This window comes from Ursus americanus, chromosome 1 (genome assembly GCF_024610735.1).
Source record: "Ursus americanus isolate L20-20 chromosome 1, mUrsAme1.1.p, whole genome shotgun sequence".
NCBI lineage: Eukaryota > Metazoa > Chordata > Mammalia > Carnivora > Ursidae > Ursus > Ursus americanus.
Window position 1 is genome coordinate 38,417,349 of NC_142127.1, and position 1,135,647 is coordinate 39,552,995.

The 1,135,647-nt window shown below is 38.5% G+C and overlaps 7 protein-coding genes, 1 long non-coding RNA gene and 6 pseudogenes across 48 annotated transcripts; 6 read left to right on the forward strand and 8 right to left on the reverse strand.

Moving 5' to 3' along the window:
- The first annotated feature begins 5,785 nt into the window (after positions 1-5,785).
- Positions 5,786-25,423, forward strand: DAPL1 (death associated protein like 1). Its single transcript, XM_045783530.2, has 4 exons — positions 5,786-5,943; positions 14,567-14,654; positions 17,186-17,246; positions 25,160-25,423. Exons 1-4 carry the CDS (start codon positions 5,886-5,888, stop codon positions 25,274-25,276), a joined length of 324 nt encoding a protein of 107 aa, XP_045639486.1. The 5' UTR covers positions 5,786-5,885; the 3' UTR covers positions 25,277-25,423.
- A 4,657-nt stretch (positions 25,424-30,080) lies between these two features.
- LOC123783259 (keratin, type I cytoskeletal 18 pseudogene) lies at positions 30,081-31,273 on the forward strand (annotated as a pseudogene).
- A 1,057-nt stretch (positions 31,274-32,330) lies between these two features.
- LOC123783256 (tetraspanin-17 pseudogene) lies at positions 32,331-94,922 on the forward strand (annotated as a pseudogene).
- LOC123783498 (U2 spliceosomal RNA) lies at positions 89,563-89,743 on the reverse strand (annotated as a pseudogene).
- A 20,962-nt stretch (positions 94,923-115,884) lies between the features above and the next one.
- On the forward strand, positions 115,885-346,460 carry TANC1 (tetratricopeptide repeat, ankyrin repeat and coiled-coil containing 1). 9 transcript variants are annotated; one of them, XM_087861625.1, is made up of 28 exons: positions 115,886-116,074; positions 139,954-140,103; positions 170,165-170,282; positions 193,284-193,363; positions 220,664-220,864; positions 258,331-258,435; positions 269,418-269,548; positions 270,588-270,774; positions 283,729-283,992; positions 289,162-289,284; positions 290,115-290,396; positions 291,181-291,338; positions 293,603-293,834; positions 295,041-295,207; positions 296,953-297,560; positions 304,133-304,241; positions 305,019-305,141; positions 310,831-311,067; positions 313,138-313,323; positions 315,881-315,959; positions 329,687-329,820; positions 331,618-331,741; positions 332,060-332,235; positions 334,800-334,932; positions 336,289-336,380; positions 338,227-338,373; positions 339,238-339,338; positions 339,986-346,460. In XM_087861625.1, exons 4-28 carry the CDS (start codon positions 193,303-193,305, stop codon positions 341,415-341,417), a joined length of 5,592 nt encoding a protein of 1,863 aa, XP_087717751.1. In that variant the 5' UTR covers positions 115,886-116,074; positions 139,954-140,103; positions 170,165-170,282; positions 193,284-193,302; the 3' UTR covers positions 341,418-346,460. The 9 variants fall into 9 exon arrangements, with proteins under 9 accessions (XP_087717878.1, XP_087717959.1, XP_087717751.1 ...); XM_087861654.1 differs by lacking the exon at positions 139,954-140,103 and adding an exon at positions 163,714-168,937; XM_087861752.1 differs by lacking the exon at positions 139,954-140,103 and having other exon boundaries at positions 115,885-116,074; positions 289,162-289,263.
- WDSUB1 (WD repeat, sterile alpha motif and U-box domain containing 1) lies at positions 345,779-388,101 on the reverse strand. Of its 6 annotated transcripts, none has more exons than XM_045781298.2 (11): positions 387,932-388,101; positions 385,232-385,653; positions 383,424-383,608; positions 381,367-381,459; positions 377,370-377,463; positions 367,285-367,318; positions 365,672-365,712; positions 365,485-365,591; positions 364,443-364,622; positions 359,488-359,628; positions 345,779-345,936 (listed from the first exon to the last, which is right to left on the reverse strand). In XM_045781298.2, exons 2-11 carry the CDS (start codon positions 385,627-385,629, stop codon positions 345,779-345,781), a joined length of 1,431 nt encoding a protein of 476 aa, XP_045637254.1. In that variant the 5' UTR covers positions 385,630-385,653; positions 387,932-388,101. The 6 variants fall into 6 exon arrangements, with proteins under 6 accessions (XP_045637254.1, XP_087718218.1, XP_045637279.1 ...); XM_087862092.1 differs by having other exon boundaries at positions 387,894-388,101; XM_045781323.2 differs by having other exon boundaries at positions 385,232-385,406; positions 387,932-388,100.
- Positions 348,606-359,480, reverse strand: LOC148110740 (uncharacterized). The gene is made up of 2 exons (XR_015724561.1): positions 356,319-359,480; positions 348,606-355,731 (listed from the first exon to the last, which is right to left on the reverse strand). It is a non-coding gene; the product is annotated as an uncharacterized LOC148110740 (long non-coding RNA).
- Positions 388,102-397,738: 9,637 nt separating the features above from the next.
- BAZ2B (bromodomain adjacent to zinc finger domain 2B) lies at positions 397,739-688,300 on the reverse strand. Of its 18 annotated transcripts, XM_045781084.2 has the most exons (38): positions 688,161-688,300; positions 618,236-618,278; positions 528,267-528,410; positions 510,223-510,411; positions 505,833-506,000; positions 504,719-504,912; positions 496,249-496,452; positions 495,551-495,946; positions 490,571-491,177; positions 488,635-488,928; positions 487,379-487,439; positions 486,453-486,561; positions 486,086-486,187; positions 475,734-475,944; positions 470,267-470,359; positions 470,090-470,151; positions 466,145-466,210; positions 464,401-464,466; positions 462,969-463,013; positions 462,693-462,725; positions 461,389-461,454; positions 449,908-450,048; positions 447,108-447,362; positions 445,940-446,154; positions 445,004-445,078; positions 443,566-443,809; positions 435,825-435,887; positions 434,685-434,829; positions 418,135-418,784; positions 417,570-417,843; positions 417,243-417,398; positions 416,717-416,877; positions 413,246-413,556; positions 412,724-412,859; positions 409,143-409,289; positions 403,188-403,453; positions 402,556-402,699; positions 397,739-399,206 (listed from the first exon to the last, which is right to left on the reverse strand). In XM_045781084.2, exons 3-38 carry the CDS (start codon positions 528,406-528,408, stop codon positions 399,053-399,055), a joined length of 6,645 nt encoding a protein of 2,214 aa, XP_045637040.2. In that variant the 5' UTR covers positions 528,409-528,410; positions 618,236-618,278; positions 688,161-688,300; the 3' UTR covers positions 397,739-399,052. The 18 variants fall into 18 exon arrangements, with proteins under 18 accessions (XP_045637040.2, XP_087717409.1, XP_087717366.1 ...); XM_087861283.1 differs by lacking the exons at positions 618,236-618,278; positions 688,161-688,300 and adding an exon at positions 578,003-578,285; XM_087861240.1 differs by lacking the exons at positions 618,236-618,278; positions 688,161-688,300 and adding an exon at positions 577,885-578,285.
- LOC123783252 (small ribosomal subunit protein eS1 pseudogene) lies at positions 648,400-649,122 on the forward strand (annotated as a pseudogene).
- On the reverse strand, positions 659,628-688,288 carry LOC148110741 (complement component 1 Q subcomponent-binding protein, mitochondrial pseudogene; annotated as a pseudogene). Its single transcript, XR_015724553.1, has 2 exons — positions 688,161-688,288; positions 659,628-671,314 (listed from the first exon to the last, which is right to left on the reverse strand). The product of XR_015724553.1 is annotated as a complement component 1 Q subcomponent-binding protein, mitochondrial pseudogene (transcript).
- A 108,428-nt stretch (positions 688,301-796,728) lies between the features above and the next one.
- Positions 796,729-845,626, forward strand: MARCHF7 (membrane associated ring-CH-type finger 7). Of its 8 annotated transcripts, XR_006776772.2 has the most exons (11): positions 796,730-796,892; positions 812,964-813,128; positions 824,039-824,234; positions 825,862-826,029; positions 828,140-829,247; positions 831,062-831,231; positions 836,931-837,040; positions 839,959-840,072; positions 841,663-841,711; positions 842,198-842,378; positions 844,277-845,626. XR_006776772.2 is itself a non-coding variant. In XM_087861907.1 (10 exons), exons 3-10 carry the CDS (start codon positions 812,976-812,978, stop codon positions 841,840-841,842), a joined length of 2,199 nt encoding a protein of 732 aa, XP_087718033.1. In that variant the 5' UTR covers positions 796,729-796,892; positions 799,198-799,235; positions 812,964-812,975; the 3' UTR covers positions 841,843-842,191. The 8 variants fall into 8 exon arrangements, 5 of the variants coding, with proteins under 5 accessions (XP_087718033.1, XP_045637234.1, XP_045637186.2 ...); XM_087861907.1 differs by lacking the exons at positions 842,198-842,378; positions 844,277-845,626 and adding an exon at positions 799,198-799,235 and having other exon boundaries at positions 796,729-796,892; positions 841,663-842,191; XR_006776774.2 differs by lacking the exon at positions 842,198-842,378 and having other exon boundaries at positions 796,731-796,892; positions 836,931-837,063.
- Positions 845,627-845,685: 59 nt separating this feature from the next.
- Positions 845,686-966,589, reverse strand: LOC123781597 (CD302 antigen). 3 transcript variants are annotated; one of them, XM_045781221.2, is made up of 39 exons: positions 966,412-966,589; positions 960,678-961,049; positions 955,005-955,175; positions 951,815-951,979; positions 943,716-943,826; positions 942,448-942,591; positions 939,915-940,106; positions 938,646-938,803; positions 936,706-936,816; positions 936,066-936,154; positions 935,748-935,917; positions 933,522-933,721; positions 931,702-931,844; positions 924,655-924,736; positions 923,619-923,687; positions 921,224-921,338; positions 917,285-917,320; positions 916,726-916,901; positions 915,193-915,260; positions 914,843-914,922; positions 914,115-914,254; positions 912,493-912,598; positions 912,110-912,270; positions 905,427-905,556; positions 904,073-904,299; positions 900,903-901,068; positions 899,303-899,467; positions 896,969-897,085; positions 892,546-892,740; positions 889,890-890,116; positions 888,171-888,339; positions 885,867-886,016; positions 884,804-884,926; positions 882,715-882,882; positions 861,052-861,162; positions 855,400-855,516; positions 854,292-854,465; positions 852,910-852,936; positions 845,686-848,612 (listed from the first exon to the last, which is right to left on the reverse strand). In XM_045781221.2, the coding sequence occupies exons 1-39, from the start codon at positions 966,503-966,505 to the stop codon at positions 848,410-848,412; spliced, it is 5,622 nt and encodes a 1,873-aa protein (XP_045637177.2). In that variant the 5' UTR covers positions 966,506-966,589; the 3' UTR covers positions 845,686-848,409. The 3 variants fall into 3 exon arrangements, with proteins under 3 accessions (XP_045637177.2, XP_087717995.1, XP_045637171.2); XM_045781215.2 differs by lacking the exons at positions 845,686-848,612; positions 852,910-852,936; positions 854,292-854,465; positions 855,400-855,516; positions 861,052-861,162 and adding an exon at positions 879,011-881,056; XM_087861869.1 differs by lacking the exons at positions 882,715-882,882; positions 884,804-884,926; positions 885,867-886,016; ... (29 more) ...; positions 960,678-961,049; positions 966,412-966,589 and adding an exon at positions 873,876-874,033.
- Positions 966,590-967,003: 414 nt separating this feature from the next.
- On the reverse strand, positions 967,004-982,656 carry LOC123782972 (small ribosomal subunit protein uS12 pseudogene; annotated as a pseudogene).
- Positions 982,657-1,003,969: 21,313 nt separating this feature from the next.
- On the reverse strand, positions 1,003,970-1,116,092 carry PLA2R1 (phospholipase A2 receptor 1). Its single transcript, XM_045781034.2, is given in 31 exon segments — positions 1,003,970-1,007,390; positions 1,007,392-1,007,600; positions 1,007,724-1,007,756; positions 1,010,327-1,010,503; positions 1,011,651-1,011,767; positions 1,012,271-1,012,411; positions 1,013,812-1,013,980; positions 1,015,550-1,015,788; positions 1,018,683-1,018,830; positions 1,019,187-1,019,317; positions 1,019,998-1,020,115; positions 1,028,174-1,028,313; positions 1,030,941-1,031,044; positions 1,031,296-1,031,360; positions 1,036,584-1,036,741; positions 1,037,245-1,037,280; positions 1,037,857-1,037,989; positions 1,040,195-1,040,279; positions 1,044,612-1,044,757; positions 1,046,488-1,046,690; positions 1,058,543-1,058,715; positions 1,067,187-1,067,299; positions 1,071,818-1,071,916; positions 1,075,013-1,075,170; positions 1,076,445-1,076,639; positions 1,078,604-1,078,747; positions 1,079,274-1,079,387; positions 1,083,859-1,084,032; positions 1,095,281-1,095,454; positions 1,097,945-1,098,328; positions 1,115,613-1,116,092. Coding segments are annotated over 31 exon segments (4,719 nt in total). The 5' UTR covers positions 1,116,007-1,116,092; the 3' UTR covers positions 1,003,970-1,007,345.
- Between the last annotated feature and the right edge of the window lie 19,555 nt (positions 1,116,093-1,135,647).

Here is a 1,135,647-nt window from a genome sequence, read left to right on the forward strand (position 1 = left end):
GTCTAGAGCCACTTCCCATCATTTCTCTGCCATTTATAATGTGTAACAACACATTTGCCTCTCTTTATCTCCTTTTATGGCCTTTGCCCACCTGTAAAATGGGGTAAATACATTTTTACTTTGTAGGAGGTGGGGAAGGTAGGGGTATGCAGAAGTTGGTGTTTTCACTCATCTTCTCAAGTGAACTTCTAGAAACAAGTGACTATTACTGTCTCTTAATGAAGACTCTTTGTCTCTTTGCTCTAACACCCACCCCTAAGCCTCCAAGGCCCAAGGCAAGAGAAAGTACGCTCTTCCCTGTTTACCTTGTTATCAAGATCAACTAACAGCAAAACTATGCTTAGATGCCATCCTACACAGAGACTCCAGACTTGTTTTGTTGCTGGTGTCCCCTCTCTGCAAAGGTGTCTGCCCGCATGATAACTCCGAGGAAAGATCCCTACATATGCTTCTGAATTAGTAATGGATTCTTTGTTTCGGGTCTGGCAAATAGAGAAGACAGCACAAGTTTGCTGCTAAAGAATACCAGGAATTTGGGGCACCTGGGTGGCTCAGTCAGCATCCAACTCTAGATTTCTGCTGAGAGTCGTGAGATCGAGCCCCGAGTGGGGCTCCACATGGAGCATGGAGTCTCCTTAAGATTCTCTCTCTCTATCTCCCTCTGCACCTCCCCCTGCCTCCTGTACATTCTCTCTCTCTCTTTCTCTCTCTCTCAAAAAAAGAAAGTCCCTGGAGGAAAGGAAAATCCCTGTGTTTTGGAGAAAGACAGGAGGGGAGGGTCTACTACATCTTAAAAACAAACTGAGGAAGCTGGTGAACCCGGACAGTCACCAAAAGCTTAGAAGCATCTTACAAAGCAGTGGACAGGGCCCCTTGAAGGGGGCTTCCCTCGAAACCACCCCCCCCCCCGACATGAGAGTCAGGCCCTTCCAGGTTAGCTTTCTTGCTGATCACAACATGACATATATTTCTCAGACTTTCAAAACTGGGCATTAAATACTGTATGTAACTAATGTTAAGAGAAAAAAAGCAAGGGGCACCTAGGTGTCTCAGTCGTTTAAGCGTCTGCCTTCAGCTTAGATCATGATCCCAGGGTCCTGGGATCCACGGCAGGCTGCCTGCTCAGCGGGGAGTCTGCTTCTTCCTCTGCCCCTGCTCCTGCCCCTGTTCATGTTCTCTTTCGCTCACTCTCTCTCAAATAAATAAATACATAAATAAAATCTTTAAAAAATAGAAAAAAAGCAAAATATAAAAACGAAAGTCACACTGCAAACCTGTGATCGTAGGAAGAAGCTAATAATGGCCCCCTGCACACAAATTAAAAGAAGAAAGTACTACGATGAAAGTGTTGCATAATTTTAAAATATTATTAATGTCTTTAATGTTATATTGTCCTTTCACTTAAAAGACAAAAAGCTATCTGGCAACTCCACCGTCATGAGAAGACATTTTACTAGGCTGTTAGCATTACTAAGCACAATTTCAAATACTTTGGTCCTAGCAGAACTACTCTCGAATTACGGTTAACTAGACCAATATCCCTCTTAAAATGAGGTTTATAAGCCTATTTAAAGGGTAATAACATGTTGCCTTTTTTTGGATGAGACTTTCATCCTGCTGAAGGCTCTAGTTCACCCTCAAAGAATCCAGGCTATCCTCACCTCACAGCCTGCAAAATAGGCCTGGACTTTTAATGACTTCCATAAGCTCGAGCAAGGAAGGACCCCACCACCCCAAGGGGGCTGCCCCATGGTGGTGCACCTGCACCAAGGGAGTCAGATTTGGGCCTCCAGACCTCCTGTTCCTGTGGAAAGCAGACATGGTAGCAGAATGAGGAGGAACATGCTGGAAGAGGAAGGAAAAACACATGGGCCTCATTTTCACTTGTCCCCTCTTCTCATGTTTCCACAGTAAAACTGGTCAGTTGTCTCTTTGTAGGTTATGCCACTCCTTTACAAAAGCCCATTTACAGTCCTGTTAATAATTTGTAGATATTTTCCATTTGGGGTAGAAGGAAACAAAACAAAAGTTAACACACTACGTATTCATCTGTGAGGCTCATGGGAAATAAGTCGGGTTGGGATGGATAGAAGAGAGAGGGGAGGCCCTGTGGACTCTACTTACTCCCTTCACATTGCCTTGGTTACCCCTCCTTCGCCATCACCTCCTAGACATCATCACTCCTGTTACCTCAGATCGCAGTGGTCCTACTCAGATTTCAAGGGCACAAATTCTAAGGGTTTTTATTCGGGGCTGTGAGAACAATGGTTTGCATAATGAAAATGTTGTCTATTAACTCACGCCCCAGAAGGTCACAGCACACGCCCACTGTCGAAGGCCTTGCTCGTGAAAGGAATTCAACTTCACATAACTTCATGGTAAAACAAGCATTTGCTCAGAAGAAGCCTTCCTTGCCCAGACATGCATTTTATTCTGATCCAGTCGGGCTGCCCTCCGTGCAGCCTCTCCTAAGGGGTGGCTGCCCTTGGATGCCTTCCTGGACCTTGCAGAAATCGGGGCCAGCCAGTGAGTTCTGAGCAACAAACTCACACATCTAGGTTTTTTGTTTGTTTTTGTTTTTGTTTTAAGATTTTATTTATTTATTTGACAGAGAGAGAGAGAGAGACAGCCAGCGAGTGAGGGAACATAAGCAGGGGGAGTGGAAGAGGAAGAAGCAGGCTCCCAGCGGAGCAAGGAGCCCGATGTGGGGCTCGATCCCAGGGTCCTGGGATCATGACCTGAGCCGAAGGCAGACACTTAATGACTGAGCCACCCAGGCACCCCCACACATCTAGGTTTTATGCTATAGACCCATCCCATCCAATACAATAGCCATAAGCCACATGTAGCTATTTATATCAATATTTAAATTTTAATTTAAATCATGTAATTGTTTAATTTCCATCAAATTGAAAATTTGATTTCTACGTTGTACCAGCCACATTGCAAGTGCCCAAATCAAATGTGGCTGGTAGCTACCCTAGTGGTCTGAGCAGATACAGAACATTTCCATCATCACAGACATTTCTGTTGTCAGCCACAGAAGGAATCCTCTTAGCCTTCTTCTCATCTCATCTTCTACATCCCCCATGAGACTGAGATTCTCTGAAAGCTGGGTGGGGTTTTGTCACCTCTTACACCCCAGCTTCTAGTCCAGAGCTCCACAGGGAAGGCACTCACAAAATGTTTGCTAGATGATACAGATAATCCCTTTTCTTGGCTCTCCCACAGCATGCACCTACCTTGGTCACAACACTTTAATACCCTTTTCCCCAAAAAAAGTTTTTATTTATTTTTACTGATTTTATAAGTAATACAGAAACAGGCGCCTGAGTGCTCAATCAGCTAAGTATCTGACTCTTGATCTCAGTTCAGGTCTTGATCTCAGGGCCGTGAGTTCAATCCCTCCATTGGGCTCCATGCTGGGTGTGGAGCATACTTAAAAATAAAATAAAATCTTAAATAAATAAAAGTGATACAGAAGATAATAAAAATCATCACATTATAGTCCCACCTATAGACAACCACTCTTAACGTTTTGGGATATTTTCATTCATTTATTTAACAAATAGATATTTTTATTGTTTACTGGGATATAATTTGCATACAGTAAAATTCACCACTTTTATATGAGATGTGGATGATGGGTGATGAATGTGATCAGTACCACAATCTCTTGAACATTTCTAACAGCTTCAAAAGTCCCCTCCTTCCCCTCTGTGGTTAAACCACTCTCCCCACCCCCTCCTCTGGCAATCAAATCTGATTTCTTGTCCTGTAGTTTTGACTTTTCACGAATGTCATACAAATAGAGTTGTACAGTAAGTGGCTTTTTAAGTCTTGCTTCTTTCATTTAGCATAATGCTTTTGAGATTCACTCATGTTGTTGCATGTAAATATCTATTTGTTATTGCTGAGTAATTTTTTTTATTTTGAGAGAGAGAGAGAGAGATCACAAGGGGTGGGGAAGGGCAGAGAGAGAGAGAGAGAGAGAGAGAGAGAGAATCTTAAGCAGGCTCCATGCTCAGTGTGGAGCCCAACATGGGTCTCAATCTCATGACCCTGAGATCATGACCTGAGCTGAAACCAAGAGTCAGACACTTAACCAACTGAGCCACCCAGGCGCCCCTTGCTGAGTAATGTTGTTGTATGGATATGTACAATCTGTCTATTCTACAACTGATGGACTGTTTCCAGCTTTTGTCCATTTCAAATAGAGCTGTTAAAACATTCATACATAGATTTTTGTGCATACATGTGTTTTCATTTCTCTTTGGAAAATTCCTAGAAATTAGATTGTTAGACATGCAGTAAGTGTGTGATTAATGTTATGAGAAATTTTACAAGAAACTGTCATACCAACTTCCAAAGTGGCTTGACCAATTTGCAGTCCCACCAGCCATGGATGAGAGTTTCAGTTGCCCCACATCTTCATCAGGATGCTGTATTTTCCTTTTTTTTTTTTTTTTTTTTGTTTGTTTGTTTGTTTGGGCCATTCTGATACATATGTAGTATATTTCATTGTGGTTTAAATTTGCACTTTCCTAATGATTAATGATGTTGAACATCTTTTTATGTACTTATTTGTTGTCAATATCTCTACTTTGTGAAGTTTTCATTTTAATCTTTTGCCCATTTTTTAAAAATTGGGCTGTTTGTTTTCTTATTACTGAGTTGTTTCTTCATGTATTCTAGATGCCAGTACTTACCAGAAATGTGTTCTACACATTTTTTATTTTCCCCTCAGTTTGTGGCTGGTCTTCATTTCCTTAACAATACGTTCTGAAGAGCAGAAGGTTTTGTTTTTTGTTTTTTTGAGGAGCAAAAGTTTTTAATTGTATTGAAGAATAAAGAAATATTTCTTAGTAACTGCCATATGTTCAACTTTGGTCCACACTGGAGACACAATAAAGCTTAAATTTGGACTTTTTCTTTTTAACAAAATTGGCATCCATTGGCTTCTAGCCTACTTTTTCACTATCTGATCATGAAAGGTTTCGCATCATTAAATATTATCTGAGAATATGATATGTAATGTGTACATAGTGTTCCCATGGCGGTCTCTTATTTTTTTTTTTTTAAAGATTTTATATATTTATTCGACAGAGAGAGAGACAGCCAGCGAGAGAGGGAACACAAGCAGGGGGAGTGGGAGAGGAAGAAGCAGGCTCCTAGCGGAGGAGCCTGAGTGGGGCTCGATCCCAGAACGCCGGTATCACGCCCTGAGCCGAAGGCAGACGCTTAACAACTGAGCCACCCAGGCGCCCCTCCCATGGCCATATCTTAACTGTCCCTCTCTATTTTGGGATGTTGATATTGATACCAATCAATCCTAAAAAATAAAGAAAAGAAAGAGAAATGCCTGACTGCCATCCTTGTACAGAAGTCTCTGTGCACATCCCCAGTTCTTTTCTTAGAATGAATGCTTACAATTGCAAAGGCTGGGCAAAGACATGGTGCTTTGTTTTCTGTCTCTTCAGCAAGACTACAGATGTCTTGAAACAAAAATCTTGACCTCCTTGTCGTGCCTGTCACATTGTAGGTGCCCATATATACTTAATGGATGAATAGTTAGAAAGGAAAAGGATTCCGCTGAACTTCATCTTCTCCCCTTGCTCTGGCGAAAGAAAATAGGAGTCCCCTCAGCCGTCTGCCTTGCTTTCTGAGATAAAGGGAACAAGGAGAAAGTTTTCTTCTAAGAGAAAACTTGCCAAGGAGATGTGGGTTCCCAGAAGGCTAGGTGACAAGCCCTGTTGCTGCTCAGCAATGCCCTGAAGGGGCCCCGCCCCCTGCCCATATAAAGCCAGGCGGCGGTGGGGCACCAGCAGCTGGCTCACGGCCTCCCCAGCGCCCTCCCGGCCTTGGCACCGGCACTGGCACGCGCTATGGCAAATGAAGTGCAAGTCCTGCTCTCCCCGCTCAAAGGGGGGCACCCTCCTGCAGGTAGGCCACCCACCTGCCCTCTGCCCTGCAGAGAGCCCTGGTCTCCTCTCTCCATCGGTGCCTGCAGCAGGGGCACCCCAACAACGGAGCCCAGCTTCTCAACGTCCCGTTGTTGCTTTAACTTCACACGACCTGATTTCCTCCTGCGTCTTAGAACTCTCTGGGCTTGTGTAGAAACCACCTGAGGATTGTCAAGCCCCAGTTGAATTAAAACCTCATTATAGATGAAGGTCTAAGGGATTCAGTGCTCGTGAAAAGGGATCGCTAAGGTTGGACCTTCCCTCCGGGGCTGTAGGTTAGCTGCGACACATCCCCAGGAAGGTGACTTATTGCCATGGCAACCTTCTTCCCAAGAGGGGCCAGCTCTAAGACTCAGTCACCCCAAGATGACTGTGGCTTCATCTGACTTTGTACCCAGGCAAACCAGCTTCCACACAGAGGACAGCAACTTAATTTTTCTCTCTCTCCTCAGGCTTTGGGGTTGGGCAGTGTTATCAAGAATGTAGTCTGCCTTGTCATCAAGCCAAGGAGCATTTTTGAATACGGACCCAAGCACTGGAGGGGGCTGACTGGGAAAGGTAGCAATCAAGGTGTTTTGCAAAGTAGCCACAGTTTTCTCTCACTCTCTTTTTTCAACTTATGCTCTCTGAAATGTGGAAATTAGTTTTATTGTACTTAACCATATGTTCATATAGATTGGCTGGGGAGTGCAGGACTATTTTTAGCCAGTTTTGGGTTCTTTCAACTGCCTTTCTTCTTTTGAGAAACATCTCAAAATCTCGACCACTTTGTTCTTGCCTTTCTCCATTGACGTAATTTACTTATTGGCATAATGCTTTGGCACCTCTAAGCCAAGGTTATTTCAGTCATCTTTGCTGCAGAGGATGCTGGCAGGTATAACCTTCGGAAAGCTTCAAAAACTGACACAGAGTTTCGATGGTGTTCTGGTGGACCACCCACCTGAAAAGAGTCCAAATTTTACTACTAATTCTGAGCTTCAAGTTCTAGGCACCGTGCCCTGCTTTCCTGGGGGCAGACTCCTGACATTTTATATTTGTCATTGGATTTAGTTAACATTATCTATATTTAAAGTTAATGATGCTGGGGCACCTGGGTGGCTCCTTCGGTTGAGCGTCGCACTCTTGATTTCGGCTCAAGTCTTGATCTCAGGGTTTTGAGATCGAGCCCCACATCAGGCTCTGCGCTGGGTGTGGAGCCAGCTTGGGATTCTCTCTTTCCCTCTGCCCTCCCCACCTCTCTAAAAAAATAATGAAATACAATAAAGTTAATGATGCTAACTAATGTTCAGGAACTATACATATAAATTATTAGAAGAGACACTCATTTCAGAGAGAAAAAAAGAAAAAATAACACAATCTCTTCCCGCCGCTTCCAGCCCAATCCTTCATGAAACGGATAAGCTAAACCCTGATTTGCTAAATTACATTAATGCACAAAGAACACAGAGATAAACTTAACCAAAGAAAGTTTGAATGAAACCACCAGGAACTTTCTGTCCCACCACTAATGATTGCTAATTACTCTGTGTACATAGCACACCATGACTCCATCAAGCATGTCACAATGCCTCTGGCATGACAATTAATTATTATGAACTGTGACACTACAGATAAGAGGTTTGGGATAATTAGAATGAAGATGAAGGCAGACTTTTGCCTCCCCGCTGAGAGCAAGGGAACAAAGAACCACATCCTTCAGCTTGTCTTGCTACAGATTTTAAGTCTGAACCAGTTTGCTGTGGTGCAAAATTTTATTTATGGAACAAAAATAATTCATTGCCAAAACACCACTAAATCTTCACCTGATTTTTGTAAGCACTATAGAGATCACTTAAAGTGGGCAGCAGGTGTCATATGGCGGGAAGGGTCTGACACCACCTTTGGAATCGGGCAGAGCTCGGCTTAACCTCTGCCTTCATTCCACACCTCTGGCCTCAGAGTCCTCATGTTTAAAGCAGCGGCTAATAAATAGCATCGACGTTATAAGGTTGTTATGGCAATTAAAGGAGAAAACCCATGTAATGCACCTGGCACATGACTGTTAGTCCCCTTAAAATGCAGGCCTAGTGACACACACAGCTGGCAGAAGGACTGATCGTCCCCGATAGATCGCAAGACGTCCTGATGTTCAAGGGCTGCACGAGGCCCGACCGCAGCAGTCAGAACGGAAGGGAACGGAAGGAAATGGACAAGATGCATGTGCCTGCCTCCTCATAGTTAAAAATGAGGCCTCTCAGAAATCAACCAGCTGTAACTCTTTCCCACCTATGTGTGGAGTGCTTAGCCGTGTTTCTTTCATGTATATTAATATAATACACATCTCAGTTTGGTTAGCCCTGGTTATCCATTTGTGCTGGAAAACAAGACTACATTAAACGTGAGATGGTCTAGGCGCTAGTCAGCTTAGCTTCGGATTTTCTGCTTTTTTGATTTGCCTCGCTCTCAGGTTTAGAAGAACCCCATGACATGAACGGCCAAAAATGGGTGAGTGGAAGGTAATAGGAGGAAGCCAAGTACACGAGGAACTAGAAAGAGCAGGAGTTCCTGAGTTTTTCTGTATTTCTTGCATGTTGTAATTTAGTTTAAGTCAAATGAATCAGAGCCATCGGAGGGGTCACTGTGGAACCCCCAGAGAGAATCAGTTTTCTGGCTCACTAAGGAGAGAGGGAAGTTTGGAGACATGCCGAGGTGTGAATCTAATAGAGAAAATGAGGGGGAAACCATAGCTACATAAGGGACAGGATCATTCAAAATAGAACAAACACCAAAGGCTTCCTTCTCTCAACTCCAGTCTGCTCAAGTCAACGTATGGGGGTTGATCTGTGGGGCTCAAGGAGAGGTTATGAGACCCACTCCCCCAGACATCACAGGGACAGAGGTTTGGATGTCTGCAAGAACAGCTGCTTTCCTAGACACAGCAACAGCCCTGTAGACCAGCAATGTGCCATCATCCTTGTTTCACAAAGGAACAAACAAAAAGTCAGCAAGGTTGAGGGACTTGCCCAAAGCCACACAGCTGGGGGGGGGGGGGGCAGTGGGGCTAAGATCTGAAAATAAAGTGGGCCTCATGCCAAAGCTCCCCTGCTGTAGAGCCCTCCGTCTTTACTTCACCACCTTTTCCTGACTTTCCTTTTGGGTCTTGATTGACATCTTAAAATGGGCTGACAAACTGACTGTAAGTGCAAAGTGAATGTTTTGCGAACATCTAACCTTTTAGTTAAAATCTTCAAATATAACAGCTCCATCACAAGGCAGAGTGTGCACAAACCTTTGTGTTATTCAGCTTTTTCCCATCCATTGTCCACCGATTAGTGCAGGAAAAAAGCTTGTTTTGTAGACAGATGTGTCTTTCTTTACCTTGACTATCCTCTAGCAAAAACTGTTGCCTGGAAAATCTTAACTGGAAAATTATCATATAGCATCCTAAACTCAAGGACCTATTTTTGCAAAGTTATAAACTACAAAAGGAACCATGAGAGTATAATGATTACTCAGAGATAGGAAAACTAAAGTTCATTTTCCTTGCATGAATTTAGATTTTCTAATGAAACTATCCAGAAGGGCATCTCTCTCTTCTACATTTTTTTTAATCTCTAGTTCATTTTGCTTAAAGTCTTATCTTCTGTGTTTGTACTCAAAGAACTGTTAAAATGTTAAATCAGTTCATATTTTACCTTGCTCCATTCCGATTGGTCCTTCTACAGAAATTCAAAAGGCAATATAGTCCCAAACATGGAATTGTGTAAATTATTACAACTTTAAGTAAACTAGGTTAGATACGGTGAAATTTTAAGTGTTATGAGTCGGACCTATCTGGGCTATAGAACACGGGCAAGTATCTGATTGAGTTGGATTGTAAATATTTATTTACAATGGTTTATCTCGATTCTGGGAGACCAGTGTGACTAGTGTTCCCAGCAGAGCTTTGAGGATGACCCTCCCACAACTGGTTCCATCTGGTTCAGTCACCCCAAGTAGTGTGAGCCTTAATCTATATCTTAGTCTATCCATGTAGAGTATGGGGATATTATCTTCTGTATCTTTCTACTGTACATGGCTGACCAAGCAGATTACCTACCAGAACAAGTTTGGTACAAGAGCCGTGCTCTGGAAATCCAAGGTGTGTGTGGTTTGGTTATGCTTCCTAAATCACTGAGTTAGAGCATAGAGCCCCATCACAGAGAGGATTCAAAGACTCCTGGATGAAAGTAGGAATCTTCTGGGAGGAATTTTAATTTCCCCTCAAATGTCTCTGTTTTGTTGTTCCTAAGAACATTCTTAAGAATGCATTCTTAAATTTCTTTTGGCATTTACTTCTCTGGTAAGTGCCGTATATTCTTCCCAAAGGGAAGAAAGTGATTTTATTTTGGAGGCAAAGATTTAATGATAAAGATCACCTAGTTCAACTTCCAGCAAATTCCCCCAAATCCTCCTGAGAAGTTCATGGCAGGTGGACTTCTTTTCTTTAACACACTGAGAGCCAAGGAACTTACTATTATACTAGGCAGCTTGCTTTTCTTTGAACAACACAAACTAGCCAGGCTAGTAGCCAGGCTCTGCCTTCTGGAACATTCATCCTTTGGTCTTCAGTCTCTCCCCTGGAACAACATCAAATAAATATGAGTAATAACATTTACCATGAACCAGGTGCTCGCGTCACCTCTATTATCTAGAGCAACCTGAACGATTAGTATTATTGAAAGATACAGAAACTGAATCTTAGAGGGGTTTACGTATCTTGCTCAGGGTCCCAGAGCTCAGTAGAGGTAGAGCTCTCTGACCCTACATAAAATTTCCTCACCAGGAGGGGCACTGGGGTGGCTCAGCCTGTTAAGCATTTGACTCATGATCTCAACTCAGGTCTTGATCTCAAGGTCTTGATCTCAGGGTGGTGAGTTTGAGCCCCACATGGGACTCCACACCTGGAGCCTACTTACAAAAAAAAAAAAAAAAAAAAGTCCTCACCAGGAAACCATTCCTCTTCCACATGATAGCCCCTCAGATCTTTGAAGATGGCACCTATGTTCTCTTGAGTCTATCTTCTTCAGAAGTGATCTTTCCAGACTCCTTAGTTCCTCCCGTGACATGGCTCCCTTCCTCACACTGGACCCTCTCCTCTTGACTTCTGTAAGTTGTCAAGGTCTTTGCAAATCAGTAGCATAGAACCCAAAATTCCAAGGGACATCTCATTTTTAACTATTGCTTATTTTAACTATTAACAAGTTTGCTTCTATAGTTGGTGATAATAATCAGTCCAGGTAGAAGAAAATACATAGAAATAATAGCATCAGGGAAAACACAAGGAATATTAATAAGAAAATAATTACAGCACTCTGTCTTTCAAAAGCACTTGTCACAAAGAGGAAAAAAAAACACAGTTGGGAGGGGTACTGAAGGCCCAAGCGCTAGACCTCCTGTTTGGCTCCTCTCAGCGGAAGAGAGACAGCGGTGTTGTGAACACCACCACCCCTCACACAGAGGCACACCCTCCTCAGTCTTCCTGGGAAAGCCATCCCTTGGTGTATTTCCCATCTACATTCCATGGCTGTTCAGAAGATGCTTTCTCATCATTTGATTTCTATTGCTGATTACTTTGTATGCCTCTTTCTCATATAATGTGTGTGTGTCTCTCTCTGTGTATGAATTTAAAGCAGACCATGTGTAAAAATAGCATTCTTTTCCTAGACTGCATCTAATATTACCAAATTCTAATGAGAAGCTTTTATAGTCAATGAAAAAAACAACTTGGTGACTGAAAATGACCGAGTGGAGTTTATTCCATGAATGCAAGAATGGTTTGATAGTAAGATATCCATTAATCTATCTTTGTAGATTAATATCTGTTAATACAAGTAACCACATGAAGGACAAAAACCATGGATGCTAAAAAGGCATTTGTAATTTTGAAGACCAATGAAAAAGTAATAGAAGAATATTTCCTTGATATGAAAAAATATATAAATACATAAAATATATTTGTGTATGTGTGTATCTACCTAAGTAATGGGAAAATGCTAAAAGCAATCTCTTAGAAATTAGTATAATGAAGATGTCAACCATCACAACTATTTAACATTATTCTACAGAGAGTAGTACTATTATTCTTTAAAGGTTATATAATTTTTTTTTTACCTGAAAAACCCAAGGGAATCAACAACAACAACAAAAAACTATTACAAACAGTAAGAACTCAATAAGGTCTGGTTATAAAATCAGTGATATAAGAATGACAATCTGTCAGAGTTATAATTGAAGAATTGACCCCATTTACAATAACAATAGCCACAACCAAGATAAAATGCTTAAGGAATAAACCTAACAATAAATGTGTAAGATTTATGCGAACCAGTTACTGAGGGACCCAAAAGAAGAAGTACACAAGGGAAAAGCATACCATGTTCTTAAATAGAGAGTCACCAGGAATATAAACATATGAATTTTCCCTTTAAAAAAAAAAATCTACAAATTTAAAGCAAGACCATTAAAAAAATACCAGCAGGACTTTTGGGAAAGAATTGACAAACTGATTTTAAAGTTCATATGGAAAAATAAGTTAGAATAACTAGTAAAATTCTGCAAAGGAAACATAGCAAAAAAAAAAAACAAACCTCTATCAAATATTGCAATGTAATGCTACAATCACTGTGTGTCAACTATTCTTTAATAAATATATATATACTATATATAAAAATAAATATATATAAATATATATAAAATATATAAATATATATACTGCTACATTCATTAAAATCGAGTTGCAATGGCATGTAAATGGACAGAGATTAATAGAACAGCATAGAAGTGAAATAGAAAAAATGGACAAAAAAAATTGAGCAGTTCATAAAAAGAAAATTGAAATGGCTTCTAAAACATAGAAACAAACTCAACATTTAGTAGAATAGAAGAAATGCAAATTAAAACAAGTTATCTTTCTTTTTTTAACTTCTTGGTCGACAAAACCAAACATTTTCCAGCTCACATTGTTGCCAAAAGTAGGGGGAAACAATCAGTGTCATCATTGTTCGTGAGGTTGTAATTGGTACAGCCTCTGGGAAAGGCAATTTGGCAAGACGTAACAAAATTCCAAATGCACATACCCTTAAGAACTAACAAGATCACTCTTAGGAATTTATCCCATGGGTATACTTGCACTTGTGCAAAATTATGCATATAGAAGGATATTTGTTGCAGCATTGTTTGTGACATCAATGAATTAGAAACATCTGAAATGTCCAACATTTGGGAATTGGTTAAGTAAATACGGAATGTTTACATAATGAAATTTTAAAGCAGATGTGAAAAAGATCGACACTTTTCTCTATATATGGATAGATAAGGAATTTACTCCAAAATTTATGATTGAATTAAAAATATAAACAAACAAGATGTGGAACAATGTGTATCTTATGCTGCCATTTAAACAAGAGTGGTATGTGGAATATCTGTGGATAAACACATGGGCGGCGTCTAACGTTAGCAGTATCTAGGGAGATGAACTAGGGGCTGGAAATAACGGTGGGAGGCAGACTGCAGACCCTTTCATGCTTTTTGAATTATGTGCCTTATGCATGTTCCACAAAACCAATAAAATATGTAATACTTTTTAAAGAACAGTGATAAAGTCAAATTCATAAGCGCATTGAGAAATAGAGTATGTTTTCTTACTTTTCACTTTATTGGAGCTAGTGTCAGAATTTGCCTATTTGACATTTCCATAAAAAGAATTAACAAACAAATCAATGTCCATTTAGCTTTTTCTCATTTGAGCTTGTCAGATTTTAGATGTGCAGATTTCCTGGGAACAGAAAGAAGTATTTGCTTTGACTTGCAATCTGAAATGGGTTGTTCTTTTTCAAAAGTTGATTTCATCTGACATTGTTAAACACTGGAATTGCTGTTAGGTCATCTGTAGCCTAATTAACACTAATTGATCTCCTGAATGGCAGGATTATTAATGTAGTTTAATTACTCATTAGAACATCTGAGCTTGGCCAACGTCCGGAGGTTTGGGGTCTGGGATGGAAGGTGGGGTTCTGGTGGGATCAGAGGCGTCTCTCTTGAATTAAATGCCTGTGACCACCGCATGCCCTGACTTTTGGCTCATCTTTCAGAATCTGTGCCTTTGAATGCTTTAGTTGAAAAAAAAAAAAAAAATGCAAGCCTTGCACAAACTTTAATCTTGTGGGAAAACAAGAGGGTCACATTGTAATTGTCTGTTGCTATCATAAAGAGCGTAATTGGTTTGATAACAAGAAAAAATGTTTTTCAGTGAAATGCCTAAGGGAGTATGTTGCTCTTCTCCTCCCCAAACCAAAGGTGTAACCTCTGCTGCTTTTTTTAGCCCTAGTTCCTGCTCTCTGAACATAAACAAGCAGACCTCAGCCTTTCTCCCCTTCCCCACCTTGTCTGCATGACACAATATTTTTTTTCTTCTATTCAGTTCAAGGCCACGTTTTAGTTTGTTGTTTTAAATAAAGTTTAGATCTTCAAAAAGTAAGTTCTAAAATTCTTTTCAAATCCAAATTCATACCTTGAATAACAAAAGCAAGCCTACTCTTTCTAGTCTAACCACAGCTCCTGTGTTGATGCTTCTTTGTTTATAGTAAAGGCTGGAGGAATGCGAATTTCCAAAAAACAAGAAATCGGCGTCCTGGAGAGACATAGCAGAAAAACAGGATTAGAGAAAACAAGGTACTTAATTTCTTCTGTGAGTCTGCTTCCAGAAGTCAGAGGCCTCCCCATGTTTTAGGACAAACCAAGGCTCCCTGGGTCTTTGCTGAGCAGGGTTAGAGGAAGCCAGCTAAGGGGTGGTGACAGGGGGCTAAAGATGAAAGACACATTCAGGTGACAGGTGGCTGGCTACCTTCTAGAAGACTCTCTCTGGGCCCCCTCACTACCCACATCCTCCTCCTCTCTGCAGCCAGCCGAGCTGCCGTGTACTTAAAAAGCAAGATCCTGAGTGCATCCAAACCTGACTCGAGTTCCTTGATCCTACTTTCACATTAGCCTTTAAAATAGTGTCCCTCGACTGGCCCTGTTTTCATAATATGCTTTCCGCTGTAGCAAATCTTCTGAATTAAACATAAATGTGGGGTTTTTTTGTTTTGGTTTAAAACCATCGCTCAATTATTTAGAAAATAATGGCCACCCTATTTGGCATAGCCAGACGGCATAGAGACACTGAAGTTGGTTTCTCCCTGCTCCTTCCGCTGTAACCTTGACAAAAGGCACCATTCCCTGAGCTCAGCAGAGAGCTGTGGGCTGGGCAGGTGCACACTGGATTGTGGTTAAGGAAAATAACTGTTCAAAAAGAAAGAAACATGCAAAACTGGCTCCTCCAAGCAGGTAATGGGGGCGCTTCAGAGACAATTTCAACATGGTTTCCACAGATGAGTTGAAGAGTGATTCAAACAGAGTCAATTAGAGGACGTTCAGGGATGCGTCCTTAAGAAGTTTAATAGAAATCTCAGAAAGGGAATGCAGAGGGAAATAGACTATGAAATTTCTCTGGCTCTTTCATATAAAATTCTATCACAATCACTTTTAAAGTTTTCTTCCCAGTTTCTGGGAAGGGAATTTTCCGAGGATTTGTTCCACTTTAAAAGGAAACGCTCATTTGCACCATTACCAGTTAGTTTTTGTTTCTTCTGCTATCAGAAAATAACTGTCACATAATGAAAGCCAAGCCTATATATCCTCAACGGGCAGGGGTCACATATCATTTATCTTCTGACGCAGCCTTTGCGACAGTTCTTAGAATAGAGACAGCGCTTGAAATGACACCAGACTGTTGTTGAATTGCAAGCTGGTTTTATTCTGTTACTAAAACCTGATCAAGCCCAAGCCCTGTTTATGGTGACCCTGGTTAACATGCCTGGGCGGGGGGCTCGGGAACGACAAAGTCATAGCTTTGAAATGATATGCATTTGGCAGCCAGTGGACAAGTCATTCGTTTCTCTGCACCGCAGGAAATGGGGACTTAACTATGAATTCTGACGTCAGCCAAACACTATGGGGAGAGTTGACCAGAGAGTAATAAAGTGGAAATCGGAACCCTGTTTAAAAACTCAATTGTTGTCTAATAGTCATTAAAAAATGAGAGTGGGGGGGGGTCGCCTGGGTGGCTCAGTGGGTTAAGCGACAGCCTTCTGCTCAGGTCATGATCCTGGAGACCCAGGATCGAGTTCCACATCCGGCTTCCTGCTCAGCAGAGAGTCTGCTTCTCCCTCTGCCCCTCCCCCCATGCTCTCTCTCTCACTCTCATTCTCTCTCTCTCTCAAATAAATAAATAAAGTATTTTTTAAAATGAGAACGGGACCACTGCAGAACATAGTCAGCAAGAAATAGCCCCCCACTCTCCTGCCCTATTCCCCAGCAACAGTTATAGGTAGGTGGGGCCTGATGTGTCTAGGATTTGCGGGCCATTTTAAAGAGAAAGAGTAAAACATCACAGATATGAAAGGGCTGGGAACCAGCCTGACGGGGAAGGAGCCGGTACTGAGGGAGGCCCTGAAGCTGAAGCTTCACTAGCTCCACCCTCGATTCACCGCCCCTGTGGACATGCCTCTGCTTCAGCCGGGAGGGCGTGCAGAGATAGGAGGGCCTCATTTTCATGGACAAACATTCCTCCTTACATCTTCTTGGAGAATGGCTTTTGCAAAATGTAGCAGAGAAAATAAATTTCTAAGTATCATCAATCTATGTCCATTTCCTAATAACTTCTACTCACCAATGCCAACCATCCAGGAAAAAAAAAAAAAAGCCAAGTGCAAAGTTTCCATCAAGAAATTGTACAGTGGGCTCAGCCCTGATTGACGCTCTCCTACAAAATAAATTGGCCTGAGAAAAAGAAGCTAGACACCAAAGAGTCCATGCTATGTGATTCATTTTATGAAGTACAGAAACAGTCAAAACTAGTCTGCGGGGCTCCAAGTTAGGGTAGTGGTTAGCCTTGGGGGCAACTGGTTTGACTAGTTGTGAATAGTCACCAAGCTGCGTACTCCAATGAAAAGATAAAATAAAAATACACCAGTAATAATAATTTGGCCTACAAAGATTTTTGTAGCACACGGGCACACAAAAGCAGAATCTTTTTTCTTCTAGATGCTGCCAAGCCGAGTAAAAGCTTACAGGCCAAGTAGATAGTCCCTTGCATCAACCTTTTAGGCTCCTTAGTAGGAAGAGTTTCCGGTCCTATATGAGATTTTGTTTCCTCTCCACAGTCCCATCGCAAGTGTTGCCAAACTCCAGGCGCTGGATGCCCTGAACGACACACTGGAGAAGGTGAGGCGGGGCGCGGGGGAGGCCCCTCCCAGGACACCCCCAGTCAGTATTTATCCAGCACGTCGGCTCGCACGGGTGAACGAGCACTGAGCACTGAGCTTTTATCCAGCTCAGAGATTTGCCGTGAATCTGCTCTCAGTCCAAGGAACACAAAGAGGTTTTGGTGAGAAAAGCTGTTTCTCCCAAATTCCTGGTGTCTATTTAATAAATCATTTCAAAAGTAAGATAGAAAACAAGGCAAGAATCATGACACCAAATTGACAGAGTTGTACTTTGCCATCCCAAATATTTCTCAGAAACAACTGGCATGTTTTTATAAAAAAGCAGCCTGTGTATTGGGAATTCAGCAGTGTGGGGCCTGCCTCCCCACCGCTGCGTACCCACAAAGCAATATTTGATTTGAGGTGAGGGTGGGTGGTGGAGGGTTGCACAGGTTAGGGCTGGGGGAACACAAGGTACTGGCTGGGTTTATCCAGTAAAATCTGCTTATGAGGATGCTTGGCCGTTGCTATTTTTATTTCTATATCTTGTATTTCTTCTAAGTATCTCTAGAAACCCAGAAAACTCTTACCAGATAGACATCAGTTTGGCTTTAGATTTACTAGTCTGTTTTTAAATTTTGTAGGTAAACTAAGTGAGGGTCCTTATTCTACTTCTAGGGGGCAGATAGTTTGCATTGAAAGCAAAGAATAACCATTCTTTCTGCCACTGTCACGTTAATTGAAGGGACAGGACTGTGCATAATTTATAGAAGACTAGCTCTCAACTGCTGACGTCAGGGGTCTGGAAAAGATGGGAGCAGAAACGGAGCAGCTAGACCTCTAGGGGCCTCCATTTGGTAGTGGCTTCTCCACTTACTATCGGTATGACCTTGAGCAAATTTAGAGTACCGTGCCTTAGAGAAGTTATTTGTAAAATGGGGATAAGGAAGGGTGCCTGGGTGGCTCAGTCGGTCAAGTGTCTGACTCTTGATCTCAGCTCGGGTCTTGATCTCAGGGTCATGAGTTCAAGCCCTGTGTTGGGCTCCATGCCCAGCATGGAGCCTACTTTTTTAAAAATGGAGATAAGGAAGAGTATATACTTCACAGGGTTGTTGTGTGGAGTGAATGAGTTTGTACACATGAAGCTCTTGAACAAACAGTGCCTGGCACAGGGTAACCTGTTTGCACTCTGGTTAGTAGCACTGGTTTTATGGCGGCAAAATAAGCAGGTGCGTCTGAAGTCCATGGGATGTAACAAGGCAGATGGTACCAGGTAGATCTTTTTTTTTTTTTTAAGTCCTCTCCATGCCCAACACGCGGCTCAAACGCACAACCTTGAGATCAAGAGTCGCATGCCTACTGACTGAGCCAGCCAGGTGTCCCAGCACAAGGCAGGATCTTGATTACAGGCTACAGCTACAAAGCCGTCTAATGTGGGGGGCTTGGTTCTCCCACAAATAGATTTGAGGTGAGGCCATAAAGAACTCTTTGCCTTCCTGGCTGTGGAAGAAGGGCCCGGATGAACGTGACAGAGCAACACAGGCGGCCGGCTGCTGCCTCCACGTCCTCTCGCAGCTGCCCGCCAAACGCCTCTTCCGCGGGGGCCGCACGCTGTGCACAGTCGTGAATGGAGCTGGAGGGATTAGACACATTCCTCTAGAATATATGTGAACCCAAAATAAGATGTTTAAAGAGAGTGGTCAGTAGAGGTCGGTTATGCTATACGTTAGTTACAGCGCTAGAGTCTATATTGTTTTTTATAGACATATATGCTTATGTCTTGACATACAGGAGTTCTTTTCCTTTCAGTTAAAAATATCACCTCCTTATTTCACAGATTAAAAGAAAAATCAACAACAACAACAAGTTGTATTTGTAAACCACAAGAAAACATTGAGATGGTGTGTTGTTACACATGTTTTTAACAGCAGCTGTACCTATTTTTAAAAAAAACAATTTTAACACTTAGGACTGTAGTTTTTATGTAGGATGGCATAGTTTACTGGGTAGAACAGGGCTGACGTCAGACATCAGATGTATCTCCTGCTGGCTCTGTCACTGAGATTTCTTCCCTTTTCTATGCCTCTGTTTCCTCATCTGCAAATGGGAACGTGGTTAATAGTATCCACTTCACAGAAATGTTGTGAGAATGAAACGAAGTTCTATAATGTACACAGAGTACTTAGCAGAGCCAGATGCAATTAGCCTTCATAGCTTCTATTCCCAGGTGGGTGTTCCATAGGACATCACTCAGAATCCCAGGCAAAGGCTAAGAGCCCAACAACAAAAATCAAGTCCCAAGATCACCATGTATGACTATCTTGAATATGATAATTGGTGGGATCCATGTGTTTTCTTACCACTAAGAAAAATCCTCCCTGAATCTATAGTTCAACCTGAATCATAATGAGATTTTTTTTAAGAGACAGAGAGAGAGCGCGCACAGGGTGGGAGGAAAGGAAGGAGGTGCGGAAGGAGGTGCAGAAGGAGAGAGAGAGACTCTTAAGCAGATTCCATACTAAGCTAGGGCTCAATCTCTCAGGAGGCTACCCAGGAGCCTCTAAGATTTTATTGTAAAGATCAACTTGGGATGGAAAGACCAATGCCTTTAAAAAAAAATAAATCTGTTGAGATCAGTGGTTGTCAGGAGCTGGGGGTGAGAGGAGGGGTTGACCGCAAAGGGACAGGAGGGAATTTGGGGGATGAGGATTCTGTCTCTTGATTTTGGTCACAGACTGTATGTACTTGTGAAAACTCATAGGACTGTACACAAAAAGGGTATATTTTACTGTAGATAAATTATACCTTAATTTTTAAATGAAAAAAATGCATAAACTATATTGCCTCATACCAAAAAATTAAGATATATAAAAGATAGAGAAATGTAAATATAGATATCTGCTGATAGATTTTCACCAGCATTACCATTCTCCCACAATATATATTGTCATGAAGACCTAACGATATACAATTGGCCAGAAGAAATACAGTAACAGAAATGAGGGTCACATCCTCTGCATTTAGTAACATTCATGCCCTCAGCTAGAATTATGTCTGGTTCCAAGAACCCATGTTAATTCTCATACCAAGGCAAGAACTTAAGAATCTAAGGCAGCGGGGTGCCTGGGTGGTTCAGTGGGTTAAGCGTCCAACTCTTGATTTCAGCTCAGGTCATGACCTCAGGGTTGTGAGACCAAGACCTGTTTCACCTCTGTGCTGAGCATGGAGCCTGCTTGGGACTCCCTCTCTTCCTCTCCCCCTGCCCCCACCCTCACGCACATGTGTGCGCTCTGTCTCTCTCTAAAAGAGCCTAAGGCAATAAGAGGATAGTCCTATTCATAGGATCTCATGAACCACTTAAACATGGCGAGACATTTCTATCCATATGTTACTCATCTCTGGGTTCCGTACTTTAAAATCAACCTAGGGTTTGAGATTTGGGAGATTGAAAAACAATCCCCCAAAGCTTGTAATTGTATGAATCTAAGTGGGAAGCAGCCTGAAATCCACACACCCCCCACCCCACCCCCCCGCCGACTATTTCCCCCAACTCCTCCCTGCACACAGAACTCTCTCTCTCCCACTACCTTTCTCCTTCCCTCCTTAACCCTCCAGTCAGCCCTTCCTGCCTCTCCCAGCCCTACTTAATGAGAGAATTCATGTTGCCTGGTGACAGTCCATATAACCTGGTATTCCTCAGAAAAGGGCTTATGTCACCCCAAAACTCTCTTGGCTGAAAATCTGGGAGAACCGGTCTCAGACCAAGTTTCAACTCCTTGAAGTTTGTTTGACCTTTTAGAATGTAACTCCTCTGAGATTTATGGTCGTTCATTTAAACTTTTTTTTTTTTTTTTAAGGCAGGGAGTGAGAGAGGATGGTACTGCCAAATACAATTCTTTAGACAGTTACGGAAGTTAAATTTGGCAGTAATCGTAAAGCTACTCTAAACACGGAAGTATCCAGTTGAAGCATTAGTAACAAGGTTGTGTTATGGTGTGGAGGGGGTGGACTGTTGAAGCCTAGTTAAAGTTGGGGCCACTTTTCAAGTTGCCAAATGTGTCACCACTGGCAGAGTTAGTGAGCTGTGTGTGAAATGGGATCCTGAGCTAGCGGAAACTATCAAAGGCATCTGCAAATCTAAAAAGGTTTCTCTTGTTCTGTAGATGAACAGCACCGTAGGAGTATCCTTGAATTTCATTGACTCAAACTGAATGTTTTGTTTTAAGCATTTTGCTTAACGGGGTGTGGAAATCTAAGTGCCAACATTCAAGTTGGAAGTCAACACCCTGGAAAGATGAATGGAAGAGCTGCCGGTCTGTGAATACTACCTAACTTCAGGCTCTAAAACAAAACCTGCCACTGATTTTCTTGCATCTAGAATTTCTTTCACAGCTCCAATCATAAAGACTTTTATTTTACTTCTTTTGCTTATTCTCTGAAACGAAAACTGTAGGTTCTGAGGTCACAGCTACCCAAGATGAAGATAGATTCTCCATGTGGGAGTTTCCATTGATCTGCTTTTCAAGTTCAATGTGTTGCCCCTTATGTGATGGCGTCACAGCAAGATAGAAATCCTTACACATGCACTGGCCTTGAATTCTTTCTCTTATGGGGTTACCCGAGATTCTCTTATCCTAATGAATCAGACAAGAAACACCTTTCTTTTTACAAACCCTGTCATTTTATAAAGACTAATGATGAAAAATCCAAAGCTTCCCCAAAGTTCGGATGCCAGCCTGAGACACAGCTGGTTGGAGGTTGTACTCTAGAAAACTATTCCTACTTATTTCTGGTTCCAGCTTGAAAATACAATTTTCCTATCACCATTGATACAAAATCTACAGCAAAGAATTAGGGCATTTCAAGGTCGACCATTATACTGACAGTTTCAGTTCTGATGGAACACTCCTTATAGACTCTCCACCCACAACCCCCAAGTCCTTCTACACATTGGGGTGTTCCCCATTGAGGGACTAGAGCATATGAGAAAGAGAACTTGATTCTCTTGTTCTATATTCAAGAGTTGCTGGAAGCCCTGCTACAGACTCCCTAAAACCTGTACATTTGTAATTTAATAATTATGGGCAGTTTCCCTATGCCTGTTATCTTTGCCAGAATTATTTTCACTTCCTTCTCAATCCTGTTAATTTTTTTTCCCTTACACTTTCCCAGATCAGTTCACAGATGGCCAGCAGGCCCCAGGGACAGCCTCGCATTCATTCTGATCTGCAGCTAGTCCCCTCCTGAAAAACAGTTGAGCAGAACTTTTAGGACCTCTGTTAAATGCCTTAGTAAAAATGTAACCCCTAACCCTTGTGCATTACTGATAGGAATGTAAAATGGTACAGCCGCTATAAAAAACAATATGGCAGTTCCTCAAAAAATTAAGCATAGAATTCTATGATCCAGCAATTCCCCTTCTGAGTATACACCCAAAAGAATCAAAAGCAGGGATTTGAACAGATGTTTCTAGTGTTTATAGCAGCATCATTCACAAGAGTCAAAAGGTAGAAGCAGCCGAAATATCCATCCTCATATCATCATCACATATCCGTATGAACGGATAAACAAAATGCGGTATAGACACAGAGGGATATTATTCAGCCTTAAAAAGGAAGGGAATTCTGACACATATTACGACATGGGGAAGCCTTGAAGACATGATGCTAAACGAAAGAAGCCAGACACAAAAGGACAAATCCCGCCTGAGTCCACTTATGTGAGGTACCTGGACAGTCAGCATTCATAGAGACAGAAGGTAGAATGTGGTTGCCAGAGGCTGGAAGATGGGAGGAGGGAGTGAGGAGCTACTGTTTAAAGGATACAGAGCTTCAGTTTGTTGTGAAGAAAACATTCTGGAGATGAACGGTAGAGATGGTTGCACAGCAATGTAAATGGATTTATGCTGCCAGACTGTACACTTAAAAATGGCTGAAATGGTAAATTTTGTCATGTGGATTTCACAATTTTTTAAGGGATATATATATATATTGCAGCCTCTGAAGTGTGGAGATAAGCCTAGAGATGGTCAGGTCATGAGCCGGTGCCTCCCCGCCCCCCTTTCCCACCCCCTCCATGGTCACTGTCATGCCTTCAGAGCAACAGGCAACTCTGAGGCTTTGTCTCCTCAGTGTCGACTCGTCGTCTTGCCCTGTGTCGCCTTGGCTACTTGCCCGCATTTCTGTTATGTCAGAATTGCTTGTTGTTTCCTTTCTCACCCCCTTCACCTTGTGCTTGACTTGAAGTAACCTGGCAGGGCGTTCCTCCCACCTGTAATCTCCTGTATGTGGTTTAGAGCCAACCTGAAATAATCCATCTGTTTTAGTTGACACTAAAGACACCCAGTCTGAAAGAAAACTGCTGAAGTCAGTGGCCTCCTAAGTTTCCTTTTGGTTCTAATGTTAAAAGAAAAACAAAACACTCTGCCCTTCCCACACTATAAAATGTCCTGTGGCCCAATGATAATTGATCTGACAAAAAAAAAAAAAAAAAGTCACTGGCTCTTTTTTTAGATTCTAAAGCAACATTTGTGACCAATACCTCGATTATGTTTCTTCCTTCCTGCTAGAACGCCAGCAGAGACCATCCTTGGGTTTCTTTATGATATTACTTGTCTGCTCATTGTAAAAGAAAAATTTTTAGAAAAATACTGACAGGCAAAGTAAAGAAGAAGATGGGGAATTGCCCATAATTCCTCAGAGATAACCACTGTTAACACTTCAGTGTGTACTGTTCCAGTGTGTTTGTTTAAGACCAAGAAGAAAGGACTTTCTGGAGTCAAGTTGCACATGAAAGGGAACGCTGTGTGCCCAGGGCTCAGGAACATTTGACGAGAGATGTAAGGCACCTATGTTTTCTCTGGCTTAGAAGAGCCCAAACAAACCGTCAACAGTGTGATGCTTGGGGTCATGCGCAGTTTATCTCCCCCTTTATTTAACTTGAGTGTCAGGGAAGGGCATCTGAGTTCTACAGTGATAAGGTAAATTCCTCGGGAGCTGAGGCGTCCTTTCCTTGCTGGCTAAGGGAGGTGTCCTTAGGTGTCTTTCTGTTGTATCGACCGGCTTAGAAACCAAGTACTGGAATGGACCCAAATGTCACTGGGTCCCAATTCTCCTCCTAGGAAAACAACATCTGAATTGCTTACAGCATAGGGCATCTTTTCCATCTGAAGCTGTCCTTAGTGTGAATCCCATAAGGTCTCTCAGTTCCCTATGAAATTCCTCTTATTGTCAAGAGTCTCAGTCTGTGTTCATTGAAGGCCGCTTGAGCCCTTTTCCTCTCAGGCAGCTTCCGTGCGATGACTAATAAGAGCTTTTGTTACCTGCAGCTACTAATCACGCCTCAGCTTTCTTTTTATGAGGCTGTTGAGATCGAACCATATAAAATCGCCAGTACGGGACCGGTTTTTACCTACACGAACAGCCGTTTCACACGCTTCAACATACTAACTGACCCTAACTCTCCCCAACTTCTTTCCCAAGTTCCTTATTTCTGATCTTTTGACAATGGAGGTGTTCCTCCCCTGCGGGAGCTTCTCTGGTGTCCCCTTCAGCTTCCTTAGCATGTAGTGATCCATATATGCACCAGAACGCTTGCTAATCTTGGAGGACGGATGAGATATAATTAAACATTTCTACCTTTAAAAATGTCATGTCAAAACCTACATATAAATGCTTATGTGTATTCTGTACATTATCTTGTATATAATATAGTTTATAGTTTTCAAAATCGGTAACAAGCTAATGAGAGAAACCCAGGTGAATGCATACACGTGTGAGCCCAGAGCTGGAGCTCGTATGGGAAAAAGACGTATGAGAGAAGTAACCAGAACTGTGAAGTTCCCCTGACCAACTGCATTGCTCTCTGCTACTCCAATACTTCATAACCAAAAAGATCCAATGCGCTTATTTTTTCTTTCCTCCTCACCTTTAGCTCAGCCATAAATTTCCAGCAGTAATGCACATGGCACATCAGAAACCCAGACCTGCCCTGGAGAAGGTCACTCCACTGAAACGGATCTACATTATTCAGCAGCCTCGAAAATGTTAAGCTGGAACGTAAAACACAGCTATCTGGCCAATTGCCCCGCGTGCATCTGACAGCTTAGTGAAAAGGACCAAAATTTTCCATAGGCCTAGTGCATTTGCTTGGTTGATAAAACAGCTTTTGTATCTTCTCTTCTGACTTTAGATAATAAAGCATCCAAATTCATAAATCCAGTGCCTTCTTGGGCCTCGTTTTGGTCCAGCTCAGTATCCTGCTGAGGTTTACATGGGTAATCCTGTGGGAGAAGGGGGGAATCCAGAACGCTCGCGTATTCCACCCCACCTCCCAGGATAAGCCCTCTTCTCCTGGATGCTGACCCTGAGCTGTTCCGCCCACGGTGAGTCCTCTGGGAAGGACAGAGGTGAGAGAGGAAAACTCCGAGCTGGGCAAGGGCCAGTACGCTGGGCAAGCGTGAGGACTGAGTCTTCTCCGTGTTTGCCCTAAGATGCTCCAGCTTTTGCTTGACGTGAAATGTCGTTTCCAGTTCTCCACGTAAAAACATAAGTTTGTTTTGAAGGTTTGGTGAGGGAAAATGAAAAACTTAGATTTGTTACAAACATATTCTCTTCTGTAAAGCAATCGAGGATGAAAGGTAGAATTATAGTTTCAGCAGGAGATTGGCTCACCGCCTCCCACAAAGTTCAGGCTCTAGAACCTAGGAAGGTCGTGATGCCGTAGGGCATTGTAGTTAAGGTATAGATGTTGATTTTATTTTCTTGATAAAGATTTTTATTTATTTATTTGTCACAGAAAGAGAGAGCACAAGCAGGGAGAGCAGCAGGCAGAGGGAGAAGCAGGCTCCCCACTGAACGAGGAGCCCAAGCAGGACTCAATCTCAGGACCCTGGGATCATGACCTGAGTCAAAGGCAGACACCTAACCGACTGAGCCACCCAGGTGTCCCTAGATGTTGATTTTAATTGGAGGTGGGGTTAGGAGGGAAAGTGTTGCCAAGCTAAACCTGCCCTAGCTCTCCTACCCTCCACCACACACACACACACACACACACACACACACACACACACACACACACACTCTTGGTATACTCCCACGTGAATAGCCAAGGGTATCTTCAGGTGATAGTAGAGGACAACCACATCCTTGGTCTCCAAAGCTTAGCTGTCACAGCTCCACCATCTGCACATCTCATTAATAACGCTGTCCGACAATCAGCACTTGTCTTGACCCGAAAAAGTGGTCAGCACTCTAGGCCATCGTGTTACAGTTTGCAGTGTGACCTGGGGCCATGTCTGTCTCTGACTCCTGGAACTCTGAAAGTACTTGGCTGAAGTCTATCGGTCATGCGGATGCATCGTGCCTCCTCCCCTGCCTTGTCTGGCTCTTTTTCAGAAATAAGAAAATGGTTGGAGACAATATTGAGACTTCAGTCAGAGCCAGCGTGAATCAATAAGACAGTGAGTCCTAACCACCCCACTTCGACTTAGCTCAGTTCCCAGTCCTCTGGACCACTGTAGGGAATAGTCCAGAAAGCTAAGCGTTGCAAGACACACTTGTTCTTGTAAATGCACAGAAGTTCAAGGTCAGCCCAACTCCCCAGGGGCCAGTAGCAGAATATAAAGAGGATGGTGGATACTAGCTGGAACACTGGACTGAGACTAGGAGACTAAGGTCCTACCTCTGACCTTTACTAGTTCTTCCTTTTTTTTTTTTTTTTAAAGATTTTATTTATTTTTTTGAGAGAGAGAGAGAGAGAGAGAGCAGGAATGAGGGGAGTGGCAGAGGGAGAAGGAGAAGCAGACTGCCTGCTGAGCAGGGAGCCCAACACAGGGCTGGATCCCAGGACTCTGGGATCATGACCTAAGCCAAAGGCAGACACTTAACCAACTGAGCCACTCAGGCGCCCCTGACCTTCACTAGTTCTTAAGCCTTAAGCCACCCTTTCTTTCTTTCTTTCTTTCTTTCTTTCTTTCTTTCTTGACTGGTGAATTGATTTATTTTTGAAGTCACAGCAACTTTATTTCTTTCTAGAACAAGTGGAGTTTATTCTCTAAACAACAAACCAAATAACATTAATTAACAGTGGGTGGAATGGGTTTGATGTCATGTTGGAGAAACACAAACTATCCTTTCTGATAGGGATGTCATATAGGCATATTAACACCTGACCTGGTGTAACCTTCCCAGGGGCACACCAGGAAGAAGACAAAATGGACACTGAGATTTGTAATAAGCCATTTCAAGAGTAGTGAGAACACAGTAGTACCAGGATGACTGTTCTAGAAGCTGCCAGAACTATAGGGGCAGGAAAACTATAAGAGATGGTATAAAATGAGCCTAGAATAGGAATTAAGGATATAGCTAAAGATTGGGGCCAGATGGCAGCGGGGAGTAAACAGCGGAAGATGATAAGGGAAATGGGAATCTAGGATGGCAGCATTGCTAGACTTGCCTCTCGGGGGGTGATAGGAGGGCCAACCACCCAAAAGAAGGAAGAAGAGAAGAAGGGCGCCATTCTCTCCCTCTTAGTTGGAAGATGTCTTGCAAGGGAAGAGAGGCTGCTCAAAGGGAGACTGCAGTCAAGAGCCCAGCATGAATTTAGGCCCAAAATTGCAGTCACTCAAATCACCACATCATAGGAAGTAAGAAGTCTGATGTGAACTTCAGATCTGAAAAGAATTGGAATGATCTCAGAGAATGTATAAGAGGAAAGGACCAGGCCAATAAAAGCGCTTTGTGGTGATACGGCTGCAGATGTAGAAAGCCAGAGGGGCTGTTCCCCCTCCCTCCCGAGGAGTGAGCCCTGCATGGATGTGCCATGGTTCCACTCAGGGGAAGCTCCTGTGCTATGTTCACAGGCCCAGTAGAAACCATGACAGGGATGGAGGGCTGTGTCAGCAGGTGCGAGGCTGGGCATTCGCCGGCGGAGAGTTTTCTTTAGCTCAGTTCAGTTGAGTTCAACACTCTGTGTTGAAGAAGTCGCCCCTGCCTTCCACAAGATCCTAGACCAAAGGGCAACAGGCATGCCAACAAATCAACACGAAAAGAGAGTTTAGAAATGGCTTGGTGAGAATGCGGGACGTGCTGGGGAGGAGGTCATATACAGTCAAAGAAAAAAATTAAATGGCTGCAGAGATCACTAAGCCACATGCAGATCTTTAATAAACAATCTTTAGTTAAGGTTTTTATTATGGAGATCGTCAAACATATGCAAAAGCTGAGTGAATATTCTCCTGAACCCTGAGGCACTCATCACAGAGCTTCAACAATGTGGCCAATCTTGTGGGATCTATAGCATCCAGCCCCCGACTTCTCCCTCTTCCTCTCTTCTTCTGGGTTCTTTTAGAACAAATCCCAAGCATAATTTCATCTAGAAATCCTTCAGTATGTTATCTCCAATAAACACTCATGTGTACACACACACTCTCTCTCTCTGTAAACTAAATCTAACAAATATGGTGAAGCAAAAGGGAGTATTATATAAACAATCCAAGAATCTTTCACGATAAAAGCAAGACTGGTATTGTTATGTGAGCCACGAGAGCCAGAAACAAGTATGCGCGCGCGCTCACACACACACACACACACACACACACACACACACACACACACACACAGCTGAGCCCACAGAAAGGACTGCTGTGAAATTCAAGAAGGCAGTGAGGGGTGGAACTTCAGAAAGGGAGGTAGAAAATGAAGACGGTTTTCAGGTTGAAGGAAACAAAGAGGCAAACAGAAAGTTGGTGGGAGAAAACAAGAGGTACGGCAAGAAGCCAGTAGGGAAAATTAGTTCTCGACGAGGAAAAGAATATAGAAAACACTTAAAAATAGCTAGTTCTGAGGTTACTCAGAGGAATAATGAGGTGATAGGCTTTCTTTAGATGGAACACGAGTCTGAGGAGGATATGACTGGTTTTGGGTGCTTATTATGTTTTCAAGTGACTGTCTGGATGTCACTGGAGTCACCATCCCCTTCCAATAGATCAGATGAGCTTAAACCTGCATCCTACCCCTAGTGGATGTTCAAAGCCCTTCCACAATGCCTGTGAATCTCCAGGGGGGTTATTCTGGTCACCTCTGATTTCCAATGAATTTGCTGTCCCTGAGTCCCAGCATCTTGATCTCATCTTGGGACTCAGCCCTTTTCCATGATTTCCCCAAAAGCCTACTCCAGAGGGTGATTAGCTTACCAAAGATTTAGCAGAATTTATATCATAGCAGCCAGACAACCTGCAGTAGAATATTCGATATCCCAGATTTTATGTGTATGACCTTCCGCTGCTTTCCACTCCCTCCAACCCATGATTTTGTTCACTGCTCATTGTACCCCTGGCAGGCTCCTATTCCTCCCACCATCTTGCTCATGGCTTCCCCTCTCCCATCCTCCTTTCTCACTTTCCTACTCTTCCCTTCCTCTTGAATTCTGTTCCGTTCCGTATCAGCAATTAGTATTTCTCGTGTTGTCTTGACTCCTGGAAAACACATCCTCTGGGAGTCACCTTACCCCCAAATAATCTCCCTGCTCCCAGCAAGTCCGACATCAACTGTCAGGATGTCAACATTTTCATCCAAATATGAAAGAATGGATGAGTAATTGATTGATTAATTAATTACTCAGACTGAAGTGACTGACAACTTGAGCCAAGAAAAATGAGCCAAAGGAAAAAAGTGGAGAACTTCCAAAGGAAATGTTGCAGGACTGAAAGAAAAACACACGAAATTAGGGTGGGCAGAGCTTCAACTAAAAATATAGACTACACATAGATTTTTGCACCTACTTTTGCATGGAGTATTTCATGAAATCTTCACAAGAATCATGAGGTGGTAGCGATCATTAGCCCACTTTGCAGATGGCGAACAGGAGCTTCAGAGAAGTGAAGAGATTCCAAGGTTTCGTAGTTTAAGTGAGGAATTTCTCTGGGAATCGCTTAATCCCAAACTAGTGCTGTCTCTGTGGCCCCATGAGAACACAGGCTGGAGCTGAAGCTCAGAATGGGGGCCTGGCCACCAGGATAGCTGGGGTCTGGCAGGCATAGGGGGCATCCAGGGAAGGAAGAGACCATGCAAGACTTCTCTCCAAGTAGGAGAGAGTGAGGAGCCTGGAGGCTGATAATCAGAGACAGGAGATCATTTCCGGGAACACTTAGAGAAGGTCAGAGACGAGGAGCATTACTTCAACACCATTGAGAGCTAAGGGCTCAGATCTTTGCAAATTCTGTGGACAGTGGCCATCTTGCTGCTGACGACGATGACTTCAGAGTCAAGTGTGAGACGGAGCTGGGCATGCACCAGTCCGTGAGCGACATCCGTGGACTCTGCAAGGTCACTGATGACAGCAATGCCACTCGGCTGCAGCTGGAGACAGAAATCGAGGCTCTCGAGGAGGGGCTGCTCTTCATGAAGAACCATGAGGAGGAAGTAAAGGGTCTACAAACCGAACTGCCAACCCTGGGTTGACCAAGGAGTTGGGTGCCCCAAAACCTCAGGACCTCAAGATCACAGCAGACATCGGGCCCAGTGTGATGAGCTGGCTCAGAGGAACTGAGAGGAGCTGGATAAGTACTGGTCCCAGCAGACTGAGGAGAGCACCACAGTGGTCACGTCCCAGACCGCTGAGATAGGGGCAGCTGAGATGACTCTCACGGAGTTGAGACATATGGCCCAGTTCTGGGAGATCAACTGGACTTGTTGAGAAACCTGAAGGCCAGCTTGGAGAACAGCCTGAGGGAGGGCGAGGCCCGCTACACGATGCAGACAGAGCAGCTCCACGGATCCTGCTGCATGTGGAGTCAGAGCTGTCCCAGACCGGGGCAGAGGTGCAGTGCCAGATGCAGGAGCACCTGGCCCTGCTGAAAATCAAGGTCAGGCTGGAAGCTGAGATCACCGCCTACTTTCACCTGCTGGAAAACGGGGAGCATTTCTGTGTTGGGGCGTTCTGGATAGCAGCAACTCCTTGCAGACCATCCAGAAGACTGCCACCTGCAGGATCGAGGATGGCGACATGGTGTCTGAGACCAATGACCCTGAAGTTCTGAGGCGTTGAGGCAGTGGAAGCAGGATACCCTTTGGGGAGCAGGAGGCCAATAAAAAGTTCAGAGGTCAACAAAATCAATCAATCAATCAATCAATAATTGCAAAAGCGTGTTTTGAACGATCTATAGACCTAGCTCACGAGCAGGCCTACCACAGGCCTCAGGCCCACGTTTGCTCCAGTAGTTTTCAACCGCCCTGGGGTCAGTCATACCACTGGTGTAATTATCAAAGACCTGTGAGAAAAGAAAAGAGGAAGATGGCACACAAATGCTCCTCATGAACAGAAGTTTCAGGGTAGTTTGGAGAAAAAGTGCAAGAGAATTGAGTCACCATAGGCTTGCTAAAATTAAGAAACTGCCCAAACTGGCCAGAACCATATCTGTACTAAAAGAGCAATTTATTATAAATAAAATTATTAGGTCAATGGTATGGGTCCAGAAAACTTTTTTTTTTTAAAGGTCTGTCAATTACTCAAGTTCAAATGTCATTACATTGGAGAGAGGGATATTTGCTGCCGATGCTAACCATTTGAATATAGCAGGATTGAGAGTATCCTAAGCAAAAATGCCAGAGATCATAAAATGCAGAGTGAAAGATTTTAGTGTTTCTATCCATGTGATGGCAGATTGAAATTAATCTTAAAATGTGGGGAATTAGGTAAAGGAGTGAGGAACCAAAGTCATGCTCCCCTTTAAAGATTTCAGAATGATGGAAATTTTTTTTCAATGACATAGAGAGGGCTTTCTAAAGGAATATAGCCAAAGGCCTCCAAGAATAAAATAGATTTTGCCACAGAAGCATTTAAGGAAGAGCACAGGCAGATAAAACCAAGGTGAAGACACCGGGGCCGAAACAGTGAAATCAAAGAACAGATGAAGCAGAATTTAGGTGGTAAGAGCAGAACCAGGTCGTACAAAAACAAAAACACTCCCTTCAAAAATCAAAGGTCTATGAAAAGAGAGAGGATTGTTGCAAGATGAAAATAGGCGGAATACAGCACCCAAAGAGAGCCTGGAGATAATGGAAGGGTTTAACCAGATGGATCAAGTGCGAGGAAAGATTGAGCCATGCACTTGGCCGTGGCTGCCGAAGAGACGAGTGGCCCCACAGCGGACATCATGGCTCGAGTGGTTCTAAGTGAGCCAGATCTGGAAGCAAGGAAGCCCTCCTGGCTCGGGCAGACACCAGGCTTTTAAAAACTGAGCAAACTGCTGTTTTCAACAGCAGACACTTAAGGGGAAGATGAAGTGAGCTCAACAGTGAAACAAGGAGCTCATGGTACTTTACAAAGGAAAGAGGGTAGACGTTGAGGACAAGATGCCACTGCCTTTAGAAGCGTGGAGTAGGAGACTTTTGTAGGAAATTTTCCACACCATAACAGAATGCTCAACGAAGTGGAAAAAGAAAGTCTAGGCTGGTGTGAAATCACAAAACATGCCAGGGGGCTGAGAGAGGATAACTGATATGGGGAAGAAGTGAGAGAGAAGAGATGGTGTCATGGTTCCAGAAGACACCTGCAGATGATGGTCTCTGCTGTGTCTCCAGGATCCGAGGGCTGTGAGAGCAGGGCCTTCAGTGGGGGTGCAGGGACAGGAGTCAGCAAGCAGGAGAAGCCGCCGGAGGTCGGATGCATGGATGGAAAGCAGCAGCATACTCCGGCAGACCCCGGCTTCAGTTTCTGCGGTTACCGAAAGTTTATGCTGGGACTGACAAAATAAAATACAATGTCATAAACATGAAAAACCAGGGAAATCTGGTACTATTGACAGAATGGACTGATGAAGAGGCTAGGCCCATGAGGAGTTTTAATTCCAGGTTTGGGGGGCGTAGAATAGTAGCTGTCATGTTTTGAGGATTTACTGTGTACCAAGGATCTCCTGTTATATCTAACCTCTAATCTTTATGACCACCCATTTTACAGATGCCAATCGCATTGTTCAGAGAGGTGAAGCCCCAAAACATCCCAGGATCTATATTCTTTTCCTTTGACGTGGACATTTTTCCCTAGTCTTTTTCCAAGATAGGCATTACAACATTATTCATATTAAAAAACAAAAAAATGTCCAAGTAATTCCACTTCTAAGTATATACCCAAGAAATAAACACAAGTCCACACAAAAACTTGTATACGAATGTTCATAGCAGCATTATTTGTAATCGCAAAAAATGGAAAACAACCCGAATGTCCATCAACTGATGAATGAGTAAACAAGATGCAGATATCCACATCGGGGATGTTACCTGTCCCGTGATGAATAGGCACCTGCCGCAGCCTGGACGAACCCTGAAAACTCTGTGCTAAGGGAAAGAAGCCAGTCACGAAGGACCACATACTGCATGATTCCGTTTGTGTGAAATGTCCAGAATAGGCAACTCTACAGACACAGAACATAGATTCGGGGTTGCCCGGGGCTGGGGGAAGGGGGATGTGGAAGTTTGGTGGTGGCAGCTAAAGGCTATGGGGTTTCCTTTTGGAGTGATGAAGAGATTCTAAAATTGATTACACTTATGCTTGTACGCCTCTAAAAATACTAAACTCCATTGAATTATACACTTAAGTAGGTGAATTATGTGATATATATACATTAGCTCAAAAAAACTGTTACTGGGGTGCCTGGGTGGTGGTGCCGGTTAAGCATCTGACTCTTGGTTTTGGCTCAGGTCATGAGTTCGAGCCCCGTGTCGGGCTCCTCACTCAGCATGGAGTCTGCTTGAGATTCTCTCTCCGTCTCTCTCTGCCCCTCCCACTTGTGCTCTCTCTCTCTAAAGTAAATAGATAAATCTTAAAAAACAACAACAACAACAAAAAAAAACTATTACCAAAAAATAAAATAACAGAAAACTTGGTTTTGAAACCTCAGTCATGTGTCATGACACACATAAAGAAGGTAATAAGGGCTGGCACTGTTTCTGTATTCTAGCTCCATCCCGAGGCCCCATCCTCAGACTCAGTATCCGCAGTACTGCTGCCTGGCTCTGACCCCAGCCTCAGACTAGACAAGGCAGCTGAAAGGCTATTTTTGGGGCTTGGACTGGAGCTAGAAGTAACGGGTGCCAATATCTCATTTATTTCCACGATAGCCCTGGGAGAAGGGTATTATTATCATTCCCCTTGGAGGGAAAAGCAAATATTTAGCAAGATTGTATCATTTACGAAAGAGCGAAGCTAGTGTGTTGCAGAAGTAGGGTGTGAACCCAGACAGTCTGACATCTCAGCAGGGACTTCGAACTGCAAGCTTCCAGAGACCAGGTGGGTCCTAAGAGTAGGACACCACATTCTCATACACTGTTAGTGGGACTGTAAATTCCTGCACACTTTCTGGGGGACAATTCGGCAGGAGATATTAAAAGTCAAAAATAGAGGCACATTTTTTGATCCAGCAACCCCACTTTCAGAGATTTATTCTACAGAACCCATCAAACAAGTGAACAGAGATATATAGTAACAGAAGGATTTTCATCAAGGTGCTGTATACACAGTAATAGGCCAATAAAAATTTTTTAAAGAAAAACCCATGTTTCAAAAAAAGAAAAACCAAAAACAAACCCATGTTTCTGGGCTCTTGGGTGGCTCAGATGGTTGGGCGTCTGCCTTCAGCTAAGGTCATGATCTCTGGATCCTGAGATTGAGTCCCTCATCGGGCTCCCAGCTCAGTGGAGAGTCTGCTTCTCCCTCTCTCTCTGTCTCTCTCCCTGTTTGTATTCTGTCTCTCTCTCTCTCAAATGAATAAATAAAATCTTAAAAAAAAAATCCATGTTTCCATTCACAAAAGATTGGCTACGTTACAGCATAACATGTCCCTCTCCCACAGTGGTCCAGGAAGGTGGGGTTCTGTGGATAGCAACTGGGGAGCGCAGAGGTGGTGATGCAATAGGGGAGTAGGAGGGAAGAATCCTCCCAAAACTAAGTCACAAACCCCAGCCTAGGCTGACATGCGTCCCACTCAGGAAGGTCACCTCCTTACCACTATCCAAGTCTTCATAAGGATTGTATTAATGACAGAATCGTTCTTCAATACCATTTACCTGAAACATGGCATCTGACATTAATGGGTTTATGGAATGCTTCTGAAATTAAAAAAAAAAAAAACATAAAAACAAAAAACAAAAAAACCTAGATCTTGGGTTGCAAAATATTATCTCTAAGTAGACTGAAATAGCTGTATGGGACTCCAGGTCTTCAGCTTAGTCCTGAGGGGCAAGGCTAGCCTCCCTCCCTTCTGCGGACCTCTCGGGCTTCCCTGCACATCCATGTGTCTCCTTTCTCCGACAGGAGCAAGCTCAGCAACAAAGAGACAAAAAAGGCAAGTCCAGAACCTGACCACACTCAGCACTGTTGCAGATGGAAGCAAACAAAGGGATTGGAACAGGTAATATTTATGTTTTTAAAATCACTTTTAAACAATGGAAAATTGAGGAATCTTCTTCTAAGCCCATTACTGAGCTATAATGGGGGCATGTAGAATTTTTTTTTATTTGGGACACTGAGGAAGCTGAGAGAAGGAAAGACAGATCATCTGAGACTGACTGGGACACTCTTTGAAGTGTTTGGTGAGCTCCTCAGTGAGTCACTTAATCGCCCTCACCTATAACGGAAGATTGCCCAAAGTCCATTTTGTACAATGTAGAAGTTAAGATGGGTCTTATGTTTAGGAGACATCTGTTTCCACAAGAAGACTCTCTGGTTCACATCATATCACTGCCAGTTCACGAACCTGGTAGCTGTACTGTGCTTATATTCTGCAGAAATACATGCTGAAATGTGTAGAGGAAAAGGACCGTGAACTTCAGATGGTTCAGACGCAGAATTAGAAGTAGACTGTAGATAGAGTGCACTCATATGGGATTAAGTGCTAGTAATAGGTTCATCTGGTAAAGGACACACAGATCTTCCTTGTGCTATTTTTATTTTTATAATTTTTTAAAAATTTGAAATTATGTCTAAATCAAGTGTTAAAAATGAAAGAAGACTCTAGGCCAGAAACTAAGAATACACTACTCCTTCTCAAATGGTAACCTAGCATCTTGGGAATATTACTGGCCTATGTCTGATGTTACTTTATTTTTTTACAATTGTTTTAAATAGATTATACATTTATATGATTGGAAAATCTGAACACTGGGGCTCCTGGGTGGCTCAGTCGATTGGGTGTCTGCCTTTGGCTTGGGTCATGGTCTTGGGGTCTTGAGGTTGAGCCCCACAACAGCTCCCTGCCCAGTGGGAAGCCTGCTTCTCCCTCTCTCTCTGCCCCTCTCCCCACACTCGTGCTCTCTCTCTCTCTCGAATAAATAAAATCTTTTTTTTTAAATCTGAACACTATGAAAAGGTAGACCCTGAGAAATGTCACTCCCGCCCCATGCCCGTCCACTTAGTACCTCATATCTGCAGAGAACTACATTTATTAGTTTCTGAGTTGTCTTTCCAGTGATTATTTATTTATTCCTCCCTTCCTTACAGAAGATGCGCTGTGCTGTACGCACCATGCTGTGCTTTGCTTTCGTCTCCTAGCAGTGTGTCATGTAGATCTTTCCATTCTATCGCTTTAGGATATTATCTTTGTTTATAAAGAAAGAGCTGTACTACCTGCTTCCTTTATTTACACAGAATGTGCGCCCAACCCTAATACTTGGCTGTAGGTTAAATTATATGTGCTTTGCATTTACATGTCACAGCTGACCAGAAAAGTCAACTTCTAAGCTTGTCAAAGGTCAAATCCAAAATACCTAGACATTTCCTTATGTATTCTGACCAGTTTTGAACATCAAGGAACAATAAAATTTCAAATATGTTTCTTGAAAGAACACTGAAAAGATGGGCTGACCACAGAGTGCACTTACCTTTTCATTGTTCCTGGTTTAAATGCCTCACTCTGGGAATTTTCAATGTTTGTTTTGTGTTTCTGCTTTTTGCTCTATGTGGCCGTAGCCCAGAACTGTCAGAGGAGATTAAGTTTATAAAAGAAAACTTTCTAAATTTTTGAAATATTACGAGCAAATGAAATACTCTTTTTTTTCTGCCTGCAGTGCAATTCAGCTCAGTTCAACAGCCATTTACTAAGCCTTGTGCAAACTACCGAGCTTTATTTAAAAGATGGATAAGACATTGGTCCTGGCTTCAAGATGCCTACAAAGAATGTCCCTTTCATGTGGACACTGCTGTGCTGAGGCAGGCACACCAAAAATGCTGCAGGAGAACAAAGGGAGGACACTTAGTCTTGCCCCGTTAGGAAAAATGAGCTCAGTTATAAAGACAAGTAAACACTGACCGGGGAAAGAAGGCTGGGGCAGCAGAGAGGCGGGTCATGAAGTCATGAAGACACACACGTACTCAGTAGTAATGGGGAAATGGCCAACGGCTCAGTGTTGCCGGAGTTCAAGGTGTTGACAGGCGCGGCTAGGAAGCGGAGGGCCTTGTACGGTCCGCCCCGGAGCTGGGTCTTGACTCTGGGCAGTTGTTAAAGGTCGAAGCGTGGGCAGGTTTGCCTTTTAGAAGGCTTGTCTTGGCTTTGGCATGGAGAATGGGTTTAAGGAGGGGATCAATCCAATCTATAGGGATGGAAAAGAGGGGGCATATTTGCAAAAACACTACAGGGCTTGATGACTAATGGGTGTGGGGGTTCTGACGTGTGTGACTCTGGGAGCACTGGTTCCATTAAATGAAACAGGGAAAGCTAGGTGGAGGAGGGAGGTGACGGTAAGTTCTGTTTAGGTCATGTTGGATTTCAGGATAGCAGGCCGAGGCAGCTACGGCTCACGATCAGAAGAGAGTTCTGGTGTAGAGATCTAGATGTCGGCGTTGTGTTCATTTTCTGAGGCTGCTGTGACAAATTAGCACAGACTTAGTGTCTTAAAACTGATAGAATACAGATTCACACTCTTACAGTTCTGGAGGTCAGAGGTCTAAAAGCCATCTCATTGGGCTCGCAGTCAAAGTGTCAGCAAGGCTACCTCCTTCCGGAGGCTCTAGGGGAGAACGTTACCTACCTTTTCTTGCTTCCAGAAGCCAACTACATTCCTTGGCTTATGGCCCTTCTTTCATCTTCAAAGCCAGCCTTGTAGAACCTTGCTTGCTTCTTCTAGAGTCAAATCTCCGTCTGTTGTGATTACAATCTCCCCATCTTAAGAGCCTTAACTTATTCATGTCTGTAAAGTCCCTTTTGTAAAATAAGGTAACATTCACCGGCTCCAAAGATCAGAACCTGGATATAGTTAGGGGGCATTATTCAGCCTACGTGTGTGGTTGGCATTAAGTTAATGAGAGCACATACATACAGTCAATGGGGCAGACGTGTGTATAGGAAGAAAAGCATTGGATCAAGAACAAAACGGTGGGAACACCAGAGTTAGGGGAGTGAGTCCTGGTGGAAGGAACCCAAAGGAGATGGAGTAAGAAGTCTGACCAAGAAGGTGAGCACCAGGAAAGAGCTGGTGTCAGGGAGACAGAAATGGGCAAGTAATAGGGAGGAAGGAGTGGTCAATAGAGGAAACTGGGAAAACCACCTGCAGGCCCCTGGGTCTTTTCCACAGCAGCATCAGTGGAGGACAAGGGGTAGCAAACAGATGTCAGTGGACAGTATGAGTGGGCGATGAGGTAGGGTGGACCAGCCTGTCCACGAGTTGGCTAAGAGGAAAAGAGATATAATGGCAACTAGAAAAAAAACCACAGATTCAAGAGAAGTTATTTGGTTTTATTTTGCTTTGTTTCTAGGTAAGTGTGAGTCCAGAGCATACTTGTTGGTTGAAAAGAAAGAGCCCATAAAGATTTATGTAAGAGAGGGAACACCTGATACAAGATCCCAAAATAGTCTGATGGATGTGGATTCCAAGAGCACAGATAAATAAAATTTGAAATAAGCCTGAGCTTTCATCCAGCTCCTAGAAATTTATCTTACAAAAAAAAAAATCTTACCAAAAAACTTATAAAAATGCTCACATAGGAGGAAAAAATATACAAGATTACAAGACTCTTCAAAGGCAAAGCAATATGTACAAGGGTGTTCGAGACAGTGTTGCTTATAATAGGGAAAATCTGAAACAATTTATATGCCTATCAGCAAAGGATTAGTAAACTCTGGAGTTGAGAATAGTTTTAAAATCTGGGGTGGAAAGATTTCCCTACATATGATATGATCCAGGCATCATAAAGAAAGGTGTTACAGAATCGATAACAAAACAAACAGCTTCAATAGATCCCATAAACAAGTAGACTAGAAAAAACATTTCTAATCTACTAATATATAAAGAATTCCTTCAAATTCTCTCTCTCTCTCTCTCTTTTTAGAGAGACAGAGCAAGTGAGCAAGGAAGGGGTGGGGAAGGGTAGAGGGAGAGGGAGACAGAATCTTACATAGGCTCCATGCCCGGCGCAGAGCCCTCGGCAGGGCTTGATCTCATGATGAGCTGAAATCAAGAATCAGACACTTAACTGACTGAGGCACCCAGGCGCCCTGTTGCAGTTAGGCACCAGACTCTTGGTTTCGACTCAGGTCATGATCTCAGGATCACGAGACGGAGCCCTGTGTTGGGCTCCATGCTCCGTGGGGAGTCTGCTTGAGATTCTCTCTCTCTCCCTCTCTTTGTCTCCTTCTATCCCTCCCCCCACTCGCTCTCGCTCTCTCTCTAAACAATAAATAAATCTTTTTAATAAATAAAAATGACAACCCAATAGAAAAATGGACAAAAGTGATAAACTGGCATTTCATAGAGGACAAAAGTAAAATAGTTAATAAATGTGTATTTAATGATCTATCTCATTAGGGATGAGAGGCAGTAATATCATCATTTTACCAATATGATCAATAAAAATTAGAAGGATTAATATCTGTTGTTGCTGAGGTTATGGAGAAAAAGATACAAACAGGGTTGATGGAATTTAAATATATACAATACTTTGCGAGAACAATTTGGAAGTATCTATTAAAATTTTAAATGTACCTGACTTTCGACTTAGCAGTTCCACTTCTAAAAATCTATCTTACAGAAATGCCTCTATACATACACAAGAAATTATGAGTAAGTGTGTGTTTTACTGGTTCATATTTTTACACTTGTTTGAAATGGTGAAAATTGGACATGACCTGAATGTCCATTGAGAGGAGAACAGTGAAATACATTACATAGCAAATATATGATGGCATACTGGGAAGCTATGAGAAAGGAAGAATTAGATCCAGATTTAATAATTATGTGAAGTTGGGTTATAATATTGAAGTAAAACAAACTATATATATATATATATATGTATATATGTATATATACACATACATTTATGTTTATACATATGTCTAAGTTCTAGGTACAGCATGACCCCATTTTTGGAAACAAAAACTGTTTCTACATACTAGACAGTATAAGGGTTCGCTAACACTCAACATGGTTGTGTCTCAGATGCATTATGTTAGGTGAAAGAAGCCACATTCAAAAGGCTGCCTGCAGTATAATTCCATTTATATGACCCTCTGGGAAAAGCAAAACTGTAGGAATAGAAAACAGATCAGTGGTTGCCAGGGCTAGAGGTCGGGAAAGTCACTGTAAAGGGACACAGAGAAATGTTTGTTGCGATGGAAACGTTCCATAACTCAGTTGTGGTATTGGTTCCACAGCTGCAGGCATTTATACATTACAGAGGGTAAACGTTACTGCGTATGAATGACACTGCAATACATCTGACTTTTTAAAAAGTTTGTAAAGATGCCCAGTAAACTGCTAATAATAATTACCCTGGGAGAATGGGTGTGGAGGAGTATGGGACGGGAAGAATCTTGCGCACTTCTGTATAATTTGGATTATTTTTAGTAAGCATAGCCTACTTCTGTAATTTTTGAAAAGGTTTTAATAAGTATGGCATGCCCAAACAATGCAATGTTATGCAGCCATGGCAGGTAGTTTTACATGTCCTAACACATAAAGGCATTCACAATTGCTGTTAAGTAGAAAAAAATGAATTGTATGACAATACACAATCACAGGGTTGGAAAAATACAGTAGAATTAGGTGTTTCCATATATGTTTAGGTTTATATGGGGTTGTATCTGTGTGTGCGTATGAGTGCGTGCAAATCGGAAGTATACCGATTGTATATTTAACAGTAATTTAACAGTATTTACTTCCGGGGAATAGTATCATTGTGGGTTTGTGGAGGGGATTATTTTTATTTTCAACTTCGGTTGAATAGTTACTAGAGTATGTCATTTCTGTAATTATAAGAAACATTATGGTTTTTATTTATTTATTTTTTGCCTGCTTTTTTTTTTTTTATAAGATTTATTTATTGATTTGAGAGAGAGAGCACATGAGCAGGAGAGCCAGAGGAAGAAGGAGAAAGAATCTGAAGCAGAGTCCGTGCTGAGCGCAGAGCCCAAGGCAGGGCACAAACCCAGGACCCTGAGATCAGGACCTGTGCAGAAACCAAGAGTCAGACACTTAACCCACTGTGCCACCCATGCACCCTACGGGCTTTTTTTTGGGGGGGGGGGTTGCTTTTAAGCAGGCTCCACTCCAACATGGGGCTTGAACTCACAACCCCAAGATTAAGTTATTTAACTAATATTAAATTAGTCAGCCAAGCACCCCAGCATTATGGTTTTTAAAGATTTTATTTATTTTGAGAGAGAGAAAGCGCACGCAAGCAGGGAGAGGGGTAGGGGGAGAGAGACTCTCAAGCAGACTCCACGCAGAGCGCAGAGCCTGACGCGGGGCTCGATCTCATGACCCTGAGATCATGACCCAAGTGGAAATCAAGAGCCAGACACTCGACCAACTGAGCCACCCAGGCTCCCCCGACATAATGGCTTTTAAACAGCGTAACTGAAAAGGTTGCTTTGACCAAGAGGAGGACTGTCCATCCTGAGAGTGGAGGCAAGACCAGTACGAATGTAGAAAACTTTATAGGTTGGCCAGTAGATAGAAAAGTCAGTAATTTTGGCCTCAATTTTCTCAACAGAATAGGTCATCAGGTGAGAGTGCAGGGGAATGGGTTTGGGGGAGAATAAGGAATTTAAGGAAGGTGCAAAGGTCTGGAGTAATTTGAGAGGTACAATAGGAAGGTTTGAGGCTAACTGAAAAGGTTGCTGAGGGTAGAGGTTACAAATGCCCTCTGGAGCCGTGGCCCTGGGCTCAGCAAACCCTGAACCTCATCAAGCCATGGGGAGCTGATGGGGGCTTCAGCAAACTGGGGCGGGCAGGGTTGTTCCCTGGGGCAGCCCGGTTCTGGTGGCTGCCACAGCCCAGTGTTGCCATGACTCCCAGAAAGGCAGAAATACAGCTTTTTAATTTTGTATTATTTATTAAAGATTTTTGTTTATTTATTTGACAGAGAGAGCACAAGCAGGGAGAGTGGCAGGCAGAGGGACAGGGATAAGCAGGAACCCCACGGAGCAGAGAGCCTGAGGCAGGGCTCGATCCCAGCACCATGGGATCATGACCTGAGCCAAAGGCAGACGCTTAACTGACTGGGCCACCCAAGCACCCCGAAATACAGCTTTTCAGATGAAATGATCCGACTGAAAATATAGACAAGTAGTTAAATGTTTCAAATGCTGTCCAAGCCAAAACAAAATCTAACAGCCCATGGCTGTGGGGGGGTGTAGGTATGTATGGTTTATTTTTAACTAATAAATCACCTGAAGTATTTTTTTATTCCCCTATTTCTTTACAGCCCAACACCTTTTAACTCACTGCAGCTTGTTTCAGTGGGGGGTGAGATACAGTTCAGAATAACAACAAAATCATTGTTCTGTTGTGATGTTCAGTGTGGGCCTTTTGAAAGAACCCAGCAGAAACAATAGTTGTGAAATTCAAGCTTTCAGAGCCAAGAGCTGATACCCTTTTGAGAAAGAAAAGCGTTTCCGTATTTTAAAAATTTCCTCTTAGATATCTAGAGCAGGAGCCCATAGGAGAAGGAATTCTATGAGATGTAGGAGCTGTTTTCCCTCGGAAAGAGTTTGATCACTTGGTCGGCAGGAGCAGGGAGGAGAGGAAGAGTATTAGATAGGAAAGTGAGTCCTAAATGCCCAGACAGGTCTGAACGGGCGGGCATGGGGGGCTGGGCAGGGGTCACTCATGTCCACTTCCCTCTTGAACCCTTGGGAAGAGGTGTCTTCCAAGCCAGCATTGAGCAGCTGTATTCAGGTAGCAACTTTAGTAGGACAAGTCCAGACAGACACAAGCACTGAGTTAGCCTCTCCTTTGACAAGCTTCCCTGACTCTAGGAGGCCTAGATGGTACCAGAATTTCCCTCGGGCCTCAGAGGAGATGGAGAAATGAGCAGAGAGGGCTGGCCCGAAAGCCACGGAGTCACCTAGGTGAGGGAGGAGCTGACCCTGTAGCTAAGGGCTTCGGGGTGACTGTCCTGGTCAGAGCAGACCTCCAGAAGGTCTGCATGGCCAGTGGGAGCTGAGGTGGGCAGCAAGCTGCAAGTGGACGCATCTCAGGAGATTCTAAGGCATGCTGAAGTGACAGCTCAGGGGGCTAGCGTTGGCTGTTGCCTAGCTGGGTAGTGGGGCAACAGTGTGCAGAAGGGATGAGAATACTTGGAAAATGATTCCAGTTACCCAATGACCTGACTAAAATCATACTTGAAGTATTGGCAATGCAGAGACCCCCAGAAATGAAAAAAAATTTTTTTTCTAAGAATATTCTCCCCTTGGGGCACTTGGGAGGCTCAGTCACTTGAGCATCCTGCTTTTGGTTTCGGCTCAGGTCCTGATCTCAGGGTCGTGAGCCCGAGCCCTATATCAGGCTCCGTGCTCAGCACAGAGTCTGCTTGAGATTCTCTCTCCCTCTCCCTCTACCCCTCCCCCCACTCATGCACACACACTCTCTCTCTCATAAATAAATAAATAAATAAGATCTTAAAAAAAAAAAAAAGAATATACTCCCCAAGGGTGTGGTCAGAGCCCCTGTGCGCAGGCCTTGGGCCAGGGCCAGGAAGGTGGGTGGCTAAGTGGAGCAGAGAAGGGGCCAGGTTGCTGATGAGGTCACCAGGGTGAAGAGGTGGTGGGACCGAGGTGGCCAGCGCCAGTCTTCAGTGAAGGCCGGATTACCTCCTAATGATAAACAGATGCCAGCCTCCCCCATTTCTATAACGGGACCTTCGTCTAATGTAGCCCCAGGCTTGTTATATTGAGTAGTAGGCTTACACGGACTGCTCACATAATTACACATTGATTAATAACATTGATTATTTTTCTCATGCTTGTCAGACTTCAGTGAAATTAGGATCCGTATGCGCAATACTAACTCAACTGCACGGCTTCCCCCTTTTTTTTTTTTTAATTAAATACACATATAAACTTGCCCTTCCCAAGTTTTCAATTGACAAAAGGAAACACATGATCATTTAAAAATTTTGTTTTTAGACAGTTAAAAGGTGGACCTGAGCTCCCCGGGGCGCCGGTTCTATGCATTTTCATTTGACATCCACAGTGAGATCGCAGAGACAGGTTTTCGTTCGCCTAAATGCCTCTTTTCTTTTTTAAGTCTCCAGAGAAAATTACTACCCAGGAAAGATTTCTTTTAAGACTTGTTTTCATTTTCCCTGTGCCAGACTAAGTATTCCTGAGAGAAAACAGACCTACTCAGGGAATCCATACTCATGCATGATATCCAATTCTGAGTGAATTAACATTTTTCCTACTGAAATGAGGGAAACATAGGCTCTAAGTTATCTGTGTGGACTCCTGGTTAATCTTAAGTTTTTTTTTTTTTTTAAAGATTTTATTTATTTATTCGACAGAGACAGAGACAGCCAGTGAGAGAGGGAACACAAGCAGGGGGAGTGGGAGAGGAAGAAGCAGGCTCATAGCGGAGGAGCCTGATGTGGGGCTCGATCCCATAACGCCGGGATCACGCCCTGAGCCGAAGGCAGACGCTTAACCGCTGTGCCACCCAGGCGCCCCTAATCTTAAGTTTTATGACGCATTAGCCTGGTCTTTCCTCCATAATGATTCCAGAATCTCATGCTAAGCTTTACTTGTCAAATAAACGAAAAGTGTGGCTTTATTCTGTCTTCGAGTTTCCAGCTAAAGATTTGCTTAGGGTCTGAAGAAGAGGGAAGAGTCAAGTTGCCAGTAGTAGAATGTCGGAAATGGTGATGTAATTATTGCCATCATAAAGGTTCCGCTCTGCTGAGTAAAGGAGGTTCTTTTTGGTTTTGCAACAATATCCACCTAATTTTCTCTAATTTTTTCAAAGATCTATTTATTTGAGAGAAAAGGTGCATGCACATGAGGGGAAGGGGCAGAGGGAGAGAAAGTCTTAAGCAGACTCCTCGCTGAATGCAGAGTGCCATGCGGGGCTCGATCTCATGACCCTGAGATCACAACCCTGAGATCACGACCCTGAGATCATGTCCTGAGCTGAAATCAAGAGTCCAACGCTTAACCGACTATGCCACCCAGGTGCCCCTAATTTTTCCTAATTTTTATCTCACCTTGCTAATTGAGACTTCCACAAGCCCAGAGGCTGCACAGGATTCAGTCTAGGAATCGGTAGGGTGAGGGAAGTCCTCGTGAAAATCTAAGCAGTTTGATATCCCCGGTGCAGTGGGCCACATTTTCAACTATCCATGTAAAAAGGGAGAAATTTTAGTGAGGAAAACCGCTTGTCCCAGTACACACACATTTCTATCACATGGCAACGGGCCATGACTGCAAATGTCCACAGGGTCTGGCAGGAAATACCGACCAGCTTTTGTTATCTCCTTGGAATCTTCAAAAATCTTAGAGAGAGGTATGTCCTGGGGTGGAGACTCATCAGGAAAAACTCAGACCTACAGGTCTCCTGAGTAGGAGGGTTTCTATTACATTTTAAACCAGTAGCATGGTTTTCCTACCGCCGCTGTAACAAATTACCACAAATCCAGTGGCTTTAAAGCAACAGCATGGGGCACCTGGGAGGCACAGTCAGTTGAGCGTCCAACTCTTGGTTTCGGCTCGGATTGTGGTCTTTGGGTCCTGGGATTCAGCCTCGCATTGGGCTCTGCACTCAGCGGGGAGTCTGCTTGGGATTCTCTCTCCCTCCTCCTCTGCCCTTCCTGCTCATGCTTTCGAATACATAAATCTTTAAAACAACAACAACAAAAACCCCACAGTTCAACTGTCTTACAGTCCAAGAGATCAGATGTTCAAAATGGGTCTCATGGGCCAAAATCAAGGTGTTGTAGGGCTGTGGTCCTTTCTGCAGGCTCCAGAGGAAAATCCATCTCTTTGCTTCTTCCAGTTTCTAGAGGCCACCTGCAACCCTCCATCTTCTCCTTCTGTTGTCACATCGCCTTTCTCTGACGTTGATCCCCTTGCCTCCCTTTTATAAGAACCCTTGTGAATACACTGTCCCCACCCAATCATCTGGGTGGTTAATCTTCAAGTCTCAAGATCTCACAATAATTGCCTCAGCAAAGTCCCCTTTACCTTGGAAGGTAGCATATTCACAGGTCTCTGGGATTAGGATGTGGACTTCAGCCTACCACAGCAGGGTGGGCCGCGTTTCCTCAAACCCGGGACTAATCCTAGTCTTCAGTTACCGCAGCAGGTTTAATCTGGGCTGGGGCTCTGCCACACCCCACTGTCCGCCTTCTGCTGGATCCTTCACCTACTCCATGGCCTGCCATCGCGCAGCCAGGACAGAGCTGAACGGCCATGAAGAAGAGCTCTCGAGTCCCTGCAAAGAGCCCACAAAATCATTTCAACCCAAGTAAAATGCGTATGGTGAAGAAGCATGAATTACGACTTATGATATAATCAAAATACACTTTTATTTTTGTCTTCCACTGTCTTCTTAAAAATTTGCCAAGAAAACGGGTGCTCGTGTCCTTGCTTCTGTGCGTGTGTCTCAATGGAGACACTGTCAGCATTTCAAGCAGGACAATTTTCAGGATTTTTAAGCATCCCAGACTCTAGCCCATTAACTGCCAGTAGCACCCTCTTCAATAATTATTGTGACAATCAAAACACACTCCTACACACATCCTAGTGATCCTTCGGGGGGTGGCACTGCTCAAAACTCAGGCAGGCCGGTGGCTTACCGATTCACTCTCAGGTCTTCAGGGACTCATTTTTTATGGTCCGTTTGGGTCACATACACAGTTTCTATTCAGTGATGAGGATGCCTGGTCAATGTAAAAACCAAACTCTGATGGACTTAGGGCAGCTAACAGGGAAAATCTCCAGTAGGAGAGGGGATTGTGGTCAACTTCCCTGTATTGCACTCCGGGCCCCGGCTTGCTAATGTGAGTGGGGAACTTTTCAAGTTTCTTGATGAAGGCTTAGTCACAACTGACTTTTCCTTCTCGGGGGGCTTTTGTGGGTTTTCCAAAGATTCTCATCCAGGAATCGCTTGTGCAACTCTCCCAACATATGGAATGCTTTTCATTCTCAAGGCCACACCACCCTCTGTCCCTGCCCTGGCAGGAGCCCCTCGCACTCACCTCCCTCTGGGGTAATGGGTCAAGAGTCTTCGAACTGCATCTTCCTTCTACTTATGCTTACGGGGCCTTCCTTGGAGTGTCATATCTGTGGCATTTTAGTATCCAGTTAAAATTTCCATTTCAACATTTTATTGTGATCAGGAATTAAGAGGATAATTTCAAAACAAATAACTTAGACCCAATTCCTCAATGCCCGAGAGCCTCTTGGTCTCTGAGATTCTACAACATGGTAAGGTACATACAACTTATTTTCATAATCCAATCCTTGTCAAGCTGTATTCTGAAGATAGTACTTGAAATGTCCTTTTGTCTGGAAGAATCTTCAGGCATTTTCCCCCTCCCATTAAATGCTGTTCTTTTCTTTTCTACTAACTCTTAAAGCTCTTAACTCTGATAGTTTATATTTTAGTCCCTTCAAAATGGAGGTTTGGGGACCTGCAGATAACTTCTCATGCATGTTCTGCTTTGACTTTAAGGAATATCTGGAGGACAAAGGAGTGACTGACTCAAATACGTTGAAAACATAATGACCTGTTGCACAATAACTGCTATGTGGGTCCCTTCACAGCTTACAAAGCGTCTGCAGGTAGATTTTCTCCTTTGATCCTTAATGAGGCAAGTCTGATTTTATAGATGAAGTTAAGTGAAGCCCAGACAGAAAAGGAAAGAGAACTAACATTAATAAGTGTTATTATATGCTGGGTGGCTCTTTATATATTCGTCACCTCATTTAAGGTCCATAATAAATACAGAAGACAGGTATTATTATCATCCCAAGAAACTGAGACTCAGAAAGATTAAGTAATTTACCTGAAGTCACACAGCCAGGAAGGATGCCTTTTTCCTGTACCATACATTTAGTCTCCTCTCTTGAACTCGAACTTGTTCAGTTACCCATAAAATGCCTCGAAATTCAATGGATATGAGAAAAAAAGGTTGTGGGGTGTTTTTGTCTGGTTTGTGTGATTGGATTTTAAGGCCAGCAGAAAGTCAGATAGCCAAAAAGAGTAGCCTTTTATGGTTCCCAGTTTGGGCAGGGAAGAGTGAGCAGAAAGGGACATGAATTTGAGGAAACCACAGGAGAAGGCATTGCACGTCTTTGTAAAGCCATTACTTTGAGACCAATCCAGCCACGATAAACACGGAATCATTGCAGGGGAGAGCAACCCAATCCCGCCTGTACACGGCTCCTGAGGAGCCCAGCATACAACTCAGGAGACTGCGGCGGAAGGTTAAACCCCGGAGCCCTCCCGGCAGCATTTCCAGACCCTCCTCTGCCCTTTGTCCGCTGCACCTTGAACGGCTCCTTGAGGGCAGGGGCCCCCTTCCTTGCAGGCCTCCCGCCGCGCAGAGCCTCCGCCCTTGATTGTACTCTTCACCTATCATTGTAGGAAAGCCCTGTCTGCTCGCCGTGTTGCAGAGATCTGTGCCGCCCGGAGAACGCAGGCCTTCCCCACCCCATGTCGCCTGAACATTTATGGCTCTTGTCAACTCCTCTAGCTCGCCCAGCACTCACGGCGCATGGGATGCCTTGTTGTCGTTACGTACAACGCTCAAGGATTCCTGTGACCAAGCCTTTTGAAATCACTGAGTTGTGGAAAAGAACCGTGTCATGCAAGTTCAGATAATGATGGACGCAGGCGATTCTTCGCATAGCAAAGAACATAAATATTTAGCAGGGGTGATGGGGTTATCCACACGATACCACCCGAAGTGAGAGAGACTGACCAGCAAGGTTTGGGGGCCCTAAGAGGTGGTCGCTGGATGTCAATAATACGCGTAAATAATGAGGGAGAATTAAGAAATGGACAAGGCAGACTCCCCAGAAAGAAACCTCTCTTCTATGAACTCTGTAACCTCACTTCAAAAGCAATTTTATGGTGCCAATAATTACGGTCAGTATGGCCACAATGGACTTCTTGTCTTTTGAATAACTGATGGGGATCATGATAACCCATCCTCAGATGCTGCTTACCACCTAAGTGGTTAAAGCAGCAATTGCGAGTTTACAGAAGTCAGTCTGCACTGTCCAGGGACACGGTTCACGCTGCCTGGGGGAGGCTCGTTCAGTTTGTCGGGGGGAAAGGCTCAGGTGCACTGCCTTCAGTGATGGGGGCTTATGATGAACACAAAAGGGTAAAAATCCCAAGGCTGCTTTGTAGCTAAAACCTCAGGCTCTGGAATCGGGCTGACTGATTCAAATATTGACTCTCCCATCCCTAAGCTGGGTGGAAATTACTTACCCTCATTCAGTCTTCATGTTTTCATCTGTAAAATGGGAAGATTATTATCTAACAGAAAAATTTTGAGACTAAGTGAAATAATGCTGGTAGAGCACTTAAGACAGGGGCTGGTACTCAAAGCATGTTAGTTCTTTCATCAAAAAATAAAAATAAAATTAATAGGCAAGCCACAGACTGGAAAAAAATATGCACAGAATATTTATCTGAAAAAGTGTTCATATCCAGAATATATAAATAACTACAAATCAACAAGGAATAGATGAGCAACCCAAATTTTTTAAAATGGGCAAAACTCTTGGACAGATACTTCACAGAAGAAGATGGATATCAGCACATGAAAACGTGCTCAACATCACTGATCCTCAGAAAAATGCATATTTTCTTACGTTTTATTTAAGTAATCTCTACACTCAATGTAGGGCTCAAATTCATGATCCCAAGTTCAAGAGTCACACGCTGTACCAACTGAGCCAGCCAGGTGCCCCGAGAAATGCATACTAAAGCTACAATGAGATGCCCTTTCACATCCAACAAAGGAGCTAAAATCAAAAAGACTAACAACACGAAATGCTGGCAACGATGCGGAGAAACTAGCACTCTTGCAGGTGGCTAGTGGGACAGCCTGGCAGTTTTTCATAAGTGTAAGCATGCATCAACCCTATGGCCCCAAAATTACACTTCTTGGTACCTGGCCAATAAAATTAAAACATATATCCCCAAAAGACTTGAACATGAATGTTTGTAGCAGCCTTAATAGCCTCAAACTGGAAACAATCCAAATGCCCATCAACAGGAGAAAAGATAAATTATAGCACTACTTAGTCATTAAAAAAAAAACCAACTCTTAATATTTGCAGCAACACGGAATACTCTTCACACTCTTATGTTAAGCAAAAGAAGTGAGACACAGAAAGGACATTATATATGAAGCACAAGAATGGGCACATGAATCGATCAAACTTCTGGTCTAAAATGGACTGACTGGACAGGAGTACAAGAGAACTTTCTGGGGTGATGAAAATGTTCTATCACGTTTTGGTTGGTGGTGACATGCACATATATACAATTTTCAAGGTTCGTAGAACTGAACATTTAAGATCTGTGCACATTGTTGTATTCAATTGTATATCAACAAAATATATAAAAATAAAATAAAGTTCCTATTACATTATTATTAGAACAGAACATCTCCTCAGCCACACCACGGGCTGGTGGAGAACCGAGACATGATTTGCAGCCATCCAGGATGGGCTGGCAGCTCCGTGACTCCAGGATTTTGCGGTCCCATCAGCACGGAGCAGCTGGGGGTCCCAGAAACTCTGCAGTCTCGTGACTCAGAGTCCCTCTACCAATCCAATTATTTCTACTACTGCTCTCCTTTACTTCTTTTGGTTTCTACTGTATTTTTCCTACTATCCTCTCTCACCCCAGAGGAAATAAGATAGGGTGAGTTAGCATTCTATTTGGGCATCTTTACTGGTCTAATTTCTAATCTTCAGCTGCCTCAGAAACCTCTGCTCTCTTGACTTACAACATATAGAGTCCGCTTGGTCAGCACCCTATTTCTGGTTCAATCTGTATGGCCGGGTAGATAGGGTCTCATGATGTATTTCACAAGAAGTTGGGTGCAAGGCAGGAACTCAAGAGGCTGTGGATGGTTGGGCACTTGGAGGTGCCTGAGCCAGACATTGTAATGACCATGTTCTTTTTTTTTTTTTTTTTTTAAGATTTTATTTATTCATTCAACAGAGATAGAGACAGCTAGCGAGAAAGGGAACACAAGCAGGGGGAGTGGGAGAGGAAGAAGCAGGCTCATAGCGGAGGAGCCTGATGTGGGGCTCGATCCCATAACGCCGGGATCACGCCCTGAGCAGAAGGCAGACGCTTAACCGCTGTGCCACCCAGGCGCCCCTGTAATGACCATGTTCTACACAGGGAAGCAGTCCCCACGGGCTCCCCAGGTCATAGGACTAAGGCTGTAGTTTGGGAGCACAGATCACGCAGCAGGAGGGTGCCACAGGCATGGATTCCACACCCATAAGACTGCTCTAGGACATGGTCATCTTACTGGTAAGGTCACAATGTTACCACAGCAATGTAGTTAAATGTATACTTAGTGTCAGCTGTTAATTCCAGAAAAGCCTATGGAGACACATTACCTTATAGGGCAGAATATTTTCAGGTTTTCAGGACCTGGGCTGAATGATTTTTTTAGGCAGGTCTTGCAAAGTGAGGAGCTGCTTGGAATTAAGCAGAGGTAATGACACAATGGCTTTGCATACATGGGCTCAGTGAGGCAAGCGTCCCAAGGAGCGATCTCAATGCCCAAGCTGTTATTCTTGATCGGGAAGCTGTTGAGCAGCTCCTCCTCTTCTCTTCCAGGGGTAGGAATGTCCTGGAGCAGGCAGCTAACTTATTTTTGCTTTATCCCACATGAGTTAACACGAGAACAGAGAATTCTGTTTTTCAGTTCGCATTCATTTACTTGTAAAATTTTAAGGCAATTCCTCGCGTATTCTACTCTAATCTCCTGCCTTCCAATCCATCAATCACAGAACAAGGTTACAGCCGTTGGAGACTTGGGGCAACCAGAGCGGGTTGTGATAGGGCGGCTGTTGTTTCTTAAATCCTCGAGACAGATGCTTTTCCTAGTGCATACATGGTTTTCATCTTATTAAGCATGTGATCCAGGGCACCCCTCCATCTCCTCATTTACAAAGCAGGGAGAACAAGCGTGTCTGCTTTGTGGAATTGTTGTGAGGTTTAAATGAGTTACATGCGTGTAAAGAGCTTGGAAATGGTTTTTCGTATTGTTTCCTCCTTTCTCCAGCCTGGGTTCTGCCTCAATCTGTTACGCCACAATCATAGCTTGGCAGGTCCTTCTGCAGCACCTGGCCCAGGTCTTCTGCCTGCTCACCGCTCCCCCCCAGTAACCAGGGGCAACTGGATGGCCACAGCTATTTAAAATATCGAGAACTTCCAGGGCGCCGGGGTGGCTCAGTCAGTTAACCATCCCACTCTTGATTTCGGCTCAGGTCACGATCTCAGGGTCATGGGATCAAGCCCAGCATTGGTTTCCATGCTCAGCAGGGAGTCTGCTTGAGATTCTCTCTCTCCACCTCTCCCTCCGCCCCTCCCCCCTTGCACATGCACACTCACTCTCACTAAAATAAATACATCTTTAAGAAATAATTAAAATAATATGAAATATTGAGAACTTCCATCCAGATATACAAGTCCCTCAAGTGCCGCCCACCACCACCTCTCTCCTGGGACACTCCTATTTCCCTGTCAGGCAACTGAGGAGTAATTCCTTTGCTGGGTTTCCAGAAAGCGGCTCTGAGACCCTGCTCAGCACAGCCCTCCCTCTACTCCCTGCCTCTGCTCTTGGTTCGAGCTCTCTGAAGACCCTTTTTGTTCATCTTTCTCTCTCTCAGTGTTAACCTGTCCAGATAATAATGTGCAGCTTAAAAAAAAAAAAAAAAAGAAAAAGAAAAAATGTTGCTACAAGCCGCCCTGGGGCTATATTCAGGTGTATGCAGTTATAAGAATTTCAGTAGGTTAATCACTTGAGTTTGATTCCATTTAGGAATCATTTACTGAAAACAGCATTACACTCTGCTGGGGGCTACCGAACAAGGAACTCTTCTCAAATCCTCAGCTAAAAGGGTGTCCACAGCTGGGAAGGCTGTGGGAGCCCAACAGCTGAGGGGCCTCTCGTCCTCTGGGGCTCAGCCGATTCCCTGGCCACAGGCCCCTGCCTATTCCTGCAGAAATTGGCAGTAATGTCAGAGCTCTCTCGAACGTGATTCTCCTGGTGCCCAGCCCCTGCCAAACTAAAGCCTTTCCTTCCCACTAGCCATCTTCCCAGCTTTGCACCCAGATGCCCAGTCTCTCCTGAATTTCTTGGAATCCAAGGCACCTTGTTTCCCCAGAAGGGATAATGAGAGTCCTTCTCTACCTACTTCCTGCCAGAGGCATGCACTTCATGTGAGGCCGTAAACATCACCTCACACATCCAGACCCTCCCTCAATGTGGGAGTTGGGGGAGGGGCGGTATTCACACACACCTCCTTTTTCTGAGCCTTTCCCACTGTTTTGAGTGGCAGTGGCAAAAGTTCTATCGACTCAAGAGTGGGAGGAGGCACCGTCGGTGTGTGAGGGGACAGATGGCTGCAGTGGGTGAAGGCTGAGCCGCTCTCCCCTGCCTGGCCGGTCCTGTCCTGGTAAGTTCACGGACATAGCGCAGCCTGGCTATTGCAAGAGCCATCTCCCCGGCCTCCCCACCTCTGCTGTCTCCCACTGCCTTTCTTCCTCCCCTGAAGCCAGTGTTCTCCTCCTCAAAAAGGATTCTGGTCACATTCTGCTCAACAGCCTTTGTTGACTTTGTGGGCTCTAGGATAAAATGCCAGCTCCTTAGCTTGGCCTGGATCACCTCACATGCTCCGCTAATCACAGAACGCTCCTGTCACATGACCCTTCAGTCGTTCCTAAAGTGATGATACCTGCAGCCACACTCTCTAGATTGCCCCGGGGCCCAGGCTACTCCTTCCCGCCAGAATTCCTAGAACCTTCCCTCATATCCTTCCCACCTGCCAAACTCCTATTCACCCTTCAAGACCCTTCTCCAATAGCTCTTCCTCTGGAGAGCTTTCCAAAGCCTCTGTGGGAAGATAGTGGCTCCCTCCACAGGATCCCCTTAGCCCTGGATCCATACATCTAACACCATGTGTTCCAGGTTGATTATAATTAATCTATTTGCATATCTCCCCCACTGGGCTATAAAATCCTCAAGTACATAATCTCTCTCATAAGCTGATGTTGAATATATTTAGTGAGTAAGTTAAGGAAAAGTCTAATACATACTGCTTATAGCTTCTTAAGCTTTTATAGGCTTCCAATAGTATGGATATCCTTGTGCTTCCCCCTTTCCCCCCTTATTCTCCTGGGGCTCAAGGGTTATAAGAAAAGGGAAATTATAATGACTGTGAAGTGGGGCAACCCTGTCTCTGGAATATTCTACCGATTCTTCTCTGATGCCCTCTTCCCCCTTTGAGAGCTCTCTCCTCCTCCAAATGCCCAGAGGGAGAGCAAAGCCAAATACCACAATTAGTGGGCAAACATGGCTGAGTCATATAACATTCTAGACTGCATCTGCGAAATGAGAGATTCGAACCAGGTGATGTGTAAGGTTATTTGTTGTTCTAACAATCTGTAAGTCATAAAGAAAGTAACTGGAATTTTAGGGATTCCCAAATAATAGCAAAATGACTTCTGTGCGGAGGGCCTTTTCAGTGTTTCCAGGTACTGTCGCTTTATCTGTGAGTAAGGCCAAGCCTGGTGATTGCTTCTTCCTTTCGTGGCTCATCACCTCCCACCACTTCTGACTCAGCTCCCTCCTGAGTTGCCAGCTGGACGCTCTGGGAAACTTCATTTTTGGCTTATTTACTTCGATGCAACAGCATTTTCAGCTGCTACAACTTGAATAGTCCAAACTCTTCCTATCAAACAGTTCTTGCATTTTCTCATCTCCTGCAGGTGACAAAAGCCACCATTCACACCCTGGACAATTCTCAGAGGTGGAGAGTTCTGGGCCCCTGCATTTTGAGAAGCTCTCTGTCAGGGACTTTTTAACCAGTGCCGGCAGCCCATTGCACAACTCTAGGAGGCACCCTTCATACTGAGATCACTGTAGAATTGTACCTACGTTAGAACAGTTTTCTCACACGGCAGCAAGTTGAAAGGAAAAGCTTTCTTTTCTTACTTGTACGAAGGAACTTTGAGCATTGGCTGCTCTGGTGCCCTCCACCTTTTTTTTTTAAAGGAAGCTTTGCCAAAATAAGGTTACGCAAATCTTGGTGAGTTGTCCATGTTTCCGTGTAACAAATTAATATTGTTTTAATTGCAGTAAAATATATATAACATAAAATTTACCGTCTTCACCATTTTTAAGTGTGTAATTCAATAATGTCAAATACGTTCACATTATTGTGCAAGCAATCTCCAGCACTCTTTTCTTCTTGCAAAACTGAAATTCAATACCCATCAAACAACAATCCCCATGCCTCCCTCCCCCAGCCTCTGGCAATCACCCTTCTACTTCCTGCCCCAGCGAATCTGACTACGCCAGGTACCTCATATAACTGGAATCACACAGTATTTGTCTTTCTGTGACTTATTTTGCTTACTGTCATGTCCTCAGGATTTGTCCATGTTGCAGCATGGGACAGAACATCTTCCTTTTTAAGGCTGAATCATATTCCATTGTATTGTGTATCACATTTCGTTTAACTTTGATCTGTCCACAGACTGGGTTGTTTCACTTTTTGGCTCTTGTGAATAATGTTGGTTTGAACATGAGCATACAAATTAATGTTTTATTTGTTTTTTTAACTTTATTTTATTTTATTTAAATTCAGTTAATTAACATATAGTGTATTATTAGTTTCAGAGGTAGAGTTTGGTGATTCATCAGTTGCATATAACACCCAGTGCTCATCACATTACATGCCCTCCTTAATGTCCATCACCCTGTTACCCCATGCCCCGCCCCCTCCCCTCCAGCAACCTGCAGTTTGTTTCCTATGATTAAGAGTCTTATGGTTTGTCTCCCTCTCTGATTTTGTCTTATTTTATTTTTCCCTCCCTTCCCCTATGATCCTCTGTTTTGCTTCTTAAATTCCACATATCAATGAGATCATATGATAATTGGCTTTCTCGGATCGACTTATTTCGCTTAGCATAATACCCTCTAGTTCCATCCACGTTGTTGCAAATGGCAAGATTTCATTCTTTTTGATAGCTGAGTAACATTCCATTGTATATATATATACACCACATCATTTTATCCATTCATCAGTCGATGGACATCTCAACTCTTTCCACAGTTTGGCTATTGTGGCCATTGCTGCTATAAACATTGGGGTGCAGGTGCCCCTTCGGGTCACCACTTTCTATCTTTCGGTTAAATACCTAGTAGTGCAATTGCTGGGTTGTAGGGTAATTCTATTTTTAACTTTTTGAGGAAGCTCCACACTGTTTCACAGAGCGGCTGCACCAGCTTGCATTCCCACCAGGAGTGTAAGAGGGTTCCCCTTTCTCCACATCCAATTTAATGTTTTAAACACAACAAAACGAGTTGCATGATGAGTAACTCCTTTGGGCTTTTGGAGGACCTCTGGGATTACTTGTAGAAACTATTTCCTTTCATGGCTATTGGGCCAGGACCCTCCTGCTCCCAGGCCACACTACTATAGGTTTTTAAAATATAATCTGTCTAGCAGGCCTCCCTTGCATAACTGGCAACCAGAATAGATCATTTTTAATACCCCTCCCCTAAACAACCAAATTTCAGATATAATCATGAAACGAAAGGAGTAATGATGACAGCCAGAAAAGAAATGCAGACAGTATGAACTTTATTTTATTGAATCTCTTCATTGCATGTATTGCATACATTGAGAACTGAAACTGTCGGCAGTCACACAATTTGCTGTCTGCAGTAGTATGACTTTCCTTTTCCAGAAAATTCTTGATGAGGAAGATAAAGTTGAATTTCCTGAGAAATTGATTAATCCAAACAATAGTCTACCAGTTTGCCCTTAGTGGGGTCTCTTAGTTCAGGCTGCTGTAACAAAATACTATGTACTGCGTGGTCTGAACAACAGACATTTATTTCTCAGTTCTGGAGGCTGGGAAGTTCCAGATACAGGTGCCAGTAGGTTCTTGGTGAGGGCCCTCTCCCTGGCGTCTAGACAGCTGCCTCTCCTGGTGTGCTCACAGGGCCTTTCCCTCAGTACACATGTCTGGAGAAAGAGAGCTCTGGTGTCTCCTCCTCTTTTTATAAAGACACTAATCCCATTATGGGGGTCCTACTCTCATGACCTCACTTAAACCAAATAACCTCCCAAAGCCCCACCTCCAAATACCATCACACTGGGGATTAGGACTCTAACATGAATTTGGGTGAAACACAAACATTCAATCCAAAACTTTGGGTAAATATCTCCTTCTCAGAGCAATAGTTAGTTCAACTGTCCTTAACAAATATTTGTTTACTTTTTAAAGACTCACTTCGAAATCCTAACTTAACTGTCTTAACCAATACTTAACCATTTTATATTTATTTTTAAACCTTGTCCAATCCCAATCAGGCCTGACATTGAAAGACCCACCTTAAATCAGACCCAAAAAAACTCGTAAATTATTCCACCTCTGATCTCCCTCTCTAAGACACTACTAAGACTTGGTCAAGGTAGTTGCCTCCACAGGGCATCAGCAGTCATCAGTATAATCATCAGTAAAAACATTTTAATAAAAAAATCAAAATAAATATTACAGGACACAAATGGGAGTGTGTAATGCTTTAAAAATACATTACTTTTGGGGGAGTCTGGGTGGCACAGTCAGTTAAACATCCAGCATTTGGTTTTGGCTCAGGGCATGATCTTATAGCCATGAGATCGAGCCCTGCGTTGGGCTCCACACTTAGTGGGGCGTCTACTTCAGTTTCTCTCTCTGCCCCTCCCCACTGTGTGCACATGCTCTCTCTCTCTAAAATAAATAAATAAATCTTTAAAAAACAGTAATAATAAAATAAAAAATAAAAATACATTACTTCTTAAAAATACTTTTTTTACTTTTTAAAATAAAAATACTTTAATTTTTTTAGTTTTTAAAATTAAAATATACAATTTGTTTACTCTAGGCCCAACATGGGGCTTGAACTCACAACCCCAAGATCAAGAGTTGTACGCTCTACTAGCTGAGCCAGCCAGGCACCCCTAAAATATATAATTTTTTTGAAGGGTTATATAAAAACTTATACCTACATTTGGTCTATTGCAGTAATGAATAGTACCACAGTTTCTACTTTCAAGCTTTTACTTTTTCAGATTTGCCAATGATTGTCAAAACCAACCTTCACGTGTTTAATAGACAGCATAGCTCTCTCCACTCATATTAAACAAGGGCACTTTGAATTATTTTAGTTTTTAAAATATTTCATATGAAGCAATAAATATACAAATAGTTAAGAAAAAAACTTAACCATGGGTTGAGATTGGCAGGTTCATAATAATCCCATTTAATAAATCCCAGAGACTGTAATACTGTACGTGTCTTTGTTTCTTCGGGATGAATTACAGCAGTTTTCAAATGTCTCTGCGGGTCAAAAAATCCCCAAGCATATCTTCACAAACAAATTTATCATAAATGTCTATGGTATTTGGTTAAAATTACCCAAGTTTTTCTTTTACAAAAGTCAGAGCAAGTGGCTGATTGATAGTAAACATTGAATGTATCTGATCCTTTTGTTTAGAAGGAGGGTCTAGTTCATCGTGAAAATGATTGAAGCATTCAGTGTTGTCCCTTTGATTTCTTCCGGCAATGTGCAAGACCAGTATCTTTTGTTGACAAGACATTCTTGTCATTCTTCTTTGAAACGTCCATTTCCTTATGCTTTGTTTTTGCAGAGTTGGTGGTGTTCGCCACAGTTTCTCTGTGCCAGTCTTTAATGAACAATTTCAACTTGTCATTTTGGGGTGCCTGGGTGGCTCCGTTGATTAGGCATCTGCCTTCAGCTCAGGTCATGATCCAGGAGTCCCAAGATCTAGTCCAGCGTTGGGCTCTCTGCTCAGCGGGGAGTCCACTTCTCTCTCTGCCCCTCCCCCACTTGGGTTTTCTCTCTCACTCTCTCTCCCTGAAATAAATAAATAAAATCTTTAAAAAAATAAAGCTTATCATTTCACTGTACACCGTTCTAGGTTGATTCTGACGGTTTGCAAATATGTTTGCATGGTCACGTGTGGACAGAATTGCTCTAGTTCTGTTTCTTGGTCTTTACAATCACTGTGTTATCATTGATTAGTTCAGATCTACAGTTTAGACTCAGGAGTATGTGATCAACTGTGCCCATACTGAGGTCTAAATGATTCCAACTGATCATGAACTTGCTCCTACAACAAATGCTTGTAGCTGAGTCTGCGTGTGTCCTAGGCTAACTGATAACTAGAAGTTCTCCAAATGAATTTCATGACGTAGAACACAATGTTTATGAAAGGCTGAGTAATAAAAATGTGTTAATTGGAAATATACACACACACACATACTAAATAGAAACCACAGTAGTTGTTTAGAATTTAAACCAGAAAAAAAATTTTTGGAGAGAATTATTTTATCACTGTCATTTTTTTAGAATTGCAAGCTGATGGTGATAATAAAAAGCAGGCCACTTTTAGTTGGTTTTATTGTTGTTTTTAAGTTCCTTTTAGACAATGCACTCCATACTGCGTGTCTGAGGATTGTTCCCACTACCCTCTCAGCTCCAGGCCTCCCACCTGCTCAAATAAGCCAGGGATGCAGACTGGGGGACAAGAGATACTTAAGTAAGACTGCTATGTATCCTGTAGTACGACTTCTTCCTTGTAAACAGAAGATCAATTTTCTATAGGTCTCTGCCTCTCAGGGAAGAGGACCCTATGCTCAATTCAGGAGAAAATACTGATTAATCTTAGATTTTGTGTTCGTTCATTTCCCCTTGTCTGTGATTGGTTTCTGTACGCATATTTGTTGACATTCCAGCCAAAGAGCCTTGATGGAAAGTCTGTTGTGAGGGCTTTCAAATCCATCAGTGCACCCCAGCAGAGTCTAGAGCTAAGACTTATGAATAAATTACACACATGCACACACACACCTATCTATGTATCCATGCATCTATATAGATATATATGTATGTGTGTGTATGTATATATGTATACATATACATTGAAAACAAGATAATACATATATGTATCTTGTTTTCAATCTATACGTATACTATTGAGATGAATAAAAATGCATTCGCATAAAAGAGATGCTAAATTCATAGTAGCTCCTTGGCTTTATATATTTTTCTTAGTCAAAAGATACTAAAAGTACAAATACTATCAATACAGGTTCATAACTTTATGGTTAAAAGGAGTCTTCTTAATGGACAGCATATTCTATTCCTTTGTCATCAAATAGGCATAGCATCAGAATTTCCTGCCAACCACTAGAGGGCAGTATACACCAGCAAAAAGTCCAGCCATCCAGTCAGTGGCCGGCTAGTCCTGAGAACGACTTGGTGCTGTAAACAGCCACTTCATCAGAATGGCCAACTTAGGCAAAACCATGCAGGTCCCATTTTTCTTTAACTTAGAATGAAAATACCTTTACTAACTCTCATGAGAAATATGTATATTTTAACTGGTTCGACAACCTTAGACATTAAGTATTATGAGTCTAGGGTCAGAATGACTGGGTTTACATCTCCACTCCACCCTTAATAGCAGTGTGACCTTGGAAAGTTTTTCTACTTGTTTCCGTATCCGTAAAATGATAGTAATAACAGTACACACATGCTCCATAAGTGCTAGCTCTTATTAAAGCTTTAAACACTTAGTCTCTGCAGTTACTCTTCTTAGATTCAAATCCTGGTTCTACTAAGCTAAATAAATAGCTTAGTCACTATGGACATACTTTTCTTAACCTTGCTCTTCTCATCTGTAAAATGATAATACCAACTCGACGATGACTGCTTAAAGACTGAATGTACATCAGCACCTAACACAGTGCCTGGCACGTAGTCAAATGTAATATATGCGTATCATTAGCATTACTCTTAATAGCCCTTTTATAATTACTAGTGATATATTAGACTTGGGATAAAAAGCTTGCCACTGATATTTGTGCCATTTATGGTTTACCTTACCGCACATTTAAGATATAGCAACATGAAGTACTTTTTCTGATTCTTCCCAAAGCTGAACAGTCCCCTGTCCGCAGACAGCTCACCACCATTCTAAAGCTTTGTCTCTACCAGGAAACCAAATTGGAAAGTCATGTAATTAAGTGGAGAATTTTTTGTCCATAGACAGTGGGTGGAATTTGTGCCCCTTTAAAACCTGCTTTCTTTTTGCAAGGAGATCTTTTATTTGGGTCATTCAACACTTTTGAGTTTCTCCTGTAAGACAGTGCACCAGGTGTCGTCCCTTGTTTCTTCCTCCACAGACCTTGGCCCATCCCAGTAAGTGCCTACTCTCTCCCTCAGCTAGTGTCAGCGCAGGATTCCTTGTCGTTGAGCAAGGATGGCGGCTTTTGTAGCGCAGCTTATATGCTCCTATCTCCATGGAGAAGCTTGTCTTAAAATATATATATATCAGACTTCAAAATGCTATAAAAACGTCATCAGTCATTTTGAGTGTTTTATTATATCTGCCAGAAGATATAATAATTTGATGGTGTTGGACGGTTGCTTAGCATTGTACTCTTTTTTAGTAATAAAAAAATTAGTTTTGATGTTGGCAACAAAAATGAATTGATTTCATGACCTGACCAATAGTGTTGGGGGATTTAGAATCTGCCAAAATGAACCAAGAGGGCCAAATTGCTTATAAACCCCACAGCTGCCAGCCAGTCTGGTCACCACTTGGCAACGGATTGACTTCCCCCTCAGCTTTGCTCAGTCTCACTTCTGAACTTCCTATTCCACTGGATGCCATTGTTGCTCAGATCAACTGCATTACGGCCAGGGCTCCAGTGGTGATATCCCGGAAAGATGGAGAAAATGGTTGGGTCGGACCACCGCAAGCCGTGGATCACTTCCAGAAGACAGCTTCCCCATGGGAGCCAATGAATCTGTTTTTACCAAGAGTTCAAAAGTCTTATCCAAAAAGTCCAGAGCTTCTATAGTTGGACAACTGGTGTTCCAGTGTGATCATGTCTGCCCTTTCAATGTAAGAACTGAAGCACTTTGTAAAACCTGAAAACAGTTTAAGACATTAAAAAGACGCACCCCCTTCCAAAAAAAGGAATTTTCATGCACTGTAGAAACCATTCAGAGGCAAAACATCACATCCTAGTGAATATAATGGGGTCTTGCTTCCCCCTCTTATTTGAACACAACTCTCATTGACTTAAAAGTGACATTTCCAAACTGGCTGCAAGAATGATTTGTCCTTTAAACAAAGCAGGCTGCATTTGTTCTGGTAGAATGGCTTCTCTTCTTTGTCTCTGGATAATTTGATACAGCATTCATTCATTCAAGTGTGACTCTCATTTGAAAAAATTTCTCAATGAGACCATTTAAAAAATATTTTTTAATCTGGAGCTTTCATGACTTCTCTAAGGCCTCTTTCAGCCTTGTCCTTGTCAGCTTCATAGAAATGGCAAAAATTGATCTTTTAAAATAAAATGGTTCCCAGTAAATTTCAACCTAAAAGCAATCATTTTTTCCCTAAAACTTTGTCTGGACTCTGCGTGGTCAGTGTCTACAATTAAGGCAAGGGATTTTCTAATTGCTTCAAGCATTTTTTTTCCCCCAGATAAAATGACAAGCTTCCAGAATTTGAGCTTGGAAGGGAAGTTACTTAAATCTAGTGTCTTCCATATGCCTGGGGCTATTTCAAGAATAACAAATCTCTGAGTGTTTAAAACCAGTGCTGTGGAAATTAGAGCTACAGGTGATACTATTTTCTCTTCTGGGAAATGCACCCCATCAGGGGCCCGTCTCCATGCTTCCCACCTTCTCCAGTCTCAGGCACTTCCTGGCCTCTGAGGTCAGAATTCCCATAAATTTCAGGGCCTGCCATTTTCTCAGGGCAGAGGTGAGACCCAGGGAAGAAGAGACCCCCCAATCACATCTTCATAAACTCAAACAAAACAGACTTGCAGGGTTTACATTGTAAGCCTATGAATCTTCTTCGTGATGGTTCCCATGTCTCTTGAAATAAACAATGTGGGTAGAAAAATATTATGGTCTCTATTTGCAGCATTTTGTTCTGAAAATAACTTGGACAGGAGAGGTGAACCCGTGGCACTGCGCGGGCAAAGCTTTCTGACTTCACTGCACAATCGTCTCTTCCTCGTGAACCACCAGCTCCCAGTTACCACAATACCCGTGTGTCCAGAGGAAAGCCAAAATTAAAAGGGCTCTTTAATACTCAAGGTAAGATTCGAGTTAAATTTAGGGCTAACCAGAAGACAGTCTAGTTAGTAATTGTGTTTTGCCTTCAGCTTCTGTTTATAGCATGTGAATAGAGTTTAAAAGAATAATGGGCATTTAAAGTCGGTGTGGCCCTTTAAGACATAAATAACTGAGACCATCAATGAGATTGTTAAATATCAAAGAGGTTACTACTACATCTTAAATTTCCCCTTGAGTGAGCAGTGAATGATCAAATTCAGAAACACTTCATTTGATAAAGCTAAATGCTATCCTTCTTGCTAATCTCCTCCCGAGATTTTGATCTTCACTTGAGCAAATTAACTGAGGGTGAACGATGATCAAAAGAAAAACTTATGAAGAGCAAACTCCATAAATCGCTAGTGAGACTGAAGCACACATCAGAAAAAACTCTCCCTTTAGTCAGATGGAGATCAGAAGCAAAAGACACAGAAGCATGAGATATCTGCTATAAAATAAACAGTCGGGTTTGGAGCAGGGTTAAGAATGTCACTGTATCACAGAGGAACGTTGTGGGGCCAGGCACTTCCTCTTCCTACACCTTCCTTGGCAAGTAGAGTCCGAATTATGAGGAGCTCCCCATCTGTAACCTCCCTAGGCCCACCCCATTCCCACACACACACCGGTTTTTCTTTTTGATAAATAGGGTTTAAACAAAACCCTTGAGCTGAGTTGAAATGAACAGAGGAAACTTACACAGACATTAAGACAGCCATGCTTGAAGAAATAGTAACCTGCAAATTACTTTTGGAATATAGCCCACAGATGTAACCGTGTGCATACCGAAGAAACTGCGTAGAAGTTTGTTCATTGTATGTAGGGTTCTTTGTAAAGAAATAATTGAAAACAAATATCCATCAATTGGGGACTGGCTAAATAAGCCTTATCCCCACAGTGGAATCGTATGTAATTATAAAAACACACTCTCTGAGGATACTTTTCAGGGAATAGTGATGCTGAATGGTCTACATAGTATGTTGTTTCTGGTGTAAGAATGGAGAGGACATAGGAATATGTATTTGTAGTTACATAAAGAAACTCTGGAAGGAAACATAAATTAATGAGAATGTTTTCTAAGGCTGCCTGGTCAGAGGTTAAAAGGGGACAGATTTGGGCACTTCCCCATGAATGACTTTTTTGAACATTTTTGGTTTTTTGACTATGTAAGTGTATTATCTATTCAGGATTTTTTATTAATAATAATAATAATAATAATACAACTCAATAACAAAACAACCCAGTTTTCTTTTTTAGATAAGCGACAAATTCGGACACTTCACCAAAGAAAAGATATGGGTAGCAACTAAGCACTTGAAAAGATGCTCACCACCATTAGTCATTAAGGAAATGCAGATTCAAACTAGAATGGCTCAAATGAACAAACCTGACAATACCAAGTGCTGAGGAGGGTGGGGAGCCACTGGAATTCATACACTGTTGGTGGGAATGCAAAATGGTACCGCCACTTCAGAAACCAGAGTATCACTTTCTTATAACATTTAACATGCATTTACCATACTGCCCAGAAATCCCACTCCAGTGTATTGAACCAAGAGAAATGGATACATTAAGTCCTCCACCCAAAAAATCCAACAAATTTGAACACAAATATTTATAGTAGCTTTCATTACAGTCACCAAAACCTGGAAACAACCCAAATGTCTACCAACTGATGATGGATAACCAGTTACATTGCTGGAATACCAGTTAGCAATAAAAAGGAAAGATCTGACACATGCTGCTAATGAATGAATTTCAAATGCTTTCTGCTAAGTGAAAGAAACCAGACTCAAAAGGCTACATACAGTGTGATTCAATTTCTGTTACATTGTGGAAAAGGTAATACTCTAAAGACAGAAAACAGATCAGTGGCCAGGGCTGTAGGTTGAGAAAGGTTTGCCTACAAAGGGGCTCAAGGGAACTTTGGGGGGGCAATGGAATTTTTCTGTATCGTGGATGTGGTATACATTTGTTAAACTTCATGAAATTATAAATTATACCTCAACAAACCTGACTTTAAAAATTTTTAATAGTAAATAAGAGGGAGACATGGTCAGTCAAACTTGTGCTTTGGAAAGGTCACTCTGGTTGCCGTGGGGTAAAAACACCGCAATGAGCAAGAATAAAATTGCAGATGTTACAGCGGTTCTGTGGGACAGCTCCCCTGAGAGCCAGGACCAAGACGGTGGTGAAACTGGACAGAGGCAGGCCTGTTGGAAGCATATTTCAGTGTGAAGCTGGGGAGACTTGCTAAGGGACTGGCTGTGGGTCTGGAGAGACCTAGAGTTGTCAAAGAGTCCAAAGACTCCAAAGATTCTCTTATTTCCCGTGTGTCTTTGTCCATTCAGGCTGCTAAAACAAAAATACCAAAGACCAGATGGCTGAAGCAGTAAATACTTATTTCTTAAATTTCTGGAGGCTGGACAGTCCAAAATCAAGATGCTGGAATATATGATGTCTGGTGAGGACGTAGATGGCCATCTCCTCACTGCGTCTTCATATGGCAGAAGGGGAAAGGGAGCTCCCTGGATCTCTTTTACAAGGGCACTAATCCCATTCCTGAGAGCTCCACTGTCATGACCTAATGATCTCCCAAAGGCCCCCCTGTCAAATACCACCACCCTGGGGGTTAGGTTTCAACATATGAATTAGAGGACATGCACACATTCTGTCTATAGCACTCTGCCCTATGAGGCAGGCATAGAGCAAAGATTATCAAACAGTTCTATTCCCAATGCGACCATGAATTCTTTGCAGAACCCCTGGTAGAGTTTCTAAAATGTATGCTAAGGACTGGAATAATAATATAAAAACTGAACACATGAGACTGAGAATCCTTTGTTTGTCCTAGAAATTAAAGAGAAAAGAACCAAGTCCGGGTCTTCTCAGCTGAGAAGAGCTACTCTGGGGGCACCTGGTTAGCTCAATGGGTAGAACTTGGACTCTTGATCTCAGGGTCATAGGTTCAAGCCCCACATTGGGTATAGAGATTACTTAAAAAAATAAATAAACTTAAAAAAAAAAAGAGGGGGGCTACTGTGGAAGAAGATGCTCCCCCTCCAGGAGGGTGAAAACAAAAAGATAAAATTCTGTCACTTCTATTTTCTGGTCAACATAAAATAGCCTGACAAGAAAAGAAAAAAAAGTTGGCTGAAATATATTTTGTTTATTAATTAATAATAATTTATTTGTGGTGTGTGTGTGTGTGTGTGTTTGTGTGTGTGTGTGTGTGTTAAGGTCATGTCCTGTGCTTGCACATGTATTTGCTGTGGCTGATTGTGGACTGACAAGTGACTGCCCACTAGCCTAGCTCGGACGTTCCTCGCCACACCATTAACATGCTGACCCTGATTTGGATCTAACAGAGTCCAGAGCAGGGCAGTTGCCTTTGGTCACCACAGTTCAGAGTCATTTGGTCAAAATAGCTAAATCATATCTTAGAATGCCATATGAAGTTCAACAGGAAATCTTTTCAGGTTTGTGCTCGTGAAATGCTTTTGTGATAAAGGTGAATATTGTAAAGAACAGCAATGATAGAGCCCAAACCTACTATGTACAACTTCTTAATTTATTTAACACACATATATATAAACATATATATTACATTTGCACACGTTTACATATATACACAGATATATTCTGATTATAAAAATAACACGCAAAGGCTATCAAACATTTTAGAAAACCCTCCCCAGTGTCACTTACCAGATTCACTGTTTGCTTTTTGTTCTATATTCCTCTAGATTGTTTTCTGCACAACTACATTTATTTTGAGAGCATTACTTATACAAAGATAATTCAAAGAAATTTAAGCCAAGATTTTGACACTGGATATTAATACTGCTACACTGATTAGAGGGAGGAAATTAAATGAGAGGATATATCTAAATATCTCTAAAGGATATGTCTAAATAATTCATTAACTTTTAAAGTATTAATCTAGGGTTGTTTCCTTTGATGGTTATTAAGAGAACATGATAGAAAATTCATGTAAAAGAGTAAAATAAAATTACAGAATTATCTGATTCTATATAAAGATTCTCAGCAACAATATTTCAAAGAGAGTTAATACATTTAATTCATGGTGGTGACAGGGTTCAGAGCACACTACTCCCGAATATGACACCTGGGCATATTGAATATTTTAAGCTAAAGGAATTTGGGAAATGGCAGGTGCAGGAAGGACTCTCTGATCCTCCCTTCTGCCCTGAAGCAGTCATAAGACCCTCATATGAGAAGTGCTCTCCTATTCCCAGAGAAAAGGAGCATCCTTTCCTTCAAAGACAGAGGAAGAGTCACCGAGGTGGCTCAGTCTGTTTAGTATCTGACTCCTGATTTCGGCTCCAGTCATGATCTCAGGGTTGTGAGACTGAGGCCCACATTGGGCTCTGAGCTGGGGTGGAGCCCGCTTAGGATTCTCTCTCTCCCTCTGCTCCTCCTGCCCCCACCCCTGTCTAAAAAAAAAAAAAAGAAAAGAAAGAAAAAAAGACAGATTCTGAGAGGAATCCGAACAGGCATTGCTGTTTCGCCCAGTTTAGTACTCTCAACTTGAACGCTTTTGCCCTCCCACATTTTCCCACAACTTTCTGCTCTTCCTCAAACCCAGAATAAAAGCGCTCAGGTTTAACCATTTCTTGGGATCTTCATTTCCTTATCGAGGCTCTTGCATTACATAAGATTAAGATTAAATAAATGTGTATGCTTTTCTCTTGCTAATCTGTCTTACGTTATAGTATCCCAGATAAGAACCTAGAAGGGTTGAAGAAAAGGATTTTTTCCCTACCCTACGATAGAAAAGTTTTACTCTGATAGAAATGTTTTCTAAATGATACAATAAAGTACATGCCCTAATGTATTTAGCCATTTGAATTGGGAAAATAGTGATTAATAACTAGTAAATAATTAATATCAAGATATCTTGTTTGTCTAGACTCAACCTATTCCAGAAGGCCTAAGAAAACCTTTAACACAACATGTTTTGTATCACCTTGTACACAATTTCTTTTGGTTATAAAAATATTTTGGGCAACAAAAAAATACCCAGATGTGTTTTGGAAGATCAACTAATACCACCAAATTTATAATAACAAACAGCAACAACAACAAAACACAGTAGTTGGCCCCAGTTGGCAAATGCAGAGGCAACTTTTAATTCAAAAGCTGTTTCTTCTCTTATATTTTACTCCTTAGTTTTAATAATAACTTAATGTTGCTATATACTGATTAAAAAATTTTAGACATTATGTACTCCCTTCCCACTATGGAAGATAAGAACTTAATATCCTTTTACCACACACACACACACACACACACACACATATGCTCTTCTCCCCCCACCCTGTGTATTTTAATAATTTTGTATTAAAAGAATATTCAGTTTTTGTAATAGAATAATGCAACTATTGCTTACAAGTAAGCAATGCTTTGTATATACTTCTTTTTTTATACTTTTTTTACTTTTCCAGGAGCTATATATTGCTTACGTATTCATTTTGTTTTGTTTTTGTATGTGTGAGTAGAGATTGTGCGTGTGATAATTTTTCTTATACTTCTCCAGTTCTTCCCAGCAACATTGTCAAGCACCTCGGGTTTTCTTGTAGGTTTTGGTTTTGGGGTTTTTTAGTTTTAATGGAGACATCTTTCTTAGATCCTTCTATCCTTCTGTTTCTATCAGAAGTGGTTGATCTCTAGAACTGCTAAATTTTGTCAGCCTCCTATTTTCTTCATCATGACTCTAGAAATTCAATTTGCCTCTTTCCTTGTTCCCTTATTTACATCTTCCTCTTTCTTGGTTTATTCTCTTCCTTTGGTAGCATACATGTTCCAAAAGATTCCTGAGGGAAAAAAAAAGATGTAAAAGAAAGCAAAGTTTATGAGATTTGCCTGTTTGAAAACATCTTTTTTTCTATCTTCATATTCGATCTTTTAGCTGAGCAGAGAATTGGATGGAAAAGATATTCCTTCAGAATTCTGAAGGCATTGCTGCATTAGCTTTCAGCTCCTGGTCTTGAGAGTTCAGTGCTACTCTATTACCTCGTGACCTTTCTTTTTCTTTCCGGAAGCTTTAAAAATTTTTTTTATCCCTACTGGGGATTTTACTGTGCTGTGTCTTGGTATGGGTCATTTTCATGTCTCGATCTTAATGGACCCCTTTCCATCCTTTATTCTGGGCTATGCTCCGTATCTACCCATGATGCTTCATTCTATGTGTCAGCCTGGCTGGGCCACAGGTGCCCAGATACCCGGTTAAACAGTATTCTGGGTGTGTCTGTGAGTGTTTCGAGATGAGATTCACATTTGAATCAGTAGACGGAGTAAAGCGGATTGCCCTCAGCCATGTGGGTAGGCCTCTTTCAATGCATTGAAACTCCAGGGACAGGAGAAAATGTTGTATTAGAGAGAATTCACTTTCTCTGCCTGACTGCCCACCACTGGTGTGTTGGTGTTCTCCAGTCTTTGGACTCAGACTCGACCTGGAGCTCTACCATTGGCACTCCTGTGTTTCTAGCTTGCTGATTGCAGATCTTGGGACTAATTGGTCTCCATATTTAAGTAAGCTGATTCTTTATAATAAATATATTACATTTATATGTATCTATACTATTGCTTCTGTTTTTCTGGAGAACCCAGACTCCTACAGTATCTGACAATTTCTGCCTCTCTCTTATGTCCTCTTCCCAAAATCCCTACTAATCAGATACCGAACCTCTTGAATTTCCCTTCCTTTCTTCCCTTTCCTTTTTTGTTCTATGTTTGAGAGATTCTTCAACTTTATCTTTCAACCGCTCTATTGAATTTTTAATTTAAATCAACATATTTTTAATTTCTAAAGCTCTTTCTTGTTCTTTAATTATTCCATTGTCTTAGCACACTATTTTTATCCCAAGAATGCAATAGCATCACTCATCTTTCAGAGGGTATTAATAGTTTGTTTGAAGTTTTTGTAGAGGCCCCTTTCAGGCAACCACAGGCTTGAGCTGTGGAAACTTGATCAAGGTAACAGGGCCCACTGCGCTCACTGGGGTGCAGGTAGAGAGTCTCATGAAGCAGCCCACCTTGAGACAGCCATAGACCCTAACTGACAACCAGGCACAGTTCCTACAATGACCAAAAAGGGGGAAATTCCGAACAGCCCCCACACTCCCTCACTCCGCCCTATAACTAGAGCCCCTCACCACCGCCCGTCACAGCTGGGGCTTTGCTGCGCTGCCCACTGCTCCCTTGCAGTGTATTCCATGAACTTCTATGTCCATTGTTCTGCCTCAGGTGAATTCTTTCACGGCCTGTGCCACCGGCCTCCACCCAACGTGGACACCCCACAGTTTTCTTCTGCTCCTCGCACGGCCTTTGATTCTCCTGAGTTTCCTTTATTTCTGTTGTTTCATTACTTTTTTTATTTTTTATTTTATTTTATTTTATTTTTTTTTAAAGATTTTATTTATTTATACGACAGAGATAGAGACAGCCAGCGAGGAGGGAACACAAGCAGGGGGAGTGGGAGAGGAAGAAGCAGGCTCATAGCAGAGGAGCCTGATGTGGGGCTCGATCCCATAACGCCGGGATCACGCCCTGAGCCGAAGGCAGACGCTTAACCGCTGTGCCACCCAGGCGCCCCCATTACTTTTTTTAATGTAAGTTTTCCTCAAAGGGCTTCCAGTTCGTATTAAAAGTGAGGTGCTCAAAGCCTGACTGGAAGCTGTGACGACACAGACAGGGCTTGTCCAGTGGGGAGTTCCACTGTAGGGTCATCAAGTGGAGCTGGGATGTTTTACTGAACAAAAAAGCCAATGGGTCTTTTCCTTAGATCTCCTCCAAAGAAGTGTTACCCAGTCTGCAGAGTGAGAGCTATAGGCTTTGCTGCCAGCCTTCTGGGGACGGAGGAGGGGAGCAGGCCTGGGCGTCAGCATGTGGCATGCAGCCTTTCGCTCAGTCCCATGGTCTTCTGGCCTGTGCCTCATCCCCACCTTCAGCTGTGCCAGGCATCGTCCCTGAGTCCAGGTCTCTTTGGCATGATCGCTCCATCACCAAACCTCCCATTTCCTTCTTGGGTTGGGAATGTAATCACTGGACTTCAGGGGGTGGGGTAGAACTTCAAGGGGTTTAACTGCTCCTTATGCAAACTCTCAACTTATTTTCCCATGTTTATCTCACATCTTGCCCCTCCCCTTGAAGGTGTCTAACTTCTGGGTCTTTCAGCTGTTCCCGGCCATGAATCAGTTTGCTTTTCCTTGGCCATCCCCTCTGTGGCCACGTAAGCTTCCGTTTTCACTACTCTAATACTTCAGTTACTACCTAGCCTTCCAGAATGTCGTTGTCTCTAATCTTCTATTTCGGTCTCTGTTCTGCTTGCCCTGTATTGTCTCTTTACATCTTCACTGCCATTTTGGTGAAGTTTTAGGAGAAAGCATAAATGAACACCAAACACACATTCTAAAAGATACATTAGAGTCCTTGGCCTTATGTAAGCAGAGAGAGCAAAGCACTGCTCTCGGTCCTGCCAAGGCGCTGGCTGTGGGCTGGCACGCTCAGCCTCCCCCGTCTCCTCTTCACGATTACGCATACATGAAGCATTTGATTCTGTATTTTTGGCTCAGATCTTGGTTTTGTTACTTAACAAAATGTCTTGGAGCTACTTCCGTATTAGTACTTACAGACCTGTCTCATTCTTTTTAATGTCTACAGAGTATTCAACAGTATGAATTTATCATGATGTCTTTAACCATTTCCCCACTCTTTTTGCATTTCATGCACACACACAGACACACAACTATACATGCATTTATATTGTCTTACGGGTAAGTAAACTAAGTACCTAAAATTGCATAAATTGATATTTGATAATAATCGTGTTTATGCAAGGAAGGGATCAAAAGACTATCAAATATCACATACATAGACATCTTCACTATTGACTTATGTCTACTACTGGTGAATAGACCATCTCCAATGTCTCCAAAATCAGAGATATTAAGATTCCCGTTTAGTTGAAGATACATCATAAATTAAGCTACAGCATCCTTGAAACTCTGTAAGCCCATAGACATAGATTTATGTAAATGAAAAACTAGGATTCAATTTACAATTTATATTTTTACAGAACAGGTTATGTATTCTCCACTAATCAGATTTTATGTCAGAGTCCTGACAGGAAACAGATGGCATTTTCCAATGGGGAACTGAGAAGAATTTAAGGAAGGGACCAATTGCAGTGGTGTATCGGGGTTCAAGGAAACCAGAATGGGATAGGGAAGCACTTTTGGGCTAGAACAGAGAGCCTTTGCCACTCCTGCGCCCGAGGGTCAAGAGACAAGAGAGTTATTGGGCACAGAGAGTAAGTCCAGCTGTAAGACGGGCCACCTGCAGGAACTGTGGCTTTGTGGAGGGACCCAGCCGACCTTCAGCAGCCAGAGGAGAAGAGCTGGGGGAAAACATCTGGCCTCACTCTTTATCCTGTAGTTTTGCTGAATCTGGCAACCATAGGTGGGGAAAAGTAGAGAGTCAATCTGGAAGGGCAAATGGAGAATCGTCCTCTTACCTGAAGGAGCAGTGCTGTACTGTGCTCATTAGTAGCTGTGTCTGTGGACCTTGGGGCAAAGCCAGTCGCCAAGAACCACAGACAATGTATTTATCCAATCATGATAATGAGTTCATTAAGTCAGCTCTGAAAGTTGCCCACATCTTGGCTTATAATTCCAATTATATAGAAAAGAGACTACATATAAAAAGAGTCAATAAAAACGAAAAAGCAAACTTTTCATTAAAAGAGTCAATAAAAATGAAAAAGTAAAAACATCCCCTTGTTGTCCCCTCTCATTAGTATTTGGTTTCTTTATTATTCCAGCCCATGGGTCTGCAAATAGGATATGGCATCAGGAGCTGAATGGAATGTCTCTGTCCAGGCGTTAGGAGAAAAATGCCATTATGAATAGAGGCTAAACAGACCAGAGAATGCAAGAGGTATAACTTGAGCAAAGGGTGGGAACCAACCTTACATTTATAATAAATATTATATTAATTCATGACAGAAACAACATACAAAGAAGAATATGGATGGGGCCGATAAGAAAGCAGAGTCCTTCACAAATCAATATAATTGAATAGTAGTCTGGTAATTCCTAAGCAAGCAATCTTCTTTATGAATAAAATTGTTTTTAATTTATAAGCAAATAGAAAAAAATTAAAGAAGGAGCACCTGCAGTTATTCTTACTTTAAAATAATAAATCCGAGGGGCACCTGGGTGGCACAGTCAATTGGGTATCTGACTCTGGTTTCAGCTCAGGTTGTGATCTCAAGGTCGTGGATCGAGCCCCCCTTTGGGCACCTCGCTCAGCGCAGAGTCTGCTTGGGACCCTCTCCCTTTCTCTCTGCCCCTCCCCACTGCGTGCTCGCGCCCTCTCTCTCTCTCTCTCTCCAAGTAGATATATAAATCTTTTAAAAAATAAAAATAATGACAAATCTGATCAGATGAGGGGAGAAAAAGAGCCCCAAGGAAGCACTAAGATTTTAGAGGTTTGGAAACTATTTTTCCCCTTAAAAAGTCTTTTTTAACTTAAAGACAGATCCTATTTATTCCATTTCCATAGTTCACCTATTTACTGTCAAAATATGACATTTTTTATAGGTTTAACATGTTATACTTTTTATTATAAAATTTGTTTTTCAAAAAAGTCCTGAGGAAGAAAAATTATTTTAAGGTCTGCCATTCGGCTCAACAGCTGTAAGAGAGTTTGAACTCATTTTTAGGGAGGAGCAGCCGCATCCCTTGATGCCTGGGGCAGTCCAAGATTCCGGTTGCCAAATAATGACCCGCATAGCATAGTGACCTGCCTGGGATAGATCACTTTTTAACGCACCCTCTTTATGTGACGATAAAATTTTTTTAAAAGATTTTATTTATTTGAGAGAGAGTGAGTGAGTAAGAAAGAGAGCACAAGCCAGGGGGGAACAGGCAGAGGGAGAGGGAAAAGCAGACCCCACTGAGCAGGGAGCCTGATGCAGGGCTCAATCCCAGGACTCAGGGGTCATGACCTGAGCCAAAGGCAGACACTTAACCAACTGAGCCACCCAGGCGCCCCTCTATGTGACAAAATTATTTTCAGTAATAATCATAAAAAAAGAAGACGACTAGCAAAAAAAAAAAAAAAAAGTGAAATTTTTTATTATATTATTTATTATATTATTTTTTTATTTCTTTTTTTTTAAAGATTTTATTCATCTATTTAAGAGAGAGAGAGAGGGGTACCTGGGTGGCTCAGTCGTTAAGCGCCTGCGTTCGGCTCAGGTCATGATCCCAGCGTTCTGGGATCGAGCCCCATTCAGGCTCCTTGCTCAACGGGAAGCCTGGTTCTCCCTCTCCCACTCCCCCTGCTTGTGTTCCCTCTCTTGCTGCCTCTCTCTCTGTCAAATAAATAAATAAAATCTTAAAAAACAAAAAAAGAGAGCACGTGAGAGGGAGCACCAGCAGGGAGCTGAGCAGGGAGCCCGACCTGGGGCTTAATCCCAGGACCCCGGATCATGACCTGAGCCAAAGGCAGATGCTTAACTGACTGAGACACCCAGGCGCCCCTCATATTATTTATTTCTAAAAATAATCATGTCAATAAAAAACAAAATAAACATTATAGTACAAAAAAAGGATTGAATTAATGTTGTTTAGTTACATTATAGTAGGTCTTTTTTAAAAGGAGGGGGACGTATAAGGAAAGGCTTCCAAAAATTGTGACTACAAGGGGGTAACACAAGGGTCTTTGCAGTGATGGAACGAGTCTGTGTCTCGATTGTGGTGGTGATTACACAAACCCGCACGTGATAAAATTGTGCAGAACTATATACGCACCCACAAACGAGTGCACGCAAAACTAATGAACACGGAATGAGGGCTGTGGACTGCACCAAGGCCAATTTCCTGGTTTTGATATTACACTATAGTTAGGTTAAGATTCCAGCGTGGGGATAAGTGGGTGAAGAGTATCAGATCTCTGTGCACTATTTTACAACTTTCTGTGAATCTGTAATTATTTCAAAAATTTAAAAATTATTTTAAAGTTTACATACTGTGTGATTCCATTTTTTTAATATATACTCAGAAAGACAAAAGTATGGCAGCAGAGAACAGACAGTGGTTGCCAGGAGTAGGGAAAGGAAGGACTACAAAGGAATAGTAGCCCTGGGAGATTTGGGGGTGATGGAACAGTCCTGTATCCTGATTGTGGTTGTGGTTACATGAATCTATACATGCATTAAAATTCGTAGACTTGTATACCAACAAAATGTCAATTTTATTGTATGTTCATTTTAAAAAAATTTTGTCATCATCTTAAATATTTTTTGAAAACTGTTGAAAGCTTTGGAATTAGTCGCTTTCACTTCAATATTGGATATCGATCTCACTTATATGAGGAATCTAAAAAAACAAAACAGAAACAGACTGGTAGTAGATTTGGGAAGCAATCTGTTAGTTACCAGAAGGGGGAGGGGCTCGGGGTGAAGAGGGTTTAGAGGTACAAACTTCCAGTTATTAAATAAGGAAGTCATGGGCGCCTGGGTGCCTCAGTTGTTAAGCGTCTGCCTTCAGCTCAGGGCATGATCCCGGCGTTCTGGGATCGAGCCCCACATCAGGCTCCTCCGCTGGAAGCCTGCTTCTTCCTCTCCCACTCCCCCTGCTTCTGTTCCCCCTCTTTGCTGGCTGTCTCTCTCTCTCTCTGTCAAAGAAATAAATAAAATCTTTAAAATAAATAAATAAAAAAAATAAAATAAAATAAGTAAGTCACCAGGATATAATGTACAGCAAGGGAATATAGTCAATAATATTGCAATAGTTTCATATGGTGACAGATGGTATCTTATCATGGGGATCATTTCATAATGAAAATATCAAATCACTATGATGTACACCTGAAACTAATAGGATACAGTATGTCAATTATACTTCAATAAATAAGTAACTGTTGGGATGTTAGGCATGTTAGTCTTAGTTACCTTACCCGTAAAATAGTAATATTAATATTCATCTAATGATAATGTATGTAAAGACCTTAGCATATTGCCTAGCACTGGGAAAGCACTATTGAATAACATTACTTATTTTTATTTAGTTTTTATTTTGGGAATTCATTCTGTAAGGAAATTTAGAATAAGCAGAGGAAATTACTGGATGTTTTTCATGAAAAATTGCATTTCTTAGAACACACCCTTTGCTTTATCTGATTCAAGCTTTTCACTGAGCTATTTTATAACTCAATTTGTAGATATGTGATAGCAATGCAGAATAACTATCTAGTGTCGTGCAAATAAATTCTATGGTGGAATTGTGGTGGTTTAAATTGACTTTCCCCACACCCCTGAACCACCCCCCACCAGTGGAAAATGTCAGTTTTGTGTCCCTATGTAACATTTCTCGACTCCATATAAAATGGTGGTTCTTTTGATTTTTCCTTTGAATCAGTTACACTGTATTTTCAGTTTTCTCACTGAATAATGAATTAAGCGAAATCTTTAACATGGGTTCATTTTATATCTGCTCGAGAGTCATGATTTTACCATTTTTAGAAATCTATCCTTTAACAGTTTTACAGCTGGAAAATGCTGAAAGACAATGTGAAATTGTAATAAAATCAATCTGCTCAGCATCTTTTATACTAAGTCATTTTGGCTATTCTTAATTATCTGGAATTTTAGTGTCTTATAAATAGATTGTCATGATAACCAAATAAACTTTTTGTTCCCCTTATTAATAATGCTTTGAACAGAGGACGTCCTTAATAAATATTTGCTAAGTGCATCAATAGAATTGGTATTTCATCTGAGGTCCCTCAATCAGGTGGAAAGATAGCCCTTAACTTTTGTACACCTTTCCCCCACCACTACGCCCCAAGAAATCATCCTTTGCATTGTTTTCTCTTTAGAGTTTCCAAAAAAAAAAAGAAAGAAAGAAAGAAAGAAAGAAAGAAAGAAAGAAAGAAAGAAAGAAAAAAAGAAAGAAAGAAAAAAAAGAAAAGAAAACTTTCCTTTTTATGGTCACCATCAAAACCACTGACATCCCCGGCAGAGGTGAGGAGAAGTGCCTGTAGGCAGGCACTCACCTAAAAGTGGGAATACTTGGAAGGTCTGAAGGGAAACTGAATGCTTGGAAAGAATCAAAATAAAATTTCAAGTGAGGGGGGAAAAAAGGAGGAATGAAAAAATAGTTCTAATTGGATAAAAGTAAAAGATTTTTCAAAAAGCAGCTGGGTGGGTCTAAGAAAGGATTTACCTGCCTGCCCACCACGAAGCGGCCGCAGAGCCCTCGCTGATTTCATGTACTCCTTAGTGAGGACAGAATGATTATGCCTTGGCTCAGTTTTAAAACAGGAAGAATGAAGGTTTTAAATCACTGTTTTATTGAAGGAAAAAAACGTAGTCTGCACCAGAGGATTCAAAAAACCCAGGAAGTGAAATGTAGCCAACTGCTGCCTGGGGGCATAAGGGGGCCTGGTCTGTGCCTGGATCCAGACCAAGTCTGTTTCAAGTTGATTTGATTGAGAATTTCACTTTGAAAAGAGTACTTCACAGGACCTTTGGGAGCTGTCAAATGCTGCCCCGGGGCAGAAGATTAACTGCTCTGTGGACCAGCAGGGAGAAGCCTAGTAAATCAGAGGCCCCTTGTTTGTGGGTCTGTGGGCTTACAGGTGGCAATGTAACGGGCTGTGCCTCTCTGCGGGCGCCTGTGGGACTTCACAGTTTATGGGTCAGAACTAACCGTGTGCATGGAAAGGAGCGTTTGAATCCATTTTCCAAACTGCGGATTGAAAAATGGGCCTCAATGAGCCTGCAAATGAAAAGTTTTCTCGAATTATCTGTCTTCTGGAAGGATCCCCAGGAAGCTGGTAGCAGTGGTGGCTTCTGGGGAGGGGAACAGCCCTTTTGTGTCTTATTGAAGGGGGGCGGTCAAGTGTAGCAGTTAAGAGCGTGACACTGGAAGCTGTGGTCTGTCCTTTCGTAGGGCGGGTTTTCAACCTGCAATGGTCTCAGTTGTGAAATGGGGATTATAATGAGGATTAAACGAGTTAATTCTATGGAAAGTGGAACAATGAACATAGTACTTATTCAACTATTGGCTTTTATCGTTACATGTATTTGCACGTATTACTGAAAATAATGTTATGTTTTTATAAAGCATTAGAAATATTTCTATAAAGCAAATAATTGTCTTATAATCTCTCAGTTTTCTGGGACTTTCTTTTTATAAATAACGTATTCTTACAGTTAGACATAACTCTAATGCTCCTTCCTCCCTCTGTCTCCCTTCTTTGCATTTCTCTTCCATGATTCTGCTCTGCCAGCCCAGGGCTCCCTTTAAATGTGGGGTGGCCGGGAAGTGGGAGGGATCTTTTCTATCAGTTAGCCACCCCCCCCCAGCCTGGTTCTCCAGATAGCACCTGACTGCTCCCCAGAGAGTTTATCAGTAGTAGAGGAAATGAAATAATATTTACTATCCCTCAGGCAATCCCCTGCATTGCAGGCACTCGCAAAAGAGAGGAAGGTGCTGTCTTCCTCCATTTTATTGTGCAATTAGTAAAGGCAAGGGAATGCCTTCTCAAATGTATGCCCAAGGGCATGGATGTTAAATAGAACCACTACCCTCCTTTCTTCATTAAAAAAATTTTTCAAATATACAAAGAGGTAGAGAAAATAGCATGATGAGCCCCCATATATCAAACACCTAGATTTAACAGTTAACTTTGCTATATTTGCTCCTTGTTTTTGTTTTTTTAGTATTTTTTAAAGATTTTATTTATTTATTTGAGAGAGAGAGAGCAAGCGAGCGTGCAAGCGGGGGGGGGGGTGAGGGGGACAGAGAGAGAGGGAGAAGCAGGCTGCCCACTGAGCAGAGAGACCAATGTGGGGCTTGATCCCAGGACCCTGAGATCATGACCCGAGCCCAAAGGCAGATGCTTAACCAGCTGAGCCACCCAGGTGCCCCTGCTTCTTGTTTTAAACAAAATTATAGAGCATGACTCTTTTCCCTTCTTTTTTTTTTTAAAAAAAAACAGCTTTATTTAGGTATACTTCACATAGCATACAATTCACCCATTTAAAGAGCACAATTTAATGTTTTTTAGTATATTTATGGATATGTCCAACCATTACCACAATCCAAAAACATCGTCATCGCCCTAAAAAGAAACTTTAAATCCTCGAGCTGTTAACACCACTTCCCACCACATCCCTAGCCCTAGTCAACTACTAATCTACTTTCTGTCTCTATTACACATTTTGTCTGCCCTAGATGTTTCATATAAGTGGAATCATAATATATGGCCTTTTGTTACTGGCTACTTTCATTTAACATCATGTTTTCAAGGTTTACCCCTGTTGTGGCATGAGTCAATACTTTATGGCTGAATAATATCCCATTGTTCAGAAATACCATATTTTATTTATCTATTCATCGGTTGATGGATATTTGGGTTTTTTCCTACTTTGGGACTACTATGAATAAGGCTGCTATGAACATTGGTCTACAAGTAACATGACATTTTACCCCTAATTTTTTTATATTCATCTCAAAGAGATGAGGACATTTCCCTGCATAACCACAGTAGCATTCAAATTAGCAATCATCTAATAATCAATTAAAATATAAGTTTCTTTGATTTCCTCAAAATCTTTTATTTGTTCAAATCAGGATCCAGTCCGTACAGCACTTTAATATATTAGCATTTGGTTGTTATGTCTCTCGAATATCTTTTAATAGAAGAATGCCATCCCAACTGCCTTTTTTCCTGACCTTGGCTTGAAGAACAGCCACATCCTCCTTTAAATCACCTTCTGGTTGGGGGGCCTGGGGAGCTCAGTCAGTTAAGCATCTGATTCTTGATTTTGGTCAGGATGGAGCCCATGGGATCAAGCCCTGAGTCAGGGTCGGTGCTCAGTGGGGAGTCTGCTTCAGGATTCTCCCTCTCCCTCTCCCCTCCCCCCATGCTCACGCATGCACTTTCTCTCTCTCTTAAGTAAATTAATCAATCTTTAAAAAAAAATAAATCACTTCTGGCAGCCTATGAGAAAACAGTAGATGGGGCTTCCAATAGCCTCAATTCTAGTTAGGTTCATTCATTGTTTTTGTAGTGAGTTTGAACCTCAGTCCACAAAATAAGTGTCACTTTTTTTTCTATATAGAACTTCCTTTGAGCCGTGCCCTATTCTACTAAATGGTGGAAACTTAATCATTATAAGAGTGGACTTTCACCTTTCCCCAGGGTGGTGTCCAAGTTCCTGGGGGTTTACAGAGTGTAGACACATGGGGAGGGGGGGTCTTGGGTTCCTGGATTGCCATCTCTCCACCGCATCCACTGAGACATCCAGATGGCCCTCTGTCCACTCAGCGCTAGATCAGGTCAGCCTGGAACATGGTGTCCTTAGGTCACCTGGCTCTTTGGGCCTTGTCAATGTATTCTTGAGCATGTAAGAAATATTCTATGGCTCCAATTTTCAGCGGGCAAATTAGGCACTCCATGGGGCCATTTTACGTCTGCTTGTCCAGACCTGTGCAGTATCATATGGCCTCCAGCTACAGGTGGCTGCCGAACATGAAAATGAAATATAGCTACTCCAGGATGTGCTATGACTGTAAAATACACACTAAATTTCAAAGACTTCGTACAGAGAATACAAAATATCTCATGCATGATTTCTATATTGATTACATTTGGAAATAATATTTGAATATATTGGGTTAGATTAAATATTTTATTACAACTCATTTCTTTTTACTTTCTTTAATGTGGCTACTTACTAGAACACTGAAAATTCCATATGTGGCTCCAATTAGGTTTCTGTTGGACAGCGTGCTGGTCTAGACTCTCCACATGGCCATTTCTTCCGTACTCGTCTAAAGCCACGCCGAAGCAGGGAGAGTTCTGGTATTTTATTAACTGGGCAAGCTCTATTCTGGAATGGGATTCAGCAGAGTGCGATTCACCAGGGATTCACCAGGCCCCCTTCCTGGGAGGGAACTCACACCAGTATCTCACTTATTTTCTTTTTCCTCAATTTTCCTTTCTCTTCCCAATTCGACCATAATCAGTCAAGGGCTGGCTTCTAAATGTGTTGTGTATACCCCACCTGAGCTTTTGCAAGTCAAAAGCCCATCATTTGACCCTGGTTCTACTGTATTATTCTTACCCCGAGGCTGTCTGTGCACCACCCCAGCTGCTGCCAGGATGGGAGAGCTATTACAAAGGAACAGGAAATACTAAGCACGAAAACTGCTTAGTTACTGTACCAAACATCGCCCATTACCTGTCATTCCAGAAACGTACTGTGCAATGATTCTGTGTCAAATGCTCTGCGAGAATCTGGGAATACCAAGATGAATGAGACCCAGCCCCTACTCTTAGAAAGAACAGGCCTCGTGGGTGATTGAAGAATGTAAACCCATAGGCGCAGCGGAACGTTAGAGGCACCGTGGCTGAAACACTGCTCAGGACACTGTAAGGCCCAAGGAAAGGGCTAGACTGGCCAATTCTGCTACAGGGCAGGGGCAGAGCAACCGGAAATGCAGATCAAAGCACTGTGGAAACTAAACACTTTATTATGGACTGTTCTAGTGTCTAAGGAAAAATCTCTTTCTGGGCCTTGGTTCCAACTGAAAATAATGCGGACGATTCTGAGCCATTCTCTTTCCCTCAGAGCACTGCTGCGAAGGGGATACGTTCATCAAATATACCAAACTGTTAGCATGGTTGGGCATTGGTGGTGGGATTATGGGAGACTATTTTTCTGTTCTTAATATTCTGAATTACCCAATTTTATATAATGAACAAGTATTACTTTTATAGTCCGTAAAAAAAAAAAAAAAGAACAATTTTATTTTAAATTTTGCCTTTGCTGCCAAACATCTTGAACTAGTGGTCTATACTGGCTCCCTCTAGCTCCTCCCCATCCTCTGAATCCAACCATTGTAATCTGGCTTCCACCCCCTCATCCAAAGGTCTCCAATGGCCTCCCAGTTGCCAAGGCCAATGACCTCTTTTCAACCTTTGTCCAACTTGACTTCTCCACATCATTAACACAGCTCCTTAAACTTTCTGAAAAAGCTTTAAGTTATAGTAGTAATGTACCCGTACTACAGAAAATTAAAAAAAAAACAAAACCCCAGGATCTACGATTGCCACCACCATAATACAACCATGGCCATTTTGGTGTATTTCCTCCTAATCTTTTTACTTTAGCTTATTTTTACATCATTATGGCATAAATGTATACCCAGTTTTGAATTTACCACCTCCTGGAAACTCTTCTTATTTCCACAAAACAATTCTTTCCTGGGTTTCCCACAAGTCACCCATCTCTCAAGTTTATACACTAATGCACTAATGTGCATAAAATTTCCTAAAGTGTTTGTTAAAATGCAGATCCCTGGACTCCACTCTACCTGCTCGTTCATATTCTATTTCATTAGGATTGATTTGGCCCCAAGAACGTACATTTTCAGCTTTCTGTAGCATGTGGTCCAAAGACCATATCGAAAAACACAGCACTGGACACACATCTTCACAGCAAACAGCTAACCAAGCAACCCCCAAACCAAACAATCTTGCAAACCCAAACCACTGTTTCCTAATCATCAAATTCTCTAGGGCTAGGATCTGAGTATCTGTATAATTTTTACACCCTCCTTGTGATTCTGATGAATCACTGCCTTAACTACAACCATACTATTCGGTTTGCATTTCCCTGAACACATAGCTCACTTTCAAGTCTCAGAGCCTTTGGCTGTTCCCTTGGCCTGGATTTAATTCCTCGTCACATTGGCCCTTGAGCCTAGCTCAAAGGGGATCTCTCCTATGAAACCGCACCGAGGCCCCTCTTCCATTTCTTCCATTTCCTTTCCCACTCACAAATTAAACTTAGTCATTTAATGTCTACGTCTTTAGGCTGGGCAATGAGCTATCTGGATGTATGAGTTCCCATTTCTGAGGAATAAATTACTCCAAGACTTAACAGCTTGAAAGGACAATAAACATTTATGACCTCACGGATCTCACAGCATCTGAGTTTAAGGATCAGAAGCAGCTTCTTTGGGTAGTCTCTCACAAAGTGTGCTCCAGGTGTAGGCCATGGCTGCAGTCATGTGAAGGCTTGACTGGGGCTAGAAAACCCCCTTTCAGATGGCACGCTCAAGTGGCTCCCGAGTTGGAACTGTCTGTTGGCAGAAGGCCTCAGTTCCCCTCCCCAGGGATCTCCTCGGGGCAGCCAAGCACGTCCTCACAACATGATCTTTGACTTCCTTCAGAGCAGGTAATCCAAGAGAGAGCAAGGTGAAGCCTGCAAAATCTTTTATGACTTAGCCTTGAAGGTCACATACCATCACGTCTACAGGATTCTATTAGTCACACAGGCTAGCCATGACATAGCGTGGAAGATTATGCAAGGATATAAATACCAGGAGGTGAAAATCATTTGGGTTCATCTTTGAGGCTGACTACCACAGTGAATATCTATTCTTTTTCTCTGTCCATCACCCCTTTCTCATGCATTTCATGTTGTACAACTGGAGTTGAACCTTCCTCATCTGAGGGGGAAGCAGGTAACCTAAGCATGGCTGATTTGAATATTCTATTCTCCTGGCCAGAGTGATCAATCAAGTGGGCATGCCATCAACTGAAGCCAGTCAGAATCTTCCTTGATTCTAGATGGATTCTGAGGGAGAGAGGGGCTCTATTCTTCTGCTATTTTGATCCCTAAGAATGACTTAAGCTGAAGCTTCTTATGGCCATTGGTTCAGGTTATATTGGAGGCGGCTATCTTTAGTAAGGGAAAATGAGGCCAGCACGCAAAGAGAGACAGAGGAGCAGAGATGAAAAGAGAAAAGGGAGTCCTGATGAAATAATTTGAACTCCTTTGATCCGTCTATGCCTGAAATGTTTGCTCAGACTTTCCAGTTATGTGAATCAACACATTTCATTTTTGGTTCAAGCTACTTTAAGTTGGATTCCTACTACCTACAAGCAAAACAACTCCCAACAAACGAGCAGGATCCATATCTTATTTCTCTTGAGTTTCCAGCGTTGGGTTCAATTTCTGGTCTCAATTCAAATTTGATGAATAAATAAATAAATAATTATATTTTTATATAAAATCAATCTGATATATGCAAATATTGGGGATTTTGAAAAAAAGAATTTGCAACTTACCAAGTAACAGTTATAAGAACACTGAAAGTCCTAGAACCTTGAAATTTTTGTGGATCTGGCAGCCCCCAGAGCCATGATGTTAGTCTGCTGAGCTCATGGTTAGTTTCCTGTAGTTCTGTGATGTGGCTGAGTGAGTGGTTTGTCAGGATCCTGAATATACACAGAACTAGGAAGAAAAAAGAGAGTAAGAGGAGATGCACACCATATTCCCTCCATGACAGGAAATGGAGAAAGGCCCTGAGTGGACCTCCGAACACTCAACGTCTGTGAGATGTGGGTAAAATTATGTTGCAGGAATTAAAGCAAGTAAATGGTAATGGACATCCATAGAATGCTGGCTGTGGGCTGGTGGTTTCTGTCCCTTCCTGAAGAACAATGTCCCGGGAGGAACTTGCAAAAGCAAGGCACAAGATCAGATTTATAACTGCAGGTAAAGAGTTCACCAGATAACTGTGCCAGTGATCAGATTATCCAACTCTTGGGCGCCTGGGTGGCTCAGTCAGTTAAGCGTCTGCCTTCGGCTCAGGTCATGATCCCAGGGTCCTGGATCGAGTCCCACTTTGGGCTCCCTGTTCAGTGAGGAGTCTGATTCTCCCTTTACCCTTCTCCCCTGCTCGTGATCTCTCTCTTACTGTCTCTCTCTTTCTCAGGAAATAAATAAAATCTTAAAAAAAAATATTATCCAACTCTTGCCCTGGCTGAGGGATTAAAAGGAACAGAGAAAAATACAGCTTCATGCAGGGATGTCTTGCTGTGACTTACATCAGTAACCTCACACGTGTGAACGGTTGATCTAGTATGGGATGACCTAGGGAGGTAGAAAAGGAAGGAAGTGAAATGTGGAAGAGAGAAAAACAGCTTGTCTGCTGCCTGCCTTTTTCTTCAAAGTCTTCTAATACTCGGCAGCTTTGTTGCGTCTAGGAGAACTGTTATACACATCATCGACCAAGTGACAGGTCTTTATTTTTAATTCATCGCAGAAGCCCTGCTGCCCAAATGCCTGACAGAAAGATCTCTTGTTGGCAAGGGCCTTTTCTCAAGCCAAGGAAAACCACAGAATTCCTTAGTTTTCCCCGTGGGCTCTCACAGCAAGTCCAGTTTTCTTTAACTCTATAAACTCCTGTGGCTGCTGTCACATAGCGATGGCTAGGTTTCAGAAAGGAGACTCTGGTTTCTGACAACGAGAGCAGGGATTCTAGAGTCAGGCTGCCTGGATTCAAATCCCTGCCTGTCCACTTCCTCACTCTGTATGATCTAGGACAGGTCACACTTTGTCCCCTCTTTCCTGGTCAGTAAAATGCAGTCAAGAATATGAGAATAGGGGGCACCTGGGTGGCACAGTCGGTTGAGTGTCTGACTCTTGGTTTTGGCTCAGGTTGTGATCTCAGGGTCGTGGGATGGAGCCTCGCATCAAGCTCCACGCTCAGCAAGGAGTCTGCTTCAGTGTTCTCTCTCCCTCTCTCCTCCCCCCGCTTGCTCTCTCTCTCTCTCTCTCTAAAATAAACAACTCTTAAAAGAAAAAAGGATATGATAATAGTATTTCTTCACAGAGCTGGGGCAAGTATTAGGGGAATACATGTATATGTTTATGTTTAGAGTTTAGGACATGTACTAAGACTTATATAATTGATTTATACTATTATTGTTATGCAGACAAAACACCATTTTTCTCTGTGAATCTTCCTTGAGTCTTTGTCATTGTAAGTACATTTTTTCTTTCTATTTGGCCTTCTTTTCTTTTTTTTTTTTTTTTTCATTAAATACATCTCATGGTAATTATTTGTGGACCAAAAGTTGGTTCACTGGCTTAAGCATGTTTGGTGGTACACCATTGTCAGTGTCTTGGTGGGGCCTCTGCCAGTTTGTGTCCATAGAACCTGGGCCTCCTCACCCTCCATAGGGCCACTGGGTGGTGAGATCCATGGAAGTCGGTGTCTGACCAAATTCCATGTGCAAACACTGATTAGCAAACAAGCACAAGAGTCCTTGTATGCTGCCTGAGCTCAAGGCTCCCGACCAGAACCTTGCGTGAAATGTTTGCTTGAACCAGATACTGTGTTGTCCTAAAGCAGGATCCAGCCACAGTTCTCATTGACTCGGGTGACAAAACCCTGCATTAAGTGGCAGGCACAGGACTGAACGAACACCCAGGCTGAGAGCACTGTTCTGGCCTCATTCAAAACTTATGTCCCATTCCTTCCTTCCTTCCTTCCTTCCTTCCTTCCTTCCTTCCTTCCTTCCTTCCTTCCTTCCTTTCTTTCTTTCTTTCTTTCTTTCTTTCTTTCTTTCTTTCTTTCTTTCTGAGAATGTATTCACTTATTTGTCAGAGAGAGAGCAAGCACAAGCAGGGGGAGTGGCAGACGGAGACAGAGGGAGAAGCAGGCTCCCTGCTGAGCAAGGAGCCCGATGCAGGACCCGATCCCAGGACCCTTGGATCATGACCTGAGCCGAAGGTAGACAATTAACTGACTGAGCCACCCGGGTGCCCCTGCCCCATTCCTTTAAAGGTGAGATTCCTGTTCAGTACGTGTACCTCAAAAATCATGCATTTCCCTAATATTCTTTCTAGCATCTCTTATGCTAAAGAATAAATCCTCTAGTGTAGATTCAGAAATGAATCGTTCAAGGAGCTGTAGTAGCCACAGATTCCAAGGCCAAGTTCTGATTAGAGCCCTTCAGTGCTCACAAACCACCCCCCGGAGTTTGTATTCCCCATTAGAGCACTTGAAAGTATTCATTAACAACTCCTAGGGTGAATATTAAAACTAACTTTTAAAGCACTCACATATATCTTGCTGTCTAAACTGCAGTATTTAAATTACGGCAATAATCACCAAATACCCGTGAAACCCTCAGACCGTAACTTGATTTTTTTTTAGGTGACAGTCTACCTATTAAGTCCGATTTTTTGAAGACCTTCATAGATTCCTCATTAAAGATGAATAACTTAAATAACATCAGCTGATGAAATACTTTCTTTGCAAGAAATCTTCACAGCTCTTGATTTCATAATTGCTGAAAAATGTGTTTTCAGACACGTGGTGGGTTGTAAGTGATTCTACATGTGACTCAGGCATTTCAGAGGTGACACTAGCTAGAGCTCTTTAATACCAGGATTATCAGTGGGAAACGGTCCCCAAAGAAATAGATTTTTGATGAAGCTTAAATATCAACATATTGGCATGGAAGATCTTTTAAACTCTTACTGTCTATAGATAACAACTTTGGTTTATGGTAAAAAGCCATGCAGCCAAAACAGTAGAACGGAGTTCAATGCCATGTTTATTTAGGACACACCTCACCCCCTTGCTTTTGGAATTGAGCTAAAAGTAGGTCACAGTAGGCAAAATATTAAAAGAAAATATAGATATTTATTTTTAGTGTCCTTGATGGTACATAAGTTTGGCTCTAGTTAATTGCACAGAGGGCAGCAGGGGGCATAGCTTTTCTGCAGGAAAAGAGAGAAGGCAGAAGGCAGGAAAGATTAAGAAGCACAATTGCCAAGGACAGGGTTTGTCTAGTGTGAAGTGGGTGGAATAGGGGCACCTGGCTGACTCAGTCCCTAGAGCATACAACTCTTGATCTTGGGGTTGTGAATTCGAGCCCCGTGTCGGGTGAGGAGATTACTTAAAAAAACAAAAATAAAATCTAAAATGCATGGTGTACCACTAAAAACCCAAGCCAAAGTTTTTAGTTTTTGTTTCTCGTTATTGTGTTGTTAGGGGAAATGAAGGAACCCCATGATTATGGAGGCATAGCAATTCACTGGGGTGTAAGCGTGAAGCTCCCAGCCTCCTCTGGTGGAATCCCCGGGCAGTGGGCTCCTTTTATACCTGACTGATATTCCCACCCAATTCTGTAACTTCCCAGTCCTATTTCTAATGCTCAGTCCCACTCATTTCTCAACTTCAATCTCAAGAACAAAGCAACCCCAAACTCCGATGTCAGTCTAGTGGGAGTGGGGGTGGGAGATGTGTCTGCCTCCACACATCCACCTTCTTCTTTCCTAGAGAGGACCACCCGAGGTTTGGGGGATGGAATGAGAGGCGGGATCTCCTCACTTGACTCCTTTGGGGAGGAGGGCAGGAGGGGCTGCGACCAGGTTGCTGCTGCCTCTCTAATGCTAACAGATTTTCTTCCCCACAATAGCTGCCCATCGTCACCCTCCCTGGGTCACATGTCCTGCCACACAGTCTCCTGACACGAGGTCTGGCTCAAGCTCAGCCTCTGTTTCTTTCTCTCAGCGCAGGCCTCGCCCTACCCAAGGGGCCGTCTTGTACAACATGCTCTTGGAGGTGGTACTGGCAAGGTGGCTCAGGCTCAGTTATGCTTTGTCTACTCCACTTAGAGGAAATTCTATCCTCGCAGTGCAAATGGTGGAAATGCGGTCTGGAGCCTCAGGAAGAGTGAATTAGAGCCCTTTGTAGGAGACAAGGGGAACAATAGAAAACCATCTGTCATTAACTCAAAGGAATGCATCATTCCTAGAAGTAATGCAATTGGGGGGGGGGGTGGATAGAGCAAACTCCCAACCCATCTCCTGATTCCAAGCAGTAATGTAATGCCCAGTACACAGACAGAGAACACATCAGATGCTTTAATTGGTGAAACCAGATACTGCATTTGATTTTAGCTAATAGGCAGAGAAGAGATAATGGTTCTACTTAAGCCACACCTTTCCCTTTCCCACTTGAGGTGGAAGCTACCACCTCCAGAGCTCCCCACACCTCTCCAGGGCTCTGAATCTTGCCCTGATAATGCTCTGAACTGTGCAAAAGCTCCTGAAAAAAAAAAATCTTTCTTACCGGAAATGATTAGGTTTTTTAAAAAAGATTTAATTATTTATTTATTTATTTATTTATTTGAGAGACGGAGAGAGAAAGGGTGGGCACGAGCAAGGGAAAGGGGCAGAAGGAGAGGGAGAAGCAGACTCCCCACTGAGCAGGGAGCCCAACTGGGGATCCCAGGACCCTGGGGTCAGGACATGAGCCCAAGGCAGACGCCTAACCTACTGAGCCCCCCAGGCACCCTGGAAATGATTAGTTTTGATTTCTTCTTCCTGAGGCCTGATTCAAATCTCTCCTTTGTGTACTAACTCACTAAGCTTAATTGTTTGGTTCCATCCCCCCAGCTCCCATATTTTCTGTACCTCTTTGGGAGTCCAGGGACAACTCTGGGGCTCAAGTGAATAGACTATTGTTTTTAACTTTTTATTATGGGAAATTTCCAAATCGTAGTAACCAAATTTCTACCATGGTTTCATAAATTGAGATCCTAATAAGGTTTATCTGCTTTATTTGATTGAAACATTTCTTAAAAGAGGCGGATTACACGAGGTGATTCTGTGAAACCAGACAGCTCCAAAATCATAGCAGTTTATAACTACTCAGGTTTATTTCCTGCTCACGTGAATTTCCATTATGAATTAGCTTCACATACTCTTCACTCCTGGCCATGGCCTGAAGAAACAGTTCCCGTTTGGGATACACCCACTTCCTGGCAGATGGAATGAGAAACGGTTAAAACACAATGACTTTTAAAATTTCTGCTCAGAAGTAGCAAATATCACATCTGCTCACATTTCATTGATCAAAGAAAATCACATGGCCAAAGCTGATGTCGGTGTGGAAAATGGAAGCATAATTCTCCCAGCAAGGACGGCCACATATATTGGGAATAATGCAATCTGTCATACCTTCTAAGTCTCTTTTAATGTTAGATTTCTCTCCTCATCTTTTTTCCCCCCAATTTACTAGTTGAAGAAATTGGGAAATTTGTGCTGTAGACTTTCCTACATTCTGGATTTTGCTAATTGCATCCCATGGCGTACTTGTTTAACACGTTCCTCTGTCCTTCTATTTCTTCTAAATCTGTCGTTAAATATATGGGCATATGCAAATTCAGGTTCAAATTTTTGGCGAGGATACTTCCCAGGTGGTCATGCATGTCATTAGTTATCTCTTTCTGTGTAACAAATCTTTCCCAAACTTTGTGGCTTAAAACAACCGTCATCATGTATTATCTCGTGGCTTCTATGGATCAGGGATTCATGCAGGGTACAGGGGGATGGCTTGTCTGCCTTATGATTTCTGGGGCCAAGCTGAAAAACTCAGAGGCTGGACTGAAATCACCAAAGGCTTGACTGAAGCTGAAGATTCCTCGTTCAAGCTGGTTCACTCACTTGGTTAGCAATTTGGTGTTAGCAAATGGGTTCTTTTTCTATGTGGGCTTGTCCATAGGGCTGCTTGGGCATCCTCACAACATGGTGGCTGACTTCCCCCACAGTGATTGATCTGAAAGACCAATGTCGAAGCAGCAATGTCTTTGATTACCTAGCTTGTGAATTCATACGCTGAATTCAATTGGTCACAGAATCATCCCTTATTCAGGGTGGGAAGTCTACACAAAGGCATAAATACCAAGGCATAAATTCACTGAGGGTCGGTCACCTTGGAGGCTGGAGGCTATATGTATCAAGTGGTTTTTGATGTTAAAAAAGATAAGTAGGAGCAATGGATAGCATGCTGTGTGGGACAGTGGTTTCCAGCATTTGAGATGTCGTGGTCTGGGAGAATTTCAGGGGGTAAATAGGTCAAAGTGGAACTACTAGATCTTTATTTTGTCATGTAAAGTCACTCAAAAAGAGCAACCCATTAATTCTACCACCATTATTTTTTCATTTTTTTTTTAAAAAAGGTCTTTTTTCTATAGAAGTACATTATCTCAGAGGGAAGAATCATCCGTTTTGTGGTGGAGCTAGAAGTGCTCCACAAATGTACCTTGAGAATCCACGTCAAAAACATTCTGTCGTCAAGTAGAGGATTCACATACTCGACCACCCCACAGTTCCACTCCCAGCCGTGGGCCCTGATGAAATGCATACATGCAGACGCCAGAAACCATGCGCAAGAGCATTCGAGCCAGTATGTTAATAATGGCCCTGCACTGGAAACAAACCAATGCCATCAACAGTGGCCAGATAGACAAACTGACATATATTCATACTGTATGCTTCCACATATGTGAAGTCCCCAGACAAACAATACTAAAGTACAGTGCTCTGGGGTGCATACTTACATGAAAAAAGTGGAAAAAAAAAAAAAAAGAATTAGAGTGTGATTGTTACAAAGATCAAGGGGCGCCTGGGTGACCTGCCTTTGGCTCAGGTCATGATCCTGGCATCCTGGGATAGAGCCCTGTGTCGGGCTCCTTGGTCTGCTTCTCCCTCTCCCTCTGCCTGCCGCTCTTCCTGCTTGTGCTTTCTCTCTCTCTCTCAAAGAAATAAATAAAATCTTAAAGGAAGAAAGGATAAAGTTAATGGTTATGTTTGTGGGGAGGGAGTGTTTTCTGATTTTGGAGAGACCCAGGTAGACTGTTGAGGCCCTGGCAATGTTTAATGTATTGCCCTCAGTGATGGTTACACAGATATTGCCTTGATAACTCATTAAACTGCACATTTTATGTTTTTTATGTCTGTATGCTATATCTTACCATAAAAAGGGGGTTTTGAAAAGGAAAAAAATTAGTCTTTTTAATTAAAAATTTTAGCTTTAGGGGAAACTTTTTTTTAAAAAGACCATCTGTTCTTTCTCGGCTACATCATCTCTCTCCCACCCCTTCTCCGCACAGGGTGTCAGTAGGGTCTCTGTTAGTTCCGGCACTGACAGCTTCACACTAGAGACTCTCACACATCCCCGATTCAGTGGGGCATGAGTGGATGTGTGGCTGTGCACACGTGCACACACACACATGCACACACACTCATGAGGCTTCCCTCCCTGTGTTTCAAGAGAGTACCTTTGCTCCTCCTCCCGGGTTGGCAAGAAGAGGGACTAGCCTCTCCTCAACCACTCTGCGGTTCCCCAAAGACCCACCCCCCCAAAAAAGCTCCCCACTTCTTCCTCCCAGGCCTTCTGGGCAGGAAAGAGGGCAGACCTGCTGGCTCTCAGACAGGTGTTGTCAGTGAGCCCCCCCCCCCCAGCTGGGCAGCTCCAGTGCCTGAGAGTGCCCTGGACTAAGACCAGTGTGGCGCTCAGCGTATAGTTCTCAGCAGTGGCCCCAAAGAGCCCATTTTGGTAGAGGGAGCTTTATGGCATCCTGTTACACTGTTGATGGAACACCGATTATATGCCAGGCATTTCACTGGTCGTTTACGTGGTGCAATGCTTTATAATTTACAACAATTTATTCATCTTCAGAACAATCCTATGAAATAGATAGGTGATATCTAATTATTTCCACTTTCCAAAGATGCCAGTGAGGCTCCTAAGGTCTGAGTATCTCATCTAAAGTCACGGTAAAGGGCTGGCCGTACCTCTGAATACCTACCATACCCAAGCCTCTTGCAGAAAAGGAACCCCATGTAGTTCCTCAGGCAGGGTTTGTTTGATGTTATCTCCAGATCCTTCCCACTCCCGGTCCACAGTCGATTTTGCCAGAAGAGGTGAACTGACTCAAGGGCAGCCAAGCTATAGGGCAGAGATAGATGGAGTGGCCGCAGGAAAGAGCTGCCCAAACAGGAATGATGGTTATTGGGTAGAGAATTAGATTATCTCGGAAAGGTTTTGTGCAAAATACAGGGAAGCTGTTGTTATAATAGGAAACGCTAAAAGACCCCAGCGATGAGGAAGTTGTGCACAGGTCCGTAAGGCGGTAGAAATCATCAATAGCCTGGGAGTACGAGTAGGAATAAGGTTGACTGTGAACAGAAAACATGTATCTATTGATACCAACAGAAGGCAAGTTACTTAGATGACGCTGGCAGGAGCCCTGGAAGCCAAGATTTCAGGGGACCAAGTTCTCATAATGATGGGAGAGCAGCACTCTTGTTGCTGGGGGTGCTCAGTCCGCCTCTGTCTCTGTTGGCCTCTGTTGGACTGGCGGCCTCCATGCGCTCTGTGTGGTGGTGGCGGGGAAGCCAGGGCCAAGAAGCTAGGCTCCCAGGGGCTCTGGCCTGCGCAGGCTGTGGAGGTCGGGTGCAGCCCCCTGCTCTGCTTCCAGGGCCGGCGGGAGGCCACTCACTGTGCCGGGCAAGCAGCAGCCCTCCCAGCAACCCGAGGTGGGCTGCTGCGGGAAGTACTTCCCATTTGGCTTCAACATTGTCTTCTGGGCGCTGGGAGCCCTGTTTCTGGCCATTGGCTTCTGGGCGTGGGGCAAGAAGGGCATTCTCTCCAGCAGCCCGGTGCTGACAGATCTGGGAGGCCTCCACCCCGTGCAGCTGTTCGTAGTGATCAGAAGTATCCTGGTGGTGCTGGGCTTTGCCTGCTACATTCGGGCCCTCCTGGAGATCACCTTCCTGCTCGAGTTTTTCTCAGCATTCATCTCCTCTTCTTCCTGGGGCTGGCAACAGGGATCTTGGCCTTGGTACTGAAGACTAGATTTGAGACCAGCTCAGTTTCTTCCTGAACTACAACATCAAGGCCATTGGGACAACATTGACCTCCAGAACTTCATTGACTTTGCTCAGGAATATCTGTCTTGCTGCAGAGCCTGAGGGCCTAATGACTGGAAACTCAATATTTATTTCAACTGCACTGCCTTGAACCCCAGCCAGGAGTGCTGCAGGATGCTCTTCTCCTGCTATGTCAGGGACCCTGTGGAAGGTGTCCTCAGCACCCAGTGTGGCCAGGACTCCGGGCTCAAACTGGAGCTGGAGCAGCGGGGCTCCAGCCACACCAAAGGCTGATGCGTGGGCCAGTTCGTGAAGTGGCTGAGGGACAACCTGATTGTTGTGGCTGGGGTCTTTGTGGCCATCGCCCTCCTCCAGATCTTTGATATTTGTTTGGCCCAGAGCCTTGTGAGGGACATCAAGGCAGTGAAGAGCAACTGGTGAGGCTGCCGCAGTGGCCATGGCCACCTGCCTGGCCTACCCAGGGACCACCCCTTCCAACTTCCCCTGCCTCGCTACTGTGCCGCTGTGCCCAAGATGGGCAGGGACCTCATGCCCATGATGGGCAAGTGTTTCTGCTTGGACCTGAGCTCCATGTGGAGCTTGAGTGTGGGCGAGCTGTGCACCCATGGAGACAGCGGTGTGCCTCTGCCTGGGGTGCCTGTCCTGGAGCTGTGTGCATGGAGGACGGGTGTGTCTATGTGAGTGTGCACAGGGAGCCATCATCTTAGCTGTTGTCGGGTGGCAGGCTCTCCAGGGGGCTAGGAATGGCACAATGAGGAGAGTGCAGGCCAGGTTGGGTGGGAGGGGTCTTTTTTAGCTCTATTTTGCCTACCCTAACCAATATAATAACTAAACAAATGTTACACTTTTAGAGGGGAATTTGATAGTACTTATCAAAATAGTAAAAGCAGAAATATTTTTGATATAGCAATTTCATTTATAAGAATATATCATACAGAAATAAATAAGCAGGTAAGATTTTATGTACCAGGATTTCCACTGTAACATTATTCACAGTAACAAAAACTGAAGACACCCCACAGGTACATCTTTAGGGAAATGCTTAAATAAATTATATTACAAGTATCCAATGAAATGCTATGCGGCTATTTAAAAGAAGCAGCTCTGTGGCATGAGGATAAATGATGTCCTTTATAAATTAATGAATAAAAATTTGCAAATAATATTCATAGCATTTTCTGGGTTTTATAAAACAACCTTAAATATATAATCTAATATATATTATAATATGATTCTAATCTAATATACATCTAATATATAAAAATTCATATGTACATTATACATATTTATATGTACCTAGAAAATGGTCTAGAAAGTTATATACCATATATGAGTAGTGATTACCTTTAAAGATTAGGAGCACCGTGGTAGTTTTAAACTATATCCACAAGTACTTCTGACCTCCTCTTTGCAAAGGTGGGGCCCAGTTTCTATCCCATTGAGTGTGGCTGGATTTACTGTGTGTGTGTGAGTCCAGAGATGACGTCATAAAAGACATTTGGATGCCTCCTTCTTCTGTCTTTTGGATCATTCACCCTTGACACAGCTAGCTCTTACCTTGTGAAAACACCTAGCAGCTCTAAGGTGAGGTCTATGTGTTGAAGAACTGAGGTCCGCCAACAAGCAGCACTAACTTGCCAGGTGTGTGAGTAGGTCCTACCGTGGTAGTAGACCCTTCCACCCCAGTCAAGCCTTCGGATGACTACCATCCCTGCTGGCATCCTCACAGCAGTTTGTGAGAAACTCTGAGCTGAGAACCACCCAGCTGAGCCATTCTGGATTTCTGATCCACAGAAGCTGGTAACATAATAGATGTTTATTGCTTCAGGTTTTTAGGCTTTAGGGGTAATTTGTTATGCAATAATAGCTAACTAAAATGAGAATGAAGAGAGGGTAGGGGAGGGCACTACTTTAAAATTTTTTTATATTCCTCTTCATTGTTTACATTTGTATGATTAACATTTGTAATTTTTCAATAAAAAAATTTTCAAGTTGAAGAGGGCAACCTTTAAAGCTCATCATTTGCTGGACCTAGAAAGAATCATACATATCTCAAAAAATGTGCAAGAAACTCTTTCAATGACTAGAAGAAGTGACTGCATATAGAGAGAAACAGGCCAAAAATATATAAAATATCTGCTCCTAGTGATACAAAATATAAGACGTTGCCAGTCATCGATCATTATTATGTTTTTCTGCCTGAATATTAGTCAGTCACCCCTGACTTGGAAAAGAGAAAACCACAGAAGGGCATTTCTCTCTGTTGTGCAAATGTTTGTGTTTGTGTTAACAACGGACAAAGAGCCCCTTTCTGATTTTTTTCCTTCGAAAACCAGTACTTAAAACCTGCAGTTTTGATTAATGGTAATGCCCCTAGTTAAGATACCAGCTGAAGAAGTCAAGTCAGTATTTAACAGCTGCTTCTTTCTCAACACTCCATAGCCTTCCTCTGGGTTGTACCCATTTGAACTTCAATATTTGTCCTTTGCTCACATTATTTCTTCTCTTCTACCCAATTGTTGCATCTGTGTACTCCTGGGGCAGTCCAGCCAGGTTGCAAAGCAAGGACTTCCTTAAAAAAACCAATGACTTAATGACTTCCCCTGTTCATAGTTACATTTAATTCCTGTTCAGCTACTGGCACCAGGGGGACCGATGTCTGCATCCTGTAGCAAATATTCCCATCATTTCTTCCTCTCCACTTAAAAACATTCTTTAGCTCTTACTAAAGTTAAGGGCCCCAGAGTTCTTTGTGTGAGTATTGCATGTACTGTTATAGGGATTTTATTCATGTACCAGATTTTTTAAAAAGTGAATATTAATCTTTGCTGTTGTATAAGCTAAACATCTGCAATTTTCCATATGTCATGACACCATCAAGGGAGAAAGAAGTGTAAGAGAAGAAGGGAAGAGTCATTAAAAAGAGAATGTTAGGCTGGCTATTTCAAAGGAATCTAGACCTAGCCTGACTGTCTGAAAAGTTAAAGTAATTGTTCAACTTGAATTACATCATCAACCCAAGTTGGGGTGCTCAGGGCATTCCAGTCACGGCTATTCCAGCTAACCACCCCAGGAGCATAAAAACTGCTCTCAACCTGTTCTTGTTCATTTTTAGAATCCAGGCTTAATTAGCATTCAGACAGGAACTTGACACCTATTTGACTCACTTAAAATATGTTAGTAAAATAATCGTCCCAATATCCTCCCCTAGTCCCTTTTGCTAGCGTAGTCAAAGCATCCGCTATAATATTCCCGAAAGATAGTGGCGATCTATACTGTTTTGACTATGGAAAGCGGGTCTTTTTGGGTACTGACTGCTTTATGGTCTCATTTGGATTGTGGTGGGTAAATAAGAGTGAGATAAAGTCCAAATAAACTGGCTCTCAAATCCCCATGCTTGTATGGATTTATTTGGTCCTTTGATGTCTTTTTTGTGTCTCTGTTGGACTGTTTCAAATATGCACTTAAGTCACCCATAGAAAAGGCTACTAATGTAAACGGACATGTGTTTAGAATGGGCTGTCATCTTAACCTTCCCAGAGATGCAAACCCATAAAGCACAAAGGGTCAATTGGAATTACCTCTTCTGTTTCTTCTTTTAAATATGAGAGGTTGCAGAGTTCAGAGAGCCCTTTCCTTCTCGTCTCTCTATTTATTCAGGTGACTTAAATTTTGGCTGTTAGAAGGAGGGGTTGACCCTCAACTCTGGGACATTCTTCTTAAAATTGAGTTTTAACTTTCATGCCTTACTGCTTATTTTAAGAGTACTATTTGAGTCTTTGATACTCTATCTTCACAGTGTTTCCCATAAAAAAAAATCTATAGGTATAGGAGTGTATAATCTGAAGTATTTGAACTCATTTTGTAAATGCTCTTCAAGTTAAAAAAGTTTTTTTTAATCAGTAAAGTAACACTAAAATTGGAAAGCAGAAGGAAAAATCATCTGTAATCTATGACTCAAATTCACATGCTGCTAAAATAGGCCCACACAGAGGCGAGGTGGGACACTGACCCAGCCAAGCACATCTAGGCTGGTATATTGGAACTGGTACATACTGGCTGCTTAACAGCGCTAGAACCGGGGTTCTGTACAAGTATACAGACTGCTTTTCACATATAACATTTTATCACAAAAGCATTTTCAAGTAGAGTCTTCACAAGAGAAGGAATTATATTCCTCAGGTTTATAATTTTTTGGAGTGTACTTAGAAAAGTCAAAATCTAGCTATTTTATATCAACAGCTTCAACTTTGGTTGAATACTTAAGGTCTTACAGTTAGCTGTGTGGTAGAAAGGAGGCACAATGTAAAAACTATTTTAAAAGCTTAAAGGCTCATCCTCCCTTTGCTGAAAATTACATCCCTCAAAGAAGCAGGTCAATGGTAAGCAACCACGCTCTACCTGAGACGTCTGGATTAGATCAGTCTCTCTAGCATGCTTGAGAGCACACTTCATTTCAAAACGTGAATCCCTCCCCAAATTAGTATATTTGGAGCAGTAACAAAAATGTGTCTATAATGCTTTTAATGAACTTAACAAAATTACCCGCACTCTGAGGGATTAAAGGTGAGATTTATGTAGCAGCAAATAGAGCTCTTGAAAACAAGTGGGTATCACCCTGGGTAATAGGAGGCATTCTGAAGTGATCACTTGAAGGTTTTTGAGGAACAGAAATAGCATAATGCTGCCTTTCAATTTTATGGCAATGTCTGTACGATCGGCTTGGCATCCCTAATATCTCCTTGTCCCCAATCTCATTTTAGTCATTTTTGCTTCTGGTCTTGCGGGGTTCAGTTTCAGATCCTAGGTGAGGTTAGTTCAGTTCGTCACTTCGTTGTGCTACTGAGGCCACAGAAGTATGCACTGTTTGTCTGTGTGGTGAGAATTCTCTCTTAACAGTAAACCTTTTCTTCACTTCCTGGTTCTCTATCCCTCTCGACCCCCAAGGCTGGGAGGTTGTGAGCAGCGGAACATGTGATACTGGGAGGCTGAGGGAAATAATGGAAAAGGCTCTGATTTTAGAATCAGATGAAACTGAAATCAAGTGTACATGTTAGAGGGGATTCTTGGATAAATTACTTGACCTGTCTAAGCCTCAGATTTCTCATCTGAAAATTAAACAATATCAAGGTTTGTTATGAGAATTAGATAACGTGAGCGATAGGACACTCAGCTGTAGGTAGCAGGTCCTCTCAGTAGTGCTAACTCTCTGCTGTTACTAGTGCCCCACTTCTAGCACGTGGTGGGGTTGAACTTCATGGCCCACTTTTGTTGTATGGGGCCTTAAAACTGGTTCTAGCTAATGAATTGTTAGCGAAAGTGATGCATTTTGAAACTGCCAGTGCAAGGCCCTTTCCTTTTGACATGGTGATAGGCAACATTCAAGATGGTGGCTGTTCTCTCAGCTTGGGTTCAATGGCTACTGAGGAGAATGTCCCTGCTGGCCCAACAAGGGTGAATAGAATGAACAAGAAACACATTCTGGCATTTTCAGTCACTGAGATTTGGTATTATTATTATAGCATAACCCAACCTATCCTGTTGCTTTCCTCTATTTGAACAACAAAGTATAAAAATGGAGAGAAGAAAAAAAAAACTGAGAGAAGAGGAGCACAGTTTAATTCGTGGATTGTGGAGACATCTGACAGATTTTCCGATTTCTCCCTGGTCTTATGGTAAAGTTGTATTTCCAGACTGAATCTAGAAACAGCGGTGGTGGAGATGGCTCCATGCTTCAGCCCAAGTAGAGGAGCTTGGCGACTCAGAGATAAGAGGGCAAGCTATTTACAGTGTCATACCGGACACACGGGGGAAATCTTGAGAAATCTCCTAGGGCTTTTATGTATTTCAGATTTACTCTTGGGTGAATCAACAATATTATACTCTCCCTACCCCTACTGGCAGTCTTACTTAGAAAGCATTGTTGAGTTCCAAGGAAACAAATCTGTTATATTTATAAATAAAAATAAAGACAGTATCTCTTGGAAAGGAATGTTTTTTTTCACCGAATAAAATTTAATTTTGAAAAAAATAAATGTTAGTCAGAATATTTAAATGTCCTATTGCCTTCCCCTTCATTCAGTTAACTAGATTTATCAATAAAATTTTCTCCTCAGAGGGCTAGTTGAATATGACCTAGTAGCAATAAAAAAAATTGCAATAGAATGGCAAATTTTATTTTAACAAACGTTATTACAGCCAGTGTCTCTGAATAATGAGAATGTTTACCAGCCCACGTTGATAATGGAGGATTTTATGCATTATTTATTGTTAACTGAATTCCAGAATAATAATGGTGAATCTCTGTTAGTGCTCAGTATAATGACAGCTGATTCATAATTGTGATACTTTACAGAAAAACGAAAGGTAACGTTTAGTCAGGTATTACTGTTGGCCGGCAGTATGCTGAGTGTTTTTTTTTTTTTTTTTTAAGATTTTATTTATTTATTTGACAGAGACAGCCAGCGAGAGAGGGAACACAAGCAGGGGGAGTGGGAGAGGAAGAAGCAGGCTCCTAGCGGAGGAGCCTGATGTGGGGCTCGATCCCAGAACGCCGGGATCACGCCCTGAGCCGAAGGCAGATGCCTAACGACTGCAGCACCCAGGCGCCCCAGTATGCTGAGTGTTTTGAGCAGAATTGCATTCAGCTTCCTACAACAGAACTCCAACCACAGCGGCTTAGCCAAATGGAGTTCACTTTTCCATGCACAAGAAGTTCAGAGGTAGGATGTTCAATTCCGACACAGCTGCTTGAGAAAATCTTCAAGGACCCAGTTCCTCCTAGCTTCCTCATCTACCATCCATAGGTTTTGTTCTCTTGGTTACTAGATGGCTGCTTTTCTTCTAGGTGTTCTCATGTTATACAGAACAAAAAAGGAAGAGCAAAAAGCAAAACACATCCCGGCTGGCTCTGTCCCCTCCGCCTTTAAAAAAAAATCAGAAACTATTACTTTTCTGGAAACCCTTCCCTATAGAACAGAAACATATGGTCACCATAGCTGTAAGGGGGTCTGTGGAGGGAGTATTTTAGCTGGGCATATTGCTACCCCAAATGAAATCGTGTTTCTGTTAATAAAAAAAAAAAAAAAGAAAGAAAGAAAGGTAGAATAGATCTTGGATAAACAACTAGCAATATCCTCCATTAAGCCTCAAGGGCATTATCCCAGATTTTTCAACGAACTATGAAGCAGCTCTATTATTTCCCCATTTTATACATTAGGAAATCGAGGCACGGAGGGCTGAAATCGCTTACCAAGGGTTACGCAGGTGGTAGGTGGCAACACAGGACGAGGCTAGGCCCCCTATGGGGGATGGCCCTCAAGTACTCACAAAACGCAAAAATGGCAAGCTGATTGAGTTTGGAGCTTGGTTCTCCTGAGTCCTCTTACTGCTTAATCAATCACGCAGAGAGCCAGCTGGGGGCATGGCCAAGGTCTCTTGGGCAAGGTGCCAGCAGGTCCCTATGGGAGGCAGTTATGCTGTCATACTTTCCCTGATGTAACCACATACTCTCAGACTCCAAATAGTCTTGAGGCAACTGTGACAAGCATCAGTATGAGGCTGCTAATGAGGCAGGGTTCATGAGTGCAAAAAACTTCTTGGCACATCATGATTTTGGGAAGCAACATAGGTTGGGGGAGGGGTGATTGCAAAGGTGTGGGTTTCTGCCCTCTGGGTTTAGGGACCTTTGTTTTAGGAATGGTATAGGCACTTTGGGCTCAGGGAGAGAACAAATCATTTTGAAGCAACAAATATTGACAAAAATTTAAATAGTCATTAAAATGCCGGCTGGGGGGGGTGGGGGGAAGCTGTTTGTACTGCCCTGTTATCTTTATTCATTGCTTTAGTTAACTTTAACAGCTCCTGGCCTGTAGTAAAATACATGAAGTATAGCAACAAGAAAAAAGGCTCAGCTCAGGGCAGGAGAGCACAGGCACTGGGAGCCAGCCAGTGTTCTCAGGTTGTAAAATAAAATCTCTAGACCAATCGGACACTGGCCTCGGGCCATGGCAGTGATTAATGCCAGAGTTGTGAAAAGTGCTATGGTGGGAATGGTTAGCCAGGTTGTAGTGTGTGTGTGTGTGTGTGTGTGTGTGTGTGTGTGTGTGTGTGTGTTGGTTGTTTTTTTTTTAAAAGCAGCTTAACATGAAACATAATTTTTAGCTGGTTTGGAATCTAAAAATAAAGACTCGTTTACTTTTCTTTTTTAATTAAGAACTTAAGCAACTTTATAGGAGAAAAGAAGCCTAAGAAACATTAACTCTAAACTGGCTTGTTCCAGTTCTCTCCTGATCTTTGTTCAGATACTTTCACACAGTTTTACACAATTATAATTGTTATAGTAGAAATAGAATTCTGGGCTCTACTTTTTCCACTTAAGTTTATTTCATATGAACATTTTCAGACTTGTTTGAAATACATACTTCTTTTTTTTAAGCTGTGTTTTGTTGCATAGATCTGCCATGGTTTGCTTAATCATCTCCCTATTGTTGAGCATGTGGGCTGTTTTCATGGTTTTGCTGTTATAAATGATGCCACTTCCAACATCTTTGTATAAATTCTTTATTTCCTTTTTTTCCTTGAGGTTATTTCTTTTTTTTTTTAATATTTATTTATTTGACAGAGACAGCCAGCGAGAGAGGGAACACAGCAGGGGGAGTGGGAGAGGAAGAAGCAGGCTCATAGCGGAAGAGCCCGATGTGGGACTCGATCCCGGAACGCCAGGACCACGCCCTGAGCCGAAGGCAGACGCTTTAACGACTGCGCTACCCAGGCGCCCCCCTTGAGGTTATTTCTTTATTCCTGTTGGTTACTCATGAAGAGTTGCTTGTTTCAGTGCTCTGATGTACAGTGTTCTCAGCAATGTAGAAGCCCACCTGCTTTTCCACATCACCCTACGTGCTGATTATTTGCCTCTTGTCCCTTAGCTCCCCATCTACCCGTCCACACAGTCTGCTTCGGAATGCTGGGACTAGGAGCCTGCAAACCTCATTTCCCAGGCTTCATTTCTAGCTAGCTTTCTGTTAGGTTCTGCCAATAGAAGGTTCCAGCAGAAAATTAGAAGGCATTCGAAGGAAAGAGGGGAGAAGTCAGAGTTCTCTCTCTGTTTCTGGCAGTATCTCTAGAAGTGACTTCATTTCTGGATGCCCTCTCCCTGGTGTTCCCAGCATCCTGTTTAGCACTTCCAGGGACATAGTATGAAGTGCAATCCTATTTTATTAGAGTGTTACCTCCTCCTTTTTTGTTCCCTCAGCTGCTGTCTGTCTTTCTGTCCTTACTAATCTCAGAGTTACTGACTTCTCCGTTCTTGACCTTTCAGCTCTCCCAATGATATAATTTCCTATAGTAAATGCTGTTTCTATGAAATACCTAGTTTGGTTTCTAGTTTCCTGACTAGACCCTGATTTATAAGCTGGGTCTTATAATTCTAATATATATTTTATTAAGGTAGTATGTGTTTGATGGCTACCCAACGTCTTATTTTTCATTTGTAAAAATTGCCAGTGGAGATGGATTTTCTTAAACCTGTAAACATTTGACCCATTTGTCATCAACCTAATTGTTCTACAAGTCTCTACAACGATAAAAATCTCTAGATGGCTACATATATGTGCATTAGTTAGAGACAATAAATTACTTGCATTTAGCTGAAAAAAAATAAAAATAAAACTGTACACATTTCATTAGCAAATTAAATTGTAGATTTAGATCTAGTCTTAGTAACTTTATTCACTTTGTTAGCTTATTTTTCTGTTTTAACAAATACTATAGTGGATTGAATGGTGGCCCCCAAAAGATATGTCTCTGTCCAAATACCTAGAACACATGAATGCTGCCTTATTTGGAAAAAGGGTCTGTTGATGTAATTAGATTAAGAATTTGGGGATTATATCATCCTGGATTATCTGGGTAGATGCACAAAATCCAATTACAAGTGTCCTTATAAAGAAAAGGCAGAGGGGGCGCCTGGGTGGCTCAGTTGGTTAAGCGTGTGCCTTCAGCTCAGGTCGTGATCTTGGGGTCGTGGGATCGAGCCCCATCCCCCACCCCCACTCCTGGTCTGGCTCCCTGCTCAGCCGGGAGACTGCTTCTCCCTTTCCCTCTGCCCACCCCCACCCCCGCTCCTGTACTCTTTCTTTCTCTCTCACAAATAAATAAATAAAATCTTAAAAAAAAAAAAAAAAAGGCAGAGAGATTTGAGCCAGACAGAAGAGGAGAAAGCACAGGCAGAGAGGAAGAGAAGGCTGTGTGCACTTGGAGGCAGAAACTGGAGTTACGTGGCCACATCTAAGAAATGCTTGGGGCCTCAGAAGCTGGAGGAGGTAAGGAAGGATTCTTCCCCAAAGCGTCTGGAGGGGGTAGAGAAGCCTGCCCTGCTGACACCCTTATTTTAGACTTCTGGCCTCCAGAATTGTGAGAAAGGAAATTCCTGTTGCTTTAAGCCACCAAGTTTGGGCAATCTGCTGCAGCAGCCACAGGAAACTCATACAAATATTATATAATTTCAATATCTACTGTTAAAAACTATTTTTTCTTTATTCCATTTGTAATATTCAAAGTATTTATACATTAAAAGGGAAAAAGAACACATCAATATTGCCATGAGATAATTGGGTTTCAGATGTTTCTTTACTTATATCCATCTCTTATTTAGTATTTGTTCCCACCTTTTTTAGGTGAGATTTATTACAGGTTGTTCTGTTCTTTTCTGTTCCATTTTGCTGATGACTCAAATAAACCTGATAATTAGGCCTCTGTGTCATTCATGTTCAAGGGAAAAAAAAAAACCTAACAGCTTTTTATTGAGCCAAGACTATTACAAATAATTTGTCTTTGTCTATCAGGTGTTCCTTGACTAACAGGGGGCTACATCCCAATAAACCCATTATCAATTGAAAATATCCTAAGTCAAAAATGCATTTAATACACCTTGCCCACCAAACAGCCTACCTTACACACGCTCAGAATACTTCCATTAGCCTGCAGTTGGGCAAAATCATCAAACACAAAGCCCTTTTCTTTTTGAGTACGGAAAATCTCATGCAGCATACTGAATATGGTACTGAAACACCGTGTGAAACACAGAATGGTTGTGTGCGTACAGGACGGCAGTGATTGTACATGTTGCCCACCCCTGAGCTCCCGCGGCTGACTGGGAGCTGTGGTCTGCTACCACTGCCCAGCAGAGAGGATCATACTGCACACTGCCCACCTGGGAAAAGATCGAAGTTCAAAATCCGAAGTACAGTTTCTATGGAATGTGTATCATCGTAAGGCCGAAAAATCATAAGTGAACCATCAGTCAGGGAGAAGCTGAATGGTTTTTCCTTTCAATCCTTTTTTTTTTCTTTCATTTTCAATCCATCTATTATCCTTTCTTTTCCCTTTCTTTTGCTTCTTCTTATACATGTGATCCCCAACCTGTTTTTCGTTTTTTGGTTTTATGATAAGGGGCCTCTCGATGGCTCGCTTGGCTGGGCCTCTGACTCTTGCTTGTGGCTCAGGTCATGGAATGGAGAGGGTCCTCTTGCTTAGCACTCAGTGTGGAGTCTGCTTGTCCCTCTCCCTCGGCTCCTCCCCCTGCTTGTGCTACCTCTCTAAAATAAATAAAATCTGGAAAAAAAATTGTGGTAAAACACACATGTTTATTTTTTAATCACCAAAGATCCCCTTGATTATTTCCCCCATATAGTTCATAATTTGGAGGATTTTTGTCTTTAACCTTTATTTGCCACTGGTGGTGGCTATTTGTTGGTTGCTTCTCCCTAATTGGGTATTCATCTGGGAACTTTCGTTTTCTTGTTGTAGCCCACATGCTTCAAGGAAAACTATCTCCTCTAACCCAGAGGTAGGCCATGATTGACTTAGGTAGTCAGCCCCCTCCAGCCCCTCCACCGATGTTGATTTAGGTAGAAGAGGGCATTGGACCACATGGTCCAATCAAGGTCAGTTTCAGGGTTCTTGCTTGGAATGTTGAGACAGGAATGTGTATTCTCTCCTACCTGATATAAACAAGAAACCATACAGCCCAGCTGAGGTTGGCAGTTATGTTACATGGTCAAGGGGAATTGGTGTTAAGATGAAGGATGAAGCTCACATTGTACATAGCTGAGCAGAGGAGGAAAAGAAAATGGATCTTTGATTACCTTGGTGAGTTTCTGGATCATCTGATTTTTGAAGTTTGCTTTACCTGTGGCCTTGGCACTTAAGTGAGTGTGCACTGTTATTGGTTAAGTCCTTTTAAGCTGAGTTTTTCCTGATTCTGTCCTTAACTGGTTTATAAAGAAATAATTATTTTTATTAAGACATGTAAATTTGAGTCTTTGATCCATAACTGTAACACCTGTTACCATTTATTATCTGCTATGTCATTACATTGAGAAGTAGGTACTATTATTTGCCCATAAAACAGAATGAAATCTTGCCATTTGCAACAAATGGATAGAGCTAGACAGTATAATGCTAAGTGAAATAAGTCAGTCAGAGAAAGACAAATGCCATATGATTTCACTCACATGTGGAATTTAAGAAACAAAACAAATGGGGGGACCTGGGTAGCTCAGTCGGTTAAGCATCTGCCTTCAGCTCAGGCCATGATCCCAGGGTCCTGGAATTGAGCCCCACATCAGGCTCCCTGCTCAGCGGGGAGTCTGCTTCTCCCTCTGCTTCTGCTGTTCCCCTAGCTTGTGCTCTCTGGCTCACTCTCTCTCTCTCTCTGTGTCTCTCCCTCTATCTCTGTCAAATAAATGAATAAAAATCTTAAAAAAAAAAAGAAAGAAAACAAATGAGCAAAGAGGGGAAGAAAAGAGACAGAAAGGCAAACTAAGACACAGACTCTTAACTGTAGAGAACACACTGATGGTTACCAGAGGGGAGGTGGGTGGGGGGATGGGTGAAATAGGTGATGGGGATTGAGGCGTGCACTTGTGATGAGCACTGGATGATGTATGGAAGTGTTGAATCACTTTATCGTACACCTGCAACTCATATTACACCGTATGTTAACTGGAATTAAAATAAAAACAACAACAAAAAGAAAAGTAGTTACAATCATAGTCATTAAAAGTATAACTCATATGTCTGCTGCAGAGGGGGGTAGAATGGCACATAAGGACACACAGAAACAATGCATTAGCACAACTTTATTTTATTTTATTTTTAAGATTTATTTATTTAATTGAGAGAGAGAGTGCATGCGCCAGTTGGGGGAGGGCGTAGAGAGAGAGGAAGAGAGAGAATCCTTGGGCGGACTCACTGCTGAGAGCAGAGCTCAACATAGGGCTCAATCCTGGGACCCTAAGATCATGACCTGAGCTGAAATCAAGAGTCAGACGCTCAGGCGACTGAGCCACCCAGGTGCTCCAACTTTAAATTTAATAATAGGCACTCTCTCATTCTTACAGTGTTTCTTGAGGGGTGCCTGGCTGGCTCTTGATCTTGAGATCACGAGTTCAAGCCTCTCACTAGGGTTAGGGATTACATAAAAAAAAAAATTTAAAAATTTATTTAAGATTTTTTAAAAAATTATTTGAGAGAGAGAGAGTGGAGCAAGAGAGAGAGAACATGAGTTGGGGGTGGGGAGGGAGAGGGAGAAGCAGGCTCCCTGATGAGTAGGGACCCTAACATGGGGCTCTATCCCAGGACCCTGGGATCATGACCTGAGCTGAGGGCACATGCTTAACTGGCTGAGTCACCTAGGCGCCCCTAAAAATATTTTTTAAAAAATGTTCCTTGGTGCACTCACTGCAGGAAACTTCTTGGTGGGGGCGGAGGAGATCCTTCATACACATTGCTTCGTCCCTTTGCTATCTTACAGTTTCCTTTTACCTCCTGTCCCTAGAAGCAAACACAAATTTCTCTCTTGTCACACTCAGAGCAGTCTGGCCCTTGTTTGTGATATCTTGCTAGTTAATTCATACTTGGGACCAAAGGTCTCACTTCTTGACCCAATAAATGTTTTCCTAGTAAATATCTTCTAAAGGGGAATTCTGATGCCAGTTATTAAGATAACAGTTTCACCTTGGGGTGCAATGAGGTGAAATCACTTTGCCAACAGCTCATACCTAAAAGGGGCAGAACTGGGATGTGAATGTGGGTCTGCCTGTCTCTAAAGCCCAAGGCCTTTTTATTATGCTGTGGCAACTCTCAACGAGAGCATTAAAGGTTGTGTGACTTCTGAGTCTAGGTTAGAAAAGGCCATACAGGGGCGCCTGGGTGGCGCAGTCGTTAAGCGTCTACCTTCGGCTCAGGGCGTGATCCCGGCGTTCTGGGATCAAGCCCCACATCAGGCTCCTCCGCTGGGAGCCTGCTTCTTCCTCTCCCACTCCCCCTGCTTGTGTTCCCTCTCTCGCTGGCTGTCTCTCTCTGTCAAATAAATAAATAAAATCTTAAAAAAAAAAAAAAAAAGAAAAAGAAAAGGCCATACAGCTTCTGCTGTTGCTCTTGGGAACTCGCTCTGTAAGCCTTCAGCTGCCACATAAGAGGTTTGGCTATGCTGGGGCCACCACATGGAGAAAGCATATAGCCAGACAGAGAGATGCCTACGAGGCCCTAGCTCTTCTGGGTCTTCCCAGTCCAGGTGCCAGACCACGCTGAGCTGTGTTCAGACTGCAACTCATGACACATCCTGAATGAGAACGGCCTGACTGAGACCAGACTGTGGATCAATATTGTACGAAGACACTAAGTTTGGTGTGGTTCTTCACGCAGCAATAGATGACTTGGAAAAATGCAGAATTTATATTCACTCAATCATGCAACATGTTCCTTGTCCTTATGAAGCTCCCATTCTAGTAGAAAAAGCTGTCAACTTTTAAGCCACTCTGCCATTTGGTTATGGGCATTATTTATTGTGCAGATTGCTCTTGTCAAGGGCCTCTGGAAGTTATGTTTCAATCAACATCTGGAGCCGGGCTTTGTGTTTGATACATTCGTCTTTCTAAGTGATGATACACAGGACCTTTTTAAATGGCTATTTTTAAAAGGTATTATTTTGATTTTCAACTTCCTACTTTTTCCCATCCGATTTTTTTAAAAAATTGAACTTTTTGTTTTGAGATCATTGTTAATAACACATGCAGTTGTAAGAAATAATAGAAAGCTCTCCTGTAAAAACAAAAAACAAAGAAACAAAAAGCAAAGCTCTCCTGTACCCTTTACCCATTTTATCGCTAACAGTGTACTGCCACCGAGATACTGATGTTGACAGAGTCAGGAAACAGAACATTCCTATCACTACAAGGATCTCTTCCGATGTCCTTTCATAGCTCCCTCCCCTCCACACCATCCCTGACTCCTGGCAACCACTAACCTGTCCTCCATTTTTACAGTTTTGTCATTTCAAGAATGTTATGTAAATGGATCTTTCATTATGTAACCTTTTAGAATTGCCTTCTCTCATTCAGTATCATGCCCTGGAAATTCATCCAGGTTGGGAGCGTCCATATTCATTCCTTTTTATTGCTGACGAGTATTCCATGGATGTTCCACAGTTTGTCTGACTATCCCTCGGCGGAAGGATGTCTGGGTTATTTCCACTTTTGGCTATTACGAAAGAAGCTGCCATGAACACTTGTATATAGGTTTTTGGCTAAACACAAGTCTTCATTGATCTGGAATAAATTCCCAGGAGTGCGATTGTTGGGTCATATGGTGGTTGCATGCTTAGCTTTTTTTTTTTTTTTTTTTTTTAATTGCCCAACAGTTTTCAAGGGTGCTGTTTCATTTTGTATTTCCAGCGGCAATGTATGAGTGATTCAGTGTCTACATGCCACCTGATTTTGAATGGTAAGTTAAATATAGTTTCTCAGATAAATATTAGGACATTTTTTCCCCCTTTGCAGGTACCAATTCTTTGTCAACAAGCTTTAGGCCTCCAACATTCTGATTGGCTCTTAGGGGTAGGTTGAGGGTGTGAAGAGTTAGAAGATGAGGACACCATCTAATTTTAACCCCCAGTGACCGCTGTCTTATTTTGGGTTCCTGATGTTTTAACCTGTTTCTATTGTAATTGTATCAGTAATCTCTTTCCCTTCAGGAGGTCTTTTCAAAGGCCCTGAAAACCTTGAAGAGAGGCAATAGAGGAGCTGTAAAAGCAGAAAGAGGCTTAGGAAGAGCTTTGAATCCACTGAGAACTAGCAGGGCTTTAGCTCAGCTCACTAGGTAGTCAAATCAATCTTTACTAAGTAGCTGGTTTTTAGAGCAAATGCTCTAGGTAAGAGGTGACTTCTCTAATGCAGCCCAGTGGTTTAATTTCTCGTGATAATTACATTGTGTCCTATTTTCTCCTAGGCAGACATGACTCCTGTTAAAGCTACTGAAACATTAAGACATGACACACACGGAAGATAGAGCAAAAGTTTATATTTAAACATTTCTGCCCCAAATTTAAAATGTTCAGATCCTTAATAGACTGTTTTAGATAGAGTTTCTAATTATTGTATTAAAATCCCAAGACTAGTTTAAAAAATAGTTTTCTAAACGCAGGCATCCTGCTTTATGTACATTTTGTCTTGGAAGGTACATCTGTCTATTCTGCATCGCCTCTTGGGGAGAAAGCCCTCTCAGGTCTAGGAACTTGATTGTCATCATCATCATCAATATTCCTCACCTGCCTGGATGACGTTGTCTGATCATCAAAGGAAAAACAGCAAACTGATTTTTAAGTAAAATCAGTTTCCATTTTGACTAGGCTATCCATAGTTATGCTCCCCACCCCCACCCCCTGGCTTAAACCGAAGCTTTTGGTAGGTGCTATTCCCTGATTTCGATTTCTTCAAATAAATATACAACTGCAAAGGAGGTTTGGCTAGTGCTTGGTCTTACAGAAAATATTTATATGGGTTCAAGCTCATAATCTCATTAGTATTGATCAGTACTATTTCACAGAATTGAAAGGATGGTTAGTTATTAGTAATGTAAATAAGATTGTAGTGGCACTTGCAAAGACTCTGGGCAAGAATTTTTTTTTAAAGGAGACATTTCCTTTAAATCAATACATTGTGTAATTAAGAATTTGCATATGTTGATTTGCATCACGTGAGGTACACTTACATTGTACATATGCTGCAATTTTTCCTCTTTAACACAGGGGAAAAGTGTAATTCTGTAAATGGCTCCTGACTGCTTCTGTTTGAGAGAAGAACTGTCAATTTACCCCCAGATGAGCCTCTGAGAGCTTAATTGGACTTATTATCTACTACTAAATCATCTTTAAGGCACTCTTCCCTTCACATTTGGCAAATGTGGGCATTCTGGACTCCTCTGATCAAGACTGTGGGTTGTTATTCCAACCAAAGCGGCCCCGGGGAACGGGGAGGGAAAAGCCTAGCTTATTGCCGACTAAATAAAAGTTAGCTTTTGTAGAGCACTTTCTAATTTACGAAGTGCTGTTCCCCTTATTTCGTTTAATCTTCCCAACAAACCCGTGAGGCAGAGACTCTATGCTCTCCTCCTTATTTCCTAGATGAGAGGCGAGAGACTTGAAAAGACTCAACGATTTGCCAGGAATCACAAACAATAACTGCCAAAGTCGAAACCTGATCTAGATTTTATGACTCTAGTGTCAGTGCCTTTTATACAACTTGCTGAGGAGAGGGAAAGCACCACTCCCCAGGTGGACAATATTAAAATGCATTTCTTATACTCAAAGTTAACAGCACATTTCTTTTTAAGCCATCTTAACCAGACTCAACAACAGTTATTGGACGGATTACTACCTGATGGCGCTACCTCACCCTTCCTAAACATGGGAAATTTCTATTTCTCCCTCTAGACCATTTCACCGTCAGAAGATTGAGCTAAAATGTTAATAGGATGACATGCCATCTTAAACAAAATTCTCTTGGGATTTTGGTTACTCTTATATTCTTAAAAGGAAACGTGAACCCCTGCATCTACTTCCCTATTTTCTTCCCTCAGTGGATTCCTTATCAGTTTAAATAATTCACTGCCTAGCCCCTATTGGATAAGTTTCTACAATATGGGGAAGCCATGTGCTAGACCTGCAGAGGGTTTATATGTCTTGTTAGATGACTCTTAATTTGACTGCCTAGCTAACCGTATACCAATATGGCTTTTGATATCCCAGGACGAATGTCTGCCGTTAGCCCACCTCTGACCATGGTGTTGATACACGTGTGTGACCGTGAATTGTTACATACCCAAGAACTGTGTAGGGTATACAATTTCGTTGCTTTTCCCAACGGATTTCTAACTATCACCCAATTTATTTCAGTATTCCCCATGTCTTTAAAAATACTTTTTCTCCCCAAAATGTTAAAAGGGAAAGGAAGAATGAATGGACCAAAGGAGAATGCATTATGTAAATTTTAAAAGACACTCCAAAATAGGCAAAAAGTGTTTGTGGGCTGAATTATTTTGAGTCTGGATTTCCTACCTTGCCTTGATTTTTTTTTAGTCCCATCTCAGTTTTTGTATTTAATTCCTACACTGTTTAAAACATTTCACTTCTCACTATGTATTCTATACTACACATACCATAATAAACACTGGCTCTGATCCTAACTTAGGCTTGATTTAAAATAGAAGTACTTAAGAATCTGAGCAAGGGGAAAAAAGCATACTAACACTCATGAGACACATTCTTTTCTCACGCCTTCCTAAGCCTATTGCCCTGGGCAATAAATTGTACAGTAAAATAACCAGTTTATTATTTGCTGTTTTCTTTCACTCTGCTGAGAAAAGCTACCATTGCTGGCAAACCCACAGAAAAATTTAAAATGGAATCCAATGTATTGCATGTACGTTTGGTGAATGTGATCAACATATAACACTAGTGTGATCTATGTTTGTCTTTCAGTTATTTTTTTCAGCTGGAATCAACAGAAATGTAATGAGTGAGTTTTTTAAATTCAATGGGATGATCAGAAATACCCTAAGGAACTCAAGAGGTGATTCTTGCTCTCCTCTCCCCCTAAAAATAAGAAAAATTACCTAACAACTAACTAAAAATATCTTTTTTTAAGGGAAAAGCAGATATTTAGAAAGCATTGAAATTTGTTTTTTGAACTTGTGCTCAGCTAATGCTTCATATTTTTAGATTCTTAGAAAATGTTCAAATTTTTCTCTTACAGACTTAATCTTAATGGATCCACCCCCCTTTTCCCGTCACCCATGAATTCTGATTACTCTGTGTTTTTGGACTTGTCTTCTATAAAATGTACCATTTTCACTCACAGTTTAAGACAGCTTTGATGTTCTTAGTATGACATACTGTATGTAATGTTAGCTGTTTAAAGCTGGAGATCAGATTGTGCATAATAACATATGTACTTTGGATTATATAAACACTACAGGAAGAAGGGGAGACAGGGCCCTTCTGTGTACAAATTTCAGATTGCTAGCTGTATGCCTGTTTAGAATGTTAAACACTCCTAATGAGGCAGTGATGAAGTTACTTCTTTAGTGACTGTGATTTCTGGAACTATAAAGACAAAAATTTTTCAACTAAAAAAATTTAAAGATAATGTTGATAATGAACATATTTACTTTATTTTCTACTTGCTACTTTGGGAGCTTTGAGGATCGAAGGGGAAAAATGAATTTCATTGTCTTCAAAGCCCAGTTTAAGCAATTTCCTTAAAAACTTGGAGAATATAGCTTAAAGGAGCCAAAGACAGAAGAATGTGATACAAATTGTAAATTTTATCCACTGTATATTTCACCCATTATAAAGAAGTTTGAGGCAGGGAATTGTACCAGTGTGTTTTCCCCAGGATTGTTTCTTTTATATCTTAATATTTCAGATTTCAGATTAGTTAGACTACTGTGGAGTTTTTTTTTTCTTTTGTTTGCGTCATTCTTTTATTTTTAAGGTTGCTGTCTTTTCATCTGTTGAAAGATTGGTAACTTTTATGCATTTCATTTCGAGAGAAATTAAATAAAACATATCACATTTTTCAGCAGTGAGACATATCAGAGTGAAGAAATAGGTCAATACTTTTCAGTTTAATAAGTTTATATTTTATTGTAAATATTCATATCCTGCTTTGTTTGAGGAAAACTTCGGGCTGCTGATATGTTTACTGCTCAAATACCAGCACAATAATAATCAGACCTTTGAAACTGGGGGTGAAAAATCCAGCGAATTTCAGTTTTTCATTTATGTAAGAAGCTTGTGTGGCATTTTGCTTCCTGTCCCTTTTCATATGAACTCTAAATATGGACAGTCCTCTCTGGAGGTATCTTTATATTGGAAAGCTCTGCATGAGGTTGAAATTTTTATGGAAAACTTGTTTAAAACACAGTTAAAGGCGGGTTTGCCACAGCAAGGTTAGGGGTTGCCAATAAATCCATTTATAGGAACTTCTGTATTCCCAGCTCCAGACACACCATTGGGGTGACCCGTGCACAATTTTCACAGGCCACACAAGGCAGCAGCAGTCCTAGTTGCTCTTCCTGTGACCACGGCTGGTCCAAAAGGCTTCGGGTGTGGAGTGGGCTGAGCTCTCCCCCTGGCTTGAATTGACTGCCTGGGATTCCTGCGGGGTGCTGGCGAACGAACCCAGGCCTCCAGAATCCGTAGGCCCTATCCTGGCTTTCGCTCTGCTGGGAAATAACAAAACATTTTGGGAACTCGGGAATTTAATTTACTGCTACCAACCGAAACAATAATAACATCTTTGTCTCTCCCCCCTCCATACCCCCCTCCTCCCACCGACAGAAACACGATGTTGGCCCTCCGTGGATGTAGCATAGACAGCACAGGGCCAGCACGGGGCTGTAGGAGGAGGCTGCAGAACTTGGCCCTGGGAAATCCCCCCCCGTATCCCCCCCCCCCCCCCAGGCAATCACCAGTCCCTGAACGTCTCCATTTCGCTTTTGGGAAGAAAAAGACAGCAGGGGAGATGCCCCTTACCCCTTCCATCTCCCTTAGCTCATTCTTGCCCCAGAAAGTGAGTGGTCGAGGGTGTATGTGTATGTGTATGTAAGGGAGAGAAAATTCAGGAAAGCCACAAAAGTCACCGTGAAGCATCCACCAAAACTTCAGCTTAGTTAATTGCTCCCATATGTCTTCTTCGGCTGCTTTCAAAACGCGGCAAGGAGGGGACGCAGTGTCACTACACTGATTCTAAAGAGGTTGGAAAACTACCACTCAATCTAATCCAGGCGCGGAGGGGCCCAGGCGCAGCCTCAGGAGATTAGCCCCCCTTGGGGGGCGCTGGAGACCTGGCCGGGAGAGGTGGGGCGGAGAGGCGCAGCGCCCGCGCCCGGCGGTAAGTTCGCGCGCTGCGCCCCAGTGGGTCCCGGGAGACGCCGCAGCCCGGGGCGGGGAGGGGCGCGGGAGGCGCGGCCCGGACAGGCGCGCGAGAGGAAGGTGCCTTCGGGAACACGCGCAAGGGCGGGGATTCGCGCTGCCAATGAGGCCCGGGTGTGGGCCGTGCGAGGCGGGGGGACGGGCCGGAGCGCAGCCTTCGCTGTGGCAGCTGCGGGAGCAGTGGCCGCGCCGGGAGCCGGAGGAGAGGTAGCCGCGGACCGTGGAGCTGGCCGCGCCCCGAGGCCCGGCCCTGGGGTGGGGAACCGCGCCGCGGAGTTGGAAACTTTCCCGGCAGGTAACTCCCGCCGCCCTGGCGCCGCCGCCGGCCTCCCTGTGTCCAGGGCAGGGCCAGCTGCCCCGGTGCTGAGGGGAGGAGAGGGTCCCGCGGAGGAGTAGAGGGAGATGGGGAGAGTGGAAAGGCATGTGGGAAAGTTTCTGGAGCCTGCCTCCCCCCCTCCCCCGCTGGGCACACCCGGGAGCTTTCCGGGGATAGGCTTGGACATGTTGGGCTCCCGGGCCTTGGTCCTGCCGGCTCTGGAGAGTCGGCGCCTTCCCTTCGCAGTCCCCTCCGCACCGGACCGAGTCGCCCCTGGCAGAACTGGGGTGTGGGGGCACCGGGGACGCGCGGCAGCATGCTTGAGTTTCGGGACCACCCCCGCCCGGCGCGCCTCCTCGCCCCCTTTCCCGCCTCCTCTGTAGCTCGCGGGCTTGGCAAGGGCTTGGGCTGCGCCTGGTACCTGGGGCAGAGGAGGCGGAGGAGAAGCGCGCCTGGCACCGCGGGGTCCAGGGCGCCCCCGGGGTGTAGGGGAGCTCGGGTCGCGAAGTTGCGGGTTGAACTTAAGCCCGAGGGCGGAATGGGGGTTGTGGTATTTCCCCAGTCTGGGCTGTAAGTCTGTTGCTTCCCTTCCAAAACACAGCGATTAGCATATCCACGTTCTTTTCTTTTGGGGGGGGGGGAGGGTAGGAGTAGACATTGAGGGGGAGCTGGGAAAGACGATGATTGTATCAAGATTATGAATTCCTCTGTTCTTGGGTAGCGGAGAGTGGTCACTTTTGGGGGGACTTATCCGTCAAAGCCCACGTCTTACTGGAAGACTTTGGGGTGCAGGGGCTCAGCGCTGGGGGTTTGCGGGGCTCCCGGCTTTGGCGCGGCAGCTTTCCGGAAAGGCTGGCGAGGAAGGAAGCCCTAAGCACTGTGTGGCGTATTTGCAGACAGAAAGGTCTCGGGATCGGCAGTCTCAAAACTTACTTGACTTATTGTGTAAGGCTCCGGGAGGAAATGCGGCGGTGCCCAGGTAGAAAGACCGCCCCGCGGCCAGAGGTTCGGAGGACGCTGGGCTCGGCCAGTCTTCCCCTCCAGCCCAGTCTTGGCAGCCCCAGATCACTGTGCCTCAGGTGATGAGACTCGTATCGGTAGCGCTGTCCGTGTTGGAATCAACTAGGGGAGGGTAGGAGGGCACCTTCATCTTGAACTTGACCCTAGGAGCCGCGCCGTCTGGGCGGGTTACCAGGTAAAGGCAAGCTGAATCTAACTAACCGTGGGATGGGCCTCGAACTCTGGCACGGAAAGGAAGTGCCTGGCTTAGAGTCTTTGAGAAAGGGTTTAGGACTGCTGAGGTCACCAACTCTGGAAATGCCAGACCACCAGACTGCAGAAGTTAATAATGTGTTTGGAGGGGGTGGGGATGGGAGAGGAAAGGAGAAATCTCGTTAGTTGGTACAGACAGTTCGTTCGTATTCCTCTATAGTGGAAATGAGGGGAGTGTGCATCTCTACTTTCACCAGATCCGTTACCCTACTTCCCCCCCCCCGCCCCCTTCCTGGGTCATCTTTATTCCTGCCAGCCTGGCACTCCTGGGATGGGGGAGGGGAAGGAGAAGCCGCAGTTGTGAAGCTCTGCTGGCCAGCTTGAGGTATTTTAGATCTGCTACTAGGAAGATTCCTGGATTTTAACAGCTGTTTCTTGATTGCTGGGAATGAGAGAATTTATGAGCGACTGAGAGATGGTCATTATAGTAGTAGTCTGAATGTTTTACTCATCTAATCTACTTAAGAGATCTCACGAGGGACCTTCCTGAGAGTATGCCAGTTTCTGCAGAGTTTGTGAGCCAGAATGTGTGGTGGGTGTCAATCAGAACTCGTGGTAAATATATCTTGGTGGTATTGAGATGAAAAGTATGCAGGAATAAAGGAAATATGGTATCTGACATCCTTCAGGACTTCCTCTTAGCGTTGCTCCTGTTACCTGCCAAGTGAACTTGGTCCAGGCTTCCGGACTGTTGTGATTTGACAATAAGGGATGGGAAATAGTGTCATCCATTTTAGAGGAGGCAGGAAAGTCCAGAAATAAATGTAAGGTTACTTTTTCATGACCCTGTCTTTCAGCTGTGTTGCCACAAACTTAACTTTTGCTGGGACTTGGAAGCAATGTTTTTCTGCTTTCCTGGTTTAACCACCAGAATGTCCAAATTATCATAATTTATGTCCATAGTGGAACTAAAGCATAACTGATTCATAGTCAGCCCTTTTCTGCTTCCCATAAGAGCCTGTAGAAAAAAAGAACATTTTGTCTCTTTCACCACACACAGTTTATTTGGTGCCATACTGGGTTTTTGATACTGGGTGATTGAGGGCACAATTTTGAAGACAATGAAATTGTCTTGATTAAACTGTCCATTTTTAGGCAGTATCCCCCTTAGAGTTGCTGATTAATTCTTTATCTCCCAGGGAACATTAAAACCAGTATCCCTGGGCTGATAAAACTATAATCCATATTATAATGACGCCTGCCACATAGCTGGAGGTTAATGTTATGTCAATGTTTCTTTTAGACATTTCTAACCCAACTGTAAAGGTTTTGTCTAGGTTGAGCTGAAAGTAGGCTGTGAGCCTCACAGAGAAGTGGCTTTTTTAAATCTTTCTGATGAAAAGTTTAGTTTAACTTGTTACAGGAGTAAGGTTTACAAAGGCAAAACGAAGCAGAGGATGTGTGTGTGTGTGTGTGCGCGCTCTCATATTGCTGGGGAGGGATTTTAGTGTCTAGGATAACTTTGTTTGACTGCCTTTTAAATGTGTATTTCAGTGGTGGAAAATTAAAACCTCCTCACAACCACTTGACAAAAGTGTTTTCTATTCAAGGCTCTAACACCTTTCTGGGCCTTGGTTTTCTCATCATTGTCATCTCTAAAATGGAATTATCTTTCAGCACTAAACTTCTCTAAGAGTTGGAGAAATGTAGGCCTTCTGTAACCTGTGCTAATATTAGCGTAGTGCTTTGTGGGATTTGCAAAGGGCTTTACCTACATATTTTAACCCTTAATTCAGTTTAGTAAACTGAGGCCGAGCCAGTTAGATCAGTTTACTGGGTGTCCTCTATAAATGGTGGAGTTGAACTTAAATCTAGATCCTCTGATGCTACCCATCCCCCTCCTTTATTTATGGAGTCACCTGAGAATTGGCTAAAACGTGACAAACCGACTAATGTTAATATGTGGCAATTTCTCATAGTATTTCATTTACGGGTTATTCTGGTTTCAGAACCCCAGGGTTAACATCTATGCTTTGATGTGAGAGGTTAACAACAGATCAGTAATAATGGTAATAAAACTTTCTCCCCAAGAGAGTTTTAGAAATTCACATACCTCTAACTAATCATTTGTTTATTTTCAACTTCTCTTTTATTAAGTAGGCTTCGGGGTCTAGTGTGATTTATAATCCAGACTAGTAACCCAGACAGCATTCTTAAGGAAATCACTTCTCAAATCTGTATGTCTTTTTTAAAATAAGAAATGAACTTATTTGCCTTTCATCTTGGTATCTCTCAGCGGAATTACAAAGCCTGGATAAATGTCCCTTTTTTGGTGTCATCGTTCTTGGGCTCTTTCTACTGATGTCTGGATAAGTCTAATTTTGCAGCACTTTCTGTGCTACATAAATTCTTCCCTGATGCTGTTAGTGTAACGGTAAAGAAGTAAGGAGTAGGCTGCAGGTGACCCATTTTCACTGTGACTCTAAATGTTTGTACTGTGTCCTGCTTGCCTATTTAAGAGCACCGAGTGCAACTTGACACTCATCTGGAAGCTGGTATGGATTTTCTTTAAAAGGTTCTAAAATAAAAAATTATGTCCTAAGCTATAGGCCCTTTTATGTCTGAGCAGCCTGTCCATCTTTAGCTTTTTAAACTTTTTCTCAGAAGACTGCTTCTTCAGAATATGAAGCAGTGGGGTTTAAACCTCAAAAAAGAGTACGTACCCAAGAGGTGCTGATTGACTGGAAAGGAAAGGCTGCCGTTTCCAGGTGTGTGAGCAGAGAGAGCATGATGAAGCAATATTTGCTAGTGAAGTTGGGAGACTTTGTTATCAGTGTACCAGAAGGGGAGGATAGCAGCAAAGCACCTGGTTTTTTATTACCAGGAGACTGGATTTTGAATGATAGGGGAAGACTTTTGGTGAAGAAGGCTATCAGGAAACATTATCTTGTGGAGAGTGGAAGGGGTTCTCGTTTGGTTTGGCTGTGGTATTGATGGCAGTTGTCCTACAATAGCTATTGTCTTTAAGGGCTCTTGCAGGTATGTGTGATCAAGAAGAATATTCTGGAAAGAAGAGTCCCATAGACAAGAATGTCAAGGACAAGAGAATTGGTGCAGAGGGATGGCGTAGTCCCTGGATTTTAGCACAGATTTTTGCCACTACCATGAAGGAATTATTAGTGAAAATCTAGCCCCAGTTGTATGTAGATGTGAACTCAGTATGTTCAGTCATATAGCCCAGAGCCACAGTGACTCACCACCTTCCCTGCCCCACCCTAGGGTTGCTTGCCTATCACGAACAGTGGCTTATTACCTCTGTGAGTCTGGGTGGGGGGTGGGGCAGTCTCTAAAAAACACTTGGTTATGTTATTTTCATGCATATATACTAATGCAAAACCAGGATCTTTTATTACTTGTGCTTTTGAAGAAATGTGAAAAAGGTTTGACATACGAGGGTACATATATTTGCACAGTTTAGAGGATAGTATATACTTATGTAATGTGTTTTTCCCCCCTGTCATATCAGTATATTCTTTTTTGGCACTTTCAATGGCTGTTTGATAAATACATTACATACATTACCATAATTTATTTAGCCAGTTTATTTGGATGTTTAGGTGTGTTGAGAAGAAATATCTCTTAGGCTATCAGAGCCCTTTACTCATCATTAAATTACAGGGCGCAGCACACTGGCCCACATAGGGTCACCTGGCTGCTCGTAGCTTCAGAACCTCACATCATCAAGAAACTGACTCTTTGCTCTTAGTTCCAATTTGGGAAAACCCTGGAGAGAACCCGGATTGGCTGATGCCAACCAAAGGAGAGTTACGATTGGCAGTCTCCATTAGACCCACAAGATGGGACTGTGGGGAGACAAAGTGCCCCACAAAGAAGGGGGTTATTGTTAATGGAAGAGGGAGGGAGCTGGCTAAACAAAATGAGCTAGCTGTTTAATGCAGGATATGTTTCCAAAGTGGTATTGCTGGTCATAACAACATACCAATGTACCAGAGGGTAAGGACATTTTTAATGCTCCTGTGATGTACACCCCACAGTCTTGAGACTTTTCCACGTTCTGTGGGGATTTGAATTGCTGCATATACAGACACTTGTATAACAGGATATGGAATTACTGCAAAAAAGTTGGGAATTGGTCATTATTATCATGTATCCCACTATACTGCCCTCTTTTGCCATGCTTTATTCTAAATCACTTGGGGTTAGTGACATCAGTTATTAATGTTTATTGAGTGCTTGCTTACCCTGAACTAGATGTTTGAATTAAAAAAAAAAATCTTTGGAAGTGAACCAGTATAGTTTTTTCTTCCCCTACTGTCCTGTGTACATAGAGTGTTATACCAGGGATGGTTTGTTGCCCAAACCACAGCATTCCGCATCCTGGTCCCCTTAGCTTCTTGTGGGTTAAACCAAGTACTGTTTAGTTGATCGAGATTCAGAAATTGGAGCTGGGCTCAGCTGGCTGGTTTTTCTGCCTGGGCCTAGGCTCACTCACATTCTAGTGGTTACATGATTCTTTATGACGGCCACTGCTATAATAATTTCCATATTACTTGGTATCATAATCTTGCTTTTGATTAATTTTCCATTGGCCATGCACTTCAGGGTAAGTTGGGTGTGTCCTCTGCCCTGGGGAGTGAATCTTGATTAAGTCAAGTCAACTTTATAGTAATACCATGCCTCTTGCTGATGACTGGTTAATGAATATTCATGTGACAACTATTAGGTATCACCATATTGGGAACCGAAGGTTGTCAGCAAAATAGAACAGGTTGATACTCTGAGGATCACAGAGTACAAAGATGGATGTGCCTAAGAACACAGTGGCATTTTCCAGCTGCTGAATTAACTAACCCTGATACCACTGTGACCCCGAACAACTTTATTATTGTTTGAGGCAGTTATGTCCAAATGGAGTATGCTAGACCATCCTGTCTGGAAAGGAAGGAACTATTAGAACTTTATCTAGGAAAAAAAAAAAAGCTTTACTAATATTTGAGATGGTTGACACTGGTTGGTATATCTGAAAGTCTCCTGTTACTTAGATTACCTGAGAGATGAGTGAGCATTTTACAACCTGGTGGAATTGCCGGTGTTACTCTAATTCTAATTCTTGCCTTTGGTGAACTCTATCCGTGTAAATGGGTTTATGAATTATATTGTCTATTTTTGAGTAAACTGACTCCCACAAAATGGGCAAGTGGCTTAAAAAGATTCTTGCAAAGAAAGCTTAATGATAATGATGTAAGTTTATAGGATCAAGAAAGTTTTATTAAGGAGATGAGAAAATGACTTTTTTTGTTATTTTTAAAAAAATTTATTTATTTTAGAGGAAGCTCAAGCTGGGGTAGGGGGAAGAGCAGAGGGGGAGGGAGAGAATCTCTAGCAGACGCCCCACAGAGCCTGTTGTGGGACTCCATTTTAGGACCCTGAGATCATGACCTGAGCCAAAACCAAGAGTTGGAAGCTTAACTGATTGAGCCACCCAGGTGCCCTGAGGAAATGACTTTTAACTCAGATTAGTAAATTGGTACAAAAATTGTGTATGGATTTGTATTAATAAAAATAAACTTAAGAATACTGTTTGCATCATTCTCATCCTTTAAAAAGTTTTTAATGGATGTTTTATAATGTACACACTACATTAGTATATCCATGTAATTCATAACTCCAGTGTTTTAGTTATGTATAAATTATATGCAATTTATAACATGTTGGGGGTACATGTTTAATTTTTTTACTTTTAGGGCTACATGACTAAAAAGTTTTGAGACCCTGTTTTCGTGTCACTTCTTAGTTATGAAATTTTTGTTATTTGTAGCTGAAAGGACAACTGATTCAGGGACAGACAAGAGCCAGGGCTGTTCCCCTTTTATGCATAGCTTTTACGATTCTCCATGATCTGGTTCATTACTTTCTTTTCCAGACCCAGTTGTCTTCTCTGTTTCTGCAAATGCCACTCAGCTCCTGCCCATTCCATAACTGTCACATACTATGTATCAATTTTGCCTCTAGGGAGGCTGTTCTCCCCATGCCCCACTAGTTTTGTTTTGTTTTGTTTTCTTTTCTTTTCCTTTCTTTTCTTTCCTTTTTTTTTAAATATTTTATTTATTTATTAGAGAGAGAGAAAGAGAGCACATGAGTGGAGGTGGGGGTGCAGAAGGAGAGGGAGAAGCAGACTCCCTGCTGAGCAAGGAGCCTGACATGGAGCTCAATCCCAGGACCCTGGGATCATGACCTGAGCTGAAGGCAGCTGCTTAACCAACTGAGCCACCTAGGCGTCCGTTTTTTTGTTTTGCCTTTTATTATTATGTTGCTGGCCTGCTTACTTTGCCTATGGGTTGTAGGCTTTTTTTTTTTTTTTTTTTTTCTTTTCTCTTTTGTAAGTAGGCTCCATGCCCAGTTTGGGGCTTGAACTCACAACCCCGAGATGAAGAGTTGCATCTCATGTTCTACCAACTAATCCAGCCAGGCACCCCGGGTTGTAGGCTTCTTGATGGTTGGGGGTCCTGTCTTGCCTTAGTTTTTAAAATTGCTTGTTTCTCTTTCCTGGGAGAAAAGGGAGGCAGGCAGAGAACCCTCAGTTGTTTACAGCTTTGTGCTGGTTACTGGGTGGTGGGTGGGGGTTGGGGGGAAGTGTTCCTCTCTCCATCAGCCCTCAACAACCTTAGGAGGTAGAGTGCTCTGTATACATGTAAGGGATCCGAGGTCAAGGAATGCGCGTGGCCAAGACAGGAGGAGCCAGGATCCAAACCCAGGGCATTTTTATTCCAAAGTTTTTTTTTGTCTGCCCTGACATGTGTTGTCCGCAGTTAGACATTGTTCTCCTTTCATGTGGGAACACTGACAGGGGTACACTTGGGAAGCTGTGCGGGCTGATGCTGCAGAAACATCACTGGACAATCCTAGGCAGGTGCAGTCAGTTCGAAGGAGAGTGTCCTCCCCTGTGGAGTGAAGACAAGGCCTGGGAGATGGGTTGTATGAAGCTCTAAATGCTCGTGGACAGTTAGCTGTCTGCAAGTAGCACCAAGCAAAATCACGGGGGGACTTCCATGGTCAGGGTCTGGCCTGAGTGTCCCCATTGGGAGATGACAGGAGGTGATGGACTTTACATGGCTCAGCTGAATCGAATTACATATGCCATTATTCTCTCCATGGTAAGGATAATTGTGGGTTGACAAGTTATTGGCTTTCAAGTTGAGCAATGTTAGATATATGCTATCATGATGGAAAACAGACATCTCTCTAGGGTTTTGAGGGTCAAATGACAGAATGTCTATGAAAGGGTTTTGAATGTTGTAAATTGCCTCCTAGATGCAAGGGAGACATAAAATTTTATTGTTTCCTTATAGCAGTGACTTCTTTGTTAGCCATTTTTGTCTTCTTTTAAGTGTATTCCCAAAGAATTTTTAAGTTGTGAGGCTTTTAAACGGAATAGGACACATTTTTCACCAAATGAATTGCAAATATTAGTCGAAAGCTTGCTTTTACACTTTAAGCCATGGAGTAGATAGAATTTGTGATGAGGTCAGTCTGTCTGGGGATCTAATTGTTCAAGTACCCGAAAGACTCTTTTATAAGAATGGGACCACTGCTGGTGGGAATTTGGGGGACTTTGAGGTAAATTGTTAGAAGCCCTTAAGTACTACCTGAAAGATTGTCAGAGAGTTTTGATTTCAGGTTTTGTTTTGTTTTGTGTTTTATTACTCCGAAGCCAGTAACTTATTTTGAGGAGTCATTGGAGAGGGCTTAAGGAGCCTTCGAACTTTCTCAGGGAAGTTTTGAAAGTGAAAACATGGTGTGGTTTGACAACTTATGAATTTGAAATCTATTCCAGTGTGGATTTCAAAGGAAATGGATTTGAGTAAGTAAAATTTAACTCCATTGAGGGAAATTTTGCAGTGGCAATTTTGTGTTATACGAAGAATTTGGTTTAGAAATTAAAACATGGTAACGTAAAGAGTCAACGTATACTTATTGATAGATGCAAAGACAGAAAAAGTGAGAGGTTCCAAAGTTGCAAATAGATGCAGTTGTGAGTTTTTTTATTATTCAGGGTTCTTGCAGCATGTATGTGACTTAAGAGAGCCTTACTTCAGAATGAGTTAGCTAGATAAAGCAGCAGTTCCCAAAGAGGGTTCCATGGAAACTGATTTTCAGGAAATTAGTAGATGTTATGCAGTGAAAAAAGGCTCTATGGTCAGATAAGTGGGAAGATCTGGGTAAACCAAAGTAAAATAGGTCTTTTTCTTCTTAACTGCAAGACTTTTGAGTACCATTATTTCTAATGATGGTTGTGAATCTCCTTGGAGGGAAACAAAGTTTTAAGCATTTCCCAAATACATTGAATTGTAGAAACTTTCTTTTGCAAAGCATCTTTGCCAGAGAACAATGTTGGATTTAATTTGCTGAAGTATTTTATTTTACTTTTTCAAGATTAAAAAAAATTTTTTTTAAAAGATTTTATTTATTTATTTGACAGAGATAGAGACAGCCAGCGAGAGAGGGAACACAAGCAGGGGGAGTGGGAGAGGAAGAAGCAGGCTCCCAGGAGAGGAGCCTGATGTGGGGCTCGATCCCGGAACACCGGGATCACGCCCTGAGCCGAAGGCAGACGCTTAACGACTACGCCACCCAGGCGCCCCTAAAAAAATTTTTTTAAGTGATCTCTCCACCCAATGTGGGGCTTGAACCTACAACCCTGAGATCAAGAGTCTCAGTGCTCCACGGGCTAAGCCAGCCAAGTAACCCTAATTTGCTGAAATATTTTCAAGCAAAGCCCAGACATCCTGACAAACTTTTGTATGCATTTCTAGCTAAGGACTTAAAAACCCCCATCACTTCATTATCACTTTTCATAAAATTAACAGTGATTTCTTAATGTCATCGAATTGTCCCCCAGATGGCATTTGTCACCATTTCTGTTTTCTTGGAACGGGGATTCAGTCAAGGTTTTTGTATTAGCACTGTGGGTTTTCATTGATTTTGTCTCTTTAGTCTTTTTAAATGTAGAAAAATGCTATCTCACCATTCCTTCCTTCTCCCTTCTGACTTTTAGAAGAGATCATGCAGGATGTCCCATATCTGAATTTGTTTCCTTGTGGTATTGTTTACCTTGTCCTTTGTCCTCTGTATTTTCTAGAAATTAGAGGTTAGATCTCAAGGCCTGGTTTAAATTCAGGTTAAATATTTTGGGGAAGAATAGGCTCTAGACTATGCTTTTCTCTTCCCCATGATTTGAGAACAGCCGTTTTAACTGAGCAACTTATGTATATATAAATGCTATACATATGTGTGTGTGTGTGTGTGTATATATACATACATATATATATATATATATATATGTAGTGGCTTAGAGTTCATTTGGAAATTGATTTTATTAGTATAACAAGGGGGTACAGGCTTAACTTATTCCAGTTGTGATTGGAAACATGGTGTTATTCTGAATAGTTGGCCTGGTTAAATGGTTACAATTTTTTCAGTATATTTTAAGATTATAAACCATGTGCCTACTGGGTAAAGTAGCTTGAGCATTAAACATTTTTGGTGGTTGAATTTGATTCAGAATGACAGAGTATTGGGGCACCTGGGAGGCTCAGTCAGTTAAGTATCTGCCTTTGGGTCAGGTCACAATCCCAGGGTCCTGGGTTCAAGTCCTGCATCGGGCTCCTTGCTTAGCAGGGAGCCTGCTTCTCCCTCTGCCTCTGCCTGCCACTCCCCCTGCTTGTGCTCTCTCTCTCTGACAAATAAATAAAAATCAAAAAAAAAAAAAAAAAAGTCACAGGGTATCTGAGTTGTAATTGTAAAACACTATTCTATAAAGATTTATTCTAGGCACATTAATTTAGGAATATGCATTAATTCTACCTCTATTGGATAAATTTTAACAGGATATTTTTCTGATAAATGCTTATGCTAATTTGAAGTACAGTTATAAATCTAAGCACACCCTCGGGGTTGTAATTTTGTATGTACATTGTCTTGGAAACTCAGACATGTAAATAAAAGTTCCTATTGTAGCTGACTTTGCTAACTTAATTTGATATTTAAGTTTTTTTTCCCTTGATATCCTTCCAAGTACTTGTATGTCTGGGAAAAATTAAATTCAAAGAAATTCTGTGTGTCTTAATGAAGAATAGCATGGCATATATAAAGTAGCTTTGTGTGATGAATGGTAGCTATCATAGGTGGTTTCCAGCACATTCTTGATTTAATCCCTGAGAGGGCAGGAATACTGTTCTATATATTAAAATTTGCTTGTTGTGAATAATAAGTCACCTTGGATAGTAAGTACTTTGGAACTATAGTAGTACACTAAAAACACACACACGGTGCTCTTTTTTTCCTCTTCTTTTAAAAATACAAATATATAGGTTTTAGTGAAAAAAGCATGATCTTTAAAGCCAAGTGAACTGTGGTTTTGTGTGTGATTCTGGGCAGTTTACTTGAGCTCTGTCCTTTTATCTGTAAAATGGGGGTTGTAGTCCTGTTTCATAGGCTTCCTGCCAAGACTGAAGGTGAGAGCCCAAATAAAACGCTTAGCACTGCTTGTGATGAGCACTGAGTGATGTATGGAAGTGAAGAATCACTATATTGTTCACCTGAAACTATTATAACATGCTCTGTTAACTGGAATTAAAAACCTAAAAATAAAACAAAACAAAACAAAACAAATGCTTAGCACGGTGCTTGGCTCAAAGATACCAAAACACAACCTCTTCTTTCTTCTTCTCCTCTTAACCATATTTTTAAGCTCTGCTTTCTGGATCAGGAATTGAATGGGAGTTTTTGTTCTGAGTGTTTTTATTTATTTATTTTTATTTATTTATTAATTTTTTGTTCTGAGTGTTTTTAAAACTGCTAATTGTAAGGTACTTGTTATGGAAGTCCAGGTAGGACCTTGATTTCGAGATAAAATGTATAGTTAGTTGGTTGCTTATATTAGAACAATTAGATATTTGTATGACATCTTTTGAACAAATAAATGGGACATTTTTAGGTGGTAATTTATAAAGAAGAAGGAACCGGAGAAAAAGGGTATTTTATTATTGGCATGAGGATATTGCTAACACACTGGTTTTAAATGAAAATCAGTATTTTAAAAGTCCATTTATTTACTAAGGATTGCGAGAACATGAGAAGCTCTGCAAACTTCAGTAGAGTTTCACTTGAGTGTGGTTTAGAATAGTACACTTTATTTTACTTAGGTGAAGTAAGCCTGTAGCTCCATACTCCAGTAATACATGTGTGTTTATGAGCAGGGCCATTGCCAACCAGAAGAGCAGGCTTCCTGCGGAGGAGAGGGGTCGGTGCTTCCCTGAAGGGCCTCAGAGCTTCACAGTGGGGAGGAGGCGAGATTTTCCTCCCTGGCCTATTCCTTGTTAAAGACTCACCTAGAGGGATAATTACTATATCCTCAGTTTCAAATGGGAGAAGTCAAGGAATACATTTTGGAGGCTGTTTAAATAGACATTATGGGCCTTGACTCTGGCATTTTGAGTAAACCAGGAATAGTTCTTTTCCAATCAGCTGTCTCTGAGTCTTGGGACATGTGGCTTTGTTAATGACTTGTGCAAGAACAGGTCCCAGAAACACTTGGGTGGCTCAGTCAGTTAAGGGTCTGCCTTCGGCTCAGGTCATGATCCCAAGGTCCTGGGATCAAGTCCCACTTTGGGCTCCCTGCCCAGTGAGGAGTCTGCTTCTCCTTCGCCTGCCGCTCCCACTGCTTTGCATACTCTGTCTCCGACAAAAAAATAAATAAAATTTTCAAAAAAAAAAAAAAAAAAGAAAGAAAGAACAGGTCCCAGGAAGACGAGCTCACCCTGCTCTCTGCCCAGGCAGCACCTGTTCTTTGAGAGTAAACCTGATTCCCTTAGGGCACTCAAGTCCAGCGCACTTGAGCTTGTTACACTTTTTCCCCCTGCCATTAAGTAACAGGTTTTTTTTTTTAATTAAAAAAAATTTTTTTTATTTGACAGAGAGAGACAGCCAGCAAGATAGGGAACACAAGCAGGGGGAGTGGGAGAGGAAGAAGCAGGCTCCCAGCGAAAAGCCCGACATGGGGCTTGATCCCAGAACTCCAGGATCACGCCCTGAGCCGAAGGCAGATGCTTAACGACTGAGCCACCCAGGCGCCACAAAGTAACAGTTTTGTTTATCCCTTCGTTTCTGAAGTGTTTTGTTTAAGCAGGAGGGACTCCTTAAGCTGTCCAGCTCCACGTACCGAAAGTCAAGCCAGAAAGAATGAGAGAGCGTGATTTCCCTCTCCCATCGTGGACAAAGGGGGCGGATGTCATTTCTAGAGGGATAGCGATTGAGTTCTAAGCAGGCGGAACTTAGACATTTCACCTTCACAGGGCTTTTTTGCTTCCTTTATTAAGAGCAATCTTAGCTAACTCAAGGAGTATAATATCCTTAAGAGTTTTAGAAGTAAAAAGTGATCATGAAGGCGTTAACTGACGAATTAGAAACTGTTTTCATTTGGTGGAAGTCTTGCAATAATTCTTCCCACAAATACTTCTTGAGGGGCTGTCATTGCGCCCTTCTGAGATTGAAGCCCAGCTCTGTGCCTCAATCTGAGGAGACAGGTGCATGCATAGTACAAATGATAGAAAGCAGGTGTGCAGCAGGAGAGTAGAGAAGGAAAGGCAGGGGGAGAAGGAGGAGGAAGAAGAGGAGCGGGAAGCGGAGGAGGAGTTGGTGGCTGGGGAGGACTTCAGGAAGGGGGTGAAGGGTGCCCAGGAGGGGAAGAGGGTGAGGGGCTCTCTGTGAAGGGCGCTCGACCAGCAGAGGCAGGGAGGCGTGAAAATACAAGTCATGTTTGGGGTATTGTTACTAGAGCAGATGGTGCTTGGCATTTGGGTACAGTGGCAGGGAGGAAAGAGCCAGATTGCAAAAGGCCTTGCATGCTAGGCTAAGAAGTATGGACTTGCTCCTGTAAAGCAAGTGATAGCTGTCAGAGGTTTGAAAGCAGGGAGATGATGTCATCAGAGCTATGTTTCGGAGAAAAGCTTAGGGGGTGGTGGTGTGGAGGAGACACTGGCTCGGGGACAGATGGGCGGCAGGGCTCTCTTATGAGGCTTTTGAAGTAGGTCAGGTGAGAGATGATGTTTGGGACCTGCGTTAGTAGGAGGAAGAGAACTAATGTCAGTTCAATACCTTTTATTGTGCATTTAAGGTGCATTCGCTCATGTCATCATTGCAAAGCACTTTTACATAGAGTGCTGTTGTCCTCACCCTCGTGTTGCAGAGAAGGAAAGGGGCTGAAAGTAACCTGGCTCTGCCAAGTTTTGCACTCGGGTTGACAGTCCTGTGCCACCATGCTTTTACAACAGAGGGAATGAGAACTCAAAGAGGGGTGAGCATGGGGCAAGAAGTGGAACTTCTTCCAGAACAGAGAAGGGACTGCTTAGCCGGTGACTCAATGTATACAGAGGGCAAGGCTGTTTCCAGGCAGGCAGCAAGGTGTGCACAACGGGTGATACCCATGATCAAGGCCTAGCTGACGAGGGGGGAAGGGCAGAGTTTGGGGCCCTTCAGGGACACGCATTTGGAAATTGCCTATAGCCAGTTGGAAATTTGGTTCTTGAAGCACTTCCTAGCCTCCCTGTAGGAGCTCCTTGAAGTCTTTTGAGTAGGCTTGGACTCGAACTTCTATAGGAGGAGATGGGTAAAGAGCCCTTCCTCCGATCGCCCCTAGTCCTAAACGGTGCTGTACTGCACTTATTCCGAAGGGCCCTTTCCAGGCCCTGCCTGTTGGTGTTTCAGTTGGTCTGGAGTGAGGGCTGGCAGTCTGCATTTCTATCAAAATCCTGGGATCCTGGATTGAGCCAGGCAGGTCGCAACAAGATTGGGCTGGTGAGAATGTTTGGCCCCGTGTGTCCTAGGCTGTCTTTTCACTTCACTTCTTTCAAGGCGGGGGGCTTTCAGTAGCTCCTTAAACGATATGATGTTGATCTCTGGTAAGAACTGATACCTTGGAAAATTGCTTGTTTTTAGGAACGTTTGTATATTCATATTTAATTTTGGCAAGGCTGTTTTTTAGTTATTTGGATTAAATACTCAAAAGTGGTATCCCCCCCATTCCCCTGCCCCCCCCCCCCCAATTAGGTTTGTTTTTGCCTTTTAAGTGGACTTCTGCAAGTGATTTCTAGGGAAATTAGATTATGAGTATTTTCCTTGCTTATGAAAAAGAGGTTGGAGGAGGGAACCTGGCAGGTGGAGAGTGAGGAATAATGCCTTGGGGCTCTTGGTTTGCCTGTGAATGGCCTAGGTGGTCACAGATCAGAAAATCACACTGAATGCCAGCTTAAATGTACAGCAGGGTGGATGCATTCGTAATACTATATTACATATTTGAAAATTGTTAAGAAAGTAGATCTTAGGGCACCTGAGTGGCTCAGTCAGTTAAGCGTCTGCCTTCAGCTCAGGTCACGATCCCAGGGTCCTGGGATCAAGTCCCACATCAGGATCCTTGCTCAGCGGGGAGCCTGCTTCTCCCTCTCCTTCTGCTGTTCCCCCTGCTTGTGCTGTCTCTCTCTATCAAATAAATAAATAAAATCATAAAAAAAAAAAGAAAAGTAGATCTTAAATGCTATCAGCACACACACGAAGAAATGGTAATTCTATGAGGGATGGAGGTGTTAACTAACCTTATTGTGGTAACCATTTTGCAATATATATGTGTATCATATCATCACAGTTGTATACCTTAAACTTGCGTATATAAGTCAATGATAGTTCAGTAAAGCTGGAAAAAAGGTCACTGAAAAGTACTCAGCTCTTCGAAATCTGGGCTTTAAACCCTGTCAACCAACCGGTCATTAGACTGTTTATTTGTTATTAGTCATGACCCCAGCCTAGCCGCTTTCCCCTTTCCTCTCTGTCAGTTTGGTGTCTTTTTTCTTTCTTTTTTTTTTTTTTTTTTTTTTTTAAAGATTTTATTTATTTATTCGACAGAGATAGAGACAGCCAGCGAGAGAGGGAACACAAGCAGGGGGAGCGGGAGAGGAAGAAGCAGGCTCATAGCGGAGGAGCCCGATGTGGGGCTCGATCCCAGAACGCCGGGATCACGCCCTGAGCCGAAGGCAGACGCTTAACTGCTGTGCCACCCAGGCGCCCTGGTGTCTTTTTTCTTTTTATTGAGATATAATTAATATGTAATATTAGTTTCGGATGTAAAGCATGTACCGTGACATCATTACCACAATAAGTCTAGTGAGTTAACATCCGTCACCACATAGTTACAATTTTTTTCCTTGTGATGAGAACTTTAAAGATCTGCTCTCTTGGCAAGTTTCAAGTATGCAATACAGTATTGTTAAGTGTGGTCATGCTGTGCATTACATCCCCGGGACCTACTTATTTTATAACTGGAAGTTTGTATCTTTTGGCCACCTTCTTCCATTTTGCCCATCCCTGTTTTTGGTGAGTGAAGGCTTTGGAAGCAAGGCAAGCTGGGTGAAGGTCCCAACTCAGTGTGACCTGACGAAATGTGACTTAGTCTCAGTGTGACCCTGGATGTGACCCAGCTTCCCTGAGCTTGTTTTCTGGAACTTGGGAATGTGAGTACTTTTGAAGGTGGTTTTGAGAATTGAGTGATGTAAGGTCAAAACACATAGGCCTAAACCCAGCCTTACTCCCTTAGTCTTGGGAGGGAGTGTGAGACCTGGCAGTGTGCTTCATTCAGCACACCGTCAGCACCTGCTTCTAACACTCGGCAACGGATTGAGGGCTGACTGGGCCCTGCATTTCTTTCTCACCATTATCTACCATCTTCTATCTTTCCTAGGGAGGTAGGCATTCTTGTTTGTTCGTGGCAGATAATAGGAGGGAAAGGGTTTTTTGGTTTTTATTTTTAGCCTGTGTCTTTTGTGTTGGTGTCTGGTGACCATTGCGATAGTTTTTGCTGCTTTGTCTCTCCTAGTGAGTAAGGTTTGGGTTCATTAACTGCTTGCTGCTGAATGGTTCGTTTTTCTCATGTGTGGGAGGGAGGAGCGGCTTCCTCTTGTGTTCCCACCTTTGCTAAATGCCATTCCTATTTCCTCTGTTAGTTATAGGACTTCCCCACCCCCTTTTCTTATCCCTGCCCTGGTGGAGAGCATAGGAGGGGGTCTGCTTGTTCTCTGATTGGTTTGTTCAGTCACTAACTAGGTGCCAGGCTCTGTGCTGAGTGGTTATTCTTAGATGATCTGATTTCATACTCTTAAGGGCCTTAGGAGCAGGCATTCTTTGCTCAGCTTGCAGACGAGAGCCATCTGCGGCCCTGGGTCTCCTAGCAGGTGTACAGGCGGACCCTGGTGCCTGCTCCTGCAGTCTGCCCTCTGTCCCACCCCTCACTCACTCATGGGCTTTTCCAGGGGTGGCTCATTCTGTGCAGAATTGCTCAGCTTTTAAATCCTATATGGGTGCAGGCCCAAAGGTCAGTTTGAGCCAATGGTGTGGGGACTGCGTATGCTGCAGAGTTGGGGGTGGGGAGAGAAAGAGACAGTGCTCACTGGGAGAGTGAGCTGGTGGGATTAAGCAGGGATATTGCGGCTGCTTAAATCGGCTTGTCCTCTTTATTTTGAATGGCTCCTGAAAGACCCTGCCTGGGTGTGCGAAGTGCACGTTTGTGGATGCTGTAGACAAGATTTGCTTGTTCATAACCTCCTTTTTGTTTTCTGCTATTTTAGTCCTGCATTCTCGATTGCTCTTGGCTGACTTTTGGGGGGGCCTTGGATTACCCGCAAGTTACATAGGTGTCCTGCCCTTCAGGACTGCATATTTGACCTCCTGAGCTGAACTTGCAGCATCAGAACATGTGGCCAACAGCAGAATGGAAAGATCAGTGATTCTGGAGTAAAGTAGACTTGGTTTCAAACTTCAGCTCTCCCTTAATGCTTTTGGACAGGTTTCTTAACTTCAGGGCCTTGGTTTGTTCATCTGTAAACTGGGTGTCATTGTGTTCGGAAGTGATGTGTGTACTACATCCAAGGTATGGCACCTAATAGGTGTTCAGGAGCTTCCTTTTTACTTCTAGCTTGATTTAGTGGTATTCAGTATATTTAGTGTGCCAGATACTATGCTAAACTCTGGCAGGCGCAAAGATTAATACAATGTTTTCTTTCCTGGAGAAATTTAAAATCTAGTCACCGGGGCTGACTTGTCAAATTCATCCTGAGGGGGTTAAGTGCAAGCCCTAGGCTGTGGCGGCAAGCCAAGCACAGGAGCATTTCCTCTGCCCTGAGGGTTGGGAGATCCTTTCTTTCCAAAAGGAGGCTATACCTAAACCCTCTCTTGAAGGACTGAGTAAGAATGAACCAAGCAAAGGAAGGTGGGATGGGTTGCCGCTAGAGCAACAGCATGAGCAATGCATGGAGTATTTAGGAGAACTGTATGCAGCCTGGGTTTGACTGGAAGCAGGAGATACTGGGAACAGAGCCTGGAGAGCCCGTGTCTGTGAAGGTGCTGGTGGGCCCGAAGGGCCGTGCTGAGAAACTTAGAAGATGTAAAGTTTGCTAGGATGGAAAATCAAAATGTAAGGAAAAAGAGTTACATCAGTAGTGTTTAATAGCATTGTCAGGCATTTTTATAGCACGTGGTCTGAATTAAATAGATTACGGTGCATCTGTATAAGAGTGTTCTGCAGGTGTTAAGAGAATGAGGTCAGTTTATATGTGCTCTTAAGGAAAAATGTCCAAGAATATTATTAAATGAAAAAGATATACATGCATAGGGTATCTTTGGAAGTGCGTATCCGTATTTGTAAGCAGTAGTTGCCTTTAGGAGGGATGCGGGGGTCTGGGATGGAGGAGAGTCATACATTTTACTGAAGACCCTTTTGTACCATTTGGCCATTTTTCCACATGCACGCACTTCTTTAAAGAAGGAAGATACTGTAAAGAAATGACTAATGTTGTACGTTATCAGGTGAGGCGGAAACCAAGCAGCAGTGTAAAAATAACTTGGGCTACTGCACTGTAATGCTATTATGCAGAATGCTAGATTATTTCATGCTCTGACAATAATACCATTCACGGGTCGTTTTAGAGTTTCCCACTTCACATACATTATTTCGGTCAGAATTAATCTCTTTCATCTGTACTTTCATAGCAATGAAAATGTTTTAAGAACTATTAATGTTAAATGATGCTCTGTAAAGTTTGGAAAAGGAGAGAAAAGAAAATTATTTGTTTAATGCAACATCCATGATTTTATTCCCTTCCATTCTTTGTATATGCCTTTGGGAAAAATACAACTAAAAACGTACATTTACTTAATGGACTTTTCTGTTTATACGATTTCACGTGTTTTCCTGGGTGTTGTGTAATTGTTCTTCTTATCTTTTTGAAAAACTGCTATTTTTTTGGGAATGCTGTGGTTCCTTTCCCTGTGGCCCCTGTGACTCACTCATGCTTACGTGCTCTGTGTCACAGGTGTGTTGGTTTTCTGGGTTGATGTTCATCTCTTCCTATATCCTCCGAGCTATGATGGCCCCTTTGTCACCAGACTGCAGGGAACAGGGAAAGGGCTCAGCAAGTAGTTCTCAAGGAATGGGTGTTCCTTTTGGGCTTTACAACAGCATTTTAAGGGAGAGATGGTAGATATGTGCAGTTTTCAGCCAAAGAAAGAGATTCAGGTTAAGCAGTCTTCCCAAACTCACATAGCAGCAACCTGTAAGTGGTGGAACTCAACCTTGAATTCACTTCTCCTGACCCCAGCCATCTTTCCACTGTTCTTGAAATCAGAATTTTCAGTAGGTTTTGTTGGGGAAAGAGATGGTGGGGTTCCATTTAGAATGAGTGAAGAGGATTTTGACCTTTCTGAAAAATTTAATTGCTCTAGTGTGTGTTCTGGCAATGGGTGAACTGGGTTCAAACCCCAGCAGCCTCTTTGACAAGCGTATGACCTTGGGCAAGTTACTTAATTAACATCTCTGGGCATAAGCTTATAATAAGTTAAGTAGATATACCCTACCTCACAGGGCTCTCACAGTATACATAAAGCTTTTAAGATGGTGCCTGGCACATGGTAGGGGCTTATTCAATGCTAATATAACTTCTTTCCCTCACGGTTTGATGAAAAAGAATAATGCCAGTGTTGGTAAGGGTAATGGGGAAATGAATGCTCTCATACAGTGTTGGGGAAATAAATGGGGACAACTCTTCTGGAGGGCAGTCTTTCAATGTGCTAATTTAAAACATGCCAGCTCTTTGACCTAGAAATTCTAGCTCCAGAAATTTATGCTAAGAAAATAGTTGTATAAACACATAAAGTTATATTACATGGATATTCACTGCAATATTGGTTAATAGCAAAAAAGTGGGGAAACCAAATGTTTACCTCAAAAGGAGCTCGGTGATAAACTTGGTCCTGCAATGGAATAATAAGCTGCTTTGTATAGGGTGAGAGGGAACTGAAGAGGGAGATGTGGAAAGATGTCTTCTATCTACCGTTAAGTTGAAAAGCAGGCTATAGCATATTAAATGTATACACACACACACTATAGCATATAGTATAGTATAGTAGTATGCATGCCATCATTGCATTAATGCTTTTTTTCTTCAGAGTATATATTATATAACTGTTTGGCACATTTGAGGGTCTACTATGCGCAGGTTGTAGCCCTTTTAAATGGGTTGTTTATGTAGAAAAAAGTCTGGAAGATCTTTGGGTGGTAGGATTGAACAGTTTTCCCTATTTAAAAAATTACTTCTAGGGGCGCCTGGGTGGCACAGCAGTTAAGCGTCTGCCTTCAGCTCAGGGCATGATCCTGGCGTTCTGGGATTGAGCCCCACATCAGGCTCCTCCACTGTGAGCCTGCTTCTTCCTCTCCCACTCCCCCTGCTTGTGTTGCCTCTCTCGCTGGCTGTCTCTATCTCTGTCAAATAAATAAATAAAATCTTAAAAAAAAATTACTTCTATACTATTTTTTCCTAATACAGGAACTCTTTACATGCTTCATCCTGGTATTCTGCATGTTTTATTTTTATTTTTTATAATGTTTTTTGAGAGAGGGTGAGAGCACGTGTGCGTGAGCGGGTGGAAGGGAGGGGCAGAGGGAGAGGGAGAGAGAATCTTAAGCAGACTCCATGCTCGGTGTGGAGCCCAATGTGGGGCTCCATCTCATGACCCTGAGATGCTTAACCTGGATGCTTAACTGACTGAGCCACTGGGTGCTCCAAATTAAATTTTCTTTTTAAATTTTTAAAAAAGTTGGTTACTAAAGTTTTCCTTTAGTTTGTCTAGAGAGAAGACATCGTCTTTTGTCCTGACTTGGGTTTACTCTATAACAAATAGCATTTGGTGTCTCCTGTGTGAATGAATGTGCTAAGGTTTGGCAATGATGTTTCAAACATTGACAGTGTGTGTTTGCCATTATCACTCTTAATCATTTAAAGAGTGCTGAAGAAATTAAATCATTTTAATATGAAAAACTTTTCAGGTGGTTTGGGCAAAGTAACTCTAGTGTACTTGACATACCTAGTTTAAACTTTCAAGGAAGGTTTCTATCTCAGGACATGGGAGGTTAAACAATGGGTCCTAACCTTTTTTACTTCATGGTTTATAGATCACAGAATAGATTCATTGTTTTGTAATTAACTGTAGCAGCGGGATCTCTTTGTGGGGAGGGGAGAGTGAAGGCAAGGGGAGAAGGGGTTGAGAGGAATAGGGTAGTATATTTTAGAATACAAACTGCATTAGTTCTGAGAATGAAAAAAATCAGTCTTGATGTTCATATCTCAATTTGAGATCTTCATATTGAAAAATGTTGAGTTTTTAATATTTTAGATTTGCAGTCATTTAAAAAACAACTTAGAATCAAGTTGACTTATTTGTGGGCTTTGTTGTAATACTATTTTGCTAAATCATATTTGGTCAACTTTACTGTATTGGGGCTTGAGAATATACTTTAGATTTTAAAATTGAGTTCTTGGCATTATATATGAATTATATCATAAAAGAAATGTTATTTTGAGGAGAAAATGGATCATATAGCTTCTTTTTTTTTTTTAAAGTGACACTAAAGGTGTGTTTATGTCTGCTTTTGAGTTTGTTGGAACAGATGACACTAGTCTCAGTAGAAAGATGACAGGCTTGGAGCTGGACAGAGCAGAGTGTGCATGGAAGTTCTGCCATTTCCACACTGAGTGACCATTTCCAAGACCAATCCTTGCCTTGCTGGTTGTGAAGACACAGAGAGACAGTGCACAAAGCGTCTGATCCTTGTCTGGTTAAGTGTTCAGCACACAGGAGTTCCTCCTGCGCTCTTACCCTCGAGACGAAGATATTCTGTGTTTGCACCTGTGTGTGATACGGTCCTAGCTAGAGCTGGCTAGCTAGCTGGTGTGCTAGCTGAAAAGTTATGATAAGCTGAAATTCAGTCATTATTTCCATTGAACTTTTCCGTGTAATTGATGGTTACCAGTGTTTGTCTTACTTTCTTTTAAAAAGCAAGATTTGGGGGCACCTGGGTGCCTCAGTCTGTTAAGCGTCTGCTTTCTGCTCAGGTCGTGATCTCAGGGTCCTAGGATCAAGCCCCACATCTGGCTCCCTGCTCAGCGGGGAGCCTGCTTCTCCCTCTTCCTCTGCATCTCCCTCTCTTGTGCTCTCTTTCTCTTTTTCCTCTCTCAAATAAATAAATAAAATCTTAAAAAAAACTAAGATTTTTAGGGATGGGGTGCAAATTCCAACGTAAAAATGTTAATCTTTGAAAACCCAGAGCTAGGCTCCTGTTACCTGCCTCCTGAATGCTATCAAATTTGCTACAGGCTAACCAGGTTCTATTGGGTAATCCTTCCCACCCACCCCCAAGCACTTGGCTGGAGGGCATATAGCCAGAGGGTCAGACACTTGAAGCTGAAGCTCCCAAAATGACGGTAATGGCTTAGGCTCTTCCTTGGGTTTTTATAGAATTGGCTAATGAGAAAACTTCCAGGTGGATAGGTCATCTTATTAACACCTGTCTGCATTCACACAGCCTCTCCCCTCTTCTCCCCCCTTAAATCTTTCCTGTCCTTGAAGGCTCTGTCCAGGCCCCACATTTCTCAGGATGCTTCCCAGACAGTGCTCACTTCCACTCTGTACTTCTGTCCGTGGTAAACATAATAGCATAGGCACCACTGCCCTCGTCTTTGATTATGGCCGACCCAGGGCACCCACCAGCTGTGCCTTTTGCTTGCTTTTCTTTACATCTCTACCTGGATGCAATGTGGACTTTCGGGACACAGTTCCTAATTTTGTTTCTTCCTCTTTGTCTGGTCCAACACCTTGTGTCTTAGAAGAATCCCCTATAAAGGTTCCCACACAGCAAACAGTCTTCTCTTTACTTTCAACTAAAAAAATAAAGAAAGATAAAAAGGAACTTAAAAAATAATTTTTTGGTGTGTTCCTTCCTTCAGTGTTTTCATAGGCATACATGCACAAGATATGTATGTTAAATGACATGCTGTCATTTTTATTATATAGTTTGCTGTTTTACATACACATGGTGTGTATTATCTAATATTAATATGTATTTTACAAGTGATTTGTAACGATTGTGTATTAGTCATATTCCCGCCTATAGGTAAAACATGATTTTTAATTTTAAAAAAATTTCTATTAAAAAAATTTTTTTTTAAAGATTGTATTTATTTATTTGACAGAGACAGCCAGCAAGAGAGAGAACACAAGCAGGGGGAGTAGGAGAGGAAGAAGCAGGCTCCTAGTGGAGAAGCCTGATGAGGGGCTCGATCCCTGAGCACCGGGATCACACCCTGAGCCGAAGGCAGACACTTAACGACTGTGCCACCCAGGTGCCCCAAAACATGATTTTTTAAACTACTTACTTATTATTGAATTTTAAGTAACACTGCAGTGAACATTCTCCTTCCACAGCTTTTTAATTTTAATTGATTTATTTTTTGTGGGGAAGGGGCAGAGGGAGAAGGGGTGGGAGAGGCAGAAGGTTGGAGGGAGGGGGGAGAGAGAGAGTCTTAAGCAGGCCCCCCACCCAGTAGGAGCTCAATATAGAGTTCAGTCTCACAACCCTGAGATCATGACCTGAGCTGAAATCAAGAGTTGGATAGATGCCTAACTGACTGAGCCACCCAAGCGCTTTTTTTTTTTTAAATTAATTTTCTTTTAAGTAGGCTCCATGCCCAGTGTGGGGCTTGAACTCACAACTATGAGATCAAGAGTCACATAGTTCACCAACTAATCCAACCAGGCACCCCTCTCCTTCTACAGTTTTACTGAAAGACTTCCAACAACTTAATTGTGCTAAAATCAACTTAATACAGTAGTTTAAAAAAAATGAATTTGTAGAATCTGTTATTTTATTAGTGTCCAAGTAATCTGCATGGTTTGGGACTGTTCTAGTTGTTGTAGGGTGCACTCAGAAATAAATATTATAGGGGCGCCTGGGTGGCTCAGTCGTTAAGCGTCTGCCTTCGGCTCAGGGCATGATCCCGGAGTTCTGGAATTGAGCCCCACATTGGGTTCCTCTGCTGGGAGCCTGCTTCTTCCTCTCCCACTCCCCCTGCCTGTGGCTGGCTATCTCGCTGGCTGTCTCTCTCTGTCAAATAAATAAATACAATCTTAAAAAAAAAAGACAGAAAGAAATATTATAGTACTAAGGATCAAATAAACATATATACTTATAGAAAGGGATGTCAGGTACTTAAATAGGTTATTTATATAAAATAGATACTAAAGAACTTATGGAAACAACGTAAGTGTCCATTAGTGGATGAATGCATAAAGAAAAAAATATACATGCATACTGGAATAATATTCAGCCCTAAAAAAGGAGGAAATTGTGTCTTCTGTGACAACATGTAGGAAACTGGAGGGCATTATGCTAAGTGAAGTAAGCCAGACAGAGGAAGACAAACAATGCATGGTATCATTTATATGTGAAATCATTTCTTAAAAAAAAAAAAAAAGTCAAACTTGATAAACAGAAAGTAGAAAAGTAATGGATAGGGGATGGGGGAAATAGAGTTTTGCAAAATAGGACAAATTTTTAGTTATGAGTAAAGTTTGAGGATCTGGTTTATAACATGGTGACTATAGTTGATAATACTGTATTATAGGTAATTGAAATAAATTTGCTAAGAAAATAAAACTTAAAGTTCTCACCAAAAAAAAAAAAAGGTAAATATGTGGAATGATGGATATGTTAACTTGGGGGTAATCCTTTCATAATGTGTGTATATCAAAACATCACATTGTGCACAATAAATATCTTACAGCTTTATTTGTCAATTAAATGTCAGTACAGCTGGAAAAGAAAAATAATTTTATGCAGGAACTGTATACAAATTAAAAGCAAAAAAACTGGAGAGGGTGTGTGTGTGGGTGCGTGTCCCAGGGTGAATGCAGAATTTGACGAAAGAATCTACCTGTATTATAGTTGTATGACAAAGCCTCACTGAAAGGAATGAGGGGCAAAAAGCATGAACCTGGCAACTTTGGAAAATGGTGTTTTGAGTAGACAGTGTATTGTTTTTGGTAAGGTGGTTTCTCATGGAGTACAGGTTAGCAGTTCTGAAACTGCTTTACATGTATTCAGGGCTTGAACAAATGAATAAATGAATGGTGGATGCTGGGAGCCAGCTTCCTTACTGTTGAGAGAGGGGAGTTATTCATCAGCAAAGGCAAAGGCTACAGTGAACCATGTGGTACTGGATTAGAGTTGGAGACATCTGTAGGAACTTAGGTTAGCTTCATATAGACGCAGAAATTATTAGAGATGTGTATGCATATGTGGATTATTAGACATATGTGTATTTCCTCGACCTGACCGCTGAGAGGGCTTGGAAGCTGTGACACCCTAGTTGCAGCAACATACCCAAATTTTGGTTTCTAAATACCATTCTTTAATAAAAATAACCAGGACTCCTTGGAAAAATGGATAATTATTGGTCTAGTGCATCTTGTATTAGAAAATTAGGAAGTACTCAGAAACATTTAAAAGGAACAAACTTAAAGAGCCCCAAATAGCCAAAGCTGGAATAATTTGAACAACAAAATAGTGTGGTACTGTATTACAACCCAAAGTTTAAAATAAATATACATGAGTTTATACAAGGAGAAGAGATATCCTCCTCATAGAAGAGTTCCAAACAGTTTATGTTAATTCCACTTATCCCTTCAGGAGCTGGGGTTTAATTTCCCGAATCATTCCCTTGAGTGTGGGCTGACTTAGTGACTCACTTCTAAAGGATACAGTGTGGAAAGGGTGAAAGGTAAACTTACAGTGAAGAAAACCGACAAACACCAGCTTAACCGAATAATCAAGGCTGACATCACCAGTGGTCATGCTGTTAGCATGTGCCCTTATTATAATGTGACGAGAAAGGCACTTTACCTCTGGTTTCCCCTCCCGACCGCAGTCTAACTGTGAGAAAAACATCAGGAAATTTCAGCTGAGAGATTTAATACATAGTACTTGATCAGTATTCCTCAAAACTGTGGAAGTCATGAAAAACAAGGAAAGACTGAGAAACTGTGACAGAACAGAGAAGACTAAGTAGATATGATCAGTTATTACAAAGTGGGATCCTGGAGTGGAAAAAGGGTGTTCATGGAAAAACTAGAAAAAAACAAACGAGGTCTGGAATTGTATTCATTTTTTCAAAAGACACTAAAATCCCCCCCCCCCGACATTTAATTATGAAAACATTCAAATGTAAAGAAAAGTTGAAAAAAATGTTCAGTGAACAGCCACATACCCACCACTGAGATTCAGCAATTAAGATTTTGTGGTCTTTGCTTTATTATATGCCTACCCACAATCCATCTTACTTTTAAAAGCATTTCGAAGTAACTTGCAAACATCAGTACACATGACTCCCCCCCCCCAACTGCCAAAAACAAAACAAAACAAAACCCCAAACCTGTTTAGAATGTAATTTCTGCCAAGGCTGTTGTTCAGTGCCTACTAGGCACTCACAGTTCACATTATGCCTGTGGCTGTGCCCTGTTGAGAACACAGGAGGATGACCGGTTGGAGAGGATGTAGGTTATGTAGGCGCTCTCCAGCGGTGATCCCGGTAGTGTGTAATTAGGAGGCCATGCTGGACTGAAATGGACCTGTGCTTGCGGGCACTGGGGCGTTGTCGGGTTTTCTGCGAGCCTCCAGGAAATAGCAGCTGTTTTCCTGCCGTGTGGTCCCCGTACCTCACATGGTACTCACTGGTGTGGGCAGCTCTCAGGACAGCAGGTAGGGATGGTGGGTCTGGACTGGGACAGTGTGAAATGCTCAGGTATATGGCTAGTGCCTGAGCATTTATTTGGGGCGAATCCAAGGCCTCCCTGCCCATGCCATTCTTCCCTCCTCTCTGGTCCCCTGGGAAAATAAATAGAGCGGGAAGAGGGAGGCTTTAGCTCTGAACGGGAATAGGAGGACTGATCAGCTCATCAATCAGGAGAGTGTGTAATTATGTGGAAAGGACAGAAATCACTCCCTGAAGGCCACAGACTTGGGGATTTGCCCAGAAGAGGACCTTACAGCTGCTAACAGTAGCCCTATTCAGCTTGGGAGCATAATGATTTTTAAACTAATCAGGAACCAAAGCCGGAGGCAGAGGGGACAAACACAAATATCTTGTTGACAGAACAAACATCTAGATTTTGTTGGATAGGAAGTTGCTGAGGAAGGTCAGGGTGATGTAATGCTGTATGCCAAGCTTTCATCCTTAAACAGATGGGCCCCCGAGGTACCATCTGCATCTCCCTGGGGCCCTTCGAAATCACTTCCTATAAATTAAATCATCGTAAGTTAGGATTGAGAAATTAATATGGAAGACATACCTGAAGTAAAAGTAGACGGAGGAAATTTCCACTGGAGTTACCTGCTTCCTGTTCCTCCTTTGCCTTATAAATAGACCTGAGACTTATTATTTTGGTCAGCTTTCTCGTTTAGTGCTTGAATATCACTGCCTCCCCCAATAGCCATCCAAAGTAAACTTCCCTTTCTCCTCTTAAGTGCAGACAACTGCACTTATCCCCACCTAAGCCTGTGTCAGCTGGATATTTTTCATAAACCGTCTTGCTATTTTGGGTTTTCTGTTTTGGTTGAGGAGGAAGTAGTGTTTTGTTTCTGGTTTTTTCTTTCATCAAAGGAATATTTGTTCTGGGAAAGCAGGGGGAGGGGATGTTTCTCAGTCTAGATCAGAGAAAGAAAATGAACGGTGCCTTATGTAAGTGGCTGATTATGAATCTTAATTGGTGATGTTTTTAAGAAAACATTTTAATAAAACATTGAATGAAACACTTGAGAGCAGAAGGCAGAGTCCCCTGTACCCATCTTTTGGTTTATTCAAAGTTGTTGACACCCCTGGGTGCCAGGCACCGAGGATTCACAGCGGACCATGTGGCCTCAGCTCTCAGGGAGAGGCACAATCAGAGGGAATGGCACAGTGAAGTTTGCAGAGGTGTGAGTAGGACGTTGAAGGAGTCGCAGGAGGAGTGAGGGTAGCCTTCCTGGAGGAGGTAATTCTTTTTTCTTTTTTTTTTTTTTTAAAGATTTTATTTATTTATTTGACAGAGATAGAGACAGCCAGCGAGAGAGGGAACACAAGCAGGGGGAGTGGGAGAGGAAGAAGCAGGCTCCCAGCAGAGGAGCCTGATGTGGGGCTCGATCCCAGAAGGCCGGGATCACGCCCTGAGCCGAAGGCAGACGCTTAACCGCTGTGCCACTCAGGCGCCCCTGGAGGAGGTAATTCTTTTTTTTTTTTTTTTAAAGATTTTATTTATTTATTTGACAGAGAGACAGCCAGAGAGAGAGGGGACACAAGCAGGGGGAGTGGGAGAGGAAGAGGCAGGCTCACAGTGGAGGAGCCTGATGCGGGGCTCTATCCCATAACGCCGGGATCACGCCCTGAGCCGAAGGCAGACGCCTAACGACTGAGCCACCCAGGCGCCCCTGGAGGAGGTAATTCTTGAGCCACAGCTTGGGACTAGCCCAGTAATGTGTGAGTTGAGTGGAGAGGATGGAGCTGAGACTTGGAAGATAAACCGTGTGTGGGAACAAAGTGGAGGTAGCACGGAGTGCCGTGGGATGTTCAGGAGAGGCCCATGGAAAGGTCACTTTGGAAAAGGAGTGAAGAGGAAAAGCCAGGGAAGGTGCATACCGTTGCTGGTGGGTGAGGTCAGGGGCAGGAAGTTGGGGTGTCAAGCCTGCCGGCTTTGGTTTTCTGGGTGAAGTGGGAGGCAAGGGCATTTGTTAGAGCAGGGTTGAGGAGAATGATAAGTTTGAGATAGTTGTTGAGAGGGCTGGGAGGGGGCTTTTAAAAAAAAGACACTTTAGGTATGGGGAAAGTGAGTTGTGGTACTGATTCCCATGGGTATGGCAAAAGGAGAGTGTTGTGGAGAATGGAGGGTGGTGGCAGTGGGGGTGAGACAGATGATCAACGGTGGGGTCCATGCTGTTAAGGAATGATGAAGGGGACAGTCTCCAGGGCATCGAAGAGCAAGTATCCTGGGAGTGAGGAGGTGTGAGAACTGGAAGGACAGGAGGTTTGGTCTTCATGCCAGAGCATTGAATTGTGCCCTCTGACTCTGAAGTGTGGTCCTGGGAATGGCTGACTAGAGTCTGGAGCCAAGGATTAGAAGCCCAAGTGCAGTAACAGTGATGATAACTCAGGTCAATGACTAAGTGCTGTATGTGCTTTGAACTCTTAGTTCAGCAGCATCTCTGTGAATAGGCACATCATTATCCCCATTCATAGGAAACTGAGGCCCCGGGGTGGATTAGTAATTGGTTAAGGTCATACAATTAATAGATGATGGGATTCTAATCCAGGGTGTCCATCCCCCACTCCCAAATCCCTAAGCTCTCGTTCCTTTAGAAGCTGACCTTTGGCAGAAGAGAAAATTGTAAACTAAGCCCCTCCTTCATTTTTCTAGTGTATGAGGAGAAGTTACCAAACACAGATAAGTGACAGCTGAGAATTGGGGTGGAGGGTGGTATGGCTGTGGGTAGTGAGTCTCAAAGCAGGGACAAACTCAAACGAGGATAAATTTTTTTTACATGAGTTTGTAAGAGAAATGTGTTTGGACAGCATCTCCTGGTGGAGAGAGAGCCCACCAAAGGCGGGGAGAGGGATGGGGCGTTAGTGTTTAAAGGACACAGAATTTCAGTTGGGGAAGCTAAGAAAGTTCTAGAGATGAATGATGGTGATGGTTGCACAATATTGTGAATGCACTTAATACCACTGAAGTGTACACTGAAAAATGGCTGAAATGGTATAGTTTATGTTTTATAAAAAAAAGATGGTGAAGGGAGAAATAATAATTGTGACCATTTATGATTTTCCCAGTACAAAATGGGCACTTATTACACACTTGAATGTATGCTAAGGATTTTTGTGAAGTGCTTTACGTATACTTTTATTTAATCCTCACTTGCAGACATGAGGTAAATTCTGTTGTGCAGAGGAGGAATCTGCAGTTTGAAGAGATTAGGCAACTCACTCAAGGTCATATATGCAGAAAATGGCAGAGGCTAGGCACTACCAGATCCCCTGACTCCAAAGCCCTTGGCATGAACCCCGAGGGAATTGAACAATGGGAAGAAAGTTCCAGACGGACGCAGCTGTGGTGGAGAGGGCAAGGACAGGGTTGTTGATGGAAGGAGGACTGGGATAAGGAAAATGCTGGGCGATGCGATGAGGTTGGGTAAGGGGGGAACAGCAGGACCACGGCCCTAAGAGGCTGGAGGCAGGGACTGCCCTCCTGTGTCTGGATTGGGCAGGAGGTCTGAAGGAGCTGGTGGGAAGGCCAGCCAACCCAGTCTCTGAAGGGGGCTGGGGCCACCGGGAGCCCTAAGGGCAGAGCGTGGAGGGAGGTGTCTGCCATCTATAGTTTTGTTGGCAGAAGTTTCTTCTCAGACCTGTGGTAGCAGAGGCCAGAGGTGTGGGGAGTGCAGAGACGGGGCTCAGCCTGTACCCCCTTTCTCATCTTCCTCCTGGACTTCTTTCCTACTGCCTGTTGAATCTGAAGTCAGCAGCCTGATCTTGAATTTAGGTGCATGAACATGGGAGGAGATGAGCCGGTGGCGGTGAGGAGAATTGGCTCTATTTCTCCTGCTGACAGAGCAAATACCAAGGGTGAGGTCAAATCGTGGCCAACTCTCTGCCTTGGTAGCCGATCAGCAAACTGCAAACGTTTTGCTGTAGGTCTTCTTTCTTTTTAACACAACGGTATGAAACACATATATCAGGAAATAGATTTACCTGGCTCTTCAGGAAGTTTTTGAGGTTGTAACCTGACACTCGGAAGGCGTAGCCCGTCTGCAGTGGTGGCCGATGGCAGTTGTGACCCCGGGGTGGAGAGGCGGGCCTATCTCAGATACTTGGATTTAGCGAGGTGGTTGTGAGGTGATCTAAGCTGTTTATAAGGGAAGTGCGCCGTGGAGAGTTCCTGTTATTATTTTACTTCACGTGCTTACGTTGGATTCAGCAGAATTCTTTTATTCTCCTGCTGGTGGTTTTCGATCCTGTGCTGAGAGGCGTGCTCCTTGAGCATTGCTTCCTGTGTAACAGCGGTGACTTTGGAGCGCGTGGCCTGTGATTATATAATAATTTTGAATAAACAGAGGTTCTCGTGACAGGTCCCGCAAGGGCAGCCCGGAAGCCGGCATCATCAGGGATTAAGTTGCACTGCCGTGGCCTTTTGCCACTGTCAGAGGTGCGGCCGTCAGCTGTAACCTCCAGGTGTAAACAGACTTTCATCAGCATCTCTGAAAAGTCCGGGGAGGCTCGGAGCTCAGCAGGATGCTCTCCATCCGAAGTCGTTTGTAGAACCTTGTTCCTGGCTGTGATCTGTTTTACCCCCAACAGCTGGCTGGATCTGTAGAGCTTTACAAGGGAGCTTTTCGAGGGAAGGTAGTTTGTATACTTGCTGGTGCCAGAATCTGATGAGTCATTTAACTGTCCCCTTTTCTGCCCTTTTTCCTGGCTGAGGAACACTTGGGGGCCAGGTAGAGTAAGGCAAACGGGATTTACCTTGGAATGAAAGTAAGGGCTAAAATAACAAGAACGAAGGTAGTCCTTAGTTTGGGAAATAATAATGGCTAACATTATAATGAGCGGTTATGTTCTGGGCCAAGTGCCTTCCGGGTATTATCTGGAAGCCTGTCTGAGAACAGGATCTTGTCTTTTGTTCAAGCTGTATCCCCCAGCCAAAAACAGTGCCTGGCACCGAGGAGGCGCTCCAGTGAATGAATTTAGCACAGATAAGGATTCTGAGGCACAGAGAGGTTAAATTGCCTGGCCAAGGCCACACCATTAATAACTGGGACTCCTTGACAATCGGTAGATAAAGTAGAAAGGAAGGTTTGTCTTCAGAACCTCTTGACTGAAACTATTGTTTACTTTGGTTACAAAGGTGTCTTGGGTTTTACAAAAGTTAATTTCTCCATCTATGAAAAACTAATTTTTATAATTAATTTTATTAAAAATAAATATAATTATATAGTTTTATAATTGTAATCGTGTTATGAAGATTAAATGAGAAAGAACTTGGAACACTGCCTATACTTTGTTAAGCACTGTATGTGTTTGAAAATTTGCCTTAAGTATAATTTATCTTTTAAAGGATGTTTGTTCACTTGGTTTTAATTTTGAAGTAAAACAAAAAAAAATTTTTTTTCACTATGGGTACTATCTTTAAAAGTAGACCTGAGTGAGGGGCACCCGGCTGGCTTAGTCAGTAGAGCATGTGATTCCTGATCTCAGGGTCATGAGTTCAAGCCCCATGTTGGATGTGGAGCCTACTTAAAAAAAAAAAAAAGGTAGGGTTGGGTGAGAAAATATAATTCAGAGATATTATAGGAAAGTGAGGTCTGATTTTAGTAATAACAATATCATGTTACACTGCATAAATACAAAATATTTTCTAAGACAAACAACTAGAATATAGTAGTTCAGTAGGAATGTCCATAGAGCACCAAGAAAGGTATATTAGAAGAAGGTGTTATCCTTTTTTTTTTTTTTTTTAAGATTTTATTTATTCGACAGAGATAGAGACAGCCAGCGAGAGAGGGAACGCAAGCAGGGGGAGTGGGAGAGGAAGAAGCAGGCTCATAGCAGAGGAGCCTGATGTGGGGCTCGATCCCATAACGCCAGGATCACGCTCTGAGCCGAAGGCAGATGCTTAACCGCTGTGCCACCCAGGCGCCCCAGAAGGTGTTATTCTTTAGCCTGATCGTCTAAACATTTGACACAGAGTCCTATCAGTAAAATACTTTTTGCTCATACCGGTAACATTTTGTATATTTTGTATATTTGTGAATTATGGACATTATAAAACATACAAAAAGAAAAATAAAACAGACAAGTAAACATGATTAGACATTCTGATGTTTTCCTTCTGTATTCAGGATCTCACTCTGCACCTTCCACTTTTGATCTGGTTCAGAAAGACTGAGAGTAATCCGGAAGAGAAAGCTCATAGCATTTTTTGAAGGAAGGTCTGTGAGGTGGAGTGTGGATGAGAAATGGACAGAGAGGTAAACTGCTAGGCAGATTGAGTGTAGGATGTTTTGCGGAGTGAACCAGAAAGCAGAGCCTGGCCATCTGCTTGAAAATGTTGGTGAGGTGGTCATAAACCAAACTCCTAAGGATTAAAGTGTCCCCATTAGAATGGTCCCATCACTTCCTCATGACTGATTACGCCAGCCTCGCTGAATTAGAGGAAAAAAATACAGTTCATATACTGAGGTTTGCAAAATTGCTTTTAAATTTGAAAGGTATTTCAATTATTTGAAAGTAATAGACCTGAATGGAGTAGTAAGGAAGTCAAGTTTGGAAGTGAGAAAGTGGAAGACGAAATCACTGGGCCTGACCTTGGCAAGAGGCTGGGTGGATAAAGGGTTAGGGAGGAGGTGCTGATTGTGGTCCCGGGAGAGACTGGGGTGGTGGCCATTGAGGTCTCTGGAAAACCAGGAGTAGAGCAGGCAGTGGGGCCCTTAACTGTTGTCATTATGGAATATCTGCTGGTAAATTAGTTTAGTTTCCCACCAATTAACATTTTCGAAGATTGTCAAATACCCTACCCGTTTCTGGATTTAAAAGATCACAGGGAAGGGAGACTATCAAGTTAACAAACTGTTGTTTGCTTATCTGGGGAGAGTCCTGTAGCAGCGAGCATTCCATGGTAGAAATCTTCAGCCTGGCAACATTGGTAAGTGCCTCACACCAATAAGTGGTAATGAATATGAATTTATTTGGGATGATGGTTGGGATTGATCATCTAGTTTTCTGCTGATCCCTGGGACTGGGTTGAACTAATGTGATAAGTGGGGAATTACAGACAGAGAATTCAAATTGTTTCTTGAACAACTATAAGCAGACTGGGGAAATAAATGAAAGATTGCCCAAAGCTTCATTTTCATTTAAGAATGCACAAAGTTGTGTACTTATTACTGAATGGAGAGTACACTGTGATAGCATTTCAGCAGTGATGCATTTTATTCATTATCCACAAATAAAATACTTGGGTACTATTGTAATATTTTTGGGAGAGACATTACACAACAAGAGAGAAAAAAGCCTCTTCTGGAAGTAGGTGGGCCAGATATTAAAGAACCAGAGGGAAAAGCAGATAAGGGCCATTGATGGGTGCCTTCTATTTTCTTCGGAACTTCTTTGAAAGACCGGACAGATAGACATACCCAGTCTTTGGCAGCATTCGGCTCTGGAGAAGTTTTTAAAAATGATAGTTACAGGGGCGCCTGGGTGGCACAGCGGTTAAGCGTCTGTCTTCGGCTCAGGGCATGATCCCGGCGTTATGGGATCGAGCCCCACATCAGGCTCCTCCGCTATGAGCCTGCTTCTTCCTCTCCCACTCCCCCTGCTTGTGTTCCCTCTCTCGCTAGCTGTCTCTATCTCTGTCGAATAAATAAATAAAATCTTAAAAAAAAAATGATAGTTACAGTATCTTTCTTAGAACATGACTAGCAAGTATTCCTGTCCTTAATGTTACATAAAAAAGGCTTAGTCACTCATAAATTATTGGTTGATGTGTTTGTGGCTTAATGGGGAATTTGAGAAACTGTGATAGTTGGCAGATACTTAGCAGTGCCAGGAATAGAATTGGAGACTGATAAAATAAGGATTTCGGGTTGTTGGGAGTCCTTGAGAAGAGTGACCTCACTAAAGGAGTGAATCAAGGAAAAGTTATGTCGATTCCAGAAACATTACTCATTAGGGGAATGCAATGGAGCCCTTCCTCTCTGAATGAGAAGACTTGGGAGTGCCTGGGAGGGCCTGCCCTACCGAAGGGGTGCCCATAAACCCCTTGTTCTGACGGTAAAGGAATTTGTACTAACGTGTAGCTCTCGTGTACGGATTATAATCTGCCAAACCCTATTTCAAGGATGTGGGACAGGGATAACATTCAGAACTAAGTGTTTGTGGAAATGAATGAAAAACTTTAAAAAATTTTCTCTGAGTGACCTTTGGTACATCACTTGTTCACATTGGGTCTCAATTTCCTCCTCTAAAAATAAAAGAGAGGTTTATTGGAATAATCTCCGAAAGAGAGATCATCTCAAGTAGAAGAGATAATTGTGTGTCCGTTTTGAGTAGATAAGGGTGAGAGGTGACGTTTATTTAACATTATCTACTACATATGTACAAAAGTTCCTCTAATCCTCATCATTTCTGTACTCTAAATCCTCCGGTAAAGTAGTGACATCACTGTTCCCGTTTTACAAATGGGTGTGAGTCACGTGGACAAGGTCACTCGGCTACCACTAATAAGTGGCTGAGCTGGAATACAGAGAGAAATGGTGGTAATAATAGTAACAGTGATTCATCATAAGTTTTGAATGAAATGAAAAAAAGTCAGTGTTTGGGGTATTGGGATTGTTCTATTTTCTCATAGGTTACTTGGAAGTAAAACAGACTTCTTAAAGATAGTAGGATCTCAAATTCCACCCCTCGAAGTGGAAAAACTCATTTTTTGGATTGTCAGGATTTGGGGGAGCGGCCATAAGTGACATCCCAGTTTTTCCTGTCAGTCTGAGTTCTGAACCAGTTCTGACAGAGACAAGGGGAAAGAAGACGCTGGGAATTGAGATTGCACCGTTTTTACTGATATTGGAGAATAGGACATATGTGTGTGTCAACGGTGGGCTTCCTAACACTGAATCCTACAGCAGGAAGGTTTGCCCGGCCGCTCCCAGGCCGCACTGGACCACTGAGGCTCCCTGACACGGAGGCCTGCTCCCATATAGCCAGCATTTCAAGAAGACTTCTTTGTGTGCTTCCAGAGAGTAGCTTGGCACCCAGGGAGAGGACGTGGGGAGGGGCTGGGTCCCCAACCCTAGTTTCTGTTTCCAAACCTCAGGGATTAGATAAGTCACCAGGGCATTTAGGAAGGGGTGAGTGAGGGGCCAGTGGGAGGCCCAGATGGTACCTGGAGGCCTGCTCTCCCCATGAAGGGAACCAGGAACCGGGTATCCACCCGCCCCCCCCCCCCCCCATAATAAGTGCTGTTCTGTTTCCCAAAGTCAACAACATTCTGGATAAATTGTTCTCTTCTACTTGAGATACTGGCTTTTGTAAAAGTGGAATTGGATTTCAAAACAAAACAAAAAAAGCCTTACCTGTGTTGTTGCTGAGGGTAGCTGCTCTGGTTTCCATCTTAGTAGGAGTCAAAGTAAACTATCATGTTGTATATTGCCCACTCCACACTCTAAGAAAGTCCTGGTAATTGTGCTAATAGCAGTGTCTTTTAGAAACTGAATTCAGATGTCTGCCTTTGGATCTTTAAAATACCTTGGTGCTTCTAGTCTTTTTGGGAGATGGTGAATAGGTTGAAAACTTCCGGTAAAGAAAAAAACCACTCTTATCCATATGGCTGTCGAAGTCGCTGCTGTGTGAGAGACCTCGTTTTATTATTTTATTGTTACTATTTTTTCTTCGAGAGACCCAATTTTTAAGTTTGTTCTCTCCCATCACACGTTTTTTCCTAAGAGTCATGGAAGATACTCAGACTGAAAATTATTGTGGGCAACTCGCTTGTCATTTTCTTAAGTAACATTTTTATTCAACAAGTAAAACAAATTTGCCCAACTAAATTATTCATACGAATTCTAAAACTTGTCATTTAGAGTGGATGTTGGGATATTCAGGTCATTTAGAAGGCTGTGGTTAAAAATAAAATGACCTAAATATATAGTTCTACTTTTTTCTTTTTTTTTAAGGGAAGTTTAAGCTTTTAATTTTTGTTTGACATTGGTCCTAATTCTGTTTCTATTGGGAATGTAAGTAACTAGTCTTTCTGTGTTCTAAATAAAGAAATTCCTTCCTCTCTCTCTCTCTCTCTCTCTCTTTTTTTTTTTTTTTTTTTTTTGGTGGTTTCTCATGGTATATATGGCTCTGTTTTTTTAGCCAGGTTGTTTAAGTTCTATATCCTTTCTGATCCATGCGGGGCATATATGGGAGTGAGCGAGAAACTGGAGAGGGTGGTAAAGAAATGACTCCTCCCAGAAAAATTAATGACCGTTCGTTAATTGTTCCGATCACTCCTTTTTCACTTCAAAGGAAAGAGCATTTGACATGTGAACTTGTCCCAATCTGCTTTTGGGCAGTAACTGGAGCATAAAATGTTGAAAATCAATTATGTATTTAGGGAGATGAAGCAGGCTGACATACTGAAGGCATATTGTATTCTGTTGGGTGGACAAAGCCGGGCAGTTACGTCATACTCCTGCAGTAGGATTGTGTCCCAAGGGGGTGAGGCACAGAGGATAACACATCCCGATGTACCCAAACTTCACAGAACATGGGAGTTTTTATAACATCCTTGCCATTTGTCCTGGGAAAAAATCCTGTCTTAAAAATTGGCTCTGCTTTTTTGGGTGTTGGCTGATAAGTAAAGAATTTGATTTTTTAAAATACATTCTTGGCCTTGATTTATAGCAGTCTGGTCAGTTTGCAGTGCATTGTACAATTCCCTTGTGCCAGTTAGGTGGTAAGATCTTTGCAGGAGAGGGTGGAGGGAGTTTTAGATTTCTTCTGTAACCCACTGTGGCTGCCGCAGTGCCAGCTAGCTACATAGCCATCTGTAGATTTGCAGGATACTCGCAGGGCTGCTGTCTTGAGTTCACTTGATGGGAGAGGCCCCTCATGACTGGGTTCTGTTGAGTCTTAAGCCACACGGTTGGTAGCCGTATTAGTCTGGATTAGCTATATTAGTTTCTTAAAGCTGCTGTAACAAGTATCACAAATTGGGAGGCTCACATCACAGGAATGTATTGTCACACGGTTCTGGAGGCTGGAAGTCCAAGACCAAGGCGTCAGTAGGATTGGTGTCTTCCGAGGCTGTGAGAGAAGGTTCAGTTCCCGACTCCGTCTTTGGCTTAGGGAGACCGTCTTCTCTCTGTGCCTTCATGTCGTCTTTCCTCTGTGCATCTCGGGCTCTGTGTCCAAATTTCTCCTTTTTTTTAAGGGTACCAGTCATATTGTAGAGCCCACCCTAATGATGTCATTTTAACTTGATTACCTCTGTATAAAGACCCTGTGTCCAAATAAAGTCACCTTCTGAGGTGCTGGGAGTTAGGACTATAGTGAATTTTGGAAGGACACAATTCAGTTCATAACAGCAGTATATCTGGCGTCACATTCTTCTTTTGTCTCTGAATTCAGCAACTTTCTCAGCCTTGTTTAATTAATATTTGTTGTTTGGTTTATATGCAGCCTGGACAGGGAAAGCCAAACTTTTTACTCACAGAAATGCCAATTGCTCTCCTTCTGGTTCCCTGACCTGCCGGTTTACAGACAGAAGTCATTTCTTAGGTCACAACAGTTTTGCTGGAGGCTGTTTTTTCTTGTTTTAAAAACATTTATCTTCTCCCACGTTGATCCCTGGAATATAAAATTCTTGTGATTTGATGTACCCATTGATTTAAGAGATATAAACCAATATATTTGCACTTTGACCATGATCTTTTCTTTTTAAGGAATACTTTTTTTGTCTTAGCAGGGAAAATGATTGTCAGCGTTTGAGGGTTTATATACAGGACATGCCCCCACCTGGCTGATTGGTCTCTTAACTACCATGTGTCCGTAAAAATCAAGGTACCAGGTGGTTCTCCCATCCCAAGTCTGGGTTGGTACTCAGAATATAATATCCAAAAGATAAAATATATCCGATGACTTTGAATTTTCAGTAATATTTAAAGGGATCTTTCCTACCAAATAGCTTTTGTGCCAAAACGGTATCAGTTTAAGAAATTTCCAAGTGTAGTGCAGTTTCTTCTTGGAGCTAGGTCCAGTTGGTCTGACTCAGGATTGTAAATTCGTGGGAAATGGCTCTGTAAACGTCAGGAAGTAACTATTTGCAGTAGTTCTGAGTTGGAAGACTTACAGATACATGATGTACTGTGCGCGCACAGGTTAAATACAGTTTTCCAAGTAGTTTTAAGTTTGCTTGTATTTTACATACTTTTTTTTTTTAAATGAAGGACAGATGTCAGCATGTTGAAATTTAAAAATAAGACCCTGATTGAAATGGTTTAGGACATTCTCTTGTGCGTGTTGATTTATAGCCTGGCAAGACTCTGTGTGTGTGTGTGTGTGTGTGTGTGTGTGTGTGTGTGTGTGTGTGTTTTGAATGCTGTTACAGAACAGGCACGGAGATCAAAACCTCTTGTCACTGTTGCCCAGCATCCCACAGTTCAAAGGCAGCCAGTTCCATAGTCCTTGGCAGGAAGCCTCCCATTCTGTATATTTGTTGAAGGAAGAGAGACAGAGGCATCTGTGTGGAGCGTTTTATAACGAAGGAAGAACAGCCCGACTGCTGTAGGCAGGTATTAGAAGTCTCTCCCACCACCTCATACTGTAGTTGCTGCAGATGCATTCCCCTGAGGCCACCAAATGGAGAGAAAGCCCACTCTTGTGCAGCACAGCTGTTAAGATAGTTAATACTGTTCTTGCTTAACTATTATGGGAAATACAGTATCTGGCTTTTGAGAACATGAACTTATAGTGCATTTGGGGTCTTTGAGATCGTTAACAATTTAATTCTAGGAAATAGCAGACTGAATGATGCAGGCTTTAATAACTCATTTTTTTAAAAAAGATTTTATTTTTAAGTAATCTCTACACTTGGTGTGGGCTGGCACCTCACAACCCCAAGATCAAGAGTCACATGCTCCACCAGCCAAGCCAGCCAGATGCCCCTCTAAGAATTAATTTTTAAAAAGTGTGCTCAAATATATATAACAAAATTTACATTTTAACCATTTTTAAGTGTATAGTTCAGTGGCATCAAGAGCATTCAGATTGTTGCACAATCATTACCACATCCCATCTCCAGAACTTTTTCATCATCCCCAAGAGAAACTCTGACATTACTGTAACATTAAACAGCAAGCCCCCCTCCCCCCCCTCCCCCGTGCCCCTCTAATAGAGATTCTGCTTTCTGTCTCCAGGACTTTGCCTATTCTGGGTACCTCATCTAAGTGCAGTCATGTATTTGTCCTTTGTGTCTGGCAGTTCTGGTAATTTTTTTTTTTAAGGTCTGGTAATTCTTAAATTCTATCTGACTAGCTTTCACCATATGCCATTTTCTTTTTGATCATAAAATAATGTAGTAGCTAACCTTAGGATATTAAAGCTCTAGGACAGAAGTTCAAAACTCATATGCCTTCAGGGGCCAGGCAGTAGTAACATCTAATATTTATAAAGCAGTTGCTGTGTATTGGGGTACAGCTCTAAGCACTTTGCAGGTAGCAACACATCTCCCGTCACACCAGCCCCAAGATGTAAATACTATTCATGTTGCAGTTTGGCAGAGGGAAACAAAGATGGATTATTTGTCTAAGATAATAACAGGGCTAGTGTGGCAGAGTGGAGATGGTAAGCTCCTGGGTTGTGTGCCAGTGGCGTGGACCAAGGCAAATGGAATCCTGAGCCAGAGACGGACTGAGCGGACCGGGAGCGGACAGTGAATGGCATCTGATCCTAGCCCCAGTGTGGGGGTTAACTAAGGGAGCGGCGGAGGTGGAGTGCTGCTGAGTGGAAATGTGGGCTCAATACTGGCAAATTTCCTAGAGAAGCTAGAACTCCTTCATTACATATGACTTCGCTATTTCTAAGTCTTGGCTACCCAACTCAAAGAAAAACAAAAGCAAAGCATGTGGGCCGGACAGAATTTCTGTAGCGAATTAGAGACCTCTGCTCTGGAGGTTTCCCCATAACCTTTTACTTGTCCGGGCCCCTCAACAGTGTGTTACCCCTGGCACTCTCAACGCTTGCCGTTGTTTGGACACAGAGGCAGGTCTCGCTGATATTTGCTTCCCCAGCTGCAACTTTCACGGAGCAATATTCAGTGAATGGGTGCTGAGTGAGTCTTCACAGCAGTCATGATTTCTTCCTGCTGCTGTGGGAGTTCACTGCAAGTCTCATTTAGAACAAAACAAAGCCAGCCGATCTCCAGAGGTTCATGTCCTTTCATGTAGAGCTTCATAATTTATGAAGGGCTTTTTTGACTTAACAGTGCTGATTAAAATAGGACTTTAAAGTGTGTGTGTGTGTTTTAGAAAAGCCCACCAAAGAAATTCAAATATGTGCCATGTATCAACACATAAACCTAAACCTCCTCATTCTAATAACAGCTGCTAGCATTCGTGACATGCTTACTGCATGCTAGCCAATATGTTAAGGGTTGTACACACCTATTTCTTCTCATTCAGTCAAAAATTTGGATTTAGATTGAATTTTTACAATTGGAAGTGCCTGAACATACCTAATCTAGTTTGCTGACTTTGTATATGAAGCTGGAATTAAAGAGCCTGGTTCAAGGTCATATATCTGTTGTGTGGTACAGTCAGTCAGCACCCTCTTGGACACACACATCTAATGAATGGTGTAGACATAACCCGGTTGGACACACACATCTGTTGAGTGATGTAGCCAGTGTCTCAACTCTTTCCCGACCTCTGGCCCTGTGGTCTTTTTCTAGGCACCATAGTGCTGCTACTTGGATCTTTCCATCATCTGTGGGAAAACAGGGCTTATTAAATTAAAGTATAATAATGTGTTATCATTCATTTAAACAGCTTCTGAGCTGTGGATCATTACTACGGTATTTGAAATGGTTTGCTAATACATGTTGTGCCTTTGTGAGATGCCTAGAGTCTGGAGTTACGTGGGACTAAGATACCCATGTCCTTACCTTATTAGCACAGGACCCTAAACTAAAATATCTGATCATCTTACAGATAATATTGTAAATGAGAATATAAGGAGAATGGTTAACTTAAAACAGGTAATTTACATATGAATGATACAGTAATAATCACATTCATCTAGTATTTGATCCATTGCCCTCAGTTGGTAGGTGTCTGTGGTTTTCAAGTTTACATTTGAACCCAGAGGGCAGGGCTTGGATGCTTCTCTCATTCAACTGAAAATTATTAAGGCTTTTTTTTTTTTTTAATTATTTTCCCAATGACAAAAGTAATCTATGCTTTTGGTACAAATTTAAAAAAAAAATGCGGAAAAGTAATTTTACCATTCAGAGCTTTCCTGTGCATATTTAAAATAAGACAGTAAATTTAATTTTATTTAAATTGAACAAAACACAACTAAAATTAAAACAGAAGGAATTCCTGAACTTAAATGTTATTTTCAAATTTAATGTTTCCCACACACATCCAAAGAATATTGCTCTAAAGTTAAAAAAAAAAATGGTATATGAAAACTATTGACAAGCTAGCACAAGAATCTAGATTACTGTGGCCTTAGAGTTCCGTCTTTCCTACATTACCATGTTGTCCACATGCAAGAGAAAGATAAACAATATGGAGTGGCATATACTTAAGGGCTAGAATATGTGCTACAGGCCTTAAGTCAAAGTTTGAGGATGGGAAAGGGGACTTGTCAACCCCCATTTAAAAAACTTAAAAATGTAAACTGAACATTTTCCTACAGAAATTAATAGATCTATGTCTTTTTTGGCATTGTACAAGGAAAGAGTTCTGCTACATAAAAATAGGTTTGAAAATCCTGGATATGCATGATTTTACTTGCTCACAACAGCCTTTGAAAGTATTCTTTCTTGGATCATTGAGACTTGAAGTCAACTGGTGGTGGGGGTGGGGCGGGGAGGGAAGCAACTCCCTAAAGGTGATAGCTCTTGTAAGGGGAGTGGCCAGAGTGCCATCCTCTCTCAGCTGGCGCTCTTAGTGGTCTCCTATTCAGGCAGGAGGTGTAGATATTGTACAGGGACAGTTATGTATCACTTAGCGATCTAGTTTTCCTGAACACAGTTGCACTTTTGGAATTAAGCAGAAAAGCCCTCTGAGCAGTCCAGGATAGATAGATCATGTGTGTTTACATGCACCTGTCTCCTAAGTGTGTGCCCAGGGCTCTTTTATCTGGAGGCCATTTGAATTGTGAGCACTGATGTGTATTCAGGGATTCTACCCATAGAAATGACAATCTGGAGATTGGAGGCATGCTTGACTGTGTAAGGAGATCAGCTTGGAAAGAACACATGCTGTGCAGCCTGACAGGCCTTTCTAAGATCCCTTGGCAGGACAGTAACTGGGTTTTTGTGATGACTCTAGGTTAGGTTTTGTTAGATTCCCAAATATTTATTTGGTGTGTACTATGTGCCAGACTCTGGGCATATGATGATAAACAAATTAGGGTCCCTTACTTACAGTCTAAGAGGGCAGATGGTTTCATATGCAAATATGAGCTAGTATAATAAGGGGTACAGAATAGAGTTGAATGAGATATAGTGGGAGCAGAGGGAAAATTAAGACCTCTCCTCTGGAGTGTACGCAAGGCGGTAGGGTCTTGGGGAGTTAATAGGAATTGTCCAGGTGGAGTAAAAAGATATTCCAGGTTAAGAGAGACCTGTGTACACTAATAAGGTAGCTGGAATCTGGGTTGTAAATGTTAGAGACAGTTCTATTCCAAATGGGTAACCTGGGGCTTTTAAAAGTTATTATGGAAATGGTAGAAAAACATACAAGTAGTGAGAATATAATGAACTGCTATATACCGACTAACCAGCTTCACAAATACTGACATTTTGCCAATCTTGTTTTAGTAACCCTTCACTGGTGTTTATGTGGTTAGAGCATTTTAAAGCAAATTCCAGACACTATGTAATTTTACTTGTAAAGAGTTCACTATGTATCTCTAACTATAAGATCTCCCCATGCCATTATCACACAATAAAATAAAGATAATTCCATAATATCTATCCCACACCAGTCCATATCCCACCAGGTTTTTTTTTTTTTTTAAAGATTTTATTTATTTATTTGAGAGAGAATGTGCGTGCACATGAGCAGGGGAGAGGGGCAGACGGAGAGGGAGAAGCAGGCTCCCCACTGAGCAGGGAGGCCGATGCAGAACTTGATCCCAAGACCCTGAGATCATGACCTGAGCTGAAGGCAGACGCTTAATGAAATGAGCCACCCAAGTGCCCCTTAACACAGGTTTTATACTTAAAGGGAGCAGTTTTATGATCTAAATGATTCATTTACTTAACATACCTAATTTTTCAGGGATGTCGGATAAATGGGGCATTACGCTCATATCATATTTTTATTCCTTTCTTTAGAAATGTTATACACTTTATTTGGTCTTCCTTCTGATTGTTTTAACTCAGACTGGCCCAGATGGAGAGCTGTGCCTTATAATTTTTTATATTACTTATTTGTCACAGAGCAAGGTCTATTCCAGGATTTGGAAAACATTCAAAACTCTGAGGGCTAGATTATAAACGGCTTAGGATGCCCTGACCAGTTCCTTTGGTTTTGCTTCAGTTTCTAGCTGTCAGTGGTTGAGTCACGGGTTGGAAGTGTGGAGTTCATTCTATGTAAGTTCGCCCCCACAGCCTACCTCCTGGCTTGGACCAGCTCAGTGTCCATATACTCACCGGCCAGGCGTGTTGGAGGCACCCCAGGCTCACTTTAATCCTTCAGGGGCTGAGTGGAGTCACCCTCCATTTTGATGATTTCCTCAACTCCTTCAGTCTTCTTTGGTTCCCTGTCCCCTCTCCATTCTTCCTGCCCTGCACTCCAGCCTTGAATTATATGCTAATCTATATCACATATACTTCTCTTGCATGTAGGCAATATGAAGCAGGAGGGATGGGAGCTTTGAAGCCAGAGTCATCTGAATTCCTGAGCCTGTTGTTTCTTCTTCTCCTCCTCCCCCTCTCCTCCTCGTGGTAAAACACACACACACATAACATGAGATCTACCCTCTTAACAAAATTTTAAGGTACAATGTAGTATTTTTAACTATAGGCACAGTCTTGTACAGCAGATTTCTAGAACTTTTTCATCTTGCACGACTGAAACTTTACACCCTATGAACAACATTTCCCTACTTCCCTCTCCCCTTGGCCCCGGCAACGAGCCATTCTACTTTCTTTTTTTTTTTTTTTAAAGATTTTATTTATTTATTCGACAGAGATAGAGATAGCCAGCAAGAGAGGGAACACAAGCAGGGGGAGTGGGAGAGGAAGGAGCAGGCTCCTAGCGGAGGAGCCTGATGTGGGGCTCGATCCCAGAATGCCGGGATCACGCCCTGAGCCGAAGGCAGACGCTTAACCGCTGTGCCACCCAGGTGCCCCAAGCCATTCTACTTTCTGCCTCTGAGTTTGTCGACTTTAGATACCTCATGAGTTGGAATCATACAGTATCTGACCTTCTGTGACTGGCTTACTTCACTTAGCATAATACTCAGTGTTTATCCATGTCTTAGTATGTGATGGGATTTCCTTCCTTGTTTAAGGCTGAATAATATTCCATGTGTGTATATACCACAGTTTCTTTATCCATTCATCTGTCAGCGGACATTCAGTTTGCTTCTTCAGTCTTGGCTGTTATCAATAATGCTGCAATGAACATGAAAGTACAAGTCTCTCTTTGGGATCCTGATTTCAGTTCTTTTGGATAAAAACCCAGAAGTGGGGTTGCTGGATCATATGCCTAATACATATATTTAGGTTTGTAACACAGAACTTGTGCTCCATGTAATGCATAGCATAGAGAATGGGTCCTCTCCTGTCCAGAGTCCTTGGACAGACCCTCTTGTTCATGTATTTCGCTGTACTTTATCACAGGTAGTTAGTACTTCTGCTTTGCTGATGCCTTACTGTTTTTGATCATGTGTTCAGTAACTTTGAGAATAATTTTGAGACAAAGTCATCATTTTCCAAAAAGAAAAAAAAAAAGAAACCAAGTTTTTATTCACTGGTCACTCACAGCAGCTGTGTCATTGAGGAAGTGTTGACACTGCTTTTGGTTTTTAAATGACTGTGTGTTATTCCTTCCCAGGACTGAAAAAATTGCAAGGTTGGAATTTTCGGGATTGTTAACAAGATCAAAAAGCAAAGATATGAAGCCAAGGGGGAAATGTCTTTCTATAAAATAGTGGTGGAAAGCAGAAAATTCTAGAATTCTGTAGAAAATGATAGGTATTGCAAGAATAAGCTTTGACCAGAAAATGAAGGTTGCAGTTTTACATGTTATTTTGAATTCGGATTCAGTTTAGCCAGCTAGAGTTTTTAATGTTGTCTGATTTTTTTAAAAAGATGTTGATAAAAATGTACATATAAATTTAGCTTTGTTAACAGACTTTTAGAACATGACTTGATTTCTTTGGAAAGAAGATCTACCTCATTGTTTTCATATTTGTAATTTCAGTAGCCATCGGTATTAGCTTTGGAGTGGTTTGTAAGAAGCCTTTTTGCTCCCCTCCACCCAGGGAAGGCACAGTTGTAGCCATTTCTCCGGTTTTCCTCAGGTTTCACCTTAGAACTCATGAACAAAGCTGCTGTGGCGTCACCGTACCCACTGTCAGCACGGGGGCATTTTTCTCAGAGAAAAGACACATCCTATTTTCTCTTGCTTTGTTGATGTTTTGTTGCTGGAATTTTCATTTCTGATAGGTTAAGATCCAGATCTTGTGACTTATTTGTGTTCTGGCCAGGGGACCCTCAGCTTTTTGTGATCTGAGTCATTTCCTGCTGAGGCCCCATTTGGGCCTGGAACTCCCCGCCCAGGGGTGGGAGGCATGTAGCAGGGCAACAGACCTACTGTTTGCAGCTGGGAGGAAGTTTAGTGTGCCAGGAGGAAAGAACAGGGGTCTTCAGTGCTGGTGAACTGGCACATGGTGGTCTGGAGTGGCCCAGCACAGAGAGAGTAGCCTGATAAGGGCACCCATATTCCAAGACCTCTGGTCCCTTGGAGGATTGCCAAGGGCAAGGAAGCACCTCAGCCCCCAGGGATTTGCAGGTTATCAGAACTGAGCTAGAGGGTGAGGGAGGCCTGTGGAATGCAGGAGAAAGAAGTCGAGTTACTAGACACAAGGTCAGGGCCGGTTAAGCAGCAAAAAACAACTTGGCCCAAACTGTTTAAATCTCTATTCTAGAAATTCCCGCTGGATTGAGCCAAAGAAGGAAGGTGGGGCAAGAGTCAAGAGGCTTCAGCTGTGGGAAGGAAGGGCTGTGGAAGCTGAAAAAAACAGCAGGCCAGGCCTGGATGTCCCGACAACCTTGACCTCCACCCTCTTAAAAGAGAGAGGTTTCCAGTACCCTGGTAGGTCATTGTAGCCTGTTTGTAAAATGAATGGGTCTGAGTGTAAGGGACACATTCAACAATGAGCTTGAAACAAGACTGAGAATTGCTTTTGTGAATCTGGAAATAGATTAAGTTTTTAACTCAGTGTAGATAAAAAAAATTACTTGAACCAAGTGTAAACCATAAACCTTTTATTAGGGAACTACCAGTTAAATTCATTAAAGTACTCTCTTTATTAATTACAAAGCAAATCAGTACCTTTGAATGCTATTACTTATCAAAACAAAAATATGAAGTTACCCAGTAATCAGTTCTGAATAGATAAATCATTGAAGCCATTTGAGTTTAGGTTGCTTTTAGATGAAGGAAAAACTCACCCTAACCTTTGTGGTTCAGATAGGTACATGCAATGGTGCAGAATTTATTCCTTGGCTCTATGTCCCATATAGATTAGATTCCAAGATAAACTGAAGCTTGCCCCATTGATCATAGAATCCTAACATTTAAACTTGCATTTTTTTAATTCCTTAGGAAAGCAGGAAAATCAGCATCTTTAAAGGCTATGGAAATGCTTGGGCTTATGTTAACTGGAGTTAAAATTAAAAAAAAAAAATGCTTGGGCTATTTTAAAACATACTTATTTAAATCCCTTCTTCCTTAAGACCATCTGGGCTTCTAGACAAAGGGAACTGGGGAAGGGCAAGCAGGCATCAGCTGTGAGTGGCAGAGGTGGGGGGCATGGTGTCCGTGCATGGTATCCCTCTGCTCAAGAAGTTTAGATCTGGTAAGGAGCTTAACTTACAAATACCACAAGAAAAGGTAGATGATGGGAAGTGCGAATGTGTGACAAGGATGGGAGTAGGCAGTTGGAAGGTTCCTGATCAGAATGGCAATGCCAAGGGTTGTGTACCTGCCTTTGAAAGTCTGTCCCGGCGTTCAGTAGTGCTGCAGACCGCCTAGAGTCAGCGCACTGCTGCTGGATACAGTACCTATTCTTATTTTTGACAACACGTGGGTCCTAGAGACTGAGGTTGGCCATGTGGGCATCTTCTCTCCTGGAGAGAGTGTCTTGGAGACCTACTGAAAGTGAAATAACCTTTTCTTAGTGCCTGGGATAGTCTTTCAGGGCCACTAATTGTGCTGTTTTGAAATGCTTTGTTTTGGTGTCCTTGGACACTTTTGGGGACTGAAAGTCTATTTAAAGTGTAACAGCCTGTAATCTACTGTTTGGGATTTTATAAATTGTCTCCCGTCAGTCATACTTTCACAGGGCTGTCATTATGCCTTGATTTAACAGTCACCCACCACCCTCTTAATTTGCAGTGACCTGGGAAACCAAATATTTCCCTCCTGTTAGAACCCTATCTAGAAGAGGAGTAAAATAGCTCTCAGGGAGGGCACGCGAAAGAGGTGTTGGATCGAGGTGGGAGAGGCTGGGAGTTCTCTTCTGAGCTGTGTGTTTGTGTTTTGAGCTGTCTGAACGTTTGCAGATTTTGGCAGCTGCAAAGACTAACTTTTGGTTCCTAGCCGCTTGCTGGATGGTTGAGGTTGCTAGTTCATGACTGCTGTCCCCTCCCCGCTCTTCCACACCAGTGTGCAACTCTTTTCTCCCACCCATGCCTGAAGCAATTTTGTTAGGGAAAGGAGAGAATGAATGTTTTCTCAGGGACAATGAGAAGAAGGTGAACGAAGGAAAACCCAGGGCAGAGGCAAGGGTTTGTCAGTCAGCCACTAGTCTTGAAACCTAAGATGCACCGAGCCCTGTGGAAGATACAGAGGGACCATGTGGAGCCTGCCTTCAAGAAGCTTAGCGTGTAGTTGGGAGAGAGAACTAACAGACCCGAAGTCCTAAGTGAAAGTGCTAGAGAAGTTTTGCATTGGGTGTGAGTTCAGAGCAGAGGGACTCGAGTCAGGAACTTTGAGCCAGCTGTGCTGGGGTCCAAGCGGTATTTGAGAAAGTGGTCATGCAGTCACATTGGAGAAACCAGCTACATTGGGAGAACATGACCCCAATGGGGAAGTGGCAGAGGTTCTGGAGAGACTTAGCACATCTGGTGAACCATTTCAAAGGGGGGATGGATGAGAGTTTGTGACTGGTTCACTGACTGTTGTGTCTGTGTGGCTGATTAAAATGCAGACTCTTGGGCTCTGCTCCAGATAGTATGTTCCCCTTATGTGGTCTGAGGCAGTGTCCAGGGATGACCTCATTCTGCTACTGTGGCCTGCAGGACATACTTTGGGAAATACTGGTAAAGGATGATTAGGCAAAGCTGGTTCATTTTCCCATGAGAGACAGAAATTGGGAAGGAGGCGTCCAAGCTGGGCTGCCTGATTTTTGTCACTGTTTCAGAAGGATGGGTAGAGAGCAGGTAGCCCTAAGAGCTAAAGCGCAGGGAAGGGAGAATAGAATTAACTCCTCAACTGGAGACTGTATCCCTGCAGTCCTCATCCTTCACCCAGATGCCTATATTCTCCTCCGTATCCAGCCACCGTCACATCGGAGAACATAATGATGCTAATTTAAAATCACATCCGGGCTCAGCCCTTGTATGAGCCAGCTGGGTCTTATGCCTAGGGAAGCTCTGTGTTTTGGGCGCTGTAACTCCAGGAAGTTAGCCGGTAATGAGCGTCTGCTTTGTTAGATTTGGTGAGCAAGGAAAAATGGATCATCAGTTAAAAAAACAAAAAAACAACAAACCTGTTAATGTTGTTATTAGAAGAACCAGGAGAAGTCACAGGGGTAAATACGGTTCAGTAGATTCTTCACATATGAAACCCATCATATTACAATCACTTCTTACATAGCAGACACTTGACCTGGCAATGTGCTTTACAGATGAGCTTTGAATTGTTCCCTCTTGCCATCCAGGGCTTACTTGGGGAACAACCCAGGCCATCCCACTCCTGTCTTCTCCTTGAGGGTTGTGCCCTGCAGGCCATCACTTCAGCTTCCTCCAGCTCTCTCCCTGGTCTATTTGTTTATCCTTCCACCCCCCTTTTTAAGGCATAAATATTTCCTTGCCCCCAAACCGTCAAGTAAAAAGAAAACAGACCAGGGATAGGACAGGGGCAGTGGGTTCGTAGTCCCGGCTATACATTAAGATCAGCCGGTTAGCTTTATAAAGTATCAGCACTTGAGCCTCATTCCCAGAGAGTCTGTTTTTGTTTTTCTGGGCATCAGAGGGCATCATTTATTTTTCAAGCTCGCCGGGAGTGCTGGTCCGGTGGTTAGGATTGCAAGCCCCCTCAGAGTAAGTGAGATGTAATGATACCAGCAGTACCTGCGTCTCAAGGAAAATGGAAGCTGCAGGATTTGAAATGAAAATAGGAATTTTAAAATAATGCCTTTTGCTGCTCCTGTCCCCGATGCATGCTGAGTCCGTGGGGTTCTCCTCCCTATCTTCCTCCTGTATTTAAGCCTGCTTTCTGTTAAGCACCAGCATTCAAAATGAAACAAAACAACAGCGAGAACATTCCTTTCCTCGCTTTAGCATTTCCGTGGCATTGTTTTCCACTCTGTCTATGCAGTGGACTGTGACCTGCACCTCTGAACTCTCACGTGCAGCGGGCTGTGACCTTCGTCACCTCTCTGGGCCTCATGGTCTAGTGGGGCAGTGTTGGGGGCTGTAGAACCCTGTACAGCCAAAGGATGGGGACTGTCACACGGAACCAGTGGTCACACGCTTTGGTCCATGAACACTCACGGCAGTCGGTTTTGTGGTCTCAGGAGGCCCGCATCTAGGGTTTAGGGAGATACCTGAGAGATAATACAAATTCTCTCCGATGAATACTTCTGTTGGATAAAAACTTGGAAGTCTTTTTGTTCATCTTTGAAAGAGAGTGATGACCAGGAAGTAAACTCTAATAATTCAAAGCATTTTAAGGTGTCTTTTTTTTAGGCGCCAATTAAAAATCAGATCTGCAGATTAAGAGCTACTGATTGGCAGTTGAGGGATATCATTCACCTGGTCTCTAAACTCCTGTGTTTTAGGTTCCATAAAAATTCTTCCAATAAGTGTACTTTGTTGTCTTTTGAATTTTATGGGAGAATATTTTGTGGCATAATGCTTGTTTTTCAAAACTTTCTTGGGCCCAAATTTTGGATTATGCATTGAAAGTGAATGGAGCCCTTTGAACGGAGGAATACTGAAACAAAAGCAAGCAAGAAGTAGAAAGTTGCACTTTTTTCTAACCTAACATTCATTCTGAAGGACCGATTCGAGGCATAGTTTTTGAGTTTGGGTAGGTGAGTGATCTCACTGCAGTTATAAGTAACTTCTCAAACACCAGAGTTCCTCTGGTCTCATTGACCTGCTTTTTTTTCCTTTCTATAATTACTGAATATGGCCCTTAAAACCCATGTAGGACCAAATACAGAATCTAAACTCTGTGATCTCATCACCACAAAGACAGGCTGTAGGGACAGTCCCTCTTCTTGCAGGAAGCCGCCTCCTCTTGGGACCTCTGTAACTCTGTAATTTATAGCGGTGTCTTCGTGGTCTTGAACTCAGAAAGGACCTTTCCCCCATCCTTACAGAAGTAGTGTAACAGAGCAGTTGCTCTCGGTGGAGAAGGGGCCAGAGGGAAAGTATGTGTGTGCATAACCTGTTACAGATGTAATTTTAAGGGTGCCCATGCAGCGGGGGGTCCTCTGGGCAGAGGGTCTGCCTGACAGCCGGCATATTGTGGGCTGTGGTGGATATTCTTTTAATACTTGTGTGTAGGTGTGGCTGGGACAAATGAGATGCCTGCCTTTTCTGCTGAGGTGTGCTTTAAGAAAGGAGGTTGGCTAACGTACTTGCATCAGCTGTGAGATGGATTCCCTCCCTTGCTGCCAGAACCTTCTGTAAAGGGGCAGGTGATCCCTGTTATGCGCTAATAATAGGAGGCCGCCCTGAGATACTTGAGCTGCCGCTCACCAGGTGGTGCTGTCCCGCAGTGAATGCTTAAATACTACCAGCGAGGTCAGCAACCTGGGGGCAGCAAAACCTGGGGCACTTGGAAGCCGAGGCAGCATTTGTGGACTGTCGCTGAACACAACAGGAGGCCTTTTTCAAGGAAACATTTGATCCCAGGTGATCACCTGGTCCATGTCCATGTCGTCGGTCTCTCTTCGTTCTGCTTCAGCGAGATCTCTGCTGTCTCTGTAGTCAGGGAAGACTTGAACTTGTGCCCTGCATCCGTCTCCGGTTGCCTCCCAGAGAAAGGCTTCTGCACTCTGTTCTCATCTTTGAAGTCCTGGCGGGGAAGGGGGGCATGTCTTCTAGAGCTCCTCATTAAACAGACTTAAAGGGGAGAAAAGGCCTCCACCCAGCCTTTGCGTGCACAAGCCTATTAGGGTCTGCTGCCCTGCCAAGGTGGCTTTGTTGGCCTAAACGTGACTACACACGATTCCGTCCTTTTTGGCAGTGAAGCCCGCAGCAGCGCTGTGAGGGCATTGACGGGGACCGAGCCTCGTGGCTGGCGTGGCTAGGCATAGATAGCATCCTTGAAGAAGAGCATTTCCCAGGAACTAGACTGAGTCAGTCATGGGGAACCTCTTCTTGGAGTCCTTCATTCAACAAGCATGCACTGGGCATCTGCCTCTTCTTGTGACAAGAGCAGAAGGTCGGGGGAGGGGTGGCAGGTAAGACCAGCCCTGGAGAAACTGGTAGGAGGGGAGGTCAAGGCAGAAGGAAGCGGCTGCTAGAGCTCTGGTCCCCGAGAGGAAGGCCTGGTGAGATTCCCTGGAGAATATTTGAGCAGTGCTGGGAGGATGACTGATTTCCAGAGTGGGAGAGAGGTGCTTCAGGATGAGGGAACAGGCGAGCAGAGGTGTGAAACTGGGCAGTGTGTTCAGAAAGAGTGAGCTGTGTGGAGAGCTGGGACCTGAGAGGAGTGCGGCAGGAAATGTGGGAACTTCAGCACCCTGAGTGTTTTAGGGAGGTTCTTGGCTCCTTATCTCAAACCTTTGAAACCTTTCTTTGTGTCTTGGGCTGCAAACCTATTAGCATCACTTAAAGAGAAAACTTGAGAGAGGAGAAGTAACAAATCCTTCAGTACCTTGCTCAGGACAGGAGGCTTTCAGTAAATGTCCCTGGTCAGCTCAGCTCGGATAGAGGGCATCAGAAGAAAGAATGAATTTTCTTGCTTTTGCCAGCTGGTCACCTTGCTTTCCCCTCTGTTAAGAGCAGGTATGTGCTGACCTCTCTTTCCTCTCCATCATGGCTCTGTTGGGAGTTTCTGGGAGGTTGTAGCTGGTTTTATAAACTCTGCTTCTTGTCTCCTAGGGCAAGCGTGCTCACAGCTTTTCTTTTTTCCAGTTTTCTTTCTAGCTTTCTGTGGCCGACTTGTCCGGAGGAGCTTTCTGGGTGCCCCCCCCCCCCCCGAGTGAGACTGCCTCTCTCTGTTGCCAGCACGGGAAGTCTGGGGTGAGGCAAGGTGAGTGGGATTACGGAGAATCCGTCCTCTGACCCTGTTTTCCAAGCTGAGTTATTCTCTGAAAATTTTGAGGGCTTTGAAAGTAAATTGGGTTTTTAGTCAAATTTAAGATTTTTTTTTTAAATTGGGGTCTTAATTACTGTTAAAGCACTCTTATTAATGGGGATGTTTCAATATGGTTTTTTTTCCCCCCAGAACTTTTCCAATTTTTTTGTGCCCATTTCAACGTTTTGGGTCTCTTTATGGTTCCTAGCACGGTACTTCTCCACTGAAAACATTTAATATGTGTTGTGTGAATAGCTTAATACCTTACAATTGACAGTTTGCAAACACAGAAGTCCTGTTAACTTATTCTGAGTTGTGTCTTTTCCCTTCCCTGAATTTCAAGGATTTTTTTAGTTGTGTGCCTTCAGGAACTTCAGGAAAGTCGTTAAACTTCTGTACTATGGTTTTCCTGTACTGCAGTTTTATATGTGAATTTTCAAACAAAAATACCTACTTCAAGGGTTTGGGTGAGGCTGGAGGCTCCTGTTGGGTAAAACTTTTGTTCTGTTCACATTGTTAGTTGTGTTCCCTAGCTCTAATGTGTGGCAGTTAGTAGGACTCAAATAGTCCCTCTTTCCTTTAAGAAGAGAGTTGGCTGAAAACGGGGTCTTCAGCCCCATCTTAAGTGAGCACAGCTTGGAGACTCTTACTTATGCTCAGCTGCTCACAGTTGAGGCCACGGAGCAGGAATCCTCAGGAGGTCCAGGACAGAATGGTTGGCTGAGGGCTCTGAAGACTGCCCTATATTCCTTCTCTGTGGGTGTTGAGAAGGGTCCCCACAGGAGATATGGGGGTCAAGGTGAAAGCCACTTCCAAACCTCTGAATTCTTGAAACGTCCATGTAACATGCAGGTGCGCTCTGCCATCTGTCCTGTGTGGCTTGCTGGCGGGATTTCACATTCTGCCCTCACCCCTCCTGCCATGCGTTGCTTGTCATAAAGAACGCAGTGGTCACATTGCCCTGAAAACTTTGGGGGATCCTGCCAAAAGGTAAAGCTTCTCAGCAGGAGAAGCTGGGGAGAACACAGGTGAATCTAAGGAGAAGTTTTAAAAATTAGAATACTGGGGGGTGCCTGGGTAGCACAGTCGTTAATCGTCTGCCTTCGGCTCAGGGCGTGATCTCGGCGTTCAGGGATCGAGTCCCACATCAGGCTCCTCCGCTGGGAGCCTGCTTCTTCCTCTCTCACTCCCCCTGCTGTGTTCCCTCTCTCGCTGGCTGTCTCTCTGTCAAATAAATAAATAAAATCTTAAAAAAAAAAAAAATTAGAATACTCGGACTCCCCCCAGGTGTGCTGAACTAGAATTTTGGGGATGGGGAGTCCCTGCTATATATATATTTTAAAACTCAAACGGAGATAGTGTATAACTTCTTGAAAAATATTTGCATGTGGACTAGACTTAAAAACAAAGAAACTTTCTTAGGCTGAGCAGATGTTTGGGGGAATTATTTTTCAACTCTACTAACTAGTTTAACCAGTTCATACAGCCAAGCCAAACATTCCCTTATTGTGCCATAATTTGCATGGTAGAACCATTGTATAACTTTAAGTTAAAATTGCCTGGGACAACACTTTCTATCCTTGTAAGTATACAAGGAATGAGGAAAATGACATTGAAGAACAATTTTCTAAATTTAGTAGGAGTTAAGGCTTATTGAGAAATACAGGTGGGAATATGCTTAAATGGAATTTCACTCAAAGTATGCAGTGATTTGCATATTGAAACCAAAGCTTTTTGACCTATGGTAACACATTTTTCAAAGTAGTATTGAACTAGCAATTTAAATGTATTGCCCTCAGAGATTTATTAGACAGGAAATTTATTTAGTAAGGGATACATTTTTTTCCTCTTCCGGGAGGTTTTGGGTGGTAGAGAATTAGCTAATTTTTCTTTATTCCTTCCCTGGGACCAACTTCAGGAAGTCGATAGGAGCTTAATAGCAAAGATCATGTTAAATGTTCATGTCTCTTTTGCAAATTACCTTTCTCTCAAAGAAAACCTTGCAACTTGTTATTTGAGGTTTTAATTAAGGTTTGATGGAGAATAAGTTTATATTTTGAGATCAAAGAATCTTACTGTTGAGGAGGGACCTTTAGAGATGACCTGTCACCTGCTTTTTCATTGCTTCAGCTTCATGGACACTGCTGTTGTTAAGGTTACAAATGGCCTCTGGTAGAACTCTTTGACATGACTTTTCCGTAGCACTTGATAGTACTGACCACTCCTCATTTGACACTTCCTCCTCTGGGTTCCTTTGCATCATTTCTGACTACATTTCCTCTTCTTTAATTTCTTCCTAGGTCCTACTGTACTTGCCCTCAAATGTTCATGTTCCCTGAGCTTTGATCCTTGGTGGTTTTCTTTTAGTCTGCTGAGCCTCTTTGCGGGGACCTCAGTACTTCTGTGGTTTCAGCCACCACCCACATGTTAATGATCCCTAAGCCTTCTGTGAGTTCATCCCCTTGTCTCAAACAATCTCTTGGACATTTCTACTTGGACGACTCATATTTACTTTTAACTAGGAGTATCCAAACTGAACTCCTTTCCCTCCCAATTAGTGCCTGCTTCCTGTCTCCCTGCTCTCCACTGCCCCCCCCCCCAAGTCCCCTCAAACCTAGGCTTCAGTCTGCTTTTCCCACTTTGGTCATTGGCATTATTCAAGCCAGAAATGTGTGACTCATCCTTCAGCCTCCCTCAGTCAGCCCCATATCTTCATTTGCAATTAAATTCTATCATTTTAATAACCTAAATAAAAAAGGAAAAGGCCATTCCACTGACGTTTAAATATTATAGGCATTCAGAGTTGTAGCTGGGCTTATATAAGCAGACACAATAACACGAGACAATTATGACCGTTCATATAATATGCATTTTGTACTCTGCATAATCCTAGATATTTGTTATATGTTATTTCTAATTTTTACAACTACTCTGTGGCATATTATCTCTATAAATGAGGAATTTTTTTTTTTTTAAAGATTTATTTTAGAGTGAGAATGTGCGGGGGTGGGAAGGAGGGGCAGAGGGAGAGAGAGTCTTAAGAGACTCCTTGCTGAGCTCAGAACCCAGCGGGGGTGTGGGAGGGAGGGGACCTCTATCTCAGGACCCTGAGATCATGACCTGAACCGAAACCAAGGGTCAGACCCCTATCTAACTGATACATTCAGATGCCCCATAAGCGTGGAATTTAAGGTTCAGAGATTGTTACTGGCCCAAGATCACAGAGCAAGTAAAGCATGGTGGGTTTGGGATTGAGGGATTTTAAACCTGTGGGTTGGTCGGCCTGACTCCAGAGCCTTTGACACCATGATACTGTCTTGCTGTGTTCCTGTGATGCCACAGTGCTATTTTAGACTTCCGGTTGGTAGGTTGACTTTGTTGAGGGCAGGAACTGGGTGTTACTCAAATTTGTGTGTCCTATATTTTTTTCTTAATAGTAGGTGCTAAAGACAAGATTTGTTTTAGTTTTTGTTTATTTAGAGAGTGAGCGTGTGTGTAATTGTGGAATCAGTGGGGAGGAGAACAGGGAGAAGGACAAGTGGACTCTGTGCTGAGCGAAGAGCTGAACATAGGGCTCAATCCCACAACCCTGAGATCATGACCTGAGCCAAAGTCTGATGCTTAACCAACTGAGCCACCCAGGCATCCCAAGCCTCTCTTCTCTTTTAAAGCTTTTAATTCCATTTAGTTAACATACAGTATTGTATTAGTTTCAGGTGTACAAGATAGTGATTCAACATAAAACACCCAGTGTTCATCACAAGTGAACTCCTTAATCCTCATCACCTATTTCACTCATCCCCCCAACCTGCCTCCTCTCTGGTGACCAGCAGTGTGTTTTCTAAGCGTCTGTTTCTTGATTTGTCTCTAATTTTTTTTTTTTCCCTATGCTCGTTTGTTCTGTTTCGTCTTTTTTAAAATTACTTTCTTTTATTTTTATTTAAATTTTATTTTATTAGTCACCATACAGTATATCCCCAGTTTTTGATGCAATGTTCCATGATTCATTATTTGCATATAACACCCAGTGCACCATGCAATATGTGCCCTCTTTAATACCCATCACCGGCCTATCCCAATCCCCTACCCCGGTCCCCTCTGAAGTCCTCAGTTTGTTTCCCAGAGTCTACAGTCTCTCATGGTTCATTCCCCCTTCTGTTCACCCCCCCTTCATTCTTCCCTTCCTTCTCCCTACTGATCTTCCTATTTCTTATGTTCCATGAATGAGTGAAACCATATAATTGTCTTTCTTTGCTTATTTCACTTAGCATAATCTCCTCCAGTCCTGTCCATGTTGCTGCAAATGTTGTGTAATCTTTCTGATGGCTGAGTAATATTCCATTGCATATATGGACCACATCTTCTTATTTTATTATTTTTTAAATATTTTTCTTATGTTAGTCACCATACAATACATCCCTAGTTTTTGATGTAAAGTTCTGTAATTCATTACTTGCATATAACACCCAGTGCACCATGCAATACATGCCCTCCTTAATACCCATAACCAGCCTATCCCATCCCCCCCCCCCCGAAGCCCTCAGTCTGCTTCCCAGAGTCCATAGTCTCTCATGGTTCATTCCCCCTTCTGTTTACCCCCCCCTTCTTCCCTTTCTTCTCCTACTGATCTTCCTACTTCTTATGTTCCGTAAATGAGTGAAACCATATGATAATTGTCTTTCTCTGCTTGACTTATTTCACTTAGCATTATCTCCTCCAGTCCCGTCCATGTTGCAGCAAATGTTGAGAAATCATTCTTTCTGATGGCTGAGTAATATTCCATTGTATATATGGACCACATCTTCTTAATCCAGTCATCTGTTGAAGGGCATCTCGGCTCCTTCCACGATTTAGCTACCATGGACAATGCTGCCATGAACATTGGGGTGCATATGGCCCTTCTCTTCACTATGTCTGTATCTTTGGAGTAAATAGTAGTGCAATCATAGCGTAGTTTCTTAAATTCCACATATGAGTGAAATCCTCTAGTATGGTCTTTCTCTGACTTATTTAACTTAGCATTTTACTGTCTAGCTCTATGCATGTTGTTGCAAATGGCAAGGTTTCATTCTTTATGGTTGAGTAATATTCATATATATATATATATATATATTCATATTCCGTGTGTGTGTGTGCTGTCTGTCTGTGTGAATATATATGCCTCATTTGTTTTATCTGTTTGTCAGTCAAGTGACACTTGGGCTTCTTCCATAATTTGGCTATTGTAAATAATGCTGCTATAAACAGAGGGGTGCATGTATCCCTTTGAATTAGTATTTTTGTCTTCTTTGGGTAAATACCCAGTAATGTGATTGCTGGATCGTAAGGTGGTTCTATTTTTCAATTTTGAGGAACCTCCATACTGTTTTCCACAGTGTCTGCACCAGTTTGCAACAGTGCACGAGGGTTCCTTTCTCTCTACATCCTTGCCAATACCTATCATTTCTTGTGTTGTTTTTATCCATTCTGACAGGTGTGAGATGATATCTCATTGTAGTTTTGATTTGCACTTTCCTGATGATGAATGATGAGCATTCTTTCATGTGTCTGTTGGCCCTCTGGATGTCTTTGGAGAAATGTCTATTCATGTCTTCTGCCCATTTTTTAAATTGGATTATTTGCTTTTTGGGTGTTGTATAAGTTCTTTATAGATTTTGGATACTAACCCTTTATCAGATATGTCATTTGCAAATATCTTCTCCCATTCTGTAGGTTGCTTTTTTGTTTTAGTGTTTCCTTCACTGTGCAGAAGCTTTTTATTTTGATGTAGTCCCAATAGTTTGCTTTTGTTTCCCTTGCCTCAGGAGACCTATCTAGAAAGAAGTTGCTACCACAATGTCAAAGAGGTTACTGCCTGTGTTTTCTTCTAGGTTTTAGGTCTCACATTTAGATCTGTAGTCCATTTTGAATTTTCATGTATGGTGTAAGAAAGTGGTCCAGTTTCATTCTTTTGCATGTTGCTATCCAGTTTTCCCACCATCTGTTGAAGAGACTTTATCCCAATGGATGTTCTTTCCTGCTTTGTCAAAAACTAACTGACCATATAATTTGGGTTTATTTCTGGATTTTCTATTCTGTTTTATTGATCTATGTGTCTGTTTTTGTGCCAGTACCATACTGTTCTGATTACTACAGCTCTGGGTTTTTGTTTGTTTTTAAGATTTTAAGTAATCTCTACACCCAATGTGGGACTTGAACTTATAACCCCAAGATCAAGTCATGTGCTTTTCCTACTGAGCCAGCCAGGTGCTCCAATTACTACAGCTTTGTAATATACTTGAATTTCGAAATTGTGATGCCTCCTGCTTTTCTTTTGTTTCAAGATTGCTTTGGCTGCTCAAGGTCTTTTGTGTTTCCATACAAATTGTAGGATTCTTCTAGTTCTGGGAAAAATGCTGTTGGTATTTCGAGAGGGATTGCATTAAATGGGTATATTGCTTTGGGTAGTATAGACATTTTAACAATATTTGTTCTTTCACTCCATAAGTGTGGAATGTCTTTCCATTTTTTTTTTTTTTTTTTTTTTTGTCATCAGTTTTTTTCATCAGTGTTTTATAGTTTTCAGAGTATAGGTCTTTCACCTCTTGTGGTTAGGTTTATTCCTAGGTATCTTATTGTTTTTGGTGCAATTGTAAATGGGATTGATTCCTTAGTTTCTCTTCTGCTTTATTATTAGTGTATAGAAACGCAACAGATTTCTGCATGTTGATTTTGTATCCTGATATTTCACTGAATTTGTTCATCAGTTCTAGCAGTTTTTTGGTGGAGTCTTTGGGTGTTCTATATAGAGTATCATGTCATCTGCAACTAGTTGAAGTTTTATTTGGATTTGATTTGGATTCCTTTTATTTTTATAAAGGTTTTTTTTATTCCTTTTATATTTATAAAGATTTGATTTGGATTCCTTTTATTTTTCTTGTCTGATTGCTGTGGTTAGGACTTCCATTACTATGTTGAATAAAAGTGGTGAGAGTGGACATCCCTATCTTGTTCCTGACATTAGGGGGAAAGATCTCAGTTTTTCCCTGTTAAAGATGATGTTAGCTGTGGGTTTTTCATATATGGACTTTATTATGTTGAGGTATGTTCCCTCTAAACCTACTTGGTTGAGGGTTTTTATCATGAATAGTGTTGTACTTTGTCAGATGCTTTTTCTGCATCTATTGAAATGATCATATGGTTCTTATCCTTTTGTTGATGTGGTGTATCACATTGATTTGAGATTATTGAACCACCTTTGCAACCCAGGAGTAAATCCCATTTGGTCATGGTGAATGATTTTTTTTTTTTTTTTTTTTTATGTACTGTTGAATTCGGTTTAGTATTTTGTTGAGAATTTTTGCATATAGGTTCATCAGGGATATTGCTTGTAGTTCTCTTTATTTATTTTTGTTTTTAAAAAAATATTTGAGAGAGAGAATGACAGAGTGAGAACATGAGCATGGGGGAGGGACAGACAGAGAAGCAGACTCCCTACTGAGCAGGGAGCCTGATGCGGGACTCGATCCTGGGACTCCAGGATCATGACGTGAGCCAAGGGCAGTTGCTTAACCAACTGAGCCACCCAGGTGCACCAATGTAGTTCTCTTTTTTTAATGGAGTCTTTTTTTTTTTTTTAAACAGAGTATGCACTTGCATATGTGGTGGCAACGGGGGAGCAAAGGGAGAGGGAGAGAGAGAATCTGAAGCAGGCTCCACATCCAGCAGGCCTCAGTCTCACAACTCTGAGAGATCATGACCTGAGCTGAAATAAAGAGTGTCCCTTTAGTGGAGTCCTTATCTGGTTTTGGTATCAGAGTAATGCTGTCCTCATAGAATGAATTTGGAAGTTTTCCTTTCTTTTCTATTTTTTGGAATAGTTTGAGAAGAATAAGTATTAATGCTTCTTCAAATGTTTGATAGAATTTGCCTGTGAAGCTAAGCTGTCTGGGAGTTTTTTGATTACTGATTCAGTTTCTTTGCTGGTTATCTGTCCAAGTTTTCTGTTTCTTCCTGTTTCAGTTTTGGTGGTTTATATGGTTCTAGGAATTTATCCATTTCTTCTAGGTTGTCCAATTTGTTGGCATAAAGTTTTTCATAATTCTTTTATGATTATTTGTATTTCTGTGGTGTTGACTGTTATTTCTCCTCTCTCATTTGTGACTTTGCGTAATTTCTCTTCTTGATAAGTCTTCCTAGATGTTTATCAATTTTATTTTTTTCTTCAAAGAACCAGCTCCTGGTTTCATTGATCTGTTCTATTTTTTTGTTTTTTAGTTTCTGTATTATTTCTGCTCTAATCTTTATTATTTCCTTCTGCTGGCTTTAGGTTTTGTTCTTTTATGTGTCTGATAAGATTGAGATTTTTCTTGTTTCTTGAAGTAGGCCTGTAGTGCTATAAACTTCCCTCTTAGAACTGCTTTTGCTGCATCCTTAAGGTTTTGGACCATTGTGTTTTCATTTTCATTTGTTTCCATGTATTTTTTAAATTATTTCCTGGTTGATCCGTTCATTCTTTAGTAGGATGTCATTTAACCTCCATGTATTTGTGTTCCTTACAGCTTTTTTTCTTGTGATTGAGTTCTGGTTTCATAGTGCTGTGGTCAGAAGGTATGCATGGTATGATTTTGATCTTCTTGAATTTGTCGAGGTTTGTTATGTGATTTATTCTGGAGAATGTTCCATGGGCACTTGAAAATGTGTCTTCTGTTTACGGGTGGAATGTTCTGAATATATCTGTTAAGTCCATTGTCTCCTTGTTGATCTTCTGTTCAGTGGATCTGTTCATTGATGTGAGCGAGGTGTTACAGTCCCCTGCTATTGTAATGTTATCCATTTGTTTTTTTGTTATTAACTGTTTTATGTATTTGGGTGCCCCGGTGTTGGGTAAATAAATATTTACAATTGTTCCATCTTGTTGGATTGTCCCCTTTATTATTATATAGTGTTCTTCTTTGTCTCTTGTTACAGTCTTTGTTTTAAGGTCTGTTTTGTCCAGTATAAGTATTGCTACTCTGGCTTTCTTTTGACATCCATTTTTGAGATACACGGTTCTCCATCCCCTCACTTTCAATCTGCAGGTGTCTTTAGGTCTGATATGAATCTATTGTAGAGCCTTTCTTTTTTGTTTTTAAATGACAGCATGTGAAAATGTAGAATCTTAATCTCTGGTCATGGTGTTTGAATCATTCACATGCTGGTCGTAATGAAGGCAGAAAAGGCCCTTGAAAGTAAAGACCTTGTTAATAAGAATAGCATATATCGACCTAGTTGTTAGCTTGAGTTAACTGTGCTAGAACAGACGAGGGTCTGATCTACAGAAAGCAGAGAATATATATATAGGTAGAGGCAGGTAAATAAAAGCAGAGTCTACTGACGTTTTTTTTAGTTTAGTTAAATTGCTCTTGGGAGGATGGGTTTGAACATGTGTTGTGCTGTACCAAACTAAATCATGGATAGAGAGCTGGTTGTGCACTTCGTATCCTCATAGGTCTCACCTTTTACCCTGTCCTGAGAAGGAAATATTCTTTGTTTTCCATCACTGTTCTCGCTTCTGCATCAGAGTTTGGTAGCAAAGGTTTGTCTAAGGAGAGGGTCCCCTTTAATGAATACATAAAACCAATTTGTCATTGTGGAATTTGGAAATTGCTTAACCTTTCAAAGTCTTGGGTGTCTTTTTTTTTTTTTTTTTTTTTTTTTTTTTTTTACCAAGTTGCCCTATAAATTTGGAGGCAATGCTGTATTTTGCGGAGTTGTTTTAACTGTAATGTGACAGAGATAACCTAAAGCATGGTAGGTCCACAGTGAAGAGTAGGTCTTATTGTTCCCACTTAGTTATCAGAGGCCTACATTTTATTTTTTTATTTTTAAAGATTCATTTTAGAGAGCATGCACGTGTGTGCAAGTGGGGGGAGGGGCAGAGGGAAAGAATCTCAAGGGGACTCCCTGATGAGCTGTTGCAGGGGTTGCAGGGCTCAATCCCATGACCTTGAGATCATGACCTGAGCCAAAATCAAGAGTTAGACACTCAACGGACTGAGCCACCCAGGCACTCCAGAGGCCTACATTTTCAGATTTAAAAAGGCTTTTGCTGGTCCCTCAAGAGAAAAATTCTGGGAGAATTGATGTGAGATGGAAAGGGAGTGAGGAGAGTCAAAAGCAGTCGTTCTTAGGCGTTGGACCCTGAAGAGCGGAGTCATCGTCAGCTGGGACTTATGAGAAATAAAGCCTCAGATTCAAACCAGACCTAAAAATCAGACTGGGTGTGGGGCTCAGCAATCTGTCTTAACAAGCCCTAAAGGTGATTTTGATGTGCTTTAACTGGCCTACAGTTAGAGAAATCAGGCTGCAGGCCTTTCGGGTGGTCCAGTGGGGGGCGTGGTGATTACCTCCCCAGAATGGTGGGAGGGAGTGGAGAGGAGCTGGAGCTGGTGAGACTTAGTCATTCGATTGGTACTAATCAGACCAGGAAGGAGGCCGAAGACATAGAGGCCTGGAGTCTGGTGGACTAAACAGGGAGGTTGGGGGAGGGGGGCGTTATCAACAGGAACCCAGAACCCATGCTGGCGAGGGAGTGTTGGAGGTTGGGGGAGGAGGAAGTTGAGCTTAGTTTTGGACATGTTGCCAGGGTTGATGTCCGCAAATTGGAAATCAAGTACTAAAACTGCAGCACAGGTCAAACAATGGGGAAACCTATTTGTGAGCTGCCCGCAGGGAGGTGCGGTTGAGGTGGGTCTTCACATCACTTTCCCAAGGAAAGTGGTGCAGAGAGAAGAGCTGAGAGTGACTGTTTGGAATTGGATGTTTGCGATGATCGCCTTCAGCCTTTCTTTTCAGAAGTGCAAGTATAAATGTTTAGGAGTACAAGGTGATAATAGTTTTAAATAAAACCAGATTATCCCAGTTACATTGGAGTTTCGTCATGATGCTATCTTTAGAGGCCCCGTGCTGCGCGATAGAGGCTGGTCTGGTACATCACCTGAGTTTGGGATCCAAGGCTTAGGGTTCCACAGACAAGGTTCCTAGTGTTCTGTCCTCCAAGAGAGAAGTGGAGTCCGTGTTCCGAGTGAAGGTGGCCTGGGGCAGGCTGCTGGGTTTCTCTGTCTCAACTTCTTTATCTGTCAAAGAGGGCAATTAGAGTTCTACCTCCTTGCTGTGAGGGCCAGACAAGACCCTCACAGGGGAAAAACTTCTCAGCGCCAGCCAAAGGATGCTTTTGTGTCTCTACCTGTGCTGTGGTTTTCGTGGTGTTTTGTGGAATTTGTGGAGTAAAAGTCTTCTATTTGTAACAGATCTACAGTATTGATAAGAGGAGATAATTGTAAGAAGTCCTAAGTCTGAGTTGGAGATGGATGGCTTTGTGGTTTTCGGTACACTGAAATATGGGTTTTATTAGGTTTGTGCAAAGGCAGAGAGAGTTGGCTTGGGAAGTTTGCATAAAAACAAGGACCAGACATTTAAAAAATTTATATCCAGCTCTGTTGTAGACTCACATATTTTGCTGTAGCCGAAAGATGTTTCACTGAGATCATGAAAACTTAGCACATCTGTGCTGCATCTTCATTATATCTAGAACAATTTCACATCCACTGTTTCTAATTCAGCGAACCATGTGTTCCCATTTTTCACTAGCTTCTAATTGGGATGTTTTTCCTTAAAGGGACCACACACTTATATTTAGGAAATAACTTTGTAACTGTGCTACAAGGAGCCTTCTAGGTTTGGAGACTGTAGCATCTGAAACTCACCCTCCCACACTGCCTCCCCCAACTTGAAAGAAGAGCGAGCTCTGCGTATTTGTAGGGATGTGTGTGTGTGTGTGTGTGTGTGTGTGTGTGTGTGTGTGTGGTTTCTGTGCCACTTCACAATACCAATTTTGTTCCTTAGGTCTGAGATACGTTTCATACTGTTTGCATGTGTTACGAGAAGTGGTGACAGAATCCATGATCAAAGGTTTCACTGCAGAGTTACTAAGGGCTTTAATTGAACCTTTCACTGGGTTTTAGAGAAGAAAAGTCTGATGTTCTTATGTGGCATGTCACCTAGCTTCAAGTGTAAAACTTGGGCTTCATAGGTTTGATGAAACTTTTATGGGACTCCCAGAAATAACATTTGTAATCTCCACGCATAGGAATTATTCTGTAATTCACGGTTTAGCCAAAGTGTTGTTTGCAGTTGGGTTGGGTCTGAAAGCCATCAGTTTAGTTCAGCACTAGCCTCCCAGGTCTGCTATGACTACACAAGGCTTGCATCTTTCTGGGAAGTTGAGTGGCTGCCATGGCTGAAACTGTGAGCCAGATTTAGGTAATTTTATTAGTCTAGAAAAAGTATTACGCTCCTGCAGCTGTTGTTGTAAGGTCCTGACCATGAAAACAAAAACCTTCTCAGTTACCCAGGATCCATGAGAAATTGGCAGTGGCCCAACGTAAGTCCATGTATTTTGGACTCTAAATTATATTTATCTTCATATGGGCATCCCCTGATTTAGGGCACGCAGCTGGGGAATGGCCTGACTGTATGAGGCAGTGGGGGTGGGGGAGCCTCGGGTACCACCCTTTAACTAGGAAGCCTGATCCAGTTAATTGGAAGACTATACCTCCTAGACCTTAAACACTTAAAAAGAATAAGGAAAGCGTCCAAGAAAACAACAGAACAATAATAAAATACACTTGTCCCACATATTCAACCTGGCTTTCCTGTTTTTGTCTGTTGTCTCACAGTGTAAATTCCCACAGGTCTTTCTCTTGCAATGCCAGGCTGGTTATTGTGGGTGGGTTAGTAATTCGGTGGTGATGGACTTTCTTGTTAAATAGAACTTTTATAGATCACTATGAAAACTAATCATGGGACTTGGCATTTAATTGCTAGGAGTGGTGCATATGTGGAATACCCAATCTTGCCAATGTGTGCCAGTCAGTAAATGACTGTCTAATTTTTCTGAATTCAGTCGTTCTGTGGGTGGGAGAAAACTGCACGACTGTGTTTCTAGAAGCTCCTAGGCTATTAGCAGAGCACTTATTGAGTCTGACTGATTCTTTGGGTTAGGGTCTCTAATCCTTGGGGTCCTCGGATATACTTCAGGGGATCTGTGAACGTGGGTGGGTGGGGAAAAAATTTACATCTTTGTTTTCACAATCTCTAACCAGAAGGTGGCTTTTTCTTCAGTTGTGAAGGAGGAAAGCATCACATACTGTCAGTAGCACCTGTGGCTTTGGCAAGTAGAAATATGATTTTTGTATCACGTGGTGGGAGGTAGTTTAAACTATCACCGATGCTCGTCATTGCTTACAGAACTGCAACAGCTGTTAGACCTCCCTGCTTCTGTGTCTTGTTATGTGCGTTAAAGAAGCACACATTTACTATTCTCAGAGTTTTTCTTTTTGAATATCTTGATATCTGTGTTTCAATATAATTGATTTTCTTCGTAAGAGTATTTTTGTCAGAGTCGTTCAGAGACGCTCTGAGAGGATCTGAATTGCTGAAGCAGTCCGTGACACTTGAAAGGTCACAGACTCCTGCCTTGGATGGAGTGAATTGAAAAAAATATGACCATCGCCCATTTCCGGTGACCTTTCTTAATGGGCCCTTGTAGCCATCCCCTTTAAACTGCTTACTACAACCAGGAGTTTATGGCCAAGAATGGTTTCCCTTACAAATTTCAGGTAAGAGTATACAGTGCTCTGTGTGTTGATATTATTTGCTTTAGCTATGGAAGAGATGAGGCTGTGTGACTTGTATGGATTTCATTTAGCTCTTCGTTGTGTTACCATGAAAGGCATACCCGAGTTTTATCTTAGAACTTGATATCCAAGGTTAAAACCTTATTATATCTCTTGGACTATGAAAAACTGCGCAGAGAAAGAAAGCTTGGACACCAGGCCATTCCTTGCCCCATCCCATCACCTTTTAACAGGCTTTATGCAATTCATCCAGTGAAATAGGGGGTGGGGTTTTGAGCTCCTCTTGAATAACACGGTTTCTAACTTCTGGGTGTTAGGAATAGGGGAAGTGTTGCCCATGTGACACAGTGGTCTCTGTCCCAAATACACTTCCCTGTTGGTAATATGGCCCAACTTCCAGTGTTGTTCTTCTGTAAGCTCGCGAATTCAAGCGCTTACTTGCATTTTGTTGCATGACCCCTCCAGATTACCAATATTGACAACACTGGTGTTTGAAGTAACTCCTAGATGCCTGGCAAAACTTGAATGAGTATACAGTAGGTTTCTCTCAGCAGAGGCAGATTCTCTTTTTCAAGATTGATTTGAGACCTGGGATGCTGCTCTGTGGGTGGAGGAGTGTGTGTGGCCAAAGATAATTTTTTTTCTCTCCTGTTTGGCAGTTTTGTCCGTTTGACCACCTCACCAGGCCCCTGGGAGCTAGCCTGTCTTATTTTTAGCCAAAAAAGGAGGTATAAGATAGGGACTGTGTTGTTAGGCTCTGGAGCAAAACTACCGGGATGGGGAACCTGGTTCTGCTTCCATAGCTCTGTGACCCTAGGCAAATCCCTAGCCTCTCTGTGTCTTTGTAGAATGGAGATATTTACAGTACCTTCAGCAGAAGGTGTTCGTGAAGATTACATATATGGGGGCTGAGTGCTTAGAGCAGGGCCTGGTTCAGCGATAGTGTTTGATGGGTGTTGCTGACGGCACATCACAATCCCCTGGGGGATTTTGAAAAACGACACCGGGTATTGGGAACTCCCATCCTAATGAAATCAGGAGTGGCGGGAGGTTATAACCTTGTTCAGAGCATCCTGGCAAGTCACTGACAGAAGTGGAGGAGGGATTTTGATGTCTTCTATTCCAGGGCTTTAAGTGAAAGATCCATCTGTCAGCTACATAAGCAAGAGATCTTTGTGTAATGAATGGCTGCCTTTCACGGGGCATCTTTGAAGCTGTCTGACCTTTTTCACTTTGAGGCCAGATGCCGTGCAATTTAAAAAATTTAATTTCTTTAGATTTATAATACCAGACTTCATTCGGCTGGCATTGATTGATTGAGTGCCTTTTAACCGTTTTTGAAAAATGGACTTTCTGACATGTCTTCAAGGTCTCTTCTCCTTTTCCTGTAAAGGCTTAGCACCCGTGCCCGAAACTCCAGCCAGGGGCTCTTTTTTCATCTGTGCTGGTGGTTCATCAGCTACTGTGATGACAGTGGTCTTACGAACCAGAAATGAAGTTTTGCCCATAAAATTATAGCACCTGCAGGTGGAAGAGGCCTGATTGTCCAGTCGAGCAGGAAAGGGAGCAGTATCCCTGCGAGATGAGTCCATGAAAGGGGAAATAACTTGCCCAGTCATTTTGTTTATGGAATGCCTTCTATCTTTATTCAGGGAGTTGTAATCACTAGACATCAAGAAGTTGGTCTGTGTAAGCTGGGAGTTCACAGCTCTGCTGTATGATACAAGTGGAAAGCTTCACAGAAAGACGGGGAAAGGGAAGGAAACGGAATCCGTAGGGCTGTTAATGGAGATAGCTGCCTTGGTGAGGATTGGGGCTTGGGTCTCCAGTTGCTATAAACCTTACCCTAGTCATGTCCTCGACAGAGCCGTGTGGGAGCACGTTCAAAGACTCTGCTGCACATCAAACCTTAGGTGGTCCTCCGTGGGCTTTTGACCTCGTGGCCACTGGGGCTCAGAGTTGATGTTGGCTTTCTCCCAGGCTGCCTTGGCTAGATCCAAAACAACTACACTTTCACCCTCCTGCCAAAGCCACTTTGTCTTTGAGGCTTGTATTCTCTCTCCTGGTCACCTCCCTACCCCCTGCCCCCAAGTTCATTGAAGACTTTGGAAGCAGCAGCTTGGTGCCTGAGCTTTTAAGTTTCAGGTCCACCTTTACATATCGTGTAACTTTGGGGAAGTTGTTGATCTCTCTAAGCTTCTCTGCTTCCTTGGTTTAAAAAAAAAAAAAAGATAATCCATGAACTCTCCCTTAGGGTTTTTTGTTTTCTGTGTGTGTGTGTGTGTGTGTGTGTGTGTGTGTGTCTTTTAAGGATTAAAAGAGTTTTTTTATGTCTGTAAAACTCCTTACCTGACCTGCAGTAAACACTTACTGAATAGTAGCTATTAGGATGATGGTTGATCTCTCAAATGCTACCTCCATTCCTGCAGTTAAGTATCTGAATGGCCCTTCCCCACACCGGAAATTAAGTTGTTTCCAGCAACCCTCATTCGAAGGCCTTCCACTTTACCAAACCTTGCTTTTGGCATCATGTGGCCTTCATCATTGTCTGGTATTGTTCCATATCTAAAATTTAAAAATTCATTTAAAAGGACTGGACTCTTTCTCAACTCCCTCATTCACTTAGTCTGACTGTGTGTGTTCTCTGATTTCCTTCAGACCCCATCCCCATCCTCGCTAGTGTCAGACCTCTCAGGGCCTCACTCCCTCCCGTCCAGGCCTGACTCCACAGCGCACCACTCCCCGCTGTCACGCGGGCACCCTTCTCAGTCTCGTTGCACCTGTTCTGCAGATACCCACCCCCCTGATCAGTCCTCTCATCCTCTGGGGGGTGCTTGGGGCTGAGGATCAGAGGACGCAGCTGCATAGTTTCATTATTTGGTGCCGTGGCTTGCTTGGTCTGCAGTCTGGATCGGGCAGTCATGGCTGTTCATCTGTCCTTGTAATCTTGTGCTTGCCTTCCTCTCTTCTGCAAAGGCTGTTCTCAACCTCCACTGTTCCTCTCATATCTTATTTTTACTTCATAGAGAAAATGGAGGCATGAACTCCTTGCTTCCGGCCTATATTTGTTGACTTCATTTTCTTCCCTCTCTATCATATTATGCTTGACTTTGTGTCCCTCTTTGCTTGGTACAGACACTTAGGAATTTGTGTAGAATGAAAAACTGCCCAGTGCTGCTTCCTTAATTGGAAAATCAGGTTGTAACCCTGTCTCTGTCTATTGCTTGCTGACCCAGGAGAGTCAGGATAAGTTCTTCCAATGCTCAGGGCCTTGCATTTTAAATGAGGCTGTTACATTTGTTTAAATCTATTAAAGGATGGCAGTCTATTTTGAGATACAGGCATTCCCTTTGAGAATTATAGTTGGATTAAAATTATGTTCCTCCCCAATGTATCTACGGGTATTGAAGTAACAAAACAAATACTGTGCTGGGGTGGGGAGTGGGGCAAGGTCCGACCATCAGTGGCTCACCGCCTAGAGGAGGAAGCAGGAGGGTAAGAAGACCTTGAGGAGTTTTGAGGTGCCTTTTTTTTTTTTTTTAAAGGTTTATTTACTAGAGAGTTTATGCAAGTGGGGGGAGGGGTAGAGGGAGAAAACTCTTTCAAGCCAACTCAGTGGAGGCCATTAACTCGGGATGATCCCAGGACCCACGAGATCTTGACCTGAGCTGAAACCAAGAGTCAGCCACTTAACTGACTGAGCCACCCAGGCGTCTTGAGGTGGCTTTTGAAGCAGACTTGCGGAAAGCCTTTGCTTTCTCAGATCTGAATATCTGTGAATGTCTGGATGGTGGTGGTGGTGGTAATAATATCACATTTATTTTGTCTTCTCATTTGGAGCATTTTGCCATTGGGGTAGGGAAGTAGGGCTTGGTTGGGGAGCATCCAACCTGAAGAGAGCTTCTGGGCGAGCAGGGGCTTTCTGCAAGACTGATGCTCACTCTTGTACAACAGCCATTGGCCTGGGAGGCATAAGGCTTATTGCCAGGAATGCTGCCCTTGGTTATCTCTCTATCTGAGCTCTTCCTGGTTTGAAGGAGAATGTATTGATTTCAGGTTTTGGCTTTTCTGTCATTGTACTTATCCCTTCTGTATGTGTGTTTGAAATATCAAAATAAAATCTGTCTGCAGCCTTCTGAAGACCTGGTAAGAGAACAGATCCTGCTTTGGAAATGAGTTGTTGATCATGTATGGGCCAGATAACTTTGACTATAAACTTGTAAACTAGTGGTTGGTACCAGAAAAATTCTTAAATTATTGGTCCAAAACCCTTGCGGGAGAGAATTGCCATTGATTTTGAGTTCCCTTCCATAACAACCTGCTATCCATTCATTTTAAGAATGTACTTAATGTTTGTTGTGTATAAGGTCTAGTGCTAGGTGCTGGGAAGGATTTGTCTAGTTGACTGCCATGGCCTGGGAAGGCTTTATGGGGGAAGGAGTATGAAAAGTTGGACTCAACAGCTCTCTTCACAAAAAAAAAAAAAAAAAAAAAAAAAAAAAAAGGCTCTTGGAGCCAGAAGGAAGTAGCTTGTTCATACTTTCCTCCTAAGGTGAAATTTCCTTTTTGCCAATTAGTTCACAAAATGAGAACTTCTTTGAACAAACTTGCATATTAGTAATTTTCTAGTAACTTGAAATACCACCTTGGGAGAGTCAGGTTTTTACATTTTAAGTAATCTCTGCACCCAACGTGAGGCCCAAACTTACAACCCCAAGATCCAGAGTCACAAGCTCTACCTACTGAGCCAGCCAGGTGCCCGAGGAGAGTCAGATATTTTGTTTTTGTTTTTCTTCTTCCTCTTCTTTTCTTCTTCTTCCTCTTCTTCCTCTTTTTTTTAAAGAAACTTTTCCCAAAGCAACTTGTATATCCTCCTATAGAATATTTAAAATATGGGCTGAAAGTGATTTCAATCTTAATAGACAGTTTCCACTTAATTTGTGCATCAGAAGTTAAACATTTGAGTTGAGACTTCATGCCCAGAAATTTTTAAAATTCAGATTACTTGGGGCTGTAAATTTACTATGCTTTTTAATAAGTCCTACTCAAATCGGAAGTCCTTTTGCCTCCGACAAGCCTAACTATAAAGAGCAGTAGAGTTAGAGATATGGTTTGTGGAATGCTTTGAATAAAGAAGAGTGAATGGTTGAGACTTTGTGTCTTGGGGAATAAACTGTAGCCCAGTGATGCCATACTAGCAGTGGAAATTGGGCAATAACATCATGTAGTTGCTTTCTGGTTGCTTGGTCAGTAGCCACTCTTGTCTCCCCCAGCTTTTCTGGCTGAATCCTTTGAATCCTAGAGAAGCTCAGTGACTTATTCCCAGTCACAACATGAGGACCAGGGCTGGGATTAGGTCTCTTGATTTCTGGGCTTTTTCTACTATAGGGAGGAAAAAGAAAAATAAAGTGGGGGTGGGGAGTGGGAAGAGAGACCTACTGGAATTTCAAGTATTCATCAAGGGTTGTTTTTCCCCAGCCTCATGGGAGCTCTAAAAGAATGTTGAGATATGGCTCTTGCTTTCAGGAAGCTTCTAGAACGCAGTTTTCCATGAATTTCCAGCCAACAGCCAGTGCCCCATCTAGCAGGCCTCTTTGTTTCCTTTTGTGGTCTCTATTCTGCTTTGTTTTCTTGACTTGCTCTATTCTATATATTATTTATCTTGAAAGGTGCTTCAGACCCCCCTCTACCGCCACACATTTCCTTTCTTTTAATAAACATTAAAGGTTGCTAATGGAAAGTAAATTCTAAAAGTGGCCATGCAGAGGCCATGGCTGTTATTCAGATGAGTCAAGTGTTAGTAGGTTGGAAAATTTTTTCAAACCCTTAAAGTTGAGGGTGTTTTTGATGTCTCCCTTTTCTTGGGGGCGGGGGGGGGGGGAATCCTTAATTACATACAACTTAGTTTTCAGTGTTTCACTTGTAAATATTGCTGTTCTGGTTTGCTTGATGTTGACAAAAGAAGGGAGGCACCTTCAGAAGCAGCTTTGCTATGAGGTCAGATAAACTGATGGGAGAAGCTCCTTCAATGGAGTGTGTGCAAATTCAGGATAATTGGATAATAAGATTGTGTGATTCTGAGATTTTTAACCTTAATTCAGGTGTGGACATGAGGGCGTATTATGAAATGCAGCATTTTCCTCCCTAGTATCTCATTGCCTGATGTCACATGGATTTAACTGCATTTTCTGGCGTTCCTTGCGAATGAAAATATATAGGAATGTTCCTTGTAACTTATAAACTGCTATAAATGTTGGTTAATTGCTTGATTTGGAGGAAATCGCTCATCTGTGTTCATGGCAGCCTAGTTAAATCTGTCAACAAATACTGAGAACAGAGTGGGTGCGAAGCCTGTGTGCCGGCTTCTGTTTGTATTAAAGAATAAACATAGTCCCTGCCCTCAGCTCACAGATTTGATTTGGGATTGTGTAAATAGGCAGTATGGCACTCCAGAAGAGGAAGATTTTAATTCTAGTATAATTTTGTGATTTCAGACAAGGTGGTCATGGTTATGATGTTGTTATCGTGATTGCGAGCCAAAATAGATTTTTGTCTTCGAAATCCTCCCTGTTTTACCTAGGGTGATCTTTGTTCTATTTTATCTATCGTTGTAATCACTGTGCAGAATTCTAACACAACATGGAGACGTTGTGCCTGTCCTCAAAGACTGTTAAATGAGAAATCCAAAAAGTGAAAGTAAGTTTGGTACTTTAACTTCTGGGCATTTTAAAAGGAAGAACCTATGGTATTTGGGAAACTTAGATGTTGAATGACAGTAGAAAAATAAGGAAATCTAGGTGCCTTCAGGTCATTGGTCTTCTAAGGTTAATGTCCTATACTCACATTTTATTTTTTTTAAATGAAAATAGTGGGATGTTTTCTCCCATTAGAGAATTTCAGAGGTTGGTCTAGAGGCTGGTCTTTACTGTCTTCCTCAAAAGTATATAATTTAAAGAAATGGCAGCTGAAGTGACTTTTGTACTTGGGTATACTCATTTGACGTTTCTCCTCATAGTTTGAATAGGTCTTAGAATATAAATTTAAGCTTTTCCCCTTGACTTGCTACTTATGGAGGAAAGCAGGAACTGGAAAGAAAAATTACAGTGGCTACCTGATAGCCTCTTTCACTTGACTCAGGACCACTGATGTGGAAGATGTGACGATCCTGAAAACAGCTGAGCTCCCCAAAGTAGGCATCCAAGGTGTCTGGCAGAAGATGCCCAGGTCAGTGTGTCCTAGTCCTTGTCCTGTGGGACGTGTCTTCCCAGTGACACAGCAGATCTGCTGCGGGTTGGAGATTACCAGGTGATGGCTCAGGGGCGGCCTCACTGCCGTGGTGGGGCCTGAGCTGGGCTCCTGGAGAGCTCACCAAGGGACCATGGCCAGGCTCTGTTGGCATGTTTTATTTTTCTTTGTTTTATTTTTAAAGTATGTAGTCTTTGTGAAATGACAAATCCTGAAGGTTGAGTGACTGATTTGGAAAAGAAAATATCTGTGCTTAGCAGGCATCAGTTACTGAATTTTGTCCACCATTTTTTATACAGCATTTTGTAGTGTTTTAAGCATGACCGTCAAGAGAAATTTGTGTTTCTGTAGTTCCCCTATAGAAGCCCACGGTGGTCCTCTTCCCAAGATTCGGGGCTTGCCCTTCAGGTGAAACCCAGATCTTTGCACCAGGGTTCACGGAAGTAGCATTTTAAAGAAGAATTAGGCTGTAAGCCATGCCCCCTTTGTATGTAAAGACTTGTTTGTAAGGTGATTTAACCCTATCAGACTTCACTATAGCTTTCTCCAAATTTTGCTTAAAGGTGCTATCTTCCTGGTATCTCAAGGGTTTGTTGGTTTGCTGATTTTTGTTTGTTCATTTGTTTGGTTGCTGTTGCCCAAAGCTTTCATTTTCTGAGAGGAGGGGCAGAGCAGTGGGAGGAGGAGGACCCTTGCTGGGAGTCTGCAGATTTGGATTCGGGCCCTGCTATTAATGAGCTGTGTGACCTCTGGGCAGTCAGCCTTCCAGGGTCTCTGTTTCTTCGTCAGGGAAACAAAGGACTTGGAAAAATAAATACAGGCCTGGACCAAATGATAAGAAGGTCACTGTGTGTGCTAATGCCGTGTGACTCTGAATGGTAGCACTTAGGGACTCCTCCCTCTCCGTGCTCCCCTCAGGGGCTCTACTTCACTCCGGGGTTGAGCAGTTGTGTGGGGTGCTACACCGAGGCCGTTTCAAGCATTCAGGCTCACTGGGCAGGTGGGACCCTCATCTATACAGGAGTTTCTGCCTCTTAGCCCCTCTCCCCCACTTCTTTCTTCCAGGAGCAACTTGCTTGCCTTCCACCTTCCTGTCCTTAGTGCATTAACAAGGGTGCGATGGGTAACACAACCCACTCGGATTTGTTACTGCTGGGAGTTGTCCAGCCATCGCATCTGAGTTCCTGGAGAAAAAAGAGAGCTGCAGGAGACTCACTGATGAAATAATGGTCCTTTTGTCTGCCTCTTGCTATAGGGAGGGTTTTAGGTTTCATCTTAGGCCTGGGCCATTGTGTTGTTTTTCCATGCTCAGTACAACCCTGTTTAAAAATGCTGCTTATCATTTAAAGGGTTCAGCTGTGGTGCCACAGACTGTTCTACTTTCCTCCCCACCCCCACCCCCACCCCCCCCCCAAAAGTCTAACCGTATGTAGTAAAAGCCCACTGTCATATATGCTGTTTGATTGGGTCCCCTGACATCAGCTTTAAAATGTGTTCCCGTTGTATTTATTTTGCAAATGCTTATAAGGTATGTTTTAATCTGATAAACTTCCAAAATGTTTTCCTTGTGGTTATATAATCAGCATCTGCAAAACATGACTTTAACCATGTAGCTTTCTTCTTAACCATTATCTTGTTGGTTCTCTGTTCTAATGTTTTCTTTTGATGAGCTGGGGTTAGGAGATCTGAATTCCTGTGCCAGACATCTTACAGTAATGTGCCCAGATGTAGCCTCGTAACCTTAATTAGATATGGAATGCTGAGAATGCCCCGGTGTGTGTGTGTGTGTGTGTGTGTGTGTGTGTGTTTTAACTTTCATAAGAAGCTAGTGAACTTCTGATCACTTCATTAAAAGTTATAAAACACTCCTTGTGAGTTTAGCATTTAGTTCCCCATCTTAGTTTCTTCACAGAAAATTACTGTAAAACTCAAGATACCTTTATATTCTCCTAAGCAATCTGTTAGAGCCCAAGTTACCTTGTGTGTCAGTATGTAAGTTATATTCCAGCTCACAACCCCTAATTCCTCTTCCCTCCCCTCCTTTTCTCTTTAGAAGCAAAAGAGTGTTGAAAATGTTAAAAGCTGTGCTGAAGAAGAGTCGAGAGGGAGGAAAGGGGAGCAGGAAGGAAACAGGTATGTATAAGCAGTGTGAAAAAGCAGGTAGTCGTGGGGGCAGCGACACTGGGTGGGTGCCATTGCATTGGGAGTGGGTCCAAGGAGTGTTCTGGGTTCGGATGCACATAATACTGGAAGCTATAAGAAACTAAATGCATTTCCGAGCTCTTTTTTAAGATTTTACTTATTTGAAAAAAACAAAACATAAGATTTTACTTATTTGAGAGAGAGACGGAGAGAGTGAGAGAGAACACAAGTGGGGTGAGGGGCAGAGGGAGAAAGAGACTACCTCTGAGCAGGGAGCCCAATGTGGGTGTTGATCATGGTACTCTGGGATCATGACCTGAGCCAAAGGCAGATGCCCAACCCACTGAACCACCCAGGCGCCCCTATTTCTGAGCTTTTTTATGGGAAGTGACTTTGAAAATTGAGTTTGGGTTACGAACCAAATCCTTCCCCAGAAGACGTATAAGGTTCATAATTTTAACAGATCAGTCAGATCCAGAGGCAGTTAGAGTTACAGACATGGAGGGATAGCAGGTGTGTCCAGGAATTCAGTTTCTAGAAAGCCCTTTCCCTTTTCCCACACGCGATTGCATTTTATATGTTTGACCAACTGCTGGCTGAATGGTCCCCGTCTTTTGAGTATCAAATTCCCCGCCTAACAGGTGTAGCCTCACTCAGTGCCAGACTGCTAGTTTTCATTCTGATGAGAGCTACTTAATTTGGCTTGGATTTCGTTCCTGTTTATAGACTTGTGGTGCTTATGTGGTCATTGTGACTCTTCATTGCGTTCCACGTGATAAACTCTTCTAAGGTTATTTTGGTGACTAAGTGGTCTATTTTTATAGAAAAATTACATATTATTTACCATTATTGTACAATAAAAATCTGTTAGCATGGATTAATTTCCCCAAAATGTGCTATTTTACTCTGCAAACTTACAATAATCCAGAGTTGGAAAGTAGTTTTTTGGGTTACTGTGTATTGAATAACATTTCAGTTTTAATTTCTATTGAAGTAAAAATAAGTTCCACTTATTACCAAAACATCACTAAATTACAGTTAACTCTTCAGTTGAAAAGATCTTGTAATACCTTCTATTACATATAATGTATGTATGTAATTACATAATGTATGTAATGTTACAACAGTGTTAATATTTGTTGTTTCTGTACTTACATAATAGAATAAGTGGGCTTAAACTTTTTAGTTATATGGAACTTAGACAAATTTTCTTTTATCCCTTAAACTAAAAAGTCTGCAAAACGGCACTTACTTTAAAAGTAGAGTCTTTATTGTAAAGTTACTAATAAGATTCCATTAGAAGCTTCTCATTAATGCCTGCATAAGCAGATACAAAGAAAAGAATTCAGTTTTTAACGTTAGAAACAAGAGACCATAGTCAGCTTTTAACCTTAAGAAACCAACCCCTACCTTTGAATAATTAATTAGAATTGTTACTATGGAGAATTTTCAGTTCACATAATTTCTATCCAGGAGGACATTCACCCTCTGCTGGGTCAAGGCCAAAATACTTCTCTTTATTTCTCTGAAGGCGGTTTAAAAAAAATCCCCCCCCCCCCCCCCGTTTTGGCTCATCTGACATTCATCCTAGCGACTTTGTTACTTGCGTCTTTAGATGTCTTTGTAATTTCCAGCGTAAAGTTAGGTCCTAAGCTGTCTGTCTGGCTGGAGCTGCCCAACCAGTGGCCTGGGTCTCCAAGCCAAAACTCCCTACTGAGAAATGGAGTCTTTCACAGCAGACCCACCATCCTCTTTGACCAGTGCCAACGAAATAACAAGCTGTACAGTAATGATTTGGGGCACTCTGCCTTTCAGAACAGCCAGACGGTGAACATAGTTTGCACTTATAACTTTTCCAGTTTTAGAGCATGTGATTTTGGGTGTATTCTTCTCTGGTCTTTAAGAGCAACTGCTGTTTTTTTTCTGAATCATTTCTTCATAATAATTCCCACACTATGGCTTTTCACTAATGTGAACCAACTTGAAAAGGCAATGGGAACATTTCTCATAAAACATCTGTATGGTATGTGCCTTTTTTCTCTTAACTAGAACCTGGTTGTGTTAGTTGGGGAACAAAGCAGATGGAATTTTAAATCTTGATGAAGTTATGTCACAAGATGATTGGGGAAAATACTTGGACTTTGACCATTCATATGTTGAGCTCTGTGCCAACTCTCATTATATAAGTAGATCATAGCTAAGTTTCTCTGTAAATTAAAGCTGGCTAATCTGTGGAGACTGCCCTGAAACTTGAGTAATAATATCTCCTGCAATATGGAAAAATTTTGCTCTACTGTTTCCAATTAAAACCAATATTTGTCGCAAAGACAAAGGAAAATTCATTTCTATGTACTTGAACTCACAATTATAGAATTTAGGAAATATTTATGTCTAAAATATTCAGCTCAGCATTTTATATATCCTTTGTAGATTGTTTTTACAATCTTGAACCTACCCCCCTTTTTAAAATCAAATTGGCTTTGAGAATTTAGAAAACATAATCACTGAGTTAAATTTGGTATTCAAAAGAAAACAAATATTTTTCAGGAATATTGAGAAGTTGTTACACTTCAGTTTCTATCCCTAAAAGAAAATGTCACATGTATCTACTTTAAATTACTGGCAAAATTTTAGCAGGTATTGAAATTTGTTATATGTATAGAAGGGTATTCAAAATATGTATAGTATTAAACTATTGAACGTGGAGGGAACTCTAAAAATAGCAAAATTCTTTTTTTTTTCTTTTTTAAACCTAGGAAATGCTTACAGCTAAGCAAAAGGTGTTTTCTGGAAGCTGTAGAGTTGTGTCAGATAATACAATTTTAAAAACTTGAAAATATTTTTGGGGAAAGTACATTTGCCTTGTCCCCACTGTTCCATCTGTGCAAATGAGCACTGTGTTTCTCTTGACCTTGAGTTAGGCCTGAGGGAGCAAAAATCAATATTAAACCACAATGTGGGGAGAGCTAGATGAATATGAATAAATTATATATATATATATATATACACACACTCACATATATATGTATATATATATATATAATGTTTTTTTCCCTCTCCCTGCTCTTATGTTAGGACCTTGATCTAAAGCAAATGTGGTATTTATTTTGAGGCTTTCCAGAGAGGAGAGACCACATCTTTTTAAGTGACCTTTGCTATCAAAAAACTTTCATGTTACTATTATTGAATCTTATTTAATTTAAAGATGAAATAATTACTGTACTATAAGTATATTGAGAGTAATCTGATACAAATCTGGACCAAATAAGAGTTTAGAGTAAGAGCAAAGTAGGGAATTAATATCTTTTCTGTACAACCACACTATTTAGATAATGCGTGGGGAAATGTCCCATTTTATAATAGAAACAAAAACTTTAAATATTAACCTAAGAAAAAATGTGCAAACCTTACATTGAAGAGAAGAATAAAACTTTGCTCAAGCACTTAACAGAAGACCTAAATAAGTGGAAAGAAATACAATGTTCCCAAATGGTCAGATGCAGTATTTTAAACCACCTATCTCATACAGAATTACCTATGCATTCCGTTTAATCCCTAATGAAATCCCAACTGTTTTGTTTTTAAAGACCTTGTTCTTTTAGTTTTAGGTTTACAGCAAAACTGAGCAGAAGGTACAGAGATTTTGCATGTAGCGTCTGTCCCTACTCGTTCATCCTCCTTCAGGATCAACACCCCCCATCAGGGCAGTATGTTTGTTACAACTGATGAACCCACACTGACACATCATAGTCACCCAAATCCGACAGTTTACATCAGGGTTCACCCTTGGTATGGTACATTCTCTGCGTTTGGACAAATATGTAATGATCTGTATCTGTTGTTACAGTATCGTACAGAGGATTTTCACTGCCCAGGAAAGTCCTGTCTTTTTTTTTTTTTTTTTTAACCCGACATAATCGGTTGATCTAAAAATTCACCTGGAAGAGAAAATGCTCAAGAATAGCCAAGGAAAAATTGAAACTGTGGGACAGGTGTTTCTAAATGGTTGTGCTTGGTTCCCATGCCTAGCTTCTAGCTGCAAGAAAGGCTGGACAGATGTGTATTTTGACCTCTTAGCTTCTATAGGGTAAAGTAGACTTCACCTCCCACCAAGGCATGCACTGTGGAGGATTCTTCTGTCCTCAACATGGGCAGGTCCCCTCTACTACAAAAACCAAGCACAGATAGTACAGCTCGTTAGAATAGCTACTGCATCCACATAGTGAGTAAATGATTTGGCTAGTTTTTTGGACTTTTTTTTCCTATTGGTCTCCAAGAAATGAATCCTAATTTTATCTAACGTCTTTGATATAATTGTAGCTCACAGCTGATAACAATTTTGGTTTTTTCTTTTAATCCCAGAGATAGTGGCATCATTCTGGAAGCATTAGGCAGGCAAGACCCATCGCCCTCTGAGAGAGGGTTGGTCCCTCTCCCTCTGTATGCATCCGTCCCTTCTCCTGTCCTCTGCCAGTCTTGAAACCATAGCCTTTTGCCCTATCCAACTTTTCTAGTTGTTCTGTTTTGGTGTGGAAGTAACTCCACGTTGAGGCAGAAGGACAAAGTTTGGTGAACTTTTAATTGTGGTACTGCCTCAATTAAAATATAGACTGATGAAGGAAGGGTTGCTTAATATGCCAAAATAATTGTTTATTAGTCTTTTCCTTTCAGTTTAATTATTTGTGTTATTTTTTTTTTCAGCAGGGGGGCTTAGTTTGAAGCAATTTATTAAAAAAAAAAAAAAGACATTTGACCTTCACCTTTTCATCGTTAAACCCAGCTGGTTGGCTAAGAGCACTTCTAATGGTGTTAATTAAGGCATTGGATAGTCTCTAAACTTGAGTGTGTACTGAATTAATCTGTTAGCTTTGCATCTAATCCTTCACTTTGAATTTGTAGTAAAAGGAAGCTGTTTGCCTCTAAAGTTTAAAAGCCATTGATGTGATTGTTAAATGTGGTATTTTAAGCCATTCCAGGCTGCAGTCTGGTTTTCAGTGGTACCTTCTAAAAATGCCTCAATACAAACGATGCTTTGTTTTATCCGGAAAATATGAAGCTGCTTTTGATTATTCTGTGCTGCGTTGCCCATTTTCTGTGGTTGTGGACTATTATTTAGGAATTTAGTGCAGGGACTGTCTTGCTGAGCTGTGGATATTTGGTATCTTGTTGTTAACGGACTCCAAAAGTGTTTCCCAAGCAACAAAACAGGCAGAAATAATTCAATCTAAAGGTATTGTATTTCTCTTTACCAGGGCACTTAAGTAAATTCTGTAAAATATGGGGACAGGATATAAACACAGAATACCTGGTTTTTGGTAGAATCAGGAACGCTATTCCCTCAGGTTCGCTTGGTTCCTTCACCAGCTTTTCTTTGTTGTCTGTTATACCTGTCTCAAAGTCTAGAAAAAGCAGACTTTGGAATTAGAAGTCACAGATTCAGATCCCAGCTTGATCACCTCCCATTTACATGAATTCGGACAAGTTCCTTCATGTGACTAAGCTGCCTTACAAGGATGTTGTCAGGGCTAACTAAGAGAACCTTTTTGCAGAAGTGTCTCACTCGACACCTGGCTTCTGCTAGATACTCTGCAGACCTTTGCTTTCTTGAGAAAACTGTGTGGTACCTTGAACAAACAAAACCATTGTAAGACTTCTTGTTCTTTCCCGGTTGAAGAGAAAGCAGGACTGCTCTCAGGCAGAGGAGTGATGTTCTGGAAGCTTCTTTCCATGACTTCCCATCTTTAAATATGGATTCTGCCATCATCCTTGCATACTGAAGTCTTCTGTGCCATCTTGACCCTTTTCCTCATAACAAAACTGGGAAAGCTGAGTCTTTGGTCTCTTGAATGGTGGTTTATACTTGGGAAATGATTTATTTTACCTTTCAGTACTGGCATTTTTTTCCTTTTTCTTTGTGAAGTTAAACTAAAAGACTTTCTCCCTTGCTAGAGAGATTTTGGGAGTCAGTAAGCAGCTTTAAGAATGGATTTCTAAGTACCGTTTATATAGTTTCTGTGATGTTTCATTTCAATGTATCCTTAATTAATGAAGGTCTTTCTATGTGGAAGGATCCACCCTCCATCCTCTTTGTAGCTTTCCCGTATGTTTTAGGGAAATAGAAAGGATGAAAGAAAGAGAACAGATACTTAGCATTTGTCATGTGTCAGGTGCCAACATGTCATGGACCAAAGTGGTTCATCCTGAACAGGCTGTTTCCTGTGAAGGGCATAATTAGAGAAAGCTCTGGACAGAGAAGGTGAAATCAAGACACCTCCTGAATCTTCTATATTTTCAGGATAATAAGACCCCCCCAGCAAGTCACAGTCTATCTGAATCACCATGCAGTTTGTAGCAGAATCAGTTTGTAGCAGAATTCTCAAGCAACAACACTTATTTATCTGGATCCCTCTTTGTATGTGCAGTTGACCCCTGAACAGTGCAGGGGTTAGGGATTCCAGCCCCCACGTAGTTGAAAATCTACATATAATTTTTGACTCACCAGAACTTAACTACTAATAAGCTATTGGACTGGAAGCCTTACTGATAATCTATTAAACATATTTTGTGTGTTATATGTATTATATACTGTATTATAAGTAAGCTAGAAAAAAGAAAATTTGCTAAGAAAATATGAGGAAGAGAAAATACGTTTGCAGTACTGACTGTATTTATTGGGGGAAAAAAAGCCGCGTAGGAATGGACCCATGTAGTTTAAACCTGTTTAGTTCAAGGGTCAACTGTATATGTGTAAATGCAGTAGGAAACTTAATAGAGAATATAAAATAACAGTTCAGAGTCTCATTTTTTGGGTCAAATCTAACTTAATTATATAAATACTTTTTAAAAAAAATTAAAGCTGCTTTTCTGTAAAATAACCCAAAAACAATGGTCTTATTTTCTATATACCTAATTTTCAAAGAGCTTTGTCATGTGTAGTTTAATTCCCATAAAAACTCTATATCTGAATTTTCATGTGACCATTTGCATTTTTAAAACCATATATATACACATATGTATACATTACATACATATATATACACATATATACACATTTACACACATATATACACATATATACACATATATATAGTTGTTGCTGTTGTTGAGAGCGAGAGTGAGAGCAAGTGGGGGGCAGAGAGAGAGAATCTTAAGAATCTCCACAGCCAGTACGGAGCCGGACATGGAGTTTGGTTTCACGAGCCTGAGATCATGACCTGAACCAAAATCAAAAAAGTTGGTTGCTTAACCGACTAAACCACCTAGGAGCCTCCCATTTGCATTTTGTAGGAAGAGAATTTCAATGTTTTATTTCTATTCAACAGAAATACAGAAAACTTGATTTCATATAATCTATTGGCAAATGTAGTTTGGGGAGGTAGGCTACTAAAGATTTGACCTAGATTGACTTTTTATTTTTTTCTGTGAAGGATGATCTAAGGTTACTATTTCCTCTTAAGAGGATGAGGCTTTGACCTTGAGTTGTCCTGCAGCTGATGGATGGCCACCAAGGCTAACCTGTTGGGTAGCTAGCCTTGGTGTAGAACCTCAAATTGAGAACCCTTTATTCACATCTGAAATCGTGGAGTTGGAGAGTCTGTGTATTTCCACCCTCTGGTGAAGACTCTTGCTTGCTTGTAGACAGGTGCCTTCTTCCTGTGTCAAATGGCAAGAGAGATGGCAAGCTCTCTGGTACTTCTTCTGATAAGGACACTAATCCCATCATGAGGGCCCCACCCTCCTGATGCCAGTTAAAACTAATAACTATCTCCTAAGGGCCCCATCTCCAAATACCATCACGTGTGGTTTTACAGCTTCAACATACGAATTTTCAGGAGACCCAATTCAGCCCATAGCACTTGTCTCTATTCTGATTATAAATGTCATACTGTATTTCATTGATTATAAAACATACCATATTTCATCTATCTCTGAAAGCTACTATCAACTGACATAATACTTTATTAAAATGTTTGACTTACTGAAAATTTCCTTTCTTTAGAGTTGTTTTCACGTATCGCAATCTTTTTCAGAAAACTGAAGGAAAAGAGGGGTGCCTGGGTGGCGCAGTCGGTTGGGCGTCCAACTCTTGATTTCGGCTTGGGTCATGGTCTTGTGGTCACGGGTTTGAGCCCCGCATCGGGCTCTGTGCTTGGCACGGGATCTGCCTGGGACTCTCTCTCCCTGTCTCTCTCTGCCTCTCCCGCTCTTGTGCACATGCACTCTCTCAAATAAATTTAAAAAAACAAAACAAACAAAAAACCAAAACTGAAGCTAAATATAAACAGGTTGGTTAAAACATTTCTAATTTATATTCAGAGCCTAATTCTTGTCATATTTTTAAACCTGGTTGTCAGTATCCATTTTTCTTCATACTACATTTCTGCCATCCTTTCATGATCTCAAAAGGAGATTTTAATTGGGGCGCCTGGGTGGCACAGTCATTAAGCATCTGCCTTTGGCTCAGGGCGGGATCCCAGCGTTCTGGGATCAAGCCCCACATCAGGCTCCTCTGCTGGGAGCCTGTTTCTTCCTCTCCCGCTCCCCCTGCTTGTGTTCCTTCTCTCACTGGCTGTCTCTGTCAAATATTAAAATTTTTTTTTTTTTTTAAAGATTTTATTTGGAAAGCTTTCAGATAAAATCCAGGGTTCTTTTTCCTTACACAGCTGACCTTAAGTGATTTGTTGACTGAAACCTGGAAGGGGCTAAAACTGTCACTCTGCCAGATGTGACAACCCAGATTTGCAGTCAGTGGCTGTGACGTTACAATCGCTGCCCGGCTGATGCTGATTTTTAAGGTGCCATCAACTATTACATACATTTCAGTTTTGGAGAAGTTAAAGTGAGAATAAATATGGATCTTTGAATCTCTGCCTGATATAGTCTGTGCTTATTGTAAAAAAATTTGGAAAATACTAATAAGAATAAAGAAAAAAGCCCCAGGATATTCTTTGTCTTTTGCTTTATCCTTTTCAATATCCTTAGTCTTTGAGAAATGCCTAATATTTTATTGTACTCCTGTACCATGATTTTGTTTGGGTACATGCTTTTCTCATTCATCTTTAAAAAAAGCCTCTGGAAGACAGGTATCTGTGTACAAATCTGATTATTTTAGTAGAATGTTTCTAGGCAAGGAATTCGTAATGAAAAGAAACAAACTTTTCAGAAGCCTGTGGTACCTCTTGCCAAATTGTTTTCCAGAAGGATTATATTGTCATGTGTGTAAGCAGTATGTGAGTGTACCTGCTTGCATGATTCTTACTAGTATTAGGTATTTGTAGATTTTAATAATCCTTGCTGATTTTGTAAGTTAAAGCATGTATATGTTCTTAATTAGCATTTCTTTGAGATTGGTAGACCTCTTAAATATTCAGTGCTCATTTATATTTTCTCCTCATTGTCTTTTTATGACCTTTTACAGTTGACCCTTGAACAGCATGGGGGTTAGAGGCACCAACCCTCCTTTATCCTCACTCCCAATCCATGCTCAGAAATTTGAGTATAACTTTTGACTCTCCAGAAGCCTTCCCAATAACATAGTTGACCGACACATTTTGTATGTTATATTTATTATATACTGTATTCTTACAAAAGAGTAAGCTAGAGAAAAGACATGTTAAGAAAATGGTAAAGAGAAAATACATTTACAATATTGTACTGTTTTTACTGAAAAAAATCTGCATCTAAATTTACTGAAAAAGCTCTGCGGGCCTGTGTAGTTCAAACCCGTGTTGTTCAAGGGTCACCTGTACATTTTTTTCTGTTGGGAGTGTGAGAGGCTCTTCAGTCTGGTTCTTCCCTTCTTCTAGTATGGCCCCTGGTGTTTAGTAGTGGGATTTCCTTATAAAGTCCCTCACGGGGGAATTTTTATTGAAGTTACTGAAACCTGCCTATGTCCCATGGGTAGAAGTGACTCCTGTGTTAAAGTTTTGGGTTTGGGGGCGCCTGGCTGGCTCAGTCCTTAAGCATCTGCCTTTGGCTCAGGTCGTGATCCTGGGGTCCTGGGATCGAGCCCCGCATTGGGCTCCCTGCTCAGCGGGAAGCCTGCTTCTCCCTCTCCCACTCCCCCTGCTTGTGTTCCCTCTCTATCTCTCTTTATGTCAAATAAATAAATAAAATCTTTAAAAAAAAATTTCGGGTTTATGTTGAGGTTGGAGATATTGCTAGTTTGATTGGCTTCTACTTAAGAAATTTATAGAGAAACCAAAATAAAGGTGTAAAACCAACTCAAAATGAGTCCTCAGGTTTTCTACAGTACTTAGTAACATTCTGCCTCTGTGCACAGTCAAAAAGTCTCAGTACCTCCTGACACCTGGATGTGCTGGAAGCCTAGCTCCTGGTGAGTTACTACCAGCAGGGAGGGATGGTTCCAGATGGTTAAGCATCTCTTTAATATATTGCTGTGTGTGTTTTGTTTGTCTTTTTGTTTTTGTTTTGAGAGAGCGAGAGAGAGTGCATGCATAAGCTGGGGGAGCAGCAGGCAGGGGGAGAGGCAGTCTTCCCACTGAGCAGGGAACCCAATGCAGAACTTGATCCCAGGACCCCAGGATCATGACCTGAGCCAAAGGCAGACACCTAACCAACTGAGCCACCCAGGTGTCCCAAAGTGCTGTATTTTTAAGTGTGAAAATTTTTATCCATGGTTCATAATCTTAGATGTAGCAATTCTTTTTCAAACTAAGGTAAAGTAATGAAATTAAAGGTTTTAGATCCAGAAGAGTCTTAGAAAATGAGTTCAGTGTTTCGTTTTGTTTTTTAAAGATTTTATTTATCTGAGAGAGAGACAGAGCATGAGCTGGGGAGGCAGAGGGAGAAGCAGGCTCCCCACTGAGCAAAGAGCCTGACCAGGGTCTCCCAATCCCAGGACCCTGAGATCATGACCTGAGCCAAAACCAAGAATTAGACGCTTAACCGACCGAGCCACCCAGGCACTCCAGTGTCTTTGTCTTTTTTTTTTTTCTTTTTTAAGATTTTATTTATTAGAGAAAGCACAAGCAGGGGGAAGGGGCAGAAGGAGAGGGAGAAGCAGACTCCTCACTGAGCAGGGAACTCGACATGGGGCTTGATTCCAGGACCCTGGGATCATGACCTGAGCCGAAGGCAGCTGCTAAACTGACTGAGCCACCCAGGCGCCCCCAGTGTCTTCATTTTTTGAGGAATATTTGGAAAAGAGGCATTGAGCAACCGCCCAACGTTATATAGCTAGTTAAAGCAAACATGGGATCGAAATATAGTTTCTGACTCCAGACCAGTTCTGTTTCTACTATGTCACTGGCTAGCTCCATTGTTTTTATTTCTAGCACTGAATAAATATAAAGGAAAAGCTATCCCTGAGATAGAAAACAGTAGATTTCCTTTATAATTTCTCTTTCCAGGAATTTTGATTTCTACCCCGCCCCAACCCCAAAGGATTATTTCTGAATTTCTTATATGGTCTTTATCAAGACTCAGTAATTGTGAGTAGTATTTCTTCTTTTTCTGTATCTTAAGGACCATTTCTGCTTGGTGTCTTAAAGACTGTTACAAATCAATCCTATTTTGTTTTTGTAAAGCCATTTATATACCATAAATGTAAATAGTTAAATATATAGTTATTAAAAAAAAAGCTATACAATGGTATTAGAAGTAAAGACACATCCCTCTTCTCTGCTTTCCTTTTTGCTCTCTAAAGGCAATTAATGTTAATGGTTTCTTATTTGATCTTTCCAGATATTTTCTAAGTATATATGTGCATATGTACACACATACATAAATCCTTAAGAAAACCCACACAGACTTTACAGTGTTTTGTTTGTAAATTTTTTTATTGCAGTTTTAGACATTTTTCATATTAGCACACACTAATAGGTTTTTTTAAAGTTCAATATTACATTAGACAGATAGCCTATAATTTATTTCATTATTCCCCTATTGATGGTTGTTGTCATTATAATTATTAGAGGCTCCTTGTACATTTCTGCCTGTGCTTTCATAAGAGTAACAGGTGGTTAGCAAGTTTGTTCATCTATAATCTTCCTGGATTTTTGTCAAATTGCCCTTCAAAAAGGTGGCATTAAATTTACAATTCCATTTTCAGTATATGAGAATGTCTATTTACATACCAGCATGGGTTATTGTCAAATTATTTCATCTTTGCTGTGTGATGGGCTAAAATTGTAGCTCATTGTTTTAATTATGCAATTCTTCAGAATGAATTCAAACACATTTTTATGTTTATTGGCCATTTGAAATCCTACTGCCTGGATTTGTAGCCTGGCTCCATAATTTACCAGCTGCTTGAAAATGAGCAAATTACTTAAACTTTCTGCCTCATGGGTCACTTATGAGGATTAAATGAGTTAATATTTATAAAGTGCTTAAATCCATGCTTGACACATAGTATATGTTATATAAGTATTTGTCATAGAGATTTAAATTTTTTTCTTTGTCCTGCCATGTATACTTACCTACTTTTTTTTGAGTTCAATATCTGTTTTAGTATTTTAGTAAGTGGTTAACCATTGTCTACCAGCTAGAGTTCTAAGCAAGTCATGTCATGTTTAATTCTGAATCAAAAAATCTAAAAAGATTCATGTATGTGTCATTCTTCATTTTTGGTAGGATTAAGTGAAGGATTTTGTTTTAATTCTGTAAGTTCAGTGTCGAAAACTGAGAGGTTACACGTCATTCTTTCAGGGAGGTCAGCTCTCTTTCTCTCCCTGCTTTGTATGAGAGTTTTGATGCCGCTAATCTGATTAAACCTCTTAAAGCTACATCCTTAGCTCTAAGATTATGAAGATTAGAGATTCTGGAGTTTTCCCCCCTCCACCCATTAAATGGTTTCCATGGTTATTGGACTCCCCAAAGAGTATTTCAAATCCCTTCTGATTTCGTGGAAGCAGCATCTCAAAGATGAATGAGCTCTCTGCTGGCTTGGCTTCAGGAAACTTGCAGTTCCAGTTTAATGCAGCTGCTAGCTCTTTTTGAACAAGTGTTTCACTTCTCTGAGCTTCTGTTTTCTTGCCTATAAAAGGAAGGTAATAATCTGTCATACGGTAATGATAAAGGTCAAATGAAGTTTTTGTTTTTTTTTTTTCCCCAAACTTCAGGCATGATAATATTGATGATGTGGGGAATTTGTTTCACTTTTACCACATGGTATCCTTGGTTTGGGGAAATGCCCGTCAAGTAAGGAAATAAAATACACTCCTGTACATATTTAAATTTATATCAGAAGTTTTTGATACCTGAATGTTGTGAGGGAGGGGTGAGACCTCTTTTTCTTCCTCAGATATAACAGAGAAACTAGGAAGTGACTCCCCTGGGACAAAATAGGGCAGCCCTGATGAAGGTTTCCCTTGGAGTATTTACTGTGTATCGGACAGTGTGCTAAATGCCTGTAAGCAGCTACCCCACATGATCAATAGCTTGTTAGTAAAGATTAGAGAGCTAGTTTAAGACTGTGCGGTTACTCAGTGGCAGAGCCAGGATTTGAACCCAGTTTGCTGGTCTCCAAAGCCGGTGTCCTCTGTAGTATGGCGGTCGGGTTGTATAAGCCTCCGCATCTGCAATGCAGGGATGATAACAGTGTCTCTCTCCTAGGGTTGTTGGTTGTCGTGATGATCCAGTGAGTTACAGGGCTTAGAACAGTGCCTGGACCATTGTAAGCATTGTATGTTTGCTCTTACTATAATTGATAGGACTTTCTGTGTCCTTTTTTTTTTTTTAAAGATTTTATTTATTTATTCGACAGAGATAGAGACAGCCAGCGAGAGAGGGAACACAAGCAGGGGGAGTGGGAGAGGAAGAAGCAGGCTCATAGCGGAGGAGCCTGATGTGGGGCTCGATCCCAGTACGCCGGGATCACGCCCTGAGCCGAAGGCAGATGCTTAACCGCTGTGCCACCCAGGTGCCCCTTTCTGTGTCCTTCTGACTCTCTTGTCCCCCCACCCCTTGACCCCTTTAGGCTTTAGTGAATGGCAGCATCTTGGATAGTTTTGTGTCCTTGCCTCTGCGGCAGACACAACTCTGGCCATTTCATCTGGTGTAGACGGAGGAGAGCCGTGGTGATGGGTCTGGCCTTTGCAGAGTGCTGTGGGGGCAGTTGCTATAAGCAGTCTGGAATGGCATGTGCTGGCTAGGACAGGGAAGGAGGAAAGGGGTGAAGTCTCTAACACAAGGATCTGCCACCAGAAGCCTCTGTATCTGCCAGGAGAAGACATGTGTGCCCTCAAAGGTGTGGTGCCTGTGTGATTCGGTGTTCAGAACAGGCCCTGGTGTAGTGCTCTAGTGCGTTGATTCCTAAATCTGCCTGCTTCCCTGGAAGCTTTTGTGAGTCAGATCTCCACCTGACCCCGTGGTGGGGCCCAAGCATCTGTATATGTAATGATTTTTGAATGGTTAGCCAGGTATGAGAGCCACTAAGATGCTGTCTGTTCGTAAGACTGTACAGGGCTGGCCCCAGCCAGTCATGGTGGAAATACATGTGTGGGACTTTGAAAACTCTTGGGAGAAGGAGCTCCCCCATTACCTAGTCAACCCTGTTCTTGGCAGCCCTCTAAAGGTGAATTTGAAATACAGCTCTGCAAGGAGATGAGTGACAAGGGTTCCATTCCAGAAATAACCAGGGACAGGATTTCATCAAAGTGATTTGTCAGTATATTTTATTTGCTTCTTGTGTTTATGTTGATTTCTCATCAATATTTGCATATTCTCATGCTTCCAAGTTAGATACACAAGAAGTAATAGCTATTGAATATAATTTTGACGCTTAATTTACATGCAACTTTATAGAAATTGTTAGAGGACTATATTTCCCAGAGTGATGCTCAGAGAATGAATGGAGTAACTCGCATTCCATTTTATATTTGAGAAATCATGATTAGGGTGGAATGTTAATATGGTTAGCTGTGGCGAGACAATATTGACATTGTTGCTAAGATATTGTACCAGACATGTCATTGAGGCTGCTGTTTTGAAAACTGAGCGATGCTGCCTCCCCCCCCCCCTCATTTGTGGTGCTGGTGGTGTAGGAATATAGCAAATAAAATAACAGATGCAGAAAATGTAGTCGTCTTGTTCTCACTCTCCATTTCCTGCCCCCCCCCCCCCAATACAGGCCTGGAAAGGATCTTGTTAAACAGCCACATGTACACAATTGACTTAGTCTGCTTTTTTCTAGAATGTGTGCTGAATTGGTTATATAGCATTTTTAACATGTTTTTGTGGGGAAGAAACTTTCAGTGCTGCCTAGAAACGTGGAGGTATTTTCCCCCAAATGTTTATAGATCCCATTTTCCTTGTAAGGAGTTGAAATAAGATAAATGGTAGCAGCTCCTTCCTTTCTCTTGTAATGAAGCCCTTTGGCAGAAGCATTGCTGATGGGACTGCCAGAGTTTGGATTTGAGTAGTTAGTGAGGGGGTGGTGTGCTGGTTATGGTATTGTTCTAAAAGTCTTTTTCCCTCCACTTATTTTTTCCACCCCCAAAATGTCATCGTGTCCAATATGACAGAATGTTCCCAATGATTACCAGTCAGGGAAACATGACTTGCTAAATTATCTGTAGATGACAGTCAGAATTTCTTCCGCACTGAACAGTATTCCATGCTTGGTACGCACCTTGGTTAGGGGATCCACGGTGTACAAAGGCAGGCTAGTGTAAAGCTGTGATGAGTTCTAATGGTGGGTCAGACTGCCTGGGTTCAAATCCACTTGCAGGCTGTGGGGCCCTAGGCAGCTTAGTAGCCTCCCTAAGCTTTAGTTTTCTCATCTATAGCCCAGGGACAATGACAGCAAATGGAATACGGTGAGTAAATAAGCTAATGTATGTAAAGTGCTTAGCAAGGTGTCTGGTACAGAAAGTAAGGCTTTCACTACTAACTTAATCACCCTCGTTATTATTTGGACAGATACGTTTGATGAACATACATATATAGTTAGAATAGAGAACTCAATAGAAGTCCTGATGTGTTACTTGGCTACTTGCTATAACGTGAAATTCAAGGGTGAGTGAGCTCCAGCGGTCCTAGGGTGGCTAAGCGTGTGATTGAGGTGGAGAATGGCTTTAGGGGTTGGATATTCAGTGGGTAGTTGGAATCCCCAGGGCCACCTCCTTGCAGGTCCAGGGTACCATTCACATAGATGGTGAGACGTCTTGCATGGTGGTCCTACCCTCGTTGTTCCTAATGTCACACCCAAGCTCTACAGAAAAGGGGGAGTTTTCTATGTTATAAGAAGTTACATTCAGGATATTTTTGAGGAAGGTTATTTACTTTTAAAGATTTTATTTATTTGAGAGAGCACGAGCATGAGCAGGGGGAGGGGCAAAGGGAGAAGCAGATACCCCCCCTGAGCAGGGAGCCCGATGCAGGGCTCGATTCAGGACCCCAAGATCATGACCTGAGCTGAAGGCAGACACTTAACTGACTGAGCCACCACTGAGCGCCCCAGGAAAGGTTAATGTTACGAGAAGGATTGATTGGTTGGAGATTGACAGTTGTAAGCACAAAAGTCAGAGTGTAGACAGAGCTGGGGCAGTGATATTCCTTGTGTAGTAGTCATTGTAGTACTACAGACAAAGTATGGAGAAGGAGCTGGACCTTGAGTCACACAGTGACTGTAGGAGGAAGCCAGTCCAGACCTTCGCTGTGAGAACGATTGATAAGACCATTCAGTGTCTGTAAGACCTGGGGGAAGGAGGACTACGGAGAGTTTGAGCTACGTGGACAAGGGCAAGTCTGAGCCAGGTGGATGGTAGGCATAGTTGGAGGTGCCCAGATAAAGGAAAGGTGAGCCCTCCTTCCTGGGGAAGGGGCTTCATGAGAGCAATAACTTGGCAGGTGTCCAGCAGGGGGCTTGCTGGGAAACCTCCCAAAGTAGAAAGAGATGGGTACAAATTTATGTTTCAGATAAATGTTTCATGGAAAACAAAGTGTGTTTTCTTCTAAAATATTCTCATTATAAAAATGTCAGAACATGTGTCAAATCAAAAATGTAAAAGGGAACAACCGTTGCTACTTCCACCCCCTAAGAATAACCATCAACGTTTTATCGAACCTCCTTCTAGCTTCTGGTTGTGCATATTTTCCTATTGTCACAGCATATACAAGATTGTGTATACTGGCTTAAATGTTTCTTCCATATGTCTTTAAAAATGTTGATCATCTGGTAAACTCAAATTTTCCTTTTCCATAATTTCAGTTCTTTGGCAATGAAGATGTTTGTTGTGGTGTTCTGTGCTCTTCTGCTTCTTTAGGGGTTGGGGGGCGGGGTGGTGTGGGAGAGGTTTTTTCTACCCAGTGTCACAACCATGCAAAAAATGTTAGCCGTTGTTTGCAAGTTCTGGCACAGGGCACTATTGTTTTAAGAGGTTCCCAGATAAGGTAAGAGATTGTTTCTGCACTATGGAGTGAAGGATATGGTTCAAAAACCACATTTCCTGAATGAGAAGGGAGTGGAAGCAGAAAAGGACAGTTGAGTGAAGTGTTTGAAGGCTAGGCTTGGGCTATAGTTTATAGCCTTTTTTCCCCCCCTTAATGGTAATGTCTTATTTTGGTTCTTAAGTAACTGGTTTTTGTTTTTGTTTTTCAAGAAGGATAAATGGACTGGGCATTTTCTGAACCTCTGAATATCTGAGAATGTTTTCTGGTTGATATTGTACTTAATAGAAAACTTGGTGTGGTTTTATGAGGTTTGGCCTTGCTCTTCCTTTCCTCAAGTTTTGTAGATGTTGCTTTTGACTTCCGGTTTTTGGTACTAGAGAGAAGTGTTGTGGGTTGAATTGTGTCTCCCCCTCCTCCCCCCCCCCAAAGACATTGAAGTTCTAACCCTCAGTACCTGTGAAGGTGACCTTATTTAGAAGTAGGGTCTTCATAGATGCGGTTGAGATAAAATGAAGTCATCTGGATTAGCGGGGGCCTTAATTTATTAGGACTGTCCTTAGAAGAAAAGCACAGACATGGGATAATGCCATGTGATGACAGAAGCAGGGGTTAGAGCGATGTGTCTACAAGCCAAAGATAACAGGCAACACCACAAACCAAGAAAGGCCTGGATGAGATTCTCTCCTGGAGTCTTCAGAGAGAGCCTGGCCCTGGCAGACTCCTTAATTGTGGACTCAAAGCCTCCAGATATGGGACAGAATAGATTTGTGTTGTTGTAGCCACGCAGTGTGTGGTCCACTGATCCAGCAGCCTGAGGACCTAAGATAAGCAGTCTGGGGGCAGTTGGGTTCTTGTTCCTTTGAAAAACTCAGGTTTTGCAGCCCATTCAGCTTTTTTTTTTTTTTTTTTTTTACTATATACTTACCTGGATTTTATGGTTAAGAAAAAATTATCAACTTATTTTTGCCAGAATACCAGGATGAATCAAGGTGTGTTCCTTTCAGGGTCACAGCCTAGGGTATGGTGGGTCCTTTTTATCTGCATACTTTATTTTTTTTAAAGATTTATTTATTTATTTATTTGACAGAGACAGCCAGCGAGAGAGGGAACACAAGCAGGGGGAGTGGGAGAGGAAGAAGCAGGCTCCTAGCAGAGGAGCCTGATGTGGGGCTCGATCCCGGAACGCCAGGATCACGCCCTGAGCCAAAGGCAGACGCCCAACGACTGCACCACCCAGGCGCCCCTATCTGCATACTTTAATTCAGGTTTTTAAATATTTTTACAATGATCACGTCCTCATTTCTTCTCAGAAACACCTTTTGTTTTTCCTGTCCGTAATCTTACATCATTAAAATGTTTACCCTTTTCCTCTGCACTTGGGGGACTTCCTCAGGCTTGTTCTTTATCACGGAGTGGATCTTCCATAGTGTGAATTCTACTCTTTATGCCTGGAATGTGGATCATAATCTGGTGACTGCTTTTTAAATTCCTTGCTTTTCTTCCCTTATTTTTAATCTGAGTCTGGTGTATAGAGAAAATAAGAAAGAAACGCAGCCGCGTGAAGGGTCTAGAGGCCATGTTATCCTGGATTCCATCGAGGGTGCCATGCACGTCACTGAATTTTTTTTTCTGCTTTTTTTCTTTTGTGTCTTCAGGAAGATACTCCCTTTCCTCTCTCTCATAAGCTATATGTTTCCTCACTGTCCCACCATTTATTATTTCGGGGGGTGTTTGGGGAGGGAGGCTTTTCGTCGAAGGTCAAGGTCTAGTCAGCCCTGTTTTCCCTACATTGATCTGTTGCTTCCTGCTGGTGGGCGTGGGGCGAAGACAAGCGTGGACGCCAGCATAAGGGCCCGGGTCGCTCCTGACCCAGTGGGCTAAGTGTACTGAGGCCCCCAGCTGTCGCAACAGCAACAAAGTTGCCCTGTTGTTATCGTTAACATTATTGAGAATTCTTTCCTTTTCTGGCGCTCCCTTACCTTTCCATATGCTTTTTGCATTTATGAGTTTGCCTTTTACTTTGTAGTTACAAGTATCTTACTGGGGTCTTGGGAGAGGTTTTGCTAGCAGTTTTAAAGGAAACAGGAATTCATGCTTTTATCACCTGTAGACTACCACCACCACACCCCCTGCATTCCTGGCTGCTCCGCCTCTTCCTTGCACCCCTGTATTCCTTGGCCCTATCCTGCCTCATGCCTAGCCCTTTCAGCCTCTGCTTTCCCCCCATCCTCTCTACGTCCTCTAGCCTATCTTTCCCTCTTCCTGCCCTCTCCCTGGCAGACCCCTGGATTATCCTGTGTGCCCTGCAATCACAGGCGTGCCCACACTCCCCCACCAGCAGCTGAGATGCCCCAGACCTGGAAGAGAGCCAGAGTGCAGGGTGGGCAGAGAAGAAATGGAACATGTACCTACACAGAGCCCATGGATGATGGGAGCAAGTGTGCCCACTGAGACTGAGAATCCACCTCCTTCAGAACAGGGTCTTGTGCTGCGTTCCCTGTACTGTCTGCTTCAGCCAGTGGAAAATAAGCTCACCTCCTAGCAGTCAGCCCCACACACCAGCACTTTGAATGGTGTTTGTGGAATAGATCTTCATTTCATCCGTTTGCCAAGTCAGGCCATGGTGGGTGGCCCATTTAGACTTAAGATCTTTGTATCTATACGTGGCTCAATCCTAGGGAATGCAAATTTAAAATATTTACAGGAAACATATGCACATCAAATGTAAACTATATAAAAGTGTATACCTCCCATCCATGCTCCTACTTGGTCCATTCCCTTTTCCAGGGGCAACGACTGCTGCTGGCTGCTGTGTGTCCTTCTAGAGACCCTCCACACATGTACAACTGTGTATGTTTACATATATTTATATACATAAGTATACAGTATATATACACGTGTGTATACAGAGGGGCACACATAAACATACACACACTAAAGGAATGTAGGTTGTATTTTAATTATCTGTATGATTGAGTATTCCCTCCAGTTTCTTTTCATCTCTCCCACCTGTCTTGAAAGAGGAGCATAACATTTGACCTCCTTCCTACCTTGGTGGTTTCTCAATCCTGGCTGCACCTGAGAAACGCTTGGGGGGGGGCAGGAGGGGGGGCTACCCATGCCTGAGCCACACCCCAGCGCAGCTCTGACAGCCTCCCTGGGACAGGCTCAGGCTTCCCTGTGCACGGGGACTGGGAGCTGCGGCTTCAGTTGTGTGCAGGAGCGGCGGGTCTGGCCAGTCTGCAGAACCTGAGTGCAGGGTGCTCCACGGCACTCAGGGACCTGAGTACTGACTGTACCTGACAAGGAAAGGGAGAATAACGGATTCCATGCACACTGAAGATGAACCCTGCCAGCTTGCTTTGACCACAAGCGGCCCACTACTTTCTTCTTCATCTGGGCCAGGCGGAGTGGCCAGATTCTTGGTTCGATGAGGCAGGAATGGCACTCAGTGCCTCCACCCTGGGTAGAGAGGAGGCCCAAGGGCTGCAAGAGTTAAATGAATTGACAGCGCAAAGGAAGACGAGAAGAAACTATTTAAGGTGCTTGGTGACTAAACATCTATCTCAGATCCACTTTGCTTGTATGGTGACAGCATAAGGTGTGACTGACTGAAAGAAAATTAACGATCTGGGCCTCAGTGCCTCCCAAATGGAATGATCCAGGAGTTCTGTGGAGCTAATTAACCAGCCGGCACGAAAAGTGAAAATAGACGAGGGAACAGGTTTCTTCTCACGGTGGCCTGGTACTGCGTATAGACCTATATATACTATTTTTGGCATTCCCTATTAAGTAGTTAAAATGACGTAATGTTGAAAGACATAGCTCAGTAGCCTTCTTTCAGGGTAGCAGAATGGATTCTGGATTGGACTGCCTGGGTTCAGACTCAGCTCTTGCCATTGACCAGTATCGGCGGGCAAGATACCCGGTGCTTTCTGTGTGGTGATCTCGTTGTAAGAGGAGCATAAAAACAACACCCACTTCACGGGGTCATTGTGAGGATAGGAGATAATGAGTATAAAGTGCCTTGAACTCTATCCTAACACATAGTACTCCAAGGAAAGCATTTATTGTGTTGAAATACACCCCCCTAGGGCTTGGGGGTGGGAATTTTTCTAAGGTCTTGTTTTTTTTAAGATTTTATTTTATTTGAGAGAGAGAGAGAGCATGCATGCGCAAACACATGAGCAGGGGTGGGGGAGAGGGACAAGCAGACTCCCCACTGAGCAGGGAGCCCGATGCAGGGACTGGATCCCAGGACCCTGGGATCATGACCTGAGCCGAAGGCAGACACTTAACCGACTGAGCCACCCAGGTGCCTCAAGGTTTTGTATTTTTTAAGCTCAGTAACTTTCCTGGTGACCTGCCTTAAAGGAGAATTTTGACAATAAGAGAGGAAATGGCAGTCTCTTTCCCCATCACCTGTGTTAGGGTAAAGTACATTTGATTCTATAACTACTGAGTATTAAGAATCAAACTGTGAGGATAGTATTTACTGATCTCCATTTAGAATCCACTTGGTGGATTTTTCGAGACAAAAGGATAAACTTGTCCTGTTGACCAGGTTTTTCTATACTGGGGGTGGGAGTGAGCTGCTTTGTTGCCTCTTGGCCGTATTGAGCCTTAGTCACGATTCTGAATAATGTTCTGGAAAATTGCTTTCTTGGGTACATTTAACTCTTTTTGAGAATGTACATTAACAATCAGTAGCTCTGGCTGGTTACTTGGGGGAGATCCTGTAAGACATAAAACAGTGTAAAGTGCTTTCCATTGCGGAGAGGGCCTTCCAGAGGCTCCCAAAATGATACTTGGATCTTGTGGGAGGAAATCTTTTCCAATTTTCTAGGTTTCTGTAAATATATATGAGTTATGTGGTTATAAAACCTTATGATGGAAAATATGTTTAAGAAACATTAATGTGCTCCCAGGCAGGGACTGCACAAAAGATACCCTAACACATTTAATGCCCCAGTTAAATGTATTGCACAAGTCCCGTTTTCTGGAACTGGATAAACAGAACATCTTTTCTTTCTGTTCTGAGCTTCCATCCCCCTCCCCTCTCACCTAGTCACTTCAATGGCACAATAAATGGAAATCTTATTTCCTGCATCTGCAGACCTATTTACCTGAATGTCTAAGCTCTCCCTTGCCTTTCTCAGGTCTGTTCTTTCTGAAATGCGATTTTGCTTTCATCTCCCTGGCTTCTTTGCCCTCGTTTTTTTTAAGCCTTCTCTAATCCTGCACTCCATTTACTTTAATCTGTAATGTTGGACATTGCCATTCTGCATAGACACCTTTAAACATTCATCATCTCCCAGATTTGCATTTTCTTCCATTATGAACTTAAATCCCTTTTCACAGTCTGTACAGTGAAAAAAATTAGAAAATAAAGAACTATTATCAAAAGCCATTTCTGCCAATTTAAAATGCCTTATTGGATGGCTTTATCCCCTTTGATAATTCCATTATCTTTGTAAACTATGACTTGGATTTATAGTTCTTTTGTGTTGTATGTATGTGCATATGTATGTACTTAGTTATATTTATTACAAATGGGAGGAACCTTATGCCCCTATGCCCTTTGTGGTCTTTTATTTTTGGAACTGAAAGAAGTGGTGATTTTAAAATAAAAGCCTATGTGTGTGGGTGTGTATGACAGAAGCTGTTTGTGACCTGCAAAGCCTAAACCTTAAAAGCAAAAACATGCTGACCCTTTATAGATTTCTTAATTTAAAAACATGTCTGTTTTGGAGACCTCCATTTTTTTCGAAAAAGAGTCCTTAAATGTGTGGAGCAGTGGGCTGGCCAATTGCAGGAATTGGGAGAGGAGCTTATTCTAGGTGCTTGGGCCCTGCTCCCCATAGTTAACCTCCACGTCCCAGCTTCCTGTCTGTGAAACAGTCTGATTGCACTAGATGTTCTCTGAGATTAAAAGCCCGTTGGGGTGGATGTGTGTGTCTGTGGTACATCAGTGTTCCATGGGAAACACCTGCCAGTGGAACAGGAGGCGGCCTGGCAGATCATGGGTGGTTGATAACATGGTTTTCCTACTCTGGAGAGGGTGCCTCGTCCTACCTGGGCTGGCATTTCTGCTATGGCGACAGGAAGGGTGATCCAAGTGCGTCTCATCATTTAATTTAGGTGGGAATAAAATAGGTCACAGTTCAAAGAACACCAGCTATTCCGAGCTAAAGGAAATGTGTCCACAGTGCTGGTTATTTCAGTGAAATGGTTTTAATTCCTCTTGAAGCCTCCTTAAGCATCTGCTGAGGAATGTGAAATCAGCCGGAGAATTTCTGGTGTCCTGTTGTCCAGAACCAATGTTGGATAATTCTCGTGGATGCCCCTAAGAGATTTCTCACTTTCTGCCACTGGCGTCGTCTGCGTCCTTGTGATGCTCTTGGGTGTACTTTGACCTGAACCCCTTTGCTCGCATAGAGTTAAAGCACCAGGCTCCAGAGTGCTACCTCCAGCTTCCAAGCTGCTAGATCACCCCACTGGTTTTGTGCGGCCTGTTCGTACGTAAAACTTCTCTCCCTGCTTTGTGCCTTTCCAAAAAGGAGCTGAAAGGTAAGGGTCTTTAACTGTCTGAAAAACAAACCAACAGGACAACATGTTTGGGACTGATACTATGGTGAGATGTCAAAGCAAACTTGAGATAGAAACCCTTCCTTGCCGAGCCCCATCTCCACGTCTCGTTTTATTGCAGACCATATAAAATCGGCGTCAGAGTGCAGCTGTTCCAAGGACTGAAGGTCCTCATGGTTACGGCCTGCTTTGGAAACTCATCCCCACCATATTTGCAGTTAATGAAAATATTTGCTTTGCTTGATATAAACAAAGTTTATGGGCAGAATTTGTAATTAGGTAACTCTTTAATTTTGTTTTACCCTTCACTCCCCAGTTTTTTGCTTTTACCACGTTGGAGAATACTAAGTATTTAAGAAAATAAACCCTGTTTCAGTAACGAGCTTTACCATTTATTTCTGGCATTGTCATAATAGGTGCATTTCTCTGTAATTTTGTGTGTCCCCATCCAAATTAAGGGGCTTAAAGTCTGGTTTTTTTTTTTTTTTTTTTTTTTTTTTAGATTTATTTGTAAGAGAGTGCTCACAAGCAGGGAAGAGTGGCAGGCAGAGGGAGAAACAGGCTCCCTGCTGAGCAAAGCAAGAAGCCCAATGAGGGGCTCGATCCCAGGACCCTAGGATCATGGCCTGAGTCAAAGGCAGGTGCTTAACTGACTGAGCCACCCAGGCGTCCTGGGTTTTTTGTTTTTTGTACAGGTTAGAAATACTAGTGTGTGAGTAGGGAAGACCATACCTTGTCATAGCACCTGCTCTTATCAGGCCAATCTAGCTGTTGGACTAGCAGGTGTGTGATTTGGGTGGTATGAGAGCAGCCACAGGGCAAACCACATCGACCACCTCTTCAAGGTCCCCCCTACATCCTGTGTGTGTACTTCTTGGGGCTATGGCCTCCATGCTTTCCAAGTTGTTCTCCATCTCCTAGTGTTCCTTGCCAAATATCCAGGAAATCAGATGACAGGCACCATTCTTGTAGGCCTAGCACCTGCTTGCATTCCCCGGATGAGACCACTGTGGTGGTCCCCACCATATGCGCCAGGGATTGGACCAAAGAAAACAGCTGTCCTTCCCCCTACTTTCTCAAATTTCCTCAGTATGGGGGTCACTTGGCCTCAGGGACCAGTGCGACCAGTACAGTGTACCCCCAGCTCTGCCTTAAGGTCCCTTCCATTGACAGATAGTGGAGAGGCAGCCGGGAAACTTCATGTCCTGGATTAAGACCTCAAGGAGATGGTTTCAAAAAGATTTCTGGCTTCTCTCCAGTGGTGTTAAAAGTAGCTCCTGGTCCTGGGAATTGGTGGTTGTTTCTTACAGTGCAGATCAGGAAGCAGGCTAAGCGAGGGTTATAGGAGGACCAGAGTGGGTGACTGTTGCTGTACACATAGATTTAGGATGTAAGGATTTCCACTAATTCTGGCTTCCTTCCCCCAGAGACAGATCGTTTGTGTGGAAGTTCTTGTTTCTGAAAATTCTAGTGAGGGTTTCCTGGTAATTCTGTTATTTTCTTCAAATATCAGTCACTTGGATGTTTAGTGATGAACCTTTAATTTCCCAGGTCTGTTAAAACCCCTTCGAGCATAGCTGGCCCAGGGGAGACTCAAATGATCTTTCCGATGTTGCCAACTTACCCATTGTGGGACCCGTGACTTTTCCGTTCACAGCTCTGTTGGTTTTGAGTAGCCTTCGAAAGTCAAGCACAAGCCTGTCTGTCTTAACCCCTCACCCTCACCCTCACCCGCGGTCTGACTGCCTATTAGCGATGCAATTTGAACTTGATAGTTTGGGTCACATCTCTTTTGAGTCTTGCACACAAAGATCAACAAAAATCGAGCTTCTGATTCAAATCCAGGCCTTGATTTTTCAGAGTCCGGAAGGTCTGGTAAGGACAAGTTGGGTACTAGTTATCAGACTATTTTGCTTATAAAAAACTTTCTATATTTTTTCCACTTCTGCTGTATATGAAATTAGAGGTTGTAGATGTTTTAATCATCAGTGCAATGATTTACCTTCCCTTCTCACCCATCCTCAGTTGCTTCTTAGTATACCCAGGAGGGGAGGAAGTGGGGGAGGAGCAAGAGAGGGGAGCTTATTATCTGAATGCTTGAGGACCAGCTGTATCTTTTCCAGAGAGGCTGATCCTAACCAACATACTCTCTTCCTTTTGTACTCTCTATACTGTAATTGTGTCCTCTGTATTTTGTCATTGGATCTGCCTACGCTAGAATATCTGATTTCATAATAGTACGCTTGTTTGTCCTTAAGTTCATTTAGGGGCTGAACACCAGGGACAGCCAGCTTCATCACTGAGTCCTGTTTCCAGTCCCACAACTAAGGGTTGGGCTTGTCGAGTTGTAGGAGAGTGGTCCCTGTGCTGTGGGGAGTGTGGCATGGATCTGATGAGAGAAGAGATGCATGGTGCTGGGGAGGAATATTGAAGTTGGGAGACCCTCCCTTGGGTTCTCTAATTGGAGAGAAGTGGTGGGAAGCCAGGGAGTTCTGGAAAGCATCTGGGTGTTCGAATCTATTCTATGATACCTATGTAAAACGCCCTCTCTAACTTGAGCTGAAATCATAGCTGCTTATGGATCATTTATACTTGGTCTTAATCTAATCTTGGGGGCGCCTGGGGGGCTCAGTCGATTAAGCGTCCAACTCTTGATTTCAGTTCAGGTCATAATCTCAGGGTCCTGGGACCCAGCCCAGCATCTGGGTCTATGCTCAGTAGGGAGTCTACTTGAGGGAATCTGCCCCCCCCCACTCATATGCTTTCTCAAATAAATAAATCTTTGTTTAAAAAATTTTTTTTATTATGTTCAGTTAGCCATCATATAATAAATAAATCTTAAAAAAATCTAACCTTGGGGGTGCCTGGGTGGCTCAGTTGGATAAGTGTCTGCCTTCAACTCAGGTCATGATCCCAGGACCCTGGGATTGAGCCCCATATAGGGCTCCCTGCTCAGCGGGGAGTCTGCTTCTCCCTCTCTCTCTCTTCCCTCCAACACTGTTCGTGCTCTCTCTCTCAAATAAATAAAATCTTAAAAAAAAAAAAAAAAAAAAAAAACCCTAACCCAGATTGATGGCTTTCTGCACCCATTGTTGGGCGTGAAACTGGACCAGTTGATAGCGTACAGAAAAGGGTATGAGATGTGGAGTTCATTGATACTTGAGTGGTGAAACTTGAATTTTCTCTCACACGGTAAGAAGTCCTAAGAGAGGTAGAAGAAAAAAAAAACTTAAAAAACAACATACACATGAAATATATGGGAATTATATTTTAAGGATGTAGTTCTTAGGAATAAATATACCTATAATGGATGGTCTAAGTTAAGGTTTTCTCTCTTCACTCTAGGAGGTGACTTTGGTCCCGAGACTTCCCCCCAAGTCCTGCCCCCTGGCCATGGTGGTGACTTTTCTGTGAGCAGCCTTCCTGTAGCAGAGGACACATACAGGGTGAGCTTGGCCAAAGGCGTCTCCATGTCTCTGCCTTCGTCACCTCTGCTGCCTCGACAGTCTCACTCGGTGCAATCAAGATCAAATAAAAAATCTCCAGGTAACTGACCTATAAAACAGCACCTATACCAGCTTGGTTATGTATGTAATGCATGTATTGAAATGAAGCAAAACTAGTGCTTATAAGGAATTTTCTGGGAGGTTGTTTTCTTTGTTACAGTAATTTCTGGAAGAAGAAAATCTTTAAAAAAGAAAGCTATGATTTGACTAGACTCGTTTCTTTAGTTCAACCTCTTTACAAACTATTTGGATTGCTCAGGCTGGACTTTCACAAAAATTCAAGATCTTGTTATCAATATTAATGTTAATCATTGGTCTTGTTTTCTTGGTCATGAATTAGGGAATGCTATAATCTAAACTCATCGTGGTACATTTAAAGGTTCTGGATTTTGGCAAGAGTAATCTGACAGTAGTCCATTTATTACTGCCAAGTGTTATATACCAATATACTTTCTTTGATTACGTCACCCAGCATTTGAACAACTGTAAAATTTTTGAAAATTCAGACTTGTAAAGGGATGGGAGCAAGGTATGGATTACTTGTTTAAAATATCTTGGCTTTCCTCATCTTTACCAAGGTTTTGTGCTTAACATGACCAGTGAAAACACAAACGTTACTTAACTTTGAGGGGTTATGATTCAGATGTGAGGAAAGCCTTCCCAAAATGCTGATACCTGTAATCATGAGCGTTCTTTGGTCTTTAGGTTTGCTGAGCATTTGTTTACTGAGGGCAGGATAGTTTTGGGGCCTTTATTGATCATATGCCAGTGTAAGGATTCTTCTCATTTACACATGAAGGAGTTTGGAATTGGTCTAAAGTGTGTCCTGGGGCTATAAAATTGGTCGCTGTTTTTCTGTCTTCCTCAATATTTGTATTACTAGAGATGTGATAGGCATTATTTCGGAATCATGTAGTGGACATTTGCAGTTTGTGTGGTGACAAAATTAAGAAGGCAAACCTTGAGGCTTTGAATGTTAGAAATGGTGCTATGAGTTGGTGAGTGTCCAAAACCCTTTATTGTTCTAGAGCTTTCTTATTTTGGACAACATTGTTTACAGTCCAGTCATTAGCTGGAACTTGGAAACCTTTTTGGTATGAAGCAATTTCCTGTGCCAAGGAATTTGACCTGTTTATCAGTATTTGGGGAAATTCCTGGAATGTCCTTCCTTCTCTTTGCCTTTCCCTACCACTATATCTCTTTGTCAGATTTGTTCCCTTCTTTCAAGTCGTGGTTCCCACACTGCCTTTCTTGATGGTTATCCCATTGGAGTTACTCTTCTTCCTACAAATTATGCACAGTATTTTACTTTTTCCTTTATCAGCCCTGTCATTTGTCCTTTTCCCTTTGAATCAGTGTGCTTATGTGCAGCCTGTGTCTGATGGGCATGGACAGGCACGATGGCTTCTTTGAGTATACCTCATCTATATAAAACCGATATTAGAATTCTGAACCTATCTGGATTTTATTTATTAGAGAGTGTGTGCAAGAGAGTATGAGCAAGGGGAGGGGGAGAAGCAGGCTCAGTGAGCCAGATGTGGGGTTCAATTCCAGGACCCTGAGATCATGATCTGAGCTGAAGGCAGACTCTTAACCCCTGGGATCATGACCTGAACCAAAGGCAGATGCTTAACCGACTGAGCCACCCAGGCGCCCCCCTGTCTGGTTCTTAAGGGACCTCGGTTGAGGGTAATGCAAGTGCTAAGTGCAGAGATAGGACCTTTGGTAGAATTTGCCCTGCTGTACATAGTCTGTGCTGCTGCAAATGAATTGGTGCTGCTTGGGCCTTAGGCCTGGTGAGAATACCTAAGAGACTAGGGAATATGTATTTCAGAGAGAATTTTATTATTAACAGAAGTTTGTTTTAGTGAGACTTGAATCTTCTTTTTAATTTTTTTAATTTGATTTTTCTAGCTCTATTGAGATGCACTTGACTATGACATGTAAGGTTAAGGTGTACAACGTAGTGACTTTATACATGCATGTATATATTGCAAAATGATTACAGTAAGGTTAAGACTTCCATCAGCTCAGAGCTACATTGTGCTTATTTTGTGGGGGTGTTAGTGGGATGCTAGGTAGCAACGAATGGCACGGCAAACATGGAAAATATGGCTATCCAGAAGGGTCTCAGAAGCCACAGGCTCTCACAGGCCAGAAATCCCTGATGAGGCCTGGTCTCCTGTGTCTTGACCAAATTTGATATTTTTGGTTTTGAGAAAATACCATAGAATTTGTTTCTCTCCATAGGAATAAATTTATTTCTGCTAAATTCTTTGCAAGGCCTTATGAACAGAAGGGAGTAGTTGTGCAACATTCAACCTTTTAATGGATTGAAGAGAATATTCTCCATATTAGATGCTTTGGGGCCAAATTAAATACACTAAGCAGATTCTTCTCCAACGGAGCCATGCTTGTGCGTTGCCCAAATTTGTGCAGCAAATTAGTGTCTCACAGTGGTAATTTGGCTTCATTATCTTGGCAATTTTAATTCAAAAGGGAAGCTAAGGGCAGAGATGCTTGCTTAAAAATGGCAGTGACTCAGGGTACATCAGACGATAAATAATGTTTTTCCACAGTGTCTAACACTCACAGGTTTCTGTTTAAGCCGTATTGTTAGAAAAGTATCCAGAGACCTAGTGTTCTACCTGCCTGTAAAATTAGTTGGCATATGGTTGTGAACGTGCGTTGGATTTAAAAATAGCCATCTATTTAAAAAGCTCACACTGTTGTTGCTAATGATACAGTAAATACGGTGTGCATGCTGTGCCCATAGGTGCTGAGCCCTCCCCCTGCGCTCCCCTTACACCAGCTGGGCTGGGCTTCAGGATCTCGTCATCATTCAGAACCAGCTCCGAATTACCGTGATGCCTTCTGTTCTCATTTGTATAATAAGACCCCTTTCTCCCTCTTTTGTTTAAGAAGGTGCCTTAAAAAAAAAAAAAAAAAAAGAAAAAGAAGGAAAATCTAAACCTGTTTTACTTGTTTGGGTAGAAACTCTTCACTAATTGTGCTAATCAAGAGGCTGTCAGGGACCGAAACTATTTTAGCAAAGGTCAAAGCAAAGGTCAAATACTATAAACCCGGGTAGGTAATAGGCACTCCGCGTAGCCTGTTTCAATGAAAGTTTGTTTTTTAGTACAATAGGTGATTAGCTCTTGGGCCATCAGAACTCTGGGCCAGAGACGATTTCATTAACCTTGCAATAATGTGACCCTGCATTTTTCATGGTTGAGTTTTTTACATTCCACTCATATTGCTAGTTAATACTATTCTCCTACTACCTTGTTCCATATAGTTATATTTTTTTCACTTGTTAGTCTAAAGATGCAGTTTTTGAGGATTGGTTCAATTTTTTTTTGGAATGGAAACTACATTTGCTGGTAAACAAGGACCAGTATCCATTATAGTTCTGTGGTAGTTGCAAGCTTTTTTGGATTAAGAATTCATTAATATTTGTAATGTATCCTTTTGTCTTCCAGAGAAGAGCAAAGCCCATTTCCTGTGGTTTATTTATTAGTAATATCATTAGTTACTTTATATTTGGATTATATTTCCCAGATCACTTTGGGCCCATTATGAAACACCCCAAAGGTAGGGCATGAACGGGAAGCAAGCACGCTTTTAAAATACTGTGATGGGGTGCAGCAGGAGAGGGTGGGAAGTGGGGGATACTGCTTTTTTACATCCTCGCTTGTGTGGAGAGACTAGGTGGTGCTCTCTGCTGCTTCCGGTCCAGTTCCAATTCCTGCGGTAGCAGTTTTGGAAACCCCTCTGGCTGGATGTTTCTTCTTTAAGGGAGAAACCTTCAGGTTGACAGGCTGCGAAGTGGAAGTCATTCTGCCCTTTGATTCTTGGACCATAAGTTAATTGTCCAGGCCCTCCCTCTCTCACCTTGCAAGTGTTTCTTGTGGAAAATTAGCGTTTTTATTTTAAAAGATTTTTTAAATCTACTCCATCAAGACCTGAGACCACACGTGCACTGCCTTTTTTCACTTAATATTATATCATGAACAATTTACAGTTTGCTTGAAGAACTTGAGATTTAATGTCATTTGTTTCAATATTCCATGATTGATTTTTAGCTAATTTCCAATTGTTAGATATTTGTTATTTTTCAGGTTTTTAAAAATTGTAGCATGAGCTAAGATATTTTGCTTTGTTTTTGCTGTTCAATGCCTGTGAATTCAAAGTTTTTAATTGTGGTGAAATACAAGTAACAGAATTTACCATCTTAACTGTTTTTAAATGTACAGTCCAGTCCTGTAAAGTACATTCACATTGTGCAACCAGTCTCCAGAGCTCCTGATGAGCTCCTATTTTTGTCCAGTAATTTTTGCGCACATCTGATATCCTAAGAGTGGCAAGTTCCCAGAAGTGGAATTATTGAACTAAATGGACTGCATTTTTAAAGATGCTTGATGCATACTGCCCAGTCACTTTCCAGAAGAGCTGTATTGATTTCACATTCCCTCCCGCATTCTTTTAGAGGCTTCTTTTTGAAGGTAACTGTCTTCTGGGAATGGTCTCAGGTGAATAGTGCTGGTGCGGTGCTTGGTCTGAATTAGTAAGAAGGGGTTGAGAGAAGTCCTCCTCTCACCTTCCTGTTCTTGAACTTCCCTTCTGTCTGCACTTCTCAGACAATTCCCATTATCTTTCCTTCCATGATACCGTGTCAGGGGAATGATCACAGTTGAGTCAGATCAAGTTCACGGTCAGAAAAACACTCAGCTGGGGGCACCTGGGTGGTGCAGTCGTTAAGCATCTGCCTTCAGCTCAGGGCGTGATCCTGGCGTTCTGGGATCAAGCCCCACATCAGGCTCCTCCGCTATGAGCCTGCTTCTTTCTCTCCCACTCCCCCTGCTTGTGTTCCCTCTCTCTCTGGCTGTCTCTATCTCTGTCAAATAAATAAATAAAATCTTAAAAAAAAAAAAAACACTCAGCTGGCTTCCAGTTTTAGCTACAACCACACTCTCTGTTATGTGGGGAAGATCACAGACATTTTCTATTTTTTTTTTTTTTAAGATTTTATTTTTAAGTAATCTCTACATCCAATGTGGGGCTCAAACTCACAACCCCAAGATCAAGAGTCACGTGCTCCACCAGCTGAGCCAGCCAGGCGCCCCAGGATCATAGACATTTTTGAGTTGGCAAGGCCTCCGGACCAGGTCAGGCCATCTGTGCCAGGCCTCTTTTGCAGATATGGAAGGGATGGAACTTGCCCCAGTGTGGAAGTTACTGGTACAGCTTTGGCCTAAGCCCAAGTCCCCCGCTCTGTCCCCAGCATGTCCTCTGATGCCAGTTTGCATTGTTCTGCCTGTACATTGTTGACACCTGAGCTGTAAATGACGGAGCTTTGTGTTCTGGTTGTATGCACACAGGGAGGCTGTGGGCTTCATGTGCCACATGCATCTTTGAGGCTTTTTTTCGGGGGGGGGGGCGAGGGGTAGGAGAATAACCCAGGAAATGAACAGTCCCAGCTCAAGCCTGCCTGTAGCACCAGCTAGTTTTAGGCCCTGCTTTCACCTAAGTGGTCAGGGCCACAGTTAGGGCTCTGACTTTCAGCAAGGACAGTTCCTCCTGCTGTGGTGAATAGGAAAACATTCTTTGTTTCCTCCTGGAAACTTGTCACACATTAGCCTACTCCAAGGAGTGGGCGGCGGCCTGTGCCTCACTGCCACGCCCAGCCGTGATGGAGACACACTCTCTGTTCTGTGTTTACACATTGAACCCGTGTGCATGCCTTTGCTCCACTGTGAACCTGAGGACCTTTCTGAGTGCCCTTTTTTCCATACCCGCCATCCTGGTTCGCCCATATACAATTTGTCCATGCCTCCGATTCGCCCCGGAGTTTTAAAGAAGACTGATGCCTGAGTTCTACCTTCAGAGATTCTGATTTAATGCATATGAGGTATGGACTGGGCATTGGGATTTTAAAAAAAGAAAGGGGGCGCCTGGGTGGCACAGCGGTTAAGTGTCTGCCTTCGGCTCAGGGCGTGATCCCGGCATTATGGGATCGAGCCCCACATCAGGCTCCTCTGCTATGAGCCTGCTTCTTCCTCTCCCACTCCCCCTGCTTGTGTTCCCTCTCTCGCTGGCTGTCTCTATCTCTGTCGAATAAATAAATAAAATCTTTAAAAAAAAAAAAAAGGCTTCCCAGGTGATTCTAATATGTAGCAAAGTTTGAGAACCACTGGTAAGGAATTATAGGAGATAATCACATATTCTTTTTTAATGAAGGTAAATACACTGATATTATCTTTATTTTTTAAATTTTAGAAATAATATTTGAGGAGGAAAAGACATTACAAAAATGTACTAAATAAAGGTACAGTAAATCTTGGTTTCCTCGTACCCCCAGAAAGACCACCTCTTTTGACACTCAGTTCAATATCTTTCCTGCCCTGTGTTGTAGTACACAAGTGAGGCATTTGCCCATTTGCTGGACCACTGGACATGTAAGAGGTCCCCAGTTTTCCACCAAATAAAGAACAGTGGAGGAACATTCTTGTGTATTAATATTTAAAGGCATCTCTAATATTTTCATTGGATAGACTATGCAAGTGGGGTTACTTGGTGGAAACTAATGTTGAGAATTGATTGTAATGTACTTGTCATTTGTACTTTTTTCTTTGGGGAATTTTTTGTGGTGTTTGTCTAATGTTCTGGGCCATATGTATTTCTTACCAAATCATCACAGCTTTCCTGTTGTTTGTTTTAAGGATATCAGTCATGTATGTCACTGAAGCATTTTCCCAGATCATTATTTTCCATTTAATTAGGTTTATAACTGTTTTATGACCCACAAAAGTTTTTTGTTCTCTCAATTCAAATTTACATACTTTTCCATTGTGATTTATCCCATTGCATTTTTTAAAAACAGCTTTATTGTGATATATCACATACCATATAATTCACCCATTTAAAGTTTACAGTTCAGCGTTTTTAGCATTTTCACAGGGTTGTGCAACCATTGCCACAATCTAATTTTAGAACCTTTTTATCTCCCTTAAAAAAAAAAAAAAAAACCCATTCACATTAGCAATTACTCACATTCCTTCCTACTTCCCTCCCCCTCTCGCTAATCCACCATCCCGCAGCCCTAAGCAAATAGTAATCTACTTTCTATCTCTGAATTGCCTATTCCAGGCATTTCATATAAATGGAATCCTGTAACATGTGGGCTCTTGTGACGGGCTTCTTTCATATAACAGTGTTTTCTAGGTTCATCCACATTGTATGTAGTATGTATCAGTACTTCATTCCATTTCATTACCTAATATTTTATTGTATGTTTATACCACGCTTAAAAATCCATTCTTCAGTATATAGACATTTGGATTTCTACTTTTTGGTTATTATGAATAATACCATTGTGAAAATTTATGTGTGCATTTTTGTGTGTATGTATCTTTTCATTTCTTGGGTGTATACCTAGGAATAAAATTGCTGGATCACATGATACTTGTATATTTAACATTTTGAAGCACTGCCAAAGTATTTTCCAAAGCAACTGCAACATTTTGTATTCCCACCAGCAGAGTGTGAGATTTCCAGTTTCTCCGCATTCTTGTCAACACTTCCTGTAGTCAGTCTTCTTTTTATTACAGCCATCCTACTGCATGTGAACTGGCATCTCCTTGTAGTTTTATTATTGAGTTGTAAGACTTCTTTTTGTATTCGAATTACAAGTTATGCAAATTGGCTCCCATTCTGTGGGTTGTCTTTTTCACTTTCTTGATACTGTTGTTTCAAGCACAGGTTTTTAACTTTGATGTAGTCCGGTTTATTTTGTCACTGTCCTTTTGATGCTCTAAGAAACTATTGCCTAACCCAAAGTCACAAAGACTTATGCCTGTATGTTAATTTTTCCTACATGTTGTGAGGTAGGGGCCAACTTCATCCTTTTACACATGGTTATCCAATTGTCCTGGTGCCATTTACTGAGAAGACAACTCCCCCCCCCCCCCATTGAATGGCCTTCGACCAAGTCACTGCCATGCTCTAAACCAGCCCTGTGCTCCACTTCCCCCATCACTTTATTCCCCTCCTGGTGCCCGAGGTCAGAACTTCCTCCGTCAGACTTGACCTCATGTGTGGCTTACATCTTTTGCTTCAACCAGCCTTCCTTTGTGTGTCTCCTTCTCCTTGTGTGAGAAACAACTTCTTGCTCCAAACACTTGGAGCACTGTGTTTCCTCCTCCCTCTGCATAGATGTTCATTGCACGTCTCTGCCCTGACAGTCCCTGAGCTCCTTGTCTTTGGTTCTTGTCTTTGTTTCCCCATGGAAGCCTTGGAAATAGGATCTAATCACTTCTTTCAGTTACTGTGGGGAGGGGGCATAGGTATGTACCTGTTAAAATGGATAGTTTAGTGGATAGTTTAGTAATTGGCAGTCATTAGCCTCATGTGACTGGTTGAAAATACTAATGGACACATAAGCAATTTCAGTGTAATGGTACCTTACATGTATAAAGCTAGAAACGTAGCTTCCCCCGTATCTAGAGAGAACGGATTCTTTAATTAAGGTCCTACCTCTCTGTCAGGGCTTTGCTATCATTAGCCAGTGAGCAAAGGGAGTATATTTTAAGCTGGGTTTCAGGGGCCTTCTCAAGCCTACTTTTCTTTTCTTTTTTTTTTAAGATTTTATTTGAGAGAGAATGAGCAAGAGATTGAGGAAGCACAAGCAGGGGAGGAGGCAGAGGGAAAGGGGGAAACATACTCCCTGCTGAGCAGGGAGCCCGATGCAGGGCTCGATCCCAGGACCCCGAGATCATGACCTGAGCCAAAGGCAGACGCTTAACCGACTGAGCCATCCAGGCGCCCCTCAACCCTACTCTTCTGTGCTCCTGTCACTCTCCCATTTTCTCAGGCTCTTGGCATTTTTGCTGCATGTTTCCCACTGCCTGCAGTTAATGATGACTGGAGGCTTTATCCAGTCACACTTTACAGCATCGTCAGCTGCACCCCGTGGTGGTGTCAGATGGCGGCGAGAACAAACCCAGTGCCATGCTCAGAAATGAGTCTTTTTACCTCAAGAAAACAGATGGGGGCAGGGAGAGCCGTGGTGGGAATCTCTTCTTTTTGATCGTTTCTGATTCTCCGAGAAGTCGGAGAAGCCCACGGAAGCTATTATACCTGTAGCTAACAGTGATGCGCGTGACTATGAAGTAGAAATAGGTAGGAAAGGTTGGCGCTCCTTGAATCCTCAAGCTTGTCGTGAAACGTGTGTGTGTGGGGGGGAGGGCAGGAATGGCTGGCTGTGTTCCAGGTGCAGAGCCAAGGTGTGCAGAGCCTGGCGTTGGGAAGCTGAAGTGAACACAGAATGGTGATCTCTAGAGGAGAGCTCAGTAAGAACCGGAGTGCCTCACAAAGGGAAAACTGGAACCACAGGGAGAATCTTCATTATCCGGCCCTGGAGTGTTAGACCAGTAAGCTTTGCCTCTGGTGGTTATGGAGAGTAGCTAGTGAATAGTGAACACACATGGAACCCTTTGTTTGCACAAGCGTTCTGAGAAATAAAATCGAGGAAACTCTTCTAAGGAGGTGTGACTTTCTTGTCACTTTCATCACCAGCCAAGTCCTCCTTTATTGGTCAGAGGCCCTAAGTGGCAGTTAATGAGCTTACTTACTATTTTTTGATAGAAGTTTTTAAAGAAGAGTTCACAGCAACATTAAGTGAAATGTCTGGAGATGTTTCGTACACCCCTGCCCCTCCTCAGGCTTCCCATTACCAACATCCCCCGTCACAGTGGGACATTTGTCACAATCAGTGAACCTACATTGGCATGCCATCATCACACAAAGTCTAAAGTTTACATTCTTGGTGTTAGACATTCCATGAGTTTGGGCAGACATATAATGACATGTATCCATCATTATGATATCCTATGGAGTATTTTCACTGCCCTAAAAATCCTCTGGGCTCCATTCCATCCATCCCACACATCCCACCTTGAACCCCTGGCAATTACTCACCTTTGTAATTACGATGTCCATACTTTTGCCTTTGCTGGAAGGTCACATAGTTGGAATCCTATAGAATGGAGCCTTTTCATACTGGCTTTTGCACTTAATAATTATGCACATAAGGTTCCTGCATGTCTTTTTCATGACTTAATAGCTTATTTCTTTTTAGTGCTGAATAATATTCCATTGTCCGAATGCACGACAATTTGGTTATCCCTTCACCGACTGAAGGACATCTTGGTTGTTTTCAGGTTTGGTGGTTATGAATAGATCTTCTGTAAACAGCTGTGTGCCAGTTTTTGTGTGGACATAAATTTTTAATACCTTTGAGTGAATACTAAGAAGCATGATTACTGGCTCATATGGTGAGAGAGTGTTTAGTTTTATAAAAAATTGACAGATTTTCTTTCAAAGTGGCTGTACGGTTTTTGCATTCCCACAAGCAATGAATGAGAATTCCTGTTGTGTTACATCCTCACTTGCATTTGGTATTGTCAGTTTTTTGGATTTTGGCCATTCTAATAGTTGTATGGTGGTCTCTTATTGTTTTAATTTGGAGTTCCCTGATATATGTTATAGAGTATCTTTTCATCGCTTATTTTCCACCCGTGTATCTTTTTTTGTGAGCTGTTAAGGTTTGGCACATTTTAAAAATTAGGTTGTTTGTTTTCTTTTTGAGTTTTAAGAGTTCTTTGTGTATTTCGGATTATAGTCTTTTATCAGATACATCTTTTGCAAATACTTTCTCCCAGTTTGTGACTTGTCTTCTCATTCTCTTGACATTGTCTTTCACAGAGGAGTTGTTTTTAGTTTTAATGAATTTCAGTTCATCATTTATTTCTTTCATGAATTGGGGTTGTATCTAAGCAGTCATTGACATAGTCAAGGTCATTAGGATTTCTTCTATGTTATCTTCTAGGAGTTTTATAGTTTAGTCTTTTACACTTAGGTCTGTGATCTATTTTGAATTAATTTTTGTGAAGGGTGTAAAGTCGGTGTCTGGATTTAATTTCTTGCATGTGAATGTCCATTCTTCAAAGTTGTATTGGCTATTTTGGGTCTTTTGCCTTTCCATATAAACTCTAGAATCACTTGGCTAATATCTACGAAATAACCTGCCGGGATTTTGATTGAGATTACGTTGAGCCTGTGGATCAAGTTGGAAAAATTGGCATCTTGACAATATAGAGTCTTCCTTCCATGAATATGGAATCTCTCTCCATTTGGTTAGTTCTTTGATTTCTTTCATTGGTGATTTTTAGTTTTCTTCATGTGGATCTTTTACATATTTTGTTTATCCTGAAGGATTTCACTTATTGAGGTGCAGATGCAAATGGTATTGTTTTTAATTTCAAATTCCACTTGTTCATTACTGGTATATAGCAAATCAGTTGGCTTTTGTATATCCTGTATCCTACGAGCTTGCTGTAATCCCTGTTCCAGGAATATTTCGGTCCATTATTTCGGATTTTCTACATAGATGATCATATCATCTGCGGAAAAAGTCAGTTTTACTTCTTCTTTGCCAATCTGTATGTCTTGTCTTGTCTTATTGTATTAGCTAGGACTTCCAGGGCAATGTTGAAAAGGAGTGGTGAGAGGGACTATCCTTGCCTTGTTCCTGATCTTAGTGGGAAAACTTCTTGTATCCACCATCAAGTATGAAATTAGAGTTTTTGTAGATACTCTTTATCAAGTTGAGGAATTTCCCCTCTATTCCTACTTGACTGAGAGTTTCTATCATGAATGGGTATTGGATTTTGCCATGAATTTTATGCATCTGTTGATATGATCATGTGATGTTGCTTCTTTAGCCTATTGATGTGAGGGATTACATTAATTTTCTGATGTTGAACCAGCCTTGCACACCTGGATTCAGTCCCACTTGACTGTGATATAGAATTCTTTTATTTTTTTGAAGATTGATTTATTTTAGAGAGAGAGTGCATGTGCACACAAGCAGGCAGGGCAGAGGGAAAGGGAGAAAGAATCTGAAGCAGACCCCATGCTGAGCACAGAGCCTGATGTGGGGCCCGATCCCATGACCCCAAGACCACAACCTGAGCTGAAACCAAGAGTCAGATACTCAACCGACTGTGCCACCCAGTTGCCTCTATAATTCTTTTTACGCATTCTTGGGTTTGATTTGCTAATATTTTGTTGAGGATTTTTGCATCCATATTTATGAGAGCTATTGTTCTGTAGCTTTCTTGTACTGTCTCTGATTTTGGTATTAGAGGGATGCTGGCTTCATAGAATCTGTTAGAGTGAGTTAGGAGATATTCCTTTTACTTCTGTCCTCTGAAAGAGATTATAGAGAACTAGTATGATTTCTTCCTTAAATCTTTAGTAGAATTCACCAGTGAACCCATCCGGGCCTGGTGCTTTCTCTGTTGGAACGTTATTTGTTGATTCAATTTCTTTAATAGATTTAGGCCTATTCAGATTGAGCTCACTTTTGGAAAAGCCAAATGTATTACCCACCATCAGTCAGAAACCTGCGAGACTCTGGTTTTAGCTAACTAAAGTACTGATGATACTGATAGGTGCAGAAGTCTCCATCTACCCCAGTCTTGGAACTGGATTCACCTGCTACTTGGTGTGCTTGGGTAGGTTGTAGGTGTTTCCTTATCTGGGAGATGGGGGTAATAATCGTGCTTCTCTTTATAGGGTAACTGAAATTTAAATGAGATGCAGACTGTGAATTGCAGGGCCTGATACACAAGCTCTTCTGTGGAGGTCGCTGTTTCAGTGTAGCCATCTGCCGTGGAGCCCATCTTCATTTTCCTTCATATGACTTGGTGGCCGCGAATGGATTCCCACAGTATCAGTCCTCTCAATTCTCCATCCTCAGCCAGATACCCCCCTCCCGCCCCCACTGGATTTCATCCTCTGGTGTCTGTGTTTCCTGGCAAGCATAGGTCTTCCTGACGGGCAGCAGGCTTTATTCTCTGTGAACAGGACATGAAAGCAGCCTAAGGCAGTGACTGACCCACTGCCTGGCTTCCAGTTCCAGCTTTGCCACCAACGACTTGTATTATTCCTCTCTGGGTTTGCACGAGATTTGTGCGAAGTGATTAGAATTATATCTGTAAAACTGCCCTGTAAGGGAAACCAGCTCTGCGAGCTGTGATGCAAGCACAAAGGTTTAAGAAAGCACTTCTGCACAGGAAAGAGAAATTGGGGTAAAGCAAAGGTAGGGTGCGCGTGGTGTCCCGCCTCAGGGATTTGTGAGGCTCCTGTGAGCTCCGTATGGAAACAAGAGTGAGTGATTGCTGCAGCTGATGGAGAGTAAGTCCTCCAGCGTGGTCCACACTTGCTCACCAGGCAAGGAGAGCAAGACTTCCATGGAAGCTGAGCGGACTGTTGGTTGTCTGAAGCACAGTTACAAAGGGGCTCCTTGTGGAGGTAAGTGATAAAGTTGGCACTTAAGGCAGAAACCTTTGCATCTGGTTACTCTTGAACATCCCTTAAACTGCTCAAAAATGCCATATGCAGACATGCCGTTTCTGGGTGGCACGGTCATTTTTCTTCTGCCATTGACCCAGATGGTTGTTTATTTGGATGGACCCGATGAAGTCGGTAGCTTGTGCTTAGGTCTGTGTTGTACCAGAAATGTGTACCTTTTATGCAGAATCCCATTATGTGAGGGTTCGTAGGGGCCGAGAGTGGCTAAGGGAACAGTCGAAGCGTGTGTCTCGTCCTCTAGAACCTGTCCCCCACCTTGTGGAGCGCATGTAGCTGAGTGCAGGTGGCGTGGTTGTGCCCAGGTCACAACTCCATTGTAACACTGCAGGGAAGTGTCATTTGAGAATATAGGAGGTATTACAGACACTTCTGTCTTGGGCATTTTGATATTTCACAAGGACTCTGGATGTGAGGGACTCCAGTACTCAAAAGAAAATATGTGCCTGCTGTATACATCCTAGGGTCCAGTGTTAATATTTGATATGGGACTTAGAGGTCTTGAAGTGAGGCTTACAGGCTAGGAATCTCCTATTTTGTTAATCAGAAAATGATGGTGGACTTTGAGATCTTCATTTTCTTTATTAAAAGTAGCTTACTATTACAAAATAACTTACAACATTTTTTTTCTCAGTTCAAGAGTTCTTATTAGAGCCAGGGGTGTGTTCTCTTGAGATTTGAATGAATGTATATATGCACTCAGACATTTGTTAAAATTTGAGTGTATGTGTATGAAGGATTCTCCGAGGGCATGGTTTGGTTTTATTTTGTTTAGAAATGGTGGTGAGATTTAAGCAGGTCTTATCTGCATTACCTACAATGAACTTCTGTACTGTTTCTTCCTTTGTTGCCCTCTAAATGGAGAAATTCTGTCCAAGCCATGTAGTGCTGTGGGAAGTTCTGGCCCTAGAAGATGTATAGACCTGAGGTTCAGATCCAAAGTCCCTGTTCTTAGTAGCTCTGTGTGCTTGGTAGTGACTTGACAAGCTCTCTGATTCTTGGTTTCCTCATAGTTCTTTGAGAGGATAGAGGGGATGTTGGTAAAGTGCCTGGCCCCTGAAACACACTAACTTCTGACGCTGGGTAACTTGCCTCTCTTTCCATTTGTTGGCTTCCCGTACTTCCTCCTCTTCTGACTTGAGTTTGTCTGTCTGACCTGGACAGCGGGGAAGGCACCTCTGTCTCCATGCAGGGACCTCTGACATCTTGCTCTGGATACCTGGGTTTGGGTCTGTAAGCTCTGGGTGTGGCTTTGCAGAGGAGGTGACCCGCCCACAGCTTGTGTGAAAGGTCTCGTCAGATCTCTCCTTGCTTTTCATTTCCTGTAGTAGGTGTTGCTCCAGCCAAGGGCCTTGTTTATTTATTCTTGGTCCTATTATAGTTCTTATTGAAAGTGGTTAAGATCAAACAGTGAGAATGCAAGTAACTAAGATTTGGAGTGTGAGAAGCAGTTCACAAGGAAGCAAGCTGATACCAAAGATTTGGGGGGGGGGGTTAGAAATCACCCAGCATCTGCGCTGTCTTGAGGTGGGATTGATTCTGCCCAGCTACGGAAGATCCCTCAGAATGGCCACCTGGGCCCTGTAAGACTCCCGGGAAGAAATGATGTCAAGGAAGCACACAGTGAATAGTTTCTGAAGATGTGATATTTATTCAACATTAGGTTTTACTGCATTTTTTTAAAGTGCATGGTGTTTTAATAAGCAATTGAGGAATAACAGGTCCTTTTAAGGCAGGAAAAATCTTACCGTAGCTTCATACCTGTGAGTCACCTTGACTTTGTCTCTAATGATACAGTGGAAGGAAAAAATAAAACTTACAGAGTCCGATATGTTTTCCCTGAAATGGGAAAGAAACCTTCTAGCAGACTGCTCAAGAGAATCATTTTTAATTTGCATTTGGATACTCTTATTATTTTTGTGGTTTAGTTTCCCTGTTTCTTCCTTTCAAACTGGAAATTCTTACTTCGTGTGCCTTTTGGCCTGTAAAAATAGTCCGTCTTTATGCACTAGGGCTCTCAAGACTTGCTTCCCCCAGCTCTTCCGGACTGGCTGGCAGCTGAGTTGGCAAGAGACTTTTCCAGGATCCCTTTCATCATAAGAGGACACTGTGTAGGTGGATGTGACTTTTTTGTGGTGGTGACCTTTATTTTTTCGAGTGTCCTCAGAGGCACCCTGAGTTACTTCAGTTTGTCTTTCACTCGATGATTTCATGAGGCTCCATAAACATCTGTCTCATCCGGGCTTACCGAGCATTAGCTGTATGTTGAGCTGTGGGGCAGAGGTGAGGGAGGTAGAAAGGTAAATAAACTCTTGGCCCTAAGCTTTGGGGACCTTCCAGATTAGTGAGGGAGGTGATGACTTGTGAGACCTCAAGCTGTCTACAGAGTTGTGATGTCACGGAAAAGAGCGAGAATCTCTGGGGAGAGCTGGTAAGGTGCCAAGTGCCTGTGACATTAGATGGTGCTCTTATTGCTTGAATTAGGGGTTACATAGCTATTGGGGGTTGGATGGGCAGGAAGACTGTTGTGTGAAGTCTGGAGAGCATGCAGGAATGTGAGTGACTGGGCCGCCGTGGCTGGAGCTCACAAGGCATAGTGGGACAGCCGGCAGTGTTCGAGAAGAGCGTAGAACTTCAGCCGGAGCCAGGAGTGATTTTAGTCTTTTGGCAGTGGTGTCCTGGGATCATTTTTTTTTTTAAGTAGAAAGAAGGAATAAATAGGGGTTTTAGGACAATAACTATTTTTATACAGGCCATCTTGGAGTTAGGGCAACTGGCTGGGCCTCTTTTGTACTAATTCAAATGAAGTACGGTAACTGAGACCTCTGCGGTGACATGAGAATGGAGGTAGCTGGGAGTCTGAGAAAGTTGTAGGGAAAAGAATCTATAGGTTGTGGTGACCTGTTTGTACATGAGAATGAGGGAAGGAAGACAAGTGCAGAACGGCTCTGGCCAGACCTTGCTATCTCTTGCCATACCATGGCACATGGGAGAGATCTGTTCAGCAGTTGGGATAAACGGGCTGTCCCGTGGGGCGCTGCCCCAAAGTGCCCAGCAGTCCAGACAGCTGAGGGATCCACATCGCTGCACATGCTTCCTTCCTTCTTTGCAAACCAGTTGGGAATCTTGCCAAGGGCTCTAGCTTGGTTTTCTAGGTGGATCTAGATTCAAAAAATTGTTGTGGCCCTAGTGGCTTTACCCTTCCCTGCTATGTAGTTATTAGGAAGTGTCTCCAAGGTGATCATTATTCTTGTAATTTAGGTAAGGCTCTGACAGTTGGAATTTCAACCCCAGTCCCGGGATTTCAAGTCCTGCTGTTTCTGTCCTGCCCTAGGCGCAGGTGCTGTGTAATCAACTACAATGTAGAATACAGAAACCGGTTGGTTGGGCGGGGTGGAGAGTTTGACTTTGAATGTCTTGAACCTCAGATGCTCCACAGAGCCTTGTTCGTGAAGAGCGCTGGGGCGTTGCAAGTGCAGAGCCTGAGCTCACAGTGCTCAAGGGAGGAGGAAGGAGTCCAAGGCACGGCATCTGTGGCAGAGGCTGGGAAGTTCAAGTACAATAAGGAACAAAAAGTGTTCGCTTTTGGAAAGGGGTAAATGATGACAGAGTAGAATTGGCAAATTCCTTCTGTCAAAGGCCAGATGGTAAATATTTCAGGCCTTGAGGGCCATACGGTCTGTGTTGTGACTCCTCAGCCTTCTCATTGTAGCACAGATCAGCCGTAGTCAGTTCGTATCTGAATGGTCATGGCTGTGTGGCACTAGCATTTTAGTTACAAAAACACGTGATGGGTCAGATTACGTAGTTTGGCGGCTTAAAGGAAAGAAAGGAGGGGGGAATGGAAAGTTAGTATTTATTTAGGACTTAAGCAGGTACTAGACACTTTGTGTTGAACCCTGAGGTGTAGGTACTAACCCCATCTGCAGTTGATGGAGAGACCCAAGAGTGGGTGATTTGCCTGAAGGTTGCGCAGCTAGTCCCTGACTGGCTGGGATTTGAACTTCCGTCAGCCTAACTCCAAAGCCCTGGACATTTCCATGTCACCTCATCGCTGCCCAGAACAGCAGCATTTGGTCAGATCCCTCCCGGCAGGTACAGGTGGCATGGAAGCCATCGAGCTCCTCCTTCCCATGACCTTCAGTGACGCTGGGTTTTTTGGCTCCTCCTTGTATAGTCTGCGGGTGCTGCCATGACAAAGTTACCGCAGAGTGGGCGGCTTGAACAGCAAACACGCTTTTTCTCACAGTTCTAGAGGTTTGAAGTCCAAGATGAGAGTGCTTGCAGCTTTCCTTCTTCCTCTGGCCCCTCTCCTTGGTTTACAGATGGCCTCCTCCTCACTGAGTCCTCACATGGGCTTTCCTCTGTGCCTCTGCGTCCCCGCTGTGTGCCCGTGTGTCCAGATCCCTCCTATAAGGACACCACTCAGATGGGATTAGGATCCATGGCAGTGGCCTCATTTTAACTTCACTACCTCTTTAAATCCTGGTCTCCAAATACAGTCGCATTCAGAGATACTGGGAGTTAGGCCTTCAACCTATGAAATTTGGGGGAACACCATTCAGCCTGTTACAACCCTCTTCTGTGGTGGGCGTCAGAGGACTGTCAGGAATCCAGCCTGAATTCCTGAATATGGAAGATAAAGGCATTGTTCTGTATGTGAAGGTATCCATTACCATTCGAGCCTTGAATGGACTTTTTTAAACATAAACGTTTTATTTTATTTTAAAGATTTTATTTATTTTAGAGAGCAGGGGGAGGGGTAGAGAGGGGGGAGAGAGACTCTCAAGCAGATTCTGCACTGAGCTTGGAGCCAGATGCAGGGCTTGATCTCATGACCTTGAGATCATGGCCTGAGCTGAAATCAAGAGTCAGACGCTTAACCTACTGAGCCACCCAGGTGCCCCTAAACTTTTTATTTTAGTATAGTTTTAGATTTATAGAAAAGTTGCAAAGATAGTTCAGATTTCCCATCTAACACATACCCAGTTTTCTTACTATTAACATAGTACATTAATGATGTATTGTCATAATTAATAAACTAATACTGATATCAGCTAAAGTCTATGCTTCATTCATATTTCTTTAGTTATAACTAATATCCAGGACCTTATTCAGGATACCACATTACATTAATTTGCCATATCTGCTTAGGCTCCTCTAGCTGTAATAGTTTCTCGGCTTTCCTTGGTTTTGATGACTTGGGCAGTTTTGATGCATATACTCATCGGAATTTTGTAGGATGCCCCTCTGTTGGGATTTGTCTGATGCTTCTTTCATGATTAGATTGGAGTTAGGGGGTTTTGGAGAGGAAGACCACAGAGGTAAAGTGCCCTTCTTATCACATCGTGTTGATGGTGAATACTAGCAGCCTGACTTATCAGTTTATGTTAACTTTGACCACCCAGCCAAGGTAGTGGTTTCCAGGTTTCTCCATAGTAAACTTACTCTCTCCTCTTATACCCTCCATATCCTACTCTCTGGAGGAAAGGTGCTGTGAGCAGCCCACATGTGAAGGGTGGGGTGTTCTCCCCCTCCTTGACAATGGGGTATCTACGTAAATTTGGGATTTTTCCGCATGGGGATTCATTTCTTCTTCCTCATTCAGTTACTTATATCAGTGTAGATTTGTGGGTAGATAACGTTTCAGGTTGCGCTGAGACAACCAGCTCTGGGACACTCCAGCTCTTCTGCCCCACATGTTGCCTTGGCTGTAAGTGAAGGGAAGCTCTTTGCAGGGGCCAGAAATGTCAGAATTCTATGAGGTCCGGCCTGAAACCTGGGCAGAGAGCTGCTGGCTGTGCAATTTAACTCCTTCATGTAGACTGTTGACCACACGTGTGTTACCTGAAACCGTCAAGAGGAAGCCTTTCTGGGTTTTGTTCTCCGACCTCCTAATGGGTGCAAGCATCGTTGTCTGGTGGTGAAGAAATGCCCTTGTAGATTTTGTCTGAAATCCGCATTGAAGCAGCGCCACCGTGTGGTAGATGCTGAAGGATGCGTGTGTTCCAGGAACAATGTCTGCCCAGTTCTGGGACTCTTCTGACCCATGTTCTTAAAGAGGCTACCTTCTGACTGTGGCTTCACACAGCACCAGGTTTACAGAAAAAATAAACACTCGAAGGTTAAAATTCTCAATAGTTCTTTCTTTTGGCATAGTAACTACTAACTTTGGTCACCTAGACCAAAAGGTGTCTGGATATCTTAAGCTTTCTTTCTGATTATTCAAAATTGTTTAATAGCTGAGGCATAATAGTGCAACAGGTTGAAACCGTGAACTTCTGGAACTGTTATTCTTTGGCTAAGGCAGGTTGGGGACTGATTTTAACAGTGTCATTCTTCTTTGCTGAAAGGTTTTAAGGTGTTTGAGCCTGTGTGGAAAGCAGGCGGGGAGGCTGCTAATGCCCACCATGATGTGTGGGGAATGTGGGGGTGGGATGGGATTCCTTCTCTGCCTCCTGGAATGTTTACATCCACAGGAGGAGTCTTCGGAATGGGAGAGGTGGGGGAGTTGGTGAGATAATTTACAGGGCCTCGCGGTTGACCTGGTGACCGTTAGCAAGTGCTAAGCTGGAGGTCAGTGTGACAGCCTATTGGAATTGGTTTAAAGAGGAAGAAAAATCAAGAAGCAGCCACTGTTGTAATAAGTCTGTGTGGAATCAGGAATTCTAAATTGAGTGTTAATCTTGGTCAGCTTTTGAAAGTGAGGTAAAATTGTAGTTGTTTTGACGGATAAGAAAAATTCTAAAGAAGCCTACTGTAACTCCATGTACAACAAACCTTGTTCCTGGGGTCGGGACACAGAGAGAAAGTCAGACATTGCTGGAGGAGGGTTGTGACGGGCTCGGTCACTGCAGGGGCTGGCTGCCTAGAAGGAGATGTGCTCTGCCAGTGGCTCTTCAGAGGGCTCGTTGTCAGTGATGTCATGGGTTACCTATGTCATCTGTGAGTGCAATTTGTCCTGTTCAAACTCAAAAGAGATAACCGCTAAGGCCCCAGATATTACCCTGCTGCTGCTCTCTTAGGTTTCTGATGTTTCCAAGAGGTATTTCAGATAACGGCAATCACATGCTTCCAAGTGTGAGCTTCTTGGCAAAGACGTCACAGAAGAACATTTGCCTCAGGCTCACAAGCCCCAACCTCTGCTCTGCTTTTGCTTTCAGTCTCCCTATGAGCCTGTCGTGGGACTCTTTGGGTTGTTAGGGGCCGCTTGTGTGTGGCCTGACGCGCCAGCCTCTGACCATGTACAGCAAGATCATGGGCTGCTCCTGACCTTAGAGAGAGTGTCTGAGAACAGATGCCGCCTCTGTTCAGACATCAGGAACACAGAGAAGTGAGTTCTCTGGGGGGTGCTGACAAGAATAGTGTGATGACCATGGGGACTGTGGTGGCCCATGGAAGATTCTAGAATTCAGCTGAAGGACTAGAAATGAATGATGGCTAGCTTTGTTGGCTGGCTAAGAGCTGTGAGAGGGACATGGACTGTGGACTGTGGTAAACTTGGAGTTAAGGGACTTTTTTAGGTCCTTTTTTCCTCTCTCCCTCCCTCCTTTCCATCTTGAACTCCTTCCAATGAGCATTTTCAAGGTGAGAGACTGACTATATACTGTGGAGAGACCACTGTTAAAATGAGTCTTTTGATGTCTGAGAACAGCATTTTGTATACAGATGATGATAAGGGTTTCAAATTACTGTTCAAGGTATTATCGTTAATAATTTTAAACATAGCTTTATGTTACGTCAATTTATAAATCTTATGTTTATAATCTAAAATGCATTTAAAATGAATTTCACTTAAAGCTAAAAATTACATATTTCGAATAGGAATCACAAAGCTAATCACTCAGATACTCTGATGGGCCACATTTAAAAAACATTAAAAATTCTCTACTGCAGTGGGGGATTGGGATAGGCCGGTGATGGGTATTAAGGAGGGCACATATTGCATGGTGCACTGGGTGTTATACGCAAATAATGAATCATGGAACTTTACATCAAAAATTAAGGATGTACTGTATGGTGACTAACATAACATAATAAAAAATTATTATAAAATGAATACAAAAAAATAATTCTCTACTAGACATGTTCCCTGAGTGTGCCCAGCAATGGCAAACTTAGTTCTAAAGGTAACACAGTCCTATCAATACTTTGAGTGTGACTTCTTCAGCTCTTCATTTAATTCTCAACCTTGTTGAGGTTGCAGGGCAACCAATATGATGGATGAGCTCCGGCAGGTTGAGGTTGGGGCCAATAATTGATGATCACAGTATGTTACTATATTAGGATTAAGTTTGGTTTCAAGTAAAAATGATGAAATACATAATAGCTTCAACAAAGTAAAAATTCATTTCTGTCTTATTAATGGTCTGGAGTTAGGTGACGCAGGTCTGAGGTGACTTCAAGATGTCGGTGGTCAGGGAACCAGGCCCCTGTCTTGTGCCTACCCTCTGTGTTAGTTTTCTGGGGCTGCCGTTACAGAGCACCACAAACTGGATGGCTTAAAACAACAGAAATTCATTCTCTCACAGTTCTGGAGACCAGAATTCAGAAATCAAGGTTTTAGCACAGCTGCACTCCCTCCAGAGGTTCTGGGAATAATCTATTCTTTTCCTAGTTTCTGGGGGCTCCAGGCGATCCTTTTTTGTAGCTGCTTCCCTCCGTTCTCTCTCTGTCTTCACATGGCTTTCTCTGTGTGGTGATCTGGTCTCTCTTTGTGTCTTTTGTAAGGATACTCATGATGGCACTTTGGGCCCACCTGGATAATCCAGGATGATTCCTTCCCCTCAGAATCTGTAGCTTAATCACATCCACACAAACCACTTTTCCAAATAAAGAACATTAACAGGTTTCAGAGATTAGGTCATGGACATATTTTTGGGCGCCATTATCAGCCTGCTGTACCCTCCTCCCTCAAGGTCACCTCATGGTCCAGTATGCTTGTTAGCATACCAGCTGGCATGTCAACATTTCCTGCCAGGTGGAAGAAAGTGAGAAGAGTCATAGGGGCCCCTCTCAGCCGTGTTGGCTCATTTTAAACACTCTTCCTTGAAATCCCACCCAACCCTCGATTTCCTCTCAGTGACTGCATTTACCTAGCTGCCAAGGAAGCTGAGAAATGCACTCTTTGATTTATTTAATTCCCTGTGCTGCTGAAGTATAATTTGCAAGAAGGCAAAAATAGGACATACAAATATAAAAGGTCATATGTCAACAATTTTATTTAGCTCATTAATTGAGGGAATGAGTAAGATGTTAAGGCCAGTTTAAATGAGAATTTGTATTACAGAGATTTATTTTCTCTGCCACACAAAATTCATTTACATTGCTATGGACAGGAATCATTTGCATTGCTATTAAGTTTTTGGCAATGTGCAGAGCTGTAAAATAGTCCAATTGCTAGTCAGTCAGTCAAGAGTATAGAATGAGATAGTCCTGGAAAGTCTGCTTTATGTAAACAAACCCTATCACCCAACTCAAGGGACACTCTGTAATCTCTTTGCTTCTTTCTAAGTATTGGGTATTTTTAAAACCGTGACCAGTTAAAAACTATGGCTTTCTTACCAAGATAGAAGGGAAAGGAAGATGCTGGAACTGGCCTCGCTGTTTCTGCCTCTCAGTAGGTCAGAGATATTTGCCTAGAATGGAGGCCTCCTACAAGTAGGGATACTCCCCCACACAAATGGATACCCTAAGTCAGACCTCCCTTTTTTTAATTAAAAAAATTTTTTTTATTATGATATGTTAGTCACCATACAGTACATCCTTAGTTTTTGATGTAATGTTCCATGATTCATTGTTTGCATATAACACCCAGTGCTCCATGCAATACGGGCCCTCCTTAATACCCAACACCGTATATTTTTATTTATATACAATAAAGTTCACTTTCTGTTGTACAGATCTATGGGCTTTAACAAATGCAGAGTTGTGTTATCAGCACCACCACAGTCAAGTACAGAACAGCTCCCTCACCCCAAAATATTCCCTCACGCTGCTCTTCTGTAGTCAGCCCCGACTCCCTAGGAACCACTGATCTGTTGCCTAAATCTGTAGTTTGCCTTTTCCAGAATGTCCCATATGATACAGTATGCAGCCTTTTGAGTCTGGCTTTTTTCACTGAATATAGTATCTTTGAAATTCATTTTTTTAAAAAGATTTTTATTTATTAGAGAGGGGGAGAGAGCACGAGCAGGGCAGAGGGAGAAGGACAAGCAGACTGCCCACTGAGCAAAGAGCCTGACGTGGGCCTCAATCCCACACCCTGAGATCACGACCCGAGCTGACGGCAGACGCTTAACTGACTGAGTCACCCAGGCGCCCCTGAAATTCATTTCTATTGTAGTGGGTATCAATATCGTTTTAATTTGTCCTGCTGAGTATCATTCCATTGCATGGATATAGTATAGTTCATCCCTTCACCGATTGAAGGACATTTGAGTAGCTTCTGCTTTTGGTTGATTATGAATAAAATTGCCGTTAACATGTACATGCAGGTTTTTGGGTCAACAAACATTTTCATTTCTCTTGGGTCAGTACCTCATTGTGGAATTGCTTGGTCACGTGGTGTGTTTAATTTTATATAAAAATGCCAACTTTTTACCAATGTGATTGTACCATTTTGCATCCCCACCAACAGTGGAGGAGAGTTCTCACTGATTTGTGTCCTCACTATCAGTTTTTACTCATCAGTTTTTTGTTTTTAAATTTACCATTCTACTAGGTGTGTAATGGTAACTCATTGTCCGAGCTGGGCCCTTTTAATGGTCTCAGTGCAACCTAGTCAAGTTGTAACAATATCCGTGGCTAATCTTTCGACTTAACCTTATTAAGCCTATAAACCCTCTTTTCCAGAGCAACAGTTCTGATATTTCTCTATAGAAACTGTGGAGTCTGAATCTCTTGCCTTTTCTTGCCCTTGGTCTTGTCACCGAGAACATAGAAGGATTAGCTTTACGTGGGTGTGACAGGATGAGTATTACTGCAAGTAAGTGGGAGGATGGAGCTGAACAAAGTTTCAGGTGGCTCCTTTTGATGCCATTATTTCTGTGATGGAGGCCATGAGGGTTCCTGTATAGGGTGGGGGGTGTGTGCATCTGAGGTTTGTTCGAGGGGAGTAGAGAAGTCTGGACGTGGCCACTGTGGAAGAATGGGAAGGGAGCTGATTACTGAGGCATAGGACTGCTCTTCTACCCTCTCCTGAGTGGTTAGTGGGGGCTCGTGGAGTACCTGCCAACAGGTGGGAACCTCTGGATGGACTGGGACCCATGCTTTTCCCTCCCACCTCTTTCCTTACCCCTAAATCTTCCACCCTTTTGACAGGAAGAATGAATGAGGTTAGAACAGGATTCCATAGTAGTGACTGTGCTGAATATTTGAAAAATGGTCCTGAAGCAGGATATTCCTTAGAAGTTATTAGTTTATAGTGAATAGGCGTAATTCATTTAAAGAGCAGAAAGTTTTTCTTGTCAGAACTAGTATTTGTGCACTCCTTGAGTACACAGTAGTCTAAGGGAGCCAACAAGGGGCCAGGCTGTCTTTCTCAAGCAGCTTTCATCCTTTGTAGGAGTGGGAAGAGGAAAACACCGTCTCCCCCACCTCTGTGCACTGTCTGGTGTGATGCCCCGCAGGCTCCTCCCTCCCCAGCTCAGGTCCTGCCTCTTGCCTCTACTACTGCTGTCCTCCCCACATCACTTAACACTGGTCTTGGTGGCGGTGTCCCTGTGTGATCTTTATACTTGATTGTAAGCTGCTTTGGGGCATGGGCAAGGTCTTGTGTAGCTAACAGGACAGGCTAACCCAGTGGGTTTCAAACCTGAGGGCTCATCAGTATCACTCTGGTCGGGGATGGCGCTGAGGGTTTGCATTTTGAACGAGATCCCTGGTCATGCTCTTGTTCCCGGTCTAGGGACCGTACTTTGACCGTGATTGGTCTGAACCTTCAGGGAAAGAAAGTTCCCGGGGATGCTGCCTCCCTCTTTTTAGAGTTGGTACTTCACCACTCAGCATGGGGCTCATTTCCTGCTTGTGTGAGTAGCAGGAGAACCCTTTCTCTTATGGGCTTCTTCCCTAGTTCCTTAGGGAAACTCTGAAATTACCATTCCAGGAAGGAGTCAGATTTTTCCCTTAGGGACATCTTAAAACCAGGGTTTGTGGTTAGCCATTTATTTATGAGGGTTTGGTTAATGATTCTTACCAGGATGATAAAAACCAACTTCAGGCATTAGATCTTTATGGTGAATTATAATTGCTACCAATAGAGGTGAGGGCTAGAGATTTCTCCCCTATAAAGTCAGGTGTGAATGAAAACAAGGCTCAGACAAGGTTCTTTCCTCATGTAGATTCATTAGCAGGCTGGCGGCTCAATGCAACCATATAACCTGTTTTATATACATAGTAAAGTTCCAGCTCAGTTCTTTTAGGGGATTGGTGCCCTTGCATTCATGGTTACCTGTAGCAAGTATGACAGTATTTCATAGACAATATATTAATTTTTCATTGTTGCCTAAGAAATTACTACAAATACATATGCTTAAAACAAATTTATTATCTCACAGTTTTGTAGGTTAGAAGTCCAGGCATAGGGGCGCCTGGGTGGTGCAGTCGATAGGCGTCTGCCTATGGCTCAGGGCGTGATCCCAGAGTTGTGGGTTCGAGCCCCGCATCAGGCTCCTCGGCTGGTAGCCTGCTTCTTCCTCTCCCACTCCCCCTGCTTGTGTTCCCTCTCTCGCTGGCCGTCTCTCTCTCTCTGTCAAATAAATAAATAAATAAAATCTTAAAAAAAAAGAAGTCCAGGCATAGAGTGGCACAGCTGTTTCTCGGCTCTGATTTCCCGAGGCCCACTGAAGATGTTGGCCAGGCTGCACCCTTCCCGGAGGCTGAGGGGATGAGGCACTCCCAAGCTCGTTCACATTGGCAGAACTCCATGCCACGTGGCTATGGGAGTGAGGTCCCCGGGGCTGGGGATTGTTCTCAGCTTTTAGGGGTGTCTGCATTCCTTTGCTTGTGGCTGCCTTCCTCCATCTTCAAAGCTAGCAATGTGGCAAGTCCAGAAGGTTGAATCCTTCTTATGCTGTGAGTCTCTCTGATCGCCTCCCCCAAATTCTGCCTTATCTCACCTCCTACTCTTTAGGTATGGACAGGGTCACATTAGTAATAACACAGATTACACTGACATGCTACCCTTGTAAAAGTGTTTCTGAAACGCCCCCAGGGACATCACATGTGCATGTGAGATGAAGACTGACTCTTTAGTCTTCCTCTTCTGCTTTTAAGGGCTCGTGTGAGTACACTGGGTCTACCCAGTAATCCAGGATAACCTCGCTAGTTTAAGGTCACCTGATTAGTAACTTTAATTCTAAATTCCATCTGTGGGACCCCTTCACAGCAGTACCCAGATTGTGTTTGGTAACCAGGGGACAGGAATCTTGGAGTGACATCTTTCAAGGTTCTGCCTACCACAGACAGAATTTCAGTTATCTACCATTTTGCACTGGGGCCAGATAATTCCCTGGAATCAGCAGCTGGACCGGGGCCCTTTACCTGTTAAGCCTAGGACACCTTTCTGAGGGTCTGCTAGATTTTCATACCTAGGTCTTATGAAGGCCAGAGTGTTTCCGGGGTGTTTATGGTTAATCCTCTTATCTCAAATATGAGTTTCACCAATGAAAATAAACTTCCAATAACCACAAACTGATTAACAAAGTCAGTGACTTAGTAAGTGTGGAAGTCCATTTTTGACCTGAAGTGTGCTAACTTGTGGTAAGGATGGCCAGCTGACTGACTTGTGGTGGTCTGCTCTTGAGTATTGCCTTTTATTTTATTTTGTTTTGTTTCAAGATTTTATTTACTAGAGAGAGAGTGTGTGCAAGCAGGGGGAGAGGGAGAGGGAGAGACTCTCAAGCAGACTCCATGCTGAGCACGGAGCCCCATGCTGTGCTGATCTCGTGACCCTGAGATCATGATCTGAGCTGAAATCAGGAGTCTGACCCTTAACCAACAGAGCCACCTAGATGTCCCTATTTTTTTTTTCAAAAATTTTATTTATTTATTTGAGAGAGAGAGAGAACACACATACTTGTGCTCTGGAGGGGAGGGGAGGGGCAGAGGGAGAGAATCTCAAGCCAACTCTGTGCTGAGGGCAGAGCCCTGTGCAGGGCTTGATCTCAAGACCCTGAGATCATGACCTGAGCTGAAATCGAGAGTCAGTAGCTTAACTGACTGAGCCACGCAGGTGCCCCTGGCCTTTCGTTTAAAAGCTAGTTAACATCAGGGCACTTGGGTGGCTTAGTTGGTTAAGCACCCAACTCTTGGTTTCAGCTAGGGTCAAGGTCTCAGGGTCATGTGATCGAGCCCCTGTGCCAGCCTCCACGCTCAGCACAGAGTCTGCTTGAGATTCTCTCTCTTTGCCCTTCCCCTTCTGCATGCTTTCTCTCTCTTTTCCTCAAATAAGTAAAATCTTAAAAGGGGGCGCCTGGATGGCTCAGTTGTTAAGCGTCTGCCTTTGGCTCAGGGTGTGATCCCAGAGTCCTGGGATTGAGCCCTGCATTGGGCTCCCTGCTCCACTGGGAGCCTGCTTCTTTCTCTCCCACTCCCCTGCTTGTGTTCCCTCTCTCGATGGCTATCTCTCTCTCTCTGTCAAATAAATAAATAGTATCTTAAAAAAAAAAAAACCAACTAGTTAACCTCTGGAGTCTGTATTCTAGACTAAGACAACTAATTGTTTTTAGGCAGTAGCTTAAAGGCACCTGACACACATTTATATCACATTATTTATGTTGAAGTGTTGGAAATAAAATTTAGGCAATATGATAGAGTTTTGTCCCCTCATCTGAGAGCCTCAGGAGAGCATGTTGATGTCTTGTTCTCGCCCTGTGCCTGGCATGCAGTGGATGCCAGTGGATACTTGTTGAGTAAATAAGGTGAATGAATGGATTTCTCTGCTGTAGTGTATAAAAACAGGTTCAGCATAGGAACAGCATGACAGATCAAACTGCGTTGGAAGAAAGTAGAAACATTACTCGGTATTTTGTTGAGCTAGGGGTTTATTATACTCATAGTGCTGTAAACATGCACACTACAAACAGACTAGAGAATCATTGTCAACGTTTATTTTAAAGCTGATTTATTGAAAGGAACGTGGCTCCATTTTGAAACAGTTTTGCTACTAGATTTAAGTGCCTGAATGGCAATGCATATTTATATCACACAGGGCTTTGTGCATTGCATGAAGGAATAACGCTACACGCCCTTCTCAATGCGTCACGCCCTCATGCCAGATTTTCCCCCTTTCTCAGTTCCAAGTGTGTGTCTCTGCAACACTTGCCTTTTGGGGTACAGGAGGGAGAGGGGTTGGACATTGGAAGCTCTAAGTATCATGCCCTTTAAAAATCCCAACTGTGATCTGATAGTTTACCACAGTTCACCATTTGGGAATTGACTATTTAATGATATTTGCTTTAACGATAAAGCTTCCCTCCCCCAAAGGAAATCTCTTACTTATCCTTGTTATTGTTCCCCTCTTTTTGTGACCATTTCCCAGTATAAAATGAAAACCCCAGACCAGATAAAATTGACAGGAACCTTTCCTGTGAAAGTTCAAGATGCTTTAAAAAAAAAAAAAAAATCTAAAATGATAATACGAAGTGTCACTTTTCATAGTCTCCAGATGTGAAAAATGTAAGATTGCTTTAAATGCAATAAGTAGCCTCAGGTGTTCTGCGTCTCAAATATTGCTTCCATATATATATATATATATATATATATATATATATATATATATATATATATTTTTTTTTTTTTTTTTAACTGAAACACTCAGAAATGAAAAGTAACCCCTGCCCTTCTGTCTTTCACTGCCTGGAGATAAAGCCCAGTTTGGTTTATTTCTGCCATTCCTTTTAAAAAATATTCCTTATATGGCAGTTTCTAAGCAGCAGAATAGTCAGCCGTGTGATTAAAATGTCAAAAAGAGTAGGAAAACTGGCCGCTGGGAAAAGTATATTTGGAGATTTACATAAAGGCAGAGGACTGAATGGGGAGAAGGCCTGCCTCCAAGGTTGTAGACTGAAGTGATTAAGGGCGGTTTGTGATCCCCCTCCCAGACAAACACAGGCCCTTCTGTACAATGAAAAGAGCTGGCAGGAGTTCTTCTCATGCAAGCTGCATACTGGGAACTTGTTTAACCTCTCTGGGGGCATGTTCTGTGTCTGTTTCTTTTCAGAGCCCTTTATCTTTAAACTTGAGGACCCTTCCCCTGTATCACATAGTAGAGAATGGGGTTGGGTGGTGCGGGAATCTAGATGAGGTGAGGAATCCAAAGTTGCTATGAAATGGGTTATGATCGAGAATGATTCCCATTTATGATTGAGAACAATCCTTATTTGTCTAAAACCTGGTAAACTGGGCAAGTTGGTGCCCCAACCTCATGACCCTAGACCCTGTTCAGATATGAACGGAAGAAGGGTGGTCTCCCTTAGGGGCCTTGTCCATGGTGGCCTGTGCTATCCTACTCGATACCTTTGCTACTGAAGTATGGCTATGGTCCCAGCCATATCTAGTAAGAACATCAGAATCTTCATTTTAACGAGACCCCCCCCCCCCCCCCCGCCGCCGCCAGTGATCTCTATACACAGTAAAGCTTGAAAAGTGCTTTATACCAGTGTGGTGGGTGAGCTGCCCAGGAGTGATTGGAAGGTGAGGCCACTGTGACAGGGAAACATGTTGGCCTCTACATGAGCTGATTTCCCCACTATTTTTTTTTTTTAAGTGATCTCTACACCTGCCATGAGCCTCGAACTCAGAACCCTGAGATTTAGAGTCACATGCTCTATGGACTGAGCCAGCCAGGTTCCCCTTGCTGATTTTCAAGCTAAGTCCTGTATTGTTTCTAAGGAACCCTTGCCTTAAAACATAGTAGCCAACAGGGGCACCTTGGGTGGCTCAGTCATTGAGTGTCTAACTCCTGATTTTGGCTCAGGTCACGATCTCAGGGTTGTGAGATCACGCTGGGCATGGAGCCTACTTAAGGTTCTCTCTCTCCTTCTCTCCCCCGCCCCCCAAAAAACCCATAGTAGCCAACATACCTGCTTTCTGCATAATTGTTATGTGGTATTCTATTTTGGTTTTGTGGGGATTAACCTGATAGCAAAGCAGGGAGGTTATTTTACTTTAAGGTAGCTTATGCTTGGGAACATTGAGTGTTTTATTTTAAACAAAAAGCTGTGTGTAGAAAGGTGCTGGGCAGTAGTATCCCCTCGGTAAGAGGGTGGTTGGGAGATGGAATTCTCAGTTTGGGTCTCTCTTGACAAGGTGGCCACTTGCTTTTAGAGGAGTTTGTTTCAGTGGTGTAGAAATCCGTGTCACTGTGGTTTAATCGCAGATCAGGTGTGAGATGGGTGCCTGGTGGTCACATGGCTCCTGCTGCCATGGCCTCTTTTCTCCTCATCCGTCAGTCAGTCTGCTCAGCTGCCCACCATGTGGACCCTAGGTGCCCCTTGTCATGGTAGCCCTTTGGGTCATGGAAGCAATAATTCTTCCCATTCTGGAAGGTGTTCCTCCTGTTGTCTCTGATTCCTCACAGTTTTGTACTTGTTTCAGTTGCGGTCTTTCAGGGTAGTGTCTTCCTCAACTGTCTGATCCTAGTTTGTAACTGAAGAGCAAAGAAGCTGATTGAAAGAGCTGGGTAGGTGTTGAGGACAGGCTTTGTGGCGCCGTGATTGGTCAGAAATCTGCCGTTTCTTCCGGAGGATGTCCCCAACTGGTTACTTACGGGTCTTTTCTCTTGGTGACTTTCCCCGGAGAGGCGTCCTCTGATGTCTTTCTGCCATGATGTACGAGTTTGCTGCCTCTGATCTCACAGCTTAGGGTGGGGGTACATCTGGGGCCCACCAGTCTGCATGTGGAATTTTTCTTAATCCCAGTTTTTTAGCTTAGCACTCCAGTTGAGCTCTTGAGTCTCTATGGTCTTGGCATTCAGCCTTTCCAGAGAAAAACTCAGCATCCAGGATGAGAGAGGGAATGCTTCCTGGTTCTGAGGGTCTATCTCTCCCTTAAATAGATTCTCAAGTCCTGATCCCATGTGGCCCCATCCATGCCTCTGCCTTCAGACATGGCTCCCATCTCTGAGGCTGAGCCGTCCCGTCCCCTACCCTAGCGCCAACCTTTTCTAGCCCGCTCAATTCACTGCTCCTTGGCAAACTGTTTCCCAGGTTCAGAAGTTTGGTGTCTTGCCTGTGGTGTTCTCCTTTCCCCAACAGTCCCTCAAATCCCTTTACTACAACTTTAATGATGTTTTGAAAAGGAGTAAAGGCAAACGAGTGTTCATTTGCTGTTTTATGGAAAGTATGCAAAGATTCTCTAATGAGCAATTGAGAGGAGGAAGGAGCGAAACCTCTATAGTTATAAATTTTTCTTGTTTTGTAGCGTTTGAGGTTCAGCTGTTTGTGGAAAGCAATTTAAATAAAAAGATCGTGTTGGAGTGCAGTTGTTTATGCAGCCATACCTCGTCTGATGGCACTTCGCTCCATTGCACGTCCCAGATGTTGCAGTTTTGCAAATTGAAGATTTGTGGCAACACTCTGTCCAGCAAGTCTGTTGGCACTGTTTTTCCAGCTGCATTTGCTCGCTTGATGTCTCTGTGTCACATTTCAATAATTCTTGCAATATTTCAAACTTTTTCATTACTCTCTTTGTTATTGTGATCTGTGGTCAGTGATCTTCTATTATAATTGTTTTGGGGTGCCATGAACTGTGCCCATATGAGACAGCACACTTAATTGATCAGTGTTGGGTATATTCTGATTGTTCCACCAAACGGCCATTCCCCCATCTCTTCTCTCTCTCCTCGGGCCTCAGTATTCCCTGAGACACAACAACATTGAAATTAGGTCACTTAACAACCCTACAATGTCCTCTAAGTGTTCAAGTGAAAGGAAGAGGTCACATATCTCTCACTTTAAATCAAAAGCTACACATGATTAAGCTTAGTGAGGAAGACATATCAAAAACTGAGATAGGCCGAAAGCCAGGCCTCTTGCACCAAATAGTTACCCAAGCTGTGAATGCAGAAAGAAGGTTCTTGAAGGAAATTAAAAGTACTGCTCCAGTGATCACATGAATAAGAAAGCAAAAACAGCCTTATTGCTGATAGGGAGAAAGTTTTAGTGGTCTGGATAGAAGATCAAACTAGCCACCACATTTTCTTAAGACAAAAACTAATCCAGAGTAAGACCTTAATTCTTTTCAGTTCATGAAGGCTGAGGCGAGTTGAGGAAGCTGTAGAAGAAAAGTTTGATGCTAATAGAGGTTGGTTCCTGAAGATGCCATCTAGGACTTTCATAACGAGAGAGAAGTCGATGCCTGGCTCCAAAGCTTTAAAGGGGACAGACTGTCTCTTGTTAGGGACTAATGCAGTTGGTGACTTTAAGTTGAAATCAGTGCTCATTTACCATTCTCCAAATCCTAGGATCCTTAAGCATTAATATAAATGTATTCTGCCTACACTCTGTATATGGAACAACAAAGCCTAGATGACAGCACATCTGTTTACAACATGGTTTACTGAATATTTTAAGCCCACTGTTGAGACCTACTCAGGATAAGATTCCCTTCAAATGTTACTGCTTGTTGACAATGCACCTGGTCACTCAAGAGCTCTGATGGAGATGTCCAATGAGCTCAGTGTTTTTGTGCCTTGTTAACACAACATCCATTCTGCAGCCCGTGGATCAAGGAGTAAGTTTCAACTTTCAAGTCCTATTTAAGAAATATATTTTGGAAGGCTATCACTGCCACAGATAGTGATTCTCCTCTGATGGATCTGGGCAACGTAAATTGAAAACCTTCTGGAAAGGATTCACCATTCTAGATGCCATTAAGAATATTCATGATTCATGGGACATGGTCAACATATCAACATTAACAGGAGTTTGGAAGAAGCTGATTCCAACCCTCGTGGAGGACTTTGAGGGTCTAAGACTTCAGTGGAGGAAGTAACTGCTGATACGGTGGAAACAGCAAGAGAACTCGAAGTGGAAGTGGAGCCTGAAGATGGGACTGAATTGCTGCAATGTCGTGATCAAACTTTTATGGATGAGGATTGCTTCTTACGGATAAATAATTTCTTGAGATGGAATCTACTCCCGGTGAAGATACCATGAAGATTGTTGAAATGACAGCAAAGGGTTTAGAATATTACCTAAACTTAGTTGATAATGTAGTAGCAGGATTTAAGAGGTTTGACTGTAAATATGAAAGAAGTTCTGTGGGTAAAATATTGTTGAATAGCATCACATGCTACAGAGAATTCATTCGTGAAAGAAAGAGTCCATTGATGTAGCAAACTTCATTGTTTTCTTGCTTTAAGAAATTGGCACAGCCACCACAACCTTCCGCAACCACCACCCTGATCCGTCAGCAGCCACCAACATCAAGGCAGGGCCCTCCACTAGCAAAAAGATTACGGCTCACTGAACGGTCACATGATAGTTGGCATTGTTTCACAGTAAAGTAATTCTTAATTAAGGTATGCACATTGTTTTTAGACATAATGCTGTTGCATACTTAACAGATCACAGTGTAAACAGTTTCATGTGCCCTGGGAAACCAAAAAATTCATTTGACTCACTTTATTGCAGTATCTGCAATATTTCAAGTATGCCTATAATCACTTCATAGTATCTCAACTCCTAGTAAAAGGGATTATCGGAGACAAATATTAATAAAATATTTGTTGACTATCCTAAAGTCCATGGATGACTAGGTGGTGGTGGAAGGTTCTGTTGCTCTGGCCTTTTCTGGGACTGCATGTTTCATCTGGGTTTCCCACTTTTATCAGTGCTGAGTGCTGGTTGAGTACGTGGACTTCAAACCTGCATGGACCACAGACCTAGTGTTTTGCTGTGTGTGGGCCATGACGAACTTGTTTAACTGATTTGAGCCTCCGTTTCCTGACCTAAAAATCAAAGTAGTGCTCTTCTCCCAAAGTTACTACCACTGAATGAATTAATGTATGTAAGTGCTGAGCCTTGTGTGACCACTGAATACACGTTCTATCTACTTTGTGATAGTCCATATCTCCTTTCCTATCTAGCATCACTGTTTACTGTGCCAGGCACTGTGCTAGGCCTGGGAACCGGATCCACCTGTCTCTGCTCTCGTGGATGGTCCCCTGGGAACAGGAGGCTTACTTGTCCATCTGTTAGCTCTGCAATATTACTGAGGCCCGAGCTGGGGAGGCTGGGGACCTAGGTAGGTCTGCCCAATTCCAGAGGCTCTGCTCTTAACACTCTGACTCCTCAATGCTGAGTCTTTCTAATAGTTAACAGTTGGCCTCTGAACAGAACACAGTCATAGACTGTTAAATGGATGGGCATGGATGCTTTCTGAAGCCTCTGGGTGACGCTGGGGTTCGATGTTCCAGCCATTCATAAAAACCATCGTACATCCATGTGAAATAGCCCATGTTTGAAGAGAGTACTCACTATTAGAAAATATTTTTGAAGGATATATGGGGTAGGTAGATGGAGCCTGTAAATAGATCTGCTTAGATTTGCGGTTACTATACCTGAAGAGTTCAGGTGAGCAGAGATTTACAGGTGTCTCTCTCTCTCTTTTTTTTTTTTTTAGATTTTTTTTTATTTATTTATTCGACAGAGATAGAGACAGCCAGCGAGAGAGGGAACACAAGCAGGGGGAGTGGGAGAGGAAGAAGCAGGCTCATAGCAGAAGAGCCTGATGTGGGGCTCGATCCCAGAACGCTGGGATCACACCCTGAGCCGAAGGCAGATGCCCAACCGCTGTGCCACCCAGGTGCCCCTACAGGTGTCTCTTGAGCAGTGGCATGGTTACTGGTTGGGGCAATTTGAGTCATTGGACAATAAGGTGCCTGTGATCTCTTTTACCACAGAGAATAGGTCAGAAACCAAGCGTGTAGATAGGTTCTTGTACTTGTCCTAGTTCCATTTCTTCCTGCCCTGTTAGAGCCCTTCTTCCTAGTTTCTGGCTCCTTCATAGCAAATATGTTAAACTTCCCCTTACCCCCCCCCCCACCCCAGTCTTCTCTCCATGCATATTTATATAGGGGTATGCGTATGTTTTAGAGAAAATCTGAGTAACGCTTTGTATTCTGCTGTATAGCCTACATCCTCTATTCATATTGTGAATGTGTTCTCCGTCTTCCCCTATAACCGTTCCAATTTAACCTTTGAAAAATCCCCTTTCTGACAGGGTTAAATAAATTATGGAGACAGCCATGTGATTAAATACTGTGTTAGCCATTTAAAAACCATGATTTCTAAAGTTTGAAATAATATCCCTATCTGTCAAGTACCATACACTTCTTTGATAATGTGGCCTGTTTTAATGTGTAGTACGTTGTAGGCGGCTGGGAATTGGACTGTTTTTATACTGGTGTAGATGCTTTCGCAGTGGGCCTTTAGATGGCAGCATCTCTCACCACAAAGCGCATTCCGCACAGAACTCCTTAGCCGAGTAGGATGTTGGATTCAGAAGGATGCTTCAGTGTGGTGACGGAGCCACGGGCCCAGAGGGTCGGACCGGGGCTGCGGCTCAGGGCTGAGCAGGAGGGAGGACTGGGGACCCCTGTCTGCCATGCTTTCCACCAGCTTTTCCCTTACTGGTGTGAAATGTTCCCTGTCTCTGTGGCCTTGTGAAAAGCACACTTTAAAAATAAGGCAACCAAGGAAAATGAAATTCGAGTGGGTGATTCTGGGCCAAATGTAATGTGATGTTTGACAGGAACAGACAGTATTGGCAGGCTTGTCTTTTTTTTTTTTTTTTAATGTGGCTTCATTTAGATATAATTCACATAGCATACAATCCACTCATTTAAAGCGTACATTATAGCAGTTTTTAGTGTATTCCCAAGGTCGTGCAGCCATCACCACTAATTTTAGGACATGTTAATCACCCCAAAAAGAAGTCTCATGCCCTTTAGCTATCACCCCGCTAGCCTGCATATCCCTCAGCCCCTGGCAGCCATTTGTTCTTTGTTTCCGTAAATTCGCCCATTCTGGATATTCCATACGAATGGACTCCTATAATATATGGCCTGTGGGGAGGGGCTTCCTTCACGTAGCATTGTGCTTTCAGGTTTCATCCCGTTGTAGCATAAATCAGTACTCCATCCCTCTTTATTGCCCAGTACTGTTCCACTGTATGGATAGATCACATTTTGTTGTCATCAGTCAATGGACATTTGGCTCTTGAGGGTGCTGCCACGAGCATGGGTGTGCAGGCTTCTGCGTGGACACGTGTGAGTACAGAAGCGGAATTGCTGGGCCTTATAATAACTGTGTAACCTTTTGAGGAACTGCTAAACTGTTTTCCAAAATGGCTGCACCTGTTCATTGCCACCACCAGTGTGTGAGGGGTCTCTTCAGTCTTACTAAGAATTCCAGATTTTCCGATGCTACATTGAGATTGATTGGTAGGTGAGAAATGGGACTGATGGGCTCTCTCGTGTCCCCGAGTCGCATGCTGGACTGGCTGCTGTGCCTTTTTGAAGGCGGCTCTGTCATGTGCCAAGAAAGCCATCGCCTTCTCTGCCCCACACAATTGCAGTGCGTCACCAGTGTGATAAAATGCCGGCTCTGTGGCCGCTCGGGGCGTGTTGATGCTACAGCCTGGCTGCTTGTAATCCCTGCCTCCTGACTTTGGAGATAGCAAGCAACCCAATCGTCTCTGTCCCAGTTAGAGGCAAATTCCAAATAAAAAAACCCTTTGCCAGAAGCTGTCCAGGTTTGAACATGTCAAAATCACTTCCTTGACGTACACCAAAGATAGCTGTAGCGTCTTCAGAGCAAAAGAGCGGCTTTTGTTTTTCTCTGAGTTGACATTCTCGAAACTGAGCTTACCCGTTTCTGCTTTGGCAGCCCGGACTGGACATTCCCGCGTCTGGACTGACATGACTGTGTGTGTGTTCAAGGGAGGAGAAGGGGCCGGCTCTTCCTTGAGGCATATTTGGGTCCTGGTGAGGACACACACTGTACACGCCGAAGCTTTGTTTGCGTCTGGAAAAAATTAGCCACACTCAGATCTGTTCCACTGCAGGTCCCGTCAGGAAGCCCAAGTATGTGGAAAGCCCCAGAGTGCCTGGAGATGCAGTTATAATCCCGTTCCGAGAAGTGTGCAAGGCGGCAGAGCCCAATGAGAATGGTAAGAATATGTTTTCAATGATTTTCACCCCGAAAGATTTTACATAATGACATTCCATTTCTGAGTGAAACTTGAGTGCCTCTTGTAGGAATGCTTGGCCAAATTGAATGTATCTGGGAGGCTTTTTCCCCCTCGTCCAGTTCCAGAGATCTGTTGAGCTAATGTAAATTCTTGGAATTATATTCACCGCTTAGGAATAGTTGAGTGGGTGCATATGCATTGTTTAAGTGTTGAGCCATATTTCCTCTCAATTCTGACCTCTCGGCATGGAGAGATAAAGGAAAGCCAGCCAGTAGACGGCTTCCAGCACTCTGCTTTGTTTGGCTTTTTGGTACTCCCATCATTTTGGAGTATTCAACAGGCTTTCGCTGAAAAGCAGACACTTTTCACTGGACAAGTTTCTGATAACCAGCTTCCTTAAAAGCAGTTGGTAGCTTTTGAAAGCTTTTTGTTTTTTAATATCTAAAGTTTTTCTTTAGGGAATGTTGAACTAAGAGCCAAAAAAAAAAAAAAAAAAGTCCAAATTAATTGAAATCTTTTAGTGAAGATATTTTTTTTTTTCTAGTACTGGAAATAGGTGTAACAGACATTACAAACTGTAGTATTTCATAGACGTATTAATTGTTCTTTATTTTTGAAATCCATTTGGGAATTTTCCATTTGTTCCATTCCAGGGCAGCAAGGAGTCCCCAACTCACAACTTCATGGTCTCTGATTTGTATGTTTTGAACTTGTATCCCATTTTCCTGTAGAAACACATGGTTAGGAATCCTGGCTTATGTAGAGAAGAAGCCCATTTTATCTTCAATGTAGATACAAATTTATGTAACAATGCTGGAAGAGAAAGCTCATCCATATTTCTCCTTTGGAATACCTGGCATTCTCCTCTCCCTAATTGCGGGTAGTCTGGGGTACAGCATTTTGTGTTTCTGTGGATACGTACTGTGGAGTGGTGCAAAGTAGGCCATGGTAGGAAAATGGAGTAAGTAGGGTGGTGGTGAAAATAAACCTAAAAATGAGCTGAGAAGAGGAATTGGCAGAAGATAAACCTCAGCAAGAGGAGTTTGGAATGGGTGGAAGATGAGATGGGGCAGGAGCTGGGCGTTGTGGGCAGGGAAGAGGTGCTGTTGCCTGCGTCTTGGCATGAGAAATTGTACCCTTTCCCTTCTGTCCAGGCACTGAGCTGTTTGGTTTGGGTAAGAGGTTCACACTAGGATTTGTGCTGAGGAGGGGCAGGGCACCAGGTGCGTGAAGAGGGGAGAGTCCCTGGCGGTGTCTGGTAGGATGGCCATTCTGTATACATGAGGACCCTCTTGGTGGTGAATTCATGTGTGAGGGTGTCTATTTTCAGATTTCTTCTCTCATTTCTATGCTGGATTTTGAAAGAAAATAAAAACCTGGTCCTCTGAAATGAATATCAGTGATCAGATTTACCAAGATGTTTGTCCATTTCAGAATAAACCACCCCTTACCCTCATCCCCAAAGCCTTTGAAGTCCTGGTCGTTTATGCCCTTGGTGTTTGGCCTAGACTTCATGATGTAACCTTTCTCCCTGGTGGGGAATATCATTGAGGTCCTGTGTAGAGTTTAGGACTCCCTCTGGGGTAAGAATGAGGGAGAAATTTAGGATTTGTATTGGGCAAAGAAGAGAGGTTAAAAAGAGTTCCTTTTGTCAGCTTTTCCCCTCTTGCCCAAGGTGGAATCAGCTATCTTTCTTGGGGGAGGCATTCTCCTGCTTGGGTGCCTGGTGAACTAATTCAAGTGTAAAGACTGATATTGCTGGCATAACCTGCAGTTTGCACCATGCACTCACTCCTGAGACCTCAGACTCAGCATTGTTTGTCTCCAAGGGGACTGAAATTATGACATACCTGGGCTATGAATAGAGACCAGAAGTTTCAGAAGTTTGGTCTAGAATTAAGAAATAGGGTACATTTTCCCTTTAAGTATTCAGGAAAAGGGAAAGAGGTATGGTTCATGTTTATAAGCATATGGCCTTGTATGGATAGCCATGATGTTGGTGGAAGCCCCCGCAGTTATCTGTTGGTTCATGAGAAAGTGGTTGCTTAACACTATTCAGCTTGACAATTAGTAAAGGATGGTGTGTTTTGTAATCCCCAGGGAATCTTTTACATTTCAATAGGGTTAATTAAATCTGCTATATTAAAGTGTAAATTTTATACACAGGTCAGTGAACCTAAAGGAGAGGCCGGAGCAGACTACAACTAATTGAGTTTGGGTATTAACCCAAGCATGCACTAATGTGTGGTAGACAGACCTACTCTCTAGGGCTGAGTATCAAGCGTCATCACTGAAGTTTTAACTTGAAATTTGGTCTTATGCTTTTCATATTTTCTTTGGGCATTTTCTTTTTAATCTTGAAGATGCTTTTCTGGATGCTGTCAATGACAGCATTTCAGTATTCACCAGACTAACAAACTATTGAAAACAGCTCTTTGTGAAATGCTTTTGAGATTTCCCATAGGCTCATGAAATATCAAGTTACTCCTAAATGTTTGAAATACCCTTCCCAGACTAAGCTGCCTCGTTTTATGGTTTAGCTCCATAAATTCTTGATTCTTAGCTGTTTGAAATTTAAATCAAAGTAAAGCAAAACCAATGAGCACTTTGAATTTGTTCATTAATTTATAAGTAATTGTATTTATGCGAATTTGCGTATTTTAGCCATCTGGAAAGTGGGTTGTATGATATGGGCAGATGTATATTTTTATTACATGCAAAGAATCAATCTGTTAAATTTTACATTCACCTGGAAACATCTTTAGAGAAATATATTCTACTTTATTCAATATTCTAAAATATTTTGGAAGAATAGCATTTTCTACTCTGGGGAAAGAAAAGAGTGACTTAATAAGCTCCTCAAACAAAATAAAGTCCCCCTTTCCCTGCCAAATAGTTCTAATAATCTGTGTGTCATACAGAATACTTTCTTCACAAATGAGCTTCCTTTTGCTAAACCAACATGTTATTTAGAGGGAGAATGTCCTTTACCCACAAGATAATACCTCTGCCTTAAGCGTAAATTGTAAAAAAACAACAGATAAATTAGAGAGGATTATTACAGTGGGATTCACAGCTATATTTCTTTGAATTAGGGGCAACCATAATCCATTCAGGTTTGCTTCCATCTGTCATTAGCTACTTGAGCAAGCTTTGATGGGGCGGGGTGAGAAAGTTTTAATCTAATGAGTCATTGCTTGGTGAAGATCAATCTCAAAATATGATGAAACTTTTCTTCTGGCAGTCTAGTTAGCAAGTAAAACTAACACATATGAAACAGCAGCATAATTACATGCAAAGCTATCTTGGGAGGAATGTCTTTTTTTAGATATGTTTAAGTAAATACTGACACCTTACGTTTTTGATTATTATTTCAGACATTCAGCTTCTTAGAATGGTCGTATGCCATTTGACTAACAGTTGATTAAGGTTTTAGTTAGATGAAAGTTCAGAAAGGAGATGTGCCTGGTATGTATGCCATGGAAGTGAGACCAGAGATAGGGTATCCTTTCATTCTGCATTTCTTTAAATGAATATTAACATTCTGATGCTACAGAAAGCACTATATTGGATGCTATTTGAGATGGGTTATCAAGCATAGGTTCTTTCTTCGTGGAGCCTTACAGTCTGGTTGGGGATTAAAGAAAGACCTGTATATGCAGAGTGACTATAATACAAGGGGGAAGTAGTGTTGACTAATCCCAGCTGGGTGCCAGTGGAGGATCTGAGCTGGGAAGGATTTGATTATCTTAAGATTTACCTGACAACGAAGTATAGGATGCATTGGGGCAGGAAAGAGACTAGGGTCAGGAAGATGGTTAGGAATAGATTCCAGTAGTTAGATAAGATGGAGTAAGGTCTCAAATTAGAACAGGATCAGGAAAGAAGAGGTGAGGAATAGGAAGATGCTTGAGAAATTGCATAGACCTGAAAGACAGAAGAGACAAAGATGATGACTTCAAGGCCTTGAGACTGACATTCAGAGGGCACTGAAGGAGAGGGAACCGTGTGTTTTGGTTTGAGTTCAGTTTCAGGCACGTTGAGTTTGAGATGCTGGAGGAACATCTAGGCACAAGTGCCCACTGAACAGTTGGAAAATCAAACTGGGTCTCAAGAGTTCTGGGTATGAACTTCTGTTTAGAGGGAATGTGATGAAATGAGAAGTGTGTCAGACTAGGGAAAGGGTCATTGGGAGAAGAGAACTGAGAAAGGTTAGAAGAACCCACAAGACCATATTATAATCCTGGAAACTATGGATTTCCTCTCTGAGTGTCTGATCTGACAGTTGCCACTTTCCTCCTTGTAGGACAGTATTAGCAAGGTCAAAAGTTATAGGAAAATCAAAAGAGGAGATCGGGCTTTTAAAAAGACAAAATTACTGTGCCTACCAGGGCTTTTTCAGGAGGCTAGTGAAGGTGAATGAATTTAAGTTGTAGGTAGGCGAAAGGGTAATGAAATTGGTGGGGATAGACCATTGCCTTTTTATCCTAAGGCTTTGAGCAGGTAAGGGTAGATGAGAGATCACTTAATAGGTTGAGAAGTGTATGCAACAATGGTTTTTTATTGATTTTAAAGAAAAGGGAGAATTTAGTACAATTGAAGACTTAAAGCAGAGATTCTCAAAGTGTAGGCCGTAGACATCTAGGCATCCCCAAGACCCTCACTGAGGTCAAAACTCTTTTTGTAATGATATTAAGAAGATATTTCCATATCTCTTACATTGACGTTTGCACTGATGGTACAAAGGCAATTGTTGGTAAGACTTCTGATGCCTTAGTGCACATTGAGGTAGGGGCACTGCTGTACTAGAGCTAGGCTAGTATTTTCCACTACCATGCACTAGCATTAAAAATAGTAACTCACTGAGTAACATTCCTGACAAAGCACTGAAAATAAGGTTATTAAATCTTGACCCTAGACTGAGCTTTTTAATAGTCCGTGTGACGAAATGGTAATTCTCCATAAAGCAGTTCTGCATGCCAAAGTGTGACGGTGGTCTCAAAGAAAACTACTTGTGTGAATGTTTGATTTGCAAACTGACCTAGCCAGTTTTGTTTTTTTTTTAAAGATTTTATTTATTTATTTGACAGAGATAGAGACAGCCAGCGAGAGAGGGAACACAAGCAGGGGGAGTGGGAGAGGAAGAAGCAGGCTCATAGCGGAGGAGCCTGATGTGGGGCTCGATCCCATAATGCCGGGATCACGCCCTGAGCCGAAGGCAGACGCTTAACCGCTGTGCTACCCAGGCGCCCCCCTAGCCAGTTTTTTAATGGACCATCATTTTTACTTGAAAGAATGACTGGAAAACCATGGTTACTCAGAATTGGGTATTTGACACACATTTTCTCAAAAAGGAACAAAATGAGCATGTCATTTCAATTAAAAAAAAAAAAAACCTGACAGGGATTCCTTGCTAATGATAAAATTTGACCTTTCAAGTGAAAAATTAGGTTTTTGGGAATTTGTATCTGTCACATTGAGCTTGATGGCTTCTCAGGACTTTTCATTTGAGATGTGGTGATATTAATGTGATATTTTGGTATTATATAATAAAATGTGTTAGCACTTGCAAGATCTGCAAAACCAATATTTTCCAAATCAGTGCATGATGTTAAAAAATCATGCATGGGTAAAAATTCATTTAATGCTTATAACAGATTCAAAGCCAACAGTAGAACTAACCTTTAAGAAATTGCTACTTGTTAAGTTTTGGTGTGGTATCAAAGAAGAATATCTGTAATTAATTGAGAAGGCTCCTCCCTTTCCCAGCTGCATATCTCTTTGAGGCCACAGTTCTTTGCATGCTTTAACCAAAAGAACATATCACAACAGATTGAATGCAGAAGCAGGCATGAGAATCTAGCTGTCTTCTATTAAATCAGACATTTAAAAGAATTTGTAGAAGTATAAAACAATGCCATTCTTAAATTTTTAAATTGAAAATATTTTTGGGGTGTCTGGCTTCCTGGGTTGGTAGAGCATGTAACTCTTGATTTCAGGGTTGTAAGTTCAAGCCCCATGTTCCGTGTAAAGATTACTTAAAAATAAAATCTTTGAAAAAAATATTTTTTATTAGAAGTGTTTAACATGTAGGTTTATGAACTTAAAATGAATTAATGTAGATTTAAAAAAAATTCTTAGTTTTAATTTCTAATATGATAAATATCAATAGCCCAGTCCTCAATTTTTAAGAGTGAACCCTGACACAAAAAGTTTGAGAACCACTGGCCTTGAGGAAGGAAAAGAAGATAGGGAGAAAATAAAAAGAGATGAGAAAATTGATCCGGAGTCTGATAGTTATCTAGACTTGAGATGATGAGGACTTGGTAAGTGGCGGTATGACTGGAAAGAAAGAGGCTAATTCAAGAGACATTTTGAAAGAGGAAATGATAAGATTTGATGACCGTTTCAATATGGGGTGAATGGGATGGAGAGCTTAAAGATAACTTGTGTGATAAGTACGTTTTTGTATTAAGGACTAGAAACCAATTAATGACAGCTCAGGTTCATGGGTAGATGCTCCTCTATAAATACTATTTTTGGAAAATCGAGGAGGGAAGGTGCCTTAGGAGAAGGAGCAGTCAGGAAGAAACAGGGAAATGGTTGTAAACAGAAGGCAAGGAGGGCAAGAAGTTTAGCAAGAAGCAGGTCATGGACATTTAGAAGCAAAGGAAAGGACTAAAACATCCATCAAGGCTGTGTTTCATTTAATGGACTCAATTCAGAAGTACTATTTTGGAAACTGATATTAAGTAAGTTGCTCAAGGTCACATGGTAGTAAATGGCTGGACACTGTCAACAGTGTCCAAACTCATGGAGTTTGAGGAGGATGAGAGCAGAGAAAGGGCTTCTCTTGATAGAATGATCTTTTCATCCCCAGGGACCTCCATGGTTCTAACAAAGTCGGACTTTAAGAAAAGAGAGTGATGAGATGAGAAGTGAAAGCAGTAAGTGTGGGCCAAGTGGGAACAGTTTGATAATTAGAAAAAGGAGGAAATTTGTTGTCTTGAAGGAATGATGAGTTCAGGAAAAGTTACTTAAGGCAGAAAAGTCCTAAACAAAAAACTATTTTTTGTTAGCTAAGAGAAATATGAACACACTGGATATAGCTAGGAATCCATGAAACCAGAAAATGAAATGATAGTGAGAAAGTGGGCTCTTGGTGTTAAAGTTGGTAGAAATAATGACCAACTTTGATATCGCATCTTATCTCCAAGGTGCTTGGTGTATAAGGTATTCTCTCACTTTTTTTTGTTTTGTTTTGTTTTTTTTAAAGCCCCACTGCCTTTTAAGAAGTGGTTATGACACTTCCCTCATGAGGAAATTGAGGGTTAGAGGGGTTCACACTGTAAGTGGTCCAGAATAGCTTTGGTAGGGAGAAGTCCTTTCTTCTGAGACTGTAGGGAAGGATGAGGGGATGGTTATAAGGGGCACAAATGGTTTTGATGTTATGATGGTGGTAACTGGGGAGCTGGTCGGTTTGTGGACTGTACGTGAGGGTTGGTGCCGCAAGTCCAAGTGTGATTAGTTAAAAAGAGACAGGAAGTGACCCGAGAAATTCCCTTTGCCTTTCTCCACTTGATTATTCCATTACGGTGTGATATTAAGGATTCCACGAAAACATAATCGGGAAGGAATATCACTCTCCATTTGTCTAATGGATTCCATGGAAGTGTGAGGCCAGTTGTTCTTTCAACTACAAATACAGCTATCATAAATTCTTTGGATTTTTAAATTCATGAGATGTAAAGTGCTGTGAAGAGATGGTATCTTTCTCTCCAGTTCTTACCCCACTGGTTTTGGGTAAGGTACACCTGTTATTGATGAGTGATTTAATATGAACTACATGAATGAAAATACTTTCCATTTAGAGTGTCCCACTGGATTTTGGTGTGGGGGTCATTTTGGCATAAGAATGAGCTTTAAGGAAATCTTATCTGACTGTTCAAATCTCAGTATTTGGTGATTGACTGTGAAAGTGGAAATGCATTTTAATTTCACAGTCCAGTGTATCAGTGTGAGTTTGTAGGCAGCTCATCTCTCCCAAAATGGCACTGTCACTCTTCACCCAGGGATCCTTCTGCCAGAATGAAAAGTTCAGAGAGAGAAAGCTGTGTACGTTAGGGAGGGGAAAATGTGGACGGCTTGACGTGGATTAAGGGATTCAAACTGAAGGGGGCTTCTGAGGAGAAGGTCACTGGAATGACATTTGAGAAAAGAGAATAATATGAAAAGACAGTTGGGAAGTTTTTGGACAAAATGAAATTGCAGTGACTTACTAGGTGCTAAACCTGAAATAAAGGATGTCTGTTCATGCATCCTGAACCCAGGTAAGGTTTTGGAACTTTGGTGGCATCCAACTGCGGACTGAATGGTTAAGAGAACAAGTTGATCGTGAGGTTGAGGGGGGTGTCTTGTCAATTCAGACATTAGACCTGGGAATTGCCGCAGCTCCCAGCTTGTCTGAAGGGGGGAGGTTTGGATGAGGAGTCAGCTGTCTTTGCATAAATATATATGTTTTAATGAAAACCTTGGCAATTTGGGATGTCTACAGACACAGTGTGGAGGCAGCAGTGCCTCCTTAGAGGGGACCCAATCCCCCAAGGACCTACTTGGGATGCAGGGTTTCAGAGTGAGCCCCATGTGAGGGACAGGCTGTGGCCTCGTTTGTCGTCAGGATAGATGCTGTGGCAGCCAAGCCTGTGCAGCTGTTCTGTGTGTCTCCACAGCAGCTGCCAACTGGGAGTAGTTTCTGGCGCTTTCCCTGGAGTTTCAGGTTGAACCAGAAGCTAGACATTCAGGGGCACATTCACAGTTGGGGAGCAGTATAGAGATTGTTTCGAAAGGAAGGGGGTGTGTGGAGTAGAGAAACTGCTGAGTTCCACCCCCTTTACCCACTTCTGCCCCTTGCCATCTGCATCCTGTTCTCTCCCTCTGGTCCAGCTGCCACCTGAGATAAAAGAGCTGCCCTGCCTGAGCCTTGGGGTGAGGGAGGGTGGGACTGATCCTGTTCTGAAGTGGTTCAGCCCTTGGGTGTGCCTCGGTTTTGCTGATTTGGTTTGGTTCCTGCCTGCTTTTCCCGAATGCCCAAGTACCTTGGGAATCAAAATATGGTGGAACTCTCTGGTGGGAAGGGACCTTTTGTAGAGTGGTCTCCTGGGTGTGGTTGACCTGCCCTGGGGTGCTCTCTTATCCCTTTTGGCTTGGGGCCACTGCCCCTTCCTGGTACAAGTTTCACACAAATGATCCAGAAACATGCGGGCTTTCTTAACCCAGAACAATCAAGCCTTGGTTATTTTACCCCTGCAGAGTTTTCTAGAGCAACTAAAAAAACATCCAAGCTGGCAAACCACAATTCTTACCGCAAACAGTGGGAGCTTTTGAGAGTAAGCAAGGGGCGGGATGCTTTTCCTTCTTGAGCATATAGCCAGCCTGGTTTCGCTTGTAGCTGCTATCCTGGGAGCATGACTGAGCAAAACTGAGAATAATACAAATGGTCTTCTCAGCTCTACTGGTTTTGATTTTGCGGTTCCTTACAAAAGGCAAAGTTAGCATCGAACTTTGGTGGTGGTATTGTAGCTCAAAGGTAACACTGCTATTTTGTTCTTTCCTCATGTTATATTTCTAAGACTTATTATCTGCCGATTTCCACATCTAGGAAAAACTGGTTCATCAAAGTATGGGTCTGCATCTCTAGGCAATTAACAAAAAAGAACAAAACAGTAAGATGAGTGAGTATATTACAGGTTGCGTATCGTTTGTAAGTTCTAACTTCTGTAAGCAGAGTTTACTTTTATACGTTATTTTACTCTCTGATGGATGGTGATTTTAAAATACAGGAGAGGTGTTAGAATGATGTGAATATCATTTCATCACCCGTATTTAAGTTCCCTTAGGCTTTTGGATAGCTCAGTGTTTAGACCCAACCACAGAATTCTTTATTTTATTTTTTTTAAAGATTTTATTTATTTATTTGACAGAGACAGAGACAGCCAGCGAGAGAGGGAACACAAGCAGGGGGAGTGGGAGAGGAAGAAGCAGGCTCACAGCACAGGAGCCTGATGTGGGACTCGATCCCATAACGCCAAGATCATGCCCTGAGCCGAAGGCAGACGCTTAACCGCTGTGCCACCCAGGTGCCCCCAACCACAGAATTCTTTAAGTGCAAAAAGCGAGGCAACCAGCTTCTCAGGGGAGGCCAGAAAAGGGAGAGGTTGCAGGCGCGCGCTGTGACCTTCAGGTTAACCGTGTGTCCGCCATTACTGTGGAGCGTGCGGAGAACACAACCTGGGTTCTCTCCGTCTCCGCATGAACAGCACAGCGTATCACTGGGCTTTGTCTCTTGGGACACATTTTGCTGGGATTTAAAATCTTTGTTTCAGAGTGGATTCCTGACGATTGACCCTTGGTTGGCGTCCTGGTTTTGACTCTGACTGCTGTGGCTGTGGGCTAGGCACAGTGCGTTTCCACCAAAGTCAGTCCTGCCTGCGTTTCGATTAATGAGAGCTTGGGTTTCAGTTTTACGCCAACATCTAAGTAGCCTGGGGCGCTGCCAGCATGCCACTTGGGTTTAACTTTATCTCAGCCTCCTGTGGGCATTGGCCCCTCTGTCCTAAGGGTTAAGACGGAGGGCAGGCCTCTTTCTGCCTCTGGTGTCTCAAGTGTACCCATTTTTCACATGCCGTGGAAATAGGAATTGCTGTCGTATAACCACACTGTGTTCTGATTCAGGTCAAATATTTCACGCTTTGCACTGGCAAGTTCCTCTTTTACTGTTTTCTTAACCTGTCACAGCCTCTTAATTAGAATGTATTGCTAGAGGACAGGCAGCATTGTCAAACTTAGTGCATTTTATAAAAATACACAAAAGCACCAGACAAGCAGCTGTAGCACCAGCTCCTCCAGATGCAAACTGAAATTCCCCAGAGGGGCATCTTCATTGTTTTCTTTCTTTGTTCCAGAAGCAAAGGCCGATAATGAACCGAGCTGTTCGCCGGCCGCTCAAGAGCTGTTGACAAGGCTGGGATTTTTACTGGGAGAAGGGATCCCAAGTGCCACACACATAACCATTGAAGAAAACAATGAGACCATGGTAATGCCCGAGGAAGACACTGCATATCCTACCTGCTCAGAGGACGCACGAAGGAAGGCATAACTGGCTTCTCCCCCTCCCCGAGTGGGGGAGTCGTTCAGTCAAATGAGTCTGGGCTGTTGCGTATTGAAATTTACTTCAACAGTTTGATTTCTGCAGTGGGGAGGTGGGGCGAGGCAGAAGGGTGCGGAACTTAAGAAAATACCCACGTTAACCTTCGAGTCACCACCCAGGGAAGAGTAGCTAAATGAATTTAAGTGGCTGAAAGAATCCCATAGTGATGATACTACTTTTATCTTTATAGCACCATTCTTCTCAGCTGGCTGCTTTGGGATATGCTTTCCTGTGCATTTTTTTTAGGGTTGAGATTTTGGAGGGTCAGTGGGATGAGGAAAAGATTTGTAGGAGATGAGGCAGAGGCAAAATAAGATGAGATCAAATGGTTTGTGCATGGGAGAGCATTCCGCATCCTAGGGGACCAGCAGCCTGCCCTTCAGAGTCTCGATGGACAAGGACTGCATGGCAATGAGGGGCCAGAGCTCCCGCCCCCTGGGAGGGTCTCTGCAGGGGTGTCATGCACTGATTGAGATGGCAGTGGCCACCAGCCTCCTGGCCCTGCTCTCAGAGCCCATAAATCTTCAGGAATTGAATCAGGCTGCAGTGCTCGTGAAACATTACAAAAACAGAGTTCCCAGGTTTTCCGTACAGAGGTCAAAGAACACATTTGTCTTCTGTGGACTTTAAATGAAAGGAAGTCTGCCTGTTTGCTTTTTCTATTTTACGAATGTGCGTTCCCACTAAATTATTTCTAAGACTGCTCTTTTAATAATAAAAAAGTCACAGGGGAAGGGGACAGAACAAAAGAGATTTCTCTTTTAAAAATTTGGAAGATCACATCTATATTAAGCCCCCTCAGTTTAAAAAACCTGTTTTCCATGTTCCTGTTTTTAGTTGTATTGCCTTAGCATCAGAAACAAAAGACTGTCTAGAAGCATCCTGTGTAAAGCCGTGCTAACGCCTCCTTCCGTTCGTCTTGCAGTGCACAGCTCTGAGCCAAGGCATCAGTCCTTGCTCCACACTAACAAGCAGCACCGCATCTCCTAGCACCGATAGCCCCTGCTCAACCTTGAATAGCTGTGTCAGCAAGACGGCAGCCAACAAAAGTCCCTGTGAGACCATTAGCAGCCCTAGTTCCACCCTGGAAAGCAAGGACAGTGGAATTATAGGTAAGAAGCACACGGCTCGGTAATGGAATGGCTCAGTGCACGTCAGCCAGAGCGTTCACCAGGCACTTCTTCGGAGGATTTTAGCGTGGTCTGTGAAGGTCGCTCTGCCAGGGCCCAGCCTGCTCTTTGCAGCCGTCGCTGGCTCCATGGACAGCTGAAAGGATGAAGCCTCTGCTTTGACGCTCCTTGGTGTTTATTTTTATATCCCTGGGCTCATGTGGTTCAAAAATTTCCTGATCAGATCTGACCTGTGAAGTTACAAAATCTTACCTCCTCATTGATTAATTCCTTTTGCTGGGCGACTAGTCCCACTAGGACGTAGAATCCATGCATATAGAATAGGGCAATAGAATCCATGCATTTTGAGGCATCTTCCCAGCTTAATCTCAAGGTCATTTATTTCCTCACTTATTTCCAGGTATTTGTTCTTCAGTTTCTTGCATAGGATCTGACCACTCTTTTTGAGGCCAGAATTTTCTAAGGATGTACACCCTGTGCCCATGCACACCCATACCAGTAGGTTTGTTGTCCTGAACTGTGGATCAGGAGACCGAGATTCTTAGGGTGTCCCGACTCTTAGGGTGCTTAGCTAGGTAAACACTTGCCTAACATTTGAGTTCTTTGCACACTTCTTCCCTTCTCTGTTAAAGTAAGGCTTCTGATTCGTTCAGTAGTTTCTGGTCTCGGGTGCACATTAGAATCAACCAGGGAAGAGAGCCCTAACTTCTCACATCCTATCCCAGACAGAGTGCCTTTACATTTCTGCAAGTGGGGTTGTGCACCTGTGTGTCTCCAGTGTCCAGCTTGGTGCCTTTCAGATAACAGATGTGTGGGACCCGCTGGATGGATTGTCTGGGCCCCCCTTTGCTCCAGGATTATACTGCTGTTTAACATCCGTGCTCTACAGAACATTCAGCTCCTTCCTTTTTTCTGACTTACGCACATGTCTGTGAGGGATATTTTACATTCTAGTATGGACTGAACCCCACTTACTTCCACAATAGTATGTAATCAAAGGGAATGACATTTGAGCTCTTTTATTTTCTCCTGTCACCTGCTATTTCAAGTGTAATTTGCAAAATGAAGCTGCAGGTTCATGCACTTCATATTTTGGAGATTGCCCCAGAAGATCTGTGAGATCACTGGGGCTGAGTGGTGGGCTCCCTGGTGTAGACCTCACTGTAGCTTTCTGGGGGACCCTTTGCATAAGGATGGCTGCCTCTGCCCTCAGTTTTCACTTGGATCAGGCTCTCTGGTAGGTTTTTGTTTCTTTCGGTTTTGATTGTCCTATTGAGATGCAATCATATACCATAATATTCACTCATTTAAACCACTGAATAGTTTTTGGTCTGTTCAGAGTTGTGCAACCATTGCCACAATTTGATTATGGAAACTTTCACCCCGTAGCCATTAGAAGTCCCACTCCATTCCCCCTACATCCCCAGCCTTGCTCATCCAGTAGTCTGCCGTCTGTCTCTGTAGATATTAGCTGGTTCTGGACATTGCATCAAAGTGGTGGCTTGAGGTTTTCATAGCAGATTTAAATTCTTTCACTTTTTCTGCTGACTTCCTGTTCCCACCTCACACTGCTTCCCTACCTGCCATTTAGTCCAACTAATTTTTCCCGGTGTGACTTACTGTCCTCACCCCCTCTCTGAGCCGTCCTCCACTGCCGGGTCTGTGGTGTTCTGCGATAGCCAGGTGACTCCCCTTACAGCATTCTTCGCTCTTCTGAAATGACCTCTCCTTCCTGCAGTTTATCTTCCCTCAAGGAGTTCAGTTTTTTATACGGTTTTTTGGACAGCCTTTTCTCTTTTCATTATATGATCTGGCATCGGCATTGCATGCCTCTGATTATAAACGAGCCAGTTTCTTGTTGTGACAGAAACTTTCAAAAAAGACCTTCCTGCATTCATCCCCCCCCCCCCCCGCCCTATGGAGCTACAGTGCTGCAATTTTAAAAATATTCTAAAGAGGGGAGAGAAAAGTTGCTAGTTTGGTTTTCTGACCGTCAAGGAAAGATTGAGCTGCAGGAATACCGAGGCTCTTAATGAGTACTTGATTGGATACATCCCATCCAATCCCAGAGTGGCTGGTCCCTCTATTACATGCTCTCCATAGCACCTCAGTGTTTTCCTTCAGTTTACTTAATCTTGTTTTGTTATTTCTGTCTCCAGGAGGGAGAGGGGGTTCTCATTTTTATTATTCTGCCTATCTGCTGGGCTCCTAGCATGGTGTTGGGAATGAGAAATCACTGTCATGTCACATCGGAGGAGGGAATGTTTAGTTGGTTTCTAAAGAAGCTATGCAAGATTCCTGTTCCAAGTTGGCATCGTCATGTCTGTTAATGTCACCTGTATTTTAAGCTGTGTCTTGTCGTTAAAGTTAAATGACACGTTTCATGTCATTGAGGCTGTCCTTCATTCCTTGGCTTAAGTCAAACATGTTCCCTTAACTCAGCTTCACATAAAAACGATGGCAGTTGAGATGAAGTGGGAGTCGGGAGGAAATAAGTCCCTCAAGTACAGAAGGTCCCAGCTTTGGGGATGGTGCTTCCTCCTGCCTTAGCTGATCTCCTGCAGGGGGGAGGGGCTGTAGGTGGCTGAGAGGGACACTCTATGCTGACAGTGTCCCTCTGTTCGCTCTCCTTCCATGACCTGCAGAACTAGAACCTGTGGCCAAGGGACACATGGGAGGTGTGGTAGGGAGGAGAAGGAGAAAAAGCAAGTATTTCCTCTCCAGAAAGACTGTAGCCACAGCTCTTTGAAGAGGCAGGAGTGGTGGGGTCCGAGGGGGAGAGCACTTCCTCTTGAATCAATACAGGGTACGTGGGTTTCACGGCCTCTTCACGGAGCAGGGATCTGTGACTCAGTTGTGGTTCTGTGATTGCTGGGGGTGGGGTGTGTGCTTTCTCTGCCCGAGGAACATGACTGTTTTTATAAGGCGGAGCCTGGGAACGGCAGCCTTTAGGCATCTTAAACGTTTAACAGAATAAAATATTCAAGAACAGTGATCTTCGTGGGCAAAGATGAAGGTGTAGATACCTTGGCTTCCTGCTTTGGGAGGCCTGGCAGCTGCTTGTAGTAGGCTGGTTAGGATCCGTATTCTAAATTCCACAGGCTCTGCAGAGAGGGGGAAGAAGGTTCCATCGAATTTTCCATTCCAGGTTGTTTCAGATGTGTGCCCCCCCGCCCCTCCGAGCTTGGGTCAGAGTGGCAAAGGCGTCAGGGGCGGCCTGGTGACAAGTGCACACAGTTGGTGCAGCATGACGAGCTTTGGGGGGCTGCAGGCGCCCACACAGGGCTCAGAGCTGCGTGCACAGTATTAGTACAGCTTATTTAGGGCACTTAGGGGAGATTTCAAATAGTGTTAGAGCCCATCCTTAGAAATTCCTAGCCCTCTTCTTAATATGTAAGCTGATTTCCATCAGGGTGATTATATTTAATCTACATATTTTTGCCCAACAGGTGCCACATAGGGAAGGTCGCATTCCTACATGGTTAGCCTTCTCGGGGCTGCCACGGGCTGCCCTTTCTGTGTTCTGTTTCTGCTGGTTTGATGTATTGCAGGTGAAGAGGGTTTTCTTTTAGGAATGGCTTAGTGGGAGAAAGGACAGGATCATGGCCATTAGAAGAATTTATTGGACCCCTTCTCGTCTCTTTGTGTAGAGGTCAGGGCTTCACAGAACCTCCGTGCCCTCTGTTCCAACTTTACGGTGTTATACAGAGGGGAGTCCCACTTCATCCTGTTTGAGGAGGTCCGCGTTCTTAAAATGTTCTTTAGGAGTATAATAATTCTGGCATGTACAAATACTGTCTCAGCTGGATGGGCGTAACTGAATTCCCTACAAATATATATATGGATATTTCGAAAGTAAAATTTCCTACTCTTGACATATTAAAATCATTGGCATTACCTAGAATTTAGTGTCTGATCTTTTTAAATTTGCAATGTGAAGACCTTCTAAATGTGAAACTATACTCAATCAGCATAAAGTAGCTTCTTAATAACTTGCTCTAAAAGGAAAACTTTGTAAAGAAGTAGCTTTTATCTGTGTTTCCTTCATGCCTTGAGAATACATTTTTGTCTTAGTGACACTCCTTTGAATAAACTTGCTTCCAACTGTTAACAAATGGAAATTGTAAACTGTATTAATCTCAGCTTAGAAATAAAATTAAGTGGGTGTATTCACTAGAATGTGTATGAAAGCCAATCTGATTATTTAGTTATTTTTTTTAAAGATTTATTTATTTATTTTAGAGACAGAGTCTCGAGTAGTGGGAGGGGGAGAGGGAGAGAGAGAATCCTCAAGCAGCCTCCCTGCTGAGTGCAGAGCCTGATGTGGGGCTTGATCCCAGGACCCCAATAACACGACCTGAGTTGAAACCAAGAGTCAGGTGCTTAACCAACTGAGCCATCCAGGTGCCCCCAATCTGATTTTTTAAAAAGCATCACTGAAAGCAATAGGTTTTAACAAGCACTTTTTGATTAAAACATATTGTTTAGTTTTTGTGTCCATATCATTGTGTGTGTGTGTGTGTGTGTGTGTGTGTGTTTTAAAAAATGGATTATTGCTCTATTTAGTAAGAAAGGGAATGGATATTGGATGGGGAGAAACAAACGAAACTCAGCCTTCCTATCAAGATCTAAAAAAAAGAAAAAAAAATTCTTCCTATGTATTGATAATGGATGTGCCCAGGAGAAGGACTTGGAGGTAGCAATTAGAAAAATTCTGGCTGAGTAAGAGGCTGTTAAAAGTTAGTCATCTGTTCCTTCTGGGCCCTTCTTTACTATCTGCTTGTACCTGCTGACATTTACAATCTTCAAATTACTTTTGTAGTATCCCAGATCTGTTTCTTTTTGAGAGTTGGTGTTAGGACAGCCCCACGAAGGAGGAGGGGTATTCTGAGTGGACGGTGTCCACATCTCCCACACAGAGCAGGTGTGTTGTTCACCTGCCCAGCTTCCCAGCACCTGATCCACCACATTCCACCAGGCCAGAGAGCTTTGAGGAGATGCCTTTCCTCTTGCTCTGGTGGGGAGGGAGGGTGTGGCTTGGGTTTGCTCTTTCTCCCTTTGAAGCTGGAAGGTGGGTATAACTTAGGGGAACACCTTCACAGAGACATTTCTTGTGCAAAAGTGGCTTGCAGGAAATACTGGGTACTTGATTAGTATCCTGCTGGTGCTTACTTGAATTTGATAGTATTTGTTTTTCTGGCCAGTTGCTTAGGATATTAAAACAAAGTTTATCGTGGGCTGACTTTTATCTTCCCGTGACTTGACTCCCTCCTAGGCTTGTAAAATGAAATTGATTCCAGAGGTAGCTAGAGACCTTTTGTTCCTTTTATTTCCTGGACTTTGTGTCCCAAGGGAGATGATCAGATGCTGAGAGAGGCCTACAAAGAGGAATTAATTGTATTTTATTTTCATTTTTAACTTGTTGTAAGTCCTGCCCTTTTGGTTTTATGCTAATCCTGCTTTGTTGCCACTTGTATTGCCCTGCTTGCTACTAAATTGAAATGCTTTGAAATTGATTTGGTAATAACTATTTAGAGTGTTTCAGATCTGTGTTAATATTCATTTTGCTACATTGCTTGCAATTTAAAAAATCATCCTCAATTATAGAAGCTTTTTTTTTTTTTAATCTCTTGGGTGAAGGAGGAAGATTTGCCTTTACATATATAATTCATAATATACTTAATGTGGGAAAGAAATCTGTAGCGATGATTCGAGGCAGCAGAATGCCTGCTGTACTTGTATTCCTTCACACTGTGGTTGGATTCTTCAGATGGCTGTTCTTTTTTTTTTTTTTTTAAGATTTTATTTATTTATTTATTTATTTATTTATTTATTTATTTATTTGACAGAGAGAGAGAGAGATAGCCATCAAGAGAGGGAACACAAGCAGGGGGAGTGGGAGAGGAAGAAGCAGGCTCCTAGTGGAGGAGCCTGATGGTGGGGCTCGAGCCCGGAACGCCAGGATCACACCCTGAGCCAAAGGCAGACAGTTAACGACTGTGCCACCCAGGCGCCCCTTCAGACGGCTGTTCTGTCAGTGTGGCAAGCATTTATTGGCACTGCTGTGTACCAGGAGCAAGTTTGTTCAGTACTGGTACAGTAAAGCTCAGGTACAGTATCTGTTTCAAAACTTGTCCACCTGTGAAACCAAGGAGTAGTCTTCTGCCCTTGGAGACCTGGACAAGTTGTCAGTTACTGAGAAGGGTGATTGACACCTCTTAATGGAAGAGGTATGCTGTAGGTGCATAATAATACCAACCACTGATAGTGCCTTGTGCTCTTTTCTGGAAGAGTCCAGAACTCTGTGGAGTCACTGGACTATGTCTGAATCTCCAGTGTCCATGCCTTCAGTATACAGGTTAGGCGAAGCTTTACTGAAACACGGCATTGGGTGTTGTCGCTAGGAAATTCCACGTTGTACAGATCCACAGGCTTTTCTCTGGAGGCTGTGTCAGACTGTGTGTGGGCAGTGTGGCCCTCCTCTAGTTCCCTGTCCCTGCTGATCCTTGAGGGGTTTCCACAACCCAAGGGACAGGCAGACACTGCTGTGCAGCATGGCTTGGGTCTCTGGCCCCGCTGCATGTCCTAGCAGAGCGTGGCTTGCGCAATGCCAGGAGCACTGAGCCGGAGATGTGGTACAGAGATCTGTCTGCCACAAGCCAAAGCACAGCGCCCCTTGGCAGGGCCAGAAGGAGAGCAGGGCTCTGCGGTGCTTGATACAGGCCAACTGTGGTCTCCCAGAAGCTGTGCACGGAGAAGCCAGAAAGTCCCCTGGATCCAGAGGTAACTCAGGCCACCTTCCCTGGAGTCCTCTCCTTGCTGGGCTGGGGGAGGTAAAAGCAGTCCGTCCAGGTTAGCCGCCTCTGTTCCCTATGTGGTTGGTTAGCTTGCAGGGTGGGGGAAGGGAGAAGAAGCCCAGTCTGGCCTTTCTGTCTGAAGGTTTCAGGCAGCAATCCTGGTTTCATCTCTGCAGTCCTTCCTTCCTCACTTGGGAAATCCAAAACCTGTCATGGCAGCCGGAACTGTGTGTAAGATGTTGGGGGCGAGTGAGGGAAGAAGGGAATCTTGACAGGCCAGGAAGGCCAGGGTATTGGGCACGGTGCTTCCCTGACTTTTCTCTCTGCTCCTTACCCAGTCTCATTTAGACTCTGGCTTCTCCTTCCAAAGTTGTTAGTGATCTTTATCCTGTCAGGTCAAAGGCGGTATCTGCAGCGGCTGGATTTTCTTTTTTCATTCCTTTCTCCTGTTTCTCTAAGCAACCATTATGTCCTTTCTTTGTTTGAGCTTAATTCATTGGTCCAGTGTTTTAACATTTAAACTCTGTGTCAACCATTAAACTGAATAGAGAAGTTAAAAAATGGTTGTTTTTTCAGTGCTGCTTTATTTGCACTTGTATGGGGAGGAAAACATTCATGAGGTATGAGACACTTTACATACCTGCCCTTGTGTCTCATTTTCTCCACAACCTAGGGAAGGACGAAGGACTCTCTTCATAGAGCCCTGGCTTTGAAAACGGAGAATGCAGGACCATCTATGGAGTGCTTGAAGAAAACGTCATTTCTGGTTTTTTTAGGAAAGTCTCTTCAAAATTTTTTATGTATTATAAATTAGGGTACTGCAGGTACCTAACTTGTAAATGCATGTATTTGGGGTGCATGCTCAGATTTTTCTGGTGGTGTGGTGTGATCAGAACAGTGCAGAACACCGCGGCAAGGCTTTAGGCCTCATGGAGCTTCCTGGCTATGGGTCCAGTAGGAGTTTTCAGTGAGCTGAGATATGACAAGGGCTTAGAACACAGCCCATACATAGTAAACACTAATATATTCATGGTAGCCACTGCTGTTATTTCCCAAGGCTACTTTATACTTAATTCCTCCCCAGTGCATTTGAAATGCTTACAAATAGACATTTAGTAAAATAAGTTGTTTTTTTTTTTGTTTTGTTTTTTTTCTCCCATGAAGGTCTGACTTGAGAAAAGGAAGTAAGAGTAAGTGAATGAGGGGAGGGAGGTGGGGGAATGGGGAGAGGGCAGTACGGGCTTCCAGTTTAGGAATGAGTAAGGCATGGGGATGAAGGGCACAGCATCGGGAATGCAGTCAGTGGTCTTGTAGTAGTGTCGTATGGACACGGAGGTGGCTACACTTGCGGTGAGCACAGCATAATGGATAGAATTGTTGAATCACTGTGTTGTACACCTGAAACTAATTCGTTTATACTTCAGTAAAAAATAATACAGGAGAAAAGATGAAGCTGGGAGTGAGGTTCGTTAGACTTTTTCATTTTGCTTATCAGTGGGTAGGAAGCTTGACAAATCCTAGTAGCCAGTATAAAGAGAAACTCAGGGGCGCCTGGGTAGCTCAGTCAGTTAAGCAGCTGCCTTCGGCTCAAGTCATGATCCCAGGGTCCTGGGATTGAGCCCCCTTGTTGGGCTCCCTGGTCTGCGGAGAGTCTGCTTCTCCCTCTGCCTCTTCCCCCTTCACCCCAAGCTTGTGCGCACACGCTGTCTCTCTCAGATAGATAAAATCTTAAAAAAAAAAAAGAAAGAGAGAAGCTCAAATACAAAAGTTGATGTTAAGTAAAGTAAAGTAAAGACAAAAACCATGCCCATTCCCAGTATTCGGCCTGGAGGAACTTACCCTTTGTAGGTCCTCGGGGGGAGAAGCCAAAGTTTGAACCTAAGCCCTTTGCACTTTCTACCTCTTGACTTTTCTCCATCTCAAAGGCAGATGAATTCTGTTCTTGTGTGCTGTCCGTTTGACGTCAAAGGCCCTTAGTCCCTAAACAATTCTGGACTAAAACTGTGATTGTTTTAATTTCCTTCTTAATGTTCCTTTAAACCTGCAACTTGATTTGGATCCTACCAAACAACTTATTGGGGCCCAAACTTAAACTGATTTTTTAAAAATTCTATTTTAAGTATACATTCAACATATGAAAGTACCTTCAGTGGGCAAAGAAGGGGGTGCAGGAAAGCTGGGAAGGAGAAGGAATACAGTTTTATTGCAGTACTTTATACAGCAAAACATTTAACGACTGAGTAGGTCTATCTGTCTCTCCCACCTCCTGGTCAACTGGTAACTTCGTCCCAGCTACTGTGCACCCATGACTGGCTTTTCTCCACTAGCCCCTGCCTGGGGACTACTGTTTTTAACAAGGCAGACTTCATGAACTGCAAAATACTTTTTAGTCACAGACTCTTAAAGAACTTTGGCTTGTTGAGAGCTATGCAAGGCAAAGGGAGTTTTAATATAGTACATGGGCAGGCAGAAAGGCTGGTATTAGACCTGCCTGTGTGTGTGTGTGTGTGTGTGTGTGGAGAGAGAGAAGGAGGGAGGGAAAGCAAGATATAGAGGAAGAGAGATTAGTTTCTCCCAAGTCTGTTCCATATCTGTAAAGCTAGGTTGATGGCTCTCAGCCTGTCTACCTCTTCTCCAGGGTTGTGGTGATCATGTGTATGTCCTGCCATGTGCTGGACGTGCTTTGGAAGTAGTATAACCCCATGCACCAGTAGGTCTAGTTAAATGTGCCATTTACTACAGAGGAAGAGAATGTGTGCTGTCCCTGGTTAAGGAGTTTTCAAATGATAGAGTCAGAAGTAGCACATGTAAATCAATGAGCAGGACCAGACCTAAAGCAATACTAAATTGTGAGAAGCAAAACTTAACTTTTAACCCGATAAAACTTGAGACCTGATGGATCACTCATGTAACCGAGTGCTGGGTTACATGCAGTGGTAGAGCCCCCGTCTGAATGATGATGGCAAGTCTTAATGGAGAAAAGATGGCATCTGTACTGGTTGATGGAATAAAGTGTTAGAATGTTTGAGTTGTTAGGGAACTTGAAAGATTATCCGCGTCTCCAGAAAATGTCAAATGTCACGTAGTTTTTTGAGTTTGTTTTTTTTTTAAGTCATCATAGTGAAGATGTTGCTGTAGTTGTGTGTGTGTGTGTGTGTGTGTGTGTGTGTGTGTGTGTGTATGTTAACTTGAAGGTGACTGGTTAACTGAATTAGGAGTTCGAATTTGGTAGCCTGGAAGAAAAATTGGTATTTTTGAGTAGCCTGTCCTTTGTTTTAGGAACCAGCTTCTCTTTCTTGGTGACTGTGGAGCTGCCCTATTTGGCGTGTTTCTTGGGTCATATGGGGAAACGTGTTGGGCCTTCATCTGCCCCCTTGAGTCTGCATTAGGGCTTAATTGTGCCTGAACTAAGAGGAAAATATGCTGTGGGGCTGCAGGCCGTGTGGGCTGCCTCTGGCCCTGGATGGCAGGGAAGAACATGGCGAAGTGGGGCAATCCTAGTGGGAGGGCCTGTGGCTTGAGAGCTGCTCGCTTCCCTGCCCAGTGCAATGTGTGTCTTCGCTGAACATCAGGAGGGCACTTGGGAGAGTCTCCTATTTAGAAACACATTATAAACTTAGGCCCCTTTTGAAATGGCAACCCCATCTTGGACTTCCCTTCCCTCCTGTTCCCGCAGCTGGGTGTTTTCCTCCCCCCCCCCCCCACTTTCCTCCTCAGTACCTGGGCACGTGTGGCTGTATGGTTGGAGCAGGTCCTTCAGCCAGTCCCTGGGGTCTGGGACCCCTGACCAGGCTGTCCCTGCTCCATAATGCCGCTTCTGCTGCTGTGACTGCCGCAGAAGGTAGGGAAGTCCCAGTTCCTGTTCCCACTGCTTGAGGTCTGACCCAGGACTCAGATTCTTGGGGCTTCACTCTGCAGTGCATGGCACTTACGGAAAGCGAATGAGGAGAAACATTACTTTGATTTTCTGTGGCTTTTTTCCCTTACGAGTATGTGCCCCAAACTAAAAAAGCCACAAAATAAAACCAAACAAGTCACCCCCCACTCTGACACTTTTCCTGTAACTTCGATGTTGGGGTAGCCTGGGAACCTAACTATGTCTGTGGGAAAGCATTCTGAGTCCCAAACACTGGACTTACAAAGGAAGGCTTGTAACAATCACAGTCACAACTTATTAACAAGGTTACCATTAATACTTAATAAACAATGATCTCGTTAATAAATTAGAGTCTTCCTACGAAGCATTAGCCCAGTCCCTGACATTCAGTAACCTTAAGTACATGTTAGCGGCTGCTGTTACCACCACCACCAGCATTTTCAGGGTAGAAAGAGTCATACTTGCTATACTTATGCTCATATGAATGGTCCACTTAAAAAAACACACAAGACTGTGATTGATTCCAAATAGATGGAGAAATTAGTTTTAATACTGTTGATAGAATACTTGGAAATGCTGGGAGTAATGGCAGACGCCCAGTGATGGGCCCACCCCAAATCCACTTAGATTTTGGTTGGAGACAGAATTTCGAGTCCTAAATCAAAAACAATGAGATTAAGTGTAGTGTCTCTGGCCACAGTTGGAAGAGACGTGTGTTCACTTGCTTATTCACTGAATAAGCAAACATATTTTTTTTTTAAAGATTTTATTTATTTATTAGACAGAGATAGAGACAGCCAGCGAGAGAGGGAACACAAGCAGGGGGAGTGGGAGAGGAAGAAGCAGGCTCCTAGCGGAGGAGCCTGATGTGGGGCTCGATCCCATAATGCTGGGATCACGCCCTGAGCCGAAGGCAGACGCTTAACCGCTGTGCCACCCAGGCACCCCAAGCAAACATATTTTGAGCACTTAGTATGTGCCAGGTGCTGTGCTGCTCAGAAGAGGGAGATACCAGATCGAGGTAGATAGTCCGAGGCTTAGCACAAAGGAAGGATGTTTGAATAGGGAGGCAAGCAGTGCATGATGAATGCAGCCTGGAGCAGCAGGAGTAAAGACCATTTTAGAATTGTGACGGGACATCCTGCGGTCACAGCGAGGAAATTGTTTTGTCTTTACTTGTAAACCTTTCAAAGAGCATCGTAAAAATAAAATAAAACTCAGACCCTTTGATCCTGGATAAGAGGCTGTTGGAGCTCATTCACAAGCCCGCTGCTAGTGTGTGTCATCAGGTTTTGTGGATGAAGGAGCTTAATCCGGGTGGCCCAGTTCTCCAGACACTCTGCTCTGCGGCATCCCATTGGCTCTGTCCGTTAGCGGCCTGGGCTGTGCGGATCCCAACAGGGAATGCAAAGGGGTCAGAGGACATGGCCCTTGTTCTCAAGGACACAAGCCAGTGTTGGGTCCATGGTAACCGGGGCTTGCAGGGGGCTCAGGTGTTTGAATTGGAAGGGGCTGTTTGTAGAAGCCACGTAGGGTGAATATTGCTGTGTGCTTGCGTCATATTCCTCCCCTTTTGCCAAGATGGTTTTCCATGCTGGCTTTCTTTCTTAGAGGCTAAATTATAATTCTGCAGTCCAGCATCCCTTCCCATGCTTGTTTTCTGTGTGCCGGGAGGTCTTCTACTCCATGCTGCTAAAGGAATAAAGTCCGGTCACTCTCTCCAGTTCATCTTGAACAGCTGTTACAAAGTTTAATTCTAAGGATCAAATTCTCTGCTTGACTTTGTAGTTCTATTTTTGTTTTCATAGACTTTCTCCTCCATCTTTTCTGCATTAACCATTGTATCGCCTTGTTCCCTCCCCCTTTATGTAAATATTAATTTGGGAAAAGATATTTATAGGTTCAAAGGAATTTAATGAGATATGAATTCTTTTGTGAGCAATTTATCTTTGTTAAAAAGAGAAGATACATCATCTCTAAATTACATAGATTTACTGTTAACTCTCAGATACTTTTAGGCAGCTTTTTCATTATCTTACCAGCTTTTTTTCCCCTCCCCTGTAGAATGGCTTAGTTTATTTTCCTTGATAAGCAACATTCCTCTAATTTACCAAAATACGCTGTATAAAACATACTTTGATAAAAATCTGCATGGACCGGAAAAGTTTCCATTCATCATGGGGAGGGCAGTGTGCTTGTGTTAACTCTCAACAGCCCCAGCTATGCTGGCCTCCTTCAAAGTATTTTGGTCTCTCATTTCAGCCACAATTACAAGTTCATCCGAAAATGATGACCGGAGTGGCTCCAGTTTGGAATGGAATAAGGACGGAAGCCTAAGGTTAGGGGTACAGAAAGGAGTGCTTCATGATCGCAGGGCAGATAATTGCTCCCCAGTGGCAGAAGAGGAGCCCCCTGGGTCAGCGGAGAGCGTGCTGCCCAAAACTGAAGCCTCAGTTGGAGATGGTCCGGTCCCTTATTCTCAGAGCTCCAACTCGCTAGTAATGCCACGGCCCAACTCAGTTGCAGGTAAGGCCATGCCTCTCTCCAGGAGGGTTATCTCACTGGGTCTGAGGTGCCCCATGTTCACTCTCTCCACCTGGGAATCTGATCCAGACACAAGCCAGCTTTGTGATCGTGGACCAGGCACTTATCTCGTCTAGGTCTCCGTTTTCCCATCTGTAAACATGATAAGGCTGTCCTTAATGGTCTTTAAGTGATCCTTCCACTCTGGAATTCTGTAAAACTAATATTTAGACTCTACAGCTCTTTTGTGTATGAAGGAAGAAAGTGCCAAAAACTGTGTCCTTGTTTTTGATATTTTAAGCTTGAGTAAATTCGTAACTTTTTATTACATCTCTGTAAACAGGAATCCTTATTTAGAATGAGTTTGTTAATATCAGCTCCGAGAATTTCTGATCCACTTTCTGTATCATGCAGTTACAAATGAGCTCACAGCTTAGAACATACTCGGTCGAAGTGAGGTTTCTCAGTCGAGGGAATGCAGGCAGGCAAGGCACGTGCCCCGCAGCAGGCTGAGGCAGCTGGAGCAAGATGAGGACACAAAAAGGGGTGACGGTTGCTAGTTGTTAGAGGGTGTTCGTCAAGCAAGGAGAGCAGTGGGGTGGGCGAAGAAAAGAACTCTGGTTCTGAGCTGTCCTGCCTGCTTTTACGGTCCCGAGTTTCTAAACTCCGTGCTCTAGGGTTGAATGTAGAAATGCCCTTGTTTCAGTCCTTCTTCGTCACCAACATAGCACTTGAAACTTCTCCTCTACTAACACAAAGACCCAGGTTCTCTCCCCTTACATCAAAGGATTTTTCTGTACTGCTCCTTGGGGATGTGGCAGGCCAGTCTGGTTGTTGTGGGGCATTTTTTTTTTTTTTTTCCATTGGAACTCAAAAGCAGCTGATACATAAATGGCCCTAATGGAAAAGTTTTGAGAGGCAGCTCTAACTCACTTTCAAAGGAAGTAAATGGCCTTGTTCCAGAAGAGGGATTTGGCGTGTCTGCCAGAGAGAAGTTCTGGGGAGCATCATGTGTATTGAGTGATGGTTCTTACAGAAGCTTTTATGCCCTCCCATCACTCCCCTGCTACCGACAGCACAGTATGTCGTACCCAAGGCCTTTTATACCGCATCTGCCTAGTTAGAATGAACAGTTCATTTGTACGATCCTGGAACTTGATAGTTGTATTGACTTCAACAAAATAGCAAACTTGTATTTAATTTAATCAAGCTATTTTAAAATTAGTAAACACATTAACACATTCATAGTGTTGAAAGCCCCCCATTTGGGGTTATGTTTTCTGCCCGATGCTCTTTTGTGTGGTCGGTCTCCTGCCATGTGGAGTGACAGTGAGTAGGAGCTGAGTTTTTCCAGGAGAACGTGGTGATTATAGAGCAGGGCTTTCGAATTTCTGCTGTGCTCATTCGTTAGTGTCTTATGTACGCATTCAGGCTAGACCTCCTGTGGAATGGGAGGGTTTTACCTCTGGGTTTGAGCGGTGGCTCCCTGGCCTAATGGGCTTGCTCATCTCTTCTGTGTTGCAAGTGTTATCAACGAAAAGCTTATTTTGGAAATAAGCAAGTTCCTTACCTCATGGAATCCATTAACAAGCTAAGAGTCTGGGAGAGTCTTCACTGCCCACCTTCCTTACCCCTAAAACTGAACCTCAGTTCAGAAGTCGTGGCAAGATTTTTCCACGTATCATTGAAAAGAATAAAAGATTCAGGTTGTGTAGACTGTGCGTAGCACTTTGTCTAGTGATTAGAAGGCCAGCCGGCACAGACAAGGCAGTAGGCAACCCTCAGTGTTAGAAGGATTAAAATAATATGTCAAGGACCATTTACTGCAATCCCTCGGAAGTATTTGCATGTGGAGAGCCACATAAACACAAATAAATTGCCATTTGGGAAACATCAAACGATTAAGTTTGGCATAGGAGGGCAGAGTAAGGACTGGCAGGTGAAGGGAAGAGAATGCCAGGCCTCTGTTCACAGCTGCCCCAGGGATCTGACCTCCCCTGGGGGGTGAGGGTATGGAAACAAGTTCCTGAGGTTGCCAGCCTTTACTGTCAGTGAGCCTGTGTTGTGGTTGTCTCTTCACTGTTGTGTCTAGTACAGTAAAATTCTTATGTCAAAGACCATAAGAATCAGTTGGCTAGGTTTGGAGATTCACTGTACAGAGATTTACTTTGTAAAGGTACTTGTTGGAAGGGACTTGGTTTCAAATGCTGCAGTCGGGTTATTACTTTATACCACATCAAATGTGTGCCACGGACACCTCATTCCTTTGTTAGAAAACAGAATGAGAAGCCTTTAAAATGATATCTTAGATTATCTAGAAGTTGGTCGATTAGGTTCTACTGTTTTTGACTTATTTTTTCTTTTGAAATGCTTTCTAAGTGGATCACAGACACAGTGTTTAGTTTTCCAAGAAACCAATAAACAGAATTACCAGCCAGTTTTCTTGAAGTTCTAACTGGTCATTGCCTAGACTTTATGGCATTTACCTTTAATATGTTAGTCCACGGTGTTTCAACAGGTGTTTTTTTGTTCAGGTTAGGGAAGTTTCCTTCTGCTTCTCCCTCCACCCCACCCCACCCCTGAAAAAATTCTCCTTTCCTGTAGCATCTCAAAATGTCTTTCTCACTCACATGTTAGATGCAGAGTGTGTGTGTGTGTGTGTGTGTGTGTGTGTGTGTGTGTGTATGCGTGCGCACGTGCAATGAATGTATAATTTAACTGTAGGGTTAGTAGCAGGTTTATTGCAGCATAAAACTATTGCTTTACCTCTGATTTTTCTTAGCCCTGAGTCCTGCTGAGGAATTCGAAAACCTTTATTGTTAAATACCAGAAGTGAGTCTAATAGTTCTAGTAACGTCTGAGAATCTACTGTGCACATGTGTGAGAAGGCAGAATGTGGTCCAGGTAGCCTGCTCTGCCAGGTGAGGAGCACCAGGGTGCCGAGCAGGCAGCTGAAGCTTCATTGTCCCAACTTGTCTCTCTCCGTGGCCTTGACAATGGCTTAGAAAGCAGAGGGAGCCGGCAGCTCCTGGCTTGCAGCGCCCCCCCCCCCCCAAGCCACTCCATCTCAGTGCACCTTAATCATGTTTGCAACCAAGAATCAGAGCTGCGTGTGGGGTGGGTGAGGCCGCTTTGTTGCATACTTGGGAGCCAGAGCTGTGGTGACTAGAAATCTGAAAACAGAGGTGTTTGCAGCCTCACCGTCTCCTGCATCTGTGTCAAGCTAGGGCTTTTTTGCAATCCTCTCTTTGGAATGCCCTTTATATAGTCTCATGTTCTTAATCCTTTCAGTTGTCACAAAATTATAAACTGAATGTCGTGTTCTAAGGGGTCAGGAGAAGAAGGGAAATAGGAAACCCTTTGGAGGCTCCAAGTGTCTTTGAGTTCCCTAGGGCTGAGCAGCAGGTCAGATATTTGTGGCTGTCCCAGCTCTGAACTGAGCGTGGCTTACGGGTTACAGCTGTGGCTGCTCCTTCTCCCTCAGCCTCCAACATGTGGGTGTATTCACGGTAAGATGTGTAAGGAGAGGGGCATTTGCAGAGGCCTGGGTCAGAATCCCAGGTCCCAGGCACGAGCCTAGAAATGTATGTTCCAGGCAGTATTATTGTAGGGAGCCAGGGCGATGAGTCTGGTCCTGGTGGCCGTCCGGGAAGTTTCACACACGCTAGTTGGGAAGGACCCAGAGAGAAGCTAGAGACTGCCATTGGATTCCCATAAATTAGGTCCATTTGGAATTCCTAGGTAAGGAATTAGCTTTCTAATAGGAAAGATTTGTGTGGGGTATTGCCATAAGTGTGCACACGATGTGTAAGTAAACTGTGGATGTTCACCAGAAGGATACAGGAGCATTTAGTGCATGCTGTTGTGAAGTCATGATGTCAGATGTCTCTCCTGGGACTGGGGGTGTGGTGGATTGCCCTTTGGAGAGCTCAGAAAGAAGGGACATGCCCCCACAGAGCCAAACACTGGAGCCACACAGATGTTTGTTGAATGAAGGAGTCATGGGCGGGGGCAGGTGGTTTGCTAACAGTGAAGAAGAAAAGGTTGAAAGCCTCAGGAGGGGAAATAGGAAGGACCCAAATGAAGCAGATGGTGCTGGTCAGTGGCTGGATGCTGTCTGCCAGAAGGTTTTCAGCAGATGGCCCAGCTTGACTTTTCTCCCTCGAAGCTTTGTCCCACTAATGATTTCACCAGTCCTTAGAAGCCTTCACCCTTGGAACTCCTGTTCCCCACTCACCCTCAAATGATGCCTATATTTTATTATCCTGGAAGAGAATTATATGTCTAGGATCAGCAGTACCTTATGTTGGGCCACTTAACCCACAAACGGATTAGGTTAATTTTATTTAGAATTCTCTCATTGTGGCCTAGGATGTATATGCAAATAAGGTTCTTTTTTTTTTCTTTTAGGGCAAAAACATGTATTGTGTATTTACTGTTAAGATTTGCTAAGAATTAGCAACATTATTTTGTATTGGTTGTTTTTATAACCCAAGTGGTATGTATGCTTGAATAGCATTAATGCATTTTAACTGATACCTATATACTGTGAGTTGTATCGATTTGATCAGAGGTAAATATTCCTTCTTTTTAGAATTAAAAAAATAAATATAATATAGTAGAGTAATATATACGAAAAACATAAAGTTTAGGAATATGTTTATTTCCGATGAAATCCACACGGCTACTTTACAGTCGGGAGCTGACTTTCAGTCTTTGAGCACTGTGGACTTGTACTGCAGACTCTGCTCACTTAATTAACAAGGTTGAAATTCCAGCAACCACGGAAGACTCTCCAGAGCTGCAGAGAAGACCCTAGGACCGTGCTACGTGTTTGCAGTAAGTACTTCAGCTATTGAGTGACACTTGGCTGGTCAACTTTCTTCGTAAACGTTTTTGGTGAAGTCTGTCTCTTTCCAGGAATGATGGCGAATTCTGGCAACCATACCACCAACGACTTTAAGAATGAGGAACACTTGGTGTTTACTGTTTTTCGGTTAACCTCACTGCTAGAAAAAATACGCTGGGGTGGGCGAACAGAACCAAAATTACCTGGAAGTCAATTTTGTTGAAAGCCTGAATGAAATTGCTTACTGATTTATGACTTACAGTAGTTTGGGTATGATGATAAAATCAACTTTGAAAAGACTAAACTTGAGTTTAATATTACAGCGACAAGCTCAACCAAGTTGGAAGATCTGAGTTATTTAGACGGGCAGAGAAATGCCCCTCTTCGAACATCAATTAGATTGCCGTGGCACAATACAGCCGGAGGTAGGGCACAGGAAGTTAAAGGTACTTATCTTTGCACCTGCTGGGATAGCTGATATCATGAATGCATTCACTGAACGTTGAGGATCTGTGCTAACCAGCGTTTAAACCAGCTCATTTAAAAACACAACATGTGTGTGCTAAAAACTTATCTATTTGGTGTGCTAGGAGGCCATCCTTAAAGGTTTGGGGCTTCTTCCTTAAAATCTGTGTTCAACTCGTTTCTGGAATTGAAAAATAGTTCTGCAGTACTATTATTACAATATACAATAATACAGTAGTAGTATTTTGAAGTGAGGGGTAATTTAACACTCACGGGATAACACTCACTTGTCACCAACAAAGAATCAGCTGTGTTTCAGGTCTGTGGGCCATTGGCCACCTCCCGTAATGCACAGTCGGGTGGTCCGCAGCCTCACCGAAGGGGCCACATGTCATCACACCCAGATGAGAGCTGGTGTCCTGTCTCCAGGAAAACACCTTTCCCTTTTACTCCTACAGTAGTGGAAGAAACCCATCTTAGATCCTGTTTCAGACAAACCGATGAGACCTGGTTTGGCCACCAGCATCACTTTCTCTAATTCTCTGCATGTTTGTCCTGAGTTGTGATGACAGAACTAGCTGGTCATTTTAATAGGACCCTTTGTAAAACCAATGGGGGGAAGGAGGGCTTATAAATGAGGTATTACAGAAGTATTAATAGAACCAGATTGGAAACACAGATCCCTGGTGGCATGAAACTAAAGGCTAATACTAAGTATAACATACAAGCAATGCTAAATTGGGTTTTTAAGTATATAAAATTATGACATTCTTCTAAAATAATTATCCTTTTCTTTTTTTTTCCCCCTAAGCACGATTTGCTCCCTACAAGCCACAGGACATTTTGTTGAAACCGCTGTTGTTTGAAGTACCAAGCATAACAACAGACTCTGTGTTTGTGGGAAGGGATTGGCTCTTTCACCAGATAGAAGAAAACTTGAGGAACACAGAACTGACAGAAAACAGAGGCGCCGTGGTTGTTGGAAACGTGGGCTTTGGGAAGACAGCAATCATTTCTAAGTTGGTGGCACTTAGCTGCCACGGAAGCCGCATGAGGCAGATTGCTTCCAGCAGCCCCGGTTCACCACCTAAAAGTATGTACATGTTTGATACCGGTCTAGTTGATGATCGAATGTAAGGTAGATGGAGGACATGGCTTGGGTAGGCATCCGTTCTCAGTTCTCCTCACGTTGTTCCAGCTGCCGTGTCAGATCTGCCACCGCACGTGGAAGAACTGTTCGAGGGCCCCCATCTCTCCTGGCGCTCAGGAGCCATCCCCTGGGGCGAGGCCAGCCTTCCCTGGTCTTCTCCCAGCTGTAGAGCCTGTCTCCCTCTTCATATGGGCAGCGAGGTCTGATCGGGTGCCCTGGGGAGTTTGGGTCCTAAAACCAAGCAGGTTAGGCTCCTGGCAGAAGCAGCCGGAAGGAGTCTGTGCACAATTCTCTTTTATCCCATTCTCCACAGCCTTTGTCCTCTATGCTGGATTTACCAAAGGTCTAAAGACTAACTCAATATGGGATATAGTAGCTAAATATTTGACTAGTCATGTCTTATTTTATGTGTAATAAGCCTGTTAAAAGAAAGTGTCTCTAACATGGTGAATAGGAACAAGTGAGCCATGAAAGATCATATTTTTTTTTAAAGCAAAAGGAATTTAATTAAACCAGAAACAGCAGTGCTCCCGGGAGGGCATCTGAGTGGATGGGAGACAGGGCTGAGAGGGGACACTTGTGTTCTCCTTTAGACCTTTGCATTTGGGATCCTATTTACTCATTACCTGTTAAAATACTCTCTGCGTCTAATCAGGAAATATGTTCAGTATCTCACCGTACCCCTCTTCTGATGTTGTAATAATGAAATTGGTCTCTTTCTCTGCAGCTTCAGATTCCACCCAGGATCTTCCTTTCACCCCATTGCTTTCACCGAGTTCTTCTGCAGGTGTGAGCAACACGGTGAAAACACCCCCTGGGTCTGGGTCTGATGCTCCTGAGAGCCAGCGACCACGAGAGGATGCAGTGAAGTACCTTGCTTCTAAGGTAATCTGCTCCTGTTCTAGGGGAGCCTTTCAGAGGGAGGGAGAGAGAGGGATACTTGTTAGTTTGGCTTCTGAGAAAGGAATTTAAAGAGGGATCTTAAAACAGAGATAATTGCATAGAATGCAGAAATGTAGCTCTTGATAAAATAGTGATAGGGTGCTCCAAGTAAAAGGTATTAATGACAGTAAATCTCCCCAGACACTGGCAGTGGACTTCTGTTCATCTTAAACGATGGATTGAAAGAACTCCACAGAGTAGCAGGTTGTATCACAGGCACCACAAATCCGTCCTTTACAAGCACGTGCTGGCCTTCACTTGGTGCCGGAGCAGGACGCTGGGAGCCTTGAACGTGATCCAGGCCCCCACGCCTGTGTTCCCTTGCCTGGGGACTTTGGTTCCCTGCGTCCTTCTGTCAGAGGGTTCTTGCTATGTTATAAAACGGACTTAGCTGACTTTCCCTTTGTAGACGCATAGTCATCAGGGTCCTTCTGAAATTTCCCATGTGCTCAGCATCCGTCACGAGTTCACAGGCCACGCTCTGCATTCGAGCAGTTACATCACTCACTCCTGCTGACCGGCTTGGGTCTCCCCGGGCAGCAGCGGTGTGAGTCGGCGGAGCTGGGGGACGCGAGGGGGCCGGCGTCAGGGGCCTCTAGTGGGGATCCCATCTAGTGAGGTGAGTTTGGTGCAGGAGACAGAAAAGGAGGCTTTTTCGCCCCAGATGCTTGCTTTGTGCTTCTGCTTCTCAGGTGAGAGCCGCTCCTCACTGGCATAGGCAGCCCTGGCTGCTGATTCGGGGTAGTCCTCGGGTCAAAAATGGGTGATCTGAGATGAGGGATGGAGTGTAGACTTCAAAGCCACCCCAGCACAGTGATTTTTCAGACCACTCTGTGACCCACAGTAGAGATGCGTGTTACATGGAAGGCCTGGTACACGCACGTAGACACACAAACTGAGACAGAAGCATATTCTTACAGCCTATAAAATTCACCGTATGGAATGACAACAAGCTGTCACCGCTCCAGATGGAGCTCATGACCCGCCGTTGGGCCGGCCGACTTCTTTTGCCAGACATGGTGCCGATAGACGTGCCGCGGGCTGTCTCCCTGGGGGTCGTCCCGTGTTCCTGCTCATTGGTCCATCCGCCTTCCTCCAAGTGTGGACTAATCTCAAACAGAAGTCACAGGACGGTTCCACATGGGCCACATCTACTCTTGCCACTTGTTCTTAAGAGTCTGCAGACCTGGAATCTTTATCCCAGAACTTCCCTTGACTGTCTGTCACCCTGGCCAGGCGTTTAACCTGTGTGCTGCCCTCAGCTGTGACCCAGACCTAGTGAGGCTGGGCGTGTGTAGAGCTCAGGGAGACAGCAGGTGCTCACAGCCTGCTGAAGAGCAGAGAGCACTTTGCACAAGTACAGTTTTACCTTTTTCACCTTTCTTGCCTCGTACCCGCCTTCCTCCTTTCATTCGCACGTGGGAAAGTATCAGAGTTTTCATATGTCTATGGCACTTTTCTTCCAAGACCCTTCTGCATCTGGCACTTTGCTTGGGCTCTCTAACAAGCAGCCTGCTGCCACTTCACATCCGTCCCCACAAAGGCAGCCCTTCTCATCCCCTCAGGGCCTGGGCAGGAACCCGTCTCCTCCTATGTGTCCCTTCACATGACAGGCAGACATCTGGTGATTTCTGATTTGGGTCCTTCAAAGTGTGTTGCTGTTGAATTTCTCCACGGTGTCAGGGTTGTGTGTGGGGGCGGAGGGTTTGAGCCAGGCTGCCCGGCCCTCTGGCCTGGGCTGGGAAGCAGCTGTGGCTTTGAGCGTGACTCTGCTAGCCACCAACTTTACCTGGTCTGGGGGAGCAGCAGGTGCGTTTCCCAAGGAGATGCTGCTGTTTGTGAAAGCAGAAATGCAGTAAATGTGGCACTTCTGGATGCTGAGTACATTGGGATTATTCGGAATTGCTTTAAGCCAGGGTAGGCTTTAGGTTTTATGAATGAGTTTTATTCATTTATTTTCCATACGGAGTAACATGTACTGATCTTAGCGCTAATCAAGATGGATTTGTGGCTACAATTAAAAGTCTGCCCAGAACTTGGCAAAGCGTGTGAATGAAAGAATAACTGAATCAGTTAAGCTAAGTAATGACTCAGTGCTGGCGAATAGAAGCGGTGTGTTTCGTGACTGTGGCGGGTGGGAACACTGGGTTATGGAGGGGGCGTGTGGAGGGGGGACGGTGATGCTCATGGCTGTGCTTCCCCCATAGGTCGTGGCCTACCACTACTGCCAAGCCGACAACACGTACACGTGCCTGGTGCCCGAGTTCGTGCACAGTATCGCGGCTCTGCTGTGCCGGGCCCATCAGCTGGCTGCCTACAGGGACCTGCTGATAAAGGAGCCCCAGCTCCAGAGCATGCTGAGCCTCAGGTCCTGCGTGCAGGACCCGGTGGCCGCCTTCAGGAGGGGAGTGCTGGAACCGCTCACAAGCCTACGAAATGGTACCTCTGAGCAGCCACCCACACCCTCTCTGTCCTCAGGAGTCCAGAGCCCCCAGGATGGTCCTCCAGAGGACCTGGATGGCAGTGAGGGTGGGCGCCTGGGGAGGATGTGGTGAATCTGGGTACTCCTCCTCTTGCCAAGAACCGTCTCCCCAAAGTCCTTTAGTGCTTCCTGAATGGTGTCGTTTTAAAAGAAGCATCTCTAATAAAGAATTACCTCCACAGTTGAATAGTTCCAGAGTAGCTAATTTGTCACCGTAGGTTATTCAGAGGACTTACGCCCTGGAAACTGTTGCCTGCATATTTTATGTTTATTCCTACCTAGCGGGGAAATAGGTTGGTCAATTGAGCGACTGCCAGCATATGTTTTTTCAGGGCCTCTGCTCAGTTGAGTTGAACCTGAAGGTTTTTCTAGAAGTGGTCCTTTGATTTCTTTTTCTTTCGTTCTTTCTGTCTTTCATTCTTTGTCTTTCGTTCTTCCTCCCTTCCTTCCTTCCTTCCTTGAAATATTCAGCAAGGTAGGAGATGTTAATGCTATTATGGGTTGTTGCATTTCTTATCCTTTCTCCTTTTTGTTCCTCACCTTTTGAGCTAGTTTCCTGCCTGTATTAGCACTTCTGCTGGAGAAAAGGGAATTGAAACAGATCTGTCGTCATTCCTCCTCATTTTACTGGGCACAAAGTTGGTGCTAATAAATGGAAAACTAGATTGAGGCTTGTGGGAAAGAGCCCTGTTCGAGAAGTCCATAAAAGAGAGGTTCTCACCACTGGCTGGCTGTGTGCCTTGGGCCAGATGCTTTGCCTTTGAGGGTCAGTTTTTATTCCCTGACATGCACTGAGAGAGTGCTATGGGGAGGACCTGGAGTCCTTTCCAGAGTTAATCTCCGTATGTGCTAGTTATCTTAGCCATAGCTCACCCCAGTGACAGGAGTTTATGAAGAGCTAACTGTGTCCTATACATGCGTGAGATCCTGCTAATGTGTGTAATGCAGTATGTTTCTGAACACTATTTTATAAGATTTGCTTTTCTCTTGGCTGTGTGCTCTGGTTTTCATTATAAATTTAATAGAAAAATATGGTTCTGTGAGAACCATTTCTTTTGCGATATATAAACCTTTTTAGTTTTTCCTAACACTTTAAAGTGTGCATTGGTGCCATTTTATAGACAAGTATAATTTCTTAATTAAAAAATTATTTTATCCTTTAGAGCAGAAAATTCCTGAAGAAGAATACATTATCTTGATAGATGGCTTAAATGAAGCTGAATTTCATAAGCCTGACTATGGAGATACACTTTCTTCATTTATTACCAAAATTATTTCTAAATTTCCTGCCTGGCTGAAGTTGATTGTGACTGTAAGAGCGAATTTTCAGGTAAGAAAGAATTCTCAAATCTCTTTGCACAAGACCCCATGCCCAAATGTTATGGTGTGATTAACAACATAAACTCTTATTAAGCATTTAGCTGCTGAATTGAAAACTATATTAGGACTTTGAAATATTTAGTCCACAGAGCCTCAAATGGGTGAAACGAGGACCTTTTTACCTTCCAAGGCACATGAATCAAGGTGTCAGGAAAGTCTCCTCTTACTTAGCATGGCTCTGTCCCTGCACTCCCAAAATGCAGGTGTCCAGCCCTGCATGTAACTCAGGTTGTCCACTGGAGTTTAAAGTTATTCCTGCCGATAGTTAATTTGCAGTGGGACTTTGGGTTTTGTTTTTATTTTTTGTTTTTTTTTTTTTTAATGAAGAGAGGAAGGGAAGATTTTTAAGGCCTTAAAGAAGGTCCATTTTTTCAGGAAACTTAAGCATGAGCTACCATTTGCAGCCAGATAAAGAGTGATGTTTTTTCTTTTCTTTCTTTTTAATTCTCTTCCCCATCTTTCCCTTCATTTGAACCCTAAATTATATCTTAATAACCTTTGACTCCTTCCCTCTACCCCTGTCCTTTTTTAGTAAAGATATGACTCTGAGATTTTGATTTTTTGCCCTTTTATGATGATGTCTATTTAAAAATAGCATTTGGGTTCTTTCTTTTCTCATTAAAAGTGGCATTAGGCCTCAGCCAAGCTTGATGTTTGTTTTTGTGGACATTTGATTCATACCCTTTGCAGTCATTTATCACACAGGAAGCAGAATTTGGCGATCGATAGAGCAAAGGGACAGGAGTCCTGTATCTTCTGTACTAGCCATGTAAATTTGACAGGTCCGTTAGCCTCCATGTAAAATGGGGGTAATTATACTCAGCCTGCCCCCTGCAATTATTACATTCAATGAGGACATGGAGTTAAATTCTTCAGAACTGATAGTGGGAAGTTTAAAGAAAAAACCAAAGGCTCGTCTCTGCTTTGAGATGTCAAGATAACGCTCATCTCTAGGGCGGGGTGGGACAGGAGGCGACGTGGGGCTTCCGGGAGCTGGCCATGTTCTGTTTCTAGCTGCTGGTCACACAGATCTGTTTGACTTTGTGCAGATTAATGACACCATGCAATTATGGTTCGTATGTTATACTTCCATTTTAAAGTTTACTTTGAAAGAACAGCAGATTAAAAAAAAAAAAAAGACGGTAGGCTCCACTGAAGTCTGAAGCAGGCAGCTTTCTCAGGGCAGGCTGGGGCTGGGGCAGTTTCGGATTTCCTGGCTCCATCCTGCCGTCCCCGTATCTGATGCATGGTGAGGGATGCCTCTTATCTCCGTGTCTGGCCGTGTTCTTAGATACACAGCACTGGTTTGTGTCTGTCCTTGTTGTATAACCTCTGCACAATGTAAGGATTATGGGGATCAGGTCACCTCAGGATCTCGCTGCCCCTTGGCTGGTGTGGCCAGCTCAGTGTCTGCTTGGGGCTCTTACGTCTCGCTGGGCCCTGAGGCTTCAGACGAGGGCCTCGGGAAAGCCATGACTGATTCGATCTCGCATCAGGCTTTCTTTCACATAAGCTTTTTATCTTCAACTTATCCTATTACATGTTTTAATACAAAACAATGAGTCCCTATAATCCATGAAAATCCTCCTTGAAAGAAAACTAGTGAATCTGGTTTGAAATGCAACTACCATAAAAAAGAAATCTCTGTGGAGTGACACCGTGGGTTTTTGGGTTTCTTTTCCCCCTCCCCCGCAGGAGATCGTAAGCACGCTGCCATTTGTCAAGCTTTCCTTGGATGACTTCCCGGACAACAAAGACATTCACAGTGACCTGCACGCCTACGTCCAGCACAGGGTCCACAGCAGCCAGGACATCCTCAGCAACATCTCCCTGAACGGCAAGGCCGACGCCGCCCTGATCGGGAAAGTGAGCAGCCACCTGGTGCTGCGGAGCCTCGGTTCCTACCTGTACCTCAAGCTCACCCTGGACCTCTTCCAGAGGGGACACTTGGTCATCAAAAGTGCCAGCTACAAGGTGGTGCCCGTGTCGCTGTCCGAGCTCTACCTGCTGCAGTGCAACATGAAGTTCATGACCCAGTCCGCCTTCGAGAGAGCGCTTCCGATTTTGAACGTGGCGCTCGCGTCCCTCCACCCCATGACGGACGAGCAGATCTTCCAGGCTATTAATGCGGGCCACATCCAAGGGGAGCAGGGATGGGAGGACTTCCAGCAGAGGATGGAGGCGCTCTCCTGCTTCCTCATTAAGAGGCGAGACAAAACCCGCATGTTCTGCCACCCGTCCTTCAGGGAGTGGCTTGTTTGGAGAGCGGATGGTGAGAACACAGCCTTCCTGTGCGAGCCCAGGTACGGCAGGCCGCTTTCTGGAAACGCTTTGCAGGGAGTCGAATGTGCAGTCGGGGTGGGGGGGGATTTCAAACACAATTCCCCTTTTTTCCCCCTCCCCCCTCCAACAGTTGACCTTTTTTAATGGAAAGGCACACGGGATGAATGATTCAGGAGGGCAGTGAAATCTCCTAAACAAAAGCTTCCTTCCTTTAATCGCTAGAATTTTGGGATTCCTCAGTACTTTGGTGAGAGAGAAGCCGGGCAACACCGGTGGCCTTTGTGTGCTGCCCATTCTCTTCTGGACCTTGAGGCCCGTTGTGGGAATCACGTGTGGCAAGGTGTGCTACGTGCTCCAGGAACAGCGGGCTTCTCCAGGGGCTGCTGTCTGCTCAGCTTCTTCACCTGCAGTCTGTGGACTGTCTTGGACCCCCAGGACCCACCTTGCCACCTCTTGGGCACACAGCATCTTGTCCCAGGGTCCAGATGAGTCTACGGGCCCAGAGAGGAGCACGGGGATCACATCGGGCTGCCTCATTTTGCATTTGCGGTTCAGGGTGGTGTAACAGATTGGGATTTGGGCTCGGCAGGATTCTGGTTCAGACCTCTGATGCCCTGTTGACGACATGGTGCTGGGGCAGCTGTGTCGAGGGAGTCAAAGGTTCCGTGGAGGATTCGCAGCAGGGCTGGGCCAGGATGCAGTTCTCCTCACTGCCCAGTGGAGGGGGTGTGGTGCGCCTGCCCCTCGTGTGGCCTTGTGCTAGTCAGAGTGAGAGGGCAGGAATCTAAGGATGCTTTCATTTCAGTAACTCTGGGTTCCCATCCCACCACGTCTGCCTGGCCTCGGCCTGCGTCCCCGCAGTCTTGAGTGGCTTCTGCTCTCCGTGAGTCAGAATTGCCCCCGACTCTGTAACAGGGCCAGCAAGTGGCTGGACTCTCGCCTATGAGCTGGATGGGGGTTTGACCAGATGCTGGGGTCCGGAAAGGAGGAGGTCAATAAGCGCTTGTGAGCCACACTCCACCTTCCTCTGCACGAGGACTGACTTAACATTGACCTAATATGGGTATGGCTGGTGTTCTATGTTGTGGGTACTGTTGTTTTCTTAGGTAACGCTGGGCTAAAAATTTGTTCTTTTGAGTCTGGTTTGAGGCAATAAACTTGTAACTTCCAGGCTATTAGCAGACTGTAGTAACTAGGTGAAACGTGTGCCATTTTATGTTTGACATAGCGGAGTCAGATCATTTTGTAGGAAGATAGGCTGTAGTTGAGTTTGTAGAAACATAGAAACAAGCTGAAAGCCTTCAGCAGGGTGTGTAGATTTGTTACTGGAGTTCGAGGCAGAAGTAGTTGGACTGAAGTCACTGTAAAGCATAGCTCTGATTTGGCGGGGGGGGGGGGGGTCGGCGGCACTGACGGTACACAGAGCCGACCACACGGTGACTGGCGACTCCCGAGTGCTGATGTGTTCCAACGAGCAGGCATGGGAACTTACCCAGGGTAGGACCAGGACTGCACCAGGGCAGGAGGGACACCTAGGGCACAAAGTGTAAGGAGGTGCTACTTCTTGGGATTGTGTTCATCAGCGTTCACCCAAGACCCCGGTAGTTCTTGAACTTCATTTAGCAGATAGAGATGGTGGACGGACGCTACCGGATGCATTTCAGCAGAAGTTTGCAGATCACCACCTGCAGGGTACTGTGGTAAACACACAGATTCTCTGGACAAGGGCGGGTACGGCAGGAGGTGGCCATGTGTAAGGAAAACACACCGCACATGAACTTCAGGAAAGAGAAGCTTCCAGTTAGCGGAGACCATTTTTGGAAAATGTTTCACATACATGAGGATGTTTGGGTTGGACCTTGAAAGATGGGTAGCATTTCTCTTCCCATCTCATTTAGTTGTAATTTTGCCCCAATTATGGAGAGAAAGCCAAGAACCCAACACCCGGAGACAATGACATTTCACTTATTTCTGCCTCTTTCCGTTCATTTTAAGCATTCTCCAACTTTTCTGTATTAAAATTCCCAAACTATTGTGTTTTGTTTACACATTGTGGACGGCTTAGCAAGTGGTTTGGAAATCGTAGTAAAGTATCGTTTTTCAGGGCTGTGCAAACCTCCTAGTTGGCAAATGATAATGTGCTTTACTGTCCCCTTATTGTGCTTAACTGCCTGGCAGTTGTTTCTGGGTTATTTATAAATAAAGAAACCTATTGCCAATATCTTGGTGCTTTGCAGAAAACCAATATATTTCCTCCCAGGTTTGATTATTCCTTAGGTTAGTTACAGGAGCAGAATTAAAAAGATAAAGAGTAAGTGGCTTGGAGTCTTCAGTCGCATCACCTAGACTTAAGCATAGATCACATTTCATTATGTCTGTCGTTTTTTGCTTATACAAGTTATAGACGCCATGACATTTTACCCCTGGATAACGGATTATAGACCTCAAAAAAAAATTTTTTTTTAAAGATTTTATTTATATACTTGACACAGAGTGAGAACATGAGCAGGGGGCAGGAGCAAGGGGAGAGGGAGAAGCAGACTCTCTGCTGAGCAGGGAGCCTGATGTGGGCCTCGATCCCAGGACCCTGGGATCATGGCCTGAGCTGAAGGCAGATGCTTAACCGACTGAGCCACCCAGGCATGCAAAAAGACATTTTTATACTTAACCTCAACACCATTGACACACCTAAGATATTAATAGTAATTGATCAGTATTATCACACATTTAGCTATGCTCAAATTTCTCCACTTCCTTCATATTTATCTAGTATCTTTGATTCAGGATCCAGATAAGATCTATGAAATGTGTTTTATGGTGTCTCTTGTAATCTATAGATTCCCTCCTCCTCCTCCTCTTTTTGCTTTGTCTTTGCATTTCTTTAAGAGAACGATGGAGGGGCACCTGGGTGGTGCATTCGGTTAAGCATCTGACTCTTGATTTTGGCTCGGGTCATGATCTCAGAGTCATGAGATCGAGCCCCGTGTTGGGCTTTGTGCTGGGCATAGAACCTACTTAAGATTCTCTCTCTCCCTCTCCCTCCAACCCCACTCCCCTCCTCATACTCTCTCTCTTAAAAAAAATAAAATAGAACTGACAGAGTAATTTGTCCTGTATGGTTTCCCATAATCTGAATTTTGCTGATTGCATGCTCATGGTATTGAATGTATTTATCACCTCTGTTTCCTGAAATTGGTAGTTAAATCTAGAGACTTGATCAGATTTTATCTTAAAATAGTTTTTGTGAAGGTACTTCATAGGTGGTAGGTCTGTTTCCATCAATATGCCCATAACATCTCAATGTCTCCAGAGCCACTGATGATCATTTCCCGGACCCATCAGTTCATTAGGGTTACGCGAGGAGTTTTAAAACCTTGAACAGCCTCCCGTCTGTTCTCTTTTCTGCGTGTCATGGACTTGAGGAATGAACGGATGGGATGTCAGTGGGTGGAATGAGGCCATTGCAGACGGGAGGAGCTGCCCAAAGCATCCGGTCAGAATACACAGGGTGTGTTCTGGCAACAAGAAGTCTGGTTTGGGTAGAGCTTTGTTCATGGAATGGAGGAGTTAGCAGAAGCACGTGCTAGGGAGCGTGGGCTTTAAACAGTCATCTGTGGAGAACCCGCAGTTGAGCAGGTTTAGAACGCAGATTGCCTACCTGGGCTGGAGTGTGGAGGGCGTGGAGCGTGGGGACCTGTGTAACAGGCAGCAGGGACTTGGTGGCCCTGGCTTGGGGGTGCAGTCGGGTAGAGGCTGGCCCTGCTGACATGAGATGGGTGGGCACAGCTTGGCCTCATGAGCAGAGTCAAGGAGGAGGAGGTGCTGTGGAGGATGTCAAGGTGTTAAGCCTCAGAAACCAGCAGTGGCGGTGCTCTTAGGAAGGGTGAGAAGAGCAGGAGGGGTGGAGCAGGTTGTGCAGGGCAGGAGCTGGCTTTTACGCAGCGCAGCTCGAGCTTGTGGGGTCAGCAGAAGCCCCCTCCCCACCCCGCCACCAGGGGACAGGTTCCATTGGTGGGATGAGTGGGGGAGTCTGAAGGCTGGGGAAGTTGAAGATGTGGCGTCATTGATGGGAGAAGTGGGGAGGAGTCTGGTGAGGAAGTGTAGGGGCATGGAGCAGGATTCCGGGAAGGAGGTTGGGGTGGAGGAGCTGCTGAGAGCTAAAGCAAGATGAAGACGAAGGGGGGCCGTTGGCTTCCTAGTGTGGGAGGAGGGTCCTCCATCCTTAGAGATTCCTCCCATCAGACAGCAAGGGTTGGAAGAGGAGAGAGCCGACGTCCTGGGACGGGAAGTAGGAGGGTGGAGAGGGTCGGCAGGCACACGATGTCGAATGTCTCTCACAGCCACGGACGATCATGATTGTTGAGGATTGTTTGTGGGGCGGGGGGAGGGTTTGTTTTTAACACAGGAGATGAGGATGTTGCTGGAAACGGTGTTGAGATCATGTGGGAAAAAGTAATCCATGAGGAAGGAGACCTTGGAAATGCAAGGGGATGGGGGCGGGGAGTACAGGCAACTTGCCTCCTCTGTGTTCCCATTGAGGCCTTTCACAGCGGTTCTGCGGGATCTTGTTTACAGTGTGTCTCCTCTGGTGGCTGAAAGCGCCTCCAGGGTAGCGCCTCGTTGTTCCCCAGGGACCCTCGGTTTCCAGCCTGGTGCCAGTTAGGAGGTGGATGTTAACGAACGAATGAGAATCATGGTGCGCTGATGAAGAGCATAGGCACTTGCATTGGGTAGACTGTGGTTCAAATTTCCACCCTGCTGTTTGCCAGCTGTTTGATCTTGTGGGCAAATCACTTAACCCGCACAGGCCTCTGTTTCCTCATGTAAACAAACCGGGAATTTTGCTGCTTAGTGGTTCACAGGGCTGTACAGATTAATGAAATAATTCAGTTAAATTTCTGCATCTGGTATGTAGTGTAAGCCTGATATATGGAAGCTTTGGAGAACGGACAGAGTTAAGAGTGCGGGTGGACTTAGAAGGGGCACGTGATCCGGAGACCAGGAGGGAGGGAAGAAAAGGTAAATGGGATATAGAGGAATGCAGGTTATCTAGTGATTACACGGTGAATTGTCTCCTCAGGCGAGAAGCCGTGTGCTTAGCTGAGATGACTAGAAGCCTTTGATCCAGCCACTGAAGCGTGCATGGTTGTCTCCCCATAAGGGGTAGCCGTGGTACTTAGCCTCACATGTCTTTGTGGTGGACACAGTTGGCATGGCCACTGCACCGGGCAGACTGGGAAACTGAGAATAGCTTAGCCCGTGGCTGGGAGATGTGGGCCAGGATGAACCCTGGGACCTGTCCGTGGCTAGGGACTATGGAGGGCACGGGGCCTGGAGCACTGGCAGGTGGCCGAGAGCAGGAGGGGTTGGAACATGAAAGGATCTCATTTGAGAGGGAAACCCAAGCTTGAGGTCTGGGAGTGGATGTGTGCTCATGGAAGAGCTCTAGTCCCTTACAGGAAATCAGGACACTCAGTGTCAGCATAGTTGTAAGTCATGTCTTCCCCTGTAGTGTATAAAGCAATCTCTTGGTCTCCTCGGTCTTCTCATCTGTAATGTGGTTTGCATGCAGCTGGACAGCTGACCAGAATTTAAATGATGCATGCCTTTAATCATCTAGGTTAGCAACTGTCAGAAAACATTTCGGAGAATGCATTTTTTTTTTTCATAACCTTTGTCCTTTTCTCCACAACGATCTGCTCACCGCCTCCCCCCCCCCCAAAAAAAAAACAGCACCTGAGTTGTCAGGTTGATAGAAATGAGAATAACTCACATTGTACAGAAGTCACTGCTAATGGAGTAAGCAGCCCTTAGCATCTTTCCCAAACAGATGGGCTCAGGCAGAGGCCTGAGCCCGCAGGAGGCAGAATGCGTCTTACAGATGTGGCGAGCATTCTGGGTGGGATGGCTCCTTCATGAAAGAGTTGGTGGGGGATTAGCTGGTAGAGTCAGTTGATTGTCCACCATGTGCCCAGACCTAGCAAGTCCACTTGCGCATCATAGCTTTCTAGGTGTTTCTGATTATGAGCTGTGGCTTTGTCTGGCTCGATTTTTCTTTCCTTCTCATTGTCAGGTTTTCTCCTTTGACCAGGTCTGTCTGCTCCCAGTGGTGATTATGCTGAGGGGAGGCCTGAATTCTGCTCCATCTGTACATCCTTCCATCCAAGAAATGCATATTTGAATGGTTGCTAAGGGGTGGGCATTTGCTTGGCGTTGTGACTATCAATGTGCCTTAGGCAAGACCCTTAATCTAATGGAATTTACATTTTTGTGAGGGAGGTAAGTAAACAAGGTGATGAGTGATGGATGAGGGACAGAGAGTGGGTGATTCCAAAGATAAAGACCTGCCCTGTGCTAGGACTTCTTTCCAGGTCACTCCACAGAGATAGGGGAATCCAGAGAAAGCCCTAAAATGTCGTGAAGAATAAACAGTGGTGGCCATCTTTTGTAAAGAGGCAACTTTTCACCTATTTTGTATGGCGATGCTGAGGCACCAGGAGGAGTTCAGAGTCGTGTGGAGATGTTCACACCTGAGAGCCTACGGTTCGTGGAAGGGGGTCTTTGTTCCCAGCCTTTGTGTTTCTTGTTCTAGGAACGGACACGCTCTCCTGGCCTTCATGTTCTCTCGACAAGAGGGCAAGCTGAACCGCCAGCAGACCATGGAGCTTGGCCACCACATACTGAAGGCACACATTTTCAAGGTGAGACACACCACTGGCAGGTAGAGTTCCATCGCCATTTTGATGGGTTTTGGTTTTGGAGATTTTCAGCAGCTTTATCCACCCTCGCAGAGCTTTCTTTGAGTCTCTTTTAAAAGTTCCTTTTCACCTAAAGATTCCACTCCATCGATTCCCTTTTGTTCCTTAGGTATTTAGTTGTTGAAGAGCCTGAGCTACACGACCTGGGGCCTCGCACCCCTGGGATTTTCCGACTGCGTCCCTGGTTCTCATGGTCTAGTTTAACATGTTCCTCTTTCCCCCGGATTTCCTGTCGCTTGGTAGTCCTAGCTAGAGGCTTAATCAGGCTCAGGTTTGATTGTTGCTGTTTTGGGGGGGGGCAGACTGTCACAGTTACTTCAGAGTTTAAACCCTAAGCCTGTCGGGGGTCTCCGGCATCAGGCGGTGTAGAATCTGTGCTTCTCCTCTCAGCGGGATGTTATCAGTAACCACTGATCTCTGCCTGGACTCCTCATGAACGGTGACAGAGTGGTGATGCTCCAATTTTTATTCTTCTTTCTTTGATTGGAGAACTTCTATAAAAAGAAACTTTGTGCTCCGGTATAGTGTACGTAGCCAGGGCAGGCGTGTTCCTGGACTCTTGGTTTTAGCGAGGGAAGTCAGGCTCCTAGGTCCTGGCGTTCTTCATGCTACAGCCCTGCGTCAGTGCCCAGCTGCACCTCCCCCCCGGGTGTACCCCTTGCAGCCTGACGCAGCGGGGAAAGGAGATGTGGACACCCATTTGTCTCCGATTGCTTCCAGGGCCTCAGTAAGAAGACGGGAATCTCTTCGAGCCACCTCCAAGCTCTGTGGATCGGGTACAGCACCGAGGGGCTGTCTGCTGCCCTCGCCTCTCTCAGGAACCTCTACACTCCCAACGTGAAGGTGAGCGGCCCTCTGCATGAAGAGCCAGAGCTCCCAACCCCTGCCACCGTTCCTCCAGCCGTCCCGCCTTCCCCTGCCCTGGGCAGTGGCCGAAGTTGCTGGCCGAGCTGCTAATGATGTTTTTTTTTTGCCTGATATAAATCACACAGGCTTGAATGCCCTGTGACTGGTTCTCTTCTCTTCTAGAAGTCTAGGTTTTGCTTGGGCAGGAAAATGTGGGCTGCCATGTGAGCCGTGTGACTGTCTCAGAGCAGATGTGATGAGGAAGCAATTCACAAAGGAAACCAAAGGTCAAAGGGAGATTTCCAGGGAAAATGGATTTTTTAAAGTGTGCTGGTTTTCTAATCTAGACTATCTCTTTATGGTTCATAGGAAATTAAGCATTGATGAGTGACAACGAAGCGATGGGTATACAGAGATACACTGTTCTAGAAGTTGCATGTACATGTGTATTTGTGACCATGGAACATGTAGCAGGGGTTGGCCCGCTGCTGGGCCAGGAGCGTCCTCACTCTTGGTCACTGGCTGTCATGTCACAGTTTTCTTCTGTGCTTTTTAGAGTAGATTTTCCTTCCTCATTTAACCACGTCTGAGAATCTAAAACACATGAGGGCCAAGTGTCTGTTAGGGCAACAAAGAAGGGCTAACTCCCAAAAAGAGTATGGGAATGACTGGTTTTCCTTACAGCAGCTTACAACCATCTTGTCCGGTACAAAGTGTAAAGATCATAAATGTCTTCCACTTGACATGTCAGCTAGACTCCAGGCCTTCCAGCCCCAGGCCCTGACATGCCCTGCTGTGTACGGAACCTCTGAGATGGGTTCTCAAGGAGCCAGGTCCTCCCCTTCCAACACCTCCATGAATACAGTCCTGCCCATTACCTCCCCAGTAGCATGAAGGGCGAGTGTAAGTAAGTGGTCATGTGGGGAAGGATGTGCGAAGCCCTGGAGGTTTCTGGGCATCTCCCTTCCCTTTTCCTCCCTCCATTTCATCAGACCCACCTGGGAAGGGTGCCCTGGGGGTACTCCTGGGGGACTCCTACCTCTCTCCTCCCCCGCTGTCTGCACACCCCACCCTCAGCGCCTGCACCTCAGCTGTGTGTCTGCGAGTGTGAACCTTGCAGCACACTTCCCTGGTAGATAGAGTTCTGCTCCCCATGCTCCCTCCTCTGCCTTCCTGGTGCTTGAAGAGGGTAGAAAGAGCAGACCGAGGAGAGGAGCCCAGGTGTCAGGAAGGATGTGGCAGTGCCCTGAGTCTGGGACAGCTCCCCTAGAGCCCTGATGCCCCGTGCTGCGCCCTGGGTGTTGCTTAGAGAAAGGCCACTGCTCCTGGATGGATGCAAACCAGGGCTTTGCAAAGATAAAAGTATTGCCTTGTCGGGCAGACTCAGCCCAGTGTTAGGGCTCCAGGCTTGATGAGCCCGGGGCACCTTGGCTTTCAGCCTGACTCCCCTCTTGGCCGGGCACCTGCCAGCAAAACACCACTGGAGAGCCACTCACCAGAACCCTGTGATCTGCCCCCCGCTTCAGACACAGGTGTGAGCGCTGTGTCCCCGGCTGCACCCACATGAACATCTTACAGGCTGGTTGGATCGGCATGCCGGTGTTTGTACTTAGGGAGACCTAGCTCCTGCTGACCACAGGGAGCTCGTCCTCTCTGGATGGAGTTACTCCAGAGGAAAGGTGGAGAACGCAGCTGAGTTTAGATTTCACGTAGTGAAGAAGTCATGTTAAGAATTTTTGTTTTACTTAGATCTTATAGAAATGAGAGTTGAAGTTACTGTGTTAACATTGTTTCATCTTTCAGCTTAAAGTGTATCTTCTGGCTTCTGCATGATTAGTGAAATTCTGTATTGATGAGGAAGAAAAATAATAAAAATGGCAATATCTGTTTCACTACTTGAATGAATTATGGGCACAAAAGTTACTCTTTTAATGTGGAGAAAAGTAAATGGGAAGTGTCATACCCTGTTGAGTATGAGTTTTTAAGACAGTAAATTAAAAGGTACAGTGTAAGAATGTAATGAGCTTGACCCTCCTGAGATCATAGACTTTCCTTTTCAACATACTTGCAGTTTAAAGAGTTATTTATCTTTGTTTTATAGAACTCCACTGTCACCTACATCCACACCCTGCCCAGAATTCTGTAATTGGTGATAGAATTTTAAGGCTTTCCATTATCCTTCTGTTTCTTTTATGTTTCAAGAAAAAAAAAAAAAGGGTTTTCACAGAATCTTGAACAAATTACAGTAATTTAAAATTATGCGTGCAATTAAGGAACTTTTTTTAGAGAGTATTAAATGTTGTCATACAGGAATGAATGTCATTTTGAGCAGTAATTGCAGTTTGCCACTTTGGTAAATTAAAGTGACTTGCTCCAGAATGATTACTTGGTAGATGAATGTTAATTTTACCGGCATGCCAGTGATTTCCAACAGTGTAGCCCCCCTTGCAGACCGGGGTCATGCCGGCCCACTGGGGTCCTGGCTGCCAGTGCCCCTAGGCTCCCACCCAGGGCGTTGTTTTCCTCACAGGGTCGCAACAGAGTGGCAGCCAACCATGGGCTTCCCAAGGCTGTGAACTGGGAGAATTGAGGCTGTGATTCTCCAGCTGAAGGCAGAGGGAGGGGAGGAGACAGGAATTAGGCGTGGACTTTGGCCTGACTTCCCTTGATGAAAAGGATCTGGTCCTTCTCTGCAGGGCAATTACGCAATACACTGTGAACCTGTGGGATACTTGGAAAACTGGGACTCCAGTGTGAGCTTCTGGGTTTTCATGATCTCATTGCTTTGCCTGTCTCCTTCAACCCCCTTTTTTATTTTCTTGCATTCATTAAACCAGACATTTATAGATAACAGTGCCATTTCCAAATGTTATCCAGTGAGAGCTTCTGTGGTAGCGAGGATCGGGAGATTTCCATGTGGTTAGGAATAATGTATAGGATGAACCATGAAACCCCTTCCTTGAATGCGGAGTAATCTTAGCTAGAGCTGCTGCGGCCCCTGGACCCCGACGTAATTAGCTTTGTGCCCAGAGCTGATCCGTTTCCCCCTCTGAGCCTCTGTTTTCTCACCTGTCAAATTGAAGGTAGCAGAAGAGCCTGTCTCATAGAGTGATCAGAAACCTCGTCAAGATGTTACCACTTTTGGAAGAACATTTGGCATCTGTTGTGTGATATTAAAAAACAAAATTCAACCAAAGTAAATTTGAAGATCGAATTGCCCTTTGTTAAGGGACTCATGAATGGGCCAGCATCCCACCTAGCAAGTAGAGGGCCAGCCGGAGGCGTTGTACAAAACGGAAGATTTTTTATAGGAAGGAGAGTGGGGGAAGAAAGTTATAAGCAGAAGTAAAGAAAGGATTGTTCCAGGCAAGGTCAGCTTCCCTTAGGGGAAAGGACAGGGGGGTTTATAATGCAGATTATCTCATCTTCCTATGGCGGGTAGAGAAGGCCCATGTGACAGATGACCTCATTGGTGCTGATCAGAAAATTCCAGATTGACAGGTTAAGACTTAGATTTCTGGAGGAGGTTGAAACTGCAACCAGTTAAGCATTAAGGCCCGGGTTAGTGACTTGGCCTGGCCCAAGTAACGCCATTTTGGGCTGGTGGTTTTCTTTTTAACAATGGTCAAGTGAGTTCTATTTATTGGTTTTGCCTGCTTTCAGGGAACTGAGACTCTGCTGTAGGCATCTGAAAATTTCTGGATGTGCCTTTTGGTGGCTGTTATAGGAGGTGCCTACATCTCCCCTCAAATAAGCAGGAGGTCTCCCTGCTGCTCTGTGCTAGCGACGGCGGGTGGGGAGGAGGGGGGCTAGGTAGACCTCTGGGTTGCCAGGCACCTGGGGTCTTGTCCCTTCTAAAGAGCCTGAGGAAGGTGACCGACAATAGCAATTAATATTTATTTAGCACTTACAGGATGCTGTGGGGCTGTGCCACGAGCTGTAGGTGTGTGAGGCATGTTCATTTTTAATCTGCACAACAACTCGAAGAAGTGCAAGTCTTCTGTCCATTTTTCAGATGAGGACACGAAGGCTGGGGGCAGTTGGTAGTGTGCCCGAAGTCACACAGCTGGAAGGGAGCCTAGCTCCGAGCAAGCCCGTGCTTTGCAGCTGCATTTATCACCTGATGTGTTTACAGCCCTGGCTGCCAACTAGAATCCCCTGGGAGCTCTTGGTACCACGGCCAAGTCAGACTCTCCAAGGGTGGGCCTCCAGCAGTGGAAACTTTGAAGCTCCCAGGGGGTTTCCGTGTGCAGTGGGGTTAAGAACTGTGGGCTAGGGGAAGAGCCACAAACCGATTGGGGGTTAAGTGGTAAAAATACCAGCATCATTATGCCAGCAAAGGAAATGTTTTTCCCAAGAAGCAGATGAAGTGTGAGTTGATGACAGATATCTTTAGGGAAGTTCTAAAAGTACACCTTCCAACACTGTTAGCAGAGTACCAACTGGGTAGAATGGGATGGCATACTGTTGTTTCCTTAGGAGGCACCTGAAGCACAGAGAGATTGAGTACTTTTCTGAAAGTCACACAGCAAGTGTAGCAGGTGGCGGATGTAGTAATTAGTAGAAAAAGCAGGTTATTTTCCGGGAGTCTTGTGCTGCTGACCACCCCAGAGGCACATGAACATTTTAACGTGTTTGACTTTTTCTTTCAGGGACGCTTCTTTGTAAAGCCTTTACTTTTGGCTTTACTGGCTGTTAATTATTTAATCCTGTGATAATTATTTAATTGCCAGAAAAATGAACTTTCTGTTTTTATTTAGATTAAACAGTGATTTTTCAAAGTGTGGTCTGCTGACCGACAGCATCCGTACCATCTGGGAACTCATTAAAATGCGCAGTCCCAGGCCTTCCTCCAGACCTACTGAATCAGAAATCTGGGGGTGGGGCCTGAGGGTGTGCGTTTTAAGTGTCTTTTTTAAATAAAAGGTTTTTGTGGTTTTTTAAATTTTTAACTTTGGCCCAAAAAACCGTAAACTTTACCATCTTAACTATTTTTAAGCACAGAATTCAGTAGTGTTAAGTATACTCCTATTACTATGTAAGAGAATACAGAACTTTTTCATCACATTAAACTGAAACGCTGTGCTTATTAACTCCTTTTCTCCTCCCCTCGGCCCCTGGTAACCACTGTTCTACTTCTGTCTCTCCGGATTTCACTTCTCTTGGTAGCCCATGTAAGGGGTCATACGGTGTCTTTTTGTGACTGGCTTTTTTTTTTTTTTTTTGCTTAGCATCATGTCTTCAAGGGTCATCCGTGGTGCAGCATGTGACAGGATTACCTTCCTTTTAAAGGCTGGATGATACCCCATTGTATGTGCACGCCCCTTCTGTTTCTCCTTCACGAGTCACTGTGGTTACTTCCATCTCTTGGCTACTGTAACTAGTGCTGCTGTGAACGTGGGGGTGCAGCTATCTCTTTGAGACCCTGACTTCCTTTCCATCAGATGTATTCCCAGAAGTGGGATTGCTAGATCAGGAGGAGTCTCCGCACGGCTTTCCAGAGCAGCTGCTATTTTAGGTTTCCACCACCAGGAAAGTGCACGGTCAGTGCACTCCCAGGTCGTGCTGTTGCCCACTCTAGCTTGAAACCCCTGGATTAAAGAAAGGACGCTGCCCCTCTCCGCAGGTGCTGTAGTGACTGTCATTTACATGAGAAATTAATCTCGTTGGGGGACATATTCGACAGGTGAGCCGTCTCCTGATTTTGGGAGGGGCCAACGTGAACTACAGGACAGAAGTGTTAAATAATGCCCCAATCCTGTGCGTCCAGTCCCACCTCGGCCATGAGGAAGTGGTCACTCTGCTCCTGGAATTCGGCGCCTGCCTGGAGGGAATGTCAGAGAATGGCATGACCGCCCTCTGCTACGCTGCAGCTGCTGGCCACATGAAGCTGGTGTGTCTGCTGGCCAAGAAGGGGGCGAGGGTAAGCCCGTGGCATTCCGCAGTGGGTGGAATGTCTTCAGAGCCTTGCTAGAATTATCGTCAGCTAGGCCAGCCTCTCTACTTTGTCGAATTGCAACAAATAGAAATGGCCATGTAAACAGAAAGGGTGAGCTGCCTGTGCCAGGCAGTGCCTGACGGTGAGGCCTGGGGGAGAGCCAGGGTGCTGTGTTCTGCTCATCGGCTTCATACTGCGCGAGGGGAGGCAGAATACCGAGGACACACTGGCCACTGGCAGCGTGAGTGGGGGTCATCCTTTCAAAAGCCTGGAAATGGTGACCTAGAGCTCAAGCACAGATTTTAACACAGCACTGGATTGGTTGAGAAGATTTTAGATGTTTGATTTTTTTTCCCCTCTTCCGCCTGTCCCATCTCATTGTACGTCTCTCTCTCTTTAAAGATTTTATTTGTCAGAGAGAGAGAGAAAAAGAACACGAGCAGGGGGAGTGGCAAAGGGAGAGGGACAAGCAGACTCCCCACTGAGCAGGGAGCCCTATGTGGGGCTCGATCCCAGGACACTGAGATCATGACCTGAGCTGAAGGCAGACACTTAACCGACTGAGTCACCCAGGCGTTCTCATGTCTCTCTTTTTTTTAAACAATGAAATGAGTCGTATGGGTCTTAGAAGCCATGTGTTTGAGCGTGCTTGAGCACCTGGCTGCATGCAGGAGCACCTGGCTGCAGGAGCACCTCGGAGCACCTGGCTGCAGGAGCTGGACAGCCCGGAATGCTCATTTCTCCACCTGCCAGCTAGGATATCGGGCACATTGTGGAGCTTGTGTGCCTCAGGCTTCTCATCTGTAGAATGTGTATGACAACGGTATCTACCACAGGGCTGCTGTGTGAGCAGTAAATAAATGTAACTCTCATTAAACAAGTTAATCTATGACCGTTAATATGAAGAGAGTAAATGAGAACAGTGCCACACTCACAGGGAACTCTACTGAGGTTTACTAGAAGCATTTCGTTGAGAGAGGGGATGTGCAATAGAAATAAATTGCTGGGATTTGTCTTTATGGTTAATTAGGATATTTAAGTTTCAACAAAAAGACATTAATTAGGCTTATAGTAACTACGGGAGCCTTTTTTGTTTTTCCCTCAAAAATACAACGTTTGGAATGAATGAACTTCAGCTCACGGAAGGAGAGCGTTGCGGTTAAGCCTTCCCAGCGGGTACTTCATGCACATCTCCTGCCTTCATTTCCACAACTCAGTTGTGGCTTCTTTATTCCGAGGCTGGCCGGCCCCTCCCATCACAGCTGAAAGCCCTGTGGGTGGTGGCTGGATGTCATGCGGGTGGCTCCTGCAAAGTGGGTGGGGGTGCAGAGCGTCCCCAGAATCTGCGAGGGGGTGAGGGCGGATGGACCCTGAGCTCCTCTTCCAGTCCAGTATTCCTTGGGATTAGACAGGGAATGACACTTCGTCTGCTGCCTCTTGGACCTCTAGGAGGTAAGGCGCACTTAGACACTAACTCTGTGGCGAGCTGGCCTTGCTGGCTTTGAGGCCCCCCTTTACATGCTAACGTGTCCCAGCTCACCTGACTGTGCATGGCCTCCTTCCCCAGTTACATAGTCCTCAGTGTCCCTTCCTGCTCTTCCCTATTCATAGCTAGATTTTCCAGATCCCTGCCTTTGGCTGGCTCTCCTGGTTCAGTGGCTAAAGAACTGCTGTATTTCCCCGAATCCTAGTGTGTGACAGATTTAGTGTTCCACTCATGTAACCAGCGTCGGGAAGCATAGGGCTTTGTTGAGGCTTTGGTCTGTGTCCTCACCCATGTCTCCCAAAAAACCTGGAGCTCTAAGTCATTTGCTGGAGAGACAGAAAATGAGGGTGCCCTGTGATTGCTAGATCCACAAAGGGTCCCTGCGGCCTCGCTTCCATTCACTTCAAGGAAGTCATTCAAATGGAGATTTGGTGCTCTAGAGAAAGTTGCATTGGAATGCAAACCCCACAAGCATCTGCAGTGGGATGGGGTTTGTGCATTTCATTTGGGGTGCACTGTGTTCTCCGAGAGGAGGTGATTCTAAACCGTGACCTTTTCCTGCCCCCCAGGTGGACCACTTGGACAAGAAAGGCCAGTGCGCGCTGGTGCACAGCGCACTGAGGGGCCACGGCGACATTCTCCGGTACCTGCTGACCTGTGAGTGGTCGGCAGGCCCTCCCCAGCCAGGCGCACTGAGGAAGAGCCAAGCCCTGCAGCAGGCGCTGACGGCGGCCGCCAGCATGGGCCACAGCTCGGTAAGTCGGCGCTTCGAGGTCCGGCCTGGGAAACTGGAAGCCCTACCCCAGTGTGGGTTGGGCGCTTTTTCAGGTCATCTTAGTTGCTAGCCTGTGATGCTCGTCCGGAATGAAAGAAAATGAGGATTTCAAGAAATGGCAGTTGGTTTGACCACGTGTGCAGACCTTCTGCTGGCGTCCCACGTTCCCGGGAGAGAACCCGGAGTCCAGGGTCTTGGTGCGCCTGTGCACTCACGCGCTTGGGGGCCCCTCGTGTTATTCTTTCTCTGCTCCTGCTTGGCAGTGTCCCAGTTCCTCCTCTGTTCTACGTTTACCTCCAGCCCAGCTGTCTTCCCCTTTTTTCTCTTTGATTCATTCTTTTATCCTTGTGATCTTTTAAAAATAATCACATGGAATGCTAATTCTAAAATTGTTGGTGAGTATTTGAAACATTTTTAAAAATAGGACTTGAAAGTTCTGGTAGCATGTAAGAATGCTTGTCATTCACAGTTCTTGCACTGAAGGAAAGCTTCACGTAGCAGTTAAATAGAGCACTTATTTTTGGTAGGTGTTGGTGTTTCTCAGCTTGAGGATTTAATTGTCATCTCCTGACCCATGGGTCTGGGGACTTAAAAACATTTTGCCTGTTCTCTTCCACCTGTTTGTCACTCTATTACTTCTAAGCAATCAGAATTGCTTATTTGGTAAGATTCTAACCCACAATGATTTGTGATGAATTTGGGTGCAAAGCCAGCTGGCTGGCTGACTTTTTGGCATTTAAGACACAAGGGCAGACACATGGAGATGTACACACACACCCATGTACACACACATATGCACTGAAAGCTGGCTTAATTTTGGCGTTTAAGACATTAAAAGTACACGCAGACCATACTTAAGCCAGCACCGATATATTGCAATAAGTGCAGAAATATAAGAGAATGCAGCCGTCTTCTCTTAAGACAGATACAAAAAAGATTTACAAAAATATGAAACAATGCCAGCCAACTTACCTGCATGTTTTAGTTTTGGAAAAAGTAGTAATTTCATTTCAAAAATACATACTTCATAGAATATGTTATATTTTCCTATGTAATGGCTGTATTATTATTCCTTTAAAATAAAACTGTAGGTTTTTTAAATAGCCATACACGTAGATGTGCAGAGAGCATGTTAAATACACAAATCTGCAAACTGACATGTTTTTCCTTTTTTAAAGTGCTCCCTTAATTCTGTGTGGGAACACAGAGTGTGAAAACAAATCATAGGGAGGGCAGTGAATGCCACGTATAGATGTGACCCTTGTCTCAACTCCTGTTACGCTCAACTTGTTTCCAAGCTGGCCGGGAGGAAGGCTGTGCAGAAGCCACCTCCGTGTGGCCCGGAACAGTCGGGGCTCCTTTGGAAGGGGCGGAGCTCCTTTGCCAGAAGGGGCGGGGCTCCTTTGCCAGAAGACTTAAAGGGTGTATTCCTTTGCTAATGCTGTTGGAACAAGTGACCACAAACTCCAGTGGCTTCAAATATCACCTATTCTCTTACGGTTCTGGAGGTCCGAAGGCTGAAATTCAGGTGTCAGAAAGCCAGTGTTCCTTCTGGAGAATCGAGAGGAGAACATTTCCTTTTCTAGAGCTTCTAGGAGCCTTGTATTCCTTAGCTAGTGGCCCCTTCCTCTGTATTCAAAGTGTGTCCCTTTAACCTATGCTTCTCTCATCCCAACTCCTTCCTCTGACCTTGGTTCCTCCTGTCCCTCTTTTGAGGAGTGTGATTATGTCAGGTCTATGTGAGATGTACACCTGGATAATTCAGGATAGTCTCATGTCAAGCTTCATAATCACATCTGTGGATTCCCTCTTGTCCTATAAGGTAACATTCACAGGTTTCCAGCATGAGGACGTGGACATATTTGGGGCCATGATTCAGCTTACCACAAAGGGTGTGGATGGGGAGAATGGAAAAGGGCCTTGTTACGATCTCTTCTTGGCGCTGTGGCACAGGTGAACGCTGGCTTGGGGCTCACATGGTGCCGTTTTCCCACAGGCCAGCACTCCTTCATCCATACTTGTGATCCAAAGCTCTTTTTGACAAGGGAGAAGGGAAAAGAACCAGGGAAAAGAAAAGAAGAAGAATGTTGTCAGTAGAAAAATCATCTGGACGATACTATTTATTTTATTTTATTGGAAAGGTCTATCTTGCTTTGTTTCCTGTCTCAGTGAAAAAATCGATTCACCATCTCCTGGCGATTTATGCAGAAACTGCACTTTGTACGATCTCCCATGTCCTTTGTTGATTAGGCTGGCATATTTGGGTCATGTTGGAATTCATTAGAATTCTGAGTACCTAGTAATCCTGAACAATGTTGCTGAAATTCATGGAGGTTTTGTTTTTTTTTTTATTCTCAAAGTGAAAATGTGAATAGCATATGAATTATGCTTGAAAACAGTTTTCATCATATTTTGTCTCCTTGTGCAGCATGAGATAATCATGGTTACAAAACAACACCCTCTCTCCTTGATACATGGGCTATAATAAGCACATATGGCTCTGAGAATTCATTAAGTCACCTTGCCACTTCTAACAGGTGGTCCAGTGCTTGCTGGGGCTGGAGAAGGAACACGAAATAGACGTCAATGGCACTGACACGCTGTGGGGAGAAACAGGTAATTATGGTTCTCCTGCTTGTGGTCTAGGCCAGCTTTCTTGATGGTTTAGCCCCCATTTTAGCCTAAATTGTCTTAAATATGACTTGGGATGCATGTAGTCCTATTGTTATTTTATCACAAGGCATTGGAAGTTTAGAGCTTTTAAAACTTCCCAAATGAGTAGTAAGAATTTTTCTCGAAGCAAATAAAATAATTTTGAATCAGACTAGCAGTTCCAGCCACGTCTGATGAATCTCAGCTAGAAATACCGAAATAAGATGGTAGTTTCTGTTTGGTGGAGTCTTTCGTATCCGAACCAACCTGGTTTTCCTGTGAATGATGCAGGCTAAGCAGGGCGGGAACTTCCAGCCCCGTATTGGGATGAATCGAAGCGTTCGGCAAGGAAGGCTGCAGCCAGCCTTGCAGAATGAGAGCAGGATTCCAGCCTCGGGGTGGGGGGGGAGGAATGGGGGGTGACTTAAAATCCTGACTACGAGCTACCAAATCCCTTTTCACTGTTGTGGGGTATGCGTGTTTAATGGCAGTGTGGGAAGGAAGCCTGAGATGAGTACATCGTAATGAAGATCTGAGTTGGTTACTTGTCAGATTAATACAGATAATTCTCTTTGAAATTTTCTGTTTGACTGAATTGGGATTCAAAAGACAAGACTTCAAGTGATGAGTTGTTATTGAACAGGTGTAACCAAGAGTGTTAAAATGCATTTCCAGGCTGTGTCTTGTAGCACACCTCGGAAATATTGCAGCTCCAGACCACCACAATAAAGCAAATAACACAATAAAGTGAGTCCAAAGAGTTCTTGGGTTTTCCAGTCCATATAAGTGTTCACGCTGTACTGTAGCCTGCTAAGTGTATAGTAGCATTATGTTTTTAAAAACATATACATACCTCAATTAAAAAATAATTTTTGCAAGAAAAAAAGCAATCATCTAAGCTTTCAGTGAGTCACAATCCCTTGATCACAGATCACTGTAACACATATAATAATGGAAAAGTTTAAATATTGCAAGAATTACCAAAACATGACACAAAGACATGAAGTAAGCAACTGCTATTGGAAAACAATCTTTTCTCAGTGGCAAGGTTGCCACAAACTTTCAGTTTGTAAAAAATCCAGTATCTATGTAAGTACAATAAAACAGGTATGCCTGTGTCTGACTTCAGTTTCTACTTGTACAGAAGTATTTCCAAATGCTTCTCAGTTATTTCTGAACAAGCCAAATGCCAGTGTGTAGAGTTGATGAGCTCACTCATACTTGGGAAGAACGTCAGTTGCCCAGCGGGGAGTACCGACCTGCACTTCCGAGCCTCCTGGTGCCCTCTCTCCGGGGCTGCTGCCACGTGCGTGGCTTACAAAGCTAGTTTGTGGTACCTCGGGGAGAAGTGGCATGGGCTCTGGTTCCAGGGAGAGGGTAGGACCCCAAGTAGGTTTGATGATGCTTGGGCTAAATGTGTATAGATTTAGATAGTGTGCTTGATTCCATGGAGACTTTCTTCACCCGTTTAAATAGCACAACTGCTGTGTGATTTGGCAAAAGAGAAGTGTCCGTCCACTTCCATACTGTGTTGTGGGTAGCGGTGTGGCACCCACAGGTCGGTGCGTGACTTGGCTTTGTGCTGAGCCAGACGGTCTGCATCCCTGTGTGCACTGCCCCACAGTGGACACTGCTTCTGTTTGCTGGGGACCTTGGAAGTAAAAGCAGTTGTTTCGCTTCCTGGTTTTGTCTGGTGCTCATTTCTGAGTGTGGTCACTGGTGCTTTGTGTCTCAAGCACTCTAGAATGGAGCTTGTCGCTCTCCGGCCACGGCTTGAGGGTAGGATCCCACAAGTGATTCTGCCGGGGGTGTGGGAAGATGATGGAATGATTGGAAGCGTTGTATGGCTAAAGCAGTTCGGTATTTCTTTTTGAACCTTTGTAGAAGTTAATACGGGTCTGTTCAGTATACATTTAGCTATGGCCAGCTTGGCTTTAAAATACCCAGTGATGGGGTCACGAGGCAGGGTCTCCTTGGTCTGTGTTTGGCTCACCTTCCCATCCTTTCTCTGTGCAGTGATGCTGCCCTGTTTGCAGATGGCGGCTACCTGCCCTGCTCTTCTCTCACAGCCACATTCCAGAAGTGGGGGAGCTAAATCTGTGCACAAAATCCTTCCCCACTTTTCTGCCAGAGAGACCCTTGCACACCTCGTGTATCTCCTTTATGATTGCAGAAGTGTCGTTTTCATGCCTGTTGCTGATTAGAAGCCGCAGGTCATCCATGATGACAGCTGACAGCCAGACAGGAGGGAGCAGAGGGAGCAGCAGACCTATGGAGGTCTCTGATCTCTCAGGCCAGTCCCTGCAGGGTTGGTGGGAGTAGGGACAGTCATGTGCCCTCTGTATCCTGAGCGTCTCTCTGCTGATCATGACATTTGGTGACTGATGTCATCACAAAAGGGGATGATGGTTCCTGTCTTAGGTTGAAAGTATAATAGATTTTAAAGATATTCATCTAAAACAGTAACACTGTTTAATTTGGGTTTTTGTTTTCAAAGATTTTATTTATTTGAGAGAGAGAGAGAGAGGGATAATGAGAGCACAAGCAGGGAGGAGAGGGAGAAGCGGACTCCCTGCTCAGCAGGGAGCCCCATGAGGGGCTCCATCCCAGGACCCTGAGATCATGACCTGAGCCTAAGGCAGCCGCTTAACCGACTGAGCCACCCCAGCACCCCTAAACCTGCAGCTTTTAGAAAGCTTACAGGATATGTCTACTGGTTTTAAGAACAGAGAGCTTAATTTATGTACGTTTCCCTTTCACTAGCATCCGAGCCCATTTGCTTTTCATATATGGTTGATGTTTAGAGTCTAGCCCTTGAAAACCTGCTCTGTAGTCTGGTAGCTCTTTAGCACCTGCACTCGGGTGGAGAGGTGGTGGGACCTGTCAGAAAACACGGAGGTCCTGAGGAGGGAGCTGCGGGTGCGGGCCTCCACCCACAGCCCTGCTGAGCCTCTGCTCCGCGACATTCACAGACGTGGCCAGACAACCTCAAGCTCGTGCTTCCGGGGCAGCCTGGAACATGACACAAACCCGTCAGATGCTTGTGTTATCTCTGTTTCAGGCGTTCCTCAGTCATGACAAGTAATTGCTGGCTCCCACGAAGTCCCAACCTAACTGAGTTACTGTTTCCATATCTGTGTTTGTTGTGAATTAGTCCAAACTGAGATGATCAGAGATGCCTGACTGGTGACCTCATGCTGTTGCGAATTGTCAGAGGAGCTGTGTTTCCAAGCTGCAGGCAACTCTCAAGCCTGTGAGCCTGCTCTCTGGGTTTCGGGTCAGAATTTCTCTTGCTTTGTAGGGAAACAGAGGCCCTTCTATTTCAGCCTTTGTCATTTTTTGTGCAGATGTGCCTGTCTTGCAGCAGAGCCTTCCCCACCCCGGACCCCGTTGGGTCACTTTGCAGTTAACCATTTATACTACATTCGGTGGTTGGCGTTTATTTGATCAAAGGTTGTTTTTCCTAAATTATGGGCTTTAAGAGGGCAGACATTTCCCTGTCTCTTGTGCTCACCTATGTGAACGGCAACTGTTGATTGTAGTGTTGTCAAGCAGGACTTTGTGATGTTGAAAATGCACCCTGTGCTCTCCAGCCTGGTGGCCACAAGCCACTGGCCTCGCCTGGTGCTTGTCCCTTGGCTGTTGGCTGAGTGAACAAGTGGGTTTATAGAAAACAAATCCATATAGTTTTTAGGGTAGGTGACATTAACCTTGCAGAATAATTTGGGAGAAATTTTGTTGTTAGAGGAGAGGTAAGGATCTTATTTCTCATAAGGCCGTAATCTTGCGGTTTCTTTGTGTCTGTCATCGCACAGGGCGGGTCCTGCCGGGTTCCAGGCTGGCTTAGAAACTCTTGTCCGAGTCACCACCGCACGTGTGCTGAGGGTAGAGCTGGTGCTGGCGTACATCTGGGGAACGCAGCTCTTAGTGACCAGACGTGGTATGGGCATGGCCCATAGCGCAGAAAGGGGTGCCAGCCAATCGTTGTGTCCCTAAAGTCCTAATGTCCCCCTCCCTGCCCCGCCAGCTCCACTGCTCACCCCACACGTGCTGTGCCCTCACACTGTTGTTCCCTCGGAAACCCTTCCTACAGCTTTCTAGCTGGTCTGTCAATAGGCCTGAGGCCCTGGGCTTTGTGCCCAGGCCGGACGCTGTCGTGCCCATTAGCACACTGCTCCCAGGGCTCCCCTTCCTTGATTTCTACAAGGGAATGCCCTGTCTGGGGAAGTTAGAGGTCTGGCTGAAACCCTTCCTGTCAAGTGTTCTCTTACGTTGCTCAGGCTATTTCAGTTGGTAAAATACTTTAGTTGGTAAATACTTTCTAAAGAAGTTTAGCCAATGTAAATACTATGGTTTTTTTTTTTTTAAAGATTTTATTTATTTATTTGACAGCACAAGCAGGGGGAGCTGGAGAGGGAGAAGCAGACTCCCTGCTGAGCAAGGAGCCTGATGTGGGACTCGATCCCAGGACCCTGGGATCATGACCTGAGCCGAAGGCAGACCCTCAACTGACTGAGCCACCCATGTGTCCCAAAATACTATGTTTTTTTTAATGCCAAAGCTGTTAAAAACACCTTATTTGCCTCTCGAAGAGCTGACTCTCCTCCACTGTAAATTGAGTGGATTATTCAGCCCCAGCCCTCCCTTTTCCTAGCAGGTTGGGGCAGTTTAGCGCCGCACATGTCCTAATCACGGCTCACTGTTCTCTGAATTCTGCACAGAATTCCCGGTAGGACCTGGCTGCCTCTGGAACTTGAATCTGAGGTCTAGCCCTGTCAGCTGGGATGGGGGCATTTCCAGGCTGGCTTAAGAGCGGGGGTACTCACACCTGTTTCTGTGCTGGACCGTGATGCTGGTTTTCAAAGTTGCCGTGTTGTCTCCCCAGAGCTGCTTTAGTTTCCCACTCTGTGGCTCTGCCCACCCTCCTGGAGGTGGGGTGACCTTCAGCTCTGAATCGCAGGTAGACCCAGGCCATGGATAGCTGAGCTTATCACACTCAAGGCTGCCCCAGAATAAGGTGCATACACCCCAGGGAACAGGATGCCTTATTGTTGGTTTAAAAATGACCCATTCTGGGATGCCTGGGCGGCTCAGTCAGTTAAGCGCCTGCCTTCAGCTCAGGTCCTGGGATTGAGCCCCACATCCATCAGGCTCCTTGCTCACTGGGGAGCCTGCTTCTCCCTCTGCCTGCCACTCCCCCTGCTTGTGCTCTCTCTCTCTGACAAATAAATAATAAATAAATCTTAATTTAAAAAATGACCCTTTGTTCATTCGGATTTTACTTGACATTTTTTAGAGAAAGGAGGGCTATCACTTTGTAACAGTTTAAAGTAAATTTAAAACTTACTGGATTGAGTTTGGCATTCATGTATGTATGGACATCTCAGAGCAGATTTTCCGGTGAAGGACTGGAAGGAAAAGCGTTTGTCCATTGCTTGTTGGGACATGTGGAGAATTTGTGTTAAGGACTTTTCTAAATGTATCCTGCCAAGGAAAGCAAAGTGACTTGCTGTTGCACACCTAGGATCCTCCATTTTTGGAGGTCCTCAGAATCTCACCATGCTGCTGTTGGGAGAATCCTTGTCGGGGCATTCCTCCCTCTGGTAGTGTTTGAGAAGGTGCTTGAGATTAGTGGAAATTCAGATTTTGTCAGTCCAAACAAAGGTAGAAGTTCTTGATTGTTTTTGGCCTAAAAGCATGCCGGAAGGGTAACTCAGGACCCTAGACAGTGTGGGAAGGGGATAACCCTGGCAATACAGGGTCCTGGAGGGTATGGGAGAGGGAATACTCAGGACCTTCAAGGGAGGGGGACGAGGTGGGATAACCTAGGACCCTAAGGGGAAGGACAAAGCCAGGTAATGTAGGACCCTGGAGGCGGGGCTAATCCAGGCTCTGGAAGGAGGGAGATGGGCATGAAGGTCACCCTAAAGTAGAAATTTAAGAACTAAGGGGGCTTTGTTTGTTTGTACCCTGTCTTCTTCCTGCTCCAGCAGACCCGTGGGGTTTGCCCCTGGCATGGGTGTGCTGTGGAGACCATTGCTCTCTGCTGACAGGACAGCAGAAATCAGCTGAGCTATGTGTGCCTGCAGGTGGGGGGGGGCAGGGAGTGGGCTTGCTGATCACCCCACAGTGCATCTCAGGTGCAAATGAACTGGTAGCTTGAGCACTTAAGGAATTCTGTTCACCGCTTGTAAAATGTTGCTTTTGCTACGCGGAGAGTCCACCCTTCCTGTGAGGAGTTCCGTACTGTTCGTTAAAAACCACAACAAGCTTTTGCTTTCAGCATTAGAAACTTGTACTCGTGTAGCTGAGGGCTTCTGTACCTACACTGATGCTCGTTCTTTCACTCCTAGAAGGACGACACTTCCACAGAGAAATCCTAATTGTTTCTTTCAAATTCTTATTGAAATGTGTGGATCCTTCCATCTAGGCTGACCGTGAACTTGTATAGAACGGTTCTGTGGAGGGCCATCTACGTGGCTCAGTCAGTTAAGCATCCGACTCTCGGTTTTGGCTCAGGTCATGATCTCAGGGTCCTGGCATCGAGCCTCCCTCTGCACTCCCTGCTCAACAGGGGGTCTGCTTCTCCCTCTCCCTCTTCCCTTCCCCCATTCATGCTCGCTCTCTCTCTCTTAAATAAGTAAAATCTTAAAAAAAAAGACTGGTTCTGTGGAAATGCCCCCTTTAACCCTGACCCCTTGCATGGAGTTCTGCACGAAATTGTCCTCAATGCATGCTCAGCCCTTTCAGGAGAGCAAAACCACACATGGTACAGGCTTTAAATAATTTGCTGTGTAAGACGATCTATCAAAAAATGTGAGCATTCTCAGCACACTTTAGAAGTGACAGCTGTTAAAAGCTGTGTTCTTCTGATAGAGTTTTTAGAACAAAATCTGTATGAAGTGTGATTTATGTTGTCCATTGTTTAGGAAATTGTTCTTAAATTTATGTTATTTATAGTACACATTATTCCTCAAAGGATTTGAAGAGGCTTATTTGAAATAATACATGAAAGAATAGGAAAAAACTAAAGTCAAGAGGAGGACACAGGGAGCAGCACAGTATTCCTGCTCTAGTTTTGGCCTTAGGATGCCATGTGACCAGAGTTCAAAGGGACATAGTCATTGTAGTCTTATTGTCTGTGGGAGAAAGCATAACCGTTCTTCAGAAGAAAAGCATTTTCTGGTACTCTTGTTCTGAGACAAGATTCACTGTCTGCTTGATTAGTCGGAGATTTTTAAAGGAGGGAACGCAGAAGAGTTAGGATCTTGGACTTCACATCCTATCTCTGCCTCCCACTAGCTGTGTGACCTCAGGCAAGTTGGTTAACTTCTCTGACCCTTATTTTCCTCATCTGTAATACGGGCTGAGTGATACTTGCTGCATAGAAGTTAGTTGTGTATTAAATGAATTTATGAATTTAAAGGGCCATGGAGCGTCGCTGTAGGAAGCATTTTATAGGTGTCCTAGTAGAATTTTATAATATGTCAGGATCTCCCTATTTCAGGTGAGAGCATGGATCCAGGTTCATGCAACTGTTTAATTCCTGACACTGATTCGCTCTGGGTTCAGGGTAACTCATGTAACAATTCCTTCACCTCAATAAAATGGAAATAACAATCCTCTCATTCAAAGGATTCTTGTCAAGATTGAATAAAAGTTCACCCACAGTATTTTACCCAGAGCTTGGCTGTTGTAAGTGTCCAACAGGTGCAGCATGCTGCCAGGGTTGTGATGAATTCATATTTAATGTTACTTACTTAGACATTTGGTCTTGATAGATTATTGAAGCGGGTGTTTAAGTGATAGAATCTTAGCTACTTTGCAGTTATTTTGCAGGTACTAGGGACAGAAATGGATTTTGGTGACATGTGAAGTCCCGCTTAGTGGCGATTGTACATTTTATTTCCTTATTGAATTCCTTGGCCATTTGAGGTTCATGTTTAATCCTCACACGGAGACTGACAGTGTGTTTGTACAGAACTTGTAACTTGTCAGGAGTGTCCTGGGTCCTCAGATTTGGTTCCTGCCTTGTTGTAACCTCTGTAGGTAGCTCCCTGGGAGCTGCGACCGTGTGGTGGGGAGCCAACGTTCTGTGTGATGCTCAGTTGCACCTGTTGCCTGGTAACACGGATGCCCTCCCCTCCATCCCAGCTGCCACAGGCCGTCCTGGGGGACTCATGCCAGACGGTGAACACGAAGCAGGGGCAGAACGAGGATGGTGTTCCCGGCAATGACTTAGGAGACTCATGGAGCATTGGGGCAGTGCTGGCTGCCCGCTCCTCAGGGTGTTGCGCCCGCCCGGCAGGGCTTTGTGCAAGGCCGGGGGTGCTGGAGGCTTCTCAGGGGTTCATCTCCCAATGCAGTGATATTTTTTAGTGAGAGTAATCTTTATCATGTTTCGTTTTACCCTTTACCTTGTTGAGGATTAGATCAGATAACTGCCTGGCCTCTGGAGATGAAGAATTTGTAGCTGCCGGGAAGTTGTTCTCTTGAACGGAAGTCTTCCCTTCCCCTCAACGATGGAAGCATATGTCTAACAAAGCAAGGCCAAAGCAAGGCCGAGAGATTTGGCTTTTATAAATCTTTGCTCCATTCCTAGAAGGTGGAGGAGGGGGCGTGGCGTAGCTTTTGTTTGGGACTTAGTGCTGCTTTCAGGCCGAGGACTTGAGGGCCAGCCTGTCAGCTAGCCCAGACTCAGAAGACAGCAAAGCCAAACACAGCCGGGGGGGGGGCAGCAACCTCCCTCCTAACAACTTAACCCGTCTGTTGGAAATAAGGAAGAGGGGCTGCCATTCCCAAAAAGTTAAAAAAAAAAAAAAATCATAAAATCCTAATTACATTTTACCTTTTAGATAAAATAGCTGAGGATTTTCAAGCATTTCCTGGAATTCTTTTGTTTTTTTTTTTTTTTTTTTAAATTTCATTTATTTGACAGCACAAGCAGGGGAAGCAGTGGAGGGGAGAGGGAGAAGCAGGCTCCCCACCGAGCAGAGAGCCCCACGTGGGGCTCCATCTCAGGGTCCTGGGATCATGAGATCATGACCTGAGCCTAAGGCAGACGCTGAATCGACCAAGCCACCCAGGCTTTTGCTTTTGTTCTTCTCCTTTACTGTTGAGTGGGGTTTGTCCAGTAAGCCTCCAGCTGAGGTTCAAACATCGCTGCCTTTGGCACACCTAATAGCTTTCATCTTGGTTGTAACTGGAGGGCATTTAGGAGAATCCTGCTTATTACTAAGGTTGGCACTTTCCTCTTTTTAGTCTTCCACTCATATTTATAAAAGGTGGAAAGGACAATATAGTAGGAAATAAAGTATACCAATTAACTTAAGTGTACAAGCAAGGCAGAGCCACTTTGTCCATGTCACGCTCTGAGCCATCCTGGCCAGCGGGACTGCCCCTCCACAGGTGCAGAGTGTTCTGCTTGCCGCTGGCCTGGGAGGGCAGGGTGGGTGCTCAGTGTGTGATGAATGCATGAAAAGCTCGCTTTCTGGAAGTGGAAACCGCCTCTGTGTGCACTGACCTGTCACCCTTCTCTCACAGTCTCTAAATTAGGGACAGAAGCATCTGGGCGGGGGGGGGGGGGCTAATTCTCCATTGTTCAAACCCTCAAGCCGGCCATCCTGCGCCTCTGTATTTGAGGGGCAGATGTGCCATAAAATGTGATAAACAGCCCTATTTATGGAATGACCGTGTTCTGGCAAGTTGGCAGTGGAGTTTTTGTAAGTCAGACCTTTGCCCAGAGAACTTCCATGTGTCAAAGATTCCTGCAAGTGATCCAGTTTACAGAGAACCATATCTGATGTCTTCAGTAAGTTCATATTATTGAGAGTAAATTGGGTTTTCTTAAAATGAACATCTGCCGTGACAAATCTCATGCTCCGAAGAGAGGACAGTATTGCTGAGGTACAATTAGTTAGCCCCGTCAAAGGGTATATGCTTTCGTGGGAATTTAATGAGAACACTGTCGTCTTGTGAAGGAGTTTGCGAGGGAATGAAATTGTGTCCAGTTTGAGTCCTAGAAAGTGCCATGTAGTCACATTGATTTTGAGAGTCTCCTTTTCGTGCCAGGCCTTTTTTCGCCTTCGGCTCCGAATTTCATTGGCCAGAGGACAGGCATTGCCCCTCTGCCAGGGCGCCCGCTGCGCCCGCCCTCCTCCCCTCCGCTCTTTTCTCTGGCCAGAGTGCGCTGACCCTCCTCAGAGTCTGGTGGGCAGCTCAGAGGTTCTGAGCTGGCATTCCTGAGCCCAGTCCTGCCTGCTGTTGTTTGTTTAAGGCTGCAGTTGACTATGCTTCAGTCTTGCTGTTTCCGAGTATGGTGTCTGTAAGTGTGTGGCCGCTGGAGCTTGGGGTGCACTCTAGCCCCCGGGGTTTTGAGTGATGTGGCCGAAAATGTTCAGTCTGAGTAGAAGAAGGGACACACGGGCCCTGTTGCCCGCATCCCTGGAAAATGAGAGCGCCTCCGTAGGACGTTGCGTGCAGAACGTGGGCCGGTCTTCCAGCCCGTGCTGATCAGCCGGAAGTTGTCCCCAGTGCACCGCAGGTCTGGCCGGAGAGGAAGCGAAGGGAAGGCAGCCCCGCGGCCAGGTATGGGGTGGCGCTCTCCCCGGCTCGTCTGCTGCTCCAGCTTCGGGCTTCTCCGGCGCCTCCGTGGAACACACGGCCCTATTTTTAGTGCTGGGCTGTCATTTCTGACGTGCTGCTGTGACAGATTCAGTCGCAGCTGCACCAGACATCCCGACTAAGAGGCCCCGTTTACAATAGGGATGGAACCTGTTTACCAAATACAAGATAACGGAACGTTACTGAGCTGCTCCCGGCCGCCTCCAACGCCAGGGCCGCGAGCGTGCGCCTTCCCGGGGCGCCTGCATGTGTGCCGGCCGTGACCCTGCCTGTGGCGTGCGTGCGCCTTCGCTCGTTCGCTCTGTGCTCGCTGGTGTCGCGCAGCCCGAGAGCGGCGAGGAGGCGAGCCCTACGGCGGAGGGTTACAGAGGAGCAGCAGGGCCAGGGGTGGGTCACTGTCCAGATCTCCCATCTCCAGTCGTGTTCCGATCCATCGAGATAACGCCCATAAACGTGCCCCAAGGCTCGTGGTCTTCAGGTCACTGACACTAACGTCGCGGCAGGAAAAGACTGTGCTGGGTGCGCCTGGGACCGCCAGGCCCAGCACCCGCTAGTTTAGACTGTGTGACATAGAGAGGATCAACTTTGCCGCTGGTTTTCCAACATTTTGTGTATGGGACCCCCCAGCTCTACCCCAGTACATAAATGTGGCTCTTCTTGTAGTTGTAAGAAATTCTTTGAATGGCCAGTGATGGGAAAGCATTATTGAGATGGCGCAGCAACAAGCGGCTCTGGTGACACGTTCCCTGCCTCGGGGACATAGGGCCAGACGCGAGGTGAACGCTCACTCCCTTTTGGAAGGAGCGAGGGGGCTTGCTTTCCCCACCATATTCCTTAGCCTGACCTTCACAGTCTCAGGGTCCCGGCGGCACGACAGCCTGGCACATTTGCTCCCGAGCCCTGCCACCTTCCTCACTTTCCCAGCGCGTGCGGTCCCCGGGATGGTCGCGGAGCTCAGGTGAATCTGCCAGGCAGACTTGGCGCCTCTCTGTGAAGAGGTGAAGTCGCAGCCCACTGTATCCCTGGGGACGGCCAAGGGGACTTCTGTTTCTCGAAGGAACTGCTCTTTGTCACCGGAAGATCAGGCGCAGGCGTCAGGTTTACATCCTTGGGGGCCTGTGTGGCTCCTGAGGCTTGAGCTGTGGCCAGGCTGACTGGAGTTGGAGCAGGTGCAGCCGTCTGTCCTGAGAGTGGTCTGAGGGGACAGGGGGACAGAGATGTACCTGTGGAAGGCAGGGCTTGTGACCACGTGGCTCCCCTAGGCTTATCTCCCGTCGGTCCCCAGGAGAGTGGCTGCTCTCTGAAAGGGGCTACACTGCCATGGGGGGCACTCTGTTGCTGCGCTCTGTAGGACCACATCACCCTGCCCGTTCTTCTGTGTGTTGTTTCTGCGAACTGCTGCTAAGCTGGTGAGACTGGCCAATGCGTTGTGTTGCCTTCAGCGGCATGTGCTTTGTCGTTGCTGTGTGGTGTCCCCTGGTGGACTGGACCATCATTTGTTGGGGGATGCCTCTCACTATTGACAGCCACGCGGCTGCTTCCAATTTGCGGCTGCTCTGAGGAAGTCCCTCAGTGCGCTACAGGGGCGTCCCCAGGCTCGTGTCTATCAGTGGGGCTGCTGTGCAACGGAATAAGTAGGTCTTCGACCAGCGGTGTGTGAGTGTGTCCTTCTCAATTCATTGGATTGCTCATGAGGCCGGGTACTTCTCGTGCGTTCACTGGCATTTGGACTTTACCTTTTGTGAAGGGCCTAGTCCTGTGTTTTCCTGATTTTCATCCTGAGGTGTCTTACTCATTTGAAGGAAGACTTGATCTATTCTGGAAGCTGGAAATGTGTCAGTGTGAGGCTGTATTTAAAAACAGAGTTGTCCCAGGCAGGCAGCAGGAATAGAGCCTCTCCTTTCTCTTGTAGATGCTCCTTCCTGCAGCATTGCTGTCCCACCACAGCCCTTTCCTGTCCTTTCCTCACTGAAGCTTGTCGTCCTGGCCTGGGATTGTGTCCAGAATCGATGACCGTCCTCTCCTCTAGACAATGATTCATGAGGCATAGCAGAGAACCCTATTCTAACTAAACCCCTCTTTTTACCGCGCCCGATCAGGAATCCCGACCTGGGGAGGGAGGCGGCACAGTCACTGATGTGGGGGCCTCCTGAGAACCTTTTCAGTGTATTCTCTTTCCTTCCATACTGTTTTCCTTTTATCCTTGGCTGACCTCCCCCGAACACCACCGCTGCCAGTGGTTCACACGCCGTTCAGAATCTCCCTGCGCTGTTCACCTGAGCACTTAAGACCCCCTACGATCTCATCCCCTTTTCTTGCTTTCTTGACATTCTTAATCCAGAATCTTGACTGGTTACAGAGATTCTAAACTCCATAAAGACAGGAATGATTTGTTATGCCCTTGACTCCCTCAGTAGTTACCAGTCCTTTTTGATTGAAATGTATGCCTTTAAGGGAAGAGGTTGGACTGGATAATATACTGATCTGTGTGTGGGGGGGGCGGGGGGGGCACTGTATTCTGGTTATCTCTTGCTGTGGGGAGAAAACAAACAAAAACCCTAAAAAGCAAAATAAAACAATAAAACAAAAATATAGTGGCCCCTGAACCTGCAACATGGACTAGGCTTGGGAGGGATGGCTCACCTCTGCTCACCTGCTTGACTTGGTGTAGCTAGACTCTGGGGATCCGTTACCAGGACAGGCACACACATGCTTACCAGGTTGTTGCTGGCTGTCTGCTCAGAGCTCACCTGGGACTAGGTTCCTCTCCCTGCGATTGTTGCCGCAGGGCTGCTCAGGCTTCCTCCCCCCATGGCGGCTGGGTTCCAAGAATGAGTGTTCTGAGGAGAAGCCGACATTGCCGGTCTCGGGGCCTGGCCCAGACACCGGCGTGTCATCATTTCTTCTGTGTTCTGTTGGTCAGAGCTGTCACAGAGCCCAGCCAGATTCAGGGGGCGGGGGAGGATGCGTAGCCGCCTTCCTGCCGGTGGGAGGATTACGCACGAACTTGTGGCCACTTCAGCCACCGCACACTAACAGACTCCGCCTCCCCTGTGACCTTCCTCTAGCCCTGACTGCCGCTGCCGGAAGAGGCAAGCTGGAGGTCTGCGAGCTGCTGCTGGAGCACGGAGCTGCTGTGTCACGGACTAACAGGAGAGGGGTCCCACCTTTGTTTTGTGCAGCACGCCAGGGGCATTGGCAGGTACCTGGTGGGCCCGTGAAGGCTGCAGAGACAACGGGTGGGATAGAGTTCACCGCGGCCCATCTTTCTGGGGCTGCGTGCGGCTCCCGAGCCCTGTCTTTTTCACACACTTGCCTTCTGCTTGTGCTGTCAGTTCTCCTCGATAACCACAAACATTTGACAGGCAAGCGCAGTCCGCCGCTGTAGGCTGGTAACCAGGAGCTGGGCTGGGGCTGGGGGAGACCGGCAGCTGCTTCCTTTCACCCAGCGACAGAGAGCGGAGTGGGTGCCCCCTGTCACCATGACAGAACACTTGCTGTGACACACCTGTTGTTGTGATTGTGTGACCCATTTGTCCAACATACTTAGAAGAAGAGTGGTTCTGTTGTGCTCTTTAGAAAAGGAAACAATTTTCTCTCTGGTCCAGCACTGTGATTCAGGCTGGTTTCTTTCTTTTCTTTTTTAAAGATTTATTTATTAGAGAGACAGAACACAAGCATGAGGGGCAGAGGGAAAGGGAGAGGGAGAGAAAATCTCAAGCAGACTTCCTGCTGAGCGCAGAGCCCAATGTGGGGCTCAATCCCAGGACCCTGAGATCCCGACCTGAGCCGAAACCAAGAGTCGGATGCTTAACCGACTGTGCCACCCAGGGGCCGCACCAGGCTGGTTTCTTTGACTAGGAGTGACCTGTTGTTGTCTTAATTCAAGGGAGCGGAGGATCCTTGAGAACAGCAGTTCGGTCATTGATTCATTTTGTGAGCAGCGGCCATGGACCCACCCCATGCCTGGCAGCAGTTACACACAAGCTGCAAACAAGCGCATGGATCTTACCATGTCCATTGTAGGAAGAATTTTCTAGACCCAAGTTTACATCATGGAATCGTGTCACTCCTTGCTAGTCCCATTGTCAGGAACTGCAAGTGCTCCCCACCAGGATTTTGGCTTTGCAATTCCATTTCCAAGAGCTTGGTTTGTACCATCTGGTCCCTGTCATCCTCACAACTTCTCTGTGCTGCCCCAGCTCATCCTCTTTCCTGGTCTCAGTATTCCTAAATCACGGGGAGGTTTGGAAAGCACATGTTAGTCTGTGAGGAGCAAGCAAGCATTGGGAATATGCCACCTTTCTTGTTGTGGCCGTATAACTGATACCATGCCAGAGGGAGGGGGACGCTGGCCCACCCCCTACATAAAGGCCATCAGACTGAGATGGTGGTTGTTCCCCGGGCCTTATTACTGCGCACTGGTTGAAGGCATGGTTCAGAGGCTGGAAATCTCTTCCAGGAAGCTTTGCTAAAAATTGCCTGCTGTGAAGGTCAAGCCATCCACTAAACCCCCAAGGCTTAGAAAAGCAGTTTGCTTGGGGGTGTGGTGGGTGAACGCTTCCCTGCAGCCTGTGGTCTCCTACCTGAGTGTAGCCACACCCCCACCACAGGACCCATGACCGTTGTCCCCTCCTTTAGTTTTCCACCCTATCGCATACGCCCTGTTGTGGCTGTCTGGTCATTGCTGGTACCATTGTCTGGTACCATTGCGCTTGGTGCCTCCCCTTCTCCTCGATGCTGTTTATGCCTTTTACGTGCATGCTCTATACGTATAGTAACGCATCGGGCATGTCAACAAAAAGAGTATGTATTTGCAAGAAGATTCTGTCCAAAGGAATACAATGGAAAGATTTCACAGGCCCTACAAATCACACAACTTAGGCATTTGAAGAAGAAAGTCCTTTACTTCTTTTAAGTGTAGAAAAATTTGCCTGGGCAGAGAACACAAGATCTGAAACGGAGCCAGAGAGATTGTAATTCCAAGTATTTCTTTCAGATTGTTAGATTGCTTTTGGACCGCGGCTGTGATGTGAGCCTAAGTGACAAGCAGGGCCGGACGCCCCTCATGGTGGCCGCTTGTGAAGGACACTTGAGCACCGTGGAATTTCTCCTCTCAAAAGGTAGCAGCGTGGGAGCCCCTGTAGAGGTTTCTTTGGGAAGGACGAAGCAAAGTGCTTTGGCAGACCCACTGACAGTACTTTCTGATTCAAGTTTGAAAAGTCTTGTCAGGGACGTTTTCTGATTTACACAGAAGTAGAAAGAACGGGTAGCAAATGCCTTACGCATTGCTCTCTACCACAGCGGTGGTCATTTTGCCGCCTTCAGATTCCAGAGGCTTGCTTGCCACCCGTCCGCGCAGGTGTTCGCAGACGTGAATCCCTGGGCTTCTGGGCTCTGTCTTACCGAGTTCCTGTTCTGTGAATGCACTGTTCTTGCAGGTGCCACCCTTTCTTCTCTGGACAAAGAGGGTCTGTCGGCGTTAAGCTGGGCTTGTCTGAAAGGTCACAGAGCAGTGGTCCAGTTTCTGGTTGAGGAAGGAGCCGAGATAGACCAGACGGACAAGAACGGCCGCACTCCCTTGGACCTGGCCGCCTTCTACGGCGACGCGGAGACCGTAGGTACCCGCAGGTGGTCACGCTGTCCGCCTGCACACGGGCCCGCGCTGCACAGAAGCCATTCCCTGAGTGGGCATGAGGCCGTGTCTGGGTGTGGTCAGCGTGTATGGGCCTGCTGGGGGCAGCTTTCATTGTTCTCTTACTCTCTGGCATGCAGTCTGTTCCAGAACTTTACTAAAGATTTTAACAGACTCTTAAAACCTTCAAAATACACGATTACAAACTGCGTCTACAGCAGACACATAATTGAATATATATACACATATGCATACGGAGTTTTATTTTCTTCTAGTAACCCATTTAAATAGAATTCCTGTACAGAGCGTTTCAAAATCGCTTTTTATGTATATGAGAAATTACTAATCAAATAGTTATCTGGTTTGTTTTTAAATGGATGTGCCATTGTCTAGAAATAATATAAAGTGCTTAGGGCACTGTCTTTATCTCTTTGCCAAATGCCTAAGTCTAATGGAGATCAGAAGGGACAAAACATTAATAAGCTAAAAACTGCAAAATGTCTTTCAGGGCAGAAAGCATGTCTTTGTCAGGTTCCACATCCCAGGCACTGAGCAGGTGTTAAAGGAATGTTCGGCTCCTTGAGAGTTACCACTTTTGAAGAACTAAATATGTCTCATGTGCAGACTCGCCAGAGAGACAGGGTTGCTGGGAGCAATGGAACCTGGAGCAGAAGCTGTCCTCGCCCTGCACGTCTGTGCCTTGATGCTTTTAGGAGGCAGTGATGTTGGGGTTCAGGGGTCTCCGTTTCCTGGACAGTGTAAATTGTACTGAACGTCGATTTTCCAAAAACGGCTGTGTAACTAAACGCCCCATATCCGTACTTCCATGTTTCAGCTTACATCACCTTATCAAATCCTAGTTTATCAGCATTAGGGAAGCGTGAAGGAGCTTAACATCCTAGTTTAATTTTTTTTTTAATTGTGAGTAAAAAACACACAACATAAAATTTACCATCTTAACCATTTCTAAGCAAAGAGTTCAGTGGTGTTAAGAACCGCACGTTATTGTACAGCTAACGTCCACACTTTACCCTGTGACCCTGAAACTCTGTACCCACTCAGCAAGGCCTCGTTTCTCTCCTGCAGCCCCGGGCAGCCACATTCTGCTTTGTCTCCGTGAATTGACTAACCAGCACCTCACCTATGTGGATTCCTTGAATAGTTGTCCTCTGGTGACTGGCTTCTTTCACTTAGCATCATGTCTTCAGGGTTCATCCATGTTGTAGCATGTAACAGGATTTCCTTCCTTTTTAAGACTGAAAACCACGCCACCGTATGGCTCTGCCACATTGTGTTAATCAGTTCATCTGTCTGTGAACACTTGGGTTGCTTCCAGCTATTAGAAATAGTGTGTTTACTTGTGAACACGGGTGTGCAAATATCTCTTCAAGATCCTGTAACTTCTTCCAGATCTATCCGTATTCTTTAGGATATGTACCCAGAAGTGGGATGGCTGGAACCAATGATAATTCTGTTTTTTATTTTTTGAGGAAACCCCGTACTGTGTCTAGAGTGGTCACACCAGTTTACATTCTCACCAACAGTGCACAGGGGTTCCTGTTTCTTCACAGCCTCCCCAGCACTTATTATTTTCTGTTTCCTTCCTCCCTCCCTCCCTTCCTTTCTTTTTTATAACAGCCATCCAAATGGTATGAGGAGGTGATATCTTGTGGTTTTCATCTGCATTTCCCTAATGGTTAGTGATGTTGAGCATCTTCTCATATGCTTGGTGGCCATTTGTATATCATCTTTAGAGAAATGGCTATTCATGTCCTTCGCCTGTTTTAAAATTGGGATATTTGGGTTTTTTGTTGTTGAGCGTAGAAGCTCTTTATATATTATGGAATTCAACCCCGTGTCATTTTGAGCAGCTGGTGGACTGTCAGATTCACATGAAAATCTAAGCTGGCTACAAACTTCTTTTCTAGTGAGTAGAACAATTTGAGTAGCCAAAGTGGTTTTTTTCTCTGTGTTCTATGTTCAAGTGACTGCTATTGTACCATGGTCTCAGAACTTGCCTCTTTACATTCCCATTATTTGAGTCTCTTTCCTAAGCCTTAAAGTGAGTTATAATAGCGTTTATGTGATCTCAGGCTGCTAGCTTCTCCAGCCTGCCGTCCCAGGCAGTGTGGATCTGAGCGTTTCTGAAGTGCCCATTGCTGTAGGCTGCCAGCACATTGGAGCTGTTGCAGAATTCTGCGTCCTAAGTAACTGGAGATGAAAAGATGACTGTGGCCCTCTCTGTGCCCCAGGAAGTGGACGTGCATGTATGCATCTGCGGTGTTTGGGTGCGTGTACATAACATGTCCCTCCCTAGGAGTGTTCACCCGCCTGCCCTGTTGCTGATAGCAGAGTGGGTTTTAGCCGTGGATTGCAGCTCCTCTGTTTCCTGTCGACTTTATTTCCATTAGGATCCTTAATGGCCAGAGGTAGGGAAGATCACAGTAAAGCCAAGACGGCCAGCTCCTCCCCAGGATGCAGACGTGGGTGCGGTGTGGCACGCTTGCCACCAGCCACCCCTCAGGGCTCCGTCTTTCCCACTGCAGGTGCTGTATCTGGTTGAGAAGGGAGCCGTGATTGAGCACGTGGACCACAGCGGCATGCGCCCCTTGGACAGAGCCATTGGTTGTCGAAACACATCTGTAGTGGTTACACTGCTGAGAAAAGGAGCCAAATTAGGTCAGTAAATGCCTTATTTCAGCAGCAGGAGAGGGAGGTTAGCTCCAAATTCTAGAATATGTCAGGGGCCATGAAGACTTACCGTCCCAGATTAAGAAGTAAGATGTGTCAGGTGCTTAGAGATTTTTTTCTTCCTCTCTAAGGCTCATTTAATCATAGTTTTCCAAAATGCTTAAATAGCTCATAACATGATCACTGCAGCGTGGGTAGAAAGCAGCAGCCAGTGTTGAAGGACAGTCTAGAATTGAGGGTGTTAGGGATGTCTGGGAGCCATTGCGGGGAGCGGGGTTCCATTCATCTCTTTGGGGGAGGCCAATATCATGGTTGAGAAAGCTCACAGGTGGCTCTGCTGAGCAGCCGAGTTTGAGAACCACTGTTCTTGAGTCGTCCTAGTCCGTGGGGAAGAGCAGTGGCAGCCCCCGCAGTTTCCGTGAAGGAAAGGTCACAGGCTTTACTGGAAACAGGATGGTGGGTCCCTTGAGGACACTGATGGGGCAGAGGTGACTCTGAGTAGGGAGAGCCCCTTCTTTGTGGTTGGCTGGAACGTGACCCACCACTCAGAATGTGTGGGTACAGGGCAACCAGAACAGGGCTCTTGTAGTTTAATATGCTAGACCTATGACCCGCGGCAGTTGTGAGGTGGGGACACAGGCGAAGATGAGAAGGTCCGCTGGGGGCAGTTCACCATCTCGGGATTTATTCTACACAGCTTCTAGTTTTAGCTTCTTTCATCCTCAGCTACCCTCTAAGTAGTGATAACCCCATCATGTTACAGAGGAGGAAACCAAGGCGCAGCGGGGGCACATAACTTCTCTAAGGTGGTAGTGCTGGGCAGCGTCCGCGTTTGAAGCAGAGCAGTGTGGCTCCGGGCCCTGCTGTCCCGTAAGCAGCCCCTGCTGCATGCGCTCCGGAGCGGGCCGTGTGGGCTGCAGAGATGCGAGCCATGCAGGGGGCGGGTGGGGGAGCCAGCCTGCCTGAGCCCACGCAGTGCGGGAGCGACGGGGGCCCTGCAGGAAGCGAAGGAGATGATTTGGAAGCCGTGTTTAATGGACTTTTCCCAGATTCCCCACAGGAACAGGGTGGGGGGGATGGGCAAGCTCTGATGCCTCGGTTTCGCAGTATTGTGTTTTCATCAGAGAAACAGGTGTGCCCGGTACAGTCTCCCTCCCAGGTGCTTCGTTCAGCGTGAGGCAGATTTGAAGGGAGGTCAGCTCCCCAGGGGCCAGCCCATGTCCCCTTCGTGTTACCATTGTCTGGAGGCTGCTGTCTGTGGCCTTCGCTGCGGTGCGGCCTCACAAGCGGTGACCTTTCCTCCCCGAGCACTGACGTGCCTCTGAATGCGTCTTTGTTTTGCAGGAAATGCTGCCTGGGCGATGGCTACTTCCAAACCTGATATTTTGATTATACTTTTACAGAAATTGATGGAGGAAGGAAACATGATGTACAAAGTAAGTGGTATCGCCCTTTTCTAGGATGTGACAGCCCACGAGCAGCCTCTGAGCCTGGCGTGGAGCGGTCGGGACTGTGCCACCGCACACCACCCTGGTGGTCGGGCTCCAGGAGATGCTTGCGGGGCTCCCGGCCCAGGCTTTCTTGTCTCAATAGCGGGACCTTCCAGGTAGAAGGCACCTGTCAGTGTTTGAGACTTAGGGCCTGAAGCCTTGGCAAGAAGGCAGAATGGCTTCAGGCAGGAGATTCCTTAGTACACTGGGGAGTGACACACGCGGGAAAGGGACGCTCAGGAGACATTTTCAGAAGAAAAGGATCATTAAGTTTCCTAAGACTTTATTACTTTAGTTTCAATATCCATAAGCTTTTGCAGTTTGAAACGGTTTCTAGAGATATTTTTACTTAAGATCGTCCAGGAGTATATAATACTGTGTTACTCAGGAGACTGACTTCATTTTTTCAACATTTTCCCTTAGAGATGGAAATATAAAGACTAATAGTTTAAAAGTAAAACTTTTAAATAAACTTTAAAGTAAAATTTCCAAAATACGACAACGATCAGAGGTCAGATTTTTCCTGTGAAGGGCCAGACAGTAAATATGTTAGGCTTTGCTATGTGGTCTCTGTCACCGCCCCCCAGCTTCGCTGCTGTGGCAGGAAAGCAGCCACAGGTGACACACGAGCGAATGGGCGCGGCCATGTCCCAGGGAGACTATTTGTAAAAATGGGCGGCAGGCCAGATTTGGCCCAGAAGCTGTGGTTTGCCCACCCCTGGCTTACATAGATGCTTTAGGCCATTTATGTGGATCACTGCTCTTTCCAGGTCTGTGATTAGACAGAATTAAATGTTTTGAAAACAAACAAAAAAACCTGCATTATGACCATTTTAATCCTTTTATCATGAGGCTGCTGCGTGGGCTACATTTAGTTTTTCCCTTTTCTTTTTTTAATAATAACAAATAAGTAGGCAGCTAGCACAACGCAGCAGGGTTCCTGGCTCGGAATCCTTTCAAAATTGAGTTCAGAGTGTGTGTTGTTGTGGCTTTGAAGTGGTTTTAATATGAATTTTGGTAGGCAATTATGTTAGGAATATCAAGCCATTTTCAACAGACTTCATACCTGCTGCACCGTGGAACTGGCTGAGCAAATGGATTTCTTAGCCTTGAAAATGACATGCGGCGCTGTTCGATTTTTAAAGCCTGTACTTTAGTTCCTCTTCAAAGAAAAATTATGATTCTACAGCAAGCTCTAGGCTTCTCCCCAAGACTGTACTTGCCTTGAGAACTGCATCATTTCTTCGTCTATTACACTTAGCATTAAAACATCTGTAGATGAGGGATCATCTCAGAAATGGATTTCAAAAATATATAACAGAGGGGCGCCTGGGTGGCTCAGATCAGTGTGGGACTCTTGATTTTGGCTCAGGTCATGATCTCAGGGTCTTGAGATGGACCCATGTTGGGCTCGGTGCTGGGCGGGGAGCCTGCTTAAGATTCTCTCTCCCTCTTTCCCTCCCCCCCACCTGTGTTCCCACATGCGCGCGCGTGCTCTCTCAAAAAAAAAAAAAGTAATAAAAAATATAAGTAACAGGATAATCTGATGTATTAAGATTGATAATGATCGATTTGTCAACGAACAGACCGCGTCCTAGAAAAGTGTCTTCTGTCTTCCTGCGCCAAGCCTGTGCAGACAGGGAGGCGGCACCCCCAGCAGGACTCGCCCCTGTGCTCCGAGGGTTTCGGTGGGGGAAGAAGGGAGAACCTCGCCAGGGTCTGCAGGCCGTGGGAGCCTCTTCATCCGGGAGCACCTGGAAAAGGATGAATTTCTCTGCTTTTTGATTCCTAGAAAGGGAAGATGAAAGAGGCAGCCCAGAGGTACCAGTATGCCTTAAGGAAGTTTCCCCGAGAAGGATTTGGAGAGGACATGAGGCCGTTCAATGAACTCAGAGTTTCCCTCTATCTCAATTTGTCTCGCTGCCGAAGAAAAACAAATGTAAGCTGTGGGCCTTAGTGTGTTCTTTCAGTAGCAGAGGGTTGGCTTGTGGTAAAGGCCCAACCGAGGCATGGGGCCCGGGTGTGATTGGTTCGCACACCTCTATGAGCTTGGCGTGTGGCGAGCTGCTTCTCTCGGGTGGTCGTCATGTGATCAGTGTCACGACCGCCTCTCAGGGTGCTGAGAGAATGCACCGGAGGGCACTGTCCTCCAGCTCAGCAATGAGAGGCCAGCAGACTGCGCCAGCCCCTTCCCGACTGGGTGCTGCCAACATTGTCAGGGGCGGCCCTGCCCAGACGCTGGAGGAAGAGGTACCACTGAGTTAAACACGGGTGTGTTCTCATCCGCCTACTGGTTATTGTGTTTGCCCAGAGGGTATACCAGTAATTGGTTAACTTGTAATTAGTAGTAGTTAATTCATAGTTAACTTGTAACTAGTAACTAGTAGACTTGTTACAGTACTTCTTTCTCCTTTTTTTTTTTTTTTAACTTCATCTTCTCACCGCCAAATCCATTGACGGGCTCGCTTCTGTGCCCGCGTATTGGGTGAGCTGCTCCAGGCACGGCGTCCCGGCCCATCTCTGTCTGCCCGTCCCTGGGTGTGCAGCTTCCGCCCACCATGCCTTCGGGTGCACGGCTTCTACCCGTTATTCTCTGCCTTGAATCATCAATTTTTGTTTCTCTGCTGAATTCTTCTCTTAAGATATTGATCAGCTTTAAAACAAGAGAAATAAAACTTACCTTGTCCTCTACCTCCCCAGCTGTCCCAATTCTCCGCTAACCTGTAGAGCAAAGCTCCTATTACAAAGATGCAATCCTTTTTTATGGCTTCTTTTGACTCATGTATTTGAATGTTGACACTAGGACTTTGGCATGGCAGAAGAATTTGCTTCCAAGGCTCTCGAACTGAAACCAAAGTCCTATGAAGCTTTTTATGCCAGGGCAAGGGCGAAGAGAAACAGCAGGTACTGTCTGGGGTCCGATCTGTGACTAGAGAAGCCTTCTTGGGTCTCTGTGGTAGCACAGCTGCTGGGTGACTTTGGGGATTACTGATTCACAAGCATTACGCCAATGCCTCTCATCCCTTTTAATACTGAATTGGTAGCTTCCATGGGCACAGCAGTGGATATTATGAGAACTGGCTAGACTTTTGTTTTCTCCTGACGTCCCAGTAAGCGTTCCTCCCCTGCACCCCAGCTGACACTTGCTGCAACACAGAATCCCTAGGTTAGTCTGTGCTGGCAGGGAACCTACCAGCTAGAGACATTAGAGCAGGTGGGTGGGTGGGGGGAGGGAGGAGAGGCCGGTAAGCCTTCTTAGTTAGAGAGGCGGTATTGAAGGATTCCGACACCCACTGGTTTATGCCTGTTCCCACTCCCCGCCCAGTGGTGTTTAGAGAGACAGCAGGGCCCTGGCAGGGCACAGGTGTGGGTCAGAATTCGCTCCCACCCAGCTGGGTAGCTTTCAGCTTGTGTGGAGTGTCTCCTGCCCCACACAGTGTTCCAAACTCACTCAGCTGCCTTCTCCTTTTTAGCAGAGCTGTTTTCTGGACAGTTCCGTTCAGAGCCTGTTCTTAGTGGCTTCTAACTCCGTCTTCTGTTTTGACATAAAGGCAGTTTGCAGCGGCCCTGGCTGACCTGCGGGAAGCTGTGAAACTCTGTCCCACCAATCAGGAAATCAAGAGGCTCCTGGCCCGCGTGGAGGAAGAATGCAAGCAACTCCAGAGGAGCCAACAGCAGAAACAGCAGAGCCCGCCGCCAGCCCCGCCCAACGATTCCGATAACGAAGAGGACGCCCCGACCCCTGGCCTGAACGATCACATCCCTCTAGAGGAGGCTGACGAAGAAGAAAGTTCCTCACCGGAAGAGTCCATTTCCCCGACGCCCAGGTCTCAGCCATCCTCCTGCGTCCCCTCGCCGTACATCCGAAGCCTTCAGGAAGGGCTGCAGTCCAAAGTCAGGCCGGTATCCCCGCAGAGCAGGCCGGGAGTGGGTAAGCCCCTGCGGGAGGCCGTGGCTGCGCCGGGGCTGGTGCTGCAGCCTACCCGGCAGGCGCAGATCGTGAAGACCAACCACCATCTGGGGCCCGGACAGCCAGGCGTGCGAAGCGGCAGCACGAAGATGCCGGGCTCTGCCCAGAATCCTGCCCCGAGTCCTCTGGTGGGGGGGATCGCGGCCGCTGCCGCCGGCGGCAGAAACCCGCGTCTGGAGGGAACGGGTACTCTGACTGGGGGAGCCGGTCCTGGCCATTTTGGAGAACGCCTGGGCCCCAGCCACGGCGCACAGCTGCCGCGCGGCGAGGGTGCTGCCTACCCCCTACCGAGCAAGAGAAAAACTGCAGAGACGCTGCCGTCTCACGCCCTCATCGCTGTGGATGTGGCTCCGTTCAGCCAGGGCGGGCCAGGGAGCTGCGGCGACGTGCGACATCCAGCCTCCCTCGCCAGCTCGGGCTCTTCTGGGTCCCCGTCTGGCAGCATAAAGATGTCAAGCTCAACCAGCAGTTTGACTTCGAGCAGCAGTTTTTCAGATGGCTTCAAGGTGCAAGGACCGGACGTTCGAATTAAAGACAAGGTGGTTAACCTGGGTCAGAGCGGGACGGCCGAGCACAGGCCGCGCAATACTCCGTTCATGGGCATCATGGATAAGACTGCCAGGTTCCAGCAGCAGAGCAATCCTCCAAACCGCACCTGGCACTGTCAGGTGCCAGAGGGGCTGCTGACAAACGCGTCCTCTGCAGCTGGCCTGCAGTCCTTGAACTCGGAGAAGCCCCCTCTCAAACAAACAGGAGGATATACTGGCCAAGCCAAAACCTGCTCTGTTTCTACCCTGGGTGGAAGTGTCCACAATGGGGCACAGGCGAAGGAGCTAGAAGAGAAGAAATGCCAAATTCCAGTCCACTGTCAGGATAACAGGATCGCTAAGACTGTTTCTCATCTGTATCAGGAAAGTCTCTCTCAGCAGCAGCCTCATGTCAGTAATGAAGCCCACAGGAGTCACCTCCCTTCAGCAAAACCAAAGCGATCATTCATAGAGTCCAATGTGTGAGCCTTACGAGAACCGTATGTGGGATGGGAAAACAGTGTGCTAGCTCCTAGTGGTAATTAAAGGTTTTTTCATGAGAAAAATTACCTGTTAGCCATGTTTTGTTTTTTCCTTTTTCCTTCGGGGTGGATCAGATGCCGTTGATATATTTAGAATGTGGGATAAAATTTCTTTGATAAATAGCTAGGAATCACCATAAATAAAAATGCTAACCAGAATTAAAAACTATAATTAGTTATGCCTACTCAGTTAAACACTTAAGACCGCCAAGAAGACATTAACTCATGCTTTTCTCTTATGAAATTGTTTGGTTTTTATCACTTTTCTCCTAGCCTTTGCTATGTGGTAAAATCATAATATTTCTTAGAGAATGTAAATGTCTAGTGATAGGTCTAACTCATGGTGTAATACCCAGATGATGTATCTGAAAATATGGAATTTTCAAGTTTCAGTTCCATTGAGTCAAATCCCAATTTTTATATACAAATATATAAAAGTTTCTAGCTGAACATAAGTGTGACTATAAATCTTATACAGCTGATTTTTTGTTTTTTTTTTAAGGCAAAAGTACGAGAAATCCAAGTATTATACCCTGAGTAGTAGTTCCCTTAAGAGGATTAACGTTTAGTTCCGTGTTATGGTTCTCATTAAAAATATTTTTATAGCACCTTTTTTGGAACTATATTCCCACTTCAAGGTGTTTTTAATGTTTGGAAACCGTATAAGCCATTTGGAATCACGATTGGTGTTTTAGGCTAACGTTGGATTTAGACTAAAATACTAAGGATACAGCACTCTTTATGATACGTAAATTAGCTCTCAACTGGTTCCCAAACTACTTTTAACAATGACAGCACTCCTGGGACAGGCGTTCCAAGGTCCTTGAAGGTATTGAGTTTGAATAGTTAAGGTATGGTTGTTGCTTTTGTTTCTTACACAATCATGACTTGATAGTCACATGTTGTACATATTGAATAGCCAAGTTGTATTCAGACTTGTAAATATAACTATTCCAAGTAGCTAATCATAAAAAAACTCATATATTTGCATGTTCTTTGTAAGCTTCCTTCCTGCTGGTTATTGCACTGAACGATATATTATTATGGCATGTTAACAGTATACCAGTAACAGCACTTTATCTCATTTATATGAACACCTCTGAGGTGCTACTTAAGTCCAAACTGATGTATTATTCATTTGTAAAGATAAGGTACAGGAATGAACCTTGGCTTAAAGGTATTTTTATATGAAAATGGTGTGCTATTGGAGGGTGTGAAAATGCTAATTTGAGAGAGGTGGGAGTATAGTTGTTTTATATGTTGGGATGTGAAATTTATTTTCTAGAATGGGGAGAAGGAAGTTCTATATTTACAGAATGTTTTAAAAATGAATAGTTGTAAAGTTCTTGTGAGCATCATTATGGTTTTGTACGAATAGGAAGTCTTCTCGTGTCATTCTTCAACACTTGTTCCTGAGTGTGTAAGTGTACTTTGTACAGCTTTATCATTTTTATAGGCTTTCCATGAGTTCTGCTACAAGTACTATGGCTTATTTATTGTTCATCGTTTTCTTTAATATTTGTGAGAGTCTTACTCTTTTGTTATGTAGTTTTGTTTCTGCACAACTACTGTACTTTTCCGTATGGAATAAAGAATATTAATAGAATTTGTTTTGTATTAAATGAAACAATGGGTAAGTAGAGACTGTCCTGATGACCATGGTCTGCCTTGGTTTAATCCTGGGTGATCTTGTTACCCTAAAGGAAACAGTGAAAAGTCTATTTTTATAGTAATACTACCAGATGCATATTTAATTTCATTGAATAATTTCAGAGTAGATATCCCAGAATATTCAGTGGTTAACATAAGTCTTTTTGCCTGAAATAGGATGAAGAGCCTTCTGCACTTATCTGTTCCAGAAATCGTGGTGTCTGTTTTTACTGGCAGCAGGCTCTCTTTAGTACTGTAACTCTCAAATACTTTGGCAATACACCGAACACTGTGTTATGAAAGTTCTTCACATTTGTATAAGCTCTCAGCTAAAAGGATGCATTTGTCTTTATACCCACATATTTCTGTCTCAGAGCAGTGGGAATGAAAGTGAACATCAAGCTGTGTTGTATTGAGATAAAACCTTGATGTGGAGTCCTAAGCCGGGGTATGCCCTACGACTCCTTCAGATTCCTGTCTGGGTACGGCTGTTATCAGTAAGGCTGAGTAAAGCGTTTGCAGTCCTTCTTTAAAGCTATATATTAAACTTAGAGCTTAAAAACAAAACAACCAGGTGGGAGGGAAAAGTGTTCTTAACTGATAGATAATTGTTAGATGACTTTGGCTATGAACCTGCCAGTGGGACTACTCGAATTTATTATAAACTACATTAGGAGTTTGATATAGTCTTAGTAAAGATATTTGGTCCAGTTACCCCAGAAAGAAGTGAAGTCTTCTTGGTAAGCTACCGGTCGTCCTGAGGCCGGGGCTGCGGGCAGGTGAGCACTGCTCCCGTGTCCTCAGTGAACGGCTTGGCCTGGGAAGTGCGGCGCAGGGGCCCTGTGGGGTCCCTTCCTGTCGGTGGTTTTGGACTCAGTTTGTTTGCTTGTGTGTCTGGGGGCAGGAGGAGTTGTCTGGCTTTGGATTTATTTGCATTCACAAGCAGAAGCACTTCACTTTAGTAAATAATTGGCATCCTAGTTTTCAACATTTTAACAAGAAACTATGATGGTGAAACGTAGAAGAGAAAATCGCCTTCTTTAACACATTTAAAAGATGACCAATCTTTTGTTTTCTATCAATGATGTCAATGATTTTTAGTAATTTTTATGTAAAAAACCAGTCCAGCCTCCTTTGGAAAATAAGTGTATCAATCAAAACAAAAGATATCTGGCCCAATGGTGGGCTCTGTCATTTAAAAAATCTTTTGTTAAAATTATGTCAACATACCTTCTCTATAGAATACAATAGAAAAACACCTAAAACCTTTTCCCAACTTTTTTTTTTTTTTTGTCCTCACTTGAATGTAAGAAGCATGGGTGGTATGAAAAAGAAAGTCCTCTTGTAGAATCACAGACTATAAATCCCAGCTAGGACACAAAGGAAATAAAATTCAGTAATCCATCGGGATGATGGAAATTTTACAAAGCAACAGTTAGTTATAAACTAAAGCTATTTGGAGACTTTTGTGGTAGCTAGGCTTTCCACAATTCTGTGAACACAGCATATTAGCTATAAATTTGTAAAATATAGAAAGACTATATACATAATCACATCACTTCTCCCCCTCTCATTTCTGAGTTTTTGAACAGCTAAAAATGAGGGTTTTGGGGAGTAAGCACAGAATCTTGGGCCTTGCCTGCTCTTATACCTCGGTTCTAATGTGCCTTCCATTCTGGGACACAGCTTAGGACAGCTAGGGAAAGTCACTACCACCTCAACTTCGTGAACTTGAAGTTTTCTGCTGAGGGAACGCTCATCAGGGTGTTGTATTAAATGCCAGTCTCTTGTGTAAAAATGTATAGTTACCCTAGTTTAGAATGTTTTTTTTATTTTTAAGATTTTATTTATTCGACAGAGAGAGACACACAGCCAAGGAGAGAAGGAACACAGGCAGGGGGAGTGGGAGAGGAAGAAGCAGGCTCATAGCAGAGGAGCCTGATGTGGGGCTCGATCCCGTAACGCCGGGATCACGCCCTGAGCCGAAGGCAGACGCTTAACCGCTGTGCCACCCAGGCGCCCCCCTAGTTTAGAATGTTATATGATAACTTTAAGAATTCTGACTCTGCAAGGAGGCTGATTTGCTACTGTATTTCAACAAAGCCAACTTGACATATTCATGATAATTTATTCCATCTAACTTCTACAGAGGTTTGGACTGTGCAGAAAAAATCATTACCACCTTGCAAATTTAGAATCCAATGGAATTGCTCATTAAACATTTCAAAATGATTTTCTCAACTTAGTCATAAACAAAACAACTATTTTGCTACAAATTCTCTTTAAAAGGATTCCAAAGACTTATCAAATTAATGGCTATTAACTAGGATTTCAGTGTTATGTTCTAGAGTATTCTGATCTTTAGCTGTAATGAGAATATGACCTATATCTAGCAAGAATAAATTTGAGCATTGTAATTTTAAGTCAAAGTGAAACTTTATTTTTCTACAGGTTAAGATTTCTTTCACTAATACATAAAGGCTTTTATAGTAAAAATAGAAAAGTCAGATATGTTACTTAGTCCATATGATTTAAAGAAAAAGTTTTTATAGGTAACTAAATTCACTTTTCTCCCGTTTTGCTTTTAATATTTGATTATTTACCTTTAAATCATTCATATGAGATCACTGAAGAATATAAACAATATAAACAACTTTATTTTTGATGTGTCTCTAGCCATCGGCTGATAGCCATTTTCAGAGTCCTGTTTGGTGTAAGTACCACTGAAGGAAGAACGAGATTCGTCATGGGACTTGTACGTTTCTTTTTGCTTATCCAATTTTCCATTGCTTCCTTTTCATATGAGTAGCCATCTAAAAAAAAAAAAAACCACACACAAATTATTTGCAGTGTAGGAAAGGGAGATTGGGATTACCAAAAGGAGCTGAATACACCAGCTCCAATGTCAAGGCCTTTATTGTGATGTAAGTGGTAGTCTTGTATCACTACTCCTAAAATACTTCTGCCACAGACCTTAAATCCTGCCCTACAAGATGCATTGAGATTGCATGAATTACCTGGAACAGTGTCAATATTTTACTGATAATTTAGAATATAAAAACTATAAAAAATGGACTGTGTCCAAAATTCAGATGTAGCAGAAAGGAAGAAAGGAAAAGAGCCAGGTAGAGGAGAGTGGATGTGAAGATAAACTGCCTCTTCAGGGCTGTGAGCATCTGTGAAAAGTAATACGGCTAAAGATGAAAAGAACCTTAGGAATACCTCAGCAAAACTTTCCGATATACTGACGCCTCAGGGAAGTGGATACCTGGAGATTACAGAACTCATCCCACTAAGGACTTGACAGTAAAGGGACATAGGATTAAAAAAAAAAAAATGCTATGGGCTAAGGTTTGTTAATACATGTGTTTGCAAAATTCTTTCCTTTTGCACATATAAAGACTGCAGTTTTTCCTTAGCTTTTTTTTTCTTAGCTCTTTCTCTTTAGACTGAAAATCTTAGTTCCTGATTACATTTACATATTTATTTGCTTTTAATTTACAATGCATTTCAAACTAACAATGTCAATATATTACTAACATAAGACTGTGAAAGAAATTTAAGATTTCTTTCTGGCTCTTTGTGTCACCAAGAATAGATCCACTAGGGTTTTCTAACTGAAATACTGTGTTTGATGAAAATCACTGGGGAAAAAAAAAATTCTTCCATTTGGTTATGTTACCAACTTGACATACAATTGTGTTAATTTATTTCCTTTTTTATCCTCTCAATTTTTAGATCGGTTCGTTTTGCATGATTTAATTCTGTAAAGCATTTAAGTGACTGCAAAGTAAAAACTGTCAAACAAGGTACGTTCAGAGGAGTCTCGTCTGTCTCTGTCCAGTGCATGTTCCCCCCCATCCCATACAGGTAACCATGTAAATTTTTATCCTTTTGTTTCTTCTTGAAAATATAAGCATGTATGTGTATACACACAATGCATATACATTCTTACAAGAGTACTTACACTTACAGCAGTACTTACAAGAGTACTGTTTTGTACCTGCTTTAACTGCACCCTTTGTCTTTTACTTCTGCCCCACCCCTCCCCCACAGCAGTCCACTGTACGGATGTATTGATGGGTATCTCGGTTGTTTCCAATCTTCGCCTTTTACAAATAGTGTTGCAACGGACAGTGTTATTTTGGGGGAAATTCCAGAAGTAGGATTGCTGCATTAAAGAGTATATAATTTTGCTAGATATGCCAATACTTCCATTGGAATTCTATTTTTATTCCTACTAGTTATACTGATGAATAATGCTTTTTTTCCTGAAGAGCTTCACCAAGAGAATATGTTGTCAAACTGGATTTTTACCAGTCTCTCATGAACAATGCTGTAGTATAGGAGGCAGCTTTATTTTGAGGAAGACAGAACATTTCTTATGTTAAAGAACCATTTACTTCTTTTTCCTGTGAACTGTTACAATTTTTGGTCCATTTTTCCATTAGGCTGCCCTTTACTTAGAAGATTTTTTTTCTTTTCAAACACTGAGATATAATTGACATATTAGTTTCAGATGCACATAATTATTTGCTATATTGTGAATTGATCACAATAGGTCTCAAACATGCATCACCGCACATAATCACGAATTTTCCCCTTTTCTTGTGATGGGAGACTTGGAAGATTTCTTTTAGGGGTAAAGGGGGAGAGGGAGGTACAGCTTCCAGTTAGGGAATGAGTAAGTCAGGGAGATGAAGGGCACAGCACAGGGAATACAGTCCGTGGCCTTATGAAAGCGTTGTACGGCGACAGAGGTGGCTACACTTGCGGCGAGCACAGCATAATGTACAGACCTGCTGGATCACCATGTTGTATGCCTCTAATTGAGTCAACTAGATTTCAATTTAAAAAAATCTCTTAGCTACTTTCTAATATACATTATTAGCTATAGTCACCATGCTGAACATTGTATCTCAAGGACTAATTTCGTAACTGGAAGTTTTTATCTATTGACCACCTGCACACTTTGGCCCATTCCCCCACCCCCTGACTGGCAGCCACCAATCTGTTCTCTGTATCCATGAATTCAGTGTTTTGTCTTAGCTTCCACATGCGAGTGAGATCATAGGGTATTTACCTTTCTCTGACTTAATTTTACTTAGCACAATGTCCTCAAGGTTTATTACGATGGCACAAATGTTAGGATTTCCTTTTTTAGGGCTGAACTATATTCCATTGTGCACATGCATTTGCTTTATGCATTCATCCACTGACGGGACACTTGGGTTGTTTACATGTCTCGGCTATTGTAAATACGGGCAGTGAATGAGGGGTACAGATATCTTTTCAAGTTAGTGACTTTGCTTCCTTTGAATAAACACCCAGAAGTGGAATTGCTGGATCACAAGGTAGTTCTATTTTTAATTTGAGGAATCTCTGTATTGTTTGCCATAGTGGTCGCACCATTTTACATTTCTACCAAACAGTGCATAAGGGTTCCCTTTTCTCCACATTGTCACCAACACTTACTTCTTGGTTTTGCTTTTTTTTTTTTTTTAATAAAATAACCATTTCTAACAGTTATGAGGTAACAGCTCATTGTGGTTTTGTAGTTCTCTGATGATTAGTAATGTTGAGCACCTTTTCACATACTTGCTGACCCATCTGTATGTCATCTTTGCAAAAATGTACATTCAGATTCTCTGCCCATTTTTTTTTTCTATTCAGTTATACCTCTTTATATATCTTGGACATTAACCCTTATCAGATATGTGATTTGCAAATATTCTCTCCCATTTCGTAAGCTGCCTTTTCATTTGGCTGATGGTTTCTTTGCTGTGTATAAGCTTTTTAGGTTGATGTAGTCCCACTTATTTTTGCTTTTGTTGCCTCTGCTTTTAGTGTTGCATCAAAAAAAAAAAAAAAAATCATTCCCAAGACAGATGTCAAGGGGCTTATTACCACCTATGTTTTCTCCTAGGAGTTTTTTGGTTTCATGTCCTACATGTCTTTAATCCATTCTGAGTTAATTTTTGTATATGGTATAAGATAGTGGTCCCGTTTCATTCTTTTTGCCCATGGCTGTTGTTTTCCCAGCACCATTTATTGAGGAAGCCTTTCTGTATTGTGTATTCCTGGTTCCTTTGTTGTAGATTAGTTGATCATGCATGTGTGGGTTTATTTTTGGGTGCTCTGTTCTGTTTGTATCTGTTTTTACGCCAATACCATACTCTTTTAATACTATAGCTTTGTAATATAGTTTGAAATCAGGAATTGTGATGCCTCCAGCTTTTTCTGTTAAGATTGCTTTGGCTCTTCAGGGTCTCCTGTGATTCCATACAAATTTTAGCATTGTTTGCTCTTTTTTGTGAAAAATACCATTGGGATTTCAACAGGGATTTCACTGAATCTGTAGATTGCATTGGGTAGTATGGATATTTTAACAGTATTAACAGTATTTAACAGTATTTATTTTATTAACAGTATATATTTAATAGTATTCTCTCAACCCATGTCTTTCCATTTCTTTGTGTATTCTTCAGTTTCTTTTCTCAATGTATTCCAGTTTTCAGTGTACCGGGTTTTTTGTTTTGTTTTTTTTTAACCTCCTTGGTTAAATTTATTCCTGGGTATTTTATTCTTTGTGATGCAGTTGTAAATGGGAGTATTAATTTCTGTGACAGCTTGTTACTAGTATAAAGAAATACAACAAATTCCTGTGTATTAATTTTGTATCTTGCATCTTTACTGAATTTGTTGATTAGCTCTAACAGTTTGTGGAGTCTTTACAGTTTTCCATATATAAAAACATGTCATCTGCAAATATAGTTTTACCTCTTCAAGTTGGATGCATTTTACTATTTATTTATTTATTTATGCCTAACTTCTCAGGCTAGAACTTCCAATACTATGCTGAGTAAAAGTGAGGAGAGTAGGCTCTCTTGTCTTGTTCCCGATCTTAGTGGAAGGCAGCTTTTCACTGCTGACATTGACGTTAGCCGCAGGCTTGTCATATACAGCCTTTATTTTGTTGACAGCTTTTATTGTAAATGGATATTGAATTTTGTCAAAGGCTTTTTGTGCATCAGTTAAGATAGGATTTTATCCTTCATTTTGTTACCGTGGTGTATTATGTTGATTTACAGAGGTTGAACCATCCTTGCATCCTTGGAATAAGTCCCATTTGATCATTGTGTGTATTTCTTTTAATGTACTGAATTTGGTTTGCTAAAACTGAGGAATTTTACATCTATGTTCATTAGGGACATTGGTCCATAATTTTCTTATAGTGTCCTTGTCTGGTTTTATTATCACGTAATGCTGCCCTTGTACAATGAGTTTGGAAATACTCCCTCTTCTAGTTTTTGTAAATTTGAGAATTTTTTTATATCTTTGGAATATAAACACTTCAATAGTTTTCCACACATTTATCTTGGATTTTGAGTCCAGGTTAGGAAGTGTCCCCATTTCCAGATTATGAAGGAATTTATCTACATTTTCTTCTGGGACTTATGTTTATATCTCTAATTCATTTGAAATTTAGATGGGCAGTATAAAAGATGAAGCCACTTTTACACTTTTCCATATGGCTATTTAGTTGTGAGACTACCACTTTTTAAATATTTATTGTTACCACTGACTTAACATATGCCATTTTTATCATTCACTAAATTTCCAAATGCACTTGGATTAATTTCTGGATTTAAAAAAAGTATTTTCCGTTCTGTATATTCATCTGCCAAACCCATTCTGTGTTATTTGTAAAGGCTTAAAGCATGTTCTAATATCTGATAGGGCAGTGACACTCCTCTTTTTTATTTTCTAGGTTATTTGTTGTGTGGTCTTTCCAATGGAACCTAATCATCCTCGTCTGTATCACTAGGAAAAAATCTAATAGTGACATCTTGCTGACATTGTGTCTTCCTATCATCATGGTATGCTTTCCATTTGTTCCAACTTTACTTTGCAGGGATGTTTTATAGTTTTCTTCATGACTATCTGGTACATGAAGTCCTCTGTTGTACATTCCTTTTTAAATTGAAGTTGGCACACAATGTTAGTTTTAAGTCTACAACATAGTGATTTGGTAAGTTTGTATATTATGCTATGCTCACAAGTGCGTAGCTACCATCTGTTACCATACAATGCTATTACAGTATCCTTGACTATATTCCCTATGCTCTACCTTTTATCCCCCTGGCTTTTTCCATAAGTGGAAGCCTATCTCCTGCTCCCCTCTTCACCCATTTTGCCTATTCCCCTACCACCCTCCCTTTTGGCAACCGTCAGTTTATTCTCTGTATTTGTGGGTCTGTTTCTGCTTTTTGTTCATTTTTGTTTTATTCCACATATAATTGAAATCATATGGTATCTGTCCTTTTCTGTCTTAGCACAATACCCTCCCAGTCCCATGTTGTGGCAATGTTATACCTTTTAAATTGCTTTTGTTTATGTATACACTTAAACCTGAAGGCTACTGATTCCTCTTTGACTTGCTAAATGCTGATTAGACTTAAGCTATTGTCTCTCAACTCTAAATTCATGCATGATGCTGAGGACTCTGCATGCTGGAGCCAGGATAATGCAAACCACATTTCTGCTTTACCACTTGGCTCCTTGTTAGATCTTGCAATTGGATTCCTCTGAAAGAAGAAAACAGAGTGAAGGCTCCTACCAGTGTTGTGCCTAGCATGGCCCTTCATCTGACAGGGGTAGTTGGTTATACTCTCCAGCTTTTTTGCTTGTTTTGTTGTAGGCACTGCCCAAATTTGTCTTATTCTTCCCCCTTTAGAGGCACCAGCTGGTAGCTACCCCTTCTTAAAGGCCTGAATTCTGATTCTGTGAGACCCAGGTGATAACCTCAACCTCCTTTTGTTCCCTAGAGTCCTAGAGATGGTGTATGATTTTTGCAGATACTGTTAGTGCCTTTTTCTTTTGAGATACAGTTGACATAAAATCTACCCTTTTTAGTACACAATTCAGATTCTTAACAGTGATGGTTGTACAACTCTGAATTATACTAATTTCAAAACATTTTCATCACTCCATAAAGAAAGCTGTCCCCCTTAGCATTCACTCTCCCCTCTCCGGGCAATCACAAATCTACTTTAGATTTGCCTATTCTGGATATTTCCTATAGATAGAATCATACAATATGTGGCCTTTGGTGTCTGGCTTCTTTCACTTAGCATAATGTTTCCAAGGTTCATCCATGTAGCATGTATAAGTATTTGTTCCTTCTTATAACTGATAAATATTCCATTGTATGGATATACCACATTTTATTCTTTCAGTGATGCGGCATTTGGGTTATTTCCACTTTCTGGCTCTTATCAATAAGACTACTGTGAGCATTCATGTACACTTTTTGGATGAATGTTTTCAGCTCTCTTGGATATATATCTAGGAGTAAAATTGCTACATCATATGGTAACTATATTTAGCTTTTTGAGGAACTGCCAAACTATTTTCAACAGCAGCTGTACCATTTTACATTTCCACTAGCAATATTTCTGCAAATCCTAACACATGTTAGATTCTAGTCTTCCTAGTAGGTATCAAGTGGTATCTCAATGTGGTTTTGATTTTCATTTCCATGATGATACTGTACATCTTTTCTAGTGCTTATTGGCCATTCATATATCTCTTATGGAGAAAGGTCTACCCAAATCCTTTGCCTATTTTTTAAGTGGATGATTTGTCTTACTGTTGAATTGTAAGAATAGCTTAAGTAGGAAAATACACTCAATTTTTATTTATGAAAAGTTGAGTATAATGAACCTTAATCTTATATTACCATCACACTGGCCTATTACTGATAAATGATGTCCATGTTAATATTATTACTATGTAGAATGAGTTCAGTAACAGCTAATTCATTTGCCACCAGGCTAGATAAATCTGATAATAGAATGTTTTTGACCTTCCAGGTGAAAGGGGCCCACTTTTGTTGTTACTTAGTTACATTCCATTGTGGTGAGGTAATGCTGTTTGTGTTAGTTCTAGTAGTGCTAGGGTCTGGTGCTTAACTATGGTTAATATTTATGAACGTCCCATATCTGTTCAAAAAAGTGTACTTTCTATTTTGGACTGAGAGGTATGATCAAGCCTATTGTGTTATCTTTTTCCTTACATTGCTGTTTCTGCTTTATGAAAGTTGTTGCTGTGTTTGAGACTGCATAGCTAATAACAGTTATCTTCACTGAGAACTGTGGTCTTCTGTATTACACAGTATTTTCCCATGTCTTTTTAAAAGATTTTATTTATCTGACAGGCAGCGAGAGAGGGAACACAAGCAGGGGGAGAGGGAGAAGCAGGCTTTCTGCTGAGGAGGGAGCCCGATGCAGGGCTCAATCCCAGAATGCTGGGATCATGACATGAGCTGAAGGCATACACTTAACGACTGAGCCACTCAGGTGCCCCAAGTATTTTCCCATGTCTTAAAATTTTTTTGGTCTGAATTCTATTTTTACATTCTTTTATTTTTACTTGTAATTGTGTCACTTTTGCCTATCCTTTTATTTCTAGCCGTTCTGAATCCTTTAGGTTGGATTATGCTTTGTTAGCTAATCTCAAATCTTTTTTTTTCTCTTTAGGGATGAGTTAAAACCAAACTGTAGAATTATGGAACACTAAACTAATAATATTTATCAAACTCTCACTATAGGAGCTGGTTTCATCAATTTTAATGCTTAGGGAGGTATTTTTGATCTGCTGGTTACCTTTACACTAGTATCTTTTAAAAAGAGACCAAATGGGGCACCTGGGTGGCTGTTGGTTGAGTGTCTGCTTTAGCTCAGGTCATGATCCCACAGTCCTGGGATTGAGCCCCCTGTCGGACTCCCTGCTCAGTGGAGAGTCTGCTTGTCCCTCTCTTGCTCACTCTCTCAAATAAATAAAATCTTTAAAAAAAAAAAAAAAAAGACCAAGAAAATACTCAAAACTTCAAATAGTACATTCAATTTTTCATATTCCCTACTCTCCATTTTTTTTTTATTTTATTTATTTATTCGACAGAGATAGAGACAATCAGTGAGAGAGTGAACACAAGCAGGGGGAGTGGGAGAGGAAGAAGCAGGCTCATAGCGGAGGAGCCTGATGTGGGGCTCGATCCCATAACGCCGGGATCACGCCCTGAGCCGAAGGCAGACGCTTAACGGCTGTGCCACCCAGGCGCCCCTCCCTACTCTCCATTTTTAATATATATCTGCACTGTCACCTTTAACTGAATTCCTGTAAATGAATAATTTTTCCTTCCCTGCTTGTGGATTGTTAGTTTCTTGGGTGGTGACAGTGGATAAAATGTCAAATTATTCAGTCTATGGAGATATGGGTTTCCTACTATATAACAAAGTCAATTATACTGGCCATAGTTTACGTAAATTCACTATCAGCTTTTCATGGTATTATAAAATACTGATTTTTTTAGAATAACCAAGTTTTTCTGCTGGTACCAAATATGTGATAAACAGGAAAAGCAGGAATGTGGATTGGATCTACAGCACTGCTAATGATATATAAGGTTTCACACTGTCTACTAAAGCTCATTCCAGAGCAGTAAGAGGGATTATCAGAGCTACAAAGCAAAGACCCCCTCCCACCTCCTCGTACACACAGCCTTTCATGTATAAATGAAAAGGCACTGAAGATTATAACTAAAAATGACACTCCTGGTTTCTTTGAGAAATTCATGCATGAAGTTTACTATAACTAGAGTTATCTTATTTAAATCAAAAATGACAGTTTTAAAAAGAATATATAGTACACATTCAATATTACCTAGTAAGTTTGCTTGTTTTTACTACTTTTAAAATTGATTTGGTTTTAAATCCTTCAGTAAAAAAATTTTGTTCAAACAGTACTATTGGACTTTTGCTGTAAACCAAGATATCAAGTGGGCAAATCAAGAACCGTACCAGCAGCTAGGTCAGGAAGTAAACAATATTTAATAATTTAATGTACTCAGATGCACAGGTTCTGGTAAAATACGAAAGAAATGATACCTATTATAAGATTTGTTTGTTTCCTAGACTTCCATTTCTGGTAATCAAGCAGATTAAACCCCCAAATTTCTTGCTATATTAGAGACCTCTTTTTACATGTATAGCTGACTTCCAGGTTCAAATGGCTTCACCCTTATGAAAGGTTCGAATTTATATTATCTTTGTCCAAGAAAAAACCTTGCTCAGTCCCCTGGGGAAACGGACCAAGCAAGCCAGTGCCTCTCTGGAGCCATATGCCGTCTTCCTGCACTGAAGTCCCGCAGGTAACAACTGAAGATGAACACTCACTCAGAGACAACAAAGAGCAGATTTAGGACAGCACGAACCCCAGAAAATGAAAATAGAGACAACCTCTGAGTATTTCTAAAATAAGAATGAATCTATACTTACTGTTCCAAAGCACTGTTACCTATATTCATTCATTTACTCTACACAACAGTCTTCTATATGGCCTGAGTAAGGCCCTACCTGTGTGACCTTGGGGTGACAGAGCTGGGATTTAAACCCATGCAGTCTGGCTCCCAAATCTGGCCTTTAAACAACAGGCTGAAACTACTGGCAGTGAAATTTTGAAGCAACGTCGGTGGGAAGGTTCAACAGTGTGAAGACAACGCAGACTAGACGACTGGGCGGTAGCTCTGTGGAAACGACCTACGAAGGCTGAAGAGATAAGGCATATAGAATGAGAATGGCGGAAAGTTTTCCAAAGTTGATAAAAGGCACAGAATTCCATTCAAGAAGCGCTACGCTCCCTGGACAAGAATTAAAAATCGGAATTAAACTGACATTGTCCTTGCACGGCAACAACAGATGCCGGAGTGTGTTCTCTGTATTAAACACTGTAAAGGCTTTAGAGAAAAAGCGAGATGGTCAGATAGATTAGTTGTTTTCACTTTTGAAATGACAAATTATAAGTGTGAACACTGATTTTTTTTTACAAATGTCCAGAACAGACTTGGAAGCAATAAAATAGATGGAACATGTGACTCGTATAAAGTTTTCATTTCTACTCCTCACTCCAAATTAAGTTTGTTTTTAGGTTTTCTGTAATTCTAATCAAAATATCAATTAGATTTTCTTTTGTAGCATAACAAGCTGATCCTAAAATTTATCTGGAGGTCTGAATGGGCAAAAACTGGGCTAGCCGATTTTTAAAAAGATGAGCATAATTTGAACTAAAAATTTAAAAATAGGGCAGTACGATCAGTATTAGGAGTTTATCCAATTATTAGAATAAATACATGTACCTGTGGATATGTTACATGACTGAGGGTTTTCTTCTGAATTACCTGGAAAAAGATGTCCATCAAGAGTGCGAGTTAATTCATGGCACAGTCATACCATGAAGCAGTTCTGAGTATGCTGACAAATGCTATCTGATATGTTAGTAAATTCCATTTTTAAAGTTTATATCCTATCCCTTTGTCACAGCATTAAATTATAAATAGTAAAATATCTGGAAGGATGAATCAGAAGCCTCCACATTTTCAAGATAGATAGATAGATAGATATTTTCCTATTGCTTGTTTCTCACCAAGCACATCCTTTTTTTTAAAGGCTAGATGAGTAAAAATACTGTGTAAGAATACTTCTAAGGCAGTTGAAGGTACAGAGCTCTTCTGAATCACCAGGGGGAGAAAAAGCCAAAAAGGACATGTAATCAACTCAGAAAAATTCAGCAAAGGAGGAGAAAACAGGAGCTAGAAAAAAGCAAAATCAAATGGAAACTTGCTGGAAGGGATTAGCCCAGACAGAGCAATCACAATATATAGAAACCATTTCAATTCTATTAAATCTTAAAAAAAAAAAAAAGAGCTCTAGGAGCCAGTATATTAGTTTCCTATTGCCTCTGTAACCAATTACTGCAGACTTAGTGACTTAATTTATTGTCTTACAGTTCTGCAGATCAGAAATATGAAATCCGTTTCATTGGGATAAAATCAAGGTGTTGGCAGGACGGCACTCTTTCCAAAGGCTCTAAGGGAGAATCTGGTTCCTTGTCTTTATTAGCTTCTAGAGGCTGCCTGAATTCTTTAACTCATGGTCCTGTATCACTTCAACCTCTGTTCTGTTGTCACCTCTCCTCTGACTCTCCTGTTTCCTTCTTTGACTTATAAAGATCCTTGTGATTACACTGGGCCTACCCAATTATACAGGGGACTCTTCCATCTCAAGACCCTTAATCACATCTGCAAAGCCCTTCTGGCCATGTAACACTGATAGGCTCTGGGGCTCTAAGGACGCGGACATCCCTGGGGAGCCAATATTCTGCCTGCCACAGTTAAGGACAGCCCCCGGGGTCATAGCCAGCAGAAAAAAGATGGGCCTCCGTTCTAGAAACAAACACAAGGCACTGAATTCTACCACCTACCTAAATGAGCAAGAAATGGATTCTACTCTAGAGCCTTCGGCAAGGAACAGAACCAGCCACTACCTTGACGTTTGCCTATGACAACGTACTGGACCTTTGACCTACAGAAATGTTGTGGTGATTTGTATGACAGCAACAGGGAACTAATACAGTAATCTATCATAATACAGGATAAAAGAGAAAAACTATCTTATTTCAGTGGATAAGCATTTTAAATATTCTCAGCAACTGTAGACAGAACTTAACTTGATAGAAGGCAGCTTACATCATTACTTAATGGAGAAAGACTGAACTGAATGCTCCCCTAAGAGCAGATTAAGGCATTCCCACCATTTCTTTTCAACATTGTATTGCAAATCCTGGCCAGCATAACAAACAGGACAAGGGGTAGGGGCAGAGGGAGGCATACAGACTGGAAATACAAATGTCTACTTGCAGACGACATGATCATGTATGAAGAAAATCAAGTAAAAGGATCTATAAAAGAGGTATTCTTACTAGTAAACTAAAGCAAAGTCACAGAATACAAAGTCAATGTACAAAATCAATTGTGAAACATCAAACAATGAAGAATTGGGAATTGAAATTTTTAAAACTAGTATCTATAGTGTTACCAAAATACTAAGTACCTAAAGACAGTATTAACAAAGTATGTGCAACACCTATAAACTGAAACACAAAGCACTGCTAACAGAAGGTAAAGAAGACCGAGAAAAAGGAGAGCTGTGTGGTATTCATGAGCTGGAGCTGTCAGTTCTGAATGGATCAATAAATTAAACACCATTCTAATGAAAATCCTGCCAAGCTTGTATACTGAAAACTACAAAACATTGTGGAAAGAAGTAAAAGACAATACAAATAAATGGAAAGACATCCTGTATTCATGGATTGGAAGAGTTAATACTGTTATAATGTCCATACTTAAAGTCATCTACAGTTTCAACACACTCTCCATCAAAATCCCAATGGCACTTTTTATAGGGATAGGAAAACCCATACTAAAATTCATATGGAATCCCAAAGTATCCTAAAGAGCTAAAACAATCCTGAGAAATAACAAAGCTGGAGGCCTTATACCTCCTGATTTCAAAACATATTACAGTGCTATATTATTCAAAAAAGTATGGTACTGGCATAAAGACAAACATACAGACCAAGGGGACAAAATAACCCAGAAATAAACCCTCACGTATGTGGCGAAAGGATCTTCAACAAGGGTGCCAAGACCATACACTGGGGAAAGACCACACTTTTCAGATGTCCACTGGATATTCTAACAAAAACTATCAAAACCATTCTTTTTCATGTTCATAAAATATTCTGATTTGTTAACTCTGCTTTGGGGCACACATGCCATAAAAATAACCCTAAGTAATGGGTAACAGAAAAAAGGAAGTACCAAGGTATCACTGCAATGCTGTTTACAATATAAAGATTTCCACTATTTGGTGTATGCATGTGTTTGCAAGAGTCAAAATGTTGCATAGAGCCACAGTGCAATAAAGTTATTAAAACTGAAAATCATGTAGACTAAGTCGATAGTTAGAAATGTATGAAGTTCTACACAAAAATTAACATAATATGGATTCACTGATTACAACTATGTAAATATGTATGTCTGTGCCTATTGACAAAGATTAGAAATTAATCTGGAAAGATGCAACTTTATAATCTTTAAATCTTATTTCTGTAAGGTTGTTTAAATTCATGACAAACATAAGAGATCTCAACATTCTATCTCAAAAACAATATTTTACCTCCACTCTTGTAACCAAAAACACATTTCACAAGTTCAAATAAAGCTTGTCAAACATTTATCCCTTTTGTCTCTAATCTTATCCAAATCTACTCCATCCAATTTTATTAAGAAATATATAATGTTCAATAGTTTACCTCAGATCAAAGGAGTTAAAAAAAACTACTTATGAGCTATAAAACAGGTTTAAAAAATTTTCCACATTTAAACAAATTTCTGTGAACTATCTACATTATTTTTTCATTTAGCACATAATATATCCAGAAACTTAGAAAAGCATCACACATACCTGATGCAATGACAGGATCTTTCATAAGCTCCCTAGTTATTGGACACAGAAATTCATCAGGAATTCCAGAAGAAAGGGTTTTCACCTTTGTCCTGAGCTCTTCAATTTTCCTCAGAACTTTACTCCGCAGCCCTAGAGATTCTGAAAAGAAATTATTCTGTTAGGGTGGGAGAACCACTGGTAACCTCTATGAAAGTCTTCAGCACACAGATTTTATCTATTACAACCAAAAATCTTCAGACATACTGTTTTACCCCAAAATCAGAAAAATGTTGTTATTATTGCTGTGTTTAAACAAAAAATTCCCTAACAATTTTTAAAGATCTTCAGTTTAATGTAAAAATCCCATCTTCTATTTAAAAAATTTTTGAAACTAGATATATTTGCTGATCTCATATGAAACACAATAAGTAAAACTCATCTGTCTGTCCCAGACTGGACACACAAGTTTCACTCATCAAGTTTTAAAAATTATCTTAATTTTTAATTTCAGGAAGTTTAGTATAATTTTAGGAGGTTTAGTGTTATTAGCTGTTAACATTCTTATTTAAAGACTTATTTATTTTGAGAGAGAGTCAGAGCATGTACAGGGGAGGGGTGGAGGGGGAGAGGGGAAGAGAGAATCTTAATCAGGTTCCACACCCAGCGAGGAGTCCAACATGGGGCTCGATATCATGATCCTGAGATCATGACCTGGGCTGAAATGAGTCAGACCCTTAACCGACTCAACCACCCAGGTGCCCTAGAACTGTAAAATACTTTAGAATGATGTGGAAAAAATAAATGCCCTAGTCAATTTATTTAATAATTTATTGTTTGTTCAATTTGCTAACTTTCCAAATCTTAAACACAAAACAAATTCCTTATTTACTAGAGAATGTTAACATTTTTGTCTCCATTCATAATAATGGATTTTCCCAATTCTGCTATTAGACTACCACAGAAGTTAAATTACATTTCAATTCTGGCTTGGGCCTGATAGTTCTGAAACTTATGTCACTGAAGTTTAAAAATGATTCTAACTACTAACCCTGAGACTCATCCTTCAAAAACTATTTCAAACCATTAATTAAATCCAAGAATTTCTTATTCTTTATCAGAATTCTATTCCTATTGTTTTTACTATGCTTCTTTTATATGTTTTCAAACATCCTTTGTTGAAATCTGAAATTACTATTTTACATTGTCAAGTGCTTCTGTGTGATAAGGTAAAGATTATGAGAGAGGAAAGAGAAATCAACTAAAGATGCTAAATTCAGCAGACCTTAAAAAAAAAAAAGAAAAAAAACTCCACACTCTATTGCCTACATTTAGGAGGAAAGAGTAAATTATAAAGGAAATAAGTTATTAGAGATACAAAATTGCTTTCACAGTATGGCCTGAGAACAAAACTATCTGACCCTAAGTATTTTCACAAATCATCATTCTGTTAACTTCTTAAAAGGCCATAAGATTCCAAGATATTTAAATACGTTCACATGCTAAATTTACCATGTAAGGAAAGTATAACACTATACTTTAAAATGGTTTTAACTTTTTTGTTGTTACTTGACTCATTAACAATAAATCTCACTATGGATATCCTATTTCCTAAGCTTTCCCATTATTCTATTAACGTATGTTAATAGTACGTGGTATTATTTTTATTAGAGCATGACACTAAGACTTCAAGCTATTTTTGATAGGGATCTAGTATCCAGAATATATATATCAACAACTCTTACAACTCAACAATAAAAAGACAAATTAACCAATTTAAAAAGAGCAAAGCATCTAAACAGATATTCTCCAAAGAAGATAGATACATAAATAGCCAATCAGCACTTGAAAAGACGTTCCATGTCATTAGCTAAATCCAAACCACAAACACCACTTCACATCTATGAGGGTGTCCATAATCAAGACGACTGGGATAACAAGTGCTGAGGAAGAGGTAAAGAAACTGGAAACTTCACACACTGAAGTTCTTATACATACAAAACCTGGATGAACCTTGAAAGCATTACGTTACATGAAAGAAGCCAGATACAAAGGACACCTACTGTGTGGTTCCACTTACAAGAAATGTCCAGAACAGGCAAATCCATAAAGACGATGTAGATTAGTCATTGCCAGAGGCTAGGTAGAGAGAATGAGGTTCTTTTGAGGGGATAAAAATGTTCTGAAATTAGATGGTGTTGATGGTTATATAACTCTATTCTAACTCTATGAATATACTAAAAACCACCAAATTATACACTTAAGAAAAATGACTTGTATATTGAAAATGATAAAGCATTGTTGGAAAAAAGTAAGATGACCCAAATATACTGAAAAATGTCCTGGGATGCCTGGGTGGCTCAGTCAGTTAAGTGTCTGCCTTAAGCTTGGGTCATGATCCCGGGATCTTGGGATCGAGTCCCACATCAGGCTCTCTGCTCAGCGGGGAGCCTGCTTCTCCCTCTGCCTGCCACTCCCCCTGCTTGTGCTGTCTCTCTCTCTCTCTGGCAAATAAATAAAATCTTTAAAAATTCTCTCTCTTCCTCTGCCCCTCCCCCTCCACTTAACACGTGCTCTCTCTTAAAAAAAAAAAAAGTCCTGTGCTTATGGATTGCAAGACTTAATATTGTTAAGATGACAATAATCAGCAAATTAATTCACAGATTCAATATAATCCATACCAAAATAGGTGGCTTTTTAAGGAGTGTACTTGTGAGGAACGCCAAGTATTATAAGGGTACACCTGAAACTAATATTGTATTCCATGCTAACTGGAATTTAAATAAAAACCTAAAAAAATAAATTTTTAAAAATCAGGTGGCTCTTTTGAAACAGAAACTGACAATTCTAAAATTCATATGGAAATGCAAAGGACCCAGAGTAGCAAAACCAATTTTGGAGAGGAAAAGAAAAAAAAAAGATGAAGGACATACACTTTGATTTTATCTATTTTATTTTTTAAAAAGATTTTATTTATTTATTTGACAGAGAGCGAGATGGCAAGAGAGGGAGCACAAGCAGGGTGAGTTGGAGAGGGAGAAACAGGCTTCCCGCTGAGCCCGACGTGGGGCTTGATTCCGACGTGGGGCTTGATCCCAGGACCCTGGGACCATGACCTGAGCAGAAGGCAGATGCACCACCCAGGCGCCCCCACTTTTCGACTTTAAAACCTACTACAAAGCTACAGTAATTAAGACAGTGTGGGGGTGCATAGGTGGCTCAGTTGGTTAAGTGTCCAACTCTTGGTTTTGACTCAGATTATGATCTCAGGGTCAAGAGACTGAGCCCCATGTCAGGCACCGTGCTCAGCGGGGAGTCTGCTTGCGATTCTCTTCCTCTCCCTCGCCTCTGCTCCTCCCACCACTCTCTTTCTCAAATAAATAAAATCTTAAAAAAAAAAAAAGTACGGTACCAGCATAAGAACAAATAGATCAACGAAACAGAACTGAGAGTCCAGAAGTAAGTCCTCACATTGTAGTCAACTGATTTTCAGCAAGGGCGCCAAGACAAGTCCAAAGGCCAAGAATAATCTTTTCAACAAATAGTGCTGGGGCAGCAACTGGATATCTACATCTGAAAAGAATGAAGTTGGACACTTACCCTCACACCCTATACAAAAATTAAGTCATACTTGATCAAACCTCATTCTCTCTAAATGTAAGAACTAGACATAAAATTCATAGAAGAGAAACAGGTATAAATCTTCAAGACTTGGAACCAGGCAATAGTTTCTTAGATAATCTGACACCGATAGCACAAAGCAACAACAGGAATAAAAGATAAATTGGACTTCATAAAAATTAAAAAATTTTTGTGCTTCAAAGGACACTATCAAGAAAGTGTAAGGCTAACCCCCACAGAAAGGGAGGAAACATTTACAAATCATCTATCTGATAAGTCATATCCAAATTTATATAAACAATAAAAAAGACAACCCAGTTTTTAAAATGGCCAAAGGATCTTAATAGACATTTCTACAAAGAAGAGCTACAAATGGCTAACAAGCACGTGGAAAGACGTTCAACATCACCAGTCACCAGGAACTGCATGTTGAAACCATGATGAGAAAGCACTAGGATGGCTATAATTAAAACAGCAAGTGTTGATGAGGATGTAGAGAAACTGAAATCGTCATATATAGCTGGTGAGAACATAAAATAGCACAAAAGCTCTGGAAATAGTCCGGCGGTTCCTCAAATGTCAGCACAAAGTTACTTTATGACCTGCCACGTCCATTCCTGATTATACACCCAAAAAAACTGGAAACATTACCACACAAAAACTTGTACACAAATGTTCAGGGCAGCATTATTCATGATAGCTAAAATAGAAACAATCTAAATTCAATCAACTGATGAATGGATAAGCAAAAAGTGATAAGTTCATACAGTGGAAAAAAAATAGTCATAAAAAGAAATGAAGTACTACTATATGCTACAGCACAGATGAACCTTGAAAACATGCTAAGCAAGAGGCCAGACAAGGCCACATTATATATGATTCCACTTGTACGAAATGTCAAGAAGAGGCAAATCCTTAGAGGCAGAACGCAGACTCATGGCTGCCAGGGCCTAGAGAGAAAGGGACAGAGGAGTGAATGCTCATGGGCATGGGGTTTCTTTTTGAATGTATTAAAATGTTGTTAAAATTAGATAGTGGTGATGGCTGTACAGCTCTGTAGATACACTAAAATCACTACGTTGTACACTTATAAAAGGGTTTTATCATGTGAATTATGTCTCAATTTTTAAAATATATACATTTTTAAAATTAGTTACATGGTGGCTTTAAAGAAATACTATGTAACATTTCTTTTCCATAATCTAATAAAAATATACTGTCCTTCTCTATAAAGATATATACCAGAATAATTACTGTGCCAGAATATTAAGAGAATACTATTAATACAACTAAAACCAATCTCAGAGTAAATTATTAAGTCACTTTTAAGACAGCCTATCTTCTATTACTCTTACCAATTTTCAAATCATCAGCCAGACTTTCTTTGGTGAGATTTAACAGTTCTCTTCCATCAATGTTATTCATTTTGAAAATACCAACAAGGTCACTTAAACCTTGTGCACAAAGCCACACTGAGACATCATCCTCTGACCAATCTTCAGTAAACTGCTTCGCTTGATCTTCTGTGCTCCTTGCTTTTAAAAACAAACCAACAAACGAAAAGGTAGGTAAAATAACAATGAAGAAAAGCACTTCTTTTATAAATATTCTCACTGAGAATTAAAAAGTAAATGAAATTTCCTTAAATCTGTGTTTGGCTACTTTAACATTCTTTTATGAAATTTCAAAAAAAAAACCAAATAATACTATGTGTAATTACAATATTATTTAATACTATATTAAATACTAGTCTTTTGGAACTTTTTCTTTTCATTCTAGAAAAATAATTTTTTTTCTTTAATTATATAAAACTCATATGTGGGTGCCTGGGTGGTCAGTCAGCTAAGCGTCAGCTCAAGTCTTGACCTCAGGGTCATGAGTTGAAGCCCTGCCTGTATCAGGCTGACACTGGATGCAGAGCCTACTTAAAAGCCAAAAACCTCACATCAGCAAAAGTACTCTATTTGCTCTATTATCTGCATATCAGCACCACTATCTGGTTAATTCTGGCAGTAAAAAAAATAAAACTCCTAAATTATGCGTCAACATTGTTTGATGAGGCCAAAAATAAAATGAACAAATAAAACTGTGATTTCTATTTTGTTCTCAGGCTGTATTTATCTGAAAAAATAGTATGCAGTACAAATAAATAGCTTACAAAACTATGGGAGGTATGATATCCATAAACATGCACTGAAAAGCATTCACCAACAGTTTTAACATACACCAACTACTTTAAATACTGGCTTCTCTAAAATTATTTTTAAATTATATTAAATTTGGATGTACACTTTATACTGAGAAAAAGCAAGGTGAATAATTTGCCAAAAAATTATGGAATTTAAAATTTTAATGGTGAATGGGTTGAACTGGGTTAAATATGATGCCCTTACTAACCTTGGCAAGGTGTTTCCAGATCAAATTGCCAGATGTTCACTGTTTTGTCCATTGAACCAGTAGCAAGTAAAAGGGTATTGGGTGCAAAGGCACAACTTGTGACATACCTAGTTAATAAAAACAACTATTATGTATCCTCAGACTAATTTTTTAATTATATTAATGCAAAATGAGGTTAAGTTCAGACCTGGTGTGCTGAGTCAACGTGTGAAGTACACTCTCAGTGTTCTGAAAAACAATAAAAACAGCTTGATATTTACTCAGGCAGGAGTGAAGTTACTTGATAAGGGCTCCTCTGACATAAATGGTTTATATGCTGGTTGTAATAGTATAGTCACAAATGTAAGTTGATACTTTACCAATAAAAAGAGAACAGCATCTATAATAATATTATCAAGCACTTATTTCACTCTTTCTCGGTAATTAGCACTGTTGTCTGCTGACCATCTTCCTAGAAATTTTTAGTATAAAAGACTCCTGGCTTTTGTTGATTTATTTGAATTTACTAAAAGTAACCTAAACATCTGTTACATGAAATGATCTGTATTTTTGCTATGACATTTGACTTGTATCCATTGCAGGACCAGTGAAGAGAAATTAGATTCTGAGTACACTGGGGCGCCTGGGTGGCACAGCGGTTAAGCATCTGCCTTCGGCTCAGGGCGTGATCCCGGCGTTCTGGGATCGAGCCCCACATCGGGCTCCTCCGCTAGGAGCCTGCTTCTTCCTCTCCCACTCCCCCTGCTTGTGTTCCCTCTCTCGCTGGCTGTCTCTATCTCTAATAAATAAATAAAATCTTTAAAAAAAAAAAAAAGATTCTGAGTACACTTAGCTGGCCCTCTAGCATCTAGACAGATTTTATTAATTTTTAAAAAATGAAGTATAATTAACATATAGTATTATATTAGTTTCAAGTGTACAATTAGTTGTATTTTAACTGAGACTAATATATATTTTATGGAGAGAATTCAATGTTCTAGCTATTCTCATAAATGTAAAGTCTCATGAAAATTTCTTGAGCAACACTGAGGATCTACTTCACGCAGTTTGGGTATTCCTGCCCTTCTCCTGCCAGAGCGCTCGGTGATTTGAACCTTCATGGGGGGCTAGCTTAGATTCCTTGCTTGACCCGCCACACTTTGATGATTTATATCTGTTTCATTTGTTCGTACAGCTACAGCCTGAACTCATTGTAAGGCTCCATTCAACATGCTCTATTCTTTCTTAGAGAATATTTTCATCAACCACATCTTCACTATATGTAAAACGTTCATTTTTCTTCATACTTGTGCAACTCTGGTCTTTATTCATATGGGTCTACCAAAAACTCATTTTCCCAAGTCCATTAAATTCTACTCTTCCTCATACTCTAAACCCAGCCAGAACTCCGCCAGCAGCAGGCCACTTTGAGCTATACTCTTCCACAACCCCGGGGTAAAGATGCATCTTTGCTGTTATGGAAACCTGGTATAAAAGTTTAAGAATAATCAATTTGAAGTGATTTTTTTTTTTTTTGTATATAGGTGCTCTTTAAATCTGTATTTTCTTTGACAGATTAAACATCTGTCCACCTTAGACATCTGTCCATCTTAAAATCATTATTAAAATATTTAAGGGCTTGTCCCATAACCTGTACCTTAATCTGCACAACTATCTTAGCATTTTTGAACACATTGTATATTCTTAGGCACTTGAAAAAAAGTATACATTTTGTTCGTCTTGCCTAACTAAACTTGAAGTTCAATAGCCTAAAAAACGTAATTTACACAGATCACACACAAAAGATTTTGAAATACTTACAGTATCATATACTATGACAGACTTATCCACTGATCTTTAAAAGAAAAAGGAAATTATGGGTGAGAAGTTCTATAAAAACAAAGTACAACATTTATTAGTATTTTTAAATCATTTATATAACTTTTTTAGAAAAGGCTGAGATATTGATATACAAACAATTATTTTTAAGAGATTTTATTTAAGAGAGAGGGAGAGCACGAGCATGCGCACAAGCAGGAGAGGGGCAGAGGGTGAAGCAGACGCCCCGCTAAGTAGGGAGCCCAATGCGATGAGGGGCTTGATCCCAGGACCCTGGGATCATGACCTGAGCTGAAAGCCGATGCTTAACAGACTGAGCCACAGGCGCCCCTGATATGCAAACATTTAGAATGCAGCCTTTTTGTTCCTATGTATGAATTTATATTAAAAAAAACTACATGCCATATATGAAATTTATCAGAAAATTATATACTTTAGTAAACAATGGCATGTGCTATTTATACCATCTAGCCATAAACAGAATAAGCATTTATGATGTATAAATAAGACAGAATCCCATATCAAGTTAATAAATCAAAGGGAAAAGCCACTACAAGGGAAAGTTATTACAGTTAACCCGTGAATAACGCGTGGATTAGGGGCATTGAGCCCCATCCCCACGCAGTTGAAAATCCACATATAACTTTTCACTCCCCAAAAACCTGACTACTACTAAGCCTCCTGTTGACTGGAATCCTTACCAATAACGAGCAGTCGATTAATACATATTTTGTATGTTATATGTATTCTATACTGTCTATTTACAATAAAGCTAGAGAAAATCTTAAAGTCTTAAGAGAAAATACTGTACTGTATCAAAAAAAATCTGCATATAAGTAAGTCCACGTGGTTCAAATCTATGTTGTTCAAGGGTCAACAGTACTTGTTCCTTGGCTTTTGTTTCAGACAGCATTGTTCTTTATCAATGATATAGCCATGCCTTAATTACTAATCTCTCTCTATACACACACACACACATTTGCATGTACACATCCTGTGACTCATTTTTGAGAATTACAATTCCAAACTTGATATGAACTCTACATGGTTTCTTTTAATGGTATAAAAATTAAACAGCCATCTGGGATTATTCTAGTGGTGAAAAAGATCATCAAACAAAGAAAAATGCAATCGTATAACAAAGTACTTAACAACAACAGATACATTTTTCTCCATAATATTTTTCCTCTTTAAAAATAGTCTTTTTGCCACCATGATACATGTTGCAAGGTGAGAAAACACAATACAAGTGTTACTACTGTCTGTACAACTTTAATAATATTTGTACTTATTAAAAGGTGGCTGAGAACAGTCCAGCCTTAGGGGTCCTAGCTCCGGGAGGGCTTAACATTCCTTGTTTAGTAGATTATCCAGTGTAGGTGATGGATTTTGACTGCAGAAGCTTTATTATAAGTTCAAAACAGAAATTACACTTCAAATGTTCAAATGCGAAATAAAATACAAGAAAATGGGAAGCATATGAAAGCATTCTGGATGTCAAAAACCAGTTATAGCATTAAATGTTAAAATTCCAGACAAAAAACACTGAGAAATAATAATAGCAGCTAACATTATTTGACTATGTATATACATGCCAAACATAGTTTGTGGCTACTCTTATTGGTCCTACATTCCTCAAGGTACAAGGTATGATTACTCAAATATATAAAATTCTTAGGGAAAACTACTACTTTTGAGCATCCTAAAAAAGAAAAAAGGAAATTCCACTTTCTGAGACCACAACTGGTGCAATTAAAATTAACTCATCCTGGGGCACCTGGGTGTCTCAGTCAGTTAAGCATCCGACTCTTGGTTTTGGCTCAGGTCACAATCTAATGGGTAGTGGGATCGAGCCCCACATTGGGCTCTGTGCTCAGCGTGGAATCTGCTTGAAAGATTCTCTCCCCCTGCCCCTCCTCCTGTTCTCTCTTGCTCGCTCTCTCTCAAATAAATAAATCTTAAAAAAAAAAAAAAAAAACACCAAAAATCAAAAACAAACCCTAACTCATCCTAATAATATATCACTTGAAGAGCTGGATCATCATTACTAATCTTTATGAGCACTGTATACTGGGAAGACAGAAATTAGGGCAACAAGCAAGAGTCCACTATGGAAACAGCAAGCAAAAAGGCCAAAAACAAACTAGAACAAAAAAAGCACCCAAGAAATTTAAACAATCTTGTAGTCAATAGATAGCCAGCCATGAAGGCAATGGAATAGGTTCACTTGTTATGAGGTATAAAAATGAATTTGAGAAACAAAAGGCCAAACATGAAGAACTCTTAAGAGTCTCATGAATCCACGCAAAAAGAATGGAAATTACAAACAGAGACCTATGAACTTTGGGAGATAAAAAAGACTGTCAACTCAACTCCTATAGTCTTTACTTTGGTCATGGGATGCAAAGAAAGATACAACAGGATTTGATTACCGATTAGATCTGGGGGAAGGAAATTAGGATTAGGGAAAAAGAATAGTTTTCAAGATTTGAGTTTGAAAGACTAGAAGAATAATAGAGCCACTGTACACACAAAATAAAATACGCTGAAACTACTCAAACAATGTACTCCCTAAATTGAACCTGAGCCAATACCACACAAGAAGTCCAACTGTTTGGTGCCCCTGGTTAGACACTTCCTGCCTGCATTATGTAAATCTTACCCACACTCCACCACAACCTGCCCTGTCACTCTAACCCCTTGTTTCCTTACAAAGGAGGCATGAGTATTCAAGCCTTTTGATGCTCCATTTCTTCAGTTTTGTGGCACTCTACAAACTCAGCTCATTCAAGACTACAAGACAAATATGTCAATTATATCTAGATGGATACTGGGTGAGAGCAACAACACATATAGTTATGTGGTTGATATGGAAGAGCATATATTGGGGTGCCTGGGTGGCTCAGTCGGTTAGGCGTCTGCCTTCAGCTTGGGTCATGATCCCCGGGTCCTGGGATCGAGTCCCGCATCTGGCTCCTTGCTCAGCAGGGAGCCTGCTTCTCTCTCTGCCTGCTGCTTCTCCCTCTGCCTGTTGTTCTCCCAATTGTGTGCTCTCTGACAAATGAATAAAATATTTTTTTAAACATGGAAGAACATATAATCATAGACTCATGGGAGATCTGTGACATTATAGTGACATTATACAGCCACCCATATCAGAAATACCTAAAGCATTTTAATCTCAACGAGCTTTATACAATGGCCAAAAAGCTAATCAAATGAAATTAGCAACATTTCTTTATGGCAAGTGTGTTCCTAAGGTTTAAAGATTTATTTTGCACTTAAGCATTTTTATTTTAAATGTATTTACTTATGTTTCTTCTCATTCAGAAAGTATTTGCAGTCTCTCACAAAGATGTAGCAAAAACAAGGTAAAAATTATGTGAGGAGACTGGAGAGGAAGAGAATACAAAGATGAGGTGGGCAAGAGAAATGAAGGTTAAGATTTAGTGTCCAAGGGGCGCCTGGGTGGCCCAGTTGGTTGAGTGTTGGACTCTTGATTTTGGCTCAGGTCACAGACTCACAGGTCGTGGGATTGAGCCCCATGCTGGGCTCTGCACTCAGTGCAGAGTGGGCTTGTACCTTTCCCTCTCTTCCTCCACCGCCCCCCCTTGCACTCACTCACTCTCTAATAAATAAAATCTTTAAAAAAAATTCAGTGTCCAAAATATGCGTCATAAAATCCAGTCCACCCTGCTACAGGAGGGCTGCAACTTTGGTTCTGAGCTCCTTCAACAGCAATTCAAAAAAGAAAACACGATCTTTCAACACAATTTAAGATAGAAACACAAACCCAAAGTTGGAGAAGAGACATCAGTTCCTCAGTCTGAGACCTGAAAGAACTATTTCCCCCAAGGGCTTTATAGAGAGGATGCTATGACACAAAGTCCTCAACAACTCTGAATGAACACGGTAAATTTCAAGCAGGTGTTTTATAATGCACCCTCTTAGGTCAATGGCTAAAACTCAGAAAAAGCAGAAATCAGAAAATGTCCAATGTTCTGGATTACAGAAAAAAGTAATATATATAATATTTAATAATCATGTATTTAACAATTATTATGCCCCCTAAATTAGAAATGCTTTGCCTGCATTTTCTTTTCTTTTTTTTTTTTTTAAAGATTTTATTTATTTATTCGACAGAGATAGAGACAGGCAGCGAGAGAGGGAACACAAGCAGGGAGAGTGGGAGAGGAAGAAGCAGGCTCCTAGCGGAGGAGCCTGATGTGGGGCTCGATCCCAGAACGCCAGGATCACGCCTTGAGCCGAAGGCAGACGCTTAACCGCTGTGCCACCCAGGTGCCCCTCTTTTTTTTTTTTTTTTTAAGATTTTATTTATTTATTTGACAGAGACAGCCAGCGAGAGAGGGAACACAAGCAGGGGGAGTGGGAGAGGAAGAAGCAGGCTCCCAGCGGAGGAGCCTGATGTGGGGCTCGATCCCATAACGCCGGGATCACGCCCTGAGCCGAAGGCAGACGCTTAACGACTGCGCTACCCAGGTGCCCCCTCATTTTCTTTTTTTTAAGATTTTATTTATTTACTTGACAGAGAGACAGCCAGCGAGAGAGGGAACACAAGCAGGGCGAGTAGGAGAGGAAGAAGCAGGCTCCCAGCGAAGCAGGGAGTCTGATACGGGGCTCGATCCCAGGACCCTGATCACGCCCTGAGCCAAAGGCAGATGCTTAACGACTAAGTCACCCAGGCACCCCATGCATTTTCTTATTTAAGCTTCATAACAATCTTACGAGGAACCTGTTATTATTTTCCTCATTTTATAATTCAGAAAAGTGAAGCTGAGATAAGATATGGAATTCGAATTTGCTCAAGGTCACACAGCTAGGAAGCGGCAGGGCTGGGATGAAAACTCAGTTCTCTGTGATCCTAAAACCCAAGTTTCTGCATTTTATACTTCCTAGATCATCCCCCATGAATGTATTAAAGTTAAATAGATTCATAATGGGGACATACCCTGACAGTTTTAGCCTAAAAACATATAAAACAGATGGCACAGCTATTTAAATTTCACTAAAGCTTTCACAAGACATCTAATTTCAAGCAATGCAACATCTAATAAGCCTCCATGATAAACAGCATCATGCACTTTTAGGCTACTAAAGGAACTGACCTGTCCACAGGATTATGAACAATGTTGTAAGGAGACGGGGGGAAAAGATGATTTGAGTTTTGGGAATGTGATCCACGCCACCCAAGAGCAGGTGGGCAAGTCAGCTGCAGATCTACAGTCATGTCACCCAGTCTGCCTGTCTCATATTTCTCTCTCATTAGTTTTTGACTCAAGAAGAAAAGAAGATGTTATTTATCGAACTCTTAAAACTCTAACAATGATGGGCATTTTAAAACTGGTTTCCAAGGAATCCTAACTACTAGAACTGAGGATTTATGGAAAGAGGCAGTTCTATTTGAATTGTGAAGACTGATCTTTCCTGCCTGAATAGAAGCTGATATATATAATGTTCATTTTATCTGGTTGATCAAGAGAAGTAGGCTGGAACACAAGACAAATTCTGCCAAGGAGCTAGAGGAAACTAGAGGAGAGATGCAGAGAAAGATGGAGGGAAGAAGTTCCTACATATTTTGCTCCATCATGTGTGATGCCATCATAGCTCTGAGAGCTAATGGAATGTGTGAAGCAGATATGAGAACCCATGTATCTTTTGCTAGCCCAGATACTGAAGAGATTAAAAAAAAATTCACTTATTTTCCCTAAGAAAATATGTTATGTTAACATGCACTGGTTTCTTGTTTTAATGAATTAAAAATATTTTAGAATTTTCTCAGTTTTATTTTCAGTAAAGAACGATATATAGAACTCATATAAGCAAAAGCTCCTTGAGGTCCTCAATAACTTTTAAGAACGTCAAAGAATCCTAAGACCAAAACATGAGAACCACTGACCTAAATCATGGTTCAATTTCTGTACCTCGCCTTTAGCACCCACCTCCTGTACCTAGGCATGCATACGAAAATTGCTTTAAAAGTGTCACTTTCCTAAATCTAAACAAACTTATAACAACATCCTAGGTCTCTATCATCTCTACACTATTTTTCCAGCCTCAATTCCCCTCACTCCTCTTTACATTTATCATACATTTTAATCCACTCAAGAATTTCCTGCCTCCTGGAATCCCCCTTCTGTTTCCCAATCCTCCCATAGCTGCATATTCCAAGATGCCTTTTACATGGTCACCCCATAGCTATGCCCTATACATCTCCCTTAGCACACCTGACCTATAATCCCATTCTGTTGTCAATTCACTTTTCCTATGTAGCCACTTGTATTGACATATCTTTTATCCTACTCACTTTTCCCACTGTCTCCCTCTTTAGCATATGTATTCATTCCATCTTACCAATAACTTTTAGTTGCAAATGGAATATATCATTGACCAATTAACTTGTTCTTTACCTACTCATGGAAGTAGTGTTTAAAACATATCTCCCAATTTCCTTAAAAAACTAAATGTTTATATTTCACCATCTTACATTTCCAACTCAATCACTTGCCTGTATATTTATCCAAATGAATTAAGAATATTCAGAAAAAATATACGAATGTGACAGAGTGATAGCATATACCAAAAAGTATGTAATAATGTAAAATTCCATTTATCCACTGGAAAAGGCACATTTTATAGTTAACATAAAATGTTAATTAAGATTGACATATATACAAGCTCATAAGGAATTACAATGCTATAAAATAGTATTTATAAATAACAAATAGTTTTTATAACACAAAAAACTATACTAAGTTTCACTTAACACTTCTTTCATGATTCAGAAGGCAAAGATATGTCATCTTGCGATGAACATCAGGATAGAGAATTAAAACATCTTCAAGGGCACACTGTCTTATACTTCCTTTTCTATGCCATAATGCAACTGGCAGAGACCTGGGCACATAAGAGTCATAAATACTTGCTGAATTTCATATCATCATTTTGTCACTTAACCTCTTAAGAGTGAAATGCACAATATATCCCCCAAAACAAAAGAAGGAAATCCAACTCTGTTTAAACTTTCACTGACTTCAATTCTAGGTCAAAAGAGAATTACTATACATGCTTTTTGATGATGAACCATTTTCATCTTTTGAGATAAAAGAGTCACATCTAAAATAACGACAACATAACTAATTTTTTGGCTTATTATTTGGCAAGGATTGGAACATATGGGAAAAGAACAATCAGGCTTAGTCCAGAATATTTTAAGTGATTATTGGAAGTCTAAATATCTTGGCTGGAGCAAAAGTCTGCTGTGAAGAGCCATGAATGTGGATTTCAATACTATGGCCTGTGATATCAGACAGGCAATGGTGAGAAAATCCAATGGCAGCAAGGAGAAAATATACCAAAGTATATGAATAGAATATAAAGTAACTGAATCGTGCTACCGTGTACCAAACCAATTGCTTTACAGAACAAAGTTTTGAAAAATAAAAGCCAAAGTTAAAATTTTCTACAGAGAACTAGAAATCATAAAAAGTGACATAGTGGACCTGAAAAAATAGCCAAATACAAATTCCAGGACCAAAAAATAAAATAATCCAAATTAAGGATTCATCAATGGACCAGTTTATTAATATATCAGATAAAGCTAAGGACAGCATCAGCAAAGGGGAAACCACTCAGAATAAAGCCAGAGAAATAGGAGAATGAAAAATAGAGAAAAGAAAAGATATAAAGTTTATAGTAAGAAAATATATTTTGCACTTAATTGGAGGTCCAGATTTAGAGGAGAGAAAGGATAGAGGCAATATCTGAAGAGAGAATGAATAAGAATTTCTCCTTAACTGATAAATTATCATTCTATGTATTTAACAAGCTCAGTGAATTCCAAAGCAAACTAAGTAAAAAGAAATCCAAATCTCGATACAAAGTACAAAAAACAACAACAACAAAAAAAAACCCACAAAGAGAAAGTTCTGTGAGTAGCCAGTGAAAAAAATACAATTTACATCCAAAGAAGCAACAGTTAGAATCACGCTTATCTATAGCAGTGCACAAAAATAGTAAGTCCTGACTAAACTGTCTTTATTCCAGCAAAGCACGGTTGGTTTAACATTTGAGAAATAATATGATTTACCACCCTAATAGAATAAGAGAGAAAAATTATATGATTATTTCAAGAGAATCATAACACTTCTTCATAATAAAAACAAAACAAAACAAAACCTCTTACAAACTAGAAGGAACAGAAAAGCTAATAAAGTTTATCTCCCAAAACCTACAGTGATCACACTTAATAATGAAAGCTTTCCTTTGCAAAAAGGAATTAGAGGTTGGCTGTTATCATTATTTCCATTATCCTGGTACTGTTAGCTAGTTCAGTAAGGCATGGATGATGTCAGAGGTATAATGATTAGAATGGAAGAAACAAAAGCCATCAACATGTGATATGATTTTGTACATAAAAAATGCAAAAATTAAGATCCTTATAAGATCTCAATTTTGTCTTTCCATATATACTTCCCTATATTAGCCAATTCTTTTACAATAGCAACAAAAAAATTAAGTGCCTAGAAATAAATCTAGTAAAAGGAGAACTTCTGCATAGAAGACAATTATTGAGAGAAGTCAAAACACAAATAAATGGAGAAATATGCCATATTCATGGATTATAGGACTCAATATCATAAAGATGTCAATTATCCCCAAATGTATAAGACTCAATATAACCCCAATAAAATCCAACAGGTCTGTTGTGTATAGGGGATAGCTAGAGGCAATCTCACAAGCTAACTCTGAAATTTATATGGAATGTCAAAATCCAGGAATAGCTAAAATATAAAGCCTTGGAAAGAGAATGGTTTTAGAGCAAGGATATAGAACAACAGAATGAAATAGCAGGCTGAGATACAGATCCACACATACATGGTCATTTCTGACAAGGCAGCAGAACAACATGAGAAAAGACGATCTTTTCAATGGCTAATATTACTGGGAAAACTGGATATCCACATGCAAAGAAATAAAATTGGACTCCTACTGTCCTGTACATGAAACACACAAAACAAATGTGATAGAGGAAAAACAATGAAGGTTTTAGAAGATAATATGGGCAAATAGCCTCATGACTCGGAACATAAACTGACTACACTAAAACTTAAGCTGCGAAAAGACAAATCCGCAGAAGGGAAAAGATATTTGCAACACATACAACCAATAAGTGGGTCATATATTGAAATATAGTGATAATATGTATAATTTCAACAATAGATCAATAAGAAAATGATAATCCAGAAGAAAAATGAGCAAGAGACATGAACAAGCACTTCATAAAAGAGGAAACATACGTGGCCAATAAACTTCTGAAAAGATTCTAACCTCGCTGTTTTAGGAAAATGCAAATTAAAAACGCAGTAAGACAGCACTTCACATCTTTAAGAATGGCTAAAATTAAAAAGACCAAAAACACCAAGTATCAAGTATAGTCTAGGCTGTGAAATAACACAGCTATAGAGGAGTTCAGCTACTTGGAAAACAATTTGATGTTACCTGCCAAAGTTGAAAATACTATTAGTCTATGGCTCATAAGTTCTCTTCCTCTGTATTTTTCCTACAAAAACACAAACATGTACACTAGAAGACACAGATAGATTCACACATTACTGTAATGCTTCCAAACTGAAAATAGTCCACATATTCATCAACATTAAAATGGATAAGTTATAGTATATACATTTAATGGAATATTACATAGCAATGAAAACCAACAAGCCACAGTTGTATGCATTAATACGAATGGATGTCCCAAACATGTTGACTAAGGGAAGCCAGACACAAAATTATATGATTTGTTATAAATCAATTCAAAAGAAAAAAGTGATATTGTATATGACCTAAGGTGTTGTCATCCTAGAGGGGTACCTGGAAGGGAAAACTTTTGGAGCAGAACCAGTGATGTTCCATTTCTTGACCTGAGTAGTGGTTACACAGGTTTGCACCCATTTATCAAGCTGTTCTCTTACGTTTTATGTACTTTTCTGTGTATCTATTCCATTTCATATCAAAGTGGTTTAAGGAAATTAAACTAAATAGCTTACCCCGAGACTAGCATCTGCCCATTATGAGAAAAAGCACAAGCCAGAACAGGAGCACAGTGCCCACTCAGTGTACTTTTATATTTTAATTCAAAACCTGCAAATAACAAGGCAAGAAAAATTAGCAAGCTGACTGTGCTTAGAATTTATTTTTAAGTCAAAACTATTTCACTCATTTATTTTAATAAACTATCTTTGCCTAAAGATACAAAAATGAAAAAAATCCTCATGCAACCCAGGTTTTGGAATGCAGTGTGATTAAGCGGTCTCAAATGTCCAGTAATGGGTAAAGAAAATGGTGCCCTCAGCAAATGTGGAGGGATTATAATGATCGAGTACTTTTAAAATTTAAAATTTTAAACTCTATAAAATACAAAAAAATATAGCATTTTAAACTAATCTAAAATTTTAAACTATTAAGACAATCTTGGCATCTAATTTTTAAAAATATAAAATATATATTGGGGTGCCTGGCTGGCTCAGTCAGTGGAGCATGTGACTCTTGATCTCAGGGGCATGAATTTGAGCCCCACGCTGGGCATGGAGCCTACTTAAAAATAAAATTTAAAAAAATATATATATATAATATATACACACAAGTATAAATACACATATACCAATTGCCCAAATGTCTAAACGAAGATCAGTTTTTATTTTTTTAATTTTTGAAAAGATTTATTTGAGAGAGAGAAAGAGAGAGAGCACGTGCACACAAACAGGGGGAGGGGGAGAGTGAGAAGCAGGCTTCCCGCTGAGCAGGGAGCTCGGGGCTCTATCCCAGGACCCTAGGATCATGACCTGAGCCAAAGGCAGATGTTTAACCGACTGAGCCACCCAGACGCCCCACAAAGATCAGTTTTTAAAATCTGATATCAAGAAAATATTTTCTCATTACATAAATAAAAAATAATCAATGATAATTTATACGTCCTGTAATTCCAATTATATCTTATAATACTCCTACAAAGTATGGTAACACTAAAATCCTTTTTATGCTTTCTGTAATTATTGAAAAGAAATATCACAACTATTTTAAAGCTAAACCAAAGGAATTCAATATATTTTAGTGACAACCTATAAAAATTACTATTAAGAAGCTGACCTGAGGAGATAAAGAAATAAGTGAAATCTATTAATTTTCTCAGAATAATTATTTTTTTGAAGCATTAACGGCTCTTAAGATAACAGCATTTAATTAAACGAAAAGGTCATTAGAGCTGGTAAAAGTTTCAACAAATAGAAAAGATATTATTATTACTAAATATACATAATTTCCATTCACAATAGGAAAAAAACATGTATGTTTTATCTGGGAGAGGAGCTGTGGTCACTGAAGGCCTACGGCACTTACTGATCAGGCACCGGCGCAATCAAACAGCAAAAACGTTCACAAGCTGTAAACCACATGAAGGCCAATAAAACTTGCAAAATCACCATAGGCTATATTCTCAAGTGTAAGATCCACAAGTCTATCTACTCCTCCCTAACAAATAAGCAATTAAAAAAATTAGGTGCAAATGATGATGAACACTTTATAAAAAGGCTTTAACAGTGCAGGTTTATAAACTGTTAAGTATGTTTTTCAAAGAATCAGTGTAAAAACACATTTTCAAGGCAATGCATCAAATGTTTTACTTTTGAACAAGTATTAAAGACATATTTAGAACATCCAATATACGACTATATTCATGGATTCTCATAAAAATTTTTACTTTGGCAAGACTAAAAAGACAGGATAGACCAGCAAACCCTGGTCCTCACCAGTATGTCACTGAACACATTAAAAGAATGACTAAATACTAAATATAACCTAATTGGCAATAAATGAACTGAATTTCCACAAAGAGAAATATTCATTTCCTGATAATGGTCCCTTCTCTATACACTGGTATAAAGACAAAGATTTTCTCTTTGATCAAACTCCAGCCAGGCTCTTCTGAGCCCTGTTCTCAACTAAAGCCCTGAACTTGACTTATAAAGACTCACACTAACATAGTTTCTGACAGCTCCAGGCTGCATCCCTAGGATAACCCTAGTCCCCTTAAAGTAGCCGTCTGAGAAAACTCAAGGTTGCCAAAAGAATTTACTGTTCGTTCCAGCCAACACGTGATGATAGGACCCCTGTCTCCCACTCTGTGGGAGGGTAGGAGCCTAATCTCCCTAAGTGTCAGTTAGCAAACCCAGATGAGTTTCACATGACCCCCATCCTTCCTGTTCTTTGTAATTTTTCACTTCCCTGACTCTACAACAGAGCCCCACTTACCTCCCTCCTTATTCCCTCATTCTCCCTTCAAAATGCCCACTCACCTCTGTATAAACTGAAGCTGAGTAAAGTTCATATTAGACCCTTCTCCCTATTGCAATAGTATATTACTGGTTAAAATCTATCCTTATATTTTGGTGTCCAGCTTTGTTCATCTTTGACAATAATTGTAAACAACAAAATGCAGTTTGTAATTTAACTGAAGCTTATTAGGTAACAATAAAATAAAAATATTTTTAAGCATTTGAAGCAAGATGGCCTATTGACCATATAATTTCACAGTTCCCATTAAAATGATAGCGGAAGAACTGATAAAGACCTAAAAGCGCGACAATGAAGAGAATGGAAAGAGAGGCATCAGCAGGCCAGACACCGAAGCCAGTTTGGGAAGGCAGAAAGCACATTAGCTGACGAGGCAGTAGAGAGGAGCAGAGTAACAGCCCAGAGTGCAAAAGGGGGGGCGACGGCCAAGAAGAAAGTTAATCTGCCCTAGAACACCCCAAAAGACTTAGTACTATCAACAGCTGAGGAAAAGGAAAATCAGAATGACACAGAAATCAACCTGAAAACAAGAAAATTAGCAAAAAGTATGCTGATAAAACACTCGGTGTCCACCTCCAATCCCTCCCTCATCCCACCCATACATAGCACGCTGCACGAAGCCAGATGCTTCTCTCTAGGGAAAACCCTTCTAGGGAAAACAAGGGCTTTCTAGGGAGCTCCTTGGCAGCTCCAGGGCAATTCTCTAAGTCCCTAAACCCTCTCCAGTAAGGGCCAACAACCCACTTCCTCATCCTAAAGGGAAGCCAGCAACAACAAACCAGTGTGCACAAAGCTTCTAAATATCTTATTATCGCCTAACACTTACATGTCAATGGAATACAAGGATCACCAGACCGTTGAAGAAGGTAATCATATGAAAGAGAAAGATAAGAGTAAACAAAGACTCCAGAGCAAACAAAGACAATCAGGAAACAGAAGGGAACAACAAAACAAAAAGCCTCTAACTGATACCCTGAGTTCTGAGATGATCTTGCATTCATAAAATAAAAGGAGGACACTGAGTAAAAGAAACAGAATAAAAGATGAACTTATAGAAACTGAAAATATGACGGAATAAAAAATACAAAAGGTTAAAAGATAAAGCTAAGGAGTGTTTCCATAAAGTACGAAAAAAGATAAAGAGATAAATGTGGTGGTGAGTGGGGGGCGACAGAGGGAAAGAAATCAGGAGGTCCAACACCCAATTAATGAGTTATTAAAAAGAGAGGAAATGGGGAAGAAATTATTAAATAACTTAAAGGAATACTGTTTTCCAAAACTGAACCACGTAAGTTTCTTGACTGAAGGCTCACCCAAAGGAATAGTGCATTACATGGAGGAAAGACCTCCCACGCATTGTCAAAAAAGTCACTACAGTGAAAAAATGTTAAATACGCTGGTAAAACAATATTTATACAAACCGAAAACCACCAAGAGTTGCAAACATATAAAGTGCAGTCGTTACCTCTGGTCAGCAGGAACGTGTGTGGTGGTGGTGTTGAGGTCATGATAAGCTGTGAGCATCCAATTTTTAAACCACGTGTATGTATGTAATTATTCTGATTAAAATTTATTAATACATAGTTTTATAATCACTTTTAGATATCCAGAGTTCCTTAAGTAAAAAGATTAATTAAAACAGAAATTCTATCTGACTCACAATTTTAGAGAACTCCCGGTTGAATACATACATACCGAAGATATGGGTAAAAGAAACAACCCAAATTTTGATCTGGCAATCCTGACCACATGATGCCAACCGAAAAAACTGAAGACCACGCTCTCCATCTAAAAATGTGAATTTGTTAAAAATAAATAAGAATTGATAAAACATTTAAACCAAAAATTTTCAACTTTTTATTGAGATCTGTTAATTCTATCTATTCGTTTAAGCCATATTCAAAAGTGTTATTAACTAAACTTAAACCATAGAATGAAATGCTGATTAAAGAATTTATTTTAAGCAAGGTGCATCAAAGGATTATAACCCTGGCCACTGAAGTTACTATAACAAAATACCTTTTTATTTACCTTCTACTAAGAAGAACTCAAGGCTCCATGGGCCAATATTGAGCCACTAGGCCTGGGGCATCCTCCAACTCAATTTTAGAGTAAGGCTAGCACTGATGGGAAAAATTAGGAAGGAAAGTTATGAGTGCTAAATGTTTATTCCCATCTTAACTTTTTTTTTTTTTTTAAGGATATACCCACTTCTTAAAAGCTTAGTCTATAATTCACATGGAATAATAACGAGATTTTTTTTCCCCATTTGATTTAATCAAGACAAAGACCGGAATTACATAAATCCAAAAGAGCATTAATTCGGTCTGTTTTATTTGGTAGAAATGATACAAATCAGGGAAAGTAATCAGTAAATTTGGTGTCACAAAAAATCCAGTTTTTAATGCTGAGATAATTTCAGTGTATAATTATATACACACTAGACAAGTTCCTAAATATTTGTAGCTAATCTAAATATTGATATCATCAACTCAGTGTTACATGAGTTCCACCTAATATCACAGATGCAGTTTCATCAAAGAAAGCTCTGGCACTGATATGTACTAAGACACAATTATGTGGGTAAGCACAGGGGGAGGCTCATGTGAAGTGATTTTTACCTGAAATCTAAAAGATAACTAACAGTGAACCAGGTGATGGGTCCACATGTAAAACCTTTGGAAAAATTAGAAACATCCAAGGAACAAAAGGTGCCCAGTGTGGCAAGAGAATCTCTGAGGCCAAGTGTGAGTTGAGAGGAGGCAGGCAAACAGAAGGTGTCTGGTGCTTACAGGCTTTATGTTTTGGATTTGGTATTTTATACCTTACCTCCATCTTATTTTAATCAGCCACTGATGGGTTTGAAATAGGGGAGTGCCAAAACCATCCTGCCCACCTTCCGGACCTGAGCTGTCCAATAAGGCAGTCACTAGCCACCTGTGGCTACTGGACACTTGAAATGTGGCTAGAACAAACTTAAACGTGACATATATACACACCAGATTTCAAAAACCTAGTACCAAAAAATAGTAAAATATCTTACGTTTTACTATCAATTATTGAAATATTTTATATATGAGTAAAATAAATTATATCCTTAAAATTAATTTCACCTATGACTAAAAAGTCTTACATTTACAATGTAGCTCACATTATATTGCTAATAGGACAGGACTGGTGGTGTAACAGGACTTGAGGCAGCAAAAGCAGGACTTCCATCCTAACACAGACGATGAAATAGAAGAGAGCTTCCCAATTCACTGTTATCTATTTAAAACCAAGAGTCTATCTATATTCAGTTTATATTTTTTTCTAAAAGCTAATTGTGTTGTCAAACATCTTATTTTATAAATTTAGCTTTTGAAAGATTAAATTAGTAAACTGAAAATTTAGCTTCTGTTTCCAATTTTTTAATTTCACATTTCTCTTTGGAGATCAATATACGGTATTTTAAAATCCCACACCGCAACCAATAGGGTTAGGTCCTCTAAATTACCATATTCAAGAAATCCAGATCTACTATACAAAGTTGAGTCATCCCCAACATACATTAAAGAACCTGATTTTCCCTTATGATATTTCTTCATGATTTCATTTTGATCAAGATAAAGGACAAGAATGATTCCTTAAAAGGAATGAATTAAAAGGGCTTCTCATTTATTAAAGATGAAATGAAAATGAATACAAGAATTAAAAATCATACACAAATTACAAATAGGAACTACTAGCGCTTAAAGAGTAAAATAACTAACCAGAAACTGGCTGTGAAGAAAAATCACAGCAGGTAATTCCAAGATCGTGTGCTTTTTCACTATGTAGACACCTCATTTTATCATCCCACACTGTTAAATCTCCACATGAGGAGCCAGTGACAAAGAGGTTTCCATTCGGAGAAAACGCACAGGCCACCAAGGAGCCATCCTTAACACTACCACATCTGAAATAAAAGCAAAAAAGGGGGGAGGGGCTTCATTTCATTTCAGAGTATCTTTTACTTTATATTACAATTTCTAACAGCAGCTTGTTATAGTAAAAATGGCTATCAGAGAACTAGAAAAGGCAACAGATGTCTATAGAAATATCATATGCTATAAACTGAGATATGCTTTTCCCAAAAAAAGGGCTTAAACACAATCTTAAGTAATGTATTCAAGCTTAAACTACGCAGATCCAAACCAAAGTCCATGTATCTTCATGTTTTTCCATATGGCAAGTCTGTATAAACACATTAAAATCTACAAAACTTAACAAAAAAAGCTCTGACAACCAAAATATCAACTACAGTCACATATTTTTTAAAAACCTATTTTTATTGGAAAACATGTTATTGGGGTCAAAAGTACTTTCAACTTTTGTATTAAAATCACCCTGAAGCATCATCTGCAAATATAAAATACAAATAGAAATAAAATATAAATTCCTTATGAAAAGAAAATGCTGTGAATAAGTTAAAATTATCTTGGGAAGATAAAGAAGCAATGCGCTGACAATATTAATTTTTTCTCAATTAGGAAAAATAAACTGATGAAAGCCTAAGAATGAGTGCAGGCTCCTAGCCAGTGCTTAAATCTACTGCAGTGTTATCTTTTCACAGCATACGTCAAGGAAGTGATGGCAGAGAGGCAGAATTCATCACCTGGTAAGTGAAAAATTCTTAGCTGACAGCTGTATTTCGTTCAGACAAAAAACCTGAAAGAGATTTCATTCCTTCTGCGCTGTCTCTTTAAACGGTTCATTAACGCCAGTTAAAGCACATCACCCTCTTCAACCCACAGACCTAAATCTAATGAGCAACAGTTGTTTCCCAGCTGGCATGTGCTCTGAATGATGCAGGGACAGGAAAAAGTATATTGGGCTGTTTTACTTGGTAACATTTAAAAGTTTATGCTATTTAATGTACTTAATGTCACTGTACACTTAAAAACGGCTGAAATGGTAAACTTTATGTGTTATTTATTTCACCATTAAAAGTACATAGCTTCCATGTTGGCAAGTTGTAACAGAACATTACCAGTATAAATTAATTGATGTATTTTCATCTAAAAGGAGTTTTTCAGGTGGTTTTTTAAAAAATGATAATACAACACCACACCTCACAAGGTTCTTTCTTCTGGGATTGATCGTTCGCCCAGCAAGAATCCTAGTCAGGAACCAGCTGTGTTTCTTAGGCGAGACTTACCTACCATTACTATTACTGGGAACACTTGAGTCATCAATGACAAAAATAAAGCCTAAAATTACTGAATCTTACACAAAAGACTGTTTTCTTTTTCTAGCTCTTAAAGTAAAAAAATCCATAAAAGTCTAACAAGATTAGCCCTTATTTTACAAGAGAAAGATTGGAGATTTAAAACTCTCAGGGCCAAGCAAATCTACTATAAAAACCATATTAAACATGTTTTTATAACCTTCAGAAGACAGGTCAAAATGTCTTTCCTTGTGATATGTGAAAATTATCAGCTGCTTAAGGTCATCAAAGTATTCTGCTTTCTATTTTTATTTATTTTTTGGGCAGACTTGTTAATAGGGTTAAAAACGGAAAGGGTTTAAATATTCATACCTATATAACTTGTATGACTGGGCATTCCATAAAACAACCGTTCCATCAGCTGCCCCTGATACCAAACAAGTGGAGTCTGGGGAAAACTGGCAAACCCTCACGGGGCTACCAGTGGGCTGTTCCATCACTGCCAAAGTCTCTCCGTTCTGAGTATTCCACAGGACAGTGGTACCATCTGTTGAACAGGAAGCCAAAACATGTCCTGAAGGGGAGAAACAGCAGCAGTGGACAGCATAGGCGTGAAACTTCAATGGCGAGTGGGGCAGCTCGGTAAAGTCGCTTAGGGAGTACAGGCGAATTGTTTTGTCCAAAGAGCAAGTAGCCAAGAGGGAAGAGGAGAACGCACAGCAGTTGACATCATCACCATGATCGGCTAAGGTGTGAATTAGTTTCACCATGTTCTTTATTTGAAGTAAAATGTCCTGCAATTTTTAAATAAAGGTTACTTCATCCTTAGAATCAAATAAATGCAACTCAAATCCATATAAAAGAGTCAAAATCAACTTAAGGATTTGCTCAGTGAAAGCTCCTTCATATTTTTAAAGGACAAACTGCTACACCTGAGATAATAATTTGGAGAGAAAACACCGGTAAGACTATAAACTCTGATGACCACAGTCACAACTGACACACCAATAAAGTTCCATTAGCTCCTGAAAAAGAACCTTGTCAAATAACTTCACACTGATTTGACACTGAACATTCAAAACATGGGGTATTTATGTAACCTCTGAAGCCTTTCCCTTAACTAATTACTTCTCAAAAATGCCTCATTCCAGATCTGCTAATCTCAACTCAAAAAGATTTTTCACTCTTAACAAACTGTCTCAGCTGCTCCTTCCACAGAACGGAGCCAAGGCTACAGCTCTGCCTTTGGGATGCATTAACTGTACCGTTCACTCATAAAAACTAAGAAATGGTTTCATTCAAAATTTCAGTGGCAGTGCCGAAAGCTCGCATGTCATGTTCTGCCACCTTGTTTGATAAAGGATAAAATGACATAAAAGATTTGAGGTGAAGAACCAATTTAATAAATCCAAGGAAACCAAGAGAAGGAAACCAAAGAGAAAGTGGCAAAAAATGAACGTAGCCAGACTGCACTTAACAAATTTACAAATTTAGATTAAAATCCAAACCCTTCATCACAGCTTGTCACAGTTTACAAAATGCCGAATGTGTGATCTGGCGCTTGCCTTGCCTACTTCTCAGATCTCAAGTTCCTGCCCCTTCCCCTTTCCCTCATTTCCTTCCAGCCTTCCTGGTCAAATGGATTCTGTCTTAGATCTTCATAAAGCTGTTTTTGCAGGCTGAAATTCTCTTTCCCTTTGCTTTTGAGATCCTATTTCTCATTCAGATCTCAATTCCAGTGTCTCTCCTCGGAAAGGGTTTCCCAGACTAAAGCAGCCACCCTCCAGGCTAACGTATCAGCCTGTTTTAATCCTCAGTGTAGCAATTACCATCATCTGATGTATTTGTTATTTGCCTCCTCACCACTAGAATGTGAACTCCAAAGGAGTGGAGATCTTGCCCGTCTTGCTCATTTCTGTATCCGTAGCACATAAAACAGTGTCAGACACCTAACATGCTCAAATAAATATTTGTTGATTATTTTTTTCCAAATCCACTTGAGTTCTACCTCTAAATATTATATGAACAAAATATAAATAAATTTAAAACTGACCAATACTTTAAAAAAAAAATCCAGCAGTGGAAAAATAATGCAAAATGAAACAATAATCGGCCCTGAAGGAATAGGTATACTCTTAGATTGTAATTCATAATCCCTTGTTCCAGTGTTATTTGCAGAACTTTTTACAAATAGATGGAGCATGTATTTTCCAATATTTATTGTATCCCCAAATTTCAGCCTTTTTCCGAACATTAATTTCAATAACGTCTAAAAAACAAGCAAAAAAACCCACAAAACAACAAAACAAAACAAAAAAAACCCACGAAATGTCCTGGTGTATTGTCACCTGTATACAACCGCAAGGAAAACAACCAAGATCATGAGGTCCTTCTGAAGAACTCCCAAATCCCAACTGTGCAAGTACGCGTAGGTAATCTTGCAAACAAACTTTGGCTTCCACACCCTTGTGGCACCCAGCTCCCTTTGCAGTTCCAGACCAAGCAGTTGGAAGAACAGCGACATAATCACTCGCAAGAACAGCCTGTTTTGAAAAGCACCCTCAAGCCTACCACCACCTGCCTCGGGGTGTGGGCGTCCACTCAGCCGTCACGTCGAAGGCTCAATCCCCGGGCTGGTCAGCTCGCCAGCGTCAACACACGCATCCCTATCTAATCCAGAGCAAACCCGAAATGTGCCCCAAATCTCCCCAAATAAAGCCCCGCGACTTACTGTCCCCGCACGCAGGTACCAAAGGTGTACCCCACTCTTAGAGCCGGCCGGGCCTCAGCGGACTGAGCCACCCAGGCGTGCGGGCGGACAGCTGACCGGGAGCTGGCCTTCCGGGGCGGAGGCATCCGACCCGGCCCAGCTGGGGCATCCAGGCAACGCCCGCAGGCCTCGCCCGGCTCCCGGCCCCCGGCCCCCGACCCTGGCCGCACCGCCGCGCCCCGCTCCCGTCCAGGTCCTGGCCCGCCCCCGCCGCGCGCTTGGAACCAGAGTGCGAGAACCAGAGGGTTCGAACACCCCAACTACCGAGGCTCCGCGAGCTGATCCCAGCCGCGCTCTCCCACCTGCCGCCGCCGCCACTCAACCGGCCCACTGACGCGCCCACGTCCACTTTGAAGACCCAAGGCGCGCGGGATCCGCCCTCAGGTGCCCCCGGGAGCGCGAGGGCCACGTGACGCGCAGGTGAGGCGGGTGGGGCTGGCAACCGCGGAAACCCTAAGAGAAAGGAAACAGGCCCCGCCCCCGAGCACGCCCCGCCCCCCGAGCACGCCCCGCCCCAGGGCGCATGCGTGGCCTCCCACCGTCCTCTGCGGCGTCTCTTAATTCTGGCCCTAGCTCAACCTGAGTTCAGTTTTGGGAAGAGACTTAGTTTGCAGTTTTTTCCCAGTCGGGGAAGCTGAAGTCCCAAGGCTTAGCGAGTGCCTGAAATACGGTTTTAAAGGTGGCACTGTATCACCTGTCTGGGTATTGCAGCACAGGGGTTTTGGAATGTCTTTCCTCTCCGGTGTTTCTCCCTGTATTCTGTTCTCCTCTGACCTCCGAGATTGCTCTTTTCTGTTTAGGCTACCTCTGCCCTCAGCGGTCCATAACCTGGTGTTTTCTGCCATCGTCTTTGTGCTAAGGTTTCCCACATCTCTTCAGGGCAGTCCGCTGGCCCCTGAGCCCCAGGGCCCTCTTCATTGGACAGAAACCAACTCATAGGTACAGAAAACAAGCAGGTGGTTGCCGGAGGTGGGGGAAGGGGATTAAAAGATACAACTTTCAGTTATAAAATAAGACACAGGGAGACAAAGTACAGAGAATATAGTTAAAATATGTGACAAGTTTGTATGGTGACGGATGGCAGCTAGATTTATGGTGATTGCTTCAAAATGTAAATGTTGAATCACTGTGTGTATACCTGGAAATAATAAAACGTAGTATGTCAACTACACTTCAGAAAAAAAGCCCACTCAGAGGTAATATTTCCTTTCAGTCGTTCACTCAAATAAATATCAATAATTTTACAAAAAGTCATGCAAACTGTCTTTTTAAACTTACACTTATATCCTGAGTATTTTCCGTGTCTAAGATTTCTCCAGTAGCTTCATTATTTTTCTGCATAATAGTCCACATTTCCAGAATCATACCATAATTTAACATTTTCCCTGTTGTTGGATGGTTGTTTCCGTATTTTTGTGCTTATTATAAATAATACTGGATTAGATGGCTTTCTACATAAATCTTTATCCACATTCATGAACATTTACTAAGGAAATTGTTAAGTAGAAATGGAATTTCTGGGCATAAGGGTGTAAAGATTCCTAATAAATATTGCCATATTACTTTTCAGAGGGGTTGTATGGTTTGCTCTCTCAGCAACATATGGTTGTGTCTGTCTCTCCACATTCTTGACAGACTTGAGTAATAATTAATCTTCACTAATTTGATGAGCAAATTGGTTATAATATTCCTTAAGTAAACTATGTAAAAGAAACTACTGCCTACACATGCCAATCATTTAGCAGAGACCTCGGGGCCAACGTGGTTAGTTTCAAGGTAAGGCAAGTTCAGAGAGGGAAGCCTTCCTGTAGCTGGTCTCTAGTCTATGAATTTGCAATTTATGAGATGTTAATTAAAATATCTTGCCAATATACTAGAGAAACATTTTAAGAATTTGTAGAGATCTTTGATCACATAAGTGAACTGGTTATCTTATTTCACAGAACAGATAGTGTCAAAATAGTTGGAACTTTAACTTAGAATCTTATTTATGTTTTATGCATTCTTTGCTTTAAATTATGTAACCGTGGTCAATAATTAATCCTATTTTATCTTTAATTTCCAATTGTCCTAATAGTGCTACATAAGGAATATAGCAAACCATTTTATTTTTTTAAAGATTTTATTTATTCATTTGAGAGAGAGAGTGAGCGAGCACAAGAGCACACGAGCCAGGGGTAGGGGCCCCGGGAGAGGGAGAAGCAGGCTCCCCTCGGACCAGGGAGCCCGAAGCAGGGCTCTATCCCAGGACACCGGGATCATGACCTGATCCGAAGAGAGATGATTAACCAACTGAGCCACCCAGGCACCCCAAGATTCATGTTTTTTTAATTACATAAGAAGGAAGTATGACAGACAGTGATGTCGCTTTTGGACAGTTCTCTTCTGGACAATTCTTCAGAAGTCCCCCTGCAGCCTCTCTCTCGTGTGTCACTGCCCAGAATTGTATCACATGCCCACTTGTTAAGCAATCACTTTCAAGAGGAATGGAATTGCCATTAAGATTTACCCTTCTGGGGGCGCCTGGGTAGCTCAGATGGTTGGGCGGCTGCCTTCGGCTCAGCAGGGGGTCTGCTTCTCCCTCTCCCTCTCCCCCTTCTTGTGCTCTCTCTCAAATGAATAAATAAATTAAAAAAAAAAAAAGATTTACCCTCCTGGGGCTGGAAAAGGGCCCACTTTCCCCTGAAGCATATGGTCAACCAACATCTACAAGAGTGGATAGAAGGAAATAAGGAGACAAGACAGCTACTACATACAGTTGAAGTATCTTCCACATGGAAAATACCTATACAATAGAAAGCTATTAAGAGAATAGATGTGAAAGTAAGCCACATCTCAATTATGTTATGCCTCAATCTTTAACCCTTAAACAGCATTATTCAGTATATTCACCAGTTATATTTACAAGCTAAATTTACCATACTTGGTTGGATCTTTTTTTTTTAAAGATTTTATTTATTTATTTGAGAAAGAGAGAGAGAGAGCAAGGGGGAGGGGCAGAGGGAAAGGGAAAGGCAGGCTCTCCTTTGGATCACCAAAGAATAGTGAGGCACTTACACAACACAGGTTTATATGGAGACAGTATTATGCTTTGAGAGGCTATATACTTATTCTAGTGATTCCTGCAATTCTCAAAATATATTTACAACTCCTTTTTAAATATTGCTTTCGGCATTTGTAATACACTTTTCTGAATATCTTCATTATAGCAAATCTCAATTCTTTTTAATATGAGTGACTTTTTAAAAACAGATTCTATTCAGCCATCAAAAATTATCATGTGAGGGCACCCGGGTGGCTCAGTGGGTTAAGTGTCCAAGTCTTGATTTTAGTTCAGGTCATGATCTTGGGGTCATGAGATCCAGCCCTGCTGGGGCTCCACGCTCAGTGGGGAGTTTGCTTCTCTCCCTCGCCCTCTGCCTCTCCTCCCACTCGCACTCACACGTGTGTGCACGCTTTCCCTTTCTCTCTCAAATGGATAAATCTTTAAAAAGAAACTATCCTGTAGATCTATCTTTATATTGGTAAATTAAGTGAAAAACTGGTTATACTATAGAATGTACAGTAATTCTGTTTAAATATATTTAATGCACTTAGTATGGGGAGAATTCTGAAGGGATGTATAAAAATGTTCACAGTGGTTTCTTCTCTGGTTGGTGGAATCTGGGAAGATGACATCTTTGTCATCTTCCTTATCCATATATCATAGTATCTTTGCAACAAATGTGCATTATTTTTATTTTAACATTTAAAAAGACCCAACCATGGGCACCTGGTGGCTCAGTTGGTTAAATGTCTACCCTGGACTCAAATGATGATCCCAGGGTCCTGGGATTGAGCCCCACATCAGGTTCCCTGCTCGGCAAGGAGTCTGATTAAGGATTCTCTCTCCCTCTGCCCCTTCCACTGCTCGCTTGAGTCCACACAAACACACACACACACTCTCTATCTCAAATAAATAAATCTTAAAAAAAGTAAGTTCAAGAATGAACTACATACAACTTTTACCTCACAACGCTTTTATTTAGTCATCCAATGACAACAACCCAAATGATTTTCACATATATGGTCAAGGTAGAGAAACTACAAACAGATCTCAGATATTAATTTTGCTACTGCCTCCCCCTTGATTTAACTTAAAAAAAAAAAAATTTATCTATTTATTAGAGTGGGGGGGAGGGGCAGAAGGAGAGGGAGAGAGAATCTCAAGCAGACTCCCTGCTGACAGGGGACCCAGAAGCAGGGCTTGATCTCAGGACTCTGAGATCATGACCTGAGCTGCAATCAAGAGTCGGCCGCTTAACCAACTGAGCCACGCAGATGCCCCTGCCTTCCCCCTTGATTTAAATGCTAAGGTGCAAAACCGTCTTCCAATGAAGGTCCAGAGGATCCAAATTAGCTTTTCCTCTAACCCTGTATTTAGCCAACTCTTTACCCACCACACTTCCAAGCACTACTTTTTCTATAGCAACTCATAAACCTATGCAAGCCCCAGCAATTCCTAAGAATTCTCAATATTTTCTATTCACCTACACATACCTGAGCTTTTTCTTTAGCAATATCAGCTTTCCCAACTAACTAGAGCAAATATAAATGTTTCATCTCCTGAGTATCACTGGCTGAAAATAAAATTTGGTGCAGTTTTTACAGTCCCTAGAAAGCAGATAGGGTTAGAAATGACATTTACATTTTTAAAAAACTCCAAAGATGCACATCAAACTTGAAGCTGCTAATATGAGTAGACAAATTGCTTGATACTTTTCAAAACACAGTATTCAAATTCAAAATCTGTAATACATTTTTAGTGAAAAATAATACGTACAAATATTGAACACTCATTGTGAGGTAGAGAAAAAGAATCCTCTTTCACTGCTGGGAGGTGAGTAGAGGGGTGCAATCATCTGGAGAGCACTATGCTGATAGCAGGGAACGTGTGCACATACCCAATCTGTGTACATCCGAGAGAAACTCTTCTCACACACCGTCTGCTTTCTATTGCTGTGTAACAAATTACTCAAAACTGAGTGACTTAAAACAACAGTATTTATTATCTCATAGTTTCTATGAGTTAATAATCAGTAACATATAGAAATCAGTTCCATTGCTATATACTAATAATGAGCTATCAAACAAAAATTAAGAAAATAATCCCATTTACAATTGCTTCAAAAAGAATAAAATACCTAGGAATAAATTTGACAAAGGTGAAAGACCTGGAAACCAAATACTATAAATATTGATGAAAGACACAAATAAATGGGAAGATATTCCGAGATCAGGGACTGGAAGAATTAATATTGTTACAATGTCCATAGTATCCAAAGCAATCTATAGATTCAGTCAGTCCTTGTCCAAATACCAATGGCATTTTTCACAGAAACAGAACAATCTTAAAATGTGTTTGGAAACACAAAGACCTGGAATATCCAAAGCAATCTTGAGAAAGAAGAACAAAGGGCTGACGCATCGTGCTTCTGGATTTCAAAGTATAATCCAAAGTGATGGTAATCAAAATAGTATAGTTCTGGCACAAAACAGACACCTAGATCAGTGGATTGACCAGAGGGCCCCAAAAATAAACCCATCCGTATATGGTCAGTTAATCTATGACCAAGGAGGCAAGAATTCACAATGGGGAACAAACAGTCTCTTCAATACATGGTATTGGGAAAACTAGACAACTACATGCAAAAGAACGAAAGTGGACCATTATCTTATGGCATATACAAAAATAAATTCAAAATGGATTAAAGACTTGAATATAAGACCTGAAACAGTAAAACTCCTAGAAGAAAACATACTAAGTAAGCTCTTTGACATCAGACGTAGCAATATTTTATTGGACCAGTCTCCTCGGGCAAGGGCAACAAAAGCTAAAATAAACAAATGGGATTCCATCATATAAAAAGCTTTTGCACAGTGAAGGAAATCACTAACAAAATGAAAAGGCAACCTACTACATGGGAGAAGATATTTGCAAGTCATACATCCAGAAATGGATTAATATCCAAAATATATGAAGAATTCACACAACGTAACATATAAAAAAACAATTAAAAAATGGGCAGAGGGTTTGAATAGACATTTTCCCAAGGAAGACATACAGATGGCCAATAGCCACATGAAAAGGTGCTCAACATCACTGAACATCAGGGAAAGGCAAATCAAAACAATGAGATATTACTTGACAGTGGTTAGATTGGCTATTATCAGAAAGACAAAATAATAAGTATTAGCTAGGAGGTGGAGAACAGGGAACCCTTGTATGCTGTTGGAAATATAAATTGGTGCAGCCAACATGGAAGACAGTATGGAAGTTCCTCAAAAAATTAAAACCCACCACATGATCCAGAAATTCCACTTCTGGGTACTTATCTGAAGAAAACAAAAACTCCAATTTGGAGAGAAATATGCACCCCTATGTTCATTGTAACATTAGCCAAGGTATGGAAGCGACCTAAATGTCTGTCAACAGATAAATGGATAAAGAAGATAAGGTGTGTATACACACACACACAAATATTACTTAGCCATAAAAAAGAATGAAATCTTGCCATTTGTGACAACACAGATGGACCTAGAAAGTATTATGCTAAGTGAAATAAGTCAGAGACAAATACTGTATGATTTCACTTTTATGTGAAAAAACAAAACAAAATAGAAACAGATTCATAGATACAGTAAATACACGGTTAACAGAGGAGAGAGGAGTTGGGGGGGGTGAAATAGGTGAAAGGGATGAAGAAGTTCAAACTTTCAGTTATAAAATAAAGTCATGGGGATGTAGTGTACAGCATAGGAAATGTAGTCAATAATATTGTAGTAACTTTGTATGGTGGCAAATAGTTGCTACATTTATCGTGCGGATCATTTCATACTGTATAAAAATATCAAATCACTATGATGTGCATTTGACACTGATATGTCAACTATCCTTCAATAAAAACAAACAAACAACAACGACAACAAAAAACCAAACAGCTCAGGAGTGGCTTAGCTGGGTAGTTTTGGCTCCGGGTATTTCATGAAATTGTAGTCCAGATGTTGGCTGGCGCTCCAGGCCTCTGAATGTTTAACTTGGGCTGTAGGATCCACATTTAAGGTGCTGCATATGGTTTGCAAGTTGGTCCCAGCTATTGGCTCTTCCACAGGGCTGCTAGAGTGTCCTCATAACATAATAGTTGGGTTTACCCAGAGCAAATGATCCAAGAAAACAAGGTGGAAGCGGAAATGTATTTTATGACCTAATCTGGGAATTCCCAGGCTATCATTCTGCCTTATTCTGTTGGTCACACAGGCTAACCCTGATACAATGTGGAAAAGGATTATACAAGGGCATGCATACCAGAAAACAAAGATCATTTGGAAACATCTTAGATATGTACGACAACATTCATTGCATATTATTTGCAGTGACAAGAAATTGCAAGCAACTTAGGTATTCATTCTTTTTAAAGGTTTATTTATTTGAGAGAGAGAGAGAGAGAGTTTGAGTGAGCAGGGGGGAGGGACACAGGGAAAGGAAGAGAATCCCCAAGAAGACTCCCCACTGAGTGCAGAGCCTGACCTGGGGCCTGATCCCAGGACCTTGAGATCATGACCTGAGCAAAATCAAGAGTCAAATGCTTAACCAACTGAGCCACCCAGGTGCCTCTCAAGTTTTCATTCTTAAGAGAAATCTGAAAGTAAAATGTGGTATGTGCCTGTGATGGAATACCTTGCAACAATCAAAAGTAATGAACCAGATTTACATATTTTTTTAATTCAAAAGAAATAGAAAAACAAATTTATAGCGTAATGCAACTGATAGAAGTTTAAAAACAAGATTTGTCATACTATTTGTAAAGATACACATGTTGCTAAATGAATATATAAAAGGTTAACCGAAAAGATACATTAAAAATACTTGTATGTGGGACAAAGAAATTGAAGAGTTGCTGAGTGAAGAAGTAAAAAAATAAAAGAAGGGTTTTATAAGAATAAGGTGAAGACTGTGACATGAATTGAGGAAAGGAGTTACCTCAATTTTATATGGCTGACGCTTAAAAAGATTTTTTTTTTCTCTTTAAGGTAGAGTAGTAGTATAGCCCACACAGGGTTAAGAGATCTCACTAAAGTAAATTTCCTAGTAGGTAAGGTTCTACTAGTTTCCCGGTGTGTATTTTTTTATGAGTCATATTCCTGTGGAAGGAAAATTCTGATTCTCTTAAAAATACCTCCTTTGTCTCCTTATTGGAATGAAATTCTTTTAACAGAACACAAACTTCTTTCATTACTTAAATGGAGATATTTAAGATACAAATAACCTTGAGAGAGGTAGCCCACGAAATTTGCAGGAGTAAACGACTGATACCAGATTTCCTTGAGGATGTGTTTACTGGGAAGCTAAATGAATAGGATTTAAATTCCTTCAAAGGAGTTGAGGATGGAGGTGATGGAAAAGAGAAGGAGCACAGAGGGGGTACCAAGGACAGATTAGAGCCTTCATAATTTTGATTAAAATTAGTTACTTCGAACAGATTTCATTTGGGGGCTGAAACAAGAAAAAGGGATCGCCCTGCATTTATGTAAGTTAGTTCTTATGAGTTCAATTAGATAAGTTTTCACTTAATTTTCACTATGGTTATCAATTAAATAAATATTAAATTACTCTCTACATACAGTTTCAAACTGATGATTATTTTCTGTGTTTAATAGTAGTGCACTGTTTGGTTATTCTGGTTGGTTACGACTTGAGTGATAATCTAAATCCAATCATGAGGGCAAGCTAGTGTTTTATAATTTATAGAGCAATTGAAACTAAAATGGAGAAGGTTCAGGCTAAAGCCTAGTTTATCTTAATTAAAGTAGGCTGTGTTTACTTGTAATTGTGTGATAGCAGAGGGTTAGGAAAACTTTTTATATTTGAAGAGAACAATGATACTGGTTTATTGAAGATATACCCAACCCAGGGCACTATGACTGCAAGATTCATTCACAGAACAAATGATCCACAAATGTATAGTAACAGTTGTTACCTAGACCAGTTGCCCTTTTCTGATCATGCCCACTTCTCGAACAGCTACCCCTGTTGAGTAACAATGAAGACACCGGTCTAAAGGAGCCATATTGACCAAGCTTTCTTTTTTTTCAGAGATACCGTATTTATTTTTAAAAGAAAATTATCACTCTTGAAAAACTGTGCTTTGTGTGTTTAAGTATTTTATTGCTCATTTATGAACTCCTCAGATACTAGACATATTATTATCAAGCTGCTTATATACCATCTAATATAAATTAACGTAAGCATGTATCATCCCTAAGGCACAACACCCCCATGAAGAAGAGTCCCCATGGAGCATCTGGCATAACTGTAAGCCCAAAACCAAACACTTTCTTCACAGCACCACCTTCTTCTTTTCTCCACGTGGTCCTTTTGATTAAGCACGAGCCCCTTGAGGTGCAAGTGCAATATTTGGTTAACAGAAACTGACATATTTACATAATAACAGCTGATTTTCATATCAGTCTCTACAAACAATCTAGAAATTTTGGAAAATACTTGGTGGCTTCGAAGCATTTTAAAGTTAGGAATATTTTCTTCAAAACTTTTCTATTCTCCCTTCACTACTAAAAGCCATTCTCTAAGGACATCGTCTCAGGACCACTTCTCCACTAGGCCGTAATTCCACGAAGGGCCTGTGCCTGTCTTGTTCACCAGTGATTCCTCAGCCCAGCAAGGCATCAAATCATATTTCATGAATGCTTGAATTTGTAGCTCATGACTTATTAATTTATATAATCAATTTTTCTTATTGACTACTGACAACTGGTTACATGTCTACCAATAGGGACATTTCTCATATCAGAATAAGACTTTTAAAATGTATTCTAATATTTTCATATTGAAAATGTGAAAACAACAACAAAATGTGGTCCAGAGAGGCTCAGGCGCTGATGAAAGGCACAACACTTGACTTAAAACCACCCTCCTCCACCCAGCCCAATGTTCACTGAACTACATAGTCCTCCTGCTGCTCCTCCTTCAGGATTTTGTAAAAATCAAATTTAAATTAACTATCTTTTTGAAAAGAATATATATTCAGGTTCATTAAGAAAAACTAAAAAACTAGTTTGTAAAAGTCTTTTATTGTATCCGTGCCACACATAGTAGTGAAAAATAACACTCCTAAAAAAAAGAATGCTACCTTTTCCACAACATTTGATTTTAAATAAAACTTCAAGTACTCTTACATAGGTACAAAAAAAATTCTGATCTATTTGCCTCCAACAGGCCACCACAACACACAGTAGATAAAACACAGTGGTTACAAACGTCTTTTAAATTTATTTCTGAGGCAAGGCAAATGGGAAGGAAATGTTTCTATGAAAAAATACTGTGTGTGTAGGAAATTGTCACAATTTTATTCCACATGGATACAAATGATTATACTTTAATTTAGGCCCTGGTGGCTTAAAATTATATAACAAAATAGAAAAATGGAAAACTAATATCCCCTACACCCTGTTTCAAAGGCAGGCACTACCAAGATCAAGGAGACGCCACAGTGTTGGTAGAGGATAATTACTGTACAAGCCGTAGAGCTGTAATTACCTTCAGACTAAAATAAAATGCTACAGTCCTTCTAAGGCATAAACAATAATGTCTCCAAACAATATATACACATAATACATATTTAAAACAAGACTTAATATAAACAATAATGAACAGTATATACATGTCAATTTCTCTTCACTGTCTTGAAATACAATTTAACTACACAAGTGATGCAGCAACATATATATATATATATATATATAAATGTACTTGTAACTCTACAGTAAAGTTTATTTTTGGTGCTTTTATAGCACATCAGTGTAAACAGTTTAACTTGGCTTTGTTTTATATTTTAAAACATTCCTTGTTGTATTTTCAAGATTTAAAGCAATTTTCTAGTTCTTCCTTTTCACAGAAAACGAAGATTCTGGATGTGGTTTAATCATAAATAATTCATAAAATTAAATACATTCACTAAAAAATAAACTACAAAGTAAAAAAATGAAAAATAGATATTTATTGAGAGGGAAAGGAGAACCATTTCCCACATTAGAGCTCTGGTGTTGAATATTCAGTGCGATTTGATATATTTTAATTGCTATTGCACTATAACACCCTTTCCTTTGAAAATTCTTTGGGTGTGCTTCCCTGTTCTACCTAAATCAGCTGATAAATCACACAAACCAATAACCAAGGGCCTTGGTTGTTGTAGGAGTGAAGCCTTTAAAAATGGTATCATTCTTCTGATACTTTTTTTTTTTTTGTGATACTTATTTTAAGGAAAAAAAAAGTCATTATGTATGTGCCTTGCACATTTATCTAAATACAGTTCACATTGCTGGTCTCATTTGTCCTCGTTTAAAAGGAAAAAAAGATTATTATAACTTCAGCTCACTTTGAAAATATCTGTCCACTTTTTTTCAAAATACTTCCTCATACTGTGGCCAGCTCTGCCTATATCAGAATCATCTTCATTAAATGTTTCACAGTTGTCAAAAACAAGCCTGACATCTACAGCAAAGGTTTCAAGGTTTGGATATCTGAAAGAAAACACATGATTTAGAGGTGGTTTTTATAGGGTGGCTTTGTTTTATAAACAACTGAAGAGGTAATAAAAGGTAAAATGAAAAATAAAACAGAAAAAAAGATTAGGATAACTACATTTAAGCTGATAAAAACATATTACACTGTCTTATAGATGAACATTTAAAAAATTGCATGTGTTCTGAACCATATAGGATTTAAGAAGATTAAATGGAAAAAACACATTTCTCTGAAGATCAAGATATATTTCAACTAACCAGCATTTTCCCCATATTCAATTTCCTATTTGACCTGTACACAGCGCACTGTCCCAGGATTCATCCCACGTGACTGGTTTATTAGTTCCTCTGACCAGTTGTGGTATCCTATCATCCGTGTTCAAAACTATTTAGTTGCAGTAGAAATAATGGAAATGCTTCCTGTGCACTATAAACATTACACTTGCCCTGTAGCTTTTACATACATCCCAGGATATATTGCTCTGTGTTAAATCTTTCCCACTTCCCATTTCTGTTCTTTTCTCTTCAAACGTGCTCTTTTGCTCAAGCACGGGAGGATGATAATCCAAAACAGGCACCAAAAAAAAAAAAAAAAAAAAAGTGCTCTCCCTGTATCAGAGATAACATTATGAAGACCTGCCCTTCCATAAGAAGTGCTGTGGCTTCAGTGCTTTTTTGGTGGGATAAGCCCAATCATCTTTCTCTGTAAAAACACGGCGAAGAGAACAGAAAGGTGAATGAATCTGCCTAAACTCATTGGTAAAAAAGAAATGGTTTGTTTCAAGCCAGCCCAAGCCAAACCAATACATTTTGAAAGAGAGCTTTTGGAAAATTAAATTTAAATTAATTCTAACTTATGGTAAGCCAAATACTAAAGTAATTTACGTATTAGAAATACCCCTTGACATACACACTGAAGCTCTGAGACCTGATAAAAGCGGAATTATTTCTTTGACAGGATACCTCGTATAGTCTTCCACTTCTCACTTCCCTCTGCTATGTGCAATAATAAAATAACATTTCTCTAGCTGGAATGAGCTCACAAAATTCATTCAGGCCTTATGTAACCTTACGCATTTTCCTGTTCTTCTGGGAATTGTTATTTTTTAATGAGGGGAAATTCACATAACAAAGTTACCCATTTTAAGGTGGAAAATTCAGTGCCATTTAGTGCCTTCACAACATTTACTATTACCACCTCCATCTACTTACAAAACATTGTCATTGCCCCAAAAGGAAACTCTGTATCCATTAAGCAGTTGCTTCCCATTCTTCCCTATCCCATCCCTGGCAACCACTAATTGGTCTATCTTTCTCTATGGACTTGCCTATTCTGGAAGTTTGATATAAATGGAATCATACAGCACGTGTGGGAATAATTTTTATAAAATATTTAAAAGTTACTGTGTGAAATATTTATCTCTTTAGACTGTTCCTTACTATAAGAAAAGGTTAATGATTAATGCTGGGGAGACTAGAATCCAGGACAGAATTCTAGGTGAGATTCTAGGTGAAACAAATACTATTCCCACCGTTGATGGAACCCAGAGAGACTCATCAAAGCAAGTACTTCCTCCCCTCTTTTTGACAAATTTCTAGTTTAAACATTTGAAACACTGTGTATGAGTTTTGATTCCAACTTATTAGTTTGGGTTTAATTAAACAACTTGAAGTTACAGGAGCTTGAACCTACTAAATTTTGCTTCCCCCAGAACTGGCATCACAAACACCCATAGAACTGCTTCCCTCTCTCTGCCTGCCTCTGCTGTGACTTCCTCCGTTCACCAGGACTCATTCTCAAAACGGAACACCAATGTTTGGTAACACCCAAGCTCTGTGTCAGAGTTTACGTTGGGGATTTTGAGCCCGGCCTGTCTCTCTATGTGCAGTCAGCCACTGTGCAGCACACCATTAGTGCTTGATGTAGTGTTCCGTGATTCACTAGCTGCGTGTAACAACCAGCGCTCGTCACCACACACTGAGGCTCAGATTCACCCTCCATCCAGGAACTGGAGACACACGTAAAGCCTTTCTGTGTAAGTCTCTGTCCTGGCTGTATTGATCATGAAGTCCATTATGCTACCCACTTAAACATCTGATTGTTTTGATAGAAAAAGCAAAAGAACTAGTTCATATCTAGACAGGAGCTATTGCTTTTTGGTTCACATGAGAACCAAGAGTTTTAATGGTTTTAAATGTTTTCTGAATTTGCACAGGTCCCTTCTGTAATTTTTTTAAAAAATAAAACAGACATAATCTTTTGAAACATGTGAGAAGGACACTGATCATTATGAGTTAAGTTCTACTCAACTCTTAGAAATTGAATGTAAATTATGGAGCACAGTGATTTTCACCAAAAAAACATTCAGGAGGAACTAAGTAACATACTGCATTACGATGGTAATCATAATAACAACACTAATAATGTAATTAAAATCTACTTTACAGATATTCTTTCAATGTAAAGTTCCTTCTTTCTCCATATTTTTTGTGACTTTGCCTGAAGTTATGGTCACAGGGTACATTAAGCTAAACCAGTAATAAGGAGTAAGAGCAGCAAAGGAGATGAAGAAGAGAACACGCACAGCTCACAGCTTCTGGCCATTCACATGTGGAATGCTTTCGTGTGGGCTTACTTTGTAAGTGAACGGCCTCATTTCTGGGGCTCCAAAATGGGCCACTGTTCAGAATCAAGTAAATTCCACTAACAGCTGCTACTCTGGTAGGAGTTTGAGGTGGTCTAACAAACAGTAACTGTGGCCAGGAAGGCACTTTACTCTTCAGGTAGGATCACAAAGAAAATATGGTAGAGAGGAGCAAATAATAGTTTTCTTCCACATTTAATAAATACATTTTTAGTATTCTCCAACAACCCATAATAAAACTTTTAATATTTAAAAAATTAAATTTTAATTTAATTTAAAGTTTCCAATGACCTTTAGTCTCTACATTGTCATGATCTGAAAATAATAGTCAATTTTTGTTAAATCCACATGAAATATTATCAATATTCCACTGATGTACAATATAAGCTCCACCTTATGTCATTTCCTTACCTTGGGAGCCTTCCCTGTTACTTTTCTTTTCCTCTCAGGCTGGGTTTGGTGGCCCTCCAAAGGCAAAGGCAGCTTTATCACACTGCTTTTTAATTGTTTTAACAGTTTTAATGGACTTGTCTTCCAGACCACACTACCCTAACCAAACACACACACACACACATACACACACACACACACCCCTTTTCTCCAAAGGCAGTTCCTTTAATTAATATATTTTTGGCTCACTAGAAGAGTACCCAGCAGGTATTAGGCATTCAATAAATATTGAACTGAAATTATTTACTTACTGTCCACTACTTAATTTCTCTCTAATTGTGGAAAAATCCATAGGCTTCTTAATAACTTTCTTATAACCAGGAACAAGTTTCAAGTTTACAGGAAGTAGAAAAGGCCATGCATCCTCATGAGTTTCCATTTCAGTAAGGATCATACTAAAAAAAAAAAAAATAATGTTTGAAATCAGTATCTATGCTTTAGAATTATCTATTTTTATTAAAAACTTAGTTTTCATAATCTTTCACGTAAAAACTATACAAATTAATTTATTTTAAAAGATGAATACATTTATTTACACTATAGACTTTACATTTTCCTATTCATCTAAATTGTCACAAAGTCACCTTTATTTTATTTTTTTCCAAGAAGATTTTATTTATTTATTTGACAGAGAGAGACAGCCATCGAGAGAGGGAACACAAGCAGGGGAGTGGGAGAGGAAGAAGCAGGCTTCCAGTGGAGCAGGGAGCCTGATGCAGGGCTCGATCCCAGAATGCCAGGATCATGCCCTGAGCCGAAGGCAGATGCTTAACGACTGAGCCACCCAGGCGCCCCACAGAGTCACCTTTAATATAGTATAAAGTTTCTACACAAATAAAATGAAATGGTATAAATATATTGTACACGCAAACTGAAATAATACCTGCAAAGAGCGAGGTCTTTGGAGTCATCTCTTTTAGGTTTCTTAACAGAAGTAAAACTTTCCTGTTTTGACAAGTTAACAGAAGTGTTTTCCTCCATTTTCCTTTTTTTCAGGTCTTTGTTTCCTCTTTTTAGTGAACTATTTGTAGATGCGGAGTCTTCATCTTCAGTGTCCCCTGTTAAAGTTACTTTCTTGCCTTTCTTTGACTCATTAGTCTTTTTTCCTTTGACGTGAAGTTTTTTGACTTTTAGAGTTTGACCACTTGCCTTAATTTAAAAAAAAAAAAGGAAATGAGGTATAAGAAAATAACCATCTACAGACCTATTACTTTAAATTATTAAAGTCTGACAGGACAAACAAAAAGAATTTTATCTCTGATCTAGAAGGTTGATAATTTTATTTTTAAGAGAGAGCTATGAATTTGATCTCCCATAAGGTTAAAATCTAATAAAGCATGAAAATCTATCTTAAGAATTCCTAAAACTTGAAGATGCTGATCTCATGGTAAGCCATCTTTGGTACTACAGAATTTAGCAGTATTCCTTTAGTCTAGGTCACTAACCAAATAAGTTTAAAGGTACAAAAGGACTATCTTTTAGAACACAATTAAGAACAAAGGTGAAAATAAAAATAGAGAGCTTATTAATAAGACAACTGAAGAAGTAATTAAAAAACTAGGCCAAAACATGAAAAATAGCTCACAAAATATAAATAAAGAAAAAATCTTGTATAAGTGATTATTAAATCTACTGGAAATTTACATATATATTTGTTTTTAGAGAAAGGAAAAAAGGCATTGCTATAAAAAGAGAGTTCCACTAAACTGTGGTTCCCAGATGTGAACAAAGCAACAGTGAAAAATCAGAGAGAGAGAGAGAGAGAGAGAGAGAAAATGTCTGTTTTTGAGGAAAACAATAAAGACATAATATAAAAGAGATCATATTTAAAGGGTATGAATTCTAACTATGGCTCTGTCAGTAACTACGGAATTTATTAAAAAACATCTGTGAGCCCTATCTTCTCATCTGTAAAATAAGAAAGATAAGCCACACAACTGGTAAGGTCATTCTAGCTCTAAAGTTACATGAAAAAAAAATCTCAGTGTGGCCTTATGCAATGTAACTACAGCTTGCAGTCAGCACACTGATATAACAATGAGTCCCCCTCCCCCATTCAGAAATAGGGAAATAAGTCTGTATTTTGAGAGTTAAATGTTATAATAAATAGATCATAGAAGAGAGACATGCACTTCCAGAATAGTGCTAACCCTCTTTTAAAAAATTATTTCTTCTTGGGGCGCCTGGGTGGTGCAGTCCACTGAGCGCCTGACTCTGGGTTTCAGCTGGGGTCATGGTCTCCGGGTTGTGAGATCAAGCCCTGCAACTGGCTCCGTGCCCCAATGGGGTTGTGCGCTAAGGGTGGAGTTGGCTTAACACTCTTTCTGCCCTGTCCTCCTGCGCGTGCGCGTTCTCTCTCTCTCTCTCTCTCTAAATAAATACATCTTTAAAAAAATTATTTCTTCTCTTATGCAGACTGTTACAAAATCTAAGACTGCAGAGTCAGATATTCAGTCCAGCCACAATCTAAAGTTGGCTGTATTCTTGAAATAAATTTGGCTGAAAATATTTCTTTGGAGTATTTCGTAATAATTTCTTTGAGGATTTCATGAACTTTTCTAGTAATATTTTTAAATAATTGCCTGTAAGCAATTAAAATTATTTGGTTCTCTATTGGGAGGCTAAAAGTATAATTAAGGAGATATTTTAATTGCCTGAAATAGTAAGGCAAACTATAAATCTAATACCTTCCCCATATACCAAAGAATCACTACCCCTTGTCATTAACAAAAATAATTAAAATGTTTTACTAACTCTCTTTTCCATTTAGTTTAATTTTTATTCACAAATATCTGATATTCTAACTTTTCATATTACACTAAGCTTCTGTCACTCTGAAATCATAAGAAAAGGGAAGGAGAATGCTTAATATGATGAAAAAGTCCATTTAATGAAGATTAAATTAAGTTAGATTGAATAGTTATATTACTTAAAAAGAACAAAATTTCATGAATAAGGGGCCTTATGTGAATGAACTAAATTATTGCTTGGGATCATTTTCTAACAAACTCATAACTACAGTAGGAAAACATGAAATTTAAACTACAGAATCAAAAGAACTTTGTGTTTTAAAGACAATGAAGTTTATATATTTCTTTACTAAATAATGTTTATCAGCTTGCCTCATTACACTGTGCACATACCCATATTTTTTTTCTTAAAGACTTTATTTTTTAAGTAACCTCTACACCCACCGTGGGGCTCAAACTCAACCCCAAGATCGAGAGTCACCTGCTCCACTGACTGAGCCAGCCAGATGCCCCCACGTACACATGCTTTTAAAAGCCCGCCTGTATACAGTTACTCTGTTACCTGATTTACTTTGTTCTGGGAAAGAGATGCCCCACTCCCTACCCTTTTTCTCTATCTTGTTATAACCCAAATTCAAAGAGGAACTTCAGTATGTCTAAAACAGAACCTATCAGATTACACATACAAGGACACATTTCTGTTGTTTGTATATTCATGTATCAGAAGTTTGTGACTTGGTAGCTTACAGGCTGTAAACAGCCCACAGAATGTGTTGCCGTTTGGCTCATATGATGCTTGTATAAAGTCTTGAGTTTGTTGCCAACACTAAACATTTGGGAGGATATGCATAAAATCCATAATCTTGAAATGCTGGTAGATCCTGGAACATTGGGCCCACATGTCTACATGACAACTGGCTGGAGTTGAGTAATGACTGTTAGATTTAAATTGGGGCCTGACTTTCCTATTTGCCACAGTCCCGACTCTTCTGTGTCATTTGCCTGGCTTTTATAGGTATTAGAGTTTGAAAACTCATGTGTGTATGTGTCTATGAGTGTTTATAAATATGTGTAGGTATATATATACACATACACACACACACACACACACACACACATACGTATAAATATGTATATACACATATACACGTCTTTTTGATTCTATGATCCTATGATATGTATAAAACAAATCTATAAATTTAATAAATATATATAAATATAATAAAGTGCATGTATATATACTGGCATGCACATGCATATACACAGAGTAAAAATACTTACAATGATATGTACATAAATAGCCATTTGAGAACAAGATAGTATAAATACTTATAAAAATGGAATTAACTGGAAAGATAGTTTAAATACATTAATTTAAAAAATCTTTATATATCAAAATCAAATGTTTAATATTTTTATTGTAATAAGAAACATAACATCTAATTCACTACATTTAAAAAACAGAGAACAGAGGCTTAGAAATCTGCATTACATAGAAACACTTGGATTAGATCACGCATGTCTCTAATTTAAGCAAATTTACTGAAAACAACCTCCTATAGTCTAGCAGATGATAACTCAAGAATTAATATACCAATTTGTTAGTAATTAATAAAGTATTAGAGGAAATTTCTATAACCTGACAGTTAAGAAGCTAAAAGGTAATTTATGTACAACTAGTGAAAATTATTACTGAATTACAATAGATATGACAAAATAATCAAGTAAGGAAAAATTAAAAAGTGATTATTAGTGAATATAATGCCATATGGGACCCTCTGCTATTTTATAAAATATAAATATATTATAAAAAATTATATAAATTATAAAAATAAATAATATAAATCAAATATAATAATGTACACATAACATAACTTTAAAGTCATAAAAACTCTCACAAACATGACCATATTTGATCTTCAAAAATCTCTACAAATTAGGGGTGCCTGGGTGGCCCCTCCCCCTGCTTGTGCACACGTGCTCTCTCTCTCTCAAATAAATAAATAAAATCTTTTTAAAAAGTCTATGGATTAGATACCATCCCATTTTACAGATAACCCTGAAGCTAAGAAAGTGCTCCAATATTAGGGATCAGGAAGGTAAGAAAAACCAGCAAAGGGACTGAAAAAGAGCAAAGGCACGAAGACAACGAGGGAAGTATGGTATCCCAGAAGTCAACTGGAAACAGGGTTTCAAGGAGAGGGAGTGCTCACTCTATCAAATATACCTAATAGGTTAGATGAGGCCTAAGCACTGATCATTGAATTAAGCACTGTGGAAGTCATTTGTGGTCATGATAAGAGCAATTTTGGAGAAGCTACGGAGTTGAATATCTGACTGGAGTGAGTTCAAGAGTGATTTGGAGGAGAAAAATCAGAGAACCAGAACAGAAAACTTTCCATGAGTTCTTCTGTAAAGGGAAGGGGAGAAATGGGGGAAGTGAATCAAGGAAGAAGTGAGCCCAGAAGAGGGTTTTTGTTTCGTTCTCTCAAGATGGAAGGAATAGTAACATGTTAGTGGGCTGATGAGAAGAACCCAGGGGAGAAGGAAACATAGATGGTGCAGGAGGAGAGAGAACCGTTGGAATCATACTCCTAAGAAGGTGAGAGCGGGTGGGTTCTGAGGCGTGAGTCGGGGAACCGAGTCTGTCAGAGCCACAAGCAATTCATGGCAACAGGAGAGAAGGTACAGTATGTGAGCACAGACACAGGAAGGATGGTGCATGTGGTGGCAAATTTTTGTAATACTTTCTTCTGGTTGCTTCTATTTTCACAGGGAAATGGGAGTAAGGTCATCAGCTGAGAATAAGGATGGAGGAGACAGCGTTAGAGGTAAATCATCAGGCACCATTAAAGGCCCTCTTAATGCCTCGAATTTAAAGGGATGGGTGTTTTCTCCAACCACATTCAGATATAAAAGTATAGGCGTCAGGAAATCAAGAGTTGGATTAACCAGAATGATGGTTTTCCCAAGTGAGACAGAGGCAAAGGGGATAAAGGTGGATGCAATGATTACGATAATGAAATGCTGACACATTACAAGCAAGGTTAGGGGAAAAGAGAAGACATGAAGGGGGAAAGGGACAGTGAGAAGGTCTTCAGATAAATGTGCTGGAGGTCAAAGAATTGTTGGGAGTTAGAGTGGGAAAGAGGGTAGACTGAAAAGAAAGAAGGTAGTGAATAGATGGATGTTTGGAATTTAGTTCATGGAGACATGGCAGTTACTGGTAATGGTTAATGGTAGTTATTGGCCAAGAGATTAAACATGGAAGAGAGTGACTGAGTTAGGAAACACCTAACAAAGACTCTGGCCCTCAACACATGCTGACCACTTCTTACTCCTTACTTTCTAATTCTATTATCATGTTGCTTCTCTTTAATCAGTCAGTATGAGTGTCCACAGGTTTCTAATTTAAAAGTGACCAGAAAGTGACTTAAATACATATGACTATTACCATCTGACCTAGCAACTTAACTCCTAGGGTATATACCCAAGATGAGTGAAAACATTTATTCATACAAGAACTTATGTATGAATGTTTCACAGAAGCATTACTCATAATAGCCAAAATATGGAAACCATCCAAATGTCTATCAACTGAAGAATGGATAAACAAAATGTGGTATATCCAAATACTGGAATATAATCTGACTATGAAAAGTAAGTACTAATACACTGTAGAACATGAATGAGCCCTGACAATATTGTGCTAAGTGAAAGAAGTTAGACACAAAAGGCAGCATATTGTACAATTCGATTTATATGTAATGACTGGAAGAGGCACATCCATTGAGACAGAAAGTAGACTACTGGTTGCCAAAGGCCAAGGGGAGACGGGAGATGGGGAGTGACTGATAAAGGGTGCAAAGACTCTTTGTTGGGGTCACGAAAAATTTGTCGTGGAATTAAATAGTGGTGATGGTTGTACAACTTTGTGAATATTGTAAAACCACTGAGTTGTACACTTTTTTTGGTATACAAATCACAAAGGTGATTTTTACGGCCTATGAATTGAATCTTTAAAAAATCCCCATACAGCTCTGCATTTGATCTGGCAATTAAAAAGTTTAGTGTTAGATCAGTCTCACCTTAGCAATGCAAGCTGGACAAAACCAGTCCCCATCTGGTATAGTGGTAATCTTGGGTCTATGGCAGTATGTGTGACAGCCTTTGTCACAGCCATCACAAAGGAGAAGCAGTTCTTCATTATCTCCCTTTCGACAGATCTGGCAGTACTATAATACATGAGAAATCATTTAAAATTAGCTCTCCGCTGTGAAGAATAGTTACTGGGATATTAAATACACCATAATTCCTAATTTATACTAGTAACAAACATTCCGCTTGCTAACAAATATACAGTAGCCATACACATCTATGTATCTCTCATTACACAGATATGGACCACATGACGGGGTGAGCAGTTCAATTGGGGTAAATGCACATTTCAGGTACACTGCAAAGAACAAAGCTAGAGGTTGAATGCCTGCACACACTTCAGAAGCATGTACACATTAACATATGAAATAATTAACGTGACATTAGAGCACATAAAGCAATGAGTAGCTTTAATACATGGTGTTTTAATTTTTTAATGTATTTCATCTTTTGCTTATCTTAGCATCCTCATGATATCCTAAGAAAGAAATAAGTAAGAGTTAGAGTAATTTTTAAGATCAAAATTAGGAAACTTGTATTAGTATCAAAATTATATATAATAGTAAAGAGATGACCCTATATTTTGTCTAAATTATCCATCTATTTTTTGAGATTGATTAAAAAAATGTGTCCAAACCAAGAAACTCTGGAATTCAACCCAAATCAAGCATATGTCACAAGTGCAGAAAATGGATCCTACAAAATGAATTCTAAGGAGAAAAAAAACTGGTAACAATAATTAAATCAAAGAATTTAATTGGTCATGATTTATTTTGTAGAACTAAAAATAAAATTATTTCTTCTCTGTGAAAAAGTTTCTAATACCATTAAGAACTTTAAACTCTGTAAGGAGATTTTCCCCCCATGCATACATACTTTGTATAACCAGTTTCACAAAGGGAAAGAAGCAAAGTCAGAAAAGAAAAACTTTCAAGATAGCTTTAAAAAACAGTAAATACTAACACTGTGTTTGACATTTAGCTTACATTCTGTCACAGGAGAAAATGTCTTATCATCAGTATTTTGAAAAATAAAAACATTTAAACTGTAAATCACTTATACTAACTTAAAGTTACATATTTATACTCTTAAAAACAAAACAGCTTAACTGTTCAAACTTAATTTTTAAAACTTTCAATACAACATTAAACCTTAATCTGGGAAAGTCTAAAATAATCTATGTAACTCAATATATACATCAATGACAGCTTAAAAATCTTATCAAAATAGCAGATACACACTGTTCAGCTTAAATATCAAGTATACGTAATATACATAATACTAAAATTGTCATGTGTACTAAGAGCAAAAGCAGCAGAGTTTACCATTCCAACAGTAAGTATTTTATGACCTTTCCTATTATCACATCACTAAATACCTTAACATGGTATTATTTCTCCAAATTTCAGTTACATCTTTAAAACTTCTATTGTAAAAATACTGAGAAGTAACATTCGGAAGGTTATAATTAAATCCCTATAACAATAAAAGTTAAAAATCAGTTTCATGAACATTAAGTAAGTTCTATTTCTTATAACAGATAACTAAAAATACTATAAAGTCTCTGACGTCTCACATTTATGATTAAAAATAAAATTCTTTTCTGATACTTGTTAAAAAAGGGTGACAGGTATCAAGCTCATAACACTTTTAAAAAGTTACAGCAATAGCTGTAACATGTTAGAGCAAATGTAGAGCATAAAATAGCAGATGTTGCCTATGCTTAACATTAACAACAATATAAAGCATACTGTGGGCATAGAATTATCTGGAGGCAAATTATGACAGCTCCTTATTTTCAAGGTAAGCCTGGTCTCTGGTAAAGGGGGTATTTCTGAAGATACTGAGTACTTTAACATTTTGTTAGGATTTGTTATGAGGATTATTCTAGGCACATTACATTTCTAGTTAAAGGTTAGAAGGTGCTCATTCAGCTTTGAATATGAAACTATGCCTTCTTTTCAAGATAGTTTCATAGCAAATAATGTACTATTAAATACTAAAAATTGAAGATTATAAGAGATGGAGTTAAATAATGATAAATGTATATTAATAACATGAAAAAGACTTATGAATTTGCCAGAAATGAATTAAAGCTTTTGATTGCAGAAAGTAAGTATACCAACATAAAGGCAGATTTTGGTACAAATTTTGGGTTTATATCTATATAGAGGTTATAACAAAACTGACCAGATCATGATGACTATTTTTGTGTATATGAGAAAAAGAACTATTCCAATTTCATTTTGATGTAGAATTCGATCTCTTCTGATCATTATAGCCTAGATTTCACCAAGTATATTTCTTCAAGGTGATTTTAAAACTGGTTTTAATAATAAGTTTTAGAAGAAAAATTCTTTTTACCTGGTAAAAATGCTACCAGATGAATGGAATATGCCTTTAATCTTATGGTAAATTGTAATGTGGACTGGAAAAGACCTAAATTTGAGCAGACTGTAAAAACTGCAGATTCATTATTCCATGGATATTTTATATGAAGAAGGGAAAAACCACAGAAGAAACCAAATTTGCTTGTAAGAATGAGTAAGGCCTTGAGTAGTCTAAACTTAGAGGTAAAAATAAAGGAAAGAATGTTAAATTATTTAAGGATCACTTCTTTTCTTTGGGGAATGACTATTTTAAGTAAAGGAATTTTACTCTATGTCATTCATAAAAACAAATCTCAAATGTTTGGATTTTACAGCTAATCTGTAATTCAAAAGCAAATGTCAAAGTAATTCATAAAAGTTCAAATATAACAAATATTTCTATATCTGATATATAAGAGGCAAGAGGGACATGAACATGATTTAAAATGAGCATCTCTCTGGAAGAAGATAAATGAAATATAGCTTTTATTTTGAATATATAGTATTTGGTGCCTGGTACAAGGTGATAACTACTTGGGCTTGACCAAAGAAGGCGAAAAGCCAGTTTTAATTGTTAGAAGAAAAAAAATAAAAGATCTATTCTTCAGGTCGGCTACTTCCAAATGCCATATACATGATATCAAGTGCACAAACCAAGAGCTCTCTGCTTATTTTGTATTTACTTATCTAAGTATTTCTCAGCATTACCAAAAAAAAAAAAGAAAGAAAGAAAATTGATAGAAATATAAACACATTTTAAGAATGCAGTAAATGTCTGTAGCAGATAATGTCAGCAAATGGAATGTTTACAAGAGAGAAAAGGTCTTCAAAATATTTAGATGAACAACAATTACGTTAACGGAATATAGAAAACAACTTCAGTCAGTTATAAACAATATTCAACAGAATGAGAATCAAGATTTTTAAAAAGAAGAGATAACATATTTGGTAGGTTCCTTCAAAAAGCTCAAAATAAGGAGAAAAGTATCAAACTGATACAATATTTAAGAATTCAACAAACTGTCAAGTAAAGCATACGTTATTTTGACAATAGGAAATGTGTTAATTAGGAACGATTTAGAGGTTGGGAAAAACAGAATAAAGTCAATTAGTTATAGTATTTCTTAAATGAAAACACTTACAACTTTCATTATTGATTTTTCCCATGCTATTGATTTCTGTAACTGCTGAATGCACAGAGCTACCTGTGCTGCACTGCGAGCTTCTGATAATGCCCTTCTCCATACCCTGAGCCCTGGAGCAATATCCTCTTCAATTCTGCATTGAAATATAGAAAAATTAAGTAGGTCACATCCACATTTATGGCTACTGAATGTGAAACAATCATCACACTGAAAGCCAAGCAATGACAAAAACATGGAACAGCCAATAAGAATAAGGTTTAAGCAACTAAATTTGATGTAGTGCACAGACTGTGGCTACGTGCCTCAAAGCTTAGTCACAACCAGGTAAATGTCAGATCACTTTGCAGGATTATCAACGCACATAACAAAAAAAAAATGTTTTTACAAAGCACCATGCAAATAGCATGATCCGTATGGATCACAGACATACAAGAAGATACATAGATAACAGGCAATAGAAAATAGGCTCCAATTAGCAAAGAAGCACAATAATTTTTCAAGTTAATCTCAATAACCTACCCGTCACCATCACCACTAATGGATGGTGCAGGAGCAGGGACAGTAACTGTGCCCACATTATCCAGTTTGATCTGAATGGTGGTACTTAAGGGGCTCTTCAGATACCTTCTCTCAATGTTCCGCTCCAAATCAGCCAGCCTGGTTACAGCTATATCTAGGGGGTTGTCACTCTTCCGTTCTAGTGCATGTGCACTGCTTTCTTCTTCGCCAGTAAATTCTCCATCGTGCTCCTTGCACAATTTAGAAAATGACTTATGTTCAAAATATACCAAGTCCTCCCTTTCTGATGCAGGCTCTGGACACATCCAACCCTATATATCAAGAGAATAATGTTATTATGGTTTCCTCTTAAAATGCCTGATGGGTGAATTACCTGTACTTAAAATACAGCAGCAGACACCAGCAGATCTCAAGGATCTTTACTCAAAGTTTTTACCTTGTGTTTCCTAATGCTAGGTAGAAACAAGAACAGAAAATTAAAACAGTTGTAAGAAAAGTCTGAAAAAGAAAATTTAGTAACTTTGATATTATGAAAGCTATAATGAAAATCAGCAAAGTACTCGGAAGGACTTGAGGATAAATAAATACTTATTCATTTCATGGGACCACTTAAATGGAAAACTCTCGGTAGTCTCTGAACTTTGCTCTTCCTTTCCATTTTTACTCCTTCCAGCACTTTTCCATACTTACCATTTTTCCTTCAGCCCCAGGAGCTTTGCCTGAACTGTTTACATTTGTCTGTATGGCTTTTCCCCCTTCCTCTTCACCTACTTAAAACTCTACTCATCCTGTGGCTCTCATGTTAAAATTTACTTCCTCAGGGAATTCTTCCTTGACCTCCTTTCGGAGGTTAAATCTCCCTGTTACAGGCTCTCATAGAACCATATAATACTCCATAGCCTTTTGGTAGTCACAATTTTACATTACTATGATTATTTGATTAACATTTTCTACTTCTAAATTCCCTGAGGGGAGGGCACATGTCTGCTTTTAGTCATCTTATCTCCAGCAGAGTAGGGCAAACACATGGCACTCAATATATGTATGCTGATTGAATAAGTAAATGGTCCTACAACTCAGCTTGCTTATATCAATCTTCTAGCTTTAAATCCTTCAAAGACTCCCTACTATTTAACAAAGTCCATATTTTTACCATGATATTCAAGTACCTCAATCTACCTCTTTCTCGCATGTTCCCATTTATGTACCGTACACTGCAGTCCATTCCATGACTTCCCACTTCACAAATATGTTTTGAGCCCCCTGATCCTGGTGCTCCACTCGTGCTGTTTGCTTTTTCTAGTATGGCATTCCCTGTTCTCTGACCATCAAAACCTTTGTCATCTTCTCAAATTCCATCTTGACTTCTCCATGAAATCTTCCCTGATCTTTCTCTTATCTCCCCACCAGAAGTCATGTATTCTTTTTCAAAATCCATGTGTAACTCTGTTCTTGTCTGATCAGTTACTGGATTCTACAGAGATGTATACATGTCTTGTTTACCTATTATATGACAAGCTTTCTAAGGGCAGAAACCACCTTGTATCCAATTTTGTGATGTCCATTGCCTGATGTAGAATAGATACTTGGTAAATAAGAAACAAAATGACCATCATGCTTTTTATTAAATCTCTTTGGCAATAATTATTACCAATTCTATAGTGGGACCAATTCTTTCTCATGAACTCAGTAGAACATTTATATTTAGGAAGTATAAAATTGTAATGCATAAGTGCATTAGGTACAAGTCATGTCGAATGGCCTCATTCTTAAAGTTTGAAAGGGATACTACATACCGCTTAAAAAAAAACTCCACTTAGCTACTGAGAACACAGCCAAAAACATCTAAGCAGCCAGTAATATGATAAGGTCATTGCACCAAAATTTGAGTATATCTCCAGGAAAATGTTTCAGGTCCACAGTCTGACTTTATACACAACTAGAAAATCGTGATAATATGCCTTTGCAACCAACAGCCAATCTGAATTGGCAAGTTAGATAAGGTGAAGAGGAGTTGGAGGAAAATAGGGCTAGTAGAACCAATCAAATTTAAACCAGGAAATAGTAACAACTGACCATGAGAGAAAACAGACTATACAGAAAGCAGATGTCGTGGTTTAAAAAGCAAAGCACACTAGGATCATTTAACATAGGGGTAAAACCTCTTCACACTCCCTGAGGGAATCATTATCTAATCATTGGTCTTCATACTGAAGATACTGTGTCACCAAGATACTCTAAATCAAACTCATTATTCTCAATTTAAGAAGGCAGTGTAATACATAAGTGATCCAACAAACATGTTAAAAAACTACAGGACTAAATGGAATAATCATCGTTTCTCCAGAAAATTAACTTGTATATAAGAGTTCACTTGTTGAAGACTCCAGATAAATGAGGCATTTTTATATTGTATTATAGTACCAGGAAAAAGATTCGTATAGTTACCTAGCACAATAGTTTCAGCAAATGACAAACTTCCCAAAGGCAGTAATTATGTTTGTGGCAAGAAAGGAATATTTTATTAGCTCTGGAACATGATATTTTTTGGAGATCCCTGAAAATTTCCAAATGCCAGCATTAAAGTAGTTTTGAAGAAATATTTTAATCATTGGATAGGACAGTATTTTATCATAAGTCTCTCATTCTGGATAAAATGTGAAAAAAAATCAAATCGAATTACATGGAAACTATATTTTCTAAACCTTTTCAGGTGTCTGTCTCATGCTTAGTCATCATCAATCCATTTATTCTCAGAGATGTCACCTTATTATCAATTGAGAAGACCTTTATACTCCTCTTTACAAAACCAAAAAGTCTTGCACAAAGGCAAAGCTTTCCTTCCTTTTGCTGTTCCACTGGAAGGCAGTTCTGATCACTGTTTGTGACAATGGTAATACCCAATAGATAAATACATAAATTACAACTTTACATATATGTATGTTGGGGGTGTGTGTGAGTGTGTGTACCATAATATAACACATATTCAGAGATATCTATATTCTCCAGTTTTAAATTATATAGAGTGAAAGTCTGACATACAACTTGGCTTGTAGAGAAGTGCTTTCTGGACCCACATGAAACACGACGGTAGGAGTTTAATAGAGCATTACATTATCATGCGTAGCACTGTGAAATGGCTTGCAGTAAAGAACTGCATACCAGAAATGACAGTTTTGATTGTCATTAAGGAGGCAGCAAGATTGTGTAAAAAGAACATGGGTACTGCAGTTAGACTGACTTGGTTTGAATCCACATTTAGCCACTTACTACAAGACCACTGGCAGGTTACTTACTCTGAGCCTTGTTCCTTACCTGTAAGATGGGGAAAATTAATTCAGGATCATTATGAGGATTAAATGAGATAAAATGAAGACATTTAACATAGGAACTGGCAAATGTCAGGCATATAATAAATATTAGTTACCTTCCATTATCCTAAAAACAGATTTTATTCCAAGTCAATTTTACCTTCACTTGCAAACTTGCTGATGCAACTCTCCTTTCTAGGTCTTCCACCTGTTGAAGAATACTCAAATCCATTTCCATTGCTTGATCTTCTACTGACCAATTCTCCACAATATCTCGAGTTACCTGGTTTTCTTCGTTTTCATTTAATTCAATAATAGCAACTACATTTGAAAAGAAATTAATTTTAAAATCCACTTTATTCCCCAACGATTGCTTTCAGAAAGTAAATAAAATTCCAGGGGTAACATGTGCATGTAACTTAACAGACAAAAGTGCACTTGTAAGCAGAGAGCTTACTTTTAAAAGTAGGAATATTATTTTTTAAGAACACAATACATCTGCAGGTTGTAAAAAATTATAAGAAAGTAATGCCAATTTAAGATTTATAAATAGTTACTATTTTTTGAGAAAAACAGAAAAAAATGCCTGTTAGTAATTAATTAAGACATACTAAAATACATTTTAAGGTGAAAGAATTAATTTTCATAAGTAAGCAAGGGAGCAGAAATCTCTTTTAGGTACATACCATCCTTATTCTTGATGCAGGCTTGAGTAATATAATCCAGGTGTTTCTGAATTTGTTTCTGTAATGCCTTTTCTCTTATGCCTCTGAGATGTAGCACTTTGAGCAAAGCTTTTAGGTCCTCTGGGTCAATAATTCTCCACCAACCAAACTGCATTTCTAAGATAAATATATACATCTTTTACAGATATCTTGAATATGAATTAACGACACAATGCAAATCAAAAGATTTATAACTACATATATAACCATCGAAGGTTCAGTTATAATATAGGACTCTATTAACGATGAAATAGAGTAAGTGGCTAAAAACTCTCTCAATGTACCTACCTTCTGGAATAGGTTTTGGACTAGGAAAATCTACTGGTTTTGCTACTTCAACAGGCGCAGGTTGAGTTGCAGAGACTTTTTCATTCTGTGGCACTGGAGATTCACTTTTACTTGAAGCAACATTGGGATTCAAGAATGAATTACCATTCCCTTCGGATAATCCCAATCCTGATCCCAGACTAGGTAAAGGTGATGGAAATGGAATATTAGAAGCAAGCACGCCAGTGGGCCATCCACAGAACTGGAGTCCCATCATAGATACTCCACTTTTCATCTACAAAAAACCAAAATATTTTAAAAGCAGAATCATCTAAAAAGTTAGGAAAAATGTTTAGCATCTGAAGTTATTTTTTAAATTCTGGAAAAAAAATGGTAATTCGGGAAGCCTTTGCCTTAGGCTAGAAATGAGTAGTTGCAATGACGCTTAGTAATAGCAATTGCGACTCTTTCCAGTTTTCAAACTGTGTTATACAAATATCCAACTGATTCCCCTGGAGTGAGAATCTTCATGGCGTCAAAGATTAAATAAAGCAACATAACATGAGTTACAATATGCACTACAAACCTGAAGAGGTGATACAGCAAATGGATTGAGGCCCACAGGAGTCTGAGCAGAAGATGATCCCAGAAGGGGAGCGGGGGCAGGTGAGGGTGATGTAGATGGTGGCTGAGACTGAGGAGTCACTACGGAAGCAGCTGCTACATCAGCATGGGTAAGTGAAGTGTCATCACAAGGGGTTCTTGGCAAAAGGCTGAACCACTGCCTGTTCTTTTCTGTCAGTGTTTTTAGCAACTGGTCATTGGGTAGAGGACTGTAGAACTTCCCTGGACCGCTTGAACCAGTACTGAACAGATTATTAGAGTCTGTCTTTTCCATGTTGCTTTGTGTTGCAGTTGATTGAATGCTGCCCAGTGAATGTTTTCCACTATTCTGATAAGACAATGCACACCCATTTGTGCTACTATTTGGTTTGGGGGTCATCACATCTGACTCAGGAGGCATCTTAGCTACTTCTAAAAGCTTGCTTAATTTTGAAAAAGAGCCAGGTTTCTGAAGAAACAGATTTGTGTTATCTTTAGGATCTTCCTTTTGCTCACAATGATCTGGATTTGAACAATTTAAAGTATCTTCGGAAGTTTCAAATATTTCTTCTTTGATCTGGATACTTTCTGCCTTTTTGAGTTTTTCTCTTTCCTTTGCAATTTCTTCAAGTCCTACAAAAGTGAAAAAGTATTAAGAAGATCAGTTACTTCAGATTCCAACCAATACTTTAATTGTATTTTATTACTTTTTATCAAGTTATATGCATAAATATATAAATAAACTTTTCCAGATTACTAACATTCTCCATTTTTTCCTTTTTTATAGGCTAGATTTGTTTGCTCACTGGAAAATTAGTGCAATTTTATAATTAATTATTACAAAATATTAACATATTAAAAGCCCTAATACACAACAAAAATTACTATTAATATTTTTGTGTAAAAGCTTCTAGGAGTTCTCTATGCATACACATATATACGTAAGCCTATAAAGTAAAAAAAAAAAAAAAAAAGGAAATTCTATTAAAATATTCTAACCTACATGTTTTACCGAATAATACTCTGTAAACATCCTGCTGTATCAATGAATATATAACTACACCATAAATTTTAATGGCTATCTTCAATGGAATATATCATAATTTAAATAATCAATCTTCTACTGATGGCTATTAATAGAGCCTAATTATTCACTATTATAAACAGTGCTGTAAATGATGAATGATCTTGTATCTGTATGGTTGGACTTTAACACTTCTTCTCTGATTTACTTCTTTAGGATAAATTTCTAGGGAAAAAAAAAACCTCACTGAATATTAAGATAGGTACTTTTCAGCGTTTTTGCAATATAATTGTCAAAGTGCCCTCTAGAAAGTCTAAATCAATACACATTAATGCCAGAAGTACACAAAAGCATCTATTTTCCCTATCCTTCAGTGAAACTCACTACTAACGATATTTTTTGTCTTTTCCAGTATCTGGGAGGTGAAAATCTGAACTGTATTTTTTTCTGATCACTAGTAAGGCTTATTATCTTTTCATATGTCTATTGGTATTTCTCCTTTGTGAACCTCTGGTTCATATTTTTGACAAATGTTTTAAAAAATAATTCATAAAAACTCTTAAAAATATAAATCTACTAGTTTAGTCGATTTGAAAAGGAATACATGTTCAAGGTAAAATATTCAGTAATAAGAGGTAGAAGGTAAAACCCTTTCTGTCCTCCTCCCTCAATCCCTATTTCTACTCTTCAGAGGTAACCATGGTTAACCAATCATGCCTGTAGATCCTTCTGGAAATCTTATATGCATCCTTGTGGCTATCATTTTACATTATTACACAAATGGGATACTACTCTTCACTTTTCTGCAACTTAGAACAAAGTCCAAACCCCTACACAAGGTCTACGACATCATACGATAGTTCCTGCAAACCTCCACAACCTCAGGCCCCTTTTGTCCTTGTTCTTCCTTTCTCCATTTTTTCAGCTTCTCAAACATGCTAGGTTCTTTCCCTTCTCGGGGCCTTTCCACTTGCTATTCCCTCTGCTTAGAATACTGTTTTACTGACTGGCTCTTTATCCTCATGTTTCAGATTAACTGTCAGTTTGTCACAGAGGTATACCCTATTTTGTAGCAGGGTCCCCATCCCATCCATCTTGGAATATCATTCTGTATATTTACTTGGCAGAATTCACCATTAGACACAATAATCTGCTTACTTTCTATTCCACTCCCCCTCCCACACACTAGAATTTAAATCAACAAGCTTTACTTAAAGGTAGAACAATGTCTACCTTGCTTATTATTGGGTCTCAAATGCCTAACGTGGTGCCTGCTATAAAATAGGGACTCAATAAATATTTTTAATGAGGAAATAAAATAATGTATTTAATATTTTCATTATACACCTTAACAGCTTTCAATGGCAAAACATAAACTGTACTTCATCAGCTGCATAATATTCTATTATATGGATATATCATGATTCATTTAACCAATCTTCTGTTAATGTTTGAAATAGCTCTTATATCCTTCTCTTGATATTAGTTTCTACCCCAAATTAAAAGCCTATTCCTCAGACTTATGCTTCTGGCCAATCAGGTGTCACAGGGACTAGATTCACCTGCTGGCATGAAACAACCAAAAAACAGACAAAATATATGAAGCAATAGTTTGTAAGAAACTGGACATCAGGTAACAATGAGAGAAAACAAATGCAGCAAGCCCTACGACTGCTCCAGCTTACTGCCTTGGGACACTTTCCAGGCTACATCACAGGGAGAAATCCAGGCAGAGCTGGCAGACTCCTGAGATGAGAAGATGGACCTGAGAGTCCAAGGGAGACCCAAGTGGCTCGAGCGCTCAGGACGGAGTACTGGAGAGGAGAGAGTTGCCTGGAGAGAGAACTCCACAGGTCTATGGATGGACCCCTCGAGTGTTCACCTGAATACTCATCAGTGCCAATGCGTCAGGAACCCACCTGAGCCCAGGGAAAGAACCACTTGAAAAGGATTAGAGGTGACAATGCTAGGTGCTCATACAGCGTGGGAATAGTACCCATTCCTACCAACCAGCTTGGGAAACCTCAAATTCACAGGTGCCAGGCAGAGTACTTGATCTCGCCCTGAGATCTTGCCCTGAGAAGAAAACCCTACTTCATCACCTCCAATTAGGCAAATGTGAAGAGTCACAAATATTGTCTTCCTATACCTGAGCTTTATACAAGTTATTGGTTAGTAAAGAAGTACTAATAGTTATTCTTGATTTATTCTGAGAACTAGTATCTTATAAAACCTCTGTCATATGTCCAAAAACAAATGGACTAACCAACCAGTCAACCAATTTTTACTTGTTTGAGACTAGATGACTTCCCATTTATATGTAATAAGGTAGATTGAGATGATGATACACTTTAATAGCCTACTCATGGTTGTCTTTAACTTTTATATTCACATTGCTTAATTATAACCACCTAAACCTCTAATTAAAATGTAAAATTATTTTTAAAAAATTGAAAGTATATATAGGATGTTTAGTATAAAGAGATTCTTTAATTTTAAATAATATTCTATCTCCATTTCATACAACCCCCGGTTCCTTCCAATCCTTACTTCTCTGACATGTGTCAATGAGTATTAAAAAACATCTTCAAAACCGACTGAAGAAGAGGAAGACAAGAGATGAAAAAGGGAGTTCTGTTCACTTGATTCATTTCCCTGGTAGTAAATGTAAGTGCATAATGACAAGGAAAATACCATTTCTCAATTAAAATAGATCCTAAAAAAATACCACGTTTTCTACTGGAAAGAGACTACGTCTACCTGAGTTTTACCAAAATCACTTTGAACCCTCTCAATTCACCTAACAGTTGTCATTGGACCCCAGGGGTTCACCACTCTAAGTTGAAGTGAAATTTTTTTCCTTTGGCTCTCTTTAGTTGGGCTGAAGCAAGCTATAACTTTCAAATAAATTTTACTACACTGTAAATAAAACACGGATAAAGGACATAAGAAACGTAAAAACCCTGCCATAGAATACAGGTGTCTATGCAATGGCTTCTTCCCAGGACCCACAGGCACTTTCCCATTCAGTACAGCACAACCTCAGAAGTACTTGCACTGCTCTTCAGCTGTCTTCACGTCGGTAGTGCTACCATGACCCAGCTCCTAGAGTTCTTGCTATTACTGTGGAGAAGACAAAGGGAAGCAGACACTCAACACTTTGTCTCTCTAGGATTGTTCCTTCCCAGTCTGGTTCAGGAATTTAAAAAAAGATGATCGATACCATAATACCGTCTCCCTTCAGGTAAGAGTCCCCCACATACCCATAACAGGAATTTGTTTTGTACTTCTAGACCCAATGCTGTAACCACATCCTAATACAAAATGGAAGAGTAACATTCACATCACAGTATATACATATAATTAACAACAAACTTGTTTCATTTTCCTTCCACTTTGCCAAGGGCCAGCAGGAGGAGAATAGAGCCTTTAGTAAGCTAACATCAACACTGTTCTCAGGGTCCTAGGTATACCCACTTTGCTTCTTGGTATGCATACCCCTTAGCACTGTTCCTAGACCTGAAGGTCCCTTGATAGGTTTGCTGTTAGAGAAACTAAGTGCTTTTTGCTCTTTCGCACAATAACCCATCAATACAGAGCAAGGTGTAAGGTATAGTGTTTTATCTCCTGGGGTGCTCTTATCACACGTCCAAGTCCTGTGGAACCACCGTGGGAGCTGGAAGATCCTGTGTACTGTTACTTCTCTGCTTATAAGTTGCCTTTACTAATAAACTTGGCTGCATTTAGCACTATGTGTGTCATTAGTGGTTTTTGTAACCGTGCGGCTTGTACAGCAGTTGGTTTCCAACAAAGTCCTAATGTCATGCATTTCTGGAAGGGGAGCACTCAGGGGTGGAAGATTTTCTCCTTGGGGTCAGTGGTTATTCACTTGGTCGAGTTAGGATGGTCTCAGTAGCTATGCCCAAAGATGCCAGAAGCCCTGAAGTGTACACTAAACAGGGAGACTAGTGGTGATAAAGTGGCTTGAAATGCAGTCGTCCCTCCTTCCTTACCAGCTTAGAGATTTTCCTAAGTCCTAAGTTGGAGGCTGAACTAGAAAGGGTGACGGCAGACCCTGTAGAAGGGAAAGTGGGGCAAACTCCCACAGTCACTGTTAACGATATCTGAGGCAACGAGCTCCTGCGGTAGGAAGCCAGTTCCTGTGAGGCATGCTCTATAGGAGCTTGAGTGGGGATTCCAGCAGAAGGAAATCCAGCAATGAGCAGAGGAAGAAGAGCTAGGTTCTCAACAGGTCCACTATCAAAAGCAGCACTTGGCAGCATCCTTAGAGGCTTGGCTTGCTTGTGTGCACGATGAAGGGACCACAGTGGTATTAAAACAAGTGGAGAAGGGAGAAACACATGCCCTCATTACAGAATGAGCAGTCTGGGTTGACTAGTGGTGCTGGGACAGCTATTGCCACCCCTTTCAAACTGGATGCCTGGTAGCTCTGGTAAGACAGATCCCTGTTGGGGTGCTTTTCCTGAGACTCTTGAATGTGAACTGGACTAGATCCACATAGGACGTAGCTGCTCTGAGACACTAGCTATGTTAGCATGATTGTAAGAAAACCCAGGGCTTGAGAGGGGAAGGCCTGACAACACGATCTTGGTGCAAAGAATGTTAAATGACAGAATCAGAACAGGTCCACCTAAGTGGACAATGGTTTTGACTTTACTCCTTCATCTGAGAGGCAATATTAGAAAAGAAATAGTTCTTTCAGGTCATATAAGCCCCACTTCAGGGGAGGAAAAGGAAAGAGAGAGCCTAATGCACGGCACAGGTTTCTATACAAAATAAAAAGAAAAAAGGAGAAGATAGGATAGACTTCTGGCAGAGACTCCCTCACACCAATAAATGTAGCACTGCTCATAAACAGAAGGACCAGTAAGACAGAAGTTGATGGGTTGTGTAATTCTAGAGTGTGGAAGTGTCATCCACTTCAAAAACCTGAGATGGTGGAAAAGAGACCTGTGAGATGAGACACAGAAGATCCAACCGCCGCAGGCCTGAAGACTTGTTTGGAGAGGGGGATTCGCCAGAAGGTTAGGTGAAGAAGGTGCCTGGGGAGGACTGTCCTACAGAGATTACAGCTGTTAAGCCTCACCCCCACTCACCATCTGGTAAGATCTCACAGTCTCTAGACTCTTCAGGAAGGATCTGGAGAATAGAACCTAGGGAAATACCCTGTATCATCTCAACTCCTGAAATGGGGTTATGGGTGGAAATATTCACAGTCATCAGCTCCACCTTATGAGGTTGATTCAACTCCAGAAGCCACACTTTCTTTGTCCCTGATTTGGGCGCTTTCAAATTTAAGAAGGAGTAGGGCTGGGCTCTGTCCCTGCCCCCCCCCCCCCCAAGGGACTGCTAACCACCCTCCTCAGTTCACTATGCTGGAAAGGAGAAGAGCCTCAAACATTTATGGGCTTGCTAGAAACGAGGCACCAAGTACCTACAGTTCCAGAATGCAAAAAAGCCTTGGCCAACAAGTTCCTTTACTGGGGCTGTGCGTTGGTCGTTACCTATGGCTCAAAGCCCAGAATCACAATCACTACAAAGGCTTTTGGGCCTTTTGTGTGAACTCCAATTGTTCCTTTAGTAGACTGCATACTGGCATGGAAATACTGGGGTCTTTAAGTCCTGCAGAAGCATGTCCACATATCAGTTGGACATAATTGTTGTGACCTCTACTGGCGGCTTTGGCCAGGCATGTTGTCAACACTCAGATGCACTGACCAGGCCTGCCAAGGCCGCACAACACAGTTATATACCTGGAGAAGAAAGACTGCATTTCTTATGCAAGAACAGATTCAGGCAGGGGTACTGAACCACACCATTTCACTATTTAACAACCCTGTTTGACACTGTACTACAAGGGTCTTTGACTCCGGCAAAGATACTCTGATGGCATTTGTTAGCTTTTGAGTATCTGATTTCCTCTAGCCACTGAATAGTATACACCTTTCCTGGATATGAAGGAGTTACTGTGCCTCTTCCATGTGTGGACTGAATAATACTATTAAGACTGAAGCATATTTATTATATAGTAGGTTTTCCAGAAATGATACAATCAAACGATTGGAATTCCTTTCTCAGTTGCTGCCATTCAACGATGGGCTGGCCAACATAGTACTGAATGGTTGGTCCACGCTCCCTCTTCTCCACAGGCAGTACAGAATGCTGGAACAGTATTCTAAAAGATGGCTGCACTAACCCCTCCATGGCGACCTCCGTCCACTGTCTGGTCTGGCTGCCCTCTACTGTTTATACTCTGAACACTCCTCACACCTCATAAAGGTCCCTCCACTTTGGTGAAGTTCCCTGACATCTTGAAGTTGAAAAGCAGAGCTGAAGAATCTACTTGGTATGCTGGGGATACTGAGTTTTTATGTCTCAACATTCCTCTCCTTTTTTGGTACCTTTCAACAGGCATTTGGGAGAATCCTGTTGTTCATATTACGGATGAATGGATGGATACAAATGTTGGTATTCTCCTGCTTTCCAGATGACACTTTCAAGCAACACCCGCAGGAGGGGCAATTTTGATTCTCTCTTTATTCTAAACAGTTCTAAATTTTTGTTGTGCACTCACCCTACAAGCAGGAGATTTTGCTGCCGTCCTTACTCCCAGACAGTGGACTCCATCTGGAGGACATCTTTGGTGGGAAAATAGCACCTCCTGATTTCACGTGGAACTTACTGTTCCAGAAAAAAAGGGACAGGACGCCTGGGTAGCGCAGTCGTTAGGTGTCTGCCTTCGGCTCAGGGCGTGATCCCGGTGTTCCGGGATCGAGTCCCACATCGAGCTCCTCCGCTGGGAGCCTGCTTCTTCCTCTCCCACTCCCCCTGCTTGTGTTCCCTCTCTCGCTGGCTATCTCTGTCAAATAAATAAATAAATAATCTTTGGGAAAAAAAAAAAAAGAAAAAGAAAAAAAGGGACACACCATATGGATCACCCCTGAAGATAATGATGGACTTGGCGTGGGCATAAACATGCCTGACCACAGAAGGTGAGAGCGTGGATGTAATGTGAATAATTCTCTCGTCGCCTTACACATATTATCAAACTGTACTGAATAGTCCTCTACAGCTATCCCACACAATGACACTTATTTCAAAGCTATCAGGATGTTGTATTTGTCATCCTCAACCTACTTAATTATGGAGGACCTTCTGGGCATTCCACTCCCAGGCAATGCCGCAGGAATTCCTCATTACTCCAGAGTCCTCATTTGCTTGGGCTATCCGTAATTCTGTCCTTACTAATTAAACTGCGTAAAACTCTCTTCATCTTCTTCAAAGCAGAGGGACTCTCCGATCCTGACATCCCCACTCCCAGTGATCCATTTCCCACATCAGAGGCGCCCGATCACACTTTTCTCTATGTCAGACCTCAGCTGAGTCTGAGTAAGAGCACGCGGGCAGTGTGCTAACCCCAGGAAGCGTAACTGCCACGTGGATACAAAATGCAGCGCGGAACCACACTGGCTGGCCCTCTCAGTGATCCAGCAGCACGTATTTTCTTACATGAAAAGCAAGGCCTTCCTGCTTCCTACCTGGACATAACATTGTCTACACACTTTGGGAATAACTAGGAGACCCTTTATTATGACTCAAACTGGCTGGTTAGCTTAGTTGGTTAGAATGTGGTGCTAATAGTGACTCAAAATCTAAGACACTTGAGACTTTCCCAGCTATGATCTCTAGTATCAGCATCAGAACCTACTTGAAAGTCGACAGGTATGCAGAGATACAAGCTTTCATTACTTCGCACAAAGGCTCTTTCCTTGATAGCCACCCATGAAGCTGAGGATATGACCCAAAATCGTCTACCCTTGGGGACACTGCCATTGAAAAGGCTTGGGCTCTTATCACTGAACACATTAGCATTGATTCCTTGACCTGAGTAGTATTATAAATGCATAGTTTCAGACCATTTGTTGAATATACTATAGACACATGGCTCAGGGGAACTCTACATCTACTAATGTTGTGGAATCTTGTTCGTTTCGGAATTCCTCTGGCTTATCTGATATCTCCTTCAGCAGGCACATCTAAAATCCAATTGATAACTGTTCCAGATGGGAAGGCATACATCTAGAGAGCCACGCCAAGGATCAGGCAGTGGACTGAAGGGGAATAAACCCTCAGTTTTAGCTAAATGCCTACAGGGGCTCTCCCTCTTCCCTGAGGTCCATCAGCAAGCCAGATTAGCCACTGAGCTAGTTTGCAGAGGGACAGCAGGGCCTTTGTTCCCAAGGCTCTCAGCATGTGGAATCTGCCCTTTGTATTCGTACTCCCTGCTGCTGTTCCCAGGTCCAGAGGTCCTTTGATATATATGCCGTTGCTTAGAGAAACAAAGGATTTTCTACCTTTTCTCGGACTAACCTAAAAAAACAGAGTATGAAGGAAGGCATCTCTCTTGGGGTGCTCTTATTGCTTGTCCAGTCTGCAACTGGACAACACTCTTGTGGAACCAATGTGGGGGCTTAGCAGATCCATGTTCTTTGTTACGTCTCTACTCTAGAGTTACCATACTGATAAACTTTGTTATTAGCACCGTGTGGTTCACTTAATGGTGTGAGTTATCTTGCATCTTGTACAACATGAATTTAATTAATAATTTTCTTTGGAGGTAATCCAAGATCTGATATCTTCTCTGGATGAAGCTATAGTAGGGATTTTTAAAAATACTTGGGCATTTATTTTTTAAAAACTTGCGCATTTAAAATTTTAAATAGATGAATGTTGTGAAATCTAAGTTCATTAAGAACAGATTGTGCTTTTAGATAACTTTTAAAAAGTGATAAATGAGAGGACTAGAATATTGCATATTGTTAATACGCATTAACTTTTAATATCCACTTATTTTATGGTAGTTTCTACCAGTTAGTACTTATTCATCCTTATCAGCCTCGCCTCTCGGATACACTACTTGGCTATAGTGCACATTAATATGCCCTTGTTCTTTGCCTTCATATATGGTATATCTTTCCAATTAGATTGCAAGCTCTATCTGGATAGAGACAGGTTAATTGATTCCTTTGTATCTCATAGTACTTAGGACAAGGCACAATATAAGTGCATATTAAACACTTGATGATTAAAATCATAAAGGTTTTTCCATTTTAATTAGCTGTAAGATAAAGAGAAGGAATCTACATCTGTTATTTATTTTATAACTTTCATAGCACTTAAAATAATATAGCACATTCATCAGTGAATTAATAAAAACTTTATGAGAAAATAACCCCAGGTGAAAATTTATTCCTATTTTTTCTCTGTACCATACAACAACCACAAATAATAGTATAAAGTACAATTAATGTTTATATATCACTTTGTAGCTCTCTTAAATCTATTATTTGACATGATAACAACAAAAGAATTTATACAGAGCCTATTAAAATTCTTTTGTAGAAAGAAAGTTCAGGGTTCAGAGAGGTTAAGTGGTAGGGCCTGAATAGAAACTGAGGTCCAATAACTACAAATTCAATAAATGTTATTTAATCTGAGAGGCCTAAAATTAAAATGAAAAGTTTCCTATAAGCTATTCTTATAAAGACATTTAATTCTTTCTTGAAGTATTTTTAATGTGCCTGTGATATATAAAGTATTATGTTTAACACTAAGAAGAATCAAAAAGTACATGACAATTATAAAACTTAAATAATATGAACAGTATATCTATCAATTGCCAAGATAATGGTATAATTACTTGGTTTTCTAGGAGTTCACAGATAGTAAAAATTAGTTCTACTTACATAAGCTGCAGAAGAATTTATAAAAGGGCTAGAACTTGAGCTGGATGAAGAAAGGTGAAATTTAGATGGCAAAGAAAAGGCAAATTAGCATTATATTGAACAGAATTTGACAAAACAAAGTATGCAAAGAAGGAGGAATGCACATGTTAAGCAATGGTGAGTAGACTTGTCTATGCTAATTCATATTGGAGAACAGTATAAAGATATTTTGAAGTCAGATTTATAGAAGGCCTTGAACGCTTGAATGCTAGGTTGTATACAGACTTATTACACCATCTTATCAGCAATAGGGAGTCATTCAAAGTTTTGGAGTAGAGACATGACATGACGACAGAATGTAATAGAAGGAAGAGACTATATATAGAGAAGTTGGGGACAGGTGTAATAATCCACATACGTTATTAATAAAGAACTGATTTCAGCAGATTAACTTCAGACATTCTGAAAGAAAGCTGATGCCCTAGATAACTTCAAGTTTACATGCCCAGGTGAGTGAGATTGATGTAGCCCTTAAATCAGATTGAAGAATATGTACTTGGTCTGCAGTAGGGCTTGTTGGTTTGTTTTTTTTTTCCTCTTAAGCTTCTCAGATGGTTCTTATAGATAGGGCAAAGCGACCTGCCTGGGTACTTCTTTACCGCTCCTAAGCTTTACCAAGGCTCTGCATCTAACAAGCGACTCACAATTTTACAACTTTTTGTAATTTTAAGATTTAAAATTAGATCTCTAAAGACATATCCACTTTTATGTTTACTGCAGCATTATTTTTTAAGTTTTTTTTTTTAATTCCAGTTAGTTAACATACAGTGTTTTGGGCGTACAATTTAGTGATTCAATACTTATATACAACACTCGGTGCTCATCACAAGTGCCCTCCTTAATACTCATCACCGATTTCACCCTTCCCCACACCCACCTCCCCTCTGGGAACCTTCAGTGTGTTCTCTACAGTCAAGAGTCTGTTTCTTGGTTTGCCTCTCTCTTTTTTTCTCCTATGTTCATCTGTTTTATTTCTTAAATTCGACATGAGTGAAATCCTATGGTATCTGTCTTTCTCTGACTGGCTTATTTCACTTAGCGTAATACTCTCTAGCTCCATCCATGTCACTGCAAATGGCAAGATTTCATTCTTTTTTATGGCCGAGTTATACTCCACTGTGTGTGTGTGTGTGTGTGTGTGTGTGTGTGTGTGTGTACCACTTCTTTATCCATTCATCAGTATATGGACATTTTGGCTCTTCCCATAATTTGGCTATTGTAAATAATCCTGCTATAAACACTGGGGTGCATGTATCCCTTTGAATCTCTATTTTTGTATTCTCTGGGTAAATACCTAGTAGTGCAATTGCTAGACTGTAGGGTAGTTCTACTTTTAACTTTCTGAGGAAGCTCCATACTGTTTTCTCCTGGCTGCACCAGTTTGCATTCCTACCAACAGTGTAAGAGGGCTCCCCCTTCTCCACATCCTCACCAACACTTGTTTCTTGTGTTGTTAATTTTACCCATTCTGACAGCTGTGAGGTGATATCTCATTGTGGTTCTGATTTGTATTTCTCTGATGATGAGTGATTTGTGCATTTTTCATGTGTCTGTTCGCCATCTGTATGTCTTTTTTGGGAAAATGTCTATTCACGTCTTCTGCCCATTTTTTTAATTGGACTGTGCTTTTTGAGTATTTGAGTCTTATAACTTCTTCATATATCTTTGATACTAATCCTTTATCAGGTATGTCATTTCTAAATATCTTTTCCAGTTCCATAGGTTGCCCTTTAGTTTTATTGATTGTTTCCTTCACTGTGCAGAAGCTTTTTATTTTGATAAAGTCCTGATAGTTTATTTTTGCTTTTGTTTCCCTTGCCTCAGGAGACCTATGTAGCAAGAAGCTGCTATGGCTGGTGTCAGAGAGGTTACTGCCTGTGTTCTCCTGTAGGATTTTAATGGCTTCCTGTCTTACATTTAGGTCCTTAATCCATTTTGACTTTCTTTTCATGTATGGTGTAAGAAAGTGACCCAGTTTCATTCTTTGGCATGCAGTGTTAATTTTCAACAGCCAAGATACTGAAGCAACCCAAGGGTCCATCAATAGGTGAATGAGTAAGAAGATGTGGCATACACAGACACACACACACACAGGAGTATTACTCAGCTATAAAAAAGAATAAAATCTTGCCATTTGGAACAACATGTATAGGCCTAGAAGGTATAGTGCTAGGTCAAATAAGTCAGTCAGAAAAAGACAAATACCATAGGATTTGACTCATATGTGGAATTTAAGAATCAGAACAAATGAATAAAAAATAAGATCAAAAAAACCCAGACTTTTTAAATACAGAGAACAAACTGGTGGCTGCCAGAATGGAGGTGGGTTGGGGGATAAATGAAATAAAGGGGATCAAGAGTACACTTATCTTGGGGCACCTGGGTGGCTCAGTCAGTTAAGCACCCGACTTCAGCTCAGGTCATGATCTCAGGGTCCTGGGATTGAACCCCAAGTCAAGCCCTACGTTGAGGCCTGTGCTCAGCACGGAGTGTGCTTCTCCCTCTGCCCCTCCCCCTGCTCCTGTTCTCTTTCTCTCTCTCTCTCAAAGAAATAAAATCTTAAAAAAAAAAAAAAAAAAAGAGTACACTTATCCTGATGAGCACTGAGTAATGTATAGAACTGTTGAATCATTATATTGTATACCTGAAACTGATATAATACTATGTTAATCAAATTTAAATAAAAAAATAGATTCCTATACTAAAACTTGCATTTAATTTCATTCTGAACAAGCTCCTCCTCTTGGCTTCTCTGATTCAGTTTTTAAAAAATCACAATTTTTCTACTGAGGATTAATTCATCAAATTTATCTCAATTCCAGTTATATAATATACAATAATTTCTCATAGGAATTCTACCTTTATGATATCATGGTCTTCCCATGTTCCTTGTTTGCACCTGAGCTTAGGGCCTCCCTACTTTTTATCTAGGTTACTAGAATGATCCCACAACTGATTTTTCACCCCTTTTTTGCCAATCCAATGTGTATTTAACTCCCAGATTATTTCAGTGTAGTTCCCCTGCCTATATTAGTCTCTGCCTTCAAAGCTCATAATCTAGTGATAGAAATGGCCAAAAATTGTGATAAAATATTAAAGTAGGCTATAAACATTTCCCTGTTTTGAGCCTTTTAGGCACTTCGTGTTTATACCTTTGATTGGCTTTGACTTTACTCTGATTTGCAAAGTTCTAACTTTTCCTAGAGTTGCCTTTGGTACCATCCCTGAGTTGGAAAGCAAGTATATTGGGATATAGGTCTATCTGGAAAGGCTGGGAGTTCCCCAGATACATCAACCAGAAAAATTCTGTTTTTTGTTAGATATTGGGGTTCTGCCTAAGGTTTTTAAAATTTTAATTTATTTAAACTAAAACAAAACTAAAAAAACAGTTAACCCATTTAACACATTTCTTCTACCACCACCCCACACACACCTCTGGCAACCATCAATCTGTTCTTTGTATCTAAGAGCTTGGTTTTCTTTTCTTTTTCTTTTATTATTTTTTGAGATTACACATATAAGAGAGATCATGTGGTATTTGTCTTTCTCTGTCTGACTTCACTTAGCATAATGTCCTTGAGGTCCATCCATGTTGTGGCAAAGAGCAAGATTTCATTCTTTTTTATGGCTAAGTAACATTCCATATGGTGTGTGTGTGTGTGTGTGTGTGTGTGTGTGTGTGTGTGTGTGTGTAGATCACATCGTCTTTATCCATTCATTCACTGATGGACACACAGGTTGTTTCCATATCCTGGAATAATATGTGAATGATATGGAATGATTTGTGAATAATACTGCAGTGAACATGGGGGTACATATGCCTTTTTGGGTTAGTGTTTTCATTTTCTTCAGATAAACACCCAGAAGTAGAATTGCTGGATCATATGATAGTTCTATTTTTAATTTTTTGAGGAACCCTCATATTCTTTTCCATAGGCTTTACCAATTTACATCTCCACCAGCAAGAGTTCCCTTTTCTTCACATTGTCACCAACACTTGTAATTTCTTGTCTTCTTGACTCTCGCCATTCTAACGGGTATGAAGTGAGATCTCATTGTGATTTTGATCTGCGTTTCTTTGATGATTAATGATACTGAGCACCTTTTCCTATGCCTGTTGGCCATCTGTATGTTTTCTTTGGAAAAATGTCCATTCAGATCTGCCCATTTTTTTAATCAGATCGTTTTTCTGCTTTGAGTCACATGAGTTCTTTACATACTTTGGTTATTAGTCCCTTATCAGATATAAGATTTGCAAATATTTTGCCCACTCAGTAGATTGCCTTTTCATTTCAACAATGGTTTCCTTTGCTGTGCAAAAACTTTTTAGACTCATGTAGTCTCATTTATTTATTACTGTTTTTCCATGCTTAAAATATTTTTATTTTAAAATATTTTATGTAAAAAGTTAAAAAAGGAACTAACCACACTAGTCTGTAAAATCAACATGCTGGCCCATCAAGATCCAATTTTTAAAAAGAAATAAAAGGCAGCTGAAGTTTCCATGCACCCTCCCTGACTCCATTAGCAACTCCTGCTCTGGGAAGGCAGAGCATGAGTTTCACGTATCATTCCAGTACATGACTTCATACTCTTACTTCATATAATTTGAAGCTATAGGAAAGATATTATTGCGTAAAACAACACTGTTTACTATATGCCAACAAAGCCTACATGTCAGCCACTACTCTAAGTACTTTACATGCATTATTAACTGCTCCCTGCAAAAGATTTTTATTTTTAAAAAAGGGTGGTTCCATTGCTAAAAACAGCTACTTCATAAAAATTTGGGTCTGGACATGTATGTGATTAATCAATCCCCTCTTTCCACTGGACTATTAAACTACTACAAGGCATGGATTGTGTTTTATGTAACTTTGAACCTCCTGCAGTACCTAAAAATGCCTGGCATAAAGTGGGTATTCAAAAAAAAATGTGTTGAGAGAAGTTTTTGCCTACATGCATCACCATGGAGCCATAGCTACATCCTCGAACTTATAAGCACCTGACATAATACTCTCAGTCCCATCAGAACGTTAACATTTGGAAACACCTGAACACGCAATTCTAAAAAGTTCAATTCCAGACGGTTTATTCTAGCACACAAACGCACTGTGTACAGAGTTAGTTACTGCAACACAAGTGGAGGCGGCAAGAGAATAGTCTAAAGGTAAAACATCAAGGATTGTGTGGTAACACAAAATAGAGAAAGAAAAAAGTATAATGGAGAAGGAGGTGATCATAAATTTCAAACATCAACAAGATTTCAAGATGAATGAGGATTATGACAAGGATCTTAGTTTAAGCAAGTTATCTCCATCCTCCAGTACTGTCAGGATGGATGCTTGTTGCAAAGATTGAAGAATAAACCACATGTTAACAAATTTGACAATGGGAAGGGAGAAAAAAGTGGAGAAGCAGCTATAAAGGATAATACAGGTGAAGATCCTTGTCCACTAAATTAGAAAAGAATAGTTTATGTTTGATGTCAGAAAGAGCGGCAGAAAAGAAATCATGAACAGGGAAAGAATATTTATCAGCGAAAGAGGCATTATGAGTTCAAAAGGAATGGAAATCAAGGTCTTACAATGTTTACCCATAAAGCGAATTTGATTCTGGAAGCACAAAATATATTGAAGAAGTAACAGGGTTTTAAAAAATATGGTTTCTTATATTATTTTGTAACAGATTAATAGTTCCTACCTTCACCACTCTCCATGCCTTCTACAAAAATCCCCCCACACTGGGGAAGAATCCAGTACCGGCGTCTGTAACGATCCTGGCCAAACATCATCGAACGCAAAGAGTGAGAAGCGTCAAAGAGCTTCCTTCTGTACTGACTCTGTTGCTGTTAAAAAATGATGAATATAATTAAGCTATGGGTGTCAAATGCTTTAAAAATTAATATATAAGTGACTTTACACTTATTATGCCTTTAATAAGCAGATAAATTTCACTACTGGGAACAGACAGCAAAAGAGCTAAATATTACATGCCTGACTCCAATTTCAGTAACACTTATAAAGTTAGAAATTATCTTGAAAATAACTGGAATATTTTTGTTACCATGGATTAAGGAGATGCTTTATTTTATCAGTTATCTTATAGTAAAGCTCATCTTATGCTTGCTAATAAACAATGTGATCAAGTATTTTACTGGCCAGAACAAACTGGCTCAATTCTATTGATTATATAGTGCACGACAAATAATTCTCACATATGTAATTGACCATATCTGTATTTGCTTATTTTTATACTCATACTGTAAACCTAGGCAACATATACAACTAAGTTTTGGGATAAATTTGAGATGACTCTAACATTGATATAATATATAGGTATCTCATAATATTAATCTCACAATACTTTCAAAAATTCCTCTTTTTTACAAAAGTTCATTTAAAACTTCATTAATGCTACTGAAATTCAATTTTTAATTGAATATTTTAAGTGAGAAGTACACAAATATATAGTTTATAAATCCAATGCAAATAAAATACACAAATATAGTAATGTAAAATAAAATATAAGATGCTGAAACTATTACCATGATATTTGATTGAACTTTAAAAGTAATTAACTCCAAGAAATAAAACCATACATTTACTTATATTTTGTATTTAAATGAAGAGCTAAAGAATATGGCCCTGATTAAGTTTAAGCTTTTAACCTTGGCATTAAACTTTTAAGGTTTAATTGTGAGACTGTTTCTAGAGCTTCTCATTTTAATTACTCATAAAAAAAGCTTGTTTTTATTTAGCAACCAGAAGAACTAATCCCATATAAGGTGGATCTTTTAAACACTGCAAAAAAGATGTTAACTATAATCTGAAAAGTGCTTACTTTACTCAGTTTTTCAATCTGTTTTTCTAGCTCTTCAACACTTGCTGCTTGGTCACCTTCATCCTATACGTGACAAAATACAGTATCATTTATCTGTTTTGAAGATTTCTTTAATCAATCAGCAAATATTTAATGAAAGTCTCCTATACACAAAGTACTAGGATAGGCACTATGGAAACAGGTAAGACTCAGTTGTTGCTCTTTATAAATAAAATAATCTGGTAGGGAGACAAAATATTAACACTAAAAAATAAAACCCATCAAATATAGTAGGCAGCTATAAGGATCTCAAGATAGGTAGAGATTAAGAATCATGGGGTTCGGGGCGCCTGGGTGGCACAGCGGTTAAGTGTCTGTCTTCGGCTCAGGGCGTGATCCCGGCGTTATGGGATCGAGCCCCACATCAGGCTCCTCCGCTATGAGCCTGCTTCTTCCTCTCCCACTTCCCCTACTTGTGTTCCCTCTCTCTCTGGCTGTCTCTATCTCTGTCAAATAAATAAATAAAATCTTTAAAAAAAAAAAAAAGAATCATGGGGTTCAGGGGAGGGTGTGATTTATTCTAGTGGGAATCTATACCAAGAAAGGCTACATGGAAGAAGTTGTGTTTTTGTTGTTGCTATTGTTGCTTTTGTTTCAAGAAGTTGTGTTTTAATCAGCTATTGAAGAATGGTTAGGAATTGATCAATGAGAGAAAAGAAGGCAGGGCATTCCAGAAAGAGTTTGACACATGACCTGAAAGGTTCATCAAGAGATAATGTGGGAGACGAGGCATGGATGAGTTGAGGGCTAAATTGTGGAGAGCTGTAAATGCTTGGCAATGGACAATAATATCCTTTGAGGGAGGTTAAACATCAGAACTATGCTTTACAAAGATTAATCTGATAACAGTTGTAAGATGGCCTGGAGCAGGGAAAAGGACTAGAATTGGCAAATCTTTTTAGTAGATCCCTGCAGTGATTCAAAAGGGAGGGAGAATGTGGGCCTCACTGGTGTCAAAGAGGTAGAAATGAGGAAAGCAAAGGGATGTAAGAGATATTACATAATTAGAACTGCTAAGTCCTGACAAGTCTGGGATCTGAGGCAGGGAAGGGTGAGGGAGAGGAAGGAAAGAGTAAATTATGATATTAAGGCTTTAAATCTGGGAACTGCAAAAATACCGGTACCATTAATCAAAAGAGTCATTTTTAGAGCAAAGAAGGTTAAGTTATATTTTGAACACATTGAGCTTTTAGACGAAAAAATTATCTCTACTATGTATAGTACTAATTTCATAAATGGAAAGTACATATATGGCTATATGAATTTTTTCATTCTAGAAAATAAATATAGGAAAACTAGCCCTAAATTATGTTTGAGAGGGAAAGCATGAGGTAATAGAAGGTGTATGTGCTTCCTTGAATCTCAGGGGCACTACTTTCACATAGGCAAATTACTTAACTCTTCTAAGACTGTTTTGTTATATGTAAATTGATCATAACATCATCTGTAACATGAGATTTTTGTGAGAACTAAATAAGAACAGATCTGAAAGCAACTAGCATAGTTCCTGGCATTGAATATATATATATGATTACTTTCCTTTTTTCTGAAAATTGTACTTTAATGAGAAGATGCAGGTACATCTTAGGATAAAAAACCAGAAACTTATTTTTGATGTTCACTTTCTTTAAGTATTGTTCCAAAGCCACATTGCCACCAACTACTCATGTACAGGTATTTCTACAACGGTATGGTTATCGCCCCAATAAAAGGAAGTGAAAGGAAAATCTCAACAGTTTTACCATTATCTATCATTTATCCACTCCTTATCCAAACTTAGTGAACCAAGTTACAAAAGCATTCAGGCACACTTTTTGTATGCCTAATAGAAATATGATTTCTATGATAGTAATATGATTTCTATTTGGGATTTTAAAAAAACCTAAAATCTTTAAATCTTGACTCTCAAATAGGTATTTACATATCTGTAGGATTCTAAACTGATCTTTTGACCAAAGGATAAATGTTTGATAATTTGCTTATGTAAAAATACAATTCAATCAACAAATATTTGAAATAAGACATTGAAGTAGCTATGTATCAGCCAAATTAACTAGTTGCTCTTTCTAAGACTCTTCCCATGATGGAAAAGAAATAAAATATCAACTAAAGTTTTATTTAAAGGAGCTCTGGCTAACAGTCCTTATAATTTTAAGAGAGTGAAGGAACTTGAAAGACCAGAAAGGCAACAACAAAATTAAGAACACAGAATCCCTGCCCTGGTTCTCCATGGTTTATCATCCAACAGAGAGGGCCATTATATGTCCCTGTATGCTGGAGTTTAACTGTCCACATAACCTTACGTGCCTAATTGTGAAGTTAAGGCTCACAAAAGTTTCAACATAAATCTAAGTATTAGAGAGACTCCATGTGTTAAAGGAATGAAAAGTGAGAAGAGGGGATCGTGTTTGAGACAAAGAGCTATCTATGACTTAGTCAAGGGCAGTATTTTCTTTTTTTTTTAATTGTATTTTTTATAATAATTTTTTATTATATTATGTTAGTCACCATACAGTACATCCCTAGTTTTTGATGTAAAGTTCCATAATTCATTACTTGCATATAACACCCAGTGCACCATACAATATGTGCCCTCCTTAATACCCATCACTGACTGGCCTATCCCATTCCCCCACCCCCCTCCCCTCTGAAGCCCTCTGTTTGTTTACCAGAGTAGACAGTCTCTCATGGTTCATTCCCCCTTATGTTTACCCCCCCTTTCTTCTTCCCTTTCTTCTCCTACTGATCTTCCTACTTCTTATCTTCCATAAATGAGTGAAACCGTATGATAATTGTCTTTCTCTGCTTGACTTATTTCGCTTAGCATTATCTCCTCCAGTCCCGTCCATGTTGCTGCAAATGTTGAGAAATCGTTCTTTTTGATGGCTGAGTAATATTCCATTGTATATGTGGACCACATCTTCTTAATCCAGTCATCTGTTGAAGGGCATCTCGGCTCCTTCCACAATTTAGCTATTGTGGACAATGCTGCTATGACCATTGGGGTGCGTATGGCCCTTCTCTTCACTACGTCTGTATCTTTGGGGTAAATACCTAGTAGTGCAATTGCTGGATCATAGGGTAGCTCAATTTTTAACTTTTTAAGGGACCTCCACACTGTTTTCCAAAGTGGCTGTACCAACTTGGATTCCCACCAACAATGTAAGAGGGATCCCCTTTCTCCATATCCTCTCCAACTGATTTGTTGTTTCCTGCCTTGTCAATTTTTGCCATTCTAACTGGTGTAAGGTGGTATCTCAATGTGGTTTTGATTTGAATTTCCCTGATGGCTAATGATTTTGAACATTTTTTCATGTGTCTGTTAGCCATTTGTATGTCTTCATTGGAAAAGTGTCTGTTCATATCTTCTGCCCATTTTTTGATTTGATTATTTGTTTCCCGTGTATTGAGTTTGAGAAGTTCTTTGTAGATCTTGGATACCAGTCTTTTATCTGTAGTGTCATTTGCAAATATCTTCTCCCATTCCGTGGGCTGCCTCTTAGTTTTTTTGACTCTTTCCTTGGCTGTGCAGAAGCTTTTTCTAACTGAAAGAGATCATGTGGGTCTCTGCAATTAATCCTTTAAGAAGTAAAACTACTGACATGACCTATACTTTAATCAAGAGGCAAAATCTATTTTTGGAGGAATAATGTGCCTATCTTATCAGTCAGATTCATTAAATAGTTAAAATTATATTTAATAGGAAATTGAGAAGTGGCTGCCAATTCTTCATTATGAAGAGTAGCTCTCAAATCACTTAAAGGAAATGCTAATTTGCCTTCTTAGGTCCTAAAATATTTATTATTTTTAAAAGCTTTTAAACTGTTCACTCAATGTTAGTAACAAGCTATACATTTGCCAGGATTTTGATCAATGAAACCCTACAATCTAAGTTAACTCTATAGTTCAACATTCACAAAAAAATAAAGTACCACTTTAAATAATACATCTGGCCTAAGAAACATTAATCATGATTTTTAAGTAATTAATAATGATTTTTAATCTCCCTTAAAAAAATGTATGGTTTGTTAATTTTCCGTGTGAAAACAGCAGCAAAACAAATAATTTCTGTAAATAAACTCTAATTTAGTGGGATAACTACCCAGTAGAATACACTGAAATCCCAATACAGAGTTTTAAAATTTATGAGGGTTAACACTTCAAAACAATTTATAACATTAAGTGCTAAAGAGTGATTCTAATTCTATGAAAAGGTGATTAATATTGGTCAGAAAGGTTTAATCCCTTCTACAGAGACAGCTCCACTCGCCAAATGAAGCAGACTGGTTATAAATGGTATCTTTTGTTTGAGTAATTACAATTCTGATATCAAAATTATATACCCTTCACATTATTTATCACAGCATGAAAATATATGATCAAGTGGTTTCAAAAGTACAACATTGTGAAATAATTAATTTCTGCAAGGAATGTCAATATAGTCTCCTTTTCAGATTGGTACTCAAAAGAAGTAAAGCTCATTCTAGTGATTTTTATCATTTTGGTTTAAAATATAACATGGGGAAAAATTTATGAAAACATTTTGCATCTATGCTCTTTTTATTCAAGAGAATTGTATGGCACATGTCTTATACATTCCTCCACATTATCAAAAGATTCAGTCAAAATTTTGATTCAGTAATTCATCATTGGTCTTGATTAGGTAATATTTTCATACATTCTATCAATAAATTCATCCCTCTAAGTCTTCTTTCCTTATTTTTCCAGCAGTACTTAGTTGGTGTAGGAAAGGAAAAGAATTCTTTCTCGAGGGATGCCTAGGTGGCTCAGTTGGTTGGGCATCTGCCTTCGGCTCAGGTCACGATCCTGGGGTCCTGGGATGGAGTCCTGTATCACGTTCCTTGCTCAGCAGGGAGCCTGCTTCTCCCCCTGCCTGCTACTCCCCATGCTTGTGCACACTCTTTCCCTCTCTGACAGTGAATAAATAAAATCTTTAAAAAAAAAAAAAAAAAAGAATTCTTTCTCAACTTCCTTAGCTAAATACTCCTGGAATCGAGGGCAGGAGGAATGATTGACAGTATATTGTCTTTTGAGCGTCATTCTGCAGGCTTATCAGTATCTCCAGCATTCTTTTCTGATAAGTGAACTTTAACCTTTATGCTCCTTTTATACATGTCTATTTCTGTGACTTACGGTAGCTTCCCTAAACACACACATACACACATACACTCACATACACACACCTCTATGACCTTGCCTTCTTCCCTGTAGCCTACTCTTCAAAGCTAGCCCCTTCACCTTGATTGAAAACCCTCCAAAATGTTTAGGGACCTTATACCATTAATTATTCTCTTCATCTCTTTAATCTTCAACCCCCCTCTCTTATTTTATTGACTCAGTTCAACCAAAGATCATCTCGTTGTCTTACACATCTGAAAAATCCTTGGTCTTTGTCTACCTCTAGGAACTAACTGTCCTTTCTTCTGAGGCACAACGCTTAAAGCAGTCATTTTCACTTTCTCACTTTCTATTTTTCTCCTTCAAAGCCTGGCTTCCACTCCTACCCCTCTATCGAAACTGTGCTGGCACTAGTTACCAGGGAGTCCATGTTGCCAAATTCAGCAAACACTTTCAGTCCTCAGCACATGAGTTTCCTGCTGCCTTAATACTGTTTATCACTGTCTCCTTTTTGAAATGTTTGACACGAATAGAAGAGAGTTAACATTGTGGGCCTGACTGCTATCCTTTGAAAGGCTTGCTCATAAGATTGGCCCTTGGTGTCTGGGAACTTGGATTTTGAAGGGTTTACTTCACTTTGATAAGACTGGCTTGCTAAACTGTGCTAACAATGTGGTTCATACTTTTCTTCTGGGAGTCTGGAATTTTGGCCCATGCTATGCAGGGGGTTCCAGCCCCCCAGTAAAAACTCTGGGCACCAAGTCTCAAATGGGCTTCCCTAGTATACAACATTTCATATATGTCACAACTTATTGCTGGAAGAAATAAGCCTATTCTGTGTCATTCCCTAGGAAAAGACTCTTAGAAGGTTGAGCCTGGTTTCCTCTGGATTTTGTCCCTTATGTCTTTTCTGGTTGTGCTTTGTTTCCTTTTGCTCTAAAATTCAGAGACATAGCATGACTAGATTCTGAGTTCTGTGAGTTCTCCTACTTAATCACTGAGTCTGGAGGTGATCTTGGGGATCCCTGACCCACTACAGAAATCTCCTACCTCTCTATTTCTTCCTCCGCAAAAAGCCTTGTGAGATTTTAAATACTGATGTTCCCTGGGGTTCTAACCTCAGTCCACTACTCTACTCACTAAATCAATCCCCCTGTGAAAATTTATCCACTTCATGATTTTAGATTAATATCTATGTGCTAATAAGCTCCAGATCTATATTTTCAAGACTGACCTTTTCTTCAGGCTTCAGAATCTCAAATCCAACTGACTGCTGAACTTCTGCATAGGCACTTCAAACTCAACAAGTCTAAAATAGGCTACCATCATTTTCTATCTTCCACTATCTGTTTCCTCCTCTCATCCTCCCCTACCATCTATTTAATCTGCTTCTCCTGATTTCACTAGCTCAGTAATGGCAACAACAGCATGCAGTCTCCCAAGGAGATAGTTGGGAATCAATCCTACCCCTCCATCAACCTACACAGCCCATCTTCAAATACTACTCATTCTTCCCACTAAATATTTACTGAATCCTTTCCTCCTTCATCCCAACTACCATTGGTCTAGTTTCAGATCCCTCACAACTCATCTAAACTATTGCACTATCTCGTGACTGATCTTCCCACCTCTGATCTTGCCCTACCCAAATCTGTTTCTATCTTCTGCAGAATTGCCATAGTGAGTCACTCAAAACTCAAGTCTGACCATGTCTTTACCTTACTGATAACCCTTCAATGGCTTCCTATCACCAAAAAAGTATAAGATCCTAGTACACAGCTGTTGGATATGAGGTTCTCTAGTAACACTGAAGCACCTGTAATTCCCTTAAAGCACATTGTGGTTTCAGGCATCTGGGTCCTCGCTCATGCTGTTCTTTTTGCCTAGAACACTTTTCTGTAGCTTCGTCCCAGGTCAACGTGCAGCCCACCTTGTAGCTCAGCTAAGGAGTCCAGAAAGCCTTTGTGAGAATTTATTCCTCAAAAAGGTTAAATGCCTTTCCTTTGTACCTGACTAGCACATTGTAAATACTGCTATCAAATCAGTGGACACTCAATACATTACATTTTCTTATTTCAGATATTCCTCAGTGAGAGTGTAAATTATTCGTCTTTGATCAAAAGCGCCCAAAGCTAGGCACATGATAAACTGGTATTTAAGAAATATACCAATCTCACTAAACCTAACAACACTTTTAGGGCATGAAGGATTGTACAAATGTAAGGTACTATGTTACTCAAATGAGAGAGAATACCTGAAGGTAAAGAATCTGCACAGTTCTCTGGAGAATGCTCAAGTCATTATATAAAAAGAAAAATTTAACTTCTTTCATTCAGTATAAGTGCCTTCTATGTGTAGGCACTGTATTCAGTATCCACCTAGTTACCACAAAAAACTTTATAAGGCCAATATTCTAACATTCAGTTTTCAGATGAAGAAACTGAGGCAAATAATTGTCAAAATGGAATTCAAATGCAAATTCATTTGACTCCAAATTCTGTGTTATTTTTCAATATGTTAGGCAGTCTTAGCTAAGTTTAAAAATCAACCTAAATTTGATTACCTCATCTTCACAGATATCAGTCTTCTTTCCTTTTTTGTCTTCTTTATCTTCTTCATCCTCATCATCTTCGTCAGCTTGGTCATCACTATCATCGTCGTCATCATCATCAAAATCACTGTCTCCCCCCTTCCTTCTTCGCTTGCGTCCTGGTGTGGGTGTGCCCAACGGATGCTGTTCTTCTCCAAGATCAATGCCACCTGAAGTGTCTCTTTTGCCTGTTTTCTTAGCATGAATGATTCTGAGCCTTTAAATATGAAAAAAATGATGGTATGGTTAAGTCTTCTTTCTGTACTTTTTAGAGAGCATAACATTTTTTAAAAAGATTTTATTTATTTATTTGAGAGAGAGAGAGAGAGAGAGAGAGAGCACAAGTAGGGGGAGGGGCAGAGGGAGAAGCAGGCTCAATCCCAGGATCCGGGGATCATGACCTGAGCCAAAGGCAGACACTTAACTGACTGAGCCACTCTGGTGCCCCTTGTTTTTTAAGAGAGAGAGAGATGGAGAGCACATGCATGGGGTGGGGTGAGTGAGGGAAAAAGAGTGAATCTCAAGCAGGCTCCATGTCCAGCACACAACCCGACCCAGGGCTCGATCTCATGACCCTGAGATCATGACCTGATCTGAAATCAAAAGCTGGACATTTAACTGACTGAGCCACCCAGGCGCCCCAAAGAGCACAACATAAGTTTTAAGCAAAAATACCTTCTGGTATTTTTGTCAGTAAGGAATACATCAGTGACAATAAAAATTAGAATTAAGGAAGTTTAACAAACATGTTTCCAGAAATTACAGGATGTATTAACTTTCAAGAATTATTCAGGATATCTCTTTGGAATTAGCAAACATTTAAAAAAATAAAACTTAGAAGGCTGAAAAGATTAACTCTAGCAATGCCAAGTGATAATTCCTGATCTCATACTATCAGACTGAATAAATTTAAATTCAAATTACCACAAAGAAACTATCCTCTTATCATAGAAGTTGAATAATTTCAGCATTGTATTTCCTGGCAGGAAGCTAATTAAGTTTTAATGCTGAATGCATTTGGGTATCTTAGACCCTCTGTAAAAGCAAACTTTAATTAGAAAGCAATTTAAAAAAGTGGTAGTTCCAAACAGATTCTGTTTATGACAAAAGTAACCAGATAGCAACAACAATCTTAGAAAATGTGATTACTTGACTTGTTTGAAATAAAGAAGATAAATGGACTGTTTTCTAAGTTTGAAGAATATGAGCTCAATGAATCTCATTAACTATTTTCCACTGCAAATTCTGACCTTGAGTTTCATTAATTTCATATCTCATCTTTATTAAGTTTTACCGTTTCTAATTCTAAGACAAAATAAAGTTGAAATTCTATCTTTGCAATCTGTATATTTTACAAGGGAACTTGTACAAAGGAAAAACAGTAGACTAACTTTAATAAAACAGGACTTACTTTCGAAGTTTACCTTCTACTACCCACTTATCTCTCCTCAAGTTTGACATATAATCAATGTTCTTGTCAATTTCACTGTCAATGCAAAAATTAGAAGACATATATTAATCCTTATGCAATACATTAATTTGGTAATAAGCGAACTGATGCAGTTTTTGGTAAGTATAAATGCTGATTGCCTATGAATAGCAAAAACAACTCAAAATTACATTAATACATTATCATATCTTCGAGATATATGGAAAACTTAAAATGTCCAGTAATGATAGAAATGCATAGCTCCAAAATATTTGGCTTGATCCTTTTCTTACAAAGGTAAAAAACTAAAAGTAACATATTTAAATCTGTAAAATAATAAATAGCAAGAAGAAGATGAACATGAATTTGTTCACCAAATCTTGAAATACTAGAGTGGAGAACTTACTTTGACTCTTAAATGAGACTAAGTACTTTTTAAAAAAGTATAAATTAATAAATAAATAAACTAAAAATATTAAGACTGCATTAGCACATAATAAAATAAAAAGTAGCTGGATAATTCTAGGAATGGCTACTAAGGAAAATCAGGCAGACATCTATCATTGAAAGACATTGAAAAAAAGAAAAATTCTGGATTCTTTCATTTTTGGCACTATGGCAAAAAAAGTATTTTTACATTTCAGTGTATAAATAATTAACAAAATTATTATATAAATAAAACAAGTTATAAAGACTGTATACCGTATGATCCAAATTTTTGTTTCAATAGACTTCAAAGAAATATATTAAAATATTATTAGCAGTAGTCACCTCTGAATGGTGAGATCAAGTGTAATTTTAACTTTTTTTGTGCTAGTCTGTTACTTCAAGATTTTCCATAAGAAATTTGTATTATTTTGTGATTAGGCAAATTCAAAACAGAAAACAGTCACCAGAAAAGTCTGGGTATATGCTTACCTCACCACACTCTTACTGCATGCCAGTTCATTGATCAGGAAAGCCAAGACTGAAGCTTTCTGTGCTGGAGTATGAGCCTGAAAAGCTTTGGTTTTCAGGCTTTCGGTAAGTTCAGTTTGTCCACAATGGGCTTCCATAAAAATCTGCAAAATCTCCGAAACATTGTCTCGATTCACACCAACATTCAGCAAATGTTCTCCAAGAGCTGTTTTGGCCTATAAATGTTTGACATTTTTATCAGTATTGATCATAACCATTCATGACATAAAAACAATACGATTTTAAAATATGGATATTACATGATCTAGATATTACTGACAAGGACTTTATTCATATTTTTGATGGAGTGGAGATTAAAAATAGGCAATAGATCATAGCCAAGTATTTAAGTACTTGTAATCCTTCTATTCCTTCTTCAAGCCCTTGATTAAAAGTTAGGCAGGGAGAACAGTATGTAAACTCATGGGTAGAAATAATCTATCACACCTTCTTTGACTATAGAGACTACCCTAAGCTTTTCCAGGCTTTATCTAGACATTCTATCAGTAGTGGTGGGGGGGCAGGTTCAAGAGCCCTGTTATTGTGTTCTGGCTCTCTGGTGTCATGGGTTCTACTGCCTGCCTTAGGGAAGGAATAGGGAGATGAAGGAGCAATTAACAGATGCATCTGGAAGCTTTTCACTCTACAATATTATCTGCAGCAAAGCTGACCAAAATGTGTATCTTAGCCGAAATTAAGATAAATATGAACTTAATGGGTATTAAGAGTATTCATGTGCTGATCTATAGGTGCTTTGATTAGCCTCAGTTTTTCAAGGTGATTAAGACAGAACACAGTATAATTTCAGAAGGCACACATAAGTTCTGTTTTATGAATTATGATTTCTCTTTTGTCTAATATCACATGGGTATTTCTTTAAATTTGGTTTTTGCTGACAGCTAGAGGAAAAGAGTAATTTGGGAATGATCTATATTCCTTAGGCTTTATGAGCCAGGTTTTTCTAGGTTTGTACCAATTTAACCTGAACCAGATCTACATTTAACTTTGTGAGACACGTAGGAAAAAAACTGGATCAGTCTATACAATCTTCAGCTAATATGCTAAAGCCAGCTAACAATGCACTGATAGTACAAATTTTTAAAAAAATTTATATTTTGGTTTTTTTTACCTTGTATCCTGTAATTAGACCTGGATCACATACAGCAGCTGAGAGGAGCCTCACAAGCAAGTCTTGTACTTCACCCATGCTGTCCCCTATATTTAGCAATCCCTCTTGAAGAACACTCAGGTTTGGAACATCAATATTCACATCAAAGCCCAAAACTTTACCAAAGTTTCGTAAGAACTGCACCACCATGAGACAGTCTGAAAATGTACTTCCAGAGAGAACAAGTCCTGGAATACGAGGCAACTCTGGCAAAGGCTGCACATAAAACAAAACAATAAATAAATAATTTTAAAGCCATGATTTTATATCTTCTGAAGTAAAAGAAGTTGCTGTCTTTGTTTTTCCTGCATCAATCATACCAGTGATTTTCCCTCTGGATTGTAAATCCCCTGGGGGCATTTCTACAACCCCATGGTATTAAGTACAGATAGGCTCTCGAATGCAACTCACCAACAATAAATTTGGTTGAACCCAACATGAACTTAGATTTCTGCAAAAGAGAACACTAATTTTAACTAACTTACATATTGATAAACATTGGTTTATGTGACTGGAGAAAAAATTAGATAACATAAGAAACATTTCAAAAGTACCTTCCCATGGACATACTTAGTAGAGTACTGATTTCTTCTAATGATGGAGACCAATTTATATTTCACACTACTTTAGGAGCTCAGAAACTAACAGGGTACATCTGTGGGCTGTATGGTTGGGAGTGGTGGCATTTTTGGCTACTGAATGTGGACAAATTACTAGGTCAACATGATCAGAACCCATGACCCTATCAAGAACCCAGTTATACTACAACTAACAGTCTTTAGGTTTCCAATATGTAGCGAAACATTAATACTGAGTTTCAATATTAAAATTAGAAAGCTGTCTCTTTTGCTCCTTCTCAAATATTTTTACATATTAACAGTTTAATGACCAAACTGTAGTACTAGTTGTCATAAATGTTTAAAAAATTAAGGAAATAGGTAAGCTAAATTAAAAATATTTTTGTAGGGGCGCCTGGGTGGCACAGCGGTTGAGCGGCTGCCTTCGGCTCAGGGCGTGATCCTGGCGTTATGGGATTGAGCCCCACATCAGGCTCCTCCGCTAGGAGCCTGCTTCTTCCTCTCCCACTCCCCCTGCTTGTGTTCCCTCTCTCGCTGGCTGTCTCTGTCTCTGTTGAATAAATAAATCAAATCTTTTAAAAAAAATATTTTTGTAGATAAATGGGATTCAATAATTGTATCTTAAACTTCAAGTAGAAAAAAGTGTGACATGTAAATATTTCTTTTTCTCTGAATTTGTCTAGTTCAAAAATGTTCCCCTACCCTTCATTTACTGAAATAATAAAATACTTTTTCTACTAATATTGTATGGGAACACAGAACTATGGATAATAGCTGATACCATACAAATCTTTTACGTTCTGTTTTAAAACCATTTAATTCAGAGACTTTTCCAGAACCCTATCATATACATACATTTCCATAAGACTCTAAAAATGTATATAACAAAGCTAACAAAAATAAGGCTTAAAATGAACATATATTTGACATAATGCGTATGGATTTAAGTAAAAATAAAAGATGCGAGGAGATGTAAAGCTCATTTAGGATTAAAAAATATTTACTCACTCTGAGGCTTATTAAATGTGTTAACTAACACATTCTGGGCTTAGGAAACTTTAAACACACAATTGACTAAAACTAGCATGTATACTTTCATTTTTACTTAAAAGCATTTATGCTATGTAACTAAACAGAATATTAATATAATTAAATCCTCACTGGAGTATTAAAAGTTTGCTTTAAGTACTTTAGAAGCGATCTTACACAGATTAAGAGACAGTCATTATTTATACATCAGATGAATATGACTTATAAGTAATATAGATGCTACTGATCAAGTATAATAATATGTCATAGAGATGATATGCAGCATCAATATAATTTTCTAGAAATACCATCTTCTTAGGTACAATCAAACATAATAGATTTCTACTAATACATGAAATCGTGTCAGATACTAATATTATTTTGCTCTTTCCAGTTTCTACTTTTACATATTTGAGCCACATTAGATGTCTGTGAAGCATGATGGAAGGGAAAGCACATATGAAGTACTTTGGTTGGCTATACTTCTTGGCTTTCAGGATGATAAACAGTATGGACTCTGGAATTTAACAAACTGGAGATTGAATCCAAGTTGCTACTTATTAGCAGTGTAATCTTGGGCAAGTTCCTTAACCTCTTTGTGTCTCAGTTTTCCCCTTGGTAAATGGGCATAAATACCAGTTCCCCAGGCCTGTGGTGAGGATTAAGTGAGAGAATTCATCTAAAGCACTTAGCATAGTGTCTGGCATGTAGTAAACATACTCAGTAAACGTTAGCTACAATCACTAAAGCACTGAAGGAGGTCATAGAGTATAAACCGTCACTTATGTAAATATCTACCAGCGCATGGTGAGGGGCTAGAGCTTTCCGTACCTAAATGCCTGGAAGGAACCAAATGACATATAGAAATCCTATCCACTTCTCTAATTCGTCTTTGCAGATTTCCTCAGTATTTCGACTTCAGTTTAAAAAGGCTTACAGTGCTCCACCTATATATTAAGAAGCACCATTATTGGCATAGGAGCTCTGAGAGGTTTATTGGTGGCCATCCGGGAAAGGCAGATAGACCTTGACTTGGAAACCCACTGCTCTGGTTAAAAACGAAACGCTTTCATAATGGCAACTCTGGCAAAGGAATCAGGTGAGACACAGGAAAAATTAAACTTACTAATGAAATGTTTTACATGATAAATTACCTTTTGGTCTGCTAAGCACATATCTTCATTAGGCTTCTTTAGTTCCTTTGCCATTTCTAATTCTAATCTTCGTTGCTCTAGTTTACGTTCTTTATTTAATCTTTTCTCATCACGTTTTTCTTGCTTCAACCGTTCTTTTTCCTTAAAAAGAAAACCAAGTCCAACAGTCTCTTTAATCACTGTATGTGTTTGAAAAACCTCCAGTTAAAAATTTAAAAAGTTATCAAAGGGTTATTATTTTCATGAATAGAATTCTCAGGATATTTAGGAATACACTTGGAACTACATAGAAACAATAACTGATTTTCACCCTTTGAGTTTTAAAATAATCTTATGACTGTGTGTGTGTGTGTGTGTGTGTGTGTTTGTATTACCAATATTAGATTCAACCCGATTCAACTCAGATTATTCCATTATTCAAAATTTACTCAATCCTTCCCCAGGTTACAATATGAGAATCAAATACTTATTAACAAAAGCAGATATACAAAATTCACATGGGTAATTAGATATTTATAAAATACAGTTAGCTAGTATTAACACAAATTTTTGTGTAGCTCCAGGAAGCAAGGGAGGATTTATAGCATGAAAGTGGAAGCAACATGCTTGAATTTGCAAAAACTGTTCTTTCAATTAACTAGTTTTAAAATAGCACCTGTGACGAAATCAAAATACTATTTACCACTATAAACAACACTTAAGAGAATGTAAAATGGATTCTGAAGGCAATTCCAAAAGCATTAAAAAAAATATTTTCAGTAATGAGAGCAATATGGAAATAACTGTCCTGTCTCCCTGTTGTAGGGGATGACACCCTGTTGGAAGAAGTCAAAAGTTTTTCTATAATAATATTAGTGTCAGTACTTTATTGCCAGACTTCAAATACAATGTTTACTTAGATGAGAAATAACAGTGGAACCATCAGGCAGTTCTAACCTATTACCTCACACATTTGACACACTAATGATGGGTTTACTTTTGTATGCTGGTCTCTTCCTTGTTTAAAAATCTGTCAATTTTTCAATTTTCTTTATTTTCATCAAAATAAAGTCCAACTCCTTACTTTTTTTTTTTTTAAGATTTTATTTATTTATTTGACAGAGATAGAGACAGCCAGCGAGAGAGGGAACACAAGCAGGGGGAGTGGGAGAGGAAGAAGCAGGCTCCCAGTGGAGGAGCCTGATGTGGGGCTCGATCCCATAACGCCGGGATCACGCCCTGAGTCGAAGGCAGACGCTTAACCGCTGTGCCACCCAGGCGCCCCCCAACTCCTTACTTCTGAATTCAAAACTCTCTTTTTTCTTATCCCCGTTTTTGTATTCTATGTAGATCTAGTCAAACTGTTTGCTATTCCTGAGGAACATCTTGTTTCCTCACCTCCTTATATTGGTGCTCTCCAAGCGGGAAGGTCATTACTCCCATCTAGTGGATCTTAATCCTATTTAAACACTACCATCTCCTCTTAATTCTCATAGCTCTACCCTACTATTTTAACATTGCACTTACTGCTTCCTATACTACATTAGCATTTCCCCCCATATTCTAGCTATATCTGTTTCAATTACCATGGCTAAGATAGCACCCTGACTGCTGTGGGAGGGCATGCCACAGGAGAGACACAGAGGAGAGGATCTTCCTGCCAGAGTAGAGAAAGCACAGTGTATTTGAGAAATTGCTAGGAGTGTCAAGAGTAGAGTGTAGGTTGCAGATTGAATAGTTGCTGAATATTATGATACAGAGCCAGAGGCCAGGTCATGAGAGCCTTTTTATATGATATGCTCAAGTCACTGCTCATTTTTATACAACCTCTAAATTTCTGGGTTACTGATTCATACAGACATTTGGGAGGAAAATGATTTGGAAACTGTATTGTGAGATTATTGACACCAAAAAAAGTGCTACAATTAATCTTACTGATTATAAACTAAAAGCAATTTCTGAGGGTCTAATGACATAAAATACACACAATTAACATGCAACATTCCCACAATGCACTGTAGATTTTCAAATCAAATTATCATTGGTAGAAGATTTTTTCCCCCCAGAATTGGATTTTCAATTTATAAACACATGAATGTTGCTCTAAGAATTTTTTTCAAGGAAGAGAAAACATTTTGGTCACTCACCAGAATATAAATGACAATCACCAACAGAAAAAACAAATGTCTCTTATAGATTTCAAAGTAGCTGGTATAAATTTTTCTACCATATAGGACTAACCCAGAATTCTTAATGATGTTCACGATAATAATTACAAAAATAATAACTGAGACTACTATTCACTAAAAACTGTTGAAAATGATCAGCATTTCTTTTCAAAAAGAAAGGACAATGTGACACTAATGTTCTCTTCACTGTGCCAACGTCACTGTGATGCCAATCTGGGGGTACATAATACTTGAATGACAGGTAGACAATGAGCTAAAGTGCATTTAATGTCATGAGGTAAATATGGCTTATATTTGTGGATACCATTTTTAGCTAGTGATAGGCAATATTTTTTCCGGTTAGAAGAATTGTTATAATATGGCATGGAGGGTAAAATGACATCAATTTTTAGGATAAAATGGAGATTTCCAAGAAATCTTAGAAATTTGTAGGACCTTTATTACTTAAAGACAAGCATCCATTCTTGTCTTGAAGTATCAGGGATACTTCAAAGAAAACATGAAGTCTCTAAATGTAGTAGATTTGGTGAATTTACTCACTAATTTATCTAATGAACTTTAATGAATTGTATAAGACAAGATAACTCTCAAAGAACTAGAGCTTCTGGGTCCCCTCAACAATCAACTAATATTTAAAATGGTATATAAAGACAGTCACAATCTAGCCCCACACAAGTTTTCATCTCCTATGTCATGATTATCAGTGTATTTCCCATGCTCTAGTCACACTGTGTGGTACAGCTGTGTGGAGAAGACAGCGTAACCAGTTTGAGGCATTGCTTGGATGATGATGAAGATGATGAAAAAGGACAAGGCGGAGGATGGGGAGGAAGATGAGGAGTATAGACATAAGGAGGAGAAAGAGGAGAAGGAGAAGAGCAACAAAGCCAAGATGGGCATACACAAGGTGAAAACGAATTAACCCTCTCTTTGCACCTTCCTCCTCTCTGCCCACAGGCCATATTGAGATACAACATTGTACCTTTGTATATGCCATTTCCTCTGCCTGGAATGCAGAACCTCTCTTCCTTAACCAGAAATAAAGCCTGCTTTTATTCTTCTCATAAGTGCTTCAGGCATTTTAATCTCTCTCTCTTTTTCTGAGCTTCCACATAACATTATATTATGTATTGCACTCTGGGACAATTATTTGTCTCAAGTTGATCTCTTACACTTTAGTGTAAGGTTCTAGAGGTCAGAGGAACAAACTTAATTCACCTGTTTCTTTATGGACCTATTTAATTCCCAGCAGTACAATTTGCCAGACACTTCGAGGAAGTTTTTAATGATTCTATTTTTCTCCCTATCAAGTCTGTATCAGTTCCACTTTCCTCTCCCACTGGTCTCAATGTTATTCTTATTTCCAACTACAGTGTCATATGTCTTTAACAGAAATATTTGGTGTGCCTTAGCATATAAAAATTACTTAAGCATTTATTTGTTTGCTGAATGATTAATTCCATAAATGCCATATAAATAACAACAGGTTAACATTTGTACTAGTCATTAAACATATTCAATGGCTGATTTTTTTCTCAACTTTTTATATTTCATTCTGTGGACAGACATAATTGATGCCTTCTATTTTCAATTATACACAAACCTTGTAGCCAAAAGCATTTAATACATTTATTAATAATATTCAAGTTATATTTGGGAATTTAAAAATATCTGATATATTTCTCACATTTACTCCAACATTAATTTCATAATCATTTTAATTGCATACACTATGATTTGATGTGCTTGCAAATACACTGTCTCCATATCAAAATTAAATAGACTTATTATCTGATAATTTTTTCCAGAAACTGAAGTTTAGAGTGGCAGTGCTACTTTAGGTCAAATTTGAAAATAGTTAAACTTGTGTAGTAGTCTCTCTTCTAGACTTGGTATACTGTTTGAAAGAGCAACATTTACCAACTTTTCACCTACACCTTTTTTTTTAAAAAGACTTTATTTATTCATTTGAAAGAGAGAGAGACAGAGAGTGCACAAGCAGGGAAGAGGCAGACGGAGAGGGAGAAGCAGACTCCCTGCTGAGCTGGGAGCCTGATGTGGGGCTCGATCCCAGGACATGGAGATCATGACCTGAGCCCAAGGCAGATGCTTAACCATCTGAGCCACCCAGGCACCCCACACCTAAGCCTTTTCTTGACAAATTAAGTTACTATGCTTAATCCTACACTTAATTTCTGTAATATTATGTTTTTAAAGATTTAATTAATTAATTTAGAAAGTGAGAGTAGATGTGTGCACATGCACCCGGCGGCGGGTGGGGGGGGGGAGCAGAAGGAGAGGGAGAGAGCAGACTCTGAGCTCAGTGTGGAGCCAAGGCAGGGTTCGATCCCATGACCCCAAGATCATGATCTGAGCTGAAACCAAGAGTGGAAGTCCAACTGACTGAGCCACCCAGGCACTCCTTTTTTTTTTTTTTTTTTTAAGAAATTATTTATTTATTTGACAGAGAGAGACAGCCAGCGAGAGAGGGAACACAAGCAGGGGGAGTGGGAGAGGAAGAAGCAGGCTCCTAGCGGAGGAGCCTGATGTGGGGCTCGAACCCAGAACGCCGGGATCACGCCCTGAGCCGAAGGCAGATGCTTAACCACTGCACTACCCAGGCGCCCCCACCCAGGCACTCCTATAACACATTTTGTTGCTATGTCAAATACCAGGATTTCACAATGGAACTTCCTGGTTTTGTAAGGTCAATTCACAACAAACTTTTGGTGTACCAGAGAAGACTTATGAAACCTATCATAACATGAAAGGAATGTTAAGACATATTTTACATTAACAATGGTTAAATTTCAGGGCAATAACTTAGACTGACTACAAATGACTACAAAATATAGCTCCTGACTATATTTTAGATTGACTGTCAATAATGACAAGCAATTAGTATTAATTTTTTTGGCTTTCATCCTCCCCATATCCTCCAGTTTTCTAATGTAGAAATTCTTGAAGTAAATGAATTCTTGGAATATAAGTCATTTACAATAAAATATCTTTTAATCATCTTAATTACAGTAATGGAATTTTCCATATCAAAATATTACTAATATTTTAGTTAAGAAGTCATTTAAATTTCATTTTAAAGTTGAAACACCTTTTGATAGCAAATGCATTAAATTTAGATTATCCCAAACAGCCCAAAATACATAGGGTGAATATTTCAAAAACCAGTTTTTTACGCACACAAAAAGATTACTTTAGGGGCTCTCAAGGCATAAATGACAGTATTTCCAGAAATCTATAGCATAATAATAAATATAGGAAATAAATTTATTCTATTTTAGAATCATAGAAGTTTAAAAACCAAACAATGAATGTGGTAGAATGACCTGTTATTGTAAACTTTTACAACTTATCAGACTGCAAAACAAGACATTTTTAAGAGACATGCTGCAAAGATGCCTTCTTTTTTTGTTTTTTATGATTCTACTGGGTCTCTTAGGTGTTTGTTCTGAGCATAATTAGGAGAATATATTTCTTTTGACAGCAACTTGTACTTAAATTTCAAAGACATAAATATAATTTAAGAGATACAAGTTTACCTCAGGGTACAGGAAGAATACAAGTATAAATAAGATTAATAATACAAGCCATTTATAGAAGACAGATGTAAAGATTAAAAGTACTACTGTTTTATGGTAAAACTGAATATGAGTAGAATAATCAGGGTAATTTTTTTTTACAGGGACTGTTTTTACATTTAAAATATTATGAAAATTAAGTTTAAACAAATGAAAAAATTATGAATCACATGATGGAGAGAGCTTTACATTTTATATTTTAATAAAAATTTTATTTTATAGGTATAATATTTAAAAAGAATAAAACCTCCCTGTTATCATATTTTCTTAAAATCTCCCAAAGTATTACAGAAGTCTGTACTTACTTAAGGTTGTATATCTAATACTGTGCAGAATAGCTATTGTAAATGTTTCTTAAATTAAAATTAAAATTGTTAATAATACTTGAGTCAGATAATCAGAGATTTTAATATACCTAAATTAAATTGATAATAATCTTTTAAAAACTGATTTTGTTTATAGGACATTTAACATGTTATCATACGGTTAATATAAAATTATTTGTTTTTAGACTATTTAACTTTAAAATTAAAGGACATTGTAAGCACACCATATAAATACAATATACAAGCATGTCACAGAAGTATATTTACTATGTCTTCAACCAAATAATGGGTTTGCTTAAACAAAACCATCTACATGTGCAATTCTACTTATTTTCATTTTTCACTAACTAATGATTAATATAAATATAGGATTATAAAATAGTCTTATGACTTGAATCATGGATGGGGAGGGGTTATATATTTTTTCTGCTTTCAAATTGTTTATTAGATGACTTCTGAAACCTCAACTACTCTCTTGTATTTTATGGTTTTGTTTCCTAAAATGCTGACACAGTCATTCTGTGATAGATGTATATTTAACAACCTTTTGTAGTTTATTGATCCTTGGAGGGAGACATATAAAAGACTCTGTTGATTGCTGTGGTTGATTTTTCAGTTAATATGAGTAAAGTGATTATAAATTTGTGACTGTTATGGTTTAAAGTTTTTATAAATGAAAGAGGAGATTTTGAGCTACTTTGTCACATTGCTTTAATCAACCTGTTTCTAGTGCTTAGTAATAATGCAAGCAGAGGTATCTCATATTATACTTGAATTATACTAGGAAATAAACCTTTTTATTCATGAGACTAACTATTCTTTCTTATATTTTCTTATGAAAATATTTATAAACTATGATGATACAGTAATGACCCTTTAAAATTAATAAGAGAATAACGAGTAATTTATATGTCTGAATATTCTTACTAATTATAGATTTTTAAAAAGATTTTTATGTATTTATGGGGTGGGGGAGAGAGCATGAGCAGGGGGGAGGGGCGCAGGGAGAGGAAGAAGCAGACTCCCTGCTGAGTAGGGAATCCCATGCACAACACCCCCTCAATCCCAGGACCCTGGGATCATGACCCAAGCAGACGGCAGATACTTAACTGACTGACCCACCCAGGCGCCCCACTAATTATAGATTTATATAAAGGAAAATCTATAGATTGGGATTATTTTAGGGAAAATTTATTGAGTTAATACTAAATCAAAAAGATCAGTATAGTGTACACAGAGTAACATAAAAGTGGAGTTCGTGTTACCATCTTACTTTGATGGATATGGGGAGGTTCTTGGAATAATTTCAGATGTTACAGGAAATTTTTAATTAACAAGGTGAAAGCAATTTATTTTTTTAACCTCATTGGTTCTTTAAATATTATTCATAGCATTTTTGTTTATCTTCTCTATTTTTCTTTCTTCACAATCTAATAATTAAATGTTGAAAGTATTTAAAGTTAGAATCATGATCAGTTCAGAATTTTTAGTTGGCCCTGCCTAGGTATCATATGGCTTTAATTTTTACAATAAAGTTTATTTTCTTAATAGTTAATAACAGAAAAAAATTACAGGTAATAGGAGATAGAATATGAAGCCAAGATATCCTTATTATTGGCATTACACTAGTTACATCTGTTGCATGTTAAGTAATAATAAGGAAATGGACAAGTACATATAGGAATATTTTGTTAATATTCCTAGAGGTGGCACATTGATGTAAAGATCTGATGAAAGTTTGGATTGCCAGTAAAAACATATGCCTAATTGCTGCCTAACTGTTTATACTGTAAATTTTTATCTCTCTGATATGATAAAAAAAATCATTATTATTATTTTTGTTTTTCTTGCAGTATCTAATCTAATGCTGTGCACAAAATAATAAAGAAGTTAAAAAAATACTTAGTTGATCACATATCTATAGGTACCATTCAATAAAGGAACACAATTTAAAATCAGAATAACTGGAAAAAATTATCTAGTCTTGTTCCCAAGTCTACAGTTATCAGAGGATAACAACATTTTAAGAGCTCAGTTTCACCTATGGGGTACTCTTAAACATTCCAATAAAGGATTATTCGTGACATAAGTCATTTTAAATAATAGTTCCTTGAATGTCTAACTTTAAGAAAACCATCTAGAGTAAAATAAAGATTTTATTATTACATAAAGAAAATTATATAGATAGAAAACATAATAATGTACTCATTCTTTAATGCTACTTTAATCAATTTGTTTAACTCCTGTTTTCATTTTAAATCATTCATTCATTCATTCATTCATTCATTCATTCATTCATTCATTCAACTACAATTTTCTAAGCTCCAACTATATACCTGGCTCTACAGTGGTAGACAAGACAGACAAGATTCCTCAAAGATCTTACATCCTAGGAGGAAGAGACCACAAAAAACTATAAAATAAATAAGATGACAGAATGGAGTTCCAGAGATGGGGTATAAAAAAGGGCAAAATTAGGTGTTCTGGGAAGGCCTCTTTGACAAGTAAACATTTGATCTATAACTAAACAACAAATAAGAACTACTCGAATATTTGGTGGAAAAACAACAATGGTAAAGACCCTTTGTTTAGGATAATAAAAAACCAAAACTGACTGGAATATAGTACTTAAGAGACAAATTGTATGAGGTAAAGTTGGAGTGACAGGCGGAGGTGAGAGCATGTGGGACTGCTTTATCATGGTGAGGAATTTGGACTTTATTACAACTGTAATGAGAAGCCACTAGAAAGTGTTAAGATGTAACCTTGGTTCACTTTTGAAAAGATCACTCTGGCTGCTCTGTGGAAAACACATAGGGAGTGCTGAGGAAAACAAGAATGAAAACAAGGGAAGGAAGGTTCCTTAAATTACGATGCTTTATGTTATAACTTTTTCATACATTTCTCTCTCTCTCTCTTTTTTTTCTTGGTTTAATATTTTGGCATGGTTGCCTTAACAATCCTTTTCTAATTACTTATGCTTGATGTGGGCAGCCCAATCAAGAATGTGTACTGCCCCAATATAGGTGCTTTTGTTTTTAGCTCCTTCTCACTTTATCTGATACTTATTTTTATTTTTTGAAGTACTTCAGAGAGAAGGGTAAATACTGTAATACTGTGTATATTACTCATGTTTCTTTTTTCTGAGGATGAATGAGCTAGAAGAGGAAGAGCTGTACTTGGTTTCTCATATTCCTTTCCAAGTTTTATCGGAACCGATGTACCTGATTCGCTTTATTTAGTCAAAGGTAAATCTTTTTCCCACGAAAGGTGCTCTTGGTCTTTCATGGGTTCTTAGAAGGTGTAATTTTAATTACCTTCATTTATCCTGTGGCCGCTATCTTTCACTCAAACTAGATCTTACCCACCTCTCTTCAGCAGCTTTTCCCACTCTCCTCTCAGTTAACAGGAAATATGAAAAACCAATGGAAAAGGTCATGCCTTTTGGGCCTTTTGGTACCTTTTAACCTGGGCATTCACTCTCTTTGATGATCTTACTGTTACTCTTGGGTTCTCCCCTTCTACTAAATTCTAGTATATCTAGAGATAATGCTCTGTGTTATTGCCATAATTCTGCCTTTCTTTTGTTTTTCTCCCCATCAGGAAAAATCAGAATGGCATGCCCTGGTTCTCCTTAGTCCTCTGGAAAGAAGTATACTTGGTGGAGAGGAACTTGTCTCTTGAGGGATTTTCTAGGTCTTTTTCCTGAGTTGTTCTTTCAGTTTCTATCTCTCCAGATTGGATGAAATTAGGTTGAGCTTTCAGAATTTTAATTAATCCTCTTTCCTACTCTTCCCACAGCCATACTGCTTTTAGACGGGAACAGAGATAGCAGCCACTCCAATTCTCAGAATCTGTTGCCTTTCTCTTTCTCTGCTTGTCATTTTTCAGAGATTATGGTTATAAATCCATGCACAGACCCCACTGTTATGTTAGGTGTAGAGGCTGTCAATGGGCCTGGATAATTAACAGGTTTGGAAGAGAAGATAGTAAGAAAAACGTTAAGGCAAAATTTCATGAAATTTAGGAGAGTCACAGAAGTGATTGCTGGAAGAGGCTTTAGAGGTAATCTGTGTGAGCAGTTCCCAACCTGGGTATGCATCTTGCTAGGCCCACTCTATACAGCAAACACAGAGAGAGTGATAAGGAACTATAAGCACTGTGTGGTGCTACGCTTTGTTCCAAAAACTTTACACATACAATCATACAGATACACACCCATTTAATCATTACTACAGAATGAAACAGGAACTGGTATCATCTCTATTTTATAGATGAAAAATTTGAATCACAGACAGGTGAAATAACCTGCCTAAGGTCAGGTAGCTGAAAGCACTGAAACCAGAATTCAAATCCAGGTAACTGGGTTACAATGTCCAGGTTCCTAAACAATACGCTTATTGTCTCTCTATATTAGAAATCAATAATGATAGTTTTAGCCGGAGCTGAGGCCAAAATACTGAGATACAGGCCTCTCAAATTTGCAGACCAAACTGTTATCTTTATTAATTCTCATTTATTAAATGTTTATCTCAGTTGATGATCTTATAATCCTAGGAGGTAGGTATCATTATCTCAATTTAAAAGAAGAAATAACCTTTAACTAACTAGAATTTAAATAAAAATTTGAAACAAGAAAAAAAGAGGGAAAGGAGGAAAGAAAGAAAGAAAGAAAGAAAGAAAGAAAGAAAGAAAGAAAGAAAGAAAGAAAGAAAGAAAAGAAAAGAAAAAAAGAAAAGAAGCGGAGCAAGCCAGCCAGCCTGAAGAGGTAAAGCAGGTTGGTTCAGAGTCGGCATGGGAATTCTGAGTCTCACATTCCAAAGCCCTGGATATAATGGCCACACCTCTATTCAACCATTTTAATACACAATGCATTCCTTTGTAATATATAGTTTAACCTTTAATTGGTTTCTATTACAAATAAGTTCATTTTGACTTATTTCAGTAATTTCCCTATTCTGAATTATCTGTTAAAAGTCTATTTTAAGGAAAGTACTTAAGCCCAATTTTACACTTCAGAATTATTCTGAAGGCAGAAGTCCATGGTTGGACTGACTAGTGTTTCAGTTAGGACACACAGGACTTGTTTAGGCATGCTGTAAGTATTAATTTTGTGAAACTCTGGTTACAGTAATAAATTACTACTTTTAACCAAACAAATACCACTCACTACATTAAAAAAAGATAATTAAAATCTCAGCCAAGAAAATTAACACATAGATTGGAATCCTTCCTACATTATTTTATGTTGTAATAGTTATTATCTTTAATATTTGGCTTGCTTATGAAAGCTAATAAACCATGACAAACCTATATTACGAAAAATTTATATTTAGAAAAACCAATGCTTTAGGAAAAAATACTAGTATTTTTCTAGAAACATGCACTTACTTCTGCTTTTTTACGAGCTTCCATAGCTTTCATAAGCATCATATGTTGTCTCCTTCTCTCTCGTTCCTATTAGGCCAGATAAGATTAGGAAAATAACTATAATTAATAGTTTGATTTTGAAATGAAAAAAACAAAACAAAACAAAACAAAACTCAGTATAGCATGTTTAGCATTTATAGACAAGTCACAGTAAATACTAAATATAAGACAAGAATGGCCAGTCTGTGCATGTTTTAGTTCAGGTTTAGAAAGCAAATACAAGAACAATCAAAAGCAAAAAGGTAAAGCAATGAACATGGAGACAGTGTAAACAGAAGCATACAAGATTTACTTATGGTCAGTTGTGATGCTCCTTCAAAAGCTGGCAGAACAAAAAGCATAATGGTTGGCTGGAACAGGTCAGTTACCTTACATCTGCTATTAGAAAAACCACAAATATGTACCATAGGCCAATTAAACTAAAGGTTGTATTGTTCTTAAATTTTTAGATCAGGCAGAAATCGGTTTATAATCACTTTCACTTCATGGTTTTAGAATTAAGTTATTTTTATTTCAAGCATATTATCATTTTGTAAATTCAATAGGCTACCAAGTAATTAGAAAGATTTTTTTTAAAGCTTTTATACCAATTTAGTTAAACTAGTCGTGGTTCACATACCAACACCAATGAAATGGGATATTCCTATTTACTGATGTCTGCCACTTGATGCGCTATTTAAGGCCATAAAAGCTGCACCATGGGCTAATAAATGGAATCTAAAAGGCACAGTATGAAAACAAGGTAAGCACTAGTTTTGATAATCTCATTTTATTTTAAAATAAAAAAATCACAGTTATATCTAATGAATTCTTTTTGTTTAAATGTATTTGGTCCCCCCAAAGGGATATTTCTAAAATTATTTCTAAAATTTTGTCTATAAAACCAGAATATATTTCATATTCTCTCATCAACCTAACTCAAAATTCCCATTGTATTCAATGGCAGTTTTGCATCTAGAATGATGGGAGAATATGGGTCATCATCGTATCTAATTGTATAGGGATCCAACTTTCATCGTGACATCAGTAATGTAAATTTTTGGACAGCAGCCTTATATAAGGCTTGCACAATTCAATTAGAAATCTTGGAGATGTATCATACTTCTTTATAGACAGACAAGCAGATGTATGCAATGCACTGTGCTGTAAAGCCATGCAGCAGTATGTAATATGACAGCAGCCAGTGCTACACTTTATGCATTGCTATGACAACCATATCACAACCAAATCACAATGCGGTGTTAGATGTACAAAAATAAACATACCCATACCATATCTAGTCTATGCCTCTCCAACTCCTGGTAGAAAGAGTTGGCACAACATTATGAAACAGAAATCACAGAGTCATGAAACCAATTTTTAACCCCCCAAAAGACACCAATACCAAAGCAAGGCAATAAACCATAAGATGAAGGAAAAACTTAAGCAGGAATTAAATTGAAAATTTTAAAGAAAACATTTTGAAGATTTTCCCCAAAATAGATTTAAGAAAAATTATAAAATGTACATTTCAGCAATTGTATAACTATATGTATACAGACCTGATGTTTCAGAAGAACAGCTTGTTGTCTTCTCATTTCTTTTTCCTTAAAAATAAGAAACTTTTAATATATAATTTTTAGGGAAGATTTAGAACATAGTACAAGTATTAAAAATTCCGTTTCTGAGATTCTAGAACCTTCCATTACGTTAAGCCACATGGAATTGCAAATAATTGATCATTTTTTTGCTTACATAGTGGCAATTTCATATGGCTCTACTTAACAGAGAAAGATTATATGATAGTAGCAAGGATCCTATTCAGCAGCCATTTAAACTTAAAATTCAATAACTTAATAGCATATTTCAAGGGCACATTTACTGAACTGACTAGCTAAATGGTAGAGCATATCAGATACAACTGACACATGTATCTTTAAAATTATTTTAATACATTATATACAGCAACCCTCAAATCCAGCTCATTCGAACTCTGTTCACTCTGAACATAAATTCCTAAATATACTATATTGTACCTTAACAGCATCCGTATCATTTCTGTACACTATCTATGAATGAAAGTAATTTTCACGCTCAGCTATAATTCAAGGCACTAACCCAAGGTGGTCAGGCTTAATGCAAGCAATTCTACAAATGTCATCAATTTAAATGTTCTTATGAAGATAAAATACTAGATGATATTAAGGGAAGCAATGAAAAGGGGTAGAAATCTAAAGAAAAAAATAAGAAAGTCAATGAAGAAAAAGTAACTCCCTGGCTTTATAGGATATAATTGTGTCTGTTTCCAAGACCAGCAGGATCACTCAGCTGCCCTCTTTTAGTAATTAATTATGAGAAAAAGTGGAAGATGAGGGGTAGAATGTGTGTGTCTGTGTGTGTGTGTGTGTGTGTGTGTGTGTGTGTGTGTGTGGTTGGGGGGGGGTCCAACTCTAATGCTTCATAACAGAAAATCAAAACCAAAACATTACAATAATTAACAATGGCTAATTTTATTATTGGCAAATAACAGTTTGCTCAAGTTAGGTTTTTGTTTCTTAGGCTCTTCACTTTTTAATTGTTAAAACAGTTGCTGGACATTAACCAAGATAAAGTTATAATCTAAGTAGAGAATCACATTTGGGACACAAATTAAAACATCAACATCAACAACACAAAATAGCTTTGGGAAGATCATTCTGATTCAGCAAAACTATATACAGGTATTATGCAATAGTCTGCATTTCTGATTTGATGTTTGCTTAAAGAGCTCGAAACATCACATAATGCCTGTATAATGAAATTAAAAAAAAACATATACATACAATATACATACAATAAAAGCACACATTGTACACATGTTGTATCTGAGCTAAACATTTTTTTAAGATAGTTATTTTGAGGAGAGCTTTTTTTTAATATATAATTGATACTGGTGTAACATCACATAGTTTTTATTTTTGAAAAATAAAAACTCTGGTTCTCATCTAAACTAACCTTTATTCGTTTCTCGGCCTCCAATAATTTGGCATTTGCTGCTTCTTCCTTCTTTTTCTTTTTAGCCTGTGCATGCAAAACAGGTCTCAATGTCATGCAACAGCACCACTACAACTCGAAAACAATCTCAGACTTGAAAATGGAGCTACATGTCTCACAAGGTACAAAACAATATGTAACATATATGTAGACAATTACATATTTGCCCCCAGTTAACATTATATTTAACATACTAATTTCATTTTTAACGTATAGATTAGCATTAAGATATACAAAAAGTTCTTAAATGCATAAGACTATATCAGCTTTTACTCTTCAATCTCTGTTAAAAGTCTGAAATAACGGAGTGTTGATGTCTTTTAACTTAAAACTTAATCACACAAAAAAAATGATTTTGTGGCATGTATTGTCTTTTTTCTGATTTTTAAAAGTAAAACACGATCACTGTAGAAAATTTAGAAAATGGGGTGGATTTTAACTGATAAACAAGTTATTTAATGAATAAATCAGTAACACATTAAAAATGCACATGTCCACTTTATTTGAAATTTCTTTTTTAACACTTGAAATTTGAGGTAAAGAAATCCATTACTCAGATGATTTAAATGAAACATTAAATCTCATTATCTCTAGCTGTACAATGTGGTTAATTAAAGCTTTTTTAAAAGTAAACATATTTCATGAAGTACATTTTGAATATCAAGATCATGCTATCAAATTTGAGCTTCACAATCTTAAAGCCTTTAACCATCTAGTAGTTTTATGACTATTCAGTAGTTATTGTCAGTTTACTTTAAGATAGGCATACTTTCTATTTGGGGGGTTTTAAAATTAATTTGAAGTGGGTAAGGAAATATGTGTATATTTCTACACAGAAAAACACTGTAACAGAAAACTTCAGCTATCTGGAGTCCTTGGGGAATTGTTTTATGTGGCAATGGTTTCCTGAATAGCTGAGAGGTTATAATAATTTTAAACATTAAACGTTTATTTTCACAATTTTGGATGAAAATAATTTTGAGATATATGCCTGTTCAGGCATAGTATACTTAACACGATTTGGCTTTTTCTTGATGACTCAGGGTCATTGTTCTGAACATCAGTTATGATACTACACAGTTCGACAGAGTAATGTATTTTGGCCATTAAGGTGTTGCAAATTGTTTGCTATTCAACTACAAAATTACGCATTCTTGCTAGGCTTCTGAATTCCTATATATATGGGCTGGAGGTTTTTTTGCATTTTCCCTTGCTGTCTTTTGGCTATTACTTTTGCTGTTGCCCATATATGTCCTCTAGCTTTATTCCAGTAGCTTCAGGGATAGAGGAATATATTAGAAACCAGAAAACCAAGCTAGTGAAGCTGTTACCACATTTAAAATTTACTTTTACTTCTGTAATGTTTTATTTCTAAATTGAAAGTAAATATCTGACTATAAGTCTTAATGAATTTTCTAAAAGTAAAGAAAATGAGTTTTAGCACAGGAACTTTCTGACACTATACTGGCTGCTCAGAGGTTTCCTTTTTTCTGTTTTGTCTTATTTTCTGCATTTTTACTGTTAGGATTAGATTAGCTGGCTAAGTAAGGTTCAGATAAGGTCTTATTCTATGCGTTACATATAAAGAGAATTTCTGATGAACATACTAATTTGTATGAGAGATCATGTGGGTAAAATTTTAATTTTGTAGACTTTAAGATATATGACTATATAACTTCAATTATATCAAATTTAAGAGTTCTACCTCTAGAATTTGCTGGGCTCGAAGTTCTTTTTCCATTCTGATTTGTTGTATCCTTTTAATTTTTTCCTGTAGAAAAAATGATAATTTAAGACAATAAACTAAATATATAGGAGAAAAGTATTCAAGTGGAATCATGATTTAAGATACAAGTACACATTTACCAAAGGTTGCCCATGCTGGATACAAAACTTAATGATTTAGCTTAACAACATATATACATTCATGTCTTAAATTAGTATCATTTCATAAAATTTCTCAAAACAATTTGTAAAATACAAATGCTACATAAGGATACAGAAACCAGGTAAGCCAAGGTTAATTAAATTCATTTAGCCTGTATGCTAGTATAAGTATTATTTAATTTCAGATAAATATAAGTCAGAATAATAGGAAAAAAATAGTACCTCGGGAGTCAGAAAACCTAAGGCTAGTCCTGAGTTACTGTCATTCATTGCATGATCTTGAACAAGCAAATATTCTTGTATAAAACAGGGACAGATGTCTGCCCTTTACTATGTTATGATGAAATTAAAATGTTTAAAAAGTATAAAGTGCCATCAAATTGTAATAGATTATTATTAACAACAATTTCCATACCATAATTTCTTATTTCACATGGTGAATAACATGATAACATGACATTACTTTTAATTACTATAATAAGCCAAATTCAGAAGTAATCTAAAATTATTTATACATGGATCAATTATTGGGGCTCCTGGGTTGCTCAGTTGGTTAAGGGTCTGCCTTGGGCTCACGTTGTGATACCAGGGTCCTGGGATCGAGCCCTGACTTGGGCTCCCTGCTCAGTGGGGAGCTTGCTTTTCCCTCTTCTTCTGCCTTTGCCCCTCCCCTCTGCTTGTGCTCTTTCAATCTCTCTCTCTCTCTCAAATAAATAAATGAATAAATAAATAAATAGGATTAATTACAATTTAACATTCTAGGGAATGATTCACATGACATACTAGTTATTCACATTGTCTAAATTTAACATATTATTGTTTCGGAATTTAATGATCATGTAAAGTTTGATAAGAACTTTACATGTCATTTTTTTAAATTATGCAATATGTTATAAGCACATTGTTAACAATTTCATGTTCATAAACCCCTTTGAAATTCCCAAATTGGCAATGATGAGAATACATAGTTTAATACCCAAATTGTTCTACTTGCAAATTGCCCTTGTCCTAGGATTTCTAAAACCAACACTTTTTATACTGCTTTCTATTACGATACCTATTCCAATCTCCAGATGCTAGTGTACCTTTTGAAACTATGCTATAATGTTTTTAAAGGTATTCCTTTTTCCACCCACACTGTTATTGATTCCCTGTAGGGCTCTACTGCAGGAAAATGAGATTTCTGAAATTACTGTTCTGATTTTAGAAGACTGCACCTATTCTATAATTTTTTGGTGATCCTACTTGGTATTGAATATTAATGATAGCTTGCCAAACACCTAAGTGTATCTTTTATTTCATTTCCAAATCTCAGAGAAGGCTATACTTGATCTACATTTGATATATTTATTTAGATTAGAACTTGAGTCCTATGTTAAGCACACTTGTGATTTAATTTTTCTGCTTTTGTTCATCATAAGGTTATAAGGTGGTAGGTTCTCAAGTCAGCAAAAGTCATTCATTATTCTCTTAAGCACAGAGATAGGTATGGAATCTTGGGCTTAAGTACACTCAGTCAGAACTTTATCTTAGCTGTCCAAGTGATTCATATATATGTACATGTATTTGGTAGTGCTGTCATTAATATTAGCAGAGATAAACCTTTTTTATAAATTATAATATTGGGTCACCTTATAATATTGCGTACCCAAGTACTGAACATAAAATATCTTATTGATCACTAAAAAAAATAACATAGAAGTTGACGTTATCTTTTTTTTTTTTTAACCTAAGAGAAAATTGAATTTCCTAGAGGGTAAATATTTTGCCTAAAGTCAAATACTAAATACAGAGAAGACCTGGTCAGATTCCAATGCTTTTGATCCTTTTGCTTCATAATAATGCTTCTGCAAGCCTCCAGAAAATTGCTTTGAGGACTGTATGGTGATATTTTGGGCCTACTAGGTGGAAAAAATAATCCAGAGGATAAGAAGCGCTACTATTTTTTCCCAGATCTAATGCTGACTTTAAAACAGGCATCGTATAACTGTGTGAGTAAACCTATGCTGGACTTTGATTCACTTTGTTGGCAACAAGGAATAAGGCAAATGGTATTACGAGACTAGCCTTAGACAAATATCTTGATGAATATCTAATATCAGTTCTTTTGTATTAATGTTGCTGGAACCTTGGGACCCCAGTGCTTTTTTGATGAGCGGCAAGAACTAGATAGGCTTAGGGTGTAGCCACTTCAAGGGTTTAGGATCACAAAGCCGAACTTAGAATGCTGATGGGATTTGATGGGTCTCTAGCCATCAGGAAATAGGATAAGCCATAAAAAACAGTATTTCACTTAAAACGAAATATAAACTATTTTACATATATATGTAATATATAGTAAATAAATATTTTAATAAATGAGATTACATATTTTTAACTCAATCTTACAGTGTCTCTAGCAGTCACAATCAACAAACTAAGGAAAGAATTCAAGTTTACAATTGACTACATTAAATTACAGGAAAGAATTGCACTATATAGTTTGGTGTTCTATATCTTTTAAAAAGTGAGCATTTGTTTTGTGCCAGGCATTATGGTAGACATTTTACATTCATGATCTCATTTAATTGTTAGCTAATGCAATTATTTTCTTTTACGGAAACAGAGACACAGAGGTTAAATAACTCCTCTAAGGTCACAAAAATATTAAGGAGCAGAGACCATATTCAGCTCTCAGCTCCATGACTACAGACTAAGTTCTGGCTCTCCGTTCCACATCAACTCTCCCTAATCCCACTGTCTTAGCCAATACTGGGAGGAACCTTGGAGATAGCCACATCACATCCAGCCCAACCCATTTATTTAGCAGCTATTTATATAATAACACAATTTACTTTGTTTCATACTCAGAAATAACTACTTGCTGTTAAAAAATTTAAACAAATTGTAGTTTCCCCCATTATCTTTCTGCTTTAATGGTTATGTGAGTATGTGGAGGTGGCAGAATGGTTCACACACTCCCATCTTAAATGAAGTTGAATATCCAGGCATGTAATGCTTTACCTATAAACATTTAAAAGTCATTTCATTTACCAAAATTTATTTTTGAATATGACATAGGGGAGAGAGATTGTAGACATAAGATAGAATGCTGGATATGCTGAAATACAGCTTTCTTGTTTTTTTGCAGTAGTAATTTTTAAGCATTCAGAAGCAGTGGGGACAAACCCTATTCTATATAACTTGAGTTTAACTTTTTACTCCTATTTGATGTTTCATAACAACAAACTTTTCTTACTAAAATATGAACATTTAAGCAATAGCCTTCAATTACTGATACACTACTCGAAAAGTTTGAAAGCTGTCAAGATGTCCACTTAAACTCTATCAGGATATTAAAAATACTTAGACAGATTTACTTTTTGGTAAACTCTAAAAATTTGGAAGTAGAAGACTTGGTTCAAAAATGAGGTGAATTTTAGGGGCACCTGGGTGGCTCAGTCAGTTAAGCATCTGCCTTCAGCTCAGGTCATGATCTCAGGGTCCTGGGTGCTAGGATTGAGTCCTGAGCAGGGAGCCTGCTTCTCCCTCTCCCTCTGCCTGCATGCACTCTTTCTTCTCTCTCTCAAATAAATAAAATCTTTAAAAAGATGAGGTGAGTTTTAACTAATTCAAGAGGACAACTTTCTAAGATACATAACATTAATGTGAAATACTGTTATTTCAGAAATCAAAATGAAAATAATGTACATATATACATATACCAATAGAGCCCCAACGTAACACTTGTGTTTTAAAAATCAGTTCCAACGCATAAACATACCTGTTGCTTCATAATCTTTATTTGTTCTTTTTGCTTTCTCTTCTCCTCAGCAGCCATTATTGCTATGGTGAAAAACCAGAGCACAGATATCATCAGCAAGGAAATGAAGAGGAGAAGCTTCCTATGAATTCCCCAAAACTTACTCTTCATGTTTATGTTTTCATTTAAATCACCCACCTTGCTGTTTTTTAGCTTCTTTGGCAACCCGAGCCTGTTCCTGCTTTTGAAGTTTTCTCAAAAGCTTTATTTGCGCTGCTTGTCTGGCTATTTCTGAAACACAAAATTTCAAGAAATATTATTAACAACTTAGCATAACTGCTAACCAAAAACAGTAACTGTGTGAAACTGCTATCATCATGAAGGACTTAATTTTTAAGAAAATTGCCTAAGGTGAGATACCAACTGGGAGAATGGTGTGGCAGAATTTCAAGTCCACTTCCCCTAGAAACTGCCAAATTACTTCACCAAATATGATCCCATATACAGAACTACACAAAAATGATATTTCTTTTAATCCTCTTCATAGCTGCCCATCTAAGTACATTTTTTCACATTCCATGTAATCCCCACTTTTTAGGAAAATAGCTGTTAATATGCAAAAATAGTGCTTTAGCTTCGGTCTTAAAAATAACAGAATATATAAAAAGGAAAAAGAATCCAAAATAGAACAAATAGAAAGCCTCTAAAACTCAGTATCTCAATCAGCTATATAAATGGTAATGTTTCTGATTCCAGTGACATTTTCACTTAAAAGGAGAGGGTCTAAATCTCCTAAAGCAAAAGAGTACAGAACGTCAGTGAGTTTCAAAGACAGTCTAGTCCTCATAAGTTTTAAGGACAAATGTATGAAGCTGGGATAGACTGACATAATTAAAATGGTCCCAACTGTTCATTCTTCCCTCTCTCCATGTCATTTGCAATGTGACTGTGTAGCTCCTCACATCAAGAGGTAAAATATATTTTCTTGTCCCTTGATGCTGAGTTCAGCCATATGATCTCCCTTGGCCAACAGGATGTTAGCAGTTGTGATGCAATTAGAAGTTTGAAAATATACTTGTACTCTCTCTACTTTTACTCTTGTGCCTTGTCCTTTACTATAAGGACATGTTTGGGCTTGGCTGCTGAAGGCTGGGCCACGTGGAGTCAGTCGACTTCACATATGTGAACAAGCTCAGCCAAGATCAGCAGAGCTGCCTAATTTCCTTCCAGCTGCTTCCATCTGTGCAACAGTTAATGCCTAGTGTTGTACATCACTGAAGTTTTGTGGCTGGCTGTTTCCCAGAATTACTGTGGCAGTAGGTAACTGATGGAGAAAGCATGTAATGTCATGCTTTCTTCTGCTAGCAAACTTGGTCAGAATACTTTTAACTATAAAAGTGGTGTATCATACTATCACTCATCAATTACCACCTTACATTAGACATTATTTTAAGCTTTGTAGCAGATGAGTTTTAAGAAATCTATATATTATATTCAATAATGAATATGATTGGCTAACACCAAATTACTTGAGCTTTACTAATAATTTCCACCATTTATTAAACTTTTGTATTAAATTTACATGAACTCGTTTAATCTTTGTAACAATCTTATGAGATAGGCAACATTATGCCCAGTTTCCGGATGAAATAACTGAGGCTCACAAAGATAAATATAAATATAAGCCAAGATATAAATCCAGGTCCTTTTGACTTCACAGTCTATATGCTACTAGTTCTAAGAACTTTTAAGAAAAGTTGAATACGTTGAGATTTTATATACGAACCTAACCCTTTGTCCTTGACAGCTGAGGTAACCTTGGTTACCATGGCTGATTTTCTACCAAGTCTTTAAACAAGGAGATGGGATGTAAAGGGTCTAATTTTATTTAGTAAACAGGAATTGTTAATGAAAGATGAAATGGAAGATGATGCTAAAATATATCTTTAATCCTCCAATAATTTTCAACACTAGATTATAAGCATCACCAAAAATTTCTGAGCCACATAAAAGGGATCTTCTGTTCACTAAACACCCTGGGAAATAAAAATCTATAAACGAGTTTGTAGATTCAGCAAACTCCAATGATAATACACCTGAAGGGTACTGTTCTCACCTATGATAGTACCAGATGACTATTTTTCTAACTATTTTTCTAACATTTAAGAACTGAAAGCTTTCACTGAACTCTACTATAAAGACCGAAGTCTGCTTAAAATCTAAAGATGTGTCAAGTGGTTAAAAAAAATGTGTCCTAGAAAATGCGGCATAGATATGATCTTTTGTTTCCTACTAAACTGATGGTCTCAAATAGAAGTCTGGCTTATAATAAAGAAATGCTATATTTAGGTGTGTATTTGTGTATGAATGTATTGGCCAACTTTAAGCCCCACACAAGTACACAATAATTTTTATTTTTAAACCCTTAGGACAGAAGGTCATTTAAAAGTTCAACTCATATCTTTTTACTTTAGCAAGGAGGATAAAATTCTTATAATCATTAAAAATTCACATAGCTTAAACTTTATATTACAAGTAGTTGGAAAATGTTTTTAAAAGTTAGAAACACCCTGGAGGAAGTAGAATGAGTTAGAAGACCTGGAAAATTCACTCACAGTCTGAGAAATAAACTGCTCCCAACAGCTTCTCATTTATTTAGTTTATAGTTGCTGAATACAGTATCTATTATAACTAACTTTTGAAATATCAATTTGGAAAATATATTTTATGGATTAAGAAACTACCTATTTAAATTTCAAAAATAAAAGTTTATTTTTGAAACAGTTTACCCACATGATTAGGGATATTTTAGATATACCACGTTTCTTTGATACTAAGATGCATTTTTAAATAGAGTCTGAAATCAGAATGTGTCTGACAATTGGCAGCACTTTTCTTTCTCAGTGGTGTATCTTAAAATAATGGTGCATTTCAATGACTATAGCATCTCAGATTCTATGATATATGAAATGGAGAGGTACTATCTTATATCTTAGAAAATTTAAGGTATTAACAATATTGGCAAGTTTATTTATTAGGTTAAAAATGTTTTTCGTATTGAAACCCTCTCAAATTCTTATCTTTATTCTCTTGAGAAATTAGAGAGCTCTCATTTCATAATGCTTAGATGTACAAAGTTTGCATTTATTTTACTGTTCTGAACTTGTCTTCAAATTAAATCCAGTTTTTCAGTCTGTTGAGGCCTACTAGGATAATAAAACAGAAACTTCTAGAATCCCCTCAGATAACCCCCTCTGTTAATGTAGAAGCCTTTTTAGAAGTAAAAGGGGTGATAAAGTGATTCATTCCTTTCTTCCCAAGAAAAAACATGCATGTTTACCATATATGCTTCTAAATATTAATAATAATTATTTATTTACTGTTAAATATTTAACATTTATATAACATGTTGAGAAAAAACATGTACATAATCAGGTCAAAGGTAACAGAACTTGCAAAATGCAACATAACACAACAAGGGAGACCTATTACCAGAATACAAACCAATTTGAAATCTAGAGGGAGAAAAAACATTTGGGTAAAAGTTAAATGATCAGCTTCTCTATTAAAAATAAAATCTGTTAATTTTGCATATATATAGTTGCCATTTTAGATACTAAGTATTAATAGTATTTGTATTAGATATGCAAGATATGCATGAAGAGCCCATGCTTTGGGTATCAGTTAATTTTAAGCTTTCTTACTTTAGGCAAACAATGTATACTCATCACTATTATATATTCATCAGAAAAGCCAGTGGATTATTGACATATTAATCTTAAAAACTCATCATTTATAGCTATATCTGTTAATAACTTCTTTTCAGCCCTTACTAGTAACTATTCGGGGGAGATGAAAGTCTTAACAGAAACCAGATAAAATAGCATAACAATTTCACAAATGGGGTGCCTGGCTAGCTCAGCTGGAAGAGCATGCAACTCTTCATCTTGGGGTCGTGAGTTTGAGCCCCATATTGGGTGTAGAGATCACTTAAATTAATAAATAAATAAACTAAAAAAAAATTCACTAACATACAAAGGCAGAGAAACACTTAAATGACATTAAGTCGTATGCCAGGCAGTTAATTCATATGCTAATAGTGGAAATATGAATTAGTGCAACTTTTTTGGAGACAATATTTGCCTGCTATCTACCAAAATTGAAAACGCACATACCCTTTGATTCAAAGATTCTATCTCTACAATATACTATGGATAGCTATACCCATAAAAGGATATGAATAAATGTGTAATATCTCTTTACTGCAGGACTGTTTGTGACAGCAAGATTGGGAAACAGCTCAAATAGTCATTAAAAAAGACTGATTAAATGAATGGTAGAGCCATACATGGTTCATCACTTACTATTCAGCTATCAAATGCATAAGGCTGATTTTTAAGTGCAGATACAGAAAGACGTTCAAGATAAATTAAGTAGAAAAAAGCAAGCTCAATAGGATGTACACTATAAGTCCATTTATTTTAGAAATGAAAAAGGATATATATAATACAACACATTATACATGTGTATGTACACATATACTGTATACCACGACTGTGTGTGTGTATATAGGACTGTGTGTACACATTTCTGGATTTATAAAAAACTGTCAATAATGATACCACTCATGAGTGTCTTTTATTTTAAAGTGAGTGAGAATGAGTGTCTCTTTACCATGAAGCATTCTGTTCTATGAGTTTTTGTTGTGGATGTCTGTTTTATAATAAAAACAAAGCAGCAACAAAGAAGTCAATATTATGATGGTATTTACAATAAGTGGAAATAAGTAAAGCTTTTTCTCCAGAAAAAAACCATGAGAAGTAAAATCCTATTAGTCTTTTAAGTCAATTTTTATTATTAAACCTTTATTTTATATTGACATATATGTTTATTTATATACTTGTGATTATAAGACACCAACACATGTTTTGATGTATATTCAGATAGCCTTATGAGGCTTCACATTTGTAACTCATAACAGAACTATTTCATTTTAGTCAGCTTTCTCTGTGTCAGACATAGCATGGGAACTTCATGTTGATAATTTATGTGTAGTTTTGAGTTATAATACATTTGAGGTTATTATGAGCACTTTGTGCTTGGTACGTAACACTTTCTAGTGATCTTAAAATAAATACTTTTTTATTTAAATCTATTAGTTGGCCATTTTGAAAATATATGTGATATATCCAGACTACAGAAGAACTCAAACTAAAAAGACTGGGGTTACTTACCAGTAATTGGAGTTCTCTGACTGAAAATTTACTCCACAGATCCACATATTTTGGAGTGATTCCCTTGTACCACCTCAAGGAATCGGGAGCTGTTAAAATGAGAATTTCCAGAATGTTGGCACAACCTTAAGGCATGTGCCAAGTGCTGGCTGATTCCCTTTCTGTGCAAGCCTTAAAAGCTTATCCCCCACCTTTGTAGTTCTAAACACACAGGATATGATGTGTTTATGAGTATGGCTCTTGAAAGGAGCTTACCTAATCAAAGAACTCCAGTTACCAGTGGGATTCCTTATTTTCTCATTTTTATTGTAACAGAAATATCTACTTTTTAGAAAGTGCGAGCAGTATCAATCATTCGTAAGTCAAAAACATAAGAGAGACAGACTTTTTTAGTATGATTATTACAGTGTTGTATATATTATATTTCTTACCTTGAGCTTGCAATTTTCTTAGCAATTTGGCATCTGTGTTATCTAGAAACTCAGCACTTCCCACATTTGGAGGTCGACCCTTCCGACGTCTCATCCTGGATTCCTCTCTCGCTCGTTGTCTATCTGGATTTGGTGGTCTTCCTCTACGGCCTTCCATTGCCCTGATACGGGGAATGACATCCTCTTCTTTCAAAAGACACCACTGCATTCCCTTTAATTAACATTTTATAGAAATAATATATAAAAAACAAAATAAACACACGTGATCAACAGATCAGAAAATTCTAGGTCAATTCAGATATTTTGGAATTTATAAAAGCTAGTACAAACCTTAGGAATTTTATTTTTTAAATTAAATTTATATTTACAGTTGCTCATTGCCTTTGGCATATCTTTGGTATTCTTACTTTAATGACTTCGACTTTAAATACATAGAGAGATCTATAAACATATATTTATAAACATATGTATCTATAAACACAGAGATATATCAATCACCATTTCTGAACTATAATGACCATAAAGTTGGCAGATATTTGAAAATAGTAGTTGTGTGAAGACACCCCTACAGATGGTTTTCATGTGTTATCAGTTCAACCAATCATGAAGCTATCCAAATAACAGAAGGAAGTTTCTCTTTATAGAAATATTATAGCTAATAAATCAAGAAGGAATGTAAAAGTTAGAATATCAACACTGTGCAATACCTGATGAATTCAGGATCTAAGCATTGAACTTGAATGGCTGGCAATCACCAGAAAATAGAGACAAATAGAGACATCAGCCTCCTGATGGAGGTTCACTTCATCACCTATAAATTAATCTTGCCCCTCCACCAAATAAATCAAGCCTAGATTTGATTAAGTCTGGACCTATTTACTGTAACTGTACAGGAGAAATAGGATAAGAAGTGTATGTTAGACTACACAGCAAAATCCAGTCTGTGGGAAATTCTACAAATTACCCAGTTTCTTCAACAAGAAAATTTTAAGAAGTTAAAAAAAAAAAAGGAACTGTAAGAAGATTAAAGGAGCCTTAAAAGATGTATCAAATACATTTTGTATTTGATACAAATACTTAGTAATATTTTCAGTTACAATATTTTCAGTTAAAATAATCCAGATATTGATTCAAATAAACTTCAGATAATTATGATAAATAAAAAACGACTGAAACTGTGAACAATGCCTAACACTTGATGATACCCAGCAATGATCATCTTAAAGTGTAGTAATGGTACTCTTGGAGAAAACAAGAGTCCTTATCTTCTAGAGATACACACTGAAAAATTTACAGATGAAGTAAGATGTATTAGATTTGCTTCAGCAAATTACGGAAGAGTAGAAGAAGACGGAGGCATAAAACAATTGGCCATATGATAATTTCTAAAGCTGACGATGGGGTTACATGGTATATATTATATATTTGAGATTTCTCATTGTTAAGTCCCCACCAGGAACACATACCCTAGCATAATGCACTAGCATTATAGGAATAATCCTGCTCAGTACACAGATACAATCTGAGTCTGGTTTTTATTATCCTCCATAGGTCCAGCAAAACTAATACACTGTTATATTTCCTTATTTATTGTCCTTAGTAATATTTTCAGTTATAAGGCATCCTTTTAAAATAATCCTTCTAAAATAATTGTTTTATTATTTCTTACTTCTTTTTTTTAAGAGGTAATTTCTTTAGTATGAAGGTTTAGGATTTTTAAAATATGCTTTTTTCTCAAAAGAATCTTAAACTAGGAATTTAGCTTGAACCACTGTAGGCAATTCTGCAACCAAAAACAATAAAAACTTCTGGAGTTACATTACATGCCATGATTCCTAATCTGGGCCAGGAGTCTAAAAATGTCTCATTCAATGGGTACTAAAAATACAAATACTACTCTTGCTACCATAATGGATGATAGTTACTTCCCATATTCCAAGCACTGTTTGTTCCAGTCATTTTCAATACATTATATACCTTAATCTTCACAACAGCTCTGAACAATAAGGTGAGTTTTATTGTTCCTACATGTCACCTGAGGGAATTCAGACCCAGTTAGGTTAAATAATTTCCTGAGGTACAGAGGCAACAAGGAACAGAACTATATTCAGAAACTGGGACTAACTCTAAAACCTGTGTTCTTAACCACTACATGTACTTAATTGATGTTACCAAGATGTTTTTATACTTGGTTAGTGGCTGATCACAATATTCAGCCACTGATCACAATATTCAGCCATGAAAGTATGGCCAAGATTATGTCACAGTAGGATTGTGTCAAAAAACCTAATGCATATAGTCCATGTTTTTGTGTTTAAAATAATATCTACACTAATTCTTCTCAGTAATTCTCATGTGAAAAATAATTTTAAAAGTTAATTCTGAAGAAAGTAAAAATTTTTTCCTGAGATTTCAAATGAAGTCAATAGGAACAATACTTCTACTAACTGCATTTTTATGCCCCAAGCCCCTAAGAAGGAAGCCATCAAAACAATTTTATGTTCAACAGTATGGGAAGCTTTTGATTAGTTTAGGTTTTCATTTTTCTATTATGCTCTTAGGCACCAAGGCAGCATGCATCGAATAAGTTGAAAAATATAAAAGTGACATTCATGACACTTGGAGTAGAAGAGAGAGACTAAAAAAAGAGTCTGTAAAGGAATCTGCATTCAGTTTTTAAAGTGTCTTATTAATAATAAAGTCAACTTTAGCCAAGATTTAAAGGGTTTTTTTAATTTGTCTTTTTTATCCAGTTACAATTTTTACATATTTACGTTTTATTCAGCTAGGAAAATATACCTGTGTCAAAAAAGGAATAGATTATGTTGGTGCCCAAAATTTACCAGACAAATATAGTGACATTATCATTTGCGTTTTGCCCTTGGCATTATAAGTAAATACTTGCCAAGGGCACTGCATACATTGTGCTACATGTATAGTTTTCTGACTCCTGAATTTTAGAAAATGAGAAATGGACTGTTAGGAAAATCTGAAGCTTAAATTACAGCTTTAATTCACTGAGTAGTCAAAATAATTGTGAAGGGGAAAAAGAAGTAGTTCTCTCAATAAGCTTTTCCTCAGAAAAAGCAACAATTTATATCACCTGATTCATATCCTATAAGCTTTGTCAATCACAAATTATGCATTAAAAGAGAGTTAGAGTATTATTTTTTCTTAAATTCTAAGACTAAGATAGTAAACCGTTCCTGAAAATAATCTTTCTTAACTAAGATTTGAAAGATGTGGACAAAAAGAAAACAGGTGATCAACATAATGGAAATGGTGACAGATCAGGTCTATTTTACCAGCATAATTCTGCTTTCGAGAGTGACTAATTTCAATCTTTAGCAATAAATACATACTACGGAGAGAAGAAAAAAAGATTGATGTTTTATTTCAGAAGACTGAACAAAATAATTAAGTAAATAAGTATATAATATATATACTGCAATGCACTATAAAAGTGTAATATAAGGCTGTCATGTATTATAAAAAGTTTCCACTACTTAAACATTTGTTGAAGACACCTACTTTGTACAAGGCATAGCAGTGTCTAAAGGTAAATGAGAATCTTCTTCCCAAAACGACCAACACTTTTCACTCGGGACCTCACGCTATTCCAATGCAGGTAATTTAAGGACCACATGACGAATAGTAATAAATTTGAAAAAGAGTTTAGAGTTTGGGACAAGAAGTTGTCTGAATTGTCCACTTAAAAAATAATGATGGTCTGAATTAGGGCTTGAGAATTAGAGCTAGAAAGGAAGGTGAATACATTGGTCTTTTAGGAGGGAGAACTACCTGGATGTGAAGGAAAGAAGTCTGAATGGAGACCAGAAAGGTGATTAAAGTGTGAAGTGGTCTCTAGGTAACATGGAGAAGGGAAATGGTAGTGGGGTTTTCTTCCCAAAGTGAAGATACAGGATGGAAAAGTACTTGAGAAAACCTACAAATAAAATTTCTTAATCTCAGGTATTTTACATCTTAAACACTAAAGAGAACTTAAAAAAAAAACCCACTTATTTCAAATGAATAATTTATCCAGAAATTCAAAAATTATATGAAATTTAAATATGACTTTGTATTTCAACATTTCTATTACTCTTCATAAATGATACTCTAAAGTACAGTTGAACATCTCATGAGCAACTGGCCTGTTTGCAATTTATCTTATAGACACTGAATTGTCCACCTAGGACCCTACATTTTACTGACAGCTAAGTCCATTTGTGGTTTGCCAGCAACATGTTCAGGTTTTAATGAAATGTATTCTCAAGTCTCATTCTTGCTTCAATTTGATATCATAGCTTGTCTTTGTCTTTTGTTGATTCCATTTTGTTTGATTTTATATACTTGTAGGATGATTTATTTTAGGGGTAAAGAGTATGTAAGTAAAAGAAGTAAACCAGTCTGCCAAAAGTCAATTCACTGAGAAATCTATTCACCACGTTACTGAGTTGTTGTTTTTTAAGTTGAGTATCACCGAGACTTTGCCGCAGCAATATCAGCATGGATTTGCAGTCCTGGGCCATTAAGTGTCAATTTCCATTGTTAATACTTGAGATGTCTTATACCTTTCCAATGGTCAATGTTATGTAAGTGAACGGAGGAACCTCACTCATATTTTTCTGGATTGGGACCTGTTTCCCTATCCCAGTCCTTGCCTCTGGTAGTAAAATAGCTGAGGTGAATATTTTAAATCTGGATTAAGGTATTTGGTCTGGCAATTTTAGATCTGTTAGTCATTTGGTGAATTGATCATTTACCCAACTGATTTCTGGCTAGTTCTGGCTAGTTACTGCTCAAGTAAACAAAACTGATTTTTTTCATTACCTTTTCTTTGTAAGTATACTTTCAGAATCCTTTACTTCTAAAAATTAGTTAATTAAAAAGCCTTTTGAATGTCATACCTAAAAGGGAATTGATCTTAAAGACCTCCTAGGACATATACCCTTCACATTACAGATGAGGAAATTAAGGCCTAGAAAAGCAAGCTTCAGTTTTTCAAAGTAACATAGGATACTGAATTACCTTGCCAGGAGTCTAAGAAAAATCTTAGGGCACAAGGAAAGTGAGAGCATCAAATATTTTTGATAGAACTTCCCATTTTAAGAAAAACACTGAAGATAATATCATGAGAAAAATCAAAATTTTGTTGAATTTCCTTACGCCTATTTCATAATTTAGCATTATGTCTATTTTTAGCCACTTTACAGTGCCAGAGATAGGTAGTGAGAGTTTTATGTACCACGAACTTTAAAGCATTAGGGATTCTTAATCTACTGTAATCACAGAGTTTATTAATACCATTTACTGAATAGCATTTCAAAGATGTGAAAGAGTAAGATTATCTATGCTGGAGAGATGGGTGTCACTTACTAAAAACCATTGAGAAAGATGGGGTTTGATATAATTATTCCACAATGCAGGCCATGCTTTCTAGTTACTCACAGTAGGTTACCTTTAAGAGCCATGACCTTCAAATATCTCTTTAGCTCCACACTTGGATTCATACAGTTGGCCTCCCAGTAGAGGCCCTTGCCTAGCCATCGAAAATCCTACCTGGTAGATTAGTGACATAAATTTTCAGTATTTTAGATTTCTGGTACTGATCTTTCATGTTCTCAGTGTCCATATATGCCCACAGCTATGTTGCATTAGGTGTGACAGTTAACAGCAGAGTTGAATTAGAACCCTGGTTGTTGACTCCCAATCTTTCGTTCCTTACTTATATGAAATAATTAGCAGCATTACAATCTTGCCGGAGACCGAGTGTTGTCTGCTTTATTGTGAAGTCTCCCTATATTCCTTACTAACAAAATCCTGATTTTTGCTGGACAGCATTGTGCTTAGTGTTTTATCTTCTCTAAGCCAGTGATCATAACTTTTATGTTTTTTGTACTCTTCAGTTTCTCTACAAACACTAGTTTTGTTTTGTTTTTTCAAAGCCAGGCTTTCAAGTTCATTTCTGTAGTTTTGAAATGTGGTCACAGTTTTCTTTATGGAAAATGACTTTAGGGAAAATTTATCTGGGGGAAAAATGCCTGGCACATTAAGTATTTGCCACAAATATTTATTGATTAAATGACTATGAAAAGGGGGACTTTTCAGTAAGAACTATAAATATTTTTCTTTTCTCATGGCCTTAGGCCATTAAAGAGAAAAAAACAATCTTTTTTAAAAACATATAACTCAAGTAGAAAAGGCAGCATTTTCTAAGTCACTTTTAACTTGTTTTTTCTTTGCATCTTACCTTTTCTTTGTTTTTCTATCCTGAATACAGTAAACATTCAAGAGTCTATGCTTATGAACTTACTGGTTGAAAAAATAAACTCAATTATTACATTTATGTTTAAATGTTTTCTTCTCTGCAATTCACAAAAAATACTTTTCAAAGTAGACAATTACATATTTCAACATAATCTTTGTCATTAATAATTTATCTTGTAGCCTTCATATATTCCTAATAAAAATGTGAATACCTTTTTACCCAAATATCTTATTTAGGTAAATAAAAATAACCTTATATTTACCAAAATATGTTGAGCTCATCCTTACTTTCTATTATTCTGACACCCAAAACCAAAATAAAATGAAAACAATGATAAACATTAGGTTCAACAAATTCTTTATAATGTGATGAAGCAGAAGTCTGTAAGAAATCTATTTACCTTGTATTCTTTTCAAAGGGGTTTCACTGGCTAAAATAGTTAACAGAATTTTATTACAAGGTAGTCAGCCAATAAAGCATGGCCTTATTAGAGGGTTCATTTTGTTCTATGAAGTCTATTATCCTTAAAATCATGGTTTTTATAGAAGCCTGTAGGAGGTGATTGGCATGTAAGTATCAGAAGACACTGACAAGGAGCTGATTCTACAAATCTCTTACCACATTTGTAGCCTGAAATAAATAACACTGATAATGAATAGATTAAAGGCTCCCCCACCCCATTTCTTGTGTCAACTCTATCTATTTACTTTAATTAAGGGCTTTTCTTTCCTACTTTTTGAAAGTAATCATTAGGTTGTTGTCTTTTAATGATGAATTTACTTAAATTTCAATAAATACAAGCTCTCGTACATCTCATCTTATTGTATTACATGCACAGTTAAGTCAATATTTTCAAATGGTTGCTGTTGATAAATATATGTATACTCTATCTTAAGCTCAGAAATATCTTGAGTGAAAAATAAAATAACCATGGTTCTCTACTGCAGACTAGAATTATCCTCTAGTAGAAATTATCATTTCCTAAATTTTATTTGCAAAATACAGAGCTTTGCAACACCACTGCTGAAATTTCTGAAATGCCTTGAATAATATTAGAATTTACAGAACTAATATTGGTTATTTTTGATAACTTTACAAGAAAAAAGAAAAATATGATGGAGAAAATATATTTTCTAATGCAAATGATTTTTTAGGAAAGTGAGAATAGTAATAAATCTGCAGATACAGCATTTCATTTGCTAAAAACACCCAAAATAGATAAATGAAGCTTGGAAAACTGTAGCAGTAATATTCGAAATCATTATGTACAATCTCCATGCATTTGGAAAACTGAATGCTTAGCTTTATTAGAAGGGGTAGAAATATTTATTTTTTAATAGAAAAAATTTTTCAAATTGTATGTAATACAAGCAAATTTTAGAAAATGTGAAACCCACAAGTAGAAAGAAAAAAAAATGATCCACTGTACCACCAACCATTACATCTACCATTAAAAGTTTGACACATTTCCTCCCCATCTTTCAATATGCAGTTTTGTTTTTCAGTATCTATATAGTCATCATTCCCTTTCTGCAATTTGTATAAAGGCAGACATATTGTAAACACACACAGATCATTTCTGCATAGTACCAGTGGCTTGGCCAAACTATATTTTACATCTTCTACAAAATTCAGGCCAATCAAATTATCACACATCATAGTTACTCTAACAAAAATATATAATCTTTGTTCATTCTCATAGAAAATTATTACATAATTATATACATTTCTAATTAACTATATGCTTAAAAATATTCATCATACAACATATGGAAACATCTATGGTTCTACAATTATATGTACTATATGCATTTCTAATTAATTAACTGCACTTTTTTTGGATTACTTACCTTTAATTGTTCTCTCAAAGTATCCTGAAATGAATCCAACTTACTAATTTTTTTAAACGACAGAAGTGCTCTCAAAATTGCTAGTATTTTCCCTTAGCAGTCTGCCGAAATGTTGGCAGCTTAACATATTCTGAATTTAGTAATTCATCATATTTCCTTGATGAATTGATCTCTCAACAGGGCAATACACATTTGGAAAACACTGATTATGTTTAATAAAAAGTGAATGGATGTCAAAGAACATTTTATTTTGCCTAATGAGGTTTTATAGATTAAGTCTAATTATCACTGATACAAACCTAAAAATCCTTTATGTATTGAACAGCAATTAGCTTTCCTCTCAGAACAAAAATCAATTCAACTTAAAAACTTTGGCATAAATAAGACAAGCAAGGATTTGATACCATGAGCCAAAAGATTAAAAAATGATTAGAATTTTTAAATAAGATTATTATTATCTTCTAATATTTTTTTTGTGATAAGAAACTGATCCAGTATATATGGAAGTGGGTATAATAACAATAAAATTCTGAGGATCTGTTTGGCAACAGATTTAGTCCAAGTTTAAACTTAATTTTTTTATAAATAAATATTTTTTAAAAAAAATTTTAAAGATTTTATTTATTTATTGAGAGACAGAGAATGAGAGTGAGAGAGCATGAGAGGGGAGAGAAGCAGAGGGAGTAGGAGAAGCAGGCTCCCCACTGAGCAGGGAGCCTGATGCGGGACTCGATCCCAGGACCCCAGGATCATGACCTGAGCTGAAGGCAGACGCTTAACCGACTGAGCCACCCAGGCGCCCCTAAACATTTTTTTAAGTTTAAAAAATAAAAAGAGAAAAATCCTAGAATATATTTCAATTAAGAAGTTAAGCCTCAGATAAATATATTTTGGCATTTTAAAATTACCAGGAAAGAAACAAGCGAACCTAGATGTAACTTGTTCCTTAATAGACCATAATGAAAATGGGTTATATGATGAATGTAAAAGAACACTGTTAGAAACCCTAAGTTCTAGTTATGTCTCTGCCTGGTTGAGACCATGTGATCTTGGAAAATTCCCTTAATGTCTGAGGTCTCAAAAAAAACCTCCTGCAGAATTAGGAAGGCCTTTTTTTATTTCTATAACTATAAAATTAGAGGGTAAGATAGGATGGAAGAAACTGCCTATTCACACTAGAAAATATTTATTACTGGAAAAAATTTCTCTCCGTGCATTATAATAGGTCAAAAGGAAGAAAGATTCAATCAAGAAAGAAAATATCAACTGCAGTTGGCTGAGCACTTTAACCTTTTGAAACATTTTCATGTATCTGATCTCATTTTAACCTCACCCTAATCCTATGAGGCAGAAGTAAAATTATTATTGTCTTTACTTTGCAGACAAGGAAATTGAGGAAAAAGGTGGCATTATTTTGATGTTTGAAATCACAAATTCTATTTCATAGGTTAACGAGAATCTAGGTCTCCTTACTCCTTAACCAGGTCCTCTTTCAAAGGAGCTGATAAAGTTAAAGGGAATAATAAGCATATGCAGCTGAATCCAAGTAAGAAACGAAAACAAAATCCTAAGGGAAACATATAGGAAATGAAGTCTCTCTGGCAGGTTCTTTGTGCTGAGCAGTAAGGTTGTGTACTTAACCGGTAGGCAAAACGGGTGCTGTGGTGATATTTTCAGAAATGTATATAATTAACGGAAAAATTCAATTTCTGTAAAAAGCAGAAATTTCACTCACCTAATATTAAGGAAACTTCCCCCCACCCCAAATTACCAAACTTGTGAAAATGGATCATGTAGCATGGTAGAATCAGATGCACAAGATCCCTCCAAAAAACTAAGGCATATTTATTCCCCTTTGGACTGACTTCTAACAACATATTTTTCCTACTCAAATTAATTTACCTTTAAATTAGTTTACCTCTCAGGGAACTAATGTTTTTCTATATTTCACGGGAACATGCAGATACTACTTTCATACCTGTATAAACTGTAAAACTGTTGACAAATATGTTGACTTAAAAAATTTGAAAAAGACGCCTATTATGTCAAAGCTCCTTGTTACTGGAATATAGTAAATTGAAGCCCTGATGAGTGTTAACCACAAACTTATATGTATAGCTGTACGAATTAACTAACAAAAGGCAATGCTTCGGAGTGTAGTGAAATTTACTTCATTTAGGTTATGGTACTACTTTTTGGTTTAAAGACTATACTTTTTAAAAAGTGGATACCTGCGGTCCATCTCTGGCTTCATAGAAGTCACCCACTCTTATTTTTGCACTGAAGCTGAAATTGTCCCTTGAGATATCCATTATTCCATTTCTGCTGAGATACTGAAAAAATCACATATTTTTCCACTTCAGGTTTTAATAATTACAACCCAGCTTTGATGTAGCACTTTCTTCAGGACACTAACGTTTTGCATATTCTATCAAGGGGCTATGGATTTAGAGAAGATCAATTTAAGTTAAGTACATTTAGTCCCATACAAGAGAATATTTTGTATCAAGGAACTTTATCTGAGAAAGGAGAGCACCTTTTTCCCATACACATGTTTAATAGGCACCAAATGTATGTTACTTGGTGAAAAGTATGTACCTTTATTACTTCAGGGTATTGCCTAAGTTTCTTTCCACATGGAGCATAATATGCTACTTCTCCTTGAAGGCGCCCTCCAAAGTTTCTTATTCTTGTCTCTCTTTGCCAGCTACACATAACAGAAATGAGCATTATAACATATTTAGTTTTAAGAAAGCTTTAAAAAAAAACACACAACTTAAGAACACATGCTTTTTAGACAACATGGAAAATACAAATAAAACAAATATAAATCCCTAATTATACAACTCTGATACATTTATCATTAAAATTATTTAGATTTTTAGCTAAGTAATTCCACTAAAAATGAATCAGACTCAAGTTACAAATATTAAATGCCGTTACATTTCTTAGAAATCGTAACTGGTATTACTTTGGGTATTCAGACAAATTCAGTAACACGTGTCAATATGTACTGATTTTTTACATCTGAGAAGCTTTAGGTGTAAAGAGTAGCGTTAACCTGGCTCTCTGCTCCTTGAGGATCACGGACTTCGAGCGTAAAACTTCTCAGTTTCAATCCAACCATTTTAGCCACCCTCTGCTCAAGTCCCCCAGTTTTGTCCACAGTGGCTTTTACTGTCCTTTAATTCCATCTTTGCAAAAACCTCTCACACTCTTAACTGTGTCTCTGCCCTGCCCTCTGCCAAATGATTTTCTCTTGCTTGCTCTTTTTTTTTTAGCCGGAGTCCCACTGGCCCTGTGATCCCATCCCAGCTCTGCCATGCCTGAACACTGCAGTTAGCCTTACTTTCGGCTTTCTGGTATATCCACTTCTCTGCCCTTTGCTCTAGCTCTTCTGCTCTAATAAATACTATGCAGTATATTCAATTCCTTTATGAATAGCAGAGAGTGAGATATAGTGAGAAATCAAACATGCATAAATGTGTGAGGCAAAGCAAAACGAGAAGTCTTATTTCGCATACCCATATTCCAAAGGAATACGCAGTTCACGCTCGTCTGTTACTCTTCTCCTTTTGGATGTGCCTTCAAGAAAATTCAGCCAGTTAACATAAAAGATTAGTTTATATAGATGACACTTTTTCGATAGTTTTGAGACTTTTCTTTAAATAATATATCTTAATGACTTGAATTACTTAAGCTATTTCTGCAACTTGTAGGTTACTTTTAGATGATTTGCAACAAAACATACTGTATAGAGGATTTTTTTTTTTCTGTCTTCTTTGGTCTGCATGACAGAATAACTGGTCTTTCTAAAGAAAATACAATGGAAGGTAAAAATATATAGCTTTCCTCTCACTTTGTATTTAAAGAAATACCTAAAGAAGTAGGAGGAAAATCATAGACAGAGGTTTCAGAAAACTGGGTACAGTTGTTTTCCTCGAGAATATGAGTTTTAAGATGATGAAAAATTTCAACGCGTGGCTTGTACACTTAAAAATAATATAACTTCTATGTTCGTATAAATCCATAGTCAAAACTACTACTAGATCTTTTAATCTAATACAAAGGAATAGGATCATGATTTTATGTAAAATTCTTCATAGACAATGGCCAAGTTTCACAAATGCAAATATGTGCATCTTAAATTAGCAGAATATCATACTGGTCTGTGGCAAATGAAAGCAAAACTTGACATTTCTAAGAAAAGAGTGAAATAAGTAAAGCAACATGATATTGTACTATACACCTCTATATTTTCTTAGCTATTGAAATAGAAATAAAAAATCCTTTTGGAATATTAATGTAAAAACTTTTAAGGAAGACCTCCAGAAGTTTATAAAAGGTCAAATAGAAAAAAAGAGATGTGGCATGTTAATGAAATAATAATGCTACTCAAATGCTATCTCAAATGACCTTTGGCTATATGTTGGGCAGTTATGCAATTGTATCTCAAGTAACCAAGTGAGCTCACTTTTATAAAGTACAAAAAGGTCCAACTGTTAGTCAAATTCTAAATTCTAGAAGCATAAACTGAACACAAAAGCAGGAAAATATTCAAAATCAAGAGCTGTCATCAATCAGGTTCTTATGGGAGGCACAGAACAAAAATGGTAATGGGGCATATCCTTTGAAAATACATGCTGACCTTTCTTAGCCAACCTCGAATCTAGCCGTAACACTTGATTCCAATGAGGTCATCCCCAGAACACTGTATAAATAAGAATTCTTGCTATGGTTTGACTTCTACTTTACAATAATAAAAATAAAGTGTAGGTACCAGAGTGTGGACTTGAAGTAAGTGTGGAAGAAGGTGTGCCAAGAAAAGCAGGTGACTGGGATTCAGAACATAAGGCAGCAGGAGCAGAGCCTGGGGCTTTTGCTATGTGGAGGTTACGAGGTGTTGAGTGAGCTGTGAGACTGATGGAAGGGCTTTTGACAGAGGAAGTTGTTTTATTCAGTTTCATTGAAGTTTTCTCTCCTTCAGTATCACTATCTGATTCATCTTGGTCTTTATCATCATCATCATCTTCTTCTGATCCTTCTGTATCTGATTCTGAATTACTATCTGATTCTGGGAAGTAAAAGAAGCATTTGTATATTATAACTAGATAATCACCAACATTTGCAGTTTGTATCGAAATGGAATAGTTTAGGAATCAGCATCTGTGATTGAACTCAACTGAGCTACTTCCCTGAAGAGTTCATGTAAAAATGACTATCTTACAAGCTATTTGAGTACAATGTATGCAGACTACAAATTCTCAAAATTCTTTGCTAAAAGTATCGGTTTTACTCAACACTTTAATCACAAAACAGTTCTTCTCACATGACACTATTCACATGATGGGTTCTGCTCAGTGGTTTCAAAATCATTTTTAATTTAATAGAGAAACTAAGGTATAGAGGGAATAGAATTGATTCTTTCAATTGCTTAAGAAGTATACAAGGTTCAGTATGAGGAAGGAAAGTCTGAAACTACCATCATTCTTTCAGCTGGGCTTTGAGGTACAAGAAAACCATTTTCTGAGAGATTTTTGGTGTTTCTGGCTGTAGGTATTTTATTTAGGTGCAACACCTCATCAGGCTTCTCAGGCTTCACAAAAGACCTGGTTACGGAAAGAATGATGTGGGATCATCTAATGGTTTAATAATTTAAGTTTGGTCTAGGAATGTAGTCCTATAAATGCATCTCTTCCTACAGACAGGTATTATTTATTCCTGGATTAAACTTGAGAAACACAGGCCTGATCCTTGGAATGTATTTGAAAGGTTCCCAGAATAACAATTTTTGTGGAATCACACTTTGTGTAGTACCATCTGCCTATGTTGAAATTTGTTATAAAAATTGCCTTTGAAAGTATTAATAACAATATTCATACTTGATCATGCAATGTTGTATTTATGGGAATCCCAGGAAAAAATATTATCAGAAAAAGTTGTTCTTACCCTGAGCAAGTAGGTTGTTTCTACCTTAGACACTTTAAGTTGTATAACTGACTATATTTTCCTACTCATATTGGCAGCTAGAAAATCACCATTGGACTTGTGGTTGACCAATAACAAATCCAAATATTTTTATAATATGTATTTCACCTTTGTATATAAAATTTAAGCTATCTTATATTTTATGCTTTCAATCTTCTGTGGAACAATGAAGAGAGTTAAGGGGAAGAAAAATGGAAAGAAGTTTTAAAAACAAACACGGAAAACTAGAAAGCAAATCAAAATAAAATCAAGGAGCACTCTGCTTGTTATTAAATAAATTCTGTGTTGCTAATGGACATTCACAGGGATTTAGGTTTTTTGATGCTTTCTAAATGACTGACTACAATTTTACCTCCTTCCTGCAAAATATCTACTGACACATTTCAACAAGTAGCAGAAGAAATGAAAAAGAAAGGACAAATGAATGGTTATGAATTAAATGAAAATTAAGCAAATTCGTGAAGTTATTTCTTAATTTATGCGTCATCCAGGTTCATTTAAAGTTTTTATTTGTTTAATGTTAAATGAATAACAAAGCTGAGAATCTAACTTAGGATTTCCAATTTGACTCACTCCAGTATTTTACCAGCTCACTAGGGACAGGCACACAGCTCTGTGAAACACAGTGAATGACAATGACTGGAGCTCTGTGAACTAAGAACCTCCTTTAACTGTTTTATCCACATAGCATTTAGATAAATACTTCAAATTTAAAAATAAAAAATAACCTGATTGGCTGTCATCAGACTCATCATCTTCATCATCTTCCTCATCTTCTTCCTCATCATCTTCTTCTTCATCCTCGTTTGACTCTTCAGAATCTTTACTACTGGGAATGTCTGAATCTGTTCCCCTAAACTGCTCCACTAGAGATGCTGCAGGGTGAGCGTGGTGCTGGGTTTTTACCATGCTTGCATTATTGCTAACCGCCTTTTCCTTCCCTTGAGGATGCACTACGGGAGACGCAGAGGGTATCACAGCTGTCTGATTGCTGGCGGTCCTTCTCCCACTTGTACTCAGATTTACAGGTGAGGAAAAAGGGGTGCTGCTTGCAGTAGCAATGTTTTCATTAATCTTACTCTGCATTTTAGTTTTGGTAGTAAGTGCTAGAGGAGCTTCTTGAATGACACTTTGAATGACTCCATTTGGTTGGTGATTACCTAAAAGTGCATTTGTCAAGAATGGATTAGGGTGGTTGTTTTCTACTGTTTGTTTTGGATGTGCTGGTGAACTCGAGGTTGGTTTTGGATTTGACAAAGCTGCAATAACCTTCTTCAAGCTCTTGGATGACTCTTGTTTCTTTAACTGCGCTGGGAATGTCTGTTTATATTGTTCCTGTTGAAACATAAGTTAAAAAACAAAACAACAATGTACCATGAAAACAAAGGTTACCTTTATTTGCCTTCTGTATCTGACAACAACTGCTCATATACAAATTTAAATCATGATATACAAGTGCTTAAAATTAGTGGCAGTGATGACTAGTTGGTTGCTGAATCTTGGCTAGCCATAATATGTTTAAAATTCAATTAGTCTTTCTCCCCCTCAAAATATAGGTTTCTTGACTGTTCCTCTCTCATTATTATTGCTCCCACTGTCTCAAGAATCTAAATTTGAAATTCTAAAAACATCTTTTACTTTTCTCTCTTCCAAGTCTGCCATATCCCTATGCCTTTTGGGTTCTTTCATTAAAATACTTCTCAAACTTAAGCCATACCATCCTTTCTTCCCACACAACTCCCAATATATGCTATTATGCCAATGCCAATTTTATCTTAATTTAAAGCCTTTGTTATATTAGCTCCTTGGTTAAAAGCTTTAGTGTCTTCTCTGTCACCAGCAACTTTATAAAGCCTAAAAACTTCATTTTGATACTCAAATGACTTTTCAAGCAGGCACTAATAGAACTTTCTAGTTAAACTGGAGTATTCACCATGCCCTGTGTATGTCATACTTTCACTACCTCCACATTTTGCTATAATCATTTTCTCTGTGTGAAACGGCCTTCTTTTATAAATCTCAAGCTGATGAAATCTTGTTCCTTCTTCAAAATCCCACCCAAGAAGCTTTCCAAGTTTGCTCCAGCCAGAAACACTCATTGTCTCTGTCCTTTCAACTCCTTTACGTCCTATTTGTTACCCTGTACTATCGGTAGCATACACGATATGAATTTTGGGACTTTTGGCTCAACATTACGTAGGATCTACCTTACAGTGCCTTTAGCACATTAGCATTAGAAAGCATGAAATAAAATAGTTTAGAAAAATTCTACTTTTCTTGGAAAAAACTGATAGTAAACCACTAAGACATAAAATTTACATCTGTAAATAAACAAAAAAATATTTGGCTCTCAAAATCTTCTTGAAAAGAATAAAATTACATGAACTTTATTAAGTACATGTAATTAATACATAAAAAAACTTAAGTAGAATGATTAAAATATTTGAAGTTACTAGAAATACAGTTAAATTTCAGAAGGTAAAATCTGTAATGAAAATGGTTGCCTTAAAATTAAAATCAGCAGTGCTGTCAGCTTGCAGCTGAGCTCTTAACACTCCATAGTCAGCAAAAATTTGTGGTGGGCATTTCAGAAGTATAAATGTGGATGGAATGCAATATAGAATGATGTATTAAATCGTTTATAGCAGCAGTCTAATAAGCAGTATATTTAATACATAAACTGCTTTATCTTATCTAATGTCTTTACTGTGTTACTTCATTTTATAAACAAAGACTCACATAATACTCATACCTAAGGTGATGCTTCACCAAAAAAAAAAGTGCTTAATTAGTATTTATTCAGTAAATAAAATATGGAAAATTATACTAAATAATTGCATTTACCTTTTAAAAAGAATTTTATGGCAAAATTATATAAAACACATTAATACACTCAATTTTACTTAATATTTATATAAATTAGAAATACTGCATATTATAAATAAGCATATATATAATGTACTTACCTTCATATTTAATATATATACTGATTTAAGGTTTCAGCAGAAAAATTTAGTATATTTTCATTTTTTAGAACAAAATTATGTCACATAATCATGTTGTACTCTTTTTTTTACAGATAGTAAATTTTCCTTCTAAATACATAGGATCAAAACAGTCATGAAAACAAAACCTTGCCATTTAGTTTTATATTTTAATTTTCTGAAATTGCTTCTGACTCCATAATTCTAAAGAATCACTTTCCATATATTGACACCTGAGGGTTTTCAAAAATAACCAAAGATCACTGTATTTTATCCTAAGAGTAGTATCAGTTACTCTTTTAAAGCAAACATATTGTGCTTCTTGATATTGGGGGTGGTACATAAAAAGGAGAGGGGAGATAAATGTCTACAGTGTAACTGTATGGAAAGAGCCAATGATCAAATAATACTCAAAAAAAGAAATCACAAACTTGTGGGGGAGGCAGATACACAGCAGGTACCGTGAAATAGAGACTATCATAAGAACAAAGCAAAATTCTATGTTAGACTGTCACGTAAGGAAAGAGCTGATACAAGAAAAATATTTATAAAATACCCTTTAACTCAATACTAGTACCAATGAAAAGTAGATAAAGTCATCTGGAGTTGAATCTGATGTGACGATCCATTCACATAAAATATTTCCTATGAATTACCATTATCATTTCAGAAACACCAAATTATTTCATCTTAATCATGGGCTTTGATGTAAGAATGACCTTGGTTTAAAATCCTTCTGCTCTTTACTTGTTCTGTGATTTTAGCAAGTGACTTAATCTCTTTAAGCCTTAGTTTCTTCACCTCACACAACTTTGTAAGAATTACATAAGATCATATGTGTAGGAAGTCTAGGTTGGTTACATTTACTAAGCAAGTATTTAATAAGTGACTTTCTAATAGGCGGTCACATAAAATTCTTTAAATAAGAAACATATAAGAAACTCTTTGAAAAATTAAGAAACCTTTCAAAATGCAAATAACTCTTGATAATGCTCTATAATTTATCTTAAAGTGGAATATACATTAATGAAAAATTAAATTAACTCAAACAATGTAATTCTTAGTTTGCTTAATTTACTCATGGAGAGTCAATAATGTAATGAAAATAATAATATCTCCTTAGTGAGCAGTCAGTGCATTGCAAGTTATCATATGCATGGTATGATACCATTGGTCATCCCATTTAGATCAGAGATTCTCAAATTTGGCTATACATTTGGAAGCTTTTGATATATGCGATACCTCAGTCTCAACACAAGAGATGCTGATTTCATTGTTCTGAGGTATTATTCTTTTTTTTTTTTTTTTTAAGTTTTCCAAGTAATTCTAATGTATACTTATGCTTGAGAACTTACTCATTTAGATTCTCAAAAAAGCCTGATTTATTCAAGGCTTTTTTACTTTGACCCTATTCTTAAATTCTTCACAGTAAAATAAGAGTTAATGGACAAGGACACTGTAACTTTTTTAAGAAAGAAAGGCAGTATATCACAGTGGTTATGAACAAGGATTCTAGTGCTACACTGCCCAGATGTGAATCCTAACTCTACCACTAACTAGCAGTGTGATCTTGGGGGAATTATTTAAGTTTTATGAATCTCAATTTGATTGTCTGTAAATGGGCATTATAATATTAGTAGCACTTACAAATATTAGTGTTCAATGAGTAAATGCATCTTCAGCACTTAAAACAATAGCTGGCAAGCAGCAGAAGCTATCCAAGCATTATCTAATGATTAAGAGGCCTAATGATAATTTTTGTAATCAAAAGACAGGATACTGTGTTCAAACATAATATATTTTCTCTACTCTGGATTGGTTCTAGAATAAAAGACACTGGTCATTTAATTACTAGAATTCTACTAGACTTATGAATGCAGACTATGTAATAATATAAAATCAATAGCAAGAAAATAAAGAATAAAAACTTCTCTGATTAGTGGTTGTGGTATTTGTATAAATGAAATTATTCAAAATATTCTGTATTTCATATAATTTGTTAAAACTGGCAAAGGAACTCTTTCTCTCTCTAAATAAATAAATCTTAAAAAAATTCTTTTCTTAAAAAGGGGGGGCGCCTGGGTGACTCGGTTGAACTTCCGACTCTTGGTTTCGGCTCAGGTCATCATCTCCTGGGTCATGAGATCGAGTCTGGAGTTGGGCTCCATGATCCCCATTCAGCGGAGAGTCTGTTGGAGATTCTCTGCCTTTGCCTCTCCCCCCACACATTCACACACGTGTGCTTTTTCTCTCTAAAATAAATAAATCTTTAAAAAAATTCTTTACTAACAATGGCAAAAGAAAATGATTCTTCAGAAAGGATTTTTATGCTTGTAATGGACACATTATAGGATTACAAAGATAAATTACTCAAGTTTATTTTTTTAAAAAGAATATACTGATATTAGAAAAAAAAAAGGACATTGATCTTAAGCAAAAGTAACTGTAGAGTATATCTTACTCAAACGTATTTCTCCCCTTACTATTAAATCATTACGCCTCAGGAAAAAAATGACATGATTGTGTTGCCAAAAGTATGTTAAGCAGATGTATATGTAAATATAAAATCAGAGAAATCTAGTTTTCTGATGTACATATTCTATTCTTGGTAATTAATACAGTTGGATATAAGAGTAGAATTTAATTTAAACTTGTATATTATAAGACTATATAGAAGTTCTTTCTCTAATAATAAAATTCTTCTATAAATAATTTTTCACTCACCCGTTTGGATCGCATTTCACTGGTCAAAGGACTAGATTCTTCAGAGGTATTTTTATTCCCTGCTTTAAGTACATCAGGAGAAGGAACTATGAGTTTCATGTAAGTTTCCTTTTTGGCTTGATTTACCAAAGATAAAGGTTTCACATTGGACACCAATCCCGTAGACTGTATTACACTTGTGTGTTTGTTCACAGATTCCTCCTTTGCCTGAGAGCTTTGGAAAATAAATGGAAGCTGCTGTGACAAAACCTGAGGCTGCTTCTGCTGGGATTGGAATGATGAGTGAGTCTGGGATTCAGACACAAGAGGTAATGGCTGGTGTATTCTTTTTTCCTGGGCTTTTTCAGTTGCTTTCTGTCCTTCTGCTTTTGGGTCTGAAATACCATGTAATAGCACCTGTAAATAAAAATAAAAAGTTGACTTCTCAAAACCTATTACAACAAAGAACATCAAGCAATAAAACCTGGAGAAAAAGGGGTACTTTAAAAAGTGCTAATGACTTATGATAGTTATATAAAGCTCACTAAAAAATATACCAAATGTCCCTTTAAAAGTGTTTCTCCAGCTTCTTTCTTGTGCAAAGGTTAAGAACTAAAGACATGATTAACTTTAAACTTCATAGACTTTGAGAGTCGAGATAAACCAGTTAATTCCGAAATAGGAAGAATGTGTGGTTACTGCCAATACACTATTTATACCTGGTTGTTACTTTTATGTTGTGCTTCACTCTCTGAATCAGAATCATCGTCTTCACTTTCTTCAATACTTTGATCTTCTTCTTCTTCATCTTCCTCTAGATCATCCGAATCACTACTACTAATGCCTTCACTTGAGGTGTCTGATGATGTCCCCGAATCACTATCACTGTTGCTAGAACTTTCCATAGCTTTCTTCCTCGGTTTCTGGATAAAGACAAATTTTTAGCAAGACTTTATTTTTTGAAAAATTCAAAGTTCAGTGAGAGGTATGCTCTTTTAATTTTCAAGTGATGTTTCCATCTCAAAATGTCATTTTAGAAAAAAGGGAAAAGTCACATGTTGTAAGGGTAATTATTCGACAAACAGATCCAATTAACTTATATGATAGGAATTCTCCAATAAAAAGTACAGGCTCTGTCATGTATAGAGCATTAGAAACGTCGATATAGTATATATGTAGATCTATTCATATCACTGCCATGCTTCAAAATGCATGGCAGATTAAAAAGAGCAATTTACAAAATGATAATTCCAATTATGATAAGGGTTACAGACACTGAAGTTCTATACTCAACTTTAGTCTTCTTTTTTATGCGGACAATGAGTCAATAACCAAATATTTACATATGACATGCCAAACACACCTTGTAGGTGCTGGATAACAATGATATCTAAGACAGAGTTCTTGCCTTCAGGAAACTTACATTCTAGTGCTGGTGGTGGTAGAGTAGACAAATGACTAATATGAAAGCAAATAATTCCATATGTAATAAGTACTGGAGAGAGGATAAAATAAGTAGCAAAAGACGTAAGGGCTGCTTTAGCAAGGAATTTAATTTTTTATATTTCACGTCAGAAAAGATAGAAAATATGATAAAGAGAGATACTAATTTCTGGAACATTTAAGGCTCTACAGGAAAAAGAAAATCCGAAATTGGTAGAAAGTGACATTAGGTCACATTAAAGGGGGTGCCTGGGTGGCTCAGTCGGTTAAGCCTCCAACTCTTGATTTCAGCTCAGGTCATGATCTCAGGGTCATGAGACTGAGACTGAGACCGGAGCAGGGCTCTGAACTCAGTGGAAAGTCTGCTCGAGATTTTCTCTCTTCTTCTGTCCCTCCCTTAAATAAATAAATCTTAAAAAAAAAAAAAAAAAAGAACAGATAATAGTAATGGATAAAAAGAAGGAAAAATTATTAGATGAATTATGACTAAATAACTATGTAACAATGTAAAAGTTAAAACTCTGCCAATAGGAATACTAAAAAGGATAAATACTGACATGATAGAGCAGTTAAGACTGAGTATAATCCAAAGTGACACAGGAACATTTCAATAGGATTCGCTGATAGATAAAATGAAGAACAAAATATAGAAAAAGCAGCAATGAATTACAAAAGTTATGGTCTTAACAGAAATACAGCCTGTCATGACTAATGAGTTGGAGCCTGAAAGACAATAATACACTTCTACAAAAAGAAGCCAAGTTGAAGCGATAGTTATAGATGGCAAAGTAGTACTCTTTGTGCTTTCTGAAATTTGATTTAAATGAAATGAAATGCATATGAGTGAAGAGAGTCAGTCCTGTTGTTATCTTCTCCTTGCAATGCTAACCTGTGTTAACTCTTCCAAGCTAGCAACCATAATGCTCCCTCCAGAGACACACCCTTCCATAAGCCAACTAATAGTAACCATCATTCCTGGAGCTATGTCTTTCCCTCACGGTAAAGCGGAGTGATGAGAAACCAACTGACTTGAAATAGTGTGGGTGTCACAAGATGAAAAAGACCAAAGTAGAGATTAAAGAGAAACAATAGTAACAATATACTATTACTATTATAACAAAATACTAACAATATAGTAACATTAAGCCTACCATTTATTTGGCAGAGAAAAATCTCCTTCATTGTAACCAAAATCTCTTGTGGGTTTCTAAGCATGTATAGCAAGATTATGAAAATCATAAAGAGTCTAAAGAGAAATTACCACTTTGGGTTTTAATAGAGGCTAAGAAAGGAAAAGAATAGGGAAATACAGTAATTTACTAGAGAAAAATAAACTCCTATTTTAATGTCCAAGTAATATGTGTAGTTTTTAATGTAAAGGTGGCATGAGAAATGGAGTCTACATGCCTCAAGAATGGATCTAGAGGTGTGGATTCTAAAGTTTAAGAGTGCAGAATATTTACTTGCTGAATTTGCTACAACCAGCAGATTCCTGAGTCCCAATTCCAAATAGGGCACAGGGATCTACATTAGCAAGCACTTTAATGTGATTCTGATGCAGACAGTCTTTGCAGACCATACACTGACAGTATACAAAGAATCTCTGCCTTAATAAGCTAACAAATTTAGTCCCGATTTTAGAAAAAAATACAGACGTGAATAGACAAGTCCAGGTATTAGAGAAAAGAAAAAATCAGTTCCAGTATTACAATTTTGTCCCCTTAGTCTCTATTAGTTATGTGTGTGTGTGTGTGTGTGTGTGTGTGTGTGTGTGTGTGTAGTTATTTTGCATTCACACACAATTCAGTAGTGTGCATCTTTCCTGTCATTTAAACATTTTAAAAATGAGTTTTCTTAGGTTATCAAAAAATGACCAAAGAAGAGCTTATTAACCAGCCCCCAACCCCGTTCCAATCTGGGAAAGCTTTTCAGAGCCCACTCCTTGAACTTTTTCATTTCGCTGTATACTATTTCTTTCAATAACAAAATAAATACAAATTCAAGGCTATTATGTACCAGGCATAGTTGCTCTCGTCTCTGGGGATACAAAGGTATAACAGCAACTCTGCCCCAGTGGTAGCAGGGAGAAGAGAATCAACAAACATTATAAATAAGTGTTTTTAGTGACACATACCATGACTAAAATAGGATACTGGGATAGACAGTGTGTGTTGGGGGTGAGGTGGGGGTGAAGATTTAGATGCAGTTACCAGGTAAGATTTTTCTGAGCTGAGACCTAAATGGAGAGTGAGAGACACTCACATAAAGATAAAAGAGTAGAGCCTTCAAGAACAGGGGAAAGACCAAAGGCAAAAGCCATGAAACAAGTCTGATATGTTCAAAAAATGGAGAGGTCAGCTAAATCAGCTCCAGCACAGGAAACCAGGGAAAGAGAGCCACAGAAAACAAGGCTGGATGGACTGGCAGAGGTCAGATCATACAGGGTCTTGTAGGCTGAGTGAGATAGGAAACTACTGGAGGGAATGATAACATAGGATATTTTAAAACCATAAGAACTCACTTATGTTTTAAGAAGACTGGCTGTTGTGGTAACAATAACTTGCTACTGGCTTGTAATAGCAGAGTGGAACTTATTCAAAGTTGAGCAGTTTTATTTTTTTTTTCCTCAACAGGCTGTATGTGTATTTTAGTCTGTGATTACATTGTTTATTTTAAAATATCTACATTTATTCTAAATATGCATGTATTGTATATGAGGGAATTGGACTTAATCAATGATTTTCAATGCATACTACTAAGATAGCAACCCCCAGGAGGGATTATCAAAATTAGCTGAAGAACATTTTTCCAAACTACACATGAAAAGGATTATCTAAGCAATGTTTTAATTTAAAAAGCTTTTAAGGGCATCTGGCTGGCTCAGCTGGTTAAGCGTCTAACCTGTGATTTCGGCTCAGGGCATGATCTTATGGGTCATGGGATCGAGCCCCAAGTCAGGCTCCACGCTCAGCAGAGTGTCTGCTTGAGATTCTCTCTCCCCTTCTCCTTCTGCTCTTCCCCCCACTTACATTCTCTCTCTCTCTCTAAAATAAATAAATAAATATTTTTAAAAATAAAATTTAAAAAACTGAAAAATATTGAGTAAAAAAAAGTATAAGATTTTTTTCCTTAGTTCTAATGTCCTTCATCTCCATTGTACTTGACAACCTACTATCACAAATTCATTCTAGATAATGCATTATCCAAAGGTGCTATTTTTCTGAAATTTTAAGTTCTACTATCCCTTACTTTCATAGCCAGTCTCTCTCTAGTGTCATTTCAACATACGTGTCTATAGACACCATCACGGTACCTCAGAATCCGTCTCTTCACATCATTAAAGAGGTGCCCATGTACATTTTTAGTACCTGCTACGTGAAATATTTTTTACTTTAATAGCACTGATTTTGTTTAGAAATGTCAGTGTAGACTCCTTATCAGAACTAAGGACAGGGCCTTTTTCATATGCATGCCTCTAAGGTCTTGCTCAATGCTTTGTACATTGTGAAGGCATGGGGGATTTCAGATCTTACTAGATTTTAGCACTACTTCTAAGAGGTACATCCATTCCCAAACATCAGAATACACATTCTTTCAAGTACACATGGAACATTCTCCAGAACAGATCACAGGTTAGACCACAGAATAAGTCTCAATAAATTCAGAAAGACTGAAATTACATCATGCATCTTTTCCAACCACAACAGTATGAAACTAGAAATCAAACATGAGAAAAAAAAATGGGAATGCACACAATTACATGGAGGCTAAATAACACACTACTAAACAATGAATGGATCGACCAAGAAATCACAGAGGAAATAAAAAAATTAATGGAGATAAATAAAAATATGACAATCTCAAATCTTTGAGAGCCAACAAAAGCTGTTCAAGAGGAAAGTTTATAGCAATACTGGTATACCTAAAGAAAGAAGAAAAAATCTCAAATAAATAACCTAACCCTACACCAAAAGGAACTAGAAAAAGGAGAACCAACAAAACTCAAAGTCAGTAAAAGAATGACAATAATAAAGATGAGAGCAGAAATAAATGAAATAGCAACTAAAAGAATAATAGATCAGATCAATGAAACCAGGAGCTGGTTCTTTGAAAAGATAAATAAAATTGATAAAACTTTAAGCCAGACTCATCAAGAAAATAAGACAGGACTCAAATAAATAAAATCAGAAATAAAGGATGAGAAATAACAGATAACACCATAGAAATACAAAGGATTATAAGAGAATACTACGAAAAATTATATACCAACAAACTGAATAAGTTCCCACACACACATAATCTTACAAAATCGAATCAGGAAGAAATAGAAAATTTGAAGAGACCAATTGCTAGCAATGCAATTGAATCAATAATCAAAAACTCCCAATAAACAAAAGTCCAGGACCTGATGGCTTCACAGGTGAATTCTATCAGACATTTAAAGAAGAGTTAATACCTATTTTTTCAAACTCTTCCAAAAATTAGAGGAGGAAGTAAAGCTTTGAAATTCATTGTGTGAGACCAACATTACACTGATACTAAAACCAGATAAAGACACTACAAAACACACACACACACACACACACACACACACACACACACACACACTACAGGTCAATATCTCAGTTGAACATAGATGCAAAAATCAACAAAATATTAGTAAACTGAATAAAGAAAAAGTCACTCACCACAATCAAGTGAGATTTACTCTAGAAATGCAAGGGTGGTACAATATTCACAAATTAATCAATGTAATACATCACATTGATAACACGAAGTATAAAAAACATATGATTATCTCAATAGATTCATAAAAGCATTTGACAAAGTACAACATCCATTCATGATAAAAGCCCTCAATAAAGTAGGTTTACAGGGACCATATCTCAACATAATAGAGGTCATATATAAAAAACCCACGGCTAATATCATACTCAATGGTGAAAAAGTGAGAGCTTTTCCTCTATGATTAGGAACGAGATAAGGATACTCTCTTACCACTTTTCTTCAACATTGTACTAGAGGTCCTAGCCACAGCAATTACACAAGAACAAAAATACGTAAGAGGCATCCAAATTTATAAGGAAGAAGTAAAACTTTCACTATTTGCAGATGGTATGATACTATATATAGAAAACCCTAAAGACTCCACCAAAAAACTACTAGAATTAATGAATTCAGTAAAGTTGCAGGATACAAAACTAATCTACAGAAATCTGTTGCATTTTTATACACTAATAATGAAGTAGCAGGGAGAGAAATTAAGAAAACAATCCCATTTACGGTTGCACCAAAAATAATAAAATACCTAGGAATAAACTAAAGAGGTGAAAGACCTTTACCTGAAAACTACAAAACACTGATGAAAGAAATTGAAGATGACACAAACAAATGGAAAGATATTCTATATCATGTATTGAAAGAACCAATACTGTTAAAATGTCCATACTACCCAAAGCAATCTATAGATTTAATGAAATCTCTATCAAAATACCAACAATACTTTTCACAGAACCAGAACAAATAATACTAAAATTCGTATGGAACCACAAGAGACCCAAAGAGCCAAACCACTCTTGAAAAAGAACAAAGCTGGAGGTATCACAATCCCAGATTTCAAGATATACTACAAAGCTGTGGTAATCAAAACAGTGTGGTACTGGCACAAAAAGACACATAGATCAATAGAAAAGAACAGAAAGATCAGAAATACACTATAAGAGTCAACTGATCTACAACAAAGGAGGTAAGAAAAGACAATGGGGAAGAGATAGTCCCCTCGACATCATAGCTGAGATGGTGAAGAACGTGACGTGAGCACAATCACAAACTGCTGACTGGTTCCCCAGAAAACCAGGCCTTCAAGGTGGTTTTATAGACCTTGGAGATGAGAAGATGCTGCCCTAGTTATTATTTTTGTTTCTAAAATGTTTGCAGTTGATGTTAAGACTTTAATTCAAAATAAACCAAGACCCCTCGCTCAAGAAGAAATTACAAATGAGAGCAGACCAAATTCACTAATATGGGTGCAATTACTAGAAATTCTGGATATAATGTGTTAGTTCATGTAGCTGGAGATATCTCACCTTACTTGCTTGGATGCATGAAACCTGGACTCAGTGGTGGCCTACATTTAATAAAGCGAAAATGTCACAGCTTCCCTGGCATGATGTGGAAGAGGAAATCTAAAGGCTTAGAGTGACCAGAATATTAGAGTGAATTTATCATACGCAATTTGCATATCCAACCTACTCCTGATAGTACCTTTTCTATGGCAGACAAGGTCTAGTCAGAAGGCAGAAACAACATCAGCAGTTTGAACAGGGAAATTTTTTTTTTTTAAGATTTTATTTATTTATTAGACAGAGATAGAGACAGCCAGCGAGAGAGAGAACACAAGCAGGGGGAGTGGGAGAGGAAGAAGCAGGCTCACAGCGGAGGAGCCTGATGTGGGGCTCGATCCCATAACGCCGGGATCACGCCCTGAGCCGAAGGCAGAAGCTTAACCGCTGTGCCACCCAGGCGCCCCTGAACAGGGAAATATTATCATATAGAATTATTAACTAGTAGCAGAATATGAACTACTAGGAGAGACAAAGAGCCTCTAAAGAATACTGAAATAGCAGATGTAGGGAACAGACACTCCTTTGGGCAGACGTAGAGTACTAAAATAAAGGTAAACTTGGAAAAGCACCTCTATCTTCCAACCTCATTCACCCAAGGCTGAACTTCAGACTTCGGAGAGGATGTGGCTGTTGCCCAGTGGATGGCAGAAAAGCTCACTGAGGCATCACAGGTGAAGGCTGGCAAATAGGGAACATGCCTGCTGGAGTGCCAGGAAAAGTTTCTGGAAACCTCCTCGCTGGGGTGCCAGTAAAATTAGCTGGAAAGCCACCCACTGGCATCCCAGCCAAACTTACTACTGAGATGCCTGCTGGGATGCCCATGAGACCCACTAGATGGTGTGTACCAAGGTCTCCTAAACAGAGCCCCCAGAGAAGCTGTCAGCTGGTGGGAAAGCTACCCACTGGCAGCCACAACATAAGAGCAAGAAGAAAACACTGGAACCAGAAACAGAAGCCCTTTCTTCTTCCAGGGTTTCTCCAAGACCCTCTGCTGACTAGGTCTAACATTGTGCCATCTGGTAGAGGAGAAGAGGGTGAATTTAGAGCTGAGAGGCATAAACTGATAACTTGCACAGTTGGGGATATAATGAAATAAAACCGGCCATGAGGTGATAACTGTTGCAATGAATCATGGATACACAGGATTATTATGCTATTCTGTCTATTTTATGTATTTCAAATTTCCCATAATAAAATGTTTTCTTATTTTTGTTTTCCTAAAAACATAGGCTCTGGGATCAACCTACTTGACTTCAAATCCTGTCCACTTACTGGCCAACTATTTTGAGGCTCTGTTCCTCCATTTGTAATAATAATACCTAATTGGTTATGGGTATATAGAGGATTAAAATAGGTACTATCTGCAAAACAATTAGAGTAGAGCTGTTATGTATTAAGTTCTCTGTAAATCTTAGCTATTATTACCATTTGCATTATTTATACTGGTGCTGACAGTTGTAATTTTTAAGAGCCCTAATATTAGTACCAAACCATAAAAATACACATCTGTAAAATAGGAGTGGTAATTCATAAGAAATTGTTCCATAGATTCAGGTGGTTTGACCCTTAGAATGCTTATATAAAGACCTGTTATATATTTGTCCTTGAAGGAATAACTTACCTTATCTTTTATTTTCTCAGCTCTAGCATCCAAAGGCTGGTTTTTGTTTTGTTCCTGATTACATTTTCGATTTCCTCCACCTGAGCTTATACTTTTAGTTTGTCCCACAGAACTTGAAGCAGTAGAGGATAATACAGGTGTGTTGATACCAGATACAGATGATGTACTGTTTCCATTTATTGACCCATTTACACCTTGAAAATAAAAACAAACATGTTTATCCAAGAGAACATTATTCAGTCATAAGAAGGAACGAAGTAATGATATATGCTATACATATTACGAATGACTCTAAAATATCATCCTAAGTGAAAGAAGTCAGACAAAAAGTCACATATTGTAGGATTCCATCTGCATGAAATATTCACATTAAATCCGTAGAGACAGTGCCAGAGACTGAGGGAGGGAAGAATGGGGAGAAACTGCTTAAGGGGTATGGAGTTTCCTTCTGGAGTGATGAAATGTCTGAAACCACACAGAGGTGGTGGTGATTGTTCAACACTGTGAATGCATTAAATGCCACTGATTGTTCACTTTAAAATGGTAATTTTATATTTAGCTGAATTTCACTTCAATTAAAATAATGTTTAGAAATATAATTAAATGCAAATATTTCCCTTTTCAGAGCAAACTCACCAAAAACTCTTAACCCAAGTGAAAAATGATAATAATAATAAACCATCCAAAATGCTATTATAATTTGCAAATGCTATTCTAACAACAGTTATCAACTACAGAAATATTAATGATAACTTAAAAGAAAAAAGGGGTACTTGGATATTACTTTTGATGAATTTAATGCTTAATTACAGAAGTAAATCTTACACTCGGTTACACAAAAGAAGTAATGAAATACAGAGGAAAAAGCAGTGGAGCTGGGAGTTAGAAGGCCTGGGTTCAAATCCTGCCTACACCACACTGACACGTAAACAGTCCTCAAATCACTTATTTACTTTTGGGTGTGAAATCTCTCAGAGTTATTGTAAGGAGTAAGCACACATTGTGAAAAAGTGTCTAGTACAGTGTTATATAAATGTTATTAACCCTGAACTCTACTGAAAATAAGTACTGGAATGGAGGATTTGTAATGCATCACTTAAGTTAACAGGAATACCTTTTTCAGGCCCATTTCTATTACTTTTTCCTGAAGTCCTTGAATGGAATGAAGAAGAATCATGATTCTGGGCTGGCGGAGCAAACAGTGGTGGAATTCCCAGTAATGGTGGAAAGAAGGTCGCCCCTGTACGACTATGAACATCTGCTGTTCGCCACCATTCTGCACCTCAAAATCAAACATCAAACAAACAGGCAAAAAATACTTGAATTAACTTTCTAGTTAATGTAACAATGCTTTTTATATTTTATTCCTGGAAAAAATATCAAGTTTCATCTTGGAACAGAATTGCTGAATTATACACAGTTCTGATCATCTAACTGTAAGACAGCTGATTAGATGTTATACACTCATCACTCCTCTCATTAAGGTAGCATCTAAGGATCTTCACTTGGCAGCTTCCTTGAACTCAAGTTTATGAAGAATAAAGGCAGTCTATGGTTTTAAAAATAAAATGGGAAACTTGGAGGAGTAAAGAACTGTTTGATTTCTTGATAACTTATACCATAATTTTTTTAAATTAGAAAAGAAGAATAAACTAATGCATTTTAAAACCTTAGAATTTAAGGTTATCACCTACAACCTAAGTCAAGAATTTCCTCAAATTACATGCAATTTAAATCTGGGTCTGATAAATCATAAACAATAATACAAAGACTGCTACTGTAAACCAGTATACCTCTAGTGCATTTATGGAGGAAGATAATCTATACTTAAATAAAAACATAAAGGTAGTAAAAGCAGTGGATTTTTTTATCTCAGAAAAGTATTCAAAGATTTCCAAAACGAGTCATATTAAAATATAAAAGGTTTATAAAATTCCTCCCCATAAAGTTAATAAGGAAAGCTTGGATTTTATTAATATTTTCTCTCATAAATTACAGACAACAATGCTTGTTTTATCAATGTAAAATGAATCAATGGCAGAAAATCATCAAATGCAATTTAGATGTTCAAACAGTAGCTCTTAGTTAAAAATTTAGAAAAGAAGAGAAGCCAAATTTTATAGAACACATTTTTCAAAAAGGGTGAAGATTATGAAGAGATTTGAAAATAATCCAAAGCCTTGTATTGCCCTATTTAAAATCTCAGAAATAATCTTCTCCACTTGGCTAACTTGCCAGATTACCAAATTAGTTATGACCTTTCAGGCTAATGTTATATTTTTCATTGATTATAACCACCACAAGGAAATCAGAGAGAAGAAACCCAATAATATAGTATGGGAAAAATTCAACACTATCATTTTATTGTATTATATGATCTTTAAATATTTTCTAGGAACATCTCTTCATTAAAAATAGAATGTAACACAATGTGCACCTTCATTATCTAATGGCAAAATCTGTTTTGTTTAAGAAGTGAAATGTTCATGGTAGCTGCTATTCTAAGAGGTCTAAAAACAGTATAAGCAGAAAACTGCAAAAGCTATTCTTCTGCACTGCAGGAAGGCATTGCTAGTGAAATGACACCAATGCATATTTAGCAGTGCCTGAATGATGGGAACTGAACCAAGAGTAACTATACAAAAGCATTAATCATTTATCCACTGTTTAGATGAAAGAAGTGTATTTAGGAGGGAAAAAAAACTGTGTATTTTGGGCTTGTATCAGCACAGTTGGAATCTATTATTATTTATAGGTTTGAAACCTAGGTTCCAAATAGCTAATAAAAAGGGACTTAGGTTTCCTAAAGATATTTATATTATTTAATACAGAGTCTATAATTAAAGTGTTACAGCTTGGATGTATAGACTTCATAAACAACCCACAAATCAATAAGGTAATCAAAGTATATTAAGATTCAAATATTTTAGATATGACCTCAGAAAAAAACATAACCATAATGCTGTACTTTAGAACATCACTATAAATAAGTACACGATGGGGATTAGAAAAAAAAAAAGTTGGAAAATGTGTATGTTATAAACAAGGTGACACCCAGGTAAAAACAAAAACAAAAAACAAGTTAATAAAATCAATAAAATAAAAGTATGAAAATGGTAGAGCTTCTGGCTATAAACTTTACAAATGTCTAATATTTCATAAGAAATAATGTAATTTTTGTTACATGACAAGCTTATTTATCTTCCGAGTTTAAGAAAATAGAAAACAAATTTAGTCACTCACAAAATAGTTTGTTGATAAAACAAAGTATACAAAATAAGGATTATATAAATCATCATATGGTGAATTTCTAAATGTATTCAAAGGAGGTAACAGCATATTGGCAACATTAATCATATTCAACTGAAAAAGTCTAGTATTTCAGATGATATTCAGCCTAGAAGATATAGCAGAATTTTTAAATCTTTCATACTTGATAGAGCCAGATGCTTCACAGAAATTCATGGTAATAAAATATAAAAATATAATGACCAAAAATTATATTTTAAAAGAAATTAGTGTGAAATACTGTCAATATAAAATGGAAATAATATTATACTAATATCCATTAAATAATTTTGCATCTGTTGATTTAATCATGTGAAATGCAAAAAAGTACATAAAATTTTAAAGTAAGTTATTTATTTAAAATTTCTAGTAACTTCTTCCTTACATGTCTTCATTAGTTTTTTAGGTGATTTCAAAAATTTGGCATTTAGATTACCCTTTTGAATAAAGGCAATCATGGAGAATTTAAATTTAGGCATAGTGTCTGTTCATTTGGCAAAAAAAAGTATGCTTATATAGACATACTTTCACCACTAAAGACTGTCCTGTACTTGTCTGTTTATCCATCTCCTAAAAACTGTAAACAACATATACTATGTCAGTGTATTCCTCAGTGCACAGAACATGGTAGATGTTCAAAGAACTTTGTACAATAAATGAATGAGTGAATAATTCAGATAGGCTCTTACAGAAGTTATTTTCTTTTTATCAGTGGAAGTATCAACATTATTGAAGTCCAGATAAGTAACTCTTTACACTTGTTAACTATCATTCCGGTATAGATAGTATTTGATTTTAATAATGTAGCAATTACATTGTGGGTTTAGAAAAGCTCAAAAGCAGTGGTATAATGAACTACGACAAAATGATAAAAAAAAATTTTAAGACACCAGTAACTATCTATATTACTACTATTTTCATTTTTAATCGGAAATCCAATATTTCAGCAAATATCTATTGGATTGATCATCTTGCTAAGCGACCATGTTAGAAACTGGCCAAAATAAATTCCCATTAGTAATTTTAAAGCACACGTTAAGACTTAGTTTAAGACTTTAACTTTCTAGTCACATTACCCCTCCCCGCCAGCTTCTCTCTCCCAGACAGCAGAATTAAAAGAGTAATATGACTCAAGAAATGGTACTTGAAATACACATCTAACCATCTTTCCATTCTGTATATAGTTAAAATGAGATACTTGTTTCCTTTTGAAGAAGCACTTGACCATTACCCATTTAAAGTGTTTATTACCCATTAAAGTGGGCAAGAGAAAATAATAATGATAATTACTAATTATGTACTCACTATGTATGCTAAACATTGCAATCAGTACTGATATAGTTTATCTCCTCCAATCTTCACAAGAGCCCTAAGAGGCAGGTACCATTATTTATCCTCATTTTTCAGATGAGAAAACTGAGGCAGAGTGATCAGATTACTTGTTCATGATCACACAGCTAAAATGTAACATAGCCAGATTTAAATTCAGGTTTGTCTCTAGAATTATGCTCTAATTTTTAAACTATTTTATATAACACCAAACCATGCATCCCTTACTAAAATTTATTAATGCCCTGAGCTGGCTGAAAGTTTAGACTTTCAAAATAACATAACAAGAAAAATTATAGCATGCTTGTCCAATTTAAGCTTTAATTAGTGCCTTACTGAGCTCCCGAATTCTCATAATCTGTAGAATTGGGGATAATTCTGGTCTTGCTGTCATCCAAGTGGTACAAATCTACAGTTGTTCTGATCAAATATGGAAAAATATAGAAATTTAAGAGCCAAGTTCATCTTCCTTGGAAAGTGCAGAGAAGTGAGAACTCAAAATAAAAGTATAGAGATATTCATTATAAGAAATGGAGTTTACTTTCCACTATAAGTTAAATAATTTTTTAAAATAAAAATCAGAGAAAGCTGAGAAAAATTCATCAAGCTCTATACTCACAAGCATGAGAAAAACTTGGCCTAATTATTACAGATGCCCCTTTCTCTAGCTAAACACTTGAATGTCTATAATCACGCTGCCATCTAGCACACACACTGGGGGGGGTTTTTTTGCGCGTGATAAACAGGATTGAGTCAATTCTTGTACAAGAGTTTTAATATACCAGGCATTAGACTACTCTTTTTGTTCAATTTAATAAACAAATTATTGCTTGAACATTTTCAAGCTTTCCTCCTTTCCTTGAACACTGTTTGTAACAGATGTTTACCTGGAAAAGATGCTAGTTGGGGATGTGCGGCTAAGGCTGTGGGTGTACCAAGTGTCCCCAAACCACCAAATTCTGAATGCCCTGAGCTGGCTGAATGTAGACCAAAGACTGGGTGGCTGACCATTGGGAAGGCACTCGACACTGTGGACAGGTTAAACGGTTGATCCCCAGCTGCTCTGAATAAATGTCCTGGGAGGGAAAAAAACACACTTAAAGTTGTACTATAAAAACAGATGAGATTTTCTGATTTCAGCGTTCATAATTAAAATTTATAATAATTTCTTATCGATTAAAGTTTTATTTTACATTTTTTCTTTTTATATTTCTGCTCTTCAAACCCTATAGAATAATTCCAGAAACATGAAAGTACTCTAAATATAATTAAAATGAATGGTATAACCTTATTTACTTTGAATTCGAGATTTAAGAAATAATGTTTTAGGTACATAATTGTCACTAATTATAATAGTTTGACCTGCTGACGTGAACTGAACTTTCTGCTAAGACACGTACATTATTATCAATTTTTTTTTACTCGTAACAAGGAAAATAAGAGCGTTCTATTAACATAAGGTTGAAAACCAATGAAGTAAGTCCAGAATTTGTCACCAAGCCATTACTCAAATTATCACACACTCTGGGCAAAGCATTCCCAGTTCCATGTGGCAGAAGTGAACCTATGGTCTCTGTCCAAAATCTCTCAGGTGAGGAGAATTGATACCAAAAAGGGATTATATTCTAGTCTAATAAAGCAATATAAAGGACAGCATAAAGATTTAATGAATAAACTTCCTAAGATATTTCTAAATGCATCCAAGGGCAGTTATCAATACAAAAGTCATTTTTAACTCTGTGATGGAAGGATCACATTCAATTCAAATGTGTGACCTTTCAATACCCACTTTAAAGAGAATCTAGTTCTAAGGGTCATAAACTCCAGGTTGAAATGTTATACAACTAAAAACACAACTTATTTTTCACACTTTGTAAGAGAATTGACAGAAAATTTGTTAATACTTGGAAATCCTCCTTTTACTTCCAGGAAATAATTAAGTCTCCCTAGCCTGAAACTATGAAAATAGAGTACCAAACCCCACACTCCAGGCTACTTTAAGAATTTACTGTGTGAAAGGCATTGTGCTTTGTGTTAAAATAAGGATAGGTCTTCTTTATTATCTTATGTTTATATCATACCTAACTGTGCACTGCAATTTAATTACTTTTAACATAATACATTTGAGAAATGTAAAAATAAAAGCTAAAAATAGGTATACTTTTTGTTATCATTTATTTATCAAGGAAATCTCTCCTCTGTTTTTTTACTCCGTGATAACCAAGAGGAATCATCAAAAAGGTTAGAGTCTACCCTCAGAGACTAATATAAACACTATCTTATTTACTGAAATAACATCACATTTTTTTATTGAGGTAGTAAGATTTAAATAAGTTACAGCAAGTATATCTTATATCAACTTATAAAGAAAACACTTCTGATTGAGTGTCAAGGTCCCACTATAACAACACAATAACCGGATCTCATAGGGAAAATCCTCGAAGTGTCGCGTAAGGGAAGGACAGACTTGGGTATCTTTTCTAAGTAAGCCAATGTTTGTTTCTGTTCATCACAACCTAAACAGAAAATTTGTGAATTTGGTACTTTTGTGTTATCAGAATTCTAGACTACACTAGCACTAAAGTTGAGTCAAACAAAAATAGGGCATACTACTCGAAAAGGTCATTTAAACATCATTAAGACTAGCAACAGGCCACAAGAAAGACTGTAATTTTTTTTGTGTGCAAATTCTCAAAAAGCCAGCTAGTTTCTCTAAAAAATGAACCTGAATATTAAGAACGACTATTTATTTATTTATTTATTTATATAAATTTATTTTCACACATAAAATCCCTGGTTCTCACCAATCAATTCAACTTCATGAATCAGATGTCCTTAATCAAATGTTTCATTTATAAAACATACTATGATCAGTTACACTTCCTTTCACATCAGTTTTCTGGATAAGCAAGTTGAAGTGAACATTCCAGTTTGAGGATTTTAGAATCGTTTTTCATTTATATTTTACAAAATAGTAATTCTTAAATTGTACTTGTCAAATCTATGTAAGTGATTTAATATGGGAAAAAAATCTGTGGGGTAAACTCAAAACTACACAAATATAAAAATTCAGAACAGATTAAAGTTATAAAAGGTCAGAAGCTGATAGAAATACTTATTATTATAGTAATAAGCATTCTTAGATGCACAGTTAAAACATCAATTTTATTTTTGTGAAGAAGTAAATGAGCTAAACCTTGGAGTCTCATGAACAGAAAACACGAATAATATCTAAATGAAGTTGTCACTCTTGCAGCAATAATTAAGAACCAATCATATACATTTTGATAACAAAAAGGGGTTTTTTTTGTTTTTTTTTTAACTTTAAGAAGAGTGATATCTAGAAGAAAGTGAGTCTAGATTTTCAACAAAATATGAGCTTTACTCACCACAGATTCAAAGGGGAAAAAAAAAGTGTAGTCCTGTACATAGAGTTACATTTATGCCTGGCAACATTACAAAGAAGCTATCTTATTCTACTTTCTTATTCCTTCTTGTAAAATTCTTGGTGAAGGTAATTAAAGCATAGAAAACACCCAAGTGACAGTGGAATCTACAGGGTTTATTCCCTGTTGGTCTATTCACTTTTATATTTAGTAAAAAAGACTAGGACCACATTATAATGATTATAGTAATACCATGCATTATCAAAAAAAGTAGAGACTTTCTCTGCTATACATGGATGTAGTTGTATACAGAAGGGAAATAATTGCATAACACATTTCATATTTTCTCTATATTTTGCCCTTACAGCAAGAACCTAGAAGTCAATGATATAAAAAATACAGCTTTCTCATTAAAAAATTCTTAACACTATAATTTTAGTATTGTTTCTCTACCACCTTTTAAAAAAAGTCACATATTGGATTTGATCACTCAAAATTCTACCACCTCCAAGCTCTTAAACTCTTAAGGTGTACCCTAACCACAATTTCCCAATTTCCATTTCCTTATTTCTCAGCATGATCTCTAGTCTCCCCCAGTCTTCTACTGCTCCCCAGCCCTATTTATTCTTCCTTCTCAATTTCATCATCATCTCTCCTGTGTTAACCTTGAAAGAAAAGTCTTACCTGTATGTCTACTCCCTCCCCACTTCTCAGAATCTTTAATATTTGTGCCAAACCTCAAACCTCAAGTTACTGAAATTTTCTTAATTACCAGGTCCCACTAATCTTTATTTATTTTTAACCTCTCTGTTTAAATCTGGCATTGCTGAGTGCCTCTTCCTTATAAAAACCCACATTCAGAGGAGTGAGAGAGGGGCGGGGGACCTAAAACACACACACACACACACACACACACACACACACACACACACACACACACACCAATGTTCACCCTTAAGCTCCAGGTCATGGAACTGTCTTGATCTTCTTAACATATCTTTTATAATATTTCTGGTCTGCTTTATTGGATTTACTTTTCTAAAAGTAAGCATTCTTAAGGATTTTGTCCAGCTATGTTTATTTTTTTCTGTATGCTTTCTTTCTCATTTATTTCATGTGTTTCCACTGTTTTAACTATCACTTCTATGCAAATAATTGGTAAACTAGGATTTTAGCTCTTTGAGAACAAAAACTGAATCTCATTTATCTCAGTATCCCCAATACCTGCAAAGTGTGAAACACAATTGGTTCTTAACAAATGTTTCCCAATGTTGCATTTTTGGTCACCTTGTCTCTTCTACTTCACACCTTCCCCATCCCCCTGCCTATGTAACATGCTTTTTGACTTCTTTGCCTCATATAATCCTATCTATCCTAACCATCTCAAAAATATATTGCCTAAGAAGTATCCCTGAATTTCCCAGACATGTTTTGGGGTTTCTTTGAACTTTCATGATTACTTGCTATCTTTTACCATACCATTACTACCGTATAAAGTTACAAAGGAAAAGGCCATCTCTTAATCATTTTTACTCTCTACAAAACACTGCATAAAACAATCTGTTAGCAGTTGCAAGGGCAACACTTCCTAATACCTGCTCCAGACAACTAAAATGATAGTTTCTTTCTTCTTTTTAAAAGGCTAGAATAACCAGGAATTATTCTTTAAATAGTTAAGAATACAGTTGATCCTTGCACAACAGAGAGGTAAAGCGTGCCAACCCTCCCTCCATCCCCGCAGTTGAAAATCTACCTGTAACTTTTGACTCCTCCCAAAACTTAACTACTAATAGCCTACTGTTGACTGGAAGCCTCACTGACAACATCAGCAGTCAATTAACATTTATTTTGTATTTTATCTATATTCTATACCATATTCTTACAATAAAGTAAGCTAGAGAAAATGTTAAGAAAATCGTAATGAAGAGAAAGTACATTTACAGTACTATACTGTACTGATTGAAAAAAAAAATGTGTGTATAAGGGGACCACACAGTTCAAACCTGTGTTGTTGAAAGGTCAACTGTATATCTCACTTTTTCTCTGCTCCAATTATAAAACGCATTCACAATGTTACTCAAAGTTCTTTGGGAAATTAGAAGCTGATTTAATGACATCTATGTTGTGGCTTTAATCTTCTTACACAGCAGGGGGTGCTGTTTAGATTACACCCTTGGTTCCATTATCAGAACAATGTCCTTAGCCTTTAGCTGTCTTTAAATTTTAAGCTCCTGTTCACAAGGTGATTTTTGATCATGGACTGATGCTGGCTCAGTGAATACTATAACTACATTTAAAGCAAGGCATACTCTGTATTAGTAAAAAAGCAGAATGATAGTGTTTTACATGAAACAAAAGACAACATGAGTCAAACAGGCTCTGCTAATCTTACGACTATAAAATAAAATTATTTCCATATTAGAATTTTCCATTATTGGAGAAGTAATTTTTTCTACATTAATATATCTAATATCAGAAGATGCTCCCAAATAGTAACTTGTTATGATTAAAACTCTTAAATTTTGCTCAGAGAAAATATTTGCAACCTGATAAATTATATCATAAAATGAAAATGCTTTTAGAAGATTACACTTATTCTTTTTAACAGATATTAACATTCAAACATAATTTCAATATTATGAGTGAACTTTTTAGCTTCTATTTTAATGGGTAGGTAACAGTGCGCACATTTTGCATAATAAATATTAATATACATCTGTAACACCTAAGTTCTGACTTACATTATAAGAGGCTGAACACTTTTGAGCAGAGCTTTTCAAATTCTGCTAGCCAATCTATGTTAAGTGATTTAAAGCATAAACAAGGGATGGTAACTGCAGGTAGCTTTATTAATGCTAGTGCATTTCATGCCACAACACAGTAAGAGTATTCCCCCCACAGGAACAAAATAGTATAAATACTGTACTAATGCCTTGAACCTGAACTACCAGTAAACAAAGTCTCCTAACAGTCAGGAGAAGTCCAGATAGCCAATTAAAGCAAAATAATTATAAGAAGTATGCTAAAGCATCTAATCTTTTTAAAAATCAAGGAGACTGATTACTGTGATAGAACTTCCGAAATGTTGCTTTTTGTATGCTAGAAATAAAAATGTCTTCAATCTTTCATAGCTTCCCAAACATGTTGCAACATGTCTTCAAACTTTTGTCTCTAGTTCTTTAAAATTATAAGCATAATTTTACAGCATTTCAAAATCAGCCTCTAGTACACCACCTGCAAAGTACACTAATCATTAAAAATGGCAGGACATTCAAATAAAGGTTACGTGTGTACTTTAACCTTAGTAATGAGTAAGTGTAGTAACCAAATTGAGCATCATCAAAATTACTGTAAATTAGAGAAATGCTCAACTTACTGGCTCACATTAAAATTCATAAATATATTAATCTTCAAATCTTCTGGAACTCAAAATGTACAAACTATAACCTTGAACTCTGATTAGAGAACAAACAGAAAGAATTCTATAGTTAATGGTAACATTTTCTGCAAATAATCTTCATTTCATTCCTGCAGTCTCAAAACTTTCTCAGCCAGTTAACCCCTACATTTTAATATTTAAAAAGGTGCGTGGCATGGAAAGAAAGCCTTTAGTTTTAAGCATTTATTTTGAGATTATTTTAGGACTCACAAGAGTTGCACTATTAGTAGAGTCCTAACCTCCCCTATGTTAACATCTTACATGACAAAAAATAATTTTCAAAACCAGGAAATTAATCTTAACTAAAATTTAAAATTTATTCAGATCTTATCAGTTTTAGTTGCTGTATCTCCTTAATTTTCTCTTATTTGTGATAGTTTCTCAGTCTTGTCTCTCATGATCTTTATCCATTAAAGAGTACTGGTCCGGTATTTTGCAGAACATCTCTCAGTGTGGGTTTGTCTGATGCTTTCTCATGACTGGAAGAGGTTATGCATCATTGGGAAGGAGAAGCAATACACCCTTCTCAAAGTACAACATATCTGGGGGTATTGGTGATACTAGCTTTGAACACTTGATTAAGTTATGATCTGCCTGGATTCTATGTAAAGATACTGTTTTCCTTTCAAACTTTTCTTTTTTTTTAAAGATTTTATTTATTTATTTGACAGAGATAGAGACAGCCAGCGAGAGAGGGAACACAAGCAGGGGGAGTGGGAGAGGAAGAAGCAGGCTCATAGCGGAGGAGCCTCATGTGGGGCTCGATCCCAGAACGCCGGGATCACGCCCTGAGCCGAAGGCAGACGCTTAACCGCTGTGCCACCCAGGCACCCCCAAACTTTTTTTTTTTTTTTTAAATTAGAAAACAAGTCATTAAAACCCTGGGTAAACTTGGGAACAAAAGCTGCCACTCTCTAAAGCCAAAATGGTAAACAGCTTTTGATTCAGTTCAGCAAATGACTGTTGCTAAAGAGAAGAGCAGTTCCTCTTTTGTAAAAAGCGTTTTTATTAGACCAATGAAAGGATTTAGAGTTCATGATTAAATGCTAAAAATATACAATATTTTATATTTACTTTTATCTTCAAATCCAGCTGTACTTTAATAATGAAATAGAAAAAAGATAACTAAAATTCAACTCTAAAATCTTATTTTACCTATGTTTCACTAAATAAAAAATTCTTGGGGCGCCTGGGTGGCTCAGTCGGTTAAGTATCTGCCTTCGGCTCAGGTCATGATCCCAGCAACCTGGGATCGAGTCCCACATCGCTCCTTGCTCAGCGGGGAGTCTTCTTCTCCCTCTGCCTACTGCTCCCCCTGCTTGTGCTCTCTCTCTTTTTCACTCTATTTCAAACAAATAAATAAAATCTTTAAATCAATCAAGCAAGCAAGCAAGCAATCTTATAATGACCAAAAATTATTAAAATCAGCTTTGAAAAACGTACTGGGTATGTTAATTTGCTAGCGATGCCATAATGAAGTACCACAAACTGAGTGGCTTAGAACACAATTCATCATCTCACAGTTCAGAGGTCAGAAGTCTGAAATCAGGGGCGCCTGGGTGGCACAGCGGTTAAGCATCTGCCTTCGGCTCAGGGCGTGATCCCGGTGTTATGGGATCGAGCCCCACATCAGGCTCCTCTGCTAGGAGCCTGCTTCTTCCTCTCCTACTCCCCCTGCTTGTGTTCCCTCTCTCACTGGCTGTCTCTATCTCTGTCAAATACATAAATAAAATCTTTTAAAAAAAAAAAAAAAGAAGTCTGAAATCAATGAGTTGACAGGACCATGCTCTCTCTGAAGGCACTAAGGAAGGATCTTTTCCATGCTTCTTTCTTAGCTTTTGGGAACCTCAGGTGTTCTTCATATGTCCTCACATGGGCTTCTCTGTGCATGTCTCTGTCCAAATTTCCCCCTTTTATAAGGAAACTGGTCATATTGGTTCAAAACTCACCCTAATAACTTCATTTTAACTTGTTCCTCTGTAAGGAACCTATTTCCAAATAGGTCACATTCTGAGATACTGGGGGTTAGGATTCCAATATACCTTTTCTGGGGAGGAGATAAAATTTAATCTATAACACTGGGTTTACTTTTATGAGTACTTAACCGATTTGAAGGCATTACCTTTCCATAGTAATTTACTGTTAAAATTCTAAATTAAAACTACAAATGAAAGTTAAAGTAAAATAATATTTCGAAAATAAACCCACCGAGGAAGGCTATACACCTGAACATTTGAGAGCCTTTATTTATGAAATTTACAGATATCTACACTATAGACAAATCAACTAAAAATGTTATAATAGTTATTCACACCATAACATAAACACTAAAAGAAACTGGAATGAAACCTTGGCTTTATTCTTAAACCCACAAGAACAGGCCTATCTCATTTTTTTTCTATCATTCTCTAGTGACTGTAAACTTAAGCCCTGGTTTTCTTTTAAATGAGAAGTTCTAATAAAACAATAACTTTGGACTTGCAGGGTTTTATTTATTCATTCCCTTTTCAGTAAGGTCAACTGATCCTTTAAGATTCCTCACCATGTGGCTTACAATGCCCATCCCCAACTAAAATCTGCACAGCCATTTGGTACCACCAGAACAAAACACAGCATGGCCTAGGAAACTTATTAATTAAAGTTAATTTATCATCTGATTTTCAGGTCCAAGTCCTGCAAGTTCATCTCCTTTCTTTCTTCAAAAATTGCTTCTTGAGCATGTATTTTGTGCGAGGCACTGACTAGATACATGCTGACAAAAGAAAGCAGATACAGTTCCTGTCCTTTAAATGTAGAAAAAGGGACAAATTAGTAAAATAACACCAAATGTATAATTATGTATTGTGAAGAGGATGATGGAAGAAATTATTAGGAATAAAAATACATAATAGTGGAACAATTACCTAGACACTATGAAAAGAGGAAAATTCTCCAACTAATGTCTCAGGACATTTAACCTGAGAAAAAGCATAAGAAAGAATCAGCCACATGAAGTTTTCCAGACAGAGGGACAGCATGTTTGACATCCTGGTTTGGGAAAGAATGCTTTGTATCTGAAGAAGTAAAAGGCTAGGGACTCTGAAAGATAATGGAAACAAGAGTGAGAACACTACCAGATAAGTTTTAAGTAGGCAGAGATTAGATCATGAAGGGTGTATCGGTTAGGTCAAAAAGTACCAAACACCCAATTCAAAATGACTAAATGAAAAGGTGAATGTATTAATTCATATAACGTAAAAACTTTTGGAAATAGCTCCCTTTAGATAAGGAAGATTGGGGGCACCTGGGTGGCTCAGTCGTTAAGCGTTTGCCTTCGGCTCAGGGTGTGATCCCGGCGTTATGGGATCGAGCCCCGCATCAGGCTCCTCCGCTATGAGCCTGCTTCCTCCTCTCCCACTCCCCCTGCCTGTGTTCCCAATCTCGCTGGCTGTCTCTACCTCTGTGAAATAAATAAATAAATAAATCTTTAAAAAAAAAAAAAAGATAAGGAAGATTGATTGAAAGTTTACCAGCACCTAATTTCTCTCTCTTCTCTTCACTCTATGTCCTCAACTGGGCCCTTTCTCCTAGGTTTGTGGGACAAAAGGGTATCCTTTCTCACTAAGAAAAAGCCAGAATGCAGTCTCTTTGTCTTTGATTAGTCTGACTTACATATGTGCCCATTATTCCTTAACCAATCACTACTGCCAGGGAAATAAGATGTTTGGATTGACCAGACAGGGTCACATACCACCCCTGGGCTCTTAAGTGAAATCTGTTTTTAAAGTGATTTGTTTCGTGGCGGACAACTTCAGGTAATATTATAGTAGTAGTGTAGAGGTCACATGATTCATCCACAGAAAATAATAATAAAAACTGGATTTAAAAACAACATCAGGAAATTTAAAGGGGAAATTCTGGCAGTGAGCAAACCACAGAAAGAATGAGGCTCAAATTCAGAGCTTAAACTATCCAAATGCCTAGCTACAAGTACACTGTGCATGAATGGGGAAGGACCCCAGGAGCCCCGCAAAATAGCTAGCAGAGAACACAGAGAAATCTACTCTTTTTTTTTTTTTTTAAGATTTTATTTATTTAACACAGACAGCCAGCGAGAGAGGGAACACAAGCAGGGGGAGTGGGAGAGGAAGAAGCAGGCTCCCAGCAGAGGAGCCCGATGTGGGGCTCGATCCCAGTACTCCAGGATCACGCCCTGAGCCCAAGGCAGCCATTTAACGACTGCGCCACACAGGCGCCCCGAGAAATCTACTCTTGAAAGAGCTACTATGCACGGCAGATCAGTTGAGTTTGATGTATTTCTTAATTGAGTACATTCCTTCCCCATGATTAGATTAGACAGCAGAAAGCCTGAAGTGTCAGAGTACAGAGTCCAAAGATGGCAGAGCAGCTGGAAAGTAGAGGGTAATCTTAGACGTAAGGAAACCAGAGAGAAAGAGACTCATCTCAAACCTGACAATTTTCACAGACACAGAGGAGACTCACAGTGTGCCAGTGTAAAAAAGCAACAGTGGACAGCCAAAAAACAGGGCATAGATCATCATCAGTATGTTTTTGACCACAATGACATTAAAATGGACATCAATTAAAAAAATCGAATGTCAAATTATTGACTTTTAAATAACCCATCAGTCAAAGAAGAACTCACAAAGGAAAAGAGAAAATATTTTCACTAGAACGATACTGAAAATAAATCAAAGTTTGTGGGATACAGCTATTGCAGTACTTAACAGGGAAATTTATACCATTGAATGCATATATAAGAAAAAGAAAGGTCTTAAATAAATGATCTAAGCTTTCTCTTTGTTACAAAAAAGAAAGAAAAAGAGGAAATCACACTCACAGAAAAACAGGAGATAATAAAGGACAGAAATCAATAAAACAGAAAACAGAAAAATCAATGAAACCAAAAGCTAGTTTGTCAAAAGATTAATAATATTGACAAACTTCAAAAAATATTGATAAACCTCTAATCACAAGAAAAAAGGGCACAAATTATTAATATCAATAATGAAAGAGAAGACATTCAAAGGATAAGGTACTATTTGGACCAACAATGTGCCCATAAATTAAATGACTTAGATGAAATGGACAAACTCCTTGAAAGACATTAACAACCAAGGCTCACTAAAGAAAAGATAACCTGAATAGTTCTATATTGATATTTAAAAAGTTGAACTCATGTTTTAATACCTTCCAACAACAAATAAAACAACGACGACGACAAGAAAACCTTGAACCCGGATGACTTCATTGGTGGATTCTACCAAAAATTTAAGGAAGAAATAATACCAATTTGATACCTTTCCCCAAAGCAGGTTTTCAAGAAGGAGGGAGAGGTGAACTATGTCATTTCTGACAAATCTCAAAAGAGATTCCTTTTTGCTTTTTTAAAGATTTTATTTATTTATGTGAGAGAGAGAGAGAGAGAGAGACTGCGTGTGCACAAGTAGGGAGAGGGGCTAAGGGAGAGGGAGAAGCAAACTCCCCACTGAGCACGGAGCCTGATGTGGGGCTTGATCTTAGGACCCTGAGATCATGACCTGAGTGGAAGTCTGATGCTTAAGCAACTGAGCCACCAAGGCACCCCCCCCAAAAGATTCGAACTAAGTGTACAATGAGCTATTAAATGTTCTGAAGAAAAAAACTGCTGAAACTGGAATAGAGCTCATCTGTACGTATCAGGAGTTTATTACACTTCACGGGTTGGGAGATATGGCAGGGGGCCTATCGCTGGATGAGCTCAAGTGGATAGGTAATTGGCTCATTTAACATTTGTTCTAAACTCCTTTCAGTGTGTCTTCCTGCGATGTAGAAGCTGGGCAGCTAAAAAACTACATTTACCAGTCTCTCTTGCAGCCAGGATTCTGGATGTTGTTTAGATTCTGCCAATCAGATGTGTTTGGAAAGAATTAAAAACTGAGTTAAGCTGGCAGATTAGCAGCACAGGAGGTTATCCTTTTTGCCGGTGTAGGTCTAGCAGGCACCACAGATCCACCTTGGAGGCAGTGATGTCAGTGGTTCCTGATTACTGGATTGCAGCTAAGGTGGTATGATCCACGGAGTCTTCTGCTGGAACAGTGGTGTCCTGATTGAACCAAAGGTAGTTTCCTTAAGCAGGCCAACTCAACAGTAATGCCCTGAAATCATCTGTGGGGCTGGGGGAACCGGCTCCTCGATAATTGCATAAGTACCCTACTCCCTGTATTAAATCTCCTTCTGCTTAAACAGCCTTAGCGGTTTGTGTTTTCATGGGCTGAACTGACTGATATATCAACCAACAGCCCCAAATGGTCACAGCTGCAAAACCAAAAAGCCGATTCAGTCTATCACAACTGGCCTGATACCTGATAACCATAGATTTTTCAAAGTAATACTAAAGGGGAAGTGAAATCTTTAAAAATATATATCTATGACCTTGAAGGTAAAAGAGGAGTCCTTAAACAAGACAAAAAGGATAAGCATAAATAAAAATACTGATAAATCTGACTACATTAAAATTGGAAGTTCTATTAATCAAAAGACAATTTAGAATTAAAAAAGACACACCACAGACTGGGGAAAGATATCTCCCACAAATATAACTCACAAAAGGACTAGCATCCAAAATATAAAACACTTATAAATCTGTAAGAAAAAGATACATAATCCAATACAAACATGTATAAAGCCCTATATAATCACTTCAAAAAAGAAGAAATCCAAAAGCTAAAAACATAAAAAGGTACCTTAATGAGACACTATTTTGTATTCAGCATTGACAACAATCAAAAAGGCTGTCAATGAGAAGTATTAGCATGGATGACAAGCATCAGGAATTCTAATATACAGCTGGTGGGAAAATAAATTAGTAGTACTGGTAAAGTTGAAGACATTTTCAGAAATATAAGCTTATTTGCACTGGAGTCCATGTGTAATGGTCATAAAACATTATAATTGGCAAAAACAACTCCAATATTCACCAACAGTTGTGGGGATATATAAATGGATGTGTATTCCATTAAATGCAACATGCAAAAAGATACCTAAGCCTTTTATCCTTTAAAACTTATTCCTCCTCCACATTTCTCATTACATCACTCCTGACCCAGTTATTCAAGTCATGTTAGGGCTTCTCTCTCCCTCTCAACATTGCCTTGCCAAATTTGAATAGTCATTACATCCCATAAGTATCTACTCCTTAAATATCTCTGCAACCCTCTTTCTCCATCTCCAATAACTCCTTAATTTGGGCCCATATCATTTCTTACCCAGATAAATATAAGTAACTCCTAAAAGTCTTCTTTGCCTCTGATCTCATTCCCATTGCAAACTGATGTTTGACATGATGCTAAAGCTTTCTTTTTCAAAGCCATGTGATCATATAAAACCCTTCCACTTGAAGCATGAATAAAAATAATGATTATAATTTACTAAGCCCCTGATGTATGGCAGGCATTATCTCATTTATCCTTATAATGCTACAAAATGGGTGGTGTTATATCTATTTCATAGATGATGCAACCAAAGCTCAGAGAGGAATAAGTAATTTACCTAAATTCACTGAGCTAATATGTGGATAAGCCAAGATTCAATTTCAAGATATTTTGATTGCAAAATCTTTGCTTTTAATCAATACAATATTCTGCCTAAATTCCTAAGCATCACACGTGAAGTTCTAAATGGTCTGACATGACCCTATTCCCCAGCTTGACCTCCTGTCCCTCTGGTTCCACTTAGCCATAGTAGATATTGCCTATCCATTCTCTCCTTCCTTACTAATAACCTCTATTTTCTTCAGGACGGCAGTATGCTCAGCTAAAAACTAGTTTTCCTGACCTTCCTTGAAGCTGAGATTACCATTCTGATGAAAGAGATCTAAGTGGAAATCTCTAGATGGGGTTTCTGGGACAGCTCTTTAATAAGGGTCAAAGTAAGCTGGTATGCAACTTTTGCTCCACTCTCACCCCACCTTCTTCTTTCTAGGAAAATTGTGCTGTATGTGGCTGTAGCCATGGGATACGTATGTGAGCATGAAAGTCCCATACTCCAGAAGACAGAATATAAAATTAGGAGCCCAGGTCTGGGCTGCCTGGGTGGCTCAGTCGGTTAAGTATCTGTCTTCGGCTCAGGTCATGATCTCAGGGTCCTGGATTCAGTTCCGCGTCTGGCTCCCAGCTCAGTGGGGAGCCTGCTTGTCCCTCTGCCCTCTGCCCCCTCCCTACTGCTTATGCTCTGTCTCTCCCTTTCTCTCAAATAAATAAATAAAATCTTAAAAAAAAAAAAAAAAAGAGCCCAGGTGTGTGATGGCATTATCCACTCCAGGACTGTCTTTCTATGTGTTTGTGTGTTTAACTGCCATGTTTTCCTATTTATAATTAAGCGTTGTCAGAATGACACACCCTAAGTTAAGGCCTTTGCTGGTCAACTTGCAATTTCCTCAATATACCATGACTGGGCACACTTCTGTAGAGGGAGGTGGCCTGTAGTTAGGATACACATATAAAACAGTCTCTTTAATTTTTCAGAGAAAAGTAGGCATATGTAGGCTTTAGCCAGAGAAGCTTTAAATGGCTTATTTGTTTTATATATTCAGCATTTTTATAATAAGCTTTTGTTTGAAGGTTCTACCTTAAAAATGGGTTGAAAGCCACTGGTCTATGACACAATTTAAACTGTCACTGAAATTTATCAAAGTTCTATCTTTTTATTAGGTCAATGACCACAAATCTCAAACAAATTTCATAAAGTTTCCTTGGGGAACTATTATTCTCTTAGCTTTCTCTCAGAGCCAATAATGTGGAAGAATCTGAATATCAGTGAGACTGACACATGGGATACTGTGCATCATTTGGCCTTTTTTACAAAGGTTCTGGTGATGTATTTCCTATACCATTCAGGGCCTTCTGAGGAACTGATAAGCTTACTAGCAATGGTGTGTGAGTCATGTAAGCCATTACATTTTCCTTTTATTCTTAGCAGCTCATTCAGTAAGTTTTTTGTTCCGTAAGAGTGGCTTTCTTCAGCTAACACCTTTTCAGTTTTTAGAGCCTATGGTTTGATATTTTAGTTACTTTCTGTTTGTTTATTGTGCCAATACATTCACTGAAAGCTGTCCCAAATTATTTTTTAGAAATAGGCAAGTTATCTTTTAAAATTCGTACCTTAAAGGGAAAAGAAATATTACTCTTCTGATAAGACCAACAAACTAGTTACTATAATAAAATTAAAGGTGTGCTGTGCTGTGAGATGCAGTCCTCCCATGTCCCTTCATGTTATTGCTGCATATGCGAAGAATGCAAAGCCTAGACCATTCTTTAAGCAGGCCATTTCTCAGGATTGCATTTGCAAGGAGCAACCCTGAAGGATGAAGCAACATCTTCTTCAAGACAAAGAGTGGGTTTGCTTTCATTTGTATGAAATCAATGGATTCCCCAAGTTCAGTATTCTTCAGCTGCGACACAAACCCACTGCATTTATAAGATTCAATTGGGCCATCATGTAGCCTCTGTGGGACTTGGGAGGCATGGGGAACCAATGCCAACATGATATACATGTTAATTGCTGTGAAAATAAATAATAAAATTGCCGACCTAGGAATTTCATGTCCTTTGCCAGCATCCATAATAGTGACAGATTAACTTGTAGGTAGGTTTAATCCCAAATCCAGACAAGGTATTCACTCAGAAAAATTAGTTGATCATTCAAAGTTTGAAAGCAGGTTTGAATTACATCCTTTGTAACTCAGAAGAATTCCTATAGACATGCCATTAATGAAGATGACAGAGAAAGGCCAATTAAAGTAACTGTTTAAAACAAAAGAATGTCCTCAAAGGAGCCATTAAAGAACTGTTGAGGTTTCAACATTTTAAAGATGAAAATTGTTTTGTCCTCTCTATACATCAAACAAATTGAGGAGATTTAAGTTGTTTATTAAGACAAAGAGTCTGGGCACATTAACACTCTATGATCTTGTTTTGAAATGAAGAGAATTATCAGAATGAATGGGCCAAAAAGAATGAATCAAATAAGAGAAGACAGGAAAATATGATAAATAGAGCTATGTAGGGCAATTGAGCATTCTCTTAACCAACCAATGGGTTGGAAGTTAATATAAGGCTTTACTTTAAACATAAACCAAAACACTGTGAAAGTTAAAAACAACAACAAAAAAGCATTTTCTTAGAAAGTTAAAAAACTTATGCTGGGGCGCCTGGGTAGCGCAGTCGTTAGGCGTCTGCCTTCGGCTCAGGGCGTGATCCTGGCATTATGGGATCGAGCCCCACATCAGGCTCCTCCGCTAGGAGCCTGCTTCTTCCTCTCCCACTCCCCCTGCTTGTGTTCCCTCTCTCGCTGGCTGTCTCTCTGTCAAATAAATAAATAAATCTTAAAAAAAAAAAAAAAAAAAAACTTATGCTGTACATACTGAAAGTATAGTGTGTTAATAACTGATCTATTTCTGAATAAACATAGAAATAAAATATGCTTCCGTTCAAAATAAGCAACTCAACATAAAAAGTCTACAACTTTTTAAGTTGGTAAATAAATGACAAAGATATATTCCTTTCTAGACAAGGAAATTTCTGATGCTACTCAACAACTCAGCATACCCCTCCCCTTTTGCAACTCCCAACTACTGCTAACAAAAAATAGTGCCTAACATCTGACTAATTCAGAAAACAGAGAAATTGGTAACAGCCAAGTGTCCAGAACACTCATGGCTCTGTACTCAAGAATGCTATTAAAACTTACTTCAATATTAAAAAAAAAAATTCTCTAGAAACATTATATAAAGACTAATTCAGAAGTGAATACAAAGTTAGACAGCAGATTGGAAGATAGACTGAAGTGAGTTGACAACAAAGGAAAGAAGAAGAATTATAAAAAGCAGGGAAGAATAATTACAAAGGTACAATTGTGTGCAATCATTTAGACTAACGATAAACCTGCATCACTATTTTTGAACACAGCATATCATCAAAGGCATTCATCATTTCATATATAAGGGACATGTGCATGAAGTTGTGAAAGGACTTAACCAAGACTGCACAGGATGCAGGAGAACAGGGATTTTATTTTATTTTATTTTATTTTATTTTATTTTATTTTATTTTATTTTATTTTATTTTATATAAAAGACTATTTTATCTTAGTTATTTTATAATCACTAAGAAAATTCTATAGAAAATTGTTCTGATAAATCAATGACAAAATGACATCCTTCTTGTCATGCCATTGATTAAAAAAATAATAGAACAAATATATATTTGGCAATTTACTAAGGTATTTTGTTAGCAAACATTCCATATTTATGCATTTCATTTATCCAAAATTATAAATCTAACTTTAAAAAAGTGAGATATCATTTAGTTCTACTGCTTATGAACATATGAAATAATCTTTAAGATAAAAAATATTTAAGGTTAAAAATCTTCCTAGTGATAAAGGAAAGAGTTAATCACACTTAACACATTTTCTCTTTTTTTAAAAAAAGGATGTATTCTACCAAACCTGTGTTTGGGCAAAGAGTGATTTTGGGCAGTAATTAAAAATACCTTCTATATAATTAATAGAAATTTATGGTACTTTCATTTCTGAAATAAAGCTCTTATCATTGTGTTTTTAGCAATCTAAACTTTGTTCATGTTTAAGAGAAACTTGTCATGCTGTTCATTTTTAAAATATTTTCCATCGAGTAAATCATCTCCCTTAGGACACATCTGTGAACTGGAGTAGTTGGAGTTTGGTGAAGGATATTTCAAATACCAGAAGCAAATTTAGAATAAAAGGTCCATAGCACTGGTACCTAATCTTACCACCAAGGACTCCTTTGTATTTCTTCACTCCCTCATGGGCCTATTGTTTCAAAACATTTCACGTGTACTCATTGAAATGGTCAAATTAAGACATTATGATGAAACTCTCCAACAGAGCCTCTAATAAGCATGAAAAGTGCAATCTCAGCATGCTGGTAAAATACAGAAAAAGCACAGACTAGGTGTTTAACTTAGTTATTGTTCAACAGGTCAACAGAGGTAATGAAATCATGTTATCCAGTTCAATAAAACACTATGAATGCAAATCAGTAAATGGATGGCATTCTAAAACTGAGTTAATAAAGGGTATTCACCACATGGGCTGATTGTAGAGCTAAGTGAAGCAGCTCCTGTGGAAAGGCCGCCTTTTGAAACTGATGAAGCCACAGAAGGTAGAGAAGATGAAGGTGTACTAGTGGAGGCTGTTGACGATGGTAACCGTTCTCCAGACTCCATATCTATGAGAGGGAGAAAAATGTTAATTCTCAGTATTAGATAGTGGAATTATTCAAAGAATTAAACATACCTTATTATCAAAATAAGTCAAACATTTAGGGATACTTTTATAAAATATGACATAATTTCAAAATACACGCTCTTTGGAAAGATAAAATATGGAATAAAAACATAAGAATAATTTAAAATACCAATTTATGAAATAAGTTTAATGTTAAGTATATCAAAACTTCTTTTAATAGACTTGCATATAACATATTAATTTCTTAGTCTTCCTAAATTACCTCATCATCTATTCATTTACAACTTATTACCCATATTATCTTAACAAATCAAGAAAGAACACTACATTTCAATGGACTGTCTTCGAAATCCAACTCTTGTTAAGTCTTAAGCATCCAAGAATCTGACCTGGTAACCTCTATCAGAGCAAGCACTCCTCCCCTATCAAAAAGACAAATACATTTTAGAGTTGTTACTAATGCCAGGTTTGAACTATAGTTAAAATGGTCTTAGTATGAGCCCTTTATAATGACCGGGCCACTTACATGTGTCTTTAATTTACTTGCTTAGCTATTTCAGGTGCAATCTTACATTGGTCTTATTTTAAGTTTATGTTGATATTAAAAATCTAGAGTAGAAATGGGTGAAGGAGAATCAAAAGGTATAACTTCCAGTTTTAAAATAAGTCAGTCATGGGATATAACGTACAGCATGGTGACTATTGTTAGTAATACTATAGAGTACATTTGAAAGTTGCTAAGAAAGTAGATCTTAAAAGTTCCCATCACAAGAAAAAAAATGTGTAACTGTGTGGTGATGAATGTTAAGTAGGCTTATTGTGATGATCATTTTGCGATATATACAAATATCCATCATTAAGTTGTACACGTGAAACTAATTTCAAATGTTATATATCAATTATATCCCAGTAAAATTTTTTAATCTAGAATAGGTTATGGTTATTTTAGTAATCTCTGCAAACACTGATTCTATAAATAAGCAAGAAAGTCATGAAGTTCACAATTGCTTTAATAAGTACACAACTTATGGGAAGAAACAAAAAAATATACTGCTCACTTATAACTGAACTTATGATCAACCACAAGTAAACTTTTGCCATTGAAATCTCACCATAAAAAAAGATTTCTGTATGGAATTCTATAAGCAATTCACATAATTACTATATATTTTCTAAAAAAATTTTTTTGATTTAAAAATACTGACCAATTAAAATAATGCAGGGTTAATGTATAAATGTTGATTTAATACATATAGTATCTAGACGATTTTTCTCATATAGTAAAGGTTATCACAGGTTGACACATAGTATCATTAGGAACCACTTCAGTAAGTTTTACAATCATATACAATTCAAAAACTTCTCTTCATATTCTGGCACTGCTGTCAATCACCTCTACAGATGATGATACTGCTATAATGAATATGTCCATATTCTTAAAGAACTTTTCTTTATCAGGATTCATCATGGAAAAGAGTAGTTGGTACTGACGGTTACGTGAAACTAATGCTTGAAAGGCAGGTTTTGGTCATCAAACAGTCACCAATGAGCTTGGAGACATGTAGCCGGTCTGATGGCAAGGCCCATACTAACATTTTCTCCACAAATTATTTTCACCAACAAGACTCATTTCACTACGTACAAAAATTATGCGTCCCTCACCTAGTTTACAGAAAAAGGCTATTTTTTAAAATGTACAGCCGGCAACCTCACTGTCTTAAAAAATTCTAAAATGTACTATTTAAACGTGTTATTTTTTTAAAATAATGTAAAGTTGTTGTTGTTGTTGTTTTTTAAATTTGCCTTTGTACTCCAGAGCAAAAATAATTTGGTGATATAACATAGATAAGTACTTGTAGCTGGGTACCTGGCATAAAAGTATTCAATAAATAATAGTCATTACTTTTTTTAGGATAATAAACTATGAACCCTAGGTATGTTTCTTTCTGTTGCTATAACCTGATTCAGCAGGTAAAACCCAGAAAGCAAAATGAGCAGTCTCTACATATTGCTTTTTGGAGATCTTTTCCTGGAAATGGTGATTAAAATTAAAAATATACATATTTTGGATCTTATAATCTACTTTTGAGAACCTATTCTGTAGAAATAAAATCCTAGTAGCTTCTTTAACATTGTTTAAAAATAAAATTTAAACCTGGCAATAAGAAAGAGTAGAACTACAGCTAGTAGTATGATGTTAAGGGCTTTTTTTAGTTTCAGTAAGGGTGGAATTTTCTCTTTCATTCTTGGTTCCCTTTTGTTCATTTAAGTGGAAAAGGGCTTTACTTTTTTAAAAAAAAATATGCTTATGCAGCCATTTTTCTTAGAAGTTCGAGTATCTACATTATTCATGTATTATTTGATCTTAGTACTGCAGAGACAGAGTCAGGGATGCTGCTGAACTCCTACAACGCACCGGACATTCCCCACACAGAAAATTACCCAGCCCCAAATGTTAGTAGTGCTAAGGTTGAGAAATCCTGGTCTAAAGTATCAAAAATTACATTACGTAGAATTCAATTAACTAAAACTTTCTATTAAGTAGTAATTCTATATAATTGTTATAATAGGATGGTTCAAGCTGATTTATTGACATTGCAATAAATGATAACATTATCGTTTTATTCAAGCTATCATTTGTGTCAGTCTAACTCGTCTATTATTTTACATTTTGTCCTAATTGTTTAAAACTGATAATGTACGATATGTCATTAACACATATCAGAATATTTGCTCATACTGAATAACATGAATTTACTATATTTTACTAGGATGATATTGACCAATAACAATTCTGAGAATAGACAAAAATCAGAATTACCACAAACAACTTTCCTGCATGATTTTTTATACTGCATCCAAAAAGCTTCAACGATCAGTTGTTAATGATAACACTGTTCAAATTCAGGCATTTCAAACTTCCCTTTTGTGTAATCACAGAGTTTATGAACGCTGACAGCTGCTGGGCGTAAAAGTGAACAGGTGCTACTGGGGCGGGCAAGACACGTTGGCTAGGAAAAGCAAACGTGGTCAGCTGCCCTTTGTGTTAGTTGCACGAAACCTAAAAACGGACTTAGATATTTCCCCTAAAAGGTGTTCTGTCTTTATCTCTGCCAACAATACCGAAAGTTCTCTGTGGGAATTCAAGGCACAAAAGTCGATTTGGTGAAACCTGACTTTTCCTTGCAATGTAAACTCAAGTGAAAAACAATAACCAAGAACAAGAAAGATCATGAGGTAATCACTATGCTGCTGCTTTTGGTTTAGTAGTACGACTAACAGTAGATTTACAAGTCCATGAATTTCTGAAAGTTCTGACAAAGGCTCTTATAAAACTATTTCTTTAGATAACTTCCAGGCAACTGAACACTAGGACAAATAATATTTCAAGATTTTAAGTAGCAAAACAAAATTAAAAGCCAGGAAGACACAAACACTTTTCTGGTAAGGGATTTTGTGAAATAGGAGATAAGGCAGAAACACCTTATTAGACAACAAACAAAATTATATAATATGTTTGAAGGAAAAATCATTCTATTTACAAAACTTTTATTTACCTACATTTTCAAAAATAGTTATTTTGAGTAATTAAGTACAGTATATTGTGGCTTAAAATATGAATATATAAAATGAATCAATTTCCTTTGAAGCCTCATATATTTTAACCACCACTGTAAAGAGTAACAATTACATCCCCAAACAAAAGTGGGCTGGCAATCAGGTGCTCTGTGTTGCAGCCTGTGATCTGGAGCAAGTCTCAGACACCCTAAATACTAGTTTCCTTATCTGAAAAATGATAGGTTTGAACTAAATTAACCCTTAAGTCACCATCAGAGTTTTATCAACTTGGTGGTAAAAAACAAAACAAAACAAAACAAAACCTTCACATTGCGTTAAAATATTTAACAGTTAGGGGTAGCTGGGAGACTCAGTTGGTTAAGCATCCAACTCTTTTTTTTTTGTCTTTTAAATTTTTTTTTAATTTTTTTTATTATGTTAGTCACCATACAGTACATCCCTGGCTTTTGATGCAAAGTTCGATGACTCATTAGTTGCATATAACACCCAGTGCACCATGCAATACGTGCCCTCCTTACTACCCATCACCAGCCTATCCCATTCCCCCACTCCCTCCCCTCTGAAGCCCTCAGTTTGTTTCTCATAGTCCATAGTCTCTCATGCTTCATTCCCCCTTCTGATTACCCCCCCTTCCTTATCCCTTTCTTCTCCTACCGGTCTTCCTAGTTCTTATGTTCCATAGATGAGAGAAACCATAAGATAATTGTCTTTCTCTGCTTGACTTATTTCACTTAGCATTATCTCCTCCAGTGCCATCCATGTTGCAGCAAATGTTGAGAAATCATTCTTTTTGATAGCTGAATAATATGGACCACAACTTCTTAATCCAGTCATCTGTTGAAGGGCATCTCGGCTCCTTCCACGATTTAGCTATCGTGGACAGAGCTGCTATGAACATTGGGGTGCATATGGCCCTTCTCTTCACTACGTCTGTATCTTTGGAGTAAATACCCAGTAGTGCAATGGCTGGATCATAAGGTAGCTCAATTTTTAACTTTTTAAGGGACCTCCACACTGTTTTCCAGAGTGGCTGTACCAACTTGCATTCTCACCAACAATGTAGGAGGGATCCCCTTTCTCCACATCCTCTCCATAAGCATCCAACTCTTGATTTCAGCTCAGGTCATGATCTTAGTTAGGGTTATGAGATGGAGCCCTGGCACTCAGAGGGGAGTCTGCTTGAGATTGTCTCTCTCTCTCTCCCCACTCTCTCTCTCTAAAATGAATAAATGAATCTTTAAAATGTTTAACAATTTAATTCTACTTTTTCCTTATCCTCCCTTTCATTGGCCTGGTTTTATCTATAAATATGTGTCATGCTAAATTATAAAATTCTGCTAAATCTTTTAAAGATCTTCTCATCTTATTTATACCTCGAGAGACTTGATAAGAAACTTATGCAAGAATAAAGCACGGATTTTCACACCGTTCAGTAAATATCTATTCAAAAGGATTAAATATTCCTTTGCAATGAGACATCTGTGAGAAAGAGATTATCCTAAGATATAAAAGAATATTATAGAAGATCTGAGCAAAATTTAACATGTATGGATCAACTAAACTGTAGGTAAAGTACATGAATTTAAATATTGACTAGGATTAGAGATTTCTAACAAGGATACAAAAGTCAAGAGAATAAAAAAAAGAGACAATGTGTAGTTAATTGTTCCTTTCATCTACAAAGTCCCAAAGTACAAGCAAAAAGACCTAAAGAATTGCTTAACTAGGAAATACAACTAAAATTAACTGGAATTTCTGAGATATTTCTGGAGAGTAATTGAGGCTGATGAATAAGAGATTGAGAAAATGAAGCAGGGCAACAAACAGAAGTCATGTTACTTTATGCAAGATATCCACATACACTCAGAAGTTGAAGAAAGAAAGATGCCAAGTACTACAGTCTGATGAAATAAAATAAAAACTCCCTTTCAATGGGGAAGAAGCAGAGCTAACCTAATAGGAAAAACACACTTCTTAAAGAACAAAATGAGGGCAAGAGTTTGTGAATATTATGCAAAAATATTTTTGTCTTGGTAATCCTAACATTAGGTTTGTCTTTCTAATATTATCACTCTCCTGTTCAAAATTTTCAGTTTATCCAAGAAGTATATTCACACATATGGGTAAAGATATATGTAAAGGGGGCGCCTGGGTGGCTCAGTCGTTGAGTGTCTGCCTTCGGCTCAGGGTGTGATCCCAGGGTCCTGGGATCGAGCCCCACCCGGGCTCCCTGCTCCACTGGGAGCCTGCTTCCTCCTCTCCCACTCCCCCTGCTTGTGTTCCCTCTCTCGATGGCTGTCTCTCTGTCAAATTAATAAATAAAATCTTTTAAAAAAGATATACGTAAAGGATATTTATTACAACATATTAATTGTAAATGACTTTTAAAATAGGATTTATTTGAGAGAGAGAGCAGTGGGGAGGGGCAGAGGGAAAGGGAGAGAGAGACTCCCAAGCAGACTCCCTAAGGAGTGTGGAGTCTGACACGGGGCTCACTCCCATGACCCTGAGATCATGACCCAAGATGAAATCAAGAGTCAGATGCTCAACTGACTGAGCCACCCAGACACCCCTGTAAACAACTTTAAAAAACAAAAAATTCCACCAATTAGGAATTGTTGAATTATGGTACATCCCTTTAATAGAATAACATGCAGCTATTATAAAAGAATGAAGTAGATCTATACTAGATCATCTAATTAAATGAAAAAAGTAAACTGGGGAGGAATAGAAATAGCATGATCTCATGTGTGATGAAGAAAAAAGGGTATATATTCTTATGCCTGTATGCACAGAATATTTCTAGAAAAATGTTTAAGAAACTGGTAACTGGGGGCACCTGGGTGGCTCAGTCAGTTGTGTTGTACTCTTGGTTTCAGCTCAGGTCCTGATCTAGGGATCCTGTGATTGAGTCCCTCCTGGGGCTCTGGCTCAGCACACAGTCTGCTTGGGATTCTATCCCTCTCCCCGCCCACCGCCCCTCCCTCAGCGCACATGCTGTCATGGGCCTCGCACTCCAGAGAGAAACAAACAGAAAAAGAAAAAGAAAGAAAGAAACTGGTAACTGTTTATTCCTAGATAAAGGGACTAGGGAATTGACATCTAGGATAGATGATTTGTTTTTCACTATGTATCTTTTCTACCACTTGCTACCATGTGCCAGTATTCATGACAGTTAAATTAAAAAAAAGAAGGACTTCCAAAGATTTGTTATTGCTCAAAATTACCTTTCAGTATGTTCTACAGGGAGTTCCAGTTCAAGATGGTGATGCAGAAGGGTCCTGAACCCACCCCCTCCCACAGACACACTGAGTCTACAGCGACCTATGAAACAATTTCCTCTCAAAAAGACCTGAAGTCTGGCTGAGTGATGACTAGGTATCAGGCAAACAAGAAAAGCACATCGAAGCAGGGAAGAGGCTGAGACACAATCTTGCTATAAAACCCCACTCCTGGCAAGGAGACCCACAACCAAGAAGGCACTCAAAATCCAGAGGAGCAAACGGTTCAAGCCCCACACTGGGCACCCCAATTTTGATGACACACACTTGAGAGATGAGCCCCCAAAACAAGTAACTTCGAGAACCAACAAGGCTTGCATCCCAAAACCTACAGACTATCGTGACCTGAGAAACTGCTCTTAAAGGATTCACACTCAGATTCACTTACCCCAGGACCCAGCTCCGAGGCAGCCAATCGTGCCCAGACCCAAAGTGAAGGCTCACCTACTTATGTTAAAGCATCGGCATGAGGGGGCAGCATCTAATTTAACAGACACATCCCGGAGCCTGCTGGAACACTCACCAGGGATGGAGACTGGCAGGTGTCATCTTCATGCTTTCCTCTTTGCTGAGCTCCAGAGCACCAGTATCTATCAGAAGGAAGCTTTTACATGCAACTAGTGCCCCAATTTTGATGGCTCCTGCCTAGGGAACACCTCTTGACTGCCTAGTTGCAGAGGCCAGGGGACATTGTTTTCCTGGTCCCACATGCTGTAATAATCATACCCTATCTAGAACACTGATTTTTATGACTGCTTCCAAGGGGTATCTCACCTGGCTCTTGTGGGCAGTGGGGCTTACATTCATAGATCCACAGGACTGCAGCTAGTGGAGAAAGGGTTCTTAAACAGCCACCATCTCCAGCAAGAGCAAGAGGCAACAGAAGCACAGCTTGATCTTTCTGTGAGGGAGGTTTATTAGCTAATCATTATGAATTCAACTGAGGGGTCAGCTTCTAATTAAACATACATCGAAGGGCTGACTGTACTCTTTTCCAGAGAACTTGGAGGGTGGGTACTATCTTGGAGCTCAGCATTTGTCACATCCCAAAGTCCTAGTGTCTCCTAGAGAGGAATTTTGTACATATCTGGTATCCTAGTTTTTATGTCTGGTGCCCTGGTTTTTGAAGCTGTCACCAGGGAACATCCCTTCATCACCTAGCTCTGGTGGTACATGAAAAGATGTTCAGTATCATTAATCATCGGGGTGATACAAATTAAAACCACAATGAGGTAACACCTCACACCTGTTAGAATGGTTATTATCCGAAAGACAAGAAATAACAAGTATTAGCAAGGAAATGGAGAAAAGGGAACACTTATGCACAGTTGCTGGGGATGTAAACTGGTGCAGCTACTAAGGAAAAGAGTATGGAGGTTCCTCAAAAAATTAAAAATGTAATGATCCAATAATTCCACTTCTGGGTATTTACCAAAATGAAAACACTAACTCAAAAAGATAATAGGCACCCCCATGTTCACAGCAGCATTATTTACAAAAGTCAACATATGGAAACAACTTCAGTATCCATCAATGGATGAATGGATAAAGAAATTGTGGTATATACATATAAAGAAATATTGCTCAGCCATACAAAGAATGATATCTTGCTGTTTGTGACAACATGAATGGACCTCGAGGGAATTATGTGAAGTGAAGTAAGTCAGAGAAAAATAAATACCATATGATTTCTCTTACGTGTGTAAATCTAAAAAATAAGTAAAAATAAAAAACCAAGCACATAGATACAGAGAACAGACTGTGGTTGCCAAAGGTTGGGGTGCAGAGGGCTGAAAGTAAAGGGTGAACTGTTTTTGTCATCTTTTGAATTTAAAAATGTTTTGCAGAGTCTTAGGTATTTTTAAGTGTCTAGGAAGAAGGCAAGGAGAGGAAGAAGTAGAGGGTATGGCTCTAGCCCATACGCTACCAGCTTCCATCAAAGGTCCTCTTTTATCTGTTCTGTATATTGAGATTCTATGTGAGATTTTGTTTGAAAAAGCATCCCATTGCCTTAAAAAAAGTTTTCAAACCACTGATCTAAAGTATCTCTGTCTCGGGGCGTCTGGGTGGCTCAGTCGTTAAGTGTCTGCCTTTGGCTCAGGGTGTGATCCCGGCGTTCTGGGATCGAGCCCCACATCAGGCTCCTCCGCTGGAAGCCTGCTTCTTTCTCTCCCACTCCCCCTGCTTGTGTTCCCTCTCTCGCTGGCTGTCTCTCTCTGTCAAATAAATAGATAGATAGATAGATAGATAGATAGATAGATAGATAGATAGATAAAATCTTTTAAAAAAATAAAGTATCTCTGTCTCATATCACTTCTTAATAACAAGGCCATTTGTCTAATTATATTTGTTGTCACTTCAAAACCTGAGTCCCCAACTGGAAGTAGGAGGTGCTTTCACTCTTGGTCTTTAAACCCTAATTTCAAGCCATTGCACAATGTGTCCTCAAATTAGAGCTCCCTCCCCTATGAAGAGCATCCTCCTAATTCTGCACCCCAAATACCCTGACCCTGGTAGGCTGAGTCAATCACCTACTTGGGGAAGTTGTAAGTGACACATCTTATCTACTATCTCCTTTTCAGTATCCCCCTGGATACTCAGTTCTCTCTTTTTTGTCTTCATTTGTTTTAAAGAGGAAAGCAAAAAGAATAAGAATAAAATAAGGTAACTGTTGAATAGAATACTTGGCTCTACTGACATTAATTAGTAACCTACCAGTTGGAGGTTAGAGGGAACTAAGTGACGGATTTACAATATTATAGTAAAACAATCTCTTCCTCTTACAAAAATGCAAAACCTAATGACTCATCCTTTCCTTCCCATTTGTTAAAATGGAGGAGGTAGACTTCCTTCATTCTCTTAAACTAATTATCACCTTTTTGCAGCTTGTCAGGAAATTTACCCCACTGATCATTTTCTCCCTTTTCTATATCTCTACTGGATTCTTTTCAGTTATCTTACATCTTTAAAAACAAGAAGAACTTTCTTTTGACCACTCATCCCTATTTTGCCACCTCATATTTTCTACTCTCATTTTCAACTAAGATTATTAAAATGAAATTATCTACTTTTATGGTTTCCATTTTTTTTTTTTAACCTGCCCTTCATAATAACATCACTTAACTCTGGTCTGGCCTGTCATTGGTATGGCTTTAGTGCTGGGATCGCACTGCCAAAGCAATGCATAAAGTTAAGCAAAATCTAATCAGGTGAGTCTATAGCTCAGCAGAAAGACAGACTATAAAAAGAATACACAAATCAACCAGGAGGTAAAGAGAATTTTAGAATAAAAGTTGGCAGCAATCTGACTGGGGGAATGCGAACAAATCAGATGGAAAAATTTAGACGATGGCATCTTTAATGCAGAAGGCAAGTCATGAGACAAACCTTGTATACAAAGCATGGAATTCACATCCCATAGAGGGGTAAGCATGTACATGTCTATCCTCCTGACCCCCCAATCCCATCCATTGCCAAGTCTTCTCAACTTTACTTCTACCATAATTTTAAATTGATCTACATATTTCCATCTCCGTAGTACCACCCTAATCCATGTCACTAACGGTTTTCTTTTAGAAACAAACTTGTCCCAGTACCTGAATCCTTGCGGCTAAAATCCATTCTTCACAGAGTAAACTTTGTTAAAAATATAAATTAGATAATGGCATTTCCTTGCTTCAACTTTTCAATAAACATTGTAGTTATATTTAAGATAAACTATAAAATCATTGAAAGGCTCCACAAAGTTCCTCCATCTATATTCTTTAGACTCATACATAGTATGTGCTCAATATTTTTTGGCTGAAAGAGCTAAATATAAAACATAAGGGGAAATTATAGAGATATTTTTCATAGTCACAAATGTTTTCCTTCACATTTTTATCATTAAAATCTAAAAAATATTAGTTAAGTGAAAAACTAATTTGAAGTGAAAAAATAGGATGATGGAGATATTTAAACATTGGTCCTATTATTTACCCTTTTGAATTTTTGTTTATATATTAAATAATCTGAAATAATTAAAAATACACTCACCAAATTTTCAGTGAAACAATTTTAGTGAAATCGTTTAATTCTATGATAGGCAAAATAAAATCGTAATAGATGTATTGGAAAACACACAGTTCAAATGGAATACATTCAAAGTTGTATAAAGGACCAAAAGCACCATGAATACAAGATTGGGAAAACCACTAAAAAAACCAGAGTTTTAAAAAAAATGAGTAATAAGATTACATAACAAGTAAATTAACTTAAACCTGAATATCAATGTGGAAAACTCCGAGACAATGTATCACATACATTTCTACTATTACTGACAGTATCATCACCGCTTACAACCCTATTTATATTTCCATCCATCACCATACTACTTATTGAGAGACTAATATTTATATCAGGCACTATGTTAAGTATTCTCTCTTCATTATTTTAATTATACCAAGTAAACTCCAAATGTATTATTGTCATCATTAATAATAATTTTCAGATGAGGAAACACAGACATAGAAAACTTAAATAACTTGCAGTAAACAAAGGTGTTAAGTGTCAGAGACAAAAGTCTGACCTCACTCTTGGTATCTAAGAAATTTTATTATTATATTAGTAATGAACATGTTAAGTGTGGACACTATATTTTTTAACACTTTAAGAAATAAGGGAAGAAATAGATAAGACACTGTGAACAATTAAAATGTAACAAAAATAAGTTTTTTTAAAAAAATGAAAAAAAAAAAAAACCCCACAGATAATTTAAGGCCAAAAATAAGAAGACCAAAGAATAAGGATTGTGGTTTTAAGAACTCCTGGTTTAAAAAAAAGCACGTGGGGCGCCTGGGTGGCACAGCGGTTAAGCGTCTGCCTTTGGCTCAGGGCGTGATCCTGGCGTTATGGGATCGAGCCCCACATCAGGCTCCTCCGCTATGAGCCTGCTTCTTCCTCTCCCATTCCCCCTGCTTGTGCTCCCTCTCTCGCTGGCTGTCTCTATCTCTGTCAAATAAATAAATAAAATCTTTAAAATAAATAAATAAATAAATAAATAAATAAATAAATAAATAAATAAATAAAATAATTTAAAAAAGCACGTAAGGGCACGTGGGCTGACTTGTGATCTCAGGTGTCATGAGTTTGAGCCTCATGCTGGGTGTAAAGATTACCAAAGAAAATAAAACCCTTAAAACCCTTAAAAAAAAAAAAAAACCTTAAAAATAAAGAGATAAAAATTTTAAAAAGCATGTAAAAAATAAGTCTCTGTTCACTTTGGCAGCACAGATACTAAAAAACAGTCTCTTATTCAGCCTTTTTCTTTTCCCTCAAAAATACCTATAAAAATCCATAAAAAGAAAATGTGAAAACAAAAAATTAAGAAAGCTGATGACCAACCAAAATCTGGGAAGAATTTCTCTACTCCAACAAAATGAACTATAATATCTATTATAAAGTGTATACCACATAACCATTAAAAATCTTATTTTCTAATACTATTTAACACAAGAAAACATTCATGGTATAATGTTAAATGAAAAAGGCAACATATATAGCATAAAGTATGATCTAATTTTGTTTTTAAAAAAGTACAGGGGCACTTGGGTAGCTCAGTTGGTTAAGTGTCTAACTCTTGATTTTAGATCAGGTCATGATTTCGGGGTGGGATTGAGCCCTGCATCAAGAGGCATCGGGGGAGGGAGAAAGAATCTGAAGCCGACTCTGCACTGAGCCTGAAGCAGGATGCGATCCCATGACCTCGAGATCATGCCCTGAACGGAAACCAAGAGTAGGACACTCAACTAACTGAGCCACTCAGGCGCCCTTGGATATAGTACATTACTTTAAATGTATTTTCTCTTCCTTATGACTTTCTTGATAATGTTTTCTTTTTTCTTACATTACTGTAAAAATACAGTATATAAAACATACACAAAATATGTGTTAATCGACTACGTTTTTGGTAACGCTTCTAGTCAATGGTAGGCTATTAGTCAAGTTCCTAGGGAATCAAAACTTATACACAGATTTTCAACTGCATAGGGGGTTGGCATTCCTCACTTTCACATATTTCAAGTGTCAAGTATAATCTTAAATTTTGTTTCTGGTGTAGAAAAAAATTCTTGGTCAAGAACATAATAAGCGATTTTACAGATGCAAAATTTGTCCTTGAAGGTACTTTAGGAAGAGGACTTACAATCATTTGCCCCTAGATGGTACAAAAGAGATGAATAAGTCACAAACTCTACATTTCCAGTTACTATTAACCAAGAGCCCAAAGTTACAAAGGACGCTAAAAAAAAAAATTATTCCATAAAGAACCACATGTATTTTGAAAACTGCTGTATTTATATTATTGGCTTAGACTAGCTAAGTGTTCACTAACCCAAATAAATGCAAGATTCTAGATCAAGTCATAAAACCAATTCCCTCTCAGCTATATTATTCACTAATAATAATAGTTGATTATTAGAAAGACTCAACAATGAAAGAGAAGATATAAAGAACCAAGTGAAATTTTTAAATTAAAAAATGCAATAACAAAAGTTAAAAACCCACTGGATGGACACAGTAGAGCGCAGATGATATAGAAAAGAATTAATGAACTTCAAGATAGATCAACAGAAATTATCCAGTCTGAACAACAGAGAGAATAACCATTTAAAACAAATAATGAAACCTCAGGGAGAGGTGAGATGTGGTGCTGGAAAATTACTTGGAAGAATTACTTGGAAGAAATAATAATACCGGAAAACTTCTTTTTTTTTTTTTTTTAAAGATTTTATCTACTTATTTGAGAGAGAGAGTGTGCACATGGGAGTAGAGGGGGAGAGGGAGAAGCTGACTCCCCACTGAGCAGGGAGCCTGACACTAGGCTCGATCCCAGGACCCTGAAATCATGACTTGAGCCAAAGGCAGATACTTAACTGACTGTGCCACCCAGGCACCCTGGAAACTTTCCATTTTTGATGAAAGACATAACTTATTATTGATTCAAGAAACTGAGCAAACTCCAAATTAGATAAACTCAAAGAAAAATTAAGATCTAGATTAAAATGGACAATATTTCAACTAAGTATACCGCTTTTACCAAATAAATTCAAGTTTTAGGAATTCCTCATTGGGAAAGTACCAGAAAAACATTTTTCTAGAAAGCTGAAATTTGCGATTATATTGTATTGTTTCTTTCCTATTCCTTCTTTTTGTTCTATGTCAAAAGCTTTGACTTCTTAGAAAGATATATCTTGCTTCTGACTATATTTTACTATATTGTTAATTCTTTTCCTAAATTAATGACAAAATTTTATTAATGCTAGGGTCCAACATAAAATACCCAAATCCATACTTTTGATTCCTTGTGTGAATACTAAATTTACTTATAATCAAGAATCTTTAATTGAAAAAATCTGGATCAAATCACACATAAAATACATACATGAAACATGTAAGTTAATCAGATCTCCCCTTGTTATACTTTTCAATCCAAGACTTAGAGAATGTCCACTTATTTTATACAAACTTTTATACTACACAAGTCCAAAATAGTAATACAAGCTACTCAACATCCTGGGAATTTTCTAGCATGGGTGTGACCCATCTAACCTAAACCAAATCTTAGTATTATATATATAGTCTTATTTCAGGTTAATTCCTGCAAGACTTACGAGGTCAGAAATATGCCTTTAGGAATCTTAAGTTAATATTAACAGTCCTTGTCACAGAGGCTGTGAGAGAGAAATGAAGCAATTCACATTTATCACACTAAAAAGCACTTTGGCGAGCCCAACACAAAAAATACACCTATGCTTTCTGAAATTATTGCCCTTCCTCAAAATGCATGAAAAGTTTTCAAAAAATAGCTTTTCCGGGGCGCCTGGGTGGCTCAGTCGTTAGGTGTCTGCCTTCGGCTCAGGGCGTGATCTCGACGGTCTGGGATCGAGTGGTCTGGGATCGAGTTCCGCATCAGGCTCCTCCGCTGGGAGCCTGCTTCTTCCTCTCCCACTCCCCCTGCTTCTGTTCCCTCTCTAGCTGGCTGTCTCTCTCTCTCTCAAATAAATAAATAAAATCTTTAAAAAAAAATAGCTTTTCCATGACTTGTTATAATGATCTATACAAAAACACAAGTTTGCAAGAATCTATTTATGGCTACTATTAAGTTTATACTACTTATATCTGTGTAATATGTCTCAGGGTCACATTAACCCCAAAAATAATTTTAAAAACAAGCTCACAAAAATTTAGCCTACTCCTACCAACTCTCACTAATACCATGTCTTCCTCTCCTTTAGTTGGGTATTGATATCAATAATGTGGCCTAAAATACACAAATCTAACCAATTTGCTTACAGAACCTATTTATAGACAAATGTAAGCAACCAGGAGCATTTTGATGTTTAATGCTGTCTAAAACTTGAGCATGTCCCTATCTTCTAGAAAGCAAGCATATAAGTATAGCTGACCCTTGAACAATGCAGGGGTTGGAGCGCTAACTGACCCACTCAACCCACTGCAGTAAAAAATCTGCTTAACTTTCGACTCCTGAAAAATTTAACTACTAAAACCCTACTGTTAACCGGAAGCCTTACTGATAGCATACAGTTGATTATATATTGAAAATATATACATATTTTATATACACATCATATATTGTATTCATACAATAAACTAGAGAAAATGCTTTAAAAAATCATATACTATAAAAAAGCAATGTATATGTTATATGTATCATTAACAAACACTAGACATCAAAAATGTAAAGATAATATAAAAAAACAAATTCATGTTTATGTACAGGTATTCATGCATTGATAATGAAAATGCAGCAATATGATTGCTTTATGCTAGCTTAGTATAATGGATACAGTTGCTTCACAGTAACCAAGCCTATACACTAACGAGTAAGTTGTTATAGGCTGATATATAGTTTCTTCAATTATGAGAGGCACACATACAGCAATGTAATTCTTTAAAAGCAAAGTCATGAAACAGTAAGAAAACTAATACATTGACTTTATATTAAATATCACTCACATTATGCCTATGTTAAGTATAGGCTATCCACTTCCACACAAGTCTTACACACAAAATTCTACATGATAAAAACTTAGGGGGTGATGATAGTAATGACACAAAAATATCATATTCAGTTCTTGCTGTACAGCTATTAGATTTTCACATGACACACACAACAGATAAAAAGCATGATGATTATTTACTATTCACTAAGTGGAAGTGGATCACCACAAAGGTCTCCATCCTTGTTGTCTTCACCTTATAGGCTAAGAAGGAGGAGGAAGGGGGAGGGCTTGGTCTTGCTGTCTCATGGGTGGCAAAGGTGGAAGAGGCTGAGAAGGTGGAAGGGAAGGGAGGAGAGGCAGGCATGCTTGGTTTAACTTTATAGAGACACTGCACATTTCCGACTTTTTTGCTTTTAATTTCTAGAAACATTTCTATACAGTATCGATCCTTGCACCATTTGCTTTAGTTTTTGTGCCCATATCATAGACGGGTCCATGTTATAAAAGAAGTAAAAAGCAGTCTTTAGGAATTAGAACACTAATGTCAGATTATCTAATGTCAATTTGGCACTGCTTCTTCCATGTCTTCTTCCTCATCACCAGGCACTGGTTTGGAAGCACTGATTTTCATCAAGTCATCTTCTGTTAATTCCTCTGGTATGACATCTATTAGCTCTTGAATTTCTCCAAGATCCATTTGAAACCCCTTGACATCCCCTGCAGCACACCTCTTTTGCCATAACCACAATCTCATGATTTCCTTGATTGGTTAGGTTGTAAATTTTGTGAAGTCATGCACAAGACATCTGGACAGTTTTCTTGAGCAGGAATTTGTTTCAGGTTGTGGCTTTCACAGCATTTTCTATAACAATGATGGCATCTTCAATGGTACAATCCTTCCAGACTTTCATGGTGTTTTCTCTATCAAGGTTCTTCTTCATTGAATCAACAAACCTTTCGATAGAATACCATGTGTCGTGAACCCTAAAGGTTCTTATGACCCCATCTGATTTAGATGTTGTGTTTGGGGGCAAGTAGATCACTTCAACACCTTCAGTGTTGAACTTATGGGGCTCTGGGTAGCCAATATCAAAAGAACTTTATTACTTTTTTTTATTATTATGTTCAGTTAGCGACTATAGAGTACATCATGAGTTTTTAATGTAGTGTTCAATGATTCAAAAGGCAGTCCCTTGGGGCACCTGTGTGGCTCAGTCAGTAAAGCAACTGCCTTCAGCTCAGGTCATGATCCCAGGGTCCTGGGATCGAGCCCCCTTCTGGGCTCCCTACTCAGTGGAGAGCCTATTTCTCCCTCTGCTTGCCATTCCCCCTGCTTGTGTGCTCTCCCTCTCTCCCCCTCTCATTCTCTGACAAATAAATAAATAAAATCTTTAAAAAATAATTAAAAAAAATAATATAAAAGGCAGTCCCTTACTGGCAGGGTACTTCCTGACTTCAGGGACAAAGCATCTAGGGAAACAACCCAGGAAAGGGTTCTTTTTGCCCAGGGCTGCTTCTTGTACGAACAGAAGACTGCCATCTGGTATTTATCTTTTTCCTTTAACCAAGGGTTAGCAGCTTTACAGAGAAAGGAGTCCTGATCTTAAAATGCAGTCCTTCCTACCTTAGATCCTGGTACTTGCTTGTCTTTCTTACTACTGAATGTCCTTCACAGCATTTTTTTTTTCCAAAATAGGCACTCTCATCTGCATTAAAAACCTGTTCAGGCAGAAATCTTTTCTCTGTGATTTTCTTTCTTTCTTTTTTTTTTTTTTTTTAAAGATTTTATTTATTTATTCGACAGAGATAGAGACAGCCAGCGAGAGAGGGAACACAAGCAGGGGGAGTGGGAGAGGAAGAAGCAGGTTCCCAGTGGAGGAGCCTGATGTGGGGCTCGATCCCAGAACGCTGGGACCACGCCCTGAGCCGAAGGCAGATGCTTAACCGCTGTGCCACCCAGGCGCCCCTCTCTGTGATTTTCTTAATGGTGCCTGGGAAGTCATCTAGGGCCTCTCGGTTGGCAGAAGCTACTTCCTCTGTTATCTTGATGTTTTTTTAAGCCAAACCTCTTTCTAAAATTATCAAACCATCCTTTGCTGGCATTAAATTTTCTACCTTCAGATCCTTCACCTTCCTTTTACTTTAAGTTGTCATATATAATGATTTTGGTTTTTCTCAAATCCTATTGGAGTCTATAGGTATATAAGTATGCCTTTCTTATAGCAATCCTGCACCCACATAAAAGCTGCATTTTCAGTACAAGATAAAAAGATATTTCATAAAAAGTGCAAGGTTTTCGTGCCTACAGGTGTAGCTGCAGTGACCACTTCATGAATTTCTTTTTCTTTTTTTACAATGGTCCTTACGTTAGATGCAGTTACCTTGAAATTGCAGTCAACTATTGCTGCAGACCTCAACCTACGGTACATATCAAGCAATTTAATTTTTTCTTGTAATATGACTTTTCTCTGCTTCTTGGGAGCACTTCCAGCACCCAATAGGAGCACTCTGTATAGGTCCTAAGGTGTTATTTAAGATTTACGGTATTGCATTAAACAATATGAAAAGTATGCAAGAACCAAGAGAGATCACTTTTTTACTGCAATATGCAATTTACTAAAGAAATGAACTGCTCATGAAGAGATGACTAGCATCACTCAGCATTTTAAGCAGATACTTGCAGAACTTGAGTTCACTGTGATAGCAGTAGGAGGTGTGTACAAAATCATTACACTAGTACAATATTTGCCACAGTTAATTTTATGCAGTTATAACTTAATACTATATCTTTGTTTTAAAAAAGATTTTATTTATTTATTTGACAGAGACAGAGACAGCCAGCGAGAGAGGGAACACAAGCAGGGGGAGTGGGAGAGGAAGAAGCAGGCTCATAGCAGAGGAGCCTGATGTGGGGCTCGATCCCATAATGCTGGGATCATGCCCTGAGCCGAAGGCAGATGCTTAACCGCTGTGCCACCCAGGCACCCCTATAATTTAATACTATATCTTTGTGTTTATTTACATTTCTCTTAGCTATGAATGGTGCCATGAATAGGCTGTGTGTAAGTTATGATAAATTTAACTTTTTATAGTAGATTTGTGTGTATTTTGTGCTAGTAAGTGATGAAATAGTATCTACTTACATTTTATGCATTCACAACACACCTTTTTCTTAATTTTTTAAAATATTTCTAAACTAGGCAGTTCATCTGTGAATTTTTCAAATTGTTGCAAATCTCAAAAAAATTTCCCAATATATTTACTGAAAAAAATCTGCACATAGATGGATCTATTCAGTTCCAACTTGTGTTGTTCAAGGGTCACCTGTACACCGGTGGTTGGGAGAAAATTAACTTTATATTTGGTGACTACTGAATATATTCTGCTGAAGTTTATAGCTTTTTAGAGCTCTGAAATTATATTTATTATTTTTTTAAAAGATTTTATTTATTTATTCGACAGAGATAGAGACAGCCAGCGAGACAGGGAACACAGGCAGGGGGAGTGGGAGAGGAAGAAGCAGGCTCATAGCGGAGGAGCCTGATGTGGGGCTCGATCCCAGAACGCCGGGATCACGCCCTGAGCCGAAGGCAGACGCTTAATGACTGAGCCACCCAGGTGCCCCTATTATTACTTTTTTTAAAGTAGGTTCCACACCCAGCATGGAGCCCAATGTGGGGCTCAATCTCACAATCCTGAGATCAAGACCTGAGCTGATGTAAAAGAGCTGGATGCTTAGCTGACTGAGCTACCCAGGTGCCCCACTGAAATTATATTTAAATTTTCAGCAACTGTATTACTGTAAGACTTCTCACACACCATAATAGAATTTTAAAATGTCCATTATCTAATATTATAGCCATCTGATGCTAGAGATAACCACTATCGCTATCCTAATTCTTCTCATCATTTTTCCTCTTACCTGAGCTGTCATCTAAATGGCTCTTCTCCCCCTACAAAACAATCTTCTGAAAACAAAAAAGCATTGCAATGGCACATCAAATGACATACTCACTGTCCATCTTCTTCCCATATAACAAAAAAACTGAACACAAATTACTTAGGCTTACCTTCTAAAATTTTTCACTTCTCAAAATTTCCCTCTCGATATTACCCAATGAAACCCAAATGCTATTATCACCTGATTCTTGTACCACACTTTCCCAAATCCTTATCTTAGTTCGAGTTGTGTTCTCCTCTCTACAATGTTTTTCACCCTTTGCTCAATACCCACATATCAAATTCTTCCTGTTCTTCAAGTCCCAAGTGAAAATGACACTCCATGGAGGTGTACCTGATTACCCACGCTGGAAGCCAATGATCCCAAATCCTTAGTGCTGTAACTATTGACAATTTGAGAAGTCAAAGCTCTGAAATTTACAAACCTTAAAAAACATTTTATCACTGCCTATTTTACTGTACTTATCATATTTTACCCTTTATTACAATTATGAACTTGCAATCTATAAGTGCATGGGAGCAGAATATGTATGTAAGATTATGGGAGCAGAAATCAGGTTTGTAGTCTCTTGTAGTTCCCATAGAGTCTTAGAAGGGTACCTTACCCAAAACATTTGCTAATTAAATATTTGTTGAATAAATGAAAATGTCAATTCATTATTTACACCTTAAATTACTGGGTCATATTCAAAAAGAAAACGAAGATACAGCAAGAAAAATAGCAATGCTATAACTATTAAATTGTAAAATCCCAATATTAGAGCCAGTTTTCTATCAAATGTGTTTCAAAATGATCACAGGGAATATTAAAATAATATTTTAAAACTCCAGCATAGAAATCATAGGTACTCCTGGAAACACTGGGGAAGATTGGAGTTTAAATGGTACTAAAATATCTCAATATTCATAATATTATAAACAAAGAAAAAAAAGCATTCATATTTGTAAAAACATGTTTCTTTATTAATTTAAGAGTAACTTGTTTAGAGGGTGAAGATAATCCAGCTAAATAGTATTAATTCTATCTTATCACAATGTTACCCCAAAAGAAAAATAGTAGGTGGTCACATTTTAGATTTTACAATTCAAGGAAAATAATTCATTAAAAATAATTGTGTTTCATTATGTGGTTAAACAGATAAATAAAACAAGACCCAATGTGTATGCTGCCTACAAGAGACTCATTTTAGATGTAAGGAAACATATGAACTGAAAGTAAGGGGATTGAAAAACATATTCCACACAAATGGAAACCGAAAGAAAGCTGAGGTAACTATACTTCTATCAGTCAAAATTGACTTTAAAATAAGAACTGTAATAAGAGACAAAGAAGGGCAATATATAATGATAAAGAGGTCAATCCATAATAGGATATAACACTTACATTGTGCACCCAACAAAGGAGGGCCTAAGTATATAAGCAAAAATTAACAGACCTAAAGGGATAAATAGACAGCAATACAATAATTGTTGAGGACTTTAATACCCCACTTACATCAAAGGAAAGAATATCTGGACAGAAAATCAGTAAGGAAACATTGACCTTAAACAACAAGTTAGATCAGATGGACTTAACATATTTACACAAAACATTCCCACCAAAATCAATAGAATATGCATTCTTCTCAAGTGCACATGGAACATTCTCCAGAATTCATATGCTAGGGCACAAACAAGTCTTAATAAATTTAAGAGGGCTGAAATCATACCAAGCATCTTTCCTAACTATGATAATATAAAACTAGAAATCAATTATATGAAGAAAACTGGAAAATTCACAAATATGTGGAGATTAAACAACATGCTACTGAACAACCAATGGGTCACAAGTGAAAAGAGAAAACAAAACAAAACAAAAATCTCCTAAGACAAATGAAAATTGAAAATATATCAAAATTATGGGATGCAGCAAAAGCAGTTCTAAGAAGGAATTTCATAGTGATAAATGTCTACCTCAAGAAACAAGAAGTCTCGAATAAACAACATAACTTTACACCTGAAGTGACTAGAAAAACAAGAACAAACAAGGCCCAAAGTTAGTAGGAGCAAGGAAGTAACAAAAATTAAAGCAGAAATAGAGACTAAAAAGACCATAGAAAAGATCAATCAAAGTAAGAGCTGGTTCTTTGAAAAGATAAACAAGACTGACAAACTTTTTTAGCTAGACTCACCAAGAAAAAACGGGAGAATACCAAATAAATAAAATCAGAAATGAAACAGATGTTACAATTTATACCACAGAAATACAAAGGATCATAAGAAACTACTATGAATAATTATACGCCAACAAACTGGACAACCTAGAAGAAATAGGTACATTTCTAGAAATATACAAGCTACCAGGACTGAATCATGTTGAAACAGAAAGTCTGAATAGACCAATTACTAGTAACGAAATTGAATCCATATTCAAAAACTATTTAACACACGGAAGTCCAGGACCAGATAAATTCACTGGTGAATTCTACCAAACATTCAAAGAAGAATTAATACCAATACTTCTCAAACTCTTCCACACAGAAGAGGAGGGAACTCTTCCACAAAGCAGAGGAGGAGGAATCCTTCCAAACACTTTTTAGGAGGCCAAGATTACCCTGACAAAAAACCAGACAAAGATGCCACAAGAAAAGAAAATCACAGGCCAATATCCCTGATGAGCACAGATGCAAAAATCCTCAACCAAATATTAGCAAACCAAATCCAACAACACATTAAAAGCATAATACACCATTATCAAATGTGATTTACTCCAGAGATGCAAGGCTGGTTCAACATCTACAAATCAGTAAATGCAATATACCTACTAACAAAATGAAGGATAAAAATCATATGATCATCTCAACAGATGTGGAAAGAGCATTTGACAAAATTCAAAATCCATTTATGATAAAAAAAAAAAAAAACCTCCTAACAAAGCAAGTATAGAGGTAATGTACTTCAACATAACAAAGGTCATATATGACAAGCCCACAGCTTAACATCATACTCAATGATAAAATGCCAGAAGTTTTTCCTCTAAGATCAGGAACACAACAAGGATGCCTACTCTCCCCACTTTTATTCAGCATAATATTGAAAGTCCTACCCAAGTCAATTAGGCAAGACAAAGAAGTAAAAGACATCCAAACTGGAAAGGATAAAGTAAAACTGTTTGCAGATGACATGATTTTATATATAGAAAACTTTCAAGACTTCATCAAAAACTGTTAGAACTAATAAATGAATTCAGTAAACTTGCAGCATACAAAAATTAATACATAAAAATCTGCTGTGTTGCTAATACTAATAACAAACTATTAGAAAGAGAAAATAAGAAAATAATCCCATTTACAACTGCATCAAAAAGAATAAAATACCTAGGAATAAATTTAATCAAGAAGGTGAAAAATCAGTATATTGAAAACCACAAGACATTAATGAAAGAAACTGAAGAAGATACAAATAAATGGAAAGATATTCTGTGCTCACAGACTGGAAGAATTAATATTGTTAAAATATCTATATTACCCAAAGCAATCAACAGATTCAGTACAATCCCTATCAAAATTCCTACGGCATTTTTCATAGAAATAAAAACAAACCATCCTAAAATTTAGATAGAACCACAATAGACCCTGAATAGCCAAAGCAAACTTGAAAAAGAAAAATAAAGCTGGAGGAATCATGCTCTCTGATTTCAAACTCTATTACAAAGCCAAGATAAATAAAACAGCATGGTATTTGCATAAAAACAGACATACAGATCAGCAGAATAGAAGAGAAAGCTCAGAAATAAATCCGTGAATACATGGTTAAATAATTTATGACAAAGGAGGCAAGAATATACAATGGGGAAAGGGCAGGCTCTTCAATAAAAGGTGTCAGGAAAATAAGAGCCACATGCAAAAGAGTGAAACTGGACCATTATCTTACCATACATAAAATTACATACAAAAAATTAACTCAGAATGGATTAAAAACTTGAACTTAAAACCTGAATCCATAAAAGTCCTAGAAGAAAACATAGATAAGCTCCTTGATATAGGTCTTGGCAATGATTTTTTGAATCTGACATCAAAGATAAAAGCAACAAAAACAAAAATAAACAAGTGGGACTACATCAAACTAAAAAACTCCCAAACAGCAAAGGAAACCATCAGTAAAATAAAAAGGCAACCTACTGAATGGAAGAAAATATCTGCTAATCATATATCTGATAAAGGGCTAATACACAAATTATATAAAAAATTCATATGACTCAATAGCAAAAAACAAAAACAAAAACCCAAAACAATCCAATTAAAAACTAGCAGAAGATATGAACACACATTTTCCCAAAGAAAACATAGAGATGGCCAATGGGTACATGAAAAGATACTCAACATCATTAATCATCAGGTTAATGCAAATCAATACCACAATGACATACCACCATATCACAGGAAATAACAAGTGTTGGTGAAGATATGGAGAAAAGAGAACCCTGTGTACTTTTGGTGGGGATATAAATTGGTGTGAAACAGTATGAAGTTTCCTTGAAAACATTTAAAATGGAACTACCATATGATCCATCAACTCCACTTCTGGGTATTTAACCGAAGGAAACAAAAACTGTAACTCAAAAGGATATGTGCACCACCATGTTCAATGCATCATTATTTACAACAGCCAAAATATGGAAACAACCTAAGTGCCCACTGTTGATGAATGGATAAAGAGACTGTGGTATACATTTAAAAAAATAAAATCTTGCCATTTGCAATGACATGAATTGACCTTAAGGGCATTATGCTAAGTGTAGTAAGTAAGAAAGAAAAGGACAAATACTGTACGATCTCTGTTACATGTGGAATCTAAAAATTTAGAAAGAAAAAAAAAAAAAAAGAAAACCAAGCTCATAGATACAGAGAACAGTTGGTGGTTGCCAGAGGCAGGAGGTAAGAGGGTGGGAAAAATGGGCGAAGGAGGTCGAAAGGTTTAAAAAAAAAAAAAAAAATGGGGGAGGGGGTCAGACATAATAAGGGGTCAAGAACATATAATTGTGGGGAGTGAGAATGGAGACTGTAGCCTCATGAGGGCAAGCCTCAGCAGAGTTCTGCACTTATGAGTGTATGAAGTTAGGTCACAGGACCCTGGAATATAGAAAAAATACATTTTTAAAAAATTATATTTCATTCTTTAAAAACAAAGGTCATGTCAATGCTTTCAACTTAAATTTAGGATTATAGGATTTTTATTGTACCATATCAATTTTTACATCTGCAGTTCTTGCTTTTCACTTGCCAAAAAAATCTCAGTTCCTGTATCAGATATCAGTTCTTGACACTTTCAGTCCTCAACACAGAATTACTTGTTTATGACACAATACACAACCAATAGAATAAGAATCTCAGAGCAACAATACACCAACACAAGAACATAGTTACTGAAAACAATCCTTTTGGTCTTTAGCATGTAGTCCACTAAGGATATACAGTCAAATTATAATATTTTAAAAGTCTCTTTAAATAGTTCTTCCCTGTATGGTTACACTTTCAGCTAGATTTAAAAAAAAAAATCAAGTCTTTTCATTACATTTCATTCCAATTTTTAAGGATAGCATCCAACTAGACGGCAAGCAATTTAGATGAACCAAAGACCAATGTATCAAAAGCAATGTCTAAATCTGCACAGTATGATAAGAGTAGCCATTAACCAACAACATGAGGATAATTACATTTAATTAAAACTATATAAAATTTAAAAGCACAGTAGCCATGTTTCAAGTCAATATCGATACTGTGATAGCTGTTAACCACTTGAAACATGGCTAGCGTGACTTTTAAATTTTATTTTGGTTCATCAAAATTGCTTGTTGTCTAGTTGGATACTATCCTTAAAAACTGGAATGAAATGTAATAATACTCTTCCCTCAGACACTGAAATTTTCTTGCTTAGCGAGGTAGTCTGCTTCATATTGAGTAACTTCAGCTGTTAAAACTGTTAAAGCATGAGTTGGCATGTTTAGGGCAGATACTACCCTATTAAAGCTTTTTGAGGAAGGCTGGCAAGCAAGAAGTTATCTGGGACAGCAGCTACCTTCACGAAGAAATTGAAACTATTATCATGCTATCATGATTGCTTCACAGAGTATATTTGCCGTTACCAAAATTCTGGAGATATCATTAAAATCACTTGTAGATTATTTAAGGTAGTTTACCTATTTGGAAACTCTTCACTTAAAAGTTGCACCATTCACTTAGGAGGTAATCTCCAATAACTCTATCATTATAACTTGTATTTCTTAACATTTCCAACAAAATATTCCTAGTACAAGTTGAAAGTTTTGTCTTATTTACAATACTGTAGGGTTCAGTTACTATTGACAGAAGAGGCCATATACATACTTGTTATATGTTCTCAATGCATTTAGTTAGACAGAATTTAAGAGAAAAAAAAAGGCGGCTTCACAGAACAGGCGTAGATACAGGATTTCTTTGTGTGGGTTTCCCCTTGCCCCTCTACTGATGCTGACAACACTCTGTACAAGTAGGGTCTTTCTAAAGTTGAAAAAGAAGCTAAAGCTTTGTATCCCAATGCCCTTTTATACTAGAACTTACATCAGAATTCCAGAGGAACCCACTACTCCAGTGAGAGAATCAAAGCTAAAAAATACACAGAAAACACTGGCTTTAAACCCTAAAATTTTAGGCCATTTCTAAGATTTTGAATTCTTTAGTCCCAGCTGCAGAAAAATTGTCAAAACTGTTACCCATTTATTAGAAGGTCATGAAATCCACAAATCAATGACATAAAATGAAATATTCTGGGGCACCTGGGTTACTCAGCTGGTTAACCATCTGCCTTTGGCTCAGGTCATGACCCCTGGTATCAAGCCGCACTGGGCTCCATGCTCAGTGGGGAGCCTGCTTCTCCCTCTCCCTCTGCTGCTGCTCTGCGTACTTGTGATCTGTCTCTCTCTCTCTCTCTCTCTCAAAAATAAATAAAATTGTTTTAACAAATGAAATATTCTGAGAATTTTTGCATTCATGTTCATCAGGGATATTATGGTCTATAATTCTCTTTTTTAGTGGGGTCTTTGTCTGATTTTGGAAAAAATGAAATATTCTAGATCATTATAAAAAAAAGCTTGAGAAACACTGATCTATTTGGTCTCCCAACAATGTATGTCTTTTATGGCGAAGCACAGAAGGATTTCATAATCCCTAATCATACTACCTGTTATACTGGAATAATTACTACGACTACTACTAGTAGTACTACTACTACTACACACACACACACACCTCAAAGTTGTGTGTGTGTATGTGTGTGGGTGGGTGTGTGGTGTGTGTGGGTGCATGTGTGCATGTGTGTATACTACCACATTAGCAGAATCCATGCTTTCTCTATACAGTCCATTAAAGTAAGAGTGGTTGTACAAAATTCTTAGATTTCCTCAAGGACTCAGGGACCTATATTCGTAACTTCCCAGTGTATGACAAAGTAATATGGGACATTATATTAGCTGGGCACTTGGGATGGCGCCTAAATGCCAGAGTCTTCTACTTTGCATACTCAGCTAATTAAAGATAGATCAAAGTTCTTTCACTCGATGCTATAAGGACACCAATTATACAAAGTTTAACTGTGTATGGAAACATGTTCAACCTTCAAAAGACATTTATTTCTTTATCTTTTTAAAAGATTTTTTATTTTATTTATTTATGTGAGAGAAAGAGAGCAGGGAAAGGGGCGGGGGGGGGGGGAGACAAGCAGATTCCATGCTGAGCACAGAGCCCAACGCAGGACCTGATCTCATGACCCTGAGATCATGACCTGAGCCAAAATCAAGAGTCAGATGCTTAACCAACTGCACCACGCACCCCAGAAGACATTATTAAACCATGAAGCATGCTAGGTGTTTGGGATATAATGAATAAGTCAATTAAGTTAAATAGTCTACCTCAAGGGTTTGTAGTCTAGTAGACTGGAGCAATGATGAAAACCTGATCAAAGTTGAGTAAAACAGATTTTTCTTTTCAAAAAACTGAGTTAAGTAACAGTCATGGTGATACCAGGTATTGAAAGACAGCATAGATTTAGGAAATGGGATGGCCTTTTGGGGAGCCATATATGTAAATGAGCAAACAGAAAAGTAGGAAAATAAGTTGGATCTGCATTGGAAAGATATTACATTTATTCTTTATTTTGTTAATGATTAGGGATATCTACATTAAAAGTTACACATTTTCTCATAGTCAAAAAATATAAAAATATTTAGTATGAAAAAGTAAATTGCTTCTGAAAATAAATTCCCATCTTAGAATCTATGTACAGATTTGTAATTGTTTTATAATACATAGGGTATTACATAATTTTAATTATTCTTTAATGATTACATTTATGATTTATCTATAGTTGTAAATCGTAGTATCTATAGAGACAATATGATAGTATCTTATACTGCAGTAAAGTGGGAGAAACAGAAATGAGTGTCTAAAACCATATATATTTTAACTGAAGAAGAAATACTTTTTAAAAATTAATACTATTAAAGTTAAAGAGAATGAGAAATTTGAGAATTCTGATAAATTTCAAGGAAAAATTATTATACATGAAGGATTTATTCTCTCTGCCTCCTGTATTGAAATAGTTTGTCTATTACTAATTCATTTAACAATTATTATTGATTATCTACAACAAAATTAGATAACAGTTTACTTGTTAGAATATATAGAAAAGTCCCTGTCTTTGCCTTATAGAAGTTCATCATCTAATAATTCTCATTTTAAAATTTTTTCTCAATTTTTTTCATTTCATACTATTCTCACCCCAATTTAACCCAAATCTAAATTACTACAAATTTTCAAGATTTTTTTCTAGCAAATAAAAATGTATATGCTCACTTTATTAAATTCAGAAATATTTTTAGAACACAGGAGAAAATTTTTTAAGAAATCCACCTCCTCACATGTGACACATAATGTCTAAGTCTTAAACCTGTATTGGGCAGTAGGGTATGTCTTATTATTCTTGTTTTCTTTTAACCCTGAAATAACTGAAGATTTTTATCTAATCTCTCCTCATCTTTAGGACCAGACAGAGAGAGGAGAAGTAGAGTGAAAGAAGAGCTAAGGGGTTAAGGTGAGAAGAGGTGGAGAGAGAGACTAAGATTTTGAAGAGATACAGCATCACTGGTAGAGTAGGCTACCAGGAAGAAATAACATTTTGCCTTGAAATAATTTTTAAATGATGACAGTTTTCATGAAAGATTCCAACCTTCACCTCCATCCAGGAAGTAGGAGGTCCATGCCCCATTGTGTTTTTCCTGTGCTTCACCCATTCTTCCTCTATATAAACCGCTTAATTCACCAGATAGGACTTCTTGCTACTGATGTAGTCCTTGACTCTCAACAACGGGCCTCATTACCCCACTCCTCTGGTCAAAGCTGTCTGAAGCAGAAATGACCTTGAGGAGACAATGGCTCGCTAGAAATCTATGACATGTGTTAGCTGCCTTAAAGGACGCTACGATCTCATCAAGATTATCTCTGACATAGACATTTTAACTAATCAAAACAGAGGAAGTTGTTACTGAGTGGGAGATCATAAAGACCTAAGAACATACAAGCTAAAGAAAAGTGGGTTGGCAAAAATGTTGGAAAAGCAGATGTACAGAGAAGCTGAATAGTCCTGACAGAAAAAATGAAAGTATTACCAATCTCAGGCTCTTTTCTTTAGACCTGCCTTTTTCATTTTTCCGTATTAGCTAAAACTCTCTAGCCTTCCAAATACTCATTCTTCTAATGAGTTTTAGTGGGTCATTGTTACTTGTAACCAAAAGACACTAGTAGAAAACTTCCTAACAAATGTCATGTTTAGTCTTGTCTTTTCTCATCCTTGCTCATGCTATTTGAACTACCGAGATATATTCTGTTTTTCCCTTCCAACAGTCCATATACTATCTTCCTTCAAATATAGTCCCAAGAGTCACTTTATCCATAAAACTATCTCTGACTAACCCTGGGCCACAACTTCCCATCTTTGAACTATAAAGTACTTCAGCTTCTACCCAGGAAGCTGCTAATTATATTGACTTTTTACTGCTCTATATTTATTTTATAAATTCACTGCATCATTCAAAACATAGGCAGTATGTCTGTCGAGTCTTAGTTTGTGAACCAGTAAAATGGGATTAATTATACCTACTTCAAAGAGCTATTGTAAAGAGAGGGCCTAGCACACTTCCTGATAAGTATGTTGTCCTTATATGTCTGGCCAAAATTCAGAAGAAAATATCTTTATTTTCTTCAAACTAAATATACAAGAACGGGAAAAATCTCATTAAAACTTAATACCATTTCTTTCATAAATTAAATGTGAACAAAAATTAGTAACAAATGTCAAGAGCATTTTCACTTCTAAGCAGATTTCTTTCATTGGTAAACATGAACAGATGTTGAAATATATTAGGCTATCCCCTGTCAACACACCCCTCAAAACAGTGTTATCATTACTTTAGCTATGGATAATAGTATAATTTAAAGTTTTGTTTTTAGGTAACAGTGACATTTTCAGCTTAGTTTCTTTTTTTTTTTTAAGATTTTTTATTTTTAAGTAATTGCTACACCTAACGTGGGGCTCAAACTCACAACCCCCAGATCAACAGTTGCATCCTCTACTGACTGAGCCAGCCAAGCATCCCTCAGCTTAGTTTTTGGATAACCAAAATAAAACTGCTTTTTCCTGAGAGTACATAATTTTATAATATTCATTATTCAAAAGAATCTATTTTGTTCAAACTATAACTCCCTTTCTCAGTAATTCAGGAATCAAGTTTTCTCCTTTATGATTATTGATAATCCCCACAGATTCACAAGTTGTTATAATAATTCCCTTCACCATTCTCTTAACTGTAAAATTTAGTCAAATTATGTACTTACATCCTTTCAGATAGGTCTCTTCCATCTTCCTCTTAATTTTTTATTATTTTCTGAATTGCATATTTTGTCCATTTCATACTATACCAACAGCCCCCAAGTATTAGTATAGTACTCCCTAGTTTTTATTTGGAAGAATAAAGACACTCCATAACACTGCTCAAAGAGAATTTAACTGCCTACCTTTATAATAGAAGGACCTAGGTATATATCCCAAACATGTCTCAACACGACCTGCACTAAATACATGAAAATACTTAAGAGTTAAATATAGTGATATAACTAATACAACTATGAGCCAATTTTTTTTAGTATTTCTACAGAGTAAAAACAAGTGTCAACTTGATAACAAAATCATTCTAAAAATGAGCAATGAAATGATAAAATTAAGTATCCTTTTGAAATAGCTTACTGATTACTAAAATAAATGCAGTCTAATGATAGAACCATAAATACTTATTTGGACTACAAAACCATGCTTAAAGTGGGTATCTAAATATTCCATTTCAAATGTTCAAAAGTTAAGAATACTTGGATTTCCACAAAAGACCCTGAGTTGCTAAAGCAACTCAAAAAACAGAACTGGAGGCATCATGATTCCGGATTTCAAGCTATATTACCGGGCTATAGTCATCAAGATAGTATGGTACTGGCACAAAAACAGAAACATAGATGAATGGAACAGAATAGGAAACCCAGAAATGGACCCACAACTATAAGGTCAACTGATCTTCAACAAAGCAGGAAAGAATACCCAATAGAAAAAAGACAGTCTCTTCAACAAATGGTGTCGGGAAAATTGGACAGCTACATGCAGAAGAATGAAACTGGGCCACTTTTTTACACCGTACACAAAAATAGATGAAAGACCTAAATGTGGGACAGGAAACCTTTAAAATCCTAGAGGAGAACACAGGCAGAAACCTCTTTGACCTCAGTCGTAGCAACTTCTTACTAGATGTGTCACCAGAGGCAAGGTAAACAAAAGCAAACATGAACTGTTGGGGCTTCATCAAGATAAAAAGCTTCTGCACAGCAAGGGAAACAATCAACAAAACTAAAAGGCAGTCTATGGAATGGGAGAAGGTATTTGCAAATGACGTATCTGATAAAGGGTTAGTTTCCAAAATCTATAAAGAACTTACCAAAGTCAACACCCAAAAAGGAAATAATCTGGTTAAGAAATGGACAGAAGAGATGAATAGACACTTTTCAAAAAAGATTTTCAGATGGCTAACAAACATGAAAAGATGCTCAACATCACTTATCATCAGGGAAGTACAAACCAAAACCACCTCACACCTGTCAGAATGGCTAAAATTAACAACACAAGAAACAACAGGTGTTGGTGAGGATGAGGAGAAAAGGGAACACTCTTGCACTGTTGGTGGGAATGCAAACTGATGCAGCCACTCTAGAGAACAGTATGAAGTTTCCTCAAAAGTTAAAAATAGAACTACCCTATAAACCAGCAATTGCACTAACAGGTATTTACCCAAAGGATACAAAATTATAGATTTGAAGAGGTATATCCACCCCGATGTTTACACAGCATTATCAACAATAGCCAAACTATGGAGAGAGCCCGTATGTCTATCAACTGATGAATAGGTAAAGAAGATGTGGATGTGTATGTATATATACAGTGGAATACTACTCAGCCATCAAAAAATGAAATCTTGCCATTTGCAACAACATAGTTGGAGCCAGAATATATTATGCTAAGTGAAATAAGTCAGTCAGAGAAAGACAAATACCATATGACCTCACTCATATGTGGAATTCAAGAAAGAAAACAGATGAACGTATGGGAAGAAGGAAAAGAAAAAAAAGAGAGAGGGAAACAAATCATAAGGCACTCTCAACTATAAAGAACAAACTGAGGGTTGATGGAGGGAAGTGGGTGGGGTGATGGGTATTAAAGAGGGCACTTGTGATGAGCACTGGCTGTGGTATGTAAGTTATGAATCACTGAATTCTACTCCAGAAACCAATATTGCACTATATATTAACTAACTAAAATTTAAATTAAAAAAAAAAAAAGAATACTTGGGTTCCTCAAAAGGCTAAACAAGAGTTACCATATGACCCACCAACTCTTTTCCTAAGTATATACCCAAGAAAAATGAAAACATATGTCCACATAAAAACTTCCGTATGAATGTGGAAATAACCCAAATGACTGTCAAATGATAAATAGATAAAAAATAGTATATCCACAATGAAATATTAATTAGCAATAGAAAGGAATGAAATAGTGATACATGCTATAACATGGAAGAACCTTGAAAGCATCATGCTAAGTGAAAGAAACCAGTTACAAATGATCACATACTGCATGATTCTGTTTATATGAAATGTTCAAAGAAGGCAAATCTGTAGAGACAGAAAGTAGATTAGTGTTTGCCTTGGGCTGTAGGAAGGTTGGGGAGACTGGAGAGTCACTGCTAATGAGTACTGAGTTTCTTTTCGGGATGCTAAAAATGTTTTAGTTGATTGTGATAATGTTTGCATGACTCTGTGAATACAGTAAAAACTCAATTGTATACTAAATGGGTGAATTGTATGGTATGTGAATTATATGTCCATAAAGCTGGTATTAGTTAAAAAAAAAAAAAAAGAAAGAAAAGACTATTTGAAGCTCATGTTGATAAGCTGCTATTTGACTTAATGCATTCTCTACTGAAATTTTAAAGTCAGTATTGTCAATTTCAGCCTCTATATCCAAGACTGAATGCAGAATGTTCCTAGAATGACCTTTCATGTGTCAGTTATCAAAGCCTCAAGAACGGACCTGTGTAGTTAATTTTGCATCTGTGTGTATGTGTGTGTTTGTGTACACATGTATATAAACTTGCTAACGCTATATTAATTTGGTTTGGGAACTGAACGGGTTTATCCAAGATTATAAGCTCCTAAGTACTTATCAGACTTGTTCTACAACTTCATTCCAACAGTCATGTGACTAGCTAGATTTTTATAATGGAGGGATTTAATAAACAAATATAAGCCTGAGATTCTAAACCACATAAACTGTTCACTCTCTTCTACTGATTCTGCTTCCTACATATCTTCTCCCTATTCCACTATCATCTTAGTACAATCTTAAATCAATTCTTACTGAAAATACTGCAAGAGCCTTCTCTAAGAGGTCTATTTCTCTTTTCCCCAATCCTCCTCCACATAGCTATAGTAATCCTACTACAAAAACAGTAATCGCTTTAATACAAAAATCTGATCCTGCCACTTCCCTACTTAAAATTCTTTCAGTATCTCTGCATCTTATGTATGATAATATTTATCACCAATTGTCAATTTAAAAAATGAAAAAGAAACTTAAGACATAGGAAAAAACATCTATTTCTTATAAATTTTTTAATGTAGAAATAACTTTAAGTCTTCATAAATACGTGTGTCAATAACTAAACAAAGTGCTTATCCATTTTCAATCTAAAGTGGAAAAATGTTATCCAGCAAGGCCTACACATTTACTTTAAACTACCACTCCAAATTCAATAACAAATATTAAGAACCTATAAGAGGGACAGTTAGACATATACTTGTCAATCATGATCCTGATTTTGAACCCACTCTCCTTTTCTATTCAATTCTACTCTGGCTCTCTCACTTCTATCAACTTTTCACTCTCCCTCATTTTTTTGATTTGATGGTTCCATTTATTGTTTGTGTAAGACCCTGGATGCCCTTGATATCTATTTTAATGCCCTAAACTAATTCCAATGTTTCTGGCTACTCTGTGGGACAGTTCCCATATCCTTGTTAAAGTTAGTACAAAATAGTCTTTATCCTGCACTCCAAGTCTTTGATCAGTTAACCCAATCCCACTACCATTATAGTAGAAAAAAGTTACTTCATCCTTACATAGAAGCAGCCCGTGTTGTAAGTATGAATACCAACTTATTCAATCTGATCTTTCTTGGTCTTCTGTAACTCTATACTTAGAAGCAAAAGTTTTATCATTGTTTATGCTTTCTTATCCATCTAAAAAACTGTAATTATTTTAGCTGATTATAGATCTTCTCAATAAATAGCAGAAAGGTGTAACAGTAACATATATAATAACCAACCACATCTCATCTTCACATCCCCAAATAAAAGAGCAAACTAACAAGGAAGAGCACTTGGAGTAAGGAGGTCTGGCTTCCAGTTCCAGCTATGGTACTAATTAATAGCATCTGACACTGGGCAATTTAATTTAGCATCTCTAACTATAGTTTTCCCATATGCTTGGGACTCTACTTTTGAAAATACATTGGTAATGCTTTTTTAAAACATTCTCCTGCAAGTTTAGTTCAGAATGGTCAAATGTCCTAACACTGCCTTCTTCATGAGGCCTTTCCTGGCCACTTTATTTAAAAATCACCACCACATCACCAATACCACTTCTCCTTAGCACTTATTACAATGTAAAATATATTTAATCCATCTAAAATATACCATCTACTCTATATTTTATTTTTCTATTTATTGTCTGACTCCCCATAAGACTGCTTACTATATAATGTTCACTACGGTATCTTCAAAGTCCTAGAACAGTCCTAGCACTTAGAATATGCTCAATGAATATTTGTTGAATGAATAAATGAACAGATACCTAAAAAGATTGACAAATTTGGGACCTATTTAATTCCAAAAAGTCATGAACCTTAGAGAGTAAATCAGAAAATCTCTTCAAAAAGCTTTTACAAACTAGTTAAGTAAATTGAATAAAATAAACCAATGTTTTATACTTTACTTTAACTTCTTCTAAATATACTATGAACTTGATAATAAAAGCAAAAGCATTACTCTTGATTAGTACATTTATTCTATCATTCAAAAAACCTAACTTGTAAAGTTCAAAGTACAGATTCTTCTGTTGGTACTCAGGCCTCTTCATTTTTTTAAAAAGACTTTATTCATTTGAGAGAGAGAGAGAGAGAGAGAGCACAAACAGGGGAAGAGGCAGAGGGAGGGGGAGAAGCAGACTCCCTGCTGGGCCAGGAGTCTGATGTGGGGCTTGATCGCAGGACCTGGAGATCACGACCTGAGTCAAAGGTAGAGACTTAACCATCTGAGCCACCCAGGTGTCCCTTCTTTTCATTTTAATAAACTGTTGAACCCTAAAAATTTAACTTGCCATTCTAGTGATCTATTTGTGCCAATCAACTCTTTTACATTATTTACATCAAACTTCTCAAATTCATTACAGGAAAGGAGTTAGGATTCCTAGTTCCCCGGTGTTAGCTAATTTCATTTTACTTAAAACATAGCAAGAGCCTGAGGTCTGTTCAGTCACACTCGGTTTATGAGTCTCATATTGAACATCTCTCTCTTAAGACATATATTAGAGTCCCACTGAAGACAGATAAATGAGATTCCATTCTGCTTACACAGCAAAATAATTTTTATATAAATATGAAATATTATCCACTAATACATAAAAGTAAAGGTCCAGAACATTACTCTAGGAAAGTTTCACATGAATTAATTTGGTTCTTCTATGTAATCTGTACATGTAGCATAAAATTTAAACAAAGATGCAGAGAACAATTATGTTTTAAAATCCGCCTTAGTAAATAGAACTTGATTAACAAAGCTACATGTTTACTATATAATCACAATCAATTCACTTTGAATATTGATGGACAGGAATAACATTATGAAAATGACTTAAACAATATCCTCAGATAAAAGTAGTAAGCTGACTACAAATGGAAGTACTCATCCACTTCAAGAAAATTTGACCAATAAAAATCTTGTTAAAACCTAGTGAAACAAGTGTATGATTTATTTCACAATAGAAAAGAATTCCAGTACAGTGCCTTTACTTATTAGGTTTTCAAATATTTACTATTAAATGAATTCTTTGTTACTTAAGAGTTTTACCTAGACTTCCTTTAATGCAATGGTTCTCAACCCTGGCTATGTATTATAAACACCTGGGGATCTTAAAAATATTTATACTTATGTCAAGGCCCAACTTCAGACCAGTTATATCAGGGTCTCTAGGGATGGGGGCTATGCATTAACAGTTCTGGAATACTCTAGGAGATTTTAATGGGCAACCAGAGTTGAAATCCATTGCTACAGTGCTTTAAAAAGCTTCAGTTCAACATTGCTAAATTCTATCAATTTTGAGTTTCAAATGAAAATAATAATCAACTAGTGCTCACTAGTATATAATATAAAGGATGTCAAAATGAAAAGAAAAAAAAGGTCTGCTAGACTGAGGTGGGAGAAGGGATTAAGACAAGCACAAGAGGAGTAGGAAAGCACATAGACAGCATAGATGAGAAGATCCCATGAGAGAATGGGAAAAAAAACAGAATTAATCTTAAGGTCCAAAACCTAGGTGGGAAAATTAATAAAACACAGAGACAAATTCATACAAATAATAGCAGATAAATGTAAAGAGAGCTTCTACACACTAGAACTGATAACCAACAACTTGAAAAACAATTGTTAATGAAGGATCTGAATAGGTTACATGTGCATAAGCTAACTGTATATTACGGACTGTCTATCTTGCATCCGAGTGAGCATTCAAGGTGGTTGGTAACAAGGGCAAGTGTAAGAACTCTCAGTCATCCTCCTGTCTTAACAAGGACAGAGAAATCTGAACCAAAGATCTCTACTTCCCAAGAGTCTTCTGTCGCTTCCCAAAGAACTTTTATAAGGGCTGCTGTAAGTAGATTGTTTAAACCAAGGTTTACATATACAGTAGGCATGCTGAAAGGAAGAGGGGATAAAAGGACTGCCACACCTCCAAAAAAGTTTCTACAAGGACATGTGACTACTTGGGTAAGGCTCTCCAGCCAGCCATGAATCCCTTACCAGGTAAAATGGTCTATCACTTCTTGAGGCTCTACATTACTAAGGGTCGAAATGGACTCGGTACTCTCAATTATTTATCTTTGACCCCAAAAGGAGGGAGCCAGCATGATGAGAGCAGAAGCGGACATGGCGATGGAACCTATCGTCCCAGCTATTCAGGATATTTGAACTGTAATATGCCGCACTGGATAACTGAATACCCACAGAGCTCAGCTTCAGTATCATGTCTAAGGAATGATTAATAAAATAAACAGATTAGAATAAACTGATCCTACTTAGGAAATAAAGACTTTAGAAAAGCTTTCGGAGAGGAATGATGTAGATTTCTATTCACTATTATTAGATGAAAAAATCTCCTGGTACGTGGGCAATAATTCCACAAAATAAAACTAAGTAGGCCTGGTTGAAGAAACACCCAAACACTGAAGAATACTTTTAATACTTTGGCTGCAGCTTAGAAAAGAGGGCCTGCCTTTCAGGAACTATAGATCTATTATAATACAAGGCCAGAAAGGAAAACATCATTACCACCAATGTCTTGCTCTCCTTTTCCGAATTTTTGACATCCTGAATATTTTCCTTTTGTGGTCAAAGATAAATAATTGAGAGTACTGAGTCCATTTCCACCCTCAATAAGTTGCTTCCTAGGGTATAAGGAAGATAAGAAAAAGAAAAGGAAAAAATAATGAGGTAGGTGAAAGAATCTAACAATTAAGAAAAAATATCCAAAGAGCTAAGAGTCCAACAATTGGCACTATTAGTAGGAATGACAAATAATCCATCATTCACACACAAGCTTCCTGCTCAATATCAGGTGTAATACCTTGCAGGACAAGCCAACAGAGAAGTAGTGGTGTCCATAATAAGGTAACTAAACTATGGTAATAAAAATTAAAGATTCATGAGGCTCTCAAATAGAGTTTCAAATAATAAGAAAAGAGGACCTTCTGAAAGATGGTAAATGGCCATCAAAGAAAATCTGGATGGCAGCAAAGGAGATCTTGATGTTCGCAAGGACAAAGAAAAAAAAAAAAAAAAGAGAGAGAGAGAGAGAGATTTGCTTCCAAAATGTAGCCTGATATATTGAAGAAATCCAAAACCTGGAGAAATCTTCTAGGAAATCTACAGACAATTTATTAGGCAACAGATCAATGCTGACTCAGTAACTAAATTCACTACAATAGAGTAAGGAGGTTAAAGAAATTCTGGACATTCTTAGAAGATAAAAAGGAAGACCTGGGAAGAACAATAGGCAAACAAAGACACACGTCCACATCTGGTGGTATTCTTGAAAAGGCCAGTGTTGGCACAAACACACCTTAAACACCACTCAATCCAGTATATCAGTATACTAAGATACCAGGAATCAAATTAGATCTAGGATTCACTTATGCTTCCTACCATGTGATAACGTAATCTTCTAAATTGAATAATAAAATAATTAAAAGAAGAAAAAGGAGAAGGGACAAAAGATAACAATTAGTTATACTAAAGGTACAAATACTTTTATTTATTTTTTAAGGGATTTTTTTTTATTTTATTTATTTATTTATTTATTTATTTATTTATTTATTTATTTATATTATTTGTCAGAGAGAGAGAGCGAGCACAAGCAGGGGGAGCGGCAGGCAGAGAGAGAAGCAGACTCTCCACTGAACAAGGAGACTGGTGTGGGACTCACGATCTGAGCCAAAGGCAGGCGCTTAACTGACTGAGCCACCCAGGTGTCCCTAAAGGTACAAATACTTTTAAAGAAACTTAAGGGGAGCCTGGGTGGCTCAGTCAGTTAAGCATCTGCCTTCGGCTCAGGTCATGATCCCAGGGTCTTGAGATCCAGCCCCATATATGGGCTCCCTGCTCACTGGGGAGTCTTCCTCTCCCTCTCCCTTTGCCCCTCCCCCTGGTTTGTGCTCTTCCTCTCTCTAAGAAAATCTTAAAAAAAAAAAAAAAACTTAAGACTTTGAAAAAGTGAGGTTCAAAAGGGGCCATATGGTTTCTAACTGGAAGTAGAGGGATTTTGAAATAGAAATAATAGCAAGATACATTTGATTTCTACTATGGATGATTACACAGCCTAAAAAAATACATTCCAATCACTAGTTTCAGCAGATACCTTGACATGAAAGCTGACTTTGGTATTTTTTTTTACCCTCTTTAAATGTTTTTAAATTTTTGTTTTATTGCGGTAAGAATACTTCATATGAAATCCACCTTCCTTTTTTTTTTTTTTAATTAAGGAGGCTCCACGTCCAATATGGGGCTTGAACTCATGACCCTGAGATCAAGAGTCGCCTGCTCTACAGACTGAGCCAGCCAGGCACCCCTGAAATCTGCCTTCTTAACAAATTTCTTAAGTGTACCCTACATTACTGTTGACCATCAGTATGGTATTGTACAGCAGATCTCTAGAGCTTATTCATCTTGCTTAACTGAAACTTTACACCCATTGATTAGTAGCTTCCCTTTTCTTCTTCCTGCTACCTCCTGGCAACAATCATTCCACTCTTTGATTCTATAAATCTGACTACTTTAGATACCTTATTTAAGTGGGATCTTGCAGCATTTGTTTGTGACTTACTTCACTTAGCATAATGTTCTCAAGTTTCATCTATGTTGTCATATACGGCAGAATTTCCTTCCTTTTAAGGCTGAACCATATTCTTTCATAGTCATATAACTATTTTCTTTATCCATTTATCGGCTGATGAATATTTAGGATGTTTCCACATCTTGGTTATTGTGAGTAGTGTCTAAGGAACCATAGAAGCAGTAATATGTCTTCAAGACCCTGATTTGAATCCTTTTGGATAAATACCCAGAAGTGAGATTGCTGGAGCATATGGTAATTCTATTTTTAATTTCTTGAGGAACCTTTACACTATTTTACATAGTGGCTGTATCATTTTACATTCCTACAGTGTGCAAGAGTTCCAAATTCCTCATATCTTAGCAAACACTTGTCTTCCTTTTTATAATAGACATCCTGAAAGGTGTGGAGTGCTATCTTTTTGTGGCTTTGGTTTGCATTTCTCTGATTAGTGATGCTGAGCATCTTTTTATGTAAGTTTTGGCTGTTTGCATGTCTTGTTTGGAGTAATGTCTGTTCAAGTCCTTAGTCCATTTTTAAATCAGGTTATTAGTTATTAGTTTCTTACTATTGAATTATAAGAGTTCCTTATGCAGTTGACCATTGAACAACATGGGAGTTAGGGGCACAGATCCCCCATGCAGTCAAAAATCTGTGTATAACTTTTGACTCCCCCAAAACTTAACTACTAATAGCCTACTGTTGACCAAAAGTCCTACCAATAATATAGCTGATTAACAGACATTTTGTACATTATATGTATTATATACTGTAGTCTTAAAGAAAATATTAGGAAGAAAACATACATTCACAATGCTGCACTGTATTTATTGAAAAAAAATCCATGTGTAAATTGACCCACACACTTCAAACTTATGTTGTTCAAGGGTCAGCTACATATTTTAAAATTAACCTGTTATCAGATATGTGGTTTGCAAGTATTTTCTCCCATTCCATATATTGCCTTTTCACTCTGCTGTTCCCTTTGCTGTGCAGAAGAGTCTTAGCTTGATGTAGTCTTACTCATTTTTGTTTTTGTTGCCTACGCTTTTGGTGACTTATCTGTAATAATCATTGCCACGATCAATGTCATGAAGTTTTTCCCCTAAGTTTTATTCTGGGAGTTTTACAGCCTCAGGTCTTACATTTATGTCTTTAATCCATTTTGGTTGATTCTTGTGTATAGTGTAAAATAAGGGTCCAATTTCATTCTTTTGCATACGGATATGCAGTTTTACCATTACCACTTACTGAACAGACTAGCTTTTCCTTATTGTGTACTCTTGGCACCCTTTTCAAAGAACAGTTGACCATATACGAATGGATTTATTTCTGGACTCTCTACTCTGTTTCATTGGTCTATATGTTTGTCTTTATTCCAGTACTATACTGTTTTGATTACTGTAGCTTTATCCATTCATCTGATATTTTGAAATCAGGAAGTGTTATGCCTCCAGCTTTGTTCTTCTTTCTACAGACTGATTTGGCTATTTGTGATCTTTTAGGGTTCCATATGAATTTTAGAATTGTTTTTTCTATTTCTGTAAAAAATGCCATTGAGATTTTGATAGCGATTACACTGAATCTATAGACCACTTTGAATACTATGGACATTTTAACCATATTGCCTTCTAATCCTCTTCTTTAAATTTTCTGCTTCACTCAGTTTTTGATCCTTTTAAATTCTTTACTTTCTTACCAGCTTAGCAATGTCACAACATTTAAAATATTTTATCTAATTATTTAATTTTCAGTAGCTTATTCAAAGTATTTAAATCAACCACAATTCTATACTCAAGTATATTTTTGGTTTTAACCAAGTGGAAACTTTTTTCTTCAAAAGCTTTCTCCAAGTTTAACCTTTGTTGATGAATTAGAGACCCCATAATCTCAATCTCAGTTCCCACTTATGTGTGGAAAAGACTCAGTAAGTAGGGGTGGGGGAGAGAGAATCTCAAGCAGACTTCCTGCAGAGCCTAGAGCCTGCCCCAGGGCTTGATCTCATGACCCTGAGATCATGACCTGAGCCAAAGTCAAGAGTTGGACCCTTAACTGACTGAGCCCCCCAGGTGTCCCCAAACTGATGAGAAATTTAAAGGAAGCTTCTGATTAGTCTTCCTTTTATTTCCAGAAATTACTTCTCTGATATCTTAAACAATGCTCTTATTAAGGTGACCAATTACACCTGTTATTACTATTCCCATATTGAATCCACAGTGTAATTCACTATTATTTATGTGCTTGTTATATTACATATCCTTCCTAGGGATGTTTGTAATTAGGTCAAAAAGTTTCCTTATTCCATTACTGTGTCCCATCTCCTGGGTTATATGACCTTATCCAGCCAGTGAAATAAGCCTGTCTCTGGCTTAGTGGTCCCTCATTGATCTAAAAAAGATAGGTAAACACTGTTCTGCTAACTCACACTGAATTCCAGAATTTATACTTTTAAGAGTCATCTCAAAAATGTCTACCGAAATGCCACTAGTCTTCTCTCTCAAGACTTAAAAATATAAAATGTTAACATAAATGAAATAAATTAATATAAAATGACTAAAAAAGGTGTATTAGGAGTACTTTCCAGTTAGATATAAGTAAGAGTGATTTTACTTTATAATGTGAAAAAGGTAACTAAAAAATCTGAACATTGGGCAGAATTACACTAAAGTTATACTAATTACTTGTGGAAATGGCCATACTTATCCTTTCACAATAGATTCTTAGGAACTGAAAAACAGAAATTTAATGAATATGTTCTATAAAATATTACAGCAAAATTGGAATTACATGCAACCAGAAGGTTTAATTATTTTATTAAAATTAACTTTAAGAGGTGGCTTTTTACACATACATGTTTCCTTTCTCTCTTTTCTTTTTAAGGAAAGTATATGTGGGGTGCCTGGGTGGCTCAGTCCAATAAGCACCTGCCTTTGGCTCAGGTCATGATCTCAGGGTCCTGGGATGGAGCCCCACACTGGGCTCCCTGTTCAGTGGGGAGTCTGCTTCTCCCTCTCCCCTGCAGCTCCCCCTGCTTGTGTTCTCCCTCTCTCCCTCACAAATAAATTAATTAAATCTTAAAAAAAAAAAAAAGGTGTATGTTACATGCTGAAGCCAGTATTCATTCAGTGTCATCTTTTACATACTCTATATATAATAAAGTAAAAGTTAATGCTTGATGTAGTACTGTGGAAAACAGATTGGCAGTTCCTCAAAAAGCTACACATAAAATTACCACATGACCTAGCAATCTCACTCCAAGGCACATACATACACTGAAAAGAATTGAAAGCACTATCTTGAACAGGAATCTCCACATTTAAAAATCCAACAAGAGATGAATGGATAAATGTGATAGACACATACCTACATATATTTGTCATATTTGTGATAGATAGATAGATGATAGATAGATAGATAGATAGATAGATAGATAGATAGATAGATAATGGGATACTACTGAGACTTAAAGAGCAATGAAGTTCCAGTACGTGCTGTAACATAAGATGAAACTTGAAAACATTATACTAATGAAATAAACCTGACACAAAAGGACAATTATGATATGATTTCACTTACAGGAAATATCTAGAATAGACAAACTGATGGGGACAGAAAGTAGATTCAAGTTTACCAAGGGTTGGGGAAAGGAAGGGAATGGAGAATTAGTGCTTAACGGTTAGAGAGTTTCTGTTTGGGGTGATGAAAAGTTTTGGAAATAGAAAGTGGGGACTATTGTACAACATTATAAATGTAATTAATACCAATGAATGGTTAAATGAAGGAGCGCCTGGGTGGCTCAGTCAGTTAAGCAACCAACTCTTCATCTCCCCTCAGGTCATGATCTCAGGGTTGTGAGCTCAAGCCTTGCCTACAGCTCTGGGCTCTGCACTCAGTAGGGAGTCTGCGTGAGATTCTCTCCTTCCCTTTGCCTCCCCCGCCATCATGCCCTGGCACTGCTCTCTCTCTCAAATAATCTTTTTTAAAAAATAGATAAGGGGTGGCTCAGTCAATTAAATGTCTGCTTTTGGTTCAGGTCATGATCCCAGGGTCCTGGGATCAATCCCCACGTCAGGATCCCTGCTCAGTAGGGCGCCTGCTTCTTCCTCTCCCCCTCCCCCTGCTTGTGCTCTCTGTCAAATAAATAAAATCATTAAAAATAAAAAATAAATTAAAAAATAGTTAAAATGGCAACTTTTACATTATATATTTTTCCACAACTTAAAAAACTTAATAATGTGGAATACATTGGATTATATACTTTAAATGGGTGAATTATAAATTGTAGTGTGTGAAATGTTAATAAATGTGTAATGAAAATTAATATTTGAAGTCTTTCTTCAATGCTTGAAGTTCAGATCTCTTTTCCTTTTTCCAGCCTTCCTTGGTCATCCTAGTGACCCTTCTCTTATTCTCAAATCATAATATTTTACTTGTTTATATTACTCAGCAATTAATCTTATCCTCTTTTCGGCATTGCTAGTATTTTTTAATTACTGTTACACATTTAGTCTTTGATTATGCTTTGTTGATAAAACAAGATTAGTTGCTCATATTATCAAATAAAGACCCATATTTAATATTTGTTTGTACTTTGTTTACCAAACAACATTAGTAGCTCAAATTGTCAAAAGAGGACCCAGTAACTCTCTGCCATCTTCAAATCTTCAAAAAATAATTCGATATTACACTTGCACAAATACATAGAGTAAAAACTTCCACAACAAATGTTAAGAGAATGCAGTCTCAAAAAAAATAATCAGAATACTCATTCTCTGGGCACTCTACAATTAACCAAGGATGTAATAGATTTAGTTCAGTATAATTATTAAAAATAGGCAGGATACTTTAACCAGAAAAATTTCTGACTGACCATTTTTCTTTTTCCCCAAATGAATTAAAAGACACTGTCCAAACAAAAAATAAAACAAAATAGGAGGATATACAAACATTTAACATATATACTAGTATTTTTTATGCCTAAATAGATATGTTTAGGATATATACTTCTAATCCTGATGGAATTAACTAAATTATGAGATTATACAAATAATAAAGTTACAACAGCCAACCAAAATTTGTGTTTACTGAAATATCTCATTTAGTAATTATAGTAGTCTTAAAATAAATTATACATATGTATTTGGGGTATAAAATGAAAGAAAAAGAAGACTTTAGAAAAAGAAATAGGAAAGATAAATTTTTTTTGTTCCTTTGAAAAAAATAGCCTAAAAAATTGAGAAGTGTATATAGTGCACTTGGAATAAAGCCATACAGTTATAGAACAGAAATATAAAGACTAGGTAAATTTCCTACTTATGTCCTTAGTACATGCTTAAAATAATCTGTTAGGCTTATAGGCTATTTTAATCCACAGTGGAGTTTTGTTTTGTTTGTTTTTAATTGGTACTTTCAAAAATGTGCAAAATGCTTTTTTAAAAATATTTCTTTCCTGCAGAATGTCTGAATGACCTTCTCTTCAGTGTGTTTTTAAAAACATATCATAAATTATATAAATTATATTTTGATCTAAAGGCAAATATTTAAGTTTTTAAAGCATAGCATCATTACCTCAAAAGTAAATCTGTTTCAATGAACAACTATGTTTCTATTCCCTACTGAAGTAGATTGACTTATATTCACTTTTACAGTGAAAATATCCACTGACATCTCAGGGAAGATTGCTTTTCTAGTCAGAAACACAGCTATTTATTGAAATCACTTCCCCAGAAAACAGCCAATAAAGGGAAAGAAACAAAAATGGGTTTTCATCAGATAAATACATGATTTAAACTCATTCTTTATTAATTAAAAAGTCCTCATGCCCTTAATCTCTGAGGTTTTATAATTTACACGACTCCAACAAGCTCGGATTGTGATTCCCAAGGTCACAGCATATTAGAAAGCGGGATAAAGATGATGATGATAGCAGCTGTAATTTTCTAAGCACGTATTAAGCACTAGGCATGGGGAGAGGGCTAAGAGTGGAGGGATTGTCTATAATAGGTAACTGTACCAAAAGTTGTACAGACATTCAAAAAAACCCCGACAAACGGCTTAACTCTATGATGGAGAATCTATAAGCCTTATGTCCCAAGGGTATCACTATGTTACAATAAGGATAACAAAAAAAGACAACTCCCTGGGACCTTAAACAAAAGTTTAAAGTTTTACAAAGTTTAATATACCATATACTTTTAAAATAATGAGCACAGGCAATAGAATTTAAAGATTTAGATTTGAATACAGACCCATCACTTAATATATCAATGACCTTGGGCAATTAAATGTTCTGAAAATTTATCTAGAATAAATTGCTCTTTGAAATAAACAATTTTATTACTTTTAAAAATACTATAACTTTTAAGACGTTTAGATGTTACTCTGTAGTTTGTAAATACATAAAGTAGAAAATGCTAAGATTCATTTAAGTGTATAAAGAATGCTCTTCAATTTCATCAGAAGGCACCTCTTTGACCAAGTAAGTCCAATTCATTTTTCAGCCTCAATTTAGATGGTATCTCCCCTGGAAAGCCTTCTCACAATCTCTACCTGCATATCTACTAGACACTTAAAAATCTACCACATCCAAAAACAAAGTCCTGATTGCCTATTTCTATCCCAAAGTTGCTCCATCTAAATACCTTCCCTATCTCACAGCCAATGGCAAAACCATCCTTCCCAGTTTCTCAGCCAAAACCTTAGAGTCAATTTGTCTTCTCTTTCTCTCATATCCCACATCCAATTCATCAAAAAGACTTTTTTGGTTGTACCTTAAAAACATCCAGAATTTGACTATCAAACTTCAGTCACTTAGATAACTCTATGAGCCTTCTAACTAGTGGTCAATGCCTCCCTATATAGTCTATTCTCAACACAGCAACAGGAGTGAGCCTTTAAAAGTACAAGCCAGATTTACTGATAGCCCTGCAATGGCTCCTTGAAGTTACTATAGGGGTCTGTAAAGCCCTACATTATCTGACTCTTCCACCCATTACCTGTGTCAATACCTTCTCTATCCTCCCTTCTCCCTCGCTCTGCTCCAATCACACTGGTCTCTGTCCACTACTCTGAACATGCCAGGTATGCTCCTGCCTCAAGCCCTCTGTCTGGAAGGCTCTTCCCAAAGATTTCCACAAAGCTAACCAATCCCTGGGTCTTTGCTCAAGTACCACCTTCTCTATAAATCCTCCCTCAACCTCTGCAAACCATCACCATCATAGCCTTCTTATTCTGCTCAACTTTTTCTATCCTCCATGAAACTTGCCAACTTCAAATGTGCTATATACTTTATTGATCAGGCTTATTGTTTATCTGCATGCCTACTATTCATTCCACAAGAGCAGAGAGCTTTGAAAGTTTTATTTACTGATATATCCCATGTACCTAGAATAACACCAAAAATGCAAATAAATATGTCAATGAAAGAAAACATTAGATACTTCCTGTGTTGCCTTTAACATCCCACACTGACCACTATTGTTTCAGTTATCAACTGTACTAAATAGCTTGTTAATTTTCTGTCTTTTCAACTAAACTGTAAGTTTCTTGAAACAAGGAATTTTATGTTACTTTCCATTAGTAGTGCTGGTACTTCCTTACAGTGCCTGACACCTAGAAAGTACTCTGCATTATTTAATAAATTGATGAATAAAATAAAACTATCTAAATCAAGGTGTAAGCACCTTTATTATCTCCATTTTTATCTTTTGTATTATCTTATTTATTATCTTTATTATTTAATTCTCAGGCCCAAGCACAAAGAACTCTAAAAGGGTAAAGGTAAAAGTTTGTATCTCCTACAAGAGAATTAGCCCAGTGATTGTTATATATTAAGCAGTCAATAATTGACATCTATAAGCTAAAATATTCACTAACCATAATCTTTAGAATCTCCTAAAAAGCACCAATGATTTATATTAAAAACTGTTACCTAAAATAATTTTGATAACCATTTTGCAAAAGAAGGTACCTTACCTCTCTCAATAAAAGTAAAATCATATTTACTTTATTCCAGAATATTTTTAAGTATTTCTAGATGTCAGGTTTTAAAACTATCTTTGGTAACTGCCTTCAATGTTTAATAATTTCATAATATGTTTTCTTTTATATAGCCAGGATACCTAATACTAGAGTTTAAAAATCAAACATCTTACTATTTAGATGAACTACACTTATAGGCCTTTAATATATACACACATTCCTCCCTCTGCTCTGAATAATCATATTTCCAGAAATAAGACTTCTGTGAAAAAGATTCAAGTACATTTGTGACTCTTTACTAAATCACCTCCAAGCTTTTCACTTTTCATTTCAGTCATGTATCCAACAATAAGTATTATCTTTTTGTAATGTTATATTAAGAACTAAGCAAAACTAACAATTCTGTACAAATTAAAAGGCCAATTATATAGTGTTCATTTTAAACCCTATTTTCTCTTATTTTATTTTATTTATTTTTTATTTTTTTTCTCTTATTTTAGAATAAAAATAATTTTTCTATTGTTTTATAACAGAAATAATTTTTCTATTATTTCCCTGTCTAGTGTGACTTCTAAATGTTCTGCTACTCTATCTCCCGAGTCAGTTCTCCATTTTATAAAATACTTGTGAAAACTAATTTTCTTTATAGTTTGTACTAACATAAAGAAATAAACAAACATACACATTTTACTTAACACTCAGTAGACACGAAAACTGAGGTAAGCAGTTTAAATGATTGTCCCAAGACCACAGATGGAGTAACTGCCAGCTTTAGGATTAAAACTAAGAAGCTCATTATTTCCTTCTTATATTCCGAGTACTTAATACTGTTTTTACATCACAAGGATCTTTTAACTAATTTAAGAACAATAATTTAATTTAATAATTAAAACAATTATCAACAATAATTATGACAAACTTAGATTTGTGAAATTTATTAAACAAAACCAAAATTACTTTATCCAAATATTCCCTGAAAAAATTAATATGATTTACCACATAAGTTATTTTTTAAATTTTCCTCAGTGCCAAGAAAGTGACAGTTTAATATAATTCATCATTTCAATGTCTTCTTTTAAAAGCCAATTTCTTTAACCAAAATCTACAATAAGTATATGAGATGGTTACTACCAAACAGTAATACTTCGCATTAAAAAAATTCTCCAAACTTAAAACAGTAGTTTCTACTCTAATTGTAAACTTAAACTTCAGGAAATATTTAGAACAGAATTATCCATGAAAAGACAATGATAAAAAGTAAAGAAAACACCAAATACTATTGCATTTACAAGAGAAAAAGACATACAGTGTAACATTAACAGCTTACTGTGGAGAGTGGGTTTAATCAGGAAGTAGCCATTATCCTTTCGATTCAGAGCAGTGACAGCACTCCAAAACAACAAGCCGTGATATTTTTCAGTTAAAAGGAATGAAAGAATACCTACTATTGTGTCCTAGCTTTGCTGACCCCAAAGGTCACCACATGTCTTTTATCAAAAGCTATCATGAAAACATAATCCAAGGAAGCATTTACAACGCTCTATTTGTTGAAACACCTAAAATCTACCTAACACAACCTCTCTCTCAGTTACTCACAAAACATGGCTGTCTTATTCAGAGATTAGCAATTATTGTAATGAGATACTGTCGGAGAGGGTCAAATAGTACTTCCTGCAGTTTACACATCTTGATTTCCTGGTAAACAAACTGAAAGGCAGGTGGAGCACTTAGATCACCAGTAAACGTGAATGCTCACGTGACAAAACTAAGCCAGGTAAGGTTGATGTCTCAAGTAATCGTTCTTTTTAACAGACAATAAAGAGTTCTGTCTTTCTTCCCTTTTTTAAGGAGGGTTTATTCCTGAAATGCATAGGCACACAGTTTATAATTAAGGAATGCTTGAAAAACGAATCTGTTTAAGTAGGTTTTAAAAATTACTTCTGGCAAGCAAATTGTAAAAAACGAGGCAATGCCAATAAGATATATTAAAAAAAAAAAAAAGCTAAAAATAATTGTTCAAAAAACCTGCTAAATATAAGGAAAAGTGTTTAAATTTCAACTGCTTCAAAAAAGTAGATAAAAGAAGTTTCTGAGTTATAATTAAAGGCCAAAATTAAATTTTAGTCAAAGTATAAGCCTATTTTTATCAGAGCAAGCTCCTGCAAAAATATTGCTTTATAATTTATGTGGCAGTCTTTGAAAAAAACAATCTGTTACATGAATCAAAAAGTTTACAAAACTTGAAGCTATTCCCAGCATCCTTTAAAATTCATATTTCAAAAAGAAAATAAAACTGAACATATTTACTTGTGAGCACCTTTAAAAAAATAGTTTGAAGACAAAGTTTTCTTGTCCTTAGTTTTTTTCCCTCAAACTGCTGTTTTTTTCCATCTCTGAAATCTGCAGTATAATTGAATGAGAGTTTTTTAAAATTAACTAAGGGTATAAAAGAAACACATATATTCTGTCAAAATGACAAACCAATTCACTACTTGAAAAACATTTAGGAGATTCTTTTTCTTAATCTACAAAACTGCATTTATTTTAATTCTATATATACTAAGGCCATGTATCAGTGTCTTATTAGGAACATTGTATGCTTTAATTTCAAATCAAAGAGCTTTTAACGACCCTTTTACAATATAATCATATCAAGGCGTTAAATTACATTACTTAAATCATATTTACTCTATTTGTGAAATAAAATTCTAATGTACTGAAATAGAAAACAAAACAAAGTGACAATAAAATTAATAACAACAGAAAGAACACCCAAGTAGAGAAAACTGTGCCAAGAGAACAGAATTTCAGCACAGGTCTCATTACAAACATTATGTGTCATTTGAAAGGAGTGTGTATTCAATATTAAACATTAACACAAGTCGCTAATCACCATCTTTACTACAATGACATGAAATTGACAGCAAATTTTCAGAAAACTATGACTACAGAGTTCCAGTTCCAGTTCAGTTCCAGCTGAATTTCTTGGTTAAATGAAATAATTCAAATATTCTATAGTTACCTAGAATGCGAAACAAAGCTCATATTTCCTTTATAGAAAATTTAAGGTATAATTCGTATTAAATATGTAGCCTTGACTGTGATTCATATACTAAAACAAAACTAAATTTTAAATTAGAAAATTATTGTTTCAGTTATTTCAAAGATTCATGACTATCTTAGTTTCCCATAACACGTCAAATTTAGAGGATAATGAAATAAAAACATAAAGGTAAAGAAAATAAATTTGCAATTTTGTTTTATTCAAGGTGGCTTTTATCAACAATCGGCAAGTTTTGGTATTAAGAGTTTATAATTGGGCTGAAGGGGCTGGGTCAAAAACCAGGGTAATATATATGGTACCCTGTGAATTAGAAAAAGACCCCCTCTGCGTTGCCTTTTCTTCCTCTAGGATGTATTTCAGCCCTACTTGTTCTCTCAAGTCAGGCACTCTTGTATTGGTCATACCCAGCACAGTGAACTATACCTGGTAGCTCTGTACTGGCAAAAAGCTTCAAAAGGGATTCCCCTGCCCCACGGCAAGTCTAAGAAACCACAGAGGAGATTAGTCACCCATGACTTAAGAACTTCATACAAAAAGAAGAGAGGGGGCAGGGGAGGGGACACAAGGAGGAAGAAAGATTCCTGCTTTTATTGCTTGTCTTCTGCTGGCAATAAATAAGCTTTACATGGTTATTTATAGCCCATTTTATTCCAAAATAATTTAATGTGACTTGGAGAAATATGAATAGTAGAACAGATGCTTTCAAAATATAAATTAATATGAATAAAGGGAAAACAAGGGTAAGCAAGAAAGATGAAACACAAGGTAAACTTGAAACACAGAAATACCTATCATAAGGCGTTGCCTTAGATATAGGTAGTTCAGCTCTGAGCTTCCTAGCAATAAAAGTAAAGTGGGAAACAAGATCAAATTACAAAATTTTAGTGGCGCCTGGGTGGCTCCCTCTGTTAAGCATCTGCCTTCGGCTCAGGTCATGATCTCAGGTTCCTGAGATCCAGCCCCGTTGGGCTCCCTGTTCAGTGGAGAGCCGCTTCTCCTTCTCCCTCTCCCTCTGCCCCTACCCACTGCCCCACCCCCTGCTGCTCGTGCTCTCTCTCTTGCTCCATCTCAAATAAGTAAAAATCTTTAAAAAAAAAAAAAAAAAAACAACCAACCAAATTACAAAATTTTAATTCTCTGTAAGATGTGTTACAAACAAGCACCAAAGCTTTTCCTAGTACTTAGAATTGAGAGAAATTTCTTTTATACTTTTCAATAACGTAACACTGGACAATACAATAATTTTCAACAGCATCTTTACTGTAAGAAATTAAAGAACAAATTTCATATGAAAATTTCTTTTAACATTTCCTCAGCACAAGCTGAGGTCATAACTAATGACCAGAAAATTAGCCATTTGTTAGGAAAGCTTCTGTAATTTATCTAATCTGGGTTTTTAAGTAAACACTAACAATAATCCTCAGGATCTTTTGTTAAATTCACAGTCCACTTTCATATCCCTAATTCATACTTCATTTTCTAAATTCAGGTTCTTTTGCTGGATGAGTAAGTAAAAATGGACATGCAAGCTGTAAGTGTGTTTCCAGAGCAGATGAAAGAGAAGACAACACTGGTAGTTAGGTAAGTCTAGACACTTAAAAGGGAAATTCTCTTTTTTCGTTAAAACAGTTCCTCTCTTCTTTGTTAGGGGCTTTCTATAATCCTGCTAGCTCCAACAGCCTGAAAACCTGATCTATGATGACTATTATTCCTCTTCAGTTTGGTATTTCTTACTATAGTAAAGAAATCTGACTTAAGGTTTCTAGGCTGCTATGTTCTCATTCGGTCTGCACCAATTTAGATTCATTTTACAGCATGAATCTTTGCATACTTTTATAGCATTTGCTTTTTATGTTATTGGTGGGGGGAAAGACAGTTGTAAAACTAATATAAACAGAATCTCTCTCATTTTATTATACAAGAAAAAAGGTTGGCAAAGGTAACATCTCACTATACCATATATGTGGACTGAATACTACTACTAAAATTCAGCAACACTACAACCTGATTTTCACATGTGGCAAATAAGTAGGAGCAAATCCTGTCTTCCATTGTAGCTGGGTTGGTCGCTTCTCTGTCTCCCAAAGACGCCAAGTTTATGTTGTTTCCCATTGCTTCTTCATCTCGATATCCGTTTAGATCTTATCACATTCAGGATGCTCCTCTCTCAGAGCCTATTTGGGCCCATAAAACCTTCTTTCCCTACCTGATTTAGCTTTATATTATTCTCTAATTATTTTAGGGATCTCCCTTACTAGATTTTGAAATTCTTCATTTTATATTACTCACTATGAATCACAAAATGCAAACACCATAAGTACAAATTAACTTATGCATTAATAAACTGCTGTACATATTTATTATAGCTCATGTTTGTTCAACATGACCAGGATATTTATTAGGATTGCACTGAGTGAGCCAGACACCAATTTTTACCATACAGGTAATTTATTTTTTCTTCCTTCCTTTCTTTCTTTCTTTCTCTTTCTTTGTTTGTTTCTTTGTTTCTTTGTTTCTTTCTTTCTTTCTTTCTTTCTTTCTTTTCTTTCTTTCTTTCTTTCTTTCTTTCTTTCTTTCTTTCTTTCCTTCTTTTTTTTCTTTCTTTTCCTTTTTTTTTTTTGAGAAAGAGAGAGCGGCAGGGCGGGGTGGTACAGAGTGGGAGAGGGAGAGAGAGAATCTTAAACAGGTCCATGACCAGCACAGAGCCCAGTGTGGGGCTCCATCTCACAACCCTGAGATCACGTCCGGAGCCAAAATACAGAGTCGGATGCCTAACTGACTGAGCCACCCCCATATACATAATTTCTAAATGGTGGATAGAATCAACCCATATTAAATCAAACCTTAGGCTTTTCCACTTTCAAGATGGTCAAAAGAATTTTAATTGTAAGCACAACTTTTGAGAACACTACCAAAAACCAAACAGATTTTATATAACTGTCAGACATCAAAATGACCAAAATTGAATAACAACTGTGTCCAATATAGTTTGATCCATATTTGAACTCATATATGTAACCCAAAGAGTCATGCAGCCTACTCCCTTATTAAATGAACTTTTCCAATGTGTAGCCACCAAAATTTGTTATTTCTGAATTTCCTATTTTATGAAATTCAGTCTAAGTATGGTAATCTCAATGTACAATTTTTTGCTATTGCAAAAGGCAGCAGTATTTACATTTGGCATAATATGTACACTTGCTTAACATTTTTCTTGCAATAAGAAAAAGCACTAACATTTAAAATATGTTACAAAGCATTTGCTTATGAAACTCATATTAATTAGCACCTTAAATCTATCAAGATTATATTCTACTCATTTAAAAAGTTATAGGATAATTAAAATGGTTACATTATTAACCACCTTATAATTGTTTACCTCAAAGAACAAAAGTAGGAAATATATCTATCATATAAATTGAAAAGCTTTTGAACAAATTTAACAACAAAAGAAAGAATAAAATTCAATTTTCTTTCTTTTCCTAAAAAGCAAACTGGATAAAGTAAACCAAAGGAAGCTACAAATATATATATTTTCATTTACTGCAACATAATAGATACACACAGAGCCTGTGAGAATACAATATTCATTTTGCTGCAGAAGAACATACATTGCATAACAATGAGATTTGCTAATGAAATCAACCATCAACCTGGAATACATATGTATTAAACCAAGACCTCAGTGTCATTTTCTTTTTGCATCGTTTGTTCTTTCTTTCATTTTTTTCTTGACCTTGTCAGTATTTTTGTCCTTTAGATTTCGGAACTTTGGTAAAGCAAAATCAAGACTATAATATTACAGTGTAATGCTTTTTATTCATCACATTTATTTTTAATGTAAATTCCGATTGTTCTGCTTCTATCAGCACTATTAATGTACCTCTGGAAAAAAAAAAAAATCAATGGATGCTACCAGAAGAAACAAAGGAGGTTTATTTCTATACAAAATAATTGGATCAGGTCTGAAAAAAACTTTTTTCAACATTTGACATAAATTTCAGATGACTTTTATAGCAATGTTAGTGCTTACTTACTTAATAAGAAGTTCTTAAAAATTATACATATTTACATATTTTAAGGATTTCATTTATTTGACAGAGAGAGAGCAACAGAGCACAAGCAGGGGGAGCCGCAGAGGGAGAGGGAGAAGCAGGCTCCCCGCTGAGCAGGGAGCCCGATGTGGGGGCTCCATCCCAGGACCCTGGGATCATGATGTGAGCTGAAGGCAGATACTTAACCGACTGAGCCACCCAGGCACCCCCCCAAAATTATATATTTTAAAGTCACTTTTGTAATAATATAAATCCTCCAGCAATTTCCACTACTGACAGTTATTAAGTGAAATAATGTAAGGCTGATATAATAACTATCAGCATGCAAATTATTCTAATGCTTTTAGATTAAAATAATAATTTTTCTCCCCAAAATACTCTGCTATCCTGGTCTACAAAGTTAATCACCAATTTCCATTTATCAAAAGTAAATAATTCTGATAATTTTCTTAAAAATTTATTATTTTAATTTATGATTTAGTTATTACAATTCTCTATAAAAGTCCAAAAGACTATGAAAGTACTTGGTATTATATATCTTTAAAAAAAAACATTAATGTCCCTTAGAATTGATTTATATCTTTTTGAGTATAAGCCATTTAACTAAATGACTATCCATCCTATTGGTTGACTGTTTACACAATTAGGTTTTCAATTCATGTGTGCTACAGATAAAATTAACGGCCTAACCTGCTGTGGTATATAATTGCTACTAATTCATGATAATAACTTCTAAAAATAGCAATACTTATACAAACTAAAACAGTCTCAAACAAAATTAAGTTTTCTATTTTTATTTTTGTAATACCTTAATATCTAACTTCAAACAATATCCTGCAAAATAACAAAAGTCAACAAGTATTACAGTTATGTTGAAAAAGTAAACTGAATGTTTCTTATTAAATTTAAACTCTCTGAAAGTTGCCACTGACAGTCTAATAGTTTTCCAGACTACTTTAAAAACCATGAAGGATGATTTTAAGCAAAGAACCACGTAATCACAGAACGATGATTAATCCACAAAGTATTTCCCTGAAAAACCCAGAAATTTCTATTAAAATGGCAAAATATAAATCAGACTGTAGAGAAATAGCCAGTTTAAACAAATGTCGATAGCAATACTGAAAACCTACTTTCACTAGGGCAAAGAATGCAATCTTAAAATGCAGTGATGGGCTTTGGAAGGTCATCTCCCTTGATAATCGCTCCCTGTGACTCCAGTGTGATCCACAGACCACCAACATTACAACTGCTTCTTAGAAATGAAGATTCTCAAGCCCCAGCCCAAACCTACTGAATCAGAATCTTACGTACCTTAGAATTTAAGAAGGCATGATGTAGAAAATTCTTCAGCCTACCTAAAAATTTGTATACCAATTCCAGTGACTTCTGCTATTCTAACAACTCATCAAAAATCATATTAAAATGCAGAATATTCAAAGAATAAACAATTTACTTGTCATACTCAAAGCCCGTTACCTACCATTTGCTTAATTACTTGAAGTCTCAAATTCATGTGGACTACTGATTGGAAATTTGTGGTAATAAAAGAAAAAGGGAATAGGAATAGTATCTTCTTTGTAAGATCTTGGAAAGTATTAAATAAATGGATAAAATGGAAGTATTTACACTTTCTTAGAAATTATTTTAAATTTTTCAGCAGAGGGTTTCTTTCTTAAATAGAATCTTGTGAGGAAGCTCAGTATAGTAAAAAAATAAATAAAGGCCTGCTCTTTGGCACAGGGGAAGCACCCAGCAGTAGCCAAGTCATCACAAAAGAACCACCTCAGAGTATAGTTTGAAAAACTCTAGTTTAAGGAAACTACTTAGAGTCTAAAAACAAGCTGAACAACTGTTATACTTATCACAAATAAAGTTTGCCGTTCAGCAAAGTCACTATAAAGATCACTATATAGAGACCTACTATTTAATATATTCTTTGGTGTTTCAAACTAAGAACACTAGGTAAAATTACATAATTAAGCATTTTTTTCTCATTCAAATTGATCTTTCCCCAAATTGTTCTAATTGGTGAAGCTGGATTTAATTAATATGTGATCTTTAATTATTTTAGTTAATAGTATGCCTACCACATACAAGACATTATGGTAAGTGCTACAAGGGCAATATAGCTGAATGGACAAAATATTCTACTTATCAAACCCCAGAAGGGTTAAGACAAATACATGGAATATAATAAATGCCATAAAAGCAATATAACTATGGAAGCATAATTAAATGAGGACTTCGGAAAAGGCTTCATGAAAAGTGACACGTAGTCTAAAGTAGACTCTGAAAGGTGTGTAGGATTCCAAAAGGCAAAGAGCACCAGGTGGAGCAACTGGAAAAAATGGCATCATAAGTGGAGGGAAGACATATGCTGAGAAGCAGAAGCTGAAAAGCACTGAGTATATTTGAAGAATAACTTGAGGCAGCTTGCAAGCTCCCTAACAAAAAATCATGAGTTGTTTGGGGTGCCTGGCTGGCTCAGTGGATTAAGCATCTGCCTTTTGGCTCAGGTCATGATCCCAGAGTCCTGGGTTGGAGCCCTGTGTCTGACTCCCTGCTCAGCGGGGAGTCTGCTCTTCTCCCTCTGCCCTTCCCCCTACTCCCTCTGCCCTTCCCCCCACTCATGCTTGCTTGTGCTTTCGCTTTCTCAAACAAATAAAATCTTTTTTTTTTTTAAAGATTTTATTTATTTATTTATTTATTTGACAGAGAGAGATAGCCAGCGAGAGAGGGAACACGAGCAGAGGGAGTGGGAGAGGAAGAAGCAGGCTCCCAGCAGAGGAGCCTGATGCAGGGCTCGATCCCAGGACTCCGGCATCATGCCCTGAGCCAAAGGCAGATGCTTAACGACTGAGCCACCCAGGCACCCCAATAAAATCTTTTTTAAAAAAACATGAGTTGTTTATTTTATAGGGATACCACCTACAGAACTCATGGGTTAACATACCTGTATAGCACTGTAAGAGCTCTAAATATCTGTTTGAATGACTTAATAAATAAATGAATGTAATCTTTGTGTGGCTAGTATATAAAGCATATGTAGAAAATAGTGTAAGATATGGCTGAAAAGGTAGTTAAGGACCTTATTGGAGACAACATTAAATACCATATTAAGTATTTAAATTTAAGACTGTGAATAATGATAAACTACTAGCATCAGAAATATTGATCTAACAGGGTGCCTGGCTGGCTCAGTTGGTAGAGTATATGACTCTTGATCTTGGGGTTGTGAATCTGAGCCCCACATTGGGTGTAGAGGTAACTTAAAAATAAAAATCTTAAAAAAAAAAAAAAAGAAATGTTGATCTAACAGGATGGACTAGAGCTGGATTGCAACAGGAAGAGAGTTCCAATAGGGAAACTGCAATATTCACTCTGTTGCAATAGTTTAGCCAAGAGGTGAGGGACTAAGGTTGTGGCAATAGAGTCAAATACAAAGATGAAAAAGAAAGATAAGAATCTTTTTTTCTTTTTTTTACTTTAGGTAGTCAAAGTTGAGCAAGAAATAAAAAATGTATATTATAGAAGTAAAAACTATTCGACTTCATATCAGGTTCTTTATAGAGGGAGTGGGAAGGCAAAAGTTAAAGAAATCCCAAAGGTTGGCAAGAATGTAGAGCAGGAAGTCTCTTGTGCACTGCTGGTGTAAACTGGTATGACCATTGTGGAAAACATTAAGCAATACATAGTAAAATCAAGACTGTATATAGTCCATATCACAGCAATTCCACTTCTACATATATAACCCAGAAAAATTCTCATGTATGTGGGTAAGGAGACACACACAAAAATGTAAATTGCAGCACTATTTTTATAATGAAATATTGGAAATGAATAAAAGATTGTGGAATGGTTACATAATAAAATAGTATACAGCAATTAAAACAAATGACCTAGAGCTACACATATTAACATAGATATAGATGTATATCTTTAATATACAAACACAACCACTTGAGAGAAGCAAAGGTTTTGTTTACTTACTTTTGTTTATCATTTAAGACAGGACAAGATGGACATGTTTTATGAATGATAATGAAACAAGTTTTAGAGGACAAAGAAAAGGAAAAGAGGGGGGAAAAAACCATGAATAAACTCTTAGGTTTAATGTGGAGGTGGAATAGTTGTTTGTTTGCTTTTACCAGGACTTATTTTATAACTGGAAGTTTGTACCTTTTGACCACCTTCACCCATTTTGCCGATCCCCCACCTCTGGCAAATACCTCTAACTAAACTATTGCAACAGTCTGAACGTTGCAGTATCCCTATTGGAACCCTCTTCTGGCTCCAACCCATCCTATTAGATCAATATTTCTTTTTTTTTTCTTTTTTAAGATTTTTATTTTTAAGTAATCTCTACACCCAATGTGGGGCTTGAAATCACAACCCCAAGAGATCAAGAGTCATATACTCCACCAACTGAGCCAAATACCTCTTGTATCTATGAGTTCAACTTTTTGTTTTTGTATTTTGGGGTTTTTTGTTTGTCTGTCTTTTGTTTTAGATTCCATATGTAAATGAGATTATACAGTATTGGTTTTTCTGTCTCACTTACTTCACTTAGCACAATGCTCTCAAGGTCTTATCCATGTTGTTACAAATGGCAGGATTTCCTTTTATGGCTGAATAATATTCCATTTTATAAAAATACTACATTTTCTTTACCTATTCATCAATTGATGGACACTAAGGTTATTTCCATATCTTGGCTATTGTAAGTAATGCTGCAATGAACATGGGGCTGTGACGTAAAGTTTTTTCTTCTCAGAGATGCATGGAGAGGTAGAAGAAGAAAATAGATTTTTTTTTTAACTCTTAATTTGGAAATAACTATATATTTATAGAAAGTTGCAAAAATAGTACAGTGAGGTCCCATTTATTCATCACCCAGTCTCCACCAATGGTTATACTTTACATAACCATAGTGCAATATCAAAACCAGGAAACTAACTACAAAGTATACGTACAGTTCTGTCATTTTATCATATGCGTAGATTCATCTAAGCAACATTGCAATCAAGATACAGAACTATTCTATTATCACAAAGATCTCTCTCATGCCACTCCTTTACAGTCACACCCAAACTCCTCTCCTCCACCATCCCTAAACCCTGGTAACCACTAATTTGTTCTTAATCTCTATAATTTTGTCTTTATATAAGTGGAATCATAGTGACCTTTGAGATTGGCTTTTTTCACTCAACCGAATGTCCTTGAGATCTATCCAACTGTTATGTGTATCAATAATTGAAACCTTTTTATTGCTGAGCAGCACTGCAGATAACGGACACACCATACTGTATTTAGCCATTCACCTACTACAAGACATTTTGGTTGTTTCCAATGTTGGCTGTTACAAATAAAGCTGCTATGAACAATATGTACATTTTGCTGGGATGAATGCTCAGGAGTGTGGTAGTTTGGTCATGTTGTAAGGGTATGTTTAGTGTTTGTTGTTTTTTTATTGTTTGTTTTGTTTTGTTTTGTTTTGTTTGAGAAACTGCCAAACTCTTTCCCAGAGTGGTTGTACCATTTTATATTCCCAAAAGCAATGTATGAAAGTTCCATTTCTCCACATCCTTGCCAGCATTTGATATATGTCAGTATCTTTTATTTTGGCTGTTCTGATGCATGAGTAGTGATAGCTCATTTTTGCATTTCCCTGAGGGCTAGTGATGTTGAACGTTTTTACATGTATTCAACTGGTATCTACACATTTACTTTGGCGAAATGTTTCTTCATATCCTTGCCCATTTTCTAATCAGACTGTTGGCATTTTTACTGTTGAGTTTGAGAGTTTTTATATACCCGAGATAGAGTACTTTGTCAGATATGTGGTTTTCAAAAATTTTTCCTAGTATATAGCCTGTATTTTCATAGACCTTCACAGAGTCTTTTGCAAAAAGAAAAGTTTTAATTTTTATAAAGTACAATTTACTGATCTTCACTGATTTTTTCTTTTATGGATTATGCTTTTTGTGTCATATATAAGAACTCTTCACCAAGTTACGTCCCATAGATTTTCCCTTACGTTTCCTTTTAAAAGTTTTATATGTTATATTTAATTTTACAATCCAAACAGATTTTGAACTAGGAAAAGGGGAAGTTGATAAATCTGATAACTTTATCAGAAGGTCTTCAACTCTTTTCACCATTTATTTAGAATCCACTTAAAGTATGAAGCACTTAAGATACAGACAAGGTATAGAATCTAGAGAGTGGATAAGACACATATTTTTATTTTACTCTTTTAAGTACTTTGACAGAATTATACATCAGTGCACCTGACTTAGCCAGGAAGAACTTAAGAGTGTTCTTGGGGAAAATTACATCTGTTCTAAACCTTTATGAGTAGAAAAATTAGGCTAATCACAGAAGGAAGGTTGTGCCAGGAAGAGACAATAGACTAAACAAAGGCAAAGAATATACCCACTGCGTGCTTAAGGAAGTATACATGGCCTTAAAGTTGGAGAGTCCTAAGTATGAGAGATTTAGGCCAAATTTTGGGTGTAGGCAGGAGACAGATTATGGAACATTTCATATGCCATGCAAATGAGATTAAATTTTATTCTGTGTGATGGGAAGCTAGTAAATTATTTTAAGTAGATGAATAATCTAGTTAGATTTGTGATGTCAATTAAATTGTCACTGAGAGGATGATGAATTTGGACACAGCAACACTAAGGGCATAGTCACGAACTGGGAGGCTACAGTGACAGCCCAAGTAAGACATGATGCAAGCCTACCTAAAGATTTAGGCATTATGAATAGAGAAGAAAGGATGGATTTGAGAAATACTTAAAGAAAAATAAAGAAATACAGTCTTTGCTGAAAAAGCAGGCAGGGAAAGGTGTTGGCTTAAGGTGAATAGAGAAATTATGAAATAGCAATTGCAGAAAATCCTTTTATTAACCTTTAGCTAACCTATAGTATTGGATAACACAGTATTTACCACAGCAATGAAAAACACCAGTCCCATAAGATGCTCTTTGAAGGAAGGAAGAGTCAAACAAGTTAGAGTGTCACAAAACTTATTAGCACATTAAAAGATGCACAGAAAGAGTTGTTAAACAAATTTTGTCATTCTGTTTAACATTAACTCTGTTTCCCAAACTTATTTGACCATGGAATTTTTTTTTTCATGCAATACTCACTCCATACAACCAACGCTCTTACTAAGACTACTTTGGGGACTATTGGTTTAGCAACAATGTGGGCTTTGGGTAAGCTCAGAACCTAATTTTTTAAAATATTCTCTTTAAAAAAAAATAATTAAATCTTAAATGTAGGTTTATGTGAAATTTCTACAACTTCACTTATTACTCTCCATTGCTCATCCCACTTCAGTCATGCTGGTTTCCTTATTATTCTTCAATTATGCCAAGCACAGTCTTCATTAATGTCTTTGCATTTACTGCTTTCCTTGGGATAATCCTCACTCAGATATTTGCATGACTTGCTCCCCCCATTTTCTTAAGATCTCTGTTAAACTGTCATCCTATTAAACAGGCCTTTACTGACCACACTGTAACGAATACTAATTCCACAGCCCTTGTACTCATAACCCTTAATTTGCTTTATCTCTCTTCAGTGTTGGTTGGCCATCTAACATATTAAATATCAATTTATTAAGTATTATCCCTTTTGTTCACAGGCTGTAAGCCCCATGAGTACAGAGTCTATTTTGTTTACTGCCTTATCCCCAGCACTTGCATGTCCTAAGCACTCAATAATTAGTTGTTGAATAATTTAGTAATCATCACTTAACTTCTATCTGAGGTTATTTACTTCATATTAAAGTAAATAATGGGGGGTGCCTGGTTGGCTCAGTTGGTAAAGCATGCAACTCTTTTTTTTTTTTTTTTATGATTTTTTATTATATTATGTTAGTCACCATACAGTACATCCCCGGTTTCCGATGTAAGGCTCGATGATTCATTAGTTGTGTATAACACCCAGTGCACCATGCAATACGTGCCCTCCTTACTACCCATCACCGGTCTATCCCATTCCCCCACCCCCCTCCCCTCTGAAGTCCTCAGTTTGTTTCTCATAGTCCATAGTCTCTCATGTTTCATTCCCCCTTCTAAGCATGCAACTCTTGATCTCAGGGTCGTGAGTTTGAGCTCCATATTACTTAAAAAAATAGTAATAAAATAAAATAATAAAATAAAGTAGATAATTGGTGAAATAGTGACATATCAACATAGCCATTAACAGGAACAGTACTCTCCTTTATGATGTTAACAATTAATATTTTTCATGCCCACATTGTATCTATTAAGGTCTGACCAGTTTTATCCAAATAAGACTTATAAACAAAACCAAGAATTTACTTCAAGATTCTGGAAGGTTTCGACACTAACCTTTCAAATCTATCTCCTAATCAAAAACATTTGTAAAACTGTGTATAATTTTATCTTTAGAAAATGCACAGGCATTATTCTGTACAATTATTGTCAAATTTCTCTTGAACTGCGCTTCTTTAGATACTGGCTTACAAAAGACTCCAACTGGAAGGACTGAATGGAGCAACCTTGACCCTCTAAAGCAAAGGGTCCTTTTCTTCTGTGAGGGACAGTGATTCCTTTCTATAGTTTCAGCAAGTGTCAAATGCTTTAGTAGATTTTAGGTGTGTAATGCTTCCACTTTCAATCTGAGTCATGATGTACTCTAACATAGGTCAGCTGTTCAGCTGAACACACTCCACATGATAATATACTCCCATGATGGAGACATATACTCCACTAAAAACTAGAAGAAATTCTCACTGGTACATGCAACATTTTTTCAAAGTATCTCACTTTATATAAAACCCTTAAATGTTTTAATATTTAACATAATATTCATATTTTAATATGAAATGCAATATTTCATATTATTAAGTATTAAAAATACTCAAGTCAACACAAAGTATAAATTTGAATTGCTTCTGATTTAAACAAAAAATTATTTAAATGTGTTCTTATTAAGGACTAAGAAGAAAATTCATGCATATATAACTGTATAACCCAGGTATAAACTCTCCCCATTCAATAAAAATTTTTCTATACTGCAAACTAGTGATGACAGACTAAAATAAAAAACTTGAATTATTTTCAATAAAAGTATGTGCAATTGAATCGTAAATAAAAGTCTCTAAAATTATCTACTCTTCTGCTGTAAGTAGGTATACATGGTGATATTCTAAGTTTTATTCAAAGAGAATAGTTTCTTTTACCTTTATAACAAAAGATATTTTATATGTATAACAAGAAATAATCTAACAGTTCCTTGTGTTTTTCAGCAAATGATTTGGTTATCTTGGTTAAATCAGTCTCTGAGACTTGGTCTCTTCATTTGTAAAATGAGAGAGTTTGTCTAGGATTTTTAAAATACTTTCTAGCTTTAATGTTCTGTGATTCTACAAAATTAATTTTTCCCAGTTAAACTCTATTGTTTTTCCTCTTGTAAACTAACTGAGAAATACTTTTGATACGAAGAAATGCACATTCCCTTAAAAGCTTATTTCTTTAAAAACTAGATAATAAAACATATTTATGTCTCCCTATAATTAAACACCTCAATTTGTACTGAAATATGATAAGTACTGTTTATCTACTTTCGGTGAATAAAAGCTGAGGACAATTTATTAGAGCATAAGAAAGACTCCTGAGTACTAGAAGGTCACAGCCTGTGTGCTGAGCGGCTAGCAAAACATCTATGATGATCCAAAGCTGCCATTTTTCTTCCTTGACAAAGACTCCATCTGCCACTGAGCCATTTACAGCCTCCAAGTCAGAATATCAATGATTTCCAACCATTCTGCAGGCCTGCTTTCACCTTGACATCACCTCTGTAAGCCATCTAAAGCAGATGATACATATATTCCCGAACTATAAGCAGGAAGCCCATGCTTTATTCACCTGATAGGTATTTAAGTTTCCCTCTAATGTACCATTTTTATTTATGCTGAGTTGAAAAGAATTTTAAAGTGTATATATGTGCTGTAATTCTTGTTGCTGTACGTTAAATGCTCTAAATCAAATATATTCATAAAACTTTAAAACCTGAAAAGACTGTACTATGTAGTGTTCAGTAACAGCTTAATAACTAAGACAACAAAACTACACCATATTTACACATAATACAATCTGCTAGAAAATTATTTCATATAAAATGTTTTCTTAGAAACTGGAAACATTAAAGCAATGAAGAAATGTTGGTAAAATTTCTAGTTTTGTACTTAAATCAACGTTCTTAATATTGTAACAAGTAAAACCCATCTACCTTGCAATAAAAGAGAGTCAGAGAATTTTTCAATTATATTTTTGTTATTTCCTACTATTTTTTGTTTGTTAAAGTATTAGAAATAGATACAAACTTCCAAGAACCATTAAAAATTCTTCTTTCATCCCTTTTAAATAAAAGCAGTATAATCCCTGGTCATTTGTATGTATAAAAATGGAAATAATAACCTTATTTAAGTAAAATATTAATTTTGTCTGAAAGTAATTCTCTATAAAATAAATAAAGATTCAGTTAAGGCCTACTATACGCAAAACATTAAGGGTCCTACAAAAAAGTTTAAAACAAGACTCTTGGCTTCAAGTAGCAGAAATTATACATGAACTCATGAAAAAGCACTCAAAAAACAAGGCACTTTATAGTGAGAGGAAGAGTGCTACACAGGAAGGAATTCTGGATTACAGGTTAGGAGACTGAAGTCTAATTATATCTCTACTCTGAACCCTCCAAGTGCTTATGTTAGCCATTTAACTCCAGGAAAACTATTTACGCAACTACAAAGTGAGGTGACTAGAACAGGTGACATGTGAAGTCTCTTGCTGCTGTAGCACTCTATTACAGGATACCATGATCTAGATGACAAATGATTACAGACACTAAATGACCCTAGATTTTAAGTGGCCCCCATTTAGGTAGTAGATGTGGCCTGTATTAAAAAGGAAATGAGATTTGGGTTTGGTCTTGAAGGAAGTCTAATGTTTGAATATATATGCAGAGGTAGAAAAAGAATCTTCCCAAAGAAGGGAATAGCATAAATAAAGGTGTGGGAAAAGAAATCATGATTTCACATACGTTACTGTGGCAATGTGATCCACAACGCATGAGAAGAGGAAACATGATACTGGAGACAGAGAAACTAGAGAAACATCTACACACGACCTAATAGGACGGTGGCAGGAATGAAAGGAAAACAAAGAAAGCAAAAGGATGCAAAGGATACAAAAGATAATGAAGCCAGAGCACAGGCACTTTTAAGTCTTGATCTAGAGCCAGAGGAAGGAGAGCAATCCAACATGATACCAGGATTCGTATACTGATGTGGGAAATGGTGATACTATTAACAGAAAGAGGCCTGAAATGTGATCCTCTTTCTAAAATAACATGGGGGAAAAAAGAATACATTAAAAAGAAATAAAGTCATCTAATTTAAAGAAAAAGAACACTGAACTGGAGATTAGACACTGATGCTGGATTCTGCCATGAACTAACATAGAGCCAGTAGCTCTAAGGTTTGGTTTTACAAAATGAAAGTACTAGACTTAATATGATTTTAAGATTCTTTTCAGTTTTATATATAACATGCATCTCAATTTCTGAATAAATCTGAAGTTGTAGAGGCAAGAGATCTTTTGAAATAGTCTTAGTCCAGACTGATTGAAGATTTAGCATTTTTTGTACATAGTTATGAAATACAAAGTACTTCATCCAAAAACAAAAAGTATGCTTATTTTCACCTAACAGGTACAACCCCAAACACAACTGCCACAAAACTAAAGACAGAAAAAGCAATTTCAGAATTAACTCTGCATTTCTGATCCTGCATTAATCATTAGCTAATTCATTAAGTACCTGTAGTACTAGGAACTAAGGGAAAGGCAAAAGAAGATACGGTTTCCATGTTTAAGCATATAATAACTTTATTAGCGAGATAAAATGAACATAAGTGAAACGTAAAAAATTGCCTTTTGATGTAGACTAACCCACACCCCAAAAAATTCATTCCTTAACGTCAATTCAAAGGGGAGATGAATCCTGAAGCATAAACTGAAAAATGTAATGGATATGAAATTTGGTTAAAGGAGAAAAAATTTTAGAGTGTTTCCTTCAACAAGAAAGGCCATAATCAAATTAAAATTTTATTCATATTTCACAGTTGTTTTTGCATGATGATTATTTTTAATTTCAAGAAAACTCTCTACTTATTATGATGTCATGATTCAAAATATACGGAGGATTTATAAAGTGTGTTCCTAGAAGGATGTGTCGAACAAACAAACAAAGACAATTTTTTTCTAAGCATTAAATTACAATCTAAATCATATTCTAAAATACTCTGTATTCCATAACTAATTTTAAAATTAACTAACAGTTTTAATTGTTTTCAGGAAAGTAGTTAAATTTAACAAACATATAAAATAGGGAAGTTAACTTCTAGTAACGCAACTTGTTTCTTCCATTAAGTATGTTTATAATAAATAATTAAAACAGCATATTAGAACTTACTGTGTTTTAAGTTTTATTTATTTAAGTAATCTCTACACCCAACTTGGGGTTCAAAAGCACAACCCCAAGATCAATAGTCCCATGCTCCTCCAACTGAGCCACCAAGAGGCCCCAGAGCTTGTTAGTCTTAATTCTCAATACTTAACATTATAGTCAATTGAAGGTATAATATAATTGGCAGGTACTGCACATATTAGAAAATGGTAAATTTTTAGGGGCGCCTGGGTGGCACAGCGGTTAAGCGTCTGCCTTTGGCTCAGGGCGTGATCTTGGCGTTATGGGATCGAGCCCCACATCAGGCTCTTCTGCTATGAGCCTGCTTCTTCCTCTCCCACTCCCCCTGCTTGTGTTCCCTCTCTCGCTGGCTGTCTCTGTCTCTGTCGACTAAATAAATAATAAAAATCTTTAAAAAAAAAAAAAAGAAAATGGTAAATTTTTATTCTTTGGGAAAAATACTTCCATGTACTCACAGACTTTGATCTCCAAAATGACTTCTTTCTTTTTAAAATAGACCTTTATTTTAGTTGAAGAGTATGAGGACTAAAAGTAAACTTTCTTTTAATTTGCCTAGTAAGTCCAATATTCAGTATGCAAAAAAGACCACAGTACAATGCTTAAAATAAGACAAAGAAAATGGGTTAAAAATAATTAGAGTGTTTCCTATGAAAATGCAAGTACGACTTCAGATAATAATGAACCCAGCTCTCTTCAAAGATATGAACATTCTCTTTTCATTATTTACATTTAACTAAAATAAATCAATTCTTTTTCCACCTCTCCAAGTAAAATCACGGTAAAGTGGCCTAGAGTTACTGCAATTATCCAGTAGATTCTTTAGTAAATGCTGATCATATCTTTGTGGCAAAGGTATAAATGAGTTACTGCTGGTATGGTGATTTGGTAATCTGATCCCCAAGTCTTCATGTATTAATCTCTCTTTAGATAGTGCTATAGAAAACAATTAATAGAAGGTAACTGACTCATAATGTAGGTAAAATCATATATGAATTTGCTGAACACATGAGCAAATAACTACACAAAGACATTAAAAATCCACTCAGTCCAACAAACTGAATCTAGAAACAAGTTTGGGGGCTTAAGTTCTAATACTGTGAACAGACATATGTGAATAAGGCAGTTTTGTCCACAAAGAGCTTACAATTGAATACTATAAGTTGAAACTTCTCAAGGTGTTTCACAAACTGTTTCAAAGTGTTTGTATTTTTAAATGAGGTGACAGCATGTTTAAATATCTCTTTATAATAATAAATAAAATAACAAAATAATGTAAAATTAAATAACATAATAATAATAAAATAAAATAACAATCATAGTAAGCAAAAACAAATAGGCTGAGATCCTTAAATGTATACCATGTGTGGTGGTTAAGTGACAATTGGATGAGTGCTCCTGATATTCAATCCCTGTATCACACAGCTGAACACTGATATAGTTGCTATAGTGATTTTGATGCTTTTTTTACATTTTTTTAATTAAAAAACAAAAGCATGAAGTGCATTAGTAGAGGAATGAGAAAATGAGGAGGACATAAAGTGATAATTCAGCAAAAAGAAAAGATAATCCCACTTATATTTGGTGTTTGGAAGAGTCAAATTCACAGAAACGGCAAGTAGAACAGTGGTTGCCCAGGAATGGAGGGAGGAGGGAAATGAAAACTTGTTTAATGGGTACAGAGTTTCAGTTCTGCAAAATGAAAAAGTTCTGGAAACTGGTTGCACAACAATGTGAGTATATTTAACACTACTGAACTATACAATTAGAAATGTTAGCATGGCAAATTTTGTGTTAAAAAAGATGCCTTTAGGTGCTTATACAGAGAAGCCTAGACTTGAAAGTTGATAAAGTATGTCTTACATAATTAAAAACATAATAACATTGTGTCTCTTACAAAATAGAAAAAAAAACCAAACAGTTGTCTTTATATACTAAAAAATTATCAAAGATTAAATTCAAATGAGGATATTATATTTGTTAATGTACTGATCAAATATATAAAATTTTTACTGAAAATCAACTTATTAAAAGTTATGCAAAAAATGACTAGAGATTATATTTCCTGAAGAGCTCCATAAGATTATACATTATTAGAAAAAAGGTTTAGGATTTTAAAAATCTTAAAAATGATGTAAGCAAACAAATTACAAACAATAACTAGATGCAATAATAATAAAAGTATAATCAGGTTCTCCATCCTAGAGAGTAGCACAGTGAAAGAACTGATGTTTTAATCAATTTGGGAATAAGAAAAATCTTACTAGAGAAGGCAATTAAATTTTAAGAATAAATAGATAGTTCAACATAAGAAAATCAATTGATATACTATATTAGTAGAAAGAAGGGGTAAATATCACATTAGTGTCTCAATTGACACAGAAGTAACATTTGAAAAAATCCATCACTCTTTCCTGAGAAGAAAAACAATTCAGAAAACTAAGAATATAGAGGAACTCCCTCAACATGAAAATGGAATTCTGAATTCATGAAAAAATTCTGAAAAACAGCCAACATCAAACTAAATGGTTAAATACTAAAAGCCTTCCTCCTAAGATCAGGAAGAAGACAAGAATTACAGCTTTCACCACTGGTAGTTCTAGCCAGAGTAATTAAGCAAAAAAAGAAAGAAAGAGAGAGAGACAGAGACAGAGACAGAGAGAGGGAGGGATGAAAGAGGAGGGAGGGAGGAAGAAAGGAAGGGAGGGACATTCAAACTGGAAAGTAAAACTATCTCTATTTGTGGATGACATGATTCCAAAGATAGAAAATCCTGAAGATCAAAAAAACCCTGACTAGCATTAATAAACAAATTCAAGCAAAGCTGCAGAATACAAGATGAATACACATGCACACACAACACACACACACACACACACACACACACAAAATCAGACATGTTCTATACACCAACAGTGAACAATCCAATAAAGAAATTAAGAAAACAATTTCATTTACAGTAGCATCCAAAAGAACAAAATACCTAGGAATAAACTTAACCAAGGAGGTGAAAGACCTATACACTGAAAACTACAAAGCACTGCTAAAAAAATTAAAGATGACGTAAATAAATGTAAAGACATTCAATGCTCATGGATTTTAAAATTTAGTATTTTTAAGATGGCAACACTACCCAAGGTGGTGAACAGATTCAATGCAGTTACTATCAGAATTCCAACAGCTTTCTTCATTATAGAAATAGAAAAGTTAATCCTCAAATTTATGTGGAATTTCAAGTGGCCCCAAATAACCAAAATAATATTTAAAAAGAAGAACAAAGTTAGAAAACTCACACTTCCCAATTTCAAAACTTACCTCAAAGCTACAACAATCAAAACAGTGTGGCACTGGTGTGAGGACAAACATATATACCCAATGGCACAGAACTTATAGTATAGAAATTAAACACATACATCTATGGCCGACTTGAGTTTTTTTTTTTTTTTTAAAGATTTTATTTATTTCTTTGACAGAGAGAGAGAGACAGCCATTGAGAGAGGGAACACAGGCATGGGGAGTGGGAGAGGAAGAAGCAGGCTCCCAGCAGAGGAGCCTGATGTGGGGCTCGATCCCAGGACTCCGAGATCACGCCCTGAGCCGAAGGCAGCCGCTTAACGACTGAGCCACCCAGGCACCCCCCGACTTGAGTTTTGACAAGAACACCAAGACCATTCGGTGGAAGAAAGAAGAGTCTCTTCAATAGATGGTGCTGGGAAAACCGGATATCTATATTCAGAAGAACTAAGTTGGACCCCTATCTCACAATATATATGAAAATTAATTCAAAATGGATTGGGGCACCTGGCTGCCTCAGTCGGTAGAGCCTGGGAGTCTTGATCTCAGGGGTGTAAGTTTGAGCCTCATGTTGGGTGTAAGAGATTCCTCAAAAATAAAATCTTAGAAAATGGATCAACAACCTAAACATAAATGAAATCATAAAACTCTTAGAAGAAACAGAGTGGTAAATCTTCAAGAACCTGGATTTGGCGATGGGCGCTTAAATACAATACCAAAAACACAAGTAACCAAGAAAAAAACAGATCAATTGGATTTCAAAGAATTAAAATTTGGGGGGATCAAAAGTATTATTAAGAAAGTGAAAAGATAATCTATAGATTAGGAGAAAATATTTCCAAATCATGTATCTGGTAAAAGTCTAATATTCAAGATATATAAAGAAATCTTAAAACTCAACAACACAAAGACAAAGAACCAATTTAAAAATGAGCAAAAGATTTGAATATACATCCAAAGAAGATACATAAATGGCGAATAACCACTTGAAAAGGCACTCAAAATCATTAGTAATGTATGAAATGCAAATCAAAATCACAATGAGGTACCACTTCACACCCACTAGCATAGCTATAATACTAAAAAATAAACAAATACGAGTAACAAATATTAACAAGGAAATGAAGAAATTGGAAATATTTTACATTGCTGGTGGGAAAGCAAAATGATTCAGCTGCTGGGGAAAACAGTTCGGTGGTTTCTCCAACAGTTAACATAGAATTAACATCTAACCCAGCAATTCCATTCCTAGATACCTACTCAAAAGAGCTAAAAACAGATACTCAAACAAGTACAAATATACACATGTTCATAGCAGCATGAAAAAAGTGGAACTCAAATGTCCATAATGGATGAATAGATAAACAAATTGTGGTATACACATACAATGTGTTACTCATATACAAATAAGAATGAAATACTGATACCCACTACAAGGTAGAGGAACCTCCAGAACAAGTGTATGAAGCCAGAAACATATATGTAGACTTCATATATGTACTATTCCATCTACATTAAATCTTCAAAATAGTTAAATTCATACAGACAGGATATAACATCATGAATGCCCTAAATTGTTCACTTTTTTTTTTAAGATTTTATTTATTTATTTGACAGAGACAGAGACAGCCAGCGAGAGAGGGAACACAAGCAGGGGGAGTGGGAGAGGAAGAAGCAGGCTCCCAGCGAAGGAGCCTGATGTGGGGCTCGATCCCATAATGCCGGGATCACTCCCTGAGCCAAAGGCAGACGCTTAACGACTGAGCCACCCAGGCGCCCCTAAATTGTTCACTTTTAAATGGTAAATTTTATGTCATATGAATTTCACCTCAATAAAAAGAAAGTTAAAAAAAAAAAAAGCAAACAGGACTTGATCAAGTTCTTTTCCAATGAGAAAAGATAAGTACCCCAGGGTTAAGAACATTTAAAATATGCAAGTCTTTTGTATGAGGGGGAAAAAAATTTGTAATTACTTATTACAGATATCCTCCCTCAATTTTTTTCTTCTCTTACTCCCTTCCCCCATCTCTCCCTCCCTCCCTCCCTCTCTTTATATATAAATAATATATATTATGTATAAATACTACAGAAATATATATATATTTCTCTCCTATAATTCAGATTATACCTTCTGTCTTAATCCTATAATGATTTCTCTCCTGTTTTCTACTTCCTCTTATCTATTTTTTATGAGATGTCCTCAATGTTATCTTCTAATCCTTCTAAGTAAGCTTTTCATTTGATATTTTAATTTCTGAGAGCTTTCTGGTTTTTGCCCACTCATTTTTTATAGCAAACTCTTGCGACATGGACACATCACATTGTCTTCTCTTACTTCTCTAAAAGATATTAATCATACTAATTATTTAAGTCTTCTTCCTCTTGTAGAGTCTCTGTTTCCTCTAATTTTTTTTTCTACTTATCTGTTTAGGTCTTTTGTATTTCTAACACAGGCTTTCTTCAAATATCTGATGACCCTTGCATATTCACTCATATTATAGAATGGAACATTAAAAACTCAATTGGAAATTTTGTCAACTTGTATGAGGCTTGTCAACTGTGGATTTCACCTGGCTAAGCCATTTCACTTGGGAATCCCTTTGATGTTTTTATCCTTAGGTTTTTCTATAAGAGCCAAGTTAGCAAGGGTGACTGGAAGATCACAATATTCAGTATATAATAAGCCTTCATTCAAACCCCATCTCCTTTGACGTCCTTCCCCACAAAGGTGTTTCATTTACCTAAAGTCCAAAGACCCTCAATTTTATCCACTCCAGAGGATAAGCCTCCAGTCTTCTACTGAATGAAGGAGGCATCCAACTGTGTTAAGTACAGAAGATCTTAAGAATATAACTGGTGAAATGGACTTTTTAATGTTTATTTATTTTTAAAGATTTTATTTATTTGACACAGAGAGATAGAGAGGGAGAGAGCAAGCTCAGCAAGGGGGAGCAGCAGGCAGAGGGAGAAGCAGGCTCCCTGCTGAGCAAAGGGCCTGATGCGAGGCTCAATCCCAAGACCCTGAGATCATGACCTGAGCCAAAGGCAGGTGCTTAACTGACTGAGCCACCCAAACACCTGGACTTCTATGGTTAATGAATGTTTAATAAACATTTTACATTTTCATATAGTCTTTGTCTCTAAAGATTCACCTGTACCTATAAATTGTTCCCCACCAGTTGTTGCCTCTTCCAGAGATACCTGGAATTGATCATTCCCAAGTCCTCAAGGGTTTCAAAGGTATAAACTGCATTTCTTCCCAGCTCTCTTCATTGTCAGATAATTATTCAGTTCTCTCACTCTTCTAAATTGGTTACTACTCATCTGTCCACTCTCCAGCTTCCAGAATTTTGTTGCTATTCATCCCTCTCCTATTTCTTTATGTTTTCTTAAAATGCATTTTTTCTATCAAATTAGTGGGCCTTCAGCAATTAGCCAAACTAAATATATATGTTCAAGCTACCTATTGCCCTCTTCCCTCAGTCTCATGAATTTTTTTCCACATTAAAAATCATCTTCTATTGGAAGATGCTGGTTTCAGGGATAATCACTCTCGTACAATTAACTTTAAAGGTCATTTTTTATTATATAAAGACTGGCTACCCTTCCTTGAAAGTCTGCAGTATTTTTCTTTTACCTTTTCTTTTGATATTCACACTGTACAACACCACACTCTTTTTTTTGAGTGAATACTTAACTGCTAAGGAGGAAATAACACCCCCTCCTTCAGTTCCTTCAATTCTCTCAGCATACTTATGTTCTAAATTACATTGTACTGCTTTCATTTCTCTTCATATCCTGACATGCGGATACTCTTCATTTGTTTGTAAGTTGGTACTTTCTCTTTGGGCATCTGCCTAGGTTTCATACAATTTTATTTTCTAGGAATCCTTCCTCTGATTCTTGACCAACAGACTTACCAAGCACGTAGTTTTCTTTGCTAGTGTCATGTTGCTCATTCCAGTTGTACTGACATTAGTCTCATATCACTCTCAAATGTTTATTTCTGAGAGTGCCTGCTTAATATTATGATAGGAAACATTATATATCTAGCTGGGATTTTGAGTGGGGGAAAGATCTAAGCTCCCAGTTGAGGACCATCAGAAGAGGCTATCACCAGCTCAAAAATTAATAAATTCCCTTTTTATAATCACACCTCCTCCCTCAAACACCCCTCCCAAATTTGCTATGACACCTTCCTTCAAAACTTATTTCATCTTCTTCCCGCCTCATGTACACTTAACAAAAATGAAGGATAAAGGGTGAGAGAAAAACAGAAGGGGCGAAAGGGCAGTAGTAAGAAAGAGCACCCTGAATGCTTTTTCACCCTCCACTGAGAAAAGAAATTTGACTTTCTCGTATATACTAAATCAGGTACCACTTATTTATTTTGCTATATAGCTGGACATCATAAACTCTTTCTAAAGATTTTTTTGTAGCATTAAGCATCACTGTTCAAACAGTGATACCTAGCCCCTCCTATGCTTCAAAAAGCATAATGGAAAATCTCTGTACAATGAAAATTTTTGATGAGGGCTTTCCCACCCTCAGGGATCACACCATTCTTTCCATATTCCAAAAACATTGTATATATACCTCTATGATGGGATCTACCACATCTATAATGACTGGTTTGTGTGTTTGTTTCTTCACTAGATCCTAAGTTCCTAAAGAAAAGACTAGAAACAGTGTATTTTCTATCTCTGGAAATTTACTAAGTAATTCAAAAGGCGCAATGTAATGTTTAGAGTCAAGGGACAATGCATATCTATGAAGTTCTCATTAAGATGGTGGGAAATGCTTAATTTTGAAAGCAATGGTATATATAATTTAAGAATAAGAAGACAGAATACCTCCAAAAATATAAATCATAAAGAATTTATAATATTGGTTTAAAGCCATCAATGTACTAGACATGTCTTCCTCTTTAAAAGCCTCCAATAGGAGAAAAGTTGAATATGGAACATTTTCAAATTAAACATGAGATGAAGGAAAATAAAATCAACCACCAACCTAAAGACATCCAGTGGCTTTTCTTCACATTGGGAAAAAAATTCTAACTAGTTTTGATGACATCTGCCTACCTCTACTCCCTAGTTTACAATATCCTAGTCTCAGCAGTGTGATTCTTATTTCCTCAGATCCTTACATGGCTGGCTCCTTCTGCTGATGATTTCTCAGTATGAGTGTTACCCCCTCACAGAGGCCTTCCCCGACTTCTATATGTATACTGCCCTCAATTCTACCCTGCCCCATATGTGCTATCACATTTTCCTTAGTTTTCACCCTCCTTAGGAGATCTTATCAATTATTAAAAATATTTTATGTATTTATTTACTTCTGCTCTCTTACTAGAAAGTAAACTTGATAAAAGTAAACAGAAGGAAATTTGTCTTATTGACCACAATATCGACAATAGCTAGATGGTAGAAGCATATAAGTCAGTGTTCCACAAACGTTTGTTAAATAAATGAATAAATGAGTGACTGAATGTGAAGCAGATAATATACTGATTGATTGAATGAATGAATGGCTCACAATTCCTTGCTAGGGAAGAGTTCCCCAGGCAGAATCTTTAAGTACATCCTTTACTTTAGAGAAGTATGAATCTGAATCCCAGTTACACCAATTACTAATTATGTCAACTTGGAATAGTTACTTAATATCAGTAAGTATAAGATAAAATGATACTTGGAAACTGTCTGGCACACAATTAGCCTTCATTGTCAATTCTCCTTTAGAGGACAGGAGTTGAAAGTGAAAGAAATCATAGGAAAAGATCAAATATATGTTTGTTATAATGGTCACTAACTGAGCGTCATGGGTTCACCTGTTTACTGAGGAGAAATAGGTCAGTCACAAGCAGAGCTGAAAGAAATTAATATGACCATGACTGCATTTGGAACAAGTAAAAATCACATCCCTCAAACATAGTTGGCATTTTGTTATCATTTGCTAAGTAATAATGAACAATTTTAGGCCACAGAAATTTCAAGCTTATAATTTCTTGAATATTTCTTAAATTTGTATTTTAAAAAATGCAGTAGTCAGGATATTAGATCAAGACATTCCTGGATTATGACCCTTGTTCTACCTCTTGATCACTGTATGACCTTAGGTGAGTTGCTCAACTTCTGTGAGTCTCAATTGAAATTGGGTTGTTGACAATTCAAACTTTAATTTACACTTCAAACATTTCTCATTGCTCTTAAGGTAAAGGGGGGTGAGGGGAACACCTTCTTATTCTACAATGCCCTTTATCTTTTGGTTGTTAATCTCAAACCATAATCCTTGTTCTCTGTACTCTAGCTATATTGACCTTCTATTTTTTTCCTTCAAAGCACTACGTTCCCTATCTATTTACCTATGTGGTTATCTTTATTAGAGTTTTTCTATTTTTTCATATGGCTCTTAGTTACTGTCTATGTCCTTTCATTTCAGCATTAAGAACTCCTTTTATCATTTCTTGTAGGGCAGTTCCACTAGCAACAAATTTTCAGTCTTAATTATGCTCAAAGAGCTAACAAAAACCATGGACAAAGAACAAAAGGAAACCAGGAAAATAATATCTGAACAAAACGAGAATATCAATAAAGACAAAGAAATTACAGAGAAACTAAATAAAAATGCTAGAGTTAAAAAGTACAATAAGTGAAAAGAAAAAGTCACTAGGGGGGTTCAAAGCAGATTGAACAGACATAGAAAAGAACCAAGAGACTTGAAGATGGGCCAATTCAGATTATCTAGTCTGAGGAACAGAAAGAAAAAAGTATGGAGAAGTGAACAGATGTATTATGGGTGTCTCAAAAGGAGAAGAGAAAAAGGGGCAGAAAAACATTTGAAGAAATAATGGCTGAAAACTTCCCAAATTTGGGAAAAAAACACAAATCTATACCTCTAAAGAGATCAATGCATTCCAAAAGGATAAACACAGACAGAATCACACTGAGACACAATCAAGCTATTGAAAGACAAAGACAAAAATAGAATCTTGAAACAGCAAGAGAGAAGCAACTCATCATTTACAAGGAATCCTCAATAAAATTAACAGCCAATTTCTCATCAGAAAGCATGGAGGCCAGAGGCAGTGAGGTGACATATTTAAAGTGCTAAAAGAAAAACAATTATCAACCAAGGATTCTATATCTGGCAAAACTATATGTTGAAAATGAGGGAGAAATTAAGACATTCCAAAATAAATGAAGTAAATGAGATAAATATTAATAGCACCATGGCAAAAAAATAGTATAGTAAAGACACAAGTCAACCTGAATGGGCTTTAACTCTGAACTTCACCGATTAACAACAATGTAACTCTGGAATTGTTTAACCTCTCTAGAGCTCTTCTCCCCTCTATAAAATGAGGATAATAACAGTACTGCCCTCATGAAGTTAGGAGGATGAAATAAGTTAAAACAATAACCTCATAAAGGGTGGCTGGCACATAATTAAGTACTCAACTGTTGACTATCATCATCATCATTTTTATAGAAGTTCTAGAAATATTAGTTTTTATTCCCTTCAACTACCCATATTTCTGTAAAACAAACACTGAATATTGAGAAAACATGACACCATAGTGAATTTTTTTGTGGAATTGTGCATTAGTAAAATGACAAATTGTATTTTATGTTTAATAAATGCTATTGAACTAAATGTTTTGTCATTCCTTTAATCAGAGACCAAGTAAAAAAAAGTGATTGGTGGAAGCAGTTTTTTTCTCAAGCCTCTGACATATATGCTTATGCCTTTAGGTAAAGACCTGTGCTTTTTACCTAAACAGCCAAACACCACTATCACAGCTACAATACTTTTTAACAATAATTCCTTAATATTAAATATTGAATCAGTATACATTTCTTTGTCTTATAATTTTTTTAAAAGATTTTATTTATTTATTTGACAGAGAGAGGCAGCAAGAGAGAGAACACAAGCAGGGGGAGTGAGAGAGGGAGAAGCAGGCTTCCCGCTGAGCAGGGAGCCCAATGCGGGGCTCGATCCCAGAACGTTGGGATCGTGACCTGAGCCAAAGGTAGACGCTTAATGACTGAGCCACCCAGGCGCCCCTGTCTTATCATATTTTTAAACTGTTTGAGTTTGGACTCAAATATGACATATACATTAGAATAGGCTGACATGTGCCTCAAATCTGTTTTAATCTGTAACTATTCCCACTACATCCCATGCCATTAATATTTTTAGTTGAAGAAAATAGGTTTTCTGTTTTTTAGAGTTTCCCAATATGGACTTTACTAATTTCATCCCCTGGTATCATTTAATATGTCCCTCTATCTTTACTATTTCTTGTAAATTAGTCTTGATCATATTCAATAAGTTTTCTATTGTTTTCATTTGGATATACAGCTTCATGGTGGTGGTGTGTACTTGCATTAGAAAATACACATCTTTCTTATATAAAAGAGGAGTGATAAGTAAAGTTGTTAGGAAGATCGAATGAGTTACTACAAATCAAATTCTTAGATTAGTACCTAGCACACAGCGAGCACTCCATAAACACTGGCTCTTATTATTACACTGCATGCAATGATTTGGTATCAGACCAGATAATAACTTTTGAAGAAGTAGTTAAAGATAACTAGTTTTTCTGGTTTGGGTGGCTGAGTGGATGTTGATATCATTGACCAATACAGGAAATATATAAAGAGGAAAAAGTTTCTGGGAAATTAGAAGAGAATGTGTTCAAGTTTAGACATGTTTAGTGCTATGGAACAGCAAGGTACCAATGTCACCTATAGAACTGCAAACAGGTATTCTAAAATTCAAAAGTCTGTGGACAGGAAGTAAGATAAAATGTTGAGAGGAAAGGGAGCTCAGTGAAGGTCACAGTTGTCATAAAAGATTACAAGACCACTGAGAATGAATTGGCACTGGATAAAGAGGAAACAACACTTCAAGCAAAGGAAATGATGTATGGAAAAAGACACACAGACAAAATCATCATTCTATGTTCTAGTTATAAGAATGTTCTGACTAGGGGCTCCTGGGTGGCTTAGTAGGTTGAGCATCTGACTCTTGATTTCAGACCAGGTCATGATCTCAAGGTCATGGGAGCGAGCCCTGTGCAGGGCTCTGTGCTCAGCGGGGAGTCTACTTGAGATTCTCCCTCTCTCCATCTCCCTCTGCCCCTCCCTCCCTGTGCTCTCTTCTCTCTCTCTCTCTCTCTCACACACACACACACTAAAATAGATAAATAAATCTTTCTTAGAAAAAGAATGTTCTAAAAAAAAAGAATGTTCTGACTAGAAAAAAATCTGTGTGTTGGAAAGTTACATAGATAGGACAAAGCTAACTTTGAATGGCTTTGAAATTTAGGAATAGGTAATTTGATTTAAGTAGGAAATGGGAAGATATTTAAGAAGTTAGTAAGATAAGTAAACTCTATGCTGTGGCAACATCATGCAAAAATCTAATATAACAGAATTAGAAAGTAGAAAATGCACTGACTATATTACTCTAGAGGATTTAAAATTTATGCCAGTTTTAATTCCACCTAAACTAAAGGGACCACTCCCTAGGCACTGTGGCTTCAGGCAGTACCACAGAAGTGGAAGATGGCATCTTTAGTGACTTCCCATATCCCTCTCCATTCCATTCTCCTGTGTTTCTTCTTCCTTGAGAAATCAATGCTCTCAAGCTGCCCTAACTATATAAAAATAAAACTACATTTTTGCAACAATGCACCATCTTGCTCCCTGAAGCACTCTGGTTACATCTCCACATTCAGTTCTAGCCTGCCATGTAATCTTTCATTTTCCCCTTACCAACCTATAGATCCATTATCAATTTCAGGTAATTCATACAACATGGTAAGTGATCAAAATCCTAGGGGATATTTAATTTAAAACGAAGAATTTACTAACCTGCATGAATTTCAAATTGTTAAAATATATATTCTCTATATGTTTTCTATGTATTTATCCATTCTGGTCATTATCACATTAAGAGACACACCAGCACAGGACAGTTTATTGAATAAATTTCCACTGTGCCACTATTGGATACAAAGCAATCTAACAGACTCTAAGGGAACTGCAAGAATGAATAAAACATAATCTATGCCTTTACTAGATAGTGAGGACTTTACAGTCTAATAGGTGACGTAGCCAAACACACAACTCATCTCATAACACAGATAAGAGCTTTATAAGAGGGGCGCCTGGGTAGCGCAGTCATTAAGCATCTGCCTTTGGCTCAGGGCGTGATCCCAGGGTCCTGGGATCGAGACCCACATCAGGCTCCTCTGCTGGGAGCCTGCTTCTTCCTCTCCCACTCCCCCTGCTTGTGTTCCCTCTCTCACTGGCTGTCTCTCTCTGTCAAATAAATAAATAAAATCTTTAAGAAAAAAAAAAGAGCTTTATAAGAATGTTTCAGCAACTTATGTATAGACCCCTACAAATGGAGAAAAAAATGTCTTGTGAACACATGGGTAGACTGAAATCAATAAAATTATTATATTACCAAAATACATAGAAAAGTAAAACTATGGATAAGGATAAACTCTTCCTGCTATTAGAGCTAATTCAGTATACTACCAAAACAAATTTACAAAGTATGCACATAAAAGCTACAAAACTAGGGGCACCTGGGTGGCCCAGTTGGTTAAGCATCCAACTCTTGATTTCAGCTCATGTCATGATCTCAGGGTTCTGAGACTCAGCACCCAGTCAGGCTCCACACTGGGCATGGAGCTTGCTTAAGACTCTCTCTCTCGGGGCGCTTGGGTGGCTCAGTTGTTAAGCATCTGCCTTTGGCTCAGGGCGTGATCCCGGCATTCTGGGATCGAGCCCCACATCAGGCTCCTCTGCTGGGAGCCTGCTTCTTCCTCTCCCACTCCCCCTGCTTGTGTTCCCTCTCTCGCTGGCTATCTCTATCTCTGTCAAATAAAATTTAAAAAAAATCTTAAAAAAAAAAAAAGATTCTCTCTCTCCCTCTCCCTCTGTCCACCCGCTCACCCCACTTGCACATGCTGTCTCCATCTCTCTCCCCGCCCCCCTAAAAACCCACAAAACTAATAGATTTCAAACTGCTACCATATGACGTTTTTGCTAAAATGAAATCATGGTACTCAACATGATGGAATATGGTACTGATTGCTACTTCCCCATTATTTTCCAGTTATATTTGAGTTTGGCATGCCTATCTTATAATCTAGTGTTCCCTGAACAATTTAATATTGCCACCATTTCTTTCTACTCAAACTACTACAAAGCTTTAATTTAGTTCACTCTGATGTCATCTGGCCTTCGCTTGATACAAACGAACTACTTGTACATGTCAAATCTATTTTTGTTCTTTTCTTATTAGACTGACATAATTAAACACAATCATAGTCCTGAAAGTACATGGTAGTAATTGGTTATAAGGTAAGCATCCCAGGTGATAAAAGAATATGCTTCTTTTATATTAACATTTGTAAATTACTGTTCCAAACCCTCTCTCCACAGAGAATATATCTATATACTTAGGTCCAAGGTAGTGTTGAAGAACACTGCTATGACAGAAATAACGAATACCAGAAAGGCAGAAATGATGGGGTACTAATTCCAACTGCAAAGGGATCCAGAGGTTTTATGAAGGAGGTAACATTTAAGGGGAACTGTGACATCTGAGTTTACTGTCAAGTGTGTAAGTTTCCTAAAATTTCCTTTCTATAAGTTCAACACTAAAAATATGAAAGAACTACAGTAAAAAAAAAAAAAAAAAAGACACCCAGAAATATTCAGTAATAGGGACAGTAAAGAGACAAAAACCATGAATTTTATGAATAAAACTTAAGTAGTTTTTCCTGAGACTAAAACAAATCGGAGAATAAAATTGTAAACATCAGATGTGCTATTTATAAAATAGATGGCGTATTTTGCATGTGGAAAAGTCTACTTGCGCTATCTTATATTATGATAGAAATATACCTATGGATGTAATGTTTTTAAAATGCACTTGAAAAAATGCATTTACATAAGGACAGCATCAGGAATATTTGTATTAAACTTAAAAATATATATTTTATTTGTCTGAGAGAGAGAGAGACAGAGAGACAGAGAGCACACGAGGAGTGGGGAAGGAAAGGAGAATCCCAAGCAGACTGTGCTGAGCGTGGTGCCTGATGTGGGGCTTGATCCCACAACCCTGAGATCATGACCCAAGCCGGAACAGAGTCAGACTCTTAAGCAAATGGGCCATCCCCAGGAGCCCCTACTTAAACTTTTTTTTTTTAAACATCTATGACATGCTAACTTAGGTGCCCTTTTGATGCTATACAATAAGAATTTTCCATTTTTATCAAAATCTTTCCTCTTCTACAGTTTTTCCTTTGTATATTTATAGAAAAATAGTAAGAAACAAATTTCATAATTCCATGACTCAGTCTATAACAACCTTCCTCTCATCTCTGTAACAGTTTTTCCAGATTATATTTGTATTTTATCTGCTCCTTGACTAACATTTGGAAGTCTACATTTGTGCTCTAGAAAGCGTGAGAGAAGAGAATGATGAACTAACAAAATTAAATTTCAAGTCACTTTAATTCAGAAAACATTTACCTAGTCTAGGTGCTAGACTCACTACTGATTACAGCAAAAAAAACCCACCAAACCAAAGTAGAAAACTTTTTTCTTTTATATTCTCTCATGCTCCTATAATTATTTCTAGACTATGTTAAGATTACTGCCTTTTTCTTTTTTAAGGCATATTTATTAAACAGTAGCTCATTTAGAATTTTTAGGTAAGAACTAATTTTAAAACCATATGAGCCTGTAACATTGTACACTTCCACTTGCGCAAAGAAGTTTAGTATCATTTGTATCTGCAGTCGCTCACCAAGAACACCATGCATGCTTTTAGCTCCATTAATGGTATAATGGTACAACTTTTGCTGGAGATGCACTAAGGAGGGGAAAGGTCTTTTATCCAAATACACATATCTGGTTTTGGTATTTAAAAAAGTAGAAAAATAAAGGTCAGTTAATACAGGGCAGACTTCTTCTGGAAATGGCTGATCTCTCTACTTTGCAAATAATGACTTATATATCAATAGAACACACTGGGAAAGACACTTGACCTTTTCGAGTCTCAGTTTAGTCATCTGTAAACTGCAATAATAAAGACTCAAATAGAAAGCACCTACCATCTTAAAAAACAGTGAATAAATATTAGTTTTGTTCTTCCTTTCTCAACACGTATAGAAAACATATTTATTTTTAGAATATTTAATGGAAAAAACATGAAAAAAATAAGAATAAAATAAAGAAAAAAATAGATAATATTAAAAGGACTCTGTTAGGTACCTAACACTTACCAAACTTCTTGGTAAGTAAACTTGTACAAAATCTAAACTTTAACTCATTTACTTCCTCAAATTTTATATTTCAACAGTATTGGACCAAAATATTTGCATGTCCTGGAACATATGTTCTTTCCAAATCTATATCCTATTTCCTCTTTCTGGATTCTCTTCTTTAAAAAACAAAACAAAACAAAAAAACAACCTGTTTTTATTTGAGCATAGTTGACACAAAAATAGTTAGGTGTACAACATAGTGATTCAACAAGTTTATACACTATGCTATGCTCACCACAAGTGTAGCTACCATCTGTCACCATACAACACTATCATAACATCACTGGCTGTATTTCTTATGCTGTGCCTTATATTCCTGTGACTTCTTCATTCCATAACTGGAAGCCTATGTCTCCCACTCCCCTTCACTATCCCCTGTGTCCATCCCTCCACCCTCCTCCCCTCTGGCAACCATCAGTTTGTTCTCTGTATTTATAGGTCTGATTATTTTTTGTCTTTGTTTATTCATTTGTTTTGTTTTTTCACATGAGTGTTTTACACATATGAATGAAATCATATGGTATTTGTCTTTCTCATTCTGACTTATTTCACTTAGAATAACACCCTCTAGGTCTATCCATGTTCACAAATGGCAAGATCTCATCCTTCTTATTGGTGCATAATATTCCTCTCTCTCTCTCTCTCTCTCTGTGTGTGTGTATAAACATACACACACATTTACCACATCTTCCTTACCATTCATCTACCAATGGACACTTCTGTTGCTTCATATCTTGGCCATTGTAAATAATGCTGCATTAACAAAGAGGTGCATGTATCCTTTGGAATTAGTGTTTTCTTCTAATTCATACTTCAAAAACCTAGCCCAGATGTCATTCTTCTCCGTAAAGGTTTATTTAGTCTCCTTCCCTAGCCACAGTGAGTCATTCCCTTTCCTGTTTTTCTCCTAAAATCCAAGCTATCAAAAGTGACAGCAGAGTTCAGTAAAAGTAAATGAAATATAAACAAACCAAAGACATTTCAGCAATGGCATAAACTTTCTTCGTCAAATTATTTTGGTGTGTCAGGATTAGTTTTAGGCATGAGTGACAGAAACCCTGAATCTAGTGGCTTACAAAAAATATGTTTATCTCTATCATATCAAGGAAGTCCAGAGGAAGACACCAGTGTAGACATGGACAAGGTAAGATCCTGAAGATATTAGAGACTTTCTTTTTTTATTGCTTTGCCCATTTTTGGTTTGGGGTTTCCACTCATTTCCAATTATCATGTCCCCATTTCAGGCAGCAAGGAAGGGGAAAAAAAAGAGGGAATGCAACCCTTCCTTTACGTTGCACACAGTACTTCTGCTTATTTATCTCTAGCCAAATCTTAGGCCCATGACCACATCTAGAGGCAAGGGAAGCTGGGAAATATTTTTGTTCCAGGTATTGATATGTTAGGAAAAAAATTAGTAGACAGGGAAAATCAACATTTAGGGACTACTACCAGTCACTATGATACTTGGTTATATCTTATCTATGGTAGGTAGCTGACATTTTCTTTTATTTTAATGTTTATTATATTATGTTAGTCACCAAGGTAGCTGACATTTTAAATTTGCTACCTACTGCCAATATTTCTAGCAGTGTATACATTGTAAAATTGTCTAATAATTCCTTCTAAAATTTCAAATTTTTTTAAAGATTTATTTATTTATTTATTTATTTGACAGAGAGAGAGCGAGAGAGCACAAGCAGGGGGAGTGGCAGAGAGAGAGGGAGAAGCAGGCTCCCCGCTGAGCAGGGACACTGATGCAGGACTTGATCCCAGTTTAATCTTATTAAAGCAGGACCCTGAGATCATGACCCGAGCTGAAGGCAGCTACTTAACTGACTGAGCCACCCAGGAGCTCCTAAATTTCAAATTTTAAATGAAATATTTCTGTTGGTAGAGATTGATCTCTATAAAATTTAAGTAATATTTATAATAAAATTACAAAGGGAAAAAGGAATATTAATAAAATCAGAAAAGGCTTGGGGCACCTGGGTGGCTCAGTTGGTTAAGCATCCAACTCTTGATTTCAGCTCAAGTCACAATCTCAGGGTTGTAAGATCAGCCCTCATCAGGTTCCACAGTGGGCATGGAGCCTGCTTAAGATTCTCCCTGTCCCTCTGCCCCTCCCCCTGCTCACACACACATGTGAGTGCTCTCTCTCTCTCTTTTAAAAAAAAAAAACGGAAAAGGACATTTTAATTATTTTAAAAGTTGCTTGGTAGCAGATTATTAAAATACGTAGCAAAACGTTAAATCAGAATATTTAAAAATATAGCTAATGTATTAATGAAATTACATATTAACAAAACTGCATGTAAGTGAAATGGCATGAATACTCTCAAAGAAGAAAAGAATCTGGAAAGATTTGAGAAGGAAAAAATCTGTGAGTTATTTTATTATACTTCCTATAAATGCTGTTCAGAGAATTTTATTTATTTTTATTTATTTTATTTCTTAAAGGTTTTATTTATTTGAGAGAGAGAGAGCGCGTGCAAGAGAGCACAAGCAGGGGGAGAGGGAGACAGAGAGGGAGAAGCAGGCTCCCCACTAAGCAGGGGGCCTGACATGGGGCTCAATCCCAGGACCCAATAGCAGGACCCAGGGATCATGATCTGAGCCAAAGGCAGATGCTTTAATTGACTGAGCCACCCAGGCACCCCAAAGCTGTTTAGAGATTTTTAATTAAGTAGACGTGATCACAAAACAATACTAAAAATTATGGTGGGGGCCGCCTGGGTGGCTCAGTCGTTAAGCGCTTAATTGGCTCAGCCAGTAGAGCATTTAACTCTTGATCTTAGGGTTATGAGTTTGAGCCCCACGTTGGGTGTAGAGATTACTTAAAAATAAAAACTTCGGGGCGCCTGGATGGCTCAGTCGGTTAAGCGTCTGCCTTGGGCTTGGGTCATGATCCCAGGGTCCTAGGATCGAGGCCCATGTCGGGCTCCCTGTTCAGTGGGGAGCCTGCTTCTCCCTCTGCTCTCTGCCTCTCCCCCTGCTCGTGCTCGCTTTCTCTCTCTCTCAAATAAATAAATAACATCTTTAAAATAAATAAAAATCTTAAAAAAAAAAAAAAGACTATTCTAGGGAAAGGGAATGACAAGAAGGTAAGTATGGAGCCAAAATGAATTTTCAATGTGGAGTATGTAATCCACATTGGGTAGAATGTAGTATTCTTCTTGAACAATGGATTATTTGGCTGGGAAATATGTTACAGCCAAATTGAGGAGGAGCTTGAATTCCAAGTTAGAATATCTAGATTCGAATCTTGGAGGAAAGGGGAAGTCACTAAACATCTTCACGTAAAGAAGTGAAAAGATCAGAGCAATGCTTTAATAAGATTAAACTGAGGACATATAGACTTCAAGGGAACTGATGATGGCCAGGAAGATGGGAGACTAGTTAGAAGATTTGAACATTTCTGTGGATGATAACTTGGGGAAAAATAGAAATTCTCCTGAGTTCGGCAAATTTCTGGGGAAAAACTTTAAAAGATGTATATTATATAATATACAAAAACTCATTACAGCTTCAGCTCTGAAACAATCTGTAATATCCTCCCTCCCCCAGCCACAATATTCTACTCTCTTAGCTATTACTTTATTCATCTCATTTCATCAACTAATCTACTTCTGACTAGCCCCTTAACCTCTCCATTTTCTCTGAACAAATCATCCTTTCCTTGGCCTCACTTTATTTCCGCCCCATAGTCAACACTTGAACTACTCTCTCCACAGTCCCCTCAACAGGAATAAGTGTTGAACTCTTCCCTCTTTTCTTGATTCAAGGGGCTGGAGAAGGCCTGCCTCACAGCCCTGATGTTATTACAAAGTAAGGGTTTCTATTATCAGTCACTTATGAACATCTCAAATGAATACTTCTTGGTCTTTAACTTATTTTATATCAGATAATATTGGATACTACCCCTCTTCCTGAAATTCTTGAATTTAGAACAATTGCAATTACATTGTCTCTTAATATTACCCTAAAACTGTACAGTGAGAGTCAGCAATTTCAAATTAAAAACATTTTTCATCCAATGCTAATGTTAACCTCCTTGACTGTAAAGTGCTCGATACTAAACAGAAGGTTACTACAGAAATATGTTAATATTTTGTTGTAGACTATTCAGTTAGGGTAATAAAGTTCTGATTAAGAAAAAGACAAACAAGCAAAGAGCCGCATATCAGAGATAGCTAAAGTGATCCCTCAGGAAAATGAATGAATATGCCATAAACATCTGAACATCTGTATATTCGATGATGATAAAGCCTTTAAAAATACAATAAAAGTTCTCTCTGGCCTCTAAAAAAAAGTTAAGCTTAAAAAAAAACCCAGTTTTTTAAAAAAAATGTTAAAACATAAATACAAAGATTATCTACACATGAATTTACTTTTTTTTTTTTAAAGATTTTATTTATTTATTTGACAGAGAGAGGCAGTGAGAGAGGGAACTCAAGCAGGGGGAGTGGGAGAGGGAGAAGCAGGCTTCCCGCTGAGCAGGGAGCCCCATGCGAGCTCGATTCCAGAACGCAGGGATCATGACCTGAGTAGAAGGCAGACGCTTAACGACTGAGTCACCCAGGCGCCCCTGAATTTACATTTCTGGCAATTACTGCTTATGTAATTAATGAACATTTAGAACAGGATTAAAGAAACAGACTGAGTAAATAATTTACTCTAAAATTATTTCTCTGTTATTTAAAAGAATTTTTCAGAAAAAAATTTGTTTTTACTACTTAGTAATTTTGTAATAATGTGGATCAAGGCCTTGGATAAAGTTTTTCCTTTAAGAAATGTATTTCCTTATATATAGTAGAAATTAATACTTCAAAATTAAAGAGGAAAAGTATCAGTTACTTAGGAGAAATACCTCTTTTCAACAACTCTCCATATTTGGAAGACTCTCTATAAATCATTTAAATATCAATGAAAAATTTAAGCAAGCTTAAGAATCCTTTCAAGGCTGTTTTCACAGTCCTTCCTTAATAAGTGATTACAGTCTCAAGTAATTTTATTTTTGTAAATTTTTTCCTAATATGGAGTCACCTTAAATGTTCTGTCGTTTTTTAGTAAAAACAAAAATTAAAACAAAAGGATGTTCAGATTATGATTCACTGAAATATATTAATATAATTAAGCTTATAATTTCAGTTATATATTAAAAGTAATTTTCATTTTAAATGTTTTTAAATCACTTAAAGCAGTATTTTTAGTATTTAAATAACTAGAAATAAGAGATGTGGTTCATTGAAAATGTAAATATTTAATTGCCTGCTGCAAGAAAGAATAACAATTTAAAATTATAAATATTTTCCAACACAATTCTCATCCTGGAGAAAACAAAACATCCTTAAAAGATTAATTATCATTTTGGTCTTACTGTGATCAATGTGGTCAATCTTGTGACATCACTGTTGAGAAATCTGCAATAGGAAAACAGAAATAGCATTCAGCTGAATCATATTTGAGTAAGTAATTTCAGAAACTAAAACATTTGTTTACAATGTTTGTCTTTCTTGATGCCATAAGTCATATTTAAAACAATCTAAAGTTGTCAGGGGAGGTACCACTGGCTTGACAAAAATAAAGCATGAAGCACTTGCAGGTTGTTTATGGGGTCATTATTTATCATAGCATGATAGATTATGTTTTGCTTATAATCAGCAACACCCCTGGGGTTAACATAACATAACATATTAGTAAATAAGCTACAGGACATTTGGGTTGTTTTCTCTTTTCAAATATTTACTAAGAAGAGAATCACGGTGTCTTAAATATACTACAAACAAGAGACAGGTACTGTTTATAGATAACTTTTTCTCTATGATCAGATTAGCAGCTCATCTTGTGGCTAGAATGTGATCAATTTATTATCAATTAACAGGAGAAATGGCCTTAGGCTCATCCTTACGAAGAGTGACAAAACTAGTAAAGATTGAAAATATCATTGGGAAGGAACTAAATATGATAAACCCAAGGGAAGTTATTTAAGTTAAACTACTTCCTGATAAGAGCTTAGAGTTATCCCTATAAAATCTAAGCTTTTTGAAATTTCTCAATTAACAAGGCATAATTTAAGAGAAGCTTTTAAATGTTTCGTGTTAAAAATGACACAATATTATGGTGTTTTAATATTCATAATGGGCCTTTGTATATTATTTCATCAGATCCTTATAACAATTCCTTCAAAATAGCAGGGAAGAGACATTACTTATTATACACTCATGTAAAATAGATGTTAGGGAACATACATGACTTGTCCAAGCACAGAGAACTGAGTTTCTCTTGGTTCCTTTTTTATCTCACACCTTCCAGCCATTCCTTCTGCCAACACACATATTACCCTCTGCTTCCAAAGACCTGCCTTCAAGGAGCTACTTCGTAGCATTAGGCTCTCAACTTAAATCAATATGAAAAACAGTCTTGTGGGGCACCTGGCTGGCTCAGTCAGTAGAGCATGTGACTCTTAATTTCAGGGTCCTGAGTCCAAGCCCCAGGTTGGGTGTGGACCCTACTTTAAACACACACACACACACACACACACACACACACACACACACACACTAAAAAGTCTTGTGATGATAAAATGTCAATTCAAAGGTCTTATGAAAGAAGTTAATTATACTTTCTATAAAACTCTGTAATTCAAAAAGGTATTAAAGTTTTTTTAAATAGTTACATTCAAACAATATTTGTGACAGAATAAAAAATAAATGTTCCATTTTATTTTTTATTTTTTGGAGAAAAATACAAGGTAATTAAGACTATATCTATAGTTAAAACTGCATACTATATTTAAAGCTCTAAGCTAATAGTATAAAAAAACCAGTAAAGGCATTCCTTCATCATGGTAACAATTTTTACACATGGCTTACTGGGTACTTGCAAATGCATAAGAAAAAAAAAATACATGAAATTAAAATGACACTAGATAAAACCAGACAAATCTTAAAGCTTCTCATAAAAATCCTAAGTGGCTTTTACAAGGAAAGGTAATTCTTTAAAATCATCTCGAAACTAGGAAATATATTCAAATTACACATATAAAAAGTAATATTACATTTTATGAAAGCATAATTCAACTAATACATTGGTTATGTGCTATTTCTCTACAAGCCACCATTTCAGTAAATATGCACAGGGAAAACCTCAACTATATTTATACTTAGAAAACACCTACTAGTGTTAAACTGTGAGATAAATCCAGATATACAATTATATAAGCAATCTTTCAGTAATTAACATAAAACTATCTTTATTTTTCCTCTTCCTCTGCCCCAAAACAGAAAGTCTTTATGTAACTGATTTTAACACGCACCATAGAAGTCTCAACACACACAGTAAGGGTATCTATCCCTACCTAGCTTATTGAAGAGATTCAAAGGAATAAATGAATAGAATACCTACTTTTTCTCACCTCACTCAATCTGAACATAGAAGTATATGCTGCTTAACTCTAAAATTCATTTAAATAAGTCATTGAATATTTAATCATTCATTTATATATCAGTTTAATGTTTTTGCTGTGTTTGCACTTTTCAAGGTGTGGTTATACAATAAAAAATTATTTCTAGTTTTTAAAAAATCTATTTCTATTACATAAGAAAAATAATCTCACAGGGGTACCTGGATGGTACAGTTGCTTGAGCATCTGACTCTTGGTTTCAGCTTAGGCTGTGGTCTCAGAACGGTGGGATCGAGCCATGTGAGAGGAATGCAGTGTCTGCTGAAGTTTCTCTCTCACTCTCCCTTTGCACCCCCCCCACTTGCTCTCACACACATACCAGCCGTCTCTCTCTCTCTCTCTCTAAAATAAATAGATAAATCTTTAAAAAGAAAAGAAAGAAAAAAATAATCTCACAAATCATATGCTACTTGTAAGCTGTTTCAGTGTTGGCAGTCTTAGATTGCAGACATTCTATCATTCTCTTTTTAAAGATTCACAACTACACATATTTTGGCATACATTTTTAAGGTTGAATAAAGACTTTTTAAAACTCTAAACATGCTTCTACCATCATCTAGCTATTTCAAATCCTGACCATTAATATTTTTAATTAGGGCAATTATTCGATAGAAAAAAATTACAAGGTCTGATAAGCAATATTTCTTTTTTTTAGGAGGGAAGTAGAAAATACTTGTAAATATTAGGAAACTACTGGGGAACCTGGTAAAATTGTGATCTACCACCAGTGGAATACTTTATCCAGTGCCATGTAATGACACTTTCTGCAATGACGGAAATGTTCAGTCTCAGCTGTCCGATACCTAGCCCACAGTCAAATGTTGCTATTGAGCACTTGTAATACGGTTACTATGACTAAACAACTGACTTTTAAACATTAATTAATTTAAATTATTTTTAATTTAGATTTAAATATCCACTGGTAGATAGTGGCTACCATATTAGAACAACTAAGTAATTCTGACACCATACCAGGATTGAACTGTAAATGATTCTCCTAAATATTTGAAAATGTTTTATTCTATTTTTTAGAAGTGGAAAAAAAAAAAAAAAAACCCTCAACTGTGTTGGGTAGGACATGTTCATTTCAGAAAAATTGCTCCAAATTTGGAAAGGAATTATTTTATCTTTGAACAACTTTCAAGTTTATGTTTGGTGGGGAAAAAAAGATTTATTTTACCATCCTTAACGTATCATAGGACTTAAATGGGGAAATAGTCTTGGGTTTTAGAGAACTGAGTTCTAAACCTTTTCAGATTGCATTTATATTGCCTGCTTTTTAAAAGTTTCAGTTTGCCTTAGCGGTGCCCAAGTGGCTCAGTCAGCTGAGCACTGGACTCTTGGTTTCAGCTCAGGTCACAAGCTCATGCGTCATGAGATAGAGCCCTGCAGCAGGCTCCGTGCTCAGCAGAAGTCTGCTTGAAGATTCTCTCCCTCTGGGGCGCCTGGGTGGCTCAGTCATTAAGCGTCTGCCTTCGGCTCAGGGCATGATCCCAGAGTTCTGGGATCGAGCCCCACATTGGGCTCTTCCGCTGGGAGCCTGCTTCTTCCTCTCCCACTCCCCCTGGTTGTGTTCCCTCTCTCGCTGGCTGTCTCTCTTTCTCTCTCTCTCTCTCTGTCAAATAAATAAATAAAATATTAAAAAAAAAAAAAGAAGGGGCGCCTGGGTGGCACAGCGGTTAAGCATCTGCCTTCGGCTCAGGGCGTGATCCCGGCGTTCTGGGATCGAGCCCCACATCAGGCTCCTCCGCTATGAGCCTGCTTCTTCCTCTCCCACTCCCCCTGCTTGTGTTCCCTCTCTCGCTGGCTGTCTCTCTCTGTCAAATAAATAAAATAAAATCTTTAAAAAAAAAAAAAAAAGAAGAAGATTCTCTCCCTCTGCGCCTACCCCCACTCAAGCACACTGTCTCTCTCTGAAATAAATAAATCTTTAAAAAAAATGTTTCAATTTGCTTTACTTTGTTCAGCTGGATAGAACATGTACCGTTATGACTAAAACCTCAAAAGAACACAGAAAAAAAAAAAGGAATTTATTTTATTAACAACTTTGATAGTCCTGATCCTTACGAGCCTCTTTTGCTATCAATTGTTTTCCCTTTCTTATTATGTTTTAAGAAAAAAAGATGAGCAAGCTTTAATAGCATGACAAAAGTTTTAACTAAGCATGTAATATGGTTTATATGAAAAAAACCTGCCATCTCAGTCTAAAGTGAGTACAGAAATAGAAGACCTTATACACAATTAATATAAGCTTACTTAAGCAGCTTTTTCAAGTTGGATAGGCATTGATCAATTTAGATAGTTACTTTACATGCAAATAAAGCAATAGAAATCATTTCCTGACCTGTACAAACACTGGTATCCAGGCTGGAAGTTGTTTTCCTGATTTCATGGGGGAAGATATCCAAGGTAGAAAACAGGCAGTGTTAAGAGATATAGGTTCCAATGCCAAGCAGTATTTGGGGGCATCATACTCACTGAATGCCTCCTGTCCTCAGTTTCAACTGTGTTTAAGCAGGGTATGTAGTAAAATACCTGATGTGCTTCTTTCCTTAATGTTCACAGAGAATGTGAAGGCAGTCTTTCCAATTATTCCAGCAACCACACATTAAACCATGCTAAAATACACTGAAATGAATAAAAAGGGTGGAACCTCCAAACCTTAAAACTGACAACTGACTCCCTGAAGAAAGGCGTTCATACAACTTACAGAAATGAAAGAAAAAAAGAGTCCTACAGATTCACCAATTCAAAGCCATCAATTTTTATTTTGAGTGTTCATAATTTTTTTACCAAAAAAAGCAAGATCATCAATGCCTAGGTTCTATATGCTGTCACTATTTGGCTTTGAAGACCTCATCAGGCTTTCTGGTAGGGTAAGTAGGCCTCTAATTCAAAGCCTGCTGTTGATTAATTCAATACCTTCTGTTAGAAATAATAAGAAGTCCACTATCTACACTAGAGAAACTCACAAAGAAAGTAATGACTCTAGAGCATACCAATAGAAGTCTAGTTAAAAGCAAAGGACAGTTTCTCATTTTAAAACCTCTAATTTGGGGTACCTGGGTGGCTCAGTTGGTTAAGTATCCAACTCTTGATTTCAGCTCAGGTCATGATCTCAGGGTTCTGGGATTGAGCCCCGTGTCGGGCTCCATGCTCAGCTGGGAGTCTGCTTCAGATTCTCTCTCTCCCTCTGCCCCTCCCTCTGCTTGCTCTCTCTCTCTCCCAAATAAATTTTATAAAAAATTAAAAAAAAATTTTTTTAAATAAAGTAAAACCTCTAACTTTGTCATAGTACAACCTAGAGCAAAGTGAGATTTCCCTTAAGAGAGCTTCCTTAAATGCTAAACAAAACCAAAAGCAAAAAACAAAAAAAGCATGTATAATCTTTTTAAAGCCTTAAAGAAATGAATTACCAGGATTCTAACTTTTTGTCACCCTCTCCAAGCTTCTTACTACTCTCTTCAACTAAACAACTCACTGTCCGTCCTACTACTTCAGGTAAGACCAATATAAACATAGGTCATTTAAAATGCATGGTCAATGATTTCACATTTCTTATAAAACAAATTACATTTCCATAAATTACTAAAATGTATCAATAATTTCACTATCCTTACTATAAAAAAACCATCAACCCCTCAAAATGAATCATATTCCTCATTTGAAATGCTTCTCCTTCTCCTTAGGTATGACTGAAACTTCTCTAGAAAAGCTATAATTCCCAAAGGTTAACTCACAAAATTTTTAAACAACTAAAATAAGTCTCATTACATGAAGTTTAGCTAGAGATCAGATGGTAACTTTGTAATTTTCCTGATAATAAAAACCATGCAAACAAAGCACAACTGGCTATTAGACTTGGTGAACCATCTTTAAAAAATTTAAATACATATAAGCTGCATGGTTTCCCTAACTTTACCACCCTATTCTTTCAACACTAATTAGCACTTCTCAAAATCTACTCACTGGTTCATAGGTTTCTGCTTTAAAGCCATAAATGGTCATCCAGTAGAGGAAGAAAGTGGGTAGCACTGCTAACCAGTGTTGAAACATGAGGTTGATATACACAATATCCAAAAATGGACTAATCACTTGGATGAAGTAACATAACGAAGAGCTTCATTTGAGAAAAATTACATGCCATTTTGGCTATACTTTTATTTCTCTAAGTTCTTTAGGGAATTCAACTCAAATTGTAGCAACACAAAGAGGTAAAGCCTTCAGGAACTACTATTAACTACGTTAAACACATTATCTGAATATAATTATGGGGAAATTTTAGTTTTTATCAAAATCAGAGTCCATCTTAGTCCTATCGATAATTTGCCAGTTACAAGACTGACTTAAAAACAAACAAACAAAAAACACCTCACTTGAACAACCCAACAATTAAGACAAACACATAAGCTCATAGTTTTTTAAGGATTTCATGTCCTATAGCTAAGAGACTGAAATGAAACTATTCCAACCCAAACCTTCAAATATCCAATTCACACTACTGCTATGAAGACTCATGAGGCAGTTAAGCAATGTAACAAGATAAAGGCAAAAAAAAAAAAAAAAAAAAAAAAAAAAAAGTTAGATCCAATAACTAAACTTGCCATCACTAATTTAAAAAACTAGGTTTCATTTTCTTACAATTATTTTTTATTATGTTGTGTTAGTCACCATACAGTACATCCCTAGTTTTTGATGTAATGTTCCATGATTCATTACTTGTGTATAACATCCAGTGCACCTCCTTACTACCCATCACCGGCTTATCCCAATCCTCCACCCCCTCCCCTCTGAAACCCTCAGTTTGTTTCTCAGAGTCCATAGTCTCTCATGCTTCATTCCCCCTTCTGATTACCCCCCCTTCCTTATCCCTTTCTTCTCCTACCGATCTTCCTAGTTCTTATGTTCCATAAATGAGTGAAACCATATGATAATTGTCTTTCTCTGCTTGACTTATTTCACTTAGCATAATCTCCTCCAGTCCCGTCCATGTTGCTGCAAATGTTGGGTAATCATTCTTTCTGACGGCTGAGTATTATTCCATTGTATATATGGACCACATCTTCTTAATCCGGTCATCTGTTGAAGGGCATCTCGGTTCCTTCCACAATTTAGCTATTGTGGACAATGCTGCTATGAACATTGGGGTGCATATAGCCCTTCTCTTCACTGCGTCTGTATCTTTGGGGTAAATACCCAGTAGTGCAATGGCTGGATCATAGGGTAGCTCAATTTTTAACTTTTTAAGGGACCTCCACACTGTTTTCCAAAGCGGCTGTACCAACTTGCATTCCCACCAAGAGTGTAAGAAGGATCCCCTTTCTCCACATCCTCCCCAACATTTGTTGTTTCCTGCCTTGTCAATTTTTGCCATTCTAACTGGTGTAAGGTGGTATCTCAATGTGGTTTTGATTTGAATTTCCCTGATGGCTAATGATTTTGAACATTTTTTCATGTGTCTTAAAAACTAGGTTTCAGATAAAATATATTTTCTTCTCCTCTACTAAAAGAATTTTGCCATGAATATTAAGGGACTTTATAATTATTACTGCTATTTTTTCTTAGAACCCTTGAATGATTTCATCATAAAGAAGAAATCTGGTCTAACACTTTCAATAATAAATTACATAACCCTGGTCCTCATTCAGAATTTTGGCATATATTCATTATATACCTTAGGCAATCTCTTAGAACTTCAGCTTGCCTACCATAATTATCTACTTTACACTGAGGTTGTGAAGTTTCGTTAATTATGTTTATAAAATTTTTAGAGGTACACAGATGAAAGAGAGGTGTAAAGCATTGATATAATTAATTGCTATGTACTTAGTGAAAAAAATGCAACTTACAAACATTTAACAGCAACAATCTGGATGAATCTTAAAAACACTACACTAAATGAAATAAACCAGTGCTACAGACTGAATGGCTGTGTCTGCCCCCACACTCCCCATAATTCATATGTTGAAATCCCCAGTGTGATAACGCTTGGAGGTGGGGATTTGGGAGGTGATTGGGTCATGAGAGCAGAAGCCTCCTGAATGGAATCAGTGCCCTTATAAAATAAAAGACCCCAGAGAACTTCCCTGTCCCTCCCACCATGTGAAGTTATAGCAAAAAGACAGCGATCTGTGAACCAGGAAGCAGGCCCTAACCACACACTAAATCTGTCCACACCTTAATCTTGAACTTCTCGGCCTCCAAAACTGTGAGAAATAAATTTCTATGGTTTATAAGCCACCCGATCTATGGTATTTTGTTATAGGACTACAAACAGGACTAAGACAGCCAGTCACAATAGGGCAAACGCAGTATGATCCTTCACATCTTGTGATATGAAGTACTTTTATGAGAGGTACATAAATAGTCAAATTCATAAAACAGTAAGTACTATGGTGATTTGCCAGGGGCTGGAGAAGGGGAAAATGGGAATTTATTGGTTAATGGGTACAGAGTTACAATTCTGGAAGATGAAAAAGTTCTGAAGATGGTGACGGCTGCACAACAATGTACATGTACTTAATACCACTGAACTGTATACTTAAAAGTAATTAAAATGTTAAATTTAATGTCATGTATATTTTACCACAATAGTAAAAAATTAACAAGTGAAAATCTTATATAAATCTCAAACTAATCTTAAATTTTTCTTTGACTAATACACATGTTAAAACAGTAAGTCAAGGGATTCATTTGTTCATTCATTCATTAACTATTTATCAAGAGTTTTCTATGTGGCAGGCACTGTGCTAGAATGGCAGTGAAAAATACAAAGTCTCTATCTTCACCGAACCTATGTAGAAATCGTGGAGACTTACAAAACAACAAAAAAGTACAAAAATTATATCTTTTCTCATAGTGACAAGTACTACAATGAAGGGTAAAGACATGGGAGTGACGGCAAGAAAGGCCTCTCTGAAAAGATTACTGCCCAGAGATCAGAATGAAGAAAGAAAAATGCTTCAGGTAGAGAGAACAGCAAGTACCAAGGTCCTGAGGTGGAAAGGCTTAGGTGTTTTTGAAAAAGTGACAAGAAGGCACAGTGCTGATGCATGGTAAGTTAGAAGTCAGTAGTAGGAGAGCTAGGCACAGATCACAGAGGACCTGGAAAGCAACAGTAATAGTTTAGCTATCATTCCAAGTGTGCTGAAAGCCGTATGGGATGCTTTCACTAAGGGAGTGATGTGATCCGATTAAAAAACAAAAACAAACACCCTAGTTACTATATACAGAATAATCTTGGGAATAGAATTAGAGATTAATCAAAACAGAGAGACTGGTTTATAGAACTGTAGTAACTCAGGTGGAAATGAGGGGACTATCACGATAGCCATGTTGTTGATAGAAGTGGTTGGATATTTGCTTGCTGATAGACTAAGAGAAAAAGCATCAGAGTCAAGAATGACTCCAAAGTTTTGGTCAGATCAGTTGGGTGAATAATGCTGCCAAACACTGAGATGGAGGACACAGGGGTAGGAACAGCTCTGGTGGTGGTGGTAGTAATAATGTTAAGAAATCAAGAATTTGGCTTGGGCAAAGTTAAGTCCCCAAGTAAAAGTTCAGGAGAGATGACATGATCAACTGTGACAAATGCTGCTGGACAACACTCAACCTGAGGGCTAAGAAATGGCCATTGGATTTAGTGAGGTAAATTCACTGGTGCCCATGACAAGACGGTTCTCAGTGAAATGGGGAAGACAAAGGCATGAATAGGATAAGCGAAGCAGAGAAAGTGTGATGAGGACGTAGAAGTGGCATATATGGACAACTCTTGAAGGAGTTTTGCTATAAAGGACTGTACAGAAATGGTACTGTAGCTAAAAGGGGAGATGAGGTCTTGAAATATTTTTGTATTAAAATGACGGAACACTACAGCATGTATACATACTGCTAAGATGATCTAGAGAAAAAAAGAATGATGATGGGGAAAATTACAGAAGCAAAATCAATGAAATGCATAAATCTGTCATTGCTGCCAGAAATGCAAAGCTAATAAACATAAGACATGTAATTAATTTAAGGGTTATATGGAAACTATATTGAAAATCATAGGGGGAAAATATTATATACATAATTAAGTTAAAAATCCCTTAGAAACAGTATTATTTTATAATAGAGGCTGTCATGTTAAAAAGATTATGCAAAGAAATGTTGATGTATTTTATGATGTGACAGCAATGTCCTTCTAAGCTATACACATGCAGCTGCACAGTGTAAAAATAATGCCATATGAGCTTTTATTTGATTAAGCACACTGGAGCTTAAATAGGATCAACATTAGATAAAGAGTAAAGCCAGCAATTTTTAAAAACATCTCCATTGTATTTTCCCTTTCCCTCCTCTGTATTGACCCATTTCCACTTTTGGATTTCCAGCACCATCTCTTCTATAACTCATCACTCTACTCAAAACAGAAAGCGATTCACATATCAATTATTTACACAAGTCTTCATCATTTCCAGAGTTTTCTTCTCTCTGCTTATTAATTACTTTCTGCAATGTTCCGTAGCCTTCTTAAAAAAGTTAAGTATTAGATAGTTATAACAGGTGATGGGGATTAAGGAGTGCACTTGTTATGATGAACACCAGGTGCTGTACGGAAGTGTTGAATCACTATACTGTACACCTGAAACTAATATAACACTGTATGTTAACTAGCTGGAATTTAAATAAGAACTTAAAAGGAATTAAATAGTTATAAAAAATCTGAAAGCTATAAGGACAGGTGAATAATTACATATTAGTGTAAATTAATTTAGATGTTACGCAAACACACTTGCATTTAAAGCTTTATTCCCTCTAAGACTCTTTATTCCTTGTGGGTTTTTTTAGATTTATTTATTTATTTGAGAGAGAGAGTGCGTGTGAGTGCACGCTTGCACATGCATGCAGTGGGGAGGGCCCCCAGAGAGAGTCCCAAGCAAACTCTGTGCTGAGCTCAGAGCCCAGCACAGGGCTCTATCTCACAACCTGGAGACCACGAACTGAGTCAAAACCAAGACTTGGGCGCTCAACCGACTGTGCCACCCAGTTGCCCCAATTCGTTGTGTATTTTTATACTCTGTCCTGTTCTAAAATAAGATATGAGGTAAATACACTTAGGTACATAATATACAAATTCAAATTAGAAACTGAGAGTGAGAAAAATAACATCAGGCCAAGAATAAGGTTAATTTCAAAATGTGTGTCATAAGGCCCTGTTTCCTTATGACCAAAGATAGGGCTTTGAGTTTCCTGATAATCAATGCAAAGAAGTGACTGCCACATGCAGCTTTTGTTGATTTATATTATATTATTTTATATTTATATTATATTATTATAAATTATTATATTATTCACAGCACTCATAAAGTTATATCATTTTTTTGAAGGAAGAAAGCTTACTGAGACCTGAGGAAAGTCATTCTACTGAGTTGTCAAAAAGATTCCAGCAACAAACAAAGTAATCAGTTTTGAACAACGATTTCTTTAACATTCCTCAGAGACTGGCAAATGGCATAGTACTAAAGAGCACTTCGGCAGCTAAAAAGGGTTCAAGTATGTCACACATAACTTTACTTCAAGGAAAAGATGTGGACTACCCAGAGCGGTACTCCACCTATTTCAGGTATTTCTCCCCAAAATATAATGTTAGAAATCACAATGAATTTTTTAATTGAGATAAAATACACATAACATAAAATTCACATTTTTAAGGGGACAATTCAGTGGTTGTAGTATATTCACCATACTGATAAACTGTTAAATTCCAGAATACTTTCGTCATCCCAAAGAGAAATACCATACCAATTAAGCAGTCATTGCCCATTCTCCTAAAGACTCTCCCTTCCAGTCCCTGGCACTCCCTAATCTATTTTCTGTCTCCATGAATTTGCCTATTCTGGACACTTTCACAGAAATGGAATCAGAATATGTGACCTTTTCTGTGTGGCTTCATTCACTTAGCATACTGTTTTCAAGGCTGAACCATACCATAGCATGTATCAGTACTTCATTCTCTTTTACAAATGAATAATATTCAATTGTATGCACATTTTGTTACCCATCCATTGGTTAATAGACATTTAGGTTGTTTCCACCTTTTGGCTATTATGAATAACACTATGAACATTCATGTACAAATTTTTGTGTGGACATAATGTTTCAGTTCTCTTAGATTACATACCTAAGAACAGGAATTTGGGGTTGTATGGTAATTCTATACTTAACTTATTGAGTAACTGACAAACTGTTTTCCAAAATGGCTGCAACATTTTATATTCCCACAAGAAGTATATGAGAGTCTCAAGTTTTCACATCTTTGCCAACACTTGTTATTTTCCATTGTTTTTTTATAGTCATCCCAGTGGATATGAAGTATTATCTCATTATGGTTTTGACCTGCATTTCTTGGTGGCTAATGATGTTGAGCACTTTATCATGTGCTTACTGCCATTTGTAACTCTTCTTTGGAGAAATGTTCAAATCCTTTGCCCATTCTTTAATTGGGTTACTTGTCATTTTGTTGTAAAGTTTTGTTCACAATGAATTTTTAAAGATTTTCATCTATTACCAGTTCTCAGAATAGGAGTGACAAAATAAAATAAATTATAATTTGTGCAAATGATAGAAGATCAAAACTACTTCAAGGCAGAAAACATATCTCCATATTATATGGATCTATTGTACAATGCTAACTAATACCAACACAAATCCTTGCACTGCCCGTGAATTTTCTTCCTCCTCACTATCAAATGTGTTGCCTAGTTAATGAACAGTTGGTATCCATAAAGAAGCATATAGTTTTAACATTTCAACAAAAACTGGCAATTGTCAAGTAATCAGAGAAAAAGGTGGATATTAAAACAGCATGAAGCATTTCAAAAGAAACTAATAAATGGATTACAGCTTGAGGAAGTAAAGCATAATATTTGCATGCTCATGGAGTTCTTCATGCAGACTGAAAAGCTTTAAAAAAAATTAAAAACTCTCATATGGAGCTTTAAAGGCAATGCTACTTTGACTCTTCCAACAGCAGCCAAAGATATGCCAGTGCCTGTATTACTCTGCTCTGAATAGACAGCATTTTCCTTTAAAGTTCTAGGAATATAAAATACTGATCATCAAGCTAGTTAACCAGACACAATCAGCAACTTAAATTCAAGGTAAAAAAGATGGTGAAAAGAACACTTGTGAGTTTCTGAAGAATGTGATTCTTAAGAGACAGAATTTGAAACAAAGATAATACTGAATTTGCTAGGAGACGAGGATAAGATCATGAAGAGTTGTTAATAAGTTTAATCACTTAAGTATCTAAGTTTTATTAGATGTAATTTTAATTCACTACTGCCATAGTAAATGAACTTTATGATACCATTTACTATTCTTTTCTATATATGAGGATTTCCATGACTTATCCCCTAACATTACTTGGCATGATCTCTTTTTTTCTTTTTAAAAGAATTCATTTCTTTATTTATTTGACAGAGAGAGAGAGAGCCAGTGAGAAAGGGAACACAAGCAGGGGGAGTGGGAGAGGAAGAAGCAGGCTCCCAGTGGAGTAGCCCAATGCGGGGATCGATCCCAGAACACCAGGATCACACCCTGAGCCAAAGGCAGACGCTTAACGACTGAGCCACCCAGGCGCCTCAACTTGGCATGATCTCTGTTCTACCTAGTGATGCACAGGCAGCATTTATCAAGTAACAATTAATGTATGCCATCTATTCCATAACAAATTCTGTCTTGATTTATGATTTCAACCTATATTTGTGATATTATCAGTGAAACACAGCATTACATATTAATGCCACCCAGCCTGTTCTCAAGGCAATGCATAAAGATTTAAATTTAAAAACTGATTCTTATTCTCAAATTGCTAGTAAATTAAACAAGCATAAAAGTTGGGATATTTCAAAGAGAATAGCTGCTCTTTTAGTTTCTAAAAAGTTTGTTTAGTGAGCTATTCAGGATGAAACAATGATTACTTTTGCAGCAACCCGAAGAATAACTGACACACAGCAAAATATGCAGACTATGTTCTTCCTTTTCTTATCATATACCTAAACAAAATAGGCAAAGACGTTTCATTACACAAAAACAGATTTAATCCTCAACTTCTGTAATTATCCACTTGATCAGCAAAGTTTTCTAATATTAAGCAGAAATAGTATAAAAAGATGCAAATGTTTGCTTATTTTTTAAAGTTCGTAGATTTTGAATTTTTTAAAACAAAAATATATTTAAAAGATATCTAAATTTCTCATGATAAAAAAATATATTTTGGGGGGCATCAGAGTGGCTCAGTTGGGAAAGCATCTGCCTGCAGCTCAGGTCATGACCCCAGGGTGCTGGGATCCAGCCCCACGTCAGGCACTCTGTTCAGCAGGGAGTCTGGTTCTCCCTCTGCCCCTATCCGCACCCCCATGCTTGTGCGCATGTGCTCTCTCTCTCTCTGAAATAAAATCTTAAAGAATACATATATTTTTGACTCAATATTTTAAAAATGATTTCACTTTTCTAATTATTGTTATAGTATTTCAAAATGTATATAAATTAAAATTTCACCATTTTCAGCAGATAATTTTTTGTTTTCTACCTTAATCCAAAGAAACTCAGTACATTAAGATACAAAAATATTCCATGAGGTGCACCTGCATGGCTCAGTCAGTTGAGCATCGGACTCTTGATTTCCACTCAGGGTCGTGGTCTCCGGGTCGTGGGATCAGACCCCACATCTGGCTTGCCCCTCTCCCTCTGCTCCTCCCCCTGCTCTCTCTCTCTCAAACACATAAATAAAAATCTTTAAAAAGAAGTTCCATGATAGGGATGCCTGACTGGCTCAGTCAGTAGAGCATGCGACCCAATATCAGCGTTGTCAGTTTGAGCCCCATGTTGGCTGTAAAGATTACTTAAAAAAAAAAAAAATTCTTGAAAAAAAAAATTCCATGATAAAACAGTAAGCCTTGTGCAATGTCTGATACATAGTAGGTTTTCAATACACATCTGTTAAACTAAGTTGTGTATTTTATCTGCGCTTCAACTTCCTGTGAAACACAATACCAAAATATGGAGAAGGAAGACTCTGATCTTTGGTTTAAAACTTAAAATGTTCTTACTTAGAAATCAATTTCACTTTAGAATATGGATAATTTCATCCCAGTATTTTAAATGTGATTTCACTTTAGAGATGAGAGCAAGAGATAAAAAAGTAGATTAATTCTCAATCTGAAAGTTCTCCAATATATCATCACCCTGTGGGGAAAGTGATCCCACTTTAAATGACCTTTTCTGGTCATTTCTAGCCCCAAGACACTTTTTTACCCTTTCTTTCTCTGTCTTCTCTCCTTTTGTCTAGAGAAAAGCAACTTCTACTAGAAACCATATTCTAAACTCTGCTATCTGCCCTCTAACCCCAATGCCAACTTTCATCATTCCTTGCAGGCTGGGTAAGTGTGGTGATCTTAATACCCCATCAGATGCTGTGCATATCTCTTTCACTAATTAACTTATCTCATGTTATTAGGATCTTCTTTTTCTTAATTTGTTTCCTTTACTAGACACCAAGTTTCATAAAAGCAATGGTTATGTCTAATATATAACAGATGCTTGTGGTATAATAAAAAATAATATTTAGTCTTTATTCCTGGTTCCTGACACAGAGCTCCAAAACGTTCCGGAATTTAAAGATTTTATTTATTTTTTTTATCTGAGAGAGAAAGAGAGAGAGACAAAGAAAGACAGCAGGGGGAGGGGCAAAGGGAGAGGGAGAAGGAGAGAATCCCAAGCAGACTCTGTACCCAGCACATAGTCCAGACACAGGGCTCAATCCCACAACCCTGAGATCATGACCTGAGTCAAAACCAAGAGTAAGATGCTCAACTGACTGAGCCACCCAGGTGCCCCAAAAGTTCTGGAATTTAAGTTTACTACCTCTGGGGCACCCGGGTGGCTCAGTTGGTTGGGCATCTGACTTGATTTCGGTTCAAGTCATAATCTCAGGGTCGTGAGATCAAGCCCCACTTCAGGTTCCTTGCTGAGTACAGAGTCTCCCTCTCCCTCTGCCACTCCCCTGACTTGTGCTTGCTCACTCTCTCACTGTCTCTCTTTCTCCCTAAAATAAATAAATAAATAAATAAATAAATAAATAAATAAATAAATAAATAAATAAAATATTTTTAAAAATAAATGTACTACCTCTGTATGCTGGTGAGTTGACTCAAGGGGAAGGTTAACTAGATAGCTTCAGGATGGGGGCTGTTCACCAGAAAAACCAACACTTGATTAGAGGGCTAGAACGTTCAACTCCACCACCTCCAAAGACAGGTGAGGGGCTTGAGATTGAGTTTAGTCAATAATGGGCCAATGTATTAATCAATCATACCTATGCAACCTTCATAAAAACCCTTAAATGATAGCATTTAGAGAGCTTCCAAGTTAGTGAACAGATCCACATGCTAGGAGGGTCATATACACTGACTCCATGGAGACAGAAGATCCTATGCTCACAATCCTTATGGACATCACCCTATATACTTCTTCTGCCTATTCATCTATATCCTTTACTATAAACTGTAATAGTAGGTATAACACTTTCTTCAATACTATTGAGCCCTGAGGGATGGGGTCATGGAAATCCATGATTTGCAGTTGGCCAGGCAGAAGTGTGGGTAGCCTGGGGACCACATCTGCAGCTGGCACTGGAAGTGGGGGCAGTCTTGTGGGAGTGAGTCTTAACATGTGGGATCTATACTAATTCTGAATAGTGTCAGAATTGAATTAAATTGCTGGAGACGACTTGGTGTTAGAGAATTGAGGAATTTGTTGTTGGAAAAATAATACTCAATATATCTATTTTGGGAAAATGAATAAATGAGTGAAAAGTTTATTTAAAAAGAAGTAAACCATATTTAATGTATTAACATGTACAGTCATTCTTGTATCATTTTTTAGTTTGTTTTTCCCTTTTTTTGCTATTCTTTTATATTTAATTTCCCTATATAGATGCCTGTTTTCTCTTATAATTATTTTAACATAAGCCCTCACTCTTAAACTTGAGTATTACTTTCAAGTTTGCCAAAACTTAAACCAAAGGAAATTATCAAAATCAAAATCAAAAACAAAAATTTAATTCTCCTTTATGAAAGACTGAGAATTTAGCATGGACTTACTTACTTGTCTCTTATTTTATTTATCATAAGCAACTTCAGAATAAAGATTGTGTTTAATTAGAATTCTTTTTTTCCAGAGATTAACAGAGTGTTTAGGACATGAAGTGTACTCATGAGCTGGAAGAGAAAAACATTTTGAGGGAAAAAATGTCAGAAAAAGACTGGAAATTGGAAGAGAAGAGGTGAAAGATCTTCCTAGAAAACTGGAAATGAGAGGAATACAGAACAGGAGATAGGAATACTGAATGTGGCTGAAGGGTATTTTCAGTGATCTTCAAGAAAATAATTTCAGATAAAAAAAATCATAAACAGTTAACAAGACCTCACAGAGGTAAGACAAGAAAGGAGAACTTGTAAGAAATTTGGTATTATAGAACCTAGAACTGCCAAGACAATGTTGAAAAAGAAGAACAAAGTTGGAAAGTTTACACTTTTTTTTCAAGACTTACTACAAAACGACAGCAATTAAAGGCAGTGTGATATTGGTGTAATGCTAGATATTTAGATAAATGAAATGAAATTGGGAATCAAGAAGTAAACCTTTACTTTTCAGTCAATTGTTATTTTTTAAAAGATTTTATTTTTATTTATCTGCCAGAGAAAGAGAGAAAGAGCACAAGTAGGCAGAGTGACAGGCAGAGAAAGAGGGAGAGGCAGGCTCTCCAAGGAACAGGGAGCCTTATGTGGGGCTCGATCCCAGGACCCTAGGATCATGACCTGAGGTGAAGGCAGACACTTAACCGACTGAGCCACCCAATCACCCCCTGGTCAATTGATAAGAGTGCCAAAATACTACAACAGGGGAAGGGTGTCTTTTCAACAGAAGGGCTAGAACAATAGGATATCCAAGTGCGAAGAATGAAGTTGGACCACTGCCCTACACCATACACAAAAACTAATTCAAAATAGATCAACAAGCCCCCCCCAAAAGAGCTAAATTTATAAAAACCTAAGAAAAAAACAGAGGTGTAAATCTTCTTGACCTTGGATTAGACAATGATTTCTTACATATTATGTCAAAAGCAAAAATTATGTCAAAAGCAAAAGCAATTGAAGTCAAAAGCACAAGCAACCAAAGAAAAAAATAGATAAATTGAACTGTATCTAAGTGTAAAATTTCTGTGCCTCAAGGGACACCGTCAAGAAAGTAGAAAGACAATAGAATGAAAGAAAATACTTGCAAAGCATTTATCTAATAAAGAAATTGTATAAGAGGTTCCTGGGTGGCAGCATCTGAATCTCGGTTTCAGCTCAGGTCACTGTCTCAGGGTTGTGAGACCGAGCCCTATGTTGGGCTCTACGCTCAGTGTAGAGTCTGCTTAAGAGTCTCCCTTTCCCTCTGCTCTTGCCCCCGCCCTCCACCCCACTGGCTCACTCTCTCTCTCTAAAATAAATAAATAAAATCTTTAAAAAAATAAATTATATGAAATATATATATTAAAACTCTTAAAACTCAATTTGTTAAAAACCAGTAACATTTTTAAATGGGAAAAGGTTTATGGGGTGCCTGGGTGGCTCAGTCGGTTAAGCATCTGCCTTCAGGTCAGGTCATGATCCCAGGGTCCTGGGATCAAGTCCCACATCGGGCTCCCTGCTCAGCAGAAGCTTGCTTCTCCCTCTGCCTGCCGCTCCCCCTGCTTGTGCTTTCTCTCTCTCTCTCTCTCTCTCTCTCTCTCTGTGTGTCAAATAAATAAATAAATAAATAAATAAAATCTTTTTTAAAAATGGGAATAGGTTTTTAATAAAAATTTATCTAAAGAAGATATACGAATGAACAATAAGCACATTAAAAGATGCCCAACATCATCAGCCATAGGGGAACTGCAAATCCAAAACACAATGAGATAGACTTCACATGCCTAGAATGGCTAAAATGAAACAGAAAATAACAAGTGTTGGTGAAGATACAGAGATACTAGAGCCTTGGAACATTGCTGGTGCAATTAGTAATGCTGCAGCCACTTTGAAAAATATGTAACAGTTCTGCAATAAATTAAACTGAGTTACCATATCACCCAGCAATTCCTTTCCTAATACCCAAGAGAACTGGAAACATATATCACATAAAAATCTATAGGTGTGCAGGTTTTGTACATGAATGTTCATAGCAGCATTTTACGTAACTGTTTAATATTCATAATTACTCAAAAGTCCATCACTGATAAATCGATAAACAAAATGTGGTATAGCCTTGCAATGAAAGATTATTCAGTAATAACATGAAAGGAAGTACTGATACATATTACAACATGAGTGAACCTAAAAAAAACCATTATGTTATGTGAAAGAAGCCAATCACAAAGACCACATATTGTAAAGTTTCATTTATATGAAATTTCCAGAATAGGAAATTACTGGTTTCTAGGGCCAGTGGGAGTGGGAAATCTGTAAATTATTGGTTTCTAGAGCTCAGAGGAGTGGAAAGTAGAGAGTGAGTTCTAGTTTATATATGGGATTTCTTTATGCGGTGATAAAAGGTCCTAAAATTACACAGAGGTAATGGTTACATAATTCTGTGAATATATATTTAAAAAACCATTGAACTGTATTGTGTATTTACTTAAAAGGTATATTTTACAGGTGAATTATGTATCAATAAACTTAGTTTAAAAAAAAGTTAAGAGACATGTAGGAGATATTCAGAAGCTCCAACATATAATAGGAAGGTCCTAAAAGAAGTGCAGGAAATTATAAAGAAGCAATATTTGAAGAGTTAAATAAGGGAGTGTTTGTTAGAATAGAGGAAGGAATTAGTTTCTCAGATTCAAAGTATATTTTGTGTCCCAAGAAGGATAAGCAAAAATATATTCATATCTAGAAAGATCATGAAAATGAAATTGTGGAACATGAGGTAGAATAAACATGAAATTGCAAAAAAAAAGTCAAAGAGAAAAAGGCATATTACCTCATAAGAAATACTAACAGACATTCCTCAGCAACAAGGGAAACCAAAACACAGTGAAGTAATAGCATCAAAACCAAGAAAGTCTATATAAACTACAACCATTCCTTTAAGATTATTTTTTCTTATTTAGGGGAGGGTAATTTTAAATGCAGATGCTCTTTCTTTCTTGATTATTCATTTACCTGGGTTTATGAGTCCTGAAGCAATTTTGATACTTCATGTTTCTCTAGGAAATTATCTATTTTACATAAGATTTTAAATTTCACATAAAGTTTTTCATTTTATTTTGTTACTTTTCAGGTGCCTGTGATTTTAGTGTTTTTTATGTCTTGATAATTCTTGATGAAAGCAACCCCTTATTACTAATTTCTGTAGTCCTTGATAGTATATCTTACTTTGATATCTTAGTCTGAAATTAATATAATTAATCCAGCTTTCATTTGATTATTTGTAGAAAGTATCTTTTGTACTCTTTTACTTTTAATCTACCATGTTTTATATTTAAAATCACTTTTTCTTCAATAGCATATAGTTGGTTCTTACATTTTTATCCAATCTGAAATATTTCTCTTAATTGAAGTATTAAGATCATTTACATTAAATATAATTATTGATATGACTGTATTTAAATCTACCATCATGCTCGTTGTCTTCTATTAGTATTATTTTTTTCCTTTTCCCTCTTTACCTGTTTTCTTTTAGATTAAGTATTTATTTATTTATCATGGAAAAGAGAAAATATCAAGAGGAAAAGACTCATTTTAAGAAGCTAGATTAATATTGAAAGTAAAACCAAACCACTTTAGTTGCAAAATCCAAAATAAATGGGTAAATCAAATCCAGAATACTAAAATACTATTCATAAATCAAGACTAAGCAGTTTTTCAAAAGATTTAGTTATTTATTTGAGAAAGAGAGAAAGCATGCACAAGAGAGCACGTGCACATGTGTGCAGATGGGAGGGACCATGAGGAGGACAAAAGGAGAGGGAGAGAGAGTATCGGGAGAGAGGATCTTAAGCAGACTCTATGCCTATTGCAGAACTTGATGTGGGGCTTGATCCCCATTGCCGAGATCATGACCGGAGCCGAAATCAAGAGTCAGACCCTTAACTGACTGAGCCACCCAGGTGCCCCTAAGCAGTTTTTATTCAGAGAACACAAAGACAGGTCTATTTCCAAAAAGCTATTAATGTTAGTCACAATATTAATGAATTAAAAGGAGAAAATTACAATATCTTCTCAAGAATGCAAAAAAAGTATTCAGTAAAATTCAAATATGTGATTAAAAACTCTTATCCAACTTTGTTCAACGGTAGAAAAGTTCTTTAACATGACAACATATTATTAATGGTAACAAATAACAATTAAAATGAAGAAGCATTCTCAATATGATCAAGAAAAAAAAATGTTTGTTGTTACCATTTCTATTTAATATGGTCCTTTAATTACTAATCAATGAAAAAAGTTAAGTGTATAGGATTTCTGGCTGGCAGCCATGCTGAGATTCCAGCCAACAATGAGCATCAACCACAAGACGTGAATAAAGATTATTAAAAATAATCTCCAGATTATTCCAGCCCACAGCTGTCAGACTTCCAGTCACTCCATCTGAGGCATATGGAAGAAGAAACAAGGAAACTCTGCTAAACCCTGTCTGAATTCCTAACACACAGAAACCACAAAATATAGTCACTATTGTTATTAAGACACTAAATTTTGGGTTACGCAATGGAACAACGGGGAAAGATTTTTAAATAAAAAAAGCATAATCGTAAAGGAAAAAACTGATTAAATTAACAATTTTTAAATTTCTATACAACAAAGACATTTTAATCAAAGTGAAAAGACAAGGCACTGAGAGAAGATAGCTCCAATTCCTTTAACTGTAGAATAACAGACAACCTAAGTTTGAAAAACTGGCCAAGAATATGAACAGGCAAATCACAAAAGAGGAATCTTAGACGACTAGTAAAACATACGAAAGGTATTCAACAAGGCAATGGGAGAAATAAAAATAACAATCAGGGATCACTAATAACCAGTCAGATTGGTAAAAATTTTAAGTCTAATAACATCAAATTCATTAAGGATCAAAGATATGGAAACTTGCATGCATTTTATTATTGCAACTACCCCCTACGTAATGATGTTATCCAGAAAAGCCAACGATCCATGGCAGGGACAGTGGCTCCCAGAACCCACTCTCCAGATATACAGACATCGGGGCCCAGGGGGCACTTGGAAGCAGTGAAGGGGATACACTGAGGGACAGGTGGGTGTGGTCTTCTGGCAGCCATGAGGTCACGGCTGCCCCAAGTTACAACACAGACCTATGGACTATGGAATGTTAATGTACAATCATCAGAGAGCAATTTGTCATTAGATAATCATTTCAAGGTGCAAATCCAATTTTACATATATACTCTTTATAACTCCCACAGCTATGCATAAAAAGACAAGTAGAAGAATGTTTCTTTTGACACTGAGTGAAAAATTATAAACACCCTATATATCCATTATTAGGAGAACAGATAAATTAGCTGTATTATATTCACAAAATGAAATACTGTTCAGCAATGAGGATGAATGACTCACAGTACATGAATAAACATAGATAAATCTGAAAAACAAAGATTAGTGATAAAAGCAGGCTGGCAAATGATACAAATGATACAAATGATTACAGTATAATGCTATAAAAGGTTTTAAAACATGCCAAACAATACTGCATAACATATACATGTAAGGTACAAAAATGTACACTTTCTTAGGAGTAATTAACATAAATCTCTCTTCTATGGAGAGAAGAAAGAGAAAGAATGGGATTGGGTAAGTATACATGAGGTTTCGAGTGTACCTATTTTTATTTGTGTAAAGTAAGTTGAAACATATGTGGCAAAAACTTAACATTTATTAAAGCAAGGTGGTAGGTACAGTATAAACATTTTCATTGTATTATTTCATTGTATGTTTGCAATGTTTTAAACATTTTTTTTGTTTTAAAAAACATTGCAAGGGACTAAGGAGAGGTTGGAGGTTTAAGAAAGTGAAAAGATTTGGTTGGGTAGTAAGGAGGGCATGTATTGCATGGTGCACTGGGTGTTATACGCAACTAATGAATCATCGAGCCTTACATCGGAAACCGGGGATGTACTGTATGGTGACTAACATAATATAATAAAAAATCATTAAAAAGAAAAAAAAAAGAAAGTGAAAAGATTTGGAATCTTGATTGTGGATAATGTACTAAATTCAGTTTATTATAAATGAGTGATACAATTGCCAGTAAAAAAAAAGAAGAGTAATTGGATTGCATGGAAGCAATTTATAGAAAGATTCAAAACAGTGCCATTTTAGACAGGTTCCCTGAATACATTTAATAATGTCTATTTCCAAAACATTCTACTTGAATTTCTCTGCCCTATAAAGAATTAGACCATTGTATAATAATAAAAAACAAATCTCTGAGGGAGACTGGCTGGCTTAGTCAGTGAAGCATGCAACTCTTATCTCAGGGTTATAGGTTTGAGCCCCACGTTGGGTGTAGAGATTACTTAAAAATTGAAATCTTTAAAAAAAAAATAGAACAGATAAATCTCTGAAACCATAATAAATTTATACAAAAGAATATTTTGTTTCTATTAGCAACTTTTAAAGTTATCTCTATTCTAGAAGACATCTCTTTTCAAAGATACCGTAATTAAAATGTAGAGGATTCTGAAGACCAATATTTGAATGGGAAAATCCTTTGATTTGATTAACTAACTGACACAGTTTAAAGAAGATATATAAAAACCCGCTTAGGTCTTCCAAACGCTAAACTTCAAAATTATTATGTAACTTCAGGCTTTATTGAAAACGGTTAGAATTTATTAAAAAACAAAAATCTACTTTTTGTAATACCCCTACACTTAAATAATAGAACTAGAACCTCTACTGGATCACTCTGATTTTTGAAGTCTAAGCTTTACAATAATCACCTGCTCTTTCAAGTGAGTATTTAGAGTGAGTAATCATTCCCGACTTTTTGAGAGCAGGAAATGTGTTCTGTGCATCACTGTTTCCTCAATGCTTAATCCATAATAGGTGTTCAATAAATAATTATTTGTTTAATTAATGAAATGAATCTAGCCCCTAGCACAGACACAGCCTCAAATCTCTGTTATAGATTGTACAGCCAAAGCAACCATTGTGGATCAGACCCACTGGTTCTTTCAGCTTAAGATTCTGGAAATTATTTAGACATTACTATCCTCAGGAGTTCCACTCTTTTTTTTCCAGAATTTTGTCTATTTATTTATTTATTTGAGAGAGAGAGTGAGCACCTGCGAGAAGAAGGAGGAGCAGAGAGAGAGGGACAAGCAGACTCTGTATGGAGCACACAGCCAGATGCAGAGATCAGTCTCATGACCCTGAAATCATGACCTGAGCCAAAACCAAGAGTCTGACGCTTAACCAACTGAGTCACCCAGGCACCCCAAGAGCTCTAGTCTTTTTTTTTTAAGATTTTATTTATTTATTTGATAGAGAGAGCACAAGTAAGCAGAGTGACAGGCAGAGGGAGAGGGAGAAGCAGGCTCCCCGCTGAGCAGAGAGCCCAAGGTGGGGCTCCATCTCAGGACCCTGGGATCATGACCCAAGCCAAAGGCAGATGCTTAACCAACTTACCCACCCAGGCGCCCCTGGAGCTCTACTCTTAATATTACCCCCTAGTATCTCAGGGAGTAAGCAAATCATTTGGATCTAAAATTCTCTTTAAGATAGAGGACCAACAGACAGCTTTTTAAAATGTAATAAAAATATTTTTATAAATGGGAATTCATAACTCATTTTATATATGAGCATTCATAATTTTGACTCAAAAAGCCAAGATTCATTGCTAATACTATTCCACATATCCATATAATATAGGCCAAGTGAAAATGTAAGTTACCAATCATTAGAATTTATTATATTTCATATGCATTTTGATAAGACAGGAATATTAACCTTTTCTTTTTCTTTTTTAAGATTTTATTTTTAGGTAATCTCTACAGCCAATGTGGATTTTGAACTTAGAACCCTGAGATCAAAAGTCACATGCTCTACAGGCTGAGCCAGCCAGGTGCCCCAGGATAACTTCTTTTTTTAAAGTACAGCAATTTATTAATCAAATAACTTTTGCTGATTTTTATCCTGATACATGAGAAAATATCAAAACATTTTAAGAACGCTGAGGACTAAAACTCCAAATTGCAAGGTGCGAGGTGGTAGATGAGAAGCAAACGAAAGTAATAGTACACCATCATATGAAAAGCAAGTCATACACAGAATAAAATTTATTTCTGTACTACATTATCTACTAATTAAAATAATGATGTTAATAATTATAAAACAATTACTAAGTATTTTTAAAGGATGTATTATATGTATAGGACTTTTTCCAGGCAACTAGTCCCTAATTATGTTCGTAAAAAATATAAAACTTAGGTCTACCATATGTTTTTTTCTTCCCCATTTTTAAGTTGTATTAAAATAAACATAAAATTTACCATCTTAGTTTTAAGTGTGCAGTTCAGTGGTACTAAGTACATTCACAATTTTGTGCAGCCATCAACACCATCCATCCCCATAACACCATGTGTTCTTTTAAAAACATTTGTTAACAACATGTTGTTAACAACATCCTGATTGTGTGCAGTACAACTAGTAAGTAAAAGAGTAAAGCAGAAAGAAAGTTCAATGAGTTAATTGCAAAGAATGGAACATAAAGGTGATCACTTACAATGCAAGTATTCTGTAGTATTCTGGCCTGGAATGCATAACCTGAATCTAACTACGAGGAAATATCAGACAACCCTAAATTAGGGGAATTCAATTAAAAAGAAGTGGGGGAGGATATTTTCTTCAAACACATCAATGTTAATGATGATAAAGAAAAGCTATAGAGAAGTTATAGATTAAAGGAAACCAAAGACAGTTAATTGCAAAGCTTGATCCTGGACTGGATTCTGTATTGAATGGAGGAAAAACCACAAAGGACAATAACCATTCAACTAGTAAAAATTAAAATATGCACAGGAGATTAGAGTTTTGTAAACTTTAGATTTTTCTGAAGATGATAACTGTACCCTTATTCTTAATACACACCAAAACATTTAGAGGTAAAGGGCCATCACTCTCAAATGGTTCAGAATGAAAAAGAAAAAGGTGAATTTGGAAAAAGGGATAAAAGCTATACTGGGTGTTCTACTGTTCTTATTCTTGCAGCTTTTTTCCAGCTTGAAATTATATGTAAATAAAGAGTTAAAAATTGTGCCTAATAGGTAGAAGCTACATATGGAATTCTAATTCATAACACTAAGAAATGTAAGAAATTATTAACATGTAACTTACAAAAGTAAAATACAAAAACACATGTAATTTCAAAGCACTGTCAGTTTATCACACCTAAACTGTGAAGTGTCATGAAACTGGATAAATATAATGGGGTCAGTTATAGCAGGATGTTCTGTATCTGGTCAGTAATTTTGATTAAGATTCAGAACTTGTGGGGCGCCTGGGTGGCACAGCGGTTAAGCGTCTGCCTTCGGCTCAGGGCGTGATCCTGGCGTTCTGGGATCGAGCCCCACATCAGGCTCCTCCACCATGAGCCTGCTTCTTCCTCTCCCACTCCCCCTGCTTGTGTTCCCTCTCTCGCTGGCTGTCTCTGTCTCTGTCAAATAAATAAATAAAATCTTAAAAAAAAAAAAGATTCAGAACTTGTGGGAAATTACCTCTAGCAATGCTTATTAATATTATAAATGCTGAAAACATTTTTCTGCATCATTGAATTCAGTCCTTGCTGACTAACATTTCATGGGTCAAAATGAATGGGTTTTCTGTTGACTCAGCCAGTGTAGTGATTGACAAACATAATTCAATAACAGCAGAATGAATAAAACGTCAACTTCTGTGTCTGATACTTGCCAGATTCTACCAGTGCTTTATTTTTATTCTATCCTTTTAAAATTATTTTACCTTACTTCTGATTTATTTTCTTCTTTGCTGCTTTATTGTTTTAATTTTTCAGTAGACTTTTTATTTTATGTTTCTCTTTTCTTTTTTCTTTCTTTTTTTTAAATAGGCTCCATATCCAGTACAAAGCTCAATGAGGGGCTTGAACTCACAACCCTGAGATCAAGACCTGAGCTGAGGTCAAGAGTTAGATGGTCGACTGATTGAGCCACCCAAGTATCCCTCATTATTTTTTAATCTTAATTTTCCTTTCAGTTGTAATTTTTATCATTATTATTATTATTATTATTAGTCTTATTTTATAATGGTGAGAAGGAAGTATGCTAATATGGTTAATACAAATTATGAACATATGAATTGGAATCCTTTTCTTCATCCATTTCTATATTAAGTTTGGACAAAAGTCTAAGCTTTAGTATATTAGAAGTTATACATTCAGACAAAAACTCATTCCCACAATATTAATGTATTTATGCTAAATCATATTTAGACTGCTGAAATAGCATTGCTTTCTCACATTATATACCAACCTTGGTTTTTGCCTTATATAATCATTAATAAACTCTATAAACAATATATGTTACAAGAAGGTAAATTAGACTTTATATTCATGTAAGGGCTTAATGCAGGTAGGAAAAGAATCTTCTGATAGAACTTCAACACTGTCTCCTGTAATTACTTTATAGTATCCTAGCACAATCTTGTTTATCTATTTGAAATTACAATTTATAAAGATAATTTATATTTTTTCATATTACTTAATATATCAATGAGGTACATAGAGCAAGTATCATCACAGAAAAGGAAACTGAAGCTTACAGACAGATTAGATTTACCAACATTATATAGACACCAAAGTGACAGACTACAAAGGACTTAAATGCCAAAATGTCCCAAACCTAAACAATGGGAAGGACTTCTCTTGGTCATGTCACAGGAGCAAATGAAAAGAAATATGAAAAGTTGTTATGCAGAACCCAAAGCAGCAGTATTTTGGGTTACATACTACTGCATCTAAATCATCAAAATTATCTCTATAATACCAGCTAGATACCTCATAGAACCATTGGCACACTGGCACTTCATTTTGTCTGCTCCACAATGAGCAAATATGTTCTACTTCCAAAATTTCTACTACACCAAAAACAATGAATCAGACAATGATTTTTAAAAGCTTTTTGTTTTGAACTGATGGTTACCAGAGGGGAGATGGGTGGGGATGGGGATGGGGGAAATAGGTGATAGGGATTAAGGAGTGCACTTGTTGTGATGAACACTGGGTGATGTATGGAAGTGTTGAATCACTGTATTTGTACACCTGAAACTAATATGACACTATATGTTAACTATTCTGGAATTAAAATTTTAAAAAGATAAAAGATTTCAAAAAATAAAAGCTTTTTGTTTGGGTCAGGTATAGAAGAACCAACAGGAGAGCAAACAGTAAATAATACTATAATATACATCAGTTCTGACTCTTTTTTTTCCCTTAAATATTTTATTTATTTATTAGAGAAACACAAAGAGCATGAGCAGGGAGTGGGCAGAGGAAGAGGGAGAAACAGGTTCCCCACTGAGCAGGGATCCTGACGTGGGGCTGAAACCCAGGACCCTGGGATCATGACCTGAGCCGAAGGCAGATGCTTAACCGACTGAGCCACCCAGGTGTCCCCTGACTCTTCAAGATAAGCTCTTCACTGAGAAGTTTTTTAGCCCGAATCATTGTAATTATAATCTAGAACCAATAAAGTAAAGGATCAAATGTGTTAGGAATAAGGAATGAAGACGGAAGAGAGCCATGGAAAACATTGGTCCACTACACGGGGATATTCTTACCCTTGCAACCAATCAAAAAACATTCATTGTTGCAGAAGAACAGCTAAAAGAGAATGAGCACAGCCACTCCTCAGCATTCACCTCTGACCCAGATTCCAAAGAGTGGTCAGTGCTTGCTCTGATTTTGGGGTGTGGTTGGAGAGAGAATCTCTCAAGGTGGCAATATAGAAGGAGAAACATTATAGGAAAGATAAACACCAATCTCCTTAGGGATTTTTCGCAGCTATAAAATAATAGCAACAGAGGCTGTAATTGTTTGTAGGGGTGGTAAGGGGTTGGGAACATATATGCATACACAGTCTTATCAGATAAAATGCCCTTAGACAGCAGAGCAAATTTTCAAAATTATCTCTCACCAAGTAGGTACTCCAAAGTGGAAGTAAAGGAGCACCTGGCTGGCTCTGGAACGTGCAAGTCTTGATCTTGGGGTTGTGAGTCCCACGTTGGGTGTAGACATACTTAAAAATAAAATAAAGTGGGAGTAAAAATAGAATTGGGGCCTGGGCAGCCAGTTTTTCCAAAGGTATGAGACTCCATACGAATGCAATGGTCACAAAGAAAACAAAATAACAACAAAAACAAAGATCCAGTTCCCTCCCTATCCTCTCAGGCTGTTGAATGAGGAACTAAGTGACTGAATAAACTTGTATTATCAAAGCCTTCAAGATACAAAATAGTATCCAGATAAACAGGGAAAGAAGTCAAGAAGAATCTACCTGTATATTCTTAAGCAAATAGTAGGTCTTTATAAATCTGCCCTTATATGGAAGATGACTGAACGAGAAGAAAAAGCTGGATAAAAATTTTGCCATTAAAAGTCATGAAATAAACCCAGTATGTGAGAGATCATTGAAGAAAACATACACCAGGAAACAAGAATGAATGACTACTTTCTACTCCCAGGAAAATTTCACTCTATATGTTGTAAAATGAAATAAAAACAGGATGAATTAAAATATGTTAATTTAGTCCAACGCCAGTCGAAACTCAACGGATTAATTTCTGAAAATGACAAAAGTGGTCAAAATATACCTGAAAAAACAACTAATAGAAGAATTCTTAAATAAGTGAGCAAAGATGAGAGGTCTGTCCTAAGAAATATCAAAACTTATACAGTTAGTGATTAAAATTGAAGAACTGAGGAAGAAATAAGAATATGAAAGAAACCCTTTCAGCAACTTGAGCAGTGCCATGACAGTCAGCAAGAACAAGAGCCTTATGAAAGGTGGCAGAAAGGAAGGCAAGAAGAAAGTGGTTGATTTATTTTCTAAGAAAGATTGGTATGATGTGAAAGCACCAGCGATGTTCAATATAAGAAATATTGGAAAAACACTAGTCACAAGAACTCAAGGCACCAAAGTCACATCTGATGGCCTCAAAGGTCGTGTTTTTTAAATGAGCCATGCTAATCTGCAGAATGATGCCGCTGAATTTAGAACTGAGGAAGATCAGGGCAAAAACTGACTAATTTCCTTGATATCGTTCTTACCTATGACAAAATGTGCTCTACGGTCAAAAAACAGCAGACCATGACTGAAACACATGTTGATGTCAAGATGGTTACTTTGTCTATTTTGTGTTGGTTTTACTAAAAACCACAACAATCAGATTTGGAAGACCTTACGCTCAGCACCAGTAGGTCTGCCAAATGTGGGAAAAGGTGATGGAAATCATGACCCAAGAGGTGCAGACAAATGACTTGAAAGAAGTGGTCAATAAATTGAATCCAGACACCATCAGAAAAGACACAGAAAAGGCTTTCTAGTCTATTTATCCACTCCATGATGTCTTTGTTAGAAAAGTAAAAATGCTGAAGAAGCCCCAGTTTGAATTGGGAAAGCTCATGAAGCTTCATGGTGAAGGTCGTATCCTGGAAAAGCTACTGGGGATGAGACCAATGCTGAAGTTGAATGACCTGATGGATATGAGCCACCAATCCAAGAATTTGGCAGACCTCCTGGTACTGAGCATAAGAGGTCTTCCTCAACTGTAAAATGGAACAGATATAGATCCTATATTAAGGATGAAATAAATATATGCCAAGTCCTCTAACAGCATAATAATGTTAACAGAAAATTTACAGAAAAAAAACAAAAACAAAACAAAACAAAAAACCAAGAGTATCCAGTGGAGCAGGCAATGTTTGATCTCCAGGTTGTGAGTTTGAATCCCATGTTGGGTGTAGAGTTAACATTTAAAAAAAGTGGCCATTACCTAGAAATATATTAAATCTGACTAATAATCAAAGACATATAAATTTGAACAATCTTGAGTCATCATTATGCACCAGAATATCAAAGATTTAAAAAAAAAAAAAAAGTACCCGGAATTGAATAAGATGTGGCAGCAAGTACACTCTCATATAATTTTAGAGAGAGTATAAATTGCTACCATTGTTTGGAAAGCCGTTTGGCAACAAGTACCAAAATTCTGATCCAGCAATTTCTCTTTCAGGAATTACACTACAAAAATAATCACAAGAGCGTAAAGGCAAATCTACAAAAATGTTCAAGTGGGAACTATTCATAATGTGGAAAACTTTGAGCCCATCCAAATGTCTATTAATGAGCATTAATTAAATTACAGTATATCCATAAAATGACTTTGTAGTCATTAAGAAGTGATTTATATTTTCTATATTCATGAGAAGAAAACATACTTTCTTGAGTAAAAGGGAAAATTACAAGTCAATAGAGTATGGCCTTGTATTTATAAATGTATGTATGTATACTTACAGAGAAGAAAGTTTAATTTAGTACAATGTTAAAGTGCTTACCTCCAGAGAGAAGGATTGTCACTAATTACCTACCAAGATATCGCATGTTGATATAAAGAAAACCCTAAAAACATGCAAGCATTAACTTTTCCTAGTATCAACACATGAAAACTATTTTTTCCCTTATAAAAAATCCTAGTACATAAGGTTCCTATTTGAATTCAGGAAAAAGTACTAAATGAAGACTAAAATCAAAGCATCAGGAGTAACATGGAAAAACAGTCAAGAAACTGAGAGTATGTTCCAATTTTCCACTTACTCAAGTCTCAATTTCATTATAAGTAAAATAAGAAGATTGACTAGAGCTCCAAATATATTTAATGGAGCATCAATGATATGACATGCTCTTTGGAAGAATTATATGCTCCATGAAAATAAAGGTTCTATTGGTACAATAAGTTCAGGAAATTCTGCACACCATTTACCTTCTCTGAAGAATCATAATGCACTGTACTGCAGAAAAGAAAATATTTAACTTTGTATAACCCACCATTTCTCACAATTAGACGAACTAAATGTCTGTCAATAGAGGAATAATTAAAAGATACATCATAGAGTGATTTTTACAAAGAAAACATTTTATATACTGATATGGTAGATTTCTGGGACACAAGATAAAAAAGATAAACTACAGAATAATACATATATTAACTAGTTTTTGTTAATTTAGATTTCGTATATATATGTAGTCATATGCATATAAAAAGGTCTAAAAGAATACACAGCAAACTTTTTAAGAGTGATTCTAGAAATGGCAATTGGCAGAGTCAAAGGGGAATATATTTAACTGATAGACTTAAGTGTATCTTTAAATGATCTTAAATGTATCTTTAAAAGATCTTAAATGTATCTTTCTGGGAGCACCTGGGTGGCTCAGTCCATTAAGCATCTGACTCTTGGTTTCCACTCAGGTCACAGTCTCAGGATCCTGGGATCAAGCCCCACACATTGGGCTCCCTGCTTGGCGGACAGCCTGCTTCTTCCTCTCCCTTTGCCACTCCCCCCGCTTGTACTCTCTCTCTTGCTCACTCTCAAATAAATAAATATAATCTTTAAAAAAATACAAGTTAAAAAACTTAAATGCTCAAAATAATCAACAGATAAAGAAATGATTAAATATCAACTCAAGACAATGTTTTAATATTATCTATTTTATGAATTGCCTACATTGCATAAGAATTTTGAAAGTTAACAAAATAATGTAGAGTACATAGCAACCAAAAAAGTACCTATAAACATAAGGGGAAAAATTCCAATGTGTAATTCTGTCATGATTATACCTGTATAAAATGAGAAGTATATTCTATTATAAATTGAACAGATGTAATACAACCATGTGTGCTAAATACTGAAGAAACAGACACAGAAGTTGCAGCACTTGCCTCTCAAGAAGCTTAGAATCAAGCGTAATAAAGACAATCAATTGTAATAGTAAAATGAGATTCATTTATTCCACCCACACAAAAAACATATTCAGGGTCTATTATGTGCCAAGTGCTGTTTAGATGTTATTCATCCATAGAAAGAAAAACAAAAAATAATTCTTGCCTTCTTTAGGAGAGAAAACTACAATAAAAATATTTGAAAGCCTTAAGTGGGAAGGGAAAAAACACAACAAAAAAAGGGATAGGGAGTGCAGGGTGGAGGGTTTGTAATTTTGGTTAGGGTGTGAAAGGAAAGAGTTCTGCAAAAGAATACTTTGGAGTAATGGCTTGAAAGAGCTGAGAACAATCCATAAGGTTATTTGAAGAAAAAGCAAATGCAAATGTTTTAAGGCAAGAGTTTATCTGTTATGTATACAAGACACACCAAGGAGTCTAATGTAGCTGGCCCAGAGTAAACTACAGGAAATGTAGTAAGAAGTGACAAGAGACTGGTAAGGAGCTATAAGAAAGATCACATGGGGCCTTTTAGGCCCCTGCATAAACTCTAAATCATATGGGCTGGTTGACTGGTTGCTTGCTTGCTTTTACAGATTTTATTTTTTAGAGCAGTTTTAGGTTCACAGCAAAATTGATAGGATGGTAGAGATTTCCCTGGCCCTACACACGCATACCTATTAACAACATGCTCCATCAAAGTGGCACATTCATTAAAATTTATGAACCTACACTACACATCACTATCATACAAGTCCATACTTTACATTAGGGTTCACTCTTGATATTATACATTCTATGGGTTTGGACAAATATATAATGACATGCATCTTCCAACAGAATATCATACAGAGTAATTTTACCACCCTAAAAATCCTTTGTGCTGCACCTAATTCATCCCTCCTACCCTTCGAACCTCTGGCAAACAACTGATCTTTTTACTATCCCCAGTTTTGCGTTTTCCAGAATGTCATATACTTGGAATCATACAGTCTGTAGCCTTTTCAGATTAGCTTCTTTGACTCAGTAATATGCATTTAAGGTCCCTCATATGTCTTTCCATAGTTTGATAACTTATTTCATTGTAATACTGAGGAACAGTCCATTTCTGGATTATTTATCCATTCACCTACTAAGGGAGATCTGGGTTCCTTCTAGGTTTTGGTAATCCTGAATGAAACTTCAACCTTTTTCATGGACATAAGTTTTCAACTAATTGAGTAAATGCCAAGGAGCATGATTGCTAAAATGTATGGTTAGAATATGGTTCGTTTTGTAAGAAATTGCCAAACTGTATTCCAAAGTGGCTGTACCATTTTGCATTCCTACCAGCGATAAATGAGAATTCCTGTTGCTCCACATTCTCTCCAGCATTTGATGTTGTCATTATTTCAGATTTTGGACAATCTAATAGCTGTGCAGTAGTATCTCGTTGTTGTAGTTTGAATTTCCCTGATGACATATGATGTAGAGCATTTTCAAGTCTTTATTTGCCATAATGATTTCTTTGGTGAGCTATCAAGATCTTTGGCCCCTTTTAAAATTAGGTTGTTTGTTTTCTTATTATTGAGTTTTAAGAGTTCCTTGCTCGCTTTGGATAATGGTCCTTTATCAGATGTGTCTTCTGCAAATATATTCTCTCATTCTGGGTCTTGTCTTCTCATTCTTTTGTAATTGTCTTTCGCAGACAGAGTTTTGAATATTAATGAAGTTGAGCTTAACAATTACTTCTTTCATGAATCACGGCTTTAGTGTTACAACTAAAAAGGCATGACCAGGGCGCCTGGGTGGCTCACTCATTAAGTGTCTGCCTTCGGCTCAGGTCATGATCCCGGGGTCCTGGGATCAAGACCCAAATCGGGCTACCTGCTCAGCGGGAAGCCTACTTCTCCCTCTCCCACTCCCCCTACTGGTGTTCCCTCTCTCGCTGTGTCTGTCCAATAAATAAATAAAATGTTTTTTTAAAAAAATTAAAAGGCATGACCATACCCAAGGTCATCTAGGTTTTACCCTATGTTATCTTCTGCAAGTTTTATAGTTTTGCTTTCTCATTTTTAGGTCTGTGATTCATTTTAGGTTAGTTTTTATAAAGGATGTAAAATCTGTGTCTAGATTCATTTTTGCATGTGAAGGTCCAATTATTACAGCACCATTTTCTGAAAAGACTATCTTTTCTTCATTTTATTATTGCTTTGCTTTGTCAAAGATCAACTGATTTTATTGATGTAGATCTATTTCTGGGTTTTCCAATCTGTTCCATTGATCTATTTGTCTATTTCTGTGCCAATATCACACTGTCTTGATTTCTGTAGGTTTACTGTATATCTTAAAGTTGGGTAATATCAGTCCTCCAACTTTAACATTGAGAATGTTAAATTTGAGATGCCTAATAAACTGTAGGTATAGGTGCCAAAAAAGCAGTTGGTATGAGAGCTTGAGTTCAGAGGGGAAAAACTCCAGGCTTATAAATTTATTCCATTAAAAAAAAAGAAAAGATCCTTCTTAAACCCTTCCAAAAAATAGAAGAGGAGGAGGGAACACTCCCAAATTCATTTTATGAGACCAGCATTACCCTGATAAAAAAAAGTAAGACAAGGACACTTCAACAAAATTACGGGCCAATGTATCTGATGAACAGAAATGCAAAAATCCTCAACAAAATATTAACAAACCAAAATCAACAATATAGTAAAAGAATCATACATCATGATCAAGTGGGATTTATCCCTGGGATACATGGATGCTTCAATATCCATGTATCAGTCATGTAATACACCACATTAATAAAATAAAGGATAGAAATCATATGATTATCTCAATAGATGTAGAAAAAGCATTTGACAAAATTCAGCAACTACTTATGATTTAAAACTCTCAACAAAATGGGTATAAAAGGAATGTAACTCAACATAATAAAGGTCATATATGACAATCTCACAGCAAACCTCATTCTCAATTGTGAAAAGCTAGTTTTTCCTCTAAGACCAGGAACAAGACAAGAGAGAGACAAGTACGACATTTCTCCCCACTTTTATTCAACATAGTATTGGAAGCTCTAGCCAGACCAGTTAGGCAAGAAAGAAATATAAAAAGCATCCAAATCAGAAATGGAAAAGTAAAACTGCCTCTGTTTGCAGATGACAAGATACTAAAAATAGAAAATCCTAAAGACTCCACCAAAAAACTACTAGAAGTAATAAATAATGAAATAAATTCAGTAAAGTTATAGGATACAAAATCAATATACAAAAAACTATTTAATTTCTATACACAAATAACAAACTATCACAAAGAGAAATTAAGAAAACGACCTCATTGGGGCGCCTGGGTGGCACAGCGGTTAAGCGTCTGCCTTCGGCTCAGGGCATGATCCCGGTGTTCTGGGATCGAGCCCCACATCAGGCTCCTCCGCTATGAGCCTGCTTCTTCCTCTCCCACTCTCCCTGCTTGTGTTCCCTCTCTCACTGGCTGTCTCTATCTCTGTCAAATAAATAAATAAAATCTTAAAAAAAAAAAAAGAAAACGACCTCATTTATAACTACATCAGAAAGGAAACAAACCAACCAACCTAGGAATTAATTTAATCAAGGAGGTGAAAGACCTGCACACTGAAAACTATAAGACACTGAAGACAACACAAATAAATGGAGAAAACATTCCATGCTTACAAACTAGAGGAATTAATACTGTTAACATGCCCATACTACTCAAAGCAACTTACACATTCAATGCAACCCCTATTGAAATTCCAATAGCATTTTTCACAGAAATAGAACAAAGTCTAAAATTTGTATGTAACTACAAAAGACTCCAAATAGCCAAAGGAATCTTGAGAAGGAGGAACACAGCTGGAGGCATCACACTTTCTTGATTTCAAACTATATTACAAAACTATAGTAATCAAAATAGTATGGTATTGGCATAAAAACAAACCAAGACACAAAGATCAATGGAACGAAATTGAAAGCCCAGAAATAAACCCATGCATATACAATCAACTAATTTGTGACAAAGGAGACAAGAATAAACAATGGGGAAAGGACAATCTCTGTAATAAATGGTATTGGGAAAACTGGATGGCTACCTGCAAAAGAAAGAAACTGGATCACTATCTTACACCATACACAAAAATCAACTCAAAATGGATTAAAGACTTGAACATAAAACCTGAAACCACAAAACTCCTAGAAGAAAACATAGGTGGTAAGCTCCTTGCAACTGATCTTAGCAATCATTTTTTTTGGATTTGACACCAAAATCAAAGGCAACAAATGTAAAAGTAAACAAGTAGGACTAAATCAAACAAGAAGCTTCTATACAGCAAAGGAAACCATCATTAAAAAAAAAAAAAAAAAAGGAAAAAAAAGGCAACCTACTGAGTGGGAGAAAATATTTGCAAATCATATATCTGATAAGAAGTTAACATCCAAAATATAGAAAGAATTCCTACAACTCAGTAGCAAAAAAAGAAACTATCTGATTTAAAAATGGGCAGAGGATCTGAATAGACATTTTTTTCAAGAAGATATGTAGATGGTCCACAGGTGCTCAACATCAATGATCATCAAGATGATGCAAATCAAAACCACAATGAGGTATCACCTCATACCTGTTAGAACGGCTATTATCAAAAAACAAGAAATAACAAGCGCTGGCAACGATGTACAGAAAAAGGAACCCTCATGCACTGTTGGTTAAGAATGTAAATTGGTGCAGCCACTACGGAAAACAGTGTGGAGGTTCCTCAAAAATGAAAAATAGAACTACCATATGATCTAGCAATTCCAATTCTGAGTATTTATTAGAAGAAAATAAAAAATACTAACTCTCACCCCTAGATATATATGTTCACTGCAGCATTGTTTACAATAGTCAAGAAGCAACCAAAGTGTGCATTGATGGATGAATGGATAAGGAAAATGTATATATGTACAATGAGGTATTACTCAGCCATAAAATAGAAATATTGCCATTTGTGACAAAATGGATGGACCTTAAGGGCATTATGCTAACTGAAATAAGTAAGAGAAAGAAAAATACCATATGATCTCACTTATATGCAGAATCTAAAAAAAAAAGAAAGAAGCGCAGCTCATACATACATACATACATACATACATACATACATACATACATACATACTGAGAACACATTGACAGTTACCAGACACAGGAGTGGGGGAATAGGTGAAATGGGTGAAGAGGTCAAAAGTTACAAACTTCCACTTATGATGTAATATAAAGCATGGTAACACAGATAGTAAATTATATTGCATATTTGAAAGTTGCTGAGGGAATGTATCTTGAAAGTTCTCATCACAAGAAAAAAAAAACTTTTAACTATGTGTGGTGACAGATGTTAACCAGACTTAATGGGGTGATTATTTCACATCATATATAAATATCATTAAATATGTTATACATCGATTACACCTATATCATTAAATATGTTATACATCATTTACACCTCAATAGAAAAAGACTGCTTAAAAATGGAATAAGCAACACTGGGAGTCATTAGCATTTCAATGCCATCTAAATAAAGGGGGTTGGATTATTTCCCTAAGACAGTTATAGTGAAAGAACAGAAGTTGCTCAAGGAGTAAGGCCTGGGGCATGGGTGGAGACTTGAAGAGAAACCAGCAAAGAAAGGGAAAATAGAAAACTAGGAGGAAAAACAAAATAACAAAACTGTGGAAGGGAAAGGGAAAGAAAGTTTAAAGAAGGATAGAGTAATAAACTTCGTTAAATGTAACAGGTCTAGTCAAGAAAGTGAGAATTGAGAACTAACTTAAGTCACAGAGGTCATCAGGGACACTGACAAGAACAGTTTTGTGGAGTTGTTCCCAAGCAAAAGCATGACTAAAGCCAGACGAAGAAAGAACGGTAGGAGAGGGGGGCCTGGGTGGCTCAGTCGGTTAAATGTCCAACTCTTGGTTTCAGCTCTGGTTGTGATCTCAGGGTCAGAAGACTGAGCCCCACGGCAGGCTCCCCCCTCAGCGCGGAGTCTGCTTGGATTCCCCTCCTGACATTGTGCTCTCTCTCTCTCTCAAATAAATAAATCTTAAAAAAAAAAAAAAAAAGAACGGTAGCAGAGTTTTATTTGCTACGTGTAATAAATATATACATATAATATGTATAATACTCTTACATTATACGTAGCCAATAAAACTCTGCTGAGTGAAAAGCAGAGAATTTATGGCAATAATGAAGGAAATGAAAAGAAGGATCTTTTTTTCCGAGTATGTTGTGGTAATAAACCAAGAAAGGGAAATATGATGATGCAAAAGGGAGATGTGAGTAATACGAAGCAACTATAGGAAAACAAAAGAAATTATATCCATCTAATAAACCCCAGGCTGGAGTATGAGAGCAGAAAGGCGACTGTACTGGGATTGACCCCCAGAACTACTTCCGGGCAGATCTCTTTGAGATATCTCTCAAACAAAATTTAATTTGATGATGGATTGGGTGATAAACACTAGGCACATGGAACAAAAAAGTTTTGCAAAAGCAAAATTCGTATTGGCAATTATTTCTTTCTCTTTCCAGTTGGCCATTATATTTTCACTCCCACTATTTGATTTGCATGCCTAGGAAATCTTGTTTGTTCTGAAATGTATTAAGGCTAGTAATACTTGGGTGGTTCAGCTGGTTAAGCATCTGCCTTCGGCCGCGGGTCAACATTCCAGCATCCTGGAATCAAACCCAGCGTCAGGATCCCTGCTCAGCGAGGAGCCTGCTTCTCCTTCCGCCTCTGCCCCTCCCCCTATTAGTGCGCGCGCGCTCTCCTTCCCTCTCTCAAATAAAACTAAAATCTTTTTTTAAGAAGGCTAGTAATATTTGATACTGTTTTTGTGTAATTTCATTAATTATAACATAATGAAATGAGTGCAAAAAGAAAGGTTATTTCCCTGAAAATGGAATGCTTCTGAAAAATTTGATAAAAATGTTTTCTTAAAGTTACTGTTAATTGGACTACGTAAGATAAGCAGACAAGCATACATACTGACAGAAGACATCATAAAAATATACACGGACTCTGCACCCAGAAAGCTTTGTAAGAATCTAAGTTATTTCTCTTTAAAGAATCTGATAGGAAACTTCTATTTTGGAGGGGTGGGTTCAGTAAAGACACAATGATTTCCACTTAAAGAATCCATCCTCAAATAAAAAGTACAAATTCGCCCCCGCATAAACAGATTTTTTTTTTAAAAGATCACAAATAAATGCGAAAGTTTTGGGTTATTAAATGTTTACATGTATATGTACATATGTGCATATATATATCTTTGTAATGATTTCCCATTTTAACCATTTGATTGAATAGCTATCACCTCCAACTGCACTGGATAAGTTTCTGTTACTGTAAATCTGGCAAACAATGGTTAGAAGTCATTTTTTAAAATTTAAGCATACATACTAGAAATACGCTAGATAAGATGGTTAACATACTTTCCCTTTCTCCTTAAATAAGTAAGAGTCTGTCTTTTTCCTGATACTCAGAATCATCGAACAAAATCACTTAGATATTTCCTACATATTAGTTTTATAACTGTAATACAGTGATGCCCTCATTAAATGATGAAGTCTAGGGCACCTGGGTGGCTCAGTCAATTAAGCGTCTGACTCTTGATTTCAGCTCAATTCATGAACTAAAGTCATGAGATGGAGCCCCAGACTGGGCTCTGCACTAGGCGGGGAGTCTGCTACAGATTCTCACTCCCTCGTCCTCTGCCCCTCCCCCAACTCTTCATCGATCTCCTCTTTCTCTCTCTAAAATGAATAAATAAATCTTTAAAAAAATAAATAATAAATAAATGACTAGGACTTTGTCCCTGTGCTTAACCGCAGCAAACTTCTTTCAAGTTTTCCCCATCTCTCTTACCAGAAGTTCTGTCAGCTGTGACTTGCTTGCTGCCCGAAGGCTTACTTAAAAATAATCTTTTTGGGGTGCCTGGGTGACTCGGTTGGTTAAGCACCTGCCTTGCCCTCAGGTCATGATATCAGGTTCTGGAGATGGAGCCCCACGTTGGGCTCTGTGCTGGGTGTGTAGCCTGCTTAAGATCCCCTCTGCCCCTCCCTGCTCATGCACTCTCTCTCTCTCTCTCTCTCTCTCAAAAAAAAAGGGCTAACTAATCTTCAGTTGAAACCACTTCATCAACTTCAAGCTTATAAATTTCTTACTTAAAAAAAATTAAGCAAGATCAATAATTATTCTCCCTGTTACATATCCAAATACTACTGGTATATATGAATTGGTCATTTTGTTTTGTTTTTAAAGATTTTATTTATTTATTTATTTATTTATTTATTTATTTATTTGAGAGAGAGAGAGCATGACCTGAGCCAAAGGCAGATGCTTAATCGACTGAGCCACCCAGGGGCCCCTGAATTGGTCATTTTGAACATTAAAAAACTTAATCACATATCATAAGGATAACTAAAAATATATTGAAAAATTAAAATTATTCTACATAAAATAGACTGGCATAATATAAGCTCTAAAACTAAATAATATAAATTAATGTATAAAAGCTTGAATTTAGAGGGGATGTGCTAAATGGGTGATGGGTATTAAGGAGGGCACTTGTTGTGATGAGCACTGGGAGTTATGTATATGTGACAAATCACTAAGTTACACTTCTGAAACTAATATTACACTATATGTTAACTAAAATTTAAATAAAACTTGAAATATTAGGGGAAAAAACCTTGAATTTAGATGTTCAGTTAAAATTTTGATCCTACAATGTTTTACATGTTGAAGTTCATTATTAAGATAGCATCCCTCTCCTCCTTCAACTACATCATCCACAATGCCAGTAGAGATACGTTTCTAAAACTGGAATCTGACTAAATCTTATCATGTCCCTCTCCTCCTTTCTAAAAACTTAACTTTAAGAAAGCCCACATTAGTGATGTCCCATCACCCGCAAGTTTCTTCATCACTTGTTAGTCTGATCTTCCAACATTATTTGCTAGCACTATACTTTACCACTTTGCCCACGTGAACATACTTCAACTAGTTCTTTAAAAATCTGCGAAGATTTCAACTTGTTTAATCATGAATAAGTACTGACTATGATTATATTACCAATTTTAAGGTCCAGTGCTATGTTGCAAACATGTAACTTTTAGATGATAAAATGCAGTCCTTGCCCTCAGGGTATAACAATATGCTGACTTTCTCCCTAAAATATTTCCCATCTCCTCAGAGCTACTTCTTTACATTAAATCTAATTCTTCTGATGTACTTATCATGCTTTACTGTAATTATTTACATGACTGTTTCCCTGCTAGCCTGTGAACAGAGAGAAAAGTAACAGTGTTATGGATCTCTACACTCTCAGCACCTAGCCAAATGAAGTACCAACAGTAGTTGTTCAATGCTGCAATGAATGGTATGCAGTATAGCGTGATCAAAAAAAATTAAAATTGCCAGTAAAAGGAAAATATCTTTGATATATACACCTGTCATTATATAAACATATTTGAATAAGCTTTAATTTTAATCTACAGTATAAAAAGTATTAGACACATCTATGAATTAATTATGAGTCATCTTAAGAAATAACAACTCCAAAATAGGATTTTAGCCCAGTGTTTTACAGGCGCTACTAATATCTTGGACCGGACAATTCTTAATCGGGATGAGGCTTCTTCAAACCGTGCTGATGATTACATTGGCTGGTCCTGTCCTCTCAGTGTCAGTAGCTCCCTTAAATCATTGTGAAAAATCAAAACATCCTACATATTTGAAGATGTCCCCTAGGTGAGTAATTTTCCTCTGAGAAACCCTGCTTAGTTTTGTGACTTTGCTCAACTTTATTTACAAGAAAATCAATTATTTTAAATAGAATAGTTGATGCACATATCTAAAACTAAAAATTAAAACATATGTAAAATTTAAAATTTAATACGAAACCAGTTTTTCAAATATAAGTAAAGATTTAATATCTTTAGCCACTCTATCTTAGGGAGATATACATAAACGCAAAAGGCTAAATAATCTAAGCGCAGGAAAAAACCATGAAGTGTCTAATTTTCATTGGGAAAAAATAAGAAAATTTTTCTAACTACTAACACCAGTTTTTTATGTGCGGATTGAGACTGGCACCACCCACAGGGCTGAATGTTAGACAACTGTGCATCACTTATGGTACCCAAGCTATCCTGTAGGAAGTGAATTCCACACTGTAGAAGAATTCATAGTGATATCCTTATTCATTTGGTCAGCATATTGTCCAGAATCACAATATACAGGTCAATGGCAAAGTGAGTATTATTAACTATTTTAAACTAAATTTCACAAGAGGGGCTTAAAAACATTTCTAGCAAAAAAAAAAAAAAAATCATGATTGAATATGCTATGGTGCAAATGTGTGTGTACCCCCCAAATTTATGTTGAAATTCTAAACTCCCAATGTGTTAACATTAGAAGACAGGGCCTTTAGGAGGTGATTAGGTCATGAGGGTAGAGCTCTCATGAATGGGATTGGGGCCTCTTAGCTCCCTTGCTCCCTCCAACATGTTATGACATGGTAAGATGGCTACAGTCTACGAACCACAAAGCTGGCTCTCACCAGACTTGGATTCTGCCAGCATCTTGATCTTAGATTTCCCAGGCCTCAAAACTGGGAGACATAAATTTCTATTGTCTATAAACCACCCAGTCTATGGTATTCTGTTACAGCAACCCAAACAGACCAAGATAGAGTATAATACTAGTAACAGAATCACAAGAAATGACACAAAAATGTCAAAGCTGATGTTTTTGCTCCTAGTTATCAGCCACATTATGGATTGGGGGGGGATCTCTGCCAAAAATAATAAAGAATTTAAAAATAAATTACTTGTAATATGGATATCTTATTATTATTAACAACTATCATCCTAAGTGTCCAGTACACTTTGAGAAACTGGCTCATAACTTAAAGCCTTCATTTTTCTTTTCTTTCTTTCTTTCTTTCTTTTTTTTTTTTTTTGAGGAAGGTGATAAACCAATTTTATTGTCCAGCATTATGTTATACAAAAATCTAGGAAAAACAGATCTGTAGAGAATAAATGAATAGTAAATAAGAGGCCAACGGAAACAATATAACTTTGAGTTATTTTCCATATTACAACGAAAACCATCCCAAAGTATGTGTGTGCTTGGCTTCAAAGTAGATGTGTTCCCTGGCCAAACCAAAACCTGCCATACATTTAAGATGTTCAATGTCTTGTATGCTCTACTGGCTCTTGACAAAACCTTCTGAGATCTTCAAGAAAAGTAATGTTTTCCTGATGCTCCAGGGCTGTGCTGAGCTCCCCTAACTAATCCTCAAAAGTGTTATCCACCCCTCAGCCTGCCAGGAAATCCATCAGGGGGTCACATAAAGCCCAAGCCAAGGGACTGGTGTTGACTGTCCTTCCCCTCAGGCTCGCCAATGGACTGAAAGCTCATTTCCCTGGAGAAAACATCACTTTTGTCTTCCTCTTCTTGCCCAACCTCATCTTCTGGATAGTGACAGTCCAGCAATAGGGCCTTCTTGCTACCATTCTTTATAACTTCAACCATGAAATTGGGAGTGGACGTCAATTCAGGCTCCTGTTCTTCAACCCTCTGAACTTGGGAGGGCTCCTCTTCCTGATCAAATGTTGGCAGGATGTTATTGTTAACGTTGAAAGTGACAATGAATGATCTTTTCTCTAGCAACTTTCCCCACTACTTTGGCTTCTGTCCCATTCACTTCCAGCTCCCAACATCCAGACATCTTGGGGAGGGACTTACATTTCGCCTCTTCTCTTCCTCCTTAATTTCATCACTCAGGAATTCAACAAAAGCTCTGTCTCCCTGCGCAGCATGCTGCATCTGCAGCCCCAGGGTGCTCCAGAGCACAGGAGGCTCAGCTCATCCACCCCATTTGCAGGCAGAGCAGCCCCAAGTGCCCCACAAAAGGCCCACTCAGGCTGCAGCAGAGGCTAAGGCAGCAGAGTTGGGACTGGCTGGAGAGCCCCCCAACAGGGAAGCCCAGTGCAGGGGCACTGGGCACAACAGAGACAGCACTTGGGCTGCAGGCATGTGTGGGTATGATGGCTGACCCAGGTGGAAGATCCCAGCTGGTGCCCCACTGAAAGTCCTCTATTTCAAACTTTTTCATTATTATTATATTTGTTATGGTGATCTGTGATCAGTGATCTTTGATGGAACTACTGTAATTGTTTTGGGGTGCCATGAACCATGCCCATATAAGAAGATGAACTTAATAAATGTTGGGTGTGTTCTGGTTGCTCCACTGAAGGATTGCTCCACTGAAGGATTTCTCTCCCTCCCTATTCCCCATGACAGAACTATATAGAAATTAAGCCAATTAATAACCCTACAATGGCCTCTAAGTGTTCAAAGGAAAGGAAGAGTCACATGTCTTTTACTTTAAGTCAAAAGTTAGAAATGATTAAGCTTAGTGAGGAAGGCATGTTGAAACAGGCCAAAAGTTACGGCTCTTGTGCCAGTTAGCCAAGTCGCGAATGCAAACAAAAAGTTCTTGAAGGAAATTAAAAATGCTACTCCAATGAACACATGAATGATAATTAAGTGAAACAGCTTTAGTGATAATACGGAGAATGTTTTAGTGGTCTGGATAGAAGATCACACCAGTCATAAAATTCCTTTAAGCCAAAGCCTAACCCAGAGCAAGGCACTAACCCCTTCAATTCTAAGAAGGCTGCAGGAAGAAAGGAAACTGCCAAAGTTTGGTGATAGCAAAAGTGTTTCATGAGGCTTAAGGAAAGAAGCCATCTCAGTAACATAAAAGTGCAAGGTGAAGCACCAAGTGCTGATACAGAAACTGCAACATGTTATCCAGAAGATCTAGCTAGGATAATTAAAGAAGGTGGCTACACTAAACAATAGATTGTCAATGTAGACAAAACAGCCTTCTACTGGAAGAAGATGTCACTTAGGGCTTTCATAGCTAGAGAAGAGAAGTCAGTGTCTGGTTTCAAACCTTCCAAGGACAGGCTGACTCTTGTTAGGGATAAATGCAGCTGGTGACTTGAAGTTGAAGCCAACGCTTATTTGCCATTCCAAAAATCCTAGGCCCTTAAGAACTGTGTTCTTTTTTTTTTTTTTAAAGATTTTATTTATTTATGTGACAGAGAGACAGCCAGCGAGAGGGAGCACAGCAGGGGAGTGGGAGAGGAAGAAGCAGGCTCCCAGCGGAGGAGCCCGATGTGGGACTCGATCCCGGAACGCCAGGATCACACCCCGAGCTGAAGGCAGACGCTTAACGACTGCGCTACCCAGGCACCCCAAGAACTGTGTTCTATAAATGAAACAACAAAACCTGGATGACAGCACATCTATTTACAACATGGTTTACTGAATATTTTAAGCCCACCGTTGAGACCTATGGCTTAGAAAGAAAAGATTCCTTTCAAAATATTACAGCTCGCTGACAATGAACCTGGTCACTCAAGAGCTCTGATGGAGATATCCAATGAAATAAACGTTGTTCTCATGTCTGGTAATACAACAACCATTTGTAGCCCATGGATTGAGGAGTAATTCTGATTTTCCAGTCTTATTATATAAGAAATATATTGGTAAAGTTATCACTGCCAGATAGTGATTCCTCTGATGGATCTGGTCAAAGTAAACAGAAAACCTCTGGACATGATTCACCATTCTAGATCCCATTAAGAACATCTGTGATTCATGGGAAGAGGTAAAAATATTGACATTAACAGGAGTTTGGAAGAAGCTGTTTCCAACCCTCATGAATGAACTTTGAAGCGTTCAAGGCTTCAGTGGACGAAGTAACTGCAGATGTGGTGGAAATGGCAAGAGAACTACAATTAGAAGTGGAATCTTGAATATGTTACTGAGTTGCTACAATCTCATGATAAAACATTAATGGATGAGGAGTTACTTCTTACAGCTGTGCAAAGAAAGTGGTTTCTTAAGATGGAATGTACTTCTAGTGAAGATGTGTGAAGACTACTGAAATAACAACAACGGACTCTGAATATTACATAACCTTAGTTGATAAAGCAATGATAGGGCTTGAGAGGATTGACTCCAGCTTTGAAATCAGGTCTACTGGGGGAAATATTATGTAACCATAAAAAGTGATGAGATGATGCCATTTGAGACAACATGGATAGACCAAAAGTGTTATGCTAAGTGAAATAAGTCAGACTGTGAAAGACAGATGCCATATGATTTCACTCATAAGTGGAATCTAAAAACAAAAACAAATGAATAAACAAAGAACAGAACCAGACCTATAAATACAGAGAACAAACTGATGGTTGCCATAGAGGAGGGGGGAGGGGGTTTGAGCAAATCCAGTGAAGGGGAGTGGGAGATACAGACTTCCAGTTATGGAATGAATAAGTCACAGGAATAAAAGGCACAACATAAGGAACACAGTCAATGATACTGTAATGGTATAACATATAAACCTGTGAAACACTAAGTTGTATACCTGAAACTATTGTAATACTGCATGTCAACTGTAGTCAAATAAAATTAAAAAGGATATGTACATGGTTTTTAGACATAATGGTATCATTGCACACTAAACAGACTATGGTATAGTGTAAACATAACTTTTATATACAATGGGAAACCAAAAAATTCATTTGGTTCACTTTATTGCAATATTCACTTTATTGCTGTGGTCCTGAGCAGAATCCACAATATCTTTGAGGTATGCCTGTAGTCTTAATATAGGAATTGAAAATTTTAAAGGAAGCAACCAGAGGAAAGCAGCTTAAACTCAGGTTTCCAAAGCAAAAAATTCTTTAAAATGTGCTATTTCTTAATTGTAAAAAAGGAAAAAAAAACACTGAAGGAAGCAAACTTCTAGTGATCTCGAATAGTTCATCTTTTCACAATGTGAACTTTATCAGATTTACCTATATTTCAAAAAGAAAATTAAAAATGCAAAGGGGAGGGGTGCCTAGCTGGCTCAGTTGGTAGAGCATGTGACTCTTGATCTCAGGGTTGTGAGTTCAAGCCCCACATCAGGCATAAAAATTACTTAATAAAAAAAAGTTTTTAAATTAGTCTAATATTTTTTTAAATGCAAAGAGGTACCTTTTAAAAGTTTCCAATTAGCTTTAAAAAATAACATTTTACATTTTAAAACTTTATTTTAAAACATTTATTTCTTGATAAACAAGTAATAGTCTGATTATATATAATAATATTTTTAATACTTTCTCAGAATTTAAGATCTATATCTATTTTTCCGGGTTCACTTAAATAGTATGTGTGGAAACATACTGACCACAGCAGATTTACATCACATAATATCACATCTCATTCCCTAGAAAACGTGTTATTTTAATACCTATGAAAGAAAAGCATATTATAAATATCTAAAGGTATAACATCACAGCATGGATAGTAGTCTAACCATTCACAAGTCTAACTATTCACAAAAATGAAAAGCTCTTTTCCAAGCTGTTAGAGAGGTTCTTTCCTAATAGCTTTCTAGGCAAAAGAACAAGTCTGAAGCAAATGAGAGTTAAGTTTCAAGTTTTTTTCTCCTACTCAACAGGCCTTACACTGCTTATTTTTAAAATAGGAGCTGTAAATGAAACACAACTACAGGTAAAGAGTTAGAATCCTCGTTAATTTCAGTTGCTGGTTGTCTTGCCAATTTCCCTAGTCCACTTCTGTTTCTATGGTAACAAAGGTAGAATTAGGAAGCAGAAGCAAATATTTTAAGATAACAGTTAGATAGGGATAGTCAACTATTGAATAGCAAAATATGAAAAGGAAGAAGAGAATCACAATTCGTATAATTTTAAAGATACTCAAAGGGAGGAGTCTTCTAGTCCGGTATTTTTTCCTTGTTTTCATGGAAAAGTATTTATATTTTCATTATAACTTCTAAAAATTTTGATTCCCATTTTAGGTGGCCAAAAAACAAAACTAAACAGAACTCTAAAATCACCAAGTATCCAGATTTACCTTCCATCACAAAATTCACAGTACTAGAATTAAGGCTTTAAAATATGATACCATATTTGGTGATCCTAATTGGGACTCCATTTTAGACTTTGATTTTCTTTGAAACAGTGGATTCTAATGTGACTTTTATTTTCAAGCAAAGCAGCTACCTTTAAGAATGAAAATCAACCTTCTATTAATACTGGTATTAAACTTTCATATACATACATATACTTTACACCAATGAAATACATATGTGTCTGGAATACAAATTTCTTCAGCAGAGTTTCTAAATATTTCTGGGGGTCATCTTAAGTTTGTGAGTAACCCAAATTATGACTCTGTTAGAGCCTTTGAACTGTTTATTATTTTCCAAGTTGCTTTATGTTCAAAATATTCTTCTTCCTCTCTCAAAACATTGTCACTTCAAAGAGTCTATGTTTCCGTCTCCCTCTGCGTCTGTCTCTGTCCCTCTATCTCATTACTCTGGGGTAAGCAAGCTGCCACGTCAGAACGGGCACTATGGCAATGACCATGTGACAAAGAACCGAGACCTCCTAACAACAGCCAATAAGGAACTGTCAATAATAATGTGAGCGTGGCATCAGATCCTTCAGGCCCTGTTGAGCTTTGAGATGACTCCTGTCCCAAATGGAAGCTTGATAGCCATCTCAAGTGAGACTCTGAGTTAAAACCACCTAAACCAATCCCAGTTTCCAAACCCATAGAAACTAAAATACAAAGATTAGTGGAAAAAGCAGGTTAGAAAATGATACATACAGTATAATGCTATATAAGGTTTCAAAACATGCTAAATAATGCTGATAAACTTGAGTATTTTGCTAAATTAGATAATCAATAAGGTATCTTATTCACCTTTTTATTTCCTCCTACCCTAACTCGAAGAGTTCCTTGCCTAGAACAAATACTTAATAAGTAAATGACAAAGTAAAGCAATAAGATGTAATGCAGTTTGGCCAAAACTCATACCTAATGCGCTTGCTCTTCCTGCTATGGGAAACAAAAACTTAAGCCCCTACCTCTATGTGACAACTAAAATAAAAAAAGAATATAAATGTTCATTTACAAAATACATGATGTGCTAACCTGTAAGCATCAGAAAACAAAGAGTATGTCCAAAACCTACATTTCAACCACTATTTTCCACAATGAACACACAAACTTGGGCCAAATTTTTGTATCTTTATCTACAGGCAATCTGGAATGTACCTCTGTTTAGCTCTATGCATCTAAATATTAATCCTCTTTAAAGAATGTTCCTGAGGGGCGCCTGGGTGGCTCAGTCGGTTGAGCACCTGACTCTTGATTTCAGCTCGGGTCGTGATCTCAGCGTCATGAGATCCAGCCTGGAGTGGGACTCCAAGCTCAGCAGAAGTATGCTTCTCTCCCTCTCTCTCCCTCTACCTCTGCCCCTCCCCCCAACACTCACGTGCTCTCTAATATAAAAAAATAAATCTTCAAAAAAATACAATAAAATGAAAAATAAATAAATGAAAGTCCTAGCTGAGACTCCTTACTAAAAGTTAAAACATTTATTTTGTAGCCATAGTAGTTGGGCAATAGTGTATAGGCTTTACTAAGACATGCAAAAGCAAACTCAAGGAGGCTGGTTAACGTTCGTGCTTGCTCCTATGAAAATAAGTAGCCATAACCCCATAGTAAGACCAGCCTTTTGGGGGGGCGGGGATCAAGAAAAATCTTTAAAATTATTACGATCGTATCCCTCCAAAAATCTCAGCAAAAGCATTCCTTCTAAACAATTCAAATACAAATATAATTCCCCAGTAAACAGAAACATATGGTTATCTGTAACAATTAAGAATATACAAATTAGGGGTGCCTGAGTGGCTCAATTGGTTAAACATCTGCCTTTGGTTCAGGTCATGATCCTGGGGTCTTGGGATCAAGCCCCAATTCAGGATCCCTGCTCAGTGGGGAGCCTGCTTCTCCCTCTGCCTTTCCCCTCACTCATACTCTCTAGAATAAGTAAAATCTTAAATATATATATACATATACATATTAAAATAAAATTATTCCCATTAAGAGTATAATAAAAAAAAATTCTCAAAGTCCACAGGAAGGAGTATAAGGTAGTACAACTTCTCCTGAGGAGCATTTCATGAATATGTAAAAGAGCCTTAAAATTTGAATAAAACAGCAATCATTCACATAATCCCTTCCAAAAATCCAACCAAAAGGACCGAAACGAGTATAAGGAATGCCATCATCAAAAAAGTCAGGGAAAATACCAACACTATAACAAGAATCTGACTCTATACACATATGTCCCAAGGGTATAAGGCGCAGATTTTAAGAAAAAAGAATATTCTGAAATGTCCCAACCCACCACTTGTAGAATTGAAGTTTAGGAACATGAAAGGCCTATAAGAGAAGTGGGGAATCACAGAGCTTGGCACTCATGTTCACACTGCAGAAAGACATCAAGGGGCCTTTTGGCCTCATTGTTTTAATTTTCCTCAACCTATCATTAGCGCTGAAAAGGAGCCAGCTTTATAAGTGATGATCAAATCTGACTAAGCAGACACAAGTACTGACTCACCATACAAAACTCATAATCCACAGTATTACAGGGTAGCAATTCCCCGCTGCTGATATCCCCCATCCACAGGTATGCCAGCTCTCCCTGAAGCAGGGGAACTGCTAAAGTCAAAGGCTGACCCTCAAACATAGGATTACACGTACACCAACAACACAGAGCTCAAGAGATTCAGCAAAAAAGTTCTGGGAGAAAACAAACTGTATTTCCTATTGCCCAGTTCATCTTGTTGCTTATCCCAAATATTGAAAACCATCAACATCTAAACCTCTGTCTACCACAAATTATAAAATGAAAAACACTTTAAAAACACTAAGGTAGGGGTGCCTGGGTGGCTCAGTCTGTTAAGCAGTTTCTATTAAAGAGTTTCTATTAAAGTATTAAGAGAAATGGATGAATACTTGATTAACATGATTTTCAAAAACACATCGAACAAACCAAAAGTGAGTATCACAGACAATGATGAAGTATTTGAAGCATTTCAAAATTCAGAAAAAAAATAAGGGCATGCTCAGTGTTAATACTAGTCAACTTTATTCTTTACACCAAAGAATAAAGTTATATTAGAAGTGTAGCAGCAAAATTATTTCTATTTGCATAAGATATGATTACAAAAATGGAAAATCCTAGAGAATCAACTGAAAAATTATTAGAAAAAATAAGAAAGTTGAGTAATTCAATCAATGGCCAGTAGGAATTACTCCACAATGTTTTGGGGAAAACTGAATAGTCTTGTGGGGGAAAAAATAAAGCAGGAGTTCATACTTCACCTCTTTCACTTAAGTATATTCCATCTATGATAAAAATTCAAGTGTAAAGCAAAACAAATCTCAGAGCCAAACACAAAAAGAATGCAACACTGGTCTTCTAAATACTTATATTTCTTCCTATATTGAAAATAACAATATGGGGGGGGGTTCCACAATAAATATCAGAAAAGGAAAGAAAGAAGGGAAAAAGAGAAGAAAGGAAAAAGAAAAAAGACAACTTAGTAATGTGCTGGAGGTTGTTCATAGAAGTTCACAAGAGTCAATCATTAAAATTTTCAGGAATTTTGCATCCCAGTTGTTAAACATAGTCATTATTAAACATTAAATTATATAGGGGCAACTGGGTGGCTCAGTCAGTTAAGCATCCGACTCTTGGTGTCAGCTCAGGTCATGATCTCAGGGTTGTGGGGAGTCTGCTTGGGATTCTCTCTCTCTCTCTCTCTCCTTCAGGCTCTCTCCTACTCACACTCACTCTCTCTCTTTAAAATAAATACATAGGGGCACCTGGGTGGCTCAGTCGGTTAAGCATCTGCCTTCAGCTCACGTCACAATCCCAGGGTCCTGGGATCAAGCCCCACGTTGGGCTCCCTGCTCAGTGGGGAGCCTGCTTCTCCCTCTCCCTCTGCAGCTCCCCCTGCTTGTGCTCTCTTGCTCTCTGTCAAATAAATGAATACAATCTTAAAAATAAAATAAAATACATAAATCCTTTAAAAAATTAAATTATATAAACTTATCAATAAATTACATTGAAAGTAAGGCAATAAACACTCAAAACTTATCACTTCCTAATTATTTTACCACATCTTATTATTCTCTATGCTGTTGACGTTATTTACATCTATTGTACCAGCTTGGTACAGATACTGTATAATAATTGTGTGTCTGCACATCCCAACTCTGTTTAGTGGTATTAAATTGCTGGAATGAAATAGCCTGCGTCAGGAGTATTTACACCAGGGAAAAGAGCACACACTATAAATCAAGACTCCTTCTGCCAAACACACAAACCAGTTGTTAATATTTACCAGAATACTACTGCATAAATGTAAACTATTCATTATGCTTTGACCCAGCAATTCAATCTCCTGGAATGTTTCCTAATGAAATAAATTACAATATGCACAAAGGCGTAGTGATGTTTAATGCTAAATTATTTCATTATATATTATATGTTAATCTAAAACAGTTTAAATGCCCCAAACTTGGGTAGTTGAATTATTATATACTGTTTGAAAATATTTAATGACACAAGAAAATGCCTCCTGATATAATCCATAAAAGAATAAAGTAAAAAAGAATGAAAAACTACAAATATAATATCTATTTTGTAAAAAGAAAAAAAAACACAAATACATAGAAAAAGAGATCAGAAATTAAAACTTTGTTTTATGAAAAACCAGCAAAGAGGCATTTCTAGTTGAAGAATTTTTTTTAAAGATTTATTTATTTATTTGAGATAGAGAACGTGCATGAGCAGGGGGAGGGGCAGAGAGGGAGGGAGGGAGAGAACCTCAAGCAGACAACTCGCTGAGCACAGAGCCTGCCGGGCTCAATCTCATGACCTTGAGATCATAACCTGAGCCAAAATCAAGAGTCGGATGGAACGTTTAACTGACTAAGCCACCCAGGTGCCCCTCCACTTGAAGAATTTCTGATATTTGGAACTTTAAGTCTGAAATTTCTTTCCACCAAAGCTCCAATCTCACTGCTATACACACCCATGTCTTCTCATTCCCTCTAATTACAGAGGTAGCCCTCCTTCTAGTTAATGTCAATCAGTCTAACATGTGTTTAGAACCCATGTCTTCCCACTTCTCAAAGAATTTCTGAATTATACTCCCTGCCCCTATATCTTCCTTCTCATCATCAAGAAAGTCATCTTCAAGCCCACACTTGCTTCCTAGAAACGTGCCAATTTCTTTTCACTCCCCTTAAAAAACAACAACAACTATCTAAACTCCCATGTTCCTATTTCTTTAGCTTTAGTCCAAACCACTCCACTAAAAGTATTATTGCCAAGATCACCAATGTCCTTTTTTGCTTAATTCAACAGGATTTTTTAATTTGTTCTTACTTGATATCACAAGACCATTTCACTCTATGCCAGCTCCCCTCATTTTCTTTTTTTTTTTTTTTTTTTTTTTTTTTTTTTTTTTAAGATTTTGTTTATTTATTTGACAGAGACACAGCCAGCGAGAGAGGGAACACAAGCAGGGGGAGTGGGAGAGGAAGAGGCAGGCTCATAGCGGAGGAGCCTGATGTGGGGCTCGATCCCATAACGCCGGGATCACGCCCTGAGCTGAAGGCAGACACTTAACGACTGCGCCACCCAGGCGTCCCTCCCCTCATTTTCTTTTTAGAGAGGAGGTTTATGAAACTAACTTGCTGTTGTTTCATTTATGAAGACTTTCATTTCATTAAATAAACTTCAATATAAATGAAATAAAAATGCAAGTAATAGAATTTTGGGCATTTGAGATTTTTATCTTAATATTTTCTGTAATTTTCAAAACTTTTGAGAATATTTTTTAGCCAAAAATACACCTTAGGGGCGCCTGGGTGGCACAGCGGTTAAGCGTCTGCCTTTGGCTCAGGGCGTGATCCTGGCGTTACGGGATCGAGCCCCACATCAGGCTCCTCCGCTATGAGCCTGCTTCTTCCTCTCCCACTCCCCCTGCTTGTGTTCCCTCTCTCGCTGACTGTCTCTATCTCTGTTGAATAAATAAATAAAATCTTTAAAAAAAAAATACACCTTAAATTTTAAAACAAGTCTTGTTGTACATCTAAAACTAACATAATGTTATATGTCATTTGTACTTCAATTTTTTTAAATGTTAGAAAACAAACAACAGGGGCGCCTGGGTGGCACAGCGGTTAAGCGTCTGCCTTCGGCTCAGGGCATGATCCCGGCGTTAGGGGGTCGAGCCCCACATCAGGCTCCTCTGCTATGAGCCTGCGTCTTCCTCTCCCACTCCCCCTGATTGTGTTCCCTCTCTCGCTGGCTGTCTCTCTGTCAAATAAATAAAAATAAAATCTTAAAAAAAAAAAAAGAAAACAAACAACAAAATGAATATAAAGAAAAAATCGAAGGACAATGAACATGATTAAACTGTAAGAAGGAATAACTGGCAAGTTGTAGAGTTGCATGTAAAATTCACTTTTATCATAAACAAACATGGCACAAATATAAGATAATGTAAGAATTTATTTTTTAAAGGTTCACATTGTATTCTCAAATAGTCAAAATCCAGGCATCTAATAAGTATAATAGAATTATTTACCAGGATGATAACCCTACCTTATCAAGGAAAACTTATTTTTAATATGCTCTAAAGTATTATCTAATAAAATTAGTATTTTTATAAAGAATCCTATTACGAGAGGCAGAAACAAAACAAAAATTTGACAATGCCTGGGGCACCTGGCTGGCTCAGTTGGTTAAGCATCTGCCTTTACCTCAGGTCGAGCCCCACTCAGCAGGGAGCCTGCTTCTCCCTCTCCCTCTGTGCTCTCTCTCTCCCTATCAAATAAATAAATAAATAAATAAATCTTTTTTAAAAAATTGTCAATGCCTTAAAAAGTTGACCTTTAGTTATTTAGTTCAACATTCCTTATAAAAGAGATTTTTTAGATTACACAGCAGAAATGTGGTACAGATACTAAGTGTTGATGGGAAGTTGGGCCTTAATATGGGCATTAAAGGACAGTTTTACCAGCAAAAACAATGGGAAAGGGGATGCCTGGCTGGCTCTATCAGCAGAGCATGGAACTTGATCTTGGGGTCGGGAGTTCAAGTACCACTTGGGGCACAGAGTTTACTTTTAAAAAAAGGAATGGGAAGAATTATATGTCAAAAAACAAACTATATGAGAAATGCCTATAAAAACTCTGGGGAGGAGGACATTGGCTTTTTTTTAAATCTCATTCATTTACTTTAGAGAGAAAGAGAGAGTGTGTGAGCAGGTAGAGGAGCAGAGGGAAAAGGAGAGAATCCCAAGTAGACTCTATGCTGAGCGCAGAGCCTGAAGTTGGGGCTCAATCCCATGACTCCAAGATCATGACTTGAGCCAAAACCAAGAGTCAGTTGCTCAACCCACTGAGCCACCTAGGTGTTCCAGGAAGAGGACATTTTTTAAGCTCAGAAATGGAAAGAACGTTTAAGAACATCTGAAGAAATGACAAGTTAGTATTTCACATTTCTGTAAATAAAAAACTATTAAGAAGTTAAAGAATTATAATAAATATAATAAAAGCATAATATCATTAATACTTAGAAGAATTTATAAATATCTTATAATAAATATACTAAGACCTCTGTGCAATAACAGGCAATGTCAAAGACAAATCACAAAAAGAAACAGGTTAACTGAAAGATCCTCATTCTAATTAGTCACAGAAATGCAGATTAAATAAGGTACAATTTTTTTGCAATGGAATCAGCAATGGCTAAAAATGATGAATATAACCCAATCCAATGAAGGTGTAGTGAAATAGGTATGGTCATCTATTACTAGTGAAATACTATAAACTCATACAATCCTTTCAAAAGCCAAGTTCACAATACATACATTAAGAGCCTTAAAGTATTCCCAGCTTTTAACCCAGTAATTACATTTTTGGGAATTTATCCTATGAAATGATGTCAAACAGCAACAAATAAAAGCACTATGCATTAAAATGTGCATTGAAGCATTATCTATAAAGGTCGGAAGTAAGGAATCAATCTAACTGTACGCATAACCATGTGCTCCACTATTAGCATTCCATTTTAGCACAAGGGAAGAATCAGATAACCCTGTAAGAAGGTACAGGGTTGGGAAAATTTCAAAAAAAAAAATAACTCTTCAGAAGTCTTAGAAAATAAGCAGATTTTACTAAGCAGAAAGAGAGGGAATAAGAAGAGCACACAGGGAACATCACGTGTAAAATCATGGATTCACGAACGTCTATCCTCAGGGAGCCATAAAAAGTACGATATGTTTATAATATGTTTAGAACATGCTGCCTCCTATCTCCCAGTAATTTTCAGAAAGTGATGTTTACCAGTGGTTTAAACACATACAGAGCACTAAATACAAACAAAAATGAAAAATATGAGGCTAACTGGACGTGAGTATTCATCCTCATACAATGTGATACACCAGGAGTAAAGTAGAAGGGTTTTAAAAAGCAGATGAGAGTTTATCTTAAGCTAAACTCATGAGACTGTTATAATGTACTAGAAATAATATCTAACCACTGGCAAGTGGTAAACCACAGCCAGTCTCTCTTGTTCTTATTTATTTATTTGAGAGAGAGAGCGAGCACACAAGCAACAAGAGGGGCAGAGGGACAAGCAGACTCCCCACTGAAAGGGTAGCCCAATGCAGGGCTCAGTGCTGTACCCTGAGATCATGACCTAGGCCAAAGTCAGATGCTTAACTGACTGAGCCGCCCAGGTGCCCTCAGTCTCTCTTGCTCTTACTTCTAATATCTGGAAAGGAGGAAATAAGTGTTCAGCTACATCAAATTATTGTTATAGTCATAAGAAATAGATTTGCATGCAAGGTATTACAATCTCCAACCCCCCCAAACTAGCTCAACCCCATTCCTTTAAATTATCATGTACCTCATATTTATCCTCCTACCCATTCTATTGCTATTAGTCTAGTCATTACCACCTGACACCGTAATTTCTGCAATAAGTCACTGGTCTTTCTTTTAATAGTCTCTACATTCTATACATTGAACAGATTTCTTCCATATCTATCTTTCTTAATTTTTAATCATATCACATCTCTGCTTAAAAATCTATTGGCTAACCCAAACCCCTTTGTAACTTTACTACTACAAACAAATTTAGTTAGGTAGGTTTCCCTCCATCCTCTCCTTTGTTCAGGTTGCTGTTCTAAAATATCTACTACCAGAAATTAATTAATTCAAAGATCTACTACTTCCTTCAAAACCCAACTGAAGTTCCACCATCTCCTTGTTTTAATTTCAAACCAATTTTTTCTTTTCTTTACATTCTGGGGTATCAATAGCAATACTTAAGCATATAAACTACCCTGAACCACACTACCTTCATATACAACAGACACTCATCTTTTTTCTTTTCTTTTCTTTTTTTTAATTAGGCTCTGGGGCACCTGGGTGGCTCAGTCGGTTAAGCATCTGCCTTCAGCTCAGGTCCTGAGCCTGGGCTCATGGGATAGAGCCCTGCATGGGCTCATGCTGAGCAGAAGCATGACTGCTTCTCCCTCTCCCTCTTCCCAACCCCCCACTCGTGTTCTTTCTCTCTCTCTCTCTCCCCCTCAAATAAATAAAATTTAAAAAATAATAAAGTAGCCTCCATGCCTACTCACATTCTTGAAATCACGACCCTGAGATCAAGACATGAGCTGAAATCAAAGTTGGATGCTTAACCAACTGAACCACTCAGGTGCCCCTAGAAGAGACTCATCTTACTGGGGGATAGGTCCTAGTCAGGAGGATATATCAATATATAGTAAATATTATCTTTGACATGAACCATACTGGAGACAGATGCATGATCTCTCAATAAGTCCAATACAGCCAGTTTGCCAGCATTAAAGTAGATGTCGTTTACATAGCTAAGTTCCAGATGCTCATTGCTCGCCTGCATTTAGGAGCTATGATATACAAAAAAAATATTTATATTAAGACATAAGAGCCACAGTGAGTGTAAGATGCCACACTATAAGAACTACCCAGAGAGCACCTGACTCCTGTATCCTGCCTACAGATAACTTCACTAAATGAATGATGGTTACTGAAATTATTTTTCCTTTCCCACCCTCAATTTCCCACCCCCATAAATAATTTAATTTCAATGGGTTAAAATCACAAAAGATGAGATTGTACATCCTTTCTAAGTAAATTATGAGCTCCTTAAGCATATTATGAACTATGCATTTTATGTCTGAGCACTTTGAATTGTTTCTAGTTACTAAGTATTAGATTCTTGTTCTCAATTTAATGACCAAATTATTTAACTAATCACTATTGCTTAATATGTGACTATTAGCACATCATAATAGTATGAAACATGAAAAAATAAGTGATTTTTACTTGTTTCCATGGGTAACTACAGGATTACTTTCAAGTCTTTGGTGAAGTCCCAAGATTAACAAATACAAAAATAGACATGCATTTTTACCCAGGTAGATATAATTAATTTAGCTGGTATCTCTGAACTTAAGCTGAAACATATCAAATGCTACCTACTAAGAATAAAATATTTGCAATAAATTGCAAAAAAAGAGACCTATTTCACAAAAAGTGTCTCACAGTAAAGCAAAAAAGGTCAAATCAAAATATTATGTAATAGAATACTTCATTAAAAACAACAGTTCTGGTCACATTCTATCTAACTCCACCCCCCCCCCCCCCCCCCCGGGCATGCCTTGTTCCTATAGTCCCATTTAACACAGGGTACAAAAGCACTTACAAATTCTTTAAACCAATTCTTCTCCTTTTTGAATTTTGGCAGTACATCTATGAACAGTCTTTCTGGAGAGGGAAGGGAAAGAAAGCTTTCACCTAACTGGCCAAAGAATACATGTTCTCTTCCTGGACCGGCTGTTTACTGTTTACACAGCCCTTCCCTAACCCTTCAACTTCCTACTTCAAATCCCCAAGGTATGATTATAGATAGGAATTATTTTCTCTAAGCTGCTGAAAATATTAATGACAGTGCATAAGAAGTTAATGCTAAGTTACTTAGGCCACAATGGAGAAAATCTTGAGACTTTCCAAGAGGACTCAATTGTGTAACAGGGCTCCATTTCTCTTAACCCCATTTAAAAGCCTTCTTTAAAACAGTCTCCTCTTTTTGATGTTGTTACTACCCACCCCCTAACAACACTTCCTTTAGCTCTGCAGTAACCCCTCTCTTAAAATAAAGAGATTTGACCTACAACCTCTGTCTGTTACTGTTGCCTGGCAGACCCTATATCTTCCAGTATGCTACACTAACCCATAAAAGGAGAAACACATCATTTGTGACTTACAGGCTGCTCCCTGATTTTTTCAGATGCTCAAGATGGGCTTTGCTGTTTCATATGTTGTCATAATGGTTCATGTCAACAGTAATCCTTTTTCCAAGAAGTCTAGAAGTATATTTCGATAACCATGTCATCATGAAACCAGAGAAAGTATGGCTTCTCTCTAAACTCAGACGCTAGATAGCCCTCTATTTCTACTCATTTCCAACTTTAATTTATATCAAAACACATCATCATACAAGAAATAATTATGTAAAAGTTTTAAGGTTTTCTTCTGACATGTCTCTTGCAAATGAATGGTCATCACAACATTGTAAATAAGGAAAATGAAATAAATTTCATTATCTTAGTGCAGCAATAATGAAGATAGGAAAAGTTTAACCACTGAAAATTAAGACCTTATACATTTGTGAGTGATTTTTTTTGAATTTCTCCTTTTCATACTCTTTTTTTAAGTAGGCTCCACGCCCAGCATGGAGCCCAACGAGGGGCTTGAATTCATGACCCCGAGATTAAAACCTGAGCTGAGATCGAGTCAGATGCTTAACTGACTGAGCCACCCAGGGGCCCCACACTCTCTATTTTAAATGGTATTTCTATTATTAGTGAAATTCAGTACTGATGCAATTAATTAAAAATAGGGGCTATAAATTTTGTTTCTTTTTGTCCTTATGGATATTCCTATTATTGGCAGTTCAGTCAGTCTATCTTCTTTATTTATCCAAAGTAACTAAAAGAAGTAAAAATGTTTTTTGAGTCAGTCATTGAATTCCCTTGGAAAGCCACTTCTTCACCAGTAAACTGAGAAAAGAGAAACAGAGATGTCCCTCTTGCTTAATGTTCTTAGCAGGTATGACCATGCATTACATTTCAAAACAAAACAAAAACAAGAACCATTTATAAAGCATTGTAAGAGAATGAAGGAGAAAGGAGTGTTTCTGATTAATCTCACAAGAAACACAGTATTTCAGTAACTCTGATCAGAAAGGGCAGTTCTGTCAATTTTAAACTGGCCTCCAAAAACAATAAGCCTATCATTGAAATGGATGATTTGAAACTAATTAACCCACCTTCTCCAGAAAAAGCCAAGCAGTCATTCTTGAAAGCAATGGAGAAAAAGAAGGATCCTATAACATTCTTTTTCTTTTGGGAGAAGAGGTGTGGGTTGGGGTAACCTCAAAAAGGTTGCCCAACCACTCCAGGTAACTAATAGACCTAGCTTTAATTTATTTGTTCTATGAGGGCCTCATAATGCCCTTCTTTTACTGGATCCTTTCTTCCTGATCTCTAAATATTCACTTTACTCATTTTTCTTGGTCTAATTTAATGCTACCTAAACCAAAAGAGCCTTTTCTAATGATTCCAACCAGAAGTCATCTCTCCCTTATTCTGAGCTTTCACAAACTTTCAACCATAGCTCTTTAAGAATGCTGAACACTGCGTTCAGTATAAACTCGATCAATGAAGGTAACTGTTCCCTGTTTTCCCTATTATTGGTACTAGAACAATAAAAGTGTATCAAATATCAGCAATTCTCCTGTGGCTGTCATTACTGAGTCACTTCATTTTTCAAGTAATGGCTACATTTTCTACTGTTTTGTTGGGTTACTCATATTTTATTTATTTTTAAAGTTTTATTTAAGTAATCTCTACACCCCATGTGGGGCTCAAACTCATGACCCCGAGATCAAGAACCACATATTCCTCTGACTGAGCCAGCCAGATGCCATAGGGTTACTAATATTTTAAAAACTGAGTTCATTACCTCATCTTTCTTTTTATCTAAATATAATTACCTGTTGTAATGAGAACCAAAAAAAGGTAGACAAATAAAATCCGAAACCTTCATTTTGGTGACAACCTAAGAACTTCTCTTCTTCTGATCTATCAAGAAGTGGGAGAGGAAGGGAAACAAAACTTATTTGAATTTTACTTCCTTTTATTTCCTCAGCTTATTCGGTGATAAGATTCTAAAGAGCAGGAAAATAACTGAAAGGACAACAGTCAAAAGAGAAAAGGGGCATACAATAATTCATAAAATGACTAATGTAACCTCAAATAATAGCAAATTAACTGTGTAATAAAGTTATTATCATATGCAACTCAAAACTAAAACATAACACATCGTCCTTTAATAACCTTTGAATTTATTATTTAGAAAAAAGTACAGCCCACTATCAGCTAGATTAAATTTGGCCATCTATTCTATTATATTACCAACATATCCAGCCATTTGTGAAGCCAGGAAAGAGTAAAATGCACTCTTAGGAGTGGTACTCAACCTTGAAGTGCTGAAAGCTACTTCATCAGCTAGCATGGGGACAAACGCATGCATGCACGTATGAACGTAACACTATGTTTTGTAGAAGGCTCAGTATAATCACCATCCTTATAAATCACTCAGGTATCCACTTATTTTAACATACACAAATCAAGGCAGAGCTCCCTGTGATTTCTACAAGGATATCTAAAATCGCATTTAACATTTCTCCTCCCACTCTTCTCACTGAAAACTTGAGATATAGCGGTTTTCTCCTCTTCTTTCAGTCACTACTAGGCAGCACAACATGCAGGAAACTATTACAAGTGGACTAGTCTACATGTATCACTTAAATACTGTAGAGCATAGCTGCGCTTACTATTCCATAAGGGACCCAAAAAGCAGAAGTGACTCCTCGTTAGATTTCTTCTAAAAAAAAATTAAAGTAGCTTTCTGGTTTTAGCGTTAGCATTATTCTAATCATATTATAATGTCTTGTTGCTCTTCCTTTCTATCTTGTCTTACACCACTCATAAACTAAAAGTACAGTCAAGTTTCTATATATTATGTGAAATTGTTTTACAGGCTAATTAATCACAATCTATTGCTTGTGTTGTTACCTAAAATTATAGATAACTAGCAAAATTAACAACATTTTCAAATCAAAGATAATTCAGTTACTCATCTAAAGACAAAACTATAAAACATATTTCCCAAAAATTACAATGGTTGTGTAATCTAGGTTTGTTTGTTTTTGGTCAAGATGAAATATATATACGGGTAATACATTATTGACCTTCTACACTTGGTTTTTTCAAAGCTTCTTCATTTTATTCAGCATTTAGTTTAAATTAAATATTTAAAATTGAAGCTGTTCTATGTTGCAAACACAGCTAAAATGAAGAGCTTCTGTAGCAGCAGTGACCAGATTTTAAATGCAGGTAGATCAATAAAAAAAAAAAAAAATCACCAAGCACAGGCTCCATGTGTGAGTGGAATGGTTTATAATAGCTTGCAAATGACTATGTGCTTGCTGTAACCAGCTGTTCTTAAATTATGAATATGCAACCAATTCATGTTAAAGCCAAATCCCAGCACTATTTCTACAGAGAAATCCCAGTAGTTTTGCTTGTTCTACATGTTAGCTCTGTTAAGGATACAAATAGCAGTAAGCTTCCGAACAAATAGGACCAAACTATTGGCATTTCATGCACTGGGTCCATTATCACAGTGGGGGATGTCAATCATTGGTACATTCCTATAACAGCTCAAGCAATATGACAATGATCTCGTAAGAAAAAAAAAATCAAAATCTCTGCAGCATACTCAAAGTCCTTCTGACAACCTAACGCTTTCTTACTTCAGCCAATCAGAATGTCAGACCTGACCTACTAGAAGACTTGCATCAAGCCTGAAACATTTAAAAACATCAATCATAAAAACAAAGACAGGACATTGAATTATACAGTATTAACCTCCAGGGTTTGCATACAAAGACCTTAGATTTATTTATGTCCCAGTGAGTTAAGAGCTTCAGTACACCGTTCTTTACACCAAACTGACTGCCAATTTGATGAACCTCTCTGCCCTCAGCAGGAGTGCACCGTCTTTGATTAATGAGTGCATGCTTGTGGAAAAGTGTTAAGAGGAGAAAACAGTGGAAAAACACACAATTACGTCTACACATAGCTGAAGTACCAATGTAATAATTATCTTCAAACCAAATGCTCCTTTTTCCTTAAATACACATGCACACATTTGCACACACAAAATTAGTAAAGGTTCTTATCTACATATCATCTATATTATTATCTCTAACACTTCTTTTTTTGAATGAAAGGCATTCAAAAGCCAAAATACAAGTCAAATTTCATAAATTACAAAAAACTATTTATAAAGCATTAATTAAAAAAAGATAGAAACCACCCCATCTTATACAGTAAATTTTTAAATATGTGGGATAAAAACTGTATTTTCAAATCATACTCTTATAAAAACCTATTCATTTTAAAACTCTGTTTAAACTATAAATATCAAGACTATTAAATATTTTACATATCAAACTGTATTATGAATTGGCACAATTCACATAACATTCAAAAACAGATTTGAAAGTCATGTAAATTTCTTATTTTTCTTTCAGCAAAGATGTCGCCAATATTTTATAATTCCATATGTAACTGTAAATTAATTATACTTACTGCCCATAATTTCAAAGTTAATAGGGTCAACAGAAAAACTTATGAATGAAACTTTAAACTTTTTATGACTCTTCTGTTTAGAATCACCAACAGTGGAAAAATTCCTACTTCAATGATGGGTTGCTGATCTGCACTACAATAAAGACCGTTTTAGCTAAGCACTGAGATTCCTTTAAAATAAAAGTTTATATTAATATACAATTTACCATAATTTAGTTTACATGAACATCTGCCTTGACACAAATATTATGAGTAAATATATTTCTTAAAAATTGAATCATAGGCTAAGGTAACAGAATGATTTTCTTTTTAAGGAACTGTATGGCTATTATATAAAAAGAGTTGAGAAAGTATATTACCTGAAGGAAGTCTTAGTAATGCATGGTCTATTTAAAAGGAAAACATCTCTATAAACTTATAATTGCAGGAAATCATAATTCTGGAATCACTTAGCAGTGTATTAGAAGTGTTTACAATTTGTTTATATTGTACAGGAAGTCCTTTTAATGGAATTTAACTCAGCAAATCATATATTCTAATCACCAATTTCACATTAAGTATTTATTAAAGGCAAACTATTTTAAATATGTTATAAATTTTATGCTCTTTGAAAAATTGTTTAAATGCTTATGGTACTTAAAGATTTAAAAATTAAAAACGAGCAAATACTAAAGCTAGAAAAGATCTCCTGACATAGTAGTAAACTACATCATATATCCTTAAATTTATTATCCTAAAGGATTTTTACACATTTTTTTAAAAAAATGTGTTTCCTCTGTTGGAATGGTCATTCTTTATTCCTCCTCTTTCATATCTCCTCTCCTATCAAATAAATAAATAAATAAATAAATAAATAAATAAATAAATAAATAAAATAAGTAGAAAACACTTAGGTATCAATGGGATGATTTGACACCTTTCAGTACTGTAATCTGATAGGTGAAACTATCACTAAAAGTTACTAGGTATAAGAAAAGTATCATTTCAATTTTTAAAATCATCAAATGACCACGAGTCAATTATTTAATATCTTTACCTCCTTATAAAGAAAATTAAATAGAAAATTGCCCATTTCCTCAATAATTCTTTTCTCTTCTGATTACCTTCTGCAACAAAAGTTTAAAGAAATATTCAAACAAGTCAACATTTATTAAATACAGCACAATTTTTTAAAACCTTATGTTATGAAATACTTAATTTTATATAATCAAAAACTTCTTAAAATACCTAACTAGGTAATTTAATTAATGCCTCAGGATATCAAGTATTAAAAATCATTAAGATATTATTTCAAGTAGGGGTCAAAATCACACATTACTTTGTGTTAAATCACTTCTTTTGGTAGTCCTAGCTAAGACTAGGTCAGAAACTCAGAAACTACAATCTTTTTTTTTTTGAGAAATCTTTAAACCTAAAAGTAACCAAGTTAACACATTCTTTCACTAATTCAAGGAGATAAGACAGAAAACAGGAACTTTCATGCAACTGTGATATCCTACATCTTGTATAGTAACACAAAAGTAGCAACAAAGACATTAACAATTGCAGTTCAAGCTGGGAGTGACTGTTCTGTTTCAATTCAATGACACCACTAATGGCTTCTTAGCAGCTCCATGAAATCAACCAGCTGTCAAGTTGATGCATCAGAAGGAACAGTTATGCACTCCCATAAGAAAAAGCAACACATCAGGATGTTTGGCAAAACATCTGCTCCTTTACACTGCAGTTCTATAATAAACATGCAAACAAAGAAATGAGAGAAAGGGCAACAGAATTAAAATTCCAAGGTTTCCATTACAGTCTTAAACGCATTTTAAATAAATGACATAAAAATAAAAACAAATTTCTGCCAACTTGAATAATTTGTTATTTTAAATCTTGAAAAATGCTAAATATAATTACTCAGATTCTTCTAGAAAGGCAAAAGCCACATAAAAATCTTTACATTTTAAAAATTGAGAGTAAACTATATTCACCAGGAAAAATCATCATAACGTACAAAACTCAAAAAATAATACCAAAATACATCCTTCCTTCATTTAGTGAGTACTTAGTAAATTATGCCAACAGTATTCTAATAAATGCGTTTCCAAGACTGATTACTCTAAAAATATTTTAAGTAGTGTTTGAAAGAGTCAATTCTACTATAGCTCAGCAATAGTTTAACATATAAGAACAGTAAAGATACTATTCTCTGGATTTTAAAATATCTGCCTACTCCTACTTCTCTCCAAACCATTATATGAATACAATATTAAGTCCTGATAAATAACTTTCTTTTACAGCATACAATTTGATCACCTCCCCTAAAGACAGGCTTAAAATAATTTTACATTCAGCCATTCATTTCAAACATTTGTAAAATTTGACTTTTTTCTGTCTGAAACTTACAAGTGCCTCGATGTTGTCTAAATTATTGATTATGCAGCATAGTGACAATATGTACAGTGTTTACAATAGGTGTGAGACATCAAATGTACTTAACTACCATTTTCTTAAACTGCTTATCCTCTGTTGCTTGCCATTTATAATCTGCCAAATCTTCTAGTCCTTTGTTGCATGTATAATTTAAAACCATCTGTTCTATGTGCTTTTAACTATTTAAACATTTTTCACCTACCTACAATTCACATAAATGGCAGACATTCAATTCAGTCAAGTTTTCTATACAGCGTTTTACATAAAGCAAATTCCAAGATAAATAACATAGCAAATAATACCAAAGAAGACGGCTACAGAGATAAAAACATACAACTACATAAAACGTAAATTATTGTTAGACAAACCTTTTCAATGTATTCAGAATTGTTTCTATTACTTTTTTTTTTAAGTTAATTGTAGTCACTGTTATTTCCTAACCCAGAAGACAAAGAGAATGCAAATTAAATACAGACAGTTTCATGTCCTTGTTAGAAGAGAAGTAAATATGCTGACTGAAAATGACTACAGGAGACAGAATTCCACTTTCGCATTCAATTTACAGTGCCTCTTATTTATATACCAGTCAGTGTATCATTAAGTTTGGTCATGTGACCAACCTAACTTCTGTGAGATAAAAAACTATTTTAGACAAGCAAATTAAAACACTAATTTTTATTGTTTATTTTTTCATAATGCCAGACAAAGAGCTTACAGCTTGAAGTTATAAAATCTATCTTAAAATAAATTTTGCCTTTTAAATACTAACTACATTTTTGCCATTTAATATCTGCTACTAAATTTTAAAAGTATCCAGTATCTCCAGGTATTTTAATAGTTGTATCTTTCCAAAATGTAAGGAAATACGTAAAAAAAAATAGACTATTGAATTACAAAAGGGTATCTAGGTAATCTAAAATAAGTAAAATATCAACCAAACTGATTAAAGAAAAATCCACAGCAGAGTGGAGTAAACGAAAAAGGAATATACTCATTAAAAATAACATTTGAAACCTTTAAAGAAAAAACACGTAGACAAAAAGCTAGGTGAATACCAATGACACTATAAAGTTTATACCATCTTTTTGCACATAATTTTCCACCTGTTACCAAAACGTAAAATGTGTAGACGCTGAGGATTCATTTTGAGAGCAGGACCCCAAAATAAGCAACACAACTGATCTTTAACCAGTAAGTTACACGGTCCTTTAAAACCGGGAAAAAAATTAGATGAAAAATTTACTCTTGGGAAAATTTCTCGATAAAGTTTACATGACGTCACTGGGCCCCCTGAACATTCCCTAAACTTTGAGTCTTATCCAGACACACTTTTTGCCTTTCTAAGGCTTCTTTCCCTTTCTCAAAAATAAAAAAAGGGAGACTTGGGAATAAAAATTGCCCAAGATGGCGAAACGCTTGTTGTTTAGAGGGCAGGGAAAAAAAAAAAATGGAGGATATTGTAATATACACAAAGGGATAAATTTCAACAACTCGGCCAAGGACTGCAGCTGCTTCTCTCTTTATAAGGAAGCAACACACAAAAGATAAATACAGAGGGAGCGAAAAGAAGAGAAAATCTCCCAAACAGCAGGACCAGCTCTTACTCTCCAAACACTTCCTTCCTTTCCCAAGTCCCAATTCTGGGGTTCATGGAACTACTTTAACAGGAGGAAAGCCGCGAAAGAGAAAGGGGGGAGGGGAACGACAAGAAGATTAAAAGAGCGAAGAAGAGTTGAGGGCTGGCGGTTGTTCCCGGGGAAGAACTGCTCGGAGACAGACATTACTGTAGGAAAAGCTATGCTCCTCTAACCCTCTGTGTACAGGCACAAATCTTCCCAAGTATCCAGATCTTTTCCCGGCTCCACCTGCCCCCATTACAACACCCCCCCACCCCAGCCCATTTTCTGTAAACTCTGGAGCTCCAAGCTACACAGAGCAAGAGGCCCGGACGTGGGGGGGGGGGGGGCAGAAACAGATCCAGTCCTAAAGGGAAGAGGGGGCGGAGGCAAAAAAGGGCAGCAGTAGGCGGACTGGGGGGGGGGGGTATCTTGAAACTACCCCGGCAGGGATTGGGGGAGCAGCGTATATTCTTGGGTAGGAACGGCGATCGCAACAGTGCCAGAGGTTATCATTTAAGAAGCAAAACTGTTGGCGGCAACCCGAGCGCTGGGAGCCGAAAGGAGGAGGAGGCGCGCAGCCCGGGCGGCCGAGCAGGGCGACCGGCACAAAGGAGGCGGACTGGTGGCTGCGGCGTCTGCCCGCGGCCCTGCTGCACCGAAGTCCCGCACTGGCAGCTAAGAATAAAGTTTACATTCTCCTGAGACCGCACCCCCCACCTCCCACCCAGGACCGCGTCCTCCTCCCCCAAACTCCGCTCGGGACCCCGAGCACCGCCCCAGCCTTCCAGCCAACACAACAAAGAGACACACCGACCGGCGAGGGTAAACAGCCGCGGAGGGCGAGCAGGGCGGGCAGAGCGAGCGCCTCGAGAGAAGCAACTCCGGAGTCCCCGCTCGCCGGAGCGTAGTTTCTCCTGTTCTGCTAACAACCGGCTCTGTAACATTTGGAATTTTCATCTTCACCCGCACCCCTCACACCCGAAGATTTTTAACTCACCTTTACTTTCGAACTGAGAGTTGCGGTGGATGAGATTTTTGCCTTCCCCAGATGGTTGAAGGTTACGACTTTGTTTTGGAAACCCTACCACCTCCTTATCTCGCTTATTATTTTTGCAAGGAAAGTATAAAGAGAGTTGGAGTGGAGGTGAGATTTGTGATCGGGAAAGCCCTTGACTCCCTCCTTCTCCGCCTTCCGCCTCTCTCTGATTAGTTCCTATCCAGCAGCAGATTGAAGCAGGAGATGATTCTTCTCAAGGTTTGTTCAGCAGCTTCACTTCTAGGCGAAGGCTTCATGAACCAAGTGACGTCAACCAACAAGGCTTCTCTCTCTCTCCTCTCTCTAACAATGAAAGTTGCTGTTAACAAGGGAAAAAAGAGAGAGAATTGTTTATACTATTTCAGTTCCAATAATAAATGACCTATCAGCTCCTAAAGGAGCCAAGGGAGGGAGGGGGGTTGCTTCTTCCTCCCAAGAATACTGTAGCTTTGAGTTTGCAACCGTTCCTTGTCCCAGGAAAAAGTTAAGAAACAATATTTTTTTCATTCCAAAGTAGGACAGAAAATAGAATTGGAAACCTAATTTTTAAAACCGTAAACTGGACAATAGGGAGCATAGATTAATCATTTCCACCTAAACTTTTTTGTCTGCAAACTCAGAATTCGGTTGAAGTCTATAAACCAACTAAATTAATATACCAGGAATTCGTGGATGTTTGGAACTCAAAATAAAAAGCAGGACGCAAGATGGTCCCGGGATAAAACGCTGCTGCCCAAACACACGGGCAATTTAAACTAGCAGTAGTGTTGATGCACTGAATTAAAATTTAAATAAAACACGTTAATACAGCAAATCGTTTTATTAGAAGTCAAAACTGTAAAAGGTAGTCTCAATTGTAGTTTTTCCCTCCAATTTCTGAAGTCAAAAGGGGGTGGTGTAGCTAATTGTAGGAATTGAACACTTTTTAAAAAATCAAGTTAAGCCTACTAGCTCATTGCTCCATCTTTAAACTACACAGGAGGTATGCTTTTTGTCTATCCCCAGAATCTCCCAACTTTCTGTTGTTTATCCTTACATTTCTCCCTCACCCCCAATCCCAACATCCTGAAACCAATAAAGTTAAAATAAAGGTGAAGTACACCCAATTTCCTCCTGGGTACACCACCCCACAGCTTCCTAAAAATGATTTTTAAAAGCCATAACTTTGGTTAACACTTTATTATACAAGAATACATGTAATTTAATTTTTTTCATTGAGGTAGTGTTTTTTCCCCAGAACACATTAAAGTCTCCAAGTTTATATAATTAAAAATTGCATGATTTAATTTTCAGGATGAAGAGTGAGTGAAAGGCAAGCCACAGAAGAATAATTTGACCATATATGTATATTTTGTACATACATTTGTGGATAAATGTATCTTAAAAGATGCTATTGTTTTATGTTTCCTCTTCAGCCACTGGCTGTGATTTTAATTGTGCTAGAGGATCTTCATTAGTATTAACACATGGGGAGATTTCACAAAGCTGCTTCATTAGGGGGGAAAAAAAGCTTGGCAGACTAGGTCTTTTTGCATGCACTGAGAATGTCAGCCTTACCTCGGTCATTTGTAACATAATAAGTGCAAGTACAATGATTGCAATGCAGGAGCACTGGGGGAAGGGCAGAAATACTGCCTGTCTAATAGGGATATCTGAAAAAAAGGCTGCTCATTACACAGTAAAATGTATGCTAAAAATTAGTGAAGATGATGTCTCAGGAGACTGATGCTAAATAAATTAATGTGCTGATATGTTTTTAATTATTATTTTTGTAGTAGTTTATTTTGTTCTCAGGATTCACATTGAGCAGCAAAGCTGCGCTAGCACTTATTGATTTTTTTTCCCTGCCACATTCCCGGAATACAGATTTTAATCATTTCACTACACCACACACAGTAATTTCATTAAAAACTGGAAACTTCCATCCCCAGAAAAGCATTTAATTTCAATGACATACAATTTCTCTCTTAGCAGAAAACTGTCTCTACAGTAAAAGCTGGCCTAAGGTTCAAATGCATAATTTAATCCTGAGTTTTCCATGCTCTGCATTCCTTTGAAGCTATAATTTGAGTAACTACCTAATAACTGTAATAAGGACAATAATTTCCTTATAATATATTATTAACTCATATTTAATTAACTCAGAGGCCAAGCTCTGTACATGTATGACTGGGTCAAGAGTTCTACAATCTCAAAATTTAGCAATAATGTTCCAGAAGAAAAATATAGATTAAAATATAAGTGTGAATGCTAGCACTTAAATATTCCAGCCAAAATAATTAACAAAAAAGTTCATGAATTTTAAATAATAGCAGTCATTACTCAAACAGTATTTTAAAACATTTGGTCGTAAACAAGGCAACTTACATATATTTCTATATATAAAGAATTATAAATTAGTATTTCAACAATCCATTTTTGACAGTTTAATCATGAGCATTACTTTTGAGAAAGTATTCAATTTTTAAAAGATTTTTTTAAGAAGGGCTAGATTCAAGTTGCCTCAATTTCTATACGGAATTCTCTTAAAACCTTTCTCTCAAAATAAAGAAATGGCAGACTTGAGTAATTTGGATAACTAAGGATACTTAAATATTTCAAATGATATACAGCAAAATAAGGTTCAATTTTAGGTTCCAGTAATATTTTGAAATGATATTGAGTTGAAGATGGCACTTTGTTTTCCAAACACTAAGTTTCATAAGGATATGTAATTTTTATTGCCTGTTTTTAGAGAAGAAACCTGTGGGGAAAACATTTGACATAATAAAATTAATTTATTAAATTTTAAATGTATGCCTAATCAACAGAAAACACTGGTACATTGGTAATAAAAGTGATTAACTTATATAAAAACTTATATAAAAATAAATACTCATGTTAAAAATTTCTATCATTCCTCTGGTTGATTTTAAAATCATAATCCAAAAAATGTTTTTAAGAGTATTGTATATATAATTTCAAATTGCAAAGTTGTCTTTTCCTTGGTTGAATGATGAAGTAACTTGTACAAAATAAGACTTAGTGTTGTCAGAATGTTGGAATAAAGGATAGAAGTTGTGATAATAAAGAGCTGGATTTTACTGTCTTTAAAATATTTAAAAACTATATTTTATTATCAAAACTATATATATTTATTATTCCAATAATTTGGAAAATATTTTTGCAACACTCTTTAAGGTTGAAATGCAGTTAAATGGAAATCAATAATTAACAAAGTAGTTGATAAATGAAAAACAGATTAATATCTAATATTCATAAGATGAATTTCTAAATTTCCATAAAAAAGGTTCAATTTGTGTATTTAAATATATATTTAAAATAATTTGGTGTTATTTGGTAGTTCAAATATATTAAACAATTTATACCTTTAAAACTGATTTTAAAAAAAAACAGTATACTAGAAATTTAAAACTGGATTATTCCAATATTTGCTACCCTCTATGAAATTGTGCTTAAATAATTTTTTAGTATGATTCCTTCCCTTATGTTATCACATTTGATTGTTTCAAAGATTACAACACAGTCATAGAGTTGGAGGGTGGGGGAATAATTACTACAATTATAAAATAATTTGGCTCTGGTAGCACTTAGTTCTCTACCTAGGATCATCATCTAAATTAGTACTTCATCTTCAGAATTGCAAAAGAATTTAACAATCAAACATCTTTTCTAATAATAATGAAAATTATTTCTGAAATTTATATATGATATATACCTATCCCATGCTAATTATGCCATCACTATATGTAAATTGTTGCACTTTCTTCTCTAAAGCAGGATCTATTTTTAGGACGAAGATAGAACTTCTCAAATAGGGAATACAGAGATAGATGGTTAGGTATCTAATTTATTACTATAGGTATTACACATGGATCTTCAAAGGATAAGGAATCAACTTGTATGTACAGAAAACAAAATCTAGGAAGGCTGATACAAAAAGCCAAACATATGCGAGATCTCAATAGTATAACAAGCTGGCCACTGTCATGTCTTGTTCAGTTTCAATCAGTACAAACTAATGAAGAGTTATTTGTTTTCATTCATTGAACAAACATCGCTATATGCTATACACTCTGATAGAGACTGGAAAAACATGAATAAGCTCACATTCTGGTTGATGTTGAAAGTGTGAAATTCCTGGGAGATTAGAGACTCACATAAATCACATTATAAAGATACAAATAAGAACGTTTTGCTAGAATAAAGAGGATGGGGCAACTAATTCTGACTGTGAATCTTAAAAAAAAAAAAAAAGCTTTATCAGAAGGATGCCATTAGAACTGCATCTCAAATACTAACAGCCTACTAGGCAGGGCTTCAGAGGGGCAGGTCCTAAGTAAAAGAAACGGTAAGTTTAAATACAAAGAGCTACTAAGTCTGGTGTCCATCCACTATTGAGAAGTTCACTGCACCAGGAATATTCACTGTGAGGGATGGAAAACCAGGGATGAAGAAGAAAAAGGAGAGTAGGACCGTGAAACGCCTAAGATACCATGGTAAGGTGACTGAATTTATCCTGAGAGGCAACAAGTCAGCAAAGGAGTGACATGATCAACCTTGTTTTTACAGACCAACAACTGTGTAGGCAGAGCAAATGATAGACCGTAGTATGACCAAAGCGCTTAACAGTCCATGAGAAAGATAGTGAAGGACAGTGGCACTGGAGATTTCAAGCCGGATTGTTTTTGAGGTAAAATGTGAATTTGGTGACCAACTGGAGAGGGAGGACTGAAAGAAGACCAGAGGGATATCTGGCTTAAAAAACTGGATATGTGCTAGAGTCATTAAGTAAGATCAGAATATACAAGAGAATACAAATCATAAAATAGTCATGAATTAGAACTTAAATTTATGCTTTTATAAGGCTATTTTTAATGGGATTATCAGAATCCACTGGTAAGTTTTTTTAAAATACACATACCCCAGCCCAATATCCAGGGATCAGTAGGTCTGGGGTGGAAAGCAAGTATTACTTCTCTTTTTAAAAAAAAAAAAACTCTGACAGTGCTTCAGATAAACACTCCTGATTACAAAGAGTGTTATAAGCATAAAATTGATTATAAAATTCTTTTGGAATAAAAACACAACAAGAAAAGCCCTGAAGAAGAAGAGCATTGAAAGTGTGTGGGGTGATCTCATATCAGATATTAAAATACACTATATATGTAGCCTTTATAATTTACAGTTGGCATTGGCACCTGAGAAAAAGATCAGTGAAACACAAGAGAAAATTGAGAAATATAAAAGCTGTATCTCAAAGCAGTGAGTAAACAATGGACTATTAATAAGTGGTGTTGGGATCCAGGTAGTCGTAAAAGATGAATTTGGATCTAAGGATAAATTTTTAAAAGAACAGATATTTAAATGTAACAATTTGAACCACACAAGTACTAGGAGAACTTATGGGTAAATTCCTCTATAACTGGAGAGTAGGGAAAACATTCCTTGCAAAGGTCAAAACTAGATGCAATAATGTGAAATATTGGCAATACATAAAACACATTCAAATACATGAAACTAAAAAGGTTTTGTATGGCACTTAAAAAAAAAGGTTTTAAATGACAAAAAAGAAAAAAAATACCACAAGCTAACAATGGCAAATGAGAAACTCAAAAATTATTGTAACTTATATGAGACAATTCAATTACCCCATATATAAAGAGTATCTAAAAACGAATAAAAGGACAATACCCTGAACAGACATTTTATGGAAAAATAAAAGCAAATGCCCCTTAAATAGAAATATTCTCAACCCTGCTCATAAGAGAAATGCAAATTAAGAATCAGTGAGAAACTATTTCTCACCCAACAAATTAGCAAAAATCCAAAAGTTTCGCAACATAGCCTGTTAGTAAAGCACTTGTAGGGAAAAGGACCACTCTCAAATATTGCTTGTTGGAGTGAAAAATGGAAAAACCTCAACAACAAAGAATTTGACAGTATCTATCAAAGTTACATATGCTTTTTTTTTTTTTTTTTTTTTTGACTAGTAAAACCCATTTCCAGGAATCTGACCAACACGGACGAAAATATAAAATAGATATATATGAGAAGATATTCCCTAAAGCATTGTTTATTATAACTAAAGTTTGGAAATAACCCAAATGTCCATCATAGGGAAATTGTTGAATTAATTAGGGTAATAAACAGAGTGGAGTACTATGCAATTTTTAAAAATGAGTGAGGAATGTATATGGTATGAAGTATTTCACAACCACAGTATATAATAAGTTAAAAAAAAAAAAGCAAGGTGGAGAAAAACCTCTATTGTATGCTACCATTCATCCATATATTTACTTAATTTTTTAAATGAAAGGAAAAATCAAAACCTTAAGAAACATGGTTACCTGTAAGTAGAAAGGGAACAAGGTAGAAAAGATAGAATAGTAGGAAGTTTTCTCATAAAACTTGTTCTGTAGATGTGATTTTGGAACCATATAAAGTAATTTACATAATTATAAAATAAAAACAAATTAAATTTTAAGACACTCCCATAAAAATGAAAGCTAAATGACATAAATAAACTTAATTGTACATGGAGTTCCATACAGAGACTATTCTAAGTGACTTTACACATAATAATTTTTAAAAACCAGGGGTGCCTGGGTGGCTCAGTCATTAAGCATCTGCCTTCAGCTCAGGGCGTGAGCCCAGGGTCCTGGGATGGAGCCCCACATCAGGGTCCCTGGAAGCCTGCTTCTTCCTCTCCCACTCCCCCTGCTTGTGTTCCCTCTTTCGCTGGCTGTCTCTTTCTCTGTCAAACAAATAAATAAAATCTTCACACACACACACACACACACACACACACACACACACACACACACATTGTAATTTAACAGTATGTCTCTCATAGGATATAAAATAAGAAAAATAACTTTAACGCAGCAACAACAAAACAGGAACTTAAATTGTTATCACTAACCGTATTCTTGTGGTATGAATTGGTGCTGTTATGTTAATATTGTTGCATGCATAGTCTGAGAAACAGCAAATGGATGTTTTGCAAAAAGAAAAGTTGGTGCTTTTAAAAATTAATTTTTGGTATGGGACAAAAAAGAAACATATAAAATAAAGGAGTTACATAAAAACTCTCTGATCCTGAATTAGATGTATGAAGAACTCATTACATATTTAATATTAAAAATACATATTTATTAATTCTGCCCACTATAAAAGCCTAAGAAACAGACTATTGCAGTAGCAACAAGCACACACCTGTATACCCACATTATGGTCTCTAAACACCATTTGTCCCTGAAAAGAATTCCTTGATGCCAATGCTAACTCCAGGTTTGGGATAGGAATGTTCAGGATAAGCCCAGAATACCCTATTATACCATTAAACATGAAAACTCTCAAGATTATTAGGTGTCAGGGACACCTGTGTGGCTCAGACGGTTAAACATTTGCATTCTGCACAGGTCATGATCCCAGAGTCCTGGGATTGAGTCCTACATCGGGTTCCTTGCTCAGCGGGGAGACTGCTTCTCCCTCTGCTTGTGCTCTCTCTCTCTCTGACAAATAAGTAAATAAAATCTCTTAAAAAAAAAAAAAAAGATTGTTAGGCGCCTGGGTGGATCAGTCTTTTAAGCATCTGACTCTTGACTTTGGCTCAGGTCCTGATCTCAGGGTTGTGAGATCCAGACCCGAGAGGGGCTCCCAGGCTCAGTGCAGAGTCTGCTTGAGATTCTCTCTCCCTCTCCCTCTGTACCTGTCCCCCTCACATGCTCACTCTCTCTCTCTCAAAAACAAAACAAAACAATCAAGATTATTGGCATCACGTTAAAGGGCTGGAGAGCCAATTTAAAGAGGACAACTTGAAGTGACTCCCACTGGCCAAAGGTGAGACAATTTGAATATTGTTAAGACTAACTACAATGGATTGAAACATAAATGCACCTTTTTTTTTTTTTAAAGACATGGAGGGGGGAGAGGTAGAGGGAGAGAGAGAAAGAGGCTCTTAAGTAGGCTCCATACTCAGTGAAGAGCCTGACTCGGGGCTTCATCTCACAACCCTGAGATCATGACCCGGACTGAAGTCAAGAGTCAGTCGCTTAACCAACTGAGCCACCCAGGCACCCCAAAACATTAACATATATTTCTTTAAAGGATTTTATTTAGGGCCGCCTGGGTGGCTCAGTCGTTAAGCGTCTGCCTTCAGCTCAGTGTGTGATCCCAGAGTCCTGGGATCAAGCCCCACATCAGGCTCCTCTGCTGGGAGCCTGCTTCTTCCTCTCCCACTCTCCCTGCCTGTGTTCCCTCTCTCGCTGGCTGTCTTTCTCTCTGTCAAATAAATAAATAAATATTAAAAAAAAAGATTTTATTTATTTGTTTATTCAAGAGAGAATGAAAGTGATAGAGATCACAGAGGGAGAAGGAGAAGCAGACTCACCACTGAGTGGAGAGCCCAATACAGGGCTCAATCCCAGGACACTGAGATCATGACCTGAACTGAAGGCAGATGCTTAACTGACTGAGCCACCCAGGTGCCCCAAATATATCTTAATATATAAATTTATAATGATACTTTTTAAAAACATTTTTCATCTTTGAAGGATACTAGGGAAGCAACTCATAATTTTGAAAACTGGTAAATAAAGGAAACAAGAATTTACTCAACATTTCTTATCAAATGTACCTTAAGGAACCTAATTTGAAATTGTGTTGCAATAGATACTGATATCTCTGTGTGTGTGTGTGTTTGTGCGTGTGTATAAGATAGGTAGATTTTAACATTAGATTTCATATTTTTACAAAGGAAATTTTAAGATGTTATTGGCCTCTCCTAAGAGATCAAGAGACATACGCTCTACCAACTGAGCCAGCCAGGCACCCCTTGATTCAATTTTTAAAGGAAGTAGTAACAGTTGTGCTTAGGAATGAATCTGGGTCCTTGAGTGTATATTTTTCAAAATGCTGTAAAAATAATTGAGCAGTGATTATAAAACTCTGGTTTTCCAACTTGAAACATGTTGTATATAAAGTGGGGAGGTAGTCACATGAATTTTTGAAATCTGATATGAGATAAAAAATATTTCTTCCTGGGCACCTGGGTGGCTCAGTTGGTTAAGCATCCAACTGGATTTTGGCTTGTGTCAGGATCTCAGTGTCATGAGATGGAGCCCCATGTCAGGCTCTGCTCTCAGCACAGAGTCTGTTTGTCCCTCTTTCTCTGCTCCTCCCCATACTCTCTCTGTCTCTGTCTCTCAAAAATAAATAAATAAATCTTTTAAAAAATATATTTCTTCCTGACCCAGAAAAGACCACTTTTGTGATTTCAGAGGGCTTGCCCGAATGGTATGTGTCAGTACCTTGAATAGTTTGAAACTCTCCTTCAGGGCAAAATTATTAAAAAGTTTAATACTGAAAACAATATATCAAGATAAACTGTAAGGCAAAGAAGGCTTAATCACTACGAGACTGACTCATATGCATGTTTCTTTCTTTTTTTTTTTTAAGATTTATTTATTTATTTGTCAGAGAGAGAGAGAGTGCACAAGCAGGGAGAGAAGCAGGCTCCCCACCAAGCAAGGAGACCCAGATGGAACTTGATCCCAGGGCCTGAGCTGAAGGCAGATGCTTAACCTACTGAGCTACCCAGGTGTCCCATACACATCTTTCTTCCCCCATCTCCACCCAGAAAAAACAATCTAATGTGTACTCATTTTACTTGGAATACCTTTGTTAGAGTATTTATCATATTGTATCAGATATCTTAGGGTGTTGACATCTCTCAATTGGACTGTGCATTCCTTGAAGCCTAGCAATGTGGTCCTCCCGAAAAGAGGTGTGGTGGTAAATCTGGGCAATTTTTTGAATAAATTTCAAATAATAATAAAATATACAATACGGTATTGTAAAATCCATATAACCAGGTGATTCTCACAGAATGCTTTACTTTATTTTACCAAACTCTTGTGCCTGTAGCCCTATCTGTAGCCAACCTAAGGTTGAAATTGTTGAAGAATGTAGTTCTGACAAATGGCCATTGGTACTTTTAAGTAAATGAGTAAGATGAAAATGAAAAAAAAAAAAAAAACTTAACTTTTTCATCAGTGATGTGAGTGACTTCTTGCTAACTTGTTAATAGTTTTCAAATATCAGAAGATTATTATTTTGGGCACCTGGCTGACTCAGTTGGTACAGTGTGTGACATTTAATCTCAGGATGGTGAGTTCAAGCCCCACGTTGGGCATGGAGCTTACTTTAAAAAAAACAAATAAATAAAAATGAAAACTGAATCAGATTAGTCCATGTTATATACAGATAATTGTGCCCTGGGAATAATGCAATATGAGAAATAATATTCTGGTGTCAACTCTTTGACTAGTAGTGTTTTTCCTTGTCCGACACCTTTTATTCCATCAATATAGGTTCCAATACACCTTTTCCAGAAAATTTTTTGGCTCACAAAATAATTATGATCCAAAAATTCTTTAAATATTTTTATTTATTTATTTGACAGGGAGAGAACAGCTACAGAGGGAACACAAGCAGGGGGAGTGGGAGAGGGAGACAGAAGCAGGCTCCCCGCTGAGCAGGGAGGCTGACATGGGACTCGATCCCAGAACTCTGGGATCATGACCTGAGCAGAAGGCAGACACTTAATGACTGAGCCACCCAGGCGCCCCTATGATCCAAATTTTTTAAATTTCTTCCCCTTTATCATGGTTTTTCAGCAATTAAAAAAAAAGAGAGAAGTTGTCAAGCACTTCACCCTCATAAATGAACTGCACATAAGGTAAAAAGTTCATTCATACTCTTCACATAAAAGGCTTCATCCAACTGTAAAGCCCAGTATCTATTAGCATGCACATGTTAGAGTAACTGTGCTTTCATATTGTATATCATTGATATTATAGTGTCCAAATGTACCACATTAAAGGGATTTTGCCATAGTTGATTCTGACTTATTCCCAGACGTAATATTTATTATTTTCCTCCTGGTTTAATAAACTTGGCAACTGTATGGTTTATAACTGCTTTTGCTCTGAGGAGTGCAACACTGAATTAATACTTCCTTAGCTTTAGTGTCTTCTCCACTTTTAGAGACAAAAATACTGGAAAGAAATATTTTGTACTTATTCTGGGAAGCTTTTACTATTTTACCAGAATTGTTTACTAAAAATGTCATTGTTTTTTTTTTTAAAGAGAGTCAATGACATTAAAATATCCCTAGCCCGAATGAATTCAAATTACTTTTTATAACCTTACTCTTTCCCTCTATATATTTATAACCTTTCTCCCTCTCTCCCATTCTACACTGAAGAGAGGCAATCCAAAAGAGGGAGAAAGATTATCCTCTAAGGAGCAAAACAAATGACAGAAGTCAGCTGGAAACAAGGTAATATAAACTGGATCTTTAAAAATGGCAAAAATTAAATTTATGGACTGTGAGCTACTTAGCATAGCTAAACTATAAGGAGAGGAAGACAATTCAGATGGAGCTTTTTTTTTTTTAAGTAATCTTTACACGCCATGTGGGGCTCAAACTAATGACCTCCGGATCAAGGGTCATGTGCTCTACTAACTGAGCAAGCCAGGTGCCCCCCAGCTGGAGCTTTTGTTGAACTTTTATATGCCACTTTTGTTGGAGAAATTAAGTTAATTGAGATTTTCTTAGACGTTCACCTTAACTACTTAGGGGAAGAAACCATAGGGAGACGACCTTGGGATTCAGATCATTCCCTTAGTTCAGGAGTCTCGAAGCCTCTGTTTCTGCCAAGAAACCATCCCTATCCTTCACTTTTCACCTTTCAGTCATCTCTTCCCAGCAGCTGTTTCTATTTCCGCATAGTAAGAAAAAGAAAAATGTAAGGAGACACTATTCATCTATTCTTCTACTATTAAAGGTATATAAATGATGAATCTCAAGATCATCATTAATCTTGAGATCGAGATAGCTTTTGGGGAGTAGATGTGAGGTTGGGCACCACTATGCTTCAGCAAATCTTCTTTTCTTTCCTTCTTTTGTAAATGTATTGTATTGGATTCTATCCTGTTTCTCATTTCTGGTTACTGCTGGTGAACATTTTGTTTTGTTTTGGGTTTTCCTTCCGGTTCTTTCTTTCTTTCTTTTTTTTAAATTGTTGTAGCTCATATCACTAAGTGTCAGAAGAGCAAAATTCTGTACCTGCTTTCTACTATCTTTACACAAAAGTTGCTTAATTGAAAACATACTTAATTGAAAGCATATTAATTATTTTTAGATGGTAATGACACATAATAACAAAGCTTAAATCTAGAGGAATTTTTGTTTCTACTGAAATCCTTTCATATATACTTTAATTACTATACTATGCCATATCTTTTCTTTCATTCAGTCATTTAATTGTTCCAGAAATATTTAATAAACATCTATTATATCTCAGGTGCTAGTAAAGGTGCTAGGGATACAGCAGTGAAAAAAAAGTAAACCTGCCCTCATTGGGCTAACTTTCTTATGGGGGTGGGGAGGTTAGGTTATAAACACACAAGTAAACAGTATATACCAGGGTCAGCAAACTTCTATCAAGGGCCAAACAGTAAATGTTTTAGGCAATGTGGGCCATGTGTCTCTGTTGTAATCTCTCAACTTAGCTATTATAGCAAAAAAAACAGCCACAGGCAATGTGTGAAAAAAAGTGGGCATAGCTGCCTCTGAGAAAACTTTATGTACAAAAACAAGTGGTATGTAAGATTTAACTCACAAGCCATAATTTGCAGACTCCTGTTATATATGACTATGACAAATATTATGGAGAAAAAACAGTAGAGGCAAGATGTATAATAAGTTCTAGGAATAGTGAAAAAGGACCTCACTAATAAGATATATATATATATTTTTAAAGATTTTATTTATTTATTCAACAGAGATAGAGACAGCCAGTGAGAGAGGGAACACAAGCAGGGAGAGTGGGAGAGGAAGAAGCAGGCTCATAGTGGAGGAGCCTGATGTGGGGCTCGATCCCATAATGCCAGGATCACGCCCTGAGCCAAAGGCAGACGCTGAACCGCTGCGCCACCCAGGCGCCCCACTAATAAGATATTTGAGCAAAAACCTAAAAAGAAGTGAGTGAATAAGGCATGTAGACATACACCTAGGAAGGGCTTCCCAGGCAGAGGGAACAAGATTTGCAAATGCTTAATTTGTTCAAGAATAATAAATAGGCTAAAGTGGTCAAGAAGAAGAGCACCAAGAGATAAGGTCACAGAGTGCCGTTAATACTGTCATATTTTGTAGGGCTTTTAAGCCATCACATAAAGACTTTGGATTTTTACTCTAACTAGAAAACCACTGAGTGCTTTTGAGCAAAGAAATGACATAGTCTACATAGTCTGAATTACCTTTGGAAAAGACCTCTCTTGCTTCAGTGTGGGAAAAGACCGTAGCAGAACAAGAACAGAAGTTAGACCATATAGGAGATTGCTAAAAAATCCAACCAGGGGATGATAATACTAGCTTAAAATTGACAGTAGTGATTGAAGTAGGAAAAAGTGGTCAGATTCTAAATATATTTTGAAGGTAGGTTGAAATCATCTGTTGGTGGATTGGCTATGTGCTATAAGAGAGAGGAATAAATAATGACTCCATCGATTTTTGTCTTCAGGAACTAAAAGACTAGAGTTAGTTTACATAAAGAAGACTAATTTACATAAACAGACTGAAAAAGTGCTGCTTTGGGTAAATGGGTTGGGGTCTGGTGTAAATCAATAGATTGATTTTGTACTCGTTAAGCTGTAGATGCTAACTAAACACTCAGGTAGAGATGTTAAGTACAAAGATGGCTATATAAGTTTGGAATTTAGGGAAAAGGTCTAAGGCTGGAGATACAAATTCGGAAGTTACTTCCTTATACTATTTAAAGTGTTGATAGTAGGGGTGCTTAGTTGGTAAAGCATAGCTGGTTCAGTCAGTAAAGCGTGTGACTACTGATCTCAGTGTCATGAGAAGCCCCATGTTGAGGATAGAGCCTACTTTAAAAAAAAATAAAAATAAATGAACAAATGAATGAATGAATGATATAAAATATGAAATAGTTGAGATCACCAAAGAGTTACTGTAGACAGGCTAAAGCCCTGTGGTACTGCAATACTTAGAAGTTGAATATAAGAAGAAAAACCAAGGAAGGAAATTAAGAAGGACTGGCCCATAAAATGAATGAAAAACCAAGAGTAATGTTGTAAACATCAAGTAAAAAACATGTTCAAGAAGAACATAGGAATGAATTCTTTCAACTGCCATTCAGAAATTGAGTAAAATAAAGATTACAAATTGACAACTGGGTTTGCAACAAAGACATCACAGCTGTTTTACTGAAATGGTTAGAAGGATTTTTAAAAGTCATCCTTCAGTTAAGGAGCATGTCTTTATAAAGTTGTTTTTTTGTTTTGTTTTGTTTTTTACTACAGTGGTTTGGGAAGTATTTATTTTCTAAGCCCGTGGAAATATGAAAATTTCTTTATACTTCCTTCAGAGATGAAAGACGAATCAGTTGAACACAAAATTCTTTTTTTTTTTTTAAAGATTTTATTTATTTATTTGACAGAGATAGAGACAGCCAGCGAGACAGGGAACACAAGCAGGGGGAGCGGGAGAGGAAGAAGCAGGCTCATAGCGGAGGAGCCTGATATGGGGTTCGATCCCATAACGCCGGGATCACGCCCTGAGCCGAAGGCAGGCACTTAACCGCTGTGCCACACAGGTGCCCCTGAACACAAAATTCTTAAATCAATCTTTTCCCTAAATGTTTCTATTTCTTATAGAATTTACTGTTATATAGAGAAAGTTGAGCTCATTCAAATGAGCCCAAAACATGTAAAGATTTTTTTTTTTTAAGATTTTTATTGCTAAGTAATCTTTACACCCAACATGGGGCTCAAACTCAGGACGCCAAGATCAAGAGTCACATGCTCTACTGACTGAACCAGCCAGGTGCACCAAAATTTCTTAATAATTAATGTAAATTAAATTTTATTTCCTTATAGGAAACATGACTCTTTTGAGTGTTTATTCTTCTTATTATAATTCAAAAATACTGTCAGGTAGATTTAAGAATGGTTCTCTTGTTTGTTGAATCTTCTTAGATTAAGCTAAATTATTTAACTGGAATTTTTCTTTTTTTTCTCTGCTTACCGGGTAAACTCAAGATCACATCAATGATTTGTCTACATGATAATTTGGGTACATACTGCCACTAATGCAGATCTAAATTCTAACAGTAAAATTTTAATTTCCTTGAAATCTTTCCTAATATCACTCAGCACTCTTTTTATCCAATCTTAACATTTTTCTATTGTACATTCAGTTTTCTGCTCAACTTTTACTAAGATCATACTTACTCTCTAACCTTGTAGCAGAAATTAGAAATGTTTCTAAAATTTTCTTCTAATTTTTACTTTTATATTCTTTTTGATTTGGGGGATAATGTTCATTTTCTCTTCTCCTGTAATGTTTTCCATAGACTGCTTAATAACTATTTTCTATTTTCTTTCACCTTAATGAGGTAATATTTGTAACAATTGAGTGCTTGGCATAGGCTATTGTAGACTTCCCTTATGCACACTTAAGTCAAAGACAGGTTCTCAGATTTATAGCTGGACATAGGTATATATATCATACTTACTTATGTTTATATAAGTTTATGAATATATATAGTTTATCATTTAATTCCCATTATCAAATAGGACTTAATCAAGTGCTTGGAATTGTCTAATGATCAGGTCAATTCACAAAAAATCTATTTACTAAGAGCTAACATTCTATTTACTGAGTGATCGATTTGTTAAAAATATCAAATTCATTCACAAATAACAGTTAGAAGCTTTAACATATTAAAAAATATAAAAACATAATGAAACTTCAGAAAACAAAATAACAGGGGCGCCTGGGTGGTTCAGTCATTAAGCATCTGCCTTTGGCACAGGGTGGGATCCCAGAGCCCTGGAATTGAACCCCACATTGGACTCCTGTTCTGCTGGGAAGCCTACTTCTTCCTCTCCCACTACCCCTGCTTGTGTTCCCTCTCTTGCTGGCTGTCTCTCTGTGTCAAATAAATAAATAAAATCGTAAAAAAAAATAATAATAAAGAAAAGAAAGAAAACAAATAACAGTGTTTCATATAAAAATTTTTATATATTTAAAACTTTTTAACATATAATTTTGTAAGATTTCATTTTTTTTTATTTAAAGATTTTATTTATTTATTCGACAGAGATAGAGACAGCCAGCGAGAGAGGGAACACAAGCAGGGGGAGTGGGAGAGGAAGAAGCAGGCGCATAGCGGAGGAGCCTGATGTGGGGCTCGATCCCATAACGCCGGGATCACGCCTTGAGCTGAAGGCAGACGCTTAACTGCTGTGCCACCCAGGTGCCCCAAGATTTCATTTTTAAGTAAACTCTACACCCAGTGTGGGGCTTGAACGTACAACCCCAAGATCAAGAGTTGCATGATCCACTCACCTGGTCATCCAGTAACTCCTTTTAACATATTTTTTATTTGGGATTGTTTGTGCTAATTTTACTTCTTTCAAAGCTTTTTTAAAATTTTTTCATATTAAAAATTTTTTTTATTTAAAAAATTTTTATTTCTAGTATAGTTAACATACAGTGTTATATTAGTTTCAGGTGAATAATTCAGTGATTCAAAAATTCTATACATTTCTCAGTGCTCATCAAGATAAGTGTACTTTTAATCCTGTTCACTTATTTCACCCATCCCCCCCACCCACCAACCCTCTGGTAACCATCAGTTTGTACTCTCTAGTTAAGAGTCTATTATTTGGTTTCTCTCTCTCTCTCTCTTTTTTTTGCTTTGTTTCTTAAATCTCACGTGAGTGAAACCATATAGTATTTGTCTTTCTCTGACTTATTTTCCTTTGCATTATATTCTCTAGATCCATCCATGTTGTTGCAAATCGCAAAATTTCATTCCTATCTATGGCTGAGTAATATTCCATTATACATAAAATAATGGATATATATAGAGACGAAAAATATGTGGATATATTGGATATGGATAGAATGGATATACATATGGATATATATATATATATATATATATATATATATATATATATAAAATATACAGGTATGATGGATATATATTAATATATTACCACTTCTTCTTTATTCCATTTTATATATATGTTAATATATACTTCTTTATCTGTTCCTCTACTGATGGACACTTGGGATGCTTCCATATTTGGCTATTGTAAATAATGATATAATGAACATAGGGTTGTATATACCTTTTTGAATTAGTGTTTTCATATTTTTGGGGTAAATATCTAGGAGTGGAATTGCTGGATCATATGGTAGTTCTATTTTTAAGTTTTTGACAAACCTCCATATAGTTTTCCCACAGTGGCTGCACCAGTTTGCGTTCCCACCAACACTGCACAAGGGTTCCTTTTTCTCCACATCCTGGCCAACACGTGTTTGTTTCTTGTGTTGTGTATTTTAGCCATTTTGATGGGTGTGACATGCTATCTCATTGTGGTTTTGATTTGCATTTCCTTGATGACAGAGATGTTGAGCATCTTTTCATGTGTCTGTGGCCACTGCATGTCTTCTTTGGAGGTGTCTCTTCATGTCTTCTGTTCATTTTTTAAATTGGATTATATGGGTTTTTTGGTGTTGAGCTGTATAAGTTCTTTATATATTTTGGATACTAAGATATGTTATTTGCACATACCTTCTCCCATTCTGAAGGTTGTCTTTTAGTTTTGTTAGCTGTTTCCCTTGCTGTGCAGAAGCTTTTTATTTTGATGTAGTCCCAATAGTTTATTTTTGCTTTTGTCTCCCTTGTCTCAGGAGACATATCCAGGAAGATGCTGCTATGGCCGATGTCAGAGAAGTCACTGCCTGTGTTCTCTTCTAGGATTTTTATAGTTTCAAGTCTCACATTTAGGTCCTTAATGCATTTTGAGTTTGTTTTTGTGTAAGGTGTGAGAAAGTGGTCCAGTTTCACTCTTTTGCATGTAGCTGCCCAGTTTTCCCAACACCATTTGTTGAAGAGACTGTCTTCTTCCCATTGCATATTATCACCTCCTTTGTCCAAGATTAATTGACCATGTGCCTGTGGGTTTATTTCTGGGCTGTGTCTTCTGTTCTTTTGATCCATGTGTCTATTTCTATGCCAGTACCATACTGTTTTGATTACTACAGGTTTGTAGTACATCTTGATATCTGGGATTGTGATACCTCCAGTTGTGTTCAAGACCGCTTTGGCTATTCAAGGTCTCTTGTGGTTCCATACAAATTTTAAGATTATTTGTTCTAGTTCAGTGAAAAATGTTGTTGGTATTTTGATAGGGATTGCATTACATCTGTAGATTGCTTTGGGAAGTATGGACATTTTAACAATATTTGTTCTTCTAATCCATGAGCATGGAATATCTTTCCACTTGTTTGTGTTGTTTTCAGTTTCTTTCATCAGTGTTTTATAGTTTTCAGAGTAGAGTCTTTCATCTCCTTGGTTAAGTTTATTCCTAGGCATTTTATTATTTTTAGTGCAGTTGTATATGGGATTGTTTTCTTAATTTCCTTTTCTGCTGCTTCATTATTAGTGTATAGAAATGCAATGGATTTCTGTATATTGATTTTACTGAATTCATTATTCAATTCTAGTAGTTTGTTGGTGGAGTCTTTAGGGTTTTCTATATGTAGTATCATGCCATCTGAAAATAGAGGGAGTTTTGTTTCCTTACCAATTTGGATGCCTTTTATTTTTGTTTATTGTGTGTGTAATTGCTATGGCAAGGACTTCCAGTACTATGCTGAATGAAAGTGGTGAGTGTGAATGTCCTTATTCCCAATCTTAGAGGAAACGCTCTCAGTTTTTCACTATTGAATCGATGTTAGCTTCAGGCTTTTCATATATGGCCTTTAACTATGTTGAGATATGTTCCCTGTAAACCTACTTTGTTGAGGGTTTTCATCATGAATGGATGTTGTATTTTGTCAGATGTTTTTATTGTATCTATTGAAATGATCCTATGGTTTTTATACTTTATCTTGTTGCTGTGATGTTTTTCAAATTTGAATTTAATTGTATTCAATCTTTTAGTTTAATTTATATTTAATATCCCTGCGTCTTCTGATGCCTCTGAATACAATTAAATTTAAAATCAAAATTTTAAATTATTAGTAGCTTATTCTTGGCAGTTTTAATTGAGATACACAAGTAATTTACACTTTGCCCAATAACGCAGGACAGTAAAAATGACTGTTCAATCTGAAACATATATTTTAAATAATTATTGGAAAATTTATTATTGTTCCATAACCTTTACAAAATTTGTCAAAACTACAGAAAACTCTTTTATTGTTGGCTATAAATTAATAGGGAAATGAAAAAAATATTAAAACCAATATTTATTGGGGTGCCTGGGTGGCTCAATCAGTTAAGCATCTGAATTCGGCTCAGGTCATGATCTCAGAGTCCTGGGATTGGCCTTAACGTTGGGTTAGGCTCAACACTCACTGGGAGTCTGCTTCAGGATACTAGCTCTTCCTCTGCCCCTGTGCCACAGCACCCCCCCCTCAACCCCACCACTGGCTGCTTGCTTCTGCATGCACACATGTGCTCTCCCTCTCTCTCAAATAAATAAATCTAAAAAAAAGAGTAGTTTGAACAGAATTTTTCTTTTTTTTTTTTTAAGATTTTATTTATTTGACAGAGAGAGACAGCCACCGAGAGAGAACACAAGCAGGGGGAGTGGGAAAGGAAGAAGCAGGCTCCCAGCAGAGGAGCCTGATATGGGGCTCGATCCCAGAATGCCGGGATCACGCCCTGAGCTGAAGGCAGATGCTTAACGACTGAGCCACCCAGGCGCCCCAGAACAGTACCTGTTTTCTATTCCTTACATAACCTAAGGTTATGGTAGGGAGTGAGCAGCTTCTCTATTCCTTGATGAATTTCATACAGCATTTTTTAAAATTTAAACTCAATTAACATATAGTGTATTATTAGTATCAGAGGTAGAGTTCAGTGATTCATCAGCCTTATATAATACCCAGTGTTCATTACATCAGGTGCCCTCCTTAATGTCCATCACCCAGTTACCCCATCCCTTCACCCCCCTCCCCTCCAGGACCCTCAGTTTGTTTCCTATGATTAAGAGTCTCTTGGGGCACCTGGGTGGTGCCCAGGTCACGATCCTGGGGTCCTGGGATTGGGCCCCAGGAACAGCTCTCTGCTCAGCAAGAAGTCTGCTTTTCCCTCTCCCCCTTCTACCCCATTTGTGCTCTCTCTCTCTCTGCCTCAGATGAATAAATAAAATCTTGGGGGAAAAAAGTCTCTTATCGTTTGTCACCCTCTCTGATTTCGTCTTGTTTTATTTTTCCCTCCCTTCCCCCATGATCCTCTGTTCTATTTCTTAAATTACACAAATGAGTGAGATCATATGGTAATTGTCTTTCTCTAATTGACTTATTTCACTTAGCGTAATACCTCTAGATCCATCCATGTCGTTGCAAATGGCAATATTTCTTTCTTTCTTTGTTTTTATGGCTGAGTAGTACTGCATTGTGTATATATATACACCACATCATTTTTATCCGTTCATCTGTTGATGGACATCTGGGCTCTTTCCATAGTTTGGCTATTGCGGACATGTGGCTATAAATATCGGGGTGCGGTTGCCCCTTTGGATCACTACATTTGTATCTTTGAGATAAATACCCAGTAGTGTGATTCTGGATCATAGAGTAGCTCTATTTTCAACTTTTTGAGGAACCTGCATACTGTTTTCCAGAGTGGCTGCACCAGCTTTCATTTCCACCAACAGTATAAGAAGGTTTGCCTTTCTCTGCATCCTTGCCAATATCTGTCGTTACCAGACTTGTTAATTTTAGCTATTCTGACCGGTGCTAGGTGGTTTTGATTTGTATTTCCCAGATGCTGAGTGATGTGGAGCATTCTTTCATGTGTCTATTGGCCATTTGGATGTCTTCTTTGGAGAAATATCTGTTCCTGTCTTCTGTACATTTCTTGATTGGATTATTTGTTCTTTGGGTGTTGAGTTTGATAAGTTCTTAATAGATTTTGGATACTAGTCCTTTATTTGATAAGAGATTTGCAAATATCTTCTCCATTCTTTCAGCTGTCTTTTGGTTTTGTCAACTGTTTTCCTTGCTGTGCAAAAGCTTTTTCTCTTGATGAAGTCCTAATAGTTCATTTTTGCCTTTGACGATGTGTCTAGCAAGAAGTTGCTGCAGCCAAGTTCACAGAGATTGCTGCCTGTGTTCTCCTGTAGTATTTTGATGGAGTTTTGTCTCACGCTTAGGTCTTTCATCCACATTTGAGTCTATTTTTGTGTATGGTGTAAGGAAGTGGTCCAGTTTCATTCCTCTGCATATGGCTGTCCAATTTACCCAACACCATAGGTTGAAGAGACTGTCTTTTTTCCATTGGATATTCCTTCTTCCTTTGTTGGAGATAAGTGAACTACAGAGTTGAGGGTCCATTTCTGGTTCTCTATTCTGTTCCATTGACCTATGTGTCTGTTTTTGTGCCAGTACCATACTGTCTTGATGATTACAGCTTTGTAATAGAGCTTGAAGTCTGGCATTGTGATGCCACTGGTTTTGGTTTTCTTTTTCAACATTCCTTTGGGTATTCATGGGGTTTTCTAGTTCCATACAAATTTTAGGATTATTTGTTCCAGCTCTGAGAAAAGTGTATGGTATTTTGATAGGGATTGTATTGAATGGGTATATTATTCTAGGTAGCATAGGCATTTTAAAAATATCTGTTCTTCCCATCCATGAGCATGGAAATATTTTTCCATTTCTTTGTGTCTTCCTTCATTTCTTTCATGAGTGTTCTACAGTTTTCAGAGTATAGATCCTTTGCCTCTTTGGTTACGTTTATTCCTAGGTATTTTATGGTTTTGGGTACAATTGTAAATGGGATTGACTCCTTAATTTCCCCTTCTTCTGTCTCTTTGTTAGTGTATAGAAATGCAACTGATTCCTGTGCATTGATTCTATACCATGCCACATTGCTGAATTCCTGTATGAATTCTAGCAATTTTGGGGTGTAGTCTTTGGGGTTTTCCACATAGAGTATCATGTCATCTGCGAAGAATGAGTTTCGCTTCCTTACCAATTTGGATGCCTTTTATTTCTTTTTGTTGTCTGATTGCTGAGGCTAGGACCTCTACTATTATGTTGAACAGCAGTGGTGATAGTGGACATCCCTGCCATGTTCCTGACCTTAGGGGGAAAGCTCTCAGTTTTTCCCCATTGAGAATGATATTCACTGTGGGTTTTTCAGAGACGGCTTTTATAATATTAAGATGTTTACCCTCTCCTCTATCCCTACACTGTGAAGAGTTTTCATCAAGAAAGGATGCTGTACTTTGTCAAATGCTTTTTCTGCATCTGTTGAGAGGATCATATGGTTCTTTTCCTTGTAGTGTATCAGGTTGATTGATTTGCAGATATTGAACCACCCTTGCAGACCAGGAATAAATCCTGCTTGGTCAGGGTGAATAAGCCTTTTAATGTACTGTTGGATCCTATTGGCTAGTATCTTGGTGAGAATTTTGGCATCCATGTTCATCAGGGATAGCGGTCTGTAATTCTCCTTTTGGTGGGGTCTTTGTCTGGTTTTGGGATCAAGGTAATGCTGGCCTCATAGGAAGAGTTTGGAAGTTTTCTTTCCACTTCTATTTTTTGAAACAGCTTCAGAACAATAGGTATTAATTCTTCTTTAAATGTTTGGTAGAATTCCCCTGGGAAGCCATCTGGCCCTGGGCTCTTGTTCTTTGGGCGATTTTTGATTACTGCTTCGATTTCCTTGCTGGTTATGGGTCTGTTCAGGTTTACTATTTCTTCCTGCTTTGGTTCTGGTAATTTATACGTGTCTAGGAATGCATCCATTTCTCCCAGATTGACTAATTTGTTAGCATATAGTTGCTCATAATATGTTCTTATAATTGTTTGTATTTCTTTGGTGTTGGTTGTGATCTCTCCTCTCTCGGTCATGATTCTATTTATTTGCATCCTTTCTCTTTTCTTTTTGATAAGTCTGGTCAGGGGTTTATCGATCCTATTGATTCTTTCAAAGAACCAGCTCCTAGTTTTGCTGATCTTTTCTACTGTTCTTTTGGCTTCTGTTTCATTGATTTCTGCTCTAATCTTTATTAATTCTCCTCTCCTGCTGGGTTTAGGCTTTATTTGCTGTTTTTTTCTCCACTACCTTTAGGCGTTAGGTTAGGCTGTATATTTGAGACCTTTCTTGTTTCTTGAGAAAGGCTTGTAGTGCTATATACTTCCCTCTTAGGACCACCTTTGCTGCATCCCAAAGGTTTTGAATAGTTGTGTTTTCATTTTCATTTGTTTCCATAAGTTTTTTAAATTCTTCTTAAATTTCCTGGTTGACCCATTCATTCTTTAGTAGGATGCTCTTTAGCCTCCATGTATCTGAGTTCTTTCCAACTTTCCTCTTGTGATTGAATTCCACTTTCAAAGCATTGTGTTCTGAAAATATGCAGGGAATGATCCCAATCTTTTGGTACTGGTTAGACCTGATTTGTGACCCAGGATGTGATCTCTTCTGGAGCATGTTCCATGTGCACTTGAGAAGAATGTGTATTCTGTTGCTTTAGGATGGAATGCTCTGAATATATCTGTGAAGTCCATCTGCTCCAGTGTGTCATTAAAAGCCCTTGTTTCCTTGATCTTCAGCTTAGATGATCTGTCCATTGCTCTAAGTGGGATGTTAAAGTCCCCTACTATTATTGTATTATTATCAATGTGTTTCTTTAATTTTGTTATTAGTTGGCTTATATAATTGGGTGCTCCCTTGTTAGGGGCATAGATATTTACAATTGTTAGATCTTGTTGGATCGACCCTTTATTTATGATACAATGTCCTTCCTCATCTCTTATTACAGTCTTTGGTTTAAAATCTAATTTGTTTGATATAAAGATTGCTACCCCAGCTTTCTTTTGATGTCCATTAGCATGATAAATGGTTTTCCATCCCCTCACTTTCAGTCTGGAGGTGTCTTTGGGTATAAAATGAGTCTCTTGCAGACAGCATATCGATGGGTCTTTCTTTGTTATTCAACCTGATACCCTGTGTCTTTTGATTGGGGCATTTAGACTGTTTACATTCTGAGTAACTATTGAAAGATATGAATTTAGTGCCATCGTATTACCTGTAATGTCACTCTTTCTGTATATTGTCTCTGTTCCTTTCTGGTCTGTTACTTTGGGCTCTCTCTTCACTTAAAGGATCCCCTTTAATATTTCTTGAAGGGCTGGTTTAGTGATCACAAATTCTTTTACTTTCTCTTTGTTCTGTTTATCTCTCCTTCTATTTTGAATGACAGCTTTGCTGGATAAATTATTCTTGGGTGCATATTTTTCTTATTTAGCACCCTGAATACATCATGCCAGTCCTTTCTGTCCTACCAGGTCTCTATGGGTAGATGTGCTGCCAGTCTAATGTTCCTACCCTTGCAGTTTAAGGACCTCTTGTCCTGAGCTGCTTTCGGGAGTCTCTCTTTGTCCCTGAACTTTGCAAACTTCACTACTATACGTTGAGTTGTTGACCTATTTTTTTTTTAAGAATTTGTTTATTTATTTGAGAGAGAGAGGGGGAGAGAGAGAATGAGAGAGTGAAGCAGACTCCCTGCTGATCAGAGAGCCCGATGCAGGACTCAATCCCAGGACCCCAAGATCATGACCTGAGCCAAAGGAAGACACTTAAATGACTGAGACACCCAGGCACCCCAGTGTTGACCTATTTTTATTGCCTTTAAAGGGGTTTCTCTGTGCCTCCTAGGCTTGAATGCCTGTTTCCTTTTCCAGATTAGGGAAATTTTCAGCTATAATTTGCTCTAATATACCTTCTGTCCTCCTCTTTCTCTATTCCCTCTTCTCCTGGGATCCCAATTGCTCTAATATTGTTTTGCTTTATGGTTTCACTTATCTCTTGAATTCTCCCCTTGTGATCCAGTAGTTGTTCATCTCTTTTTCTCAGTTTCTTTATTCTCCATCATTTTTTCTTCTAAATCACTAATTCTCTCTTTTGCTTCATTTATCCTAGCAGTCAGAGCCTCCATTTTTGACTGGATCTCACTGATAACCCTTTTGATTTTAACGTGATTAGATTTAGTTCTTTTATTTTTCCAGAAAGTGCTTCTCTAGTGTCTTCTATGCTTTTTCCCAACCCCAGGTAGTATCTTTATAATTACTATTCTGAACTCTAGTTCTGACATCTTACTTATATTAAGTCCCTGGCAGTCAGTAGTGCCTCTTTTTCTCTTTTTTGATGTGAGTTTTTCTGTCCTGTCATTCTTGCAGAAAGTGGTCACTTTTCTATTTGTAGAATTGAAGCAGTTTTTTTCTTAGTGCTCCGGTTGAGTTCATAGGTGTTCAGAATGATTTGATAGCTATCTAGCTGAATTCCAGACAAAACTATGGTCTCCTACTCCTCAGCCATCTTTGAGCTAAACTCCTTTCACACTGCATTTTAATTCTGGATTAACCTCCAACATTTCAACCCAATGCTTTCAATGTCATGAAATATCACTAATAGTTATTTCAGAAATATTTTACTGGATGACTTCTTCTGGACATCCCTTTTGTTACAACCACTTTCCTCATTTATGTTGATAACTTCATTTTCACTAAATTCCTCTGACTTAATATCTAAAGTCTTTTGAATGACAGTAGTGTCAACATTCCCCTGGTCAGGTATTTCATCTATAACTCCATTTAAGATAGATTTGGGTTTCACTAACAGAATTATCACAGTTTGATTTTTTTGCTGCACTTTCATCTTTGTCCATGTTAGCATGTTCAGCAATAACAAAATATCATGTTCTGGATGATTTAAACAACAGAAACTTATTTCTCACAGTTTTGTAGGCTAGAAAATCCAGTCCTTGTTAAGGTGCTGATGAGGTAGGTTTCATTCTGAATTCTCTTCTCTTGGCTTGTTAGTGGCTGCTATCTGCTTATGCCTTCATATGATGGAGAGAGAGAAATTAAGCCTTCTGGTATCTTTTTTTCCTTTTTTAAAAGTTTATTTATTTTTAGTAACCTCTACACCCAACATGGGGCTTAAACTCATGACCCCGAGATCAAGAGTCACATGCTCCACTGACTGAGCCAGCTAGAAGCCCCCCTTTTTTTTCTTAAGCTCCTCCACCCCATCCCCACACCTGTGGTATCCCTTCTTATTTTTTATGACTTATTTATTTGAGGGGGGGGGGAAAGGGCAGAGGGAGAGAGATAATCCCAAGCAGACCCCTGAGCTGAGCACAGAGCTGACTCAGGGCTCAATCCCACAACCCTGAGATCATGACCTGAGCCAAAACCATGAGTCAGATTCCCAACCAAATGAGCCACCCAGGCACCCCTCTGGTATCTCTTTTTAAAAGGACACTAATCCTATTGGGTCATGGCCCACCCTTGACTTCATTCAATCCTAATTACTTAGAGGATCCATCTCTAAATAAAGTCACATTGGGTGTTAAGGTTTCAACATATGAAATTTGGTAGGACACAAACATCCATTTGATAACATTCCACCTCTAGCACTCCAAAATTCATACCCTTCCCACATGCAAAATACATTCATTTCATCTCAACAACCCCAAAAAGTTTTAATTCATCAACTTTAATGTCCAAAGTCTCATCTAAATACCATCTAGATTAGACATGGGTTAGAGTCAAGGCATAATTTTTTATGAAAGAAAATTCTTCTTCAGCTGTAAACCTGTGAAACCACACAAGTTCCAAAATACAATGGTGGGACAGGCAGAGAATAAACATTCCCATTTCAAAAGAGTTAAACAGGAAGGAAAAGAAAGGTGATAGGTCACAAGCAAGTCGAAATGTAGCTAGGCAAATTCCATTAGATCTTCGGGTTTGAGAATAACCATCTGTGGCTCAATATCCCACCTTTTAGACCCTCTGAAATGACAGAATCACTCCTATAGCTCTGCAGGGCAGCCCTAACCTTGTGACTCTCTTCGTGGGCCCCTGGAAAACAGCCTTGCTCCCCAAGTCTGTAGTGAGAGTGACAGCCTTAAAGATTCCTGAATCTCTTTTGGGGTCTTTCTTCATTTTTCTTTAAGAATAGCACACATAGGGCACCTGGGTGGCTCAGTCAGTTAAGCATCCTACTCTTGATTTCCACTCAGGTCATGATCTCAAGGTTGTGAGATTAAGCCCTGCATCAAGATCCATGTAGGGTGTGGAGCCTGCTTAAGTTTCTGTCTTTCCCTCTGCCTCTCCCAGCCCTCTCTTTCAAAAAAAAAAAAAAAGGTATAGCACATATTCCAGCTGAATAGGTCTATAGTCCTGTCTATAGAATCTAAGAATTCTTACAGCCATCCTTCATTCTATCCTGCTTTCTCTGTCCTCTTTAGTTTAAATTGACAGGGTCTCTCCTGGTATCATCCCATCTCTAGTCCAGGCTTCTGCTTAAATGGCTGATTATATCCATGAAATGCACCCATGATCTCTTTATCAAATGGTTGTTTAGCCACACCTTTAGCATTCTCTTTTGAACAAGTTTTTTTGGTTTTTGCAATATGGATAGGCTGAAAATTTACCAAATCTCAAGTTCTGGTTCCTTTTGGCTTAACAATTTTGTCTTCAATTTATCTCACTTCTCACATTTTACTATAAGCAATAAAGACTCAAGCCACACCTTTAATACTTTGCTTACAAATCTTCTTTGAAAAATATTCAATTTTATCATTCAGAAGCTCTATCTTTCACAAAACACAAGAACAAAATTTAGCCATTTTCAGCAACTTTATAATAAAGATTGCCTTTCTTCCAGTTCCTAATAACCTGTTCCTCATTTCTGTCAGGGACCTCACCAAGAATGGCCTTTAATACCCATTTTTCTACCAACATTCTGTCAATGATTACTTATATATTCTCTAAGAAAGCTTTCTATTCAGCTTTTCTCTTTTCTTTCTGAGACCTTATCAAAATTGACTTTAATGTTCATACTCTTGCATGCACTTCATAACTCTTCTAGCCTCTACCCATTACCCAATTCCAAAGCCACTTCCATATTTAGGTATTTGATACAGCAGCATCCCTCTTCATGGTACCAAAATCTGTATTAGTCAGGGATCTCCAAAGAAATAGAACTAACACTATAAAAAGATTTATTATAAAGAATTGACTTATGTAATAATGAAGGTTGAGTAGTCCTGTGATCTAGAGTAGACAAGCTGGAGATCCAGGAGAGTCAATGGTATAGTGTCACAGTGATTTTGAAGTCCTAAGTACCAGGAGAATCTATGTTGTAAGTTTCAGTACAAGAGCTGACAGGATCAGGACTCAAGACGAGCCAAAAGTATGGAAAGACTTATGTCATAGTGCATCAGCCAGGCAGGAGGAGCTTCCTCTTATTCAAGGGTCAGTCATTTGGTTTTATTTAGGCTTTCAGTTGATTGGATGAGGGCCACATACATTAGACAGGCAATCTGCTTTACTCAGATTACTGGTTCAAATGTTGATTTCATCCAAAAGCACCCTCACAGATACACACGGAATAATGTTTGACCAAATATCCGGGTACTCTATGGCCCTCTCACGTTGACACATAAAATTAACTTTATCAGTCAGCCAATTCCCTCTTTTGATTATCCACTTTGGCAAAAGGTAATGTGGATTGATCACTGGGAGGCAAAGAGGCAACATAACTACATACTTTGCTGTTTGCACATGAACTAATATTAGATACGCAGTGAAAAATCACTGCGTGATTTTTAAAAAGTACTATGACTGGTCACTATCATGACCTACATCTGTTATTTAAAAAGTGTGTAGGCTGAAGGGCTAGGAGCAAAGTTTGTAATCCATGCAATTATTTAGAAGGAATATTCTGTGGTAAACTAAATATGAACCATGTTTTTAGGGGGTGGGTATAGTTTAATTAAATATACTAAAACTTGTACACATTAGAGGTGTGCAAAGTAAGGACTTCACATAATGTGCATACAATAAATTGTACATATTTAATACTTATAATTAGATCATTTTGTTATATGTATATACTTATCAACATAATTGAGATTATGAACATATTACCCTCAAAAGATACCTCATGCTCTTTTACTTCTTTAAATAGCTGATAATTTAATTTAGATTTGCTATCAGCCACCTTTGATTCTAATAGCATATGCCCTAGTGTTAGACCACTTGGGCTTAAATTCTGCTTCTGTATGTATCAGGTCCTTATGGTCCTTTATAATACTTCCCTCTCACTCTTCCATATTACCCAACTATGTGATGCCAGGCAACCACTGACTTGCTTTCATTTACAATGGATTCAGTTTGCATTTTCTAGAATTTTACATAAACGAAATCATACAGTATGTATTCTTTTTTGTCTGGCTTCTTCTACTCAGTAGAATTCTTTTTTTTTTTTTTTTTTTTTAAGATTTTATTTATTTATTTGACAGAGAGACAGCCAGTTAGAGAGGGAGCACAGCAGGGTGATTGTGATAGGAAGAAGCAGGCTCCCGGCAGAGAACGCCGGGATCACGCCCTGAGCCGAAGGCAGACGCTTAACGACTGCGCCACCCAGGCGCCCCTACTCAGTAGAATTCTTTTGATAGTCATCAATTTTGTTGCACGTAAACACCTATTCATTCCCTTTCATTGCTAAGTTGTATTCCATTGCATGGATACCTGATTTTATGTATCTATTCATCGGTTGATTAATATTTGGATTGCAATAGCCACTTTCTGGCTATTACAAATAATGCTGCTATAAAGTTTCATATACAAAATTGTATGTAGATGTATGTTACCACTTTTTAAAAACCACTTCTTTTGGATATATACCAAAGAGTGGAATGACTGGATCATATGGTAGGTATATATTTAATTTTTTTAAAGAAATCACTAAACTGTTGTCCAAAGTGACTGTATCACTCTACATTCCTGTCAGCAATGAGTGAATGCTCCAGATCTTCTACATTCTAGCCAAAACGTGTGGGTAGTATGTCTTTTTAATTTTGGTCTTTCTAATAGGTGTCTGGTATTACCTGATTTGTGTGTTAATTTGAATTTCCCTATGACTAATAATGTTGGGTAACTTTTCACATGCTTATTTACCATCCTTATATCTTCTTTGATGAAGTGTCTATTCAAATCATTTGCCCTTTTTAAAACTGGGTTGTGAATTTTCTAATTCCTAAGTATTGAGAGTTCTTTATACATTCTGGATACAAGTCTTTTCATCAAATTTGTAAATTTATCAGCCTACACTGTGATCTTTTCATTCCCTTACTAGTATATTTTGAAGAGCAAAGTTTTCCTTTTTGATAAAAAACAATTCACCAATATTTATTTTTACAGATACAGCTTTTGGAAAACCTCATGGAAAATCATGATGATTTTCTCTTTCTCTTATGTTTTCTAGAATCTTTATAATTGAAGTTTTACATATAGGCCTATGATCCATTTTGAATTTTAGGTATCATACAAAGCATGGATGAAAATCCATTTCTGGCACATGTATATCTAATTTTCCCAATTCTATCTATTGCAAAGACTAGCCTTTTTTCATTAAATTGACCTTGCACCTTTATCAAAAATCACTTATCTTTCAGCTTCTCCCAGTCTAAGAAAGACTTGATTTCCATGTTTGAAAGATTTTTGCTGGGCATAGAATTCTATACTATTCTATAATAAAAACTATAGAACTAATTTTTTTTCTTTAAGTGTTTTTTTAAATTTACTTATTTATTTGAGAGAGAGAGAGTGGGAGAAAGGACAGAGGGGGAAGATATGCAAGCAGACTCCCACCAAGTGTGGAGCCCAACGCAGGGCTCAATCCCATGAGCCATGAGAGCAGGACCAGAGCTGAATCCAAGAGTCAGACGCTTAGCTGACTGAGTCACCCAGGTGCCCCTTCTTTAAGTATTTTTAAGACGTTTGTTTATAGTTTTCTTGCTTACATTGTTTCCGATGATAATCTCCTAAAATTCTTCTGTTTGTTACCCTCTAGGTCATATGTCTTTTTCCTCAAACTGCTTTTAAGATTTTCTCTTTTTCACTGGTTTTGAACAATTTCATGATGACCTACACTGATGTAGTTTTCCTAATGTTTCTTGGTTTTGGATGTCGTTCACTGACCTTCTTGAATCTTTGAGTTTATAGCGTTCATCAAATTCAGACAATTTTCAGCCATTATTTTTTCAAATATTTTTTTTCTACCATTTTTCTCTGTGGAGAGGTTCAAATACAAACATATTAGGGTACTTGAAGTTGTCCCATAACTAAATGATGTTCTATTCACTTTTTAAAAATTTATTGTGCTTTGTGATTCATTTTGAATAGTTTCTAATGTTGTGTCTTCATATTCGTTAGTCTTTTCTTCTGCAACATAAAATCTGCTGTTAATTCCATCCAGTGTATTTTTCATCTCAAGTATTATTTATCAGCACTAGAAGTTTATTTTTTTTTCTTTTAAGGTTTTAATTATTTGAGAGAGAGAGAGAAAGAGAGAGATAGCAAGACAGAGCACAAGCAGCAGGGAGAGGGAGAAGTAGGCTCCCCACTGAGCAGGGAGCCTGACATGGGGCCTGATCCCAGGACCCTGGGATCATGACCTGAGCCAAAGGCAGACGCTTAACCAACGGAGCCACCCCAAGGCCCCTATTTTGAGTCTTTTCTGTATCTTCATTATTCTATGGAAATATACTCATTTTCATGTTCAATCTTTACTCTAGCTTTATTTTACAAATGGAATACACTTATAATAACTTTTGATCTCTTCATCTATTTCTACCATCTGTGTTAATTCTGAATTAGTTGCAATTAATTGGTTTATTTTCTTATTTTTCATCATATTTTCTTGTGTCTTTGCATGTCTAGTACTTTTTTTTAAACAAACTTTTTTTTTTTTAATTAAGTAATCTCTACCCCTAATGTGGGGCTCAAACTCACTACCCTAGGATCAAGAGTTGCACACTCTACCAACTGAGCCACCCAGGTGCCCCTTGCCTAATAATTTTCTATTGTGTGTCAGAAACTGTGAATTTTACTTTGTTAGGTGCTGGACATTTTCATAATCCCACAAATATTCTTGAGCTTTTTTCCTGGGATGCAGTTAAGTTACTTGGAAACTGTTTGATCTTTTCAGGCCTTGCTTTTAAGATTTGTTAGGCAGGAACCAAGCAGCATTCAAGTTTAAGCTAAGTATTACACACTCCTAATCTTTTTAAACACTGGACCCAATGCTTTATGAATTGTGAGGTGTTCTAGGCTGGAATATAGGAACAAACACTGTTCCTATCCCTGTGAGAACTCCATACACTTTTCCCTCTTCTAACCCTTTCCAATGGTTCTTTCCCCAAACTCAGGTAGTTTCTTCATATGAATATACTGATCAATACTCGCTGAAAACTTAAGGGGCATCCTCTGCAAATCTCTTGTAGTAATTCTCTCCACTTCAGTACTTCACCTTGTGAATTCCAGTGATCTCTGCTGTCATAGATTCTCAGCAATGTCTCCTCAACTCTCTGAACTCTATATCCTTTTACCTGCCTTGTGACAGGGCCTAGACAGTCCTTCAATGGAGCAAGAGACAGTAGGGCTCACCTTGTCTGATTCCTGTCTTTCAGGGAACAACGTCCTTTGTTAACCTCATGTCCAATGTCTTGAAAACCATTTTTTTCATAAATTCATTCTTTTTTCCATTTATTTCAGGTAGGAGGGTAAATCTTTTCAATTACTCCATCTTGTTCAGAAACAGAAATCCCTACTTATTTTCAACTGTTAAAACATTCCTGCTAAAAACCATAGGAATTTAAATTCCCAGCACATAATGCTATCAAGGTAGTACTACCTTTCTTCATATCTACAGAGAACCATATATCCAAGAATTAAATCCATTTATTCTACCAGTCTCCTACTTTGTGAATATAGAAAAAAAAAAAATGGGAAAGGGCTGGTGCATTATAATGGCCATCTCAGAAAACAGTAATGGAATGGCTGTATAGCCTTCTGATTAAGAGACACCTCATTACAATTAGGGGAACTAATAGTAGAGAGAAAAAGTGCTACATTTTTTCCCCAGTGACTATAACTGTTTTTATTTTATGAACGGATGCAGGTAAATTGTTTTTCCTATTCTAGCTCTCTCTTTAGACTTAGTGAACACACCTTGTACATTCTCATAATTACTATACTGACAATCTTAATTTTTGGCAGCGTAGGTTTTCATTTATTGCTATTTCTACAATTACACTGTGGGATCAGCTATGACAGGATTGCTTCGAAGATGTCATTTTTAAGATTTTTTTTTTTGAAATATAATTGACTTACCAAAAGAGTTATACAATTATTTATTTATTTATTTATTTATTTATTTATTTATTTATATTTGTTTACTTTTTAAAAGAGAGAGCATGAGCACGTGCTAGTGGCAGGAGGGGCAGAGGCAGAGGGAAAGAGGGAATCCCAAGCAGGATCCAAGCCCAGCACAGAGCTGACAGGGGGCTTGATCTCCAAACCTTGAGATCATGACCTGAGCTGAAATTAAGAGTCAGTTGCTTAACTGACTAACCTGCCCAGAAACCCTAAAATTTACTCTTTTACAGTGTGCAATTTAGTGTTTTTTAGTATATTCCCAAATTTGTGCAACTACTATTAATTCCAGATTTTTATTACCCTAAAAAGACATCCCATAACCATTAACAGTCACTACCAAATTCCCCACTTCCCCCAGTTCCTGGAAATCACTAATTGACTTTCTCTCTCTATGGATTTGTGTATTCTGGACATTACATAGAAAAAGACACATACAATAATGTGGTCTTTTGTGACTGGCTTCTTTCACATAGCATAATGTTTTTAAGGTTCACCCATATTGTACCATGTATCAGTACTTTATTCCATTTTATTTCTGAGTAATAATTCATTGTACAGATATACCACATTTTATTTTTATTTTTTTTTTTTTGTTTGTTAAAGGACATTTGGAGTATTTCCACCTTTTGGCTACTTTGAATAATACTGTTATGAACATTTGCATAAGGTTTTTGTCAGCAAAGTTCTCTTGGGTGTATATACCTAGGAGTAAAATTTCCAGGTCATATGGTAACTACGCTTAACTTTTTGAGGAACTACCAAACTGTTGTCCAAAGTGGCTGTACAATTTTACTCTTCTAGTAGCAATGTATGAAGGTTACAATTTCTCCATATCCTCACCATCACTTCCTGGTCTCTGCCTTTTAAAAGTGTAAAGTAGTATCTTATTATAGTTTTGATTTACATTTCCCATGACTAATGATGTTGAATATGTGAGATGTCATTTTTAACTAAACGCCTACAGTATCCTCTTATGAAAATTTCGATAAGAATTTCAACAAATACCTGATAAGCACTTGACATTAGTTTTTTAAATGTCATTTCTGTGAGATTTCTATTGGAGTATTTTTTAATTTTTTCAAATGTGTACATAACCTCAGCTGTGCTCAGTTTAGATAGTCTATAATTCCTTTAAAGAACATATAAGAGTTGGAAATAATCATAGCTTATAGGTTTGTATCACCTAGTACCTCTTACCAAAACATAAAGTAGTCTTTGCTTGTCTTATAAATTAAAGCCATTTGAAATTGAAATATAAAGAAAACCTGGATCAGCCAGCTTACATGATGTTGTAATTACAAATAAAGTTCAGTGACTTCTAAAATCACTTAGCTAATTAGTGATACCTCTGTTATTAAAATCTAGATATACTGACCACTATACTAGTAATCCTTCTGATGGGGGTTCATTGACAAATAAACTCAAATAATAAAAAATGTAACATGAAATAAAGGCAAGGGCAGTGGACTGGTAATCAGAAGAACTGCATATATTTTGTTACATTTGGTTTTTCATGGGGGAATCCTACTTTAATTTCTGGACCATATCTTTATCAAATAGAAAATTCTAAAGATAATCTCTAACAAATTCTTCCACATCTGAAATTGTTTGGGAGTCAGTGGAGTACAAAAAAGCATAATGTTAACTGGATTTGGGAGTTAACCTAAAAAAAAGTACAGGAACTTTAAACAATAAAAGCCAAAATCTTCGATGATCTTTCACTGTTATAACAATGGAATGGAATCAGAAATACATTCCTTTAACAAGAACAGCACAGACTAACATAGGTAGGGAAAGAACTCAACTCCCATTCTGTTGTAATGAATAATATTTCCCTATTGCACAAAGGCAGCCAGAATCAGAAGCATGCCAAAGGTTTCACCCTTAGCTTCTTTTCTCTGTAATATCTTTAGGGTCTATAACTGCCAGAATATATAAACAAGCAGGGCACAGGGTCGGAACTTATGAAATTATGCATACTGGGAGTGGAAAAAGGCAGAAAAATACACTTGAATACAGCACATATATTTAAAGCATTGTAAAATGAGGTCTGACACTAGTTGAGACAGAAAGCTCAAGATAAACAAACAAACAAACAAAAAACAGAAACAAACCACAGCACACCCCAAATAGCTAAAGCAACCTTAAAAAAGAAAAGCAAAGCTGGAGGCATCACAATTCTAGACTTCAAGTTATGTTACAAAGCTGTAGTAATTAAAACAATATGGTACAAGCCCAGAAATAAACACATAGATCAATTCAATGGAATAGAAAACCCAGAAATAAACAAACAATTATATGGTTAATTAATGTTCAACAAACCAGGGAAGAATATCTAATGGGAAAGTCTCCTCAACAAATGGTGCTGTAGTTGACCAGAAGATGGAGGAGGGCCACCAGCACCATGGTAGACTTTGTATGAACAAGAAATAAACCTTCAAGCACATTAAAAAAAAATAGTATTAAATTATAAAAAAAAAAAAAATGGTATTGTGAAACCTGGACAGCTACATACAAAAGAATGAAACTGGATCACTTTCTAACACCGTACACAAAAATAAATTCAAAATGGATTAAAGATGGGGCACCTGGGTGGCTCAGTCAGTTGAGCATCTGACTCTTGGTTTCACCTCAGGTCGTAATCTCATGGGTCCTGGGATTGGGCCGAGTTGGCTCCACACTCAGCGGGAAATCTGCTTGAGGTTCTCTCCCTCTCCCTCTGCCCCTTCGCCCCCCCACCTCTCTCTCTTTCTCTCAAATTAATAAATAAATCTTAAAAAACAAAACAAAACAAAAATGGATTAAAGACCTAAATGTGAGACCTGAAACTATAAAAATCCTAGAACAGAACACAGGCAGTAACTTTCCTGACATCAGCCATAGCAACATTTTTGTTGCTATGAGGCAAGGAAAACAAAAGCAAAAATAAACTTTGGGACTATATCAAAATAAAAACCTTCTGCCCAGTGAAGGAAACAATCAATGAAACTAAAAGGCAACCTACGGAATAGGAAAAGATATTTGCAAATGACATATCTGATAAAGGGTTAGTATCCAAAACATACAAAGAACTGATACAGCTCAAAAAATAAACCAACTAAAAAGTGGGCAGAAGACATGAAGAGACATTGCTCCAAAGAAGACATACAGATGGCTAACAGACACATGAAAAGATGCTCATCATCATTTCTCAGGGAAATACAAGTCAAAACTATAATGAGATATCACCTCACATGATCAGAATGGCTAAAATAAAAAACACAAGAAACAGGTGTTGGTGAGGATGTGGAGGAAAAGGAATGCTTGTGCACTGTTGTTGGGTTTGTCAACTGGTGCAGCCACTAGAAAACAGTATAGAGGTACCTCAAAAAGTTAAAAATAGAGATGTTCTATGATTCAGCAATTACAGTACTGGGTATTTACCCATAGAATACAAAAACACTAATTCATAATTTTTAAAAATATTTTATTTATTTGTTTATTTGAGAGAGAGAGAGCACAAGTGGGTAGAGGAGCAGAGGAGGAGGGAGAAACAGACTTCCTGCTGAACAGGGAGCTAGACGCAGGGCTCCATCTCAGGACTCTGGGATCATGACCTGTGCTAAAGGCAGATGCTCAACCAACTGAGCCACCCAGGTGCCCCTAATGCATAACTCTTTAAAGTAAATTCTATGCCCAATATGCAGCTTGAACTCATGACCCTGAGATCAAGAGTCACATGCTCTACTGACTGAGCCAATCAGGTGTCTCTCAAAAACACTAATTCAAAGGGATCCGTGCACCTCTATATTTATAGCAGCATTATTTACAATACCCAAATTATGGAAGCAGACCAAGTGTCCATCAGTTAATGAATGGATAAAGAAGATGTGGTACACACACACACACACACACACACACACACACACACACACACACGCACAGGAATATTATTCAGCCATGAAAAAGAATGAAATCTTGTCATTCCATTTGCAATGACATGGAGCTAGAGAGCACAATGCTAAGCGAAATAAGTCAGTTAGAGAAAGACAAAAACCACATGATTTCAGTCATATGGGGAATTTAAGAAACAAAACAAATGAGTAAAGGGAAAAATAAAAATTGCAAAAGAGTGCAGCAAACCAAGAAACAGACTCTTTATTTTTTTTAAGAATTTTATTTATTTATGAGAGAGAGAGAGAGAAAGAGAGAGAGGGAGAGACCATGAGCAGGCAGGAAGGGTAGAAGGAGAAGCAGACTCCTTGCTGAGCAGGGCGTCCGATGCAGAACTTGATCCCAGGACCCTGGGATCATGATCTGAGCTGAAGGCAGATGCACAACTGACTGGGCCACCCAGGCTCCCAAAACAGACTCTTTAACTATAGAGAAGAAACTGATGGTTACCAGAAGGGAGGGGAGGGGAGGGGGGTGGGTTAAATATGTGATGACGATAAAGGAGTGCACTTGTAATGAGCACTGGGTGATGTATGGAGTTGTTGAATCACTATATTGTACACCTGAAACTAATGTAACACTGTATGGTAACTAACTAGAATTAAAATAAAAACTTAAAAATATATAAATAATATAAAAAATTTTAAAAATAATGAAAAAACCACGACATAGGACAACTGATCCATATAAGATAAATATCAATAGATACTGCAAACTGAAGTAGAAGCTTGACTTCAAAGTCAATGCTTAAAAGCCTACTTGCCAGAAGTTGTTTTAAAGTGAGGATCTCTAGGGGGTCTTTCTTCAATGTTATCTATTGAAAACAATGCCAGAAAGACTTACATGACTATGAAGGGGGGGAAAAAAAGAATGAAAAAGAATAATAGAAAAGAAAATATTGCTTTGAATAAACATTGTAGAGGGGCACCTGGCTGGCTCAGTCCGTGCAGCACAGGACTGTTGATTTCAGGTTTGTGAGTTTGAACCCTATGTTGGGTGTAGAGATCACTTAAAAATAACATCTTTAAAAATGAAAAGGAAACAACACTACAGCAAAAGTAAAACACATGTAAAATAGCATACATTCTATAAATAGTTTCCTCTGAACAAAATATAAACATTTAGTTTTCATTTGCTTGGTTACCTCAAAGAAGATGTAGCAGGAGAGACAGAGAAAATAAAGAGACAAAATGGGAGGGACAAAGGAGGGGGAAAAAAGACAACATGGATTCAAAAGCAATTAGTCCGGGGCGCCTGGGTGGCACAGCGGTTAAGCGTCTGCCTTCAGCTCAGGGCGTGATCCCGGCATTCTGGGATCGAGCCCCACACCAGGCTCCTCCACTATGAGCCTGCTTCTGTCTCTCCCACTCCCCCTGCTTGTGTTCCCTCTCTCGCTGGCTGTCTCTATCTCTGTCAAATAGATAAATAAAATCTTTAAAAAAAAAAAAAAGCAATTAGTCCATATGAGGAATTACCTAATGCAAAATAACACATTAAAATAATTAAAATATGCATTACTGGTAGACTAAATCTGAATAAAGATGTGAAAGACATAGTTTTGAATATTTTTTAGAATGAAGAAAAATATAAATATGGAAAAATCCTTGAAAGAGAAAATGACTAATATGGAGGAAAGAGAATGAATATCCTACCTAAAAAATCATAGCTATATATATCAACCAGAATTCTTCTCTTAGCACACAGATAGCACAATTTGGGATAATTCAAAGAAAGTTAATGTACAAAGACACTATTCATAAAAGTGAGGCTGAAGGGGTGCCAGGGTGGCTCAGTCAGTTAAATGTCTGCCTTGAGATCAGGTCATGATCCTGGAGTCCCGGGATGGAGCCCTATGTCGGGCTCCCTGCTCAGCGGGGAGTCTCCTTCTCCATCTCCCTCTCCCTTTGCCCCTCCCCCTGCTCCTTCTCTCTCTCTCTCTCTCTCTCTCTCTTACTCACTCTCTCTCAAGTAAATAAATAAAATCTTTTTAAAAAAAGGTGAGGGTGAAGAGAAACCACAAGGAACAATACAATAACCCAGGGCTAATAGCAGTAGAGCTCTTATTGTTCCTATAGACATAGGCAGTGGTTAGTTACTGTAATATCAGAAGGGAATAGTGTAGAAAACGTCATCTTCAGTATAGAGACATAGATAGCCTAAGGTGTCCTAACAGGGAGGGAATCACAGGGATAAATACCTTGGCTACATACTCCACTCTTGGATATTTTTGAAGGGCTCTCTTCATTGGTAGAAATTGACCAGGTGCCAGAGGACTTTTTTACCCATATAACCCATAAAAATCAGGTTCCTAGGGTAAGAAGCACAGTAGACTAAAAAGAAGAGTGGATTTGGAAGGGCAAATGGAGAACAAAATAGTGTTCTATAGGAATAATGAAATGTGAATATCTGCCTTTCAACTGAGTCCATTCACAATTATTAAAATTATTGACACAACTGTATTTTTTTCATCATTATATTTGTTTTCTAAATGTCCTCCTTGGTCTTCTATTACTCCTTTGAGGTCTTATATGTTAAATAAATATGATTTCAATGTCACAGTGTAATTCTACTTTTGATTAGGTTATTAAATTTCATTTAAAGTTTCTTTTTAGTCATTGCTTTAGGGGCTACAAAATGAATCTTTATGATAACCTACTTCAGATAAATACTGACTTAATTCTATTACAGCAAATTGCTCCTATATGTTCCATTTCCTCCATTATTGTTAGTACTAGTAATGTCAATTACATTACTTTTATGTATGTTATACACTTGACAATAAAATATCATAATTATTTCTTTAAACTACTTTTCTACTGGTTTTTGAAAAAATTAAGATAACAAAGAAAAATATCATTCTTATATATTTACCCACATACATGTACCATTTCTAGTGCTCTTCATTCCTTCATGTGGATCTGAGTTACTGTTAACTATTACTCGTTTTCAGCCTGAAGGACTTTATTAATGCTTGTAGTGCCTGTCTGTTAGCAACAAAATCCTAGTTTTTGTTTTCCTAGGCATGTCTTTATTTTACTTTCATTTCTGAAAGATAATTTTACTGGATATATAATTCTATAGTTGTCAGTGCCTCTCCCAAACTCAACCCCAAGACTCTAAATACATCATTACATTGTCTTCTCATTGCCAGAATTTCTGATTAGAAAAATTAACTATTGGTAGTATTGTTGCTCCTGTGTTCATGGGTTGTTTGTCTCTTACTTCTTTCTAGAGTTCTTTTTGTCTTTGGCTTTCAACAGTTTCATTATAATATATCCAAGTGTGGTTCCTTATCTTTTTCACACTTGAGATTTTTGAGGTTCTCCAACCTATAGATTAATATTCTTATCAAATTGAGAGGTTTTCATTAATTGTTTCTTTATTTTTTCCTGCCTCCCTCACCTGTCCTCTTTTTCTAGGACGCCCATTACATACATGTATGTAGGGATACTTCACACTGTTCCACCGTTCTTTGAGATTCTGTTCATTTTTCTTCAATCATTGTCTCTCTATTCTTTGCATAGGGTAATTTCAAATGATTTTCAAGTTCACAGATTGTTTTTATCTGCTGCTGAGCCCATCCAGTGAATTTTTCATTTCAGTTATTGTAAACTGAAGTGCTAGAATTTCTATTTGGTTCTTTTACTATAGATCGCATTTCTCTACTTAGACTCCATTTTTTTTTAGTTATTTCTACTATGTTTTCCATTAGTTCTTTAAACATAACTTTTAAAATATTAAAAACCTGTTTCTAATAGTTCCTTTGAGATCTTTGTTAAATCTAACATCTGGGTCCATCCAGAGTCAGTTTCTATGGACTGCCTTATTTTCTGGTATTATCATTCTTTCTTATTTCTTTGCATGTCCATTAGTTTTAAAACCATTTTAGAGGGCATACGTCAATTCTGGATTCTGCTTTATTTACTGGAAAGTTTTGTTTAAGTAACTTGCCTGGACTTAAACTACAGAATCTATCTCTGCAGCAGTGTGTACCATTGATGACTCTGCTCAAATTTAAAATAAAATTAATACACTTTTTTGGGGGAGTGGTTTTAAAGAAAAATAAGGGAAAGTAGAGAGTTCCCATATATGCCCTCATATCCCTCTCTAATTTCCTCTATTATTAATATTTTGAATTACTGTAGTATATTTGTTAATATTGGTGAGTCATATTGATACACTATTTTTAACTAAAGTCATAGAATACATTAATGTTCACTATTTCTGTTATTCATTCTATGGGTTTTGACAAATGTGTAATGACACACATCCACCATTAGAGTATTACACAAAATAATTTCACTGCCCTAAAAATCCCTTATGCTTCACTTATTCATCCCTGCTTTCCTGCCTCCAAACCCGGGCAACCATTGATTTTTTAATGTCTTCATAGTTTTGCCTTTTCCAGAATGTCATATAGTTGTCCTTATACAGTAGTCTTTTCAGATTGTTTTCTCTTAACAATGTGTTAAAGTGTCTTCCATGTCTTTTACTGGTCTGACAACTCATTTCCATTTAGTGTTGAATAATATTCCATCGTATGAATTTACCAGTTTGTTGATCCATTCACCTATTGAAGAACATCTTGGTTGCTTCCAGGATTTGGAAATTACAAATAAAAATGCTATAAATATCTGAAAGCAGGATTTTGTGTAGACATAAGTTTTCAGCTAATTTGGGTAGATATCAAGGAGTGTGACTGCTGAATCATACAGTAAAAGTACATTTAGTTTTGTGTAAGAAACTGCCAAACTTATCTTCCAAAGTGGCTGTACCATTTGTATTCCCAACAGCAATGAATGAGAGCTCCTCTTGCTCAACATATTTGTCAGCATTTGGTGTAGTGTTTTGGATTTTGACCATTATACAAGGTGTGTAGTATCTTATTGTTTTAACTTACAATCCCCAAATGACATGATATCAACCACCTTTTCATATGCTTATTGCCATATATATATACCTTCTCTGATAAGGTGTCGGTTCAGATATTTTGCCCATTTATGAATTGGGTTGTTTTCTTATTGTTGAGTTTTTTAAAAATTCTTTGTACCTTTGAATATCAATCCTTTATCAGATATGTGTTTCTTAGATATCTTCACAGTCTATGGCTTGTCATTTCATATTCTTAATGGTATATTTTTCAGAGCAAACTAAAATTTTAATAAGTTCTAACATCAATTTTTTGTTTCATGGATTATGCTTTTGTTGTTGTACCTAAAAATTTACTGAAAACCCAAGGTTATGTAGATTTTCTCCTATGTTATCTTCTCGGAATTTTATAGTTTTGAAGTTTACATGTAGGTTTATGATCCATTTTGAGTTTTTTTTGAGTTAATTTTTGTGAAAGTTGTAAAGTTTGTGTCTAGATTCAATTTTGTGCATGCATATGTCCAATTGTCCCAGCACCCTTTGATTATTATTATTATTTTTAAAGATTTTATTTATTTATTCGACAGAGATAGAGACAGCCAGTGAGAGAGGGAACACAAGCAGGGGGAGTGGGAGAGGAAGAAGCAGGCTCATAGCGGAAGAGCCTGATGTGGGGCTCAATCCCAGATCACTGGGATCACGCCCTGAGCTGAAGGCAGACACTTAACCGCTGTGCCACCCAGGGGCCCCAGTAAAGCCCAGCACCCTTTGAAAAGACTATCCTCCACTGACATGATTTTCCTTCTTTTTCAAAACTCAGTTAAATATTTTTTGTGGGGGTGCCTGGGTAGTGCAGTTGCTAGGTGGCTGCCTTCGGCTCAGGGCGTGATCCCGGCCTTCTCCCTGCTTGTGTTCCTTCTCTTGCTGGCTGTCTGTCAAATAAATAAACAAAATCTTAAAAAAATATATATTTTTTGTGGGACTATTTCTAGGTTCTTCATTCTGTTCCATTTATAATTTATCTCTCTCTTTTTTAAGCTCTATGCCCAATGTGGCGCTTGAACCAACTATCCTGAGATCAAAAGTCGAGCCCAAGACTAAGAGTCACATGTTCTACTACCTGAACCAGCCAAGTGCCCCTCAATTTATCGTTTCTTTCGTCAATATGACACTGTTTTGAACACTGTAGCTTTATAGTAAAATCTTGAAATCAGGGAGTGTCAGTTCTTAGATTTTTTCTACTTCAATATTGTGTTAACTATTCATATAAACCTGAAAATCAGTTTGTCAATATCCACAAAATAACTGGCTAGAATTTTGATTGGGACTGCATTCAATCTATAGACCAAGTTAAGAAGAAATGGCATCTTGACAATAATGAGTCTTCATATCCATGTACATAAAGTAGCTTTCAATTAGGTAGATCTTTAATTTTTTTCATCAGAGTTTAATAGTTTTTTCATATAGATCTTTTACATATTTTGTTATATTTGTATCTAAATATTTCATTGTTTTTTGATGGCAATGTAAAAGGTATTGTGTTTTTAATTTCAAGTTCCAAGTATCCATTGCTTGTATAAGAAGGCAACTGGCTTTTGTATATTAGGGTTGTCTTCTACAACCTTGCTATAATTGGTTATTAGTTTCAAAAGGTTTTTGGTTGATTTTTTGGATCTGAGAAGAAAAATAGTTTTATTTCTTCCTTCCCAATCTGTATACATTTACTTTCCTTTGTCTTATTGCATTAGCTAGGACCTCCAGTATGATGATGAATGGGAGTAGTGAGAATGGACATACTTGCCTTGTTCCTAATCCTAGTGGGCAAGCATGTAGTTTCTCACTATCAAGTATGATGTTAGCTGTAGGGGTTTCGTTTCATTTTTGTTTTTAATAGATGTTCTTTATTTAGTTGAGGAAATTTCCTTTTATTTTTAGTTTCATGATTTTTTTTTTTTAAAGATTTTATTTATTTGACAGAGAGAGACACAGTGAGAGAGGGAACACAAGCAGAGGGAGAGGGAGAAGCAGGCTTCCCACTGAGCAGGGAGCCCGACGCAGGGCTCCATCCTAGGGCCCTGGGATCATGACCTGGACTGAAGACAGACGCTTAACAACTGAGCTACCCAGGTGCCCCGTACTTCATGAGTTTTTATCACGAATGGGTGCTGGATTGTCTCAAATTCCTTTTCTGCATCTATTGATATGATCATATGATTTTTCTTCCATTAGTTGATTTTTGAATGTTAATCCTACCCTTACGTATCTGAAATAAATCCCACTTAGTCGTGGTATATAATTCTTTTTATACATTGCTGGATTCAACCTGCTAATATTTTGTTGAGGATTTTGCATCTATGTTCCTCAGTGATAGTGACCTGAAGCTTTCCTTTCTTACAACTTGTCTATCTGGTTTTGGTATTTAGGTAATGTTGACCTCACTGAATGAGTTAGTATTACCTCTGCTTCTATCTTCTGGAAGAGATGATAGAAAATTGGTATAATTTTTTCCTTGAATGATGCTAAGTTATTTTTTTTCATTCCTATTATTATTTTGTAATCTGGCTTACTAGAAGTTGCCTCTGTTCTGGCATAACTTAGTGGTCAGCCAATGATTTGGCCAGAAGTTATGTTCACATATCTTGACTTGGTAAGACCTGTATGCTTTGCCCATTAATCTGTTCATGGGTTGCAGAACACTTTCAATGTTTGACTTAACTCTCTAGTTTTCTTTGTCTTTTCACCTTCCACCAGGTGCTCCTGGGATTCCTTGCATGTGTGTACAGTTAGCCAAAGAACTGTGCAGAGCCCCTATATACCTATCTCATTTCCAGGTAGCCCATCAAATTTCTGGCTGGTCCACCTCTCACCCTAACTGGACGTACAACTTCCGGGTAGCAAAATGAAGGATTCTCCCCCATTATTTCCAATCTTATTTGGCAATCTTAGCTGGCAAAGACACAAGTTTTCACTCCTCATCTGTAACTGAGTACTACTCTGACATCACACGTGGTAGTTTCTGTGACTGGTCAAAAGCTAGCAAAACTACCATTCTTGTACACCAAGTTGGGTAATGGGTAATAGAAACCTTGCCACATAAAAAGGCCACAGGCTTCCAGCATTATTATCCAAAATTGCATTAGTTTTTCAGGAATAAATGTTTCTTATATGTTATCTGCTTTCAGTTGATTTCCAGTGCCCTGAAGTTGATTTTTGACTAATTTTGACACTTTAAAAAATTCCCCTTTATTGAGATATAATTGACACATAAAGTTGTAAAATATTTAAAGTGTACATGGATTTCCCCATCTAGTTAATTAACACTTCCAACACCTACATATTTATTGATTTATTCTGGTGAGAACATCTGTAATTTTTCCACTTTTGTACTTATTCTTTTGTGGAGAGGAAGCATCAATCATAACGGAAAGTCCCCTATTTATTAGGCTATAATAGTTTCATGTGTTACTTTTTTTTATCATGGTAAAACAAACATAACATAAATTTATCTTATTAAACTATTTTAAGTATACAATTCAGTGGCATTAAACACATTCGCATTATTGTGCAACTATTACCACTTTCTATTTCCAGAACTTTCCATCATCACAAACTCTGTACCCATTAAAAATTAAGTCCTAATCTCCTCTTCCCAGTCCCTGGCAACCTCTATTTACTTTCTGTCTATATGAAATTGCCTATTCTGGATTCCTCATATAAGTGGAATAATAAAACACTGGTTCTTTTGTGTTTAAATTTATTTTACCTAGCATAATGTTTTCAAGGGTCAACCATGCTGAAGCACATATCATTCAATTTTTTGGCCAAATAATATTCCATCCTGTGGACATACCACATTTGCTTATCCATTCGTTAAGCGATAGAATTGGTTTATTTACACATCTGTCTCTTAATAATGTTGCTATGAATATTTGTGTGAAATTTCTTTTGTGGGTATATGTTTTCATTTCTCATGAGCATATAGTTTGTTTTAGAATTGACTGATCTGTATTTAACCTTTTGAGGAAGAGCCAAACTTTTCTGAAGTGGTTACACCATTTTTCATCCCCTAGGGCAGTGTAGAAGGGTTCCGATTTTTCCATATCCTTCTCAATATTTGTTATTTTAAAAACAGCATTATTGAGGTATAACTGATATATATTTTCTTCTAAGGTGTATCATTTGGTAAGTCTTGACATATGAATACACCTGTGAAACTATCACCACAATCAATACAGTGAATATATCCATCACCCCATTAAGTTTTCTCATCCCCTTTGAAACACGTTCTCTCTCCTTATGCCTGCAGCTCTGGCACCAGGCAGCTATTTATTTATTGTCACTATAGACTTGTCTGTATTTTTTAGAGTTTTATATAAATGACATCATATGTAATCTCCCCTTACCCGCTGGCTTCCTACACTTTGCAAAATGATTCTGAGATTCATTCATATCGTCATGTGTGTGTTGATAGTTCATCCTTACATATTGCTGAGGAATATTCCATTTTATAAATACATCACAATTTGGTTATCCATTAACCTGTTATCCACTAACATTTCAGATGTTTCCAATTTGGAGCTATTACAAATAAAGCTGGTAGGAGCATTCCAGTACCAGAGTTTATGTGGACTTATTATACTCTTTTCACTTGGATAAATTCCTAAAGTGGAATGGTTGAATAATGTGGCAGGTGTATGCTTAACTTTTTAAACAACTGTCAAACTATCTTCCAAAGTGGTTTTACAATTTTATATTCTCATTAGCAGTGAATGAGTGCTCCAAATCCTCCACAACCATGTCAAAACTTGGTATGGTCAAGCTTTCAAATTTTATCCATTCTAATTGGTGTGTATAGGTAACTCAACGTGTGTGTGCGTGTGTGTGCGCGCGCGCGCATGATACTGTTGGAATTCACAGAACATGAAATCAACTATTTTAAAGGTAATAATTCAGTGGCATTTAGTACATTTAGAATATTGTGCAACCATCACATTATTTAATTGGAAACATTTACATCACCCCAAAATAAAATTTTACACTAAGTAGTTTTTATATATTCCCTCCTTCTCTGAACCACTGGTGACTATCAATTTACTTTCTGTCTCTGGATTTACCCATCATGGATATTCCACATAATTGGAATCATACAATAAATATATGGTGTTTTGTGTTTGGCTTCTTTCACCTAGCATGTTGTTATTGAGGCTCATCTACATTGTAGCATGTGTCACTACTTCATTCCTTTTTATTGGCTGAATAATATTCCAATATATGCCTATACCCCCCCAGTTGGCTTATTCATTCATCCACTGATGGACACTTAGATTGTTTCTACATTTTGGCTATTATAAATACTGCTGCTATAATCATTTGTGTACAAGTATTTGTTTGATTATCTGGCTTAAGTTCTTTAGGGTATGTACCTAAGAGTGGAATTACTAGGTCATATGGTAAGTCTATGTTTAACTTTTTCAGAAAAATACCGAACTGTTTTCCATAGTTGCTGAACTATTTTATATTCCCAACAGCAACATATGTATGAAAGGTTCCAAGTTCTCCACATTCTCACCAATGCTTTTTTTTTAATCTTTTGTTAAGTGGCCAACATAGTGGGAGTGAATAGTATCTCACTGTAGTTTTGATTTGCATTTCCTTAATGACTACGGATACTGAACATCTTTTTGTGTGCTTATTAGCCATTGCTACACTAGACAAATGTCTATTCAGATCCCTTCCCATTTTTCAATTGGGTTTTTTGTCTTGTTATTGAGTTGTAAGAGGTTTTTACATATCCAAGATACAAGTCCCTTATCAGATATTTGAAAAAATTCTTCCCATTCTGTGGGCTTTTTATCTTCTTGATAGTGTCCTTTGAAGTACAAAAGTTTTTACTACTGATGAAGTCCAATTTATCTATTTTTATTTTGTTGCCAACATTTGAGAAACTGTAAACCATTTTCAGATGTGACTAAGCTACATTATTTTACATGTCCACCAGAATTTGAGAGTTCTAGTTGCTGCAAATCCTAACCAACATTAAGTATTGATGCCTTTTAAACTTTAACAATATTAATAAGAGGGGTCTCATTTTGATTTAAATTTACATTTCTCTGTTGACTAATGATTTGAACATATTAAAATATGTGATTATTTACCAATTCATGTATCTTTTTGAGGATGTGACTGTGCAAAACTTTTGCCCATTTTTAAACCAGATCTTTCTCTTATTAATAGGTTATAAGTGTTCTTTTTATATCCTGAAGGCACGTCCTTTTAAAATATGTTTGCAAATATTTTCCTTCATACATGCACAGCATTTTCATTTTCTTAAAGATTTCTTCAAAGAGCAAAATTTTAAATTTTGATTTTAAAAAGCAATTTATTATATTTTCTATTATAGGTCACACTATTTGAGTCCTCATTAAAAATCATTTCCTACCTCAAGGTAGCAAAATTGTTCCTCCTGGTTTCCCTCCCCCCCCCCCAAAATTTAGAGTGCTAAGTTTACATTTAAGTCTATGGTGTATTTTAAGTTAATTTCTCCTCATGATATGGAGTAGAATATGTGGATAGCCATATGGATAGCCAGTTAGCCACATCATTTTTAAGAATATTCTCCATTCCCTCATGAACGTTGTACTCTTAATGAAAATTAGATAATTATGTATGTGTGGGTTTACTTTAAGATTCATTTCGGTTCCACTCATCCTCAAGCTGAGCATTTCACCAATAGCAGGTGGACTTTTTAGATTTTTAAAGATTTTATTTATTTATTTTAGAAAGAGAGATATAGAGAGCATGAATGGGGTCAGGGACAATGGGAGAGGGTGATGCTAGGGGTGGAGCCTGACACAGGGCTTGATCTCATAACCCTGAGACCATGACCTGAGCCGAAATCAAGAGTTGGACTCTTAACCAACTATGCCACCCAGGAGCCCCAGAAGTGGTCTTGATTACAGTAACTTTATCTGAAGTCCCAACATCATTTAGGATTAAGTCATTCTAATTTGTTTACCATTTAAAAATTGCTTTGCCTACTCATGTTTTCTTTTCTTGCATTTCTATATAAATTTTAGAATCAGCTTCTCATATTCTACCAAAGTAGTTGGGAGTTTTAATTGAAATTGTGTTGATATATTGGTAAATTTGGTTAGAAGTGTCATGTGAATAATCTTGAATGTTCCAATCCATGAAAATGGTATAGCTCTCTTTTAATTTAATCTTTAAAATTCTCTCATCAATGCTTTGTAGTTTTTAGGGCAAAGTGGTAAATGCCTTTTGTTATATTTATTCCTAAGAATTATTTTTTGGTGTAATTGTAAATGGAACTTAAAAAATTCAAAGTGTTTGCTATTAGTATATTAAAATACAACCGATTTTTTTTATCTTAACTCTGTATCTTGTAATATTATTTTTTCTTTTTTTAAAAAAAGATTTTATTTATTTATTTGACAGAGACAGCCAGTGAGAGAGGGAACACAAGCAGGGGGAGTGGGAGAGGAAGAAGCAGGCTCCTAGCGGAGGAGCCTGACGTGGGGCTCGATCCCAGAACGCTGGGATCACGCCCTGAGCCTAAGACAGATGCTTAACGACTGCACCACCCCTATTTTTCTTTTTTTTCTATTAGATGTTTTCCTTTTTTTTTTAATAAGTTCAATTAGCTAACATATCATTAGTTTTTGATGTATTGTCCAATGATTCATTACATGTAACATTATTAAATTCACTTGTTTGTTCTAGTTGTTGTGCAGACTCCTTAGTTTTCTAGGAAACAATCTTATCATCTGAAAAAATGTACAGTTTTACTTCTTCCTTTATGAAATTTATACACTTGGGAGCTGCCCAAAGATATAATCATGCTGTCAGACTTCAGAGTGACCTGAAAATTCTTCACTTCATGTTCATCCCAGGAATCCTTTGCCTTTTGTTTTTGCTTTTGTATATAGTGTTATTATGTTATAGTCAACATTACTATTTCATTTCCCATTTAAAAAAACACTGTAAACTTTTGTATATAAAAAGTTTTCCAGTGGCAGGGCGCCTGGGTGTCTCGCAGTCGGTTGAGCATCTGACTTCAGCTCAGGTTATCACCTTGGGGTCATGGGATCGAGCCCTGTGTCCGGCTCTGTGCTCAGAAGCTCTCCCTGAGGCTCGACTTATCCCTCTGCCTCTGCTCCTCCCCTTGCTCACACTCTGTCTCCCTCTCTCAAAAGAATAAATAAAATCTTTTTTAAAAAAGTTCTCTAGTGGCAACAAAATAATAATTTTGCTTAAATATATGACTCCCCATAATCAATTGAAAAAAATCATGACTGATTTTGAAGATGATTCTGAAGTTCAAAAACACTGAAGATAAAATGATACAACTATGAATATATTTTAGAATTATGACCTAGCTAACTTATACTACCCTATCAGTTAAACACACAAATTGCAACCCTTTAATCACTAATTTCAAAGGAGCTCATCCTACATAAATTGTCTTCAACATCTCTCAATAATTTTCTACTTCTCCTTAACTATAAATCTTTCATTTGGAAAAGATAATCACAGAAAAATAGAATTTACAGCTTTCATTAAAATAAAAAAAAAATGGTAGAAATTACACAACACTACATCTAGTACAGCACCCTGAGTCCTTAGAATCTTGGTGGAAATACACAACTGCCAAACAGAGTGAAGATTTTCCCAGGACTACTCAGCATTTGCTTTATTATTGAGGAGGAAGGGAAGTGTTATAGCTTCCTAACTTTTCCCACTGCTTGAGATTCTGGGGTATGTGCTAGCTAACTTGGTATAAGGGGGGCCTGATTCTGGACAAATTGTCAGGTAAACTTAAAAAACATTGTCTGGGGAGTTTGAGATGTGACCTGAAATTCACCTGCCTCTCAGTAAACTCCCAGAAATATGCTAGGTGTATGTCATATACTTATACAAACATTTCTCCAAAGAAGACATGCAAACATCAATAAGCACATGAAAAAATGGTCAAAGTCTTAAGTTATTAGGGAAATGCAAATCAAAACCAGTAAGATACCACTTCACACCTACCAGGATACTTAATATAAAAACGACAGACAATAACAAGTGTCAATGAAGATAGTGAGAAATTGAAACACTCACATATTGCTGGTGGGAAGATGAAATGATATAGCTGCTTTGGAAAACAGTTTGACAAGTTTATCAAAATACTAAACATAGAATTACCAGGTGACACAGAAATTACATATACCCAGGAGAATTACAAACATATGTTCACACAAAACCTTGTCCACAGAAATATTATTCACAATAGCCAAGGAGTGGAAAAAACCCTAAATGTCCATCAACTGATAAAGTGATCCTCAAAATATGGTATATCCATACATATTTGGTAATAAAAAGAATGTCATATTTGGTAATAAAAAAATGTCATACTTACATATGCTTCGACAAGGCTGAACCTTGAAAACATTGTTAAATGAATGAAACCAGTAAAAAAAAAAAAAAAGAAAGAAAACCCCCCACATACTTACAATTCCATTGTCTAGAACATGAAAATCCACAGAAACAAATTATAAGTTATAATTTGAAGAAATATAAGAAGTTATATAAGAAATTATATTTTTTATAATTTAATATAAGAAATAAATTAGAAGTTTCCTAGGGCTTGGATGTAGGGGATGGGGAGATGAGAAGGAATGACTGATAATGCCATTCAGGGGGTTAAAAATGTCCTCAAATTAGGGGCACCTGAGTGGCTCAGATGGTTAAACATCTGCCTTCGGCTCAGGTCATGATCTCCAGGTCCTGGGACTGAGCCCCCACGTCAGGCTCCTAGCTCAGCAGGGAGCTTGCTTCTTCCTCTCCCTCTGCCTTTCCCCCTACTTGTGCTCTCTCCCTCTGTCTCTCCCAAATGAATAAATAAAATCTGTACAAAAAATGCTCTCAAATTGGTAGTAATCGTTGTATAACTCAATATAGTAAAAACCACTAAATCTTACATGTTAATAAGGTCAATTTTATGATACCTTAAATTTTTTTTAATCTTCTATTTTTTTGAAAGATTTTATTTATTTATCAGAGATTGAGAGAGATAGATGGTGAGCACAAGCAGGGGGAGTTGCAGTCAGAGTGAGAAGCAGGCTCCCTGCTGAGCAAGGAGCCCAAAGCAGGACTTGATCCTAGGATGCTGGGATCATGACCTGAGCTGAAGGCAGACACTTAACCAACTAAGCCACCCAGGAATCCCTGTGAAATATATTTTAATAAAGATATGAAAAAAATGTATAACCTGAATTTAATAGGGGAAGAAGATAAACCACATTTTAAAGAAATTCTATAAAATAACTCAATTACACACTTCAAAAGTGTTACTTTTGTAAAAATCAAAGAAAGATTAAGGAAGTATTCCACATTTTAAAAGACTAAGAAGTGATGACGATTAATGTAATGTGGGACTATACATGAGAAAACAATTGTTATAAAGAACAACTAGAACAAAAGTGACAAATTTTAAAAGGGGACTGCATGTTACTAGATACTAACATTGTGTCAATGGTGAACTCCCTGACTTTCATAATTATATTATAACAATGTAAGAAAATACCCTTGTTTTTATGACATGAACACAGAAGTAAAGGAAAGGCGTCATTATGCCTGCAACTATTCTCAAATAGTCCAGCAAAATCAATAATAACAGTAATAATGTATGTGTATAGAAAGAGAGAGCAAGTATGGAAATTGCTAATACTTACGAATTGAGGTGAAAGGTATAGAAGAGAAAATTCGTCTATAAATTTAAAAGTTGAAATTTTTTTCAACTATTTACTATTTTTTATTGAAAATTAAGTCTTCTCTTCCATTATATGTTCTATTTACTTCTATTTACTATTTACTATTTGTGTCTATGTGAAGGTGTTTTTTTTAACTTATTTAAATTCAATTAATTAACATATAGTGTATTATTTTTTTCAGGGGTACGGGCCTGTGGTTCATCAGTCTTGTGGACGGATGTGGAGCATTTTTTCATGTGTCTATAGGCTATTTAGATGTCTTCTTTGGAGAAATATCTGTTCCTGTCTTCTGCACATTTTTAAAAAAAATTTATTTATTTATTTGACAGAGAGAGAGATAGCCAGCGAGAGAGGAAACACAAGCAGGTGGAGTGGGAGAGGAAGAAGCAGGCTCCCAGTGGAGCAAGGAGCCCAATGCGGGGCTCGATCCCAGGACTCCGGGATCAAGCCCTGAGCCGAAGGCAGACGCTTACCGACTGAGCCACCCAGGCGCCCCTGCACATTTCTTGATTGGATTATTTGCTCTTTGGGTGTTGAGTTTGATAAGTTCTTTATAGATTTTGGATACTAGTCCTTTATCTGATAAGACGCTTGCAAATATCTTCTCCCATTCTTTTAGCTGTCTTTTGGTTTTATCAACTGTTTTCTTTGCTGTGCAAAAGCTTTTTCTCTTGATGAAGTCCTAATAGTTCATTTTTGCCTTTGGCGACGTGTCTAGCAAGAAGTTGCTGCAGCCAAGGTCACAGAGGTTGCTGCCTGTGTTCTCCTCTAAGACTGTGATGGAGTTTTGTCTCACATTTAGGTCTTTCATCCATTTTGAGTCTATTTTTGTGTATGGTGTAAGGAAATGGTCCAGTTTCATTCTTCTGCTTGTGGCTGTCCAATTTTCCCAACACCATGTGTTAAAGAAACTGTCTTTTTTTCCACTGGATATTCTTTCTTGCTTTGTTGGAGATAAGTGGCACAGAGTTGAGGGTCCATTTCTGGTTCTCTATTCTGTTCCATCGATCTATGTGTCTGTTTTTGTGCCAGTACCATACTGTCTTGATGATCACAGCTTTGTAATAGAGCTTGAAGTCCGGCATTGTGATGCCACTGGTTTTGGTTTTCTTTTTCAGCATTCCTTTGGCTATTCGTGGGCTTTTCTGGTTCCACAAAAATTTTACGATTATTTGTTCCAGCTCTGTGAAAAAAGTGGATGGTATTTTTTTAAAAGATTTTATTTATTTATTTGAGAGACAGACAGAAAGCCAGAGAGGGGGGAGGGTCAGAGGGAAAAAGCAGACTCCCCGCAGAGCAGGGAGCCTGATGCAGGACTCAATCCCAGGACTGTGCGATCATGACCTGAGCCAAAGGCAGTTGCCTAATCAACTGACCCACCCAGGCACCCAAGTGGATGGTATTTTGATAGGAATTGTACTGAATGGGTAGATTACTCTAGGTAGCATAGACAATTTAACAATATTTGTTCTTCCAATCCATGAGCATGGAACATTTTTCTATTTCTTTCATGAGTGTTCTACAGTTTTCGAGTATAAATCCTTTGCCTCGTTGGTTAGGTTTATTCCTAGGGTATCTAATGGTTTGGGGCGCAATTGTAAATGGGATTGACTCCTTAATTTCTCCTTCCTCTGTCTCATTGTTAGTGTATAGAAATGCAACTGATTTCAGTGCATTGATTTTAAATCCTGCCACTTTACTGAATTCCTGTATGAGTTCTAGCAATTATGGGGTGTAGTCTTTGGGTTTTCCACATAAAGTATCATGTCATCTGCAAAGAGATTTTGACTTTTTCTTTGCTGATTTGGATGCCTTTTATTTCTTTCTGTTGTCTGATTGCTGAGGCTAGGACCTCTACTATTATGTTGAACAGCAGTGGTGATAGTGGACATCCCTGCCATGTTCCTGACCTTAGGGGGAAAGCTCTCGGTTTTTCCCCATTGAAAATGATATTCACTGTGGGTTTTTCAGAGACGGCTTTTATAATATTAAGGTATGTACCCTCTATCCCTACACTGTGAAGAGTTTTCATCAAGAAAGGATGCTGTACTTTGTCAAATGCTTTTTCTGCATCTATTGAGACAATCATATGGTTCTTCTCCTCATAGTGTATCATGCTGACTGATTTGTGGATATTGAACCACCCTTGCAGACCAGGAATAAATCCTGCTTGGTCAGGGTGAATAAGCCTTTTAATGTACTGTTGGATCCTATTGGCTAGTATCTTGGTGAGAATTTTGGCATCCATGTTCATCAGGGATAGCGGTCTGTAATTCTCCTTTTGGTGGGGTCTTTGTCTGGTTTTGGGATCAAGGTAATGCTGGCCTCATAGGAAGAGTTTGGAAGTTTTCTTTCCACTTCTATTTTTTGAAACAGCTTCAGAACAATAGGTATTAATTCTTCTTTAAATGTTTGGTAGAATTCCCCTGGGAAGCCATCTGGCCCTGGGCTCTTGTTTTTTTGGGCGATTTTTGATTACTGCTTCGATTTCCTTGCTGGTTATGGGTCTGTTCAGGTTTTCTATTTCTTCCTGCTTTGGTTCTGGTAGTTTATACGTGTCTAGGAATGCATCCATTTCTTCCAGATTGCCTAATTCGTTGGCATATAGGTGCTCATAATGTTCTTTTTTTTCTTTTTTAAGATTTTATTTACTTATTTGACAGAGAGAGATGCAAGAGAGGGAACACAAGCAAGGGAAGTGTGAGAGGGAGAAGCAGGCTTCCCGCCGAGCAGGGAGCCCAATGCAGGGCTCAATCCTAGGACCCTGGGATCATGACCCGAGCCGAAGGCAGATGCTTAATGGCTGAGCCACCCAGCCCGCTCATAATATGTTCTTATAATTGTTTGTATTTCTTTGGTGTTGGTTGTGATCTCTCCTCTCTCGGTCATGATTCTATTTATTTGCATCCTTTCTCTTTTCTTTTTGATAAGTCTGGTCAGGGGTTTATCGATCCTATTGATTCTTTCAAAGAACCAGCTCCTAGTTTTGCTGATCTTTTCTACTGTTCTTTTGGCTTCTGTTTCATTGATTTCTGCTCTAATCTTTATTAATTCTCCTCTCCTGCTGGGTTTAGGCTTTATTTGCTGTTTTTTTCTCCACTACCTTTAGGCGTTAGGTTAGGCTGTATATTTGAGACCTTTCTTGTTTCTTGAGAAAGGCTTGTAGTGCTATATACTTCCCTCTTAGGACCACCTTTGCTGCATCCCAAAGGTTTTGAATAGTTGTGTTTTCATTTTCATTTGTTTCCATAAGTTTTTTAAATTCTTCTTAAATTTCCTGGTTGACCCATTCATTCTTTAGTAGGATGCTCTTTAGCCTCCATGTATCTGAGTTCTTTCCAACTTTCCTCTTGTGATTGAATTCCACTTTCAAAGCATTGTGTTCTGAAAATATGCAGGGAATGATCCCAATCTTTTGGTACTGGTTAGACCTGATTTGTGACCCAGGATGTGATCTCTTCTGGAGCATGTTCCATGTGCACTTGAGAAGAATGTGTATTCTGTTGCTTTAGGATGGAATGCTCTGAATATATCTGTGAAGTCCATCTGCTCCAGTGTGTCATGAAGGTGTTAATTTTTTAAAGTTGAAATTGTAACCTGCTATTTATTTATTTTTTAAAGATTTTATTTATTTGACTAAGAGAGAGACAGCCAGTGAGAGAGGGAACACAGGCAGGGGGAGTGGGAGAGGAAGAAGCAGGCTCCCAGCGGAGGAGCCTGATGTGGGGGCACGATCCCAGGACTCTGGGATCACGCCCTGAGCTGAAGGCAGACGCTTAACGACTGAGCAACCCAGGTGCCCTGTAACCTGCTATTTAAATTCTCTTATTGTTTTCCATTAATTTTTCTGGGTATTTTTGGATATAGAACCATACCATGTGTAAACAGAAGTGGTTTACCTCTTCCTTTCCAATTTTATGACTGCAAATTCTTTGTCTTGTCTAAAACTTGCATAGAAATATGAAGCATCCATACCTTTTCCTGAATAAGTGTCAATGCTTCTATTGTTTTGTTGTTGTTGTTGTTGTTGTTGTGTATTTTTGCTTTTGTTTTGTTTTAGTAAGCTCTCTGTCCAAATTGGACTCTGAACCCACGACCCTACAATCAGAAATCAGATGCTCTACCAACTGAGCCGGTGAGGCACCTCATATTGTTTCTTTAGTAATAAAGACATTTAACACAGGGAATTAGCTCAATACAAAACTATAGGAAGGGCTGGAGGAACAGATTCTAAAAAGCTCTTAACAATGACTCCGAAGGGTGCCTGGGTGGTACAGTTGGTTGACAGTCTGACTTTTGGTTTCGGCTCAGGTCATAATTTCATCGTCATAAGATTAAGCCCCATGTGGGCCTCCATGCTCATTGCAGAGTCTGCTTGATATTCTCTTTGCCTCTCTCTCGGCCCCTCCCACTCGTGCTCTCTCTTTCTAAACTAAATAAATACTTAAAAATAAATTAATTAAAATAAAAATGACTCCCAGAACAAAATCACTTAACATCTTCCTGAACCTGCTGCCCAGTAGCAACAGCCAAGAGGAACAGAAAAGTAGCCTTCACTTAACTTCTTCCTTCCAAATTTTGCAGGAATGAATATTATTAAAGGGACTTAATGTGCCTCCAAAACCCTAGCAGCCAAGAGATTCAAGAAATGCAATTTTTAGCTTTCTAGTCTCTTCAGTAGAGAAAGGCACAATAGAATTTAATTTAATGGAAACTGAATAAGCTAAACAACTCTACAATTCCTTTGATCCCTCACTGAGAGATAGGAAAAATTTGTATGCATTAGTGAACTATTCAACATTTATACTCAGGATATGAAGGAATAAGTGAAAAGTAAAGACTGTCATAGCAACATAAGTAAAACAGTATAAAGAAAAACCCTTCCAGGGATGCCTGGTGGCTGAGTCATTAAGTGTCTGCCTTCGGCTCAGGTCATGATCCCAGGGTCCTGGGATCGATCCCTGCATCAGGCTCCCTGCTCGGCGGGAAGTCTGCATCTCCCTCTCCCACAACCCCTGCTTGTGTTCCCTCTCTCGCTGTGTCTCTCCCTGTCAAATAAATAAAATCTTAAAAAAAAAAAAAAGAAAGAAAAGAAAAACACTTCCAGTTATAGAATTATGAAATCCAATTCTTATTACAGAATACAACAAAATTTTAGTTTTTAAGTGAAAAGATGCTCTTATCTCTATCACCAATGTTGTTCAATATACCTAGCTACAGTATGAATCAAACTATTAAATTTATTAGTACGGACCTTTTTATAAGGATTTCACTCATTTGTTGATCTATTTACCATGTGTCTTTCCATTCAGCAACACCAAAATCTGAAGCCTTTTGTTAAATTAGGAATCATATAAATTTCTTCAGAAAATTCTAGGTGTGGACAGTTAATATTTGAATAGTCATTAAAATTCTCTATTTATGCTTGTTCAGAAAACTCCAGTGGCAATATTTGGCTTACACTGCAAGCAAGCCCTTCCTTTAAAAATAATTTTATCTGAGAGGCAGCTTCTTAAAAGATCAGTAAAAATATTTTCTTTTTCTTTTTTTTTTTAAAGATTTTATTTATTCGACAGAGATAGAGACAGCCAGCGAGAGAGGGAACACAAGCAGGGGGAGCGGGAGATAAGAAGCAGGCTCATAGCGGAAGAGCCTGATGTGGGGCTCGATCCCATAACGCTGGGATCATGCCCTGAGCTGAAGGCAGACACTTAACCGCTGTGCCACCCAGGCGCCCCAGTAAAAATATTTTCATACCACTTAATTATTTATTTTATACTACTTTATTATTTGATGTTCCTCTTGATATTTTTCAACTAATGTGTCTTGTGTATGATTTGAAACAGTTAAATGGAACAACCTTTAAAATGAAATATGTTTTAGAATCATCTTTCCTTCTAATTCATAAACTTGTATTTATTTTCTATGTTATACTGTTTTATTACATTTGTCACCTTAGTGTGACTAAAATGAGGGCCTTAATTATGTATGTATGTATGTATGTATATTCCCTGATTTTTGTCCTAATATGAGGCACATCATAAGAATTAAATGAAGAGTTGTAAGCTCTGTTCTTCCTGAAAATACAAAGGAAATCCTAAGAATAAATAAGATCCTTAGTAAACTTAGTGATATGAATAACTTGTCTCTTTGTTATGATTCAGAGCTCTTTGTGTGTCTGTATATGTGTACACAGTACTGTTCAGTGTTATATTTTATTTCTTCCAAATGACAATAGTAGACCTTCACCATATTAAATATTTTTCATCCAAGTGGAAAAAGTAAAAATATAAAATTATATTAAAATCAAGTTTTTCAAGGCAAATTCATAGAGACAGAAAGTAGATTAGAGGTTCCCAGTAGCTGGGGAAAATGGGGAGTTATTGCTTAATGGTTACAGAGTTTCTGTTTGTGGTGATGAAAACAGTTTTGCAAACAGCAGATGGTTGCACAACAGTATGAATGTAATTAATACCACTGAATTGTATACTTGAAAATGGGAGAAAATGGTATAATTTATATTTATATGTTACGAGTTTCTAAAATGGCTAGAATGGTAAATTTTATGTTTTATATATATTAAGCACAGTCTTAAAAAAAGTGATTATTCATTTACAAGAATGGTTAGTCCCTTAAAAATTGTTGCATTTACTTAACTAAATATAAATATTAAATATATCATAGGCTCAGACCTACATTTCTGAGCTGAGTTTACCTGAGAATTTTACAGATATATAATAAACTATAATTCATCTCTATTATGCTAGAAATTGACATACTTTCTTAATGAATAAATCATTTAAGTTATAATACATAGGCTAACCCTTTTAATTTTAGTTGAATCAAATACTTATGACACCCACTAAGCAACCAAAAATGTAAGATGGACTCCTGAAAGAAAAACAGGTGTCAGCCCTTACTGAACTGCACTGTGCTTAAAGGGAGTCTTCAACAGAGATACAATGTATACATACCAAAGCCCACATAATTATCAATAATCATGTTTATTCGCTTGAAAAGTAATAAAAACATACAATTCTCAAGAAATAAAAAGACAGTTTTAATTCCTGAAATATACAGCTCTTTTCATTTTAGAGGTAAAAAAAGAAAAAAAAAACCCTTCTTATTCCCTAATTTTTTTTTCTAAGTACTCTTTAAAAGACTGTGACACAGCACAATGATATTTTATTATAGAGGTATTTTGTAAAGATATTCTTAACGTAGCTATGTTTTTGCTAATTATATGTAGAGGACTAAAAATCAGTAATAAGCCATGAAATTAAGATAACTTTAAACATATCTTTAAAAGAGGTAAATGATCATTCTTTTTTATAGTATCAAAAAGAGGATTAAGACAGGAAATTACAATTATCTTGCTAAATTTTATTTCTGATTCGTATCTGTCATTAAACATGTATTAGAACAAAGTAAACCCATAAAACAATGAATATCACATATTGTGACAATGAGGAGTCATCCAAAGAAATTGTGGCTTCAGAATATGCTATTTGGGCACAGATGATTTTATTCCTATTTCAGAAGCTTCGTTTTTCCCAAATCCAGATTATCATAACATTTAGAAATATAAAAACAAGTACTTTTATAGTTTGTTTGTTTGTTTTCTTCCCTCTTTCCAGGGAATTACGCTTATGGCTGTATCTATCAAGTTACTTATAAGCACAAGAGAAATAACAAATGCTGTATTGTTTACACCCCTCCTAGTGGTCTTAAGTTTTTGTTTGGCATAGTATTAAAAAACAAATACTTTAAACATGAAAACTCAAAAAAGTTATCTGGCAAAAAATAAAATGAACCAAACTTTATAGCTAGGAGAGGTATTATTAGATCATCTAATTCCATGCTATTCGAACTAGGGGATGTAATGCTATGTTAGAAACCATGTGAAGCCATCAGGAAAAAAAAAAATGGAGCATTTTCTTAGAACATCTATTTTATTTAATGCTACAAGACCATATTCTGGAGTAAAATGCTTATGTATACCCTTTCCATTACAAAATATAAATCAAGTTCATGAGACACTAAATACTAACCCCAGCTGCCAACTCACTATACAATGTTGGGGGGGTGTATATATAATTTCTTAGATATTTTTTCTAATCCTCAGAATTTTCCTTTCACTTCATATCATAGCACATATACAACCTGAAGCCAAAGTCCTAGTCTAGATTCTTTTCTACAGTTTCTTAAAAATTTTAATTTTAACTTGGTTTTTGGAAGGAGTAGATAGTTCTATGAATTTTAATGCATGTTCAGATTCATGTTACTATCAATACAAGCAGAATACAGAACACTTCTATCACCCTCCACCTTCAAAATCGCTTTTACTATACCTTTGTAAGCACACATTCCCAAAATCTCTAGCCTTTGGCAACCACTCTATCAATATGTTTGTCTTTGCAAATATAGTTTATAAAGGTAATCATACATAATGTAACCGCTTGAGAAGGGTTTCTTTATTTCACTGTTCCCTTTGATAATCAAATTTTTGCAATTATCAATAGTTTATTCCTATTGTTTTTTAAACCACTTTCTTATTCCTATTTCATTTAAAAATATTTTACTTTTAATTCCAGTTAACATATAGTGTTATATTAGTTTCAGGTGTACAATATAGCCATTCAACATTTCCATACCTCACACCATGCTCATAATGATGACTGCACTCCTTATTCCCCATTGCTGTTTAACCCATCCTCCATCCCCCTCTCCTTTCTCTTGTTGAATAGTATTCTATATAATACATAGGATGGTGTACAGTAGCATGGTATAAACAGAAGTACCATAGTTTGTTTATATATTCAGCCACGGAAGAACTTTTGGGTTGTTTCCACTTAGGAGTGATTGTGAATAGAGTTATAAACATTTGTGTCTAGGCTCTTTTTAAATTTTTTTTTTTTTTTTTAGATTTTATTTATTTATTTGACAGAGAGAGAGAGCCAGCGAGAGAGGGAACACAAGCAGGGGAAGTGGGAGAGGAAGATGCAGGCTCCTAGCAGAGAAGCCTGATGTGGGGCTCGATCCCAGAACGCTGGGATCATGCCCTGAGCCGAAGGCAGACGCTTAACGACTGCGCCACCCAGGCGCCCCTAAATTTTTAAATGTAGGCGATTTACTATTAGAAGCCTTTTTTAAGTCAGATATTTATAAAGAATGTGACATGAAAATGCAACGTTCATAAAAGTAAGAATTTAAATATATATATATATTTTTAAAGATTTTATTTTTAAGCAATCTCTACACCCAATATGGGGCTTGAACCCACAGCGCTGAGATCAAGAATAACAGGATCTACTGATTAAGGCAGCCAGGCGCCCATAAAAAAAAAAATATTTTCAATGCCTCAGTTACGTCATCACTATTCAGGAATTAGCATTAAGAAGACAACTATTTATATTTATATATGAAAAAAGTAAAATAGAAAGACTGAATAATCAAACTTCCTTTAAACATGAGCATATATGATAATTTACTTAAAAACCTAGAAAGGTGAGACTTCCAAGGACAATGGTGGTATAGAAGGATCCAAAGCTCACCTTGACCCAGGGACACAACTAGATAACACCCACACAAGTAAATGATCCAAACAATGGCAGAACAGCCCCTCTACAGCTAAATATAGAGAAGAGGCCATATAGAAGAGCACAGGAAGGGCAAAGATGTGGTCTGGAGCCAAACGACCTATGGGACTGTCCACTAGAGAAACGCAGTGGGTACAAAGAGGAGAAAGAAACAGACCTTCACCCCGGGCACCCCAAGCATAGGGAACCCTCATTTAACATTTGGCTTTGAAAACCTGAGGGTCCCAACAACCATCTGGAACTTTAAAAACCACTGGGTTCCACTCCGGGAGAGCTAGGAGGGCAGAGTCCCTGCCCTTAAAGAGACAGCACAACAAATAGGCCAGCTGAGATACAGGATAGAATCAGCAGTTTGAAAAATGCCTGATATATATAGGAGGGAGACTTATTTACAAATCTCAGAGCCTGAGGGATCTATGGGAGACCTCACCAGGAAAATAAAAGAGCTGGCAGGTGCCATTTCCCTCTCCCACCCCCTGCCTAAATACATGGACTCCTGTGGGAACCAGCATGGTGCTACACTCTCCACCTAGTTTGCTAACATCACATCCCACCCCCACATGCTTCTGTGGATCTGCCCCCTCTTGCTGTCCTGGGCAGGAATTTTGGGAGGCTGCAGCCCCACTCCCACAATGGACCAGTGTGGAACTTGCTGGCACTGGGTGCTCTGCCCCTGTTCTCCTGTAGACCTGCCCCCTCCAACACGACTTTGTCCAGTCCCCACCCAAAGCACTGCCACAAGCCTGACAGTGTGCAACAGCACCCACAGGGGCCAGCACCACTCCAAAGTGACTCCTGCCCCAGGGAGAGGGGAAGATAAGCACTCACAACAGTACAACTGCAGCCCCAACAATGCACTAGGGCAGACTTCTGGTCTTACTGCAGGCATTTCCCATCAACAAAAACTCAAGAGAACAACACAGGGAAAGTGCCCTACAGTTCGGTGCTATGGCATCTCTGGCAAACATCTGGTCTAACTCAACTGCAGCCCAACATGGGCCCAACTGGCCCACTAACAACATAGGAACCAAACACTGCCCACAAGAGGCAAAGAGAGGCATTGCAGATGGCTGGACTGAAGGAAAATGTGGCTTAGACACTATAGTAGGGCACACACATATACCTAAAACATGATGGGGAAAGGAGTAAAGAAAGTGTTCAAACTTAAGTGACCATCACCTTAATATAGACCACTATATGGATATATGGATAATGGTAACCACTGATCAAAAACTTTTAACAGATATGCAAAAAACAAAGAGAAAGGAATCCAAGTAGATCACTAATGAAAGCCAGCAAAGTGTAAGAGAGCAAGAGAAGAAAGGAACAGAGAACAACAACAACAAAAACCCCATAAAACAAGTAACAACATGGCAATAAGTACATATTTATCAATAACTACTTTGGATGTAAATGGACTAAATGCTCTAATCAAAAGGGTGACAGAATGGATAAAAAAAAAAAAAAAAAGCAAGACCCATCTATACTGTCTACAAGACACTCATTTCAGACCTAAAGACACATGTAGATTGAAAGTGAAGGGATATAAAAGCATTTATCATGCAAATAGAAGTGAAAAGAAAGCCAGGGTAGCAATATTTTTTTAAAATAAAGAAAGTAACATGAGACAAAGAAGGAAACTATACAATCATAAAGGGAATGATCCAACAAGAAGATATAACGATTATAAATATCTACGCACCCAACGTGGGAGCACCCAAATACACACAGCAGATAATAACCAACATAAAGAAATTGACAGTAAAACAATAATAGTAGGTGACTTTAATACCCCACTTATATCAATGGAAAGATCATCCAAACAGAAAATCAACAAGGAAACAGTGGCTTTCAATGACACATTGATCCAGATGGATTAAAAGATATATTCAGAACATTCCATCCTAACATAGCAGAACACAGATTCATTTCAAGTGCACATGGAATATTCTCCAGGATAGATCATATTTTGGGTCACAAAATAAGTCTTAAAAAAAAAGGTGGAAGTCATATATGTATCTTTTGTGATCACAACTCTATGAAACTAGACATCAACCACAAGAAAAAATCTGGAAAGAACATAACTACAAGGAGGTTAAATAACATACTACTGGGGCATCTGGGTGGCTCAGCCGTTAAGCGTCTGCCTTCGGCTCAGGTCATGATCCCAGGGTCCTAGGACTGAGCCCCACATTGGGCTCCCTGCTCGGCGGGAAGCCTGCTTCTCCCTCTCACACTCCCCTTGCTTGTGTTCCCTCTCTCACTGTCTCTCTCTGTCAAATAAATAAATAAAATCTTTAAAAAATAATAATAAAAAATAAAATAAAAATAAAATAACATACTACTAAACATTTGAATGAGTCAATGAATAAATCAAAGAGGAAATAAAAAAATACATGGAGACAAATGAAAATTAAAATACAATGATCCAAAATCTTTGGGATGGAGTAAAAGCTGTTCCAAGAGGGAATTTTATAGCAATACAGGCTTACCTCAAGGAGCAAGAAAAATCTCAAATGAACAACCTAACCTTAGCACCTAAAAGGTGCTAGAAAAAGAAAAACAAAACCCAAATCCATTAGAAGGAAGAAATAATAAAAATTAAATGAAATAGAAACTAAATTGATCAATCAATCAATGAAATCAGGAGCTGGTTCTTTGAAAAGATCAACAAAATTGATAGATCTTTAGCTAAATTCATCCAAGAACAAAGAGAGGACTCAAAAAATATCAGAAATGAATCTGAGAAATAACAAGCAATATCACAGAAATAAAAAGGACTGTGTAAGAGATTACAAAATTTGTATGCCAGCAAATTGAACAACCTGGAAGAAATGGATAAATTCTTAGAAACGTCTAACCTCCCGAAACTGAACCAAAAAAATTAAGAAATAGGTTTACCAGCAATGAAATCGAATGAGTAATCAAAAAACTCCCAAGAAAGGAAAGTCCAGGACAAACTGGCTTAGCTAAGGTTAATTCTACCAAACATTTAAAGAAAGTTAATACCTATTCCTTTCAAAATACTGCAAAAAATAGAAGAGGAAGTATAGTTTCTAAATTCATTTCTATAAGGCCTGTATTACCTTGATACCAAAACCAGATAAAGAGACTACAAAAAAAAAAAAAAAAAGAGAGAGAGAGAGAGAGAGAGAGAGCTACAAGCCAGTATCTCTGATGAACATAGATGCAAAAAATGTTCAACAAAATATTAGCAAATCCAATCCATAAATACATTTAAAAACTCACCCACCACGATTAAGTGGGATGTATTCCCAGGATGCAAGGAAGGCTCAGTACTCACAAATTAATCAATGTGATCTGTCACGTCAACCAAAGAAAGGATAAAAACCATAGGATCATTTCAATAGATACAAAAAAAGCATCTGACAAAATACAACATCAATTCATGATGAAAACCCTTAACAAAGTAGGTTTACAGGGAACATATCTCAACATAATAAAGGCCACAAATGAAAAACCTGAAGCTAACATTGCATTCAACAGTGAAGAACTGAGAGCATTTCTCCTAAGTCTGGGAACAAGACAAGGACGTCCACTCTCACCCCTTTTATTCAACTTATTACTGGAAGTCCTAGCCACAGAAAACATACACACAAAAGCAAAAATAAAAGGCATCCGAATTGGTAAGGAAGAAGTAAAACTCTCACTATTGGGGCACCTGAGTGGCTGAGTCAGTTAAGCGTCTGTCTTCAGCTCAGGTCATGATCCCAGGATGCTGGGAATTGAGCCCCCGCAGCAGGCTCCCTGCTCCTCTCTCTCCCTCTGCCCCACCCCCACCCCAATGCCCACTAATGCTCTCTCTCTTGCTCTGCACTCTCCCTCAAATAAATAATCTAAAAAAAAAAAAAAAAAAAAACCTCTATTTTCAGATGGCATGATACTACATATAGAAAACCCTAAAGACTCCACCAACAAACTACTAGAATTGAATAATGAATTCAGTAAAATCAATATACAGAAATCCATTGCATTTCTATACACTAATAATGAAGCAGCAGAAAAGGAAATTAAGAAAACAATCCCATATACAACTGCACCAAAAATAATAAAATGCCTAGGAATAAACTTAACCAAGGAGATGAAAGACTCTACTCTGAAAACACTGATGAAAGAAACTGAAAACAACACAAACAAGTGGAAAGATATTCCATACTCATGGATTAGAAGAACAAATATTGTTAAAATGTCCATACTTCCCAAAGCAATCTACAGATGTAATGCAATCCCTATCAAAATACCAACAACATTTTTCACTGAACTAGAACAAATAATCTTAAAATTTGTATGGAACCACAAGAGACCTTGAATAGCCAAAGAAGTCTTAAAGAAGAACACAACTGGAGGTATCACAATGCCAGATATCAGGATCTACTACAAACCTATAGTAATCAAAACAGTATGGTACTGGCACAGAAATAGACACATGGAACAAAAGAACAGAAGACACAGCCCAGAAATAAACCCACAGGCACATGGTCAATTAATCTTGGACAAAGGAGGTGATAATATGCAATGGGAAGAAGACAGTCTCTTCAACAAATGGTGTTGGGAAAACTGGGCAGCTACATGCGAAAGAGTGAAACTGGACCACTTTCTCACACCATACACAAAAACAAACTCAAAATGCATTAAGGACCTAAATGTGAGACTTGAAACTATAAAAATCCTAGAAGAGAACACAGGCAGTGACTTCTCTGACATCGGCCATAGCAGCATCTTCCTAGATATGTCTCCTGACGCAAGGGAGACAAAAGCAAAAATAAACTATTGGGACTACATCAAAATAAAAAGCTTCTGCATGGTGAATGGAACAATCAACAAAACTAAAAGGCAACCTACCAAATGGGGAAGATATCTGTAAATGACATATCTGATAAAGGGTTAGTAACCAAAATATATAAGGAACTGATATATCCCAACACCAAAAAGGCCAAAAAATCCAATTTAAAAAATCGACAGAATACATGAAGACACATTTCCCCAAAGAAGACATCGATGGCCAAAAGACATATGAAAAGATACTCGACATCTCTAATCATCAGGGAAATGTAAATCAAAACCACAATGAGATATCATGTCATACCTGTCAGAATGGCTAACATCCACAACACAAGAAACAACAGGTGTTGGCCAGGATGTGGAGAAAAAGGAACCCTGTGCACCATTGGTGGGAATGCAAACTGGTGCAATCACTGTGGAAAACAGTATGGAGGTTTTTAAAAATAGAACTACCCTACCATCCAGTAACTGAACTACTGGGTATTTACCCTCAAAATACAAAAACAATAATCCAAAGGGATACATACACTCCTATGTTTATTGCAGCATTATTTACAATAGCCAACTTATGGAAGCAATCCCAGTGTCCATCAGTAGATGAATGGATAAAGAAGATGTGGTATATATATACAATGGAATTTTACTGAACCATAAAAAAGAACGACATCTTGCCATGTGCAAAGACCTGGATGGAATTCTAGAATATAATGCTAAGTGAAATAAGTCAGTTAGAGAAAGACAAATACCATACGATTTCACTCACATGTGGAATTTAACAAACAAAACAAAGAAAAAAAGAGAAAAACAGAACAAAACAAAAGATAGTCTTACTATAGAGAGTAAACTGTTGGTTACCAGAGGGGAGATGGCTGGAGGATGGGTGAAATAGGTGAAGGAAATTAAGAGTATGTTAACCATGATGAGCACTGAAGAATGTACAGAATTGTTGAATCGCTATATTGTACACCTGAAACTAATATAACACTGTATATTAACTATACGGGAATTTAAAAAATCTAGAAAGGAAATGGTAAATAATCAGGCCATTATTACCTCTTCCTATGCTCATGGCATATTTCAATAATCAATCAAGACACACTTTGATTTTGAACTTTGATGTGGTCTCCGAATGTTCAATGCACAGCTCTAGGCTGCCACTACTACATAATCAAGAGTTGGGACTCCAGTTGCAACAAATGTTTCCTTTCCTATTTAGGAGAAATTATTCTCAACAAACTACAATCCCTATAAAATTATTTTAACTTTATAGAAAAAAAAATCCCATTCTTAATCCTGGCCTATCTTCAAATGTGTGTTTTTCCACAAGACAGAGCAAGAGAGACTGATGGGCAGTTCTGGGCAGACTTCTTTACCAGAACAAAACCCAAAATATACAGGGAAAGGAGCCTAATCTTGGAAAAAGAAGAAGGAGGAAGAGGAGAAAGAGGAAGAGTAGGGAAGAGGTTACAGTCTGTTGAAAAATTGTTAAAATATTATTTGTCACCCACTATACTGAGCTATTCTTCCAGTTTTGTTGTCTGATACTTATTTGATATTAAATTTGTGTTTTTAATGTCTTCAAGCTACCTATTTGTTAGACATGCATGTTAGATTCTAATAGCGTAAGTACATACTTGGATTCCTTTCCTATATTCCAGACACATAAAAATGGCAGATAAAATCTTAAGGAAATGTGGAAAAAATGGCAATGTGGAACCCAGCTACCTCACCCCCTCAGAAAGATCAAGGACCAGACAGCTATCCATGAACAAAATCAGCTCCGGAACACCTCTAGAGTCCACTTAAAAAGTTTCAGCAACACAGTGGCACAAAACAGAATAATTACACAAAAAAAGGAAGACAACTTTATTTTGCCTGCATCATCCCATCCCCCAAGTTGGCACTGTTCAGCACCAAAAAGGAACTTCTAAATAGGAAAGGAAAAGAAGGATGAGCAACCAGCTTCTCCAGCCCTTTGGGGCACTGTGTGAAGGTACTGCTTTGGTTTCACCCCACCCAGATCAGCAAAGCTGACACATTAGGAGATAGTTAGGTATAAGGAAGAAAGGCAGAGCCTACTATTAATAGACACACGGTGGGAAGTGATCTAGGTTCAGAGATCTGCTCTGTAGACAAACAGCAGATTTCAGCACGGACAATGTCAATAGCTAGCACTGTCTTCAAAGACTATCAGGCAAATTTCACCAGATTTTACCCCACAGGAATTAGTGTCTACTAAGAACAGCCCACTGCAGCTGCACAAGTATAAGACGCTAGTTGACTGAATCCCTTCTCATCCCTGCCGGAGTCTGGTAGCTTGAGCTTCTGTAGCTGTGTAAGTGCAAGATACCAGCCTAGGCCTACCTGGCTGACCCCCACTGCCATGTTCAGAGGTAGCCCTTTCAGCTGTGCAGCTATAATCACTGGCCTGATGCCCGCTAACAGCCCCCACTACAGTACACATGCCTTTGGTGGGGTGGGGGGGGTGATGGTGGTGCATGTACCCACAGGTGAGCACACAGACAAACAGGGTCTTACAGCTGCTTGTGGGCCCAGATCAAGTCTGGCCTCTTGTCACTACAGCTAGCATCATGGTACTCACTTTTAGCTAACCCTTCCAGCTGGGCACCTGCACGCCCGGAAGGGGCACCTGCACGTCCCAGCCTGACCCCCGTCACTGCCCCCAAATACAGTGTGCACACTTGAAGCGAGCAGCCACAGGACAGCACACCTCTCTACAGGGCCTCTGCACTTGCCAGTAAGCCCATAATTGGCCCTGGCCCTTATCCGCCCTGGCCCTCATCACTATGAGTATGTCTGCAACTGACCCCTATCGCTACATAGGCACCCACAGCTGACTCCTACCGCTGAGTGTGTGCATACCACTGACTCTGCTCCTCACCACTACTTGCCCTGGGTGCTGGACCCAGAAGGGCTTGCTGAGGACGCCAACAGACCTTGCTGCCACTGCTTGCCAAGGACCACACAGTTGCCAACATAATGGACCTCAGCAGCCTGAACCAAAGAAACATCATGTCCTTGCTGGACCTGGTACTGGCACATACCCCCACACTTGGCACCCTGTACCACTAGAATCAAGGTAACATGATCCAGCAAGTCCCCACCCACAGGTGAAAGGCTTCCTTTATCAAAGTCAGTCCATAAAGTCTGAAAGAAGTAACTGCTTCTTCAAATGTACACATACATATGCAGGGCTACAGGCACCATCTATAATCAGGGAAAGCTATTTCCACTAAAGGAATACAGTGAATTCTTCCAGGAATGGCCTCACAAAGAATTCAAAATAATTATTCTACAGATGCTCAGAGAGCTACAAGAGAAGAGAGAAACAATTACGCAGTATCAAGAGAACAACAAAAGAACAAAATGAGAAGCTCAACAAGAGATAAAAACACAAAAAGAACCAAAAATTTTGGAACTGAAGAATACAATGACTTAACTAAAGTATTTAGAGAGCTTCAATAGTAGAACTGAACAAGCAGGAGAGAGATTTAGAAGTGAGAGCAATTAAAATTATCCAATCATAGGAGCAAAAAGAAAAAATAATGAAAAGGAATGAAGAAAGCCTCCGGTACTAATGGGACACCATCAAAATAAAATAATGTATGCATCAGTGCAGTGCTAGAAAGGGAAGAGAAGGATAAAGGGACAGAAAGCTTATTTAAAGAAATAATGGTTGAAAATTTCCCAAATCTGGGGTGATATCTAGACATCCAAGTTTGTGATGCCAATAGGCTGCCTCAAAATTGCAATATAAAATAGTCTCCTCCAAGATATGTAATAATAAAGCTGTCAAAAACTGAAGAGAAAAATTTTGAAGCAGTAAGAGAAAAAGAAAATTCTCTCATAAAAGGGAACCCCAATAAAGCCATCAATGGACTTTTCAGAGACCTTGAGACCAGAAGAGAACAGGATGGCATATTCAAAATGTTAAAAAAAAAAAAAAAAAAAAAAAGGAAAGAAAGAAAGAAAGAAAAAGAAACTGCCAACCAAGAAACTTTACACAGTAAACCTGTCCTTCAGAAATGAAGGTGAAATACTTTCCCTAGTAAAGAACAGCTGAGCAAATTAATCACCACTAAACCTGTGTTACAAGAAATGCTGGAAGGGGTTCTTCAACCTGAAGAAAAAGGATGCTAATTCCTATCAAGAAAACACAAGAACATATACGACATACTGGTAAAGGTAAGCATATAGCCAAATTTAGATACCCTAATACTGTAATATAGTGATGTGTTAACTACTTAATCTAGTACAAAGGTTAAAGGACAAAGGTATTTAAAATAGGTATTAGTTTCAACAAGTTGTTAAGGGATACACAAAACAAAAAGATGTAAATCATGACATCAAAAAACATAAAAGGGGAAGGGAGCAAAAGGATAGAGTTTTTGTATATGATCAAAGTTAAATTGTTAGCATAAAATAGACTATGACATTTTATGTAAGCTTAATGGTAAACACAAAGCAAAAACCTATAGTTAATATCCAAAAACATAAAGAGAAGAAAATCAAAGCATACTACAAATGAAAATTATTAATCTACAAAAATAGGCAGTGAGAAAGAAAAAAAGGAATAATGAAACTAAAAAACAGCCAGAAAACAATAAGATGGCATTAGCAGGTTGATATCTATCAATAATTACTCTAAATGTAAATGGAGTACATTCTCCAATCAGAAGGCATAAAGTGGCTGGATGGACAAAAAACCAACACCCAACTATATGCTGTTTACAGGAGACTCACTTTAGCTTTAAGGACACACATAGGCTCAAAGTGAAGGGATGGCAAAAAAATATTCCACATAAGTGGAAACCAAAAGAAAGCAGGGGTAGCTATACAGTTGACCCTTGAACCACACAGGTTTGAACTGTGCAGGTCCACTTACATGTGATTTATTTTATAAACACAGTATCATAATGTTTTCTCTTCCTTATGATTTCTTAACATTTTCTTTTCTCTGGTTTATTGTAAGACTACAGTATATAATACATATAACATACAAAATATGTCTTGAGTCTTCATGTTACTGGTAAGGATTCTGGTCAACAGTAGGTTATTAGTTAAGTTTTGGGGGAGTCAAAAGTTATATGTGGATTTTCAACTTTGTCAGGGGTCAGTGCCCCTAAATCCCACTTGTTCAAGGACCAACTGTACTTATATCAAACAAAATAGACTTACAGCCCAAAACGATAACATGAGATGAAAATGGTCATTATGTAATAACGAGAGGGGGTTCATTCATCAAGAAGGTGTAGCAATTTTAAATATATACGCACTTAACATTAGAGCACCTAAATATATTAAGTAAACACTATCAGGTTTGAAGGGACAAATAGACAATACTGTAATAGCAATATACTATAATATACTATAACATACAGTATACTATAATACCCCATTTTCAATAATGGATAGATTATCCAGATAGAAAATCAACAAGGAAAGTTGGACTTGAACCATACGCCAAATGGAACAGACGTATACAGAAAATTCCATCCAAGAGAAATAGAATACACATTCTTCTCAAGTGCACAAGGAACACTTCTCAGGATACATCACATGATAGGTCACAAAATAAGTTATAGCAAATTTAAGACTGAAATCATACCAAGCATCTTTTCTGACTATAATGGTATGAAAATAAGAATCAATAAGAGGAAAAAAACTGGAAAATTCTTAAATACAGGGCGATTAAACAACATGCTCCTGAATAACCAATGGATAAAAAACTAAATCAAAAGAGAAATCAGGAACTCTCTTGAAACAAACAAAAATGGAACCACAACATATCAAAACCTAAGGGATATTGCAAAGTCAGTTCTAAGAAGGAAGTTTACAGAGCTAAATGCCTACAGTAAGAAACAAGAAAAATCTAATAATAAAAACAAGAAGACCTCAAAACAAACAACCTTATACCTCAAGGAACTAGAAAAAGAAAAATAAACTAAGCCCCAAATTAGCGGAAGAAATGAAATAACAAATATCAGAGCAGAAATAAAGAAGTACAGACCAGAAAAACAATACAAAAGATCCATAAAACTAGGAGCTGCTTTTTTGAAAATATAAATAAAAGTGACAAAACTTTAGCTAGACTAAGTCACTGAGTGGAGAAAATCAAACCTTTGCGCACTGTTGGTGGAAATGTAAATTGGTACAACTATCATGGAAATCAGTACCCAAGTTCCTCAAAAAATTAAAAATAGAACTACCATATGTTCCAGCATTCTGATTTCTGGGTAGATATCTAAAGGAGACAAAAACAGGATCTCAAAAAGGTTATCTGTACCACCATGTTCAGTAGCATTATTTATAATAGCTAATATATGGCAACTTGGTGCCTTAAAAACGCAAATATATAGTTCTGCATGTCAGAAGCTTGAAATGAGTTTTTCAAGATTTGTTTTATACATGTATAAAATATATATTTTTTATATTTAAATATATTTATATATTTAATGTATATTTAATATATATATATGTATTTTTTTTTTTAGAGAGAGAGAGCTCGTTTGGGGGGGCAGAGGAAGAGAGAGAATCTTTTTTTTTTCTTTTAAAGATTTTATTTATTTATTTATTTGACAGAGATAGAGACAGCCAGCGAGAGAGGGAACACAAGCAGAGGGAGTGGGAGAGGAAGAAGCAGGCCCACAGCGGAGGAGCCTGATGTGGGGCTCGATCCCAGGACGCCGGGATCACGCCCTGAGCTGAAAGCAGACGCTTAACTGCTGTGCCACCCAGGTGCCCCGAGAGAGAGAGAATCTTAAGCAGGCTCTATACCCAGAGCGGAGCCCAACATAGGGCTTGATCTCATGACCCTGAGATCATGACCTGAGCTGAAATCGAGTTGGATGCTTAACTGACTGAGCCATCCAGGCGCCCCTAAAAAGTTTTATTTTTAAATAATTTCTACACCCAATGTGGTGCTTGAACTCACAACCCTGAGATCAAGAGCCAAATGCTCTACCAACTGAGCCAGCCAGGCAACCCTGAAATGAGTTTTATAGGGCTAAAATTAAGGTGTTAACATATCTATTTCCTTTTGGGGGCTTTGAGGAAGAATCTGCTTGTTGCTTCTTCCAGCTTCTGGAAACTGCCAGTAAACCTTTGTTCCTGGTCACATTACTCCAATCTCTGCTTTGTTGCCCCATTGCTACCATCTCTTGCCTACATCTTAAAAAAACTAACCCAGGATAATTGCCCATCTCAAGATCTTTAACTGAATTACATTTGCAAGTCCCTTTTGCCATGTAATGTAACATTTTTTAGGTTCTAGAAACTAGGATGTTAAGATCCACAGTAGTCACCCAGCCACTGGCAACCACTGCTGTTAGTTCTGTCCCCAAAGTTTTACCTTTTTTCAGAATGTCATATAAGTGCAATTACTACAGTATGTAGCCTTTGGAATCTGGCTTCTTCGTCTAAGTATAATGGTTATGAAATTCATCCAGGTCACTGCATTAATCAGTAGTTCATTCCCTTGCATTGCTGAGAAATATTCCATCCCATGGACATTCCATACTTTGTTTATCCATTCACAAGTTGAAGGATATTTGTGTTGTTTCCAGTTTTTGACAAGTATGAATAAAACTGATAAAAACTCCCATGTGTGTTTTTTTTTGTGGGAAGTAGTTTTCATTCTCTTGGGTAAATACCTAGCAATAAGATTGCTAGGTTGCATGGTTAGCATGTTTAACTTTCTAAGAAACTGCCAAACTGCACTCCCATGTGCCTCTACCCCTTATATCTTTTCTGATGCACATAAGTTACCCACTGCATAAACAAAGAAAAAGTGTTCATGAAGAAAAAGTGGAGGAAATAGTTTTTGGTTAGACAACACTGTTTACCAACGTGCTGCAATGAATTCTCAATAGAGAAAGACAGAAATAAAAATAGGAAAACACATTTAAAAGATAGGACAGATAGTTCTAAAGACTACAACATATATCTAAGAATAATTCTAGAAATTACTTAAGAGAATAATAGAGGAGAAATATTCAATAGACAATAGCTGGAAAATATCCAGAATTGAGGAGATATTAAATCCACAGATTGATAATGTACAGGCAGAATGAAGAGTCTTACCCAGACACATTATGATAAAAATAGTAAGGATAGTAAGGATAATGAGAAAATCTTAAATCTACCAGAAAGAATAGATTACCTAAAAGAATGAAAATTAAGACTGAAAAAACATTTTACCAACAATAGCAGAAGCTAGAGGACATAAATAAATCTACAACAGTTTATGTCAAATATTGGGACCAGAAATATTTCAGAATTCAGATTTTATGAGGGGAGAAAGGATATTAGAAAATTAATATGGTCCATATCCTGTACATTACGTAGCACCCCCATTAGCACATTTAGCCAGCTCCAAAGAATAAGACTTAAGTAGCAAGGTGAGAGGAAGGGGATTTATATTAGGCTCCAACAGCTTCCACAGAGATACGAAGAGATACATCATGGGAGAGAAGAGCTGACAGAAACTGCAAATTAGATCACCACTTTGCATGGTTTTACCTTCTTTTTCTGTACTGTTTGTGCAAGAGTATAAATTAAAGTTTCCAGATCTTTCCTTTCCAAATCCCTCTCCTACTCCCCAGAGGTCCACTCTTAAGTGTTTTTGGTCTACAATTCTAGAACTATATTTTTAAAATATTTTTTGACCTAGATTCAAAATAAGAAATGGATTTTACATCACAACACTCAAATCACTTGCTCATACACATAAACACCTGTAACAAAAGTTTCTGTAACAGTAATTATACTACGTGTCTAACACTGGCATTTTCTGTTGTCTTATTTAACTTGAAAAAAATGGGACTAACTAAACTGACTTCATGACATACCAATTGGTAACAACCTGCAGACTGAAAATGATCTAGAAAACTTCTATTCATGTATAAAAGTTCTATTCATCCTATAAAAATAGGATAAAACCATAGGGTGCATGGGTGGCACAGTTGGTTAAGTATCCAACTCTTGGTTTCAGCTCAGGTCATGATCTCAGCGTTGTGAGATCAAGCCCCACATGGGGCACCATGCTCAGAGCAGAGTCTGCTTGAGATTCTCCCTCCCTCTTCCCCTGGTCCTCCTGTTCGTGCTCTCAAATCTCTCGCTAAAATAAATGAATAAATCTTTTTTTTAAAAATGGGAATAAAACTATACAAATTATATATTTGCTACATTATAGTTTTAAATTTTTATTTAAATTCCAGTTAGATAACACAGTGTAATAGCAGTCTTAGGTGTACAATAGTGACTCGATACTTACAATACCTAGTGCTCATCACAAGTGCTGTCCTTAATCCCCATCACCAATTTATTTATATTTTTTTAAAGATTTTTTATTTATTTGACAGAGATAGAGGCAGCCAGTGAGAGAGAGAACACAGGCAGGGGGAGTGGGAGAGGAAGAAGCAGGCTCATAGCAGAGGAGCCTGATGTGGGGCTCGATCCCATAACGCTGGGATCACACCCTGAGCCGAAGGCAGACGTTCAACCGCTGTGCCACCCAGGCGCCCCCCCATCACCAATTTAACCCATGCCCCACCACCTCCCCTCTGGTAACCATCAGTTTGTTCTCTCTAGTTAAGTCAGTTTCTTGGTTTGCCTCTCTTTTTTCCTTTTGCTCATTTGTTTTGTTTCTTAAATTCCACATATGAGTGAAATCATACAGTATTTGTCTTTCTCTGACTGACTTATTTTGCTTAACACAATACTTTCTGGCTCCATCCATGTCATTTTGTAAATGGACATTGTAGCTGTCTTTATTCACATTCGTTTTTGCATTATTTGTTAATATATTCTTAGTGTCACTAAGACCTAAAGCATACCTATATCCTCATTTGTGCTTTCCTTACTTGTACTTATATTCAGGAAGAAATAATTTATTTTCTAAAATGACTTTATAAGGGGGTGTGTGGCTGGCTCAGTCAGAAGAGTTATATGCAACTGATGAATTACTGAACACTATATCTGAAACTAATGATGTACTATATGTTGGCTAATTGAATCTAAATAAAAATTTAGGGGTGCCTGACTGGCTCAGTCGTTAAGTGTCTGCCTTCAGCTCAGGTCATGATCCCAGAGACCTGGGATTGAGCCCCGCATTGGGCTCCCTGCTCAGCTGGAGGCCTGCTTCTCCCTCTCCCACTCTCCCTGCTTGTGTTCCCTCTCTTGCTGTCTCTCTCTCTAATAAATAAATGAAATCTTTTAAAATAAATAATAAACAAAAATTAAAAAAAAAAAAAAGAAGAGCATGCAACTCGTAATCTCAGGGTCATGAGTTCAAGCCCCATATTGGATATAGACATTAGTTTAAAAAAAAATTAAAAAAATTATTAAAATTATTTTCTAGCATATAGACCAGAAGCATCTGTTAGATCAAAGAAGTATATCTTAAAACTTCCACAAGAAATGCTATATTTTTATATGGAATTTCCTGTCAAACTGGCCAAGCTGTCCACATCATGCTTAATCCCTAAAATGGAATTTGAGGTTGAAGGTATTACTACTTGAAAGAGTTATGAGTAATGTCACAATCTCCTTCCTTTATGCCCCTGCCATGCCCTTTTATGTATGCATGTTAGACTAAACTGCTTAGTTATTAGTTTTGTTATGTAAATAGTTTCATGAATTTAATCACAGACCTCTATGCTTTTCATAAGAGGTGGGAAATATGACAAAGTGTTTACACTTTAGGAGGTGCAAATAAAATGCATAAAAATGTTCTGAGTTGTATAATTTTATTAATAATTTCTAGATACCAAGGAAACTATAAATATTATTTTTATTTACAAAGAATAAGCATTAAAAAAAAGAATAAGCATCAACAAATTTTAAAAGGTAACATTTGGTAACTGACATAATTTAAAGTATTACACTTGGGAATAACAAATAGGATATGTATCTTACAACTTTTAACCCATTTTTTAAATTTACTTTTTATTTTGAAATGATTTCAGACTTAAAGTTAAAAAATGGTACAAACCACTCAGTGCCCAGATCTTGGTTTCTAGCTATCATTCTTCAATAAAGGGAATAAGCATTTGCAGAAATAACCCATTTAGGACTGGGACAAGGAAAATACAAGATAAAGCAGAAGCATTTTGTAGTACCAAAAAGTAAGGAAATGCTCACAAACCAAAATGATGAGGACATGTCAAAAGGGCATAGGAGTTGACCGGAATTCCCAATGGTTAAAGCTGGAACTATTTCAGTGATAAAATAAATAACGTATTAGATTTAGTCCAAAGAATAAAATAAATATACATGAGTCCATAGAAATATAAAAAATAGATGAGAGTCAAATATTCCTTATAAAGGATATAGAAACTATCCTGTCCAGGAGGTGAGGCTTAACCTCCCTGGTGCCCCTGGGCTTTTGAAAGTGGTCTGGACTTAGTGACTCCCTCCCAAACAGAGCAGGAAAAATGGAACTTTACAGAGGAGAAACCTGGCAGATACTACCTTATTTAAGATATCAAGATTTACAACACCAGAGATATCTTGTTGATAGCATCTGTTCTCTGATATGATGTGATGAAAAGGGTACTTCACTTCTGTAGTATTCTTTCTAAAAAGCCATAACCCCAGTCTAATCATGAGATCGATCTATCTATCTATCTATCTATCTATCTATCTATCTATCTATCTAAAACAAACCAAATTGAGGAACATTCTTAGAAATATTTCACCAGTACCCTCAAAACTATAGAAGTCATGAAAAATAAGAAAAGATTGAGAAACTGTCACAGACCAAAGGAGATTAGAGAGTGATAATGAATAAATGCCATGTGGTACATTGGATTGAATCTTTGTAGAAAAGGGACATTAGGGGTGCCTGGGTGGCTAAGTTGTTAAGCGTCTGCCTTAGGCTCAGGGCGTGATCCTGGAGTCCTGGGATCAAGACCCACATCAGGCTCCTCCACTGGGAGCCTGCTTCTTCCTCTCCCACTCCCCCTGCCTGTGTTCCCTCTCTCACTGGCTGTCTCTCTCTCTCTCTCTCTATCAAATAAATAAATAAATAAATAAGGGACATTAAATGAAAAAAATTATAAAATGAGATTAAAGTCTGAAATTTCAAAGTTCATAGAAAACAGGTGAAATCTGAATAAAATCTGGGGTTTAGTTAATAGTAATGTGCCAATATTGGTTTAGTTTTCAAAAATGTACCATTGTAACTTAACATGACAACATCAAAGAAAACTAAAATTGGGTGAGGGGTGTACTAGCTTTTAAACTTTTCTGTAACGCTCAAATTTTTCCAAAATTTAAAGATTTATTTTTTAAAAAATACAATTTCCTTAAACCCTTCACTCAGATTCCCCAAACTTAACATGTATTTTATCCATCTCTTTCTCTTCCCTCTACAGACTTTTCTGAATTTAATAACAAGCTGCAGACACCATTCCCTTTTATAAATATTTCAATGTAGTTCCTTAAAAAGTACATTTATCAAAATAAGGAAATTACTATTAACATAGCACTATCCAATTTACAGACCTTCACATTTTGCCAATTGTTCCATTAACATCCTTTACAACAAAAATAGAATAACATAAAAATAAAACAATAATTGTTTCTTCTTCACCAATCACTCAGCCCAGTATCATACATTGTATTTAATTGTCACATCTCTTTAGTTTTAGAATAAAATAAAAATAAAACAATAATTGTTTCTGTCTTGGCCAATGACTCAGCCCAGTATCATACATTGTATTTAATTGTCACATCTCTTTAGGCTTTGATCTGAAACAAGTTCCTTATTTTTTTTTTTTAATATTTTATTTATTCATTCGACAGAGATAGAGACAGCCAGCGAGGGAGGGAACACAAGCAGGGGGACTGGGAGAGGAAGAAGCAGGCTCACAGCAGAAGAGCCTGATGTGGGGCTCGATCCCATAACGCCGGGAACACGCCCTGAGCCGAAGGCAGACGCTTAACCGCTGTGCCACCCAGGCGCCCCCCTTATTCTTTTTCTTGACCTTGACATTTTTTAAGAGAACAGGCCATTTTTTGGTGAACTGTCCCTCAATTTGGGTTTGACTGATGTTTCTTCATGTTTAAATTCAGGTTACATATTTTTTTTTTGATAAGTTGGCTTGCATTTTATTTTCTCCTTAAAAATAAAACACACATATACACAGAAGAAAGCAGATCCACTGAAAATGAGAGTGATATCCAGTCAATACTACTAGTAGGATGGTCCAAGGTTTCCACTTCTATGGTCAGAATGAGAAGGGTTTTTTGCATTTGTTTGGCTGGGTCAGTCTCACCACTTGGTGTTCCAAGTGAGTCATTCAGTTTTGGTTTCTCTCTAAAAGAGACCCCTTTTGGAGATTGCTGTAAGGCCCACATGTGTTTGTTTCTGCTGCTAAGCTAGTCTCATCAGATGACAATATGGCAAACGCTTCCACATTTCCAGCTGCCCAGAGTTTTTTTCTCATTTTTTTTTTAATTTTAATTCCAGTATAGCTAACATACAGCGTTATAGAAGTTTCAGGTGTACAATACAGTGATTCAACAATTCTATACCTTACTCAGTGCTCATCTTAGTAAGTGTACTCTTTAATCCCGATCACCTACTTTCCCCATCCCCCCCCACCACCCCCTTGGGAATCATCAGTTTGTTCTCCATAGTTAAAGAGTTTGTTTCTTGGTTTGTCTCTGTCTCTTTTTCCCTTGTTTGTTTTGTTTCTTAAATTCCACATATGAGTGAAATCATATGGTGTCTTTCTCTGACTGACATTTCACTTATTCTCTAGCTCCTTCCATGAGGTTACAAATGGCAAGATCTCATTCTTTTTTATGGCTGAATAATATTCCATGGTATGTACATACCACTTCTTTATCCATTCATCTATTGATGGCTACTTTCAAATTTTGGCTATTGTAAATACTGCTGCAATACATATAAGGGTGCATATAAACCTTTGAATTGGTGTTTTTGTATATTTTGGGTAAATATTCAGTAGTGTGATTACTGGATGGTAGACTAGTTCTATTTTTAACTTTTTAAAAAACTTCCATACCGTTCTTCACAGTGGCTGCATCAGTTTGCATTTCCACCAAAGGGCAAGAGGGTTCCGTTTTCTCCATAATCGTCACCAACACTTTTTCCTTGTTTTTGATTCCAGCCATTCTGACAGGTGTGAGGTGATATCTCATTGTAGTTTTGATTTGCATTTCCGTGATGATGAGTAATGCTGAGCACCTTTTCATGTGTCTGTTGGCCATCTGTATGTCTTCTTTGGAGAAATGTCTCTTCGTGTCTTTTTTGAAAATTTTTATTTAAATTCCTGCTAGTTAACATACAGTGTAATATTAGTTTCAAGTGTACAATTTAGTGATTCAACACTTACATACAATATCCAGTGCTCATCACAAGTGCACTCCTTAATCCCTATCATCCATTCAACCCATCCTCCTACCCCCTCCCGTCTGGTAACCATCATTTTGTGCTCTATAGTTAGGAGTCTGTTTATTGGTTTGTCTTTCTCCTTTTCCCCCTATGATCATTTGTTTTGATTCTTAAATTCCACATATGTAGGAAATCATATGGTATTTGTCTTCCTCTGACAGACTTATTTTGCTTAGCATAATACTCTCTAGCTCCCTCCATGTCATTGTAAACAGCAAGATTTCATTCTTTTTTATGGCTAAATAATATTCCATTGTGTGTATGTATGTATGTATGTATGCATGTATGTATGTGTGTATGTATATATGTTTTCCAGAGTGGTTGCACCAGTTTGCATTCCCACCAACAGTGTAAGAGGGTTCCCCTTTCTCCACATCCTTGCCAACATTTGTGTTTCTTATGCTATTAATTTTAGCCATTGTGACCAGTGTGAGGTGATATCTCATTGTAGCTTTTATTTCTATTTCCCCGATGATGAGTGATGTTGAGCATCTTTTCATATAACTGTTGGTCATCTGTAGGTCTTCTTTGGAGAAATGTCTCTTCATGTCTTCTGTCCATTTTTTAATTGAATTATTTGTTTTTGGGGTGTTGAGTTGTATTAGTTCTTTATATTATTATTTTGGAAACTAACCCTTTATTATATATGTCATTTGCAAATATCTTTTCCTATTCTGTAGGTTACCTTTTAGTTTTGTTGATCATTCCCTTCACAGTGCAGAAGCTTTTTATTTTGATGTAGTCCCAATAGTTTATTTTTGCTTTTGTTTCCCTTGTCTTAGGAGACATATCTAGAAATAGGTTGCTATGGATGATGTCAGAGAAATTACTGCCTGTGTTATCTTCTAGGATTCTTATGGTTTCAGGTCTCACATTTAGGTACTTAATCCATTTTGAATTTATTTTTGTGCATGGTATAAGAAAGTGGTCCAGTTTCATTCTTTTGCATGTAGCTATCCAGTTTTCCCAGCACCATTTGTTAAAGAGACTATCTTCCCGCCATATATTCTTTCCTCTGTTGTCAACACTTAATTGACCATAGAATTGAGGGTCAGGTTACATATTTTTGCAAGAAAACCATAGAAGTGATGTTATGCTCTTCTCAGTGCATGCTATCAGGATGCATGATAGCTATTTGTCCCATTACTAATAATGTTAACTTTGACAATTCAGTTAAGTTGGTGTCTCTACTGTAAAGTTTTTCTTTTTTTCCTTTAGCGATTAACAAGTATCTTGTGGGTAGGTATTTTGACACTGTAAAAATATCCTCCTTTGTCATCAACTCTTCATGTTTTAGTTGTAGGATCCATTGATGATTCCTGCCTGAAACATTTCCTGGCTACTTTTACATATCTGTATTTCCATATGAATTCTATATCAACTTGTCTAGCTCTATAAAAAATATGTTGTCATTTTTTTGAGGATATGTTAAAATTACAAATTAAGGAGAACTGCCTTTTCATTTGCTCAAATCTAATTATGTGTTTCTGCAGTGTTTTAAAGTTTTCTTCAAATAGCTTTTGTATACTTCTTGTTATATTTATTCCTAAGTATTTTATCTTCTTTGTTGGTATTTAATTGGGCTTTTCTCTATGACTATATCCTCTAACCAGTAAATGTTTGTATGTGTAATGGATTTTACGTTCTACTGAATTATACTGAATGCTAATTTTATAGCTTGCTGGTTACTGAATTATTTGTTTGAGTTACTTATATAATATATAATGATTCTCTAGGTCAGGAGTCCACAATCTTTTTCTATAAAATACCAAAATATTTTCAGCTTTGTTGGGCCAAACCATTTTTACAACTATCCAACTATGACAGTGGAAGGAAAAGTAGCTACACGCAATGCACAAACAAAATGATATGACCAGATTTGGCTACTGGGCTACTTTACTGATCCCTGCTCTAGGGTTTTCCAGGTATACCATCTTATCTGCAAATATTGTTTTCTTATTTTCTAATTGTTATGCCCCTACTGATTGCTTTTTTTTTAAATTGCATTGCCGAATATCTCCAGTAAAATGTTGAATAGTAGTGGAGTTACTGGATATCCTTGCCTTGTTCCTAATGGTAGTATTTGAAAATGCCCTTAGTGCTTACCATTACGATGATGTTAAAATACTGTTAATTTCTATTTGTTGAGTCTTTTTACTAAGTGTTGATTTTTGAAGGTCACTTCAGCGTCTATATATGATTTGTCTCTTTATATTCAATATGGGATATATTAATGGGTTTCCTAATATTTGACCAACTTTGCGTTCCTAGAAAGAATCCCACATGGTCATGGTGTATTATTTTCTTAATGTGGTACTGGAATGTGTTAAATAGTATTTTATCTAGTACTTTGTATCAGTATTTATCATTGATTTTGGTCTATAATTTCTTTTTTGTATTTGCTTTAAGAATTGGTATTATTCATTTCCAATGGTCTGGAATAATTTATAGAGCATTGAGACTATTTGGCGTTTCATAAAATATCATTGTGGCACCATGTGAGCCTGGCGCTTTTTTAGAAGGTAGGTCTTTGATGTCTTTATGTCTTCTAAAGAAATTAGACTACCTTGGGGTGCCTGGGTGACTTTGGTTAAGTGTCTGATTCACGATTTTTGGCTAAGGTCATGATCTCAGGATTATGAGATCGAGCCCTACATTGGGCTGTGGGCTGGGCATGAAGCCTGCTGAAGATTCTCTCTCTCCTTTTCCCTCTGTCACTCTTCCCTCCCCCTCCCTCTCTTTCTCTCACCCACTTGCTCTCTAAAAAAAAAAAAAAAAAGAAAAAGAAAAAAAAAGAAAAGAAATCAGACTATCTCAAATAAACAGTATTTACCTTGGAAATTATCTTTTTCATTTAGGTTTTCAATTATATTTAAAAAGAGGTTTGCAAAGGAAGTTCTTATATTATTTTTTAAAATTTGAGCTATAATTCCCATATCACACTGTTATGGGCTGAACTGTGTCCCCTCTCCCCACAAATTCATATGCTGAATTCATCTAGTATCTCAGAATGTGACTATATTTGGAGACAGAGTATTTTTTTTTTTTTAAGATTTTATTTATTTGACGGAGAGAGAGACAGCCAGTGAGAGAGGGAACACAGGCAGGGGGAGTGGGAGAGGAAGAAGCAGACTCCCAGTGGAGCAGGGAGCCTGATGCGGGGCTCAATTCCAGGACTCCGGGATCACGCCCTGAGCCGAAGGGAGACGCTTAATGACTGAGCCACCCAGGTGCCCCAGGAGACAGGGTCTTTAAAGGAGTAATTAAGGTAAAATGAGGAGAGATGGATGGGCTCTAATTCAGTATTATTGGTCGTTATCAGAAGAGGAGATTAGAACATAGACAACACACAGACCAAGAGGTGACCATGAAAGTATAGAGTGAGAACACAGCCATCTACAAGCCAAGGGCAGGCCTTAGAATAAAATCAACCCTGCTGACACCTTCATCTCAGACTTCTAGCCTCCAGAAGTGTGAGAAATAAATTCCATTGTTTAAGTCGGTCTGTGGCATTAATGATGGCAGCCCTAGTAAACTACTACATAAATTATATAATCAATGGTTTTAGGCATATTCACACGTTTATGCAACCAATACCATTATCTGATTCCAAAGCATTTTCATCACTCCAAAAACAAAAACAAAAACAAAAAACCCTGTACCTGTCAGCTATCACTCCCAATTTCTGCTTTCCTCAGTCCCTGGCAACCACTAAAACTATTTTCTATCTCCTTACATGTTGATATCCATTTGTCCTAGCACCCACTGTTGAAAATACTTTTCTTTCCCTATTGAATTGTCTTGGCATCCCTCGTGAAAATAAACTGACCATAAAGATGTTTATTTTTGTTTTGTTTTTTGAGAGAGAAAGGCAGCACCTGTGCATGTGCACAAGTGGGGAGTGGGAAGGGGCAGAGGGAGAAGGAGAGAGAATCTTAAGCAGGCTCCACACCCAGCACGGAGTCCAACATGGGGCTTGATTCCATGACCATGAGATCATGACCTCAGCCAAAATCAAGAGTCGGATGCTTAACTGACTGAGCCACTCAGGAACTCCTATTTTTGTAGTTTCAATTCTATTCCATGGATCTATTCCATGTCTATCTTTATGTCTGGGGTTTTTGTTTTTGTTTTGTTTTGGTGGAGGGTGAGGGGTAATAGACATTTTCATCAACTGAAACAATTCTTATTCTCATTTCCTGTTTTCTTTTGAAATTAGTTTTATGTGGTTCATGTTGCTGTCACCTCTGTATTTCTGTGAACAGGACTGACTAGAGCAGTTTCTAAGATTCCTGTATCTTATACAGGATAAAATGCTCTCTGCTTTTAGTAAAGAATGATTTCTTAACTGACTGGATTTGGGGGGCAGGGCAATGTGAAGGGATTTGCCCTTCTGTTTTTAAAAATATATTTCTGGGGATGCCTGGGTGGCTCAGTTGGTTAAGCATCTGCCTTCGGCTTGGGTCATGATCCCAGGGTCCTGGAACTGAGTCTCACATCAGGCTCCTTGCTCAGCAGGGAACCTGCTTCTCCTTCTGCCTGCCACTCCCTCTGCTTGTGTGCTCTCTAACAAGTAAATAAATAAAATCTTTAAAAAAAATAAATTTAAAAAAATAAAAATATTCTTCTGTCTGGGGCACCTGGGTGGCTTAGTTGGTTAAGCATCCGACTCTCAGTTTTGGCTCAGGTCCTGACCTCAGAGCTCCTGAGATGGAGCCCCTCATCAGGCTCTGCACTAAGCAGGAAGTCTGCTTAAGGTTCTCTCCCTCTGCCCCTTTTCCCATTCACGTTCTTTCTTTCTCTCAAATAAATGAATCAAAAAATACATACACACATATATATGTATATATGTTTTTTCTTCTATCTTACAGGATCCTAAATTTTTTTCTCCTGTTTTTTTTTCCCTTTAGCTGTTTCCAAAAGGCATTCTTCTCTTCCTTTTTTAACCTCTTCCCCCCAAAACAATTGCCTTTCCAAAATTGCTTCTGTGGGTCCTTTACAAACATGTCAGTCTCTTTCCTATAGTGTGCTCTAATCTATAAGTAAGCTTTTTTCAGAACTATAGTATTTAGGGAGGAATTTCTTTTCCTGAAAGTGATTTTAATCAGTCTTAAGCCTGTCACTAGCTCCCTTCTTGTCCTCTGCAATTTTATGCAGAACACCCTTGCTCTCCACCACGGCTTGCACAGGGGCGTGAATGATGTCTTATTATGATTTGGCATACATTTTTCTATTTACAGATAACCTGTAGTTTGAACACTTTGTTTTAGTTATGTTAAAACATGGGTTATGTGTAGTTTTATTTGTTCTTCTTTATTGTTTTTTGGAGGATATGTGGGGAGATTCAGATTCATGCATTTGTTGTTACTCCATGTTTGTTGTTTTAATATTTTTGTAAATATTTTATTTTTCCTGGATGAAGAACTGTCAGGCTCTTAATGGTTTGAGATATGTTTTCTCTAGTACTGCAATAATACTGCTTGAGAGCAATATTGCAATGGACTAATCTTCACTGACTCAATGGTCCATATAGTATAAAGTGAATTATTATAGATACTGTATTCTTACCATGGCATTCAAATAACTCATAAACTATGTGGTATGTAATCAGTAATGATGACATAAGAAGAAACAACGTTAACAAAATTAAAATAACACAAGTCTTACATTCAAAAGGAGATACTTTCCTTTTTTTTAAGGTTCTCTTCCCACTAGGAAAATTATTTTTCTTTAAACAGTCAAGTTGAATAAACTGGTAGTTTATCATAATTTCTATATGAGATTATCTTATTCATAGTCCATACTACTTTTGGCTTTTCTTGAGCTTTAGTTACCAGAACACAGCCCACGTGAAAAACCTAATGACTATAATATTAAAAATAAAATGTCAGATGAAATTACTATTTCCTTATTATCTTAAAGAATGTTTACCTATACGTAATAGAAATTAACCTGGAATTAGTTTTAGTAAAAGATACTTTGCTTTAGTAAAGATGATTCTTTAAATTTCTGTGACTTAGTATTTTTATTCTTGGAGCTACAATAGGATTCCTTAAGTGTTACTACACTGATTTTATTTTATATAGGAGTTAGAACTGACCATTGGGAACTTGGTTCTATTCAGATACAGGTTCTATCAGTTAAATAATATGTGATCTTAGGTAAGTAACTTTGCTTCTCTCAGCTGTTGTTTTTTCATACGAAACATGTAATTAATTTGATAATATCTATTATGAGAGGTTGTGAAAGATTTGATTAGTGTTTCCAAAATACTTTAAAATATTTGAATGAAAAGACTCAATGCAAATAACCAATAATTATCATTTGGGCTAGTGCCTGTTACTCTGCTAACTACCACTGCCAAAGCACTCATCATGGTATCTTATGAAACTAAATGTACCAAAAAGCTACTATTCCCCTCAATATAAAACCATTTTACCAATAGGTATAGCTGTATTTCATATATATATATATAATATATATATATATATATATATAATTTAACTCTATCAAGTACTATGCACTATATAGTATTATAAAGTCTTTTTCTTCTTTTTTAAAAAAATATTTTATTTATTTTTGCGAGAGAGCGAGCGCCCAAGCAAGCAGGAGCGGGGGGGGGGGGGTGTGGAGGGGAGGGGAGGGGCAGAGGGAGAAGCAGACTCCCTGCTGAGCAGGGAGCCCAATGCTGGTCCATCCCAGGACCCCGGGATCATGACCTGAGCCGAAGGCAGTGGCTTAACCAACTGAGCCACCCAGGCACCCAACAGTCTTTTTCTTCTTAACGTAAAAATATTTTAATAGGTGCTACTGCTACCTCACGTAATAAAAATGTTTAGCCCTTCCTACCATATTTCTATACAATGGTGAGTTGACTTTAAATACTGCTCTAAATCAATGCTTTCTTTCTTAATAGTTCTTGGAGTTAAAATTTGTCTATTCATTTTATAATAGTATCCAAAAGCACTAATAATAATTTTAAAATTTCTAATGAGTATAATCATATCTTATATAATTAAATAGTACCTTTAAATTTTTTAATTTAAATTCAATTTAACAAATGCTGTATTATTAGTTTCAAAGGTAGAGTCTGTGATTCATCAGTAGCATACAACACTCAGGGCTTATTTCTTCAAGTACCCTTCTTAATGCCCATCACCCAGTTACCCCATCCTCCCACCCATCTCCCTTCCAGCAACCCACAGTTTGTTTCCTGTAGTCAAGAATCAATAGTATCTTAAACTATAGATTTCTCAGCAACAATATTTATTCTATGTACCTAAAACCTATTTAGTGAATATGCACTACTACCAGATAATTACCACTTAACTACTTCAAGCAACTTACATAAAACAAAATGCCTAAACTTCGTTTGCTCATTTGTTTAACATTTTCTGAGTGCCCACAGTTTGCAAGGACTGTCTGGTTATCCCAGATACTAGAAATAGCATGTGGTGACAGAGCAAGGAATATAGGATGGAGTTAGACATACCCATTATACTCAGAAGGGACAATGACACACAACCAAGGAACAATCCCCACTATCCCTTATCAAACTGAGCATGCCATTCCAATGGATATTGTTAGATCCTATAGATTAAATCAATATTTAAGTTGGCCGAAGCACATCGACACTATTATTAAAAAGCCATGGCTGGGGCGCCTGGGTGGCTCAGTTGTTAAGCGTCTGCCTTCGGCTCAGGGCTTGATCCTGGCATTCTGGGATTGAGCCCCACATCAGGCTCCTCCGCTGGGGGCCTACTTCTTCCTCTCCCACTCCCCCTGCTTGTGTTCCCTCTCTCGCTGGCTGTCTCTCTCTCTGTCAAATAAATAAATAAAATCTTTTTTAAAAAAAAGCCATGGTATGGGGGCCTGGGTGGCTCAGTCAGTTAAGCATCTGCCTTTGGCTCAGGTAGTGATCCCAGGGTCCTGGGATAGAGCCCCAAGTTGGGTTCCCTGCTCAGTGGAGAGCCTACTTCTCCCTCTCCCTCTGCCCCTCCCCCCCCCCATGCACTTTATCTCAAATAAATAAATAAAATCTTAAAAAAAAAAATCCATGGTTAGAAACAAACCCTGAATTTTCAGAGTCTATTCTTCATGGAGCATAGAATAAATGTCAGTGGATGAAAGTATAATGTTTTGTCTTTGTGCTTTGATTAATCAGTCACCACAACTGCTTTTCACTTCTCTTTGAATTCTATCCCCACAGCTGGGTCCAGTTGTAATACCACATCCACAAAGTCTACGATGGATTTTTTTCTTTAATTTTATTAATTTATTTGAGAGAGAGAGAGCACAAGCAGGAGGGAGAGGGAGAAGTGGACTCCCTGCTGAGCAGGGAGCCTGACGCAGGGCTTGATCCCAGGACCCTGGGATTACAACCCGAGCCAAAGGCAGATGCCCAACCGATTGAGCCACCCAGGTGCCCATACAATGTATTTTATTCATCCTGTATTACAATACATCCTATCAATTCAAAATCCTAGAACATATATATTGATCGTAGCTACTTATCTCTACTACAGAGTCAACACTTCTGGGACTTCTACTCATATGGCATTACAATACAAACTCCTTACTGGTATAAAAAGTCAAACATTTAAGAATCCTTAGAAATTGTTAAAAAATTAAAAATATGAAGTAATTAAAATGTGACCACCTTCAAATTTTCTCGAGTCTGAAATACGTGAGCTGTCAATACTATATTTCATTGCTAGTATAAATCACTTAATCAAGTTATGCTACAAAATTTTCAAAGTGTTTAAAACAGGAAACTACTTTAAGATACTTTAAAAATGTTAATGAAAAGCATACTGAATGTGTATGTTAAATTGTGAAACCACAATGCAAGAAAGGATATGAGCATAAAGTTTTCCATTACTGTGTCTTACCAATCACCTCAAAATAATGCATTTATTTTAAATAAATCATAAATTTAAGTAATCCTAGAGAGCTGGCTGTTCACCTTTTAGATAAATGTTCTTTTAAAAAGCTTTGAGGATTTGGCATTAATATTGTACTTCTATCTCGTATCTTTAACATTTACGACATTTTGAATGACATATAGAAAGTTTTATTCATATATTTTGAAAAATCTGTGTTTTGTATTTAAATACAAGGGGGGGTATACAGGCTACAAGTTATAGAATGAATTAAGTCATGGGGATGAAAGGGAATATAGTCAACAGGATTATAATATCGTTGTATGGTGACAGTAGCTACACTTGTGGTGAGCATAGCATAACATATAGAGTTATTGAATCATTATGTTGCACACCTGAAAGTAATGTAATACTGTGTGTCAACTATACTTCAACAATAAATAAATAAAGTAAAAATACTGTAAAAAATACTTTCTCCCAAAAAGAAAGGAAAAGAAGCAATAGTGCATCTGAAAAAAAATCAGTCCACAAGAATGGCTTTTTATAAGAAATTTAGAGTATGAACTACATCTTCAACTTAACTACTTAAAAGTCTTTTTCAAACCAGGTTCCTATAAAAATTTTAAATGTCAATTTCTTCCTTTTAAATTATAGAAAGATACCATAACTCCATGAGTTGCTATTCAAACATGTAGAATATAAATATTTGAATAATGACTTGCTATTAAATTCAACAGTTTATTTGTAAATGGCAATTTCTACCACAAACACTAATCATTTAAATAATAAAGTCTGTTTGCAACAACATGGATGGAGCTAGAGAGTATAATGCTAAGTAAAATAAATCAGTCAGAGAAAGAGAAGTATATGATTTCACTCGAGTGTGGAATTTAAGAAGCAAAACAACAAGCAGAGGAAAAAAGAGACAAATCAAAAAACACTCTTAACTATAGAGAACAAACTGTTAGTTACCTGAAGGTAGGTGGGTGGAAGGATGGGTGAAATAGGTGAAGGGGATTAAGAGTACACTGATCATAATGAGCACTGAGTGATGTATAGCATTGTTGAATCACTATATTGTACACCAGAAACTTCTATAACACTGTATGTTAACTATAGTGGAATTAAAATTAAAAAAAATAATAATAAGTAATAAAGTCTGGCAACTCAAAGATTCTACTTGTGTCCCTAATATCAGGCAGCAGTTCACAAAATAATTATGTAGGAGTAAATTCTATTAATTGTAAATTCCACTTAGAATCTTTTCATACTATTTATTTTCTATTACTATTATTTATTACTACTTACTCTATACCATTTTGTTATAGCTATAACAAAAATACCGTAGACTGGGTGGCTTAAACAACATACATTTCTCGCAGTTCTGCAGGCTGGGAAGTCCAAGATGAATGTGCCGAGTAATGCTTCACTTCCTGGGTTATCGACTGCTGCTGCCTTATCATCATGTATTCTATGGTTCTCTCCTTCTTCTTCTTCTTATAAGGCACTAATCCCAGTATGAGGGTCCCACCATAACACAGTCTAAATGTAATTATTTCCTGAAGTTCCCACCTCTTGACACCATCACATTGCAGATTAGGGTTTCAACATATGATTTTGGGGAGGAGGTCATGTTTATCTCAATTCATAACACTAATGGACAGGATGAAAAATTTCTCAATCTCATAAAGTGGTGTAGTCTAATTTTTTTTTAGAAAAAAAGATGTTCAGGGGCACCTGGGTGGCTCAGTGAGTTAAGCCTCTGCCTTTAGCTCAGGTCATGATCCTGGAGTCCCTGGATTGAACACTGCAAAGGGCTCCCTGCTCAGTGAGAAGTCTGCTTCTGCCTCCCCTCCCCACGCCCCATTCCTACTCCCTGGTTCACTCTCTCTCTCAAATAAATAAGTAAAATCTTAAAAAAAAAAAAAAAGATGTTCAAGTAGAATTTATATTATGTATACATATTGTAGATGTTACATAGATTTCATGATTAAATTAAACATGATTTAATTATGAAAAATGTTAGAGCAAATTGAACTAGCAAACAAATTTTGATTAAAGAAAAATACTACAGGGGCGCCTGGGTGGCTCTGTCACTTGGAGGACCGACTCTTGATTTTGGTTCAGGTCATGATCTCAGGGTCGTGGGATCGAGCCCCGCATCAGGCTCCGTGCTTAGCACAGAGTCTGCTTGATAGTCTCTCTCTTCCATTCCCTCTGCCCCCACACCTGCTCGCACTCTCTGTCTCTCTGTAAAGTAAATAAAATCTTAAAAAATAATAAAAAAGAAAATAAAGAAAAATACTACAAAACCTCATTTTGATGTGCTAAATAGAGCAATGCTTAATTTCTTTTTAAAAGATTTTATTTATTTATTTGTCAGAGAGAGAGAGAGAGTGAGCACAAGCAGGGGGAGGGGCAGGCAGAGGGAGAAGCAGGCTCAGGACCCAGGGTTCATGACCTGAGCTGAAGGCAGACGCTTAATCAACTTAGCCACCCAGGCATCCCGCAATGCTTAATTTTTAATAAAAACTACGGATTTAAAAAATTTCTAAACAATGGCAATCCAAAATATTATAAAGTATTCCATAAATTAAATCTAAATGTGATTAATGTCATAATCATCAGCCACCAAGAAAAAGACATTTATTATAAAATATATATATACATCTCACACTGCAAATATTAAAAGAGAACGCATTCCGTTATAAATACAAGCATAGAATCTGATAATTTTTTTAAAAAATTTATTTATTTATTTGAGAAAGCGAGAGTGAGAGATCAAAGTGGGAGAGAGAGAAGCAGACTCGCCGCTGAGCAGGAAGCCCAATGTGGGGCTCAGTTCCAGGACTATGAGCTCATTACCTGAACCGAAGGCAGACGCTTAACTGAATGAGCCACCCAGGTACCCCTAGAATCTGCTAATTTTTATTTTTTTCTCTAAGTAATAATTTTTTCTTTAAGTTATGATGAAGATTATTTTGATATTTTCCTGGATTTTTTAAAAAAAGACTATGATTTCAGAGCAGTTTTCGAATTGAAACTGAGAGAAAAGTGCAAGCATTTCTCATATACATCCTGCCACCACACATGCATAGCCTTCCCTTATCAACACCACTTACCAAAATGGCTTTTTCCCCCCACAGATGAACTTGTATTTACACATCATTATCTCTCTAAGTCCACTGTTTACCTTAGAGTTCACTCTTGCTATTGTACATTCTATGTTTGGACAAAAGTATAGTGATATATATTCATTATCATAACATTGTACAGAGTATTTCCATTGCCCTACAAATCCTCTACGGTATGCCTATTCATCTCTCCTCAATTCTGCTTCTGGCAACCACAAATCTTTTTACTGTTTCCAGTATTGCCTTTTCCAAAATGTCATATATTTGGACTCATAATATGTAGCCTTTTCAGAATGATGGCTTTTGCTTAGAAATATGCATGTAAGTTTCCTCCCTGTTTTTTCATCACTTGAAGCTCATTTCTTTTTAGCTATGAATATTTGACTGCCTGGATATTCCAGTTTATTTATCCATTCACCTACTAAAGGACATCTTAGTTACTTTTAAAATTTAGCATATATGAATAAAGCTGCTACAAACATTCAGGTGCAGGTTTCTCTATGGACATAAATTTTCAAATCCTTTGGGTAAATACCAAGTAATGCGAGTGCTGGATAGTGTGGTAAAATTATGTTTCATTTTGTAAAAAAAAAATTTCAGTTTGTAAGAAGTTATTTTCCAGGGCACCTAGGTGGCTCAGTCGGTTAAGCCCCATCTCGGGTTCTCTGCTTGGCGGGGAACCTGCTTCTCCCTCCACTCCTTCTGCCTGCTGCTCCCCCTGCTTGTGCTCTCCCTCTCTAATAAATAAATAAAATCCTTAAAAAAAAAGAAAGAAAGAAAGAAAGAAAGAAAGAAAGAAAGAAAGAAAGAAAGAAAGAAGTTATCTTCAAATGTGGCTGTACCATCCCACCAGAATTCTCTGAGAGTTCCTGGGGCTCCACTTCCTTGTCAGCATTTGGTATCATCAGTATCCTGAATATGGGCTATTCTAATAGGTATACAGTGGTATCTCACTGTTTTAATTTGCAGTTCCCTTATGACATATGATGTGGGGCATCTTTTCATATGCTTATTTGCCATCTGTTTATCTTCTTTGGTGATGTGTCTGTTAAGGTCCTGGTTCATTTTAAAATTGGGTTATTTTCTTATTGCTAAGTTTTAGGTATTCTTTGTATATTTTGGATAACAGCCCTTTAACAGACATGTCTTTGGCAAATATTTTCTCCCTGTCTGTGGCTTGACTTCTCACTGTCTTGACACCGTCTTTCACAGAACCAAAGGTTTTAATTTTAATGAAGTACAGCTTATCAATTATTTCTCTCATGGACCATACCTTTGGTGTTTTATTTAAAAAGGCATAACCAGGGGCACCTGGCTGGCTCAGCTGGTAGAGCATGCAACTGTTGATCTCGAGGTTATAAGTTCAAGCCCCACACTGGGTATAGAGATTACTTAAAAATAAAATCTTAAAAAAAAAAAAAAAGGCACAAACATATCCATGGTCTCTAGGTTTTGTCCTGTTTTGTCTTCTATAGTTGTATAGTTTTGACATTTTGTATAAGGCCTATGATCCATTTTGAGTTAATTTTGATTTGGCATGTGGATATCCAGTTGGTACAGCACCATTTCTGAGGCAACTATCTTTGCTTATTGTATTGCCTTTGCTTCTTTGTCAAAGATCAGTTGACTTATTTATGAGAGTCTATTTCTGGGCTCTCTATTCTGTTCCATTGATCTAGGTTTATTTTTTTGCTAATACCACACTGCTCTGATTACTGTAGTTATATAGTAAGCCTTAATGTTGGGTAGCATCAGTCCTCCAACTTTGTTGTTCTCCTCTAATATTATGTTGGTTATTCTGAATTTTCTTTTTTCTTTTCTTTTTTTAAGATTTTATTTATTTATTTATTTGAGAGAGAGAGAGAGAGCCTGAGAGAGAAAGAGATCATAAGCAGGGGAGAGGGGTAGAGGGAGAAGCAGGCTCTTCACTGAGCAGGGAGCCCAATGTGGGGCTCAATCCCAGGACCCAGGGATCATGACCTGAGCCGAAGGCAGATGTTTTTTGTTTTTGTTTTTTTGTAAGAATTACATATATTTACATTGCGGATACCTGCGATACACTTTTCACAGGAATTACTGCTCAAATCCAAAGACCACCCAATCTGGGAACCTCTCTCAATGGTCTGAGCCAGCATTTCAGATAGGAGATAAGCTGTATCCAGATGGAGTGGCCTTTGGAAAGTCCACTCTAAAATGAAATAGCCTGTTGTTGTCACTGTCTTCCTCCCCAACCTTCTTTTTGGTATGAAGCACCATCCTGTGACTCCCCAACCGAGCCACTCAGGCACCCTATTCTGAATTTTCTGAGTAAACTTCAGAATCAGTTTGTTAATGTCCATGAAATGACTTGCTAGGATTTTGTGGGGACAGAACTGAATTTATAGATCAAGTTGGGAAGAACTGACCTCTTGACGATATTGAATATTCCTATTCATGAACATGAAATCTCTCTCCATTTATTTAGTCTTCTGTGATTTGTTGATCAGAATTTAAAGCTTTCCTCATATAGAGCTTATACATATTTTGTTAGAGTTATACCCAAGTATTTCTTTTGGAGAGTATTTCTTTTCAGAGATAATGGAAATGGCATTGAATTTTTAATTTGAAATCCCACATGTTCATTACTGGTATATATACTGGAAGGCAACGGACTTTTGTGTATCAACCTTGTATCCTGCAACCTTACTATAATTGCTTATTAGCACCAGGAGTTTTTTTGGTTCTGTCAGATCTTTTATATATACAGCCATATCATCTGCAAATAAAGACAGTTTTTTGTCTTTCCTAATCTATATACCTTTTTTTTTTCAAATTTCAGCTTTATTTAGAAATAATTGGCATAAAATTGTAAGATATTTAAAGTGCACATCATAGTGATTTCACATACATATATAGTGTGAATCAATCTGTACACCTTTTATTGCCTTACTGAATCAGCAAGGAGTTCCAGTACAATGTTGAAAGGAGTGGTAAGATGAGAAATCTTTGCGTTGTTCCTGATCTTAGGGGGAAAGCTTCAAATTTCTCACATTAACAATGACATTAGGTGTAGATTTTTTTGTATACTCTATCAAGTTGAGAATGTCCCCCTCTATTTCTAGTTTCCTGAGTCTTTATCAAGAATGGGTGTTGGATTTAGTTGAATGCTTCTTCTACATTTGTTGATATGTTCATGCGATTTTTTATTTTTAGTCTGTTGGTGTGATGGATTGTATTAATTGATTTTTTAATGCTGAAACAGCCTTACATATCTAAGATAAATCTCATTTGATATATAATTCTTTTTATATATTTCTGGATTTGATTTGTTAATATTTTGTTAAGGATTTTGGCATTTATGTTCATAATAAATACTGGTCTCAAGTTTTACTTTCTTGTAATGTCTTTGTCTGGTTTTGGGTAGTGCTGGTTTCAAAGAGCAAGTTAAGAAATATTCCCTCAGCTTCTATCCTCTGAGACTGTAGAGAATTGGTGCAATTTCTCCTTTAAATGTTTGGTGCAATTCAGTAGTGAACCCATTTGGGCCTGATCCTTGCTGTTTTGGAAAGTTATGAATTATTGATTCAATTTCTCTAATAGATATAGGCCTATCCAAATCTAATTCCTCGCGTGTGTCTTGACAAATTGTGTCTTTAAAGGAATTGGTCCATTTCATTTAGGTTATCAAATTTGTGGGCATAGAGATGTCCATAGCATTCCTTTGTAATCCTTTCAATTTCCATGGAATCTGTAGTGATGTTCTCTCTCTCATTTCTGGCATTATTAATTTGTATCCTCTTTTTTTTTTCTTAGTTAACCTTAGCTAGAGACTTACTGAGTTTACTGACCTTTTCAAAGAACTGGCTTTTAGTTTTGTTGATTTTTTTCTATTGATTTCCCAGTTTCAATTTCATTGATTTCTGTCCTCTTACCATTTTTTTTTCCTTCTGATTACTTTGGACTTAATTTTCTCTTTTTTTTCTAGTTTCCTAAGGTGGAAAGTTATTGAATTTAGATCTTCTTTTCTAACATATGAATTCAATGCTATAATCTAAATACTGCCTTGCTACTTCCCACAAATTTTGATTAAGTTATATTTTCATTAAGTTTAAAATATTTAAAAATTTCTTTTGAGATTCTTCTTCAACTCCTATGTTTAGAAGTATGCTGTTTGATCTCCAAGTATTTGAAGATTTTCTAGTTATCCTTTTGTGGTTGATTCCTAGTTTAATTCCATTATGGTCTGAGAGCAGACATTGTATTTCCATCCTAAAATGTGTTAATGTGTGTTTTATGTCCTCGAATGTGGTTTTTCTTGGTGAATGTTCCATGTGAGCTTGAGAAAATGTTAATTTTCCTGTTTTGGATGAAAGAGTCTATGTATGTCAATTATATCCAGTTGATCAAAATGCTGCTGAGTTCAAGTATGTCCCTACTGATTTTCTATCTGTTGGATCTATCCATTTCTGAGAGAGGAGTATGGAAGTCTCGAACTTATGATCATGAATTCATTTATTTCTCTTTGCGGTTCTATCATTTTTGCCTCACGTAGTTTGATCCTCTCTTGTTAGATGCATACATATTAAAAATTATGTCTTCTTGGAGAATTGTCCCCTTTATCATTATATAATCCTCCTCTTTATTGCTACTAGCTTTCTTTACTTTGCAGCCCGCTTAAATACATAACACACATATATTTAAAATGAGTTTCTTGTAGAAAACATACATCATCATTCTGATGATGTTGATGATGTTCTTTAACGGGTGCATTTAGACCACTGACATTCAACATAGTTATTGACATACTCGGATTAATATCTATTACATTTGTTACTATTTTCTATTTGTTGCCTTTGTTCTCTGTTTCTATTTTTGTCTTTTCTGCCTCCTAATAGTTTTAACCAAATGTTTTATATGATTCTATTTTCTCTTTCTTAGCATATCAATTTTCTCTTTCTTAGCATATCTTTTGTTTTTGCTTTTTTTTTTTTACTGGTTGCTCCTAAAGTTTCCAATATACATTCACAATCAATCCAAATTCACTTTCAAATAACAATATACTACTTCACAAGTAGTGTACCTCATAATAACAAAATAATCTTAATTCCTTTCTTCTAGCTCTTTTATCATTGCTGTTATTCATTTTGCTTATATATAAGTATACAGAAGCACTTATATACACATACATGGACAATACAGAAGTATACATAACTGAATATACTGTTGGTATTACTTTGAACAAACTGCTATCTATTAGATTAAAAAGAAAAATAAGAGTTCATATTTTACCTTCATTTTTTCTTCCTTGATGCTCTTCCTTTCTTCATATGGACATGAATTTCTGAACTATATTATTTTCCTTCTCCATAATGAATTCCTTTTAACATTTTTTGTAAGGCAGGTCTATTGTCAACAAGTTTCTTCAACTTAAGTTTATCATTTTCTCCTTCAGTTTTGAAGGTAATTTTACATGGTACAGAACTCTACATTAGTGGGTTCTTTCTCTCAATACTTTATTTCAGTTGACACTCTTGCTTGCTGGTTTCTGAGGAGAAATTTGGTGTAATTCTTATCTTTGTTCCTTATCTTTGCTTCTATGTTGTTCCTTTGTTCCTGTAAGGTGTTTTTTAGCTCTGGCCTCTTTCAGGATTCTTTTATCTTTGATTTTCTTCAATTTGAAAGTGATGTGCCAAGGTGTAGTTTTCTTGGGCCTTTATCCTGGTTGGTGTTCTTTGAATTTCCTGGATATCTTGTTTGGTGTCAATTTGGGGGAAATTTTCAGTCATTGTTTCAAATATTTCTTCTGTTCTTTCTTTTCTTTGCAATGGTCCCATTACACCTACATTGCACCTTTTCTCAGTGCTTGGGTGTTGTGTTCTGTTTTTTTACATACTTTTTGTTCTCTTTGATTTTTTGGTTTTAAAGGGTTCTATTGTCATACACTCTAATTCAGAGATTCTTTCCTCAGCCATGTCAGGTGTACTGAGAAATCCATCAGAGATGCTGTTCTTTTCTGTTACAGTGTTTTGTTTTCTTTTTCTCTCCAGCATTTTTTGTTGTTGTTGCTGTTCTTTCTTCCTATTTCTATGTCTCTGCTTACTTTCTTCAGCTATTTTTGTGTGCTGTCTACTTTATCCATTAGAGCTTTTAGCATATTAATTAATCATAGTTGTCTTAAATTCCTGTTCTGTGAAGAATCTCAAACTTCAGAAATTGTGCATGATGTGAAACTGGGGTGCTATGTTAAAAATAAATATATGATAATGACAACAACAAAATTTCACCATCTCTGCTATGTCTGGTTCTGATGCTCGGTCTGGTTCTGATGCTTGTTCTATCTCTTTAAATTGTGTTTTTTTTGTTCTTTGGTATGCCTTGTAATTTTTTCTTAATAGTCAGATAAGATATACTGGGGTAAAACGAACTGCTATAAATAAACCTTTAGTAATGTAATAGTGGGGGGGGAGGCGAAGCATTGTATAACCTCATGATTAGGTCTCAGTCTTTTAGTGAGCCAATGCTTATGACCACTGTGAACTTCACAAGAACTTTTCAGATTTGTTTTGTTTTGTTTTGTTTTCTACTGCCTTAGGTGGGACAGGATGGCTAGAGTTAGCTGGAGTGGGTATTTCTCTTCTTCTGCAAGGAAGGCTAGAGCTGGCTGTAATTGGGTATTTCTCTTACCCAGATTAGTTAGGCTCTGATAACACCTCAGCAGGTTAGGTTTTGGTTAACTAGCTTTCCCTGAAGGCAAGGTTTGTTAAGAACATAGTGATCTGGTGTATTTCAAAATGGTTCCTCTTCCCCTTGCCAGGGAAAATGGACTTTCCCTTGTCAGAAGTCCAAGAGTTACTTACTTTGGGAATCTGTTCTAGCTCCTGAAGGTGAATCTCACGACATTGTGGTGGCCTATGATTGGGTCTCCCTGGAGTTGTTAAGTCTCAGAATTGTCCACACTGAGCCCCCAGCAATTCAATTATAGTCCAGGTTTTCCTATCCAGGCACCTGTTCCTGTGGTGGTTTGAGCTCCTGAGTCTCTACTCCTATAAGCCACAACTCACTGTATTTGTCTATCTAGATTTGTCTCTAATCTTGGGGGTAGTGTTTGCCTTGTGTCCTTCTCTCTCTTATAAATTTAAGAAGTGCTGCTGATTTTTCAGTCTGCTCAGCTTTTTATTTGTTGTTAGGATGGAGTAGGGACTTCTAAGGTCCTTACATGTGTAACCAAACACTGGAGCCACACTATTCCTTGATTTTTAACAGGAATACATGGTCCCATTCTTAAGGACTAAGGAACTGTGTCATTTGTTTTTTCACAAATGAAAGTAATTTATTCATTCATCTATATGAATAGATGGAATGTTAAATTAAAAAAAATTTTTTTTTCAATTCAGGAGAAAGGGGAAATGCTCCCTCACTACTACTTTAAAAATAGCAATGTAATGTTTAAAAGTTGAATCTGTATTTAAAAATTTACATTTTATTCTTAAAAGCATTTTTTCCATCTACCTTATATTAATAAGGTTTTACTCTTTTCCAAAACATTCTCCTGAAAAAGTTAGAAATATTGCTAGTCCGTGCCAATTTTGCTATGAAAAAAGCTTAAATTCTACACACGGTTCTGCTAGCAAGAAAAGTCTTCTAACCAGGGTGTAAAAACTTCTACTCAGTATCTAAGAGTTGCTTTTCTCTCCCTTTAGTTGATTTAGAAGCAAAGAGTTGCAATAGTATATTTAGGTCTTTCTATACATTTTTTTCCATTGAAGAGAATAAATGCTAAAAGTGTCTATGTGGCTTGCTTCCAAGCATAGGTAAGACTAAACACTAACAGTTTTTATTTCTGAACATTATCAGGAACAATTACTAAAATTTAACTTTAATGTCTTTACTCAAACTTTTTAGATACAAATTTTCATCTAGCCAATTAATTTCTTAATGCTATAATTTGATTAATGTCTTATTTATTCAGATTAAAGATTATTAATAAGGCCTATTAAAATTCTGATATATAACTTCCCAAAAATAATTGCATTTTAGAAGTACTCTAGCAATTTATAACACAATGACTAGTAGCAAAATTGATGTATCAAGAAAACATTTGATTATCAACCTAAAGAAATAATGCCTAACACAAAACAGTCACATCAATATATTTATAAAACCATTAAGGGAAGCCAAAATTCATTAAAGTTGTATTTCATATTTTCATTCACATCCTAGGACCCTAATATGAAAACACATGTTCAAAACTTTCAACTCAAGAACTATTTGAGATAAAGTTCATAAGATTAAAAAATACCTAAATAAATGGACTTTGAAACAGCAAAACACTTTCCTGAGAAAAGCCCTTCCACAATTTAAGCACAATTAGCTGTATGCAAACAATAAAGTACTGAATTAGTACCTCTAAGAACTGAATTAAAATATAATTTTTCAAGTAGAGCATTCTTAGCTTTTAAAAGAATAATATTCAAGCCACAACAAAATCAACAAGTACTGCCAACATGTTTGTGTCCTGTGATAAAGCTAAGAATTATAAACATTAATTATAAATGAAATATTTAAAGCATGTCACTGTTATCATAACATTTATGATGACATAATGTAAAAAAAATTTAGGATTTCTTCTGTATTGTCCATGGTACAAATAGCCCACTTGCTGTCAAGAATGGCCAACGCTACATGGTGAAAAACTGAGACTGGACGCTGGGATAGGAAACATAAGCTATAAGATAAGAAGCTAAGTAGTTGGTGACTAACATAACATACTAAAAAATTACTATTAAAAAAAAGAAGCTAAGTAGTATATATGTGTTTATGCGTATAATTTAAAAAAAATTATGATAAAATAGAAAAATATTTATAAGGTTTTTTTAAAAAAGATTTTTATTTATTTATTAGAAAGAGAGAGAGAACAAATGGTGGGGAGGAGAGGGAGAGAGAGAGAGAAGCAGGCTCCCTGCTGAGCAGGAAGCCTGATGCAGGGCTTGATCCCAGGACCCAGAGATCATGACCTGAGCCAAAGGCAGCTGCTTAACCAACTGAGCCACCCAGGTGCCCTGATAAGGTGTTTTTAAATAATGGTGCATATTCAATGGCTTTAGCAAGTTGGTGAGAAAAGGAAATGAATATTGGGAAAAAATTAAGATAATTCCTAGGTAGGTTAGTAGTATAACATGCATTGTATATAATGCAAAGCCAGTTAGGTGTATTGGGTGATTCTGGAGGAAAGAGAGTTACCATTTCTCATTATTGAACACGTAGGTGACCAAAAAGCAGAACAGTTTCAATATGTAAAAAGGATACAAAAGGGACCTAAACAATAGTTCTCTGCATAATTTATAGTTCTGAGTAGTTTAGTTTTCACAATAGAAAATCCAGAAATAAATCCAGTACAAATTTAAAAATGCAATGTGTGACAAAAGTTATACATAAAGACAGGATTATTTAAGAAATGCTGCTAGCATAACTGGCTACCCATTGAATAGAACATAAATTGTATCCTATTATCTTATTCCATGTACAAAAATTAATTTGAGTTTAATTAAACATAGTCTAGAAAATCTAGGATACTACAGGACACAATCCAGGGATAGGTATGACTTTTTACACTAAGCTAGAAACCCAAAAGTTATTAAAGAAATCACAGAAACATTTTACCGTATGAATGTATCTTTGGCAGAAGATACTAAATAGCAAGTCAAGAGAAAGATGAGAGCTGAAAAAACACTATGAAGACAGGACAGAGTGGTACAGCTATCATAACAGAAAACAAAGGATAAACATTCAATATAAATAGGGATTTAGGTAAGAGGTACTTTTGGTTGAAAAAAGCAAGATGAATATGCACATTGCAATTTGATAATATTTTATAAAATAAATTGTTAAAAAAACCATGAGACGTTCTCTATGTGGAGAGAGGAGGAGAAAGAGAGCGCATGTGTGTGTGTGTGTGTGTGTGTGTGTGTGTGTGTGTGTGTGTTTTGGAACTATTTATTTATTTAGGGAAGAGAGAGAATGCACATGCACTGGGTGGAGAGGGGCAAAGAAGGAGGGAGAGAGAGAATCCTAAGCAGGCTCCATGCCCAGTGCGGAGCCCATCACTGGACTTAACCTCAGAACCCCGAGATCATGACCTGAGCTGAAATCAAGAGTCGCGTGCTTAACCAACTCTGCCTCTAGAACTACTCTTTTAAGACTGTGATCATGCAGAAAAAAGTGCAGAAAGATATTCGCCAATTTTGTAAGAATATTTGTAGAATAGTAATTAGAGGCAGGAGAGCCAAATTATGAAGGAATGGGGGAAAAAAGCAAGAGAAAAGGCCTGTACTAAAATAGCTAGTATGCATAATCACATACCTACATTGTTATAAAATCATACACGTGAAGAAAAATTAAGATAAGAGGGGATAGTGACCAAACTTGCCAGAGGGAATGCCCAAGGAATTTGTTATCAGTATTTGGATGCTCTGCTACTTATAGTCTCATAAAATGTAAATCTAAGTAGCCATGGAGGTCAAATATTATCATTCTGATGTGTGTGTATTAAGCTTGACAGAGTCAGTTCAATATGGTTTCACAGTTTACTTGAAGTGTCAGCAAACTTTCTGTAAAAAAACAAATAGTAAATATTCTAGGCTTTCTGGGCCATCTTGTCTCTATCAGAACTAATCAACTCTGCCACTGTACGGTAAAAGCAGTCATAGGCGGTGATAGTTATATTTTTTTGAGTTAACAGTGAATATAGAGTATCAAGTTATTTAATCAAACATGAATTAGGCATTGCTGTGGAGATATTTTGTAAATGTGCTCAACATTTACAATATGTTGACTTTAAGTAAAGGAGAAGATCCTTGATAATATGATGGGCCTCATCTAATCAGCCTTGAGAGCAAAAACAGTTTTTCTGGAGAAGAAATTCTGCCTTAAGACTATACTATCCATTCCTGTTGCAGTTTTTGGCCTTCTCATCTGCCCTACAAATTTCAATGTTAACAGCCCCTACAACTGTGTTAGCCAATTCTCTACACACATAAATAGATAGGTAGTACTATTATGTACTATTTGTTCTGTTTCTCTGGTCAATGCTGACTATTACATAGACAATACATAAACATAGCCTGCCTGTGTTCCAGTAAACTATTTACAATAATAGGCAGTGAACCAGATTTGGTCTGTGTACCATATTTTTCCAACCCCTAATATTATTAAGAATAAGAATAGTTGCTTTTTTTAAAAAAAACCGTATTTCAGGCAATGTGAAATGCGCTTCATGTATGAATTCCAAGTGCCTCATAAATTGGGAATTGCTTTTGATCAGCTCATATATTCTGGGGTAGCTATATGAGCAAGAATGAGAGTCCTAGACCCACTGAATTCTTGATCATGAGCTTAGGTATGGTTTCTCCGAGAGGCGGGTTTTTTTTGTTTTTTGTTTTTCCCCTTTTTTCAGTGAGGGTTTTAAAATGGTATTCTTTTTACCTGCTTTTATATTGTTTCATCTACTAGCTTTGGGGATTGAAAATTATTGCAGTAGAAATCAACCAACAGAGTGTCTTGGATGTTTATTAAATGTGGTACCTTCTGATTAAACTCAAATTTCTAAAATTCCCTTCAATTAAGGGAAAAATTAAAATTCACAAAATCACTAAATAAGGGGTTTATCATTTTTGGAATGAAAGGAATTCTTTACATCAAAGATTTAAAGCACAGGATCTTTGAGTAAGAAGGAAGAGTCTTAGGGGTGCCTGGGTAGTTCAGTCGGTTAGCCATCTGCCTTCAGTACAGGTCATGATCAGGTTGTGAGATCAAGGCTTGTGTCTGGCTCTGCTCAGCGTGGAGTCTGCTTGGGATTCTCTCTCTCCCCACCCCCAAGCGTGCTTGCTCACTCTCTCTCAAATAAATTAATAAAATCTTAAAAAAGTAAAATTACCCAAAACTTTAAATAGTAGATCCCCAAACTGGTTGATGCCACAAAGTTTCCTTCTCCAGGGATTAATAAAATTCCCATTTAAGAAGAAATTGACATCCCTTCTTTTCAACTCAGGGACCTCCCTATAACCACTCTTTTCTCATCCCTGGTATTACCTCCCATTACTCAAAAGCTTAAGAAATAACCTACATTTAAAAGTGGTTTGATTTATAAAAAGCAAACATGGCCACATTTTTTCAAGATCACATGGTTTATTCAAAGTGAAGAGTATCTATAAGATTGCCCTTACATAGAGAAGCTTCTTAGGTTAGGTTGTAGAATGACAAAAATGTAAGGAAAATTGGAACTTTTAAATTCATTATCTGAAAGAGAATTCTCTAAGCTATCAGGTAGCTGAAGAAATGTTTAACCATAGGAGGAAAGGGCTGTTATGACCATGATCAAATGACAGATTTATAAAGTAGAAGGGGGAATTAATAATAGTAAAGAGCCTAATTTAGAGAAGAAGGCAAGTTCAGAAATGGAAACCAATAGGAGTGGTGTGGGCAAGTGGTGAACCAAGATATTTAGACACAAAAAGGTATGTCAGAGTTGTTCATAAGGACAAAAAGTTTAGCAAAGGAAGGTTAATTAGGAGAATTTTGTGCAAAAAAAGATAATTACAGAGTCTAAATTGGTCAAATAGTTCTGAACTCAAAAATTTTGCCTGTCAATCATTTTGTACTTATTTTTAGTTCAGAAAATATAGTCACCATTGTAACCCATCTGTATCCACAATTTCTATCAAATTGTCTTTAACATAAGAAAATCTCAATGATTATTTGTTGATAATGATAGTTACATGGAAACTCAAATCAGAGAAGGTATTTTAAAAAACAATAACTATCCATTCTTAAGGAATAAAAACATAGTTAGCAGTGATCTTCACCCAATTACTAACATCACTAAGAAATGGAAATCTGGAAGGTATGTTTAGCATAGAAAATTGGTGCCACACTCACCTCTGCTGATAACATCAGTTCTGGGTGGGGATGAAGCCATAATCTGCCAAAATCTGAACCATTCTTGCCGGGTTTGGGGGTTCTGTGGAGAAGTTACTGCTACCAGGTCTGACTGCCATAGCTCAGGAAAATGGTGCAGTCATTCCTCTCACCGTAGAAAATACTTGAGATGTTTAAGGGACCTGTAAAATATTAAGCCCCAGAAACACAGTATTAGATGTGGTTTAGATATGGAATACAATACCTAACAGTTATGGAATGCTTACTGTGTTCCAGGAACTGATGCGTTATCTCATTTAATCCTTTCAACAACCCTGTGGGGTACAGGTATAGTTATTAACCCTATTTTACAGAAACTGGGTTAGCAAGGTTAAGGAATTGCTCAAGACAAGAAAGGTAGTAAGATAAGAGGCAGAGCTAGGATTTGTACTCATGCAATCTGGTGCTTCAAGTGTGTATATCCATAGTCACAATGCTAGAGGTATATTCAAACAGGCTGAGAAAAAAATGTGTTTCCTAAAAAGGGCAAATTAATTTCCTCTAAAGTAATGTGCTCGCTTTATTCCATAACAGATGCTCTTTAACTCACATCCTAAAAAGACAGACTGGCATTTACCTGCCAACTTTAAATAATAATAAACTTTAAATCTTTAAAATGTATAATATTTTATAATTTATTTGTAATAGTGAAGCATAGACAGTTTGTCCAGCAGAGTGAAATGGGGTAAGTGATAGTGCATACCCTTCAAATGAAATGACAAAAAAAAAAAATACATATAAACCTCATACTTCATTAATTGGAATTATTTGAATCCAATGCACTGCTTAAAACCTAATAAAATAGGTCACTTTAAAAATCAGGTGCCGTGAGTAAGCCTACAAGTTTCAACAACTTATCTTTACCGGTAAAGAACTTTTACGTTTGATAAATTATTCAAAATATGCACAATATCACCTAAATCCACGTAATATCTAAATCCACATAAATTGTGGCTTTCTTCTCTAACTTACTCCCTTTTATTTTTTACTAATCATTTACATATTAAGTTTACCACATCTACAGGTTTTTCAAAGTTTCGCCTAATTTTCACCAGACCATTTACCTCCCAATTTTCTTCCCTCTAAGTGAATTTTCACTGCAAAATCTGTCGCTACACTATCATAGATCAGTATCACGATTTTAAAAGACATGAAAAAGTACACCACCACCAAGCCTGAATGACCACCAAGAAGGAACGTCGGGAGAAACCGGCTCCTACTGAAAGGGGAGGGCTCGCAGACCACAAGCAGGGCGGGCAGGGAGCGGGAGGAGGGGAGGTCGGAAGAGGCAGTGCTTGATTCAAGTCAATAAACATTCGCTGCGCCACTTACCAAGAGCCCCCCCCAAAAAAAGAAAAAAAAAAAATAGCTGGGCGTAGGTCAAGCAATGGGTCCTGCAGGTTTGCGGGAGGGGGCAAGAGCCTATGGCGAGAACTCGGGGGCCGGAGAGCGGTACGGCTGGATCAGAGCCTCTCGCCAGCCAGGCGAGGGCGGCCAACTAGGGCCAGGCCTCCAGCGCCCCGGTCCCGGCGTCCGCACCCTTCGCTGGCCCAGCCGCCAGCCCGCCAGCCGACCAGCCGCAGCTGCTTACCGGTGGCGCCTCGCTGCCTCCCCGGGGGCAGCCCTTCAACGGTTGCCGCAGTCAGAGCACCACCCCGCGGTAGGGTACGTCGAGCCCGCCCGCAGCTCTCGGGTCCCTACAGCACCGCCCCTCTCGCGAGAAGTCGGCGGAGTCCGTGAAGTGGGGGGAGGAGAAGAAGGGAGGGGCTCTTAACGGTGGCGGCTGGTTCTGCGCCGGATCCGGGAGAGGGCCGGGCGCCATTGTGCTTCTCTGCCGACTGCTCTGCCTCAGTTAGGGGCCTAGAACTCCGAGGAGGAAGGCGGTGGTGTGGTCGCTGCGAGCAGGACGCACCCTGTTCAGTGCCAGCTCGGGAACAGGGGTAATAAGCTGCGGCGCTCGGGCTTCTCCCTCTCGGAGAGTTGGTTCTAACCAAGGCCGCGTGGGGGAGGGGAGGAAACGAAGTGCAGGCCTGGGGACGCGGAGGCTGCTTGCCCGGTCTTTAGTTGGGACGGAGGAGCGTGACCGGCGCCGCGGTTAGGAAGGGCGGCGGGCGCAGCCTTCCGCCGGTGGCCTTTCGTCTGGTGGTGGAGTTTGTGACGGGTAGAGGGGCAGATTGTACGTCTTCCTTATGGACGTGGGGTCGGCGAGGGCAAGGGGCTTGGGTCCTTCTTTGGTCTTTGGCGGCCTTCTCTTGGATGGGGTAAGGAGGATCCTCCGGAGCCCTGCGGGCCGGGAGTGTCACGAGTCAAGTAGTGAGCGCCGTGTGGAAGGCGGGGAGGGTTGGGACTCCGCCAACACGGTCTCCAGTAGAAGGGACTTTGCCAGCCCTTTAGTTGCGGTGAAGATTTGCTCATTGATCGCTCCATTTCTTGAATATCGTGATACTTTGGGAGTTGTTTCGTATCGTGGGAAATTGTATGTTCTTCAAATTGAAATAGTTGATATATATATATGTATAAACCCTGTTGGCATAAGAACTGAAAATATAGAAGTCACCAGTTGTAGAATATCCCTCATTTTGATGGAAGTGCGTAGTGAAGATGAACATGTACGAGGAAGCACCATAAAATAAATACTACAATTATTTTTTTTTCTACGTACACATGTAGATAGTAATAAATGGGGAAAATCTATCTTGGTAATGGATTCGTCACGACTAGTGTCGTTTGGCACTACTGAGAGTAAATATGCCAAAGTGAAATTGAATTTAGTAGGATTTTTTTAAAATTTTGTAGGACTTTTAGTTCTTTTTGTAAATTATTTTAAACCTCCCCGTACTCCCTTCTCTCCTTTCTGTCTAAAGGTAAGGTAAGGTTAAAAATGAATTTTTGATTTAAAAACCAAACAGTATACTTTCGTTAACAAGGCAAACACATGGTGTAACTAGTTTTTTTTCATGAGGATAAACATTTTGTTTCAGGAACGGGGGGGGGGGTCAGTATTTCATTTACAGCTCTACGGCGTCTTGTGAAACAGTTGTGGTGTATGAGGCATTTAGAGTCAGATCTGGGTTTGAGTCTTAATTTTGCCATAATTATTTAACCTCTTCCGATTTCCTTAGAAACATAGTTTTCCTTGAGTTGAGGTGAGGATTAAATTAGATGAAGTAGCAGGTAGTAGTCAACACCTAGGGGATGTAATGCTCTGGGAGTGAATTTTTAATGGATATAAACAATTGGAATTGACACCTAAAATCCAATTGTTTATATTCTGGTCAGAATAACTTTAAAATTTTACTCTGCCTGTAATATCCCCTTCCCTCCAATAACGTATTTATATAAGTTCCATAATACAAATGTTTTTAGATAAGAACTTTTTACAACTTTCCCTTTGCTCTAAATTATGCCACAGATGTAAGCGTGTGGATATGTGTAGTCTTGGCTTCTTTCCAGAGTTGCATGCAGGGTCAGATGTCTTGAATAAGAATGATTAAAAATTCCTACTTAAATACAGGTAATTACTCTTTGCTGCGGTGGCAGGAGAGCTTATTTTCCAAGATAAAGCACAAAGATTCTCTTATATAGAATGCACATACATTCTACATGAAGATGTCAGATAATCAACTGAGACATCATCCATGGCTCTCATGCAGCCAGTTTTTAATGAGCTCCATATCCATTTCATATAACTCTTCATCTGGCGTATGTTCAAGAGTTGCCCATGTTTTAATATTTTAGGAAAATAATAGTGCAAAATTATCAAATTATGTAAAACATTTTTTGATTATTTGTTACTCGTTGTATTCTGGCTAGTAGACCAGGGCTTCACATTACAAGAATGAGCTTGACACTGCATCCGCCTTCCACAACTCACAGTTTAGTCATGAGACTAATGTATAAACTACTGCTATTATCTCAGTGTAAGAACGTAGTAGTACTGTGGGAGCACAAAGGAGGGGTGTTTAACCTTTGGGGAAATTTTTTACAGGAAGTATTGCTTGAACTGAGATGTGAAGATGACTAGCAGTTTGATAAGGAAACTGCAAAGTCATGGTATCGTATTTTGTTTTAGGAATGGACAATTTGTTCCCATAGCTGTAACAAATTGAATGGAAGGTGACATGAAAGACCTACTGTTTTAGAAAGTGCTCTATGCTGTTGGGAATGGAGAGCTATTGTGTCCCTGAGCCCAATAAAAATGATTTTTAGATTATCTTTACTGACAGCATTCTTCTGTTACTGCAGATCATTAAGTGCCAGTAATAAAGAACAGTGGGAAATGCGTAAGTGGAATGCAGAGTGAAATGCTTGCATCAAACCTTATATTTAACCAACAAAATAAACTTAACTAGTAAACCTTTTAACTCTTAAATTTAGCAGAATTAACAACTGATCACATTAGGATTACAATGTAACATGAGGAAGATTTTAAATTACTTGTTGTAATGAAATAATTTATCTTCTCATAGATCATTTTATAGAAAGTCTATCTTTAATACAATTACTAAGTAGTAAGATGAACCCAAGGGTGGGTATAAAATTCTAACTTGAGAGTTGGCTGGGGTTTAATTTTCATTGATCTTAACTTTTCTATTCTGGTCTTAACTCATGTGGTCAAAACCGGTTTTTCTTGCTCTCAAATATATTTCTCTGTGGCTCTACCAGTTAGACTACATAAGTTGAACATCTGGTTTTGAAATCACCTACTACTCCAGACCCAGTTTTGTCATCAGCTTTAGAAGAGGGCAAATTCTGAACCTTAAAAGCTAGGTTCTCACCTTTTATTAGGATCATTGCACCCCAGTGTAATGAGTTTCTCACCTTCCAGAAGGAAAACCCTAAAATGGTGTCCACTCTAAATGAAGATTGAAACTTGATATTTACAGATTAAATATACTTCAGAGGAGAACAGATTATCTTACAGAGTAGACTTAATATTTTCTCGTGAAGTTGTTAAACCATTTTCTAATTATTATTTAAGGCATGGGTATATCTTTGTGTCTTAAATATGTCATCTAAAAACCCAGAGGCAGTTTTTTAGAATACTTTCTGTTGTGACCACGCATGGCTTCCACACCTCCATGTTCACTAGCATCAGTAAAACACTAGCATTTGCCATTTAAAATATATTTTTCTCCCAGAAGCAGATTTTTTTAAAGAAAAGGTACCAAATAAAGGTATTTCTTTAACCTATTACCTAGACCTGTTTCTTTACCATTACCAAACAGAGGTAAATAATGGAATTATGTTTGCAGTTCTAGAAGTCTCGTGGCTATTGAAATAGGTATTTTGTGTGATAACTCTGGCCTTTATGCTATGAATTTATTGTATAGTAATATTGTGCTCTTGATAATTCACTAACTGCACCTCCCCTAGGTGTTTAAGACAAATTCTAAATTAGACCCTGAAATAGAAACAGATTTTTCATAGACTGGGTACATAATGATAATTGTAGCAAAATTAAAATTGGGATGAGTTACGAAACTTTATTGCTGCATAGGAAACCACCTCAAAATCTAGTGGATTAAACTTCATTGCTGCATAGGAAACCACCTCAAAATCTAGTGGGTTAAAATTACGGTTCTGTGTATCTGTTGAGCAGTTCTATTGGTTTTGCCAGGGTTCACTCTTATACCAGCATTCACCTGTGAGATTTCTCAGACCGGAAGGTCCAAGATGGCATCACTCACATGTCTGATAGTTGGTTTTGGTTGACATTTAGGCTTTGCTCCATGTGCCCTAATGACATGGGGGTCCCAAGACAGCATTCCAAGAGAGTGAAAGTGGAAGTTACAAGACTTGCACAGCCTTGCAGATCATGTAATGTCACTTAACACTGCATTCTCTTAGTCAAAGTAAATGTCACAAGACTAGCCCATATTCAAGGGGTGGGGAAAAGAAGAGTTTACCTCCAGCAACATCACAGTATAAAGAGGTATGTGTACTTGGATGGGAGGGATTTGGAGCCATGTTTTATAATTTACCACAAGTTGCTTACAGCAGTTTAAGTACAGGCATTCTTAAAGATACCATGATTGGGATTTGCTTTAAAATAGAGAATGGTAAAATAGACTGTAAGGTAGGTCAGATGTTGATAATTGTTGGAGACTGTTGATTGGTACCTGGCAGTTTATTACTGTCTCTAGCATATGTTTGAAATTTTTTATAGTAAATTTATTAAGGTATATTCGGGTATTTGAAACATTTTGTGAGTGATTTTAACCTTAGCTTCTACTTAATATTTACTAGAATAGTAAATATTGTTTAATTATTGTATTGTTTAATGTTTTAATATTGTATTATTGTTTAATAACGTCTTTTGTGGTATGTAGATACTGAAGAGGGTAGACCAGTAGTACTGCAATTTAGGTAATTATTCTTAGAAATTCTTTATAGATTTTATTAGAAGTTATTTAAAAAATGTCTTTTTATTTGCAAATGGCTGTTTCCCTTAATTATAAAAAGAAGACCAAGTACATTAAAGAAAGTTTGGAAAACTGAAAGCAGAAAACAAAACCCAACTGGAGGAAAATGTTAATAATGCTTATTTTTCCCAATATTTGTGCATATACTTATATAGGAAGATATTTTTTTTAGATAGTAATTATTCTCCTGTAATAAATGTGAATGACTTTAAAAAGTCTTTTTACTGTGTGTTGAGGACAATTTTTTAAAAAGATTTTATCTATTTATTTTAGAGAGGGAAGGAGGGGGAGAGGGCAGGGGCGGAGTGGGGGTGGGGAGTGGAGGAAGAGGGACTAGCCGACTCCGTGCTTAGTGCAGAGCCTGATGTGGGCTTCAATCCCAGCACCCTGAGGTCATGACCCAAGCAGAAGTCAAGAGTTGAATGCTCAGTTTTTAAGTGTTTTCTGATACTGCCTGAAGCTTTTCAGTTCACTTTTTCATAGTGCCCCAAATTCTACTCATTAGGCATAATCAGTGGAGAGGGAGCACTTCGGATGACCATATAGAAAGTACAGCGAAATCAGAAAGCATGCAGGTATCATATGTGGGGAGAAGTAAATAGATCAGTGTAAGTTATTGAAAAACTGTTATCACTTCAGCTTGCTGTCCTGTGTTTTCAAAACTATTTCCAACATGCTTCTAGACCTCTTCTGTGTACTTCAGACTATTCATTTCTTTAAAACTCATGCTTTTTTGTCTTCTGCTCTGCGAACTCCCTGCCAAAAAAGAAAAAAAAAATGTTTGGTTTTCTTCGGTATCCTGAATAATTCCTTCCCACCCCCATAGAATTCTTTTCTACTTGGTGTATTGAATCTGCTTGCTTTTTAATTTTTTTTTAAGATTTTATTTATTTGTCAGAGAGAGCAGGAGCAGGGGTGAGAGGCAGAGGGAGAAGCAGGCTCTCCACTGAGCGGGGAGCCCCATGTGGGACTCCATCCCAGGACCCGGGGATCATGACCTGAGCCAAAGGCAGACACTTAACTGACTGAGCCACCTGGGAGTCCCAAATCTGCTTTCCATCTGTTTACTTTTGGACCCTCATTAATTTGCCTCAGAGCCAGTATGTTTCTTCCTAATAACTTTTCCTTAATTGGGGACAGCTTGGGATTTTTTTGTTTGTTTTTAGCAGTTGGTATTTCAAAATCTTTAGTAGTAGTTTCTGAGCCTATAGCCTGTAGCATTATATTGTTCCCCATTATTCCACAAAAGTAGTAAAATTAATTACTAACTTTGAGTATTGTAAGAAATGCAGGAAGATGTATATGAATCTATTATTAAGGTTAGGCAAAACTAGATAAATAATTGTTTCATCTGAAAGCTCTCTTTGTCAGGAATATAATTATATTCCTGGGGTCCTAAGGGGGAAAAATAATATATAAATTACTAGTGGTAAAAGACTTCAGAAGCACTGCCTTGTTTTTTTTGTTTTTAATAATATTTGTTATATTAGTCACCATACAGTACATCCCCACTTCTTGATGCAATGTTCCATGATTCATTACTTGCATATAACTACCCGGTGCACCATGCAATACGTGCCCTCCTTAATACCCATCACCGGCCTATCCCAGTCCCCCACCCTCCTCCCCTCTGAAGCCCTCAGTTTGTTTCCCAGAGTCCACAGTCTCTCATGGTTCATTCCCCCTTCTGTTTACCTCCCCTTCATTCTTCCCTTCCTTCTCCTACCAATCTTCCTATTTCTTATGTTCCATAAATGAGTTCTTGTTAAAGTACAAACTCCTGAGTGAAGGACATGGGATTGCCTTTACAAACGGGTCTGATTTTGTGTATTCGTTCCCTTCAGAGACCTTTCTGTTCCTCTCTCCCCTTCCATACCTTCAATTTCACTCTGACCCTCAGATTATTTTCTATTTTCAAGTTCTTCAACATGCTATAGCATTTTTATGCCTTATTCCTCTTTTTCTGTTTTTATTCTTCAAAGGTCAACTCAGATGTTACCTCCTCTGAAGTCTTTCCCATCTGGAACTTTTGGCTATTCCCAGTCAGTGCTCCCATGGCATTTTCAGGTTTTGTTGTTTTTAAATAAAGTTTTCAGTGTGGTGTGAGTATCTAATCTAGAAATTGGTGTAATTGCTAATTCTCTTTGGTGATTACTCTAGTTGGGCTTCCTGACTCTGATCCTTTTGTCAGTTTTGAAAAAATTTCAGCCAATATCTCTTCAGTTTTTTTTCTCTGCCCTGGTCCTTTCCTTCTGTAAATCCAGCTAAATGTACAGTAGACTTCTTACTTCTCTTTCAATGTCTCTTAAATCCTCCCTTCTATATTTATTGTCATCTGTTTTTCCATGCTTCATTCTGGATAATTTTTTTTTAGCCTATTTCCCCTAGTTATTCACTTTTGCTTACTTTATTGTTAAATGCATCAGTTTTCCACTTTGCTAACATTGGGGCCATATTCGTCTAGTCTGACTCTTTTATCTTCTGGCAGAGGGTTGTTATTTTTTTTCATTATATTTTTGTGTGTCTTGTAATTTTTGGTTAAATGTCAAACATTGTAAATAAAAAAAAAAAAAGAAAGTAGAGACTGAGATAAATAATATTTAAGCCTAGATATGGACATACTCCACTTCCGTAGGATTGTTAGTGTGATGGGTTGAATTGGTTTAGTCTGTAGTTGAGCCAGGCTTGAACTTTATTATCACTTTATTTACCTTCAGAGTATTACATGGTGCTTAGTGTGAGGCCTGGGGTACTGGAGGATTTCTTTTAGTATTCTTTCACTCGCCTCAACTTCCTGCAGGCCCTGCACATCTGTACCATAAAGAGGTCTCTCTCTCTCTCTCTCTCTCTCAGACTGTTGTAACTCTCTCAGCAGTCGGCTGCCTTTGTTTCTTATTTGAAGCAAAGCTTATGTAAAATGGGGTGTTCTTAGTTCTGTATATCTTTCTCTAGTCTTAGGTAGGCTCTTTGAGCCTGGTCCTCAGAGGTGGGTCTGTCTCAAAATTTCTGTTCTTTTCCCTGCCTCCTAGAGTCCAGAGTGCATGCAGACCCCTACCATCCCCCTGCCCCCCCTGCACCCCAAAAGCAATTGATCTCTGCCTTGTATTGATGGAAGATCTTGGGCAAGCAGGTTTCATAGCCCTTCTGCAGTGGCCACAGACCTCTGTCTTGTATTGGTGTAGAGTCTGTGCTGGAAGTGGGTTTCATACCCCCTTTCCTAGCTACAGGTAATCCCACCTTGTACTTCTGGAGGATGTGGAGCATGGATGACCTTCTTCAGGATCTCTTTTCTTAAGCATAGGCAGGCCCTACATGGTCATACTACAGAGAATGAGACTTTCAGCTCTCCTGTTTGTCCTCATTCTTTCTTATGAGCTCTCAATGGAAGCCTTTGGAAAAGACTCACCTTGTGCCAAGGCTCCCAGAGTTTCTAAACTGTCTCACACTAGCAAATATTTATCTTTAGTATTTAAGAATTTGATAAATTTTGGTTGTTCCTTACCAGCCTTTTTGTGGCCACCTTTGTTTTATTTCTTCTTGTGGAGGGGCTTACCGTTCTTTGTTGTTCAACTTACCTGTTGCCTTGAAGCCTCAGCTCTGGTGGACTCAAGAAAAGTGATTTAATAGATTATCTGGCTCACTCTTGTTATGTTAGGAGTTGGAGTGATGTTCTCTTATATTTTTCTGTGCATTAAGTGGAGAGGGAATATTTAAGCCCAATTTTGTTTTATTTGGCTTGAAAGTATTCAAGCAGAGAAAAGTTGGGAGACTAGTAAAATCAGTATCCACATAACCATGTCTTATGCATGTCTTGGGCTTTGACTTCTTCCGCAGGACTGGTAAAATGAAAATTTAAACTTCCCGGAAATTACAGATGCTCCCAGGGCAGAAGTGGCTTTTGTATTTTTATATCTCTTGGAATCCCATTTTCTCTTCATTACTGACCTAGTAATTCCTTACTGTCTTGTGAAACCTTCATTGCTTTTAAGAGGATGCTCTTTATATTTTAATCTAATAACATTTTTCATTGTTTTGAGGATGGATTGCTTTGAGTAATCTGCTGTCAAGAACTTCAGATTCTCTTCAATAGCATTTTGTATATCTCTGCTATTATACTTGCATCACAGTTATTTATGTATTTATTCCACTCCCTCTATCCCTGAAATATGAGTTTCAGGAGATAGGTTTTGTTACTATATTTCTAGAATTTAGCACCCAACCTGGTATATTGAAAGTACTCAATAACTTTTAAAAGTTTTGTGTTTTGTTTTGTTTTGTTTTCTTGGTGGTAATTGGAAATTAGGTGGAAACTATAGGTAAGAGTTCTGGATGCTGGGCCAAGGAATTTTTAGACTTCCTTTCTGGTAAGGTACTAGAAAAAAAAGTTTGATTGGAAATGGCACCATTATTAGTAGAATGAAATACAAAAAGATGAAAATGTGAGTTCACTTTAGATAGAGCCTAGCATGGTATTATTAGAGATTAACTTTGTTGGTTTACCCAGAGTAGCCCTGGTATCCAAGTTAAATCTTGCTAAAAACATTGTAAAATTCAATTTTAATTTGTTTGTATTCCAATATAAGTTGTGAGACACTTTTTCAGTTGCATTTAACATGTGATTATGAGATCTGGATAATTTGCAGATAAAATCAGGCACAGAATTACAGAATTTTACATGTCAGGTGATGATACAGAATTCCTTAAGGCTTTTTATCTGAACTGAGAGAAGGTTTAAGGCAAGATTATTTCCACAGAATAGATTTGAATTGGGTTGTTTATAGGTAGAACAGGTTTTTTGTTGTTGTTATTTTGTTTTTTTGTCTAAAGATCTTTTATAATGTTCAGCAGGTCACTGGAAAACATGAACTTGTTTTAAAGTGCTCTTCAGAGAGTTTCTTAGGAAGCCCAGCAGAATGAAATTACCTTTGGGGGGGGCAGGGAGCCAGTTTTCCTAGTAGCTAACAAGTCACTGGTTTACAAGATGAACAGACTACATAAATTGTAGAGTTGGTATGAATATCTATTTTCCATTCCTGTTGCTTCTGTCAGTCATTATTAAAATGCCTCAAGGTGAGGAGGGTATACTTAACAGGGTAAAATCACAACCAGTTAGGTAAACTGGCCGTTAAATACCTGCTCCAGAGAATCTTCACCCAAGCAACCTCATTTCCAAAGCTGAAAAGTTCACTAAAAGTCTCAAATATTGATCAAAAGATTTTTGTCACTCAGTTTCTTCTTTCCACGTTCAAACCAAGTCTGGAGAATGGAAAATCAGCTCCTTGGAGCTGTCAGTGCCTCAGCTTACTCAGTTAGATTGTTGATAAGGAACATGAACACATAATTCAGGTGGACCCGTGATGCCCAGGACTTGCATGAGGCTTAAACAGAGTACAAATTAAATGTGTTGTGGAAATTTCATAGCAATCATGAATGCTGTATACAACTTGAGTGGGAAGACATGGCAGATAGTCACATATCCCTTCTCCTTAAGCTCGTGCTCCACTGTCCTATCTCACTTATAAAAGACAAGTTCAGGGGTGCCTACATAGCTCAGTTGGTTAAGCGTCCGACTCTTGGTTTTGGCTCGTAAGTTGGGCTCACGCTGAGCGTGGAGGCTGCTTAAGATTCTCCCCCCCCCCCAAAAAAAACCCCCGCAAATTCAAGAATGAAATTATCAAGAATTTCAAGATGTCGGGAGCAGAGCTTTCAATGAAGCTCAGGGTCCTGTACTTTGTATATGTCACACACCTATGAAGCCACCCCTGGTGGTAGTGTTTATCTGATTACCAAACAGCTGTCTGACTCAGGAATCAAATCTAAAGAAATTAGATTTAAAGGCATACAATGTTATAAAAACTAGGAGACCATTATACTGACCATTGAGGAAAGATTGTACTTAGGAACTTTTTTGTGCTGTACTCTTTAAGTCTTGGTTAAAAGTATTAAGCTTCAAATACCTTTTTCTGATAGTTTGTTCTTGCTTACACTTTTTCTTTTTTAGCGCTTACAACAGTTTAAGTAACATGGTTATTTGTGTAGTTTGTTCTCTACCTGTTCATAGTCACTATCTCAATGTTTACATTCAACGTTGTCCTCTTACCTCATCATCTTGTTCAGTATTAATGTGCCTACCACACACTGAACATCTAGGCTTGAAAAGATGCCTCCATAGTACTCTGTAAGTGGTCTGGTAGCAGTCTTTCAAGGACTGCACATTTTATTTTTTTCTACATTTTTTTGTGCTTTTGACCTACAACTTATGCAACCAAATTATGTAAGTTTTCTGGTAACACCTACATTGTCAGAATTCAATCAGTTTATGTAGAGGAGTTGCCAAAAATAGTTTCATAGAGTATAAATTCTGTATCTCAGAGGACTCTGCCTCTTTGCCTTCTCCCAAGAGATTTGTTTTGCACAGATTTCCTACTAGGTTAGTTTCATTTTGCAAGTAAGTCTGCAAGTAAGAATTGAGTATAAATACAAAGTAAACTATAAGGTATGATTAAGAAGCATACTTGTTATAGAACCATCTGTAGGCCTTTATCTCTTAAAAAAACATTTTGTCTTTTGTTAATATCCTTATCACAAATACAGTCCCTTGTTTGTATTTTTACAGTCCTTTGTTTAGTATTTTTATAGCCATCTTAATGAAATGATAAGCCTGCTACTTGTTAAATCATTTATGGGTTTTTGCATGTCAGTATTTTACCATTGATATTCTTATTACTAATGTGTACCTTCTTTGAATGTCCAATTCCTAATTATTTCTTTTTAATAAAATTTTGTATGGATGTAATGTAAATGGTTTATAAAAAGTTGAAGGTAGGGGCACCTGGATGGCTTGTAGTTTAGGCGGACGAGTCTTGATTTTGGCTCAGGTCATTATCTCAGGTCTTGGGATAGAGCCCTGCATCTTGCTCTGTGCTCATCGGGGAGTCTACTTTGGGATTCTCTCCCTCTGCCCCTGACCCCACTTGCTTGCTCTCTTTCTCTAAAATAAATAAATCAGTCTTAAAAAAACAAAAAAAAAGCTACAAGGTAGAAAATACTGATGTTAGGCAGCCATAAGCTTTATCATCCAAACCAGGCCATTTTTAAGAGACAACCCAAGGACTGTTTATTATTGTCCTGGGATAATGAGCACAAATTAGGACTTTTCTGGAGATATTAGACAAAGCAGGAAGTATGATCATCTTATTTTAAAAAGGAAAAGAGCAGTACTTTGCCCCACCCTTTATTCCCAGTCTCATTCCAAAGGCATTGACCCTCAACTTTTTAGCTGTTCTGCAATTTACCTTCCAATTTCTAAAGAATGTTTATACTGTTTTGTGATTTTTCATATGTATTTTCTTTATTCACCCTTGTCTTCACTTCCCCAATCACCTCCATCCCACAGCATGTTTGTAGCAAAATTGTTGATTCAGTACCTTACGTTTACATTATTATATCTAGAAAATATTCACCCAAGTTTCACACAAACACCCCCTTTCTTGAACAATAACTGTTTTCCTAACGGAGTGAATTTAATTCCCATTTGTTCTTTGTACTTAGCAATTTTTCTTCCCCAGTTGTATCATGGTCTCTGCCATATATGCCGAAATAGTTTCCATATGCGCACCCCCCCCCTCAGAACTTTGCTTTCATTATCTGCAGTCTTGCTGTGGTCTGGATCCTATGTTTCCTACATACCTTTGGAACTATTTCCTGGGTTCTATGTCTGGACTTCCCTTTCTTCACTGTTACTTGGTTTCCGTGTCTGTTTCTTTTCTTTACACTCTCATTTTCATAGGGCATACTCTTCATCAATCTTCCTTTGATATTTGTCTTGGTTTTTGATCTCTTTGAAAGATCTTGCATGGCTGAAAATGTGTCCTATTCTCCACCTCACATTTAATTGCCTGGTTGGAATTCAAGGCTAAACATTTTTCTCAATACTGCAGGCATTGCTTCATTGTTTTAAGAGTTTTTAAAGTTGTAATTAAGAAGCCAGTACAGGATCTCCTCTTCATTTTTGGTGTTCTGAAATTTCAAGATGATAAATTGTGCTTAGTGTTGTCTTTTTTTCTTTGATCCTGCTGGATACTCTAGAGCCCCTTCAGTGTGGAGATTTGTATCCTTCAGTTCTGGAAAGGTTATTTTATTTCTTTGGTAGTTTTCTTTCCATTTTGTTTTTTCTCTCTTTATTAACCATGGCTAATGTAGGATGATGATTCTCCTGCTTTAAAGTTGTATTTTCTGTTTCTCAGAGGTTTCCTCAATTTATTCCCAATAGTTATGTTGAATTTATTTCATTGTATCAGTTTTTAAAAAGTGTATCCGGATCATTTTTAATGTCTGCAAGCTCTTTTTTTATACTACAGTTTTTTTAAGCACCATGTTATTTTATGAATGGATGTCTTTTGATCTCTTTGAGAGTAGTAGTTAGCTATTTTCCCCCAATTTTCTTTAAGTTCCTTTTTTTTTTTTTTTTAAATCCTGGTCTTTCTTTCATAGCAGAGGATTTCATTGCATACTTAGTAATCCTTAAAGTGTATCTGTTTGAAGGAAACACTTAAAACTGATTTGAAAACTGCTGTGGGGTAGGATGTTCATGTGGCAAACTACCTTGGTAATTGGGAGCAGTCCAAATGCCGGTGTCCAGAAATCTTATCTCTGGTGTTTTGGTGATCCAAGAGTAAAGTCCCCTAATTTTATGGCAATGTTGTAGAAATAGGACTGGGAAAAAGTTCTCAGGTCTCAACATTGAGCATACAGATTTTATTTTTTACACTTACCCTGCAGATTTGATTGTATACTTGCGTGGGATGGATTGTCTCTGAAATCCTTATTCTTTTTTTTTTTTTTAAGATTTTATTTATTTATTTGACAGAGACAGACAGCGAGAGAGGGAACACAGGCAGGGGGAGTGGGAGAGGAAGCAGCAGGCTCCCAGAGAAGGAGCCTGATGCGGGGCTCGATCCCAGAACGCTGGGATCACGCCCTGAGCCGAAGGCAGACGCTTAATGACTGTGCCACCCAGGCGCCCCTGAAATCCTTATTCTTGAGAGAATAAATACTTTTGGAAGAATGAAGCTAGGGGAAGAATTTGGGGTTTTACTGCTCCAACTATGGATTTGATTTCAACTCACTTTTAACCCCATGCATCTTCTCTTTTTATGGTATCTTCAGGTCATGGATCTTTTTCGTGTGCTAAGGCCAAATTCTTTGCTTCTAGTTTCTACCTCTTTCCAAGGGCCTAGGATGTAGTTTTATCTTCTCTGCTTAATTATTGTGCCTTTACTCCTCCGGATTTTCCAAATATACATTGAAATCTCTTGCCTTCTGTGGCCCCCTTTGGATTCATTTACTGTCATCTTATCAGGGTTTTGGAAAGAGGCAAAATAGATGCATTAGGATAATCTCATGTTTTAACTGGAAGTTCAAAACTGACCTTTTGATAAGCTTTCTTTGATTTAATCGTATCTCTGTGACTTTTACTGTGGTTTGTCATTAGTTGGATAATTTTAGTGCAATAATTTTAATTGACAGTGAGTTTGTGTTACATCTTTTTCATGTTGTTGTATATCTCCTGCTGCAATGTAGACCATATGTTTTGGTGTTTTTTCCTCTCTTCATTCTCTTTTCTATTGTTGCCTGATAATCATGTTTTTAAAATAAATATTATCAACAAAGGAAATTCTTTTGTAGTAACTTTTAAGGTAGAAAGTTGTGATTAATCCAAAATTGGAAAGTTAATGAGGTTACATGCCAAAAATAGATTAGGTGTTTTTACCTTAAATCTTTAAATTTTAATTTTTTTAACCTTTTCCTTTTCCTTTTGGGGGGGCAGGGATGGAGAGTGGGGGTGGGAGGGACAGAGGGAGAGGGGGACAGAGAGAATCTCAAGCAGGCTCCATGCCCAGTGCAGGGCCTGATGCAGGGCTCCATCTCAATCTTGAGATCATGACCTGAGCTGAAATCGAGTCGGATGCCTAACTGACTGAGCATCCCAGGTGCCCCTAAATTTGAATGTTTTAATAAAGCAAATATACCTTACCCAAGTGACATCTCAGATAAGGGAAGTGCATCTGTTTGTAGTTGCTTTAATGTCAATCTACTACCAGAACAAGAAGGGAATTTTTGACCTTGAAAGTAGGTAGGGAAAAGTTGAAGAGATTATTGTGATTTAAAGTTTTTTTGCTTTATTAAAGTAATGTCTTTATAGCAGCACTATTTGTAATAGCCTAAAATTGGAAACAGTTCAGTGTCCATCTACAGTACAGTGGGTAAATAAATGTATGTGTATTGATACAGTGAAATACTGTATAAACCAATTAGAGTGAACTTACCACAGCTATGTACTACAATACAAATTAATCTCACAAATACAATGTTGAGCAAATAAAACCAGACGTAAAAGAGTACATGTTACATCATTCCATTCATATGCATACAGGTGTCCACCTCTGTCCAAAAGTAGAACATTTATTTATATGAAACCTTTTATAAGCTGAAATGGTGTAAAGTGAAGGAGCAATTACCATTAGTTTATATGGGAAAACTTCTGAGTGTTCCCAGACCCAAAAAATAACCTCAGACTTTTCTGATACCATACACCATATCTTGCTAATGGATACACAATATACATCACGATAAAGCACAGAAGCTCCTAGACAGAGTTTAAAGGTATGGCAGCTTGATGCTGAGATGACGAGTGTAGTTCCCGGGGAAGGAGGTTGGTATTGTCACTTGCTACTCAGGGCACACACTGCCTCTATAATACTGCAAAACAAATGCTGAATGCTGTTTTTTCACCTTTTGTTGCCTTTTTATAAAAGCAAAAATCCTCTTTGGATTTCTTTTTGTTAGCGAAAGCAGGTAATATATATAGGTCTTTAATAAAGGTGATGTGGCATAATGTGGACTTTTGAACAGTGGGAGATAACCTGTTTAGTTAAAAGATCACACATAGCTATTGCGACTCTTCGTGTAGACTGAGGAATGTTTAGTAAAGGAAACTTAGAAATTATTTCACTTTTGAGAAAGGGAGATAGGAAAACAAATTATAGCATAAGGTAGTGTGTCTTAAAAGTATGTACAGAGTAGAAGCACACAAAGAAAAATGGTTGGTTTCATACCATAACTAAGAATTGAATGGGGAATGTACAGAGTTTCCAGGTATGTACAAAGTCCTGTGAAAGCATATTGTGATAAGGGGGGTGCAAATAGTACAATATAGCTAAGGCTCGTGGTATGAGTATTAAACACTACTAATAGATAAGAGTAGCAAGACAGTCAAGAACAAATTTGTTTTGGATTCTGTAGAGACAAAATTGAGTAAGGAAAAGAGCCCAGGCGTTGGAAACAACCTCAGTTCCTCATCCCCCTTAATGAGTTTGCTGCATTTTATTGGCAGTAGGAAGCCTTTGATGGACTTCAGACTTCTGCCTTAGAGAAGAGGGGTTGTGATAGTCTCATAATTCACCATGTCTGATATAGTTAATTTGCATGGTTAATTCTTGATTTGAGCTGATGATTAAGGAGGATTAAGAATCGAAGGTTTGCGTGTTTTCCCGAAGGCAATTAATCAAAATTTGCATTTCACAGGAAACCTCAAGAATGGAGTCTAAACCTTCAAGAATTCCGAGAAGAATTTCTGTTCAACCCCCCAGCTCTTTAAGTGCTAGGATGATGTCTGGTAGCAGAGGAAATAGTGTAAATGATACCTATAACTCAAGAGACTCTTCATTTAGACTGGATTCTGAATATCAGGTAACATCTTAATTTGGAGTATATGTACACAGTTTCTTTCAAAATCCCTGGGGCCACATGGTTTTTAGATTTTAGAAAAGTAGTGAGTGTAGTTAATAAGATGCTCAGATGGATCTGAGCCATCTTGTAATAAAACACATTAATATATCTGCAGGAAAATGAATGACTATTCACCCGAAGTAGAAAAACTCAATGCTTTCAATTTTTGTGGACCTCAAAATTAGGAAGAAGGCATTGTAGTCTTATGTAAAATCTCATTACACTGTATTTCAAAGACTTGGAAACCTATTTACTTAAAAATTAACATGAATATCAATTTAAGTATAATTTTGATGAAACTAGTCAATGTGGATGACTTGGTCAAAGGATCAAAAATTGCGTCCTTTCTTCGTACGTATTCATCTGACTTTTCTCTGCATGTACACAAGGCAGTGGTGGAATGATTGTTAAATGTTTTTCTTTAGTATGGCTTCTAAATATTTTGCTTTTAGTGGTGCACGGTTATTAAATTGACAGATTGTCTTTTGTGAATATGTATTACTAACAGTCTTTTAGACAGATTTTGGGGCTTTATTTTCATGGTTAGTATAATGAGTTTGCAGATTCATAATCTGTATAAGCTACTCTGTGTAGTTAATTTTCCTTTGGATTGACAGCATTTAGAGTTTTGAAATGGCTTATTAGTGTTATAAACATAATGTAGTTTAAAACAGTATAAATCTCAGAAGGCATGATTTCTAGGTTTAGTGCAACTCATATTCATCTTTCAAATTTCAGGTTATTGGATTATTGGCTGAACGGCTAATTAGATCATATGTGATGTGTACAAGTCTGATGTTAGGTAACTTGAATCCAAGAGAATCCTTTAGTGAACATTTCCATTAAAGTATTTATGAATGTATATATCCTGTGATATACTACATAACAAGGTCTCATTTTAAAATATACACAGTATTAAGCATTTTATAAAATATTCAGAGAAAGACTAAAGTAAAAATATTCTCTAAAATGCATATATTACATACTTCCTCACTTTCCATGAACTATTTACTGAGTCTCATTTTAAGTGTTGGTTGATAATGTATTTTTTTATTCTGTTGCTAGACAAAAGGACACTTGCCAGAGGTACAGAATCACATATCTGCATCCTATAGAAAAGTTCTGGGTTAAATGATTATGATTTATTAAAAATACAGATTGTTTTTTTCCCCTATATTGTCTTCATAAAAAATTTATCTACAGGTCTTTTTCTAATTTTTCACATAGCTTATTAGTGAGGAACAGACTCTGAAACCAGATTGTACTGCCTGGATTGGAGTCCTGTTCCACTACTTACTAGTTGTGTGAACCTGGGCAGGTTTCTTTATTACATCTTTCTTATTTTCCATATCAGTCAATCAGGTTGTTAGTGTTGGAAGAATTATTGACTGAACGATAATAGTGCCTGCCATATGATAAACACTATATAAATGTTAGCTGCTACATTTGTTTTTATTATAATTGTTAGTTAATTATAGTAGCTGCTAGAAGTCTTAGCTGTATTTGGAAAGTTTACTGACATTCACTTTAAAAGGTAAGTATTTTCAAGACTATTCCTTCCAGCTTTTTCTTAACTTCCTAGATTACTTTCAGAGTCTCAGTTTTCATTGTGGAAGTTAAACAAATACAAACACTTATGTCTTTTATTGATTCTTAAGATAAATCAGGGTTGGAGTTTTTCTTAATGTTTTTCAATTGTTTTAAATGGCATCCAGTTTTTTTTAATGGATTATAGGAACATTTCCAATCTTAAATCAGTTACTCCTGCTTTGCTCTTTAGTTTTGACTTAGAAACTGAGACTTCTGTGTTCTTGCACAAATTATTTTATATCTGTGTTTCTTCTGTAAAATGGTGGTAACAGTAGCTTCTCACGTGGTTGTTATTATTAAGATTAATTGAAAGAAATAACACATTAAAACACATAAAACAACTGTGCCTGAAATTTAGTTAAGAGTTCAAATGTTTCTGTTTATCATGATGATGATTGTGATTGCTGTTATCATTATTTCCAGGCTTCATATTGGCTTAAATAGTTACCATCAAGGTATAGTGTAGTATGTTCTCAGAACATTTAAATTACATATTATGTATTTGGTTTTATACGATGTTCTTAATACTGCCTAACAGAATGTATATTTAATGAATGAGACCTTTAAATATCACAGGGAATATTTTTTAAAATTGCTGATGTTTTTTCACCACTGTTTGCAACATAACATTCCCCTTCGCTCAGACACTTAGTAAAGCTGAAGCTTCAGAAAGGAGGGTCAGGGCTAAGCATGATAGATCAATTTCAGTTATGTTAAGGTTTAAATAATAGGGAAATACCTTATATTTATATAGTGCTTAACATTTTGTAGAACATTTTTTACTTTTAATTTTAGTTAAATAGGATAATACTTGTATCATTTATAGATAAGGATCTGAAATCTGGAAAGAGAAGTGGTTTCCCTCAGTCACATGATTAGTATATAGTGTACCTGAGTTGAAGAATCTAAGACTTATGGATAGCATTGTTTCTTTGGGAAAATATAGATTCTAAGTTCCAAAGAATTGATTTTCTGAAGATCTTTTGGTTCTCAGCGATTTGTGAGCTGGGCTGCCTCTCTTGTTAATCTTGCTGATATTTCTGTCGCTTCATCTTGAAGTTTTTGTTAAAATTGAATGGTTGAAAACTGTGATCATCTTATCTCTTTGTTAACAGTAAGTAGAATTTTAAATATTTTTTAAAAGAAAATTTGGGAGCATTCTGTGAATATGAAATTTATATAAGTTTCATATATATTTCTATAACTCATTTTTAAAAACTGCTAATCCCACTACACTTTTCCTTTTCTGCTTTGAAATTGATTACTTTTAATAAGAAATAATGAGAGGCTTTTTATTTACATGTTTTCTAGTTTGTGGATCAGCTTACAGAGTTCAGTACCATTTGCGTTTTTTGCATACTATATTATCTCAAGAGAAGAACCAGTGGTCATTAACATGTTTATCTACTGCAAGGTTAGCTTCCAAGGAACTAAATACATGCATGCATATATATAAATATAATTTGGCAAGAAGATGAGAATAGTTTTAAAATGGAATCAGGAAAAATACAGATAAAGTAGTGAGGGTGGGTCAAATTCATAACACAGGCATTTTTAAGCCCTATAGTGTTTCAGAGTTAAACTTGGACTCTTGTTTTGGGTGTCAGGAAGGTCACAGGGAAGTAGAACCAGATGTATAAGGTGTTTGTTCATAAGGAAAAGAAACTCAGTTCCTCAAAGAAAGCAGTGCTTAGCAATTTGGTCTGAAAGGGGATAGTGAATGATATAGTGGACATTGTCTTCAGTGTAGTATTAATATTATTAGTATATTGCTAGTTTACTCAACTTGATTCTTGGTAAATCTCTGTGTAAGCAAAGGACATGATGCCAAAGTGTACAGCTCAATGAAAACACGGTTCTGTTAAGGGACAGTAGAGTGAGCTGAACACCAGTTTTCTGGTAGTCTTCATCTACATATTGGGGAATTCTGAGTGATAACTCCAAATCCTCCTGTCTTATGTATGTATAAGGTTTCTTACCTGGATTTGGGCATGAATAAATTCATAAGTCTTAAAATCAGCTAATGTCTTTTTTTTTTTTTTTAATGAGAATTAAAAAGACGACTCATTCTGAACAGAAAGTAGAAAATAAGACTTCACGTTAGTGTAACAACGGATGCGCTAGTACGTGAATATTTAGAAGAGGTCAAAGTTCCATGGTGTTCCTTATGGCTAAGATAATTTTGGTCTGGAAAATTTTCGAAGCAGAAATTAGCGTTCATCACAGCCACAGCATTGATTCATGGAATTGAGGAGCCAAAGAAGAGCATTTCGTTCTGGATTTGCTTCTGTTATTGTGTATTAAATGATTTCCAAATGATTAAGCATTGTCCAGTGGATAGCATTGGTTATATTCGCAGTAATTGTTAAGGTTCTTTTTTTAAGAAAAGCTTTATTGAATTGTAGGTCACATACCATATGACACACCCATTTAAAGTATACAGTTTGGTGGTTTTCAGTATATTCACAGAGTTGTGCAAATCATTACCACAGTCAATTTTAGAAACTTCTTACACCTCAAGAAAAAATTCCAGATTCTTTAGCTATCACTGCACTGCTCCTCCCTCTCAGCACTAAGCAACCAGTAGTCTACTTTCTCTCTCCATAGATTTCCCTATGTTGGACTTTAATTTACGTGAGTAGAAACATACACTGTGGTCTTTTGTATTAGCTTTTTTCACTTTGCGTGCAAGGTTCATCTGTGTTATAACATGTATCAGTACCTTACCCGTTTTATGGATGAACACTATTCCACTGAATTGCGTATACCTTTTTTATGGATGGATAATAGTCCATTTTTTGGATATATCACATTTTGTTTGTCCATTCATCCACTGTTACGACATTTGTGTTTCCATCTTTTGGCTACTATGAGTAAAGGTGCTGTAAATACTTACGTGCAGTTTTTATGCAAACTTAAGTTTTCAGTTACCTTAGGTTTATACCTAAGAGTAGAATCGTCAGTCATATTGTATAACTCTGTGTTCAATTATTTGAAGAGCTGCCTGTTTTCCAAACTAGCTGGACCAATTTATATTCCTACCAGCAGTTAATGTGTGGGGATTCTGATCTTGCCACATCCTTGCCAGCACTTTTCTTGCATTTGATTCTAGCCATCCTATCATGGGTGTAAAATGTCTCATTGCAGCTTTGAGTTGGATTTTCTTGATGACTCATGATTTTGAGCATCTTTTCATGTGCTAATTAGTTATTTTTATATCTTTGAAGAAATGTCTATTCAGATCCTTTGCTTATTTTTAAGTTGGGCTCTTTGTTGCTTTGTCATTGAGTTGTTAAAGATTTTCATTTTATATTCCACCTTTTCGTTACTGGCATATGGGAAAGTGACAGACGTTTTGTGTGTGTGTGTGTGTGTGTGTGTGTGTGTGTGTGTGTGTGTGTGTGTCCTGCAACCTTACTGTAATCCTTTATTAGTTCTACGAGGGATTATTTGTTGTCGTTGGTTCTGTGTGAGATTTTCCACAAAGAGGGTGTCCTCTGCAAATAAAGATAGTTTTATGTCTTCCTTCCCAATCTGTGTACATTTTATTTCCTTTTCTTGCCTTATTGCATGACTTAGAACTTCCAGTGCAATGTTATAAAGGAGTGGTGTAGAGAAGAACCAAATAAGCCCAAAGTTAGTAGAAGAATGGAAATTAAAAAGATCAGAAGGTAAATAAATAGGGACTAAAAAGACAATAGAAAAGATAAATGAAACTAAGAGCTGGCTTTTTAAAAAGCTATACAAAATAGACTGACCTTTAGCTGGGTTTACCAAGAGAAGAGGAGGAATCAAAATCAGAAATGAAATAAACAAGACCATAAAAATACAAAGGATCATAAGGGACTACTATGAACAATTATATTCCAAAAACTGAACAATCTATAGAAATAAATTCCTGATAACACAAAACCCACTAAACCTGAATCATGAAAAAATAGAAAATCTGAACATACCATTAGTGAGTAAGGAGATTGAGTCAGTAATCAAAACCTCCCAACAAAGTCCAGGATCAGTTCACTTACATAAATTCTACCAACTTCTCAAACTTTGGAAAATAGAAGAGGATGTAACACTCCCAATTCATTTTATGAAACCAGCATTACCCTGATAACAAGATGTGAACACTATAAGAAAAGAAATTGATAGGACACTATCCCTGATGAACATATGTTTAAAAATCCTCAACAAAATATTAGCAAACCAGATTAAATAAGAGGATTATACACCATGGTCAAGTGGGGTTTATCCCTAGGATACAAGGATGGTTCAACATCCACATATCCGTCAATGTGATACACCACATTAACAAAATGAAGGAGAAATCTTAAAAAAAAAAAATATCATTTCAATAGATGCAGAAAAAGCGTTTGACAAAATTCAGCATCTGTTTATGATAAAAAACTGTTTATGATTAAAAAAACTCAGCAAAATGGGTATAGAGGGAATGTACCTCAATATAGCAAGACCATATATGATAGTCCCACAGTGAACATCACATTCAGTGGTGAAAAGCTGAAAGCTGTTCCTCTAAGATCAAACTAAACAAGAGACAAGGATGTCTACTCTTAACTACTTTTGTTCAACATAGCATTGGTAGCTCTAGCCAGTGTGGTTAGGCAAGAAAGAGAAATAAAAGGCTTTCAAATGAGAAGAGAAGGTGTGAAACTGCATCTCTTCTCCAGATAACATGATTATATGTATAGAAACCCTGAAGACTCCACCAGAAAATTGTTAGAACTGAATAAATTCAGTAGAGCTGTGGTATATACAAAGTAAGTGTACAAAAATCTGTTGCATTTCTCTAACAAACTATTAGAAATTAAGAGAACAGTCCTATTTGCAACTGTATCAAAAAGTAAAATAGGTATGGGGAATTAATTTAACCAAGGAGGTGAATGTTATATACTTAAAACTATGAGACATTAATAATGAAAGAAGTTGAAGACACAGATAAATGGAAAGCTCTTTCATGCCCTTGGATTGGAAGAATTAATGTTGTTAAAATGTTCATACTACCCAAAACAATGTACAGATTGTTTACCAAAATTCCAGTGGCATTTTTCACAGAAATAAAACAATAGTAAAATTTGGAATCTCAAAAGACCCCAATAACTAAAGCAATGTTGAAAAAGAACAAAACTAGAAACATCATGCTCCCTGATTTCAAACTATATTACAACCCTAATAGTAATCAAAACAGTATGATATTAGCACAAAAACAAATAAATAGATCAGTGAAACACAGTAAAGAGCCCAGAAATAAACCTACACATATTTGGTCAGTTACTTGACCACAATGGAGCCAAGAATGTATAGTGTGGAACGGAGTCTCTTTAGTAAGTGGTATTGGGAAAACTGGAAGTCCATATGTAAAAGAATGAAACTAGGCCACTATCTTACACAATACACAGAATCAATTCAGTGGATTAAAGATTTGAACATAAGACCTGAAACATAAAACTCGTAGAAGAAAATTGAAGTGATAAGATCCTTGGCAGGGGTCTTGGTAATAGTTTTTTGGATTTCACACCAAAAGCAAAGGCAGTCAAAGCAATAGTAAATAAGTGGGACTGCATCAAACTAAGAAGCTGCTGCATAGCAAAGGAAACCATCACAACAAAACGATAACGTAGACTACCAAACAAAATATGTGCAAATCATACACCTGATGAGGGGTTAATCTCAGATACGTAAAGAGGTAGTCATACAACTATGCAGAAAAAAATAATCTGATTTAAAAAAGGGTTGGCATCTGGGTGATTCAGTTGGTTAAGCATCTGACTCTTGATTTCAGCTCAGATCATGATCTCAGGGTCATGAGATCGAGCCCCATGTTGGGCTCCATGCTCACTGGGGAGTCAGCTGGAGATTCACTCTCTCTCTCTCTCCCCTCCCCTCTCCCCTCTGCCCCTCCCCCTGAAAATAAATGAATAAACCTTTAGAAAATAAAATAATTATTTTTAAAAATGGGCAGAGGATCTGAACGGACAATTTTTCAGAGAAGACATTAATGGCCAATGAACAGATGTTCAGCATCACTAATCAGGGAAGACAATGACATCAGCTCACCCTTGTTAGAGTAGCTATCAAAAAGAAGAAATAGCAAGTGTTGGAGAGGGTGTGGAGAAGAGCAAAACCTTCCTGCGCTCGTGGTAACATAAATTGGTGCAGTCAGTCACTGTGACAAACAGTATGAAGGTTCCTCAAAAGATTAAAAATACAACTACTGTATGATCTAGCATTTCCATTTATGTATCTCTCTGAAGGAAGGAAAGATGCTAATTCAGAAAAATGTCTACAGTTGCATGTTCATTGCACATTATTTGCAATAGCCAAGACATGGAAACAACCTAAGTGTCCATTGATAGATAAATGGGAAAAGAAAAGTGGAATACAATTCAGCCATAAACGTGGAAGATAACCTACACTTTGTGACAACATGGGTGGCATTATGCCAAGTAAAATATGTCAGGCAAAAACAAATCCCTAATCTCACTTATATGTGGAATCTAAAGAAAACTCTGGGGATGTGTTTGTGGCTCCGTTGGTTAAGCATCCAACTCTTGATTTTGGCTCAGGTCATGACTCTGGTCTCTGTGCCGAGCGTGGAACCTGCTGGAGAGTTTCTTTCTCTCTCTCTCTCTCTCTCTCCAAAAAGTAAATAAATGTCTGAATTTATAGATACAGAGAACAAATTGGTGGTTGCCAGATTCTGGGGGGGTAGCGTTGGGCAAAATGGATGAAGGTAATCAAAAGGTATAAACTTCCAGTTACAAAATAGTCTTGAGGACTTAATGGGCAGTATGGTGACTATAGTTAATAATACCATGCTGTATATTTGAAAGTTGGTGAGAGATCTTAAAAGTTCTCAGTCACAAGGGAAGACAATCTGTAACTGTGTGGTAGTAGATAATAATTATTTACTATTTGATGCATGACGCATGAGATCCTGGGTCTGGGCTGAAACCAAGAGTCAGATGCTCAACTGACTGAACCACCCATGTACCCCTGTTTTGGGTTTTTATGGAGGCTTCATTACATAATCAAATGGACTAAGTCATTGGCTGTTGGCTGTTTACACCTTCACCCCCTTTCCTGGAGGTTGGGGAATGAGGTAGAACTGAAATCTTTCTTTCCCATAAAAAAAAAAATCTTAGTTTATTTAATTGTTAAAATAATTTAGAATGGTAAAAAGTAAATGATCCAGACCAAAGATACTTGAACAGTGAACCAAATTGGTAGGAGCCAAAAAAGGTTTTGATTTTGAACTTACGCCAGCAGAAATACTGTATTTTTCCTTTCCATATATTGATACTAACAAGCATTTTGTTTCTGGGATGACATATAGGCTGCATGGGCTGCATTTTAGAGTTGTGAGTCATGAATATTATTTCCTGAACAGTGTGTCTTTTCCCATCAGTAGTCAATGCCTGAAAACTAGATTGATTTTAGACTTTTTGTTCATTTTTCACTGTGTCTCTAAATTTGATGAGTTTTTATGTCTTACGGTTACTCTCTTTTCCCATTACTTTTGTCAAAAGGACTTAATTTCCTGCTATTGTGATGACTTCATAGTTGATTTTCCTACTTTCTGTTCATTCCATTTTTTTCATCTTCCACAATGCTCCAAGGACCTTTCTAAGAAGTAGTTGATCTGATGGTATTTCCTCATTCAGTAGTTCCCAAAGTTATATTTACACAAGTGCTATTCAGTTAACAATTTGGTCCATGCAAAACAAAAATAAGGAAAATACTTTGTACAAATAAAGTTTATTTACTTTAAAAGTCTGTTTTATTCTTTTAAATCCATCATGTTTTGGGAGCATTTAAAATGCCCCTTTTAAAAACTGGGAATGGGATTAGATGTTATTTGCTAATGTAGATTTACTTGCTTGTTAAAAGTGGTAATTCTTTCTGAATTTTACATTAAAACATTTTTATTTTGGTCTCCGAAATTCAAAGGTCTTAGAATAACTGGCTTATAGCATATGGTCCCTAATACCCTAATTATGGCACATAAGGTGATTTGGTTTTGAAATATCTAATGAATTTCATTTCTTATGCTATTCCAGTTGGTTGATGAGGCTCTGTGGAGGACTGGGTGCAGAAAGCTTGTGCAGCCAAGTTTGTACTAAGCTGAAGCCACATTTAGTTAGCAAAATACCCTCTGTGCAAGGGATGAATGAAATCCTGATCTGGCCCACTCCTTATTCAGCTTTGCATCTTCAACTTTTCCACGTGTGCAAGGTTTATACTGTAGAGTTACCATGAACTAATATTGTTCCCTGAAAGCATACAGTATGCTTCTTGTAATTGAAGCAAAAAGAAAAAGACACTTTGAACAATTATGGTTGAACATTTTTATGCTTTATGTTGAATAAATTGCTTAACCAATTAGAGAATTAGGGGAAGTAAAATAGTTTGTATGTTGTGAGTGATTTTTGTGTTATGGATGTGTGTGTATACTTATGTGTTAAAGGAGAAAACCTTGAGCTAAAGAGTTTTAATACGTACTGTGTTCAGTATGTACTCATTTATCTGTTTCTTGGTTTAATGATAAAAATTTTCAGATCAGAATTTTTAAAAAAATAACCGTTTATAGTGATGTATGACTGTATTTCTGAGAATGGGCATTAATTAGATCAGGATAAATTTTTTATTATTTGAAAAATCTTGGTTTTTTGGGACACCTAGGTGGCTCAGTCAGTTAAGCATTTGCCTTAGGCTCAGGTCATGATCCCAGGGTCCTGGGATTGAGTCCCACATTGGGCTCCTTGGTCAGCGGGGAGCCTGTTTCTCCCTCTGCCTGCTACTCCCCCTCTTCACGTAGTGTCTCTCTCTCTCTCTCACAAATAAAATCTTTAAAAGAAAAATCTTGTTTTTATAGTAGTTTTCATAATAAGTTTATATTTAATGCTTTTCTTGGCATTCTGTCCACCTTTAGGAACAGGAAACCAGTTCCTCAGGAGTTGGAAATATTAAACCAAGAAAACAAAATGATTATTAAGATTTTTACTCTTCAGTTTTTCCTAACCAAGTGTTTAATAAATACAGTTACATGGAAGATTTAATCTAAATCAGATTGATTACCCAGCAAAGTACAATTACAATATAAAGTAAAGGGACACATGGGTAGAAAGGAGCAAAGACTATGAAAAAACCTACATGGTAGAAAAATTTGTGCTTATGAGGAATGGATGAAATTGGGGATTAAACTTAATAGACTGAATGCAAGCATTCTTTTGTTCCATCAAAACACTTTTTTTTTAAACTTACAGTCTCCATCAGCATCAGCATCTGCATCACCATTTCCATCTGCGTGGTATAGTGAATCTGAGATAACTCAGGGAGCACGATCAAGATCACAAAACCAGCAGCGGGATCATGATTCAAAAAGACCTAAACTTTCCTGCACAAACTGTACATCTGCCTCAGTTGGGAGAAATATTGGACATGGTTTAAATGCAGTATCAGGTAAGAGCTAAATGTGTGTAAGAGTCACTATATATGCATTTTGGACTAAAGCCCTTTTTCCAAGACATAGTGGTATTAAGCAAGTAGAACCCATGTAAGATAGTGGGTCAAATGTAGTGGAGTTTCTGAAATCTTAAGTTAGGGCTATAACTGAAACTGTTCATTTGGGATTTTTTCTAAATTTGATACAAATATCCTACACAAACAGGATTAGCATGTTTTGATTAATTAGAATAGCTGATATGTATGGTAATCGAATTGGTAAAAGTGACGTGTATTTTGCTGGTTATTATAAGAAGTCCGTTTTTTAATTGTTATACTAGGAAAGCCAAATTTACTGATATATATTAATATTTCCTAACCTAAACATATCTTTTGTAAATGTTCTGGTTTATACTTATTTTTTAAAAACAGATTCTTTAAACAAAAATAGTTGGTATTCTAGTAGGAGTTCTGCATAAGGAATCTGAAAGTGAGGATTCTAGTCGCCTAACTAGCTCTGTGGCCTTGGACAAGTCGCTTAATCATTCTGGGATTTAGATGACTTACCCATAAAGCTCCATACATGGTATTTTGTACTCAGAGACACACATTTGTTGCACAAATTGAAAAGCTCTTTTTTTTCCTTGAGAGGGCAGGAGGCTCCCTCCTCACTTACACTCCCTTACACTCCTTTTCAAATGAAACACTAGGGAGTGCCTGAAATAGTTTCAAGGTGAGACAGAATTTGTGATGACACAGTTGGAAGATAAAATTCTTGAAATGCTATGTATTATCAATTGAATTAGTGTAAGCGATTCCTTTCTATTTTGATAGGCAGGACCGCCTTGGGAAAGACACTGCCCATCTGAAGAATATTAAGAGTAGTATGATGGGTAAGAGCAGACTGTCCTTAACATTGTAGAGAAACACCATTGTGCACAAATATTTTTGGTCTCTTCTGCTCTGTGAAGGCATAGCATTAAATATCCTGGGCCATTTCCCTTAAAGAGGAGGAATCAATAAGGCTATTGGGACTAGGAAAGGAAGAACCCAAATTTTCAAGGTAAATAGTTAGGGACTAAAGTTTTGAGAGTTACCTTTAATTTATTTTTTAGATATGATTTCATTTTAAAATTTAGTGATTGCAACAATAATTCTTAGAGTGAACCAAGTGTGAAGTCAAAGATAATATTTCTGATAAAATATCTTCAGTGTCTATAGTAAAACATTTTCCACTTGAGATGGCTTGTTTATGATTTTGGCTGTTCTCTCCAACATCACTTTCATTGGCTTTTCAGGAAATTCTGCATCTTTGGCAAGCTTTGCTTTTTGTTCTGTAATTATTTTACGTTATGCTTACGTTTTATGGTCAGATGTTCTAGAAAGTGACTGAGACATTGGCATCATAGATGGGTGGTAGGTTTTAGTGTGAGAGAAGATGTGTTTGAGTAGGAAATAATTTTATAAGTGATGAGTTCATTAATGAATAATTTTATGTTTTGCCGAATTTTGCTTCTGATTAAAACTATATAACTTTCAAGATTCCTATAATAAATTACAATATCCTCCCTGTGTAATACTAAAGATTTGTCATCAGAAACCTTGAAAGCTTTCTCTGAATTAAAATGTCTTCAATTATTTTAAGATTCTTCATGGAGACATAATCAAGTTCCCAGATCTTCATCAGTGGTACTTGGATCATTTGGAACTGACTTAATGAGAGAGAGAAGAGATTTAGAGAGAAGAGCAGATTCTTCTATTAGTAATCTCATGGATTATAGTCACCGAAGTGGTGATTTCACAACTTCATCATGTAAGTATAAATTGTATTGTTATGTGTAACTTATCTAATAATGTTATATTTCTCTCTTTGTGTATATCGTTATAACAGTACAAATGAATACATGAAGTGTACCATATGAAGATTTCAAAATAGCTTAATATGTATTTGAGTACCTTATTTGTTATATTTTAAAAAATAAAAAGTTTAAAATAGATGTACATTAGTATCTAGGTTCCGTCTGCATATAATTTTCTTGTGCTTTTCCTTTTAAGAATGCATATGTTCTAAAGTATACTAAATAATTTTTGTATACCCCAATATCATTTGCCTTATAGAGTTGACCCTTGAATAATGTGGGGGTGATGGAACTGATCCCTATCCCCACCCAAATACTGGAACTTGAAAAATCTATGTATAACTTTTGAGTCCCCCAAAACTTCAGTACTCAAACCGTACTGACTAGAAGCCTTACCAAAAGCATAAACAGTTGACACATATTTTTTGTTACAGGTGTTATGTAATGTATTCTTAGAATAAAGTAAGCTAGAAAAAAGAAAATGTTATTAAAATCATAAGGAAGGGGGGCGCCTGGGTGGCACAGCGGTTAAGCGTCTGCCTTCGGCTCAGGGCGTGATCCCGGCGTTCTGGGATCGAGCCCCACATCAGGCTCTTCCGCTATGAGCCTGCTTCTTCCTCTCCCACTCCCCCTGCTTGTGTTCCCTTCCTCGCTGGCTGTCTCTATCTCTGTTGAATGAATAAATAAAATAAAATCTTAAAAAAAAAAATCATAAGGAAGGGACAATACATACATAATACCTATAATATTTACTGAAAAAAATCCATGTGTAAATGGACCTGTACTGATCAAACCCATGTTGTTCAGGGGTTAATTGTGTAGTATAATGAGTACTTAGAGTTAAATTCTGACCTAACTAGCTTGAAATCGGCATTTTAAGGCATAATTTAGAATTACTTTTGTTTGATGTGAAATGTGCCTTTATTTTCATTCAGTTGCAATAAAGACTAACACTGTTTCTGTCAGTGTACATTAAGGTTAAGGTTTTCAGAATTAAATACCATAAAACAAAAATACTGAAAAACAGAAAGTGCTTATTGAAGTTGACAGATCTAGCAGGCAAAAGTGGAGTTTGATTTAGATAGAAGAGCATACATTTGTTCTTAAAGGTGTAGGTTATTTTAAATAAGCTTATTGGGGCAAGCCTTTGCTGAAGACCAGTGAAAACATCTTTTTATTTGCTTGGCTTTAGATGGAGGAGCTGTAGTATATAGTATCGATACCGTCTATGAGGTCTACAAGTATAGGATAGAATAGATTTAGCCACTAACAGTTTATCCCTTCGTGAGGCTCCATGTGTTAGTGCAGTAGCAATCTCACTCTTAAGCTAGGAGTATAGATGAGTATTCTTTATAAAGAAATGCAAAATATTTCTCATCCCATTTCCAGATTTGAACCACCAGTAGTATACTTTTCAAAACTGCAGCTACCAGGGCCCTGTTCTGACTCATAGCTCCCAGCAAGTATTAAAAAGTAGAGGTATGTCTGATGAGTAACCAGAGATAACATTCACAGCTCTTAATTTGAAAGAAAAAAGATTGGAGAAAGTTTTAGCTGTTAGCAAGGTTTGCCATAAAATTATAAGGATGATAATATTAGTGTGAAATAAGTTTTAAGCTTATCGCGGAGTAAGAAGAATCTCCAAAACACTGTCTCCCTACGATTATTTTGTCTTTATGTGTTGTGAGAGTGCTTTACAGTGAATTATTTGGCCCACTTAAAATTCCTTGTCCATTTAGATATTATTTTACCATATCTATTTCTGAGCAACAAATTCAGACTGTTAAACCTTCAACAAGTTAGTAGATTTAGATGTTTGTCTCATAAACTGTGACACATTTCTTTCTTTTCAGTTAGCAGCAGTACTGGATTTTATCACAGGTATAGAAGGAGAAATACATTTATGTTTTTTCCTGTAATAGTAGTTAAGCTCTTTGTTTATATTATAGCAGTATTTGGTTTGAACCCAGTGTTTCACTTTGCAGTAATTAGTTAATAAATGCAAATTTAATAATACTCATTTTATTTCATGTAATTGGTATCTTTCTTTTCTTTCAAAAATAGATGTTCAAGACAGAGTTCCTTCTTCATATTCACAGGGAGCAAGACCAAAAGATAACTCACTGAGCACTTTACAGTTGAATACATCATCCACAAACCACCAGATGCCTTCTGAACATCAGACCATACCATGTTCTAGGGACTCTAGTAGACATCCTCTAAGATCAAATTTTTCTCCAAGAGAATTGGAATCTCCCCAAAGCAGTACACAACCTGGATTTTCTTACATTTCAAATAGAGATGAAACCTCAACCATAAGCAGTTCAGATAGGGTTGGTTCATCTCAAAGATCATTTCAAGAATCTTCTGACAACGAAGGTAGACGTTCTACCAGGAGATTGCTATCACGTATAGCTTCGAGTATGTCATCTACCTTTTTTTCGCGAAGATCTAGCCAGGATTCGTTGAATACAAGATCATTGAGTTCTGACAGTTCTTATGTGTCTCCAAGAATCTTGACAGCTTCACAGTCTCGTAGCAGTGCAGCATCAACTTCTGATGTTCCTGATAATAGGGCATCTGAAGCTTCTCAGGGATTTCGATTTCTTAGGCGAAGATGGGGTTTGTCCTCTCTTAGCCAAAATCATAGCTCTGAGCCAGATTCAGAAAATTTTAACCAAGAACCTGAAGGTAGAAATACAGGACCATGGTTATCTTCCTCACTTAGAAATAGATGCACACCTTTGTTCTCTCGAAGGAGACGAGAGGGACGAGATGAATCTTCAAGGATACCTACCTCTGATATACCATCTAGATCTCATCATATTTTTAGAAGAGAATCAAATGAAGTGGTTCACCTTGAAGCACAGAGTGATCCCCTTGGGGCTGCTGCCAACAGATCACAAGCATCTGCAGCTTCGAGTAATGCTGCTGCGGGTGGTTCCACATCAGATTCAGCCCACAGTGGAAGAAATACAGGAATAACAGGGATCCTTCCTGGTTCCTTATTTCGATTTGCAGTTCCCCCAGCACTTGGAAATAATTTGACCGACAATGTCATGATCACTGTAGATATTATTCCTTCAGGTTGGAGTTCATCTGATGGAAAAAGCGATAAAACTAAAAGTGCACCTTCAAGAGACCCAGAAAGACTGCAGAAAATAAAAGAGAGGTAAATTTGAATATCTGTCATAAGTCCATAAAGCAAAGAGCAGATTAGTGGAAGAAGTCCTTTTCTAAAATGGTTTCTCATAACATTGGTATCTGAGATTTCTTTTCCTTAAAATTTATATCTACTAAGATGTTAGATTCTCAAAGGAAATGGATAAGAATTAATGAAGGTAGGCACTGGGAGTATAGATTGCATCAAGAAATAGCCTAAAGGTTATTTTTAACCAACTTTTGATACAGATGCACAAAAAGACAAAAATCTTAAACTCTTACCCTGTTACTTGGTAGACCATTGCTAAATAGGATTGGTAAAGGGGCCCCAGTGGTCATGGATTATCAAAACAATCTGTCTTAGTTTTAATATGATTCATTTACCATTTATTTGTATTTCTTATCTCAGACTCTTTTTCGGAATGAGGTAAAATCATTTACACAAATTATTTTGTTTTTGAAGTCCAGGTATATACTGAATATTCTTTGTATATTGTGAATATTTGATAGAAATACTAGTTTAAATTCAGGACTTAGAATCTTTTTATGCAGATGTATCTTTGTAGAGTTGAAGATTGCTTAAAAATCTCTGGTAAGAGGGAAAAGATGAAAAATCAGAGATTTTAGTCCCAACTTATTTTGTCATGTAGTGTACTTAGTTTTTCCGTCTAATATAATTTTTATAAAAAATAATTGTCCTGATAAAACGGATCAGGATAGTACATGTAAAGTATGCTCGTAGGGAGAAAAGACTCAGGTAAAGTGAAGGCTGTGGGGTGCGTTTTTGTTTTTTCTTGTTTTTAAAGGCCTAACGTAATGGAATTTTTGGGAAGCATAGTTGTTACTGTTGTGTTAGTTTTGTTTTGTTTTGTTTTTTTAAGAAGAAATACATTCAAATCTAACGCTCTAGGCATAAAGGGAGCCTGAGATGTTGGACATTAGGCCACTACATTCCCTTTTTTCTTTATGTAGGACAAACGGGACTATTCTCTTCCTGCACTTAAAGTTTGTTATTTTTCCTTGGAGAAAGATTCACTGCCCTGGTAGTGTTAGCTTTAATGTCATTATAGCAACTCTTTCATGCCAGCAGTGGACCAAGGTAATGGGGGTTTTAACAAAAAATTATACACACACACACACACACACAGCGCTACATTTTGCATTTAAATTAAGTAGTACATGTTGCCTATTAAACAGAGAACATAGATTAATGGAAAGGCTTCACACTTTAAAAGCCTGCCCTGTAAAAATCAGGATGATTGAATAATATTGCTGCGGGTAGGGGAGATGGGGAATTTAAAAACCTGTTGGTTTTTACTGTGATTTAATACAAAAAGTTTTATCAGTATAAATATTTGGTTCTGATAGCATGTAAATGAGAAAAACACAAGTCATTATTTAGTTTATTGAAGTTGTCCTGAAAGTTTTTTTGGGAGGTGGGGGAGAAAAGTGATAAGTATGTTCCTTTATAGTATTGGATTGAAGTAATCTGTGATACTGTAGAAATTAAAATCTCTCAGGGATGTTTGTAAAGTGATCGTAAAAAATAAGGAGCTTGAAGTGTGATATCAAAGAAAATTACTTAAAGCATTTGAAGAATTAAGAGGAGATACCCTGTTTCATTTACCTTTAAAATATTTTTAATTTTCATTCTTACTGAACTGGTTTTTTTATGTTGGTCACTGTTTTTTAAGGTTTTTTGGTTTTTTCTACTCAATGTGAGTAGACATAACAAAGACATTGTTTGAGATTAGGTATGATTGGAAATGACTTACCAGGATGAGTTATCATAGCTCTGTTTATGAAACGTTCCTTCCTTTCTAGCCTCCTTTTAGAGGACTCTGAAGAAGAAGAAGGTGACTTATGTAGAATTTGTCAGATGGCAGCTGCATCATCATCTAACTTGCTGATAGAGCCATGCAAGTGCACAGGAAGTTTGCAGTATGTCCACCAAGAGTGTATGAAAAAGTGGTTACAGGCCAAAATTAACTCTGGTGAGATTTACCTTTTCATGTATTTTGTTTTCACAGTTTTTCCAAGAGATGGACATATAAATGTATTTTATTTAGCAAATCTGATTATAATTTATTGTCAAAGTTATACTCTTATCAAAAGTATGTTATTTTTTGAAGCAAAAAGCATTGAAGAGCATTCATTAGTCTTGCTTTGTAAATTTAATTTATCATAGTGTTTCTTATATTTCATTAACCCAACAAACTACTTTTTCTTAGGCATTTGATAACTCTAATTGATTATCACGGTTGATCCTTATATCATGTAAGATCCTTTTGAATTGAAGAAGTAATTACTTACTATTTACCAGCTATGTGTCCTTGAGAAATATTTGTTTCTAATGCTGTTGTGCAGTAATACTAAGGTTATTACAGGGTTTCATTGTTTATTGAGTACCCGTTAGGGAGCCAGGCACAGTTCTAGATGTGGGATCTGGAATGGTAAACAAAACAGACAAGGCACTTGCTTTTGTGGTGCTGTTGGGTGTTAAAGGAATGCCTTGTTGAGGTGAGGCCATTTAAACTGAATGAAGAGGAGCTATTCCAAAATGACGGCAAGAGCATTCCAACTGAGGAAACTCCTAGTGTGAAAACTTTAAGGTGGTAACATGACAGGTGTGTTTGAGGAACTGAATGAAATGCAGTGTGGCAGGAATATAGTTAGTGAGCTAGGAGACGGGTGATACAGTTGGGATTAGAGAGATCCGTGGAGGTTATCTCACTTAAGACTTTTAAAACTAGTGTCTAATGTTTAGATTTTTGTCTAAATGTGATGGGAAGCCACTGAAAGGCAGGGGAGTAAAATGATTTTATTTTGGCTGCTCTGTGGAGAATTTTAGGGGGACAAGAACAGAGGCAGGGAGTCCATCCACGAGTCTGTTTTATAAGAGATGGTGATGGTAGTGGTAGAAATGGATGGATTCTGGTATGTATGGGAGGTAGAATCTATATGACTTGCCAGTGGATTGGATGTGGTGAAAGAGAAAGAACAATTTGAGAAGTTTGTATTTTTGCCTTGAACAACTAAGTAAATGATGGGGCCATTTACTGAACTAAAAGAAGAGTAGGAATGGAATAAGTGTGGGGCAGGAAATAAAGAATTCTGTTTTAGACAAACTGCTTATCAAGAGAACCATCTAAAAATGTCATCTAGGCAGTTAGCTAGACAAACCTGGTGTTTCAGGAGATAGTAGTGGTGAAAGTTACATTTTGGGGAATTAGAACACATACATACTAATTTTAAGCTGTGGGATTAATATCTCTAGAGCAAGAACAGGTCTCAAAGGAATGAGGCCAGGACAGAGCCCTGGGGCACCCAGGCATGTAGTGGGAGCAGAGGAGATTTGAGGAGTAGCCTCAATCTGGTAGGAAGAAAACTTAAGAAGAGGTAGTGTTGTGTAAGCAAAAAGAAGAAAGTGTTCTAAAGAGGGTATGGTCAACCCTGTCAGGTATCACAAAGAGATACAACAAAGAAATGGCAGTTGGTAGCATGAATGTCCTTGGTGACTTCAGTTTCTGTGGAGTGGTGGAATCATGAGCATGATTAATGGAATTGAGAGAAAACAAGGTAAAACAGGAGACAGCCACATAGACCCCTCTTCCAGTAAGCTTTATTGTTGAGACTGGTGATAAGGGGGAGGAAATGGGAAGTAAAATGGGGTCATAGGACATGTTTTTGTTTTAGTTTGAAGTGGGAGATTCTGGTGCATGTTTTGTTTTAATAAAAGACACAATGGAAAGAAAGGTTTTAGCCTTTAATAGGAAAAAAATTATATCTAAAAGGCTGGTGTAGATGCAGATGTTGATCAGTTTGTTGCTTTGATGAGAGAAGCTTGCTTGACTTCCTGTGTAACTGCTTCTGTTTTCTTAATAAAAGGAGGTAAGGTCTTCAGCTGATTAGGGGACAGGTTAAGAGATTTTGATGTATAGGGAAAACAATACTTAAAGACATTTGTAGGGTTTTCTGGAGGTACTAGTATCCCTGAAAATCTGTGGCTATGAATATGATTTAAAAGTGAGGTGTACTTTTTTTTAGAAGCAGTTTTCAGATGGTTGGTTATAGACATGGATTTGAGTTCGCTGGGGTTGGGATCTTTGCTAGGCAAATATGATGAAGAGAGTTAAGGATATTCGTGAGAACATAGTTGTGGTGGCCATGGAAATTAAAATCAAGAGGGGGAATAAGAACATCAGGAAGTGGTTAATGAGAAAGTGGGTAGGGTTAGTGTCTTTGAGTCTCATTGACATTGAAGAGAATTGCCAGGTAAACTGGAATGATGAGAAATTGTAGGTACACTGGAGAAGATGCCTAAAATACAGATATAGGGGTAGTGCAGTAAACTGTGATGATAAAGTCAAGGTGTGACCATAGTGGATGGCTGGAGTGGGGAAGGGTAATACTTAGAAGCTTCGATGTTGAAGAAGTGTGTGTGAATATTGAAACAGCCAAGAAGTAAGTTGATAAAGATGGAAAGCCAGGTGCTAAAGTTATTAATGAAAGAGGAGGGATTTAGAGTTTCAGAGTAACAATAGGTATGGCTTTTATTTATTTCTGCTTCTTGGTCCTGAGGTACAAGGGGTTGTAGGAAAAAAGAATGTATCAGTCTAGAGGGGCACTGTGATTTGGGCATGAAGATGAAGAGATTAATCAAAAAAGAGATTGGTTATGAGAGAAAATTTACACCACGAATACCAGAGGACATAGTGAAAATGACTAGTAGGGTGAGAAGGGTGGGAAATTAGATCAGATTAATAAATGGACACACTTGTATGAGATTGATGGTTTGATAATAGTTGGTGACATGGGAAAATCATGGGTGAGTATGATGGCATTAATACTGATTTTAATCTTTTGGAAGAGTTGGGTAACCTGTTCAAGCTGGAGATTATGAGGCTTCTGGGAAAATTTTGTGTGTAGCTAGTTAGACAAGGTCTCCTTGGGGTAGGGGACTTATGTTTTGTATTAAGGTAGTCTGATCCCAAAGTGGTGGGACAGAACCGTCTCACCTGTAGCAGCCTTTTCTTAGCCGTATGGTGTTATGACAGCCTCTTGGCTTTCTTGGTCACTGCCCCGGGGCATTATTAAGATGAAATGAGTGTTAGCATGGAAGCTTTGGTTCTTGACACTGAGTAAGGGCCCAGGAATGTTAGACATTGCCAAAATAAAAACAACGTGATTCACCTTCTGATAATATTTGCAGTTAGGTTATTAGTGTTGTGTAGGCAGAAAAACAGATAATACAGCGTGTTAAGAACATTGGCATTTTGGAATTAGACATGACTGGATTGGAATAATGGCTCTAATACTTAACTGTGGAGGATCTTGAGTAAGTTTTTTAACATTGGTTCTCAACCCTCACTGCTGAGCACAATTCCTCATTAGAGTTTTTAAAAATATAGATGCCTAGATATAATTTTGGACATTCTTAAGTAGTTCTGGGATTGGGCCTCAGTTCCATTATGAGTAAAACTGAGTAAGATTTACCACATGGTGGTGTTGTGAAGGTCAGATGAGATGATGTTTACGAATAGTTTCTCATAGTACTGAGCATGTAGTAAATACTCAGTTTGATGGGTTTTATCAGGTTATAATAAGTACTTTCTAAGATAAGGTCAAATGAATATAAAGATCTCAAGATCTGAACCTTCCTGATAAATCTTCACAAATCTTTCTCATACTTATATAAAGACCCATCTGGTAGAAGATTCATTCTGGTAAAAATTGATTTAAACATTTATTAAGCAGCTGCCATGTATGGACTGTTAAATTCTGCAGGATGTACGGAGATGAACAAACCAAGTCTATAGTTGTACGAATTTAGACAAATGCAGTCAGGGCCTACTGAATGAGGTGGGTATACGTGGAAACAGCCCTGGACTAAACAATGTAGGTATAAATGGACTTCTGTCAGCTGTAGATGACCTTTTTGAATGTTGTTGTACAAGTCACTTAATTCCTAGAAGAGAAAAAATGAATCCCTAAGATGTGTAAGAATTTGTACTAAATGGTCTGTCTCCAAGGTCCATATTTTATAATCATACTTTTCCTGCTTCTGAATCAGAGGATAGTGTTAGGAAATGTCTGCTAAATATCTTTCACATTCTTTATAGTCTCCTTCAGGTCATAAAATGGACTTAGCTTGAATTTAGTTCAGTGGTACAATACTAATTTTTTTAATTAAAATATTCCAGATGGCATTTTAATTTCAAAATCTTAAATATGTTAGACTCCTAAAACAAAAACAACAACCACAACTAGGTTTTATTTATTCCTTGAAATACTGTGAATATCTTATGTAGTTTGACTACAGGACATTTTGAGACAACATACTACCTCACAATAGCACTCACTTTCTGTTCAGATATTTTCAAGAGAAAAATGCATATAAATTACTATTGCTGTCTTGGACTGTATGCCAAATTTGGCTGTTTTAAGAGTTTTAATAGCTCCTTGAAGACAACAGGGGTTATACTTTTTCCCTTCTAAATCTTGGCACATAACAGTCAACAATTGTTAGTTGAATTGAATCTAAACCTCTACCGTGTTAATCCCATGACTTCTCAAACTTTTAGGACATCTTTTTCAGTTTAAAGCTCTATCTAAAAATAAGCCAAAAGCTTAGGAGTAACCAATAACTGAATGTGTATGGGCTTGAGGGGAGCTTCCCCCCCCTTTTTTTGTGATAAAATACGTATAATGTAAAATTTTCCTTTTGACCATTATTAAGTGTACAAATCAGTGGCATCGAGTATATTCAGAATGTTGTGTGACCATCAGCACTATGCACTTAGAAAATTTTATCATCACCGCAAACAGAAACTGTATGCATTAAGCAGCAGCTCCCACCTACCCCCTCTCTCCATTCCCTGGTAACTTACTTTCTCTCTGAGTTTGCCCGTTGTACATAATTCATATAAATAGAATCATAATATTTGTCCTTTTTGTATCTGCTTTATTTTACTTAGCATGTTTTCAAGGTTCATCCGTATTACAGCATGTATCAGAACTTCATTCCTTTTATGGCTGAAAGGAGCTGTTTTTATCTAGACAGAGGTGGATTCCTTTTTTTCCCCTCCTCGCTTATAGGGAAGGCACATTTCTTAGAGTACAAAAGGTCTGTATTGTCGTATCAGAGATACTGGCCTGGGTATAGGTAGCTCGTTGCTTGGGATACTATATTATTTAAAATTGTTTTCATGGCATCTTGCCAGGGTACTTGAGGAAGTAGGAAGTACAGATGACATTCCTTTGTCAGCTTCCCACCTCAGGGGTGGGGGATGTATATGCATTTCTGGGAGGCAAAAAACAATAGGTACCTAAATAGTGGGCGTCGGCCTAAATACCGTATTAGGACCTGACAAGCACAATAGTGTTCCCAGTGCAATCTTACTTCTTTCTCCCTTTTGATTTTCTATATTCTAAGCTTAAAACTTTACAAAGGGCGCCTGGGTATCTCAGTTGGGTAAGCTGCTGCCTTTGGCTCAGGTCGTATCAGGGTTCTGGGATCAAGCCCCCCACATTGGGCTGCTCAGGAGGGAGTCTGCTCTTCCTCTGCCTCTTCCCCACTCCCCACCCTTCTCAGGTTCTCTCTCAAATAAATAAATAAAACCTTTTTTTCTTCACAAGGAAGAATGTTTTGTGGAGACATAGTAGAACTAAGCTCTACTTTTAATTTTGCCAGGTTCTTCTTTAGAGGCTGTAACCACCTGTGAACTCTGTAAAGAGAAGTTGCAGCTTAACCTGGAGGATTTTGATATTCATGAACTACATAGAGCTCATGCAAATGAACAAGTTAGTATATTTTGCCTAATTTGGTAAGTGTCTATTCTATGCATAAAGGACAACTCTTGAAGAAAAGATTAAATCATGGTCAGAAAACCTGCATTGAAATAATAATAGTAATGTTTTTAATATAATTAATTCTGTTATTACATAAGGTGTTATATGATTTTATAATTTTGTATTATTTTTCCCCTAACTTTTTAAAGTGAAAGGCAAATAACCAAGTCACAGATTTTAAGTTTAAGGTAAAATTCATCATATGCTTTCTAAGTAAACCTGAAAATAATAAAAGCTTAGGAAATTAGTCCCAGAGTAGTAATGTCAGCCTTCTCTCCCCATAGCTGTCTCAGTTGTGAATGCCTGAGTCCGGAAAATAATTGAAACACCAGTCCACAGATCTGCATCCTAGCTCTGTATTTTTTATGTTGGGAATAATTTTTTTACCTACGTATCTAACGCCCCCATTCTTCCTCCTGTCTGGTTCCCTCTACCCTCCCTATTTCCCCCTATTCCCGCTTCCACCTTTATGTTGACCGAGTTATCTTATATGAAATCATTTGTTCCAAGTTCACATTGTTTCTCTTTCCTTCAGTATTGTATCACTACAGTCATGCTGTTACTTACATAATGAATAATGTCGGGATTTCTCCGATCATATTAAGATTTTATTTCAAATATTTTCCTCTCATTTCTCAGATTTTTTGGTATGTATTGATCACTACTTCTCATCCCCACCCCCCATTGATTTGATTACTCTTTTTTCCTGAAGATTAGAGCTCAGTATTTTTCCCTTTTTAAAGGAAAATTCAGGGGAGGGGGGACAATGTTGAAAGAGATTTCAAGGATGACTCTAGGGCCATACTATCCAAGTGTGCTTAGCATATTTGTGATAAAAAGAGATATGATGGAAAGAGAATGCATGAATGCTGGAAAAACACTTTTTAAATGAAGGAGTAATGGACACCTTGCCCCCCTTTTTTTAGTTGAATGAAGTTTAAAGTAGCCATTTTAAGGTAAACAGTTTATTGGTTCTAGTACATTTGCAGTGCTTTGCAACCATCACCTCCATCTGGTTGCAGGACATTTTCCTCTCTAAACGAAAATCCTATACCCATTAAGCAGTTGCTCCCTCCCCCTTCTCCCATCCCCTGGTAACCACCAGTCTGTGTTCTGTCTCTATGGATTATCTATTCTGGATATTTTATATAAATGGAAACATGCAATATATGATCTTTTGTGGACACTCTTCACTTTTTAAATGTGGGAATATGGATACCCTTTGAAAATCAGGTTAAGACCAGAAACACTCCTTACAAAATATACATAGACACAAAATCTGTATATAGTTTTAGGGATTCCCAGATCTTTTGAAGCTGATTGCTTATATCCAGGTTAAGAGTTACCGATCTAATGAATGAAACATTAGGCAGTTGCTATAGTACAGATGCTACTCTAATGTTAATTATTGTTTTATTCTTCAATGAAGAACACTCCAAAAGGTACTCGAAAGGGAATACCACTTCAGTAAGGAACTGTCTTAAATTCTTAAGATGTCTGTCTAGACAGCTGGACATTGGTATTTTAAATAATAGTGGGGGAAAGTATGGAAAGGTGGAATAATGCAAAGAATTTTGTGGGTTTTTTTGTTTTTGTTCTTGGGGTTTTTTTTGTTTTTGTTTTTGTCTTCTCAAAATTTGAATAGGTTTCAAAGGATGGTTTTCTCCTGCCGTTCTTTCTTAGGGGCTCCCGTCATGTCTCTTGAAGGTGGTTTTTGGCTTTTCAGTATAGCTGGGAATGTTTTTATTGTTCTTCAAGGATTTTAATGACCCGCCTCTTAAATAATTTAGAGGTGTTAGGAAATACTAGGTGGAGTCATTATAAAAATGACAGTCTTGATTAAGCTTCCTGGCTTTAACATCTTTGTTCTTTGTGAATCATGGATTCTAGTGGCCTGACAACTACCCTTATTTAAATACAGTTTATTTTTTCATTATCCAATGCCTTCATCTTTTTCAAGGTGATAACCATTAAACTCTTCTTTTAATCTTCTTAGATACATGATTTCCTTTTAAGTTAAAAATAAGCAATTAATGAAATATTTAGAGAAACTTTTAATCAGTTTGAAATTTGAGTATTTTGAAGAATCTGTAATCAGTAACTCGCTCGAGTTTGTACCAAGAACATACAGTTCTTAATTTCAGATAAGTTAATTATCAAAAATGATGCAATTTACAGATAGTTCACTGTTTAACAATTACAGAACAGATTAGATTTTTTAAAATGATTTTTATTTTGTTATGTTAGAAGAACAGATTAGATTTTTAATAACACGATATATTCATGTTTTGTATTCTTAGCTTCAAAACAACAGAAGCTCTTTGAACCAAAGAACTATTTTTGCCCACTGCAAATTTCTATGCTATTGATATCTGGAAGTTACTTTACTATCTTTTTTTAAGTTCATTTTTATATTTGCTGTTGCCTTTAGGTTAGTTAAATTGCATAAGAAACACTTGACCTATCAGAATAGGATTTTAGTTCTGTAATATATTGATATAGCTGTAGATGAAATGCTAATTTTTAGGTAAACAGTTACAGCCATCTGTGTAAAGAAATCTATTTTGAGCTTTCTAGGGAACAAGAGCATTCATTCTACCATCAAATGATTTTTCCCACTTTTACATAGATAATTACATAAAGAAAGACTATTTGAACACATTATATAGCATTAGTAAAATTTTATGAAGCTATGAAGAATAGCTTTTTATTTCTTTTTTTTTTAATACATGGCTCTGTATCCCTTCCTAGGAACTGGATATAAATACATTTCCTCTAGTTTATCAGTATACTATGAGTAGTCAATCTCATTCTACTAATTTTTCATTCTCCATATTTTTCTTTTTCTCTTGTTTGCTTCCCTGTTGAAGGCTGAGTATGAGTTTATCAGCTCTGGTCTCTACCTAGTTGTGTTATTGCACTTGTGCGAACAAAGCTTTTCTGATATGATGGGAAATACAAATGAACCAAGCACACGTGTCCGAGTAAGTAATATTGGAGTGGGGGGAAAGGGAGGGTGCGATGCTGCAAGGGTTTGCTTTGGAAAGCACATTGTTTTATATGTTCACATTCTATTTTCTTTGGGGAGCTCTTATATTAAAATGTATCTTAAAAATAAAGTTATTGTAGATTTAATAGAAATTGCTGTCTTTCTTCTGTATCAAACAGCCTAATTTTTTCACAAAGCTATTTTTAGAGAAGTAATTTTCTAGCTCTTGAAGGTAATTGGAATATATTTCAGTGGAAAACAGGGATGGAATTGAAAACACCTAGGGGAAATGCTCTTTTGAATTTGGGAGGGAAAATCCAACTCATTATTACAACTTAGAAACCTGACATTGAAATTGAACTCCAAAAACCAAGAGAGTATGGGAAATTAACTTCAATTTCATTTGTTACTATCCTATAAAAGATTACTAGTGTACTAATTTTTAAGCATTCATATTACAAACTACTGAAGATAGGGACTATTGTGTGTTTACTCTCTTCACTCTTATCTTAATGTAACACTTGAGCTAGCTGTCTTTTAAGTGCTCATAAATAAAGTGATACTGCTTACCTCAGCATACCGAAGGAAGTTTATACTCTGCTGCCTTGCCCGTTTTGTCTGGCAGGGGCTCGGTCTACATCTCATTACTCTAGCATTGTGAACACTTCATATCTTGTAATGTGTTCATAAACATATACTTCAAACTATTTTTAAAATAAATGTTCACTCTGATGATAAAAATAGAGCCAAGTTTCTGGTGAGATGTAATGTTTCTATTTTATTTTGAAAATTATCAAATAACCAATACATACACTGCTTCTAAATTGGTTAAAAAAAAAAAAAATTTTTCTGTAATCGTGTGAACATTATTCCTGTGAGTCTTTTGGACAGATTATTATCACTGAGAGAATAAAGAATGAGCTATCAAGATCATTCAGAGTTTGAGCAAAGATCTCTTGACTTCTAAGAACTTAAGAAATCGTAGAACCTAAATTTAGTAAATGCCATAAAATTATTTCTTAAAAGGTGACTTTTTAAAATGAAGAAACCTTATGTAATGCATATAATAAGATCTGTTGGATTCATGCCTTTGTAAAAGATAGAAATTATATTCAAGTGGAAGTCTTTACTGAATTAAAATACTTCTGGAGCTATCAAATTTAGGCAGGAAAATATTGATTATTCCTGTTTTGTTCTGGTTTTTTTTTTTTTTTAATTGACCACTAAAAGTGAATGCATTTGTGTCCAAACTGTAATGGTTTTAATTTTTTTTTCTCCGTAATTTTTTGAGGTGTTGTATTTATGCAAGGAGACAGAATGCCATTGGATAAAATTATTGTATCTGTTTTCAGTTTCTACACGATTCATGATTTCTCCATGACCATTTATATAATGATTATATACAACATTTAAAAGATAATTTCCTAAGCTTGTAATTTTTGATGTGGGGGTAGAAAGACCCCTATTTAAAGGCTTAAAATGGTGTTTGACTTTTTTAAGTAGAAATGAATCTCCTATACTGATTCTCTTTTTAGATCCATTTGCAACATTTAAACTACTGTATTTCTTTCTGCATTGTTTCTAGTTTATTAACCTTGCAAGAACTCTTCAGGCACATATGGAAGATCTCGAAAGTAGGTGGAATTTCCCCTTCCCAGACTTGTTGAATTTACTTTTGCAAATTAAACCCACAGAGCAAAACCTAACTGTATATTCTTTCTACCAAATTAGAGCTTCATTTATAGGCTTAATAATAACAAAATAATTGACTTGGGAAAGATGGGTTGGGCAACTGACAGTTTTTTTAAAGCATATTTTTTTTTTAAAAATTCTATTTTAAGGTACAGAGAGTGTATTTAAAGTATTTCATTTTAAATAAAATTTTATTTTTGAACACCTTAATTTTAAAACTTTTAATCAAAAAGAACACATTTACTGCTCAGATCACACTTCTAAATCAGATTTGTGTGTGTGTATGAAATTTTACTTGTTACTCAGCTTTGTCAGATCATTAAAGGTTTTCCCTGGGTTTGTTTATAGTTATAGGAAAATAGGGGTGAAAGATTCCTAATTCTGAGTCTATAACAGAAGCCATAGTGTTTTTTTTGCTCCTTGTTCAGGTCCTCATGGACCTTTAATAGGCAGCCAGCTCCGCCAGCAGCTCCAATCTCTTAAGATCACGTTCCAGCATTAGGACTTCTGCCTGGGCTCCTATGTGAAGGCACTTAATGCCCAAATCTTTACAGGCATCTGCACAGCTTAACCTCAAAGTCCTACAACCTCCAGGGTGCTTCGTATCAGGTGGGCACAGATATTGGTGGCTCTGAAACAGTTCCTGGGAATCCAGGATTACCCTACCTGTTGTACTTTTTCTCCTAAAGCAACTGGCTCCCCATGATCAGATTCCATTACACTCTGAAGTGTATAAAATACGATTCTCCACTTGATTATCTTCTGTACTCTTCTTCAGAACACTTGGAGTGTTATCTGTAGTGTGCGTAATGTTTTTACCTTTAGGGAGAGCTCAGCATCCTTTGAAGTAAAGTTTGAGAGGGACTTGGTCTTCATGGGAACCTTTTAATGCCTTGAATATTCTAAAACATGGATTTTTGTCATTAAGTCTGTACTATTTTTAAGTTTTGAGAGGATTAGAGGTGTACAACTAGATAATGCATTTTCACATTTCAGTATGTGTGAAAATGGCATATAAAGGACTGAGTGGTATACAAAATGGGAATTCATTTGGTATGAATACTTTTTCTTTTATACCTTCTTAGTTCGGATCCCTTGTGTTGTCTAACACAGAGATCTCTTTTTTGGTAAATTATGATTTATACTTTGCCAGATGTGATGCTAGTAATTTGTTTCACTGTATATTTTCCCCAGTTTGCTTGTTTTGTTTTTTGTTTTGTTTTTAAACTAACATTCTCATTTAGAATTTAGTTTCCTAAACATAGCAGTGTCTACTCCCAACATGTGAGAAAAATGGAGGGTGAAATATGCCCAAACTCAGCTGTGAGTGAAAGATGTGGGTGCTGCAAGCTTACTCCTAAGTACCAGAGTTTTCATATGTTCTAAGAGTTGGTTCTGACTGAATTTTCTTCTCCTGTGGAGTTAACCAAATAGAAAACATGAGAAGTTCCCTGAAATGAAAAGCTGTTTTATTTTTTAGTTTGGTATTTCTCCATGATACAACATGAAACTTAACCATAGGATTTACTCATTCATGAGCTAAGTATATGCTTGATGCCATTAAAAATGGATTTAAGATTTCTGCTAGACAGAAATGTGTAAACTTAAGTCCATCCATACATGTAGCATTCTTTTTTTTGTTGATTCCATTTGCTGGGTGCTCTTAAATACTGGGTCCAGTATTGACACAAGAAGAGTATACATTTAATCGTTTTGCCCTTGATAATAGGGGAAATGCTGGTTGGGTGTTTATTTTAGTGAACTTCCATTTTCCTCAACACACAGAACAGTTTATAGAATACATAGTTTTTTTTTACTTATGTCCTTCCTGGTGACATTCCAGGATATGTATTCTAAACTTCTGGGCTACTTTAATAATAAATTGATGTCAGAAATATTGCAAAAGTGATGTTTCTGACAACGTGGAGGCACAGGAATAATCTCAGCAAAAGGTTTTTATTGAATCCAATTAGTTTAACTTCGGCTGTGTCTATATAAAGCATTTTTGACTAAATAGAGCTTTTCTTGGCATTGTATAGACATAGCTTTGATGTAAATTTCAAGAACACCCATAACCTCTTCTGTGTACATTTTTTTTCATTCTCATCGGATGCATCAAACATGCAGCAGTAATAAACCAGATTCTACTCAGGTGTGTGAGAGCACTTGCCATAAGTTCATTTTTTCTCTAGTGTCTACATCATTAGCTACTATGAACACAGATTGATCTCAGCTTTTTAGAAGACGTTTCTTGAAGCACATTTTTAAGCATTTTCATTTTTATAAAAACTAACCTAACAAAAAGATGTGGGGGTGGGAGCATTGTGGTTGGGCATCACCCACAGTCAGACCACCCTAACCCTGTCGTAACTTACCATTATGACCAAACAGTATACTAAATTGGGATTTTTATTTTACAAGTCATTGCTATATTCTGGCTTCATATTTACCTTTCCATTCTCATCCCCCTTAAAATCATTCTTGATCATCCTGTTTTCTTTCAACAGCTTCAGAGGATGATTCCGAAGAAGATGGAGACCATAACAGAACATTTGATATTGCCTAACTTCATATAAGACAAATGGATGATCTGTGAACAAGTGTTTATTAAAACTGGCAATTAAGTGTGAATTTAATTTTGTGGGGGAATGCCTATTGAATACATTGACTATATATACATATATATATATAATGAATATATATATATATATATATAATGAGTATATATATACACACACACAGATGTCCTGTATATATATATATTCATTCTCTAGTATTGCTGAATTAAAATTCTGCTGGACCTTTTAACATGGCCAGTGTGAATCTGATGTTTATAAATTGGTAATCAAAAAGTATTTTTCTTTTAGGTGAGTGGGAAAGCGTTACCCTTGTTTTAGATATCTAAGCAAAGCTGACGACTCTTTTTTGTGTTCTGATTACTGTAGTCCTATTTATGAAAAATGGTTCATGTTTTAGTCTCTTGCTAGTGAAAAAAGTGGGACAAAATATGCTTTTGAAATAAAATGGCAAATGGCACCTAATTATTTTTCCTTTCAAAATGCCTTACGTTGCAGTCTCATTTTCATAATCATTTGCTTCCAGTGTTTCTAAAAAATCAATTGGGGAGTAAGTTATGAAAGCATTATATTAGGTTTCCAAATTTAATATGAGTTCTAAATTCACTTAGCAATAAAACCTAATTTTTAAAAAGTATATAAGTATAAAATGTATAAATGATGGATAAATTTTTGTATTGATTTGCAAAATGCAGATTATATTTGATAGGCCATAGTATGTAGATATTCCTTTTAGGAATATTACAGCTGTAAACTATATCAGAATTGCCCATCAAACGCTATTTGGAAAAAAAATTATTGCAATCTCAAGTTAACGGAATATTTTTAAATCCCACATTTAAAGTTTAAAACACTGGTTTTCAATGTGTTTTTTAGTGTTGTCACTTCTTTATAGATAAATATAAATAACCTGTTTGGATCCTGGTCGTTTTTAACTGTTCCTTGGTAATTCTGAGCATTTATTTAGTGACTTAATATTTTTCACTGCTTTTGGAGAACAGATTAACATTACCTATTCACCATGAACAGATCTACACTGTGGTCATGAGTTGTGTATCCTTTCATAACACTGTATATTTCCTCTGTCAACACCCTGATACACTTTTAAACACCTTCAGGTGTTTTCAGATTAAATAAAGTCTTGTGTTATGGCAACAAACTACATTTTCAGAAACTAAGTAGAAACCATGTAATTTCTCAGATGTGAATCAACAGTTTGCCCACACAGTATGTTGGTCTTCATGTAAAACCTTGGCTGGAAATAAAGTGCATACTGATTGATTTGCTTTATAGTTTGAAATGTGTCCTTTTAAATTGGTGCTCAGAGTAGACTTCAAACCTTAGAGCCAAGAACTTTATTAAAAAGTAAAATCCTGTTTCATACAAAAATACATAACTGTTTCTAAAACATTTGCTCAACTCACCAGTTACCTTTGCATTGCCTTAAAGAAAAAATACAGAATTTAAGGATGCCAGGTCCAGTATATATTGTCTGGGTTTTCAGGGATGCTTCGAGTTTGAAACATTTACACTATTAATAGAACTCAGCATGAAAATTAAGTATCTTCTGATTAACCCATCAAACTTTTAAAAATTTAAATAGTAGAAAACATTCCATTGGCATGCAGTTTATAGTTTTGTTATATTAAATGCTAATGACACAGATAGGCAGTGGCTTGAGCTTGATAGTATTCTTGTAGTTCCTTAGTACTACTTACTATTTCATATTTCAGTGTTGTATAATCTTGCAATAGCCTGTAAGTGTGAATTAGAGGGAATAAGGAAGGAAGGTCTTTTCATTGTTGTTAACTTTTAAACCCTAAACAAATAGAGACCATATGCTATTCATTACAAAATGCAAATTCCTAGGAAAATGAAGTTAAAAGTAATAGTCTCTCTAGATACTTGCCAAATATAAGAATTTATATTGTCCTTATTAGCTAGAACCAAGATGTTCAAAAAAGTAATTTATACATTTTGAATGTAAACAAGCACGTTTATGTTACTCTTAATGTTAAAAATACATGCAGATTTGAACAATCCAGTTAGCTGTTGACCACCAAATAGATAAAAGGGCTGGTTACAGGTGTTCTGATATATGAAGAAAATTAAGATTTAACACTTCAGTACAAGGGACCTCTAAGGACTTTCTTGAAAAATGAAGTCAAATATGGAAAATTAAATCAGGTTAAAACAGCCATTTTGGAAGAGCTACCACTGGGTAGAAGTTATCAAAATGAACAGAAGAAAATTAGTCGTATGGGAGTTGAGTGGAAGGGGGAGATTCTGGAGTAGCACTGTCCAATAAAACTTTGTGATAATAGAAATGTTTTCTAATTTGTCTTGCCTAATATGGTAGCTACTAACTACATATGTTTTGAGCATTTGAAGTGTGCCTAGTGCCACTAGGGAACCGAACTTAAAGTTACATTTAATTTATTTAAATAGCCACTTGTAGCTTGTGGCTACCATATTGGACATTATAGAAATTTGACTACTAGAGAAAGTTTTAAGGAAGTGTTAAGATCACTCCTAGTTCTTAAAGGACTGGAAGAACTTGAATAGAAAAAGTAGGAAGGAATTCCAGTCTGTTCGCTATTTGTACCACTCTTAATAGTTTATCAGTAATAAAATAGTATCCAAGATCTCAGAAATTTAAAGCTCTTACGGAGCGTGATCGTTTTGCGTACTACAGCTAGAGTAACATTTACTCGTTAGTACCACATAGCCACACTGTATAGTCCTGTCATCACTCCGTGGTTTGTCCTGTGTCAATAAAAAATAGTGCCGTCAGTTGTGATGAAGGATGTTATTCATGGTGCCAATGGAAACATGGCACAAGCTGGGACTTTTTGTTGCCATTGGTCAAGCATGAGAGACAGTGTATCTCCCCATAAGATCACTGATGGCATGTGGGTTAGGGGGAGAGAGAACTTCTTTGAGCTTTCAAGTTTCTAAATACAGTAAGTCTGATTTTATATGAACTCTGTATTCTTTATCTTTTCATATTTTTAAGCTATAAAGGATGCTAAGGAAAATCACTCTTGCTTCAGCTTTCCTTTTCATTTCTTACCCCTAAAATGATTAATTTCACCTTTGTCTTAAAATGTACATTTACTGAAAACTTTGAGCATCACCACTACAGTAGTATGTAGTGTGTTTCTACAGTTTTTGCTTAGTTTTCATGTCATTGAATGGCTAATTCATCAGTAGTTGGAGGGCATGAGATACCTTAGAGGAACAGATCTGGTGGTAGGAGAAAAATCCTTAAAAGGGCTCTGTGGTAAAAGTGTTAGCCTCACTGCCAGCTTCCTCCACACCTTCCTGGTATGGCTGTAAACTTATTGTTTCAAAAAATTTATAATAAATTTCATTGAAGTTCTAACCATTTGTGATCAGTGCTAAATACTATTTCTGGTCCAAAGTGATGTTCTAAAAGTAATGAAATTGTAAAATTATGTGGAATATGGGCTCCTTAAAATCTACCATATTTTCTACATCTAACTCAGGAAGATAAAAATATTAGAGGAATTATCTGCCATAGTAAATAGCATGTGTGATATCTGAATGTACAGGATCTATTTAACGGTCTTTTATTTCCCATATCTTGTTTATTAATAAAGGAGCAAGACCTAGAAACTGGGAGAGACATGGTGATTGCTAAAACTACAGTGGTAGGTAGTTTTCTGTTTTTGTTAATTCAGCTATAACCTAATGGTTCAACTAAATGGGAAGGAAGATAGAGCAGTAGACTGGGTTTTTATTTTTATCTGCTTTACTATTTTGGGCTTTATTTTAAACTTTTTCAAGTGAAGGGTGCATTTTAGGGAAATGGTTAAAACTACTAAATTATATCTATGATCATTTCTTTTTTTAAAAATTTGTTCTTATAAGAACCTAAAGATCAATTTTTGTCACAGTGATTACATTAGAATAATGAATGTTACTGGACTAAGGTAATAAACCGTAAAAACCATAATTTTCATTGTCAGGTTTTACATTAAAGTCCTGCACAGGAATCACTGTCAAAGTATTTGACGTCTTAATCTGAGATTTCCAAAATCTTAGTCAAATTGAACAGCATACTCATTTTCTTCTGCAACTACCAAAACACAGTCGTCGTTATAAGGTGATTGGGGTGCAGCTGAAAAAACTGTGGTGAAACCAGAATCCGAATTTCTTTTGTACAGGAACCAAACGATTGCTCCCAAAACGGTCAAAATTACTGTGCTAGCAATCACCAAAGCTGATATTAAAATGTGGTTATCTGAAAAGGAAAAGACAAAATACATATATACATATATAAATATATACACACACACACGGAAATCACTTGTTTGTATTGCACTTGGGGGAGCACAAATATAATTTCATCATGTACATATTTGACTATTTTGAGGATTTCCCCACATTGATAAAAATAAAAAATTACTATGTTTCTTAGCTTGAACTGTCATTCGAGATTTTAACTAAGTTTTAAAATTTGCCACTGTACTGTAAGATCCTAAAATGGAAATCACCCACACTCAGGTATACTACAGTTCTCTTTCTCTCCCTTGGTTTTTACTTCCTGGTCTAAGACTTTATATTTACTGCTCTTTTCAAGACTAGTTGTCTTTAGAGGTTTGTTTACATTAATGAGGCTTATTGGTTCATCTGGTGTTTAGCATTTAAAATTTGCTCCACTGAAAAAACCAGGAATGGCAATAAAGTATCTTCCCCCAGCCTTTTTTTTTTTTTTTTGAAGATTTTTTTAATTTATTTGAGAGAGAGCATGCGTGTAGGGGAGGGGCAGACAGAGGGAGAAGCAGACTTCCCCCTGAGCAGGGAATACAGGGCTCTATCCCAGGACCCTGAGATCATGACCTGAGCCACCCGGGTGCTCCTGTTGTTTGTTTTTTTTAAATTATTTAATTCAAGTATCTGTGTGTATTTCTTATTATATACAACCTTAACAGTTCTTGGCTATTCAAAACCCTTGTAATCTTTTAGTAAGTTAGTCCAGGGAAATTGGTTTAGGAGTTAGGAGGAGGTAAATGCTTTGGGGGGAAGGTATTTGTATTATATTTGGTAGCACCCAAAAGTATGTCCAAAAAAATCTCAAATTATTTTCTCTTTACAGATGTATTTTTACATTATGGTTATTTGAATGTACCTATATCCTCCTTCGAGGTATGCTTTTAAAATGATGTAAAGCTTAGCAAAGAATATCTGGCCAAAAGTTACATGTTAAAGTGAGGGAGAGCCATTGATGTTATTTAAAATATTGACAGGCTTCTTTAAAAAAACACAGGAGGAGTTAGGTAAATGGCCACAGCTGAATTCTCTCCTCTTTGGTCCTAAAATAAAGGTTTGTAGTGGTCACAATTTGTTAAGCTGTGGGTGTATTCTTACTGAAGACCTTCAGATGAAAAAAAAAAAATGTATCAAGAAAGCAGGGCACATAGTAGTTAAACATATTTATGAAATGTATTTTTTAATGAATTCAGAGACCACTCTAGATCACACGTTGCCAGATCTTTCAGCTATTCCTAATAGGGTTTTGAGAACCACTTAGACCTACCAACTCTTCTACACATTTCAGTCTGCATATATTCCCCCCCCCAGCATACATGTGCGTAGCTTAAAATTCATAGTTCTGCAAGATATGTAACAAAAAATACTGTGCTTCTCCTGCCCTACTACTCCTCACCCTGCATTCCCATTCCTGTTAACTTCTGTTATTTGCCTCCATGCTTATAAATAACATGCTTACACGGCTTTTCTTGATTCAGTTTTTTAATGTAAAATACACATAACAATATGTACCATCTTAACCATTTTTAAGTTGACAGTTCTATACCATTACGTACATTCACATTGTGTCACCATTTATCCATAGAACTCTTCATCTTTCAAACCTGAGACTCTATATATTAAACAATAACGCCCCATTCTTCCCTCCCTCCATCCAGCATTTTACCTTGTCTAGGAGGTCGACTACTCCAGGTACTTCATATAATTGGAATGAAATCGTATTTGTCCTTTTGTGACCTGCTTATTTCACTTAGCATCTGATGTCTTCCAAGTTTATGCATGTTGCAGGATGTATTCGAATTGCCTTTTTTTAAGGCTAAATAATGTTCTGTGGTGTATATACACCGTGTTTTGCTTATCCAGTCATCTGTTGATGGACACTTGGGATTGGCAACTTCCACCTTTGGCTTTTGTAAATAATGCTGCTCTGAACATGGGTGTACAAATCTTTGATACCTCTTTTCACTTCTTTCGGGTATATACCCAGAAGTGGAGTTGCTGGATCACGGGTATTTCTGTTTTTAGTTTTTTGAGTAGCTACCATATTGTCTGTACCATTTTACATTCTTACCAGTAATACACAAGTGTTCCACTTTCTCCATATCCTTGTCATCACTTGTTTTCTGTTTTCTTGTTTTGTTTTTGTACATAGCCAACCTAATGGCTATGAAGTGGTGCCTTCCTTGATTTATTTTTAAAGTAAGCTCTACACCCAACATGGTGCTTGAACTCACTATCCCAAGGATCAAGAGCCACATAATCTACCAACTGAGCCAACCAGGTAGGTGCCCCCCCCCTTTGCTTTTTTTGATATTTATTCCCTATGGAAGAGAGAACTTGATTCTCCACTATCTACATGAACTCTCAAACACTCCTTTCCTCCTCTTCCATCATAGTTCTAGCAAGCCCCAAACAGAGAAAAAATATCCACGATACATGTGACAACTCATATCCAGAATTAAAAAAAAAAAAACTACCATTCGGAAAGCCAACCCAATTAGAAATAAGGACCTAAAACCTGAAGAGGCATATCACTAAAGAACACACTGAAATGGCTAAGTGTGTTAGAGTGCTCAACATGATTCATCAGGGAAGTGAAAATTAAAATGACAGATCGCTACACATCACATTTGAGTGGCTAAAATCAGGTTGGCTATCATGGGATGGATGTGTAGAGCAAACAGAACTTGCATACACTGACAGGAATGTAACTGTTCAGCCACTTTGAAAAACATTTGATGGTTCCTGTAAAGCTAAACATATGAGCTACCCTTTGACCTTGCAATTCTACCCTTTGGAATATCCTCCAGGAGAATGACAAAACGGGTCCAAATGAGAATGTTCACAAGCAGCTCTTACCATAGTAGTAACCAAACTGGAAATGATCCAAATATACATAACTAGAGATTGGACAAATTGTGATGTATTTATAAAATACTATGCAACAGTAAAATAGGTACGATATATACACAACATGGGTGAATCTTAAAAAAAAAACTGAAAGAAGCCAGTAGAATTATATTTATGTTAACAACGACCAACTAACCTACGGTGACAGAACTCAATAGTAGTTAACTAGGATAGATGGTGGTAGGGGCTACATTTATTGGGAAAGGGCATGAGGGAAATTTTTAGTGTAACAAATGTACTGTATCTTGATTTGAGAGGTAGTTAGCCAGGTGTATACAGAGGCAACCATCAAACTATACACTTAAGATCTCTGCATCTTACGCCTCAGATTAAATGGGGCGCCTGCATGGCTCGGTTTAGTGTCCAACTCTTGATTTCAGCTCAGGTCATGATCTCGGTCATGAGATCAAGCCCTGTGTCTGACTCCACGCTGACCATGGAGCCTGTTAAGATTCTCAGCCTCTCCCCTCTGCCCTTCCCCTCCTTGCACATGCTCTCTCTAAAAAAAAATAGATTAAAAATTATACAACCAATTGGCAAAAATCCACAAGTTTTGTAACATTGTTTCTGGGAATGCAGAATGGTGCGGTTCCTCTTAATGTATTGATCCAAGTTCTATATCCACTTTCAACCCATTTACAGGGAATCTAATCCTTAGATGTATTTGCACAAGGTAGATTCATTCATTGCAGCACTGTAATAGCACATGTTCAGAAACAGGCCAAGGGTCTGGAGCTGGTTAAATAACTACACGTATCCATACAATGGAAGAGTATTCAGTTGTAAAGGAGGAGGAAGTTCGGTCTCTAGGTAATGATACGGAGAGATACCTAGAATATATTAGTGAATAAAATGGGCAAAATAAGTCCTATATCTCAGTTTGCTTATTTTGGCAAAAGAAACGACATTTAAAGAAGAAACTGAACGTGTGCCCAGTAAGGATAAGGGTAAATGGGGGCAAGATGGGAGACAGACACTTCAGTGTTTGCCTTATAATTTTGCTTTTTGAGCCATGTTAATATTGCCTGTTCTTTAAAAAAAAAAAAAATGCATTCAGTAAACCCTTCATGAATTACAACTATGAGGTCAAATTTTTTTAAATAAAAGATTGCAAAGTGATTGCCTTTAAAAACAAAACGGAATTCAATGGGAAATATTTTTTGGTGTTTAAAAAATTCATAACTTGCAGTTATATTTACAATGTCAAGTCTTATTACAAAGCTGAGACCTTTCTAAATTCTTACAAAAGTTGTTCTACTTTATGTTATATAGTTTTAAGGGGTCTTTAATATTTTAACATTAGAATCTTAATATATTTTTACTTGTGGGAAAAATTTCAACAAAAGACCATTACTTACCTGACAAATACTTCTTTTCATATGGGACTAAAATACAAAAGAAAATAAAAATTAAAATTGAAGTATGCTTTATTCTGTTTGCCTTTAAACACTTTCAGAATAGTTAAAAACGAACCCCTTATTTATCCATATTTCTGTTGCTTGGTCAATTGTGTTTTCCATTTTGAACAAAGGTTTTTTTGTTTTTTTAAAGAAGATAACAGAGGTCTAACATAGTGCATTAGCTTGGTTGGCGGAAAAGGATTAGGTAACTCAAGAAAAAGTGAAGAGGTGAAGAAAGTAAGAATTTTGGTAGAGTCTGTAGAAAACAAAGCTAGTGAAGTATACACCTGTGACCTCATGAGTATGGATTTGTTCACTATTTCTGATGTTTCAAAGTGATAGTTTGAAAATCTGGTTTATAAATAATGGTGCCCTGAGACTTTGTACATGAAAAGAAACAATTTTTTAAAAATTCAATAAATATTGGAAGTTGAATTCTACTACCTTAAAACTATGAGAAGTTTAATATAGTCACTATAAACTGTAATTAAGAACCCTGCTGAGGCAAAAAAAAAAGATGTAAATGGAAAAATAGCTTTGGTTTACACTGAAGTAGGAAGGGGGCAATCCTAAAGAGGCAAAATGGGGAAATGGCCAGTGTGTCTCAGGCATCCCAAAATCGTATTTTGAAATTTTAAGTGTTTTTAATGAGAAAACAATTGTAAAACTTAGAACAACCTTTGACGTTTAACAATAACACCACATACTGTGGGACACAATAATTATGTTCATTAGAAAGCATTCTGATGGAGAGGAGGGGCCGGCTGGAGGCCAGGGGTGGGGGGGGGTGGGGGGGGATGGAAGGGCAGGGGCTGGGGCCAGGTTCAGAGCTCACCCCTTGGGAAAAAGAAAAGAAAAGCATTTTGATGGGTCAGAAGAAAAATTACACTTTAATCCAGAATAAATTATAAACTACAACACTTTTTATTTTTCTAAACAAAGGATGTTAGTACTTGTACAGAGTCAAATTCTTTGTAAACATTAGAATTCTGGAGTCAAAGTATCCTTCACCATTTCTGTTTAATTAAATCAACTGCAAGGAAGCTATGATAATTCCTTCAAACAACGGAAGAAATTTTTAACCTCTTGCAGGCTTTTACGTACAAGCAGATAGGATAAAAGTATGCCTGGTTCACATGATCTGGTCCTACCTCTGAAATGTCAGAGAATCACATTTGACTTCTGAGAGACGTGACAGCAAACCATCCTAATATGTTCTGAAGTCTTTCTTACTCCCTCTAATTTACTGAGGCATCCCTGTCTCAAAGAAAATTATTTTAAAACCAGCCCTACTTTCCCCACCCCTCTAGGAATGGAAAAAAGTCTTCAGTTATACTTACTAGCTGCTTTACAAAGGGTTCCTTCCATAGAAGAAAGTTCACAATTTTCTTTTTTCCATTCACCTGTCTTGGTGTGCAAAAAGGCACAGGTGTCAACTAGATCCTCACCATCTTCTTGGTCTGTCCACTTATCAAATGTCATATTTGACTTATCAAACCACTTGAAACTTGCATCTGTCAGTTAAGAATATTTTCATCATTATGACAGTTTTAAACTGTAAGAGCCATAGAAAAGGTTCTAGGATTAAAGGTGGGAAATTACTAAGGTATGTCTGCTCAAAACTTTTGGTTGTAGGATTTAAATTAGGAGGAAGAATATATCTTGTGTACAAGCAAATCAAAGGTACTGGTTCAAGGAACGCTTGGGTGGCTAAGTCAGTTAAGCCCCTCCTTTGGTTCACGCCATCTTGGAGATCGGAGTCTGCCTCTCCCTCTCTCCCTACCCCTCCACCCCACTCCTTCTCTCGCTCTTCCTCTCTCTCTCTCTCTCAAATAAAATCTTTAAAAAAAAAAAGGTATTGGTTGAAGAAGTTTCCATGGATGGGCGCCTGGGTGGCTCTGATGGTTAAGCGTCTGACTCTTGGTTTCAGTTCAGGTCATGATCTCAGGGTTGTGAGATCGAGCCCTGTCTTGGTCTCTGCACTGGGCATGGAACCTGGTGGGGATTCTCTCTCGCTCGTGCTCTCTTCCCTTTTCTCTTAAAAAAAAAAGGTTTTTGAAAATAATACAGTAACATTTAATGGGGAAATAGCCAAGAAAATTAAAATATTAATAGTAAATGTAGTTTCATTTCGTTAATTATGTACTTTTCTATGGGACTTTTCTACAGGGACACTGATTTAGCTTTATCCCTACCATATTACAAAAATACTGAGCCTAGAACCGTATTTTAATCCAGACAAAAGAATCAACTTGGATTCTTCTAGGTGAAACACACTGAGCTGCTCAGGGAAAAGCTGCAGTACAGGGCATGGGTGCACACCGAACATAAAATACCCACACACCACAGGAAACACCAACTTGAACTAGAGAACTGAAGAATCTCAAAGTCATCAGTTTTAGTACCATTTTAAAAAAGTGATTTCCTACAAGGGTAAATATTACTTACCATCTGTGTCGAAAAACATGCCTAGCAGGATATCATCTGGGCCTTTCCATTGCTTTTTCAAAGTATCCAGTATAAAAGCATTTTCTTCTTCATTATGTATGCTTACCATGTCTGCTCCTGGAATTATTTTTAGGTAGGAGTAAACAAAGCATGTTCCCAGAATCAATGAAAATCACATGAAGTATATAAAAATTATACATTATTATAATACACTTAAAAAACACTACACTTTTACACCTTTTTAAAATTTAGCTTGAGAATGTGCACATTTCTGAGAATATACTTGTGAGAAAAAATGATGGGAAAAATTGGGCCGAGTCATTTTATACTATTTCATTGCATAAAGCTGGTAATTTACAGACATGGGAACAGAACATCCTGCAAGGCTTGAGCAATAAACACATTTTCTGCATCTCTCAACTTCACTTTTTCCCATGACCTCTTCCCTCTAGCACTCATGGTTTCTCCTGTCCTCACTTCACTACCATAGGGAGCAGAAGCTCTAACCATACCCAGAAGAACTGAAAAGTATGAAGGCAACTTGCCAGAATAGGTCCAAGACCTCGTTAAGTACAAGCAACAGTCTCTCTGACCTGCCTCATCTAATTGCCTTCCTGTGCCTGCTGCCCAAAGCCTTGTGCCTTCCCATATTTTTCTTTGTGGTCCTTAGAAAAGTCCTAGTTTTGGGAAATTGACTGATAGAGGAAGTCCGCGTTCACATTGGATAGTTGATTTTTCCTGGGACTCTCTCACATGATTCCAGAGTAAAGAGCAGCAGCCATCTATATTTTATGTCTCACATACATTAGCTGTTGTTGTCTTACAGTCTCTCTAAGCTACATATCCATATAAGCACCCTATAAATATCAGGAGTAACTACTTTTCCAAGAGACATTTAACCCTGTTTGTTAACCTAGACAAAGATTCTCTTGCAAATTAAAAAACATTCCACTTTCTGTATTACAACTAATACAACTAGAAATGAGGAAGTCTTGTCTACTCTTAAATTACGTTTCCAAAACCACCCTGACTTAACAAAGGCTCCTGAAAATGTCAGAATATTGTCTTCATTCAGTGGTTCTCCACCTTGAGCAAGCATCAGAATCACCTGGAGGGCTTATAAAAACAGTGCCAGGCCACATGCGGAGTTTCACATTCAGCCAGCGTGAGATGGGGCCTGAGAATTTATGTTGCTAACGGGTTCCCAGTGATGCCACTGCTGCTGAGCCAGGGAGCACGCTTGGAGCATTACAGGAGGCATAAATCATAGGCTGCTGTATTTATGACATCACGCTAAAGTTGGTAATATTTTCAGAAGTTGATAGTTAAATGGAAAAGACAGACCTCCTGTTACATACTGATATGGTAAAAAAAAAAAAAATTTGTATGAGGTGACCACTTCTACATCTTCTAAAAGAGGCAGACAAAAAATAACAAATTTAACTACAGGGGAAAGAAAATTACTATAGGGCCAAAAAATCTCCCCAAAACCATATTGTATTATTAAGAAAATCACAAACTAGGCGGACCAAAACTCCATTATAAATAAAGAAGCAAACGCCTTAATAGAAGAAAAAAAATTGGTTTCAAGACTGTAAAAAAGACAATTCACCCTCGCAGAAGCAAATATAACACAAGAAATGTGTGAAAAATACAATCTCACTGGTAAAGAAATGAAAATTAAAATAAGCAGACTTCCATGCTTACAGATTAAACAGTGCTGGCCTTGGGTAACAAAATAGGAACTCCCAAGTGGTTAGATGGAGTAAAAATTTAGTACAGCCGTTTTGGAAACAATTTGGCAAGATGTGTCAAAAGCCCTAAAAACACATTTGACCCAGCAACCCTTAACAATTATGCTAAAACAATCATAGGCTCTGTGCTCAAATAAACCTAATTACTAATGGTCATCACATTCATGACAATGAAAGATTGTAAATAATAGCCAATATTAGAGGATTAATTCAGTCAGTTATGGAATTTCTATATACTGGATTAATGTACACTTATTAGGAAATATGCATTGTATTTTTACTGCCACAGACATTTTTAAGGGAAATTGCAAATTTTTATAGGGCAGTTTGCCAACTATAATCTGTTTTCTTACATATTAAAAAAAGCAAGCATTTATTATAAATTTGCCGGGGGGGGGGTCTAGGATACTTATCAAAACGTTAACAGTCATTACATTTCCTTAGGGTGGTGGAATTTAAGGTGATTTTTATTTTATTTTATTTTTAAGATTTATTCATTTATTTTAGAGGGAGAGAGTGCAATGGGGAGGGGCAGAGGGAGAGGGAGACAGAGATTCTCCCTCCAGCAGGCTCCCTGCTGAGCGAGGAGCCTGCCGCAGGGCTCGATCCCACAACCCAAGATCATGACCTGAGTCAAAATCAAGAGTCAGATGCCCAACCAACTGAGCCACCCAGGCGCCCCGATTTTATTTTTAAAATATCTGCACGTTTTTCTAACTTTTCATAGTGATCATGCATAAATTGTGCAATTACCAAAAATCTATAAAAGAAAAAAAATAATAAGACTGACCTTTACGATACTTAATAATACTTTAATCCAAAACTAGGATTCAACAAGGTTCCCTGAGTCATATCTCCATTTTTAAAAACTCTACGATGGTTTTCTGATCATTTCCAGCTGCCTGTCTGTTAAATGTCATACAGACTTTTAATCTGTTTTACCCTGATACATACTTGTACTGACTTGTGAAATGTGACCAAAATGCCACTCTGGAAAAATTCTCAAGGGAAGTATTTAACTAGGTTATAGTTTAGGCTTAAGTGTTCAGAGATGACTTTTTCATCCTCTTCTTTGACCTTGTGGCAGCCAATGGAACTTTAATGATTCTTAACACTGTAATCTAATTAAATACTGTATAAACTTAAATTACTGTGTCAGGCAAATAAGACACACTTTCATTTTCTTTAACAAATGACAGCATAAGTCCCTGAAGAATGCATGTGCTCCAGAAAATTTTTTTTAAAATGCATTACCAGTGACAGTACCTGCTGAGATGTAATTTGGGTCTTTAATTCTTTTTATAGCCAGTGACAGAGCTCAAAAATCACAAAAACGAAAGGCTGAAAATATTTATTTTTTCTATTATAATGAGAACATATAAATTAAAGGTAAATGTTGCAAAATAAAAATTTTAGCTTCTCATAATTATTTTCCTCATTATGAATAATAAGGAGAGAGTAATAGCAATTAGCACAAAGCCCTGGGAATATTTCTAAATATAGCTCTCTGCAGCCCAAAAGATAACAAGTCACTTGTTTTCTAAACCCCTAATGGTAGGTTTAAGATAGGATTTTGTACAGCTGGGAAGATTTTTAAAAATCCAAATGTAAATATCTAGTATTCCTTATGCTGCTGCTTCTTCATACATAGCAAACCCTGAATTCATGTCCACCTACTACTAAACCAAACTACTACTCTAGCCAAAAAAAAATACCAGCATTAGGAATTAATTTTAGCTAATTTTCTAATTCATCAATGAACTGGATATTTTCACAGTGGACAAATATAGAGGATTATCAAATAAGTGGTAAGGTTAACAGAAATGTATGAGAAAGCGTGAAAAATCTAATCAGTAAGACGAACTGAATTTATAAATCTTAACTGGGGAAAAGAGATACATATTTCTTTAGACACGAGATAAATTTTATAAGCATATTTGTACATAACAATTTAAAATTCCTAAATGGCTACCCCGCTTGAACAAGTAGAGTTAAGAGACTCAGAAACAAGCAGTCAAGGTCAAGTCACAAAGTTGCTGGGTGTTTCCAATTTTGTTTTGCTTTGTTTGCTAAAGAAAAATGGCAAAATACAAACAAAACAAAACACCTCACTACACTTGAATTGTAGAAGTCAGTCAACAAGTATTAATTACGCATCTATATTGTAAGCAGTTGGTTAACTGCTAAAGGTAAGTATTGAAGCTGGATAGTGAACTCTGACCCTGTGGTTCATACAAGCTAATACAAGTACAGGAACGTGTTTCTTCTCGGTTCTCAGTCTCCAATATAATTTCTGTTATTGAAATCTAAGTATACCTAAAATAAGTGATTTAAAAAAAAAAAAAGAGAGAGAGAGAAAATTGTTACGGGGAAACCCCATGTAAAAAATTCTTACTATTTGCAGCACCTGGCTGGCTAAGTCGGTAGATCATATGACTCTTGATCTTGGGGTTAAGGTTCGAGCCCCATGTTAGGTGTAGGGATATCTTTTTAAAAAAATTCCTATTATTCAATATCTTTAAAATGAAGCCATACTGTTAGGTTGGAAATTTTGTCTTGTTCTCCAAGAACCAATATTCAACACCATTTTGGCAGGTATTAGTTTCTCAAAGGGAAACAATATGTGTTGAGTACTACGTGGCACATTTAATAGGATTAAAAACTTCTATGCTTACATTCATTCCTTCTATAAGTGAGTATGATTTGATATTCTTCCAAAATGTCATATTGGTTGGTTGTCAGAAATTGTGGTTTTTTTAGGTAAAGGGCATTTCTAAATGCTGGAGTTATTAATAAGCCTAAGATAAAATTTAATGAAATGATCAAGAGATTTTAGATCTCATGCAGTAATAAAAGCACTTCTTAAAAATCAAGGACTCTCATATCACCATCACAGATATTTCCATTGAAAGAGATGCTATTTCACATCCTAGTTTCAGTATGAACTTTCGAGAATCACAACAATTAGAGGCTTAACAACAAGGATGCACTTTGGGCCAAACAGCCAAATATACAAAGAGCACCCAGGCACACCTTTATAAAAATGACCTTTTTAGTAGCGCCTGGGTGGCTCAGTCAGTTGAGTGTCTGCCTTCAGCTCGGGTCATGGTTCCAGGGTCTCAGGATCAGCCCATATCAGGCTTTCTGCTCAGCAGGGAGTCTGCTTCTCCGGCTCCCCCTGCTTGTGCGAGCGCTCTCTCTCTCTCTCAAATAAATGAATAAAAATTTTTTTGAAATGATGTCTTTATTTGAAATACTTCATGGTGTGAAGTTGTAAATACATTTTCCAGAGAACACTGAGTGTCTCTGCTAGCAAACAGCCTTTTCCTCCTTTTTCTCCAACATACACTTCTTTACACAGTTGCACCGCATGGTCCTGTGTGACTTCTACCCACACTGCAGACCGGAAGCAGCGCCCTCAAGGGCAGGAGAACAGCCTGATGAAGAACTGTGGTCCTCAAATCTGAGCCGAACCTGGTTTGAACCCCGGCCCTGCTAATTATTACCTGCATGACTTCGGACACATAACCGAACTTCATTTCTCCCCTTGATAGGAGGCTAACGACAAACTCCTGAGAGGTACGCTACGATAATGACACGCAGGTAAAGGAGTCGAGGCGCCGCAGCACAGCGCCCGCACAGAGCGCGCACATCGCGAGGACACTGCTCTTGTTGCTCAGTTTCTGTCACACAGCTTTGGACAGGATTGTCGAACAGCTGTCTCCCAACTCAAAGGTGAAACATACACCCAATTCCACTGTGTGGCTTGTGTCTTATACAATAAAAACTGTTCGTTTATGATAAGGACCCAGGTGAAGTGAGAGAGATGACAAAAACATTTTTTTAAGAAATTCGTGAACACCATTTATGACTGGAAAAAAGAGAATAGGCTCCTTACCATGGTCAGTACACTGATTTCTGACATCCTCTAGGCTTTCTACTTGGATGGCTTCCTCAAGAAAAATGTAACAACTGTCTTGGAACCGAACCCAGGCAGATGAAGGACAGTCTAGGTGGGAAAAGAGAAACACTGTTACATACTTGGGAAGAAGCCCGTGAATTCCTAAAGATAAAGATACGGATATTAAATTTTGAAAGAAAAAAAAAAGAATTTAGACACAAGGCTCTTTGTTAAAATAAAAATCAACTAGGAATGATAGGAATTTATTTTTCTCCATTCTACATTTGGGAAAAGAGAAATGGGCCAGTGATTCTCTTCTGATTTGACAGAGCAAAGTTACAAGCCTTTAGCGTGTTGAGGAATTCAGACTTGTAAATTACAGCATTATTACCAAGGCAACAAACTAGCAAGAAGGACAACCAATCAGAATTACAAGCTCTTTTTGATGGTCGGCTTTGCAGTATTTAGTAACAATTTCAAAAGTCTCAAGAGTTTTGCAAGAGGTTTTAAAAAAATTCTACTTCCAAGAGCCGAGACAAGTTGCTAGATGATGAATATTCAGACAAGTTTTCATATTGCACAGGAAAACAGACTGATGTTCTTAGGCATGTGCTTAGTTTAACACCTCATCAAAGCAGATTCTTTGAGCTAGCTCTATGAAACAGAACCGTATCTCTTCTGTAGCTGTCGAGTGGAATGGCACCTCCTTCTCTATCTTGATCTGTTGTTGTTGTTCCTTATAAATGTGTACATTTTTAAGCCTTGGCTCTGGAATTTCATTAATTAGCATGAACTTACTTTCAAAAGCCTTAAAGAGCTTGATTTCACTGGCCAGAATGGAGAAAAGGGGAGGATTTTACTGAATTCCAGTGAGTAAAAAGAGCTTACTCTTACCTATTCTCTTAGTTCTATGTAGAAAAAATCACTATGATTTTTACATAGCTTTAAGTTCTGTATGTATTGTAATTTTAATATAAACAAGTGAAAGAATGCCCTACGACAAAGGTCAGAACTTAACCATCACCAGTGTTAATCTAAATTCAACAACCTTGAGTTTACTAAACTCAGAATATGGCAGAGATCATTAGTTGTCCCCTACTTGAACCCAGCCCTTTTTTTTCCCTGGTGTATTGACTCAGTATTATTTTATTTTATTTTATTTTTTTTGTGGGGATTTTTGACCTCAGCTTCTCATACAGCACAGAATACGTGTCCACCAAGCTAAATTGTTTTCCAGTCTTCCAGCAACTTCTGGATAATGAGCTGTGAGCTGAAGTGAAAGGTGCAAATTGCCTTTAAAAGGAAGGAGTTTGCTCCCTGGATCATACTTCCCCTTTCCCACTGGCCAGCATGTAGTTAGCCATCTTTAATCATGTCAACAATGGAAATAGCCTAGGAATAACACAGCAACAGGACAGAAGGATCCTACATGGAACCATCATATCACAGTCAGATTGTTATGAGAGAAAAAAATAAACTATCTTGTTGAGTCGTTAATTCAGGTCACTGTTACAGCAGGTGGGTCAATAACCCAAATAATACTAGAAGCTACTTAACATTGTCCCCATGGTGAGACCTGGATTTTTCTCGGCCTCATACTGCTACATTTAGTAGTTAAATCATCCAAGATGGGGGCTCTGGCCTGGCTGGCTCAGTCCGTGGAACATGCAACTCCTGATCGAGGGAGTGTAGGTTTCAGGGTAGAGATCACTTAAAAATAAAAGCTGTAGGGGCACCTGGGTGGCACAGCGGTTCAGCGTCTGCCTTCGGCTCAGGGCGTGATCCTGGCATTATGGGATCGAGCCCCACATCAGGCTCCTCCGCTATGAGCCTGCTTCTTCCTCTCCCACTCCCCCTGCTTGTGTTCCCTCTCTCGCTGGCTGTCTCTATGTCTGTCGAATAAATAAATAAAATCTTTTAAAATAAATAAATAAATAAATAAACAAATAAAAGCTTTAAAAAAAATAAAAATTTGGGGCACCTGGGTGGCTCAGATGGTTGGGCGTCTGCCTTCAGCTCGGGTCATGATCCCAGAGTCCTGGGATTGAGCCCTGTGTCGGGCTCCCTGGTTGGTGGGGTGCCTTCTTCTCCCTTTCCCTCTGCCTGCCACTCCCCCTGCTTGTGCTCTCTCTCTCTGGCAAATAAATAAATAAAATCTTTAAAAAATAATAAAATAAATAAAAAATAATACATTCAAGCTGTACTAGCATGAGAATAGGTGTCTCAAGATACAATTTATTTTGTGTACAGGTTTTTTCCATCCTGCTGTTCTATAAGTACTTGCATTACACATATGACTACCTTGGCTTGAACCCTGGTAGAAATCTAGAACTTTCTCAGTGTGGTAGCTTAAAGATAGTTGGTAGGGATATTTTAGGAACATTTACTTAATGAAACATTAAGTTAAAAAACAACAAAAACCTGGTGTAAAATTTTATGTGCAGCATGATCCCAGGAGTTAAAAAGCATGGAGGTCCAGAAATGTTTAGGAATTGGAGAGGCCAGACTCGTCTGGAGGGGCAGGGTTCCTGGCTGCAAGTCTGTAAGTGGAGCAGCGAAGCCCTTAGACGTCCTCCTGAGAAATAGCACTCAGCCATCGTACTTTCACGCTACTGCTCTGCTGCCCTCTCTGAAAGTCTGGTCCTTAGACGAGCTCTTTCAGATGTAACACGTAAGTGATCATACGGTAACTGTCCTTCTCCGTCTGACTTTTACTGCACTTTGCATACTACCCTCCAGGTCCGTCCATATTGTCACAGATGGTAAGATTTCATTTTTTTATGGCAGAGTAATATTCCATTGTGTGGTGATGTATGTATCTTTATTCATCTATGGATGGACACCTGGGTTGCTGCCGTATCTTGACTACTGTAAATAATGCTACAATAAACATAGGGATGCATATACTTTTTTGAATTATCTTTTGTTTTGGGGGTCAAATGGCCAGTAGGGGAATTACTGGATCATAGGGTAGTTCTATTTATAATTTTTTGAGGACCCTCCACACTGTTTTCCACAGTGGCTGCACCAGTTTGCATTCCCACACAGTGCACAAGTGCTCCTTTTTCTCCATATCCTCATCAACAACTGTTATTCTCAAGTAATTTTTAAATCTCCTCTTTGATGTCTTTGTTGACCCACTGGTTGTTTAGTAGCATGTTGTTTAACCTCCACATGTTTGCACGGTCGGGGGGAGGGTTTCCTGTTTTTTCCTGTGCTTAATATCTAGTTTCATACGAGATATGTTGTCAGAAAAGATGCTTGATAGGACTTCAATCTTTTTAAATTTATTGAGACTTGTTTTGTGGCCTAGCATGTGATCTATCCTGGAGAAAGTTCCATGTGCACTTGCAAATAATGTATATTCTGCCGCTTGGTTCCTTATATGTCTATTAAGTCCATCTGGTCTGATGTGTTGCTTAAGGCCGCTGATTCCTTATTTTTTGCCTGGATGATCTGTCCTTTGATGTAAGTGCTGTATTAAAGTCCCCTCCTATTACTGTATCGCTGTCAATCTCTCCCTTTAGGTCTGTTAATATTTGCTTTATATATTTGGGTGCTCCTACGTTGGGTGTACAGATATTTGTAATTGCTATATTCTCTTGCTGGGTTGATCTCGTTATCATTATGTAATGCCCTTACTTTGTCTCTTGTTACAGTTTTTTTTTTCTTTTTTTTTTTTTTAGATTTTATTTATTTATTTGACAGAGACAGCCAGCAAGAGAGGGAACACAAGCAAGGGGGAGTGGGAGAGGAAGAAGCAGGCTCCTAGCAGAGGAGCCTGATGTGGGGCTCGATCCCACAACGCCAGGATCACACTCTGAGCCGAAGGCAGACACTTAACGACTGCGCCACCCAGGCACCCGTCTTGTTACAGTTTTTCTTTTAAAGTCTGTTTTGTCTGATATAAGTATTGCTACCCAGTTTTCTTTCCATTTCCATTTGCATGTAATATCTTTTTCCATTCCTTCACTTTCAGTCTACATGTGTCTTTAGGTCTGAAGCAAGTCTTGTAGGCAACATATAGATGGGTCTTGGTTTTTTTTGTTTGTTTCGTTTTGTTTTTTTTAAGTAAGCTCTATGCCCAATGTGGGGCTTGAACTCACAGCCCCAAGAACAAGAGTTGCATGCTCTACCAACTGAGCCAGCCAGGCAGGCACCCCAGTCTTGTTTTCCTATTTTTTTAAATCTATTCAGTCACCCTACGTCTCTTGATTGGGGCATGTAGACAACTTACATTTAAAGCAATTATTGATGGCTATGTACTTACTGCCATTTCTTTAATTGCTTTCTGGTTGCTTTTATAGTTCTCTCTGTTCCTTTCTTCTTCTCTTGCTCCTTCCTCTGTGATATGACTTTCTTTAATGTCACATTCGGATTCCTTTCTCTTTATTTTTTGTGTACCTATCATAGGCTTTTGGTCTGTGGTTACCATGAGGTTCACACGTGCGCATCCTATGTATACAGCAGTCTATTTCAACCAGATGGTCACTGAAGTTTGAACACATTCTAAAAGCACTACATTTTTCCTGCCCCCACCACATTTTATGCCTGACACCATAGTTTACAACTTTTTATTTTGTGTATCCTTTAACTGTAGATATAACTGACTTTACTACTTCTGTCTTTTAACCTTCATACCAGCCTTATGAGTAGTTGATCCACTACCTTTATATATATGTTTCCTTTTACCAGTGAAATTTTTTCTTTCATCATCTTACTTCTATTCATGGCCTTTTCTGCTTCAAGAAGTCCCTTGAAGGTTTCTCGTAAAGTCGGGTTAGTGGTGATGACCACATCTCTGCCCCACCTATCCGTCTCAGTGTGGCCCCCCGCCCCATCTTTAGCTGTGAAAGAGCTGCTCTGCATGTTGCTGGAGTCTAGCTGTGTCCGGGGAAGGAGCTGAGCTCACGGTCCTCCTGCTCTGCCACCGTGGGCCTCTACCCTCTGTGTTTCTTTAAGGACGGCTCTCTTACAAACTCCTGAGTCTTTTATTTTCTGCAGATATCTTTACACTGCCTTCATGTTTGAAGGATATTTTTGCAAATACAGAATTCTAGATTGTCAGCTTATCTTTCATTTAAGATGTAATTTTGTTGTCTTGGTTTCCATCATTCCTACTGAAAAATCAGCTGTCTGTTGCTCTTTCTGGCTGCTTTCAAAATCTTTTTTGTCTTTTTTTTTAGGGGTTTGAAAGTGGTGTGCTTAGTTTTGTCCGTGTGTGTGTTTGTTTTTTTTTTTAAAAGATTTTATTTATTTATTTGACAGAGAGAGACAGCCAGCGAGAGAGGGAACACAAGCAGGGGGAGTGGGAGAGGAAGAAGCAGGCTCTTAGCAGAGGAGCCTGATGTGGGGCTTGATCCCAGAACCCTGGGATCACGCCCTGAGCCAAAGGCAGATGCTTAATGACTGAGCCACCCAGGCGCCCCGTGTGTGTGTTTTAATCCTGCTAATAATTTAGTGCACTTATTGAATTTATGGCGTATTTTCATTGGTCTCTTTTGGAAAGTTCTTGGCTATTATTACTTCAAATAACACTTCTATTCCATTTTCTCTCTCCTCCCTTTCTGGGCCTCAAATTACGTTTATGTTAAACTTTTCACCATGTCCCAAATATTCTCTTTGCTCCTTTCCATATTTTTAATACTTTGGCTGTCCATACTATAATCTTGTTCTTTCTGGTTTACTAATTTACTCTTTAGGTTTTAACAAATTTGCTGTTATACCCATCTATTAAGCTCATAATGTCAATCTTTTCAGTTATAGAATACTAATTCGTTTATATTTTTGTAGTTTCTGGACCTCTGGTGAAATTCTCAATTTTATTATCTATATTCTTGAACTTATTACAGTTATTTTAAAGTGCATTTCTGATAACTCTAATTTCTGGGTTGCTTTTTGGTCTATTTTTGTTTCTCCTCTTCTCTGGCCTATTTCTTGTTATACCTGGTGTGTGTGTGTGTATGTGTGTGTGTGTGTGTGTTTTAAATCAATTACCAGACACTGTGTAGGAAAAAAGGCAGAGGCTCTACATAATTCTGTTCTTCTCTAGAAGGGACTCTGGTAGGAAGTTTGGGTATTGACGACTACCCTAATACAGTCAGGGTTTGAGCTGACCTGGGGAGATGTTATAGCCTTCGGGAGGCTCAATATCCATGGATCCCAAAGAAAGCCTGGATACTAAGTAAAGCCTCTCTTCTTTGGCAAGTTAAAACTCCAATTTTTGTCTCCTTAGCACCATGCGACTGCTCAAAACTCTGTTCTTCCTTTAGCTGATTAAGATTTTGGCAACTCTCCTAGGGGGAAAAGTTAATACACACAATATTGGGCTCACCTCAACAAATGGCCATAGCAGCTCTCTGATGCCTGCATATATGATTTTTCTGGAATTTCACCTAGAATTTCTAGTTGTTCTCCCCACTCAGTTATAGACAGAAGCAGAGTTCCCTTTTTCACACCTTTGAACAAGTTATTAATAATTGTTCATCCATCTACCCATCACCCATCTAAAACACACATTTACTGATCAAGTCCTATATGTTAGATATAATGGTCAGTGCTGCGAGGTAAGGAGAAAGGGATGGAAAGAAGAATGAGGCCTTCACATAAAGTGCTCAGTCTGATGGGAGAGTTAGACACATATACATAACAGATATTACAAAGGTATGATCGGTAAAATACTATATAAGACAATAAAAGAAAGAGTAAATAACTTATAAAGTTAAGAAACATTTCAAAAAGAAGGAAATAATTTGAGCTACAACTTATAGGATAAAGGAGTTTGCCATGTACAAAAGGAAAAAGAAAAAGAAATTCCCAAAGCAGGGGGAGCACCACAGAAAGCACGATGACAAGCACCTAGGAAGGAGCCAAATACTGAATGAGCGAAGTAGGCACGTCTCTTCCCTCCTCTCCTTCCTCGACCAGAGGATGTTTTATGTATCAAGACATGATAGACAAAGCAATCATTTCCAGAATGAAACTCAAATAGAAAGAAGTCACAAGGGCAGATACTGTCAAATGCAAATTTTGATTTTCTTCTCTCTTTTTTTTCTTCTTCTATTTTCTTCTGATTCCTTTTGTTGCCTTTTCTTTATCCTTACAGAATTAAAAAACAAAACAAAACAAAACAACTTCAATGGAAACAGACTCCATTACCATGTTTGATGACACCTGAAACACCTTTCCGTATCACTGGAAGTTCCTGAATCACAAGTTGACAAATGCTGTCATATTATTTCTAGTCAAAGCTATACATGATATTTTCTACTGATCATAAATAACTCATAAACATAGAACATAAAAAAGAATTTTTGCAATACAGTTTATATGGAATACAGCAAGTCTATTAAATACACAAAAATAGAATCAATACCAGATGATGTAAATATATAAACTATTTCTTTGTACACCTGTAATTGTTATGCTTTATAAAAGCTTTAGAACTCTGCTCTCTAAACCACCTATTGGTTCAAGTACACTCTTATATCAGAGACAGCTCACGGGTCAGTTCTCTGTGAAGTGTCCAACCCTTATGTTGCTATAGCCTCTGAGTCCTCTGAACTTCTACAGGACTTTGCATTACACTACGTATGAGATGCCTTTCTGGTTACAAGGACTAAAGCCTTGCTCAGGTTACCCCAAATGATAGAAATCTACTGTCAGGATACATGGGATAATAAGAAATCTGAAGACATGGCAGGTGGCTTCTCCCAGAGCCAATGATTCTAATCCAGCCTTGAGATCACACTCTTGGTTATTTCTGCAATATCCTATTGGTTACATAGGTCACCCCTATTCAGGGCTGGGTAAGCTATACAAAACTATAAATACAACAGGAAAGAATCACTGGGGCCATCTTGGAGATGAGCAACCAAAGATGGTGATAAGTACTGTGGAGAAAAGTTAAAGCAGAGAAGCAGGATCCTGGGTGTAGGGTTAGGGGTTAGAGCTGCAGTTTTGGAAAATGTCTAGGAAAGATCTCATTATCAAGGTGACATATAAAAAGTCTGAATGAGCCGAAGGAAAAAAGCCATGGGGAAATCTGGGTCAGACAGGTAATAGCAAGTGTGGGCCCCTGAGATGGGAATGAGTATGATGATGATGGCGGTGATTCCAGCAACTCAAAGACCACTGTTGAATAATTAAATAAGCAAAACATGGTAAGACCAAAAAAATTAAGAAGCTATAGGCAGGAAAATACAAAACAAACTGTTAACTTCACTTCCTCAAAATTTGCAACTGCTTTCTCCTTAGGTTCATTTCAGCAATAGCAGTAACCCCAGTTAGTTCAGCACCGAACCCTTCCTCTCATGCCACCGGTCAGTGTGCGTGCCAGAAACAAGCCCTAAGCACTACTCAAGACATGAATTTCTTCTTTGAGAAGAAACGTGTTCCAGCAGAGGCTGGATACCCTTTGTGAGGAAAGCTGGCGAAGTTCATGCACTTCATGAGCAGAAAGCTAAGCCTTCCTCATGCTCAGTTATCTCTGCTATAACCCATTCTCATGAAAAACCTGCCTCCCCAAAATAGTGTCGTAAGTTTTCAATGAGAGGTTCTGTAATATCTTCTATAAAAATATATTTCACCAAATATACTTCACACACACACACAGCCTGAGTACAATGCTCTCTGCAAAGTGCTTTTCTAGGACTCTTATGTCTCCACAGCTGTCCTGAAAGATAGGTTATTAATAATGCACCTAAGTGACTCTTTATGGATTTTATGACTTTATAATTCTACTGACTCAGAAATTTAGGAGCCTGATGAAAATTTCAAAAGCTTGTACTTAAGATTCCAAAAGTTTCTATATAGATCCTCTGCCTAAAATTACCATGTGCTAAAGAATAAAACAGCATATCTACAAGAATATGTGGCATTACCAGTCAGTTCTAGCAGAACTCTCTGTTCCCTTATAATTTATGTTCTTCTGCAACCAGGCATGGCATAAGAGGAAGTGATCCTTGGGAAATACTTGTTCTGAATGTTAACAAAGTGAAGGCAAAGACTGCATTTTTCCCCTGGTCAATAATACAACCTTTGCCCCTCTTCCATTAAGATATGAGTCACAGTGACTTAGCTTCTGCAAGAGCAACTGTGCAGAGACAGAGAAAGAAGAGGAACTGTTTATTACGTTTATTACGTATGGAGGCAGGAGTGGGGTTCCAAGTCCCTGACTAATCTAGAGGCCTGTGGCTGTACTCTGGGCTGCAAGATCTCCCTGAATCACAAGGAAATTCAGCCACTCTGACACTCCACTCCCCCTCCACATCACCCTCCCCAACCCATCTTCCAAGATGTCCAACTCCATCTTCTCCCCTCCAGTCCCTTTGCAGAAGAGCTGTCATGAGATTTATTTATAGAATGGGGGTGCCAGTGTTCCTCTGCACTTTTCTCACTGGGCATCACTGGTCCGTTTTCTTATAGATTCAGTCTCAAGATCTGCCCTCAAAATCCAAAATAACCCACAAAAGAAATAAATACTTGATATGTGTCATAAAAAATTGTGGACAATAACCCTGTTGCACAACTAGTTTTCAACACAGAAGCACATTTTTAAATGCTTCTCAACAATGAAAGAAGTCCTGAAATAATACCTCACTGTAATTTCACTTTTTCATTAGAAGAAAAAGAAACATTTGTTAATATGTTTCAAAATTTATAAAAATTTATCTGGGATAATTTCCCCTGAAACATCACTGTGCCATTTACAAGAATCAGAAAAAGTCAGGGATGCCTGGGTGGCTCAGTAGGTTAAGCGTCTGCCTTCGGCTCAGGTCATGATCCCAGAGTCCTGGGACTGAGTCCTACGTTGGGCTCCTTGCTCAGCAGGGAGCCTGCTTCTCCCTCTGCCTGCTGCTCCCCCTGCTTGTGCGCTCTCTCTCTCTCTCTGACAAATAAATAAAATCTTAAAAAAAAAAAAAAGAATTAGAGAAAGTCACATCAATAGATTAAATTTAATGCTTTGAATTCAATTATGAGATCAGTTCATGACAGAAGTAAAATAATTTGAAAGAAAATGAAATCCCATTATCCCCCTTACTTTTAAAATCATTCATCTAAAATTCTTGGTCCTTTTATTATAAATTAGAATACAGTGCAAAGACACAAAACAAAACAAAAATTCACAAGACAGTAAAGTCTCTGCTATTATGTATCTTCCTTCTGGTAAGGGGAAACACAAGCCAGACGATGATGAATAAACAAAATATTAAGTGCTTTGAAGAAAATAAAATATGGGCATGTGACAGAGAATGTGGGGCGTTCAGAGAAGGCCGGAGGAGGGGACATATGAACAGAGATTTGAATGATGTGGGTGGGGGCAGCCACACCAAGGACAAGGGGAAGGGGAGGACAGTCTGGGCAGAAGAGCCTGCAGGTGGCTGAGTCCCCAGGGGCTCAGTGTGGATAAACAGAGTGAACAGCAGGAAGAGTGGTGAAAGATAACTTCAGCAAGGAAGGCCAGGGCACCCTCATCTGGGGCTCGTAGGCTATGGCAATTCAAACTTCGTAGACTAGATTCTGATCCACATGATGACCACAGCGTGAGGACTTAACTCTGAACAAGCTCACATTCACTCATCTCGGGCCACCCCGGGGAAATCAGCTACCGTAAACACACTGATCACCGACGATGTGAAAAGGCACCATTACAGAAGAACTTTCTAAAAGGGATGCCATGGAACCTTACTCAGGAATTGAAACAATGGTTTGTTCATTGTGATTTTCAAGATCATGATTAAGAACATAAGATCACTTACACTAATAAACTCCAAAATAACAGAGAACAATAACAATGATTTCCACTTCAACGTTAAATTTATACCTCATGCAGCACCATGGGAGCTTTTCTGTTAAGATCTTGCCACTCAGCTAATTTTGTAATAACCTTGAAAAGCTCTTTCCTGACTTAGTTCTAAGTCTAATATGATTCCTGATCTTGCCTGGGTAAGATATTGGGAAGTACCGTGATGAAAAGCTTAGTTTTTCAGCCCTTTATCATCCACAGGTATGGGAATGTGTTCAGTAACCACAAAGATCCAACCCACATAAAATGGCACTCACCACGTTTTCTAGTCGCAACAATTATGCTTCATTTTGTATGAAGAGAACAAAGGGAAGGACACCAAGATTTAGCATTCCTGCAAGAGGTATGAGCCAGAGTTCTCACTTAATGCTCGGGAGAGTCCTACCGGGTATTATCTCCAAGTGCAATGAGTTAGGTAACTTGATCAAGGCCATACAGTTTGTACCTAACTCCAAAGCTCATGCTCTTTCTAAATTAATCCTTCAAGCCTCCTGATTGATAGAAAATGGTTAATTACCAGCATTAATGTGTTCAACATGCACTTCCTAAGCTCTTGAAAAGCCTGTTTAACTGTACTGGACTTATAAAAAGAAAAAGAACAAAATTTTCCAAAGATAGCTTGTCCTGTTTTACTGTTCAAAACAGCTTCTCTGAAAAAGAGAGATCTCAACATCTAGGAATGGATTTTTTTTTTTTTAATGTGACACGAAAAGTATATTTTGACTAACCTGAAGTCTGAAGGCATGGCAACCCAGAAGGTGGGTTAAACAGGCTTTCAGACGTTACTGGCAAACAGATGAGGGTATGTGGGGGGGGGGTCTCAAAATCGTCCAGCATTGTCTTAGACAAAACTAACGAGCTCAGGATGAAGTGTGAAAATCGGCACATCTTGTCTCTGCTCCTCCAGAGGCAGCAGACGGCATAACTAGCCCTAAATGCTGACCCACAAGCGCTTCCAGGAAAGGAGCTTTGAGTTGGGGAGCAAGTTCGGGGCTGCTTAGTCTACTGCTCCCCCAATACAGAGATCCGTTACAATATGCCTGCCTCTCAGGCTTCCCGGGAAACTTATGAAATGACAGTGAAATTCAGGGGGGGGGGGAGGAATAAACAAACCCCAGAACAAAAAACAAAACACTTGCATAAGCATTTTATTCAACCCCACATAAGTATTCACTTAGTTCTTGTTTATTTTGTTCTTTAATTCCTAGAATTGTTTAATCAGTGTTGTTGGATAGAAGTCTTTCCCGCATTCAATATTTTTGACATGCTTGTACGAAAAACTTGTTAAAATCAAACCAAAAAACCCACCCCACATATTTAACAGAATTGTCTGTTTTCCTCAGGAGTCACTTGGGAAATGACTGACTAATCCTGTGTAATTTTTCAGGTGACACTTGCATAACAGCAGACCAGGCTTAAAGACTTTTAAATCACACGACTTAAGAGGAATCCAAGCCTCGCCTGTCCACGTCCCTCTTCGACCCAGGGGTTATTTGGCTGTCCTGCTTTCCTGTTTCAACAACTTGAACACCAAGCCTCGGGACAAACCGCCGGAGGGCCCGCTTCCTCCCATCCCTGCCCCCGCCCCGCTGCGCAGAGGGGAAATCTCCGCAGCCAACTTCCCCGCTCCTCTTCTCAGCCCCAAATGGCCCCGAAACTACCCTGGTGTGGGGCTCCAAGTCCCTCCGCTCTGCCGCCAACGAGCTCCCCGTCTGGGAACACGCCCCGCGAGCGGGGTCTGCGCTGAGGCTGTGGGCACGGTGGGGGAGCCAGGGCACGCTCGGGTCCTCGGCGAGCCCTCCCCTGGGGCGCTCTCTCAGAACCCACTGCCCGGGGTTCGGGGGAGGAAGGGGCGCGGGGCGGCTGGTGGCCCGACCCAGGACCCCGGGGGCGCACAGGTGGGCGCGCAGGGCAGGGCGAAACCCTCGGGCGGCCGGCGGCTGCGGAGTCACCGCGGGGGGGGGGCCGGGCTCCCGGGGAGGGAGGGAGGGAACGCGGCAGGGGGGCAGCTCACCCGCGACGGCGGCGGCGACCAGGCCCAGCAACGGCAGCAGGACAGCGGGCAGCGCGGGCCGGGGCATGACGGCGGCTGCGGACAGCAAGGGCGGCGCTCCTGGGAAGTGCGGGGCGCCGACCAACCCGCCCACGCGGCCGGCCTCAGGGAGGGCGGGGGAGAAGGGCGAGGGGGAGGGGAGGGGGCAGCCCGGGGCTGACCCCGCCGCCAGCGCCCGCCCGCGCGCCGCCCCTTCCACGGCTCTGTTCTGTCTGAAACTTGTTATTTGAACTGGCATAATTTCGGACTCTCAAAAATGTTAACGAAAAGAGTACCGAAGAATTTCCGTAACCCTTCAGCCAGCTTCTCTAAATATTAACATCGTATATAACTCCAGGAAAATGGTCAAAGCCAGGAGATTAAAACTGGTTAAATACTGTTCACCAATCTACAATCCTTACCACATCTCGTCATTTGTCCCTCTAATGGTCTTTGCTTTTCTAAAATCCAATCCATCATTATATATTGCACTGAGATGTCTTGGTTCCTTAGTGTCCTTTACTGCGGGACAGTTCCTCTGTCATTGTTTGTCTTTCCCCCATCTCATTTGAACAGTACTGGACAATCATTTTGTAGAATGTCCTTCAGTTTGGGTTTGTCTTAGATTTCCTCTTAAGGGAGATTGGAAGAACAGGATTCAGGTTTTTTGTTTGTTTGGTGGGAGTATGGCAGAAATGATGTGTCCTGCCCAGGACAGACACCATGTCATCTCTCATGTCTCATATTGGTGATGCTAATTTTGACCACTTGGTTAAAGTGTTTGCCAGATTCCTCCTTTGAGTCTAACGGTCAGAAACCTTTTCAAAGGCTGCTCCCTGTGGACTATGTCCCTTAGGCAACTTTTTTTTTTTTTAAGATTTTATTTTATTTAAGAGAAAGAGTACAAGCAGGGGGAGGAGCAGAGGGAGAGGGAGAAGCAGAGGGAGAGGGAGAAGCAGACTCCTGCTGAGAATGGAGTCCCATGAGGCTGGATCTGAGGACCTGGAGATCATGACCTGAGCTGAAGTCAGAGGCTTAACCAACTGAGCCACCCAGGCACCCCCCTCAGACAACTTATTTGTTACCAGCTTCCTGGATTAAGGGTCTTTAAACTATGCTTGCACAGCCCTTGAAGGAACCAATTCTGCCCATACCTTGATCTTGAACTTCTAGCCTCCAGAAATGTGAGACAATAGAATTCCGTTGTTTAAGGGGAAAAAAAAACCAACAAAAACAAAAAAACCAAAACCATGCTTGCTATAATATATGTATAAACTAGACAACTGTAAATTGACTGGAGAGGGCATCTGGAACCAGACAACACAACACACAAAACAGCACCAAGTAAGACTCTGACATAGCCTCATGTCATTAGCAAAAGAGTGCTTTAAAATCAAGTCTAAATTCAACAATAAAAAGCCAAAGAACTCAATTTAAAAATATACAAATGATCTGAATAGATATTTCATCAAAGAAGATATAGAGATGGCAAAAAGCATATGAAAACACTCAACATTATATGTCACTAAAGAATTGCAAACTAAAACAAAAATTAGATACCACTACACAGCTATTAGAATGGTTAAAATCCAAAACACTGACAATACCAAATGTTGAAAAAGAGGAGCAAAAGGAGCTCTCATTCATTGCTGGTGGAAATGCAAAATGGTACAACCACTTCAAAAGACATTTTGGCAGCTTCTTGCAAAACTAAATATATTCTTGCCATTCAATTCAACAATTGTGCTTCTTAGTATTTACCTGAACAAGTTGATAACTTATGTACACACAAAAAATAGTAACTTTATTCACAGTTGCTAAAACCTGAAAGCAACCAAGATGTCCTCCAATAGGTGATGGACAAACTGTAGTACATCCATACAATGGAATAGTATTCAGCATTAAAAAGAAATGAACTATCAAGTCATTAAAAGACATGGATGAGCCTTAAATATATAGTAGTAGTATTATTAGCTATAATCACTATGCTGCACATTAGATCCCCCAAACTTATTCATCTTATAACTGAAACTTTGTACCCTTGGTCCAACATCTCCCCATTTTGCCACCCCCAAACCCCTAGAAACCACAACTCTATTCTCTTCTGAGTTCAGCTGTTTTCAATTTCATATATAAATGATACCATTTAAGATTTGTCTTTCTCTGTCTTACTTTTTTTGTATTGACATATAACATTATATTAATTTCAGGTGTACAACATAATGATTCAATGACTGTAAATATTATGAAATGATCACTGTGAGTTTAGTTAACATCCATTGCCATTATAATTATAAATTTTTTAAAAAGATTTTATTTACTTATTTGTCAGAGAGAGAGAGGGCACAAGCAGGGGGAGGAGCAGGCAGAGAGAAAAGCAGCCTCCCCGCTGAGCAAGGAGCCTGATGTGGGGCTTGAACCCAGAACCCTGGGATCATGACCTGAGCTGAAGGCAGCTGCTTAGCTGACTGAGCCACCCAGGTGCCTCTATACATTTTTTTCTTAAAAATAAATAAATAAATGTTTTCTTGTGATGCTGACTTATTTCACTTAGCATAACGCTCTCAAGGTTCATCCATGTTGTCACAAATGGCAGGTTTCTTCTTTCTCATGGCTAAATAATATTCCACTGTGTAGGTATGTGTGAGATATATGTATATATATGAATTTTTTTTATCCATGCATCCATTGACAAATGCTTAGGTTGCTTTTATGTCTTGGCTATTGTAAATAATGCTGCAGTGAACATGAGAGTGCAGATCTCTTCAAGATCTTGTTTCATTTCCTTTGAATATACACCCGGAAGTGGGGCTTGAACTCATGACCACAAGATCAAAAGTCACTCTTTGGGGTGTTTTGATTTGTTTTGTTTTCTTTCCTCTCAGCTTCTGAACCTGTGAACCCTTTTCCCCTCTTCTTTGGAAAAAAACCTTCTTCAACCCTCCTCCCTCTAGCTGTGACCCAATCCCTGTCCTTTCCTTCTCCACCATACTTTTCAGAATTTCATGTTCCCCATTTCCTAGTTTCCCTTTCACTTCACAGCTCACTCTGGATTCTGGCTTGGCTAGCTACATTTCCACAGGCTTAAATCACTTAATGTTTTCCTAATTTCTGGAGTCCAGTTTTATCTGACTTTGCTTCTCTGTTGTTTAGCAATTGGAGCAATGTTGACTTGATCTTACCTTGCATTAGAAGGGTATTTGGCCAGGAAACCAAAACCCTAGGGCTTCCCAAGGCTGATCGACAGCCCACATAAGATTCCTGGGGAAGGTCCCTGGGCTGAGCATTGCTGAGATCCCTTTTGGCCTGAGATAGGGAGGAGGCCTAGATAACTTTAGGCCAAAATACAGAGTGAGTCCTCTTCTGTGTATTTCAGCTCCTGTAGGCCCACAAGTAGGAACATTGGGATGAAGAGGAAGGGCTGATGAGAAAGACCAGTGAAGAGACTGGTGCAAATAATCCAAGAAAAATGATAAAGGCCTGAATTAAGACAGCTGATAATGGAGACAGCCACTCTGTGAGAAGCCTGAGGTAAAACTGACAGAATTGTTGGATTAGGGAGACGAGAAAGAGAAAATGAGGATGAATTCTGGGTTTCTAGCTTGAGAGAGGAAGGGTATGGTGTCTTCATATTGTTTGAAAGAAAATATAAGAAGTAGAACTGGGGGACGCCTGGGTGGCACAGCGGTTAAGCATCTGTCTTCGGCTCAGGGCGTGATCCCAGCATTACGGGATCGAGCCCCACATCAGGCTCTTCCGCTATGAGCCTGCTTCTCCCTCTCCCACTCCCCCTGCTTGTGTTCCCTCTCTCGCTGGCTGTCTCTCTCTGTCGAATAAATAAATAAAAAAAATCTTAAAAAAAAAAAAAAGAAGTAGAACTGGGGGCACCTGGGTGGCTCAGTCGTTAAGCATCTGCCTTCGGCTCAGGTCATGATCCCAGTGTTCTGGAATCCAGCCCCGTGTCAGACTCCGTGCTCAGCAGGAAGCCTGCCTCTCCCTCTCCCACTCCCCCTGCTTGTATTCCCTCTCTTGCTGTCTCTCTCTGTCAAATAAATAAAATCTTAAAAAAAAAAAAAAAAAGTAGAACTGGCTTGTGGAAATGGAGAAAAAAAAACTTACTAAAATTCTGCTTGTGATTAATTTAGCTTGGAAAAAAGAAATACACGTATATTAAATTTGTTGAAATGTAGATACTGTAAGAATGCTTTGATTTAGAATAAGCGGGGAATGAGATGTAACTTTGTTACATCTAATCATGAGGTCTAGTAAAATAAAAGTCTTTGAGATCTAGTTAAAATTTGTCTTCTTAAACAAGACAAAATTATCGAACTAATAGCAATTAAGTCTTCATTCCTCCAAAAGGGTTTTAGGAGTAAACGAACCTAAGATAAAGGACTCTGGATATTTCCCCCTCACATAAACTCAGCAGCGGCATGAGGATTGGGGTTAGCGAACTACTGCAGTCATGTGCAGAGGGGAACTCCCAGATAATGGCCACATCTTGCCCTGGGATCAGGGAGGGGAGCATGCTGTATGTGGGGTGAAGGGAGAAAAAAAGAGGGTGATCATTGGTGTCACTTACATTTGTCCCTTGTACCTGACCATTAGGTATATTTACTTCCTTTGTTAGGTACCCGGTTTTGAGAGATCAATTTTGTTAGACCACATGTGGGGGTTGGATTAGCTAGGGAAGACTAGAAAAGGCTGCTTTCGGTTCTTCTGACACATCTGCAACAGGTGAAATGGGAAAAGGAACACAATACGGGCAGTTCTGGTCATGCTGACGACTTGGATGTAGACTGTCCAGTGGAAGTTAGAATATGAGCCTGGAGCTGCGTATGAGACCTACTGACATAGAAGTGGCTGATGAATGCTTTGGGTTGGGCGGTGGGGGTAGGATCTCCTGTAGAAGCACCAAAAATGAGAAGTAAGTGGGCCATAGTTAGAATTTCTGCTGATCCAAGAGTTAAAAGACTTGCTAAGAATTGCTGAGTCAAAGGCATCTGAAAAAGAGACTCAAACATTCAGAAATGTAGGACGATTATATTCTTTATTAAAAAAATATTTTATTTATTTATTTATTTATTTATTTATTTATTTATTTAGAGAGCATGGGGGGAGGGGCAGAGGGAGAGGGAGAGAGAAACCCAAGCAGATTCTGGGCCGAGAGCAGAGCCTGCCATGGGGCTCCATTTCAAGACCCATGAGATCATGACCTGAGCCAAAACTGAGTTGGACGTTTAACCGACTGAGCAACCCAGGTGTCCATGATTGCATTTATTCTTTAAATAAAGGATACCTTGCATTACAACAATTGCACACTTTATTTTTTGTTATACTATATGTGTAACATAATAAAACCCAACCTAGAGATATATTTTTCAACAAGGATCAACACTTTTACTTAAAAAATAAAACAAATTTATTACAGCATCACTACTATATATAGCTGTACTTTTCTTTTTTTTAAGATTTTACTATTTTATTATTTTTAAAGGAATCTCTATACCCAGTGTGGGGCTTGAACTCACAACCCCGAGAGATCAGCAGCTGCACACTCTTCCGACTGAGCCAGCCAGATACCCGGTACAGGTGTACGTTTCACACCAAGTTGATTTAGTTCTTTGAAGAAAATCTTTAACAACTAAAATTGTACAGATCACAGGGCAAGAGGAATAGTCTAACAAATTCAATAAAAATATTTCAAGACAATAGTACTATAGTTTTAGTCTATACTAAAACTCTTAGAAAATTATTTATAAGTTTATCATAGTATAAACACTCTAAATCTTAAAATAAATCTATGAATATTATACAAAAATATTCTAAAGTATAAATATAAACACTGAATAAAACACCATGTTCAGTGGAAACTATTATTAAAAATATATTCTAGGTGGTAAAATTTTAAGTGATAATCACAAAACAGTGCTTCCTTAAATATTCATCATCTAAAATATTTTAGTAGTAGTCACAAGGTTTAGAGTTTCACTATAAAATTTTCATTTTTACAAATGCAAGATATACAATTTCCTTCATAAACCCCTATTCTCTAGCTCACAGAAAAAAGGGAACAAAGTAACACAAATTACTTAGTCAAAATTTGACATGTCATATAAAGCATAAAAATTGGGAAATTTTCAAGAACTTGTATCCTTAGCTGGTTCCCTTTAAGAGGAAAGAGTTATATATTGTACATAAGAAAAGACAAAAACCACACTGCTACAGCATATCTAAATCAATCTAAAGACAATGTTCCCATACTTTAGGAAAATGTTAAGTATTAAATCTCCTTTAAAAGCCATTGTTTTATGAACAACTATGACAAAACAAAATATTTCCATTTAAACAATTTTGGTATGAAATATCTTTGGACCAGTATAAGAAGTATCTTGCCAAAAGCATTATTTGGCTGTGTAAAAAAAGTAAGCATATCTCATTGGTTAATAATTTCTCCTAAATGCTACAAATGACTATTTTGAAATAATGTTCATATTATTTACCGTTATGTTTTTACTTTGAGATACAAATTTCACATTAGGCTGGATTTTTTTTTTTTCAGTAGGCTCCACAACCATGCCCTATGCTAAATATTCTTAAAAGCTAAAAGGTAGATTTGTGACCTAGTAACATGCCAGCTTTAAATCTCTAAGCAGTCGTGCCATTCGTATATACACATCCTAGTTACTAACTACATTCTTATTGAGAAAATGCACATTAAATTTATTAACCCACAAATAATTTGGACTTTAGTTCCAGCTTTGGTTCTTTTCCATTCTATTAAGGTTCTCTATTCTATTAAGTAAAGTTTTAAACATGGCATTTTGTGGATAATTCACTGTAGATACTAGCACAGCAATTAAACAACTGAAAAAGTACTTACCACTTCTACTTTAGAACAGAGTAAATACTGACACTGGGCAAAACTGAAATGGCTCATTTTCCCTAACACGTTAGTGCAAATTAGCAAACTTTTAGAAGAATTTAGTCATGGAAAGTGGGAAGCATAATCTCATCTTCATTCATTCCTTGTTCATATCGAACTGAAGAGAAGCCCGCCCAGTGCAACCGGTTCCTTTGGAAGAGGAACCAAATCAGGGCACTGATGAGAGCTAAGACACTTAGCACAGCAAATGTGATAGCTATTCCTCTGTAATCAGGGCCTAGAAGAGGAAAAGGTTTGACATTGGAGGAGAGAATATAAAAGTCATCATTATTGATTTATACATTAGGCTGTGTGTCACACATGTAAACTGTGTACAAATGAGACACAATAAGTACCTGATTGTTTCATAGCATTAACACAGAATGCAAACTCCATCATCAAACACAAGCGTTTTCTTTGCAGATTTAACTCTTTTCCCTTTCATTTAAATCCTATTTGTTGTTTTAGCAATTTTTTTTCTAAAGAAGTTAAAGCATTATCTTTATTCTCACTTTCCCCATCACCCTTTCAAAAACATTACTCCCAGTATATTACCTTACTTTGATAGCAAATTGCTAAAAGTTGTAAATTTTTGTGTTTGACTTACCTAGGGCCAAATTTATTTGCTTTAAAGCAAATTTAAGACTTTAGGGTGATTTCATTTAGCTCCCAGCTATTCAATTTCAAACGCTGTCCCAGACCCCTTCTTTGCATGCTGCCCAGATGGACTCATTTTGTCCCCTTGCTTTAAATACTATCTCTATGCTGACCTCTCTTCTCCCTCATATGTCCAACTGCATGCTAGACATTCCACATGGATATCTCTTCTCCATATGGACACTCCGAATGCCAAAACAGAACTCTTGGTTTGTGCCACTGTAACCCTGCTCCCTAGCTCCCCCCATAATTTTCCAGCTGTTTTCCATTTCACTTAACATAGAACCTGAACTCTTGACCCTTGCTTCCAGAGTCCTAGGTGTCTGGTGCCTGCCTACCTTTCAGCTCCTCTTTAAGCACTCATCAAGCTCATTCTACTTTAGGCTCTGTTTCACCTGGTAGCTCTGCCTAGTATGCCTCTTCCCCTCATCTTTGCTTGGCTGGCCTTTCAGATCTCAGCTTTAATGTCCGCTGCTCTTAGATGTCTTCCCTGATAACCTATCCAAATTAGCCATCCCCCTACCCAGCACACAAAACAGGGCATGATGCATAGTAGGCACTCCAAATATTTGCTGAATCAATGCATGAATGTATAGATACCAATCATCTAGCATTGGGGTTTTATCTTTAATATTTATACCAAAAGGACCTTTTTATGCTAAATCTTCAAAAATGTTGCTGTGAAAAATTTAGAGCTCCTTTCTCTAGAAATGAAATTAAGATAAGATTTTTATGGTTATTTTATATATAAATTCATGATAAAATCTAAGTTTAAATTATGACTTCCTATAGATGTTCCTTCCAGGAAATTTTAAGTAATTAAATCCAGATTTGCATTGTTGCTAAGTTAATCATGAGTTTTATGGGAATGAGGAGAAAGGAAGCAAACTAATTGCAGAATTAGACCTTTGAGCTTTTACATATTTGACTGATAGAATCAAACATCTTAAGAACATATTCAAAGAAATGAGCTCCCTAATACTCTGGCAGCTTCTATTTTTCTTAGGGAAGAATTATACAAACTTTCATCTGGGAGTCTTAGACATCTTGGCATTTATATCTCTTGCAATATATTTTTCTGACAGAATCTGCATGGCTTCATCAAGTTTTTTGGATATACTGAAAGAACTAAATAAGGACTTTAGGACCAAGTACAAAACTTTGCACATAACTGAGTTGCACATTTATTTCCTGACCTGTTCTACAAATATATTCCTTAAGGACAAGTTCCATACTTACCCAGAGGAACTTTGCAGATAACTCTTCCATAGCCATGTGAACATTCAACTTTTATCCAAGTTTCATTTGAAGCCAACAAAATGCTACATTTTCCAGCACCACTCTTACTTTTATTTGCCCATTTGACAAATGTCACTTTTGATCCATCTAGCCAATTCCAAGACTGATCTAAAAAAGAAATTAAGTTTATTGCGTCTAAATTTTTCTCTTTTTAAATTTAAATTCAATTAGCCAACTTATAGTACATCATTAGTTTCAGATGTAGTGTTCAATAATTTATCAGTTGCATATAACATCCAGTGCTCATCACATCACATGCCCTCCTTAATGCCCATCACCCAATTACCCCATTCCCCCACCAACCTCTTCTCCAGCAACGCTCAGTTTATTTCCTATAGATAAGAGTCTCTCATGGTTTTTCTTCCTCTCTGATGACTTCTCATTCTGTTTTCCCTCCCTTTCCCAAAAGTCCTCTGCCCTGTTTCTTATATTCCACATGTGAGTGAAAGCATATGATAACTGTCTTTCTCTGATTGATTTATTTCACTCAGCATAATACCCTCCAGTTCCAACCACATCAATGTAAATGGTAAGTATTTATCCTTTCTGATGGCTGAGTAATATTCCAGTGTGTGTGTGTGTGTGTGTGTGTGTGTGTGTGTGTGTGTGATGTCTTCTTTATCCATTCATCTGTCGATGGACATCTCGGCTCTTTCCACAGTTTGGCTATTGTGGACATTGCTGCCATGAACATTGGGGTGCAGGGGCCCCTTTGGATCACTACATATGTATCTTTGGGGTAAATACCTAGTAGTGTAATTGCTGGGTCATAGGGTAGCTGCCTCTAAATCTCTAAGGTAAAATGGCATGTGGCTCATACAACTCATTTACTTAGAACTGTGCTATGCCATTATTTAAAATGAAACTTGTTAAAAGTGAAAAAAATAAAAAAATCAGTCCTTCAGTGGCACTTGTCAAATTTCAAGTGCTCAATAGCCATATGTGGCTAGCAACTACTCTGTTACACAGCACAGATATAGAACATTTCCATCTTTGCAGAAAGTTCTACTAGCACTGATATAAAACGTGGTGTTTTGGTTAAAGTGCAGAATGCTTGCACTTTTCTTGTGAGGGATAGATTTCTAAAGACCCGAATCCCCATCAGCATCCTCACCCCCAACTAAAAAACTCATATCATTAAAGATGTGCTGGGGGAGCAAGGGTCAAGAGGGTCCAGGATGGTCTCCCCACCGTGACTCCATTTTTATTTTCCAGCTGAGGGAGCACCACCTTGTGGTGATAGTGTAAATACAATTAAGCATTCATTTAGATGGCCAACTTTGATTTGAATCCATTCACTTTTTGACAAGTACTTAATATTTTGGGATTCACATTTATTTCAATTATTTAGAATTCAATTTGGCTTAAAACATAAAACACACCTCCTATTCTTCTATCGAATTTTTACTCTTAGTTCATTCTTTATCAATTCCAAGTTTACTCAAATCTGTTATCCATTATTGCTTGGATTAATCCATCATTCCTTGAAAATTTCTTCCACAAATCTTTTTTAACCAATTCTCGGCTATTTTATCAAGCTTGTTTGAAAAAGAAAATCACCATTAAGAATTAACTTTTCTCTAAGGTAAAAATGTTACAAGAGGGAAGAGAACTACAACAGGAGACCCTTCTGAAAAACAGACTTATAAGCTACAAAAACACAAGTGGTAGACACTAGAACTCTAGGGAAGCAAGTCATGAGTTCTTTGTGGGAGCATGAGGGCCACAGATATTGCTGTAGGAGAAAAAATATGCTGTCGATCCAAGTATCTTAAACCTCTAGAACATTCCATTGATTTAACCTGATTTTCTATTTCATTAGTGTTTTCCATTATTACTAATAAGTCACTCACATATTCATATTCATTAGGAATTTATAAGTGTCCAAAACAGCCAGCAGACCTCGCTTATTCATCAATAAGAAGCATTTGAATTCACCACCACCTGACATTCTTTAGCAAGGCTGACTTGGTATTTAGGACAAGTTGGAACTCTCTTTGCACACTGTGCACACAAATACATCACTTACCGGCAGAATATTGAGATAATCCAAGCCAAACTCTCATGGTAATATTATTATTTTCCCTCATCAGTCTGCTCACGAACTTATTTTCATCTTCATCCTCTATGGTAACAATAGTTGCAGAATGATCTGTTGAGGGAAAACAAGCCCTAAACTAATTAGCTTTATGCAAACTAGGGAAGTGGCTTATTCTCAACCAGCCGCTTGAAAAAAAGAAATCTACCATGATCAAGATCATTGAGAAATTCAAGCTTTACATAGAGAATAGTTTGAAAATCTGATATTTGTGTCAGATTTTTTAAAAAGTATAGCATTAATAGATTCCAAAAAATTTAGAAATATTTCTAGATTGAAACTTTACATACAGAAATTTTATGTTTCTTCAAAATGTTTAACATTTTGATCTTGGAACTGCCTGCCAGTGGGACCATTGCATATGAACAGCGAGTCACAAGTAGTGGGGTATATGGTTGTAGAAAGATGTGTCTCAGCACGCTCTCCTCGACAACCATTTCTGTATAATAACTCAGCTTTAACTTTGCTTCTGTTAAAATGAAAATGAAAGCAAATAGGTTTAGGATATTGGGGAACATTAGCCTTTCCCTTAATATTATTTTATACATAGGTGTACTTTTTTATTTTTTATTATTATTTTATTTTTATTTTTATTATTATTTTATACATAGGTTATGCCCACTGTAAGTTCCTAAATAAAGTATGGAATTGAATACTCTTGAAGTTTGATAAATTGCCTAAGCCCACAGAAAAATAGTATTATCACCGTCATCAGGCAAGGGATAGAAATAGAATAATAACTAGACTTGGGAAAATCAATCCTAAGTGGAATCAAGTAGTCTTCAGCAGTGACAAGCCCAGCTCGGGGCTTTATCCCACAATCCTGAGATTATGATCTGAGCTAAAATAAAAAATCAGACACTTAACTGATTGAGCCGCCCAGGTGCCCCCAAAATATTTTCAAAAATATAATCATTATTTCAAATTATTTCCTTGGAAAAAATTCCAATGATTGCATTATTGAGTCCAAGAAAATCAATAAATTTTAACTCACCAAGTTTTGAACAGAACTGTTTGGCTTCTGAGAAATTGCGCAGTGCCCGGTCAGATGCGTAACAGTGCTCCCTGTACTGGATCCATTGTGACTCATTCCCTTTTACTGCTGGACATCTTGATGAGTGTGTATGAGAGGACACCTCTTTAGCTATAAAAATGTTAGATATGATGTAAAAATGCACAGAAAAAATAACTGACTTTTTAAAATCTCACGAACCCCTGTCTGAAACTGTGGTTCCTGTGGGTAAGAAGTATTCAACTCAATACCCACACCAGGGAAAGCTACAGCCCATATTCTAAGAGTATACATTCTTATTAGCTTTTTGGAATACCATTTTTAAATCTTAGAAAGTAGAAGAAAGTATTTAGCCCTCTAAGATGGAATTACCCTAAGGTAAAAACAATTGGATAGAAAGAATAAGAAGCAAACACAGGCTCGGCAGGCCTGTAACTACTTTGAAATAATACTTAAAATTGTTTCTTTCTTTGGATTCTTTTTATCTTGATCATATAAACCTAGTTTTACCTTGCTATATAAAAAAACTACTTTTAAAATCATATCCACAAGTGAAAAATTGGTAATATGTTTACAAAGGACCGTATATAAGCATAGCACAATCTGTCTCCTACAAAGAGAGGAGCTATGGCTTCCGTACCCATTAAATAATAACTCCCCATTCCTGTCTGCCCCCGGAAATCACCATTCTACTTTCTGTTTCTATGAATTGACAGCTCTAGGTACCTCATATAATTGGAGTCGTATGGTATTTGTCCTTTTGTGTCTGGCTTATTTCACTTAGAATAATGTCCTCAAGATTCGACCATGCAGGTTGTATTATGTATTATGTGTCAGAATTTCCTTCTTTTTTAATGCTGAATAATATTCCATAGTATGAATATACCACATTTTGCTTACGCATTCATCTGTCAGTGGACAACTTGGGTTGCTTTCACCTTTTGGCCGTTGTGAATAATGTTGCTGTGAACACAGTTGTACAAATATCTGTTCCAGTCCCTGCTTCCATTTCTTTTGCGTATATACCCAGAAGTGAAATTGCTAGATCCTATGGTAATTTTATGTTAAAATTTTTGAGAAATCACCATACTATTTTCCACAGTGGCTACAAACCACTTTTTATTCCCACAAGCAATATACAAGGGCTCCAATTTCTCCACATCCTTACCAACACTTGTTCTTTTCTTTCTTTCTTTCTTTTTTTTTTTTGAAGAGTCCATTTTTTTCCCTAAGGTTTTTTGTTTTGTTTTGTTTTGTTTGAGAAAGATGGGTTGGGGGGGGAAGGGCAGAGAGAGAGAGGTAGAGAGAGAATCTTAAGCAGGCTCCACGCCCAATGTGAAGCCCAACATGGGGTTCAATCTCAGTATAGCGCTGGATTTGTGTTTGTTCATGTTGTCATTCTACTTGATCCTATAAAGTCTGTTTAGCTAACACAGATGTCCTTTCCATTTTTGTATACTTTACCACATTTCTCATGTATTCCAATTGTTTTTCTAAAACATTACATTTATTTTCTGTACCTAACAACTGAGATGTCAGTTCTTGATTATCCATAATCATTCTTGATATCATTCTCTCTTTGTTGTATTCACTTGCTTCTCTGGATAAGGTTTTCACATTTTTTTCTGCTTGGATCTGTTTAATTCCAAATGTCGAATCTTCTCTGGAAGATTCTTTGGAGCAGAAAGCATGGCAAGCACTGAGAACCGGAGGCTTCAGAGACTGCCACTGCCACCATCTTGACTTGTCCAGCAGGCCTCTGCAGCTCCTGGGTGGTCTTGGTTCCTGTGCTCTTCTTCAAGGCTCCACCTGTCAGGATGACCCCAAGTCCAGCCCCTGATGGAAGGGGCTTTTCCTTAGATTTTACGGATCATCTAAGTTTGGAAAATGCTTAGTTATACAAAATTAAATAGATTTTTTTCCTATAGAAACTCCCAGAGCCATCAATACAGTAAATCAAACCTAAGGTATTTCCCAAATTTATATGCTGCTGAACTCTTTTTAAAAGGAGTGTGTCAGCCTTTGAAAAACACTGCTAAGTGAAATTAAAATTCACAAATTCTAGAGTAATATGTACCCAGTGAGAGAGGAACTGAAAGTCTTCGGGAACTTACCCTGAATGGGTATATCGTATTTGTTTCTCTTCACAAAGTATCAAAATTATTTTTATTGGATTTGTGAATAAACCTTATTTAAAAATTGACAAAAATTCCTTTGAGTATTTAATCATGTGCATAAAAAAATGTCATATTTTAATAAATATAGTTATTCAAAATCAAGTCTTACATTTTGTAGGTTTATAACAAATAGCACCATCACTGACAGACTTGCATTTTTCATGTCTCCAAATTCCTTTTGGATCCAAGACAACACAATTTCCAGCAGACTGGTTATCTTTCCATGGGATGTAGTCAAATGTACTGCCATCAGACCATTCAAAACTTGATTCACTTCCCTGTTTTAAGAATAATAGAGATGAAAAAAAGCTTAGGACTTTTTTAGCATAAGAATTGATTTTTAAAAAAAGAGTAATAGAGATAACCTGATTCCAGACAAGAGAATGTTCAAAAAGAACATTAAGAAGAATATATATACTTTAAGAAGTATTGGAATGGATTGTTAATTATTTGCTTACAATTGTTAGGGTGTGGACCTATTTGTAAAATCAGGGATTTACTTTTGATGCTTTGATTTGAGACATTTACTCTGGTGCAATTTAAGCAGGACTTTAAATTTACAGACAGAGTTACTATACTCTGTCTCTAGATTTTTTTTTTTTTAAAGATTTTATTTATTTATTGGACAGAGATAGATATAGCCAGTGAGAGAGGGAACACAGCAGGGGGAGTGGGAGAGGAAGAAGCAGGCTCATAGCGGAGGAGCCTGATGTGGGGCTCGATCCCACAACGCCGGGATCACGCCCTGAGCCGAAGGCAGACGCTTAACCGCTGTGCCACCCAGGCGCCCCTAGATTTTTTTTTTTTAAGGATGATTTTATGTAACACTTGAAATTAAATGATGTGCAAATGGCTTCCATTTGTCACAATTACAGATTTACAATCCCAACCTCCATATTATTCTGAATATTGCTTTTTATGTTTTATAGTTCTGCAGTTTGTGTCTCTGGCTACATTTTTTCATATTAGGAAGCCATCAAACAGCAGAGGGCTGGAAGAAGAAAGTACTTCCCGAGAAACTCATATGGGAAGATTACTTTTGGTTTTCCCTTGATTCTATAATACTAATTTGTCATCCTTTCTTTTATTTTCTTCACTTTGTTCTAAAGATTATTTAAATCAGGCCTTCAATTCTAATCTCAATAGATGCCTATTTTTGGTATATTGGACATCATGATTAGGTACATGAATATACTAATTAATAAGATTCAAATAGTGGCACAAAAAGATATGCTTACTACTGAAACGTTATTCTCAAATAGTGCAATTTGTAGGGGGAAAGTGAGAAGAAAATACACATTTATTAGTCCTAACATGAAGAATTTTATTTGGCATCTTATATAAACTTTTGCATTAATCTTCACTATAATCCTGTATTAAGGAAAATATTATCACCCGTTTTACAGATGAAGAAGAAATAAGCTTGCAAAGGTTAAATAACCTGTTCATGATCACTGAACACGTAAATGGAAGACCCACCACTAGTACTGGAACTCAGGTTTCTCTGATTCTGTGCTACTCCTGTTTTACCCGCTTTCCAGTTGGTCTGCCCCAACTAGGTGACAGAGAGGTGTTGTTGAGATATTCATCTCTTGGGCCGTTGGGATGGCCTGGCAGTGTCTAGGCAGCTGCAGTCCACCATTTGCCCTACTGCATTCTACAAATACAATTTTCTATCTGGTTCATGTTGCAAAAAGATAAGCAGTATGCTATGCAAATTGAGTCCCAGGACTTAATCCGATGTTATACTTTGAATTAATACCTTATGCTCAAATTTCCAACCTTCTAACACATTTGGAAAATTTCTGGGAAATAAGACAAAACTTACATCGTGACTTGAGAGCCCAACCCATAGTGGAAATCCATCACGTTTTACGATGTCTTCCAGAAACAGCTGGCCATTTTGGTCATGAACACTTGCCAAATAACCTCCACTTTGAGAACACATGTTTAAGGCTTCATACCATGTTACCTTCTTTTGAATAACATTATAAATACCATCTTCATATGGAATAAACTGTGGCAGAGTAGCATTATATTCTTCCTTGTAGTCAACTATAATATTTAAATTAAAAGTATTAGTGATTATATTTAAATTATTTAAAATACACATTCTGGGTAAGACTAGACATGCAATCATTTCTAACATTAAACAAAACTGGATTTCTTATTAACAAGGGATGTAAAATGCATATATTATTTTTCTTATTGCCACAATACATGTAATAGGTTTTTAAATATTATAGTTGTCTGGTTGATTAAAAAAAGGTATAAACATTGTCTTTCATTTAAGGAGCTCACATAGGAATTGGGGACAGAATAAAGAATTCCTGAAATGCAGGCCAAACAATTAACCGCTATAACATGTGTGATTGAGTAGAGAAGGAAAGATTCTTCTGAAGTAAGAGAGTCAGAAAGCCTGCTTAACAAATTCAGTTTGCAGAGTTTAGGTTAGATGAAATTAGGACTAAGAAGAAATAAAGTAATCAGAGAGTAAGCTAAAAACAAATGAAGAATAATATAGCAATAACGAAACAACGATGATGACGGTACTTCAAAGAGGCACAGGATCCAAGTGATAGAGCTCCCAATGGCCAAAACTAGAACAATTTGAATAAAATATTAAATAATGTAGCATATTGGACTATAACCCAAAGTATAAAATATATATTGATATAAACAACTGACTGAATAAATTTAAAAATGGGAGAGAGGGACACCTGGGTGGTTCAGTCGGTTAAGCGGCTGCCTTCAGTTCAGGTCATGATCCCAGGGTCCTGGGATCAAGTCCCCTATCAGGCTCTTTGCTCAGCGGGGAGTATGCTTCTCTGCCCCTCCCCTGGCTTGTGCTCTTTCTTTCTCTCCCCCTCACTCTCTCTCTCAAATAAATAAATAAAACCTTTAAAAAATAAAAAATAAAAATGGGAGAGAATAGACAAATCTCTTGTACAGAAGAATTCCAAATAATTTACATAGATATACCCCTCTCAGGAAGATGGAGAATAACTCTTCAGTCTGTAAGTGTGGGCTGATTATAGTGACTTCCTTACAAAAAGTATGGCATGGAAATGTGGAAAAGGGTAACTTTGCAGTGGAGAAAGCTAACAAATACCATCTGTAGCCCAGTGATCAAGGTTAAAATCAACAGTGGTAAGTTGTGTTGATGGCACATACCCTTCATATGATGTGATGAAAATGGCACTTTACCTCTGTGGTTTTTTCCTAAACCTCAAACTCACAACTCCAGTTTAATCATGGGAAAAACATCAGTCAACCCAAACTAAGGCACAATCCACAAAATACATGACTAGTGCTCCTCAAAACTGTCAAGGTCATCAAAAGCAAGAAAAGTCTAAGAAACATTCACAGTCAAGAAACCTAAGGAGACATGATGACTATATGTAACATAGTATCCTGTAGTATCCTGGATAGAATCCTGAATAGAAAAGGGACATTAAGTAAAAAAAAAAAAAAAAAAAAATCGGAATAATGGATGGACTTTAGTAAATAGTGATCTATCATACTGGTTTTTTAGTTGTGACAAATGTACCATACTAATGTAAGAGGTCAACAATAGGGAAAATTGGTTATGGTGTATTTGGGAACCCTCTGTACTGCCTCTGTAACTTTTTTACAAATACAAAAATCATTCTAAAATAAAAAGTTTGTTAAGTGAAAAAAGAGGTGGAAGACTTCTTGTCCATAAAAAAACGTAAATGAAGGTGCAAATGAGGATAAGCATACACTGCACATGGGACAATTAAGAGATCAGCATGACACAAAAAGAACCTTATTGAGCCAAGAATGGGGGAAGATATGGGGGCTGGAAGAAAGCCTAGAATTTTAGAATAGACAGTGTTTCTAAAAAACCTTAGAAGCATACATGGTCTCAAAGCAATTGGCAATAGGAAAACACTGGAGATTGCTGTTTGAAATGATGCTCCAGAAAGTTATTTTGTGGCACTATGAAGAGAGATAAGCCTGAATGTTATGGCCTTAAATCATAGTGGCCATTATAACAGTTTCTAAGCTGTGAAACATTTAAAACTCATATGCATGTAAAAATAGATTTACTTAAGGAATTAGGCAAACTTAAGAGACATTTATTTTTAGGCTAGAATGTCAAAACTTTACACAAACACACTTTCATATTTATAAAAATTTTCTCCAGTCTCCAAGACCCAACCACGTCTTACGATTTTCCAACAAACTGACGCCAATAACAAATAACCTAAAACTAACTTACATAAAACAATGCTAAACAGTTAAATGCTGTCTCCTCAGCTACATTTTACTCCTTGAGTTCAAGACCATGACACCATGGATGCACTGTATCTTTTCCTTCCTCTGTAACTTCTGTAGTACCTCTCACAGGACTGAAAATAGAGGAGGCACTCAAAAAATACAGTTGAATGATTCCCACTCGAGCTGATGGCCTTATGTTCTCTTTCCTTGGACTGGAAAGTCTACATTAGTATACTTACCCATTTCAATTTTACAAGCAAGAATACTGTTCTGCGTATAGTGAAGTATTTCTTCAATAACATTGAAGGTTTGAATATCCCAGAAGCCATCAATACTCAAGCCAGCAAAAAACTTGTCATTTTTTATATCTGGTCTTCCTCCTCTCCAATTTGTGTATGACAGCATGGTCTTATCAGACCACAGAAGAGAATTATCTAGGGAAGACACGTTTTTTTCTATGTTTAGAGATTAAATGAAGACTTGAATTATAGTTAATATTTCAAACTCAATCGATTTTCTTTCTTCTTTATTTACTATGTAAAAAGTTATATGATTATGTATATCCCTTTAAAGTATTTTCTGACTATAACAGTAAATCATGCTTATTTTTAATTTGGAAAGTACAAATTATAAACATAAAAATTAAAATTTACTTATAATTTCACCATCCTGTAATAGCTTTATGTTTTGTTATTTTTAAATCAAATTTTTCATTTCTCCTGTATATATGTTTAATTACAATGAAAATGAATATAATTATTTAATTTAAAAATTAACACATTACAAAACTAGTGATAGAAATCTCTTCCCTGGACCTAAACCATACACAATTGTGCACATTTATGTCAACTGATTTTTGACAAGGGTGCCAAAACAATTCAATACAAAAGAATAGTCCCTGGGACAACAGGCTATCTACATGCAAAAACATATATGTATGTATGTGTGTGCGCGCGCATGTGTGTGTGTGTGTGTGTGTGTATACATATCAGACCCTTTCCTTTTACCATACAGAAAATTAACTCAAAAATTGATCACAGACCTAAAGGTAAGAGCTAAAACTATAAAACTCTTAGAATAAAACCTAGGAGTATTTCTTCATCACCAGGAATAGGCAAAGCATAGATATGCATAAGTGATAAGAAATAGATAAATTGGACTTCATTAAAATTAAAAAGTTTTTTGTGGGGCGCCTGGGTGGCTCAGTCGGTTAAGCGTCTGCCATCAGCTCAGGTCATGATCCCAGGGTCCTGGGATGGAGCCCCCAGTCAGGCTCACTGCTCAGAGGAAGTCTGCTTGTCCTTCTCCCTCTGCCTCTCCCCCCACCCTTCCCCGCTTGTGATCTCACTTGTTCTCTCAAATAAATAAATGAAATCTTGAAAAAAAAAAGTTTTGTGCTACAAATTCTACTATCAAAGTGATGATGGGGGCGCCTGGCTAGCTCAGTCAGTAGGGCTTATGACTCTTGATCTGGGGGTAGTGAGTGAGAGCTCCATGTTGGGTATAGAGCTTACTAAAAAAAAATAAATAAATAAAGTGATGGAGAAAATATTTACAAATCATTTACTTGACAAGGAACTTATATCCAGAATATATAAAGAATGTTTATAACTCAACAATAAAAAAGACAATTTTAAAATGGGTAAATGATTTGAATAAAGTTTTTTCCAAAGATGATATACAAATAGGAAATAAGCACATGAAATTATGTTTAATATCATTAGTCCTCAGGGAAATGAAATAAAAATGAAGTAAAAACCTCAATTAGATATCACTTCATACCTACTAGGATGGCTATAATCAAAAAAAGAGATAAAAACAAGTGTTGACATAGAACATGGAAAAATTGGAAGGTATGGAAAATGGCATAGCAGCTTAGGAAAACAGTCTGTTAGTTCTTCAAAGGGTTAAAAAAAAGACCCAGCAATTCCTCCCTTCGGTATATACCCAAGATAAATGAATACATACATCTACATGTTCATCGTGGCATTATTCACAACCAAAAAGTGAAAAGAATCTAAATGGTCATCAACTGATGAATGGATAAATTAAGTATGGTATAGCCATACGACAGATGTTATTGTTATTATAACAATGTTATTCAGCCATAACAAGGACTGATACACGCTATGGTGCTACATGTATAAGGCATTACGCTAAGTAGAACAAGCCAGTCACACACAAAAATCACCTATTGTATGATCTCATTTATTTGAAATGTCTAGAATAGGTAATCTGTAGAGACAGAAAATAGATCAGTAGTTGCTGGGAGTTGGGAGAAGGGATAGGGAACGAGGAGGGAATGCTAATGGGTACGGTGTTTCTTTTCGGGGGAGTGATAGCGATACAACCCTTGACCATATTAAAAGCCATTAAGTTGTACACCTTAAATGGCTGGATTCTGTGGTATGGGAATATATCAAAGTTTCTGGAAAAATAAGTCACTAGGCCTATTAAAATTATGAATTGGCATAAAGAGAGATGTCATTATACAGTACACATACCCGTTGTTGTCCTGGTGATTTGTACCTTTCACTGGTGACCACCTTCCAAGGCTGTATACCTAAACATCTAAGTGCAGCAAAGACCCGCTAGAAACGCTGTACGTGTGATCTGGCTCTTGCTTGCTGCTTTCTATCACCTCATGTCTCCCAGGCCCTCTCTCCCTCTCTCCAAATATTTAACTGACAATTTTCTGGCCAATATGATGGGTGATGGTATATTCCTAAAGTTGCTATACAAAACGGCCACTTTTTCACTTGGCTTGAAGCATCTTTCAGTTGACAAATGGCTTCCCTTAATAGTTTCTATTCATGGCCATACTTCTGAAAAGTCAGAACTTAAAAAAAAAACAAAACCCCAAAATAAAATCCTTTGTATCAGTGGTATTATATTTGAATATTATTTAAGTGTATTGACATAATTAAACAAATCTATGGATGTGAATTAAGCCAGTAAGAATTAGATTTAAACCAAATTTTCTATTGCTTGAAACATCTTTCTATATCTCATTCATGTCGATATATTCTAGTAGAAATTTTGTTACTCATACAATTTACAAAAAGAAGCTAAGATGCTTAAAAGGAAGTCTACAGATTTGAAAATGCTTTTCAGAACACAGAATACATTTTCAGTTGTTTCTGATAATATAGATATAACAAAGTATATCAGAAGATAAAACTGAAATCTCTGCATCCTGGGTGTGGTCTCCACTGGTCCCTACAGGAACACTGTCTCCTCAGTCATTTCCGGGTAAAGCCTGGGAACTTTCCACCTACTTTCTCTCCATTTTTTCCCCCTTCTTAATTTTAGGGGTATTCAAGTGTATTTGGAGAAAGGATTTAGACCCATAAGTCCTACTATGATGAACTCATTTTCAACTGGCAACCTAAGTCTTACCTATTGCTTGATAGCTTAATTTTGCTAACTCATCGGCATGCCATAAATATTTAAGAAAAACCTGAGCAACTCTAAAAGAGTCAGGTTAGATAGCAAGGAGAAGGCTATATATTTTTTAAATATTTTATTTATTTATTTGAGAAACAGAGGACAAGCAGGGGGAAGGGCAGAGGGAGAAGCAGACTCTCCACTGAGCAGGGAGCCAGATGTGATGTGTGGGCTCAATCCTATGACAATGGGATCACGACCCGAGCCGAAGGTAGATGCTCAACTGACTAAGCCACCCCCAAGCCGCAAGAAGGCTATTTTTAAAATGGTCATATTTGAGTAATTTAGCTTCTGCCTTTGGCTGTCATTGTCCTGTGCCCCTCAGTAAGGCCCATCCCCCTTTTTTGGCTAAATGTATGCTCTTGATGTGTGATGTCTCAGAGTGACTTTTTTCCTAATTCTAAAACTTCTATGATTTTCAGGACATCTCTAATTGAGTATTTTTCTAAATTGGTCTTATTTATGCTATTATTAGGTCTGTGTTTTAAAACATTTTATAGCAGGGCACCTGGGTAGCTCAGTTGGTGATTGACTCTTGATTTTGGCTCAGGTCATGATCTCAGGGGTGTGGGGTTGAGCTCTGTGTGGGGCTCCTGCTGAGCAGGGAGTCTGCTGGAGATTCTCTCCCTCTCCCTCTTCCCCTCCCCCATCACTGCGTGTGCATGCATGCACGCTCTCTCTCTCCTCTCCCTTTAAAATAAATGAATGAATCTTTAAAAAATTTCATAGCAATTGTACCTTGGACTTGTGGCATTTAGTCCCAACTTCAAATATTCTATCTCATTGTCAGACTGTTTCTCATTTTTCTAACGCATACTCCAAGCCAATGCTGAAAACTCAAAGGAGCAAGATAATAAAAATATAATTCCATTCTCACTCATCCTATATACATGGTAGAGATATAAAGTAGATATTGAAGATTTCTATGGCAGCATGGTCCTTTTCAGTTAGTCTTGAATTGGTAGGAGAGATAGTGGAGAAAGGAAATTATTGTCTACCATTTAACTCTAACCTTGGTGGTAAAGGCATTTGAATGGCAGATTCGAGACACAAAAATTGCCTGGTATTTATATAAGTTCTGCTAAGTACATAATTATAATTTTGTACATTGGTAAACATCTACTTAGAAGACCTATATTTTTGTAGCATGATAAACAAGTAGTTTATAATGAAGTATGAATATAAATAGAGAAAATCAGCAGATTTACAACTTACTTTCATAAGTTATACTTAATGTGACCCATGAAGCCATATTATTGAAGTGCAGAAGTTGCTCTAGAACAAAGTTATTCTCTTCTTCATCTCGAATACTCAGAACATGTGATTTTGGGTCTGTTAAATAAAAAATAGTCAATAGTTTTAATAATTACTTATATAGAACACTTTATTTTGATAGATTTAGAAAATTGTATTTCCCAGCTTAAACTCTAAAACAATATTGGAAAATAAGACAGACATGTAAATTAAAACTATCTGATTGTACTGGGGATCCTGGGTGGGTCAATCAGTTGAGCATCCGACTCTTCGTTTTGGCTAAGGTCATTATCTCAGGGTCATGAGATCCAGCTCCGCATAGGACTCTGTGCTCAGTAGGGAATCTGCTTGAGATTCTCTCCCTCTGCCCTTCCCTCTGTTCCTGCTCTCTCTTTCTCTCAAATGAATAAAGCCTTTTAAAAAACTATCTCATCATACTAAAATGAATAGATTAAGAAGTTTTCAAACATTTTTATGTTATTTTATTTTTTGAGAGAAAAAGAGAGAGCACATGGGAAGAAAAGGACAGAGGAAGAGGAAGAGAGAGAATCTTAAGCAGGCTTCATGCTTAGCCCTTCACAGGGCTTGATCTCACAACTCTGAGACCATGACCTGAGCCAAAATCAAGAGTCAGATGCTTAACCAACTGAGCCACCTGGTACCCGAAACATTTTGATGTTAAATTTGGTCTTACAGAATAGTGTAAAACTAGCTGCTGAATAGAGAATTTAAAACATTGATTCACTTCACTTTTCCCCATTTAAAGCTTATTTTGAATTGGTACAAATTAACCCATTTTAATGATACACTGTCAAAGACTATAATAAACAAAACCTCCTGGATGATCTATATGATAGATCTTCCTTTTCCTTAGAGATCACTCTTTATATTACTGTTTAAAAAGTTTAATATTTCCCAAAGGTGTTCCTCAGGAAATTAGCTGGAGTTTCTCAGAAAAAAACTAGATGGATAAAAGCGTCACAAACATTGGTTAAACAAAGTTAAACTAGTTCATTTATGGCAGTACTTCTTAAAGTATATGCTGATGTACATTTGGTAGTGTTGTTAGACATTAGGAAACAATGGTGGTGTAGTATTTCTCAACCTTGTTCTTTTTCTAAGGATCCTTTTCGTAGACTTTCTCTCAAGACTAATTTCTAAACAGCACACTTTTGGGAATAATGGTTTGATATTTTCCATAGGAACTCCCCACAGTTCACAGGTCCACTGTTTAAAAGTCACAAAACTTCAGTGGATCCCACAGGGAATATCTGAAGAGTCCTAAGAGCTGAGAGTGTGAAATATGCATTTCTTTTTCTTCTTTTTTTTTTGGTTTTTCTTGTTTTTTTTTATAATAATTTTTTATTATGTTATCTTGGTCACCTTACAGTACTTCCCTAGTTTTTGATGTAATGTTCCATGACTCATTATTTGCGTATAACACCCAGTGCACCATGCAATACATGCCCTCCTTAATACCCATCGCCGGCCTATCCCAATCCCCACCCCCTCCCCTCCAAAACCCTCAGTTTGTTTCCCAGAGTCCATAGTCTCTCATGGTTCATTCCCCCTTCTGTTTACCCCCTTTCATTCTTTCCTTCCTTTTCCTTCCGATCTCCCTGATATTCCTTATGTACCACAAATGAGTAAAACCATATGATAATTTTCTTTCTCTGCTTGACTTATTTCACTTAGCATAATCTCCTCCAGTCCCGTCCATGTTGCTGCAAATGTTGTGTAATTGTTCTTTCTGATGGCTGAGTAATATTCCATTGTATATATGGACCACATCTTCTTAATCCAGTCATTTGTTGAAGGGCATTTCTTTTAAGCAGAGCTGCTTCTTTGCTTTTGACTTCTTAGCTGAGCTTTCAACCACCCAAATTCACCTGTTTTCACTTTGCCCACAGTTTAGCTTGGTTTAATATCCAGTTCTCTGCCTGCGAGAGTCATTTCTTTTCCTTTTTAAGTAGAACTCATTTTGTTTACACATGTAAAGACAGACTAGCTCTCTAGTGGGTAGATAAAGAAGTAATTCTTATATTCTCCATTTTAACTAAACACAAATTTTAATACAACAAAAACCAATAATAACAAATTATTTAATTTGTTTAATTTAATAATTTATTTAATACAACAAAAACAAATGATAAAAAAATAAATTTTTTGTTGATAATGTAGAAATTAGGAGATGAATGTTTTTGAGATATAGTGCTATTAGAAATATTTATAACACACTCAGGTGAGACCTGTTTTTTAATGAACATATATATAATGGCCACATAAGATACTTACTCAGTTTCTGGCATTTAGAATGAACTTCATCTGGTTTGGCCGTATATTCAGTCTTTGCTATTATGAAATTGTAGCAAGAGTTCTGAAATGGTATCCATGGAGTAAATAGAACAGGGGATGGACATTGAACATTGTCAAATGCTTTGACCTCTTTTTCAGTCTCATCTAAAAAAAAGACAAGGGTACGAATCCTAACCTTAGACATAAATGTTAAATCCTGTTCATGGCAATTAGGCTTGATTTGTAGGGAATATTCAGGAAGCCAATAAATAATAGCCTGATGATGCTTGCTCTGTTTATACTCAAATATAATGTGACCTCTTAACTGGGTTTCTGTAGGAAGGAATTTATTTAACACAATTTCTTTCCCCTGCTGTGGAGTGAGTGGGAGGATATAAAACATGAGATGCTATTAGGTTAAATGTGGTTTCTCTCTTCCTGTATCATCAAACCTCAAATACAAGGAGCAACCTCAAAGACAATACAAAGATATTAATAATGGGCACCTAACGATAACTTTGGGAACTCATCTTTAAATTCCTGGTTATTGATAACTTCTCTAATTTTAGAGGTACATTTTATTTTTTATTTATTTTTTAAAGGTACCTTTTAATGAAATACGTGCTGTTCTAAGTTGTTGCTTTAATGAAAGCAAACAAATAGTTGAAAATCTGACATCTAGAAAATCTGTTTTTTTAAAAAATTCTTATGAAAAAGCCATACATTTAAGAAGATCCAAATATAGATATGCTCTACTCAAAGCCAATCAAACAGATTTAATATGCAGTAGAGACCATTCAGAACCTCTCCTAGCCCACAACTCCCTTTGTCTGGAACGTAGATATATCTTCTTTCTACTGCAAAAGCACAAATGTGGGCCCCTAGCAGTTGTAAAACCACTTTCCTCTGACTAGGCTAGAGATCGCATACCTTACCCAGCTGGGTACATCAGGTTCTCTCTAAAATTTGGAAAGTGGAATTCAGGGATAGTCAATTCCTCTCCAGTTACAGCTATAATCGAAATCTACCCAGGTGCCATGTTTCACCACGTGCAGAGAGAAGCAGAAGGGGTATGTGGGAGACAGAATCTCTGGGTTCCTGATTCCGTTCAGTTTCTGATTCCCATTCTCATGAAGCTCAGCTATATCCTCATTTTTGAGGATATAAATTTCCCTTTTGGCTTAAATTAACTTGAGCTTGTTACTGTTACTTACAAACAAGTGAATCTTAACAATGACTCTTAAAAAGAAATGGTAGTTGTTGATAAGAATTACCAAAAAACTTCCTACAAATAGTTTCCTATAGATTATAAACACAAAATATAGATACAAAATGAGGTTAATAGGGACTTAAAACTGAAAGGTCAAGTAACATTGTCAGCTGACAAAAATAAAGATATAACATGTCTAAAATAAATCAATGACAAAGTACTCAATATATAATAATTCTACCCGAATACAAATTTTCACAACAAATTTTGTTGTAAAAAAGGACATAATTATAATTTCAAAACCAGATTTTACAAAACTACTCCCCATAAATCTCACTATTCATGAGACTGATAATAATTTAAGAACCAAAATATTTAAAATTAGCATACTTCCTGGATAGTAGCAAATAGCACCTGATTGTGTACGATCACAATCAGATGTTTTCCAGAATCCATCAGTGTCTAATATTACACAGTCTTCAAGTTGCTCATTATTTTCAGCCCAGCGACTAAATTGAATATGTTTCCCATCTGACCAACCGAAGTTGAGTTCATCCTGTAAGCAGCAGAAATACATCTCAAGTAGCAATACTTTATGTTATCCCTTTTGAATTATTTTGTCCCCCGTAGTCAATCTAATGACTTTTAATTTTACCTTATATTTAACACACAGTTACATAGCACTTACCATGTGCCAGGCACAGTTGTAAGTGCTTTGCAAATATTAACTTACTTAATCTTTGTAACAACCATATGAGATAAGAACTACTGTACCATTTCACAGATGAGAAACTAAAGGCATGTAATGTGTGCCAAGTCCCACAGAATATACACCACAGTGCTGGGATTCTACTCCAGGCCATCAGACACTAGAGTCTATGGTCTGAGCCAATACACTGGGCTGCCTCACACACAATTGGAACTGTTGGGTGTTGGAAGTCAAAGAAACAACATGCAGTAGTGGAAAGAACATGGACTCTGGAGCTAAGCATATCTAGTTTGGAATTCTGGTTTAGTCATGTATTAGTTTTTGATTTGAGTTTACCTTGCCAAGTTTCCATCCCCCCAGCTAATAAATGAATGTGACACTTAACCTCAGGGCTGGAATTAGTGAGGTGATGTGTAAAACACACAATGGTCAGCCGGTACAGGAAGAGCTACATAAATGTTAGCTCCCTTCTTCTTAACCCTGGCTTGGGCCTTGTGGATTTCACACTGTTTTTACACTTGTCTTTATGGAGAAGTTTCCTCATTCACTATATTCTATTGTGCAGTAAAAGTAGTAAAAGTCTGTGAACATCCATCTTTACACCCTAACAAGGGCCTGACCACCCACCTATGTTGAAAGAGGCTTTACAGAATAGGTACAAAGTCCAGGGGATGGATTGTGGGGTACAGACCTGTTTGAGCTTCCCCATGGTGCTGCCAGAGCACCAGACCTTATACATTGACCCAATGAACTAAGCTGTCCTGAGGCCCAAGGCCATTTTGCATCACTGGTTTATTTGGAATATTGGGTAAAGGCCACACACATTATCCTTAGTGAACCATAAATAACAAACATGTTTAAACTTCAACACCACCAACTGTTTCATTCTGAACCTGTTCTCCACCAGGGTTCCAGTTGTAACTTTGCAGCCAGTTAATCCCTAAGCCCTGTGGCCTCTAATGTGGCCCTTTGGCCACGTGATGTTGCTTGTACTTGGTATTACCCTGGATTCCTTCACCTTTGTTGCACTCACAACTAACCCAGGTACCTGGGCCTTTGGAACTTCTATTCCTTGTAGATAAATCCCTGCACCCTCTATCTCTTTGCTGAATACCCTCTCTCTTTATTAAGACTGTAAGTATCCCTTTATGAAATTCTTGACCTTAATTAAAACCTGTCTTTTCTAAGGGAATGATGTCCTTTCAATACCCACAAGGGAAGGCTGTTTATTTTTCCATTCTCAGATACCACAGGGCTATGAGAATGGAATAGGTATTTTTATCTCCTTCAGTTATTCCCAGATTCCTTGCCTCTTCCTGGCATTCACTTAGGACTTGCCCTCCGTGCTCCTCCCTGACATTCACTAAGCTGATGCCCCATGTCTTGCTCTGTCCTCCTGGTCCTACTATTGACTTATGGACATTCATGTTCACGTGGATGGCTCACCAGTTCCCCAGCCTTCTTGACTTCCTCTATGTCTATGTAGTTCTACTTCTACGTATTTAAGTGACCTGCTGCCACAGCCACACTCTGGACTTTATACAACCCAAAACTGCGGCAGGCCTTAGTTCAGGCCAACAACAGCTTCTGCATGAATTTCTACAAGAAAGCTCTAGATTGCTCACTTTCTTACCCACTCTCTGCCAATATAATTCTTCTTAAGTAAAAATCTGTTATTGTTACTACCATGTTTAAAATCTTTCAATATCCTTCCATTGCTTTCAATGTAAAGTTTTATTTATTTGTATCCTGTCATGTTCCAAAGATTAAAGGCAGTTTATGCAGATATGTAATAAACCTGTTCAAGAGTGAAAGGAAAAAGAGAAACATAGGTGAAGACTGAAAATAGGATAAGAGGGAGCCTGGGTGGCTCAGTTGGTTGAGCATCTGCCCTCAGCTCAGGTCACGATCCCAAGGTCCTGGCACTGAGTCCCACACGGGGCTCCCTACTCAGCGGGGAGACAGCTCCTCCCTCTTCCTCTGCCCCTCCCCTGGTTTGTGCTCTGCTGTCTTTCGCAGGCGCGCTCTCTCTCTCTCTCTCTCTCTCTCTCTCTCTCTCTCTCGCTAATAAATAAATAAATAAATAAATAAATAAATAAATAAATAAATAAAATCTTAAAAAAAAAGGAAAATAGGATAAGAAACAAGATCAAAATCCTTAAGTGGTGAAAATAAGTTAAAAAATGGTATGATCCCAAATGTCTTAAAATAATACATGTGTACACAGAAAAAATCCTTGAGAGATATATACCAAATTATTAAATCATATTTATTACTAGGTACTGGGATTATAGGTGATTTTAATTTTCTTTTAAAAAAATTTACTATAGGGGCACCTGGGTGGCTCAGTCAGTTGAGCATCTGACTCTTGATTTCTGCTCAGGTCATGATCTTAGGATTGTGAGACGGAGCCCTACATCGGGCTCTGCACTGGGTGTGGAGTCTGCTCAGGATTCTCTCTCTCCCTCTCTCTCTAGGCCCTCTGCCGCCCCTACCCCCACCCCTCGACTCAACCCTATCTGATTTTTAGATTCTTTTCTTCCTCTCTTCTTTTCGTTGGCTGGGGAGACATGGCAGTTCCTGATTCCCACTCAGTCTTTAACTAGAATAAAAAGAAGTGCTCAGTTACATATGTCCACTAGAACTTTTTCTTAATCTAAACAATAAGGCACCAGATCTTTCAATAGTAGAAAGATGATGGGCCCTAAAAATGACACACTTCATGAAATTTACTCACTGGAGTAAGATTTTACAATCTCCAGGTTCTTTTAGTCTGATATGAGAAATGCTGTGTGCAACAAAAATTTCACATTCCATCACCCAATCCTGGCAGTCGGGACTGAAAACTTACATCTTGACTGGAGAGTCCAATCCATAAAGAAGAGTTATGCAGAACCGTCTGCACAGTTAGGAACGCCTGCTGGTAAGGGTCGGTGATGCTCACCAGGTGCATGTTATCTTTCTGACACTCCCGTAGAGCGTCAAACCAAGTCATAGTCTTCAGGATGATTTTGTACAGATTATTTAGATACTTTACTGTGTCTGAAGTATTCTGCAAAGTCTGTTTGCTTCCAACTTCTGTGTGTAAAAAAAAAAAACATAAAAAAATCACCCACTCTGCAAGTCATGGTACGTTTCTTCAAGTTTCTCCACAATGACGACTTCAGATATTACTTATCTATTCATTTATTTTAGATTTTGGTTAGAAGAACTAGGTATGTCTTCCTGTATACCTTAGGTGAAAGTGTGAGCCACAGCACTTGTTTTCTAAAATTAGAACAAAATTCTGTTTTTGTTGATCTGAGTTAAGAAGGAAAAAAGGTATAAGTAAAAGTAGCCTGCAATAAGATTACCATTTCAGGTTGGTGTCAAATACCTCTTTTGTTTAAACTCCTTCAACAAGAGAAAGTGTTAGGTGTTGCCTTACAAAGTTTTCATCTGGGAGAGCTCCAAGGAAAAAAGTGTACAAAGAGGCTGTATCGAACTATTGCTTTACAGTACTTCTCTGAATAAAGCAGTTACTAAACAGTATGGGACAAATGACCATAGTTTAATTTAACAAACATTTCTTTAGAAGCGCATGGATTATCTACTTGAGGCTCTCATTACATGACAAAGTTTCTTTTTTAATCATGCGTTAAAAACATTGTACTCAATGAAAACAATGTAATACCTTCTAAAAATATCTTTTTGAGAATATGGATGATTCTTATTTTTAAGTGCACGTTTTATTTTTATTTGGGTTACAGCAAGGTATACACAGTGATCCATTTATAATGCTTCACACCTTTGTGTGTGTGTGCGTGTGTGATAAACTTAATTGTGAATGTTTACTAAAGTCAATTGAAAACATTACTTTTTCTCCTTCCTCCAAGATAGAAAGTAACAACTGAAAAATGTCAAAGTAGAAAAAAGAACAAATTTCAACCATAACTTACTATAATTAGACAACTCCTATTAACAAATTTCATCTGATACTTAATTTTGATATTTAATTAAGTAAAACAATGATAATTGAAAAAAATCAGATTCCATTTGAGATAATCCGACTCACTGAACCAATATGGATTTAGCCACGCATGCTGAAATTTTAGGGAAGCTATGTTTACAAATTAATATTAATTCATTTATAAGATTTTTGTGAAAAAATACTGCATGTATATAGCAGCATAAAGTACCACAGTTATCTAGATAATAATTTATACCTGAATATTTCTGACAGAGAGACAGAGTGTGGTGTTCACTGCAGGAAGTAAAATTCCATGTCCCAGTATAAGGTGACTTTTGGAGGTTGAGTATTAGAGCACAGTGGTATTGGGACTCTTCCTCGAAAATCTAAACAAAAACGCAAACATGTACAAACAACCATGAAACTACAACTGTCTGAAGATCCTAATAGGAGAACTTTATATTCCAAATTGGATTTTTCCTGTAAAAAATTCCATTAAAGAGCTGACCATGAAATCACAAGAAAACCCTCAAAAATTTCCAAAACATGGGAAAAGGGCAACTGACTTTGGAAATTATAAAACAAAACAGTGGCAATATTATTAAATATAAATTCCAAACAGATAAAGAAAAACTGGTAAAAGTAAGATGAAAACACAATTATAGTGATATTTAACACTCTGCTATCATTCTTCTCATTTCAAAGCAAAAAAGTAATGATTATTAATACAATTTATTAGATGTTTATAAAAGTTTTATGATTGACAAGCTGTAGATACTGCACAGTAGAGAACTCACCTTAAAGCTTTAATCCTATACTAGTCACTATAAAAACATCCATAAATAAAAATATCTATTTAGATTTCATTCTCTGACCACAAATCAATAATACTAGATATAAAATTTATTCAAAGTATATTTTTCTTGTATTTTTGTATGTTTGAAACACATCACACACTTAGAAAAATAAGACACGTAAGCTTACCCCAAGAGCTATCGATTTTTTTAAAAACACATATATCCATGCTACATAATCAACACTGCACCAAAAATGAAACAAAATAATTCTAGTTAAGAATAATATGAGGACTATCACAAGGGATATGAGTAAAACTTTTTATAGAGGCAAACATGTATTCTTCTTCTTCTTATGTTTTTTGAGTATAGTTGACACACAATGTTACATTAGTTTCAGGTGTACAACATAGTGATCCAGCTTCCCTATACGTTATGCTTTGCTCACCCCAAGTGTAGCTACCCTCTGTCACCATGCAATCCAATTACAATATCATTGACTATATTCTCCATGCTGTGACTTTTATTCCTGTGACTTATTTATTCTGTAATTGGAAGCCTGTATTTCCCTCCCCCACTTCCCTCTGGCAGCCGTAAGTTTGTTCTCTGTATTTATAGGTCTGATTCTGCTTTTTGTCTGTTTATTCATTTGTTTTGTTTTTTCACATGGATGTTTCCCACATGAGTGAAATAAGGTGGTATTTGTATTTCTCAGTCTGACTTATTTCACTGAACATAATACCTCCAGGTCCATTCATGTTGTTGCAAATGGCAAGACCTCATCCATTTTTATGGTTGTGTAATATTTCTCTGTGTGTGTGTACCACATTTTCCTTATCCATTCTCTATCAATGGATACTTAGGTTGCCTTCATATCTTGGCTATTGTAAATAATGCTGCAATAAACATAGGGGTGTATATATCTTTTTGAATTAGTGTTTTCATTTTCTCTGGGTAAATACACAGTAGTGGAGTTATGCAAATATGAATATTAAATATATTCTGTTTTTTAAAAGAAAGATGAACTAAGAATTGAATACAGGAGATTAGAAAATGAACAAAAATATAACTCTAAAAAAACAGGATAGAAAAATTTAGTAATATTTGCAAATATATCTGAAGCAATAGAAGTAGAAGGTGGAGAAGAGGGAGGAGAAAACCAATAGATACCAGTTTTGTAAAAATCTGAATAAGAAAAAATAAAAGCACAATCAAAATAAGGTATGGAGATTTAAAAAGATAATAGCACACACAATTTTATTCTAATATATTTGAAAATCTATGGGGCGCCTGGGTGGCACAGCGGATTGGGTGTCTGCCTTCGGCTCAGGGCGTGATTCCGGCGTTATGGGATCGAGCCCCACATCAGGCTCCTCTGCTATGAGCCTGCTTCTTCCTCTCCCATTCCCCCTGCCGTGTTCCCTCTCTCGCTGGCTGTCTCTATCTCTGTCGAATAAATAAATAAAATCTTTAAAAAAAAAAAAAGAAAATCTAAATGAGGGGCACCTAGCTGGCTCAGTCAGAAGAGTGTGAAACTCTTGATCGTGGGGTCATGAGTTCGAGCCCACATGGGGTGTAGCGATAACTTAAGTAACTTTAAAAAAACCTTAAAAAACCCCTAAAATCCAAATGAAATAGGCAACTTAATCTTGAAAAGTACAAATTAGCATAATTGTTATAAGGAGAAGCAGAAACGTCAAAATGTACAAGTAACTTCAGAGGAAATTGAAAATTAATACTAATAGTTCATTTTAAGAGCTATGTGTCAGATAGCTAAAAGCTTTAAATGAATTATCTTATGTAATCCTCACATTGTATGGTCGGTATAATAGTATCAGAAGTTACAGATGAGAAATTGAGACTGAAGAAAACTACGTGAACTTCCAAAGACATACTAAATGGCTGAATGGAATTCAAACCCAGACAATGGGACTCTGGAGTTTAGACGCTCAACCACTGCACCAAATCCCTTTATTATTAAAGAATGATCTCTGAAAAGGGTTCTAGCATCACTTTGTAGGTAATTTCTTCAAACTTTCAGGGATAGATAATTATCCAGCCTGAGTCATAATTTAAAAACACAAAGGCAGAAAGCTAGCCAATTTATCTTATGAAGCTGACATCATCGGAAAAAAAATCAGACAATATAGCATAAAAAATTAACTCTATGAACAGAGATGAAAACATTCCTAAATACAATTCTAATAAGTCCCATTCAGTATAATAGTAAAATAATAATCCATTCAGAGCAACTAGGTTTTATGATAAGGTGAAGATGGTTTAATATAAATATATGACAATTTTAGTAGATGCTGGAAATAAGCTTCAGAAAATTCAGTACTTACTCCTGAATGAAAGTTCTAAATAAGCTAGTTATAGAATCATATAACTTAAACAGAGTTGGCATTGGGGCACCTGGGTGGCTCAGTCTGTTAAAAGTGGACTCTTGATCTCAGCTCGGGTCTTGATCTCAGGGTCATGAGTTCAAGCCCCATGTCAGGCTCTGCGCTAGGCGTGGAGCCTACTTAAAAAAAAAAAAAAACTAACTAAAAAACTAAAAACACAGACAAACAAAAAACTCCAAAGAGTTGGCATCATATATGACAATGAGAGACTGCAGACAGTCCTACAAAATCCAGATCAAGTCTAGGATGATGGCTATTTCTTCTGGTACTACCACAGTTCTGGAAGTCCTACCATATGTATTGAAGCATGAACTGGTATTTGAAGATTATGATTATCTAATTAGGAACCCCCCAAAAATCTAGTGAAAAACTCTGAGAATAAGAGATTTATTAAGATGGCCTATGAAATAAATATATAAAAATATTCAAACAATAGCTTTCTACATGTCAGTGAGAAAATCAAGAAAAAACCTGCCATTCTTAAAGGCAATGAAACAGAACTACAAAAACTTCACTGAGGGCTCTAAAGGAAGCCTTGAATAAATGGATATACTACACCATATTCTTGAATTGAAAGATAATAAAAAGATGTTAATTCTCCCTAAAATGTTGTCAAAATCTCATCAGAAGTATTTTATTTAATTGTTTTGGTTGGAGATTGACCAAATAACTATAGTTTGGAAGAATGGACAAGAATAGCTAAAACTATTTTTTAAAGGTATATATAAAGGATAACTATTCTTATTATATTTTTTAAATATCCAAAATTATAGTATTTAGATCAGTGTCTTAGCTATATAAGAGTATATCTCATACACACACGCACTCAATATATGATAAAGGAGGCATTCTATATTACTTTTAACAAATGGAAGTATATGCAATAAATGATGTTAGACAAGATAGAGAAAAGCATTTAGTATTCACTGACAACATATACCACATATCACGGCTCTATCATGCTCTCAGGAAAAAAAGGCAAAGAAAATATACACATATATTTAACTAACATTTATATGATGAACTTTCTAACCTAAAAGAAATGGAGGAGAAAAGGGAAATAGATTTGAATGTATACATGTACAAAAAATCAAAACCTATTCCTATATTTTTGGTATTCAGCATTTAAGAAAAAACCTACAGGAATATTTTTAATAAATAGAGTCAGCATGTTTAATATTTACATAGTTATAAAATCTATAAGAAACACATGAAGGCAAAAAAAAAAGAAATACATGAAGTCTTTGATAAATATTGGCAAAGAAAAAGAACATTCATACTTCATGAAATTCAAATTACTATTGAACTTATAGAAGTTTGTTTTCATTAGATATCAGAGAAATACAAACAAAAATATGATTGATATATTTAAATTACAAAATTAGCAAAAAATTTTTTGAAGACAATGATCCTTACAGGCAGCATTGTAAAGAAGCTAAGGACACTGGTTCTGAAGACTCATGGACCTAGACTTGAATGTGGACTGCATGCGTGCCTGCATGACTGGGGGCAAGTTACATGAGTCCTGTTTCTACATTTCTTAGAGGCGGAGTAACAGACCTTTTCACATCTACCGTGCAGATTAAACGAAATAATGCATATGATACATTAGCAAAGTCCCTGACACATATTAGCTGCTCAACAATTGTTAGAAATTATTAATATGCTGGTATGGATAGAATGGCAATCAATACATTACAGACAAAAACATAAACTCAAAAGCCTTTCTGGAAAGCATTTGGTGATCAGAGCTTTATAACTACTTATATCTTTCGACCTGGCTATCAACTTCTAAAATCTATCTTAAGGAGGTAATCTGAAATATAACCAAAGATTATACACAAAAATGTTCACTGTAGCACTCTTTATGATTATGCAAAAATGAAAACAGCCTGAATACTCAGCACTGGTTAGATAAATGATAGCATACCTATCAAGAAATACTGTGCAACTATCAAAATGCTTATCAAGTACATCTTTTAATGGTATAAGAAACTATTTATGATACAATACTAAATTAGAAAAGCAGAATACAAGATCTTATCTATGTCAGAAAGATAATATATGAAAAATTCCTAGAAGAAACAACGCTGAAATACTTAATGTGATTTCTTAGATTAAGGTTCAAATATGGTTTGAGACTCATTTAGTTGACTCACATATGTGATAATGAAATTGGATAAGATAGGACAAGGAGAATAGACTAGATAGAGTAGAATAGAATAGAAAGAAAATATCAGTGTGCATACCCTGTAAGGGTAAGTATTGTTTCCTGAAACATCTGTTTCAATTCAATATTATATTTTTATTCATGTACTAAATAGTAATTTAAATGTATTTCTTACTACGAGTTATGGGTAAAAGTTTAAAAGTTCCTGGCCTAAGTGGGATCAGGGTTGATAGTTTTCTTTATTGTGCTTACTCTTCTACAACTCTCAAATTTTCTATAATGACCAAGCATTATTTTAATATTTACTTTGTACATAATTACGCATGACTCAGAGATCCCTTTGCCACCAACATCTACCTTGGGCAAAGCTATATTGCATCAGGAACATCAGCTGATTATTGTCTAGGGCGTATCTTTGGAATCTGAGTTTAAAGTTAATTTCTTCATCTTTGCCACTGTGCGAAATGTGGTCTGTATCCAGAAAATAGGGAGGACAGAAGCAGTGGGCAGCAGAATCATGGTTTAGGGTAATTATTGTTAATATGATACTTTTTCCCCTTTCGAAAAATGATCACTCATCACCAATTTTGTACTGTTGACCTCAGGAGACAGCCTCAAATCCCAAAATGTTAAGTAAAGCACTTAAATTTTTTTCTATTTTCATCTCACTATTCGATGGCTTTCTGTGGTTGTGAAATAAGTGCTGTAGAGTCTGGAGCTACTGTGAAAACCTGGGGCACCTGCTTGAATGCCGGGGAACTCCTGTTGCTCTTCTTGGGACAGTCTTCCTGAGATGGAATTCATGTGTGGTACAATTCACCCATTTAAAGCACACTTTCTATAGTTCTTATCATCTTCAATTGTGCAAACACCACCCCCAACCAATTTTAGAACATTTTTACCACCCCAAAAAGAAATGCCATACCCTTTAGGCATCACCGCCAATCCTTCCTTTCTCCTTAGCCTCTGGCAACCACTAACCTACATTTTATCTTTGAAGACGTGCCTGCTCTGAACATTTCACATAAGTGGACTCATAAAATAGACCCTGTTCTTTTTTTTTTTTTTTAAAGATTTTATTTATTTATTTGACAGAGATAGAGACAGCCAGCGAGAGAGGGAACACAAGAAGGGGGAGTGGGAGAGGAAGAAGCAGGCTCATAGCAGAGGAGCCTGATGTGGGGCTCGATCCCATAACGCCAGGATCACGCCCTGAGCCGAAGGCAGACGCCTAACCGCTGTGCCACCCAGGCGCCCCCATAAAATAGACCCTGTTCTTAATCCAGTAACTTATAGAAGACTTGGGTGTTTCACAGAGCTATATAGATTTTTTTTTTTTTTAGAGAGAGAGCAAGTGCACACATATATGCACATAAGCAGAAGTGGGGAGAGTGGGCAGAGGGAAAGGGAGAGAGAATCCTAAGCAGCCTTCACGCCCAGCAAGAGCCTAAGGCAGGGCTTGATCTCACAACCCTGAGACCATGACCTGAGCTGAAATAGAGTCTGATGTCAACCAACTGAGCCACCCAGATGCCCTAAGCTATATAGATTTCTGATTAAAAAAACTTACATGTGTTGGTATTTTCAGCCTTCCACCAACTAATAATGGATGAAAGTTACTGTATGTCAGCTCTCTGTTATCCGTCCATTTGTTTATCCTTTCATAGGCAGTCCAGCGCAAACCAATCCATAAAGTAGCCTCCATATCCGGAAGCAAGGATGTAATAAAATCTGTCAGAAAGAGATTTTTTTAAAGCATTTGACTTATTCAAATTAAAGATACACTAAAATTGTCAATGAATACCTCTTGCTTATCTACAAAGATACTCTTTCACCTATTCTATAACAAAGTAGTTTAACAAGATTTTAAAAATATGCTAATTCCCCCAAGCCTCTCAGAACTAATTTGGCCCCCAGATCAGAATAAAACATGTTCCAAAACAATTCCATTACCTTGTTCTCTCTGGCTCAGCACCGAAGGAAGGGTGCCACCATAGGTGCGACATGTATCACTCGCTTGGGAAAATGTGAGAGATTTCGGTTTGATTTTTAGAAAACACTGCAAACAAAAACCACATATGAAGCATTAGATTCCAGGCACAGGGAAGCTCACATAGGAAGTAAACACCTCATCTGTTAGAGGGCTGCTAATTTTTGGTCTATGAGATATGGAAATTCACAGAGTAGTACTATACGAATGCAGATATACACTCTCAATATAAACAACTAAAGAGTGGTTTATTAGTCAAACTATTTTTTTTAAATCTCCCATTTATTGAGTGCTTTCCATGTGCTAAACAGTTTGCATAATACTATCTCATTTAATTTTCACAACAAATGGGGAAACTGAGGCACAGGGCAGTTAAGTAACTTCACCCATAAGTGAAATAGCCAGACAGTGGAATGGTCAGTGTTTTGATTCTGTTCCATCTGACTTCAAAGGCTGCACTCGTAATCATCACCTCCTTGTATAAAAACATACATTTTAAAAGAAATCATTCCCCCTTTTTTGGGCAGGATATTTCAATTCAAACTTACATCAACTATGTAAACTAATTTAGTCCCAGTACCTTGGGGGAAGAAAGAAGATTGTACTAATTTTGCAAAGACAAAATATGTCCTTACTATTTTAGTTTCAGTACAGATGCCTTCAGTTGTCAGACACATATCTTCCTTTTTCTTTTCAATATGATGATCACGTTGGTGTGGAGTGGTACACCCTAGACAATGTTCCTTGAAACATTCTACAAAATGCTTTTTTTCAGCCTGCTTAGAGACTGGAGTGGCCAGTGACCTATATGTCATTGGGTGGCTTCTAGAAAAGACCCTAGACAGAACACCCTGAACTTGAGCTTGGAAACTTCATTATGTTAAGGATGGCAGAGCAAAAAGACAAAAGGAGCCTGGATTTGAAGATGTCGTGCAGCTTCCATACCAACTCCAGCCCACTTACCATCAAATTTCTTTTGTGTGAGAGAATAGATGTTTTAACACAGTATAGCAATCTCTCTACTTAGCAGCCAAATGCATTTCCAAAGAGAAACATATACCAATATGGATTATGCACTTCAAAGAGGCAGGTATAGAATGTAGCATTTCCCAAATGTATTTAATCATTAAAACCTTTGGAGGCAAGATCAATGGTTTATCATTTTGTTAGCATATGTGTAGTGTAGCACCCCCAAAATAGTTTGGAAACTGCTGGTCTAATTTAATTGGTAGATGCTGCTTGGATGCTTTCTTTCAAGTGGAAAATTTATCAGCCAGAAATTGTCAGTTTCCTTCACGCTATAGAGATTGTTTTATTATTTAATGTATTATAATCTATTGACCAATCAACTTCAGCAATTTAAGTTTACTAGCACAGAATAGGAATGCATTACTTTGAAAGACCTGTAGGCATGACTAACTTGAGAGTTAACTTGGTTTCTGGCACTACAGAGGATCAGGTGAGTTACTGAAACATGGAGAGGCTGTCTTAGTGAAGTTACGTGACGGGCTGCGATTCTGCCACAGGCCATACAACCATCATGAAAGCAATCATCATTCATACAATGTAGCAATTCTCTCTTTACCTTATTCTGAAAAGTAATCCAATCCCCAGAACACTGTACTTTAGCTGCAGAATCTGGACTATATTTTTCTAATGAAGAGACATTATATTTTTCACAGATGAAGGGCAACTTGGTGCTACAGTCTGCTGGTTTATTTAGGTCTGAGAATGAAAAGCAAGATTACAGGGGTGAGAATTTTCCGTTTAGCACATTTTAAAAACAATCCAGTAGTAAAGGAAATTTCTTTTGATTGCTCTTTCCCAAACAGTTAAAATATATTCCTTTTCTTCTCTAGCCATTTCTATCTTCTGTTATTACTTGTATCAGTAGGTTTTAGCACACCAGAGTTGCCTATAAAAATGCACACATTTGGTGGAAGGACCAGTTACCATCACAGTCCCTGATGGTGGGAAGGAGGTTGAAAGCGAAGGCTAATGAAGGAGAAAGACCTAAACAATATTTAGAATTGCTACCCGTTTATCTTTGCAGATTTGTCTATATGCTTATCAGTAATGAAACTGCTTAAGTTTATTTTTAAGTAACTGCTTTAGGATAAGGGAAGTCAAAATATTCACAGTGAAAAGCACCTTTATTTGCATTTGGCATTTGAGCCATGGTCATTAGCAATAAACCAAAATAAGATGAAGCAACCAAACGTATAATCAAAAGGAAAACAAGGTTGAGCTAGTAATTGAACCTGAAGTTCACATATTACATAATCGACATTAGAGGATTTGGAGTTAATTTACCGCTAAACCAAGTCTTGGCAGACATGTACAGGCATTCCTCCTGAAATGTTATAGGAAAGTGAGGCCATGGATATCGGAAGCTGAAAGAAAATGAGAGATTTCACAGCTCATAACATAGTTACATGTTCTAGTCTGTTTTTTACTGTAATTTTAATTCTAAAGTTAATGTTATGCCATACTTTATGCCACTTTTTTCTTGATGCTAATATGCAAAAGGACGTGATTTCTGTAGTTCACGCAGTTTATGGATTAATGTTCAAAACAAATCATAAATAGCATTTTCTAAAGGGGAATTTGGGACTGCTTCTTTCCAATGACTTTACAAAGGCAACATCAATGGTGTCACATACTACATAAAACGACGATCTATTGGCTGCTCGGAAGTTCTCACCCACCACTTCTGTTCATCACCAGATATCTGAAAAACAAACCAATCAACCAACAAAATCACCCATCCTTATATGCACCGAGTTTCTAAAAGAGTTTTCTTTTAAATACTAGGTCCCACCATAACCACAACCACCAAAATTTCCAGATATTCCATTACTTTGGTTTCTAAAGCATATAAACCAGGTCCTTTCACCAAAGAAGTAGTTGAAAACTCTTTGTATAACACTATGAGCTATTTTGCATACAGAAAATATGGTCACTGTAATTATAGGCGTAGGCTAGTTGGATATATAGTGTTCTATTGCAAATAATTATAAATTTAAAAATAAAAAATTATTTTTTTCTACAAAAAGCTATTTTACAAAGTTAGTTATTAGAGGAAACAAAAACTCAAGTTAACTATAAAGTTAACTTTTAGTACAAAATCTAACAAAGAATTAGAATATTTTATATTATCTATTTATGCTCATCTTATAAATTGAGATTTATAATTAATCTTGAATATTTTATTTATTTTTTTATAAACTTTTTAAAAAAATTATTTATTTATTTGACAGAGAGAGAGACAGTGAGAGAGGGAAAACAAGCGGAGGGAGTGGGAGAGGGAGAAGCAGGCTCCCCGCGGAGCTCAATCCCAGGATCCTGGAATCATGACCTGAGCCGAAGGCAGACGCTTAACCAATGAGCCATCCAGGTACCCCTAATCTTGAATATTTTAGAACATTATGTAGCTCTATTTAACTTTTCTATTCTAAATTTTCTAACATGAAACGATGAATTTGGATATTGTTCGGCAAATTTTACTTGAAAGGAACATTTATAATTGTCTTTCAACTTCTACAAAATGCTTTTTTTCAGCTTCCTTAGAGACTGGAGTGGCCAGTGACCTATATGTCATTGGGTGGCTTCTAGAAAAGACCCTAGACAGAACACCCTGAACTTGAGCTTGGAAACTTCATTATGTTAAGGATGGCAGAGCAAAAAGACAAAAGGAGCCTGGATTTGAAGATGTCGTGCAGCTTCCATACCAACCCCAGCCCACTTACCATCAAGATTAAGGGTGATAAAGACAATTATCATATGGTTTCACTCATTTATGGAACATAAGAAGTAGGAAGGTTGGTAGGAGAAGAAAGGGAAGAAGGAAGGGGGGGTAAAGAGAAGGGGGAATGAACCATGAGAGACTATGGACTCTGGGAAACAAACTGAGGGTTCAGAGGGGAGGGTGGTGGGATTGGGATAGGCTGGTGATGGGTATTAAGGAGGGCACGTATTGCATGGTGCACTGGGTGTTATACTCAAGTAATGAATCATGGAACTTTACATCAAAAACTAGGGATGTACTGTCTGGTGACTAACATAATATAATAAAAAATTATTATAAAAAAAAGAAAGGAACATTTAACTTCTGTAGATTTTGGCAAGATTTCTGAAATAATTTTTAATAAATAAAAAATAAGAAAAATATTTAAAAACATATTCTCTCAAATTACATTTGCTATTTTGTTTTTGATGGCTTTTAGTCCTGCAAGAGATGTCAGTGTAGCCAGAGAGCTGTGATTGCTAGCACAATACAGGACAGCTTCTTCATAGTTTAAGCGGGGATCAGCAACAAACCAGTATTCACTCCCTTCAATTACAACCGGAGGTCCATGAATTCCAGCACGCTCTAAAGAAGAAGAAGAATACTGGAGTTACACACACATCAAACTGCACCCTCCAAGCATGAATTAATGTTCGAAACTATTTATAAATAGTAATTCATTTAGATTATTGGCTCTCTCTGGCCAGGGCAGTGCTGCCTGCCAAGAACCAAGGATTGCTGAACCAGTGAGAGATTTTGCCGCCCTTCTGTACTCACAGAGGGGAACAAATCCAGCCCCACAGCCTCATCCCACACCAGCGAATCACCTTTCCTGCCTGGAGGTATTTCATCTCCCTTGAAGATGTGATAGAGAAGCTGGCACTTAGGCCCGAGCTTAAATAATTAACTAAGTACATTACTGGAAAAGTAGAAGCAGCTTTGGCTAAGTTTCAGTTTTCTTAACTTACCTGGATTGTACCAGTCTGGTGTTTTTGGAGTACGGCCTGTATAAGAAAGAAAGCAAAAGGCTCAAGATTAGTATCCAATTACAGATATTGTCATAAGTACTTTTAATCTAACTCAAGAGCTCTTGTGGGATTGCTGAGTTCCACCATTTTTGGCCAAACCATTTCCTTTCATATTATGATTGCTCCGGTTTGAATTTTGTGGGGCCTAAACTAAATCTGCTTTAGTGGCAATCAAAAAGGCAGATCTGTTAACTATTAAAGTATTCCTAGCAGTTCTCCACCTTATATCACAGAAGCCACAAAGGAAGACTAGATGGATAAAACATGGCTAATAATGAGAAAGTATAAGTAAGTAAACAAGTATATTATATACATTACGTCGAAGCACTAAGGAATAGGCACCAAGGTAATCGTCACTGCAGAACGAGGTTATTCAGGAACAACTCCATCTAATGCAATTTGAATGATTGTTCTATAAACCTGGGTCAGAAGGGTTCATTGTCCCCCAAGGTATCCTTGTAAACGATGTACAGTAATCAAGTACTGAAACTTTTGGGGAGGTGAGAGACAAAACTGGGAGAAAAATAACAAAAATCACCCAGAATTCCTAGTTGGAAACAGAGAAAATATGGTACTTTACAAAGAATTATGGGCCTTGAAGTTGGGTGGGTCAGGGTCCAAATGCCCTCAGATCTTCACTGCTGTGGGATCTTGGATCAGCTGCTTAGCTCCCTGAGATTCAACTCTTTATTCTATTAAAAAAAATAAGATTCCACTACCTAACTCACAACCGTGAAAATCACTTGAAGACTGCCTCCATGGAAGCACCCAGACAATTCCAGGGCTGAGCGGCTCCCCCCATGATGCTAGTTGCTGTCTTCTCCTTTTCATTCTGGTTTTAGGTCATACTGGTTTCAAGGCACGGACATAGTTTGATGACTATTGGAAATTACAGCGTAAAATAGCTGTTCTTAATTTTGCTGTTGTATCTGGGCCTATCGCATTGAAGACCTTACTCAGAGGACTGCGTATATGTCCAACATCTTTTTCTCTCTTTGAGTCAGTTCTTTGTATATTGGATAATTTCTATCAACAATGGGTCAAATCAGTTGAAAATATGCATAGTTTCTTGTTTGCAATCTTGTCAAAAACTTCTGTTCAGACACATGAAAAAATGCCCAACATCATTTGGCATCAAGGAAATGCAAATCAAAACCACAATGAGATACCACCTCACACCTGTCAGAATGGCTAAAATTAACAACCAGGAAACAAAAGATGTTGGCAAGCATGCTGAGAAAGAGGAATCCTCATACACTGTTGGTGGGAATGTAAACTCGTGCAACCACTCTGGAAAACAGTATGGAAGTTCCTCAAAAAGTTAAAAATAGAGCTACCCTATGACCCAGCAAATTCACTACTAGGTATTTATCACAAAAATAGTGATTTGAAGAAGCACATGCACCCCAATGTTTATAGCAGCAATGTCTACAGTAGCCAAAATATGGAAAAAGCCCAGATGTCCATCAACAGATGAATGAATAAAAAAGATGTGGTATGTATATATATATACATATATATATATATATATATGTATATATATGGTATATGGTATTGGTATTGTATATATGGTTTTATATATATATAATATATACATAAATTATTTTTATATATACATTTATATATATATAAAATATACAGTTGTGTTTTGAGTAATAGCATTATAGGTGATTTTCCTAAAAATATTTTTATAAGCCTTATTTTGATACTGTTTTTTCAATTAAAAATAATATTTAAAAATTATATTTATCTATAGCACTATGGCCATTTAAAATTTTTAGTTTGTCAAAATATCCCTTTTAGAGAAGAGGACTAATTAGAACCAATGGGTCAGGTAACCAAAAAGGCAAATACTCTGGTTTTTCTTCAGATCATATGACTCTTTTGCCTTTTTTAAAAAGGCAAGAGCTAGAGAAAAAGTATGGTGATTTCGGCTACTGAAGAAGTAAACTGCTTTCAGAAAATCAGAAAAATACAGATTAATACAGAACTATCCAGTTGAGCAGACTCTGGAGGCTCTACTAACTGAGAAAATATCCAGCTGTGTGAATATGACACATCGTAACTTAGAATTTAGGGACTATCAAAGGGGAGTTTACGTAACATTTAAACTCTGGATCAAACAATCATTGATTGCTTCAAACAACTGTGAATAGGCTGAGGAAGGAAGTTCTTTAGGTTTAAAATTTTGTTTCTGCATGGGGACAGCAGGGGTGCAATTATTTAGAAGATTTGTTTAGTTAGTTAATAGATTTATGTTTGATAAGTTAGTTAATTCCCTTCTTTTTCATTTAAAATAAAAAATACATATAAAGAAAAAAAGACAACCACATGCTCTTCGGAGTATTTCCTGTGGTTACTGGTTTGTAATTTCTATGGTTATGCTGGTGTGAACTCTTGGGTCTTCCCCACCACTCAAACAGGAGGCATTGGGGTGGGGTAGCAGCTACCAGTGAGGGCACACGTTGGAGGGAGCAACGACACTCTCTGTGCCATGTTAGCCAACACCAAAGACTAATGGGAACATCACCATTTCTGCTTCAAACCAGAGACATTATCCAAATTAGCTACATATGTTAGTTACTTCCCTGCTTGTTTAAAAGGTGCCCAACTCGTTTCCCTTTGTTACTCTTTAAGGTTTCATCAAATTATCAGGAATAACTCGGGTATAATTTCTCCCTTAGAAAAACCTCGTACACACACACACACACACACACACACACACACACACAGAGTTTCCTCTTTTATTAATGGACTGCCAGTTGCCTTTGTGAAAGAGACTTGCCAGTTACTGTACTGGATATCATGCATTTTAAAGGCAATATGGTGGTGGCCCTTAGGGGGAAGAGAACAATTTTCTAATAGGTAGTTGCGTGAAGGAACCCTCTGGATTCTTTGAGAGCTTAGAGGAGGATATACCTTTAGTTTCAATGATCTACATTCAGTTCAGAAATTTAGTTTAGAGCTTTCTGTGCATTTACCACCAATTAATTTAATATATCCAATAAAATTATTTAAAATTATTTTTAAGTTATTAAAACATTATTTGGCTGTTAAAAATCTTAACATTTTTCTTAATATTTCTTCAACATTTTCCTATTAACAAGCTAAGTAAAAGGGTATCTCTTTATTCTCCTTTCTCTCCTTTTTGTCACCAAAGCCTCTACTATCAAGTTAACTGGATTCCTCAATTTGAATTTGAATTCTATAAACTACTAGCAGTTTTGGAGTTCAGTCCGAATTGCTGCTACATGTTACAGAGACCTGCCAAATTTTGATTTCTTGACTTTTGCCTTATTCTTCCCAAGCTTATCTTCATTTTGTCCTTCATTTTGTATCAAAATAAAAATTGAAATGATTCCCTCCACTATGTGTCTTCTTTTATTTTTATTTTTTTAAGATTTCTATCTCTTCATTTGAGATAGAGAGAGAGTGAGAGAGAGCACGAGTGAGGGGCAGAGGGAGAGGGAGAAGCAGGCTCCCCAGTGAGCAAGAAGCCCTATGTGGGACTTGATCCCAGGACGCTGGGACCATGACCTGAGCCGAAGGCAGACACTTAACTAACTGAGCCACCCAGGCACCTGATGTGTCTTCTTTTAGTTGAAACAGTCTTTCATTCCAAAATCTAATCTCTCTAAATTCATCTTAAATTTTATCTTCTATACAAATTCTTTCATGATCAAAGAGGAAAGTACTATTCAATCTCAATAAACTAGCCTTGTACTTGGGGTAGGAGTCAGGCAGGATGGAGCTTAATATAGTAACTACATCTCCATAGCCTTTTTAAAGTTATAATTATAGATTAAAATGTTCTCTTATTTACTTTAGGCTCAGCATTTACAATGTTCACATTTGTGAAAAGGAATCACTACCACTTACCTTTTGGAATCTGGCATACCCATTCAAGTTTTGTATCACAAGCAAAAGGTCTTAAGTAAATAAATTCTCTGTCATCATAGAAAAACCAGCTTCTTCGCCCTGGCCTCTGAATGACCTAAAGGAGGAAGAGGATTGTAGAATATTTTGAAGTTGATGCAGCTTTATAAACCACTAAAGTGTAAGCCCTATAGTCTTTAATCTATTTTAGCCCTAGCACCTAAGATACTTGTTTAATGAATGAATACAGTGTTTAAATAGTTAACAGCCTAATCAAGAATCTTCAAAGGGGCTGATACAGGAAATATATCATAAGGTCATGTTTATACCCAAAATGTAAATTATTGGGTTTTTTTCCTGTCTTTGTTGATATGAAATTATAGATTGTACCTTCAAATTTGAGAAAGGTCAAGCTAAAAACAAAGTGTTTACTTCAGTGGCTTCCCAACACCAGACTATGATTAAAGTGGATCTGTGAAAATGTGACATAAGTGTCTGACATCAAGGGCCCAGGTTCCTGCTCTGGTGTTGCTCTGCACTGCTAGGAAGTTAACCACCTCTACGTGATCCGAGATAGCTCTCTACAAACTCCAGCCAGGAAGCAGGCAAGAAAGGAAATGGGAGGGCATGACCTGGGAGGAATCTCCATCACTTTTTGGACTGTTTTCTCTTAAGGCCAAGATTCTGCTGGGTACTCAGGCAAGTGAGGGGAGATTCTCCTTCTAGAACACTGCCCTGGCTAGCCTTGTTCCTGACATAGGCTGCATCAGTGTCTCTTTTATTTAGGTGGGTTTTTTGTTTGTTTGTTTGTTTGTTTGTTTGTTTTTGGTAGATTTTCTAATCTCTTTACTTGTAAGAACTCTATTTACATAGAACATAGCTTTTGCATCAGTGTTCTGGAAACTTTACAAGCTTCTCTGAAGTTTTTACCTTCACATGTGTTAAACTGAGAATTCTATAAAAATGGCATGATACTATACTGTTTTACTAGAACAATTGCTTTGAAAATAGTGCTTTCCAGTGGCCTTCTCAGTTCTTTGCCTCAAGCTTCCTGCAACATTTCTGGACAATCACTCTCTTGAATCTCTTTCTTGGGGTTGCATAGCAAAGATATAGTCTATATGTCTCCTACTTCCTCATCTTACATTTCATGCATTGACAGTTCTCCTAAATCTACTTTTGGCCCTTTGCACTTTTTTTTAATACACATTTTTCATTCAACTCTGATCTTTTGATTTCAACTTACCATAGGATATTTTTTACTACTAGCTTGAGTTCAAAATATCTAAACTAAAATGTAGTATTTTCTCCACAAACCGTACCCTTTCTATTTCTATCAACACCTAGTCATACAGCAGGGTAGACCCAGACACATGGGTTTAAATTTCAGCTCTGTAACCATGTATACTTACTCAGAACTCAAATTTCTTCCTTGAAAGATGAATATGTAATAGTACCTACCTCACAAGGTCACATAAGTATTAAGTGAAATAATAAGTACCTAGCTCATGAGTTAACAAGTGTTAGCTGATGCTACCATCATCACCATTACCAGTGTTAGTCATCATCATTACCTCCCATAACACTCTTGTTCTTCCATAAAACTTATACCTCATCTGTCATAGCTCCTGTAATTGCTTATTTACTTATCTCCTACTAGATGTAAGTTCTGTGAAGACAACAACTGTTTTATACCTTGTCTTTGGTGTATACCCCAGAGCATCACAGACCGCTTGGACTACTTTATGGGATCAATAAATGAATGAATTTTGCAGAGGAACATGCCTAACTGGTCTTTTATGTTATCTGTTCCTATTTGCTGCATCTTGAAATCTGACTTGAGATGAATCTTCTTCACACCCTCCTTAGTTCATGTCAAAACCCTTTTATAATGCTGTTGCCTACCATCAATCTAATTTCCCAACTTTGTTTTCAACCATGGCACCAATGAAAAATTTGATCTGTATTCTCTTCTCCTCACTGCCTTAGCCTCTTCCTTTCACTCTCCCTTTATTTGAGGCCACCTCCTCATGCCATCCCCCATTAGAAAGGCTTACCTTAACCTACCTGTACAAAAGCATGGTTCAATCCCACCTCTTTTTGGAACCAGGCCAGAGGAATCACTTCCTCTTCTGCGTTTCATCGGCCCTCCTCAGCCCACTAATTTGGAGCCTATTATTGTATAATAATAAGAGTCGCCTTTCTTGAATATGAATTTTATCTTCTCAAATTAAGTCTAAGTTAGGTAGCTTGAGGGAGGGGCCATGGGTGTTCTTACCTCCCATTCCATCTAATATCATGCTCCACACACAAACAGCACTCTGTGGATCTGTTGCCTGACTGCACACAATACCAAATTTATTTTTTAAATGTGCAGATTTTTCAGCATTGTACTGACCTTGACAGCAGCACAGTCTCTGATATCATAATCCTGCTGAAACTCATTTTCCATGAGAATAGTAGACACCTTAAAAAACAAGAGATGCTTGAGAACTTAAGACCGATATATAAATATTTGCAATTTAGATGTAATTTAGGCAGCTTTAATAGCTCAAACACATTCACATGCCACAGAAGGAGAACTTTTTCACCTTTTTTTTTTTTAATATCAGGATGTTAAATCATGAGATTACTTAGAAAATATCATACTGTCATCAGTTTCCAAACAAAGGAAGCCGCAGTTTCAGAAGTGGAGGTTAATAGTGTATTAAGTTCGCAGCTGGAATCGCAGAGAATAAGGAGCTTGCAAAAGACCTTTTTCTTTTGGCATGTGTTGAAATGCTAGTTATTCAATTAACTAATTTCAGTTATGTTCCCGTTTGAAAATGAAAGTCAAGAAATTTTACATTTGGAAAGAATAAACGATGAATTGATACAATGGTAATGTAGAGTAAATATTTAATAAATTTGAGAATAATTTGCTCTCTCTTTAGGATAATGTAAACATTTGAAATAGTATTTAAGGTCTTATTGGGGTTTCCCCAATCAAATTATTTCCCCCAAAAAAGATACATTCTTTTTTACATAACTCTTATATTTTTAGATAATAGAAGTAAAAGCTTCTCATTGTGAGAAAAGGAAATAAAAAACAGCACAAAGAAAAAGAAAAAAACATTTTACTATCCAAAGATGACCACTATATCTATATATCCATATTTTTAGGACTATAGAGAAACTGTCCATATGACTATTTTTTAAATTTTTTAAAAAAATACATATTTATGTATGTATGTATGGTTATTTTTTAAAATAAAAGTGAGGTAGTATCTTTTTCCTCACTTCATATATGTGAATGTATTTCCATTCAATAAAAATACTTCTTCATAATTTTAATGGTTATATAGTATGTGGATGTATTATTTAACCATCAACTTACTTGGTATGGAAACAAATAATCCCTATATATTAACCCAAACAAGAAAGTTTAAACTCACTGGTGTATGATCACTCCACTCCCAGGATCCTTGTAAATCTGGGCTCCTTTTATTCAAACCTATCCACAGCCAACGCTGGTCACTATGTAAAAAGGAAGTATTAAAAAACAATTTGAGCACAGATTTGTCAAAAATATATAGCATTCACATGTCTAAAATGTGTAAGACGTATAAGTTTGTCTTGTCACTAACTGAAAAGCACAATTGCAGGCTCTATAAAGATGTCTTCTGAAATAAAACCGAACTTTAAATATGAGTTAGTTATGGAAAAAGTACCACACTTCTTAAAACTAATTTTCAGTTATGTTCTTCATATGAAAGGTAAAAACTATTCTGCTTTGAACTTGAGGGAAAAAAAATGCATGATTATTCCAAATCTTTTACTGGAGAGCTTCAATATTACACAATATTTTCAATACAGTCAAAGATAGCAATGGCATTTTCTTAAAGTGTTTATCTATAACACAATCACAATCAAATATCTTTTTTTTTAATGCAGAACAAATCATTTGCTAAATTTTTATTAAACAAGATCAAGATTTTTAAAAAATTATTTAATTCCCCCTGCCCATCTAAAGTAAACAAATATAAGTATCTTTTTTAAAAAATATTTTATTTTTAAGTAATCTCTACACCCAATGTGTGGCTCGAACTCACAACCCTGAGATCAAGAGTCACATGCTCTACTGTCTGAACCAGCCAGTTGCTCCCACCCCATTTTCTTAAAGATTAAGTATAAGTATCTTCTAAAAGTCAAACTCCATGGGTTATACCAGAACAATATAATTAAACAGTCATTTAAGTAATTACATTTAACAATCATAATTATTATACTTCTATGTACAAGGCATTGAGCTAGGTGCCCTGGTAATACAGAGAAGTACAAGACATAATACCTATCCTCAAATGGCATATTAACTAGTCAGGGAGACAAGATAAACGTGAACAAAGAAAATAATAATCATTTTGGAAAGATATCAAATGATACAAAGTTTGTATAAATTTTAAGTATTACAAAAATTCAGAGAAAGAAGGTGATTGTGGACTGCAGGAAGTCAACAAATATTTTCTGAGGTTAGTAGGACAAAAGGCAGTCTTCAAAGGATGGGTAATATTTCTTTTGAGTCATAATCTGAGTGTTTAACACATACCAATATTCAGATTGACTGAGAAAAGAAAGGATAGACATTCCAAGGAATATACACTATACACAATATACAATAACATATAAAGCAGGAACATATATTGTAAATATCTCTTTTCCTCAATTAAACTTACTCTCTAGCTAGGAAGATATTGCTAATACAAATAGAAGTGATATAACGATAAAAACGTTTTCTTCATTTCTAGCCCCACTTGAAAATATTCTCTAAAATGTGTTACACTTTTTAGGGTTTTAAAAAAATTTGTTATTATGTTCAATTAGCCAGCATATAGTACATCATTAGTTTTTGATGTGGTGTTCAATGATTACTTTTTAGGCTTTTTAAGTAGACTTTTAAGAAGACACTTTTTAAGTAGACTATTATCCATGTAAATTTTTTTTTGGTGATGCTGATTACTTTCCATATAATTTAACCTTCTGATTGCATGTAGTAAGTATGGGCAGTACATATGAGTGTATATTATACATGCATAACTAGATACATATATGTGTTACGTGCATATAAATATAGCACATATTAGAGAAGGGATAGGATCCAAATCTAAAATTAATCCTTACTCTCAAGCTCAATAGAATGTATGGAATATATGGAATGTGTAGCTGAAAAATATAAGTCTGCATTTCAAAAAATTTGCTAATGAATCAAGGCTAGAGCAAACTTAATTTAATTTTTTTAGAAGATTTTATTTATTTACTTGTGAAAGAGAGAGAGGACAAGCAGGGAGAACAGGAAGGCAGAGGAAGAAGCAGGGAGTCCAATGTGGGACTCGATCCCAGGACCCAGGACCTGAGCTGAAGGCAGATGTGCAACCAACTGAGCCACACAGGCATCCCAAACAAACTTAATTTTAAAGTAATTTCTCACATTTTAATAAAATAATTGCTTTTCTTTACCTCTTTCCTCTACTCAAAATGCCCCCATACTTTAGTATAAATAAATACTTATCAACATTTCAGTCTTAAACTTTTCAATTTATTGCAATGGACTATGAGGACAGTCCTTTTTCAGTCTTTATTGTTATACTTCTTTCATAGAGAAAGGTTACCAATTTGTAGATTTCAGATAATCCAGTAGAGACAATTACGTCCAGTTTGAATTTAGCAGCTCTAAGAGGAATTTACAGTTTGTGTCTTCAACAATTCAGAGCTTTCTAACAGGCTTCCAAATTTATCATACTCCAACTGCTGAATTTCTAAACCACAGGGTCTAGATAATTGCATATACAGTATAATTAAAGTCAGACAGGTAAAATAGCGAGAAGGTTAAGTTTGCTTCCTCGTTCCTTGGAGATGTGACTTTATTTCTTTCAAATTTTTGCACATAATATATTTGAGCCTGGGGAATTTGTACACATTTTGTGTTTCCCTAACGTAAGACTTCGATAGCCTATCTTCTTTTTACAATCAACAGTACAGCCAGGAAGATGGTCAAAGGTCATTTGTCACCTGCATTTACTCTACAGTCAGCTCCCACAGAAAGCCTCTTTAGAGATCTGTCTCTAACCTTTCCACCCACTCCTCCCTTAGCTCCACCTCTGCTTTCAAGCTCACTTCTGCCTCCTTGGTGACATCTCAGAAAATAGTTTCCTAGAAAACACAATTTGCCTCATTGTCCAAAACTTTTTAATATTTACTACTTTCTGAGATTGAACTTCATTTCACCCCAGACATTTATAATTTTTAGCTTCTTTTTTTTTTTTTAAGATTTTATTTATTTATTTGACAGACGGAGAGGCAGCGAGAGAGGGAACACAAGCAGGGGAAGTGGGAGAGGGAGACACAGGCTTCCCGCTGAGCAGGGAGCCTGCCGCGGGGCTATGCGGGGCTTTATCCCAGAACGCTGGGATCATGACCTGAGTGGAAAGGGATGCTTAACGACTGAGCCACCCAGGCACCCCTAATTTTTAGCTTCTAATTCAAGAGATTCATTAGTGTGTTATAAATATAGACGATAGTAGCTACTTGTGTTTTTTTTTCTGTGTGTGGTAAGAGGCGGAAAATATTTCCCCAATTCTAACTTATTCCTGATTTGACCTGGTTTATCCATATGCAGATAAAGAGAAGAAGAAATTGAAAATCACAGTAATCATTGCACACCTCTAACGTGAATTTAGAAAATTTGAGGGAAAAAAATGGATCATAACTGGAGAATTAAATCAAATGGAAAATTTCTCTTTATAAATTTTTCTACTACAAGCACTAAGTATATGGTTTTAGGGTATTCGGTTAAGAAGACACTGCACGAAAGGTTAATGTGTGTATCTGTGTTAAAATTCCTGCTCTCAATCAAATTTCCTGCTGCATCTGGTTTCTAAGGAAAATACTATCTCAGCTATAAACCCCAATAAATACTATTTGATGAGGGCGCTTAGTCTGCAAAGCCTTAGATTTATATCTAAATCCATTCATGCCACATCACAGGAGGTAGTACACACAGCAGCAACAGCACTGCAAACAAGGCTTTCTCCTTTAATCCTAAAACCATTTTTGTTCTACAATGGCTTTCCCTGGTGGGCTGCCATTAAGAGTTGCAAAGATCTTAGAGCCTTAATGACTTGGTACAGCAAGAATCTTTTTCATTGAAATACAAATAGAGATGTGGAACTTAGATTGCAAGAAGTATAGCAGTAATCTGACTTAACTCCTTGGCATGCAATACACAATTTGGGCAATGGACATCTGAGAAAGGTCAATTCCTGCAATAAAAAGGTAAGGCCTTCAAGGAGTAAGCTTTAGAATCATTTTCTGATATAAATGGGTTTGTCTCCTTCCTTCCCTTCAAGCCATGGTTACAATATTGGTTTTAGAATATGTTATCTTTCTAAGTATAGCGTGGGCAAATGATCTCTTTATTAATGGAGCACATAGTAAGCAGACAACACAGTCCTCTCAATGTGGCACATATCAGCTGCTGGGTTAAGAGTACAAATAAAATATGGTGCCTATGAATGAAAGGATTATGGTGATTTGTTTTTTCTTTGTGCTTTTCTGTTTACTAAATTAAATATATATTACTTTTGTGATCAGAAAAAAAGTTAAACATTGTTGTACATTCTTTGGAAAATAAATTATATGCATGGGAATGGAAGAAAATGGAAAAGATTTACATTAAACGCTAACTATGTTTATAAAAGAGCTAGGATTTGAGGGGATTTTTATTTTTTTTATTATCACTTTTTATATTCCCCAAATCTTATATAATGAACTTGTATTAATTTTTTAATTGAAAGGAAACTCAGCAAGTGTGATCTGAAGCAAAGAAACAAATCAAGAAAAATTCCTTATTACCTCTCACACTTCAGTTTTATTTTTTAGTGTAATCTATTCTGTATATAGAAGCTCTCAGTGATCATTTATATCACATATGGTATTTCATTTTCCATCAATTAATTTCCATAAATATCTACAACCTCATTGCCCAGTACTTATCTATGGCTCCCTGTTCCAGTTAAAGGCTGTTTGGTATTATTCAAAATCCACTTTGTTTATGTCAGTATTTTACTTAAAAATACTTAAGCCTAGACAGTATGATAATGTGTGTGTCAAGCTTGAGATCTAGGGGCCCGTAAGTTGCCTTGCTCAAAATTCCCACTTCAGGGAGGATCAGCAGGATATTAGAGTATGTTCTAGAGGCGCCCGCCACACGGATGTCTGTTATCCGAAGCCACACCTAAGGTTTTGGTTGTTAGCAGAGAGAATAGCAGAAATAGGTGTATATCAGCAAAATTAGAAGCTTGTTAATCAGCCTGATGTTAGAAATGAGCTCTCAGCGGTGAAATTGAAATTATTTAAGATATGGGGAATAGCTACAATATTCAGAGACCCTCTCACCCTTCATGAAAGGTTATTACTTTCTGCTGAGGCTGGTAGCCAGTACCATTAGAAATAGATCGGGGGCTTCATCTTTAAATTGTCCCATGTCTAGTCATTGGGTCAGGTGATTGGAATTGCCTGATGCCAACTCTAATGTGAACGGAATTCTGCCTCAGGAATATTGTCAATTCTACCTCAGATGAACCTGCCTTGCAAGATGGTGGCTGAAACACCTAGCACAGACTGCTGGGATGTTGGAAGCTTATGAAACAGATTGTATGAAATAGGTTTTGTGCCTGCTTCAATGAATGTTTGTTTAACAAACGTTTGTGTACATGGAAAGATTTGGTCTGAGTTTTGCATTCATTGTCATCTACTCTCAAGGTGGTGGGGAGTAGCCAAGAAACACTAACCTCAAATGGAAATTAAGAGTTTGTATATCTAAAATAGCTCAAGTTGTGCAATGAGATCTTGTATAATAATTTCTAGTGCTAGAAAATGAGTCCAGAATGTCTGAACTTCTATAATAGATGCTTAATAAGCGAATATTTATGAAACACGTGTACTACATTTTGTATCAGATTTCCAGCACATTGCAGTGAAACTTCCCTTTCTTTAATGAGAAAAACACAACAGTAGGTATATTAATGCAAATCTGGAAAATGTGGGAAAATGTTCAAACATTTCAAAAATCACTCCAAATCTTATCTTCCAGAGGTAACGATGTTTATCTTTCTTTGATGTATTTTTGTAATCTACTTTTTTTTTGTAATCTACTTTTAAATATATATAGTATATTTTTTATTCTTGTTTGAGTCAAAATGATAAGGAAAGTATTCACCAGGATATGTCTAAATGGTAATTTCTTTTCCATAATTTTGCCTGGTATACCCCGATTCCTTGATTTACAGACTTGGCTCTTCTTTTCAGTTCAAAAAATGAGGAAAGAAAAAAAAATTGGTGGAGTTGAAGGCCCTCATACTCATGATTGCTCCCAAAGCTTCAGAGAAAATTTTCTCCTATGATAGCATTACATGGTCCATATTTCTCCACATTGTCCTTAAAGATATCAGGAAAATCAGCCTGGAATCCTTCCACCATAACATCAAAATCACAATGGCTTATTGTGCATTGTCTTTGTAGCATCTCTGATTACTTATTTCCTGTTTTCACATTCTTCCTGCCCATTCTCAAAGTAGTTTTCCACAAAAGGGCTATAATAGCCTTCTAATTACTTGCTCTGCATCTACCTACCATCTCTTTCTCCCTCTCTTTCTCTCTCTCTATACACACATACACATACTTTGTTGTTGTTTGTTTTTAGCTTTTTTTAAAAAAAGATTTTATTTATTCATTTGACAGAGATAGAGACAGCCAGCGAGAGAGGGAACACAAGCAGGGGGGGGAGTGGGAGAGGGAGAAGCAGGCTCCCAGCAGAGCAGGGAGCCCGATGCGGGGCTCGATCCCAGGACCCTGGGATCACACCCTGAGCTGAAGGCAGACGCTAAACGACTGAGGCACCCAGGCCCCCCTGTTATTTGCTTATTGACTTAAGATCAAACTCCTTCCCTGGCAAAGAAGGATGCTCCAATTTCATATCCAAATCTCATTTTCTACCTAAGTGGTATGACTCATTTCTCCTTGACCATATCTGTACACTCTGGTCTCAGTACCTTTGCCAAAGTTCTGTTTTCTCTGGCTCCTTCTCTTGGTCGTACCTTTCAAAATACTACCTTACCTTCTAGGAACCATCCTTCTTCATAACATTTTTCCCAATTATAATTCCCCAAAGCACTTCATCCGTCTTTAGAATTTCCATGGTTTTCCTTACCTTTGTTCTAGATTTTCACCATACTTTTCTTATCCCCATTGTTGGACTTTGTCTTGCTACATAAAGGATGGGGATTCTATCTCCCTCATCTTTGAATTATTTATAGTGTCTTGCACATAAAAATGATGTTGAATGACTGCTAAGCACTGAATGACCCTATTAGAAAATAAAACATGCAATTCTGAATACCTGGAGGACATCAAATTTAGCATAGAAGATCTCATTCTAAAAGTATTACCTGAATTGGTCCATTAAAAAGTGAAGAAATTCCTTTATTTCATCCGTATGAGTGAAGCTAGGAAGGTGTCCTCCAAGTGCTTGACAGAATCTCTCAGCTTCTTCCCAGTTCCTTTTTCTTACAATTCTTTCTATATGAAACAGCTTAACAAGATACAATGTTAATCTCTTTTCTGGAATAATCATAAAGTATTCATAATTTCAAAGTTTATTATGGTCAAATGTGTAGGTTTTTAAATAAAGTTTTTTATTTTAATTCAAATATAATTAACATACAGTGTTGTATTAATTTCAGGTGTACAATAGAGCGATTCAACAATTCAATACATTACTCAGTGCTCATCATAAGTGTACTCGTTAATCCCCATCACCTATTTCACCCATCCCCTCACCCCCTACTTCCCCTCAGTTTGTTCTCTATAGTTAAGAGTCTGTTTTGGTTTCTCTTTTTTTTCCCCTTGTTCATTTATTTTGTTTCTTAAATTTAAATGTGTAGGCTTCTGAAATGGATTCTTATAGGTGTAATAATAACAGGAAAATGTCTTTATTTTTACCTTTAATAAAAGCAGGTAAAAAAACCCATATACTGTGACACAAACAGGACCTGCTGAAAGTGTCAACTAAAGGCCAGCACAGGTGTCAGCTACTGCTGTCAGATGGATGACCTTCCTCAGCCAGGATGGGGAACACCATATTCTCCTGCATTCCTAGGACCAGCAGGTAAGGCTATAAAGGATACACATGAATACTTCGGGAGTATTCTGCAGTATTCTGCAATACTTCTACAGAGAAATGTGCTAAAAACATAATTATGAACATAATACACTAAGATCTGTGCAAATACAGGTCTATTTTCTGGTGAAGATGGATCAAAGGGCAGATTGCAATGGTGTGCTAACACTGACAGGGTGGCAAAACAAAACTGGCCACTTCAGACTCTTTCCTTGTTTTGTGATGACTAATTTTTTCAAAAAAAGAAGAGGAAGAAATGATACAATGATAGACTGAATTACTGATCCCAATTCTTCAGTTGCCTGTGATATAACTGTACCTTCTTGCCATGGCCTCCTGATGAGTGAGGTGTACTTCTCTGTACCCTGATTTGGGGCCTGGCCACGTGACTTGCTGTGATCAATGGCATATTAGTGGAGGTACAGTGAACAGAGGCCTGAAATGTGCTTACATGGTTAGGCTCGCCTCTTAGGCTCCAGCAATTCACCATAAGAAGAACAAGACCCTGATAGCTACTGACCCTTCAGCCTGAGACCCAGATCAAAAGGCAGCTCATAGCCTGGAGCCCAGCATAGCTGACCCATCGTTGAAAGCAGAGCTCACCATCAAGACTAAACTACAACAGTCAATCCCTATTTGACCCAGAGATCTGTGAACATGAGACTAAATGTTTGTTATAGCCACTGAATTTTGGAATGGTATGTAATGATTTCTTTGTGGAAACAGCTGACTGATACAGGCCTGAAAATAATTTTTTTAATTGTAAGAAGTGATAGAATTCTTCATTTGACAAGGATTAGAGGGATATGAGAATCATAAGGTAAGTGTCAGCATGGCATGTAGCTCACTTAACTTCTCAGAACAAAAGAACACTAGGAAAGAGCCAGTTTTGGCTCTGGCCCTGCTCTTTTGGGTAGGGCATGACTTCATGTGGGGATGAGCTGTCTCATGACAAAGGTTCAGTGGTGCTCCCAAACACATTGGTAGGTTACTTATGTGCCTGGGGAGGAGCATAATTTCTACAAGCATATGGACAAAGATAGTAGAAAGATAACCTCATTAAGGAATTGAATGGGAATGCTACTTTACCTTATAACAAGAAAGACTTGAGGGGAAACTATGCCAGCCTTCAGGACAGGGGACTTCAGGTTTAGGAGTGACTTCTTCAGGCTGAATGGGCCCACTTATTTTCTTGCAAATTGAAAGTGCTCTGAAGTTTCTGCAGTCTTTCACCTCCCACTTTCCAAGAGACTTTCCAGTAGCCATAGCCACACACCCACCTGGAGAAGCTAGGGTTGAATCAGAAAGTTTAATTAAACATTACATTTGAAAATTGAAGTCCAAACACTTTCTAGTGTCCTTACCCTTTATTTGGGCCAAGGTCTGGAGAAAGAATATAAAAGATAATGGAAGAAAGAAATGTGTTGTTCATAGTAATGATTCTATTGTCATACTAAGCTACAGTGAGAATTAGTGACTTGTCCAAGGTCACGTGTTAGTAGGTGGTTGATCCAGACCTGGAACCCAGGTGGTCTGCATCTGGAGCTGTACCCTAAACCACTAAGCTGCTCAGCATAGCCTAAGTAGTTCATATTAGTTTAACAACTTGGAACAGTTTTTAAGCAACTTAGTAACCCTCAAAACAAAACTCTTTCAGATTCAGATGCAAAGGAAGAGGTGGTACAATGAAGATGGAAGGAGGTATATGGTAACATACATTTGTTTTCTATTTATTTTATGGCTGCCAGAATTTTATTTATTCACAATATTAAGAGAGAGTTTGTATTATAAGGTCCATTTCTCAGATGAAGAATAAGTGACTTGCCACAACGATAGTTAGTGAATGGTGGAGTCAGCACTTGAACCCAGATTTATCTGGCAAAGTGCCATGCTCCCTTTTACATTATATCACACTGCCTGAAGTAGGCAGGAGACAAGAAGAACATAGGTTGGAAAGTAATAAGGACAATTCCTATTCCACCAAGCAGGGATGGTCTCACGTCTCATACATGGACAGCAATTGGAACAAGGAACTGAGAGAAAACTGCTGTGTTGCCCTGGATGTGTGTCCTATTTTTCCCCTGTTCTGCCCCCTACCCATGCCTTGTCCATGATGGACCAAGCTGGCTAAAACTGGGAGTAATTATGGTAAAGAGAGCTCCGTGGTAGTCTTTCTGGCTATAGGACTGAGAGAATAGTCATTGTGGCTACTTCCTGAACTCCTCTCCAATCACTGAGGCTTATCCATGAAGAATATGAAATTGACTCTAATATATCTGAATGTCTATAAAAGAAATCCCATTTGTTTTATATATTAGAACATTATAAATATTATAAACATATAACATTATATACTAGAACATTCTAATCTAAGGCGAATTTTAACCAGGATTAGCACCCATATCCTCAATCTTCGACAAGTAAAAAAGATGACTTTGCTATCAATACTATTCATATTTATGGTGGTGACTATCTATTTCAAATTTTGTGGGCACTCTCTATTTCAAATATTGTGTTTCATTATACACTCACATATTCTAGTTACTGGGTTATAAAAAGTGGTCTTCATGATCACATTGTACAAAAAGAAGAAAATATAAATAACCCAAAGGAAGAAAAGTTGAATGCCTTACAACTCTAATCTTATAGAAAGCCAAAGTCCTTTACAAAGCATTGGATTAGAAATAAGGGGATCTGGATTTTAGCAATTCAATAACCAGATAACATTTGTCAAGTAAATCACCTTTTTGAGACTCTGTCTTTTCAACTCTCAAATCAGAAAGGACTTCTGAGGTCCTTTCTGGTTCAAAATGTTCTGATTCTATGGCTAATTATGGTCAATGATTAGAGATGGTTGAAGAAAGATGAACTAACTTTCAGAATAAATAATACCAACAATACTGCCTCCTTAATTCTCACCCACTTGGAATAATAGAAATAAACACATTCAATTTTGGAGCAAGAAGTTAAGAAGCAGAGAGATGAAAATGTGAAGTTTCAAAATGAAGCTTCTAGATTCTGTTTGAGACTTACATGGAAAAGATAAAAAAAATACTTGCATTGATGGTTCTAGCTTCATGCCATTAGAGGGTGATTTCTGAGAACCGAGTTTTTTAGCTCCTTTTTGGGGATAACTCCCAAGGATTTAATAAAGAAGACATAGTCACTGCTTCTATTTATGGTTCCACAGACAGACTCTCATTCTGAAGACTATCATTTCCCTCACATTTCAAAGCTAAGTGAAGACCATATCTGGGAGGTATACTGCATTTCACAAATCATCATATTCTACTACTTTAAAAGTAATTCACTCACATGGCTCAAGAAAATTCCAGTTGGAAAAGGTTACAGCTTGCTTTACTCCACCAACACCTGTCCAGCTATACTCTCCATGTGAATCTATATCTCTCAGGCCAGTCCAGAAGTATTTTCCTGGAGATTTAGTATACTTTTTCATCATATCATTCAGGTATTCTTGCTCAAATCTACAAAACAAGATTTAAATTAGTAAGTGTTTTTATAATAATTGAATTACTACGTAAATTGAAGATGCACCTTTTTCTTAGGAGACTTATTTAGTAAAGCTAACCCAGAGTTAAAAGTTCACCAGTACGTGTTTCCTGATGGTCATACCTGCTAGTTATAGTCAGATTGCAGTTGGTTCCAAAAGGGACCTCATCCTTGTAAATCCTGTAACAGGTTTCTCCATGTCTTTTCCAGCCCTAATCAGTGGAGAAATATCACACCGTTCAGACTTAATGTCCCCCCTCTAAGCAAGATTATGTTACACTGATACTATCTCACACTTAGAGAAATCGAGGACATGGCCTGTAAATTCATACACATGATGAAGGTGGGGTACAACTTCATAGATAACTCCTACAGGACTGTGAGCCTGTGTCAGAGAGAAGGTGTGTTTTATTTCTCTTTACCTCCAGGGCCTAGCTCCTCATAAGACTATAATGTTATTGGTTAAACTAATTTTGGGGAGGAAAAAGATAAATGGGGGAAGTAAAGACATCGGCATTAAGGATTATAATCACATACATTTCTATAGAAATCATGAATAGGTAACTCTTTTTCCTGTAATTTTTTTTCTTCTGTAAGAATGCCAATATGTTATGATTCACTGCCCTCTGATTTGCTCTAACATAAATGAACAGAGGTTAGCCATTTCTTCTATTTTCCAAGTCTGAATTGTTTCAGTCTCACCTACCATCCTTAACCAAGGTGTAATATTGCTTAGAAAAACTTACGTAGGGACTTTACATACCTCATCTGGAGGACACATCTTGTCAGATGTTGTATCATTCATTTGTTCTCCCTTTTTCTTACATACATATTTAAGCTTCTCTTCACATGACTGGACTTTCCACTGACCTAGCTTATTAAAAATAGAAAAAAAAAATTTTCCACAGAGAAATCATTTGCCATATATTTAGAGTTGAACTCTAACTTATTTTAAATCAAGAGAGTTTCTTCTCACAAAACTGTGAGCAAGGGGCAGGGGGAGGAGGAAGGGGAGGGAAAGAGAAAATGAATGACTACCTCTGGGAACATACTCCTAGAAAATACTACCCGACAGGCCTGCAAGGTTGTGGCTCACAGTCTGTTATTTCAGCACCACCTCAAGATCATAGTGGAAATGAATTCCATTTTCTTATAAGAATAACAATAAAGCCATCAAAGGACATTTAGTACAGAAGTTGAAGAAAGAACTCAGCCTACACACAGTTGACAGTGTTCAAGTCTTCTTCCACAGGGTATGGCCAAAGTTTGCCCATTGGTTAAATACTTTTGGACATGTCAACCAACCACACTATTTCAATCTCCTCATATAACATAATCATGGTAGTTAGAACAGCTACTCTCCAAGAATTGCAGAATCAAAAGTTCCTTCTACCCTACTTCATCTTAGACTTCAAAGTTCTCCCTTTCAAATATGCTACTTAACATTAATTTTGTTGAAGTCACTCTGCTTTCTTTGAATTATATTTCAACAAGTCAATTGTGATAAGGGTCAGTTTTGAACACTGGAACGTTGTCTAGGTATGTTATCAGTTTATTCTTGCCTATGGCATCTCATTTCTATCTCTGACACTCTACCAAAGACATCTTAAATACCCTTTTAAATAGAGCACAAAATGTGACACCCTTCTAAATTCATCTTTGACACCTTTCCAGATACATCTTTACTTTTGAAACACTCCTAAATACACATATTGTTTATTACTTCCACTTAAGTCTCTCCAGAAGCTTGGGAGACACAAGCCTCCCAAATAATTAGGAGTCCCTAGAAAAGTGATACAAACAAAATATAAAGATACACATGTCTTTTCTCTCAACATACATCTTATTTTGAACTCTTAACTAAAGCATGTTCAATAAGTAGTTAAGCATTCTACAGAAGAAAGATGTTCTCTGAAAAACATTAGACCTAATTTTTAATTATTAATTAATGCATTAATTAATTTTTAAAGATTTTATTTTATTTTATTATTTTTTTAAAGATTTTATTTATTTATTTGACAGAGAGACAGCCAGTGAGAGAGGGAACACAAGCAGAGGGAGTGGGAGAGGATGATGCAGGCTCCCAGCAGAGGAGCCTGATGCGGGGCTCGATCCCATAACGCCGGAATCACACCCTGAGCCGAAGGCAGACGCTTAACGACTGCACCACCCAGGTGCCCCTAAAGATTTTATTTTTTTAAAGTAATCTCTACACCCAATGTGGGGTTCGAACTCACAACCCTGAGATGATGAGTTGCATGCTCCACTAAGCCAGCCAGGTGTACCTGGACCTAATTTTTAAATAAAAATATTTTTTCCCTTCTCAAAGTAAGGTTAATATAAAAATCTGAACATGAATTCAGAAGGTGGAATTTTTCCCTTAAGTTGTGGCTATATGTTAAATATATTGATGGTCCAGAGAGAAAGCAGGTTATTAGAATCCATCTGGCACAAGAATTGAGTTCTAATGGATTTCCTTCATGTGTTTCAGACCAGAGCAGATACTCTCAGACAGAAAGTGGATTGCTTATTTAGTCATTGTTTTATTTACCTCTTTTTTCCAGTAGCTTCCTGAAAGACAATCTGTGGGGCTCTTACCTTTTACTTGCTTTCCAGGCTTAAACACAAATATCCCAACCAAAGTCATCTTAATATTATTTGGTATACAATAAGAATATAAATAAGCCACAGGATGTTTCCTACCTTTCCTAAATAGGAAACACAGTTGGGAGTCTTATTGAAGGGAACATTTGGCTCATTCTTATTCCAATATGTTAGAGTAACTTCAGTACCATCAGACCACTGAAATAAACTTGGTACATTTTCGTTCTTAAGACCTATCCATATTTCTTCTTTGGCATCTAAAAGAAAAATATTTTATTTATTTGGTTTTACTCAATTACATACTTCAATATGTATATTGTTACTGATTTTTGCATTCTGAAAATGGGGTTTTGGGAGCTTCGATGGCTCCTAAATTAATCTATGTAATTCATCTATGAAAATATTGATAATTTAGGCAGGCCAGGAGTCAAGGGCTTTTCAGGGTATGTATGCTGTCAGAGTACACAGTGGAACAGCCACGCGGATCTGTAGGTTAGGTGTTCCTGATATCTGATTTAGATAAACCTTGTTTTATGGGGTATACAGGTTTCCTCTGCTATCTGAAACCTCTTTCTGCCACTTCACTTTTACGAAAGACATATGTATCTGTTTTCACTAAGTGAAAGAACTCTGAGGTGGATTTTCGTTTTTATGAAATGGTGTTTGCTTCTTTGTTTTATGCCATTTTGGTTTATGAAAGGTTTCATAAGAACAGTCTACTTTGGGACAGCAGGGGAAAACTGCAATGAAATTCTACAAATACAATCATAGATACTCCAGTTAGAATAGGATTGATGTCCATCCCTGCCCTGGGATGATGATGCTGGCTTCCCAGGGGAAACAATTAACACCACGCTGACACAGAATAGCTGTCTATTATTAGCTATTACATCAGTGAATCCTAGGAGGAGGTTATAATAGTGCCTGTCTACCATACTTTTGTTCTTCAGTCTTTAGCTTTTAAATAATTACAAAAGTGAAATAATTGTGAAATAATCATCACTTAAGCATCTGGAGCAACTTAAATAGCATTTAGCTTATGAGAAGAGGGAAATTATTCAATCACTGGCTATACTGTCAAACTGGCAGCTACTAGCTACATGTGGCTATTTGTAAATTAATTAAAATTAAATAAAAGTAAAAATCAGTTCCTCAGTTACATTTCAAGTGCTCACAAGCCACAAATGGCTGGCGGCGGCTGTACTGGACAGCACAGATTATACAACAGTCCATCATTGCAGAAAATTCTATTGGACAGGGCTGATCTGTAAGGATCAAATTATAAGCTTTCATGCCCACCAACAGTCTAAAAATAGGGGTATTTAGAATGTTTTACACCTCTCAAATAGGATAATTTTAAAAACTTACCCCCATTATGGAGTTTTGTGACAAGCCCCTCCACATCTGCTAAAGATTGAATGCTGATGAGATCGCCGCTCAAGGCTTTGCATTTCACATGTGCCTTATCCCAGGAATCACTTTCATTTACCAGCAGATAGCAAAACCCATTATTTGACAGCCAGCCTGCATCACAGTGTGTATCTGAATATGTCCAAACATCTGCAGGAAAAGCAGCTATTTATATTCCAGTAAAGATACATCTATTTTGAATCAATAACATTGCAAATTCTTCCTTCTTAAATCATTAGGATTCTGGAAAATTGGGGAATGTGATGTCAAATAGCACAGGGACAGGAATATATGTGGTCCTTCATTCTACAAAGCATCATAAGAGTGACTGCAGGGATACAGATAATGATATGACTGCAATGTGATACAAATCTGTTATATAATTAGGCTCCAACTATTTGAGGAGGGACTGCCCTTAGTCCTAATAGACAGAAGAATGGTGTGGGGTAAGCCAGTTCCTGACAAATCTCTTCCTTGGTATGTGATTTTTTAGGTTCACCTCCAGTCTCTGACTTTGAGTGGTTAGGAAAGTCCAGCCTCCTTTCATGTAAGGTCAGATTAGGGGATGTGTGTCCTTGGACAAAGGACAGACATTTATAAACTCCACATGAAAGAGAAGATAGTGATGGAGGGAAAGGGCACAGGGACTCTCTGGACCTCTTCTTTCCTTCCTGCTACTAGACCTACATCCTCATGCAATTAGTAATTCTTTGTTTTGACCACGTTAAAACTCACTCAGATGATGGTCAAAAAAGACTGGAAAAAAGATCGAGGTATAAAACTATACAAAATACTTCTATACTTCTTAATAGAATTAGAAATTAAGTCAATTACTCAGACTTCATGGATTCTGAACTGTTTGGAATGTCTGTTGTATGAAAACACAGCATCTTAAAAACGTGAACAGTTTGTTTTTCACTTAAGGATAAAATTCAGGTCCAGTTAGCTTCTCGCACTTGCAAGATAACTCAATTTTAAGTTTCTGAAATAGCACTTGCTATTATTATTATTATTATTTTATTTTACAGTTATGATAAAGGAACAGAGGGAAAAAAAACCCGTAATTGAACTTAGAATAAACATTTTCCTATTCTAGTCTTTGTCTCTATGAATACATATTTTTACAAGATTAAAATGATAAGTAGGCATATCATTTTGTTCTGCTCTTGTATTTTCCTGCCGGCAGAGTTATTTTAATAAATGCATATTATTCGATCATGTGGAAACATTATGATTTACTTAATAATTGCTACTACAGCATATTTATTTGATCTATCATCAGTCACCCTGGTTTATTTTCATCTGTGCTGTCTTTTCTATTATGCTGTTTGTTGTATGGACTAAATTTGGTTTGAATCTACTTGGAAGATGAACATTCATTTTCCCCTGTTATTTTAATAAAACATCTCCTGACAATCTTTATTCTATATATTTATTTTTTAGTCTTAAAAAATAGCTTTATGCTCCTATATGGATAAGAAATTTTCTTCCCTTCCCCCAACATTCTTTAAACAAGACATTTTAAAACCTCTTTTTTTTTCCCTCCCAGTTTTGAGTATTAGTTTTTCTCATTCAGAAGGATTTAATCAAATACCAGGTAGGTGGTGAGGCTTGTGCAAGACAGTAAAGGCATTCCTCTTCTTCTTCTTCTTCTTCTTCTTCTTTTTCTTTTTTTACTAACGTCCATCTTTTTAATTTTTAAAAAAATTTTATTATGTTATGTTAGTCACCATACGGTACATCATTAGTTTCTGATGTAGTGATCCATGATTCATTGTTTGCGTGTAACACCTAGTGCTCCTCTTATTCTTTCAAAGGCTTCTGAAGTTTCTCTGTACCTCAGAAACTTCAACTGTTCTGTGTTTCTCTTATCCCTGAAATCCCGTGAAAATAACCAAATCCCTCCGTGTACACATTTTGTCCTTCTGCACCTCCCCTTTTCTACCTGATTTATCAACACAACAACTTGAAGAAGCCACCTGGCAAAGAAGGACAGAGCCGGGGTGGGCATTGTGGGGCAGGAGCTAGAAACCCTAGAAGAATTCCCTCAACCATTGTTTTCTGCTTCTCACAAAGGCCGGTCATATATGAGACCCGCGTGTGCATTAGCATCTCCAGGGAGGCTTTTTAAAGCACAGACTGCTGCGGTCCACAGAATCTGGGCTGGGTCCTAAGACTTTGTATTTTGAACAGGTACAGGTGATACTAGGAACCACACTCTGAGCACTATTGTTGTAAAGAAAAAAGAGCCACCTGTAAATAGAAACCTTTTTCTTGCCTAGAATACCTCTGCTTTCTTATGGGATACATCAACCAAAGCTTTACATGTATATAGTCAATAATATCCAACCACAGGGGCTAAATGAAGTAGTGTTTGCCTTTGGCAGTATCGGGTGAAGGAAAAGTAGAATTAGATATCTGAAATGGATTTACTTGACTTCACAAAAATATAATTTTAAGACCTACTTGCACAAGGAAATGAAAAAGATACCTGTTAACTCCACTGTGTTATTTAGTGGTTTCTTGCAGACATAGGGCAATTGAGCTTCACAGGAAAAACTCTGCCATAGACCAGACATGGCATCCATTCTTGCACAGCTTGATCCGCCTATTATCATAGGTGCACTGGGCTTATCTTAAAGGGCAGAATTTTCAAAGAATTAGAAAGAGAAGTTTAGGCCCAGAATAGTGGTTAGAAAAAATAATTTGAATTCCTAATTTTCTGCTTTTATTGGAACTCATAAAATAGTTAAAACCTTCTACTAAATTGAGATGTATGAGGCTCAATGGACACCCATGTGCTTAAATATGTCTTCCTTCTAAAATACAGGATACAGGGCGAAATACTATGACACAGTATAGTTAATTTAAAAAACAAAATCAAAAATCTAAAACAAACCTCTGCCCCCAGTCAACTTCCATATCATACTCTGTGGACAGTAGCTCTTAATCTGCTACTCTATACAATAAATATTCCAATTTATGACTCTGTAATGCCCTTAAGACCTTGAACTAAAGGTTAAATTATCTTTAAAGATTTTATTTACTGAGATAATAGAGAATTTATTCACTAATAATGAAATTCCATTAAACTAAAATGACCTATTGGTATTTTATTGCACTTAACCCATTTTTCTTATATGTGTACAGAATACTTTTGTACTGAAGCTAGTGTTAACTTTTAGGTTCTAAAAGCCTAAGATTTTATTTTTAAAAAAGGTATCTAAACTTCTTTTGGGGAGAAAAATCTTTTGGCTAAGTAGGATTTTGTTTGTTTTATTCACTATAAAATTTTCATTAAGGTATTTATTTGTGTAATAAAATACAACCATTATGTTGTTAGTACTTGAGCACTGTTATAGGAGACCCCAAGAGTTTTAAAATGAGAGCATATTTCTGCATGGAGTTGAGCTGCAGATGAAACAACACAGGTTACTCATGGCATGTCAAGTCACCTAAGGGACACAGAACAGCTTCTAAGCCATGTGATGGGGCTTAATCTGCTGTTACTTAAAAATGTAGGGTTGCCGTAAAGGTTAGAGACAAATGCTCAGTTATTCATGGTATGGTTCAAATTGGCTATAATGGTATCACAATAAAGAAGGAATTAGGGGAAAAAAATTCTTCTGAGAGGTAACCATAATAACAGTTGTCAAGATTTGAAATTTTTATAAGCTGTCAGTGAGTGGGATGCTTTTGCTTATTTACTTTTTTGAAGCTTTTGCTCTGTGCATAGTAGGTGGAAGAGGGAGCGATTACCTGGGTCCCAGTTGAGAAAGTTTAATGGCTTGTGGTCTGACCATTCCCAGCCTCTAGCAGAGTATAGTTGATTTAAACCAATCCAGAAAATTCTTGGAATACCTTCTTTTTCTGTAAGAATCAGATAATTTTAACAAGTGACAAAATGACCTAAATTATTATCTAAGTCAGATTTAAGTTTCTACTAATAGCAAAAATATCTCAAGGCCTTGATTGTAAGGCAGGAATCCTGTAGGAGGCTGTCTATCCAGCAAAGGCAGCTAAAGCCTGGTTAAGTTAATTCAATTCTGCTTTCCTATTAACCTGCCCCTTTCTTCTAAGGTAAACACAGAATCTTCTCAGAATAGCTGTTTCACTATTTATAACCTTTTGTACTGCTACAGAAGAAAACAGTTTCCATTGTATATCTAGATTTTGAAGAACTGATTATATTCCAGACTGACAGTTTAAATTCACTAAGCACATATTATTTAACCGGTAGAAGCCAAAAAACAAAAACAAAAACAAAAAACTCAAGACAAAGACCCTGCCACCATGATGATTTCAATTTAGTGGACCGAAACAAATGCGGATTTCTCAAAAGGTAAAGTGTTACTCATACTACTTCAGAAATATGTGCAGGAGTTGTTTGGTAGGCAATGGAATATATAGCTCTAGAGTCCAAGGGAGATATTTAGGATGGAGACACAGAACCCGACACACACATGCACACAGACATGCACATACACACACATACACACACACACACACGCTACAGTGGAGATGTATCATTCAAATTCCTTATTTGACAACCAGAAGCCATCAGCAAAAAAGACAAAGATAAAGAAGCAGAGATAATTGAAATAGTGAGGCTTAACTGCAAATATGACACTCAATATACATATGCCCACAAGCAATGGATGCAATTATGCTTGCATGGGTCCACATGTATTGGTAAATTGAATGAAAAGATTGTAAGGATTTTCACACCAGTATCAACAAAGTCAACAAAATTATTCAAGACCCTGGTAAGACTTCATTGACATCATGAAAAAAGAACTTGAAGATATCAGGGGCTTAGGTAGAACAGATAGAACAACGGATGAAATGGTCTACAAAAGACAAGGATGATGCTGACAAACAGGAAGAGCTAACTGGTTGGAATCTCTACAAATTTGTTGAAATATTCTCAGCAGTAAGACACTTGATAACAGTTTCTTAATTCCTCTCAGGGAATTATGTATGATGTGTTATTAAATTATATATATAATCTATATATAAAATATAATTATATTTATAATTATTACAATAAAATATTAATGTTTAAGATAACCTTTATATAAATTATGAAGTATAATTTATAAAATTCTAAAAGAAATAAATTTATATTAATATGTTTATATAATTTATATGTACATTATACATAAAAATGGTTCTTAAAATACGGATATGTTTTCTAATGTAAATCATACAGATATATCTGATATATATCATTTGGTTCCTTTATATATATCAGATATATCTATGTGATTTGCATATAGAAAACCATATCTATACTCCAAGGGCTTTTTGAGGGTAATTTTGACTACTCTGCAGACTTTAGAACTTAAATGCCTAAAACAGGTGACTCCACTAGAACTGATACCCATGGAGTGGAAAATCTCCTCTGTGTAGACCAGAAATAGCACCAGCAAAGATGGAAGGGCCCAAGAGCAATAATCCAGACACCAGTGTTAAAGGGATGGGCAGGAGTCTGGAAAGAGGGTGGTAGGGACAGAGGCTCAATTACCACTCCACTGAGGAACAGATATGAATTTAGGAGTGAATTGCAAAGATACACTGTGTTCTCCAAGAGCTTGTCTGTGAAAGAAAGAGGCAGGTCTTCAGGATCTAGGAGAGATATATACCTACATCTGTATCTGTATCTATATATCTACATCTATTATCTACATCTCTCTATCTGTATTTTTTAATGGTAGAAGTTTAAATAAGTTTTTGGCCTGTTGGGGAAGAGTAGGTAGAGTGAGAGTCAATGAAAATACAAGAGAGAGAAGAAACAGCTGGTGTGGATGCAAAGAGTTTTGGGGAAGGAGTTAACCTTGAACAAACTGGAGGAATAACAGATACAGATAAATTTTTAAGTATAAGGAAGGGAAACTAAGGGTTTGCTTCACTTTTCACAAGGAAATAGATGATAAGGATACTCCGAGGAAGGAAAAGGTGGGTATTTGGGTAGATGGCTTGAGGAGAATGCTGAAAGGAACTCTGAATTCAACCTTTTCTTTCACCTTGTTAGCATAAGTGATGGCATACAAATTGAGGATTTAATCTAATGTAAATTTTTCATTAGTAAAAGCAGTTGATTCTCCAGCCTTCCTGAAGAAGTTTTGGAAACTATGACATATTTATGGTACTCCAGACTCAACCACACAGGACATTCCAGAATTCCCTTTATTAATTTTTAATTGGAGATACTATGGAGGACCAAACCTTCCCACCCATCCCAAGTTCAATACCCTCCCTTCTTCCATGAAGACTTTTCAGATATCCCCGGCAGGACATCTGAATAATCCTATCACTTATCTGCACATGGTAAGTACACATTTATGAATGAACAAAATGAACTTTGGAAGCTGTTAGGTTCCTAACTTGCTTCATTACACTGTTCTGTTTGTGAGCCATATTGATGACTTATTCTTCAATAAAATAATAGGATTTTATTTATTTATTTTTATTTTTTTATTTTTTAAAAGATTTTATTTATTTATTCGACAGAGAGAAAGACAGCCAGTGAGAGAGGGAACACAAGCAGAGGGAGTGGGAGAGAAGAAGCAGGCTCCAAGCGGAGCAGGGAACCAGATGCAGGGCTCGATCTCAGGACCCTGGGATCACGCCTTCGGCGGAAGGCAGACGCTTAATGACTGAGCCACCCGGGCACCCCCAAATCATAGGATTTTAAAACAGGAATGTTCTTTATGTGTTTTATGCCAGGTGAGTGAGAACGGGAAATGGATTCTAAAAAATCCAGGTTGGTCAAATATGAAAGGCAGGGATTTCTTTAATGGCCTGGACAATCTAAAGCCAGACATTTTTTCTACATACAATCCAAGCAAGAATTTGGCCAATTTGAGAATTGGCTTACTGCCATCTTTGCCATCAAGAAACAGATGATTGCTAGCATAAATACCCATACCTAATCAAATCAAATAGGTGAGTTCACTGAAGTAGAATATTTGTCACTCTCTCTAAAACCTGTTCAGTCCTGACCCTCTATTTCTATTCCTCTCCCCACAAGGGAGACTACAGGCCTGATAATGATAATGGAACTGGAATGAGCCAGAGAAGAACTTCTTCTGATGCATCAGGAAGGCCAAGCCAGCAGGGACCCTGACTTAGAAGTATCCTAGCCTTGGGGCACCTGTTGAGGCCACTCAAAGTGGATAACCCCTCAGGCGGGAAGAAAATGAGGAAGAATGGGATGTGCTATTCCTGTTCTGGGGACTGGTGGGTCCACTTTTGTTGTTTTAGGATCAATCTGTGATTAGAGGTTCCCTGGGAAGGACAGAGCCATGGGAAATCTTAACTCCCCAACAAAATCCAGTGAGTGTAAGGAAACCAAATCCCTCACCTCCAAAGCCCCTGTATTAGTAAAACAAAATCAAAACAAAACTAAGTGCAGGGCAGGCAGAAAGACTAAAGAAAGCTCTTTCAGATTGCATGGGACTTCTTTTCAAGGTACTGTTTCTGCCTTTTTTCTGGCAGTAGATTCCCTAGTCCTATCCAACAACTAGCTACCGGACCAGAAGTCATTTGGGAATAACATTCTCCATTATGCTCTGCATATGTACAACTCTTATATCCTCAAGTAGATCAAGCACCTGGATCACAAAATCTCTGTCTGATTCACTTTTGTTGGCTTCACTCTCTTAGCCCAATGTTTACCTATAGCAGTTTTTCACTGAGGAGAGACACTTCAAGAAATTTTCAAGATTTGGATACTCTGAGTCTCCAGATGTTAAAGTACAGCTCGGGTCTTGGGAAACCAGCAATTATAATTAGCTTATAATAATTACGATATGCTTAAACAGCATTCATGGTGAAAGAGGAGCTTGGAACATTAGAAATTATTGATATACATAAAACGTGGGGAGTGTCTGGCCTAGGGGACAGCAGGATCATTTAATGTATTATCTACTTTTATGAGTCATTAAAGAAAAATGATATATAAAGAAATCATGCAACATTCATTCCTCCAAATGCATCATTAGATTGTTAGGGTTTTGATAGTCACACTTGGACACTTTTTTCCTTCGCTGAAAACATCAGTTTTCAATGTCAATATTCCAGGAGGCTTAAATTTTTGGCACTTTTCACTTTCAACAATATTTTTTGTAAGGTTCAGTGAGTTCTGGAAAAGAATTCCATTGACACCCACTAGCCCATCAGGCTTATTTGTTGGATTTCCATTCTAGAGGTCTAATTATTCAAATACCAAACAACATAGGAAAAGGGTAAAGCTGTGAGTAAGAAAGGAAGGCTGAAAAAAGCATTACCTAGAAAGCATGACAAAAGACTAGTAGACTTTTAATGATGAAAAGAAAAATAGGTAAGAGAAGAAAGTAGTATAGTAAAAAGTTAAGGGCTCTTGAATCATATATGTTGATATTTGAATCCTAATTCTGGTACGTCCTAGCTGTGTGATGTTGGATATTTTATTCCTAAGCACCAATTTCTTACCTGTAAATGATGATAAAAATACTTGTCTTATGAGGTTGTAATGATGATTAAATCATTTAATTTATCTGGAGACATAGGGTTTTACTCACAGTTTGAATTTACCAAATATTTATACTTATTATAAAATAGTGTTATAGAATTTATATGAATTATTCAGTAGGTATTTGTTTCATATATAGCAAAAGGGAAAAAAAATCAACCCATGAGACCCACCTTTACCTTTAAAGAACTTACTAGTCTTACAAAAAGTAAGTGCAGATACATGCCAGATACAACTTCTTCTCTTTTCTTTTCCCTTTTAAAGATTTTATTTATTTATCTGAGGGAGAGAGAGAGCATGGGCAGGGGTAGAGGGAGGGGGGGTAGAGGGAGAGGGAGAAGCAGACTCCCCACTGAGCAGGGAGCCCAATACGGGGATCATGGGATCATGACCTGAGCTGAAGGCAGATGCTTAACTGATTGAGCCATCCAGGTGTCCCTACAACTTGTTTTCATTTCTTTTTTAAAAGATTTTATTTATTTATTTGACAAAGAGAGAGACAGCCAGTGAGAGAGGGAACATAGGCAGGAGGAGTGGGAGAGGAAGAAGCAGGCTCCCAATGGAGGAGCCCGATGTGGGGCTTGATCCCAGGACTCTGGGATCATGCCCTGAGCCGAAGGCAGAAGCTTAACCAAAACCCCTACAACTTGTTTTCAAGTCAGACTGACTGTGTTCAAATTTTGGCTCTACTAATTACTTGTGGGTAATCTTGAACAAGTTATATTTCCTCTCTGATACTCACATTCATCATCTGCCAAGTGAGCATAATAATAAAAATACTTATACCTCATAGTGTTTTTATATGGTATTAAATAAGATAATGTATACTCAGTCTGAAACATCACTGTCATATATTATGATTATTTTTTCATTCAAATCAGAGACTCAATAACTTGGGTTTCTTGATTTTTAAAAAAGATTTATTTATTTATTTTAGAGAGAGAAAGCAAGAGTGGGAGGAGGGGCCGAAGGACAGGGAAAGAGGCAGGCACCGCACTGAGGGTGGAGCCTGATGCAGGGCTCAATCCCACAATCCTGAGATCACTACCTGAGTCAAAATTGAATTGGTCACTCAACCAACTAAGCCACCCAGTTGATTTTTTAAAATAAAATAAAAACTTTCTGTGTATAAACTTTCTAGTAAAAAATGTGCAATACTCTGATGGAAAAAGATATACAATTTTATTGAATTCATAAATGATGTCACAAATAAGAAAGGCATACCATTTTCATGGATGAGAAGACTTGATAATGTGGTGAGGGCAGTTCCTCTTTAATTAATCTATAATTCAATGCAATTCCAAAGTCCCAATAAAGCTTTTCATTGAGATTAATAGAAAAGAATAAGTGGTTTAAAAAAAAGCTAAGGCAGTAGTAAGGAGGGCACGTATTGCATGGTGCACTGGGTGTCATACACAACTAATGAATCATCGAGCCTTACATCGGAAACTGGGATGTACTGTATGGTGACTAACATAATATAATAAAAAATCATTAAAAAAAAAAAGCTAAGGCAATTCAAGAAAAAAATACAAGAGAGGACTTGCTCATCCATATTTACTATGCAGCTGGCATAATTAAAACAGTGTGGAACAGACACAGAGACAGACAAGTAGACCAAAGGAATAGGATGGAATGCCTAGAAACAACCCACATGTAATAGGGGAGTTTATATTTATTAGAGGTGGCATAACAAATCTGAGGGAAAAATGTGAAATAAATAGTGCTTGGTCAACTGACATCCCTGCAGAGAAAGATAAATTAGATTCCTGCCTCTAGAAATTTTATTCCAGATGGATTATGGATATAAATATGAAAAGCAAAATTATAAACCTTTGGAAGAAAAATGAGAGAATATGTTTATCATATTAGGGCTAAGAAAGAATTTGCTGAATAATATAAATAAGCACAGAACATTAAGGAAAAGATTGACCAAATTAAAACTAACATATTTTTAAATTAAAGAAGCAACAAATGTGAAAAGACCAAAGACTAGGTAAAGATATTTGTAATCCTACAACAAAAGTAAGTATATATAAAGAACTATAACAGATCAATAAGAAAAAGTCAAACAACTCAATAGAAAATAGGCAAAGGATATCAACTGGCAGATTATAAACTGAAAACCTGAATGCCTAATAAACATGAGACACAAAATCACATGAATTATCAGGAAAACATAAAAGAAAAATGAAATACCATTTCACATTCATCACATTGGCCAACTAAGTCTGGTAACACCAGGTGCTAGTGGAAGTGTAAATGAATACAGCCCCTTTGGAACACAATTTGGAATTTTTGGTTAGAGGTGAAGAGATGTGCACCCCATGATTCAGCAATTCCTACTCTAGAGAAGCTCTCATACATGTCTGCCCCATGAGGCACATATGAGGATGTTCCTTGCAATAGGAAAAGGTGAAAATAACCTGTTTCTCAATAGGGGAATGGATAAGTTGTGGTTTATTCATACAATGTAATACTTTGCAGCAGCAGGTGACAATGGATAAACTTACATATGGGCAAATAAGTATTTGTATCATTTAAAAACAGAACAATAGGATAATGAAAACATATATAGTATTTATACACATATATGTTGTAAAAGTACTCAAAGAATGGTTATTTTGAGAGATGGACATGGGGCTTTAACTCTGTTAACATTTTATTTCTTTAAAGGGAGGGAAGCAGGGAAGGAGGGAGGGAAACAATCCATACAAAGGAATATGACAAAATGTTGGTGTATAAAAAGTATGTAAAGTCAGGGTGGTGGTTACACAGGTCTCTTTCAGGTTATTTTCTATTACTGTATATGTTTTCATAATTAAAAATTTAAGAATTCCCACCATCACCACAAACAAAATAAAACAAAATCCTATCCACTCAATATGTCCATTGATTAAATCCACTTTAAGATTTCTTAGTCTTCTCCTTGCCTCTGAGAAGGGCATCCCTCTACTCAACACGAGGACCTTTACCTGAGGCCATCTGGTGTGACTCAGCCATCTTCTTCACCTTCCTTGATTTCTCTACTTTTCAATGTTCAAAGAGTTTAATGTTCACCTTTAAAAAAATCTTGTCACTTAGGCTTAGGGTAGCAGTTTAATCTTGCTACCTCACACCATTTTCTGAACATTACCCTCTTTTCAGTCTCCAACATGAAATACATTTTCAATTAATAGAATAGGATTATATTCATACCTTTCCGCCTGTGGGCTTCAGTGTTGACATTTAAGAGAAGATAGAAAAATATACACACAAAACCACATACCTGGATATGAAAATAGAGGTAGACAGACGGCATCTTTACAATCTCAGCAATTTGCTCTAGCACATGCAAACCTACCTTTAAGATAAGTTAATTCAGCAGCATTGCTGATGCTCAGTAAGTCAGCTCCTTGATTCTGACAGGAAACATAAGCTTCCTTCCAAGAAAGAGCTGCCTGAGTATTAAATTGGTAGCAACTTCCAATCTGCTCATCCTTTTTCCAATTATCTTCACAGCCATTTTCTGTTGATAAAAAGATATGTTAGTGATCATAAAGCAAGAGTATAATGTTTCATATTGCTAACAATGCTTACCGATACTGCAATTCAATTTCCATACTCTAAGGATACACTAAAATTGAAGCTTATTGTTTGACTAGACCATATTTTGATTCTCTGGTCACACAAAGAAATTGAAGTCATGGGAACCAAATGACTTTAGCTGATTAAAGCTTCCACTCTCCTATCCTCTACTCTCCCTTTATCCCCTATCAATTACAATGCCATATTTTAGCCCATGCCTGCCCTCTGATGAAATGTAGGAGTCTTCAAATGTGTTCACATCGTCAAACTCCTGAGCTGATGGAAAACAAGCTCACTTGAAGATGCAAGGGGGTTCCCTACAGTCTGCAGTGAAACCACTGTGTGTATGTGTGTGCAGACATGCTGCTTAAACACCAAAGATTTAGAACCCAAGTGACTACCTTATCTGAAAAACTGTCTAAATTTCTCCTTAATGGTTTAACAGATGATTTAATATATGACACATAATTAGTATTATATAATCAATACTGCAGATGTATATGTAGACATATGTGTGCATATGCATACAGACATACATGTATAATGTGCATATTATTTTCCTTAATGAATATCTAAAAAGCATGTATAATTACAGACAAATTATTTCTTAGATGAGATATATAGGTCTTGACACAACTGGTTCAAAAATACAATTAAAGACTCCCGTGTACTCTCTAGAAGAGGAAATCCAATATAGACTGTGCCAAGTGTGTCCCAGGCTCCATTCAGGGAGTTTTCCAAAGGGCCTACCATAACTAATCACATATCACATGTTGCACTCATGGGCTTTCAAGCTGGAAGAGCCCACTGAGATCATCTTGTCTACCACTCTCATTTCATAGATGGAAACAAAGATCTGAGGTGTTTGTGGCAGAGCTATAATCAGAGCACTGGTCTCCAAATCTGGTTTTGTTGATCTTCTGAACAGCATACACTGCTTCTTCGGCCACTTCTGAATTGGCCTAAATAGCAACAGAGGTGGATGTGACATTTGGTGAAACCAAAACATGTGGATTTGCAAGTACATTGCCTAAAGTTTCCTCATTACCACTGGGACCTTATGCCTGTAAATCCAGAAGCTTCCAGTGGGCTGGCAGTATGTTTGCTATTAAGTATAGTCTACATGGTTTAGCAACCTTTGGTTTTGAGAAACTCACAGTCTTGATTCTTCCCTAAAAATAACTCTGAGAGGTATATGAATATTCCCATTTTCACCCCCACCACCCAAAAGAAGGTAAAGACACTGAGACTAATGACAGTCAAGGAAGCAAGGTAGAGTTGAATAAGTACACTGGGGATTGAGGGTCAGGAATCCTGGAATCTCCACCAGACTCCATACAAATGTGGTCTGACCCTGACAAGTCATGTCATCAATTTGCATCTGCTGCCCCTCACCTGAGAAATGAGGGTTTGCAGCTGGATAACTTCTAAGCTCCCTTTCACATCTAAAATTTTGAATCCAGATTATGGTGAGGTTTAAATGAAATCAGTGCCTAGTTGACAAACTCTGCCTGATATCAATTGTAGCTGAAGCAAATACTGGCTTTTATCTTTCTATAGGTTCTGGGTGTTGAAAAGCCTGTGTCTCTACCTAGAACAGTAATTCTCAAAGTGTGGACCCCAGACCAGCATCATCAGCATCACCTGGGAACTCATTGAACTGCAAATTCTTGGACCTCACTCCAATCTACCAAATTATAATTTCTGGAGGGAGACCCCCAGAAATCTTCGTTCTAACATACTTTCCAAGTGATTCTGCTGCAGAACCACTGGCTCAGTATAACCTCTTCTAGTTGCTTAGAACTCTTGATTTTGAAGCTCAGCTTCCCTTAAGGAGGAATCAGCATTAGTAATACCACCAGGCTGGCTACTGAATAAAGCATGATAGTATATTTGTTTGGGGCAAGGACTTCAGAACTGGATTTCCTAGATTGGAGTTCTAGCTCTAAAATGTATTAGCTATGTGACCTTAGGCAAATGATATAACTCCCCTGTGCCTCACTTTGCTCATCTATAAAATGGGGATAAATAGTGGTACCTATCTTATAGGGTTGTGTGAAGACTGAATGGGTTAATATAGTTTGAGTGCTTAGAATAGTACCTGACACTTGGCAGGGCCCTATATAGGTCTGGAGCTTTTCCCTTTCTTTTTGTTATACGTTCTCTGGACCTATTGCCCAATTAAAAATATTTCTGGAGCTCTTATCACATGTCAGGTACTATGACCTGTAACTCTCACCTGACTGCTAAGAAAATATATCTCAGTTATATACCAGATCATGAGGCAACTGCTACTTTGGTCTCTCTCTCTTTCTAAAGAACAGTGAATTCTTTAGCACACCATGAGTAGTTGTTTGCTTCTAGTAAGAAGCAATTAGAAAAAAATACTTTGCCCAACATAAAGAAATGGCAGGAGAACAGTGTCACCAATTTTGATTGGACCAGGGATATAGGTCTCTTTTGTCCCTCTTTGCTTCAGGCCATAAATATACTTGTCTCTACCACCCTATCAGTTTTTCTTCAACCCCAAACCACCATCTTCACTCTTTTTCTATTCCATAAAACTTAAGAGGCTTTCTCTCCTTCTGTTCACACTTCAGTCCACTATAACCTGGCTTCTATGACCACTGGTCTTTTGAAACTGCTCTAGTAAAGGTCAGCAGCAATTTCCGAACTGTTCATGCCTTTTCCACTTCCTCTTCCTGAGGCATCTGTGCTACAGAACACTCCCTCCTCCTTTGTCTTCCATGGCATCATCCTGTCTTGGTTCTTTCCTTAGCCGACTTGTGAAGGCAAGTTCATAGCTACGCATTACTTCCTTCTCTCTCCTCAAATACATACCTTCTCTAGGATAATATTTGTTGCAGTCATTTTTTAGTTTTCTTGGACTCTTCCTTCTCCCTTTTGCTTCATATGAATGGTATCCATTTTTTCCCCATATATAAAGTCTGCTAGCCCATACATACCTGGTTTTAAGCAGATGCCCCACTTTTGATCATATTCATAATTTAAGGTGGTTGCACACCATGGCCCACCATAATTTTCATCAAAAATGCACTCATGATGCCAGGTCCCATTAACTAAGAATGGAAATTCACAAGGTCTTCCATAGGAGTTCCCATCTCTGGTATATATCTCTGTGGCGTGGGGAGGAAGTAGAGGAAAGGAAAGTTAAAAACTGGACAATCACCGTCAGTTGACTGATTCCTAAGTTTTCTGTGAGAGAAAGATTGCTGTTTTCACTTAAGAATGAAAGTAGGCGGCACAGTGTGAAAATTCTGAGCATGGATGCAGCATTCAACTCTGAACTTGACTGCAGGCTCAACTGTGTGGCTGGAGGCAAGCTCTCCAGCTTTTATTAGCCTCAGTTTCTATATTTGAAAATTAGGAATAATCATATCTAGCTCATAGGCTTTTTCAAGAGGATTCAATGAGATAATCCATGTAAAGCTTCCTTTATTGTGGTGTGAAGAGCTAAACGATCTTGGCTTGATCCAGCAGGAATCAACTGATTATCATGGGTGGCAGAGTACTTCACCAGAAAGGGTGCCTGACTGGGACTAAATTTATATTCTATTTTCTTTTGGGGCCAGAAAAATACCTTGGAATCACTGAGGGTGGGTGTGAACTTTGGAACCAACTGTAGTTAGACAGACGGACAGGTAGCCCCATTGTTCACAGGTTGGTGGTAGAATTGAGGTTGTGCGCTTTGAGGAAGTGGGAGAAAGAACCCCTGGATCTCTGAGAAGGTTCTTAGAGAGCAGCAGGGCATGGCAATTCAGGTTATAAAAGAACCAGCTTTAGCTGGGCAGTCATGGGACTAGATGGTGACCAGAGAGGTAGCAGAACTAGTTTTTCATTTTAATAATTTCCCCTGGTACATGGAGAGGAACTGAAAAATTATTCCTACCTCAAGAATGCCTAGAAATACTAAAGGAAGTGCTCAATACTTATGCAGGTAACAGTTCTCTTGGAAAGGTGTTTTTATAGAACAGCTAACTGTGTAAATATTTTGGTTACCTTTATTCATATCCTTAATTTGTTTAAAACCAAGGTCATTATCAGATCAAATAATGGCTATTAGGTAAAGGATAATAGTCAGATCTTATCACCTGTTATCAAGCTATTAGGGTCCATTAAGATGTCTCACAGATTTGCTTAAAAGTGTGCTTAAGATGGTATTTGATTCCACATTCTTTATCATTCTCAAATGTGCATTTAACTGAAGTATGAGACTTAATTTAACAGTTTAGAATATATTAAGCAGCAGTACAGCAAAAAGTAAGAATAATCTAGATGCTTTTATTTGCAAACATCTTTTGTTTTCCTCTGACATAAATGATTTTGGATAGGATACTTCTGCTAAAGAGTAATTTGACCTTATATTTTATAGGGAAACCGCTTATTACCTATGTTTCATTTTTAATGATACCAAAGCTCCCAAAAGCTTATAGCCACTTCTCTTCCCACATTATAGCACTTAAAAGGAGTCCCTGAGCACAGCAACTATTACTTGTTGAACCATCAGTTTCTTCCTAAAAAATCTTGTGTTTCTGTTATACGAAGTGCTTTCACATACATTTCTTTCACTTCCTCTTTACCGTAAACCTGTGAGATTAATAGGGCAAGTATTACTTTTTTTTTTGTGAAATCCCCATTTTTGCAGTGTAGTTAATTAAGACATTCAGTAAACTGTAAGTGACAGGGATGAGAACTGGCTCTCTCATCAGAGTCCTTGACATGCTAAGGACAACTGGTGACTTCAGTGGCTGCCTTCTCAGGTTTCAAGTTATGTTTCACAGCTCAAAGCTGGGCTTCAATTAAAAAGCTCTCCTATTCACAACATGTTTTGAAGAATGATAAGCAAATAAGCACCACATCAGTAGCAGCTAAATCATGCTAACTATTCAGGAAGAGTTTTATTCTCACACATTCTTCACTGCTACTGGACCTCTTAAGTCCCCTGTGTTTCTCTAGGGAAACAGGCTTTTCCTGAGAAGAATCTTCTGTGTGAATTTATGATGATAGCACTCTTAAAACAACAGCATATTCTGCAATAGGTACAAATCTGTAAGTTGAATTGTTTACATGGAAAACTAACATTATTTCTTCATTGAGGCAAAATAGCTTCCACGGTGAAAGAGGTTGGCAGTCTCCCAAGGTTGTTCAAAATGTAGACAGTTCAGTCAATTTCCTCTGGATTTGCCAAATATTTAAAATCTGAAGAGTGTGAGTGAACTCAAGATATCTTAACGATTGATACAAATGCATATCCGGATGCTAGTCAAAAGCAACTCATTCATAACATTTATACAACTAAAGTTTTCTCCGAGATGCACATGACTCACACAGGGTGAGGATTGGACAGAAAGGAAACCCAGGACAAGATGACAAATAATTTTTCTTATATTAGAAGTAAAAAAAAAAAATTATAGAGCAAAAACCAAGGGAGAAATTAAAAAGCTATATTTGGTGAATTCAGTCATGGTTTTGAACTGTAGTTCTGCTCTAATAAGCTAGATAACCTTGGACTTCACTCTATTGGGACTCAGGTATCTTATCTTTCTTATCTCTATACAGCTAGACAAAAGGTGGGGCAGGAACCAATATGGGGAGTCTGACACAACAGTCCCAGATAAAGTCCTTATTTTAAGACAGTAGTCTCTAATCTAAGAACAGGAGTGGACTACATAAATATAAAAGAGTAAAATTGCCAGGACTTAATATGTGATTAAATTTAAATGGTGAGAAAGGAAAGCAGGACACTCTAGGGTGACTTGTAGATTTCTGACATACACGACTTGGATGGTACCAATCACCTGGAAAAGAATGGAGAAGAGGAGGCAGGTGTGACTTTAATTTTCTGTGCAAATTAAAACTTGAGGTATGTGGTGATGAGTCAGAGCAATGTGAGCCTTTTCTCAGAAATCTCTTATTTGAAAATTCAGTGTTCCAAATATTATATTTGGTAAGGTCAGGAAACACTTTATGCCTGTGGGCTCTTGCTGGTGGCACTGTTTAGTTCTCTCTGGGGTGGTACCCTAGCTGGGTTCTTAAACTTTTTTTTTGTGCTACTGATCATTTTGGCAGTTGTGTGAAATGCACAGGTCCCCTTCTCAGGAGAATATTACACATGCATAAAATAAAAACCATAGGTTTACAAAGAAAACCAGTTAGATGGAAATTTGGGGTTCTGAAGGAATTTACAATTACAACTATCTCCCTCAAAATAATTTGGGGCAGGAGACAGAAAGAGCCCTGCCAAGAAAATTATCCTTTCTGATCTTTGAACAAATACAATGAAACAAGTCAAATCCAGTTCAAAAGGCATTTTCCTTTCATTCCATGTTCTCTCTTAGCTGCCAAGTTAGAGGAAGGTTTTCAAAGTGCAAAATTTAAACTTGTCATTAAGTGGTATCCAAGAAGCAATTGCCTCTTTTTTTTTCTTTTTAGGTTTGTTTAAATTTAAGTTGGTTAACATATAGTGTATCATTAGTTTCAGAGGTAGAATTTAGTTTCATCACTTGCATTTAACACCCAGCACTCATAACAGCAAATGCCGTCTTTAATGCCCATCACCCATTTACCCCATCCCCCAACCCGCCTCCCCTCCAGCAATCCTTAGTTTGTTCCCTATAGTTAAGAATCTCTTATGGTTTGCCTCCCACTCTGTTTTTATCTTATTTTTCCCTCCCTTCCCCTATGTTCATATGTATTGTTTCTTAAATTTCACGTATGAGTGAAATCATATGATAATCTGACTGACTTATTTTGCTTAGCAAAATATATTTTAGTTCCACCCATGTCATTGCAAATGGCAAGATTTCATTCTTTTTGATGGCCGAGTAATATTCCATTGTATATATAGGAAGAAGCTGGCTAGCAAAAACAGACTTGTTTAATTACTCAAGGATTGAGGATTAAAGAAAAGGAAACCCCATCTCTAATTCTCTAATCTAATATTTCCCATAAGAGTAGAACCTGCTATTTCAGAAATGGATGCATCTTTAGTAGGAAATAGAAATAGTTACTGTAGGAGGGAAATTTGTGCAAATAACTGGAAGACTAATGGGCCAAATTTAGCTTAAATGACCTTTGAGAGAAAAGAAAAATCTCTGTAAATCTAAGTAAATTTACAAAGAAGAGCAAAGGTGAGATAATAGTTAAAACTTAGAAAAGATGGCTAAATATAACATTTGATGTAATTTAGAGCAACATGGTAAGAAAGATTTGCTTGGGTGATAACTAATTACATTTAGAGGTTTAACAAATAAACCAACTCATTCTTTTTTTTTTTTATGTAGGCCCAATTCAGAGCTTGAACTCATGACCCTGAGATCAAGATATGTGTTGAGATTAAGAGTTGGACACTTAACCAACTGAGCCACCCAGGTGCCCCAATCGACTCATTCTTTTTAAACTTGAAAATGTGTTATAATCTAGTTTCTAGACCTAGAACAAAGTTCATGATCAGCTCGCTCATAGGTAATATTCATATATTGTTGACCCTCAAATAACATGGGTTTGGACTGCAAGAGTCCATTTATATGTGGATTTTTTTCAATAATACAGTACAGTATTGTAAATATATTTTCTATCCTCATGATTTTTTTTTCTTTTTTTTTTTGAGAGAGAGGGAGAGAGCACACACGTGTGTACTTGAGTGTCGGGGGAGGGGCTAAGGGAGAGGGAGAGAGAGAATCTTAAGCAAGCTCCACACTCAACACAGAGCTCGACATAGGCCTCCATCTCACTACCAAGAGATCATGACTTGAGCTGAAACCAAGAGTCAGATGCTTAACTGACTGAGCCACCCAGGTGCCACTCCTTATGATTTTCTTAATAGCATTTTCTTTTCTCTAGCTTACCTTATTGTAAGACTACAATATGTAATACATATAGCATACAAAATACATGTTAATCAACTGTTTAGGTTGTCAGTAAGTTTCCAGTTAACAGTAGGCTATTAGTAGTTAAGTTTTGGGTGAGTCAAATTTTTAACTGCATGGGGGGCAGTAGCCCTAACCTTCACATTGTTCAAGGGTCAACTGTACTTATTTTTGAAAGCAATTGAGAAAAAGTCCACTCTTAAAATCATAAACACAAACATCAAGTGTGACAGCCATGCCACAAATAAAAATAAACTCACGTAAGGTCTTAAAGTTTTTCCATTACATACAAATCTGTAGACAAGGAGAAATATATTCCTGTTATTTTTTTCTTTCTTTTCCTCCTTTTAAACTTAGAATAGGTTTGATTTTATTAGGTCATTTGAATCTTATCCTGTATGAAGGATTTCCTGTTACTCTAATGTTTCCTTTCCTCTGGCGTTCAGGACGTAATCATAGGAAATACATACGTTCATGTATCATAGAGATTCCAAATCCCAGGTTTACTACAGAGTGACTGTGTGACCTCTGACAAGGCACCCAACCCCTCCTTAGCCTTACCTGTAAAAGGGGAAAACTAGTACCAGTTTTCACATAGGTAGCTCAATGATACTGCACAGTGCCTGGAATTGAATGCAACCTCACTGCCCTTACCAATACATGACTTTATTTGTGGTCAGTTGTGCATGTTCAATGTCACATTTACCAAACACAACAGCAAATGACTCAAAGTCCCTCTCTAATACTCACCATGGTAAGGCTGGTCACAGAGGTTTTCCTCTGTGCCTCCTTTCTTCCAGACATCAGATGAATTTGTACTTGCTATAGCATGTCCATTCTTCAGAGCCAGTCTGTACTGGGCAGCTCCATACAGAGAGTGGTGCTCACATTTCCACCACAGTAAGGCACTGGAGTCACAGCTGAACATTCTCAAGGAATCTGTGGGTTTGGTAATATCTAGCCCCAGGCACTTCTGGGATTGCAAATGAAAGAGCCGGTGCTGGGACACCCACTTCCATAACATGTCCCTATTTCCATCACAGTCTGTTGCTACTATCCAGTCATTCAGTGGCTTGATGCACTTGCCCACGTTTTCACTGACGATGGTGAATGGATCATTGCCTAAGTCAAGACAGACAGTCAAAGAAGACATTTCAGAATTCTGAACTGTGTGGTCAGTGTGCCTTGGCCCCTGCTTGCGAGGAGAGTCTGAGCACCATTGGACTATTCCCACCCTCCAACCTCTATAAACTGCAATGCACTACACAAGGTCAGAGGACAGAGGTCGCCAGAGATGTGGTATAGTATAGGTTAAGAGCATGAGCCAGTCTGCCAGGGTTCATAGTCTGCCTTTGCTACTCATTACCTACGTGATCAGGGCAAGTTATTTAACCACTATCCCTCAGTTTCCTCCTTTGTACAATAGTATTTCATATGGCAGATGTTAGGTTAAAATGAGCTCATACCTGTAAAGCACTTAGAAGAGTATGTATATTTGTTATTGTTATTCCATGAAATATCCCCCGCCTGTTTAATGAGACGAGGAAGCTCCTTAGTTTTCATCTTCCTTAGACAGGTGGTCAATGAAAAATATCCTGAACCTATTCAGGACCACAGTTCTGTCTTGCTTATACCTTAGCTACTATGACAGGGTAAATTATTACACGGCATTAACGTGTCTCAGAGGAGATGGGGAGGCTTCTGAGGGAGCAGAAGTAGAATAGTGAGGTAAAGGGATGAGAAGAAATAAAGGTCAGGATTCTGAGGACAGGAGGGACCTGTGGTCAGCTCCACCACAGCACCTTCAGGAACGTGCTGGGAAGCCCGCGGGGAGCGTCTGGGTGGGGTGCTGCTGACTGTGTGGATCACCTAGGGAGGTTGAACCTGAGCTCCAAAAATCACCTGAGATATAGAATTCAACACCCAGTAGGTTTGGACAGTGGGAAACTCAGAAGCAACGAGTGTAAGCTGAAGGCTAAAGGAGGGACCTCCTTGAATATTTCCCTGGCAGTTTCTCATGAATTAGGGAATCTCAGTGATGACAGAAACTGAAGTTCTGTTAATTCAGTGGAATGGGACTTCAGAATAAAGTTTATTTAGATTTTATAAAAATAAAATAATGCATTGTTTCTTGCACACCTGAGCTTCTGGAACAAGATTCACACCTGTTACAACAAACTACAATTGAATAATTTGCCAGTGCTTTTACAAAGAAAAATTTTTTGAAGTTATAGCACAAAAGTTCATGTTGATAAGAGTAAAACTGAAATGTTTTAGACAAATTTAAACAATCATTGTCAATAAACCAAAGGGTTCAGCAGAAGGACCTGTAAAGCTTTAGTTCCCGAAAGGCACTTTCATTTTGAGGCCCACTTCACAATCACTGATTTTACTATGGCTAAATACCTTTTCTAATAATAATTCACAGGCTTTCAGAGTTAAAAATTCTCATACGAAGGACTTGACGGGAAATTTCATCATGTAAATAATAACTATAAAATTAAGTCAAATTTCGGCTTGAACTTTAAAGAGAATTTTTTGTTTTAAACAGCAGCAGCAGCAAAAAGAGAAACAATAGGGACAACCACAAAATCCTGTAAAATACTAAGTTACTTTTGCTTTCAAATCTGTATTTGAAAATATTACATAGGACTGCAGCTAGGTGTCTTTGTCATAGCAGTTTCCATCCCTCACGCTTTCTTCTTTGACATCTCTTTGCCATTCTCTACTTTATGGACACCATTTGGGAGGACAGTTAACAAAAAAGGGAAAACATACTGTCTTAGAAGATTACCACTCACAGTTTCTTCCATGTCTTTCTCCTACATATTCAATATCCACTCAGACTCATGAGGGTCTTTCAAACTATTCTCTCTTTCCCAAACTATCCTTTTTCACTTCTCAAAAAAAAAAAAAAATCTTGCATTCCAAAGTATCAGCAATTACTGCAGAAAAAAAGAAGTCTGCTTCTGCAGGAGAATAGACATCCACCACCCTTGCTGGAACCTTCCCCTCCCTTGCCCTTATTTCTCCTTTCTGGGCACTCTGCTCTGTGCCCCTTGAACTTAGATAGGAGAACTGGGCTGGCAGCAGCTTTGCTACTCTTGCAGTTTGGAGTTCTAGACTTTTCAAGTTGCCTTTGCAGAATCCAATAGATTAGCCACAGCTGTTAGTATAATGGAACAAGCAGTGGAATAAGGAGTTAGAGATCCCAGACTGAAGACCTACCTCAGCTACCAGCTATCTGAGAGACCCTGGGGAAGTCACTTAATCTCTCCAGGGTCTTTGTATCTCCAAATGTAAGATGAAAGTAGAGAAATATAAGATAACTAAGCCACTTTCAGTGCTAACATCCTATGCTTCCACAAGATAGCAGTTTTCCTAGCCCTGCAGGTTTTACTAGTCTTTGCTAAGTTCACTGTATATTTTTCTTGAACAGATGTCCACAACCTTATTATGCCATGCTAATGCTAGTAGCATTTTAGGTCATTCTAACCTATTAGTATCAGGCATGTGCATTAGGTAACAGTGATGCTTTATAAATACTCTTTGGAAGAAAAAAAAATTTACCCTTTTCCATTTACTATATGTTTTACTTCTAGGGAACCCATAGACTTAACAAGCTTATAGAAACTCTGAAACACTACAGGAGAGATGTGGAGTAGCATGGAGAAACTATGTTAAAGAGGAGTTGCCAAACTTACCTAATTGCAACATCTATGGTCATAAATACTTGCCTTATTCTAACTCTGTTTTTTAACCAAGTATGTATGGTCAATGTTTGACATCTATAGTGGTCACTTAGCACAAACATTAATTATTGATATGATTTAAGGAAACTTGCTATTAGCCTTCACACATAATGTATGTGTAAGCATTCATACATAATACATAAGGTAGAGACTTGTCTTCTCATGATGTTTCCCCATATCTTTCCGTACCCTTAGCAGAAGCTGTTCAGTTTGCCTCAGTCTTGTGACCCTATTGGAATGGTAGATTGAAGAGTGGGAAGGACTGAAAATATTTTTTAAGAAAATTTGTTAAATAAGGGTATATAAAATAGTTCAGAAATGTATTACACTTTAAGAAGGTAATTACAGAGCAACTTATAAAACAGATTCTTTATTGACAACCTATGTTGCATCTTTTTCATGTTACCTTATATTAGTCCTAAACGGAATTTTAATGTTTACTTCCACAAACTAAAAGGCAGAGGTTGATGAAAAGAAGCCTCATCATCCCTAGTAGCAATTTTTATATGCTTCATTTTATATAAACATTCTAGTGGTGTCTGAGAGGAAATAACTAAGTAGCATTATCATATATTGAGAATTTTTAGTATGCCACATCCACCATAGAAAAACCATCTCTTATTGCCTAATCATTAGGTAACTTTTGTCTTCCCTAAACCAAAGAGCTTTGCACATTCCAAAGAGAAGCTGGACATCAACATTTTACAATTACACACAAACAGAGAGGGAGATGGAGGCAGAAGGATGAAGACTGCAGCATTTTTAGTTTCAGGGGAACTTCCACAGCTCACAACGTTAAGCATTTTGTGAAGTCACCACCACGTGTGCAGAGTGTACAGGTGGAGTAGGAAAGAATCAGAAGTCTGGGTTTGCCAGTTCAAAAACAGGTCCTGAAGTGACCTTGGGTCCAGGACAGTCTACTAGGAGTCAGAAAGCTTTGGGGTTCAGATTGGGTGGTGTGCGCTGATGAGAACCTCAGGAGTCCCAGAAGCATTGGTTTACTTCAAGCTGTTAGCTCTCCAAGGAGGCAAAAAAAGTAAACTAAGCAATTGGCATTTCCCCAAGGACACAGAGGAACTCCTTCAGCACCTGAGTAACCCAGACCATCTGCACAAACCTAGCTACACACATGTGACAGAGTGCATGCCATTACCAGCATCGTGAAGCTGACACACTGCCAAACAAGTTACTCAAATGGCTGGGGTTTCAAAATTCCAGCGCTTCCCTTAATGGGACCACAATTCTGGTCTGAGGGTGTGTGTAAGCTGGCCAGAGCAGCTGCTAAGGGTGAGGAAGAATGCAGGAAAACAAATACCCATGAGGACCTAGTGCAGGGAGAATGGAGTTAAGCTGGTGCTCTTTGGTTTTGGTTGATGAGAAAGGCCAGGGATTGTACAGATTGCAAAAATTAAGGAAATCTTGAATTTCATGGGGGAGACAAAACAGAAAGACTAAAGTGGAAGTAGATGGAAACCAAGACTTCAGTGATTGAAAGGTTAGTGTGCTTTGACTGTAATTAGTTATGGCAATGAAATTTTTCTCCCTGGATTGTGGGGCAGGTGGAATAGAATTCTCACAGCCAGTAAAGGGCTTTTGGGAGTTTCCAACAGGGAGAGTCAAAGAAGAATGGAGAAGGGTGAATCAGATCAGTATTTACTAAAAGGTCCTTGATGTAGGTAGGGTGATGTCACTCACACTCCGGGAAGCTTTGTCCCATCACTCTCTGAAAAAAGTCTAAATCTGGCAGTAACCTAGTTCAGCTGCCACAAGAAAATAAGAGCCACAAGGGGGAACCTACAGTTTTCAAAAAACTTCCTTGCTCATCTTTTACTTCCTCAAACAGACAAGTTAACAGAAGTGGTAGGTGGTGATGGCTCACTGACTGCCCACTATGCAGTGCAACTAAGAAACTCCTCAGAGCACCTTTTGACAAGGCAAAAAGAAAGTAAAAGCAAACTCCTGTTTCTGCCAGGGGGTATGGCGAGGCTGGCACTACCCAGAGCATCAACGAAGGGCGTCTATTCCTGGTCCTGCTTCCGCAGTTAGAGGCAGGAAGGAGGTCCCCTGGCAAGCGACCGGCGCTCCAACGTAGGCTCTAGGCCTCGAGGGAGTGTTTTGGAGCAGAAGGCCAATTAGAAGAAAGGATCCCTGCTCAAGGCTTTCGGGGAGGGCATCATAACGGACTTATGATCATGATCACTTTAGGAGACAGCTTAACCTGACTTCCTTTTTGACGTGCACCTTTGGCTACCGTGCAGCGAAGTCGGGCAATCATTAATCATCCTCGGCGCTGTAGGCAGACAGTTCCTCTAGACACTGAGTGGCCAAGGTGACCAAGAAGCGAAGGAGGGGCGAGACTGGCTGGATGGAGTTTGGGGGTGCTGAGGAGCCTTTTACCCCAGGGAAGCAAGATTTTAGAGGCGGGAGGACATGGAAGGGGTGGAGGACGGGCGCAGAAAAGACTTCGCCTTCTCTAAGGTGGCCTCTTCTTCCTCAGCACGAGAAAGGCCCTGCCCCTCCACGTCCCACCCCGCCCTCCACCCGGCACCCGAGGGCAACGGAATGCCATCTCCTCTGACCTCCCCTTCGGCTCACTTGTTGGGCTCCAGACCCCCGAGGCAAGCAGAGGTGACAAGACCCCGAGAGCAGCCCTAAACCGGACGGAGGAAAGTCGGCAGACCTGACAACGTCAAGGGCCCCAGCCGCTCACGGGCTGGTGCGCCCGCGGTTACCTGTGCGGCCAGAGTGCTCCGCCAGACCGAAGCACCTGAGGAGTAGCACGAGGAGCTCCGCCGCGCGGCGAAGGGTCGCCCAGCGCGTCCTCATTCTGAGCCGGCCCAAGGTGTTCAACCGGGTCCTCAGGGGCACGCTGCACCCACCCCTCCTTGTGCGCCCAGCCTGCGCTTTTGACTCCCGCCTCCCTTGGGGGCCTGGCCCCGCCCCCTCCGCTCCTGGCCAATGAGGCGGGGGCGGGGCGGGGCAAGGGAGTGGACTTGGTGGCGGGAAGAGTTAGGCTGAGAGTTAGGTTCGCCTTCTGGAGGCGGGAAGTGCTCGTGGAGCGAGAGAGCTGAGTGTTGCACAAACTACCGGGCTTGGGGGTCCGGCTCCCGCCTTTTCTTCAGTAAAGTTGAGGAGACGCGGCACTTGCTGGGACTTGGCAACACCCTGGTGGTGGTGGGGGTTGGGTCTGTCTAGGACCTTGTTCTCTGTGTAGCGCACCTCAGCGTGGGAGGACTTTTTCATTGCCCGGCTGGGTTGGAAAGGCACCCACATCCTCTCGAACCCCAAAGGCGGAAGTCTGCGCCGGTAGGGTTGCTGCTGCGGTCAAGCCAAAGAATTCAGGTGTCCTTGGTTGCGTCTTGTGTATTTGGATAGCGCAAACAAAGGCGGGGTAACGGCAAGCTGCAGTTTCACCCGCAATTGTTAAAGAATTAAAAGCAAGAGTTGAGTGACCCTACAATCAATACTTCCAGCGATTTAGGCCTTATAACCATCTGAACTTTGCACGTAAGCTCTTTTCTTAACAATTAAATACTACTACTAATAATAATCCAGTAGAAATGTGGAAGTCTGCATCCCAAACCAGCAATGTGAGAGTAATATTTATCCTCTCCCTGTGGAATCTGCAATCATTATAAATAGGCTGACCTAAGTTGCCTGAGTGTGAATGTCCTATAATTTTAAACCTCATAAAAGCAGATGGTGTATACCCAGAATCACCTGCATTGCTGTCCCCCAAGAGTGAATTCTTTCACGAGAAGAGCAACATCTAGATTGCCTTTCCTAATTCCAACCACCAAGGCTTCACTGATGGCTCCTAAATCTACCTTGGGTCTGGTCTGTCCCTACCTGGGCCTTTTAGTTCAGTAGATATATTAAGCACTTGCCATTATAGGGCTGGGTACCTCCCAGGATAAGATAAAAAAACAAACAAACAAACAAAAAACAACATCCCTGCCTGCTCAAGCTTACAGAGTACTGGGGGAGACTGAGGCACACACAGTTTAACTCAGGGCAGAATGAATGGGGAGACTGGACAAAGCTTTAAGGAAGACAAAACCTAAACTGGGCCTTGGGTAGTGGGTAGGAATTTGACCATGCACAGCTGCTTGGAGAAAAATAGTGACAGAAAGGCAGGAAAATGCAAAGCAGTGTCAGAAGAGGTCAGTCCAGTACGGCCACCCTGCTGGGTACATGTGTGTGCATGTGTGTGTGTTGAAGGTAGTTGTGATGGAGGCCTTAATGAAAATGACAACAGAGAGGTGAGTTGTGGCTGTTTTGTAAAGTGCTTTGAATATGATGTCAAAGACATTGATTTGATTCTCTAGAACTGGCCAGTGGACAGTTCTAAGACAGTCTGCTACTGCTCTGATTCCCTCTGCATTTGTGGCTGCTTGCCTTTCTGATCCAAGCTCCTAGCTTGGAGCTAGCTGAGGGCGGGGGTCTTACCCTCTCATTATTACCTTCCTACAGTGAGCACCAAGCCTGACCCAGAGTAAGCTCTCAATAAATATGATTTTACTTAATTAATAAATTCCTAGAGCCACCACCTTAGTGTAGGCCCATGAGAGCTCCTGTTTGCATTGTGTTGCAGTAATTTCTCAATTTACCTTCCTGCCAATGATTTCCCTCTCAGGCAAAGGAATCTTAAACACTGTTTGGAACATGTCACCTTTCTTCTACTCACATCCTTTCAGTGCTAACTGGGAGTTCAGGGGGATTGTGAACCCCTGAAATTATATACAGTTTTATGAATACACTTAAAATTTTTTTTTCGAGAAAGACAAGAGGTCCAGGGCTTTCATGAGAGTCTCAAAGACGCCCATAATACAAAAAGAAAACTTATGTAGGATAAAGCAAGCCCCTCTACAATCTGAATTTTTACTTATAATTACCATCCCATGTCACTCCCTGGTTCAAGCAACCTGTCTGAAACTGTCTTGCCTTTTCCTATCTCTGCCCATATATCCATATTTTCTCCAATCTAGAATGCCTCTTTTCCCACTCTCTTGTCTTAGTCCTACTCTTCAGTTAAGGCTCTGCTCAAATCTCACATTTTATGTAAAATGTCTGTAAGAAGAACCCTAACACTTCTGGGGTTTCCAGACATCTGGATAATGTTGTACATTGTGTTCACTTGGCATTTAACACGTATGCCTCCTGCTGCTTGAGTAGTTGCCCTTTACTTGCGGTTTTGCTTTCTGTGATTTGAATTACCCTCAGTGAACCAAAGTGCAGATGATCCTTCTTCTGATGTGTGGTCAGAAGGTCAATAATAACCTAGAACTGTGCGACTACATCATTCAGCTCATTTCATCTCATAATGTAAGCATCTTATAATCTCCCATCCTCACTAGGAGGATGAGTATAGTACAATATCTTGAAAGAGAGAGAAGAATAAAGACCACATTCATATAACTTTTATTGCAGTATATTGTTATATTGTTCATTTTTTATTACTAGTTACTGTTGTTAATCTCTTATCATACCTAATTTATAAATTAAGCTTTATCATGGTTATGTATAGGAAAAATATAGTGTATATAGTGGTTGGTCCCATCCTTGGTTTCAGGCATCTGTTGGGGGTCTTGGAACATATTTCCAATGGATAAGGGGAGAAACTGCACTTTTTCTGTAGTTACATGTGTACTGATACTCTACCTAGGTTATATGTCTTAAATAAGTATTTATTGCCTGTGGTGACAGTAGAAAACAGTGTATCCTTCAAGTCTCACCATGAATGTCACTTCCTCAAAGAAATCTTTCTTGACTCTGCAGTCTAGGTCAACTTTCTCTGTGATATGTTCTCAATGCATCCCACACTTTGTCTTGATAGCACTTAGCATAGCTGGATTAAACAATTATGCACTCACTCACTTGCGGAATGTCTATCTCCCTTTCCAGGTTGCAGGACCCATGAAGGCAGTGTCTGTTTAGGCACTTCTATGTTTCCAGTACCTGGACCTTGATTTGCTGGATGCATGAGTGAATAAATACACAGTAAGTACCTCATAAAGGATGAATGAATGAATAAATACATAGTAAATGCCTGGTGAGGGCAACAGGAGGTCTAGGCATTTAAAAATGGAGAAATCAGCTGAGGTGGATGGATGGGAGGGTTTTCAAGCACTAGATTGAATGTCCTTGGATGAGTAACAGTCAGTAGATAGAGGTGGTAGGGAGGACACCACATGGCTGAGGCAATGATGTAAACAAAATAACAGACATCTGCCACCCGCCAGGTGCCAGGCCATTGTGCTGAACATTTCCGGTGTGCTCTTGTATCTGATAATCAACCTATGTATGAAATATTATTAACCTTATTTTACAGATGTGGAAACTGAGACAACATAGATAAGATTGATATAACTAGGCCAAGGTCAATAGATAAGTGAGGATACCAAAATGGAAATCTAATATAAAACTTGCATTAATGTGTGAGAATGTTAGTATTATTTTATTCCCAGTCACAATTAGGAAGGGGGAACATGAGCTTCATGTTAGCACACAGAGGTAACCCCTCCTCAGAGTTACCATTCTTTTATTTATAGTTTCCCCATATATGATTCATTCCTTAAATAGTCTATATAACTTTGCAAGTCTTTGAATTTTACGTAAGTAGAATCATTTCAAGTTTTTTTTTTTTTTTTGGCATTTATCTTTTTTGCTCAAAGTCATGCCTGTGACATTCATCTATGTTGGTGTGTCTACTATGGTTTGTTCATTTTTATGCAATGTTGCATTATAAGAATAAAGCACATTTTATCCCTTCTCTTGCTGGTGGACATTTGAGTAGGTTCCAGCTGGGTAATTTGCTGTACTTAGCAATGCTTCCATGAACATTGTTGTACATGTCTCCTGATGCACATGGCTAGATTTTCCTGAGAATAATTTTTAGAAGAGGAATTCCTAGAGCATAAGGTATGTTCAGCATTAACATTATTAGACAATGCTAATGTTCTTTCTAGTTTGCACTCCCAGCAGTATGTACAAACATTCCCGCTGCTGAACATCCTCAATACTCGGCATCTTAACATTTTTGGTGGGGAGCAAAATGGTATCTCATTGTAGTTTAAGGTTGTGTTTTTCTGATTACTAATGCAGTTGAACATATTTTCCTACCTTTATTGGTTATTTGTATTTCCTTTTCCAATTTGTATTCAGGTCTTCTCTTAGATCCACTTTCTGCCCTCCCTTACTTTGAATCTCAAGGGCCTTCTCTGCATTCTCAGCCTCCGTTTCTCGTTGGCTTCTGGTTAGGTTCAGCCAATGGGAGTTACTGGCAGGAAATGGAAGTTTGGGAGGGGGAGAATCCAAGGTATTTCTCTCCTCTATGCTTTGGGAGCATGCCAAGCAGTGGCTGTGTCTCTTCTGCTCCTACCTAGAAGCCCCACTCTTTGTGGTCCAATTCTGACCATGCAACCATGCTGTGCTTCCAGCATGTTTGGGTGGTTCCTTCTCCAAGGCTCTAGCTCCCACAGGGTAGCCCAGGCTCCTATTTGGGTAACACTAGTCCTTCTCCATTCCTCATGTCCCAGGGGTAGTAGTAGCTTCTTGTAGTTGGTACTTTCTAGATAAGCTCACTGGCACTTACTTACAGGTCTTTCAACATCTCTATAGCAGGTTATTTCCCTATATGAAACTTCTTCCATTGAACTACCTAGCATGGATTTTATACTCCTTACTGGACCTTGATGATACTAATTTAACACATGAAAGAACCTGAGACAGTATCCAAAACTGAGTAAGATGTGAACAAGATTAATATTTCATACATACATTCAACTGCATGAGGAGTTGTGGCATAAAGAAAGCCAGTGTGGGGATGCCTGGGTGGTTCAGTCGGTTAAGTGTCTGCCTTTGGCAGGTCATGATCCCAGGGTCCTGGGATGGAGCCCTGTATCGAGCTCCCTGCTCAGCAGAGAACCTGCTTCTCCCTCTGCCTGCCGCTCTCCCTGCTTGTTCTCTCTCTCTCTCTGACAAATAAATAAAATCTTAAAAGAAAAGAAAAGAAGAGAAAAGAAAAGAAAAGAAAAGAAAAGAAAAGAAAAGAAAAGAAAAGAAAGCCAGTGTGTGTTGCACTGAAACTGCAGTTCTGATGATGCCCACAGATGGTCCCAGGTGTAGTAAGGAGGCCCTAGGAGGCCCAAACAAGGGCTTGGTCTAAGAATAAATTTTAAATAATTCCCACAGCACCGTGATAATAAAGATCTGCATTTATTCCTGGTTATAACTAAACTCATGAGGGCTATAATCATGGATACAGACCCCAAAGGGCAAATATAAGGTTGTAATTCACCCACTTAAAAAACAAAAGACAAAATTAAACAACTCTTATTAAAATAAACTGAACTTACTCCGCAGACTTTAAACTGTAGAATTCTCAGATGAGGAAATGTTCCATCAGTGTGTCTACGGAACATTGACAGAGGGACTGGAAAGGAGCCAATGTGGCTGACTCATTCACTTACTCAGCTTAACCTCATGCACAGACACCAAGGAACTATGGAATTACAGAGTTCACAGGGAACTTCCATCATCTGCCCTCCTACTTTATGAGCAAGGAAACTGAGGCCAGAGGGTTCAGTGACCTTTGTGGGTTTAAGAAGCACAAGAGAAGTTAGATGTGGACCCCTGAGATTCATAAGAAGACTCCCAAAACACCAATGAAAGCACATTAGGGCTGGTTACCAGCCTATGATGGAAGGCAGAGGTGAAACTTAGGTGTTAGGTGATGATGCAGGGGTGGGTCATAGGTTAAGAGGATGCTGGTGGTAGTAAGACTTGTGTAGTTGGTAGGAGTGTGTTGCAAAGATCAGTAATGTGTTTTGGGTAGGAATGCAACACCTCAAGCATGGTGGGAATTCCCTAGGAAACATTTTTGTCAAAGGTGAATTCTTGGAAAATAAGGAAATAATTTTAATGGTACAGATGATTTTCTAGATGTGGGAAATGTGATGAAGGATTAAGTTTTGTTACTGGCGTGCATTCACTATGTTTTGGCAAAAACGCGAGAATTAGGGTGAAATGTTCGTTTTTTACTTATGTAATTGAAAGTTCTTTCCTCAGAATAACCAAATTCATTGCTAAAATCTGTTCTAAGAAAACAACAGTTCAAATGATAAATAACCAAAGCCCAGGAGCCCTTGCTCCTCGGGGAAAATGGTCAGGTTTACACCTTAGAACAATTATTTTCCTGACTTTAGCAGAAGATCGTGAAGAAATCAGAGTGTGATGTGACTCTCCTTCAAAGCTGACTCATAACTCAGGACCACCTAACTTGTTAGTTAAGGGTAAGGTTAGATACCTTACCTTAGTTAAGGTAAGAATGCCGGATGACTGACTTTTAGAAACACTTATGAAGTATAATAGTGAGAATCCTAAGAAATTTTAGTTCTGAGAGCTATGACACTATTTAGTACTGAGGGGTATTACTGTATTTACCAATTTTACCATATTCACCTTTTGTCAACTCACTAATATCTCCATGAAGAAGATGGTCCAAACTTTTCCTTTCTAGAACCCAGTTCCATCTCCTTTTAGGCTTCCTGCAAGAAGCAAAATGTGCCTCTTACTTTGCTGATAGGCTAGAGGCCATCTAATGTGAATTCACCAGGTCTCTATTTTTCCTCTTGTAACTCATCTTTATCTCAGCCTTGGAGGAGAAGTCAGACCGCTTTTTCTTAACATAACTTCTGTGTTCCCAACCATATTCTTCCCCTGTCTAGTATTTTTTAGTTTCTTCTTCTCCATGAATCACAGGAAGAGAAACTTTGAGTATGTTTTAAACTTTTTATTTTTATTTTTAAAAATTTTTTTAAAAAGATTTTATTTATTTATTTGAGAAAGAGAGAAAGAGCATGATCAGGGGGAGGGGCAGAGGGAGAGAAGAGAGAAGCAGGCTCCCTGCTGAGCAGGGAGCCCAATGTAGGGCTCAATTCCGGGACCCTGGGATCATGACCTGGGCTGAAGGCAGATGCTTAACCGACTGAGCCACACAGATGCCCCTATTTTATTTTATTTTATTTTATTTTATTTTATTTTATTTTATTTTATTTTATTTTATTTTATTTTTTTTTACTATAGAATATAAAAACCACACCCAGAGTAGAGAACATAGTGCAATGAATTTACCGTTCCCATCACCTTCTTCAGCAGTTATCAATACATGATCAGTCCTGTTTCATCTCTGCTCTGACCCACTCTCTACTCCTTTCAGATTATTTTGAAGCAAATCGCAGTCATCAAATATTTCATCTGTAAATATGTCAGTATGCATCTCTAAAAGATAAGATCTTGTAAAGACATAACCACAGTACATTAACTCACCTAAAAAAAATGACAAGAGTTCCTTAATGCTGTTAAATATCTGGGGCACCTGGGTGGTGCAGTCGTTAAGCGTCTGCCTTTGGCTCAGGGCGTGATCCCAGGGTCCCGGAATCGGTGTTCTGGGTTCGAGCCCCGCATCAGGCTCCTCGGCTGGTAGCCTGCTTCTTCCTCTCCCACTCCCCCTGCTTGTGTTCCCTCTCTCGCTGGCTGTCTCTCTCTCTGTCAAATAAATAAATAAAATTAAAAAAAATACTGTTAAATATCTAATTGGTGTTCATGTTTCCTCAATTATCTTACAAATATTATTGTTTTGTTTTTACAATGTGTTTGAATCAGAATCTAAATAAGGTTTTTACATTGACAGTGGTTGAGATTTCTCTTATCTTTAAATCTCTAGACACATTGTCTTTCCATTCTTTTTCTCTTGTAATTGTGTGAGAAAAAGCTGACTTGTTTATAGAATTTCTCAGAGTCTGGATTTTGATTATTGCATCACTCTTGTGTTAACGTGTTCCATTATCCCTCATAACTCTTATACATTATTAGTACGGTTTATAAACTCAGATTCAATTTATTCTTGACAGTTCTATTTCATATGTGCTGTGCTTTTCTGTCAGGAAGCCCATAATGCAATATTTTTTCTCGTTGTTTGTTGATATTATCAGCCATTGATGATCATTACTGGGATCATTAAGAATTGGAAAACAGAGATATTCTAATTCTATCATTTTTTTCTTCATTTATTAGCTGAATGCTTCTTTAAAGAGAAACTTTCCCTTATCAACTAGTTGGTTACCCAGAGCTACAGATCATATAGGAAACTTGATTTTTCCCTTTATTGATCAGTTTTGAAAGTATAAGGAGGTGGTTCATTCATAGCATCCTCTAAAGGCGACCAATGAGATTTTAATTTGTAATTATCGTTTATTCATATTTGATATTTTTCAATCCCTTTCATTTATTATAATTATTGATGTTCCACTTGGGCCAGGGGAGACATCCATAGGAGTCTTTCATAGTTTCCTCATGATCTGGAATGACACGGTGTTTCAGTCTCAACCTGTACATTTCTTGTCCCAGACCTGGAATTAGACACTTCTCTAAAGATGTTTGCTTTGTTTTAGTAGGAAATGGTAGAGATCACAGCTGGGTGCTAGGACTGCTCTTTCCTGATAGTTCGGTCCTCATTTCCATCATGGGTTTTGAAACCAGACATGTGGATTTGAGTCCTCATCCCTCCACTTGCCAGCTGGGTTCTTAGGCGAGGTACTTATTGTTGATGGTAGAAATGCCCTTTTATTTTATTTTTTGTATTTTGAAATATAACATATATGAAAAAGCATATAAAGAATAAATGTATAGTATAATAAATTACAAAGTGAACATCTATGTAATCACAACCTAGGCAAAAAATATATAACATTTCCACAGACGCTGTCTGCATCCCTTTTTTATCACACATCCCTTCATCCTCTCTAGAGGCAGTCACTATTTGTACTTTTATGGTTATAATGTCCTTACTTTACTTTATAGTTGGATCTCTTACAAATAGACCCCTTAGGGTTGCCTATTCTTGAACTACATGTATGTGGATTCATGATCTGTGTATTCTTTTGTATCTGATTTCTTTTGCTCAACACTATACTTGTAAGATTTATTCACATGGTGTGTAGCTGTGTTTTTTTCATTTTTATTGCTATATATATCCCATTGTATGAGCACACTGCAATTTGTTTATCCACTTGATGATTCCAATTTTTGACAAATACAAATAAGTCACTTTGATCACTGTACAAATAGTCTGATGTACAAATGCATGCACTTGTTTTGAGTATATTCCAAGGGGTAGAACTGCTTTGGTCACAAGGTATGCATATATCAGACTTTAACAGATAATGCTGTACTATTTTCCAAAGTTGGTTTGCCAATTTACTGTGTAAGAAAAAGACCCAATTGAGCTTTTTGCTTCTCTTCTTAAAGACAGTTCAATGGGAAGCTCTAAAAGAGAAAGAAGCTAAGACTTGCAGGGGTTACTTTAACCTGTGGGAGTGAAAAAGAGCAATCACAGGAATAAGTCCTTGGAGCTTCCTATTCCCTGCCTCTTCTTTTGGAAATTGTATTGTTCTCTGAAATATAATTCAAATAGTCCTCTTCCTTGAAGCCAACCCTGATTCCATTAACTAGAAGGAGAATGCTTGATAGATTTTCCTTTGTATTATAATTATATGCGAGCTCATCATCCCCACTGGAACAGGCACCAAGTCTTAATGGTTTTTATTTCCTACTCTCTGGTACAATTCCTTTTAGTGCAAAGAAAAGAAGCCTATCAGGCAACAGTGGATGATAATTCAAGAATAAAAACTAAAACCTTCGTTCGTTTAGTAAAGGACCCTGGGTTTTTCCCCCTCCCTTTTGTGGGTAGAGTGTGGACCACTGTGTTTTGTGAGGTCACCACAAAAAAGTTTGGGTAGAATATTTATGGTTACTTCTATTTCCAGTTCCTTCAAAGGTGCCTTGTATGTTTTGTGATTTCATTCATTGTATGGCTGTTTTATAGTGTTGCATTATATTGTGATGTCTATTTTTAAGTTAAGTAGTTATTGAGTCAAAGGGATTTTTTAGTGTTTTATTATTCTTCCAGTAAAATAATTTAGTCTGTAAAATACCTGGTTGCTTTATACAATTTACAGAATGAAAGATAGACACCTAACAATTCAAAAATTAAAAAACAGAATACAACCATAAATGAAGGTGTATCCTTCCTACCTTGTAAATAGCTATAATCGGTCTCTGCCCCATGGGTGGTCAGACTTCCCCTATGAGTTAATAGAAAACTAAGGAAACACTGTTAAGGTTCTTAAATGTAGTTAAATTTCACATTGCTCTTAGAGGAGAGTGTTGTTTTCTGGAGCCTGTGTGTGTGTGTGTGTGTGTGTGTGTGTGTGTACACGCACATACTTGCATATCTGTAAGTATCTTTTCCCTATTGATACTGTACTCCTAAGTTTGTTTCTTATATCTTTGCTTTTCATATTTTAAGATACTGCTGATTGCAAATGGCACATCATCATTTCCACACTGGGTATACAGAACACACAGTTTGCAATTGTTGCCTTCACTTGTTATCACCTTGCTATAGTTATGCTTAGTAGGCATTACCTAGATGAATATGAGTGTACTCTGGCCTGAGCTACTTTTCACACTCAGAGAGGTTGCCATGGCCATGGCCAAAGCCCCTGTTAAAGGGTATGCACAGGTTATGATCCTCTGTTCCACATACCCTGTAACTCTGATCACAGCTGATTAGATCAAAGATGAGCTCCTTCCTCAAAGACAGCCAATATTTAGGTGGCTTAGCAAAATATGAACTAGCTTTTTCTGAGTTGGGTTCTCCAGAAACAGGTCCTGGGGTGATTTGTATGAACGTGCCCTGGTGAAAATCTGCAAATAAATCTAGAATTTGTCTTGCTGTTGCAGGACTCTTGAGATATGAAGTGTTCTCAGAAAAAAGTAGAGTAGTGGGGACATGGGACAGGGAAGGAAGGTAAGACAGAGAAGGTAGATGTCAAGCAAAACCCCACAGAAGATAACTGTTACAGTTCTGCAAAGAGGATTGGAGAGAAGTGATCACATCACAGACAAACCCATCAGGGGTGAGGGAGCTGCAGTATTTATACTCCCATACTCATCAATCATTGGTTAAGGGCCAAGCCTATGTATATAAATTTCCAGGCACTGTCTGTTCTCTATGCATGCAGCAAAAACTGTCCTCATGCAGCCTGAGGGCAGCCTTTTGACAGAGAGATGCAGGTGTTGGTCATTGAGAGAGAAAGCACTCTAGGACTGAAGTACACTAATATAGCACAGCCTTTATAGGGGATCTGCACAGAGCACTGTCAATAGGCCTACAGGCCTGGTGTGATAGGTTGCTCAACAGGGACTATTGTGATTCATGGAGCTAATTTGATCCTCTCTCTTAGGGATCTGGATATGACATACATGGAGTTAGTAACAACTGAACAGGCAACAGGATCCAGGAGCAAGAAGCAGGAGAGTTGAAAAGAATAGAAGCAAAAGTTTACAGATTTCACACTCTTTGTGGGTGCACATGTGCTCTGGTTTCACTTAGCTTTACTCTCATTCCCCCAAGGAAGTAGGTATTTCCTTATTCTACCATTGCTTTTTGTAATGACAGAATGTCTTAAATATAAAATATGGGTAACGATTACACAACATTTGCAGCAATATGGACGGGACTGGAGGAGATTATGCTAAGTGAAATAAGTCAAGCAGAGAAAGACAATTATCATATGGTTTCACTCATTTATGGAACCTAAGAAATAGGAAGATCGGTAGGAGAAGGAAGGGAAGAATGAAGGGGGGTAAACAGAAGGGTGAATGAACCACGAGAGACTATGGACTCTGGGAAACAAACTGAGGGCTTCAGAGGGCAGGGGGGCGGGGGATTGGGATAGGCTGGTGATGGGTAGTAAGGAGGGCACGTATTGCATGGAGCATTGGGTGTTATATGCAAGTAATGAATCATGGAACATTGCATCAAAAACTGGGGATGTACTGTATGGTGACTAATATAACAAAATAAATATTATTAAAAAAAATATGGATAACAGACGTGACTCCCTCCAAAGAAGCAGATGGCCAGATTCTTGGGTTCAACTACCTTGTTATTCTGCTTCCTCTTTTTTCTCTTTTCCTCACTTGTCCATGCTGGGTGAGGTGTGGATTCCACTTGGGATGACTAACTAGATTATTACTGAACTCATACTTCTCTGATTTTCAATATGAGTTGTGGGTGTCTCTGATGAATTAGTCTAGAAATTAAAGATGTGTTTGTAACATTTCTCTACCTCACAGGCTTCACGGTGGGCAGCAGGTCATTGTTATAAACTGTGATTTGGCATCAATCCTTGGACTACGAATAGCTCAGCCTCTCACCTTACACCCAGTCCCAAATTCGCCCATTTCTTATGCATTTGAGCTCAGCACATTGGAGTTGTTAAAATGAAAATGTTTTCTGGAAACAAACCATATCAGTTAATAGTCTTAATCTACATTCATATGCTCATGGGCAGTGATACAGCTAAAGAATTGCAGAACGATAGCTCCACAGAACAACCATTTCTTACAATCTGGGATAACTCTCAAATCTGTCTTAGTAGTGTGACTTGCTGGAGAAAGAACTTAAACCAGATAAATATTAAATTAGCGCAAGAACTGCCCCCTTAGTGGTATTGAGGCAGGCATTTTATCCCCCAGGTTTGGCAACTTTATTTCTGTATCTGATATTTTAAGGAAACATATAAGTAATACTAATACTTCTGTAGATAATGGTTAGGTATAAATGAGATCAGAGAAGGGGAAAATGATTTACAAAGCCAGTATAACATGTGAAAACAAAAATAAAAACTAAAACAAAGCAATTCATCCTGAAGCTTAGTATATGTGGAGTGGAATTCAGAATGACAGGTAATCTATGTCTTCCCAAACCAAATAGCTGTACTCATGCCAGTGCATACACTTTACCTGCACCAAGGCATCAACTTCCAGTTGTAACAATATCTGGGAACTCTCGGAGTAAGGATGACATGACTGCATTAGTTTTTTTTTTTTAAAGGCAATAATATCCATTAAATAACGCTTATTAAGCACCTCCTTTGTGCCTTACTTTTCTTATGGGGCTAGTAATAGTACCTACTTCATAAAGGTATAGTGAGAATTAAATGAGGGAAGTATTTAGATTAGCACCTGTTATAGTTCTAGTGTGCAATAGCTGAAATTTATTATTAAAATTGTTAGGTACTAAAGTCACTATTGGAGATATAAAAAATGGACAAGATACGGTCCTTCTCTTCAAGGAGCTCCGAGCCTAATGGAAAATGAAACATGTAAAGAAGCATTTATGATTTGGTAGGATTTAGTGGAAAATAAAGACATGTTAATGCCAGGGTACTAGCTTAAAAGAGTGAACAGTTAATTTTGTGTGAGTAGGTAATGAAGATTTTCCAGAGTTAGGAGACCCTGCGGTAACATTTGATACTGGGCACTGATAGAGGCTATTAAATGAGAGTGGGGTGGAAGGCCTTCTAGTAATGAGACACAGTACAGTACATTTGGGAACTGGATACCCAGGAGTGGAGCAAGGTCTGTCTGCAGAAGCAGCCAATGGTGATACTAGATGGTCAGGTAGAACTATGCCAAAAAAAAGTTTTTCTGTGTAACATTCAGGAGCTTGGACTTTATCCTCTGCGTGATGAAGACCACTGAAAGGGTTTGACCAAAAACAACATCAGAAAAGATATAATCAGATTTACATTTTGAAGAGATGACAAGATGACTCTGGAAGCTGTGGATAAATGCCAAGTTGATAAGACTGAACGAGCTGTTAGGAAAGTCCAGGCAAGAAACGGGAGAGTGTTAACGAGGACAGTAATAATGGGAACAGAGAGGAGATAAGAGACAAGGCAGCTCATACAGGGAGACAGAATATAATAAGCTGCTATTGAAAGGGTTAGAGATATCATTGTTACTTATGGTACAGTTAGGCCCTCCCAATTATTCTAAAGAAACTTCTCATTTTAATGCCTGTCAGTCCATGTATTGAGATTCTTTGCATTTCTCCTCAAATTATATACTGTCATGTAGGGTTTTGTAGTTTCCATCCAAATTCATCTCCATTTAAATTGTAAATATTGGAAGAGGAGAATAAAGTCAGTGTTAAAGCGGCAATGGTCATTATGGCGTAACTTGTGTTTGCTGCAACTCCTCAACCCTGAGAAGTCTCAGAATGAAGAATTTAGGGATATAGTCAAGGTAAAAATGGGAGATTCTGGAGGTATAAAGAAAAAAATGGGATCGTAATGGTAATATGTAAGGATTATATTGATATATGTTAGTGAATTACTCTAATAGAATATTAGTACTATTTGGAAAGCTGTCAATGTCATCTCATATTTAAACTATTAAGTGCATATTTAAGCTGTGCAAAGCACTTGCATTCATTTCATGGCTAATCAATCCAGTCGGAAATTGTTTGCCAAATGGTAATGGGATTTTCTCTAACAGCCAGATACTTAAGTCACTAGACACCAAATTATGGGATAAAAAAAATCAGTTCCACATCCCGGATAATTATTGACTTAAAACAATATTGTGTTGAGTCCCGGTGTGTAACCTCTAACAGCAGATGTCTTTGTCTTGGACCATTTTGATGATCTCAGTAACTCTAGCATGATAAACTAATGATGCAAATTATTTTTTCATTTTAATTTTACATTGTAGATGGAACTATTGGCTTTTATTTATTTTTTTTATATTGGCTTTTAATGTAACATATTTTCCGTTGCAGCCAAGACCTAAATTAGAGTAATAACAATGGAGAAGTAGAGCAGGTGACATATTTCAGAGCTATTTGGAAGTGCAAAGCAGGAGTTGAAAGAATAAATTCCAGGCTTCTGAAGTGGGTGGCTGGCAAATGATGGTGCCAGTTGCTGTGATAAAGAAGAGAGGAGGAGAGGGGGGAGATTTAAGGAGAAGACAGATTCTGTTTTAGATTTGATGGATTTGAGATATCTATGGTATGGATGTGGAGAAATTTACTAATCCCTTAAGTTTAGAACCCAGAAGGGATCTATGTTTGTGACAGAGATTTGAGAGTCATCAGTGTACAGGGAATAGATAAAGTTATAAGAATGAAGAATTCTAGGGAATACTAACATGGAAGGAGAAGAACAGGGGAAGAAGAGAGAGAGGAGGCAGGAAGACAGTCAAGAAGAAAAGGTAGAGGAGGGAAACAATGAAAGAATATTACTTATAGAGAGATGGTTTAAATCAGCGGTTTCCAAACATTGTAAATTATGTATTCAGTCAGTAATTTTTTTAACAATCCCCATGTGTATTTACTTATGAATTATATACATATAATATTTTAGTCTATATAATATCTATTAATAGATAGACCCTGAGATCATAACCTGAGCTGAAATAAAGAGTCAGACCCTTAACTGACTGAACCACCCAGGCGTCCCAAAGATGTATATTTTCTTTTTTTGACTTTTAAAAAAAAGGCACCCTGTTTTTTTATTATTATTATTATTATTATTATTATTATTATTATTGTGGGTTTTGGCATATGAAAATTTATTATTGTCATATTTCATCATTAACACTTATTATCTTGGTCTTTCCTTCTTGCCTTTGCATAAAGCCAAAAGAGAGACACTGGCTACTTTCACAACCTTAAAGTGAATTCCAGGAATGTCACTGACAGCATGACTTTGTGACCAAATTCAGCAACCAGAATCTCATAAATTTCCTCAATAGAATTCAAACAACCATTGTTGGGTACAAAACGTGTGTTGTTGTTGTTGTTTGCCAGTCTTGATCAGCTGGACCCTGACACACTTCCTAATGGCAGAATTTGGCTGTTTGGCTTCAACCCCTACTTTTTCCAGCATAATTCCCTTCGTATGGAATTATAGAGGAATTTGGAGGAAGCACCACCAAAAGGGTTGGCCTTCACAGCTGTGCTTTCTTGTACTGTTTTCTTGCCAAATGGGCTTTCTTGTACTGTTTATCATGTCACTTCTGATCTTGTCCATGGCAGTACAAAGATCATGACACTTGCCCATCCTGCCCATACCACCGGCCTGAGCAAAAGAGTTATTATTATTTTTTAAGTAATCTCTACACCCAGTGTGGGGCTTAAATTTACAACCCCCGAGAGCAAAAGCTGCATGATCTACTAACTAAGCCAGACAGGCACCCCTTCTCTTTGACTTTTAAAAACTTTTTATTATGGAAATTTTTGAACATACTCAGAAGTAGGAAGAATAGGATAATGAACCTTCACATAGCCATCATCTAGTTTTGACAGTTATTAACATAATATTGACATTTTATTTTATTTTTTGGCTTTTTAAGTTTTTATCTTAATGCTAATTAGTTAACATACAGTGTTATATTAATTTCAGGTGTACAATATAGTGATTCAATAATTCCATACATCATCCAGTGCTCATTATGACAAGTGCACTCCTTAATCCCCATCACCTGTTTAATCCCTCCCCCCACCCCTACCCATCTCCCCTCTTGTAACCATAAGTTTGTTCATGATAATTAAGAGTCTGTTTCATGATCTCTCTCTCTCTCTTTTCCCTTTATTCATTTGTTTTGTTTCTTAAATTCCACATATGAGTGAAATCATAGGGTCTTTATCTTTTTCTGACTGATTTATTTCACTTAGCATTATATTATCTAGCCCCATCGATGTTGTAGCAAATGGCAAGATTTCGTTCTTTTTTATGGCTGAATAATATTCCATTGTGTATCACATAAAATGCATATTTTCCCCATTTTAATGTTTGTCCATCAGAAAGCTGAAATCACTGTCTACATATACATGAACTTAGTCCCAACCAATCATATTGCCATTATTTGTATTTTAAATAACTGTTTACATTTAAGGTAATCTAAAAGGTTCTTGTAATACATGTTAGCTGAACTTGTAAATGACAAGAAAGCTGTTTCATATTTAACTGGCAGTGTTTTTCTTTGTATGCATATGGTACATAGAAGGAAATATGATGTATTTTATAAACCATAGAAGTTGTAATGTTTTCTTCTATCACCTAAGTGAATCACCCTGTGTACCCTAGTTTGGAGATTAGGTTTAAATTAAGAGGTAGGGGTCAATTGTGTGGAACATATTAAACAGATCAAACAAAATATTATCTTAAAAAATGGAAAAATGTTCATCACTTTTAACATCCTGGTCACTGGAGTCTTTGGTGGGGAAGTATCAACAGTGGAAGAGGGACAGCCAGATCACAGAGGCCAAAGGAGTAAGCAACAACAGGTTACATTTAATGCACACTCACTATATGCCAGACACTGTGCTAATTAAGCACTTCTTATATAACCCTGAGAAGAAGTTATGATTATTTCTAATTTAAGGAAATAATTAGAGATTTACAGATTCTAAGTGACTTGTACTAGGTCACACAGTTAAATAAGTGGTCCTAGCAAAATATGAACCCATGTTGAGCATTTTAAAAGCTAAGTTCTTAAATAATATACTATAATGTCTTCCAGCATGAGGTTAGTTAGTGGAGATGGAGACTGAGTGCAGACAACTACTCTTCTGGGCAGCCGGGTATCTTGCCTACGGATAAGAGCAGAAAGGGCAGTAAACGGCCAAGTGTAGGGCAAGAGTTGAGCATTTTTATATGGTGCAGGGAATGAAGCAGGAAAGAGAGTTTGAAGCAATTAGGTAAGAGGGATAATAAGGGGAACAAAATCCCTAAGGATCTAGAACACAGGGGAGAGAAGTTCAGCCTTGAGCAGCAGGAGGTTGCCTCCTCTACTAAGGGGAGAAAAGTGCTAAGAACTGGAGTCAGGTACAAGTATGGAGGTTTTGTGTGGGGAGGAGGAAGAAGAGGCATGGGAGATTCCAAGTTCACATTATTTATTTTCTCTGTGGAGTAGGAGACAAGGCCATTGCTTAGAGTGTGTGGAGGGTGGAGAGAAAACAGGTAGTGATCAGACCTGATAGGACAATTATAAAGCTTTAATCAGTAGCTGTGGGGAGTGGGAGCTGGTACAATTTTGGAGTTTTATACTGTATAGAGAGACAGTGATTGGAAGACAAGGAGGCAAGGGAATCAAATATTGCAAGAAAGATAGAGGGAGCTGATAGACTGGAGAAAATTGAGATATCAGAGTCCTGGAAGTCTCAACGAGATTACTGCCTCCACAGATGTAGGGGCATAGCAGAGTGCTGAAGCTCAAAGAGAGAAGAGAGGTGGACCCTGGGATTTGAGCCTTCACAGCGGGGACACTTATCTCCCATCCTTCCAATGACCATCTTTCTAAATTCTCTCCTTTATGGCAAGACTGGAAATTTGAAAATTACATTTCTCAGATTCCTTGTGGAGTTTCAGTTCACAGCCATCCTATAAGAGGCACTGGGTTGAGATTTGCAGCCATTCTTCTTCAGCTGCAGCTCCAGAGCGGTGCATGAGCATCTGCAGGTGGCAGAGATCTGGGCAGCCGTGCCAGGATTTCCAAGCATCCTCCTGAGAACCACCTACTCGGGTGCTGCAGAGGGCTGAGATCCTCAGTACGCATTTTAATACAGTGTACACATTTCTAAATTTCATGCATCCTAGCAGTGTCTTCTCTCTCCTTTGCTTCCCTGGGCCTTCAGAGATTGTATAATCCTCTATTTTTTTTTTTTTAAATAAAATCCCCTTTTACTTGTGCCTAGGGAGCTTTCTGTTTTCCTAACATAACCTTGACTAGTATGCACTCCCTCCTCCCCAATTCTTCACGTAAGCTGGATTATGAACTTTTCCATGATCATATTAATATTGGTCAGGACTATCATATCTGTTTATTGGGATTCTTAGTGGCAAGTAACATAAAGAATATATAGCTAAATTAAAAAGAAAAGAAATGTATTGAAAAGATTTCAAATAGCTTGTGGAATTGCTAGTAGGATGGGAGAACCAGGCTCTGGGAATGAATCTAGACAGTGGAGGGGAAACATAAAATTATGCCACAGAGTCAAGTGCAGTGATGGCCGCTGCAGAACTCAGGGGCAGTTTTGCCTACCTGATGAAACCATGCCCCTCTGCCCTAGATATAAAGGTGGCAGGGAAAATGAGAATCTGGACTTCCAGCTTATAGAGTGATAGCTCCGTCTCATAAGATGGAGGAACCTCAGATAAGAGATTCAGAAGCTGGGAAGCCTCCTAATTGATAAATGTCTACTCTAACATCCAATCTTATGTGTGTGCTATAGCTTAGACCCTTTTGTTTGTCTGTCAGACCCTCCAAATGCTCATTGTCCCCACTATGTGTACTTACCTTTAAGGGCCAGCTTCCTCCTAGAAACCTTCCCAGCTGGCAGCATCTTCTTCCTGCCCTGACTTCCTATAGCAATTTGTATCTTGTTTGACCTTTTTAAATTCTAACTTGTTTTTATTGATATTTGCACTTGAAAATATCAGTTATAACATATTTAAGGTTGACTGAACATTAGAGGACGTTTAATGTGACTAGCGCATCAGCTCCTTGAGGATCATCTCTTGCCTTACCGATATTGTGTGTCCACAGTTCCCAGCATAATACTTACTTATGACAGACACATCATAAATGTGAACTTGAAGTAAAGGAACCACACCAAGATTTGCTTGTCCCCATTTCCATTCTCTCTTCTAGCCACCTTACTCTGCCACCACCTGTTTGTCTTTGATCCCAACCCCTCCCACATCCTCTAGGATCTTGCTTCACTCCTTTAACTTATCTAGAATTTTCAGTCACCCTCTTTACAGATTTCTGCTCAGTGGCCTGAAATATGCTCAAAGGTCCCCTACTCGACAGCAACCTTTCTTGTTTATCTGTCCTTCCATCTCCACACTTAAAAAAAAAAAAAAAGAATGGTTTATATGTAGTCTCCATGTTGTCACTTCACTCTAGTCTCTCTCTTCTTTTTCTTAAAGTCTGGCTTGTTTCCTCTTAAAGGTGACTGCTCCTGGAACTGTTAGCCCTCATCCTCTTTGGCATCCTTGGTTGTTTGCCACTGATGACCACGTGACCACTGCTCTCTCTTGTCCTATGAGACTGCATTTCTGATTCTTCTGCTGCCTTTCCTTCCTGGTTGCTCTAGTGAGCATTTGTCAGTTTTTGGCTGCTTAGCATCCTGACTCCTGTCTGTTTGGGGAAATCACTAGGGCAGGGGTGTGGAGGCAGGCAGAATCCACAGGTTGGTGGAAGCTCTAACTCTCCCCTTCCTCCCTCCCCTGCTCCAGGTGCTAGTGCACTGGCTCATGGCCTGTGTCCTGTCAATCAGAAGCTCCTGTCCAGAACAGTCAGAAATTATTTCTTTTTTTTTTTTTTGATAATTCAAGGAGAGTTTAACAAATAAATTAAAGCAACTATTTCTAAAGAGTATGTATGATAGCGATTAAGAAACCCACAACAGATAGTATAATATGCTGGAGCTAGTAACAGTCAAAGTTTTATCACCCCAAGACCTGAAGGAATCTGGGGAGGGAGCAGTCATGAAAAGCTAAAAGGAGCATTGTGCATACGGGGCTACCTTGAGAGAAGCTGTGACCCCAAGGTATACACCCAGCCAAGGATCACCCTGCCAGGAGGAACCAGGAGAATGTATGCTCTGACCTGACCATCCTTTCTTTCTGCAGCATCCTATCAGGGCTCCCCATTGGCAAAACCCAACTGCAAGCCAGAGGATGGGGGGTTTATTTGATGTAGCCTCCAAAACATTTAACAGAGTGAAGAAGAGTGTAAGGAAGATCTGGAGAGCCAACAGAAGATTTCAGGATACTATGTGTTTTACTAATTCTTAGTAATTAAGATTTATTTTTTAATTAATACATTTCTAGCATCCTCTTCCTCCTTTCCAGGTTTATTTTATTCCTTGATGAAAGAAGGAAGATTATTAGTCTTTCTTTCAGTGGGGGCTTATGAATAATAAATTTCTTAGCTTATCTGTAATGTCTTCATTTTGCTCTCACTCTTGAATGATAGAGCTGAGTATAAAGTTCTAGATTGATTGTTACTTTCCTTCAAAATTTGGAAGATATTATTGCATTGTTTCCTTTAGTGTTGCTGTTGAGAAATCTGCTGTTGGTCTGGAAGTCTTTCTTTTGCAGTTAATCTTTTTTCTCTGAATGATTTAGGATTCTCTTGCTTTCTTTGGTCTTTTATTTTATTCCAATGCATCTAGATATGGATTGATTTTCTTTATCCTGTGAATGACTTGGCGTGCTTTTTCAATCTGAGGGTTCATGTTTGCTTTAATTCTGAAAGATTTGCAGCCACTATTACTTCAACTATGACCTTTTGCCCATTCACTATATTCTTTTGGCATTCCCATTAAGCATATATTGGAGTTTTTCATCCATCTCTCTAAATGTCTCTTTTTTATTTTCTTCTCTATGTGTCTGTGCTAGATTCTGGGTCACTTTTGCTACTGTGTCCTCCAATTCACTAACTCATTCTTCAGCAGTATCTAGTCTACTGTGAAACCTATCTCCTGAGTTGTTCAATTTCTATGTTTTTCTTTTCTGTATTACCTTTAAAAAATGTAACTTCTTGTTTCTTTTATGTAAAATCCCGTATTTGTCTTACAGTAAGAAATTATTTCTGCAGGTGGAAGTAGCATGACAAGTCTTCTATCCAAAGCAACAGTACAGCCTCAGCACTGCTGAACATGCCCTGCAGGCAGCACTGGGTTGATGTTCTCACCAGTACTCCTGTGGCCTGTGTGAGCTTGTCCTGAGCTGCTGGCCTCATTTGGTCCCTTCTTGTTTTTTGATCCTGGTTCTCCCTTACCTGATCTCTGAGAGCAAGCCCATATACCATCAGTAAACTCCTTTTCTGCTTGGGTAAGACTTAGTTGGTTTCTGTGGTTTGCTCTCAAGATCCCCAGCTAGTACCTTTCCTTTTCTTCCTCCCAGCCCCTAAATGAAGATATTCCTCCTGGCTCTTTCCGTGTCTGTCTTTTTTCACCATCCACACTTTATAGGAAGCTAGCAAGCTCATCTATTGCTTGGATGTCAGTTATCACCTTTATGCCACTTTCTCCTAAATCTTTTTCCAGATTCCACTTCTCTCCTCAGCTTTGATTTAAGCTCATGCTTCCAAATGCACACCCTCACATGTCCTTAAGATGCATCAAAATGTACAGCAGACTCATCAACTTTTACATTGCTACTAAATCCATTTCTCCTCCAAATTTCTCTCTTTCTTGCTGAACATGCAAACTGGATTTTTCTATCTATGCCATCCCTCACATCCCTAAACAAACAGTGCCAAGTTCTTTTTATTTTTTCAGGACCAGTACCTCATATTTCTCGTTTCCCTGCTACTGTCTTTACCTTGTTGTTGCCTGAACAATTGACCTATGCTCCCTACTAAGCTCCCTTAGTTGTTCTCCTGAATCAACTTGATACATGTGGTCAGATTAAGTTTCCTAAAACACAGTTCTGGTTATATCAGCCTTTCTCCTGCCCCTTGATACACCTTTGGTGCTTCCAGGCTAAAGTGAAAACTCTAGAACTTAACTCTCAAGCCACCCATTATCTGATCCTAACCTACTTCCCCCTTATTTGTGTTATATGTGGAATTTTTAAAAATATTTAATGACCTGTCATCATGTTCCATATTTTCCCACCTTGAAGCCTTATGTTTTCTTTCTCTGTAGCTCAACCCAAGTACCAACTTACATACCAAATCAAATGCCATCTCCTCCAGGAAGTCCTCCTCCTGGTCCCCATATGAAGTGCTTCTCAACATTTAATATGCATATAAATCACCTAGGCATCTTGTTAGAATGCAGATTCTGATTCATTAAGTCTGGTTAAGGTTTAGGTCTGGGATCTGATATTTCTAACAAGTTCCTCCATGATGTTGGAGACTCCTGGGCTGCTCTTGGAGTAAAAAGGCCCTAGAGAGAACCATGTTCTTTCACTAAACCATAGGGCAAGATAAGGGTAAGAACTGTATATTATTCATTTACAATATTCCATCATCTTTAAAGTACCCATTTTGCCTCCTCAAAGACAAGGGTTGGGATTGGCTCATCATTATTTTGGTTGAATATAGTGACCCAATCAATTTATTCTAACTGAATTAAATGTGCTCCTTGTATCATCTCCTTTTCTTTTCTGCTCCATGGTTACCTTCACTTCTTAGTTTAACTGGATTTTACATGGATAGATCTATGGGAAGAAGAGAATGGCCTACATGTGACCTGCTGACGATCCAGCATATTTAAGATAATGCAAATTTAATTGTTGTTATAGATCCATATCTTAAATGCCAACAACTGAATCTACTCCAGCTCAAGCAGGAAAGTAATTTATGAAAGTATAAATAACTCACAGAATTGTCAAGAGGGTCAGAGACTACACAACCAAGGCAGTGCATAAATTGTACTGAAGGATTCCTCAACCACACCTTTTGGGCATAGATTCTGCAATTTACCATGTACTTGAAGGTAGTCCTGAAACTTCAGAAACTGCTCCTTCTGAAAGCTGTATGTGTCTGCCCATCTTGCCACAGTGGGTTCCATGCAGGGCCTGTTTCTTCATGTTTGTGTTAGCTCCTGGTGTATAATGAATTACCACAAACTGAGGGGCTTAAAACAGAAAACAATGTATTCTCTCACAATTCTGGAGGCCAGAAGTCTGACATTAATATCAAATGGCAGAAATCAGGGAAGGGGTTCCCAGGGTGGTGCTCCTGCCAGAGGCTCTAGGGAAGAATCTACTCCTTGTCTCCTGCAGGTTGTAATAACTGCCAGCAGTCCTTGGCTTATGGCAGCAAAATTCCAGTCTTCAAGGCCAGCATCTTGAAATCCCTCTCTTCTCTGTCATCACATCGTCTACTCCTCTTTGTGTATGTCAAATTTCTTCTGTCTTCCTCTTATAAGTATACATCTGACTCATGTGTGGCCCTCCCAGATAATGCAGGGTAATCTCCCCATCTCAAGACCTTTAATTTAATTTACATCTGCAGGGTCATTACCATGTATAGTAACATTTACAGGTTCCAGGAGTTAGGACTTGAAACCTTTGGGGGCCATTATTCAGCCTACTACAATGGCGTTTGCTTCTGAATTGAAGTGTCACTCATGTGCATCTCACTGGTGGAACCTAGGTCACATGCCTACTCCTGAGCTGCAAGGGAGGCTAGGGAGTGAGCTTGTCAGGAAAGGTGGTCAGAGATGATAGTTGGCCAAAATATATGTCAACTATCAACTAAACTAGTCTCCAAAGCTTCATAAGAATGAACTCTGTGCCAGAACCTTCAGGCTGAGAAAGGTACTCGTTGTGGAATGTTTTGAGCACCAAATTTCAAGCCTTGCATCTATTGACAAGGAAAACCATCAGTTTAGAAAACCATTTTCTTTGACTTGGGGAGGCAGATGGTGAAACAAAATACCAGGCATGATTTTTTGGGCTGTATTCCTCTTTTGATCATGGGAAAAATCTGCCCCAGGACCCTAATATGAACAATTCAGTTAGATCCAATATTTCATTAAGAATGATATTTGGTTATAATGTCATGGTAAATTCCATTTCTTATTGAGTCTGATGTATAACACTCCTGTGATACCTACCATTGTTCAGTAGATTTATGGCAATAAGGACGTGGGCAATAGGAGGTAGACAACTTCTGTTTCTTCAACTCCCTGAAATTTTATTTTCAAACAAACCAAGGGTCCTTCTTGTACCTCCCTGCTTTTCCCCAATGCACTTATGTACCCCCATATCAGCAATTAATCTCCCTGTATGCCTGTTAGAAATAATGGTGCCAACTCTTATTTTCCTAATCATTCTGTCAAAAAAAATTTCCTATAATCTTTAGGATGTGCCATGCCTTAGTGTTATAGTGATGGTAGAGGTTGCACGGTGACCAAATTACTGTGGTAGGAACCATAATTCTACATTTTGGGGTGTATGTGTATTTAAGAAGGAGAGAGAACCATTAGAAGTTATTGAGATTAGCATTTACAGCAGCTTCATAGATGTCATCTTGGGCTCTTCTATGTAAATAATCTTCTGAGAACATTGTTTTTCTTGTTGACACTTTGCTGCAGGTTTCTAAGACACACTTAAAATTCAGTTTGTTCCCCTGCGTGTATTTTGTGAATCTGGCAGCATAATAAAAACTTTCTTTTGGAAGGCCCAGTGTCAAAGTGATGAAAAAATTAAAATTGTGGGGAAAAATAATTTCTTCTTTAACCTCCGAGGCTTTCTATTTCTTTGTTGAGAGATATTTTATTCAGGAAGGGATTGTAGTGTTATAATCTGATTGACAGTGATCCCAGATGCCCCAAACACTAGCAGAAAGTTTGGGGCAGATTTCTGACCCTTCCGTTTCTCATTCTGAGATGAAAATAACCATGTCACCATCTTGTTTCCCGGCACCAGTTACTTTCCTCTTTCTTAGCTATGATTGGCATTTTCAGAAAAGTATATTTTAGTGCTTGTTTTTCCCTTGGATTCATACCAAACATCCACAAAATGTCCATCTCTTTGTTGTCCCCAAACCCCCTGATTTGATGTGACCTTTTTGGTGAGGGGATGGAAGGATGAAGGAGAATTGTAGAGGTTTTGGAAGCTTCACTCTGTGAATTAATACTTCTGCTTCAGCATAATGTTGGTATTTGATCAAACATAAAAAGCTTCAAGCTTTTAATGTCCTGCTGACACCAGTATCAACAAAGCATTGAAGCGGAAGCTTTCTGGTGCCTGATTAGAGGGAGATTTTATTTCACTAGCTTTAAGACTAAGTATACCTTTTAGTAGATCTTTCTCAAGGATAAGCTACATCATGCATTATAAATCAAATTCAAGAGCTTTAATAAAGGACCCTTGATAATTTGGTAATATATTATCACTATGTTTTGGAAAGGCGATAAATGACTGCTTTTTATAGTGTAATTTAAAATAATAATATGGATTACAGTTGTGTTCAGTCATGAAAGTATAATTTAACAGTTTGGGCTTATAATAACCCTTTTTCCCTTGGCAGTGTCCACTCTTATTTTAGCCCAAGAATGGCTTACTTGGGAATGATTTACTATGCTTGCTTTTAGAGTTTGGTAGGGCTGAACATGTGTTTAATTGGAATTTTATGTTGTTGTCTTGGAAAAGCTTCACACAAAAATGAAATTGAAAGCTGGAGAATAAAGACTGCTAAAGTGCGAGCCACTCCAATATCAAAAGCATGGCCTGTGTTTGCATATCAGGGCCCTCTAGGAAATGGGTGGCTCATGAGATGTGGAATTGAACAGAGTTTAACAAAGGAGCTATATCATAAAAGTATGGGAAGGTTAAAGGAAGCAACAAGGGACAGTGAAGCACCCAAGAACTCCTTGCAACAGGGAGCCATTACTACAGCCTTCAGAAGCCTGAAGAAATAAGCAGTTCTGCTGTTCCTGGGTCCGGAAAACACCGTAGCTGTGGGAGAGGAAGGGCGGTGAGAGCTGTGGCCTCAGTGGAAGAATGTGGCCTGTTAAGTTACCTAAGCCAAGAGGGAGCCAAGGGGATTAAAAATCAAACCTTTCTTTTATCTCACCTTTGAATTTCCTTTCTGAATATCCCATTGAGCTGGACCCAACAGAAGCTAGACAGCAAGGAAGTCCAAGTGATACAAGCTGAGGCACAGAGCAGGGTGAAGACAGGTGGGGCGTGGATTTGGGGGGAATATCCAACACAAATAGAAGACCAGAACAGAACTGATGCCAAGAGACTTTGCATTTATATCTGATATGGATATGACCTATTAGAATCTACACTCAGTGGTCTTCCAGTTTCCATTCTTTTGCTTCCCAGTCATTACTAATGATAAAGGCCTTGTCAAAGTTCTCCTTTTTCCTGGGATTATGTGACTTTCAGGGCTGTTTGTTTGATATCTCTAATCAGTTTGGAATGTAGCTTACTAGCTTTTAATAAGAATGCATCAGTGTTTGGGAACATGCAACAAAACAGAAACAACCCAATCCTGCTACTATTCAGGATGGCAGGAGGAAGTCTTGCCATTCATAAGATTCTTTAAAAAAAACCCAAATGGGTAACTTTGCTTTTAATTGTTTGTCAGGTTTTCTGTAGAGCTCCTCTGGGGTTCCTAACTCCTGCTCTTCCACTCCTTTCCTTCAGCTCCCCACTTTAGAGCTCTCCTTGGGGCTCCTTCCCTGTTCCAGAGACCTGCTTAGATTCCAAAGCAGAATTGCAGCTATGTCTCACCTTCCGAGGTGTCTGAGTTAGCTGAGAAACTTACTTGCCCATCTCTGATTTTATGACCCAGTCGCATGGCCTCTTTTGTTGTCCCTGTCTACCATGCCCCCAACTCCTCTAACTTCCACCTTTCTTGTAGTGCTCTGGGGTTAATCAAACTGCAGGCAGCACAAACTACAGACAAGAGCTGGAAACCAGGAATCATGAGATCAGGTTCTGAATCCAACTTTGCCACAAATTAGCCATGTATCATTCAGTGGTCACATTGAAGAATGTTTCTAAGCCCATTTTCATAATCTGAAAAACAGGATGCATGATATCAATCTGTGATCCCTCAAATACTACTGTGAAATAAATAGAATGATAGCTGGTAGAAGAGGCCTAGTTGTCACAGAAAATGGTCTCTATGTGGAGATGGGTTGAACCTTGAAGATCACAATTGTGTCCCAGGACCTGGTTCTTAATTTTAAGCCACAGAAAGTCACTCTTGTTTGGGACCAGGAGATGTCATGCCTTAGCTCCCCCTAACTAAACACCCACAAAAGCCAAGCTAGAGACTGTAATGCCAATCTAAGATTGTTCTGCCATCCAAGTAAACATCGTGCTTGTGTTCTTCCATCATTGCACCAGGACAAGTCCCTTGGGTCAAGATCCCCTTCCCAATGAGATTACCCATGCTTGAGCACCTCCAATAATGACAATCTGGGGCTATCACTGCCCCTACAAAATCACACAGGAGACCGGAACTACTATCACAATGCCAGTGTATTAATTTACAATTAGAAATTTAAGATGAGTACTTGCACAATGAACACCTTCTTTCAGGTATATGGGAATTTAATCATAATCACAAGCCTTTGTATCATAGGCAACCCCTCTCCCAGGACCTAATATATTCAAAGTCTGGGAGATCAGGCATTCTCTCCATACTTGGCAAACCTACACTGAGGACCCAAATCCTAACTAGAGATTTTGGGCATGGAAATGGAATAAAGGAAGTTATGCTTATAGCACAAGGTAAGATGGTTTAATAATACATCCATCTCACCCAGGGATGACTTTGTAATCCTAAAATTCTTGGGTCATTCCCTGGGAGCCTTGCCATTGGAAGTGGAAATACACATTGTCCAATACCCAAGTATTGAAGATGTCCGTCTGTGAACCTGCTTCCACAGGGCACTGATTCCCCTCCCTATTCCCTTCCTCAGCACCTTCTTGCTTTCTTTCCACAGACATGTTTAATCAAGTTACAGTCAGACGGGTAACCTGGGAAGCTATATTCTCTCTTAAAATGACTTGCTTATTTATGTTCAGATCCATTCTGTGTGGATTTCAGAGTTAAGTTCTGAGGAAAATTCTTACTTCCTGTATTTGCTGCAAACTTAAACACTGATCACTGAAAAGCAGCTTACAACTTGGCTGCCATGCTGGGCCAGCCAAGCCCTCTGTGAAATGTGCTGTTCAAGTGGTGGTGGTGGTGGTGGGGGGGTGTTAAGGCTTCTGCTCCCTCGGGTTCCTTCATAGGCTTCACACGAATTGGTTGTGTTTGTTCCCAAATATATTTATGCCAATTGATACGAGATATTGTAATTTTATAGTTTAATTATATTTAAAAACAGAAAACATGAGTATAGAAAGAAAATTCTTTTAAGAAAACTCAGCTAAAATCTTTGAGAAGACTCAATACAGGTGAATAGCTAATTCTGTTGTTGAGCAAGACAATTATTAATATTGGGGAAAGTTATAAAAATTTAGGGCTTTGCACTCAGATTGGCCTACAACTATCTTTAAATTTGCACTACACTGAAGATACTGAAACTGGAGATTATGGACAAACCCTGTGGGTATGCTTTATGCATGAGGCCAACAGGAAGCCATATTAAAATGAATGATACTGTCCCTATACCAAAAGATCCGTGAAAATATGTGTCTTTATGTAATCTAATAGAAAATATAATGTTTACACTAAGTATGCATCTATCAATTTCTATGATTCCTTGCTTTAACTGGTATTTTTGATTCCCTGAATCCCAACTGAGTTAGATGAGAGTACTTCCAATGCAGTGTGAGTAATAACAACGATAGGATGATTATGATGGCTGCCATCCATGGAAGTACACTTCTTAACAAATGCAATTTACTATTAAAGTGTAACATTAAATTTACTTATTAATATGCAATTAAATTACAGATTATCTTCTAAAGTAATACATAAGCAAGTAGGCCTTCCTGCTCAATATTTCTCTTTTCTCTCTAAACTTCCCTTGGGAAGTATAAGTTGTAGTATCAACTCCAGGGAGTTTCTGTTGTGGATATCGATGTCACTAGCTCTCTGATCCTTCCCCGTGGCCAGGAGGCACTACTTCATTCAGAGGTGCCCCGTGTTGTGGCAGTGTGCGAGACACTGGTTTTCCTTTGCACTTTTAGGTGTCATCTGGAGTAAAACAGGAGTAAAACAATTTCTTGTCTAACCATATGAGCTTTTGCTTAAAGACTATGCGTACCTATAGCCTGGGTAAACACTATATTTATTCAGACATGCTCTTTCTTTTTATTTTATTTATTTTATTTATTTTTTAAAAAGATTTTATTTATTTATTTGACAGAGATAGAGACAGCCAGCAAGAGAGGGAACACAAGCAGGGGGAGTGGGAGAGGAAGAAGCAGGCTCATAGCGGAAGAGCCTGATGTGGGGCTCGATCCCATAACGCCAGGATCACTCCCTGAGCCGAAGGCAGATGCTTAACCACTGTGCCACCCAGGCGCCCCTGCTCTTTCTTTTTAAAAAAATTTTAATTCCAGTAAAATTAACATACAGTATTATATTAGTTTCAGGTGCACAATATAGTGATTCAACAATTCTATCCCTTACTCAGTGCTCATCATGATTGAGTACTCTTAATGCCCTTCACCTATTTTACCCATCCTTCTACCAACCTCCCTTCTGGAAACCATCAGTTTGTGCTCTATATTTAAGAGTCTGGTTTTTTGTTTTTGTTTTTGTTTTTGTCTGTCTGTCTCTCACTCTTTTTTGTTTGTTTGTTTTGTTTCTTAAATTCCATGTGAGTGAAATCATATGGTATTTGTCTTTCTCTGACCGACTTACTTCAATTGCATTGTACTCTCTAGATCTATCCATGTTGTTGCAAATGGCAAGATTTCATTCTTTTTTTTATGGCTGAGTAATATTCTAGTGTGTGTGTGTGTGTGTGTGTGTGTGTGCCACATCTTTATCCATTCATCTATTGATGGGTATTTCCATAATTTGGCTATTGTAAATCATGCTGCAATAAACATAGCAGTGCATATATCTTTTCAGACATCCTTATTCTTGAACTGAATTCTCATTTGTCTCCACAGAATTGCATTTTGAATCAAGAACTCCAAAGTCCTTGGTGACAGCAATGTAATGCTTCCTTTTAAGTCCCCACTCCTCCCTACACCTTTTAGTGAGTTTTCCCTGGTTCTGCCTTCTGGCTTTGGGTCTCACTCTCTCCTCAAAGTCTGCAGGGGCAAGAGTCCCACTGATTCTTACATCTCTGAGTTGGATTCTAGCTCCTACCAGCTCTACTCACTAAGAAGGTAAAAGTAAAGTTTAAATAACCTCCTAGAGACATGACCTCATAAGTTGGGGCTAAAGAAGCTCAAGTTAATTCACAAAATGCCATGTGGAAACAATAATAAAGTCACAGTTTTAGGGTTAGGGGAGGCAAGAGAAAATATTAATGTAGTTCTTTAATAGTTTGCCATATTAAATTCAAAGTATATTTATTTGAAGAATGCCCAGGAAAATATATAATGCTTGAATTTGATGTAAATGAGACTTAATGAGAGAGACCGAAGAAGGCATTTTATATTAGTTTTAAAAATCAATTTCCGTTATTAAATAGAAGCTGAAACAAATTGAAAATAGCATAGATCAGGATGCATTTTTTTTTTTGCAAAAAAAAATGGTGTTGCTACTCATAACTACAAGAAATGGATGACAATATTTTAAATGAGTTAACTTTGGCCCACCATGCTCACTTCATGGTGTGAAGAAAACAGCACTTGAGTGATTTTTTTTCCTTAATTTGTTCTAAATTACAGTAAAGTGCTCTGCAAGAAGCAAGTGCTTGTGTTAATTAACTCTGAGTAAAGAAGGTCACTGGTATACATGGGACTCATTTTGTGGTTTTAGTTATGGATTTTCTTCTGCAATTGCAATTCTTCATTAGACATTATAAGCACATATAGATCTTCAATTTTTAATCTAGCATTTCAGATTTAGGCATATTTGTTTATTTTTTTCTTCAAAATTTAAAATGCAACAGTAATGGAATTGACTTAAATGGAACATATGGTTCAACATATTTATAAGTATACCTAAAATATTGGCCATTTATGTAGGCCTGAGTATTATAGCTGAATTTTTTTTTTTTGGTATTTTTAGAAGTTTTAATTCCAGTGTAGTTAACATACACTGTTATATTGGTTTCAGATGTACAATATAATGATTCAGCAATTCTATCCATTACAGTGCTCATCAGTATAAGTGTACTCTTAATCCCATTCACCTTTTTCACCCATCCCCCACCTACCTCCCCTCTGGTAACAATTAGTTCTCTATTAAGCATCTGCTTTTTGGGTTTGTTTCTTTTTTTTCTTTGTTTATTTGTTTTGTTTCTTAAATTCCACATGAGTGAAATCATATGGTATTTTTTTTTTAAAGATTTTATTTATTTATTTGACAGAGACAGCCAGCGAGAGAGGGAACACAAGCAGGGGGAGTGGGATAGGAAGAAGCAGGCTCCTAGCAGAGGAGCCTGATGTGGGGCTCGATCCCAGAACGTTGGGATCACGCCCTGAGCCGAAGGCAGCCACCCAATGACTGCGCCACCCAGGCGCCCCAATCATATGGTATTTGTCTTTCTCTGACTGATTTATTTCACTTAGCATTGTACTCTCTAGATCCATCCATGTTGTTGCAAATGGCAAGATGTCATTCTTTTTTATAGCTGAGTAATATTCCAGTGTGTATATATACCACATCTTCTTTATGCATTCATCTATTGATGGACACTTAGGCTGTTTCCATAGTTTGGCTGTAAATAATGTTGCAGTGAACATAGGAGTTATACCTGAATTTTTTTTAACCACATACCCTGTTGCATTTCAAGTTTTACAACATAAAGAATGAACAAATCTGAGTTTTCATTTTATATTGAATTGTATACATCATATGTAAAATTCTAAATGCTATAAATTCTTGTAAATAATCTAAGATACCCTAAGTTTTGGCAGTCTTTTAGAACCATAAACCGCTAAGTCAATATTTCTAAAATAGATATTACCTTTAAACGTTTATTTCTAATGTTCAATTATAAAAGCTTTAGTTTTTTTAGTGTAGGCCATGATTTTTATGCCTATGGATTATAAGAGAGCCATAATATATATTAATTATTTTGTTCATATAACACATGATATATAGATTTTTAAATTGAAATTGTTTACAGAATTTAATATTTGAATGCTGTGGTATGATCAGTACTCTATACTTACTCACTTCCTCCAATTCACTGCTGTAATAACTTGGAATCACTATAAACAAGTTGGCTTTAAATGGATTTACACACAGTATAAAGGTAGTAATGTCTACCATTCTTATGATTGTCTTTTTTCTGAGGATTCAAAAGTTAGCTACATGACAACTTGTTAGCCCCAAACTGAAAACTTTTTTCCTAAATCAAAAGATATCAAAGAAAGATATCAAAAAGATATTTTATCTAAAATTTTCTACTTAATGGGTATCATTCTCTATGTTAAGCTTCCTTCTCTACCTGACAGAATTAATCAGTGTCCTTTTATTTCTTTCTGATTCTGTTCCTCCTGTTATTATTTGTACCACATCGTACTGCAATTATTATTTACATATTCCTCTACCATTGAGGCCCCATGAGAACAGAGACAATTTTATTCCTATTTCCAGCACCAGATCCAAGGACCCTCTCTGGGCCATAGTAGGTTCTCAATAAATACTTACTGATCAGAACTGCTTATCAATATGTTGAAGTGCTGTCCATATATATAATAGTGCTTACTAAGACATGTCTAAGTATGTTGGATTGCCCATTTTAGGTTTTTAATTTTTTAGATCAGGGTCAGCAAACTTTTCCTCTAAAGGGATGGATGGTAAGTGTTGGAGACTTCATGGGCCATTTGGTCTGAGCTCTGCCATTGCAGCCTGGAAGTGGTCAGACATAGTGTGAAAATGAAGGAGGATGGCTGAGTTCTGATAACTTTGTTTACAAAAACAGGCAGCAGGCTGGATTTGGCCTTGCCAATCTCTGCTCTCAGTCACTGTTTTGAGGGGTGGAGGAAGAGGGAATGGAGATGCCAACCATGTATTGTAATAATCACTACAGTCCAAGTGTCTTATAAATGTTGGCAATGAGAATTATTATGGACAAAACATTTTTGAAATATTTGCCATTAAGACGAGGCCATGAGATTGTTGTGGATAAGCAGAAGTAAGAGAATGAGAAGTCCTGACAAGACTGGGGAGAGTGTGGAGAAAAGAGAGCAAAACAAATAAATGTGGCTGACAGCGAGATGTATGTCAGTCCAAAACCTCCGGTAGGAGGGCTATTAGGTCAGATTGAAGAAAAGATGAATTCTGTTTGTTTTTCATTTGGGTCAGGAGAAAAAAAACATCAAATGGCAGTGTTCCTCAAATGTTTGTATTTGCACACTTCCTAAAAGAATTTTGAAAAAAAAGATGTATATCCCTTCACACATTTCCAAGTTGACACATAAGTAGGATGCAACTTTCAGCATATTATAAATAATGGCATTGAAAAAAAGTGTCATGTCACTCTGTTAATATATCCAATGGAATCTCATATCATAGCATATTGTTCACTTTTTTAAAAAAGATTTTATTTATTTATTTGAGATAGAGCAAGAGAGATAGAGAGAGAGAGAGGGAGAGAGAGAGCACACATGAGTTGGGGGGAGGGGCAGAGGGAGAAGCAGGTGCCCGCTGAGCGGAGAGCTGGGCATGGGGCTTGGTCCCAGGAGCCTGGGATCATGACCTGAGCTGAAGGCAGACGCTTAACCAACTGAGCCACGCAGGTGCCTGGATTTTTCACTTTTTATTTTGAATGATTTTAGGTTTACAGAGAAGTCGCCAATATAATAGAGAATTCCTGTCAGCTTACTCTAGTGGTACATTTCCCACAACCATAGTACAATCATCAAAACTAAGAAACGAAGGACGCCTGGGTTAAGGGGTGTAGGTTAAGTGGCTCTCTGCTCACTGCTTCTCCCTCCCCCCGCTCGTGCTCTCGCTCTCTCTCTCACTCTCTCTCAAAGAAATAAATAAAAATCTTTTAAAAAATTAAAGAAAACTAAGAAATGAATACTAGTATGATACTGTATTAATTAAATTATAAATTTCATTCTAATTTCACATTTTCCCATAATGTGCATTTTCTGTTCTGGGATCCAGTCCAGGATGCCACCCTGCATTTAGTTGTCATGTCTTCTTATTCTCCTTCAATCTGGGACATTTCCTCAATCTTTCCTTTTATGACGTGGGTGTTTTGGAATTGGTCAGTTGTTTTGGTGAAGTTCCTCAATTTGGATTTGTCTGGTGTTTTCCGTTATTAAATTAAGATTATGCCTTATTGAAGAGGATACCGAAGAAGTCATATGCCCTTCTGAGGGCATCATACTAGGGAGTACATTATGCGGATATGGCTGATTACTGCTTATATTAGCCTTGATCACTTGAATAAAGCGGTTTCTTTACTGTAAAGTTAGTACTTTCCCATTATAATTAGTTACTGTCTTGGGGGTGATACTTTAAGGCTATGCAAATTTCCTGTTCTCCTCAAACGGTCACCCACTAACTTTAGCACCCACTGGTGGATCTTGCCTATATAAATTATTACTGTTGTGTTTGCCTAATGGTGATTTTTGTTTCTCTCATTCCTTCTACACTTATTAATTGTAATTCTTCTGTAGAAAAGAACTATTGTTTCTGCTCAGTTTATTTCTTCATTCATTCAGTTGTTTATTTTTTATCAATATGGACTTACACATATTTATTCCATGGGTTATAATCCAATACTATCAATATTTCTTTGCTCAAATTGTTCTGACATTGGCCATTGGGAACTCCATCAGGTTAGTAGTTCCGGTGTTCTTTGGACATGACCTAATCTTTTTGTGAGAAATTTTTTACTTTCAGGATAATCCACTTTCATCTTTCTTGCCCCAGACCTGGAATCAGCCACTTCTCCAGGGATCCCTAGTTCCTTTGATTGGAGATACCTTAACAATTTGAATTCCATCATAATCTATTTAAAAATAGAAATACACACAAACAGGGTCTTGGCAGTCAGAGATTTTGCTTTGTTTTTCTTCTTAGTCTTGCATTTCCATTCCAATCCACCCACAGAATTTTATCCTAATGTAATATATTTTTAATTTTGAAAATATTTTATTCATCACCTTGTCATGTTGGCCTACAGTAAAAAATATGTATATAAATTAAAATTATTTTTAATATTCTCTGTGAACATAAGCCCTGTTATACATTTTCTTCTATATTGAACTGTCACTTCAATTTTTTTAGTACGCAATTGATCAGAACATAAATATAGTACAAGTTAATAAATAATTAGTATATATCAAACTAAAATGTTATAAGTAATGTATCTCTTAATGAAATGGATGTATCACAGATAAAATTAATTAATTATAATTTAAAATTGCTAGAATGAGTCAGGATTTAACATGAATTCTATTATTATTATACTCAGCTAGACGTGCTGAGAAACTCTGGTAGAGATTGCTGGTGCTCATTATAGTTGGTTATCCTTTCCTTCCTGAGCACAATGGAAAACCTCACAGACTTTCTTGCAGTTAGATTGGATGATGTAACTAGTCTGGCCAATGATATGTGAGTGGAAGTACCACTTAAGAACCCAGAAACTTAAGAGTCTCTACTCCTTTTTCCTGCCATAGTATCACTGAAAGCCCCATATTCCTGATGTAGGGAAATGCAGCCTGAATCTATGAGTTATTGCTTGGATGTGAACTTCCCTGGAGAACCAGTGGAACCATAGCAGGCTTTGAATGACTGAAAAAATTAATTTTGAATTTTGTTCTGAACCATTAACATTAGAGGGTTCATTTGTTTCTACAGCATGCCCTAACCTATCCTGACTAATATAAAAACTTTCTCCATATAAAGAAGTAGATGGGAATGAAAGGGGACTTGTTATAGCAATATAATCTCATTATTTGAATTAGTTTCTCATTTGTGCCCAACGTCACAGTGATCCTACATTAAAAATCACTTTTTTGTCATCTGTCAAGTGATAATTTGATTATGTCCTTCTTGAGTTTTGCTTAAAGCAAAGAACTGGAAACAGTCAAGTTGCAAAAGGATTTGTTACCCAGTCATTAGAGTGACTCACTTTGTTAATTTCCTAGATGTAAAATTAATAGGCTTTACTAAGACTTTTCAAATGACTATTAATTATGCCTGTTACTCTTTCACTCATAGGTACCCTTTGTTTTATCTGATATACAAAGTAAGGTTGGGAAAAATGATATATTGTTAATGTCATTATAGTTTTGTAAATACTATTTTTTTATTAAAATGTCTTTATCTTAATAAGTGCTTTAATTGTGACACTAGAGTTGCCAATTTAGTTTATTCAGGTAATGAAAAATATTTGTCATAAAACTTAATAGGTAAGGCCAATCTTCATTGTCAATCCCTGAGCCAAGTAAGACTTAATAAATGGTTCAGAAAAAAATCTAATTCCATTTTTCAATTTAATGAGCATGTTAATACTCACCTTCACTTAGAAATCTAAGGCAGGTAAAGCACAGACCTTGTCATAAGCTTTTCATCAGGGTAAGGTAAGACGTCAGGTTCCAATCAATATCTACACTCCCTTTGCTTTCACCAGGAATCTCTCCAGAAATACCTTCTCTGACAATAGTTAGGGGCTGCATGAGATAGTCTTAAACAAAGGTAGTAGTTATCATTTCTCGTGTTCTACTGTATAATGCATATTAACTTAGAATATCCCAACATGGAATTTCTCACTCATCGCTTCATCCTTCATCAAAAAATGTATGAACACAGGGAAAGACATGAGGCTCTACATGGTTTTAGAATTCCTTTATTGAAAGAAGCTTCAGTGACATCATGACTTTGAATGTTTTCTTTTTGTTTGGTGCCACGGAGGATTTTCCCAAGATAAAGCATCATAGAAAGATTTGGAGTGAAAGCCATGGGTTTTTTGGTTTTTTTTGTTTTTGTTTTTGTTTTTTGTTTTTTAAGGTAGAGATAGGCATTTGTACAAGAGTGGTGGAAAAGAAGAACCAGCACGACACTATGATCTTACATGTGTTCTTATGCAAGTCAGTTCTAAGAAAGAATATACATGAAGGTTAAAGATTCTGGAAACTGAGCTCCTTAAAAATATGCCCCTCTGCTCCTTGGAAATCTTCATGTACCTTCAGGATATGTGTCCTTAGTATGAAGACTGTTAACTTAAAGAATGTATTTCAATAGTCCATGAAAGCTACATACTTAATCAAAAGATAGGTCCCAAGTTAGCTTCTGTCAGGTAGAGGTAGGAGACCCATTGGAGGACCCCAAGGCCCTCTAAGTTGGAGGCCCTCCTGTATAGGAGATGCCTGGACCCAAAATGCAAAGTACTCCTGCAAACCCATTGTCAATGAGAAATAACACTTTGCTGTGTTCAGCCACTGAGATTTTAGGATTGTTCGCTACAGCACTTAGCCTCCCCTAACAGAGTAACTGATGGTGCTAAGTTGGTCTCACTACTGCAGAAGTGAAGTGGCCTTGTATAACTGCAGTGTTCAGGTAAATTGGATGGGAGTCACAGCCAATATACTGGGAATAAGGCAGTGCCAGGGAGAGCCAGAATGGAGCCAGATCAAATAGAATAGACTACAGGTTGCACCAACTATAGGCTTCATATCTGATGCCAGCAAAGTTCCCAGAGTGGGGCCAGGCAACTATCCTCAGTGGACACAGATATTCATAGTCACTTAATCACCTTCTCCCCCTAGTACTGCAACGACAAAAGTTCTCATATATCCAACACCATTCTGAGGAGGAAAAGGAAACTCCAAAAGACTGTTTATCTAAGGAGACCACCTAATCTACCCCTGATAGGAAGTGGAACTTTAAACTGAAGAAGCATTTAAACTGAAAGAAGACTTAGAATTGGAAGAGCCCAAGGTATATTTAATTATAAAATCCAAGATTTTCCATTACCCAGAGTCATGGATAATAATTGATTTTTTTTTTTTTGGAGAGGGGCACATTAATTATGTGTGAATGAATTTGTGACCCTGATGCTTTTTTGCTTTTCATGCTATAGCTATGAAATCTAGTTCAGATTAAAAATAGATGTACAAAAAGTTTTTTAAAGTGCGTATCTATAAATAAAACATAATATTTCAGTACTTTCTATTTCTGAAATTTCAGTAATGGGAAAGAGTGCATGATCTTGTCCACGGGGACAGATTCCCCAGTGATGTAGTTCAATACTAAGTTGCAAAGTACAGAGCATTGACAAAAGGTGCAGTTTCTTTCTGCAAAACCACTTTATTAATGCCAGACTTTGTCAAATTGTTATGTGTGACTATTCCACTTCAATATACCTTGACTGGGAGGATAATCGATTAGCAGTTTTTACCAAGCCCACTGAAAAGAATAGAACTTTAATTTCATTTGACAGATTGTTAAATCGGGCTTTTATACCACCTAGTTAGTTCAGGCCAATTATTCTTGTGAGTTATAAATACACAACTCTACATAATATAGTATCTTTTAAAAAATGAAGTCTCAAAACTTACAAAACATTATGGAAGTAGATAGTCCTACTGTGTAAACTAGACATAGTAGCAAAGAGCCGCTTTTGGAAGCCGTATTAACTGTTTCAGGACATAAGGACTCCATTCTTAGGGTATGCTCATCAAATTCTATTTCTAATGATGATGGCTTTTCACTTAGAGATTCACTCATACTTTCTCCCAGAGCTCCACCTTGTGACTAGTGGCCACTAGTTTCAAGGCAGCTGGATGTAATAATTAAAATGCACACTCTGGGGAGGCCTTGAGATTCCCCCAGTTCCTCTCTATCACAAGACCTTACTTAATTTTCATAACTGGTATTTTTGGTATTTTTCTGGTATTTTTCTACTTATAAATTTCTTTACTTCATTTCTCTCATCAGAAAATAAGTGACATAAAAACAAGAGTTCTCATTAATTTGCTCACCCCAATACATCCAGTTTCTACAATGGCACTTGGTTCTTAATAGGAATGCAGTGAACATTTATGTAATGAGTAAACTTTAAAATATTGATTACGAAGTTACTTTTCCATAATGAGAAATTTGTGAAGGAAAGTCAAATCTCTGATATTTAATTTATGGACAGTATCATGCTACCAATCATTAGTTACCAACTGCCCTGACTAGTCCGACACAAACAGAGATGGTTCTTAAGAACCATAGTTTACTAAACAGAATACCCCGCATTAACTCGTTTATATAGCAAAGGTATCTAGATTATAATTGGACAGTCATTTATTTAGTACTTCTCAATATATCTTCTAGTGTGGGTCTAACGGTACTATAATTCATATCTTCATTTATTTCCCCTTTAGATTTAAATTATATTTTATACTTTTAGTTGTTAGGAGAGTTATATATTACATTATACCTTTAGTTTTAATAAAGGCCACAAGTTTTAACAATAGTAAAACTTCAATAAATTCCTTTAAGCTTATCTATATTTTAAAATATCAAACATAGTCATCATTCAGTAATTGAAGGTTTTAGGCCACATTATGTAGTTGCTTATGCAAGTGTGCTGTAACCAAGATCTTTCCTATTTAAAGACAGGTAATTTTTCTTCTTTAGTTTGAGAAGTCAGAACTAATAAAAACAAATATCATCCTAAATATTAGTTTAGAGCCCAGAATGTGTGAGTTTTAAGCTTAGAAATCAACTGATGTTGATGTTTCTAAACCCTGATGTTAAAATGATTGAATTAGAAGAACAAACAAGAAACTTCTCAGAAGCCTTTAACTTTTCGTCTTGTATACAAGCATTGAGTCTTAAAATTTGTTTGGCTTCCTCTCTTTTTTAATAGAATGAGTGTGAGTAAATATCTGAATAGATATCAGATTTGTTTGAAAATTCTTTTAAAATTTCAGTAGAAGCATATTAATACAAAACCTATTATTCACATTCGTTTGAGAGTCTTCAATAGGGAGTTACTTTTAATAGTTCTTGTTTTCTGACTAGTAACCATTGTATAATTTCCCCATTTTAAGAATAGATCACAGTTTGGGGGAAATGAGTAAATCAACACCCATCTGATTTGGTTACAGTTCAAAACCAGTAATCAGTTCAAGAATAATTAAAATAGTGACACAATTCACATTATAGTGGCATCTGGCCTGTAAAGGAAAATGCAGGGGAGACTCCTCTTAAGTCTTTACTTATTGTTAGGGCTGTAGCATTCTCTGAATTCACTGTTATTGGTCATTCTTCTCAAGATCACAAATGAGAATATTTTCTTCCAAATGTACTGTACTGAAGTTGGTTGTAGGGTAGTAAGGATTCCCAAAATGTGCAAGTCTCCTGAAGATACCTCTGTTGTGTTTGTATATGCAGAAGGAAAGTGTGGAAAGTGCCAGAATTACTATTAGTGTCAGTGTTACTGCAAGAGGTACAATACTGTGACTTGGTCCTGAAAGAAGATGAAAAAAGGTAAAGTTCAATGACAATGGGTTAAGATAGGTACTGTCACATAGTTACTTTCTATTTTATTATTCTAAGAGAAATCAAAATGTTCTGTACTGTTCAAACCTACCTTTTCCTGAGTGCTCCTTTACTGCGTGAATATCTAAAACCAAGTAAAAAAAAAACTGAGATGAAAATTTTCTTCTAATTCAGCAAAATTATGCTATTATTTATAGCACGGCTCAGCAAACTATGGCTCATGGATCAGATCTGGTACCTGTTTTTATAAATAATGTTTTATTGGAACTCAGCCATTTATGTATTGTCTGTGGCTGCTTTCATGCTACAATGGCAGTGTGACAGAGACTATATGGCCCCCAAAGCCTAAAATATTTACTGTCTGGCCCTTTACAAGAAAATTTTGCTGACCCCTGATTTATTGTAATCATAATTATTGCTCACAAACACATACACTGCTTTTTTTTTTTAAGCTGGAAAATTTCCATCCAGTCTAAACACTGTGCTGCAATAAAAATATGAATAAAATACAGTCCCTTCCTGCAACGAACAAAGTTTTGTTAAGCTCTGAGATGGAGTTTGTCCAGCAATGATAATCTCTTTACCTGCATGCAAGGATTTTAAAATCAGCATCTTCTCACCTTTTCAATCCCCAGAATCTTGGAAAATGAATAATAGCTCCTCCATTCAAAAAATTGGAGGGTTCCTGTCTGAGGACTTCCTACTGTAGAAACGTATCTCTTTCAAGTAGACTCTATCTCAAAATTTGAACTCTGCTATTTTTAATCTAGGTAAAGATCCAGAGAAATATGTAGAGAATGACTCAGAGGAAGATCAGTAGAGGGACTGCAAGTGGAGGAAGTGCCTTGGTGCAGTACTTATGCCCATTCACTCTTACATACTTAAAAGAAACATTGTCACCAACAGCAAAACCACATTAACAAAACTCGTTTTTGCAATTTAAAAATAATACTGTACACTTTTTCATAATGCTATTGAAAACATATATTATGTGTGTGTGAAGATACTTTTTAAAGAAAGACTATTAAAAGAATAATTATTCTCTGGATGCATGCAATGGGCAGATATAGAAGGAATATGTAGAGTCAGAGTATTTGGAGCATGGTCCTTGATGTTAGTCCCAGTCTGGACAAGTGCTTTTCTCATCTGTAAAATGGAAATATTATGTCTGCTCCACTGCCTTAGGAAGTTGCTGTGAGGGATGAAAGAGGTGTCCTCTATATTACAGGAAGCTCTAAATTCCTGTACAGACATGAGGTATTTCTGATTTGTTTTTGAAATTAAATGCTATTGACCACTTGGGCACACTACTTATTAGGCTTCGTCATGTTTTCCATGCTATCCACACTACTGGGGCTTGAACATTGGTGTTGACACCTACCAGTTTTTTTCTCCTTCATCCCCCCTCCACCAGTGTCTAATAGATCACCAAATCCTGCTGATTCTCTTTTCCCATTTCTACTCTTCCTCATGTTCCCAGTTCTATCACTCAAATTACAACTGCTTTCCTTTACATCTGGATGAGTGTGATTCCACTGCAGGTGTCTACAGAGCACATAGGGGCTCCCTGTCTTCTTCCCCATGAAGTTCAGCTCTTGAGACTGGTACTCTCTATGAATGGATCCTACATTACTGTCCAGTTTTATTCCCATCACCATTTAATGTGAGACCTTCACCCTAAGCTCATTCTCAATTGCTGCCTTTAATCAGACTGGGACTTTTGTCTAATAAGCCTTCCCTTCTCTATTCTCTTTATCTTTCGGGATTCCAAAACCTTGTCTCCTCTTGAAAACCTTCACCAGCAGCCGAGGCCACACCAATTCCTCCTTCTCTGCTGTACTGGCATCTAGAAATGTTGTGATTATTATTTTTACATTTCTACTGTTAATGATCATTTTTAACATCCTATCTTAGAAATCTCTGTATTGTTTGCAACTGACTAGAATTTTCTGGCTTAGATTTCTAAAATTATTATTTCTTTTTATCACCACAAACTATGTAGCTCAAGACAAATTTAAAATATGACTTTTATAATATATTAAGGCTAGCAACAGAGAATCACATCTACTTATCCACAACAAAAATACCTAGGCCTAGATTATATTTTCTGGGACTGAAGATGAATCTTAAAACATCTGAGTAGCAGTTGCCAGAATTAGGGTTGCTGGTTAACATTGCTAGTTTGATTTTTTTTTTTTTTGAGGTTAAATTGATTTTTTGCCCATTAACAGCTAGGGCAACTCTGGAAAGTCATAGTCTTTTTTTTTTTTTCTTAAGTTTTTTTTTTTTTTTAATTCGACAGAGAGAGAGACAGCCAGCGAGAGAGGGAACACAAGCAGAGGGAGTGAGAGAAGAAGAAGCAGGCTCCCAGCATCCCAGCAGAGCAGGGAGCCCGATGTGGGGCTTGATCCCAGGACCCTGGGATCACGCCCTGAGCTGAAGGCAGATGCTTAATGACTGAGCCACTCAGGCACCCCAGTCATAGTCTTTATAATGATTTTTTTTCTTCATATTAGAGAAGGAAGGAGCTGAAATGTCCTTTTACTTGTTTGATGTTGAACAAGATGATAAGGTTAGAATCTATCTGAATACTCCCTGAATACTTGGATTTTCAAAGCTTTAAATGCTACAGAGGTGGATCAACATTAGTCAGGGTGGAATCAAAATGAAGAATTACCCTCTGGCTTTACCCACCTGCTTCCATTTTGCATATAAATCCTTTTTTTTCTTGACAAGGGGATAACTGCCATACTCCTTCAGGGATCCTCAGGGCAATACACAGATGGGGTTTGACATGATCCATCTCTGGCTTCCGAATGCCCCAATTTGACTGGTCTGTGGGAGTTCCATCAAACCACTTTATGGTTTCATCTGTGGAAAAATTGTTGACTTACTATGAATTATATGCACAATTATCAAATACACTAAGCCTGGAGTGAACTATAAAAAGCAGCTCCTCAATTTAATGAGACTGCCTCCTTATCTGATGGATGCAACTTGGTAGGTACAGTCATGAACTCAACATCAAAAGGTGGGTATTAGTAAAGTTGCCTTGTGAACAGTTCTCTATTTATTTTAGATATATTGTTCTAGTTTGTTCACTTAGAATATCATCTTTCTTAATGTAATAGTGTGAATTTTGAAATATTCCTTATCATTATTATCAATTTAAATAAATCATTTTAAGTCCTAACATCTATATCATTGCAAAATAGCTAACTTTCTAAAATAATTTTACAGTGAACTTCTTTAAAAAGCAAGCCACTGGTGTACTGAGGGGTGGGGACAATGATAGAGTCCATCCATGTGTAAACAATAATGGGGGTGCATTGTCTGAAAGGATTTAAAACCAACAATAAAAGTAACTAAATGTCAGTCATCTTTTTATTGTCACAATGGACTAGAAATTTGAAACAATGTCTGTGATTGAAACACTCCTCCTTATCAGAGTAGACCCACTCTTCACCTTGGTATACCACTGTAATAAGTTCTCCATACCAATTAAGATAATTTTCTTTATAAGTACTTTCAATAACCATCAATTACATAGAGAGAAGAATGCCATGATCTCATTTGATCACAAACCCTGGTTTTTACGAAAAGCAAATAATTCTAATAGCACAATTTATCCCTGAAACATTTCTATAGTTCTGTAGTGCTTTTCTAACATTGAGGAATAATCTGGGTATTTTCAAATAAATAAGGTTTTGTTGTCTATGACTAAGTCTGTGAGCACAAGTTTCCATCCAAGAATCTTCATGATGTAAGGGTAAGTATAAGATAAACTTGTTGTTTGCTTGTTTTCATTTTTGGTATTGTAGGATTATTTCAAGGGACACAAAGGTATAGAAAAGGGCAGCAATATTGTCTTTGGAAGAAATGGCTTTAGGATTCGTGCTATTCTTTCACAGCAAACGTATCCAAGAAGAGCTTTCTGATTTGCAGATGCCATTTTCATCAACCTTGACCACCATGTATTTATTTATGCCCTCTCCTCTTCTCTATCCAAATCACTTACTGCCACCATCAAAATGAGCATTCAACCAAACCATCTGGACAGAAGAACCAAAAGCAGAAAGCTCTTCTAGGAGAAATGAATTTTCATCCTCATCCTTGATTGTTAAAAGATTAGATCCTATAAAAGAAATAAGCAGTAAAAAAACAAGTATATTTGTGTTTATGTGTAATACAATTTAAAAAATGTCTCCTGTACCACAATTTGTAAAGCTCAGACTTGGCAAAGTGAAAATTCCTATTGTAAATAAGTGATTTTTGATTAAAAATTTAAAAGTTATACCACATTTATTAAGAGGTACAGGTTGTACTTAAGACGTCAAAGCATAGAATATTAATTTTAGGGAACTTAAAATTATAAATCAAATGCATTCAAAAGGAACATTTTCTTGGGAAAGTGTACTATTCTGAGACATCATCTTAGGTTTTCAAATTCTATCCTGGACATTGAATTTCATAGATACACCATCCCCAAACAAGCAAATTCAATAGTATTTATTTTTCCAATTTTTTTTGTTGCTCCTAAAGTCACTAAATAATCAGACAAATGAAGAAAACCACATTGTTTACTGAAATGTCAAGAAGGAATGCATGGAAAGCATTTTACCATCACAAAAGAATTACCTTCCTTTTTGCAAAATTCATGAGCAGCCTCAAAACTCATACTGTCTAGGACTGTAGAAAAACTGTAGCAATTAATTTTGAATTTTATCCAGGGAATAGATGTTTCTGAGCACAACTCTCGGTGTCCGAATGGTTTTGTTTCTATGAACAAAAATCAGTTATGATTTTAGGGTGGTGACTGGGTTCATTTATTAAGATAAACATTGCATTAAATTCTATGACAGACTAAGATAAATATATGTAATGAGATTTTCATGATAATACTCTGAAAGAATGGGTCTAATATAAATGATTATAAAACCAAGACTGGTTTGTAGCATATCTGGCAGAAATAATCTTTACCTACACATAACAGGATATATTAATGCATAGCTTCTTAGGCTTAGTTTGGGTGCTGCATGGGTGAGCGTGGCTGTCTTTCATGTTTATAATTCGTATCCTAAATGTCGGGAAAACTGGGGGATGTGTTCGTGGAAATACTGGAAACTGAATGAAGTCAGCAAGAGGCACTTCCAAATGTACAAAATGTGTTCTGTGCATTGCTGAATATTATAGATTTAGCAAATCTTTATCTGCCAATCAACCTATGAGAGAAAATAATGCATTCAGTAAAGTAACAGCATAAAAAAACATAATACATAACTAAGGGAAATTTCAGGTGGACTTTGCTTTAGAGGTCAAGCATGAGAGTCAAATCCATGCTGAGATCCTAATTGTGTATGGCTGTGGGCATGTTACCTGTCTTCCTCACACTTTGGTTTCTTTATTTATAAAAAGAGAGCTAACAACAACATCTTCCTTACATGAGAAATTTATTTAAAATGTTTTTTTCTTCTAAGTAATCTCTACACCCAACATGGGACTCAAACTCCTGACCCTGAGATTCAGAGTTGGATGCTCTACTGACTGATCCAACCAGTGTGCCCCTACACAAGAAGTTTAAATGAGCTAATACCTGACATTTCTTAAGCACTCAATAAATGCAACGTTATTGAAAAGGGAAGGATAATTTTCATGGTGTTTTACAAGCAGAATTAGCTTTTCTTTCATACATGCTCTTAATGCAGGTTTCTAGCCTGATTTCCCACCTCTCCTTACTGGTATCCTGCCATGCAGGCAAGTCTCAGCATCAGCTTCTTTTATACATGTCCAATCCTTTCTTCATTCCATGTCTTTGCCTAAGCTTTTCTGCTCAGAATGCCTCTCCATGTCCCATCATTGTTGGACTACACCCCATCTATTCTTCAAGGCCAGTCTCCAGAGATAGTCATGTTCTTCAAGAAGTCTTTCTACTTATTCTCAAGCGGGTATGGTGTGTTCTCTTTCCTGCTAACCCCCACAACACGTGCTACCTCTTTTCCATCATTTGGTAGCCCTGCCTGGTATAATAGTTACTTGTCTAAACATCACCTACCAGACCAGAGGCTTCTTGAGGGCGGAAACTTCTTATTACTCTTACTCATAGCTCCTGCTTAGCACAGTGCCTTGCACACAGTAGGTTCCCAGTATGTATTTGTTGAGTTGAATAGAATTGAACCTACCAGTAGGTACATGACAAATTGCTCCTTGAAGAAATGACTCGCAGGCTGTGCTACTCCAGCGCCCACTGGTGTCAGCAAAAACACAGTCACCCAAAACAGATGACTCATCATCTTTCCAAAAAGTGAAGGAAGATTTGGTTCCATCTGACCAGTCAAAATTAAGACCATTCTGTGGAGGGAAATTGAGCTATCATTTCCTTGCTAGGACTCCTGGTGGCATTACCCAGTGCTGTTTGAGCAGCATTTACTTCACACATAGATTTATATTTCCACATGTAGACTTATTTTTCAGGGGGTCTAGGACAGCTTGTGAATATGGCTGACTAAAAGAAATATCTGTCACGACAGTATCTATTTTAGTTTTTGGGAATCCTTGGTTCCCTGCCATCATAATTTCCCAGTAAACAACAGAGTGAAGTTGATCAATATCTTGTTTTTGACACCAAAAAAATTTCAGATTGATCAAAGATTCATACATAAAATTGAAAACATACGTGCTAAAGGAAACTTAGCTAAATATTTTATTCTCTTGGTGTGGGGAAAATCTTTTTAAGTCCGATAAAAAATCCAGAGACCATAATGCAAAATTGACTACATGAAGTTAAAACATTTTGTAATGCATAAATACAATAAACAACCATAAAATACCATTCTCTCACCTATCCTGATAGCAAGGATTAAAATTTTGATAGTACCCAGTATTGATAAGGATATTTAAAAATGTCATGTTATCATAGTTGTTGGCATGTAAATCAATACAAACTTTTGGTGGGCAATATGGCACTATTCGTTAAAATTTAAAATGTACTTAGCAATTTCACTTCTAGGAATTTATCCAACTTGCACAAAGATGTTTGTTTGTATTATTTGTAGTTGTGAAAAACTGAGAAGAACCCAAATTTCTATTCAGGGGAGAATGGTATAGTATATCCTTATGTGGTGCTGTCCCAAAGAATGTGTTAGATTTTTATGTGCTGACATGGAAAGCAGTACAAGGTATATTAAACAGAAAGCAAGTTTAAGGACAGCACATGCAGTATGACCTCATTTGTACTTAGAAAACAATATAAGTATTCATTATGTGTATATATGTGCATATGTAGAAAATTTCTAAATGACGCTCTAGAAACTGTTTACAAGTGATTATTGTTGGGGAGTAGAACCAGAGGTTGGGATAGAATAGATAGATTTTACTTTTCACTACTTTGAGCATATAATGCTTTTACTTAAAAAAAGAGAAAACTAAAAAGGTCTTCCTCTCCAAAATACATCCCTAAAGGGAGAGATGTGTTAAATTCCACAGAGGTACTGAATTAATTAATAATCACATTTCTAGGCAGGAAGCATGATCCATTTTTCTTGGGGATTTCTTAAATGCAACAAATTACTCAAATGCAGGTGCTTGAGTTTAAGATGTGTTCCATTGCCCACAAGAGGCAGTATCCCCAGATACTCAGAAATTTTCAGAGAACCTTTAAAAGGCATTAATTCCCAGAAATTAGGCAAGTGGATGTATACTCTAAAAAGGTGTATATCTTTAATTTGTAGTCATAGGTAGGCTCTTCATAAGGTTGGTCAGTAGTTACTCTATGAACCAATTTATTAAATGTTACTATTTACTAGTTTACTATTATTTCTGGTAACTTTTTTGGTGTTAATTTCAGTGGCCATATCATTAAGGAGGTAGATGTGAAACTTAACTTATGCAGGGATGTTCCAAGGGATTTAAGATACCTACATCTGCAGTGAATAGTCCGATCCAGTGGGCATATCCTAGCCGGTTGAGGATAACAGTGAGGAAGGACTGGTGATACTGATCTGTAATGCTGGCCAATTCCGCTCCATGCATTAAGCAGGTTTTTATTGCTGTATACCAAGTCATATTTGCATTAATTATTTTGTAAGTTCTGTTCCCATATTCCAAGGTATTGGGGACTGGGTACATATCAGATGTATTTACACTGTGTCCAGAGGTATCTAGAACAAAAACAACAAAAGTCATTTCAGCATCTGGTTAAGAAAGGGGGAGACAAACTTAGTTTGGATTCCTGTCATAATGGTCCATTCTGTGGTTAACATCAGAGTTTTCCTTCCCATAACTATTTCAAAATGAGAATAATACCTGAAAGCACAGGTGATGCTAAAGAATGAGAACATTTAGGAAATTTAATGCATGAGTGTCTTTAAAAGTACACACACATAGTTAAGCATTTCTAGATTTCCTGTTTTTTTTACTGTTCCTTTTTAAACTGACCACTTTTTGATGGAACTGATCTCCTTAGGTAGGTTTTATTTCACTACCTACACCCGGCCTAACAGCTCTGGCAGAACTTAATACTTACTAAGAGAGTACTGACATATATTTTGTTGTCATATACAATGTTGCAAACATAATTTTACAAGTGCATATTCTCAAATACCACCCTTTATTAAATTTGAGATTGCATGATAGTTATCATGTTTAATATTTACATGTATAAATTCTAGAAATAAATTTAAAAATTACATTAATAAACACTTAAAATACACCCATTTGGGGTTGAAAAGAAGCATGATGAGGTGTGGATAGGTCAGAAGACCTGGGACTCAATCCCAGTCCTGACTATACAGGGCTAAGTGACCTTGGGAAAATAAATAATTCCTCCAAGCCTCAAATTTCTGTCCATAAGAGATGAGTAAGGCCTTCCTTAGAGGGGTGTGGGTAGAATTCAGAGATAACCATATAGGGCACTTTGGGAACTCAGTATTTGGAACATGGTACCTGGAACACAGCAGGTGTTCAGTAAATGTTGGTTCTTTATGTCAAGTAAAAATGGCAAAACGGGAATTTGACTTTTACCTGAAAATGTGACCTCAATAACATAGTAGTACATATTGTAAAACTAAAGTGAAATTAATCTATTAACCAACAAAATCGTGATGGAGTACACTTTTATACCTGTTTATTCTTTACTAGAATTCTGTTTGCCAGCCTGTGTACCAAGTCTAAGGTTATTTTTTTAAAACCCAGTATAATACCATAGCAGATTTTTTAAAAATTATAATAATTAGTAAGATTAAGGTAATTGAAATTTTTCATATATGTGGCCTAAATACCAATTTAACTGTTTTCTCCCATTATATATCTGTTTTTTCACACATACAAAATTCTCCATGTGCAATTGATTCCATCAAACTTCAAAACATAAGTGAATTTGAGCAACATGATTTTGCCACCCACTGACCTAAAAAAGAAAGATCTATCGGAAACCAAGTCCCAAACTGGGGCTCTTGACTTTGTCCTTGTCTCCCTGTTATTTAGAAATCTTTATCTTTGAGGCAGTTAGACTCTAGGCTCTAAGTCCAATGTAAGCACATATTTATATGGCAAATAAGGAAGTGGAGCAGAATTTGGACATTTATTGTAGGCTACAAGAATTTATGTAGTTGAATAATATTTTTTTGGAAATAATAATAGGAACAACTATCATTTGTTAATATTGCTGGCAACTTGCTAAGCATTGTATATACATAGGGTCTGTGAGATAGTAATTATCCTATTTGACAGATATGGAAATCAAGTTCAAAGACTATAAGAAACTTCATTGACAGTTATTTACAGAGGTGGGGAAGGAACCCAGGGAGGGTGTGAATTCCAGTGCCTATGCTCTCAACCACACCTACTTTATACTGTGTCTAAAAGAACATATACATTGTTAGTCCCAAAAATATCAGAGAGAAAGTCGTCAGAGTTTAAGGAAGTGGGACATTTAAAGAAGAGATCAACATCAAGGTCATAGAATAGAATCATTGTCTTTAACTTGAGAGACCTTGAATACGTTATTTACTTTTTCTAAGCCTCAAGTTTCTCATCTGAAATATGGGGAGTCTTTTACCTATTTATCCTAGCATTGTTGGGAGGCTTTTATGCCTTAATGCTTCTGAAGCCAAGGCCCAGTGCCAGGTATATCATAAGTGTGTAAGTACATGGTATATTGATATTTCTTTCCCTACAAGACTCTGCTTTTCTCATAATACTCTTGCTATAACTGGTTGGGTATCTTCTTTCAGTTCCTGACTATTACTATGTTTAATGATAACTGTGAATTAGGAAATGGGGCTTCTCTGAAATTGTTTTTCTGGAGATGATACTTAGTGCATTAAAGAGTTCATATGCATGCAACACTAAGAGGTATAATTCATATTCCAAGTAAGTGTACATACAACAGGCTTCCTAGAGTTCTACCCAGCTCCAGACACAAACTATGGTCTTCTAGAGTAGTACGGTACAGGGAAGCCTTGTACTTGGTGAAAGCGTGAGATATGAGCTGTTGTTGTTGTTCTTGCTGTTTTTATTTTTATTATTCAAGGTCACTTACAGTGCATCCACCCTGACCATCAACCCCACTCTGTGTAATAGTATGGCTTTTATATGTATTTCACACCAAAAGTCACTGGGGGTTCTGATCATCAGCTCTAGAAACATGCTGCATGCCACATTTAGCCACAGAGAGCATTTTTTAGGTTTCCAAGAAAGTAGGAAATATTAGTTTGTTTATTTCTCTGATTCTTTTCCAACATTTTCTTAATGTATTTTTCATTACCTGAACACACTCATAAACCCAGAATAAAGCAGTTAAAGCTATTTAATATGGCCAAAATGGATACTTAAACATGGTCATCTCTCAAGTGGTCTCTAGTCTTTAGAACCCCACTAGAGGGTATAATCCTGGGGTAGTGGAGATTAAATGAGTAATTAAATGTAAAACTCAAAAAGTAAGTGCCTGTCACTGTTAGCTATGAAAATGACAGTCATACAATGTGTAAACCAAATATGGAAGAGAAGAGTGGGGCATAAAGATGAAAGGAATAAAAAAGCAAATATTTCTTACCCTGTATTTTTTCACAAACAAACCCATGACCTTCTTTTCCACAGTCTTCAAAATACCATTTTCCAGTGAAATGAAAATTGGGATTACTTGATAGCAAGGCACAGACAGGAATATGTTTTTGAACTTCAGTGGTGTTATGACTTGGAATCTTTAGAAAGATACATATGTTTTCAAGAAAATGGTAAAATACAGCATTATTGTAACGCTGACATTTTTATTAAGGACAATTAAAAAAATTCAAACACTATTATTCCTTTATTTGCATTTAATAAACCTGTTCACAGATCAGTTCATAACCTACAAGATAAATAATTATTGTGAGAGTAATTATATTAGTGGAACACATGAAAATGATATGTAATTACATTATTAAAATTAATATATTAGTAACAGACTAATAAAAATTTATGCTTATAAAGTATAAGAAGTAAAAAAATACTTTAGTAAGTATCAAATAAGATCTCTTGCTAAAATGATTTCTAAAAAATAAATCTGAAAACTTACATTTATTACATCAAATGGAGACCAGTTAGAGTATGCCACAGGCTTTCCATTTACCCATTTTACATAATTATCATTTTGTAACCCTATCCACACATTAGTGGTCTGGCCAAAAAGATTCATAGTAATGAAAGCTGAAAAATAGGAATACATTATCAGATTTAATACCATATAAACCATTTGGGTAATCATTGAATTCTGTTTATAGCTATGATTTTATTTAAATGACAGCAAAACTTAATTACCAATCAATTGTAGGAATTTGTTACTTTGTTCTTATTAAGGTAATGCAGTCTCTTTCACTTTTGTTTCAGTTTAAATTGACACACATTAGCTGGCTAAGCCTGGGATTTCATCATATCATTAACAAAACTATTTCCAGTGTTCATTCAATGCCTTTCTAAACAAAAGAGGATTTATCTACTATACTTAAACTGAAGCATACAATTGCCTAAATATCAAATACAAGTGTACAGGTAAATCTAAAGAGACCTAAAAATTATACGACGCAATTATAAAAGAGTATACCTCAGATTATTTTAGCCATTTTGAAATAAAGATCATAAATATGTCCTTATTTTTTCCATGACTACTGGGGGGACAAAAGCCTCCAAAAATCAGCAGTTTATAAGCAATACAATATCCTTTTACAGATGTCGTGATATAAACTTACAGGTTAAACTGAAAATTTATGCGTCATCAGCAATATAATACTTAAAATGTAGATTTGGAAATACTAGTGTTGTGGGGGAACATTTTGATAATATTTGAAGAAAAATGGTTATTTTTGCTGATTGAACATCGAGTACTCTACCTTGCTCCACCTCATTTTCAATGGCGACTAGTGTCCCTCCTTCTTCAACACAGAAATCTTGAGCAGACGTCCAGTTCTTCCAATTACTTGGGTCTTTGGGGATTTTCACCAAAAGGCACTTTAAAAAAATGTCCCAAAAAAAGCATTCATTTCCATATTTTTCTAAATGAGTTAAAAACCTCCCAAAGACACTGAGGATCAACCTTTAGAATTCTTTATAATTTTCTGAAGCAGAAATGCCTCATTTTTTTCTTTGAGCCCCTCCAAAGTTATGAAAGTAAAACAGAGGACCAGCTTTTAGGGTAAGTCAATATTTGCATGCAGTTGTATCTGGCTGAAACAGAAGCAAGGATGTGTTTTGTTATGCAGGATATCAGAACAATGTCTTCTGCTCAGTGAAAAATAGTATTCCTTTTAAAAAGGAGCCAGCCTGATTGCAAAGTGTATAGTGGTAGATTTAGTTTAAAAAAAAATTTGGAGGTAGCAATTAATAGCTTAGTTCAATTTTATTTATGAATATACTTCCTCACTTTAAGTGAGAGAGGAATACTAGGGAATCAAACCACATCAGGTATTTTAATTGATTAATTACTTGAGTTAGCTATGTGATTTGTAAGTCTACAAAGAAGAGCCAGAAAAGAAAAAACAGAGCACAGCTGGAAAGGGAAGCCAGGGCAGAACCAAGGAAACCTAGGAAGGAGAAACAGAAGGGAGGGTGGCTAGTAGTGTCAATGGAACATAAAAAGAAGGCTATGGGATTTGGCAATGAGACTTGATTGTTACTCATGAGAGAATCATATCTGTGGCATGGCAGGGTTAGTCATTATGGAGTGAGAAATGGAACAGTAACTACTGGACAGGTCAGGGAGGGTTGAAGATACCCCCCCACCTTCAGCCAAAGATCACTGAAATTTAAACATGTTAATAGGGCCAGGTGGAATCAGGGGAGAGGGAGAGATAGAAAAGAAAGGCTATAGGGGGTCAGGCAAAGTTCCAGAGAAGTCAGGAGGGATTGTATACAAAGGATATTCCATGTGGACTGTTCTCTTATCAATGAAATAAGTCATTGATAGGTTAGAGCTCAAGATTTCACCGCCGAGAAAACTCCAGTTACAAGATAATTCTAGGCTAGAGTGGAAGCCGACACTTGAGAGAGCATCCTTCCCCATCCTCCTTTGGAATGATATCTTTCCTCATCCTTTAATTTCTATATTTGTCAGTCTCACAATCCTTCCCCATCACCATAAACTCCTTAAAAAGCAGAGAGACTAAGTGTCACTCTTCTTTGAACATCATAACAAAGAAGTTCCCCAGTAAATATATTTATGGAATATGATTAAAGCCAAGAGACCCCTAAATAGTTGTCAAATGACATTCTCAGGCCTTCTAGATTTAGTCCAATGGTTCTCAAAGGGGAGCATTCAATAATATCTGGAGACATTTTTGTTCGTCACAGCTCAAGGGGGGAGCTTTGCTGTTGGTGGATAGAGTACAGGGATTCTGCTAAGGATTGTATAACTCACAGGTCAGTCCCCTCATAACAAAGAATTACCCAGCTCCAAATGTCAATAGTGCACAGGCAGTTCTTTTCAGAACTTAATCCTGATCATGTCACTCTTTAGTGACTATTAGGGATTTTCCATAAATCTCTATCTATCTATCTATCTATCTATCTATCTATCTATCTATCTATCTGTCTATCAGGGATTGTCCACTGTTTTGGGGATAAAAAAACAGAAACATTGATGAAGCCTGGAGTTACCAACTAACGAGGAAGTACAATTTCAATTCTTCTGGTCCTCTTTACCTTGTTTGCTTCACAAAAAAACAGAATTGGCTTTAAAGGATTTTAATTTTATAACAACTATTCCTTTATCTGTCTCCTTTCATTTTGCCTCTTTTCTCTAATTACAAATTCCAAAGAGTGGCACACACTAATTATTAGGCAGTCTTATCATTTAATGTGAATTCACCTTGTGTTCAGATAGTCACACTAATGAACCATTCATAAATACCAATGAACCTCGTTGGTTTAGATAGCTCAATAAATCTTTCCAGAAAACACACACACGCCCCCCCCATCCTACCCTTCTACACCACCATCCCCCCACGTTTGCCTCAGCCACGATTTACTAGCTTGACTATTTCCTATTACCACAACTTCATTGTTCCTAAAAAAACCCAAAAACGTATTTACTAACACAGTTCAAAGTGGTGTCATTAGTAATTAAAGCAAAGCAGTAAGATGAAGTACAGCGCTCAATTTTAAATAATTTATTTACTTACTAATTTGCAAAATGTGATCAAGTTTAATGCATCTCTTATTATTGCTATGAATTAAGGATATCCTACTGTATTGCAAACAAGCTTTGAATATAAAATTCTTTTTTTATCTGAAAGTCATTTCCAGTTCAAAATTTGAATATGGAATTTATGACCTTTCCCCCAAACTTGGTCCTTTTCCAGTGTTCTTAGCAATGTTGACTGGCAAAGTCAGCCATGCATTTATATAAGCTTGAAACCTGGGAGTCCTCTTGACTTCCCACTCCATCCCCCTTTCAATTACCATTTAGACATACATCCCATTTCTCGGAGTCCTCCCCTCATTCTTCCCATTCCTGCCACCTCACAGTCTCTGCCTTCACCATCTTGGCCCAAACTACTTCTGTCTTGCCTGGACTATTACAGTAGCTTCCCAACCACCCCTAAAACCTTCCTCATCCTTGCTTCCTCCAATCTGTCTTTGCCATTCCAGCATGAATGATTCTTTTCAAAAATCAGTCCTGATCATGTCCTTCTTTAGTTAAAACCCTTGAGGGGCTTCCTATTGTTCTTAGGATAAAAACAGAAACTTTTTCATCTCACTTTTCACACTCTAGTTCTCTATGCTTCCTTTAGTTTCTTCAGTAGGTTACATTCCCACTCACCACAGGACTTTAGCACATGCCGTACCCCCCTGCTTTCAATGCTTCTTATCCTTCTAACCACCTCAGTCAAGTTCTCCTGTTAAAAACTTTTAGAGAACTATGTAACTCCCCCTTCATCGCATGTGTGACAGTTATAGAGTTATACTCCTGATTGGTTTACTAATGTTTATTCCCCCTTTAGTCTGTAAACTACAAAAGAGAAGTGATTATGTCAGTTTTTCCTCACCATCAAATTATCAATATCCAACATAGTTTAGTGAATGAATGAATGAATAAAGTGTTAATGATGTCAATACATTTTTTAGAAAAGAGGAGAGTTTTTTTTTAAAGGAAAAGCTATCTTGTGCATGAAATCAAATTTTGGCTAATCTCAGACTAGATGTGCAAAGCAGCCATTAGCATTCAATCCAGATCCTTGTATAAAAATGTATGAGTAGGGGTGCCTGGGTAGCTCAGTCAGTTAGGTGTCTGCCTTTGGCTCTGGTCATGACCACAGAGTCCCAGGACTGAGCCCTGCATTGGGCTCCTTGCTCAGTGGGAAGTCTGCTTCTCCCTCTGCTCTTCCCCCCACTCTCCTGCTCCTGTTCTTTCTCCCATAAATAAATAAATAAATAAATAAATAAATTAATTAATTAATTAAAAAAAATACATGAGTAGAAGCATACAAGTTAACCTAATACACACACAAGCACATGCACACTTAGAATTGTTTCTGCTTACAGCTCTGCCATGACAAGTATCTTAGATGACTCACTTTTCTAGGGGTAATCCCAGGTCAAGACTCATACATCATCAAACACAGAGAAAATAATTGATGAAACATTAGAAAAGATGCTAAAGTTCTGGTAGCTCAGTTTTAAACTCTTAAAGGTGGATAATTAGTCAACCAACTAGGATTTTTTTCTCAGAAAAAAAATTAGCTCTAGGAAATTGACAAACAAGAAACAAAATTTAGTGGGACATACCATACTGATGCTCATTCGGAACTGTGACGTGAATAATGCCTGTCATTGCTACCTCCCAGTTTTCCTTCTGTAACTTTGTTAATCAAGGGAGCCATCCCCGTGGGGCTCTCCTCCTCTCTGTTTTCAATCCTCCTATTACCAGTTTTTCTAATGATCTGATAAGCCCACTTATTCCAAGGTGTAGATGACAGATGAGGCAATCTCAGAAATACTTCCCTTAAAAACAAAAATAGAGTCAAGGCAAAGGAGTGAGACTCCAATGGTGGGATTTTAGCCATCTCTATGCAAGGGAAGGTGTGGTGGGTGGGGACACTTCAGGACCCTATAACCTCACCCTCCAAAAGATCGCCTTTTTCAGGTAGCCTGCTGTGACAGGATTTATTAGTCAAATCCTCTGAATGATTCAAAGACTAAGTTGTGCAACTATTGCATTGCTGGGCAAATATTGGCTGCACATTTGAATAACCGAGGGAGTTTTTAAAAAACACTGATAAGTAGACCCAATGCAGATCAATTAAGTCAGAATCTTTAGGATGTCTCCTGCACCTTGACATTTTTGAAAAGCTCACGGGGTGATTCTAAGTATTTGATCAGGGCTGTGAACCACTCATCTAGCTGTTAGTTATCAATAAAGTTTTTTTAAACTTTGAGCTATACAAGGATTTTTAATCCTCTCCAATCCTGCTTCAGAAAGCCTTTCTCCTCTCATGTATGTGTTTGTGCTTTACTCAGGCCCTTTTCTATTTCTGTCAAAGGAGGCATTCATTTGCTCTCCTGCCCTGAGTCTGCTCCACCATCACTGCTACCATGCCTCTATACATACATGCTCAATATACTTACAAAGGAGAAAACATGGACAGGAGTTAAGCTGTGCAGATAGAGAAGTTTGGGGAGAGGATAATAGCCAAGGCCTGAACCAAAAACAACCATTGAGAGTTTCTGAGAATTATTTCTCTAATGCCAAGGATTTTATTTGCTGTGAAGTTCCTTAAAATATCCTCTTCGACACATAGAGAAATTATGATTAGTAACTAACACAGTTGTGTTCATACTTTGGGGTTGCTCACTGTCTGCAGCAAAGGTGTGATTTTGAGACAAGATAGGCATTCCCTTGTGGCTGTTCCATACAGAGCACTCCAAGATGCATCTGTCCTAGTAGTTGCAAGGTACGAAAATTAACTAAAAATAGACCAAAACCTTAATATAAGAGCTAAAACCATAAACCTCTTAGAAGAAACATAAGAAGTAAATTTTTATGACCTTGGGTTTGGCAACCTATTCTTAGATATGGCACCAAAAGCATGAATAACAAAAGAAAAATTAGATAAATTGGACTTTGTTAAAATTAAAACTTTTGTGCATGAAAGGACATTAGAAGAGGCAAGCTTATAGAATGGGAGAAAATACTTGCAAAACATGTATCTGATAGGAGCTTAATATCTAGAATATGTAAAGAACTCCTACAACTCTACAATAAAAAGACAAATAAGCCAAGTAAAAGAATAGACATTCTTCCAAGACAATATACAAGTGGCCAATAAGCACATGAAAAGATACTCAATATCATTAGCCATTAGGGAAATGTAAATCAAACCACAATAAGATAACACTAGAGATGCACTAGGATGGCAATAATTAAAAAGATAATAACAAGTGCTGCTAAAGATGTGGAGAAGGAGCGCCTGAGTGGTTCAGTCTGTTAAGCATCTGCCTTCGGCTTAGGTTGATTCTTTCTCTGCCCCTCCCCCTGCTTGTTCTCTCTCTCTCTCTCTCTCTCTCAAATATATACATAAAATCTTTAAAAAAAAGATGTGGAGAAATTGCTAGCATATGCTGCTGGTAGGCTTGTAAAATGGTTTAGCCACATCAAAAACAGTTTACTGGTTCCTCAAAAAGTTAAACATAGAATTGATATATGAGTAATTCCATTCCTAGGCATATACCCCAAAGAAGTGAAAACAGGGACTCCAGCAGATACCTGTGTGCCAATGTTCACTGTAGATTTATTCACAACAACCAGAAAGTGGAAACAACCCAAGTCCCTCAACAGATGACAGGAAAAACAAAATGTGGCATGGAATATTATTCAGTCATAAAAAGGGATGAAGTTCTGATACAAGCTATTATATGGATAAAATTTGAAAACTTTACACAGAGTGAAATAAGCCAGAAACAAAAGGACAAATATCGTATGAATTCACTTATGTGAAATATCTAAACAGGCAAATTCACAGAGATAGGAAATAGATTAGAACTCACCATGGGCTGGAGGGATGGGGAATTGGGAGTTACTGCTTAATAGTTACAGAGTTTCTGTCTGGTATGATGATAAGTTTTGGAAATAGAGGGGATGGTTGAACAACATTGTGAATGTAATTAATACCACTAAATCATACACTTAAAAATGGTTAAAATGGCATATTTTATTTTAAATATATGTTACTGCAGTAGAATATGTTAAAAAAGAACTAATTGTCAAAGATTTTAATTCAAAACTTAGTAATACTCAGTGTTCTATTGAATACTTGCTACATTTTTTATATTGAAATGTATAACTGGTAGGTTTTATAGTTTGGGAAAATAGGAATCAGACAGAAAATATTAACTATTGAAATGTATCTCAATACTATAAAGTTTTAGGAAACAACTATATTTTAGAAGATCTCTCATAGTGCCACCAGACTGACTGTGTCATGCAGTTACACTGGTCTGGTAATTCTTAAATTCCTATATGAAGTGGCAACTGTCGGGAAGAGACAAGACTACCAGACTGAAAGTCAGGAAACTTGAGGTTTATTCTTAACCTGACAACCTGACAAATATGCTGTGAAGTTTCAGAAAAAGCACACAATGTTACTGGTCTTGCTTTTGTTATATATAAGATGGGATAACAATTCTGTATATTTAAAAAATTCAATAAAATCATATATATATATATATAAAATCACCCAGCAAAAACTCTTAGCCACAAGGTGGAAGAAACCCAAATGTTCATCAGTGGGTGAGTGGAAAAACAAAATATGATATATACATATAATGGAATATTATTCAGTCTCAAAAAGGAAGGAAATTCTGACATATGCTCTAACATGGATGAACCTGGGGGACAATATGCTTAGTGAAATATACCAGTCACAAAAGGACAAATAATGTATGATTCTACTTATCTGTAGTATCTGAAGTAGTCACATTAATAGGAACAGAAAGTAGAATGGGGTTGCCAGGGGCTGGGGGAGGGGAAGTGAAGGGTTATTGTTTATTGGATTTAGGATTTCAGTTTTACAAGATGAAAAAGGTCTGCAGATTCAATGTATAACTATGTGAATATACTTAATGCTATTGCTCTATACACTTAAAAATGTTTAAGATGGTAAACTCTATATTATATGAATTTTACCACAATTAAAAAAAATCAATGCCAAATATATATTAGGTGCTCAACAAATACCTGTAAAATCCAAATGGCCCCACAACACAAATTAACAATGAGAAGAAGATCACAAAGAAGAGAAGGCTCTGCCAAATGTAACTGAACATACAGATTGAAAACTGGCTGTCCACTATCAAAGAGAAATTTCATATTAACATATTAAATTATGACACAGTGTGGGTTTTTCCATTATCAAAGAATGAAACATTTATAATTTGGAATGCATTTTAATTACTTCCACCTAAGGCCTATAAAGTTATTTTATTATAAAACATAAGGAGTGGAGGGAAAGTCTTGGCCTTAATTGGAGGCAGTATCAGAAATAATAAATCTGGTTTACAATATCCCCACTGGCAATTAAAAAAAATTTTTTTCAATTCTGCATGGAAGCACCAGCTTTATGAGGCTCAAGATGACATTGACTGAGTTATGTTATTAGTGGGTCAATTCACAAGGCGGGCGGAGCTCTGGGCCTGCTCCAGGCAGGGAAGACACAAAAGGAGAAGATGGAGGCTGTGCCCTTTGGAGTTGACAGCTCATTTGGGGGCAGGGTCTAGTTACACAGGCTCGCATGCATCACGCCTAATGAAACAGTCACACAGCACAATGAATGACTGTGTCAATAGCAAAAACTAAGTCTACAAATGAAGGGTGGTGCCAGGCTGTTTCTTTATTCCAAGAGGTTTGCCCCTACCCACACTGAAAACTCAAATCTCTTGAAAGTTGTGACCAAAAAATTCCAGTTCCCAACGGACAACTCCTGGTTTTTCAAAGCCACATCCACTGTTTGATTATGTTCTAAAATAAACATCTACAAAACAGAAACAAAGGCAACTTTTTGAAAATGAGTTTACCTTATAGTTAAAATATAGCCATCCTCTGGGACATGTTCCATGTTGTTTTGGAGTATCTTTCTCTTTCTCTATGACCCAAACCTTCTTTCGTTTACAGATGCTAGGCATAGAAACGGAACACTCTTCACTAGCCCAGAGTCCTGGAGGAGTAAATGGGTTAGAAATGACCTGAAACAATGCTGACTCTCTGTAGGCATTCTCTATCACATTTTTATGACTGCTAATGGTTTATCATAATTTTTTTTTAATCTAGAAATTGAACTAAACTGCTAATGGTAGAGTTCTCTAGTAATAAGAGCAAACTGGGCAGGGTGCTAAATCAGTAAATCTAATCCAAGAATGTAGAAATTTTGCAAATGCAAAACAAACAAACAAACAAACCCCAACTAACTAAAATACTACAACTGCAATCACAGAACTGATTAAAGTTCTGGGAATATTTGGTTTGGTTAACAAAAGAATGTAGAGTAATGTTTTTGTTTTAAAATATTCAACTTCAGTATAAGGAGAAAACAGATTCTAAAACAATAGATGATCATTTCTAATTTGTAATTCTTTAGAAAATATATAATTTTGAAAAATTAACTCAGTAACTTCTAAAGAAGAAGCACTCTTCAACACTGACCCTTAAAAAAAACAGGCACACATGGACATACCCTCAGGAAGATATATCCCAAAGTCCTTAGCCTCCTGGAAAATGTATTTTAATGTAGAAGAGCTATATTTTGCAAAGTAAAGGTTATAGAATGCATTTCATTAGCATTCAAGTTATAAATCCCAGAATAGGGCAAGGATGCATGTAAATTGCAAAGGCAGTTTCAGTTTTCTTGTGCGAGGGATATAAGCCAAAAAATGTTGGCATTTTGAAGGAGGGGCTGGAATGCTATTTTCAATGCAGAGTGGCCGCTAGTCTTCCAGAATCACAAAACAGCCTTTCTGTAGGCTGTTGTGACACCTGCTGGCAAAAGAGAGCTGATTAACAACGTGGTTTTCCCTTTCCGTTCTCTGCAGATGCCCTTACACCAAGGATTGCCTTCCATGTTTATCCCTCTCCTGATTTGGGGTACAGGTTCCTTATGAATCTGTTAAGGGTCAGGAACATAATTACCTTTTATCGGATAGAAGGAGTGGGATGGATATGAGTGGACAATCAACCCAAATAACATTGTACTGATGAATTGAATTAAATTAAAAAACCCATCTTAAAGGTACATGTATTTCTAAATATAGCCTGGAGATAGTTGTTCTATGGCAAGAAGCAGTTAATGCCAAGTATTAAAAAAATACTGAACTCAGTGAAAATTTTTCTTAAATGGGAAAGTGGAAGTAAATTCCACGGGGGTTAAAGTTCTGGCCAATTATAACTGAATTATTAAGAAAAGATTTAAAAAATGGGCCCACATTGAAATTTTTTAGAGACTAGTATTTGTCGGGTATATTTTTTTCTTTTTTTTCTTTTAATTTTTTTTATTATATTATGTTAGTCACCATACAGTACATCCCTGGTTTCTGATGTAAAGTTCGATGATTCATTAGTTGCGTATAACACCCAGTGCACCATGGAATACGTGCCCTCCTTACTACCTATCACCAGTCTATCCCATTCCCCCACCCTCCTCCCCTCTGAAGCCCTCAGTTTCTTTCTCAGAGTCCATAGTCTCTCATGCTTCATTCCCCCTTCTGATTACCCCCCCTTTCTTTATCCCTTTCTTCCCCTACCGATCTTCCTAGTTCTTATGTTCCATAGATGAGAGAAATCATATGATAATTGTCTTTCTCTGCTTGACTTATTTCACTTAGCATTATCTCCTCCAGTGCCGTCCATGTTGCAGCAAATGCTGAGAACTCGTTCTTTCTGGTAGCTGAGTAATATTCCATTGTATATATGGACCACAACTTCTTAATCCAGTCATCTGTTGAAGGGCATCTCGGTTCCTTCCTTGATTTAGCTGTTGTGGACAATGCTGCTATGAACATTGGGGTGCGTATGGCCCTTCTCTTCACTACATCTGTATCTTTGGGGTAAATACCCAGTAGTGCAATGGCTGGGTCATAGGCTAGCTCAATTTTTAACCTTTTAAGGGACCTCCACACTGTTTTCCAGAGTGGCTGTACCAACTTGCATTCCCACCAACAGTGTAAGAGGGATCCCCTTTCTCCACATCCTCTCCAACAATTGTTGTTTCTTGCCTTGTCACTTTTTGCCATTCTAACTGGCGTAAGGTGGTATCTTAGTGTGGTTTTGATTTGAATTTCCCTGATGGCTAATGATTTTGAACATTTTTTCATGTGTCTGTTAGCCATTTGTATGTCATCATTGGAAAAGTATCTGTTCATATCTTCTGCCCATTTTATGATTTATTTGTTTCTCACGTATTGAGTTTGAGAAGTTCTTTGTAGATCTTGGATACCAGTCTTTTATCTGTAGCATCATTTGCACATATCTTCTCCCATTCTGTGGTCTGCCTCTTAGTTTTTTTGACTGTTTCTTGACCAGCTTCATCTGGTCTATTTGTGGTGCTGTTTTGGCTCTTGAGGAATGACTTATTTGGTTGTAATTCATTTTCAAGAACATGAATGCATGGAATTAACTGTAGGAATGGCCATCCTTAACACTTAAGACTAATGAAACTCATCACATTCAATTAAAATGCAAGCTAGCCAAACGAAACCTTCTCATTGAACTAATGCAATGAAAAGGAGACTTTAAGCCTTCTGAAAATTGTCAGTTTTTATTATAAACCCCAAAATGGATAAATAAAATAACCTGTTATGGATGAAATGAAGCCACATCTCTGGCTCTGATTATTCATAGATCCTTCTCTTTCTTTGTCCCAGTTCTGGTATATTACTGGCGCTCCATCTCTCCAGCTGTAGGTAAATTAAGAATTTTAGGGTCTTCTTTTATTCTGTATATTCAATCTCCTACACCATTCTTGGAGTTCTGGGTAATTTTTATTAAATTAAAAAGATACTCATTTTTTTGGTTAAAGAAATGAAAATTTATAAGTTAAAGATAATGTTTGAAGGCTATTCAACAATTGGTCACTAAGATCTAGTCCAATCATTCTGCAATAAAAACTGTCAAACAAAATAAAATGCAAATTGATCTAGGTCCATACCGAAATTCATCATTGGCTCTTTCTTCTCGAAGTCCAATCCACCAATTTACACCATACTTTGATAGCTATTAAAAAGAAAAAAAGAAAATGTCAGCATTTATTCTACTTGTTTTCCCTTTTCACGATTACGATTAATGGGGTTGCTGTTAATAGCTTTCTATTCTTCAGTATTTTACCCAATTATCTAAAGAAGAGTACACTAAGGCCTAGCATCTTCAGAGAACCTGAAACTTCATTATTTTAAAGTACTCCCTCCTCATTATGAGGGGAAATTGGAATCAAATATTGAAAATCTTTCTTACAATTTTCCCTATGTATTTAAAAGTAAATTTTCTAACTCTCATAATAGGGCTTTAAAAAGTAGTATTGTGAAGTAAAATAGGAATGTGGACTCCTACTTTTTTGACTAAAAATTTAATGGTTTATCATCTCAGTGATTTATAGTTCATTGCATATGTCACACTGTTTGAAAAACAACTCAAGGCACAAAGACATCAATAGTAAAAAGGGTTTTGAATTTTTGGCATATAAGCACCCTTCCCATTTTAATAGAGAGACACAAATGGGACAAAGGAACACTACAGAACTTCCAGTGTTTAACAACCAGAAAATTATTTCTATATTTTACTAATTTTGTACCATTATTTATCACATAGGTCTCAGTACAATAAAGTATAAAATGAAACAGCATGTTCACGCATGTGTGCATACACACACACATACATTACAGCAGATGTAATCCTGGACTTATGACCCAGGAAATTGAAATTCCCTCTTTACCTATAAAAGAGGAAGAAGCAGTAAGGGTTTCTCTAAGACCTCTAAATCAATATACTTTATTGTGTGTGTGCTATGTGTATGTATGAAATGTAACTTAACTTTAAAGCTAAAAACCTGTTAATTTGAAGGCATTGTATATTTAAATTTGTACTTCATTTATTCTGTGAAAATTGGAGGATACCCTTTAAGATATATGTATTTTTCCCACATGAGTGTTGGGTCATCATATAACAGAACCTAATAGCTCTCTAACATTTTAATTTATAAACCGGTATTTTTATTCCTTGAACAGTGTGGCTGTCTGCCATATCAGCAATTTGAGAATAATGCAAGATGGAACAACTATAATTTGGGATCCCTGAGGTGTTGTTTCATGGACATGTTCTTACATGCTGAATTTAGATTCCCATTGTCAGGCTTTGGAATGGGTCCATTGAGACTGGCTGTGAACTCAGTGGGAGAACCACAACAATTTCATTCAATCTAAAGAGGTCTCATGTGCAACAATAGTGGAAATCATGGCCTGATTGTTCACTGCCCCAATTAAGGACCTCTAAAGAGAAATTATAACTATTACATTTTAAGTGACATATTTATTACCACCTCAATTATAGCAGGCTGATCCTCCACATGGCACATCACAACCTGTTGTGATACGGAATAGAACCTCAAGCTAGAAGGACAAGCTAGAAGATATCCAGGGTGAAAAATCCATGGTGAAAAAATGAATGTTGTAGATTTTAGCGTAGGCATCAAATCACAAAAATAGAAGACTTATTCATATTCTTTCATACAAAGAAATGTAATATGACCACAGATTTCATAACATCAACTGTTTTGGTACAGCCATTATAGATAGCATCATATGGGAAGAATACTTTTTAAAAAATAAAATACAGCAACAGCCAACATAATCTATGAAGTAATTGATCTATGAAGTAATATAAGGAAGAGTAACCTGTCATGTCTTCAAATGTTTCCATCAAAAATATCAAAACCAAGTTATTTTAAGGTTTTAAAACACCATATTTTGGAGGATGACTAATAGATTTGATATATTTTGTTAGAAGTATTTAGACATGAAATTATTTTTTTTAAGATTTTATTTATTTGAGAGAGAGAGAGAGTATGAGAGAGAGAGCACAAGCAGGGGGAGCTGCAGAGGGAGAGGGAGAAATATGCTTCCCACTGAGTAGGGAACCCTGATGCAGGGCTCAATTCCCAGGACCCTTGGATCATGACCTGAGCTGACTGCAGACGCTTAAGTGACAGCCACCCAGGCGCCCCTAGACATGAAATTAAAAATAAGAGTAAATCGCAATTTTGAAATGCAAATATTGCACAACACAGCATAAAAATGTTAGCGGATTAATTGGCTAGTAGTTCATGTTAAACAACTCCTAAAGTGCTTATGGCTTTTTACTTTTTTGGCATTAATCCAAACTACAAGATGGCTCAAAAAAGAAGTACTCAAAAATTCACCCTCATCATGCCTGTGGTATTCTGTTATTCAAAGAGAAAACACTGACTAACCACTTTTCTAAGATAGAAACACTTTGTTAAAAAAAATCTGCTTCAGATTTAAAAAATTGCATCCAGCTTTCTTTTTCAATAGTTATTCTTTCACTTTCCAACTAAATGTTATTTTTGTTTTTCACATTTCTAAGTTACTACTCTTTATAGGGAAACTATACAACACATATATAATATTAAAAATATTTAATTAGGGGCATCTGGGTAGCTCTGTTAAGGTTAAGTATTTGCCTTTGGCTCAGGTCATGATCCCAGGATCCTGGGATCAAACCCCGAGTTGGGCTCCCTACTCAAAGGAGTCTGCTTCTCCCTCTCCTCCCTGCTCATGCTCTCTCTCTCTCTCTCTCTCTATATATATATATATCTATATATCTATATATATATCTATATCTATCTATATATATATATATCTTTCTCAAATAAATAAATAAAATCTTTAAAAAGGTATTTAATTACTATTTTGATTCTTCCTGCACTTATAGGATGAGTACGCCACAAAAGTGAGTGGTATGACCTCTACATGTTTAGTTCCTCATCCTGGAATAAAATAACTTCTGGACTGACTCAGTCTAGTGGTACATTCATAGATATGGATTTTCTACTCGTGAAATGTAAATGGTCACCATAAATATCACTACTACCATCACCAAAAAGTGCCTAATACAGCCATAGGTTATGCGATAAGAACTCCTTCGGGAACTTACAGCTTTCTTCTTTCTAAATTGATACCCTTTTCCCTTAGCTCCCTTGCCCCTTTTCTGTCTACACATTTTAAACCATCCAGTAAATTGGGGGGGGGGTTACACAGTGTGGTGTCAGATCAGTTAGCTGCTCACCTATCATACCGACAGGGCATTCTGTATCAACATGGTCTTAGGCTGGATAGCAATTTTGCCATGTAAGACACCACAAGGTTTGTCTGGTTTGATACCACAACTAGATCTAGTCCTCAACTAGTATCATGGCACTAGGTATGACTTCTCAGACAGCTAAACCCATGGGTTTTACTATTTCCTTCTATGGGAGGTTTTAACTCCTAACTGCTAATAATTGGGAGAGTGAATTCAGGGAAAGGTGAAGAGAGGAGACCTGCATATATTCCTAGGGGAGCTAAGCTCTGTTGGAAAGATCAAAGAAGACTTCCATTGCTCATGTCTGAGACATAGCTGGCACCATCTTTTGGAGAGGGATTTTAGAACTTTTTTTGATTTTGATGTAACGAAGACATTGTGCTCTTGTATCCCGCCTGCACTCCTATTCTGCTGCCAGCAGAAGGTTTTTAAATGACCCTGTAAGTCAGATGATGACCTGGGTTCACTTCCAGGTTCCACTGCTGTGGAAGTTGCTTCACCTCTTTGGAGTTTTAGCTTCCTCAACTGTAAAATGTACTATTAATAGACTTCCCACAGAGAATCTTTGGAAAGATTAAGTGCCATTAAATATTAGTACTTAACACAGTGCCTGACACAGTTATAATAAGTATTGGCCAAATATCAGTTCCATTTGAGACATGCACTTTGTCATGTCGATGGATGGATTGGTTTTCAGACATTGACCTGATGTCTTGTTATTGCCACCAGGTGTCTGCTGTCTTGTTAAAGAAATAAATGTATTTTCTGACATCATGTTGATGCTTAACATGGATTTGGCTTGAGTGTTCCATTTGTAGGAGAGGAAGGGTGGTAAAAAATAGCACACAAATCAATAGTGGAGAATATCTCATTCTTGTTGTTGGTCTATCACTGAGACTCTATGAAACTGTGGGTTGTCACCTAACCCCTCTGTTTTTTAGCTTTTTCTGTCACAACTCAGTAGTAGTCCTGACCTACCTGCACCTTGCAGACTGTCTATGCATCAAACAGGATTATAGAAATGGAAAAGGTCCATGAGCTGTAAGGTAGGACATTTCTATTACACGCCAAGGATGCTTTAAATACAGAGCTTCGTTTTAACATCAACTTACAAACATGTGAAAAGATGATAGCTCAAGAAAGGAGTCCTGGTGATCATGAAATAATGTTAAATTATGGAAAAGAAAAAAGCTTTTTTCTTACTTTCAAAGATTTCCTAGGGAAAATTGGGAGTAAGTTTCTCCCCTTAGTGTCCCCTTGATAATTTGTACATATTGCTCCCTTTTCTATTATTTCTTACTATTATTTCCAGCTTTTTAAAAACAGACTGTATCTCATTTTTGTGTTCTAGACATTTTTATGTCTTTGACAAATATCACAATGACTGACACATACCTAATGCCCAATCAATGCTTGTTGAAGAAATAACACTGAATACATACACTATTCCTTGGCAATCTGCTTCATTATTTAACAGGTTTTGCATGCTCCTTTCCAATTAGCCTAGATCATCAGAGATTGTCCAAGTCTTTATCTTAAATTGAAATGGAAAACCACTCCTTATCATTTTCTGAATATTGAGTGTAAGTAAAATTCATAACTTTGAAACAGCCATGAGCACCACCCCCCACACCTTGTCCCTCACGTGTGCTTTATTTTCCTCTGTGGCATTTATCTATTTATCTTTTAATAAAATATTATGTAATGCTATGTACTTATATTGATTACAGTCTTTCTTCTCAAACTAGACTATAAGCTCCCCGAGGGCAGGAATTTTGGTCTATTTTAATCACTGATAGAGCCCCAGGCCTTAGAAGAGTAGACTCTGAATAAATATATGTTGAATGATTGGATGAACCTCATTAAAGCAATAAAACTCTACTTACTCATAACTGTTGCTAATAAAGAATGAAGATAAGTGAAATGATTGAGCAACATAGTAAACTTGTGTTTCCATTATTTTCTTTTAATCCTTATAACAAGAAAATCAATTCTCAAAAATCTGTGGCTTTAAATGAAACTTAAATAAATGTCTGAAGTTAAATAAATAAATTTAAAAATCCCCCTAAAGACAGAAGAAGGGGCTAAGCTCTGAATTTCTCATGGTTAATTGTATTCAAATACCGCTCTTATTTTGCTGTGGATAAATTCTTGCTCATGTGCAGAACGAATTGTGAGAGGATCACCACGCAGCCAGGCACAGACAAACTCAAAGGAGGGCCATTCTGCAGCATAGGTATGAAAAAGATACTCTGCATCCTGATAAAAGAGCCAGGGTGCATCTGAAAAACAACAAAACCAAAAAAACAAAAACCAATGCAAATGATGCAAAAGCCATTGACTGATATAAAGCAGACTTAAATAGAATATGCCATGATTGACTCCAAATTTGCAATTCGGTCACTTAGCATTAAAAAAAAATGTGTGTGTGTGTGTGTGTGTGTGTGTGTGATATACATAAATATATTTACACATACATTACTAAGTATATAATTTGCTTATTTTCCTTGGTTTATCTCATCTAAGAAAACTTCATTTGTATTGCAAGGTCTGGGATAAATGCATATTTTAAAATCATGCGTCATGAAAACAGTGTTAAGCTGTAATATTAATCTTTAATCATTTAATGACTTTTATTAATTTGACCATTAATTAGTTAACTTGAACAAATTAGTTCTAGATTGACATAAGAAAAGAGAGGCTCAATTGGAGGATTGTAATAATATAGTAATGGTATACAATAGCACATAATTAGAAATTCAAGAATTGCCAGGATAGTTCTTACCGTACAGGTACCAGGGTGGAATCTTGGGTCTCACATCTGCAAAGTGAAAGCAAACCACCTTGAGTGACCTTTCTTCACAAGTGCGCCATCTCTGAATTACATCAGCTCTAAACATGATATTTTGTACTTTGCTTTTTAAGAGACCATTTAAAAAACCAGGTACGTTGTGCTGTTTGAAATATGGTTAGTTCTCCTGTTTGAAGAGGAGGCTCAAGAGAGGCCTCTGATTAAAGAAGAAAGGATGTGAACACTTGTCAAGAGCCTATTGTGTGTTAGGAGCTTTCAGTTACTCATTTGACAAGTAATTTTGTTTGCTTGTAATGTCCCAGTGACATTTCTTCCAGATTGTACTCGAAAAATACCATATTCCACAACATAGTTGGTTATCCTCATTGGTTATTAACTAAATTAGCATACTGCCCTGGTGTCACCTTTTCTCATTCCCCTATGAGGCATTCTTTACTAAAATAGTACAGTTTGGTTAGTCATGATGGTTGTTGGTACTGTCGTTTGGGATGTTTAAATTTTAGATTTCTGTGAATCCTCACTTGGAAAAATGCTGTAGATTATTAGAAAGCAAACGTATAGTAAAGATCTTATTAATATTTTTACCTCTTGGAATTTTGCATATCCATTCACGTTTGGAACCGCAGTGCAAGGGCAGCAATGTTTTATTTGCCTTATAAACAGCACAATTTCTTGCATCTTCTCCAAAATAAGTATTGTCTAAAAATGAAGCGACAACCTGCAGCAGATGAAGTTCGTTATTTCTTAGCGATGATCACCCACAAAAAGTTTCAAAAGATCAAAAGAGGCATCTCTGTAAATAAATCACAATAGACTTCTGGAGGAAACTTAAGAAATGTCTGGATAAGATTGCAGTTAAAGGTTGTTCCACATCTGTGAAGAACAAGCTAACCAAACTAGCATTTTTACTTAAAGATGCTTTTTTTTCCCCTAAAAAGAGGCAAGCTACTCCTTTCTCCAGAAGGAACAAATCAGACACAAGCTTCCTTCTGAATTTGCACTGTTGTCTCACTGGCCACAGCAGCCTGGGCTTGGGGCCCTGGGGCCCTGGGGCCCTGGGTAAACTTCTGAAAGGCTCTGATCTGTCAGATTTGGGTCTCATCTATGATGTAGATTCTTTTGCATATACACTAAGCTTTTAGTCTTTAATCACTAAATTCTAAGTTATCACTAGCTTTGACTGGGAAACTATCCAATGCTTTCCGTGAATGGTCATGTAAGAGGGGTATTAAATAAAAATTCGATCTTCTCAATGATTTAATGGCTACCTAACCGAAGAGTGGATGGACCACGGGTAAAACTGGAGTAAAACTTTAGAAAAAAGAGTACGTTTGAAACATTTATACTCTTCAAACACGTACACAATCATACAACAACTCATCTTACTTAAAAATATGTAAGCTCAGATTCAGACAATAGTATGAGTTTGAATATTTGTTTTGTCCACTAGGCAGTGGTAGTGAGGAACTCCAAGTACTGCTTCATGGCTTTATCTCATTTATTCTGAACCAAATTTTCTATTCCTATCACTATTAAGATTGTTTTACTAAAACAAAAGGAAGCATTCTCAACCTCTACATATCACATTTCGTTTTCCAGGTGCCATACTGACATTAATCACCTAACTGTGCCATGTGGTGACTGCCATTTATGCAGCAGGTGGACCCTGCTAAGTTCCTTCCACTCTCTGGGCCTCAGTTTCTTTGAAAGCAAAATAGATGGATGGGGCGGGTGATCTCTAAGGTCTCTTCTCACTCTCTGGTCCTGATACCCTTCTCAGAGAGTCACTACGGAGGTGACTGAGGTGGAAATGTTTCATGTGTGTGTGTGTGTGTGTGTGTGTTATATGTTTAACTAGCGTGTCTTTATTATTTTTGTTTTCCACAAATACTTTTCCACAGATCTTTTCCTTGCCACAAATTTTCTCTAGTGGGGCCAGAGATCATTTTTCTCTGTTGATCTTTACTATTTCAAAGTTTGGTTGCTGATCTTTTGCCAACTAGGAGACATTATAACATCATGGCTTTGGAGGCAGACAACCTGTGCACAAACCCTGGCTCTCTTATGCATTATTTTAGGCAAACTATTTAAGCATTCTAATAACCACTGCACTGAATCATTATAAGGGTGAAATGAGATCATGCATCAGTGCATTCAACCCATGTTTGCAATATAATTCGAGCTCAATAAATAGGAGCTGCATTAAGTGCTCACTGCAGGCTCTTGCTAGCCTATTTCACAGGTGTAACTGAATAAGTTGATTTTGCATGTGCCCTCAGATGGATCTCACTTCAGTCTGGGATACTGCTTCCATTTCCCCCCTATCATCTGGAGGAAAATATGAGAATCTTCATTGCACCTGAAAAAAAATGTAATAGTGAGTTCCTTCTTTCCTTCACAGAGGTTTTTACAAGTATGAGGCTGAAAGAAAAGCAAGTTTTTTTCCAACCGAATAACTTGCTCTGGTTGAGAAGGAGATGGTATTTCTAAGGCTAGTGTTTCTGTCCTTTTAGAGATAAACCAAAATGGTTCTTTTCATCGTGATCAGGACAAGGTCCCCCATTCCTATAATTAGGTGCTAAGCTAGAGAGGGAAGGAGGAGTAAAGAAAGCCTAATATTATTTTAAATAATAGCTGCTTCTTTCTCAAATGGGAGATCGTTTGGGGGAGGTTTTTGGAGATTTTGATTCCTTTCCAGGATGAGATCCTACAGCTGGCTTCAGAACTATGTGGCTAGCGAAGGTTTCCCTGGACTTTGCAGAAATAACTCTTACGGCACCAAGATCTGGTGCAGTTTTTGACCTGGGTCTGAGTCACAGGAAATATGGTCATTATTTCCAGGTTCTCTTGGATGGTTGACCAAGGTGGTTCAGGGCCACCTGTTTTGAATTCATTTCCTTTTCTTCAGTTTGGAAAAACTTACAGGAGTCCCATCAGACCACTCCCAAGAGCCAGCATTCAGTGGGTTTCTTTTATTAAATCCAATCCAGAACTGCCTTTCTTCTGTCCTGTGATGAGAAGAAACAAAAACTTGGCTCTTCCTGTTGAATTCACAACATAATGTAAAAGGTTCAAGAAATATTTTAAAATATTTATGTACACAGGAAACAGCTGATTCTTCTGGCAGGACTGATGAAGTCAACAAACATTTATTGAACATTTCCTATATGTAAAACCTGAGCTATGAGATGAATGTAGAGAAGATTAGCCAGGCTTCCTATTTCTCTTGGCTTGTATGGTATGCTCACTGGTGACATACAGTTGGGGAAAAGTTAACCCATATTGAGAACATTGCTTTCTCATGTTCATTAGGAATGGCAACACCTTTCAAGCAGGATAAGAACATAGGAAAGCAAGCTGGTAAGAAATTTTGGGATGTCTTTTCCGTAGAGGAATTTTTACTACTTTACTATGTATTTACCACTTTCCTATGCTTTGATTCGTTGCTTTTTTGTCAAATGTTCATGTGTTCTTTGGAGGTTAATTACCACCCCCCCCTTTAATAAAAGGTACATGGCAGATTTTGTTTTTTGTTTTTTTCAGATCCCAACATAGATAATTTTGTAGCAAATCAGTCTGAGGCACAGTGAATTAACTTCACCAGTCACGACTGGGTTAGACTTGGCAAGAATCCCCACAGAGAACCATCTTTCGTCCAATTAGGCAGAGGACAAATACATCAAACCACAGAGTACTCAATAAATCAACCAATAAAGTCTAATTGTACAACGAACCATCTCACTAAGATAATTTTCTGAGAATAATTTGGGGAATTAAAGATTTAAAAGATTCAGAAGTCATGACATATGCTTTATTTTCGTTAGAGCAGTGAAGCAAGCCTATTCTGCAGCATCTCCTTCTCAGATATGTGAGCTATTGTGCCAGAACAATACAAATGAAAGTAAAGTGTGACTTAGAAATCCGTGAGATCATTGGGGCCCGGTTGATGACTGCCATGATTACCATTTACAAGGTCGTGAAGGAGGAGGATGCTGCCTTAAGATTAAGCCAGGCACCTTAACATCAATGACCTAGGCTGGGAATTCATATCACTCTCCAGCCTTGAGGACTTTTTATTCCTTTACTTACTGAATTCAGAGTTCTTTATTTTTCCTGAAGTATACTGCCTCTTAGATGGTATTAATTTTCTCTTCATCAATTTCCTATAATTGTATAATTTTTAATAATATAATAAATAATAAAATAGAAATTAAAAAGCAGTGCCATAAGAAGTAGGAGCATGTATGCTACTATGAGAACTGATTTATTTGCTATAATCAAGCATGAGATTTTGTTAAACTCCCTGGCAGTCCGGATACAAAGTAATAATATATAGCTTTTCTGATTAAGTGCTAAAGATTAATAATTTGATAGATACTTGGCATTAAATTCCACAAGAAATTTCAAGTGTGAGAACTTACATAAAGAGAAATGACATAATGATAGTTGATCTTACAGCAAATTTGGAAGCAGTTTGCATGTGGTTATTTCATATAGCAAACCTCACTATACCCAAGTATGAAAGGCTGTTTTGCAAGGGGCTAAAGTCATGAAGCAAAGTTACAACTTAGAACGATGGACATTATCCCATATTCCTTGTATCTGTGGCCCCACACCAAACTTACAGTCCAATTAATCAGGAAGCTTCTTGAACTTTTCTTCAGTTTCAGAGAATCTGACCCAGCAGCTCTGGTGTGAGACCAGAGGGCTCTGTGTCAAAAGGTGTCCCAAGTGAGTGTGAGAATCAGCCAGATTTGGGGAACACCGTTTAGGTCAGCATTTCCCACAGGGACTAGCAGTTCCATAGGATGTTGGTACGTGTCCTCAAAAAAAGAGGTTTGTTGTGGAAGAAAATGCTTCCTTCTAGAAGCCTTTATAATGCTAATGCATATGGCAAATTTCTAAGTTTGTGCCTTGTTTTGCAAACATATTTGACTCTTTTCCCCCAACAGTACTCTATGAGACTCACATTGGAAGATGTTGTCAAAGGCTCCTACCATTAAGGTCATTTCTGTAGATGCTAGAGATGAATACTTTGATAGATATTATATTAATCTTCTTTTGGACTGTCCTAAAGAAAGCTTATGGGAAAGGCCAGGATTTTCCTCAAAAAACAGTTTTGGATTTTCTCTGTAATTCAGGCAAGTGTTTCATTGAGACTCCAGATTTCCAGAGCTTGGAGCATAGTACCTGGTGTTATATTTGTTTTTATTAAATAAATGTATGGAGCCATGGGGCCATACTACCTTCTCAGGGGTGGGATTTTTGTCTGTCTTCTCTACTGCATTTTTCAGCAAGCTATACTTATAAAAGTACCCCTTCCATAGAATATATTCCAAAAATGTACACTAACTGACAAGAACATTTTGGAGAAAGAGGCCAATGGATGAGAAGACTCACTAAAAGAGAATGTAATGGCTGTCTTTTTTTTTTTAAAGATTTTATTTATTTATTTGACAAAGAGAGACAGCCAGCGAGAGAGGGAACACAAGCAGGGGGAGTGGGAGAGGAAGAAGCAGGCTCCTAGCAGAGAAGCCTGATGTGGGGCTCGATCCCAGAACGCTGGGATCACGCCCTGAGCTGAGGCAGATGCTTAATGACTGCGCCACCCAGGCGCCCCAATGGCTGTCTTCAAATATTCAAAAATAGAGTCAACTTGATCTGTATTGCTCTGGTTTACTAGAAAGTTTATCTTTTTTTTTTTTTTTTGGCATTTTACTAATATAATTTTATTTAATCCTTGCAACAATCCTGTGAGATAGCCACTGTTGTTATTTCCATTTTACAAATGAAAAAATGGTGGGCTAAAGAATTTGCCCAACACCACAAATCTATCAAATTATAGAGCTGAGACTTGAACACATTCTCTCTGACTTAAGAGCTCATGTTCTTATTAATTATTGAACATTCTTCTTTTCCAAGATTTGTAGAAGAAAGCTTTTCAGGTGTGCCTGATACATGATAGAAAATGTTAACCATTATAAAGAAAAGAGACTTCAAATATGGGTCATTAGGAAGGGTTTCATAGAGGAGGTAGATTTGAGCTGGGGTTAAAGGCCAGGTGGCATTTGCAATGCATGTTAAAGCCCATGCAAATCACTGGGGGAAAGATGACCAGTGTGAATACAAGCATCATACTGGCATTGACATGGAAGGTTGGAGCCAGAATTTCAGTTTGGTTGAAATGAAGAGTGACTGAGGGAAATCATTAGGAGCCAGATTTTGGGTAATAAAGTGGGCCAGTTTGAGGAGAGCTTGGTATATCAGTGTGAGGAGTTTGGACTCCACTGTAGGTTATGGGTAGCCTATGGGGTATTTTTAAGCATAGACACTACACTATCAGAGAATTGTCCTTCAAGAAAAGTGATCTGGCAACATATAAGATGAATTAGAGGAAAAGGAAATTAGAGACAAAGTGGTAGCTTGGCTATTGTCAAATTTGATTTCTGCCAAAACCCAACTGAAAGATGACATTCATATCTGTACAGACCAAGGGTATAATCCTGGGAAATGTACCAGTCTCTATTGCAATAGCTGAAACTCCACCAATTTTAGAAAGTTGATCTTTGAAACTAGCCTACAACAATGGAATGGGCTTTCTCCCAAATAAGGAACACTCTGAAAGGAATTGTACAGATGGTAGATGACCACAGGAATAGTGGAAGGAATTTTTGCATTGGGTAAAAGGTAGCATAAGCCTTTTATATTTCTTCAAATTTAAATTAATTTTCTAACTCCATGTAATTCAACATTCTGAAACTTACAAGATGGATACTGATAAGTGAATGCCTGTTTCCTCAAATGTAAAGTTAGGACATGCATTGGATTTTTTTTTCAATCAGTGGGACTTCTTTTTTTCCTTCAGACAAAATCCTACATGGACTCCTATTCTATACAAAATGAGCAGAAGTGGAGCTGGTGGGAGCTGCACTGGTGAGTCAGTGATGGAACTAGGTCCTCCGCCCACTTGGTCCCCTCCTGGTCTTGGGGTTCCAGGACTCTCGGGATCCTCAGACAACACTTTGAAAATCATGGGGTTAGATAATTTGAGTTTGGCAGAACAGCTCTAAAACTCTGATTTGAGGTACATAGAAAAGATTTCAAATATCAAAACTATTGCCACTTTGTTCTTTGTTTTATGGAATGAGAACTTGGTGCACTATAAATATAAAACTGTATGTATGTATTTTTCTTTCACAGCTAGAGCTAGTGGCTAATTGGTTTTAGGTTTAAAACAAATACTTGAGATTTTAAACAAATATTTGGGATACTCATCCCTAATACGTCATTATTGGGAAACAAAATTTGATTGTATTTTTTCAAAATTAACAAGTATTTACCTATTGAACTTTGAATGTAAAAGCTCATTCACAAAATTCTCTTCCTCAATATGGGCAAAGCTTGCAAGGTGAGCTCCAAATTCTTCACAAAATGCTTCTGCTTCTCTCCATGTTCTTTTCATCAGGACCTTTTCACTATGAAATACCTGGTTTAGTAGGAGAAAAAAAAGTTAACACTATTATGAATAAGGTGAGGCTGTTTAATTCTGGACAAGAAAATAGCAGTAATATAATTGTCATTATTATATATTAAAAGTTTGACCCAGTAGGGAGAAATAACATTTATTAAGCTAGAATGTGTCTATTCATTGTAAAACTATCTCATTTTATTCTCACAACAAATTCATGAGGAGGATATAATGAGCTCAGTTTTATAAATAGACTCCTTGAGGACTCTTTTTTTTTTCTTCTATATTTCTGTAACTGGCATATACTTGTCCCTTAATAAATGTTTGTTAAGAGATGCAGACAGTCAGGCTAAGAGAGGTTACAAATTTCTGGTCACACAGCTACAGATAGGCAGAGCTAGAATTAGGTCCGGCACTCCTTGCTTCAAGAACCCATGAATTTCTTTTCCACCAGATTGCCTTCTGACAAATTAGAATTGGCTGAAGGATCATGAATCTGGCTGACCCACGGCAGGAAATGAGAAATGAGATCTGGGACGTAGGACAAGTATATTACTAAAATCTTTGGGTCTTAGCTGTGCCTAAATTCTCTGCGTTTCTCAGGTGTCCTCACAGTAGCAGGAAGACGTCAGTCAAATGGAGAGTCTACTTCTGACTTTATTTAGAATCAAGGGTGAGCGTCCAAAAACACAGAACTCCAGACTCTGGGCCTCTGTGCCCTCCTCATTTTTAACTGCCTGACATTATGCCAGAGTCTCATGCCAGGCAGGCACCCTGAGGCCAGGCTTCACCAGACCCTGATTTGCTGAGAACCAGAATGAATCGCTTTCCCAGTCCTGTGGGCCACAGCACAGCTTTTCCATCTTCTAAATTATATGTCAAAACTCACCTCCTCTGGGAACCTTTTCTTGAATCACTTAAAATTCACCAATCCCACCACCATGCCCATCAAACACACCATACATCTGTTGACATGTCTGGGTAATACATAGTAGAAAAAGCACTGGACTGGGGGTCCCAAGACCAGGGATTTATTCCAACTCTGTCAATAAATAATTGTGACCTTGGACATATCACTTCATCTTGCTGCCTCAGTTTGCTAATTTCTAAGGTTTAATTTATTGCTTTGTGAAGTCACTGTTATCTGATGAATTTAATGTAGGATTGTACATGTGTACATTAAATTGAATGCATTCACAGCAGTTTCATGACAAGGAGATTGTGGGTACTGATTTACATCTAGGATCTAAAGCTGATATGCAAAAACACATTTCTTCACACATTTTTTCACACACATATATATATCCCCCCATATATATATATCAAATGTATGTATTAATTTGTTTGATCCTCAGGTGTCTGGCAAGTTGCAAAAGCTATTTTTAGCAGCAGAATGGTATTATTCCATAATAAAGACTTCATTCATTTTCTTACAAACAATATGGAATTGTACCATTTCAATACCCAGTAAGCGTCTGTCTTGTTCATTTGGTAATATGCAGTAAGAACAATATTGACTGGGGCCTTGATATCAATCTTCAAGAAGAGGTCTTCAGTATCACCAGGGATATGTCAGTCTTTTGACTTAAATTATTTTGTCATATAACTGAAAGGATAGAGACAGTCAACAAATATTAAGTACCTGTTGTGTGCCAGGCACTGTTCTGGAGTAAGGGAATTTGGGATAAATGGACAAAACTGAAATAATGTTTTTTCCACTGAGAATGCCTAGGTACCCTTGGCATCACCTTGAAGCAGCTGGCCAAACCAGGCTCTGATTCCCAGTCCAAGTAGCAGGGGTGAAAAGGCCATCTCTCTTCCTGCTCTGTTTTCTCCTGTTTTCCCACTGGTTGCTTACACAGGGACATTGCCTTAAAGCGTCTGCAGTCCTTCACTTCCCAGGGACCAGGTGGATTCCTTCCTCGCATGACAACACAGCCACCACTATAGCCTAAAAGCAGAAAACAACACTATTTAGCACCAGAATGACTAGAACATTTTGTTCTTAGAAGACAGATCTTTAGAGTGCTGCACAACTGACATCACATAATGAAGCACCCACATAAGAACAATAATGAAGAAAAAGAATGCTTTCTTAATCAGACTACCTCATTTCTCTTCCTTTCACCTTTGGAGAGAAGAATAGAAGATGGAAAAGTGAGGGAAGAGAGCCTGTGGAGACTGGAATTTGGACATTTGGAGCTCAGATGGGAAATGATAGGAAACTAGGCACAGTTCAACCTGGGACTGAAATATCCCCAATATTCAATCAAATCCCCAATATTTCAATCAAATGCCAACATTCCTCTACTTTCAATTTGTGAGCTTTCTTTCTTAACTGTGCAGAGAAAAATTGAGCCCACCATTTACTGAGCACTTACTCTGTATACTGTGCTTTGAAACCCCATTGTGAAAAATCAACAATGAAAAATGCATAGTGCTTATCCTCTGAGAAATAGATTTGACAGGGAAGACACATAAATGATGGATTCAAGGCAGATTGCAAGGTACATAACAGAAAGCCAAACTGTAAACCATGGGAGAGTGGAGAGAATGAGATAAATTCTGTTTGGGGTGACACTCTGGGGGCAGGAATAAAGGCAGACATTAAGGAAAGGGGAAAGACCATCTAGTTCTGGATGAAGCTCTATTCTTTTGTGTATGTTTGAACATATTGGAAAATGAACCATATTTTTCCATAGAAACAATTTCTATGTTAAGATGCTTATTTGTCATCAAATCTATACAACTCATAGGACAGCTAAAAAATACACCTCAAATTTCAGTGAATAGTAGAAAACAATCCCATTCCAAAAATAGAATACAAATTGAGTAAGAATGAACCTTTTTTCTTAAAGCCAAAGTGATCATTCATTTATCTAAATGAAATTCCACAACAAAAAAATTGTGCATCTACATCTACATACCAGGCTAGTCTATATATTAGCTGCTAGAGATAGAAGGACAAAACAAAATAAAACAAACAAAACCCAACTCTTATTTTAGTGTGAGGCACAGACACAAACAATTAATTTCATTGAACATAATGTGTGATGTACTATACTAAAGGAGAATTCAGATTTCTGTGGGAGATTCCAGAAGGGGTGATGGAGTCTGCCTCAGGATGTCAGTAAAGGATTTGCAGGAAGTGACATTTAACTGAATTTTGAAGGATGAAAAGGAGAAGAGTTTTCAAGGGGTGCTGGTAAAAAAAGCAAGCAATTATAAATGAAACATCTGAAAACTCTGACGACTCTGGACCTAAAGGCACTTTTAAAAATATAGTCATTTGGTACTAAATAGTTGTCTTGCTTAATTTCCTTCACAAGGAATGGCTTCAGTTTTTTTTTTTTTTTTAATACAGAGCAACTGGCTTTATCCTTGTCAACAATGGGTGGTTATTTTATGCTCATAGAAAAACTAAAGCAAGGGGGAGTGAGAAGAAGGCGGACAGAGGAAGACATACAAACAGCCTCTCCTAAAAGGATGGAAGAGTTTGTGGAAAAAGAGAAAGAATAAGGGGGCTAAAGAACCAGTGTTTGTGTCTTCCACAGTCCTGAGTTCACACCCCACGTTAGACATCAGGCATCATGGCCATCCACAAGAAGGTCACAGTCCTGTTTGTGTGTGCATGCTGATGTGTCAAAGAGACACACGAAGGTGAAAGTGACCAGTAGTATACAAGAAAACATGACTAGTATGACTTGTATAGAAGAAAAGGAAGCCAAGATAGGGCATTGTTGGTCCATACAAAAGCCAGCAGTCAGTCCACTGGCCAGAAACCTAGTTAGTGTTAAAGCTGAGTGAATGATTGAGGGCCATGCAAAGGGGAAAGATTATAGCATGTGACTGCAAACTGCCACGAATGGAGCTTTGCAATCCTGTTCAATGTAATTTTGGAATGCACCTCATGATCTAGCTGGTCATGAACAATGGAGGAGATGCTGCATACTCTGTGTGATGAGATTCTAATGAAATTGAACTGTGGAAATCCATATGGAAGCCCCAAATGTAATATGCTAACAGAGTTGCTCTAGTTGAAAGAGCAGGGTGAACATGCACTCCCTCTCAATGCCTCCATCCTTCCTTCCCCAGCAGCCTTTGACTTGGAGCCTGAAGTCTGGAGTTCTAGTCTCAGCACAAATATTTAGTAACTGAAAACTCAAACAGGTTAATTAACCACAAAAAACTTTGCCTGAAATGTGGGGATAACAATTCCTTTTCTTCTCACTGGTTCTCATGAAGATCAAATAGAATAATGTATTTAAAAACATCCTGAAAGAGAGGCAGGGCTAAAATCACCCCTAAGATGTTGCTTCTATTCTTATTTTGACTTTTCATTACAAAAGCTGGGATTTTGTGTCAGGAGTTCTGCCTGCATGTTCAAAGAATTTTTAAAAAGCTCGGATCAGCAAGTTTAAAATGTAATATACTTTTTTTTTTGTTGGTCTTGCATTTTGTCTTACTTTTTCACATCAGACAATGATTAAATAGCTCTGGTTTTAGATACTATAGATACTCAACTCATCTTCGTTAGTGAAGAAGGAGATGTTTGTGAAGTGCTATGAAGATGAAAAGTACTGTAGGAGTGTTATTGGTATTCTAAAGTGGTTAACTTAATGGAACATTTGACCCAAATTTTAGAGTCTCAGCCCCAAAGAAGCAGTAAAGTGGTGTAATAAAGGGAGACTGGGCTAAGGGAGATATAAACCAAATTTATAATCTTATATTGTGGGTATGCTTGCAAAAGCCAAATAACAAAGGTAGGGTGTGGGAAAGAGAGAAAGGGGTTTTTCTCCCCGAGAAATTGTTCTCAAATTCAATAACTCATTTCCCATTGGAGAAGAAAAACTATCGTCCTATTCCTCAGTGGTGAATTTCATATTTAAACTGATTCTCCCTACCTGCCTTACCCTCCCTCTATCCCCCTTCACTCTCTCCATCAAACATGAATGGGATGACTTGAGGTCAATTAAGACATTCCAATTCACTATTCTAGTCCTTTCCATTTGGCAAAGCTATCTAACCATATAAATTGAACTGAGCTGGGAAAGCCTCCATCTTTCACCTCTCTGGTCAAATACCTGAAGTAGACGAATGAAATCTATTTGTGGCCTCGGGGTAGGAGGGAACTGTAGCTGGGCCTTCAGAGCCTCTAGACAATTATTTTACTTGAATCTGTCTAGTTATTTTCCCATCCTGCATTAACCCTTTCACATCCTTACTTCTTAGGCCCTGTGCCCTACCCACACTCCTTCTCTATCCTTTTTACCTTCTTCAGGCAGAGAAGTGACGCTATGGGGGTAGATTCCGTGGAATGTTAAATATCTGCCTGATACTGGGTTAGGCATTTTATATGGTCTTTTCTTTATTCAATGTCAAAAATTCTGAGATGGATATTAGCATCTACAGTTTGCTAATGGAGAAATTGAGGCACATGGTGAGGGTTTGATGCAGAATTTGAAAATGGATTTAACTCAATCTACCATGACACAATGTCAAGGTACAGAGTAGGCAGGCATACAATAACTAGCTGTTGAATGATTGAATCTTCCCCTCAAATTATGTTCCTCCATTTCCATGGAGCTCCCTCTCATTCCCCCAGTCACATTTCTTTCTGTGTGTGCCCACAGCATTTCCTTAAACTTCTACAATCCCATTTTTACCTTGTATGACAGTTGCTTACATGCTTATAAAAAGATATGGAAATTTCCAAAATTTCCAAAGAGTGCTCAGAAATGAGAATAAGTTTGTCCTCATTTATGTGGTGGTTCATTTCAGAACTCTGGGAAGCCTTAAACTGGATCCACCTATCTGGCTTCTCCTTGCTATGTGGAGTCACTTTCAAGAAAAACAGACCTGATTTACTCTCCCAGGATCCCAATTTCCCTGTCATTGGCAGAAGACTTCTATTGACTTGGGACGATTGGGGTAAATGCTCTAGAGTTATCCCATATGAAAGAAACACACCTTCTCTGCAGTGGCACCTAGATCTAAAAACAAAACTTTTGTCACAGAGCCTGAGTGACAAAATAGTGATCTTAAAGTGTTTCTCCTTCTTTATACAGACAACTATGAAACTGTAATGTAACTTGGAAAAGATTTTTGAGTGTCTTAACAAGAATGGAGGCACTTTTTTTTCTTTCACTGTAGAACAGCTTCCATTTATATTGAATCTTTAAGTACAAACTACATTTTAATTTCTAATGCATTAACATCCCTAAATAAGAAAGGCCCCATTTTCCCCTTTAAATAGTTGCTAGTTAGTATGGATCAAAACTGGTTTTCCTGTTTTACTTGAATAGTTATTTCTCTTAAAATGCTAAGTGCCACAGTCTCTTTGCTATTGTTGTTTTAGTAAAATAGCAGGAAACTCTCTCTTTATAAAAAATATCCCAGATATGAAGCTATGAAGAAACCTAATGAATCAATGGATCTAGGCATTGATCATTAGTGGCTGCTAACATTGCAAAAAGTGAGAAAAGTGAACATTACGTGCCTTCAGATAGAATACACAACTTATGAAATGGTCTTCTAAAAGAAAAGAAAAGAAAATCTGAAGTATATAATGCCTCTGATTCTAACTTTTTAGAAATAAAAATGTCAATTTTATGGAAAATGAAGAGGATAGAGTAACACATTAAACAACATATAGGGATTCAATAACAAAATCCAGACTGTAGGAAGCTATAGGACAAATAACCCATTTGTGTCAACAAATAAAATTTTTAAAAAATGGCAGGGGGTAAGGAAGAAGGAAACATAGAGATTAAAATAGACTAAGAGATCTATCAAACAATTGCAATGTATGAATCTTTTTGGGATCCTGATTCAAACAAACTGTAAAATCCATTATATGACATTTATGAATAATTTAGAAATTTCAGCATTCACTTAAGATTTATGTTACAAAGTTATAGTTAATTACTTTTAGTTGTGATAATTGTCTTATATTCATGTTTTTAAAAAATAAGTCTTTATCTTTTAGGGATAATATTGAAACATTTGTGGATGAAACAATATGATGTCTGGGCTTTTCTATGACAAAATATGGGAAGTGGGGGAAGTGGGTGAGGGTATTGATGAAACAAGATAGACCATGAGTTCATAATGGATGACACAGATGATGGGTATATGGTGGGTCATTACACTATTTGGAGAACATAATACAAAGTTGAAAAAAGTGGCACAACTGCAACTCCACTATAGATGGAATATTTTTATGATATGACATAAAGACAGAGTCTTGGCTAAGTTTGTAAAAAACAGCAGGCTTCCTGTTCAAGGGTCAATTTATATAGTGAGTTTGGGCTGGATTAAGATTCTGCCATGAGGACCAAGTTAATGGATACTTTCATGACAGGCAGGGGAAAAAATGTGATTTAGGATGGTGTTTCTGCAAACTGCAATTTAAAAGAAAAAAGGAAACACAGAGCCTTTTATATTGCTATTTCTTCAAAAAAAGATTTACATTTTCATCTTATTCAGAGACAATTTACTCAATGTCAGTCAGCATGAGCAGCCAAACTGAGCATCATGATATTATTTTTGCTTTAGGGAGAACAGGAAAAGAGTAGTGCCACTCAAATAAATTATAGCAGAAACTTATGAATGACAAGGAGCTCTGCTTCAGTTCCAGATTTTAGACATCCAAATATGCCCCAAGGAAGGTAACATTAAAAACTAAGATTTTGTCTACTCAAAACGTGTTAATTTATTTTGACAGGTATAGACATTCCTAACAAAATTCCAAAGTATATTAGAAATGAAACCTGAGCTTTTTTTTTTTTTCAGTAATAGTGTGACACGGAACTTTACTATTCTCTGCATTTTAATAATATTCATAGATTTGTAGAATGAGAAGGTTGTTTCTTGACTGAATTATGATGTTTCTTGTTTAGAGCTATGCAAAGTCACCAGTTTCTATATACATTTCCTAACCAATGCTTATACACAAAAAATGTAATTTGTCTTAACTTAACCTTGCAGGCATCTTTAAAAAGTATGGTTTTTTAAAAAATAATAAACTATATATTTTAGAGCATTTTGGATTCATAGCAAAATTGAGTGGAAAGTACAGACTTCCCTTATACGTCTTGCCCAAATATATAAAACTTTTCTCGCTATTGACATCCTATACCATAATGGTGCATTTGTTAAAACTTTTAGTGACACATCATTACCACCCAAAATCCATGATTTACATTAGGTTTCATTCTTGGTGTTGTGCATTTTATGATTTGGACGAATGTATAATTACATATAGCCACCATTGTAGTACCATATAGAATAATTTCATTGTCCCCCAAATCCTCTGTGTTCTGCCTATTTATCTCTACCTTCCCCTGGCCCCTGCAAACCACTTTTTACTACTAATCTTTTTACTGTCCCATAGTTTTGCCTTTTCCAGAATGTCATGTGGTTGGAATCATGTAGTATGTAGATTTTTCAATAGGCCTTTTGCACTTAGTAATATGCATTTAAGTTTCATTAAATGTCTTTTAATGGCTTGATAGCTCATTTCTTTTTCTTATTTTTTATTATTTTTTAAATAATTTTTGTTTTGTTATATTAGTCACCATACAGCACATTCCCAGTTTTTGATGCAATGTTCCATGATTCATTATTTGCATATAACACCTAGTGCTCCATGCAATACGTGCCCTCCTTAATACCCATCACCGGCCTATCCCAATCCCCCACCCCCCTCTCCTCTGAAGCCCTCAGTTTGTTTCCCAGAGTCCACAGTCTCTCATGGTTCATTCCCCCTTCTGTTTACCCCCCCTTCATTCTTCCCTTCCTTCTCCTACTGATCTTCCTATTTCTTATGTTCCATAAATGAGTGAAACCATATGATAATTGTCTTTCTCTGCTTGACATTTCACTTAGCATAATCTCCTCCAGTCCCGTCCATGTTGCTGCAAATGTTGGGTAATCGTTCTTTCTGATAGCTGAGTAATATTCCATTGTATATATGGACCACATCTTCTTAATCCAGTCATCTGTTGAAGGGCATCTCGGCTCCTTCCACAATTTAGCTATTGTGGACAATGCTGCTATGAACATTGGGGTGCATATGGCCCTTCTCTTCACTACGTCTGTATCTTTGGGGGTAAATACCCAGTAGTGTAATTGCTGAATCATAGGGTAGCTCAATTTTTAACTTTTTAAGGGACCTCCACACTGTTTTCCAAAGTGGCTGTACCAACTTGTATTCCCACCAACAGTGTAAGAGGGATCCCCTTTCTCCACATCCTCTCCAACATTTGTTTTTTCCTGCCTTGTCCATTTTTGCCATTCTAACTGGCGTAAGGTGGTATCTCAATGTGGTTTTGATTTGAATTTCCCTGATGGCTACTGATTTTGAACATTTTTTCATGTCTCTGTTAGCTATTTGTATGTCTTCATTGGAAAAGTGTCTGTTCATATATTCTGCTCATTTTTTGATTTGATTATTTGTTTCACGTGTATTGAGTTTGAGAAGTTCTTTGTAGATCTTGGATACTAGTCTTTTATCTGTAGTGTCATTTGCAAATATCTTCTCCCATTCTGTAGGCTGCCTTTTAGTTTTTTTGACTGTTTCCTTGGCTGTGCAGAAGCTTTTTATCTTGATGAAGTCCCACAATTCATTTTTTTCTTTTGTTTCTCTTGCCTTTGGAGATGTGTCATGAAAAAAGTTGCTGTGGTCGATGTCAAAGAGGTTGCAGCCTATGTTCTCCTCTATGCTTTTGATGGATTCCTGTCTCACATCGAGGTCTTTCATCCATTTGGAGTTTATCTTTGTGTATGGTATGAGAGAACTTTTTTTTTTATTTAAAGATTTTATTTATTTATTTCAGAGAGAGAGAGCGAGAGAGAGTGGGGGAAGGGGGAGAGGCAGAAGCTTGAGTGGGGGGAGGGGGAGAGGGAGAAGACTCCCTGCTGAAGAGCCTGATGCGGGGCTCCATCCAGGGACCTCGGGATCATGACCTGAACAGAAGGCAGATGCTTAACCAACTGAGCCACCCAGCCACTCTGGGCCTTTTGTCCATTTTTAAATATTGTCCTTCATTTCCTTATTGTTGAGTTTTAAGGATTCTTTGTATATTTTGGATAACAGTCCTTTATCACAGGTGGTTTTTGCAAATATTTTTACTTAGTCTGTGTCTTGTCTTCTCATTCTCTTGGCATTGTCTTTCTCAGAGCAGAAGTTTTTAGTTTTAGTGAAAATTGATTCTTTGATGGATTGTGCCTTTGGTGTTGTATCTAAAAAGTCATTGCCTTACTCAAGGTCATCTAGATTTTCTATTATGTTATCGTCTAGGAGTGTTATAGCTTTGTGGTTCATATTTAGGTCTGTGGTTCATGTCAGTCAATTTTGGGGCTTTCTATTCTATTCTATTGATTTGTCTTTTTTCCCCCCAATACCACACTGCCTTGATTACTCTAGCTTTACAGTAAGTCTTGAAGTCAGGTAGTGTCAATTCTCTGACTTTGTTCTTCTACATCAATATGGAGTTTGCTATTCTGGGTCTTTTGCCTTTCCATATAAACTTTAGAATCAGTTTGCTGATATCCACAAAATAACTTGCTGGGATTTTGAATGGGATAGCATTGAATGTATAGGTCAGTTTGTGAAAAACTGACATCTTGACATTATTGAGTTTTCCTATCCATGAACATAGAATATCTCTCCTTTTATTTAGTTCTTCTCTGACTTATTTCATTAAGGTTTATAGTTTTCCTCATACAGATTTTGTACATAATCTGTTAGATTTATATGTAAGAATTTCAATTTGGGGGTTGCTAATTTAAATGATAATATGTTTTTAATTTTAAACTCCACTTGTTCATTGCTTTTATATAAGAAAGCAATTGACTTTTGTTCATTAATCTTTTATATTGCAATCTTGCTGTAATCACTTATTTGTTCAAGGGCTCTTTTATGGATTCTTTCTGATTTTTTATGTAGATGATCTTATCATCTGTGAACAAAGTTTTATTTCTTTCTTTCCAATCTGTATACCTTGTATTTGCTTTTTTCCCCCCTATTGCATTAGCTAGGACTTCTAGTACAGTGTTTAAAAGAACTGTTGATAAGGAACATCCTTGCCTTGTTCTTGATGTGAGTAGGAAAGCCTTTATTTTTCACCATTAAGTATGATATTTGTGGGTTTGGTAGATGTTCTTTATAAAATTGAGGAAGTTTCCCTTTATTTCTAGTTTGCTAACAGTTATTAAAACAAATAGGTATTGGATTTTTGTCATGTTTTTCTGCATCTATTGATATGATCATGTGACTTTTTAAAATAGCCTGTTGATGTGATGCATTACGTTAATTGATTTTCGGATGTTGAATCATCCTTGTGTAATGGGGATAAATCCCATTTGGTTGTGGTATAAAATCTTTTCTACATTGTTGGATTTAATTTATTAATATTTCATTGAAGATTTTTTCTTACTCTGTTCATGAGAGACATTGGTCTGTAATTTTCTTTTCTTGCAATGTCTTTGTCTGATTTTGGTATTAGGGTAATGCTGGCCTCAGAATGAGACAGTAAGTATTCCCTCTGCTTCTGTCTTCTGGAAAAGGTTGTAGAGAACTGGCGTAATTTCTTCCTTAAATATTTAGTAGAATTCACCAGTGAACCCATGTGGACCTGGTGCTTTCTGTTTTGAAAGGTTATGAATTTTTGTTTCAATTTCTTCAATAGCTATAGGCCTACTCCAATAGTTGATTTCTTGTTGTGTGAATTTTGGCTGATTTTATCTTTGAAGAAATTGGTCATTTTCATCTAGGCTATCAAATTGTAGATACAGAGTTTTCATAATATTCCTTTATTATCCTTTTAATGTCTCTGGGATCTGTAGTGATCCTCCCTCTTTTATTTGTGATATCAGTAATTTGTGTCTTCTCTCTTTTCATAGTGAGTCTGGCTACAGGGTCATCAATTTCATTGATCTTTTCAAAGAACCAACTTTCGTTTTTGTTGATTTTCTTTACTGAGTTCCTGTCTTCAGTTTTATTGATTTCTGCTCTAATTCTTATTATTTATTTTCTTTGACTTACTTTGGATTTAATTTTCTCTTCTTTTTCTAGTTTCCTTAGGTAGAAGCCTAGATTACTGATTTTAGATATTTCTTTTTTCTAATATATGCATTCAGTGTTTTAAATTTCCTCTAAAACATTGCTTTCGCTGCATCTCACAAATTTTGGTAAGTTGTATTTTCATTTAGTTTAAAATGTTTTAAAATTCCTCTTGAGATTTCTTCTTTGACCCATGTTTTATTTAGAAATGTATTGTTTAATGTCTAAGTATTTTGGAATTTTCCACCTATCTTTCTGTTATTGGTTTCTAGTTTAATTTCACTGTGGCCCGAGAGAAGCCATTGTATGATTTCTGTTCTTTTAAATTTGCTAAGGTGTGTTTTATGGCCAGAATGTTGCCTATCTTAGTGAACATATCATGTGAGCTTGAGAAGAATGTGTCATTTTCTGTTGACGGAGTAGGTAGTCTATAGATATCTGATAGAGGGGTGTTAAAGTCTCCAACTGTAATAGTTGCTTCATCTATTTCTTCTTGCAGTTCTATCAGTTTTTCTCATATATTTTGACACTCTGCTGTTAAGCACATACACATTAAGGACTGTTATGTCTTCTTAGAGTGCCTGACTCCTTTACCATTATGTTCTATCCCCTTTTTTAATACCTGAAAACTTTCCTTATTCTGAAGTCTGCTCTGTGAAATTAATATAGCTGCTCCTGCTTTCTTTTGATTAGCATTTGCGTAGTATATCTTTCTCTATCCTTTTACTTTTAATCTACATGTCTCTTTGTATTTAAAGTAGGTTTCTTGTAGTCAACATACAGTTAGGTCTTGTGTTTTGATCCGCTCTGACAATCTCTGTCTTTTAATTGGTATATTTAGTCCTTTGACTAATTATTATTACATATTTGATATATGAAAATTATTTTGATATATTATAATAATATCTAGCTTTCCTCAGGGAAGAGCCTGAGGCCCCTTAACCCATTTCCTCCAGAAACAAATTTAGAGGTAACCTATTGCCTATCATTTCTTGGGGTAGTCCTCACTGAGACCCACAAGTAAAAAAAGGAGCAAGGTATCCAAATAGGAACTCATGCTGAGGTAAAGGGGTATTGAGTCTAGGTTGGTGACCTAAAGACCTAAAGATTGTTCCATAGGGACTTGTTCTAGTGCAGCTTGTGGCTGAAGCCATTCATTTCTCTGGAACTGACTAACCTGGCACAGTTTCATGTTTGGGGATCCAGATCTGAGCTTATGAGAGGGAACTAATAGATCTGTAACTCTGAAATCCTGGCTAAGTTACCCCAGAAGTCCATGGAGGGGATGGTTTAATAAGAGTGTTACCTAAATAATGGGTCAGCATTCTACAGCAAAGCAGCAGTGACTGTGAACTGATAGATGAACCCATATGTGCCCATTCACTGTGCTTTGAAGTATAATAGACTATTCTGGACTGAGTAATAAGCCCCTGAGATTCTTGGACAATGGGGGGGGGAAGATTTTAGGAGGAAGAAACTGGACTTCCTGCTAATAAAGGCATATGTGGTCTTGAGCAATGAATTTATACCTTGAACTTGTCAAATGTCACATGCATTATACTTTCAAAAATGGCCAGCCATATGTCACCCCCTGAGAACGTGTGGTAATTGTTTTAGTTGCTTTAGGCATTAAGAAAACATCAAGGAAGCACAGAAGGAGGTGGACCATGGGGTGGAAGGAATTTTGGTCAAAGAAAACAGGAGGGAGGTGTGGTATTACAGTCCCCTCTACTCACGAGGCTGATGTGCATTCCAGTGTGTGTACTGCACCGGCTCAGACTTCTGCCCCCCTGCTGTCTTCCAAGTGTATTCTCCTGTATCATTTTGATCTTGAAGAGCTATCCAAAAATAACTGTCCTTCGTTTTTACCACACTACTGATCAAACTGGTAATAAAAGCCTGTTCAAACCTTAAAAACGAAAAAAGGAAATGGTTATAGTAAGTTTCGGGGCAATAAAAAAAATGTCATTAAAGCATAATGAGGTGCACAGAATGGCACTAGACCTTTCTGATGAATTCTTCAGAACATGGAACAGAAAAACACTCAAAGACCCCTAACATTATTAATACATGCCAAACGTCTGTGCAATTCCCAGAAATAGATAAGTGAGGAGAATTTGAGTCTCAAAGACAAGGTTTAATTCTTTCAAGGAATAAAGTCCAGCTCCACTTTCAGAGTCTAGGTGGTAAAGCCCATCAAGCTAGCAATAATATTTCTTGGCACGACATGTGCCCTATTTTGTAATTAGGCCACATAGCACATACCTTGCCATAACGTGTGTGCAGTGGGGGAACTGGCAGTGGGGAGGAGGAATGAACATTGCCAACATGGAGTTCACATGCACTCACCCACCACACTTGCCTGGTGAGAATGGAACAGAGATTGGAGTAGCAATTTTATGTCTCCCAAATAAGTTTGTTCACAAGCACATGGAGTCCTTGGCTTATTCAAATGTGTTCAGATGTGCACATTCACTGAAGAAAAATTTAAACCCTAGGAAGTAATCCAAGGATGTACACCCACTAATATTTTCCCCACACAGCTGAATGAATTAGTGTTCATTGATTGGTGGCAGTGCTCCTTTCCCAACATGAATGCATCAAAAGTGGAATCTGGAAAATTTGTATATATGCTTCCACATGAATATCTAATAGAAAATTCTTAGTATTAAAATTTAACTAGCATTGAAATTTTAAGCTAAGTTGTAAACTATCTTGAAAAATTTATTTTCAATGCATCTGAAGTTTTGAGAAATCCCATTTCAAACAGTGGTGACTTTTGGCCAGAACTGCTGAGTCAATGAGAAAGGGTAGGCCTGATCAAATTACCCAGGAAACCTAGGAAAGCGAATTAGACTTTTTCATCCAATTCTGGAATTGTTTCATTACCATGCATCCTTAAGTTGCTAAGGGGAAGAAAAGCAATGGGGTCATTCAAGAATAGAGAAGACTCAAAGGAAATGGGGGGGGGAGGGGAGAAAAGAACACAGAAAAGTAAAATTTATAACTGCCTTATGAATATCACTACCAACATTTAGTGATCTTAGGCATCCATGATACTCATCTTTGCAAAGCATATGGATTTTTATTATGCTTTAGTAAATATTTTCTGTACTCTGTTAATAATCTAAATATCATGCATTTAAAATTAGAAAAGTTCTTTTTTAACCAGATTGCAGTGGTAGAATTTTATGTAAATGTGCTTCAAAGGAAAGTACAATATGCAAAAATGTGCTTCAAAGGAAAGTACATAAAACTAAACATCGTCTAGGTGCTATTGTAATTTTCCTTATGCTTCCAGTGGTTCACGCTCTCACAATTTAGGATCTGCTTTTCCTTCTCCCCTCTGAGACAAAGTAGCATTGTTATCATGCCCAGCCAGTGCCTTTAACTGCTGTCTTAGGAGGCCAGCAAGGCACTACATCATGGAGGCTATGGCCATACCACCATCACTGTGCTGGTTCTAAACCCAGGGGACAATGCTGGTTCTTCCATTACCTTGTACTATAGCATTTACTGGACAATGGAGAGGAAACGTTGTCTGTGAACTTGGCTACTGATATCATTATTCGTGACAACATTTTGCTTTTGTTCCCTGTTAGTTTTAGATTTATTTATTCCACTCTAATTTGCTATTTTATCACTATTAATGATTGCTTAAAACAATAGAAACCTTGTGCTTCTCAAATTGGTGAGTATCTTTTAAGTAGTTGCTTATTATAATAATAATACTTAGATCCTAAAACCTTCAAATCAGGACTTTAGTTTTCTTGGTACGGTTTAGAAGATATCATTGTTAATAAAGAAATTCAGCAAATATGTCTTTCTTTTAAATCATATATTCTAAGAGCTTAACTCTAGATCACAGCATGCAGCCTTGAATGTCTCTTTCCAACAGATAAAGAAACAAGAGGATGTTTTATACTCATTACCACTTACTATTTGGTTCCAAACACTTAAAAGGGTTGTGAAAACTCTGGCTTACAATAATACCCCATGTAACTACTTATAAAATCAAATTTTTAGGGAAATAATTCTTAAAATCAGAAAAAAAAATTCCAATCAACTCCTTAAAAAAGTTAAGGAATCAAATGTGCATTTTCAATGTAAATAAGAAAAATATATCTTGAATTTCCATCAGTTTGATGAGAAATTGTTACTCATGGTGCTAAACATTACATTTTCATTTTAAAAGTGCAGTTTGAAGGCAGTAATACAAATGTTTGGGGTACACTGACAAATTTTTTCATTTCAAAATAAATTTTGCATTTCCAAAAATGCACACTTCAAAAGGAGATATGTATATTTGAGTCTCTAACAGAACATATTTGTTCATCTGTTTAGCCAGTGACAAATGTAGCTGAAAAAAAAAGCTGTTTCTTGTCTGTGAGTAACACAACACTCAGCAGACAGCAGTACTTAATGATTATGTTTGTATTAACTAAAACTAGAGATTGAAAAGAAGTAATGAACTGGATGTAGTGTCACTAGAAAGCTTATTTCAGTTAAAAAAAAATTGTGGTAGTTTTACATATAGTGATCCAGTTAGGAGGTATTCAACTTTGAGCTGAATAATTGCAATGAGGTTTCTTTTAATAACAAAATTATTAACATTTTTAATACCATATTCAAATAACTGATTTTATTGCTGAGTGAATGCAAAAATGATACATTTCTTTCTCTTTCTTTTAAATAAAGAATAGAAATAGAATATCAGTAGTTTTAAAATGGGAGACATGTATCATGATTATTACTATACGGAGTTTTCAGTGGCATTCCTCAAGAACTAGAAATATTAAGTTTTGGCTATTGTTTATTGCAAAAGACTAGAATAGAAATATAAATTTAGAAAAGATACTTAACATACACACAAGAAATAAACCTGGAAGAACAAATTCCAAACTGTTAATGGCAGTTACCTTTGTTAACTGTGAATGGGAGAGAAGTGGGATTGGTTGGAAAGGAGGAGGAATGGAGATGAGAAGGCACTTACACTTTTTAGTTTATATTCTTTTGGCTTGCTTGAATTTATACCAACAAGAATGTTTTTATTGCATAATTTTAAAGAGGATAATTAAAATATGTTTTTAAAAGAAAGTTAGGGGTGCCTGGATGGCTCAGTTGGTTGAGTGTCCAACTCTTGGTTTCAACTCAGGTCATGATCTCATGGGTTGTGGGATTGAGCCTCAGGCTGTCATGCTCTGCACTCAGCAGAGGCGAGTATGGTTGAAGACACTTTCCCGTTGCCCCTCCCCCCACTTGTGCATGTTCTCTGTCTCTCTCCAATAAATAAATAAATCTTTAAAAAATATATAAAATAAATAAAAAGAAAAAAGTTAACTGCATTCTATTTTAAAAAGTGTTAGAACTAATAAATTCAGCAAAGTTCAGGATGCAAAGTCAACACAAAAAAATCAGTTGCATTTCTATATACTAACAATGAAGAATCTGAAAAGGAAACTACAAAAACAGTTCAATATATAATAGCATCAAAAATAAAAAAATACTTGAGAATAAATCTAACCAAGGAGGCAAGAGACTTATACACTGAAAACTGCAACACACTGCTGAAAGGATTAAAGAAGACCCAAATAAATGAAAAGACATCCCATGTTCATAGATAGAAAAACCAATTGTTTAAATGTCCATACTACCCAAAGTGATCTACAGATTGAATGCAGTCTGTGTCAAAATCCCAATGATGTCTTTTGCAGAAATAGAAAAATCCATCTTAAAATTCATATGGAATTTCAAGGGATCCTGAATAGCAAAAACAAACATGAAAAAGAAAAAAGTTGGTCTCAGACTTTTTGATTTCAAAACTTACTGAACGTACAATAATCAAAAAATGTGTGGTACCAGCATAAAGACAGACATAGATTAATAGAATAGAATAGAGAACCAAGAAATAAACACTTGCACGTATGGTCAAATGATTTTCCACAAGGGTGCCAAGACCATTCAATGGGAAAAGGACGGTCTTTTCAACAATGATGTTGGGAAAATTGGATATCCACCTGCAGAAGAATCATTTGAATTCTTCTTACTTCATACCACTTACAAAAATTCACTGAAAGTGGATCAAAGACCTAAACACAAGAGCTAAAATTATAAAACTCTTAGAAAAAAAAACATGGGGAAATTTTTTCATAACATTGAATGTGGCAGTGATTTCTTGGATATGTCATCAAAACACAGGCAACAAAATAAGAATGGATAAAGTGGACTTAACCAAAATTTAAAACATTGTGTATCGAAGGACATCAACAGAGTGAAAAAGCAACCCACAGAACAGGAGATACATTCGTATTTGCAAATAAGAAATACATTCATATTTGCAAATTATGTATCTGATAAGGATTAATATCCAGACTATATAAAGAACTACTACAACTCAACAACAAAGAATAAACACTCCAATTAAAAAAAATAGGTAAAGGACTTGAATAGACCATTTCTCCAAAGAAGATATACAGATGCCAGTAAGCACATGAAAAGACACTCAATGTCACTAACCATTAGGGAAGTGCAAATTAACACCACAATAAGATACCATTTCATACCCATTAGGATAGCTCTTATATAAAAACAATATAACAAGCGTTGGCTAGGATATGGAGGAACTGGAACTGCTGAGCACTGCTGGTGGGAATGTAAAATGGTGCTGCTGATATGGAAAACAGTATGGCTGTTCCTCAAAAAATTAAAGATAGAATTATCATATCGTCCAGAAATTCCACTTCTGGGTGTGTTATTCAAAAGAATTGAAACGAAGGACTCAAAAGATACTTTTACATTCATGTTCATAGCAGCATTTTTCACAATAGCCAAAAGGTGGAAGCATCTCATGTCTATTGTATAAAAGGATAAACAAAATGTGGTATATACATATTATGGGATATTATTCAGCCTTAAAAAGGAAGGAAATTCTGACACACGTTACAACATATATTAACCTGGAGGACATTAGACTAAATGAATACAATAGATACAATAGGACAACTACTGCATGATTCCACTGATGTGTTAACTTAGAGCAGTCAACCGCATAGAGGCAGAAAGTAGAATGATGGTTGCCCAAAGCTGGGGGCAGGGGGAAATGGGGAGTTATTATGTAATGGGTACAGAATTTTAGTTTGGGAAGATGAAAAAGTTACAGAAATGGATAGTGGTGATGATTGTGTAATAATGTGACTGTACTTAATGCCATTGAACTGTACACTTAAAATGGTTATAATGATAAATTTTATGTTCTACCTATTTTATCACAATAACAAATTAACTGCAAAAGTGTTTAGGGGGTATGGTGGTTGCAGGAAAATAGCAGAGCTAAAAAAATGCTTGGAAATAATGCATATTTAAACCTAGGACAAAATGAAATATTGCAGGATTTCTTACTTTTGGCAAAATGCAAAAAATTAAATGTCCTTTGGGTTATTTTATACCAAATATTCCATGGCTGATTGATTCAAGATTTAGATATATATGCATTTATACAATTTATCCATAGTAACTCTGGAACTCAAGTTTTGCAGTCATGCTGTATCTGGAAGTAAAGTGTCCAGGCCTGAAAAAATTTTGTGAGAGTTAGCAAGAAAATAACATTGTTAGTCCACAATAAGGATCTGGTTTTCTTCCCCTCACTATTCCACAAAGTGTTAAATGTCCTAGACCAGGAGCAGTTGACTGATAACAAAAGAAATAAGTTATTTGTAGCAGGTGGTTCTAATTGTGCCCATCAAATCTGTCCTCGATTGTGCAGAAGAGTGGAAAATCAATTAGCAACTACAAGCTTGAGCACTGGTGAGTGACAGGAGTGTCTTAACTCAAACAGGAGATCAGTAATGGAAGAAAATGATTACCAAGGCTGCTAGTGGACACTCCTGGATCTGAGGAGACTTTCCATCTACTGCCCAACCTTCTCAGGCAAAAGATGCTGTTGAAAAAATGTGTAGTGCATTGTCACTCAAAGAGTGGGGTGTAGTATGGGTTTTTATTTCTTACATGGTGGAGTCTGAATGAAAAAAATTAAGAGCACATGGCCCTTCCTTTCCTCAACTTGCATGTCCTATGTTGGAGTCACTGATTTGGATGTAGATGTGTGTGCAGGGCTATGTACATGTGTGGTAACTGTCTTGGAGAGTGGCTTACTGGGACTAGTGGAAAGCACTGCAGGAGTTTGACTTCATTGAGTAGCATATGAGCACAAGATCACCTGGGTGGACCTACGAGGTTGTGGATGGAATGAAAACAAACTTATCTATGCTATAGTTCTGCTTTCGAGTTAGACCATACATTAGTATTGGCTACTGAATATGGCTTATCAAAGCAACAAATTGTTTATAACTTACTCTTGTACCCAGTTTTGGAGGATATGAAACCAAGTAGATTTTTTTTCCAGACACTTTCTGTTATTTGCAGGAGGCCTCCATTCTTAGAAAATGAAGCCTCTGAACGCCAATAGATTTCTGCACTACTTGGATCACTGTGGCATTATAGGTTATCTGTAATGTCACTTTGTTGTTTTTTTTAAGGTTTTATTTGTTTGTTAGAAAGATAGAGAGAGTTCACAAGCAGGGAGAATGGCAGGCAGAAGGAGAAGCAGGCTCCCTGCTGAGCAAGGAGCCCGATGCAGACTCAATCCCAGAACCCTGGGATCATGACCTGAGCTGAGGGCAGACGTTTAACCAACTGAGCCACCCAGGCGTCCCTGCAATGTCACTTTGAATTTATCCATTTATTGTGTTCTTTCACTTTCTTGTTTCCTATTTCTGTGTTCTATCTCTTTAGCTACTGGCCTGCAAGTGGCACCTGGACAATTACACCATGCTTTTTATTTCTTTTGTACAGCATGCCAGTGTTTAATATGGTGGCTCTCACAATATAGATATTTAATAAATAATTTTCTAATAAAACTTGACTATTGGTTTTTTGCGGTGTCAGATAGCATATGAAAAGTAATTAATACAGTGCCAGGTATGTGGTAGGTATTCGATGAATATTACACAAAAGAAGAAAAGAAAGAATAAGACATAAGAAATAGGTGAAACAATTAGACTTATTTTCTTCAGTGAAAAACATAATTAAGTTATAATTAACAAAAAAGCACAGCTTTACTGATCAGACTCCTGAATAAAGCCCAATGTTGCCTCACTTACTGGAGGACTTCTAACCCAAGGTGTTCTTGAAACCTTATGGGTGGGTGATCAAGTTGAAGATAAAGGCTTCCTTCTGCCTGGCAGTTGGGAAGAAGGAAGGTAGAACCAAAACCAATAGTGAGATGCATCAAGTGTGGTGCTATTCCTGAAGGATGGGTCTCCTGAGCACAAAATGTCTCACTAGGCAATTTCTTTTACCAATGCTGTCAATTCAGTCATGTGTGTGTATGTGAGTGTGCGTGTGTACATGCATGTGTGTGTGCGCATTCTGTGCATGGGTTTGAAGGAAAGATTGGGAAAGAAGTTGAGAGGTAAGAGGAGGAAGGAAATAAATACTGGTGGCTTTGAATGTTGACTTCCTCTGTGGGGAGAGCAGAGAAAGCACATAATTCCTCCTACAGGTTAGACCTATGTGTGAAGAGTCTCTGGATAAAACCATAGTGTCAGTTGTCTTGTTTCCTGGTCTTCAGTGGATATTTTTAAAGGCAATGGCCTCAGTAAAAAAGCAAGTGACTAGCTTTTCAGGTATAGGTTCCCATGCAACCACTGAAGGGTTCTACCTTGTTTCTGTCTTCAGCTTGGAGGTGTCAGTTTCCCAGCCCTCATTGTTCTCCTGGCATTGATAGTGACACTGAGGTCACTTCCGCTGTTGGTACTTTTATTCCCTATTACAAATCTATAGCATGTTGCAAATTCTGTGGAGTGTCAAAAGGACACAGTTTCTCTGTTAGTATGGAGAAGACACCTGTGCACAGAGAAGTCTACATCTAAGCAAATACAGAGCTAAGAAGCAATGGGGAAACATTTGAAAATCCTCCACAGTTTAGCTATACTTTTGTTTAAAAAAAAACCCCACATAACTCATACACATTACATTAAAAACATACTTAATTTTTAAATAACATACTTCGTTTCCATTACAAGCCTTTAGATAAAATCTAAATACAACTGAATGTATCAGCAAAGCTAAATAATTAATAAATCTTTATGGAAAGTAAAAGTCATCTTAAATTTTCTCTTTGTTACTCAAAAGTTGATTTAGGAATAATGTCGTATGATTTAAATTCATCTCAATCAATAATTTAAATAATTAAATAATACTCTAATGTACAGTACACTTTAGATTTTGACAAGTTACTGATTATGGCTAGATTTTATCATCCCAAGAGCCCTCCTGTCAAAAAAGTACAGTCATGTTTCTGATAGAAAATTTCTATCTTACCTGTTTGTAATGGTTACAAGTGCAGGAGGACAGTAATAACCACTGGAAGCATGGTCAAAACTTCGAAGGACAGTGTCAATTTTGTAACAGAATCCACCATGTCTCTCCCATCCCTTAAAAAAGGAAATAGGAAATTAAGGACATAATCTGATTTAAACAGCAAAATATTGTTTTTCTGTATTCTCATTGACTACTTACATAACTTTCTTCTCTGACCCACTCAAAAGTCAAAACTTGAATTTTTGTCTTGAAATCTTTGTATGTATTCTACATGGTAATACCATTAGCTACAGCCACTTCTATATTTATTTAATTATTAAAACCTAAAATTTCTGATTAACCTGAAATCTTAAAACCTAAAACAGATGAAAATTAAGAGGCACTCACTCAAGTTCCCTCTCATTCTCTCTCTCTGTTCAGACTTACAGAATTTCATACAAAGTGCTCCTACAGGTAGAAATTGGCTTTGAAGGCAGAATGCATGGGTTTGAATACTGGCTCTACTACTGTGCAACTTTATTTAGTCTCTAAATGTCTTAATTTTCTCCTCTGTAAAATGAAGATAATCATAGTATCCATGGAGTTGTTCTGAGAATCAAAGGGAGACAGTGCAGGTAGAGACCTTAAATAGAGCCAGGAAATCAAACGAACAAAGAGGACATATGTATCTAGATAATAGTGTACATTTTTTTCAACTTTCTTTCATATTACTTATTTCATGTTACCCCACTAAAATTCACTGAGGTTAGAGACCTGGATAAAGTCACAAGCTAGTGGACAAGCTGGCCTGGAACCCAATTCTGGTGTAATCCAGAATGGTCTTAGCTGGATCATAATATTTCCAAATAGAAACTGGCTAAAAAAAAAAAAATAAATAATATATATATATTATTCCTAAATCAACTGGCTATCCTTTGAGAGAAAGAAAGCAAGATTTGGCACTTAAACAAAAATGATAAATGTGTAGCTCCATGGCTCCACCCTGAGAGCAATGAAGGGTGGCTCTGTTCTTTAAAATCATATACTACAGGAGACATGCATTCATTATTCTACTTTAACTGAGTTATTTTAGTCCTTTTTCTTACAATATTATAAAATCACATCACTTACATCTATCTATTTTTATGTATTCACCAGGTTTTTTTTGTATTCACGAGTTTTAAAATACACTTTACTCTGTGTCATGCCAATACTTGCCAGATTTTGATCAGATATAAAATGATTTCTGCTATATTTCTTATAAAAGGTCTCAGTCTTGCAGTAAATTAAAGAAAACCTTATTTTAGAACTCAGCTATTTTAGTTCAAAACATATTATTAAATGAGGTGTGGATCACAGGAGTTCCACATCCAGCCAGCCAGGATGTGCTCTGAACTCAGTCCCTTAACCTCTCCCCATAATCTTATTCGTGTGAGTAATTGACAGCTCCAGCCAGAACCCCCTGGATCACTCCAGATGGGGTGGGAGGTTAGACTGCTTTTGTATTTGGAAGGACAGGCGGAGGAAGGCTGACAATTTGACCTTTCTAACAAAGTATTCCTTCTTCATTAGTAGTTTTCAGGTCACAGGCTGCTTAGTAAAATAAAAAATCCGAGAACTGAACAGGCTCAAGAAGAGTGGCGGGGGGAGGGATATGGCATAGTAATAACCAGAAAAACAAAGGCTCTTTACTACAAGCCTTTGTCCACACAATGAAAGTGGGAAGAATAATTGATTGTATCTGTGAATATCTTTTGTACATGAGGCGCTATTTCATTTTAAATGATGATGATGACAGTACTGAAACAATTGCTCATATTATACAATCCCAAAAAACTAACTCAGAGGGAAAGATGTCTTTTTTTTTTTTGCTTTGAAATTATCAAAAACTCCCCCCCCCCTTATGTAGTGCCTTCCATTCCTGTGACTTATGCATTCCATAACTGGAAGGCTGTATTTCCCACTAACCTTCACTCATTTTGCCCAACACCCCCCGCTTCTGCAGGCAAGCATCCAGTTTGCTCTATATATTCATAAATTCTATATATTCATGATTCTGCTTTTTGTTTATTCATTTGTTTTTTTAGATTCCACATATAAGTGAAATCAAATGGAATTTGTCTTTTTCAGACTTATTTCACTTAGCATTATACTCTGTACGTCCTTTCATGTTAGTGCAAATGGCACAGCTGCATCCTCTTTTATGGTTGTGTAATATTCCTCTGTGTATGTGTTGGGGGTGTGTGTGCATACACCACATCCTCCTTATACATTTGCCTATTGATAGACACTTAGGTTGCTTCCATATCTTGACTATTTTAAATAATGTTGCAATAAACATAGAGGTGCATATATCCTTTCAAGTTCGTATTTTTGCTTTCTTTGGGTAAAAATCCAGCAGTGGAATTACTGGATCATATGGTGTTTCTATTTTTAATTTTTGAGGGACCTCCATACTGCCTTCCACAGTGGCTGTACCAGTTTACATTCCCACCAACAGTGCATGAGCGCATGAGGGTTCCTTTCTCCACATCTTCACCAACACTTGTTATTTCTGTGTTGTCAGTTTTAGAGATTCTGACAGGTATAAGGTGATATCTCATTGTGGTTTTGATTTGCATTTCCCTGATGATGAATGATGTTGAGGATCTTTTCATGTGTTTCATGTTTTCATGTATGTCCTCTTTGGAAAAATGTCTATTGGGGTCCTCTGCCCATTTTTAATTTGATTGTTTGCAGATTTTTTAGGTGTTGACTTGTAGAAGTTCTTTATATATCTTGCATATTAACTTCTTATTGGATATACCATTTGCAAATATCTTCTTCCACTCAGTAGGTTGCCTTTTTGTTTTATTGATGGTTTCTTTCACTGTGCAAAAGATTTTTGTTTTGATGTAGTCCTAATAATTTATTTCTAACTTTGTTTCCCTTGCCTTAGGAGACATATCTAGAAAAATGTTTCTACTGCCAATGTGAGAGAAATTACTGCCTTTGTTCTCTTCTAGGATTTTTATGGTTTTGGGTCTCACATTTAGGTCTTTAATACATTTTGAGTTTATTTTTGTGTGCGGTGTGAGAAATATTTTATTTTATTTTTTTGGATATTTTATTCATTTATTTGACAGAGAGAGACAGCACAAACAGGGGGAGTGGCAGGCAAAGGGAGAGGGAGAAGCAGGCTCCTCGCTGAGGAGAAATCCCAACTTGGGGCTCGATGCCAGGTAACCTGAGCTGAAGGTAGACCTTCAACTTACTGAGCCACTCAGGTGCCACTGTAAGAAATATTTTATAAGATGATTTTGCATGTACAGACTGTTTAGAGAAGTGCGCTGTAACAGGGCTAAGGGAAAGGAAACTTTTGAAACCATATTCATGGATTGATGCATAAAGAAATTAATGGGATTTTCATCATAAAGTTAGAGAACTGGCTCTGAACTCCAAATTTACTCTGAACTTTAAATACTGGTAATGCTAGCCAGAAAAGGGAAGCAGTGTACAAAAGTTAGAATATCAGTTCTGTTTCTGCTGTGTAAGGAGTTAGTTTCCTTTTCAACACAAATACAACATGATGATTTGCCTTGAAAACCATAGTAAGAAATGTATTTTTTCGGTATTTCTGATCAGAGAGGAATTAGATCAGCAATCAGCTCTAAGTAATTCAGGAATTGTAATCATTAGATATAATGTTTGGTAGCATGTCAGCTATGGCACAGGTATTATTGACCTAGAGGATGAAGACTAATTCATGTTTACACACTGACTAATGAATAAAATGCAGTTTCTTAGAGAGATGGGTCATCACTTCATTGAAATGTAAATAACTGGATTAGAAGAGAAAATAATTAAAGAATTGCATAAAAAGCCAGGTTTGGGAAATTTTTGAGATGCATACAAATTTCCAATATTTAAACCCAAATTCTTTAGTGCGTGTGCGTGTGTCTGTGTGTGTGTGTGTGTGTGTGTGTGAGAAAGAGAGAGAGAGAGAATGCTTGTGTTGAGAACTTCATGCAGGATATTGAATGTATTTTAAGAAATTTAAAACATAAGTCTACCTTTTAATTTTAAACCTAAAGTATTATGTATTTTTTATTACTTTAAGTACTGAAAATATGTTAAGTACCAAAAATCATTTATTACTTAAAACTATGAAAGTATTTTTATTATCTCTTTCCCCAAATAATAAATATATTGCACTTCTTGCGACCCAAGACTCTGGGTGCAAAAGTTCACTCTCCGTCAAAGGAATGTGTTTCTTTTCACTCTGATGGTTTTCACTGGAAGAGTACGAAAACCACCTGCGAGACGGGACATCACATGACAGTCATTTTTTGTACAGATGGTAATAACAGGATCATTTATGTTTTTAATTTCAAAAGAAAAGTAGTTTAGGTTGAAGAAGCAATAATCCTTTGCGGACTGTAAATCCTTCATATGCCCATAGCCGATAATTGCTTGGTTTGCTAAAAGTAGCCCAAGGTCAGAAAAAAAGGGAGGGAAGGAAAGAAAGAAGGGAGATAGGGAGGGAGGGGAAAGAGAGGGAGGAGGGAACAAAGGCAGGTGAGAGAGGGAGAGAGATTCACTTTAAATTGCTGTTGCATAAATTATTCTAGTTATGAAGTCAATACACTAAACACAATGTTAACAACACTTACCTCTCGACAGCCTGATTCGGTGTCAGAAAGGACATGGCCTGCTTTCTTACAAATGTAAAAAAGTGTTTCTTCACAATTTTTAACTTTCCAGTGTCCCTCCTAAGTGGAAAAATGTTACAAGATGAATGAATACACTTCATTATTGATGCTGGTAATAACAGTTATTTTGAATAAAAATATGATTAAAAATATGATTAATAATAAGTGTTTCAGGATGGGGTAATGAGTCAGGACTTTGTGTTGTCCTTAGAAGGGTTGATACTCTCTCTACATGGGAGTGGGAGGCCCTGCTCTCTCCAGACAATGAACAATTCTGAGAAACACAATCCTGGATTGGTGGGCAGGAGAGGAGGGGCCACTAATGTTTCTTGATAGGGTGGTACGCTTAATGTTGGGTGATTGTCATATATAATCTCAACGTTGCCGCGAGATAGTCATTATTATTCCCATTTTAAAGGTTAGGTTTAATATTTGCACAAGATCTTACAGCCAATAAAATTTGGAACTAGGATTTAATACCAGGCTCAGCCTGGATTTACATTAAGCTGCTCTCAATTTTTCTTTTAAAAGGGTGGGTTAGAGCAGTGATTCTCAATCTTTACTGTACACCAAAATTATCTGGAAGGGTTACTAAAGCACAGATGACTGGGCCTCATGATCAGTGTGTCTCACTTAATAGATCAGGCAGGACCTGAGAATTTGCATTTCTTACAAGGTTTCAATTGATGTTGATGCTGCTGGTCTGGGGGCCACACTCTGAGAGTCACTTGGATGAAACGATCCCTGTGACCAAGTCAGAATGCTGCTTCCTCTCTCTGATCACGTCTACGTGTAAAACCGAATGCTTTGCTACTAACATGTATAAACCTGATGCTGGGGAAGTGCCTGGAAACGACCATGAATCACCCTACATAACATTATAATAGCTGAACTTTGTGTTCAAGCCACAATGCCCTTACTAATTTTCCAAAGCCCCACTCCATTTCTTCTTTATGTGACAGGCAGATACTTTCATGTCTTCTAGTTTTGCAGATGGCTGCTCTAACATCTTACTTTAATAATGAAATACAATAACTGCTAACAGATTAAAATTTTATCCTCCCAAAGAATTTGTTATTTTAACACAAATCAGACCTTTAAGCTAAAAGCATACAATTCAAATTTTAAGTGGTATCTCAGGCAAGCAGGGTTTTAGGGGAATATGAATACTGTATAGGAGGCTCCGTAAGAGCAGCTCTGGAGCCTTCCCCCATGGAGTCTTGCAGCAAACCACCCAGTTAAAGGATAGTGTCAGGCATACTTTGGTGGTTAATAACAATTGGATGGATGGAGGAATGAATAAACAGTTTCCTAGGCTCTCACATTCAAATTAGGCATCAATTAGGCATCAACCATGCTTAGGTAACTTGTTAATTATAATAATTATATTCATATTGAGCTCTACTTCGTGGAAATAAATGTTGCTTTTATGCATCTACTATTTAAGGAGCTACCAGAACTTCCAGAGAGGGGGACACAAAAATCACACTTATAGCAGCATTGTTCTGACACATCCTGTAATATTAATACCTGTCCTTACTCTCTTAAATATAATTTTTCTGTCCAAATGTTGGCTGTGAACATGCTAAGTGAAATACTGATGTCTGTCAAATGAAAAAGGAGAGTATTGTAGGAAATGAAGGTCATCTTAATTAACTCAAAACCAATGAGCCATTAGAGCATCAATTATTATAGAATAAACAGTGATGGTTTCAGTAGTTCGACCCAAGACAAACATTTAGAGAGGTCATTGTTTGTCCCTCTTCAAATGCGACTTGAGAACTACCTTAACATATAAATTGTAACTGAGCATACCTGTGACAGCCTTAAAGATAATACAATGAAATGTGCCATACAAGTAAGTGCTTAGAAATTTTCTAAGTTTGGTTGGCACAGTTACTTTGTCAAGCTACTTGAGTAACATTTAATAAGCTGCACTTGATATGGTATCCTGGTGGTAAGGAAGAGTGAGAATGCCTACCAAATCCTAATGACCTAAAACTCAACCAGTGAATTTAGTAGCTATCTGATCAAACAGATTAAGTCTACTCTAAACATATAATAAATGCTTCAAATGGCCTGGGATTAAACTAATTTTGTATAATCTAATCAGAGGCTTTAGGTAAATGAAAGACTAGAGCATAGAGATAAATGTGATGTTAAGACCACTGGGACCATTACATAGACATGAGGAAAAGAACAAGATTTTCCATTGAGTCACAGTTTCCAATGGGGTTACACACACTGTAGAAATCCTTTAGTGTTAGTAGGGTAATGGAGCTTAAAAGCCATCAGTCTCTAGAGTAATTTCCTGACACCTCAGACCTTCTTTCACATCTTCACCATAGAGCTCAATGGCACCATCGTCCACAAACACGGTGGTTGCTCAAGCCAGACACCCACCCCATTCTCACCCCCCCATCTAATCCAGCAACGATTTCTATCCTCCAAAGGATCGTCGAATTTCCCTGCTTGTCTCCGTATTCACTATCCCAATTCAACACTGAAGTAGCTTCCCAACTGGTTTCTCTGCTTCCATTTTTCCTCTCCCTTACCTACTCTCTACGTAGCAGCCACAGTTACTTCTTAAAATGTAAATCAAACCACGCCCTTCATCTCCTTGAAGCCCTTTTGTCATTCTATACCAGGCCTATAAGCATCACATATTTGGATTCCTTCTGCCCCCTCTCCTACGATCTCCTCATCAGTTCTAACTGCAAGCCACACTGGTCTTCTTTTTGATTATTAAACATGGCAAGCCTTAGCCTTCCTTTGGGCTTTTATACTAGCTGCTGTCCCCTGTCTAGATTGTTCTTCCCCTGCTCAAGAGTTGGGGTTTTTGTTGTTGTTGTTGTTGCTTTTTAAGTCCTAGCTTAAACATCACCTCCTCAGAGAGCCTTTCCTGACTGTCCTGTCTGAAGTAGCAGCCTAAACCCAAGTTTTTCCACCATTGGGTCACCTATTTCCTCAAAGCTATCATCACAACTATAATTACCATGTTTTTCCTGGGTGCCCATGTTTACTGCCTAGCATGAAAGCCCCAGGAAGAGCAGGGACTGTATCTGTCTTGGTCTCCGCCACAGCCCAAGTCCCTGATGCACATGGTCCTCAATACAAGCCCAGCAAAGCAAGCATTAAACAAACAAATCAACTTACAGATTGCTCTGCTGAGACACATTGCTGGCTTCTATTTGGAAAAATTTGGGGCTCAAGTGTGTGCCAATTAGTAAAGGTGACTGAGGAGCCATTAGACCATTCAAAGGAAACTGGAATTTTATTGCTGCTCAAACCAATCCATGTTTCTGATGCATTTTCTGTAAGAGATAAACATAAATTACAGGAATCCTATTATATGCAAAGGAGATAATGCACCGGGCCTGTTACAAATGATTTCTTCTTTATTCCTTCATGCAATAAAACCTGTTTAAGTCTTGGTATAAAATATCTACTTAGATCGTTTTCCCCTATACTACCCCATCTGCTCGACACAGACCTTGGAAGTGGGACAGAGTGTGATCTAAAGCCAATACAAGGACAAAGCTTAAAAGCAAGTCAGATTGCTGGGACTCTAATTAGTTCCTGCTACTATATGAAAAGTAGATTTGAACAGTATGGTTTTGCCTCTGCCTAGACAAAGGAAAAATAGGAAGATCAACTGGATTAGGAAAAGGGCACTTAAAAAAAAAAAACTCCTTTACAATATATTTTTTCTTGCCTTTTTCCCCCCATGGGAAAAAAAAGGAGCAGAGACCCTTAGAAGCATTAAAATGGGAGCAATGGGGTTGCTAGAAAAGTAAATAAAGTTTGACAGCCCAGGTAAGGTGAAAAGACCCTAGGAGGCTGAGAGAAATGTTCAAGTGCCCCTATTGAGACAGAGGCAGCCACCGGATTCTTTTAATCTCAAATGCAGGAGGTGAGAAAAAGTGGCAGAGAAGGATTTTTGTTTTCACTCTAAACTAAAACCTAACTTTCAAAAGGTCACCAGAGTAGACTCTGGAGATTTTTTTTTTTTCATTAAAAAAATTTTTACTCTAACTCAGTGATTTCAATGTTTTTTCAGCAGAATTCTATGTCAAATATATGACATAGGGGGAGACCTGTTCAGATGGACAAAAGGTGGGTGGAGGCCTAGGAGCTCAGAATTCCTGAACTTGGCACACAGCTTGAAAACCACCAAACCGAATAAATTTTCACTGGCTAAAGTTATTAAAAGCCAATTATTTATCTCAGAAATTCCATTATTGCTTAGACTACATGACCACAGCAACTACTGCTATGTAGTGGCCATAGGGCTAAATTGCAGGTTTAAGTTCTTTTATTAAAAGTTTCTGGAAATGACCTTTGCCCCTTAAAAAAACAAAACCCAACATCTAATATATCTGGCATATGTGAGGTGTTACAAAATTTCTGAGCATATATTTTATAAAAATCCAATGAATTTGCACTCCTGACTATTATTTAGAAACTTGAGATATATGTTCCATAAATGATCACTTTTAAATAGCTTAACTTCTTTTCAACTCCACTAACAAAGATAGTGACTACATTATATTTCATACCTCTTAAATCAGAGACATTTGGCACTTACCATCTCCAACGAGGGTTACAAAAAACTCCACATCTGCTAACGATGCAATGTTTATCAATGTGCTGTTATCAGACTGGCAAGAATGCAAAGCTTCCTTCCAGGTCTTTTTTCCTTTCTGAAGTCTATAGCAGTTACGACTGTGGGGAGTCCAACCAGGCTCACAATGGGTAGCATAATATTTCCAAGCACCTTTTTCTTTTTAAACCAACAAAAAGCAATGTCATTTTCCACCATTTAAAAAATGTTACTTATTAGCCTTAATATAAATTGTCATCAACATATGATTAAAAATTTGAAAAACAGAGATGTATGAAACAACATATAAACCATCTAGATCATCAGAGTTGAGAAGGATTCAACATAATCGATCTCAGTGCCTCATTTTACAGATGAGCTAAGGCACAAAAAGGAAAGGAGACTTGGTAAAGGTCATACAACTGAAGTGAAGAGTTAGGGCTAGATGTAAAATTCAGCAGTTAGAGTTCTGCATTTAAAAAAATCCTTTAACATTGGAAAAGGAGTATTATGAAAAACATTTTAATGGCATCCCCAAGATTTTATGTATGGTATGTGGGTGGGGGTAGATATTTATCCTCAGCTGAAAAAAAGCTTGAAATTCTGGTTACTTCCTCCAGAGCAGAGGTGACAAATAGCTTTCACCTTTAGGTCAGTCTGAGAGTCTGTGTTCTCCCCCTGGGTTCACATGAACTCTGGGTTAGACTTATAGGAAAATAGCTCCATGATGCTTTATCACTGGAAGGGAAGGTGGTGGTGTGCATGCCAAATTTTGGCTCTCCCTTTCCGGGAGCTTGTCCCCAACCTGATAATTAGCATTTTTACTTTACTTTATTAACCACAACCCAGTGCCTCCCTTAAGCACTAATTTAGTTAGACACAACTCCAGGGCTATTTGGGAAATGAGACATTGTTTTAAAATTGCTCTGGGATGCTGACAGCAATTAGAATCATAGTCCAAGAATGTTCAAACATTTAGGTATCATCTACTCCAGTAGTTTCAAACTAAATAATATAGTCATGGAAACCCTTTTAAAAATGGAATCTTTAAACTTCACTCTAAGGGTAAGATAAAAAGTAAAAGATGAACTTCTTTGATTAAAGCAAGTGGGGAGCCAAGCAAAGAATCCAGGGATCCTGAAAACACAGTTTGAAGACATTGGACTAGGTCATCAAAAGAATTTGTTAAACCTGAAGCAACAGCAAATAATCCAAACTAACAGCTCAATTACTCTCATTTGTGGTCTTTGGACCTCAATTTAGATCCAGAGAGTAAATAAAACAGAAGAAAAGAAGGATGGCAGGAAGGCTTTAGAAAGAAACAAGGAAGAAGTAAGAAATGGAGGGGAGAAGAGGGAAGAGATGGAAAGGAACGGTGATAGCAATTTCAGCACGTTCTCGACATAATGAAAGAAAATCTCTACATAAAAAAAGGGTACAATGCTTCTTCTTCTCCCTACACTCCCTTATTCTACCATACCCTTAGGCTTAGCCACTTAAAAGAAAATGAAAGTTAAACTCTGATTGTAAGGAATAATATTTAAAAATAATAATTCAGCTTATCATTTAAATCTGGAGTTGTTTCTAAGTATCCTGGTAATGATTCTTTTAAATATGGTTATATTTTTATTTCTACTTTCTGAGTTAAGACTTTAATTCCCACAGAAACTAAGAAAGAGTCAATAGACCTTAAAAACAAATAATTGGGCCTCAGGTATTAGATTGTAATTAGGTGGTATTTAAGTCTTTGTTGCATATAAAAGTTTGTATGTCATTGCAAGGAGGAGGATAATAAGAGACACAGAGTGTGATAGGAGATCAATGAAGTAAAGAATTTTATAAAACTATATTCTAATTTATATTTAATTTCTAAGGTAACCATAAGTAAAACTCAAAACTAGAATAGAAAAGGAAGCATATCTTGTTTATCTAATGCAGAACAACTAAGAAGGCAATTTTTTTTTTTTAAGAAGCAGACAATGTTTTCAATGCCTAGGTTATTTTGCTTTGATTTTTAGTAAAAACCTAAATGCATTGTTGAATTCATGGTACCTTTGGTCTGAATTATTAGCAAAAATATAAAGGAATTTGAATATATTGAGAGGAAAAGTAAGCAACTCACAAAACAACTTAAAAACACTTACCAATCACTTCTTGACCAGTGTGGTTTAGATATTTTTTACATATGTAAGGCAGGGTGGATTCACAATCCTGACTCCTCCAGGCATTTGGCATAAATGAATTAAATGTTCCACAGTGATATTCAACAAATGGCTCAAAATTTATTTCTGAAAATACAGTGTGTGTGTTTAATATTAGAGGCAAAAACAGTTTAATATATATTGATGTCATTTTATTTATTCAAATATGATATATTTGATATATATATATATGTAGTTTTTCGTATCAAGGAGATAGTAGCCCTTTTCTTTGGCATGTATGGCAAACCCTGTGAGATGTTACACCTATGATTTTGCAGTTGAAGTCCATACATGACAATAAAAAGATTTCCCAAAGATAGCGATAGCTGAGTTTATTGTTTTAAAGAAATATTTTGCAATTTGTTGCTATTTTTAAAACAGCTGACCCGAGTCTTGGCTCTAAACCAATCCTCCTGCAACCATGGCTAAATAGCTTATGTCCTTGACCTCCATTTTCTTGTCTGGAAAAGCTTGCCTTATGGGAATTCAGGCAAGCTTAAAAATGTTTATAAACCACTTTTGAAATAACATGACTTATATATACATGTAAAATTGCTGTGGAAGGGTGCGGGGTAATACCACCCGTCGAAGGCACACGAAACACTGCAGGTACCTGGGTTCCAGTTCAGATAGTTGAGCGGTGTTCTATCAGACCACTGCCAGCCAGCGTTTTCATCCAGCTGATTTAGACCTATCCACATTTCCACTGCTTCACTGCCCAAGTGCTCTGCAATGAAGAGAAATACAGAGTTTCAACACACGCAAACAACCTCCCTCCTCCCCACAATGTGACACTCCTTTCTTGTGTTAAGTTTCCTGAAGGATGCACTCATAAGTGAACGCCAGTCAATGACAAAGGGTTTTAAGAGGTACTAAACCCCACTCTGATGCTTCAGAGTAACAAAGTCAGCCTCTACCATCTTGAGAAACAGCAGTCTCCTAAAGGCTCACTAACAGCAATTCTTTGGCTGTGAAGTGCTTAATCGAAGCATCCGGAAGTGCTGCCTCTCAATGATCATCAGTCCTCCCAAGACTGCACGGTTGCAAATTTGAGAGCATCTGATTTGTGTGAGCTCATGCACTTAAGGGTTTTAGATGGGGGAGGAGGACGTGTCCAGGAAGGCCACTCCAGAAAGTGCCCCTCTGTCTTCCTTCTCTTGCTATGTGTGCCCGGTGGCAACCTTAGCTTGAAGGCTCAGGACTCCAGTTTGCTGATGCCACCATAGGCTCCAAGCAAGGGTGGAACAGAAGAAGTGATGCTAAATCTGTATAATGGGTATATGTGTGTGCACATAAAATTTTCTGCACTTTTCAATATTTTTGAAGTATTTCACAGCTTAAAAACTGAGCAATGAAAAGAAGCTTTCTTTAGGGATCTGGCAAGGAAGAGAAAAGTATTGTTGGAGTATTGTTGGTGAATGGAGGCAAGTCCTCAAATTAAAGAAGGTATGCTAAAGCAAGCAGGGAGGGGGCTGCCCAGTGTGAGAGCCAGTAGGAGTTGTCTGACCAAAAGAAGAAGCATAATCCAAGGGACCAGAGTATCCAAAGACATTGATCAATAGCAGGCTGGAGCCGTGCTATGTTGCATCTTCAGCCTGGGGTGGGAGAAGGCTTTCTGGCAGGTTGCCTCCATGGCCCCTGCTCCAAACCAATGGGCCACAGCTCCTCACATTTTAATTTAACCCCATTTTTGTTATAGACGCTATGCATAAACATGTGTATTGGAATGCTTGTACTGAAAAACATTGGTTATCAAAATTTTTCTTTGGTTTTTCTTTTGTTGATTTTAAAAGAATGATTCTAGAATAAAAGAAAATAAAAGAAATAAACATAAAAAAATAAAAGTAAGCTCAAAATTTAGAAGGCCAACCAGGGAGAAGTATGTAATGGAAATAAAGGGATGGATAATTTTCCGATTGGATAAAAAATATTATACAGTTGTTTAAATGATGCTTTTTAGGTATTTAAAATAGAGATTTTATTAACATTGAGGGTAAAATGCAACCTACTAAATTAGAATGTTAATAATGTTTCTGGATTCGGGGATTATGGCTCCCCGAAGAGAGAATGGATTCACCAAAACTGATCATATATAATTGCAAAAAGAAAGCCACAATAATTTCAAAAGAATCTACACAGTGTATATTATGGTCTACAATTATACTTCAACTATTTTGCTTTAAAAAATAAAAGCACTGGCTTTAAAATCCCCCCAAAATTATTATGGAATAAATTTTAAAAAACAGTGTCAGAAACGTAGTGAAAGTGACTAGTTTTGTGACACTTTCTAATGTTGCCATTTAATCTTTTAATCTATAAAAGGGAGCATTTTTCTCTTTCTCTTATGGTTCATCTGCTTCAGAACCCAATATATTTTGAGACAGATGCAGGGGCCCTGCCCGAGACTGAGACTTATAGATAGTATGACTGTCCCAGTTTGCCAGGAAAACTTACAGTTTATGCTGGTAGTTTCAGAATAATTACTAATTGCAGCCTCTTTTACTCTCAAGAGTCTCAGTTTGGATGATTGGTTGTATGATCACCCAGATTATAAAGATCAGTGTATTCACATAACAAGCCCGCAGCATCCTCTGTGATTGAGCATTTCAGTACAATAGGGGAAAACTGGAAGAACCTATCCCACTTAGGAAAGAGAGAAAGGGGGCTTTATAATTTTGAGACCCCAGAAATCCCTAAACAGAAACAGCATACCATTCATAGGTCCCACCCTTCCAAGCTCCTGTGCCATTTACACGGAGTCTCTTTCTGATGTCGATTCGATTAGTCCTTTCAGTAACACTATCTCATTAAATCAAATAATGGGTATCATGATGACAGGAGGTGGCAGGGAAGATGGATTGACAAGATAGAGAAATTTTCACATTTCATATCAGGGCAAGTGCCAAGTGATATTTTCAAATAACCTAATTAAAATACTTAAATAGTAATTATTCTTATATTAGAGTTATTTTAAATACCCTTTGTGAAGTTGTTTTAACAATACACACAAAAAAATCACTGGGTAATTTATAATCTGTGTTTAAGTTTACAAAAACAGCTATTTAGCTTTACAACTAAATTGGCTCACAACTCTGTAATAATAAACTCAAACCTAAATTCTTTTGGATATTTCTTGGCATTTGTGACAGCTTAGATAATTCCCTATATCATAGTTAATTAATGTTCACCAGTGATTAGCAAGAAACTAGACTATTCTCATCATTAAAAAATACCTTGGTCAGAACAGGGTTCCATCTTTATGAATAGACTTCTGTTTCTGTAAACAGTCTCCAAAGTCTAATTATAGAATTGTGGTATTTAAATCAAATCTCTGACATATCTTATTTCTTTCATAGTTATTCAAGTTTGATGAGTAAGTCCAAACCTTCTTATGAGAAATCCTGACAGTCAAGATAGATAACAATTATAATTCATAGATGGTATGCAAAATTTTCTGTAAAAACCATTACAGGCTAATAATGATATTGGAAATTGGTGTTTTCCTGCAGTATGACTCACTCAAATCAGTTTTGATAATAATTTCCTACTTCTGCAAGTCTGTGGGGAAAGGGGCAAACCTGCACCATTCAAGCATTTTTTATATTCCTTCTGGAAGATATTGATGACTTTCAAAAGCTTTAAAGTGTGCTTCCTCTTCCACCCAGTGAATCTACTTCCACAAACTTACAGAGAAATAATTGGGGATCTATGCCCAAAAGTAAGTGCAGGGATGGTTTATGACAGCAACAAGTAAATAAAAACAAAATAAATAGTTTAATCTATCTATCACTATCTAATAGTAGGAGGTTAGATACATATATTATTCCTAACCTATAATGCTATGTAACCATTAAAAATTATGATGCAGATCTATATTTATAGACATGGATAGGTGTACATTATATACTGGTACACGAAATAAGCATATTATCAAACTGTGTGCATAGTTGTTAAATGGTTAACGCACAATGAATGTTTGTTATGTGTGCCGGGCACTTTCCTAAGGCTTCACCTGCATCATAACATATAATCCACACTGCCAACAAGTAGCACTGTTATTATTTCCATTTGATAGGGTGGGAATTTGAGGCACAGACAGGTTAGGTCACTCTGCTGGGAAGTGGTAGAGGAAGGAGTCCAACCCAAGAAGATGGTTCTATGGTCCCTGCTCCTGGCCATTCATGGGTTTATTCAAAACTATTGTTCATACATACTATATACCTATACATGACTTTATATGTTTTTTTCAGAAAAACATGGTTATCTCTGCATTGTGGATTTTTTTTTCTGTATACTTGAAATTTAAAAATTATTCTGATATAAATATGTACTACATGTGCAATAAGATTAGAAAAAAGCATCAAACTTTTAATAAGAGTGACTAATTTTGTGATACTTCCAAATGTTTCTAAAAATTTTTAAAAAGGTATGTGTACGGGGGCGCCTGGGTGGCTCAGTTGCTAAGCCTCTGCCTTCCCCTCAGGGTGTGATCCTGGAGCCTGCTTCTTCCTCTCCCACTCCCCCTGCTTGTGTTCACTCTCTCGATGGCTGTCTCTTTCTCTGTCAAATAAATAAATAAAATCTTAAAAAAACAAAGGTGTGTGTACACATCTACAAACACACTTAATCTATAAAGGAGAAGTAAGAGAAGAGTTTAGGTGATGGGTAAAACCCAAGACCCAGCCCATTAGCACAACTCTTCTGATATAATATTGTCTTATCCTGTTAGTTAACATGTGTGTGCTTTTGCTTTTCCAACCAAATTTTAAGTTCTTAATCATCCATGAGAAGTCCTATGTATCTGTGCATATTGACGGACAGGTGAGATTTTGTTTAATTAATAAATGACTTCATTTTTCATTAATGGAAGCTGAATAGCTAAGACCTCTAGCAGAGCAGGAATTTATATTTAAGTTTGGAAGTCTCCCAGATTCACTTGCTAGAGCTGCAAATTATCCTGGGTTTCTGGCTGGGGCCCCAACTTCTCTTCTCCAAGGGAGGGAAAATAAAGAACATATGCCTGGGTGCCAAATGGAATGGCCCAGGGAACAGGTCACAATTCTGGGTGCGAGTTGGCACCATAGTAATAAAAGAAAACATTTTCTAAGGGACTTTTTTTCAGAATATATTTTTGCATACCTGCACATAACTGTCATTTTAGTTGCCTTAATATCAGTGTGCATCATCCACCCACTTACTCTTTATGAAATTTTCTTCATTCTCATCTGCAATACTTAGTAAAGCTCCTCCTTGCATCTGGCATGAAGAATGTGCCTCACTCCAGGAAAGAGAGGAAAGCAGGTTGAATTGGTAGCAAATGTGTGAATTGAGATCCTTCTCCCAGACAGCATCGCAACCCACCTCTGTGGACGCTGAAAACAAAAAAGTCCATTAAAACATTAACTATAATCTTACTTTATCTATACAACGATGCATTTCTATGATGAATTTGAATGGAATGATTCCAACTTCAACCTCTAAAACTTCAGTGTCTTATTGATTCTTGATTAGGTCTTTATGATGAAATATGCATTGCTGCCCCACTGGCACTTTATGGTTCAACTCTTTCAAGATTTAAAGGAAATTCAAGAAATTATCAATAAAGAAGGTCTGATCCTTTCTGGGAAAATAAGAGAAGGCATTTTTAAAAGAAGGAAACAGAAAGGAAGTACTTGTGAAAATAGCATCAGAGTTCTCTAAAAAGCAGTCATTTAGAACTTTATACTGAAAGCTGTGTGAATTTAAATGTTTGAGACACATGCAAATGTTGTTTTAAAAAGCCTTTTCTCTCCAAATACCAAAATGCTAAGTGGAATAAAAGGGATACAGTTGAAATGAGTTTATAATGAATACAAGCTTTTAAATAAACATTGAGAACAGGAACACCGATACTCAGTTTAAGATAAATTTCTTTCAACCAAAAGGAAGAGAAGCAAAATGTATGTGTAAAACATTGCATAGTATGCTTAAAAGTAAATTTAATGAAGTATGAAATCTGGGTCTGAAATTTGAACTTTATTGAAATCACAGAAAGTAAAGACCTAGTTTGTGTGATTTTGCTGAAATTTTAAATCAAACCCCAGGGTGAACTAAGCAGCCACAGTAATTATTGGAAATCAAACTCAGCCAAAGAATTTCCAAATGTAGAAAATGTGAAACATGTTACATCATGAGTGTAACTGACGGACAGGCAATTTGCTAACATCTTGAATGGCATTTCCCAAAGTGTGATCCACAGAGTAATACAACTTCACGAGCTCTCCAAGAGGAGCTGGGACATAGTGCATAAGTAACCTCCTCTGGTAAATTCAAAATGTACAATAGCATAGTAAAGGCTCTGAGAAGGTCTGTGGTAAAGAAACAGCTCAATTTTAATTTGGTTATACTTCAAACTTATTTGGCAATGAAATCGTTCTTGTTTGTTTCTTTTCCCCATAATACTTAGATGGTTCCCTTGGGAATGTAGAAAGTTTGTATTCATGTCTGATCACAATGTGCTTTCCCCAGAACTGAGTTAGTTAACCAGAAGTTATTAAACCACATTTAAATCTAAAGCTATCTATATAGTTTTCTGACTGATACCTGCATTTATAGAAGGATCCAAGATTGAAGGAGGGCAGAAGACAAAGCTATCACCAACTAAAATTGAAGGAAAGGAAAAGAAAGGGGGAAGGAATATTTCAGTAATCATCTTGCCCTGGTGTCTGAAATTTCCCCATTGATAATGAATGAGTCCTTAGAGATTGTCTTCAGTTAAAATGCTAGGCCATCCCTGAGACGGACAACACAGTAAGTGTTAACAGATTATCAGCTCAGCCTTGTTCATCTGGTGAGACAGTTGAGGCCATAAGAGACGGGCAGGGGAGTGTTTACAATTTCAGTGTCCTTAAAAAAATCATTTAGAAAAAAAAATCATTTAGCAACCTTGTAAAGAAAATGCAGATTCCTTGTTTTTAGTCCCAGAGATTCTGAGTTAGTAGGTCTGGGGTAGGATTCAGGAACCTGCATTTTAAACATATTCTTGATTCTAATGCAGGTGGTTTACAAAGCAAACCCCAGGAAACACTGGCTTGGAAGAAAAAATTAAAACATTTCCCAAGGAGTGTAGGTCTCAGTAGCTCTTTACTACTAGAAGATAGATGTCAGAAAGGGAGAGATGCAGCTAGAAAATGTCAGAAGGAAAAACTGGGGAAGGATGTCAGGAAGAGAGATCTGAGAATAGGGTGACTGCCTCTCATCTCCTGCCATAAGGAAAGGGTCAATAACAAATCCTAATTATAAGCCTTCAGTCCACAGACATATCATGATAAGAAAAGGTCTGGAGGACACTTCAATTGATCTCATTCCCATTTTTGCAAAGAGTTGGTCCTGCCCTTTCTCTTTTTCTTTTCTTTTTCTTTTCCTTTTTCTTTTTCTCTTTTTCTTTCTTTCTTTCTTCCTTTCTTTCTTTCTTTCTTTCTTTCTTTCTTTCTTTCTTTCTTTCTTTCTTTCTTTTTCTTTCTTTTTCTTTCTTTCTTCCTTTCTTTCTTTCTTTCTTTCTTTCTTTCTTTCTTTCTTTCTTTCTTTCTTTCTTTCTCTCCCTTTCTTTCTTTCTTTCTTTCTTTCTTTCTTTCTTTCTTTCTTTCTTTCTTTCTAGATTTTATTTATTTATTTGAGAGAGAGAGTGTGAGCATGAGTGAGGGAAAAGGGCAGGGAGGGAGAGTGGCAGAGGGAGAGGGAGAAGCAGTCTTCCTGCTGAGCAGGGAGCAGACATGGGGTTCAATCCCAGGACCCTAGTATCACGACCTGAGCCAAAGGCAGACGCTTAGCAGACTGAGCCACCCAGGTGCCCTGGTCCTGCCCTTTCAATAGGACATAGATTGAGCTGTGTAAACACAGCTTTTTGCAGTAACCTGCCTGAATTCTGTACATTAAACAGTTGAGATGAGAGGCTTGCAGGTGATCCTGTCTCTGCTGCAAATTACACAGCCCAGTTTTGTTAGGATTATCTGTGCCAATTCTTCTTTTTTAAAAAAAAAAATATTTATTTATTTATTTATTTATTTATTTATTTATTTGAGATAGAGAGGGAGGGAGTGCATGAGTTGGGGGAGGGGCAGAGGGAGAAGCAGACTCTCCACTGAGCAGGGAGCCCAACACAGGGCTTGATGCCATGACCCTGAGACTTTGACCTGCGCTGAAGGCAGACGATTAACCGACTGAGCCCCCCACGCACCCCTGTGCCAATCCTTAAGGTTAATCAAAAGGAAACTTGCAGTCAAATGTTTGCAACAGGTGCCTGCCTATATTCTTCTAACAAGTAAGTTCGTTTGTCATTAAAATTTGGTTTTAAGTAAAAACAAATTTACTTAAATGCAGTCAGACACAAGTCTCCTCTCTTCTTCTCTAGATGGGCTGCATACCACTCTGTGGATCTTATTTGACGGCTGTATGGTAACAAATGGGATGAAAGCACCACCCTGGCCTGGGCACTGTGATGTACTGTCCTGATTTCCCTTCACTAGCGAAGGCCTTATTTCCCCAGCTGCCAGCAGACACCTCTCAGTGCTAAGTCTTCTTCAAGGATCTCCTTGGCTGAGAAGTCTAATTGCTTAATATCACTCTCCCTTCCCAAAGGTAGCCTACAAACCACGATTGGTCAGTGCAGGTTCTTTTTAATGTGGATATCCATTTCCCTTACCATTTGCTGAAAGGCTATTCTTTCCCCATTAAATTGTCTTGGCATCTTTGTCCAAAGTCAATTAACCATAAATGAGGACTCACAATTTTATTCAATTTTTTAAAGCTTATTTATTTATTTTTTTAGTAATCTCTATTCCCAACATGGGGCTCAAACTCACAACCCTGAGATCAAGAGTTGTACACTCTTCCAACTGAGCCAGACAGGCACCCCTATTCAAATTTGACAGGACCACATTATCTTGATTACTGTAGTTTTGCATAAGTTTTGAAATTGGGAAGTGTAAGTCCTCCGACTTTGTTCTTTTTCATGATTATTTTGGCTCTCTTGGGTCCTTTGAATTTCCGTATGAATTTTAGGATAAGCATGTCACTTTTTGCAAAGGAGCCAACTAGAATTTTGGTAGAGATTGTGGTAGTAGTGCCCTCTTAGCCATATTAAGTCTTTTGGTCCCCGAACATGGAATGTGTTTCCATTTATTTAGGTCTTCTTTAACTTCTTTCAACTATATTTTGTAGTTTTAAGGGTGTAAGTTTTTCACTTCTTTTGTTAAATGTTTTCAAAGTATTTTATTTTTTTGGATGCTACTATAAATGGAAATGTTTTCGCAATTTAATTTCTGGATTGTTCATTGCAACTGTACTGAAATATAATTGATTTTTGTATATTGGTCTTGTATGCTGTGTGTTTATTAGTTGTAATAGATTTTTTAGTGGATTCCTTAGAATTTTATGTATACAAGATCATGTCATCTGCAAATAGAGATAGCTTTACTCCCTCTTTCCAATCTGGATGCCTTTTATCTCATTTTCTTGCTTACTTTCCCTGATTAGAATCTCCAGTATAATGTTGAATAGAGGTGGTGAGAGTGGACATTCTCATCTTATTCCTGATTGTAGGGAGGAAGCATCCAGTTGTTTACTATTAATTATGTTGGCTGTGGGTTTTTCATAGACATTCTTATCAGGTTGAGGAAATTCCCTTCTGTTCCTGGTTTTTGAGTGTTTTTTTTTTTTAATTACACGAAGGGATGTTAAATTTCATCAAATATTTTTTCTGCATTTATTGAGATAATCATGTGGGTTTTGTCTTTTATCCTTTTGATATCAGTATTATATTAATTAATTTTCAGATTTTAAACCATTTTTGCATTCCTGAGATAAGTTCCAGTGGATCATGGTGTACAATTCTTTTTATATGTTGTTGCATTCTGTTTGCCAGTATTTTGTTGAGGATTTTTGCACCTATATTCATGAGAGATACTGGTCTGTAGTTTTCTTTACTTGTGATGTCTTTGTTTGGTTTCAGTTTCAGGTAATATTGGCCCCACAGAATGAACTGGGAAGTGTTCCCTCCTCTTCTATTTTTTCATTTACTCTTTAACGCATTTAATCTGGCAACTAGAGTATACTTGTTAAGGCCATTAATGATCTCCATGTTGCCAAGTCCAGCAAACACTTAAGTTTCAGATCTTGTCAAATCAAGCCCTTCAGCAGCATTTGGCAAGTTGAGCTCCCTGTCTTGGCTGATGGATTCTCTTTTCTTGCCTTTACATGCCTGGCTACCCTTCTACCACTTTGGCTGCCTGTTCTCAGTCTCCTTTGCTGGTTCATTCTTCCCTGTTCAAACTAAATGTTGAGGTCTTAAGACTTGGCCTTTAGTCCCCTTTCTCTCTATTCTACACATACTCTAAACTATCTAACCCATTCCTATAAATCCCTTTACTACAACTCTCAAATATATAGAGACCTCTATGTCTAACTGCCTAGTCCACATCTCACATGATTGACTGATATATAACATGTCCCAGTCTGAATGCTTGATTGTTTCTTCCAAATCTGTATCTCCACTAACTTCGCTATGCATATCAGAAAACTGGGGTCTTAATTAACACATCATTTTCTCCCTTATCCTTCAAGTCTGTTCTTACCAGTGAGAAGTCCAACTCCTGGTTAAATCTATACATAATTTTTCAGGCCTGACTACAAGCAATTACAAAGGCTTTACCTGGTAGACCTCATGGGGGAAGGCTCCCCTCCCATATCAGACTTGGTTCACAACCAGCGCACTGAAGTCTCTGGAGAGCTTCAGTCAAAGACTCAGGCCCCCCTGGCCCATCAGGCTCTTCATATTCCTAGGTCTGGCTTCTTCATTTCTAAGCCTCTTTTTCTGAGGGCTTGGGATGACATCCTCTTCAGGTACCTCTACTGAAGTTGTGGGGTAGAAGAGGGGGAACCTTGAAGACACTTTTACCCACTCTGACTCAGTGCCCAGTCCTTTTCCACTCCTAGCTTCCCCCCCGCCCCGCCTAACCTTTGACCCCAGAGTCCACAAAACTGAGGAGGCTTTCGTTCAGGGCTCCCTCAATAGTCTGTGCTGATCCTTCTGACCTTTGACCAGTGTGCCATTCCATAAAGAAAAATGGAGCAAGAGGAGTTGGTGCTTCCTCCCATTTTACATTCTTGCTTATATCTCACAGTAAGTGATAAAAGGCTTAACTCTTTCATTTTTGGCTTGTTGCTTTAATCAGCTACTCAGACACCTGACAGCTCAGCTCATTCTCTCCAGCTCAGCTGTTTTCCTGAGAACCACATCTTATTCAGTCTATCTCCAGATTACTTCTTCAATACACCCATTCTCCAACCCACTTTCTGCTACCTAACCCAAGTCACCATCATCCCTGATTCAACTACTGCTGGGGCCTTAAAACTGGTCTCTAGGATTTTCGTCTTGCTCTCCTCCAGCCATTTGCCATAAAGAATTCAGAGTGATCCTTAAAAAAATTTTAAATCATTATCCTATCACTGCTTAAGATCTCTTTATAGCTTCCATTTATAGTTAGAATTAGGTAAATCTTTACCTCTAGGACACCTTGAATTATCATGCCTCTGCATGAGTTGGCCTCTGCAAACCTTTCAAGAATATCTTGCTCCCCTCTCCCTTACTGTGCTCTTGTCACATTGTCTTTCCTAGATAGTGGTAACCTCTTTCCCTCCTCAAAGCCTTCAGACATTTGGCTAGTGGGGGTGAAGATAGGGAAGCAGTCACCCTTGGATAGGTGAAAGTATCTTATCGTGGATGTTGTTTAAAACTATCAGTGCATGTGCATGGTGAGTCAAAAGCCGATTGACCTATACTTGGTTTTATTATTATTTTTTTAGTTCTATTCAAACAATATATTTCCTTTATTGACTGTACACCTAGTGCCGACCATTCCCATAGACCATGCACCTCTAGGTGGATATCTCATCCTCTCACTTTGCATCTTGATAACAGTTATTCATCTCTTGAACTAGAGATTTAAATAAAACATACTCAGAAAAACCTTCCTTGACTCACAAATTTAAATTAGATTTCTTACTGATAACACCATTTTTTAAGTGGCACTTATCAAAAATTATATATTAATTTGGGTATTTTACTTGAATGTGAACTTCATTAAGACAGGTACTTTGACTTTCATCTTTCAAGTTCATGGTTATAAACCCAACACAAACTTGGCACATAGTAGGTGTTCAATACAGATTTGTGGGAATGAATGAATGAATGGTTTGTGGAAATGGAGATCAGGCATGCATTGTCACAGAAGTCAAGGAGAGACAGTGGACAGAGGAATGAGAGCAAGGTGAAGAAGTATAGACAATTCTCTTGAGAAGTCTGTCTATGGTGGGGGGATAAAAGCATGGGTATTTTCAGGAGGCAGAAGTGGGCATGAAGGTGTTATATTATTTTTAAGATGTTATTTTAAGACTTGAGCAGGTTTCTCTTACACTGTTGGTGGGAATGCAAACTGGTACAGCCATTCTGGAAAACAGTACAGCGATTGCTCAGAAAGTTAAAAATAGAATTACCCTATGATCCAGCAATTGCACTACTAGGTATTTATCCAAAGGATAGAAAAATACTGGTTCAAAGGGGCACACACACCCAATGTTTATAGCAGCATTATTAACAGTAGCTAAATTATGGAAAGAGCCCAAATGTCCATTGGCTGATGAATGGATAAAGAGGATGTGGTATACATACACAATGGAATATTACTCAGCCATCAAAAGGAATAAAATCTTGCCATTTACAGCAATGTGGATGTATCTAGAGTGTGTCATGCTAAGTGAAGTAAGTCAATCAAAGACAAATACCATATGATTTCACTCATATGTGGAATTTAAGAAATAAAACAGATGAACATATGCGAAGAGGAAAAAAAAGAGAGGGAAGCAAACCATAAGAGACTCTTAACTACAGAAAACAAACTGAGGGTTGATGGAGGGTGGTGGGTGGGGGATGGGCTAAATAGGTGGTGGGTATTAAGGAGGGTACTTGTTGTGATGAGCGCTAGGTGTTATATGTAAGTGATGAATCACTAAATTATAAATCTGAAACCAATTTTACCATATGTGTTAACTAGAATTTAAATTAAAAATTAAAATAAAAAAAAAGACTTAAGCAAGTTTAACTGCTGATGGAGAAGGGTCCAGTAGAGTGGTGGACATTGAAATCACCTAGAAAACTTGTTAAAACAGATTGCAGGGCTGCACTTCTAGAATTTCTGATATAGTTGTTTGGGAATGTTGCTGATAATTTTCATTTCTAGCAAACTTGAAAGGAATGCTGTTGCTGCTGGAACGGGGATCACACTTTGAGAAACACTGAGATATAGGTTGGAGAAGGTTGAATGGGATGCTTTGGAGTCCAAGCGGAGAGATTTGCTGTAGGTAGAAGGAAGAACACTCTTGTATAGGGTGGAGGAAAAAGGATGGGTGCAGACCCAGGTAGGTTTAAAGGTTAGGAAATAGAAATTGTCAAAACTTCCCCTCTGATGGATCCTGTTTTCATTATGAATAAGAATTGAGGTCATCTGATGAGAATCAAGAAGGAGAATGGGGGGTTGGGTAAGAAGTTATAGGAGAATAAGGAGGTTGGTATGGTCGTTGTGGGGAGCAAGGGAGCAGCATGACAAAAAGAGAAATAGTAGCATTGCAACCAGTGTTGGAGGCTTAGGTGCGATTCAGTCATACACTTATATTGATACCAATCTGCTCCATTACACCATTGAAGTTACTGATAAAATAATTGTATCAGCTGAATAAGGTTCAAGGGCAATCAGACCATTCCAGAGGTTGATATCTTAAAAATATCTCAAACTAACTAAACATAAGTGTCTGGCTGTATAAGACACACAATTAGGAGGGACTTAGCCTGTAAATAAATCCAGAGATATTCCTACATATCTCCTTGTTTCTGAAAATCTATAGTGATGGGTGCTTTATTGTATTCCTTACTGCCAGTGTGTTTATATATGTAGTAGTACTAAATTTAAATTCTGCTCACTTATAATCAACTATTTTTTTAAAAAAGGAAGCATCATTTTACAGTGATATACTGAAAACTTCCATTAAGAAAGATGAGATATAGAAGTACAAATCTTTACTTTATTCCACTCACTCCTTTCTGTCCTGTCCACTTGTTGCTCCCATGGAAAAAGCTATCAGTTTGCTCAGATTTTAGCCTCTGACACATCATTTTGAGTTATGTTGGCCACCAGGAACCAAAGTAACAAGAAAGGAAGAAAACTAGAACTGTAATTTAGCACTATATAAATAGTGCTTGTTGTGGTAAAGATCAGGAGAGCTGGAATCTAGCAGGCTGTCAAGCAGAAGAAGCTTCTGAGCTAGAGGAAGACTGGGGGTGAAAAGCCCCAGGCACTACTATACCCAAGCTTCCACCTGGGAAACCATAATTGAATGAAAGAGACAGAGGATGGTAACAGGGCTCTTCACAGAACCTCGGGGAGAATACTGTCATTAAAAAAATGTCCCTAGTATTAAGGTCATGTGAAATACATATTAATGTTATTGGTTTTGGCTTATTTTTTTTAGTTATTCTTAAAGATTTTATTTATTTATTTGAGAGAGAGAGCATGACTGGCGGGGAATGGGCAGAGGGAGAAGCAGACTCCCTGCTGAGGGGGAGCCTGACGGGGGTTGGATCCTAGGACCCTGGGATCACGACTTGAGCCAAAGGCAGACGCTTAACCCACTGAGCCACCCAGGTGCCCCTGCCCCAGTCTCTCCTGCATCTCTTCTTCATCACATCTCCTCACACTCCAAAAGCTGAGGGGTTAAAACCAGCATTGGGCCTTCAGGATTCCTAACCTCTGTGTTAAAGTCTCCACTTGGATTGGTCAATAGTCCATACCATATTAGTTGTTAAATGTCTTAATATCACCTCTGTATATAGATGTATGTTGCACAGAATTATCTGCATACTGTGAATTTTCTGAAGAATTATCTGCAACAGGATCATTTGGGTTACTTGTCAAAAATGCAGATGCTTGAGTCCCACACACTGGACCCACTGCATCTCTGAGAGAGGGGCTGGGATATGTATTAACTATCCCCCAGGTGATTCTAGACTATCATATCAAATATAGTCTGTATTTTCTGGTATAGAGCAAATCTGTCTATATTACATCTAGATACCAAGTTCTTTGAAGGGAGGGTCCCAAGTCCTAACACTCTTGGTATTCACCACTATGCTAGCTCAGTGCTCTTGACAGACAGTAAAGAGAAGGGATCATTGATTCAGAAGTGCATACTGAAAGGATAAGTTAGCTTTGATGATGATATATGTTGACGCTGATGGCAATGGCTAATCCTGGTGAGTTCTTACCATGTACCAGAAGTACATGTACCTTAAATGCATCATCAAACTGGATCTCAATAATCCTAAAATGTACCACGATTATCTCCATTTTATGGCAAAGAAACTGAGACTCAAGATCTCATCGTTGAAGAGAAACAGACTCCAAACTTGGTCTGTGCTACTTCACAGCCTGTACTCTCTCTTACCCACTAAGCTACTCTGGTTCTTAGATTAGAAAAACAATTCTACAGATAACTTATAAATCACATTCTTTGGAATTCATCTCTTCAATTTGCTTTTGTTTCAAATTTATTTGTTGTATTTTGTCATATATATGGAGAGGAGGTAGGCAAGGAAGAGGAGATAGTAGGAGCTATGTTCTCTGACTTGCAGGAACGAAGGTAGAGGACATTGACTATAGAAAGTAGAAGGTATAGGGGCACCTGGGTGGCCAGTCAGTTGAGCTTCTGACTCTTGATTTCAGCTCAGATCATGATCTCAGGGTGGTGAGATTGAGCCCCGAGTTGGACTCCACACTGGGAGTGGAGCTTGCTTAAGATTCTCTCTTTCCCTGCCCCTCCTTCTCCTCTCTCTTTCTTGATAAAAAAAAAAAAAGTAGAGGGTATATACAGATATTCTTCAATATTTAGCAGCTACTGGAAAACTTTTAGCTAAATAAAAATAAAATAATAAAGTACTAATTTAAAAAAAGTTAGAACATTGCAGCTGTCAGACATTGAGGTTATAGCTAGAAATTGTGCAATAAGGAAAGGGAATCAAGATGAGAACTCATTGTTGAGAAATAATGAGGGCAACTGTGATTTTAGAAAGGTCATCAGGGGACCAGCTGATGCCTGGACCTGACAATGGGCAAGACAAGCAGTCTGGACATGGAGAAATTAAGGCAGCTTATAGGAGGGGGTGGATTGAAAGTAGAAATAAAGAATGAGTTTTATATGCATTCAGGTTTGTTTTGACGTATTCTGCCCAGAAGCTGGGATTAATGAGTGCACAGAGTGTTATAATTTCATTCTGGTTAAAGCATCATTATGCACTGAGCTTAATGAAGAATGGCTAATTAACATCTTTTGAACATAAGAGGAAAAAAAGAATATACATCAGAATTGTCTTTTCAAGGCAAAACAAACACAAAATCAAAATCTGGATAAATGGAATCAGAGTGCTTATTCAGACTTCAACATATCAATCCTGGTGCTTTTCTTTAAATACAGATAACTTTCTAATCATGCTTGATTCATTCATGGCATATGGGGAAAACTAGATTTTATTCTTACTGGGATCTGGGCAAAATCCCCACTTTTCATCTCGTTCATATCGGCTGGTCGTGGCACACCATAGGAGGTTGTCTTCCCGCCCTTCCCGGGTGCATTCATGATGCCACTGTCGGTTATACTGGAAGGGAAACATGCACGGTGTCCCGTGGGCGTTCCCTTTGATTGTGTACAAATCTAGGAGAAAAAGGCAAAGTCAAATAAGCATTATGTCAGCTTTATCTTTGGAAACTGTCCTATAGAGAATGTATTTTTATTGACTGAGAACCTACAATGGGTAAGGCCCTCACTATCCCACAGAGAATCCTCAGGGCCTCACTGTCTAGTGTACAAGGGTAAGTGCTGGCTTCAGAGCATGTGCCTGTAATGGGCTTGTTTACCTATTTTCTACCTGCTTATTTATAATGGTGCCCTGCCACAGTAGCACACGTATTTGTCAGTGGATAAGGAAAATTAAATGAGGATTCACTTTAAAATACCTTCTGGCCCCCAAATACATCAGGGATCAGCATCTGAACCTCAAGAGTTGTATAGGCATTTATGAATTCATTCATTCAACAGATGTTTATTGAGCATTTAATGTGCCCGGCACTGGGGACGTACTAGAGAACAAACTGCAAATGTTCCCCTTCATATGGAGCTTCTATTCTAGTGAGGAGAGACAAAGAGAAAGCAAGTGTACAAGTAAACATCTAATTTCAGGTAGTGATAAGTGCCATGAAGAAAAACAAAGCAGGGCAGAAGACAGTGTGTGTGTGTTTGAAGAATGGAGGAGCACTACTGTGGAGAGGGTTGTCAATGAGGCCTCTCTGAATAAGAACTGGGTGAGGTCAAGATGCAAGTCTTTGCAGAAGAGTTGTTCTAGTGGGCAGAACAGCAAATACAAAGGGCCTGTGACAAGAGTGTGTGTGGGGTGAATGGGGAAGAGCAAGGAGGTGCAAAAGGAAGTGGCACTGGGGACGTACTGGACTGTCAGCACACAGAGGCCCGGCTCTGCCACATTATGGATTTTGGCCTTTGCTGTGAGGGTGGTGGGAAGTCAGTAGTGAGTTTTGAATGGGAAAACGACATGATCAGATTTCCATTTTTTTTTGTTATGTTAGTCACCATACAGTACTTCATTAGTTTTTGACGTAGTGTTCCATGATTCATTGTTTTTGTATAATATCCCGTGCTCATTGTGATTTCCAGTTTTAAAGATTAACTCAGGGTGCAGTGTGGCAGACCAAACCAACACGGGGAGAGGGGGAAATGGGATGACTAGCTAGGAGGCCTCTACTGGGAGGAGGTGGCTTGTTGGCTATGTCTCAGAGTATTACAATAATCGGGTATCCTTGGCCTTAAGCATGACTCATCGGGGGCTTTCAATGGCAAGAGGGGATCAGGGCCACCCTCAATTAAGTCAATGGGGCTTGGAGCAGAAGGGCCAGCTGTGGAAGTTCTCACTCCTTCGCCACAGTTGGCAGGGGCTAGATTGAGCACACACCACATTGCCAGCCCTGGAGGTTTGGGCTGTTTAGGAACTACAGGTATTTCAGGATACACCCCCTTTTTTCAATTCACTGACTTCTACTCAGTCTTCCCCTGAGTGTGGAGGAATGTGAGTATATGGCTAAAAAATTAACATCAAGCAAAATATTAAATTCTTCCTTAGGACCAAAGACTATTCAGAGTGCTGGCTTGTAGCACTTGCTTATTGTAGTGAGTCCTGAAAATGGCTTGCTCTTGGCTCTCTGTTTATTCATGTATTGTAGGTACAAAAGAAAACCCTGCTTTGGATCTTAGGAGTCCCTTGCTCTGCTTCCTAGGACTTGTATAAAGTTCTTAGAAGGATATGCTCTTGTTAAGGCATAATTCTACAGAGCACCATGAGGTCAGGAGCCACATCTGTCTTGTTGGCTTGTGTAAATTAAACGCCCAGCTCTGTACACGAGAAACAGTCAGTGCTCAATAAATATGTGAAGGATGGTTGGATGAATGAATGAAGAGAGCCACAGAACAAAAATCTAAAAGACCAGTTTGAAGTTTCAGAATTTATGCCATTTTCTTTGTCTTTTTTTTTTCTGCTCAAAATGTCAAATATTACAGAACTATAGAGAAGGAAAACCCCCACTCCTGAAACCATGCTTCCCCACTTCTTGACACATGCCAGTTGACTCTTGACAGTAGTTTGTGGTTTATCTTTCAATGCCTTACACATGACCATCACGTGGATGCCAGTGAGGAGGCTTTGAGGTGCTCTGTGCGCACACTCATACACAGGGCTGAGCTTCTACAAGAGAAATGGGGGCAGGAGAATTTCTTCTACTCATCCTGACAAGTCTCTACTTCAAAGACCTTTTCTTCCCAACTTTATTTTCTTTTTCTCTCCTAGCCTTCCATTCTTTCTCCTCCTTTCCATTGATTCTGAGAGTTATTTAAGTGTTTTCTCCCCTCATACCTTTAAATTCTGTGTTTTGCTTCTTTAGCAGAATGTAGAAAGCTCATTCCAAGACTCCAATAATCCTTTTATAATAAGCGAGTAAGCAACTAAAATATGTTTAGCAGACATCCCTTGAGGCTCTGGGTGCTGTCATATAATTTACAAATCTTTACTTAGGGGCAAACTTTCTAAATATACCATTTCATGAGTACTTTTATTTAAATTATGATTATTATTTTTTTTACCTTTGTGCAGATATTCACAAATGCTTCCACCATCTGACATATAGGAAATCCACTTTTGAAGATATTTCCGTGAGGCCACGAGCATGTTGTTGTGGTTCACCTGGACCGTGTACTGGAGAGGGCCGGTGATCCTGTTCCTGTTACAGCGCCATCTCAAGGAAACGTGAGTGGAATCACACTCATATATGCTCAATGGCTGTTCTGGATTAGATAAATTCAGGCCTAGGCAGCCACTGCCTCCTATGTTAAAGAGGCGGTGGTTTGAAACCCATTTCCACAGCATGTGCTTGTTTGGTGGTTTGCAGTTCTCTAGGGTCAGTACAGATTTGCCTGCTTGAATGCATTTCTTGAGGCTTTCACTCTGGATGACGAATATTCCTTTATCTGAAACAACAAAAGAGAAAACGTGGCGTGGAACGTTCATGTATCATTAACTAGTGCCATGAGGATCCCAGTGTGCATGTCTACATGCTGTCATATGTCACAATTTACAGCCATTTTGAACAGGTCTGGAGTTGATGGATGGGTTCACCAGAAGAGCTTTATTTGCACAAAACAGAGGGGTTTCTTGGGAAACAAAATGGACTTGTTGGAACTAATGGGAAAGTGATCTAAGACCTTCATGGCCATACAGTAGCAAAGGCTGCCTGTTGATCCATGGGGGAGTGGTATTATGGTGAAGGAGCTCATCACAATTGGATAGAGAGCAGGGATTGGTAATAATACCCAGGGCTAAATGGGAGGGACATTGTGTGTCCAGAGTTATGGCGACCCTTTGGTTTTCTTCAGGCAAATGCTTGAATATTAGAAACCTACCAGCTGAATCAAGGGTCACTGAAATGAAAGTTCTAGCATCAAATTCCTATAGAAAAACAAAAGGGTATAAGTGAGGTGCTGTTTTGTATCTTGATACAAGGTGCAGTGCTGGTGGGAAAAAATCTCCACAATTGTTCTCCGTGCTGGGTCTATGTGGAGTAAAAAAGTGGGGATATTTCCTGTGGGGATGGCCTCTTCACAAGAGCAGCCTCGTTGGGTGGGACCAGCAATAGATGGATGCCCAGGATGCTGGCTTAGACCTGGCACCATGTGTAGATACAGGAGAGGTCGTAGAGGACTGTGGCAGTAGCCAAGCCACACAGACCAGAGGGAGATATGGAGAAAGTAGGCTTTTGTGATATACCTTTGAGCCTCTAACCTCCCGGAGCCAGAAGAAGAGATCTGGGTGATTTTCCTGTGGAAAAGCTGGTGGGGCCCAGCCAGGGCATGGGTGTTAGCTACCTGCCCGCTATCGGATCGTATCTTAAGTCACTGGTCTGGAAAACACCTGTTATACAATCATGAACTTGTCCTCTCACAGTTTTTTTGGAGGTGGAAATCATGTCTAATTTCTTCATTTTAAGCACAGAATGTACTGAGTACGTTCTAGAAGTTCAATAAATGCTTGATGTTGATTAGATATGCTGGCAGCTGTAGAGTCCTGCCTCAGAGGCTGGCAGGCCTAGGGTTCCTGAGTTACTCAGCTCAGAATGTCTGGTCAGGTCCAAGAGCTCTTTTGTTCCCTCATTAAGTAGGCTCCCTTCTTATATTTTACCTACGGTCCATTCTTCAAAAATCTGAAGGGACTTTATCAGCTTTCCTTAAAATGGCTGTGGTTTAGGGCAAGTTGTGTTGTGTGCCTGGGGCATAGCACTGACAAGCGGAGTCCTTCTAGAGATTTGGAACAGTGCAGAACAAGTCTCGTTGTGCATCAGTGCATGGGGACAGTGCTTCATTTTGGTAAAAGCTCTTTTGTTTTTTCCAAAGTTACTCAGGCCAAGAACTGATTTACGGTAACCAAAATCACTTATGACATTGTTAAAAAAAAGATTGCCAATGTATTAATTAAAGCTATACCTCATTTAATAATTGATAACCTTACTTATAACCATATATTTGAGGAGTTGAATTAGTTGTCAGAAAATTGCTTTGATCATCATATATCAGAGCAAAAGAGAAGCAAGTATGTGTTTGGGCGGGGGAAGAGAATGAATGGTTTTAGGGAGATTTCATTTAGATCAGGAAATTTGTTTTCCTAATGAAGACCGTGTCTATATGGTTATTAGTAATAGTCATTCAAGATCAAATCTACCCCTTGCCAATGCGATGTGGACTCTGATAATTAACCTTCTCTCCAACTCTCCTTTTCACCTTTTCATGCCTGGGTAAAAGGTTAACCTTAATTTCTGTTGTAATCTACTAATTACTTTCTAGCTAGCCCAGAGTTTCATTAATTTTTCACTGAAGGATAATTATTTTACTATAATTGTTCTGTAGGTTAGCTTTTATCTCAAATACATGTTCAAATATTGCCACCTACTTACTGGCTGGATCTCAGCCCCCTGGGCCTCAGTTTATACACCTAAGATGGGTGGACAGATGAGTGGTTGAGGGTTCTCAATCAGGCAGACTAGTCTGAAACTTCAGTCTCAGTGAGCCTCGCCTTTCCCTTTTGAACAGGGAGCGTGTGTGATACTGATCTCACTGGGATACTAAAAGTATTCCATTAAATAATCCATGCAAAGCACATCACACACCACTTCGGCATAGGAAGACTTCAGCAAGTCGCTGTTGTTATTATTGTTACCATCATCCTTTTGGCTTCCCAGTTCTTGGTCTGCAGAGGCAACTGTAGGTCTGATTGACCAGCTGGATAGTGCTAATTTGAGCATCCCCAAAGACTTCTCTTTTATCATTACCAGAAAAATTCATTTTTACTCTAGCTTTTGCAGCACACAGCATGTGTAGACTTTTTAAACAATCCTGAGGTCATCTTTTATGGAGGAAAAATACTCTTCAAAAGCCAGATTATACAATTCTTGTCTTGTTTGTTCAAGTATATGTGCAATCATGAATTATGACTCATCATCTGTTCATCTTCCATACTAGCATCTACCTGTAAAGTCTATAGGGCAGCTCTCTTATAAGAAAGAGAAAACCCATGATGTTGACAAGCAGTGTATGGATGAGTGAATGGATGGTCTGTAAGTCAATATGGAAATTATTTATCACTAACATTTTGGATGAATAAATAATGTTTTTAAATGTTCAAATTATTAAGTGTTACGAGAAAAGGAGTGGTGGAATCAGAACTTCTGCAGTAATAAAAGTCATAAAAATACCCTTCTGAACCAGAAGATATTTGACAAGCTTAATCCCATGCTGCTCACTTTTGGAGTGCTATTATGTTTTCATGCCCAGCTGCCTTTAGAATGTAGCTTTGGAAAAGTTCCTCAGAATGTATCATAAACAAGTAGCTCTGGCTTAACAATAACAATAAATATGCCATCTCCAAAAGAATACTATGCCATACAAAGCTAAAAAATGACCCAATCCCATTTTCCCATTAAAGTATAATAGAATCTGGTCCTGGCACCATTAATCTCTATAAATTCACTGAAGAGAAAACAATTGCTTTCAAGTAGACTATGAGGAGACCCAATATAAGTATCAATATTCTGATTATTATTATATGCATATATGGGTTGTCTGTAACAAAAACATAATGTGAAAAAAAGCCACCAATCCTTAGTGTCTATAGTCAGGTTTCAGAAAGGATGAAAATCAAAATGGGAGGAATCAAGATTGATTATATATGTCAAGGACATCAGTTCTGCTTGAACACTGATTAAGTGATTAATGAAGTACTGCCAGAATTACTAAATCTCTTTGCAGTAAAATGTTATTATACTTCCCTTCATAATTATAAGTTTAGGGGGAAAGAAAGGATTGATTTACTAGAAGTAACTTATAAGCTAATTTTATCTTTTGGGGGGGATAAAATCCACGGAATACAGTGGTTCTACTTTCTACTTCTGGTTCTTTTGAGGAGGAGATCATTTTAGACCCACCGTTTGGCCCCGCAGGATAACATGTACTTTTCTAAGAAATGGGAGAATTCTTCCTTGATCAAATGTGGAATTTAAGTTTAAGGTAATCCTTTCATGACTGCATGTAGAATATTACTACATTCCACAAGTGTTCATTGAGTGCTAGCCATGTGGTAGGCACTGTGTAAGATACCACAGACAGAGAGAGGAATTATTTGCCTAAATATCCGTCCCTTTAAAGTATATCCATTTCTTCTGAAATCATGAGAATTATAGTTAATGGAAAGAAGGGAGTTCCATCAGTTCCAAAGAAAACATTATAACTACATTTAAAATAGCCCTTAAAGGCAAGTGATGAAAAACAAAAGAAAATAGCCCAGAATTTAAAACGCTTGACTGGATCCTCAACTGGCATCAAATGTGAGGTGGACATGGGTCCTCAGTGTCCTCGGATCATTCTGAGTGGAGAGAGAGTGAGCATGCACTTGCCCACTTTCCAGGGAGAAGACAGAGAATAGCACTGGAAGGAATGGGGACATTTTTTTTTTATTATGATATGTTAGTCACCATACAGTACATCATTAGTTTTTGATGTAGTGTTCCATGATTCATTGTTTGTGCATAACACCCAGTGCTCCATGCAATACGTGTCCTCCTTAATACCCATCACTGGGCTAGCCCATCCCCCCCAGCTCCCTCCCCTCTGAAACCCTCAGTTTGTTTCCCAGAGTCCATAGTCTCTTGTGGTTCATTTCCTCTTCTGTTTACCACCCCCCTTCATTATTCCCTTCCTTCTCCTACCCATTACCCTGGGAACGGGGCCATTTGGAGGAGACTAACTTTACTCATAAACCTGAACCATAAACTTTAGAGCTGATGGGACTGTAAAGATTATTTCATTGAATCATCCTTTTACACTTTTTTCTGAGCCATTTTGTCTTGAAGTTTAATATCCATGCGCTCAGGGAGGACCATATAGGTCTAGGTCTGGCTTTATTTACATACGTTAATTTATAACCTATAAAGAAGAAAATAAACTGCTGCAGATTGTTGCCGAACAATTTGAAGTAGGAGACTTGAAATTTCAAGCAGACATATTTTGAGTCCCTAGCATATGTGTTAGGAACCCTGCAGAAAAAAGGATATGTATGTCATAATGTTTGCCCTTAAGGAATTGATGTTAACCCTGGGAGTATATCATGAAATGTACAGAAAGAATTATAACTTAATGCCGAAGTATATTTTGATGTCAGAGGTATAAATAAACACAATGAGGTGGAAGCCAGGGCTAGGAGGGGTAATTTGGCTTATCAGAGAAATCTCTCTCTTTCTTCCAATCTCTCTCTCTCTCTCTCTCTCACACACACACACACACACACCCACAAACACATTTTCATTCAATAGTCATTTATTAGGGACCTAACTTTTGTCACACACGGAGGTATATTGGTGAACTAGCCCAGCAAGATGCCTGTTTCACTGCAGAGAGAGAGAAAGAGAGAGAGTTCAGAATAATGCAGGAGGTCTATAGGTGCATAGCTGGGGGTACTCTGGACAGAGAGAATATCACCAAAGCTCAGAAGTGACAAAAATAATCAGCTCCAGGGTGATGAGAGCCCAACGATATAGAAGACTTTGGTGGTTATAGAATATAAAGTTAGAAAGAGGTGGTTTGGGGCCATTTTATGAAGAAGTTGAATTTTATTCAAAAATTTTCCTATCATTCTTCAGATGAGAGAGAGAGAGCTTTGGGAATAAAAGCAGGCATGACTGAGGCTGTGGTGTAGATGAATTGGCATGGTGAATCATTCAACAAAAGCATTTATTGAGCACTTACTGTGTGCCCAGCGTTGTTTTAGGTGCTAAGATTATCAGTGAGACAAATGTCCAGGTTCCTGGCCTAGAGGAGTTCTCATCCTTAGATAGGACGATACAGTCCCCCAGTGAAGCTGGAGCACAGTCTGGGGACTATTGCTATGGTCCAGCAAGGGGAGAGAAGGCGTTAATTCTGGGGTGGTGAGAAAGAAGAGGGAATGGTGAGACTCCAGTCACTAGAAAGAGAATTCAAAGGGGGAAGAAATGACAAGATTTAGTGATTGATGGAATGTGAGGCTTCTGGAAAAGGTAGTTTTTGTTGTTGTTTTTTTTGTTTTTTTGTTTTTTTTAAAGATTTTATTTATTTATTTGACAGAGACAGAGACAGCCAGCGAGAGAGGGAACACAAGCAGGGGGAGTGGGAGAGGAAGAAGCAGGCTCACAGCGGAGGAGCCTGATGTGGGGCTTGATCCCATAACGCCGGGATCACGCCCTGAGCCGAAGGCAGACGCTTAACCGCTGTGCCACCCAGGCGCCCCTGGAAAAGGTAGTTGCAATGACTTGTTTTCTAGTTTCAGCTGTTCATGTGGCTGGTCAATGCCTGCCAATTCCTATGATACCATGGTGTTGGAGTCTCAAGCCTGGGGCTAATATTATAGTCTGACCCATCTGTTTGAACGGTGCTGACTGGAGGTACCTGTAAGACCATTTCTCTTGAGGTCCCTACCACTTCACTTTTGGCACCCCTTCTGATCACCTCCACCTGCCTTGGGGTTCCTCTTTCTGCTTTAGACAGCTCTTCTCTTACAAATGGCTGGAGGTTTGAAGTGGTAAGTGAATAAGATAAGGTTTGAAGCATTAAGACTTCGTTGAGATTTCTGTACTTTTCACACAAAAACACTGGAAACAAGCAATAAAACAATTCCTAAAGAAACGCTCTTTTTATGGTGAATTTTAGGCAAGCAAAGGGCTTTCTGGTATTCAGTAAGTTCTACTATGATGGTGGCCAGCTAATCCAACTACACGTAAAAAGTCAGCCTCTGTGCTCCTCCATGTTAAGGGAAGTGGAAGGAAAAGTTCACACACGGTTCACATCAAGTGCAATGCTTAAGAAAGCTATTAGGAAGCCACAGCTTGCCAAATACAATCCAGTTTCAACCTCCCACCCCATTTCCCTGGATTTAAAGCTCTTCTCCTCTATGCACCCACACAGCTGGTGCTCAGGCACTCTCCGCCCTGTAGCATCTCTTGAATCTGTTTCATTCCATTCTGTTCTGACAGTATAGTAGTCCCTCCCCGACCCTTATCTCCATTTTGCTTTCGGCTGTTTCAGTTTAGCCGAGGCCAGCCATGGTCAGGCAGCAGATGATCCTTCTTCCTATATGTCACCAGAAGGTCACAGGTAGCCTAATACTATGTTATAGTACCTACAGTATTCACCTCTACTTCATCTCATCACACAGATATTTTATTATCTGACGTCAGCACAAGAAGGGTGAGTACAGTACAATGAGGTATTTTGAGAAAGAGACCACATTCACATAATTTTTATTACAGTATATTGTAATTGTTTTATTTCATTATTAGTTACTGTGGTTAATCTCTTACTATGTCTAATTTATAAATTAAACTTCATCATAGTATGTATGTATAGGAAAAACCATAGTATGTATAGGGTTTGGTACTATCTGCAGTTTCAGGCATCCACTGGGGGTCTCAGAAAGTATCCCCCACAAAAAGAGGGAGACTACAGTGTTTCAGTTTGGGCATGGAAAGGGTCCAGAAGGTAGTGGGGAGGGCATTTCTCCCCTGTAACTAATCCAAAGGTAAGCAGCGTCTCTCTTGAGATGTATTGACCTTTTCCAGCTACACAAATTCTGGTTTGTCCTGTCTAGTGAACAGTGGATTCAGATCTGATGGTGCTCCTTACTTAGATGACTCCGTAGCAGGAAAGGATGTTGTAAGCTGCTGAATCAAGTTCTGTTCATGGCTGAATGATGCAGAAAATCTGGATTCTTAATATGACTTTCCAAACCAATAAGCAAGGAATTTCTGAGGCTTGCAGCATGTGCATTGTACTTGAAAGAACAGTCCTGCAGAACAAAGTGAAAAGTGTGCCTGTCCCTTCTGGCCCTCTCTGCATGCATATTTGCATTTTATCCCAAATCATCTGAGATTTGGTGTTTGTCTCTTAACTGACAGCCCCTAACAAAGCCTATGGCTACCTCTCAATTGCCTTCTATTAATCAACTAAAAGGTAAAGCACATTTTAAAATATCTCCTTATCCTGTCACAGAACTTCCGTTTCTTTATCTGCCCTAGCACTGTCCTTGATGTTGAACTTTCTTTGTTTTCCTGCAGCTTCTGAACCTGGATAATCACCACCTCCACAGGCCCATGGGATCCCTCTTGCTAAATCTTTTTACGTGTTCTCTCCCCTTTTCTCTCTAATCTTCCCAAATTGCCACTCCCAGTTCCATGGGGCACACAATACTCTTTCTCACACGCAGGAAACATGAAACCCAGCTAATCAGCTCCACTGGCTCCAGTTTTGTGGGAATTTGAATTGCCTGTTACCAACCTCTGTGTGAAGTGGGTTAACCCTTTTAGACTGTCCTTGCCACCCCCTGCTTACTCGGATTCCCTCCCGTCCCTTCCTCTCTGCCATTCTCATTTAGCAGTAGCTGACCCTTGCAGAAAATCTCATCTCCTGAAGTTCTTCACTGTATCTTGCTGTAACTTACCAATGAATTCTTAAACTGAGTTGAAAATCTTTTTCTTCCTTTTCGCTTTAGTCTGTCCCTCCATCATTTTGTCTTTAACTCAAAAGCACCTAATAGACATTACTGGTATAAAAATCATTATTCACAGCAGCTCTGTTAGCTTCTTATAGACTGCTGAAAATACACCATCTCAGTCACCAGGAAGCCTCGCTACAAAGAGCAAGTTACGGCAAGACACAGTAAGACAGAACATAGTTAAACTTCCCTCACAAATGCCTGCACGTTGAAGCCCTGGGGATATGATTCAAAGACGAGGTCACAAAACAAACAGAAACAGAAAACAACTCCAACAACAACCAGAACAATCCTGGAAATGATGTGACATTATTGAATGGAAAAGTGATTACATGAGCTCATCCATCTTAGGTGTTTCAAGAATATACCCATTTAAGAAAAATATACATTTAATTAACTGGGAGATCGAAATTAGCACAAACACAAAAACAACTTTTAATGGTAGATATATCGTTAGTCCTGTACTAGTTTGCTACGGCTGCAGTAAAAAGTACCACAAACTGAGTGACTTAATAGAAATTTATTGTCCCACAGATTTGGAGGCCGGAAGTAAAAAATCAAGGTGTCAGCAGGACTGGCCCCATCTGAGCCTGTGAGAGGAGAATCTGTCCCAGGCTCCCTCTTTGCCTTGTAGATGGGTGTCTTCTCCCTGTGCCTCTTCATATCATCTACTTTCTATGCATATTTCTGCATCCCAGTTTCCCCTTCTTATAAGGACACCAGTTGTATGAAATTAGGGTCCACCCTAATCGCCTCATTTTAACTGGATTACCTCCATAAAGACCCTATCTCTAAATAAGTTCTCATTCTGAGGTAATGGGGGTTAGGAATTCAACATATAAATTTAGAGGGGGATACAATTCAAACTATTATTAGTCCCCATGCTTCTGATTCAGGCTGGCTACCTACTTTGCAGAGCCCAGAGTAAGATAAAAATGTAGGGCCCTATCTGGAGCAGGGAAATCAATTCAATCTCCACTTCCTATGAGCCCACAAGGGATTGTAGCCTCTGTGCCAAAAAGTGCTGGACTCACACTCAGTACCTGGATTGGGGATAGGTGACAGGCTCCGCACCCAGTCCTCACCAGACAGGCCTGGTGCTGTCAGCCCAGTGGGGATAGCCGCTGCCTTGCTCCTCCCTGAGATGCCACTGGCCATCCACTAGCAGACACCCAGCCTCCTGTCCCCCAACCTGAACACAACCTGTTGGAACAGTGGATGGAGGGTAGGAGTGGGGAAGCGGCAGCTTAGAACCCATCCAGGGGATCTGGCGGGGCTGAGTAGGTGGTTGTGAAACAAGTGGGACTGAGCTTGAGCTGAGGTTTCTAGCTTCTGGCTCATTCTCTGTTGTCCCATGAACCTTCATGCCCAAAGCACAAATTCAGAGATTAAAATTATTAAGAATTGCAAGACCCAAAACCACAGAACATTAAACTCCAAGTGCAATATCCTGTTGAGCACGACACTCTATGTGTCTTCACTGGCCACATGCCCATGAACCCACCCTGTTCTTACTTGAACAAATCTAACACTGAAGACGAAAGACTTCGGAAAACTACAGAGCCCTTCTTTTATGGCAGAACTGCTTAAAGCTGAACAGTAACTGCCTTGGTTTCTCCATCTGCACAATGGGTGTAATAATAGCACTGGCTTCATAGGATCATGATAAGGATGACTTCAGTCACTATGATCACTCTATAAGTGTTAATAAAAGAAAAGCAAATCTAAATGTCAAACATGGATAGTGTCAAGTAAGACAATAATGCTTTTAGACAACCACTTTGAATTTCCTCTTATATTTTCATAATTGAAAAGGAAAGTTCTCAAGAGCAGAATGCCAAAAGCCAGAAATAGTAAAACTTTTTAATGTGCATATTTCTTTTTTATGCTAACAAGCTTTTTTTGTGTGTGTGTTTATTTTATTACCTGGGAGACTGAATATATTTTTAGGTTAGCCATTTACTTTTTTTAAATTAAGGTTTCATTTAAATTCCAGTTAGTTAACATAGAGAGTAACATTAGTTTCAGATGCGCAATATAGTGATTCAACACTTCCATACATCACCCAGCGCTCATCACAACCACTGCACTCCTTAATCCCTATCACCTATTTCATGCATTCCTCCACTCACCCCGCTTCTTCTGGTAACCATCAGTTTGTTCTCTATAGTTAAGAGTCTATTTCTTTGTTTGTCTTGCTCTTTTTTTCCCTTTATTCATTTGTTTAGTTTCTCAAATTCCACATATGAATGAAATCATACGGTATTTGTTTTTCCCTTACTGACTTATTTCACTTAGCATAGTAGCATATTTACTTGGAACTGTTGTAGTCTGGAAAGTATCATAAATTAAAAAATCATGTGGCCGCACATGAAAGCAGAAACCTCTTGTTTGTTTTGTTTAGCTCTGTATCACAGAACCCAATTTACAGAAATTTTAATAATATTCCTCCATTTTTCTTGACTGGCTTTATAAAATATTTTTCCCTGAATGACTTAATACAGTGTTTATAAGGCATTCTTTTGTTTGTTTCTTTTATGAACTGTATTTCCTTTCACTCTGAATAATTAAAGAAATATAATTTATGTTCCTAGCTTTGTATTGGAATATCTCCTAAAAGGCTTTCAAGGATAATTTCTAAAAGAAAGTGGAGGCAAGGGTCTATAAATGTCTCAACTATATTACTTTGATAGATTACATGAGGATTCATCACACAGGGATGAGTTTAGAAGAGACAAAGGAATCATTTCTTCAGAAAACTGGATATAAATAAGCAAATTGTTAGGTCAAGGAAGGGGAAATGAGGGGACAACTGAGCTCTCTGTGTGAGTTTACTGTTCTGGTCATTGGCTTAGAACCTGTATTGTGTGGTATCAGTTACTGTAACAACGCAACAATAGGAAGAAGTTAGAAACTTAATGAGAAAAAGTAAAGCACCAAGACAACTGGACGTCTATGCTGACTCTCAAAAGGAAAACAGGTAGTCAGAGAAGCTGGGATGAGAAAAGCATGAAGTGGAAGAGATTCTGAGAGATAATGATGAAAATGGGAGAAACAGAGTCCGGTGGTGGGAGTGATTGATGGCCGGGTAGGAAAGCTAAACCCGTCCCGGATCAGGCTTTCACTTAGATTCCACATCTCTAGATTAGGAGAATGGCTCATTGCCCAGGGGTGTAGGAATTGCCTAGAATGGTTTTTTTAAAAATCGCTAACTTTTCTGCTTTATGAAAATATTCACTCTTACATGTAGACGTACTGGTTTGGAAAAGGAGGAATTGCAGAGCACAAGAGGCTGGCTTCCCGTTCCCCCTGTCACAGAATCAAATCACATGTTCCCATCAAACAACAGGATAGAAAATGAACTATTTTATGAGGTCACAAGGCTATGGGGGAGGTGTCTTCTGCATTAGTGCTAGAGTGCCTGGTTCACATTCCCGTTTTTCTGGTTCCTATAGGTGCAAACTCTTTAACCTTCTTCATTGGCCAAGAAGTGTATGTATTAATAGTACCTACCTTATTGTGCTGAAGGTTCAGTGTGTTAATGTATGTAAAATAGCACAGTAATCATTCTTCAAATGTTAGGTACTATTAGGAGCAGTCAAGGGAGCCATTGTTACCTTTGTATAAGAAATGGAAGCTATGGGGAAATCTCAGGGTCACCGCGTCTCCCCACTGCTGTCTCCAGGTGGTGGCTCTCATCACCCTCCTTCAGAAACCTCTCCCACATGGCAATCAGTCTTCCCTTCCTCAACACTGGGGTGCACCATCCTGAACCTCTTCCTTAACTTCGCTATGACTTTGGTGCCAGCAGGCTCCGCGTTCTCCTCTCCACCTCAATGCCTTCAACTTCCGCACAGATGCCCTAACACTCCGGCCCAGCGTTTTCTCCACCACAGGTCATGGCTCATGAATGGGTCATGATATCAATGTAGTGTGTCATAACCCGTGTTACAAAATAAAGAATGGAACAGAGTAGATGAGTACCAGCACATCGTATTAGGTAATGGTATTTTTTAATCAAAACTTTTGTTTCACATGCATATGTCTGTACTGCTGTGGATACTGGGTTCCTCAACTTACTCTGCTCCAAGGACCTTCTTTCACCTGTTCCCCGCTTCAGTGACCACGATTACAACCACACCTTGGACCTGGTCACTACCAAGAAAGGATAACCACTGCCCCTCCTGTTCTGCGTTTGTCTACATTTCTCACATGTCTTTCACAAAGTTTATTGTTTTTAATTTTCTTCTTTTTTAAGCCATATATCTTGAATCCAAACTTTCTGCTTCTCAGTATTCCTGCTGTGACTGACTTAGCGCAGGTCATCAACGTCTTTCTTCATGAGCAGTCGCTTTAACCTCTCACATGGTCTCTTTGCTGCCCTCCATAACTACCCTCTTCAAGTCCCAAACTGACCATGGCATTCCTAAACTTAAAAGTGTGTTCCAGTTCCCTTCATGAGGCTCTTCTTAGCAGTACCCAATTCATGCCACCAGAATTTATTTTCCTTAAGCAGAGCCTCTAACCAAACTCTTCATTTCCTCATCTCTTACATGCATCCGAATATAGATCTGTCACAACTTCCTGTCCTGCCACAACCCTATTCTGGGGATCTACGCTATCACAGCCCCTAATGGAGCAGATCCGTGTGTGCACCTCACACCACTATTACAGCCTACCAGCCATGGGAAAGCCTCTAATTCAAGGGCAGAGTGCAGGGACTGGCCAGCATGCTATGACGAGTGTGGCCAGATTCCTCTCCTAGGAAATTAGGCAACTTTTTCAAGGAAGCTGTGGGAGCTACACATGAAAGTTCCTGCAAGTTGAAGCAGAAGAGACCAGTCCACAGAAAGAACCAAACAGGGACCAGCAAGGAGAGAGAGGAACAGAGAAAGTAGTTTCTTTATTTCAGTGGCCAGTTCTCATTCGCAGGAGGCCTGGCTGCACAGGAGAGCCTGTCCTTCGGTCCCCCTTGAGATCCTAGCACCCTATTATCCAGCCTCATGTTTGCCTGAGTGACTTTCTGTGGGCCCTCTTTCTTCCATCCAAAAGAGCTCGGACTAGAACTTTCAGCCTACTGCCCAACACATGATTCTGTGCCTTTGCACACTTTCTGTGCTTTCCGCCAGAATGCTCCATCTCCTTTTTCCCATGTGGCAACTACCTACTTATTTTTCAGGAAAATAAATGCCTTTTTTGTAGTCCCCAGCCCCTCAGGCCAGTGGAGCAGAACTTTAGAACTTTGCTCATTCCTTGTTATCTTAACATCTATTGCACTGTTTTGTAATTTTTGTTTCCATATCTGTCTCTGGACTCTCTGCCTCTTGAGGACATAGCCTACTCATATTTTTATCTCCCCAATCTGGGAGTGAGTAACAGATTTCATTGGTTCCCTATCCACACCACCGACCCTGGAGGTCATTCACCTGAGACAGTTCTCATATTTTCTGACTGACTCTTTGTGTCTCTGCCTCACAGTGCTCCACGCAGGCCAGAGACCAGATTGTGCCCCAGGAGGGACCCTCCATCAGGGAGAAATAGGAGTTGGTGGATGAATACCTCTGTTTCCTGCCCCTTGGTGGGCCCACTGTGCTCTCCACAGTCACTGAGAAGGGCTCCTGTGAAATTGAGCCCCTTCCCTGCCTCCTTTCCTCACTCTTTCATTGTGTCTGCTAGAATCACCTCCCAAATAAATACATGTCTCAGGGATTTCTTGTGGGTGAACCCAGACCAAGTAGGGAGATAAGGCACATAGTGCTCAACAGATAGTGAATCAACGGCTGAGGCCTCCAGCCCCTCCCCCTCTTCCCATTGGCACAGGATTTCAAGAGATGACCCTACCCCTCTACTTCAGTTCACTGTCTTCTAGACAGGCCCCCATGGTCATGCACTTTGACCTCAGGATCATCAGCACCCCCACTTCCCTTGGTCACTGGTCATTCAGAAAAGCCTACTCTGACTGTTCTGAAGGACTAACACAGCCATGGGCTCCCTCTTCCAGTCCTGCCCCTGGGAAAATAAGTACTGCTGAGCAAAGTCTCTTGTTATTGGGTGGGATGAGAGCATTTCACATCATTTTCAGCTCTCAACATAGCTTTAAAATTCTTTCATTGCCCCCTGTTCATTTCCTTTAGCAACCTCTACAGAGACTATGTCCACCTTTCCCCAGGTGCCTACTCCCATCTTCATTCTCCCACCTGCCCTCCCAGTGTTAGGGGTCCTTGAGTGAGTGAAGTTACCATGTTGCAGCACTTGCTAGAAGAGGTCAGATTGCAGAATCACAGTGAGGCCTGTGTGATAGCCAACGAGAGGTGGGAGACAAGCTGCCGATGTGCCAAGTACAATGCCGTGCACAGGGCAGGATATGATTGTTAAAGGCCTGTCAGCCTGTCAAAATGGTCTGGATTGGCCAGAGGAAGATGGTGCTGTGGTTATACTGAAACAAAAGGACAACACCTGAGTAAGTAGTATTATTCCCTCCATTTTTATATACGAGAAAACTGAGGCACAGAGAGGTGAAGTAACTTGTCCAAGGTAACACAGCTGGTAAATGGTAGAGACAGGATTTGGACCCATACAGTCTGGCTCAGAGACCATGAACTGAACTATTATATGACATTAAAATGATTGATAAATGAAAAGTCAGCACAAAAGCATCCATCATCTGCCTCCCAATACATAATGAAACAACTCAGATGAAAAAGTACTATATGTGTAATCTGCCTTGCATTATTACATATCCCTTATTAGTGAGTATAAAGCTGAAATGCATGCATATTTCTTCTGGCTGCTCTGTGGATACCAATCACGGCTAAAAGTAAGTCACTGTGGTTGGTGCACATGTGGAACACCCCCAAAACATGGTCAAAAACCTGTGTAAAAGCTGTACCTCAGCTTCCACATTTGAAAAATGGATGTCTGGAGTAGACAATGTCTCAGGTCCCTTCCAATGCTAAGATTTGGTTTTTCCATCTTGAGATAGACAGGAAAAACCTGATTTCAAACCCATCTAGATTATACTTAAAATTTCACTGATGTGGGTGATGGAAGTCAGGGAGGGGAGCCTGTGCAAGGATTGGCACATTCAATGTCACACAGTCTCCAATGCCACACATTCAGTGAACACCAGTAACAGCATTTTCATACCTGAATAATCTCTCTGCCAACTATGTCAGATTTTCAGATTTGCAAATTGTCACTTGGAATGTACAGGAGATAGCAGATGGTTTTAACTTCAGAGTGTCCTTGACCACTGAGAAGAAGGCACTGATTAGAAACTATCTCAGGCCAGGATTTGGGTCTGCTACATATAGTAGGGATAAGCTCATTAGTGCTAACCCTGCCTCAGAGGCTCACCGGTGCATTTTCTGTGTGGCTTGGGTGCAGCTTCTGTCCTATGGGCTGCTGCCCTGTTCTCGATACCTAGCGCTCAGGCACATTTTAAAATGTAGAGGAATAAGCACTGTTTGGTCAACTCTTAGTGAAGATGGACCCTACCAGGGGGTCAAATGTACATCCACAGGACTCTTTTTTTTCTTTTCTTTTTTCTTTTCTTTTCTTCTTTTTCTCTCTCCCTCCCTCCCTCCTTTCTTTCCTTCCTTCCTCCCTCCTCCCTCCCTCCTTTTTCTTTCTTTCTTTCTTTCTTTCTTTCTTTCTTTCTTTCTTTCTTTCTTTCTTTTTCCCTTTCCTTCTTTCTTTCTCTCTTTTTTTCTTTTTTGGGTATCTGCTCAATTAGAATTAGCACTGGAAGGGACCTGAGACATTGTCTACTCCATTGTCTACTCCCCTTTCTTTCTTCTTTTTAAGATTTTATTTTTTTTATTTGACAGAGAGAGAGAGGGAGAGCACAAGCAAGGGGAGCAGCAGGCAGAGGGAGAGGGAGAAGCAGACTCCCTGCTGAGCAGGGAGCCTCATGTGGGACTCTAACCCAGGACCCTGGGATCATGACCTGAGCTGAAGGCAGATGCTTAACCAACTGGGCCACCCAGGTGCCCCCACAGGACCGTTTGTATTGAATTTACCAAGAAGGTTAAGAGGTCTCTGATCTTTGGCCATTTTAGAATAAGAATTACTCAACCTGTCCCGGATAAAGCCTTGTGGGAGTGCTAGAGAATACAGTCCAGAAAAGATTACCTAAAAAATGTAGGCATAGTATGTTGAGAAAGAAAACAATGAACGCAGGCATGGATCACACCCTGTTTTACCTCTTCTTTCCAAACTTATCCGCAAAGGCAGAGAGGACAGAGGCTGCCTGGAGGTTCCTGCTGGTTTATTTGCCCCCTGCCTCCCTTCTCCTTTCACAGAGGGGCTTTCAGTTTTGGACACTGGCCTCTTTGCCTTAAGAAGCCCCCATGCAGTTAGTTATTCTCCGCTGTGGACCCCTTTTATGAGTCTTCTGCGCACTGGGTGCTGAATAAATGGTGACTTGATCCATGTGTGCACATGGGCTGCGGGGGTGAGTTTGAGGGAACTCTGGCTCACAGGTGTGCCAGATGCCTTAGGAACGATCTCATTTACTCCTCCGTGGGCCTCTGGATATCACACACCCCATTTCTCTGATGAGAGAAAGTGAGAGGCAAAGAGGATTATTTGCTCCAGCTTGCATAGTTCGTGGCCTATAGAGGCTCCATGCCCCCATTTGGTCTGCAAGGTATTAATAGAAAAGATTAAATATTCTTTCCCGAAGGAGCAGAGGGATGGAAGCCCGGCTTGGGGCCACTGGGCAAGTGGCGGCACACATGCAGGTTTGCTTTGGGAGGGGACGAAATGGGACATCTTTTTGCAGTCATTTATCGGAGAGTTGATCCTCCCAAATAAACAACTCTCAGGTGGCTACATTTTGAAACGTCTCCTATCTTTATGTGCCCGGCTTGTCCCGGGCCACAGCTCGGTCAAGTTTTGCTTTGGAACCCGGGCCGGGCCCTGGACGCGCCGCCCGCGGACGCCTGGACGGTGCAGGACTGGAGGAGAAGGTTGGGGGGCAGGAAGAGCGGGGTGCAAGGCCCGTCCCGGTGCAGGACTGGCCCATCCGCCGGCCTTCGCGGGACTACCGAGACGCGGCCATCATATAAATACGGTCGCCTTAGCTGCTTACCCCTCCCCGCCCTCAGCTTCACCCGTTCCTCCTCTGCCGTAACCACCCCCGACCCCGATGTGCCGATCTGGTCTCTTCGTCCGGGGGACACTCACCCTGCCACTCGAGGACCGACTCGGGGTTAAGCGCGGTCACCGCGCCCTCGGCCAAGCTCCGTGGCGCCCCCAGCAGAAGCAGCAGGGTCAGCGACCGCAGCAACAGCATCGCTAACCATTGGGCTCGCCGCGCGCCCGGGAGACCGTCGCGGGGGGGCCAGCGCCAAAGCCCCAGCGCGGGACCGCGGGGCTGGAGGCGGGACCGCAGCCCCCTCGGTGCTCCACGCCTCCCCGGGCCTCGCCACCCCAGCCTCCCGGAGGCCCACTCCGTCGTCCCTGTCACCACAGTGTGCGGACACTCGGGGCTCTGGGCTGGAGACAGGGAAGTTGCGGAGGTTTTCCCCGCCCTACTCACTCCGGCTTCGAGAAGGAGGAGGAAGAGGCGGTGGACCATCTGCCCTTCCCAGAAATTCCTGCCTTTGGGGTGGGGAGAGAGGAGGGGTGAGGCTACCCGGTGCAAGCTCCTCCTGCTTCCAGTCCCCTCTCTCCTTCCTCGGGGAGGCCGACAGGAGTTGGGGGTGAGCAAGTTAGAATCTCTGGGCAGGAAGTCTGACATCTGAGTTTGCAAACCAGCCGGATTCTGGTAAACACTGCAGATTTGGCAGCAAGCAGCTTAGAGTAGACGGAGCTGCTCTGTGAACCCAGGCGCTTTGGGAGTACTCTGGATCTCCCCTCCCCTGGAATATGGACCATGGAGATCCGTGGGGGTGCGCCAGGGTCCTTCCTCAAAGTACCCCCAAGGTTCTTCCATTGTTGAGCTCCTTTTCTTTTTTAAATGCCATCTCCCCACTTTCCATCTCCGTGAATCCCCCTAGCCTAGCAAAATAACTGGGTTAACCCACTTTACAGCTGTTATTCCACTTTATAGCTGAGAAAAGCCATCTGGAAAGGCAAAATTATTTGCTCTAGGTCACTCCTTAATCTAGTAAAAGTTACTCCCTAAACTAGTAAGGAGGAAAAGACTAGAATGTAGTTCTTCTAACTGTAGTCCTTCAAATAACCAGCAGAACACTAGAAACATTTAATATTCATGAGAACAGCTAACATAAGACCTTTCCAAAATAGGACCTTGACTTTAGTCATTAAAACATGATAGGGGGAAAGGGAGCTTAAAAAAGGAAGATGGTGGGATCTTGGAGGACCTTTCTCAGCTGCTTATTGGCCATGATCAAATCAACGTTTTTGAGTAACAGCGTCTGCTATAGACTGAATTGCACCCTCCTCCCCCAGTTCATATGTTGAAGCCCCAAACCTCAATGTGATTGTATTTGGAGATAGGGCTTTAGGTTACATTTAATAAAGTCTTATGGGTGGGGTCCTAGATAGGATCAGTGGCCTTAGAAGAAGAGGGAGAGAGAGAGATCTCTCCACCTGTAGTCACTGGGGAAAAGCCACATGAGGACACAGCAAGAAGGTGACCATATGCAAGCCAAGAAGAGAGCTCTCATCAAAAACTGAAACTTTGGGCCTTGAACTTGGACTTGCTAGCTTCCAGAACAGTGAGAAATAAATTTCTCTTGTTTAAACCACCCAATGTACAACATGTTCTTATGGCAGCTCACCCAGACTAATACACTGTTTTAGCCTGGTTCCCCAGACAGTAGAACGTAGGATGAGATCCCTGGCAGGAAATGGGATTGAAGACCAGAGTGAAATAGGGAAGAAGGGAAAGCCACTGCCTTGGCCACTGCAGTAGCCACATGTGTTCAGTCCTGCAGGAACCTCAGAAGACCTCAGAACAGTCTGTCCTGAGGAAAAGAGGAAAGCATTTATGTATGGGTTTACCATTCTTGCTGGTTAAGATGCTCCTAGGGTTACTAACTCCTCTGCACATTTCCATGGCAGTGGTGAGCTTTAAGCATGGTCCTATGCCTTGGCATCTAAGAGGCCCAAGGGGCAGACAGCAACAGGTGCATGGCATGGCTAGAAGTGAGGTGCTGTCAGATTGCCCTAGATGGAAGCTGGGGGAAGCCTGTGCAGGGCTGGCTGCTGCAGAGGCTGCTGGAATAAGAAGTGAGACTGAGAGGATCTGAGAGTTTCCAGTGTGTGTATTGAGTCAATAGCATATCATTAGATGTAGAAGTTAGCATCTTTGCCTGAAAACATGCAGAAAGGAGACGCCTTTAGCATACTGACTATAGAGACTGCAGTCATGAAGTATTTCTCCTGTGGCCTCAGATCTACATTGTACGCTATGGGAATATCTCCAAAGTAGGTGATTCAGGCCTGAGTGTTCTGGCATCTACTACAGCAGTCAAGTGCAATCCACATGTATAATCAGGTAGCAAAGTGTAATAGTGTTGTCAATCTTTGGTGAAGGGCAGTGCAGGGAGAGTAAAAGGGGAAAAGATCAGGAGGAGCTAGAGTGATTGTGCAGTGTTAGATTTATTCAGAAAGGGTAGAGGAAGAGGCTGTGCTAGGATGGGAAGAAGCTGTGAGAAAAAATACAAAGTATTGAGTGAGAAATGCTTGTATAAGCAACAGCCAGTAGATGGGCCTGCCTGGGCCAAAGGGAAGCTATTGGGGAACCCTGGCAAATGAGGTCAGTCACTGGGACTTCGGGCTACCTCCCACAGGCTGTGGGATCCAGGTGAGACAGTCACCTGCCCTGAGCTTCAGTCGTACCCTCTGTATAATGAAAAAAAGAGGAAGTCTTCCTTGACCCAAAGCAGAGAATATTCCAAAGTAGCAGAGCTATGAATGTGAGCAGGATTAAAAGGGGAAACAAACCGTATTTCATCTAAGAGCAATTAGTGTAATGAAGAATGGTGATGACAGCTTCCTGGCCTACCAACACCACATTTCCTACTCAACAATTAGAAGACTCAGAAAAGAGCTAGTTTTTCATCTCTTCCTGAAGTATTGTGGCTTTGAGGTGAAAATCTGTGGCAAAGAGCTTTTTAGCCTTGGAGAAAATTATTCTTTCCCATACCTCGGTCTTGTGTGTGTGTTACATTCACGAGACAAGGTAGTATAATGGTTAAAAGAGGTGCTCTGCCACTTACCAGCAGGTTACTTAGCCTCCCTTAGCCTCAGTTTCCTTCTGTGTAAAACACAGATGGTAACATTTACTTTATAGTATTGCTGTATTAAATAAGTATGTGCAGTGCTTAGCAGAGTCTGGCATCCTAAGAGTGTTCATTTGCAGGAAGGCCAGTCCTGTTGTATTGTTGTCTGCTGACCCCAGCCAGGAATGGGGTGACTAGAGCTCTGTGCCTTCAGGCCTTTTCACATCTCTCCATTGCTCAGTGTATCATTTTGAATTAGACTTAGTTATCTGATTATATCTCCCACTTGAATGTGAGTTCCTTGGGGGACTGACTATATTTTCCTTCTATGTGACTCTGCAGGGCAGCATGATTCCTGGTACTTAGTAATTGTCAAAGAGTTTCTGCTGAATGAGTGAGTGAATGAAGGGAGGTAGGAATGAAGTTAAAAAGAATACAGTGTTTGGAGTCATTTGAAACTCAAGAAAAATATTAGAACCTGAGTTATGTTGAGTGAAAACAGTGGAGAAAATTCAGGGATTTAAAACTCACTTAAGGTATGTCTTACGGTGAGGGTCAAAATTAACAAATATTTTTTGAGCAGTCAATCAAGGTATCAGGGTCTCAGCAAGAAAGGGTGGGGCCCTGATTTATAGTGAAGATTTAATGAAAGAACTGTAAAGTATGGGCAGTGTGAAAGGAACCAAAACAGGATGGTGAAGATCTAGTTTCTAGCAAGTGCTGGAAGCTGTTATTGCTACACCTGGGATTAAAAGAACAAGGGCAGGGAGCACTCACAGGATCATTGTGAGAGCTATACTTGTGGGACAGAGAACATCCAACAGCACAGGACGGCAACTACTACCAAATTGAAGTTTGTCGCAGAGGAAGCTGAGAGAATAAATAGTCTGCTCTATCTTCTCCCTACCCTCTGTTCTTTTCCCATCAGACAAACCCAGCCAGGAATCAGTGGACAAGGAGCCCACAATGGTCAGCTTTCCAGAGCACAGAGCAAGGTGGAGAACTATGGACAATGATTCTGGAGAGTCAGGCAGAAACTACCCAATGTGAACACCTTCTGTCAATCTTTATCCTGGTGCAGAGGCTACAACAAAGAATAGGGCATGATGAGTCCTTCCCCATGACCACAAACTTTAGATTCTAGGGGAAGAAACAAACAGGTAACCAAATAATTATAATAGGATACAAGGCATCTTATGAGAATGTATCTGAAACTTGACAAGAACTTAGAAGGGCCACTCTTCGAGGCTTGAAGCTCTGAGAAGGCTTCTAAGAAAAAGTAGCATCTAAACTGGCACCTCAAATACTTAGCTGACCTCAAAAGATACAGTTAAGAAAATGAAAATGAAAACCACCAACTGGGACAAAATATTTGCAAATCGTGTATCTGATAAAGAACTTGTATCTGGAACATATAAAGAACCCTCAAACTCAATAACAAGAGAATAATTCAAATAACAAATAGGCAAAAGATTTGAACAGACACTTCACCCAAGAATATATTCAGATGGCAAATAAATACATGAAATTATTTACAAGACCATTAGGCATTAGGGAAATGCAAATTTAAACCACAGTGGTATATTACTATATACCTCTTAGAGAGGTTTAAATTAAAAAGGCTGACCATACTAACTGTCAGCAAGAATGAGGAGAACCTGGAACTCTTACTGCTGATAGGAATGTACAATGGTGTGATCACTTTGGAAAACAGTTTGGCAATCTTGAAAAGTTAAAAAATATGTAACTACTTAGTTTCCTAGAGCTGCCATAACTAGTACAACTAGTTGTACTAGTTGTACTAGCCACTAGGTGGTTAGTTGTACTAGCCACTAGCCACTAGGGTGGCTTAAAACAACAAGAATTATTCTCTCACAGTTTTTAAATTTTTTTTTATTTTTATTTTTTAAGATTTATTTATTTGAGAGACAGAGAGAGAGGTGGCAGAGGGACAGAGGGACAGAGGGAGAGGGAGAGAGAGAATCTCCAGCAGACTCCCTACTGAGTGAGGAGCCTGACTCGGGACTAGATCCCATGATGCTGAGATCACGACCTGAGCTGAAATCAAGAGTCAGGCTCTCAACTGAGTGAGCCACCCAGGCACCCCTCTCTCAGAGTTTTTTAGACTACAAGTCCAAAATCAAGGTGTTGGCAAGGTTGGTTGTTTTCTTGAGGCTCTGAGGGAGAATCTCTTTCATGCTTCTTTCTGGTGGCTGCTGGTAATCCTTGTCATACTTGGCTTGTAGCTGCAACACTGCAAAATCTACCTCCATTATCCCATTGCCTCCTTCCTTGTATATCTCTCTGTGTCTTCGTATGGACTTATAAGGACATCAGCCATTGGGTTTATAAAATTCTGGAAAATATAACCAATCTTTGGTGACGAAAAGAAGATTAGCGGTTGCCTGAAAATGGGAATGGAAATGGGGGGGGGGCGTTAGTGTGAGAGAATTAACTGAGCTAAAAGGGAATGGACAAATGTTCTAGACAGAAGAAATAGAAGCAAGAATGGACATAAAGTACTTGAGAAAATTTTGTAGCAGAGAGATTGAGTATTGAGGTGGGAGGTTCTGGAAACACAGGCTAAATAGGAAAGCTGGAGCTAGGTCCAAAATCATGTTAAAAACCTTTATGCTAAAGACCAATAGGAAACCATTAAGTGGTTTCACTGTGACCATATTTATGTGTTACATTTTAGAGAGAACATTCCTGCTGTAAAATGAAGAATGGATTAGACATGAGTGCTTTATAAGGATGAGGAGGCTGCTGTATGAGTTTGGACAAAGAGATGGCTTGTGATTGGACTAGAAAGGAGACAGTGGCAGATTGGGAGAAGTGAACACATGTTGCAAGATGTTTAAGAGGAAGAATCATCAAGACCAGGTGTATTAGAGAGAAAAAGTAATTGTCAAGAATGATGTCCCTTTTTTGGCATGGCCAATCTGATGGCTGCATCCACTGAGAAAAAAGTTTGGGGAAGGAGTAGGATTTCAGTTTGTGATATGTGAAGAGACTGATGGGACATCCAGGTGGAAATGTCCAGGGGGCAGTTGCATATATGTGTATTAAAGTCAGGAACAGGATGGGAGCATAAATTTGGAGATTTTCTGTGGTTGATAAAGCCATGGGAGTAGATGTGACTGTTGTAGATTGAGAGAGAAGAGAAGACACCTGAAAAGAATCAGAGGGAACAAGAACATTGAATGGACAGCTACAGAAGAGGACTGAGGAGGACTTAGGTATCTAGAAGCTGGGGAGGAGTGTTTCAAGGAGAGAGCCATCAACAGTTTCATATGCTCTGAAGAGGTCAAAGGGTTCAAGGACAGAGATGTGCACTGGATTTAGGACAGGGAGGTAAGTTATGACCTTAGAGAGAGTGCTTCTAGTGATTGAAGCCACAAGATGCATTAGTGGTTGGGGGCGACTTGGAGCAGAGCCACCCAGTGTAGAGTGTTCTTTCAAGCAGTTCGTGGTTGTTGGGAGAAGGAGAAATAGCTGCATAGGCTGTGTGTCCATGCTTGGGGATGAGAGCAAATGCGGTTGTTATTACTATCATTATGTTAGTTTTTAGGTGAGAGACTTGAGCACGTCTGAATGCTGATGAGAAGGATCCAGTAGAGAGGGAGAAGTCAAAGATACTTGCTACTGGAAAAGTCAGAGTGAGGTCCCTGAGAAGGCAGAAGTTTCTACAGCAAAAAGTGAAAGGATTCACTTTAGAAAGGAAGGCAATGCCTCCCCTTACAGCAGTAATGAAGGAAATAATGGTTGTAGACCCAGGTTAAGTCTGGACGCTGAGGGTAGAGAGTTCTCTCATTTGCTAGGTTCTAGTTTTTCTGTGAAGTAGCAAGGAAATTCATATGCTAAGAATGAGGACAGAGCTGGAGTCAGAGAAAGGAGGTGAGGTTAGTTCTGATGTCCACAGAGAGAGCTGCTGTGGAAATGTAGCTGGAAATCTGAGCATTGCCAGGGACCCAGATGTGGTCAAGGACCATGAATTTATAATGGGTCATGTATTTTCTTAACAATGCTCTCAACAGCCTAGGTACATGCAGGGAGAAGGGGGCCACTGAGCTTCATCTCAAGTGATGTTACCCAATCAAGATGTTACATACAAGGGAATTGAAGATGTTGACAGGAGAAAGGTTGATGATGGTGGTGGGGTCACACAGGACTTGGTGTCATGATCACAGAAGGGCAAGCGGAGGTATGCAGGAGGGAATCTGGGGTCAGACTCTTAGTCTCAGATTCTGGCTTTGTCACTCACTAGTTGTGTGATGGGTCACTTGCATGACCTTTACATGCCTTAGTTGCCTCGTTTGCACAATTAGCATAAAAAGTAGTACCGTATCACTGGCTTCTTAAGAGATTACCTGAGTTAAAACCTGGAAAGTGCTTAGAACAATGATGGGCACATAGTATATACTCAGCAAAGTGGTTTTTATTATTAATTATTGTTACTTGAAACAAATAAAAGATATTTTGGGACAAAGAATGAGTATTAATATGGTTTCTTGCTGGGTTGAAAGAAAAGCCATACTCTCATCCTTCTTTCTTCTTAGTAGCTGTCTTCTATGGGGTGTTTGCTAGGTGCCAGGCTTTGCTCATGGTGTAGTAGTTGAAAGGTCACATTGCCTAAGTGGGAATCTGCTTTGTGACTATGCCAAGTCCTTGCACTGTACCCAGCCTCTGTTTCCTTTCTGTAAAATGGAATAGTAAGAGTATCCACTCCATTCATAGGCTGTGGGTACATGCTTGGGGATGAGAGCAAATGTGGTTGTTTTTGTTATCATTATGTTAGTTTTTAGGTGCCAGGCACAACTGGGCCTCCAGAAATAGAGCCACAGGCATTTTCCATAATATGTGGAAAGCACCTATAATCTGGCAAATAGTGAATCCTCATGATGTAACTACAATTATTAGGTAATACCCACAACAGTTACATCATGAAGTAGATATTATTGCAGTCATTATATATGGATGAGGACCCTGAGAGAGCTTAAGTGACTTATTGCTAAAGCCCTACCCTGAGCTACCCATTAACTTCATGTGATAAGCTATCTCATTAAGAGGAAACTGTACTGTGGATAAAAGGGAATGTTGGTTTATATAAGACAGAACTTTTCTAACCTATTTAATGTCTATTTTTAGTAGCCGTCCCCCAGCCATTTATTAATGTCTTCTGGATGTGTTCAAAACATCACTTTATGTTGTGATCTAGCAACACCATGGTATTTTAACTAATAAAACACACAGTGGCTGGAGTACTAAGGGGAGAAAACAAGTGAAAATTCATTGGGCTAAGGGCCAGTTTCAGAGTGAGTTAATGAACTAGTTTTTCACCTTAATCCAGGCATCAATTTATATCAATTTAATTCAATTAACGGCTTTTCCAGTGTGTGGTATTTAGCCAGAAAGAAAGTTCCAGTCACGTGGAAGTTTCAGCTGAGTCTCTGTCTCGATTGGGTTTGCATAAGGTGTCTGAAATCTGCTCTGTCAGTGCAAAGCCTAGTTTCTGCATGCTCATGCTTTCTTCTGCCTTCTTCCTCATGTAACCTTGGAGAGGATGTGTGGAGGAAGCAGGCAAAGGGGCACACATCCGTAGAGAGAGGAGGAGAATCCTCTAGAGAGAATGTTCGCCAAAGAGCTTTCTCAAAGCCTTGTATCTCTGGTTTTCACCCTGTGGGCTGCAGAGTGATGAATATGTATTTAACATCTATTAATCATATTCTGTTAATTTAAATATTCTGTTCTATTTAATATTCTGAAATATATATAAGATAGTTTTTGTAATCACCAAAGATCCTTTTAAACAAAAACAATAACAAAACAGAGGGATTGCTGCACCTTCTAATTTCATCTAGACTCCCCAGAAAAATCCAGGCAGAATCTGTGAGTGTGTTCTCATCTTGAAGGAGTAGGTAAGAGTCTGAGAAGGAGGCAGATAGAGGGCAGGGTAGAACTGATTGGTTAAAAAATCCTTCTTCCATTATTTCTTAGCTGTGTTACTTTGGTCAAATAATATTATATAACCTTGCTGAGTTTCAGCTCTATATGTGGGACAATAAAAACCTACCTTACAGGATTATTGTAAGATGAGAAATAATGTGAGCCAAATGCCAGGCACAACTGGGCCTCCAGAAATATAAGCCACAGGCTTTCTGAGGTAGGGAAAATGATCCTAATGAATCAGGGACAAAGAAGTTTCTGGTATGTTCATGCTTATCACTCATAGGGTCAGAGATTGTTAAGATTTGTTTGTTTGTTTGCTTGTTTGTTTATTTGAGAGAGAGGGAGAGTCAGGGCGGGGAGGGGCAGCGGGAAAGGGAGAATCTTAAGCAGGCTCCATGCTCAGCACAGAACCTGACACAGGGCTTGATCTCACGATCGTAGATTATGACCTGAGCTGAAATCAAGAGTTGGATGCTTAACTGACCCAGCCACCCAGGCACCCACCGTTAAATTTTATTTCTAAGCCAATTTAAAATGCTAAACCTCAGGGTAGAAAAGTAAGATAGTTGGGGTTAGACAGGAGGTAGTCATGGGGCTATGAAAAGAATCTTGTAGACAGAGGTCTTCACCTACCCTTCTTAGGTTCAACTGGTTAAATATTAGACTTCAGTGCAGCTTTCTGAGAAGAAAATCTGGAAAGCTCAGTGAATAGAGCTCTAGGAAATTGGCAAACCTGTTTGATATTGCTAGTTCTCCTGGGAGTCATCCAAGGCATGCTACTTGACTTTTCCATAGCTTAACTATTTTTCTGGGTTGAAATAGGAATCACAGTATTGTTAAATGTATGGATTTCTGTAAAGGGGAAAGGTATGGATGGCTAAATGACCAGGAATCTATGAATATAACTTAACTTTTCTCTGCATTATGTTTATAAGTCAATATATAGTTTTGTTTCAGTCTAATGGCTTTATTGGCATTTTGTTACTAGAAAAAAAGCAATTTATTCATACAAGGCCAGAAACCTAACTAGGACTGATGGTTTAAATAACATTTTAAATACATTCCTTGTGAATACAGTTACAAAATTATAAAAGGCTTTTTGCTGTACTTTTACTGAGATAAAATTGAAAAACAAAAAACTGCACAAATTTAAAATGTACAATTTGAAAAATGTTGACATATCTACATACCCATGAAACCATTATTATAATCAAGGTAATGAACATATCTATCACCCTACAAATTTCACTGTGATCCTTGGTAAGCCCTCTTTGCCATCCCTCTTCATCCCAGACCCCAGTCAGCTATTGATCTGCTTTCTGTCACTGTAGATTAGTTTGCAATTCTCAGAATTTTATATAAATGAAATTATACAACATTTACTGTTTTCTTGTCTGGCTCCTTTCACTTAGAATAATTATTTCAAAATACTGCTGTCTTGTTGCATGCATTAATAGTTCATTTTTTAAATTGCTGAGTAATATTCCATTGCATGGGCATACCATAATCAGTTTATCCATTTGCCTGCTGATGGATATTTGAGTTGTTTCCAATTTCATGCTATTATAAATAAAATTACTATGAACATTTGTGTACAAATCCTCTTGTGGGCATATCTTTTCATTTTTTCTTGGGTAAATACCTATAAGTAGAATAACTGGATGATATTGTCATTACATGTTTAACTTCTAAAGAAACTACCAAGTTGTTTTCTGAAATGATTGCACTATTTTACATTCCCACCAGTAGTATGTGAGAGTTTCAGTTCTTCCATATCTTCGTCTGGGTTGAATTATATTCTCCCCCAAAGATCTTGAAGTTCTAACCCTCAGTACTTGTGAATGTGACCTTATTTGGAAATAAGGTGTTTGCAGACAATCAAGTTAAGATGAAGTTACTACGACTGGTGTCTTTATGAAAAGTGGACATTGGGACACAGAGACAGGACACACACACAGGGAAAACACCATATAAAGAAGAAGGCAGAGACTGAGGTGACGCATCTATAAGCCAAAGAATGCCAAAGATTGGGGCACCTGCGTGGCTCAGTCCTTAAGCGTCTGCCTTCGGCTCAGGTCATGATCCCAGGGTCCTGGGATCAAGCCCCACATTGGAGTCCCTGCTCAGCAGGGAGTCCACTTCTCCCTCTCCCTCTGCCTGCTGCTCCCCCTGCTTGTGCTCTCTCTCTCTGTCAAATAAATAAATAACATCTTAAGAAAAAAAAAAAAAGAATGCCAAAGATTGCCAGCAAACCACCACATCCCAGGAGAGAGGCATAGATCAGATTCTCCCTTATAGCCTCAGAAGGGGAAGCTGACCAATTCTTCCAACACTGACTTTGGACTTCTAGCCTTCTAGCCTTGTGAAGACTAGAAGGGTTTAAGCCACCTAATTTGTGGTACTTTGTTCCGAGAATCCTAGGGAACTAATGTATTGGCCAACACTTGGTGTGGTCAGCCTTTTAAACATTAGCCATTCTAATAGAGTATAGTGGTATTTCATTGTCATTTAAATTTGCATTTCTCATACAGCATGTTGGCAATAGTTAATCATACATGTATTACATACTTGAAATTTGCTAAAAGTAAATCTTAAATGTTCTCATCAAAGGAAAAAATGAAAAAAAATGTAATGGTGACGTGATGGTTATGTTAATTTGATTATGCTGGTCATTTCACAATATATATGTATATCAAAACATCATGTTGTGCACTTTAAAAGGTATAATTTTGTCAATTATACTTCAACAAAAAAAGAAAAATAAATAAATTTACTTTTCTCTAATGACTAGTGATGTTGAAAATCTTTTCATGTGCTTATTTAATATTCATATATCTTCTTTGGTGAAGTATCTGTTTAAATCTTTTGTCCAAGCTATATGCAAAAGAATGAAACTCTCTCACATCATACACAAAGATAAACTCCAAATGGATGAAAGACCTCGATGTGAGATACGAATCCATCAAAATCATAGAGGAGAACATAGGCTGTAACCTCTTTGACTTTGGCCACAGCAACTTCTTTCATGACACATCTGCAAAGGCAAGAGAATCAAAAGAAAAAATGAACTTGTGGGACTTCATCAAGATAAAAAGTTTCTGCACAGCAAAGGAAATAGTAATCAAAACAAAGAGGCAACCCACAGAATGGGAGAAGATATTTGCAAATGGCACTACAGATAAAAGGCTGGTGTCCAAGATCTACAAAGAACTTCTCAAACTCAGTACACGAGAAACAAATACTCAAATCAAAAAATGGGCAGAAGATATGAACAGACACTTTTCCAGTGAAGACATACAAATGGCTAACAGACACATGAAGAAATGTTCAAAATCATTAGCCATCAGGGAAATTCAAATCAAAACCACATTAAGATACCACCTTACGCCAGTTAGAATGGCAAAAATGGACAAGGCAGGAAACAACAAATGTTGGAGAGGATGTGGAGAAAGGGGATCCCTCTTACACTGTTGGTGGGAATACAAGTTGGTACAGCCACTTTGGAAAGCAGTGTGGAAGTCCCTCAAAAAGTTAAAAATAGAGCTACCTTATGACCCAGCCATTGCACTACTGGGTATTTACCCCAAAGATACAGATGTAGTGAAGAGAAGGGCCATATGCACCCCAATGTTCATAGCAGCATTGTCCACAATAGCTAAATTGTGGAAGGAGCCAAGATGCCCTTCAACAGACGAGTGGATAAAGAAGATGTGGTCCATATATACAATGGAATATTATTCAGCCATCAGAACGATTACCCAACATTTGCAGCAACATGGACGGGACTAGAGGAGATTATGCTAAGTGAAATAAGTCAAGCAGAGAAAGACCATTATCATATGGTTTCACTCATTTATGGAACATAAGAAATAGCAGGGAGATCGGTAGGAGAAGGAAGGAAAGAATGAAGGGGGGGTAAACAGAAGGGGGAATGAACCACGAGAGACTATGGACTCTGGGAAACAAACTGAGGGCTTCAGAGGGGAGGGGTGGGGGATTGGGATAGGCCGGTGATGAGTATTAAGGAGGGCGCATACTGCGTGGAGCACTGGGTGTTATACGCAAACAATGAATCATGGAACACTACATCAAGAACTAATGATGTACTGTATGGTGACTAACATAACATAATAAAAAATTAAAAAAAAATGAAAAATAAATCTTTTGTGCATTTAAAAAAATTGATGTTTTATTATAACTGAATTTTGAGAGTTCTTCAAATATTCTGGATATAAATTTCTTATCAGATATATAATTAGCAAATTTACTCTCCCAGTGTTTAGCTTATTTTTTCCTTCTCTTAATATTGTCTTTTAAAGAGCAGAAGTTTTGGATTTTGGTGAAGTCCACTTTATCAATTTGTTCCTTTTATGGATCATGCTTTTGAAATCTAGAAATCTTTGCCTAACCCAAGATCACAATGATATTCTATGTTTTCTTCTAAATGCTTCATATTTTAACATTTTACTTTTAGGTTTGTGGGTCATTTTGAGTTAATATTTGTTTATGCTGTGAGGTTTACTTTTATGCATGAATATTAAATCTTTCCAGTGCATTTATTGAAGAGACTATCCTTTCTCCACTAAATTGCCTTTTCACGGTGATCAAAAATGAGTTGTCTGTATTTGTCTATTTCTAGACTTTTTAAATTCCATTTATTAATTATTTGTTTTTATTTGTACTAGTACCTCCACATTGCTTTAATTATGATAGTGTTATAAGTATTGAAATCAAGTAGTACAAACCCTCCAACTATGTTCTTCTTTTTCAAAGTTATTTTGGCTATTCTAGATCTTTTGCATTCTCATTTGAATTTTGAAAATAGTTTGTTAACTTCTACAAAAATCCTGCTGGGATTTAAATTGAGATTGCATTCAGTCTGTAGATCAATTTGGGGAGAATGGACATCTTAACAATATTGAGTCTTCTGAACCATGAACAAGCAATATCTATTCATTTATTTAGATCTTTATTTTTTTCTCAGCAATGTTTTATAGTTTATTATGTACAGTTCTTTTACATCTTTCATCAGATTTATCCCTAAGTGTTTCATATTTTTGATGCTATTTTTTGAAAGATTTTATTTATTCATTGGAGAGAGAGAGAGCACGAGCTGAGGGGAGGGGAGAGGGAGACCCTCAGTCCCTCAATGAGCAGGGAGCCTGATGTAGGACTTGATCCCAGGACCCTGAGATCATGACCTAAGCTGAAGGCAGACACTTAACTATCTGAGCCACCCAGGCACCCGATGCTATTGTAAATAGCATTTAATTATTTTTCAATCTGTAATGTTTTGCCAGTATATAGAAATACAATTCATTTTTTATATATATTGGTCTTGTATCCTGCAACCTTGCTAAACTCACAGTTCTACCAGCTTTTATAGGTTCCATAGATTTTTCTGCATAGACAATGATGTCATTTGTGAATAAAGACCGTTTTACTTCTTCATTTCTAATCTGAATGCCTTTTGTTTTATTTCTTGGCTGATTGCACTAGCTAGAACCTCCAGTACTAGAAGTATATGTTGAATAGAAATAGTATGAGTGTAAAGCATTCAGTCTTATGCCATTAAGTATGATCTTAACTATGGGGTTGTCACAGATGTCTTTGATCAGCTTAAGGAGGATCTCTTGTATTTTTAATTTGATGAGAAGTTTTATCAGAAATGGATGTTGCCTTTGGTCAAATACTTTTTCTGCATTTATGAGATGATCATGATTTTCTTTGTAGTTTGTTTATATGGTAGATTATTTCATTGATTTTTGTATGTTAAATGAACTCTGTGTTACTGGAATAAGTCCCATTTAGCTATGATATTTTCCTTTTATGTATTGGATTTGACTTGCTAATGTTCTGTTTAAAATTTTTTCCATCCATGTTCATGAGGAATATTGGTCTTTAGTTTTCTTGTAATGTCTTTTGTTTTGATATTAGCTTAATGCTGGCCTCAAATAATGCATTGGGAAGTATTCCCTTTTCTTCAATTTTCTGGAAGCCTTTATGTAGAATTGATAGGTAATTTTTTTCATTAAAAATTTGATGGAGTTTATCTTTGAAGCCATCTGGGCCTGGGCTTTTTTTTGGGGGGGGGGTGTTTTGTTTTGTTTAGAGAGAAAGAGCACGAGCAGGGGAGTAGCAGAGGGAAAGGGGGAGAGAGAATCTCAAGTAGGCTCCGGGCCCAGTGTGGACCCCTAAGTGGGGCTTGAGCTTACGACCCTGAGATCATGGCCTGACCCGAAATCAAGAGTCAGATGCTCAACCAACTGAGCCACCCAGATACCCCTCATTGTGGGAAGGTTTTAAATTATGCTTTCAATTTCTTTTGCAGATACAGGGAAATTCAGATTGTCTATTTTTTTTTAAAGATTTTATTTATTTATTTGACAGATAGAGAGACAGCCAGCGAGAGAGGGAACACAAGAGGGGGAGTGGGAGAGGAAGAAGCAGGCTCCCAGCGGAGCAGGGAGCCCAATGCAGGCCTCGATCCCAGGACCCTGGGATCACGCCCCAAGCCGAAGGCAGATGCTTAACAACTGAGCCACCCAGGTGCCCCCATATTGTCTATTTTTTTGAACAATTTTTTTTTGTCTTTCAAGGAATTTGTCCATTTCATATAGGTTTTCAAATTTATGGGCATAAACTTGTACATAATATTCCCTTATTTATCCATTTAGTATCTGTAGACTCTACAGTAATATCACCTATGTCATTCCTGACCTTGAGAACTTGTGTTTTCTATTTTTCTTTTCCCAGTTATTTGTGTTAAAGGTTTACCAATTTTATTTATCTTCAAGAAATTTTGGGTGTCATTGATTTTCTCTTTTGTTTTTCTGTATTCTGTATCATTGATTTCTGTATTCTATATCATTAATTTCCACTTTATTATTTCTTTTCTTCTACTTACTTGGGTTTTTTTTTTCTCTTCTTATTTTGGTTAAAGTAGAAACTGAGGTCATTGATTTGTGATTTTTCTTATTTTCTAACGTAGGCATTTATTGCTACAAATTTACCCCTATGTACTGCTTTAGAGGCATCCCACATATCCTGATATATTATGCTTTTGATCAGTTTAAAATACTTTCTAATTTTCATTTTGAGTTCTTCTTTGACCCATGGGTTATTAGAAGTGTATTATTTAGTTCCCAAATATTTGAGGATTGACCAGATATCTTTTTGCTATTGATTCCTAATAAAATTCCATTATGGTCAAAGAGCATACTTTGACTTGAGGTTTTCTAAATGTATTGAGATTTGTTTATGGCCTGGAGTATTGTCTATTTTTCTAAATATTTCATGTATACTTAAAAAAAACAAAAATAGCTTCTGCTGTTGTTGGGTAGAATGTTCCACAACTGTCAATTAGATAAGCTGGGACTGTGGAGGACTCACCTTATTTGTTCCCTGTGTCTCAGGGATCGCTGTCCTTGAAAGCATGATGTTCAGTGTCTTGAAAACCATTGTTTTATGTATTTTGTTTGTTTGTTTTTGTTGTTGTTACAGGTGGGGGAGTAAATCTGATTCCTGTTATTCCATCTTTTTTGGAAGCAGAAATCTCATCCATTTTTTAGGGATTTTTTAAAATCACATCTTCATTTGACCCCCAAGCTTACTTTTATGAGGAAAAGGAGGAAGCAGGAAGTAAAAACTAGTATAAGGGACTCTAGAAATCTGTACTATAACATTTTCTTCAATGCCTTATAACTCTACTTGGTTTTTCCCAAGGAGTATTTGTGGTGTGTATGTGAGTGAGTGAGTGTGTGTGTGTGTAGTGTTGGTACATGAATGCATTTCATATTTATCTAGAGCACATTTCAGAACCAATGAGTAAATGTAAAAAACAAATCAAATCTGAGTAGCCAAATTAGATATAAAATCTTAGAAGCATGTTACTGAAGTCTCTGGTCTAAAATGTCTGTGTTTTAGTTGAGGAGAACACTTCAGACCCACACTCTTATACTATAAATGACTCCAACATTGGGAAATTAGGTTTTAATCCAATTTCATTGAAAAGATGTTAGAGCGACAAGGGGCTACACTAGGCATTCTCACTGAGAAGCTTGGTTAGTGGTTTCTGCATGCCAGCAGCTGTCCCTCTGGGAAAGGATATGCCCATGTCCAAAGCTTCCTATTCATTTTAGTAGTATGAGAAAAACAATGAACCAGTCTTTCCTTCTCGTTTCTTTTTCTAGGCTCCATGAAGATCAGTGCTTTCCATTAGCACTATCTTTCCTCACACCGTACAGTAGAAAATACCATCAATTGTCTTGTGACTTTTTTACAGAAATCACATTCCAGCCCTATTCTAGTTGTCTTCTGTTTGTGGGTATCCAAATCTTCCTGAATCACTAATTTCAAGATAGTCTCTTGGATTATTTTTACAAGGGGTTAATCATCTCCATTTGTGCTGATTTTTACTAGTTTCATTTCCAGAGTAGTTTAATTTTCAGCTGTGGGGATGCCATACTTCCTCTCTCTAGGCTGGATAAAGTTATGCCATGCATAAACCACATCACCCAGACAGCGTGGCCATACTTTGTGTGCTCTCCTACTCCCTACCACGTGATGAAATACCCTGCTTCCTGGATTTTCCCTGGTCCTTTGCCTTTAATTCCCTCAGGGGATTGTGTGACTCACCTATGTGAGCTGCAGAAAATCTGTGCATCTCTTTTTACTAAATCTTCCTCTGTTTTGACTTGCACTTTCTATTCAGGCAAATTCCTGTTTGTTAGTAAAAGCAATTATTTCCAAGAAAGGCTAGGCCCCAAACTGAACTGGTCTTGGCTTGTTGACTCAAGTTTCTTAAAAAACAAAATTTGAAATATGTCACTTGGGTTTGTTATTTGTCGTAAATAGTTGTGGCCTTATTATTTCCATTAGTATTCTTAATTTTGCCCGTAGGTCCTCATGACCTACATTATTCTTCCACTCCTTTCCCTAGTTTTCCCATCACCTTCCTATTTCTAAGAAAAGCCTGTGATTTGTTTTGCAGGCTGTCCCTTTGGGAGAATGGGCTAGGGAAAGGGCTATAAGATACATTATTGTGAAATTATTCTTAGAACTGAGCAATGAACTCTAAGGGGCCACAAATGTTAATTTGAGAAATGTTTCTTTAAGTGGTTTTTCCTTCATCTACATCCATATCAAATACATCTATCCTTTGAGTCCCAAACCAAAGTGTCAGCACCCAGAGGGTATGAATAAGTCTTTTTAACATTTATTATCATTTTGGGGGTGGGGGGAAGGACAGAGGGAGATGGAGAGGTAGAATCTTAAGCAGGCTCTATGCCCAGTGCAGAGCCCATCTCAGGGCTTGATCTCACAACCGTGAGGTCATGATTTGAGCTGAAATCAAGAGTCAGACGCTTAATTGAGCCACCCAGGTCCCCCCAAGTCTTTTTAACATTTAGACCTAAATTTTGTTGGCTGTATTCTTCACTATGGTAGCTGGAAGACTTAAGGGACCCCTTCTGAGATTTAAACTCACCTCTGATATCTGGGAATCCTCAGGGGGCACCTTACATGTCCTACGGCAGCTTGGTGCTGCTTCTCCATGGCACCATGCCCAGGCCCAGAACACTGCTCCACATTCCACTGCCTAAACTGACTGACCGCCTGCCTCTAGGCCCAACCTGAGTGTCCCATCACCCACTCTGTTCCTGGCTGCTGCCTGTCTCAAGGACTCTGCTCAACCTGCAGCTCTGGCAGGCTCCTGCTCTGTTGCTGACACTCACCTCCACTCGACGGCATGATGCTCTGCCTTCTGAGCCAATAGAGCCCATCTTCCTTTCGCCATTTGCAAGCAGCTCTCTTCCATGTACCTCTCTTTCCAAAGGGCCACCACAATAGAATTGCCTTGGCCCCAAGAGTTTACAGGTCAGACTTCAGTTTCTATAGAATTCTTTCAAGGGCTGGTTTAAGAAGCTGTTACCACATTTATCCAGAACACAGCATTCTCATCTTACAATTTAACCCTTATTCTGAGTTACCTAACTCAGAGAACTTTCTATGTTACTCTTTTTCATGCACTTCATGGTTGTTTCTTAAAATTTGTCTTCAGTTTTCCAATCATATCTAGACCTCAACCTTGGATACTCTGCTCTTTTTCCAAGAGGGTGATTATTGGAGTAATTATTGGTGTTAATGAAAAACAACTACCATTTACTGAATATTTATTAAGCAAATATGTCAAATTATTTAATATGTTATTCCATTTAATTCTCACAAGAACCCTAGGAAATACAGGGAATATATGCAGTAATGATACAACACAGAAGCAGGTTGAGGATAGGAGTGTCTATCAGATTGTTAGCTCTTCCCCATGAACTTCTCAGCAGGTGAAGTTAAGACACATATATTCACATCCTGTTACTGCCTAAATCTAAGCCTAGGATACTAACTGGTAGCTTTGTGTGCTGAGAAAGGGTAAAAGTGATAATGTGCGCTTTCCTGTGTCCATCAGGAACTGAAGCCATCTTCAGATTTTTGAATGAAACATAGAATTGTATTAAAGCATGAATTAGTTATCTCTTAAAATGAATAGTAGATTTAATTAAATCAAACAATGAGTGAACATGATCAAAAATGCCTCAGAGATAAACTTTGTATATTTTCTTTTTTGACAAAAAAGACAAATTCATATGTTTTATTTTGCTCAGTGTTTTTAATCTTGTTTTATATATTTTTCTTCTCCAATTCCATCTTCTTAGTAAAAAAGTTTCTAAATCTGACACATTTCTTGAAATCAATGAGATAGACATTTAATACACTGAAACTATGCAAAATACATGTAACAGCTAGTCTATTTATTTTAATTTTTATGATCCCGATCCAGTGTTTATACTATTTATGATCTCTGTGCCTCAATTTCCTCATCTGTAAAATAGGAGGTACTAATAATACCATACCATCTGAATAAGTTAGCATATATAAAGCACTTGGAACAGTAGGTGTTACCAATTTTTATTAGCAGTCCAAGCTATTTAATGATAGACACATCTATTAAAATAAGAAACATGAGATACATCTGTTAAGTAGTAATAGATATAAATAAATAATAAGTAATAGATACAAATAAA

Bases quoted from the DNA above. Each gene is read 5' to 3' on its own strand.
- BAZ2B (XM_045781064.2), bottom strand. The intron at 462,726-462,968 runs GTCTGTATACAT...TCTTTCTACCAG, and splicing joins CTGTTCTTCTGAAACATCAG to GAGTTGGAGAGGCATAGACT. The intron at 446,155-447,107 runs GTAAAAAAAACC...AAACATTTATAG, and splicing joins GTCTAATTACAGGATACAAG to GCCAAAACAGCTCTTGGAGA.
- LOC123781597 (XM_045781221.2), bottom strand. From the start codon at position 966,505: ATGAGGACGCGCTGGGCGACCCTTCGCCGCGCGGCGGAGCTCCTCGTG. The intron at 951,980-955,004 runs GTATGTATGGGC...TTTTATCAACAG, and splicing joins GGGCATCTGCTTAAAACCAG to AAAATGGCTGTGAAGATAAT. The intron at 855,517-861,051 runs GTAAGGAGCCTA...AAATAATTCCAG, and splicing joins AAATCAGTGTACTGACCATG to GAGCAGACATGGTAAGCATA.
- TANC1 (XM_087861625.1), top strand. From the start codon at position 193,303: ATGTTAAAAGCTGTGCTGAAGAAGAGTCGAGAGGGAGGAAAGGGGAGC. The intron at 289,285-290,114 runs GTACTTATCTTT...TTTCCCCCTAAG, and splicing joins TAGGGCACAGGAAGTTAAAG to CACGATTTGCTCCCTACAAG. The intron at 334,933-336,288 runs GTCAGTAAATGC...TTTGTTTTGCAG, and splicing joins GAGAAAAGGAGCCAAATTAG to GAAATGCTGCCTGGGCGATG.
- MARCHF7 (XM_087861907.1), top strand. From the start codon at position 812,976: ATGGAGTCTAAACCTTCAAGAATTCCGAGAAGAATTTCTGTTCAACCC. The intron at 837,041-839,958 runs GTTAGTATATTT...TCCCTGTTGAAG, and splicing joins GAGCTCATGCAAATGAACAA to GCTGAGTATGAGTTTATCAG. The intron at 840,073-841,662 runs GTAAGTAATATT...CATTGTTTCTAG, and splicing joins AACCAAGCACACGTGTCCGA to TTTATTAACCTTGCAAGAAC.
- WDSUB1 (XM_045781298.2), bottom strand. From the start codon at position 385,629: ATGGTGAAACTAATTCACACCTTAGCCGATCATGGTGATGATGTCAAC. The intron at 377,464-381,366 runs GTATGTATGTAT...TGTTATTTGCAG, and splicing joins TTCTTTTACCCATATCTTCG to GTTTTGAATTAAAATATAAA. The intron at 365,713-367,284 runs GTAAGTATTTCA...ATTGTTTTTCAG, and splicing joins CTGTCATAGTATATGATACT to AACACTGAGAGTGTACTTCA.
- DAPL1 (XM_045783530.2), top strand. From the start codon at position 5,886: ATGGCAAATGAAGTGCAAGTCCTGCTCTCCCCGCTCAAAGGGGGGCAC. The intron at 5,944-14,566 runs GTAGGCCACCCA...CTTTGTTTATAG, and splicing joins AGGGGGGCACCCTCCTGCAG to TAAAGGCTGGAGGAATGCGA. The intron at 14,655-17,185 runs GTACTTAATTTC...TCCTCTCCACAG, and splicing joins ACAGGATTAGAGAAAACAAG to TCCCATCGCAAGTGTTGCCA.